The sequence below is a fragment of the Lissotriton vulgaris genome, chromosome 10 (assembly GCF_964263255.1).
Source record: "Lissotriton vulgaris chromosome 10, aLisVul1.2, whole genome shotgun sequence".
NCBI classification, from domain to species: domain Eukaryota; kingdom Metazoa; phylum Chordata; class Amphibia; order Caudata; family Salamandridae; genus Lissotriton; species Lissotriton vulgaris.
In genome coordinates this window covers 160,436,877-161,550,426 of record NC_141698.1, presented here as the reverse complement: position 1 = coordinate 161,550,426, position 1,113,550 = coordinate 160,436,877, and the positions used below count along the sequence as shown (strand labels likewise).

General features: G+C 46.4%; 2 protein-coding genes, 1 non-coding gene and 1 pseudogene across 5 annotated transcripts; 3 read left to right on the top strand and 1 right to left on the bottom strand.

Moving 5' to 3' along the window:
• Positions 1–123,866: 123,866 nt before the first annotated feature.
• Positions 123,867–294,124, top strand: GDE1 (glycerophosphodiester phosphodiesterase 1). Its single transcript, XM_086940774.1, has 8 exons — positions 123,867–124,251; positions 149,006–149,181; positions 179,041–179,146; positions 189,539–189,631; positions 228,256–228,467; positions 281,773–286,745; positions 286,950–287,719; positions 293,434–294,124. Exons 1-6 carry the CDS (start codon positions 124,000–124,002, stop codon positions 281,918–281,920), a joined length of 987 nt encoding a protein of 328 aa, XP_086796900.1. The 5' UTR covers positions 123,867–123,999; the 3' UTR covers positions 281,921–286,745; positions 286,950–287,719; positions 293,434–294,124.
• Positions 294,125–384,278: 90,154 nt separating this feature from the next.
• VWA3A (von Willebrand factor A domain containing 3A) lies at positions 384,279–928,377 on the top strand. 3 transcript variants are annotated; one of them, XM_086940772.1, is made up of 35 exons: positions 384,279–384,485; positions 387,349–387,403; positions 427,703–427,846; positions 428,615–428,741; positions 450,102–450,226; positions 450,330–450,407; positions 468,759–468,813; positions 471,259–471,357; positions 472,997–473,103; positions 496,783–496,908; positions 526,264–526,372; positions 539,882–539,947; positions 540,456–540,587; positions 548,142–548,280; positions 552,076–552,179; positions 554,091–554,171; positions 583,963–584,057; positions 614,924–615,043; positions 616,103–616,177; positions 622,753–622,897; positions 643,204–643,402; positions 643,644–643,714; positions 673,041–673,199; positions 675,624–675,714; positions 676,346–676,456; positions 687,214–687,311; positions 757,139–757,291; positions 762,343–762,451; positions 784,450–784,594; positions 802,210–802,354; positions 838,129–838,280; positions 843,279–843,405; positions 863,654–863,751; positions 894,195–894,265; positions 927,363–928,377. In XM_086940772.1, exons 3-34 carry the CDS (start codon positions 427,770–427,772, stop codon positions 894,262–894,264), a joined length of 3,588 nt encoding a protein of 1,195 aa, XP_086796898.1. In that variant the 5' UTR covers positions 384,279–384,485; positions 387,349–387,403; positions 427,703–427,769; the 3' UTR covers position 894,265; positions 927,363–928,377. The 3 variants fall into 3 exon arrangements, with proteins under 3 accessions (XP_086796898.1, XP_086796899.1, XP_086796897.1); XM_086940771.1 differs by lacking the exon at positions 384,279–384,485 and adding an exon at positions 384,664–384,767; XM_086940773.1 differs by lacking the exons at positions 384,279–384,485; positions 387,349–387,403 and adding an exon at positions 384,639–384,767.
• LOC147684893 (zinc finger and BTB domain-containing protein 37 pseudogene) lies at positions 808,508–809,323 on the top strand (annotated as a pseudogene).
• A 52,480-nt stretch (positions 928,378–980,857) lies between the features above and the next one.
• Positions 980,858–980,939, bottom strand: TRNAL-UAG (transfer RNA leucine (anticodon UAG)). Its single transcript has one exon. It is a non-coding gene; the product is annotated as a tRNA-Leu (tRNA).
• Positions 980,940–1,113,550: the final 132,611 nt, after the last annotated feature.

The following is a 1,113,550-nucleotide window of genomic DNA, read 5'->3' as shown; positions in this document are numbered from 1 at the left end:
CAGGGCTGGTTGCCTGCTTCCAAGAAAACAGCGAAATCGCCTGTTAACCCTCATAAGACTGACTTTCAACTTCTGGCAAAGAGTTTGGCGACTGCGCCATCCACAACTACTTTTATACACGATGCTGAATCGGACAACGCACAGTCTTCCGCTTCTTCAGACCATGCTTCTCCTCCCCCTAAGAAACGTGTCTGTAAGGAACATTTTGTGGACGCCCCGGAGCGTCCTCCGGTGCTCAATTTCGAGCCTGCAGACATCGTTCATCCGAACTCTTCCTCATGGATGCCTTCACCGGCTGTGGCTTCCTACATTGAGGCCCATATTCGCCAACCTTTTGAAGCTTCGGTTCGGGCCAGGTTGCGCTCAGAGTGCCCGAGGCCTGATTTGTCTGCCCATTTGGCCGAGACACCAGAGGTTGACCCCATGATGGTCACATATTTGAAAAAATATGCAAAGGACCCGAAGAAGGGCCTTGATAGATCTTGGCGATCTTGTCAAGATAAAATGTTAGACCTGCTTGGACCTCTCACCAAGATTTTAGATCTAGGTTATAGAGCGCAGGAGGCCTCTGCCCTTGTGAATCCAAAAGAGATGATTGAGTGGGCACAACGGGCGATCTGCCAATTGGGAAATGCCAATCGTGCAATGTCTGCAGAACGTCGCAGGTCCATCCTGTTGAAGCTTGACCCTAGGCTCTCTGAATTGGCCACTTCGGAATCTGGACCTGAGGCGGACGGCCTCCTGTTTGGTCAGCCGTTTCTTAAAGAGCTCACGCGGTTTGTCTCCACCTTCAGTGGTATAGACAAGGCGCAGGCCTCATTGAGGCGAGCCATGCGTCCGGTTTTTGCAAAGGCCGGACGAGGTAGGGGACGCTCGTTCGGCCGTGGTTCTGCCAATCAGTCCCAAAGAGGCAATTCCTCTCAGCAAAGAGGATCTTACGACGCCGGTTATTCAACCAGAGCCAACTTTTACCCTTCAAGAAAAGGAAAAGGCCAGTACGGCAAAGGACGTTCAGGTGGTCAGCAGGGACACTACCAGGATACCCACTCTACAGGTGAGCCTGATTCGTGCATGCGATGTGATGTTGGGGGGTCGCATTCAGTTTTTCCTGCAAAATTGGCGCATGCTCTCCAGCGATGCATGGGTGTTACAAACTGTTCAAGGGTTCAGAATAGAATTCTATCACCCGATGCATCAGATCCATCCTCCTCCTTGTTTACATTTTTCTCTTCAGGATCAGGTTTGTCTCTCCGAAGAGATAGACGCTCTCCTCAAAAAAGGGGCGATTCTTCCAACCACCCGTCATCCGAAGGGGTTTGCCAGCTCAGTCTTTCTGGTCGAGAAAAAAGGGGGCGGCTCTCGCCTAGTTCTCAACCTGAAAGACTTCAACGGAGGGGTGGTCTATCGACATTTCAAGATGGAGGGTATCCATCTCTTGCGGGATCTCCTTCGCGAAGGGGATTGGATGGTCCGTCTGGATCTCAAGGATGCGTACCTCTCGGTTCCCATTTACAAACCGCATCGTCGTTTTCTCCAGTTTCTCTGGCAGGGAGTCTGGTACGAGTATCGGGTTCTCCCGTTCGGTCTTTCGTCGGCACCATGGTGCTTCACGAAGCTGTTGAGACCGGTTGTGGAACATCTTCGGTCTCAGGGTGTCAGGTTGATTATTTATCTGGACGATATTCTCCTTATGGCGGATTGTCCACTCAAACTTCTTCAACATCTGGAATGGTCCATCACTCTTTTACAGTCTCTGGGTTTTCTGATCAATGTTCAGAAATCGGTTTTGGTTCCTGCCCAGTGTATGGAATTCCTGGGTTTCCAGATCGACTCAGTGGCTTGTTAACTTCTCTTGCCCAACCAAAAGATGCGTTATATCAAGAGAGAGTTGACATCTGTTATTTCCAGACCGACTGTGTCATTGAGGTCGTTGGCACGAGTAGTAGGTCTGCTGGCTTCATCCATCCAGGCGATATTTCCGGGTCCTCTGCATTACAGGGCAATGCAACGACTGAAAATTCTGCATCTCCGGAAGGGCCTCGGATATTCCGATCAGATTCCTCTTACGGAGGAGGTCCGTTGGGAAATGCATTGGTGGTTGGACCACATGGAGGCCTGGAATGGTCGAGCCCTCTTCGGTGTATCCCCGGATCTAGTGATAGAATCCGATGCCAGTCGGTGGGGTTGGTGAGCCCGCTGCGGCTCGGTCTCGACCGGGGGTCGTTGGTCCCCTCAGGAATTGACTCTACATATCAACTGTCTGGAACTCCTAGCGGGTTCCTTTGCGATCAAATGTTTTTCCCCCCTGCAACCGAGTTGTTGTGTCCTTCTCCGGATGGACAATGTATCAGCGGTCCGCTATGTGAACAAACTGGGCGGGACCAGGTCCAAAGTCTTGGCGGAGATCGCCAAGGATTTCTGGCACTTCTGTCTGCAGAAGAAGATCACTGTTATTGCGGAGTATCTTCCGGGATGCCACAATCAGATAGCGGACTGGCACTCCGGACATCTCCGGGATTACAGCGATTGGAGGCTGCATCCTCGAGTCTTCCGTGCTCTCCATCGGCGTTGGGGTCCTTGTCAGCTAGATCTATTTGCCTCTCGCCTCAATGCGCAACTTCCGCGCTTTTACAGTTGGAGACCGGACCCTCAAGCTCTGGCCACGGATGCCTTTCTCCAACAGTGGCCATCGACTCTTTGCTATGCCTTTCCACCATTTCTAATGATTCCCAGAGTGTTGGTTTACTCCAAACGGTTTCAGACGGATCTGATTCTGATTGCCCCTCTCTGGAGGGCTCAAGCGTGGTTTCCGGTGCTTCTGGAAATGTGTTCGGCTCCGCCGTTTCTCCTTCCCCCATTGTGGAATCTCCTATTGGATCCTCTCGGAGGTCCTCATCCCCTGATCCTCTCAGGCTCCCTGCACCTGCTCGCGTGGAGGATCTCGGGGATCGTTGGTCGCTCCCGGGCCTTTCAAGCGACGCTTCCAAATTCCTTAGTGAGGCATGGGCTCCCAATACTCACAAACGGTATAAAGGGTCTTGGAAGCGTTGGTGCGATTGGTGTGCTCAACGACAAGTTGATCCCGTTTCAGCAGATGTCAGTGTGATTGTTAATTTCTTGGCCTCTTTAGCCACCTCTGGTCTGGCTTATTCGACTGTCAATGGTTTCCGTTCGGCTATCTCAGCGGGTCATGCCCACATCGATGGGAAACCTGCGGGTGAACATCCTTTTGTTTCCAGGTTACTTAAAGGAGTTCGTTTTGCAAAACCTCCCACTCCTAAGTATGTTACCTTATGGGATGTTTCAGTTGTCCTCAGATTCTTGGAAGCCTGGCCTTCAAATTCTTTGTTGTCTCGCAAGCAATTATCTGCGAAACTGACGATGTTGCTATGTTTGGTCTCATGTAAGCGCGTGTCAGATGTACACGCTTTAGATCTTGCGGGTCGCAGTTTTACTCCTGAAGGAGTTTCTTTTCGTCTTTCCAGACGTACAAAATCTAATACACCTTCTATTACTTATCCTTTTTTTTCCTTCTCATCCCAACCTTTGTGTGGTTCAGTGCCTAAAGGATTACGAGGTGAGTACCGCTTCTTTGCGCTCAGACATGCAGGGTCAACTGCTGATTGCTTTACAAAAGCCTTTTCGCCCTGTCTCTCCAGCTACCTTGGCGCGCTGGGTGCGGTGGCTTATGTCTGAAGCAGGAATTGATGTTTCTGTGTTTGGCGCGCATTCTGCACGTGGAGCGATGGCGTCCAAAGCTTATTCCATGGGTGTTACTCTGTTTGATATCATGAAAGCTGCAGATTGGTCATCTGCTTCTGTATTTAAAACGTTTTATTTTAAACCGATTGATAGTGTTGCTTCTGTGGTGGTGGATCAGCTTTAAAAAAGCATAATCGGAGCCTCCTGTCCTGACATAGAATTCAAAATTTGCAAACATTCGTGACAAGAATTTTCAATTCTATTAAGGACTAGGAGGCGAGGATTATCCCACCCGTGTTTCATATTTGTATGCTACTGTATTATGACTGTATACATGCAGTTACAAATATTTCACTCCTTGTTCTCCCCCCCTGACTTGCTGAACAGTATTATTACTTTGGATATTATGGCTCTGTATCTTTTTCCAGGTTCAGACCAGAAGTGATGTCGTTTGTTCCTTGGCGGAATCTGTTTCTCCTCCTGGTTTCTGGACCCATGGTTCTTCGGCTGCCTACTTCAGGATCCTCTGGATGACAGCGGCTTGTTTGGAATTGTTGTTCCTGTTGTATTTGGGATTTTACTTTAACTTGGACATATTTCCACAAAGAAAGAGGAAGACAGACTAATGTTGGGACCTTTTATACACTACACTCTATGGTTACTCCCTGGTGTTCATGGGAAATGTAGTTTTTTGGTTATTTTTATTGGCTGCTGAGCATTTCATTAAAGAAATGAGAAAGCATAATCCTCGCCTCCTAGTCCTTAATAGAATTGAAAATTCTTGTCACGAATGTTTGCAAATTTTGAATTTATGAAAGTATTGCGCATATGACACCTAAATTTGTCTCCTGCTTAAGAGCAACAGAAAGTACTCCGCAAATAAACTTGAGGTATGTTTGGGGATATCGATGCCTTAAGGGGAGTTTGAATCCTAGGTGTGGAGACTGAGGTGATTTGTCCAGCTAATCTGTGATAACCTGCCAGTCGCATCTGTGAGAGGCTGGCTTAGTAGATGGTGAGCAGGGCCGGACTGGGAACCAGAACAGGCCCTGGCAAAGTGCTCGGCCGGCCCACCTCCCCCCCCTCGGGGAGGAGGGGGGAGAGGTGCGACCGCGCTCTATGACAGGGCCGGTTTTCGGCCGTTTTTGTTACAGGGCCGTTTTTGCAGCATAACGGCCCTGTAACAAAAACGGCCCCAGGGGCCCAAAACCGGCCCCCAACCATGCAGCCCACCGGGGAATTGCCCGGTGCCCTCAACGGCCAGTCCGGGCCTGATGGTGAGCACTGTAATTGGACACCCTGCACTAATCCAGGCAACCCTTATGGTGATTTTAGTGGTCCTAGACAACCTTAGAAAGCTCTGTAATTGGTAGCTGGAGAGCATCAACCAGGCTTACTCCAGAAGGAGAAAATTGTTTCACCGGAACATAATGTCATTAGTATAGATTAAGTGAAAAAGAAAGTGTATTTATAAAAATATGTATTTATTATAAGACACTAACATATACCAATATTTCCTAACCAGAGATATACACATTGCGCACAATACTTTGCAAATAAAACAGGTAAGTAGTATGAATACACTGTGGTGGCCAGGAGAGACCAAATCATATACTAAAATAGTGGTATGCAAACCACAACTCAAGACTGTTCCCAGAAGATGTAGAAGTGCCAGGTACCTAAGGAACCACCCGAGGTAAGATACAAGAACCCCACGGAGGCTGTCTGCAGAGTATTAACAGAACCGAAGGCTCAATACAAGTCAATGGGTAAGTTTCAATTTTAAAGAAGGACCCCCTCCCAGTGGACCCTGAAGAAACCCTGTGGAAGACAGAAGGTTGGAGAGCCACCCCACCCGTGGAAACCCAAGGAACCAGGATACCTTCACCAGGGAAGCCGGGTGCATAGGTGTGAAATGGCATCGAAACCGCCGTCAAACTCAATGGATGACTTCAGGAAGATGCCGCTGCTGGAGAAAGGGAAAGTGTTCAGTGGAACCCAAAGGTAGATTCAAGATGAGAAGTACCTGCAAGCAGAGGGGACATAGTCTATGCCACTCAGGAGTGACCGGGAGGCATGGAAGACGAATGCCCACAGATGTCGAGTGTTGCAGGTGAGTTGCCATTGACCTTGGAGCTGCAGCTGTGAAGACCAGGCAACGCTGTGAAAAACCAGAAGCCGTAAACGAGCTGGCCCATGTCAGATGTCGAGAGTTAAGGGATCGGTGTGTGGGAGCATCAACACGCCTTGGCAACTGCAAACAACGTGGAAAGCGAAGAAGGTGTAGTGTCGCGACCAGCAAGGTCCATGGGACTCCCCACAAGCAGGGAAGTCAGGGCAGGCCCTGAGCAATCATGGGAGCCCACTGACATAATTGAAGACCCTCAAGGGGTCTCACAGGCCAAAGGCTGGAGTTTCAAGAGGACCTCAAGCAGCTCCCCAAAGATGCAGGCCAATGGTGCAAGTGATGCAGTAAAGACAAAGACCTTGGTCACTGGAGATGATTGAGGTTGGGGTTCCTTGGAGCCTGGAGATCTTAGGGGAAGGAAGCCAACAAGCCTTTGCAACGGCAAGTCAATGCTGTGTACTGGGGTTCGTTTCCTGCAGCTCCGACAAGAGATACTTGGTGAGAGGATAGGGCAGGCCTCGTGGGATGTGAAGAACCAGACCTGTGTTGTTGAGCCTTTTGTAGTCTGTGGGATCTCACGATTAGCATACTGATCAGCTTTGTTGCGGTGCCTGCAGATGCAGGGAAATGACTCGTTCACTTCAAGGGAGATTCCTTCAGGTGTCTTGGATGTCCACAGGCCTCGGAAGGTTCCTATATGGAGCACAGACGTTGCAGCAGACTTGCAGGACGACAAGACCAGGAGAAGCAGGAATCTTCCCAGTTGCAGTCTCGGAGCCCAGAGCAAGGTCCAGAAAATCCCAGAGTCCCCAGTTGGTCGAAGAAGTGGTGTTATGATATCAATGTTGTCCCACGCGTAATATAGGGACCCACCTAGAGGTAAGCCCTTAAGTACCCTAAGCAAAGGGTTGGCACGATTCAGGGTTCCCACCCAGGGGAGGGGTCGGACAATGGGGAGGATACTCCCATTTTCTTTGTCCAGTTTTGAGCGGGAGCCAGTGGCTCCTTGAGCTGGTTTGAACTGGACTATGCAAGGAGGGTACCAAATGTGCCCCTCAAGCAGATTGAGTGGCGCTGGCAAGCACTCGCACCCGGCCCCAATACACTAACCCTGTCTGGGAGGTGGTCACACCTGCCTGTATCAGGATATCTATTGGAATAATACCTTCGGTCTGGGGGTATGATTCCAACATGTTTGATACCAAACATGACCGGATGCATTACAGCCAGTTTAGAGATGCTCCTCGCATAGTGACTCATTGCCAGTTTATGTATCGTAATGGCTAATGCACTTACAAACCGGAAGAATGGACTCTGATGGTTGTAGTGATGTCCTGCTCATGCAGGGGCACCCTCACACTTAAAACCAATCACCCTGCCATCAGGATTGAAAGGTCTGCTTTTCGGGTGACTGAGGTTTTAAGTGTAGTGACTTTAGATATAGGGAAACCTACATCTGTCATAGTGGTGCTAGCACCGGCTTTCACAGGCTGCAATGGAAGGCCTGTAGTTATAGTTTGAGTGATTACCCCATGGGTGGCATAATGCGTGCTTCAGCCCATGGGGGACCCCTAGTGTATCTATGCCCTGGGTACCTCCGTACCATATACTCGGGACTGATAAGGGTAGACCAGTGTCCAATCTGGGATGTTTTTACCATACTAATTTAGGGGAGAAAGCACAGAAACTGGGGTCCTGATTAGCAGGATCCCAGTCAGACTAGTCAGAAACGGCATAGCACCAGGTAAAAAGTGGGGGTAACTATAATAGCAGATCCTACAGCATTCATACCATATGCTTATACATGAAGCAAGCAACCTTTAATTATCTCTAGACAGCAATCCGCTCTAATGAGCACTATGTAGAAAGCACGGAAATGTAGTTTGCTTTGGTCACAGATTTTTGGAACTGCAGTATTCATAATATGTATCCATCCTTATGGCATCCCAGATTTGCAACCCAATTAATTGTACTTTGTGTTCTAAAGTGTTAGACATAATTCCTCGTGCTTTTTCCTTCCAATCATGACTTTTGTGTGGTGAAAAAAATGTGCCATTTAACTCAAGTGACAACATTATTGATTACTTCTAGATTGCATTACTGCTTGCACCACTTACTTAAGATATAAGTTCTTTATATCTATAGGTCACTACACTTAACTTACGTCACCCCTATAGCAGGCCTTATCAATCCTGAGGGCAGGGTGCTGGGTTTTACGTGAGAGGGTGCCCCTGCATGACCAGAGCCTTTCTGCCACCTTCGGAGACCATTCTCCTGGGTTGTCTGTGAGTCAGCCGGACATATAATTAGAGATGCATTATAACCTTGCTGTAAATGCTATCTCAAACGGCTGCATAGAAACATATCGTGTTTGGTATCAAACACCTTGGAATCATACCTCCACTGTAACGGGTGTGGGAGTATGATTCTACCCTTCTGAAGCGAGCTTCGTGGGGTCACTGGTCTATCCGGTTCCAGCCTTCTTAACTTGGATAGCACAAAATGGATGCCACAGACCTGAGACACATTTCTGCCCTCCTGCTGCTGAGCCAAGCTCGAGCAGAGGAAGGCAGCACTATAGGACTCCTGTCACAGGGAGGTGTGACCACCTCCCAGACAGGATTTAGTGCATTGGGGCTGAGTCAGTGTACGCTGAGAGTGCCTGAAAGTCTGCACCTGGGTCACATTTGGTGTCCCTGTGCATAGTCTAGTTCAAACCAGTTCTGTGAGCAATTGGCTTCTTCTCTGGCGCAAAACTGAACAAAGGACATGGGAGTAACCTCCCCTCTGTCCTGCCTCTCCCCTAGGATGGATCCTTGAATCTGTACAACCCTCATGTGGATACAAAAGGGCTTACCTGACTAGCTCTTTAGATTTTACGTGAACAAGATTCTACAAGAAGAAACCACTGACCTTCGACCTTTTGAACACTCTAGCCTTTGCTGGACTTTGACTGGGCCCGACTTTGTGTCTCTCTCCGTCCAAGGCTTTGTCTGTGCACTGGCTCCATAAAGGCTCCTTGCAGGACATGTGGTGCACTAAGGACAACTGAAGAATCTCCCTTAGGGTAAAGGAGTCACTCCCCTGCATTTGCAAGCACCTCAACTCAACTGACCGGTCTACTGCTCCTGAGCTCCTGTGGACTCTGAAGATTTCAGCAACACAGGCGGTGGGTTACAAAGGTCCCTGAGGTTGATCTGCCCTCTCAGCAAGTTTGAGGCCAGTATCCCTCAAGGGGACTGCATAACCCGAAACCCTGTGCACCGTGTCTATTTGTAGTTGCATATGCCTGTTGGCGATTCCCGAGCTTGTGCATTGGGCTCCGTGTAGTCCTGACCCTGAGCAGTATTTGCACCAGAGAACTCTGGCCTCCTCACACCGAGTGCTCTGTGGGCTGGTTCTTTGCAATCTTGCTCAAGGTCCCCTTTGCGACAACTGGTTAATCAGCCTTTGTGTCCTCCTGAGGGTCGTCTTGATTTCTATTGGGCTTTCCTGGTTGCTCCAGACGTGCCTTGACTCCCCATTGCTTGGTGAGTCTCCTGGACATTACTGGTCCACACAGTAACCTGCTTGATCTTCTTGCATGGGTTGCTTTTGCCAAGGTTTGTTGGTGTGCTCCAGCCGGACACCGACCCCTCAGCAGTTGACATCCTTCGTGGGACAGCTCACATCTCACTCCTGGTCTTCGTCGATGTCTCCTGGTCCTCGTGGCTGCAGAGTCAAGCATCCCTTCTTCACACCTGAAGCACCCGACATCGGTGGGCATTCGTCTACCGAGCCCCTGGTCACTCTGAAGTGACCCAGACTCAGTACCCTCTGCTTTCAGGTTCCTTCCTTCCAGAATCCAGGCTTGGATTCCACCGGACCCTTTTCACCTTCACGGCAGCAGAACTTCTTTGTAGTCCTCCATTGAGAACGACGTCGGTTTCCGACACCACTCCAGATCTATGCACCGGCTCCTCTGGGATAGGTAACTACGGATGGCTCTCCAACCTCTTAAGTGCCAAAGGGTTTGCTGGAAGTCCTCCTAGAAGGGTCCTTAAACTGTAAAATTACAACCGCAACTTCCCCCATAGAATTGTATGGTCGTGTTAGCACACTGCGCCCCTCCTCCGTGGGGTCCCTATCTACTCACCTGGAGTGGTTCCTTGGGGCCCAGCGATTTTATGTGCTCCAGACCTTGTCTTGACCAGAGTTGTGGTTGTTATACCACTATTTTAGTGTATGGTTTGGTCTCCCCATGGAGCCCACTGTGTATTGTGCTACTTAGAATTATGCTATTGATCTCATATTGTGTGCTTTGTGTTCTATCTTCGTGTAGAGGATAGTAGAGTGTTATATTATTAAATACATATTTTTATATAACTAGTATGTGGTTCTCCTTTCATTTGATTAATTCAAGAGGGAATATTCTGGTAAAACAAGCTGCTTTACATTCCTACAAGTTTAAGCCTGAAGGCTGCTCGCCACAGCTATAGGATAGCTTTCTAAAGGTTATCTTTGATGTCATACATCATAAGAGTCATTTGGACTGGTGCAAGGTGCCCACTTTAATTAGTGGACAGCGTATCCCAGGCCAACTTCTCAGACCATCCCACATCACTGTCCGCACAGCTGTATTGCGAACAGCTAGGTTTTCAGTTGTTGATTAAAATTGAAGTGCAATCAATAGGGACATACTTAAAATGAATGTACATTCCAGAGTCTAGCCCTTTCTACAGAAAAAGCGGTCTCATGAACTTTATGCTTTTTGGGAATATGTAGCAAAAATCAATTGGATGATTGTACATTTCATACATTTGAATACCATTAGACTTTTCAGAACAAAGGTTTATTGTTATTTGAGTAAGATTGCATGACATTCACAGTACTCCGAACACCGGGGGGGCTGTGAGCATAAGATCAAAATGCAAAGAAAAGAAATCAATACAGTAATCAGGATAAAACATTGTTATCAAACATCCCTCACCCTCCCACCCCATGTGAACCATTCCCACCCGGGTCCCACCCCAGCCCCGTTCACGATGTCCACCCAGATCCAAGCAAAACAGTCTGTATAAAGTTGATAATACACTCGCAACCTTGCCCAGGTTCTCAAGACAATTGTTCACCCGCCTCATCTTGTTGTATTGGCGGCTGTAGCCACAACCCCCTGTATTCCGCCCACCTCTTCCATATTTTGTAGTGCTTTCTGGGGCAGCCACGGCTTCAAACACTGGACGCTCCAGTCCCATATAGTAATCCAATCCCTGTTTCCACACCTCTATTGGGGGAGCCCTAGGGTCCTTCCAAATGCGGGTCACGTCCCTCTTGGCCACCGTTAGGCCCAGAAGTAGTAAGTGTCGTTTGTAGATGTTACCACCCACTTGTTCCAGGACATGTAAAAGGCCCAACTGCGAAGTACGGGGGAGCGTCCAACCCAGCACCTCATCCAAGCAATCCCATACACGCCTCCAATATCTCTCCAATGCCCCTCAAGACCATACCGTGTGTATGAAGGAGCCCACCTCACGGCCACACCACAGGCAGTCGGGGGAGGCAATCAAACCGGCTCGCCACAGTCTCTCTCGTATAGTATGCTCTGTGCAGATATTTAAAATGGATAAAGCGCAGTCGTACAGCAATGGCCGCCTCCCTCGGGGCCGCGAGAGCCTCCCTCCAACCCTCTTCATCTAGTTCTCCTACATCTCTCTCCCAGGTGGATCGCAGGTTGTCCAGAGAGGGGGAGCAGTGAATAACCAATGATTGATAAATGCAGGATATTTTCTTTTCCACAAGTTCCCCCATAAATAATTTAGCTTCTAGTGGACTGAACTCCAGTAGAGAGTCCAGTCTCTCCAGGGTAGGGGAAATGGCATGCCGGAACTGCAAGTATTTGAAGAATTGAGTATGGGGCATATCATATTCGTCCCTCAGCTCCTGGAACGATTTAAGGGGGTGTACCTTTCATGACATGTCCAAGTGCCGAGATCCCTATGGCATCCCAGCCGTTAAATCCCTGCAAAGTCGCCAAGGCCGGAAAGCGGCCATTGCGCCACAGCAGGGTCTCCTCAGTGAGCCTGTTCCACCACCCCATGCGCCCAAGCGCTCGACGCCAGATCTGAAAGACCACTTGCGTGGCCACTGGGAGCCTCTTCCTCTTCCCCGCCGAGTACAATAGCATATGTAAAGTGTCTGGTTCCATCAAAAATCTCTCTAGGGCATATGCCGGATAACTCCGATCTCATACCACCACTCGTTTAGCACCAACAAGTGGGAAGCCTGATAATAGGATAGGATATCCGACGACGCCAGGCCATCACAATACGCAGAAAGGAAGCAGGTGCGGAGTGCCACACGCACCGCACCCCTGGCCCAGAGGAAGCGGCCTAGCGCCGAGTTAACCTGGCGAAACCACTGCGGCGGGATCGGATAGGGATGGTTCTGCAGCTGGTAGAGCAAACGAGGGAGGGCCACCATCTTGAAAATGACCGAGCGGCCGATATGTTCAAGGGCATACGGGACCATGTTTTCATGTCTGATCGAACCCGATCCCACACTGGAATGATGTTGCGCTCCCATGCGATTCCAGGTATGTCCGTCAGAAATACCCCAAGGTATTTAATACCCCCTGTCGCCTCCTGAAGGGCCGACGCCCAATTACCTAGCGCCACACCATTTCCCAAGGTCCATAATGTGGATTTCTTCGCACACCCTCATAATTTCCAGGACTCTCGGGCCCGACCTATTTAGGTCCGTGAGAAAGAATAACACGTCATCAGCATAGAGCGCGATCCTGTCTGACTGCCCAGACTCCCATTCGAATCCCCTCATCTGCGCGTCTATGCGTATGTACCCACGCCGCAAGAGGTTCCATGGCATGGGCGTACAGGTACGGCGAGAGAGGGCACCCCTGTCGGGTGCCCCGTCCAATAGGAAAGGTGTCTGAGATCGCGCCGGCCACACGCACCGGCGCCGTCAAATCAGTATACAGCAGCCACACATAAGAGAGAAAGTGGGGTCCAAGATTCAGTCGAGGCAGGAGCACGTGTAGGTAAACCCAGCTTAGCGAATCGAAGGCTCTATCAAATCAAATCAAAAGAAACTTTATTTCGATTGAATTTACAATCATAAAAGTACATTGTATAAAACAATTTATAAAATTTTTTTTTCACATGAGCAATATTGACTGATAGATACAGAAAACATTGAATTAATCTTTAAAAGAATCGTCTATACAATGATACCCTGTACGGCAATGGAATAAAAGTTATTCACATAGAAAAGAGGAAAAATGTACAATGCAGAAACCGTTAATTGAGATCGAATTTTCAGACATGCCTTTAAGAAGCAAGCTATAGATTTGGCAACAAATGGGGTGTCTAAAAACTGTAGTGCCAAAAGAGCAGGTCTGCATCTTCTCAGTCCTGTTTGTCGGAGAAGTGGGACCAACCAGCGTTTACGCGGGGTCTCGTAAAAGCTACAGAATAAAGTTACGTGCAAAGTAGACTGAGAAGAACAGTCGTCGCAGGGACATCTAGTTGGTTCACGAGTCCAATCTGAGGGCTCAGGGAACGAGACAAGACGGTAAAAGGAATCAAACCGAAATCTAGTTAAAACATATCTATCATAATTTGACAAGTAAAAAGACAAATAGGGTTGTATGCCATAGGAGGATTGTATCATCGTTAAATGGGTATTTGATTGTTTGCAAATTTCAGAACACATGCGTAGGTCTCTTAGATGGGCGACACATACATTCTTCAAGGTCTTTCTGGGTATGGCCATTAGTGAGACAGGGTTGGTGAAAAACGCTGGACAATTCAAATCATTCAGAAAGTTAAAAACATAAAATAGCCAGGGAATCTTTTTCCAGTGGGTCAATGCCAGGCAATCGGTTATTAACGACCGAGTAAGGAGGCATTGTCCTTAGTCCATATACGGTGCCAGAGGAGGATCGGTTGGTATCTAATGGTGTCAGATAGATAATCCCAACCGTGCTCAATATGGCTACCATAGTTAGGAGCACTTCGGGGGAGGGCTAGTACATATTTCAAGAAATCATTTTCAATTACTTGAAGCTCAGTAGCAGGAGCATAGCCCCATACACCCGCTCCGTAAGTAGCCACGCTCAAACATTTGGCTTGATAGATTTTCAGTATCACAGCAGGAGCGGGCTTGCCCAACTTCCTTGAAAAAGAGGTCAGCGCCGTTGTTGTGCGCTGAAACTGCAATTTCTTGCTGGAGGTGGCAGGTTTCCAGGACATATGGTCATCTATAAGGATCCCTAAGTAAGGATATTTTCTACCATTTTCTAGCCTAGTATTGTCAATATAGAGAGGTTTGCATTTCTGAGCTTTCTTGCCAATATGCATAACAAAAGTCTTGGATTTATTTACTTTTAAGCCAAGAGAAAGCATATATTGACAATACTTGTCCAGTTGGAGCTGGAGCTGATTTGGTGTTCTCGCTAGAATGACGGAATCGTCAGCATATAGTAATGCAGGGATTGGCCGGTGTTTATGCAGGGGAGATCCTTATTGGCTACCAGCATCGCTTGTTCCAATCCGTTTGTATTGATATTAAATAGAAATGGAGCAAGGACGCACCCCTGTCTGACGCCTTTTGCAATGCTGAATGATTCCGGTAGCTCTCCATTAATGCCATACCTCACACATGCTTTGGCATCCGAGTAGAGCTCTCGAAGAAATTTCAGGAGTGGAGGGTCTACGCCCAGGTTACTCAGGATCTCCCACAACTTAGAGTGGATTACGCAGTCAAATGCGGAGCTTAGGTCCACATAGACCAGATAAAGGTTGCCGCCTTTGGCCCAAGCATATTTACCCATGAGTAGTGTCAGATTAAGGGCCTGTTCTACAGTGCCCAATCCCTCTTGGAACCCGAACTGGAGGTCGGTTAAGATCTTCTTCTCTTTGGCCCAGTCCTGGAGACGTTCCAAGAGTAGTCTCCCGTCAAATCAGTATACAGCAGCCACACATAAAAGAGAAAGTGGGGTCCAAGATTCAGTCGAGGCAGGAGCGCGTGTAGATAAACCCAGCTTAGCGAATCGAAGGCTCTATCTATATCAGCCAGCAAAAGCGCTGCCTGAGTACCTGTAGCCCGCATCATTTCTAAAGCCACTTGGGCCCGCCTGATGTTGTGTCTGGTAGCTCTATGTGGCATGAAACCGGCCTGGTCCGGGTGGACCAGGGTGGAGATTAACGGGAGGAGACGGTTAGCGAGGGCCTTGGCCAGTATCTTCGCCTCCATATTCAAGAGTGAGATAGGGCGATAAGATTCATGTCGGTCGGGAGGTCTCCTCGGCTTGCAGAAGACCACTATCTCGGCATGGCTCCAATCCCTCGGCAGGCGGACAGATTCTCTAGCAGCATCTAATGCCTTCTTATAATACGTCCCTAACTGGAGATGGTACTTCTGAAAAAACTCACATGGGAACCCGTTGGGCCCCGGGCCCTTCCTAGCGTTCAGTTCTCCAAGGGCCTTCCCAAATTCGTCTGCGGACAGTGGAAGCTCGAGACGATCGCGCTCATCATCAGAGATCCCCGCGGTGGGAGATCCGCCAAAAATTTGTCAACGGCGTCAGCTGGGAGAGATTCCTTAGGGGCATATTGTGCCGCATAGTAGCGGGCAAAGCTCTCAGCAATCACCCCTGGATCTGACAGAGAATCTCCGGCCTCATCCCGTAACACCGGCAGTGTCTGTGCTTGAAACGTGCCCTGGCAGAGTCTATATAACATCGTACCGGACTAATCCCCCCATTGGTAGATTCTACTCTGCGTGGCAAGCCACACCTGGCGTGACTCTTCAAGATGTAGGGAAGCAGAGTCTCTCTGCGCCTGCAATAGCCTTCGCACATCTTCCTCCACCCCCGTCTCCATGCATTCTCTCTAGAGTGCGGACACCATCCGTCGCCTTCTCTAGGTCCTCCCCCCGCGTCCTACGGGCCCTCGCGCACCAGGCTATATCTACTCCTCGAAGTGTGGGCTTCAAAGCCTCCCAAAGGGTCACATCATCCACTCCCGACCTCACATTATTATCCCAGTAGTGGGCTATGGCCTCTCGCATGTGGGACTGGTAATCATCCTGTTGCAGGTGCCAGGTAGAGAGGCGCCATCGAAATGGCTGCCTCCTCCTATCTAGGAGGACATCGATCGCAATGGGGAAGTGGTCAGAGAGCCCGCGCGGCAGGATAGCCGTCGATTTCACTCTCCCTATCTTGGTGCAGGGAACAAACAGATAGTCTAACCTAGAGAAAGATTTATGGACTGCCGAAACATAAGTGTATTCCCGACTATGTGTATGCTGATAGCGCCATGCATCCGTCCATGCGATGCCCCTCACCATGTCATTCAATCTCGTAGGGGTAGTTATCTGCTGCCCACCACCCGGCCTATATCGATCCACGTTACCATCCATAACATCGTTCCAATCACCCCCGATCACAGCCAGTGCGTCCGGAATCTCGGCCCAGACCATGAACAGTTTCTCCACAAGAGACAATTGCAACAGGGGGAGCATACACGCTACCAAAGACCACTGGCTCACCACCAATCGTTCCCCTGACAAACACGTATCTGCCCTGGGCATCTATCCACTGTGTAGAGTGAACATAGGACACCCTACGGTGGATCATTACTGCCACTCCCCGGGATTCCCTGACAAAACCAGCGTGGAACACCTGCTGATACCCATAACGCTGCAAGCTAAGGGTCTTGGTACCTAGGAGATGAGTCTCTTGCAACAGTAGGACATCTGCCTTCTCTGTTTTCCCCTGTCGCAGCACAGCGCCTCTTTTAATTTTGTCTAGCATGCCCCTTACATTCCAACTCACTATTCGCAGCACTGCCCTGGGGAGCTCCGAAGCCGGGCCTCTAACCTCCATCAACCAGGTAAATCAGTGTTAGAACTGGCTATTTCTGGTAGGCTAAGGCTGACGCCAAAGCCAGGCAGAAACCACCATTCTAGTCAGGGCAAGGAAGTCACACGCCAAGATAACCTCTGCTCACCCCCTTGGTAGCTTGGCACAAGCAGTAAGGCTAAACTCGGAGGCAATGTGTAAAGCATTTGCGGCAGCGCACAACAGCAACAACATACTAGGCACACCACAGAAGAGACTCCACACAAGGTTATTATAAAAATAACTTTTGTATTGTAAAAACACATCAGATAAAATCACACATATACATGGTGCCAACTGGCACGGGCAATATTCACAGGGATTATGTACACAAGACAGGGCCACAAGGGCCACTGTCATATTCAGATATAGCACTTCTAGATAAAATGTAGAATATAAAATAATCATCAAAGATAACAACCAGTAACCACTGGTAACAGGAACCAGGACCTTACTAGGACCACCTGTACTAAGAAAGAAGAACCACCTAAGTATCACACAGCATTAGGGGTCTAAGAAAGAATACATTACTCATGATGCAATAAACCTACATTCAGAGGAGTAGAAAAGACAACCACCTAAGTATCACATTTAGGGGCATAAACCAGAACACCTTACCCATGATGCATGAACACATTCAGAGGAGTAATAAGGAGAAACACATGATGATTAAACATTCAGAGGTGTTAAGAATAGAGCACATGATGCAATAAAATACATTCCGGGGTGCAGCGCAAGAAGACACATGATGACTAACCATTCAGAGGTGCAGCGCATGGAAAGGAAGACACATGATGCAGTAACACATTCAGAGGTGCATAATAAATCAATAGCGCAAAAACTCACATTAGCAATAACTATTAAAAAGCATAGAAATCACATTGCGCCAACACTACATAAGCCACCACCTGTGGCAGTCCCTAGGCCAACTGGCCTTGTGGGGCAAAGATGCCCTGAGTCCAAAGTCAGGGCGCGCTGCCACGCAGCGCCAGTCCAAAGTACAAAAAGCCTAAACGTGGCAGGTGCCCACAAAGTGCTGGGCACCTGGGCATCGCAATAAAATAAACTGCGACAGGGTCCTCACTGACCCTTGGGCGCAAACTGCGCCATGCTGGAGCCACACAGGCTCTCTAAACAATGATGCCCCCACGTTGGAGCTCTCAGGCTCTGGCACAAAACATGCCTTCAGGGAGCCTCTCGGGGCTCTGGACTGCGTTGGGGCGACCCGCTGCCAACTGGGGCCGCCCTAATTGCACCACCAACACTGGACCTCACGGGGCCCTCAAAACACGTTGGGGCGACCCACTGCCAACTGGGGCCGCCCATGAAGCCTTCATGGCTTCCTGCTGGCACTCTGCAACGTTGGAGCGGCCCACTGCCATCTGGGGCCGCCCTTGAAGCCTTCGTGGCTTCTCGGCATCGAGCGCGAGCTTGCGCTACTGCGGGGGAGGGGCGGACACCGACAACGTGTCCCGGCGCCCCTCCCCTGCTCTGCCTCACTCACCGGCCGTCTCCACGCAACGGGGAGCCTCGCGGTGGGGGCAGGCACCGACAATGTGCCTCGCGCCCCCTCCGCTTCCATCCTCAGGCCGCTCCTCTCGTGGCAGGGCTCCCTCCGCTCACGGGAGCCCTGTCAGCCGGCCGCCATCACTCTTCTCCTCTCTCCCGGGCCCGGCGGTGATCACGGCCATCTTGTAAACATGCCCGGGAGCCAGCCAATCCCGTCGCGGCCCCTGGGACGAGCCTCCAGCAGCACCCGGGGGTCAGCCACTCACAGCGCGGCTCCCGGGACAGCTTTTGATGACGCGGCGGCACTTCCTCCAATGGAGGCGCAGCTCACCAGAACAGGCCCACAGCAGCGGCCAATCACAGCGCGTCTTCTTCGACGAGCCTCCAGGCAGCAACCAATCAGGTCGCGGCCCCAGCGTGATTCCTCCCGCAGCCTCTTGTCACCTTCAGGCCCCCGGGCAGCAGCAATCACGGCGTGGGCAGCCGAAGTTAAATGAGATAAAAAATAAGCGAGGTGGGCACTCGCCAGGCGGGCAGAGCGCTCCTCAGCGCTATAATCAAAATAAAGCGCTCCAAAGCGCTAGAAAACAGGCAGAGCGCTCAGGGGGAAGCACAGCGCTTCCAGGTGCTAGAAATCCCACACAAGCGCCCTCCAGAGGAAAATGCAGCTTCTCCATGCTGCAAAGATCCCAGAAATTCCCAGGGGTCAAGCAAAGTCCCCCCCATCAGCCCAGCAAGGCAGAGGGGTCCCCCAGGAGTCCAGGAAAGTCCATCAGAGGTCCAGGAGCTGGGCAGGGCCCAGGGATTCCCCTGAGCCCCAGCAGCAGCATGCCCCTGGCAGATTCAAGTCAGAAACAAGAACAATTTGGAAGGGGATACAACCCCTTCTTATACAGTGCAAAACCTTTGAAGTCCTTTGAAGTCCTTTGAAGCAGGCAGTGTGAGAACCAGCTGGACTGGTTTAGAGGGAAGTCCCCTTCAGTATCAGGGACAGAGGTGTCAGTCGCCCAGCGGGAGGTGGAGCCAGCTTTGTAGTTACACAGGAACAGCCCTTCACTATCAGGTGCCATCTCCTCCCACTTCCCTGGCAGCAGATGCTGCCTTTCATCCATGGGCTGACTTCAGACAACCTCCTGGGCTCTCCAGCCCCTGTCATCCTCAAACCAGACAGTCAATCCACAAGCAGGCCCATGCACTCTGGGCCAGGCTCACCAGCCAATCACACGCTAGCAACAACCTACACAAATATGCCAACTTCCAAAAGTAGTACTTCTAGACTAGACACAGTCATGCTGCATACATCATTTTGCAGCATTCACTCTCACGAGTTGATACATACCAAACTCGCCCCTGCACTCCCCACACATCAGGAACTACCATGGGCATACATATTCCCCATTCATTCCTATGGGAGGGCAGGTCACTCACCATTCATTCACAGAGAGCTCAAGCACTTTACACTGTACCACAGTGAAAAAGTGCGCAGAGGCCTAAAATCACCAGTACCAGGTTCCATAAATAGGCTAGGAAAACGCAAAAAGTCTAGGGGTGAACCTGCCTAATGGGCCGGGTCCAACAATCAGTAATCGCCTGGGCGCATGTGAGCGTAAATGCATCTTCAATCGGACCTGGTGGACCATCGTGCCATAAAGAGCTGCCCCTATTTCCCCCCCCAACTCACGTACCCCCCCAAACCAAACCCCAACCCAACTCCCAAACTACTGGCCTCCCCCTCCCCTATACCTCAGCAACGTTGAAGTATCTGTCGCGGTGTAGGAGCGCCCCAACCCCCAACGGGAGGTCGGCGGCCACCCACTCCAATGGATCCCCATAAACCTCCCTCAATCCTCAACTCGCCCCGTAGGGGGCAAGCAACGTCCGTGGAAACCGGACTGCTGCTACCCTAAGGCAAATGTCCGCCCCCCCACCCTTCCCCATCCCGCATCCCAAACCTGATAGTCTATGTCCATAGCATAGGATGTCAATGTTTCAGTAATCGTTCATCATCTCTAGCTGGGTCGCCTGCATCCGCCCGCAGTTCTCGTCCCGCTACTCAGCTCGAAAAGGTAGATCATGTCCCATCGCCTTTCACGGATCCGCTGTCTGAGTGTCTAGGGGAGCGGTCTCCTCCGTAGCTCCCTTCTTGGCGGGGGACCTTTTGGTGGAGCGGGACCTCCAGTTGCTCCTACTACGAGAGCGTCGGTGAGTCTGCCGCGGCGCCGTCGAGGAGGATGAATCAGAATCCCGGGCCGGTAGGGTGTGCGGCCGAAACCCGAAGCGTCTCATCAGTCCATGCGAAAACTTCCTCCGGAAAATTGAAGAACGAGGTTCTTGACTGATAAACCACTCGCAGGCAGGCTGGATAAAGCAAAGCATACTGGATTTTGAGGCCCCTTAGGGGAGCCTTGGCCTCTGTGAAGGATTGCCGGTGTCCCTGCACAAGCTTTGTATAGTCCGGGGATATCAGAATCCGCTGATTATCACACATGAGGGGTTCCTTCAAATGGGCTTGTCTCAGAATAGTGTCTCGATCGTGATAATTAAGTAATTTAGCAATTACTGGTCTTGGGCGCTCCCCAACTGGCGGCTTTGGAGCTAGCGCCCTGTGCGCTCGCTCTATGACAAAGCAGCGAGAGAGGGACTCCGGTGGCAGCCAGCCCTCCAGCCATTGCGTGAGAAAGGCCTCCATATTCCCTTTTTCGCAATCTTCCGGAAATCCAACAAACCGTAGGTTGTTGCGCCAAGCCCACCCTTCAGCATCTTCCGCCCAGAGCGCCAGGCCCTTCTGAATCCCTTCCATAGTAGCCACCTTCTTCTTTAATATTGCCACATCATCCTCCACTCCGGTGATCCTAGTCTCGGCCTCGGTGATGCGGGCCACTGCGTTTCGTAAGTCCTGGCGCAATAGAGTAACATCCGCACCTATTTTGGCATCTAAAGTGTCTCTAGATTGGGTGATCGCCGCCAGGAGCGCTGCGTTGTCCGGCCCCTAGGGCGGGGGGGCCCCGGCCGTCCCACCTGCGCCGGTGAATTTATCGAGGTTGGCCTGTTTCGTGGCTCCGCTGCCGCCCCCGCCTCTGGTCATGATCTGCAGGTGGTGGGGTCAGTTTTGTAGGGAAGTCTCGCCGGCGAGCCCCGGGGTATCACCGCCTCAACCCGGGCAGCCCCTCCTGCCAGCCGTCCACCTGCAGGTCCACTAGTTATTTTCAGGGTGGAGCGCCGGGCCCTGACGGTCAGGCGATTCACAGCACGGGATGCCCCCGGTGGCCTGTCCGACCGGGCAGTTGTCCTCAGTATCGGTTTCGTGGGCCCCTGACATCTCCCCAGTGTACCTCCAGCTATCCTGCAGCTACTCCTGCACCCAGTCCAGAAAAGGTCGTGCAGTCTCTAGGCCCAGGGTCACCCTTGATCCTTATATCTACGTCCGATGGGGCGGCTGAAAAAGGGGGGCTCATGTCATGCACAATGTATTGCACTGCGTTCCCTGCCCCACAGCTAAGGAGGCCCCCCCAGTGGGCTCGCCGCGGCCCGACCCGGCCGCCGATTCCCGGGCAACTCAAATTCAAGATGGATGCCAGCCAGTGCCCTTCACCTCAGGAGTGCGCCCAGGAGACCCGGTCAGCCGCGGCCCGATCTGGCCGCCGGACCCTCAGCTTCCGCCACTCCTCTCCACCACCTCTCGAGGCCGCCGCCGCGCACCCCAGCGCACACTCACCCTGGGGGTCGCGTCTCTGGGCTCCGGCGTCCCTCAGGGTCCCTGCCGCCACCACCAGTCAGCCGATCTGTGTCTCACCAGCTGTGATCACGCTGCAGCCATCCAGACCCTCCCGTGCATCTCCGGGGCCGGCGATCCGCTCCGCCAAGGTCTGCTTGCCAGTGTCTGCTCCCCGCGTGGGGTGGGCAGCTCCGCGGCTCCGTCCGATCATCCGACCTCAGCCGTCGCACTCCCCCGGGTTCCTCCAAACTCGAGGTCCCGGCGCCACTCTCGGACACAGGCCGCTCCACCTCGGGGGTGATTGCATCCGGTCTGTGTCACCGAAGCGGGTCAAAATCGCCCTGCACCTACCGGACACCTTCCGCTAACCCTTGCTACCGCGGGACAGGCACGGGTGTGAGGGAGGCGGGATATTTGTCCGAAGGATGAAACGGCGGGACGGAGCTCTCTCAAGCCACGTCCGCCATGCCGGCTGCCTTAGCCACGCCCCCATACCATTAGACTTTTGGAGGTTTAAAAGTAGGGAAAGCTGCTTAGAAAGCCTAATGTACGGTACCATTGTAGGAGATTTAAACATCATTCTTTTTCAAACAAGTAACCTGTGAACCTGATAGGGAAATATATTCCCACATTTCTCTTCATTATTGAGTTTGGCTATTGCATTTTGGATGAGATGGAGACAAGTTAGGACTGGTGTGCTTAGTTGGATACCAGTACTACAGTCCATTCTTGATTCATTAATTGCATTGACCATTGGAATATACGTCAGATCGAGAAGTGGTGAAATACTGTGCATAGCCTTCAACTGTAATGTGTGTATTCGTAACTGTGGCTACTTGGGCACTAAGGAAATATATTTGTCTAGAAATGCCTACATTTTGAACTATTTTAGAACGTAATGGAGTAAAAACTTGGAGAGGCCATTCAGTGTTCCTCCAAGTTGAGGTAATGCTTTCTGTAAATAGTACTTCTCTTTTCGTGGAATTTAGCTTCCGAAAGTTTGTTGCCCCCCCCACAACCAAACAGCTTCAAGGCCTGATGTAACCTCATTGTTCCAAACAATGGACGTATTCAATCCTCTGTGCTTTAGGAGAAAAGATGTGGGAAATGAACATGTGAAAATATTAATGACTATTGCCCTGTCCCTTCAGCTGTCACAAGCATTTATAAATCAATGTACTCACCATGTCCCCATTACTTTTACTGGCGATTGCATTTGACAAAATATGTAAGAGTTAAAAAAAATATATATCTTACCAGAATTCCTAACTCCTTTTGAGGTCTCTGACAGACCAAACGCAACAGGATGATGTATGGAGTTGTGAAACTTTTCAACCTCTCAACTCAGTCAAGAGATCTGGGTTTAATCCATTGTTCTTTTGCTCACTATGCCACCGCAGTTCAAACCCAGCCATACGCAAATTAGTCTTGACCTTGCTTGTCATGGGAACAGGCCTGCCCAAACTGTCGGGCCAGGTCCTGACTGGACTGGAAATCAGCATCCTGGGCCTGGTTTTGGTGTTTCACCCCTCATCAGCCAGGCTAGCTTGAATCCAGTGGCACAGCGAGCAAGGGACCCAGGTCCGGGCATACCTTTGGCCACTCAGGGCGAACATAGCAAACACAAGATGATGGACGGAGTGGTGAAAATTTTCAACCACTCACCCCCAGACAAGACATCTGGGTTGAATCCATCATTCTTTTTTCTCACTATGCCATTCCAGTTCAAACCTAGCGGTGTGCAACTTGACCCTGCTCCTTATGGGAACAGTCCAGCCTGAACTGCAAGGCCAGGTCCTCCCTCGACCGGAAACCAGCATCTTTGAACCAGTTTCGGAGAACTGTAATTGCATGAGGATTAAAAAAGGGGATTTAGGCCCAGATCTCTGTACTGGGGTGAATGTTTGACATTGTTCAATATTCTGTCCATCAGTTGTTCTTTTTGCATTTGACAGACTATCTAACCCATTAATGATGCTCCCCTCTCTCACTCCCCTCCTGCCTCCTTTAGTTTTCCTCAAATACCTTCACTTCACAGGCTCACATAAGCTGTGCTCTAAGCCTAGAATTTCCACTGTAACCTTCCTAATAAAGGGACACGCATGCAGGCCTAATGCTATCAGTGTTTACCCAGGTACATCAGGCACACACATGCAACTCTGTGCAGGAGTTGCAGGGCTACATAGAAATCCTCTATTCCCATCTCTAAACTAAAAGGTTGGAGAACTTTTGTTGGCTTTGCTAATTTTTGGATGCATCCCAAGATCCATGCTTAATTTGACTATTATTCTGATGTGTCTTTCTAAGGTTTGGGTGGGATTAAATTTTGTTTGTACAATTTGACTGCAGTTCTAATCATCTGTGGCAGCAGTTTTTAACCCAGGAGTCTGAAACACCTACTCGGGGTTCTGCTGCTGTTGAATAATCTGCCAAATGTATTAAATGTTTTAAAGTGTATAAATAAAAGAAAATATGTAAAAATTAAAATGCTCTGTATATGTGAAGTAGTTTGAAAGTGGAGGTTAAAATACGTCGGTATCCGCTCAGGAGTAGCACAAATAAAGCAAACGGAACCTAGTATGGACGATTGGGGGCCTCAAAAAATGCATTGGTATGTACCAACGAAAAGAGAGCATGCATTAGGAGGTGAAAAGGCTAAGTGATCTGAATCTAGCATATCAGTTTGTCTTTTAGAAATAAAACCACATTTTAAAATGCTCCAATCTTCTCATTAACATTTAAATATCAAGTTTTGTATACATTTTGTTTGTGACGTAAACATTTCATATTATATGAATTTGTTAGATGTATGTCTTTTTTTCTGTATTTTTAGTATTGTTTTGAGGTTCGAATTGTAGAAATAGTCTACGCTGGAGTCCCTGGCATCCAGTAGAAATTCAGTGAACATCCACAGAAATCAAAAGGATAAGAACAGCTGCCCCTTGGTTTGTTCCTTTTCCTTTAAGCCCGTGTGAGCATTTGCTGGTTACACAATAACTGTACATTTTTGTCAATCTGCAATAAAACCAGTTTTTATTATTATAGGAAGGGAGGAAACAACACAGATTGCACCTGAGAGGAAAGTTGAGGCAGCACGCTGGCTGGCTCAGCTGTTGCTAGATCTAACCTGCTGTGCTGCTCTCTGCCATTGGAGAGGGCCCAAATGTGCTGTAGCTGATTGCGGAGCAATGGTGTAAGAAAGTAGTACCTGCTTCTTATGGTTACCCCCACTTTTTGCTTGATGTGATGCTGTTTTTGACTAGTCTGACTGGGATCCTGCTAATCAGGACCCCAGTCTATCTGCTTTCTCCCTAAACTGATATCTTATGTACTTAGGTATACTCCAGATCGGATTCTGGGGTACACTTGTCAGTACCTAGTATATGGTACCCAGGTCATAGGTACCCCAGAGGTCTTCCATGGGCTGCAGCATATATTATGCCACCCATGAGAGACCATGCAAAATGGAACTACAGGCCTGCCATTGCAGCCTGTGTAAGTTGGTGCATTCACCACTCATGAAAGATATAGGTATACTATATCTAAGGGACACTGCGCTTCAAACCTATGTCACCCCTATCGCAGACCTTTTCAATCCTGAGGGCAGGGTGCTTGGTTCTAAGTGAGAGGGTGCCCCTGCATGAGCAAGACTCCCTTGCAGCTTAAAGAGTCCATTTTCCAGGGTTGTCTGGGAAGCAGCCATATACTATATAGAGGGGCATCGCGTGACCATCTCGAAAATGGCTGCAACAAATCCTATCATGTTTGGTATCATACATGTTGGAATCATACCCCCACACAGTGAACGGTGTGGGAGATATGATTCCAAGCACTAAAGAGCCCTCTGTTAGGCTCTCTGTGTTCCCAATACCAGCCTTCTAGTCCCGGACAGCACAAAATGGTAGCTGCTGACCAGAGACACATTTCTGCCAACCTGCTCTTAACCAAGATCGAGCAGGAGAAGGCAGAACAATAGGCATCCTGTCTCAGGGAGGTGTAACCACCTCCCAGACAGGATTTAGTGTATTGGGACTGAATGGGTGCGCTTGCCAGCATCCGAGAGTCTGCATGAGGGGCACATTTGGTGTCCCTGTGCATAGTCTAGTTCAAACCAGTCCTGGGAGCTGTTGGCTCTCGCTCTGGCACGAAACTGGATATGAGAGTAAAACCCCCCTGTCCATACCCTCTCCGGGGGGGGTCCCCTGAATCTTCCTATCCCTTTCCCTGAGGTACTTAAGGTCTTACCTGTATGGGTTGCATTTGTCTAGGCTTGTTGATGTGCCCACCGGACTCAGCACTCAACATCCTTCATGGAACTGCTCATATCCAGGTCCTGGCCTTCCTCAACGTCACCTGGTTCTAGCAGCTGCAGAGTCAGGGTCACCGTCATCTATCCTGAAGCACCCAACATCGGAGGGCATTCTTCTTCCAAGTCTCCTGGTCACTCCTGAGTGACATAGACTCTGTCCCCTCTGCTTTTAGGTACTCCTCTTCAAGAATCCACATTTTGATTACCAAAGACACTTTCTCCTCTTCCAGCAGCGGCACTTTCTTGAGGTTCTCCATTGGGTTCGACGGGGGTTTCCGACACCACTTCACATCGAAGCATCTGGCTTCCCTGGGATAGGTAACTTGTGTACCTCGGTATTCACGTGTGTGTGGCTCTCCAACCTTCTGTCTTCCACGGGGATTCTTCAGGGTCCACTGGGATGGATACCTAATCATTAAAAATCTAACTGCGACTTGCACATAGCACGCGGTCTTGTTGACACACTGCACATGCTCTCCATGGGGTCCCTATCTACTTACCGAGGGTGGGTTTGTGTGTCCCCAGCAATTCTGCATCCTCTCGACATTGTCCTGACTCGAGTTGTGGTTCTTATACTACTTTCTTAATATATGGTTTGGTTCCCCCCTGGGGCCCTGTGTATTAGTGCAATTTACTGTGATTTATTTGCTAAAGTATTGTGTGCTTTGTGTCTATCTCCGTGTGGGAGATACTGTAACATACTAGATAGTGTTATATAATGAATACATATTTTATTTATAACTACTGTGTGGTTCTCTTTTCATTTAATTATACTATAAGATTGCATTCTGGTACAACAAGCTGCTTTACACTCCTTCAATACTAAGCCTGAAGGCTGCTCTCCATAGCTAACACTTGGATAGCTTTCTAAGGTTGTCTGAGACCTATTAAATCACCATAATTGTTGTCTGGACTGGTGCAAGGTGCCCACTTACATTAGTGGACATCATATACCAGACCAGCTTCTCACAAATGTTTGTCAGGTTCTGCATCTTCTGCGTGTTCAGTGTAGCTTCTGAGCACTCGAGGAGCTGATTTTGATGAACCAAGAGTGATGAGCAGGGACAATGATGGGGACTTACCTTGGAGGATCTGAGCTCAGTTGATGTTTGCATTGGTTCTCCAGGATCAAACCTGTGTGACAGGGGGCTTTCCTGATATCTCTTGGTGTTTCTCTGTATTTAGCTTCACCTCCCTGCTGCCTTCCCACTTTATAAGGCCTTCATTGTTAGTAACTGTGCTCTTGTGCCAGTACCCTTGATTTGCCTAGCAAGGTGAATATGCCCTTCAGCTACTTGAGCATAGACTAAATTTTACACTCGCTGGAGCCAGTATAAATTATGGTTTGGGACTTCAAGTCGCCTGGCGGCACTCTGGTGATATAACTTAAACTAATTACCTCACATATAGCCCTTCTTCCACCGTGATAGCCAAATCAAAAAAAGAGCATGCCAAGTTATATGGGAAAAATAGTAGAGCGAGCCTGGGGGGCTTGGGATGAGAGAAGCCTGTTTTCTTCAAGATGATTTGGAGGAGTACCTTCCTAGGTCCCATGGTCTGAGGAACAGCAGTAGGCAGCCCATTTAGAAAACTGTCATCAGTGCCACCTGGTGAGATTCTCCCAGCCTCTAATTGGCTTTCATCTAGCTCCAACATGAAATGTTGCATGCAATTGAATCCTGTAACGGAGTATAGTCATATTACTACTTTGTCCATAGCTCAATAGGATCACAGAACTGTGAACCCAGCTAAAGGAAAGGTACCTGGAAACATGGAGGGTTCCAAGCTAGTCTCATCCCGTGACCCCGCTGAATCCAGACAGGACAGGCTTAATTCTACACAGCTGCATCTCCAGCTGACTGTCTTGGCTGAACTCGCGTAAAAATGCTGTATACCCCTTAGGCTTGCTTATCGCCCCACTGAAGGAAAGTGCCCCTTATGGCGTGGTTACCCCTTAACCTTTGGCCAGATACCTGATACCAAATAGACCGAGTGTGTGCTGGGACCCTGCTAACCAGGCTCCAGCACCTGTGTTCTTTCCTAAAATTGTGCCTTTGGTTCCACCATTGGCACACCTCTGGGCCACATGTAAATCCCTTGTAAAAGATTACCCTGGTACCAAGGGCCTTTTGACCAGAGAGGGCCTCTGAGGACACAGCATGTCTTATGCCACCCTCAGAGACCCCTCACCTTAACACCCACTTACTGCCATTGCAGGCTGCATGTTTTGGTGCAGACCAAACTGAAGAGTCGACATGGCACACATCCCTGTGTGCCATGCCCCGCAGCACTGCCTGTGGCATGGGTAAACCACCCCTCTGGCATGCCTGACATCCCTAATGCAGGGTGCACCATAGCACAGGTGAGGACATAGTTGAATAAGCAATATGCCCATACAGTGTCCGTGCCATTCACAGACATTGTAAGTGCAGTGAAGTAATTTTATGTACATGGGCAGGGAGTTTGTAATTACGAACTCCACGGCTTCATGATGGCTTTACTGGAAACTGGGAAGTTCCGTACCAAACTGCTCAGCATAATAAACCTACACTGATGCCAGTGTTGGATTTATTATAAAATGCACCCAGGGGGCATCTTAAAGATGCCCCCTGAAAAACAACGACCTCTTGTCTATTGACTGACCAGTCCCCGCCAGCCAGCCACCACCAGACAGGTTTTGGACCCCATGGGGTGAGAGCCTTTGTGCTCGGAGGTCAGAAACAAAGCCTGCTCTGGGTAGAGGTGCTTCATACCTCCCCCTGGCAGAAACAGCAACACTTGGCAGTGAGCCTCAAAGGCTCTCACATTCTCATGTGCTGATTTGAGCAGTTCCAACTAGTGGAGATGCCTGCCTTCCTGTCCAGACCCCACTTTTGGCGGCCGGACCGGCGGGAATATTAATGAGTAGGAGTGTTCACCTTAACCTGGCACACCACTAGAATCGCCAGGAGCTGAGGTGAACCCCTGTCTTAAAAATCCTCCATCTTTAGTTGGAGAATTAGTTCCAATAGGAACAGGCATGTGCCCCTGTTACCAAAAGGCATAGTCACCCTAGGGGACAGTAGCCATTGGCTACTGACCCCAACCTCAGTAATCCCCTTAAATTTAGTATTTAAAGCCTCCCCTGAACTGTGTTTCTCAGATTCGACTGACAAAAAGAAGAAGACGTAAGAAGACCGCTGCTGGACCAGAAACTGAACAGATGCAGAAAGAACCCAGCAAGAACCCGGCTGCCTGTAGCCGGTGCAACAACTGGACCTGCTGTCCTACAGAAACCCCTACTAGGCCTCCAAGAAACCTTTCCAGCCTTCAAACAATCTCCAAGAACCTTCCTTTGGGCTAGAGGCGCTAGTCACCAGTATCCGCCAGTACAAAGCCCGCTGTAGCTGAGGACTGACAGTTATGTTGACGCGACTCACTACTACAAAAGGAACCACGGGACCGCAGCGGTAGAGGACCGACATTTGTGTTGATGCGACTCTGCCCTGCCAGAAAAAAGCGCAGCAGCTGGATGGCATCCCCGACCTACAGATCCTCTCGACCCAACGCCCCAAGCTGATCACAGCACTGTTCCGAAGAGTCTGCTCCCTCCTCCAAGAGGTCCTGTTGGCCTCCTCCTGCCCTGCCAGCTCGACCGTGGTCTCTCTGAGACAGCCCAACCTCGGTGGAACACATCCATCCCCAGAGGCGTAACGAAACATGAGGGGGCCCCCCTGCAAACTACATGGAGGGGGCCCCCCTCCCATCCTCCATGCCTGTCTAGAGCTCTCAGGCCAGCGACCCGCCATACTGCAGGGGATGCGGGTGATTGTTACGCCACTGTCACCAATGCAGCCGTTAATAGTAACACTGGATGGTGGAGTTAAAGGTTGGGCTTAGTCTGCCAGCAGGCTATCATAGGTGGTGGTCCATTCATTACAGGGTCCCTGCCATCAGTAGGCCGGGGAAGTTTGCCCAATTTTAGGTGGGTTTCCTGATGCAGACTCCTGTCATGATATACAACATCGGGCCCACTCATCGTTTAGTTTTGACAAAAGTGCATTCACTGCTCCTTCCCGTTTCCGTTTTAAAACATTGGACAAAGCGACAATGCAGCATTTCAAAAGCAGATATAACTACAAAGAGCACATTTTGATAATACATTTTTATTTTTGTTAGACAATAGCAATCTTAAGAGGCATTGCATAGCTTCATACACACTTTGACCCCAATTCCATCACAGTCTCTCTCTCTCTGTCAGTCAGTATCTCTCTTTCAGTCAGTCAGTCTATCTCTCTCTGTCATTCAGTCTCTCTTATCAGTCACTCTCAGTCAGTCAGTCTCTCTCTCTCTCTCTCTCTCTCTCTCTGTCTCTCTCTGTCAGTCTGTCAGTCTATCACTCTCTGTCATTCAGTCTCTCTCAGTCAGTCTCTCTCAGTCAGTCAGTCAGTCTCTCGCTCTCTGTCTGTCAGTCAGTCTCTCTCTGTCAGTCTCTCTCTGTCAGTCTCTCTCAGTCAGTCTCTCTCAGTCAGTCTCTCTCAGTCAGTCAGTCTCTCTCAGTCAGTCATTCTCTCTTTACCCCAGTCAGTCAGTCTCTCTCTCGCTCTAGCCAGTCAGTCTCTGTCAGTCAGACTCTCTCACTCAGTCAGTCTCTCTTAGTCAGTCTCTCTCAGTCAGTCTCTCTTAGTCAGACTCTCTTAGCCAGTCTCTCTCTCTGTCAGTCAGTCTCTCTCTCTCTGTCAGTCTCAGTCTCTCTCTCTGTCAGTCAGTCTCTCTCTCTCAGTCAGTCTCTCTCAATCAGTCTCTCTCAGTCTGTCAGCTTCTCTCTCTTAGTCAGCTTCTCTCTCTTAGTCAGTCACTCTCTCTGTCAGTCAGTCTCTCTCTCTCTCTGTTAGTCAGTCTCTCTTTCTCTGTCAGTCTCTCAGTCTCTTTCTCTCTCTGTCAGTCTCCTTCTCTGTCAGTCAATCTCTCTCTCAGTCAGCCAGTCTCTCTCTCTCCCAGTCAGTCTCTCTCTCTCCCAGTCAGTCAGTCTCTCTCAGTCACTCATTCTCTCTTTACCCCAGTCAGTCAGTCTCTCTCTCGCTCTGTCAGCCAGTCTATGTCAGTCAGACTCTCTCACTCAGTCAGTCTCTCTCTCAGTCAGTCTCTCTCTCAGTCAGTCTCTCTCCAAGTCAGCCTCTCTCTGTCAGTCTCTCTGACAGTCAATCAGTCTATCTCTCTGTCAGTCAGTCTCTGCCTCTCTCTCTCAGTCTCTCTTTCTCAGTCAGTTTCTCTCTACCTTAGTCAGTCTCTGTCAGTCAGTCAGTCTCACTCTCAATCAGTCTCTCTCTGTCAGTCAGTCACTCTCTCTCTCAGTCAGTTTCTCAGTCAGTCAGTCTCTACTCTCTCTCCATTCTCTCTCTCAACTCTGTCCACTCTATCTCTACTGTCTCTCTCTCCACGGTCTCTCCTCTGTCTCTCTCTCCACTTTCTCTCTCCACTCTCTCACTATCTCTCTCTCCACTGTCTCCCTCCACTGTCTCCCTCCACTGTCTCCTTCCACTGTCTCCCTCTCTCTCCACTCTCTCCCCACTGTCTCTGTCTCTCTCCACTCTCTCTCCACTCTCTCTCTCCACTCACTCTCTCCACTCACTCTCTCCACTCACTCTCTCCACTCACTCTCTCCACTCACTCTCTCCACTCACTCTCTCTCCACTCACTCTCTCTCAACTCACTCTCTCTCCACCCACTCTCTCTCTGCTGTCTCCCTCCACTGTCTCTCTCTCCACTGTCTCTCTCTCTCCACTGTCTCTCTCTACTCTCCACTCTCTCTACACTCTCTCTCCACTCTCTGTCTCTCTCTCCACTCTCTCTCTCTCTCTCTCTCTCTCTCTCCACACTCTCTCTCTCTCTCTCCACACTCTCTCTCTCCACTCTCTCTCTCTCTCCACTCTCTCTCTCTCCACTCTCTCTCTCTCTCCACTCTCCACTCTATCTCTCTCCACTCTCTCTCTCTCTCCACTCTCTCTCTCTCCACTCGCTCTCTCCACTCGCTCTCTCCACTCGCTCTCTCCACTCGCTCCCTCCACTCGCTCTCTCCACTGTCTCTCTCCACTGTCTCTCTCTCCACTCTCTCTCCACTCTATCTTTCTCTCCACTCTCTCTCTCTCCACTCTCTCTCTCTCTCTCTCTCTCCACTCTCTCTCTCTCTCTCCACTCTCTCTCTCCAGTGTCTCTCCACGCTCTCTCCATTCTCTCTCCACTCTCTTTCTCTCCACTGTCTATCTCCACTCTCTCTCCACTGTCTACTCTCTCTCCACTGTCTCTCTCCACTCTCTCTCTCTCTCTCTCTAGCCACTCTCTCTCTCCACTGTTTCTCTCCACTCTCTCTCTCTCCACTCTCTCCCACTCTCCCTCACAGAGTAGTGTACGTTATATGGGTGTCCGCAGAAATGTTTCCAGGGGGGGCACATTTTTAACTTCATCACCATCCCCCTTGCACCCTTCTCTCCTCTGCCTTGCACCCTTCTTGCCCTCCCTCTTGCACCTTTACCCCCTCCCCCTTGTATCCTTCTCCCCCTCCCCTTGTACCCTAGTCCACCTCCACCTTGAACCCTTTTCTACCTTGCACCATTCTCCCTCTGCCTTGCACCCTTCTCCCCTCTGCCTTGCACCCTTCTCCCCCTCCACCTTGCACCCTTCTCCCCCTCCGCCTTGCACCCTTCTCTATCTTGCACCCTTCTCCTCTCTTCCTTGCACCCTTCTCCTCTCTGCCTTGCACCCTTCTCCCCTCTGCATTGCACCCTTCTCCCCTCTGCCTTGCACCCTTCTCCCCTCCGCCTTGTACCCTGCTCTTCTCTGCCTTGCACCCTTCTCCCCTCTACCCTGCACCCTTCTCCCCCTCCGCCTTGCACCTTTCTCTACCTTGCACCCTTCTCCTCTCTTCCTTGCACCCTTCTCCTCTTTGCCTTGCACCCTTCTCTTCTCTGCCTTGCACACTTCACCCCTCTGCCTTGCACCCTTCTCCCCTCCACCTTGCACCCTTCTCCCCTCTGCCTTGCACCCTTCTCCCCTCTGCCTTACGCCCTTCTCCCCTCCGCCTTGCACCCTTCTCTACCTTGCATCCCTCTCCCCCTCTGCCTTGCACCCTTTTCCCCCTCTGCCTTGCACCCTTCTCGGCCCCCCTCCTCCCCTCCTGCGGATGCCCATGGTGTGTTCTAACAAGAGGGCTTACCTGAGGGCACCATTTTGCTGCCTCGTCCCTTCTCATGTGAGCTTTGCCCTGGAAAATGCTCTCTCTGGGGGCCCCCACTCCCTTCTTGTCAGGGTCCCGAGCACTGCTCTGTGCTGCCTCCAGCTCTTGCTCTCTGAGGCCCCCACCCCATCCTTGTCCCTGTCTCTTCTCTTCTCTTGTGGGGTGGGCTTTGCTTATGGAGGGGAGAGCGTTGGGGCCGGGCTCTGAGCTGCCTCAGAGGGGAAGTGGAGAGTGCTGTCTCTGGGGCCCCCACCCCACCCCATCCTTGTTCCTGTCTCTTCTCTTCTCTTGTGGGATGGGGCCCCCACCCCATCCTTGTCCCTGTCTCTTCTCTTCTCTTGTGGGGTGGGGCCCCCACCCAATCCTTGTCCCTGTCTCTTCTCGGTGGGGGCCTGTCCCTGTCTCTTCTCTTGTGGGATGGGGCACCCACCCCATCTTGTACCTGTCTCTTCTCTTCTCTTGTGGGGTGGGCCGGGCCCCCACCCAATCCTTGTCCTTGTCTCTTCTCTTCTCTTGTGGGGTGGGGCCCCCACCCCCACCCCCTCCGTGTCCCTCTCTTCTCTTGTGGGGTGGGCTTTGCTTAGGAGAGAGTGGGGGGCTGGGCTCTGTGCTGCCTCAGAGGAGCAGTGGACTGCTGTCTCTGGGGCCCGTCCTTGTCCCGGGCCTGCCTCCGGCTCTGACTGAAGAGAAACAATGTTGATACTTTGTTTCTCTTTAGTCAGAGGGAGGGGGTGAGGGGAACGGAGCCGGCTGCACCTGCTTCAGACACAGAGGGAGAGAGGCTTGCTTCAGCGCAGGCCTCTCTCACAGCCCTCAGAAGAGCTGAGGGGGCCGGCCCCCTGGGGGCCCCCTTCATTAACTGTAGAGAGTGAGGCCCCCCCGCACTGCGGGGTCTGCGGGGGCATTTGTTACGCCCCTGTCCATCCCCTGCCGCAATGGTCCCGGCGTTGGCGGCCCACTGAGTTCCATTCAACCCCATTGTTGTCTGCTGACCTTTAGAGCGGAACACCATTCCCGGTATTGACCGCCGTCATGGAGATACTGAGCTCTGCACCCAGCCACCCCAGTGCCGCTAGTGTTGTAGTGCTCAGCCCAAACTGACCCATGTTTGGGGTCGGACTAACCCTCGAAGACTGCCAACATAAGTTGTGCGCTTACCTGCTGATGCATAACACGGTTTTCGTTCGCTAGGATTGCATTGCATTCTATTGATTACCTACAACTGTCTATCTTGTACCAGTACTAAAGACTACGGTTTAGAAGTGACAATACCAAAGTAGTTCCAAGACAATAAAGTATTCATACTGCCTTGTTGAAAGTATTACTTGCTTGTAACTGAGTCCAACTTGGTTCCTTAAATAAAGGTAACTAAAGTAATATTTTTACAAAACCTTGGTCTGGAGTTAGTCATTGAGTGAGTGTTCCTGCCTTGTATGAGTTGGTACAACAAATGCATTCACAATAGCCTCTGATGAGCGTAACTACTCAGCTCAACTACCACTAAATTGAGAGTAAGGTATTATCTACTTTAACCTCTGCCACACCTATGGGGACTCATTGGACTCTGTGCACGCTATACCTTTTTTTGGGTATAGTATATAGAGTGCTGGCTTCCTACAACTACATACAATTTAGTACAGTGTTCTTAAATCTGTGGGGCGCGCCACCCTGGGGGGGCGCGACACCTTCCCGGGGGGGGGGGGGGGGGGGCGCACTCCACTTCAATCTGACCTTTGTTCCCTGCGTCCCTCCTTCTGAGCAAGTCTTCTTGGAGGATTCTGGTATGTGGAAGGGGAGGGAGGGGAGATCGATGGGGCAGGAGGTGCCCGTTCTTTTGTCATATTAACTCTCCCAGGAGGGGGTTAATTCACAGAGCTGACAGCTTCAGCTGCAGTGGGAGGCAAGGAGTCTCCTCTGCTAAAACCGAAAGCAAAGAAACAGACATGCTTTTGGTTTTAGCAGAGGAGACCCTGCCTCACAATGCAACTGAAACATTACAGCTCTATGAATTAACCCCCTCCTGGGAGAGTTAGCTCTTCCCAGAACGGAGACAAAGTTTCTAGAGTTCTAGTCTCGGCAATGAAGCTGTACATCCTGTGATTCTGGGCAAATCACTTAATCTCCCCATGCCTAACAAAAAAAAATGAATATGTCCTCATGTAATGTAACTGGTGCTATGTAAAGCGCTCTGATACCTGATTCAGGTCAAGATTGCACTATATAAAACTCAGTAAAATAAAACAAGCATTTGCAATGCAATAGGTCTCGCATTAGGAAAGTGTGAGCTATTGGTATTGTAAATGACACATTTTTTTAATATGTGTTGGCTTTGAAAATATATAAATTAATAGCATCGTTATTCACAAAGCCAATAACTTTCACTTTCCGTGTATTAGAGTGATGTGGTGGTGTCCCAGAGTGATGTGGTGGTGTCCCAGAGTGATGTGGTGTCCCCGAGTGATGTGGTGGTGTCCCTGAGTGATATGGTGGTGTCCCCGAGTGATGTGGTGGTGTCCCCGAGTGATGTGGTGGTGTCCCCGAGTGATGTGGTGGTGTCCCAAAGTGGGTGGTGTCCCAAAGTGATGTGGTGGTGTACCCGAGTGATGTGGTGGTGTCCCTGAGTGATGTGGGGGGGTTCCCAGAGTGATGTGGTGGTGTCCCCGAGTTATGTGGTGGTATCCCCGAGTGATGTGGTGGTGTCCAGCAGTGATGTGGTGGTGTCCCGGAGTGATGTGGTGGTGTCCCAGAGTGATGTGGTGGTGTCCCAGAGTGATGTGGTGCTGTCACCGAGTGATGTGCTGAATATGCCCAGAATGTGCGCGTGGCGGTCGAGTCCAGAAATTGGGGGGGGGGGGGGCAACATCTAAAAAAATACAGCTGGGGTGGCTCAACATACAAAAGTTTGAATACCTCTGATTTAGTATAATGTTTCCTGCAATAATTGGTATACACCACTAATTGAAAAGTCAGCTGGAGACTTTATTGAGGAAGGGGGGGGTATCTACTGAATCTTCCCGGGCTCAGCTGATAAAGCTCATACTAATCTTGAGAGCTTTCACTCATCGTACTCCACATATACTACCAAGCATATGCTTCGAAGTATTATGAAAGAAATTAAAGGGGTGAAGAAAACGCTGAGAGAGCAGAGCCCTAAGACTTGGAACTTAACAAGAAAATGGACGAAAAAGTAGTTGAGTCTGTCAAAACAAAAGTATATGGAGACTCGTCCGACCAAGATGAAGTACAGGTAAGCTCTCACAAGCCCACACATGAGCAAAGTTTCCATACGAAAAGTGGGAAATGTGAAGACTTGAAAAATAGATAACTTTGATCTAGTTATAAGATTATAGGAGTCCCGATGGGAGCTAAGACTGGGCAAGGTAATCTGTCGGATTGGGCTGCACAACTTCTTTTAGATTGCTTGCAAAAGAAATTACACAAATTAAATGAGATTCCGGCATCATCAATTGCCAGAGCCCATTTTCTTCCTTTCTCTCCTCCTAAAACTGGATCTGGAACTCATACAATCATGGTCTACTTTCAAGACTGCGGAATTAAGGGGCAGTTCCTGGCTGAAGCACAACAGAAGAGACCTCTCAGTGCTCGACAAGGGTTTATTTAGCTTTTATATTTTTTAGGATTGGGCATGAGAAACAACTAGAAGACATCTTGACTTTCCTGCTCTAATTCCGGGCACTTACTATTCCTGCAACACTTGGAGTGAATTTTGCATTAACTGTCAAGGTCAATTTCGTGACTTTACTGATTCTGAGGTGCATCAATTCATTACTCTGAGACAATCAAGTAATTAATTGATTATCGTATTCCACTATTGAGTCCTTCTTATGTTTTCTTTCCTTTCCTTTCTCCCCTCCACCTGCTTCTCTTTCTTTCTTTTGTCATTTTTGTGGTTGGGGAGAAAGGTTTTGGCATGTATATGGTAAGGAGCAAGGCAGGACTGGGTGAATGCATGGGGAGTTGAGTGGTGGAGCCATAAACTTGTATGATGCAGATATCCACATACGGTATTGTTGAGGTGGTGATGATCCGTCACCCAGCAAGACGGAACCAGGAACTAAAAATAGGAGTTGGTATGAGGCAGTTAACATTTGGAAAAAAAATAGGCGGGTAATATTATTACTTCTTTCTTTAAGTTTATGGAACACAATTTGGGACAATAGTCATTTTGACTGTTAAAGGACTAAATGCCTGGATTATACTTAAAAGGGTTCAGTCTGACTTGTGGAACGTTCGTCCTGACATTGCTTGTTTCCAAGAGGCAAGAATTGCAACAAAATATAGATTTGCTTTATGCACAAATGGGTGCCAAACTTATCTATAAGAGCTCTATCGGTGGTTCTGTTAATGGAACATTATTTTGTTCTTTCACACTCATTTTCAGATCCCAGGGAACATGGCAGATCCTGGAGGCAGATGGTCCTTGGTTATAGTTAAATGTAATACCACTATCCTTAATTCATGTTTAATATATGGACTCAGTGTAGATGGCCTTGGTAGGTTTTATGAAATTCAGGACATGCTCTTGCCTACGACTGGATTGGTTGTGCTGTTTGGAAATGTTTAATGTTTGCAATCACTGATGTAAGATACTAATCAGCACCACGCTCCAGAATATGGCCATATGGGCCATAATTGGCCGTAATGCATAATCTTGTTTTAGTAGGGGGGAGGAGCCTAGCGACGAACGAAGATGGCCGCATAAGCTCTCGGCTCCGTGGACCTCCTCCTGCTGCTTGAATATCCTGCTACAAATCCTGCTTTTTCGCCTCGTCCCCGTGTGGGTGACCTGTTGCTGATACTGGCGGTGTGGGTCCTGGGAAACTTACGACGCGGATTGCCGGAGTTACATCAAGTGGAAGTTCTTGGCCTAACGCTGACCGAGAGCCGGGACCTCGAGTACTGACCCTGCCGGGTTGCAGTGCAACAACGGCGGCCGGGGGACCCAGACACGGTCTGGTCGATAGAAGTGGAGAGCAACCTGCCCCTGGATTGGTGGCGAGCCTGCGGTTCTACCCGCATTGGGGAGGTGTAATGATCCTGTGAGTGGCTGAGTGGCCGGGGGTCCCCTTCTCGGCGTTCCCTTCCCGCCGGGGTGGGGCCCCCGTCCGAGAGGCCCTATCGCTGCTGGACTGTGTGCCTCCTGCCCCCGCCTACCCTCATCGCACTTCGGTCCCTGGGAAAATCGGGTGACCCGAAGGGCGCACTGATATCTGGAGTCGATCAGTTCGCGGCGGTGCGGGGTGAAGAAGAGCCATCATTGCGAACCGTGATGGCTGCCATTCAGGGTCTGTGCTCCTACATGGTTGCTCTTTCACATAAGTCGATTGCGGATGCCACCAAAACTGCCCGATCGCATAATGACTCTGATCTGTCTGGTCCCCCAAAGCGAGCCGTTTCCCCGACTTTGATCCCGGAATCTACGACTCGAGGCCCATCTAGTGTCGAAGCATGGATAGCAATGTCTGTACCGCAGTGTGCGGCTGAATCCGCCGCCATGGTGTATCGCCCACCCACGCTGAAGAGTCCGCCTGTGGTCGTGTTCACAAGCTCGTCCCCCAATGACTTTATTGAAACTGTGACCCGATGGAAACAGCGAACATCTATTGATCGTGTGAGCTGTGCAGTGTGGTGGAGTATGGGACGGTCGGGATCTGGTCGTACCGTGGCGAGTGTCATGGCGGCTGAGGATTGTGGTTGGCTGTGGATATCTGTTGGACTCGCCGCACAGATTCGTGGACTGGCTGGACTTTTGATTTATCCTGTGAATAGGCGGATGCGGTGTGCGGAACTCATGGTGAACACTCGTAGAGGTCAAGGGTGAGACTGGTGTTCGACTCGGATGCTAGGGGTTTGTGAGGGACTCAGGATCCGCCATTTTCTTGTATTGGGAGCGGGCCGGTGTAGGACGTCTTTCCTGGGTTCTACCGAATCTACTTTGCTTTGTTGCTTATTGTTTAATGACCAGGTCTGTACGTCGCAGGAGGGGGGCAGTGTGACCGGGAATGTGTGATTCTCCTCCTCCCTTAACTTTTCTTTTCTTTCTTTTTCTGTGTTTCCTTCCTTTATAAATCTCTTTTCTACTATATTTCGGGTTTTTGGTCGCTGGGCGATAGGCACGCTGCTAGGGGGGTAGGCCGTAGCCATCTGCAAGGGTGCAGGGTGGGGGTAGGGGGTGGGGTATTTTTGTTTTTCCGTTCTCTGTTTCTATGGCATTTTTCTCTTTTTTAGTTTGACTGGACTTTCCTTTTTCCTCTCTCCCTGGGTTGGGGGTCAGTGTATCAGGTTACTGTTTGGACTTTTTGGGCGGTGCTGGGACTGTGGCCGCTCAACCTCTCCTGTCATTGGATTCATCGGGTGGGGCATTAGTCGGGAGTCTTCAGAAATGTATGCTTGCTTATACTGTTCGCTTCAAAATGTGGGTGTCTCTGCAGTTGGACACGCTTCCCTGCCCACCCGGTGATTGTATCTACTTTAGATCCCGTAGCCGGCCCCTTCCTGTTTTCTTTTCTCTCTCTTCTTTTCGTTAACATATGGAACTGTATTACGTATTTACCGTGTATATCCTGTTTTAATTTTAAAAATTGACCTCTCTTATCCTGAGCAGCTCTCCTGGGTGTGCCGAAACAGTTTGATGCTCTAATTTTGCTGCCATGCCTCCGGGATGTTTGGCTGAATAGCTGTGTGCACCCTTTTCTAAATAGAGGTCTTCCCAAATTTTTTTTTAAAAAAAATCTTGTTTTAGTAGACCCTTGGCAATGGTGAAATCCCACAGCTCAAACATTTATCCATGTTCTCCGTTAGCACTTACTGCATATGGGTATCTGACCACGCCCCCTATCTTTGGAGCTGCAAATTCTGGTTCATGCTCCACCTCCATGGACCTCGACATTTTCTAAATCCCTCGCTCAAGTGTCTTCCTTTCTCACAGAACTGCCACTCAATACTGCCAAACATAGCTAAATTGATTTAAATACAGGCAGCATACAAATAGTGTGGGGTTCCATGAAAGCTAGTGTTTGGGGTTTCATACAAAAATATTTCCTACTCACAAATCGACTCCATAAGGCAGAGGAACACAGTCTATATAGGAAACAAACAATGATGGAATATTCACGTCAAGTTTTAGTTGCTAACTTGGATCCTGTCAAACGTGCATTATGGTGGGAAATTCAATTCACATACTCCCAAAGTAAGTTCTAATCACTCGGACTCAATCTACTAAGCGTTACCCATGCATGAGATTCAAATCTGCTAACAAAATAGTGACCTATCTCTTTCTTTAAACTATAACCCAGTGTAAATATTTAATAATTATTGCAATTGTCACCAAGCAGGGGGAATTGATTTCTGATAGGTTAGAACTAAATAGGGAATTTCTGAACGAGTATCAAATACTATACATTTGAAAGTCTCTGACCCAACATATCCTAACACAGTAGGGTTTTTAAATATATGTAAATTAGCTTCTCCCTCGGCTACTGATCAGCTGGATTTAGACACTCCAGCAACTTTACAATAGATCATTTATACCATTAAAGTCAGACTGCTTAGTAAATCTACCAGTCCTGATGACATGCCAGTAGAAATATACCAATATTTGAGCCTTATTATGCTTCCATTATATTATACACTGATTTCGGATCGATGGTTGAGGCGGGATGTGTGTCTCCTAGAACTACACTATGATGTTTTTTAAAAGAAAGATAATTTACCTGATTAAGTAGGCTCCTATCGGCATATTTCTTTGTGTTCTGATTGCAAGATTTACTCTAGAATTATTGCCAACAAACTTTTTTAAATCACCCAGCTAGCTTCACTATGGGTAAGTTCCAGATCAGGCCACAATGGCTCATGTTAATCTTGGCGCCCTTCTAATTGACTAGGTTGAAACTTACAGCCAAATATTACTGATACCCCTGGTCATTTTCCCCTAAACTCTCAGCCCAAGCGAGCTTATAATTGCGACATGTTACTGAGTCTGAGGGGAAGGGTGGAGGATAATTGTACCTGTATAATACCTGATAAAAAAATGCCCACAGAACCAAAGGTTTGCCCAGCCTGTTACTCTCGTCTACATGATATTTTATGTTCTCCAATCAAGGGTCTTATCAGGTCCCATCTCTTCAGGGAGGACAGGGAGAATACAATTAATTGTATACTCATCAATTCCAGGTCTCTGGTTAAACACAGTACAGAATGTGCAGAATTGATTCAAGAAAAAAAGGCCAAAATCGCATTTGTCACGGAGACCTGGACAGATGCGGCGTCGGGACCGGACTTGGTCATTGCAACACCTCCAGGCTACTGCAGCCGTGTGCTTGATAGAACGGGTAAAAGAGGGGGCGGGCTCGCTATTATTTACCATGCCTCTGAGGTAATTGATATTTTTATGGTTAAGTATGTCCCCTAACGTGTACCCCAACGTCTCCATGTACGTGCTTTAAGTACATGTAATTTCCCTCCATGACCGAATATGAAGACGCAAATACATTTGCGTCCAACGTTAACATGTCCTCTTTCAGATCCGCCATGAATGGATCGATAATTCAGTTCCTAACCATGCCATGCCAACGTCTTTACATGGTACACTTTTACATTTTTCCTGGCTCTGCCGAGCTAGGCCCTGATTTCTGTCTCCGAGCCCTTTCTGCTTTCTGCCTCTGAAAGCTGCAGCATGGACACGTATCCCTGACCTCTGCCTTACTTCCTGCCAAGCGAAGCGGTGCCTGGCTCAACTTGGCCTGCCTGCCAAGACAGTATTTTGCCTTCAAGTTATCTGCCCAGCCTCCTCGAAAATACATTCCTGTCTAGTGATTTAGGTAAACATCTCCCCGGCTGCAGAGCAAAGAGCAAGCCTTCTTGTTTCCATGCAAGTAATTTACAGTTCCCGTTGCCATAGTAGGCCCATGGCCCCCGCACGTAGACACGTAGACACCTATGCACGCACTAGCATTCAGTATAGAATAGCCTCTGCCCGAGAGACCTTTTACTCCAGATAATACATCCTCCAAACATAAGATACCAGATATGTTATAGGTCCAGGTCGTTCTGACATCCCAGACTTCTGTCTTCTCTACTAGTGTTAAAGTTCTCCCCAGTTACACGTCTATGTCACGTCATGCTAGCTGCGCGCGCATCCGCACTTTCTGCTGATCCTGCAATTTTCTCTATGCATCCACCCACATGTGACGATTCTTATGACGTTTCTCTGACATGTACAGTGCACGCCTCCGTGTACGCCTATTACACGCCTTCTTTCACGCCTCCTCTTACGCACATGTGTTCTTATCTCGCTCTTTTTCACCTGTTACGCCTACTGTATTGGATTCAATTATGTTACTTTACTATATATAATGTGTAATGTTAATAAAACGTTGACTGTCCCTTCCCGAACCCTAGTGGTGACGGAACATGATCTCCAACCTCGAGGTTTTTTCATTAAAACCCGTATGACTCAGATACCACGGACTCTGCCTCTCATTTTTATGAGCTGTCTTTTAATGATAATTATACGGAAAAATTGATTAGGTAAAATTATTTACCACATAATTTGGCGCCCGAATAGGTACCCCTCCCCCACCCCACGTGCCGGCGATGCGTCGCAGGCCTTGCCCCCTGCCACAGCCGTGACGGACACCTATGCACATCTGCAGGTTTTCCTGTATCTCCCTCAGGCCTACGGAGGTGACGGAGACTGCGGTCGACATCCAGACGAGGCGGTGAGGAGTGCGGAGGATCCCGACCAGAGCCCAGCCTAGAGTAGCAGTGTCCGAGGTATCCAGAGGCCCACCTGTTCCGGAGTGTCGAGGCGCATGCGTAGAAGTCCAGTCCAGTCAGAGGCCTTCAAGTTCAAGTTCAAGTATTGCTCCCGGTGAGTACCGTTGCTAGGGACGCATCTAGACGGGTGCATTAGTTTGTGTCCGGTCAAGACAGGTCTGGGTACACAGTCCTAGTCCGTACGTGTTCACTTAGGTGAGCGCGGTATGACGTGTCTCTTTATGGGACCGGTCTGTACTGTTTAGCAGTGCATCTAGTGATTCAGTAATTCAGTGATTCAGTATTCAAGTCTTCTAGCATTATCTCACGTGATTCCAAACATTGTGTTTTATGTACTAGACAGTATCTATTCGAAATGTTTTAATGTGATTTTATGTCGGGTATGAATGATCGTTAGCCTTGTATTATTGTGTTCAACGTGTTTAAGTCCAGTTCGAGGTAATTATGCCACTGTTTCCAAAGTTACGGCAGATAGGAACTAGGAAAGGGATGCTCGAAGAAGCAGTGCCTGTTCCGCCTAGGGACACTCCAGGGCACTTTATGTACCACAAGCACGGCTTAGATGCCATACTGTACTTAGATTTATGGGTCGATTACACCAAGCACTTAGACGAGAAATATAGATGGCCTGTCTCAGGGACATGGGATGCTGAATGCATCATAAGAGTAGAAGAAGCATTATGGAAAAAGAAAGCCAGAGAGTCCCAGAAAGATGCCATAGAATTGTGGCGTAAAGAATCGCATAGAAGGACCGAGAAAGAATTCAGAAAAGCAGAGAAACATAGGGAAGATTCAGAAAAGGATCGAGAAAAAGAATTACTAGAAGAAGCTGAACGAGTTAAAGCAGAACAAATAGATCGACAACGAAATACACTTATTAATGGCATGTATCCTCTTCTGACCGAGGGCCCTTCTAAGGCCAACCCGGAAATGCCGAGTAATTTACCGCCACCATTGGTCCCGACTAAACTCCATCAGTCCGCAGCAGATATTTTCCTTTCTTCCTATTTAGATGGTGTAGCTCCAGCATATACTAATGTAACCGCACCACCCGTTAACAATGTACAACCGCCTGCACAACAGCATGTCCAAGTCCAGGTCACGACCCCTCCACGTCACCAACTTCCCGTGCATGTTGTCACTTCCCCTGCCACAGGTCCGCCTGCCACTGTCCCCCCTGTTACTGGTCCGCATAATCCGTTTGCGACAACTGCAGCCCAGAGTGTACCTCTTCTACCTGCTATGACCACAACCGCTACACCACAGTCAGGTTATGCTCATGCTTCTGCTTCGGGAGGTGCCGTAGGAGGCCACCACCGAACCCCGCCACAAGTACATCGACTGATTATGAGAGAATTAGCTACACAGCGTACCCCGAAAGCGACCCCTGCTGAAAAGCTTAAAGAATATCTTACAGATTGTAGATATGATCCCGTACCAGGCAAGATAGGGGCCATGATGTTAGCCTCGTTACGTGTACGACGTGTTGCAGATTATTTGATTACACTACCAGGAATGTCAGACCATCTAGACAGGATATATCATTTTATTCAGACTGGAGAAGGTCCTGATTGTGTTCGTGAAGCCATGGCATATCAGAAAACTGAGACACAAGGGTTAATATTACGTTTCTTGATTAATTGTTTGATAAGAGAACGAGATCGACCAGGTTTTGTACAAGAAGAGATGGATGTATTGACTAAATGGAGTCAGAATATTGCAGATTGTAAGCATGACAGACAGAATTGTACAGATGCCATGTCTAGAAAAATCCGTAAAGAAATAGTAGCCATGCATACCCGACAGAATGCCGATAGGGCAGCAGAATCAGACGATAAAGATTCCTCAGAGGAGGAAGAGCCAGAGAATCCAACAGCGACTCATGACACGATAGCGTATGTAGGTAGAGCGAAACCTCCTAAACAGTACCGTTTAAGTAGTCCTTTTGACAGACCTATTCGTCTAGAAAACAAGAAACGTTTCCTTTCCCCGATTCCAGAACTATGTTCTCTTGAACATGTATTCCAACAGACCGATAATATACTGAAAGAAAGAATAGGTTACTACGAACTTCATACAATGCATGAACAGAAACTGGCACGGTCCGCAGTACAGTGGGCTGGTGATAGCCACGTATATAATGATGACGCAGTAGCGCAAACATTTTTTAGCCTTTCCCCAGACGAACAGCGATTAGTTGCCATGTATATGATCCAACATCTCATTATACAGTATGAAAATCAGCATTCTGATCCAGGTCCCTTATATGATTTATTAGATGACTTACTTCTGAAAAGATGGAGAGGCCTAGGTACCGATTTGATTAATACGATTCTAGAACAACGTCACAAATTCAGAACTTTCCTAACTCCACATTTTGTTCCAGTTCCACCCCCAGTAAGACAGCCATACCACCTAGACAGACAGAATCCCTTACGAGAAGTACATCCAATTCAGAAGCCAGATAACACGTTACAACGCGTATTCGTATACACTCCTTTGACTAAAATGGAATTATTGGAAATGAAGAAACTAGTACCTAGTCACGATAAAGACCCTGCAGGATTCCACCGCGAAATAAAAGACATGTTACTCATGGGAGATTATACATATCCAGATATTATGAAAATGTTAAAGGTATTGTTGCCAGCAGGTATTTACGAGAAACTGAAAGAGAAAGAATGGGAGGTGGGAGATAAAAAGATTGTATGGACTGAATTAGAAGACGAAGAAACCAGACGTACCCCAGGTTTAGGTCTTGGGGAGAAAACTAAAGCATTACCAGGATTATTAGTACAAGTTTTGCCTAGATTACTGACAGTTAAGAAAGAGGATTGGGATGCAATCTCAGCCTGTAAGCAGAAACAAGACGAGGACACTAGTGATTTTTATTCAAGATTCGAGAAATGTTTTAATATTAATAGTGGCCTGAAAACAAGTAGCGAGTCATATCCACATCTTTTTGTGACCAAATTAGTTGAAAATTCCTTGCCCCAGGTTAAGAACCGTGTATTGAAAGTCGAAAGTACATGGCAAGCAAATACGCCTTCCCAAATGTTACAAATGTTACAGTACCACCAGAACAGAATCAGAGAAGAACACGATCATGAACAGAGACGTATGAAAGACACGAAAATGAAAGTATTAGTTGCCCAGTCAGTTTCAGCTGATGGTCAGAAAAAGGGTCCGACCCAGTCCAATCATTCGACAGCTCCTGTTAAAGGGAACTGTAACTATTGTAAGCAGCCAGGTCATTTTATAAGTGATTGTGCCGTTCTGAAACACAATATTGCTACAGGCAAAACGAAAGAAAGACCACGTCCGCCTAGACAAGATCAGGTCCAGCAACATACTCCGCAGAATGTACAGCCTATGCATGTTCCACAACAGACCGTTGCGGTACCACAGCCCCAGCCCATTGCCGCAACACAACATGTTACACAGCAGATGTACCAGTATGCACAGTCAGAGTATCCAGATTACCAACAGTATTCATGAAATAGCCTAGAGAGGGAAGTAGGTTTGCCTCTCATCGAGATTCCTGTAGATCAAGAGGGTCCTTATGTACATAGTCAGGTATTAGGAAAAGACAGAAAATTTTTGATTGACACAGGGCCAAGCAGAACTACCATTAGTCATGACGAGGTTCCAGGGGCACCCCTCTCAGGCTCACAGAATGTTTCCCTTGGATTTTCAGGAAAACCTATTGTTAATGATCTATCGAAACCAGTTCCCCTTGCAGTTGGTCCATTGTCCCGTACTACAGATTTATTGCTTACGAAATCATGTCCAGAAAACTTGCTTGGTATTAAAACACTGAAAGCTCTAGGAGCTGTAATTTGTTGTTCTCCGGAAGGAGTGAGATTGTTTTTACGTGACTTCAAGGGTCACTATGTGTTGAGAGATTTTGATCCCCGATTACAGAATGTACCACAGCATTTATGGGCACAAGGTCCGACTGATGTAGGTTGTATGCACATTACTCCATATCGTGTTACACTCAAGCCAGGAGTTGTTCTGCCCAGAATCCGACAATACAAATTGCCACCTGAGGCTGTAGCAGCCTTATTGAAAATTATTGACGAGCTTATTGCTCAAGGAGTAGTTGTAGAAACTGACTCCAATATTTGTAATTCTCCAATCATTCCGATTCTTAAACGTACTGATCCAAATGCACCTCCTGTTTATCGTCTAGTGATTGACCTTAGAGAGCTTAACAAATGTATCATACCTCAGTTTCCAGTGGTCCCAGATATTTCATCCCTATTAACAGCTATTGATTCCGAAGCGGCGTTCTTTACTGTAATAGATCTCAAGAATGCCTTCTTTAGTGTCCCCATTGATCCGGAAAGCCAGTACCTTTTCGGATTCAGTTTAAATGGCCGAAGCTTTAAATTTGCACGTGCACCTCAAGGGTTCACGGAAAGTCCGAGTATCTATAGCCAAGCATTGAAAAGACAACTTGACAGTATCCACATGCCTGCTAACACTGCCCTGCTTCAGTATGTCGATGATCTATTGATCACCGCCCGAAGTGAACAAGAATGTGAAAATGCATCTCTGACAGTCCTATATTTTCTGGCCGACAAGGGACACAAAGTGTCTCCTTCGAAGCTGCAATTCTGTGTTCAGCAAGTTGTGTACCTTGGTCACTTGCTGTCCAAGAGGGGGAGACAGCTAACACCTGACCGTATCCAGTTGATTGTACATATGCCACAACCCAAGACGCAAAAAGACGTACGCGCCTTTATAGGCCTCACCTCTTACTGCAGACAATGGATTCCTCAGTAAGCATATCTAGCCAAGCCCCTTATTCAGTTGACAACCCAGGAGGCAGCGTCATCGACTGTCCTCCCTTGGACTCAGGAACATACACAAGCTTTTGACGACTTGAAGAAAGCCCTTTGTCAAGCACCTGTTTTAGCGACACCATGTTACAGCAAGCCTTTTACACTTTTTGTCACAGAACCCGAAGGTACTGCATTGTCAGTACTCACCCAAGATCAAGCAGGTTCACACAAACCGTGTGCTTATTTTTCCAGTACATTAGATCCAGTAGCCCAGGCTTTGCCTGCGTGTTTGAAATCTGTAGCAGCAACAGCTCTAGCAATCAGACAAAGTGATTCCATAGTATTAGGACACCAATTGACAGTACAAGTTCCACATTCCGTGGAAGTTCTTTTAAAACGAACACAGACTCAGCACTTGACTATAGCACGACTGACAGGTTATGAATTGACGTTATTCCAGCCACACATAGAAATCAGACGCTGCAATACACTGAATCCTGCTACACTTTTACCGTTAAGTACAACAGACCCTATGTCACATGACTGTGTGGAAGTCATTAACACTATGACGAAACCCAGACAAGACTTAACAGATATTGCATTACCAGATCCAGACCGGACACTTTATGTGGATGGTTCATGTATGAGAACAAGTACAGGAGAGTTAGTGGCCGCATATGCAGTGACCACTGAAACTGAAGTCATAGAAACACATCGTATTGACACCCTGTCAGCTCAAGCAGCAGAGCTCATTGCTCTGACCCAAGCCTGTATTCGAGCCAAGAACCTGAAAGTTAACATATACACAGATTCCCGTTATGCATTCGGAGTTGTACACGACTTCGGAGTCCTTTGGCAAGAGAGAGGTTTCTTAACTTCCCACGGTGCCAAGATCCAGCATGGCCCCCTCATTCAAGCTCTGTTAGAAGCAATACATTTGCCTACAGCAATAGCCATCATGAAGTGTAAAGCAAATACGAAAGTCACAGATATCATTTCCCAGGGTAACGACCTGGCAGATCGAACAGCCAAGCATACAGCTCAGACTCATACTCATACGACTGATATGACAAAGACAGTAGTTCCGACACATTGCATGACAGTTAGGGATCCCGCACTAGATGTAATTGACATACAGACACATGCTACTCCAGACGAAATCAAGAAATGGACAGAACTAGGAGGGATCCAGACAGAACAGGGATGGATGACGAAGGGAAAAGCCACATGGTTTCTCCCCGACTCTATGGTTCAAGTTATCATTAACACAGCACATAGTCCTGCACATTTAGGAGAGAAAGCCATGTTAGACAGTATTCAAAACCTATGGTTCAATAAGCTTTTACGAGCAGCAGCAAAACAGAAAGTGCGTACTTGCATGATCTGTTGTCAGTTCAACCCAGGTAAAGGCATTCCCGTAGAGCAAGGTGGATTTCATCCTCCTGATCACCCTTTTGAACTCCTCCAGATGGATTATATCCAGATGGACAGATGCCGAGGATTCAAGTATGTCCTCGTAGTTGTATGTGCACTCTCCCGATGGACAGAAGCATATCCAGTCCCAGATTACACTGCCCCGACCACTGCCAAGCAGTTGGTTCGCAAATTTTTCCCGAGGTTTGGTTTGCCTCGTGTCGTATATTCAGATAACGGACAGCCATTCTCGTCCGAGCTTATGAAGCAGGTTTCACTTTTGTTAGGTTACCAATGGAAGTTCCACTGTGTTCGGCATCCCGAAGCAGCTGGATTAGTAGAGAGACACAATCAGACTCTGAAAACACGTCTTGCCAAGGTCTGTGCAGAAAAAGGAGTAGACTGGATAGTAGCCCTTCCAGTTGCTCTCTTCTATATGCGAATGGTAGCCCATTCTAGGACAGGGCTATCCCCGTATGAGGTGGTTTTTGGCCGGCCACCGAATATGTGGGGGACGCCTCTGCCCCGTAAATTAACCGATGTTGACAGTACTATGCTGACAGATTACCTTGCTTCCTTGATGTCTGCACTAAAATCATGTCGTTCACAGGTCGCAGCAGCCTTTCCAGACAACACCGAGGTGAAGCCACACAAGATCGTCCCTGGTGATTACGTCTACGTCCGCAACTTTGACCGGTCGAGCCCTCTGGAGCCCCGTTGGAAGGAGCCGAAGATCGTTTTAATGACCACAAGGACTGCTGTAAAACTCGAAAGCAGAAAAAACTGGCTCCACTCGAGCCACGTCAAGAAATGCTATGGACTTCCGCCAAAAACTGTTTCCCAGGACTGCCGCATTCCAATCATTGATACTAAACTCCCCCTGGTAGAGAAAACTCCGTCCCAGGAGTACAAATCAAAGTTGAGGTCTAGTAAGTCAGACAGTTTAATTGTTTAAGTCCCCTCCTGGGTGAAGCGGTTAGACAGGTTCCTGACATGTATAAGATAGACCCCAATAGAGAGAGAGATAGACAGGAGATCAAGAAACAGAAATATTGCAAGAATCTCCGCAGCTATTGTATTGTAACTTTACTTGTCAGGTTTTTTCTGAGTCTTACGATTATATGCCTAAGCTATATGTTACACGTATATTTTCCTATACAAGCACATTCTTCTTTCAATGACACTGCAGAGCACACGTTTAGTGATCTACCCCCGCATGAACTTTCTTATCGACTTGCGCTGCGCAACAATTCATTCATCCGTATGTTACACCATTCTCACCAGACCAGCAATGCCACAAATTGCTGGGTATGTGGCCGACTCCTTCCCTACCACAAAATGATGGGAGCCTTGCCTCTTTTTCCTTACCCGTTTACACATAATGGTTCGTGTGGTGCATGGTTTAGTTTAATTTCCTCGTTAGATAGTAAGTCCCAAGTTTCCCAAGGTAATTGGATATGGGGAGACCTGAATACAGTTATGAATAAGGCATGTTTCCCAGACAAGGAGGGTCTTCCCCAAATGGCAGGTACCGATCTAGAAAATGAAGTATATGGATTAGGTAATTTTACACTTAACCTCATGATTTTGAATGTCCAGTCAGAAACCAGTTCGAACTTACCCTCAATTTCAGTTTTACCAGTGAAGGGTGACCTATGCGTTAGAAAGAATGGTTCAGTACATCTAGGACACAGCGATTGTAATACAGTTATTGAATTCAGTGATAAAGGCAAGTCTACATTCAAAGCTTCCCGACATTCCTATTTCATTTGTGGCCATACAGCTTATATACGTCTACCTCCAGACTGGGATGGTACTTGTTACATTGCATTCCTCCTGCCACCTGTTTTCCTAGCCCCACCTGACTTCCATAGAAATTCTCATCTCATTCATGTTAGACCCAAGAGAGATCTCCCGATTGTCGATTACACTGAAACGACATGGGAACAATACACAGATTTCAATAAAGGATTCTTTCCTTATTTAGGAACTGTCTCAAATAGTAAACTGATACGTAAATTGACCAGAACCCTTGAAGCAGTAGTAAATGAAACTACTTTTGCCCTATGTAACTTAACAGACGAACAGTCTGCTATGAGACTTGTTGTTCTTCAAAATCGTCTCGTCCTTGACGGCATCCTGGCAGATAGGGGCGGGGCTTGTAGAGTCATCGGATCCAGTTGTTGTGTTTTTATTCCAAATAACGCACCGTCAGTATATAGAGCCATAACTCGGCTCCACAAGATTGCAAGTCAGATACACCAGAATCCAGGCACCTGGACCTGGTCCGGTTGGCTCTGGAGCGTGATATCAGCCTGGGGATGGAAAGTCCTATCCTTCCTTGGAATAGCCCTACTCATAGTATTCAGTTGTTGTCTATGTCTACAATGTGGGCCAGCGATTTGCGGCTTGTGTGCCACATCATGTATTCCCCATCCAAGTCCACGTTCCAATTCCCGTCTGAAAAAAGATGAACAAATGATGTTATATGAACAGATAGATGGACTCATGAAGATTGATATATCCTGAAGGGACCGTAGGGGACAAGGAGGGAATGAGGTAATTGAAATTTTTATGGTCAAGTATGTCCCCTAACGTGTACCCCAACGTCTCCATGTACGTGCTTTAAATACATGTAATTTCCCTCCATGATCGAATATGAAGACGCAAATACATTTGGTCCAACGTTAACATGTCCTCTTTCAGATCCGCCATGAATGGATCGATAATTCAGTTCCTAACCATGCCATGCCAACGTCTTTACATGGTACACTTTTACGTTTTTCCTGGCTCTGCCGAGCTAGGCCCTGATTTCTGTCTCCGAGCCCTTTCTGCTTTCTGCCTCTGAAAGCTGCAGCATGGACACGTATCCCTGACCTCTGCCTTACTTCCTGCCAAGCGAAGCGGTGCCTGGCTCAACTTGGCCTGCCTGCCAAGACAGTATTTTGCCTTCAAGTTATCTGTCCAGCCTCCTCGAAAATACATTCCTGTCTAGTGATTTAGGTAAACATCTCCCCGGCTGCAGAGCAAAGAGCAAGCCTTCTTGTTTCCATGCAAGTAATTTACAGTTCCCGTTGCCATAGTAGGCCCATGGCCCCCGCACGTAGACACGTAGACACCTATGCACGCACTAGCATTCAGTATAGAATAGCCTCTGCCCGAGAGACCTTTTACTCCAGATAATACATCCTCCAAACATAAGATACCAGATATGTTATAGGTCCAGGTCGTTCTGACATCCCAGACTTCTGTCTCCTCTACTAGTGTTAAAGTTCTCCCCAGTTACACGTCTATGTCACGTCATGCTAGCTGCGCGCGCATCCGCACTTTCTGCTGATCCTGCAATTTTCTCTATGCATCCACCCACATGTGACGATTCTTATGAAGTTTCTCTGACATGTACAGTGCACGCCTCCGTGTACGCCTATTACACGCCTTCTTTCACGCCTCCTCTTACGCACATGTGTTCTTATCTCGCTCTTTTTCACCTGTTACGCCTACTGTATTGGATTCAATTATGTTACTTTACTATATATAATGTGTAATGTTAATAAAACGTTGACTGTCCCTTCCCGAACCCTAGTGGTGACGGAACATGATCTCCAACCTCGAGGTTTTTTCATTAAAACCCGTATGACTCAGATACCACGGACTCTGCCTCTCATTTTTATGAGCTGTCTTGTAATGATAATTATACGGAAAAATTGATTAGGTAAAATTATTTACCACACCTCGATACAAGGAACTTTTCAGGCAGCGTCCTCACTGACCCACGAAGCATTGGGATTTAAGCTTTCCATATCTAATCACTACACCTTTCAGGGTTGCCTTATATATAGACCACCCGGATCTAGGTCTCAGTTCCTCAACACGGTGGGTACTCTTTTGGAAGAAGCCCTCTGTACCAAGTCCTTCACCGTTTTAGGCGATTTTAATTTTCATTTAGAAGTTGATTCAGACCCTGACACGTTAGCTCTGGTCGATGTAATGCAGGCGGCTGGACTGACTCAGGTCGTTAGAGGAGCCACACACACAATGGGGCACACTCTTGATGGTATTTTTACAAACAATCCAGATCTACTCTTTAGCCAAGTAGAACCTATGGTCTGGTCAGATCATTCAGTGGTGCTTTTTGATATTCATATACCCCAGCGGGTTGGGATTAGACAAGATAGGAAACCAGCCAAGCTGTATAGACCCTGGAAGGAACTGGATGGAAGGGCACTGGAAGATCAGCTCACATCTTCTATATTTATACTACCGACAGATGTAAATGAAGCTGACGAAAAGTACACAGACTGGATAGATAAAGCATGCACGACTTTAGCGCAGCCCAAACTTTGTGTCGCCCTACTCGCATAGTACCATCTGCTCCTTGGTATACCCAGGAGTTACGAGACTATAAGGTGATATGTAAAAAACTTGAGCGCGTATGGCGTGCAGACTATCTACAGGCAGACAAAATCAAACTTAAAGACAGCCAAAAAATATATAAAGACATGATTAAGAAGGCCAAAAGTATGTACTATGCTGCCCGCATCGAGGGAGCCAAAAACTCAACTAGAGAACTCTTCGATACAGTTGCCAGTCTGGTTACCCCTAAATCAGTTATCATCCCCCAAGTTTTGAACTTTGCGAGACTCTCGCTAAATTCTTCTTAAACAAAGTGGAACTGATTTTCTCAGAGTTAGAACATCAAGTGGAGTCCTCTCTCCTAGAAGGAACACACAGGACCACTCTGATGAATCCACACGTGGCGAAACTCTCTGAGTTCTGTCCGGTGAATATGGAAGAGATAAAAAAGCTGCTTCTGGCAACTAAATCAGTCTCGCCTCAAGATCCCTGCCCAGCCTCTGTGGCACAATTGGCAGCCACTCCCATTTCATGCGTTCTGACGGAGCTATTTAATGGGATGTTTGACCTCAGAGAATACCCCACATGCTGGAAATGAGTGTCAATTGCTCCTCTGCTTAAAAAACCAACTCTCGACATCTCAGACCCTAATAGTTATCGGCCTATAGCCAGGCTACCACTACCGGCCAAACTCATTGAGAAAGTCATGAATGCACAGCTATGTGACTTTCTCAGGTCCTCTCAATGCCTGGACATAGCCCAACATGGGTTTAGGGAAGGCCACAGCACCGAGACTGCCCTTATCAAGTCTACGGAAGACATTAAGAGGGTGATGGATGCAGGAGGACGTGCAGCTCTGGTACTCCTCGATCTCTCTGCGGCCTTCGACACGGTCCACCATAGTATATTGGTGGACCGTTTAGAAGGCTGCGGAATCCAAGGAACAGCCTTGAGGATGCTGAAATCCTTCCTTGCTGACAGGGTAAAGGTGGTGGCCTTAGGAGAATTTGAATCTAGACCTTTCAAACTCCCAGGGGGGGTCCCTCAGGGCTCCTCCCTAAGCCCCACACTATTTAATATTTACGTTTCCTCCCTTGCCCCGGTGATTCGGTCATTTGGTTTCGAATTAACATCTTACGCAGATGATACACAAATTGTTGTATCTCTGCTCCCGGGAAGAGAAGAAGGAATAGCGGCGAGGTTTCAGGACTGTATGACAGCAGTGAGCTCATGGATGGCTGGCAATTGCCTTAAGCTGAATTCCTCAAAAACTGAGGTGTTGCTTTTCAGTGCCCATGTACGTTTTTGGAGCCCCAAATGGTGGCCCCATGATATGGGAGACCCACCCATTCCGGCAATGAAAGTAAAGAACTTAGGTGTCCTTATTGACAGTCAACTATCCTTCAAGCCACAAGTCAATGCCTTAACATCCTCCATCCACTGGATTATGAAAACGATCAGGAAAATTGTCCGTTTTTTATCAGACAGTAGCAGGAAAACGGTGGTGACAACACTTGTGCTGTCCCGCCTTGATTACTGCAACAGTCTTTTTTTGCAAGCCCAGCAAGGGATTCTTAACACACTGCAAATGTTGCAAAATGCAGCTGTTCGACTAATCATTGGCCTGCCTAAGTTTGCCTCGGTCTCACAGGAATTGAAGAAATTGCACTGGCTCCCGATACGCAAACGCATAATGTTTAAAGCATTATGTATGGTGTTCAAAGCAGTGAATGGAATTGGTCCATCCTTTCTTCAACAACATTCCCAACTGTACACACCAGGTAGACAGCTGGATCAGCAAACAAAGGATTAGTCAAGACTCATCGGATCAGGAAAGCACGATGGGAAGGACGCAGTTTTATATCTGGAGCCACTTCCATCTGGAATAAATTGCCCCTGGTCTTGAAACAAAGTACCAACCTGATGACGTTCAGGAAAAACATTAAGACTTGGCTTTTTGACCTTTAAAATCAATGACCATCTTTTGGGAGAAATCATATCATTTCAGCGCCAGGACACCGCCCGGTAACAGCGCGCTTTAAAAATGGTATCAATAAATAAATAAATATCATTGAATGCTGAAAGATCTACTGTGTCAAATGTCATTTTCAATGGGTAGTAATTAAATACTTAGGGATACCTCTGAGACTACGTAATATGATACAATCTACCACCATCCATATAACTTAGTGATAGCCAACGGGCAAGGTTTGGCTCAATTTTAAATAATCAGAGGCACCCGCCAGAGATGATTTCTACTGACTTCTCTATATGCAATTTATATGGAACCACTATTCTGTATGCTACAAAAGAATCCTTTACTCTAACTAATTTGACCACACCACTGACAAATGAAGGGTAAGCTAATGATATGCTGACAACCTCTTAATTGTGACACCTAATATAGCACAGACATTACTGATACTTCAGGAATCCACCAACAAATGTGGAATTGTCAGGTTATAAATGAAATACTGAAAGGCTGAGATTATTTCTGTAGGTGCCCATTCCCACAATTGCCCATATGTGGTTAAGCTGTTCTGTTACTTTTGGGGGTCTGGCTCACCCCATCCTACACAGAACTGTTTTCTGCTAATCGTAGACCAGTTTATTGGGAAGTCTCCAGACTCCTGGCCAAGTGGGAAGAGCTTTCTATCTCTATGATTGGACAAGCTAACATCATTAATATGATCATACTTCCCACTACTGTATTTGGTTAGAACCATTACAGTCTTTCTGTCAGCTTCATTTTTCAAGCAACTAGAAGACTTGGTAATGTCATTTATTTTAGCTCATCGTAAACCTTGGTGAGCAATCAACATTTTTTATTTGCTCATAAAGTGAGGTGGCGTGGATCTACTCAACGTGCAATATTACTGCTTAGCTGTGCCTTGTGCATGTTTTATTGGACTGACAAATCGGCAACCCGGAGAACGTATTTATACAGGTGGTTCGGAATAACCACCTAAATGTCTTTTGTTCAGTTTCTCATACATTCAATTGCTGTTCCTGCCAGGGGGAGGTGTGAAGCACCTCCACCCAGAGCAGCCTTTGTTTCTGACCTCCAAGCACAAAGGCTCTCATCCCATGGGGTCCGAAACCGGCCTGGTGGCGGCTGTCTGGCACCACAAACATTTTCAATTTTAATCACAACAGGATTAGGTCCAGATCTGGTTCAAACTCTCCAAAAGCACAAACTCTTCATATGGTTAATCTATACTTCAACAACAGATTGCAAATCAGATTGATCTACCAAGTGTTCTCTGTGGCTCGAGGTCACTTTCGTACATCAGCTAATTTCCATGGGGTCATTCGAATAATTTCAGAAAATCTGCTACACATTTGAAATATCTACCTGCGAATTATTTAGATGTTTACAACTAGGGGCATGTTTATCCTCTTAAAAACCTAGATACCCCATTTAATGTACTATTCCAAATCTCCTAGGCTTTATTGGAAAAAAAATTGAATAGTGCATTTTTACACCCTCTTTTAAAACAGGAGCTGGATTATCTTGGAGATTGAATTTTAAGATTGTCTCAAAGGCTTAGAGCCGGTATTTCTCCTAATACATTGGTGGGCTCCATTAAAATGAGCATCAGAACAATTAATATTGTTAGATATAAGTTACAACATTATTGTAACCTGTTTTAATTTCTATATTACACCAGATAAGCAAAACAAATGTGATTTCGGCTCAAGCTACCTACCTTCAAGATGCAACTAAACCATAAACAACAGGGTACATATGTTTCAGCAACACTCAAAGTTAGACCAAGAATGCAGATTGTACGGCTGTTGCACATTGTTGCAGCGATCTCCTTCTTCTTAGGCGAGCTCATTTTCATCGGCAAACAACAAAACAGATGGTGCCCTAAGGTCTTGGGCAGGCGTTGGTTTCTTTCTCTAACATTGAGACGAGTAGTCACTGAAAGGATACCCCTCCTTTGAAGTCAGTCTTTAACCACCCAGGACAGTGCCTCAAACAGTCTTTTTCAACGATGAAGTGTCTTTCTTCCTGGGTCGCAGCTGATATCAGGATGTACCAGGAATCGTGTGGTCCAGGAAGACTTCCTCAGGTCCTTCAGGTGACACAGCTTGTCCTTTCTCTGTAGCCAGGATGTTGCGGTGATATGCAACTGGGCTCATGAAGAAATTCGACATGGAATCGCCAGGCCGCAGAGCGCGGCCTTCACCCTGCAAGCTGTCTGGAAGTACTTCCCGTACCTGCTGATAAATAGAAGAAAAGCTGTCAGTCAACTGAGACAAATAGTCATTCATCAATACATATGGTAAATCATGTATAGGGCGTGGCTTAGGAATCCCCCAAATATTCATTGGCCTTCCAAAAACCATCTCAAACGGTGTAAGGCCAGATCGTGTATGTGGTATCGACCTAATGGACAGCCATGTCAAGGGAGGTGCATCAGGCAATTTCAAAGATGTGGAAGCCTGTATCTTGGCCAATTTTAATTTTAAGGTAGAGTTGTAGCGTTCTATTAGCTCTGCTGATTGTGGGTGAATAGCAGCAAGAAACCTCTTCTTAATTCCTAACCCTTTCATGAGATACTCAACAACTTGCCAATGAAATTAGGTCCGTTATCCATTTGCAGGACCTCAAAATATGCAGTTGGTGTCGCAAACCCTCCTATTGGAGTTTGCGTTCACTTTCCAGGATTATACTCTTGGTCTACCCAATGGTCACTTGAAAATGTGTGCAAAAGGTAATCTCAGTCGGACCAGCCACCACCTGGAAGGTCATATCAAGAAAACCAGAAAAACACTTTGGTCTGCAAAGACAAGGGTCTCTCATGCAGGACATCTCCTCAGCAAGATTCCATTCTTCCATCAAGACCACTCCTTCCGGCGGCCTCGTCTCCAATGAGCCCCACAAGTCTGTGCCAAACTGTGTAAATGTGCCTTTGTAGGGGCACACCAGTGCAGGGTTCACCCTTATCTTTGTCCACAGGTCCTTAGACCAACAAAATGGAGATTGACACTGAAGCTGAAATTAAAAATAACAAGTTTATTCACTGATGAGGGAGCCCACATCCATGCAATACCCTCAAGTGTTCCAGGAGGTAGTGACTTGAATACACAGACCATGGGCATTTATACTTAGGTTTTTGCAGAGTAAGCATGTAGACGCAAATGGAAGGTACAAGCATTCACAGGAATAGCTATCAACGAACATGGGCAGATGGATATCACTTAGTCAGCAGAGTGGGAGGGGAAATAGAACTGCTAACATCAGTAGGAAATGGTAGACAGTTACATTCTTAAACAGGTGCATTCTAGCAGGTACAGGCCTTTCTGAGCTCATACATTGCGCTGGCTCAGTACTGAAGGAGTTAACTGAAGCTGATGACACAAGCAGAATTGAAAGGCAAGCAGCAGTGAAGACGGAAGAATTACATAGCTGACAAAATGGAAGAAGGATGAGGGCCGCAGTGTGTCCTTGGTCGAGTAGCAGGCGGATGTCATCTGTGGCGGCGAGGAGAGCGGTCTCGATGCTGTGGTTGCTGCCGTATCTGGACTGGGAGGCGTCTAGGATGGAGTTCTCTTCGATGGAGGTGGTCAGCTGAGTGTTCATGGGTCTCTCAGTGTCTTTGGCTGCAAAAGTCTCAGTTGCTTTCCACTTTTCCTTCACTCTCTCATAACTCCACTCTTCGGACTCAATTACAAGTAGGGCAGAGTGCTGTTCCTAGGGTGGATATGCCAAACCAGATGTTCCTGTGGAAGTCGAAAATAATTGGCGTTAGCATGAGCTGAAGCCAGCTTGTTTGTGGCTTCTAGACCTCTCCACAGCCTTCAACACTGTCTTCCATCGCACCCTTACGGCCAGACTTCACGACGCCGGGATATAAGGACCCTCCCTTGACTGGATCCGTTCTTCTGTATCTGGCAGAACCCAGAGGATCAGACTCCCTCCCTTCCTCTACAAACCCACCGACACCAACTGAGAAAACTGAGGTCCTCATCCTCGGATCCTGCACCTCCGCCTGGGACAACACCTGGTGGCCCTCTGCCCTTGGGACCACACCCACTCCTACAGACCACGCATGCAACCTTGGCATCATCATCGACTCTTCCCTCACCATGAGCCGCCAGGTCAACGCCGTCGCTTCCACTAGCTTCAACTGCCTGTGCATCCTCCGCAAGACCTTCAAATGGATCCCAACCGACTGCAGAAAGAGTGTCACCCATGCGCTCATAACAAGCAGACTGGACTATGGCAACGCGCTATACGACGGAACCAACAGATCTCTCTTACACAGACTCCAAACCATCCAAAATGCCACCGCCAAACTAGTCCTCTCCAAATAATAATTCACTTTCTCAGTAGTGCACGTTCTGCTGGAGACAGAAGATCGGATCCAGTCAAGGGAGGGTCCTTATATCCGGGCGTCGTGAAGTCTGGCCGTAAGGGTGCGATGGGAGACAATGTCGAAGGCTGTGGAGAGGTCTAGAAGCCACAAACAAGCTGGCTTCAGCTCATGCTAACGCCAATTATTTTCGACTTCCACAGGAACATCTGGTTTGGCATATCCACCCTAGGAACAGCACTCTGCCCTACTTGTAATTGAGTCCGAAGAGTGGAGTTATGAGAGAGTGAAGGAAAAGTGGAAAGCAACTGAGACTTTTGCAGCCAAAGACACTGAGAGACATATGAACACTCAGCTGACCAACTCCATCGAAGAGAACTCCATCCTAGACGCCTCCCAGTCCAGATTCCGCAGCAACCACTGCATCGAGACCGCTCTCCTCGCCGCCACAGATGACATCCGCCTGCTACTCGACCAAGGACACACTGCGGCCCTCATCCTTCTTCCATTTTGTCAGCTATGTAATTCTTCCGTCTTCACTGCTGCTTGGTGGTGGATTTTACCACCAATCTGCGCTTCCGGATGGATGGAAAAGAAGGCCTACTAAATAACAAGCATATATTTATTTAGAAACAATTACGGGGTGGGACTGAGCAGGCCAGGCATGGGGTTGATGCCCCACCGAATGCCCGAACTGTCTTTCTGCCTACCCAGGTACTAAAGAATCCCCATGTCAAGTGAGGGGAAATGTGGGCTCTTTTGGGCATAGTTTAGATGTATTTGCCAGCAGAGTGGGGAAAAATCCTAGTTTCCTCTCACATGCCATGCTGAATGGCTGCACTATTTGGGGTCAGCTGGCAACCAGAGAAACCTACCAAACCCAGACATCAATCTTCCCAAATACGCGTCTCCGGCCCAAATTCGTTTAGAATTTGGGTTGGTCAAACAAACACTAGAAAGACAGAGCGCATATGTAACTAACTGGCACAAGATCCGCGACGCAGACCCTGATTCGTTAAATGCCAGCGTTTGGGCAGAGCTGCTTAGACGTCGCACTTCACTGCCTAGGGACTACCTATATGGATCTCTTGATGTACTAGGCTCATCCGATATTTGGGAAACCGCCATAGACCACCAGGCCTTCAAAAAGTTGGCAAAAAAATCTGCCCGAATAATTTCGGCAATAGAAGATAAGAAAGACTTAGCCAACAGGGCGCATGGATGGATAACGGTGGTAGATTACGGCAAAATACGGCCACAAGCATATCTTAATATCGGGATGAAAATAAAAATCAAAGAAAAGTTCCTGAAACTGAGCCTTGGAGCTATCCCGATATTACCGCACCTGCCACCATGGGAGAGAACTCACGCCTCGGCCCTATGTCGCCTGTGTGAGTCTGGCAAGGAGGACATCAATCATGTGATATGCATTTGCTCGAGACTAATGGACCTGAGGCATAAGCTGTTGCTACCTTTTTTTAGATCACATGCCGTTCGGACTTGTAGGCAGGCAGTTAAACTGTGTTTTTCTTCCAGCAATATTAAACTGAACTGTCAGGTTGTGAAGTTCTTTGAATTAATGAAGGAAAGATTCAAGCCAACTTGAAAGACTTATCGGGACTTAATAACAACCTTGAATTGACAATGGTAACTGCTGTATTTTAATTCATTTTAAGTCATTTGTACTGTCATATGGCGTTTTATATTTTTGTAAAGATTTTAATTAATCATGTACAAATAAAATATTACCTTACCTTACCTTACCAGTGAAAACTAGACTTTCGGGGGAGTCCAGGGTTGCCAGAGTTATGTGGATTCCACTTACCTTTTCTTACACACATTGCCCAGCAAACCTCAGACTTTGGTTAGAATCACAAATTGTCCTCACATTTCAGTGTGGGGAAATTCTGGAATCTGTGGGGATCCACACCGTTTCAGCTACCGTCCTTTCTCACAGTTCTCCCAGTAAAAATGGTACCTCAATTGTGTGTCTGGGCCTAGTGGCTAAGACAGGAACGGATCAAACCATAGAGTCAATATGGTCTTCCTATGGCCCCTGGTTTGATCTGTTCTTCAAACAATTTATATCCAGAAATGTTCGGGAACACGAAATAGTGGAACATTTTTTTAATACCAATTGGTTTTCTCTCTATCTTTGGTTTTCAAATGTTAGCCAGTGTGCAAGAAAGAACACATTTTGCAGAATGCACTCTGAATCATAGTATGGATAACCCCAAATTCAGAGGCATACAAATGAACACTGTTCCTAAACCCATTATTCTGTTCACATAAAAAAAATATATAGGTTTCATTCAGACCCATTTTACATTAATCAGAGTTTAGAATTTGAATTTTTGCGTGATCACTAAACAATAAAAAACGTATTATAAGTGGCAACTCAGTTGCTGTCTCTGGAAGTTGTGTATTTGTAGACAATAAACAAACACTATATAGCTCTGCAAACCAGAGGTAATGTTGTGTTACCTTTGAAAATCGGTCATTGGAGCAAACAATTAAAATTGAAAACTCCACCATCTGCTATGTTTTTCCTACTTATTTTATTTGTTTCAACAATTAGTTTTTTATGAGAAGTCCTGAGCACTCTCCACAAATGACCTCTTACTGAATTTGAAAAGTTGTCTACTTTTCAAAAATATTTAGCTTTCCGGGTTCACCCATGAGTTTCACGCCTGTTTTCACCACAAACCATAAGTAGGTTGAAACGAGAAAAAAAGGAAAAATGGACTACCACTTAGAAAAATGCAAAAGCTGTGGTAAAATAGTTTCCTTTTACAACTCTGCTTGTTCGTGGAAGCTGGGAAGATGATGATCTTAGCACAGCAAGCATTGTGTTCTTTCCTTTTAAGGGGAAAATATGCTTTCTTGGGTAACACTTGTTCTCTTTTCTCAAAAACAAACCCTTTATGTTTCTTTATTTTGGCTATTTTCTCATTTTTCTCCAGTTATATCCACAGACCCTGACTACTGTTAGAATCCTCAGTATGTGGGGAAAAAAGTCTCAAATTTGGCTTGAATAACTGGTTGAATATAAGTTTGAAGGTGTGAGCCCCAAAAATCAAGAAAATAAGCTCTGCATTAGAGCGTAAAAAGCCTCTGTAGCTAAGCAGTTAAGTGAATAAATTATAAATATTTGCCAAATATGCTTCTGTCTGTGGAAGTGAATTTATTGAAGCATGGATGTGCAACATGATACATGCTTAATTCTATTTACTGTTGGCACAGCCTTGGAAAAATGAGCAGTTGAACTGAAAGTCATTACCATTTTGTATGGCTGTTACACCTTTTCTCTTTCTCTTTTTCCAAATAGAACACTCTAATATGGCTGCGTAATCTGAATAGGACTTACTGCAGGTTCAATATGGTAGCGTTTTCCTCTTGAATTGAGTTTTAAACATTTACCAACCAAGACAAACTGCCTCCAGCGGTATAAAACGAGGAACAGCAGATACAGCCTGCAAGGCTAATCTCAGGAACAGTGTGAAACAGTTTGAAATATTTTTAACTATAGGAAACACTACACGATAAATAACACCCCAAATTACAGATTTTTCGGGGAATGGAGGGGGAGGCAAAGAAACAATATATTTATGACAATTTGTGAGAGCTAATATGTTGTTCTAATTTCAGTCCTAGCATATTTTGGAAAATTAAGCTTTCCTCTAAATTGTCCAGGAAGCTCATTCACATGTTGCACTCTAGTCCTAGACTTTTTGGGGAAAAGTTAAACAAAAACTTCCAAAGGCAAAAGTCCCAAAACTGTTTAGCTAATGGTCTTGATCGTGTACCTCCCAGATGGTTTTAAATACCACCCCACTGAGAGATTGTCCATACAAAGGAGTATTGAGCAACTTATTGTGTGTTTTATGAAAGTTTGTATCTCAAAGGAACCTTCAAGCAACTTGAAACAGTTGATGCGCAGCAGCGAGTTCTCTTGTGGCCAGGTACCACCAGTCGAGAACTGACCACATCTTGCGCCTCAACCTGTCTGACTTGCATCAGATTCTAAAACATGATCTGGTGCTGTAGAGAAAACTGCTTTTCCATTCAAAGCTTTTAAGTGGTCTAACCTCCATTGGAGTTCGAACTGGACTCTTGAAGTAATTGAATGATGTCTGCATTAGAGAGATCATTTCTGAGATGGCAATTTTTTACCTTAGCAATGCTCAATAATGCAAGGGACCTGGAAATATGGCTTGGATTGAGGATGCTAGCAGATCCACAACTCGTGCTAAAAGTTTGAGGAGTAAAGTAGATTGATTTAACACTTAAGTTATCTCCTTTTTTATGAGAAATAGTTCTACATTGGAAGTTGAAGAATTGATTTATCTGAGTCTTTTAGGAAACCTAGAAACTCCATCTGTTGCGCAGGTTGAAATGCAGATCTATCTGTATTTGTTGATGAGGAAATCCAGATTTTCGAGTAGTGTCATGAAGTTTGTTAGTTGAGTTAACAAGTCTTTGTCTTTCGCCAGAAGAAGAAAATCATCTAGGTAAGCAACCACTCTCACACCCTGAATTCTCATGTGCATTATGACAGGTCTCATGACCTTTGTGAAACGCCAAGGGCTGAAGAAAGGCCCACAAGAAGACTTTTAAATTGATCAAATGTGTCTCCTCACTGAAATTGTAGATATTTTCTGAATGATTGGTGATATGGAATCAGTATATCGGCATCCTGAAGATAAAAGCATACTATCCGATCTTTCTCCTATAAAGAATCCCTAGGGTAAATTAATATTTCCATTTTGAAATGGTGGTAAACTACATAATTGTTGAAGGTATTGAAATTGGGGAGCCGCTTTGCTGTTTTGAGGAGGACGCTGTGACACTGAGGGGGACTGCAAGTCCCAGGAAGCCCTGCCAGTAATCTAATGCGCGGCACATGTGCTGGGGAAAGCCCAGGGCTCGTAGCGGAGGACTACGGGGGTAGCGGCCCTGCTAGGGGCCCCAAAAAAACCTTTCTGCAAGCCTTTTCATGTCGAAAGAACCAACAAGAAAAGGCTGCTGGAAAGGTGGATCGTAATCCCCACAGCAGGGCCTGAGAAGGCACTGCCTCAATTGTGGAGAATGTGATCCGAACTACCACCGACTGGCTCCTTGAGCCTGTCGGAAGCTGTTGGTCAGTCCCTCCACCAATGCGGTCCGCCCTACCGCATCATAATGCGGTGGTCTCACCACAGCGTCAGATGTCGATGAGACCAACACAGAAGAGTCATCGCTGTTGATCCCACTGACATCGTAATGAGGCCCAGAGTTTAAAAAAAGAAACTTGTAGAGACACTAAAATAGTGTCATAAAAACCACGCTTTAATTATACGTTTAAAAAACTGATTTTAAAAACATTTGCGGTCACACATATGATGCCAATATATTTTCCTATTTGCTAAAGCACATCTGATGTAATTAGTAACAGGAAAACAAATTTGTGGGGGTCCCTAATTGCTGCAAACATAGAAATATGATCTTACATTTTCTAATATTAGCTGCACGCAAGATCAGAGTCAAGTATTGTTTTCATGGGTGCCTGTACAAAGTGTGGAAAAGCATAAAGTGCATAGTGCTCCGAGATAAGATATCTCACGGACAATTTGGCCGTTGCTGTTTTTATTGTAACTTGCTTTCCGCCCGTCACTGTTTTTAGGTCGAGTTTACTCGGACCTATTACTGCTAAACCAGAAAATTCCTAACAGGCGGATTTCTAACAGTTCACGAGAATAGAATCACGTGACAAGCTCCTCATGCACGAGCTTGCCCGAGCCTTCCCCCTGCCAGCAGCATTTCTCCTGCACTCGGCCCACCCCACTCCCTCTCCATATGGTGCGCTCTGCCTCAGGCCAGCATCTCTCCTCCCATAATTATTCACTGCAGGGCCTGTGTCCCGTCACCCTTCCTCCCAGTCCCCACAAGCAGGCAGCAGCTTCAAAGGGATCTGCTTCCCCGCCCACTGCTTCACACTTCACGGTCTGGCGGCCGTGACTCGCATTTATCCTTCCCCCTCCCCACACGTTTCATCATGATCATTGTGCGCCATTCCAAGCCATGCGCCCTGACAGAAAACGAGCAGCGAATTCTGGCCGCAATGTGAATATAATAAATGTTAGGGCTCATTCCGTGGTCATTAGCCAGGGCAGCAAAGGCACCTCCCATGTTTGCTAGCTGCAGCTTTTCTGACACAATGCGATATGCTTTGTGAGGTGTGACAGGCAGCCTCGCTCAGTTGTGGCGGGACCCGAACGCTTGACAAGGAGTACTTTCAAGGTTGAAACAGTAATACAAATGTAACATGCTCCGCTGGGCTTTGATTGTGGACAGAGGCAGAAAGAGCTATTCTTTCTCGTGGATGCTGTTTACTGCAGCATTTTTCCAATACTTCCATTTGTTCGTATCAAGCTTGACAGGGCAACAGTTTAAAAGTAGATAAGCATAAAAATAACACACGTGCAAAAGGGAAAAGCGCATTGCCAACTCAGAGGCTTTGTAAATACCATGTTGAACTTACTAATAGACAAAATCCCGCCTCCCGTAACACTTCAAAGCTTCCGCTCCCCGCCCCCGCAACAGACTTCAAAACAATGTGCTCCCGCCCCTCCTCCCCCCCACACTCTTGAAGCGCGACAGCTTTACTCTGCATCACGTTTGTCGTTCCATCATACGTTTTACGATGCAGTGCTCGGTGTTTTACACGTTTCATCATGACCATTGTGCGCCATTCCAAGCAATGCACCCTGACAGAAAACGAGTAGCGAATTCTGGCCGCAATGTGAATATAATAAATGTTAGGGCTCATTCCGTGGTCACTAGCCAGGGCAGCAAAGGCACCTCCCATGTTTGCTAACTGCAGCTTTTCTGACACAATGCAATATGCTTTGTGAGGTGTGACAGGCAGCCTCGCTCAGTTGTGGCGGGACCCGAACGCTTGACAAGGAGAACTTTCAAGGTTGAAACAGTAATACAAATGTAACATGCTCCGCTGGGCTTTGATTGTGGACAGAGGCAGAAAGAGCTATTCTTTCTCATGGATGCCGTATACTGCAGCATTTTTCCAATACTTCCATTTGTTCATATCAAGCTTGACAGGGCAACAGTTTAAAAGTAGATAAGCATAAAAATAACACACGTGCAAAAGGGAAAAGTGCATTGCCAACTCAGAGGCTTTGCAAATTCCATGTTGAACTTACTAATAGGCAAAATCCCGCCTCCCATAACACTTCAAAGCTGCCACTCCCCGCCCCCGCAACAGATTTCAAAACAATGTGCTCCCGCCCCTCCTTCCGCCCCCACACTCTTGAAGCGCGACAGCTTTACTCTGCATCACGTTTGTCGTTCCATCATAAGTTTTACGATGCAGTGCTCAGTGTTTTACACGTTTCATCATGTCCATTGTGCGCCATTCCAAGCAATGCGCCCTGACAGGAAACGAGCAGCGAATTCTGGCCGCAATGTGAATATAATAAATGTTAGGGCTCATTCCGTGGTCACTAGCCAGGGCAGCAAAGGCACCTCCCATGTTTGCTAACTGCAGCTTTTCTGACACAATGCGATATGCTTTGTGAGGTGTGACAGGCAGCCTCGCTCAGTTGTGGCGGGAACCGAACGCTTGATAAGGAGTACTTTCAAGGTTGAAACAGTAATACAAATGTAACATGCTCCGCTGGGCTTTGATTGTGGACAGAGGCAGAAAGAGCTATTCTTTCTCGTGGATGCCGTATACTGCAGCATTTTTCCAATACTTCCATTTGTTCATATCAAGCTTGACAGGGCAACAGTTTAAAAGTAGATAAGCATAAAAATAACACACGTGCAAAAGGGAAAAGCGCATTGCCAACTCAGAGGCTTTGCAAATACCATGTTGAACTTACTAATAGGCAACATCCCGCCTCCTGTAACACTTCAAAGCTGCCGCTCCCCGCCCCCGCAACAGACTTCAAAACAATGTGCTCCCGCCCCCTCCCCCCCACACTCTTGAAGCACGACAGCTTTACTCTGCATCACGTTTGTCGTTCGATTATATGTTTTACGTTGCGGTGCTCGGTGTTTTACACGTTTCATCATGACCATTGTGCGCCATTCCAAGCAATGCGCCCTGACAGAAAACGAGCAGCGAATTCTGGCCGCAATGTGAATATAATAAATGTTAGGGCTCATTCCGTGGTCACTAGCCAGGGCAGCAAAGGCACCCCCCATGTTTGCTCCCTGCAGCTTTTCTGACACAATGCGATATGCTATGTGAGGTGTGACAGGCAGCCTCGCTCAGTTGTGGCGGGACCCGAACGCTTGACAAGGAGTACATTCAAGGTTGAAACAGTAATACAAATGTAACATGCTCCGCTGGGCTTTGATTGTGGACAGAGGCAGTAAGAGCTATTCTTTCTCGTGGATGCCGTATACTGCAGCATTTTTCCAATACTTCCATTTGCTCATATCAAGCTTGACAGGGCAACAGTTTAAAAGTAGATAAGCATAAAAATAACACACATGCAAAAGGGAAAAGCGCATTCCAACTCAGAGGCTTTGCAAATACCATGTTGAACTTACTAATAGGCAAAATCCCGCCTCCCGTAACACTTCAAAGCTGCCGCTCCCCGCCCCCCGCAACAGATTTCAAAACAATGTGTTCCCGCCCCTCCCCCCCCACACTCTTGAAGCGCGACAGCTTTACTCAGCATCACGTTTGTCGTTCCATCATACGTTTTACGATGCAGTGCTCAGTGTTTTACACGTTTCATCATGTCCATTGTGCGCCATTCCAAGCAATGCGCCCTGACAGGAAACGAGCAGCGAATTCTGGCCGCAATGTGAATATAATAAATGTTAGGGCTCATTCCGTGGTCACTAGCCAGGGCAGCAAAGGCACCTCCCATGTTTGCTAACTGCAGCTTTTCTGACACAATGCGATATGCTTTGTGAGGTGTGACAGGCAGCCTCGCTCAGTTGTGGCGGGAACCGAACGCTTGATAAGGAGTACTTTCAAGGTTGAAACAGTAATACAAATGTAACATGCTCCGCTGGGCTTTGATTGTGGACAGAGGCAGAAAGAGCTATTCTTTCTCGTGGATGCCGTATACTGCAGCATTTTTCCAATACTTCCATTTGTTCATATCAAGCTTGACAGGGCAACAGTTTAAAAGTAGATAAGCATAAAAATAACACACGTGCAAAAGGGAAAAGCGCATTGCCAACTCAGAGGCTTTGCAAATACCATGTTGAACTTACTAATAGGCAACATCCCACCTCCTGTAACACTTCAAAGCTGCCGCTCCCCGCCCCCGCAACAGACTTCAAAACAATGTGCTCCCGCCCCCTCCCCCCCACACTCTTGAAGCACGACAGCTTTACTCTGCATCACGTTTGTCGTTCGATTATATGTTTTACGTTGCGGTGCTCGGTGTTTTACACGTTTCATCATGACCATTGTGCGCCATTCCAAGCAATGCGCCCTGACAGAAAACGAGCAGCGAATTCTGGCCGCAATGTGAATATAATAAATGTTAGGGCGGCTGATTCCGTGGAGACTAGCCAGGGCAGCAAAGGCACCCCCCATGTTTGTTCCCTGCAGCTTTTCTGACACAATGCGATATGCTTTGTGAGGTGTGACAGGCAGCTTCGCTCAGTTGTGGCGGGACCCGAACGCTTGACAAGGAGTACTTTCAAGGTTGAAACAGTAATACAAATGTAACATGCTCCGCTGGGCTTTGATTGTGGACAGAGGCAGAAAGAGCTATTCTTTCTTGTGGATGCCGTATACTGCAGCATTTTTCCAATACTTCCATTTGTTCGTATCAAGCTTGACAGGGCAACAGTTTAAAAGTAGATAAGCATAAAAATAACACACGTGCAAAAGGGAAAAGCGCATTGCCAACTCAGAGGCTTTGCAAATACCATGTTCAACTTACTAATAGGCAAAATCCCCCCTTCCGTAACACTTCAAAGCTGCCGCTCCCCGCCCCCCGCAACAGACTTCAAAACAATGTGCTCCCACCCCTCCCCCCACACTCTTGAAGCACGACAGCTTTACTCTGCATCACGTTTGTCGTTCGATTATACGTTTTACGTTGCGGTGCTCGGTGTTTTACACGTTTCATCATGACCATTGTGCGCCATTCCAAGCAATGCGCCCTGACAGAAAACGAGCAGCGAATTCTGGCCGCAATGTGAATATAATAAATGTTAGGGCTCGTTCCGTGGTCACTAGCCAGGGCAGCAAAGGCACCCCCCATGTTTGCTCCCTGCAGCTTTTTTGACACAATGCGATATGCTTTGTGAGGTGTGACAGGCAGCCTCACTCAGTTGTGGCAGGACCCGAATGCTTGACAAGGAGTACTTTCAAGGTTGAAACAGTAATACAAATGTAACATGCTCCGCTGGGCTTTGATTGTGGACAGAGGCAGAAAGAGGTATTCTTTCTCGTGGATGCCGTATACTGCAGCATTTTTCCAATACTTCCGTTTGTTCGTATCAAGCTTGACAGGGCAACAGTTTAAAAGTAGATAAGCATAAAAATAACACACGTGCAAAAGGGAAAAGCGCATTGCAAACTCAGAGGCTTTGCAAATACCATGTTGAACTTACTAATAGGCAAATATGCATGCAATAAATAACTAAAGTCTACAAAAGGGATGAGAAATCTCGATGGAGATCAATGGTGAATTGTTGCACAAAAATGCAAGTTAAGTAAAGAAAAACCACACAAGTTACATGTTCAGTTTTCCAATGAGAAACACTATGATAATAATATTATTAATAACAATAATAAACCTTGTTTTTTAATAAAGGTTGTTCTAAAAACTAGTACCTACAACTATACAATATTCAATCAGCATAAGCCATCTATTCAATCATATATATTATTATATTTTTAGCATGACCGTAACAAATCATCCAGCCACCAACTTCGCAGATAGTGGTTGCAGACCAAACAAAACCAGCATTGAAAATGCAATAGGTCTCGCTTCTGATTAACTTAAAGCGATTTGCTTTGCTAATGGTATTGTATAGCTAAGCAAATGGCTTTTTCTCTCTCTATCTCTCCTCCCTCTCTCTCACTCTCTCCTTTCTCTCTCATCTGTTGATCGTCCTCCCCCACACACAACCCCCAAACACATCCCCCCCACACACACACAACCCCACACACACAACCCCACACACAGACCCCAAACACACACACACAATCCCACACACACACACACACACAGACACACACCCACACAACCCTCCCACACACACAACCCCACACACACAACCCCAAACACACACAACCCCACACACACACAACACCCCACACACCCCCCCACACACACACACACCCACCTTCCCACACACACACACCCCCACACACACAACCACACACACACACAACCCCCCCACACACACTCAACCCCCCACACACAAAATCCCCACACACACCCCCACACACACTGAAACCCCCCCCACACACAACCGTCTATCTATCTATCTATTCCCCTCACTCTATCGTCCTCAGTCTATCAATCGCCCTCAGTCTATCTATCAACCTCACTCTATCTATCAACCTCACTCTATCTATCGCCCTCAATCTATCTATCTATCTATCTATCACACTCACTCTATCTATCGCATCCTCACAGCATCACTCGGCACCAATCACTCAGGGGTACCACAACATCACTCAGGGGCACCACAACATCACTCAGGGGCGCCACAGCATCACTCAGGGGCACCACCACATCACTATGCGCTACCACAACATCACTGAACGCCACAGCATCACTGGTCGCCACCACAACATCACTCAGCGCCCCCACAGCATCAATCTGTGCAACCATTCAACAACAACTGGTTCAAATATGTTCTCTCAATGTTTCAAGCTTTATTACAAATGTCACAAAAAGATGTTAATATTTCACTTCTGTTCTTGGATTTTCGTCACAATAAAATACACATAATCTTCACAACAGTTATTTACAAAAGTTTAAGCTATTGCCATTATAAATTACAAAATCTTTATTTAAGTATTAATTATTTTAAAAAAAAGCCCTTGTTATTTATAATATCAATACATCTAAGTCACGTAAATACAACACATATTGCATTACAAATGCTATAGGTGTCACATTTGCGAAAGTTAAAACTATTGGCATTGTAAACGACAAAGCTATTCATTTAGCTATTTTCAAAACCAACACATAAAAAAAATATTTGTCATTTACAATACCAATAGCTCAAACTTTCCTAATGCGAGACCTATTGCATTGCAAATGCTTGTTATTAATTGCTTTCGGCCCTCGCATTATCAGCCCTCCCCCACCCTCAGAGCACAAGCACAACAGAGAGTCCTCTCTGGGTTCCGACCAAGCACCAGCGGTGTTACCCGTAATTACTTGTCTGAGAGCAGATTAAGAATGTGGAAAAAAAAACTTCTCACTGCTGTCCCAGAGCATATAAAAAAAAATTCCACAGATATGTACCTTGTTCCTGTTCCATGTATCGTTTCTGAAAACCCACCTGTGCTCTTACTACTATCAATCAATCAATCAATCATACCACTTGTATAGCGCACTACTCACCCGGGAGGGTCTCAAGGCGCTTGGGGGGAGGGGTTTGCTACAGCTCGAACAGCCAGGTCTTGAGTTGTCTCCTGAAGGCGAGGTGGTCCTGGGTCAGCCGAAGGTGGATGGGGAGGGAGTTCCATGTCTTGGCCGTTAGGTAGGAGAAGGATCTTCCTTCGGCGGTGGCTCTTCGGATGCGTGGTACGGCGGCGAGGGCGAGGCTGGTGGACCGTAGCTGGCGGGTGGGCATGTAGAAGGTCAGGCGGTCGTTGAGGTACTTGGGGCCCAGGTCGTGGAGAGACTTGTGTGCTATATTCCCAATACCACTGGCTCTCCCTTTCTCATCAATGAGCTCTTTCTTTGTCTCTCCCCCCTCCTCGTCCCACCCTTCACCACGGCATTCTTTTTGCCCTCTTCCTGATAGTGTTACTGAACTCATGTACTTGTTGATTTGCATTTACAAAGTGCTGAATGAAGTGCGCGATAGGCTTTTTGTGCGATACAAATACAGCAAATTAAATAGCCTTCCCAGTCAAGACAGTGGACTTTTATGTTTATATTTCTTTTCTTGGTTTTCAATTCAATTGAACGATATACAAATAATTAAACATGTGCCGTGGTTATTGCTGTATAGTCCACCAGGAGGACTGTTGCAATTGAAAAATAAGGAACTAAGAAACATGAAGAAAGTCGCGCTTAATGAGTTTGTACAAGTCTGATGTTAGGCGAGCGTCTGTGTGCCTCGTGAGTAGCCACTTCACGAAAGATGTAAGGGGTCTTTCTGCACCTTCCCGTACCCCTGGATTCATCACCCAATGCCAGATCTGTAAGCAGCGATAGCGTTCCGTCTCCGGAAGGTCAAGTTGCCTACGAAAGTCTGAAAAAGTCATCGGGCCTGTCGTGTCGAAGAGATGTCCTATTAAGCGTTGGCCTTCCCTAGGCCAGTGTATAAACCCTTACGAGTCTAGCCCTGTTGCAAAGTCTGGATTGCTCACTAAAGGTGTAATTGGGGATAGAAAGGTCGTAAGCCCCCGGGAGCCGGACACCCTGTCCCAAGCTAGGAGTGTGGAGTGAGTCACCTTAGAAAGGTATAAGTTCCGGGCTCTGGCAGCTTTAGTAAGGAAGGGGACCCCCCACAGGGACTGCTTGGCTAAAGCCCTGTCCATAAACAGCCAGTGTTTCTCGGACTCCGGGCAAGACCACTCTACCAGTGGTCTCAGCTGAACAGCCCACCAATAGGCTTTCAGGTTGGAGACTCCCAGTCCTCCCTCAGCCGGGTCCCTGTAACTTAACTCTCTATGCAGTCTAGGCCGCTGGTCTCAAAATATAAAGCGCTCTAAATCTCTCTGTAATGAGTGTAGTATGCCAGAAGGGGGAACTAGTGGGAGTGTCTGAAATAGGTACATTATCTTAGGGAGTATGGTAATTTTTATTGCCACAATACAGCCCAACCACGACAGCGAGTGGGGCCTGCACTTACGAAGGCAGTCTTTCACGTGCCGCAGCAGCGTTGTATAATTCAGCTAATTCGTTTTCTGGATACTGCCCGTGAGCTGCAAACCCAGGAAGGGAATTGTGTCCGTGCCCAGTGAATTTAGTGTGACCAGTGTAGCACTCCCAGGTTATCTGGGCCAAGAGAAAAGTTGAGTGCTTGGGACATATGCATGTTGAACTTGAAGCCTGATGCTTGGGCGAAGCATTCAAGCTCCGCCAGTAGGGCTGGAAGAGATTCCCTAGGTTTCTCCAAGGTGGCCACCACATCATCGGCATAGAGGCTAATTTTATGCTCTTCGCCCGCGAATTAAAACCCTGAAATGAAGGGGTTGTACCGTACCCGCTGAGCCATGGACTCCATGTACAAGGCGAACAAGAGTGGTGACAATGGGCACCACTGTCTTGTTCCTTGTTGGCTAGGGAATGTGTTTGAAATGAGACTGTTCACCCGCACTGAGGCAGAGGGATTAGTGTAGCTGCCTAGCACCCATTCAATAAAACGCTGTGGCAGGCCAAAATGAATTAGGGTTGCCTTGAGATATGGCCAGTGAACCCTGTTGAACGCTTTCTCAGCGTCAACCGAGAATATCATGCGCTCGACATTAAAGCGCTCAGATTTGTCTACTAAGTGCAAGAGGCGTTTTGTGTTGTCGGAACACTGGTGCACAGGGACAAAACCCAACTGATCAGGGTCTATCAATCCTGGTAGGTGGGGGGAGAGTCTCTGTGCCAAAATCCCAGTGAAATTTTTAGGTCTACATTGAGGAGGGAAATAGGGCGATATGATGCGCAATGTCATTTGTCCTTACCTGGTTTAGGAATTAATGTAACCAATGCCTCCAACATCGATGGCGGAATAGGGGTGGATGTCCCAATCAAGTTGTATACCCTCACCAGCCAGGGGGCCAATGTTACGCAAAAGGTTTTTTTAAAAAGTAGAAAAAAATCTGTCTGGGTCCCGTGATTTATGCGCTTTTAATTTAGATATGGCAGAGATAACTTCCAGCCTGATAGGGGATTGGAGGTCCTCGACTTGGCTCGGGACTAGCTTGGCAGTATTCGCCCCCTGTAGTTATCGGATTGGGCCCTCCTCAGGTAATTTCTGAGCCCCTTATAAGGACGCATAAAACTTCCTAAATGTCTCCACAATACCCTGATCAGTAGTCTGGTCCTGTCCTTGCTGGAGTATTACCATGGAGATGTTAGATGTCTGCCTCTGCGCCCGTATTCGATTGGCTAAGAGCCTCCAGCTTCTATCCCCCCCACATAAAAAGAGTGTTGAAGTTGGATGACTGCGTACTCAGCTCTATCTATATCGTGGCCCGCCATCTGGGCTCTTGCTGCTTTGAGTTGTTTCCAGCCCCTAGGTGCCGTCCTCGGGTGGATGCATTCTAATTATATTACTGCATTTGAAAGCTGCTCCTCTTTTCTCTCTCTTGGCCCTGTTATCGGCTGCTGATATCGCTAGGAACTCCCCCCTGACCACCGCCTTCAGGGCATTCCACAGAATTGCTATTGGTGTTTCAGGGGTGTAGTTGATCGCCAGGTAGTCAGTTATATCTTTGGTAATATGCCTGATTACGGAGGGACACTGCAACATGGTCTCTCTAAGGCGCCAAATGCGATGAGACGAGCCTTAGTGGGGAAGAGACAGAGATATACACACCGCTGAGCGATCACACTGGTGTCATGGGAGGATCTCCACCTTTTGCGTCTGTTGTGTCATTTTTATCCAATGTCAGCATGTAATCTATTCGGGTGCTCGTTTTGTGGGAATGATAGTAGAATGTGTACTCTCTGGAGGACGGGTGCTGTAACCGCCAAACATCTGAGTCCTGCCTCAGATAGCAGTAGCCTCCCTTTCTTAGTGATGGCCCCAGTCTGCCCTCAGCGCTGACATGATCTGTCCAGTTCAGTGTCGCAGGCCAAATTAAAGTCACCTCCCAGAAGTATTGATCTGTCAGGGGAGCCAGACAGCTATTGAATCACCTCTCGGAGGGACCCCTCCTGTTCGTCATTGGGGACATAAACTGTAGCTATTGTAACAGAAAGCTGCCCCAGTGTGAAGGTGTATGCTAAAATTCTGCCCTTGATCTCGGCTTGTTTAAGGCCAATTTTACCCTGGAACCTTGCAGAGACCAGAATAGCCACCCCTGCTGTTTTAGAGGAATGAGATGAAAACTGGTGAGTGAATGCCCTAGACCGAAACCTATGAGTGTCCTTTGCCAGGAGGTGCGTCTCCTGAAGGAGACAAATGTGGGCGTCGGAGTTTTCTAGGAACAATAGGACTGCTCGTCTCTTAATTGGGCTTTTAAGACCTTTTACATTAAGTAATAAAATGTTAACGTTCACTGCCGTAGTAGTGGACGTCGAACGCACGTAAAGGAACTGTGAACCCGGACCCAGCCCCAACCTGTAACTAGCCATGCTCGTGCCCACCCGGAGTACCCAATGGTCGCTCTTACATACGTATCTCAAAGCCCTTGCATATTTTGGAAGAGGAGGAGGAACAAACCCCGTTGCCCCAGGAACAGAACAAACTAAACTTAACAGTAACTTACGAAGTCCGTGATTGTCCTGGAATGCAAGCCCCATGGTGAGACGTAAAAAGGGAGGGCTCGGTGGTATGGGAGCATCACTGCTCCCATACCACCGAGCCCTAATTTCAAAGACCCGGCAGAACCTCCACCTCTTCCACTTGCCCCCAAAGTGTCATTTTGTTGCTGTCTTCACTCTGTGGCTGAGTCCTCTTCCAGTGTTGCGATAACTGCTTTCCTTTCTTTGGCCATCGTCTCGGGGTCTGGTTGAAGGCGCAGCGGGTACCTTCCCACCTGTCACTATCTCTCAGTGCACCATCGTTTGGTGTCGTCATGTGTTGGAGCCCCCTTCCCGTCGTCTTCCTGCATTAAGCGAATTGGACAAAGCTTGCCATCCCACTTAAAAATGATCTGGAAGGGGTGCCTTTGATTGACCTAAAAGCCCATCTTTTTTGCAGGGTGGAGCGGCTAAGTCCTGAAACAGGAGGGGCTTGGATGAGCGAAAGTCTATGGGGTGTGTGTCGCGTGCTTCCTGGAGAATCCGTTCTTTTAGCTGGAAGTCGTGGACGCACGTTAGAATGTCCCGGGGGGGAGGGAGCTGTCACCGGTCTCTTAGGCCCCACTCGATGTGTCCGATCCAGTTTGATCCGCTGCTCGGGGGTGGCTCCCAAGATGAATCGGAAGAGTTTTTCCACAAAGGCTTCAATGTCCTGCTCATCCGCTCCCTGAGGGACTGCTCGAAAACTCTTATGTTCCGTCGGGAGCAGTTCTCAAGGTCCTCCGCATGGGCCTGCAGGTTCAGTTGTTGGCCTTGAAGGCGGAGGACCTCCTGTTGAAACTTGTCAATCTCTTCATCCCTTGTCGAGGCCTGTGTTTCCGGTGTGTCCACTCTTTCGCCAACTGAGTCTATGTCCCTTCGCAATTCCCAGAGTTCCAGGAATATCTCTTTCTTCATGGCGTGGAATTCCCCTTTCAGAGAGGTAAATAGAGATTCGAGGAAGCCGGGCGTGACAAGGCCTTCAGCGTCACCCTGCTTGTGGTCTACTGAGTGTCTACTTGAGGGCGGGGCTGCTTCGGCCCCTCCAGCGCTGGTTTTAAGGAGGAGATCCTTTACTGAATGCTCCTTCTTTGCTTTGTTGGCCGCCATGGCTAAGAGTCTTTCCTCTTCCTCTTGTGTCCGAACTCTGGGCTTTGGTTTCAGGGCTTGTGATCAAGAGCAGCTGGGGAGCCCGAGCATACTCTAAGTTCCTCAGACCCATCCGCCACAGCACCATCAAACTCTACCCTCCACTGAAACCAGGCCACAAAAGTTTCAGGGCCTGCGTAAGCAGTCTTCCCACCTCGCTGTGCTCTATCTGCTCTCTTGTAGGGGGGCAATATTGTGGGTCGGCCCACCTGCTTGCTCTGGTCTCCTGGTCGTTGCCTAACAGATGGATCTGGAGGGCACACAGGGCCCGCCCCGGACTATCTCAGGGCCTTCTGCACCAATCTTCCTGCTCCCAGGTGTTCCCCGCAGTAGTGAGCCCGGCGACACCAGCTTGTCAGTGCTGTATCACCCTAGGCCAGCGCTCCCTCCAAGGCCATCATATGTGCTTTGGGGCCCTGTGTAGACTCACACCCCCGGAGTCCAGCCCACTCTTGTACTCCAGCGAGTGGGCCCTGCTGCCCACTACACGCCAGATGTTCAGGGCACCAGCCCTGTTTGCCAGTTCCTGCCACTGCAAGCTGTTCCCTGAGACTCCACAGCCGATAATCAAAGGGCCGCGCAGCCCTCTGCCTCACGTAGTTGTGCTGGCTGGGGATTCGGACGCTGAAGAGAGGAGTGCCCAGCTCCCCCTCTCAGTCTTCCGCTTGGCCCGGCTCACCTCTTTCAGGCCTCACACTCCTGCAGGCCGTCCGCTGGATTCCCGGATCTCAAGGGGCCTGCTTCTTATCCCGAGGGGGGCTACAGGTCTTTGGGGGGGCTGACCCGCTTCTCCTGATCTCCGGGCTTGTTCTTGCCTAAGGGCTCGGTCCGCCTCGCCGGGGTTCCCTGCACATTGCGGCCCGGGACCGCCGCTGCCCAGCACTCCGCGGTCCGAGAGCGCAAGCCTGCGCAGGCTCCAGTCGGGTGATGTGCGCTAGCCTCCGGCCAAATGACCAGAAGGCCTAGAGTCGCGGGAGCGGTAGGTGCGATCCTCCGGAGCCTGCATCTCGGCTCCTCGTCACCCCCGGCCCAAACTGCCGCAGGGTCATTCACAGTGGGTGTCGGTGATATTTCTCCCCCCCCCCCCCCCCCCGGTCAGCTTTATGGTGCTGTTGAGCTGGGGCCCAGGTGAAGGACCGGAGCGGCGAGCAGGCACGTCCTACTCGGCCGCCATCTTGGCCACGCCTCAAAGTGGACTTTTATAGGCTTTAAATATTCAACTTAAACCTGTGATCTCATGCAGTGGCTGATAAAATGTAGTGAAGTGACTCACTGCTGCTGATTAGAGGGCCAGCTGCATGTGTCCTGAGCTTACACCATTAGTGATGAAAAAAGCCATTATTGCAGTTTCGAAGTGTGCCCATTAAGGGAAGAGAAGCAGAGTCATCAGTCCCAACGGGCAGTGGCTTCCAGAGGCGGGCGGTACATCTGCTCATGAGACGATGCCATGGCTATCTCATGTTTTCATTCATCTCATTCTTTGGGAGGAAAGCTAAAACGGTGGGCATATGCAGAGCTGAGTAGAGCCTTCTCTTTTAGTAGGCTCTGTCTGGCGGCCAATGTACTCCTCACGGCTCGGGCGACGAGCCACGTGCTGTAGGCCACTGGGATGGACCCTCTTGCAGACACGATTGCATGCCGAGTCGTCTGCTCTTTCTGGACCTATGCAGCTCTGCTCCCTTGGGCCAGGGTGTGCTCGGCCAGGCCCGGGCGTCGCTCCTCGCTCCCTCCTCCGGGCCCGGACATTAGTACTGAAAAAAAGGGAGGGGCTCAATCCACCCCCCCCCCCCACGCCACAGCCAACTCCGAGGGGAGCTTTCTCTCTCTGGGTATGCTTGCTTTTAAAAAAATAATAATTTATAGAGTTTTATATAGCGCAAACTAGACCCGAGACATCGGGTATCAGACCCCTTTACATGAGCAGTTGTTTCGTTACATATGGACACATTTATTTTCGTTAGGCATGGGGGAGATTAAGTGATTTGCCCAGAATTACAGGACATTGGGCATCGTTGCCGAGACTCGAACCCAGTTCCCCAGCTTCTTGGTCGGGCGTTGGGCAGCAAGCAAGTGGCCTCAGCCGCGCAGTGCCTTTTGTCGCTCCTGTCGGCCTCTCAGGTCGGTGCGCTCCAGGGTCTAGAAACGCTCCCGGCGGGTCCCACTCGTACCTCACGCCCTCCGGAGCCAGTACAGACCTCCGGAGGGCACGGGCAGTGTGATGACGGGCTCAAATAAATGCTGAAATTAGGCGGTGGCTCAGAACGGTCTAGAAGTGTGCCCTAGCCATCCGCTATCTTGGCCACGCCCCCAATATACAATACTTTTGAGCCTGGTCTCCTGTAACTTTGCTCCAGGCTCTACCATCTGCCTCACTCAGTCCGAAGCTAATGCCTGCTCACACATACTAAGCACAGTTTCTTTCCTGTGCCTTTTCTTTTTTTTTTGTTCAAATCTGTTTTTATAGTGAACACAGCGATAAGCCTACAACCCCGTGCTGGGGCCGGCCGCGAATAAAAGAACTGGTAGGTGCGTGTCACCCAGGGGGGGGGGTTGGAGCATTAACACAGCGCCCTGCCTACAACCCCCAGAGGGGGCCGGCCGCGTGGCTTAGGGGTAGTGATGTCAAGAGTTGGCCACATGCGGGTGCTGCACCGTTGTGCGGGGGAGGCGCGTATGGAAGTGCTAACTGCAGTGTCACGTTTTCTAAAGGCCTAACGGGGCCCAAACTGCCCCTTAGGGGGGCGGAAGCCAGAGTGGCAAGTAGGAAGGAAGGAAAAGTCGGAGGAAGATTAAGCAGAGGCGAGAAGAAGAGGGGCCAGGGGGAGAGACATCAGTCGCCGGTGGGGGGGCAAAACACAAGCGGGTGTGCGGTGTGGCGGGGCGCAACAATGCCTGCACTGGGGGGAGTAGTTAAGGGCATAGTCTGCTCGGGTCAGCAGGGATAAGGGCGACCTCAAATAGCTGCAGAGCACGAAGCCTAGGGGGCATGTGGCGCGCGTAGCTGATGGAGCACAGGTGGCGCACGAGGGGTTCCCACACTGCCTTGAAGCGCACGCCCCTCATTTGTATCCGCGCCGTGAGCAGCTCGATAGTCAGGACCTGCCAGAGGTGCACAAACCAGGAGGCTATCGGCGGCGCCTCAGCCCGCTTCCAGTATAAAGCGATGAGTTGCTTGGCAGCGCCCAACATGTGAAGCGTGAGGATCCAGTCGCTGCGCGTGAGGGCCCTAAGCGCAGGGGGTCGAATGCCCAGCAAGAGCGTGCAGACCTCTTCAGGCAGGGGGAAGCCCAACACCCTCTTGATGTGACTGAGGACCTCCTTCCAGAAGACAGCTAGGATAGGGCATGTCCACCAGATGTGCACGAAGTCGCCAGTCGCAGTGCCACACCTCCAGCACAGCGGCGAGGCAGTCGGGAACATTTTGCTGAGTCTCAGGGGAGTGTAGTACCATTGCGTAAGCATCTTGTAGGCGTTTTCCCTCTGCGGAATGCTGCGAAAGGTTTTGGGGATGTCGTTCCACAGCCTGGCCCACTGAGAAGGCGTTATGTCGGCACCGGCCACCGACTGCCATTGTCTCTGGTAGGGGTGCGCGGGTGGAGCGGTGGGGTGCTGCAGTATGTTATAAATCTGGGAGATAAGCTTCTTCAGCCCCCCTAGGGAGCGTGCCAGTTTCTCGAATGGCGTATAGGCCCTGGTGGCAGCCCGGTACACGTCATCTCCCATAGTCCAATGGCGCAGTTGGGCGTACTGTAGGCCGGCGGTCGAGGGTAGACCGAATTCCTCCCTGCAGTCGGGCCATGATTTAGGTGATCCTCCAAGAAAGAGGTCCCCTATAACTCTGCAGTCCCCTTGTGTCCAGCTCTCAAAAGCGCGGGTCCGGGCTGCGGGGGGAAAGTGCGGGTTACCAGCGATGGGGGTGTGCGGAGAGGGGAACGTGGTTAGGCCTTTGGACACTGCTACCCTGTCCCAGATGTCCAGGACCGTTTTCGTCGGGACCGCCATATACGCACTCCTGGAGCGCGCGGCAGCCAAGGCAGGTCCCATATGGTGCGCCCCGTGACCACCCGGTCCATGTGGAACCAGTGCTTGTCGCTTTCGCGCGCACCCCATTCTATGACGAACCGAAGATGCGCCGCCCAGTAGTAATGGAGAAGGTTCGGGCAGGCGAGGCCGCCCCTATCTCTCGGTTCCATGAGGACTTTCTGTGAGAACCGGGGGCGTTTACCACCCCAAATGAACGACGTGAGGTCACGTTGGAGACTCTTAATGCAGTGGAGCGGGATTGGGGTGGGCAAACACTGGAAGACATAGAGAATACGGGGGAGGACCGACATCTTGACCGCGTTGAGCCGCCCTAGCCAGGAAATCATCAAGGGCTTCCATTTTCGCAGGTCCGCCAGGACTTCTTTGCGGCAGGACGCCCAGTTCCGCGTGGACCAAGTGTCCAGGTGGGGCGTCAGGTCCAGACCCAAGTATTTGATGTGGCTCTCCGCCCAACGGTAGGGCGCTACCCCTTTCAGGATATTGACCTCCTCCTCAGGGATGGTGAGGTTGAGCGCCCAGGATTTGGTGTGGTTAATTTTAAGGCCAGACGCTCGTTCAAATAGGGAGAGGGCATCGTGCACCGCCGGGAGGGAGTCCCGAGGGCGTGTAAGAGTGAGGATCAGATCATCAGCGAACAGCGCCACCTTGTTGTCACGTCCCCCGTGGGGGATTCCGTGAATGTCAGGAGTGCGCCTAATCAGCTCCGCTAACGGCTCCACCGCGAGGGCGAACAGGAGCGGCGAGAGCGGGCACCCCTGCCTCGTGCCCCTGTGAATCGAGAGCGGCGGTGTCAGCTGGCCGTTGATCCGGATTCTGGCCTGTGGTCCGAGATAGGGGGCCATGCACCTGGCGATCATTTTAGGGCCAAAACCAAGTTTCTGGAGGACTGCTCTCAAGAAGGTCCAGTCGACCCAGTCGAAGGCCTTCTCTGCGTCCAGCGAGAGGAGGCAGGCCGGGATGTCCCAATGTCGCACCTTCCCCACTAGGTGTGCCAACCTGCGCACGTTATCGGCCCCCTGTCGATCCCGAATGAATCCCACCTGGTCCGGGTTTATCAACCCCTGCATGTACGGGTCCAGCCGTTTGGCCAGGATCTTGGTGTAGATCTTAAGATCGGTATTCAGGAGGGCGATAGGGCGATAGGAGGCGCACAGGTCGGGGTCATTCCCAGGTTTAGGGATCAGGGCGATCTCCGCCAGGCTCATATCGGGGGACGGGCCAGTGGTGTCAGAGAAGGAACCGTATAGCCGCAGCAGGTGTGGGCGGAGCTGGGTCAGAAATAAGCGGTAGAAGGTCAAGGGCAGACCGTCTGGTCCCGGGGTTTTTCCAGGGGGGAGGTCCTTGACGGCCGCTGATATTTCCTCCTCCTGCAGGGGATCTTCCAGTGCAGCCGCACATGCCGGAGACAACGGAGATCCCTCGAAATCCGTAAGAACGGCCTCCCGCGCCTCCGCAGAGGTAGGCTCCTCTGCATACAGGGAGGAGTAGTAGGTGACAAAGGCCTCCTGCTTGGCTTTTTCAGAGGTGGCGCAGGTGCCATCCTGCCATCTGATGTTGGCGATGTGGGCCCTGGCTGCACATGCCCGCAGTCTACCTGCCAGCAGGCGTCCTACTTTGTCCCCGCCCTCGTAGTAGCGTTGTTTGAGCGCCAGCAGGGAGCGCTCTGCCTTATTGGTGCGCAGCGTGCGGAGCTGCCCCCTGAGGTTGGCGAGCGTTCTCATAGATGCCTGCGAGGGGGAGTCTCTGTCCCGAGTTTCCGCTTGTTTGATCTCACTGGCCAGGTCGGTTTCTAGCTTAAACGCCTCCCGCCTCCGCGCCACCGCCAGGGAGGTAATGTGGCCCCTAATGGTGGCTTTAAAGGCATCCCAGATCGTATGGAAGGGCAAATCCGGGGTATCGTTAATGGCGAAGTACGAGTCTATGGCGTCACGGATGCTAACAACATCCTCCGGGTCCCGAGGGAAACTCGGCGGGAGTACCCACCTCCGCTCCCGAGCGGCATGGGCCAGCGGATCTTGTAGCAAAAGTTCCACATGCGCGTGGTCCGATAAGGAAATGTCGGAGATAGCGGCAGTCAAGGAATCTCGGGCCAAATCAAGGGAAGTAAAAAGATAATCTATACGGGAGTACGTCCTGTGGGAGTGAGAATAAAAGGAGTAGTCCCGGGTTCCCGGGTTGTGGTAGCGCCACACATCCACAAGCCCCAGGTCTGTAATCTGCGTTCTAAGGGCAGAAGACATTGCCCCCGCGCCATTAAAGGAGGCCCCCGCTCGGTCTAACTCCGGGTCCCACACTAGGTTGAAGTCCCCGCCCAAGATCATGCAAGGGTCGCCTGGTGGGAACTGGTCCCGCAGGAGCGCTTGGAGGTATTTATCCTGCGACTGGTTGGGCGCATATACACAGTCCAAGGTGAACTGTGCACTACCCATCTGCACCATGGCTCGGAGGAAACGCCCGCCAGCACTCTTGAAGGGTTTTGTGGGTCCCCGTCTAAAGCCAGCCCTGCAGAGGATTGCCACCCCCGCCGTCTTAGTGTCAGAAGAGGCCCAGAACTGCGTGGGATATCTAGGGTGCGCCATGCGCCTGGTATCCCCCTTCAGAAGGTGCGTCTCCTAGAGGAGGATAATGTCAGGGGTGTGGTGCAGGAGATAGCGCCATAGCTGATTCCGCTTGTTGGGGGAGTTGAGCCCTTTAACATTGAGTGACAGGACCTTCAGGGGGGCGGAGATGTTCGCTGTCATCGCACTGTTGCGTGCTTATCTAGGTTCCTGATCGATACTGTGACCTTATGCCCCTATTCGGCTATAAATCCATTTATTCCCTATATTGGCATAACCGTTCAAGTGCGATTTTCTGAAAAGTCATCTCTGGCCTCACACGAACAGAGCCACATTCCAGCATGACTCTCTGCTACTTCCTTTGCGAGCAATTAGTGCAATGACAGAGCAGCAGTCACTATCTGATATTCCTAGATAACACTCCGAGTTCTTCAACAAGATAAAAACTTAGCAAACCTGGAAATCCCCGCTTGCTATGTTTTGATTAGTAATGGAACTCTAATGAGCAACTGATAACTGTCACTTCCTAGTGACATCTTTAATTGACGTCTTATGTCCAGCAAACTTGCGTCAAACCCGGCACCTGTCAGGTATAAATATTACCAACGTTGCCTTAAGCAATGAGCGAACATGTTGCTGATGCCAGCTGCCTGCATGACCCCGTGTTGGTAAAAACTAGCACTCTGTCGCTGCAGCCTGCTATCCTGTGGTGGTGAAGCTGCTGATTACCATTATCGCCGCTAAAGCGCGACCTATGGTGCAGTACGCTTGAGGAGCCGAGCAGCCGTCCTCTGCGAAGACATCCAGCCCAGCTGCCCGCGGACGCTGTCACCCCTCCTTCCTCGACGCGCTGAGAGAAGCCGCTGCATTTCTCGTGCAGAGAAATCCAGTCCCGGCGCTTCCGGTTTACCCTCGCGGGTGACTGGGATATCGAGAGAGACACCTGAAGGAGATACCAATCCTCCATCATTCTATTCAGAGGTATGGTGTTGACTAAACCCTTAGATGAGAATTCTTGAAACAAACCTTGGCAAAACCAACTTAACTTAAGCTACTTACTTACTCCCCTTCTCACGTGTTAGGCTTAGGTCAGGCACACTGGGGTAGGCTTAGTTAGAAGCACCAGTTGAGTATGTTAGCCGAATGTATATATGACTGTATATATGTTTTATTACTTTTAAACCATTGTATGGCTAAGAAACCATATCAATGCTTTTACAGTTCTATTTCGCAATACTTATCTTACTGTACGTACTTTTTATAATAACAGTTATTGCAATTGTGGCAATACATTTCTCTTGTACGAGAAGAAAGACTGTTCAATAAATGTTAACCCTTTATTGATAAACGCCCGTCTCTCTATTCTCTACATACTGTGAAAGTAAACTGCACTAGACTGACTGAGTGAAATCTATGTCTATTGTTTCACACGACCCTAGAGATCGACTCTTGATCTGAGGAGCAAAGTTGTCATGTTGCACGGTTGTTGGAAAACTGAATCCCTTCTTGTCTGTGCCAAGGAAGCTGATCACTTCCTATGCAGAGAAGAAAGTTTCCAGTGACCTCTGAGCTAGTTGGTAACACAACCCAATTAAGTTTAGCATAGTCAGTGGAGGCCTGGAATATAAGCAGTTCCACGTCGATACTACTGTTTATGTTATTCCAATGCGCAGGGCCTAGTGGGAAACTAGGAACTACACTACATGGCGCCCTAACGTTTGGTAAGGCGATAAACTAACGCAAGACTTGTAGAGTAACTCAGTCGTGCATATTTCACACCCCTTTCTCCCGTAAATACTCCAATAGACGTCTGGAGTGGGTGAGAGGTTAAAATCCGCCCGACCTTAGTAGGAAGAGATTCCTATGTAAAGCTCTGGTTTATTCAACGTTGAAGGATACAGTGTTCCAAAATATTGTGCACCTAATCTTTGTCTCCTTGGAGACCTACTCTGCAAAGCCTGCATTTTTAAAATGACAGACAGTGAAGAAGAAAGGGAAGCAGTTAGACTGGCTTCCATACTAATAGAGGAGGACTCGAGTCTCCTACAGGCAGACCCGGATGCTATTATCATCCCGGTCCAGTTAAGAAGATCTATAACTTTAAAACTTATAGAAAACGGACTGACACCTCAAGGTGGTACAGTAATTTTCGTGATAGAGGCTCACGAGTATCGGCAGACAGAGGTATTCTATTCATGGATAAACTTTCCAGCGGTAAACGCTATAACACAACAGTTTCACTATTACAAAATAGAGGAACCTCCGGGAGAGTACGCTCCTTTCGAGGAGATTGAAATCCCACTTAAATTTCAAGAGCACCTGCTCTGGTTTAATGGCGCCCTAAAACATAATGATCACATAAGCAGGCTCGGTCCACTAGGTAGACCAGGAGCCACGTGGCCGGTTCTAGCCAGCTACACACCACATCCTGACATTGCAAAAATGTCTAGAGAAGAGCTGTTAGATCAGCTAAACACATTAATAAAAATACATAGGCAATTAGTCCAATATGTAATACGGACTGCAACAGTCCAGCCAGCTGTTAATTCACACCAGCTGACCCCTCATCAGGGGAACACAAATAAAATTACACCACAGAACATACAGTCATGTCTTGGTAAGACACCCGTAAAACGGGAACAAATTCCTTTCTGGTTAGCCCAGAAAATCACTCAAATAGAGGCAGTATTTCCTGATACTACCCCTATTGAGAAACACAGAATCTTGACCATCTGCCTTCCTATGGGAATCGCACCACACGTGGAGGACTGCGACACTTGGGGTACAGTCTTTGCTTCCATTTACACAAAAACACACGGTGTTCCGTCTATGGCGGTAATACCAGAAGTGCTAAAACAGATTCAAAATGAATTCGGTCCAGAGCCCGCTTTAAATCTAGGTATGAAATTACTGAAAGACTTCAAGCAGGTCACGGCTATATTATTAGCCAACATAAAGGGAGAAGCAGCATCTGTGGCGATTCGCCAGAAGTTGAGGGAAACAGATATAAAAGATCCTGTTGAGCTTGCAAAAATCATAGAAAAGTGCTATGAAGAATAAGGTAGAGACAGCTTGGGTGGGAAACCAGTTAAGCCCCAACTGCTCGAAAATCCTGAAAAATTATTTATTAAAAATAATTTAAACACTCCTAAAAAGAGCTGGAATGGAAATAAACAATCCACTCCCAAGGAAAAAGTTTTCCAGTCCAGAGGAAGGTCTCCTCGACGGAGGGAAAGAACTCCGACTCGAGAACGCCAGTCTCCCCAGCGGGAGCCCTCTGAGAAAAGATATAACCTTAGAAATAGGGATAATATAAAAAAACCTGATAGATATCAAAGTATTGATACGCGTCCCTCTCGATCTTTTCCACAGAATTCGGAAAGAAGAGGACGGTCAGACCCAGGAGAGCACACCAAGTCCAAAGACAAGGAACCTGCTCAAAATAAGAAATCTCAATTTCCTAAAAAGAAGGTAGCCAGTATTAGAGTAATCAACCATGCCGAGAATACTGAGGACACAGTTGAGAAACGGGGAGTGGGCATTGACAATGTTGGACAGTGCAGCAGAAATCAGTATAGCGCGCAAGATCTTGATGAGTCATCTGGAGACAGTGGACACGAATGAATACATTCAGGTTGAAACTGCCGACGCCAGACTTAGCGAGCCCCATAAAATATACGAAATAACATTGCGTATAGAGGGTGATAAGACTAGGAAAATTAAGGGTCTATTTTGGGATAAGCTCTCAAAAGGCTATGATATTCTGTTAGCTGAGAAAGATTGGCCCCCGGAGTTTGTCAGGGAGTGCCCTCGTGGCGAAGAAGTGATTATGCCTGCCTTCTCGAATCACATTCCGATTCACAAAAAATACACATATGCAAGGAAATGGGCAGTAGCCCAGGCACCTGCATTGTATAAAAATCATGTAGGATGGGATGAGGATTCACCGCCTCACAAAATCCAACTAAAAAGTGAACCAACTGCCCAACGGCAGTATCCCATAAAGCAAGAAGCTAAAAAACAGGTCAGGGAGATCTTAGATAAACTTGAGTACCAGGGGGTGATTGAAACATGCACCTCTCAGATGAACAATCCTTTGTTTCCTGTCTCCAAGCCAGACAATTCATATCGTCTAGTTTTGGACTACAGACACCTTAATACATGTTGCAAAACCTTTGCAGTACAAAACTCGCATAGTGCAGCCCTAATGAATAACATAGTTAGGAAAAAATATAAAACGACATTAGACATTTCTAATGGTTTCTTTTGTCAAAACATTGCACCAGAAAGCAGATACTTGACCGCTTTCTCCGCATTTGGGTCACAGAAAAAATTCTGTCGACTCCCACAGGGGTTCAAGAACAGCCAGGACTATTCTCAGCTAGGGTAACAGAGTTACTACAAATCTATGATGATGAAGCATTGTCTTACGTAGATGATATTTATCTCACAGACGACGACTTGGATACTCACTTGAAAAGAGTGAACACCATTATACTTGGGTTCGCAGCAGAGGGTTACAAATTCAACTTTAAAAAGTCCCGAATTGCCCATCTGACAGTACTATTTTTAGGGTACGAATTATCAAGTGAAGGGAAAAGCCTAGCGGACAACTTCTTAGAGAAGTGCGCTGTACTCCAAGCTCCAAAAACGCTGAAGAATTTACAATCCATACTAGGTTTTCTGAATTTCGGAAGAACTTACATACTAAATTACGCAGAGAGGGTTAAACCTCTCTACGAACTAATAAAACCTGATTTAAAACAAATCAATTGGACTCAAAAACACACAGAAATTTTGAGATCACTGCAAACAGACATGTTAGCAAAAACAAAATTAGATACACGTGACAACACACGTGATCTTGTAATCCGAGTCATCCCAGGAAGATGCGGATTCACATACCTAACCTCTAATGAGGGAGAAAAGGTACCAATAGCTTACAAATCACATTTGTACACTAAGGCTGAAATAAAATTCAGTTCAACGGAGAAAATTCTAACTGCGGTTCAGACTGCTGTAGCGAAAGAAAGGCCCCTAGCACAAGGTAAACGAATAATAATCGTAACACCCATACCGGCTTTAGAAGCGGTAACTAAAGCAAGCATTCCTAATGCTAAAGCTTTGCATCCGAGATGGATTCAGTGGGTTAATTCTCTTGCTGCAACAGACGTAGTTTACGAATTTGATCCTAACTTAAAAACACAGGAATTTTTACAATATGAATATGAATGTCCTCTGCCAATTGAAATACTGCCTCTCGAAGAATACGGAAGTATTATATATACTGACGGATCAGCACAACCCGCAGTTGGGGGTAAGCAAGCTTACAGTGCTGCGTGCGCGATTGTTAAAGGTCGCTGGCACAAAGGAAAATTTAGACCATTGGTCACTAAAACACAATCTCTAGGAGATTGCTCGGCTCAACGAGCTGAATTAGTAGCATTTAAGATGGCGCTAGAAAATACCGATCGCGAATTCCCCACACTAATAGTGTGCGATTCTTTTTATTGCGTACAATCTTATAATGAATACTTGCAGAATTGGGTGGAAAATGGTTTCAAAGATGCAAAAGGTGGCACAATAAAGCATAAAATGCTTTGGGAACAGGTAGTTCTTTTACAGAAAGAACTACAAAAGACTCACGTGATTCACGCACAGAGTCTTCAACGTGATGGCGTTCACGTTGCAGGGAATTCATTGGCTAATACAGCCACCGCGGAAGCAACTAACCCGGCTTCCGTAGCCACAAAAAAGCGTACAGATAAGTACATAGACGGGGAAACCATGCCAGCAGTAAAAACGACCGTAAAAGGCGACTGTGCAGCACTACCCGTAAACTATCCACTCAATTATGCATACATAATCGATGCGAACTCCGTTCCTTTTGCTCGAATCCCTGGAGTGGGGGATAGAGTAATTCCAAACAGGAGCAGGAGGGGCTTCCTCCTACTGGAAGCACACATGGGGTTGGGTCTGAGACACCAAACAATCAAAGCCTCTCTGAAAGAATTGCAATCAGAGTACTGGTGGCCAGGAATGAGTATAGATATTCAATGTTTTGCTCAAAATTGTGAAGACTGCAATAGAGATCGCAGTAATGAACAGGCCAGTGTAGTTTCAGGATCCCTTCTAGACAGCATAAGGCGGTCTATCTGCGCAATCAAAGAAGAGAAGCGCGTCCCAGTGTACACCATCAAGACGAAAAGCACTTAAATAATGAGGCCCCCAGCGCTCGGCTGACGCTAGAACGGTTATAAAAGATTAGCGAGTCCATATCGGCACATACACAATTACCACGTTCCATTCTGACCAGGGTCCTGCTTTCAGCTCTCGAGCCTATAAAGAGGCCATGGCTAGCATGGGAATTGGGTTGCGGTATTCTTGTCCATCGCACAAGTGTGGTAGAAAGAAAAAGCCGGGATATAAAGCAATCTATAACAGCGAAGGTATTAGGTTCAGGCGCTGGGTGGGTCAAACATTTAATAAGTGTCCAGACTAGTCTTAACAACATGCCAAGAAATTCTCTAAAAGGTTTCAGCCCATACGAACTATTGTTCGGAATTAGAATGAACGTTCAGGACCTCGATAGTCAGATGTCAGTGGTACAAGAAGAAACAAAGCAGTTTGAAGTAAAAGACCGGTTGGCTGTTTTACAGGAACTGAATGAAACAAGAAAATCATTAAGCAACATAAAGTTAAAGCAACAACCAAGTACCACTGACGAGGCACCACCCGCAACAGCCCCAGCAAGGCCTGTCTGGATTCCAAAGATTGGGGATCTAGTCAGAGAAAAGATCGCGGTGAAGAAGGAATTTGGGCCTTCTTACAGAAAAGCAGTACCTGTCTTAGCAGTCACCGGAACAAGATCAGTTGTGCTACCGCCCCTTGCTGGTAAAAAGGAGAACAGAGTCGTGTCCATCGACCTGGTAAAACCACAAGCATGTGGCCTATAATCAACAGTAGGCCCAGTGGACTCCCAAGAAACAACAGAATACCCAAACTTGCAACAATCCAAGAGGTTCAAACTGAAAGACTAATCACATTCGATCAGCCTGCAGTGCACAATGAAGGACTATGCAATAATGCCATGGAACTCGTGCCTCTTGAAACACAAATTGAAACAGTTCGTCAAGAAACAACACCAGTCTACACTAATGTGGCATCAGAAAGTGCTACCGAGAGACAGATTGAAAGAACAATCACATCAATTGACAGAACTGCCTCTGGTTATTTCATCAACTTCGACAACTTCTCTGAAGATTTAAACGACCCCGAAGTGATGCCAGAAACAAAAAAGTCTTTTAAAGAAAAAGCAACGGAACTCTTTCATCAACTGAAGGATATCTACCTAATTTCCCCTTGGCTAGAGTTCTGGTTCGGTCTAGGTGTATTTTTCCTCCTGCTTTGGCTCATCATGGTACTATGTTTGGGAAAATTCATTGAAGGAAAATATATTACAATGGACACAGCAAGTCAGAACATCAACCTAGTCCTGAAACCACACAGATCATCCCACGTGAAGAAAAGAGAACTGTCAACAGTAAATGTCACAGCAATTCCAATACCTGGTGGGGTAGTATGGGAGAAAACTGACTATGAGATCTATGGTCCGGTCGAAATCCTGAAGTATCCTCATCAACTAAAGGTTTCCTTAAGTGACTTTATGACACCAAGTACATTCTCTGATGATTGGGACTTTAACAGTATTAATGACATGATGTCTGATTTAGTAATGTCAGCTAGATTCACAGATCATGATTATTTACAAGGTTCATCTAGTTATGAGCAGTTATTCTGTTACACCCACTATGGGGATCATTACTTGCATAAATCTGCACAGCCTAGAAATGTTTTTATGTATAATCAATGGGAACATTGTGCTACACCACCTAAAAGCAGTTCTAAAGCATTTTTTGAGAAATTCAAATACTTCTCAGGGTTTAACACCAGTGATGCAGAAACGTTTTATTATAAACTGTTAGATACAACGGGAATGAAAACAATGCTGACAAATTCTAAATTGATATATTCAGAAGCATTTTATGATAAAATGATGACATTTGGTTTTGATTATTGGAAAAATAATATTGAAACGAAAACGATTTGGGGTACAAAAGATTGGCAGGTGCAAGGGATAGAAGCTCTGTTTAGAACCTGCATGATACCAGAACAAATGTTATTTTTAAATGACACTGTACACCAAACATCTTGTCTTGGCCTAGCTAAGATCAAAGAAATGAAAACACCGTCTATACCAAAGCCAATACCTGAAAATGCAACAGCTGATATTGAGTTAGACGTGTCACAAATTTTACATTTCAACAGAACACATCCTGATTGGAAAAAGTGGTTAATCTGGCCTACAGACACAAATAGCTGTCAAGATAGGTTCCTGAATAAAACACAGGGTTTAAAAATGACCAGATTAGACCCTAGATACTCCCAGAGACAACATCCAGGGATTATAACCACATACAGTGTAGGGAAACTCTGCCTAGAATGGCTAACTACATCCACACTGGCTGAAATTAAGCAACACTTGTCTTTGCTAAAAGATGGTGCTGATTTGCGCGACTTCATTCTTGGACCACGCAAACAGCGTCAAAAGCGTTTCATAGCGACCAGTATCTATGCTGCTTACAACGAGGCTTGGAAAGTAAAGCAAATTGAAACTGCTGAAAAAATACGAGAAATTGATCGTATTAATTTGGAGAAATCACTTTCTGTGGTAGACAATGGGTTAATGACTCTGTCTTCCAGAATATATTCTTTGGACAATATTGTATCCTCTGCCTTTGATGTGATAGACAGAGATTTGCTAATGTTACAACATGGCCAGTCTCAATTGCGCTCTATTATAGAATTAGGCTGGACGCTGCAAAATCTTCGTTCAGGCTATGTGCCTTGGCGTTTAATCAACACAACGTCATTATTTTCCAGCTTTAACCTTACTGATAAACAGATCAGTTTGGCACAGAAAGGAGCAGACTATACAATCTTGAGCATCGAGAAACTTGAGAGATTATCATTGACAATGTCAGAGAGTCCTGTCATTGAATGGATAATACACGGAATTATCACAATTCCGATAACAACTTTCTGATTTCATAAATGCCTTGAGTACATACCTGCTGGCCAATATGAACAATTGGGTAAGGGATATGTTAAATCCGAATGGAAATTACCATACACTCATTCTTGCTATAGTGACAGCGACAAAAATGTATTTCTTAGTGGTGACAACTGTAAACACTCACTAAGCGGTATACTTTTGTGTCAGGGTATTAATTTACACGGAGCATGTGATGGAAATTCAAACAACCTTTCATGCCACCAGCTAGTCACACCTGCAACTCAGATAGAGCCCTTCTTTATGCAACTCGCAAACGGGAGTTACATTCTTAGAACGGATCACAGGTGCTGTGGCCTCGCGCCAGGGAAAAGTTATCTAGTACAAGTAACGTCCATGGTCAAATGTTGCATGCAAGCATTGTTCCCGAGCGGGCCTCCAGACATAGTGACTCCCCTCTGGCCTCGTCTGAATCTCTATTCTATACGAATTGATACATTAAGCAAAATGAAATCTGTGCTTTTACAGACAACAGTGCCTATAACGTCATCTAAAGAGACGTATGATCTTCTAGTCGCAAGGACGGCTACTGAGGTCCATGACCTTTTATCAACAAATTGCCCTGTGCATTTCGTAGAAATGTTTAGCCAACTCCTTAACATGTCTAGTGCAACAAGCATCCCAGGCATATTTAAGACAGTCTTTACGGGACTGCTAACACCCTTCGAGGCAATTTTGGGAATCTTTCCTAATTTTGTGCACTCCATCTTTGGCGGCATACCACTATTTTTGGGACTCGTTGCAGGGATTCTATTTTTGACCATCCTGCTACGTTATGGCAAGCCTCGGCTCAGACATAGCTCCCATGGGAATGGAAGAGACAATCCTAGCAATGCGCTACAGGGACAGGATAACTAACGTCCTCGGATTGGCCAGGCTGAGAGATCTAAACATGACCTGGTTCCTTTCATTCAGACCGATATGGCAAAATTGCATTTTACCTGTGCTACGGTGTATGCTTTGCGGCGATGAATGCGTGTTGGACATCTGTCTTTCACTTCCATCAGCAGTACCAATGGGCGTCGATACTTTGCTCAGTCCAATAACGGCTCACGCATTGTGTTGTCCCCAGCGGCTACCAATCCTGATGACGGCATTCGTGGAGACTCCTGTACTACAGCCAAGTGGTAACAGTGGAGCGAGTGACAAAAGCAACATCATCCAGGTACAACGTTCTGTGAGCATTGCTGGTCCTGCCTTCGATGACGGCAATCATTCTCACACCTGCCAAGTTACAGCGCTATCTAATTTGGTTGAACTATCACCTGATTTTGTAGACCAATTCTTTGCGAGCCTGTCTGATACGATGTTCTCACCCACAGAGAAACAATAACTTTTTGAGAAGTTTTCCGACACACAGTGTTCCCATGAACTCTGAATTCGGCCTTCAGTTTTGATCAACAAAAACTGCCATGAGCTTTGGAAATCTATTTTCTTTGAATTGGACAATTTTTTCTAATATTGACCTTTTTTGGCACGAATAATTCTTTGCTTAACGTAAAAACTATTCTTAGAGAACAGAAGCTTCACACTTCTATTTCTAAACACATCTAGAGACATAACAACATTACACCAGCCTCTAGCACACATGTTATTACAATGCATTTTTATGTGATGATTTATCTCGCTTTTCTTCTGTCAGAGATACTTCATGTGTAATTCTTTATGCATAATCGTTCATTAATTTCATATGCAATACCTTTTGAATGATTACTATGCTTTAAAAAACGTACAGTACCTAAATTCCATGTATTACAAGTACGCCTATTTCGAATGCATTTATGTATTTTGGGGTGGGCAATGTTACACATACATCTAATTGCTTAGTTTTAGTAATTTTGATGGACATGTAAACGTGGAGTGGGTGTTGCGTGCTTATCTAGGTTCCTGATCGATACTGTGACCTTATGCCCCTATTCGGCTATAAATCCATTTATTCCCTATATTGGCATAACCGTTCAAGTGCGATTTTCTGAAAAGTCATCTCTGGCCTCACACGAACAGAGCCACATTCCAGCATGACTCTCTGCTACTTCCTTTGCGAGCAATTAGTGCAATGACAGAGCAGCAGTCACTATCTGATATTCCTAGATAACACTCCGAGTTCTTCAACAAGATAAAAACTTAGCAAACCTGGAAATCCCCGCTTGCTATGTTTTGATTAGTAATGGAACTCTAATGAGCAACTGATAACTGTCACTTCCTAGTGACATCTTTAATTGACGTCTTATGTCCAGCAAACTTGCGTCAAACCCGGCACCTGTCAGGTATAAATATTACCAACGTTGCCTTAAGCAATGAGCGAACATGTTGCTGATGCCAGCTGCCTGCATGACCCCGTGTTGGTAAAAACTAGCACTCTGTCGCTGCAGCCTGCTATCCTGTGGTGGTGAAGCTGCTGATTACCATTATCGCCGCTAAAGCGCGACCTATGGTGCAGTACGCTTGAGGAGCCGAGCAGCCGTCCTCTGCGAAGACATCCAGCCCAGCTGCCCGCGGACGCTGTCACCCCTCCTTCCTCGACGCGCTGAGAGAAGCCGCTGCATTTCTCGTGCAGAGAAATCCAGTCCCGGCGCTTCCGGTTTACCCTCGCGGGTGACTGGGATATCGAGAGAGACACCTGAAGGAGATACCAATCCTCCATCATTCTATTCAGAGGTATGGTGTTGACTAAACCCTTAGATGAGAATTCTTGAAACAAACCTTGGCAAAACCAACTTAACTTAAGCTACTTACTTACTCCCCTTCTCACGTGTTAGGCTTAGGTCAGGCACACTGGGGTAGGCTTAGTTAGAAGCACCAGTTGAGTATGTTAGCCGAATGTATATATGACTGTATATATGTTTTATTACTTTTAAACCATTGTATGGCTAAGAAACCATATCAATGCTTTTACAGTTCTATTTCGCAATACTTATCTTACTGTACGTACTTTTTATAATAACAGTTATTGCAATTGTGGCAATACATTTCTCTTGTACGAGAAGAAAGACTGTTCAATAAATGTTAACCCTTTATTGATAAACGCCCGTCTCTCTATTCTCTACATACTGTGAAAGTAAACTGCACTAGACTGACTGAGTGAAATCTATGTCTATTGTTTCACACGACCCTAGAGATCGACTCTTGATCTGAGGAGCAAAGTTGTCATGTTGCACGGTTGTTGGAAAACTGAATCCCTTCTTGTCTGTGCCAAGGAAGCTGATCACTTCCTATGCAGAGAAGAAAGTTTCCAGTGACCTCTGAGCTAGTTGGTAACACAACCCAATTAAGTTTAGCATAGTCAGTGGAGGCCTGGAATATAAGCAGTTCCACGTCGATACTACTGTTTATGTTATTCCAATGCGCAGGGCCTAGTGGGAAACTAGGAACTACACTACATGGCGCCCTAACGTTTGGTAAGGCGATAAACTAACGCAAGACTTGTAGAGTAACTCAGTCGTGCATATTTCACACCCCTTTCTCCCGTAAATACTCCAATAGACGTCTGGAGTGGGTGAGAGGTTAAAATCCGCCCGACCTTAGTAGGAAGAGATTCCTATGTAAAGCTCTGGTTTATTCAACGTTGAAGGATACAGTGTTCCAAAATATTGTGCACCTAATCTTTGTCTCCTTGGAGACCTACTCTGCAAAGCCTGCATTTTTAAAATGACAGACAGTGAAGAAGAAAGGGAAGCAGTTAGACTGGCTTCCATACTAATAGAGGAGGACTCGAGTCTCCTACAGGCAGACCCGGATGCTATTATCATCCCGGTCCAGTTAAGAAGATCTATAACTTTAAAACTTATAGAAAACGGACTGACACCTCAAGGTGGTACAGTAATTTTCGTGATAGAGGCTCACGAGTATCGGCAGACAGAGGTATTCTATTCATGGATAAACTTTCCAGCGGTAAACGCTATAACACAACAGTTTCACTATTACAAAATAGAGGAACCTCCGGGAGAGTACGCTCCTTTCGAGGAGATTGAAATCCCACTTAAATTTCAAGAGCACCTGCTCTGGTTTAATGGCGCCCTAAAACATAATGATCACATAAGCAGGCTCGGTCCACTAGGTAGACCAGGAGCCACGTGGCCGGTTCTAGCCAGCTACACACCACATCCTGACATTGCAAAAATGTCTAGAGAAGAGCTGTTAGATCAGCTAAACACATTAATAAAAATACATAGGCAATTAGTCCAATATGTAATACGGACTGCAACAGTCCAGCCAGCTGTTAATTCACACCAGCTGACCCCTCATCAGGGGAACACAAATAAAATTACACCACAGAACATACAGTCATGTCTTGGTAAGACACCCGTAAAACGGGAACAAATTCCTTTCTGGTTAGCCCAGAAAATCACTCAAATAGAGGCAGTATTTCCTGATACTACCCCTATTGAGAAACACAGAATCTTGACCATCTGCCTTCCTATGGGAATCGCACCACACGTGGAGGACTGCGACACTTGGGGTACAGTCTTTGCTTCCATTTACACAAAAACACACGGTGTTCCGTCTATGGCGGTAATACCAGAAGTGCTAAAACAGATTCAAAATGAATTCGGTCCAGAGCCCGCTTTAAATCTAGGTATGAAATTACTGAAAGACTTCAAGCAGGTCACGGCTATATTATTAGCCAACATAAAGGGAGAAGCAGCATCTGTGGCGATTCGCCAGAAGTTGAGGGAAACAGATATAAAAGATCCTGTTGAGCTTGCAAAAATCATAGAAAAGTGCTATGAAGAATAAGGTAGAGACAGCTTGGGTGGGAAACCAGTTAAGCCCCAACTGCTCGAAAATCCTGAAAAATTATTTATTAAAAATAATTTAAACACTCCTAAAAAGAGCTGGAATGGAAATAAACAATCCACTCCCAAGGAAAAAGTTTTCCAGTCCAGAGGAAGGTCTCCTCGACGGAGGGAAAGAACTCCGACTCGAGAACGCCAGTCTCCCCAGCGGGAGCCCTCTGAGAAAAGATATAACCTTAGAAATAGGGATAATATAAAAAAACCTGATAGATATCAAAGTATTGATACGCGTCCCTCTCGATCTTTTCCACAGAATTCGGAAAGAAGAGGACGGTCAGACCCAGGAGAGCACACCAAGTCCAAAGACAAGGAACCTGCTCAAAATAAGAAATCTCAATTTCCTAAAAAGAAGGTAGCCAGTATTAGAGTAATCAACCATGCCGAGAATACTGAGGACACAGTTGAGAAACGGGGAGTGGGCATTGACAATGTTGGACAGTGCAGCAGAAATCAGTATAGCGCGCAAGATCTTGATGAGTCATCTGGAGACAGTGGACACGAATGAATACATTCAGGTTGAAACTGCCGACGCCAGACTTAGCGAGCCCCATAAAATATACGAAATAACATTGCGTATAGAGGGTGATAAGACTAGGAAAATTAAGGGTCTATTTTGGGATAAGCTCTCAAAAGGCTATGATATTCTGTTAGCTGAGAAAGATTGGCCCCCGGAGTTTGTCAGGGAGTGCCCTCGTGGCGAAGAAGTGATTATGCCTGCCTTCTCGAATCACATTCCGATTCACAAAAAATACACATATGCAAGGAAATGGGCAGTAGCCCAGGCACCTGCATTGTATAAAAATCATGTAGGATGGGATGAGGATTCACCGCCTCACAAAATCCAACTAAAAAGTGAACCAACTGCCCAACGGCAGTATCCCATAAAGCAAGAAGCTAAAAAACAGGTCAGGGAGATCTTAGATAAACTTGAGTACCAGGGGGTGATTGAAACATGCACCTCTCAGATGAACAATCCTTTGTTTCCTGTCTCCAAGCCAGACAATTCATATCGTCTAGTTTTGGACTACAGACACCTTAATACATGTTGCAAAACCTTTGCAGTACAAAACTCGCATAGTGCAGCCCTAATGAATAACATAGTTAGGAAAAAATATAAAACGACATTAGACATTTCTAATGGTTTCTTTTGTCAAAACATTGCACCAGAAAGCAGATACTTGACCGCTTTCTCCGCATTTGGGTCACAGAAAAAATTCTGTCGACTCCCACAGGGGTTCAAGAACAGCCAGGACTATTCTCAGCTAGGGTAACAGAGTTACTACAAATCTATGATGATGAAGCATTGTCTTACGTAGATGATATTTATCTCACAGACGACGACTTGGATACTCACTTGAAAAGAGTGAACACCATTATACTTGGGTTCGCAGCAGAGGGTTACAAATTCAACTTTAAAAAGTCCCGAATTGCCCATCTGACAGTACTATTTTTAGGGTACGAATTATCAAGTGAAGGGAAAAGCCTAGCGGACAACTTCTTAGAGAAGTGCGCTGTACTCCAAGCTCCAAAAACGCTGAAGAATTTACAATCCATACTAGGTTTTCTGAATTTCGGAAGAACTTACATACTAAATTACGCAGAGAGGGTTAAACCTCTCTACGAACTAATAAAACCTGATTTAAAACAAATCAATTGGACTCAAAAACACACAGAAATTTTGAGATCACTGCAAACAGACATGTTAGCAAAAACAAAATTAGATACACGTGACAACACACGTGATCTTGTAATCCGAGTCATCCCAGGAAGATGCGGATTCACATACCTAACCTCTAATGAGGGAGAAAAGGTACCAATAGCTTACAAATCACATTTGTACACTAAGGCTGAAATAAAATTCAGTTCAACGGAGAAAATTCTAACTGCGGTTCAGACTGCTGTAGCGAAAGAAAGGCCCCTAGCACAAGGTAAACGAATAATAATCGTAACACCCATACCGGCTTTAGAAGCGGTAACTAAAGCAAGCATTCCTAATGCTAAAGCTTTGCATCCGAGATGGATTCAGTGGGTTAATTCTCTTGCTGCAACAGACGTAGTTTACGAATTTGATCCTAACTTAAAAACACAGGAATTTTTACAATATGAATATGAATGTCCTCTGCCAATTGAAATACTGCCTCTCGAAGAATACGGAAGTATTATATATACTGACGGATCAGCACAACCCGCAGTTGGGGGTAAGCAAGCTTACAGTGCTGCGTGCGCGATTGTTAAAGGTCGCTGGCACAAAGGAAAATTTAGACCATTGGTCACTAAAACACAATCTCTAGGAGATTGCTCGGCTCAACGAGCTGAATTAGTAGCATTTAAGATGGCGCTAGAAAATACCGATCGCGAATTCCCCACACTAATAGTGTGCGATTCTTTTTATTGCGTACAATCTTATAATGAATACTTGCAGAATTGGGTGGAAAATGGTTTCAAAGATGCAAAAGGTGGCACAATAAAGCATAAAATGCTTTGGGAACAGGTAGTTCTTTTACAGAAAGAACTACAAAAGACTCACGTGATTCACGCACAGAGTCTTCAACGTGATGGCGTTCACGTTGCAGGGAATTCATTGGCTAATACAGCCACCGCGGAAGCAACTAACCCGGCTTCCGTAGCCACAAAAAAGCGTACAGATAAGTACATAGACGGGGAAACCATGCCAGCAGTAAAAACGACCGTAAAAGGCGACTGTGCAGCACTACCCGTAAACTATCCACTCAATTATGCATACATAATCGATGCGAACTCCGTTCCTTTTGCTCGAATCCCTGGAGTGGGGGATAGAGTAATTCCAAACAGGAGCAGGAGGGGCTTCCTCCTACTGGAAGCACACATGGGGTTGGGTCTGAGACACCAAACAATCAAAGCCTCTCTGAAAGAATTGCAATCAGAGTACTGGTGGCCAGGAATGAGTATAGATATTCAATGTTTTGCTCAAAATTGTGAAGACTGCAATAGAGATCGCAGTAATGAACAGGCCAGTGTAGTTTCAGGATCCCTTCTAGACAGCATAAGGCGGTCTATCTGCGCAATCAAAGAAGAGAAGCGCGTCCCAGTGTACACCATCAAGACGAAAAGCACTTAAATAATGAGGCCCCCAGCGCTCGGCTGACGCTAGAACGGTTATAAAAGATTAGCGAGTCCATATCGGCACATACACAATTACCACGTTCCATTCTGACCAGGGTCCTGCTTTCAGCTCTCGAGCCTATAAAGAGGCCATGGCTAGCATGGGAATTGGGTTGCGGTATTCTTGTCCATCGCACAAGTGTGGTAGAAAGAAAAAGCCGGGATATAAAGCAATCTATAACAGCGAAGGTATTAGGTTCAGGCGCTGGGTGGGTCAAACATTTAATAAGTGTCCAGACTAGTCTTAACAACATGCCAAGAAATTCTCTAAAAGGTTTCAGCCCATACGAACTATTGTTCGGAATTAGAATGAACGTTCAGGACCTCGATAGTCAGATGTCAGTGGTACAAGAAGAAACAAAGCAGTTTGAAGTAAAAGACCGGTTGGCTGTTTTACAGGAACTGAATGAAACAAGAAAATCATTAAGCAACATAAAGTTAAAGCAACAACCAAGTACCACTGACGAGGCACCACCCGCAACAGCCCCAGCAAGGCCTGTCTGGATTCCAAAGATTGGGGATCTAGTCAGAGAAAAGATCGCGGTGAAGAAGGAATTTGGGCCTTCTTACAGAAAAGCAGTACCTGTCTTAGCAGTCACCGGAACAAGATCAGTTGTGCTACCGCCCCTTGCTGGTAAAAAGGAGAACAGAGTCGTGTCCATCGACCTGGTAAAACCACAAGCATGTGGCCTATAATCAACAGTAGGCCCAGTGGACTCCCAAGAAACAACAGAATACCCAAACTTGCAACAATCCAAGAGGTTCAAACTGAAAGACTAATCACATTCGATCAGCCTGCAGTGCACAATGAAGGACTATGCAATAATGCCATGGAACTCGTGCCTCTTGAAACACAAATTGAAACAGTTCGTCAAGAAACAACACCAGTCTACACTAATGTGGCATCAGAAAGTGCTACCGAGAGACAGATTGAAAGAACAATCACATCAATTGACAGAACTGCCTCTGGTTATTTCATCAACTTCGACAACTTCTCTGAAGATTTAAACGACCCCGAAGTGATGCCAGAAACAAAAAAGTCTTTTAAAGAAAAAGCAACGGAACTCTTTCATCAACTGAAGGATATCTACCTAATTTCCCCTTGGCTAGAGTTCTGGTTCGGTCTAGGTGTATTTTTCCTCCTGCTTTGGCTCATCATGGTACTATGTTTGGGAAAATTCATTGAAGGAAAATATATTACAATGGACACAGCAAGTCAGAACATCAACCTAGTCCTGAAACCACACAGATCATCCCACGTGAAGAAAAGAGAACTGTCAACAGTAAATGTCACAGCAATTCCAATACCTGGTGGGGTAGTATGGGAGAAAACTGACTATGAGATCTATGGTCCGGTCGAAATCCTGAAGTATCCTCATCAACTAAAGGTTTCCTTAAGTGACTTTATGACACCAAGTACATTCTCTGATGATTGGGACTTTAACAGTATTAATGACATGATGTCTGATTTAGTAATGTCAGCTAGATTCACAGATCATGATTATTTACAAGGTTCATCTAGTTATGAGCAGTTATTCTGTTACACCCACTATGGGGATCATTACTTGCATAAATCTGCACAGCCTAGAAATGTTTTTATGTATAATCAATGGGAACATTGTGCTACACCACCTAAAAGCAGTTCTAAAGCATTTTTTGAGAAATTCAAATACTTCTCAGGGTTTAACACCAGTGATGCAGAAACGTTTTATTATAAACTGTTAGATACAACGGGAATGAAAACAATGCTGACAAATTCTAAATTGATATATTCAGAAGCATTTTATGATAAAATGATGACATTTGGTTTTGATTATTGGAAAAATAATATTGAAACGAAAACGATTTGGGGTACAAAAGATTGGCAGGTGCAAGGGATAGAAGCTCTGTTTAGAACCTGCATGATACCAGAACAAATGTTATTTTTAAATGACACTGTACACCAAACATCTTGTCTTGGCCTAGCTAAGATCAAAGAAATGAAAACACCGTCTATACCAAAGCCAATACCTGAAAATGCAACAGCTGATATTGAGTTAGACGTGTCACAAATTTTACATTTCAACAGAACACATCCTGATTGGAAAAAGTGGTTAATCTGGCCTACAGACACAAATAGCTGTCAAGATAGGTTCCTGAATAAAACACAGGGTTTAAAAATGACCAGATTAGACCCTAGATACTCCCAGAGACAACATCCAGGGATTATAACCACATACAGTGTATGGAAACTCTGCCTAGAATGGCTAACTACATCCACACTGGCTGAAATTAAGCAACACTTGTCTTTGCTAAAAGATGGTGCTGATTTGCGCGACTTCATTCTTGGACCACGCAAACAGCGTCAAAAGCGTTTCATAGCGACCAGTATCTATGCTGCTTACAACGAGGCTTGGAAAGTAAAGCAAATTGAAACTGCTGAAAAAATACGAGAAATTGATCGTATTAATTTGGAGAAATCACTTTCTGTGGTAGACAATGGGTTAATGACTCTGTCTTCCAGAATATATTCTTTGGACAATATTGTATCCTCTGCCTTTGATGTGATAGACAGAGATTTGCTAATGTTACAACATGGCCAGTCTCAATTGCGCTCTATTATAGAATTAGGCTGGACGCTGCAAAATCTTCGTTCAGGCTATGTGCCTTGGCGTTTAATCAACACAACGTCATTATTTTCCAGCTTTAACCTTACTGATAAACAGATCAGTTTGGCACAGAAAGGAGCAGACTATACAATCTTGAGCATCGAGAAACTTGAGAGATTATCATTGACAATGTCAGAGAGTCCTGTCATTGAATGGATAATACACGGAATTATCACAATTCCGATAACAACTTTCTGATTTCATAAATGCCTTGAGTACATACCTGCTGGCCAATATGAACAATTGGGTAAGGGATATGTTAAATCCGAATGGAAATTACCATACACTCATTCTTGCTATAGTGACAGCGACAAAAATGTATTTCTTAGTGGTGACAACTGTAAACACTCACTAAGCGGTATACTTTTGTGTCAGGGTATTAATTTACACGGAGCATGTGATGGAAATTCAAACAACCTTTCATGCCACCAGCTAGTCACACCTGCAACTCAGATAGAGCCCTTCTTTATGCAACTCGCAAACGGGAGTTACATTCTTAGAACGGATCACAGGTGCTGTGGCCTCGCGCCAGGGAAAAGTTATCTAGTACAAGTAACGTCCATGGTCAAATGTTGCATGCAAGCATTGTTCCCGAGCGGGCCTCCAGACATAGTGACTCCCCTCTGGCCTCGTCTGAATCTCTATTCTATACGAATTGATACATTAAGCAAAATGAAATCTGTGCTTTTACAGACAACAGTGCCTATAACGTCATCTAAAGAGACGTATGATCTTCTAGTCGCAAGGACGGCTACTGAGGTCCATGACCTTTTATCAACAAATTGCCCTGTGCATTTCGTAGAAATGTTTAGCCAACTCCTTAACATGTCTAGTGCAACAAGCATCCCAGGCATATTTAAGACAGTCTTTACGGGACTGCTAACACCCTTCGAGGCAATTTTGGGAATCTTTCCTAATTTTGTGCACTCCATCTTTGGCGGCATACCACTATTTTTGGGACTCGTTGCAGGGATTCTATTTTTGACCATCCTGCTACGTTATGGCAAGCCTCGGCTCAGACATAGCTCCCATGGGAATGGAAGAGACAATCCTAGCAATGCGCTACAGGGACAGGATAACTAACGTCCTCGGATTGGCCAGGCTGAGAGATCTAAACATGACCTGGTTCCTTTCATTCAGACCGATATGGCAAAATTGCATTTTACCTGTGCTACTGTGTATGCTTTGCGGCGATGAATGCGTGTTGGACATCTGTCTTTCACTTCCATCAGCAGTACCAATGGGCGTCGATACTTTGCTCAGTCCAATAACGGCTCACGCATTGTGTTGTCCCCAGCGGCTACCAATCCTGATGACGGCATTCGTGGAGACTCCTGTACTACAGCCAAGTGGTAACAGTGGAGCGAGTGACAAAAGCAACATCATCCAGGTACAACGTTCTGTGAGCATTGCTGGTCCTGCCTTCGATGACGGCAATCATTCTCACACCTGCCAAGTTACAGCGCTATCTAATTTGGTTGAACTATCACCTGATTTTGTAGACCAATTCTTTGCGAGCCTGTCTGATACGATGTTCTCACCCACAGAGAAACAATAACTTTTTGAGAAGTTTTCCGACACACAGTGTTCCCATGAACTCTGAATTCGGCCTTCAGTTTTGATCAACAAAAACTGCCATGAGCTTTGGAAATCTATTTTCTTTGAATTGGACAATTTTTTCTAATATTGACCTTTTTTGGCACGAATAATTCTTTGCTTAACGTAAAAACTATTCTTAGAGAACAGAAGCTTCACACTTCTATTTCTAAACACATCTAGAGACATAACAACATTACACCAGCCTCTAGCACACATGTTATTACAATGCATTTTTATGTGATGATTTATCTCGCTTTTCTTCTGTCAGAGATACTTCATGTGTAATTCTTTATGCATAATCGTTCATTAATTTCATATGCAATACCTTTTGAATGATTACTATGCTTTAAAAAACGTACAGTACCTAAATTCCATGTATTACAAGTACGCCTATTTCGAATGCATTTATGTATTTTGGGGTGGGCAATGTTACACATACATCTAATTGCTTAGTTTTAGTAATTTTGATGGACATGTAAACGTGGAGTGGGTGTTGCGTGCTTATCTAGGTTCCTGATCGATACTGTGACCTTATGCCCCTATTCGGCTATAAATCCATTTATTCCCTATATTGGCATAACCGTTCAAGTGCGATTTTCTGAAAAGTCATCTCTGGCCTCACACGAACAGAGCCACATTCCAGCATGACTCTCTGCTACTTCCTTTGCGAGCAATTAGTGCAATGACAGAGCAGCAGTCACTATCTGATATTCCTAGATAACACTCCGAGTTCTTCAACAAGATAAAAACTTAGCAAACCTGGAAATCCCCGCTTGCTATGTTTTGATTAGTAATGGAACTCTAATGAGCAACTGATAACTGTCACTTCCTAGTGACATCTTTAATTGACGTCTTATGTCCAGCAAACTTGCGTCAAACCCGGCACCTGTCAGGTATAAATATTACCAACGTTGCCTTAAGCAATGAGCGAACATGTTGCTGATGCCAGCTGCCTGCATGACCCCGTGTTGGTAAAAACTAGCACTCTGTCGCTGCAGCCTGCTATCCTGTGGTGGTGAAGCTGCTGATTACCATTATCGCCGCTAAAGCGCGACCTATGGTGCAGTACGCTTGAGGAGCCGAGCAGCCGTCCTCTGCGAAGACATCCAGCCCAGCTGCCCGCGGACGCTGTCACCCCTCCTTCCTCGACGCGCTGAGAGAAGCCGCTGCATTTCTCGTGCAGAGAAATCCAGTCCCGGCGCTTCCGGTTTACCCTCGCGGGTGACTGGGATATCGAGAGAGACCCCTGAAGGAGATACCAATCCTCCATCATTCTATTCAGAGGTATGGTGTTGACTAAACCCTTAGATGAGAATTCTTGAAACAAACCTTGGCAAAACCAACTTAACTTAAGCTACTTACTTACTCCCCTTCTCACGTGTTAGGCTTAGGTCAGGCACACTGGGGTAGGCTTAGTTAGAAGCACCAGTTGAGTATGTTAGCCTAATGTATATATGACTGTATATATGTTTTATTACTTTTAAACCATTGTATCGCTAAGAAACCATATCAATGCTTTTACAGTTCTATTTCGCAATACTTATCTTACTGTACGTACTTTTTATAATAACAGTTATTGCAATTGTGGCAATACATTTCTCTTGTACGAGAAGAAAGACTGTTCAATAAATGTTAACCCTTTATTGATAAACGCCCGTCTCTCTATTCTCTACATACTGTGAAAGTAAACTGCACTAGACTGACTGAGTGAAATCTATGTCTATTGTTTCACACGACCCTAGAGATCGACTCTTGATCTGAGGAGCAAAGTTGTCATGTTGCACGGTTGTTGGAAAACTGAATCCCTTCTTGTCTGTGCCAAGGAAGCTGATCACTTCCTATGCAGAGAAGAAAGTTTCCAGTGACCTCTGAGCTAGTTGGTAACACAACCCAATTAAGTTTAGCATAGTCAGTGGAGGCCTGGAATATAAGCAGTTCCACGTCGATACTACTGTTTATGTTATTCCAATGCGCAGGGCCTAGTGGGAAACTAGGAACTACACTACAGCACTAAGGGGGGCGGGGCCGCGCAATCACCCATGAAGCATCCCCCCTCTCAGACAGGGCAGCGCTCGCCTCCCCCCGCCCCCGGTGCGCCAACCCCCGCAGGTCCCACCATGCCACCCCTCTGCAAGCGCGGGGAGAGAACCAGAAGAAAGGGCAGCGCGAGAGAAAAACAGGAAGAAAAGAGAGAGAATGAAAATAAAGGGTGTAGAGAAGAAACACAACCAAAACAGGCCAACAGGGCCATTGTACAGTGTCCCAAGTACCGGACATCCTCTACCCGAGGGTTCGGATGAACACAGGAATGTCACTTCCTACGGGACAAAGGGAGGGAGCGGAGATCTGGGTGGGAGAAATCTGGTCGTCTCGCAGCCCATCCACCCCGCTGTCACAGGGAAGTCCGGGGTTAGTACGAGCCGGGAGGCCCTCAAGTTCAGACCAGGCGCCAAGAGGGCACCGAGGCTCGGAGGTGCGGGCCAGGGCCCGGAAGGGACGGAGGTCACCATCCGCTCCCTCTGACCCCCATGGGGGGGGGAACCGCAGAGGCGGCCCGCGAGGGAGGAGGGGGACCCCATCTCCAAGAACAGCAGGGCCAGGTCACCAAGGCGTGATAGGACAGGTCCAGATGCCCAGGGGGCGAGTGCAGGCTCAAGGCAGCATGAGTCTCATCGTTCATGGTCAGTGGTCTCCTGGAGTTGAAGGACGGTCCTCACCCTCAGTGCCGGAGGCGAGAAGCTGGGAGGCCTGCTCCTCGCGGTCGCCCTCAAGGGAGCGAATGTGAGCGATAATGTCTTGCTTGGTCTGCGAGGTGGAGAGGCTATCCACTGGGGGGGACCGGCGACGTTTGCGCACCGTGGACCAGTCTGGGTGCGGAGGGGCTCTCTCCGGGTGATGTGAACGGGACGGGCTGTGGTCCGGGGACTCCGGCATGTCAAGCAGTTGCGCCGCTTCTCGGTAGGACCGGAGGGCCCTACGCTTGCCCTCCCACCTGAAGATGAGGGCAAAGGGGTGTCCCCACTGATAGGAAACGTTGAGGGCCCGGAGTCTCTCCGTAATCGGGCGGAAGACCTTCCTCCTGTGGAGCGTGGTGGGAGCCAGGTCATGGAAGATCTGGATCTTGTGTCCCCCATAACGCAGGTCCGGGTTGTCTCTTGCCGCTTTCAGTATGGCCTCCTTCTCCGTGAAGTAGTGGAGCCTGGTGACGATGTCGGGCAGGAGGCCCGCCTTGCCCCCCGCTCCAAAGACTCGATGTGCGCGGTCAAGGCGCGGTGGGGGAGCGTCGTCCTCGCCCCACACCGCGTGCAGGAGTTGGGCCACGTAGGCCATGGTATCAGTCCCCTCTTCTCCGAGTGGCACACCCCATATGCGGAGGTTGTTTCGGCGCCCCCTATTTTCCAGGTCCTCCTGCTTGATCTGGAGCTGGATATGCTGCTCCTCCAGAGTCGCCACCCTCTGCCAGATCTGCTCCAGGTCTTCGGTGCGGGAGTCAACCATTTTTTCCAGACCGTCAACCCGGTCGCCAAGCTCGGTGACCTCCTTGCGCAGCTCCTTGACACATGAGTGGACCTCCGTCCTGAGGGACCCAATTTCGGATTTTAGGTCAGCCATGAAGGAGGACATGAAGGCCTGGGTCACTGGGGGGGAGTCGGCAGGCGGCAGAGGTTTCCCCCCTGGCGTTGAGGGACCCCCGGAGGATGGCGGCGAGCCCGCTTTGCCCCACATGGCGGTCACCGAGGTGCCCCTGGTCGTCGCTGCTGGGGGGGTCCGGCTTGTTCCCCTTGCCACGGGTCATGGTCCACTCAGGGCGCCCAGGAACGGTGGGGGGGAGGGTAAGGCGTCACGAGCAGCCCCCGGTCCGCGATGGTAGAGAGTCCAAGGGAGGTCCCACGGGTGCCCCAACGATCCAACAACACAGGGCCCACGATCAGGGGCGCCAGGCCACAAGGCAGGAGATGGCGGGGAGTGGCAGGGGTCTCCACAAGCCGGAGGCAGGGCTGGCCTGGTATCAGTCTACAAGGCACGCCAGGGCAACAGGGGTCCGGTGCGCAGGGGGCTGCGTGAGCGGATGAAAAGGCTCCTCACCTCCGGTTCAGCCAACCAAGGGGACAAGACGGCGTGCAGACAGGGGGGGTGGAGGAGGACTGCTCCCTGAACTTGTCCCGCGGTGGCCAGGAGCCGGGTCTCGCAAGACGAGGACCTCCGGTGGCTGTAGTAAGGCTCGGCCTCCCGTTCCCGCCAAAGCCAGGGCCTCCCCCAAGTGCAGCGCCCGAGCAGCCCCACGGCCCTCCGCCAAGTCACTCTAGGGCAGCAGGGAGTTCGAGGGCAGGGGGTCGCGCGGGCGAATGAGTTGGCCTCCCGCCTCCAAGTGTATCTCCACGGACAGTCGACCAGGGGGACAAGATGGCGGTCGGCTCTGCAGCAGGGCCCCCCTAGTGCCGGACCCCGCCAGGGACAGACAGGGGGAGGGGGCGGCGCGGAGGCTGCAGCTCACCAGAAGTGTCCCGCGGCGGATGAAAGATCTGGAGCCGGGTCTCGTGAGGGGAGGGCCTCAGGCGTCTTCTCCGGGCCCGGCCTCCCGTTCCCGCCAAAGCCGGGGCCTCTCCTGGTCGCAGCGCCCGGGCAGTCACAGCGCCCTCAGCCGGGGGCAGCCCGGCGCCAGCAGCCTCGATGGGGCCGCCCAAGCAGCTATCAGGCTCCACGCGAGGAGATCCGCCGCAGGGGGGGCACAGGGAGTCTCCAGCACCTCGCCAACGTCGGCGGTCAGCTCCGCTCTGGGAGAGCTGGGCCAGGCGTCTTGGCGGCAAACCCTGCAGAAAGATGGCGGCCAGGGGTCGATCGCGGAGGTCCCGGGGCTCCGGGCGTCTGCAACGGGTTCCCCAACGGCCAGGACTCGCCTCCGGGAGATAATGCTGGCAGGGCTCGCAGCACACAGGGGCCCCCAGGAGGTAAGACCCCTCGGACTTCGCTAAATCAGGCTAATAACACAGTGGGGCGGCAGAGCTCGCACGAGACGCGTCCGCTCACATCGCTGTCTCGGCCACGCCCCCTCCTGTGCCTTTTCAACGTTTTCTTTCCGCAAACCCATGCTTTGGTCCTCTTCTTAAGGTGTCTTCTGCGTATACAGGTCCTCTGTCTTTATGCATCTGTGGGCTTCTTTCCCCTTTCTCACAATCTTTCTGCGCCTTTGTCTTGATCCAGCAGAAGCAGTGAAAAATGTTATATAATCATTATAATATCACTATTTTCAATGTACTCGATCTCTTTATAACCAGGTGTTCGGGGATATAAGAAGACAATAACCACTTATAATATCAAGGCCTCCAATGAATCTTTTTGTAGAGCTAATAGGGACTCGATAATGAAAAGACGGATTAGGACCTATAATGAAGGAAATACCCACCAACAACCATAGTCACTATATTGCAATAGGTCAATAAAACACTAATAATGACAAACTCTGATTACTTATCAAGTCACTTTTATCTATTATTTCAGAATATGAATGGTCATTACACAAACACAATAATAAACATCAACGATTCTTTATTAGAACAATGTTACAGGTAATAATCACAAATAAGAAATACAGTTTATAATGAATTCATCTAAAAAACAGGCACGAGTGGAGAGAAGATGCAAAAGAAATAGTTAATTGCAAAATTTCAATATGCAATACGATTTTCATACGAACCTAGAATCAATGAGAACTAATGCACTCCTTGCAATAGTTAGGAAGGGCTAACTCTTCGGCAGAAAAAGGTAATGCTTAATGCAACATCACCAGCAGATTAAGTGCACAGTAATCAGGACAGCCTCAGTCGGGTATAGCAAAGACAGCAGCCAGCCAGATTAGCACAGAGAAAACAGCAGCAGGGCTCTCCTCTCATAGAAGCAGCTACTCCTAAAAATATTCTTTACATGCACTAGTAATTATACTCTAAATGTTAAAGTCCAACCCTTTCTAATGTAACTTTTTTACTAAACTCTCATGTCTTATTGGCTAAATATTATAGGGTGATAATCATTCTATTCAGTTTGTCAGAGTCTTTCAACAGCTCTTTGTTAAAACAATAGGCATCATAGTTCTTCAGAAGTAGGAGGAAATTATTGTATTTATTTCTGATGTCAGCACTGTCTTCCTCAACTACTTGCAACATTTGTCGACACGGTTCATCAACGAAAGTGAATACATTTCTCGTACGGAAAGGATGTCCTGAAGAAACGCTTTACACAACCAAACAAACAATTCAGCCTTTCAAGAATCATGCAGCACAGAATACATTCTTCTGAGGCCTATGTTAGCAAAGAAAATAACTATTAGCAGCTTTTGAGGCCTTTCTGTAGAAACGGTAAAATCATCTTTTCTCTTCTAAAGAAATAAAACACATTTCAGTTAAATGATCACATAGAAGAAGCTAAAAAAATCATTATTTTAGTTTTTCATCATTTGAATTAATCCTATGTGTATAATTATTCCTAGATATTAACTACGATGATTAATGCTTTCTCATGGTTAAGCAGAGAATACCTGTGATCCTCATCTGAGGTTTACACATGAATATGCCAGAGAAAGTATTACCTTTCTGGATATCACTATCAACAAAAAGGACCACCTTTTGCATACTCAAACATACTACAAACCAACATCAAAAAAAAATCTGTTGTTGTTTAGTAGTTTTCATCCCCGTCCGTTAAGGGAGAATCTCCCCTACGGTCAATATCTCCGCATAAGGCGTAACTGCAGTGAGCTGAACAATTTTAAAAGACAAGCAGATGATTTGACAGAGAAGTTGGAGGAGCGTGGCTACCCGAAGAGAATACTCCAAAGAAGTTGGAAGAGGGCACTCAATCAGAATAGAGATGCCCTTCTGGAGACATACCCAAGAAATATCCAAGAGGAGGTTCCTTTAACCTGTGTGACCACGTATAACTGCTTGTCCAACGTGGTGAGTCGCAGCATCCAAAAGAACTGGAAGATTGTGACGAGCAACCAACTGAATTGGGAAAAGCCACTCTTTTCTTACAAGAGAGCGACTAGTTTAAAAGACTCTCTAGTCCATACTCGCCCAGTAAAGAGACAGAGAAGCCAAGATCCCACAGTACTATTCACCTGGGGACTGCCTGCTGTGACGGGCCATTTTCCATGTGGCGATTGCAGCATTTGCCATTTAACCACCCACACCAAATTCCTTAACTTGGAACCTGGCAAAAAATGGGAACAACGGAGTCATACCAACTGTAATACCAGTAACGTAGTGTACTTGATCACCTGTACCTGTGGTCTGAATTACGTTGGTATGACCACAAGACGTGTCAAGCTCAGGATTTGTGAACATCGAAGTAGTATTCCATGCAAAAGAAATGCGACCAAGTTGACAAATCATTTTATTGAAAGAAATCCTACGCCGAACGACATGCGTTGGACCATCGTGGAACAGGTATCTGGTGACGAGAAAACCCTTTTTGAGAAGGAACAGCGATGGATTCATCGTCTATCCAGCCATCGCACAGGCCTTAACGATGATATCGCCTGGGGGTCCGTGCTAAGACGTTAATACAGCTCCATTTGCCACACATGAAATTATCTTGGTCCTTATATTTGGAAGGACCATAGTATCCTTAAGTGCAACATATGACTCCCCTGATAGCCCATATCTTTATTAAACATGACGATCTTGCAGGGGTCTTAACCAAAATGCAGGTATATCCTACAAAAACCTCCCCTTGAAGAACTTTGGTTTTGGGCTATTGTAGTGGAAAACAACGTCCGTTTCACAAATGAGTTGTTTCGTTATAATAATTTCATTGTTAATGAGTCTATCATCTAACTATTCCTCTGGACAAATCTAGATGTAATTTGAAATACATACAGTCAGTGTCAGCAAATAATTCCCTGAGTGGACTACTCCCCTCCCTCCAGCACATTTTGTTCTTTTTGAATACATATCATTCTAACCAGATGAAAATCCTTCTTTCACGATAAAAAAACTGAATTCGTATACATAGATTCAGGGACTATTGCCCGTGGATTTCCTCTTTTCCATTATTTTGATAATTAATACATAGGAATACCCATACGATTTAAAATACCCCGTGAGTACTTGTGGGACTCTCTGGTTAATCCATTTTCCGACATTAAGACACACCGAGTCGGAATAATAGCAGTATGGCTCCTTTAAATCTTAAGATGGTACTATGACCTACATGGCCACATGACGAGGTCACGTGCCCACGTTAGAAACTACGTTAACAAACTGCGCCGTCTACTCGGCGTTTCTACCGGGCCGCGGTGGTGAATGACTAGGTATTCAGTGGGGAGTCGTCAGCACATATGTGAGTACCAACTGGATATGAGACCAGTACTTAACTATACAAGAGACCATGATCTAATAGCTTGCATCTAGTCCGAGTATTGTACTGAGACATCGGAACACAATACCACAATACCCTAAGAATGTTGTCCCATGGCTGTTTCTATTTTAGAAATGCGGCGTGAAGATAACCCCTCACCGCGATCGCCCATGAGGATAGATAATTACTTTCCTTCCGTGAGTTAACACAGAGACCTTTCTGTCTTCCATTTGTTATTCTACCTTCCCCTATGGAGACTCTGTTTTTTCGATAATATCTTTTCTACAGTGCACTGTTAGCTTGTTGTTATTTATTAAAATATTTCCACGTTGTTATTTTCAATAACGGTTGGATACCATGTTTAGCCACATTAATTTGGAGGCATAACTAAATTCACTTACCCACAACATACTAATCATGTTGTGATGGTAGACCATGTCGATTATCAAATTCAACATTGGGAACACTGATTATTTATCACATTGATTAATTGTACTCAATTCCCCTAACTTCACCATAAAGGTGGTTTTTCGGGTGAAGGGACTGAGCAGTATTAATTGGTATTGCACCATATTAATTGAGATCGTTTCATTTTAACTTTGGAAACATTTCCCCCTACAGGTACATGACTCCAGCAAAATTGCTGTTTTGGTCTTGAACGGCTTTTAGCCGTAAGAATAAAAAATATATATATTTTTTTTAAATTCTTATTTTTTCACACGATTATCCTCACGGCAGGGTGCACCTTAGGGCGTGTACACCACCGGAGGATCGCATTATCAATCAATCAATCAATCAAGGCATTTATAGAGCGCCCTACTCACCCGGAGGGTCTCAAGGCGCTTGGGGTGGGGGGGGGGGTGCCGCTACTGCTCGAACAGCCAGGTCTTGAGCTTCTTCCTGAAGGAGAGGTGGTCTTGGGTCAGGCGAAGGTCGGGAGGGAGGGTGTTCCGGGTCTTGGCGGCAAGGTAGGAGAAGGACCTTCCTCCTGTTGTCGCTCTTCGGATGCGGGGGACGGCGGCGAGGGCGTGGTTGGTCGATCGGAGGTGGCGTTTGGGAGCGTAGAAGTTGAGGCGGTTGTTGAGGTAGCTCGGGCCTTGGCCGTGTAGGGCTTTGTGTGCGTGGGTGAGGAGACGGAAGGTGATTCTCTTGTTGACGTGGAGCCAGTGCAGGTCTCTCAGATGTCCGGAGATGTGGCTGCGTCGGGGGATGTCGAGGATGAGTCTGGCTGAGGCGTTCTGGATCCGCTGGAGTCTCTTCTGGAGCTTGGCGGTGGTTCCGGCATAGAGGGCGTTGCCGTAGTCCAGTCGGCTGGTGACGAGGGCCTGGGTGTCCGTCTTCCTGGTCTCGGTGGGAATCCACCGGAAGATCTTCCGTAGCATGCGCAGGATGTTGAAACAGGACGCGGAGACGGCGTTGACTTGTCTGTGTGAGAAGTTGGCCCGATATGCAGTGTTCACTATTCTAGTGATCACTATGCATCAGTCCAAACGACCCTTATGGTGATTGGTTGTAAGTCAACCTTAGACCAGCTATCCTAGTAGCGTGGATACGAGCAGTCTTCGGGCTAAACTCTAGAGGGCGTGTTAAGCCAGCTGTTATACCATCACATACCCCTTGAACACCAAGTGAAAGGACACCACACAAGTGTTATGAAAATAAACAGTGTATTTATTAGAATCACAACAGCCCTGTACTCTTTATGAGGCCAGGATACTAAGCACACAACAAAACTCTTAGGAAAATACTTCAAGTGCACAATCTATACAAGTGCCCGAGGGCACGGAAAGTTAGTGGTCTCGGGCGGACCCGATAAGGTAAGTCGGAAGCGATAGAGACTCGGGACCCTTAGATACTGAGGCTATGCGGGCACCGAAATGCCGAAGTTACCTAGCCCGGGGGGCTGCGGCTGCACAAGTCTTTACAGACGTCGGGAGTCCTCGCTGACGAACCAGGAGCCGGAAGGAAGGAGTTGCTGGCCGGCGACCAGTGGAGATAGTTCGTAGAGATCCAAGCCTGGATCAGGGATGGATGACACCTGAAAGCAGAGGGGACCAAGTTCGTACTACTAGCCAGTAGTCAGAGGGTACCGGGAGGGCACCGGATGATCGTCACCTCGACTAGGTGAGTGGGCGACGCTAGGCTCTGCAGTCTCACGGACCAGGAGGCGTTGTCGGCGACCAGGATGGAGGTGCGAGCTGTCCCACGAAGGTTGATGCTGTCGGCGTCGCTGGGCCCAGAATGGGGCAACAAGCCTTGGCAAATTTCAGGGCCACGTGGTGGGCCTAAAATGGCGTCTTGAGTGGACCAGGAGGGTCCGGGGTGCTCCTCTCTTAGAAGGGAGCAAAAGCCGGTCTGGAGCAACCAGACCAACAGCGTTGGTTGTCGGGCGTCGTCAAGAAGGTCACGGCCAGTGGCTAGTAACCAGACAACGTGCTGAACAGCAAAGAGCAGAAGAGCCCCACGCAGATCGTGGAGATGCTGGGAGGCTGCGCTTCGGTGCTGGAGCTGCTCAGGGTCGGGGCTTCTCGGACCCCAGAGCACTCACCAGAGGATCCCTCGGTGGTCGTGCTGGTTTAAGAAATCGTGCAGGTTTTGATGATGGCCGGTCCCTCGAGGTCTCGTCGCACCCACAGATCTCAGCTGAGCTGACGATGTGGGTAGAGGTCAGAGGTGCCAGGGAAGCCGGTTCTCGTCGAGCTGGGCAGTCGGATTCCTGAGGAAGGACTTGCAGCAAACCGCAGAGTTCTTAGATGGTGCCTGCGGATGCAGGGTGACTACTCCTTAGCCACAAGGGGGAAATCTTGAGAAGAGTCGAGAGTTCCTTTCGTAGAAAGTATTCTTGATTCAAAGATGATCTAATTTGGAAGGGTCCCCGCTCCTGCCTTTATCCTAAAGAAAGGGGTGGGTACGTGACTAGGTCCTGCCCTAGGGGTGGGACCAGGAAGGGGGGTAGTTACACCCCTCTCCCATGCCGGACTTTCCCCAGGTCAGGGGCTGGTGTGCCCCTGGAACTGGTTCTAGCCGGCAGATGCGTAGTGAGCACCGGGGTGCCACTCCGCAGTCACCTTCCTGTAAAGCCCTGCCTACCCAGGATACACAAAACCCTGTCTGGGATGGTGCGAGCACCGCCCCGGACAGGAAACCCTTTGGACAAGCTCTCCTCGCTGGAAGGACTCCCAGCAGCAGGAGGTCAGACTCGTGTCTGTGGTGGCAGCATCCATTTTGTGGAGCTGAGGCTTCAGTTAACTTTAACCGGGGTTCACAGTTACGTACATGTCCTGTCCCTCTAGAAGGGTGGAATGCTAACCCCGTCGCCAGCATTGGTGAGGGATCAGCATCCCGATTCGTATGACACCTTACTCGACATGTCTTGATAACGCGATACCGAAGTTACCAATATGGTACGCGTTATCATGGAACAGCCATTGGGTCTTGGTTCCGCAAGCTGCAACCGGGCTCGGCTTGTGCCAGAGCCCAATTCACACGATTCCACGCACTCTGCCTTCAGGATTGTCAAGGCCTGCCATAGGAGTGGCTGATAGGAATTCGGGTGTCCATCTGAGGGTTAGATATAGGTATACTATACCTAAAGCAAAGGGTGAGTACACCACCTTGCCCCAGCTGTCGTGCAGCCAGTTGTGTCAGATTTAGAGGGCCATCCAGAGGTGGCATAATACATGCTTCAGCCCCTGGTAGGCCCTGGGTACACCTATGCCCTGATTTACAGGGTCTGATAAGGTGGCCCAGTACCAATTGGAAATGTACCTAAGGTACATGGAATCCATTTTAGAGAGAGAGCAGTAGGCCTGGGGTCCTGATTGGCAGGGCCCCAGGTCAACTAAGTCGGAAAACTAGCAAAACACCAGGCAAAAAGTTGGGGGCAACCATAGTCAGGTATTCACCTTCCTACAGTCTGGTCATGGAGAGGGAGGAGTCCAGGATGAAGCCCAGGTTGCGTGCGTGGTCTGTCGGTTTGGGTGCGGTGCCCAGGGCAGGGGGCCACCAGTAGTCGTCCCAGGCGGAGGGTGAGGAGCCCAGAATGAGAACTTCCGTCTTGTCTGAGTTCATCTTCAGGCGGCAGGTCGTCATCCACTCGGCTATGTCTTTCATCCCTTCGTGGAGGTTGGTTCTGGCGGCGGCGGGTCGTTGGTCAGGGAGAGGATCAGCTGGGTGTCGTCGGCGTAGGAGATGATGTTGAGGTTGTGTTGGCGTGCGATGGCCGCAAGGGGGCTCATGTAGACGTTGAAGAGGGTGGGGCTGAGTGAGGAGCCCTGAGGAACGCCGCAGATGACTTCCGTGGCTGCAGATCTGAACGGTGGTAGGCGTACTCTCTCTGTCCTTCCAGCGAGGAAGGAGATGATCCACTCCAGGGCCTTTTCCTGGATTCCGATGTTGCTGAGGCGCTGCACTAGGGTGCGGTGGCAAACAGTGTCGAACGCCGCGGAGAGGTCTAGGAGGATGAGGGCCGCTTTTTCACTGTTGTCCAGCAGGGCTCGGATGTCATCGGTGGCAGCGATGAGGGCGGTCTCGGTGCTGTGGTTGGCTCGGAAGCCAGACTGTGAGGGGTCGAGTGATCCATTCGTCTCGAGGAAGGCGGCCAGCTGCTTGTTGACGGTCTTCTCGATGACTTTGGCTGGAAACGGGAGGAGCGAGATGGGGCGGTATTTCTTGAGTTCGGTGGGGTCCGCTGTTGGTTTCTTTAGTAGAGCGCTGCGTTCGGCATGCTTCCAGCTCTCAGGGAAGGTGGCGGTGTCGAAGGAGGTGTTGATGATGTCCCGCAGGTGGGGTGCGATGACAGCGCCAGCCTTGTTGAAGATGTGGTGAGGGCAGGGGTCGGTCGGAGATCCGGAGTGGATAGAGTTCATCGTGCAGATGGTGTCTTCTGTGTTGATCTGGGTCCAGGCGCTGAGGGTGGTGGTAGGGGGCGTTGGTGCGGTCGTGGGGAGCGTTGTTTGTGGGCTGAAGCTGTTGTGTATGTCAGCGATCTTGTTGTGGAAGTAGGAGGCGAGGGAGTTGCAGAGGTCTTGCGACGGGGTGATGTCGTTGATTCCGGCGTTGGGGTTGGAGAGCTCTTTCACGATGTTGAAGAGTTCCTTGCAGTTGTGTGCGTTGTTGTCCAGCCGGTCCTTGAATGCTGTTTTCTTGGTGGCGCGGATCAGTTGATGGTGCTTCCGGGTGGCGAGCTTGAGGGTGGTCATGTTGTCCGGTGTTGGCTCCCTTCTCCAGGCTTTCTCAAGGGCTCGGCAGTTCTTCTTGGAGCTCTTGAGTTCGTCGGTGAACCATGGGGCCTTCTTGCTGCCGGGTCTGCTAGGCGGGGTCCTCAGTGGGGCGAGGTCGTCTGCGCAGTTGCTGATCCACTTCGTGAGGTTGTCGGTGGCCTGGCTGGGGTTCGCTGAGCTGGCGGGAGGGTGCTAGCTCAGGGAAGCGGCGAGCTGGTCTGCTGTGATCTTGTTCCAGTTTCTTCGAGCAACCTGTTGCTGGTGGTGGTGGATCGTGGATCTTCTGAAGGTGAAGTGGACGCAGCTGTGGTCCGTCCAGTGGAGTCCGGTGGCGTGGCTGAAGACAATGTCCTTGCTGGATGAGAAGACAGCGTCGAGTGTGTGTCCGGCGAGGTGGGTGGGGGTGGTCACCAGCTGCTTGAGTCCGAGGATGGCGAGGTTGTCAAGCAGGGTGGTGGTGTTGCGGTTGTTGTTGTTCTCCAGGTGGAAGGTGATGTCCCCCAGGAGGATGAAGTCAGCGGAGGGGAGGGCGTGCGGGCTGATGAAGTCGGCGATGTCTTCGCTGAATTGTGTGCGTGGTCCCGGGGGTCGGTAGATGAGGGTGCCTCTGAGGGTGGTTTTGGGGTCCGTGTGGATCTGGAAGTGCAGGTGTTCGGCGGTTGTCAGGGTGTCGTCAGTGTTGGTCGCGATGCGGATGGTGTCTCTGTAGATGATGGCGATGCCTCCTCCAGTCTGGTTGCCGCGGTCTCTTCGGGTGATCTTGTAGCCCTCTGGGATGGCGATGGCGATGTCTGGCGCTGAGGAGTCGTTCATCCAGGTTTCCGTGAGGAAGGCGACGTCAGGAGCTGTGGTGTCGAGGAGGTTCCAGAGTTCGATGGCGTGTCTGTGGACGGAGCGGGTGTTGAGTAGGATGCACTTGAAGTGGTTGCTGCTGGTGTTCGGCTTGGCGGGTGCTGGTGTGGGGCAGGTCCGGATGCAGGTGAACTTGCAGGCGTGGCAGCTGAAGGGTCCGTGGGTTCGTCTCGGGGTGGCTCGGTAGCATCCCAGGATTCGGCCGATGTTGAGTGCGTTGAGGGTGGCGGCGTCGTACGTCCGGCGGGTGGGCTGGGGTCTGCGGGGGCCAGGGGTCCTGGCACTGGGCGCGGTCCAGGCGCGGACGGGCGCAGACGGGCTTACCTTTGGCGCGCCTTCGGCGCTCAATCGGCGCTCCCGCTGCGCGCGTCCGCTGCGCGGTCGCTCTGGGGACGTCATAAAAAGGGAGCTGGTCGGGAGGGTCTGCGAGGGGGCGGGAGCGGGAGCCAATCGGCTGGCGGGGGGGCGGGGCTAGGGCGGCGGGAAAATATGTCGCGGCCTCGGCGGCCCTCGGGTGGCTTGGGTGGCGGGAGGCTGGTGGGCTCGGCGGCCCTCGGGTGGCTGGGGTGGCGGGAGGCTGGTGTGCTCGACGGTCCTCGGAGGCTGGGGCTGAGCAGAAAGGCACAGGAGCGTGGGGGTGACCAAGCCAGGAGGCGCAGTGGTCACTCCCTGGCTCTGGTCGGGCTCCCCTTAATAAGGGAGCCGGTCGGGAGGGTCTGCGGGGGGCGGGAGCGGGAGCCAATCGGCTGGCGGGGGCGGGGCTAGGGCGGCGGGAAAATCTGGCGCGGCCTCAGCGGCCCTCGGGAGGCTGGGGTGGCGGGAGGCTGGTGGGCTCGGCGGCCCTCGGGTGGCTGGGGTGGCGGGAGGCTGGTGTGCTCGACGGTCCTCGGAGGCTGGGGCTGAGCAGAAAGGCACAGGAGCGTGGGGGTGACCAGGCCAGGAGGCGCAGTGGTTATATGGTCCTGATGAAAGCTGAGCGACTTGGGCTCCCAAAAGCAGAAACATGTCGACCAAACTATATCCACTATGGACTAGGGGTCTTTATTAATTGAGACTAACCCTATGAGTCCATTTATATCTGTTTTTAACCAGTGCAGATCGGACTGTTAATAAATTAGTTGAAAGTCACGAATTTGCACTTTTTATAATTTTTTCACTTCTTTGCACTCACTTAGCTCAATTTGTCTTTAATACACCCTCAACACACACAAGAACCAGCTCCGCTGTAAACAGGCGTCGTAGCACACTGGAAAGACATTAGGTCTTTCCAGTGGGAACCCAGTGATGAAGCATGTCACCACTAGGTTGGTGAGTGAGGGATCTTAAACTACCTTGTTTTTAATTACCCCTCTGTTTTCCCTTCCACTTCATATATTGATTTGAGGTTGTTTGTTTCTTCTTCACTCTTCTGTTGTTTATTGCTAGTATGGAGGGGTTGGATTAAGAGTGAACAACCATACCCTTACTCTCCCGTTGTTATTTGATAAGCAGAGAAATCGACATCCACGCAAACATTTTCTAAGCTTTTCTATTATTTACACTTAATTTTCTACTTGTGAAAATGTTAGTACACGTAAAAAGTCTCTTCTCTCATTTATACATAAAACCTCCTGTTTTCAATCTTTCTGCAAAGAAACCATTGAAGCTTTTAACTACTGAATGTGCTTTATCTCTCTTGCACATTTTTCACGTAGTTCATCTCAAGCCTCCGTTTCATTAATCTTTCACACTATTAGTCATTTGTTTTGTTATTAATACACCGATGAGCAGAGTTGATCAAGCAAGATTATTTCGCAAAAATCTTGCTTCATCAGGCTTGAGCTCATTCACCACTTCCTGCTCAAACTGCCTATCTCTCTCTATCTTCCTTTCTATTATGTGCAGCTCTACCCCGATCTATTTATCATGCCACATAATTCCACTACACCACACAGTTCCACTACTAACAACTCCAATACAACCCAAACCAAAACACATAGGTAAAAGACATTGTCATTTTCAAGACCAATACCTCTACTGAGACATAAGCATGAACCACCGATCAGGCAACCACATCTCACACACAGGGAATAATACTTGAGTAATCTGAAGAGAATGTCATCTAAACAGTTGTAAATAAGAGATGGAATTCCTTATGGTAAAATATTATTTGCTAATTTGTCACGATTTCAGATTCTATGTCAGTCCACGGAGGCTCTGATTATGCTTCTCTTATCTTTACTGACAAAAAACAGCAGCAAAAATCTTGCTTCATCAGGCTTGAGTTCACTCACCACTTCCTGCTCAAACTACCTATCTCTCTCTATCTTCCTTTCTATTATGTGCAGCTCTACCCCGATCTATTTATCATGCCACATAATTCCACTACACCACACAGTTCCACTACTAACAACTCCAATACAACCCAAACCAAAACACATAGGTAAAAGACATTGTCATTTTCAAGACCAATACCTCTACTGAGACATAAGCAGGAACCACCGATCAGGCAACCACATCTCACACACATGGAATAATACTTGAGTAATCTGAAGAGAATGTCATCTAAACAGTTGTAAATATGAGATGGAATTCCTTATGGTAAAATATTATTTGCTAATTTGTCACGATTTCAGATTCTATGTCAGTCCACGGAGGCTCTGATTATGCTTCTCTTATCTTTACTGACAAAAAACCGCAGCAAAAATCTTGCTTCATCAGGCTTGAGTTCACTCACCACTTCCTGCTCAAACTACCTATCTCTCTCTATCTTCCTTTCTATTATGTGCAGCTCTACCCCGATCTATTTATCATGCCACATAATTCCACTACACCACACAGTTCCACTACTAACAACTCCAATACAACCCAAACCAAAACACATAGGTAAAAGACATTGTCATTTTCAAGACCAATACCTCTACTGAGACATAAGCATGAACCACCGATCAGGCAACCACATCTCACACACATGGAATAATACTTGAGTAATCTGAAGAGAATGTCATATAAACAGTTGTAAATATGAGATGGAATTCCTTATGGTAAAATATTATTTGCTAATTTGTCACGATGTCAGATTATTCAACGGTATTGGTATGCGATCCTAATATATTAATGTTTTAAAAGAAGCGAAGGTTTCTCATTCCAAGATGGCCACTACGTTTTCGAAATCAAATTAATGCGGTCACATAGAACTTTAAATACCAAATAGGAAACACATCTGCTTATCTTCTATCAGCAAAAGAAAAATGTTACCGTTTCTCAGAGTATGTATGATGAGAAGCTGTGACTCTCGATCTTCCTCAAGGCATTCATTACTGGACACAAGTTTCAACAAATAAGTAAAATATATGCATTTCGTTTTGATAAAGGCCTCAATTTTCTTTAAATTCAGAAAAGTGTGTCATTTTTAATAATAATAAACAATTAGAACGTCTGACAATTAGAAGGTTCATAGGTAGGAAAACCTGTAGAGCACCCACATGCTCTTAAAAGTGACCAATTCAACATGGTCGCCGCGTCCGTCTAACCATAGGTTAATGCTTTATTGGTTTGGCCATTGGGCGTGGCAGCAAAACTTTAGTCTGTTCTCTCTGTCGATTAAGCCATTGTGCTGTTTGACGTAGGCGCGCGTGCACGCACTCACGCACGCAGCGTCCTTTCACCTGTGAAACTCCCTGGGCCCCCCTCCCACGGGCCATTCCCAAGCCCCTTCTCTGCTTCCCACAGCCACTACAGGCTTGAAGTGGGCACCATGCTGTGGCACGAGGGGTTGTTGGCCTCATTCACCTCAATTTTCTTGCTGATGTTGTTGCTCAGTCGTGACCTCTTCAATTCCTCCGTGATTACCGGCGTTCTCTACTTCCTACTGGTAACCTTTAGGTTCCCTCCTGTGCCCGAGTCTCGGGCGCAGCTGGTGCTGAAGCCCCAGGGAATGGTGTCTGTGATCGCTCACCGCGGAGGAGCTCACGATGCGCCTGAGAACACTTTGGCTGCCATCAGACAGGTGTGCATATTACACTAGAACGCTGCCAGTGAGTGACTTAAATATCTCAGTGTCAAAGTTGAGGCCCTGTAAACAGCAAGTGCCTGCGAAAATACAGCGTGAACTTGCTTTATTGTGTTCACGCCGTAATTAAACAATTCTGCACGAGGCTTTATCCAGAGTTTGGCCTCCTATGAGGTCATGTGGAATGCTTGTTCTTTCGGGCCCTTGCAAAAGGGTGCCACTGGAAGTAATTGGGTAATTCAGTACCCCTCAGAACCTGGGTAAGGAAACTGAACAAAAACAATGGTTCTGTTGGGTCTCACACTTACGTTAAAGACGTATTGAATACATGAATGGAACAATCTATCTGGTGAAGGATATATCAGAGAACAAAACAAAAACAAACTCTGACCACAATGGAAGATGCAGGTAAAACTGTAGTATTAACCTTTTGACTTCTTGATATCAAACTATTTGAGAAGCTGTCCAAAACAAACAACATATGGACTGAATATACGTGTGAGTGAGTCGTGACTAAGTGCTCAACAATAATTAAACAAAAATAATCATACGTATAGACCAAACATTATATCATGTGCCCACTTTGAATTACAATGGTCTCAAACGGATACATTATTTCTTTAGTTCGTTGAGACTCTGTGTGGACAGATACATAAACAGATGTATCCGTCCACACAGAGTCTCAATTCAAAGTGGACACTTCTGATATAATGTTTGGTTTATATGTATGATTATTTTTGTTTAATTCTAGTTGAGTACTCAGTCACCAGTCACGACTCCCTCACCCATTGTATATTCACTCCATGTGTTTTGGACGGCTTCTGAAATACAGTTTGAATCAATTAGTCAAAAGGTGAATACTAAAGATTTACCTGTATCTTCCATTGTGGTCAATGTTTGTTTTGTTTTTGTTTTGTTCTCTGATATATCCTTCACCGGACATATTGTTCCTTGCAAAAGGGTGGCCAGATCCAAACTCCGTTCTAGTTCATAGCTGTCAAATATCCCTTGTTATGTGTGACATACAAGTCCAGCTCATTTTTACAAGCCACATGTGTCAAATTGAAAGCTATGAATAGATCAGTTGCAGCAAATATTTCCCCACTTCAGGTGAAACACATTTAATGGCAGCCCAAAGATAGGCTTTCGAAATGCCGTTTGTTCCTTGAGGGTTAAGCTTTGCAGACTAATGAGACCTGTTTAACAGCAGTTAGCACTGAGATGCAGTAAAAAAGGAAAATCAGTTTTACTGAAGGGCATGAGTCAAAATTAGACACATATGTTCTGATTCTTGAATGTAGTTGGTCTGACTTAAAGACTTGTTGATTTAAGGATATCTTGAATTTGGTTAAAGGGAATTGTTTTGTCTTGATTCGGTGCATGGTCAGTCTTTCGAGGAACAAGTTGTAGTAAGGAATGGGAGCAGGGTGTCATTTGAAGGGGCGATAGTCGTTGTCTCTCCATCCCCTATGGTGCAGCCAGTACCCAGTTTGGCTTTCTCAGTCCTGCGACAACGGCACAACCACGGGGATGGCGGCACTGAACATTTTGAAATGTTACATTTGACACGGACTCCAGCAGCGGCCGGCTGCGTTGCTCAATCGATGTTAGTAAAACATACATTGCGGAGAAATCCTTGTAGCACTAAAACCAAAAAAAAGCCACTGCCCTTCCCCATGACGAGAGATGACCAGTAGCTTGTCAATGTTCTGATTGTGGACTTTAACATCAGACACACTTTCATCACGATCTGCCTCCAGTGACTACAACCCCTATCTTTTACCTGAGTTAACGTAAATATTCAATATATTTAACAAGCACTGGCATTGCCAATAGGTCTCGCAGTAGGAAAGTTGGAGCTATTGGTTTTTTAAATGACAAAGCCCTTTATGTTTTTAAAATGAAAACAAAAATAAAAGGCATTGTTTTTTGCAATAGTAATAGCTCAAACTCTTGTGAATGCGAGACCTATTGCATTGCAAATGCTTGTTTGTTTTTTGTTTTAATGCCTGCTTTGTTTGTCCTGTGCACCATAGCATTAGTGAGTACTTAAAAGATAATGAATATTATTGTTATCACAATACATTTCAGCATGCCATACCACTACAAAATACCTTTGTAAAATCTAGGGTATAACAAGCCTTTCCTGTAGTGTCGGGGAGCACATCACTTGACCCTTGATGGTGCTATAGGAGTTAATGTCTATGATGGCAGAGGCAACCAATGAAACGGGGGTAAAAAGTTCCTTAGAATAAAATCACTGGTTATAGGCAAAGAAATGTGACGAAGCGTCATTACCATATAGTTGCATATTGAGATGCTGAACTAAAATTAGATGGTGCTTTCAGGCAGGCTTGCAAGCTGGAAATGGGTTCCACTAAAAAATGAGCTATTGGCATTGTAACTTGGTTGGCCTGAAATCCGCAGGACTGTGGAGGCAAAAAAAAAAGTTACGACTATTAATGCTTGGAAACGTGTCGGTAAATCTGCTTTGTGGTTTGTAGCAGAATACAGTTTCGCAGCCTAGCGCCTTGGAAAGTAACAGGTGCTGGAAAGGCGGCAAGCCTTCGAAATGTGAATTCTTATTGGCTTGCCCTTTAAATGCAGTCTGTCAAAGACACTGACTGCTCTGGTGTTAGTCTGTTACACACGAGGCTGGTGGATTTAAAAGGATTGTAGTCCTAGCCCGGGGAAGACGCACTTGGCGTGCTCTACCCGACAGTGGGCTAAGGCTACTTGTAACCTTTGCCTAGCCTTAGTTTGTCCTGCAGATCTCAGTATCCCTGCAGCTAGGCACCTCTGGGTACTGGGTTAATGTTTCGGCTGCAGCCAGGCAGAGCTGTGCTTATGCACAATGGTCCTTTCAGACACAGGTGTCCAACTCTCCCCGTTACAAAGGAGTTATCTGCTGCTCCAGTGACGCTGCCACTGGGCTGAGCGGGCTGCGCTGTTCAAGGCCCAGGCTGTAAGACTGTGTCTCTTCCAAAGTATTTTTTTGTAAATTTTGGGCACTTTCAATAGTCTCTTTATCACTGCTCGAAGTATTCGATGTTGTGAATTGCACCAGTGTATGAGGTTGGCGGAAAGGGCGAGTTCCATTGCCGTATACGGTGTACACACCAATACCCTTCGCCCCCATGCCCGGTTTGTATCTAGTGCTTACAGGTGGTAGTCCGTTTCTAAGCACTCTCTGCTGTGACCGTTAAGTGATTTTCGGCCCAGGAAGATAACACTCGTTCGCTCGGGCTTGTGTGGGAAGCCAGAAGTCGAATTTAAACAAGTATTTTGTGCAGCTGGTAATAGTGCGTTCATTTAGAGGAATCGTGCAGATATACTTTTAATTAGTCCCATGGGGCTCTAGTTGCTCTGAGTGAAACTTCCCAGCTTCAATGTCTTCTAAAGACACGTTCTCTGAATCACACATACTACGTAGCATTTGATAGACGTAACAGTTTATAAGAGTTCTCTAAAAACAAGTACAGGATCCCGTGTACAGCACTTAGCGCAAGATTCGCTGTAAAGAAAGGAGGGAACGGTAGGCGGAGGTTGGAAATGAAACTTGGAATTCCAGCATCTGCCACAAATCTTCCTGTTTAAAACGAAGTGTTTGCAAAGGAATTCCAAATAACTTTCACGGAGACGCTTGAATTTCAGCTACATGTGACCGGCCAGCCATGAATAATTAGGGGAGGAGAAGCCGCAGAGCACACGCTGGGAGAAGCCCTTTGATGTGGTGGCGGCCTGAAAAAATGCAATTAGGAGGGAGGGAGGGAGGCTGATACTCGTGCTTGTTTGGTCGCGTGATTCACGTGAACTCAAAGAAAACCGCACCAAAAAGCCCTTAATTTCACGAGTATTTTGAGCACTTGAATTCTCTCCATTTCCCATTCCTTCGGAATGGAAAAGGCGAGACCTAATAATGAAAAAAACATTGTTATGGCTAACTTTGGTTAGAACACCTTAAAATATTCGGGGGAAAAAAACCTTAACTGAAAACCCCCCCAGTTAAGCAAAATTATGATTGTTATATTTCAGTTTGGATTCACAAAGTCACCCAATAATAAATAAACCCCAAAGCCACGAGTTCTGGGTGAGACCTCAATCCTTGAAACACAACACCAATACACACCATAAATCACACTACAAGGGCAACACTCTGCTGCAATCCCAGCCTCGGGGCTCCTGAACTCAGAAAATTATACAGTTTATTTTTATTTCATAACCAGGGAGTTTGGAGCCCACCCACCTGAGCCAGGGGGTCAGAGGATGTTTTGCTAGGCCCCCTTTGGCACCTCTATTTTCACAGGACACGGGGCCCGACTCCCCCTGTCCTGTAAGGGCAGCTGCAATATTTTTTAACAAGTTGCGGCTACCGAATTGGAGTGCTTTGGGTCTGTGGTCTGAGCTTTGGTACCACGGAACCAACATCCACAATAGAAGAAAAATGTCTCTCCATTCAGATTTGTCTATTTATGGATATGTAAGTTCAAAGGTGGTGCACAAACTATCTGTCCTGATATATCCAACTTTCTAAATTTGACTGACAAGTTTGCAGAGTTTTAGGCATACAAAAGCAGTTCTCTAACTGTGAATTGGTGTGTGCGAATAAGAAGCATCCTCCAAGTCTATGGAAGTTCGAGAATCATTAATTTCCTTCATAGATACTATCTGAATCCTGCTCATAAATGATTTCACTCCCTTAAGATTGATTATTATTAGCTGAAATGCTATCGCATGCTTGGAACTAGAAATGGATGGAAGTAAATTCCCAGACACCAATGCACTGGTATAGGAACAATTGCTTTCTTGCTTTAAAGGTCCAAAAAATCCTTTTGATAGAATTCCTTCTGCACAGGGTCAGAAGGATTGTCACAAGGTCTTTACCTTCTCAGTGGAGAGGCGTGGCTCACCGGTTAGAGGCGGCAGACCTGTAAGCAGAGAATGGCCTGGGACCAGGGTTCAATTCCCGACGCGGCAGGGTCGTGGACCAGGGGTCAACGGACTCGATAATTCTTGCCTCAGTGCCTACTCTAATCAGGGAACACACTCGGTAACTCTGGGCATTAAGCTTGCCTCATCTCTACAACGGCCCCCCACAGACGCCGGGGATGCCTGGTTTCACCCTGGAGATACCCAGAAAGGGACCATCTCACAGGGAAAACCAAGACGGGTTCCCCAGCGGTCTACAGCGCCAGGACACTCGGGTAGAGTAACAGTGCGCTTTACAAGAATCCCACATTTACTTTAAGGTAGCCTTTGCAGACCAATTACCTCATCTAAGCTTTGGAAACCAAATTAGCCCAACCCAGAATGAAAGCAGGAAGGGGAACCTGCATAGAATTTGGCAATGGAAGTTATTTAAAATCATGTTGGCTTTTGCTTGGGTGTATTTGGAGACAGACATTAGGTTTCTGATAGGAACCTCCACAATGACTTCAGCCAGCTTTTCACCCAGAAATTTTCATTTCAGTCAAAAAGGCAATTTAAGCAGCAAAGTTTTTTGAGATGCCTTTCCATAATTTCATTCGACATTGCTTACTTTCTGCTAGAACTGACCCTACTGTAATTTCTGCAGCTTTAAGAACAACCACAGCCACATCAGATGACAGCTGCTTTCTCTATCAATTCCAGAAGAAGGCCAAAGTCCTTCCCTTCATAGCCACAATCAAGGCTTGAAGGAGTAATCCAACAGTACACTCAGCAAACAATGAGCACTTATTGAGAACCTATCAGAAGAACAAATACTCGCTACGGCAGACTCGTCTTAATAGGATCAAAGCAGAACAAAATACCATTGCTACATGCATGCACCCTGACTTATCAAATAAAGTCACTTTTTAAGGTATTTAGAAATTGTTCCTTAAAACATAGGAGGGGATACAACCAACTCGGGGTCCACACACTATGCAGAATAGTAGAATGCATGCTGCTTAAGAATAGTAGACCAGGACTACAGATTGGCTTGTGCGACTGACGTTATTGGATGCCTGTTTGACAGAAGCCTCCAAAGGATAGGCTGCAGGAACCTCTGGAAGTGTCTTGCATGCGAACTATCACCTTTGCAAACACCTTACTTCTCAGATATTTACCCAAAGTCTTAAATTCCACATTGTCTTCATCCTCCTCAATTGGAGTGGCTGGACCCATACCCTTCTTGTGTCCTAAGGCAGAGAAGAAGGTGGTAGAGTAGGGGCCATGATAGGCTAGCGCATATCCAGTACTTCTTGCACAGTGGCCTCAATCAGAGTCTGAAGCTGCAAGCAAATCATTCGGTTATTGGCTGATCAAGGAGACCCAAATGAGTCCCAGACTGAGCATTGTTCAGAGAATTGTCAAAACAATACCTTGGAGCGGATACAAAAAGAGAGAAACATGAAAGGCCTCCTCATGATCTCTGCTTGTGTCTATCTGTCTCCCAGTCCAATTAAATGAATAAGAGATACGAAATATCCACTTCAGAAATGGAAAGAGCCTATACCATAGGCAGCAACAGTTAAACCCAAGTTACGCTCCACACATTTTCCAGACAAATCAAGTGTCCATCAATATACAATGATGCCGCTTCAGAGAGGCAGAGCAACAGCAAGAACCCAGCAGCAATAAAAATTGAAGCTAGACTCGCCTTTCCTCCCAATGGTCTGTCTTAACATCATTGCTGCGGCGCATATTTTTGCGCTACGCGGCTTTTTTTAAAAAGGCGCGTTAGATGACGAGCTCAGCTCGTCATCCGCACACGCCCCCCGTGGCTGATGACGAGCTGAGCTCGTCATCAGCATCGAAGGGGTTAAGAAGCAACCAGTGATTTCTCCTCTTCAGTTAAGGAGAGTCGCTGTCACTGAAGAATTATGTGCTTAAACCGCTGAGCTTTTTTAAACATTTATCATAGGTGCTCTAAATGCCTTAAAGCGACAGCCACCATCTTAATGTGGCTACTCTTGAATCAATAACAAAGAAGCTAGTTCACAGTAAGAAGTAGTTGCTTTTTTCTCTAAAAGCAGCCGGTCTATGCAGCATACGACTGCTCACAATTGGGAGTAAGGGAAGGGGATTCTCTGGGCTGGAATCTGAAAGTCTGGTGCTCACAAAACTCAATTCAGACAGTGGATGAAGGCAGCACTTGCGCTTCCATATATTGAAAAATAACAAGGGCCCCCTGTTGAATTGCTTTAGCAATTCCTAAGAAAGGGACTATTCAAGTCAAGTGTATATCCCTAGGCAATTTTACTAATTCATATACGTCATAGATCCTTATATCTCAATGCTTGTCAAAAATGCAATACAATGAAAAACAACTGGAGTGTAACAATCAAAACTAAATGAATTACATACATTTTAAAACATCATTTTATTAAAATACAGACACAGTTAAAAATTCCTGGCACATAACCATCACTTGTTTTTTGTCTCATGTACACATTTATAAAAACATCGATATATCCTATTACAATTCTAAAAACAGTTCTAATTAATGTCAATGTTCCTTGTGGAATAGCAATCTTTGTGCGTTTTTGACGCAAGCTGCGTCTTCATCAAGCAGGCCACACGTTAACTTGATTTTACACTTTTCTTTTATACGGATAACTGATTTTCCTATGGGTGGAAGTCCAATAATTATATTCCTGATTAAATGCTAATTAGCATTGTTAAGTAGGTCTCCAGCAATGATAAGCGTAGAGGTTTCCTAGGGGAGTGTATCCATATCTATAAAAAACAAGATTATCAAGGACCTTAAAAGTGATTTCTCTAGTCTTTTGCGGTCTGTCCTCCAACCTGTTAAGAGCATTCAAGATAAAGGAGGAGATTCCCTTTTGTGGGAACTCTGATGGACAGTGCTTTTGATGAGAGTTGTTAGTCCTCGATCTTTCTGTTGACGTCTTCGCGTCCTGACGTTGCGCTTCCACAACCAAAATCCAGAGGTGCAAGCTAATCTACTCGGCTCAAAACACAAGGCTGATATATATCTTTGTTCACAACACGATTGTATTTCTCAGTTGACGAGAAGAACCAAAATTAGTCATTAAACCTACCTACCTGCTTGACAACAGCTTAAGTGCAAAGAGAATAAAAGCAGCTATTGTTGGGTATAAAGGTTCCTTGTAATGATCGGCTCCTGGTGTGGTGAATATAGTTTTTTTTTTCATGGTGACTGCTTGTTAGCAGGTTTGTTCATGGAGGTAAAACCTCCTTACTGAGGACTAGGACAAGATAGTAAGGTCTTTTTAAATTTCATTGATTTTATCATTTGCACAGTACAATTGTGCTGAGAATGGCTATTACATACTTGTCAACTAAAACACAAATCTCAGTGTGAGGAGGGGCTGGGGCCTTGGAGGGCGGGTTGTCCTCCTACCTAGGAGGCACGTTTGTCCCGCTTTGTCCTCCAACCCTCCCTCCCCCCTCCAAAATGAATTAAAAGCTTGCTGAGGCTCTTGCTGATATCCTTGGGGGTTTTCACACTTCTTAATGGACGTCAGCTGTTCAAAGCTTCTGAAAACAAGCTGGTACTATTTACAGTGGTTTTCAGCTCGTTTCCATGCCACATCGTATGTCACATGGCGGCAACATGTGAGTTGGCAGGTCTGTTAGTTATGTTTTCCTTTCCCCAGATATGCATGCCTCCCTTAACTGAGGGTGTCAGCAAGGTTTACGAGTATTTTGCAAAGATACTTTGACTGGCCGAAACTTGTACAAAATTTTGACTTGTCACTTTTTGAAGTGACTTTGTCACTTCAGAATAGCATGATCAATCTGTTGATTTGGATTTTTAATACTTATCACCCCCCGTTAGTTTATCTAAAATCATGCATATAGGCACTTTGGATTTGCTCTTTGTATATCTTATTTTACTCAGTTCAGGTACCAGAGAGGCTACCTTTGATAGAACAAAATGAAAGCTTTAACAAATTCTGACTCTACTATTGCACTTTAATGAGGATCGGTCCAGCTTAGGTCCTCATTGTCCTGGCACCATATTTCTGTGTGTGGTGCAGATGTGACTATATTCCCAGGCATGAAGGACCCCTCCAGAATTTTTGGGAAACGTGCTGGAAGAGCCTTTTATTAAGGTATCAATCATTATTTGAGTGGATTAATAACTGTTTAAAAAAAAATCTTTATGGTTGTGACGTCTTCACAATCCCCGCGGCGATGCAGTGAAAAGTGCGTGTTTTTCAAAAACTCTGAAACACAGACATATTTCAATCAATCTTTTACACCAGTTGTTTAGTAATATACTCTTTAAACTTGTGTGTCTTTTAACTTGGTGTTTCCCATTTTCGTGGTGACGCCGGAAGTTGCAATGAAGTCGCTAATCGTACAGACCATGTGTTTTTCATTAACTATAGGTGTTCACTACCATAGCCCTTAAAGTTCTCTTTGTGTGATCAGTGTTAAACAAAACACCTTTTAATTTCTGTTTTCATGTACGGCGACCACGTGGTAGTCGCGAATGCGTCCGTATTAGCAAACATCATGGGACCTATAAAAGAAGACCGTAGAATGGTGCAGGCACTTTTCATTAATTTTTTTTTGGAAGTGCCCATGTGTTTTTTATTTCCTGAAGATTCCACTGGGATTTCACTTTTCCTTTGGAGGTGTGCTGAAGTAGGAGTGCAGACTTTTGCTATGGACAGTTTTTAGTGTTATTTTGAAACTGAAAATGGCAACAGGAGGAAACCAAGAAGATCAGGTGCCACAGCATGTACAGGAGGTGGCAGAGACAAATGAAGAGTTGGAAGATGATGACCCACCCAGCAAGAAATAAAGCATTGCATGGGAATTTTTTAGGAATTCCATCAGGGGAGCAAACTGTAGCGAAATTTGGCGCATGCAGCCTCTGTGAGAAGACTCTTTTAAGGGGTACTAGTAAAAAGTACTCTTGTGGTACAACTAGTATGCCCTATCATTCAAAAACCTATCATTGCTTAGCTCTGAAGACGGCACAGAAGAGCAGAACCATCTACCTCCAGACCTGCACCACCTGCTCCCCGAGAAACAGTGCCAGCTGAAGTTGTCAGACAACGTTCTGAATCTTATCGGGAACTACACACTTTTATTTTGTTGCATGGATTGCAATAAAACTCTGAGAGCTGGAGAGCAGAGTATAGATTTTATTGTGGAGGCGGCAGGAAATCAAACTTGCTCTTTTTTTTTTCTTAACTGCAGTAGATGCAGATTTTTTCCGTTTTTGGTTAGATTTTTTTTTTGTCTCCTTGTTGCCATTTTTGTTTGAAGATAAATACAAAAAAGTTAGAAAATTAAGAAAATATTATTAGAAAACCAGTTCCAGAAAAAGAAAAATAAGGTTCTTGTTGGAATCACCTTCCTTAAGGGCATAACAAGTTACAGGCAGACTGTGAAGCTGTGCTTCAACACAGAAGAGACAAAGCTAAACTACAGACTAACAAAGTACTTTGACATAGTGGTCAGAAGACTAAAGAGCTAGCCACATGGAACATTGAAGAACAGCAAGCAACAGCATTTCAATCAAATAAAAGGTCAGTCTGTTAAGGAACTTGCCAAGTCATAATCAAGCACCGGCATACTGACGCACAATCACTTTACCAACTTAGAAAAGGACCACACAGATAACGCAATTGAGACTGGTACGACCTAATAGAGTGTAAAATACTGTTCTCCTTTTTATTCAAAACATATGTCCAAACAAGGTTAAAATGATATTTCCTTTTTTTAATGACGAAAGTTTTAACATTGTGAGTTTTAATTAACTGTACAATAAAGTTATTTTATTCTCTGCCTTCCTTAGTTAAACAAAGATTAAGTGTATGTATGTATTTGTGTGTGTAAATATATATATATATATATATATATATATATATATATATATATATATATATATATATATATATATATATGAGTGGTTGTGTAAGTGTGTCTCTGACTGTGTTATATGCTGCATAGCTGATTGAATATGTGGTGCATGGATGTTAGTGGATGAGTGGTGCATAGATGATTACATGAGTGCTCCAGGGATGGTTCAGTGAGTGTATGAGTGGTGCACGGATGTTACGATGAGTGCATGAACGGTTTATGGATTACTGAATGAGTGTTTGTGCAGTGCATGGATGTTAGAATGAGTTTGTGAGTGTTACATGGATGTTTGCATGAGTGGTGCATGGATGTTTGCATGAGTGGTGCATGGATGATTGCATGAGTGCATAACTAATGCATGTGTGAGTGCATGAGTGGTGCATGTATGATTGTATGAGCAGTGCATGGGTGATTTAATGATTGGTACATGTATGAGTGTATGACAGCTGTATGAATGATTGAGTGCACAAGTGGTACATGGATGGCTGTATGAGTGGTGTATGAATCATAGAATGAGTGCCCGAGTGGTGTATGAATGATTGAATGAGTGGTGCATGGATGATTGAATGAGTGGTGCATGGATGACAATGAGTGCATACATGAGTGGTGAATGGATGATTGGGTGCATGAATGGTGCACGGGTGGTGTATGGATAATTGAATGAAGAGCATGGGTGATTGAATGATTGCACAAGTGGTGCATGGATCATTGGATGAGTTGAGTGGTGCATGGATGATTGAATTAGTGCATGAGTGATGCATGGCTGATTGAATGAGTGCATGCATGGAGCATGGACGATTGAATGAGTGCTGCATGCGTGATTGAATGAGTGCATGTGTGCATGAGTGGTGTATGTATGATTGAGGGTGTGAGTGATGCATGGGTGATGGCATGAGTGATGCATGGATGATTGAATGAGTGCATGCATGGATGATTGAATGAGTGTATGAGTGGTTTATGGATGATTGAATGAGTGCATGAGTGGTGTATCGATGATTGACAAGACTCTACGCACAGTTTTGGAAATGCCGGATACGAAATGGACTTTGTCCAGCATTTGGTCCGTCTCTGGATCGTGAAAGTCACTCCTGAAGAAGAAAAAATCCTGATGGTGATGTCCAGGGCTCTGACGTCCAATACTAGTCTACAGGATATCAGGCAAAGAAGCATGGCTAGATTCGCCGAAAGCTCCTTTCTGGACAGGAACCTGTTTGGTTGCCAAGACAGGAAGAGGTTGACACATCCCAGAGGGCTGAATATCTGGGCTCCGGATACTGGGACACCCATATCCCCCTCAGAAGTCGACAAACATATGGGTGTTCCCCTTCCGAGGAGTCATCCACCATGGGGTGTCCCGCAGATCTAGCTGAGCAAAAGGTATTAATAGACCTGTATGCCAAACCTTGCCTTGCCAGAGAGGCCAGAAAATTCAAGATGTGGATCACATCTGCTGCCACTGGCTCATGGTCCAGTCGCAGATACCAACGGCACCACCTTCTCCAGGTAGACCTATAGCGTTTGACTGTGGTGTCAGTGCAGGCTTGGACATGAACTTCTCAGCCACGCCCGAAAGGCCTGGGACTGCTCATTGTCCCCTGTAATCCAGCAGGGCATGAGGGCTAGCGACCCCTGCGGGATGACGGGTGAGGCTGTTATGCCGGACTGAGAAGCAGGGTTGGAAGAAGAGGGGGAAGGATTGAAGAATCCCAGGAAAGTTCCAGAAAAACTGGAAACCACACTTGCAATTTCCCAATTGGAATGATGATTACCGCCATAGCCGACTGCCTCTGAACCTGGGATGAGACCCGGGTGATCATGGCGAATGGGGGAAAGGCATATCCCTGCTCCCTTGTCCAGTCCTGGAGAAAGGCGCCCGTGGCCACCGCCAAGGGATCCAGTCACCAACTGAAGAACCTGGGTAATTGGTGATCCAGGCGTGAGGCAAAAAAAACACAGAAAAGGGACCCCATTTTACCAGGAGGTCCGAGAATACCCTTGCATGAAGTTTTTTCAGGCTCACATCCCGGAAGTGGTGAGACTGAAACATCCCCTGTCTGAATGTCCTGACACGGCAGGTATAACGCCATCCCTGAGATCTCTTGGTCCAGGTAGCGTGGCTAGAAGTTTGCCGCGAGGTCAGAGAGAGCCTTCGACCAAGTGTCCCCTAAGTGGTTGGCATACCGGACTGCCGATATGTTGTCCATATTTGAGAGAACACAAGATTGGACTAAGACTTTGGTCCAACAGAGGATTGCAAAGGAACCTGCCAGGAGTTCAAACTGTTGATATGCAATCATTGTTCGAGTGGAGACCACACTCCTCTTGTGGTGAAATTGCCACATCTGACGCCCCAGCCTGACCTACTGGCGTCAAACTCAATGACTATATCCGACACAGAGACAAATATTGCCCGCCCATTCCATGCTTCCTTGTTTGTAAGCCACCAGGTGATTCCCTCATTGGCTTCTGTGAAAGAGTTACCTGCTGATCATATGAGGGGCCCCTTGCGCAAGTGCATGACCTTCAAGCGTTTGAGTGCGCGGTAGTGAAGAGGCCCTGGCATGATGGCTGGATGGAGGAGGAGAGTAGGCCTACAAGGTGTGCTACCTGCCTTAGGGAGATGCAGGGCTTCGTGGGTGCACGCTGCAATTCGTGCCACCTTCTGAGAGGGAAGACTGAGAGAAGACTCTACGGGGTCGATCTAGAAACCCAGAAAAATCACCTTCTGAGAAGGGGCTAGGAGGGAATTGTTGATTACGAATCTCAAGCTCTGTAAGAGACTGACTGATGTACGGAGTTGCAGCTCCAGTTTGTTGGGGCACTGTGGCAATATCAGGAGATCGTTGAGCTAGACTATGAGTCACATCACCTGCACCCTCAGGTGTTCTACTACCTGTCTGAGGACCTTTGTAAAGCACCAGGGTGCCCAAGAGAGACCGAAGGGCAGAGTGATGAACTTGTACGTGTCTCCTCCCCAGGAAAACTGTAGGAACCTTCTGTGAGGGGGAAAAAATGAGGATCGAGAGGTAGGGGTCCTTGAGGTCCAGACGTGCCATCCAATCTCTAGGGCAGAGGATGTCCCGAAGCAAATGGATCCCCTTCATTTTGAAGTGGCAATAGATCAGCCGCTCGTTGAACTCACGCAGGTTGATGACCTGACGCTGACCTCCGTCCGCTTTGTCCACCAGGAAGAGTTTGCTGATGAATCCCATGGGATGTAGAGTCGCTGGGGAAATAGCGCCTTTGGTCAGAAGGGATCTCACCTCCTGGTCCTCCAAGGCCAAAAACCTGATGGTGCGCAGAAATTCGGCTTGATTGGGAGTATCATAAAACTCTATTTAGAACCCTTGAATGCTGCGGAGTACCCAGGTATTTCCCGTGATTAAAGTCCAGGCCTGGAAAAAATTCACCAGTCGGCCCCTCACCTTTACAAGGGAAGAAGGGGGTACACTCACCGGGACTGTTGGCGGTCCCAGTTCCTCTGGCTCCTCTTGCTCTACCCCGTCTCCCTCTGGTGGGGTAGAAGTTTGGAAAACTGGCCTGATCTTGATACTGGTCTTGTCTTCTGTAGTTGTACTGGTTGTTAGGGCAGCCAGCCAAGTGGCCCCTGCCTCAACCGGCCCCACGGAAAACCTGGGAGTGGAAAACCTTTTTAATAGAGGACTGTGCTTTGTCCAATGAGGTAAAGATATTGACAAACGTCCCCAATGCCTTGATAAAAGATCCTCCAAAGAGGTCCCCCTGCGCAATAGGACCTGCTTCAGATTCAGCAAGATACCCAAGTTTGGGGTCCACCCCGTTAAGCAGGGATCAGTGTCTCTCCGTCGACTAAGCACAGTTCGCGTTGCCGAGGAAGACTGCGGCGCGCTGCGCCCAGGCCAAAGGGGTATCAGGTGAAATGAGAGAGCCCGAGAAACCTGGCCACCTCCGCATAGTTAAGTATGTTAGTTAGCGGCCCCAGGGTGACCAGCAACTTGTCCTGGCAAGCCCGCCAGGGCCTGTCTATCCCTTTTTAGCGTCCTTCAAAAATGTTTGTAGGAAGGTGGCCATTCGTAGGTATATGTTGGGAGTTAACGTTCACATGCCCTCTAGGGAGGGGAGGGTACACTTTGCGTTCAAACAGTTTCAGGATTCCATTTCCAGCGTTTTCCGAATGCGACCCGCCATGTACTCTGCGACCTTCTCTGACTAGGCCCATTTGGAATACCTCGGGTGAAGAATCTCATCTGGGTCCAGCATGTCGGACCATAGTCCTGGTCATCGGGAACGGGGGGGGGGAGCCAGGGTCGGGATGGTCCTGCGTCGTCATCAGTGTCCCTATGATTGTCATCAGTCGGAGCAGCGGGAGCCACTGGAGCCACTGGGGGGGCAGTATTGGCCAAGAATGCCTGTTTGGGCCTAAAGAATACATCTAGGTCTACTCCTGTCTTGAAAGGGGCAATTTGCTGGTGGCGGATTCAAATTTATGGGCTGGGGAGGTGGATTTGCAGTCATGCGACCCATGGCAGTCCCTACTATCTTTTCGCAGGCTTGCGCTATTTGGCGAGAAAATCTTTCCTCCAATGGGGCCATGGCCTCTGAAACCGCCCTGTAGATTGATGCATCAACAGCATCATAAAAATCATTGTCAAAAGGGAGTCTGCTCAGGGGGTCCTTCTTCCCCTGGGTGTCATTAAAGGAGTTCTCTCTTGCGGATGCCCACCAAGCCCTACCTTGTAAGTATACGGGCACTGTAATATATTATGGCAAAAGGCATATATATGGGCACTGTAATATATTGGGGCAGAAGGCACTGAAGAGAGAGAGTGCTAATTATTAAGGGTTGGGTGTCAGTCACGCTTCAGATTGGGCCAAGCCTCACTATAATAGGGCAGAAGGCCGGGGACCTCACACCCTTGGTGCACAATATAATGGGTTACCAGGTCTGGGAGTCTGTCCCCGTAGGCTAGAACCTGCTCAATGATACATACTCCCTCTTAGGGGAGCGTCTGGTCCTAGGGCGGAAGCGACCCTGAAAAGGGTGCATCAGTAATTGCTGCTGATGGGCAGTACAGACCTGTTTTCTTTTGACTGGGCGTCACGCTCCAGACGGACAAGGCTCCAACCATGGCGCATTGCTCCAAACCCTGAGATGCGCGCCGAGTAAGAAGAACGCGCCGCGGTCGAACGGTATCAAGCAGACGCCCTCTGGTGGGAGGACCACACAGCGGAGCCTCACCAGTTGACAGTGGCTGCGAAGGGGTGAACAAAATGCTACAGCTTCTGAAGCAATTCCCGCCCTGCAGCAGGTCACAATTAATCAAGCATTGGTGACATTCCCGCGAGAACGCTGGTGGCAAAAAAGAACGAATAGGACAAGAAAGCAATCAATTACTTTAGCAAACTGCACTGCAAAGTAGCGGGTGACCTCTAGCAGGCAAAAAGAAAGCAGTTCGTGGAAGTTATATAAGGAATAAAAGTTAAGTAATAACAGGCATGAGAGAAAAAGCCACCACTTATCTTTGGCTGCGAGCAGCGAAGAAAGAGGAGAAATGGCCAGTGATGATGAACAATGACCTGCATTGCCAACACCTGATTGGCTGGGATTGAGAGACTGTTGCTCTGATGAACTATATTGTTTGTTTCTATTCCCACGGCCTCATGGGAATTGTAGTTGTTGAAGTTTAAGTTTTAAAATGGCTGCTGTTCAATAAAGTAGAGGGAGTGAAGCATACTCCTCGCCTCCAGTCCTGACATAGAATTAGTAGGGAACCGTGATTTCGTTTCCCCACTTCTAGTTTTGTTTACTTTAATCTTTGAGGGTGCAAAATAAAGGAAACAATGACATGTAAAAGCGAATAAAAATTACTGCATTCGAGAAACATTCTAGTGCCCAAGTTTTTTTTGTTTAAATGAAAAATTTCCTAGCTATCGTAACGGAAAGTTTCAATTCTATTAAGGACAAGGAGGCGAGGATTATGCAGTCCTTTCTTCTCTTTATTTAAAACAGCAAATTTAAAGTGGACCAATCAGAAAACTTTATAAAAACTTCAACTCCCATGAACACATGGGCCACAGTGTCCATAACAGCCGCCATCCAATCACGATGCCGTCCACTGTATAACTGGTCCTGACGTCCCTTCCTCTTCCTCTTCTTCTCTGTGAGGAAAGATCCCGAGGACGTTCATCAATCTTTCTGGTCTTGTCCTAAATCAACACAAGACAAACCGTTATCCTGATCCCTTTCCGTGTACGAAAGCATAGAAAAGCGACACAAAGAGATCGATACCAGATAACACTTGAGGAAACATGTCATGGGGAATTTAAGGTTAGAAACACATGCGAACAGGCCTGGTCATAAACCCCAAATAGCAATAGAAGCATGACAGAGCAAGGCACAACATCATAACATATTCAAACCCCATTGTAAAATTTACTTACTGAATTTACGGAGGTCCTGGGTCGGGCGAGACCAGCAAGTCTCGGGGGGGATAATCCTCGCCTCCTTGTCCTTAATAGAATTGAAACTTTCCGTTACGATAGCTAGGAAATTTTTCATTCTATGTCAGGACGGAGGCGAGGATTATGCAGGTTTAAAGCCTTTCCACCACCAACTCCGCAGCGCCATAAATGGGTTTGAAATAAAAATTCCTGAATGTGGGTTCGGAAGACCAGTCTGCCGCGGCCATAATATCTTAACCGGCCGCCTACCTGAATGGCCTTAGAAGCCATTGCTCCCCTCGTGGAATGAGCTCCGAATCTGGTCACATCCACCCCCGCCTCGGTCATGATCCAACGGACCCGCCTGGCGATGGATGGCGAGGGAACCGCCTTAAAACGGCTTCTGCAGTGCAATGAGGAGTAGACGTTCCCCAGAAGGGCGATAATCCGACGTCATGTCCTCGTATGTCTTGAGTTAACTCACCACACAGAGTGTGGGCCGATCCGGAAACATAGGATAAGATACCGACCTGATGTTAGTCTTGGTTCTCTTAGCCACCGTAAAGGTGACCCCATCTGGAGTGTAGGTCCATGCAGTAATGACCAAGGTCCTCGCGTCTGCGACGCGCTTGCATGAGACCAGATCTAGCAAGATCGACAACTTGTCCGACAACTCCTTCCTGGAGAGATACTAGTAGTCCGCCCAGGAGCAGAGGAAAAACGTAGAACAACATTGACGTCCCAGAGGAATACGTATCTGGGTTCCGGGGGCTGAGACAGTCTAGCACCGTCCCTAGTTTGCTCCCCCGCTGGCTTCCCCTCGATGAGGGCATGCCCTGCCGAAGTGGCGGATCTGAAAGAATTAATAGACCGGTAGGCCAAACCTGAGTAAGCCAACTCCGCTAAAAGGTCAGAATGTGGCTAACATTCGCACCCACGGGATCGGCGTGTCTGCCTAGACACCAACGACGCCATTGCTGCCAAGCCGAGCGGTACCTCTTGACAGTTCCCTGGGCCCAGGCTCTACGAATGAGGTCCCCAGCGTCCGCCGAAAGGCGTCCGTCTTGCCAACGTCCCCTGAAATCCTCCATGCAATGAGGTGCAAGGTTTCCTGAATCACCAGAGGACCCGAAAGCAATGAAGGGAACAAGGGCAACCGAATCGGATAATCCCATGACAGCTCCAACAGGGAGAGAGACCACGCTTGAGCCCTCCAGAAGGGCGCCACCAGGAACATGGAAGCTTGTTGACAGCGAACCTGAGCCGCCACTCGTTGTATCATGAGAAAGGGGGGAAACGCATACACCCGTTCCCGCGCCCAATTCTGTAAGGACGCGTCGACCGTCCGGTCTCCAACCCACGAATCTCGGGAGTTGTAGACGCAAACAGGTCCATCGAGCATGGACATCACCTGGCCATCAAAGCCTGGAAGGTCGACCGTTCCAGACGCCAGTCGCTGAAACTTGGAAGTGCCTGGAGTGGCGTCCGCAATCGAATTCTGCCTGCCTGGAAGATACTCAGCCGAGACTGAAATCTGATTCTCTCGGCAACAATGCCATAAGTCCTTCGCCGGATTGCGATGGCCCGAGACCGAGGGCCGACCAGGCGAGTGAGATACTGTATTGCTGACCCATTGTCCATGCGCAGCAGAATGCAGCACGACACTAGTGTCTGAGTCGGGGGTCTCACCGCGAAAGAACCCGCCAGGAGTTCCAGACAATTGATGTGAAGGTGAAGCTCCTCCTCCGACCATCGACCTTCAACGAAATGTCGCCACAGCGCGCCCCCCCCTTTTTTGACGCACACCTGTGTTCGATCCACCAACGAAACTCCGTTCTCGTCTCCTCCGTGAGGGAGATGAGTTCGGAGTACGTGAGGCCCTTCCCGAGGTGTTGAGCCAGTTGTCGAAGGGAAATCTGTCCTTGCGGAGGACTTGGGAGAGTTCTTTGTGGATTTTGGTTACCTTCTGAGGGGGGAGATTGAGGGAGGCTGACTCCGAATTGATCAGGCATCCCAGAACGTAATCTGAGTGATGGTCGAAGTTCGGCCCTCTGGGCACCTATCACAAAGCCCCAGTCCTGGAGATGCGCCATGGATATGCTTAAGCCTAGACAGAGCCAGATTGGCGATTGATTCAATCAGTATCGTCGAGATATATGATCAACCGAACGCCCCTCTCGCGTAGGGTCTCCACCACCGGTCGAAGGAGTTTCGTAAAACACCATGGGGCCGATGATAGGCCGAAGGGCAGAGCCTGAAACTCGAGGACTGTGTCGTTCCAAAGAAAGCGGAGGAACCGCCGAGGCGATGAGCCGGGAAGATCAGTACTGTGAGGTAGGCGTCCTTCAAGTCCAGACGAACCATCCAGTCCCCCCTGGAGGAGAAGGTCGCGGAGCCGATGGCTTCCCTCCATCTTGAAGTGGCGGAACACCAACCACTCGTTGAATTCCCGTAAATTTAATACTGGGCGAAAACCTTTTGACTCTGAACTAAGAAGATGTTGCTTCAGAACCCCGCAGGGCGCAGAATTGCCGTGCAGACCGCTCCCTTCCAGAGGAGATCTGACACCTCGATGTCGATCGGAGCCCTGTCCTCCGAAGAGAAAAACGGGGGGGCGAGGACGAGTCCTTTGACGGGGGAACCGCAGAACTCTATCCGGAACCCTCGCACAGTCTGGAGAACCCAAGGGTCTGCAGTGATCCTGCACCAGTTGTGAAAGTGGTTCTGTAACCTCCCCCCCAGTATGGAAAAAACCTTTTTAATCGACGTCTGAGCCCTGTCTAAAGGCGGAAAAAAATAGTGACGAACTTATTTAATTCCTTGATAAAGGGTTCGCCAAACAGCTTGCCCAGTGCAATAGGCCCTGCTTCTGAAGTGGCTAGGTCACCGGCTTAGGGTCAATCTTTTTGAGGAGTGACCTCCTTGGCTCTGCCGCTAAGGCGTAGTTCTCATTACCCAAGAAGCACAGGGCTCGCTGTGCCCAACCTGTCACGACCTCTGTGGATATCGCCGTCCCCGACTCCTTGGCCCTCTCGGCCAACTGGATGATCTGAGTCACGGGGCCCACAGCGTCCTGAAGCTTATCCTAACAGCTGCGCCATGAACGACCTAAGCCCTTCTTAGGATCCATCATGAACTTCGTAAAGAACGCGCCGAGCTCTACGTCAATGCCCGGGTGACAGCCACCCTGTCTTCCAATTTAGGGCGAGGGCATTCACCCCACATGAGCGTCCAAACCTCCCTATCCAGGGTTGGCAAACTTTACTCGCGACATACGCCGCCATCTTAGGGTCAGGGATCCATCCCGACGATCCGGGGTGGTAAATCCCTTGTCGGGTCAACATGTCAGAGGTCTTATCGTCACCCTCCTGGGCCCCCTAAAGGCCGACCGGAATACTGCTCTTCATCCTCTGAGGAGTCCTCCTCAATAACACCCTCTCCCTCCACGGGGAAACCATCCTCCTGGTCCATTTCCGGGGCGACCTCGTCGCCGTCCTCTCCGGGGAAGAACCCCTCCCGGCAGGGTACATGTGTGAACGTCCGCGCACCCCTACTGAAGGAGTCCCTCGAGCGGTCAGCTCCTCCAGGTGCCCCGCGTGACGTTTAGCAGATTTTCGTCCCTCACCCTGCGTGCCTCTAGGTCCGCGATCGACGGGCACTGCGGTACCAAACACCCCGGGAAAACTGTGGGCAAGAGCGACCACTCTTTCCCGCCAGGGCGCCAGCACCGAGACAGAGCCTGTGGAAGCGCGCGACCCACCTCCGGCGGCAAGGGTTGGGAGATGCAGAAATTGTCCGCCTCCTGAGTGGGGGTTTACCTGCTCTGAGGTTAGCATAATGTGAGGGTGTGAGCACCAAACGCCCTTAACCTAAAATACAATAGGGCAGCCCCCTCGCCGATGCTCTCGCAGCCTAACTGCCAAAAATGCAGGTGCAGTACCTGTTTCCGCCACCAGATGGCGTCGCGCCGCAAAGCGCGGTTAAGAATCACCTCAAAAGGTGTCTGGCGAGGGTTGGTGAGGCGAAAGGTATATCGCCTCCGCACGCCGCAAAGTGAGGAGAAGACCGCGAGCGCAGCGTCTCCACACACCACGGCGCCCCACAGAGCCGGGAAAACGCGAAGGCGCGCCTCACACGGTCCGCGATGGAAGCGGCAGTAACGGCGCAAGCAGCGCCTGGCGCACGTCATTCTGCCGAGTCAACAGTGCTAGTAAGCACACTTTAAGCAATCAGTAAAGCACAAGCACAAATCGCTTAACGAATCTCTAACATTAACATATCACAGAAGTCAGTCAAAGCACAAGCACAAATCGCTTAACGAATCTCTAAAAATAACATATCACAGAAGTCAGAAAGATATGAAATCTGTCGAGTCAACAGCTCTAGTAAGCACACATCAATTTAAATCAGTAAAGCATAAGCACAAATCGCTGAACAAATCTCTAACAATAAAATACCACAGGAGTCAGAAAGATATGAAATTGACTTATCTGACGAGCAGAGAAGAAAGAGGAAGAGGAAGGGACGTCAGGACCAGTTATACAGTGGACGGCATCGTGATTGGATGGCGGCTGTTATGGACACTGTGGCCCATGTGTTCATGGGAGTTGAAGTTTTTATAAAGTTTTCTGATTGGTCCACTTTAAATTTGCTGTTTTAAATAAAGAGAAGAAAGGACTGCATAATCCTCGCCTCCGTCCTGACATAGAATTCTTTTTATTGGGTACATAACATATAACCATATCACATTAATCAGAGTACTTCCATCTTACCTATGCTCACATAACATTCGTAACATATATGCATATAGTTAGTACTCAGTACTGTTGGCTCTGCATTAACATTGTTACAGCTTAGTCCTAACTACTATCTGATACAGGTCCGTCAGATGGCACCTCACAAATATTCCCTCGAAACGTATGAGTTTTTGTTTTTTAATTAATTTTTCTCTCGCAGGAGGTATGGGGTTTTCTGTTACATCTATGACCTGGTCGAGAAGAATAACTATAGGAGGATCACGGACTAAACAGGCTATAACAAGCCCCAAAAGTAACCAATAAAACTTGCTGGCCCTGAGAAATAGGACAAGATCAATAGACAAGTAAGTCACCTGAGGACAGGTGGATTTGGTAAAAGAAATTAAACGGGACCAGAAAGGAAGACAGCAGAAGGGAAATACTGCTGGGGAACTTAGTCAGAAATAGAAAGTTATGCAATGAATATTCCTAGAGCACAGGCCTCAAGTACTAAAAAAGAAGTCGCTGGACTCACAAAGTTAGGCAGAATGGGTGTGACATCACTGAGCATGGCATCACAGAAAGTGACATCATGGAGTGTTACAAAGCATGTGGCATCACAGGAAGTGGCATCACAACCCATGACCTCACAGGAAGTGATATCAGATCTTAAGACCTCACGCATTTTTAGCAGGTCTTCCATGAGTACATTTGAGCGCATTACAATATTTAACAAAATAGATCTTGAATTGCAGTTGTGCCAAAATATTGACTCAACCCTGACATAAAAACTGGGCCTCAACTTACAGATTTATTTTTGAAACTTTTTCACAATGAAATTGGAGAAATGTGTTAGTAAATCTGTACTGCTTAATTGGTTGCAATGTCTATCATTTAAAATATCCTATGGGGTTAAGACACCTGCTGCAGAGATTTTTGTGTGCCAGCTAAATCTCAGGGGATAATAATGGTAATGTGGTGGATTTATTTGCTGGCGAGATCTGTGTTTTGCTTAGTTCTAGTTTTGAATGAAAGTAGCATAGAGGGTTAAGATGTCTCCTGCACAGCACATTAAATAACACACAGATGATAGAATTTCTTTTTAGGTAAACCGGTAAGTGAGTTAATGCTTTTTAGATGGAGATCCTTTTGTTACTTGCAGTTCATAAATTGTAATCTTTCTAACGTAGAACAGTGCGGTATGAAGGACTTGTGGATCCTACACCTGGTAACACTCACTGTCTTATGTAATACATACTTTATATTAATGTTATTGCCAATGTATAATCTGTATGTGTGATGTAAAGTGCTCTGACACCCTGCATTGGGATGAGTAGTGCTAAAACAGTATAAAAGAAATCAAACAAAATAGTGGTATTTAACATGTTATTTGTGTAATTACTGGGGTGACCAGCACATCTGACATTCTTACAGTGTATGCATATCTGTAATATACAGGGACTGAACAAAGCAAAAGCATTTCGCTTTTAAGTATCTGTGAAGTGATAAGATGTGAGCCTTTGATTCCCCTCTGCGTTTAGGTGTGAGGCTCCCGTTAGCTCCCAGCCACGATACTCCAAGAAAAAGAGTCCCAATCGTCCCTTAACTCCTGCTTTTGGTATAAGTGAAGATGGAATCTGATGAACCCCTTCACTACTTGCACTTTTATGCTAGGAACAAAAGCAGACAACATGTCAGAAAATTTCACCAGGACCAGTTCAGCATATTTCTGTGAATTCCGGGAGAAGTAGTAAAGAAATATGGCACACTGATGAAAGCGACCAGCTTTGCAGCAGGATAGAAAATAGTGGGTAGACTGGGTCTACACGCGTCTATCCTCTACTCGACCCGTGCTAGTGCACTTACCTGTGTTTCAGCTTCTTCCTCTGAGGAACTCCAGTTGGACCACCAGTACACCTGTAGAAAAACCAGAGAACAGTCAGGACCTTGAAACACCCAGGCAATCTGCATCACGTACTATATCACAGTGGTGGTGTAGTCCATTCCAAAACCTAAAAAATAAATCAGTAGAAGTGTAAAAGCATGAATTGTTGGGTCTTTCAAAGTTCCCATCCGATTGAACCCAAAGCCCATACTCAGGCTCCAAGAGTGTATTTCTAGGAAAATTTATATCTGCATTTAACTGATGAGTGCAAAACCTCTCGCATTGGTGTGCATAGATCAGGGGCATGCAGTTTGTTTAGTCCGTATCATCTTGGGCAGTATGCATGAATCGGGTAGGGTATATATATATATATATATATATATATATATATATATATATATATATATATATATATATATATATATATAGGGTTATAGGGAATAGCATAAGTATTTGCCATTTCCTTAGGATTAAACATTTGAAGTTAAAAAAATACTTTCGGTGAGTATGTTTAGATAAGACTTATAATTTAATTTGTGTTTACATCTGTACCAATGTTACATAGAGCACTTGTGTCTGTATCCTAAAACTTGGACAATTGTATTTTCTTTTTTTTCCTTGGTAAATATATATATATATATTTTTAAAAACTAAGAATGAATCACATTTGAAACTGTCTGCAGTAATAAAGTATGCACTGTGAGATTCTTCATTACTAAATCACTTGTATGCTAATGTGAGGATGAGATGGCTAGTGGAGGAGAAAGCATTCCGTTTTGAATTGGTATGACTATTATTCAGTCTATGAGGCACTCGGTCAAGTGAGGTCCAAAGATTCTGTTGATTAAACTCATATTTACATTGTTTCTGCTCCCCTTAGGCAGCCAAGAATGGTGCAACTGGTGTGGAGCTTGACCTTGAATTCAGTGCTGATGGAGTACCTATACTAATGCACGATGATACAGTGGACAGGACGACTGATGGGATTGGTAAATTGGAAGACTATAATTACAGCGAACTTAGGAAACTCGACCCGGCTGCAAAGCATAGATTAAGGTAAGTGGCTAAGGAACACAACCTTTTTTTTGCTATGTACGATCATGCAATGTCCACTTACATGTCCCCTCCCAACACCTTCGTCAAAATCACTCCTGCAGCGCCGGCACCCTTGCAATATGGCGCGAGAGTGCCCGCGCTGGAGCTAGGCAGATTGCTCAGCGCGATTTACAAATGCTTTGATTGATTGATCGATTTAGGGCCAGCGCAAGGGGTAACTCTGGTGTGCACCGCATTCTTGTAAATATGGCACAACCCTACGTTTTGAAACTGACGGAGTGTGGCATTACCAATTTTACCATAACATCACTCTCTGCCAGTTTCTAGTAAATATGCCCCATGGTTTCATTTGACTCTATTTTAGGTTCACATCCACCCCTTGTGGCATTTGTGTGTTTCTGTTCTTCGGCCCAGCGCTGACAGCAGAAATTAAATGCATTGCATAAAGTGCCAACATGGAGTGCTATAGTTAGGCAAAACAACTAGCCCAATTAAGCAGGGTTAGACTAAATATAAAAGTTGGTTTAGGAGCCATCTATCACAATATGTTATTACACAGAAACCTAATGTAACATTCATTTCATGTGCTGGATGGGATGTAGTTTTAAAATAAAGGAGGTATTGGCACTGAGAGGCATGTTTTGAAACAAGACATATGGAGGAGTTAGGCACTGTTCACTCAAAAGGATTATATTAGAAATTTGACAGGGCATGTGTAGGAAAGTAGTATCTGCTTTTATGGTTACCCTCACTTTTTGCCTGGTGCTAATTGCCTGGTGCTATGCTGTTTCTGATTTGCATGACTGGATCCTGTTAAACAGTACCCCAGTCTCTTTTCTTTCTCCCCTAAATTGGTATGATAAGTACTTAGGTACATCCCAGATTGGATACTTGTGAACCCTTATAAGTCCCTAGTATATGGTACTGAGGTACGGAGGGCATAGGTACACCAGGGATCCCCCATGGGCTGAAGCATGTATTATGCCACCCTAGGGGGACCACTCAAACTGTAACTAAAAGCCTACCATGGCAGCCTGTGTAAGCTGGTGCTAGCACCACTTACGACAGCTATAAGTTTCCCTATAAGGTCACTGCACTTAAAACCTATGTCACTCCTAAAGCAGGTTTTTCAATCCTGAAGGCAGGGTGCTCGGTTCTAAGTGTGAGGGTGCCCCTGCATGAGCAGGTGAGCAGGACACCCCTACAACCTTCGGAGTCCATTCTCCCGGCTTGTAAGTGCCTCAGCCCTTATGATGCCCTTAAGCGATGACCATCTCTAAACTGGCTGTAACGAACCCTACCATGTTTAGTATCAAACATGTTGGAATCAATCCTGCACACTGTAAATGGTGTGAGAGGTATGAATCCATGCACTGTAAAGCTCCTCCAGGAGGCCCTCAGAGCTCCCGGTACCAGTCTTCTAAACCCGGTCAGCACAACATGGCTGCTGCTAACCTGAGACATGATTCTGCAATCCTGCTGCTGAGTCAAGCCCGAGCAGGGGAATGCAGAACAATAGGTATCCTGTCACAGGGAGATCACAGGGAGGTGTGACCACCTCCCAGACAGGGTTTAGTGGATTGGGGCCGGGTGGTAGCGCCTGCCAGCGCCACTCAGTCTGCTTGAGGGGCACATTTGGTGCCCTCCTTGCATAGTCCAAATCAAATTAGATCAGGCTCTCTGGCGCGAAACCGGACATAGGAATATCTCCCCACTGTCCGACCCCTCCCATGGGAGGGAACCCTGAATCGTCCCAACCCTTCCCTTAGGATACTTAAGGGCTTACCTGTAGGTGGGTTCGTAGATTCATTGTCGGACAACATTAAAATCAAGACACCACTTCTTCGACCATCTGGGTACTCTGGACATCAAGACTGCAACTAGGAAGACTACTGCTGCTCCTGGTTTCGTCACCCTGCTTGTCTGCTGCAACGTCTGTGCCTGTGCTCCATACATGAACCATCCAAGGCCTTCGGACATCCAAGGCACCTGAAGGAATCTGCCTTGAAGTGAAGGAGTCACTACCCTATATCCGCAGGCAACGCAACGAAGCTGACCGGTCTGCTGATCCTGGGCTCCCACTGACTCCGAAAGGCTCAGTAGCACAGGTGGTGGTTTTTCACATCCCTCGAGACCTACCTTGTCCTCTCACCAAGATTGAGGCCAGTATCCCTTGTCGAAGCCGCAGGAACTGAACACTTGTGCACTGCGTCAACTTGCCATTGCATAGGCTTGTTGGCTTCCTTCCTCTAAGATCTTCGGGCTCCAAGTAGCCCCAACCTCCAGGATCTCCTGTAACCAAAATCTTCGTCCTCACTGCATCACTTTTATCTTGGGCCTGCATCTTTGGTGAGCTGCTTAAGGTCCACTTGCGACTCTAGAGCCTCCGGCTGTGTGTCCTCTTGAGGGTCTTCTTTGATTTCTGTGGGCTCCCTATTTGCTCGGGGTTTTTCCTGACTTCCCTGCTTGTGGTGGGTCACCTGGACCTTACTGGTCCGACACGGCACCTTGTTCGATTTCCACATTGTTTACAGTTGCCAAGGCTTGTTGGTGTTTCAGACGGACACAGACCCCTCAACTCTCGACATCCGACATGGGACAGCTTGTGAACTGCTCCTGGTCTTCCATAGCGTCACATGGTCTCCCAGCTGCAGCTCCAAGGTCACCGTCCTCTCTCCTGCAACACCCGACATCGGTGGGCATTCATCTTCCGTTCCTCTTGGTCACTCCTGAGTGGCATCTGCTTGCAGGTATCGCTCATCTTGGATCTACCTGTGAGTTCCACCGGACACTTCCACATTCTCCAGCAGCTGCATCTTCCTGAAGTCTCCCATTGAGTTTGACAGCGGATTCCGACGCCACTTCACACCTATGCACCCGGCTTCCCTGGTGTAGGTATCCTGTGTATCCACTGGTGGGGTGGCTCTCCAACCTACTGTCTTCCACTGGGTTTCTTCAGGGTCTAATGGGAAGGGTCCTTCTTCTTTAGAATTGCAACGCAGCTTACCAGTTCACTTGTATTGGGAACACGGTCAAGTTCCCACATTGCACACAACCTCCATGGGGTTTCTAGATGCTCACCTTGGGTGGTTCCTTGGGACCCCGGCACTTCGATGTCTTCTGGTACAGTCTTGACGCGAATCGTGGTTCGCATACCACTATTTTAGTATATGGTTTAGTCTCCCCCTAGGGACCACTGTGTATTCGTGCTACTTACCTGTTTCAATTGCAAAGTATTGTGTGCATTGTGTATATCTCCGATTAGGGGATATCTGTATGTGTTAGTGAGTGTCTAATAATAAATTGACATTTTTATAAATACACTGTGGTTCTTTTTCACGTAATTTGTACCAATTAGATTATGTTCTAGTAAATCAAGCTGCTTTACGATCCTTCTGGACGAAGCCTGAAGGCTGCTCTCAACAGCTACCATTTAGAGAGCTTTCTAAGGTTGTTTATGACCAATAAAATCACTGTAACAGTTGTCTGGTTTAGTGCAGGGTGCCCACTTATACTAGTGTGCACCATATACTAAGCCAGCTTCTCACATTGATGTGCAGCGGTTGGGATTTAAGCCTGCATTATTTTACCAGAAAATCTTGGTGTGTATTAATTGAAAAACCATTGCTATAATCAGGCACATATAATATAGCTTAGAATAAGTAAGTTCTACTGAACGCAGAGTTGGGTAGTTAAGGGTCTAGCATAACCCTTTCTCCAACCTCAGAGATGAGTTTCCACTAGCGCAGGTAGGTGCAACACCACACTACACCTAGAACCATGTCTTTAGTTTGGGATACTAGTGTACCCAGTCTGCTAAGTACAGTGGTCTAAAGTTCCAGGAACTAAGGACCCTGTGTAGCCTTAGAAAGATAAAGACAGATGCCAACCCCACAATTAACCTGCTCTTAGAGCTTCTACATAATAATGATAGTCATCCTGTAGAGGCAAGAGAACAGGAAAAAGTGGGTGGGAATACTCCTGAAGAGGGAGCATCAGGGGCTCTCCCTGATGATGTCAATTCTGAGTATGGGCAGGAGCACTCAAATTATTCTAACCTGCCAAACGCTGACCCCCCAGGAAATAGTGCAGATGGCACAGAGGAGATAAACTTTATTCCTCTTGGGAGGGTCCAGAGTAGACCAAGGAAGTCTAGATCCTCCTTTAGAGAATCCCGTACTTCAGACACTTCCATCGGGCACTCCATATCTAATAAGAGGCGCTGCTCTTTTGACAGGGAATACCAATTAGGCAAACTTGAGAAAGTCAGACTTAGGCTCAGAAGAGATCAGTTGACCCTTTACAAAGACTCCCTGGAAGGACAGAAGACTAGGATGAGACTGGGACTACAGTCCCATGGTGGCAGCTACAGTGTCCCGAGAATCAGATAAACTTCTTTTGACAATAGGAACCTGAGCAGGATAGTCACTCCTTGCCAGGAGGGGGGTGACGTCCATAAATGAATCACAGCTTTGGAGAGGGCCCGCAAAGTTCAGAGGGCCCTCAAGAGCAGTGGGCAGCTATCCTGTTGCTCTCCTTTGCTAACAAAGGTAGTGATCAGCACCTCGCTGTCAGAGAAGAGGATGCTGACAATTTCTCACTACTGAAGAGTGCTCTCATAAATTGGTTTGGCTTAACCACTGAACAGTATAGGATTAAGGTATGAGACACACCCAGAAGGCACACACCTAGGACTGGGTAGATTTTGTAGACCGTGATGTTAAGGCTCTCGAGGGCTGGCTTCATGGAAGTAAGGTACAGGACTATGAAGGATTGTACAGGTTGATTATGAGGGAGCCAATCCTTAATAACTGTCAGAGCCAACCTTTCCATCAGTCCCGGTTGGACTCTGATCTCACCTCTCCCCAAAAATTGGGAAAGCATGCAGACAAATGTGTCCACATCAGGGTTCAGCAGCAAAACCATGGCAATGAAGGTGGCCAGAAGAAGCAAGATTCTTCTACATCTCAGGATAAGGGTGGGGACAATGCTAAAGATAAAAAGAGTCTTCACAAGGGCCCCAAAAACCTGCATCTGGGGGTGAGTCCCAAAATTCTAAGAAAGGAAAAAAGAGACCTTGGTGTTAGATTTGTACGGTAAAAATCCATTGGACAAGCGATGCGGATTGTCCAAAGGCAAGGAAACTCCTACTATAACTACCCCTAAGGCACCTGCTCCCCCTAGCACAAGTGGTAGAACAGCAACCAAGGGGTTAGTGGGGTTAACCGTGGATTCTGAGATGGGTTCTGACTTAGTCAGAACTCCAGCTCAGGCTGTTTTAGTCTGTGATGGAGTCATAGACCTTGCTACCTTACTGATAAGTTCCACTAACTCGGTCAAGTACAGACAACAGCCTTTGATAAATGGAAATGCAGCAATGGCTTATGGAGACACGTGCCAGTGTCACTATGGTAACAGAAAACCTTGAATCTCCTGATCAGGTCATACTTGGACAAATGTACCAAGTACCAAACGCTAGCAATGTCAGGACTGACCATCCCTTGGCAGTTGTGAACCTCAGCTGGGAAGGGGTAGCTGGACCTAAACAGTTTGTGGTATCTCCAGACCTACCTGTAGATTGTTTGTTGGGCAATGATCCAAAAACTTCAGCTTGGGCTGAAGTGGAGTTCGGGACTCATGGAGAGATTATGGCCATCTCTGCCAGTTTGCTGTCACCATTGCTCAGGCCAAACAGCTCAGCACTGACAAAGTACTGGATCCTGAAAAAATGGAGGAGAAGGAGCTAGAAGGGTAAGGCTTTATCCTACTCACAAACTCTCAGTGAATATCAGCCTTCTGAGAGAGATGATCTCAGCCCCTGTGAAGGTACTGTCCCAGAAGAACATGGGCCGACAGGCAGAGTTCTTGGGGGCAGGAGGCCCTTCTAGGTCAGACTTGAGTTTGGAGCATCATATCTGCCCCTTTCTTGAACTCCTCAGACAGCAAGCTGCTGCTGAGGAAGCAGGGAATATCAGTGGGTCCCGTAGAATCTATTGCATTGCAGAGATGTGCTTCTGTACTCTGAAGGTAGAGAGGTTTCCTCCTCTCCCTGGCACATGATTTTCCTCTTGCCGGACACTTAGTGCAAAGTAATACTTGGGACGGGCTTGTCCTTCACGTTTACTGGTCTCATATGTCTGAAGTCACAAATGAATTTTATTCCTTTTGTGCACTTGCCAAGCCAGTGGTAAGTCAGGCGGCACCACAAAGGCCCCGTTAATTCAACTTCCAGTGGTTGGGGTTCCCTTTGAAAGGGTGAGGATTTACATTGTTGGTCCCTTGAACCCTCCAACTGCATCTGGGCAGAGTTACATACTAGTGGTAATCCATGCACCTAGATACCCAGAAGCCATACCCCTTAGAACCACTAAAGATCCTGTAGTGGCCAGGGGCCTCCTGGGAATAGTTTCCAGAGTGGGCGTCCTGTTGTGTTTCGATTTAGATACCCTAACATAGGTTTCCTGAATCATGTCCTTATATAGGCACAACTCAGATTGCCCTTATTTAGGCATAGAATACCAGTCCTTATTTAGGCTTTAGCCATGCTATCCAAATACAGGCATGGTCACCTACATCCGTCCATCCCACGTCACAACGAGTTCTTAGAAGCCAGACCCTTAAGCCATTGGGACCTTCCCTGCTTGGATTAGTGATTTCTCCAACTCATTTATTATGCATTAACTACTATTCCTTAAGAGTTCATTCATGACGTCTTCCTCTGCCTGACTTTACGTCAATGCTAACATTCCTAGCCACCTACCAGGTATAAATATACCTTCCCTTACCAAGGCAAACCACAGCTTGATTCGGCTCGCCTTGGCAAGTTCGGAAGAAACCACGACTCCAGGAGAAGTCTTATCCCAAGACACACAAAAAAGTTTAGATAGGGTCAGAGGCCAAGATTTAAAGACTGACTGGAATGTGCAGCCACAAACTGACATGTACATACAAAATATATACCAGCGTCTAAAGATTAGAGAAATAGAGGCAATAATCAACAAGTTTCAGATTTTTTTTCAAAATAACATAAAATTTATGTGTATGGATTCCCATCACTCACCAAGCCTGGTGATTAGCTTCATCATTTGGGTATCCTTTTGTGAAGACTGACATTGTTGCTCTATAAATATCAGAGCCCTGGAATGTCAAAAAGGTATGGTTACCAAGATGAGCAGAATGTGAATAATAGAGTGTATGGGATCAATATGTAAGTGCAGTGCAAACGTGAAGTGAAAAAATATGAAGTGAAAAAATATAAAATTGATGCGTGAACAGACTATAAATTTTATTGGTGTCTGTCACGATCAAAGGTTAAAAACAAGAACTCAAAGACCAGTTTTAACAAATAGCTGTCCTAAACAGAAGTGGTCAACATGTTTCAGCACTCAACGGTAAAAAATGAACCATGTGCTTTCATCAGGATCTCTATAGATGATAAAGCTACTGCTGTAACAATAAACCCAAAATTTCAAAGCAAGGAATGGATATGGTGTATCCACATTTTAGCCTGTGTTATTTATGTATGTTTATATGAATATATGTCATAGCTGAAAAACAATGCTATTGCAGTATTATTTCTTCCTCCTGCTTACACTGTACGTATATCTCGCATACTGTCTTGCGATTGTAACCGCTCATATCTCTTAAACGAGAAATAAGACTGTTCAATAAATCCTTTTATTGAAAGACCTGTCTATCTATTTCTGTGTAAAACTGAAGAAACTAAGCATGCACAATTGGCTGAGTGAAACTGGTATCTATTGTTTCCACTATTTTGAGACTGTTCCGATTCTAAGGGAAACAAAGTTATCATGTTTATGCAGTTGTCAGAAACTACTCCCTTCTTGTTTATTCAAGAAGTTTCTAGTGACCTCTGAGTTAGCTGCCACACAAAGTAATTAAGTTTAATATACCAGATAGCGGCATACTAATTTCAGTCCTGTGCAAACATTATAGTGTATAATATTCCAAAGCGCAGAGCCTATAAGGGAAATAGGAACTACACTAACAGACAGAGGTACAACCTTCATGTCTATTTATATCATTGCCATGTGGAAAGAGTGTGGCTTTAACTATATGTTTACCACACTCTACCATCTACAGTGCAATAGGCTTCCTTAAAGGGTATGATCATTTGACTCCCAGAAAAGTTTAGGGGAAAATGGGATGTCTTACTACCCTGCCTTCTCTTTATCTGAAGAGAGGTTCCTCAGAAGGGGGTTGGCTACAGCCCATTCGAATTTCTGTTTGGGCATCTAGTTAGGGGTCCATTGGGTATGGAAGACTGGGAGCAACCTCTCAAGCCTCCTAACCAGGACATTGTGGACTATGTCCTTGGCCTGCGTTCACGTATGGCTGAGTACATGAAGAAGGCCAGCAAAAACCTGGAGGCCAGCCAAGAACTTCAAAAAGCTTGGCATGACCAAAAGGTATTTTGACTGTTTCCCAGCCACCCCAGAAAGTGTGGGTGTTGGAGCCTGTGGCCCCAGCAGCTCTCCAAGACATAGGAGTGCCCCCCACACTATCTTTGAACAAAAAGGTGATGTCACCTACTTGGTGGGCCTAGGTACTCCCAGAAGTCCCCATAGGCTACTTCATGTAAACCTCCTGAAAACGTTTGTGGACAGGGCTGATATGAGCTTGCTTATGGCAACTGATGAGGGACAGAAGGAAGAGAGTGACCCTCTCCCTGATCTCCTCTCTCAGAACCCTGATGATGGGTCAGTGGATGGGGTAACCTTGGCATGCAGCCTCACTGACCAATAGCAAGCTAATTGTAGGCAAGTCCTCAATCAGTACAAACATATGTTCTCGCTGACACCCAGTCAGACCATCTGGTGTACCCATGAAGTGGACACAGGTGACAGCCTGCCTGTGAAGAGTAAAATCTACAAATAGCCTGATGTTGGGAATTGAATCAGGACAGAGGTCCAAAAGATGATGGAATTGGGGGTCATTGAGCCTTCAGGTGGCTCATTGGCTAGTCCAGTAGTCATTGTGCCAAAACCTCACACCAAGGTTGGAAAAAGAGAGATGATTTTTTGTGTGGACTACAGAGGCCTCAATGCAGTGACCAGGACTGATGCCCATCCTATGCTAAGAGCAGATTAACTTATAGATACTTTGGCCTCAGGCAAGTTTCTGAGTACATTTGACCTGACTGCTGACAAAACAGACTAGCTGAGGATGCAAAGCCAAAAACAGCATTTCACCCCTTAGTGGGCAATATCAATTTATTGTGATGCCCTTTGGTCTGAAAAATACACCTGCCGCACTTTAGAGGTTGGTAAACAAAGTCCTAACATGGCCGGAAGCCTATAGTGCAGCAAATTTAGATGATATAGCTGTCATCTGATGCAGACTACTAGCTGCAGATTCCTTAACGTAGAATTATCCCCAGGCGTGAGGCTGGATGTGGAAAACATTTTGCCCCAGCACCACCCGTTTCCCGGCATTGGGGCGATTAGGGCCCAAAAGACAGCCTACGGTGCGGCTCTGCAGGCTTCTTTGGCCCCTTCTCCACTTCCTGATATGTCCGCGGATCCCTTGCCTTACGCGGGAACTTCTGCGGAGTTGCCGGCGGCTCCGCCGCCGAAAGGTTCGGCTTCAGGTCGGAGGGTGGTGTCGTCAAGGTGTGGTCCTTCTAGGCTCCCCTCTTCGGTGCCTGGCGCGCCTGCCTCACCGCAAATCCCTACGGGGCTCCCTGTGGTGTCGTAGAAGATCGTCGGACTCCGGGCTTGCCACGAGTCCCCCTCGGTCCTCTGAGGAGGCGGCTGCCTCGCCAGAGGCCGAGCCGGCACCGTGAGCCTTCCTCCCCGGCTCTGATGGAGACACGGGTGGAGGCTGGGACCTGGGGTCCTTTCCCGGGTCCCTCTCGGTCCTCGACGCGGGCAGCTGCCCCATCTGAGGCCGAGCCGGCGACGCTCCTTCACTGTACCGGGCCGACTCATTCTCCTGGGGTTTTTAAGTTAACAAAGGTCCTAGGCTTCAAATTACTTTAAGAAAATGATAAGCACAGGCTTAGAATAAGGACTTTGTGTTTTTCTCTTCAGTGTCCAGTCGGACATAGAAGTATTTATTTGGAAGATTTGATAAAATCATACATTTTATAAAGTGAAACAAGTCACACATTAATAACTGGGCACAAGCCTGTGCCGAGTCAAGGAAGAACAATACGTAGAAGAAGAAACAGTGAGAAGGAGAAAATAACAGGCAAACAAATTGGAGAAAGAGGTGGCTTACAATACAATAAAAACTTAAGTAAGCTCTGACCCACAGTAACTGCAACACAAATTACAAATTGCAAACGGAGCAGCACTATACAAACAGTTGACAAACGTTTCGATCCCTATCTCCAAAGTTATGTTGGGATCATCTTCAGGACTACAATAAAGAGCTTTGCCTGATTGATTGCAATTACATAAGCCTGTGGGGTTAAACAGGAGGGGAGCAAAAAGAAGAAAAAGATTTATCTTATAGATTATTTACATTGGTAACAGCTAGTCAGTTGCAGTTCTATACATTAGGGGTGCAACAAGTGCACATGCAATTGTGCAGAGAGCCTTCGTTATTGTTTCCAAAGGGCACGGGTGGCAATGTGCTCATATTTGGAGAAGGTGTAAGGTCATGCTGGCGCACGGGCGTTAACACGCAATTGATTATTGGATTTAAAACAGATCCTGGTCTTTTCAATGTGCCAAGTGAGAGTGACAATTGTGGCAGGAGCAAGGGCAGTGGTAATGACGGCGGTTGTGAGCAACTGGTGGCACTTGCCCGGTGAGAAAGCACGTAAGGTGGTGAACAGTGACTTCTGTGGCCGAATTGTGAGAACGGCAGTGAGAGGCTAACAAACTGACCGTGGCACTTGGAGTGCGTCTTGGATAGCAGTGTAGCAATGTCACTTCTGTGGTTGGGACAAAAAGTTAACTCTTTAGTGGTTGAAAAACGCCGGGTGCGTGGCGAGCGGTGAAACCGTGATGGTGAATTACCTAGGGTGCCTGGCTTTATAGCGTAGGCATCGTCGCAGTTGTGACTGGAACCGCAAGCATGTTTCCTGGAGTTTCAGAGAACCTGCGTAAAATTACAATTGAATTACCCGTGAGCTACGGCGTATAAACGTGTGGAAAACCGCGTGTTCGAACCGAGTTTTACCTTAGTCAGTAACTACTGGATGTTTTGGCAACGCGCTGAGTAGCGTGAGCCTGTTCAAGACGAACCTAAAACAATGGAGGAAACATACGGTCCATAAGTCTTGTTTGTGGACCTGAGCAGCAACCGAGTGTGCGGGGTGAACTGGGGTGAAACTTACCGCAATGTGAACGTGTTGGGACGAAAGGATGGGTCCCGTCTGGTCAGCGTGATAGCTGGTTGAATGGAGCCGGTGGGGGAAAGTGCATAGTAATCTCCTCGGCCGTAGTGAGCGAGAGAGAAGAAGGACTATTAGTTTGTGATAGACGCCGCTGGAGCATGCACGCCATCTTGGAGTGGTGGACTAGGGGGTGAATAGTGCCTAAGTGGATTTAGCTCTTCACTGTTGGCATTAAAGAAACAATTTTAAAAAAATGAAACTGATAAGTGTTGGCGATACCATAAACTCAGAACACATTTTTTATCCAATCTATAGCAGTGAAATGAACGTATAGTGCGCTAGGCTTAACTGCACTAAATTGTTTACATTTGGCTCGCGCATGAAGGAAAGTTCAGGGACAAACAATGAGGAAAATTTATATTAGACTGGTCCAATCCTCGGTTCTGTTTAGGCCATCCTGGATGGAATTGAATTGTATGATGGACTTCAATTCTTCTTTGTTTAGCAGCTGTCCCATATTGCCGCCTCTGGGTGGCAGCTTCAGCACTTTCAGAACAGTCCATTTGATGTCATTTTCTGAGTGTTTCAGTGCTGTGAAGTGCTCAACCAAAGGTGCATTCGGGGTTCCGCACCGGATACGACTTCGGTGTTGTCCAATGCGGATCTTAACTTTCTGGCTGGTTTGCCCTACATACACCTTTTGGCAGGGGCATTGGATTTGATAAATGACGTTGGAAGTATTACAGTTCGAGAAAGAACGGCATTGTACAGTAACATTATTAAAGGTGAAACTTTTTCCTTCCATAGTACAGTCACAATTATTACAACAGCCGCATTTCGCATGCCCGACAATGGGGGACATACCCCATACAGTTTCAAGAGTAGTAGCAGGTAATGCACTAGGTAGAGCTGCCCTAACCAGGTGGTCTCTAAGGTTTTTATTCTTCTTGAAGGCAAAAACTGTTTTTTCAATGGTGATGACACCTGAATTTAGAATTGGCCAGTGTATCGATTTTCTCAATTGGTTGGAAATTGGTGAAAAAGTGGACACACATGCAATACGTTTTGAGTCCGTTTTTGGTTTGGGTGTGAGTAAAATTTCCCTTGGGCAGTACCAAGCCCGTTTTGAGGCACTCTTCACTATTTTCTTGGGGTAACCCCTTTCTTTAAGTTTGAGTGCTAAAGTGTCAGCTTCTTGGAAATAAGCCTCCTTGCAAGAACAATTGCGCCTAATTCGCAAAAATTGGGAATAGGGGAGGGAGTCGCGCAGAGCCCTTGGGTGGTTGCTATTATATGCCAAGAGAGTGTTCTTTTCTGTAGGTTTTCGGTATAGTCGCGTGAGTAGGGAACCTTCGCTGTGGAAGATTGTAAGGTCCAGAAAAGAAATGGATTCATTGCTAGTGGTGATGGTGAAAGTAAGGCCTATGCAGTTGTTATTCATCCAGTGTAGGAATTGGCACAGGCAATCAATGTCTTGTTTCCAGATGATGAAGATATCATCGATATATCTGCGCCAAAACCCTATCCCTGAAAAGAAAGGATTGGAGGGATTAAGGATCACATTGGTCTCAATCTGGTCCATGAACAATACTGCCAAGTTTGGAGCAAAAATTGCGCCCAGGGCAGTGCCCTTGATTTGTTCATAGAAGCTGCCATCAAACAAAAAGAAATTTCTCGTGAGGCATATTTCGAGCAATTGAAGAATGAACACACTTGGCACAGTGTGAGGGCGAGGGCGCAAGTCTAAAATCTTTTGGATCACAAGAAGTGCTGATGTCTGGGGGATATTAGTATAAAGGGACTCGACGTCCATAGTTACTAGAGTCTCAGATGTGGGGTTGTAAGGATGGTGCTCAATCATATTGATCGTATGCATGGAGTCTTTTATGTAGCATTGAGTCGATGGGACAACATCCCTAATGAAATAATCCACATAAGATCCCAAGGGTTCTAGAATGGAGCCGCATGCAGAAACAACGGGACGGCCAGGAGGATTGTCTGCGTCTTTGTGCACTTTAGGGAGTGTGTAAATTACCAGAATTCTGGGGGTCTTTACATTTAAAAAGTTAAATTCCTTTTTTGACAGGTAACCTGCATCAAGGCCATCCCTGGTGACTTTTTGTATTAAGGTCTGTATTTCCTTGGTTGGGTTTTGACTCAATCTCTTGTAGTGCTCTTTGTTCTCAAGTTGTCATAAAATTTCAGAAATATACACAGTTTTCTCTTGTAGCACAATCCTTCCGCCCTTATCTGCACTTTTGATTATCAGATTGTCATTGTTTTTGAGTTGGACAATTGCATTTTTTCCTCTCTAGAGATATTGTAAGGAATTAATTTTTTCTTACTCTGAAGGTTGTGTAATTCCTTCAGGATAACTTTCTCAAAAGTGACCACTTCAGCAGGGATCATGCTGGCTGTTGGTAGGAAGGTGGAAGGAGGACGGAAGGAAGTATTGGCAACCCTTTCTGGTGTGGGGTGTAACTGAAAAAAGGCTTGGAGGCGTACCCATCTAAAGAATCTCATGAGTTCAGTTTGCAGTTCCATGAAATTAGGTGAAACTGTAGGCACAAAATATAGGCCTTTCTTAAGCAAAGATAGCTCATCTTCTGCCAGGGTATATTTAGATAAGTTAAAAATAGGGATGGTATCAATTTTCTGCCACGTTCTCCTGGGGAGCACGTGGTGGCAGAATTCGACCCGGCACCGCAAATGCCCACTCCGGCGCCGATCGACGTCGGTCAGGCGCCGGTGTCGCACTCCACGGAGCCACGCCGGCGCCGGGTTCTAGATTCGTCTCCTGAGGCTCCTTCCTCTCCAGAGGTCTGTCATCTGTTGGTGTCTTCCTCCCCGTAGACAGGGCGCCGTATTGTTGCCTTTTTGCCGGCATCTTCCAGGGAGCGCTCCTCGCTGTCCCCACGGCCTAAATCCTGGAACCCTTATTTCCGTGGCTCTCGGCTGGCTTTTCCACCGGCCTCTCGCCTTCCCATGGGGCCCCTCAGGTTCCCCATTCATCTGTGGATCCCCCACTATTCCGGGGCTGGCCACTTCCCCCTGGACTCAAGGACGGACGGCTCAGTCTGCAGCCGTCGCCCACTGAGGAATTACTTTCTCCTCCGCTGCGCCCTACTGGGCCAGTGTAGCCTTTGTTCGGGCTGTTTCCACAGCCGATGGTATTCTGCGGGTGGGTGAACCTGTCACTCTATTTCCTACGGACAACCTTTTGGAAGTTCTCCACCAGGGCTCTGGTGGACGGGAGCTGTTCCTTCCTTTTGAAGCATCGCTCCATAATTTTCTTCTGGGGGTTTGGGGGCGCCCGGCTACGGGTGATCCAGTGCCTCAGACGCTCCTGCATCGCCACCATCCGGCTCCGCATGACCCAGTCTGCCTTTCCTTCCACTCTTCTACTCAAGCCTCTCTTCTAAGGACGGCTTTTCCGTCCTTGCCTGTGGTGTTGTTCCCTCCGTCTCGGGAGGCTCGGTGGTTGGATTAATGGGGGCGTAATGTCTTCGCTTCTTCCTGTGCTGCCTTGCGGGCGCTTAACACTCTGTGCGTGTTGACTAGGGCTACTTCCAGCCTGTGGGACTCTGTGGAGTCCCTTCTTTCTCATGTGTCCCATGAGGGTGCCCGTGCTGATCTGCGGTGCCATGTGTTGGATGGCCGCGTTTATTCTTAGTGCGGCCTTGGATGTTGCCGATGCTCTCGGCCGTGCTATGGCCACTTCTGTGGCTCTCCATCGCCATGCTTGGCTACGTGATGCTGTTTTTCCTGAAAATATTAGAGAGCGTCTGGTTGACCTTCCCTTTGACGGGGTTCTTCTGTTTAACACTCATGCGGACTCTACCATTCAACGTCTACTTGCGGGGCTCCGTCCCCCCCCCCCCCCCCCCCCCCCTCCTCCGTAGGTTGGTTGTTGATCCTCCGGGTCTTGGTGGGAGGTGTTATCCCACTTGCTCCTGGAATTTGGTGTTGAGTGATCGTTACACTTTCTGTGTGGTTTGCTGTGCCCTTGGGGTCCTTTGGTTGGCCCACCTCTTCAGTTGGGTGCTGGTTCAGCCCCTTTTTGTCAAGTGTACTTTTTGGCTGATTGCTAAGCTTTCTGTGGTTTCTGCCGCAGGTTTTATAGTTTTGTTTTCTGATGTGAGATTTTCTTCCCTAAGAGTGGTTCCCATAATTTCTGTGGGATGTTACCATAAGTGGGGTACTTGTAGCTATTGTAGAGCTCTGTCTTTTGTTGGGAGGGTGTGGATTCCCCTTTGCGGGTTCCTCGCCTTTCCTAGTGTTGCTGTATTCCGCTGGTGCGTCTTCTTGGTCTTGCCTGGGTGTGGCTTTGCCATCTACGGCATTGTGCTGCAGAGTTTTTGCCCTTTCCCCCCGCTGTTTGGTCCTCTGTCTGGTGTTCCAGAGGGGATGCTTGGTCCTTCCTGCTTGTTTTTCCTCTTATTTTCCGGCTGGTCGCACTTATGCGTGAATCGGTTCTGTCCGGAGCGGTCTCCTTCTAGGGGTCGCTCTGGAGTTTTTTCTGACCTTGTCTTTGTCTGAGTCCGGAGTAGTCCGGCCGTCAGTTGGTGGCACTTGTCAGCGGCAGGCTGCATCTGCCTGCTCTTCTGGTCTACAGCCGGGGACCTTGGTGTGGGCCCTGGCACTCCTGCGTCTTGTTCTGCTGGAGCCTTGTGAGACTATGCTGTTCTTTTGCGCCTGCCCTTATTGCCTGTGGCACCGTTCTGTCTTGACCGTCTACTTCAAGCTGTGATAGGTTTGCCTGTTCTTTTCACTGTATGTGTTTCCGGCGGCGGCTTTTGTCTTAGTTTCTACTCTTCTCCTTGGAGTCTTGGGGTAGTTCTCTTCCCCGGTACTCCTCTACGCTGCCTGTATCTCTGGGGCCTCTGACGGGGGTCTCTAGTACCTTGATTGGGACTGGGGTGCACTGACATCCCTTTTCGCCTTGTCCATGCCCCCTCCTGCGTGGTGGGGGCTGGGCGGCCTCTCTTGTCTTATTAACACATCCCCTGTAGGGTTGATGTTCCTCTAAGATGGCGAGGTCTCTTCTGTTTGGGGGGGGGGGGGGAGCTGGGCTTTCTCCCTGTCCCTGTGACTCATCTCCTATTGGAACCCTGTGTTGTTCAGGCTGGGGGGGGGGGGGGGGGGGGGTCCTCTTGCAGACCCTACTTTTCTTTGGGTGTGGCTAGGGTATCTATTCTACGTTAAGGAATCTGCGGCTAGTAGTCTCTATCAGATGTACGAGTTACTTACGTTCGGTAACGATGTATCTGGTAGAGACGATTCTAACCGCAGATTCCTTCACGACCCGCCCTTCCTCCCTGTTCTGCGAGGACCCTTCTTGGTCTTCTGCACTCGCCTGCCACTGGGTGATTGCCATCTGCGAGTGCCTTTTCTTACTCCCTCCCTAGGGGGATGCTTGCCTTGTTGTTTGCTCCATTCCTTCCTTTCTGGTGCTTGGTTGATGAATTCATGGGTACTGATCCCCTGCATTCTGGTCTCCAGTGTGAGGTTCGCTTGTGCTCTTCTTCCTTTTGTTGCTTGCACTTCTGACTCTTTTGCAGTCCTTGGGGTTGAGGTCCCTTGGCTGGGTCTCGACCCTTACCTCTTTTCAGGAGACTTTCTCCCTGCTGGTGTTGTCTGGGGATGAATGGTCGTTGCTCTGCCATTCTGGCCTTGGTGCCCTTCTCTGTTCCGGGCGGTGGCTGCAGACTTCTTAGTCTGCTGTGCAATTTTTTCACATGCTTTCCGCCCCCGGGGAGGCTGTTGTATTTGTTTGCAGGCTTGCTTTCCAGTAGCTGTGCTCTGTTCTTTCATTCCATAGTACCTGGCACTTTTCGGGAAGGTGCTGTTCCTCACCATTCGTTTCTTCCCTCTCTGTTTAGCTGTTTTTTTCGCACACTGTTCCAGTATTCTCACAGTTTTGATGGTGATGGCTTTGCGTTGTGGCGCAGAAAAGTTCTCCGAAGATAACTGACGTAGGCGCACCGCGGTGGGACTTATGTATCTTCGCTGACGTCATGAACGCGGTGCCATCCCCCCCGACGCGCAAGGATGCTATGGCAAAAAGTTTTCCGGATCCAGTCTCACGCCTGGGGATAATTCTACGTTAAGGAATCTGTGGCTAGAACCGTATCTACCTGATACATTGTTACCAAAGGTAAGTAACTCGTACTTTAACTCCGCCTGAAGGGTCACCTGGTCAACCTCAGAAATGTTCTGCAGGCCCTGCAAAAGGCAGGCTTCACTATCAAGGCCACTAAGTGCCATATAGGGCAGAGTAAGGTTGTGTACCTGGGCCACCTGGTAGGTGGAGGCCAGGCTCAACCATTGGAGAGCAACATCCAGACCATTGTGGACCGGATTGCACCTACTACCGAAACTAGGTCAGAGCTTTCTTAGGCCTGACTGGGTACTACAGAAGATTTGTAAAGGGATATGGTTCCATAGGTACATCCCTGAATAATCTTACATCTAAGAAAATGCCTAAGAAAGTTCAGCGGACAGTAAGCTGTCAAAAGACATTTGATGACCTGAAGCCGGCCTCCCATTCTGCAAAGTCATGACTTCTCCGAAAGTGAAACCCCCAAGCTTTTAAGGTTGTCCATTTCCCTACAGGGGATGGACTATACAGTGGAACATAAACCTGGGAGTTGCCATGTCAATGCAGATGGATTCTCCAGATATTTCCACTTAGAAAATGAAGTCTCAACTGGGCAAGGTTAATCTCACGTCCTTACGTTTGGGGGGTGTTTTTCACTAGTCTGACTAGGATGTTGCTAATCAGGACCCCAGTCTCTGTGCCTTCTTCCCTAAATTGGAATGGTAAGTACTTTGGTACATCCCAGATTGGATACTGGTGTAACCTTATAAGTCCCTTGTATATGGTATTGAGTAACCCAGGGCATATGTACACCAGGTGTCCCACATGGGCTGAATCATGTATTATGCCACTGATGGGAGACCAATCAAACTGTAACTTAAGGCCTGCCATTGCAGCCTGTGGAAGCTGGTGCTAGCACCACTTACGATAAAATATGTTTTCCCTATATCTAAGGCCACTGCACTTAAAAATGTCACCCCTAAAGCATGCTTTTCAGTCCTGAAGGCAGGGTGCTCGGTTCTAAGTGTGAGGGTGCCCCTGCATGAGCAGGACACCCCTACAACCTTCGTAGTCCATTCTCCCGGGTTGTAAGTGGATGAGCCATTATGATACATAGTGTCAATGCATCATTACACGATGACCATCTCTAAACTGGCTGTAAGGAACATTATCATGTTTGGAATCAAACATGTTGGAATCATACCCCACACCCTAGGCCCACTTACATAAGTGTGCAGTGTATAATACACCAGCTTCTTACAGCATGTATTGTATGATGTAGAAAATATTGACGATGCAAATAATTTACAACTGCGATAAATATAAAAAATAGACTTTGAGGGAGGTGAACGACTAGTGATGAAGAAAATCAAGTGTATATTTGCAACCCATGTGCGCTCCAGAAATTTCATTAATTTAAAACCAAATTCCTCAGATTTAACTGTTCTACCTGGATATGTTCTCCAACCAACACACCTTCTAGAAATCTGCTATCACTGTCCTCACTATGAGAACAATCCCCAGTTGCTCTGGCAAATAATGCTATCAGAAAACAAATTACCTGAAAATGCTCAAATTTAACTCCAAAAGTACACAAATTCTAAATGTCATTTAATGTTTTCAGGGTTTTGTTCACCTTGAAATTCTTCTTATCCGTTTTGTACTCATTTCATGATCATGGCGCCATAAATTAAAAATTTTCCATTAATGTTTGAATTACCCAATGCATTTCGGTATTAGCTTCCAACAAGTATTCACGGTTATTAATCTGTTTGAGAATTATAAGAACTTTTCAATTATGTAGCCTAATGCAGTTTTTTTAACAAGGACTCAGTTTAGCTGAACTGAGTTGATTTATTATTTTCTATTTACACAGAACATTAATAGTCACATCAAGTCGAAGTGGGAGTCCCACGGTAAATAAAATAGCAATAAAAAGAATCCCAATAAAGTATGTATATAAAAACATATCACATAAATTGCAACACCAGAAATACTTATAAGTACCTGGTTAGCATAACCACATAGGAATACATGGAGAAAAGAAAAAACCTGTATAACATATCCATGTCATTATGTTAGTCCAAACTACAGCCAATCAGGCGCAAGCAACCCTCCAGAACCTTCTCCTCAGAGGCTCAGGCCCTCAGATTTTCTACCGCACGTCGTGTGAAGGGAGTCTCCCTGAGCTCTGCTCAGTTTCCTACTTTCTTCTGGTTTTCCAGTGTTTCTACTATGTCTTCAAGTAAGAAGTCTTTGTTTAGACCTTGTTCTTCTTGTGGGAAGTTGCAGCTCTACTCTGAGGACCCACACAAGAAGTGTATATACTGCCTCTATCCTGACCATGAGGTAGGCAAATGTAAAATTTGCATACTTTTTCCACAAAAACCCTTAAGGATAGGGAGGGTCGTCTCCTTCTTTGGTTACAAAGATTGAAAGTCAAGGATTCAGCTCTTTCTGGCGCAGAAAACCTGGCGTCAGGTACTTCTAAATCCGCTTCTAAGCGTAGCAGTGTGCAGGATCTGCCATCTCCCTTCTTGAAGAAGAAGAAACTTTCACTCATGAAGGCTCCTGCGGTGTCTCTACCTCCTCCTGCTACGCCTACACCCCGAGATCTGACTCAGGCGTCTTCGGCTTCTTCTAAGCATGTTTTTGTCAAAAAACTTGCAAAATCGTCGATGGGACGGTCAACGATCGTCCCGACGACGAGCTCTGCCATCTCCGGCTCATCGACGACGACAGTGACGACGATTTCTGCTTCTGGCTCGTCGACGGTGGCTACGTCGTCCGTGTCGACGAAGGTATGCCTCAGTTTTAAAACTGTCTCGTCGAAGAAGAGTCTATCGTCGTCGTCAGGATCTTCATCGACGAAGGTTGTGAAGAGTGCCTCCTCGTCGACGAGTGCTTCGTCGATGGCGTCTTCATCGACGACAGTCTCGTCGACGATGGCTCTGTTGACGGCGGCTCCGTCGACGTCTGTACTGTCGTCTTTCACGACGACTCCGTCGACGGTGGTGTCATCATCCTTCGCATCTTTGCCTCTGGTGCCACTTTCTTCATCTGGGTCTTGTTCTTCCACTGTTGACCCTCTGCATCAACTTCGCCAGGTGCCTTTGGACCAGCTCAATATTCCAAGTGACACACAGCCTCCATCACCCCTGTTTGCCACAGGTTCTGAACAGGACTCTAGTTCTGAGGAGGACGAGGATGAGCAATTCCGGGCAGCACGAAGCCCTTCTGAACTTGTCATAAAATGTCAAGAATATGGGGATGATCAGGATGGTTTGTATTTACAAGAGGAGGAACCTTCTACTCGGGTTCCTACTGCGACACTACCACTTTCCCTCATTTCCAAACTCCAATATATGTTGGAAGATTACAACAGGCGTTTTCCGCCATCTCGCCATGGCTCTCCTTTGCCTACAGCGCCCGCGCCTGCAGCAGCTCCTGCTGCTGCTCCGCAGCCACAACCAGCAGCGCCATCTGTTCCGGTTACGACCTCTATTCAGGTCCACGCTACAGTGTATGAAGATGATGATGATGATGCTCGCCCAGAGCGAGAGGACGGCGAGGTTCAGGATGACGATGATGATGATGATGGCAATATGGCTGATTGGGACGATTACCAGATCCAAACACCGTCCCCGCCTCCTGCGACTCCAGGAGATTCCCCTCCTGTTGACATCACAAGTTTTCACCAGCTGATGGATAGAGCGGCGCTTCGCTTTAAACTTCCTATGGTCCAAAAGGACGAAGACTGTTTTCTTTACGACTTTAAAAGTCAACCTTTCAAACAGGTCCGGACAGTACCCATCATCAACTTTATTTGGAACGAGGGTGTCAAGTTGATGCAAACGCCGAATTCCATCCCGGCACAGTTACCTCGTTTGGAGAAGAAGTATAAGCCGCCCCATGGTTCTCCAGCTTGCCTGGTTGCACAGCCTAAACCAGATTCCGTGGTCACACAGGCCGCCCAGCGCCGTTCCAGACACCCCTCTTCTCCAATTACTTCTCCTCCTGATCGTGAAGGTCGTCGCCTTGATGCCATTGGGCGAACATTTCTACTATGGCTTCCACTACTGTGAGGGCTGCAAATTCGCTGGCCATACTAGGACTCTACGACCGCCAGATGTGGTCTGACATGTCTACCTTTGTTGCTCTCATTCCTGAGTCCTCCAGAGCAGAGGCTCTAAAAATTCTTCAGGAAGGGGAGGGAGCGTCAGAAGAGATCATAGACTGCTCGGTGGAAATCGCCTGCAATGGCTTCCGTCAGCTCGCAGGGGTAGCTGTTCTGCAGCGTCAGGGCTTGCTTCGTTCTACCTCTTTTCTCTAGGAGGTTCAGGCAAAAATCCTGGTCATGCCATATGACGGCGAATCGCTCTTCGTCAGCACGTCGATGAAGCATTGCAGACGATAAAGAAGGATACAGAAACAGTTCGTTCCTTAGGCACTTTGCAGTTCCGCAAACAGCCTTTTCGTGGTGCACGCGGACGCAGCACCACCTCTTCTTTTCGCGGCAGATCCAACCAGTACCGCTCCTACGGTCAAGGAAATCAGCGATATTCCTCACAGTTGCAACAGTCCTCTCGCCAGCAGTCTTCCAGATGGTACCGAGGAAAGTCTTCCTATAGAGACTCCGCTTCCAAGAGACAATGACTTGCCTTCCCAGCTCAAAGTTGGAGATCGAATCTCCCTGTTCTTTTCTCAATGGTCCTCAATCACCTCGGACCGTTGGGTGCTGGACATTGTATCAAAGGGCCATGCCCTGGAGTTTGTCAAGATTCCTCCTCACACTCCTCCGACTGGTCCACCTCCAGCGCACCGCAAAGAACTTTTCCAACAGATTTGCATCATGATTCAAAAAGGTGCCATTGAAGTGGTTCCCAAGTCTCAGAAAGGGATGGGATTGTATTCCCGTTTTTTCCTCATCCTCAAAAAGACAGGCGACTGGCACCCAATCCTTGATTTACAGGCACTGAACAAATATCTAAAGTGCCAATCCTTCCGCATGCTCACGCTCGTGGAGATCCTACGTCTTCTCTCCAAAGACGACTTCATGACTACCATCGACCTCCAGGACGCTTATTTCCACGTGCCAATTCTTCCATGGCACCGGAAGTACTTGGGTTTCCGGGTAGGGCGGAGAGACTTTCAGTTCAGAGTGCTGCCTTTCGGCCTGCGCTCCGCCCCTCGCGTCTTCACAAAGATCTTGGCTCCAGTGGTGGTTTACCTGCATCTACAAGGAGTTCAAATTTTTTCATACCTAGACGATTGTCTAATCAAGTCGCAATCAGCTGTCCCAGGACACTCAACTCTGTCAGACCTTACTTTGCTCCCTCGGTCTTTCCATCAACACCGAGAAGTCTCAGGTCGACCCAGCTCCTTACAGAACGTTTCTAGGCGCCACTCTGGATACGTCACTAGCCAAGGCATTCGTGTCTCACGAGCGTCAGCTACGGATTCTACACTTGGTGGCGCTAATCTGTTCAAAAGAGTCAGTTTCAGTTTGTCTATTGAAGTCATTTCTGGGGATGGCGTCCTCCTGCATCTCTCTGATCCCGGATTGCAGGCTTAGGAGTCGTACCATTCAGGAAGAATTGGACAGACAGTGGCGTCAGGTCACCGGCTCTTTCAACGATCTGGTCCTAGTGACCGCCCGGATGAGGTCGGCTCTCCAGTGGTGGGCTCAACCGCCCAACTTTGCTGCCGGGACTTCTTTCCTCACCACCACTCCGAAACTCATTCTGAGGACGGATGCCTCCTTGGAAGGATGGGGCGCACACCTTCAAGGGCTGTCCATAAAGGGCAAGTGGATTCTTTCTCAACGCTTCTGGCACATCAACAGGCTGGAGTTAATGACCATCTTCCTGGCGCTCAAATCATTCCATCTTCTGATTCAGGGTGAATCGGTGCTCATCCAAAGCGACAATACCACCAGTACGCACTATGTGAACAAGCAGGGCGGCACCAAATCTCCTCTCCTGTCTCAGCTGGCACAGAGTATTTGGGATTGGGCACTTCGGCACCACATTACCCTGACAGCAGTTCACCTACCAGGCATCTCCAACATCCTCGCGGATTCCCTCAGCAGGTCTGCATCCTCGACTCACGAATGGGAGCTGCATCAGCCGACTCTGGATTTCATCTTTCTGCATTGGGGTTATCCGCACATGAATCTCTTTGCGAGCCCTGTGAACCGGAAATGCCCGTCCTTTGCAAGCTGGCTTCCCCATCCAGAATTGTCCAGTAATGCCCTTTTGATGGAATGGTGCGAGCTATTCGCCTACACTTTTCCGCCGATTCCACTAGTTCCTCAAGTGTTATGGAAGATGCTGTGACAGCCGTGCCACATTCTCCTGATTGCTCCGAGATGGCCTCGCAAAGCGTGGTTCTCGACGCTGCTGCTTCTCTCACAGTGCGAACCCATTCTCCTTCCCCTTCATCCTCGAGCGGATCTCCTCACGATGGACGAGGGTCAGATTAGCAGCCTGGAACCTGAGCTACTTGAATTTGCCCATTTGAACATTTCGCCAGCATGCAGGGACATTCTTGCCAATGCCAGGGCTCCGTCCACAATAAAAACCTACAAGCTAAAGTGGAAAAGATTCTGTCAGTGGTGCGCAGCTGCCAACATCCATCCTGTTCATTCAAGGGAGACAGGTGTAAAGGACTCAAGACGCGAAGTCCTCCTGATTGTCTCAACTCCCTCGGCCCGTTCTAAGCTACATAGGGAAGAAGATGGCAAAGGAAATGTCTTCACAATGTCAACAATCTTGTTGTCGAAATAATCGGCAATCAAGTTACAGAGGTCCTGAGATGGAGGGATCTCTTGTGACTGGGCCGATGGGTTGGTGAAGTCATTTACTATTTGCATCCAAAAAAGAATAAGAGCGTCTCTAAACTGCCTCGCTGGGCTATTACAAGCTCACGTCAATCAAGTGGTGCGACCGTAATATACAATGTACACCGGTGTGAAGGAAAACGTGATGTTATTCCTCAAGTGGATATGGGGCTGTCGCGGTGCTCACTAGGCTGTAACAAGCTATGTCAATCGGGTAGTGCGACTGTGCTGTACAATGTATACCTGTGCGAAAGAGAACGTTATATTGCACCTCGAATGATTAAGATGCCGTCATGGTGCTGTCAAGATACTCGAGTGGTTACAAAGACACACAAACCTACTCAGAAAACTCTGAGAGTCACAGGCACCGAGCACACTGACTCTACAGACCCACTAGGGGGTCGCGAAGCACCAGGCAACGGCGGGCGGAATAAAAGCAATTAATGGCTTTCCGACTCCGTACGCCATTACCAGCGAGACACTGACGCGCTAGATGTGCATGACAGCGCCCCCTGGCTGCCGGAGGTCAAAGCCGCGTTCCTTGGCAGGGAAGAAAGGCGGACCCTTGACCCCACCAGGCAGGTCGCTTCCCCTCCACACAGCACCTCCTGTGCCTTCGTGCCCAGCTGCCGCTACTGAGGAAGTTCAAGGCCCTCCACCACCCGCAGGCAACCACCTGCCTCTCATCACTGGTGGCCAGTGGTAGGCCTTAGATTTGTTTGTCATTTGCTATTCCATTGTATTGCACTCTCTTGTTGTCTGTCTCCCCTTTGTTGCCTCCGTGATTCTGTGTCTTTTTTCTCCTGTCCCCTTCGCTGCCCCTGTGATTCTATGCCTTTTTTTCTCCTTCTGTTCCCTTCGCTGCCCCCGTGATTCTGTACCTTTTTTTTCCTGTCCCCTTCGCTGCCCCCGTGATTCTGTGGCTTTTTTTCTCCTTCTGTCCCCTTCGCTGCCCCTGAGATTCTGTGCCTTTTTTCTCCTTCTGTCCCCTTCGCTGCCCCCGTGACTTTGTGCCTTTTTCTCCCTCTGTCCCCTACGCTGCCCCCGTGATTCTGTGCCTTTGTCTCCTTCTGTTCCCTCCATTGCCCCCAGGATTCTGTGCCCTTGCTTCTGTCCCGCCGCTGCGTCCCCACGGCCCCACCCCCCTGACTGCCCATTCACTGCCCCGCCTCCCAGCTGCTCCTCCCTCCCACCTACCCATATATGGCGGATGCTGCGCGTCCGCACCTCTGGTGCGCCGAAAACATGCCTATGGCAAGCCTGTCTGCGCCCTTCCGCGCCTGGACCTCTCCCAGTGCCAGAACCTCTGGCCCCCGCGCCTGCCGTGACGACCGCTGCCACTACGATGCCAGCACACTGTACTCCCTCATCCCCGGACGGACCCACACCTGCTTGAAGGCCACACCAAAACGCACACATGGTCCATTCACCTGCCGGAACTGCAGCTACACAAGCCTCAGAGCCGCCGAACCACCCAAGACCTCAACCACCTCCGATGCATCCTACTGAACACCCACTCCACACGCAAGCACGCCGTTGAGCTCTGGGACATGCTCGACACATCATCCCCGGACGTCGCCTTCCTGACAGAGACCTGGATGAACGACTCCTCCGCACCCGACATGGCCATAGCCATCCCAGACGGCAACAAGATCACCCGCAGAGACCGCACCAACGGAGTCGGAGTCGCCATCGTCTACAAGAACAGCGTCAGGGTCTCGAACAACACCGACAATCTCAGCATCGTCGAACAAATGCACTTCCAGATCCACACAGACTGCAACACCACCCTCAGAGGTACCCTCATCTACAGAACCCCTGGACCCGACCCCAATTCAGCGACTCCATCGCCGACTTCATCAGCATGCACGCCCTGACCTCCACCGACTACATCCTCCTCGGAGACCTGAAATTTCACCTTGAGAACAACAACAGCTAATCCACCAGCCTGATCGACAACCTCGGACTGAGGCAGCTTGTCACAACGCCTGCCCATTCCGCCAGCCACACGCTCGACCCTGTCTTCTCCTCCAGCTCCCACGTCTCCTTCAGCCACACCAACGATCTCCTCTGGACCGACCCCCGCTGCATCCACTTTACCTTCCAGAAACCCACCACACACCACTGCAACCAACCGATCCCTCGCCGCTGCTGGAGCAAAGTCACCGAAGACCAACTACAAGCAAACCTCGCTCTCAGCCCACCCACTGACACCTCCAACATCGACGACGCCGCCTGCAACCTCAGACGCTGGATCAACGACTGCGCCAAGTCCCTCGCCCCGCTGAAGAAACCCACCCACGGAGACACCAGCAAGAGAGCTAGCTGGTTCGCCCCAGAACTCCTAGCCTCCAAGCGAACTTGACGGAATCTAGAGAAGAAATGGCACAATGAAAAGACACCGGACAGCCTCGCAGCCCACAAACACACCATCCGCAAACACTATGACCTCATCAGGTCTGCCAAGAAGACCTCCTTCAAAGACCGCCTCGACAACAACGCACACAACAGCAAGGAGCTCTTCAACATCGTAAAGGAACTCTCCAACCCCAGCTCCAACACCAACTACATCCCACCGTCGCAAGCCCTGTGTGTCTCCCTCGTCACCTTCCTCCACCGCAAGATCGCTGATATCCATGACAGCTTCACGCCAGACAGCCCTAACAGACAGCAACACAACAGACCCTACGCACACCATCAACCACAACACCCTGCCAGCCTGGGCCAACGTGACCATAGATGACGCCATCAAGAACATGAGCACAATCCACTCCGGCTCCCCGTCAGACCCACTCCCGCACCACATCTTCAGCAAAGCCAGGAGCTCCATTGCACCCCACCTGTGCAACGTCATCAATCTCTCCTTCAAGACCGTGACCTTCCCAGAGAACTGGAAACATGCCGAGTTCAACGCCCTACTCAAAAAACCCAAGGCGGAACCGAGAGACCTCAAGAACTTCCGGCCCATCTCCCTGCTTTCGTTCCCAGCCAAGGTCTTCGAGAAGATCGTCAATGGACAGCAAACCCGATACCTCGAAGAAAACAGCATTCTGGACCCATCCCAGTCAGGGTTCCGCAGCAACCACAGCACCGAGACTGCCCTCATCGCCGCCACCGGCGACATCAGGACCCTGCTAGACAACGGTGAGACTGCGGCCCTCATCCTCCTGGACCTCTCTGCCGCCTTCGACACAGTCTGTCACCGCACACTACGCACACGCCTCCATGACGCGGGGATCCGAGACAAGGCCCTGTAATGGACCACCTCCTTCCTCTCCGGCAGAACCCAGAGCGTCCGCCTCCACCATTCCGATCCGAAGCCTCCAAGATCATCTGCAGCGTACCCCAGGGATCATCCCTCAGCCTGACACTGTTCAACATCTACATGGCCCCGCTCGCACAAGTCACCCGACAGCACGACCTCAACATAATCTCTGAGGCCGACAACACTCAACTGATCCTCTCCCTCACTAAGGACCCCCTCACCGCCAAATCCAACTGCCACGAAGGAATGAAGGCCGACGTCGACTGGATGAAGATCAGCCGACTGAAGCTGAACTCGGACAAGACGGAGGTCCTCATCCTCGGCTCCAACCCTTCAGCCTGGGATGACTCCTGGTGGCCTACGGCACTGGGAGCAGCCCCGACACCCACCGACCACGCACGCAACCTGGGAGTCATCCTCGACTCAACACTCTCCATGACCAAGTAAGTCAACGAAGTCTCCTCCTCCTGCTTCAACACCCTCTGCATGCTCGGCAAGATCTACAGGCGGATCCCGACAGATACAAGAAGAAAAGTCACCCAGGCCCTCCTCAGTAGCAGACTCGACTATGGAAACACCCTCTACCCTGAAGCCCCAGCCAAGCTCATCAAACAACTGCAACGCATTCAAAATGCCTCTGCACGCCTGATCCTTGACGTACCACGCCACAGCCACATCACCCCCCCACCTGAGAAACCTGCACTGGCTCCCCGTCAACAAGAGGATTTCCTTTAAGCTCCTCATCCACGCACACAAGGCACTCCACAAGACCGGCCCAACCTACCTGAACAGACAACGCTTTTTCTACATCCCCAACGACCAGCTCTGTTCCGCCGACCTTGCCCTCGCCACAGTCCCTCGCATCCGAAGAACAACCACTGGCAGCAGATCCTTCTCCCACCTCGCTGCCAAGACCTGGAACACCCTGCCACTGAGCCTACGACAGACCCAAGACCTGCTGACATTCAGGAGGCTACTCAAGACCTGGCTGTTCGACCAGTGGCGCCCCCCCCACCCCCTTTTCCTCCCAGCGCCTTGAGACCCTCACGGGTAAGTAGTGGGCTCTGCAAATTCTTGATTGATTGATTGATTGATTGACCCGCATAGTCTCGCAAGCAGACCCGCCAGCCGAACGCGTGGCCACTAACGAAAACAGAACTCTCACAGGTAAGCAAAAACAGAAGCGCACTGGTGCGGATAGCCGCGCCGTTGCGCGTGCCTGAAAACACAAAGCATTAGTGCATGGCAGAGGCCAAACAATACAATGCGTGTGCAAGCAATTAATAAATGCACATTTGAGCACATTGATAGCAACAGCACATCACTTCGCAGTTGCGGGAGGCAGCAAACGCGGTCCCGCGACTGCGACACAAGTTTACAGCTTTAGTCTGACAGAAAAATAAATGGGAAATAAAAGGCACTCATCTCATGGCTGTGTAGAAACAAAGAAAGAGGATGAACAAGGAGTCGACTGGGGACTTTACAGTGATTGCAGTGTTGTGATTGGTGCATTAGACTCAGGGATATGTTGTCCCTTCTTTGTCTCCTTTATTTAACCAATTTCCTGAGGGTGTTTGGGAAATGTGGTTTTGGCTATAAGTTTTAAAATGGCTGCTATCAAAATTAAAGCAAAGAAAGTAAAGCATAATCCGAAGCCTCCGGTCCTGTCCTAGAATACAATAGCAACTCCGTTACACAAGATTTGTACATTTGCAGCCTTAAAAAAGTCGCTGCTGTGACGAAACACTTGTCAGCCGCCTTGATAAAGTGCAGGTGGAAATTCGGATCTATTATGGACTAGAATTGGAATTAATATTAATGATTTATTTTTGTACATAACCCTACCTTGTGGATTTAATATTGTGGACTAATATAAAAGTGCTTTGATATCCTTCTTTATTCTTTTTCTTTGTTGTTTAATGAGTCGCTTTCATTTGCAGCATTGTGTTTATTGCTGACTGTCTTGTACCTTAATGTTGAGTGGCCACTGCTCTTCGACTTTGAATGTACGGTCCAAGTTATATTAGTTACCCCTTATACCCTCTTTGTGGCTTTTCTGTTTTTTTTTATTGATTTTTATGTTTGTAACTTAACATTTAGTAATTTTGTTCACGAATTTGAATAATAAAGTGTAATTCATGCTGTATTCATTGATACCTTTACAGAGGTTGCAATTACAGAATTGCCTGCATCTTATATTTTCATTTTATTATATTCTTGTTTTGGTGCTCATGACTAGTAGTAGTCCTCCTGGACCCAAAACATTCTGTGTGCAACACATTATCAACCATGCCTTCAGCTGCTCTTACTGCCTTGGTCATTTTATCTGTTCTTTAACTTATTAGGCACCTCTTCCGCGGTGAAAGAATACCAACTCTCAGGGAAGCTGTCGTGGAATGCATACACAATAACCTCACCATCTTTTTCGATGTCAAGGGTCACGCAACTGAGGTATGCTGCAAAATAACTATGTGAAATCAATGGACATATGCTGTGATAGTTTTGTATGTCTGGAAAGAATGAAGAGGAGACTGTGACTGTTTTTAAGACATATTAATTTAAATCCTTTAAACAAAAACTGTAATCTACATTTATTTCACTTCCGCTGTTACGCGAAACCTGTGAATTAGAACCTTATTTGACACCGATGACTCTGGAGAAAAGTCTACACTGAAGTAAAGTTTACTTTGGAAGTGCATTATTATATTATTACTAGCAGCCCGCCCCAGCGTTGCCTGGGGCAGAAAGGGGCTGGGGGCAGTACACCCGCTCCGACCCCCTCCCGCATCGACTCCCTCCCGCCCGACTACCCTTGCGCCCCCCTCCCGCCCGACTCACTCGCGCCCCCTCCCGCCCCGACTCACGCGCGCTCCGACATTTTCATTTACTGCTGCCTCCTTCTTGCCTCCCCCTGCATCACAGTCTCACTTTCCCTTTCCTTACCTGTGCCGCCGCTCCTCACTGCACAGCCGCTCGTCACTGCACCGCCCTCCTCCTTCGTCATCACGCACGTCGCGTAGCGGCCAGCGCTAGGTCCCGGCCGGCGCTACTTTCAGGGGACTACTTTGTTTACAAACGTAATTTTTTTTATTTACTTTTTTTTTTATTTATATAGCCTATGTCCATCTACACACCCTGACATTTTCATAGATGTATTGGGTGTGTAGATTGGCGCTGTGGTTCCCGAGTTTACCTGGCCAAAAGGTGCAAGTTCTCTCTTTATAATAGTAGTATAGATTTCACATTAAATAAGTAAGACAAAGGTTCATGGCAATTCAAGACAGTTACAAATTGCAATCTTGCATTTTTCCTAATCGTGACGAATGACTCGGTAAAACCTGCCTGAACCAAAAAGCGCAAACTTCAAACTGGGCATTTCTTCACAACTAAATTCCTCCCGTGTTTTCACCCCCAACTGAACCCCATCTCAGTGCCATCTCTTCCTTAACCTCGCCCTACTAATTACTATGTAAAACATCGGTTGTCACATCCCCATGTTGGGAACTGATTGCAAAATCTCTTTAGCCGCATTTCTGACCCAGCCTTCTTATGCCGGGTCTGGTGGCTCAGTGGACTAATGCGTCTTCTCAGGGCCTGAGTTCACAGGTTCAAATCCCGGTGGGTCCACACAGCCTTTCATCCATCTGAGGTCGATAAAATGAGTACCAGTGAGTTGGGTAACAACAAACACCTGTTATTCAGCGCCAAGATACCCATTGTGGTAAATGCGCGCTTTACAAATGTTAAGTTTTGTTGTTTCTGATATCTAGCCTAACATAACAAATGTTTAGAGATGCCATTGGATGCCGATAGCGTCTGGGATGGTGGGTTATATTTTTTAGATTTCCTATTCAAGAGAGATTCTGACTTGCCATCTTTTGTCTTGCTGGGCTTAACCTGTGGGAATGCAAGGGCTTGTATATGATAGCAAAGACCATTGCTTTGGTCCTGCTGGGATCACATAGATTTGATGTTGGGCACCTCCAACCAGGCTTCATGGTGGTAGGGATTCCTTGCTCTATTACACTCTGCCAGTGTGTTGTCCACCCAGGAGGGAAATGTGCTAGTATGCTGAGCTTGGCCATCTTTAATTGGACTGGCCAAATCCAAGCACATCATCCTTGCCATTCTAAATGGTCCAGGCATGCTGATTGGATTAAAAGTAGCATCCGTATTGGGGTGGCTTTATAAATTGGGTAACAATAGAGAGAAATGTGATGGCCTTTCAATTTGGATGAAATATCAACATGTTGTATTGGCTGAGGCCCTCCAGTAGCTTCATAAAGTTGTTAGTGGGATGTTAGATCCAGTCTAACCCCAAATGACTCAAAGATCCAATTAAATCTGTTCCACCGCTTGTGATCAAGGAGACAACCTCTATTGAGAAACATAATATACCTTAAAGAGATGTTGTCTATTTAAGCAAACCTTCTAGAATATCAATTTGTCCTTTACAGGTTACAATGCTGAATATCTAGCAGCTGTCGAGTTATTGCCTCATAGATATACTTCGAGTACATCCTCAGATGTAGCAACTGGCATATATACTGCTGCCACCATTACCCCATATGTTAAAGATCTTGTCTTGGAATATAACAGGACCTGCATTCAAGTTTAAAGACCCCAGGTGTTTTTTTTGTAAGTGGTTATAATATATGTATGTTTCAGTAGACTTGGACCCACTTACCTATTTTGTGATGGTTTTGTAAATTACATTATTGAAGCTGAATAGTCTAAAAACAGGCCACCGTTTTGTTGGTTTAGCTGTGTTAATTAAAAGTGTGTTAAGTTGTGATATTAAAGTATTTCAAATTGATAGTGCAGATCTAGAGTGCCTGGTAAATTAATTTCCAACTAGGAATAGAACTACAATATTCATCGTTTATCATCGAGGGGCTTGTAAATTGAAGGAGTCAGATTGCTGAGCCCCAGGGATTCCTTAATATGGCCCTGGTTGCTAGTGATTTTAATACTAAATATAAACCAATCCCTATGTTAATGACTATCCAGGAGGATGAGGACAAAGTGTGGGTATAACTGTTTAGGGGTTTTTTAGGTAGCGATATCAAGGGCGCACTGCCTCAATTTCTACGTTACTGTGTGTTGGTTCAAAGGTTGCTGTGTAGTGCGTGAAGAGCAGACGGTAAAACACCCTTAACCGTCCAATAAGTCAGAGACCGATCAACAATTAAACAGCTGTGCTCTCGCAACTACATCAAGGTGTTACAAATTACAAAACAGTTTGAGGTATGGAAAAATGAACAGAAGCAGATTCTTCAGTGTGTATTCTTGTCCCAGCAGGGAGATGGTTTATTGCATCCAGACCTTAACAGTCTCACAAAATGCCGACACGTGTTTCGTCGTGTGCCGTAGAGTCAACACGACTCTTCAGGGCTTTAGACTCAACACCAGGAATGGGTCGAGTGTAGTCTGGAGCTAACGGTACTAATCCGTATAGGTAGTTCAAAGAGAAGCCATGATTTTTCTTAGCTCAAATCAAATAAGAGAGTGAAGTTGGAGTATCCAGTTTAGTCACACTCTGTTGTGACCGTTAGGTTCCGCCTTATCGGGTGTGTAAGAGTCTACACAATTAGAGCGATTCTCTGTCTGGAAACGGGTATGTTTCAAGTAGTAGGGTCAAAATTAGTTAGCTCAGCTGTGTTCCGCATTAATAGGGTGACGAAGTGTTCCAAGTGTTAGCTCTGAAAACGTGTGTGTTTCAGGCGGTGACCGGGAGGGGATCCGTCGAACCATAAACATCCAGAAACGTGTTGGTTTCAAGGGTAAGCGGCGTGTTAGATTCAGGTATCCCTCCTCTTCAGGTTCCCGGTGGCCGTCTATCCACCGCTTGTGATCAAGGAGACAACCTCTATTGAGAAACATAATATACCTTAAAGAGATGTTGTCTATTTAAGCAAACCTTCTAGAATATCAATTTGTCCTTTACAGGTTACAATGCTGAATATCTAGCAGCTGTCGAGTTATTGCCTCATAGATATACTTCGAGTACATCCTCAGATGTAGCAACTGGCATATATACTGCTGCCACCATTACCCCATATGTTAAAGATCTTGTCTTGGAATATAACAGGACCTGCATTCAAGTTTAAAGACCCCAGGTGGTTTTTTTTGTAAGTGGTTATAATATATGTATGTTTCAGTAGACTTGGACCCACTTACCTATTTTGTGATGGTTTTGTAAATTACATTATTGAAGCTGAATAGTCTAAAAACAGGCCACCGTTTTGTTGGTTTAGCTGTGTTAATTAAAAGTGTGTTAAGTTGTGATATTAAAGTATTTCAAATTGATAGTGCAGATCTAGAGTGCCTGGTAAATGAATTTCCAACTAGGAATAGACCTACAATATTCATCGTTTATCATCGAGGGGCTTGTAAATTGAAGGAGTCAGATTGCTGAGCCCCAGGGATTCCTTAATATGGCCCTGGTTGCTAGTGATTTTAATACTAAATATAAACCAATCCCTATGTTAATGACTATCCAGGAGGATGAGGACAAAGTGTGGGTATACCTCATCCTGAGAAACCTAGGTTGAAACACACCAATGTTATATCCTTACAGGTGACTACACTGACTATCACTTATTGCCTTCAGCCCCATAATGGCTGAGCCACTTCTGACCATCTTTGTTAGTCGACCCATAAAAAGGGCTCACTGACCTCATATTGATTCTATGTCAGTGCATTTGTCAGATGGGCATAGCAATACATTTAGAAACAGTGGTAAATATTGTTTGGCTCTAGATCATATTTGGACAATTTAATCTGAAATATGTTTGACAAATGATAATAGGAGTAAATGGGGCACTGTAGTGAAGGCTGAAGTGTTACCAGAAATGTACAAAGATATAAATCTTTTTGTCGCAGAACGGCTTTTACTAGCCATTTGCAATTATTCCTTACTTAATCTTCATCTTTCGATGTCTGAAAAATTGACAACTCATTTTACAAAACACATAAGTTCTAATTTGGGATCTAAGCCTAGTATATGCCTGAGGCTTTATTAAGCTTGTCAGAATGAGAAAAGTAAATCTTTAGTTGCCATTCAGTCAATGAATAAAGTTGCTATAAGCGAAGCACAGAGACATAATAAAACCACTATCATGTAAAACAAAAAGAGCAAAGGGGAATGAGCTAATGGTCTGACCACTGCTGTAAAAGCTAAACGGTTAAAGGAAGTTTGCCATAGGATATCACACAGTTGCCTTTCTAAATCAAACCATCCAAGATCTTCTTGCCTTAAGTAGTTTACAAATTGGTTAAGTCCCTGGCCTGGATTCTAGAGGATCGTTTATAAAGATGAACCTGCATTTTAGGGACTTTACATTTGAACCAGTACTAAAGCAGTGGGATAAGGAGCTCCAATCCGTGATTATGGCTTAGTGCTGAAATTGTACAACTATTCAAAAAGGAATACTAAGCGAGTCGTTAAATTTAGGTCAATTTGTGTAACTAACATCTTGCAATTTTTTTAATTAAATGGTACTGGCTAAGTTGCATCAGTGGCATGAGGAGTCAAAAGCAATTTCCTGTTTGCAGGTAGTAATCAGATAAAATATTAGCACCATTGATCAAGTGTCTAGATTCATTTTCCTTGTGTGGAGGTAGACATCCCTACAAAAGCTAGTGCTATATGTTGCACTTGTAGACCTAAAGTCTGCCTTTGATACAGTGCCTCAAAATGCACTATCGAAAGTTTTGTATGACAAGAGTATGACTGTCCCCTTTTACATTTTATAATGTGCTTAAACTCCAGAAGTTATCCCAGAATAGGATTGGTTTGAAATGGTGAGCTTACTAGATAAATATGGACAATCTTTGTGTTCACCAGAGGTGTGCTGTGGCTCCAACGTTTATCCATTCTTTATATTAACCGTGTGATTAATGCCCTACAAAATAGCCTGAATGATTCTCCTACCGTAGAAGCTTCGAAAATATGCACCTTACTTTTTGCAAATTACTCTCTTCATTTCCATGTCATCGATGGGCCTACAGAATATTTCAATAACTTCTTTACATTCTGTGGGATTTGGGGGGGTGTCTGTTAAACCATCTAAGACAAGTTTTATGGTGTTTAACTCACCAAAATCTTTCAAGCATTCATTAAATTTAGAAAGCAAAAGAGCTTATGACTTTGATAGTTTACCTACTAGGATTGCAGCAAATGGCATTTTGGTGAAGCAAATGCAAAAGATTATGGTTGTGTTGAGCCACAGAGCGAATACAGTAATGGGGTTGGAAAGAAATTGGGTCCGTGTAGTCTCCCCAATTATTATAAAATGTAAGGCAGGAGGGTATACGCAATTTAGATAAACTGAAAGCCATTGAAAATATGTTAATTAAACTTCTATTGCTCTTATCTTCCAGAACACCCTCTGTCCCTTTAATCCTGGTATTAGAGTTTCTGGTATTGATCAACGAGCAAACCTGAGACTGGTTTTGTATTTGGTTTATAGGCTAACTACCTTATGAAAAAGCTATCTGTGAAATTTTGCATAGCAGTGATGCACATAATCTTCAGTGGTTTACTTATATTCGATCAATGTGTGAAAAATTAGGTATTTTCCATATCTTGTATCAGCCACATCAAATTAATTAATCAATTAAAAATATAGTGAAACTAACCTATTAGACCTTTGGTACATCTGATATACAAAGGATGCCTCCATCTGGTGGCAGAATTGAGGATTTCCTTTCTATTATAATTAGACTATCGTGGAGAGGACCACAGTTCTGTGTGCCCTTAAGCTGATCAGGTTGTATGTCACCTATAAAGCTGTGTTTGTACAGCCAAGTGTAACCTTTTAGCGGTTATTAGAATTCATTATCTGTGCTCTAGATGAGGTGTATGGACACTGCAAGCTTTCAGATCATCCCAGTTTTTCCAGTTTCAGTAGCTGCTCAGGGATATTTTCTGGAGATCCAGAAGTATGTAACTGGATCTTTTGCCTCTCTGGATAATGAACATTTCCAGGATTTCTTACTCCTGCATTCCATTGTTGAGGACCAGGGAAATGAATGCCTTTCTCTGCCCTTGGCCTTTTACTTATGTATTACAACTTAATCTATTCTTTCTATGGTTATCTCCTACTATAAGTAAACTGGTTCGAACAGTAGCAGCTTGCTTGGGGAAATTTCTTCAGCATGAAACCATGGAACAAGAGTGAAACCCTCCTCTCCGATTCTAAACCCTATCAGATGAGGTTTTCCGGAGAGCTACCAATTAGTATGGAAGTTTAGACATTAGAACTGGAAGTCAGGCTCTCCCTCAGAGGTTGACTGTAGCTATCCAAGTTCTTTGTGTGGTAGTACTATAGGAGTTGCCTACAGTCCTAATTGGGCTTCATTCTAGTCTCCTGAAAAAAAGAGTTCTACACAAGTACACTTGACTACCATTCCTGCAGGATTAGTTTGGTTTTGGCTTGATGTTTTTTACCCTGCAGGCTAAATGGTTGTCTCTTAAAACTTTCAGAGATCCTTGTGTGGGAAGTCCTATGTCAAGGAATCCTTGAAGGCGTTGCGTCTAAATTCTTACTGAGTTTTTCACTGGAACTTTTAGTGGTAAGGCCATCTGCAACTTACCTGTAGTCTTGACTTCGCTTCAGGGTGCGCCCTATATGGGAGTCTTCCACTCATCACTTAACACTAAAGAACTTTTTCTTAGCTATTATTGTTCCAGCTAGACATTTACAGGAGTTAGGCTCCTGTAACGTGATTTCCCATAGCGTAGTAGTTTTCATGATAAGTTATTTTTCAGCTCGGGCCAGACAGAAGGTTCTGAGATGGTGTTTAGCTCGGTTATTTAAATTGAAATGGCCTGTGAATTCGGTTGATCTAAGAAACCAAACAGGTGACCAGAAACTACATGTCATGAACTAAGAGCAAATAGGTTCTTAGTGCCAATAAGGAGAAACTGAATGCAAGCTGGGGGATCAGCAAACCCATATTCCGGATAGTTCTTGAGGAGAGGATTCCTCAAGGGGCAACTGGGTGCCAGGCATGGAGCCTGAAAACTACTGGTGGAACTTTCCAATCCAAGCCATATGCTGGAATTTAAATTAAGTACAATCCTGTTATGTACAGACAAGCCTATACACCACAGTAACGACAGAAAGAATGACATACTGGTTTGTTACTCAACTGAAGGAAAATAAAATCAACCCCAAACTGACTGTCCCCTAGTTGGAGAAATTGATGCTTCCACCAAGCTTCAGACATGCGTGGCAGAGCAGCTATGTGTGTCAGGACAAGGTCATGCTGACCTCAGAAAGACCAAACTATTGGATCGTCTCAGTAATCCAAAGGGGACGAAAGGCACCAGGACAAGATCATGCAAAATAGTATCATCTGGTTTCAAAATGGCCTTTCCCTAACGACGCAACTAAATTGTCATCCCGGTGTCGGAGACATTAGAATGTGTTGCAGATTTTGCAGCTGTATTATAAATCTGTGGGTTTAAAGACTATAGCTACTGACTGCAGAGGACATTTAGCTATGCTTGTCTCGCCTTTTCTATTTGTGTCTCTCTCTCTCACGTGCAACCTCTCTCACTCAACAAACTTAAAAGGGACCTTTTGAAAAACCATTGAAATAACCCTTTTAAGTTTACAGACCATTTGTGAAAATATAGAGGTCACAGTCAATACGGGATTGAAATTAATAGACAGTTGTTTTGCAGTTTGCATACGTAGATTGTGATTAATTATGTTTTAGATCCGCAAATCATTTTAGGGTGACGCGTCTCAAAACCATGTTTCCTTATAGCTCAAGCGTAATGTACAGACTACTGAGTAGATTACAACACACCTGATAGGAACATGGAGATTGCATCAGCTTTACATTTTTCTGTGATATGGTCGGTTTGACAAACTTGCAGAGGCATCTTTACAGTTTGGTTCTAAATCAAGTTGAGTACCGTACATTTGAATAAATAAAACCTGAGACACAAAAAGTTCATCAGCCACTGTGCAAGATAAGAATCACAAAAGCAGGTTCATATTTCTTATGCAATTGATTTGCTTAGAGTCGATGACTATGATTTCCCAAGTGAGAGCAGATCCTTTTTGAATTCTCAAGAATAGTTCAGTTTTGACTTTTTCAGTACGAGGATCGCTAACCAGCTCTTTTGGTATCCAAAAGTAGGTGGAAAATGCCACTATTGTGTTAAAAAACACAATTTGATGTGGGGTATGCTAAAGAGATTTTCTGATGTTGAAATTTTCTGGAAAAAACAAAGCAATGTAAATTTCGTGATACCTTTTTAACTCAGGATGTGGAAAAACTTTCAGTCACTTGTGAGTGGTTCGACCTGTTTACTAGTGAACATCAGCAGAAGCTAAGTCCCAGGGGGCCTAAATGTGGTAATGAGACTGGTCTAGGCAAGTGGCTGGCACCCGCAAACCCCTAAATCGTGAGCCCTTATGAATTTTCCCTTCTCAAAACCAGTAACAAGGGAAGCTTATCCTTAAAAGAAAATGGGACTAGGACCTTCCGTTGTCACTTGGCCTGCCCTGGACTGAGATGGTGTTATGATTTTTTCCTAACATTGACTAAAACCTTTGCAGCAGCATCTCATGTAATAGTGATAGTGCCTGTCTCTTGCATGCATCACTGTATTGCCCAGTGGACTGGGACTAAAATGTGTGCCAGCTTATAAGCCTCTGCCACCATTCACCAAGACCTGATCTGCAACTTTCTTCTAGCGTGTCAACTTCACCAGCATATGGGGAAGTAGTAAAGCAGGCTTCTCCAACGAGTAGCTTGTGATCTACTGGTAGCTCTCCTCTGTTTACCACAATTAATTACATTAGAAGCTTTTGCTTGGTTGAAGAAATTTGAAACAAAATTGTGTGCATTTTTAGAATTCATAAACTGATGTTTGGGGAAAAAACTGCAGATTTTCCCAAAAATGTCCAAAGCTGATAAATATCAAACAAGACTATTACTAACAATATTAACTTGGTGCTAGGACTACGTCAGCTATGACTGTTATGTTTTACCCATGTAGAGGCATTCCACATTGACAAAGCATTTTTTACATTACGGCTGGCAACTGTCCCTGAAGCATGCAGGTGATCACTGCTAGTAATCTTGCATATGGTGGCCACTTATATTATCGTGTCAAATATAGTTACTACTGCATCTCTAATAACATTAGTAGCTCGGGAGGATTTCCATTGAAAACAAGTAGCTCTTACTACAGAAAAGGCTGGAGAGCACTGCCGTAGGACATTGATTGCTGGATTGATTGGATAAAAATTGATTTGTGGAGAACTGCTTGTCCCTGAATGAGTGACGGCCGCAAAGAAGAAAAAGCAGCAGTGGCCTATGTACCTCTGTGGATTATAATGGAAATAAAATTGAAAAGAGAAGATGGATTACTCAGATCATACTTTTTACATTGCACACAAACTATTTATATTGCTCTATTTTAAAAGCCTAATATACAATGGGGTAATGCCGGTCACTGGCATCCCAACTGTACCTCCTGTTACTATTACCTTTGATAACACATGTTGCTGTTTTAGTTCCTTTTTAAAACCAAAACTAGAGATCAGTTTCTAAAACTAAGCCACCTCCTCAGTCTAATAGGATATTTGACTTGTAGCACACAGATGATTGTTTGAGAGCTACTGAATTTAAGTGGCTTGAAACCGAAGGGCCACTGGACAGCTCTAGCTCATCAATTGTAAAGTTTGTTACTTAACCTGGGAGCATTCCTCGTCCCGACAGTCATTTTCTGAATCTGAATGTTAGGGGTTGTCTTAATGTTTTCCTAACATGGCATTCACTCTAAAGTAATCTGCTGCTCTTGTGTTTTTTCAGGCTGCTGATGTACTGCGAAAGGTTTATATGGAATTTCCCCGGCTCTACAACATGAGTATTGTCTGCTCCTTTGAACCTCAAGTTATTTATATGGTAAGGCATGTATTTATGATTGTTTTTGCTTTATTAGTTAGTAATTTGAAAGTAATGTACAAAAATCATTTTGAATCATTTTTTTCTCACATGGATGTGGTGCCAAGGCATCTTTGAAGAATAATTTTTTACTTAAACATGGGCGTGAAACTAATGAAATTATCCGCTGTTTCAGTTTCTTCCCCTTTGTAGTGAAGACAGGGCCCTGCCTGCATACATTGTTATATTAGCATAGGCTTATTTGAAGTTTACACGCCATTTTGCCTCTTGCAGCTTTTGCACACGACACTACATGTAACTGTTGTTGTAAGTTAGACTGCTTGGCTTCCTCGAATGAGAACGGTCTGTTTTTCACATCCCTAGACTTATATCGCAACCTTAGTCTGTACACTACATGCAGAAGCTTTCAAGGTCACCATAACAATGTATGCTGTTATTCAGGTTGATCGGCCCCCGCTCTAGACATAACAAGCACACAGCTGCAACCAACTGACATTGTAGCAGGCATTCCATTCTCCTATAGAACTGTGCATAGAGATTTGGAACCTCAGTCAATTAGGATGGTCTAAAACTCACCTCAGTACCCAAAATCCCCTTACCGAGCTAGCTACAGTGTCTCATTGGTCATAACAAACTCCCAATGTTTAGATGAACCAGAACATGAACTTAGAATACCTCAGGTCACATGGAACACATAGACACTCTTTCGTTATATAATCATTTCAAACCAGAACAGGAGGCGGGGCTTGCAGCCGGCAAAGATGGTCGCAGCCTAGTGAGGCTCCCGACCCCCTGCCCGCTAATCCGCCCTTTTATCCTTCTGCAGACCTGGGATCCCCACCGAACCTCGGGGGGTACCCAGAGAAAGCTCCTGTGCCTTCTCCGGTCTAGAAAACGACTAGCTGCCGCCGCGGGGAAGGGACGACCTGGAGACGGAGCTCCGCTCTCCCGGAGCATAAGATGGCGGCGATCCCGTAACCTGCGAAGAGCCGCTTCACACTTAGCCGGCCAGCCCGCCCCTGAGGGTTGCCAGCGGGGACTACTCTGCTGTGTGGCGCAGACCGGAGGACTACGCGACTGCAGCGGGACCCCTGATTCTGAGCCGTGCCTACCGCCGCTTCGCGACCCCAGCGAGGCGCTCGACACCCCGGCTTCGGAGGCCTGCGGCGGTCGGAGGCGCGGTGAGTGAATAACACTGCCATTCCCGGACCCCCCCCCCCCCCCCCCCCCCCGGTCATCTGGACGCCTCGGGACCGCGGGGACACAGGCCACGAGTAGCGGCCCTGTAGTGGGTCCGCGAACACCGCCCCTCCCCACCCGTGCATATATTGACTAGGGGACATGGCCTTTGATGGCCTGGAGTGCCTGGAGACAGGGGAGTGCGGGCAAACGTCAGACATTGGACTGCCTGAGGGGTGCGAGCCACCGGCGCGGCTCACTGGAGCTAGAACCTGCTAAAACGCGATGAGGCCCCCATCTGAGATCCTAGGGCTGGCCCTACTGACGGAGCAACGCCTGTGGGGCGCCTGAGACCCTCTGCTTTGCGCCTGATCTCCGCCCATCATTACAGGGGCCCGAGCCACCCCAGTGGGGACAACAGAGAACTGGCAGTACTGTGGGTCGCTCTGGGGGAGCCCCCCTCTTTGTCCCAGCTTCCGGAGTTTGAGTGCCAGAGAAGACACATAGGCTTGCACGCCCGGACCGCTGCCTTGCCCCCTGTACACACCACCTCGGGCGCTTCCCACTAGTAGGAGAGCGTTGGGGCCGACATTCCCTAGCAGCCACGAGGAGTACTTTGGGGTACGACGCTGGGAGTTGTCAGCGAGGAGCGACAAGAGGAGGAGAGCTCGATACCCGGGAAGCTTGTGAGATCGGAGGTCCTGAACGTGAGTCTGTCACTACTCCTGAGTTTACCGACCTATTGGCCCCTACTATCTGCGAGCGACTTACCTTTACTGGGACGAGCGCCAATCATCGCTCTCAGCGCTGCACTGCCCTGGTCTATGAATAATAGCCCAAGATGGGGAAACCTAGAGGCCCGAAGGGAGAGGGGAGCGCTGGCACGGAGGCTCCGGACGACATATCGCCGACCCCACCGGATTTCCAGCAGATGCAGGACCGGATTCTAGAAGCCATCACCGCCACAATAGACGCCCTGCACCAAGACATAGCACAAGTAGCCACGAGCCTTGGGCTCCTGCGGGCGGATCATGGGAAACTATCGGACAGAGTGAAAACTACGGAATTGGCCCTGAAGGAGCTGGTACCTGCACACAAATCAGTCGAAGGACGGCTAACGGACGCTCTGGACAGAATACAGGCCCTCGAGCGGCGAGCGGAGGATGCGGAAAATCGTAGCAGACGCAACAACGTGCGCCTTGTGGGCCTTCCGGAAAATAAAGAAGGCCAGGACATTGTGGGCTACCTGACCACCTGGCTACAGAAAGACGTGGCACCTGAGGGACTCTCCCCCTTCTTTACCATCGAAAGGGCTCACCGGGTACCAGCCAAACCACCCAGTCCGGGACAATCGCCCGACCTGTCGTAATTAAGCTACTACACTACAAGGACAGGGATTGGTTACTGCAGAGAGCGAGAACAGCGGGCCCCTTCCATGTGGACAATTGTAGGGTGACGCTGTTCCCGGATTACACCTTTGAGACCCAAAAACTTCGTGCCTCTTTCTTATCCATCAAAAAGGAACTGAGGACAGAGGGCCTGCAGTACTCGCTACTTTTTCCGGCCAGGCTGCGGGTGATAGTGGACGAGAAATCCCTGTTTTTTCCTTCTTCAGCGGAGGCGTGGGCCTGGTGGGACACATACAAAGCCGGAACGGATGGAGCACGTATGAGAGAGGAGGATGCGCGGCTGCAGCATCCACTGCGAAGATCTCGGAGGCTGAGGGGCCGTAAACGGAAGACTAAAAAACCGACGGTCTCGCAGACGGAGAGCGAACGGAAGGCTGCACTACAGGCGGTAATTGACGTGTCGGGTGCTGTCCTGACTCAATCAGATCGAGCCTCGTGGTCTGAGGCTCGAGCAACGGACTCTGAAACGGAACTGTCGGAATTCGGCGGCACGAAGGGCCCGGAGGTCACGCCGCAAACGTCGGGAGAGATTGTTGAAGGCTGAGGAGGCTCTGTCAACCCGGTACTACCCTTTGCTGGCGGGACTTGGCTGATCTACAGGCCGGCGAAGACAGATCTTGGACGATAATGTTGTGAGTAACACTATTTTGAGGGCGGGGGATGGGGACGGAGGTCCCAAAAACCCGTAGCCGACCCGCGCCTCTTAAGGCCCATAAGGCCTCCGCAGTGCAGACTGCGGATTAGTAGGGTAGTTGGGCAAGGTTGCCCGCACATGGTTTTGGTGGGAGTGACTCTAGCACAGTTAGGTCCTGTCCTGGGGGAGGGAGGGGAACCCGAGGCAGTTGGGGTCGCCAGAGGTACAGTTGTGGGAGGGGGAGGGGAGTTGTTGTTACGGGGAGGAGGGAATGTGTCATCATGAGTGATCGGGGGAACGGACATAAGGCACAGAACCACGCTATGTGGAACAATGACTGATGTGTGTGACTTGGAACGTGAGGGGGCTGCACACCATGTCCAGACGACACAAGATGCACGCCTATCTGGTTCGCAGAGGGGTTCATATAGCACTGCTGCAAGAGACACACTTGACGAAACAGGAGGGGATAGCACTGCAGCGTAGATGCAGGGGACACTTGTTTAATACTACATATTCGGCCTTCGCTAGGGGAGCCTTGATTTGGGTAAGGGCGGGCACCCCATTCCAAGTTACTCGACAGGTGGTGGATCCGAAAGGAAGGTTTGTGGCAGTGGAGGGTTTCCTTAGAGGGCGTCACATAGTGCTTTGCAGCGTGTATGCGCCCAATGTGGACCAGGCTGCGTATTATGTTTATGCGCCACTCTCCGGGACATTGGCTAGTTATCTAGCAGGCCCTGTTCTGTTGGGGGGAGACCATAATTCAGTAATTGATGTTGACCTGGACAGATCACACCCCCCGCTCCACGCTTCCCCAGTACGCAGACTGGCGAAATGCAGGTTGGACTGGCAGGGACAATGGGGGTTAACTGATGCTTGGCGCACGCAGCACCCACTAGAGCGAGATTACTCATTCCACTCTGGCCTCCACGACCTCCACGTTCGTATAGACGCCTTTTTGTGCTCTCCGATGGTGCTCCCTGCGGTCGCCCGTACTGAATACCTAGCGCGTACGATCTCGGACCATAACCCTTTATTACTAATGCTCGACTGGATGACTGACATCTCTAAGGTCCCGACCTGGCAGCTTCGCCTGGATACGTTGGATGACCCGCCGTTCCGCGAGGCTCGGGGGGACAGAATTGAGCAGTATTTCGCGGAGAACGAAGGGTCCACCAATTCCAGAGCCATGGAATGGGACGCCCTTAAGGTGGTGGTCCGCGGGTATTGCATTGGAAAATTTGCGGGGGCCCGCTGGACATTGTTAGATGACTTGGACAGGGCGGAACGCAAGCTGCGCGAGATTGAACGTGCGCGCCCGGACCGGCCTGACCTCCAGGAAGATCTCTGTGCAGCAAGAGAGGCGATGGCGGCAGAACTGGAACGTCTCCGCAGTTATGACTACAAGGCGTATTTGGTGAAAACGCACGCTGAAGGAGATAAAGCGGGAACTCTGCTGGCTTGGCTGGCCAACCCCACCAGGCGCAGTCACCCGATTCTGGCGATCTCAGATGGAGAAGGCAACATGTGCACCACGCAACCGGCGATCCTGAGTAGCTTCAGGACCTATTATGAACAACTATATAGGTGCGACCTCGGTGATAAGGAGAGGGATATAGCTGCTTTCCTAGAGGACCTACAGCTGCCGCGTTTAGACCAAGACCAGGCGAAAGCCTTGGGAGGCCCAATAGAATTAACGGAAATCAGAGGGGCGATAAAGCAAATGGCCCGAAATAAAACCCCGGGCCTGGACGGATTGCCGATCGAATTCTATGGGCGATATATCGAACAACTAGGCCCGCGACTTCAATTTATTTATGCTGAAGCTAAGCTTAAGGGACGGCTACCGTCCTCAATGCGTGAAGCATTGATGATCCCCCTATTGAAACCGAGGAGAGAGAGCACTAGTACTGCATCCTACCGACCGCTATCAATGCTGACCACCGATTATAAAATCCTGAGCACGGTGTTAGCGAACAGGCTGTTACAGTACATGCAGACTCTGGTCCATGCTGACCAGTCCGGATTCATCCCCAAGCGAAACACCAGTCACAATATTAGGAGACTGACCCGTCTGTTGTGCAGCCCCCCACCAGAGCCAAGGGCTCCCTTGGTATTGGCAGTGGATATAGAGAAGGCGTTTGATATCCTGGAATGGGACTACCTTTATAGAGTACTGCGGTGCTTTGGGCTCGGGGAGGACTACATACGAAGGACGACAGTATTATATACTGAGGCGAAGGCGAGGGTGAGGGTGGGCACCCTGATATCGGATCAATTTGAAGTGCTTCGTGGCACCAGGCAGAGCTGCGCGCTGTCTCCGCTGCTGTTTGCCCTAGCGGTAGAACCTCTAGCGGCGATGGCTAGAAGGGGCTCTTACTATGGAGGACTGGCCCACAGTGGGGCTCACCATTTCATCTCGCTGTACGCGGATGACCTCCTTCTTTTCCTGGAAGATGCCGACGAGGCGCTGTCAGGGGCGGAACAGCTCCTGGAACGCTTTGGAGAGATATCAGGCCTGAGAGTTAACTGGGCCAAGACCTGCCTGTTTCCTCTGCGTAAGCACGAGACCCAGTTCTTCCTCCGGCCTTTACTTAGATGGGAACCCAGTTGCCTAGAATACCTAGGTGTGCATGTCTACCATGAAGAGGTGGACATGCTGCAAGGGAACGTCGGCCGATGCATACGAGCCCTGAGGGGCAATATGTCCTTCTGGGCCACTCTCCCGCTGTCGGTCACAGGCCGCATATCACTGCTCAAGATGATAGCCTTGCCCCGACTGTTGTATTACTTCCGGACCCTGCCTATTTGGGTCCCTGCCGCGTTTTTCCGACAGCTGCGAACAATGACTATCGCCTTTCTGTGGGGCATGGGTAGGCCGAGGGTGGCACTGTCTACGCTGATCCGCCCGAAGGATGAGGGCGGCCTGGCTGTCCCAGATTTTGAGCTCTATTACTTAGCGGCCCAGCTCCAAACCCTAACGCAAGAAATAGTGAGGGTCTACCGCGGTCCTGAACAGTTCCGAGACAGCGGCATCCCCAGACATGTGCTTGCCTTCATTGCCCTGCGGCAGAGGTTGCCACTGAGAGACTTGACCGTAGAGGAGCGAACTCTCCGCTTGTGCTGGAACCGCTCGGCGAAACGCGCGGGGACTAAATGTCCATATGCGCCCGAGATCCCCCTCGGCATGGTGACGGCGCTCCCACATGGGGGAGACTGGTCACACTTACAGGGCTGGGAGGAGGCGGGACTGCAAGTGGTGGGAGACTTGTTTGAGGATGGGGCATTGGTCCCATATCAGACGCTACAGGAACGCTTCGACCTCCCACGAGGCGACTTTTTATTGCATGCGGCAGTGGTGCGAGCTATACAGGGACATTGGGGCATGGGGCTCACAGAGCCACCGGTAGCCCAGGCCTGCCAGTACATTATGATGTCGGCAGGCACTTACAAGGCAGTTACGTGCTTATACTCGAGGATGCTGAGGGAAATGCTGCAGCCGCTGACTACTCTGAAGACCAAATGGGAATCAGATTTGCAGATGGAGATCCCGGATACCACGTGGTTGCAACTGGTGGGACGAGCTAGAAAGAGCACGAGGAACGCTCGTTTCCAGCTCATTCATTTTTATATCCTCCACAGAGCCTACCTTACCCCGGGCAACATACAGAAATACTTTGGAGCGGAGGAGGCCGCCTGCCCACGCTGCAATACAATGGGGGCGGATCTAACTCACATGCTCAGAGAATGCCCCCACCTGCAGAGCTACTGGAGAGAGGTCGGCGACACCTTGAATGAGGCCACGGATAGAGACCTCCAATATACTACAGCGGTCAGCATTCTGCACTGGTTTCCGCACACGCCAAAAAATAAGATGTCGAGTAGGTTCGTTGACATGGGTCTCCTCTTAGCCAAACGAGAACTGACAAGGGGATGGAAATCAAAAACGAGCCCGACACACCGCAGATGGCTCGCTGAGTTTCAAAAGTGGGCGGCGAGCGAGAGCACGGTTAGATATCAGTTGGCGCGCAGGAGGGCGGACGAGCGGGCCCTGGAGGCAGCTATGGAGTGGGAACTCTTAGTGCAAGCACTGTAAGATAGCGCATTAGAGGAGGAGGAGGATGAACGGGAAGGGGCGACTGCTGCCACTGATGATCACGGGACGACAGCACCAACACCAATCACACACACAGTAGATAACTACAGCCATCTGATTGCAATCATACAGCCCTGATTCCTAACCGAGAACGATTGGTGACACTAGGGGGGGAGGGCGAACTTTTGTGGGGGGGGGTGGGGGGGGGGGAATCCCTTACCAATACAATCATTGGGATGTTTAGTTGTAGACACAACGGGTGGGATGGGCTTGGGAAAAAAATTAAAAGCAGACAGTGGAACACCCCCATGCACCGTACAGTGACCTCCGACTGTGAAGATTGCACCGTTCTGTGATTTTGCCGCCCGACCTCCGGGATGTGGGCTGAACGGCTGTGTATGCAGAATGCAGACTTACAATTGAAGGGGGCTTCCATACTGATGACAATTATGCGATTGATATATTCTGTGATTTGATCTGCAATAAAAATTGTTTACAAAAAAAACATTTCAAACCAGAACGTGGAGTAAATGAGGACGCGTGCAAATTTGAAATATTTATTTACTAATGCAGGGTTCTCAAACGCAGTATCTTAGATAACACAAGCAAACATATTATAACGAGCAAAGTTATCAGCATAGTTATTAGTCCATAAAAAGCAAAAGGTGACAACATGCTAAAATGTTGAAATGAATAGGAGTTAACAACACCTAATTCTCACCCTCCCTAACTAGTATATTATATTATATCTAAGAAGGTCTCTTTGGGCTTTAGCAGGGCGACCCCATACCTCAATCTCTCAGTGGCAGAGGATCACCTCATCTTCCACCAGCTCTCTGCATGCGAAGCACCATCAAGTGTGTTTATCTGTTCTTGTGCAGAGCAATATAAAACGCGCCTAAAGCCAGATTTGCCAGCAGCTGCATTTATGTTATGACTAGGGAAGTGCGAAGATCAGACCTTAAAATAACACTGTGTTTACTCATCCTTCAAGGCTTCAGCACTCACTGTACAGACACCGTTATGCTAAGCAATGTTATCAGAGCAATAACATATTATTCTCGTATAAATCACAATGCTCTTTTAGGCTGAAAGCTAAAGCAACAATTATATGTTGTGTGCAGAAGCAGCAAAAAGGTAAAATGGCGTTTAAACATTTAATAAGCTCATGCTAACTTAACACAGTATATAGGTAAGCAGTAACAATATGACAACATTCTAGTGCCTTTAATATTGCATTGCATGCATGATTTGAGCACTTGGAAGAAAACCTTTTCCAGACACAGAGAGCTTTGCTGATCCTGAGATGTGATTCACTTCTGCTGATCTTGGAGGTATGGGGTTCCCCATTGAAGCCTAAGAGACCTTCTATTATTATAAAACATAGTTCCTAGCAGAGGAGGGTGGTTCACAAGGCGCTATATGACCTGTTTCCACTATCATTATAACATGATTTCTCCCATTGTGTTTTATGGAATTGGAACAATTCCGATCGTATTATTTCTAATCATATGCCTGCTTGTGTTAGCCAAAATACTGCATCTTCGAGCACGTTAAAATAAACAATTTAAACTTTTCCGTGTCTCTGATTACTCACGTTGTGGATGGGTATGAGAATAAAACAAAGGAGTGTTCTTGATTCCCACCATTCCTGAGAGTACCTTAAGTTGCATGTTCTGGGTTGTCTAATTATTGGTAGCTTCGCAGTACGACGGAGAGCTAATGAGAGACTGATGCTAGTCGGTAGGGGTTCTGGGTACTGAGGTGAGTTTCTGGTACACTGCAAGTCACTGAGGTCCTGGTTTCCTGCGCACAGATCTGTGCCTACACAGAATCCGCGCAACATGGCGTACCTAACGTTTGGTCTTATATTCAAGACACTCGAGTAGTGCTTGTAACTGTCCACGACACCCTCACTCCTGTTTCCGGTTGACAGCAGTGAGGGATTAACATACCTATATGGATAGATTATAGGTTCATTCAAGCTTGAGATTTAAAAAAAGGTTTGTACTACCCATTTGTGCTACTATTCATTTAGATTTTTTTTTCTGTACTGTGTTCTTATGGGTGACGTTGACATCGCTCAGCATAGTCGAGTACTACTCTGTCATCATTTGACCCAATAAGGGGTACCCGCTGATGGTATGGCGGTGCTCTTTGTGGTTAGTGCTGATCCAGCATACCCATTTGAGCTTTTCTACTCTTGGGTTACGTTTCCTGCTGCTAATGTAGATGATGGTACATTCCATAAGTACCCTCCCACTGTAGTGCCTGCGGCCTATGCACCATATAGGACACAGGAGATTACTCTTTCGGCTTGGCAGCATCAAGTTTGGTTTGATGGCACCCTTCCCCACACCGTATCTGCGGTTCGGTTATGTCCCTTGTCTATTCCTGAGGCCACTTTGCCAGTCTTGGCCAGGCTCACACTGCATCCGCGTTACCAAACAGTCCCTATTGCTGAGTTACGTTTACTCTATGCCTCCATAGTCTGGGTACATAGGGCTTTAGTACAATACGTTTCCCGCAACATCCAGGTTGGGGCACCAGGAGCTGCTGCGCAACCAGTTGGACCGTCCGGGATCAAGATTAGTCCTGTCATGGTTAATTTGGTAATGGGCAAGTGCCCCCAGGATAAGGACAAAATGCCTTTTTGGCTAGCCGAGAAATTTGACCAACTGGAGGCAGTATTTCCTAATACGACTCCTGTTGAGAAACACAGGATTCTGACAACTAGTTTGCAGAAAGACTTAGTGCCTTAGGTAACAGATTGTGAGACCTGGGGTAAAATATTTGCGGCGGTCTATGCAAAGCGCTCCGGCACGCCGTCTATGACTGTACTACCCTCTGTGATCAAGCGTGTTCAAGATCAACAAGGTCCGGAGGCGGCTGTTGAATTGGGAATGCAACTTGTCGGAATGTTTGACATAGTTTCCGATCTCATCCTTGCTAACGTCAAGGGAGATGCAGTGAACTTTCAGGTGTCTAATGCTTTGTACAATGTCTCCGAAGCAGATAAACCCCAGCAGTTGGCACAAATTATTGCGGAGGCTTATAAGACGATTGGCTGCAATAGTTTGGGTGTTAAGCCTTTTACTAAAACAGCAGCTCAACCGCAAACTCAGACGGCGAAGTCTACTAAAGACAATCGTCCCAATTTTCTGAAATAGAGTTGGAAAAATAAAAAAACAGGGGAAACAGCAGAAGAAACAAGGGTCGCATCTTGCAACACCAATACCTGGGTCTACTGAGCGCACATATGATTTGCGCGACCGCGCAAGTATTAAGTCACCTGATAGATTTCAGGTTCCTGATCAACGTTCTCCTCGTTCTTTGCAGGATACATCGGTCTCACAAACTTTTGGAGGAGAGGTCGGGGTACCCCACAATGACGTGAGCAGCCCCGCCAGACTGATGATAAAGGCAAGCAGGACGACTTTCAACGTCAACGCCCTCAGTTTCAGAAAAAGTTGCTGCTTTAACCGCAAGGTATGCCATGGATAGTGAGAACATAGCTTCGGAACCTGACATGGACGCTAAGGCTGCTAGACAGCGCGCGGAGGTTAGAGTAATGCGGCAAGCACTGCAACATATCTGAAGGTTACAGCAACTGACGCGTTCATTACCATAGAGACTGCTGACACTAGAGTGGCTCCCCCTGACAGACTATATGAAATGGTCCTTTTAATTGAAGGTGACATACAGCGTAAAATAAAACGGATTTTTGGGGAAAATCTGACCTCTACATATGACATTTTGTTAGCTGAGGCAGACTGGCCCCCACCTTTCATTTTGGCCACTCTGAGAGGGGAGGAGGTAATCCTCCCTAGTTTCGCACACACTGTGCCGAAGGATCAGGCGCAAAATTTTGCAGAAGAGTGGGCTCAGGTGCTTTCACCGGCGTTGTACCTTACTCAATGTGGATGGGACAAACTTTTGCCCAGACATGAGATTCCATTGCAGTCTATGCCACAGCCTCACCCCCAGTATCCCATGTGGCGTGAAGCGAAAGCTCCTGTTGCAGAAATCCTTGAGCAATTATAATTTCAAGGTGTAATTGAGACGTGTTTTGCCTAGGAATAATCCTATTTTCACTGAAACCAAATCTGATAAGTTGTACCACCTAGTATTGGATTACCGACATTTAAACTCTCATTGTCGGACCTGCGCGGTACAGAATACTCACAGTTCTGCCCTGGTGGATAGTCTCTTGAGAAAAAGGTTTAAAACCACACTTGACATATCCAATGGCTTTTTTAGCCATACCTGTCCTCTATTAGTAGTCAATGGACAGCCTTTACTTCAGGTGGCAAACAAGAAAAGCTCAAAAGATTAGCCATGGGGTATAAAAACAGTCCAGGCGTCTTTGCCGCTCGGGTAGTCTCTCTGTTAGAGAGCATCGACTTCGGCTGAAATGCGATTTTATACTGTCGAAAAAGTTTTTACCTGCAGTGCAGATGTGATTCTGAAAGATAGTGTTGTCGCAGGGGAAACGCATGTTGGTTGTTACACCGTATCCTGCCCTTGAGTCAGTAACGAAAGCCAGTGTACCGAATTCAAAAGCTTTGCATCCTCGTTGGATACAATGGGCCACATCCTTGACATCTTCGGATGTCACGTTTATCTTTGATTCCTCATTGCAAACTCAGGAGTACTTACAGTATGAATTTGTTCATCCTGCTCCTTTATCCTTGCACCCGCTTGAGGTTTACCATGGTATAATTTACATTGACGGTTCGCCTCAACCGGCGACGACATCTAAGCATGCTTATCCAGCGGCCTGCGCGACAGTGGTGGGTACCATAGTGAATGGCGAATTCAAATCCAATGTCGTGCACACGCAGACATTGGGGGACTGTATCGCCCAGTTGCTGAGCTACGTGCTCTGGTGCTTGCACTGGAGTTTGCTGATCCTCGTGTGACTACTCTAATTGTAAGTGACTATTACTACTGTGTTCAGTCTTTCAATGACAATTTATTTTTTTGGACTCAGAATGAATATCGTGATTCCAAAGGTAGCACAATCAAACACAAAATGCTTCGGGTTTGAGTGGCAGAACTTGAAGAACGTCTGCCTCTCGTGAATGTAATTCATACTCTTGGTCACCAGCGCGTCGGAGTACACGCTGTTGGTAACAGTCTTGCTGATGAAGCAGCAAAGACAGCAGAGGCATCATATGTAGTAGCAGCAGTTACACGTTCCAGAAGTAAGATTGATGATGACATCTTGGCAGCCATTGCTGCAACAGAGAAAGGAGGTGATTACCCTAGAGGTTTCCCTTCTAAATACTCTTATCATTTAAGTCCTGATAAAGTTCCCTATGTGAGAATTAATGACGTTGGTGATAGATTGATTCCCAACGCAGACTGCAGACTTTCCTTGATAACAGCCGCTCCCGAGTACATGGCCTCGGCACATGCCAGCATTTCTGCGACTGTCTCTATCTTACAGCAGCGTTGCTGGTGGCGCGTATTGTACAAACAGACGCGTGATTATGTCCTTAATTGTGACATTTGCCAGCAGATTAAACGTTCGACTGCTGCGCGTCCACCACAAACACAGCTGTATATATCTAATAAACCGCTTGGGTGTGTTTATTTAGATCACTGCGGTCCTTTCTCCTCAGATACTGTGTATAAGTACATCTTAGTTTCAGTGGATTTGTGCACACGCTTTATATGGCTCTGGCCACAACACAGCACTGATGCTCGAACTGACATCAGGGATTTGCGTGTCTTAGTGAGAATTTTTGCATGTGGCACCCTCCATTCGACCAGGGTCCAGCGTTCACCTCTAAGGCGTACAAGGAAGCCATGAGGTCTTTGGGGGTGCAGGTCAAATTTTTGTTTCCATACAGGCCTGAGGGCAATTCAGTTGTGGAGCGGATGAACTGTGACTTAAAGCAATCCTTGACAGCTAGGGTTTTAGGTACTGGCAGAAACTGGCTGGCCCATCTGTATAGCGTTCAACGTGCACTTAATAATCTCCCTGGAAGGTCTCTGGGTGGGCGGACTCCATACGAAATGCTCTTTGGCAAAAAAATGTTTGTCCCGGACCTTGAGGGTCTAGACATGGCGGTGTCAGCCGCACCCTTTGACGTAGATGATCATTCTGCTGTATTACAGAACCTACAAGAGACTCAAGACAGTCTTGCAAAGGAACATTTGCCCTCCACAACTGATGCTACGCTTCAGATTCCGGTAGTTGGCTGGTTACCTCGAGTCGGTGACCTGGTCCTCGAGAAGGTGGAGAACAAAAAGGAGTTCGGCCCCTCATATCGCGCACCAGTTCCTGTGCTTGGAGTGCAGGGTACAAGAACAGTCATTTTACCTCCACTTCCTGGTCGCAAGGATAACAGGTACATCTCCATTGACAATGTCAATTACAAAGAGTGGCTGATTCTTCTTAGTATGACTCCAGTGGTCTCTTGTCCAGCAATGCTGAGAAATTCTGTTTTGGCCTCGGCAAACACCATCAGGCCTGACATTGCCATCGAGATGCATACAGTTACTAATCCATTATTGAATCCACCGACTGGTGATCCCCATGAAGATACTGAGTATACCTATCTCACAGATGTGTCTTTGCCTGGTGTGCAGACAAGTGCCGTTGACCAGTCACGTTTTTAATTGGACACTAACTCTACAACATCGAGTTTCCCATCAAAAATTTCTATTTTTGCTGTTTGGTTTAAAAGAATTTTTTTGATAGCCCCTTGAACATACATTTGGCTGGTACTTTTTTCAACTTTTTTATTCGTCAATTGGATTTGTGGTTGTATTTTTTCGTCTAGTGAATGGACATTATGTTAAAGAAAGATCTACAATTAGGTTAATTGATGGAACTTTGGCACCCCACTCCTCATCCCACATCATGAAGGGGGACCAGACTTTTGTCAACATTACTGCATGGCCTGTGTTAGATGGGATTGTATGGGATGCTGTTAAATTTCAAATACATGGCCCTACAGAGGTTATAAATGTCCCCAGTGTACTTCGTGTTTCAATGGGTGATGTTGTAAAACAAAACATACGCTCTGACAATTGGAATGTCCAAGCCGTAGATGCTCCTTTTCTGATTTGAAATATTATACTGATTTTGATGCTGAAGATTTGTACTTAGACTCAGCTAATTATGCAGATTTATTCTGCTACCAACACTATGTTAATCATTTTCTGCATAAAGCAAACACATTCAGAAATATGGTTAATTATACACAATGGGAACATTGTCCAGGTCCTGTTGAAGGCAGCTCGAAAACTCTTTTGAAGAAGTTTACATATTTTACTGATTTTAATCAATCCAATCCCGACTCTTCTTATTTTAAGATGACTGCTAAATCATCTTCCAAAGTTAGACTCGTCCACACTAAATTACTTTATTCGAAGTCCTTTATCGATCAATTAACTATAGGGGGCTATGAGCTGTGAAAAGATACTATTGATCTTAAATCTGTTTGGGGTTCTAAAAGCTGGCAAGTGCAAGGCACTGAAGCTTTGCATCGTGCATGTCTCCTCCCGAACCACATGTTGTTTTTGAATTCAACTATTTCACAAACAACTTGCTTTGGATTGGCTACATCTAAAAAATTAAATGCCCCTTCCATTCCTGATTTGGGGGAATACTCTACATGATACAATCACACCGATAGGTCCCTTGATGAATTGCGGTCCCTAATTACAAATTCCTCCTTTAATATTTCCAGCTTGGATTCAAAAGGTTGATTATTATGGCAGAAAAGTTCAGATTCATGCCAACGTCACTTTCTGGGTCGGGCCACTGGCTATACACAGGTTAGGGTGGATCCCCGTTTTGAAAGCGCCCATTCTGTTACTACCTATTCAGTAGGCAAATGATGTCAGAACTGGCTTAAACATTCCACTTTAGCGTCATTTAAACTTCATTTGTCCAAATTAACTGACAATGGGGATTTGAATGACTTTATTAAAGGCCCTGTTGTTGTAATTTGGCAGCGATGGGGTTAGCATTAGCAGAAGCCATCCTGTATTTAGAGACTATCTTGTCCGTTTTGTGGAATCCATTTTGTATTTCTGTCAGCCATTTTGTTTGCCATGTGCTGCCATGTGCTCACCATGTGCTCTGTCCTACCTTCCTGTTAACTGCTCTTGAAATCTGCCTAGAGACGAGATATATTTAGCCTTTTCTGCGCCGCACATGCTCAGTTGAGCTTGCAGCTGTCCCCGGTCTAACTGTCAGGATGTGTTCACCAGAATTAGCGACTGTTAGCTCCTCCCACTTGTTGACTGTGCATTTTCTGTATGACCTTATATGTACCTAAAACCAGCATTTTGTACTTGTACCGCCTTCATTTGAGCCCCTGTGTGGGTATAAAAGGACCAAGCTCCTTCGATTCAGTGTGCTACTTTTTTTTTTTTTTTTTTTTTTTTTTTTGTAAGACCTTTATTGGTAAACGTGCTTACATACACAGCATTTTGCCTACAACCCGTATAGGGCCGGCTGCCATCATAACAACATTGCGGATCTGTAAGCACACAGCAAGGATAACAGGCAGGGACAAGTCAAGTCTGTAGAGAGCAACGAATGTCCATAGTCCAAAGAAATATGAGCCTCTACAAGCGTTCCCCACTTAAGCCCTGTAGGTCTTATTTTGCATTATTTTCAAGAAAAGTAACAAACCCCCCACCCCCAAACAAACTATCCCGGTCTCAGATCAAGTAAAGTGCTTAGTAGTAGTGCAAAAGTAGAAATCAGTGCAAAAGGTACGCATGTGACTGCTCAGCAGCAGATAGGTGATATCAACTCATAGGTACAAGGAATCTCACACCATCAGGCGGTGCGCAGGCCAGGGGAGACTGGAATCCCAAACCGCCCCCCAGGAGCACAGGGAAATCAGATCCACACATCCCGGTGCAACTTTCATCGAATAATCAAACATACAAGCTAATCCTCAGGCATTCCGTCTACAAGCAAGCGCCCCCCATCCCCATCTTCAGAGCTGTCAGTGTCTTCCAATCCAAGCATATAGGCAGTGTACGAGGCCCAGATGTCCCGGGGTCGGGACTTCTCCGGAAGTGTTTCTGCATAGCATGTCAACTGGTCCCTGCAATAAGCCATATCTTTCAACCATAACTGTGCATCAGGCGCCCTCCTACCCCCCCAACCCATAGCCACTCTCCGCTTAGCGAGTTGTAAAGCCAGCACAATTAGTTTCCGTTCCTTACTGGGCACTCCCGAGGCAATCCCCAACAAACACAGGCGTACATCCATCGGCACCTCCGTGGCCGCCATCTTAGCGAGGGCTCCCGTCACAGCCAGCCAAAAATCATACACCTTGGGACAACCCCACGCCAAGTGCACAAAGTCTGCATCATGCGCTCCGCACCGAACACATATCGCAGCATCTCTAAGGCCATACCGAGCGAATTGTTTGGGGGTATAATACCACTGATGGAGAAATTTATAATGAAGCAGGCGAAAATTGCCGTTGGCCACATAGCTGCCGGTCATGGAGCAGGATTCAGACCACTCCTCGTCTGACAGGGGTTCAGGTAAGTCCCGGTCCCATCTTGCCTTGGCCAGCAAAGCCCCCCCCCTTCATCTTCCTGGGCAGCCTTGTATAGTCTGGAGAGCAACTTTACCCTGTCCGTCGTGGTGTAGAGCAGTTGTAATGAACTCAATGACGGGGGTTCATCCGGGAACGTAGGGTATAAGGAGCGCACGGCCGCGCGGAGCCGAACATAAAGGAAGGTAGCCATGGCCTCGTTGGTGGCCTGGTCTGCCAGTGCTCGTAGCGGCAGGAACTGGGCCCCCGGGAATAGCGTCCCCATAGTGTGAAGTCCGGCTCCCTGGAGCACTTGTAGGCCACCAATTTCGCTCGACACAGAGATACCAGAATGATACAGCAGCGGCATGTCGGGGGCATAGAGCGGCAGTCTATCGGCTCTCCTGCCCAGTTCGTGCCACGCCTCAGCCGTAGAGCGAACTGTGTCCACCTCCCCTTTCTCAAAGATCGAGTGGGTATTGCCCATCATGGCTCGCAAAGGATAAGGTAGAACGGCACTGGCTTCGAGCGCTACATGAGGTGTGTACGGGGGGGCAGAAATCCAATATGCAGCAAAATGTGCCTGTGCACAGAGGTAGTACAGTTTCATATCCGGGACAGCATAACCGCCAAGAGCGTAAGGCTTAGTTAACACCTCCCATGTCACCCTAGGCTTCTTTCCCGCCCAGACCAGGGAGATCAGCAACGAGCGCAGTTGTGCAAAAAAGTGTGAAGTCAGCCGAAGGGGAACGTTGACAAAAAGATACAAAAACTTCGGTAGCACAACCATTTTGATTAAAGCCACGCGATCCGCTAGGGTAAGAGGGAGCTTGACCCATCGGGCCACTTGGTCCTCTAGCTTAGAGACAGCCACCCCGTAGTTGGCCCTGATAACTTCCTGACTGTTCCGGTGGATTTGGATCCCAAGATACCGTACCGATTCTTCAGCCCACTCCAGAGGAAACTCCAGTGGGAATGGCACAGTGATATCCGTGAGAGGCAATAGGATAGATTTATCCCAATTGATGGTCAATCCGGAATATCGCCCGAACCGAATAAATTCCCGCAGGATGGGTTCAAGATGTAGGGCAGGCTCCCGCACATAAAGCACCATATCGTCAGCATACATAGAGACAGCCAACGAGCGGAGAGGGAATTTCAGGGCTGCAGCAGCGTACCTCTGTCTCAAGACGCAGGCTAGCGGCTCCATAACAAGTGCAAATAATAGAGGGGAGAGAGGGCAACCCTGCCGGGTGCCCCTCCTCACCGGGAACGCAGCCGAGACATGGCCATTAACTCGAACCCGCGCCATAGGGTCAGTGTACAGGAGAGTCACCAGCGAGGTGAAAAAAAAGGGAACACCCATGCGGTGCAAGATAGCAATCATGTACCGCCACGCCACTGAATCAAACGCTTTCGCAGCATCTAATAACACCGCCACCGCAGCCAGGTCCGGTTTAAGGAGGTGTAACACAGCGAATAGGGCCCTCAGATTGTGTGTGGTCGAACGGAGCGGTATAAACCCCGATTGGTCCGGTAGGACCATCACCGGAAGCAACAGCCGCAGCCGAGTGGCCAGCACCTTAGCTATAATTTTAACGTCAGTATTCATGAGCGAAAGGGGGCGATAGGACTCACAGCGATCCGGAGGCTTTCCAGGCTTTGGCAATGCCACCAACAGAGCTTCCCTCATCGTGGACGGGAAGCGGCCCCGTTCCACAGATTCCTCCAGCACCATAGCCAACTGCGGGAGTAGGATATCAACATATTCTTTATAGAATTCAGCCGGTAGACCGTCAGTGCCGGCAGCCTTCCCGTTAGGTAGAGCTGCTATCGCCTCCCGCAGTTCTGCCTCGGTGATGTGATGCATCAAGAATTCCTGCTGCCCCCGCGAGAGCCACACTAAAGCTATGTCAGCAAAGTAGTCAGCGATTTCAGCCTCCGAAGCAGTCTCGGTATATCCGTACATGCCTTCATAATACCTGGTAAAGCATTGCAATATGCCAGGAGTGTCCGTGACAACCTCTCCGTCCTCCACCAGCTCCTGAACAGAGCAGTGCTTGGCCCACGGCTGGCGTATGCGGTCCGCAAGCCCCTTGCCTGGTCTTCCCCCCTCGCCATAGTAGCGCGCTCTGGTATGCTTAGATAAGAATTTAACCTCTTGATCAGCCAGGTCATTATATTCAGTCACTTTTGACCGTATATCAGCCAGGAGTGCGTCCTCAGAACATTCCTCCAGGCGCCTTTCCAACCCATTCAGCTCCCTCTCCAACCGGGACATGGAGTCACGGAAAGACTTTAGCACTCCAGATCGTAGTCCTATACACGCCCCACGAACAGTCACCTTGAAGGCCTCCCATACCGTGCATGCAGCATCAACCGAGCCGACATTTTTATCAAAAAACTCCTCGATAATCGCCCTGAGCCTTTCACAGAGCACTGGATCAGTCAGGGTGCCCGGCGACAGGCGCCAAGTGAATGGAGCGGGCGCGCTCGATGGCATCTGCAATAGCAGGCGGACCGGGGCATGATCAGACAGTGTACGCGGTAGATGCGCAACATCCAACACCCAGCCACTCACATCCCGAGTCACCAGCCAGTAGTCCAGACGTGACCAAGTATCGTGCGCAGAAGTATAGCAAGTACCCTCTTTCCTCCCGGGGTGCTGCAGTCGCCATACATCAACCAGTCCCAATTCTCGCATACCCCCCACAATCTCAACAGTTGCCCTCTTTCGCACCCATGGCCTGTCCCGCTTCCTATCCAACTCCCCATCCAGGACTACATTGAAGTCACCCCCGCAGAGCACAGCCGATTGAGGTAAATTATGCACCTTATTCCAGAGCGTAACATAGAAATCTGGGTCATCAATATTAGGCCCATACACATTTATAAGCGTAAGAGGTGAGCCATATAAAGTACCTTGCACAATAATATACCTTCCTCCCACATCCACGTCTGCATGTTGAACAATAAAAGGCACAGACTTTTTAACCAAAATCATCACCCCGCGTGCATATGAAGAGTAACTGGTTGCAAGTCGAACTCCCGCCCACTTCTTACCCACAGTGTCCGCCGCTGCACCCCACAAGTGCGTTTCTTGCAGAAAGGCAACGTGTGCGCCATGTCTGTTAAGAAAGGCCAATACTTGTCGAGATTTTTGCGGGCGATTCAAGCCTCTGACATTCCACGTAATACAAACGAGATTACCCCCCCCCGTCATTTAACCGCCCCAGTAACCTAAACTGATGGATAGCAGTCCACCCTCCGAATGCAGCACAATCCCCTCGTACAAACCCACCGGAGCGATCAAAACAGCATACCACTTAGAAACATACCAGGCCTTACCCTCCCCCCGCCAAGGCCTATGCCACACATACCACCCAGCACATTGAATGCAATACCATGACCGAGCCCAGGACAAAAACTCTCCCCCCGTTCCCCCACCACCCACTTCAGCAACCCCAACCTGCCAAAGCCGACCCCCTCCCCCGTCCCCCAACAAGCCCAACTTTGAGTTCAAAACTGTGTGGGGATCTCCCATACGCGGGGACGTAGCGGCGCACTTCTCCCGCCAGAAATCTGACGAGAGAGCGGACCGTATAAGTGATGGGCGCCTTCCCCGTCCCTCCCCCCCCCCCCCCAACAGCAAAGCACTTATCATTCTTAACAAATATTACCACCCTGTGGTTCCAGGCGAGCAGCCGTCCCTCTCAGCAAGAGATCTGCAAGTTCTCACGCAATGCCCCCACATAGAGCAGTACAAATATGACGAAGGAAGAAACAAAGGGGTTAAACAGTTACCTAGGAGGGCCAAGTCCACCAACTCAGCAGCAGTGCGTGTCTCAGGCGGCCCCCCTTACCAACTAAAGCAGGGATAAAAGCAATATCCTCCAATATCTCAGGAGGCTACTTTCCACAATGTCTCCAATCAGCACAGCAACACTCCTCGGACCACAAACAGCTACTCAACATCCTCCATGGAGTCCTCCTCTGGATTCCGTTGCACATTAGCGTCTCTCTTGCGTTTCTTTTGCTTCTTCGCGTAGTCCATGGCCGTCTTGGGAGTAGCAAAAATTTTGTTATCCATGGGTGGCCCTATCCGCAGGCGTGCCGGGTACAACATGGCGTATGGAATGTTCTCGTCCCGTAGCAGTTGTTTCACCTGAGCAAATTCCTTGCGCGCGGTTTGAACCGCCATCGTAAAATCGGGGAAGAACTCCAGGCGGTTGCCTTGATAGTCAATGGTGCCCTTCTCCCTGGCGAGCCGTAGCACAAGGTCCCGGTCTCTGTAGTTGAGGAGTCGGGCAATAATTGGGCGCGGGGGAGCGCCCATTGCCGGCCGTTTAGCTAGCGATCTGTGTGCGCGCTCCACTATGAACACTTTCGAGAACTTCTCAGCGCCAAAAATGTCCACCAGCATTCTCTCCATAAAATCTTCCATGCGGCCCACGTTTGTGGTCTCCGGAAGGCCCGTGACGCGGATGTTATTGCGCCTGGACCTCCCTTCTAAGTCCTCGTTCTTAGCTTGGATGACCGCCAGTACCTTCTCCATATTAAATACCTTGGCGGACATAGTGGCCAGTCCATCCTCCGTCGCCGACACCCTCTGCTCCACCTCACCCATCCTCTCATTCTGGCGATCGTACTGGGAGGCCAGATGGTCGAGTCTGTGATTGACCGCCTCCATGGTGCATTCTATGGATTGCAATGTCTTCTGCATGGCGACCAAAGTGTTTTCCAGGGTCGGGGCCCCGCCAACGGCCCCCGATGTCCCTGCGTCCGTTGGCGATTGTGATAGAGAGGTCGTCGTTCTCCTCGTTTCGAAGTTGATTTTGGGTTGGGTGCGATCTTGCCTGCCCATGTTGCGGCTATGCGGCCCTGGCAACTCCCCGGCCGAAGGTTCCACCGCCCACGTGGCACCGGCTCCCCCAAGCTGCACGCCGGCAGCCGCCGACAAATAAGCAGGGGCCCACACTCAATGGGCCTGCCGTGAGTGAAGTCTGCAAGATGCAAAAGTGCCGTGTGTTCACCCAGCCAACAGTCGCTGTAGCTCGCCTCTCTCTCGCCTCTCGGTCACCTCCCAGCCGAGGGCAGCTTGCAGGGGAAACCCCGCGAGGCCTAGCTCCGCTTCCGCAGCCCCGGCCTCGCGTCGGTCGGCCCCCCGCTCACCACCGCTCGCCGGACAGGGCTCCACTTCTCTAGGTCCCAGCACCAGAGGGCCGTCACTTAGCCGTCGATATCGTACACAGACCCCAAGCAGCTCCGGAGGCGATACAGAGACAGGAAGCCAGTGGCCGATCGGAGGGCTCCAGCCGGCGCGCAAGTAGCGCCACCAGCCCGCTCAGATCCGGGCGGCAAACCGCCAGCCGGCGGTTAGCCCAATATCTCCTCCGTACAGCCGTCCAGGCGGGCGAAAATTCACCAGTCGTGCCCCCGGGTCCTTAGATGTGCCTTGCCGTCGAGTCGGGGGCGGCAGGCAACGGGAAATGCAGGATTTTAATGCAGATTATAGACGGTCCCGGCAGAGCCTCACATACGTGCGGCCATCTTGCTCGGCGCCCTCTAGCGCCCCTTCAGTGTGCTACTTCATACATTACCGAAGGGTGCTTTGTGAATGTAGTTCCACCTCATGAGGTTTAATAAACTCTGTATTTTCTGTTCCAGCTTCTGTGCAAACTTCTTTCTATTGGTCTGAGGACTCTGTGCAGAGAAGGGAGAACACCTAGCACTGGTAGGCCTTCCTGAGGCCCACTACTACACTGTGGGGGAGGCAGGTCAAAAAGATGGATATATGCTATTTACAACGAAGTATGGAAATTGTCTCAAATTGGAGCTGCATCTAGATTAACCCCTTGCGTGCTCCCATCGGCCACTAACCCCCTAGTTCTGCTGTCTGCCCACGGCTGACAGAGCCCCGCTCACCCGTTAGAACGCCCACACCGCGGTGGAAAAACCACCACGGTTAAGGAGTTTAGAGTAATTGATCAAGCTAATTTAGAAAAAGTGCTTGCTGTCGTTGATAATAGCATTAATACTCTTTCTTCCAGGATTTACACTTTAGATAATATTGTATCATCTGTTGTGGATATTGTACATGATGAAGTGTCTGTTTTGTACCATGGTCGAAATCAATTGCGTTCCATAATTCAGTTTGCTGGGACTCTACAAACTTTTACATCTGGCAAAGTGCCTTGGGACTACATGAATGCATCTTCACTATTTTTACCGTTTAATTTGACTGATCGGCAACAGTTCAGGTCCTTGAAGGATGCTGCATATTCACTTATGCATATTGAAAAATTGGAACCTTTACCATTTTCTGTTGCCAAATTTAATTCAGCTGTATGGCTCATTCATGGGTTAATAACACTGCTGTTCCCCTTGTTTAAATTTAGTTTGTGTATGAAACACTATTCCCATAGGCCGATATGAACCATTGGGTAGCGCCTATCTCCATGAAGTTTGGTCGCTGCCATTCACAAACAGGTGCTTGTATGAGGGTAAAGAAGTTTATTTAAAGGGCGAAGAGTGCACTTCCACACCTGATCACTCACTAGTTTGCAAGAACATACAATCGCATGGCTCTTGTAACATGCAAGCTCCGAATTTGCCCTACATTTTAAAAGGAAATCCAGTGCCAGCAATAACACCAACTTTCACGCTGCTAGCTAACGGTAGCTATTTACTTTTAAATAATGAAGATTGCTGTGGTATGCTGACAGGGATTCTGTACATTGTAACCATTTCCCAACGTGTAGTTTGCTGTAACAGTGTGCTTTTCCCGCCTCCGTGTGGGAGACTCGATGTGTCCATCTGGCCTTCCATTCCGACCTTGAAAGCAGAGTTCAACAAGATGAGTAGAATAAGGACTCTATTGTCCAAGAAAGAAGTCGCCCTTACTTCTTCCCGTGAACCATTTGTCTTTCACGTGGCTAACACCCGCACTGAAGTGCATGCGCTTTTAAATACTGATCTCCCACTTCATTTCGGCACTTTGATTCACACAATATTCAATACCTCGTCAGCAAGTGGCTTGGCGCATTTTTTCAAAGTAGTAAGCGCTGGCCTTCTGACTTCATTCCAAACTATATTTGGTGTGATACCTGCATTTTTCCATTCTATTTTTTCCAGCATCTTCGGCGGGTTTCTATTAATTCTCGACTTGGCTGCTGGCGTGCTACTGTTGATTTGCTTGCTCAAAACTGATTGCACAATCTGCGTCACGAGACGGCCTGTCCCGGCTGCGCCAGCTTCGCAACCGGATGCTTAAATACTACGAGACGCTACCTTTGGCTACCTTCAGTGTTTCTTATGGATTATTCTTCCGGTTCTCCTACTTTACATGTGTGCAACCTGTTTTCCATTGCCTGGATTGCTGTTTTGAATGGGCTCTGGGTTTGTGTCTCTGCAATACGGGATCTCCTGATCCGGATTATGATCGACTGATGAGTCCCTTAGTAGCTCATGAGTTGGACTGTTCTGGGATTGGGATTATGGCCTGTGCGGCAGTGCATGGAATCCTAGGGAATTGGAATATATGTGCAGCTGCACATGACTTCCTGGCATGCACTTATGTCGAAGAACACGCAAGTTGTCCTCTGATGGTGCTAGAGGCTCCGGCTATCGAAGAACATGTATGTTCGTTCACTTTATTAAATTGGATGGCTGAATTATTTTCTGATGATAACAATGACTTCCTTTTGGAGGCTTTTGCGACATACTGAGCCCATACGCTAATGGATTAAAATTTGCATTTGTTCATCTTCAAAGCGTACTTTACTCAAAAAATATTTTTGCTATTTGTCCAATCTCCATGACGGGCAGTATACCGGCCCTTTTTGGTTTTTTAGTTTTTTCTTACTGCTTCGAACTTATCACTCCCAATTATCCAGTTTGGCAAATTTTGAACTTGGTTCTTTTTCACTTGAACTTGAACTCTGCGTTCCGAAAATTGCTTCCCTTCTTGTACGTGGTCCGATCAGGGGAGGGTGTAGTGAAGACAGGGCCCTGCCTGTACACATTGTTATATTAGCATAGGCTTATTAGAAGTTTAAACCCCATTTTGCCTCTTTGCAGCTTTTGCACACAACACTACATGTAACTGTTGTTGTAAGTTAGACTGCTTGGTTTCCTCACATGAGAATGGTCTGTTTTTCACATCCCTAGACTTACATCACAACCTTAGTCTGTACACTGCGTGCAGAAGCTTTCAAGGTCACCATAACAATGTATGCTGTTATTCAGATTGATCAGCCCCCGCTCTAGACACAACAACCACACAGCTGCAACCAACTGAAATTCTAGTGCCTTTAATATTTCACTGCATGCATGAACCTTTTCCAGACACAGAGAGCTCTGCTGATCCTGAGATGTGATTCACCTCTGCTGATCTTGGAGGTATGGGGTTCCCAATTCAAGCCTAAGAGACCGTCTAGTATTATAAAACATAGTTCCTAGCAGGGGAGGGTGGTTCACAAGGTGCTATATGACCTGTTTCCACTATCATTATAACATGATTTCTCCCATTGTGTTTTATGGAATTGTAACAATGCTGATCGTATTATTTCAAATCATATGCCTGCTTATGTTATCCAAAATACTACACCTTAGAGCACGTCGTTAAAATAAACATTTTAAACTTTTCTGTGTCTCTGATTACTCACGTTGTGGACGGGTATGAGAATAAAACGAAAGAATGTTCTTGATTCCCACCATTCCTGAGAGTACCGTAAGTCGCATGTTCTGGGTTGTCTAATCATTGGTAGCTTCGCTATAGGACGGAGAGCTAATGAGACACTGATGCTAGTCAGATAGGGGTTCTGGGTACTGAGGTGAGTTTCTGGTACACCACACCACTGAGGTCCTGGTTTCTTGCGCACAGTTCTGTGCCTACACAGAATCCCCGCAATTAATATGAAATACCTACTGGCAGTGCTAATCTGTGGTCTGCAAATGTGTTCTTCAGATGAAGTATGCAACTACAGCATTGAAAAGTGGCAGTTGCAGTCTGTGAGCTGTGTCTAGTGTCTTTGTTGCACGTCTTGCCCATCATATGTAAGCGAGGGGGGCCCGCCGCAGGCCCCATCTTTTATTTAACCATTTCTAATATTTTAAAAGTAAAACTGATATTTTTTTAAGCATACTCATGCGTCATAGTATGTTCCCTTTTTTATCGGATAAGAGATTTACTGGTAATTTACACAAGGAAATACCCCATACATGTCCTATTTCATTAAGTTCCCGTGGGACATAGTCATTGTAATAATTCTTGTATGGCCTATCCCTACTGTGGTCATGTTGCTTGATTTTGTGAGGCTAAAACATGCTTAACCCCTCCCATGCTCGTGACGGAACCGTTCCGTCACGAGCCTCGGGTGAGCTGTGCTGGTGACGGAACGGTTCCGTCACGGCCCGCTCGCCGCGCCTGCGCGACGCAAATTCTGCGCTTGCGCTGACGTTCTAAAGAGCGGGCGGGGCCGTGACAGAACCATTCCATCACAAGCACAGCTCAACTGCGTGCCGTGATGGAGCGGTTCCGTCACGAGCACAGGAGCGCCGCGCGGCCCCGCCTCCCCCTTAGCGCTGTGGCGGAATAGCCGCCACAGCGAAGGGGTTAAGATAGGGAGCCATGTTCTAAGAATGTGTATTTTGTTTGTTTACTTTGACTGCATCTTGATCTGCACGCCTAATGAAGACATATTCATGCGCTAATTCTGCATTTGTACATTTTCGACTAGTGTAACCCTTGTGTCCTCTTTATTTCCCAAGTCATGTGGGAGGTTGCAAAGGAGTGATCTTGATGATACTTCTAAGGTTAATTAACTGCGCTTGAGCTTGAGTCATAGAATCTGCCTTCTGCCTCTAATGTTCTGACCCTGTAGTGCCTCAAGGTTATCTTCAGATACTAATGTCTAATGTTTGCTAAGCTAGGACATAAATGGACTAATGTTTCATTCTCACTTGGTGCATAATCTACAGTTTTTTTTATACGTATGTACATTTTCACTGCCACAGCTACAAGATATCAATTTGTGCTAATCATAATCTCATAAACCTATATCTTATCTTGTCTTTCCTGTAATTGGTGTGGTTAGTCAGGTAGGCACATGACCTCAGAGTCAGGAGCTAGTTCTTTACAGCTCTTTAACCATTTCACTGCAGTTATGATGAATAAAATACTTAGGAATGTATATAAATATATGCGTCATTGAAAAGGTTAACCTACTCAGGGTCGCAATGTCGGCTTTTTTCTTAATATTCTTTATTGCTTGTTTTATTTTTTATTTTAATATAGGCCTCATTATAGAGGGACCAATCCATAATTTTTGCTGATTGTGTACAATGAAGTCGTCTAGATGTAACATGATTTTATGTTTTAAGTTCTAGTGCTGTAAAATCTTCCAGTCAGAGAGAGTTTATCCAGAAGAATGCCTTGCCTTTTATTAGTAAATACTGCTTCAGTCAATTCTGCCGAAACAGTAGCAGCAGGAGTGTATCATTTAACCATCTACATTTCTTATTATATAGACTCAACCCCTTTGCTATAGTTCTAGTTTATTAATTATTCTGTTTTACTTGCAATGAGAAGAAACAAGACATATGGAAAGCTTAGTAACAATAATCTCTCACCATCTCTGCCAACACATTATCAATCCACCATTTAAACTAACTGTTATTAAATCTTCCCTCAAAAGTCAATATTTTTTATTGTACGTTTTCAATAGTTTCTCTTGATATATATTTTTAATTGTAGTAAGCCTTTGCAATCAATTTCTTTTTGATCGATTAACAACTGTTCAGCAGTGCACGAGACCTTGGAGGAGAAAGTAGTGTCTTGTGGTATATTCTGTCTCAGGTGGACAGGACTAGAACCAACCATGCCCGACCTGGGCTACTTAGCCACTCACCGACGGCTACCATCACAGCACAGTCTCAGACACCAGCATGATGTATCCCTGCCACCATGGCGCATATTAAGAGAGAGAGTAACAAAGGTACGTGCTTACAACCTCTCCCTGGCACATCTATGGACAGCATTAGCAGTCAGTGACTGAATAGCAGCAGTGATTGACTTGGTGCACCCTTAGTGACATCCTCACTGAGAGTTAAGGCAGGCCTGGTGGGGCTGGCTGTGCTGAGGCAGTAGTTGATAGACGGTGGGCACCCAAGGTCAAGCCGATCTTCCAAATGGAGCTGACAGTTCATTCTGTGCCTAAGGCTTTTTGTCATCTGTGATTATGGGCCCAGAAGAAATGTTTTATTTTCTTCTATTTCTCAATAGAATTTCGTCTTAATTTGTCCTGTGTTAATCGAGAGCAAATGGCCTCCTAGGTACTAGTATGTTTAGCTTCCCCTGCAGCATTCAAAATGTATCCGTGTTTAAATTCAAGCTCTGAGTGGAGGCACAGTGTTAACATTCTTTTTTCAAAACCAATCCACTTTAAGACGGATATTGATTTAAGCTGTCTCATTGGCACAGTCCTTTACATTTGGTAGTTTGGAGTGGTTATGTCAAGTACTAATCCCAACACCCCTAGTGTTTTTTAGTGCATTAAATTACCATCAGGAGAGCAGGGAACGCTTTTACAAATCCTGTGGGAGTGCCCATTGTAATCTCAATTCTGGAACGATGGGCTATCAGAGATAGATAACTACCTGGGTACCCAGCTACCCCGATTCCGGGCCTATGTACTATTGGGCCTCCCCAATCCGCTAACCTTTCCCAGCACATCAAGGAGAGGCAGACACATAGCGCAGGCTTGGAGGCAGCTCATCAAACGATTTTAGCCCTGTGGGGCACTGACAGGTTTCCAATAAAATTGAGGTGGCTACACCATATCTCGCATATTTTAGGGATGGAAATAAAAATCACAATGAAGCTACAATCCCAGGTAGTTACGTTTGGCAGCCATTTTTTTTTTTTTTTACAAAGTTTTGTATAGCGCTAGCCAACCGGAGGGTATTGTGGCGCTTCACAACAATTGCACAGCAGAACAAACGAGAGAGGAACATATTACAATAAAGAGAGCAAAAAAGAGCAGAAAAAATTGCAATACAGTGAGACAATCCGGATGAGAGTCGTAGTGAAGAAGATGTTGAGGAGCTCCGTTACAAGGACTTGTTATCGCACAACCAAGACAGGTTTAGTGTCATTTTCAGCACTCCGACTGATCCTATCTAACCGTAGAGATCGATCGAGGAAAATGATTTTTAGCTGACTTTTGAATTTCGCAAAGGATGGAATAGTTCTGATGTGGGGGGGGGGTAGAGTTCCATATTTTGGGCTCATTGCTGGCGAAGGATCTGGCCGCAGTTTTTTGTTTTCATGGTTTTAGCGGGATAAGAAGTAAGGTATTGGAGCTTCTAAGGTTCCTGTTCTGACCTGCTTTTTTGAGTTTGGACGCCAGATATTGGGGTTTGCCTGTGTGGAGGGCTTTGTGGGTGAGGCAGGCTGTTCTGAAGTTAGCCCGCATTTCTATTGGTAGCCACTTGAGTACTTTGAGTGCAGGAGAGATGTGGTCAAATTTCGTTATTCCAGTGACCATTCTGGCAGCCGTATTGAGGGTTGTTTTCAGCGGAGCAAGGTGTGATTTTGCTATTCCCGAGAGGACTTTGTTTCCATAGTCCAGTCTTGACATACCAATGCTTGAGTGGCTTTTTTGAGATCTTTGGGTGGAATGAAAGGTTTTATTGTGTTTAGTAGCTTCAGGTTAAGGAAGGCACTCCTAGCCGAAATCTTAATGTGTTTGGTCATGTCCAGTTTTGAGTCTAGCGTGATGCCTAATGATTTAACAGAATCGGCCCAGGTGAGGTTCCTGTTGAGCGCATCAATCTCTTTTAGCCACTCGACCACTTGTGGGCTCTCTTCTTTGTTCGAGATGAGGAGTAGTTTGGTTTTGTCCGGGTTCAGTTTTAAGTGGTTGCTTCATAGCCAACGTTGCACTTCTCTTAGTGTTTCATTGAGTCTTTGGATGTCTTTGGCAGAGGAGATTTCCAGGTAGATTTGGGTGTCATCAGCATATAGGTGAAAAGGGATGTTAGCTTTTCTGAGTAAGGTGGCAAAGGGTTCCATGTAAATGTTAAAGAGTAGAGGGGAGAGCACTGATCCTTGGGGGACTTCCCTTAAGACTCGTTGAAGGTCGGATTCAAAGCATCTGATTTTGATTCTCTGGGAGGGGTTGAGTAGGAATGAGGAGAACCATTTGAGGACCACCTTGTTTAAACCAGCCCTTTCTTCGACAGCTATGAGGAGAAGTTTGTGGTCAACTGTGTCGAATGCTGCCGATAGGTCTAGGAGAATGAGGAGGCAGCATTGGTCTGAGTCCAGTGATTTGTGAATATCATCAATTATGTTGAGGATTGCGGTATCTGTGCTGCATCCTTTCCTGAATCCTGACTGATGGGAGTCAAGGAGGTTGGTATTGTCCAGGTGTTGAGTTAATTGTTGGAGTACACATCTTTCTAGGATTTAGGAAAGAAGAGGAAGGTTAGAGACAGGTCTGAAGTTGTTTAGGTCATTTATGTCCAGGCCTCGTTTTTTCAGCAGCGGGGTGACTTGACCCACTTTCAGACAATCAGGAAAGATTCCGGTTTTTAGGGAGCTGTTTATAATCCTACACCAGAGTGGAGCAAGGGAGAGTTTCAATTTTTTGGTAAGTTGAGCAGGGAGCCGATCTGGGGTGTGAGACGAAGGTTTAGAGGTGGAGATAAGTTTGACTATCTCTTACTCTGGAATGTGCTGGAAGAGTGACCAGGATTTAGTGTTGGGAGTGGGAGCTCAGCTAAGCACCCCAGCTGGGCTGCTAAGGGGAGGGTAGGAGCAGTTGATGTCCAGAGAGCGCTCGATCTTGGAGATCTTGTCATTGAAGAAGGTGGTGAAGTTGTTGCACCGTTCTTTGGAAGCCTGACCCAAGGATCTTGCTGCTATCACAGGAATTCATTGAACGTACTTGCCCTAGATATCTAAGACTGTTACGCTTGACCAACTCATAATTATGTCCAGCAGCTAGAGTCCCATCAGAGGTTTAAATCATGGTCACATAGCAATATATAATTATACAAGCACCCGAGGGGGTGGGGGGGGGGTTAGGGTTAGTGAGAATGGGGGGAGTTTTGTTTCTGTTTTCTGTTTTATATACTAAAATCGTTGCTAACAGCATTGGCGTTAGCTGAATGTTGATGCTACGTCAGAGATTATGTTGCTTCAGCTCTGCTATAAAGTGCAACGAATAAACAAATGTAAACCTAAAATTACCATCAGTTGTAATTAATTTCTATCTTGCCACAATGTAAGTTAATTGATGTAACTGACAATTATGGGGGGGTCCCAGAATAAATAGGAAGGCGAATCACCTGAAGGGGAGGGCATTGCATGGTTTTATTTTTATTTTTTATTTTGAAAGTTTTATAGAGCGCGAACAAGATCCTTACGGATATCAGAGCGCTTTACACACAGAATGGGATAAAAAGGCAAAGGAGTAATAATTAAACAAAACATTTTGTGCAAAGATGAGCAAATAGTTACAATTAAAAAAAACAAAGTAAGGTAGCAACGGTGCATAGGTGGTCAATATACATAGTCATAGGAGGAAGAGTACTGAGTTACGAGATTACATTAGTCAAAGTTCAGGTAAATTTAGCTAAGAGGAGAGATTTTACTTCTTTTTTGAAGGATGATGCGGATGAGATAAGTCTGATTTCTGGAGGGAGGGCATTCCAGATCCTGGGCGCCATCCCTGAGAAGGAGCGTTTATATGTTTTTTTCTTGTGAAATCTCTGAGAAGATTGTCTGTGCTTCGTGTCGCTCTTGAGCCACCCGAGATTGTCCGTTTCTGAGCAAGGTAGCTGGGGGTGTTGTGGTGTATAGCCTTGGGGGTCATGTAGGCGATTTTCAGGTGTATTCTAGCTTCGTAAGGCAGCCAGTTGAAAGCTTTTAGATCAGGAGAAATGTGTGAACGTTTTTTTGAGCCCGTGATTAGTCTGGCTGCATCATAATAGAGGCTGTTAATGGTGCGGTTGTCGATATGGGTGACCACAGAGGGCAACACTTCCATAATCCACTCGAGGGATGACTAGGGCTTGGACTGCAGTTCTAAAGTCATTGGGAGGAAGGAAAGATTTCAACTTCCGCAATGTGTTGATTTGGAAATTAGCTCCCTTCGTTGCATTGCTGATGTGATGATGCGTATTGAGATTGCAGTCGAGGGTTATGCCTAAAGATTTCGCTGAGTCCACAATAGTAGGTTGAATGTTGAGTGCAGTGCGATGATTAAGCCAGGCCTGAGTGATTGGGACTTTGGTGGGCGGCGCTATTAGGAGGAATTCCGTATTCAGAGCATTAAGTTTGAGGTGATTCTCTGCCAGCCAAGTCTGTGTGTTCCTAAGCATTGTGTTGATTATTATGATGTCATCAAGGGTGTGTATTTTAAGGTAGAGCTGGGTATCGTCTGTGTACATGTGAAATTGAACATTAGATGCTTGAAGTAGTGCGGTAAGTGGTTCCATGACTAGATTGAACAGAGTAGGGGAGGATCCTTGAGGGACACCAAGTGTTACAGGAACTGGTGTGGACATAGTATTGTTAATCTTGAATTTCTGGGTCCGGTTTTGCAGAAAGGAGGTTAACCACTTGAGTACTGTCCCTGAAATACCCATTCTGAGATTCAGCAAATCGAGTACGTTCTCGTGTTTGACCCTATCAAAGGCTGATGAGAGGTTGAGTAGTATGAGGAGGCAAGAACCGTTCTGATCAAGAATTTGAAGCTCGTCATCAATTATGTGAGTCATGGCTGATTCCGTACTGTGGCCTGCTCAGAAGCCTGATTGGTGTGAGTTGAGGAGGTGAAAGTGCTCGAAGTGTTTTGTCAGTTGGAGGTGTACACATTTTGCAAGGAGTTTGGCCAAGGTAGGGATATTGGTGATAGGGCAATAGTAGTTAAGCTCGGAGGGGTCCCCAGTGGGTTTCTTTAGTATGGCGAAACCTGTCCCACTTTAAGGGAGTCCGGGATGCATCCTTGTTGAAGTGAGCTATTAATGATTTTGGTCCAGAGGAGGAGAAGTAATCGGATAAAGTCCTTTACGGAGTTTGCGGGTAGAGGATCAGTGAGGGGATTGGAAGGCTTCAGTGTACTTAGAATCTTGCCAATAGTTTCTTCCGAGTACGTTTCGAAGGATGACCACAAAGCATTGTTTTTTAAATCAATGGGCGTTTTGCTGTGGGGGTTAGTGTAAAGTCTTAGATCAGTGTGATTATAAGTGTGCACGCATGTGATTGCATATCCTCAAATTAAAGGAGTGTAGGCACTTCTGGCTCTAGGTTCCCAGAAACTCACATATAATAGAACTAAACATACGGGACGTGTTGCTTTATTTCTATTTTTTATGTTCATACATTGACATTTCTAACCTGAAATGTCCTTCGTTTCGTTGTGTCCCCACCCAATCTGCCTGGTTCAGTAGATCAGGAATATCCTAAGCTAGGAATGAGATGCTATTGAGTTCAAGCTCTGCTACTTTCCACACTTTGTTAATGTTGACCTCCCCATGGCCGAAATGCTTGGACATTATAGTGGTGAAAATTGTCTACCAACTTTCAGGGGTTTTGCTGAAGTACCAGTCAATCTGAAGCCAATCTATAACTTCTCTTATACTTTGAACCAAAACTGTACGTCAACTGTGTTACCCCTGAATCCAGAAGAAGGGGTTGGGTGAAAGAGAGTGGTCCAGTTGATGTGAGATTTCCTGGTCAGTGATCCATGGAATCTGTTTAATTTGTCAAGAGTGCAAACAGCACGTCTAAATGTAAAGATAGCTAGACCATAAGCAACAATATGAGAAATTAGAAATTTGTTGTACTGATCTTTTAGTAATTATTTCGTGTGATGACTCACCCACCTCCTCTGTGCTAAATCCTATAATGATCCCATGGTAGATCAGGAGCCTACTTTGATCTTGGAGAAGGAAGGGGTGAGTATGCAATATAGCACAAACGGGGGCAAACTTGTAAGGAACCCTAAGATAAGACCTAAGGGAGCAGGTAAGTTGAATAAAAAGTGTAGAGAACAGTGTGAGAAGCTGGCTTAGTATAGGGTGCACACTTGTGTAAGTAGGTACCCTGCACTAATCCAGACAACCCTAATGGTGATTTTAGTGGTCTTAGACAACCTTAGAAATCTCTCTAAGTGGTAGCTTTGGAGAGCAGCCTCCATGCTTTGTCTATAAGGAGTGTAAAGCAGCTTTTTTTTACCAGAACTTAATCTTTTTGTTATAGATTAAGTGAAAAAGAAACATAAAGTTTATTTATAAAAATTTGTATTTATTATAAGACACTCACACATACTGATATCTCCTAACTGGAGATATACCCAATGCACACAATATTTTGCAATAGAAACCGGTAAGTAGCACAAATACACAGTGGTCCCCAGGAGGGAGACCAAGCCATAAACTAAAATAGTGGTATGCGAACCACGACTCAAGTCAAGACTGTACCCAGAAGACGTGAAAGTGCCGGGTACCCAAAGAACCACCCATGGTGAGTATCTAGGAAACCCACGGATGTCGTGTGCAGTGTGTGAACACGACCACATTCTCAATACAAGTCAACGAGTAAGTAGCGGTTGCAGTTTTAAAGAAGGTCTCTTCCCAGTGCACCCTAAAGAAATACTGTGGAAGACAGAAGATTGGAGAGCCACCCCACCCGTGGATACCCTAGGAACCAGGATACCTACACCAGGGAAGCTGGATGCATAGGTGCCAAGAGGCATCGGAAACCGTAGTCGAACTCAGTGGGAGACCTCAGGAAGATGCAGCTGCTGGAGAAGGTGAAAGTGTCTGGTGGAACCCAAAGGTGCTTTCAAGGTGAGAAGTACCTGCAAGCAGAGGGGAGAGAGTCTATGCCACTCAGTAGTGACCAGGAGGCATGGAAGACGAATGCTCACCGATGTCGGGTGCTGCAGGAGTGATGACTGTGGCCTTAGAGCTGTAGCTGTGAGGACCAGGCGGCACTGTGGAGGTCCAGGAACCGTGCACAAGCTGTCCCACGTTGTGTGTCGAGAGTTGAGGGGTCTGTGTCTGTCGGGAGCACCAACAAGCCTTGGCAACTGCAACCAACGTGGAAAGCGAAGAAGATGCAGTGTCAGGACCACCAAGGTCCAGGTGACTCACCACAAGCAGGGGAGTCAGGGCAGGCCCGAGCAATCCGGGGAGCCCACAGAAATCAAAGAAGAACCTCAACAGGACCCACAGGCCGGAGGCACTGGAGTCGATAGAGGACCTCGAGCAGATCACCAAAGATGCAGGCCCAAGATGCAAGTGATGCATTGAGTATGAAGATCTTGGTCATAGGATATGCTTGAGATGGGGGCTACTTTTCAGACCGAAGATCTTAGAGGAAGGAAGCCAACAGGCCTTTGTAACAGTAAGTCAACAGGGTGCACATGGGTACGGTTCCTGCAGCTCCAATGAGAGATACTGGCCTCAAACTTGGTGAGAGGACAGGGCATGCCCTGATCGATGGGAAGAGCCACCACCTATGTTACAGAGTCTTTCGAAGTCCGTGGGAGCCCAGGATCAGCAGACCGGTCAGCTTAGTTGCGGATGCAGGGAAGTGACTCCTTCACTTGGAAGGCTTCTGTATGGAGCACAGGTACGGATGTTGCAACAGACAAACAGGGCGACTAAGGTACCAAGGGCATAGGTACACCAGGGGTTCCCCATGGGCAGAAGCATGCATTATGCCACCCATGGGGGCATCACTCAAACTGTAACTACAGGCCTGCCATTGCAGCCTTTGTAAGCTGGTGCTAGCACCACTTACGAAATGTATAGGTTTCCCTATATCTAAGGTCACTGCACTTAAAACCTTTGTCACACCTAAAGCAGGCATTACAATCCTGAAGTCTATGTGCTTGGTTCTAAGTGTGAGGGTGCCCCTGCATGAACAGGACATCCCTACAACCTTTGGAGTCCATTCTCCCGGGTTGAAAGTGCATCAGCCAGTACGAGGCATAGAGTGGCTTGCGTCATTATGTGATGACCATCTCTAAATTGACTGTAACAAACCCTATTATGTTTGGTATCAAACATGTTGGAATCATACCCGCACACCGTAAATGGTGTGTGAGGTATGATTACATGTACTGCAAAGCTCCTCCGGGAGGCCCTCAGTGCTCTCGGTACCGTCTTCTAGACCTGGACAGCACCACATAGCTGCTGCCGACCAGAGACACGATTCCTGGTGCTGAGCCAAGCTCGAGCAGGGGAAGACAGAACAATAGGTATCCTGTCACAGGGTGGTATGACTACCCCCCAGACAGGGTTTACTGTATTGGGGCCGGGTGGGAGCGCTTGCCAGCACCACTTAGTCTGCCTGACGGGCACAATTGCCCTCATTGCATAGTCTAGTTCAAACCAGCTCAGGTAGGCGTTGGCTCCCGCTCTGGTGCAAAACTGCTCAAAGGACATGGGAGTATCCTCCCCTCTGTCTGACCCCTCCCCTGGGAGGGAACCCTAATTCGTCGCAACCCCTTCCTTAGGCTTTTTAAGGGCTTCCCTGAGAGTAGGTCCCTTGATTTGTTGTTGGACAAGATTAATTTCAAGACACCACTTATTCTTCGACCGTCTGGGCACTCTGGACTTCGCTCTGGGCATCAAGACTGCAACTGGGAAGACTCCTGCTGCTCCTGATCTTGTCGTCCTGCTCGTCTGCTGCAACAACCGTGCCTGTGCTCCATACAGGAATCTCCCAAGGCCTGTGGGCATCCAAGACACCTGAAGGAATCTCCTATGAAGTGGCGTCACTTCCCTTCATCTGCAGGCACTGAAACTAAACTGACAGATACGCTGATCATGAGCTCCCATGCACTCTCAAAGGCTCAGCAACACAGGTGGTGATTCTTCACATCCCTCGAGGACTGCTCTGTCATCTCACCAAGTTTGAGGGCAGTATCCCTTGTCAGAGCCGCAGGAGCCGAACCCTTGTGCACCCCGTCAACTTGCTGTTGCAAAGGCTTGTTGGCTTTCTACCTCCAAGATCTTCGGGCTCCAAGTAGCCCCCACCTGAAGCATTTCCTGTAACCAAGATCTTCGTCCTCACCACATCACTTGCACCGTGGGCCTCCATCTTTGGTGAGCTGCTCGAGATCCTCTTGCGACTCCCAGTGCCCTTCGGCCTGTGGGTCCCCTTGAGGGTCTTCTTTGACTTCTGTGGGCTCCCCTGATTGCTTGGGCCTGCCCTGTCTCCCCTGCTTGTGGTGAGTCACTTGGACCTTGCAGTTCCCGGCACTGCACCGTCTACGCGTTCCACGTTGTTTGCAGTTACCAAGGCTTGTTGGTGCTCCTGACGGACACCTACCTCTCAGCTTTCGACATCCGACTTGAGACAGCTCGTGAATGGCTCCTGGTCTTCCACAGCTTCACCTGGTCCTCACGGCTGCAGCTACAAGGTCACGGTCATCCCTCCTGCAACATCCGACATCAGTGGGCATTAGTCTTCCATGCCTCCTTGCCACTCCTGAGTGGCATAGACTGTATCCCCTCTGCTTGCAAGTTCTTCACACGTCAACTCCACCCTTGGGTTCCACCGGACACTTCCAACTTTTACAGCAGCGGCATCCTCCTGAAGTCTCCCATTGAGTTTGACTGCGGTTTCCAACGCCACTTCGCACCTATGCACCTGGCTTCCCTGGTGTAGGTATCCTGGTTCCTAGGGTATCCACGGGTGGGGTGGCTCTCCAACCTTCTGTCTTCTTCAGGGTCCACTGGGAAGGGCCCTTCTTCTTTAAAGTTGCAACCGCAACTTACCTGTTGACTTGTACTGAGAACTCAGTTGTGTTCCCACACTGCACACAACCTCAATGGGGGCTCCTAGATACTCACCTTGGTTGTTTCCTTATGTCCCCAGCACTTTTACGTCTTCTGGGCATATATTCTTGACTCGAATCGTGGCTCGCATACCACTATTTTAGTATATGGGTTGGTCGCCCCCTGGTGACCAGTGTTTATTTCGTGCTACTTACCTGTTTCTGTTGAAAAGTATTGTGTGTATTGTGTATATCTCCAGCTAGGAGATATCTGTACGTGTTAGTGAGTGTCTTGTAATAAATAAATATTTTTATAACTACACTGTGTGGTTCTTTTTCACTTAATCTATACCTATAAGATTACGTTCTGGTACAACAAGCTCCTTTACACTCCTTCTGGACTCAACCTGAAGCCTGCTCTCCACAACTCCCAGTTAGTGAGCTTTCTAAGGTTGTTTAAGACCACTAAAGTCACCATAAGGGTTGTCTGGATTAGTCAAGGGTGCCCACTTACATAAATGTACACTGTATACTAAGGCAGCTTCTCACAATGACGCAAAGTGAAAGCATGAATATATTGCTGTATGTATGCGCCCTTCAAAAGGACTTACAAGGATGCCACAACTGCCATGACCTTAGCTTCTCTGTCGAGTTTTCTCCATGTCCAACAGGGGTGAATTTTCGCTTTGTTGTCTTTTTTAAGTTGCAACTGCAACCATGACATTTAATCGGGGTAGGGAAACATTGGCTAACATATATGGAAATTAATGTTAAATTGGTGTTGATGATGCCAACAGTCACACAAGCAATCCTACTGTTACTATATTTAGAGTGAGGATGCATTCAGATTAATTAGGGGCTGGGGTACTGTACCGGACTCAAATGTGCATATCAAAAATATGCTTACATGCATTTCAGCGTAACTGAAACTTGTACATATGTACTTTGTGACTGATTTGTATTAATTTTACTTTTCAGATGAGAAAATCTGATATTAATGTAGTAACAGCACTGACTCATCGGCCTTGGTCAATAAGCCATTTTGGTGATGGAAAGCCTCGTTTCAATTCTATCTCAAAACATTACTTCTGCATGCTTTTGGATATCCTGTTGGATTGGAGTTTGCACAATATCCTGTGGAACTTCTGTGGGGTTTCAGCTTTTCTTATGCAAAAGAGCTACATTTCAGAGTAAGTGATTGTGTAGAGAATGTTTTTAGTTTGCTAATTTGTTGTTGCTCTGGGTAATTACATTATTTTATGAGTTATGCACCTGTTTATGAAACAGTAAACTAAAGTCTACTTTTTGTCTGTTAATTGGGAGCCTCAGCTTGACTCTTTTCTCATGTGTTCACTTTCAGATTTTAGAGTTGAGATTTTGTCCTTTAATGTTTTCCCCCCGCATCCCCAAACAACAGAAAACTAAATAGTTTGAAGGGCTGGGACCAGAAAACTGATAATCAGTAGAATGAAACAGAAGCAATTTACCTATCTTTCCTAATGTCCTAAGGGTGGGGACATGCTAGGTGTCCAATGGTAGCTCAGTCGACAGTCTGGGCTTATGAATAGTGTGCTTAAAATCACCTCTGCTTTACCCCAACAGATGCCTGTCCATCATGGTACCCGTTACAGGACAAGAGATACAAGATAAACCAGTCTGTTTTATCACTCCGTTTTATTTATACATACGTTGATGATTAACTTAAAATTATTGAGAATCAAACCAAGTCATTCCACACAGTCTCTTGTTATGTAGGTCTCCCCCTTACAGCTTACTCTTAGTCCTCTTCCTTCTTTCTGAACCAGCACCATCAGGAAAACATAAGTACAAAACCACTAGCTGTTTAGCTTTATCTCCATGTGCCCATTACCATTCGGCACCCCCTTGTATCGCATAAAACATATTCACCGTATTGTGACTCTTCACCTATCGTCAACCTGCTTTTATCAAAAACTCCAGAAAAGTCAGGGAGAGAAAAGATCACTCAGTCTCTTATTGCCCACTACAGTGAGGACATGCCAAGAAACAGTGCCCAATGCCTTAAAATATGACGGTCAGAACCCCCCACAGAGACTTAATCATTGGTAGAGAGATGGCTTACTCTTGGCCATCTGCAATCCAGAGACTATGGTTAATTGTTATTTTTGTTTTGGGTTTAGTTTACGGGTGCCTGTCAGTCAGCCAGAATATCTCTACATACCTATTTCACAATGAGTCATATGAGTGAGCGAGGTGGAGAACCCATAGACGTGAACCTGAGTCTGTAACACAGAACCTCTGGTTTCAGGCCCTCAATTTAAAGGGTCTGAATAACGCGATCAAGAGGAAGGTGATACTTTCTTACCTAGAGAACTCACAAGCGGATGTGTGCCTCTTACAGGAAACACATTTGCTACCCACAGACTGGCATAGGCTCAGGTCTCGAGCTTTCCTACAACAGTTCTTCTCCCATCTGACCTAAAAATCGGCAGGAGTATCATTACTTTTCATAAGATCTTTCCAGGGAAAGGTGGGGATGAAGGTGGCAGAAATTAAGGGCTGTTTCCTGGGGTACCGAATACACTTTGCCTACACTCTGTACTTCTGGGGTCTAGCTACACCCCCAATGAGAGACGGAAGCTGTTCCTACAAGAAGCAATAGGAGAAATAATGGCAACACAAGACAGGTGGGTGGTATTATGTTATGTTATTTAATCTTATACCGCGCACAGATACTCCGATGAGTGTCATGGCGCAAACCCAAAGAGATAAGGCGTAGATTCAGAGAAGGGAGGATAAAATTAGTCAAACAGGTAGGTCTTCAGTTCTTTTTTAAAAGACCAAAATCCTGAATACTGCGGAGAGCCAGCGGAAGTGAGTTCCAGATCGTAGCTGCTCTAACAGCAGGTGAGCTGTCCCCCATTCTTGTGTGTCGAAAACGATGAGTATGAGCCAGGAACTGAGATGATGGCGAAGGTGCCTGGCGGGGGTGTAAAACAGGAACCTCCTCTGGAGGTAAGAAGGGCCAAGGGCATACAGAGCGCGATCTGCCAGAGTCAATGCTTTAAACTTGACTCTATTGGCCATCGGCAGCCAATGTAGTTGACCCAGATACTGCTGAACACTGCTTCTCATAGGGATTTTAAACACAAGCCTAGCCGCAGCATTCTGGACAGTCTGCAATTTCTGTAGAAGAAAGTCCGGCAGCCGGTATAGAGAGCATTCGCATAGTCGAGTCGAGAGAGTATCAAGGCCCGAACCACTGTTTCCCTAGCTGCTCTAGGAAGAAGCGGGAGAAATTTCTTGAGAGTTTTAAGTAGACCAAAGCAGGACCCCATCAGCTTCTTTATCTGGATAGAGAAGGATAGATTTTCCTCAAATCAGACTCTCAGATTTTTTGCAGTTTGCCCGAGGAGGCAGGAATGGGAAACTCCACTGGTCATAGAGATTCTCGAAACTGGGGGGGGGGGGGGGGGGGGGGAAGGTCCCATACAGGAAAATTCCCAACTTTTCCTCATTGCATTTAAGCTGTGCTGAGGAGAGCCTTTGAAAAACTGCTGCTAAACAGTTTTTTGCCACGGTCGTAGAGCACTCAGATAGTCCCCACGTGAACAGCAACTGGGTATCATCTGCATATGCTATGATTTTGGCCCCCAGTTCTTCAGCCAAATAGATCAAAGTGGTAACATAAAGATTAAAAAGAAGGGGACTCAAAGAGGACCCCTGCAGCACCCCAGTGGTCACCTTCTGCAAAGGGGGGAGCCAAAGCTGTTGTGTGCATCCCTCCCAAAAAGATTTTAAACAGCTCAAAGCAGCACCTGAGATTCCCACTCTTGCAAGGCGAAGAAGCAAAAGCGAGTGGGAAACAGTAATGAATGCTACAGAGGGGTCCAGCAAAAAGTGTGCAGCCCTCCCCCAAGCATCCAGACACTCCCGAATAGCTTCCGAGACTTCCACCAAGGCCGCCTCAGTGCTATGGGAAGCTCTGAATCTGGATTGAGCTGGATGAAGTAGGCCTGCACCCTCCACAAAATACGTAAGTTGTTTTTTCAACACCTTTTCCCAGGCCTTAGCCATGATAGGTAGAAGTGAAATAGGGCGGTAATTAGCTGGAATCAGCGGATCCAGTGTGGGTTTCTTCAAGAGGGGCAAGATCTTGGCCTGCTTCCATAATGAAGGAACATAAGCCTCCTGAAGGGAGAGATTAATACGTTTGTTGACTTCCGGGTTCACCGTCTCAGCGACCGAGGCAAGAAGCTTGGCAGCACAGGTATCAGACGGGGAGCCTGACTTAAGGGTCTTGAGGGTCTTCAGTGACTCGGGGAGATCAATAGGGAAGAAATCCGTCAGAGAAGGTGACTCCGCATGCAACGACATCACAGGCAGGGGCCTCACCACAGGAAGATCACCTAGCGTAAAAGACGCCTGGATAGAGCGAACTATATCAATCAAAAAGTTTTTCAGTTCCTCACAACAGACATTGGACGCAGGACGAATAGCAGATTCCACTCTAGGGGCCATAAAGCTCTGGACAATAGAGAAGATTTCCCTAGAATTATTCTTAGCTAGATCAATCCGATCCGCGTAATATGGACTATTGGCCAAAGCTATAGAGGAATAACAGAGCTTCTGAACCTTCCTGAGGTTTAGTTTAGCCAAAGGACAATAGCCCAGCCTCCATAGAGGTTCTAAATGTTTACAGTGTTGTTTCTGCCATCTTAGCGTGTCCGAGAACCACAGCTGACATGGAGAATCTCTCTACAGCTTGTGGCGGGCTGTAGGATGGAACCGGGCCACCGTCCTCTTAATCCAACCGGAGAAGCTATCCAGGGCATCCTCCAGATTAGCAGAAGAGCCTGGTCGAGAATCAGCTAGAGGTACACTAAAGGACATCGGATCAATTTTGGCAAAAGTCGGAGCTTGGCCAGTTCTGCTTGGGGGAATAATACCATCCGGCACCCAGGAAAAATATGTTAAAAAGGGATCGGACCATGACACCGGTAGTGGATCCTCCACCTTTATACTGAAATTAGAACAAATGGGATCAAGGATGTGACTCTCTGAATGCGTCAGTGCTTTGACCCATTGAGTTAACTGGGCCAGGTTAAGACAATCAAGGAATTCCAGTTTCATCTTTGTCTAAGTCAAAAATCAAGAGCTTCACCCTCTCCTAGCTGCCAGGATTCCTCACAACATAAGGCCCATTTGTCCCTAGTAATAACCGCAACACCACCACCTCTCCCGACTTTACGGTCAACCTGGAAGATCTTAAATCCAGTGGCTATCACTAGCTCAATGACCGCATTAGAAAACTCATTGAGCCAGGACTCCGTAGTAAATAAAGAATCAACCTGATTCTTCGACAGGAGGTCAAAGATATCCTGGTGGTGTCTGCCTAACGAGTGTGTGTTAATTAGGGCTGCTTTAAACATGGGCCCATTGCCATTACCACGCGGAAGACCCGGGGTGCTGACCAGCGTCCCAGCCAGGTTGAAGAGCAAAGTTGCAGCTATTGCACACAGGCGAGGAGAGATCCAAAATATCGCACCTGCTAGACTGACAATGCGACAGAGGTCGAAGTTGAAGAAGTTTGTGACGGCTATATGGCCGACCGACAGTGTAATTCAATGGAAAATGGGCAGCGTGGCTGGCACTGGCCGCTTCTGGGATGCTGACGGGCGCAGATGGGCTTGCTTTAGGTGCGCCTTCTGCGTGTTTGCTCAGCGTGTATGTTTATGGGCCGGCCAACAAAACAACTAGAGCACGCACTGTCCATAATGGCACCTCTAGCTGTCTGCCTCGTGTAGCAGCAAGAAGGGAAATGGACGTTGAGTCCCCCAAAAGTGAAGAGTGCCAGTAAGATCAAGCAGCAGTAGTGCAGATTTAAATTCAACAAACAGTTTTCAATCAAAATCAGGGCAATTTCCACGTTAAAACAACAAGAGTAAAAGCGCTGGGATAGCAAGGAGCGAAGCATAGCACTTTGTATTCCTCAGTCCCCCAAAATGCATTGGCGTCCGCACTGCGCGCATGTGTATGGGCAGGCCAACAAAAGAACTAGAGCCACTAGAGTATTAAGTTGTGACTTAAATTTAGTGTTCTATAATGACTTAAATTGCTCGACCCAAAGGCGGGGGGTAACGGGCGATTAGCACCGGGGGTGCTCACTGGCTACGAGAGCTGGCCCTGAGGGACTTGTGGCGCGGTTGCCACCCCAAATTGAGAGACTATACGTTTTACTCCCATGCACACAGATAATATTTGCGTCTCGACTATTTTCTGGGCTCCAGGCAAGTAGTAGAGGCAGTGCACTCTGGGGAAATTGACCCAGAGCCCTGTCAGACCACTCAGCAGTCCAATTGGACCTTGCCCTCCCACCCAAAACTGGGAAGCCTGTAAGTGAAGACTACGAGATTCGCTACTTCGCCACCCAGAAACAGTTAACAGGTGGGGAAGGCAATCTGGGATTGCCTGGAAGTCAGTAAACTCCCCATGGTCTCACCCGGGATAGTCTGGGATGTTCTGAAGGCAGTGATCAGGGGGACCCTGAACGGAATATCAGCAGCAGATAACAAGGCTAGGCGAGATAAATGGACACAACTCCAACAACAGGTTCAGGTACTTGAGCCCAATCACCTTCGCACTGGGACCCTGAAGGTATGGAGGCAGCTGGAGACAGCCAGAAAGCAATTAGCAGGTTCCGACTTGAATCACGCCGAGCACTCGATCCTTAGCCTTAAACACGCTTTCTATCTGAGACAGAATAAGTGCGGGTGACTATTAACCACTGAACTCAAAGGGCAACATCAAACTAACACTGTAGAGGCCTTGACAACAGAAACAGGGGAAGTAATAGAGGGAGATGAGGCAGTGGCTACCAGATTTGGATCCTTCTATAAGGATTTATATTCGGCACAGTATCGAAGCCCTCCCCCCATCCCCGCAATCGATCGCTAACAACGTGGAAAAAGCCAAAGTGACCAGGCTGATGGTGGAGCAGGCAGCAGACCTTGATAATACTATCAGAATTGAGGTCATAACCGCAATCTCCAGACGAAAACTCAGTAAGTCTCCATTCTGTGACGGTTTCCCAGCCATCCTTTATAAAACCTTTTTGCAGTCTAGTAGCACAAGGTATTCAATGCAATTATGAGTGCGGAGGCGCTCCCAACAACAATACTAGAAGCCTCCATCACAGTCATACAGCAAATAAATGATTGGCGGAATGCTGCCAATGCAAACATTCTCCCCCAGTCAAAAGATCTGGGTTTAATCCATTGTTCTTTTGCCCACTACCCCACCTCAGTTTGGACTCAGCCATATGCAAATCAGTCTTGACCTTGTGCCCCATGGGAACAGTCCAGACCGAACTGCCAAGCCAAGTCCTCCCCTGACCGGAAACAATCATCCTGGGACCGGTTTCCGGGTATGTCATCCTTCTTCAGCCAGGCTAGCTTGAATCCAGTGGCACAGTGAGCAAGGGACTCACGTCTGGGCATACTCATCCCACTTAGGGCGAAAAGTGTTACAGCAAACAAATGATTGACGGAATGCTGACAATGCAAACATTACCCCCCAGTCAAAAGATCTGGATTAAATCTATCGTTCTTTTGCTCACTATGCCACTCCAGTTTGGACCCACCCAAATGCAAATCAGTCTTGACCCTGTTCCCCATGGGAACAGTCTAGACCGAACTGCTTGGCCAGGTCCTCCCTGGACTGGAAACAAGCATCCTGGGACCAGTTTCAGGGTATGTCACCCTTCTTCAGCCAGGCCAGCTTGAATCAGTTGTCACAGTGAGCAAGGGACCCACGTCTGGGCATACCTAGCTGATCCAGCGGTAATTTCACAGTAATTTCTCAATACAAAACCTCATTTACCTCTATTTTACCGCTGAAAAGGTGTTGGGCCCTTGACACTGTGTATTACCTTCAGGAGACTTTACATAAACATGATAAATCAAAATACAATTATTATTTAAGCCAATAAAGAGAGTTGTTGAGTATTTTTAAAGGGTTTTATTTTCTAGTCAAAAGTTAAGTTTTTCTGACCCTTTATTCATTAGTCAAAATTCAATCAGGTTACAGAATTTTGAAAACAGGAAAAATAGAATTAATACAGAACATATTATAGGTTGCATATAAAGCATTCCGTAAAGGAAAGGATTAAGGCATCAAATGTCAGTCAGAATTCTTTATAAAAGTTCAGGAAATATAATGCAAGAGTGAATTATGCAAGGCTAATCAATATTTATTAATAAGCAAAAATCTCCCATAAAGAGAAATAAATACATATGACAAATACATCTTTTCAAAACGAATTAATTAGTCAAAACATAAACTTAAAGTTTTAGCATCTAAATTCTAAACCTTTTGCATCTGTTGCTCTCTCTGCCCTGATCTGAGCTACACAAGGAGCGAGACAGCCCACCCTTCACAAAGCCACAGAGGATGTGATCTGCCTTGCCAAAAATATGACGTGCAAGGACTTCTCTGAAAAAATATGAGCAAGAAACCCCATCTCCCTCTGTCTCTCCTCGGATGCAATCTCCCAGGCTGCACCCGCGACGTTCGCATACCTAACCCATATGATGTCTGATCTCATCTGCTTCTTCTCATCTCCTCCCTCTCTGACAGAGGCCCCCTGGCTTAAAGAGAAGCAAACACGCCTCCTAAGAGGTTATTATTTATACTCTAATTCTTGGCTGACTATACTAATAATGTTGCATGTTTTCAGTAAAGCTTGCACCGTGATTGGTTAGCATAGATGACATGAGGGTCTCACCATCCTGTTCTCATTGGCAAATCCAACCCATATCAGTTTAACAAAGGAAGTGTTAATGCTTAATACAATTGTATGTTTCACCAGCAATAATTATACAAATATGCAACATTAAAGCAGAAAATGTATCAGTCCATGTCTTCCTTCCTTTCAGCTTGCATGCAGTAATGCTACTTTATGCAAACTCTGGTACATTGGCACAATAGCAAGAATGTACAGTTCATATTGGCCTTGTCTCCTTTGGCTCTTAACTTGAGGCACTTGGCTGTCCTGTGCATGCGTTTTTCAGCACGATTCTCAGCCATGCTGGATTCAAAGCCAGCCATTTAATGGTGGGCCCATAAACAAACATAAAGAGCCTATCAATTTTATGTAAATAAACCCATTATGTTTTACCTCCCCCATACTAGTACCCTGTATTAATGATTACTTAGCAAAAGCTATCTGTTTGAAGCAGCTTTTCTATTATTTGTGCACAACATGCAACAATGGGCAATGTACAACATAGCATAAATATGCACTGGTGCACATTTTCAAAGCGCACACAGTTAATACATTCTCATAGCAACATGCTCTTAATGTTTTAGATAGCTTTTCATGCAAAATGTGTTTTGCCGCGGGTGTAGTGTAGGTGTATGGTTAATTAATACACATTATAAGAAGATGTGTAATGAACTGAATATGCATTGTCTAAATATGCAACAAAGCCAAAGTCTCTTAAAACAAGATTTGGGATTGTAGATTACAAGGAAATGAGCTGGGAAGAAAGAACACATTCCATGATTATCTTCAAAGCTAAAAAGGCCACTGAAATCACATGTTTTTCTCGACACTGCAAATACATGTTAATTCAGCACAAGCATTTCAGACTGACTAGGCCTCATTTCATGTCTTTCACTTTGCTTGCACCAAAAGTGCCCCTTTTAAAAGCATTTGACTAGGCTTCATTTCATATTTCATGTGCCATGTGTTTTCACTTGCACCAAAATGTGCGTGTCAATTTAAATGCAGTCTGTCTGAAGCACAAAAATAAAGCAATGCCTGACTCCAGATGAAATCTGAGCTACATCACATCCCACTTAGGATGAAAAGTGTTGCAGCAAACAAATGATGGACTGAATGCTGATAATGCAAACATTCTCCTCCAGTCAAAAGATGAGTTAAATCAAATTCCCATGGGGCACAGGGTCAAGACTGATTAGCATATGGCTGGGTCCAAACTGGGGTGGCGTAGTGGGCAAAAGAACAATGGATTTAACCCAGATCTTTTGACTGGGGGAGAATGTTTGCACTATCAGCATTCCATTTGTTTGCTCCATCACAGTCATAGCAAAACCAGGTAAAGATAAGAACCTATGTGGGTCCTATCGACCCTTATCACTCTTAAACGTGGGTGCAAAATTATTCACAGGGATCTTAGCACCATGTCTACCCTCGCACATGCCTGGGCTGGTCGCTCCCGACCAATTCGGATTAATCCATAACAGACAATGTTCAAACAACACAAAACAACTCCTCCATCTAATAGACATGGCATCGCGCTCCCAGCGAGAGATGATGCTCTTCTCTATAGACACAGAGAACGCTTTTCACAGAGTGCATTGGCTGTACCTGGCAGAAGTACTCAGACAATTTGGACTGGGGGACAGGTTCTGCTCGTGGGTGTTGAGCGGGTATGAGAAACTGCGTGCCTCGGTTTGGGTAAATGGTAGAAACTCAGAGCTTTCCAATCCGATGTGGCACACGTCAGGGGTGTCCCCTATACTATTTGCGCTCTGTATGGAGCCATTCGGGCAGAGAGTACGGGACGATCCAGAAGTTAGAGAAACACCTTATTACACTCTATGCTGACGACATCATTGTTTCTCTAGATGACCTGCGAGTGTCACCTCAGAGTTTTTGTGGGAGAGTTCAAGAGATTCGGAGCAGGCTCGAGCTTCTGAATTAATATCACCAAATTGCAGGCTCTGAACTTGACTGTACCACACGCCACGTGAGAGCTCCTTACTCGGGTGCACTGGATTAGTTGGCGAACCATCATTTCATACTTGGGGATTCAACTCGCCTCAACAATCCAAGAGGTTGTAACGCTTAATTACATAGAGTTAATTGATAGAGTCAAGGCGGATTTAGCCCGCTGGTAACCATACGCGCTGTTGTGGCTAGGACAAGTCACAGCACTAAAAATGAAGGCCCTCCCCAGGATTTTATATCTATTCTTGACTCTCCCTCCTCGGCCCCCTCGAAGAACTCTCCAAACTACAGAGAGCCTTCCAGTCTTTTGTTTAAGCAAACAGGTGACCCCGCATGAGACTGGACCAAAGTTGTCGAAATCCTAGAGAGGGAGGCCTAGGCTTTCCCTCAATCTTGTGCTATTTCCAAGCAGCACAGCTCTGGTACATGGTGAAATGGTCCCGCTCAGAATCAGAGAAGTCTTGGCTGTTTATGGAATGAACGCTGGCAGGTACATCCATGTGGAAGATCTCCTTCTCGAAAAAATCTAGTCACCCACCTAGCCTTTACCTCTCAGCGATCACTGCGCCCAACCACAAGGAGTGGGACGCAGTGGGAGCGAAGAGGGATCTCACATCGTTTCCTTCCCCGCTGACTTCATTAGTGGAGAACCCAGATCTTACTCCGGGAATGAATCGTACCAAGTTTGGTTGCTGGCAGACGCCAGAGTGCAGATGAGTAGGCCACTTGTTTGAGGATGGTCCCATCCCATTTGATACACTGAGAGTTGACTATGCACTCCCCAAAGACGAGATATTCCACTACACACAAATTAGATACTGGGTGACGAGTTTGGAGATCAAGGCAGATGCGCAGCGACATTTGACCACCTTCAAGAGGTGGCTCCTTGGTAGGGATTCGGACAGACGTTTAGGCTCTTATTTATACTATGTCCTGATGGGCATTGAGCCAGAGACAAAATCCACTGTCCAGTTGTGGTGGGATCGAGAACTGGAGCAGCAACTGACCCAGAAGTAATGGAGGGCCATCCACTACAGGGCAATATACTCAGGTCCCAACACATCTAGCACGGGGATAGCAGCGAAGATAATTTCTTATTGGTATTTCACTCCAACTCGCCTACACAAAATCAATCCAGACTTCTCATTTTACCTCAGCAAAAATTAGGATGAAATATAACCTTCCAGATTCACAAATGAAACACCTCACACAAATATCTGCACCCAACCTCACAGAGGGGTCTCCTTTACATGAAATAGATTGATGGTTATGGAGACCTCTCCATCAGTTACACCAGGTTCAAGTATTTGAGTCAAATAGAGAGGCCCCCGGCCGCCAACCAACCTCAAGTACCAGAAGTACACTCGAACATATTACCCCTTGCGTGAACATAGGCAGTAAGGATAGCAAACCTCGAGAACCAAATGGGTTCATAGAGCCACATGCCCCCGGAGTCAGCCCAGATCGCATATCTTTCATGGAACATTACAGGCCTGGGATTAAAATTGACTTCTTGGACTGGTCTGGTCTAGAAGACGTCCAGGACATTTGTCTATTCCAAGAAACCTGGTCCTTAGACCCCATCTATCGTTTAGGCTATCGTACTTTTTATAAACCAGCAACTCAAGGACAGAGGTGGAGACCATCAGGTGGTTTGACAATCTGGATTAAGCAGGACATAGGATTTAGCTGGAAAGAGAAGAAAGTGATCTTAACCCTTTGGTACTAACAATGAAATCCCTAAGACCCTGTATGGTCCCAATGCAGCCAATGCAGAGCCTGACAAAAAAATGTCTTACTCTGTAATGATATGAGGCGGGTTAAATCGGATAAGGTAATCAAAAACCGACAACACCCTCAAAGCTGCAAACTACCTATACCCAGGTACAATTGAACAGAATAATAACTAGGGCACATGATAACCTTTTTGATCAAATAAAGACAGATTTCCTAAAGCCTCTTAGACAACCTTGCAAATCTACAGCAAACCATGATAACTGGTACAACAAGGACTGCAGACAAGTATACAAGTCCCTAGCGGCAGCAAATAAAACAAAAGATTTGGCCACTATCAAACAACCAATGAAGTTTCACAAAGCCAATCAGTCGAGAGCAAAAAAGGACTAGGACAAACAGAGATGGCAAGATCTCCATCAGGCCAGTACAGGGAAAAATCTCCAAACTTTCTGGCAGATGGTAAAATGGTACAAAGGTGGCCAAAAACATCGACACAAAATCATGAAGCCCCGGAACCATGGGTTGCACACTTTTGAAAAAGAACTGCAACAGAAGAAGATGGGGAAGCAGAATAGCCTTTCCAAATCCCACCACACAAGTCTGTCTTGCATTTCGATATATCTTATGTTGAAGCTGCACTGGGGACAGGAACGGGTGGCAGAGCCTCGGGCATAGATAGTATCCCGGTAGACTTATTTTTGTATGACCGGGATATCTGGCAAAGATTTATACAGTTGCTAGCAAACACAATCTTTAGTGGAGATCTTATTCCCAAATCCTGGTGAGGTCCTGAGATTTTACCAATTTATAAAAAAGGTGACCGATCTAGTCCAAGTAAGTATATGCCAATAAGCCTAATCGATTCGATACAAAGGGTGGTGGCAAGATTAGTGCTGGCAGGGATCCAGGTCTGGATCTCAGATAACGACATACAAACACCTTTGCAGGCAGGTTTTTGTGCCCACGTTAGCACCATCGACCAGGTATTTCTTTTTATATTAATATATTGGCACACTGTAGTGATCGCGGAAGGCACAATTTATGCTACCTTTGAGGATTTGAAATCCTCATTTGATTTGGCCTCCCGAAAAAATCTCTGGTCTTTCCTAATTGACCTAGGGATGCAATTAGATCTATTATCTATATCTGTGAGACTACACAAAGGCAACTTTGCATAGGTGTGATGAGGCACACAGGATAACATCACAAACCGATTTTTCTGTATCTAAAGGGGTTCGCCAAGGGTGTGTAATGACACTGACATTAATTTCATTATTTCTGAATGGGCTTGTTGGTGCATCTGTTGGGTGACAGGAGAAGAAGCTAACACTTGCAGGCACCAAAATCCCATACTTATGTTCACAGATGACACGCTAGTCCTCTCAAACACAAAGCGGTTTACAGCGAGCACTCACGCGCTTCGGCGATTTTTTTGTGATAAATGCGAGCAAAACTACATTTATGGTCCTACACAAGCAACGGGGCAATCAAGGGCAGCGTATTTCTAAACAATGAGTCCCTTGAACAGACTGACGTTTTTAATTATTCCGGGGTCACCCTAGCAAAACAGCTAAAGTGGAAACCTCAGATTGATACCATGGCCTTAAAACATCACCAACTGCCAGGAGCATTGGCGAGAGAACATAAAACATCACTAACCAAGCCATGAATCCCGCATTGAAGTTTTATAATACCATAGTTATGGCCTCAATACTCTATGGCTCAGAATTATGGGGCTTTGAAAACTTGACACCATTAGTTTTAGGCCAAAATCGATTTTTAGGAGGCATCACTGATCTCCTGCAAAATACCCCTTTAAGGTTCCTATACCATGATTTAGGATGCAGCCCATTCGATGTGGTTGCAAGGTTCCGCCCTAAAGCATACTGACGCAGATTATCGACCAACCCGATCTAACACATTATGCTGCAGCTCTCAAGGATGTCTGGGAAGCTGACACCACTTTGTAAGATCAGTTGGTTACAAAAAGCTAAAAGCCCATTGGTCAATGGGCTTGAGAGACCTATGGGCCAACAGTTCCCCTCTAAAACGGAAATGAAGGAGCTTTACTGGTCCATGACTGTAACCAACACCACAAGAACCATTGAGCTCTGATCAGTAACAGGCAAATTCCTAGAGTTCAAGCCTTGCCCCCTGTACTAACCATAATGGGATTTTATCTCCAAGCCTATAAACAGAAGACTATACTTTCAATTTCAGGTGGGCACTCTATTACTAAAATTCTTTACCCATAAATGGTACAATCTAGATGGCAGTAGATGCCACCTGTGTGTAGAACAAGTGGAGATCTACTCACACATCCTTTTTGTCTGTCCTGCCTACGAAGCCCCTCGGAAAAAATGGTTAAAACTTCTATGTAAAAATTTGGGCACCAGGAGCAGCGCTACTGCTTTAAGAATACTGCATTCAAATACAAGCGAGTTGTGTGTAATATCAAATGCAGAACACCTGAGCTGGATGTGGATAATACATAGCAAAATGCAAATTATGCCCTTGGCTACACAAACTAGTATACAACAAAACTACCCGGGTGGTGCTCAACCAGCTGGGCTATTATTGCCTGCTTAGTAATGATTAACACCTCTCCAGTTTTCTTAAACAATTATGTCTGTAAGTAATGGATGTTCATAGATAATCTGCACAGTAATGCGCATTTGTGCTATTTGGTAGCCTACGATTAGTGAGAATTACACTATGTAGCCCATTCGGCGCCTTATTAGACAAATCACAATCCATCACCAGTCAATTCACCGGACTAAAATATGACATTCCTTTAATTAGACATGCTCCAAACTTAAACATTTTTTTAAATTAAGCAAAGATAACACTTTCATCAAATAACTCCAGAAACATCAGGGTAAGAAATGATCGCTCAGCTGCTTATTGCCCACTACAGCGAGGACATACCTAGTAACAGTGCTCCAATGCCACAGCATATGACGGTCGATTGCACCAAAGACCCACCAAATATACATGCACCGCAAGCCAATAACCCAGGATGCACGCGCTTGCTTGCAGCACTTGTCCGAAGCCGTGACCCCGAATCTGAGTCATGGCTGCCTCGTCCAACACGCCTTCCCTCGGGTGCTCTTGACCAGTGTTGGTGGGGTCGCACTGCTCTCCGGCCACACCCGCTGCATTGCCACTCCGCCAAATCTGGGCTCCGCGCTTGCCACCACTTCATCCTGTCCTCCAGAATCCTCCAGCCCCTCACAATGCCTCTCACCATCCGTCGATGTCTTCGCAAACGCCGTCTGCTATCCTTCAAAGCTGCATATCTGCAACACCTCCGACTCCAGCCAATCAAATACCGTAGCCACAGAAAGTGGTGGCATGCGCACAACTAGAACACTAGTATGTGTATCCCCAGTGCACCCAAGGTTCCTGCCATCAGCCAGCAAGCGAGAACCGCCAAAGTACCATTCTGTTTAGCAAATGGATCCTTTTACATGTTGTTTTTCATTCCTTGATTTAACCAACCTCTAATTTCAAATATAATGTTAGGGTGGGTTAATATGGGGGAGGGAAGCATATAGACCTAGCTGCAAATCAATACCCAGCCCCTTAACAATCCATTTTATATTCATGGTGATGGGGATAGTAGACATATACAACATATAAACATTTTGCTGGAAGTTCCTACTAGTACAGATTGCGATGTTTTGAATGCAATGATTATCCATGCTGTAAAAATTAAAGACTTAAGGAGGAATTTTTTTTAACACTAATCCTTACATTACATACATTGATAGTTGAGCATGACCACATGGTCAATTTCTCGTATCCTTTTTACTGTCTCTTATTTAATCTAGTGAATTCAATTTACTTCATGTCTATAGTATTTTTTGCTCTTTATAAGCCTCTTTCTAGGATTTTATTCCGTCTCCTCTGTTATATAAACCCGTACAACATTTTTAGACTTCGCATTTGTGTTCAGCCTTCACTGGTCTGCTAAAGGTTTCAATTAAACTGATGGCCAGGGGTCTTAACTTTCACCCACGTTTCACTGCCTTCAGGCTCCAAACCAATTGTTAGCTCCAACTGGATGTATTTGTTCCAATATTGAAGAGAAACCATTATTGGAGAGAATGAAACAGGAGGGGATTGAATGGCACCCTGTCCTTGCAAAAGGTTGAGCAGTCCTATCCCCTCAATATCCCCTCCCATGTTTCAAGCTACCCTACCTGTTCTGAATCATCCTGCCTGCAAACTCCCTTATAGCTGTGTTTGGACTTCCAGTCTTCTCACCCCCACGCCTTTACCCTTTTTCAGTGCCCTATCAATGTGCATCTCTTGCAGTAATAACATGCTCTTTGTGGTTATGGGAATTTGTGGGACTGTTAATGAACCATTGCATGATTAAATGCTGCTAGTGCTCCTCTATCTTTTAAGGAAGCATTAGCAATTTGACAGCTGGTCGTCTTCGGTCAGGGTAACCAAGGTGTCCCAGAATTTGCCAACATCGTGATGAAGAGGAGTTTGCATTGTTAAAGTAGTCAGGCCTTTACTTAGGTGCTCTAGATCTAGAAAAGCAAGTGGCCAGCAAATGTCGACCTTAGTCCAGGATGATGACCGAAATAGTCAAAGCAGGTAAAATGGTGCTTTTTGTGATAGGGATGTTTTTATGGTCAAAGAATAGAGTATTTACCTTCCCTTCCTATGTCTACTTTGCCCATAATCGTCTTCAAGCAGAGATGCTGTCCTTACGCTCCATGTTCATGTAGCTCCAGTTTGGGTGAATGACATCTAGTTTCTGAACCTGGCTCAACTCGGGGAGCAGAGCACATTTCTTGCTCCCTATATGATATCCTACCTTTCCAAGCAAGAATATCCGGTGTCCCTTGTCTTGCAGAATCACTAACAAGTTTGTGTGAATCCAGTGTGTCTCTCTTTGTGGATATCACGAAACTGGCGTAATCCAGTTCATTAAAAAAAATATATGTAGTTACCTGAACACATTGGCTTATGTCTGCACTTTGTAATTCTAGCGGTCTGGAGTCTCTCTTTTGCCCATTTTATGTGGTCTCCTGCCCTCTGCAGGATATCAAGTAGTGTCACGTGAAACCGCTTTATCAGTGTTTGGGGTGTAACAACCCATTGCACAACACATGCCACACTAACTCACTTCACAGACACTCGCCCCCCTCATTCCTTCCACATTCAATGAGCAGTGCAGTTCTTAGAAGAAATTGCAATGGTAAAAAGATCAATAGACTATAGACAGACCAGGTTAATGGAGATGGCTATTGCTTTTCATAGCTGGACCTTAATCTAGAAAGTCCAGGCTCTGGAACGAGGTTGATTTCAAACGTCTCCAGCAAGCAATGTCCTATGAAATTTGGAGACCGTAACTGGCAGAGAAAAATTTAATTAAGGTTTGAAAGTGGGTTTTTGGTAGGGGGGCACCTCTGTCCAGTAAGATGTTGGGTGCCAACCAAAAGCATGACCACTTTCTCCAAAGTGTGGCATCTTGTCGGACAAAGCACTTGTTGAAGAGTCATCCCGTGTGCTCTGAGCACCCTCATTGTTTGCTGACTGGTACTGGTACTGTTGGTAACTGACTGTCCCTTGGCTCTGTCTAACCAGGCCCAGGGCTAGTGCTTTAGTGAAAATACACACATGCATATGGGTACACTTACAATAGGCATTACCTACCCTATAAGTCCCTAGTAGATAATAGGGCAGGAGGATTAAAGTTACCTATAAGTCTCTGGTATATAATAAGGTATGCCAGTTTAGAGACCAGCAGCCCTTTCTGCACTTGCATGTGTGCATAGCTGAGGGCCTGAGGTAATTTTAAAAGCAGCCCTGCATTGCAGCACTTTCTGTAAAAGTAAATTAACTGAAAACTCGACTTTGGTGGTAGGGGCATTCAAAAAGAGATAATCTATAACATTATTACATATTATGTACCCCCAGGGTCTCCTCTAGGTGTGCCAGGGGTGGGGAGCAATGCAGTTCTAAGCAGGGTCCTATAAAATCTGTTAATATATGCCATGGGGATAGATAAATTGCAAGTTTCACTTCCCCCATTGTAGTAAAGTACCTCCCATAATCAGCTTTGGTGCTATGAGTGAGGCTCTACACTATTTTAGTATATTCCGGACCCACAAGTTCTCCCTTTGGTGTCCCATTGGTCCCCGGAAGCTTGTTTCCTTCCCAGTATAAGAATTGGCTTGGTAGTTTGGTCTGCCCTGTTCCCATGATGCACGGGGCCAGGGACAGACTAATTTGCATGTAGCCAGGTTCTGAGCTGGGATGGTGCAGTGAGCTAAAAAAAAAACGGTGATGGATCAAGCCCTGATCTTTGGACTGGGTAGGAGTGTTCTGCTTAATTCAGATACTCTGTCCATCACCACCCCCTTTTCTGAATCATTTTGTCCACCATAAGCGTGGAAGGGTATACTCAGATGTGAGTCCCTTGCTCACTGCACCATCAGGATTCAAGCAAACCGGGCCGAAGACGGCTGAAATGCCAGAAACCGGTCCCCGGAAGCTTGTTTCCTTCCCAGTATAAGAATTGGCTTGGTAGTTTGGTCTGCCCTGTTCCCATGATGCACGGGGCCAGGGACAGACTAATTTGCATGTAGCCAGGTTCTGAGCTGGGATGGTGCAGTGAGCTAAAAAACGGTGATGGATCAAACCCTGATCTTTGGACTGGGTAGGAGTGTTCTGCTTAATTCAGATACTCTGTCCATCACCACCCCTTTTTCTGAATCATTTTGTCCACCATAAGCGTGGAAGGGTATACTCAGATGTGAGTCCCTTGCTCACTGCACCATCAGGATTCAAGCAAGCCGGGCCGAAGACGGCTGAAATGCCAGAAACCGGTCCCCGGAAGCTTGTTTTCTTCCCAGTATAAGAATTGGCTTGGTAGTTTGGTCTGCCCTGTTCCCATGATGCACGGGGCCAGGGACAGACTAATTTGCATGTAGCCAGGTTCTGAGCTGGGATGGTGCAGTGAGCTAAAAAACGGTGATGGATCAAGCCCTGATCTTTGGACTGGGTAGGAGTGTTCTGCTTAATTCAGATACTCTGTCCATCACCACCCCCTTTTCTGAATCATTTTGTCCACCATAAGCGTGGAAGGGTATACTCAGATGTGAGTCCCTTGCTCACTGCACCATCAGGATTCAAGCAAGCCGGGCCGAAGACGGCTGAAATGCCAGAAACCGGTCCCCGGAAGCTTGTTTCCTTCCCAGTATAAGAATTGGCTTGGTAGTTTGGTCTGCCCTGTTCCCATGATGCACGGGGCCAGGGACAGACTAATTTGCATCTAGCCAGGTTCTGAGCTGGGATGGTGCAGTGAGCTAAACAAAAACGGTGCTGGATCAAGCCCTGATATTTGGACTGGGTAGGAGTGTTCTGCTTAATTCAGATACTCTGTCCATCACCACCCCCTTTTCTGAATTATTTTGTCCACCATAAGCGTGGAAGGGTATACTCAGATGTGAGTCCCTTGCTCACTGCACCATCAGGATTCAAGCAAGCCGGGCCGAAGACGGCTGAAATGCCAGAAACCGGTCCCCGGAAGCTTGTTTCCTTCCCAGTATAAGAATTGGCTTGGTAGTTTGGTCTGCCCTGTTCCCATGATGCACGGGGCCAGGGACAGACTCATTTGCATGTAGCCAGGTTCTGAGCTGGGATGGTGCAGTGAGCTAAAAAACGGTGATGGATCAAGCCCTGATCTTTGGACTGGGTAGGAGTGTTCTGCTTAATTCAGATACTCTGTCCATCACCACCCCCTTTTCTGAATCATTTTGTCCACCATAAGCGTGGAAGGGTATACTCAGATGTGATTCCCTTGCTCACTGCACCATCAGGATTCAAGCAAGCCGGGCCGAAGACGGCTGAAATGCCAGAAACCGGTCCCCGGAAGCTTGTTTTCTTCCCAGTATAAGAATTGGCTTGGTAGTTTCCTCTGCCCTGTTCCCATGATGCACGGGGCCAGGGACAGACTAATTTGCATGTAGCCAGGTTCTGAGCTGGGATGGTGCAGTGAGCTAAAAAACGGTGATGGATCAAGCCCTGATCTTTGGACTGGGTAGGAGTGTTCTGCTTAATTCAGATACTCTGTCCATCACCACCCCCTTTTCTGAATCATTTTGTCCACCATAAGCGTGGAAGGGTATACTCAGATGTGAGTCCCTTGCTCACTGCACCATCAGGATTCAAGCAAGCCGGCCGAAGACGGCTGAAATGCCAGAAACCGGTCCCCGAAAGCTTGTTTCCTTCCCAGTATAAGAATTGGCTTGGTAGTTTGGTCTGCCCTGTTCCCATGATGCACGGGGCCAGGGACAGACTAATTTGCATGTAGCCAGGTTCTGAGCTGGGATGGTGCAGTGAGCTAAAAAACGGTGTTGGATCAAGCCCTGATCTTTGGACTGGGTAGGAGTTTTCTGCTTAATTCAGATACTCTGTCCATCACCACCCCCTTTTCTGAATCATTTTGTCCACCATAAGCGTGGAAGGGTATACTCAGATGTGAGTCCCTTGCTCACTGCACCATCAGGATTCAAGCAAGCCGGGCCGAAGACGGCTGAAATGCCAGAAACCGGTCCCCGGAAGCTTGTTTCCTTCCCAGTATAAGAATTGGCTTGGTAGTTTGGTCTGCCCTGTTCCCATGATGCACGGGGCCAGGGACAGACTAATTTGCATCTAGCCAGGTTCTGAGCTGGAATGGTGCAGTGAGCTAAACAAAAACGGTGCTGGATCAAGCCCTGATATTTGGACTGGGTAGGAGTGTTCTGCTTAATTCAGATACTCTGTCCATCACCACCCCCTTTTCTGAATTATTTTGTCCACCATAAGCGTGGAAGGGTATACTCAGATGTGAGTCCCTTGCTCACTGCACCATCAGGATTCAAGCAAGCCGGGCCGAAGACGGCTGAAATGCCAGAAACCGGTCCCTGGAAGCTTGTTTCCTTCCCAGTATAAGAATTGGCTTGGTAGTTTGGTCTGCCCTGTTCCCATGATGCACGGGGCCAGGGACAGACTCATTTGCATGTAGCCAGGTTCTGAGCTGGGATGGTGCAGTGAGCTAAAAAACGGTGATGGATCAAGCCCTGATCTTTGGACTGGGTAGGAGTGTTCTGCTTAATTCAGATACTCTGTCCATCACCACCCCCTTTTCTGAATCATTTTGTCCACCATAAGCGTGGAAGGGTATACTCAGATGTGATTCCCTTGCTCACTGCACCATCAGGATTCAAGCAAGCCGGGCCGAAGACGGCTGAAATGCCAGAAACCGGTCCCCGGAAGCTTGTTTTCTTCCCAGTATAAGAATTGGCTTGGTAGTTTCCTCTGCCCTGTTCCCATGATGCACGGGGCCAGGGACAGACTAATTTGCATGTAGCCAGGTTCTGAGCTGGGATGGTGCAGTGAGCTAAAAAACGGTGATGGATCAAGCCCTGATCTTTGGACTGGGTAGGAGTGTTCTGCTTAATTCAGATACTCTGTCCATCACCACCCCCTTTTCTGAATCATTTTGTCCACCATAAGCGTGGAAGGGTATACTCAGATGTGAGTCCCTTGCTCACTGCACCATCAGGATTCAAGCAAGCCGGCCGAAGACGGCTGAAATGCCAGAAACCGGTCCCCGAAAGCTTGTTTCCTTCCCAGTATAAGAATTGGCTTGGTAGTTTGGTCTGCCCTGTTCCCATGATGCACGGGGCCAGGGACAGACTAATTTGCATGTAGCCAGGTTCTGAGCTGGGATGGTGCAGTGAGCTAAAAAACGGTGATGGATCAAGCCCTGATCTTTGGACTGGGTAGGAGTGTTCTGCTTAATTCAGATACTCTATCCATCACCACCCCCTTTTCTGAATCATTTTGTCCACCATAAGCGTGGAAGGGTATACTCAGATGTGAGTCCCTTGCTCACTGCACCATCAGGATTCAAGCAAGCCGGGCCGAAGACGGCTGAAATGCCAGAAACCGGTCCCCGGAAGCTTGTTTCCTTCCCAGTATAAGAATTGGCTTGGTAGTTTGGTCTGCCCTGTTCCCATGATGCACGGGGCCAGGGACAGACTAATTTGCATGTAGCCAGGTTCTGAGCTGGGATGGTGCAGTGAGCTAAAAAACGGTGATGGATCAAGCCCTGATCTTTGGACTGGGTAGGAGTGTTCTGCTTAATTCAGATACTCTGTCCATCACCACCCCCTTTTCTGAATCATTTTGTCCACCATAAGCGTGGAAGGGTATACTCAGATGTGAGTCCTTTGCTCACTGCACCATCAGGATTCAAGCAAGCCGGGCCGAAGACGGCTGAAATGCCAGAAACCTGTCCCCGGAAGCTTGTTTCCTTCCCAGTATAAGAATTGGATTGGTAGTTTGGTCTGCCCTGTTCCCATGATGCACGGGGCCAGGGACAGACTAATTTGCATGTAGCCAGGTTCTGAGCTGGGATGGTGCAGTGAGCTAAAAAACGGTGATGGATCAAGCCCTGATCTTTGGACTGGGTAGGAGTGTTCTGTTTAATTCAGATACTCTGTCCATTACCACCCCCTTTTCTGAATCATTTTGTCCACCATAAGCGTGGAAGGGTATACTCAGATGTGAGTCCCTTGCTCACTACACCATCAGGATTCAAGCAAGCCGGGCCGAAGACGGCTGAAATGCCAGAAACCGGTCCCCGGAAGCTTGTTTCCTTCCCAGTATAAGAATTGGCTTGGTAGTTTGGTCTGCCCTGTTCCCATGATGCACGGGGCCAGGGACAGACTAATTTGCATGTAGCCAGGTTCTGAGCTGGGATGGTGCAGTGAGCTAAAAAACGGTGATTGATCAAGCCCTGATCTTTGGACTGGGTAGGAGTGTTCTGCTTAATTCAGATACTCTGTCCATCACCACCCCCTTTTCTGAATCATTTTGTCCACCATAAGCGTGGAAGGGTATACTCAGATGTGAGTCCCTTTTTCACTGCACCATCAGGATTCAAGCAAGCCGGACCGAAGACGGCTGAAATGCCAGAAACCGGTCCCCGGAAGCTTGTTTCCTTCCCAGTATAAGAATTGGCTTGGTAGTTTGGTCTGCCCTGTTCCCATGATGCAGGGGGCCAGGGACAGACTAATTTGCATGTAGCCAGGTTCTGAGCTGGGATGGTGCAGTGAGCTAAAAAACGGTGATGGATCAATCCCTGATCTTTGGACTGGGTAGGAGTGTTCTGCTTAATTCAGATACTCTGTCCATCACCACCCCTTTTCTGAATCATTTTGTCCACCATAAGCGTGGAAGGGTATACTCAGATGTGAGTCCCTTGCTCACTGCACCATCAGGATTCAAGCAAGCCGGGCCGAAGACGGCTGAAATGCCAGAAACCGGTCCCCGGAAGCTTGTTCCTTCCCAGTATAAGAATTGGCTTGGTAGTTTGGTCTGCCCTGTTCCCATGATGCACGGGGCCAGGAACAGACTAATTTGCATGTAGCAAGGTTCTGAGCTGGGATGGTTCAGTGAGCTAAAAAACGGTGATGGATCAAGCCCTGATCTTTGGACTGGGTAGGAGTGTTCTGCTTAATTCAGATACTCTGTCCATCACCGCCCCCTTTTCTGAATCATTTTGTCCACCATAAGCGTGGAAGGGTATACTCAGATGTGAGTCCCTTGCTCACTGCACCATCAGGATTCAAGCAAGCCGGGCCGAAGACGGCTGAAATGCCAGAAACCGGTCCCCGGAAGCTTGTTTTCTTCCCAGTATAAGAATTGGCTTGGTAGTTTGGTCTGCCCTGTTCCCATGATGCACGGGGCCAGGGACAGACTAATTTGCATGTAGCCAGGTTCTGAGCTGGGATGGTGCAGTGAGCTAAAAAACGGTGATGGATCAAGCCCTGATCTTTGGACTGGGTAGGAGTGTTCTGCTTAATTCAGATACTCTGTCCATCACCACCCCCTTTTTTGAATCATTTTGTCCACCATAAGCGTGGAAGGGTATACTCAGATGTGAGTCCCTTGCTCACTGCACCATCAGGATTCAAGTAAGCCGGGCCGAAGACGGCTGAAATGCCACAAACCGGTCCCCGGAAGCTTGTTTCCTTCCCAGTATAAGAATTGGCTTGGTAGTTTGGTCTGCCCTGTTCCCATGATGCACGGGGCCAGGGACAGGCTAATTTGCATGTAGCCAGGTTCTGAGCTGGGATGGTGCAGTGAGCTAAAAAACGGTGATGGATCAAGCCCTGATCTTTGGACTGGGTAGGAGTGTTCTGCTTAATTCAGATACTCTGTCCATCACCACCCCCTTTTCTGAATCATTTTGTCCACCATAAGCGTGGAAGGGTATACTCTGTTGTGAGTCCCTTGCTCACTGCACCATCAGGATTCAAGCAAGCCGGGCCGAAGACGGCTGAAATGCAGGAAACCGGTCCCCGGAAGCTTGTTTCCTTCCCAGTATAAGAATTGGCTTGGTAGTTTGGTCTGCCCTGTTCCCATGATGCACGGGGCCAGGGACAGACTAATTTGCATGTAGCCAGGTTCTGAGCTGGGATGGTGCAGTGAGCTAAAAAACGGTGATGGATCAAGCCCTGATCTTTGGACTGGGTAGGAGTGTTCTGCTTAATTCAGATACTCTGTCCATCACCACCCCCTTTTCTGAATCATTTTGTTCACCATAAGCGTGGAAGGGTATACTCAGATGTGAGTCCCTTGCTCACTGCACCATCAGGATTCAAGCAAGCCGGACCGAAGACGGCTGAAATGCCAGAAACCGGTCCCCGGAAGCTTGTTTCCTTCCCAGTATAAGAATTGGCTTGGTAGTTTGGTCTGCCCTGTTCCCATGATGCACGGGGCCAGGGACAGACTAATTTGCATGTAGCCAGGTTCTGAGCTGGGATGGTGCAGTGAGCTAAAAAACGGTGATGGATCAAGCCCTGATCTTTGGACTGGGTAGGAGTGTTCTGCTTAATTCAGATACTCTGTCCATCACCACCCCCTTTTCTGAATCATTTTGTCCACCATAAGCGTGGAAGGGTATACTCAGATGTGAGTCCCTTGCTCACTGCACCATCAGGATTCAAGCAAGCCGGGCCGAAGACGGCTGAAATGCCAGAAACCGGTCCCCGGAAGCTTGTTTCCTTCCCAGTATAAGAATTGGCTTGGTAGTTTGGTCTGCCCTGTTCCCATGATGCACGGGGCCAGGGACAGACTAATTTGCATGTAGCCAGGTTCTGAGCTGGGATGGTGCAGTGAGCTAAACAACGGTGATGGATCAAGCCCTGATCTTTGGACTGGGTAGGAGTGTTCTGCTTAATTCAGATACTCTGTCCATCACCACCCCCTTTTCTGAATCATTTTGTCCACCATAAGCGTGGAAGGGTATACTCAGATGTGAGTCCCTTGCTCACTGCACCATCAGGATTCAAGCAAGCCGGGCCGAAGACGGCTGAAATGCCAGAAACCGGTCCCCGGAAGCTTGTTTCCTTCCCAGTATAAGAATTGGCTTGGTAGTTTGGTCTGCCCTGTTCCCATGATGCACGGGGCCAGGGACAGACTAATTTGCATGTAGCCAGGTTCTGAGCTGGGATGGTGCAGTGAGCTAAAAAACGGTGATGGATCAAGCCCTGATCTTTGGACTGGGTAGGAGTGTTCTGCTTAATTCAGATACTCTGTCCATCACCACCCCCTTTTCTGAATCATTTTGTCCACCATAAGCGTGGAAGGGTATACTCAGATGTGAGTCCCTTGCTCACTGCACCATCAGGATTCAAGCAAGCCGGGCCGAAGACGGCTGAAATGCCAGAAACCGGTCCCCGGAAGCTTGTTTCCTTCCCAGTATAAGAATGGGCTTGGTAGTTTGGTCTGCCTTGTTCCCATGATGCACGGGGCCAGGGACAGACTAATTTGCATGTAGCCAGGTTCTGAGCTGGGATGGTGCAGTGAGCTAAAAAACGGTGATGGATCAAGCCCTGATCTTTGGACTGGGTAGGAGTGTTCTGCTTAATTCAGATACTCTGTCCATCACCACCCCCTTTTCTGAATCATTTTGTCCACCATAAGCGTGGAAGGGTATACTCAGATGTGAGTCCCTTGCTCACTGCACCATCAGGATTCAAGCAAGCCGGGCCGAAGGCGGCTGAAATGCCAGAAACCGGTCCCCGGAAGCTTGTTTCCTTCCCAGTATAAGAATTGGCTTGGTAGTTTGGTCTGCCCTGTTCCCATGATGCACGGGGCCAGGGACAGACTCATTTGCATGTAGCCAGGTTCTGAGCTGGGATGGTGCAGTGAGCTAAAAAACGGTGATGGATCAAGCCCTGATCTTTGGACTGGGTAGGAGTGTTCTGCTTAATTCAGATACTCTGTCCATCACCACCCCCTTTTCTGAATCATTTTGTCCACCATAAGCGTGGAAGGGTATACTCAGATGTGATTCCCTTGCTCACTGCACCATCAGGATTCAAGCAAGCCGGGCCGAAGACGGCTGAAATGCCAGAAACCGGTCCCCGGAAGCTTGTTTTCTTCCCAGTATAAGAATTGGCTTGGTAGTTTCCTCTGCCCTGTTCCCATGATGCACGGGGCCAGGGACAGACTAATTTGCATGTAGCCAGGTTCTGAGCTGGGATGGTGCAGTGAGCTAAAAAACGGTGATGGATCAAGCCCTGATCTTTGGACTGGGTAGGAGTGTTCTGCTTAATTCAGATACTCTGTCCATCACCACCCCCTTTTCTGAATCATTTTGTCCACCATAAGCGTGGAAGGGTATACTCAGATGTGAGTCCCTTGCTCACTGCACCATCAGGATTCAAGCAAGCCGGCCGAAGACGGCTGAAATGCCAGAAACCGGTCCCCGAAAGCTTGTTTCCTTCCCAGTATAAGAATTGGCTTGGTAGTTTGGTCTGCCCTGTTCCCATGATGCACGGGGCCAGGGACAGACTAATTTGCATGTAGCCAGGTTCTGAGCTGGGATGGTGCAGTGAGCTAAAAAACGGTGATGGATCAAGCCCTGATCTTTGGACTGGGTAGGAGTGTTCTGCTTAATTCAGATACTCTATCCATCACCACCCCCTTTTCTGAATCATTTTGTCCACCATAAGCGTGGAAGGGTATACTCAGATGTGAGTCCCTTGCTCACTGCACCATCAGGATTCAAGCAAGCCGGGCCGAAGACGGCTGAAATGCCAGAAACCGGTCCCCGGAAGCTTGTTTCCTTCCCAGTATAAGAATTGGCTTGGTAGTTTGGTCTGCCCTGTTCCCATGATGCACGGGGCCAGGGACAGACTAATTTGCATGTAGCCAGGTTCTGAGCTGGGATGGTGCAGTGAGCTAAAAAACGGTGATGGATCAAGCCCTGATCTTTGGACTGGGTAGGAGTGTTCTGCTTAATTCAGATACTCTGTCCATCACCACCCCCTTTTCTGAATCATTTTGTCCACCATAAGCGTGGAAGGGTATACTCAGATGTGAGTCCTTTGCTCACTGCACCATCAGGATTCAAGCAAGCCGGGCCGAAGACGGCTGAAATGCCAGAAACCTGTCCCCGGAAGCTTGTTTCCTTCCCAGTATAAGAATTGGATTGGTAGTTTGGTCTGCCCTGTTCCCATGATGCACGGGGCCAGGGACAGACTAATTTGCATGTAGCCAGGTTCTGAGCTGGGATGGTGCAGTGAGCTAAAAAACGGTGATGGATCAAGCCCTGATCTTTGGACTGGGTAGGAGTGTTCTGTTTAATTCAGATACTCTGTCCATTACCACCCCCTTTTCTGAATCATTTTGTCCACCATAAGCGTGGAAGGGTATACTCAGATGTGAGTCCCTTGCTCACTACACCATCAGGATTCAAGCAAGCCGGGCCGAAGACGGCTGAAATGCCAGAAACCGGTCCCCGGAAGCTTGTTTCCTTCCCAGTATAAGAATTGGCTTGGTAGTTTGGTCTGCCCTGTTCCCATGATGCACGGGGCCAGGGACAGACTAATTTGCATGTAGCCAGGTTCTGAGCTGGGATGGTGCAGTGAGCTAAAAAACGGTGATTGATCAAGCCCTGATCTTTGGACTGGGTAGGAGTGTTCTGCTTAATTCAGATACTCTGTCCATCACCACCCCCTTTTCTGAATCATTTTGTCCACCATAAGCGTGGAAGGGTATACTCAGATGTGAGTCCCTTTTTCACTGCACCATCAGGATTCAAGCAAGCCGGACCGAAGACGGCTGAAATGCCAGAAACCGGTCCCCGGAAGCTTGTTTCCTTCCCAGTATAAGAATTGGCTTGGTAGTTTGGTCTGCCCTGTTCCCATGATGCAGGGGGCCAGGGACAGACTAATTTGCATGTAGCCAGGTTCTGAGCTGGGATGGTGCAGTGAGCTAAAAAACGGTGATGGATCAATCCCTGATCTTTGGACTGGGTAGGAGTGTTCTGCTTAATTCAGATACTCTGTCCATCACCACCCCTTTTCTGAATCATTTTGTCCACCATAAGCGTGGAAGGGTATACTCAGATGTGAGTCCCTTGCTCACTGCACCATCAGGATTCAAGCAAGCCGGGCCGAAGACGGCTGAAATGCCAGAAACCGGTCCCCGGAAGCTTGTTCCTTCCCAGTATAAGAATTGGCTTGGTAGTTTGGTCTGCCCTGTTCCCATGATGCACGGGGCCAGGAACAGACTAATTTGCATGTAGCAAGGTTCTGAGCTGGGATGGTTCAGTGAGCTAAAAAACGGTGATGGATCAAGCCCTGATCTTTGGACTGGGTAGGAGTGTTCTGCTTAATTCAGATACTCTGTCCATCACCGCCCCCTTTTCTGAATCATTTTGTCCACCATAAGCGTGGAAGGGTATACTCAGATGTGAGTCCCTTGCTCACTGCACCATCAGGATTCAAGCAAGCCGGGCCGAAGACGGCTGAAATGCCAGAAACCGGTCCCCGGAAGCTTGTTTTCTTCCCAGTATAAGAATTGGCTTGGTAGTTTGGTCTGCCCTGTTCCCATGATGCACGGGGCCAGGGACAGACTAATTTGCATGTAGCCAGGTTCTGAGCTGGGATGGTGCAGTGAGCTAAAAAACGGTGATGGATCAAGCCCTGATCTTTGGACTGGGTAGGAGTGTTCTGCTTAATTCAGATACTCTGTCCATCACCACCCCCTTTTTTGAATCATTTTGTCCACCATAAGCGTGGAAGGGTATACTCAGATGTGAGTCCCTTGCTCACTGCACCATCAGGATTCAAGTAAGCCGGGCCGAAGACGGCTGAAATGCCACAAACCGGTCCCCGGAAGCTTGTTTCCTTCCCAGTATAAGAATTGGCTTGGTAGTTTGGTCTGCCCTGTTCCCATGATGCACGGGGCCAGGGACAGGCTAATTTGCATGTAGCCAGGTTCTGAGCTGGGATGGTGCAGTGAGCTAAAAAACGGTGATGGATCAAGCCCTGATCTTTGGACTGGGTAGGAGTGTTCTGCTTAATTCAGATACTCTGTCCATCACCACCCCCTTTTCTGAATCATTTTGTCCACCATAAGCGTGGAAGGGTATACTCTGTTGTGAGTCCCTTGCTCACTGCACCATCAGGATTCAAGCAAGCCGGGCCGAAGACGGCTGAAATGCAGGAAACCGGTCCCCGGAAGCTTGTTTCCTTCCCAGTATAAGAATTGGCTTGGTAGTTTGGTCTGCCCTGTTCCCATGATGCACGGGGCCAGGGACAGACTAATTTGCATGTAGCCAGGTTCTGAGCTGGGATGGTGCAGTGAGCTAAAAAACGGTGATGGATCAAGCCCTGATCTTTGGACTGGGTAGGAGTGTTCTGCTTAATTCAGATACTCTGTCCATCACCACCCCCTTTTCTGAATCATTTTGTTCACCATAAGCGTGGAAGGGTATACTCAGATGTGAGTCCCTTGCTCACTGCACCATCAGGATTCAAGCAAGCCGGACCGAAGACGGCTGAAATGCCAGAAACCGGTCCCCGGAAGCTTGTTTCCTTCCCAGTATAAGAATTGGCTTGGTAGTTTGGTCTGCCCTGTTCCCATGATGCACGGGGCCAGGGACAGACTAATTTGCATGTAGCCAGGTTCTGAGCTGGGATGGTGCAGTGAGCTAAAAAACGGTGATGGATCAAGCCCTGATCTTTGGACTGGGTAGGAGTGTTCTGCTTAATTCAGATACTCTGTCCATCACCACCCCCTTTTCTGAATCATTTTGTCCACCATAAGCGTGGAAGGGTATACTCAGATGTGAGTCCCTTGCTCACTGCACCATCAGGATTCAAGCAAGCCGGGCCGAAGACGGCTGAAATGCCAGAAACCGGTCCCCGGAAGCTTGTTTCCTTCCCAGTATAAGAATTGGCTTGGTAGTTTGGTCTGCCCTGTTCCCATGATGCACGGGGCCAGGGACAGACTAATTTGCATGTAGCCAGGTTCTGAGCTGGGATGGTGCAGTGAGCTAAACAACGGTGATGGATCAAGCCCTGATCTTTGGACTGGGTAGGAGTGTTCTGCTTAATTCAGATACTCTGTCCATCACCACCCCCTTTTCTGAATCATTTTGTCCACCATAAGCGTGGAAGGGTATACTCAGATGTGAGTCCCTTGCTCACTGCACCATCAGGATTCAAGCAAGCCGGGCCGAAGACGGCTGAAATGCCAGAAACCGGTCCCCGGAAGCTTGTTTCCTTCCCAGTATAAGAATTGGCTTGGTAGTTTGGTCTGCCCTGTTCCCATGATGCACGGGGCCAGGGACAGACTAATTTGCATGTAGCCAGGTTCTGAGCTGGGATGGTGCAGTGAGCTAAAAAACGGTGATGGATCAAGCCCTGATCTTTGGACTGGGTAGGAGTGTTCTGCTTAATTCAGATACTCTGTCCATCACCACCCCCTTTTCTGAATCATTTTGTCCACCATAAGCGTGGAAGGGTATACTCAGATGTGAGTCCCTTGCTCACTGCACCATCAGGATTCAAGCAAGCCGGGCCGAAGACGGCTGAAATGCCAGAAACCGGTCCCCGGAAGCTTGTTTCCTTCCCAGTATAAGAATGGGCTTGGTAGTTTGGTCTGCCTTGTTCCCATGATGCACGGGGCCAGGGACAGACTAATTTGCATGTAGCCAGGTTCTGAGCTGGGATGGTGCAGTGAGCTAAAAAACGGTGATGGATCAAGCCCTGATCTTTGGACTGGGTAGGAGTGTTCTGCTTAATTCAGATACTCTGTCCATCACCACCCCCTTTTCTGAATCATTTTGTCCACCATAAGCGTGGAAGGGTATACTCAGATGTGAGTCCCTTGCTCACTGCACCATCAGGATTCAAGCAAGCCGGGCCGAAGGCGGCTGAAATGCCAGAAACCGGTCCCCGGAAGCTTGTTTCCTTCCCAGTATAAGAATTGGCTTGGTAGTTTGGTCTGCCCTGTTCCCATGATGCACGGGGCCAGGGACAGACTAATTTGCATGTAGCCAGGTTCTGAGCTGGGATGGTGCAGTGAGCTAAAAAACGGTGATGGATCAAGCCCTGATCTTTGGACTGGGTAGGAGTGTTCTGCTTAATTCAGATACTCTGTCCATCACCACCCCCTTTTCTGAATCATTTTGTCCACCATAAGCGTGGAAGGGTATACTCAGATGTGAGTCCCTTGCTCACTGCACCATCAGGATTCAAGCAAGCCGGACCGAAGACGGCTGAAATGCCAGAAACCGGTCCCCGGAAGCTTGTTTCCTTCCCAGTATAAGAATTGGCTTGGTAGTTTGGTCTGCCCTGTTCCCATGATGCACGGGGCCAGGGACAGACTCATTTGCATGTAGCCAGGTTCTGAGCTGGGATGGTGCAGTGAGCTAAAAAACGGTGATGGATCATGCCCTGATCTTTGGACTGGGTAGGAGTGTTCTGCTTAATTCAGATACTCTGTCCATCACCACCCCCTTTTCTGAATCATTTTGTCCACCATAAGCGTGGAAGGGTATACTCAGATGTGATTCCCTTGCTCACTGCACCATCAGGATTCAAGCAAGCCGGGCCGAAGACGGCTGAAATGCCAGAAACCGGTCCCCGGAAGCTTGTTTTCTTCCCAGTATAAGAATTGGCTTGGTAGTTTCCTCTGCCCTGTTCCCATGATGCACGGGGCCAGGGACAGACTAATTTGCATGTAGCCAGGTTCTGAGCTGGGATGGTGCAGTGAGCTAAAAAACGGTGATGGATCAAGCCCTGATCTTTGGACTGGGTAGGAGTGTTCTGCTTAATTCAGATACTCTGTCCATCACCACCCCCTTTTCTGAATCATTTTGTCCACCATAAGCGTGGAAGGGTATACTCAGATGTGAGTCCCTTGCTCACTGCACCATCAGGATTCAAGCAAGCCGGCCGAAGACGGCTGAAATGCCAGAAACCGGTCCCCGAAAGCTTGTTTCCTTCCCAGTATAAGAATTGGCTTGGTAGTTTGGTCTGCCCTGTTCCCATGATGCACGGGGCCAGGGACAGACTAATTTGCATGTAGCCAGGTTCTGAGCTGGGATGGTGCAGTGAGCTAAAAAACGGTGATGGATCAAGCCCTGATCTTTGGACTGGGTAGGAGTGTTCTGCTTAATTCAGATACTCTATCCATCACCACCCCCTTTTCTGAATCATTTTGTCCACCATAAGCGTGGAAGGGTATACTCAGATGTGAGTCCCTTGCTCACTGCACCATCAGGATTCAAGCAAGCCGGGCCGAAGACGGCTGAAATGCCAGAAACCGGTCCCCGGAAGCTTGTTTCCTTCCCAGTATAAGAATTGGCTTGGTAGTTTGGTCTGCCCTGTTCCCATGATGCACGGGGCCAGGGACAGACTAATTTGCATGTAGCCAGGTTCTGAGCTGGGATGGTGCAGTGAGCTAAAAAACGGTGATGGATCAAGCCCTGATCTTTGGACTGGGTAGGAGTGTTCTGCTTAATTCAGATACTCTGTCCATCACCACCCCCTTTTCTGAATCATTTTGTCCACCATAAGCGTGGAAGGGTATACTCAGATGTGAGTCCTTTGCTCACTGCACCATCAGGATTCAAGCAAGCCGGGCCGAAGACGGCTGAAATGCCAGAAACCTGTCCCCGGAAGCTTGTTTCCTTCCCAGTATAAGAATTGGATTGGTAGTTTGGTCTGCCCTGTTCCCATGATGCACGGGGCCAGGGACAGACTAATTTGCATGTAGCCAGGTTCTGAGCTGGGATGGTGCAGTGAGCTAAAAAACGGTGATGGATCAAGCCCTGATCTTTGGACTGGGTAGGAGTGTTCTGTTTAATTCAGATACTCTGTCCATTACCACCCCCTTTTCTGAATCATTTTGTCCACCATAAGCGTGGAAGGGTATACTCAGATGTGAGTCCCTTGCTCACTACACCATCAGGATTCAAGCAAGCCGGGCCGAAGACGGCTGAAATGCCAGAAACCGGTCCCCGGAAGCTTGTTTCCTTCCCAGTATAAGAATTGGCTTGGTAGTTTGGTCTGCCCTGTTCCCATGATGCACGGGGCCAGGGACAGACTAATTTGCATGTAGCCAGGTTCTGAGCTGGGATGGTGCAGTGAGCTAAAAAACGGTGATTGATCAAGCCCTGATCTTTGGACTGGGTAGGAGTGTTCTGCTTAATTCAGATACTCTGTCCATCACCACCCCCTTTTCTGAATCATTTTGTCCACCATAAGCGTGGAAGGGTATACTCAGATGTGAGTCCCTTTTTCACTGCACCATCAGGATTCAAGCAAGCCGGACCGAAGACGGCTGAAATGCCAGAAACCGGTCCCCGGAAGCTTGTTTCCTTCCCAGTATAAGAATTGGCTTGGTAGTTTGGTCTGCCCTGTTCCCATGATGCAGGGGGCCAGGGACAGACTAATTTGCATGTAGCCAGGTTCTGAGCTGGGATGGTGCAGTGAGCTAAAAAACGGTGATGGATCAATCCCTGATCTTTGGACTGGGTAGGAGTGTTCTGCTTAATTCAGATACTCTGTCCATCACCACCCCTTTTCTGAATCATTTTGTCCACCATAAGCGTGGAAGGGTATACTCAGATGTGAGTCCCTTGCTCACTGCACCATCAGGATTCAAGCAAGCCGGGCCGAAGACGGCTGAAATGCCAGAAACCGGTCCCCGGAAGCTTGTTCCTTCCCAGTATAAGAATTGGCTTGGTAGTTTGGTCTGCCCTGTTCCCATGATGCACGGGGCCAGGAACAGACTAATTTGCATGTAGCAAGGTTCTGAGCTGGGATGGTTCAGTGAGCTAAAAAACGGTGATGGATCAAGCCCTGATCTTTGGACTGGGTAGGAGTGTTCTGCTTAATTCAGATACTCTGTCCATCACCGCCCCCTTTTCTGAATCATTTTGTCCACCATAAGCGTGGAAGGGTATACTCAGATGTGAGTCCCTTGCTCACTGCACCATCAGGATTCAAGCAAGCCGGGCCGAAGACGGCTGAAATGCCAGAAACCGGTCCCCGGAAGCTTGTTTTCTTCCCAGTATAAGAATTGGCTTGGTAGTTTGGTCTGCCCTGTTCCCATGATGCACGGGGCCAGGGACAGACTAATTTGCATGTAGCCAGGTTCTGAGCTGGGATGGTGCAGTGAGCTAAAAAACGGTGATGGATCAAGCCCTGATCTTTGGACTGGGTAGGAGTGTTCTGCTTAATTCAGATACTCTGTCCATCACCACCCCCTTTTTTGAATCATTTTGTCCACCATAAGCGTGGAAGGGTATACTCAGATGTGAGTCCCTTGCTCACTGCACCATCAGGATTCAAGTAAGCCGGGCCGAAGACGGCTGAAATGCCACAAACCGGTCCCCGGAAGCTTGTTTCCTTCCCAGTATAAGAATTGGCTTGGTAGTTTGGTCTGCCCTGTTCCCATGATGCACGGGGCCAGGGACAGGCTAATTTGCATGTAGCCAGGTTCTGAGCTGGGATGGTGCAGTGAGCTAAAAAACGGTGATGGATCAAGCCCTGATCTTTGGACTGGGTAGGAGTGTTCTGCTTAATTCAGATACTCTGTCCATCACCACCCCCTTTTCTGAATCATTTTGTCCACCATAAGCGTGGAAGGGTATACTCTGTTGTGAGTCCCTTGCTCACTGCACCATCAGGATTCAAGCAAGCCGGGCCGAAGACGGCTGAAATGCAGGAAACCGGTCCCCGGAAGCTTGTTTCCTTCCCAGTATAAGAATTGGCTTGGTAGTTTGGTCTGCCCTGTTCCCATGATGCACGGGGCCAGGGACAGACTAATTTGCATGTAGCCAGGTTCTGAGCTGGGATGGTGCAGTGAGCTAAAAAACGGTGATGGATCAAGCCCTGATCTTTGGACTGGGTAGGAGTGTTCTGCTTAATTCAGATACTCTGTCCATCACCACCCCCTTTTCTGAATCATTTTGTTCACCATAAGCGTGGAAGGGTATACTCAGATGTGAGTCCCTTGCTCACTGCACCATCAGGATTCAAGCAAGCCGGACCGAAGACGGCTGAAATGCCAGAAACCGGTCCCCGGAAGCTTGTTTCCTTCCCAGTATAAGAATTGGCTTGGTAGTTTGGTCTGCCCTGTTCCCATGATGCACGGGGCCAGGGACAGACTAATTTGCATGTAGCCAGGTTCTGAGCTGGGATGGTGCAGTGAGCTAAAAAACGGTGATGGATCAAGCCCTGATCTTTGGACTGGGTAGGAGTGTTCTGCTTAATTCAGATACTCTGTCCATCACCACCCCCTTTTCTGAATCATTTTGTCCACCATAAGCGTGGAAGGGTATACTCAGATGTGAGTCCCTTGCTCACTGCACCATCAGGATTCAAGCAAGCCGGGCCGAAGACGGCTGAAATGCCAGAAACCGGTCCCCGGAAGCTTGTTTCCTTCCCAGTATAAGAATTGGCTTGGTAGTTTGGTCTGCCCTGTTCCCATGATGCACGGGGCCAGGGACAGACTAATTTGCATGTAGCCAGGTTCTGAGCTGGGATGGTGCAGTGAGCTAAAAAACGGTGATGGATCAAGCCCTGATCTTTGGACTGGGTAGGAGTGTTCTGCTTAATTCAGATACTCTGTCCATCACCACCCCCTTTTCTGAATCATTTTGTCCACCATAAGCGTGGAAGGGTATACTCAGATGTGAGTCCCTTGCTCACTGCACCATCAGGATTCAAGCAAGCCGGGCCGAAGACGGCTGAAATGCCAGAAACCGGTCCCCGGAAGCTTGTTTCCTTCCCAGTATAAGAATTGGCTTGGTAGTTTGGTCTGCCCTGTTCCCATGATGCACGGGGCCAGGGACAGACTAATTTGCATGTAGCCAGGTTCTGAGCTGGGATGGTGCAGTGAGCTAAAAAACGGTGATGGATCAAGCCCTGATCTTTGGACTGGGTAGGAGTGTTCTGCTTAATTCAGATACTCTGTCCATCACCACCCCCTTTTCTGAATCATTTTGTCCACCATAAGCGTGGAAGGGTATACTCAGATGTGAGTCCCTTGCTCACTGCACCATCAGGATTCAAGCAAGCCGGGCCGAAGACGGCTGAAATGCCAGAAACCGGTCCCCGGAAGCTTGTTTCCTTCCCAGTATAAGAATGGGCTTGGTAGTTTGGTCTGCCTTGTTCCCATGATGCACGGGGCCAGGGACAGACTAATTTGCATGTAGCCAGGTTCTGAGCTGGGATGGTGCAGTGAGCTAAAAAACGGTGATGGATCAAGCCCTGATCTTTGGACTGGGTAGGAGTGTTCTGCTTAATTCAGATACTCTGTCCATCACCACCCCCTTTTCTGAATCATTTTGTCCACCATAAGCGTGGAAGGGTATACTCAGATGTGAGTCCCTTGCTCACTGCACCATCAGGATTCAAGCAAGCCGGGCCGAAGGCGGCTGAAATGCCAGAAACCGGTCCCCGGAAGCTTGTTTCCTTCCCAGTATAAGAATTGGCTTGGTAGTTTGGTCTGCCCTGTTCCCATGATGCACGGGGCCAGGGACAGACTAATTTGCATGTAGCCAGGTTCTGAGCTGGGATGGTGCAGTGAGCTAAAAAACGGTGATGGATCAAGCCCTGATCTTTGGACTGGGTAGGAGTGTTCTGCTTAATTCAGATACTCTGTCCATCACCACCCCCTTTTCTGAATCATTTTGTCCACCATAAGCGTGGAAGGGTATACTCAGATGTGAGTCCCTTGCTCACTGCACCATCAGGATTCAAGCAAGCCGGACCGAAGACGGCTGAAATGCCAGAAACCGGTCCCCGGAAGCTTGTTTCCTTCCCAGTATAAGAATTGGCTTGGTAGTTTGGTCTGCCCTGTTCCCATGATGCACGGGGCCAGGGACAGACTAATTTGTATGTAGCCAGGTTCTGAGCTGGGATGGTGCAGTGAGCTAAAAAACGGTGATGGATCAAGCCCTGATCTTTGGACTGGGTAGGAGTGTTCTGTTTAATTCAGATACTCTGTCCATCACCACCCCCTTTTCTGAATCATTTTGTCCACCATAAGCGTGGAAGGGTATACTCAGATGTGAGTCCCTTGCTCACTACACCATCAGGATTCAAGCAAGCCGGGCCGAAGACGGCTGAAATGCCAGAAACCGGTCCCCGGAAGCTTGTTTCCTTCCCAGTATAAGAATTGGCTTGGTAGTTTGGTCTGCCCTGTTCCCATGATGCACGGGGCCAGGGACAGACTAATTTGCATGTAGCCAGGTTCTGAGCTGGGATGGTGCAGTGAGCTAAAAAACGGTGATGGATCAAGCCCTGATCTTTGGACTGGGTAGGAGTGTTCTGCTTAATTCAGATACTCTGTCCATCACCACCCCCTTTTCTGAATCATTTTGTCCACCATAAGCGTGGAAGGGTATACTCAGATGTGAGTCCCTTGCTCACTGCACCATCAGGATTCAAGCAAGCCGGGCCGAAGGCGGCTGAAATGCCAGAAACCGGTCCCCGGAAGCTTGTTTCCTTCCCAGTATAAGAATTGGCTTGGTAGTTTGGTCTGCCCTGTTCCCATGATGCACGGGGCCAGGGACAGACTAATTTGCATGTAGCCAGGTTCTGAGCTGGGATGGTGCAGTGAGCTAAAAAACGGTGATGGATCAAGCCCTGATCTTTGGACTGGGTAGGAGTGTTCTGCTTAATTCAGATACTCTGTCCATCACCACCCCCTTTTCTGAATCATTTTGTCCACCATAAGCGTGGAAGGGTATACTCAGATGTGAGTCCCTTGCTCACTGCACCATCAGGATTCAAGCAAGCCGGACCGAAGACGGCTGAAATGCCAGAAACCGGTCCCCGGAAGCTTGTTTCCTTCCCAGTATAAGAATTGGCTTGGTAGTTTGGTCTGCCCTGTTCCCATGATGCACGGGGCCAGGGACAGACTAATTTGTATGTAGCCAGGTTCTGAGCTGGGATGGTGCAGTGAGCTAAAAAACGGTGATGGATCAAGCCCTGATCTTTGGACTGGGTAGGAGTGTTCTGCTTAATTCAGATACTCTGTCCATCACCACCCCCTTTTCTGAATCATTTTGTCCACCATAAGCGTGGAAGGGTATACTCAGATGTGAGTCCTTTGCTCACTGCACCATCAGGATTCAAGCAAGCCGGGCCGAAGACGGCTGAAATGCCAGAAACCGGTCCCCGGAAGCTTGTTTCCTTCCCAGTATAAGAATTGGCTTGGTAGTTTGGTCTGCCCTGTTCCCATGATGCACGGGGCCAGGGACAGACTAATTTGCATGTAGCCAGGTTCTGAGCTGGGATGGTGCAGTGAGCTAAAAAACGGTGATGGATCAAGCCCTGATCTTTGGACTGGGTAGGAGTGTTCTGCTTAATTCAGATACTCTGTCCATCACCACCCCCTTTTCTGAATCATTTTGTCCACCATAAGCGTGGAAGGGTATACTCAGATGTGAGTCCCTTGCTCACTGCACCATCAGGATTCAAGCAAGCCGGGCCGAAGACGGCTGAAATGCCAGAAACCGGTCCCCGGAAGCTTGTTTCCTTCCCAGTATAAGAATTGGCTTGGTAGTTTGGTCTGCCCTGTTCCCATGATGCACGGGGCCAGGGACAGACTAATTTGCATGTAGCCAGGTTCTGAGCTGGGATGGTGCAGTGAGCTAAAAAACGGTGATGGATCAAGCCCTGATCTTTGGACTGGGTAGGAGTGTTCTGCTTAATTCAGATACTCTGTCCATCACCACCCCCTTTTCTGAATCATTTTGTCCACCATAAGCGTGGAAGGGTATACTCAGATGTGAGTCCCTTGCTCACTGCACCATCAGGATTCAAGCAAGCCGGGCCGAAGGCGGCTGAAATGCCAGAAACCGGTCCCCGGAAGCTTGTTTCCTTCCCAGTATAAGAATTGGCTTGGTAGTTTGGTCTGCCCTGTTCCCATGATGCACGGGGCCAGGGACAGACTAATTTGCATGTAGCCAGGTTCTGAGCTGGGATGGTGCAGTGAGCTAAAAAACGGTGATGGATCAAGCCCTGATCTTTGGACTGGGTAGGAGTGTTCTGCTTAATTCAGATACTCTGTCCATCACCACCCCCTTTTCTGAATCATTTTGTCCACCATAAGCGTGGAAGGGTATACTCAGATGTGAGTCCCTTGCTCACTGCACCATCAGGATTCAAGCAAGCCGGGCCGAAGACGGCTGAAATGCCAGAAACCGGTCCCCGGAAGCTTGTTTCCTTCCCAGTATAAGAATTGGCTTGGTAGTTTGGTCTGCCCTGTTCCCATGATGCACGGGGCCAGGGACAGACTAATTTGCATGTAGCCAGGTTCTGAGCTGGGATGGTGCAGTGAGCTCAAAAACGGTGATGGATCAAGCCCTGATCTTTGGACTGGGTAGGAGTGTTCTGCTTAATTCAGATACTCTGTCCATCACCACCCCTTTTTCTGAACCATTGGTGGTGGGGTCATGTAACTATGAACCGGGTCCTTATAAAAGATGTTTTATATGCCCTGGTGATGGAGAAATTGCACATTTCAGTTTCCCCATTGTAGATCCCATAGGATAACATTGCAATAGTTTATGAATGCATAAATATTGCTAGGAATTGAATACGAAATATCATCCAAAGTCGTAGAATGGTATTGATAAATCCAACAATATGCTATTGTTGAATTTATCCTAAATTTTAGATAAGAATGGATACAGTGGCCCTTTTATATAATAAACCCATGGCCCGGCTGCGCCTAAATGGCACCCTCACCGACCCTTTCCCTCTATACCGTGGTACAAGGCAGGGATGCCCCCTATCCCCTCTCCTTTGTATTTTAGCTATGGAACCTCTAGCTCAACAGTTTCAAGAGAAACATCTCCTGCGTGGCCTTCAGTTTCGCACGGGACCTCTGTTGCTTTCCATGTATGCTGACGATATGGTTTTGTATGTCCGTCTGCCTCAAGATAATTTATCACCGCTAATTCGAGAGATCATACGTTTTGGTAACTATTCTGGACTTCACATTAACTGGCACAAGTCTGTTATATTTCCATTGGCGGCCAGCACTTTGCCTTGGGCTTTTGATTTTCCATCAGAGTGGTACACAGATTCGCTTAATTATTTAGGCATCCTCATTCACCTTGACACCGCCTCGGTCATTCGTCTCAATTATGGCACCACGGTTGCTGCGCTGGAGATTCAGGTCGCCCGATGGCTGCGCTTACCTTTGTCCATGGCGGGCAGAATTGCAATCATCAAAATGATTGTTTTGCCCCGGTTTTTATATTTTTTTAACAACATTCCTATTCCGTTGACTAAAGTCTTCTTTTCGCAACTTCACTCTCACTTAATCCGTTTGGTATGGGGTGACAAGACCCCTCGAGTCAGCTGGAAGGTCTTTACTTTACCCCCCGAGAGGGGAGGGGTGGATGTACCAGATCTATGTTTGTATTATTTAGTAGCTCAATGCTGCTATGCATACGCCTGTTTCCATCCTGATGCCCACATCCCCTATTTAAGTCCTGAGTCGGATCTGGTCTTGCCTAGACAATTACTCACGATTCTTCCAACGGGCTTCCTTAGGGACCCCCGGGACATTCAAACTTTTTCCCCCACTTGCTGGGCTTGGATTAGATTGCGTAGACTGTTGGGTTTGGACCTGTTATATTCCCCAGCTCTACCTCTGCCCAACTCCTCTCCGTTTCCTATCACAGGTGAAGCTCTGGTAATGTGCAGACTGGTGAAGTTTAATACTAGCACCACTGGTGACTTGTTCCCAGATGGGCACGTCTTCTCTCTGTCGGAAGAGGCCAGATTTAGTGATCGGTCCTTCATGGACACTTTCATACTCACCCAGTTGCGTTCAGCATTGTGGGCTACCTACTCCTCCTTCCCATTGGTGCCTGCGGAGCTCCCTCCCCTCTCCTTACTGATTCAAAGCCCGACTAACGCGCATTTGATTTCCAAACTATATAAACAGCGTGGAACACTCAAACCAATGCTGGACTCTAGGCTCCGTGCTGCTTGGGAGGGTGACCTGGGTGGGCCCATCTCGGATGATCAGTGGGCTTTCTGTTGCAGGGCCACATACAACACCTCTCTAAACAGTCGTCACAAGCTGCTGCATTTCAAATTCCTTAGGCGGCTGTATTTTACCCCTGCACCTGCATACCATATTGACAACTCTAGGCCTCACCATTGCCACAAATGCCTTGCCCCATTCGCAGATTTCTCACACTTAACCTGGACCTGTCCTAAAATACACAACTATTGGCTTGATATTCACACCACCTTGGGAGACATATTATTGTTACCCCTCACTCATTTACCTGAAATCGCACTCTTGGGGTTTGTATTAAAATTCCCTAAGACGGTACGCCGCCTGGCGGCCTTGGGCTTCCTTTTGGCCAAACGTGAGATTGCACTGCTATGGGGTAGTAAACGTCCCCCGACACTTCGTGCCTGGTTAAACAGTATGGCGTTTTGTAGCGTGAATAGCGAGGAATATAGCACTTTACTTCCGGTCTACTCCCGACCCGTCGATATATGGGGCCCATACAGAGAGTACATATCCCGATGCCAGCATATAAATGAATTTCCGACACAATCCGGCATTACCCCCTCAGGAATAGGATAAATCTCCCTTTATCTCAGATAATGGTTAGGACAATGGGGTATGTAGTATGTGTATTTGGTTGTATTATTTTTTTTTATCCCTGTCTTTGATTCGAGATATATAGAGCTGTTTTTCCACATGAACATTTCACGTTGTTTATTTATCATTATTGTTGGTGCAGGAGTATCACACCCATCTGTTTTCAGTGCATCAGTGCAACTCATTGGCTATTGTGAGTTTTTGGTATCATTGTATTGTCTTCTTTGATTTTATAATTTTTTATTGGATATTTTATGTACACACATTGAAGGCTCATTATTACTATTTGTTTTCTGTTTCATCTTTATGTAAAATGGGAAAATAAAGGTAAGAAAAATTAAAAAAAATTAGATAAGTTATAAAACATACTTACCTGTAAGCCAAAATTCAGCCTTCCAGCAGTCTTTCCTGATTGGTCAGAATTAACATTATTAGCCAGGCTGCTTTGATGAAGTGGTAAGTGGCTCATCAGGGGTGAGGCTATCTGCTAGATAGTGCTCTGCTACATAGGAATGCCAGAGTGGGGGGGAGGTCATAAAGCAGTAGGCTTCAAAGGTGGAACAGGACAGGCAGGGAATCCCGTGTGTGATAATAGGGAATGCCAGGTCTCCCTACCCCCATCCCCTCTGCACCAGCCATATGGGAGGATTAAAGAAGGAATCTGCAGATGTTGGGGGGTGGAGAGCTATGAAAATGAGCCATACTGAGAGTTGGTTTAGTTAGCTCTTTATGCTGAGATTCAGCCATGATTAATTTTGGTGGAATAGTGCTTTATGGCGGAAGATTATGCCTCACTTCAGAGGAAGTTGTCATGCTCCGGGGTATTGCCTTGTACCGCATTGGACAGCAGTGGTCTCCTGCTTGACCCCATTGAACACTGAATAAATATGTGAGAGGTGCAGAGCCTCCCAGATGTGCTCTTTGAAACTAAGAAAAGAAGGATTGCCATGCTGGAAACTTGATATGCACCACCAGGCCCTGCATTTTGACTGGCTACACAATTCGGAACCACAGTACTTTGGAGGTGCCTTGCTTTAAAAGGGTTAGAGTTTTAAAGCAAGGCACCTCCAGAAGCTACAGGTTAACAGAGCTCACCTGCATCATCACCACCAAGAGTCCCCTGCTTAGAGTGCGTACCGTGGACCTTTAAGGGTTTTGTCCAGATGCATTGTGGGAATTGTGGTCCCAACCTTTCATGGACCATGTAGGAACTTCCAGACCCTTGGATTTTGTCTTGGACCCTCAAGAGGAACACTTCAGGGAGAAATTCCAGAAGTTTGGAGCAATTTAGGGAAAAAAGCACCATAAGGTGACTGACTTAACCGCAAGGACCAACCTGGGTTCCTTCAACCGCGACCTGGCCCGGATTCCAGGTTTGTCCCGCTAAAGAGCTCTGGAGGGCTGACTTCCAGAGATTCTCTGGGAGCTCCCGGAAATTTAAGCCGTTGAACCCTCACCAAATCCATAATTGTAAAGAGCAGTAAGGGCCCTCAGGAAAAAATAGCCCCAGAAAACTTTCTAAGTGCAAAGTTAAACTTTTGCCAAGGGCCTCCTGCTTAGTGCATCCAAGCAAAGTTCCATCGTTGTTGGCCACAAACTTTGACTCTGTCCGGGTCAAGCGTGACCAGATGTCCCAGAGTGGTGCTATATGTTTCTTAGTGCTAGAAAATGTTTAATCTTTAAAACATTCTATTTTAAGCTACTAGTGTGGCTCATTTACCTGAACCCTCCTCCTCCAGAACCCTGCAAATTCCATCCTTGGGCCTTCCATCTGGTACCTTTTTAAACATAGCACTGACCCTGGGCCTGGCTAGTAGAGCCCAGGGTTTAGTCCGAGGCAGTTACCACCAGTATCATTCTGTAAGAAATGAGGGTGAATAGGGCAAAAGGATGACTTTCTAACACTTATTTAACCTCATGGCTGCTTCTGACGGCCAACGGCCGTCGCGTGCACTACCTTTGTAGTGCTGCGCACGTCTGTTGGCCTTCGCGGCCCCGCCCGCTCAATAGAACGTTCCGCACTGGCGCGGAACGTTCGGAGCAGTTAAGGGGCTAAGAGCATTTCAAACTTAACGTCGAGTTTATTTATCGGTCATCAAACGTTTCTTTGAGGACGGCGATTGTATGAAAACATGAGTAGCTTTAACAACACAGAACATTCAGTCTTATTTTATCGTATTATGGCACATTCACCCCTTTTTAAAAATACTCTTGGATTATATTTTCTCCTTGATTTTTCCTAACATAGATTCCTCGTCAGACATCATTCTAATGCTGCTGACATCCAGGGAGTATCATAGCGTGAGTCTGTAAAGGCACAACTCGTGCCAGTGACACCACTTTTCTTTCCCGAACACCACATACTAGTTTATCTAGAACCCCCACACATTCATTGGTAGTTTTCTCAGTCATTTAATTGTTGGCCTTCTTTTCAACATCAGAATTGTTTTCATTCCTAAGACGAGTTTTAAGTGGTTACCAAGTTGAAAGAAGCAGTTTATCCATTAGGGTGACTGTGTTTTGTAGACAGCCACACCTTTGTGCACTCCCAAACCTACCAGGGAAATGGAGACAAAGTTATTTCTTGCTCCTTATTGTCATCAAAAGAAGCTGATTCACATGTGGTTCTTATTAAAGAGAAGGCAGGAGGCTTCTAAAAAGCATGCCTATTGCAAGGACCGACCACTCTCCCACCAAAAAACGAATAAGCACTAAAGCACTGCTATTCTCAAATGTAGAATAAATCAAGCTTTTACACAGAGCACCAACACCAGAGTACCCCAGTATTCAGAGGTAATTCTTTTTAGAAAGTGAGGAAGAGCATCACCTTTCATTCTTCATCTTACACGGTTAAATTAAAAACCTCCAGAGCAGTATTGAGTAAAGGTATGATTTAATTAAACTCTGCTATGGTTTAGAGGATGCCATTATCACTCCTTCAAAAGTATTCAGCATTCTAGTGACTCTCGAGTCTGGTCTTATACAGTAGGTAACAAAACATAGGATCTGTGCACACGGCTGCTATCTCACAGTACAGTATTGACAGGCAAATCATGCACAATATAGCAGAGTCAATGAAGTTGATATGATCTTGATTGATGTTAGTCTTCAGTTCAGAGTTTATTTGCAACGCCCAGCCAACACGTGTTTTGTCAGGGTGGTACACCCATGACTTCGTCAGGGCTCCAACGGGCAGTGGTATCTCAGCTTATGTTGCGAAATCTCAACGCTCTCCGCCGGTTGTACTTCCGTCCAGGCTGCCAGGTTAAAACAGAGTAAAAGTCGACAGTGCGTGTAATCAGCAGCTTGCGCTCAGTTTGGTATCCTTCTGTTGTGGAACACCGCTCGTGTGTGAAACGGTGATTCAGAAGTAGACGCTGCAGCTCCAGTACTGCTGCTGGCTCGCGTCCCAGCAGCAGTACTGGAGCTGCGGCGTGCTATATTGTGCATGATTTGCCTGTCAATACTGTACAGTGAGATAGCTGACGTGTGCACAGATCCTATGTTTTGTTGCATCTCAGGACCTAGGTCCACTTGGGGAGTTTCAGGCTTTTCCTCCTTTCTGGGGCACCGTCATTAATTGATTGTTTAAAACGAAAATACGTGACACAAGGCAGGCGCCATAGCTGGTCGGTCTCTTCAAAAAGCCTTGTCGTTTGTTATACAGTAGGTGCTGCTACTTTCAGTTCTACCCAGCCAGCGACTTCGAGTTAGTGGCATGCAGGGCTCCAGCCCAGCCAAAACGATTAACATAATCCTGAACTGGAACACAAGCAACCCAAGACCGTGTTTGCCCTGAATTGGGCTCGTCAGTAATATGTAGCTTGGTTCCAGTGACACATAGACCGTGGATGGCCTATGGTATGTCCAGACATGAGTCCCTTGCTCACTATGTCACTGGAGCCAAGCTACACCGACTGACCAGCATAAAGCAACACTAAACTGCCCTTCAGTTGCTTATGTTCCGATTCATGGAGGACCTGGCCTGGCAGTTTGGACTGTTTCTGTTGGAGCAGGGTCAGGGCTGATTTGCGTATGGCCAAGTTCAAACTGAAGTGTCATAGCGGGCAAAAGAATGATGGGTTCAATTCAATTCAATTCAATTCGGTAATTTATATAGCGCGCTACATACCCAGAGGGTCTCAAGGCGCTTGAGGAAAGGTGGGGAATTACTTGTCGAAAATCCAGGTTTTAAGTAGCTTTCTGAATGCTAGATGGTTCTGAGTGAGGCGAAGGTGAATGGGAAGTGAGTTCCAGGTTTTAGCTGCCAGGTATGAGAAGGATCTTCCTCCCATGGTGGTTTTGTTAATGCGAGGGACAGCGGCAAGGGCTTGGTTGGAGGAGCGTAGCTGGCGGGAGGGGGTGTAGAATGAAAGTCGTGTGTTGAGGCTATCTGGTCCAAGTTCGTAAAGTGCTTTGTGTGCGTGGGTTAAAAGGCGGAATGTTATCCTCTTATTGACGGGAAGCCAGTGAAGGTTTTTCAGGTGGCCAGAGATGTGGTCTTTACGTGGGATGTCTAGTATGAGTCTGGCTGATGCATTCTGGATGCGTTGGAGTTTTTTCTGGAGTTTTGCGGTGGTTCCGGCGTATAGGGTGTTACCGTAGTCCAGGCGGCTGGTAACCAATGCGTGGGTGACCGTTTTTCTGGTTTCGGTGGGGATCCAGCGAAATGTTTTTTTGAGCATTCAAAGAATGTTGAAGCAGGAGGATGAAACGGCGTTGACCTGTCTGTTCATAGAGAGTGAGGAGTCCAGGATGACGCCCAGGTTCCGTGCGTGGTCCGTTGGTATGGGTGCTTTTCCAAGGGCCTCTGGCCACCAAGAGTCGTCCCAGGCGGAGGGGGAGGTACCTAAGATAAGGACTTCCGTTTTGTCTGAGTTCAGTTTCAGACGGCTGTGCTTCATCCATTCAGCTACTTCTTTCATTCCTTCATGTAGGTTGGTTTTGGCGGTGTTAGGGTCTTTGGTGAGTGAGAGGATAAGTTGAATGTCATCAGCGTAGGAGATGATGTTGAGGTTGTGTTGGCGAGCGATGGCCGCGAGGGGGCTTATGTATACGTTGAAGAGGGTGGGACTGAGTGAAGATCCTTGTGGAACGCCACAAATGACTTCAGTAGCCTCGGACTTAAATGGAGGGAGGCGGACTCTCTGGGTTCTTCTGGCAAGGAACGAGGTGATCCATTCCAGTGCTTTTCCTTGGATTCCGATGTTTCTGAGGCGTTGTAGGAGGGTGCTGTGGCAGACTGTGTCGAATGCTGCGGAGAGGTCGAGTAGGATGAGGGCAACTGTGTCTCCATTGTCCAGTAGAGTTTGAATGTCGTCTGTTGGTTGGAATGTTAAATCAAGTTATTGCCTGTGGTTAGGCCTGTCTCAAGAATTGCTCCAATCACCTTTTGTGTGCTTTAATTTAAAATTCAACCAACTTTCTTGTTCATACTTGAAGTCTACATCTAGGTTAATCAAATGATACTTGATATTGACTGGCTTGTCTTGATAGTCACCAAGATCAATAAATATATAAAGATTTCTCACATTTTGAATTGTTATCAAATCTATTGCTGTATGGTGTTCTTTATTATTATTTTTTTTAATATATATTTTTGCAACATCCACTTTATCAGACATTTGTATGAATCAATTCTAAGTAGTGCGACAGGTTTATGATTGCCTGTGGAAAATCTAATCATTAGTTCAATACGTCATTTCTTCAGCAGTTAGTTTCTTAATGGATAGATTAGTGATAAAACTCCTGTCTTTATTTTTATATTTTGACCTAGCCAGTATTGCAGCTTTCTATCAAACTTAAGTTTTGATACTTTTCCAAGCTAAATGTGACCATCTGGCATAAGTACAGGCTCTATACCAATTTACCAACAAGAGATAGGAAACTTATTTTTCCTACACAAAAGTTATATAGTGTGGTCATCTGGTGGGGTACACTTCCCAGATTGAATTGTTCTTTTCAAATATCAAATTCCCAAAAATACAGAATAAATGTGCATTCTATGAATACATGAGAAAAGTTTGTATCAAGGAACTACACATGAGATGCATCAGTGACTATTTTAGATTATAAATGTATAATCTATCCCTGCACTCATTTGGTATGTCTGTCGGAACAGGTCAGCAAGTCTAACCTATTGCAAAATTTTGTAAAAAGCTCCAAATTGCATTTCCATTGAGCATAACATACTCATTTCTTCTCACTACTTGTCAGCGATGTTTACAAAATCAGAGTAGGTATTATTCCAGTAAACATAATGGTGTCAGCGCTTTTTTCCCTTCTAAAGAACTGATTGATGGATTGAGGCTATGTTTGAGTTTTTCCTAACGAGCGCTCTACATTTAACATAGCATTTCCCAGAGGACCAAAAAGAGCCACTCAGGAAATCCACATTAGACAGGATCAAAGTACAAACCATAACTGTTTATTAAAAATGAAGAATCTTTACTGAAGGCAAAAGGCATTCGTGAGTCTTCAGGCTCTAAACTACTCCAGGTACCAATAACCCGCACTGTGAAATGGGGTGGGCATAGCTTCCATTTTTTTACCTCCAAACTCTGGAACACGCTCCCTTTTGAACTCAGAAATTCCTCTTCTCTCATTGGCTTTCGGAAAGGCTTGAAAACTTGGCTATTCCAAAACTAGCCAACAGTGCAGACTTCCTTGCTCGTCCATAGCGCCAAGACACCTACGGGTATACGTGCGCTCTACACATTTTTAATAACATAACATAAAATGCAAATACATAGAAAATTCAGTGATTGCGGAATCCAAACCCTAATCTTATAAACAGTCAGCACCATATACTGTTGAACACAAGGCAGATGTAAAATAAAGATTATTTGTCTTAAAGACTGCTCAGAAGGGCAGTAGAGAACCTAACAACTATTCTAAGTGCAGAGTAATCAGTATACTAGCATGGAGGTTGTTCTCTAAGAGGGCCAGAGAAAAATCTGGCTTGTTTCCCAAATCAAGGGTTTTTATAGCTTTTTAGTCAGAAGTGGTGCAGTCTCGGTGGTCTGATAGAGAACGTATCGTTGAATTATCCAACAATTAAACAGAAAACCCATTACATATGGCACATGACCTAATGAATCTGATGTGTGATGGCTTACAGAGCAAGCAATAACACATTCATAATGTAAGCAGCACCTCAGTTGAGCCAAGGAGAAAAGGAAGTAGCCTTTATTAGTATATAGTTGTAAACTCTGCCCTGTCCAGGCCCACAAAATATTCCATTTTATAAATGTTATAGTGCGAACCAGAACATAGAACTAACATTTTTTTTTTATGTTCTTTTTATTATGATTTTTCAACAACTCAAACATTGTCTTCTGCATACATCTTACATTACAACATCATATTGGTCCAGTGGTCCATCGCAGCATTACTCGGTAATACAGTGGTATGGTACATGTAGGATATTTCAATAGCACTATATCATTGGGATATTCTCTGTCGGGCTCCAGAACCCCTGCCATCACATTTCCTCATCTCCTGCCCCATACAGCTCTCCAAATACATTACATTTATGAGGTCTCAAAGTGATCAATACATAATTCCTCTGTATCCTCGCCTCTCACTTATCCTATTTTATCTGTGTCAGTGAGCTATTTTCTATGGTTCTCTAGGGGCCCGGGGCCATCCCTCCTATCCTTCATCCTCCTCCTCTGTCTTGTCCCCATGTCCTCTTCCTCTCGTTGGCCTAATTCTTGGCTTCGCTAACTGATGCCGGCCTATTGAGGAGGTAACATGTGAGGGGGGCCCAGATGTCGTTAGGCCTGGATGTGACAGGTAATAATTCTGCATACGTAGCAAGTCTTTCTTGACAAGTAATTAGGTCCTCCAGCCATGTCTTGAATTTGGGTGCTCAGCCCCTCCCCCATCTACAAGCAACTCTGCGCTTGGCCATGAGAAGCGCTAGTGCCACAAATTTCCTGTGTTCTGGCTTCACTGGTGTCACCACCCCCAAGAGTGACAACAAGGGATCTGGTTCCAACGTCTCGCCTATCATTTGTTATAACGCCTCAAACACCACCTCCTAATATTCTCGTACACAGCGGTAGTCCCACGCCATGTGCAGAAAATCCGCCCCAGGGGCGTGGCACCTGTCACAGCGATCATTGTCCCTCAAGTTAAGTCTGTGCATCTTAGTAGGTGTGTAGTATAGCCTATGGAAAAACTTATAGTGAGTGATGCAGAGTCTGCTGTTCGCGGACACCCACTCAGTGTGCAGGCAGCTATTCTCCCATTGTGTGTCCGTCAACTGTTATCCCAGGTCTGAGTACCTTTTCGCCCGCGCCGGTGCTGCTACTCTCTCCCTTTGAACATGCACTGTTTTATATATTAACTAAACCGAACGCATGGGTTTGGGCTTTTCTAATATAGTATGGAGCGGGGCTATTCGTACCGGTTCGTCAGGAAAAGTCGGGTCTATCGATTTTACTCCCTGCCGAAGTCTAACATATAGGAACACATCCAGCGGTGTCTGTTTCTCCGCAGGACACATGTGTGCCAGTACTCGGAACTTACTTTCATGGTACATATCTCCCCATGTAACTAATCCAAACTTCTCTTTAAACTTTCTAAAAACACCTCCTGTAGTAGCGGGATATCCGGGTGATAAGCAAGAGGCATCAGTGGCGTATATACCAGTTGCACTCCCAGAATCTCCAGTATCCTGCGCCATGCTTGGAGTGTACCATAAAGTGCATTTGGGCGCTGCTCCCGTTTCCCAATCCTCGTGTATATCGCCCCCTCTAGTTGTACAGGGTGGACCAGCCAGTGTTCAGCCGCAACTTGAGGCATATACCGAGGTTGATGGATCCAGAACCACACAAAGTGTGCCTGTGTTGCTGTATAGTACATCTCTATGTCCGGTATCCCGAATCCACCTTGGGAATAAGGTCTGATCAGTACTTCCCACTGTAGCTGAGGCCGTTTACCCCCCCCCCCCCCCCCCCCCCCCCCAGACTAGTCTTATCATCTCAGCTTATATGGATTTGAAAAAATAGCCTCCTGGGTGGTACGGTATGTTCAAAAATAAATATAGAACCTGCGGCAATATCACCATCTTGATTAAAGAGGCCCGTCCTGCCATAGATAGGGGGAGCGCAACCCACCTAGTTACGTTGTCTTCTATATTACTTAGCAGAGTTCCATAATTCGCCCTCATCAGTTCTTCCCTATTTCTTGTAAACTGGATTCCCAGGTACTTAAGCTCTCCTTCGCACCATTCCAATGGATAGTCCATTTCAAAACGCTGGACCGCATCCGTGAGTGGAAAGAAATTAGATTTAGTCGAGTTGATCTGTACTCCAGACATTTGACCAAAGACAATAAATTCCTGCAGTACCGGGTTTAGATTCTGTTGTTGGTCGCGAATATATAGGGTAATGTCATCCGCATAAAGCGAAATGAGTATTTGGCGCTGGTAGCACCGCAGTGCCTTGTCATTATGGCATTGCCGTAATTTTGCAGCAAGGGGTTCAACTGCCAACGCAAAGAGCAGTGGTGATAGAGGGCACCCCCTGCCTGGTGCCCCTCCTGATCTCAAACGTCTCTGAGATGTGTCCATTTGTCAAGACCTTGGCCATTGGGTTAGTGTAGAGTAGTTTAATCCAGTCCAAGAACAAGGGCGTGAAGCCCATCCGCCTTATCCACCCCAAACAAATAGCCCCATTCCAATGAATCTAACGCTTTTGTAGCGTCCAAGAAAATAGCAGCCATGGGGAGATCAGGGGAGATGGTGTGCAGTATCGCAAAGAGCGTCTGCAGGTTGTGGGATGTGGCTCTGCCAGGCACAAACCCAGACTGGTCAGGCAATATTAGATGTTCCATTAAGAGACTCAATCTCTTAGCTATTATTTTAGCCAGAATTTTTGCATCACTATTGAGCAGACCATAGAGCTAACTTAAACTTGGATTATCAAATAATCAGTGAAGGTCTCATCCAAGCTCCGCTGTGCATAGGGAGGGAGGGGTAAGATGAGTTAGTGTCAGACTCTAAAAAGCATTGGCAAAGCCAATACATCTCACCTATTAGAGGTCTATTGCTGCTATGAAACACGGCTAAAAAGCTTTGACGAAGCCAATAGATCTCGCATAGGCAAGTCCTGTTTGCCTCCCAGTGCTCGTTTCTTAGTGGCTCGGTAACATCTCGATGACCGTTTACAGTGCCGAAGCCCCCACTAGGGGTTTCGTTGAAGAGCCAATGAATGGCATTTCTCGACTGATTGAAGAGACCGCAGCATCTGGCAAATTAGTTTTATAGACAAACCTCCACTTTTTGATTGACTTCGGATAACACAGCTGTAGAAAATTGCACTTTACTTTTCTGATCACAGGTGGAATAAAATAAATATGTCCCCCAATAAACAGGCTGCACAGTTTTAATACGTACCGCACACTCAGAATGTACCCTCGTATTTAAAACAAGCAGTGAGAGCCTCAGCTCTACATCATGTGATTCTGTGCAAATCACTTCTTTTCCCCATGCCCCAAAAAATTGATTGTGAACTTGTGTAATGTAAGTGGTGCTCATGTAAAGCTCTAAAAGGAAGTGATGCCTCATCTGCTGTTGAATTAGAAGGCAGCAAAGAACAGCATACAGAAATGGAAATTCGTTTTACAATGGCCAAAACAAGTGAGTCAGATTCGAACATGAGTGGCCCTTCGAAGTGAACTGCAAAGTTTCTTTTTAAATGTGTGCATTTTTATATGTCTGTGCTTGTGAGGCCCAACGAATACCAACATTCCTGAAATGACAAACGAGTGGGCCAATATCTGCAATAGTTTGTTCATGGTGTGACAGTGCCATTTAGCAGTAATATTCGGGAAGAATTGCCCATTTTCAAATAGGGTGTTAATATAATATAGTTGGAATCCTCCACAAATGAGCAAAATCTTTCCAAAGGCAAGGTTAAAAAGGTTTGTCATGCTTCAAGAATTTGGGGATTGCAAGAAATAATTTCTTTGATTACAGCTATTCCAAAAGAGCAATCACAATGGTGTAAAGTTGACCAGAATATTCCGAATTTCATTTCTTGGCCTGTACTGCTGTCTAGAATGGTCACTTGACGTCAGATGAGTCTATTCCACCAACTGAGACCGTGTTTGCTGGTTGTAAGCCCCCATGGTTGTCGTGAAATCCATATGAAAGATATGTTTGTAGATTGAAGCAGTTTGCAAAAGAGTGTGGATTGCAACAATTGATGTCTACATTTGAGAACATTGGTAATAGTGACATTGGGCCTAAACAGAAATAGAGGCAAGGTGTACTGTTATATTAATAAAGGCTTTATGATATCCCTTAAGTAAGCATTAGAACCGGTTTGATCAAATTCAGCTCAAACTCCAAAGCTAGCAACAAACAGTTGCAGCCGGTGCAAGTAAGCATTGCGGGAAGGCGGGTAAAGTCAACAGACGGCAGATTAGGATTTATTTATTTAATTTGACCTATTCTGTCGACTCCCCCCTCGAGTTATTTTGCTGGTGTAGTGTTTCATCTCGCAGTTTGGCCGATTCCCACCGCACATATGAAACATTTTTCGCTACCTGGAGTCCCTTCCTTCTGATTCCTGCTTGTGACATGTTTGGTCCACAGTTGGTCTGGCTCCACACCTGGATTTCTCCAAAGTCCTGTTGCTTTTCAAGGAAAGGGTTGGAGTGTGCGCTATCATCCAATGCAATGATTTCGCATGTGCGTTTTAATGTGCTTCACAGTCATGCAGCGCTTCGTATGTTTGGGGTTGCGCAAGACAAGGAAGTAAATGTAACGCAGCACATACATTTGTTGGGCTGCCCTGCACTTATGTTCCTAAATCACGAGCAATGTGTGTCATTTATCTGGTAGTTTTTCTCTTGCTTCTCAGCAGAAATTGTGTTTCGAGGGGGCCGCGAGGGGACCTGCATGCTATCCTAAAAAAATAAAGACAACAACTTTATATTGTATATTTGAAGACGTTGAAGCCATCTCATTGTTCGTGTAAACTCTGATATTTGCTAAAAGCCATGCTGTTTCATTCTCTTTGCTCTTGTTGCAGAGCCTATGTGAAAGACTGGAGGTCCAGAGGGGTCGAAGTTGTTGGATGGACAGTTAATAACTTTGCTGTGAAAGCTTACTACGAGACCGTGCTTCAGACTTCCTACATCACAGACAGCCTGCTGGAAAATAGCCCCCCTCACCTTTGATGCAACACCCGATTCACGCCACGTTTACATTACAAGTGATGAAGACCTTGTCTTGACTGAACTCAACATGGTGTCTTCTCAGTTTTAGGCAGTAAAGGTGATGGCTCCAAAGCTTGGAAATTTGTTCATTTTGCAAAAGAGGCGAGCCACTTGAAAACACTGAACCATCGAAGGCATAGTGTTTGAAGAAAGGTTCCGGGCATTTACTGTCTAAAATATTTGCCTTGAACCGAATCTGTTTTTGTTGATTACTCAGACCTTAACACATTTTTTTAATATGATTGCTGCCTATTTTCCTAGTGAGTGTGTTTTGCTATTGATGCAGTTCCCAGTGAAATGCTTGCCTTCACTCAATATGACCTTTTTGTTAAATGGTGCTTTTAATCTTTTCAGTAGCACAGTTAGAACTTCCAGTAGGGATGCATGAGGGGACTGCGCATTTAAGGTTAGCTTTTGCATATTATTTAGCTGCTAGTTCATGTGCCACTTCTCCCTTGTGCATAATGTTTGATCGTGGTTCTTCATTTAAATGACACTCCTATAGAAGAGGTTTTAATCAGCCAGTGGCAAGGCCAAAATTCGAGGCTTGCATCTGAGCTCTTGACTAAATATTTCTAAAAGAGCTGTGCAGTGAAAAAACAAAACAAAAACATACTTTTTGTATACAGTACATTTACGAAATTAACAACATTCATGATTCAGAATATTTCTGAGATGGTAAAGCAGCCCTACATGTGTTGCAACATAAGCACTCCAATTGAGGCAGAATGATGCACCAAACGGCCAATGGCATGAGGTGAGAGAACAATCTGTATATATTTTAAAGAATTTGTAACAAAAGAGATTGAAGGCAATCACACTGACAAGCCAGACGTATACATTTGCTAGATAAACCATCAAACCCTACGGAGTTGAATGTGTTACTAATATTGTCATTTGGAAGTTGGCCAACAATTGGGAGGAAGTGAATCCTGTGTAAATATTTAAATTATGTTTCACATTTGTTTTTGTCATGTCCATTCAAATTATTGTTTGTGTTCTTTGCATTGTTGTGTATTGGTGCTTCCACTTAGTCGCATTTCGACCCCAGACAGCTCTCAGCATGAATGGCAGAAATAGATTATATCCAAATCAAATAGATGAAATATCTTCCTATCACAGTTCCCAGTTATATCTATTAGGTCAGTAAACGAAAACGCAGTAGAACTGTCTGATTGTATTTGTGATTTTATCATTTTTATCGTCCATATCAATGAAGTGCACGTTACACAATTGCTTTGAATGAAGATCCTTGAATTCAACTGCTTAATCAGTTTGTGTACGGTGGTAATGATACAACTTATTCTTTGATGTACCTAGATAACAGACCAGACCACATCAGCTCTTTGAGGTTTCATTTAATTAATTAATACATTCTGGACTCTGTGAAAGCAAGAATTTTCAGTTATTTGATTAGATTGTCACTCACTTTGCTACTATTCACATTGTAATTACTGTTCCCATCTGATTAACTATTTTGATAGATGTGATATTCATTGAAAAACATGTTTATTTGCATTGTATCAAAGAAATCCCAAACTGACTCCTCCGTGTGTTGTCTTAAGGTCTTCATCTGGTCTAATCCGACTTGTATGTTTGCTTTTTCTTTCTCTTTTTGTACTGTTTCCATCACTTTTTTTATGGTCTTGCTAAAAAAGCTTTAGCTATCTCGCAGAGCTCATGTCGGTAGAAACAAATAATACACAAGGAGGGGCTTTGAATCTGCCCCCTACAGCCGTTGCTTGCCTGAAATGTTATGTTTTGGATCAGCCCCCAATACTCCATTGTTTATTTGTAGTAACCGTCATCTTGAATGATGCCACTTTACCTTTGAAATCTTCTGTGAATCTGAATTTTACTAGAAATACACTGTTTTCTTTTTGTACTATCCATATATTGAATAGAAACAGTGACCATATGTTTACATATAAGCAGATGTCAAAAGTACATGTTCACACTGGTGCACTTTTTATTTTCCCCTCGTAATGTACATATTGATCATAACCATTAGCAAACGTTTGCACATAAGTAATCTAAACACATAAAGTGTTTGGCGCTTTAAGGTTAGCAAAGGTGGGGCTACTAATGAGCACAACTGGTAGATGTCCTTTGTTCAGCCATGAATCAGGCTGTACCTTTTTGAGGAAGAAGGATACCAGACTGTCTTGATTCTAGTATTATCTAACTCAATTTTGTTCCTCAAATTTATATTATCTGTAAGAAAATGTACATATTCAACAACTTCTTCCAGTGTTCAGCACAATATCATGTTTTAACTGTTCTCAAAATATTTTGACACCAAGTGATATTCCTTTATCCCTTCATCACGTGCCATGAAAGTATTAAAACCCTCTTTATCCCTTCACCATGTGTCATAAAAGTATTAAAACCCTAAGTTTGTTAAAAAATCATCCTTACAAAGGAATTCATTTTATTTTATTTTTATTTATTTTCTCTATTTTTTTCTTCATTAAACAACCGTCAGCATGGTACAAGTGACTTTATCAACAGGTACAATAAAGTACATCATCATCGTGAGCAAATAAAGAATTGTGTTCAGCAAATAAGGAGTTTCATTATTCAAAATGCAGAGATAACAAAGAGCAGCAAGTTCCAGAACAGGCATTTGATAATAGTAGGAGTAGCGATGGCGTAGCATTCTGAACATATTGGCACATGTAGCATGACAGAGTTGAGTTTCACACCACAGGTATCGCAAATGCGAAAGAAAAAGGAGAGGGGCACTTCCGGACCATGCACCAAGTGTGTGGGCTTAGGAGTCAGCAGCGATAGGATGTTCTATCAGATATGTCTGCAGCGGGCCCCATATGTCCCGGGGTCGTGAGGAGCGGGGGAGCAAGGCAGCATATGTACAAATTTGTTCTTGCCAAAGGTTCATATCGCCTAACCACTCCTTAAATTTAGGTGTACGGCTGTGGCCCCATTTACAGGCTACACGACGCGTGAAAGTTCGCAAACCCAGCAATACTGGGATAGGACCATACAGTGCAAATAAATCCCAGCCCAAAAACAACTATACAATGGGGAGCTCCCATAAGGGGGGTATCAAGTGGGCACGAAACCTCTCCCATGACCCCTCTTCGCTGTATTACAATCCCATAGGGAAAGCAAAAAAGAAAGACGACCCCCATAGGGGGGATACCAGCAATGTGGGGGAGGGGAGGGTGCCCAGTGAAGTATCGAAATTATCTACCAATCATGCAAATATCATGTATCCAAAAATGTTGCCATGAAAGATATAACAACTAAGCCCACCAGGCACTTATCTGACCAAGTCTGGGCGATAGGCACAAAGGAGTCTCCAGCATGGAGAAGGCACCAGAGTACAGCAAGGAGTGTTTATGTCCAGATGTACACAGCATAGTCTTTTTGGAGTTAAAATCACCATCGTCCCATTGCCAATCAGCTGTCAGAAGGAGAGGGAGATCTGGAGTCGTGGTCTTGTCTCAGAGAGGGCCTGGCTATCTTCTTCAGGAAGTCGTCTATCTGTTGCGCATTTGTAAAGATGATTTGCTTGCCTCCATGGAAAATCCGGAGTTTAGCGGGGTACAAAAGGGCGTATTCAATGTTGGCTTTATGTAGTTTTTATTTCGCCGGAAGAAATTTCCGACTTGCCTCCTGCACTGCGGGGGTAAAATCTGGGTAGACAGAGAAAGTGTTCCCTTCGAATTGTAATGACTTGGTCTCGCGGGCTTTTTGCAGTGCTGTATCTCGGTCTCGGAAGTTAAGAAGCCTGGCGACAATTGGTCTAGGGGGTCCCCAGGTGGAGGACGGGGCCCAAGAGAGCGGTGCGCCCGCTCCACCACAATATGGGGGGAAAGGAGTCTGCTCCAAACGTGGTTTTCAGGAGACGTTCCACGTAGTCCTCCATCCTGCCGGTGTTGGTGGTCTCAGGAATACCCACCAAGCGGATGTTGTTGCGACAGCTTCGGGCTTCAATGTCCTTGTTCTTGGCCGAGATAACTTTTAGCAATTTATCCATACTTGTGACTTGTTCCCGTAATTGAGATGTTGTATGCTCAGTTTCAGAGATACGCTGTTCAGCCTCTTTTATCTGGCCATCATGCTCGTCTACTTTATGAACCAGGAATTCCAGACGATTGTTCATAATGTCCATTTTACCGGAAAAATATGTCAGACTGTGCTTGACGGCCAGAAGTAATGTTTTGACGTCATCGCCAGGGTGCTGCGAGGATGATTGACTAGGATCCATGTCCGGCGATTCAGAGTCCATCGAGGCGGAGCGTGTCGCAGCCTTCTTGGTCTCAAATGTCAATCTGGGCTAGCAGTTATCTATTTTCCCTATTTCGCCCTGAAGCAAAGCAATCGTTCGTGCTGCAACCGCCGCAGCCCATGATCGTCTGGTGTGTCTTCTTCCTGTAGGCAGTTATACCGAGTAGGCAGCGGCCCAAAAATGAGGGGATGCAAAGCGCAGTCCGCACCAGCCGGGCAAAAGGTCAGGCCACCAGCAGCGAGGCAATCCGGGGGGGTTAAGTAGACTGAGGTTTCCGGGGGACTGCAGCGACTGTGCGGTACCTCAGGCAAAAGCCCATGACACAGTTATGTGCAGGGAAAACGATGGAAGGTGGGGCGCACACCTGCAATTGCTGCTCTGATCCCCCAAGATGAGACCCAGTACAGCCAGATCAGATACGTGGCGCGCCACGTGTGGAAATATATGTGGATTCTGCTGGCAGCCGAGCTAGCCTAGACAAATATGTAGTTCTCTGTGTAGTCCCCGCACAATGCTCTGATGTTGCATCTAGTAGCTGCAACCAGTGATCAGGTGTATTGTTGAAATAGCAGCAACAGTTCTAATCACACAGTGTGAAAAAGAGAGATGGAGGGGGGGGCCCACTCAGCCCATATCCATCAGCAACAATAGTCTATATGTGCCCCTCGAAGTGAAGACAACACAGCGCTTCACAGCCACCAAGCCAATGTGCTCCCAAATACCTGCCTTCGTCAGTCTGCCTGGGGGTAGGGGGGTCTGAGGGGGGAGGCCGCGTGGGGAGGAGATCACCCGGGCCGGTAACCAAGATCTTCGGTGAGCGGGCCGAACGGCGGTGAAAAATGGCGGGCCGCCTCCGTCACATGCGGGCAATGATGGCGGCTTACAGGAGAGACAAGGATCACAGAGCGGCCTCGTGCAGGCCCCGTAGAACTGTGTGGAGACTGGAAGCTAACGGCACTCCGCGGCTCACTGCGTGCCGCCGATAATGGAGTCCTTCCTCGGGAAGACAGCAGCTGGCAGTACAAGGAGGCCCCTCACTGTAGATGGAGCGTGTGGCGTGATCGCAGAGCAGCCCCGGCCTTTGACCACGAGGGGAGCCGGGGTGATCGCATGAGGTCAGCCGCCCAGCGTGGGAACAGCAGCGTGGCAGCGCAGGGGCTCTAAGTGACACCCAGAGCTCCAAGTTTCCTACCACCGCATCAGGGGCTGTAGCAGCAGGCAGATGGCTTCAGCGGTCGAGGAAAATAGGTAGATAAGCGGATAGTTGTTGGATATTTTCACCAGGTCTCCGGAGCTCACAGGTGTGCGGCCATCTTGGATGTGTGCGACCTAGCGCCCCAAAGGCATTCATTTTATACTTCAATAAATTCTTTACTTATTGTACAACAGTTTTCAACTCTACTGAAGGTGAAGTGTCCACTTTTCCTTTAGATTACGGTACAAATACAGTCTTCTGTGTAGCCAGTGGTAGGTTTGACTGTCTCAGTCCTTAATACACCATTCAAGTCAAGTCAAGTCAAGTCAAGAGTTCTTTATTCGATGGTTAAAAACCATCATAAAAGCGCAGATTTATATACAATTAAAAAACAATTAAATCAATAATGAACCCAACTTGCAATACAATTCATGAAAAAAACAGATTACATGGTACAGTCTAATACATAGTATAAAACTAATCATAGTGCAGTACCATACACAGTATATAGGGCTAATCACAGGAGTTTTTACTCATCCCCTAGGGACCTCCATATTCTCACCGCAATTTTAATAAAGTTAATTACACAGCATAACACTCAGGGGTCATTGGCCTGTTGCAGGAATAGTAAAGCTGTCTTTGCATGTCTAATTTTAGCACGTTTAATAACACTAATTAAAAATGTCCGCCTTGGCATCGAGTAAATGGGACATAAAAGTACAAAATGAAGGGAGTCCTGCGGAGACCTATTGTCGCAGCCGCAGGCTCCCTTCTGCTCAATTGATGTGTTAAAACCCATAGGGGATGCTAATAAGAACGGTAATAAATTGAGCCTAAAGCGACATATAAAGTACCTCTCCTGGCATTGTGCATGAGGCGCAAGTAAGGCTCCATACCATCCGTGGATACTATTAGATTGTGTGCTCTTACCGTGATTTTTGCGTCTTCAGCCTCAGGTCTAAGCTTTATTCTAAAATCTATAAAAGCCTTCTTTATATGCAGCTTATGCAAAGGAACAATTTTTTCTGGGTTACTAAAGAGGGAGCTATACCCCAATGCATCCAAATTTTCCTTTACATAGCTGAGCCATGATATTCTCATACATTTGTCTTTTTTAAGGCAGTCACTTAGGATTTCTCTACTCAAGGTGGCATCAGGATTGCACCATATTTTAATCCAAGCCAGTATTGGTCTTCTTTTAATCAAAATCTTCCAAGTATTGCATTCCCAGTTCTCTGTGAGCAATTGATGCTGGCACACTTTGGGGAATTTTGAGAATAGACCTTAAGTGCCTATTTTCTTCTGTTTGTAATTTGCATACATTGACAAAACCCCATACTTCAGCCCCGTACGTAAGTTTTGAACAACACATGGAGCTGTACAAGTTCATTATTTGCTCAGGGCACCATCTGCCCACCCTCCTGCCGTAACCTGCAATGGCTCCATTGGTGGATAACATTTTGGAACACCGGTCTTCCACCAAACTATCAAATTTTAAAGCTCCATCGAACAGTATGCCTAGGTATAAGAATGACTTCACCCTTTGGATCTTATGATTTCCAATCGTGAACACTGGCTTTACCCCTGGTTTATGCCCTGCTACCATAACAAATGATTTTCCCAGATTTACAGACAGATCCAGTTCTCCCATAAAGCTGACAAACCCGTCTATTAGGGTTTGAAGACTCCTCGGGTTACGGGCGAGCAAAACCACGTCATCCGTGTATAGCAGTACTGGAATAAAACGTGCACCAGCTCTGGGACGATCAGTCTTCAGGTTTAACAAGTGCTGTTCTAGCCCATTAATGTAGAGTGAGAATAGGAAGGGGGCAAGAATGCACCCCTGCCTAACCCCACTCCTACAGGGGAACAAATCAGTCAGACCCCCCTCCATGTTGTACCGTACTTAACCAGGCCCACCTCAATACCCATACTCAACATCATGGCCCATAGTTTTTCCCGGTTTACATGGTCAAATGCGGCCGCCAGGTCCCTAAAGCCCAAATACATATTCTCGTTACTTACTTTAATGTATTTGGCTGTTAACATGTAGAGATTCAGGCATTGGTCACCCGTGGACCTTTCTGACCTAAACCCGTACTGAGTGTTGGAGATAACATTGTTTACCTCTGCCCACTCAGTTAGGCGATTAAGAATCCCCCTCCCTAATAGTTTAGCTGACACATCTATTAGGGAGATAGGCCGGCAGCATTTCGGGTTGTCCCTATTTTCTTTTTTAAAGATGGGAACTATAATGGCCGTCGAGCATGAGCGTGGGAGGCCCGACTTAACCGCCGCATTGATGACCCGTGTCATTATTGGTGCCCAAAGGTCCGTATAGCTCAAAAATAAATCGGGGGAGCCCATCTGGACCTGGGGCTTTATTTTTTGACAAGCTCTCAATCCCATCTTTAATCTCTTTGAGGGTGAATTCTATTGGTACAGGATGAAATATACTGCCAACATCACCCCCCTCCATTGCAGCCTCGTGGTTATAAAGGCCCTTAATGTGTTCAGTCCATTGTTCCGGTAGGATGTTAGACCCTATGTTCTTGACAGTAGTCTCATTAAAACAAGGGTCATTAATTACCCTCCAGAACTCTGACATGTCCTTGATCTCTGCAGCTTCTCTAAGGTCCGCCCAGGCCTCCACCTTTAGTGCCTCTTTCCTTCTATTTACTTCCTTTTTATAGACCTGTCTGCTCCGTAGTATTTCCAGGTTATCCCTAGGTCTTTTTTTAGGTTAAATTTGAGTTCCCTTAAGGCTCTAGAACAATTACCATTGAACCATCTAGGTGCTGATTTGGTTCTCAATGGTGCCTTAATTCTCAATAGCCCATCCACTATGTCAGTTAATTGTCCAAATGTATTCAACAACAATTGTCCCTCTATTTCCATGTCTAAACAGCCCTCTATGCTGGCTCTACCTACTTCCATCAATAACTTGTAAAAACGTGCCTTGTCTAGATTAACCCACCTGAGCCGACGTCCCTGCTCGGTAACCTTCTCCATAATCCCAGTATGTTTTCTACAGGCCCCAAACACTTCCTCACACTGCAAGTTAAGTTCTAGAGGGTTATGGTCACTGAATATGCTCCATGTAATACCGACAGTAATTATTCTATTTTTAAGTGCCCTTGACACCAATATAAAATCAATACATGACAGGCACCCTCTTCCTTTGAATGTGGGTGGTAAGGTGCCATTCTCTTCCCTAGCCATCATACTAATAGTGTGCACAAGGTCATACTTATCTATAATCCTACTGAGGGTTAGGCCCGCTTCTGAGTGTTCAAAGTGGGGTCCGGTTGTTACTGGGCAAGATGACCATGTTTCACCAGTGCTATCCAGCCCTTGACAAAGATGACAATTAAAATCACCTGCTATAATACTGGGTGTAACCCCCTTCTTATCTATATTTACTTCACCCAGTCTTGATGCCAATTCTAAAAGAACTGAGTAATTCCTGCTATCACTGACTCTATTATAAGCATTAAAAATTCTCATGGTTAATCCTCTCCCCCTAAACTACAACCTGTAAATCACATGCAGACCTGCCCACTTTTGACCAACTACCATCCAAGGTCAGATTCACATAAATTGGCTCTCCCCGATCTGGATTTTTGTGCTGGTTCGAAAAAACACTTATATCCCTGCATGTGGAATGGGCAGTTATCCAGGGCCCACGTCTCTTGCAAGATAATGACTTGATATTGGCTGATATATGTGCGCCATTCATGATTGTTAAATTTAGCTGCTATTCCCGCTATATTCCATGAAATGATTTTAACTACACCGTGATCCATACTCAGAACCTCTGTACTGGTTTCATTCTGCATACAAACCCCCTCCACCAGTACTACTCTTTCCTCTGGTATCTGGGCACTAACTGCCCATCCTATGTGTTGGTTGTCATCATTCTGTATAACAACGGATGCAGATGGCTTTTTTGCCCTGCCATTCCACTCTGCTTGAGCATTCACTGTTTTGTTCCCTCTGTTTTCACGCCCCGTAATCTTCCTGGTGGGCAGTCAGTCATTACTATCCAGTGAGCTAAGTGCCTGATAACGGTTACTTAGCCTAATTCCACTAAGCCAAGGGGGTGTCAGGTAATTTACTTGTCTGCTCACCCCTTTTCCTGTACTTGATGGGGGATAAAAGAAGCCCAGAGGCAAAACGTTAACAATATCATGTTGAATTCTGCCCGAGCCCGCCTCCTTTAAAATGTCAAAGACCAACCTTGGGCAACCAAAATTCACCACCACACAATCCCCCTCCATCGTTTTGCTTGAAGTACCCACCCATGGCACTCTACGCACCATTTTAATGTGTTTACATAAGTGTTCCCCCAACACAGTTTTGACAGAAAGGAAATGTAATACTTTGTTTTTAAGGGCATTCCAATCTTCAGCACGTGCTTCCTTAATTTTCGGTACATTTGCCAATACAACTGTGTAAGGGCAATCCTCTGGTGGAAGATTAAGAGAAAACTCCCTTTTTGCTTTGAGTGCCCGTAAGCATGAATTCCCAGTCATATTCACGGGGCCATCCTGGGTGCCCTGCCTTACAGGAATGTTTGTAGTGTGGTTGACCGGGCCAATATTGGATACCGTGATGGGGGTCATGGGAGTTATCAACGGGTCTGCCAGGTCATTTACTCTAGGTGTAGTCCTATCCAGTGCAAGGGTTTTATCAGCACCTTGTATGTTTGTTTTAGCTTTTGTTTGTCCCGTACCTTCTGATATTCTCTACTCCATTAAACTTAGCCTCGCTTGTATTTGGTTCAACTTAACCATAACTGGAGTTATATAATGTGCTAATCGCTCATCTAAGAGTGTAACAAAGTCCGTTATCTTGAGGCCTCCCCCCCTCATGTGAACCCTTCTCTAGATCTATTATCTCAACCGTGGCCGTGGCCTTGTCCGTTCTATCTTTAGCAATTTCCACCCTCTGCTCTGGTGGCTCCGGAATGAGTTTCATGATTCTAGGCTGTTTGGCGTTTTGCCTACTACCCTTTGGGGAATTACAGGCCTTTCTTTTGCCTAGCGTATATTTAATAGCCCCAATAGAGGCTGCCTTCGCGGCCTTAGTGGTCAAAACTGCCCTTAACTTCCTATTATACGTTAATGGTGATGCAGGAAGTTGCCTGTCTGGTAATACAGGGCCCAATTGGGAGGGGGAGTTATCTTCCAGTGTGGCGCCTTTGCGTCTATAGTTGCATGTACAGTTGCTATTGTGATTAACCGATTCCCTACTTTCTCTGCCGGGACAAAGGGAGTAGCAGAACAATTTAAAGGTTCAGCGCATGAGCTAGTTCCCACAGGATTCGCCAATGGGGAGGTTATATCTTGAAACAGTAGTGGGATGCTATCGTTGAGGGACCCGTCATGTCCCTTGCTTTCGTAAATCGTGGTGGGAGGGGGTGAGGCGGCATGCTGTATACTTCCCAGGGATGATCGTTTGTTTTTAATGAATTCAACAGAGCGGCTTCTCTCAGATCGCCGCTCAGAAAGTACAATATCCCTGTCAGTTACCGATATGGGTCGGGTGACAAAGTTGTCAAGGGTACCTCGTTTATCACCCACTGCCATAGACGGTTTATCCTTGGAGGGAGACATCTGTGATGTAGTTGCGTCGCAGATAGGGAGGTGGCCCAGCCCAGCCTCCTCAGGCTCCTGAGGGTGTCAGAGGGCCGGCCCTTTGCCTGGGCTTAGCCCGGCGCTTCCGCGACGCGTGGGTGACGTGCTATATAAAGCGCCTCCTGGCGCGTTTTTTCCCTCAGCCGGGCCGCAAGGGAGCTTGGGTGTTGTAGTTCCCAGCTCCCCTCAGTCCCCCCCCCCCCAGCGGCCGCGCACTGGTTGGAAGGCTGCGGCGGCGGGGAAGGACCGTTAGCGGTTGCGGTGTTGCTCTCCTCGGGGTTTGTTGGCTGCTGGCGTCCTCCCTCTTCTACCCTTGCAAACGGGTAAGTGGCGGTTTGACAAGTGGTGGCTGCAAGTGATTTGTTTTCAGTTCCCCACCATTCAGTTTAAATCTTAACCTGTTTCAAACTCTGTGTAGGTGCTGAACTTCAACTGAGGTCTTCTTCAGGAGTACGTTCTTGTACAGTTGTACAGCATTACGTCCCTGTTGTGCTCTCTTTACCCCAAAAGATATAGCGTGGTTCCTGGTTAAGCAAAGGCAATTTGCAAGTTGCACATGTAAATAGACTTCAGCAGTAGATGTCACATTTACACAAAATGTGCACTGAGTGAATGGTGTTTTTTTAAGAAGAATGGTTTGATGGAAAGAATTATGTAACTAGGCAGCCTCAAAACCCACTGTTTCAAAGTTGTTTTGTAAATGAGGTTAACTTTGCTGCAACTACAAAGATGAATCTATTTTGCATGATTCAAGAGTGAATTGTTTCCAGACCAATGCCTACAAAGTGTATGTTTTGATTGCCTTCTTTATATTAGCAATCTCAACTGTTTTAAATGAATGTGCTTATAAATTCGAGATCCTGTAATTGGATGCCAGACACAACAATAACTTTTCTGTATGTAGGCAAAGGTTAAACTGTGATGATGTCCTAATTCAAATCTGTAAAATTATTGTAAGATGATGACTTTACAGCAAATAAACCTTTCTCTTTTTCAACAATCATGAATAATCTCTTATAAACAGAAGTTAGTCGTGTTGGTTCATACTCTAGCTAATAAACAAAACTGCGCACTGAGTGAATTACTTTTTTCTCGTTTCCAAATTAAATAGTCACCTAAGTTAAGGATATTTGCATTAAACCTCTTTAGTGATCAGGATGACCTGTTGATGTCCACTGCTCTACCTGTTTTCAGTCCTGCCAAGTGCCACACATTAGAGTAACACAATTTAAGTTAGGTTCCTGCATCAACACATGATCGTTAATTTTTCAAGCAAACAAGATAAAAAGAAAGCTCATTGGGATATCTTTTTCTTGCTGACTTGTTGTGGATGTCTCTCCTCTTTTAATTAGCTGTCACAGTGACACCCACTTGCAGCCAGGTCCGTTTATCAAAACAGCTGTAATAGTGCTGCTGACTCACAGGCAACCTTGCACAAGCACCTGAGAAGAGGCACTCTTACCTAAACAGGCCTGAGGGTGTTCCAGAACTATGTTGTGGCTATTGGTAAGAGTTTAGAGGCCGAGTACACGGGGTGGTTTAATACATGCTCACTGAGTGCATGGGTGGCAAAATAAACCCAGTATATTGATGTTTGCAGGTCCAATTTAAGTAAATTGATAAAATGTGCATATCTGAAATTCCTGCAGGTGGTAAATGCCATTGAATGAGGAGCACTATTTATATTTAGTAGTGTTTGTAGTTGAGGCAGTGGATGAAGTGACCTTCTCTTATGTGATTTACGCGTTCTGCCAGCTCTGACTTTGCTGTCTGATCGATAACCTATTAACCGTATCAAGCTAAAGCCCTGTCAGATGACTACATTAAATGCTGGTTTAGAACATCCTCACTGCATTAGATCACAAGTCTTATTATTGTGAATGAATATAGTCATGGTTTAAAATAGCATTGTGAATGTAATTTATGTGCAGGAGCGGGTACATCCCACTCTAGTCAATACATTTTGTCCCGTTATAGGAATCACAACTTGGCTGCGCTTATGTTAATTTTGTATGCTCTCTTCGCCGCTACAGACGAGAACAGCACCCTCCTCGGACGAGTCGTAACTGCTGCCCTCACGCTTCGGGACCACTCAGTCGCCTTCGAAACCGTCTTCCAACACACCCTTTGCGCCAGACTCCATGACAGCAGCATCTGTGACAAAGGCCTAGAACAGATCCGCTACTTTCTCACCCGCAGAACACAGAGAGTCAGACTTCCTCCATTCGACTGAGAACCCACAGACATCAGCTGCAGAGGGCCTCAGGGATCCTCTCTCAGTCCCACCCTCTTATATACCTGTAGGAAAGCAGGATCTGCTTTTATGGTTACCCCCACTTTATGCTTGATGTTGCACTGTTGTTGACTAGTCTGAAAGGGATCCTGCTAATCAGGACCCCAGTCTATCTGCTTTCTCCCTTAAATTGTCATGCATGTACTTGGTACACTCCAGATTGGATACTGGGGTACCCTTATCAGTCCCTAGTATATGGTACCCGTGTACCCATGACATAGGTACCCCAGAGGCCTCCTGTTAGAACTAGGGGTCTCTAGTTGGCAGAGGTAGGTACCACTGTCCAAATAGGGACCCTTGCTTCTAGTCAGGGTAAGGAGGAAACCCTCTGAGATAACCCCTGGTCACCCCCTTGATAGCTTGGCACGAGCAGTCAAGGCTTATCAGAGGCAAGGTGTAAAGTATTTGCACCAAAACTCACAGGAAGGAGGAGGAGCTTCGCGCGCAACCAAGATGGTTGCGTGAGCACAGGGCTCCCGAGACCCTCGCCACCTCCCGCATCTATCCTGAATTTTATCCTGACTACGACGACGGGTTATTGACAACGTAACCCAGCTGATCTAATAGCTGTTTCCAGAAATTGATTTGGACTCCGGGAACCGTAACTACGATACTCTGAACTTTTGCCGCCTGCTCCATGGAACTGCCCGGGGCTCGAGTCATCATGGTGCCCAGGTGGTAGTTGAACAACAACGGCCAACGGGGTCCCGCTTACGATCCCAGAGTTAACTTTCGGTTTCGTTTTTTGGTTCCTTTGCCTCCTCCTATTTCTGCATCGCTCTGCCAGCCCGGGAGCCGGACCCCGCAACTTCACCGTGTGAGAACGGCAGGGTGTCCCTGGTCGAGGGATATCCCGACGGGACTCGCATCCGGGGATCCCCTTGGATGAATTGTGAGGAGTCATTTTTACCAGGTCCCAAAAGCCCTTTCGGGGCGCAGCACCCAACATGGCGGGCAAGCCTGATAGCGAGAAACGAAAGACCAAGACCATTCACTGTGGGGGCACTATTCAAACGAACATAATGGATTGCTATACCCATCCTAGGGGGTCCCCCGGTGGTGCGAGTAGGTCCCTGGAGGACGCCGGCGACTCCTCAACTGCAGTGGATGATTTGACTCTTCGTGATGTCATGGGCGCCATTGCTAGTATGAAGACCTCCATAGGTCAACAATATGAGGCTCTGGCTCTAAAGCTTGACACTGTGGCAATTGATGTCAACCTGATCAGGACTGACCTATCAAAAACCAACGAAAAGGTCAAATCCTTGGATTTGAAGAACTCCAGCCTTACGACTGATGTCTCCGATTTACAGACGGAGGTTCGCAACCTACGATCCTCCAATGATCTCTTCGCCCGTCGGCTGGAGGATTTTGAAAGTCGGGCCAGACGCAATAACATACGTATCATTGGGGTCCCTGAAAAATCGGCAGAATTCACCGCTGATCTCCTCGTGGAGGATCTCCTCTTTAACCATCTCGCCCCCAAAGGCCTGAGCAACTTCTTTGCGGTGGAACGTGCACATAGAGTGCCGGGTGGGAAGCCGAAACTGGGTGCCCCGCCGCGGCCTATAATTGCCAGAATCTTTAATTTCAGAGATAGAGACGCTATCCTGCTAGCATGGCGAGTGGGCGGCCCCACGAAGTTTGAAAACACTACGGTGAGCTTCTACCCTGATTTCACCCAGTTCGTTCAGAAACAAAGGAAGGGCTTCCTGGGAGTGAAGCGGCAACTGCGAGACATGGGTATGAAATATGCGATGCTTTTTCCAACTCGACTACGTGTTGAACACAATGAACGGACGTTCTTCTTTGATCGCCCCGAGAACGTGAGTGACTGGCTTGACACGTTACCTGCACAGCGTGGCCGCTCAGAACACTCTGGTGGGACTGAAGGAGCCGAGGGTGGCCCATCGGAACAAGAATGAGAAGTGATAGCTGGTTTTCGGACAGTGTACATAATCTGGCAGCTGTGGTTTCATGACTTTTGCGATACTTATGGTACTGTACCCAGAGGTGGCGAGGGAGAATGGGACTCTTCCTCCTCCGGGTTTCTTTTTGTAGACTAGTTTAATAATTGGGCGACAGGCACACTGCAAGTTGGGGTGGCTTTCGAGTCTATCGCAGGGGTGCAGGGTGGAGGGGTGAATTTTTGGGCTTTGCTGGTGGGTGGGGGGAAGGTTTGGGTTTGTTTTATTTTATTTCAAGGCAACACATCGTCTCACATTTTGATCTGGGTCTTTTGTTCGCTATGGGGTGGATTCAGCACTTGCTCTTGGGATGGGGGTAGGGGGTTGAAGTTATTGTGCTGGAATGTCAATGGGTTGGGAGACAGGATAAAATGTGGGGTTGTGTTACAACTATTGAGACGCCTCTCCCCTGATGTAGTTTTACTGCAAGAGACACATTTGATTGGCAACACATGCCATGCTATGAATCAGCGAGGATATTGTCTGATTGCACATTCCGGATTCACCACTGGATCTAGAGGGGTGAGTATCCTGGTTAGGAGTTCCCTCCCCCTGGATGTAGACAACATAATCCTTGATGATAGGGGACGCTGTGCTGTGCTCACTGGTAGGTGGGAGGGGAAGACCATCTCACTGCTCTCAGTATATGTTCCACCTGGGCTGCAGACCACGACCTTCGCTGAACTGGGGAGGGTGGTTTTAGGGCTCTCTGAGGGCACTCTGATTTTGGGTGGAGACTTCAACTCTGTTGTTTCCGCTAGGGAGGACCGCAGCCCCCCCAGGGACCTCACGAAATCACAGTCTTGGTTAGGTGAATTTTTGCAGATGCTGGGGCTGGTTGATTGTTGGAGGCTATTGCATCCGGGACAGGTGCAATTCACCTTTCACTCTGGCGCTCACGGTAGCCTCTCTAGGCTTGATTATATCTTGATGCCAGCGGCGCAGGCCTCTTGGGTTAGGGAAGTTAGACATCTAGCCAGGGGTATTTCAGACTACTCCCCACTGTGGCTTTTGATGGACATGAAGATTGGTGCCGAGGGTCGAGTGGCTCCGATTAACCCTTGGTATCTTCGTAACCCCAAAACCAGGGCTGAGTTGGTTAAGTCTTTGGATCATTATTTCACCGAGAACGTGGTTTCTGTATCCTCTTCTGTTTCGTTGTGGGAGGCCTTTAAGACTGTTATCCATGGACAGGCGCTATCGCTAATCGCTGCTGCTAAAAAAAGCAAAAATGAGGTAGTCGTCCGCCTAGAGGCCGAAATAGCTGAGTTGGAAGGGGATTTAGAGGGGAATATCACGCAGGAGAAGGTTCATGTCCTTGGTCTCAAACAACTTGACTATAGAGCCCTGGTAACGGACGCTGCTAGAATTGCTAGTAGCGAGCAGCAGGGACGATTGCACGATGTGGGAGACAAGGCTGGGAAGCTGATTGCCTGGTTAGACAAAAAGGAGAGGGCGAGTCGTGTAGTTCCTGTGGTTGAGAGAGCTGATGGAGTGCGTGTGACTGAGCCGGTTGAGATTGTGGAGTGTTTTGCGGAACATTTTCGAAAAGTATACTCCCCGGTCTCCGATAGACCAGAGGAAGATTCCCATCTACTGTTAAGGGACATTGCGTTGCCGCGCCTAGCGGACTCAGATAGGGATTTGATGGACGTGGCATTTTCGGTTGATGAGGTGGCGGCTGCTATCCGTTCCGTCCGCTTGGGAAAAGCTATGGGCCCTAACGGTCTCCCCATCGAGCTTTACAAGCTGCGTCCCGACAAAATGGCGCCGCATCTTCGTGCTATGTTCCTGGAATCGCGAGACCTCGGCTCCCTTCCCCGGCATCAGCGACTTGCGACCATCGTGGTGATTCATAAGGAGGGGAAACCGCGAGATCGCTGCGCATCCTATAGGCCTATATCGCTCCTTAACACGGAGCCCAAGATCCTAGCAAAATTACTGGCAAACCGCTTGATAAAGGTGATTGGTGACCTGATCCATCCGGATCAATCTGGTTTCATTCCACATCGCAACACTGCTCTGAACCTGCGACGCCTACATGGCGACCTGGCGAGAGCGACGTCGCTGCGTGATCCGGCCATCTTGGTTTCTTTGGATGCTACAATGGCCTTTGATACTGTGGAATGGCCATATCTCTGGGCTGCTCTTGCAAAGTTTGGTTTCGGTTCTGGTTTCATCGGCTGGGTAAAACTTCTATACGAGGAACCATTAGCTCAGATTGTGGTAAATGGTCGGGTTTCCAGGTCTTTTGTTCTGGGGAGGGACACGCGACAGGGGTGCCCGTTGTCCCCACTTCTTTTTGCCCTCGCCTTGGAACCTCTGGCGGCTTGGCTGCGGTTGGAACCATCAATGAAGGGTATCCAGTGGACCCCAGAATTTGAGGAATGAATATCATTATATATGTTTTATCTCTCGTCACCTCGAAAGTCATTGATAGTATTGATTGATTTGCTGAACTCGTTCGGGAGGAACTCCGGCCTTGTGATTAATTGGACTAAGTCCTGTGTTTACGTACTTTCGGGTGACACTCCCTCTTTACCGCGCGGCTGTCCTATACAGGTGGCACAGACGGGATTCAAGTATCTGGGGGTCTTTATAACACTGGACCCCGTTGTCCGTTATGAACGTAATCTGCTTCCTCCACTTCAACGGTTAAAATCTGATGTGGCGGCCTGGTGTAGACTGCCTTTGTCCCCCCTGGGGCGTGCCGCTCTGTTCAAAATTATGTCTTTGCCGCGGTTTTTATACGCGCTTCAGAACACGTTCAATGTAATTCCGGCGGGTTATTTCCGTGAGGTTGAGAGTCTGCAGAGGCAGTTGATATGGGGCAGACGCCCGCGTATCGCCCTCGCCAAATTGACGCTTCCCTGGTATGACGGCGGTATCGCACTTCCAGATATCAAACGATATTACTGGGCCTCCCAGCTGGGAGCGATCAACCATGGAATGTACGGTCCTGTTTTGAACCCTGCGTTCGAGATGGATAAGTGGGAGCCACCGGGTGGAGATTATAACAGGGCGCTTTACTCCAAATCTGCGGGAGGATAACTGTCGGGACCCACCAATATAGCAGTGCGAGTGTGGAAGTGTGCGAATGCAGCAATAGGATGGACAGACCGATTGAGTAGCTTGTGGAGGACGAAAGGCTTTGCAAACTGGGATAAGATCTGTATTAGCAAAGTAAGCGACCTCTGGGCCAAAGATAGGATTAAGACCTTCGAGGAGGTGAAGGTAGAATACGAACTTAATGACAAAGAGTTTTTCCGTTATATACAGGTCCGCCACGCGTTGAATTCGGTTTTTCCTGCAGGTGTTGCTATCCCGGAATCGTCCCCACTCGAAGATCGGGTGCTTGACGGATACGTTCCAGACAGCACTATTTCTCTGATATATAAAAAATTGATTAACAACCGTGCTGACCTGTTGGTACACCTTAGAGAGGTTTGGACCAATGACTGTTTAGAATTAGATGATGAGGACTGGCAATCTGCGATATCCTCGCCCAAGGAGGTTGCGATTCCAGCCCGTCTCAGATTCGTGCAGCTTAAGATCCTGCACCGGATCTACGTGACTGGCCTTGCTTGATTTGGATGGGTTATCCTGTTGATGGATTGTGTAAGCGTGGATGCGGCTCAACTGGTACTTTCCTCCACATAATTTGGGAAGGCCCGGACATAGCAGTGTTTTGGAATCGAGTGCATGCAGTGATGACAGAGGTCACGGGTGTTGCACTATTACCCGAAGCTAGGTGTTGCTTGCTGAATGTATGGGAACCGACTGATTATAATGGCGCGCAGACTCAGTGGGCGACCCTGGGAAATATGGTTGCCAAGAGAGATGTAGCACAGTTGTGGGGCTCCCAGAAGCCGCCCACGGTTTCGGCATGGAAGGAGAACATGGACTGGTGTATGTTTCGTGAGAAAACGGTGTATGTGGCACGTGGTAGACCGAGGAAGTGGGGTCAAATTTGGGGTCAGTGGAATGCGTACCGGGGCGATATGTGTACACCTCCCTTCACCGAAGTGCTGGATGCTCCTCTCGCCCTCTGACCCAACATTCCTAATGCTATCTAGTCCTAACTTAAAGTGGCTTTGATTCCCCCCTGCTCCCCCCCTTTATTTATCGTACTGATGTTCTGTATTACATTGTGATGCGTTTTCTCCCCTACTTGAACACGTACCCAGCTGTATGCCTATTAATGCCTTGTTTGTTATTGTTTTATTTTCAATAAAAAGAGTTTTTAAAAAAAACTCACAGGAACACAGTGAAAACACCACAAACTGACTCCACAGCAGTTTAGAAAAATAAAGGTATTTAATCTAAACTACACAAGACCAAAACAACAAAAATCCAACATACACAGTTCAAGAATATGGTTGCAAAAGAGTTCTTAGGTTTAGCAATAAAATAATCCACAGTTGCGTGAAAAGATTACAGTTGCGTCACGTTTAGCCACAGTACCTTTGTTAGCGATAAAAAGTTCCAAGCAGAGAAGCTGTAGCGGTGGAAAACAAGCGATGCTTTGCTCCTGAGACCCTGGGGAGGCGTTAGCGACAGCCTCTCTGCGCAGCGGACGTGTTGCGACGAATCCGGTCTGTATGGGGAGGAAGGCGATGACTTGTATGGATTCCGGTGCGTAGGTTCCGTAGGAAGTTTTCTCCCGCAAAGGCACGATGCAATGATTCTCGGGGGTTGCGACGATCTCTGGGGCGACTATGCGTGGTCCAGCGGCGATCTTTCTGTCGCAGTTCCTCGATGCGATGGCTCTGCGATAATTCTCGCAGCGACGTGATGCGGGGATCTCACCCAGTGGCGACAGGCTCTGCGACGATGTTCGCAGCAGCGGAAATCTTCCCGCTAACGAAGGGTGCGATGTCTTCAGGCAGCGGCGACAGGCGCTGCGACTATCTCGGTCTTCGTAGCAGCGGAAATTTCCTCGCTCTGGCGAGTTTGCAATAAATGTTCTGTAGCAAAGTCTCTCAAATCTTGGTTTCCAGCTTCCCAACACAGGTACAACTTCCAGAGGCACCACACATGGGCCAAGCACTCCAGGAAGGACAGAACTCTCTCAATAGAGTTCAGGAAAGCTGGGGGTGAAGTCCTTTTGTTCCTGGGACTTCATAACAGGGAGCCAGCTCTTCTCAGGCCCTTGGAGATTCCTTCAAGCAAGGGGACACAGCACAAAGCAAAGTCCTTCCCCTCTCCTTGGCAGCAAAGCAACAGTAGGTCAGTCCAGCAGAGAAACAGCAGGACAGTCTTCCTTCTTCAGTTTCAGCTTTTTCCTTGGCAGAGGTTCCTTCTTGATTACAGGATGATCTAATTTTCTGTAGTCAGGGGTTCTGTACTTATACCCCTAAAAGTCTTTGTTCCCTTTGTGCAGGAGGGCTCTGAACCCAGTCTGAACCAGTTCTGGATGTTCCTTGAGCACTTTGTTTTTCTGGCCTCTCCTTTCCTTTCAGAGTGAGGGGCAAGGTAATCAGCCGTCCAGTAGGAGGTGGAGCCAGCATTGTGGAAGGCTGGCACAGCCCTGTTCAGGCCCAGGTGCTATCCCCTCCCACCACTCAAGATGCAGATTCAGCCTAGGGCTGACTCAGCCAGCCTCCTGGGGGCTCCCAAGCCTCTGTCACTCTCAAACCAAACAGTCAATTCACAAACAGGCCAAGGCACACAGAAAGGTCAGACAAGAGAACAGCAACTTTCTAAAAGTGCTGTTCTCAAACACAGGAGTTAAAAACCACCTATCCTAACAGATGTGGTATTAAATTCTGAGTTCAGGGATACCAGACTTTTATGTCCTATCTTGCTCCTATGGGAAGATATGCTGGTAGCCACCTTAGCCAGCATCCCCCATGATAGCCTATGGGGCAAGATAGCCTTACAATAGTGAAAAACGAAAATGGCTGTAATTCACTACCAGAGCATGTCACCTGCACCAGTACATGCTCTACCTTTCACATACACTGCACCCTGCCCAGGGGGGTGCCTTGGGCCGTCCATAGGGGTGACCAATGTGCACAGAAAGAGAAGGGTTAGGCCTGGTCAGTGGGGACATTGACCAGGAGGACATGGCAGTTCACAGACTGCACGCAGGCACTGCGGTGGCAGGTTTGAGACACCTTTTTAGGGCTACTCATGTGGGTGGCACAATCAGTGCTGCAGGCTCACTAGTAGCATTTGTATCACCAGCCCTGGCACACAGTGCACTTTACTAGGGACTTCTTGGTGAGACAAATATGCCAATCATGGATAACCAATCTCAATAACAATTTACACAGAGAGCATATGCACTTTAGCACGGATCAGCACTGGTAAAGTGCACAGAGTCCTACTGCCAACAGCCACAGGTCAGGAAAAATAAGGGAGGAAGAAGCAAACAGTTTGGAGATAACCCTGCAAAAGGGCCATTTCCAACACCTCCCATAGACTAAAACATGTATTATGCCACCCAGGAGAGGTCATGCAAAATGGAACTACAGGTCTGCTACTGCCACCTGTGTAAGCTGGTGCTTGCACCACTTTAGATATAGGTTCACTATATCTATAGGTCATTACACTTAAAACGTATGTCACCCCTATAGTAGGCCTTATCAATCCTGAAGGCAGGGTGCTGGGGTTTTAGTGAGAGGGTTCCCCTGCATGAGCAGAGCCCCTCTGCAGCCTTCAGACACAATTCTCCCAGGTTGTCGGTGACTCAGCCGGACATATAGGTAGATGTGCATTATAACCTCGCAGGAAATTCTATCTCGAAAACGGCTGAATAGAAGCATTGTGTTTGGTATCAAACACCTTGGAATCATACCTTCACACCGGTAACCGGTGTGGGAGGTATAATTCCACCCTTCAGAAGCGAGCTTTGTGGGTTCACTGGTTTATCCGGTTCCAGTCTTCTCGACCCAGGCAGCACAAAATGGATGGTGCCGACCAGAGACACATTTCTTCCCTCCTGCTGCTGAGCCAAGCTCGAGCAGAGGAAGGCAGCACAATAGCTATCCTGTCACAGGGAGGTGTGACCACCTCCAAGACAGGGGTTAGTGTATTGGGGCTGGGTGGGTGCACTCAGAGTGCTTGAAAGTCTGCACTGGGGGCACATTTAGTATTCCTGTAAATAGTCCAGCTCTAACCAGTTCTGGGAGTCATTGGCTCCTGCTCTGGCGTGAAACTGGACAAAGGACATGGGTGTAACCACCCCTCTGTCCTGACCCTCCCCTAGGAGGGTCCCCTGAAACTGTCCAACCCCCTCCAATGGGTACAAAATGACTTACCTGGCTGTAAGACATTAGATTTTACGTGGACAAGATTCGACAAGAAGAAACCACTGACCTTCAACCGTCTGGACATTCTGGACTTCGCTGGACCTCGACCGGGCTCGACTTAGTCCTTCTTTCCATCCAAAGCTTTGTCTGTGCTCTTGCTCCATACAGGCTCTGTGCAGGACCTGTGGTGCACTAAGGACAACTGAAGAATCTCCATTGGAGTGAAGGAGTCACCTCCCAGCAACTGCAGGCACCTTAACACAATAGACTGGTCTACTGGTCCAGCGGACTCCTAAGATTTCAGTCAACACAGGAGGTGGGTTTTTGAAGGTCCCTGAGGTCAATCTGCCCTCAGCAAGCCTGAGGCCAGTATCCTTCGTGGGGACTGCATGACCCGAACCCCTCTGCACCCCCTCCATTTGCAGTTCCATATGCTTGTTGGCAATTCCCGAGCTTGTGCATTGGACTCCGTGTAGTTCTGACCCTGAGCAGAATTTGCACCAAAGAACTCCTGCCTCCTCGTACTGAGTGCTCCATGGGATGGTACTTTGCAATCTTGCTTGAGGTCCTCTCGCGACTCCTGGTCCTTCGGCTTGTGGGTCATCTTGATTTCTGTTGGGCTTTCCTGGTTGCTCCAGACGTGCCCTGACACTCCATTGCTGGGTGAGTCCCCTGGACCTTGCTGTTCCACACCATAACCTCCTTGACCTTCCTGCATAGATTGCTTTTGCCAAGGCTTGTTGGTGGTCCAGCCGGACACTGACCCCTCAGCACTCGACATCCTTCGTGGGAAAGCTCACCTCTGGCTTCTAGTCGTCCCTGACGTCTCTAGGCCCTCATGGCTGCAGAGTCAAGCATCCCTTCTTCGCACCTGAAGCACCTGATATCGGTGGGGATTCGTCTACCGAGCCCCTGGTCACTCTGAAGCAGTGCTTTAAATGGAAAAAAATAAGTGCAGGTATTCACCAAAAAGAGCAGTGGGCGGAGTTTAGGGCGGGGCTAAGGGGGAACAAGGGGCGGGGTTAGCTTTTTGACTGTGCCAAGGTTGTATGCACGAAATCTGCATGCATTTTATCAACCGCCTATGGATTACATGCAGCTTCAGCCTGCCTTAAATCGAATCGGTGGCCTACAGCCCACTGAGCCATCTGTCCAGTACTGGTACTCTTTTGTAACATGCACACGTCACTTTTCTCTTGTAACATACTGTTTGCTACCTCTTACATTTTGTTTGCTTTAGATTCTTGCGCAAGTGCCACCATTGCCTCATGTAACGTTTGTTCTTGTGCTGGAGTGTCTGCCATTTATTGCAGTACTATACCTCTACTTGTAATTTGTATGCTTTTGTAACCTGCACACTTATCACATTTCCTCCTGTAATGTATCGTTTGCTACCTCTTGTATTTTGTTTGCTCACAATTGTCACTTTTGCCTCATGTAACTTAACGATTGCTTTTGTAATTTGTTCACTTGTAATTTTCTCCTCATGTATCATTCCTGTTCCTATTGTGAAGCGCTCTGACACCTTCGGGTAAAGTCCGCACTATATAAAAACGCATAAAATAAATAAACAAGTCTCTCCTGGAACATTTGTAAACCGGAGTTAGGGCCAGAGCTGACTGTACTGGGGAACCAGGTGCCAATCTCCACGTTTTTGATTGGTCTTAAGGTCTGTCCAAGGTCGATGAAATAGGAATCAGCGAGTGTGGAAGTGGAAGTGTGCAAGAAAGCAATTCAGATGCGTGGCGACTGTAAAAGCCTTCCCATACGTTGTTTTGTTATGTCCTGAATAGTGCCTCCCACCGCCACCCATTAGATTTTACAGCCCCCTCTTAGCGCCCACTGTGAAAGATCTTTGGATAAGCAAATGACTCAGCAGACACACCCCTGCTCTGATTTACAAAGTAGCTCACGCTGGGTCCTGGTGACGAGCTCCATTGATTGATTCTGTGTAGTGCTTGAAAGGTGCTGCCGTAGTATAACTTGAGGGATAAAGGGAGCGCGCTGCCTCGGTTAAAGTCAGATCCCCATGAGTACCCGTACTCTCTTTCTTCTAGAAATAAGTGCCGGCACTCAAGGGGAGAAAAATGGCTCTGAAACACCCAATGCAACAACTTCAACATAAGGCCTATTCTGATCCACTGGAACTGATACGACTCCCTTGCTTTGTCCATGGCTGTCTTAGCTAGTGTGAAAATCCTGATTCTCACTTTCAACACATTAGTCGTCATTGTAATATTGTGCAGACTGAGTATTCTGCTGGTCAAAATAATTCATAGAATTCTGAGGGGGAAAGGAACGCTGTCCCTGAGACAACGCACCACGCCCTCGACCCCTGGGTGCTGATTGAAAACCACCACGGCTTTGCGGCCCTGGCAATCCACCATTACGCTGCAATAAAACCGGACAGCTATTCTTAAAATGACCTTCCTCTTTACAATAGGCACATTGATTAGGACCTAACAAAGGTCGCGGAACAAAGGGTTCAGGTTTCTGTAACAACCTCTGAAACTGGGGAGGCTGTTGAAATTGGCGTTGAGCAGGACGAGGGGGATAAGCCTGTTGCAAAAGAACCTTCGTCTTTAATTCTTTAGTCTTTTTCTCGAGTTTATCCTTTTCCTCCTTATCCCTATTCTCGTAATACTGAGCAGTGGCTAATATCTGGGCAGAAGAAGAAACAGCCCACGAACTTTCGGAGTCTTTCAATTTATGCGATAATTCTGGAAGTAAATTAAATACAAATTTATCCACGAATAATCGCTGTCCACCCTTAGTACCCATATCTTGACCACTATGGTCAATGAACGTCTCCTCGAAAAGGGTAAAGAAATCAGAGACACTCTCATCTTTCTTCTGTTTACACGCAGCTAATTTATCCCAGTTAACACGTAAGGCAGGCATCATCTTTTTCATTAAAGTGATAATCCTACTGGGCAATTGTGCAATCAAATCATCGGGTTTAGCACCACCTACCTGTGCTGCATCCGCGGCAGTTATAGCAGCCCAATTACCACCTAAAGCTTGGTCATGGTCCTCCCTACGAATCCGAGCCCATAACGCTTGTGGGGCGACATTTCCCATCAGCATATCAATATCGGCCAAATTCATGATACACGCATCAACGGTCTGGGACAGCTCTTTATAATACCCAGCGGGATTTTTACGAGGGTCTGGTAAAGACTGTTTAAGCGCCAAAATTCAGATCGTTTCCAGGGGACATGTACCCATATACGCTGGAAATGAGCAGGGACACGGGGAATATTGCCTGCCTGTGGAACCTCTTCTCTCCATACTGGAGAAACTTCTCTCATAGGATAATGTTTCACTTTCTGTCTAACTGCAGGATCAGGTTCAAGAAAAGTCTGAGAAGAAAATAAAGACCTGAAAGTGACAAGTGCCCTTACGGCGTCCTCAACCTCAGAACCCACAAGAAGTCCTTTATCAAATTTAGCCTGTACGTCTAACAGACCCTGGGCAGCAAAACCCAAATCCATATCCTCCCATCCTTTGACAAGAGTGTCACACATGACATTAAAAACATATCTCTGCGTGGGCGCATTCCACTGGTGAAAGGTGCTCATGATATTGTGCACGCTATAGTTTGGACCACTCATGATCCATTTGTGAGCAAGAGAGTCCAACACAATTCGTTCGTCAAAACCTGGGATTTGACTACGGGATTGCCTTCGCGAAAGAGCAGGAGTCAGGTTAAAAGACCCAAAGAGGGGGGAGAAAAGGCCAGAAACAGTATCGACCAATCGTTTACGAGCTGTGGGAGAATCTGACAGTAAAACGGGAGACAAGGTATTAAGCACAGCAGGAGAGGGGCTGGCATTTACAAGAGAAACCGGGGGTAAAGGAGACTGAGATACAGGAGTCGGTGGCAAAGGAGGCGGAAGGGGCAATTGTGGAACGACAGGTGGCTGAACAAGTGGTAACAATGGGGGTGCATTAGCACCTTGTACATAGGGCGGAGGCAATCTCAACAAATGGGACATTAAGGGATCTTCGTCAAGATCCTTACTCGGTGGAGAAGTAGGCAACACAGGGTAACATCTATCTATTGCCATACAATGCTGTCTTTCTGAGACTTCAATTGCCTGATCAATCTCACTATCTTTAAACTGCTGGGCAGCCTGTATAATCGTCATACCTTTCTCTTTCTTATCTCTTTTTGCGTGCTTAATTTCTTTCTGTTTGGCTTCCTTACGCCAGAGGCGGAAAGAGTCAAACATTGCCGGCCCAGCTTTTCTTTTAAACAAAATTGCTTCTAGATTGTCTAATATGTCAGGCTCAAAGCTACCATTTTGTGGCCACTGCAGAACACCATCTTTCTTTGTGTATCGGGTCCATGCCTCGTTAAAGGCAATGGGACCAACACCATGTTTCGAATAGAGCTCATAAGTGGGAGTTCCAACCGGAGGAATTGGACAAGAGTCCTCCAGCCGGGAATCCATATTACAACCAAAACAACAAAGTTTCCTACACTTGCTAAAACCAGGCATATTTAATTCACTGGTCTGCTTACAATCTTCAAGGGGTTATAGCAAATAACACAGCACAAACGTACTCACCCCTTGGCTTCGGCTATTGCAATGGTCGAATAACAAACCCAAAAATAAAACAAAGAAGTGGGCGCTACCCACAAATACTTAACTAAGTGTTTTCTCACGCCAACAGAGGTCCGTCTAACGTCTCGCAATACCAGTCATCACCAAAAGGGCCAAGGCAGGGCGGCAGTCAGGGCAGCAGTCATCAGCAGCCGTCGGAAAGGAGTATCCGCGCTACAAAATACCTTCGGTCCACTTCGACATGCAGGGGTCGCTTGACGTGGTTCGCGAATCCTCCGGAATTTTCTTGCGAGGCTCCTCACAACCCTCGGGCTGAACCGCTACCGCTGAAGCCGCCCCACGTTGGGCGCCAGTTGAAGAACCGGGCCTTATGGGCCTGGCGGCGAAGGGCACGCCTTAAATCTCCTAGTTCACCTGCCTTGTCGGACAGAGACAAAAGACACTCTGTTAGGCGTAGAAAAACAGGTTTATTAGCCGCAGCTAAGCACAGTTGTCCCAGAAGTACAGAGTAGGTTCTTAGGAGACTGCCACTTTATTCCGTGGCGCACAATCTTTTATAGCACACATATTTACAACGTATACTCCCAATACATACAAGGCTAGCCAATAGGAAAAGTTGGAAAACAAGCTATCAAGTGTCCCAAATACGCCCTTCTTTCAGACCCTGTGTGTCACCCCTCCCCACAAGTTAATCAGTGCTAGTGCCTACAATCCAATTTGCAGGTGGCAGGACGTATTTGTGTGCCTCAAAGGATAGTTGTGTAATAAGAGAATACAAGGAGAGAATAGCAAAGGCCAGTCGGATAAGATAAAGTACGGAAAGAATAGGGAGAGCCAAACAGTCGAGACAGGGATCAATCAACCTAGACATGGATTAGTGGACTCGGCCAGACCCTGACATCAGTTTCGTAAACAAGAGCAGGGAGTTACTTTTTAACAGAAGAGACACGTAGCAGCTGGAAAAGGCAAAAACACTCCGTTCACCGTGCTGCCTGAGTGAGAGCAACACAAAATGGCGACGGGACACAAAATGGCGGCCGAATACGGGACAAAGTCGAAAACCGAAGAACCTCAGTCCTTTTGTGATCAATAATTTTGATGTCTCCACAATGTTTTAGGCCCTTCCTTGTCACAGGCACTTGGCCCACCCACACAAGCAAGGTACCATTTTGATCGAAATACCTGGGGGAACACTGGATGGTAGGAAATGTATGTTTTTTCTGATTCTAGAAGAATATGGCTTAGTTATGCAAGGAAAATGTGTGTTTTTAGTTACATTTTAAAGGTTTTACAAGGCATTTTCCCTAGCGAGAATGTACACCTTGGCAGAGAAAGACCGAAAAGCCAAATATTACTGCCCATCCATCGGTTCATCAAGTACACACATCTACTGGTTGGATTTGGCGAGGGTGAGTGAAAGGTTAAAAATGTATATTTTATTAACAAGACATTTCATAAAAACACACTGTTACTAACTGAAAGTCCCCACACCTGATCTAATTACAGCTTGTGAGGTATATAGCCGCATCTAGGCACCAACCTCTTTACAGGCCATTCACACACCTTTCATATGTGACACACCGAATACTATTCACACCGCCAGCAACAGACCCAGCACATTACAACACTTGCATCAACAGACAGTGCCATTCAAGGGCCAATCGCTTTCATACGCCCACATGACTGACATAGCAATCACACCGGCTGGTGGTTAATGTAGTGTGCGCAGTGGCACTTGGCTAGAAGTGTGTGTGTGTGTAATGACCAGCAGCAAGTCACTACTCATACACCACCAGCTAAACTCTGTCCATGCACACCACCAGGCAAAGGCCAGTTCATACAGACCGTGCCAGTCCATGCACATTGCCAGCCAAGCACCTGTCGGGCCACATAACCCAGGCTTAGAAGGATTATCAGGCCAGTGCATACGACTTTCCTCCTGCATGCCTCTTTGCATACAGACTCTGCATCTCTAACAGGGGTTGGTTTTTTTGGGCATGGGAGGAATGTAATCAGGAAAGTGCCTATCTTTCTATCTAGCCACATCCTCTAGCTCTCCAACTCTAGGAACACTTGCCTGATCCACAACAACAAGGCTGCCTTTCACAAACTCCTACAACTGAACAATAGTAATCTTTTTTTTAAAACTTTATTTTTCAGTTTTTTATTTTTAACAGTTACAAAAGGAAGATCCCCCTTAATTAGCATTGTTACAACACATGTACACAAATCAACCTTCTCATTATGGCACTTGTGGATATAGGCTTCACCTGGATATACTCTGACACATGAGGAATAACAGAATAGCAGGTAAATAACCAAGCGCTTTATAAGATACCCTTATTATTATTATTATAAATGACATTGTGAGGAAGCAACCAGGCCTTGCACAACTCCCGCAATAAATAAACACTAGGAAACTCCCCCACCCTCTCCATCAGATCCCGACCCCTGTGGCGACAACAATTCGTCACTTGCCCCATCAGACTCGCTCTGGGAAGACTGCCCTCTCTCTGCCAGTCCCAAGATACGCATTCTTCGCCAGGCAAGTAAGTCCTTCTGCAGTTTCTCATCCCTCCGGGTGAACTGCTTATGTGTTTCTTCGGCTAGGGACCACTCTCTCACATCCCTAAGCCATGTGGGCACCTCCGGGGCCCTCTGTCCCATCCAAGTAATTGCCACCCTGTGCCTGGCAAGCAACAACATCAGTTGCAATAGTTTATAGGAGAGTTTCTGTTTCTTGGGCTTGGGGACTAACGCCAGTAAGCAATGCAAGGGATTCATTGCAATCTGAAGGCCTGTAGTGGTAACTATGTGATCTACCCAAAAGCTCTTAATCAACGGACAGTCCCAAGCTAAATGTAGGAAGCCCGCCCCCTCTGCACTACATCTGGGGCAGCTGTCCCCCCTGTCTCCAGACATACGCCTCAACGAGATCGGGGTTAGGTAGGTACGGTGCAGGAAGTTAAAGTGTATCAGTTTAAATCGTGCATTGCTCGAAACCTTACGCGTGAGGGATCCTATTCGCTTCCGCTGCCTCTGCTCCACTGGAGCGCGAAGATCCGCCTCCCATGCCGCCCAAGCCATAGGCACCGGTGGGGTGGAGTCCTGTTTCATAGATGCATATAGCAGGGAGATTAGTCTGCGCCCCCTGCCGCAGGACAGAAGAATATGTAAGGTGTGAGTAATCGGTGGTGCATCCACACACTGAGGCCAGGTCGCCCTTACCACATCATGCAGTCCCTAATAGTGCAGATACTGCCCTCTTCCTAGGCCGAAGGTCTCCTCCGGCTGCTCATATGTCAAGAAGGACTCGTTGGGGTATAGATCGGCCCAAACCTCACATCCCCCCTCCCGACAGTTGCGGAAGGACATTTGTTTTCCCTTGCCACTAGGGGGCCGGTATCCAAACCAAGAATTCCCTATGGAAGGGCGCCCTCCGCAGAACCCACTCTACAAACCGCTGCCAGACGCCCGCCGTGTGACGCACAATATAGGGCAAATTTTCATCCACCCCCCTTCACTGCATCAATGCGACCTGTAGCTCCTGCACGGTCGCTCTGCCCGCCAAGAGGCGTGTCTCCCAATTATCCACATCTGCGAACCACCTGGCCGCAGTCTGCAGTTGTGCCGCGTAGTAACAAAAGTCTCCCCCTCGTAGTTACGCAGAACAGTGTGAAGAGCTACCCGACTGCGCCGGCCCGCCCAGAGCAGGGAAGTGAGCAGTATGTTTAGAGTGCGAAAGACTCATGGGGGAAGAAGACACAGCGTATTTTGGAGGACGTATAGCGTCCTGGGAATCATTACCATCTTTGCGACGGCCAGACGACCCATTAAAGATAGTGGCAAGGAATTCCAAAAGGACACCGATTGCTGCAGGGACTTGATTATCCGATCAATATTCCGGGCCAGCAATTGTGAGTCCCCCGAGGCCACCTGAATACCGAGATAACAGAAGCCCTCTCGTTCCCAGCGCAGCCCAAGATCTGGCAAGTCCTCCAGTGGCACTGAATCAAGGCTCGACAATGGGAAGATAAGAGACTTGTCGCGGTTGAGCCTCAGTCCCGACGCCTCACCGAACCGATCCATGTGCTACAACAATATCGGGAGTGCCTCCCTCGGGGTTTTCAAATAAAACAAGGCGTCATCTGCATATAGAGAGATGACATTGCATGTGTCTCCCACAAGAATGCCCCACTGTGACATCTCAGTGCGGATTCGAACAGCAAAGGGCTCTATGGCCAGGGCAAATAGGTGTGCGGGGAGGGGACACCCCTGTCGTGTACCCCGTCCCAACTGCCACTCCTCCGATCGTGCAGCTCCAAGTCTTATCCTGGCACGAGGGGACCTATATAGGATGCAAATCCATCGGCGAAAGTTGGGGCCGAAACCCTCCACATGAAGGACCTCCTGTAGATACCCCCAATCAACTGTGTCGAACGCTTTAGCGAGGTCGATCAATACCAGAACCATCTGCTCCTCGCTGCCATGTACTTCATGTTTAATGTGATTTAAGCGCCGCAGGTTCATGGCTGTGTTGCACCCAGGAATAAACCCGCACTGGTCTGCATGGACCAGATGGGACATATATGGTGCCGGCCGTGTGGCCAGCAACCTAGTCAAGATCTTCATGTCAGAAGGGTTCTGCTTGTCCCCCCCCCCCCCCCCCCCCCCCCCCGGTTTCAGGATCATACAGATTTCCCCCTGTGTCATACTCAGTGGGAGAGTTCTGCTTTCAAACGCTTCCAGAAAGACCTGCAAGAGGAGGCGGGAAAGTGTACCCCCGAACGCCTGATAAAATTCAGGACGGAACCCATCGCTCCCGGGGGACCTAGCGCGCGGCAGGCGCCCAATGCTGCACGCACCTCACCCAGCATTAGGGCCTCATCCAACTCCTCCTGTGCAGCCTCGGGAAGGGTCTGCAGGGTCAGCCCCTGGAGGTAAGGGAGATAAGAGGCCTCAGTGATAGCGGGGTCCGAGGCATATACCTATTGTGAATGGGACTGGAGGATGCCCAGTTCCGAGTGAACCATGGCCCCAGTTGGGTCCGCGCTCCGGGGCCTGCTCCCTCCGGAGGATCCAAGCCAAAAGGTGAAGGCGCTGCCTATATTGGCCGAGGGTTTATTTGTTAAGCCGATCGAGGATGTCATGTACGTGGGCCTGGGTCGACTGTTCCTCCTCTCGCTGTAAGGCGTCAGGGGCCGTCGAGGTTTGCACATTTAAAAGAGTATCCTCCACCTTCTGGAGGTCCTGATGGAGCTGTTTGCGGACCCCATAGGTGAGCCCCAATTACACCCCTCTCACCACCGCCTTCAGGGCATCCCACCTGGTGGCCAAGGTAAGTCCCTCCTCCTCCTAGTTAAGGTCCACGTAATCGTTGAGAGCTATCTCTACATGAGCTTTCCCCACCTGGTCCTGAAGGATATCCGCCGGCAACCTCCAAGTCCGGGGCCGGGAGACCGGGGCTCCCCACTGCACCATGCACGCCACCGGGGAATGATCAGATAAGAAATGAGCCTGGTGGGTAACCTCAAGGGACATATTCAACTCTGCGTTCGCCAGTAATACCCTATCCAATCGACTATGCGTGTTGTGAGTGGGGCAAAAGCAGGTGTACACTTTCTGTGTCGGGTTTCTCTCGCGCCAAACATCAACAGCTCCTAAATCCCCCATGACCTCCCTAAGCTTTGCAGTCATACGGGGGACGGGATCAAGGACACAATTAAAATCCCGGAACCAGAGCACTGGCGCCTCGAGGTCATGGATCAGGACTTCCTGAAGGATCTGGAAAAAGACAGGGTCATCCGTGTTGGGTGCATATGTGTTTAGTATGGTGACTTCCCTTCCATCCAGTTTCGCCTGGAGAAGCGGGTATCCGCCTCCACATATTTGATAGCGAACGGGACACCGGGTGCCACCCAAATCAGTACCCCTCTAGCGTATGTGGAAAATGATGAGTGGAATACTTGACCCCGCCACTTTTTTCTCAATTTCTGAGCTCCCTCATCTGCAAGGTGGGTCTTTTGAAGGCATGCAATGGAAACCCCATGTCTGCGAAGGAAGGAAAGGACCCAATATCTCTTAGCGCCTGTGCCCAGTCCCCTCATGTTCCAGCTCATAAACCTATACCCCATGTCTGATGACGTAGCCAGACCAGCCGTAGTGCTCTACCCATGGTGTCACCCCAACCCCGTGCCTGAAATGTGATACATACGATGCCTAAAACATTCCCCCTCAACAACACCTTCCAAAACCCCCACCACCCCCCACCCACGAGCAATATACTTGCAACAACATAACATGCCAATATGCCCTTCCCCTGCGGGTGCCAGGACGTGCGCAGCCACCCCATTCACCCAACAGCGCTGAACCACCCAACAGATAAAAAGAAGACTCCCCTGCCCCCACCCAGCTCCCAGCATAGCCAGCTATCTCAGCATTAATATAGAGTTCGGGACCGTCACAGATAAAATACACACAATTTTTCAGAACCCCGACAAGCAGCTTCCTCCCCCAATGCAAGTATCCTGAAAACACTCTCCCCCTCGTGAGAGGGCCTAGTTAGGCCGGCCACCGTTCACTTTGTCGAACAAGCAGATCACAACCATACCCGCTCCTCAAGACGGGGCCGCCGAGGCAACCAACTGGTCCCCAGCTGTTTCAGGAATCGTGGTACTGGTAGGCGGGAGAGCGTCTGTGGTGGGCTACAGAGTGTCTGGGACCAATATCTCCTCCCGAGGGGGAGTCACTGATGTCGCCGGCAGGCCCTCAGACTCAGTCAATTCTAGGCGGAGGACCCCATTGTCTCCCACCGTGACACGCCGTCTATCCTCACGCTCAGCAGTGTCTGAGAGATGTCTGCATCTGCTATTGCGCCTCCTCGATGGTCGTGTCCCCCATGTACCTCGGGTTCCCCCTTGCTCACCTGGGGGGAGGGCATCCCCCCTGATCTCTAGCCACTCCCATACTTCTTCTGGGGCTTCAAAGAAATGCGCCTTTCCCTGGGATATAACCTTAAGCTTAGCCGGGTAGAGCAGCATGTACTGTAGATGTAGCTCCCGAAGCTTCTGTTTGACTGCCAGGAAGGACTTCCGCTGCTCCTGTACTTGGTGGGTGTAGTCCGGGTAGATGGAGACCTTGGCATTTTCGAAAGTGAGGTTCGCCGTCTCCCTTGCCGCCCTCAGGATGCAGTCTCTATCCCGGTAATTGAGGATATTGGCAATGAGGGCTCGCGGAGGGGCTCCCGGACTCGGGGGCGGAACCAACGCCCTGTGGGCTCGCTCAATTACAAAGACCTCAGATAGACCCGTGTGGCATAGGGTTGCACGAATCCAGTGTTCCAGAAAGCCCTCCGCATTGCCCGACTCCGCAAGTTCCGGAATGCCAAGAACCCTAAATTTACTGCGGCGTGCCCTCCCTTCCGCATCTTCTGCCCTACGCTCCAGCGCCCCCTTCGATGCAGTGAGCTTCGAGACTGTTTTTTTGAGGGACGCCACCTCTCCCTGCAGCTGGATGATATTCCCCTCCACAGCGGAGACCTTATCTGCCACCTTTCGCAGGTCTGTCCGTAGTAAGTTCACATCTATGGACACCGTTTCAAACTGGCGCTCCAGGGCGGAATGGGACCCCTGGATCGCCTTCAGCAGCTCCGCCCGGGTGGGCTCGTCGGGGACCTCACTCCCCTCGTCATGCCCCGACTGACGCGTGATCCGCTGCAAGAGGTGTTGATGATTGGTGTACTGCGTTATGGTGTTTGGCTGAGAGGCGCAGGGCATCCTATCCTTACGCATTGCAGTTATTTAAAAGGGCCGCTCCTGGGCATCTAGATAGCGGAAGAGTCTCTAAGCAGACCACTCAAAGGCCTGTGAGGATGTGCGTGATTCAAGACTGACTCCCCGGCTGCGGCCCCCCACAACACCAGCACCAACTCACCACAGAGTCGTTCTTAAGAGTCTCTGTCCATGCAAGGAATTCGCTCTGTACTTGGTCACAATGTCCAAAGCTCCACCAGGGCCGGTCTCGGCACGGTCAAAGCGGACCCCCTAGGAGAGTGTGCACCGCGTCAATGTTGCAGGAAGGCCAGGTCCATAGGCCAGCCCCAGGTGTTGCTGTTTACCCCCGCCGTGCAACAGGGCAGCCGCATAACCAAGGGGGCCCCAAGTCCTATCACATGAGGAGCGGACCCTCACAACTCCTCCGGTCCCTTGTCACAAGTGTCCGCCAATGCATCCCGCGCCACGACCTGGCTCCGGTCCTATGTCTCTCCAGGGGAGGCCCCAGTTCCAGCCCCACCCGTCACTGCAGACCCACTCCTGCAGGGCGTCGACGGGCTGAGGGCCCAGCACACCCCTCGGCAGTCTCCTGATGGCAGCAGGTGCCCCCCCTCGCCATCCCTCTAATCCTCCAGGGGCCTGCTGCACGGGGCACCCGGATCCTGGGACGCCTCTGCCCTGGCAGCGCAGGCCGCAGTGCCAGCCCAGTCCTTTAGAGGAGATGAGTACCTGGAGGGTCCCGGCACCACGCGTGAGTTCCTCAGTCCTCAGGAGGCCCTCGATGGCAGAGGGTGCCTCCCCCACCGGCCAACCTCTCTGCAAGTTCAGTGAAGGCCTGAGAGCGCCCCTACCTCAATGATGTAGGCCGCAGGCCTTACCTCCCACACCGTATGTGTCAGCCACCGGGCCCCGTCGCGGCCCGAAGCTCCGGATCACACGGGAGGCCCCCGATGTCAGTGGGCGCATCCCTAACTGGAACGCTTCTCTGGCGGTGCAAGCTCGTGGAGCGCGAGTCGCCCCCTCCACTCCGGCGTAGGTCGCTGCTGTGATTATGCCGGTCTCCCACCTCGGGGCTCAGTAGAGTTGCAGGCGATCCCCTCCACGCCGGGGGCCCCAGATGGCAGCGGGCCCCTCTCCTGCGGCGATGTTCCCCTCGTCACGGGGGCCCGATGGCAGTGGGCGCTCAAAGCGCGGGCCGCCTCTGTCACGCTAGAGTAGGCCGCAGTTCCCTGCCACGCGTGATTCCGGCCCCGCCATCACTCAGCCTGGGGTGCCGCCGCCACTCTCCGAACACCGGGCTGGCGAAACCCTAAGCAGGATGTGTCCCTAGGTACTCGGGGCTCGTGGACCCCTTTTACTTGGTCCGAGAACCCCCGGGGAGGATATTTTGCAGGATTTCTGTGCTGGCCTACCGGGAGCTTACGTCCTGACAGCCATGCTGCTTGGCCACGCCCCCAACAACAATAGTAATCTTTAACTTTGGAGAACAATCCTTCAACACAAAAAGGCTAGCCAACTTCTTATACTAAATGTAAGCCCTACGAACAGCAGTGTAATCTGATCTACACTATCTACACCACACATGCTTATTGTAGCCTAAAATGCACACAGGTTTGCATACTTGAGCAACCCGACCCCAAACAGTCACAGGAGAAGTACTTTCATTATGGATGATAGTGAGCATGTAGATATCCCTCTGTCTGCAAATTTCACAGCTAGCCGTTCATCACTACGCAAGGCACCGCACAGTCCCCTCAAGTTTCTTTTACTTTACAAACCGGATCCTTTGCATAACCTTTACAGTTAGAGCAAATTGTGTCACGAGCAGCAGTGTCCACTTTGAAGAATTCCCTAAACAATTTCACACCAGTCTAGAAGTTATCTAGGTGCAAATGGTGACCTTTGTTAAACTACCCTCTACCAAGTTTCCACACAATTTTATCACTAGCTCTGAAAATAGACGTACAACCAGGGGGGTCAATAGAGGAATCCCTACCAGTGTACACCTGGAAATTATAGACATATCATGAACTACTCTCAGACAACATCTAGATGTACATCTTAATTCCATAATGTGCCCTCTTGCTATGAATGTAGTGCCTAAAAACTAAATGGCCCTTGAACAGGACTGTTGCAAAGTCATCCTTGTGCCATGGGCATCCCCATTTGTTTGCTGATTGGTACTGGTGGTAACTGACTCGGGCTAAACTCTGCTTAACCAGGCCCAGGACCAGTGCTAAGCTGAAGACAGACAGAATACAGTGAAAATACTTACATACACTAGGGTACACTATGTGTTAGGGTACCCCTATGATTGGCATTACTTCCTCTATAAGACCCTAGTACATAATCTGGCACAGAGATCAAAACTACCTTTAAGTCCCTAATATATAATAGGGCATGGCAGTTTAGAGGCCAGCAGCCTTTTCTGCACTTGCATTTGTGCACCCCTTGTTGCGTGCTTATCTAGGTTCCTGATCGATACTGTGACCTTATGCCCCTATTCGGCTATAAATCCCTTTATTCCCTATATTGGCATAACCGTTCAAGTGCGATTCTCTGAAAAGTCATCTCTGGCCTCACACGAACAGAGCCACATTCTAGCATGACTCTCTGCTACTTCCTTTGCGACCAATTAGTGCAATGACAGTGCAGCAGTCACTATCTGATATTCCTAGATAACACTCCGAGTTCTTCAACAAGATAAAAACTTAGCAAACCTGGAAATCCCCGCTTGCTATGTTTTGATTAGTAATGGAACTCTAATGAGCAACTGATAACTGTCACTTCCTAGTGACATCTTTAATTGACGTCTTATGTCCAGCAAACTTGCGTCAAAACCCGGCACCTGTCAGGTATAAATATTACCAACGTTGCCTTAAGCAATGCGAGCTACTGTTGCTGATGCCAGCTGCCTGCATGACCCTGTGTTGGTAAATCTAGCACTCTGTCGCTGCAGCCTGCTATCCTGTGGTGGTGAAGCTGCTGATTACCATTATCGCCGCTACAGCGCGAACTATGGTGCAGTACGCTTAAGGAGCTGAACAGCCGTCCTCTGCGAAGACATCCAGCAGATTCCAGCTGCCCGCGGACGCTGTCACCCCTCCTTCCTCGACGCGCTGAAGAGCAACCGCTGTCTTTCTCGTGCAGAGAAATCCAGTCCCGGCGCTTCCGGTTTACCCTCGCGGGTGACTGGGATATCGAGAGAGACCCCTGAAGGAGATACCAATCCTCCATCATTCTATTCAGAGGTATGGTGTTGACTAAACCCTTAGACGAGAATTCTTGAAACAAACCTTGGCAAAACCAACTTAACTTAAAGCTACTTACTTACTCCCCTTTCACGTGTTAGGCTTAGGTCAGGCACACTGGGGTAGGCGTAGTTAGAAGCACCAGTTGAGTATGTTAGCCTAATGTATATATGACTGTATATATGTTTTATTACTTTTAAACCATTGTATGGCTAAGAAACCATATCAATGCTTTTACAGTTCTATTTCGCAATACTTATCTTACTGTACGTACTTTTTATAATAACAATTATTGCAATTGTGGCAATACATTTCTCTTGTAAGAGAAGAAAGACTGTTCAATAAATGTTAACCCTTTATTGACAAACGCACGTCTCTCTATTCTCTACATACCGAGAAAGTAAACTGCACTAGACTGACTGAGTGAAATCTATGTCTATTGTTTCACACGACCCTAGAGATTGACTCTTGATCTGAGGAGCAAAGTTGTCATGTTGCACGGTTGTTGGAAAACTGAATCCCTTCTTGTCTGTGCCAAGGAAGCTGATCACTTCCTATGCAGAGAAGAAAGTTTCCAGTGACCTCTGAGCTAGTTGGTAACACAACCCAATTAAGTTTAGCATAGTCAGTGGAGGCCTGGAATATAAGCAGTTCCACGTCGATACTACTGTTTATGTTATTCCAATGCGCAGGGCCTAGTGGGAAACTAGGAACTACACTACATGGCGCCCTAACGTTTGGTAAGGCGATAAACTAACGCAAGACTTGTAGAGTAACTCAGTCGTGTATATTTCACACCCCTTTCTCCCGTAAATACTCTAATAGACGTCTGGAGTGGGTGAAAGGTTAAAATCCGCCCGACCTTAGTAGGAAGATATTCCTATGTAAAGCTCTGGTTTATTCAACGTTGAAGGATACAGTGTTCCAAAATATTGTGCACCTAATCTTTGTCTCCTTGGAGACCTACTCTGCAAAACCTGCATTTATACAATGTCAGTAGAAAACAACGGCACCACTGGGGCCGCAGTAGATGCGACTCAGCAGGGTCCCGAGTACACAGACCCGGATGCAATAATCATCCCGGCACATTTAAGAAAATCTATAACTTTAAAACTTATAGAAAACGGACTGACACCACAAGGTGGTACAGTAATTTTCGTGATAGAGGCTCACGAGTATCGGCAGACAGAGGTATTCTATTCATGGATAAACTTCCCAGCGGTAAACGCTATAACAAAAGAGTTTCACTATTACAAGATAGAGGAACCTCCGGGAGAGTACGCTCCTTTCGAGGAGATTGAAATTTCACTTAAATTTCAAGAGCACCTGCTCTGGTTTAATGGCGCCCTAAAACACAATGATCACATTACCAGGCTCGGTCCACTAGGTAGACCAGGAGCCACGTGGCCGGTTCTAGCCAGCTACACACCACATCCTGACATTGCAAAAATGTCTAAGGAAGAGCTGTTAGCACAGCTAAAAACATTAATAAAAATACATAGGCAATTAGTACAATATGTAATGCGGACTGCAACAGTCCAACCAGCTGTTAATACACCACAGCTGACCCCTCATCAGGGGAACACAAATAAAATTACACCACAGAACATACAGTCATGTCTTGGTAAAACACCCGTAAAACGGGAACAAATTCCTTTCTGGTTACCCAGAAAATCACTCAAATAGAGGCAGTATTTCCTGATACTACCCCTATTGAGAAACACAGAATCTTGACCATCTGCCTTCCTATGGGAATCGCACCACACGTGGAGGACTGCGACACTTGGGGTACAGTCTTTGCTTCCATTTACAAAAAAACACACGGTGTTCCGTCTATGGCGGTAATACCAGAAGTGCTAAAACAGATTCAAAATGAATTCGGTCCAGAGCCCGCTTTAAATCTAGGTATGAAATTACTGAAAGACTTCAAGCAGGTCACGGCTATATTATTAGCCAACGTAAAGGGAGAAGCAGCATCTGTGGCGATTCGCCAGAAGTTGAAGGAAACAGATATAAAAGATCCTATTGAGCTAGCAAAAATCATAGAAAAATGCTATGAAGAATTAGGTAGAGACAGCTTGGGTGGAAAACCAGTTAAGCCCCAACTGCTCGAAAATCCTGAAAGATTATTTATTAAAAATAATTCAAACACTCCTAAAAAGAGCTGGGATGGAAATAAACAATCCACTCCCAAGGAAAAAGTTTTCCAGTCCAGAGGAAGGTCTCCTCGACGGAGGGAAAGAACTCCGACTCGAGAACGCCAGTCTCCCCAACGGGAGCCCTCTGAGAAAAGATATAACCTTAGAAATAGGGATAATCTGAAAAAGCCTGATAGATATCAAAGTATTGATACACGTCCCTCTCGATCTCTTCCACAGAATTCGGAAAGAAGAGGACGGTCAGACCCAGGAGAGCACACCAAGTCCAAAGACAAGGAACCTGCTCAAAATAAGAAATCTCAATTTCCTAAAAAGAAGGTAGCCAGTATTAGAGTAATCAACCATGCCGAGAATACTGAGGACACAGTTGAAAAACGGGGAGTGGGCATTGACAATGTTGGACAGTGCAGCAGAAATCAGTATAGCGCGCAAGAACTTGATGAGTCATCTGGAGACAGTGGACACGAATGAATACATTCAGGTTGAAACTGCCGACACCAGACTTAGCGAGCCCCATAAAATATACGAAATAACATTGCGTATGGAGGGTGATAAGACTAGGAAAATTAAGGGTCTATTTTGGGATAAGCTCTCAAAAGGCGATGATATTCTGTTAGCTGAAAAAGATTGGCCCCCAGAGTTTGTCAGGGAGTGCCCTCGTGGCGAAGAAGTGATTATGCCTGCCTTCTCGAATCACATTCCGATTCACAAAAAATACACATATGCAAGGAAATGGGCAGTAGCCCAGGCACCTGCGTTGTATAAGAATCATGTAGGATGGGATGAGGATTCACCGCCTCACAAAATCCAATTAAAAAGTGAACCAACTGCCCAACGGCAGTATCCCATAAAGCAAGAAGCTAAAAAACAGGTCAGGGAGATCTTAGATCAACTTGAGTACCAGGGGGTGATTGAAACATGCACCTCTCAAATGAACAATCCTTTGTTTCCTGTCTCCAAGCCAGACAATTCATATCGTCTAGTTTTGGACTACAGACACCTTAATACATGTTGCAAAACTTTTGCAGTACAAAACTCGCATAGTGCAGCCCTAATGAATAACTTAGTTAGGAAAAAATATAAAACGACATTAGACATTTCTAATGGTTTCTTTTGTCAAAACATTGCACCAGAAAGCAGATATTTGACCGCTTTCTCCGCATTTGGGTCACAGAAAAAATTCTGTAGACTCCCACAGGGGTTCAAGAACAGCCCAGGACTATTCTCAGCTAGGGTAACAGAGTTACTACAAATCTATGATGATGAAGCATTGTCTTACGTAGATGATATTTATCTCACAGACGACGACTTGGATACTCACTTGAAAAGAGTGAACACCATTATACTTGGGTTCGCAGCAGAGGGTTACAAATTCAACTTTAAAAAGTCCCGAATTGCCCATCTGACAGTACTGTTTTTAGGGTACGAGTTATCAAGTGAAGGGAAAAGCCTAGTGGACAACTTCTTAGAGAAGTGCGCTGTACTCCAAGCTCCAAAAACGCTGAAGAATTTACAATCCATACTAGGTTTTCTGAATTTCGGAAGAACTTACATTCTAAATTACGCAGAGAGGGTTAAACCTCTCTACGAACTAATTAAACCTGATTTTAAACAAATAAATTGGACTCAAAAACACACAGAAATTTTGAGATCACTGCAAACAGACATGTTAGCAAAAACAAAATTAGATACACGTGACAACACACGTGATCTTGTAATCCGAGTCATCCCAGGAAGATGCGGATTCACATACCTGACCTCTAATGAGGGAGAAAAGGTACCAATTTCAATTAAATCTCACTTGTACACACAAGCAGAAAAAACATTCAGTCACACAGAAAGAACTGTGAAAGCAGTGCAAATCGCATTAGCAAATGAAAGAGAACTAGCACACGGCAAACAGATTAATATCCTTACGGCGGAATCCGCCTTCGAGGCGCTATTCAGCCCAGTAAACCTGCCTACAGTGTCACTAGATCCGAAATGGATACAGTGTATAGATTCTCTAGGAGCGGAAGATGTGAAATACTATTTCGCCCCGCAATACGAAGAACTGAATGACTTAGAATATGAAGAAGAATATCCTCTGCCAATCGAAATTCTGCCTCTCCCACAATACGCCTGTATAATCTATACAGATAGCTTTGTACAGCATTTCAACGTAGAGAGAAAATCCTACGATGCAGCATGTGCGATCATTAAAGGTCGTTGGCTGTGCGGTAAATTCAGACCGAAAATAACAAAAACTGAATCTGTAAGAAAGTGTTCGGTTCAAAGAACTGAAATCAGATCTTTAAAGATGGCGCTCGAAAATGCAGAACGTGAATTCCCGACACTTATCGTGTGCGATTCTCATTTTTGCGTCAACTCTTACAATAACAAACTGCAGAGTTGGATTGAAAACGACTACAAAGATGACACAGGTGCCACAATAAAGCATAAATTGCTCTGGAACGAGGTAGCTCTTTTACACAAAGAACTACAAAAGACTCACGTGATTCACGCACAGAGTCTTCGACGTGATGGCGTTCACGTTGCAGGGAATTCATTGGCTAATACAGCCAAAGTGGAAGCAACTAAACCGGCTTCCGTAGCCACAAAAAAGCGTACAGATAAGTACATAGACGGGGAAACCATGCTGGCAGTAAAAACGACCGTAAAAGGCGACTGTGCAGCACTACCCGTAAACTATCCACTCAATTATGCATACATCATCGATGCAAACTCCGTTCCTTTTGCTCGAATCCCTGGAGTGGGGGACAGAGTAATTCCAAACAGGAACAGGAGAATATTTTTAATAGCAGACGCACATATGGGTTTGGGTCCTAGGCACAGAGAGATCAAGGAATCACTGACTGAATTGCAATCAGTATTCTGGTGGCCGGGAATGAGTGTAGAACACCAAATATATGCAAACAACTGTGAAAACTGTAATAGGGATCGCAGTAGCGAACCTTGCTACCGGCTACCAATCAGAAAGAGCGTAACGCTGCCTACACCCCATCCTGCGTCCTATTAACAGTTAAGACGAAAAGCACTTAAAAAATTAGGCCTCCAGCGCTCGGCTGACGCTAGAACGGTTATAAAAGATTTGCGAGTCAATATCGGCACATACGCAATTACCACGTTCCATTCTGACCAGGGTCCTGCTTTCAGCTCTCGAGCCTATAAGGAGGCCATGGCTAGCATGGGAATTGGGTTGCGGTATTCTTGTCCGTCATGCCCCGGAAGGGAATAGTGTGGTAGAAAGGAAAAACCGTGACATAAAGCAATCTATAACAGCGAAGGTATTAGGTTCAGGCGCTGGGTGGGTCAAACATTTAATAAGTGTCCAGACTAGTCTTAACAACATGCCAAGAAATTCTCTAAAAGGTTTCAGCCCATACGAACTATTGTTCGGAATTAGAATGCGCGTTCAGGACCTCGATAGTCAGATGTCAGTGGTACAAGAAGAAACAACGCACTTTGATGTAAAAGACCGTTTGGCTGTTTTACAGGAACTGAATGAAACAAGAAAATCATTAAGCAACATAAAGTTAAAGCAACAGCCAAGTACCACTGACGAGGCACCACCCGCAACAGCCCCAGCAAGGCCTGTCTGGATTCCAAAGATTGGGGATCTAGTCAGAGAAAAGATCGCGGTTAAGAAGGAATTTGGCCCTTCTTACAGAAAAGCAGTACCTGTCTTGGCAGTCACCGGAACAAGATCAGTTGTGCTACCGCCCCTTGCTGGTAAAAAGGAGAACAGAGTCGTGTCTATCGATCTGGTAAAACCACAAGCATGTGGCCTATAATCAACAGTAGGCCCAGTGGACTCCCAAGAAACAACAGAATACCCAAACTTGCAACAATCCAAGAGGTTCAAACTGAAAGACTAATCACATTCGATCAGCCTGCAGTGCACAATGAAGGACTATGCAATAATGCCATGGAACTCGTGCCTCTTGAAACACAGATTGAAACAGTTCGTCAAGAAACAACACCAGTCTACAATGATGTGGCATCAGAAAATGCTACCGATAGACAGATTGAAAGAACAATCCCATCAATTGACAGAACTGCCTCTGGTTATTTCATCAACTTCGACAACTTCTCTGAAGATTTAAACGACCCCGAAGTGATGCCAGAAACTAAAAAGTATTCTAAAGAAAATACAACAGGACTCCTTCAACAAATCAAAGAACTATATCTGGATTCACCGTTGATTGAGCATTGGATTATTTCAGGGGTATTTATACTCCTACTCTGCCTAATTTTAGTTTTAATTTTAGGAAAGTTCATTACAATTGAATGGACACAGCAAGTCAGAACATCAACCTAGTCCTGAAACCACACAGATCATCCCACGTGAAGAAAAGAGAACTGTCTACAGTAAATGTCACAGCAATTCCAATACCTGGTGGGGTAGTATGGGAGAAAACAGACTATGAGATATATGGTCCGGTCGAAATCCTGAAGTATCCTCATCAACTAAAGGTTTCCTTAAGTGACTTTGTGACACCTAGTACATTCTCTGATGATTGGGACTTTAACAGTATAAATGACATGATGTCTGATTTAGTAATGTCAGCTAGATTCACAGATCATGATTATTTACAAGGTTCATCTAGTTATGAGCAGCTATTCTGTTACACCCACTATGGGGATCATTACTTGCATAAATCTGCACAGCCTAGAAATGTTTTTATGTATAATCAATGGGAACATTGTTCTACACCACCTAAAAGCAGTTCTAAAGCATTTTTTGAGAAATTCAAATACTTCTCAGGGTTTAACACCAGTGATGCAGAAACGTTTTATTATAAACTGTTAGATAAAACAGGAATGAAAACAATGCTGACAAATTCTAAATTGATATATTCAGAAGCATTTTATGACAAAATGATGACATTTGGTTTTGATTATTGGATAAATAATATTGAAACGAAAACGATTTGGGGTACAAAAGATTGGCAGGTGCAAGGCATTGAAGCACTATTTAGAACCTGCATGATACCAGAACAAATGTTATTTTTAAATGACACAATACACCAAACATCTTGTCTTGGCCTAGCTAAGAACAAAGACCTTAAAACACCGTCTATACCAAAGCCAATACCTGAGAATACAACCACAGATATTGAGTTAGACGTTTCACAAATTTTACATTTCAACAGAACACATACTGATTGGAAAAAATGGTTAATCTGGCCTACAGACACAAATAGCTGTCAAGATAGATTCCTGAATAAAACACAGGGTTTAAAAATGACCAGATTAGACTCAAGATATTCCCAGAGACAACATCCAGGGATTATAACAACATACAGTGTAGGGAAACTCTGCCTAGAATGGCTAACTACATCCACACTGGCTGAAATTAAGAAACACTTGTCTTTATTAAAAGATGGTGCTGATTTGCGCGATTTCATTCTTGGACCACGCAAACAGCGTCAAAAGCGTTTCATAGCGACCAGTATCTATGCTGCTTACAACGAGGCTTGGAAAGTAAAGCAAATTGAAACTGCTGAAAAAATACGAGAAATTGATCGTATTAATTTGGAGAAATCACTTTCTGTGGTAGACAATGGGTTAACGACTCTGTCTTCCAGAATATATTCTTTGGACAATATTGTATCCTCTGCCTTTGATGTGATAGACAGAGATTTGCTAATGTTACAACATGGCCAGTCTCAATTACGCTCTATTATAGAATTAGGCTGGACGCTGCAAAATCTTCGTTCAGGCTATGTGCCTTGGCGTTTAATCAACACAACGTCATTATTTTCCAGTTTTAACCTTACTGATAAACAGATCAGTTTGGCACAGAAAGGAGCAGACTATACAATCCTGAGCATCGAAAAACTCGAGCGATTACCATTGACAATGTCAGAGAGTCCTGTCATTGAATGGATAATACACGGAATTATCACAATTCCGATAACAATTCAATTCAAAAAGTGCTTTATTCGAGTATTACTCATAAAAGCAAGACAGACATACATACAATTAAAAAAGCAATTAAATTTACATGATCAATCAAACAAGCACATACGTATTTTGACAATTTAAAAACAATGACACATCATATGTACAGGTGCAAAAATCATTATCGTCGACAAATAGAGACCAGAGGGGAATAATCGTAATAACAATGTAAATATCCCCAGTAGATCATACGTTAAAAAAGAATTCATTACATTAAAAAATCAATATTAAGCCGATGACAGATTACATAAGCAGAGAATAGACGAGTGTCTAGCAGTCTCTGATCAATTAAAAAAAAAAAATTTACAGAGAATAAACGTTAGTTTAGCAGTCTCTGGCTATTTACTAAAGGTTACAGAGAATAGACAAATGTCTAGCAGTCTCTGAGCGACTTGGTGGCAGTGTTTAACTTGCCAGCAGTCTCATTCTTAAAACCCACGCCCATCCCAGGTACTTTGCGATTGCAATATTGATCCATTCTTCAGTGGTAGATTTTACTATACGCAGTGCCACCATACTACTTTTTGTACCTAAGTTCCTACACATAGGAGCCAACCAGGCTCGCCTTGGGGCAGCATATACTGGGCAACAAAACAGAAAATGACCTAGGGTTTCTTTTCCTACCCCACAGGCTGGACATAGTACTGCCCCCCCTGTTTTCCATTTAGCTGTTAAGTTACAGAGTGGGAGCGAACCTACCCTCATTTGAAATAACAGTTTCCTATCCAGGGGGTTCATTATGTAGTCCCAGTACTTTTCATAGATGGGGAACATTTTAGTTTCTAAGTAGCCAGTGGTCATAGTCCCACTGTTGGTATTAAGTAAGCTACTATTAGCTACATGTTCCCAAAATATGTCTTTTAACACAGTCTTAGAGGGAAATAAAGCCCCAGCAGGATCTGCCCATAGGGCATGAAGTCCTAGATTGAACAGTACCGTCTTTAATGTTTTAAGCCACCTGATTTTATTGTAATAATCAGCTTTAATGATATCAGAGAACCCCTCCGCATAATGAGAGAGTTCTGGTGTGGTCCAAAGTCTGCGCCAGAATAATATCGGGCGCAGTTTGGCCTTTTCCGTAAGCTCTCTTCTACCTAACTCGTAACGCAGGGGCAATAGAGGGCTGCTCTGCGGAGTACCCGTCAATGCCCTCAAGAATTTATTTTCGGATAGTTGGAGTTCATGGAGGTTTTCATACCCCCATAGCTCCGCACCATACAAGGCAGACCCAATTGCTTTTGCCTCGTATATTGTCAGTGGTGGTTTAATTGGTTTAGTCATTGACTTCCTATGCTCCTTAATTATAGCCCCAGATAGCTGCTTGTGCCTTAATGTAGCGATGTTAAGGTGTTGCTGCCACTTATTGTCATTGGAGATCAAGATCCCCAGATATGTGAAGGATTTTACAACTTCGAGTATGCGGCCACTCATGGTAATATTCGATTTAAAATTTCTATGTGGGGTAAAAGCCATGAGTTTTGTCTTGGTCGCATTCACCTCAAGTCCGTGGTCAGTACAGAACCCATCAAATATTGCCAATGCTTTTTGTAAGCCACTGGGGGTTTTTGATAAAATTAAAGTGTCATCGGCAAACATTAAAATGGGGACCTTCTCCCCAGCGAGAGAAGGGGCGTCCACAGCCTGAGATTGCATGCGGGAAACAACACCATTAATAAAGAGGGTAAACAGAGTAGGGGCCATTGAACAACCCTGCCGAACCCCGCGCTCAACAGGAAATTCGGCAGTGTTGTTCCCGTATCCTCCCCATCTTATTTTGGCATAGTTGCCCTCATGCAGTCGCATAATTAAAATCAACAGATCCCCAGGGACCCCTAGTGTCTCAAGCACTTCCCACAGTTTCGCCCTCGGTACCAGGTCGGAGGCAGCCCGCAAATCAACAAATGCTGCATACAGGCTGCCTCCCCCTAGCACCACGGTCTTCCACTGTATTAGTTGGAAACGGAAGACTTGATCCACAGTGCTGGTTGCCCTGCGAAATCCGGCCTGAAAGGGGGATAAAATATTGTGTTCATCAACCCAATCCAGCAACCTGTTGACAACTACTCGGCCCACTATTTTCTGGATGGTGTCTATTAAACTAATGGGGTGATAGTTACCAGGCTGTGCCCGATCTCCTTTTTTGTATATAGGGATGATTTCAGCGCCCCTCCAAGTCACTGGGATATCTGCCCCCCCGGCAATCAAATTTATCAGCAAAAGAATGTATCTGCACCATCTATAAGTGTCATTCAGGAAAACATCTGCCGGCACCCCGTCAATACCAGGAGCCCGCCCACTACGAACAGTTTTTAAGGCAGCAAGTATTTCATTCTTAGTGAAGATGTCATCCCCAGTAGGTAAACCATGCATGTACCTTCTATCCACTGCCTGATCTCTAGAAGCATACTGCTCACTAAAGAACTTTACCCAAGCATCCTGGGGGACATTATTAGTGCTTGCTTCTTCTATCCTATCGTGTCCCCATTTCACTATATGCCAAAATAACCTGGAGTCCTTACGGTCACTAGCATTTTTCAAATTGTTCCAGTGTGCCTCATCCCAATCTTTTTTCGCTCTTATTATACATTGTTTGTAATGCTTCCTGGCAGATCTAATTGCCTCTAAATTCTTGTTCTTAATAGCATCACCCAAGGAGATTCTTGCCAGCCTACATTCGTGATTGTACCAACGTGCTGGTCTGTGGGCATGCATCTTTTTATTTGCCGGTTTCAGGAAATGGCCTCTAATTTCATCAAAGAGAGCTTCATGGACCTTAGTGGCATTATTTATACTAGAAAGAAGCCCAGTTTCACCCTCCAGGGCCATGATAGCCTTGTCAGTTGCCATGTTTATTTTTTCCATAACCAGCTCATCAGTTTTAACACTAGTCCATCTCAGCCTACGTAAATCGTTTGTAGGTACAATCAACGGGGGTAAGGGATCAATAGCAGCACTGGGGGCAAACACATCAGACAGCCACCATTTATGGAGGACGCAAAGAGGATTATGGTCACTCTCAAGCCTTTCCTTAACCTCCATATCAATAATGGATGACCACAGGGCCATACAGCATATAACATAATCAATACGACTCTTGGATCTTCCATTATCAAAGGTCATGGCTGATACTCTGTCTGACTTGGTACGACCATTCAAAGCCCTTAGCCCATATTCAAGGCACATAGCATTCAGGCTTAAAATATCCTCGGTCCAGCGAGTTATTGGGGATAAATCAAGTGCAGGGATTTCCCACAAATTATCTTCTTCCGCACCTAGAAAAGCCTCACCAGTATCAAGGGGTTCAAAAGTGCGGTTTAGGTCTCCTGCCAGTACGATGTTATTCCCAGAAGAGTGAATGTCTAGGTAACTGTACAGTGACACTAAGACCGTAGATTTGCCAGCATTTCCCCCTCTAACATATAAGTTATAGATGTCAATGGGAGTAGAGGAGTCCCTCTCTAGTCTAATGAGCTGGATGTCTTTATGATTTAGCTCTATATTTTTTACTAGGATCTTCAGGGACTGACGGACCCATATAGTGAGACCTCCCATTGGTCTCCCCTTGGGACCTTTGGTGGCCGGTACATAATAATTCAGATACCCCAATGCATAAACAGGATCACAGGCCCAAGTTTCTTGGAAAATGCAGACGTCATACTTACTGACGAATTCAAACCACTCTCCACAGTCCATTTTGGAACATAGCCCAGCTATATTCCAGGATAGTAGGTTCCCAGAGGCATGCTCCCCACATAAATCAGAACTAAAAACAGGCCTGTTCGTATTTACATCCACATTAACATTACCTTCTACAATTAGATTAGTTAATCCTACTAAAACATCTGGAGTACATAACTCATTTGAATAGCCATTGGCTCGATTATGCCCCCCTGTTGCACACAAGGATGAGGATATTTGCAGCTGAGGCATACAATTAATTATTTGTCAATCACAAGCATCTAGATTGGAAAGAGCAGAAAATCTGTTTTCTAAACCTAGTCCCCACTCAACGGGACCAAAATTCTTGCTAGCCCTTTTGGTTACAACGTTCCATTTTGTTCTTAAGGTGCTTGGATTGGGGCCTCTGCCTTTTCGAGGATAAAAGAAGTCAAGGGTCAGTGGTACAATAGAAGTGGAGCGTCTCTGTGGCGGAAAAATATTAGGCAATATGTTTGGTAATGCATCAGGGTGTGAGAGATTAAGTACAACGCAATCGCCCTTGAACTTTTTTTCTCTGTTCCCAATCCACTCCACTCTTCTTGCATTTACCAGTTCCTCAGCCAGTTGCTGTTTCCCCCACGAAGATATGGCCATGTTGTTGGTTAGCCAAGATAAAGATTTGTTTACAAGCGATGCTGTTGATTCAGCTTCACCGGAAGCCAGAGGGGGTACATTTGCTAAAACAAGAACTAATGGCGAGGCTTCCACCACCAGCTCAAATGACCCTTTTGAGGTATTAGGTTCAACAATAGAATTGGCGGGGGGTGCAACACCAGAGCTAATTTCCGGTAGGTTCATCAGAGGAGCCACTGGGGGGTTTGGAATAACAGTGGGTGGCAATTTGTTTGCTAAAATGTCATTAACCAGAGGTTGTACATTGGACGTAATGACTTCAGGGAGTTTCCCTACTTCACCCAGCGTTTTACCAAGGAGACCTTCCAGTTTAGTCACTTCAGCGGATAGCTTATCAATTTTGCTTATCAGAGGTTTGACTATACCTTTGATTTTTATGTCCATCAGACTGCAAAATTTCTGAAGTAGAAAATTGGAGAAGGTTGCATATGTTTCCCCCAAGGGATCGTCCTCCTCCACACAGGAGGTTTTTCTTGGTGGTGTTGCAATTTTGTTTTTAGCTGACCTTAACCCCGGTCGTTTTTGTATAGCTTTTCTTTTAACCCCTGTAATCCTTGGTGCTGGAATTGGAACAATGGGGGGGTAATAAGCTCACAGATCATAGGACTCAAAGGCACTACGTCAATGTCGTTGATGTCTTCGGTGCTGGCCACTATGCCACTAGGTTGAATGATGACAGTATCCTGTGAGGGAGCTTGTGCTACTCCAGAGAGGCTAGTGTTTATCAGGTTAAAAGGGTCCTCTGTTTCTATATCTACTAGTGGGGATTGTGTGGATGAATCCAAACCCAGAGAGGACCTTCTATCACTGTTGATTTTCGCCACTACCTGGACTAAATAGTTCTCCATAGTGTTAGTTGCAGGCGTTGACTTTTTACCAGGCAAACCAGGCATGTGTGCAGATGGCTAGGTAACAGAACGTAATGTTGGAATATAAAGAAGCGATTTACCTGACAGACGATAAGTTTGCAGCTCAATGAACGGCTGTAGGTCTGTAGATGTTTGGGCAGAGTTCCTGGCCCAACCCAACCTTGACCGACCTCGGACGGCCTCAGACGGCCCGCCCTTTGCCCGGGCTTCGCCCCGGGCGTCCCGCTCGCGTCCCGCGACGCGGGGGTGCTCCTCCTTTAATCCCTGCTCCTTGGCGCTCTCAGGGCGCTGCCGCGTCACTCTGACGCGCCGCCGCGGTGCCTGCCGGGATTTGCAGTTTCCCGGAGCGGCGGCGCGGAGTCCGGTGTTTCCTGACTCTTGGCGGTGGTGGCGGCGATTTGGGCAATGTCCTTTTGCTCTCCTTCCTCAATGGCCGTTTCAGGTGAGTGCAACTGACTCTCGGCGGTGGCGGCGATTCAGCAATGGTCTCCCCCGCTCTGCCGGGGTGCTCCTCCTTTAATCCCTGCTCCTTGGCGCTCTCAGGGCGCTGCCGCGTCACTCTGACGCGCCGCCGCGGTGCCTGCCGGGATTTGCAGTTTCCCGGAGCGGCGGCGCGGAGTCCGGTGTTTCCTGACTCTTGGCGGCGGTGGCGGCGATTTGGGCAATGTCCTTTTGCTCTCCTTCCTCAATGGCCGTTTCAGGTGAGTGCAACTGACTCTCGGCGGTGGCGGCGATTCAGCAATGGTCTCCCCCGCTCTGCCGGGGTGCTCCTCCTTTAATCCCTGCTCCTTGGCGCTCTCAGGGCGCTGCCGCGTCACTCTGACGCGCCGCCGCGGTGCCTGCCGGGATTTGCAGTTTCCCGGAGCGGCGGCGCGGAGTCCGGTGTTTCCTGACTCTTGGCGGCGGTGGCGGCGATTTGGGCAATGTCCTTTTGCTCTCCTTCCTCAATGGCCGTTTCAGGTGAGTGCAACTGACTTTCGGCGGTGGCGGCGATTCAGCAATTCCGATAACAACTTTCCGATTTAAAAAGTGCCTTGAGTACATACCTGCTGGCCAGTATGAACAATTGGGTAAAGGATATGTAAAATCCGAATGGAAATTACCATACACTCATTCTTGCTATAGTGACAGTGACAAAAATGTATTTCTTAGTGGTAACAACTGTAAACACTCACTAAGTGGTATACTTTTGTGTCAGGGTATTAATTTACACGGAGCATGTGATGGAAATTCAAACAACCTTTCATGCCACCAGCTAGTCACACCTGCAACTCAGATAGAGCCCTTCTTTATGCAACTCGCGAACGGGAGTTACATTCTTAGAACGGATCAAAGATGTTGTGGCCTGACGCCAGGGAAAAGTTATCTAGTACAAGTTACGTCCATGGTCAAATGTTGTATGCAAGCATTGTTCCCGAGCGGGCCTCCAGACATAGTGACTCCCCTCTGGCCTCGTCTGAATCTCTATTCTATACGAATTGATACATTAAGCAAAATGAAATCTGTACTTTTACAGACAACAGTGCCTATAACGTCATCTAAAGAGACGTATGATCTTCTAGTCGCAAGGACGGCTACTGAGGTTCATGACCTTTTATCAACAAATTGCCCCGTGCATTTCGTAGAAATGTTCAGCCAACTCCTTAACATGTCTAGTGCTACAAGCATCCCAGGCATATTTAAGACAGTCTTTACAGGACTGCTAACACCCTTCCAGGCAATTTTGGGAATCTTTCCTAATTTTGCATTTTTGGCGGCATACCACTATTTTTGGGACTCATTGCAGGGATTCTATTTTTGACCCTCCTGCTACGTTATGGCAAGCCTCGGCTCAGACATAGCTCCCATGGGAATGGAAGAGACAATCCTAGCAATGCGCTACAGGGACAGGATAACTAACGTCCTTGGATTGGCCAGGCTGAGAGATCTAAACATGACCTGTTTCCTTTCATTCAGACCGATATGGCAAAATTGCATTTTACCTGTGCTACGGTGTATGCTTTGCGGCGATGAATGCGTGTTGGACATCTGTCTTTCACTTCCATCAGCAGTACCAATGGACGTCGATACTTTGCTCAGTCCAATAACGGCTCACGCATTGTGTTGTCCCCAGCGGCTACCAATCCTGATGACGGCATTCGTGGAGACTCCTGTACTACAGCCAAGTGGTAACAGTGGAGCGAGTGACAAAAGCAACATCATCCAGGTACAACGTTCTGTGAGCATTGCTGGTCCTGCCTTCGATGACAGCAATCATTCTCACACCTGCCAAGTTACAGCACTATCTAATTTGGTTGAACTATCACCTGATTTTGTAGACCAATTCTTTGCGAGCCTGTCTGATACGATGTTCTCACCCACAGAGAAACAATAACTTTTAAAAAGTTTTCCGACACACAGCGCTCCCATGAACTCTGAATTCGGCCTTCAGTTTTGATCAACAAAGACTGCAATAAGCTTTGGAACTCTATGTTTCCCCGTTCAAGCATTAAAAAATTTTTTTTTTTTGAATTGGACATTTTTAATAATTCACCCTTTTTGGCACGAACAATTCTTTGCTTAACGTAAAAACTATTCTTAGAGAACAGAAGCTTCACACTTCTATTTCTAAACACATCTAGAGACATAACAACATAACACCAGCCTCTAGCACACATGTTATTACAATGCATTTTTATGTGATGATTTATCTCGCTTTTCTTCTGTCAGAGATACTTCATGTGTAATTCCTTTTGCATAATCGTTCATTGATTTCATATGCAATAATTTTTTGAATGATTACTATGTTTAAAAAAACGTACAGTACCTAAATTCCATGTATTACAAGTACGCCTATTTCGAATGCATTTATGTATTTTGGGGTGGGCAATGTTACACATGCATCTTATTGCTTAGTTTTAGTAATTTTGATGGACATGAAAACGTGGAGTGGGTGTTGCGTGCTTATCTAGGTTCCTGATCGATACTGTGACCTTATGCCCCTTTATTCCCTATATTGGCATAACCGTTCAAGTGCGATTCTCTGAAAAGTCATCTCTGGCCTCACACGAACAGAGCCACATTCCAGCATGACTCTCTGCTACTTCCTTTGCGACCAATTAGTGCAATGACAGTGCAGCAGTCACTATCTGATATTCCTAGATAACACTCCGAGTTCTTCAACAAGATAAAAACTTAGCAAACCTGGAAATCCCCGCTTGCTATGTTTTGATTAGTAATGGAACTCTAATGAGCAACTGATAACTGTCACTTCCTAGTGACATCTTTAATTGACGTCTTATGTCCAGCAAACTTGCGTCAAAACCCGGCACCTGTCAGGTATAAATATTACCAACGTTGCCTTAAGCAATGCGAGCTACTGTTGCTGATGCCAGCTGCCTGCATGACCCTGTGTTGGTAAATCTAGCACTCTGTCGCTGCAGCCTGCTATCCTGTGGTGGTGAAGCTGCTGATTACCATTATCGCCGCTACAGCGCGAACTATGGTGCAGTACGCTTAAGGAGCTGAACAGCCGTCCTCTGCGAAGACATCCAGCAGATTCCAGCTGCCCGCGGACGCTGTCACCCCTCCTTCCTCGACGCGCTGAAGAGCAACCGCTGCCTTTCTCGTGCAGAGAAATCCAGTCCCGGCGCTTCCGGTTTACCCTCGCGGGTGACTGGGATATCGAGAGAGACCCCTGAAGGAGATACCAATCCTCCATCATTCTATTCAGAGGTATGGTGTTGACTAAACCCTTAGACGAGAATTCTTGAAACAAACCTTGGCAAAACCAACTTAACTTAAAGCTACTTACTTACTCCCCTTTCACGTGTTAGGCTTAGGTCAGGCACACTGGGGTAGGCGTAGTTAGAAGCACCAGTTGAGTATGTTAGCCTAATGTATATATGACTGTATATATGTTTTATTACTTTTAAACCATTGTATGGCTAAGAAACCATATCAATGCTTTTACAGTTCTATTTCGCAATACTTATCTTACTGTACGTACTTTTTATAATAACAATTATTGCAATTGTGGCAATACATTTCTCTTGTACGAGAAGAAAGACTGTTCAATAAATGTTAACCCTTTATTGACAAACGCCCGTCTCTCTATTCTCTACATACCGTGAAAGTAAACTGCACTAGACTGACTGAGTGAAATCTATGTCTATTGTTTCACACGACCCTAGAGATTGACTCTTGATCTGAGGAGCAAAGTTGTCATGTTGCACGGTTGTTGGAAAACTGAATCCCTTCTTGTCTGTGCCAAGGAAGCTGATCACTTCCTATGCAGAGAAGAAAGTTTCCAGTGACCTCTGAGCTAGTTGGTAACACAACCAAATTAAGTTTAGCATAGTCAGTGGAGGCCTGGAATATAAGCAGTTCCACGTCGATACTACTGTTTATGTAATTCCAATGCGCAGGGCCTAGTGGGAAACTAGGAACTACACTACACCCTGAGGCCTGGGGTCAGTTTAAAAGCAGCACTGTGTTGCAGGGCAGCTTTTAAAATGCAAATTGTACCCAAACTCGACTTTGGTGTTTGGGGTACTTAAAAGTTAATAAACCACAATGTTTTGGCTTATTAGGTATCACCAGGTATGAGGAGGACACTTAGAAAATAAGTTTTGTATCCCTTGGGTTTAGTGAAATTGCATATTTCACTTTCCACATTTTAGTAAAGGGCCTCCCAAAATTAACTTTTGTGCTAGAAGCACTGTGGAGTGAGAATCTGCAATATTTTACATATTCAGAACCCCTAAAGTCTTCCCTATGTATCCCAGGGCTGCGGGGCGCTGTAGATATAGGCAGGATCCTTATGAAAGGTAATTTATAAGCACTGGTGTTGGCAAAATTGTCCCAAGTCATTTTCCCCATTGCAAACCCCATCCACATAGATTAACATGGTAAGTTATTCTTCAATAATTCCCTCCAGGAGAATCCGAAAAAGATAATTCAAGGACTCACTAGAATGGTAGTGATAGATCCAACAATATACTATTGTTAAATTTATTCTAAAATGTACAGACAAGAAGTTATAAGACTTTCTTACCAGTAAGCCAATATTCAGCCTTCTGGTGCTCTGCCCTTATTGGTCAGAGTTAAGTGGATTAGCCAGGCTGCTTTGATGAGGTGATAAGTAATCCCTGGGGTGAAGGAGCCATTCTGTGAAGGCAGGTTTCTGCTACATAGAAATGCCAGAGCCAAGGGTAGGGGTTGTAAACAAAAACTTGAATAGAAAGAGGAGACAGGCAGGAGAAACCAGTTTAAGTTACATCCCTACTCTTTGAGCCAGCCCGATGGCAGGCTTAAGGAAGGCATGTGCAGATCCAGGGGGGGGAGATGAGTTCTTACCTCTCTGCTGAGAATTCAGCCATATTGAATTTTGGAAAAATAGTGCTTTCTAGGAGATCATAGTGCCACACTTTGCAGGAAATGGTCATGCTCTGGGATGTCCTACACCTCATTGGACAGTAGTGCCCTCCTGTGTGACCCCCAACGAAAACACTGAATAAGTATGTGAGAGGGGCAGTGCCTCTGCTGCTTGAAACCACAGAAGAAGGGTCCAGGCTGAATGTTTGATTTGCAGCAACGATGCCCTGCATTCTTACTAACTGCGCCTGCTACACAATCTGGAACTACAGCCCTGCGGATCTGCTTCAAAAGGGCTAAAGAGTGGACTCCCTGCAAGCTACAGGTTAACAGGGCTCACCTGGACCATCACCACTTAGAATCCCCAGCCTGGAGTACTACCAGTGGATCTGTAAGGGTTTTGGCCAAGAGGATTGTGGGAATTGAAGTCCCAAACTTTCAAGGACCATGTTGGAGCTTCCAGGCCCTGAAGTAAGTTTTGGACACTTCGGGGCCCTCAAAGGAACTTCAGTAAGAAGTTCCAGACGTTTGATGATCTTTGGAGCAACTTTGGTCAGCCGTCCAGGTTTATCCCACTGAAAAGCTCTGGTGGTCCTACTTCCAGTGTTTGACCAGGAGCTCGTTGAAACACAAGCATGTAAACCCTCACAGAATCCGGCCTTGTGAAGAGCATCAAGGGACCATGTGAGAAAAAGCTTCCTAAAATGTTCTAAGTACGAACATAGAGGACATGACTGAGACCAACCCCGAGAATCAAGCCACCCACCTTCAACTGTGATCTGGCCTGGATCTCTGGTTCGTCCTGCTGGAAAGCTCCAGAGGTTTGACTTTCCTAGGTTTGACCGGGAGCTCGTCGCAAGGAAGCCAGTGAACCCTCTCCAAATCCGGACTGACTGAGTGTTTCGAGGGACCCTGGGAAGAAAAGCTCCAGAAACGTTTGTAAGCCAGAATGTTAAAACTTTGACCAAGACCCACCGTGAGGGGTAGCCTTGCAGGGCTCCATCGTGAACAGCCTCAAACTTTGACTTTGTACCGGTCGAGCATGATCAGATATCCCAATAGGAGCTATAGGTTTCTATGTGCTATATAGTACTAAATGTTTTTAAATTCATATTTCCGGTTCCCTACATTGAATTGTGTCCTTTTGGTGGCATTTTAAAGATAAAAATATTTTCTATTTTTATAAATTGGTGTTGGATTTTTATTGTGAGTTGTGTCTTAATTGCTTACTGAATTGGTGTTTTTAAATGCTTTGCACACCTGTCATTGAAGTTAAGCCTGCCTGCTCGCAGCCAAGCTACCAAGGGTTGAGCATGGGAATAATTTTCTAAGTATACACACACAAATTGGTGGGATACCCTCTGGGCCCCACTATCTGCCTGCTTGGCAATTAAGCGAGTATTTATGAAGGACCTGGATTGGTTCATATCTCATGCTATGTATAATATACCCAATCTCTAGGCAATTTCAAGAACTCGTCACATGCTTCATCCTTTCCGAGCTCATCTCACCCTCTCAAACTGGTACTACCAGGGCAGACTCGACTTCAGATTGGGACTGACCTGAGGGCGTTCTAAGATATTTATTTTCTTCTCTGGGCAGTGATTATGTCTAGTTTGTTAGTTAAAAAACCTTAAGATTAACCACTGAAGTGTCCTTTATTCTGGTGGTATCCTAGGTTTAATAAAATATTACCAACAGGTAAATACAGGATTCCTAACTTGTATATTGACCTATATGGGAAACTGCATATGAATACATTTCATGTCAACATGCTTCTGCCTCCTACTAGCCATGGGTCTAAGGCTTTTATTAGGGCTGTGTCTATGTATCCCTACACTGCAAGTAGTAAGTACAGAGTCTGCACAGATATAACAAATGAAGAGAGAACCTAGCTCTCCACTGGCATCATTAGGTGGAAAAACCTAGTACTGCTTCGCTAATTGCTACAGTGTCTGTTTGGGGTGGGTCTCTCCTGTTGTCACACTTTCGTTAGTTAGAGATCCCACTGGTATCCTACCTTGCTCCTTCGAATAGTCGGCGGATGCACTGGTCAGGACATTCCTTGGACAGACTAGGTAATATAGAAGGTTTGTTCAAAATTATGGGACCATTGTGGGGCCCCTAACAGAAGGAACACGACGTCGCTGCGGGTGTTTCGTCGGGACGAGGGCTGTGGATGGGCGCCGGACGCTTTTCCTAGAACGGCCTACTGGAACACAGTGCCTACACCCTCCTCCCTTGGACTAATAGGACCTTCAGTCCACCACTAGTTCTACATTTTACTCAGTAGACGCCTGAGACAGACATATTATTAAGGTGGCAAGATCTTCTACACCACCGAGGAACTCTGATAAACATTATCTTCGTTGCCCATTAGCATGCTTATAGTCCATGCTTGCAAATTCAACATTTGAATGAACCAATACATAACAGGATTACAGTATCCGGGAAGGTGATCTTTGGACCCCGGTTCCTCTCACACTTTTTTCCCCATAAGCGACGTCCCATAAATAGAAAGCCCTGAAGAAGTCCCAGTTTGGGACGAAACGCGTCAGCTGTATGTGTTTTACTGCTTATTGAAAATAAAGATTAAAAGAAGACCTTCAACATCTCTGAGAAATATTTCTTCATTGCGCTTAAACACCATTTGCACTTATTGTTTCATGCTTTGTGGTGCACCTTTGCGGTTGTTTGATTTGCATTAAAATTCCCTAGGGAATAGGCACGGTGATGATGGGTGCCATTCAGTGTGCACACAACCCCCTTGATTAATTTAAGGGTTAAGGAACTTCACGGGGGGAAAGTTAGTCAGGTGCTGACTCTAGGAAGGGTCCATCATTATACTCTGTTTTTTGCCCCTAACAGAATTGTCGTATAAGAAGAGTCCTAACAAGGTGGATTGGACTCCAGAGTGTCAGAAGGCTTTTGACACTTTGAAAGATGCTATGTGTTTAGCACCAGTACTGCTGGCCCCTGATTACACAAAATAATTTGTGGTTCAGACAGATGCTTCAGAAAAGTGGATTGGTGCAGTGTTTTCACAGTTAAATGAAGAAGGCCTTGATCAGCCAGTTGACTTTATTAGCAGATGACTTCTTACCAGGGAGCATATGTAGAGTTCCCTTGAGAGAGCTTTTGCTGTGGTATGGTTCCTGAAAAATGTGAGACCTTATTTGTTTGGGACGCACTTTCATGTTCAAACTGACCACAGGCCTCTCAGATGGCCCATACAGATGAGAGGGGAGAGTCTCAAGCTGTTAAGGTGATCAATTTCCCTGCAGGGAATTGACTTTAGAGTGGAACACAGACCTGGGGTTGCCCATACAAATGCTGATGGACTTTCCAGTTATTTCCACTTAGCTGGTGAGGACTTGCAAGCCTGGCTGTGCGCACAGAAAACACCTCAAACAAGGCAGAGTCAGAATTTAGGATGACATGAGGCCATGTCAAAGACATTAATAATTCTTCCCAGGATTCAACACAGTGCACATTTGTGCACCACTGCTTATAGCATCACATACTTTATGTCTCAATGTACAACACAGTGCACATTTGTGCACCACTGCTCATAACACCGCACTGCAAAACCAAAAAGTACATTCGACCTCTCTCTCATGCTTTCAAATGCACATGCCACACGTTCTGTTCTGGGCAAGGTTTACATACTCCATGATAGCTCCACTGGAAGACTGCAAGATTATAAGAAAGAAACCTTTAAGAGAAACAAGGCATATGCAGGACGTTGTACATTCAGACTAAGAAATAATAACTCGCCAGAGTCAATTAAAATACTGGTATTCAAGGGTCGTCACAGGGTGTCAGACCATGAGAGTGCCTCTAGCACTACATTCCGACCCATGACCTTTGACCAACATAACATACATATATCACAAAACTAAAAGCACAACTATGATTGAAGCACATGTTAAAACAGTGACATTATAAACGCATGTGCTTAACTGAAAGCACAAATATAATTGAAGCACACATTAAAACAGTGAAATCATGAAAGCATGTAAAAATCATTTTTAAAAACTCATGCATGTCTGAATAATAAATGTATGAAGGATGCACAATATGAATGCACAAATAGAATTAAGCATATGAGCTCAGTAATGCTCCTAATGTCACAAATGGCTAATTCCGGAACTTTTACTATTGAAGCAGCTAAACATATATATTTTGTGCTTAAAAAATAAAGGCAACATCATCTTTAAAATGAAAAACATCTTCAATTTCAATTGCACCAATTATTTTTCTGCAAACTGAACAGCATTTGCAGAGCAACTAATGTCCTTTTGTGTGAAAGACACACAGCCTTCTTGTATTTAAAATTATAACTGTGAACACCTTACTTTATGTTTATGCACTTAGTCCATTATCAGTCACTTGGTAAGTTTGTCTGCTTTGTTCAGCCAAAGGATGTCAGCCTGCATCGTCCGGTGATCACTCCTCGTTGGGATGGCGGTGCAATTCCCAACGGGCTCCCTATGGTAGGGGCTCTTTGTCGGAGGTCTTGTTATCCAACAGCCGTGTGGTGAAGTGCGGGTATGGGGCCAGAATTGTGTAGATATGGTGAGGTGAGTAAAAATAGGACTGGGAGTACCGAAGAGAACAGACTTTATTCTAGGGGTCTCCTACCCTAAGTAAGAGTGTCTGAGGGCATTACTATCCAACATATGGATTCCCTGTACTGACCCCACTTGGGACTCCTGGGATTCCTGTCTTTTCTGACTCTGCACTCTCTGACTCAAGAGGAACAGCATAACCCTTTTTGATAAATGTTCGTTCAGGCCTTTGTTTATGCTGGACCTCCCACTCCTGGGTGAGATGATAAAAGGCCCTCTACGCCCCTCCTTATTGTATACAATATAAATATGCTTCCAGTTAATCTGCAGGTTTCACAGGAGGTTTTAATTAATTCTTTTGAGGTCGTTCCTCAGCCAGAAATGAATTTGAACCGAGAAAATGTAAGTGCAGGAAGATAAACAAACCAGCCTGTTAGAATTAGCGATCGTTGGTTGCAGTTATAAATCAGACATGTCAGTGAATGACAAACCTTGCTTTACATGGAGACACGCTATTTTGAAAAAAGAAATGCAGCAATTTGCTTTAGATTCTGCAAAAGAGATTGTGCACTGTGTTTTAAACGTGTGGCCAATACAGAAAGGTGACAGCGAGTTACACCAGACAGGTCAGGTGCAATGCGCTACTTTGAGTATGTGGGAAAAACTAGGAAAAAAGATTATGTTTTTAGATTTGTGGACTGAAACATTTTCAAATGCTGGAGAATATTTTGCTTGCACTGTGACAGATACAGGGTAAACACAGATGAATTTGACTGGTGCTCTGATAGATACAGGATAGACACTGTTGATTTTGAGTTGTGTTCTGGCAGGCACTATGCAGACACAATTATCTGTGTGTGTTTGTGCTGTGACAGATACAGGACAGATACAGATGCTTTTGTGCTTTTGCACGCTGAAAGACACTGGGCAGATGACAATAAGAGATAATGTGATGTTGACTTTTGAATTTTCTCAAATGCAATGGCAAGAAGCAAATGTGATCAAGTGGTACATACAGAGAGAAACTACAGTTTTGCATGAAAAGTTAGTGCAGGTTCAAATAGAAAGTCCAGGGGTGGTGCTTGAGGTGCCTGAGACACGGGACACCCCAGTGAAGTCGCAACTTTTACTGCAAAGCGCAGCTACTGTGTATGCTCATGGTCCTACATATTTACTAAACAGAACCTCTAATTCCCTTACAAATAAAAAGGCTACAATCTTGGAGGCAGAGGTGGTGACACACAATTCTGATTTGGTGTGCATGACTAAGTGCGAGCACCTAGGAGAGAAAGACCATACAAACAGGTGGGCAGAGAATGAAGGGATGCATATTGCCCTAGACTTACATAGAACTGTGATTCCTATGTGTCAGTATGCACAGCGCAGACCAGTCCCACAAAAGGTGAAGGACAAGTTGAGGAAAGGAAAATTACCAGAGCAGATGGATTGCTTTGAGCTCATGCCAAATGATAAAGGGTGCACGTATTCAGCAGTGAGTAGAGAAATAGTCAGGAAGGTGACTGCCTCAGCCCTTCTTACTCTGCAGGGAGAAGTAGAGTTTCACTCCAATACCAAGAATTCAGAGGCCATAGTGTGGGAAGAATTATCAGATAATTCCCCATAGCCAACAGAGACTCGTGCAGACAGGAATACAAAAATGTTGCCATCAGACTCAAAACAGAGAAAGGAAAATGTGCACTTTTTGAAAAATATTTTTTGCAAGAAGAGTGATGCTTGTTTCTTTTCCAGATCATACTGCAACGTGTTATCATACCAGATGTGCCTGTCCTGCGAGTGGGTGCCTTTGAGTGGGCCTAGAGGGTGTGGGACCCTCCCCTCCCCCCAACCAGTTTTTGAAGGTTTATTCTTTTGACTGTATATGAGTGTTCGATGTGAAACTGTAATCCCTGACTGCCCGCGGGATTGGGTTAAGATCGCAACTCCAAGACCTCAGTGCTAAAACACAGAAATAAGGCAACCACAGACCGTATGTATGTAAATACTGTTTTATGGAACCCCCATCCACGGTCTAGGTACTACGCTGTAACGTCCAGCAGGAATGAAGAACGGGTTAACACCACCCGATATCACCCTTGTACATTCACACCGTCCTCCGCATGAGCGCCGTTCCTGACACCCCCCAACGGAGGGCACTGTGCTAAGTAGTGGCCGACAATGCCACTTGAGTCTGAAATCAGTGTAACGACTAGTATATCGTCTTTACCGTCCCCCGCAAGAATGCCGGTCCCGGCACTCGCCATCGAAGGGTACAGTGATGTCTTGGTTAGAATCACCAATGGCGACTGGTTCCAACTCCCAGGGTAGAACTAACAATGGTGACACCCACGATAGCCTTATGTCCTTAGGACAGGGTTGGTTCGGTATGTAGGCAATGACCCGCACTGAGAGCAGTTTGTCCTTTGGACAGGGTTGGTTCGGTATTTAGTCAAGGACCCACACTGTGAGCAGTACTCCTCAATGGTTCCCCTTACTATTGTCCTGTTAGGCACACCTATAGCAGGATTGGCGTGTCAAATGAAACGCGCAGGAGCAGCTGCTCGACTCGCGTCTGGTTTCAAGGGGAGTCTGATAAGGCTAAGATTGACCCCGGCTAGGGCTCACATACAAGAACGCCAAAGACCTCACGCACTCTGCAGGTCGCTGCGAAGCTGCCGCTTGAACCACTCGGAGACCCGATCTCGGCACACACTACTTCAGAATAAGCAGAAGGAACGCTGTTCCTTACCTCACGGTGTCTCGCCAGTTTACGGTTCAGCTCGAGAATATCCGACGTTTGTTCTGGGCGCCGCCATAGTTTTATACGCCTCTGGGGTTTGCGCATGCGCCGCGTATGGGCTCACGAGATTTGTAGTTCTTCTTGGGTACGGTACTGGGGTTTGTAGTTCTGTTCATCTTATGTTGCGGTACTGTTGTCTTCCTACCGCTTGTTGCCCCTTCACTCGTCGTGAACCCTGACAGAAACTAAAATAAGTGTTTTTAGAGTAATTTTTATGCTCAAAATCTGGTAAAACACAAGCCTCTGAGGCCTTAAAACGTGATTATTCAACATGAGGTGAGATACAAATGAAATTTGGAATAATATTTTGTACGTCCCAAATCATCAATTTTTGGATGAAAATCGATGATCCTCAACCGTTGGAACTTTCCCAAAATGGTCAGAAATTGGGATTTTCCAATGTTTAATCTTTTGACTGTATATGACTTTTGCATTTGAATCATTAATTTTAGAATGAAAATAAGTGCGCTTAGATTCAAATTCATTTTCGAAATTTGTCAAAACACAAGCTTCTGATTAGGAGGAAAAGTGTATAGAAATGGCATATTTGGTCAAACTGAGGTCTTAAAAAGTGGTTGTTGAACATGAGGAGAGATAACAATTACATTTGGAATTCTTTTTTTTTTACATGCCAAAAAAATCTATTTTAAATGAAAATAGTTGACCCCTGAACGTAGGAACTTTCACAAAGTGGTCTGAAATGGTAATTTTTGTTAATGTTTATTCTTTTGACTGTATATGACCTTTGGATGTGAATCAATACTTTAAAAACTAAAATAAGTGTGTTTAGAGTCATTTTAATCCTCAAAATTGGTTAAAGCAGAAGCTTCTGAGTAGGAGGAAAAGTATATAAAAATGGCATATTAGGTCACTCTGAGACCTTTAAAAGTGTTTATTCAAGATGAGGCGCAATACAAATGGCATTTGAAATTATATTTTATTCATGCCAAAAATCAAGTCTTTGATGAAATTCGTGGCCCGGAGCTTAGGAACTTTCCCAAAGTGGTCAGAAATATTGATTTTTTTAATGTTTTATTTAAAAAACATATTTTATTAGGTTTTGAAGGTACATCAAGGGCCGTTTCCTGCTGTATACATGCTGAACTTCAGATAAATCCAAGGTACCCACGTATATGAGAAACTGTAACCCCTGTGAAACTTGCAGACAAAACAATGCAAACATGGCACTGAGCATTTTAAACCCCACAAAATAGATTAAGTCTGGATGTAGACGACCACAAGTGTCAGTATAATAGTGACACTCAGTGGTGTTTTGAGGGCGACGGCGGGTCGAGAGATATGGCGTTACGAATTATAGCGATATGAAGCAACAACTGCTAATATTGCTAACCCCAGGTGTATCCCCTATCATAGTGGTCACCAGAAAATTAGAATTTGGACTACACTACAGAATTTAGAATACTGAAGACTTAATATGTCACGGTGACTACGGACCCTTTTTATTTTAAACGAGATAGAAACTGGTAGAACACTTTAAGAATACTTGCTTTTGTGGAATAAACCCGTTCCAATTTGAAAGCTTTTGGAAATAATGATCCTGGTACCTCTATGACCATCATACGATTGGAGTAATTTGTTGCCTGCCCTGAGGAAGCCCTATTCAGGGCGAAACGCGGTGGCTGCACTCATCTGAAAATTTTTGCATGCTAACATTTAAGGCGATATGGCAAGGTCGCTAACCGGTGTCAGGTCTTAAAAGCTGCGCCCTTACGCAGGTGCGCATGCGCAGCCGGGCCCGTTAATTACCTTGTCCACCCCTGCAGCCGAGCCCGTTAATTACTCGGTCCACCCTTGCAGCCGAGCCCGTTAATTACTCGGTCCACCCATGCAGCCGAGCCCGTTAATTACTCGGTCCACCCCGTGAACTTAATTTAACCAGTGAAGGAGGGCCCTAACTTGCGTTACCAGCTGCCCCTGAAGTTCTAGGAGGGGCCAGTGACCCCTCCTCCCCCTGGGCGGACACCTCCAAAGGATGATGCCGCCCCCTAAGACATTAAAATAGCTGCTCACCGGTCATGACCTTACCGCCACAGGCCAGCATTGTTACCCGACGATCTGGCCTCCCCCATTCCTAATCCTCAGAAAGGCCATGTTCCCCTCGCAAATCCCTCCAGCCATGCTAATATGCTGTTCGACCACAGAAGGTTCCCAGCCTCAGTCAAGTGCACCCAGTCCCGCAGGTAGAAATGCTCCCCCCAAATACACCCGTGAGGAATCGTCTGCAACCGGGGGGCTCGAAACAACTTGTCCAACTGTGTGTTGATCCTCTTTACCGAGTGATTCAACGCCTTAACCGAGTCCCCCCCTCGCCACTGCCAACAAGGAATAAGTTGCGACCAGACTACTGTGCAACCCGCGCATGTTCTAGACACCCAGCCCGCAGTGGATATGATTTCATCTATCAGGATGCGTCTCCCCAGTTTGGTCAAATCATTCTCCCCCAGGTGAAGTATCACCACTGATGGGGGCGGGTTGCTGAGATAATATTTCGACAAAGTAGTCCTTGAACTGCCTAATGCCCAAGCCTCCCCTCCCGAAGAAGTAGACAGAGAACCCCTTTTCCTCAGCCCTTCTCATCCGGTCTCCTGCAAGAAATACATTTTTCGAGCGCCGAACATAAGAGTGGCCCACGATCCAAGTCACCAGTGTCCGACGATCTTCTTGCTGCTTGTGTTGCGATGCTGATGTTTCCTGCCGACATTCGGCAAGTTCCTCTCCCGCGTGAGAGGTTCGAGAAACTGCAAAACCAAGAGATACCAAGCGTGAGTCATCTGGCTATGTCACAACATGTCAACACGTACATAGCGTTTGTAACACTCAGAAGACCACCTTCCAATCCTTTTAACCTTGTCGGCTGGTAGTCCCCTTACAACTGCCTCAGTTGCTGCCCCGATTCTGAAAGAGTGGGAGCCAAATTCTGTGGGAACCAGGCCTGCTTTTGCGACCGTCAGGTCCAGGACTTTCCTAAACTGATTCCTGGTCAAAGGAGTACCATCCATGTGACACAATAGTGCCCCCCCCCCCCCCCCCCAGCGTACCGTCCCGCTGCCTTCTAAAAGCCTCTACATGCGAGACTGGGCAACAAGGGTTGGTCCGAGCCCGGTGGAGCACTATGGTATCCCCCCTCCCTCCTGGTCGGTCTTCGATCTTTGAATCGTTACCTTTATCATCATGGATCACCACACAGCCCACTTGTAGGCCGCCTATTTTGGCTAGTGTGAACGCCGCTTTGAAAAGCAGCACCTCCCATGACGAACTACAGACACCCTGGAGTGCTAACAACAGGGCTGTGAGCCTTACCAGCGCAATCGTCTTTCTCAAATCCATCGAGTGTCCCTGAATGCGACGCCAACCCCTCAAAGCCTTGCGCACTACAAACGTGCTCGTAGGGTCCCTTACGCCCTTAGCTTGTGCAAAAAAGGAAACTGCCGCCCTGTGCCTGTTCGCAGCGGCCACCGAGCGCCCTTCCTTATGCATCAACTCTGGGTATGCAACAAAACTGTCCTCCTGTGCCCAGCTAGCCTCCCAATTGTGCCCTAGGAAAGTACAGTAAGACAAGAACGCCCCTTTGTATGCTGTCTTGGTCCTGGGAGCTAAGCTAGATGCCACGAGGTACGGTAGTCTGGAGCACCAATCCGCCAGAGAGCAACGGGGAAATGTGCTGGTGATGGGTCTGCTGCTGGAAGCTGTTCCCTGAACACCTGCATTTTAAAGCGAGAAAGGGCGTCAGCTGCATTATTGAGAACGCCTGGCACATGTTTGGCCCTGAAAGTCACATTCCATTTTAAAAATTGTAGCACAATCTCCTTTACCAAGCGCAGTATGAATGGACACCGTGCCGCTTGCTGGTTAATGCATTCTACCACACTCATGTTGTCCGACCAGAATACCACTGACTGATTGCTAAGGTGCTCCGGCCAGACCATCAGTGCTACCCATATCGGGAATAATTCCAGGAATCCGAAGTTGGTGGTCAATCCCCACGACCCCGATTCCTCAGGCCATTTCTGGGCGACCGACTTGGTTCCCAGGATGGCGCCGAAGCCCACGCAACCAGCAGCGTCTGTCCATAAACCCAACTCTGCTGATGTTGTGGGGGGCCCGGCCACACTACCCTGCCATTGAAATCCTCCAGGAATTCTGTCCATATCCGCATATCCTGGCGAACCTCAGCTGACAGCCTAGTGCGATGATGTTTCTCTCTCAAACCCTTCATAGCTTGGGCAATCGACCGAGAGAAGGGGCGTGCCATTGGGATAACTCGCAATGCAAAGTTCAATTGACCCACCGTCTCTTGTAGCTGCTGCAAGGTAACCTTCTCATTCAGGAGGCACTGGCGCAAGCCCCCCCCTGAACTTCACTACTTTGTCTGTGGGTAACCTGAAGCACCCTTCCAATGAATCAATCTCGATACCCAACAACTCTAAACAGGTGGTCGGGCCAACCGTCTTCCCGGGCGGTAGCGGAACCCCGAAAGCCCGCATGAGCACGCAAAATTTGTGTAATGCCCAGGCACACTCCCGAGTCCCCGCCGCTCCCAGGAAAAGGAAGTCGTCCAAATAATGCATGACCTGTTTGTGGCCCGTGGCCTGTCTCATGACCCACTCCAAAAAAGAGCTAAGAGTCTCAAAGTACGCACAAGAAATCGAGCAACCCATAGGCATGCATTTATCCATGTAAAATTTCCCTTCAAAAGCGAAACCAAGTAAGTGGTGGTCCAAAGGAGGCACCGGCAAAAGACGAAAGGTGGATTCAATATCCGATTTGGCCATGAGAGTGCCCCGCCCCAACCCCCGCAATCGCTCAACTGCTTGGTCAAAGGAAGCATACTTCACACTACAAATTCCTTCGTCTATCGCATCATTCAAGGACGCCCCTCTCGGTGCCGATAAGTTGTGGATCAGTCTAAACTCGCCCTTCTCTTTCTTGGGGACTACGCCCAATGGTGAACACACAAAATCGGGCACTGGGACATCCTAGAATGGCCCCACTATCCTACCCAAAGACAGTTCTTTTTGAATCTTAGCCATGACTACTGCAGGATTATGCTGTACTGAGAAACCCTCCTGTAGTAAAGCAGCTGCAGCGTGTTCTGGATATCTATTCAACCATGGGATCATTGCTAGGACATTAAAGGGGAGGGGATAACCGTGCATCCAATGCTACTCTGGTTTCTTTCCCCCTCTCTGACTCTGGTTGCCACTTCTAGATCTGCAAGTTGACTCGGGATGGGAGGTGTGACCGCAGATTGCGCATGCGTGTCTGAATCGACATGTGCCGGCTGGCCTTGTACAGGAACGCTTATTAAAGTCCCAACACAGACCCTTCCTTTCCCCGTCGCCTCCCCTATTCTTCCCTGGGAACTCATTCCCCGTCGCTGAACGAAAGGGCTGCTGAGTTTTAGCGGGGAACATACTGGTTACGCTCGCGGGCTGGGCAGGGGCCGTGCTCCCTGCAAACTGTTTATGCCACGACAGCGAGTCCACCTTGTCCCATGATAACGACAGGTCGAATTCCTTCGCTTTACTGAAATTAACATCATATTCCTTCCATGCGTCCCCAGAATACTGTTCGCTCCAACCTACAATCCTGCTCTGATAGCAAGCCATTGCCGCATGCACATTTGGAGGGCGTTCAACAGTGATAGCCGTAAGGATGGAGAAGGCCCTGATCCAATTGTGCAGCGTTTCCTCCACCCTAAACTTCACACACTATACTCTCCATTCACTAGGATGAATCCATTCTTTTAGCATTTTGGCATTTTCCATTTCCCTATTGTCTAATAGCAAAGAGAAAATATATATGTACTTTCCCGCCCAAATCATCTCTTTCACCGCCCGAGAAACATGTTGCGCTAAATCTTCGCTCCTAGACGGGATCGTACCGTCCCCGAAAAGAGGCAGTGCTACCTCCTTACCATTACCGGACACCTGGGCCCGTCCCGCGTCGCTTCCATTCGGTCGAGCGGCATCCAAACCTGCAGAAGAAGGAGAAACAGAGGCCGCAGCCGCACTTGCAACTGTTCCCGCCCTAATCTTTTCCACCATCTTGACCGCCTCAGCGGCATGGTCTAGCGTTGAGGGCATCATACCCCCCTTCAGCAGCCAAGGAAGTATGGCCGCTATCTGTGCCGTTAACTCGGGGGGGATCTGCGGTTCGCAATCAGGTACTGCTGCCAGCACCACCGGCGGGAGGGGCGCCATGGGTGCCGGCACGGGAGGCAACGGAAGTGGGCCAACTGGGGCAAGCGGTGCCGGCCCGACAGGAGTGGCCCCTGCTGGCAAGGCGGGAGCCGGTGCCATGGGAGCCGGGAGTACAGGCTTCGGGGTAGTGGGCACCGCCACAGGAGCATGAGCGGGTGCACTGCGCCTTGGTCTTTTGGACTTGACCCTCTTAGGCGAGGAGTCGGAATCGCCCTCCGGAATCGCCTCAATCTGCCGCTTGGGTCTACCGCGTGGGCCTGCGATATCATCCATCCTTTCCATCATACGAGCCTCTAGGCCGTCAACCTTATTCAATCTCTTATCCATGGCATTCATTTTACGCATCATGGCCTGCAACATCAACTCCATTTTTGATCCCTTAGCTCCCTTGGCTCCCGGCATTTTGACTATCGATCGATTCGCTTACTGCCCGGATTCGCAACCCGTAAGCCCTGTACCTTCACGAGACGGAGGATGTGCAGGGGGCTATGAGCACCATGCAACTGTGACCGCAACACCGGCTAATCCAAGTGTTAGGGGTGGCCAAACTCTAACGTAGACCCACCCGGCGGCCACACGAAGCGATGAAATGCAAGCCCCCACTCACCTCTTACTGTTGATGCCTTGCGTGTCCTGTACTCAACAGATCCACTGTACACCGGTATACCGCCTGAACGCTTCAGTCTTTATAATCAACTCTCCGTATGTCTGCTTCCAACGTCGCGCTACCACACACTCCTAGCAGCAATCCTTGACCTGAAAGATAAAACAGAAAATTAGGAGGCCCGAGCGCGGGGCACGACCAGTGTGGGGGAGCGTCAGGCGACAAGAAGGGCCAACTGAGCGCTCCTACCTCCTTTATTCCCAGGGACGCGGGGAGAGGGCGGGCCGCCCCCTCCCCTCACCCCACGACGCCCGCCCCCTTGACCTGGAAGACTGTACCATGCCTCCCGGGTCAGGGATTGGGCGTCGGCCGACCGGTGGTGTGGCGCACACCTCCCGCGTAGCCATTGGGCGCCGGGAGATCACGCCCCCACACCACCGGGAGGCAAGGGTAGAGGGGATCGCCGCACTGCCATGCGGGCGGGGGGGCAAAGGGCCCCCCCTTTTCATGATGATTGTGCCTCATGTTATATAACCACTTTTTGATGCCTCACAGTGACCAAAATTGGAATTTTTACAGACTTTTCCTCCTACCCAGAAGCTTCTGTTTTGATCAATTTCGGGCATGAAAGTTACTTTAAAAAGACTCTTTTAAGTTCCGAAAGTGATAATTCAAAAGCAATAGTCATTTACAGCCAAAAGAGTAAACATTAGATATTGACCATTTCTGACCATCTGGAGAAAGGTCGACAGGTCTGCTGTCATCGTTTTTCACAAACAAATTGATTTTATTTTTTATACTGTAGAAAATAATTATTCAAAATATCATTAGGATTGTGCCTCATGTTAAATAACCACTTTTTGAAGCCTCACAGTGACCAAAATTGCCATTTTTACAGACTTTTCCTCCTATTCAGAAGCTTCTATTTTGACCAATTTCGGGCAGGAAAAGGACTCTAAACACACTTATTTTGGTTCCTAAAGTGATAATTCACATGCAATAGTCTTTTACAGTCAAAAGATTAAACAGTAAAAAATGACCATTTCTGACAATCTGGAGAAAGTTCAACACGTCCGGGGTCATCGTTTTTCATAAAAAAATTGATTTTTTGGACCGAACAAAAAATTATTCAAAATGTTATTTGGATTGTGCCTAATGTTAAATTAACCACTTTTTGAAGCCTCACAGTGACCAAAATTGCCATTTTTACAGACTTTTCCTTCTTCTCAGAAGGTTCTATTTTTACCAATTTTGGGCAGGAAAATGACTCTAAACACACTTATTTTAGTTCCAACAGTGATAATTCACATGCAATGATCATTTACAGTCAAAAGATTAAACATTAAAAAATTAATATTTCTGACGATCTGGAGAAAGTGCGACAAGTCCGGGGTCATTGTTTTTCATCAAAAAATTGATTTTTTGGGACCGAACAAAAAATGATTCAAAATGTTATTTGGATTGTGCCTAATGTTAAATAACCACTTTTTGAAGCCTCACAGTGACCAAAATTGCCATTTTTACAGATTTTTCCTTCTTCTCAGACGCTTCTATTTTGACCAATTTTGGGCAGGAAAATGACTCTAAACACACCTATTTTAGTTCCAAAAGTTATAATTCACATGCAATAGTCATTAACAGTCAAAAGATTAAACATTAAAAAATGACAATTTCTGACCATCTGGAGAAAGTTTGACAGTTCCGCGGTCATTATTTTTCATCAAAAAATAGATTTTTTGTACTGTAGAAAAAAATGATTCAAAATGTCATTTGGATTGTGCCTCATGTTATATAACCACTTTTTGATGCCTCACAGTGACCAAAATTGCCATTTTTACAGACTTTTCCTCCTACTCAGAAGCTTCTATTTTGACCAATTTCGGGAATGAAAGTGACTTTAAAAAGACTTATTTTAGTTCCCAAAGTGATAATTTAAAAGCAATAGTCATTTACAGTCAAAAGAGTCAACATTAAAAAATGACCATTTCTGACCATCTGGAGAAAGTTTGACAGGTCCGGGTTCAGAGTTTTTCATCAGAAAATAGATTTTTTTGGACTGTACAAACAATGAGTCCAAATGTCAAATGGATCGTGCCTCATCTTGAATTACCACTTTTTAAAGAGTCACAGTGACCAAAATTCCCATTTTTACAGAGCTTTCCTTCTACTCTGAAGCTTCTTTTTTGACCAATTTTGGGCAGGAAAATGACTCTAAACACACTTACCCCCACATGCATCAATCTAGGTTTTTGCATTTCTTAAATAGCGAAAATTAAGGAATCGCTATTTAGGAAATGCAAAATGCTATGCATCAAGAAATCCTAAAAGTTTTTAGGATTTCTTAATTTTCGGAAATTGCGATTCCTTAATTGCGAAGTGCAATTAAGGAATGGCATTACATTGATTCCTATGGGCCTAGAGGCCCATAGGAATCAATGTAGTCAATTGGAAGGCAGTAGCAAATTGCGAGTGGCACTTAGAAAATTTCAAGGGTGCAGGGGGGGGTCCAAAGGACCCCCCCCTGCACCCCTGAAATGCATTTGAAAGTGCATGTTTCACACACACATGTCCTAAGGACATGTGTGTCTGTAACTGGACAGTTTAAAAAATGCATTTTTAAGCATTTTTAAACAATTTCGCAAATTACCACGAGGTTGAACCTCGTGGTAATTTGCACTTCCAATTTGAATAATCGCAATTTTTTTTTAAATGATGCATAGCTTTTAAGGAATCGCAAATTTGCAATTCCTTAAAAGCAATCGCATTTTTGGAATTCGGTAAAAATACCGAATTACTCAAAAATGCTTGATGCATCCCAAACACATATTTAGGAAGTGCAAACGGCCGAATTTACCGATTCGCACCGTTTGCACTTCCTAAATAGGTTGATGCATGTGCCCCTTAATTTAGTTCCAAAAGTGATAATTCATATGCAATGGTTATTTACAGCCAAAAGATTAAATATTAAAAAATCACCATTACTGACCATCTGGAGAAAGTTTGACAAGTCAGGGGTCATCGTTTTTCATCAGAAAATTGATTTTTTTGGACTATACAAAAAATTATTCAAAATGTCAATTGTATTGTGCCTCATGTTGAATAACCACTTTTTAAAGCTTCACAGTGACCAAGATTGGGATTTTTAAACACCTTTCCTCCTACTCAGAAGCTTCTATATTGACCGATTTCTGGGAGGAAAATGACTCTAAACACACTTATTTTAGTTCCAAAAGTGATAATTCTCATGCAATAGTTATTTACAGCCAAAAGATTAAACAATAAGAAATCACCATTCCTGACAATCTGGAGGAAGTTCGACTGGTCGGGGTCATCGTTTTTTATCAGAAAATAGATTTTTTGGGACTGTACAAAAATGGATTCACAATGTCAATTGTATCGTGTCTCATATTGAATAACCACTTTTTAAAGCCTCACAGTGACCAAAATTGCCATTTTTACAGAACTTTCCTCCTACTCAGAAGTTTCTATTTTGACTGATTTTGGTAAGGAAAATGACTCTATACACACTAATTTTAGTTCCAAAAGTGATAATACACATGCAATAGTTATTTACAGTCGAAAAGATTAAACATTAAAAAATCGCCATTACTGACCATCGGGAGAAAGTTTGAAAGGTCCGGGGTCATCGTTTTTCAGGAGAAAATTTATATTTTGGACTGTACATAAAATGATTCAAAATGTCAATTTCATCATGCCTCATGTTGAATAACCACTTTGTAAGGCCTCACAGTGACCAAAATCGCAATTTTTACCGACTTTTCCTCCGACTCAGAAGCTTCTATTTTGACTGATTTCAGGCAGGAAATGATTCTCAACACACTTATTGTAGTTCCAAAAGTGATAAGTCACATGCAATAGTTATTTAAAGTCAGAAGATTAAACATTAAAAACATCACCATTACTGATCATCTGGAGAAAATTTGACAGGTCCGGGGTCAGCGCTTTTCATCAGAAAATTGATTTTTTGGACTGTACAAAAAATTATTCAAAATTTCGAATGGATCGTGCCTCATGTTGAATAAACTACTTTTTAAAGCATTACAGTGACCAAAATTGTGATTTTTAAACACCTTTCCTCCTACGCAGAAGCTACTATTTTGAGCAGGAAAATGACTAAACACATTTATTTTAGTTCCAAAAGTGATAAATCACATGCAATAGTTATTTACAGTCAAAAGATGAGACATTTAAAAATGACCATTTCTGACCATCTGGACAAAGTTCGACAGATCAGGGTCATAGTTTTTCATTAGAAAATTGAGTTTTTTGGACCGTACACAAAAAAATTCAAAATGTCAAATGAATCATGCCTCATGTTGAATAACTACTTTTTAAAGCTTCACAGTGACCAAAATTGCGGTTTTTAAACACCTTTCCTCCTACTCAGAAGCTTCTATTTGACCGATTTCTAGGAGGAAAAGGACTCTAAACACACTTATTGTAGTACAAAAGTGATAATTCTCATGCAATAGTTATTTACAGTCAAAAGATTAAACAATAAAAAGTGGATTGTGCTTGGTTAGCCAAGGTAGACTGAGAATCAATTGAAACTGAGGGGCATCTATTAGTTTGAATTGTAAGCTTTCTTGATGTCCCACAGCTGTAGTCATTGCACTAATTCTGTATGGCTAGTGATGGGTCCAGAAGTTAATTCTGTCCCATCTACCACCCTGACCTTCTCAATTTTGTCTTTTTTGATTGCTTGCAGTCCAATACGACTGGCAAATTTGTGGTCGCAGAAATTCCCAGTCGCTCCAGAATCTACCATGATGATAATTCCTGCCAAAACCACCTCCCTGAATTTTAACGTCACCGACATAACCAAATGGGGTGAGGAGACTTGCAAGGTGTTTGCTAATTGGTGATTCATTGGAGTTGTTTCTCCATTCGCATCCACCAGTCCAACTCTGCTTACCGGTGGTGCTGCTAGTTTTCCTTCTCCTTGACTGATATTTTAGATCTTTTCAAGCACGTCTTGAAAAAATGTCCACTTCCTCCACAGTACATACATAACTTATTCCGTCATCTCTTTTAATACCTAGTGCGTAAGGAGGGAGACAAAGCGGGCAAGCTTCTAGTGTGGCTACTGAAATCTGACACCTCTCAAGCCCCTATTATTGCCATACACACATCCCCCAGGACCCTTGTGAATACACAAGAGGCGATTAATCAGTCCTTCATAGGCTACTACACAGCACTGCATGTGACTCCAGTACTCCAGGACTCTGCCAGCACACAGGACTTTCTCGCCGGGATTCAACTCCCACAAATTATACCAGCGCATTACAACACTCTGGAAGACCCTATTACGGTAGGTGAGATAGCGGAGGCAATCGGACAATTAGCAAATGCAAAGACGCCGGGAATGGATGGTTGGCCATCGGAGTTTTATGCCACATATTCTAAGCTACTAACACCACGGTTGGCCAGCATGTATGCCAAAGCCTTTGAGACTGGTGAACTCCCGCCCACCCTGAGAGAGGTGACACTAGTGGTTCTACCAAAACCAGGCAGAGACCCTCTGTTAATGGCCTCTAATTGTCATCTATCAATGCTCAACGTTGACTATAAGATCCTCTGGAAGCTACTAGCAAATAGGTTAATTGCGGAGATCCCTTTGCTGGTCCATGAAGACCAGAATGGTTTTATACCAGGAAGAAATACTGGGTTTTACCTACAACGTTTATTTACACTGCTGGAGTGGGCAAGAGGGGATAGCATCCCTAGATATCGAAAAGGCATTCAATACGTTGAGTTGGGACTACTTACTGGCGGTGTTGGCAGGTTTTGGCATTGGCCCAAACCTCTTAAGATGGGTACCATTGTTATACCGCAGCCCGCCAGCCAGGGTAAAGACGGGTCGAGTTTTTTCCTCACTTTTCATGAGAAGCGCAAGGCACACGTCAAGGTTGCCCACTGTCGCCAATACTTTTTGCCTTGGCTATGGAGCCACTGGGGAATAGATTACGACAGCACGCAGTGGAGTGGGGACTGCACGCAGATCGCCGATGGCACGTGGTGACATTATATGCAGATGACGCCTTAATTTACCTGAGTGGCAGAACCAAGGAACTTCAACAGATAATGGACCTGTTGAACGACCATGAGCTGGACTCGGGACTGCAAATTAATTGGACAAAATCAGTGGTGTTCCCAATGACACCTATGTCATTAGCCCAGAGGCAGTCTATATCACAAACGTCATTGGAATGGGCATTTGATACTGTTAAATATTTGGGGATACAGGTCTACCACTCGTGGGTGGACACCATAGACTAACTTGGGGCGCACTATTACTAAAGCCCGATCAACTCTTTCGTTCTGGTAAGCCTTCCCTTATCTCCCATGGGATGAGTGGCGATCTCTAAGATGCTGGTCCTTCCAAGTCTCCTATAATTATTTTACACACTCCCCTATCGCCTGCCATGGAAACTCTTAAAAGACCCGGAATCTCTTTTGGTCTCCCTCATTTGGGGACACTCCAGGGCCAGGTTGGCATTATATAAATTGTATCTACCATCATCCGAAGGCGGTCTGAGTGCTCCAAACTACAAGCCTTACTATGCCGCAGCACAGTTGCAATGGCCAATAGATGGCTAGGTAAGAGTAATCTTACTGAATTGGCCACGGAGGCCATATCCTGGGTTCCTCTGACAATTCTGGAATGGATGTCGGGAATGACTACACTGGCCCAGAAACAATGTGGCAACATATTGATAATGGCGGCTAGAGGTAACTGGTCCAAATATGTGCTTCCAAAGGGCCGGATTGCCCCGTATGCTTCAGGCTTACCGCTCACCGTATCCGAGCCTCACTTCTCCTCCGGAGCACTCGATGACCAGGCGCACTTCACCAATGCCTCTGGTGCACCCCGACACGCACCCTGCACATTCAAGACTCACTCCACTTCCAATGCACACGTTGATCAGGCACTCCTCACCAACGCCTCCTGTGCACCATGGCATGTATCCTGCACGTCTGAGACTCACTCCACCTTCGATGCACACACCGACCAGGCGCTCTTCACTAGCACCTGCGGAGCACCACGACACGCACCCTGTGAGTCCGAGTCTCCCTTCAGCTTTGGTGCACACGCTGACCAGGTGCTCTTCACTAACGCCTACGGTGCACCACGACACTCACCCAACGCAACCGAGACTCACTTCATCTTCGATGCACATGTTGACCAGGCGCTCTTCACCAACACCTCCTGTGCACCACGACACGCACCCAGCGCGTCCGAGTCTCCCTTCTCCTCCATGTGTCGAAGATCACTGGGCACACCTTCTGAGGGTCTCAAGCTGCCACAACTCACGCCCACCGCATTGTTTGAAACTTCTACGGAAACTTTTATGTTCCTGTGTTTCCAAACAGTGAGCCAGCTCACCTCGGGCCCTTGGGGTAACAAGACACAGCACAGTCTTCGTCAAGCAGGGGGACCCAGCGCACCAAGCACAGTCCCAGCAGCCTTTTCCTTGGTTAAAACAGCAAACTGCAGACCAGCCCCAGATCACGAAGCAAGGGTTGGTCCTTCCCCAGCAGTCTCTCAAAATGTTCCTTCCTTAGCAGAGGTTCCTCTTGACCTCAAAATGGGTCCAAGCCTATTCAGTCTCAATCCATTTCTGTTCCATTCCAACATTCAGGGGTCTCAGCTCTCATAGTTATACCCCTAAATGTCTTTGAAGTTCGTTGTGCTCAGGGTACCCTGACCCCTGCCTAAATCAGTTCTGGGTGTCTCCCTCCCTGTGTCACCTTTCTCCCTTTGATACTGCGGGCCTGGATCCTTATTCACTCAGCAGGAGACGGGTCAATTGTTTTATAGCAGGAACCCATGCCTCTTCACCTCCCGGGGCTTCTCCTCACCTAATCTCCAGATGCAGGTCAGCCTGGTGCCATCTCAACCCCTCCCTTAGGTCAAGACCTCCCCCAGCTCCTCTCACCTCTCAGATCCAGTCAATGCACATTCAGTGGAGACACACAGAAATGCTTAAAGCACAAAACTCAGCCACTTTCCAAAAGAGGGGTTTCTGAACACACAGTGACAACACCCCTTTCATAGAAATATGTGTTATGACACTGTGAGTTCATACATACTAAACTTCACCTCTCCATTTTAAACTTATAGGAAACTAGGCTACCAAAACACAATACCCAGCCTCCCCATTCTGTCCTATGGGCAGAATGGGCTTTCACCAGTGAAAAACGAAATGGAGTGTTTTTTTTCACTGTCAGGATATAGCACACACCTCAGTATATGTCCTGCCTTTTACTTACACTGCACCCTGCCCAGGGGTTACCAAGGACCTACCACAGGGGTGCCCACTGTGTATGCAAAAGGGAACGTAAGGCCTGACAAGTGGTTGCACTTGTCAGGACAACATGATAACTTAGCAATCTGCAATCAGGCCCTACACTGCAGGCCTGAGTTCCTCCTCGCACCTTACATTACTAGCCCTGGCACACACAGTGCACATCACTAGGGACTTTACTAGTAAGGCAAACATACCAATCATGGCCAAACTAATTACCATTACACTTCACACAGGGAACACTTGTACTTTGAAACTGATCAGCAGTGGCAAAGTACCCAAATCATCTAAATTGGCAACACTATGTCAGGAAAACGGTCTAGAGGGGAAGCAAAAAGTTTAGGGAACTTTAGCCAAAAAGTCCAAGTCCTACACAGATTGCGATTCTCCTATTAACATGACCAGAGAATCTGGATTTCATTAACCGCATCGCTGCAGCAGTTATTTTTCCGCTGTGCGGCTTTTTTCCAAAAGCCGCGTTACATGACGAGCTCAGCTCGTCATCCGCACACGACCACCGTGGCTGATGACGAGCTCAGCTCGTCATCAGCAGCGAAGGGGTTAAAGACACGGAGGCTGACATTATGCATTATCCTTTAATAGCAACTCACAGCAGCCGCACTACATCATAAAGGATAAAGCTCTAGAGTTTACACAACAGTGGACAAAGGATGTATCCAGGAGATGATCTGCCTCTTTTAAAAGAATCGCAGCAGGAAAGAACTTCATAAACGGCGAAATCCAAGTAGAGCTTGAAAAAAACATCTTGGAATAAACTTCAGTGTCTTAACTCCATGGCTGCTATGCGTTTTCCCCCTCTGTGCTGAAAATTCTTTTTTTACATTGTTTTTTGACGAGCTGGGCTCGTCATCAGTGTTTGAGGAGGCTACACCATGACGAGCCCAGCTCGTCATGAGTGTGGAAGGGGTTAAATGGAAAGGACCAGACGGTTAAACGGAATTACCTGAAAGGAGAAAGAAAGGATTAAGAACCAAATCCATAGAGAAGAGCCTAGAGAGCCAAAAAACTTCAAAACATTCAATAAAGATAACAGCAGCATAAGCACAATTGATAGTATAACAACAATTGAAGTAAGCAATAAGTTCATTAATAGACATATCAAAAGTTGTAAAAGGGAGGAGGGAGGGATAATGTCAGCCTCCGTGTCTTTAATGAAATCCAGATTCTCTGGTCATGTTAATAGGAGAATCGCAATTTCATTACAAGACCGGAGGCTACATTATGCATGTTCGTAGCCCCGAAGGACACCATCAGACATATGCTCGATAGGCTTACAATAATGACGAGCAATGGTGTTAGCATTTGACCAGTCAGCAGCTCTAAGGATATCATCTAGCTTACCACCTGACCAAAAGGATTTACTGGCCATAGCTCCTCTGATAGAATGTGCTTGAAACTTTGAAAGGTCAATACCAGCAAGACTCATGGTAGACTTAACCCATCTAGCTATGGAGGTGGAGGACACAGGTTTAAAAGGTCTAACAAAAGAACCTGAAAGTTGATTAGCATCATTAGGGCGTAGGTTAGACATCCTCGCGTCATACTCTTTCATACAAGCAACCACACAAAGTTTAGGGAAAGTGTCAAAACAAGGATAAAAGATAAAATCTGTCATGGTTTTAGTTCTTCTTAGTAATTCAAACTTTACACCAAACATATTGTAACATCTATTACAAATATCTAAGCTTTTGATGTCAGACATTCTCCTACAGGAGATTAAACACAAGAGAGTGGCGAGTTTGAGGGAGAGAAATTTTCTATTAAGGGAAGAGTTATCTGGCCAAGAACAAAAAAGGTCTAGAATAGACTTAACATCCCAAAGGGTCTGATACTTAGGTCTAGGGGGTCTCCTTAGCCTAATACTCTTGAGAACTCTACAAATGATAACATTTTTACCTACCGATTCACCGTTGATAGGAGAGTGGCCCGCAGAGATTGCGGATCTAAAGCAATTAATAGTACGATAGGAGAGGCCTCTGTCAAATTGTTTGACAAGAAAATTTACGATATTGACGACAGGAGTCTCCACGGGATCCAGACTCCTTTCCAAGCACCAATGAAACCATTTCTTCCAAATGTTGTACCTAAGGTGTGTTCCAGGTGCCCATGATTCTCAGAGAAGAGAGAGAGCTGACGACGAAAGTCCAGACAACTCGTTAGATTGCCTGACACTTTCCAGGCAAGAAGGTTCAAATTTCCCTCGAGAATAAGATGATGATCTGGCATCCAACTGAAGTAGTTTGGTAATTGGAAGGTCAGCCTGCTGGCAAATAAGTCCACGCCTAGGGGACCCCAAAAATGGAAGAGGGCATTGAATACGCTCACATTGAGTTTCCAGTCTGTGAAATCTAGAAGGATTTCCAATCTGCAGAAATGTTTGATTTCCCAGGAAGGTATTCTGCCCTGAGGGAGATTTTGTGTTCCAAACAGAACATCCAAAGTTTCTTGGCAAGATTGGAGAGGTCTGCCGACCTCGTTCCTCCAAGACGATTGATATAAGCCACAGCAGAAATGTTGTCCATTTTCAGAGCAACTAACCTCCCTTGAAGGGAATGTTTGAAGCTCATAAGAGCGTATAAACCAGCTGTCAATTCCAGAAAATGTATATGTTGAGAAGATTCCGTCAGTGTCCAAACCCCGCCGGTGTTCTGGTCTTGCAAACGTGCACCCCATACATGAAGGCTGGCATCTGATTCTAGGATAAAATCCGGGGTTGAACCGAAGATAGCTTTGCCGTTCCAGGCATCTAAGTTCTCCAGCCACCAAAAGAGCTCCGCTCTGGCATCTGGGTCCAGAGTGACAAGATCCCCATACCAGAGACCTGAATTGAGCGCTTTCCTCTTTATTCTCTGAAGTGCGCGGTAATTCAGAGGTCCAGGAAAGATGGCTTGGATAGAAGAAGAAAGAAGGCCAAGAAGTTTGGCTAGTTCACGGAGGGTTAAAGATTCTTGTTTTAAGACGGACCTGATCTACTTTCGGATCTTGGCAATCTTTTTGGCAGGAAGAAGGAGAAGACATTTCGATGTGTCTAGTGTGAACCCAAGGAACTCTATGGTCTTGCAGGGAGAGAGAATGGACTTGTCTCTGTTTATAATGAAGCCTAGGCTCTCTATTAGATTCATGGAGATATTGAGATCTCTCACGTGGTCTGAATGGGATTGGGACATGATAAGGATATCGTCCAGGTAAATGATAAGACGGATACCCCTTTCTCTCAGAATTGTAACAATACTCTTCATAATCTTGGTGAAACACCAAGGGGCAGACGAGAGGCTGAATGGTAGTGCTTGAAATTGGAGCAGACGTTCCTTCCAAGCAAATTGAAGAAAAGCTTGATGGTCTTTGTACATAGGGGTGGTGAAGTAAGCGTCCTTCAAGTCCAACTTGACTAGCCAATCTCCTTTGAGAAGGAGATCCCTTAGGAGGTGATACCCTCCATTTTGAAGTGACGATAAACCAGAAATTTGTTGACTTCTCAAAGGTTTATTACGGGTCTCCACCCTTTGTCCTTTTTCTGAACCAGAAAGAGTGTGCTTATGAATCTTGCTTTGGACCATGAAACCTCTAGTATTGTGCCCTTTTTGAGCATAGAAACAATTTCTTCCTCCACGATCTTTTCTTGTTCCTCCGAAAGGACAAAGGGTTGGGGTAAATACGTTTGGAAGGGGACCTGTACAAAGTCTATTTTGAAGCCCATAACGGTTTCTAGAACCCATGGGTCCTGGGTGATTGACTCCCAAACATGATAAAATTGCTTTAGTCTGCCCCTACTATGGGAGGGGGGAAAGAAGAAAGAGTAGTACTTACTTGTAGTATTGGAGGTGTTGGGAGTACCACGACATCTTGAACCTCGGTTTCTCGGACCTCTTCCTCTTTGGGGAAAGAATGGTTGTCTAGGCGGGTAGAAACCTCTTCCAGTACCTCTGAATGTCGAGTAGGGTCGTTGGTAGCCTCTGCCGGAAGAGCGACCCCTTCTCCCGGCCTGACCAAAAAAATTGGTGTTAAACACACGTCTAAGGTTGTTTTGTGCCCTGTCAAGGGCAGTGAAGGTTGATACATACTTGCCAATTTCCTTAATTATATCCTCTCCGAAAAGGAAGCCCTTCGGATTCTCAGAGGGTTCTCTTTGTGCTATGTCTCCTAATTCGGGGTTTATTTTATTTAAAATAATCTCCTCCTTTCAACATTTAAACTAGAATTAGCGTTGCCAAGGAGAACAACTGCCCTTTGGCTCCAGCCTCGAATCAGGTCAACATTTAAGGGGGTAGAGGAGAGGTAAGACTGCTCAGCCATGTCCAAGATTCTAACTAGAGGCCCAAGGACATCTAAGAGTCGGTCTTGACAGCCTTTAAGTGCTCTCTCGAGGCCTTTCCTAGGGTCTCGCCCTAACTTGAATAAAAATTTGATAAGGTCTGGATCTAGGTTTTGAGTCTGACAGACCTTCTCCTCGATAGTAGGTCTGGGAGATTCAGATCTCATGGTGTTTCGAGTATCTCTATCGAGAAGGTTTCTTAACCAACATGTTACCAAGCGGGAAACATGTTCTTGAGGGAACCACTTTGAACTATTTGGTTGTGAGATATTAAATGGAGAGAACATCTCCTCGCCAATAGGGTTAAGAATAGTATTTTTAGAGGCTGGCTCAAGTTCAAGTTGTAGATTAAAGTCAGGTTCAACCTCATCTAGGTCGAAAACGAACTCGTCGTCGGGATCCCTGGAGACGCAGCCTTCAGAGGAAGAGGAGTCAAATTCAGAGATAATATTTTGATTAGCACTACTGCAAAATGTGTCGCGAGGGACACCGTCCAAATTTGTGCCGCCATGGGCACCGTTCAAAGCAGTGTCGCGAGGGACATCAAGGTCAAGTGAGGCGCGATGGCCTCCCATCCAAAGTGAGGTGCTAGGACCTCCTGTACTGTGAGAGGCGCTAGGGGCTGTAGTGCTTTCCATCTTGGGACTCACCCTGTCTCTTAGAGGACATAACTTCCTTCAAGGACGAGATCATACAAGATTTAATCTCCTGTTGAAGGAATTTCTTAAATGAATGGTCAATAGGCGCAGGTGAGCTAGCAGTAGCATCATCCGAATCCATGTCGGACATGGTGAATCTCCAAGATCCTTGAGTAGGGGTATTTATGTGATTAAGATCAAAGAATAATGAATTAAAATTAATAATAATGAATTTCCAATATTATAAACTCCTCTTTCCTCTTTTTAAAAAAAAATGTTTTACACTTTAAAACTTCAAATTCTATAAACCTTTTTTTTTTATTTATATGTAAAAAGGGGGTGGATAAGGTTCAGGTAAGTAAAAGGTAAGGTAACCTATAAATCTCAGAATTCTGTGTATAGAATTTATAATTCTACTGTTGTTTCTATTATTTTAAATAAACCAGAAAGAAGGGCCAAAAATGGGGGAAATGGCAAGTGATATCACGGGTCTGAAATGAGGAACCTCGGCAAGTATCTCCGGCAGCGGCTGAATCAAAGCAACTGACAAGTTATGATAAACGCTCGAGCTCAGCCGCCGCCGGAGGAGAGAGGAAAGGCACTAGGGGAACGAGGCACGCAACGCGGGTGTTGCTAATGTCCATTCTCCTAAAGCGTACTCTCCTAAATGTGAACGAAATGGGAGCGGACGTGTCGAAAGAAGTCTCACTTCCAGAAGGTTGAGAAAACCGGTGAAACAAGTGCGCGCTCACGCAAGGGATAGAGGTAGATAACGGCTCATACTAGGGGCAGACAACCATAAATTGGAACTCGGTAGGGAGGGGGTGGGAAGGGGAAGCCAGCGCCACCCCACGTGAACGAGGGCAAGGTTTTAAGCCATGAAGAGAAAGTCAAAAGCAAAAACAAGCCAGATATTACGGCTAAAACGCAATCAAAGGGCTATGAATAGCGCTAGATAACAAGCTAATCATTTACAAAAACAAGATAATGATATACAAGAGCATAAATATATAAAATATAAGTTTACGGTCCATAACAAAAAAGAAAATATGGAGAAGTAAGGAGTAGTGACCTATCTGCTGGCGAGCCGCTTTTAAAAGAGGCAGATCATCTCCTGGATACATCCTTTGTCCACTGTTGTGTAAACTCTAGAGCTTTATCCTTTATGATGTAGTGCGGCTGCTGTGAGTTGCTATTAAAGGATAATGCATAATGTCAGCCTCCGGTCTTGTAATGAAATCCCTTAGTTTATGTTGTCCAAACAATGCACAGAGCCTGCAGATTCGTAGAAACCACATGACAGTAAGGAGATCTTCTCCTTTTTTAGGAGCTTTCTTACTCCTTGCGCCGAATAACTACCCCCTCCAACATCATCTCAATGGTGTGAGGATTTGTCTTCCTTTTTTATTGACAAAATACTGACTATTCAAGACAGCTTGGGGACAGGGTCTTGGAAGCCAAGGGAATCTCTACCTTTGCTCCCCCTAGTCCCCACTCTTTCAGCTCCTCTTTTTACGAAGTTTATGCCTATAGCTGAATCTGATATATTGGCCATTCTTTTTTTTTTATATTTCTTTTTATTAACACAAGGCATTTAAATAAATGCACAGAACAGAGATTTAAACATTCCCACACATCATTACAACATAACAATACTACTTTGGAGGCTACAAGAAGAAAGGAGGGGGGGTCGTAATCCTTTACATACGCGGGTCACGGGGATGCAAGTATATCCGGCATTGAGTCAACTGGAGGTACACAAATCTCTCCCCTATATTGATTCCACAGGCCCCAAACAGTCTCCCACTTGCGAGGTCGGCCCTTGGCCAGATAAACGTTTTTCTCCCGGAACATGTACCAGTCCATACTTTCTTTCCATTCCTCGAGCGTGGGCGTTTTTTTGAACCCCCACTGCTGTGCTATATTTCGTTTTGCTATCATAGCCCCTAGCGTGGCCCACCTAGTCTGCGCTGTGTTCAGATCTGTAGGTTCCCAAATATTAAGGAGGCATCTCCTAGCCTCTGGTGACACCGTTACTCCCAGTACCTCTCGCATAACATCATGTATCGTACTCCAATAGTCCACCATATAGTGACTTTCCCAGAGGATATGGAGGAATGTGCCCACCTGCCCACAGCCTCGCCTGCACAAACCATCATCAGATAGCCCCATCCGGACCAAGCGTGGGCCTGTGACATACACCCTATGTAGTATTTTCAACGGGAGTAGTCGCAATCGTGCTGGGATCGCAACCTCCTTCGGGGAGGACACAGCCGTCTGCCACTCCTCGTCGTTCAGTTCAATACCATCCCTCATCCATTTATCTCTCAACTCTAACAGGAGGTCTGCTCTATGATTGATCAACTTCCTATAAGTGAGGGAAATAGTTTTCTCTGGCAAATGACCATCCAATATTCTATCTTCCAATGGCGAGGCCTCAGATATGTCCTCCTCCACCGGAACCGCTGATCGCAGCGCATGTCGGACCTGCGCATAGCGGAAGTATTCCGCCCCATTCAACTCAAACTCAGTTTGCAATTCAGCGAATGTCTTAATCCTGTCCTTAACCCAGACATCACCAATCCTAGCAATCCCTATTAAATTCCATTTATCGAAACCTTTCGTGTTCCAAAGTTTACCCAACCTTTCTGAATCAAATAATGGAGTGGCCAGCGTAAGGTGGCCTTTCCATCCCAAAGAATTGGTGGCGTCGTGCCATATCCTGACTGCCACATTGGTGGGTCCTGTCAAACTTTTCCTTGCCGACTTGGCATATAGAGCTCTATTGTAGTTACTATCCAGGAGTAGCCATCTATCAATTGCGTATCCCGGGTCTGAGCCAGGCCCATACGTACCCAGGTTTATGGCCGCCAATAGAGACGCCCAATAATATCGCCTAATGTCCGGAAGGGCGATACCACCATCATACCATGGTAGCGTCAACTTAGCCAGAGCGATACGTTGTCTACCCTCCCATAATAATCTATGTTGCACCCCTTCCACCTCTCGGAAATAACTGGCTGGAACTATATCTAACGTATTCTGAAGGGCGTAAAGAAAGCGAGGTAGGGAAATCATCTTAAAAAGTGTTGCCCTTCCCAATAGGGAAAGAGGCAACTTCCTCCAGTTGTCTACATCGCTTTTTAGTCTAACTAAAGGGGGAAGTAGGTTCTTCTCGTATCGAATTTTGGGATCCAGTGATATAAAAATCCCCAGGTATCGAAATCCATCAGTAGCAACTTGAATCGGGCAATTCCGTGGGGGAATCGGGATATATCCACTCAGAACATACATATAGGACTTCCCCCACTTTATAGTGAGCCCCGAGTTCCTACCATAGGAGGCTAAAACATCACAGACGACAATTAAGGAATTTCTGGGTGAGGTTAAATAGAGTAAAATGTCATCTGCATATACAGAAATCCGGTCCTCTATCTGGGGGGACCATCGAATACCTCGAATGGAAGGCTCCCAGCGGATCCATGTTGCCAAAGTTTCAAGTGCTAGCGAGAACAGTAGGGGGGAGAGTGGACACCCCTGTCGGGTACCTCTTCCCAAACAAAATGCTGCAGAAACTCGGTTATTAACCACCACTTGTGCAAGAGGCTCAGTATATAACAGTCTAACTCAACTAATAAATTCTGGTCCAAATCCAAACTTAGCCAAGACCACCCACAAATAAGGCCATTTCATTGTATCAAAGGCCATCGTCGAGTCAAGTGATGCTATTATAGCTTGTTCTCCAAGGGTATGAGCTCTGGCTAAAACTCTGTGTAACCTACGAAGGTTCAATGCCGTATTTCTATGGGGAATAAAACCAGATTGATCAGCGTGTATTAAGCCACTAATAACCTTGACAAGCCTATTGGACAACAATTTTGCAAGAATCTTGGGTTCCGCATTTAATAAAGAAATAGGTCTATAAGAAGCACACTTGGTTCGGGCCTGGAAGAGCACGCGTAACGCTTGATTCCAATTGGTACACTTTTACATACTGCATCGCGCCTACCTGACCCCGGAGAAAATACAGAAATACTTCGCCTCGGACACGGCAGCCTGCCCTAGATGCCAGGCGCTTGGGGCTGACCTCATTCACATGTTATGGTCCTGCTCCGCTCTGTCCTCGTATTGGACGCTGATAGGGGACACCCTTAACAGGGTCACTGAAAGGTCCCTAAAGTTTGACGCTGCGGTGGGGATCTTGCACTGGTTTCCACATACCCCCAAAAACAAAGTTACTAGTAAATTTATTGACATGGGGCTACTCCTGGCGAAGCGGGAAATAACCAGACACTGGAAGGCACGGGTTGGTCCAACAGGCATTAAATGGCGCAATGAACTTCTTAAATGAGCTGAGGGCGAGAGCACCTTGAGGTATCAGCTGGCGAGGCGGCAACAGAATGAGAAGGCGCTAGAATCGGCACAGGCATGGGAGGCATTGGTGCAGGCCCTGCGCGACCACAAAACACCCAGTGACACCGATAGTGATGATGGTGAACAGCCTACGTCCCCGTAGAGTACTCATGACGATGTATTCCTGTCAGGAAGGATAATGTCTCCTACCACACGCTCTTTCATGTCTATCAGTTCACCGATGGCGGGGTGGGAGGGGGGAGGTGGATAGAGGGTAGAGGGAGCGTTATAAGCTTCCAACTGCATTGAAGACTTATTGCACTAAAGGTTTGGGACTCAATCCTCTGGGGGTGTTTTGTTTAATTGGGGGGGGGGGAATTTTTCTTATTATTTAGAAAAGCAGAAGTGAACCTTTAATTTACGACTGGTCATCACTAGAAGGCCGCTGGACCCACAAGCATCGATTCAACATAAACACCGCCCGACCTCCGGGTTGTGGGCTAAATGGCCGTGTATTAGTATTATCTCATTGCCGGTGTTTACATCACCGATTGCTTTACAGTGGACCAGCATGTATCTTTGATTAATTCCTGCAATAAAAATATATTTAAAAATAAAAAGAAGCACACTTGGTTTTTGGTTTCCCCTTCTTATGGATAACAACTATAGACGCGACTCTTTGATCATAAGGCAACTTTCTTTTCTCTCGAGCTGCTACAAACATATCTTTAAGATAGGGTTCAATCCTAATATTGGCCATTCTTGGTTCTCTTAAATCGGGTTCCCCAACTGATCCCTGCCCAGCCAGAGTTTTGGCGGCAGTGGCCGAGGTGGTCTGTCCTGAGGTTACCTCGATGATTAATCTTTCCTTACAGACTGCCACTGTTCCTCTGACTTGGAAACAGGCCAAGCTCTTGCCACTTTTAAAAAAGCCCTCCTTGGATCCGCTCAAATCCACCAGCTATCGCCTTATTTCTCTCCTACCGGCTTTGTCCAAGGTCTGCGAAAAAGTGGTCTTTCATCAGCTCGAGGCATATGTGGAAGCATTCGGTGTTGAACACCCGGCGCAATCTGGCTTCTGGGCATCATATAGCACGGAGACGGCTCTGGTGGAAATGGCTGAGGCGATTAGGGAATGTCTGGACGCGGGCGGCAGAGCAGCCTTGGTGCTTCTCGATCTCTCTGCCGCCTTCGATATGGTGCCCCACCAACTACTCCTCACACGGCTCCCTGACATTGGCATCGTCGGCCCAGCTTGGGACTGGCTGAAATCTTTTCTGGAAGAACTCTCCCAGTTGGTCTGGATGCCACCCTTTTCATCGGCTACCAGGAAAGTAGCTACGGGAGTGCCCCAGGGCTCCACTCTGAGCCCTCTGCTCTTTAATGTTTATCTGACTCCCTTGATCTTTCTGGCGGAGGCGCTAGGAGCAAAGATAATAGCCTATGCCAATGACACTCAGCTGCTTTTCACCTGGAAAGACTGATTTGTTGACCGAAGGGGCCCAGAGTTGTCTTTCATCAGTGTTTAAATGGCTTGTATGCGCCCAACTGAAGTGCAATGAGGATAAGTCGGAGGTCCTCTTGTATGGTCAGTTCCCCCCTGCATTTAGAAAATCTTTGTGGCCTCCTGACTTTCCCCAACCAAACTCTGCGGGTACCCCAGTTAAGAACTTGGGGATATGGTTTGGAGGAGACCTTCGCTTTTCGACACAAATTAAGAAACTCACTGGAGTGTGTTTTGGCACCCTTAAGGCTCTAAGACAATTCTTTCCTCTGCTCCCTAGGCCTGCTAAGGAGACGGTCGCCCGAGCGCTTATCCTCTCCCGCATTGACTACGCTAACGCTCTATACCTTAGCATCCCTGGCTATCTGGTAAAAAAACTGCAGACCATACAGAATGCCGCAGCCAGACTTCTGTTCAACATCTCCAGAAGATCAAGCGTAAGACAGCACCTTCGCGATCTGCACTGGCTCCCTGTGACATACAGAGTGCAATTCAAAGCTCTTACTCTGGCCCACAAAGCCCTGCGCGGCCTGGGTCCACTGTACCTGACGAAGCGTTTTGCATTCTATACTCCAAGCAGGGCGCTGCGCTCAGCCTCACAATGCCGGATGGTGACTCCTAGATTTCGACTAATGCGGCTTGGTGGTCAGTCCCTTTCTGTGAAAACTGCAAAAGCATGGAATTCCCTTCTCCTGGATTTACGTAACATTCACGATTTTAGGTTATTCAAAAAACAACTCAAAACCTTCTTCTTTAACCTTCCAGCTTAAACTCCTTTTGTCTAGCCAGGATTTGGTAACTTTGCGTGCCAGGATACTCTTGAGTAATTGTGCGTGATACAAAACACTTATAACATAACTTAACATGACAGTCCCACCTGGGAGCACAATGAAGAGATCCTTGTGAGGAGGGTTAAGTCCTCCCTTACATTTTCAGAACACAGAATTATGTCAGGCATATACTCATTCAGGGACACACATACAGGGAACCTGCCACGATAACTAACAAGCATTGGTGATGCCAATAGGTCTGGCTTTAAAGGAATGTTTTCTGTAATGTGAAGCATTACAAGTGTTGGACCTGGCCCTCTCTGCAGGGCCACACCCAAACATTTTGCCTTCAATCCTCCTATTTTTGCTGATTTAATTTTTGTTGGCCTTAGGACTCTTTACCGCTGCTAACCAGTGCTAAAGTGATGCTTAAAACATGGTAACATTAGCGAATACCCAATCCCCATATGTAATTTGTTTGTAAGTCCATAGTAAAGTTGAACGGCATGTGTCCAGAGCCTGTAAATTAAATGATACTTGTGAGTCTGCAGCATTCATTGTGCTGCCCACTAAAGTAGGTTTTAAACATGCCTCAGGCCTGTCACTGCAGCTTGTGGGTACAGTTGTCACTGTCATTTTGAACTGGCAAAATAAGCCTTTTGCCAGACCCCGGCTTTCCTTTTTAGTTCTCGTCTAGGCAGTGCTTGTGCTGTCTCTTCGGGACATGTGGTATTCAGACTATTCCTTTGTTTTCGTTGGTCAGTTTTATACATTTGTCCCGCCTTCGGGTTGTTTTGTTCCACCCTACAAACTAACCCTGCTACATGGATCCTTTCACTATGGGCCATATGTTTTGCTTCAGTGCACTACTTTGTCCTTCGCTTAGACTTCACTCCTGCTGTCAGTTCACCTAATCTCCCGCTCCTCCCCAGAACAACACCTCCAGACCCTCACACCTTGCTTTTTTAGTGATTAGCTGCTCTTCGCTTCCTCTTGGGCTGCAGCTACCTCCTCCTACCTCCTGCTTCTAGGACTCTTTTGTCCACTGCAGCCTGCGTGGCGTGGTTGATTATCCTATCCTTGTTTAGAAGTGAAAAATTACAGCTTCGAAAGCTTAAGTTTGTCTGCTTTAAAAAATAAGAATGAAAGATCGGCTTCATCAGGACTGGTTTTGCTATTCAAGATTATCATCAGGGAAACTTGATATCTCAGATAATGATAACACGTACTTCATGCACAGCCTGGTTTGCCAGATGTGTCAGTGGGGAGTTGGTCTTCCAATCCATTGGTTTGGTTTTCCTTTCCAAATCGCTGATTGTGAGCCCAACTGCGTCAATTAGTCAGAATACAACTCCCAGGATGCACCAAATTAGTCAAATGAAATCTCACAAGCCTGAAAATAATTGCAAATACATTTACATCATGTTTCATACTACTGAAAACACGTTCTAGCCTTTCGATGGACAGGAGTATGAGCTTTTTATGAGGTCTATAAGAGCCGTTCTCTGTCCCAGTTGGTGAACACAAATTCCAACTTCATAAGCTTCATTACCCCACGGCATGGGTAGCATAGAAAGGCACATTGACTAATTCAACTATATTCCAGATGCTAGGAAAAACCCTAGATAATTGCCAGATTCAAAGCACAGATGTGGTGACCAGATGGATGGATGTCACCAGCACATCCCATTTCCATCCCCCGAGCTTTCCTTTGCAAGTTGCCTGTAATCAGCTGACTTGGTGGGATTGGTTACATCGAGGTAAGGCAAGGTCATAACGGCGCAATATCCCACAACTTGTGAAGGTTTCCTGATGAACCCAGGCTGACTTTGTTTCCTTTATTTGGATAAAGCAATCTGCTCATTCTAGCATATTAATCTCAACCTATCTTCCTTCCAATTTTGTCTCTATTCTCCCCCCTTGGAATCTAGTAATGACTACTCCCTTTATGGTTCTCATCCACGTCCTTCTACCATGGGGGTGCTTGTTGTGCCCCCTGCCCCAAATTCTCATCTCGCTTTCTGCCTGTGCCAGGGCTCACAGGAGGTTTCCTCCTTCTAACTTGAAGTTGGCAATGATTTCCCCCCTTCAAGCCCATCAAACCAACCTAAAAGTAGTTTGTCCCTTGAGCTGGCGAGTATGTTGGCACCGTGAGAATTCCAACATGGCCGCCAATTTCCTGAACAGACATCAACACACCGCTGTTCAGCAGTCTAGTTCTTTTTATTAATCACGTTCTGGTGAAACGCGCTCTAACGCTCCACTGCGCACTTCACCGAAGACCCTACCTGAGAAGCAGCTTTTCCTGAGCGTCGTGGAAGTTTTTTTTTTTTTTAAACCTTTATTGCAGCATTCATAAGGTACAAGTATGGGCCTACAACCACGGGGGCCGGCCGCTAAACAGAAGTGAAATCAGAGTAATCAGAATGTAACACAGCTCCTCAGCCGACACCCCTGAGGTACGGCAGCGATTCAGAATTGATCTTGTACTAGAACACAATGATACATTACAGGAGATAATAAAGGTTATGTTTTATATTATTTAAATGAGCGGATCAGGTGCCGTACAATATGAACAATAGGACACGGGGGACAGGCCAAGAAATCAGGATATGCAGATGAAAGAGCCAATCATAGGACTCTGGCGTTAACACTTACGATTCAGAGAACACAGCAGTACAATATACATTTCCGTGGACGCCAGTACTCAGGGCCTGCCTACCCAAGGTTTGACTGAACATAAATCAAGGGCACTACATACCAGAGCTCCATGAGTCAAAATAATGCACAAACCATACTGATCCAAAGGAATAAAGGGAAGGGAGAAAAGAAAGGCCATAAAAAATAAAAAAGGCCCCCCCTTCCAACCCCCCACCCTGCACCCTGCCGATGGCTATAGCCTAACCCCACTAGCAGCGTGCCCGTCGCCCACTAACTTAAAGCCTAAAAGAAGAGAAGAAAAAGAGTGGAGGAGGGCATAATCATACGATGTTTCCGACCCCTTAGTCCCCCCGTCCAACACAGATCCCCCCTGTTGCAAAGGACGGATGAAGAGCTACTCCTACAAAGGACCACAGGGGGTACCGTGATATACCGCCCAGCCTCATTAATCAAACAATTGCAATTCAGGCGCCGACAACAGTAGGTTCACATCATCCCAATAAAATGAATTTAACCCTGAACCCTCCGAACCAGCACACGCACCCTCCCCAGTAAGACCCATGAGCACACATACAAGTCATAAATGAGACTGAAGCCATCGAAAGTCAAGCCATTACCACTTGTAGCTGATAATTCTACCAAAAGTTCAAGCACTGAAAGTGTCCTTCCCCGGGCTGGACCGTCTCGATGTCTCTCGCCCCAGGATCGTAGAATCTCAGATGGAGAAAGGGACCACCACACGATGAGGGGAGAGTCTACGGCACAGGTCCCGGGTGGGACCGCCACACAATGCTTCCAGAGTCAATGACGATGTAGGGTACAGTGACACACTCACGGCCTCGGGGTCACAATCTTCCAGAGCTCCATCCGTTGGTTCTGATATTCGCCTCTCTATTCGCTCCCTCACGGGGTTTTCACACAAAGGCAAAATGGCCGCCGCTTGAATGGCTGTAGATTGCTGATTCAACCGTAGGGCAGGGTCCGGGACCTCGAGCAGAATCCCAGTTAGGCATGCATCCATTTTAGTCAAGGACACTTCCATCTGCGAGTGAAACGCCCAAAGTTCCGACAGTATCGATCTTAACGTTAGCCCTGATGTCGCTTGATCCATGTTATCAAGTTCAGTACCAGTCTCGATTAGCTCCCCGGGTGAAACTGGCATTTCCAGGAGGGGAAAACAGGATCACGAGAGGGCAGGCATAAACGGTGACCCGCCGTTATCTAGCGCCGCGGTGACCCGACGGAATACCGCAGGCCGGGGTTCCGACCCGCCGAGACCCCGCAGAAATCTATGCCGGGTCCGCGGGACGGGGATCCCCGCCTTCAGTCAGCAAGCAGGTCACCTCTCTCCCGGTACTGGGATAGGAAAACAATCGCCACCAAATTCGGGCACAGATGAAGTTTCCACTGCGATCGACCGGACCCTGCCAAGGTCTCCAGCCAATGTTGTTGCACTGCCGCCCGGCCTTGCGGATACTCGAGGCCCCGGCTTCACCGTCGGAGCAGGCCACAATCTTCAACACAGTGTAAATTCGTTAAATCAGCAGATAAAACGTCAGGATTTCACCATCGGAGTGAGGAACACTTCATACAAACAGAGGCTGGGCGTAAAGTCAGGATATTGTACAGGATCTTGCGGCGGAGAACGGAGATCAGCTGAGCCGGGAACCTAAGCAGCCATCTTGTTTGCCGTCGTAGCTCCTCCTCAGCGTCGTGGAAGTTTAGTCATGGTAGTTGTGTGAAGAAACTCGTGGTTAGTTTTCTGACGGTTTAAATAATGAACTCTGCAAGTTAAGGTCAGTGTCATTGTTTGGTACATACTTATGCAGTCTAAAGTAAAATTCCAGAGCTTTCCTTGCTAAAGAAGGTTCAGTTGCCATAGATAAAAGATACTCGTATTTAGAGGTTCGAGCACTCGCTTGTGAACTCTAGCCGAGATAAAATTAGCGAATGCACAGTGTAGCCTTTCACAGTGGGTGAGTATTCGGAACTGCAAGCAAACGGAACCAAGAATAACTACTGGTTGGCCTGCCTCTTGCACTTCAGTAATACATAGAGTAGCATTCAGAAAATACCGTTCCGAAATTTCAGTCAGCTAAAAGATCCGAGCTGGGTTTAACGCATGCGCTATTTCCTTCCAAAAAACACAGCATTAATACCTAGCTATTGGATCCAAACTAAATTACTGAATAACAAATAAATAACTATTAAGCTCCTGTGAACCCAGAACCCCATTTAGTGCTCAAGTAGGAAGGAACAATCACAACCCCACAGAAAACTCACCACAGTTCGAAACCTTGTGAGTGTAGACTCGACAGTAGAGTTTATGAGCAAGAACCCACGGTGACAGGCAGAAAGAGTATAACTTACTGTCCCCTTTTCTCTGTGTATCCTTAAGAGGCAGAATAGAACACGAACAACCTGCAAGAGAAAGAAAAGGAATAAAGAACTGAGTGACATCTTCTCTTCAGAGAATTAATCGAAAAGAAGAGAAGTAAAAGTAGAGAAGTAGGCTCATAAACTGCCCTGGTAAGATAAGTTATCCTACAACATTGAGGAAGTAAGTTAAAAAAAGTTTAATGAGAATACTTGCTAAAGATATGTATATGTTTACAGCACTGTAAGAAATAATAAGAAGTAGACGAAGCAGAACAGGCAGTGTTTTTGAGCTGTCTCTTCTCTGTCCAAATCCCCTTACCCTTCTTGGTACTTACCTGTGATGAACTACTATAAATAACTAGCAGGAATATTCTAAGAGGGGCATTGGAAACTAGCGTCGTTCTGCTCATGTGTGGTTTGCTAGTGATTACTAGCCTGGACAGCCTGCTCACTCTGCTCTTCTTCCTCTTCTAATCACACATGCCCTTTTAACCTTTTCCCTTCCTTCCCTCCACCCTCTCAACACATCTTCCTTCCCTCACCTGCCTCAACTTCCCCAGCCCCCATTCCATGATTCCTCCCCCTTCCAAAATACCAGGGGCTGTCATGACTGGCCAGGCAGGTCTCATTTGCCGAGCTCATTTTCGAGTTACAGTTACCTATTAGGTTTTCACTTTTGAAAAGTAGTGGGCAAGCAGCGAGTGTCCATATTTTGGACATAACATTCAGAAGAATGCTGTACTCCCAGGAGTTAACAATATTACAGGGTTAGGGGCGTGACCAAGATGGTGGCTAGAGCAGACGCGCTGCACTAAGCTCCGCATTGAGCCTGCCGGGAGAATCCTGAAATCTCCTGTTCTGGTGGGGAAATTCTTGCTGTTTCAGCGGAGGAAGTGCTCCAGTACACTTCCCTGCATTTCCCAGTGCCGATGAGTGTTCTGTGAGGCAGCGGGTGCTTAGCGCACCATGTGAGCCGGCGTGCTGCCTACATAGCCTGGGGCCCAGGCCGGAGACTGAGGGACTCGGCATCGGCTGACGTTTACAGGACCTGCACTGTCACTGCTCCCTGGGACAGCGCCTTGCGGCAGCGGCTAGGCCCGACTCTACCCTTCACCCGCTGGAAGATCAGACACCGCCATTTACAATCCTGCCACCAGGGGAGTGCTGTGCCCCCGCAGCTCCTACCCTGACGAGCATCGCTGCCGCTGGTGCGCTGGACTCTGTGCCTCGAGACTGGAAAAGATTGGCAGCCCAGAGACAAATAAGGACTGGGATCATCACATGAGTGGGGAGGCTATGGGACCCCCTGTGGGGGCGGAGGAGGCAATGCGTGGAATTTGGCTCTGTCCCCTCAGCCCTCTCCCTCTCCTAACTGCGCAGTGAGTCTTGGCCTGGCCTCCTGCGCACAGTGGGGGAACACGCATGCTGCCCTTGGCCTACACATTTTATCAACACCGACTCCTTGGCTGGCACCTTCATGGAACTGCCAACAACACTTGTAAGACCCCCATTCGGCCCCCTGTCACACCCCCGGTGATGGCGATGGGGCACTGGACTGTCTGTTCACCAACTCATAGAGCCGCGTAGCTCTTGCTTCAGTGGTTATGCTTCCTGGTAGTGTGTTCCCCTGACAGGCTCATCGTACCAGATGGGCGCCTGTAACCTGGACTGGCATGGCATTTCGCACTCGCACTCTTTTCAACTTAGTAGCTGTGGGCGGGGGCACGCCTTTTCTGTGTGGGCTTGCATAAAAACCTGGCATCTTCAGATGCAGCCTTGGAGCCCAAAGAGCCTGATGCCCGGACCCTAGCACAGTTTCCTCTGCCACTGTTGGCCCTTTGCACTTGGGCTGCGGCCTCCTGCTGGTGACACAATGAGCAAACCCAGAACGGAGAAGTCCCAGGCGCAGCCCCCAAAGGTGGAACAGGTGCCTCCGTGTGAGAAGACTGCGGAGCAATTGGGGCCCTTTACATCGGTAGACCGTCACAATCACTCGCAATGAAATGACGAGCTACTGGTGGCGATCCTTAACATAAAAACCACCCTTGGTATGAAGGTTGACTCCCTGAGTATCGACATGGGTTATCTTTGGGAAGACCATAAGAATTGAAGGGCAGGGTGGAGGAATCCGAATCTGCTCGGGTGACACTGCGCCCCACATTGACCTCGACAACCACCCAGCTGCAGGCTCTTCAGCAGGAGGTGGATTACCTGAGAGACCTTGTGGAAGACGAGGAGGGGTGCTCACGCAGGAATAACATATGCATTGTGGGTCTTCCCGAACAAGCAGAGTGCCCCAACATTGAACTCTAACTGGAAGAATGGCTCTCACGAGATATCCTGCAGAGCAAGATCTCAAAGTTCATCTCCATAGAACACGCACACAGGGTACCCCCGCGTCCTGGCACTTTCTTCAGACTGGTAGTGGTGAGACTATCGAGATAGGGACCACATTTTGCAGGTCACCCGGGATCAAGGCCAATGGCAAGTCGACATCTCTACGATCCATATCTATCCGAACTATACTCTGCTGGTACAACACTGTCACTCCTCCTATTTGGAGGTTAAGAAGTGCTTGAGAGACAACAACATCCAGTATTCACTTTAATACCCGGAGCACCTGCGCATCCGTCATAAGGAGGGTATGGTGTTTTACAACACACCTGAGGAGGTGTGGGCATGGATAGAACAGCAGGGCCTAGTACACGGGCCACCCTGACCGCCGACAGACTCCAATCAGGCCTGGAAATTGGTTGAACCCCAAAGAGGCCGCGGTGCAGCATGGAATCATCGACCAACAAAAGCCCAACTAGCGCAGGAGTGCGCTCAAGCCATCAAGAAGGTGGAACGTATAGACAGCCCCTCATCCTCCCAGAGATTGGACTCGGACTCAGATGCGACAATGAATGAAACACTGCCTCTCACGGCCTCACAACTGGAAGCACTGTTGGGGGCGGACCGGCCCTCACCCCACAGACTGCGGATGCCCTGGGATGAACATTCTGGACCTTATTGAGGCTCTCCCTGCTTGGACTTTATGCTACACGCACCTGAGCAAGCTACCAGGCCGAGTCACGAGAGGCAGCACACTGATGCGGCTCCCCTTTCAGCGAGCAATAAGTAGCTGATATAGCACCAACTTTGTATTTGTTCTAATTGCTATGTGTTATCCACCTACATGTTTACACTACATTCCTGTGTGAATGGCCAATTACCCATTGGCAAGCCGGCCTAGGGTGGGATGTTGGGGATTTTCTCTTTTTTCTATATGTTTAATAGGTCGATCTTTCCCATTGTCTGTACATTACAGAAAACGTGGGCTGCTACTGCAAATTTGTGTCATGTGCGGGGGTGGAGTGCAGGGGGGACAGGAGGCTGGTTGATGGGGAATTACAGTGTGTAAGACACTTCTCTCACTGTTGATTAATGATGATGGAGGATTATAAATTGCTGACCTGGAACATGAGGGGCCTGGTGGGCTGCGCCAAGCGACACAAAGTGTACCAATACCTGCAAAGTCATAAGATCACATTCACACTGTTACAGGAATCACACCTCACCACACAAACAGTTGCGTCACTTTTTAAGTGCTGGAGGGGCACGGTCTTGGGCACCACGTACTCAGGGTATGCTAGGGGTGCTCTAATATGGGTGGCTCCGGGAACCCCGCTTCAGGTCACATGCTCCCGAGTGGACACACAGGGCCGCTATGTTGTCATGGAAAGCCAATTGAATGGATCTCCACTGGCGTTAGTATCTTTATATGCCCCAAACTTGGGGCAATCCTTATTCCTACAAATTCTCACTCTGTCCCTACTTGTGGATCCTAAGGTCCCTGTGTATTGGGATGGGGACTTTAATTGGGTGTGTGATCTCGACTTGGACCCCTCTCCTGGGGGCACAATCCATCAAGCTGGCGCAACACATGAAAGAGTGGGTCTCTAATATGCAAGTCCATGACGAGAATAGTTTCTGGCAACCACTGAACATGACAACTCATGAACCCCTCAGGGATTGTGTAAACAGTACAGTACTTTTCGCTCAGTCACTCGTGCTCACTTCTTCGCAGAGAGAGATACAGAATAAACAATGGAGGCATTTTCAATAAGCATTTATTGAACCAGCTTCATTCTAGTATAAAATATGTGTGCTGCAACAACCATTAGACAGAAACAGAGATATACGATATAGGCACCAACAGCATAAATAAAAGGTAGAATTCTACCATGGTGCTAAAACAGTTAATATAAGCAGGCATGTAGATACATAGCAATAACCAAGTGTACTCCTAAGATGCGAACTCTATGTAAGTGTACCCAAGTGTATCTAGCACGTATGTAGGTATGTAGCCAAGAATCTCACTGGGAAATAGCCAACCCCATTACCTGTTGAGAAAGAGCGAAGGGCCCCGTCTTGGTTATGAGTTGGACAACCCGCAAGGGATGTCAGGCTGCTGCGTGTTGGAGTTTCTGTGTGAAGGGACTTCAGCATCTTGTGTCAGCATGGAAGCTCCTCCTCTGGTTTGCCCAGCAAAAATGTGGTGCTTATATACCTAAAATGTACCCTAAGGGGGTCTATCTAGATGTGTGATGATACTGTGGGCCTGTCATACAAGGATGACGATAGCAGTGACTTTTGTCCAGAGTTATTATACAGAAGATGATAATCCTGCTGTGATACTAAGAATCCTCATGCATAATAAATGAGGCTAGTTTTCAAAGAAAACCACACAACGTTTATTCAGCACATAACTAGGTAAAAGGTCAGCACGAGAACCGGTATGTAGAGCAAAGTAGGACAATTGTAGGTGAAAGGTTGTGCATCTACCTTGGCCTATATTGGGATACATTGGGGCTCATAACAGGGCTGTAGATCGTTCACACAGTCCTTGTGTCTTTGATTTTAGGTAGCACTCGGTTCCTGCAGTGGTAAACACCAAATGGAGATAGTACATGTTTCTTGGGTGAAGAAAGTGTAAGTGGGGAAGTACTGTACCATGCATGATCAGGGCATACTACATTTGCCCCGTTGGGAGCAGTATAAATGTTAGTTTGACTTGATGAATTTTAAGTGCAGAGCATGGATGCCAGTGTGCACTAGGTTAGTGTGATTGGGCAGGCTGATGGAATGTTCTGGTGTGACCCAGTAAGCTCCATAGTGCCGATGGAAAAAAGAAACATCCAGAGAAACTGGTGCTTTATTACTGCCCAGGGATGTTTTATGTGGGTGAGTGGCATGTGTAAAGCATCCTCTGAGGTAGGATAGGTCCCTGGTATACCATAAAAGCCATACAGATTGATACTTGGGACCAAATTTATCATTGAGTTGTACCGTCCTTGCCCCACGCAAGGGCGACGCAAATACTAAGTTAGATTTATCAAGCCACTCGAGGCCTACTTGCGTGGCCCTGCATGGTTTTATAAATCTAGAATAATGTAATGAAGCGCAATATGCTGCTTTGTGTTACTCTGCCCCAGGGAGGCGTTTCATGTGTGGAGAGTGCTTGTTCCCATGCATTCACCCATGGATTTTGGCGCATTCCCAGATTTACCATTCTGCAGCAAACATAGAAAGAGGAAAATGCATCAGATGATTGTTTTTGTGCAGGAAGGTGTTTCTTCCTGTACAAAATAATCCTGTCTGCAACTGATATTGTTCTGCATTCAGTTGTTCTTTTTGCTATATTATGATTGAGCAGCTAGCTGGCCACATGAATATGAAGGAGCCTTTGTGGGTTTCCGTGAGTCTAGATTCTCCTGAAGAGTCCCTTTCTCTTCTGAGCCCTGCTTAACACATGTGTACAGGAGGAGCCCTGTATTCATGACCTCAATGTTTGAGACAAAAATAATCATGGATTTCTGAACATTGAGTAAAAGCATTAAGGTAACATGTTGTTCCTGCTTATATTTCACACGCTTTACATAAACCTGTATTCCCTATGACTGTTTGCTTTTTCCTGAATTAAACCTCAAACATGTTTATCCATTATATTAATTAAATAACGTTATAAGCCTTAACTGGTCAGTGAAATGCTAAACGGACTAAAAATTGGTATGTTTTGCTATTTCTAGCTACGCCCCTGACTCCGCCCACTGATTCAATCTTCGGTTATTCCCGCCCCCTGATTCTCCACCCACAGTTCCCCTACTTTTTTTCCCCCACTTCGACCACTGGTCTCAGCCGGACTGATACACAGGGGGGGGGGGGGGGCTGAAGCCTTTGAGCCCAATGGGCGTTGCGCGCGCCTGGATCTGGCCCTTTTTACCGGAGCCCAGATTGCGATGAACGAGACATGAAATCTTCCGAGATGCTTGGGATTGCGCACTAAGCGGCCACCGTCTCCAGGCGCGATGGTCCTTCTTCTTTTTCAATGAAGCAATAACGTCTGCGCCTACATGGACTGAACCATCGTTTCCAGTTGAAGGTGACTCGTGGCTGGATGATGAATGTACTAGAAGAGGCAAGCTCCGTTCCAATAAAAAAGAAATATGCAGATGTATACAGACATATTCAAAATACCCCGTGTTTGACGTTGTCTTTTTAACTTCTGTTTCTGCTTACGGCATGTTGGGTGGTTACTTCCGTCACCAAGGGTTACGATAGTAACAGACTTGCTGATTGATGATGGCTTTCCCATTGTCAGACGCAGGTTCAACAGACAGACGATCTTTGAGTTATGCCTAATTATCGCTGTGCGTCTCCAAAGAAGATTAAAAACCCCATTTTGACAGAGGAGCCCCCGGTGAGTGTACACTACGATCGTCGGTATGAGACCTGTGCCTTTCACTTCTTTTTTCTGGCTCACTTGTGTACACAGTGTACTATTTAAATTCAGAGGTTTCCGTTTTAGAGAGAAATATGCTATACGATATGTAGAAAATCGTGTAATATCATAAACGTCTGTGATATCTACTTGTATTGTATATGTTCATATGTATTAAAATATGAATCATATAAACAAGTTCAAAACGTGTGACTGACGTAATAGTAAAACTTTAAAAAAGTTCTAGAATTAAACTGCTGGTATGCCACACGTCCTTGACCTTGCCAAAGTCATTTATTTGACTTATATTTGATTCAGTGATGTCACTTTCTACATCATTCTAGGAGAGAGGATTATTATTATTATTATTATATTCTTATATAGCGCCAGAATCGACCCCCGAAGGGGTATCTCCGCGCTTGCCTTGGGAACCCGTCCTGGTTTTTCCCTGTGAGATAGCCCCTACAGGGCATCCCCAAGGTGAAAGCCAGGCATCCCGCCGCGGGGGGCCGTTGTGGAGATTAAGCAAGCTTAATGCCCAGAGTTGCAGAGTGTGAACCCATGATTAGGTCAGGCACCGAAGCGAGAATTATCGAGTCCATGGACTTTTGAGCTCAAGACCCTGCCGCGTCGGGAATTGAACCCTGGTCCCGGGTCTGACCTCTGCTTCAGGGTCTGCCTGCTCTAACCAGTGAGCCACACTTCTCCTTAAGGATGTAGCCTTAATGCTAGAGCTGCCGACCTTGGAGCTGGAGAACGGGATTTGAGCCTCGGTGTCGGCTCAGCAGCATCATGTGATTCGGGGCAAATCACTTAATCTTCCCCTGCCTACCTAAAATGAACGTGTCCTTGTGTAACTTAACTGGTGCTCATGTAAAGCGCCCTAATTCCTTTGGATCGAGTTCGCGCTGTATAAATTTGCGGCAACAAAAAAAAATTCTAGTGTTTATGACACTCCGAATAATGTGCCACAACATAATGGGGCAGATTTATTCTTTTTTAATTCCGCACAGTATCCAAAGTTGCGTCATTGCTTTGCGCAAGGGGGAGAAAGTAGAAGAGATTCAAATGTTTTAATTATTAAAACTGGCGTTTTGCTGCTCACTATTCCTGTGCTGGTGCATAAACATACTTGCCAGGACCATGCACAACTTTTGCACCGTGGTGCAGAGTTGTGCGCTTGATGTGTAGAATAGTATGTGTAGTGGAAGTCTATCTTTCCAATACAAAATGAAAATCCTATGCTGAGAAAAATTCTGAAACATTCCACAAATTTCGTATGTGGTGCACTGTACAGCACACACTACAAAGTGTGGAATGTTTGGAGAAATTAAATCATTTGTCCTTGTTGGCTCTACCTTCAAGGAGACATTATTGTTAGACCAAAGGTCTAGCTACCCTAGTAGATCAGGCTTTGTATCAGAGTCTATGGTTCTTGTTTCTAATTTGCTCGAGTTACACCCAAGTAACGCTGCATTGGCGCAAAGTAGTGCAAAATGCTACTTGCGCTGGTAAAAAGGCACCTTTCCAGCGCAAAATACCCTGCAGAAGTTTGCGCCCCTTTGCAGAACTTTGCTCCGGCGCAAAACTTTAGGAAATGTGGCTCAACCTGTTTTAACTGCCCATTTTCACACACGTTTTCATCGTTTTCCACCTTCTTGGTATTTATTTTGTCTGCATTGGGAAGATGAAAAGCGAAGTGAAGCCTGAGGATTTGAACTTGGGATAATGGAGTCGAACACAGATCCTTGAAATAGATGCGTTAGTGATGACCCCAGCTAAATCCTACTCTTCCTAGCCAAAGTCCCAATCCTATGAGTGCGAACAAAACCTGGAGCTAGTGACCTCCGTTGACCTACCCCATTCTCCTTCTCCCCTCAGGGGGAAGAGTCCAAAGAGGAGCATATCCTGTTAGAATTCGAGATATCCTCTATTGAAACAGTTTCTCAAGAGCTGAAAGTCTGACAAAAGTCCAGGGTGGAACAGTGAGGGAATAACTGCAAGGGGAAATAAAGCTTGGAGGTGGGCAAGTTAGCAGAATTGTCACTAATCGGATACTATAAAACATGACAAAAGTAGCATTTTAAAAAACTTCCTCGCCAATTGTGTGTTTAAGTCTATTCGATAATATCACTGAATTAAGGGGTATTTATCAAATTGTATCATTTCTAAGCATGGACACAGACAGATTCAATAATTGTGCCTTTTGCCATGGGTGCATCTCAAAGCATTTATTTTGGTGCCAGTACTACTCATATGGTCAACATTTTAATAATATCTTGATCAATATTGTGGTTTGCTAAACTATACACGAGTCAGATTTTCGTATACCACACAATCTGAATTTAATTCTTTTCAGGACTTCTAACGTTGACAGTCAAGGCAATGAGACACAGTGAAGTAGGTTGATTTGCATAAGCTTATACAATTTGGTAGAGAGGGCATCACTATTTGAGCCTACGTTTCCCCAGTCAAACTTTCTGTAGTTCAGCAATGGGCAACTTCTTCTGTAACCATTTCAACACACAAATACAATGTATTTTGTTTATTTGTCTTTCAGGAGCTATTAAGTATACTGTTCAATAGAAATGACTTGCAAAATACAGACATCACAGGTAAATTCAATCGGGCGTTTTATAGATTATTATTATTATTATTATTAGGGTTTTGTAAAGCGCCTAGTAACCCGTAAGCATCCCAGCGCTAAGATCAGGACAGTCAAGAGGGTGACATAAGGGGGGAGGGATGAGAAATGGAGATCAGGGGAACAGGTGAGTTTTTACCTAGGCAATAGACAGTGTGATTTAATCTCAAGTGTCAAAAGCACGATTGAGAATAAAGTAAATAAACATTTGTTAATGCTATTTTCCACTGTATAAAGCAACGTGGGTGGAAGGAAGAGCAGTCTGTTTATTATTTGCCCTGACAGAACTGCAAAATAAGTTGCGGGAATCTGAGTAATTTGGAGGAAACTAAACACACTAGCAGTTAAGTCATAGAGATCCGATAGTGTTTGCCTTGATTAGGACACATCTGTGAAATGCAGCTTAGCCTGAGTCTATAGATGGTGTTTAATTTCAATTTATTTAGAAAAAGCTGAAGCACAGTAGCATTTTCTGAGATTTTATTTATGCACATGTGTACACTACCTGCCTGTCTTCCTTCAGTTAACTGGTAGCTTTTTAAAAATATCTTTTTATTAAGGTACATTTAGAGTCAATATTAAATCAAAAGTATTAGGCTGCACAGTAAATGTTCCTGTAGAGTACCTCACAGTGGCAGCTTCTCTCAATCCCAAGTGTTGGGCAGGACAGAGGAAATACCTAAAAAATAAAGCACAGACAAAATAATGGCGGAAAAAAACAGCACTGACCTGCCACTGCCGATGCCGCCTTGCTTCTCTGCTCTGTTCCTGATCCTTGCCTCCCGGACGTCCAAGAACTGGTGCATAATGTTGACATGGTTGACCTACCTATAAGTCCCTAGTATATGATACAAAGTTTACTGTAAGTTAAATGCTATTGGTGGACTGCAGGACCCATTGTGCCATCCTCTACAGTGATAGTGAGAACATGACTGCAGGCTTACCATTGTAGCCTGTCTTTAGCAGTTTTATATTGCAAATTCACCCTGTCAAAAGACTTCTTTTCACAGGCCTAAACCGTTCTTTTAAGTATTAATCAGCCACCCCTAAGTAGGCCTTACTACCCATAAGGCAAGGTGCATGGTATTAAAAAATATTGCATGTAAAAGTTTAATGTTAAACATGTCCTTAGAGTGAAAAAGCCCTAAATCTATAGTAGGGCTGGCTGCTCCATAAAAAAGCACTGGGTTACATTATTACATTTAATAATGCTAATTCCGACTAGAAAACAGCTATAAATATAATTCGAAAACTCTATTTTAATAGTTATTCAAAATCCAATTTAATCATAAAATAAATTTTTTAAGGATAAGGTACTTTTAGAAAGTTTCATTTTCCCTGCTTAAAGCACCTGGAGGCCAATTTGCACGAGCTCCCTCTCAAGGTGCATAGCCCCCTTGATGAGGTGTTAAAGTGGCTCTTAGAGCAGTTCAAAAGCCTTAGGTGTGGGGGGGTCTTTCTTTTTCTCTGGAAGGATAACCTTCTGGCTGAGCCCAGGAACTTGCGTAACTTCAAAGAGGCCAGGTGAGACCTCATTAGAGACTTTGACCTGCTTTTTAGACGTTGCTGTATTTTAATTCTGCTCGTTTGAACTCTTATTCAATTCTTACTTTTGCACAAACTGTTCTCACTGCACTGAAATTGGAGGAGGGAGGGATCGAACCTCGGACCTGTTGGGCAGTTGGTTAGCCTTCTAGTTGTTCAAAGCGGGCCTATTTAGCCCTCATGCTGATGCGCGCAGCAGGCGGCGCGCCAAAGGCAAGCCCATCTGCGCTTGTCCGCACGCAGGCCGGGAACATGGCCATTTGGCTCCGAAATTAAAAAGATACACCAATGAGGAGCTACATGGTTTGAATCCAGGTAAGGGCATGTTATGTTGTCCACTTAACCCCTTAATTGCTTGTAAAAAAAGGCATGGAGAGCCGCTCCTGCTCTAGCTGTCAGTTACAGCTTCCCCCCTCTTTAACCTACCAGCACATGTGCCTAGAATAATGATAGATAAGGATAGACACAAATAGGACAGGCGCTTTAAAATGTGTTTTACTTAATGCTAGATCCCTAATCAAACACAGTGTGGAATGCGCTCTGTTGTTGGAGGAACAAGAGATTAAGTTGGCCTTTATTACAGAGGCTTGGACAGATCAGGCCTCTGGACCAGACCTAGTGAAGGCTCCTCCCCTTGGTTTCCATTGTTACACTTTGGACAGGCCACAGAAAAAAGGTGGAGGTCTTACTGTTATCTATCATGATTCCCTGGGACCTAGGTTTCGCCCGATTTCCAACTCAGTGTGTGAAGCACTAGCTTTAACTATTCATTTAATTAATTACAGGACTTTTAAAGGTATATTGCTATATCGCCCACCGGGCCCTAAAAGAGGATTCTTGGAGATAGTGGGTACCTTAATTGAGGAAGGATTATGTCTTGATTCCTATACAGTAATGGGGGATTTTAACTTCTATTTAGAAAATCACACTGATTTTCACACTCATCAGATTATGGGGGTTGGAGGCCTACAACAGTTGGTGAATATCCCTACGCATGAAAAGGGACACACTCTCAATGGCATATACTCAAACAACCCTGATATAGGTTGTATTTCAGTCCTCCCTCTCTCATGGTCGGACCACTGTGCTATTCAGTTTGAACTTAAAAGTGGGGGGAATCAACTAGTTAAAACTAAACCCGCCCAGGAGATTGTGTCCAGAGCCTGGGGAAAATTGGATATCAGTCAATTGGAAAGCTCTCTAAGCAGCTCAATGCGATCCCCTCCAGTTGGAGTGGAAATTGCTGCAGCTGCTTATAATCAATGGTTAGCCACATCCAGCAATTTATTAGTCCCTAGGAAACAGTGGATTCCCAAACGAGCCTCACCATCAGCCCCTTGGTACTCGGAAAAACTAAGAGTTAAAAAACTTGAGTGAAAACAATTGGAAAGGGCATGGCGTAAAAATTATGGTGTAGCCAACAAGGAAAGACATAAACTCTGCATTGCAAGCTATAAACAAATGTTACTAGAGGCTAAAATACAGTTTTTTCATTGCAGATAGCATTAGCAAAGACAAACTCAAAGGAACTGTTTAATACCATTAAAAACTGTCTACTCCAACTGCTCCTGGAAGTCACAGTAATCTTTCATTCTGTAATGAAATTGCTGATTTCTTCAAGAACAAAGTGGAGGTTATATTTTCCTCCTTCTCTAAAGCCAATAAAATGATACAGTCAAACCCTAACATGAGCAGGTTGGCAGTAGTGACTCCTCATTGGCATTTTATCAATTCTCATCAGTGGAGGTATCAGGTTTTAACCTCGATTCGTTAAGGAGCCCCTAATGATCCATGCCCTGCTTGGATCATTAAACTGGAGAACCGGGCCTTATGGGCCTGGCGGCGCAGGGCACGCCTTAAATCCCCGTATTCACCTGCCTTGTCGAACAGAGACACGAGACACTCTGTTGAGTGGGGAAACCAGGTTTATTAGCTGCAGCCAAGCACAGTTATCCCAGAAGTTACACACAAGGTGGGTTCTGAGGAGACTGCCACTTCAATCCGTGGTGCACAATCTTTTATAGGAAACACATTTACAGAATTCACTCCTTACACACACAAAACGGACCAATGAGAAAAGTTGGAAAATAAGCTATCAAGTATCCCAAATACGCCCCTTTCTCAGACCCCGTGTGTTACCCCTCCCAACAATTTAATCAGTAATGGTTACAACAATCCAATTTGCAGGTGGCAGGACGTATTTGTGTGCCTCAAAGGATAGCTGTGTAACAAGAGAATACAAGGAAAGAATAGTGAATGACAGTCAGATATGATAATGTGAGGAAAGAATAGGAGAAGGCAAATAGTCAGTCGAGAGGGAGATCAGTCAACCCAGACATGGATAAACGAACTCGGCCAGACCCTGACATCGGTTTCATAAAAAGGGTAATAGAGTTATTCTTCAACTGAAAAGGACACGCAGCAGCTGGGAAAAGCAAAAACACTTTGTTCGCCGTGCGGCCTGAGTGAGGGCAACACAAAATGGCGATGAGACACAAAATGGCGGCTAGATACGGGATGAAGTCAGAAATCAAAGAACCTCAGACCCTCCTTTTGCCATTACTCAGGCAAAACACCAAAGACTCAAGTTAGTCTGAGTCGATGTCAGTGGCCATGAGATCATCAAGCTGTTGCTGTAACATCATTCTAATATTCTCTGTTTTCTGTGACACAGGCTTTGGGACACACATAGTAGCACAAAGACCACAGATGGCAGGTCCACACTGTACACAAAGGCAACAAGAGAAAATGATGGCCTAAACTATTCCAAGGAAAGTTAATATCTTCCATCCCCATGTGAACAGTAGTCCCCAAAACCATCCCATCACAGACCAATCTCCCGTGTCCTGATGTATAGACTCGGAGATGATATGTAACTTGGAGATAGCTTGGTATACCGTAGGGGCATTATCAGGAATATAAACACAGCAACTAGACCCGATCAATTTACAGACTCCTCCACGATCTGCAAGGACAATGTCTAGAACCTTTCGGTTCTGCAAAGTCATAAGGCGATCGGCCTGAAGTTCGGCTGTCAGATTACTCAAGGCTCCAGAAGTAACGTTTATGGTAGCCTCAACAACACAAACTAGTTGTCTAATGTCTCTGCTATTGGCCATTGGGCCCCAGAAAGGAAGCAACCCTTTAATAAAGTCACCTCCTTCTTGTCCTGATGTGTCTTTCAAATCAATAACTCCTCTACCATACCTTCTCCTATGATGACCTGAAGGAGCAGTATATGTTGGAGGAAGAAGAAAAGCCACATAGCAAGTTCCTGAAAAATAAGTAGGAAGCCATGTATAAGCTCTGTCATGACAGATAAAATATGTGCCTTGCCATGGCACTAATGGTGAGGGAATCTGAGGTGTATAGACATAAGTATGAGAAAAAACACTCCATTCCTGTTGATTCTTAACATTCTGGCCATTAATTTGTAGACAGAAATTACCTCGATGAGGCACAGTCCAAATTGGTGGGGATTTCCTTCGCCTAGCCTTATCCGTGAGGCTAGTAACAAAACGAGTTATATTCCAGCCATCATATGCTCTTTTCTCATCCACGGGAATCTTACTTATCTCAGCAATTCTAGCCATAGCCACTATTCCCTTTATCAAAGAACTATGACTAAAATCTGTTCCACCACCATATGGACTACCAGGAGGATACCGTAGTTGATTCTGATAGACATTAGAAAACATAGCCAAATAGGCCCAAGCGGAGCCTTCATAGGAAAACGGAAGGACCAAATATGGCATCCCTCTCTCTGTATTATGAGGCATGAGCCCACAGACCCAACAATCAGTGGTATTCATTACCAGTTGATGCTGATGCAGTAACTGAATAAATGAATTATTGAAATATTCGGTTCTCCTAATCTGTTCGTGTTCTGGAAATGTATGAAACTGATGTGGAGAGGCAGTAGTAAAGAGAGATAAGGAGACAGAGGTCGGAACAAGTGATGGCTGTAGAGTTTAAACAACCCAACTTACACACGCTAATGAAACACATGAACATATTAAAATACATAATATTATACCATACGGACTAATCAAGTGTTTCTTAATTTTACTCTTAATTTTTAATTCTTGGCCATTAATTTCCACTTTAATATCCATTCTCTAAGGCGTTGCTCAAGGCAATCTTCCTAGATCACTTAGCTGTGGTTGTTAGCCGTCCTATGACACTGCAAGTCCTGCAGACCTATGTCACTACTCAGGCCACAGCTTAAGACTCCTACCGTAACCCTGCAACTTCATGGATAGTGGAAGAAAAAATAAAATGTCTCTCCCAAAAAAAAGGAAAGGAAAGAAAAGAAAAACGTAATCAGAAAAAGAAAAATTCAATTGTCCTTTGTTGTTCTTGGTCGCAAATTATACTGAGTCTTATGAGGGACCATTTGCTCCTTGAACAAAGTTTCTGGGTTGGCCGTGTTCAATCGCAGGTGTGATGGCACAGCTTCTTGCAACACGTCGTCTTCTTCTTTCTCAGAGTTCGTTTGGTCCAGGCGTGCACTACAGAAAGGTACAAATCGAGGAACTCTTTTGCCTTCACTGTCACTCATGCCCCTAGGAACCCATTGGTCAAAAGGTAGAGGCAAAGGTACCCTCTTACAGTGCACACCGTGGACCCAGTTCTTTTTCCCGACGACCTTTACTACTGTACGTGTTGTCAATAAAACTTGCCGCGGCGGGCCACAACGAGGTTCCAGACTCCTTTTCCGCCGAAAATTCTTCACGTAGACCCAGTCACCGGGTTGGATGGAGTGACCTGGGTCCGCAGAGGCCTCTGGCTAAGCGTTTTGAACCTGTTGATGAAGAACACGTAATTTAGTGGTGAGGTCATGCAAGTAGTCAATCAGCATTGGGTATGGGATATCAGAATACTTTTTAGGTCGAGGGACTCCCCAAACATTAGCTGGGTGCCCAAAGACGACCTCATACGGAGTAAGACCTAAACGAGAATGCACAGTAGTTCTCGTGGACAGAAGTGCCAATGGTAAGGCATCAGGTCAAGCAAGGCCCCTGCTGGCCTGAATCTTTGCCAATTTGAGCTTGAGAGTGCCATTATAGCACTCTACCAAACCTGCTGACTGAGGGTGGTTTGCCGCATGGAATTTCTGCCTAATACCAAGACCTGTACATACTTTCTGCATGATTTGGCCTACGAATTCACTCCCATTGTCAGATGATACAATGCGCGGCAAACCAAACCTCGGAAAAAAACTCCTTCAAAAGAACTTTGGCAGTAGACAAAGCAGTATTGTCCTTTAGGGGGTAGGCCTCTATCCATCTAGAAAAGGCACACACCACCACCAGAACATACTTGAGGTTATTACAACGATCCATATGAATGTATTCGATTTGTAATACCTCGAAAGGATAAGTAGGAGGAGCAAAATGACCTGCTGGAGTTGGGGTTCCCTTTCCTGGATTATGCATTAAACAAACAATTCAATGTTTCACCACATTTTCTGCACATTTAGGAATTCCTTCATTCTGCCATACTGGAGCCAAAAGCTTACATATTCCCTTTGCACTGATGTGGGCTGGACCATGCACCATAGTAACTACAGGTAGTACATAGGCGTCTGGTAACAGCCAACGCTGATGTTCTGACAATTCCGCCCAACACCCAGTTGAGTCCAACATTCCTGTACTTTCTCTCCACTTACTCAATTCTTTCTCAGTAGCCTCTTCTTGAATCATTCTCACACTTTCTATCGTGTCCTCACACATTCCTCCTTCTCTGACCCATCTTGCAGGGCCCGCAACACACATGCGACTTGTAACATCTCTCGCTGTTTCCTTCGCTACTTCATCTGCAAAAGCATTCCCATGACCCACATCGTCAGTAATCTTCTTATGGGCACTGCACTTGATTATTGCTATCTGTCTAGGCAAAGCAAGTGATTCAAGAAGGTCAGTCACCAACTGACCATGCTGAATTTTAGTCCCATGGGAAGTAAAGAATCCTCTTTCCTTCCACGAGCGACCAAAACTATGAGCCACACCAAAGGCATATTGACTATCAGTGTAAACATTCACTCTTTTTCCCTTAGCCAACACACACACTCTCGTCAGGGCAATTAATTCAGCTGCTTGGGCTGAATTCTGTGCAATACGTGCTGTCTCCACTACCGTATACAAGGTGGTGACGGCATAAGCTGCAGTCGTCTCACCATTTGGAAGCTTGAAACAAGACCCATCCACCCAGAGGATCCCATCCGGATCCACAAGTTGTGTGTCTTTTAGATCTATTCTGCCTTTCGTCTCCTCCTCTGTTCGGAGAAAACAGTCATGCTGTTCTTGAATGCCTTTCTCGCCCAGAATGGGCAACAATGTTGCTGGATTCAAAGTATTACACCGCTTGATGTGTATATGGCTGGCCAAAAGCGTCAGCTCATATCCAGACAAGCGAGCACTCATAAGGTGTTGTGTCTTCGTCCTATTCAAAAGAGTATCTACTGCATGTGGCACCATGACGACAAGAGTGTTATCTAATACCAATCCAGCAGATTGATGGATAGAGGTTGCAGCTGCTGCTGTAGCTCTGAGACAACTAGGCAACGCCTTGGCTACTGGATCCAACGTAGCCGAAAAATAGGCACATGACCGTTGTTTGTCTCCAAATTGCTGCGTTAAAACCGCCAACGCGCAACCTTCTCTTTCGTGAACGTAGAGTGTGAGAGGCTTACTGTAATCTGGAGTACCTAACACAGGGGCAGAACACAAAGCAGTACGTAAGTCAGAAAAACGTTTCTGACATTCATCAGTCCAAGGAAGAGGTTGTGGTGTATCTTTCAACGTGAGTGCCAATAGAGGTTTAGCCAGCAAAGAAAAATTTGGGATCCATTGTCTACAATAGGAGGTAATGCCCAGAAAGGCACGCACCTCCCTTTGTGTGGATGGCACAGACATTTGTGCAATTGTTTGAATTTGTTCTGGGGTCAGCCGCCTTCCCTCCTTCGACAAGAGATGACCTAAATAGGTAACCTCTTGGCAGCAATATTGCAACTTAGAGCGGGACACCTTATGATGCAAGTCAGATAAATGACGTAACAAAGAAACCGTTGCATCCTTACCGATGTCATCCAAATCAGCAGCAACCAACTAATCGTCGACACACTGAGTCAGAGTGGCACCTGGGGGCAAAATGAAAGCATCAAGCTGGGATTTCAAAGCCTGACTGTAAATGGAGGGACTTTCACAATAGCCTTGAGGTGCACGCTTGGACCGGAAAGTTCGACCTCCGAGAGAGAAACCAAAAATATCCCTATTTTCCTCAGCAATAGGAATGCTGAACAAAGCATTGTTGAGGTCAATAACCGAAAACCATGACGCTGAAGCTGGAATCATAGTCAGCAAAGCAGTGATATCTGGAACAACAGGAAACTGGGGGACAACAATCTTGTTGACCTCCCGAAGATTGATCACAAAACGATATACAGGAGGCTGAGAAGGATCAGTGATTTTGAGAACAGGCAAAACAGGACTATTGTAAACATTTCCTCTCGTTTCTTCCACCACACCCTTCTGAACAAAATCATAGATAATAGCCAGCAGAGCTCGCTCGCCAGCATTAGAAATCTTATACTGAGGAATACGTGGCAATTTAACATCACTTTTAACAGTAACCACATAAGGTGGAATCTGTAGCAAACCAACATCATTCGGACCTATAGCCCAAAGCGTAGCAGGGAGAGATTGCAATTCAGGCGGAAACCGATTTTTGGATAGATATGTAGGGGAGACCAATTTCTCACCCAAAGTAAGATGCACACCAGAAGGGGAACAATACAACGTTGCATGCAGACGTTTCAATAAGTCCAAACCCAACAAGTTTTCTCCGCAACCAGTCGTTAGAATAAGCGGAGCTTCCAAATCGTAAGGACCAATCAAAAGAGGCAAGGGACAAGAAACCGGGTTAGTAACGGGGGCGCCAGAAAATCCCACAGAAACATTCGTTAAGCCAGACAAAGGTGCCCCAGGGAGTTTGGAATGCATGATAGAACTTCTCATCACACCAGTATCCAAGAGAAATGGTTCTGTAACACCCAATGCAACTACTTCAACATAAGGTCCATTCTGATCCACTGGAACTGATACGACTCCCTTACTTTGTCCATGGCTATCCTAACAAGAATGAAAATCCTGAACCTCACTCTCAACACAATAATCGTCATTGTATTATTGTGCAGACTGAGTATTCTGCTGATCAAAATAATTCAAAGAATTCTGAGGGGGAAAGGAACGCTGTCCCTGAGGCAACGCACCTCGCCCTCTACCTCTAGGTGCTGATTGAAAACCACCACGGCCTCGCGACCCTGGAAATCCATTATTACGCTGCAATAAAACCGGACAGCTATTCTTAAAACGACCTTCCTCTTTATAATAGGCACATTGATTAGGACCAAGCAAAGGTCGCGGAACAAAAGACTCAGGTTTCTGTAACAACCTCTGAGGCTGGAGAGGCTGTTGAAACTGACGTTGGCCAGAACGAGGGGGATAAGCCTGTTGAAGAAGAATCTTTGTTTTTAATTCCTTAGTCTTCTTCTCCATCTTATCTTTCTCTTCTTTATCCCTATTCTCATAAAATTGAGCAGTGGCCAATATCTGTGCAGAAGAAGAAACAGCCAAGAACTTTCGGAGTCTTTCAACTTATGCGACAATTCAGGAAGTAAATTAAATACAACGCTCTTTGCCCACAGACATTGGTAGAACTGGTAATCCCTACGTATTCCCCCGGACAAACGAACCTGATTTTTCTGCCGGCCCGCTCTCCTGTGTGGTGTGTGGTGCTCCTGCTCGCCCCCGCCGCTGCGCTTCATCCATAGTGCGGCAGCCGAGTGGGGGTGAGCTCCTGGGCACATAGTGGACTCCAAGCCCCATCAGACCTTGCGGCCGGAAGCCACATACCGGATTAACGCGCCAGGAGGCGCACAAATATTCGCGTCAGTCCCGGCGGAGCACAACGCTCTTTGCCCACAGACATTGGTAGAACTGGTGATCCCTACGTATTCCCCCGGACAAACAAACCTGATTTTTCTGCCGGCCCCGCTCTCCTGTGTGGTGTGTAGTGCTCCCGCTCGCTTCCCGCCGCTGCGCTTCTCCATCCATAGTGCGGCAGCCAAGTGGGGGTGAGCTCCTGGGCACATAGTGGACTCCAAGCCCCATTAGACCTTGCGGCCGGAAGCCGCATACCGGATTAACGCGCCAGGAGGCGCACAAATATCTGCGTCACTCCCTGCGTCGCGGGAGCGCCCGGGCTAAGCCGTCTGTGGCCGTCCGGGGCTGGACAAGGCTGGGCACCCCCTTTTTATTTTTACTGTATTTTGACTCTTTATTTCATGCTTACTGTTAGTTTATGAGCCTGTAAGGTAGTGTTGTATGTTAAGTGAGGTGTTATAGTTTCTCTAATTTTGGATCTCCCCAGTTAGTGTGCCATTATTCCGTTCTACTTTTATCCAGATTCTTCCTGTTCACCATCAGGGTAGAGGTTCCACTATGTCACCCATTCCAGGGAAGGGAAGGGGAAAAAATAGCGCCACTAGCATAACGGGCGGGTCTATTTCTAGAACTATGGACCAGTTTATAACGCGGGCAGCCGTTGTATTGGAACGTGAGATTGCTCTAACAGAGAAGAGACTCTCTCATGAACCTATTTTTAATAAACGCTCTTCAATGGGTACTTTAAGGGATGCAACCACGCCGGACCGCTCTTCCCTCTACTCCTCCAGAGAGGTAACTGGTTTGAACATCAGCAGTGCGGTTGAGGGTTCTGCGGTATCTGCTGATAGTTCTTCCGTTGCTCCCACTCTATTAGGGACACCACCGGGGCTGGGTTCTGCAAGTACCATAGTATCATCGGCTAAACACGGGAAAAGGAAGCGTGGGGGAGGTGCCCAAAAGGGTAGGTACTCTAAACTCGCTAAAATTACTACCCAGTGTAAAGCCACCGCGTCCCTGCCTTCTGCGGGAGTTACTAACTTAATTAAATACGAATGTATCCACAAACAATCGCTGTCCACCTTCAGTACTCATATCCTGACCACTGTGATCAATAAATGTCTCCTCAAAACGAGTAAAGAAATCGGAGACACTCTCATCTTTCTTCTGCTTACACGCAGTTAACTTATCCCAGTTAATACGTAAGGCAGGCATCATTGTCTTCAATAAAGCTACTATTCTACCAGGCAATTGTGCAATCAAATCATCTGGCTTAGCACCACCCACTTGTGCTGCATCTGCAGCAACTATATCGGCCCAACTACCACCTAAAGCTTGGTCGTGGTCCTCTCTACGAATCCTAGCCCACAATGCTTGTGGAACTACATTCCCCATCAACATATCAATATCAGCCAAATTCATGATACATGCATCAACAGTCTGGGACAGCTCTTTAAAATATCCAGCAGGATTTTTATGAGGGTCCGGTAAAGACTGCTTAAGTGCTAAAACTTCAGCTCTCTTCCAGGGGACATGTACCCATATACGCTGGAAATGAGCAGGGACACCTGGAACAACGCCCGCTTGCGGAACCGCTTCTCTCCAGACTGGAGGAACTTCCCTCATAGGATAACTATGTCTAACTGCAGGATCAGGTTCAGGAATAGTCTGGGACGAATATAACGATCTGAAATCAACAAGTGTCTTTATAGCGTCTTCAATTTCAGAACCCACAATAAGTCCCTTATCAAACCTGTCCTGTATATCTAATAGACCCTGAGGAGTTCAACACAACTCCATATCCTCCCATCCTTTAACAAGAGCGTCACACATGACGTTAAAAACGTATCTCTGCGTAGGCGCATTCCACTGAAGAAAGGTACTCAGAATATCAGGCACGCTATACAGTGGACCACTCATCATCCATTTATGAGCAAGTGAGGTGAATGCAACTTGTTCGTCGGAATCTGGAATTTGACTACGGGATTGCCTTCGAGAAAAAGCAGGAGTCCTAGTAAATGACCCAAGAAGGGGAGAGAAAAGACCAGAAACAGTATCAACGAACCGAGTACATATCGGGGAAGAAGCAGAGAATAAATCTGGAGATGCAGTATTAAACAAAGGAAGAGAAGAACTAACCGTTACAAGAGAACCAGAAGGTGAAGGAGACTGAGGTACAGAAGTTGGTGGCAAAGGAGGTGCAGGAGGCAAGACAGGAAGAGGCAATTGTGGAGGAGCTGGAGCACCTGGCTGAACAACAGGTTGCTGAACAGGTGGCAATAATACGGGTGCATTAGCTCCTGGTACATAAGGTGGAGGCAAGCTCAATAAATGAGACATTAAAGGCTCTTCGTCAGAGTCTTTATTCCGTGGAGAAGTAGGCAACACAGGGTAGCATCTATCTATTGCCATATGATGTTGTCTGTCCAAAACTTCAATTGCTCGCTCAGTTTCATTATCCTTAAATTTCTGAGCAGCCTGTATGATCGTCATATCTTTCTCTTTTCTATCTCTTTTTGCCTGCATAATTTCTCTCTGTTTGGCTTCCTTACGCCAAAGGCGGAAAGAGTCAAACATTGCCGGCCGGGCTTTTCTCTTAAACAGAATTGCTTCCAGATTATCTAAAACATCAGGCTCAAAATTACCACTATTGGGCCATCGTAAAACACCATCTTTCTTCGTGTATCGGATCCATGCCTCATTAAAGGTAATGGGGCCAACACCATGTTTAGAATAGAGCTCATAAGTAGGAGTTCCAATCGGAGTAATCGGACATGAGTCCTCGAGTCGGGAATCCCTAGTACAGCAAAAACAACAGAGTTTCCTAAATCCGCTCAAACCAGGCCTTTTCAAGCACACTGGTCCGTTTACCAACTTCAAGGAGTGAAAGCAAAGAACACGGTACAAATGTACTCACCCCTTGGCTTCGGCTATTGCAACAGTCGAATAACAAAAGTCAAAAACAAAACAAAGAAGTGGGCGCTACCCACGAATACTTAACTAAATGGTCTTCTCACGCCAACAGAGGTCCGTCTAACGTCTCGCGATACCAATCATCACCAGAGCGTCCAAGGCAGGGCGGCAGTCAGGGCAGCAGTCGTCAGCAGCCGTCGGAAAGGAGTAGCCACGCTGCAAAAGACCTTCGGTCCACTTCGACATACAGGGGTCGCTTGACGTGGTTCGCGAATCCTCCTGAATTTTCTTGCGGGGCTTCTCACGACCCTCAGGCTGAACCGCTACCACTGAAACCGCCCCACGTGGGCGCCAGTTGGAGAACCGGGCCTTATGAGCCTGGCGACACAGGGCACGCCTTAAATCCCCGGGTTCACCGGCCTTGTCGAACAGAGACACGAGACACTCCGTTGAGCATGGAAACCAGGTTTATTAGCTGCAGCCAAGCACAGTTATCCCAGAAGTTACACACAAGGTGGGTAACTTCTGAGGAGACTGCCACTTCAATCCGTGCCGCACAATCTTTTATAGGAAACACATTTACAGAATTCACTCCTTACACATACAAAACGGACCAATGAGAAAAGTTGGAAAACAAGCTATCAAGTATCCCAAATACGCCCCTTTCTCAGACCCCGTGTGTTACCCCTCCCAACAATTTATCAGTAATGTTTACAACAATCCAATTTGCAGGTGGCAGGACGTATTTGTGTGCCTCAAAGGATAGCTGTGTAACAAGAGAATACAAGGAAAGAATAGTGAAGGCCAGTCGGATAAGATAATGTGAGGAAAGAATAGGAGAAGGCAAATAGTCAGTCGAGACGGGGATCAGTCAACCCAGACATGGATTAACGAACTCGGCCAGACCCTGACATCGGTTTCATAAACAAGGATAATAGAGTTATTCTTCAACTGAAAAGGACACGCAGCAGCTGGGAAAAGCAAAAACACTTCGTTCGCCGTGCGGCCTGAGTGAGGGCAACACAAAATGGGGACGAGACACAAAATGGCGGCTAGATACGGGACGAAGTCAGAAATCAAAGAACCTCAGAACAAATACCCGAAGTGATAGGAACGGCCCTGACCCCCATGCTGAATGCGGTCCTTAAATCCGGTGTATTCCCTAAAATCTGGAAGCAAGCCTCTGTGCTTCCACTTCTGAAGAAACAGAATTTGGACCCGAAAGAACCCAACAACTATAGGCCTATCTCGCGGCTTCCTCTGCCTGCTAAGATCTTGGAGAAGGTGATGAACATCCAACTCAGTGCGTTTCTCCAGCATAATAACTCCCTGGACCCATCACAATACGGGTTCAGGGCTAATCACAGCACTGAGTTGGCTCTGTTGAAATCCACTGAAGAAATTAAAGAGGCCATAGATGTAGGAGGTAGTGCTGTTGTGATCCTATTGGACTTGTCCGTAGCCTTTGACACGGTCCATCATAAGTTATTGATCGACCGACTGTCTGAGATAGGTTTCGAAGGCCTAGCGTGGAAACTCCTTCAATCTTTTTTAGCGGATAGGATTCAAACCGTGGATCTGGATGGTAATTCATCTAAACCATTCACACTCCCCTGTGGGGTGCCACAGGGCTCTTCATTAAGCCAACGCTTTTTAATATATATGTGGCACCTCTAGCAGGAGTTATTAGATCATTTGGGGCTAGATGTAGGTAATTTAGATTTACCGATTCTAAAATACCGAATTTTACCGATTCGGTATGTTAGAATCAGTAAATCTGATGTGGGTAATAATTCGGTATTTTTTACCGAATCTGTAAGATTCGGTATTTACCGATTCGGTAAATACAGAATCGGTATTTGCTATTGAATCCTATGGGCCTTGAAGCCCATAGGATTCAATAGCAAATACCGATTTGGTATTTACTGAATCAGTAAAAATACCGAATTGCAAAGGGGGACAGGGTGTCACTTTGACACCCTGTTGCACCCCTGTAACTGGCTTGTGCGCCATGTGGCACACATACATGCCCTTAGGGCATGTCTATGTGCCACATGGCTCAGGTGTACATGCACAGATGTGCATGTACACAAGAATTTGTTATTTACCATGCAATTGTATTACATGGTAAATAACGAATTCTAAAGGCCCTGTAGCACTGTTAGAAGTGCTACCTACATAGGAAAATACAGATTCGGTAATTTTACCGATCGGTAAATTTACAGAATCGGCAAAATTTACTGATTCTGTAATTTTACAGAATCGGTAATTTTACCGATTTGGTAAAATTACCGATTCAGTAAAATTACCGAAACTGTATGTTTTCAGTGCCCCTGCATACCAATGTTAAAATACCAGTCGGACCGATTTTTGGCCGATTCCGACCGGTATTTTGACACCTACATCTGGCCCTTGGTTTCCAGCTCACCTCCTACGCTGGCGACACACAAGTTGTGTTGTTGCTGATGAGGGGAGGTGAGAAGGAGACTGGGGATCGTTTCCATGAGTGTATGAGTGCAATATCAGGTTGGATGTCCTCCATCTGTCTTAAACTTAATTCCAATAAGACTGAGGTTTTAAAGTTAGAGGAACAATCCATTGGTGTGGACACCAGAATGGTGGCCAGACGACCTGGACCCTTGCCCCATACCCACTAAGAAGGCTAAAAACTTGGGGGTACTAATGGATAACAAACTTGCCATGGGGGATCAAGTGAGCTTGGTGTCCTCAGCTTGCTTTATGATTCTAAAAATCGTAAGGAAAATTAAATTCTTCCTAACTGAGAACAATCTTAAGATAGTAGTCCTGGCCCTTATAACATCGCGTTTGGACAATTGTAATAGCCTATATCTGAACATACAAAAACAACATATGTATAGGCTTCAACTAGTCCAAAACGCAGCGGCAAGGCTGCTGTCCGGAACACCCACGTTTGCCCGTGTTTACCCAGCACAAAGTGACTCCAAGGGTCAATTGGCTGACTTACTGTTAAGCTACAGAGACGCACAAGTTGCAAGAAGCTCTCTTTCATAATATCCCAGCTGAACAATTAGACCTCGACCTGCCCTGGACCCTGCTGCTGGCTTCTGCTGTATTGAGTTTTGACTGCCGAGGGCTGTCCTGTGGTCCTGGGACCCTTGACAGCATCAAAGTGTACTCCTCCTAGCGTCCTTAGAAACATAGGACTTAGAACCTATTCAGCTCCAAAAACCTCTGAAGGACCTGGACAAACCTGCTGAGTCAATTTGACAACAGTGTGTTGCTGCTGGGCCAAAGATTCAGGTTGCTCCCGCTTGAAGCTTTTCTGCAGCATCAAATCTGTTTCAGCGGGAGGTCGTGAAGAGGGTACCCTGCCTCAAGGAGGCCTACTTGGCCACAACTTGAAGCCTTGCCCTGCTGGAAGTATCAGAGCTAAAAAAAAAGTGAGTACGTCCGAACATAGAAATCTCCACCGGGCAAAGGCACTAAAGTGTCTGGCCAGCAAGGGACCTTCATTGAGTACAAATGTAAATTTTAATTTCTACCATTTGGAGATTTCCCACCAAAAGTCAGCAGCTTCACAAGACTTCATCCGATGCCTATCTGACGTCTTGGAAGCCACCTTGGCCACAGTCTGCTGCCTTGCCCCCCTGAGGATTTTAGACTTCCATTTCAGAAATTAAGTCATCAGGTAAAACTTCCAACCTGTTCTTTGTATCTGACTAGTGCCCAATCGGCCTTAAACTTTACCCGTGGCGTGCTCTAGTGCAACCAGTTTCTCGCCATTGGCCCTTTGCATTTTTGACGCTATTTGTAGCTAAAATTTTAATCATTTTTGTCTCTGGTTCCCCTTATTAGATGTTTGTTGTTTTGCTGTCTATTTGTTCATTAAAATATTCTCTATTTATATAAATTGGTGTAGAATTTTTATTGGAGTGTGTTTCTGACCTTCTAATAGTTTATGTACTTTTAAATGCTTTGCACATTTCTTACTTTAAGCTTGTCCACTCTGTGTCATGCCTGGGGACCCCTGCCCGTTTCTGAGTGGTTTACCACCTACTTAAAGTAGGTGGTAAACTGCAGGTGTTTTGTGGCCGCAAATGCGTCGCAAGACAATTGTACATGGCAGTGAGTCTTGCTATTATGAAAGGACTCGCAAAATAGCGTTTGTACATGCTATTACCCTTTTTTGCGGTCGCAAACAGGACGATCTCCCGTTTGCGAGCGCAAAAAAGGGTCGAACATCTGGCCCAAAAAGAGTTATTCAGGAGGAGCTTGTGAAAGTGAAGCAAGTCACCTCCGACTCTCAGAGTAATGCTTCAAATTGTGAGGGATGTAGACTGGCAGTTGAAAGAAATGAGTGAGTCTTAACTGCAAATGTGCAGTGTGTCGAGTCACTCGATCTGGATAAGGAGTACATGAATATACGATATACCCGCCGCGTCTCAGCAATAATGAAGGATCAGCCTGGAAGTGCTTTCATGTCACAATTGGACTCTCTGATACCATCCATCAGGCTGATCCTTTTTCATTTCATATCCCTCCAGCTTCTTCTTAATCATGTCTCCATTTCACCTCTCTTCTATCCCCTTTCTCCACCTCATGCATGTCACATAGAAGTCCAGTTGATCTCTTTTGGTATTATGGTCTGCCATTGTGCTGGATCCACCTACCACTTTCCTGCTTTCAGACCGTGGCCCAGCTATGGATTTGGACTCATGCCATGGCCTCTGTAGCTGAAGGAGTTGCCCCCGTCGGCCCTTCCTGTTGTGCAGTTCAGCTTCCTATGAGAGAGCTGATCCCTGTAAAAATCAACTTCTGACTTTGAACGCTGAATGGGTCTTAGTCTCTTGCATACACCAGCAGCAGTCCTTCCGTACCTAGCTGCTTGGTGCTCACCACCCACACCAGACATGCTCTGCGTCTGGTGTTCTACTCTGCATTGCTTCTGCCATCCTACATTCAATGCTAGGACTAGTGGGAACTCCTTCAACTGCCTCAAGATGTCAGTTCATGGGATAGCTTTGCTTTTGGGTGGTTCCATCTACCTCTCTGTCACTTACTACATCTGTAGTGGCAGTTCTGTGTAATCCTTAGAGCAGTATAGATGAAGTTTCTTCAATGAAAAAATTACTGGAATTATTTTGGGAACCACCAGTCCCTGCTGCTGATGCATTATTTAGATTTGTAATTGTATGCTGGACGTCTGATTCGGATATTTCTGTTTTAAGAACTTTGTGTCAAATTTAAGGAGTCCCCAAAACCTTGATATCTACAAGTTTTCTGAGCAATTTCTCTGTAATATTTTTATACGATTCCTGTTAACTGTTTGCAAGAGCTTCCCCATATATTACAGTTATTGGTTGTTAAACTTTGGATTTTGGTTTGTGAGTACATTGTGTTTAACCAAATTATCAACTATTTACAATTATTGTTACTACATTTGTACTGGGTAACCCTTGGCTTCATGGGCTTTACCTGACATCAAGCTTCTAGGATATTTCGCCATAAAGGAATCCCAGGTTACTGCTCAGTCTGATAAGTCATTAGTGAAATGTCCAAAGATGTTAACTTACTGCTGAATCTACTCCTCAAGATATGATACCGGGATCTGTCTTCTCAGTAACATTCTTCATGTTGCAAGGCCAAAATGACCAGAGAAGATCATTGCAGAAATTAAAATAGCCACCATTCTAAGCCTCTTCTTTTAAAATAGTACCGATTTGTGACCAGCTTTGTACCCGCAAGAAAGGAAACAGCGGCCTGAGTCCATGGAAGGATACCACTCAACTTAGCTTGTAAGTGATTCATCTTCATCACAACTTGCACATTGTTTTTTGACGTTTGACATAAGTGACTGACAACGCTTTCCAAGTTTTTTTTCCAAACCCTGGACTTATGGAACATTGACATTACCTCAGAAGAAAATTTGTTGAGGGACCTGAGAATGACAAAGAGCAATTTTGGGGAGCTTAATCATATTCATCGTTAGGCCCATAATATTATCTAACTGTAACATGACTAGATTATGGGGTTTTAAATTCTGCCTTTGTTCACATTCTATTGTTTCGTATTTTTTCTCCTCGATTCATTTACTGTCTTTTTAGAATATTATTGGCACTCCTCTATTTGTGGTCCTGAAAGAGCTCATAGCCATTTCTACTTAGTTCTCAGTTCAACATAATATTTGAGAATTTATTTACATGAATCAAAATGTTCCATAACTTAACCTCTTTTCCTAAAATATCCTGACCTTCTAACACTCCAGGAATGGTCTTACCTGTACTCGGAGAAAAGCAATTCCTGACAGATAACCCAAACCTCGCAAACAACACCCCTTACACACCACACTTTTTTATTACAATGATGTAGTTCTAGCAAAAGAACAATAACATTACCATTCTTCTGTTTGTAAATACATTAGTTGTGCAGTTTAGTTCCACTTTTATTTCACCTACATTAGTCGCACCACTCCCAACTCTATGAAATCCTCTTCCTGTTTGGCTGCCCTTGGCAGCTGTGGTGGTTATCTGCATCCTATCCAATCCTCTCCCCAATCTGTAAGCAAAGCCCACAGAAATGCGATGAGACAATAGAAAAACAAAAAGAAAAGAGGGAAATAGGAAAAGAAATAAGAGTAACACGGGTGAAGGTAAAATAAGAAGATAGTAGTGAGAGACAGGGAAATAAATATAAATCTCAACCTTCACATTAGACTAGAGTTGACCATAATCCGTTCTTTTCCACAGCCCCTGAAAACATTTCTGTAAAGGAGAGAATGGTATAATTCTGGAATCCAGTGTTATGACTTGACAAGTCCTTGATGAGTACTCTCTTTCAAGGGACTCGGGTTGACTGAAGGAAACTGATTTTCTTGCATATAGAACAGACGTGTGTTCTGTTGACTGTCATTTGCTTCAGTTTGGATTAACCCTATCGGAAACTAACTGCCACTAACTTTATGAAGGTGGAGAATATCTCTCTAAAGTGATGGAGAAGTTGGTTAATAGACAACTGTCCAGTTATCTTGAGACCAATGAACTACTGGACCCCTCCCAAACCGGCTTCAGATCCACCAATAGTACGGAGGCAACCCTCCTGGCTGTCCTAGACAATATCAGATCATTGATGGATCAGTGGAAGGCGGTAGCCTTGATCTTGTTAGATCTGTCGGCAGCGTTCGACACAGTCCTACATCATCTTCTGTTGAAAAACCTTGATGAAAAAGATATACACGCCAAAGCCCTTCAGTGGTTCACTTCTTTCTTGAGCAATAGAAAACAAACTGTACAATTGGGTGCGTTTTCGTCAAGCCCAAAAATCATGAGTAATGGTGTCACGCAGGGTGCCTCCCTGAGCCCTATGCTCTTTAATGCCAACGTATCATCTCTGGCAAAAATTAGCACAAAATGGTATTCCTATGCAGATGACACACAACAAATGATAGCCATTGATGAGAGGCATGAGGACACCAGGGTAAAACTAAACAACTGCCTCTCTGAGATAGCAACCTGGATGTCAGAACACTGCTTAAAGCTAAACGCTGGAAAATCAGAAATCCAGCTCTTTGGAGGAGCCAATTTAATCTGGGATGCTTCATGGTGGCCCCCATCATTGGGGGATGCCCCGGCACCCAAGCAGTGTGCAAATAACTTGGGTGTCCTTATTGATAACACCTCATCCATGCAGGATCATGTGCAGACCCTTCATGGAAGAATCTTTGCCACTCTGAAGCTATTGAAAAGGCTCTTCCGCTGGATTCTGCTGGATTCCACTGGAATGTAGGAGAACAATCACACAAGCCCTACTTTTTAGTAAATTAGATTACGGAAACGCACTGTTTGTCGGCATGGCAGACTACCTTTTCGCACGCCTGCAGGTGATACAAAAATGATGCGGCTAAACCGGTGTGGAATAAAGGCAGATACAATACAGCCACTAAATGCTTGAGACATCTTCACTGGCTGCCCATAAGGCAAAGAGGGTGATTTAAGCTTCTGGTCCATGCACACAAGGCACTACACCAATGCAGTCCCATAGTTCTTCGGAATAAAATCCAATTCTATGTCGCAACCAGGTGCCCGAGGTCACGCTGTCAGGCGCAAGCTAAGACAAAAAGTATTAGACTAGGGCAGGTGGTCACACTTTTTCATATCTTGCGGCTATGCATTGGAACAAGCTTCCAGAGGATCTACGTCTCACTGTTGACTACATGGCATTTAGAAAGAAACTTAAAACTCACCTGCCCCCCAAAGCCTGATGTTGGACATTCTAGCCGCACCCCCTTACCTTCACCATGAGATCCCGCTACTTTAGCGCCGTGATATCCTGTTAGATGAATGTTGCGCTTTATGAATAAAGAAATAAATAATTATGGAGGCTATAGCTCCAGGGTATCCAACTGCGTTCTGTCATCTGTTTGCTAATTTTAGCTTGTAAGAAAATGCATCAGCCGTCCAGTGTTATTAGCTTTGTGGATTTAGCTTGATGTATGACGGCCTCCTGTTGGTTACAGATGCCCGTGAAGACTAGAGAAGGTTTGGACAAACATGCGTGGGGATTATCTTATTGGGGAGGGTATGATCTTACTTCTGGATTTTATATTACAAGATCCAATCTGTAAAGCTAGGACAACCATTTGCAAGACCATGAATCATTTAGCATCCTGTGCTTTCATTTTTAAATGTTTAATGGTGTTCTGATACCAGCTTAACTAGACATTTTGGCCTAAATTCGCAGTTTTGTTTCCTCTACTGTCACTTTGCACCTCTATTTAGACCCCTGAAGCTCTTTGGAATTATGAACTGATCCAGGCTTGCAGTGAATTTTAACGGACCCACTCTTAGTTATGTCATTAGCACAACCAATTCTGTGAGAGACGGCTATGCCTATTGAGCTTGATCATGGTTTATTTTTGGGTTTTTTTTTGCAGAAGAGATCTGCCGAACTGTACAGCATTCGGCAGCTGTACGTATTCAATGTAATCTGAGTTGAAGAATCAAGGGGTGTGTGGTGCTGCCAGCAGTTAGAAGCTTGTTAAACTTTGCTAGGGTTGTTCGCTGAGGACCACCGTCTGAGTAGTAAGATAAGGAGAAATCTCCATATGTCTTGGTCAGATATTCAACGGGATACTTTGTGTGGTGGTGATTCAGCAGCTCACTATGTTTAGGATATGGCTTCCAACTTAAAATAAGGAAACTTGAGCCCTAAGACATGGAAAGAAATCCATTTACACTTCACTGAAGAAGGTTGAAGCATCTAAAAATATCAATTGGCCAACATCCAGATGTCTAAATTTCTCATCCACGACTTGTGTAAACACGGTAAAGAGTTAGGTTGCAAAGAAATACATTTAGCAGGAAAATATTGAAATACATTTGCATGATCTGCCATACAATGAGAATCAGGAGATCCACAATCTGGCAATAGCTGTCCTTGCCTTAGACCAGACTTTTTAATACAAGCATCTTCCCTAAACTACATATGATTAGGTCTTTCTCCTGTACAGACCATTTCACTCTGGTTGAGTGTTTGTTACATTGAGAATACATTGCTTCATTAATAGACAGTAACAACGTGATAGAATAATAATAAATATAATAATATAATAATACAGACATTTATAAAGTGCAACAGCTACCTCAAACAGAGGTGTCCCGGCACTATAGCTGTAGGATGCATTCCACAAGCAAAGGTCAAAGAGATCTAACATGGGCTAAAGAGCTAGGTCTTAAGGGACTTTCTGAATATCGGCTCCGATTGGATTAGGCGGATATTATTCAGTAAAGAGTTCCAGAGCTTCGCCGCCAACATTGAAAAGGATCTGCCTCCTACGCAAGCTTTAGCTAAGTGAGATGTGCAAAGCTGGTTCTGAGAGTTGGACATCAGGGAGCGTTTTTTTGGTAATGGCATAGCCGGTGATTAAGGTAACTAGGACATTTGCCATGCATAATCCGAAAGGCCAGAGTTAAGGCCTTAAACACAATCCTTTTCGACACCGGCAGCCAGTGTAGCTGTCTTATATGCGGAGAGATGTGATGTCAAAACTGCACTTGTCTAATCAATCTCGCAGCCGCATTCTGTACCATTTGCTGTCTCCTAACGAGATAGGCAGGCAGACCTAGGTACAGGTAGTTAGCATAGTCCAGCCTAGATGTCACTGTAGCATAGACAATTACTCTGCGACAGTCCTCCAGCAGTAGACGTAAATGTTTCCTCAGGCTCCTTAATTTACTAAAGCATGAGGCTGTCACCTGCGGAATTTGACCTGTGAAAGAGAGATCTACTTTCCAGTTTATGCCTACGTTTTTTGCCGTGGTTGCTGGGGTAGGTGGCAGGCCCATTTCAGCCGGCCACCAGATGCCGGCTGCCAGCGGAAGAGCCTTGACAAAGAACAACACTTCTGTCGTCTCTGCATTATGTTTAAGTTTATTAATATTCTTCCCCTGGGCGAGGTCTCTCAGGCATCCCTTAAACCTAGTAAAGGAGCCCACAGACTTTTCCTTAAAAGAAGACACCAGCTGGGTGTCATCATCGTATGATATTGTTTTCACACCCCAGGTTGCTATGAGCGCGAACAGAGGGGCCAGGTATATGTTAAAAAGAAGCGGGCTCAAAGCCGACCCCTGTGGTACCCCTCACCATAGTTGTTTGGGTTCCGACTGGTAGGGTTGGAGGGCGACCTTCTGCTTGCGATTTTTAAGAAAGGACTTCAGCCAGGTGAGTACCACTCCTCCAATTCCTGTTGCTTGGAGTCTCTGTTTCAGGATTAAGTGGTCCACCGTGTCGAACGCTGCAGATAGGTCCAACAGCACCAGCATAGCTGATTCTCCAGCATCCACAGTCATTCTTACTGACTCTGCCACTTCCAACAGTGCAGTTTCGGTACTGAAACCAGTCCGAAAACCGGACTGCGTATCATGTAAAATCTCATGGCCCTCAATAAAGTTAGCTAACTGTCGCTGTACCATTTTTTCCAGCATTTTTACTGGTGCTGGTAATAGTGAGATTGGGCAATAGTTGTTTAACTCCCCTGGATCCACATTGTTTTTTTTTTTTACTGATGGGGAGTAACACTGCATGCTGCCATGTATCGGGGAAGATACCTGAAGCAAGTGATGTGTTCCATATATTATTCAGGGCATGGTTTGCCGAGTGCGCCAGTACCTTCCACAGCTTGGGAGGGCACGGGCCCTCAGGGGATCCTGACCTACATCTCAGGATCTCTGTCAGAGATTCCTGAGGGGAGATAGGAAGGAATTCCGAGAAGGAATATTCAGACACACGACTACCACTCTTCTGTTTTTTCTGTCTCTACCGCTGTCGTGAAGGTGTTGTAGACATTCCGAATTGTACTGTTGATAAAGTCCAATAAGTTTGCTCACAGAGGGGGACGGTTGTATTTAATTTTCCAGCTCCATCGGATTGGTGAAGGAGCTGACGATTCTAAATATTTCCTTGCTTGAGTTTTCCACATTATTAATGCTCTTCACCAAATAGTCCCTCCTTGCCATCCTCATCATTTTGTGGAGCTCTTTCAGGGATTTCTTATATGCCAATTTGGCCATTTCGCTATAATCTGATTTCCACAAGCGTTCCATTTTTTTACAGCTACTTTTTTAGGTCGAGGGACCATAGGGCTTGGACGTAGGCCAAGACCGGAAGTCCGGAGAATTATTGTTGTTTAGTGTGGCAGCTTAAACCCGCCTCTGTCCTCGTCTCTCCCCCATTGGCTGGCTTCCTAAGCAGAGGCCAGCCATTGGAGGAGAGAGCCGTCCCTCCAAAGAAGCCCCGTCTTTTTCAGATTCGGGGGCGTAAGTTTTGCTGTTCTTTAGACAGTGACGTCATGCGTCACTCAAAACAGCAAAACCACGCCCCCGATTCCGAAAAATTCAGAAGCCTGTGGCCGCCATTTTTCTTTTCCGGCAGTGGAGGTGAGCCTCGAGCCTCTGCCTCTGCCCCCGTTTGTGCCGTTTTTAGGCTCTCCCAACAAATCCTTATAACTCTCTAGCTGCGTCCTCCTTTCCCTTGAGCAAGGCCCCCGCCCTGGGTATTCACGCAGTGTGCCGGATGGATGCACACAGGCAGCCGGCAGCTAGGAGCAGACACGAAAACATCATCCCGGAGCCTGCCTGCCCGCCCCTGTGCAAAATAAATACTATGTCAGTCAACGAGGATCAGGTGTGTCGCAGCTTTTCTCGGTGGATGATGTGAAGTGTGAATATTAAGCTGCTTGTAGGACGGGCTGCTGACTCGGCCCTGCTTGAATCTTGACAGCAGCAGCGGGATCATTTCTGAACTCACCTGACAATAACACTCGCACTATCTAGAAAACCAACGCAGTTCAAAATTGACTAAGTGATTGCGTGTCAGTCCCGAGCTCCCTACACAACGCAGAAGAGTCCAGACAGGCGAGCACAAGAAGGACGCACCACATCTACAGAGCTCTGCCCCCAGGCTGCAATCGCGATCTCGGAGGTCCGCACTGACCCCACCACAAGACATCGCCTCCAGACCCGCATGTAGAAGGGGAGAAGGTTCCTCACACCGGAGCTCGCCCGCCGGCCGACCCCCTTTCCGGAGAAGCCCCCCCCGAGGCTGGCTGCCAGCTCCATCGCCCCCACTCCAAAAGGAGGCATCGCCACTAGATCGGGACCAGAGGGCACCACTAAAGCTGCAGCGAGACCTGCCGACCGGCTGACCCCCCCGCCTGGCGAGTGAAAGCTGCAGCGAGACGCCTCACACAGCAGGACCTCTTAAACGGCTGACCCCCCCGCCTGGTAAGTGTCTTGGCTTCCCGCCAAAATCGGAGCCGCGCACCGGAGAAAGAAACCCTCATCACCTACCCTCTCACCGACACCGAGGGTCCTAAGTTCTTATGGAGAGAGAAGCAGCAGGGGGCGGCTGTGGTTTACTGGAAACTCTCTCTAGCACAGAATGAGATCAGGCATAAGGGAACCAGAGGTCATGAGGCTGGTTACACGGCCACGGACAGTCGGCGGCAAACCCGCTCTAGTTCGCCTCCACCTTTTAAAGAGAATCATAAGGTTTTGGGAGAAAAACAACCCTCGGTAAAGGTAGGACTCACTATAACATGACACAGGCTTTTCTAGTGAAATTAAAACGAAAGATGGGGATAAACATACACCTTTGTATATGCTTAATGAAAAGTCGATATAACAAGCGTGTCGAAGGTGTTTTACCTTGTTTAAATCTTAACTAATAAAGTAAGACATTGAAATTAAATAACTTGGAAAGGACACTCTGAAAGGTCGCATAGTTCGCCCAAAAGAAGGTTACCCACAAACGAATTTATTTTCTGCTTAATAAAAGAGTCCAAGTGAAGTGTGAATGGGTCGAGTGAGTCTGCTGCACTAACGAGGTACAAAGTGTGTCTACTGTTGATTTCACGTGAGGGTTTTTTTTGGGGGGGGGGGGTCATTCTGTAGTCTGTTGCCGGTGTAAAGTGCTCAAATTGGTTACAATTCACGCTATATATAAAGTACAAACAAGAAAGAAAGAAAAGTTCTGGCTCAGGCGGCAGAGACTGGACCAAGACGGAAACTCCTTTTATTTCTATATTGTGTTAAAAACTGAGCAGGTGTTTCTCAGGGTCGTTCGGATGTTTTGTGTGTTTTTATTCTGATCCGACATTAAGGATTCTCTCGCCGAGAGATGTCGTCGACTGTAAAGCCACCCCACCCTCCCTGCCTCCGCTCATCCCCCTTCTGTTCCTCTCCACCCTCCTCCAATAACGTTGACTCTCCTCACCTCTTCCTTTTACTCTTTTACCCTCTTCTCTCTTCCAAACTTGCCCCCCTCTCTCTCTTTCCACACCTGCCAGGAAACGTAGGTATGAGGACCCCCTTTGCACTGAGAACCACCGTCATCGCCCCCGCCACCCATTGCGCATCCATGCATGATATGTTCGAGCCTGCCAGAGTTCCGTGTCATGAACTTTGTGTATGGATGCCTGTGCCATCTGACTGATGTTTATTTCATTCCATGAAGGGGAGCTTTTGATCATTATTCAGGCTGTAGTGTCTATGCTGCTGAGGCATTGTTTGCCAATAGCACTGGCATCCTCTTGTGTGCTGTGAGTGGCATATTCTGTAAGGTTGTGTGTGAAGTGGAGAGCGCCCTCTAGAAGGGAATAAATAGCCGCCAGTAATGCTTTGCTACGCTGATGTCTGCCTCCGGTTGTGATGGGGCCTAAGTCCTTAACTGATTGAGGGACGGTTGCCTGAGCAGAGGGGTTTGGTGTGAGGGGTTTGGCTACTCAATGCTTAGCATGTAGCTGTGGTACAGTTTTTTGTGCATGTGAGTTCTGAGAGATATTTCTGCTGTGCTGATGGGGGTTTAGGGATGTTTAGAAGTAGACCGAATGCGATGGGTAATATACTCTCTTCGCTTGTAAGTGTTGTTGAAAGACCCTTATTAGATTATTATAGGTCATATTTGTGCTTTGTTGGATGCAAAAAATACCTGCAGGTGATAATGTTTTGGGTTTAATAATGGACTCTCCTGCGGGAGTAGTGCGAATAAACATTTTGTCAGGTTGATGCTTAGGAAATAAATTTGATGTAATGATTGGTGCTACAGCACAGTTGCCGTCAATTGGTGTGATATACCCCCTTTACATTCTGCAAATATTTACAGGTTTTTCTGCATTAGTCAAGTTTTTAAGAGGAATTCCTTTATCTGGTCCAGTTATGAGCTTCAAAATGTTTTGTAGAGTTTCTGGGTCTGCCGATGTGTACGAGATTGCTCTGGCAGTCAACTAAGACTAGCATTGCCACTTGTTTATTTCAGTCTGAGATTAGTTTGCGTTAAATTGATGATAAATACAAAGTATTGTACAACGGATGGAGGCAGTTGTTCCTTTTCAGCATTAGACGTTGAAATTGAGGGTTGAGAGCTACTTTGGTTTCAACAACCCAGTTCCATCTGTAAGGGAACAACACTTACTACAAAATGACAAGTGTGATATAGAAAGGTCTCTGAGAATTATTGTTCCCATGGATTCACTTAATCTATTATTGCATATTAAGTATCTGTATTGCCCACCCAGACAATATTAAATGAAACAGCTGGAATTATATGGATCTTAGAGAGATGTATAGAGGGAGTGTTGGGAATGAATCATGTTTTAGGTGTGGTTGCAACTATGGACGGAACTAATACAGAGCCTCAAGGTTTAATCATGCCCTAATTATAAGGGAAATGCATTGAGTGTTGTGAGACCGAACCAGATTGCTGGAGCATAATTGCAGTTGTAATGTGAGAGTGTTCGTGTGATCAACCCAATTTTGATTTAGCTCAGATTGAATTGGTTCATAGCAAAATATTTGTGAGGTCAACAAAAGAAACAAGTTAAATAGAACATAGATATTTACTTGGTTCACGCTTCAAAGTAGGTGATAACCATCAGTTTAGACTTTGCTATACCTAGAATCATCACCGCAATGTGCTTGCTCTCCTGCCCCCTGGCTGTGCTTGTTCTCCTGCCCCCTGGCTGTGCTTGCTCCCCTGCTCCCTGGCTGTGCTTGCTCCCCTGCCCCCTGGCTGTGCTTGCTCCCCTGCCCTCTGGCTGTGCTTGCTCTCCTGCCCCCTGGCTGTGCTTGCTCTCCTGCCCCCTGGCTGTGCTTGCTCTCCTGCCCCCTGGCTGTGCTTGCTCCCCTGCCCCCTGGCTGTGCTTGCTCCCCTGCCCCCCTGGCTGTGCTTGCTCCCCTGCCCCCTGACTGTGCTTGCTCCCCTGCCCCCTGGCTGTGCTTGCTCCCCTGCCCCCTCGCTGTGCTTGCTCCCCTGCCCCCTCGCTGTGCTTGCTTCCCTGCCCCCTCGCTGTGCTTGCTCCCCTGCCCCCTCGCTGTGCTTGCTTCCCTGCCCCTTCGCTGTGTTTGCATTCCTGCATCCTGGCTGTGTGTGTGGGGGGGGCTCTGTGTGTGTGTGTGGCTCTGTGTGTGTGTGTGGGGCTCTGTGTGTGTGTGTGGGGCTCTGTGTGTGTGTGTGGGGCGCTGTATGTGTGTGGGGGCTCTGTGTGTGTGGGGGGGCTCTGTGTGTGGGGGGATCTGTGTGTGTGTGGGGGGGCTCTGTGTGTGTGTGGGGGGCTCTGTGTGTGTGGGGCTCTCTGTGTGTGGGGGGCTCTGTGTGTGTGTGTGTGGCTCTGTGTGTATGGGGGCTCTGTGTGTGCGGGGGCTCTGTGTGTGGGGCTCTGTGTGTGTGGGGGGCTCTGTGTGTGTGGGGGGCTCTGTGTGTGTGTGGGGGCTCTCTGTGTGTGTGAGGGGCTCTCTGTGTGTGTGGGGGGCTCTGTGTGTGTGGGGGGGGCTCGGTGTGTGTGGGGGGGCTCTGTTTGTGTGTGTGTGGGGGGCTCTGTGTGTGTGGGGCTCTGTGTGTGGGGGGCTCTGTGTTTGTGGGGCTGTGTGTGTGGCTCTGTGTGTGTGTGTCTGTGGCTCTGTGGGTGGCTCTGTATGTGTGTGTGGGTGGCTTTGTGTGGGTGGCTCTGTGTGGGTGTAAATGCAATAGGTCATGCATTTGCGAGCGATTAAGCTATTGGCATTGTACATGACAATGCCATTTATTTAACGATTTAAAAAAAATAAAAAAGTAATGAGCAATGCCAATAGCTCTACCTTTAAAAATGCCGAGACCATTGCATTGTAAATGCTTGTTTTAGTCTGAGAGTCTCCGAGAACCTCTGGCCAAAGGGAGTTTTTCTCACGGTTTTCTGCTACTCTGGCTGGGGCGATGGTCTCCACAGCGGTGTAGATCCACCTATTTAGTGCGGGCGTGCCTACATTTGGATCGCTTGTTAATCGTGGTTGACTCTCCTGCAAAACTGGCTCAAGGGACTCAGCTGTAAGCTTCTCCTAATTTCTTTTTGGCAGAACACGAGTTTCCCCGCTTTGATGTCATTGTTCCAGACTGAAAGAAAACGGACTCAGGCAATGGTCTGTCCAGACCAGATGATATGGGGTCTCAGCTACCAGGGACGGAATATTGGAAAACAGGAGATCTACGATATGACCTGCCCTATGGGTGGTTTTGCATGCTGCTTCAAATTTGCCCCATTATGAGACAAATACATGCTGGCCGGATCATTAAAATGCAGGTTGAAATTACCTAGCGCCATAAAATTAGAGTACTGCAGTGAGTTTTGGGCAACAAAGTAACAGAGATTAGGGATTATGCCTGGTGGACAGTCTGGAGGCCTGTATAACAAAAGTCCTGAAAAGAAATCGAGGGGCCGATCATAATCCCTTGCATGCACAGCACATTTTCGTGCTGTGCATGCGTTTTTAAAAGTGGGCGGGATTAGGACGGCCCCCGGCCGTCCTCCGCACACGCCCACCCATGAGCATGCAAGGGGTTAATGCAGAAGTTCATACCTTCTATCACACCCATATTGCGCAGCACTGAAGTGGAAATCTCCCTGGAGTCCTTCACAACAATTGCTACCTCCCTCCTCATTTCTCCCCCTCCCTATTTACACAGCAGATTTTAAAACCCGGAGGAATGGCCAGAGCTGCCAGGCTTCATCTTTCAGCCACGTTTCCGTCAAACACATTACATCCCATTTGTTATCCGACAACAATAGCCAAATATCTTCTGCATGTTTAGGCAAAGATTTACAGTTGATCAGGCACGCTCTAAGCTTGCCAACCTGCTTATTCTACTCCCCCTTACTGTGACCTATGTCTCCATTACCCTGGGCCATGTAGCGTGTAGGGGCTAGGCCCAACACGTGGGTGAGGTGCTTATAATAACGGACACAGACGCAGTACGCTGGTTAGCCGGAAAGACCCCGAGCGGTCTTCCGCATTGTTTATTTATACCCCGGTGCGAGCCCGCCCCGGGGTATGCGTGCGTGCGTGTGCTTTGGGATACAATGTATGGGAGAACCCGAGTGGCTCTCTACATCCCTCCTTCAATTTAGTTCTGTTCTTGCAACACTCACGCGTTTTTTTTTGATTCACGGAGATGTCCAGGCAAAGTCCCTCAGATGTTGGTTGTGCCTCGGGTTGGGCCTCAGATTGTAACGCTGGTTCCGGGCACACGGTGTTCCCGCAACCCCAGCCGGGGTTGTCCCTGCATTCTCGCCGCTGAGGGTCGCCCAGGGTCGGTTGTTCTCAGCGGTGAGATTCTGCGGTGTCATTTTTGGTGGACTCTCCCCTCTTTACCTGGTTGTGGGTGACCCTGGCAATGACCCTCCTAGATCTAGACCTCCATCATCTACTGCCTCCTGACCTTCCTCGGTGTGGTGGTCTCCAGCTGCCTCACTTATTTTCTTAAAGCATGACACATTATGGGTCACCACTTGTCCATTTCGCTTTGCAGTCACCTTTGTTCCTTGGACCTTGTCCACGATCCACACCTCCGACTCGTAGGGCGTGCGGAATTTCCATCCTGGGTGGCGATCTCGCTCTACGACCATGTCACCTTCCTTCAGAGTGGGCTCCTTTGCGTGACGATGCTCGCTCGCCTTCTGGTTGGTGTTTCGCCTCCGGGCTTGAATGGTTGCAGCATCTCTTTCTTCCGGCGCCCAGGTGCTGTCTGTCGCGATGCTGTCACGGGGTGCTCTTTTGAATAACACATGAGTGGGAGCACATTTGGTAGTGCTGTGAGGCGTCTGTCGGTAGGCTCCTAGAAATTGGTCGAGGGCTATTTCCGGATCCTCCCCACTGTCCACCGCGATCCTCAGTGCTCGGTTGAGTGTCCTCATCAGTCTTTCGACTTCCCCGTTTGCCTGGGGCCACAGCGGGGTGATTTTCCTATGCTTGATCCGGAGGCTCTCGAGGTAATTCTGAAATTCCCTCCCTTGGAAGGGAGGCCCATTTTCGGACTTGATTTCATCCAGGAGTCCCATGGTTGCAAAGACGCGACTCAGCACTTTTTTGACTTGTGGAAATGCAGTTGAAGATATAACCTCCACTATCGGAAACTTTGAGAACGAATCGACAAGGACTAACATGTGTCTGCCATCGGGGAAGCTCCCAAAGTCTATGCTGAGTTGTGTCCAGGGCGTCTGGGGTGCATCCTCCGTGATCACTGGTGCCGGGGTCGGATCACTGCCCGTGATTGTACAGGCATGGCAAGAGTGTACCATAGCGTCCACTTGGCTGTCCATGGCGGGGAACCATACTTTGCTCCTTAGACGTGCTTTTGTCTTGGCCATACCCTGATGGCCTACGTGTGCCAGGGCTAGCGCTCTCTGTTGGAGACTCTCGGGCATGACGAAGAGATGTCCTCTGAAGATGACTCCTTCATCGCCCACGCTCAGCTCACTACAGATTTGCCACAGTTGTTGCCTCGCTTGGCTCACCTCCAGCCGAAGGCTCGGCGCTCCATCAAGGAAATGGGCCCAGCGGTTTCCCTCCAGGGCCTGGCGAACTCTCACTAGCGTCTTGTCTGTGGCGATTGCTTCCCCAATTTCCTTCAGTGACATATTTTCTGGGCACGCGGCCTGCGTGATCATGTGGACAAACTCGTCAGCTTCCACGCCTTCTTATCTTGGTGGATATTGGCTGACGGCATCGGGGTGGCGGGACAGATAGTCCGCCGGGTGGTGCGCCCCAGGTCTGAACACAATCCTGATATTGTAACCCTGTAGCTGGACTGCCCAGCGTTCGATGCGTGGGGGTGTGAGCCTGGATGACCCTGCGAACAGTGGCAGCAGCGGCTTGTGGTCCGTCACCACGGTGAACTCCTGCCCGCACAGATGAAGATGGAAATGCTGACATGCCCATTTTATGGCCAGGGCTTCTCTTTCGATTTGTGCATACCTGGTCTCAGTGTCAGACAGCGCCTTGCTGGCATATGCGACAGGTTTCCACTCTTCTGGTCCGTATTCCTGCAGGAGCACCGCTCCCAGGCCCACTGGGCTGGCATCGACGATCAGTTCTGTCCTGCGTCGGGGTTGGAAGTATGCCATTACGGTGTCGTCGAGGAGGCTGGCTTTGATGTTTTGAAATGCCTTGTTGGCGGCTACTGTCCATTCCCACTTATGGTCTATTCGTGTGAGGGCTCTGAGGGGTTCTGCAAGTGCGGCCAGGTTAGGTATGAACCGCCCGCAGTAGGTGGCCATGCCTAGGAAACTGCGCACCTCTGTGGGGTTTCTTTGGGTGCTCCCTGCCTTGATCACCTCTGCCTTCTTGGGATCCACTTTCAGACCTTCCCGCGTGAAGGTGTAGCCAAAGAAGTCTATTGACTCTTGATAAAAGGAGCATTTCGACCGGTGTAGGGTCAGTCTGCTGTCCACGAGTCTTTGGAGGGTGGCCCTCAGGTGGGCATGGTGCTCTTCGAGGGTTGCTGAGTAGACTAGTATATCGTCACTGAGGTTGATGACTCCACTCAGTCTGGATAGTACTTCTCGTATGGCGTTTTGGAACACCTCCGCAGCGGAGGAGACGCCAAAGCTTAGCCGTTTGTAGCGTCGAAGTGCTACATGGGTCGAGAAGGTGGTGATATACCTGCTAGCTGGTTCCAACTCGAGCTTGTGGTATCCCGAATTGAGGTCTAGTTTTGAGAACCATTTCGCCCCATTCAGATCGGCCACTATATCATCCATGGTAGGAGTGATGTGTCGTTCTCGTTTGACGGCTGCGTTGGGTAGCCTCATGTCCACGCATAACCTGATCGCCCCAGGTTGCTTCGGCTTTGGTGCGACTACCGATGGGGAAACCCAGGGTGTCGGGCCCGACACCTTTTCGATGACGCCAAGGTCTTCCAGTTCCTCTTCGACTTGTGGCCTTAAGTTGAAGGGCACTCTCCTATGCCGGAGTGCTACCGGCCGTACGGACGTGTCTATGTGCAGCTTGAATTTCCGTCCTTTGAGTTTTCCTAGGCCCTGAAACAACTCTGGGAAATCCTTCAGCATGAAGTCTGCATGCGCCTGATGCACCTGATTGGCGAAGAACACCAGGCCAAGGTCCTCTGCCGTGTGGCAGCTCAGAAGGGTGCCCTTCTTCCCCTCGGTGATGTGAAACCGGGTTTCTGTGGAATACTCGCCATTGACGACGGTCGTTTGGATCACCCCTCTTAGTGGTAGTGGTTCAGTGCCTCCATAGGTGTATATCCTCGCAGTGGAATGTGCCAGCGGGGGCTTGGGAGACATCTTCTCATATTGATCGGAATCCATGACATTCACGGACGCCCCCGTGTCTATCAGGGCTTTAATTTCGGTGCCTTCTACCGCTATGGAGCACATGGGCGGCGGCCTTCTCCTGGTGGACGCTCTGCTTACGTAGGAGACAACGTACACCTCATCGTCCTCATCGTCTTCATATCTCGGTCGTCTTTCTTGAGCCTGGTGGTCAGGGGGGGGTGGTTCGTGGTCGAGCGACAGCTGTCGGATGCGCTGCGTCACTGCCCTGGCTCTCGGACCAGCTGGCTTGAATTTTCCTCCCCTACAGACTGCGGCAAAGTGGTTCAGATGCCCGCATTTAAGGCACGTCTTCCCTTTCGCGCCACATGTGGCCGTTGCTGGATGGTCTTCACCACAGTACCAGCACTGAATTCCTCTGTACGGGACACTTCGTGGGCGAGTGGCCGGGAATCTTCTCTGGATTGCGCCAACTCTCTCTTCCTTAATCGGCGTCGTCCTCGCGGCAGCCAGGGCGATCACCGGTGTGCGTAGCGCTGCTTCCATCTCCTCCGCCCTCGCATCAGATAGCTCATGTGACCTGGCTAGGATCAGTATTTCATCTAGCGATATGCCCGATTGGCGGAGAATGAGCTTTCTCAGCAGTTTTGACCTGCAGCCCACTATGATTTGGTCTCTGATTTCCTCCCGTGGGTTGGTAAATGGGCAGGTGCTCGCAAGTCGGCGGAGCCTAGCGTAGTACATATCGACAGACTCCGACTCCGTTTGCTAGGCTCGTTTGAATTTAAACTTTTCAAAGTCATTATTGAGTTGGGGATCAAAGTGCGCATTCAATGCTGCGACCGCGGCGTCGTAGTCATGCTCGGGTCCCGTGTTGGGGAGTGACTCGAACAGTTCATAAATCTCTGGCCCACCGTACAGGATGAGGAGCGACCTTTTCACAGTTCCATCCGTCTCCTTTGTGCCTTTAAAGTATAGGTTGAGCCTCCCAACCCATGCCTTCCATCTCAGCGCCGCCGTTGCAGGGTCTGCCGCCTCGCCAAACGGGGGAATGGGCGCTGCGCCAGAGTGTAAGTGGGTGGGTGTCACCTGCGGGGGAACTCCGGCTTGGATTTGGGCCTATGGCTGCGGCGCGACTATTGCTGGTGGGAGTACGACTGCAGGAGGTAGGTTCTGGCCTGCCCCATCTTGGCCCGCTCCCGGCGCTGTTACTGACATTGTTCAGTCCTCTTTTAGCTCTTCTGGTGCTTTCCGGTGTGTCCCTGTGTGGTGGAGCTTCTGACCTTGTTGTGGCGTGAGGACTCTTACACCGCTCCTCGTTTCCTTCAGGGCAATGAGGTTGACCGCACTTCAGCTTGGCTTGGCTTGACTTGTGCTTGGTTTTTTTTTTCACTACCCCTTCTCTGCAGCAGGTGTGAATGTTCTTCCTTCCTCTCCTGGGCCGTGTGTGCAAAGGACGGGGCCCTGGCGCTGTCTGACTGTCTCTCTGTGGAAGAGCTGGTGCTGATTGACTGTGCTTGTTTTTTTTTCTTTTCTTGTGTTTCTTGCGCTGGGCCGTGAGCGCTGAATGCACGGCTGGGGGTGTGGCACGGGCCTACGCTCGCAGCTGCGGGGAAGGCTGGGGGCTGGTCCTGGGCCTCGCCGAGACCACGTGGTGCCGCTGCGCGAGTCGCGCTGGATTCTTCCGCCAGGAGGCACTCTGCTCCGGTGCTGCCTGAGGGAGGAGGGAAGGACTCGCGGGGGTGTCGCGCTGGCGGGGCACAGGCAAACTCAGGCCGCAGTTCCCAACTGGAAGCACCCAGGCTCCCCCAACGAGTCCCGCCGGCTGAAGGCGCTCCCTCCGGGGAGGCGCGTGGGCGGGCCTCGGGATCCGGGTCAGGACGGCAGCAAACGCGGGTGGGCTCCGCGGCAGGAAGCAGGAACACAGTGGCGCCACCGACAGAGGCAGCCCGGCACGCGTGCAGGTAGGCCGGCCTCGTCACCAATGTAGCGTGTATGGGCTAGGCCCAACACGTGGGTGAGGTGCTTATAATAACGGACACAGACGCAGTTCGCTGGTTAGCCGGAAAGACCCCGAGCGGTCTTCCTCATTGTTTATTTATACCACGGTGCGAGCCCGCCCCGAGGTATTCGTGCGTGCGTGTGCTTTGGGATACAATGTATGGGAGAGCCCGAGTATCTCTCTACAGGCCAGTCTAGAGTGTCCCAGAACCAGGTTACATCCCTTACAGTAGCAGGGGATATGTTCCCAGTCTAGCTTTTTCATGTAGTGCTTCCGTGTTGGTGAACCTCCACAGCAAGTCTGTTTTCATATCTGTGATAATAACTACAAAAATAATGCCCCAGACAGTTTTGCAATGAGGCTGAATTTACGTTGTGCTCAAAGCTTTATTATAGAAAAGACATGGAAATATGTCTCAAAACTGTGACACCATATTTCTAGACATTTTAGAGCTATAGGATTTTTGGGAGTGAATGGCTGAATGCCTCTTCTGAGTGTTATGATTTTGAGAAAGTCGGTGGAGTTTTAAAGAATTGCGTATTTCCTGTAAAACATATTACTTCCATTTGATCCATTTCCAATTACACCTCATTTTTTGCAATTTGGAAGGTTCAAGACTCTCAAGTCGATTTGCTCTCTAAGGATAGGAACTCATTGCAAAAATCTTGGGCACAAGAATGTGACTTCTATGTAATTGGGGATTCTGACTTCCATTAGGTTATGGAACACCTACTGTCAGCTTTGGGACTTTTTGTAATACATTATGCTAAACAGAAGGCCTCTAGTATAAGTGAAATGATTGCCATAGTTGATTAATTGAAATTGTAAAATAGGTTTCTTTTAAGCCTAGCCTGATCGTCGGTCTTATTGAATGAGTATGTCTCTGAGAGCATTTACCCAATTTCCTGGTCACGCCCCAGTAGGTTTATTAGTAAAGATTTGTTATTGATTTCAAAGTGTATCAATCTTTGCGTAGACAAAGTCTGTCAAATGCGTTATATTTTAACTATCGTTCCTTCACTCGGAACCTATGAAACGTTCACTAAAATCTGTTTGCTTGAGAAAAATCAACTCGACCAGGAAGTTGTAAGTGAACTGTTTGAGTGTAGAATGGTGTTGTGATAGCTCAACCACAAGTTATGGGAGATGATGGATTTTAAGAAGAGGATCATTGGACACCTCTTCTAAAGATCTAGATAAAAACAATTCCCCTGCATATCAATTCTACTACCTACCTCTCTTATTTTTTCAGGGAGCTTTATATAGCACAAACTTGACCCGAAGGTATCGGGTATCTGAGCGCTTTACACAAACACCAGTTGAGTTACATGAGGACACATTCATTTTTGTTAGGCACTGGGAGCTTAAGTGGTTTGCTCAGAATCACAGGATGTTATGCGTCCTTCCCGATACTGGAACCCAGATCTTAGGTTGACCGCTGTAGACGTTAGGCCAACTGCTCTCCCCTACTTCTCAATGACAGCTTTGTGAGTGACCAGCACGAATCTACACACTAGGTGTACCATGGTCCAGGAGAGAATAGTGCTGGGGTGACAGGGTGCAATACAGAAACATTTGGGCATCTTCCTGTGGTCCAGGGGTTCAGGACCACTGCCCAAAAACACAAAGTGCACCAACCGAGACAGAATGTTACAGCTGATTGTCCATGAAGGACATTCTTCCCAGTGCCAACTATCTCTTAAGTGGCTTGAAACGCATAAGCCAGAATGCGCTTGGTGCAGCGGAGATGTCCAGTTATACCCCATTAGAAACCTAATTTCTCCCACTCAACTCCAAGCTGACCCCAAAACACTACTCTGTGTCTGAAGCTTCAGTGCACTAATGCTTCCACTGACAGAATCTGGGTTTGACATCATTGTTCAAATCCCTGCAGGTCCACTCAGCCTCTAATCATTCTGAGGTCGATAAAATGAGTACCATTGAGTTGGATAGCACTAAACATATATTATTGAGTGCCATAATACCCTTTGGGGTCGGCATGCTCTTTACAAATGTGTGTTATATCACAACCACCATCCAAACAGTCTCTCATTGTGAATGGAAAAATTGATTCCTAGAGCGCGTGCTCTGTCACAAATCAACCGCATACACAACAGATCCCTCATGATAAAGCCTTTCGCATCCTCTCGCATCCTCTGAAGTCTTCACTGTCAGTAACTTATTGCACAACTGCTGTCTCTTCACCCTTCAAATTATGCATAGGGGTGCCATACCATCCTCTTTATCTGATTCTTCTTTGTCAGCCTTGATTGATGCAATCATTTTACATTGAAACAATGCCCAATCCCATGTCCCCCCTCACCTTACAGCACTTTAATTAACAGCCTGTAGCAAACACGGCCGGACTGGCCTTTTATTCTACTGGGAATTTCCCCGGTAGGCTGGAGCCCTTATAGGCCTGTTTTGTAAGCCTAGTCGGCTCCTGGTGCATCTATCACTTTCCCCAGCTTCCTAAGGTTCATTGCAGCAGGGAGGGTTCGAGGGAGGGGAATGGATGGTAAACAGAAAGCGATCAGAGAGGGAGAGGAGAGAGAGAGAGAATGGACCGATGGAAAGAGAGCGTTAGGAAACTAAGGGAGCTGGCTGGTGTGAACATTTTTGCCAGGGCTGCTCTTGGTTCCACAGTCTGGCCCTGGTAGCAACCCGCTTCGCCAGTGGATTCTGGAAAAAGTCTGCAAAATGATTTAGCTGTAGCCCCTGAGGAATGGATGTGACATTAAGTTTTTTTGTGTCACAAGTTGTGATGCAAGAATCTTAATGCCAAATCCATATTTTCTGCAAACTGCATGCAGAATGAATTTCAAACCCAGATTTCACTCCGCCGGCCAACTTTGATCTCGTCTGGGTGAAGTATTAGGAAAGATCTTTCATCCATCACTAGTTCACACCATTACATCTCATGCCTCTCCCTGGCTTTATCTCATTGAAGGTGATTATCATTACAAAGAATAATTTCATTGAGTAATACAGTACTGATACAGTGCAGAGGAAAATCATTACAGAGAAATACATTTACAAAGAAACCTTTACAGAAGAAAATCAGTACTTTTTTATCATCATCTTGACTTCTAAAACAACATGAAATGTTTCTTCTAATCGTTCCTAAATCACTCTAACCCTAATATTATTACTGTATCACTGTATGTAACTATGGAGTGAACTTGAACCATTAACCCTACTCTAACTCCGACCTAATCCAAAAAGAAAGAACTCTTATCATAAACTAGCTGTAACTTGCTTAATTATTTATTTTACTCATTTATAGTAGTTTTATAGAGCGAGATCCGGGTGTAGGGTGCTGTATATTATCTATGAATTCCAAGTCTATTAGAAAAAAAATTGAAAGACTAATAGGTTTTCTTATATGTGTGTGGCTATAAAATGATGATGTAATACTGATTGCAAATAAGCGAATTTGATTCATCAAACCAACATTGTCTCTTACCAAGGGCTGGCCCTAAATTGGATTGACTGGGACTTCGCCCTGGACGGACAGAAAATTTGGTGTTTGTTGCGGGTGTGGGGGTTGTTGCGCTGTGACGGCAGGAGGTGTGAGGAAGATGGGAGGAGGCTTAGGGTTGATGGGGTGCTAGCAATTACACTGAGGTACATTGGGAGCTGATTACAAAGTCTTGATTGAGTGCATGCTTTTACCTTGCTACTGATGTGTAACTACTTACGTCTCCACGAAGCAGCTTTATTGATTATTTTTTGCAAGCTTTATGCCAGGCATGTTTGCCTCATTTTATATTTTTCTGTACCTCACAGGTTCTTCCTATGAAGGAACGGTTTCATTGTGTTTGATCACTTTTACTGTAATTGGACTTGAATATTTATGCACACTTCAATGAGCCTAGAGAGCGTTAGGATGGCCCAGATACTGGCCAATGACCAGTTCTTCAAAACAGCCAGGTAAGGCCCATCTTTCAGGTCTATATGAAAGTTCATTCCAACATACTAATCACTAACATTTGAGAACTCTCCCTCTGATAATGGCATTTTCAAGTGTATCTTTAGAAAGAGGGAAGAAGATGTTTATGCTTTGCTAGATTAAAATGTAGTTGTTCAATTAATGAGAGATTTTTCTTTGTAAACCACAAATTCTTATTGTCTATTAAGCCCATTGCTCTTGGTGTATTTTCGTTTGTTTTGATGTTTTATTAACTGGATGTGATTGCATTTTTGCTATGACTGTGGTATAGGCAGTAAACACGATAAATAGGGAAAGAGACTGCGGCTTAATCACAAAAGCATTTATGAGTATGGGAAGTAGTACTATATACTCTTAAATGCCTCTGGGAATCAACTAGGAAATTCCAACTCCTTATTAGTAAAAGCGCAAAGAGGACACAGCCCTTTCTGTTTGTACTAATTGTTTATGAATATTACCTGAATGTTTCAATTATAACCCAATTTTAGATGTTTCAAGGGCATTTCACAAAGGAACACAAGAGTGCTTAAAGGGTTCTACACAAGTACTGCTTTATATACTCCAAAATGGCTTTGTGAATAGGCCTCTGTGTTCCTAAACACGTACATTAAATTGACAGCACCTATTCTATAATAGTAATTGACTGTACTTCCTGAGTTGTTCACATACATTGTTTTGTAGGTAGGGAGTAGGGTAATCTTGGGATCTTTATATTCAACAGCTGTAAAATCTCTCTCTTTTTTTTTCAGTCCAGACCCCGAATCGCACCCGGTTTTAGCGAGAGGACGCCCTACCTGGCAGAATGTCGAAATTATCGAGAAAGACCCTGATCATGGTTTACTGGTTACACATGTCAACCAGACCAGGGATCTGTTGGTGAGTAGCTACTGATACAAAGACAGGCTAATTTCAACACGTAGAGGCGTTACCAAAATCAGCACAGGCTTACTTTACCTACTGATGTCATCTATAACCATTATTTATGCATTTATGTATCTGTAGGTTTGCTACAAACAGACTGAAAATTAAGATAGCCATACAGTCAAGAATTGAGCAATTATTGGAGATTAATGCATAATCAAAATTATAGTCAAAGTCAACATGTAATTTATAATTAGATTGCAGAAGGGTACTCTAATACTCTCATATTAAACGGTATAATTTCTAATTAGCACTAATTTGACATGGCATTGATTAGAGGCTGATCACTGTCCTTTATGCTTGTGTCAATATATGTGATAAAAGCTCTTTTATTGGGACATGTGTTTAACATTGATCTTCAAAACAGTTGGCGATTCACAAATGGTGTGATTATATGCTAAATAGAATTTCCAGCTATGGATAGCAGTAAACCTACATCACTTAGAGAATGAGTGCATCCACTGTACATGCTGTTTTTTACAAGCAAACAATATATGGTATTTGTGTACATTGCTGGCATGCACATGTTTCCCTAACCTATCTGTGGGCACTCTATGCACTGCAAATTCATTGCAGAATATTTGTGAATACCCCAATTTTGTGGGTAGCATATTTCCTCAGCCTTTCCCATGCCAACCGAAAGGCTCATTTGTATGTATGCATGTTTGTATGTAGTTACTAGTGTATTTATTTTTTTGCAACACTAATTTGTTGTCAGACACTTCAGTGGGTCTGGTTACTGATTAGTTAGTAAATTAGAAGTCAGTGATGAAGTTCATACTGATCCTGACGCTAGTTCATTTCCAGGCTAACTTGCTATGGAAATTACTCAAAGGTATCCCTGAAAAATACTGTATTTCCAAATGTTCCTGAACCGGAGGTGGTTTAACACTGTTTTCAGGTTCAGTGAAAAGTGTGGTGGCATTACACTGTTGAACTTCTGGTGATCTGCCTGTCATTTGAATTTTGGCTTGATGGTGGAGTGGGAGTGAGCAGATAGGGCTTGTGTGGACATGTGGTGAATGCCAGTTTATGAAGGTAGCCTGGGCCTCTCCTCCAACAGGGTTTGTGCATGGCGCACAGGGTAATAAGCCAATAGAGTGATATTCTTTAGAGCATTCACAGTGTGGTCACGAATTATAAGACAGAGGGAAGTCTAGCCACCTGGTTTTCTACTAACTTGAGTATTTTGGGTAATGTGTGGGTTGACAATATTGCCATAGTGAAGTCAATCCATGCCCCAGGCTCCTTTAGTTCTATTCAGTGGTTGCTCTTCTGGAAAAAATAGGGTGTTTTTCAGTAAAATGAGCTCAAAGTTTGGAAATTTGCTCACTACCATTTTTGTGGTGTGAAGGAGAGTTCTGGATTCAAGATAATGGTCTGTCATTTGACTTTCTGTACTGTTTTTTTAAAACGTTAGATTTTTAACAATTTTATATAGACACACAGGAATCGAAATTTGCCTAGCTTACGTAACGGTAAGTTTCAATTCTATTAAGGACACGGAGGCGAGGATTATGCTATATCTTCCTTCGCTTTATTAACATAAAGACTCCACAGCAGCTTAGGAAAAGATATAATAATAACAAAAATGCTTTAAACATAAAGCATTGACGGAATGTTCAACAAATCAAACAACAACTCCCAAGAGTCTCTTTGTATAACGATAGTCCATAGTCCTTCCACTCTGTCTATCACCACTATAAAACCGGACTTCTCATCTTCTTCCTCCTCTTTCTTCGCGCAGATCACGCTTGAGCCTCATTGGTCCTGTTTAGCACCGTCGTTGCATGTCAAAAAAGGAACAGCATCAGCGAGGTGGTCCAGGAATGCGACAATAAGGTGAGGAGCATTCAGTGACTAACACAGTACTGACGATGTAACGGAAAACGCTTTACTTACTGTCATACGGGTGGGTAGGGACACCACTGTAGCCTGGGTGGGATAATCCTCGCCTCCGTGTCCTTAATAGAATTGAAACTTACCGTTACGTAAGCTAGGCAAATTTCGATTCTATGTCAGGACCGGAGGCTTCAGATTATGCTAGTTCAAAGCTTACTTACCACCAACTGGGCCAAATCCACCACCGGCTTAAAATAAAACCTCTTACAGGTGCAATCCGAGGACCAATCCGCCGCTCGCATTAGGTCCTCCAAACGAGCACCCACCGAGAATGCCTTAGAGGCCATGGCCCCCCTGGCGGAGTGTGCTCCAAAAAGAGAAGTATTGATGCCCGCTTCTTGCATGACCCACCGCACCCACCGAGCAATAGTGGGAGAGGAGACAGCTTTGTGTGGCTTCCGCAGGGCAATCAACAACTGATACTCGCCCGGAGGGCGCAAATCCAAGGTCAGGTCCTCATATGCTTTGAGGCATTGCACAACACACAATTTAGGAGTGTCAAGAAAGGCTGGATATGAAATGGACCGCGACGACGTTTTAGTGCGTCGGCCCACGGTAAAAGTAACCCCATCCGGGGAAAAAATGCGTGCAGAGACATCCAGCGCGCGCACGTCAGAGACGCGTCTACAAGAAACCAGACATAACAACATGGCTAACTTCGCCGATAGCTCCTTAAGAGACAGATAGGAGTTGGCCGGCCAAGACAAGAACAGATTCAGAACCAAATTGACGTCCCAAAGGACGGAATACCTGGGTTCCGGAGGCAGCGCGAGGCGGATAGCCCGCAAAAGCCGGCAAACAAAAGGATGTTCCCCTACTGGATGGCCATCGATGTTGTCGTGGCCCGCCGAAATCGCCGATCGAATGGCATTGATTGTTCTATATGCCAGGCCCTTGTCGGCTAAATGCGCCAGGAAATTCAGCACGGGAACGAGGCCTGCGACCAAGGGATCCAAATCCCTTCGTAAACACCAACGCATCCACTTAAGCCAAGCGGATCTGTAACGCTTCGTCGTACTATCGGCCCATGCCTTGGAGAGCAAGTGCTCAGCCGACCCCGAAAGGCCTGGGAGCGACCAGCGTCTCCTGAGAGCCTCCACGCCACGAGGCGGAGAGAGTTCTGCGTGACGAGGGGATGAGGTTCCCGATCCGGATTTGTCAGGAGCAGAGGAAACAGGGGGAGTAGGATTGGAAAATCCCAAGAAAGTTCCAGAAGAACCGGAAACCACACTTGAGACCTCCAGAGCGGTGTAACCAACACCAGCCCCGCTCCCTGGCGGCGTATTTGGGCCGCCGCTCGCATTATCATGGAGAATGGGGGAAACGCAAACGGTTGTTCCCGACTCCAATCCTGCAAAAACGCGTCCGTGGCCTCCGCTAGAGGGTCCGGCCTCCAGCTGAAAAAACGCGGCAGCTGGTGGTCGAGACGGGACGCAAAGAGGTCCACCGAGAAGGGGCCCCAGAGGGTGTGCAGCCACCGGAACACCACCGGATCCAGTTTCCACTGGCTGGCGTCCCTGAGATGCCTGGAGTGCCAATCCGCCACTTGATTGCACTGACCCGGCAAATACTCCGCCGTCACCGCAATGTGACGAGACAGGCAATAATCCCAGAAGTCCTTCGCCAAATCCGCCAAGGCGCGAGAACGAGGACCTCCTAGATGGTTCACATAACGAACCGCCGAAATATTGTCCATCCGTAACAGGACACAGGCCTTGACCGAATCTTTGGTCCAACAACGAACTGCGAAGGAGCCCGCCAGGAGCTCCAAACAATTGATATGCAATCGTTGTTCTTCTGAAGACCAGGCGCCGCCGGTGGAAAAATCCCCGCACCGGGCGCCCCAGCCCGACCTGCTGGCGTCGGACTCTATGATCAGGTCCGGAGCCGAACCGAAGATCGCCCGACCATTCCACGCCTCCATGTGAGACAGCCACCAAGACATTTCCTCCTTCACTTCGTTCGTGAGGGGGACCCACTGATCGTAGCTCATCCCACGGCGCAGATGCTGCGCCTTCAGGCGCTGGAGAGCCCTGTAGTGCAGTGGGCCTGGGAAAATCGCCTGGATGGAGGACGAGAGAAGACCCACCACCTTGGCGATATGGCGCAGGGACGTACGATCCCTCGCAATCGTCTGCCGCAGCAGGTGTCGTATTTTTGCGACCTTCCGACCCGGCAGGCTCAAGACCGCCTGCACCGAGTCCACCACGAAACCTAAAAAGGTGATCTGCTGAGTGGGAACCAAAACCGACTTGGAGCCGTTGATCACAAACCCCAGTCTCTGGAGCAGGCCGACAGCTTGCCGCAGCTGGCCCGCCAACACCTCCGGGCACTGCCCCTTGAGGAGGATGTCGTCCAAGTATACCAGCATACGGACCCCCTGACTTCTGAGAAACTCCACTACCGGGTGGAGAACCTTCGTGAAGCACCACGGGCCGAAGAAAGGCCGAACGGCAGAGCGGCGAACTCGAACACCTTGCCGTCCCACAGGAACTGTAGGAAACGACGATGAGGGGGGTGGATGGGTACGACCAAGTAGGCATCCTTGAGATCCAGTCTCACCATCCAATCCCGAGGGAGGAGTACGTCTCGAAGGAGGTGGATACCCTCCATCTTGAAATGACGATAGACCAACTACCCATTGAATTCCTTGAGATTGATCACAGGTCTCTTGCCCCCATCCGTCTTGTCCACTAAAAAGACGTTGCTGAGGAAACCGTGCGGGTGGCGCGTTGATAGACGGATGGCTCCCTTGCGCAGCAAGTCCGAGATCTCCCCGTCTATCAATCGCGCGTCCGACTCTGAAAAGACCATCGGGCGCGGGGGCCTCGCTTGCGTGGGCTGGTCGTAAAATTCTATATGGAAACCTCGTACAGTTTGTAAAACCCAAGCGTCGGCAGTGAGCAATTCCCACTCCTCGTAAAAGCTTGCCAGCCGCCCCCCAATAGGAACCTGATCCAAACAAAGTACACTTACCGGGGGCATTTCCCTGTCCGGAGTTCTTCTTGAACCCTCTGCCACCGAAGCACTGCCCTCTGGTGGGGTAGAAGTTGGTATAGTTGGCAGAGGTCTGGTATTGACCTCTTCCGGAGCCTTGTCCTTTATTGTTCTGCTGGCCACGGCCGATCGCGCGGCCCCTACCGCGACCGGCCCCTCCGGAGAAACGCTGGTGAAACACCCTCTTAATGCTGGACTGGGCCTTATCCAGCGACGTGAACGTGTTCACGAACTTGCCCAGTTCCCTAATGAAGGGTTCGCCGAAGAGGCCTCCCTGGGCCACAGCACCCGCCTCCGACGAGGCCAGGTCCCCCAATTTCGGGTCCAACTTGATTAGGAGCGAACGCCGCCTTTCCGTAGACAGGGCACAGTTGGCATTGCCCAAGAATACAATCACCCTCTGTGCCCAATTCGAGAGCACCTCCGGGGAAATGGCGGTGCCATTTGCCTTAGCCTCCTCCGCCATGTCGAGGATCTTCGTGGCGGGCCCCACCCCATCTAACAATTTGTCCTGGCAGGCCCGCCAGGACCGATCAATCCCTTTTCTGGGGTCCTTCATAAACTTCGCCAGGAAGGTGGCCATCTTGGGATCCAGTTCCAGGGTCATGGCCACCTTCCCTTCCAATGTTGGCCGAGGGCACTCCCCCCGCAGGCAACCCCTTGCTTCCTTTTCCAGGGGCTTGCGCAGCCTGCCCGCGACAAATTTCGCCACCGTCTCCCCCGGTGTCCAGGCCGCGGAGCGGGGGTGGACGATCTTGTCCGGATCCAGCATGCCCGACTCATCTCGGGGCATCTCCTTGGCAGAGGACGCCGGAAGCCAGGATCGGGTCGACTCCCCGTCGTCATCCGTGTCCGGGGAGTCGTACACTGGAGAGGCGGGGGCCGTAGCTACGTCCCCCGAAGCACTAGGGTCCACCAAGGGCGCAGGGGGCACCGCCGTCGCCTTAGCCAGGAAGGCGTCTCGCAGACGCTCGAAAGCGCCCCTGTCCACACCTTGGGCCTCCGATGACGGCCCTTCCTTACAAGGCCTCTTCGGGGCGGGTGGTAACCCGCCGGACGACCCCGGGAGATCGGGGGTCGGAGGCACATGCGCCGATGCCAGCTTCGCACACCCTTCCACGATGCGGGCGGAAAGGCGGTCTTCCATGGGGCCTACCACCTCCGTCACGCAGCGGTAGATGGAATTGTCCACCGCCTGGTAGAAGTCGTCGTCCTGCAAATAGGGGCAGGGTTCTTCCTCGTATTCCCCTTCCATCTTGGAACCAAGGACAAATGTGGGCACCCCGGAGGGCGGCAGTCGAGATAGAACTCGAATATGGGCAGGCCAACTGGCTGCGATCACGTTTTTGGCCAACTGACGTGGCAGGTGGGCAGCACCAACCCCCAAGCGCGCAGACCCTCCTCGCCGGGACCGGGTCTTCGCACCCCTCAAGCGCGCTAAGCCACACTCTGAATAAAGAGGTGCACAAAGGACACCCGAAGGTGGTTCACGCGGTCAGAGCCGCAATACAGACCCCAACGGGGCGTCAAAAGCAGGAATTACAGACCCGGGCACCAGGTGTCAGAGGGATACGCGGGGGCAGGCTCCTGCGCAAGCAGACTCCACGGCGCGGCTCCTGGCACTGCGGAGGCGCGCCGAAGGGTCGGCGAGACGACAGGCCGCCCCCTGGCGGTCAACGTATGCACCGCACACAATTGGGAAATAAGATCGCGTAGGAACGAAGAGCGTTCCCGCGACCAGGGACTCTGTAAGGGAATAAACCATGCAATGAGTCCCCCAACGATCGTACACCAATACAATCAGTAACATCGAAAACGGAAAAAACATAAAAAGCACTTATCTGGCTGCGGGAGCAGCGAAGACAGAGGAGGAAGAAGATGAGAAGTCCGGTTTTATAGTGGTGATAGACAGAGTGGAAGGACTATGGACTATCGTTATACAAAGAGACTCTTGGGAGTTGTTGTTTGATTTGTTGAACATTCCGTCAATGCTTTATGTTTAAAGCATTTTTGTTATTATTATATCTTTTCCTAAGCTGCTGTGGAGTCTTTATGTTAATAAAGCGAAGGAAGATATAGCATAATCTGAAGCCTCCGGTCCTGACATAGAATTGGAGTCAAGTGCTTCACATGAACAACAGTTACATTACAGAACAACGCATTCTTTTATTTTTAGGCACAATAAGTTTAGGGGCCAAGTGTCACTACACAACACCGGGAACTGCATACCTCAATCACCGGCTTCACTTCCACCAACCCACTGGACAACCTCGCTCAGCATCACTCTCACTCGCACACACACCGCACATCCACAGAAGCTGAGCAGGTGGTCAACAATTCTCCTACCAATCAGCCAAATCCTGGAACAACCTCCCTCAACAGATCAGGGCCACCTCCTCACATTTTGAATTCTGCAAAAAGCTGAAGACCTGGCTTTTCAATTAGTCTTTTGCGAGACTGCCTATATTCAGGCTCAGCTTCACCACATGCCTATGCTTACCTACTCAGCACCTGGATACCCTCACGGGTGACAAGCACCGCACATTACATTGTATTACTGTCAGAAACCTTGTGGCTTATTCAGCACAATTTTCATAGAATAATCATTTTGGCCACAAATTGCAAACTTTTTGAACCCACGTTTTTACCTATTGCCACACTATCCATTGTCACAATATTTAAATGCTGTAAATAATGCAATCTGAAACTCGCAGTGGGGAAACACACTGTGGCTGTTTAAAATAAAAATTATATTTTCTACACAGGATGAAGTTGAGATTCCAGATAAAAAGTTAGTTTGACCATCCACAGGGAAGATATGCAGTTTTCATGTTGGAATCATAGTAAAGTCAAATCAGCAAGGCAATCAAGTCCGTACCAGTAATCGGGGTTAAAAATAACACTTAACATTAGGAACAAATGACCGTTCAGTTTGAGGTATGATCCATCCATCCCCCTTTTCTTGGAGTTCCAGGGCGATTAGGGTTTATTGTATAAATTATAGTTGTTCAGCACTGTCATCCTGCGGCTACAGTATCTTACTAGCTGACCTAGTACTTCCGTGTAGCACTTGCCTTTCGCAGGGTAGTGAGGTCGAGGATCCGATGCTTAGTGAAGGAGGTGTTGTAGGCTATAATACAGTGTGGCATTTAGTAAGAGCTAATAATGTCAATGCCTAGGCACCTGTTTACCTTATAAGGGAAGATCTTTAATTACACATTATAATAACCTACACATGCAACAGTGATACACAGTAAAACCCAGAAAATTCTAGCGGCTTCAGGGTATGAGTTCCGACCCTAAACAGATTTTTAGCTCAAATCTGCTAATCACTAGAAAGCAGGTCAACATTAAAACCTGTGGATCATGTTGGCATGCGGAGGATGCATTTTCGGTTGTCCTCAATGGTTTGGAGTTTTGGTAGCTGTGATTTAGTTTTGCAAGCCTTTTCCGTACGTGCTCTGGAATGAGTCCAGTGCACTTCCAATAAGGTCCAAAACACCCTCCACGAAGTCCAACATTGCCCAATGGAACCCACTTCAGGGGAGAGGAGTTGGCCTAACGGCTAGGACGGTCGATCTCGAATCTGGGGAACCGGGTCCGAGTCTCGGTAAGGACACGCAACATCCTGTGATTCTGGGCAAATCATGTAATCTCCCCGTGCCTAACAAAAATAAATGTGTCCTCATGTAATGCAACTGGTGCTCGCGTAAAGCGCTCTGATACCCGATACCTTCGGGTCAAGTTCGGAAATATACAACTCCGTAAAAATAAAGAGCTAAGTGCCCACCCATACCTTGGCAAACACAACAATGTAAATGAGGATTTCTTGTTATGCCAGAGGACAGTGACTGAGTGTCCAGTTACTGGTCCTGGGCCTGGTGACAGAGAATCTGGTTACTGGTCCTGTAGCCATGGGACTATTCATTATGGATAGTGGCTTGCAAGCTTGCTAATTTACCCCTGATATCTCTTAGGCGCCTGTATCCCCAACCCTACCTCTTGCAATCAAGAGTTTGTGGTCATTGGGCACTGACACTTCCAGAAATTCCCACAACTACCATAGAAAGAGGCGGAACTGATTGTGGAAATAGACTGACACTGAGCTTCTGACCAGAGTTCTAATTGCCATATCTCTGGAACCACTTCGGCTAAAGGGACTATTCCAATGGTTCTGGAATGTATTCTGGCCACCAGATGAGTTTTCACATGAGAGGTGAAGTTGGGATTTTGGATGACTAGGAGGGACACAACAGGCCCCCCACAGGCAAACGGAGGGTCATGTTTAGCTAGGTCACCTATTTCACGGTCTGGCAGGTGACGAGACCACCCCTTGATCAGATGGTATGCTGTAGGTGTTGCTTTCAGGGACAACCTCTTGCTTGTTAGGCAGTTCTCTGCTCAACTGTTCCACACATCTTCTGCCCGTCAGTGGACTCTGTTTATCTTTTCCATTTAGTCACTGCCCCTTGTATTCGAAGCCCAGCTCTTTGCACAGGCACACAGCTTTTCTTGTTTACTTTGTTCAGCAACAGCAACTTCTCCACAGATTGGTTCAGACTTCAAACCAGTCATAAAGAGTGTAGCAACCCAAGTAGGTGCTTTTCTTGGGCTCTATTGTCTTCTCTCTTGTAAGCAGGTCTTCTTTTGATGTCAAAGAGATATATTTAACACTACTGTTTGCAGGGCCCAATACTTATTTTCCAAGATTGCAAGCCTGGCCATTCAGGTGATGTGTAACTTAAAAATCTTGAGGATCCCCCTCCAATTCAGGTGAACATGGCGCTGGAGTGATCCGCTTGGGTATAGATCATGCAGATCAGCTGCCCATCCTGAGTCAGATTTTTGATGGCTCAGATAGTGATGTGGAGCGATTCTAGATAAAATATAGATCTCATTCTAAGAATGAGGGTAGGGATCAATTTCAATTTCACCCTGACTGGCAAGTGTGGCTACAGAGAGAATGGTTTCAGGCAAGCAGATACAAGACACAGCTTCTCAAAGTCATGCACAGGAGTTTTGTTCCAGTACCATGTTCCTCCCTCTTCAAATGACAAGAGCTATTACCCATTTGTGGGGAGTCAGTCATATCATCCTAAAAAAGCAATCTTCATTCCCCTCTGACATTCACACCTTGTGCCTGAGAGTGAAGTCTTCTTTCTGTAGGAATATGTTAACTGGAGCAACTTGGGGTTTTCATGCTTTGACATCAGCCACTTAAGCGGTTGGTGATCCATCTGGACAAAAAACTTGTTTCTGAACAAGTGAGGCCTGAATCTCCGAAGGGCCCACATGATATTCGCTATAGCAGCCCTGTTCTGTTCCCTAAGGTTAGAGAGGCAGTGTTCAGATGGTAAAGGCTTTTGGATACTCTTTCCCTTTCTCATATGAACAACTGCCTGAGCTCCTTTTTCTGAGCATCCACCTGGGCAATGAAAGATGGACCGTTGTGAGGAGCCTTTACCACCAGGGCATGGCATAGTGCATCCTTCAGGACATCAATCACCTTCTGATACTCCAGAGTCCATATAACATTCATGGGCTGCTTCTTACAGCTCATTCACTTTTCTGGCTGATTCCTATTCCTCATAGCTGTGTATTTGATAATCTTTTGGGCTTAATTAGGTCACCCTCACTAGATCAAAATTCCTAACTTCCTCACCCGTCAAGTCCTTAAACGTCTGGAAATCTAGATCCATCTGTCTGACCCTTAGAGACTCTGCTAAGCTTATCCAACACAAAGCAGCAATTCCAGGGATGTGGGAGAAGGTGACCTTGGAGAAAGAGAAGTCAGGGGAGGTCTTATGGGGGCTATGAAATATGGGTTCCTATTCTCAAGGATCTGCAATCCTCTGCCATGGGGCCTTTTCACTTCTACCTATTTCTCAGCCATACCCTCCGAACGGGGTGCGATTTTGACATATACGTGATTAACTGCTCTTTATTTGTCCCATGAGAATTTAACCCCGGGCAGTACACATTTTTCTCTGCTTCTCTACAATCATACTCTGCAGCTCAGGTTCTTCCCATCGTGCAACCACCATTTTAGGTGTAGTTGACTTTTAAATGCTGGGTTTATCAGCTGGTACCAGTGTCTCCTGAAATCAGAGTCTGAAGATCATAAACACTTGCTCACCAATGTGAAACGTTTTTTGTTGTCAAGATTTCTCGGTGCCTTCACAGGGATGCAAGGGATACAAAGACTAGTCCAGCTCTCCCTCTCGGCCTCCACTGACCATCCAGGGATATAAGTGGGTAATCCGATGCTCTAAGGGGAAAAGGTAAGACGCGGAATAACATGTGCTTTAAAACGTTAATTGAACCAATTGGCCACTATGCAGCCCTAGGTTGATTGCTGTGTTCTAAGCTTGGTGAATGGTTGCATATACCTAGTTGTATACCTCTGATTAGAGATGCCCAGCATTGAACAGTAACAAAGCACAAGAACAAAACAAAAGATTTTATTTTTTTAATTCAATCATTTTTATTGAAAACACAAATACAAAGGAAAATACATACATAAAATAAAGGAAAAGGAAAAAAGAACGAAAATAAAAGAAATGAAATGACAATAATATTGGGTCCGACTCAAATAATACATGCAAGTTAATCATTGCATACATGTTGACATGCTCAAGTGCCTATTGATTACATCCAATATCTACATGAAGGCCACAGGGTGAGAAAACAACAGTGAACGAATATATATGCCAAGAGTGACCATATAAATAAGCAGGGTGGTGACATACAAAAGTATCAAAAAACATTATAGCCCACACCAACATAGCATCAGTAATAAAATGAAGTAACATATATAACCTGGATTGGTTGGCTTCACAGAGGTTCAAATGAGAATGATGAGGCGTCTATGGATTTCCAGAGTTTCCGGTGAATCTTACGCCATGGAGAGGTATGGAGTGCCGGATTGTCCGCACCTCTTAGGGAAGGACAGCCACTCTTGCCAAATTCTAAAGGATACATCCTTAGCATTCTTCCATTTGCACAATATGACTTTACAGGCTAAGGTGACCAAGAGGTCCATCAGGTGTCTATCGTTATCATTGACCAATGCTGGGTCCAGGACGCCTAATAAAATATATAAAAATTCCCTGGAAGGATTGATGTTGAAGATGTGTCCTATACATTTATAAACTTTATCCCAATATAGCTGTAAGGTGGGGCAGGTGAAGAGGCTATGAGTGAGGTTTACAACAGCAGAGTTACAGTTCCAGCATGTCGGACTATCTTTTAGGCGGAGTTTAAAAAGTTTTTTAGGAGTCCAGTATGACCTATTAAGTAACATGTACTTAGTCTGAGATAGAATAGGAGATAGGGGATATTTTATTCGAGAAGGCTGTGCTATATATTTGTATCCCATTCAAACGAGTTATTAGTGAAGTTGGGTTCGGATTCCCATTTGGCCTCATTTCGTTTATGCGTCTTCCTAGGGTTAGGTAATAGGAGTTTGTATATTCTGGAGAAGGTGTGACCCGCTTTCAGTATTAGGGATAATTGAGAAGCTAGCGATAGAACATAGGGTTTAATGGAGTGTGCGGAGAGGAGAGCTTTAAATTTTAGAAAGTCGTAAAAATCCATGGGGGATAAATTGTATTGGCTCTGAAGGGTTGAGAAAGGTAACGGGTGAGGCCCTGCATACAGGTTTTTTACTAGGTTTATACCTTTCTGAGACCAGAGCTCCCAGTAGAGCATGGTACCTTCAATCCTTAGAGAGGGATTTCGCCATAAAGAGGTCATATTAGACTTATTTACTTTTAATTTATGAAGGTGGTCTATTCGTAGGAGGGCTCTTTTGGTGTTAAGGAGAATATATTATGAGTGAGGAAGATGGGAACGATCCATGGTGAGGAGGGCAGGTAAAGGCATTTTATCGATGAGTGACTTTTCTATATCCAGCCATACTGGGGTGTAGTCTGGGTGTACGGTCAACCAGTTGGCTCCTTGCTTGCAGAGAAATGCCGTTTGATAATTCCTGAAGTTAGGGAGGCCCAGACCATCTTTTTCTTTAGATAACTGTAGCTTATTCCGTGATATTCTGGGTTTCTTCCCTTGCCAGAGGAACATATTGAAGAGCTTATAAACCTTGTTCAAAAAATCAGAGGAGAAAGTTATCGGTAGCATGCTAGCTAGATAAGTCACCAAAGAAGTCACCATCATTTTCAAAGTTTCGGCCCTGCCCCACCATGAGAGATATTTAGGGGACCACCCCTCCAGTAATGTGGATATCTTTTTGAAGACTAAAGTTTCGTTAGTGTGAAGGGTAGAGATCAAGGGCCCGATGTAGGAGCCCTAATACCGGTCGGAAACTGCCGATTTCGGCCGTTTCCGACCGGTATTAGGGTTTTCTAATGTAGGAGCATGCTTTACAGAATCGGTATTTTACCAAATCTGTATTTACAGATTCGGTAAAATTACCGAATCGGTAAATACAGACTCGGTAAAAATACCGATTCTGTAAAAGCACATGTAGGTAGCACATCTTTGAGTGCCGCAGGCCTTTCAGATTCGGTATTTTACCACCCAATCCAATTGGGTGGTAAAATACCGAATCCAGGTGTGCATGCACATCTGTGCATGCACACCTGTGGAATGTGACACACAGACATGCCCTTAGGGCATGTCTGTGTGCCACATGGCACACAAGTCCGGAATTGGGGTGCCAGAGGGTGTCAAAGTGACACCCACTGCACCCTTGCAAAAATCGGAATTTACAGAATCGGTAAATACCCATTCGGTATTCACCATTGATTCCTATGGGCTTCAAGGCCCATAGGAATCCATGGGGGATACCGATTCTGTATTTACCGAATCGGTAAATACCGAATCTTACAGATTCGGTATTTACCGATTCTGAAATACCTACATGTGCCCCCTTCTATTTTACCACTTCTTAAATACCGAATCGGTAAAATTCGGTATTTTAGAAGTGATAAAATAGAATTACCTACATCTAGCCCCAAGTCTTTATCAAAGTCAAGGCCCAGATACTTAAAGCATTTAGGTTGCCATGAAAGGCGGGAGTCTTCCATAATCTCTTTGCTACCGAGGTTATTTAGGAGTTTTACTTCAGTCTTATCTTTGTTTAGCTTATACCCGGACACACTAGAGAAGCTTTCAATTGAGGACATGAGAGCAGGGACAGCCTTATCAGCTTCTTCGGAAACCACTAAAACATCATCAGCGTAAGCGGTAATCTTGACCGTATAATCGTTAAAGTGGACCCCTGAGATACAGTTGTTGTTCCTAATGTGATATAAGAAGGGTTTAATGGCGAGTAAAAATAGTGAGGGAGAAAGGGGGCAACCCTGTCTAGTTCCTTGTTGTAACTGGAAGGATGGCGAGATTGAGGCTCCTGCACAGACCCTAGCCGAGGGGCTTAAATATATAGACATTACCATCCACGTGAAGTTTTCTCCAAGTCCAAATTTATTCAGTGCCACTTCTAGATATGTCCAATCAACTTTGTCGAATGCCTTTTTGGCATCGAGCATGATGGCTACTGTAGGCGAGGTAGTACATTTTGCCTTTTCCAATACATGGGCTAAGATCCTGGTATTATCACTGGATAGTCTATTCTTTAAAAAACCAACCTGTGATGGGTGAATAAGTTTAGGCAAGAATTTTTGGTGCCAGAATCATAGCAAAAAGCTTACAATCTAAGTTATTTAGGGAAATCGGTCTGTAATTCTTGGGGAGTGTCAGGTCTTTCCCGTCCTTAGGTAAAACTGCAATGATGGCTTCAGCCAGTGTTCCCGTGACTTTACCTGCCTCACAGAATTCGTGGAACAGATGTCAGAGTGGAGGAGTTAAAAGCGAGGAGAAACATTTATAAAATTTTGCACTAAACCCATCGGGTCCAGGGGCCTTCCCACATTTAAGCGATTTAATTGATTTTTCCATTTCCAGGGTGGTTATCTCGCTGTTGAGTTCTGACTGTCCTGACTCTGAGAGGGCTGGTAGGTCACACTTGTTTAGATAATCCTGAATTTAAGTATTATCTACATCTTTGTTTTTAGAATATAAGGTATTATAAAAATCTTTGAAAATATCAGCAACCTTGTCTGGGTCAGAATGTGTTACGCCATTGTGATCTTTTATACTATTAATCATGTTCTTCTGCACTTTAAACTTTAAGTACGCAGCTAGGCTTTTACCTGCCTTATTTGATTCACAGAGCCTGAATTTCTTTTGCCTGTTTATCCATACCCCAGCTCTATTACTTATTATTTTATTATATTCATATTTTTTGTTCACTAATTCATTCATTGTTGACTCATCTCTAGATGCTATGTGCTTACTTTCTAGGGTTGAGATCTCCTTTTCTAATTCGTCAAGGGCCTTGTTGTATTCCTTATTTATGGCTGATCTGATTTTAATGATTTCACCCCTAATGGTGCTTTTCAGAGCCTCCCAGCGGGTTAGGTGAGACGTGTCATTCCTTTTATTGTTCAGAAGGTAACTCTGGATTGCATTTTGTGTGAGTTTCCTATGCTGTTCTTTTTCTAACACTTCGTCATTCAGTCTCCAAAGGGATTGGCGGCTGGACGGTTTCACATTGGATATAGAGAGTGAGATACAGGAGTGATCTGATACCACACTGGGTTCTATTGACGTCTCCATAATTCTATTAGTGGCATTACTTGTGATAAATAGGTAGTCAATACGTGTGTAGGAATTGTGAGGTGGTTAGTAAAAAGAGTACTCCTTACCTGTAGGGTTTTGTAATCTCCAAGAGTCCAGCAGATTGAAACGTGAACCGAGGTTAGTAAAGGCTTTATGGGAATTGTTGCTGTGATAAGCACACCGTGAGTCCCTGTCTAGAGCCGGGTCTAAAGGTAGATTAAAGTCTCCCGCCAGGATATGCATAGCCGAATCTGGGATAGTTTTGTTCTGTTTAGCTAGGTCATTCCAGAAGTCTAATTCGCTAGTATTAGGTGCGTAGATATTGGTAATAAAGAAATACAAAAAACCTACATGCAACTGCATCCCTGATACCATGATGTGATTCTTCACTCTCCTCTGCTAAGTATTCTCATATATTATGTTTGCGGCATGTAACAAGGCAGCAAGAATCCTACCTATAAAAGCAAAACAAGTGTGTTTATTCATGCATTCTACTCCTCCATCGAAGGTCAATCACTATTCTCCCGCAAAGGCCGACCTCGCTAAGTCAGTTAAAAGGCTATTCAACATGTAGTTCCTTCTCTCATGAGTTGTTGTGTAACCGCCTCTGCTTCACCTGCTTGCTCCTGATATGTTATTTCACACCCCAGTTCCCTGTTACCTCGATGTCTCCAGGGTGTTATTTTTCACCTTGTTCTTTCAATGTCTCAAGGGGCTTTCTTTAATGTCTCATTTACACAAGGTTTCTCTGTTCTTGTCAAACTATCTCCTCCATTAAAGTTGTTCTTCTACAGTGTGGTGTGACTATGTAAGAAACATTATACTCTCTGTTCAAACTGAAGTCCCAGCTTCAGTAAAGTGTGCTTGTATCTCTGCACTAGTTGTTAAAGTTGGGATGCGAGCTGACTTGGAATGGTGGAGTTTACATAGGACCACTTCCAATGATGGCTGCCATTTGGAAGTCTCACACTGAAGTTTCATGAAATTGCAATTGAGCATGTGAGGCTGGTGCTTTCAATGCCAAGGTGATGTTGCTAAGCAGACGCCATTCATTGTCACCATCTGCTTCAAACTTTCATTAGATGACAAAGATCACTGTCAAGTAGGGCTAAGCTATATGATTGTGCCTTTTTTCGCAACTGCCGCACTTCACCATCTGCTCTCGACATCCTGTATTGTATGGCCTGTATCTCAGAGCTCACCAGTTTCGATCTAGATTTTCTTTTCACAGAGCACTCACAAGTCTGATGGACACTGAAAGAAGACAGTACCCATATGGAAAGTGGGTTGGCATGGGGGTCTTGACAGGAGGTTCAGAGTGCAACATCTATTAGAGTTCAAAGCCCTCGTGTGTGGCCTCAAGTTGGCCCCATGAGTCTTCACCAAATGTCTGGCAGCAATAGTTGTGTACCTTTGAAAGAAGGCTGCCAGGTATTCCTGTACTTGGAACCATTGGCTTATAAAAAGTTCAGTAGTGAAGGAAATCAGAATATTCAATAATGATCTTCCTGGTGCTCTTCCATCAACACTACCCTGACCTTCCTATGAGCATCCCTTGACCCTGCACAAGAGAAGAGAAGACATTGGAGAACCTAGCCAAGGCCATTTTCAACTACACTTCCCTTCCAGTCAGACAGTACATGTTGTTACTTTCCCTGATTCATCATTGCAGACTTCAGATGAGGCCCATCCAGCATCAGCTAGACAGTGGGCCGAGGATTTAAGGGTAAGCAAAGCAATTGTTACTTACCAACTGGTTCAGGCACTGTTGTGGTGGAGCCTGCCAAAGTATCTTTCAAGTGGCCGGCCTTTTCAATGGCCTCAATATCAGATGATAGTGACTACAGATGTATCAATGGACATATGGGAGGCCCAGACATATGACTTGACCTCAAGAGGCCAGTGATTGGAAGTGGAGAAGTCTTAAATCTCAGTGTTATTTACTTAGGTGTGCAGGCCTTTTTTCTACATCTACAAAACACTTCAGTCCTAGTTCAGAGGAACAGCACAACATTGATGCAATAAGGTATATGCCTTAAGTTGAACGTTCTCATAGTGTCACAAGTGGAGGCTTCGTCATGATCAAGTCAAGCAACTCGAGAGAAAGAAAAATGCCTTCTGTATGCCAGGAGGCAGTATCAGCAGGGTACTTGAGGAAGAGTTTGAAGTTAGCTGGTTCAACATCTTTGCATAGGCTTCTCCATTGTTTCCTCTGGTCTTGCAAGTCCTCACCAAAGTAAGGAGAGAAGTATGCAAAATGGGATTGATTTCTTCTGCATTGCTAAGGAAGTATTGAAATGACAAACCACTACAGCTGTCTAGAGGTCCACAGTTCACGTTCAAAGTGCACCTGGAATGGTTTTCCAGACAGCAGGAATGAATTCTGCATCCTGATCTAAAATCCTTCAAAATCATGGTCTGGCTTCATTTTACGTAAAATGTGAACATTTGGATTCCCCCAAAGGACTGCAGCGATGGCTTTCTGCAAACATGTGCACCATTTACCTCCAAATGTTTCAACACTAAATAGAAGTGATTCTGTATCTGGTGTGAAAGTAGGAGCTTACACTCACTCTCTGTGGAACTTCATTGGATACTCTCATATCTGTTACTCCAGTCCATGTACAGCTTCAAACACAACTCGGTGATGGTGCATCTAGTGGCTATCTCAAGATACAAATGAACTTCTCCAACAGAGATGGTCAAATAACTTATGAACGCCCCACCACCTTCAAGTGAGTCAGCCCTCTGTCTTCTAGGAACTGAATACAGTTCTAAGCCAGCTCATTGCACCTCTATTTGGACCAAACTACAAGCCCCACTGGAAGTTGCTCTCTTTGGAAACAAGATTGTTTTTTACATTGACCACTTCCAGAAGAGTAAGTAAATAACATGTTAACAATGAAGCAACTATTTCTCCAGTTCTCAAAGGATAAAGGTGTCCTAGGACTTAATCCAAGATTTATTGCCAACTTGCCATTGAACTTCCACCTTGATGAGTCAGTTGTTCTTCGTTCATTCTTTCCCAACCCTACTTCAATGCAGAGAGATGCTTGCATTCTCTAGACTAGAGCTCTCCAACCTTTTCTGTAGTCAGAACTACTTCAGGTTGATGAAAATCATTGTGAGTTACTGAGCAACTCATACATTGTTACAAGACACCCCCAAGCCCAGCATCATTGACATGGGGCACTAAGATGGGGCTGCCATGTGTGTCAGTAAGAGCGTGGTATTTGGGGAAGTATGAACATGTGTGCATATGAATGGGATATATGTGTATGGTTGACTGGGATCCTGTGTCATATGTACTTGTGGCACAGTACATACCATTCACCATATGTGGCACCATTACATGTATAACACAAACACACAACCTTTTTTTTTAAATGGGAGAAATTTAACATGCAGAAAACTTTTCTGTAAAAATGTTCATAATATTGGACATTTTTTTGCACTTTAAATTTCTCCCACTTAAAATAATGGTGCACTGTGTCGACCAGCCACTGGGAGCAAGATGCCTGCTGTGTGTAAAGGAGACACTTGGAAATGGGAAAACAGTTAAACTGAAGAGTTAAGATTCTGTTTATGTGCATTCCATAAAACTCCTCATTTTAATTTTTGCCCATTTCCAAACAGCAGGCATGTAGACATTGTGACCTATTTATACCAGAAACAACCATTTGTTTACATGGGAGGAATTTAAAGGGAAGAACTGTTCTTCATAAAACATTATGACGTAATTTGTTTAAGTGAAAGTGGGGAAAAACCTTAAGACTTATTGTTTCATAGAATATTTTTCTTCAATTATAAATATGGCACAGTGTCTACAGGCTACTGGGAACAAGGGACCTGCTGTTTGTAAATGCAACACTTCCAAATGGGAGAAAATTAAAATGAAGAGTTAACTTATGGCCTGATTTAGATCTAAATTACAAAAAACAATTTGATGGACAGAATGTAGATCAATGTCTTACATTCACCCCAGTACAAGGATCTGGGCCTAAATCCATCGTTTTTTGCACTCCACACCACCCTGGGTTAGATAATGGCTTTATGCAAATCAGCTCTGACCCTGTGCCCCATGGGAACAGTCCAGTCCGAACTACAACAGCCATATCTTTCCCAGACCGGAATCAAGCATCCGAGGACCGGACCGGTTTCGAGGTAACACCTCTCATCAGCCCGGCTAGCTTGACTCCAGTGGTGTGGAGGCTCTGGGCCCAGATCTTTTGACTGGGTTGAATGTGTGACATTGATCCACATTCGGTCCATCACCTGTTTTGTTTGCAATTGCCCTGATTTAGATCTAGGCAGATGGGCTACTCCATCACAACAGTGACGGATATCCCGTCCGCCAAAATCTAAATCCCATTTTAGCCTATGGGATTTATAGTTTGGCAGATTGGATATCCATTACTCTTGTGACAGAGTAACCTGTCCACCGAGATCTAAATCAGGCCCTCATTCTTGAAGGTCACTTTTCATATTTATTTTCTCCTGTTTAAAAGCTTTCAGAAACATAATTTTGTTCTCGGGCTCCAATACTGATTTGACAAAAACTTTTAATTAAGAGATAAATACCTCAGTGCTTCAGTTCTTCACCTTTGTGGCCCGGTCTGGATCATAAGGCTGACTGAGCACTGCTATTATCAGGCCCTGCTATCTGCAGCCTGCTGATAATAATATAAATAAATCCAGCCTTCCCATAAATTTAAAAGGAAAATGTGACCCTCTGCTTATTTAAAAAATGAACTCAAGGGTGTGAGCTGCTCGAAAGGTGTATTCGAGATAATGGTAACTTGCAGTTCACTGGTTGGAGACACCTGCTCTAGACATACACAGGTGTCTTTTTTATCTAGAAAAGACTTATGACATTAAAACCACTCATCAGATGTTTGTGGCCCTTGGACATCTTTGGAAGAATCGTTCTCCGTCTAAGTTAAACCTATTCAATGGCGTTTGGTATACATTGTCTTTTGTGACAAAAATGAAAGGACTCCTGCTGGGAAGAGTCACGGCTCACTCAACCAGAAGTGTTTTTTCATTAGCAGCCCTCTACACTCGTGTCTCAACATGCCACCTTTTGGGCTTTGACATGCATGAACAGGCACACACATTGACCAATCACTAGTGCCTAGACATAGGTGCAGCAGCAGAGTCTTCAGTGCGTTAGGCAGTTATTCACAACCTCTTTTAATAAGATATGTCTGCTTAATACTGTTAATGTATGGTATATTATTTATTAATTCAGGCATGTAAGTCTATGAAAGATCCAATGCAGAAAAAAAGCAAATTCTCTTCTGTAATTATACTTCTCAAAGTTGATACCTTTCATAGTTTCACCTAAGACCCACCCTTCTACCCGTTTGGAAACACACTAGTTGTTCCTTTTCACGTATGTGCTTTGCAAATCCATGCTTTGGAGGCCTCCAGGGGCAATGGAGTGCTTGGTTCATTCATCTGATTGGCTAAAATATGGACACTTTTACATGAGATATATTTGCTATTAAATAAACACTGTTTTTGGACCTATGGGCATTCTAACAAAGTTTATTGCTAATTTATGCTAAGGAGATTCCCAGCCTGACAATGGGGAATAATTCAGGGATCTGAATCTGTGAAAGATACCAATGCTGGAGTACTATAGTAACATGTGAGTAATGTGTTTCTTTTGAGAACCCAATGAACAGTGAGGATTTACAAGCACTAATGTGGTAGTACATTAATACCATATTCTCTATTCCCTTCATGATGTCTTCTTTTTGTGCTTCACAGAATGTTCAAGGAAAAGAAGCCCATCCAGTGGACTTTCAAACCTCAGAAGAATGGCTTAAAAACCACAGTCTGGAACACATGAGACTTACAATTGAGAATCTGATCAGAGAGGGAACTGTTGTGTTGTAAGTTCAAAATGTACATGTGTGCTTAGCTTTCTGGAAATATCTTTCATAGGCTAAATCTTGCTTTGTCATCTTTTATATTTTTTATTTTTATCTTTCTTAGAAGCAGAGCTGACAGTTCCACGAAGCACATCGAGTTTACTGCAGACACAGTTAATCATTTTGCATCAAGAGTTTGCCAGTACGTATATGAAATTTAGTAACACAAATATGTGCTAGGTGTAATGAGGCAATTTATGGATTCTGGATCAGAGGTAAATTAAGCTCACAAAACATTTTGTATAAATTTCATTTTATTGTGCTTTAAATTCTAAATAACAAAGACAATTTAAAAATGAATGAACATCAACATCTGAAACATCATCGCCATTCTTAGTTTGAGAGATTTTGTGGCTGTGCAAGAAGGATCAGGCGGTTGCTTAAATAAGAACAAAAGGAACATTACACACTTTCATGAAAAAGTCCACGAACCGTGAAAAGCAACATAGTATCCTCTAGCTATGAGCAATATCCCTCACACGAAACATATAGATTCCATGCATTTGAATAAAAATGTGAACCAGTAAATTTCCCTGTGCTTCTGGGAAATGTTATTCCTAGTGTAGGATTTGTCCTTGAGCATAGATATATTTTTCGTGCAATAGCTACCTTAATCTTTACTATTAAATAATTTTTATAAACAAGCAAATAGTTGAAGCAAAATAGCGTTTTACATGTAGTTCCAGGTAATGTCTACTTACAAATGATCAAACAATGACCTTTGTAAACTCTCAAATTCTCTTCACCTCTTTCGCGTAGTTTTTAATTGGACGAGACAATTCTATTAAATAATTTTCAAGTGTGAGCAAAGGCATAATTATCTACCAGTGCTCCTGTGTTCTTTTTTTTTTTTTTACAAGTGAAGTATATTTTATTGAAAATTCAGGAAATTCCAATTAATACATTAAGTTTCAAAAAATGTGACAGGCCCGTGAAAAATAAGTAGTTTAACAAAGAAAATATATAAAACACCCATGTGAAGATGTAGAGAACCACAGAGGGAACATAGGATCTTGAAAAACACTAGCTTGATTAACGAGCGCTCTAAATTGATAAACCCCTGCAGTGATATTTCCATGAAGCTGCTGTGAGTGTAAGGGTTCTTTAATCTTTCAAATGGTCTCTTGAGGTATGGCAGGACAGGCATGCTACTTAGGAAAGAATTGCAACTGGAAGCAAGCAAAATGGTTAGGTTGCCATTTTAGCAATTGATACAAATCAGTTAAAACATTTTATGGTCATACTACTACTCACTCTGCGAGCCCTAATCTTGACCTACCAGGTGGTCTGTTGTAGTTAGCTGAAGGTTGGGGTGGTGGTGGCTGCTGTTGAATTGCTGGTAAAGTCCTCTTTCCTTGAACGGCAAGCTGAAGGTTTTTCGGTAAAGTCTGACCACGTGCCTGCATTTTGTATGCCAAAACTTGAGCTCGAAGCTGAGGAAGCTGAACAGGACTGAAAGGAGACGGACCACGGTTTGGTTGATTGATAACCTGTGGATCTCCTGGCATCATGGGGGTCTGTTGGCCAAGAGGAAATTGCGGAGGAGTTGGACCGCCTGCAGACATTGGACTGGAAACAGGTTCAGGTACTCCTAAAGGAGATGGGTGAGGAGACATATAACCTTGGCTGTGCTGGTCCATTGGACTTTGAGGTAGACCCATCCCGGGGTGCGGCGGCCTCATGCTGGTACTCTTCATGGGGGCACAGTGCATTTCTTCAGCCATTGCTTTCTCATGCATTCCATCAATTGACTTATGCATTTGATGCATGCCCTCTGGTGTATAATCTGATGGTCCCAGGGTTGCCATTGGATGGGGTATGCTGTGTGGACCAGGGTTTGGCCCCATCATGCTCTGTACAGAACCAGTTGATGGTCCAGGCCCTGGGCTAGACCCTACAATAGGGCCAGGAGAAGTGCCTGGTACAGCAGAGGGACCATGGTGAGGCATTCCGCCAGGATCTTTTGGGGTAGACATCTAATGCAAGGTTTCCACCAAACAGTTTCACTCTGGGCCGCGGGGCAGTGCCTTCGGGTGTCCCCTCTCCCGGACACCGCTGTTCATCTAGATGGGCCAGACTGTACTCCAGTGTTTTTAAAAGTAAGATTGGCCCCAATACTTTTACAAGGAGGAAAAGCCTAATCCTCAGTGGTAGGTGTGAAAATCTGATAGGTGTAACAATTTTGTGCAAAACGATACCGAATTTCAGAAATTAGGAAGATACAAATCCATGGTAAGTCTTTGAAACACAGTTACCTTTTGCTTAATGTGTGAATGACCGCGTCACAGAGCAGCTGCTGTTTCTGCATAACGATGTGAGGCAACCCTAAGGATTTGCAGAAAGGTGTCTCATGGATATTAATTGTGTACAACTGCCAATGTGAGTCCTTGCAAATGATTGTGAATGCAGGGATGGGGACATGTGAAGCACAGTGGCTCTACATCCTGCATTGGCATTCACAATTTTCTGCAAATTCAGCCTCCCACTGTCCGTTAGACAGGGGCTGCATTTAAAAAAATTGACAGAAGGTGATGGGCATTGGGGAGAAAATACAACAGTATTAAGGACCAGTACATGCTCTCCTCAAGCCCCGTAGCCAACATAAAAAAAAGTGGAAGCTGATCAACATAGCTTTTGAATTCACTCCGCCCTTCTGGTCATGAAACTGAATCATTTGTGGATGGTTGTCTGCCACCTCCTGGTTCTTCACTTGATGACCCTTCCTCTAACCATCTTCCAGTTCCTCCGTAAGCTATGAGGGACTCTACTCCTCGACTAATTCATTTTACATGCTTAACTATGGAACTGCAAAATAGAGTTAGTAGTAAATAGGAATATTACCACACCTCATACAGAGACTTAAGTATATCAAATTGTCAGTGAGAACGGTCTACAATAGAATCGTATATATGCTGAGGTGCCTACACAGTTCTTTCACCCTACTACCAGAGGTGGCTAACCATGTGCATCTACAGCACTACATGCCACGAACAGATGCATATGGGGTAAGTAACATTTTCCTTATTTCAGGGACTTCGCCATAAAATCCAATAAATAGGCTAGTTTTACAACAGTGTTCTTCAAACAACGGCAGTCAATAGAAATAAGATTATTTGAATTTGAAAGCCACATTATTAGTTGAAAACAATGCTAAAATAGGTATGCTACAAGTTAATCCATTTTTAGTATACTTGAATTTAAACGTTTCCTTAAAGACCAAGCCCAAGAGAAAAACCTAGACAAAGCAAAATTGATTCTGAAGTATTTGACTTAAATATCCTCAGTGCTTGCCAATAATGTCTCACTCCCATCAACTGGCATATTGGAATTACCCATTTCTTCCTGGGTAAGATCACAAGTTTTCCATTACAGTGTTCAAACAGGACAGCAATTTATTCTCGGTGTGGCCAGGGACCATATAGAAGTAAAAGTATTTACTGAAACAATACAAATTCTAAAACATATGTACAAATTCTTGATCATTCAAGATAACATTCTGTATATTAAAGGTTCAAGATTAGAAATTGATTTGTGAAGTAAAAATGTTTCAATTATTCTCCCAGTACTCTGATCCATAATAAATGGATGCCCAGCAAAAGCCCACTATGGCTATTTTAGTCTGTGGCGTGTTTGGTCATGAATTAGATCAGGCTTTACCCAAAGATCTTTCATCTTCAGCATCCTAAACCAAGTTTTAATGTAGTTTAGCCACAGCATAGTGCAAACACGATCAATCTCTTTCAATTCCTTTAAGGACAAGCGGTAGTGCTCAGATTCTTTCACCACCCAAATTTGAACCCAGTGCACTAGCGGTCTGAGATTAGCAATGATTAACCCTGCGTATAACTAAATCCATACTTGAGGGTAAATTTGGGGTGCTGGTGGAAACATAAATAATGATCTTAAAAATGCATTCTCTGATGTACTTAGTGGGGCTACGTTCATGCAGCTCCAGGACAAGTGTAGTTCTTTGAGCACTGGAGTAATTGCCTCATAATATGTGAAGACCTTTTGTGAGACAGGATGCTGTATGACACTTTTCTGTGGCATCAAATTGGTCTTGGGGGCTCCAGCCAACAAGCCATTCCTCTGGTGAGATATGGGATAAGACACATGCCGGCACCGCTGTCTTGAAGTCAGCATCTGGGCGGAAAGGCTTCTTTTTACAGAGTAGGGTCAATTGGTGCCTGAAGGACTTTGTTTTGTGTGTGTTATGGGCGTTGAAGCTGTGGTTAGTGTCTATTTTTTAAAACTAGGGACTTTGCAAATTTGACTAGTTGTGGAGTGCAACTGTTCTGGTTTTTCACTAGGAGCCAACCTAGCACTATTGTTTTTTTATTGCTTTCTTTAGCAATGACCATTAATTCAGTCTTGTGGAAGTTCAATTTGAGGATGGTTTTGGACATCCATATTTGAATTTTCGTGCAGCTGCCCTGTAATCAGTCAATGTCCTGGCCAGATGAGACTTCTAGGTGCAGTTGGGTATCATCGACATATTGAAGTGTACTTGTTTTCCTGCTGGTTATCAGGTCTCCCAGGGCTTGGAACCATGGGAGATGTCACAGGAGATTGAAATAAGTTTAGTTCTACTGGAATCCATTTGGATTTTCTGGGATCTAGCCTTAAATAAGAAGTAAACCACTGCAGGATGATTCCTTTAAAGTTCCTTCTACATTAAATGGTGTTAAGTTGCACTGGATGATCAACCGTGTAGAAGGGCAAGATGACAAGGGTTGCCATTGTCAGACCTTAGAATAAAATACATTTGTTGGGATGTTTCTGAAGACTCTGCCCATTGTTTTTAGGGGTTTGGGTTTGGTTGAGCGCTGTAAGTGGGTAAACTGTAGAGAAGTTGAATATAATACTGGTGTGCTCTATCCAGTCTTCAAGTTGAAGGAGTGGCAGACTGGTGCAAATGTGGCCTAGGATGTCCCTGCAGGTGTTGGTAAAAAGTGATATGAGCTGGAAGATATCAGCACTGACCAGCAGATCGAGGAATGCATTTTTGTTAGTCTGTGTGCATCATCTGGCTGGTAGAAGTATCAAAAGAAGTTGTGTTTTTTAAACTGGTTGGCACTATTGTGACGAGGTTGGGTATTTCAGAGATCGAAGACGGGTTGCTGCCACCAGGTTGCTAGATGAGGTATAATGAAATGACGTTCCTAGCTGATAGCAGAAAATGACAGGATTGGAGTTCGAAGGTACTGAAGGCTGACTGCTTCAGGAGAGTGCTGGGCCAGAAAGTGCAGGAAATGCAGGCAACTCACCCCCTGCTCTGCTCGGGCATTCCTTGTGCTGAATGTTGTAGTTTTGTGGCACCAGAATATCAAGGATGCAGTGGATAATGAGCCAGGTTTCTTTCATACAAATGGCACCAAAGCTATTATGTGATGATGGCAGCAGTTCCTGGTCTGTTAATTAGCATGAAATGAGGCATTTATTGGATGTGTCTGTTGTGGCAGGTGATGCATGGGATCTCAGGTAAGGTTATTTTGATTGAGTGTGCACTGTTGGTGTGTGGGCTTGCATAAGTTGTGAGGAATTGTGATGATGGAGATGTTGGCAGCAGTGGATGAAAAGCATATGGGGAGGCTATAAGGAGGTGTTGGGCTGACCCTGTGCTTCTGGCCCTGGGGCCTGAACATACTCTAAAAGGACCAGCCAGGAGAAGACTGTCTCCCACGTAAGCTGTAGAAGATTGGCCTGGGATGCTCTGACAAAGTTCTTGATATTTGAATGGTGATTAGGTATTTTAAACAAGTTTATTCTGGATGGAAGGCGAGGGTGAGCAATGAAGTTCATGGAGTTTAGCGAGGACTGAGTTTACATCACCAAGCACCCTGTACTTCCTTCTGGGATAACCCTGGATGTATCAGGGCCTTTTGAGCAGTGAGTACCAGGCCACCTTAAATATGTTTTCTAGCATTTGATGATTTGGTGCCAAATTGTTTTCTTTTTGTATTAGCATTTTGTAAAGTGAAAAATAAAGTTATTTCATATATATATATATATATATATATATATATATATATATATATATATATATATATATATATATATATATATATATATATATATATATATATATATATATATATTCACTGAAAAAACCATTGGTTATAGACGATATATAGTTAGGGATTAGCCTTTTCAAAAAGTTATTTTACTCACACAAAACCATTGAAATTTCATATATAGTTAGATAGTTAGTTCCACTAACTATATATCGCGCACCCGCAATCCACTGCTGATGATGTCACATATTACATCATTCATGACATGGTTAGTGACATCACTGATGACATCACTGATGACATCACTGATGACATCACTGATGACATCACTGATGACAACATCCAGTGACTGTATGTTTCTGTAAAGTTAAAATATGTCTTACATATTGAAGAATGAGTGGATGTATAAGTGTCTGGATGAAGGATTTAGTAGGTGCATGACTGACTGTATGAGTGAGTGATTAAATGTGTCTCACTGAGTGCATGGGTTACTGACTAAACTGTTTTAATTTGTGCATCATTATATCTGTTGTTCTACAAACTGCTGCATATGTTGATCAGTAGCTATATGAGTAACTGTATGGGTTATTCATTGGTTGTCCAAGTATTTGTATGGGAAACTGAGTGTGTGTGTATGGGTGGCTGGGAGGTGTGTGACTCTGTACATAGATGTGTGAGTAGTTGATTCACTATATGTATGGGTTCAAAAGTGCATGTGGAAACAACTGTATGGGCGGTTGACTGTGCATGAGTGTATTAGTGAGTGAATGGATATCTCAGTGCTACATGTCAAAGTAAGTACATATGTAAAACACAGTACATGTGAGAGTTGACATATATAAATAACTGTGCATAAGAGCCAGTGAATGTGTGAGTGGCTGTATGGATCATTGTGAACATGTATCAGGGATTGTATAAGAGAGTAAAGTAAATGTGTTAGTATATGTTTGAATACGTAAGGTGTGTATAACTGTATAGTTGAGAAAATGGAGGTGTGATTGATTTTTTGCATAACTGACTAGGTGTGTGAGTAACTCCATGGATGAGTGACAGTCTGTGACTGTCTATTTACACTGATTGTATCTAAGGTTATATTAGAGTCTGAAGAGGTTCATGGTATTATCACATGAATGATATCATCAGTGATGTGATCAGTCATGTCAAATGAGATGTTATCAGTGATTTTATCAGTGATGTCATTTGAGATGTCATCAGTGATGTCATTTGAGATGTCATCAGTGATGTCATTTGAGATGTCATCAGTGATGTCATCAGTGATGTCACTAACCATGTCATGAATGATGTAATATGTGACATCATCAGCAGTGGATTGCGGGTGCGCGATATATAGTTAGTGGAACTAACTATATATGAAATTTCAATGGTTTTGTGTGAGTAAAATAAGGTTTTGAAAAGGCTAATCCCTAACTATATATCGTCTATAACCAATGGTTTTTTCAGTGAATTTTCAAGGTTTTGTAAATGCAAATTCCTAACTATATATGGCCTATAACCTATGGTTTTTTCAGTGAATTTCATTGGTTTTTTAATAGCAAATATCAAAAGCTGTAAAATGTCAAGTATGTGATAGGTAAAAACTTTTTCGTGTTTATGCACGCTGATGTGCTTAGAACGCTGCCCCCCTCCCCTCTTTTCTCTTAGTAGTACTCTCTCTTTGCAGATAGTGAAGAGTAGTTAACGCAGGCCTTTACCCCCGTTGTAATCCGTCGTGCCTGCTTGTCTCTCCATTTGATTGATTGTTATCCAAGCATTTACTGTTTTACAATTGATTCTCTTTGGTTCATTCTCTATTTACAAACAAGCACAAAGTCGCAATACTCTGTTTAGTCTTTGCAGATAGTGAAAAATCGTGAAAAATCATGTAAAAAAATAAAAGTAATCGAGCAAAATCAGTAGGCCACTAATTGGATCTCTTTTTGACCTCGCTAAAATAGAAATATTAGGAACAACCCTTCATGAGAAATAAGAAAATAGTGAGATGAACTGAGCTCCACACCATGAGGGCTGCAAGACAGCTCGGCTCCGTCACCCACCCCGCCCAAAATAACGACAAACCCTATGCAAATATTAAAAATATAGACAACACACCAGCAAAGAAACAGGGTAAAACATTTTATTAAATAACTATTTACATAACTATTTTATACTTTTTATTGCCCGATCCGGCTAGCTCAATCGATCGAGCATGAAACTCATGCACTCTGATAGCAAGCGTTGCTACTGATGCTATGCAGACCAAAACTGGTTTTCAGTTTGTACATTTTTCTAGATTTTTCCATCCAAGGTTGGTTGACTTTGTAGAACGATGGCTTCAGATTTTCAACATACGGTGTGGTGGCGCGGACTGGGAGGGGGCGCTTCGCTCCTGCCCCCTCCCCAAGTAAGATTTTCATACGTGAAAGTACGTTAATGGTTTTGGTCCCTGAGTTGCTTCAATGTCACTGCCATTCTCAAATGGCATAAGTTCTGGATGTTGGGTGCCATAGTTCAGAGTTCTGACCAGCGCTTGTAACACTGTCTGAAGCTTATTTCCACCTACTGCAGCTTCACTATTCTCAAAGTAAGTGAGGGTCGTTTGTGGACCTGACTGCATTTGAAAACAATGTTATATGGTACCTCCCTAAACCGCTTGACGGAGGCCCCCGAGGGGCGGTGTGATGGCACGGACTCGGAGAAGACGCTTGGCTACGACACCCTCCCCAAGTCTTATAGCACTGGTGTAGCCTGAGATCGCCCCCGACATAGGCGGCCGGCTCCCGGGGTCCGGCGGAACTTTTTGCCTTTTGATGACTCTTCTATTCTGGACTTTGTCCCACAATCCGTTTGACCTGAAGACACGCTGTAGTGGGGCGCCCCTTTACCGTTTTAGTTGCCATTCCGACCGCTTTTGCTACACTGTGCCTCTTCCGCCATTCAGCTGTTTACCGCCCGCTCTTGCGACTACAGCGTCTCGCTCACCATGTAGTTGAGTTGCGCCCACTCTTGCGGTGCAGCGATAGGCGACTGCCACAGGACTCTCAAAATGGCGGCCGGCTCTTCAGATTTGGGCGTGGTCCACTAAAATGGCCCTGGGACACCTTGGAACTCGGACGCTTCCCTGATAGGGCTTGGGCTCCATTCTCGAAAGCGTCCCCTCAGCCGTGATGATTCTACAAAAGTCTTGGGGACCCCCGACTCCCGCAGGCTTCTGGTGGGGAGCGGCTGCCATGTCTGCTCGTGGAATGGCCACGACGGAGCTACGAGATGGTTGTGCCCTCATGCTGACGCCAGCTTTAGTCTGAAACATCCAGAAACACTGTAGACTACCAATTCGATCAGTTCCGGTAGCGCCCCAACATGACCCGGTAGAGAAGAACTTGCCCTCCCCTCTTTGACTGATGGTTCTTGTTGCCTGTCCCCTCTGTTGTCATTTAACAGAACTTTTTGGACTGCTGAAAGGGGTTGTGTTCCGAACGCTGGTTGGTGGAGACATTGTGACTATATTCTTGACCTACGTTGTCGCGTAATGCGTTATATAACACGCCGCGTTAGCGCACCCGGAAGTGATCCGGGGCGCGGCGCGCAGCGCGTAACGTAAGCATAACAGGTCATGTGACTTGTTAATAAAACTTTTTATTGGTTCATTTTACTTTTGTTATTTTAATAATGAAAAGCTTGGTCATATGACCTAAAATATACGCTTTTTATTGATTTCGATCTTTTTTTTTTAAAAACATATATGTTATAATATTCCAGGCTAATGTACTTTCCCGGAAAATTTACAACTGTCCTGCAAGTAAAATATATTCCTTTTTCTTGAAAAAGGGCGTTTCTTCGTTCCATGACGGAGCCGTTGAGTAAAAGAGACTCGGCCTGCTGTCTTAGTCGCCGATACGCCTGATTATCAGATTCTTATCGATCACTTTATGTTGCAGGAGTGGAAAACACAACTGCCCTTGACCATTTATCTTTACTGCGTTCCTACGTATTATACCTTTTATCCGTCATGTAATTGGACTGCTTTATTTCACTTGCCTTTTACTGATTCGAAAACAGTGGCTAAAAGTAAAAACTTTACCAATGTAAATACTACTACCATGTTTTGTTTTAAAAACCTTTATTGTGAAAATGTCAGCATACAAATACGGGCCTATAACCACGTGGGCCGGCCACGGAGCAAACTGAAATTCGAACTTTCAATAGTACAGTAATCAATAACACATCAGAACTTAATATCAATAGGGATGTCGAAATATTCAATCAATTCTCGTCCCCGCCCGCCATGAGCATCAAAACTGCATTCATATCTCGTGATATCAAGGTTGTTCAACCAGTACACAACAAGGAGTTACGAGTCCCATTTATACCGGCGCCATTTTGGGCGAGGCCGGGCAGGTCCAAGATATAGTCAAAATGTCTCCACCAACCATCGGCCAGACCAGAACCCATTTCGGCCCTTTATGCTACAAGATGGTGTCTTCCATTCAGAAAATATTCTAGGCAGCATTTTCAAAAGGAAAGATAAACAGCCGTTCTCCTAGTGAGTCTCACATTGTTACATTTAGGAAGAATGTAGAAGAGTAATATGTGGAAAATCTGAAGCCATTTTTCTACAAACTCTCAATCAGCCTTGGATGGAAAAAAAAATCCTGAAGAATGTACAAACTGAAAACCAATTTTTGTCTGTATAGCATCAACAGCAACGCTTGAGTCAGCTTTGTGTCAAGCCGCCATTTTGATTCAATCAATAACGTCCCCCTGCACACATTCAGGGACCTGGTCATGTCTTCAGATGAAACGGATTGTGGGACAAGAAGCAAAAAGGAAAAGGAAAAAAGTTCCGTCAGACCTCGGGAGCCGGCCGCCTATGTCATGTGCGACCTTTGGCCACACCAGGGCAATAGTGAAGCTGCAGCAGGTGCAAATAAGCTTCAGACAGTCTTACAAGCACTGCTCAGAACTCTCAACTATGGCACTCAACATCCAGGACTTGCCATTCGGATCTTGGCGCCTTGTGCTGGTTCCGACCTATTCACACATCGGTCCACTACTGACATCACCTCATAAGCCAACGGGGCACCCCATGCCGACTTTCGGCGCAGCATTGTAGGATGGCCACACCAGTGCGGCAACTTGCTGGACACCACCTCGGTGCCATCCGGATCTCGGCGCGTTCGAGTCACTGTACCGCAAGAGTGACCGGAACTCAGCTGGACACGCCGTCTTTCGGCGCAGCATTGTAGGATGGCCACACCAGTGCGGCAACTTGCTGGACACCACCTCGGTGCCATCCGGATCTCGGCGCGTTCGAGTCACTGTACCGCAAGAGTGACCGCAACTCAGCTGGACACGCCGTCTTTCGGCGCAGCATTGTAGGATGGCCACACCAGTGCGGCAATTTGCTTGACACCACCTCGGTGCCATCCGGATCTCGGCGCGTTGTGCTGCCTTCGGCCTACTGTAGCCGCAAGTGCGGACGCAACTCAGTTGGACGGCGAGTGAAACGCTAAGGGGCGCCGCACTGCAGCCGAGGAGCCTCCATCTTGGGGGAGACGCACAGCCCCCACTGACTGACGCGACCTCACAGGCCAACGGGGCGCCCCACGCCGACTTTCGGCGCAGCATTGTAGGATAGCCACACCAGTGCAGCAACTTGCTGGACACTAACTCGGTGCCATCCGGATCTCGGCGCGTTGTGCTGCCTTCGGCCTATTCGCACATCGGTCCGCTACTGACGCCGCCTCACGTGCCAACGGATTTTCTACGCTTTTTGTAGCCCTATGCCGCAAAACAGGTCATGTGACTTGTTTATAAAACTTTTCATTGGTTCATTTTACTTTTGGTTTCCTAAAGATGGAAGGCTTGGTCATATGACCTAAAAATAACACTTTTCATTGGTTTAGAACATTTTTTTTTCCCAAACGATGAAAGCCCCACCTTCTTTCTGGATGATTCAGACTGAAGCTGGCGTCAGCATGAGAGCACCACCATCTCGTGGCTCCGTCGTGGTCATTCCGCGAGCAATCATCAATCAATCAATCAGTGACACTTGTAAAGCGCGCTACATACCCGTAGGGTCTCAAGGCGCTTGGGGGGGGGGGGGTGCCGCTACTGCTCGAACAGCCAGGTCTTCAGCTTCTTCCTGAAGGAGAGGTGGTCTTGGGTCAGGCGCAGGTCGGACGGGAGGGAGTTCCAGGTCTTGGCGGCCAGGTAGGAGAAGGACCTTCCTCCTGTGGTCGCTCTTCGGATGCGGGGGACGGCGGCGAGGGCGTGGTTGGCTGATCGGAGGTGGCGTTTGGGGGCGTAGAAGTTGACTCGGCTGTTGAGGTAGCTCGGGCCTTGGTCATGTAGGGCTTTGTGTGCGTGGGTGAGGAGGCGGAAGGTGATTCTCTTGTTGATGGGGAGCCAGTGAAGGTCTCTCAGATGTCCGGAGATGTGGCTGGATCGTGGGATGTCGAGGATGAGTCTGGCTGAGGCGTTTTGGATCCGCTGGAGTCTCTTCTGGAGCTTGGCGGTGGTCCCGGCGTAGAGGGCGTTGCCGTAGTCCAGTCGGCTGGTGACGAGGGCCTGGGTGACGGTCTTCCTGGTCTCTGTGGGGATCCACCAGAAGATCTTCCGTAGCATGCGTAGGATGTTGAAGCACGCCGAGGAGACGTTGTTGACTTGCCTGGTCATGGAGAGGGAGGAGTCCAGGATGAAGCCCAGGTTTCGTGCATGGTCTGTCGGTTTGGGTGCGGTGCCCAGGGCGGGAGGCCACCAGGAGTCGTCCCAGGCGGAGGGTGAGGGGCCCAGGATGAGGACCTCCGTCTTGTCCGAGTTCAGTTTCAGGCGGCTGGTCGTCATCCACTCGGCTACCTCTTTCATCCCTTCGTGCAGGTTGGCTCTGGCGGCGGCGGGGTCGTTGGTCAGGGAGAGGATCAGCTGGGTGTCGTCGGCGTAGGAGATGATGCTGAGGTGGTGTTTGCGTACGATGGCCGCGAGGGGGCTCATGTAGACGTTGAAGAGGGTGGGGCTCAGGGATGATCCTTGGGGGACGCCGCAGATGACTTCGGAGGCCTCTGACTTGTACAGTGGTAGGCGGACTCGCTGTGTTCTTCCGTCGAGGAAGGAGATGATCCATTCCAGCGCCTTGTCCTGGATTCCGATGTTGCTGAGGCGCCGTATTAGGGTGCGGTGGCAGACCGTGTCGAATGCCGCGGAGAGGTCTAGGAGGATGAGGGCCTCTGTTTCTCCATTGTCCATCAGGGCTCGGATGTCATCGGTGGCGGCGATGAGGGCGGTCTCGGTGCTGTGTTTGGCTCGGAAGCCGGACTGTGAGGGGTCGAGGGATCCGTTCGTCTCGAGGAAGGCGGCCATCTGCTTGTTGACGGTCTTCTCGATGACTTTGGCTGGAAACGGGAGAAGCGAGATGGGGCGGTAATTCTTGAGGTCGGTGGGGTCCGCTGTTGGTTTCTTGAGTAGAGCGCTGAGTTCGGCGTGTTTCCAGCTTTCAGGGAAGATGGCGGTGTCGAAGGATGTGTTGATGATGTCTCGCAGGTGGGGTGCGATGACAGCGTCGGCCTTGTTGAAGACGTGGTGAGGGCAGGGGTCGGTTGGTGATCCGGAGTGGATGGAGTTCATCGTGCGGATGGTGTCTTCGGTGCTGATCGGGGTCCAGGCGTGGAGGGTGGTGGTGGGGGGGGGTGGCTGGTCGGTCGTGGTGTGCGTTGGTTGGTTGTTGAAACTGCTGTGTATGTCCGTGATCTTGTTGTGGAAGTATGAGGCGAGGGAGTTGCAGAGGTCTTGCGATGGGGGTGATGTCGTTGTTTCCTGCGCTGGGGTTGGAAAGCTCTTTCACGATGTTGAAGAGTTCCTTGCTGTTGTGTGCGTTGTTGTCCAACCGGTCCTTGAATGCTGTTCTCTTGGCGGCGCGGATCAGCTGGTGGTGTTTCCGGGTGGCAAGTTTGTAGGAGGTCCTGTTGTCCGGTGTCGGTTCCCTTTTCCAGACTTTCTCGAGGGCTCGGCAGTTCTTCTTGGAGCTCTTGAGTTCGTCGGTGAACCATGGGGCCTTCTTGCTGCCGGGTCTGCTAGGCGGGGTCCTCAGCGGGGCGAGTTCGTCCGCGCAGTTGCTGATCCACTTCGTGATGTTATCGGCGGCCTGGCTGGGGTTCGCTGAGCTGGCAGGAGGGTGTTGGCTCAGGGAGGTGGCGAGCTGGTCTGCTGTGATCTTGTTCCAGCTTCTGCGGGCGGTGTGTTGCTGGTGTTGGTGGGTCGTCGTTCTCTTGAAGGTGAAGTGGACGCAGCTGTGGTCCGTCCATTGAAGCTCTGTGGCGTGGCTGAAGTCGATGTCTGTGCTGGATGAGAAGACGGCGTCGAGTGTGTGTCCGGCGAGGTGGGTGGGGGTGGACACCAGTTGCTTGAGTCCCAGGTTGGCGAGGTTGTCGAGCAGGGTGCTGGTGTTGTGGTCGTTGTTGTTCTCCAGATGGAAGTTGAGGTCTCCCAGGAGGATGTAGTCAGCGGAGGGGAGGGCATGCGGGCTGATGAAGTCGGCGATGTCCTCGCTGAATTGCGTGCGTGGTCCAGGGGGTCGGTAGATCAGGGTGCCTCTGAGGGTGGTGTTCGGCAGCTCCCCACCGGAAGCCTGCAGGAGTCGAGGGCCCCCAAGACTTTTGTAGAATCTTCACGGCTGAGGGGACGCTTTCGAGAATGGAGCCCAAGCCCTAGCAGGCAAGCGTCCGAGTTCCAAGGTGTCCCAGGGTCATTTTAGTGGACCAGGCCCAAAACCGAAGAGCCGTCCGCCATTTTAAGAGTCATGTGGCAGCCGCCTATCGCTGCACTGCAAGAGTGGGAGCAACTCAACAACATGGTGAGCGAGACGCTGTAGCCGCAAGAGCGGGCGCAACTCAGCTGGATGGCCGCCACCTGGGGAGGCCCGTTCACGCCGCCTCCCCCACGCCCCCCCCCCGGGCCGCCCCACGCCAATTTTCGGAGCAGCATTGTAGGATACCAAAACCAGTGCGGCAGTTTACTGGACATCACCTGGGTGCCATCAACATCTCAGCGCGTTCTGCTGCCTTGGGACTATTCGCACAACAGACCGCTACTGACGAGGCCTCCCTCCGCACCACCCTGGACGCCCCACGCTGTTTTTCTTTGCTGCATTGTAGGATCCCAAAAACCAGTGCGGCACCCAGGTGACATCACCTGGGTGCCGTCCAGAACTCAGCACGTTGTGCTGCCTTGGGACTATTCGCACAAAAGACAGCTTCTGACCATTGTTGCTTTTTTTTGTCAAAAATGTTTAAATGTTTTTACAGTTTTTGTTCTGTTCGTTATATTTAAAAGTTAATAAAGTTTTATAATCCTACTTTGTTGGAGTGTTATATATTTTTTTAAACAACGGGTGAATGGGGCCTTGAATCGGGTTATTGTCATGTGTGGGCTTTGCAAGTGTACTGCTACAGGATCGGACATTTCAAACTCAAATGCACGTTCTTTTTCTTACCTTTCCGAAGCATGGAGCGCAATAGCAGGCAGAGAAAGGGTGACGCAAGTGTTGAACACTGCCTGGCCTGGAAGTTGCTGGCAGTGCCCCCCCCCCCCCCCGCCCGCTCCTGAAAGAGGACACACACCGCCGCCCCGAGTACTTCACAGATCTTTATAAGACCATGCGCTTGTTCATGAGGCTTAAATGGTTTATCACCCCTTCTAGAACCCCTGCATCGACCCTCTGACGTTTCCTGGAAAAATTACCACGTAACACAATACCAAGCCCTGTCAGCTGAAACCCCCGAGGAATCGTGGGGCATATTATCAAGGGGGTTTATCTCCGCTTTTTTGGCTTTAAAAGCCAAGAAAGCGGAGATAAAATTATCTCCCTATTACCAAGCTGTCGCTAACACCAGTTAGTGACAGCTAAAAGGAGATAGCGACCATCTTGGGCTCCGCTTTGCATGTCAGTGATATTTATCAGTAATGACATGCAAAGTGGGCGTGCCAAGATGTTAGCGACTGGAAACAGTCCCTAACATCGCTATCTCCTATTACCAACTTTTGGAGATATTCGCGCTAAGCGCGAATATCTCCAAAAGCTAACACCTGACCTGCGCAGTTCTTAGCCATGTTATCCAATGGGAGGTGGATAACATGGCTAAGAGCATTTGCTCGATAATGCATGAATATCGCTGACTTTTCAGCGATATTCATGCATTGCGGCCGTTTTTTATCGCATTTGCGATAAACCTTGCTAATAGCAAGTTTTATCTGCGATAAAAATCGCCGATGTGCGGCGATAATTTTTGTCTCTAAACAAGTTGAGACAAAAATTATCGCTAGTTGTTGGTAATATGCCCCCGGGTTTTTGCTTGCAGAAATCGGGAGGCGGGAGACTAGCACTGAAATCAGTAGTCTCACGCCTGAATCGGGAGGGTTGGCATGTCTGGATTCTCTACAGCTGGGGCCATAAACTACATCTGCAGGGCTAGGTGATAGCCTGGGACCGGCCTGGCATCTAAAATGGCTGCCGTGCACGACAAAATTGTGGCATTGGAAAAAAGGCAAGATGGCGCAGACAATATTTATCAATAAGGATTCATTTATAACAAAATATTTTATCGCACTGACAAATTGGTGGTCAACACTTCCTGATTTCCATCGAATCGAACGTTAACAGACGTCACGCAGCAAAAAAAAAAAAAAGCTCACGCACAGCCGCTGGAAGACATGTATCAACATATATGAGCCTCCTCAGCCACCCTCAGAAAACATAAGGGATTAGGATACGTCTCCCGCACCCCCTTATACCTAGTAATTTATTAAAACGAAGCACAAAATGGTCTCCTGCACCCCCTTATACCTAGTAATTTAATTAAAACGAAGCACAAAATGGCGAATTCCCGTTTCGCTACCAGTTTGCGGCCCAGTTCGCGGCCCGGAAAGCGCTTCTACCGTGAAAAATAATTTTTTTTTTATTTTCCCCACAGGACCCTTTAATAACCCCAACAACATTCCTAGGGGGTCAAGAGGGGTATACCTAGCCCCCTTTCATTAAATTCCCCCTTCGTTTTTCACCTCTTCTTCTCTCTCGATCCTACCGAGAGATAAGATGGCGGCCGCTCCGGACTGTTTAGAATGTTGACAGACACCGGGGAGCCAATCAGCTTCGCATCGCAAAGTTCCGTTTCGCGAAAAGTAAGCGGACCGGAGCGCAGCCCGGAGCGCTGTTACAGATATATATCTTGTTTTGAACGTTAATTTCTCAAAATCCACTGGAGCACATATATTGAGACCTAGCAAAGGCACATCGGGCTAACAGTCCCTACAATTTTGCCAAGTTTCGTGCAAATCCACTCAGCCGTTCGAGCTAAAAGTGAGGCCAAAGGCCCTATGGAAATTAACATGGGAAAAACGCGTTTTGGGACCCCCTTTTTTCTCGGCCCCCCCTTGACGAACCCCCCCCCCCCCAATTTTCAGGGGCTGCTCAGAAACAAAATGTGCCATTTTCCTGAAAATTTCAGCCGATTCCGTCCACAAACGCCAAAGTTATTAGACATAGAATTTTCAAAAGTTACATAGACAAAAAATCCTAACTATATATACCTACTGGCGACACGCCAGTAGGTAATATATATATATATATATATATATATATATATATATATATATATGTGTTTTCTAGCAATAGAGTGAGTTGAGCAGTGATTGTCCTCATGTTACTCAATGACGTATACAGCCCTCTGGGGCAACCCAGAAAGGTACTTTGTGAGTGGTGAAAGGTCACTTCAAACGAGCTTTTTTGGCAGAAGGCTAGAATATGAGGGGCTTAGCCTTGGTGGTAGTACGGGCTTCCCTCTGTGACAGAAAATGTTATTTGATTAAATCTGCATTAAAGTCAAGTTGCTTAGTGTGCACTATTCATACTGACAATGAAAGGAATACTTAACCTGTTCCATCACACACCACCAAAAATAATGTGTTTTCTCGTTTTGAGTTCTATTATTTGTATGTTGAGCTTTCCCGGTTTCAAAAATCAAAGCGCTGTGTGCTAATGCGGTGTAGTTTTGTAGAAGAAGAAAGATCAATGACATTATTTCAAGAAACACGATGGCATTATCCTTGCCCTTTGCGTTTACTTATATCTACTATATCACACTTGCGTACATTAGCCAGTAAAATGTATGTGTTATTGTACACGTTTTAGATTTGATTTTCATTTCCTGAAAAAGCTACATGTAAAGCGGCATTGCAGCTAAAAGTTAGAATTGCTAAGTGAAAATGGGCCGACCAACCACTCCTTCTTGTGTCATGAGTGTGTGCATGCATAAGTTTCTGATTGCATCCATGAGTGAGTTTGTGCGTGTGTGTGTGTGTCCTTGATAGGCATGTCGAGGGGGTGGGACCTCAGTGCGTACATGGACGGTCATTGGAAGGCCTTCTGTTTTACTGCCAATTAATACAAAACTAAAGTACTATATTCATGAAATCATATTTTGTTTTGTTAGAGCCTTGGAACTTTACCACCAGAGAATTGATTGGCTCCTGGAAGACAGCAGAAAGGTATGGATATCCATTCTTGCTTTAATGTCCATTAATAATTACATTAAGGATAAGACAAGAATCTTACCTACAAACTTTTTAAAAATAGCTTGCTCTCTTATTCATGTATATATGTGTGTATGCATGTATATGTTACTTTGTAGCTCGAAACTAACCAAAAATGCTGTACAGGATCAAAGGCAAGGATACAGTCAACAACTGAGTAGAGGGTTAGATCATTTCTGGGACCAAAGTGTACTGCTGTTGTACCCATATCTAGTGTTCATTAAAAAGGTGCATTTTAAACTCTTTCTTGACTTGGTCCTGATTTAAACAGAGATGGTGTACCCAATCTTGGATGCAGAGATAAAAAAAACGGCTTGTCATCTTATTGTTTCTTGTATGCACTTCTTTGTCTGCAGTCTGCAGTGTCCTGGCTGCCAGTTTGCCTAGAGGCACCAGAAATGCTGACTGTGCATTTCTCAGCCAGCCAGATACACGTGAGTGCAGGTTGTGATAGCTTTGTAAATGATGCAGTTGGTTTTGAAGATGTTGTGGTCTGACAAGAAGAGCCAGTGGAGCTCCATCAGGTTGTGGGTGATTTTTCTAGTGACCCCGAAAAAGATGTGATATGGAGATACATATTTATGGAAATGTATTAGGAAGGTCGATCTATTCTCTTTCTTAAAAACACCCTCTATAATCACTTGATCACTTGACACTTAATAGCTCATTTATAGTTGGATTTGTTGAGTCTAGAGAAGTGGGCCCAAAGTGTAGGTTTCCAGTCACTTTGATTAAAAAGTGTTTGAATAATTGTTTACAGTCTCATCATTCCTGGTGGGTAGGAGTAACTGTAGGCGGATTCCTGAAAGCTGTGTTAAGATCAGCAGGTTGATGTCCCTGTGTTTGCTATGCCTGCCCTTGATCCATGACTGAAAACCAGTGACACATACTATTGGTCTGGTGTTAGAATGGGGTTATGTATTTTGAAATGGTCATATGTTGAGGGTGATTGTGGATCCTTTCTATTCAATCTTTCTGTTTGTCTGATACATGTTTTCCCAGAGTCCCCCAGCTAGTTACACCTTTGTTTATATCCACCGCTCTCCCTGACAAATACAATCTCACCCTGTAGTGTCTTGTGTTAGACTCATTCAGCAGTCAATGTTATAGGGACTCTAAAGGTGGTGCCTCAGGTAACATTTCTCTAAAATTGGTTGGTTAATCACAGGGGTGTCCAAGATACCTAGAGTCATGCCAGATTTTTTAAATAACCTATGTCTAAATTCATTTAATTTAGATTCAATGTATTTACATTTAGTTTATGTGGATAATAGGAAAACCGGGCTTGGACTCCGCTACTGTGGTCCTTTATCTGACACCCTCAGTTTATAGATACTTATATCTCCTCAATATGCTCTTGCTTATTAGTTTGTGGACATAAAGAAATAAATAAAACGACAGCCTTTTTAAAGAGGTGTGACTATTATTGCTACATCAATTTCCAGTTGTGATTTCCACTTCCTGGTATCTATGCCGAATGATTGTTTATTGTTGAAGCTGAGAGCCGTTGAGTGCCAGCGGGGGGCATGAATTCAAAATCATAATTTTTCCAAAGAAGTACTTTGTGCTTTGTAATTAACACAGAGGAGATAAATAAGCCTTTTGTCATGTTCACCCACTGACTTCCTCGATCACACGATCATCACTAAGGCCAAATTATAGTGAGCAGACAAGGCTTTGTACCAACAATGAGCCTGATTTGCAAAGGTAAACGTACACTCTTGTGAACATTTCCACTTGCTGTTGTACCTCTACTACTTTTTTGGATTGACAAACTACAAGTGTAATTTTGCTACAGTAAAATTACTAGTGGTAAAATTACACTTGTAAAATTACTAGTAGTAAAATTACACTAGCAGTTTGTGAATACCAAAACAGTTGTAAAGTTACCCCAGCAAGTGTAAATTTAAGTTTACCTTTGTGAATGCTCTGAGTGCAATTTTACTACTAGCAATGTTACTAGTAGTAAAATTGCTCTTATAGTTAGTGCATTTCAAAAAGTAGTGACGTTACTATAGCAAGTGTAAACTTACACAGAAGTGTAAATGTACCTTTGTGAATCAGGCCCAGTGTCTAATTTCAGCAAGAATGTAGCGTTGTAATGGTGCATTCCTTGTTTTGACATGTGTTCTGGGCATGTGCTAAGTGTGCGCTACAGATATTGACAGTGAAAGGAATAGTTAATCTTTCCACCAACCTGTTTTGCCTAAGAGTTTACCAACTCAGATCTTTACTGGCCTTTTGGACACTTACTATAATGTAAGTTTGAATCCTTGTTGAATTAAGTGTAAATTGTGGAAATCACTATGGTGAGTACTTGTTGTATATCAAATTTTGTTAATGATATATTTTTAGGTATTGTAAAATGTGTATTCATTAACTTTGTTTTTTACTGCTTAGATGTTTGGACTAGTTAAAGGAAACAGAGTCGGAGTTCTTGTTGATTCATCAGATGCAAATTGTGACCCTGGATTACTTGATTTCCAGAGAGGACTTTTGGTAACTACCATTAAAGATTTTTCCTACAAAATTTGATAACATGTTCAGAGTGATTATCTGCCACTCAACTGAGATCACACTATCTATTGAATGTTGTACCATAAGAATGATAATTCAGCTCAAAAGCTTCAGGGCTTTACACATGCTGAGACCGATGATCAGACAACCCAATGTAGAGGGTTTATTAGGGGTTTTCTGTCGGCTGTTCCCTAGAGAACCTCTTTCTTTATAAAGCCCTTGGAGCTACACCTGAACATTCTCAGCTGGCTTTAGGGAACATGAATTACAGCTCTTCAGTAAAAGGAATGCATACAGGGAGTCTGTTAGGATTTAATTGCTGAGGCTGCATAGGTTTCCCTGCTGTAAGTTGCGCCGTGTCATCCCAACTGCAGCAAAAATGGACAGAATAGCACTAGACGTGAAACAGAGGCAGAACTTCTCTCTGAATAGGTACTTTCTAGTTTTGACGTGGAATGGCACTTATGTCATTCATGGTATGTATGGGCCAGATGTAGGTAATCCCAGATTACCGATTCTTAAATACCGAATCATACCGATTCGGTATTTAAGAACTGGCAATCGGGATTTAGGTAATTTTACCGATTTCATTACGGAATCGGTATGATTCGGTAATTACCGAATCGGTATTTACCGATTCGGAATGAATGACAATTACCGAATCGATTTGGTAATTGGGGGAAACATTGAAGGGTGGCAGGGTGTCACTTTGAATTCACTCAGCCACCACCATTACTTTCCTGATGCCCATTTGTACACAAATGGCGGTGGACATGGCTTCTTTGGAAGTCTTTAGTACCAAGAGCCATTCAGGCCATACTTTGCTTTTGTCTCCATATCAGTCGACAGAAGATGGCTGCCAATAATTGCTATGTGAGATATATTGCTTAGTATACCAAGCATCAACCAAAATCGCCACCACCGTGTGTTCATCGAAACTTTACATCCTCTTCTGTAACATCGCTGACTGTGCTGCAGCCTCCTGCACATGGATGGTGATGAGAAAGCTTCTTTGGAGCTCCTGTGTGGCGAGAACCACCTAGACTGTATTTCGTAACCATCCCGGTATGAAACTACCTAAAATGGCACTCCTTAGTTTTCACAGCACCCTCCTTGTTGCCATCTTCTTTTGGGCTATGGGTTATGTCTTGCTCCAGAAGGGTGCTTATCGAGCACCAGTGCTGCTTGTTGTGGAAGGACCATCCTGTGTACTTCACAGATAGCCCTAGCGGACCCATGTGCCAGACCCATGTGAATTATAGTTACATTAATGTTGTGATGGAAATTAATGCGATTGCAACATCATGTTATACTCGAGAACTTCGCTTTAAAGTGAAGAAGTTGAAGAGTGAGCCGCTTACTGTGTTTAACTTTTAATGTTTTGGGTCCAATACACAAAACATGTGAGAGTATATAAAAGAGTAATACAGTAGTACTACTTTTCTTAATACAAAATAATTTTGTGTTATGCCCAAAGTGTTTTTTTTTCTTGCTATTTACTATTGTTGTTGTTCTGCTGTACTTTAAATACATTTACAATTAAGTTTAATTAATAGTCAGAACTCTTATTTTGGACATAAAGTGTGTATTTATAATAACATGTTTTTTTTTTTGCATGAAGTACCTCATAGATGAGCAGCTGTGTTACAAGAAGCAACTGTACTTCATCTCATTCGGTACAGATATCTCATGTCCATGGGAGACAGCAAAAGACGTCAATGTACGCCTGTAAGTGTATCCGTTATTTTGGTTCTGTCATGCAGTTTTAAAGTGTGTGTGTACTTCATTTAGGACATGGAATTTGAGCTTTAGATAAGGCATTACATCCATAACACCGTGGACTTTAGCAGTCACGGCATTCGTTCTGCGTGTCTTGTAACCAATATAAGGGCATATAACAACTGTAATAGTTGTTGCCTGAATTGTTTTAAAATTCTATTAGAAGATTTCATCCATAAAGACCATATCTTGACCGTCTTCCGAAGGATGCCAAAGGTGAAGTAAGAAAATTCTCCAACAAATATTCGACTGTGCCATAGACAATGCATCGACAGGTTTCAGACAGATGGCAGAAGCAGCATCCCTACGAAGACAAGGGTGGCTGACAGTCACTACCTTCAGACCGGAGGTTTATTGCAAAATTCTAGGCCTCCCTTATGAGCCCTCTTTGGGAAACAAAATGACAACATCCTCCAATCAATTAAGACGGATACTGATACAGCAAAGTCTCAGGGTACCCTGCAATATCGAAAAATTCTATGGCTCCAAACAGAAGGCTCTTTCGACAATATCATCCATGTCACCTCGAAAATCCGCACAGCTGTTTCCTGGTGGAACCGAGATTCGAATCTCGCCACAGGCTTAACATTCATAGCCCAAGTTTCCCTATTGGTCATCACAACACACGCTTTCAGAGAGGGTTGGGGAGCTCATCTCCAAGATTTGCAAGTGTGTCAAATGGGAACCATCGCAGATACTTCTACATATAAACCTGCTGGAACTCAAGGCAGTACGGGTGCTTTGAGAATAAGCTGGGGGAGGAACATGGCGGCCGTTAGCTAAGCGGTCGCGGCTCGGCTCGGCTCCCGGATGCAGGCGTGGCTGAAGTTCTGAGTTTGTCTCGAAATTCGCTGTAATAGTAGCGGCTTACCTTTTTGGTTTGTTTCAGGACGTGCGGAGTTACGGGAGAGACGAAAGAGGACGTGTTTGGATGGGTGGAGGAGTGGAGCGGCAAGACCCAGCAAGGGACGCGAGAGAGGCTCCTTGGATTGAAGGCAGAGCCTGTGGAGGCGTCGGCAGGAGGTCCTGTCGAACGCGGTGGGAGGAGGCGGCTCTAGCGAGGAAGAGACGCGATTCTGCCCGCAGTTCCCTGGGGGCGCTTGGAGTACACCAAACTCCGAGGAGGAGAGGAGACGTCGTTCCGTTTAAAGGAGAGGTATCTCTTCAGGAATCAAGTGGCAGCAACGAGGGGGGTACGTTCAGCGCTGTCGATACAAGTTCACAAATCAGCGCTTTTGGGGTGAGTACAGAGTTCTATGTACAGGCTTCAGCTGAAATACAAATAACTGCAGTGGAGAAGCATCGTAGGAAGTACATTTTGAGGCACATCCCGGGGAGGGCTGATCGGGCAGATCGAGTTGGGTCATTCAAACTAGTGGAGTTGTCCAAATTGAAAACATCGGATAAGTTTGTTGCCACTACAATATTGGAGAAAGGGGAATGGATGGATGATACAATTATATGCTCTGAGGGGGCTAATGAGTTGGGTGGTGTACCATCAAATAAAATCTGAGGCAGTAGAACCTGTGGTGGAAACAGTGGATTCTGTGGGGCAGAAGGGAGGTGCTGGCCAGGCCCAGGCCCAAGTTCCAAACTGTGGTGTACGAGTCAACAGGTACGCACTGAGGGCAAGGCTAATACGAGATACCCCGCAGGAGAACTCAGGATACCCCACAAGAGTATCCCCACCCATCACCTCTGTAAGGTCTAGCAACAAGCAAGCCAGGCACGCTAGGCAAGGTAGGGGTAAAATAGATAACCCGGATAAAAGTCCAGAAGAAACTGTGGCAAGAACAAGAGCATCAAAAAGGAAGACTAAAACTAAGAAAGACGTCCCGCTATATACCAAGGTCACCTCCTTATTGAAAACATACTATAAAGTAATGGCTTCCAGTATCTCTCAGACAACATCCAAACAACTAAAGCCCTCAAAAACACAGACACCCACGCCATCATTGGCCTCAACACCCCAAATGAATGCTATAAAGCAGGGAATAGGGGCAGAGCAGAAGAAACATTCCCCAGCTAAGGGGGGCGATGAGTCCAAGAGGAAACCTGCAAAAGTCTCTGTGAAAGCCCCTATAAATGATGAGACAAGTAGAGTCATTGCTATTGAAGAGGTGGTTGGAGTGGGTACAGGCAAGACTGAGACAGTTAATTTGGACAATCTGTTTATACATCCAGATGTGACCCTCTCTAATAAATACTCTGTGCTGATAAATGGTAATACAGAAGAGGGGGATATACCACATCTTAGTCAGCAGTCCCCCAAAAAGTCTGAAAAGCCTGAGTTGCAGGGGAGTTTAGCACAGATCTGTGCTAGTGAATCAGTTGCCATTAAAGCGGATGTGACATCTTCAACACTGGCAGATATCCTTCTGACTATGAAGGAGGAAATATCAAATAGGTTTACGGTTTCGGAGAATAATCAGTCTGAGTTGGCTAGCCGGTTTTCGATTTCTGAAGCAAATCAGGCAGCTATTCAGGCCTCGTGCGAAGCTCTAGCGAAAAGGCTTGATGATGTAACATTAAGGACAGAAATGTTGGAGAAACAACTACCACTCATAAGGGATTCGGTTCGCTCCACAGATGAAGTAGTTGCAAAGCTGAGTGTACAAACCTGAGAACTAAAAGAGGACATTGAGAGGTTAGAGAACCATTCTCGACGGAACAATTTAAAAATACTCAATGTGCCAGAGGCGATGGAAGGAGCCGATCTGAAGGGCTTTGTAATATCACTGCTAAAGGGAACTGTTTTGAAGGGGGACGAGACGGTGGATTTAACACAGGAAATACAGAGGGTGCATCGAGACCCCTTTCGAAGAAATCCTGCTAGACAGAAGCCAAGGAAATTCTTGGTAAATTTCTTGACTTACACTGTAAAGGAGCAGATTCTTCTATCAGCATTGAAAGAAAAAACAATTGCATACAACAGCTCCAACCCATTTCATTTTCAAATAAGGTCTGATATTTCTCATGTGACTGCCACTAGACAGTGGGAGCTGGGGAAAAGACTGGATGAAGTGAATGGTTTGGGAGTTCAGGCACAACTAAAATTCCCGGCTCATCTACGGGTGATGTGGAATAATCATATGCATTTGGTAAAAACAGGGGAAGAAGCGGACGATTTAATCTTGAGAATCAGGAAAGAACAGGGCACAAAGGGTAAGGAGTAGGTGGAGAAAGGTGTATCTTAGGTAGAGAATAGAAGCTCCTTTTTCCTGGTTCTATCATATTATTCTCTCTTTACCTGTTGTAAGACCTTTCCGACTCTATATTTCTAAATGGGACGCAGTGTGCCCGATTGGGGATATGTGGTAAAACCGTAACATAAACATCGGCAAATGACAGAACATTATAAAATTAATTGAAAGGAAAAACTGCATCCGGGAGAGGGAGCTTAGTCAAATAGGCTTGCCTATTTGAAGGGAGGGTTCCTCATGGGGGGTTAGGGCACAGGGGAAGTTCGTGTGGGGGGGGGGGCAGGGGGAGCACTGGAGGAGGGAGCATAGGGATAAAATTAAAAAAAATACTCATCTCACTAGAGTTAAGGAATTAAGCCTGTTAGGGAATAGAAAGAGCGATGGGAGAGCAAAGTATAGGGAGTAAACAAAATATTTTTATCACTTGGAATGTGAATGGAATGCGGTGTCCTCGTAGACAGAGACTTATTCTTAAACAATTGGAATTATCGAGTGCTCAGATTTTTCTATTACAGGAGACCCACTTAAGTGCAGTTGAAAGTCGATCTATATTCTCAAAGGTCAAATGGATAAAAGATTTTGAGGTTTCACAGCAGACTACACACAATAGAGGAGTAGCTATAATAGTGAAACAAGGCACCTCAGTAACAATCGGGGGGTACATACAGACTCCTCGGGAAGATGGATAGTTGTTAAAATGTCGTTAAAGAACAGGGAGGTTGTATGCGCTTCTTTCTACGGCCCCAATGTGGACGATCCATCTTATCTTTTAAAACTACAATCCATATTGATGTTAGAACTACCACTATATATCTTGGGAGGAGATTTTAATGTACTATTAGACCCCAATCAAAGATAGGTCAAATCCGAGCAATTACATAGGGGCACCCAAGATACGTCGTGCATTACGCAATATGATCCATGATCTTGACTTGGAGGATGTATGGAGAGCTAAGCAAGGTTCACTACAGGGATATACATTTTACAGTAAGAAGTTTAAACATGCCTCTAGGATAGATTACATGTTTATAGATAGGCATTCAATTAACGACATCAAGAAGGTAGAAGTGAAGCCTAGTCTCTTATCAGACCATGCCCCTATGCAGTTAGTTTTTGTGAAAAGTGTAATACAGACACAGTCTAGATGGACATTAAAGAGGGCTATTTTGTCCAGTCCAGAGACTATACAATCGATTCAAGCATTTACCACAGAATTCTTTTCATTTAATATAGGGTCTACCACTTTAGATAATGTTTGGGATTCTTATAAGGCAGGGCTTAGAGGGAAGCTTCATGCGTTAGTCTGTGCAAAGAACAGAATGGAAGTTAGGGAACTAGGGGAAATTGAGAACAGAATAGGTCAGTTAGAGCAAGATAGGATTAATTTGCATAGTAGCGAGCAGGAAGGACTTCTTCAGATCGAAATGGATCTAGAATCAGCTAAGCAATTGTATAGAGGGCGTTTAGATGCGAAGTGCAAAGCCCAGTGGGATGTAAGTAGGATGGATAATTTTGAATATGGGGAAAAGGCAGGAGCATTACTAGCATGGAAGTCAAGATCTGACCGTGCTAGGAATGACATTAAGGAGTTAATAATTAATGAAAACGGGGATACATCAAGGAACATTGAGGATATGCAAGGTTGCCTTCTTTCACTATTTTCTAATTTATATAAAGAAGAGGTGAAGCCGCCCATCGAAGCCATACGTACTTGGCTGAGTAATAAGAATTTGCCAAAATTGTCTGAGGAGGTGAGAAATAGATTGGATGCCCCCATAACTAAAGAAGAAATATTAGTACAGATTAAGAAGTTAAAAAACAAAAAAGCTGCCGGGACGGATGCACTACCTAGTGAGATATATAAACATCTAACAGACGATCTATGTCCGATACTAGAAATCATTTTTAACTCAATTTACTCATTTACAGGCAGGGTCCCAAATTCATGGAAGGAAGCCATAATAGTTTTGATTTTGAAGCCTGGAAAAGATCCCCAAAGAGCAGACTCATATAGACCAATCTCCCTGCTAAATGCCGATTATAAAATCTTTATGGGTATTCTGGCAGGGAGATTGGCCAAATTAACATCTAAATTGGTCCATGAAGACCAGAAGGGCTTTGTGGCTGGTAGACACATTGAAGATCAAATGCATCTATTGTTGGGAAACATCGACCTTGCAGTGGGAAAATCCGAACCCTTGGCTGTGGTAGCCCTCGACGCAGCCAAGGCGTTTGATAAAGTCTGTTGAAAATATCTTTGGGAAGTTCTAGAGGTAATGGGGTTCGGGCCATTATTTATAAATACGCTTAAAAGCTGTTATAGAGGCGCCTCTGCTAGGATCCTTTTAAATGGAGCATTAATATCAGTGTTTCATATTCAGCAGGGAACTAGACAGGGGTGTCCTATCTCTCCGTTGGTGTTCAATTTATATATTGAACCTTTGGCTCAGGCTATTAGACTTGACACTGTTATAGCACCGTTTGAGTCTGGGCAGTATAGCTCCAAGTTGGCCCTTTATGCAGATGATCTAGTTATATACACAAACGACCCAGTGACAGCTATCCCTCGCATTGAGGAATTGACAGCTGAGTTCGGCGCACTGTCTGGGTACATGGCAAATAGATCGAAGACCGAGGTCATGTGTTGGAACATAGATCATTGGTTAGGAGTGGAGAGTGTGGAGTTTAGATACCTGGGGATTTACATCGTGAGGGAACTGGATCGGATCCCCAAAATAAATTTGGATAGAACTACTAAAGAAATAGACCGCTTGTTTAATAGATGGAGGAAACTTCCATTGACAATTTATGGGAAAGTGAATTTACTTAAAATGGTTATTTTGGCCAAGCTTTCGAATCTATTTTCAACTATACCGTTACTATTCCCTAAGAAGGATATAAAAAAAATACAGAGTAAAATTGGGAGCTTCGTGTGAGGGAATAAAGGGACACGATTAACCTGGAAAAAACTTAGAAGAAGGCTGTTAAAGGGGGGGTTAGCCCTCCCCGATATTAATCTTTATGCTGTGGCCTTCCAGTTCAAGAGTCTTCGCATGCTTCTCACCAGACCTGATGATTCATCTTGGGGTAAATTGTTGCAAGAAATGGTGAGGGTAGAAGGGAGGAACGATGAATTTCTGTATAAGTTTGGCTCTCCAAGATACTTCAAAAGGGTACGCCTGAAGATATTAAAAACAGCCCTGGAGGTATGGTACAGAGTAAGGGTAGGCTGTGGGATTGGATATTTTTCTGCTTCAATTCCAATCTGGGACTCGCCTGGCACCCCGTGTCTAAATGACGCTCTGGCCATGCCCATAAAAAGAGCAGGAATTTTGAGGTGGGATGAGTTAATGGATGAGGGGGGGTTATACCCATGGGAATATTTGAGGATTTGAGGGCAAAGATAGGGAACGATCTATCAAGGTTTAAATATTTCCAATTGGTGTCCTGGCATACAGCTAAACAGGAGGAGATGGGGAGTAACGAGGTAGTTGAAAGGCTTAGCCAATCCCCCACATTGATACCAAAAGAGATTTCAATATGGTATAAACATTTAGTAGAGGGAGAAGACATGGGGACACCACCGGCAGAGGAGATTTGGAACAACACTGTATTGGCCTTGCAGGCAGAGGTCATGCTTGAACTATCTTTGAAGCTCCTATATCTATACTACTATTATAAAGAGAGAACACAAACCTTTGAGCCAGGTAAACTACAAAAGTAATGCACCAATCACTACACCCAATACACCATTTGAAAGGGGAGATATAGCAGAATGACATAGGCTATAAATATGTACACCATATATATTCAAAAAGAATAAAACCCAAAAGTGTAAAAGTAGTCCCTTGGGGGCGTGGTCGCGTGTAAGAACGTGGCAGTGGGCGTCAAAAAACAAAATATGTGGTCACAGGCAAAGAGGGCAAGTTTAAATTGCACACATAGAGCGCTCCATATATTGCACACATAGAGCGCCCCTTACATTGCACCCTTACAGCGCAAATGCGCTTTCACAGAATGTAAAAGCATACACTCGAACGAGATCGGAAATGTACATTCTGCAAATTTGACACGATTTTAAAACAACAGCTGCTATCACCACAACGCAATTAAGGATTTAATTATGCGTTTAAAAATAGCGCTGAAATTACCGAAAAACGTCTTCATGTAGCCATATTTCAAATTGCCGGCTTCATGTACTGCAACACCATATTTAAATTACAATGCATTACACTCGAAGGCTAAAGCGGGAGTGCCTTCCATAATGACGTCACACGGGGGGCTGGGTTAATAACATTAGTCACCAATCACAACTCTACTAATAAAACACACACACAACTTACAATAAAACAAATACAAACTCTGGAACCATTGGGCATCCACGTCATAAAGGGGGCAGGAAGTAAACAAGGCTCTTTTTGTTCAACGCGAGGAGGATTGATTTATGCGTCTTTAGACAGTGTGGACATTCCAAAAGCATTTTTGAGATAGCGCGGGTCCATAGTGAAAGAGCACTTCATATCACATACTTTAAAACCAGCATAATTCTACACAAAGGCGTCTTTATATAGCGCAACAGCCATGCCTGCAACTACTTCTGTGGTGCTGGTCGAGGAAGCAGCCTCATAGTGCCTCAAAGCGGGATTTCTTAACCTCCGCCGCCGGCTGACTAACAGACCCTTGGTGAGACGTGGTGGCAGCCTGCCTGCGCTCCCTTGGTCCATTAAAGTGCCCAAATTAAAGAGGCAGGCGGCTGCAATTCACGTTCAACCTGCAGAAAACACAACTATGTCACACATTTATGCACGCAGGGTTTGCGAGGCAGGGTTTGGTGAGACGCGGTGGCAGCCTGCCTACGCTCCCTCTGTGCATTGAAGTGCCCAAATTAAAGAGGCAGGCGGATGCAATTCGCTTTCAAACAGCTGAAATCACAACTGAGTTGGGTTTTAAGCTTTTAGTTCGTCAAACATGTAGGTGCAGGAGTTTCTAAACAGACAGAAGCACAGACGTGATACTGTGACTGCTTCACAAAAGGCACACTCAGGCACAACAAAAAACGATATTCAGGCAATGGTGTCACTTGTACAAGTATAAAAAAAAAACGAAATGTGAGAGGTAGCATACTGTGTATTAAAAGAGAAAAGTGGTGTCTCCAACTTACTAACAGATACTAAACACAAGCACAAAGATAATTCAAAAGGCACACTCAGGCACAATAATAAACAATACACAGACAATGGTGGCACTGGTGCAAGTATCAACAATAAACAAAATGTGAGAGGTACCATACTGTGTGTTACAAGGGGAAAAAGGTGTGTGCAACTTACAAACAGGTACTAAACACAAGTACAAGGATAATTCTAACATAAGAGGCACATTACTTGTGAACACATTACAAAAGCACACCTTACGAAACATGAGGGAAAAGTGACAATTGTGACCACAAAACATACATTAGGAAAACTGCCAGGAGTAAACCGTGACAAATGTGCAGGTTACAATAAACATAAGGAGCACATTACACGTGAACAAATTACAAAAGCAGACGTTAAAATACATAAGGCAAAAGTGACTATTGTAAAAAAAAATATACCTGAGGTAGCAAAAACTGCCAGGAGTAAACCGTGACAAGTGTGCAGGTTACAATAAACATAAGGAGCACATTACACGTGAACAGATTACAAAACCACACCTTACGATACATTAGGGAAAAGTGACAATTGTGACCAGAAAAAGAACATTAGGCAGCAAAAACTGGCAGGAGTAAACTGTGACAAGTTTGCAGGTTACAAGAAACATATAGACCACATTACACGTGAACAGATTACTAAAGCAGACGTTAACATACATGAGGGAAAAGTGACAATTGTGACCACAAAAAATACATTAGGTAGCAAAAACTGCCAGGAGTAAACCGTGACAAGTGTGCAGGTTACAATAAACATATGGAGCACATTACACGTGAACACATTACAAAAGCAGACGTTAACATACATGAGAAAAAAGTGACAATTGTGACCACAAAAAATACATTAGGTAGCAAAAACTGCCAGGAGTAAACCGTGACAAGTGTGCAGGTTACAGGAAACATAAGGACCACATTACACGTGAACAGATTACAAATGCAGACGTTAACATACATGAGGGAAAACTGACAATTGTGACCAAAAAAAATACATGAGGTAGCAAAAAGTGCCAGGAGTAAACCGTGACAAGTGTGCACGTTACAATAAACATAAGGAGCACATTACACGTGACCAGATTACAAAAGCACACCTTACGATACATGAGGGGAAAGTGATAATTGTGACCAGAAAAAAACAAATTATACTTCATCTGTAACAACATTACACACTTTACATTTCATCCCCGGACAACGTCGGGACGGGCTGCTAGTAAATATATAAAGCCTGCTTGTTTGAAGAAGAATCACTTTTTTGTGATTAATAGGCTTTACTACACTCCCTATAAAATCGGGAAATTCGCCCCTAGCCCCACACCGAAATGCCCAAGATGTCAGGAACTGATGGCTAACGACATCCATATGTTTTTTAATTGCAAAGAGCTGGATCAATACTGGCAGGAAATTAGACAGGTTTTGTCGGGACTTTTCAGCACCACAATTAAAGTAAACTCCTCACTCGTTATTTTTGGAGATGATGAACGCTTCTACCAGCAAGCTACATGTCACGAAAAAGGGCTTCCCCTATATTTGATACTGTTGGCAAGGAGGGAAATATGTAAAAGATGGAAAGATCACCTCCCCCCCGAGCAGTAAGGACTGGTTAAAAGCATCATTCAGTATGGCTCGGCTGGAATATGAAAGGGCAGAGGAGAAGCCATCTAACATCTGGCACCCTCTAATGAGGTGGGGTATAAACCTAAGAATGATTTGGTCACTCCAATGATTACACCATGTCCCCGATTTAAGGGGGAGGAGGTCTGGCGACCCAAGTAAAGTGTGGTCAGCTCGGTAGCGCACAGTGAGAGAGTATGGCTGTAAATGTTCCACAAAGACTTGACACTGTGAGATGAGGAGAAAACAGAAAAAAAAAAAAAAAAAGGAACTCAAGGCAGTACACCTAACCTTTCAAGCCTTCCTTCCCAGAATACAAAAGTCCACAGTGCTCATCCGCACAGACAACACCACAACCAAGCATCATTATATCAACAAGCAAGGGGGCACAAGAGGCGCAAAAGATATGGGAGTGGTCGATCAGTCACCAGCTGAATCTAAAAGCGGAATATGTGTTGTTGAAGCAAAATGTCATCGCAGACACACTGATCAGAATGGGAAGCACCTGCCATGAGTGGGAAATAAATCAGGAAGTACTGGAGGTAATTTTCCACCAATGGGGCAAGCCGAATCTAGACCTGTTCACAACCTTCCAGAAGCAGAAATGCCAGGTCTACGCAAGCTGGTAACAGCCAGAGTTGCGCGAGATCAGCTGTTTACCATAGTAAGAATTGACCCCATCCTCATTTAAACGTCTGCGTTTCTCATAAATCCCTTGGTGATAATCAAATTACAGAGTATTCCTTTTACTCCGTTTGGCTAGATAATCAGCCGTGCACCCAAGTACTCTAAATCCATCACCAATAATGACAACCGTCATCTAAAATCATGACATAGCACCAACTACTGAGCTTGACGTTCAAAAATATACATCCACTTCACCTTTCGAGATTTCACAAGTGCTTTTTTGCCATACCCCGCCCTGCATGCTGTGTTCCATGAACCAGTTCTCTCTCATCTCCCAAGACCCCCTTGCATACCTCAGGATTGGGTTCCTTTGAACTCCTTGACCTTCTACATGGAAAACCTTTCCCACTCAGTTCCCACTCAGTTCAAGTTAGTCACGTCATCCAAGTATTCAAGTGGGCACCCAAACCCCACCTCTTTGATCTTGACATGCTATCAAGTGATATTCAACCCTAACGTGTCCCTCAATGTAGAGAAGTAAATCTCTTTATTTCCTAGCCATAATGTATTGCTGTCTTTTGTTTTGTGAACAACAGAATTCTCAGTGTCTGCGTCCCCTTGGTTATTCATTCACACATCATTAATTATATACTTATGTACAGCTTCCATGTTGGAAATGTTTGCTGTCTCTATTGCTAAGTAATACATTTCTATCACAAGAAATGTGAATGCAAGTACAATACTAATATACTATATATCCAGTACCTCTAAAAAGTACATTTTGTTTGGTGAAATCGGTACCTACTGGATTCCTTAAAGGAGCGTTGCCGAAATTCTCCTGGATAGAAGGTGATACCTATGTAGCGCATTTCAAGCTTTGTTCGATTTTCTGGGGGGATTTTTTTACTTGACTTTTCAGCCAAACGAATTTGTTGTGTTGGTCTCTGATTACAAGTCATCAACACTTCCTTTAATTCAAAAAAGCTGACATACATTGTGAGCTGTCACCCAATGTACCTTTTAATTATTATCGATTGGCAGGCTGGGCGAGGTGAAAACATTAAACAGAAAGAAGGGTGCTAGAATCAGAATTTGATTGCCTAGTAGAGCACATTTTATTACATGATGCAGATTTGAGAAAAAACACGTCTTCCCAGCTAGATATTTTTAATTTTCTGAAAGAACAGGTAGGCCAGAACATCATAAACATTATATTAATGTTCTAGCAATGATTGGGTTACATGTTATCCGGTAGTCGCAGACTGTTGTTTTTTTTAAATGTAGGAAACACTGTTCACCTAGTCATCACATAGACCCAAAGCAAAAGATCTGACTAATGTCAAATGGAGTCTTTCTTTAGACATGGTTCTAATCAGAGACAAATATAATATTTGCTTCCTGGTTCCACCTCTATTTGTAATATGAATCCACATTAACAAGGTGACTTTGTGTTCTGTTGTATGGGAGTATTGGAATGTATTTCCAACTATACCTTGCATTGGATGTTTTCCCCAGTTTCTAGTTGCCTCAGTTTTTAAATTGTTTGTTATTCTTCAAATGAAGTTACTAAGCTCATCTGAAAAATAGTAATGTCACATTTTAATACATGTGAATATGTTGCATATGAGTTTTTGACAACATGAATGCCATCATTTAAAAAAATGACTGATAGTACAGCTACCAAAATTGTAATCTTGGATATGTAACCAATGGGAAACAAGCACAGGCAAAGGCAGTAGGTCTGGGTTTAATTTGCCCACGCATGTAAACAAAGGTGTTCGCAAATGCTGTCATCACATTAAAGCCTTCCCTATTGCCCAAGACAATTCTCAGAAAAAAGAAGTGAGAATATAGAATATATGTTGTTTTCTTTATAGAATGCATATGGCAGATAAATACTTGAATGTGTAAGAGTGATGATTAAGTGTACTTTTCAGATGTAAAATCATCCCTCAGGCATTCTAATGGAAGCACTTCCTGGAAGGTGGACTGATACACTGAATAGCCAATAGCGTGATGTGAGAGAGAATACACTGAATAGCCAATAGCGTGATGTGAGAGAGAAATATTCGTTTGGCCAGAGCCTAAGCAGTCTATGTATATTTTACACAATTGGTAGTATTACAGCCTGGAGGCAGCTGAGCTGTCAAGTCGGATCTAGAAACAAGGGGAGACAGAAAAAACCGCGAAGCCTTTAGAACCACATGAAATGTGATAATTATCTTATTTTTCTCTCCGTGCCTTCTACCCTTTATTCGGACACCTGAGTAAAATCTCCCGGCAGCCAAGTAAACAAGGGGTCATTGTTTATCAAGGGAAAGGCCAGAGAGGTGGTGACCACTTACAAATATCTGTGAGTTTGGTTAGACCACAGTGGCCGTTCAACAGTACATATTACGGTCCAACAAAGGGTAGCAAATTCACTTGCAGGGATATTCTGTAAAGTGAAAAAAATCAAGGAATGCTCCAGACCTAACTGCCCTCCCGAAGGTAACAGGATGCAAATTTCTGCCTACCGTTGCTTATGGGGCACTCACATTCAGAGACAGAATGGCCCGTTGGCTGGACAGAGAAGAGTCATCTTGCTACCGCAGAGTATTTTAGCTTTCGAACTGCATCTCGCATGCTCCAATCCGGCTAGAGTGTGGGTGAACCTCCCTACAATGGCTATTAAAAGCCAGGTACACAGCTTATTGTCTGAAAGCAAAGCAGTCCCAGCAGCACACTCTAAAAAATGACATCTGGAAGCTAATAAGCAATCCGGAAACAAACTACCACAAGGTCTCAATGCATGCTTTGGAGGCCTTCTAACACGACCAGTATGGGCAAGCGGGCTATCAGCTCCTATGGTGCCTAAGCTACTGACAAAACAATCTAAGCTAATATCGGCAGACCTGGAAGCACAAGCTGCCAAAAATCTTCGTCATGGTAGTTTGACCTCAAGGCTTTATGAACTAGAGCCTCTGCCATCCTACCTTTCCCTGCCCCGTAACCTTACAATGAAACGAGAGTTAATGGGCCTGTGTTTTGCTCTAGTCCCCCTGAAGTCTTATGGATATGGACGAGGGAACTTGGAGGCCTATGTTTCAATGCAGATGAATCATTGACCCATGTGCTATTTATTTGCGAAGAGTTGGCCCCACTAAGGATAATTCGGCTTCTTCCAATTTTGCACATTTTGAATACTCTGGCTTACCGGAAACCAGAGTTATGCTTGAGAGGGGAATCCGTGCAAGTAGACGCTCACCCCATGAAATTTATGAAGGCTTCAATAACTTTAACGTCTGAGTGACAATTGTGACAGTACGAGTTTGGTGCACAAAGCAGAATCAGCCTCGGAAGAATACCCTAATGCACTGCCCGCCTTTCCTTTTAGCGTGCTGACCAAGTATGGGGGTAAAAACAACACGCCTCCGTATGGACCTTTGATTGAAAAATTGATTCTAATTAGGCTTTCATGTTTTCAGTTTCTATTGTTGGTAAATTCTGGTGGAGTTTTTTCAGTGTTTTAAATACCTTAAAGAAACAGTGGTTACACATTTCAACACAAAAAACAACAGAAACAGTGTTTTTCTGGTGTTTATGGAATGTTTTGCTTTTATTATTGTTTACTTTATGCACTGATAGTGCATGTGTGACCATGTGCGTACAGGGTAAATACATATTTACAAATCAAACTTATTGTAGTACACCATACAATAGTTCTTTAGTGAGTCTGGTCATGCGTGCTTGCTCTTTCCTTCCCATGTAAACATTTATCTGTGAAAAGGTCCTCAACATTGGCACTTGAGATGGGCAACACCAAAACCGACTGTACTCAATTTGCTTACTCTGGCCACTGACATAGCTTTCCATGCCAATACTGGTATACCTTAAGATTGTGATTCTGTAGGAGCGGTTCTGCAACTATTGTGTTGTACTGGGCGTATATGCCCTCAGTTAATGAAGTGGTCAAAAATTAGGCAGTACTTTTCAAGTCCAGAGAAAATTCCCCTTTGTGGTGTACTTTTCTTTCACATCACTATCAATATGCGACCAAGGATCCTCACATTTTGTGGCTGTCGCGGAGTGAGTGTAGCGGGCCGGAAAAGCAGGCGAGGAGGCCGTATGTAGTGGGCAATATTGGACTTGTATTTCGGATGAACAATAAAGATAGTTCCAACAGTCAGAAAGGGAGGCTCCCGGCGATGGACTCAGGTTCGGATCTTCTCGGCTACTCGGCGTCCTCCGATAGTCCAGGGATGGCTCCGATGACGGGGAGGTTCCAAGGAGGACCGGAAGAGAAGAAAAACAAGGGACCGTTAGTCCTATCCAGAGGTCAACGAGGCACAAATGCCCACCGTCACCCGGGTAGTGCAAGAAGGGGCGGAAAGAGACAGTGCGGGAAAGGAGGGTACTGGGAATGCGGAAGACAGGTCGGGTAATAGAGAGGGTGTCGAGGCGGGACGTGAGAGTAACGGACGGGGTTTTTGTGTGTGAGGTGCTATATACGTATTTTACAGTGCAGGGGCGGTGAGACTATGGAGAGAGAGGGGTTATTTACAGGGACTTTAACACGGACTCCTAATGAGTAGGGAAAAAGAAGGCAAAAGGCACTCACGCGGTCCGCCGTAACTCTCCAGTGAGTTACGGCCGCTCTCCAGCCACCTCCTTGGGACTCCACCACTCTTCTGTCCACACGTCTTCCTCGCACGTCTGCTCTCCTTCTCAGTCTCCAGCCAGAGGGTCCTGCCACGAAACTCCGACGACGTGTTGTGCTTGTTCTCTGGTTTTATCCTGTGCTGGCGCTGCCTTTGGGGCGGGACTTCCGGGGTCAGCGTGATATGGTTCCTCCGGACCTGTTCCTCGGGTTGGTCCCTGTGGGAGAGAGAAGGGCGGGGTTTCGTTTGTGATGGCTGGTGTTCCGATTCCTGTCTCTGTTATGGCGTTTTGGCGGCAGGGGTTCAGTCCCGGTGGTGCCGGACAAGGTATGTGAGGGGGAGGGTGGTCTCCAGGTAGGGGTCTTCGGGACGTCGTCTCACATTGGCTTTGGCATCATCACTAAGCAAAAATTGGTAAACGGTCGCCTCATGGATAACATAGCATTCACAGCCTCTATGACTGAGAGAATCACAGGCTAAATGGCACATTTGGGATGATTCTTTGATGCCACACAAAGCACAAAATGAGAAATATTTACGTTTTAGTTCCCGCCCATAATGAACAGTGCACCAGAATGGGCTACAAAGTCAATAGTATTCTTCATTAACTCTGAAGATTGTAAAGATGCTTTCAACTTATCATCTAGCAAGTGGCAATGATCTCTTACAGGGAAGCACTTCAGCTCAGATATTGATTTTGATAGGCTATCACACAATGTTTTCATATATGTAGCTGAATTACTACAAATACAAAAAACTAAATCACTCCAATCTTTGTTGAACTTGGTAAGAACTTTCTGCAGCAGCATTCCAAGTGACACTGTGTTCCATGTTTTCCAAACTTCTAGTATCATGTTTTCATCACTATCTCAGATACTTGGTGACCGCACTCTTTTCACATATACCTGCCACTACACCTTGCACTGAATGTTTAAAGCCTGGGGTGTTTTGGCAATTTGCATGCTATCAATACTGACTTACTAGAAAAGGGGGCTGATGTATCAAAGGGTTTCACCCATTCTCTGTCTGTGGGTAAATGTGATGGTACATATTGGGAAAGATTCTTATGAAACCAGCCATTTTACCTATCAGTGGAAGAATCAAACGTAGACAAAATATCAAATATGATTTTTATATTTCCTGATTGTCTACAGTTTATACAATAATTAAATAAGACTTTAAACATGCTTCTAAACCCTGCATCTTTAGACAAAAGACCACAAAACTGAAAAAAACAAAAGGTAGAAGAAACAATATTTTAGTGACATCTTTAAACAACAAACCTCAAGCAGAATAATGTTAGTCCAGTCTTTCTTGCTGCTGTCTTGTATAACAAAGTTGCGTTGTATTTGCCCCTTCTGATAGATACATCTGCCTGTGGATTCCTCACCTTGTGAATATCCCCCTTGCATCAGCAACATTCGGAAATTCTTTTTGTAGCTTCGCGCCGACGTGGACTTGGACGTCATAGAGACACGGCATTGCTCGCGACTCCGCTGACGTCACCGATGCCTACAATAGGCCCACGCCGTCGTGATGACATCAGTTCCCTTTTTTTCCGTGTCGTCGACGCTAACGGTTTCGGGATACTCAGTAGCTTTTGGTAACTCTGTTACTATTTTTCCTTGTTTTCTTGTTCTCTTGCCTCTTTGTCTCCCTAAAATGCAGACAAAGAAGACCGGATTTAAGCCCTGCAGGGAGTGCGGGAAGATGATGTCCATTACGGATCCGCACCAAGACTGTATTTGATGTTTAAGCTCCGACCACGACGTGGATGGATGTTCATTGTGCCGAAAAATGAACCCAAAGGCCCTGCGAGAGAGGAAAACCAAACTTCTTGTAGCAAAGCTGAAAGCTGACAAAGGTAGGAAGACTTCAAGATCCCGCTCGAGGAGGACGAAGTCGAGGTTGAGGTCGAAGTCAAGATCAAGATCTCGAGAGGCATCGGCTTCGAAGTCCTCGTCGGAACATGCTTCGAGGTCGCATAAGAAGCACAAGAGAAGGAGGCATGAGTCTCAACGTCATTCAGGTGAGAAGTCGGGCTCGTAGTCGAGGTCGCCCAAAAAGGTTTGATCGAAGGTGATCCCGCCGCAAGAGAATTCGGATCGGGAAGGTGAAGCCTCGCCTTCGGAGTCACACGTTCATTCTCCGGCTCCGGCTTCTAATCCAATTCCGGCAGCGTCTCTGGCTCAAGAGGAGGAGGAGGAAGTCCCTTTGGAGGAAGAGCCTGTAGAAGAGCCGGATGCAAACCTACCTCGAGATCGGCCTGAGGGTGTTCATCCAACTTTTCCTGCACCAGGCCAAGACCCATCAGCGTTCCTGAACGCTATGTATGGCGTATTCTCGAGGTCATGGTACCCCTCTGGTGCACCTTCGGGTCCCATGGGTCCACTGGCATTTAATTTGGGTGTTCCACACTCTTTTGCCCCGGCACCATTCATGCCGTTTATGCCAGCCCCGACGCCGCCGTGGCAGTACCCGGCTCCGCCGAGGTCGACACCGGCACGGCCGAAGTCGACGACTCCGATACCGGCGTCGCCCGCTCCAAGCAGACCTTTGGAGCATCCATCTGGGCCATCGGATTCGGTACCAACGTCGGCTCCTACTCCGTCGGAGTCGATGGTGGATCCGGCTTCGAGGCGTGTAAAAGAGAGGTCCAGGAGGGAAGCACAACGCCTCTTGGAGGAACGAAGGTACATCGAGTCTCATCCAGACTTGGAGGAAGGTGAGCTAGATGAGGATTGCTTCGAAGAGCTGGCTGATGCTAGTGGCCTAGATTTTTCCCCAGAGTGGGAATTACCATCAGGTCCGGATGCGCCTTCAAAGGATGTCCAGACATACCATATGGTAATGAGGAAGGCAGCAGGACTTTTAGATTTGACATTACCAACTGTTGAATTTAAGTCAAATCTGCTTACGGAAGTACTCCATTGCCAAGCTCAGCAGTGGAGCCGTTACTCCCATTTAATGAGGCTTTACCTGAACCCATTATAGAGGTGTGGAAAAAGCCTCTTTCTGCACCTGCTGTTTCAAAAAGTGTGGCGAGGAGATATAGGGTGGCACCAGAAGACCCTGCCTTTTTAACATCTCACCCTTCTCCTGAAAGCCTGGTAATTCAGGCAGCGTGCTCTAAGAAGTCAGTTGGTGCTTTTCCCCAGGTGCCTGCTGATAAGGAGGCCAAGAAGCAAGATCAAGTGGCCTAGAAGACATTCTCTTCCGCAAGTATGGCGTTAAAGTCAACAAATGCCACTTGTCTCATGGGGAGGTATGTGCACGCACTTATGGACTCAATGCGCACATTGATTCCTAAGATTCTGGATGAAAGCAGGGGTGACTTTGAGGAGGTGTTGTCTGATACTCAAGCAGCAGCACGTCAAGTTATCCAAAGTGGTCTAGATACTGCTGATTCTGTGGCACGGATCATGGGCACTGCGGTAGCCACAAGAAGATCAGCTTGGCTAAAATCCTCGGATTTTTCAGCAGACGTGCAGGCAGCACTGTTGGATCTGCCATTTGATGGAGTTGGACTCTTTGGCAGGAAGGCAGATACAGCCTTAGAGAGGTTTAAAGACAGCAGAGTAAGAGGTTCAACGACCAGGAAGTTCAGAGGATTTGGACGCTCTTCATTTCGGACCTATAGACAAGGTCAGCAGCAGCAACAACAGCAGCAGCAGCAAAATACCTTGTATAGGTCATACAGGGGAAAGCAAAGGTCTCGTCCTCGAGGACGTCAAGCCTCTTCCTCCTCCCTCTCCTCCAACCCCCCAGCCACAGAAAAGCAGCCCTAGATCCGCCATTCAGGATCATGTGGGTCCGGTGGGGGGTCGGCTTACCTACTTTCTACGGGATTGGGAATCGGTTACATCAGATCTTTGGGTTCTCAATCTCGTAGAAAATGGGTATGCCCTTCCCTTTCGGGAATTCCCTCCCAATTACCCTCCTTGCCAAGGTTATTGCACAGAGGAATATCTGTTACTTCTACAAGAGGAAGTACAGACTCTGTTAAGAAAGGGTGCGATAGAGGTGGTCCCAGAGCAGGAAAGGGGTCAGGGATGCTACTCCCGGTATTTCCTGATCCCCAAGAAGGATGGCAAACTTTGTCCAATCTTTGATCTCAGGATCTTGAATCTCTATCTGAAACAGGAGAAATTCAAGATGCTCACCCTTGCACAGGTTCTTCAAGCGCTGCTGGAAGAAGACTGGATGTTGTTGCTCGACTTGCAAGATGCGTATTTTCACATACCAATCCTGAAGTCGCACAGGAAGTATCTCCGTTTTACGGTGAGGTCGCAACACTACCAGTTTGCGGTCCTTCCTTTTGGGATTACTACTGCGCCTCGAGTCTTCACCAAGGTGATGGCAGTGGTGGCAGCACATCTCAGAAGGTCGGGGATCCCGGTAGTCCCTTATTTGGACGACTGGCTGATCAAAACAGAGTCGTCAGGGAAAGTGCTCCAACATCTGCAAGAGACAACCCAGTTGTTGTACAGGTTGGGTTTTTCAATAAATGTACCCAAGTCTCACTGCCCTCCCAGCGCAACCTGTTCATAGGTGCGGTACTGGATACAACTGTGTGTCGTGCATTCCCTCCTCCTCAAAGGATTCGCGACATACAGGAAATGATTCCTTTATTTTAGAGTGGAGCGGTTGTTCCAGTCCTGAAGGTCCTTCGCCTGCTCGGTCTGATGGCTTCATGCATTCTGTTGGTCAACCATGCACGCTGGCACATGAGGGCGCTCCAGTGGTGTCTCCACAGGCAGTGGTATCAACACAATGTGGATCTCAGGGAGTCAGTGAGGATCTCCAGAGAAGCTGCAGCGGATGTGTCTTGGTGGGGCGTGGAAGGCAACCTGTCTCAAGGGAAGCCTTTTTATCTGCCTCATCCGGTGGCCACAGTTATAACGGATGCATCCACTCTAGGGTGGGGTGCTCATCAAGGGGATCTGGAGGTCAAGGGTCTTTGGTCTCCAGAGGAAAGGTTGCTTCATATTAACCTTCAGGATTGCGGGCGATACGTTTGGCACTCAAGGCTTTCCTTCCTTCCCTTCGTGGTCGGTCGGTTCAAGTCCTGACGGACAACACGACCGCGATGTGGTACAGCAACAAACAGGGAGGAGTGGGGTCACAGTGTCTCAGTAGGGAGGCACTGCTGCTCTGGTTCTGGGTTCAGGACCATCAGATTTGTCTGATGGCAAATCATCTGGCCGGGGTTCTGAACGTTCGTGGAGACAATCTCAGTCGGCAGTTCTCGGCCGACCACGAATGGAGGCTCCATCCAGAGGTAGTTTGCGACATCTTTCAGATGTGGGGAACTCCTTGGGTGGACCTGTTTGCCACTCAGAGAATGCTCACTGCCCGACATTCTGCAGTCTCCAGTATCCGATGCAAGGAGCCTTGGGCGACGCGTTTCAGTTGAGTTGGGGAAGTCAACTCCTTTACGCGTTTCCTCCCATACCCTTGATTCCTCGGGTTCTGAGGAAGATTCGCCAAGACCGGGCCCAAGTTATATTGGTCGCCCCGGATTGGCCGAGAAGGGTGTGGTATACAGATCTTCTCCACCTCTCCTCTCACCCGCCGCTCTGTCTCCCACTCAGGGCGGACCTCCTCTCTCAGATGGAGGGGCAAGTTCTATACCCCCACCTCCAGACATTACACCTTCATGCCTGGAGATTGAACGGGGCAACCTGAATTCCTTTTCTCTCCCGCCTGATGTGGTGGATGTCATCTTATCAGCCAGGCGTGACTCCACTAAGTCCATATATTCTTACAGATGGTCAAGATTTGTTGCATGGTATGGAGAGAAAACAATTGACCCTTTGAAAGCCAATTTATCTGATGTTCTCCAGTTTGCTCTCTCTCTGGCGCGGCAAGGGCTTGCTGTTGCCACAGTTAAGGGCTATCTTTCAGCGCTGTCTGCATTTCTCTGCTTGCCAGACCAGCCATCTCTTTTAAAGTCTCCAGTAGTGCTGAGGTTTTTGAAGGGCCTCACAAATAAGTTCCCTCCTATTCCTTTTATTGTGCCTCAGTGGGACTTAAATCTTGTCTTGACCTTTTTGATGGGTGCTCCCTTTGAGCCCCTTCACAAATGTCCTATGAGCCTCTTGACTCTAAAGACAGTCTTCCTCGTTGCAATAACCTCAGCAAGGAGGGTAAGTGAGCTTCAAGCTCTTAGTTCCAAGTCCCCATTCTTGACCATTCATGCTAATCGAATGGTTCTTAGGACCAGGGCTGCTTTTCTCCCTAAGGTGGTGACTCCTTTCCACCTTGGTCAATCCATTACCCTTCCTACATTTTATCCTCACCCTCACCCTTCCAAGGAGAAGGAGAGACTGCATCGTCTAGACCCTAAGAGGGCTGTAAGCTTCTACATGGACAGAACGAAAGACTGTTGTATGGATGATCAGCTCTTCATTGGTTTTGCTGGTTGTAAAAAAGGAAGAGCGGTCCATAAAAGAACATTATCAAGATGGATCGTCCTCTGCATTAAGATCTGCTACTCTTTGGCCGGTAATGAACCACCAGAGGGTATACGGGCTCATTCTACAAGGGCTAAGTCGTCAACCTCAGCATTGGCTAGAGGTGTGCCTGTAGAGGATATTTGCAGAGCCGCGACTTGGACCTCCCTCCACACTTTCGCGAAGCATTACTGCTTAGATACCGAAGTGAGGAGGGAGGGTCACTTTGCGCGCTCAGTTCTCCAGGACTTCCTGGTTTAGAAGAGTGGACACCCTCCTCCGGGAGTGGAGACTGCTGTGGGACTCTATTCACAAGGTGAGGAATCCACTGGCAGATGTATCTATCAGAGGAACAAGTTACTTACCTTCGGTAACGCTTTTTCTGGTAGATACAGTATCTGCCTGTGGATTCCTCACTGACCCGTCCGCTTCCCCGTTGTCCACTCTTCTATACCAGAATTACTGTAATGTTTTTACTTCATGGTCAAGAAAATGTGTTGTTTCAAATGTTTTATTGCATTTGTTTCACACTGTGTGTGTTACCTTGACTATTGTGTACTGTGTATACTGAGTATATATCTACTGTCATTGATCCGTTCGTGTGCCTCGAAGGCACGGAAAAAAGGGCGGAACTGATGTCATCACGCCGGCGTGGGCCTATTGTAGGCGTCGGTGACGTCAGCGGAGTCGCAAGCGATGCCGTGTCTCTATGACGTCCAAGTCCACGTCGGCGCGAAGCTACAAAAAGAATTTCCGAATGTTGCTGACGCAAGGGGGATATTCACAAGGTGAGGAATCAACAGACAGATACTGTATCTACCAGAAAAAGCGTTACCGAAGGTAAGTAACTTGTTCTTCTGGAAGAAATACAATTGACTCTTTCACTCACCTTTTCCTTTCTTTGAATGCCATTTCGTTTATGGTGACGAAGGTGTTTTTTCAGTGTTATATGTTTACACTGGTGAGGGCTATTTTCCTTTCAGTGGGATTTTCTCTGTTATATGTTTAAACCTACAACAGGATAACCTAATTTCAATATATTGTAGGATTTTTTGTATTGAATGTGATAGTGTATCCTTAATGTGTATTGAAACATTTTACTGTTGAGATTTTTTTTTCATGAAGTGCAATTTTTTTAAATGATTTTAAGTAATCCTACAATAAATAAATTAATCTAATCCTAATCCATGCCTTCTAGTTTAGGGAACTATCCCAAGCGATATTTATATTCACTTAAGCAGTTTAGTTATATCTTGTTTAGAGGTTTGTCACAAAAGATATGTATTTCTAGTGTAGAGGTTTGCCCTAAACTATATTTATTACACATGCTATTTTCAAGTGTTTTTCAGTGACCCTGTGCCCATTTTTTTGTGTAAGTCCATCCAAAATAAGACATTTATCAGTGTGTAAAATATAGAAAAACAACCATTTATGCTTCTCAGCATAACAGTTACTCAGACGTACTCAGTCAATCACTCTTAAAAAGATGAACGGTTGCATTATTCAGTAGCCCCAGCATGGATGTAGGCATGGCACCTATGATGCTCCCTTACACTAACTGGAACAATGACCAGTAGGAATGTGGTCTCCCCTTGAACTAGTAAAAGCATCCTTGCATGAGCACTTGTGCGCAACATGCATTTGTTAATGCCATTGTACACAGATAGGGTAGCTTACTGCTGTTGGTTGCATTTTTCCTGCTTGAGTACTAACAGCCCTGTGGAATTAATAACTACAAATCTATCTATCCATCTATCTATCTATCTATCCATCTATCTATCTATATGTCTGTTTGGATGATATAGTGATGGTTAATATTCTATATTCACACAGCACCATGCTCTCCAGCCTAATCTTCAGTAAAATGGCATTAAATGTTATATTATTTTTTATTTTGACTACTGTAGACTACATGAAGCAAGACAATTGGTTCAGCAACTGCAGCCTAGTGGTGGATGCAACTTGCTTGGCGCTGTGAAGAAAGTGCTTCTGGTTAAGGAACTGGATTCCCTTGTCATCATTGCTGGAAGTTGGTGAGTTTGGTGTTAGTTCTTGCCGCACAGGATATTTTAAGATACATTTTAAGCAGTAATGAGTGTTATAATAGAATTTTAAATAGTTTGTAAAGAGTCATTGCAGCATAATACTGATGTCAGAGTGCATGCATTAAAGCACTTCTATGGGGGCATGGACAAGGCGGCCAAGATGGCGGTGGCAGCTTGAAGTTGTTCCTAACCCCCTTTTGTTATCTGCCCTGATCCTTTCCAGAAAAAGGTCTCTCAGGGACCCACTGCTTTCCTGTGCATCCCGGCTGACCCTGTAGCTGTTGTGTGGGCTGAAATCGTAAAACTAGGGAGGCAGCGGCGCCACGGGTCCCATATAGCGGCCTTGGGCGCGGCTGCAGACATTGTGGCCTGCAGGGGATGGGCCAAGGCTGAATGGGAGACGAAGAGGCGGGCCGACCGAATTTTCAGATGTGGCCGCACGGCAGAGGACCGAGGGCCACTTTGTTGTGCTCGGACCCTGGAGGGTGAGTGGTCGATCCGGCTCAGGGGGGTTCCACTTAAGTCTGGTGGGCCCTCCTCGATCCTTGACTGGAGCTGTTCTCCGGCGCTCCCCAGAGCCCGCTCCTTTGAGGGGCTCCATTCGGCACTGGTTGAACTCCGCCTGCTGTTGGCCCAGTAGGAAGGGGTGAGGGGCACCTTTGCTCCTCCCCCACCGTCTTTTGGATGCTGGCGTGCTAGGGCCCCCCATTCCGGATATGCAGCCTGCTTGCTAAATGTATGTATGTGTCTTGTAAAGCGCACTGCTGCCCTGAGGCGTCGTGGCGCTGTAGACCGCAGGGGAACCCGTCCTGGCTATCCCTGTGAGATGGTCCCTACTGGGTATCTACAAGGTGAAACCAGGCATCCCCGGCGAATGTGGGGGGCCATTGTAGAGATGAGGCAAGCTAATGCCCAGAGTTGCCGAGTGTGATCCCTGGTTTGAGTAGGCACAGAGGCGAGAATTATCGAGTCCGCTGACCCTGGTCCACAACCCTGCCGCGTCGGGAATTGAACCCTGGTCCCGGGCCGTTCTCTGCTTCCGGGTCTGCCGCCTCTAACCAGTGAGCCACACCACTCCACTAAAGGGGGGGGGCACCATTGAGGGGGGCTCCCCCCTCCTTTCCTCCTGTCCTCTGGGGTGCCGTGCCTACTTACTCCCGGGAACTAGGGCTAGCAAAGTGTGTCCCTCGCCTTTGGGGCCCCTGATTCTCCCTGGGGCGCTCCCTGGACACTGCTGCACCTTCCAGGGCCCATCTGACTAATTACTCATGCTGACCCACCTAGTGGGCTGGTGGTGGGTACACTGGTCTCCCCCGGCAAGAGGGGCCCCTCTCCTAGCCTGATTACATGGGGCCCGAGTCTTCTGCACCATCATGAGGCTTATACTCAGTCTGGAGCCTTGTTTTACCCGGTTTGTTGATCCAGGCGATTGGCCTATTCTGAAGCCATCCCACTCTTGGAGGTGACTTGGGTGCTCATGCTGCTGAGATGCGAGCGGGCTGGGGTGGCCATCCCTGCACTTAATCCTTACTCCACCAGAAACTGTACCCCATGTGTTCCGTTGCTTGTAGCACCCCAGCAGCTCGTACTGCCTACAGGTTAGTGGGCGGGTCTTCTCCACGACCCTCTAGACTTGGCCTACCCCAGCCAAAAACCAAAATGGACCACTTCACTACGATGCAGATGGGGCCTGAGAGCTCTGGGGAGTCCTCCGGAGTGGCAGACTCTTTGGGACACGCCCAACCTGATCTGGCCACTATACTCAAGGCGATACAGGATTTGAAAGTGGCTTTGGAAAACAGGGGTGCTGGAAAGTGCCTCTTTTGGACATGGTTAGCCACTACATTTTTCCTGTAAAATGAAGTAATTTCGACTGACACTGCCAGATATAGGTAAGACCCTCTTATAACAGGCCTTATAGTCCTAAGGAAGGGTGCGCTATATCTCCTGTGAGAACATATCTGCATGAGTAGATATGCCCCTGCAATATCCATGTCTATTCTTGGCTATTGTTAAGGGAACAGGTAAGCCATAAGGAGTACATGGGCTGGACACTCGTCATTTCGAGTTCTCCAGCTCCATGATGGCTTTACTGTATTATGGGATGTTTGGTACCAAACAGCTGTTCTTAATAAACCTGCACTGATTCCAGTATCAGATTTATTGATAATTGCACATAATGTTGTTACCACAGTCAGTGAGGCAGAGTGCTGGGTGTCCTCTGGGGAGGTCGATGTGACCGCCCTGAAGCGGCAGGTGGCCGGCCTTTTGACCTCTGCAGCTGCAATAATCTGCGAATAGTGGGCATCCTGGAGGGTACGGAGATGCCTGACGCTGTTAAGTTCCTGGAGGACTGGTTTTGCTCATGGGTCCCGAAGTTGGCCCTTATGCCTTGGTTTGTGGTGGAGCCGGCCCGCCGATCCCTGGCCCAGCACCCCCACCCCCCTTTTCAGGCCCCTGCAATGGACCTTGATCTCCTGGATCTTACAGTTTTGGGACAAGAATGTGACCCTCAGAGAGGCCCGAGGACATTCCAAGCTCTTGTTTCCAGAACGCACAAAATATGCTATTTCCTGACTATACTAGAGCTCTACAGCAGCGCTGCTGCTCCTTCACGGAAGTCAAGCAAAAGCTTAGGGCATTTAACCTCGAATATATACTACTCATCCTGGGAAAACTCAAATTCTTCTCTAACTTAAGTCCTTTTTCTTTGAGATCCTTCAGCAGGCTTGGGAGTGGGTTGAGGAGAAAAGAGACCCACGTGCCTCTTCGAATATTCCAGGACCCAGTGGCAGATCGTTCCGAGGCACTGCCGGTTGCCTACTGAGCCTCAGAGGAGGTGAACCCTTTTTTACAAATCCTGTAACTGCGATGGTGGCCGTAGAGGTTCTTTGGGCTCGGACGCAGCACACCCTACAGCCAGGACAGCAGGGACTGGCAGCTGACTGAATGAGACCTCGCCAACACATACCCCTGAGAGAGAGGCCTCCTAACTGGACCCTGTTTAGGCCTACTTTCATGGTCCTGGGACTAAATTATTTTGTGACTGTGTCCCACGGAGGCTGGTACTGCTCCTTGGTAACTGTATGCTGCACCTGCCATGACTTTCTCCGACACAGTGCCCCTTTCCCTTTCTGCTTTAAGTCTTTCCTCGTTTTCTTTTTTCTACCTCCATTGAGGTTCAGTTTGGGCGACAGATGCTTCAGGGGTGGAAGTATGGGGTGGAAGAGTTGGGGGAAAAATAAGGAATTTTGTTGGGGGGGGGGTTTTGTTGGGGTTTTTTATTTTGTTTGTGTTGCATCCACCACTAACTTTTTCAGCACCTGCATTACACCTCGCTTGTGACCCACCTAGTCTCACCCCACCCCCCTTTCACAACTATGCGGCTATGCTCCAGATCAGGTCTTACTTCGATGCCATCCCACATCACCACTATAGTCCACAATCCCCTCTTTAAAACTGATGTCTTGGACTGTGAATGGTCTCCTGGACCCCATCAAACGCACTGCTGTCCTGTGATTAGTCAAACGCTTCCCACCAATGGGTTTCATGCTTCAGGAGACTCACCTGCTAGGATCCCAATGTCCCTTACTCCGAAGGTATGGGTATGACAGAGTTTTCCATGTGGGGTTCAATCGGGATTACCGGGGTGTGGCCATCCTGCCCTATAACGTTTTTCTTTTGATAGTTTCTAACTTGCATACCGACCCTCAGGGGTGTTATATGGCGGTGGAGGGCCTTCTTGAAGGTCGTCACTACAACTTCCTGGGTTTGTTCTGCTCGCTGATCGGCCTGCTTGCGGGTCTGCCCATGAGGGTCTCCATCCTTGATGGTGACTTTAATGTAGTGCCTAATCCTGACCTTGATGCGTCCAGTCCCCTTCCCCAGGGGTGTGTCTGCCATGTTTGTCAGCCTGGAAGGATGCATTGACACTCTGTGACATATTGCGTTATAGCACCCATGGGAACGGTATACACGTTCACTTGGCCCTCACACAAAACCGAATCTTGCATCAATCTTTTTCCGCTGCTGGCCACGGATGTTTGCCAGGTGGACTACATGGCTGTCCTTGTGAGGGGGACTTCAGACCTAGCCCGCATTACCATGAAATTCGGCTCTGCTGACTGGACCCTGAGGTCTGTCCGATATCTTAACACGTGGTACCTCATAGACTCCCAATTTGAGGCCTTTCTGGCACCTGAGATACAGGCCTACTGTGAAACTAATCAAATAATCAAGAGGGGGAGTGAAGAGGAAAAAGGTAGAATCGTCCTCTTAATATTGTTATTCAACACAAGGATTGTACCGTTTATTACATGGATATATACGTGCATAAATTTGTGCTATTCTTATTTGAAATGTTAATCATATTAAAGTGCTACGCAAACGATTTATGCACCTTCTCTTGATTTAGGAAGGGCAATATTTCAAAAATTGTAAAATTCCCCTCACACATTGAAACCTGATTCAGTGTCATGCTTCATCATTGGGGTATTCCCGCCCATCTACGGGACGGGACGTGCTAAGACCTACGTAGACGTAGGAGCACTTTGTTTCATGGTTAGTGATTATGTGTAATGCGTGGGATCGTCAAACAAATGTGCAATGGTTAAAAAATTTCTGGCTAGTGGAAAAAATATACTTTATTTTGCTTCCCTAGCTGAGAATAGTAAAAATGGGGAGGTGTAGGTGATGCACTGTGATGAGTCACTTTCTACAAGGTCGACATGTTTCAGAAGCCATCCCTTTGGCTTTCTTCCTCAGGACCAAAAAACAAACCCTGTTCCACCTCAATGGGTGATATAATAATGAATGTACATATGCCTGCTGGTCAAAAGTACTGTCCGCTGTTTCCTTATTGGGCAGTTTTTGAAAAATATACCAGTAGTATATCTTGCAACAAAATCATCCGTTTGTTATCGTTCCCGCTCCTTGAGCTGTCACGAGAGGAAAAAAGGGCGCCTTCAATCAGACAATGCTGGAAAGAGCGTGATCCCCAAGGAATTACCTTCTTGTGGCTCGCCGGAACTTGCCTGTAAAACTAACCAGGGATCTGTTGCTTCAGCGGCTACCCTATGGGAAGCTGTTATAGTTGTGATCTGAGCCATGGCACAGGGGCTTATGCGCAGGGGCGAACAGGAGAAAGTGGCACACATCACTGCCCTCAAAACACAGATTCGGACCAGTAACTCATGCTAGCTACTCCTCTGTGGGACACAGAACCGTTGGGCACCCTGAGGACCTCAAAGGGGTTTGACAAGTGTGGATCTAATGGAGATCTCCAAGATTGGAGGCCTATGGGTAAAGGGTGAAGTCGGCCCATTCACTTCACTGCAAAAGGAGTACGAGCTAGCAGACACAAAGTACTTTAGGTATTTTCAAGTGCGACATGCGCTCATGTCAAATCTATCAAAAGGTACCTCTCCCCCAGAATGCTTGCCTTTGGAGGATAGGTTGCTTGATGGTTATTTGCCAACAAAAGTGATATCCCTGACTTACAAAAAATTGATTAATAACAAGTTGAATCCCCTTGGACCGCTCAGGGAGCGATGGGAAGGAGATGGGTTAGAGATCGATGACGAGGAATGGTAAGAGGCAGTGGCTTCCCTGAGAAAGGTTGCGATCTCTTCTAGATTGCGCTTGGTTCAGCTCAAGATCCTTCATAGAGTTTACATCCCTGGGCCTCGTCTAGTTAGTATGGGAAGAGTAGACGAGAGGAAGTGTAGAAGACAGTATGGCCATGTAGGCACATTTATGCACATAATATGGGAATGCGGATGCGTCCAGAATTATTGGAAGGATATCCTTGACTGTATTAGAGAGGTTCTTGAGTCCGACATTAGACCCGAAGCTAAAAGATGCCTTTTAAATATCTGGGAACCCACTGATTTGAATAGCAAAGACGAAACCTGGGTCATGCTGGGCCTAATGGTGGCTAAACTAAATATCGCTCAATTGTGGGGAGCTGGGGTAGTGCCTGGAATTGAGGCCTTGAAGTTAGACATGGACTGGTCTATGGCCAAAAAAAAAAACTGTGTATGTTGCGTGCGTGTGCCCTAAAAAATGGTCCTCTATATTGAGCAAATGAAATGCCTATCGGGTAATATATATGTCCCACCAACTATCCCCACATTTGAAGAACCGTTCACGGCGTAACTGTTGTAACTCACTAATACCATTTGTATGCCCTATCATTAACAACTGTATTTGTGTATCCAATTCTGCCCTGCCCTCTGTCTGTAACTTGGAATGTCGATTCACAACTGTTTAATAAAAAGAATTGATTAAAAAAACAAAACAGATTCAGACCCTGTATAGCATCGGCTTTCGGCGGCCAGTGGCCACCAATAGCAAATTGCCCTTGAATATACCTGTTAGTGCTGGAGGGCTAAACCTGTAATATTTACAAGCATGGGGGTAAGTCGGGTAAACTTCTTTACTGACTCACCACCCATGCACAGTGTTTCGCATTGTACCCCAATTGGCGGATGGGGTCAGTTGGTCCATGTCCCGGACCCCCAATACTCTGCAGACCTTTGCTACCTTCTATCGGATCTTTACACTCGCAGACTTCATCCCCCGCAGGAGGTCAACATCCCATATTACGTGACATTCCGCTGCCTACTATGCCCCCTCCCTCATCTGTGAATTTGACAAGCCCATCATTGAAGAGGAGAGCTCCTCTGCTCTATAAGATATGCTGGCCGGCAGGATGTCTGGATCTGATGTAAATGTAAATGTATTTGAGCTTATATAGCGCACAGCTACCCGCAGTGGGTGTCCCGGCGCTTGCTTAGGGAACCCGTCCTGGTATTCCCCTGTGAGATAGCCCCGGCAGGGTATCCACAAGGTGAAAGCCAGGCATCCCGCCGCGAGGGGCCGTTGTGGAGATTAAGCAAGCTATTGCCCAGAGTCGCAGAGTGTGAACCCGTGAGTCGAGAAGGCACCGGAGCAAGAATTATCGAGTCCGTGGAATTTTTAGCCCAAGACCCGCCGAGGCGGGGAATTGAACCCTGGTCCAGGGCCGATCTCAGCTTCCGGGTGTGCCGCCTCTAACCCCTGAGCCACACTTCTCTGATGGCTTCCCCGTCGTGTACTGGTGGTTCCACACTGAGTTGATCCCCTTTCTGCTTACATTCTATGATGAAGTGGCCAACCAGGGTATTTTCTCCCCAAATTAGATCCCCCCTCAACAACAGTTCTCCCCAAACTAGGACACCCCCGAGAAGTGCTCTTTATACAGGCCCTTCTCCTTGATCAACATCGAAAGTAATCTCCATGCTAAAATCCTGCCAACCATCTACAACCCGCTTTCCCATACTTAATCCATTGCAATCAATGTGGCTTTATGTCCTGGCACAGTACAAGACCGTTCATCCTGAGAGTTCAAGTGGCACTCTCCAGGCTGGGTCCATCCCATCCCCCATAGGCGCTGCTTCATTTAGATTTTAAAAAGGCATTCAACACGGTGGATTGGTCCTTCCTTGAGGCTGTCCTTTGATGCGCTGGCATGGGAAAGTACATGAGGTGTCCTGGTCAACGGCTCACTGTCGGATCGCTTCCCAATCGAGAGGAGTATGAGTCAGGGCTATCCCCATTACTGTTTGCCCTTACGATTGAACCTCTAGCATGGCTCATCCACTGCAATGCCCAACTTAGCAGGTGGTCGTGGAATGGAGTGCCACAAGAGAGGATCTCTCTTATGCTGACGACATCCTCTTGTTTCTGGCTGACTCCCACACTTCGGACCCTGCTGTCTCGAAATCCTTCCATTATTTGGCAAGTCCTATGGTCTTTGGATGAACACCTCCAAATCTTTAGTAGTCCCGATTGGAGACGACGTCAGGAGCCATCAATGGTCATCCGGTATCCCGGTGTAATGCTTCTCCTTCAAGTACCTGGGGTTTCATATCTCCCTGCTCCCTGACCTCACAAGGTACCTCAATATGAACCTGCTAGTGTCCAAAATGAAAAGCGATATCGAGAAGTGGTCCCAGATGTGATGGGCCGAATTGCCTTCTTCAAAATAATGATTCTCCCTTGTTTCCTATACATATTTCAGCATTTTCTGCTCCAGATCCCCCAAAGCTGGTTTGCGTGCTCAACTCCACTCTCTGCTCCTTTCTATGGTCGGGCGGTCACTCCCGAATAGCGTTTACCAATGGTCAACAGACTCTATATGATGGTGGGCTAAGGATTGTGGACCTCAAATGTTATTATCAGACCTCCCAATTAGTCATTGTTAATGATTGGCTTAGCAGAGGGTGGGATGAGTCAACGTACTGACGGGAACTCTCCTTTCTGAGTTTTGACCGCATTCTGGATATAGGTATGGTGCTCCCATACCCTGCAGCCTGCCTGATACCACTTGTGTGATCTTCCTTTGCTTGCGATTTCTAGGCTGGAATAGTAAATTAATGGGGATGACTCCCCTCTGGAGGGGACGCTGGCTCCACCATTCAGCTTGCTCAGAGGGCTTTCATAAATGGGACACGATCTGCATCATGGTCCTTGAAAGTGTTAGAGCAGAGAAACACCTTCCACGCTTCCAGTGCCTGCAGGATCACTACTGTCTTAATCGAACACAATTCCATAAATATCTGTAGCTACGCCACACACTTTTGGCTAACATTCCACCTGACACTGAGATACCAGAATTTTAACCATTGGTAATGGCACAATCTCCCAGGTATATCGATCGTTCATTGCGAATGCCCTACATGGATTTGACATGCTCCAACTTCACTGGGAGCGTTGGGTTGGCGAGCTTGATGAGACTGATTGGAGGGAGTCCACGTGGCCCCGCAAACTTTGGCTATCTCCCCACACACCTCAGGCTGATTCAGTTATTTGCATACGGCCTACCTTACCCCAATTCCCCTGCACCATGCACGATTCCCCACACAGCTTAATCTACTGTTTTGAGGCTCCAGGCGATTTTTATTACATTGTCTGGGCCTGTGTGGTTATCTTTGCGTACTGGTAGTGGGTGTGCAGCAAGCTTTCAGGGGCCCTGGAGTGGGATCTTGACCTGACCCCCACGGTAACCCTGCTGGGCATGGTCAAAAAAGGTGGGTGGCTCCCGGACTGGCCGTACACTTGTGGGTGTTGCCACACTGATTGCCAAGAAGAGCATTGCTCGGCAATGGAACTCCCCCAACTCCCCATCCTTGGTGTCATGGAGAGCAGGGGTGGACTGGTGCACTCTACTTGAAAAGTCTTTTTACATTGCCCAAAGCTGTTCATGGAAGCATGACAAGATATGGGGGAGGTGGAGGAAATACTATGGACTTGGAAAGGGATTTGTTCATGGTTAACTTGTGAAAGTTTGAAGTTTATTTATTATGCTTGATTAATTAAAACCATTGTATACAAAAGGGTAAAATATCATGCAGTTTTCTATAAAAGCATTTTAAAAAAATTCCCAACTTTTTATCTGCAACGATAATTAGAATGACTTGTAAGATTTTGCATCACGTTAAAAAAAAAAAGGGCCCAAATTATTAAAACATTCTGTACTTTAGCCGTGTTGACTGTAAATGTTATTTCGACTGTGGCTGTTCTTATAAAGTTCAAATCAGTACTTGTAATGAGTAGTTGTTTGGCTGCTCGAACCGGTGCTTCATTCTTTTTGCGGTTATGTCGAGGAATTTAATTAGCCGGCAATTTAACTGGACCAGCTCAGGGTTAAAGCACAGCATTAATGCTTGTCTGCATGATCTGGCTCCGTACTATTTGAACGCTGGCTTTAGCAGAGTGATCCTTATGTCTTTTAACATATTACAGATGCATATGATGTGAAGTGCGTCTTCAACGCCGCTGCTGCATAAACGACAGAGCTGGACACCTCCCTTTCTCTCCCAAGGCGGCCTAAAATTGATTGAAAGGGCCAACCCTCAGTCGGAGACTTAGGAATTTTTCCTTGATATTAATTTTTAATCCCATTTTCAGGTAGAGCTGGGGTTTTAGCATTTTGTATGTGCATAGGGCCATCTAGACGTGCAATTGTTTGGCTAGTGTGTTTGTCCTCTATAGCGGATAGTAAACGAGTTACCTTTGTTACAGTTTTTTCAATGTTAGATGGTTCGCCGGGACGTCCCACTGCTCTGTTAAACCTAGGTGTGTAATAGATTTGTGGAGATAAAGACTTACTGGTGATTTTCTTGGGTGGGAAAGTTCCGTCCAGAGTTGGTCGTTCAGGGTTCCTTTTTCATCGCCTTTAGTTTTATGCCAACATTTCACATATGCTCCCATGCCTTCAAGTGACTGTTTTTGTAGCCCAAATTCCAATCGTATTTGGGCCGGGGAGACCATTCTGGGGATTTAAAAGATTGCTCGGATGATTTGGATATTATATTGTCAAGAGTTATTGCATATTTTCCCTTCAATGTTTCACTCCCGTAAGTAATTGTTGGCTGGAGTTTTGCTTGCAAAACCCTTAGCAAAGGTCAAACCTCAAGTTTGGTAGGAGATTCTTTAGGGGATTTATGGCTAAGTAGGTTATGTTATGTTATATATAGATTTATTACGAGCTCCGATAGTCAAGACTGTCCTGGCGCGGGTAAGAAACTGAATCAGAGTAATTAGGAAATCAGCTATTCATGATCTATAAAAAGGTGGGTTTTTAGCAGTTTTTTAAAATTGATCAAGTTGGGAGCATGTCTAAGAGCATCAGGCAGGGCGTTCCACATCTGAGCTCCCTTTACCGTCAGAGATTGTCCCCCCAGGCGAACTCTTTTGAATCTGGGGACGACCACCTGCTTTCTAGAGGTAGATCGCAGCTGTCGGGTCGGGAGGTAGAAGGTAAATCTTTTGGCAAGGTAGGGGGGGGCATGGTCCATGCAGGGCTTTATAGACGAGGACCAGAGTTTTAAAGCGCACTCTTTGGGCCACTGGAAGCCAGTGAAGCTCCTTCAGTTGTTTGTGAACGCTGAGTCTCCTCGAGATGTTATAGATGAGTCTCACCTTTGCATTCTGGACTACCTGTAGCTTTCTAATCAGAAAGTCAGGTGCCCCAATGTAAAGGGCTTTCGAGTAGTCCAGACGGGAGAGCACCAGTGCTCTGGCTACCGTTTCTTTGGCCGTTTGGGGGAGAAGGGGAAAGAATCTGCGAAGAGTGGTCAGGGTTCCAAAGCAAGTCCCCGCCAGTCTCGAGATCTGGTCACGAAAACACAAGTCGGCTCCAAACCAGATGCCCAGATTCTTGGCTATCCCACTCTCTCCTGTGGGGCATGTTGATTCGCTGGGCCAAATGGACTCCTTGAAGTCAGTGGGAAATTGGCCGTAGAGCAGGATTTCTTTCTCTGCAAGGATTCTATTTGCGGTTTTGATGAGTTATTTTGGTCCAGTATTACCCCTAGGTATTTGTAGCTTACTCCTTGTTCCAAACGGTGACCGTCGAGAAACCAATTAAGGTGTTTCTTCTTGTGGTAATTAACTGCCATTATTTTTGTTTTATTGTAGTTTATTTTTAGTGCATTTTCTTGTGAAAATGTATGGGTAACATTCAGTAAATGCTGGGGATCAATTGGGGTCCTACTTATTAAAACTAGGTCATCCGCGTATAGGAAGTTTGACAGAGTGGAATTCCCTAGTTTTGGTGCGTGAGCTGCGCAGCAATTCAGCTTCCCCGATAAGTCTGCTAGGAAGAGATTGAATAGCGTAGGGGCTAGAACACACCCTTGTTTAAGCCCTTTTGTTGTGGGAATTATTTTTGATATTTGTAGACCTTCACCGAGCTTTATCCTGACCCATGTTTTGGTGTGTAAGTTCCTTAGTTGGGGTAAAAGATTAGAAGAGATCTCCCAGCCGTCCAATTTTTGCCAAAGGTTTGTACGGTCAATGTGATCGAATGCTGCAACAAAGTCTATGAAACTGAGAAAAATCAGATATTTTCCCTGTTTGACTGCATCCATGAGCAAGGTCAGGGCCATTATGTTTGTTATTGTTCCTTGCCCTTTCCGAAATCCAGTTTGTGTTAGCGGTATTATATAGTTCTCTTCAGCCCAAGTGGTTAGATCGTTTAGGAGGAGCCCGGCAAAATATTTAGCCTCTATGTCGATCAGAGTTATTAGGCGATAGTTTTTCGGCACAGACCTCACTCCTTGTTTATAAATTGGGCTTATAATTGAGCCTCCTCACGACTCAGATATTTAGCCTCTATGTCGATCAGAGTTATTAGGCGATAGTTTTTCGGCACAGACCTCACTCCTTGTTTATAAATTGGGCTTATAATTGAGCCTCCTCACGACTCAGGAATTATAGAATTTCTAACTGTATACTTTAAAACAGGTTCAAGTGCGTTGCTCCAGTAGTCGGGGTCATTTTTAAGCAGCATTGGTGGCCAGTCGACCCCTTGATATTTGTTTCGTTATCTGTTGGCTTGGTTGGGTGATGTGCCCCCCCCCTAGTCTCGTACGGTATTTTGTGCAGAAGTTACAGTTGTTACCCATTGTTGTTGGTTTAGCATTATTCGTTCGCTATCCTCAGCGAGGGTAGGCAGACTAATGTTGGCTCCTTTGCAGTCCTGCTGGAACTCTCGGATCCTAAGCATTTGGGGTGTGTAACTATTTGATCTGTGTCATTAAAATGGTTAAAGAGGAAGTCTGACCAAACCTTTTCAGAAATGTGAGAGTTGATTCTGTGGTGAATTTGCCGATATATTTTAATTACAGATTGCCAAAATGTGGCTCTGTTTTGCATCGTGAAGCAGTTTAGCCCAAAATTCTTTATTCATGGTCATTTTCCTGATCCATCTTCTCTCAAAAAGGGCCTTTGAATGACTGTTACAAACTTTGATTTCCCAGTGCTCTCCGGAGTTGTCATAGTAATTGGTTTATTGATAATTTCAGTTTCTTGGAGACAGGGCTCTTTACTATCGTCATTGGAGGATCATTTGCGTTCTTTCGTTTTGGGCCTATTTTGGTGGAAAATTTATTGCCAAGGGTACAGATGAATTTTTCCCAAATTTCCAACGGTTGATTTAAGTTATCCTGTACTTGCTCAAACACTTCTTTTGCTGCTGCTGCTACTACTTCTATGTTTATTGAGTTGCACCTTATACGTTTGAGGTTTGTTGTTCCTACCGAAACTATGGATTTGTCGGCCTCCTGGAATAATGTTGACGCAAAATGAAGTTTCATTTCTTGTGGCATGTGGTCGCTAAGTGTGTTGTTGCCTATTTGGAATGAGGCTATCCTATCAAACATGGATAACGTAATGAATGTAAAGTCAAGGTAGAAAGATGCTTTGGTTGAGTGAAATGTAGGTGCCGGGGGATTATCTTCCTCGAAGCGACCATTAACTGCCCTCTGGTTCAGGTGCTCTAATTCTGAAAGAAGGTTAACTTGTTTAAGTGGATCGAGGCTAGAACTGTACTTTGCTTGATGGTTTCGAAACTAATAAAAATTTGTTATAAAAAAAACTATTCTGTCTGTTTTGCATAACATGGAGACAATCTGCATATCATTCTGTCTACCGTATGGATCTGGAAATTGATCTTATAATTCAAGCAAATGAATTTATGAAAGCTACCAGCTCCGGAAACTGTAGTTACAGGTAAGTAGCTTGTTACCAATTTCACTTTTATTGGAGACTCAACAGAAAGTAGTGTCATAGTGTATAGATTATGTCCAGCATCAGAGTGCTTTATTAGAGTGTTACTCTTATAGATAGTAGCTGCATCAGCAGAGTGATCAGCAAAAGGCAAATACACGTTTTAGTTTCAGCAGCTAATTAATCTACCCAGACCACTGTGTTATCCCTGCAATTAACAACCCCCAGCCTCTTTTCCTTCGGCTTAGCTTTTACTCTCTGTTGCTAACATGATCAATCCACCATGGATAAGTTTCAGTCTGTTCCTCAATCCCTCTTTGATTTTCTGTTCCTCTCCATTTGCATCTTCCTGATATTCACTGTGGGTGTTTCAATATAAAGCATCAGAGAGATTGAAAAGGCAGTGGTTAATTTGTTCTGGTGGTCGCAGGGGGGGGCGCAATCATTTTTGGAGACCGGGTTTGTCTTCATCATCAGGCTTTGAACCAGAGAAAGGCAGAAAGGGGATAAAGAAGGATAAAGTGAAAGATAGGTAAACACTAGTAAAGGATGAAAGTCGTTATGGAAGAAACCTGCAAAAATTAAACCGGAATTATAGGGTGGTGGACGCTAGAGCGACAAGCTGACGTCAAGCCTAGAAAGTCTAGGTATTCCACAAAACTGGCATTCAACAGCGCTGGCAGTGGGCTCCTACGAAGACACTTTGGAGTCCTGAGCATATATATTTTTTTATTTGAACAAATTAAATACGTAAATGTAAATGTAAATGTATTGGCATTTATATAGCGCACTACTTACCCGTAGGGTCCCAAGGCGCTTCGACCGCTGCGAAACCCTTCCTGGCTTCCCTGAGAGATGGTCCCTTAATGGGTATCTCCAGGGTGAGACCAGGCATCCCCGGCGGTCTGGTGGGGCCGTTAGTGAAGATGAGGCAAGCTAATGCCCAGAGTTGCCGAGTGTGATCGCTGATCAGAGTGGGCACCGAGGCGAGAGAATTATCGAGTCCGCTGACCCTGGTCCAGAAACCTGCCGCGCCGAGAATCGAACCCTGGTCCCGGGCCGTCCTCTGCTCTCGGGTCTGCCGCCTCTAACCAGTGAGCCACACTACTTCACTATACTTCACTACTTCACTACGTACCGACCACTAACTTACTTCTTCCTGAATGCACAGGCTCTAACCAGACAGTGATGTGCCCAGGTGGTCCAGAAAAGCCTTCTCATATCCCATAGTTATTGCTTCCAAATGTATTGATGCTATTGGCAAACACGTCGAACCCTTACAATTTAGGAGAGCAAGTGGAATCACATCTTTTATAAGGTTAAAAGGTTAAAATAACAAATCTGTCGAAAAAGGAGCATTAAATGCAAATTATGAGTGTGAAATGGGGGAAGCATTAACCACTCACTATTGGCAAACAGAGGAATGCATATGGGAATATAAAAATAAAGCTTGGTTAAAAATGGAAAAGGAAATGTGAGACAAATGAACGATTCTAAGTTAACAAAAATAAGCTAAACTTAATTAAAAAAATAAGTCATTTAATGAGCCCCCCAGAAATACGTCCGACTATGGGGGGGTCTGGACTGGGTACATTGGTTGAGACTGGTGAATGTTTTCCGATTTACAATGTCATATTTTTAGCCCCTTGTGTTGTTTGTATTAATCAGTTTACTGTATTTTCCTTTTGCCAATTGATGTTGATATCTCATTCATGTCCTCGCTTTCATACTTTTGTAAAGCGCGCTGATATCCTATAAATAAATAAATAAACGTGTAACTCTGCAAATCTTTTGCACTTTTACCAGTGCTCTATTACTACCTTGTGGCCTGGACCCGATGGTCTTGTGGACGTTGTTGTTAAAATTCAAACAAAAATCAATAAATGAAAAAAAAAAAGTAATTTAGGTTACATAAAGAGTGTGGGCCCGATTCACAGAACTAACTTAAGACAAAATCCTAAACTTACTACTTTTGGTATTCACAGAAGTTAGGATTTTGTCTTAAGTTTGTCTGAAGACAGACTTAAGACAGACTTAAGACACAATCCTAACTTAAGTCTGTCTTAAGACAAACTTAAGACAAAATCCTAACTTCTGTGAATACCACAAGTAGTAAGTTTAGGATTTTGTCTTAACTTAGTTCTGTGAATCGGGCCCTGAGTACCTAAAGTGATGAAAACAAATAGAGAGATATATAAGAAATAGATAGAGCAGTCTAAGCAGTGAGAGGCGGACATGAAGGACTGAAGCTCGACAAAGCAAGATAGACATGCCGCACCAAAATCTGCATATTGCTGTTATTACTGTCCATTTTTTAAATAAATATTGGCAGGTTTGACCTGCCGAAATTTAACACAATCCACATGATTGTGATGCGTTACCATATGATTGTAAAATGAGTTACTGCACTTATCTCAATTAACCAGGCCGCTCGTAATGAGGGCCCAGATTCCTAGCACTGATGGTCAAACTGAATTAACAAGTGTTGAGGACTCCTGGCTGACCATTTAAATCTCAGTCATCATTGGATTTAATTCGAGACCGTTCTGCCCCGTCCATTTGTTAATGGACAATACACAGGGGATACATCTTTTGGGTTTCTAGAGCTAGAGCATCAGCGTCACTGACAAACAATAACCCAAATGAGCATAACATGAGGGGACAAGCGTATGTAAAAATAAGTAGGAGGCAAGACAGACCCTGGAAAACATCACTGATATTTATTTTCTTGCGCTGAATGAGAAAGGAGGCATGGACAATATAATAATCTGGTTACTCAAGAAGGTGTGGCCCATTTGTGTGCTGAGCCCATGTCAATTTGCCAAATCCCTGTATGGGTCTGTTGCATTTGTTTTGGACAGGGCTGGACTGGGAACCCAAAGTAGCCCTGGCCCCGGGAAGCTGGAAACCAGTGCTTAATTAGAGCTGGTGGTTTTTGGTGCTTGGCACCAGCACTTAATTGTCAACACCTGCGCTTGTGACAGTCTGCCACAAGGTGGCACTGTATAGCTAACTTAGAGATGAGCACAACAACAGTCAATTGTAAATTTAATATGCATTAAAAAGGAATATCTCCTGACGCGTATCCATTTTTATAGCTATGGGAGCCTGAAATTGTTTGAATTGTCATACTGATAGGAGTGATGGTGAGTAGTTGTTCTGTTCCTATTACTGGCAGCATGGCAGGGGCAATGTGTGACACAAGCTGCAGTGGGCTCCTGGCGAGATTCCTGGCACTTAATTTCTTTTACAAATTATGCACTGCTGGAAATGCTTGCTTGCTGCTTTTTTTACTGGGTCGAATTGCTGCAGTGGCCTCCTGGCACTTTGTTTTTTTTTAAATGTTTGCTTGCTGCTTTTGTTACTGGGGTGATATTGCAGCACCACCGCAAATCGGCCCCCAGTAGCGAAACTGGCCCCCACCACTGCAACACCACCCCCACCCCTCCAGCCTCCAGAGGCAAAGCCTGATGCCCACTCTGGTCAGTCCGGCCGGGAATTTGAATATAGCAGTATATATATATATATATATATATATATATATATATATATATATATATATATATATATATATATATATATATATATATATATATATATGTGTGTGTCTTTCACTAGTTTAATGAATGCATCTATATATAAAAAGCATTTCAGAGGTTGACAGTTTGGGTGTCTTACTTACTGATGCTGTTGCAAGTGTTTTCCTTGAAGTGTATGACTGCAAAAGCAGAATTTTATTACAGACCAGGGAGGCTTACATTATTTGAAATATCGCTTTAATGCCACACACTCAGCAGAATGATGCAATAATAACAAGCAGGTGTTGCTAGGCAGGTGGAATGTTTGCCAGATAAACCTAGGCCATGAATCCTCCTTTAGTGCCAGTTATACTGTAGAGACGAGAACTTAAGGACCACTTCTGAACGAAAGAGGAAGACAAGCTTCGCCAAGGATAGACCACAGGGTGGCATATGAAATCACAGGCAAGGAGTATTACTTCAAGATGCTCCTACATCAAAAAGACCAAGAAATAACTCAAAAAACCTGAAGTGACAGGTAAAAGCACATTATAATTGAAGAAAACAGTGCAAACTAATCAGGACAACCTACTCCAAGATGGGGGAGAGGGGAAATAATACGAACTTACCTGGTCTTTAATAAAATCCTGATTTCCTTAAATAGCCACTAGAAAAAGACCAAAGGTCACTCTTAATTAAAAATTCAAAGGAGGGTAAAAAGTGAAAGGAGCGTGGGCCTCGATTTTAAAAATGAAAGCCTTTAAATATTGACCCTTGTTATGATTTACTATCTTTAAGTAGTGACCAGTGCTTAATTTATTTGAAAAAACCCCCAAAAAACCGTAAGCGCAGTGGCCCAAACCCTTGGTTAGGAACTGAGAAGCCGAATGCTAAGGTTGTCTAATATAACGATATACTTTGATTCCACCTCTTGCCTCCTACTTCCACCACTTTACTCTTCCTCTTGATTTATCTCACTCATGAAGGCTTTTTTTCTTCCCCGCTTTCTACCTTTGCACAGTTTTTTTCAAAGAGTTTTAAATAGCTCCTATCTCCCTCTTTCTGCTACTTACTCCCTTTTCTGCTTTTCTCTCTCTCTCTTGCTTGGTCAAAATCTGATGTTGAAGAATAACTCCAGGTCCCTAGAGGGAGGGCTAGTCTCCACCACTTGCACAAATTAAGATCTAAGGGGCATATGCATCAGCGGAATTTTTAGTCGCAAATGCTGCGAATCACAAAAAAGCCGCGTTTGCGACAAAAAATGAGGACAATGGTATGTATGAGGAAAATCGCATCGCAAAATTAAGGAATCGCAAAATTTGCAATTCCTTAACTTTGCGTAAGCATTTAAGGAATCGCAAAATGTGACTCCTTAAATGCCATGCAAGAAGCACTTAGGTTTAGCGATTTCACCTTAAGAAATCGCAAATTACCGCCAACTTCAAGTTGGTGGTAATTTGCGATTCCTTTCACAAAAGCACTTTTTGGCATTTGGTGAAGGTGCCATGTGGCGCACATACATGCCCTTAGGGTATGTATGTGCGCCATATGCGCACACATGTTCATTTCAGGGGTGCATCAGGGTGTCCTTATGACACCCTTGCACCCTTGAAATTATTCTCAATTTGCAATTCTCAAATTGAGAATCGCAAATTGAGAATTACTTCCCATTCATTCCTATGGGCCTCCTGGCCCATAGTAATGAATGGGAAAGTATTCCTTAATTGCGATATCGCAATTTGCTAATCTCAATTATGGAATACGAAGAAATCGCAAAATAAAATGAGATTTTTTACATACATCCCTTTTTGCCATTCTCAAATAGCGAATCTCAAAAAATTCGCTATTTGAGAATCGCAAACATGGATTTTCATACATATGCCCCTAAATGGCTTCTGGGTCAGAAGGACTGTAAGGCTCCCGTTTACCTGGTACAGGGTGCTCCAATCCCCTTTCCGTCAATCCTAGTTTTCAGTATTATATAGTCCGCACCCTGTTAGCCTGAGTAAGGCTGAAAACTTTACGAAAAGGTTTCCTGGAAAAATTAAAAATACAAACCTAGTTTGTGTACCCATTGGATAAGTATTTGATCTCCCTACGATAGTTTTAGTGAGATGTATCTGTCTACGTTAACACTTTTATAACAGCAGGCATTTCTAAATGTATCTATGTATTTAAAAGTGGAAATCTAGATGGGGGCTGTTTGGGGTGAAGGTACACATGACAGCAGGATTTACATATTTCAATTACGCAAGGTCATTACATTTCACAATCACAAACTTATATTTTAGGCACAGAGAGGTTACTTTATTTAACTGGATTTAAACAATTTTCATTCACATGCTGACGGCAGGATTTAAATGCATATCCACACGTTCAAAGGCAGTAGCTTAGCCATAGTCCACATTCCAAAGCCTTTCTTCCAATAGAAATATTGTCTTCTGCCAGATATCGGACTCAGAATTTTCTTTGCCATTGATGTGGGAGAGACACTGTTTGTGGGCACCACTCACTGCTTACCACTGAGGTAACTCAGGGTTTGAGTCTCATCTATGTACATGTTTTTACTGGTTGCATTGGTTTATGTGTGTTTATGGGTGCACACGTATGTGGGTGAGCACTGGTGATAGTGTAGGTCTTCTTCTACAACACAGGTTTTGTTAGCATTGTTGTAGTAGTTCGAAATTTGCTTATTCTACTTTGTTGGCGCCAGTTCATCAGTAAATCAATCCATGTGCGGAACAGCTGCCATCCCAATTTTCATTGTGTACAAATGTCTAGTGGCGACTGCTACGGAAGGGGGTGGTGGGGCAGTGCGGGGTATTGATTTGTTTTTTAAAAGATCACTTACCTGTGAACGGCCGCCACCTCTTCTCCGTCCTCTTGTCTTCCTGACTCCCAGCAGCATGGTAGCACACAGGCTCCCAGACTCTCCTAACCCAATCACAATGCTGCTGTCACCAGCATGATAGGAGCGTTGTGATTGGTCTGAAGGGCTTGTTTGGTCACTCAGGCAGTGCATGGGAGCCTAGGACAGTTCTCCACATGGCTGTGCAATACAGCCGGTTGAGGAAATGCTAAGTGCGCATGTTGGTTTGGCCGTCCTAAGATGGCTGGCCAACCTGTCATGCGCACTTAATGTGCACCAACCACTCCTCCTCCCGGTGACCGCAGCCCCGCCCCACCCTAACCTGGCCGCGTTGCCCCTACTAAAAATAAAATGATAATAATATTGTGTTATCATTTTATTTTTCCGTTTTTACACTGCTCGTAGAGCTGTGAGGCGACGTTCCTCTGCCTTAACGGAGAAGTCGCCGCTGCGAATGTCATGGCAAATAATTTGGCATACTGCTAGAAAGTTGCACACAAACACAACTGGAAATGAATGAGATGGATATAGGACAAAAAGAACAAAAATAATGACAGGCAAGTAGGGAACTTGGACACAGCAGGGCAGGGTACATAAACAGATATATGGGAAAAGGTGTGACTTAACTAGGTTACACAATAAACATAGCTGGCAAAGAAACAAAGGCAAAAATGGAGGGAAAAGACAGATAAGTATAAATGAGACACTGAAGAAGGTTGCAAATAAATAGAGCTGTAAAGACAGAGACAAAGCTGAAATAAAGCAAACATTTTACTGTCCTTAAATGCAAAGGCAAACACTTTCTGATGGATACATCTGCCAGTGAATTCCTCACCTTGTGAATATTCCCTGCGCCAGCAGTATTCTGAAATTTTTTGTAGCTCTCCACACCGACGAGGACGACGTCACAGAAGCCTGGCTCTGCTCGCGGCTCCACTGACGTCACTGGAGCCATAAGAGAGCCTCATCGGCGTGATGACGTCAGTTCCAGGTTTTCTTAGACTCTCTGTGGTTTCACTTGCTACTTTGTTTTTCTGCATTGTATTTCTGGTCTTCTTTCTTGTTCCCTTCTCGAGGATGTCGTCAAGGAAGTCAGGATTCAAGCCCTGCAGAGAGTGCTGAGGACACTTGTCCATTACAGATCCTCACGAAGATTGTGTCTGGTGCCTGTCGTCGGATCACGACATCGAGGGATGCGCCTGCTGTAGAAAGATGAACCCGAAGGCATTAAAAGAAAGAGAAGCTAAACTCTTCATGCCAAAAATGAGGAAGGAGAAAAGAGGTCGAAGAAGGTTGAGGTCACGTTCCAGGTCGAGGTCGGGCTCGAAGTCGACGTCGGGGCATGCTTTTAGATCTAACAAGCATAAGAAGAAGAGGCATGGATCAAGACGCCGTTCAGAAAAAGACACGGGTCCAAAGTCGTCCTCTCCAGCTCCTCGACGTCGTAAAGACTTCGTGTTGCCTTCTCCCCCGAATCAGGGTTCTCCTGTAAGATCGACTTCGCCTGTGGCTTCGCCAGCACATTCTTCGACGCTGGCTCCATCTCCAACTTCGGCACATTCTCTGGCTTTGGTGGAAGAAGTTCCAGTGCCAGATGAGTTGTCAACTCCATTGGCTCCACTGTCGGTGCTGATTGGCCTGAGTCCAGTAATGCCTATGCCTGAGCCCTCTACATGTGTTTATCCACCTTTTCCAGGTCTGGGACAAGATCCATCGCATTACCTTAATGCAATGTATGCAGTCTTTCGAAGGGCTATGTACCCCTCTGGAGCACCTTCGGGTCCCATTGGTCCTATGGCGTTTAATCTGGGGGTTCCTCAGGCCTATGCTCAGGCTCCCTTTATGCCATTTCTACCAGTGGCCCCATCCTGGTGTATCCCGGCGCCAAAGACGTCGACGCCGTTCCCTTAATCTCCGGCTCCGTCAGCTCGACCTCGTTCGACGGAGGCTGTGCCTCCGGATCCGTGTTCGACGCCGGCTCCGGATCCGTTGGAGTCGTGCCTGGCTCAGACGACGGTACCAAGAATGAGATCTAGGAGAGAGGCTCAGAGGGTTTTAGAAGAGCAGAGGTATTGTTTGGAGGAAATGGAAGAAGGTGAGATTCAAGAGTCTGATGACTACTTTGAAGATTTGAGGGAGGCAAGTGGCCTTGATGTGTCTCCAGAATGGGAGCTTTCACCTCCATCTGATGCTCCTTCAAAGAATGTGGCTCCTTACCCCTCAGTAATAAGGAAGGCAGCGAAATTTTAGACCTCCAGCTTCCCACGGCTGAATTTAAGTCAAATATCTTGACGGAAGTACTTCATTCGCCTTCAACTGTGGTAGAGCCTTTACTGCTATTCAATGATGCCATCACTGAGCCTGTAATGGAGGTTTGGCGTAAGCCCTTTTCGGCTCCGGCAGTTTCTAAATCTGTTGCCTGGAGATACAGGGCGGCTCAAGGGGATCCAGACATTTCAACTTCTCATCCTTCTCCTGATAGCCTAGTGGTTCAAGCTGCCTGTTCCAAAAGATCTTCTGGGGCTTTTCCTCAAGTTCCTGGTGATAGGAAGTGGAAAAATCTTGACCAGTGTGCAAAAAAAGTGTTTCCTCAGCAATTATGGCCTTGAAGTCCACAAATGCCACCTGTCTTTTGGGTCGTTACATCCATGCCCTAATGGACTCTGCGAAACAACTTGCCCCTAAATTGTCTGAGGATGACAGACAGAATTTTAATGAGGTCTTGTCAGACACTCAAGTGGCTGCTCGTCAGGTGATTCAAAGTGGTCTAGACACTGCAGACTCTGTTGCCAGGATCATGGGGTCTTCTGTTGCCACAAGAAGTGCCTGGCTTAAATCACCGGATTTCTCCCCAGATGTGCAAGCAACACTTTTAGACCTCCCCTTTGATGGTACTGGGCTGTTTGGAAAGAAAGCGGTTTCAGCCTTGGAAAGGTTTAAGGACAGTAAAGCCACAGCCAAGTCTCTGGGCCTTCAGCCTCAGCCTAGAGGTTCTTTGTACAGGAAGTACAGAGGTTTTGGGAGGTCATCCTTTTGGACCTACAGACAGCCTCAGCAGCAGCCGCAAAACACCTTGTACAAGTCCTACAGGGGCAAGAACAGAGGTCGTCCACGAGGTCGTCAGCCCTCCTTCTCCTCCTCCTCTACCGCCCCCCCCTCTTACCACAGCAAAGCAGCCCTAGATCCACCATTCTGGATCATGTTGGTCCTATGGGGGGGTTGGCTTACCCATTTTCTGCAAGATTGGGAATCGGTCACTACAGACCTTTGGGTTCTCAATGTTGTAGAGAATGGGTATGCTCTTCCCTTTCGGGAATTCCCTCCAAATTACCCTCCTTGCCAAAGTGCTAGCTAGGAGGTCCACCTTCTTCTGCAGGAGGAAGTCTTAACTTTACTGAAAAAAGGTGCAATAGAGGTGGTTCCAGAGCGGGAAATGGATGCTACTCACGTTTTTTCCCGATTCCCAAAAAGGATGGCAGGTTACGTCCAATCCTGGAACTCAGGATCTTGAACCTTTTCCTGAAGCAGGAGAAGTTCAAGATGCTCACCCTTGTGTAGGTTCTTCAGGCACTGCAACAGGAGGACTGGATGGTGCTGATCGACTTGCAGGATGCATATTTTCATATCCAGACCCTGAAGTCGCACAGGAAGTATCTCCGTTTTACGGTAGGGTCGCAACACTATCAGTTTGCGGTTCTCCCGTTTGGACTTACTACTTCACCTTGAGTCTTCACCAAGGTGATGGCAGTGGTGGCAGCCCATCTCTGGAGGTCAGGGATTCCAGTTTTCCCCCATTTGAACGACTGGATAATCAAAGCAGAGTTGCCAGAGAAGGTGCTTCATCATCTGCAGGTTTCAACTTAGCTGTTGTACAAATTGGGTTTCTCGATAAATGTGCCCAAGTCTCACCTAGTGCCCTCTCAGCGCAACCTGTTCATAGGGGCGGTACTGGACACTACTGAGTGTCCAGCATTCGCACCTCCACAAAGGATTCTCGACATTCAGAAAATGATTCACTTGTTTTACAATGGAGCGGTCGTTCCAGTCCTGAAGGTCATTCGCCTACTCGGTCTGTTTGTTTCCTGTATTCTGTTGGTCAACCATGCACACTGGCACATGAGGGCCCTCCAGTGGTGCCTCCGCAGGCAGTGGTATCAGCACAACAGAAATCTCAGGGAGTCTGTGAGGATCTCCAAAGAAGCTGCAGCGGATCTGTCTTGGAGCGTGGAGGGCAATCTGTCTCTTCCATTTACCTCCATCGGTGGCCACAGTGATAACGGATGCCTTCACTCTAGGGTGGGGTGCTCATCTGGGGGATCTGGAGGTCAAAGAACTTTGGTCTCCAGAGGAAAGGTTGCTTCGCATCAACCTTCTGGAATTGCGGGTGATACGTTTGGCGCTCAAGGCCTTCCTCCCTTCCCTTTGGTGTCAGTCAGTCCAAGTCCTGACGGACAACACTACAACGATGTGGTATGTCAACAAGCAGTGGGGAGTGGGGTCGCATTGTCTCTGCAGAGAGGATCTGCGTCTCTGGTCCTGGGTTCAGGACCATCAGATTTGTCTGATAGCAAATCATCTGGCCGGAGTTCTGAGCGTGTGTGCAGACAGTCTCAGTCTGCAGTCCTCTGCCGACCACGAGTCGAGGATTTCTCCGGAGGTGGTTCGTCACGTCTTTCGGACGTGGGGAACTCCTCAGGTGGACCTGTTTGCCACCCACGAGAACTCTCCAGTCTCCAGTATCCGATGCAGGAATCTTTGGAGGACGCGTTTCAGTTGAGTTGGGACTCACAACTCCTTTACGCGTTTCCTCCTATACCCTTGATTCCTCGGGTTCTGAGGAAGATTCGCCAAGACCGGGCCCAAGTCATATTGATCGCCCCGGATTGGCCAAGAAGAGTGGTATACAGATCTTCTCCACCTCTCCTCGTGCCCTCTGCTCCGTCTCCCTCTCAGGGCAGACCTCCTCTTGCAGTCGCAGGGGCAGGTTCTACACCCCCACCTCCAGAGCTTACAACTTCATGCCTGGAGATTGAACGGGGCAACCTGAATTCTTTCTCTCTCCCGCCTGACGTGGTGGACGTTATTTTGTCCGTCAGACATCGTTCCACCAAGTCTATTTATTCTTATAGGTGGTCTAAATTTGTAGTTTGGTGTGGGGAGAATTCTATTGACCCTTTGAGGGCTCGCTTATCCAATATCCTTCAGTTTGCTCTTTCTCTAGCCCAGCAGGACTTTGCTGTGGCTACTGTGAAGGGCTATTTATCGGCTTTGTCAGCGTTCCTTTGCTTGCCGGATCAGCCGTCTTTGTTCAAGTCGCCCATTGTGTTAAGGTTCATTAAGAGCCTTACTAACAGGTTTCCGCCCACTCCTTTTATTGTGCCTCAATGGGACTTAAATCTTGTCTTAACCTACTTGATGGGTTCTCCCTTTGAGTCCTTGCTCAAGTGTCCCTTGAGACTTTTGTCCTTTAAGACAGTTTTTCTTGTAGCCATTACCTCAGCAAGGAGGGTTAGTGAGCTTCAAGCTCTAAGTTCGAAACCCCCGTTTTTGATCATTCATGCTGATGGAATGGTACTCAGGACCAGGGCTTCTTTTCTGCCTAAGGTGGTAACTCCCTTCCATCTGGGTCAGTCCATTACCCTTCCTACCTCTTATCCTCCCCCTCACCCTTCCAAGGAGGTGGAACGGCTTCACCTCTTGGACCCTAAAAGGGGGGTGAGTTTTTACCTTGATAGGCCTAAAGACTATCATGTGGATGACCAGCTCTTTGTGGGCTTTGCTGGCTGCAAGAAAGGCAGAGCGGTGCACAAGCGCACCCTTTCCAGATGTATTATCTTGTGCATCAACATCTGTTACTCCTTGGCTGGTAAGGATCCTCCAGAGGGTATAAGAGCTCACTCTACTAGAGCAAAGTCTTCAACATCTGCCTTGTCAGGAGGTGTTCCTGTAGAGGACATTTGTAGAGCGGCAACTTGGGCCTCCCTCCACACCTTTGCGAAGCATTACTGCTTAGATTCCGAGGTGAGGAGGGACGGTCATTTTGTGCGTTCCGTCCTGCAGGACTTTTTGGTATAGAAGGGTGGACACCCTCCTCCGGGAGTGGGGACTGCTGTGGGACTCTTTCACAAGGTGAGGAATCCACTGGCAGATGTATCCATCAGAAGAATAAGTTACTTACCTTTGGTAACGCTTTTACTGGTGGATACAGTATCTGCTTGTGGATTCCTCACTGACCCACCCGCCTCCCCGTTGTCCACCCTTGTATACCTACAATGTTGATGTTTTTTCTATCTGTTACTTTCAATGGAAGTGTTTAATTCTTATTGCTTTGCTGCATTGATTTCACACTGTGTGTGTTGTTTTGAATACTGTGTACTGTGTATACTGTACATATTTGTATTGGTCCGTCCGTGTGCCTCGAAGGCATGGAAAAAAGGGCGGAACTGACGTCATCACGCCGACGAGGCTCTCTTATGGCTCCGGTGACTTCAGCGGAGACACAAGCGGAGCCAGGCTTCTGTGACGTCGTCCTCGTCGGCCTGGAGAGCTACAAAAAATTTCCGAATGATGCTGGCGCAGGGGATATTCACAAGTTGAGGAATCCACAGGCAGATACTGTATCCACCAGAAAAAGCGTTACCGAAGGTAAGTAACTTGTTCGTCATACACAGAACTGGGTGAGGCGATTGGGAGGGTTAGTACATCTAAAGTGATTTAGTGGTCACAAACCATGCAATTCAGGTTTTTGTGAAGTGGCCGCAAACCCTGTCATTCAGGGTTTGCAACTGCAAAATCACTTTTTATTTCTGGCCGTAAGTTGCTCTGTTCTCATTTTCTCATAGAACTACTCATATGAACTGAGTAATTTGTTAAACCCAGCTCTTAAGCCAGCAGGAGGTCCATGAGCAGTAAATACCTGGTGCCATTCACACAGGGCACTGAGAACAATGAGATATTGTTAGGGGTAAGGCGAGATGCCCTGACTAAAATGAGAGGACACCCAACATTATAGTCTAGTACCAGACATAACCATCCATAGTAAAGGGATGAATGTGAAAACAGCCTAGAAATTGTTTAAAAATGTTTGCTGTTGCTATGAGAAATGTATTGATCTGGAGTACTATCAAGAAGGATACAAAGGACTGGTTACTCAGATTACTCAACTATGAAAAAATATTTTGGGATAAGAACGTACATGTCGCTGATTTGATATGTAGAAAATCAGTAAAGAGCAATAAAAAGGTGGTGCTAAGGGGAATGGCAACAGACAAGGGGACATTGGGGTTCGATATCCAAGATGAGAGCATGAACATAGAAAAAGGCCAGGAGAAGTTGGGGAAGATAGAAGGCCAGAAACATTGTGTGCAAACTAATGATCATGAATGATGCAGAAGTTCACTGATGGGCACAGACAGGCGTAGACTGTGTAGAGGGACATTGTGTACTTCTATTCATTTGCATTTGATGGCTGGAAGTCCTGATTTAATTGTTCTAGTAGATGCTTTAAACATGTGGGCCATAAAGTCTGGTCAGAGTTTACAATTAATAATTGAAACGTGTCTGGCCTCTTTCTTAGTGAGTTGGTCTCAGTAATCAAGCTGTGCCCTTCCTCCTCCGAGCCAGAACTCTGTGCTTCAAAGCTCCACCTTGTTCCATCTCCTTTTCAATGACAATCTGCTTCCACTGGCTGAGTTTCCCAAGGCACACAAGCTGATTTAACAGATGTGTATCAGTGCCAATCTGCTATGTGTGCAGCTGGATAAAGGAGTTGATAGAACAGCTTGAATGCATGATTGTCTCCCTGACAAAGTGAACTTTGGTTGTCCTCAAATGATTCGAAGATTGGAATCCTTTGGTTAGGTCCTTCATCTGGTATAGCATCTCTGGGCCTGCTGACTTAGCCTGTATTGAAACCCTGACACACATTAAGGCCAAGCCTTTCCTGTGTAAAAACAAGAAAGTCACAGAAGATGTGACTCACAGCTTTGGAAAGTAGACAGTATGCTGTCTTTGTTGGGAACAACTGAGAGAGGAGCTTCTGTGAGAGTAGCGATCCTGTCTACGCTAATATCTTTCAATGCAATCTTTGCTGGGATTGCTGCATATTTTCTTCAGATATTAAGACCAATGCTTTGCAATTGTCTTAAAGCACCACCAGGATGTCACACCAAATAGGCTCTAGAAAAGTTTGTATTTACTTTTTATACCATGAATTCCATGATCCAGTAGCTCCTCTGCTTCATATGACACAAGAAACATACCTGTTCTAAGACAGTTGCCTTCATACCATAACATTTCAAAACTAACACAGAACACCTTCTGGACCATACATTTACATCTTTCCCTTTCTGCAACCCAGCCAATTACAGCCACATTAACATCAATGAAAACAGTCAACAATAACAGAGGCACCAAACAGTGCTTCAAAGCCTAATTTAGGAAGTTTACCGAATACCTGTTGGGCAACCTACGTTGGTCATAGATGGCAAGTACAAGTCTTCCACCACATGACCTGGAAGGGAAGGTGGCGTGGACTTAGGTTATGCTATGCTGCAGTGTATGAGGTTAAACTTTAGCAAATAAAAGGTTTGTGTATTTTGGAATCTGCCGTTACTGTTGTGTGTCAGTTATGTCACATGCAGATGTCTCATATATTCCGTCTTGTCATGACTGTGACCAGCTATGAAAATCATACGGCTCTCACTGTCATGGCATAATCTGCGACTGCATGTATGTAATGTGTGAACAGGGATGTGTGTGTGTGTTTGTGTGTGTATTTGCCTCATAATGTGTCTTCAGGGTGGTGTTTGTGTGTCTGTGCAGGATGTACGAATAGAGCTGTGCGTGTGACGTGGTGTGCAGGTGCATGATGTGTGAGTATACTTGTGTATGTGTGCCTGCCTGCTGGATATGTCTGCAGGTAAGTCTGCTAGTTGGGCACCCATGTGTGTCTGCTGGATGTCGGTTTGCATGGAGCTGCTGTATGTGTTGTCAGCTGGTTGCATGCTTCTCTGATACTTTTTAGTGATGACCTACATACAGATTGTGAAGACTAGTAGGAACAGGGTATACTAGAGAATGGGTATGAGGCATAAAAGCTGCCTTTTACGTATGGCAAGTCATATCCTTACACTGGCCGTGTCTGCAGAGCCGTCAAAATATTTAGAACAGACCAGCCAGAACATCTCTGCCCAGCAGGTACCACACCCAGCACACACTAGGTTGTAAAGAACAGGGCCCAAGTAGCAAACTATAAAGAGAATCAAGGAACCTTGACAACAATAGTGTCTACTATCATAGTAGATTTAATTTCTTATTAAATAGAATATAATGATAATGTACAAGCAAACAAAAAATGCAGGTATTGGAGGAGAGATTTAATGTTCCTTAATTTTTCATCAGTCCAGATCAACCTGCAGAGATTCTGTCTGATTTCATTGAACAAAGTACTATTGCAAAACCCCTTCACATCCATACAGTTGCATTTGAATGTTGCAGCCATCGAGCTCAGGTTAGTGGTTATTTTCTCCTCCCTAAATTTCTGTCCTGTTCGCCTTCCCTCTCTTTGCTTAGCAGTCCTTTGCCTTCTTCACCTTATCATGCTATGTCCATTGCTGTTCTTTTTCGAACTCTTCTGTATTCTAGTTAGCTACAAGTGTTAGCTGTTGATTTTCCATTGAAACATTGTTTTTCATCAAAATCACTTTCATCTGTTGAACATGTAGTGGCTATTGAAAATTTGCCTTTTCTGCATGATCACCCTAAATTTCTCACCTTTGTTGAAGCTTATTTTTGTTGCTTGCTTTAGAACTGTGTGCACGTTATCCTCTGTTAACCAGTAGTAAAGTGCCTGTGGTCCCTATTTTAACATTGTAGAATTGATACACTCCTAATTAGTATATCTAACTTGCCTATAAGTCCTTAGTATATTCAACAACGTGTACTCAGGGCTTAGGTAAATGCCACTAGTGGAATGCAGCACCTATTTTGCTATCCATTACAGTAGGAGTGCAAACATGGCTTCAGGCCTACCATAATAGCCTGACTGTAGCAATGTAAAAACTGCAATTCAGCCAGTCAAAAAAAACTCTTTGACAGGTCAAAACCTTTCTTTTAAATATTAACAAGACACCTCTATGTAGGCCTTGTAGCTCACAAGGTAGGATGAGTGGTTTTTAAAAGTAGGACCTGTAGCAGTTCAAGTTAACATGTTCTTACAGTGACTTGCACCTAAAAGCTATTTTCACTGTAGGAAGGCTGGTTAGCCCATACGGAAACACCAGAAAGTGATATCAAATACTAACACCCCACCCCAGAAATTGGTACCAGCTATAGAAATAATTGAACAACTTTTTCTGATCATTATTGTGAGAAGTTGGCCTGCTATATGATGTCCACTAATTAAAGTGGGCAACTTGCACCAGTCCAAACGACCCTTATGATGTATGAGGTCAGAGATAACCTTTAGAAAGCTATTCTAGTGGTAGCTGTGGAGAGCAGCCTTCAGGCTTAATCTTGAAGGAATGTAAAGCAGCTTGTTTTACCAGAATATCACCTCCTGAATTAATCAAATGAAAGGAGAACCACACAGTCGTTATATAAAATATGTATTTATTAATATAACACTCTCTACTATCCTCTACATTAGGATAGAACACAAAGCACACAATATGAGATCAATAGAATGGTTGTAAGTCGCACAATACACACTGGGCTCCAGGGGGAGACCAAACCATATACTAAAATAGTGGTATAACAACCACGACTCGGGTCAAAACAAGGTCTGGAGCAGGTAGAATCACTGGACCCATAGGAACCATCCCACGTGAGTAGAAGGGGACCCCACGGAGGACGTGTGCAGTGTGCTAACACGACCGCGGGCTCCGTACAATTCTATGGGGAAGTCGAGGTTGACATTTTACAGTTTAAGGACCCTCTAGGAGGACTTTGGGCAAACCCTTTGGAACTTAAGAGGTTGGAGATCCACCCCACCCGTGGATACCATAGTACCCGGTTTACCTTTCCCAGAGGAGCCGGGTGCATAGGTCTGGAGTGGTGTCGGAAACCGTTGTCGTTCTCAATGGAGATCTGTGAAGAAGTACTGCTGCCGTTAAAGTGAAAAGGGTCCGGTGGAATCCAAGCCTGGATTCTGAAAGAGAGGAACCTGAAAGCGGAGGGGACAGAGTCTGAGTCACTTCAGTGTGACCAGGGGCTTGGTAGACGAATGCCCACTGATGTCGGGTGCTTCAGGTGCGAAGAAGGCATTCTTGACTCTGCAGCCACGAGGACCAAAAGACGTCAACAATGACCAGGAGCCAGTTGCGAGCTATCCCACGAAGGATGTCGAGTGCTATGGGGTTGGTGTCCGGCTGTAGCACCAACAAGCCTTGGCAAAAGCGACCCATGCAGGAAGGTCAAGCAGGTTACGGTGTGGACCAGCAAGGTCCAGGGGACTCACCAAACAATGGTGAGTCAGGGCACGTCTAGATCAACCAGGAAAGCCCAACAAAAATCAAGATGACCCTAAGGTGGACCCACAAGTCGAATGATCAAGAGTCGCGAGGGGACCTAGAGCTAGATTGCAAAATACCAGCTCATGGAGCACTTGGTGCGAGGAGGCCGGACTTCTTTGGTACAACCACTGCTCAGAGGCAGGACTACACGGAGTCCAATGCAAAGCTTGAGAATCGCCAACAAGCATATGCAACTGCAAATAGACGCGGTGCACAGGGGTTCGGGTTATGCAGTCACCAAGAGGGATATTGACTTCAATCTTGCTGAGAGGGCATATCACCCCCAGGGACCTTCGTAACCCACCTCCTATTTTGCTGAAATTTTCGGAGTCTGCAGGAGCTCAGGAGCAGCAGACTGGTCAGCTTCGTTGAGGAGCCTGCGAATGCAGGGGAGTGATTCTTTCACCCCAAGGGAGATTCTTCAGTTGTCCTTATTGCACCACAGGTCCTGCACAGAGCCTATATGGAGCAAGGGGATATACAAAGCTTTAGACTGAGAGGGGGTCAAAGTCGGGCCCAGTTGAAGTCTAGAGTGTCCAGATGGTCGAAGGTCAGTGGTTTCTTCTTGTAGAATCTTGTCCACGTAAAATCTTAAGTCTTACAGCCAGGAAAGCCCTTTTGTACCCACGGTAGATGGTTGGATAGATTCAGGGGACCCTCCAAGGGGAGGGGCAGAGGGCAAGACAGATGGAAGGTTATTTCCATGTCCTTTGTCCAGTTTCGCGCCAGAGCAGGAGCCAACGGCTCCCAGAACTGGTTTGAGCTGGACTATGCACAGGGACACCAAATGTGCCCCAGGTGCAGACTTTCAGACTTGTAGTTCCATTTTGCAGGGCCTCTCATGGGTGGCATAATACATGCTTCAGCCCATGTGAGGCCTCTGGGGTACCTATGCCCTGTGTACATGGATACCATATACTAGGGACTTATAAGGGTACCCCAGTATTCAATCTGGAGTGTATCAAAGTACAGACATGACAATTTAAAGGAGAAAGCAGATAGACTGTGGTCCTGGTTAGCAGGATCCTAGCCAGACTAGTCAAAAACAGTGCAACATCAAGTAAAAAGTGGAGGTAACCATAAGAAGCAGATCCTACTTTCCTACACAACCCCCCCCCCCCAAATGAAAGGAGATAAGACTAACCTTGACCAGTTGAGTCTTCATTTTCTAAGTCGAAATATCTGGAGAGTCCATCTGCATTGGCATGGTTATTCCCAGGACTGTGTTCCCCTGTATAGTCCATCCCCTGTAGAGAAATGGACTACCTCAAAAGTTTGGGGTTTTCACCCTTTATCTGTTTTAGCCATAAGAGGGGCTTATGGTCTGTCTGAACAATGAATGAATGAAGTATGGCCTCAGCTTCTTCAAAGCCCAAACCACAGCAAAGGCGTCCCTCTCAATAGCTGATCAATGTTTCCTTCTGGGGGTCAGCCTTCTGCTTATAAAAGCTACTGGCTGATCCTGACCCTCTTCATTCAGTTTTGATAACACCGCCCCTACCCCCAAATCAGATGCATCAGTTTGAACAATGAATTGTTTGGAATAATTGTGACTTTGCAGAATGGGGGTAGTGCACATGGCCTCCTTCAGGTCATCAAATGCCTTTGGACAGCTAACTGTCCACCGAACCTTCTTAGGCATTCTATTAGAGGTCAGATCATTTTAGGGGGTCACTATAGATCCATATCCCTTAACAAACCTCCTGTAATACCCAGTCAGGCCCAAGAAAGCTCTGACCTAGGTAGTTGGAGCAACCCAGTCCACGATGGTCTAGATTTTGCTCTGCAATGGTTGAACCTGGCCTCCACCCACAAGGTTGCCCAGGTAACCAACCTTACGTTGCCCTATTTGGCACGTAGTGGCCTTGATAGTGAGGCTGGCCTTTTGCAGGGGCTCCGAAACATTTCTTCGGGGGACCAGGCGATCCTCCCAGGTGGAACCAAAGACAGCAATATTTTCAAGATAAGCTGCACTATAGTCTTCCAGGCAAGTGAGATCTTTATTCACCAACCTTTGAAATGTGGCAGGTGCATTTTTCAAACCAAAGTGCATCACATTAAATTGATAACGCCCACTAGGGGTTGAAAATGCTGTCTTGGGTTTGGCATCCTCAGATAGTCTGATTTGCCAATATCCAGCAGTGAGGTCAAATGTGCTCAAGAACTTGGTTAAGGCCAAAGTATCAATGAGCTCATATGCCCTAGGAATAGGGTGAGCATCAGACCTAGTGACTGCATTGAGCACCCTGTTGCCCCCAATTTTTCTTTTACTACCCTGGGTATGAGGTTTGGGTACCAGGACCACTTGTCTAGCCCAAGGGCTATCTTGGGGTTCAATGACTCCCAATTGCAGCATCTTTTGGACCTCAGTCCTGATGCAGTCCCTGACATGGTTAGGTTGCCTGTACATCTTATTTTTAACAGGCAGACTTTCACCTGTGTCCACATCATGGGTATTCCAAGTGGTCTGACTAGGAGTCAGGGAAAACATATGTCTGTACTGACTGAGGACCTTCCTGCAATTAGTCTGTTGTTGCTCAGTGAGGCTGCCTGCCAAGTACACATCATCAACTGAGCCATCATCAGGGATCTGTGAGAGGAGGTCAGGGAGTGGGTCTTCCTCCTGTCCCCATCAGTAGCCATGAGCAAGCCCATGTCTGTCCTATCAAAATATGGCTTGAGCCTGTTCACATGGAGCACACTGTGGGGGATCCAGGGAGGTCCAAGGTCCACCAGGTAGATGACCTCTCCCTTCTGCTTAAGAATGGTATGGGGTCCACTCAACCTGTCCTGGAGAACTGCTGGGGCCACAGGCTCCAACACCCATACCTTCTGTCGTGGCTGATACACAGTCAGTACAGCCTTTTGGTCATGCCAAGCTTTCTATAATTCTTGGCTTGCCACAAGGTTTTTACTTGCCTTCTTCATATACTCAGCCATCCTTGAGTGGAGACCAAGTATATAGTCCACTATGTCTTGCTTAGGTGGTTTGAGAGGCAACTCCCATCTCTCCTTAACTAAACACAAGGGACCTCTAACTGGATGTCCAAACAAGTTCAAAATGGCTGTAGCCAACTCCCTTCTGTGGAACCTCTGTAGGCATAGAGAAGGCAGGGCAACAGGACATCCCAATTTCTCCTAAGCTTTTCTGGGAGGCCCATGATCATGCCCTTCAGTGTTTTGTTGAACCTTTCAACTAACCCATTGCATTGTGGGTGATAGGGTGTGGTAAATTTGTAATTTACTTCACACTCCTTCCACATAGCAGTAATTTAACTTGTACCTCTGTCAGTTATGACCTCCTTAGGGAAACCCACTATGGAAAATATTCCCAGGAGTGTGCTGGCCACCACAGGAGCTATGGTGCTTCAAAAGGGAAATGCCTCCAAAAACCCAGTGGCCTGGTCCACCACCACTAGTATAGAGCTGTGCCCAGATGCAGTTGGACGGTTCATGGGACCAATTATGTCAATCCCAACCCTTTCAAAGGGAACCCTCACCACAGGTAGTGGTATAAGGGGGGCCTTTGTGGTACCACCTGACTTACCACTGGCTTGACAGGTGGTACAAGAGCGACAAACCTCCTTTGTGTCCTCTGACATGTGAGGTCAGTGAAAGTGGGGGACAAGCCTGTCCCAAGTCTTACTTTGGCCTAGGTGTCCTGCTAAAGGGATATCATGTGCCACTGTCAGTAGGAAGCCCCTAAACTTCAGAGGTATGACCAACCTCCTGATGGCACCAAGCGTGGGGTCTCTACCCCCTGAGTAAAGGAGTCCTTTATCCCAGTAGTTCTAAGGATTCCTTATCTAGGGCCAACTCCTCTTGCCTGAGCCTAAGCTTGACTTTCTCAAGCTCTAGAAATTAGCACTGTCTGTTATAAGAGTTATCTCTTTTATGAGATATGGAGGTCCCTAAAGACTGTCCTGAATGGTTAGATTCTACAGAGGGAGATCTAGATCTCCTTGGTAAACACTGCCCTCTTCCAGGAGGAGTAAGGAGTAGGGGGTGGGCTTAATTTGCGTAAGGGACTTACGCGGAGAGGCATTGAGATGGAACCAATCTCCGCACTCCGCATAGTTCCGTTAAACGCACTGCCCGCCTCCCGCCTGCCTCCCGCCTTCAGTATTAAATAACCTTAAAAAGCAATAAATAACATTTAAAATAAACTCACCTTCCTCGCCAGGAATGCGCATGCGCAGGCTCCCATGCATGCACAGTTCCCAGAAGAAGGCGCAATGGAGACGGATGGAAGCCCGGGTCGCCGCCGATAAGGTACGGTTATTTTAAATGTTATTTATTGCTTTTTACGGTTATTTAATACTGCGGGCGGGAGGCGGGCTGGCGGCGGGCGAGAGGCCAACTTCCGTTGCGCCCCGAGTGTGCGGAGATTTGCCTTGTTTCTCCGCCTACATTGCGAAAGGCTGAAGGGACATATCTCCGCACATTCCATGGGCAATACGGAGTTGTCCACCCACCCCTAGTAAAGAGAGGGCCACTGGGGCCTTCTGCACCCTCTTCCTGAAGATCTGAGTTGTCCAGGTGGGGATCATCTTGATCCTCCTAGCCAGGGTTTGATTCTAGGTCAAAAAAAGGTTTCAGCTTCTGTCCTGTCCTCGTTCCCTGCCCCACCCCCTCTTTCTACCTCATCAGACCCTTGGGTCTTCCTAAGGTCATCTAAGAGTAACACCTCAATGAGATGTTGGGTGTTGGCATTTCTCCCTGTCTTCAGATTCCTAGCAACACACATGGCTTTTAATTCCTGCAATCCAACACCATTGTACCTAGAAAGCAGAGAGCCCCTGGATTCTCCTTTAGACGACATAACTAGTGTGGTGTGGTGTATGCACCTACCTAACCTAGTGGGAACTAAACTCTCTTAAGTTGGAGAAAGGGTGTGCTAGACCCTTAACTTAGCCAACCCTAAGTTCAGTAGAACTTACTTATTCTAATCTTTAAGTAGTATATGTGCCTAATACTTTAGTGTTTTTCAATTAATCAATCCAAAGAGATTTATCTGGTAAAAAAATGCAGGCTTGAATCCCAAACTCTGCACACCAATGTGAGAATTTGCCCTAGTATAAGAAGTCCACTACTTAAAGTGGACACCTTGCACCAGTCCTAACGACCCTTATGATGTATGAGGTCAAAGGTATCTTTAGAAATCTATCCTAGTGGTAGCGGTGGAGAGCAGCCTTCAGGCTTAATCTTGAAGGAATGTAAAACAGCTTGTTTTACTAGTCCATCAACCCCTGAATTAATCAAATGAAAGGAGAGCCACATAGTAGTTATATAAAAATATGAATGTATTAATATAACACTCCCTGCTATACTCTACATGAGGATAGAACACAAAGCACACAATACGAGCTCAATAGAACAGTTATAAGTAGCACAATACACAGTGGGGTCACGGGAGAGACCAAACCATATACTAAAATAGTGGTATAACAACCACAACTCGGATCAGGACAAGGTCTGGAGATGTAGAATCGCTGGAAACCACCCCAGGGGAGGAGATGGGACCCCACGGAGAACGGGTGCAGTGTGCTAACACAACCGCGGGCTCTGTACAATTCTATGGGGTAGTCGTGTTTGCAATTTTACAGTTTAAGGATCCTTCTAGGAGGACTTCAAGCAAACTCTTTGGAACTTAAGAGGTTGGAGAGCCACCCCCGTGGATAATGTAGTACCCGAGCTATCTATCCCAGAGGAGCCGGATGCATAGGTCTGGAATGGTGTCAGAAACTGCTGCCGTTCTCAGTGGAGGGTGTGAAGAAGTACTGCTGCTGTTAAAGTGAAAAGGGTCCGGTGGAATCCAAGCCTGGATTCTGGAAGAGAGGAACCTGAACGCAGAATGGACAGAGTCTGGGTCACTTCAGAGTGACCAGGGGCTCGGTAGACCAATGGCCACCGATGTTGGATGCTTCAGGTACGAAGAAGGGATGCTTGACTCTGCAGCCACGAGGACCAGGAGAAGTCGATGACGTCCAGGAGCCAGATGTGGGCTGTCCCACGAAGGATGTCAAGTACTGAGGGGTCAGTGTCCGATTGGATCACCAACAAGCCTTGGCAAAAGCCTGAGTTCTTTGGTGCAACTGCTGCTCAGGGTCAGGACTACACTGAGTCCAATGCACAAGCTCTGGAATCCCCAACAGGCATATGCTATTGCAAATAGACGCAGTGCAGAGGGGTTCAGGTTATGCAGTCCTCACGAGGGATACTGGCCTCAAACTTGCTAAGAGAGCAGATCAACCTCAGGGACCTTCGTATCCCACCTCCTGTGTTGCTGAAATCTTCAGAGTCTGCAGGAGCTCAGGAGAAGCAGACCGGTCAGTTGCGTTGAGGTGCCTGCAAATGCAGGGAGTGACTCCTTCACCCCAAGTGAGATTCCTCAGTTGTCCTTAGTGCACCACAGGTCCTGCATGGAGCCTTTATAGAGCATGACCCTTAAACCAGGTTGGGATTAGGGTACAAGGATAAAATAAACAAACAATATCCCACGAGGTATTAATGAGTAGACAGTTAGGGATGTATGCCAAAAGCATTACTAGCAAGGAAAAAGGAGACTCAATCGGTTTTTAGAAAGTGCTCATAGCATCATATATTTAAAATATAAACAAGATATACAATTATGGCAGCACTGTATAGAAGTAAATCAAGAAGCAACCCAAATTGCACTTGGTGCTCAGTGTGTACATGTGCCACAAGGTGGCGAAGCAAGTGACAATGGTGCACAGCAAAAACGGTGCAAGTGGTGTGAGTGAGCCACTGAGGGGAGTTGTGTCATTGATTGCGCTGTGTTGTTGACGACGTTTCGATCCGCTTTAGTTGGGATCGTCTTCAGGACGGGGTTGCGGTGAGTAAACGGTGCTGCGGGAGGGAAGGACAAAAGTAAGGGGGGTAGGGGATGGACAAAGGCAGAGCGCGCGGGAGTTACACGGAGAACTAGTCAAGGTAGCGCTATTACAAGTGGAGGTAAGGTCAGGTAATCGTAGTGGCCAGGGGTAGAGTGCGTTTGAGCCGGGTGTGTCGCGATGTGATACTAGGTGAACGCGTAGGTAACACAAGACGTGAGTATCTGGGGCATCGCTGGTCGGTGGTTCTAAGAAATAAAAAACAAGAGAACAGGGGTATAAACCACCTACAGTCCAAAGTCGTAGCCTTCAAAAATCACACATTTATCCAACTCAAAATGAACATGCTAAAGTCAAAAGGGTGCAAAGACTGCTATGGCGTAAGTGCTCATAAATTACAGTGAGAAGTACCTTCTGGCGTGGGGACCACACCAGCTAAAAGTGCCTCATTCATACTCGCGTTACCATGACGTGCAGAGTGCTGCATAAGTAGGTAAGACAGTAAAGTGAAATACTGCAAGTAGTTCCGCAAGACCTAAAGATCCCCTGCCATCCATGAAACCAAATAACGCTAGAGAAGACGGCTTCTAAATAGAAAAGTCCTGGAATAGACCGGTCACATGCAGAGATATACCCATGGTGAATGGAGTGTGCAATGCTTATTATACAATTGCTTGTGCAGCTATGCATACGTTAAAGTTTACAGCTGACAGTGCTGCTGCTTACTGAGGTGTCGCCGACCATTAAGTCACGAACCGCAGGAAATGAATACGGAAGGTGAATGACGTACCATTATAAACCTGCCTCAGCTCAACGCATCTTAAAGGCACAGTGCAAACGTGATAATTATATACCAACTAGCAAAATACTTAATAAAAAAATATTCGCAGAGACCTAGGTGTCATATTAATAAAGTGCAACACTCGTTTCCACTGATTATGAGAGAAAAGCTGCTCAAGAATGTAAACGTGCAGTGAGTGCAGAAACCAACTGCTTTCAATAAAGTTAGATTGAATCACTTGATGCACACACGGTTACCGTCAAAGAGTCCCAGAATAAACCCCTTCCAAGAACAGAATCCTTTCCAAGACTAGACGGGTTTAAATCAAGTTGTAGTCCAGATTCATACCATAATTGTAAACACTAGGAGAATCATGTATATACAAACCATCTTAGATTAGCCATAAAGTCCTTGAAAACAAGGAGAGGGGCTCAGAAAGTCCAAAGAGACAGAGCACCTATATTGGCAAGCAAATAAAAAGATTCCCTTTGGATTCACCAGTTTCAATTTACTCCATTCACTCATAATGCAGCTACTCGAATAAATGTTATGCTTGGAACACCTCCATAAGTAATACAGAGAAACAATGATTAAAAAGATATACATTTAATGAGACATCAAGATAAAAAAATCACAATTTCAGATCATTAAATAAAATACATCATAAAAACATATCACTGATTTCACTCTGGTTGTGAAAAGCTAACAAGTATTTCAATACATATATCCTACATAGAACAAAACTTAAATATACTATGACTTAAAAATTTGCATGGAAGGATCTTGGAGAAGGCAAATCAACTATGCCTTTGCAGGGTTAATTCGAGAAAGTTGTAAACATGGCACGGGGCAGTAAAATCTAGCCTTTGTGTTTCATGTCCCAATTCGATTTAACAGGAATATTAAGCGTTGACGTGTTTCGGTGGGCGCAACTTGATATTGCCACCTTCTTCAGGACTTGAATAATTACTGTGCCTACCTTAAGTTCAAAATGTATATCCTAGTTTGGCTCCTATCTTGTATTGAAAATCAGAGCCGGCTGTAAATTAACAAGGGCACATGCCTCAACATAGGTGCATGAAGGCGTTCAATAACCTTTGTGTAGAATAACACCTCTGGTATCCATATAAATTGGGTGACTGTCTTATTCTGTCACCCCTGGTAATTGATCAATAATCTTCTATCTTTGGCGCTCTTAAACCGGTCAGCCGCAAATAAACATTCAAATGTTGGCTTTTGTTGGCGCTTCGCTTCTAAAACGCAAATGCTGGGCTTGATAAGGTCCTGCAGCGTTATAATCCACTTTCATGCACCGTGTATCTTCGCCGGTGAAAGATGGGTGGTGTTGCAATGTACACAGTTCCTGCATTTTTGCATACCTTTGTGCTCTCTCATCACAAGTTCTTGTTCTTGTTTTTTAGATAACAATTCCTTCAGATTATGTGACCGCTGTATTGCAAAAGTAGTGTGTGGTGGAAACAAATGTTTAAAATCCGGCTCAGTCTGAATAATAATCCGATGTTTCATGATGATGGATTTTGCCAAGTTGGATTGCATTGAGTACTGCAACACGCAGATGATGGGGTTAGACTGCTTAGCTTTGTATCCCTATGGATGCGGAGGAACTAGGAGTTACCACCACCCACTAGCTTGTGCCAGGCATAAACGTGGCACCTCCAGGCACACACTTGAGCACACCTTCTGGACCTACAGAAGATCAGAAGGGGACTGCTGTTGGTGACCTGAGAGAAGCCCTGAAGAACTAAACCTGTACACCTGTTATAACCTGGCAAAAAGTGGACTTCAAGGTTCAGTTGGCTGACCTTCTGCATTGCTACATGGAAACCACATCCTGCAATAAAAATTCACATTTATAAAGCGCAAACAATCACCCGTAAGAGTCTCCAGGCGCTGGGGGCCGTCGGGAAGATTAAGCAAGCTATTTCCCAGAGTCACATGGTGCTGGGCGAATCTGCCGCCGGAGATCGAACCGTGATCCCCAGATTCCAGTGTCAGTCGCCCTGGCCGCAACACCACACCTCTCCCCGAGGCCCTTTCCTAGAGGTACACAGCTGACCAGTGGCTGTTGGGATGGACCCTGCTGTTGGCCTCTGTCTAGCTCTCTGTGAGTCTCTGAGTGCCTCTCCTTAGTTCCTGGGGGGAATAGAATTGTGGTTGTTTGGGACTTAAAAGACTAAAGTCAGAAGGTAAAATCTTTGACCAGGATGAACCTGGTTGGTGTACCGGAAAGTTGTGGTCAGCCTCAAATTGAGCTTGGGCCCGATCTGCCGTGACCATTGAATTTCATTGGCTAGTTGGCTTTTTTTGATGCTACTTGAACTTAAAACTTCTAAATTGTCCTCAATTTCTTACTCGGCTTGGGATTTTTTTTAACATTTTGACTTCATTACTGTTTCGGTACTGCATACATACTTTGCACATTGCCCTAAGTCAAACCTGTCTGCTCAGTACCACTGCTATCACAGGACTGAGCTCAGGTTAATTTAGTGACTTTGAAGGTTCACCCTGACAAGGGTTGAGATTATTCCTTGAAGTAAATAGTTACCCACCCCAAATAATAATCCAATTTCTTACACTTAATTTGAAGTTTCTTTTTTAAAAATGGCTTGCAGTTTATGGTATTTTCTTGTTCAATAGGAAGCATTCTCTAAAGTATTTTTTACACAGTATATTCATGTAGTGGATATTACAGTTGAAGACCAGCATTCCTTTAGGATATGGTCATTTGGAACCAAGGTTTTATGTTCTAAAGTTTCTCCACTACTCATGGTGTCCGTGCTAAATGTGGTACCAGTGTGGTAGTGGCAAGTGGACGCCTAAATAATCTGGACTGTCTTCCAGAGATCTTCATCATAGATACCTGACCATGTTGCAGTGTCATGCCAAGTAGGACATTGAAAGAGAGAGACCAAGTAACCCCTAATGAGAACTTGGATTTTTGGGGAAAAAGATCAAATGTAGTGCTTTTTTGGAAAACAGCACTTAAACTGATGGGTCTCTGACTATCCCTGGCTGGGCTGCTATGTGCCTCTGACAGTTCCTTTGCAAACTTGCTTGGTACATGGGTCCTATTGGATTTCTTTTGTTTACTTAGTGGATTTTTCTCAGAACCGTGTGACTATACTAGAAGATCCTTTGTGGAAACCTACTCACTGAATTCAGTACCAAAGAAATAGAATTTTCTTGCATGGTGCTGAAAAAATATTCTAAATAATAACATTTTAAATGTATGAGGTAAGTTAAACCGGAAAGGAGAGTGAATGCCCATGAAAGGAGTTTGCAAATCTACAGAGGCATTAAACTTGTAGGACATAGTCCATTGAAGAAATGACTAAACATGACATTGGAATTTACCCCATCATTGATGGTAAACTATGGCAACAGCGCCAAGAGGATAAAAGCTCTGTCAATCATCTCATCTCAGAGAAGCAGTCAAAAAAGGAAAATTATATGAAACTTTGCACCCCTAAAGTGCTATTATAGTTAAACAGTTCTTAATTGAATTAACTCTGGAATCTAGATGCTCACCAATCCCCAAAACTCGGTAATTCGCCGCTAATGACAAGGGTAACTCGTCATGCACTTTCCATTGATTTCAATGGAAAGTAAATGAGAAAGAAGAGTAATGCCTTAGCAGTAAAGGGGTTAAGATCATTTAAATCGAGAAAGGGACTACATATACTTACATAAACATGTTGACTGGAAATGTATGTATAACAAAAGATGTGCAGTGTAAAAAATTACGTTGATATGTTGAACTAAAAAAATGCACAGATTAAATATTATTGTCCGAATAGAAATAAAAAGTTCATGAAATAATAAACGTTAACCTTTTCTATTCCTGAACGTAGGATTCTCTAAAAGCTCTAGCGGAACGTGTTGGAGGGCGATATCACTGTTATTCTTCAAAAAATGAGGTGAGACTGTTAAAAAAGAAGGCTTCTTTGCACTTTATAAATCTTCTAATCTTGCTGTGGTTGACAAACTTTATCACTGCAAAAACCGCCCAAAATGCCGAATGATCTCTTGTTGTGCAGCCATCACTCATCCATCGTTTTGCATTCACATTGTTTCAGGTGCAACACATTTGGGAAATGCAGTGATATATTTTTCCATACATACAAGTATGCGCTTCCTTTTGTAATAGGTATGCAAATATAGCAAATGCAATATAGTGGTTTATTTATGTTTACGTGGTACGGTTTGTTCATAATGCTAAGAATCAAGGACAGGCTATTTTGTTTGCCCCAACTTTAAATCATATAAGCATCCTGCTATGAGTTGGTCCATAGTTAAACCTGAGTGCATTTACTATATGTGCCTTTAACCCACAATCTATGCAGCTGCATAGATTTATCTAATCCACAACAGGTAAATATATGTCTCAGTTGAATTTTCATTGTGCCTCCTGTCTGGTTATTGCAGGAACAGATCTATACCAGCAGTGATGTGCAGATGTTGGTTTGTGAATATCAGCGAGCAAGGGATGTTCTCCACAAGATCAAAGAAATGCGTCGGGGCATGCTGGGTAATGCCCTAATCAGTATAATGCAGGAGGTAATATTGATGATTGGTGTGTATTTTATTTAGTCTTGCCTTTGGCACAGACCTGTGTGTTATGTCCAATGTACAAGTTGAATTGAACAAGTGACAAATAATACTGTTGAAGTGAAACTAAGCAAGCAAGAAAGAACTGGGCAAAGAGTATGGGTGCAGTGAAACTAAACCCTATGTGCAAAAAGCTTGAGACAGAAACAAGTAAAAATACATCTATTCTGCAAATGTTTCCTGTGCTGCTTTAGACAGCTAATATATACAATATAATTGAAAACATTCATATATACAAGCATCCAATCTATTTTATTTTCACCAGAACACAACACAAAGAATGCCTCCCCGACGCGTTTCGGTCTCCTGACCTTACTTATGGGTGTAGTAAGCAAATCAACTTGTCACGTGACTGCTAACGCCACTTGACTTACGCCAGCCAATAGAAGTTGCATATGATGTATTATGATCTTAATAGGCAATCAAAATAATCATGTATTGCAGTCGGATTGCTGTTTATTAAAACATGATTATTTTTTATATATATATATATATATATATATATATATATATATATATTATATATATATATATATATATATATATATATAGATAGATATATTTTCGCTCCACTGCCAAAAAGACTTGACACACCAGCACTCGCAGTAAGTTAAACCTTGTCAGGTTTATTGCACAAGAAAACAATCAAACAGACGCGTTTCAGCACTTGCCTTCGTCAGTGTCAGCTGGCGACGGCGAGGCGGAAATTAAATACGGCAAAATACAATGAAATAAAAAACGGACCACTGTCCAAATCATAAGCGCCATCTTGTAATGGCAAAACCAAATCAAGATTAAGTCAATTCAGGTATATTAGTTGAAATTATTGTTGGAGAAATATACATGTACTGTCTACTTATACATTACACCAGATAAATAATTACATAATTACATCCTCGTTTTCAGCCCAAGATGGGCAATCGTTATGAAACAATTAATTCCGTGTCATATAGATTACTAATGAATCACATTCCAACATTCTCTGATATACCCTGAAATATTGTATTACATAGTGGTGTGTCTCGGGGAGAATCTAATTATATTAAAATATACAACAACCATAGAGCCCTGAATGGGTATGCAGTGAAAAAATTTCTTTTGAACTATACATAGTTTATTCTAGAATCACTGTCTATTCTAAATGGAAATGTACATTGTACTTTATATCATATAGTCCCCTGACTCTTTACAACCTTGGTTTCTTTAATTATTCTAAAAAAATACTCTGGCATTGACACAGCTAATATTTACTTTCTTACATCATTAATTACAGATGTGATGTTAGTTCTCCCCCCGCGTTAAGACCTCCAGGTGAATTAGTTTGGAGTTCGATGATGTACCTCGACTCCAAACGTCTTAACTTCTGTTTATAGTTACCACCTCTCAAATCTTGTAGGAAGCAGTCTAGGCTAAAAAAGCTAAGCAGAGTTCTGTCGCTATTATGGTGCGTGGCAAAATGGCGAGCCATCGGGTAGTTCTCATCCTTATTTGCGATGGCTCGTTGGTGTTCTAATATCCTTAGCTTAACTGCTTTTGTTGTGCTCCCTACGTAGCGGTGTCCGCAGGGACATTTCAGGCAGTACACTACATGAGTGGTAGAGCAGGTTATGAATTTAGGGATTCTGATCTTCGCTTCCTTGTGGGGTACCTGGTATGATAATACCCTCTGGCTCGTGCTACAGGCCTTGCATTTCCCACATGGGTACGACCCATGCATGGCCTTTAGTTCTGCTTTAGATCTTTCTTTGGACAGGTGACTTTGTACTAACTTGTCCTTCAGGGATTTAGTTTTTCTGAAAGTTACCATTGAATGATCCGATAGATCCTTACCAATGACAGCATCTGATTTAAGAATGCCCCAATTTCTTAGCATAATGGCTCTCACCTTGTTCGCTGCTACTGAATAATTGGTGATTAATCTTATTATGCCATTGCCACCCTTATTTGCTCTGCCTTGTCTTTCAGTCAAGTGTGTCTGCCTGTCAGTAGCTAACACTTTTCTTTTTGATTGTTGGAGCACCGCATGGGAATAGCCACGTGATTTAAAGCTTTTTATGCTTTTCTCGGGTTCTCCTCAAAGTCTTTATCCAGAGAGCTGTTGCGTTTTATTCTCAACAGTTCCCCATAGGGGATGCTTTTCACGAGGGTTCCGGGGTGACTACTCCGTCCGTGGAGAACGGAGTTCCCCGCTGTCTCCTTTCTGTAAAGCGCAGTGTGAATAGCGCCTGAGTCCACAAAGACCCTAATGTCCAGAAAATTGACCTCTTCCCTGCTCATGCTGTGGGTGAAATGCAGATTCAGATCATTGATATTTAGGGCTGCTATATATTCTTCTGCTGAGGATTTCGATCCCTTCCAAATAAGGAAGAGATTGTCAATGTATTTCCTCCAACAGATTACCCTGTCTACCCATTCAGCCTTGTCGTCCGCCCAGACCACCTGCTTCTCCCACCAGCCCATGAATAGGTTCGCGTAGCTGGGGGCGAAGCTGGTGCCCATGGCCGTCCCCCTGATCTGCTTGTACCGTTGGTCCTGGAAAATAAAGATATTGTTATTTAGACAGAATGATATAAAGTCCATAATCATCCTGCAATGCTCCAGATATCTGGCAGATCTCAAATCCAGGAAAGTTTTCACCGCTTTCATCCCGTCATTGTGCCTGATACTCGTATAAAGGCTGGAAATGTCTAAGGTTATCATTATCAGATCGTTTTCCCACTCCACATCCTGTATTTGCCTAAGGAAGTCCTTGGTATCTTTGGTATATGAACTCAATTGAGTAACCCATGGAGCCAGAAATGAGTCAATAAACTTCGACATGTTCTCTGTCAGTCCTCCGATGGACGACACGATGGGTCTCCCTGGTGGTTTAGTGGAGTCTTTGTGTATTTTAGGCAGATGATAAAAACTAGGTAACCTAGGTTGTTTATTCTGCAGGTATAGATACTCTTCTCTGGCCAGAATTCCCTTACCATACCAATGTTCAATCATGGTATGGTATTCATGTACGCTTCGTTGGTATTCTTGTTCTGTTGTGGGTAGGTAATTTTCGCGGTCTTGTAGCTGGCGTAGGGCTTCTTTGCAATAATTCTGGCGGCTCTGAATCACAATATTTCCGCCTTTATCAGAAGGCTTAATCACGATCGAGTCGTCCCTCTCAAGACTCAAAATTGCAACCCTCTGGTTTGATGATAGATTCCATTTTGTTTTTTGTTTATTAGTTTCTTCCTGTTTAGATAATTTTTGTAGTTCTTGGTTCACTGTCTCTGAGAAGATGTCGACCGCATCAATCGGTGTCTGGGGAGGAAACGTGAGGGTGGTTTGAAGATGCTATGTTCCCCAACCTGGGTAATGCCACTAGTTGCGCCTCTACTGACTACATCCACTGGTAGCGCTACCTGAGATCCACTTTCCTCTATTAGTTCCTCAAGTACGGCCATGTTTTCAAGGTCCCGGATGTTGATATCAAAGGGATTCTGTGAGTCAGCCTGTCCTTCTATTGTTTGCCTCTGTATGTTTTCTCTGAGGGCCTTTTGTTTGAAAAATTTCCAGAGCTTGAGCTTCCGAATAAACAAGAATAAGTCAATGCGTGCCTGTGTGTACTCATAACAGCTCGTTGGACAGAATGTTAGTCCCAGCTTTAGCACGCTCTCTTCACTAGTGGTCAGGACTCTCCTGGAAAGATTGATTATATTGAGATCTTCCATTAGTTCCTCTTGTGCCTGGCGTGTCGGTTTCTCAGTTGTCTGGTGCCTCTCCCTGTGTTTCCTCCCTCCTCTCCTCGTGATGCGACTCCGCTTATATTGGTTGATTGTTCCGGTGGGCGTTTTTTCCCATCCCTCAACCAATTTTGGCGTATTAAATCGAACTCCTCGCGAAAAGAAGGCTGGCATCTTGCTTCCGTTTGGCGTCCTCCACCTGAATTCCTGTCTTCTGACTGCTCTGCGCTTGTTACCTCTGATTCTGAGGTCTCTGCAGGTATCTGTGGCTTTTTGTTCTTCGCTCTCAGGTCGCGGCGTGGTGCGTCGTATGTCCGCGCAAAAGTCAGTACTCTTCCTTGCTCGTAATCACGAGCGTCACGTTCGAATTTTTGCTGTTTTCTCTGTTGTATTCTTTTCTCGTAGACAGTGAGCCGTTTTTTCATGGATTCCTTCTCATTGTCCAGTTTCCCTTGATCTACCAGCTCGAGAATCTCCTGCTCCAAAGATTCAATGTCTTTCAATACCTTTTCTCTGTCTTTCCAGGCGAATTTGATCAGAAGCCTCTGCATCCCCTCCATATATATATATATGTTATGGGAATCAATGAGAATGTTTACAATTATATTCAGTTTTTTTTACATTCTTGAAATACGAAGGTTAAATATATCATGTCTACGTGCGCTCTCAGAACTGACTCCAATTTTTAAAGGCATGGCTAGGGGAATCTGGGATGCGACAGTGAAAGAAAGGGAATAGGCCAGTGGCTGATAGAGAGGGGAAGAAAGAGGGAGAAAGAGGGGGTAGCTAGAAAGAGAAAGAAAGGGAGTATAGAGAAAAAGAGAATGAGATAATCCACCATTGCAATCACAGTAGCCACTGATCAGATTGCTGCAGAGAATGCACCCCCAGAACAGGAAACATGCCATTGTGCTGAAGAGGCAGGCAAAAAAGTAAAAAAAAGTCAATTCCAGAACACACGCATCAAAGTACAGTAAGCACAGCCAGAATGCATAGACCCTGCAGTGCTTCTAAGAGTTGTAGCAAAGGCAAACAATTAAATATTAAAGACTGCATGTGAGAGTTTGCCAACGTGAAATGTAACCCAGAATGACAATATCAGCATTCCGACCTTCATACCAATAACAATCTGAGAAAATGTGACAGAGGGGATCAGAGAGCCACCAGGAAAGTAAAGTGGACATACTATGCAACCTTGTCAATGAGGCAATCAACTAATTAGATGAAATATTCATCATTTTCCACAAACTTAACAAAATCCAAAGCCATGAAGAATGTTCCAAACACATCCTGGCAACAATGTGAGGATATTTTCATTTATCTTGACTTAAAAATGGCACATACAATGGATATTTCCACCGCTGTTGCTTACTCATCAAACCCTTCTGATCCTACCAGTCTTCCAAGTTATGGCTAATGAAGATTGAACACAATTAACTTGGAAACCAAGACCTCTAATATGCTAGTTCAACCTTTCCCAGCAGCATTGCAAAAAAGATAAATGCCCAACTGCAGCCCTGGACATCACAAATATTCTTCGTGCAACCCCATTAACAGTACGCACTTCACTGCTGAAGAAACTTGCAGCATTTCTAGCCACCTCACACACTGATCTCAAACTTGACATACGCAAGTAAAATATTGGTAAGGTAAGTCATAAGATAAGTTCCAGTATACGTAGATGAACTTTACCATCTTGATGGCCATGAGTCAGAGTTTGGGTCGTGAGAGTTCACTGTTATAGCAACTATTCAGGAGGAACTCTGCAGACACTTGGATGTTGGGATCTATGAAATCCTAATCCGTCTTGGGCTCTTCCAGGATTACGGCCCTGTGTACAACAAAAAAACAAGGTTTTTTGCCTTGGAATGGATCCAATTATTTCTCAACAATCAAAATGTTAAGATCAGGATGGGGTCAGTTGAGTCTTCGAACATAAGCGTTCTACTTATTGTACCTCAACCATCACCATTGTCTTTTCTCCTCTTCAACATCTCCATGCTTACCAGAGCCCAACTACTCATCACCTGTAAGATGAGATTCCAGATGTATTCAGAAAATACACTAATCCATCTCTCCCGGACCAGGATCCCGGAAAGTAGGTCAACATCACACAATCACATTTGTTGCTAGATGAGAGAAAGCTTTTTCTGGCTCACTAGTAACACGAGAGATACCCTGTGTACCAGTGGCGGCTCGCAGAGGGAGTGCTGCACAGGGCCGGACTGGCCATAGCGGGCACCGGGCGTTTCCCCGGTCAGCCGCCAGGGTGGGGGTCGGTTTTTGGCCTCTGGGGGCCGTTTTTGTTACCGGGGGTCGGCAATGTCGGCCCCCGGTAACAAAATCGTCCGAAACCGGCCGTCGCAAACTGCTCACCTGCACCCCCCCCTGACCCCGGGGGGGGGGGCCAGCTGAGCAGTTTGCCAGGGCCGGTTTCTGTTCTCAGTCCGGCCCTGGTGCTGCGGGATGGTGGGGAGGGGCGGGGTGGGGGGGGGGGGGTAGTGGAATCGGACATACGTCGGCCAGGAGTAAAGTAAGTAAATAAATAAAACTATTTACCTTGCACTTGCTGATAACGTACCAGAACATGTCTGTGAACGTGAAACGTCGTTGAGAGATGTTTGTTTTTAGAGTGATATGTTCAGATTTTGTTTTGAATCCTTAAATCAATGAAGTGTGTGTGTCTCAGTGCAAAATGTCACATTTTAAATGTGCATACCTTTACCCACTGCTTGGTTTTTACAATTTACATCTCTTGATAGAAGCTTGTGTAAGTGGTAGTGTGGTGTATAGCTACTCATCAGGCGTTTTCCTTTTTACTACACTTTACATTGACTGTTTCCCCTATCTACCCCACATCCACCTCGCACTCGCACTAGTTCTGAGGTTCCCCTTATTTTGTACCGCACCGGCTTCAGCGCTGGCGCGTGAATGTAAATATGTGGGGGAGGGTGTGGCTAAACATCTAGGGCCAGGTTCGAGTCTGGCGGAAGGCTGAAACATCCTGTGATTCTGAGCAAATCTGTAATGCAACTGGTCCTCACGTAAATCGCTCTAATACCTGCGGGTTGAGTTTGCAAATCTTAAAACTGCAAAAAAAGTGAAGATATATATGTATATATATATACATACATACATACATACATACATACATACATACATACATACATACATATATTGAGATTTTGCCAACTCCAACTTCCATGCAGGCGATGAAGAAAGGCTCGAACTCCACTTCAGGTTTGGCAAGCTGTTTTATTTTTCACATAGAGTAGCCATAATGCGTTTCGACTGTCTTTGCAGTCTTGATCATATATATGTGTGTGTGTGTATATAAATATGTGAGTGTGTGTGTGTATGTATATATACACACACACACACATATGTTGGGCTGGTAATACCTTGTATTAAGATTTCTATGCTGGTGGGGCACAAAATGCCAAAAGGCCTTGATCGGGCTGTTTAGGACGTAGCAGAACCTTCCAGTTGCCGCAGTGCAAAGGTTTCAAACGTATACATCCCTACGACCAGTGTAAGGCAGAAACGTATCCGTTTTAAATAGCAATGCTTTGGACAAGGTACAAGGATGTCCTAAAATATATTGCAGACATTTGAAAAGATTCGGTGGAAGGTATGCCCTTATTCGCCTTATGATTAAATCAAATAGTAGTGAAAATGAGGGCTGTGTTTTATAAGTAAGCGCTTCCTTTTTTGTAGGCTAGAGTACTTTTTTTTTTGTAAATGGCTTGTGCTGTTCGTGATCATGTGTACTGGGTGCTTTTAGATTTCAACAGAGGTTGCCAAGATGCCGCCAAACAGGTTTCTACCCCGGCCCGTGAATCACGATGGTCCACTTATTATAGAAAAGCCACATTTCCTGCCTAAAACTTCGCTTGAGTGGCTGAAGAAGAACGGACTGAAAGGTATGTGATACCCTGGTTTAGTGTTTTTAAAGCAAACACCTGTGCATTTTTCACTTTGATGGTGGGGTTGTGGGAGTCGGTTATGCAGCTGTGCAGGTACCTGTGTACTATGCTTAATTTGTGCCAGTGTTTGCAGGTAATGAGCACTGTCACTCCTTTTTGGGGGGCAGGGACTTATCTTTGATTCTCAGATTTTGCCCCAGAGCAAGAAAGAGAAAGACAGTTGATAGAAGAAGAGAAATGTAAGAAATGAATGACAAAGGAATAAAGCAGGAATGAAAATTAGCCTACAAGAGATAGAGAGGCAGGAAGCTTAAGGAGGTGAAACAGGCACAAGAGGATATCAAACCTGGGTAGCCGTGGTATTTAGCAGTCCACTTTTTTTTAATGATAGACGATTTTGGGCCATGGGATGGGCTATTAGACACTGCTACCAGTTCTCCTGAACCTCAGATTGTCTGTTTTTGAAGAGCTGTGAAGGGTTGCTGATCCAGTTTGCCATGTTAGCCTTTTCGCTGGCGAACCAACAGCTTTCCGGAGGGGCTACTAAAAATCTCGGGGGGGGGGGGGGGGGCTCATTCTTCCAAAAAGTAGGCAGAGTGGAGATGCAGGGGGTCTAAGAAGATGTGAAAAACAACAAATCCTCATTAACAAGTAAATGGTCTTTTATAGACCTGTGAAGTACTCGGATGCTGCTGTCTGTGTGTCCTGGAAGCAGTCTCAGCCTGGGCTGCCACACACGACGGAGGGGGGTGGGGAGGGGCTGAAGCCTTTTCTGCCCAATGGGCGTTGCGCGCCTGCCAGTATTTAGTAGACTTTGTAGTTCTCAGAAGCCGCCTGCAATGCCTAATTTGATCATGATGAAAATTACATATGCAGTTATTTTTCTTTCTGTAATAGTTGTTCACTTTGCCCATTTCATCATGCTTAACTTTTGCAGCGGTATGTAAACCTTTCTTTAGTACTCCTCTGGGTTATGCGAGTGCCCTATAAAACTAAAAATAAAAAAAGAATCCTAAAATCTTTGAAGCAGGAGTCTTTAAATCATTTCTGGTGAAACTAATGGAATGGGTTTAGTAAGTAATAGAGACCTGTTTCTGATCTCTCATACCCAGGTAAAGCTGAAGACTGCTTCAGGAGTATGTGAGCTTCATGATTTACCCACCATTGTCAGTTAGGTCTCAGCCCATGAGATTGGCAGAAACTGTACACCTACTCTGTCACTGGCAGTCAGGCACCAGACCTATGAGAAGGATCGAAATGTACACATCCCTTGTGGCAGTCAGTTAGGCCTCAGACCCATTAGTACGTACGCATGTTTGTGGTGCTTGTATAGCTGGAACCAAAGGAAAAGGCAGCAGAAAGCTGTACGCTTTCAAAGGCGAAGATACATTCTCTGAACAATTGGTGCAGAAGCTGTGTTCGGCGAGTGGAGGTGAACTGTTATTTCCTTGTGACGTACAATTCTTACGATCGTCAGAAATCGCATACCTACCCAATGACTGTTAGTCAGGCAGTGGGTGTTGATATGGACAGCAAGTGCACAACTACCTCATGATTACCAATTTGCATCAGGACTATTAAATGAAAACACATGCATGCCTTCTCCATGGCCACCAGGCAGGTATCAGACCTTGTAAGGTAAAGGAACCACACACTTTCCCCATGACTGTCAGATACACTGAAGGCCACCAGATGAAGGTCACCAGATAGAACAGATACTCATGGATCTATCCACAACACTGTTGACCATGACTTTTGTTTACAAAAGTCTGTAGATTCCTGCAAACTTAAAGACCACTTGTAGTGTCCGCCAGCATTCAACTTGGCCATCCGAGCTTCAACATGTATTTGAATCCATTAGCTCTGGTGAACTGACACCATTTAATGGTATGTTTGAAAATGAATGCTTCCAAAACCATCATTATAAATGATTTGACCTCTTTGGTGATTGGAAAAGAGGTTCCTCTGTCTTAACAGTGATAAATTGGAGATACTTGTGTTGGTGGCAAGAAGTAGGAGAGTACACCATTGTTATGGACCCTTTGCCCAGCTTCATTCCTTCCCACAGGTCTCAGAAAGTAAAAATGTGTAGCTAAAAAGAATAAACCCACCCTAAAAAAGAATCCAAGTGACCAAGGATGTCAGTCTCTGTTCCTACATATGAAATCCTGAGTGTGCGCAGAAGATCTCTTGACATGACTTGTTTGGACTAATGTCATTTAATCTTCCAAGCTGTTCAACAGCAAAAGTAAGCAAGTATCAGAAAAGCAAAAGTCCAAGGTGGCTACCTTAGGGGCACATGAATGTACTATGGTCATCCTGGAAATAATTTATTTTAAGGAAGTAAAAGAAAAGTCATTTTAAGATGGCCAACCATCTTGAAATTGTTTTTCCTTTTCTTTAAGAAAAATAATCCCAAGATGGCCTCCCCACCTATGCACACACAGACATGGCAGCCATCTTGAAATTATTTTTGTTAAAGTAAAGAGCAAATCAATGCAAGATGGCCGCCTTGCATATGCTCAAATGTGCACACATATGCAGCTTACTTGGGATAGTTAAAAAACATTTTAAGCAGCTTACCCACTGATGCAGTAGTGGAATGATACAATTCATCCAAATAAAAAGACAGTGAGACCAAAATGATCCTTAGGTACAACAAACACAGGAATACGGGTAAAAGCCATTTAATCAGGAGCAGGGAACAGAAATAGACAACACAGTCATCAAATCACAAGCAAGTGGGTGACACAAAGCACACTCTAAGTCTATATTGGATAAAATTGTGTTATGGCAGCACATAGCTGAGGCTGACTGTCGGCGAGATTGCAAAAGGGTAAAACAGAGATGGGTGTCTTGAAGTGCAGAACAGAGCCATAGAATCAGAATCACGTTCCACCCAACCCTGATAGTGCAACCTAATTATCAGTTATTTAGGAAACCTTCAAAAGCCAAAATGTTGCAAGCATGCCTTCACCTGACAATTGGGATGTATAGATGTAATCGAGAAAAACAGAAAACAGGCGCAACGTTACAATGTCTTTGTCGACAAATCACTCTCTATCATCTACATTGACTTGCAAGGTCTGCTGTCTGCCATCACTTGTATTATCCCCTCATCTCTAATCACAGCAACATATGAGGCCATTTCCCAAACCAATTGCATCCACACAGAAGTTCAAAGTGGATTTTCAAGATAATTGTTGAACTTTTGAATATGTGGATATTCACTAACTACTGACCAACACATTCCCTCCCTAAACACTCTCCCAAATCATTGTGAAGGGCAGAAATAAATTCCTATGCAGGATAGGAATAGGGAGGGAACGTCCCCAAAATTGGTGGATCTATAATGGGTGGGTATTTTGCAAGTAAAAAAGGTTTCCCCTGTAGAGAAGAACATGTAGGAAGTGAAACTGCACCACAATTGGAAATGTGCTTCATTTTCTCATATCAAAATGTTTTTGCACGCGAGTAACTTTAAACTCACAAAGAATTCCACAGCTACTCCTGAGAAACTGCACATATTACAGCTTCTCAAGGGTAATACTGCAATTCTCTGTGAATTATTTCAAAATAGTTGAAAATTTACAGCCATTTTAGGCAGAAAACTACTAGTTTTACTTTGAGAAATGAGTCTGTATACTGCGTCATTTAAACCTGTTAAAACTCTGTATTTTGTCCTACAGACAAACAAATGAATCCACTGTCTTTGTAGGCAATTCATTCAATGTATGTCATTACTGTAACTTGTGTTAAGCCATTAATATGTTTATATTATTTTTTTTACAGGCAAGAAGCTAAGCCTTTATCAGGTGTTAGCACCTAATGCATATTCTCCTGTGGAGGAATTTGTACCTATTCTTCAAAAAACTGTGTCCTCAACACTCCATGAGGTATTTGAACTCATGTTTTCAGTTTTGCACATGGTTGTCAGTTAACACTAACGCCAAGTACAGATTATTAGATGCATCTGGAAAGGCTCAGATCAATAAATGTGATTTATTTATTTTGATAAATCTTTGAACTGCCAGGTGACTATTCTTGGTTGTGAAAGTGGATGACCAATGGTAATTTTGCTTGCTGCCATGAGTGTCAAGTTTGTTGTTCTAAATATACATTTTTTGTAGGAACAATCGTTATAGAGTTCCAACCAGAAAGCAGATGCTAAGCCCAGCCCTAAACTTAACACCCCCTGAATAATCAATAAGGAAAAAGTAGGTAGTTATCACAAGGAAAGCAATAAAGGATTGTGTCTCGATTCTGCACACTTGAGCGAAAGCGCTTCAGATTCCATGGTCTACCAAGAACGGTAGCTCACCTATTGGAACTGTACACTCATTTTATCTGAGTAGATTTATATATGATGCTGGCGACTACTACTCCAAACTTTGTCCGCCTGCATATAACAGTAAATTGATCTTGTGATGTAATTGAGATGGTTCTGCATTTAAGGTTGTAATAACATTGTAGGCGACTGTTATGGCAGAGCTGTGCAACTTAAGATGTCTGATATTTGTTATACTGAGCAAGGATATGTCTCGCACTACATGTTTTTTATTTGGTTTGAAGTGTCTTTTTCCTTGTTTATCTTTTAAATGAATGTTACACATTGCAATCTTCCTGACCAATCTCCTTTTGGTGATATTAAAATGGAGATAGAAATAATCCACTCTACTGGCATTGTGTTTGTACATCTGAGATCATACTGCTGAACAAGATTGTGATTTGTCCTTTCATTTTGTTGAAACTTGATGAAGACTATTTGAAAATCAAAAATGTGAATCAGAATCTCAGGAAGTGTCCAGAAGAGGTTCTTAGGAAAATCCAAGTTAAACACTGGGCATATGGATCCTGTACATGAGCAGCTCACAGTAGATAAAGAACCAAATGAAAAAGAGATACCCTATTGCCATAGTATCGCAAGATACTCTCTTATGCATTTGACCTAGTACATGGTTCCAGTTTGAGGCAAAGGGAGCTAAAGTGATTTGTCCAAAATCATACAATTTTCCCCAAAAGACGTAATGAGGATCCAAGGTAATCTTGCCAGTTCCAAGGGTAACAGTTGGGCCTCAAGCTCCAAATGGGCCGTTTTCTTAGGAAATAATAACTGTGATGCATTTGCCATGAGGCATGTGACAAAATGAATGTATCCCTGCCCATGAGAAATTAGTGTTCCATTACTCCTTAGCCATCGCAAGGGCCACATTGAGATAATGCTTTGTAGCAACTTCTCCTGCAGTGGCCTGCCCTTCTGCTGCCACCCACCTCTGGACAAAATCCCCCATGTTCACAGTGTAATGACTGAATATTCATGGATGTAAACTTTACCCTTATTCCACAAATCAACTGAGAGCCCGTTCTCTAAGATGCAGACCCTGAGAAGAACCATTCCATACCAAACATTAATGCCGACACTCCCAGCAAGCGTTACCTTGCTTATTTCTCATCTAAACTAGTCAAACTGCCTTTTATCAACTGCTCCCACCCTACCTACTGCACAGGCTCCAGCACTTGCAAAACACACCGATCTTAAGCTTGATTTATTCAGATGCGAGCTTGGCGTTTTAGGCTGAAAATGGGACGTGGTCGCAAGAGCAGAAACAATGGTCAATTGCTCAGGTTGCCATTGAATTGTAATTGTTATGTAAAAGTTGAGCCATTCCTCGATGGATGACCAACACCTAGAAGAACGAGATCTTTGGAATGGCGTTTGTACTTGTATTGCTGTGGTGAACATGTTGTATTTTTCTTAAATCTCAGCTGTAGCCCCAATAAATAACTCTTATTGTTCCCATTTGCAGAGAGCCATGATGCAGTTTGAATGGCATGATGGTAGTGTGAAAAATCTTCATGTGGATCTGCCCATCTTATATGAATACCAGGTAAAATGTGATTCTGATATTATTTAAAATAACATACCCCAAAATGGAATACATTTACACTTTGTGGCACAAGTGCTTTGTAAAAGTTGTTAAAGTGCTTTGTTTCTGGTTACCTGGCCTTCAGTGGTAAACTTGAACTGTCTCACCTGTGTACTGCTGTGTTTGTTCTGCATTTGTTAATATGAACATAAATAGAGCACTAAGATGCCTTGCTGATTATAGTCAGTGTGATGTTTATCACCATAACATATGAAGTATAACAGCACCAGACACAACCCTAGAGATACTTCAGGGGAGCAGGGTCAATCGAAGATACAAACTCATTCAGAAAATAATTTGAAAACATTTATGTGTTTAGTCAAATAATATTTATATTAAATATAATTAAATTATATAATGTCATTTTATATTATGTTATATTATATTATATTGTATTATATTATTTTCTGCTTTCCATGTTTAGAGATAAGGTAGGAACAATAGACCAAGTTTTTAGGTTTATGATGATTTTTTGGAAATGCATCATGATATTGAAGATCATCAGTCAGTCAGAAATAACTTCATTTCCGCCAACAAAACGTCAGCATAAAAAGTATTCTACAAACACATATACATCAATATCAACTATACTTAAAATTTTGAATAACATGTATTAAGATAAAATTTGTTAAAAAGAGAAAAAACCTTGATTTAAAAATAATCATAGGCTAAAAGGATCATCTTTATGTAGCCTTTAATTTGGTCCGTAGGGCTTGTCGTTTGGGAATGTTCGACATTGAGGGCCCCCATCCTCTTTGGTAGGGGTTATGGCAAGGCTCCATGAGAACAGCTATGCCCAAATAGGTGGGTTACAGACTGGGCTTTAAAAGAGCAAATTATCTTTACTCGCAGCGTCCAGTAGGGGTGTGTCCTTGCATCAACATTATTCTCACTATACATACATGACCCATTTAAATACCTTATTGATTGCATTCATGATGTCCCCAAACTTGGCTGTGTACCAGCCCCTGGTTTTGATGTTTGCTGATGATACCCTGCTCATCTCAAGGACCCCCGTTGGAATCTAAAATGTATTTGATTAATTCCTCGACTTTTATAATTCAAGGGGCCTAGAAATGAATACTCAGAAAACAAAATCTATAACCTTAGGATGGATCGATCTTTCTGCAAGGAATTGAGACCTGGGCCACACTATTGGAGAAAGTCAATCACTTTGATTATCTAAGAGTAAGAATATGCAGATCCTTATCACTGTCTGAAAATATCGAAAAGAGTAAGGCTACTACCCTGCATAAATCAGCAGCCATGGGGAAAATCTACATGGCTACCTCTTTGAGGGCAGTTTCATTGGTGTTAGAAGTGTATAAGGCTGTTGCACAGTTGGCTGCACTACAAGGGGCTATTCCGCCGCAGCGCTAAGGGGGAGGCGGGGCCGCGCGGTGCTCCCGTGCTCACGACGGAACCGCTCCGTCATGAGCCTCGGGTGAGCTGTGCTTGTGACGGAACGGTTCCGTCATGGTCCCGCCCGCTCTTTAGAACGCCCAGCGCAGGCGCGGAATTCGCGCCGCGCAGGTGCGGCGAGCGGTCCGTGACGGAACCGTTTCCTCACCAGCACAGCCCACCCGAGGCTCGTGACGGAACGGTTCAGTCACGAGCATGGGAGGGGTTAAATCCTGTTACAACAACAGAAAATTATTTCATAACATCATTATTAAGCCTACTCCTAAGCACTCTCATCATCCTCGTTTATTTTGATCTGGCTCTAAATCAGACTGGTGATCTGGCAGTTCTGAGGCCCTTGGAATTCTGGGTTAGGATCTGGTCTACTCTTGAATTAGAGTCTTACAGGCAAGGTTTAGAGAAGTGAATTTTGATGGACAGGAACCTGGCTATTCCATGGCTGTCACACATTAAGAAATGGCTTTGTGCCTTGGGGCTGGAAGCTATGTGGACTGAACCACTATAGTCAGCTCCTCATCCAAAGTCACAGTGAAGAAAGCTTTCTGGCAGCATATACAAGTTGAGTATGTCAGGAATGCCAATAGTGATAGCCTTACTTGAAGGTTTTTTCCCCCCAAAATCCACTTTCAAGTTAGAAATATACCTTGATGGGATTACTCCACACTGGGCAATACACTTTTTATTAAGTTTAAGATTGGCACACTTGCGCTGAACATTTATACTTGTAAGTTGAATAAAGTGTGCCCGGATAAAAATGTTTGCTCCTTTTACCCTGATTGGGTGAAGTCCATTGAACACGTTATGTCTAGTTGTCTGTTGTACTCACGTGCCAGAGCAAAATGACTGAAACCCTATTGTCGGTATCTGGGGTCCTGGAATTTTATACCTGCTTTCAGAATCCTCAGGTTGGATTTGAGTAGGACAATGGTCTTTTGTATGAACAGATTTTTGTTTGCATTGAGTATGTTCTGTTTTCTGGGGCACTCATTTAATTTGCAACTGCCTCCCCAGTGTTGGGGGCTTGGACTACTGAATGGGAGATTGTTCCTTATTGTTATGCACTGCTCACTTTAATTCACCATTGACCTCACAATTTTATAATGGTATTATGATTCATAATGTCATTATGATCTTATTATTTGTATGATGTATATCCCCTGCTATCTTGCATATTTATTTTCTCACTGCAAGATATATCTCCTGTTGTATTTGTTCCCCGACTCAACTGGTTCATCTGTGGAACGTCGGTTGTTTTGTACATGCTGTCATTTGCCCGGGGAAGATGGTGGTACTGCCTTGTGCAGAAAACACTTACTGATGCTTGTGTTATTGTATTTTATTTCGTTTTCTTTTTTCTGGGTTTATGTTACAATTTATTCGGTAATTTTATAGGTTTTATTGATGTTTTTTGTTATGATGCGTTTGATTACATACTGCTTTTATTTTTTTTGACCGAAATAAAGTATATTACTACTACTATTATATCATATATTATAATTTATATTATATTATATCATATTATCACATTATGTAGACGAATTTCAAACTCTAGTTTCCTAAACTGTGTTAAAAAAAATGTTCAACCATCCAATTTATTTGCAGCATGTCGGTAAATAACATAGGAACCTCAATGGAAACATTACATTTTAATTATCTACTTTCTTAGCTCATTTCATATTTCCTGTCTGGCTTTTATCAATAGAGTTAGCATAAGGTTAATGTTTTTTCTCTGTCTGAAGCCCACGTAGTTTACGCTTTTTTGGATACCTAATGTTCCATGGGGCTTCAGTGGACAAATAAATGCCTTTCTTCAAGGGCCTGCTAAAACAATGGGCTACAGAAATGAGAGGAAGCTTGCTCCACACATGCAGAGCACATTTCCACTTAAAATACAAGGCACAATACTTGGTCCCACATTACAAGTAATGCTTATGATATTTCTTCATTATTTTGAGTGGTGTTACCACTCTGCATGACTACGAGTATTACCAGGTGTCGTATTACCGAATGTGGCATTAATAATGCACCTATTAGTGCTGCACCTGGTATTACCATTTGCCGTTCTGGCCCCAAATTTCATCACCTGCTTAGAGGAGGAAAATCTAGTAAACATCTTCTAATAACAGGTCAAGCTGGTATTCCTTATCCCATACCTCAATTTTGTAATGAGCTGCAAATATGGGGTAATACTATCCAGTAATTGTAATACCTGGCCCATTATTACTACTCTGTTTTACTGGCCAACTTATAATGGGGCCCTTGATCTCTTTGTACAGAGGGGTCATCCTTAAATCAGTGGTATCGGTCTGCATATTCCACCTACGTCGCATTAGGAAAATCAGCAGATTTCTTTCTCAAGACGCACTTGTTCAAGTCACTCTGGGATTGGTCATATCTCGGATTGACTATGCGAATGCACTGTACGTTGGAATACCTGCTTACCAAACTCATCAACTCCAACTCATTCAGAATCAAGCACCTAGACTTATATATGGCCAGCCTAGGTCTAGTCACACTACACCTCTCCTTAGGAGCCTTCATTGGCTCCCTGTGGCCCAGCGCAGCTTCTTTAAACTGGGTTGCTTGATTCACAAGGCTCTCTCCCTGCAAGGCCCGGCCTTCATTGCCTCTCGGATCCACCGTTACGTTCCTTTCCGGGTCCTACGATCTTCATGCTCAAACCTGTTGTCAACACGCACCTTTAGACGCAGGAAACATGGTGGCCTGAGGTTTTCCTCACAGGCTCCACTCTTCTGGAACTCACTCCCTCCAGCTCTTCGTCTAATCCCCTCCTATCCCCAATTCAGGAGGGCATTGAAAACCATGCTCTTTTCCCAAGTCTACAATAACGGATCATGCCACGCTGCTTTGTTCTTAGCCTGTCCTTGAAGCGCCAAGAAACCGTTGGTGTACGTGCGCTGTATAAATAATTTTTATCATATCATCCTTAGACAAGCCTGAGGGGGTAAATATTTAATTTCCAGTTTGGTAGGCAGTACTGGGCTAGACTTGGCAGACGTTTGGGAGGAGAGGTGAGAGGGGGTGTTACAGAAGTAAATTAGGCTATTGACATATTGGATCACTTGAGTGAAACGGACTCTTTGGTAGATGGTGTTTCAAGTTATATTTCTGAAGTAGTAGCACTGTCACACCGTTTCTAATATGAAGTATAGAAACAGCTTTATTGTGAATTATTTAGATGTTATCACCAAAAGGTTCAACATTTTGAAAAAACCCATGTGACCACTGGAGCTACCTAGTACTGAATAAGAAAAGACAGTTTGTCTGCTGCTGCGGGTGAAATGGTTGATCGAATTGTCTTCAATTTAGTCTTTAATCTTTGGGACTGGAAACATGCCCTCTTGCTGACCCCAATGACATGATCGTGTAAATCAGTTACAACTGGATATTTTAGTCAGCCTGCACATGCAAAACTTGTTTCTTGTGTCTGGAGAGGTAGGAATGCTCTGCAGGCTCAGGTAGTTAGAGTTGCTACATTGTAAACTCAGAAACAAGGTGTGTAGCATTTTACTGCAGTATCTGTATTCTCAATCATAAGTAGTTGCCATGTAATATTGGTATAGCCATGGACATGTTTTATGCTTTTACACATTCTTCAGCAAAGAGCAGAACTTTGTTTTGTGGGTGCGTAACATGCTGCTATGCGCCAGGCGCTCCCATTCATTTAACCTCTTCGTAAAAGTCTGGATTTCATCTCTTGAGAGTAAGGAATACAGAAATTAGACTTTCTACATTGTAGCAGTTTGACTGAGACATTTGGAGTTTCCTGTGTCCTGTGGAGCTCTGTTTGGCCACAGCTTCTAGTTTTGCTGTGCTGAAGATTTTTGAGTTCCTGAGGTTTTGAAACTGGTAGGTTAAACGTTTTATCAGGGCAAACCACCAACCTTTCCCTCAACCTCAAAGACAGCTTAGATTCCTGTCCCCCAACCTTTGAGCAGGGTGAACCACCAACTTCATTTCTGGTCGACCAGAGAGGGTGTGTAGTTCCTGGACTACCCCACCAAAAAGAACAACATCTGTTTTTGTTTCCAATGGAATGAGTTTAGCTTTTTACTAACTCAGGATTTCTGCATCCTATTTACTTCATTTTTGTGTCTTAACCTTTTACTGTTTTCAATCAAATAATTTGTAAATGATTTTTTCTAAAATCTTTCAATTGGCATCTTTTCAGATTCGCCAGGGGACACCGAGATTGTCTTATATTTGAATACAACATTTATAATTTGAGCTCTGTTATGACAATTCAAGCCTGTGAAATGCAGATCGGTGATAAGTGATGCATTAGGGAGCAATCAATCAATCATTTGTAGAGCGCACTACTAACCTGTGTGGGTCTCAAGGCGCTAGGGAAGGGGGGAGGCAGGTACTGGTCGAACAACCAGGTCTTTAGGTATCCTGAAGGTCAGCAGGTCCTGGGTCCGCCACAGGTGGGCGGGAAGGGTGTTCCATGTCTTTGCGGTGAGGTAGGAGAATGATCTGCCACCGGTGGCCATTTGGCGGATGCGTGGGACGGTGGCGAGGGCGAGGTCGGTGGAGCGAAGCTTGCGGTTCGGGGTGTAGAAGGACAGTCGTTCTTTGAGGTATGCTGGTCTGGCGTTGTGGAGTGCTTTGTGAGCGTGGGTGAGGAGTTTGAAGGTGATCCTCTTGTTGACCGGGAGCCAGTGCAGATCTCTTAGGTGGGTGGTGATGTGGCTGTGGCAAGGGAGTCTGAGTATGAGGCGTGCTGAGGCGTTTTGTATGCTTTGAAGTCTCTTTGGAGTGTAGTCGTGGTTCCTGCATTGAGTGCAGGATGAACCCAGATTGTGTGCGTGGTGTTTAGGTGTTAGGGCAGCGCCGAGCGTGGTCGGCCACCAGGAGTCGTCCCATGCGGATGGGGTTGGAGCCGAGGATGAGGACCTCTGTTTTGCCTGAGTTCAGCGTCAGCCGGCTGGTCTTCGTCCAATCTGCGACGGCCTTCATTCCTTCGTGGAGGTTGGATTTGGTGGTGGCTGGGTCTTTGGTGAGGGAGAGGATCAGCTGTGGGTCGTCTGCGTATGAGAAGATGTTGAGGTGGTGAGCTCGTACGATGTTGGCAAGTGGTGCCATGTAGATTTTGAAAAGGGTCGGGCTGAGGGATGATCCTTGGGGTAGGCCGCAGGTGATCGTGGTGGCTTTGGATCGGGACTGGGGAGGCGGACTCTCTGGGTTCTGCCGGTGAGGAAGGAAGTGATCCAGTCCAGGGTTTGGCCTTGAAATCCTGCATTGTGGAGGCGTGTGTGCAGGGTGTGGTGGCAGACAGTGTGGAAAGCGGCCGAGAGATCCAGGAGGATGAGGGCCGCGGTTTCGTCCCTGTCCAGTATGGTCCTGATGTTGTCAGTTGCGGCAATGAGGGTGGTTTCGGTGCTGTGGTTGCCGTGGAAGCCGGAGTCCAGGACATTGTTCTTCTCTAGGAAGTGGATCAGTTGTCTGTTGGCGGTCATCTCAATTACTTTTGCCGGGAATGGGAGCAGGGAGATGGGTCGGAAGTTCTTATGGTCCTTTGGGTCCACCTTGGGTTTCTTGACAAGGGCATTGATCTCGCCGTCTTTCCAGCTCTCTGGGAAGGTAGCCGACTCAAATGAGCTTTTGATGATCTTTCCGAGTTGGGGTGCGATGATGGAGCTTGCCTTGTTGAAGATGTGGTGGGGATAGGGGTCGGAACTGAGCGGGAGCGGATGGTGTTCATGATTTTGACGGTATCTTCGTCTTTGACGTTGTTCCAGGAGAGCAGAAGGTCGGTGTGTTCGGTGGGTGTTGAGTCGGGAGTGCCTGCATCTGTCGTCAGCGACTGGCTGTCGAAGCTGTTGTGTATGTCTGTAATCTTGCAGTGGAACAAAGTAGCCAGGGAGTCGCAGAGTTCTTGTGACAGCTATATGTCATTGGAGCTGTAGCTTGGGGTGGCGAGTTCTTTCACAATGTTGAAGAGCTCTTTGCTGTTGTGTGCGTTATTGATGCGTTCCTTGAAGAGGTTCTTTTGGCGGACCGGGTGAGCTGGTGGTGTTTGCGTCTGGCGTTGATGAGGGCTGCGTGGTTGTCTGGTGTCTGGTCATTGTGCCATTGCTTCTCGAGACTTCTGCAGGTGTACTTGGAGTTCTGGAGGTTGGCGTTGAAGCAGATGGCTCTTGTGTCGGTGCACCTGTTGGAGGGTTTCCTGATTGGGGCGAGGGTGTTGGCGCAGTCATCGATACATTTTCTGAAGATGCGGGCTGCAGCGTCGGTCTCGTAGGGCTCAGGTGGAGGGTCTCGGGCGAGTGTGGTGATGAGCTGATCTTCAGTGACTTTTTTTCCGTTGCGGTGTGGGATACGTTGCGGTTGGGTGTGTGCGGTGTGTTTCTCGAAGGAGAAGTGGATGCAGTGGTGGTCGGTCTAGTGGAGTTCGGTGGTGTGGCTGAAGGTGACGTAGTCGCTGGGAGAAGATGGGGTCAAGCACGTGTCCAGCATAGTGGGTGGGTGTCGTGACAACTTGTTTCAGCCCGAGGTTGGCGAGGTTGTCGATCAGTCTCGTGGAGTTGCTGTTGTTGGCGTTCTCGAGGTGGAAATTCAGGTCTCCGAGGAGGATGTAGTCTGTGGAGGCGAGGGCGTGCGTGCTGATGACGTCGGCGATGGATTCGCTGAACTGTGGTTGGGATCCCGGGGTTCCTCTGAGGGTGGTGTTGTGATCCACGTGGATTTGGGAGTGTAGGTGTTCGGCGGTGCTGAGGGAGTCTTTAGTGTTGGTTGAGATTCTGATGGTGTTCCTGTGGATGATGGAAATTCCTCCTCCTTGTTTGTTGCTGTTTGGGTCCCTGTGTGTGATCTTGTAGTCGTCCGGGATGGCTATGGCTATGTCTGGTGCCGAGGAGGTGTTCATCAATGTCTCCATCAGGAAGGCGACGTCCGGGGCAGAGGAGTCAAGCAGGTCCCAGAGTTTGACAGCGTGCTTGTGGATTGAACGGGTGTTGAGCAGAATCAGCTCTGTGGAAGATGTGCACTGCCAAGTTTCCAGCAGAGGCTTTGCAGACCAAAAAGGTATGTGTCCAGCTTATACATTCTAGTATCCTCTATATGCAGTAAGAGAACACACAGTGCAGTAGGACAGCCATTTCAACACAGGAAAACATTTACTGCCTGTAACATGTTGAAAGAAAACCCACAGTAGTTAGGAGTTCTGATTCAGCACACATCTCAAACTATTTACAAATGTATTATTATTCTTTAGTATTGTACTTCACCTATTGCGAAAAGATGATACAATGTGGAGTTGATGCATACGGATGCCCAATATTGCCATGTTGGCAGAATGCAACAGCACAGAGCTAGTGAGAACTGCAGTGCAACAGCATTTGAACAACAGTATGATTCAAACCAATAATTTGGTAATTCTGTTCTCTCTTTAAAGAAAGGATCTGTCTGACAATTACTCAAGCACTGACTGTACTCCAGGGTTCGTATTATACAAAGTGCCCCGGGAGCGCAGTGGGTATTCACCCCTTCTTTTTTGCACCCTTTGGCACACCAGTATTTAGGCGCAACATAAGGTGTTTGCAGTTCTTTCTGTAATATAGATCACGTTAGTGAACATCTTGCACCGGAGCAATTACAAAGGGCATTTCCTCATTTACTTTGGGCATGGCCCTATAAAAATTAGAGCACCATTTGCTTTTGCAACTATGCCATATTAGAGATGTGGGTGCAGAAACAAGTAGCCTACAGAAGACACACTTATTGTGCACCATATGTGAAGTGGAACACAGTCACTAAGCCCCCTGAGGCGCCCCTTTAGACCAGGACAAGTGGTCCCTGGGATCCACCAGGCACACCGTGAAGGTGGCTGCAGTCACACACTGTACCCGCCTTCAAGGGGAACCCTGCTCCCACGTCAAATTGAGGCCAGGTCTCCATCTGCAGTGAAAAGCGGACAAGTAGCTTGAAGCAACCGGTCTTCCTTTCACTCGTGTACTGTTCACAGTGCAGGCACAAGTTGGCACTTGCACTATGAACAACACATTTTTTTGTAATCAGACACACTGTTCTGCACTGTTTGCAACCTGTTAAGAGAGTGCCATTCTGCAAATAGAGACAGTGCATCTGAGCTGTAATTTGGACCCTTATGCATTAGGTCGCCCCCTTACTTTCATAGCCCCAACTTAATTGTTTCTTATTTTGTTCCTTAAACCACTACCTCTCGGAGGCATACCTCTCACCATGTGCATCCTTCTCATCCAACTTAAAACACTAATGAAGGGTGGTCAGACTTGTGGTACATGTTGCTTCTGTGGTGAGCCTCTCATAATAGTGTAAAGTTGGGATTAGAGTATGAAACCATGTAGTAGAAGGCAAGAAAATAGTGGGAAGTAGCTAAAAATGTTGCCAAGCCTATGGCTGTAGAGCTATTATACATGATCTCTCTTCAAAACAACACTGTGTTTGCTTTTATAGTGCCTGTGAGATATGTAGACAATGATTTTGCATGGCACTTGCACAGTTGATAATTAAACAAATCCTCTCATACTTTAGGTCCCATGATCTTTACATCTGTCTGTTTTGCATCTGTTGTGGAAACTCATGTGTTCCAACATGCAGACTTGTGAGAAAAGAATTTACCACAGGCGTGCATCAGTATCCTGTAGAAATTTCCAAAGAAGTATTAATATTTTTCTAGCAGTAAAAGTGATAGAGTTTCCACTTTTTTCCCGTACATGGTAATGATAACAATAGAATACTGTTTAAAAAAATCAAATACTATGTGAAATGTTCCCTCTTACCTCTTGCCGGTAGTTCCCTGGATTGAGAGGGTCTAGTGACTGCTTTTTTAATGTGACAAATTCTTGGCCTGCTTCCAGGCCACTGGGACACTGGTTGTCTGGAAGGACAGATTGATAATTCTGTTCACCTCTATGTTAGTCATCTCTGCTGCTGCTGCTAGCAGTCTAGCAGGGCAAGGGTCAGAGGGTGAGCCAGATTTTAAACACTTTAGAATTTTAACAGAGTGAGGCAAGTCCACTGGCTAAAAAGTATCCAAGAGATGTTTTACACCAACAGGTGAAGGCAGAACAGTTGCCTCGGTCCCATTATCACCGGGCGAGAAAACCGCCTGAATAGTGCGGATCTTATCCAAGAAAAAATTCGAGAGAGTGTGGCACCAGATGACTGAGGAAGATGACGTGCCAGCTTGAGCCAGGGAGACATAAAGCTCTGAACAATCGCAAACATTTCTTTAACGTTGTTTTTAGTGGAGTCAATACGGTTTGAATAGAATTGCCTTTTGGCCATTGTTATGGCCTCATAATAGACTCTACGTTTGATTCTGAGCTTCAGCTTTGCTGCGAGACAATAATCACTGCGACGCCAAGCTCGCTCAAGAATCTTACATTCGTGTTTGAGTGCTTTCAGCTTAGTGCTGAACCAAGGTTTAGAAGGAGATCCCCTAGACAGCCTAGGAGAGCACTGCAGGTGAGTATGTCAACTGCCTTTGAGACCGGCTGGTAAAACCATCAACATCGGTCCTTAAGGTCACCCGAGAGGATAGTTCTAGAGGTTTCCAGGACTGGGTTGAACGCACATGGGGCAATTTTGCCAAAGGCAGGTTTGCAAACTGAACGTGCTAAGGGCTCGGCATTCGTCACTTCCCACAAGAAGTATGTCACAAGGTGGTCAGACCAAGAAACCGGCCATGGGTCTCTGATCAAAATGGGGAAGTTGGTGCAAATTGGGTCCAGTATATGGCCAGCCTGATGGGTAGGGAGACTACCCCGCTGGTTGAGTTGGGCCAAATGTAGAATATCCAGGAAATCACACAAGTCCTTAGCCTCAGCCTGATCAAGATGAATATTGAGATCCCCTAAGACAATGTAGTGGGAGAATCTCAGCACCCTGGGAGCTATGGCTTCCTCACAGGCCTGTATGAAAGGTCTTACCGGACCAGGGGGTCTGAAGATTAAAGTGCCTCCCAGAGTAAAGTGGTCCGAGAAGCGAATACTAAAATCGAGGGCATCATTGCCTCCCCAGAAGGCAACATCCCCCCTATGTAGATCCCACTTGTTCTTATAAAAAATGGCCATTCCACCCCCCTCCCTTCTGGGCGGTCAGCTCTAACAATCTTGTATCTCTCAGGCGTGGCAAAGGTAACAACGGGGTCTGATGTAGAATCGAGCCAGGACTCGGTAATGAACAGTAGCTCTAAAGATCCATCATCAAGGAGATCAAAAACCTCTGTGTGATGTTTCCTAAGAGATTGGACATTAATCGAGGCTTCAAAAATGGGGGAGCCCCTTATTGTCGATGAGAAGGTGTGCTATCTTGGGCAGAGGTAACAAGTCCCAACCCAACATAAAGCCACAAGTCATGCACACATTGTTGCTGCCAGCAAGAACATCCCAATTACCCTGAAAGAGACAGGTGTGAGAATCAAGGGCCTGTAAAGCATCCCCAGTGTAGCATAATCTGATCTCCTGTCCTGGGACCCGACAAGCAGCGTGGCAGGTGCTGGCTGCTTCTGGGACGCTGACGGGTGCAGACGGGCTTGCCTTAAGGAGCGCCAGCGGCGCGTTCGTGCAGCGCGCATTGAAATAGCCCTGGCCGCCGGAAAACTAGAGATCGCACTACCAAAAAAAAAAAATGGCGTCTCTCAATGGCAGCACGGGGAACCAGGAAGTGGATTAGTGGCAATGATCAAATTTAACAATATCGGCACACACAGTACAATGGATACAAGTTTAAAAAGGTTGCTGAGTAAAAAATGGTTAAACATTTTCTGAGGGGTTAAAATATTGCGCAAACACGCAAATAATGAAATATTGGTATGCGAGGTCAGCAGAGTCACGCGGTAACAGGTAAAACCCCTTAAGGCGGCTGCGTCCGTGCAGAGCACATTGAAATAGCCCGGCCGCCGGAAAACTGGAGAGCCCACTACCAAAAAGATGGCGTCTCTCAATGGCAGTACGGGGAACCAGGAAGTGGATTAGTGGCAACGGTCACATTCAACAATATCGACACACACAGTACACTGGATACAAGTTTAAAAAGGTTGCTGAGTTATATTTCAGGAAATATACCTTGCATCATGATGTTTTGTTGCAAAGATTTAAGCATTTTCTTTGAAATAAGTATTAGTGCTCTTCTTGGGAAAGCACAGCTCTGTTGTATGTATTCCTTCCATGATGACTGGTGAATATTATACAGCTTCTTCAGATTGCCATAAACCTCTAACTCCTTTTGCAAATAGAGGCTGCATGGCAGGGATTCCCAGTAAAGTCTGCTTATGCAAATGTGGGCATTTTGAAATTAGATTGCTTGGTTTGTAAAGAAGTGGAGTAAAAAGATGCACTTTTATACATTGGCACATATTTGTTTTGTGATTTTTAAACCAGTATTTAACGGCCTCATTCAGAACGGCACCTTTACACATGTAGAGCCACTCCTGTACCTACGAGTTGCTTTACACTTTTTTGCTATTCACCATTTCTGAGTCTTGCTTTTCTTTTAGGTTTAGGCTTATATGTTGCCACCCCCTCAGCTTAGAGAGTACAGACATCTAAGACTGAATTTATAGGTGTAAAAGTGCTACAGTTAACTTCACGATGGAGCAGAGATCTCCATATGATAAAGCTTAGGGAAAAAATAATACACTTTATATTTAAAATAATTTATTGTAAAAAATACTATAAAATAAATGTAAATAATTTTAATTTGAATTAAGCTAGACCTAACAAAATAAAATGTAAAAGTACATTAATTCACCAAATTAAATGTGCACCAATTAATTTGATTGATTCATCTATATCGATTTATTATATGTATTAATAATATTTCTCAAAGAATATTTACAAATAATTCCAACTCATAGTGACATTTAATGTTTATGTATGTTTGTTAAATTTTGTTAAAAGTTTTTTTTTTAAACTTTATTTTCATTTTATGTAGATTAACAATTTGGCATTAGAAGTACACTTCCTTCTCAGACGAGATGTATTAGATAAACATATCAACATTTCAGATATATGTCAGGCATAGTAGCAATGCATGGCAGATTAACATAGTGGTAATGAGAATGTAAAAGTTAACTCAGGCATTGTAATCTCCGATAATTCCCAATGAGTATACATTAGACATAAGCTCCTGAGAGAGTCTTTTGGCAACAATCATATACTATGGGGCACTCTACACAGGAAGATAGGGCTGTCATCAAACTCTATATCACCCCTTGTACACTGCAACTCGGGGCTCTTACACCTAATAGGAAGCAGAGTGATTCATTCTGTCCACCCCGCCATCCACTTCATACCACAGGTGAGTCGATTACTCCCGATATGGGCCCCATATATTTCTCTGAGGCGACTACGGGCTGCATAAGATCATGATATTCATCAGATTGTGTCCTGCAATATGTCATATCAGGATGTCATTGTGTCACTGTTGGGAGAGGTCCCTTCATCCATCGTATGGCGATCCTACGCCGTGCCAACAAGAGACCCAGTGCCACCAACTGTCAACTGGTGTGTGGAACATTCCGATCATAGCTGAGCAGGGCCATCAGTGGCGTGCCAGCTAATGCTTCCCTTGTTATTTCTCCCAAAACTTTGAAGATCATAACTTATGCCGTAAGTGCTGTACACCAGGGCAGTGCCATGCTATATGTGCGCAGCCTGTGTCATCCGTGCCGCAACGTGGGCATTGTGAGTCTTCTCTCAGACCGTATCTGAGTAACCAGACTGGAGTGTAAAATACCCGGTTAAGATATTTAAAAGGCACAAGTCTATGGTGGCCATTCAGCCAAATAGTGGCTATTACAAAACAGCAATAACTCCATTGTTTTTTCAGTGATATCTAAGCCCAGATTGTTTTGCCAGTCACTGCAAGCCTTGGGGATTCCAGGTCCCCTAGGCCCCTGTGAAAAAGCATATAATGTTGCTATGGTGTGTGCTGCCGTCATCGCTTGTATGAGCTAGGTAAGCGCGAGCACCTCCGCTGGTTCCGCCTGATTGTCATCCAGCAAGCATGACGTGCCCAGTAGTAATGAAGTTGCACTAGTGTATACTGTTCTGTGCACTAATCTGCGAGCAGTCGCAGATCATGTTATTATCAATAAAGTCACTCATGTTCCATATCTCAAACTCACGGAAAGCCTCTTCCCACTGATGACCCAACGGAAACCACCCACACCACTCCAGGGGAAGCCACGGGAAGCAAAGCAAAGTTGTCTGATGCTTAGCCATCTATTTCTTCAATAGGTGGTGCCCACCGGATTTATTATGTGAAAGCGGTGCACTGGTTTACTAAGTAAAACAAAGAGGCAGTGACTGAGGAGATGCTCCATTGCTCTACAATATTTTTTATAATGTTATGTTTCGTTTTAATTAAATATATTTTTCATTTTAGAGATTTACAATTATTTCCTGTGCAATATTATGTTAAGTCCCTGCTTTCACTACTTTCTATGGGAGTGTGTTGCAGTACCTGTGAGTAGCCATGTGTGGTGCTTGACTAACTCTAGGGCTGGACTGGAGTACATTTAGTACTGTTGTCACCTTTAGGGTTGCAGTAAATTTTGAAGCGTAGTTTCTAAAAAACAGTGTGCTTCCTCGTATATGGGTGTTTGTAGTAGCCTATCCCTCCTTACTTTTCTGTAAACTCCTCCCATTTTGGAATAGATATTCCCAAATTCCCCACCACTCCCCCAGGTATTTTCCATATTTACTACTAAAAAATAAACTTGTCCTGCTGGGTCCCACCATCCCTCTCACGGTGGAAGGAAACAACACTAGACTCCGCACACAGCTACGAGAGGAGCTGCGGAGATGGAGACGCCATTCGCTCTCTTGGCTGGAGAGAATAGCGGCCACCAAAATGAAGCTACTTCCACAGATACTCTACCTATTCCAGACCCTTCCACTGCGACCACCTCAGGGTTTGATCCAGCAGATGCAGTCTGAGCTGGCACGCTACATTTGGCAAAGCCGCCGCCCGCGATTCAAGCGCGATATCGCAACCCTCCCACCTGCATACGGTGGGGTAGGAGTCCCGGACCTCCAGCTCTACTTCTACGCGGAACAACTGCGGAGCCTGGTGGAATGGTACCAGCTGGAATCAAGCAAGTCCTGGCTGTTCCAGGACCAGGCGGTGGCCGGTGTGCCCCTGCAGGGAATCCCCTTTCTTCCATGGCGGCACAGGCCACCTAACATTTACGCATCCCAGATCACTAGCACAGTCATGGGGGTGTGGGACCAGGTAGCTACCAAGCATGAACTGACGTCCTTTCCCTCTCCCTTGACACCTCTATTCGCAAATCCCGACTTCACCCCGGGTCTCAACACGAAAGCTTTTGTAAACTGGCGACACACTCCCTGCAGGGCACTAGGGGATCTCTTCGACCTGGAAGACATCCTTTCTTTCCAGCAACTGAAGGAAGCCTACGCTATCACGGAGGGAGATAGGTTAGCGTACCTGCAGGTGCGATACTGGGCCCTTCACCCTGACGTTAAACCAGGAGCCCAACGCCGCCTCACCCCCTATGAGAAATGGCTGGTTACCCGCACCTCTGAGAAGAAATTAATCTCTGACCTATATCAACACCTACTCCTTATGAACATCCACACATACAACGCAGGAAGATGTCGGTGGGAGCGGGAACGGGGTAGGGCCCTCACACACAAGGAGTGGAGCGGGATCTATCACAGGGCACGGCACTCCACATACCACTCCGGTCTCACTGAACTCCTAACCAAGCTGGCTAAATATTGGTACCGCACACCTGAGCGTCTGCACCAGGTGGACCCTCATGTAAGTGATCGCTGCTGGAGAGGGTGTGGGGAACTAGGCACGCTGGAACAACTACTCTGGAGCTGTAAACACATATAGGAATACTGGGACACGATAATAGACGAGGTGGACTCCCACCTGGACACTCAGTTGCCCCGATTCCCCACCTACATCCTGCTGGGACTGCCCAACGCCCTGATGTACCCACCGAAGTCTCGCAGGGGCAGTCTCATCGTCATTGCTCTAGGAGCAGCTACCCAAAACATTTTGGCACACTGGAGAACACCACATAGCCCCCCACACACTAGTTAGTTGCACAGGTTGTGGATGGTGCTTGGAATGGAGAAGTTGTCTTTAGTACAGGCCGGGAGGGGAGAGGAATTTCCAGAGCTTTGACGCCCCTTCCTGACACTACTCAAAGGGGAATTTCGCGAGTTGAGCTGTCCCAGATACCTACGACTCCTACGGCTGGCAGATACACCACTACCAGACCCACGACCACCAAAGACTGCACGGACTCGCAGGCCCAAATAAGTGTCTCTCTGCCTCCTCAGGCAGACTGCTACGAAGCTGACTTCTTTTTTTTTTTTTTTGGTGGACAGAGGGGGGTGGGAGGGGGTAGGGAATTGTTGTTTAGTTTCAAGGCATTACAACTGCTCTATGTCACTACGCAGACCCAATGGGCGTTACCTTTGCTTCTCGATTACGCATGGACTATAAGCAACCCACGAAGGTCTGACACTGCAAAGCCTTCTTGTTTTGTTCTTTGTGAAAATTCAATAAAAGATTTAAACCATTAGGGCAAGATGGCCGCTGTAGCGCTGTAGGTGCAAGTCGCATCTAGACCCCTCTCTGACCCATGGAGGCAACAAAATCCTGATCGGCTGTAGGAAGAAGTATGCAGCGGTGGCTACACCGGCAGTCGCTGGAAGAGAATAGCGGGATTTTACACTTCCTTAAAAAAAGCTTACTGCATTGGAAATTACTACTTAAGGAGCTCCGAAAGGCCTGCACTCCTAAAATGGCCAATCGGGCAAAAGAAAAACAAACTGTGGCTACTATCAGCGGACCGGTAAAAGAGATAGCCCAGAAAGATCCGGGAAGGACCGGCACAATCCCGAAGACCAAGATGCCCCCACCCAGTAAACGCTCCACACCCATGATCTCAACGGCGGCCAAGGCACAGCAGCGTAAAATCGACAAGGCTGTTGAGAAAGACAGAGGCAAGTTGCTGTATGCAAATGATGACACGCGAAGCGGCGATCACTGCATGCAGACTGGCCAAGCGGGGAAACTCACCACGGAGAGAAAGAAGGGCGATCTATCCCTCCGTCAGCCTTCGGTAAGCGAGATCTTCAGCAACAAGGTACCCCCGCCAGCCCTAACGGAGGACGCAGAGTCTGCTTTGGGTACAGAAAACCCTCCGACGGGCGGACCTGGAGGCAGCGTCCTCGTGGACGCAACCATAGGCGTTGCTAGGCAACGGACGCGAGCGGAGCAGGCAGAGCTCACGCTTACCGCGGAACAAGCTGCAAACGAGACGGCTGCTGCTGGAGAGGAGGCTGGGCGGACGACCACGGAGAAAGAGGTGAGAGCGACAAAAGAGGCGAGGGAAAATAAAGTATTAAACACAGACCCGCTACTAGAAGCGCTCCAAGAGGTGGAGGCAGGATTAATGCAAGGGCAAAAGGAGCAACTGGGTGGTGGACACACGGAGGTCATAGAGAGCACAGAGGGAGCAGAGGGGGACAGGGAATTCTTCTCTGTTCCCGAAGAATCAGATTCCACTGTCACCAGCAGTGAAGAGGAGGGAGAAACGGGAGACTCATTCTCCAGCACTGATGATACAGGGGGCTCCAGAGAAAAAGACACACAGAAAAAACGTAGGCCATCTAATAGGAGAACAGGCTCCCCCACAACAACGCACAAGAGTTCTCATAAAAAATTGATTTGGGACTATTCCGCTACTTCAAATCTCTACAAAGAGGATGGGCAAGACCCCCAGAATGATGATGGGAAACTAGACTTAATATTTACAACGCTAAAACAAATCCAAATGGAAGCCAGGGCAGAGAGTAGAAGAGCCAGGCACGATACGAAAAAAATTCAAGCCTCCATTAGGAGAATAAATAAAAAATATGAGGAAGTGAGTGATAGAGTTACCGAAGTGGAAGAAAGGACTGGCAGGATTGAGGAGGAAGTGACAGACTGGCAGACTAACAGAGAAGAGCAATCAAAAGTGGTGGAGGATTTGCAATGGAAGGTCGAGGATTTGGAAAATCGCCAGAGGCGAAATAACGCACGCCTTCTTGGAATAGAAGAAGGGTCAGAGGGTCAAGACCCCAGAGGCTTTGTGATAAAGTTGCTAAAAGGAGCCTTCCCGGAGACCCCATGGCAATGGGAACAAGAGGTGCAAAGAGCACATAGGTTTCCGCTTACGACAAAGGGGAAAAAAAGAGGGGACGGTTCACTTCCAAGAGCGATGCTAGTGTTCTTCGGGAATTTTCTGGCGAGGCAAGAGCTGATGGATAAGGCCAGACCCGACTCTAAAAAGACGGTGGATGGTACGACATTTTTTGCGAGACCAGACTTTTGCCACGCTACTGTGGAAAGGAGGTGGAGATTAAGGCAAATGATTGCTGCTTTTCAGAGTCAAGGCGCTGAAGCCTATCTGATGTTTCCGGCAAAATTAAAGGTTATTGTTGGGGGCAGAGTCAGAATGTTCTTTTCAGAGATCAAGGCTGGAGAATATCTAGAAGAATTGAAAGAGATGAAGGGCAAAGGTGGAGCTAGTAGATAGTAGTCTCAGGTAGATATATGAGAATAGGATGGGGCAGAAGGGTAAAAAGGGTAAAAAGGGTAAAAAGGTTAAAAAAAAAAAAACTGCCCAGTAAAACCGGGTAAAACGGAAAACAATATAAAGACTAGTGTGAATAGGAGTTGTTTTGGGATTGGTTTTTTTTCTTCTTGACGGTAGGGTAGGGGAGGAGAGGGGGCGACGCTACAACGCACAGTGGACACGCATAGGTCAGCTCTGACCTATTTGCCTGTCACAGGGGGGGGGGAGGGTGCTGCAGGGGAGGGGGGGTACAGAAGGGGAGGGTGGTGGGGGGGCACGTTTTGGGTCTGGAATAAAAATACAGTACAGATTAATAAAAGTCATTATGTTTTTAAGAGGAAAATGTGGATGTAACGAGAGTGTTAAGGTGGGAAAAAGGAAGGGGAAGGAAAAACAAGGTAGATGGAAACTAAGATAATTACGCTGAATATATGTGGTCTGAATAATAGAGATAAAAGACAAAAACTGGGAGCTCTACTGCGATTCTGGAAAATTGACATTGTCTGTCTGCAAGAAACACACATAGCCGTGAATGAGATTTATTTGTTGGAGCAAATGGGATATGATGTTATAGCTTATACAGGCCAAATAGAAAGGTGCAGGGGGGTTGCAGTGCTGGCAAGGAAAGGTTGCACAATAGTCAAAAGGAAAAAGGAAGACAGTGAAGGGAGGTGGGTGATGATTGAATTGGAAACAAATGCACATCGATTTACAATTTTCTCTGTGTACGGTTCAAATGATGATGATCCGGATGTTTTCGAATTTGCGGATAGAGAATTAGCTATATGGCCAGAGCCGGTGATTTGTTGCGGCGATTTTAACATCAATGGGTTAAATGGCTTGTTTGGGAAGCAGGGGGAGAGTTACACGGGGAGGAAGAAAAAGGTACACAGATCACTACAAAATCTTGCTAGACACAATGCATTAAGTGATATGTGGGTGGAAAAAAATCCAACGGGGTCAGGTAGCACATTCTATTCTGCGCCACATAAGTCGTTAGCTAGACTTGATTATTTTCTTATTTCTAGTTCTCTTGTTGGCATCTCTAGTATAGATCGACTCCCTAGGATTGTGTCGGATCACAACCCCCTGGTTTTAAGTATAAGAACTGCCCAAGCTAAAGAGAGATTAAATTCTACCTGGACGTTCGAAAGAGGACTATTAAAAGAGGAGGATTACATTAGTCGCATGAAAGTTTGGATAAGGAATTTTTGGGATATTAACAGGTACTCCACATCGGCAGATATAGTATGGGACAGCTTCAAGGCAGGTATAAGGGGGGAGACACTAAGTTACACAATCGCTAGAAATAGAAGAGAGAAGGAGAAAACAGAGGGAGAGATTAGAATCCTTGCAACAATAGAAGAGGCTTTGGTAGAGGCAATTAGTAAGAGGGAACCTTTTGAATCAATATTACTTGAATTGGAAACTCAAAAGGCAGAAACGGGGGTCTCGCTAGCGCAGAAGCTAGCTAGGAACTACTTAGCTAAAAAAGAGCTATGTTACGAATATAATGAAAGAGTAGGACATCTCCTGGCAATAAGAACAAGACAATCAATGGCAGCAGGGGAAATAAAAGAAATTAGGGATAACACTGGGGTTATTGTGAACAAGGTTGAGGAGGTACAGGAGGTATTTAGGAGGTATTACGAGATATTATATGAGAAAGACAAAAATATGGGCGAGTCTGAGCTTGAGGAAGAAAGTACGGCCTACTTAACTCCAAGACCACAGACAGAATTTAGTATAGAGCAGAGAGATAAACTAGACGAGGCGCTGACTCTTCAGGAGATTGGGGATGCTGTCTCTGACCTCCCAGCAGGTAAAGCAACAGGACAGGATCAGATACCTGTCGAGTTTTATAAGACCTTCTGGGACATCATAGGCATAGACTTGTGGACGATATGTTGTCTGGCACAGGGCGGTAGGTTTGTTCCAAAGTCATGGTCGGGGGCAGATATCATTGCGATATTAAAAAAGGATAAACCACCAACAGAACCAGGGTCATATAGACCAATCACTCTACTCAACGCCGATGTGAAGATATATGCTAAGGCCCTTGCTAATAGATTGAGTAAGGTCATTGAGAAAATGGTATCCCCTGAACAACATGGGTTCATACCTGGTAAAGGGACTACCCAACATACCAGACAAATGATTACCGTCCTGGATGCAGCAGAGGCCTTGGGAGACCCAGTTGCAGCAATCTTTTTAGATGCCGAGAAGGCCTTTGATAGGGTCTCCTGGGCCTACCTATGGAAAGCGATGGAGTGGGTGGGAATAGGTAATGGATTTATGTCAGCAATCCAGGCTCTATACAAACATCCTACAGCTAGAATAAGAATAAATAAAGCCTTTTCAAAAACAGTACAGATTGGGAGGGGAACAAGACAGGGGTGTCCAGCCTCTCCATTGCTGTTTGCTATTTATTTGGACCCCTATCTGAGAAGGTTAACAGCGAACTGGAGGATTAGACCTGTCACACTGCATGGGGAAGATTATAAATTATTTGCCTACGCAGACGATGTAGCGATTGTCACTCCAGAGCCAGCGCAAGCGTTGACCGAAATTGAAGATGAGGCAAGGAAATTTGGTATATTCTCAGGATACTTAATAAACAAAGGGAAAACGCAGATAGTGCAGAATAAGTATACCACCTTTAGTGATAGTAGAGTAGTTCAAGAAGCTACATACTTGGGAGTGAAAGTGACGGCCGATCTAGGGAAGCTGGTGGAAATAAATATGGGGCCATTATTAGGGAAAGTGAGGAGAAATTTGGAGAGGGTCAACAATTTACATCTGACTTTAATGGGACGTATTAACTTTATTAAAATGGTCACATTCCCCAAATTTCTATATTTCTTTAGGGCGATTCCTTTACTGTTCGACGGGATATGGTTCAATAAAATAGAGGCAACAATGAATAGGCTAATATGGGCACAAGGCAAGACACGAAGAGCATACAGATTCCTGACACTATCACGGGAAAAGGGAGGCTGGGGGGCACCAGATTTCAGATTTTATTATTGGGCTGCAGTACTGCAGTACTCTAAAGCGTTACTAGGTGGTGGATCTTTTCACGAGGAAGGGATAGGTATAGAGAATACTTATAAAGCATTATTAGGAGAAAGGGCTGAGAATGCTTTGGTTAATACAGTAGAGTTTATGTATTTCAAGCACACTAGATTTAAGACCTTAGAGGCAGTATATAAAATTTGGAGGGTTATTATGAAAAGAACAGGGCTAGGCAGATTTAACAGATATGTGAGGCTATACCTAAATGCTGATTTACCGACAGAAATTTTCTGGGATAACACAATGAAAATCTGGAATGACAAAGGGGTTAAGAAAATAGGTGATTTGATGGATGGGGAAGGGGATTTCCTGGAATTTCAGGATATTCAACATAGATTTGAAATACCCGGAAACAATTTCTTTAAATACCTGCAAATAAGAAGCTACTTTCATTTAAAAAAGGGGGGACCAGTTGGTATGTCAAGTTGCAGGATTATGGAATACCTAGGGAGCAGTCTACGGGGCTCAATTGGACAATTGTACATAGAATTACAGGAGTATAAAACCGATGACAGGGAAAAATTTAGTAAGAAATGGACCGAGCAAGTTGGGGCTCACCCGGAAGCTTTGCAAGCCTCCCTAGACCTGGGGAGAACTATACTTTGTTCTGCTACACTGCAAACACAACATTATAAAACTATATTTTCATTATATCACACACCAGCCAGAATAGCACAATGGGGGGGTAACACTGGTATAACTTGTCCACGGTGTGACGCAACAAATGCTAATATCACGCACATGTTCTGTCAGTGTCCTCAGCTATGTACGTTAAAAATTGCAATAGAGGAGTTCTTGGAGAAATCCTTAAGATTGAAGGTGAAACTTACAGACGAGCTGATAATACTAGGAATTAGCATAAGCGATAATAATAACTACCCCGAATTCGTATTTCTGGCCACAGCAGTGTATAGACTAATTATTGCGAAAGCTTGGAAGGATAAATCTGCACCACTATTTCATATCTGGATGGCGAGACTACTGCATATATATAATTTGGAGAAAGCCATTTATGATAGGAAAGGCAAAAGGGCAAGAATATTGGGGGGGAAGATATGGCGCCCTATAGAAGAGTGGAAGAACACCAAGACATGAATTGGGTTTTTGTGCTCATTGTTTTGTTTTGAATTATTGTGGTGTATGCCTTTAAATCTTGGGCTCTTTCCTTTTTCCATGGCTTTGATTGTATGGTGATAATATATATGACTGTATAATTGTAAGAAAATTCTGTACTGTATATACTGTATTGTAATCTACGGAAAAAAAACGGGAGAAAATAAAAAAAAAAATTAAAAAAAAAAAGATTTAAACCATAAAAAAATAAACTTACACTTGTGAGATCTCCCCATAGAAAAACAACAGAGAGATGTTGGTGGAGCTTTCCACTCGTCGGTTTATGGACTCCATTTTGTAGTAAGTGAGTAATAGTAGGTTTACTCTATGTTCCACAAAATGCAGTTGGTAAATGTAGGCTGAAGTGTGTAATTAATATTAATTATTGTCAAAGCAGTCAAATGACAACCTCTTTCTAGTAGTCTAAAAATTTTAAAGTATAAGAATAAAGACAACAGTAGTCCTTCCCCGCTGAGTGGAAACAAAATATATATAATATGCGCAAAAGCGTCAGACCCTGTACAGTGAGCATATACCATGTAAGGTACAGAAACCATCACGGTGTTTGTATAATTCGCTTTTTATTTCATGGCAGCATCATCATCCTTTATCGTAAGTCGATGGGAATTGTCTTTTGCAAAATAGTCCTACATTGGTACAGATACCACCAGCTGCAGCCTCCTTAACACTCATAAATTTACAATGTCTGAAGGATAAGACACCTATTATAAAAAAACAGGGTGCCTTTTCCTGATTGTTATACCTTATTCGGTGTGCCTCTCCCCCTGGGGGTGGCCACCTCTGTGTGTACAAGATTGTGCAGTCTTATTTAGGTTACCAAATTTACAACATGAACTAACAACCCTTCAGTGTCATAGGGGACCATATATGAAGCAAAGACTTGTTTAAAAATTGTCATACATTTATTCAAAAAAATTTTTGTTTAAAAAGTCATAGTACTACAATACTGTTGCATTAAAAACCGTTACACGATATATGTTCAATTTATACAAACAATATTAATAACACATTTCTTAAAACAATTTTAGTTTTTAAAAAGATTTTTTGCTTATGAAGCATTATTTTCCAAAAAACATATTTGTACAAAGGTAATAAAACACAAATTATAGGAACAAACTGTCGACGCGGCGTTTCGGTGCCTCTTAAATTCTTGCACCTTCTTCAGGACTCGTTCCCTGATTGGTCACATCTATAAAGACATATATCATAATACATTTCATTAGGTCCAATCTACTAGCATCAATTACATATACTTAATACATCATTTGGTAAACCTAATATTTGGTAACCTATATAGTCTCTTCTGCACATCACAACTCGAGATTTACTACAACTCTGTTGCTATCTTTTTTCATTATCTGTAAATTGATTGCCTTCTGGGCTAAGCGGTAGTATGGCAGTGTTTCCTTACACCAATATTAGAAGACTGACTCAGTTCTTAATGACTATACTGGACAGTCCTATTCCATACTCCTATCACAGATCTTTTAATTGTATCTGCATGGTTCTTACTAACGGGTCCCTTTGTTACGACCCTGGGGCCTGGAATAAGATTCTTTTCCCTTTAACTGTGTGGGTCCCAACAAGTTTATTACTCAACTTACCCAGGTAGTATTCCCTGGATCTTTTTGATCATATGAGTCTGTTTAACATCTGCCCATATTTTCCGTTCCCTTCATTAATATGGGATTTCTTCACAATCAAATCCCATATTAATGAAGGGAACGGAAAATATGGGCATACAATTAAAAGATCTGTGCCAGAAGGCAATCAATTTACAGATAATGAAAAAAGATAGCAACAGAGTTGTAGTAAATCTCGAGTTGTGATGTGCAGAAGAGACTATATAGGTTACCAAATATTAGGTTTACCAAATGATGTATTAAGTATATGTAATTGATGCTAGTAGATGGGACCTAATGAAATGTATTATGATATATGTCTTTGTAGATGTGACCAATCAGGGAACGAGTCCTGAAGAAGGTGCAAGAATTTAAGAGGCACCGAAACGCCGCGTCGACAGTTTGTTCCTATAATTTGTGTTTTATTACCTTTGTACAAATATGTTTTTTGGAAAATAATGCTTCATAAGCAAAAAAATTTTTTTAAAACTAAAATTGTTTTAAGAAATGTGTTATTAATATTGTTTGTATAAATTGAACATATATCGTGTAACGGTTTTTAATGCAACAGTATTGTAGTACTATGACTTTTTAAACAAAATTTTTTTTGAATAAATGTATGACAATTTTTAAACAAGTCTTTGCTTCATATATGGTCCCCTATGACACTGAAGGGTTGTTAGTTCATGTTGTAAATTTGGTAACCTAAATAAGACTGCACAATCTTGTACACACAGAGGTGGCCACCCCCAGGGGGAGAGGCACACCGAATAAGGTATAACAATCAGGAAAAGGCACCCTGTTTTTTTATAATTGTTGACCCAGTCCTTTTCCTGACAGAAAGGGTAGCTCCCTATTCATAACTTTTCGGATAAGACACCTATGGCATAGGTGTAGACCAGATATCTTCTTGAAAAACCTTTGAGCTTCTCTTGGCACCAACTGATGTAGCAGGTGTCATTGCCATAATGAGTATTATAGCGGCCTCAAAGAAGTCGAACACAATTTGATAACCGTTTATAAAGAAAGTAGAGACATTTAAAAAAAAACATCCTAAGAATTTACTTGTAGAATTTTAGCAATAATCCTAGAGCTGTGGTTATGTTCTTTTCCTTCTAGTGTATCGAATATGACACACAGCACATCTTACAGTTAATTCATAGGGTCCACTTCCTCATTTGAATCATCACACTATCCCAGAGCATTAATTTCTCAGGATATGGCCCAATCATATCTTGGGAATGTGCACACTGCAGGCCATATGGAGGGCATTTTATGTCTGTGCAAGGATTAATTTTGTGATTTAAATTAGCCTAAATGGGATTCTGAGATTCCTTCTTTTATAGAACTAGTGCACCACATTCCACATCTTCAAAGCCACTGCCAGGGTCGATATTTCAAGTATTGAGTAATTGGAGGTATGGTGACAGACAGTTGGACAGTGCTGGTAGTATGAAAATTACTATAGAGAAGTCTTGTGATTCAAGCTTTACTTGGGAGTATTATCCAGAATAGCCACCTATCTTTTGATATGAGTAATTTGAGCAACCGCGTAATACTTCCAAACTTTTGAAAGGGCTGGCACTTCTTCTGGGTTAACAATCTTAGTAATTGGTGCTCTTATTCTGACTTATTTGTATTTCCATTACATTCAGAAAAGAATGCATCTGTACATTGTCAGTTAGGTCGTATGAAGCCCTCCTTTAATTCCATCTTTTTCTGATGTCCTGTAACACAGATTCTACTTTCTCTTGGTGCGCCAGTCTCCCTCACAACCTTGCCTGATACTGGCTATATGAATATAAATAAACCCCACCCATTGGACACCCACTTGAGTGCCCCTGTCTAAACAGGTGGGTTAGACTTGCATGCTTGTGCTAAACCTCCTCCTCACATGACCCGCCATCATTTTAGGTCCCATTGCCAGTTCCCTTCTGTGCCTGATCACGATTGGGAGGAGTTCATCAGTAGCCTAGTGTCTTTGACCCATGCTATGCACTTGTGTGTCATTGTGGTCACAGTAATTGATACTTCTGTGTGCCCTTCCTCCATGGCAGCCAAGGAAGCATCTTAACATAGAACATCCATGCCATTCCATTACCCACCTCAAATGTGGAGCAGCAACCCATTCCCAGCATATGCCAATAACCAAGTAGGAACCTGAGAGGTCACTTTTGAGCATGGTAAGTCTGGGCCAGTTGACACCCCATCTCCATTACCTCCTTAGATATTTAACTCGGGAGAACAAGAATAGGGACACTCACCAAAGTGCCTTCCTCCTACGTTTTAATGTAACTCTAAGGTCCTGCAAACTTCTCGGCAATGTCAAGTTTGCTATTGAAGCCCATTACTCCCCTCATTAAACAGTGGCACCCACTGTTTGTTCCAGTCTTATAAGGTGTTGTCTTCAAAGCAAAGCAACCCCCTGCATGTTGTGGCCAGCAGTTTGACATATCTATCTTGACAGAGCACTGGGAGGAGCAGGTGAAGCGCAGAGGCTCATGGGATCTTTAAACAGATAAGAAATATAGAAGGCGCTTTGGCTCCAGATCTGTCTTGATCCAGTCTTCCAGAAATAATTCCATGCTTGGACCCTCACACATCTGGTTGGCCCAGCATACAAGCATTTTTACAAGTGAATCTTCCCTCTGCACCTTGTCACAAGCCTGAAGACACATAGGGCCAAATGTACAAAACATTCTTGTGGTCAGAAACAGCTGATCGGGCTGTTTCAATCCACAATAAATACTCTAACATATGTACAAAAACAAATTGCGATTTGGTAAAACGTTGCCGAATCGCAATTTGGTTTTGAAATTTGGTATTTGTAAGGGGCATTTTAGGGTGTCCCTTCCGAACACCCAATCTGAATGGGATGTAGGAAAGTTTTGCAACCTAATTCTGGTCGCAAAACATTCATATTTTACTGACTTCTTGAAGGAGGTGGTAACCCATTCGCAAATTGAAGGGATCCCCAGAGGACCCCTTCCCCTTTGGTAATAGAAATCAAATATATTTTGAGAGAAGGCAGTAGTCTCACGACCACTGCCTACTCTTAAAAAATGAAACTGCAAAGTTGATTTTTTTCTTTTCAAACAAATCCTGTTTCCTTTTAGGAAAAGGGGGCTGCACAAAAAAAGCTTTATAAAAAAGCAATCACAGACATAGTAGTCTGCTGACCTCAGCAGGTCACTGTCCCTATGATGGCTGCAATTCTTAATGGGTTGCAAATTGCGACCTACCGCATTAATATGCATAAGGTAGATCTATTTGCGACACTCTAGGAATCTCTAATAAAACTCAAAAGGGTTTCATACATAAGGAATGCTGATTTACAAATTGCGATTCCGAGAGAAAATCGGCATTGCTAATATTGATACACCTGGCACTTGGTCACTTCCCAGTGTTCGTTCGTTGTGCAGAGATAGTGACCTTTTCTGATGTGTTTTTAGCCATGATTTCCACCAGCGCCACCTAGTTTGATACTTTCTGCATGTACCGGATTAAGAGCATTGGCTTCAGTGTTAATCTGAGTCGCCAGAGAATACCTGGTCTTTCCTGTAGCGAGATGGATGTCTTTTTATAAAGGTTCATATGGCACTGACTTCTCAGTCCAAGAGGCATTTAGTAGTTGAGGGGATACACGCCTGTCTAGAGTGGTATATCTATCAATTTTATTTTATAGCAGCATTTTGTTTGCTTTGCTTCTCATTGGAGTGGACATTGAACACTCTTCAGTGGCAATGTCCATCCCAGTTAGAGGCACATCTCCGGCACACCTGGGTACATGGTATAGGCCCCTTCATTTGGCGATGCCTCTGCGAGACCACAAAGAAAGACATTTTGTGGTCTTCCAGTAGACTGCTATAAAGCTAAAAGGCCATTTGCTTCCTATTGTGTATGCACTAGGAAGTGGGAAATTACACTACACCATTGTATGCCCTTGTTAGCGGCAGTGATCACTCTCTGTAATGGACAGTGCATGGTTAGTGTCGGCCCATGTTCAGCTCACACCAGAGTCACCCCTCTGCCCATCCACTCTGTCTGCCACTCTTCATAAGGGGGTACCTGGATGTTTCACCACCCAAATCTATCCATTTCTACGTCAAGTGCCTTCCACTAAGCTGAGTGCATCACCCTATGTGCAGAGCACTGCTCCCCACAACCGCTCTGCCCTCATCTTCATCACTAGACACTGGGGGCAAGAGTTCTCTCTTAGAGTAAAGACATAAACCTCAAAGTGTGCCCCACATGACATGCAGCAGTTGATTCAGGCTCGCTTACAAGTCCCAAGGTGGATCAAGTCAGGCACATGTGTGATGCTACAGGATATTTTTGAATGATTCAGGTCACATTGCGAGCCAAGACCATATGTGTCTTTATGGCAGTGTGGCACCACCCCAGCCTCTCTCTGTCTTAAAGTGAATTTTCTTCACTCCAAAAATTTGGTTAAGCACGATTTCTTCTAAAATAATCTTCAGGTAACAACCACAACCTAAATAAGTATTCAGTATCACTGTGCTCCCCTAGCTTGGCTAGCACACTGAACAATGAGTTAAAACTGCCCTCTTGAAACATTTACACTTTCCTCTGCTAGAATCAGTCAATATTCCACCTAGAGATGCTTTTCTCTGCTATGCATTCTTCAAACCAGATTTTTGTAAATATGGGTAAGAAATTAAGGAGGGGCACATCCATCTACCCCTCTAGCCTGTAGAGAAATTAAAGTGTAAAGACATTCTCCAGTTCTACTGCGCCACAAGTTAATCTGAGTAAATGTATATCTTGTCACCATTACCATGTAACTTGGAGTGCCAGATTAAGAAAGGCTGAGCATGACCTGTGTGTTGCTCAACCTTAATGTCCACACCGTGTTATTTCACAGAAACAACTGGGGAAGACTGTGAAAACATACGAGAAGCGAATCGGCTGGCTTTCAGGTGGAAGTCGGAGAATTTGGGGAACGGTATGCGAGAAAAGGTATATTTATTTAATATTTCCATTTCATTGTGGTTTAACCAGTGTATTATAAGGGACCAATTTAGAACATCTATTTTCTTATAGGGATGTGCAAAGATCTTTTATGCAACGTTTTTACTTAAATTCCAATTCATAGCTAACCAGTAGTTTGCAGAGTTTCTTTATTTTGTGTGGGACGGGACAAAGAGGGCCTGCGCCCCCTCACCGTTAGTCGCTTCATCCACTGAGTCTCTGACCAACAAGCACACAAACACTCCACCCAGCCATATATGCATAACTCTGCGTGGACAAACAAAGGCACCAGAAACAAACATGGGTTTATCCTGGCCATAACAGGCTATATCTTTCCTACCATTTCTGTGCTAAATTGCTTAGTTGGTGAAGGAGTAACCAAGCCCAGTTGACACCACATTACTTGAACCAGCTAGCCATCAGATCACTGGTAAGCATGCCGTAGTATTAGGGTATGTACACATCTTCAACTGGAGGAACATCCCTGCTGTAGAAGGGGCTGAGAATGTAGGGCAAATGCCCCTTTCCAAAGCCAGAAATGCAGGGCAGATGCCTCTTAGCTTCCCAAATCACCACCAACAGTCACACCCTGCAATTTCTCCAGAGTATGTGTGTATGTATATATATATATATATATATATATATATATATATATATATATATATATATATATATATATATATATATATATATATATATATATTCTACCACCTATGTGCTATGTTGTTTAGTTGGTGGAGTGGTAAACTATTCCATTTGCATCACAGTATATGAACCATCTTGCCATTGTGTAATTGGTAAGCCAATCACAGGACTGGGGTTCGTACACATCTTAAACCATGGGAACAGCCGCCCCCTTGGGGCTTAGAATACAGAACAAACACGCCTCTGCATTGCAGGACCCTTTGCTCCTCAGCCTTACAAACCACCAACAATAGTCACACCCTATAATTTACTCCAGAGTTTCCCACTCCAGGAGACTTTGGTATTAGGACTGGTTGATGCTACCAGGTAGCTGAGCTGGTATCGCCGCCACATAACAATGAATGAAATCGATATGCCTTCTTTTATGTTGTTTTTAATCTTGTGACAAGGTGTCATGGTGGAACTTTATTTAAACAAAAAAATGTCTCAGTCAGTCAACACTGACGAAGGCGGCAACGCCGAAACGCGTTTGTTGACTTGGCATACGTGAAAACGCTTTGAATAAATATGGCAATGGGACTACAAAGAATGACTGGAGTGTCCTTAATTGAGGAGCGGTTCTAAAGGATTTGAGCTGTGTGTTTGCAGATAATATACGCACTCCACCGTGCGTTAAGGAGGCACCCGAGGATAAGAGGAACGGCAGTTGGTGGAATGGAGTTTGGGATGTATATATATATATATATATATATATATATATATATATATATATATATATATATATATATATATATATATATATATATATATATATATATATATATATATATAAATATATATGATCCAAATCATTTTTCCGTGTACCGACAAAAAAATCCACTCGAGGCACGATGTGTTTCTTAAAGCGTGGTTTATTATTCAAACATGCAGTAATTAAACGCCCGACTCGTTAGTGTTTTGGCACCGAAATGCGTCGGGCGTTTACTTGCTGCATGTTTGAATAATAAACCACGCTTTAAGAATCACATCGTGACTCGAGTGGATTTTTGTGTTGGAACACGGAAAAATTATTTGGATCGTATTGGGAGGGTCGCGACCTCACCTCGAGCCCGCCACCATCAAGTGGCTAGGAGATCCGCGATTTTGTGTCTGCGAATATATATATATATATATATATATATATATATATATATATATATCATCCACAAATTCCTCCTTGTTTCAGCAAAAGGACGACAAGCCACACCAGCCAGGTACGATTCAGATGTTTATTCGGGCACAAACAGACGCGTTTCGAGCTCATATATATAAGCAAGTAATAATGAAACCTTCACAAAATAGTCAACTGCATGGGATAAAACACAAGCAGATAATTATGGTAAAACACATGAAAATAATAATGAACACTTACAAGTCAGAACACTCACAAGTCAAATAATAATAATGGAGCAAAATATAAGCAGTTTATAATAATGGAATTTTCACAAGTAAAATGCAAGGAAGTAGAACACAAGCAAATAATAATGGAACACTCACAAGTCAAACGATAATATTAGAGCAAAAAATAAGCAGATTATAGTAATGGAACATTCACAAGTAAAATGCAAGGAAATAGAACACACACAAATAATAAATGTATAGGAGAATAACTGTATATAGATGAATATATAGTTAAGAACAGAAATATTTCACAGGCTGGTCACTCAGCACACAGACAAAAACACATGTAGAAATAACTCTATATCCATACATATATCTCAATACCAACAATTAGAGAAAATACCTCACTGGCTGCAGTATCTTCATCTTAGCCCACACAAGCCTGGGGATCCCAAATTACAGTCCCTACGGTCAGGAGACTCCTCAAGCCGGTAAATGCAGCACTGACCAGATGCGTCCACCTCTCAGGAAAAATCCGGTTTTGGTGTGAAAAATAGAAACAGGATGTGTTAGGGGAAGCAAGGACTCATATACCTGTGGTTTTAGGGCACACTTTTGTAATTCAACGTTCTAATTGAAAATTGGTGACAATATTAGCAGTGTATTATTTTAATTTTGACATTGTGTTAAGCTGTTACAGCTAGTCTTTTATACATATCCAACACATTTGTAGGGACATATGTCAGCTTTTTCACTCATATAACTAATATGACTGTAAAAAAAAATGCCCAACGCAATTAATATGTTGAGCTATTTCTGATATGAGAATTGTAGCCTGATGTTAAAGATAAGATTTGTCACTGTGCAATACTCTGCTGGGGCTCTACACGGCTGTGTGTGTGTAAAAGGACCCGTAAAAGCCTTCATTTCCGGCACACAGGTTGAAGGTAGATAATGCATATAGTGAATGATCACTCCTGAGCAGTGCTTACAGCCATAGCTAGGGTGTGGATTGAGAGTGGGTGGTAGTTCTGCAACAAGTGGCTACTGGTGAAGTTCTGTATGGTCTTCCTTGACATGCATTCCCCTCGCATGTACAAGTTAGACAGGGAAATTAAATAACTGAATGCAAGCTCAGGCGGTGCCATCGAGTGAAATGAGTTTAACTTATGTCTTTCTCAGGTCGGCAACAAAAGGAGTGTCAGCAAACAGAGAAAAAACTAAATGCAATGCACACATACTACCTATTTCCCGATGACCATGTGATACCCCTCACTGCTCCATACTGTGCCTCACTTTCTCTTCCCCATTTCCCTCTTGTTCTTGGTAGGTGAGGAATCCCCCCCCAAAAAACCCATCTTGCTGCCTCATAGCCCCTCCCCTTTCACAAAATTACCTTTCTGGGTTCCACTATATCAGAGGTTTCAAACCTTTTTACTCTAAGCCCCCCCAAGCAAAATGTTTTAACAACGGCCCCCCCTCCAAAACTTTATGGCAAGGATTGGGGGAGCGGAAGGGACATGGCTGCTTGCAAGGAGCGGGCATTATGAGATGATTTCAGGAATACTTTTTCTATAACTTATCAACCGCACTAAATAGGAGACTTATAAAACAGCAATGCTTCAAACAAAAACAGATATGATCCCAAACAAGCTGCTCCCCATAATTGGGGTGTTGTGAGCCCCTCACACTCAATGCAACTACACCTGCTTCACTAATGATAACTGCAGTCCTGAGTAGCAGGCTATCTCCTCTGCATCTTTTACCTCTTCCCCACCATGACGATTATCACCTCGATCCTAATGCTTGAAAGGAAAAATACGCTCCGATGCCCCTTTTTTGAAGGTAGACAGTCATAACTGTGATGCAGTGGGCCCCTGAAATCCCTGGGCCCCAGTCCTGTTGCATCTGTTTCCTTAATGATAACCAGCAGTGGCCACTTACACACTTGGCAGCAGTACCAGCTTCACTTATATTGTCCCCTTCTTTGGGGTATCTTTCTGAAGAAGATGTCTCTGGCCATTTGTAAACATAAAAATGAGTCTCCATACAGTGCTCCCTATTCTGGGCCTTCTCTTTGACAATATCTATGAATCTCGCTCCTTTCCTCTGTCTCCTAGGCCATTACTGTGAGGCCCCAGGGATCGAGAGGATTAGGGCTCTGGATCTGAATGCAACTCTGCTGGCCTTCTACCTGCCACCCCATGAACTCAGCTTTCACAATGCCGCTGAATGGTTAATACTAACTTTGAGATGCCTCTGCCTGAAATCCAAGGGTGTGGTGGTAGTGCAGAAAGTTAAACAAGAAACCATCCTTCTTACCAGCCATTAATTGATTGGGTCACTTAAAGCCAGGGCCACTGGAATTTTGAGTTTCTACAGCGGCAGCATTATCCACATAATTATCAGTTTACTGCATTTGCTACATAATCCGCAGATTTTTTTTAAAAAAAAACTTGATTCTAGGTCAAACGGAACAAAAGTTACTTGAAGCATGACAAAGTGTTCCGGAGCAGTAGAAGGCCCTTTGCAAAGATTAACTGGTAATCTTGTAGTTGCTTACTGCTGTTTTTGGGTGTTAAACTGGTACTAACGAGGTGAAATATTTCCCCTGACAGCGTTACCTTGAGTTAAAATAAAAAATAATGAAATAATGCTAACCACAAAATGTGGCGCATGGTGCCGCATAATTTACCTTTTCTTTCTGCATAATTTAGTCAAACCTGCCACATAATGTTGTCCTCTTCTGCTGAATAATTCTAGTGGGTCTGCTTAAAGCTTCATGGTGGCAAAGATGTATTCTTTTTGAGATGTAATGTAAGGGTGTTATCAGCTGAGATCTGGAATAGTGGAGACACTTAAAAAAATGTCTGCATTAGATGCTGTTTGATTACTTATTACTAAACAGTATATTTTGTAAGAACTTGTTTTATCTCAATCACTGCATCATTTTGCAGCAGCCTAGCTTAGAGTATGTAATACTGTTTTAAAATAATGACTTACAAATTCACAGTGCTTTCTGCCACAGGCTGGGACCTCATAGCACTATAAACAGGGCCACTGGAATTCTGCGGCAGGAAAAGTCCAAATTATGCAGCATGCAAAGGCAAATTATGCTGCATAATGCTGCATATTTTGTGATAGCATTACTCAATTAGTTTGCAATTTTTGCGCTTGTTAACACTGTCCTGGCCTTTATTGCCCCTCATAAGTTCCACATTAACACCCACAGACAGCAATAAGCAACAGAAAGGTGACCAGTCAATCTTTAGAAAGGGCCTTCCACTGAGAGGTAACATGTGTTTCTGCATTTTTAGTAACTTTTGAATAGTGTGAGCTAGAAACAAGTTTTTTCTAATCTGCAAATTATTCAGCAGCTGATGGATTATGTGACAAATGTGGGAAATCCATAACTATGCACTATGAGTGCAGGGTGAGCGTGAAAGTGAAGGGTGAGAATGAGGAGTGAGTTGTCTGAATGCACGGTGCATTCCCAGACACTTGAAGTAAATCAGCATGTTATTGACGGTGGTGTAGGATTTCAGATATAAGTTAAACTATTGCTATTATGGCATTAATCAGGGATCGAGGGTGAAGGAAATAAATAATGTGTTGATACGGCAGCAAACTTCCAGTCTTATGATTAGGACTGCCAGCTCATTATTTTGATGTCGCAGACGGCACAAAAATAAACAATCACCTAAAGCCCTAGTTTCAGCTCTTATCTGTGCGTACTTCGAACAGCAAATATAAGTAGAAAGCCCTTTTAATTGTGTTTTAGGGCGGCCTGAATGATTCATGACTGATAATTAAAGGGAAGAAAGATAGAAAAGTCACATTACAAATAAATACATACTTTTTAGGTCTCGCCTGTCGATGCGCATGCGCATCGAGCAAGCGAGACTATGGGGGCTCATCGACTCTTTATCCAACTTGCAAGGAATCGTGGCGATTCCTTGCAGTGCACGAGAAATTTAAGCTCAATGCGCATGCGCATTGAGCTTAAATGCGCGTGCACATGCCCCCAGCCGCCTGCCTTGCCTACTCTCTCTCACAGCCTCCCCCAGCTCCGCCCCCTCACTACTTGATTGCACGGCCGCTAGGCCGTGCCTCCCCTACTCTCCTCTCCCCTCCTCCTCTCCTCCCCTGCCTGCCTGCCGCTAGGCCGTGCCTCCCCTACTCTCCTCCCCCCTCCTCCTCCTACTCTCCTCCCCTGCCTGCCTGCCGTGTCGCACCTCTCGCCTCTCCGCCCCCTCCCCTGCCCGCCGTGTTAAAGCACGTGTTCAATGGTACATTTGTCATAAAGCATTTTAAGGCCTGCATTGTTCGGCGGTTCGCTAGATAGAATGAGCTGTCAGCTTGCGGATTTTGGCTAGGCTTGGCCGTCGCCATAGAGACTTTGTGCTTGGCATCATTGTGGGCGTAACCGGGCGTTTCCAAACGACATGGTGTGGGATTTTTTTTTTTTATTTAGTTTTATCGAGCGCGAACTTGACACGAATGTATCAGAGCGCTTTACATGAGCACCAGTTGTATTACAGACGGGCACATTACACTATGGCTATAGATATCGAAGTACTAACATTAAAAACCTATTAACGAGGGCCGAAACCACTATTTTTCCTAAATGTACTATAGACTTCATACAACCGGACCTCCAACCCAAGTTCCTTTACTGTCCCATGGTATAATCAAGGTCATTGTTAAATCTATACTGGCTGTGTTCTTCAATTTCGCTTCGCCTTATACTGCGCACTGGAGAGGTACCGCAGCTGCTCTTTGAAGTATCTGCCTATAATGTCCCCATTTGCGGGAGAATTACTAAACTACTCGGGTAATACCCCGCTGTCAACTTACTGTTTTTGATCAGCTTTTGACTATAAATTCCTTGTAAAAAAATTAGAAACTGTAATGTATTTTGCGGATGCCAGTGTCTTCAGGAGGACTTGTTGAAATCACTTAATATGCTGACTTTAGATATGGTTTCGCCTGTCATTCTTTACGTGTACATTCAACGTGTACCATTACTGTATGGCCGCCGAGTTGGCGAGCTTTCTATTGGCGCTCCCCTGTCTATAGTCCTTTTTTTGTTGCTCTTAGAGGTTGTGCCTTAGATGGAGCTCCTAACGTCATCCTAGAGGCGTCAGAGAAGCCCCGCCTGTCTAACCGGCGTTTCACTGGAAGCTTCCTTTTCCTTTCACTGAAGGCTGCTGGCTGGAGAAGGGGGCGCCCAGTATCTGCATCCATCCGCCGCACGCACAGCAGCCAGGACCATGCCCGAATACGCCACCCCACGGGTGCTGACCGCCGGCACCGGCGCCAGGATCAAGGGCGCTTACCAGGACCCTCACCCACACTCACCCTCACCCGCACTCACCCTCACCCTCACTCACCCTCAACCCCTCACTCACCCTCACTCACCCTCACCCTCACTCACCCTCACCCTCACTCACCCTCAACCCCTCACCTACCCTCACCCTCACTCACCCTCAACCCCTCACCCTCACCCTCACTCACCCTCAACACCTCACCCTCACTCACCCTCAACACCTCACCCTCACTCACCCTCAACCCCTCACCCTCACTCACCCTCAACCCCTCACCCTCAACCCCTCACTCACCCTCACTCTCACTCATCCTCACTCACCCTCAACCCCTCACCCTCACTCACCCTCAACCCCTCACCCTCACTCACCCTCACCCTCACCTTCACTCACCCTCAACCCCTCACCCTCACTCACCCTCAACGCCTCACCCTCAATCACCCTCAACCCCACCCACCTTCACTCACCCTCACCCTCACTCACCCTCACTCACCCTCACTCACACTCACCCTCACTCACCCTCACCCACCCTCAACCCCTCATCCTCACTCACCCTCAACCCCTCACTCACCCTCAACCCCTCACCCTCACTCACCCCCACTCACCCTCAACCCCTCACCCTCACTCACCCTCACCCTCACTCACCCTCAACCCCTCACCCACCCTCAACCCCTCACCCTCAATCCCTCACCCTCACTCACCCACACTCACCCACACTCACCCTCACTCACACTCACCCACCCTCACTCACCCTCACCCTCACTCACCTTCACCCTCACTCACCCTCAACCCCTCACCCTCACTACCCCCACTCACCCTCAACCCCTCACCCTCAACCCCTCACCCTCCCTCACCCTCACTCACCCTCAACCCCTCACCCTCACTCACCCTCAACCCCTCACCCTCACTCACCCTCAACCCCTCACCTTCAATCCCTCACCCACACTCACCCACACTCACCCACACTCACCCCCACTCACCCTCACTCACACTCACACTCACCCACCCTCACTCACCCTCACCCTCACTCACCCTCACTCACCCTCACTCACCCTCACCCTCACTCACCCTCACTCACCCTCACTCACCCTCAACCCCTCACCCTCACTCACCCTCAACCCCTCACCCACCCTCAACCCCTCACCCTCACTCACCCTCAACCCCTCACCCTCAACCCCTCACTCACCCTCACTCACCCTCACCCTCAACCCCTCAGCCTCACCCTCACTCACCCTCAACCCCTCACCCTCACTCACCCTCACTCACCCTCAACCTCATGCTAAAGATTTACAAAAAAACCCATAAACAATGCTAAAAGCACTAACTCTAATGCTGCGAGACCTATTGCATTTCTAATGCTTGTTTATTTATAACCTTATTTACTGTCAAGGCAAGTTCTTAGCAGGCTCTTATGGCTTGTATTTTTTCTATTGGCAACCCTACTTTATATTCCTTTTCATGAAATGCATTCTCACACTACAGCAGTACATGTAAAATACAAATGTAAGGAATAGGCTGAGTGGGGGCACCGGGGGTACTGGAACTAGAAAAAAAAATAAGCCTCGGTAACCAGTTTACAAAGGTATGCAAATGGTCTTTAAAGACCTGTGAAAAACTCGGACGTGCCGGAGATAAGACTCCAGACACTGCCTAGCCAAGCCCACTGCAGCTCAAGCTGACCTTCGGCCCACATAAATGATGACAGCCTGGAAATGCAGGAAATAAAGATCGCCGCCCTTCTAGGCCATTTTCATTTACATGTACTTGCAGAGGCATTTGCGTCCCCCTGGGAACCCATCCATGACCCCCCAGGGGGTCTCTTCCCACAGTTTGAAGACCTCTGTACTACAGGGACTAAAGACTAGGCCATCAATTATCAATATCCATCTGCCCAGGAAGTGACATCACTGGATTCCTGATCATCCATTTGATCATGCATGTAATGATCTCTAATTTCCTGCCTAAACTCTTTAAGAGAAGAAGCTGAGAAAAGGGACTTAATTCCCACCATCCATGTGCAGAGTAAGTTACTTCACTGGATTTCCCATTATTAGTCAACACAGGAAGTGACATCACAGATTCCCCATCTTCCATCTGCACAAGAAGTGTTTCAGCCAAAACTGTCTTCGCTTAATGGAGGCTTCAGTGCAGATACGCCTCTGGGTGCTGCTTGTGCGCTAAAGGCAAATCCATTGGCTCTGTCAGTACTCGTCTACACTCAGCAACCATCCAACTCCTCCCCCACTTATTCCACTGCAACCCTCCAATCCATGTACCCTGGTTGCATCATCGCCATTCCTTGCTGCTCAAAGCTGAAGTAATCTTAAGAACACATCCAAAACTAATTTCGAAAGTACCATCGAAATTTTACTTAAATGAATCAATTATTTAGAGGAAATGTTTCCCAAAATCCAATGTATGTAGCAGAAAGGACTTTACAGAACATAGCAGTTTTGTTAATCTGACCAACTGCTTGTGGCTTACAGTGTTCCCAGGAAAGCTTTCTGACTCTCCAAACAAAGTATAGCCCAATCTCTGCAGCCATACAGTCTTGTCACCAACAAGCGGTAAGACCTTTACAGGGTAAAGTATGAGCGCATTCCACTAGAAGTGTGTCACCGTCTACGGCTCTGTTTTCTGATGTGTCTATGGAGGATATCTGCAGAGCGGCAACATAGAGAAATAGACACACATTTACGTAACACTACTGCCTAGATTCAGCAGTGCTAAAGGATAGTGCTGTGGGACAAGTGGTAGTATGTCATCTATTCCAATAAAGATGAGCTCACATTGTAAGTTATATCCCACCATCGGCTATGACTTTATGATGGATCATAACTGCATATAATGATATATTTGCTAATGTTTAACTGCTATCTGGATTGAATCATGTGGATCTATGAACGATCTAATACTGAGAAGAAAACAAGGGGACCAGATAGAGGAAAGAGATCAACTTTGAAGGAAGGCCTCAGTTATAAAGAAGGAAGAAAACAAGTTGCTTTGTTTGCCACATCGGGGGCAGTGAGTGCCAACCTCAAGTAACCGGCATCGTCCGAGCACCCCTGGGAGAGGCGGCTGGCATATTATGACCAACGCCTGATATCCACATTGCTGAAGCCCAGGGCGAAGCAAGCCTGAAACGGTAACTTCAAAGGAGTCGGAAATACTCACACAAAGTATGGTACCATTGATGTTTCTATACTTTTGAATCCGACGCTAGCACGTGACTTATAAGTGCAGCCACCCACAGACTGACGTTGAAGTTTTAACACGATCATATTGAGACAACCATTTAACTCCATTGAATCGTATGTGTAAGCTCAACCATATGGCTTTGCTCATTCAGGCATGTTTTGCTACTTAAATAAGTCCTGATGATGATCCCGTGCATCTATTAGAGCTTTTAGGGATCGAAACGTCGACACCCAAGAGTGGGTTGACACTTGAAATATTCTCAAAATTTTGTGTACATTCCACTCCAGGCGACACTGCCAGCAATCTTTGCATTTTATGCAGTGCCCTGTCTTTGCTCTCTTTCCTTGCCTGAAAATCACCCTCTTCTTCACCCTATATCTATTTCCTCCTTTCTTGTCAGTACGGCACAGGCTTGTGTCTTGAAAAATTGTATTGTATATCTGACATTGTTTGTTGGTAATAAACTCCTGCCCCGGCTGGGCCAGGACAACCTGAATTGTATAGCTTCCATTGAGTTCCTATACTATATATTGTGTATATGTTGAATAAGCTAAGTTCCATTGTTTCTCTATAACAAAGTTATACCCATGGCTCTTAGCTATCCGTTGGGTTCCCCTTGTCTTAAAAAAGCAACAACATTAGGGTCACAGGCCTTCCCGAAAAAGTTGAGGGGAACGACATGGTGGCGTACCTTGAGTTCTGGCTGCGCACAGCGGTAGCAGAGGAGGGTTTATCAACATTCTTCGCTTTGGAACGGGCACCCAGAGTTCCAGCCCGAGCTCTGCAACCTGGCAAACCACCGAGGCCGATGGTGGCACGCCTCCTATTCTACAAAGAGAGAGACCATGTGCTGAGCCAGGCGCGCCTCAAAGGGCAACTTAAGGTGGACAACAGTATCGTACGGATCTTCCCAGATTTCTCTCGGGAGGTGCAACAACAAAGAGCATCCTTTACCGCGGTCAAAAGGAAACTACGCCTGATGGGGGTGTCCTACTCTAAGGTTTTCCCAGCGAAACTACGCATAGTGCGCCCTGGGGGCACTATATTCACCACCCCCCAGGAGGTTTGGGACTGGATTGAGGAGCAGGACCCCCGAGGACTGCAGCGAAAAGAAAAAAACCCAGTTGAAAAGAACTTGAAACGCTCTCCTGACAGAGGGACGACTTCAAAGAAGCACCTGACGACGGAGGAGGCGAACCGGGCCAGAGCCAGTGCAATCGCAGTGGTGGCTTCGTTGAGTGCGGCGGACACCCGGGACCCACTGTTGCATTCCGGGGTAGAGCAGAGGGACTTGGACTCTGAAAACAGCTCGAGCTCAGTGGGGGATGCCAGCCAGACCCTGCCGCATGTAACTCCCAAATTGGCAGATGACTTGATGTGAAGTGTGTCGCGCAAGCAAGTATAGACAGGGCTACGTTGTGAGGAGGTGGGGCATGATGTTAGTATAGCCCTACACATTGGCAGGACGGGTCCCTCGATAACTACCCGAGACCCTTACGCCGGGGGGGGGGGGGGGGACTGGGGGGGCGGAGAGGACGGCTGTCCTCCAGGCGGACGTTGACCTAGCCACCACTTCTGAACTTTGACTGTTCAAGCACTAGTGTGCAAGGTTTGGATGGGGGATACGTTCTCACTGGTCCTGGGGAGGGGGAGTTGGGATGGTTTTCCTAGTTCTAGTTGGGGGCACTGCTGTCTTCCTCAATGGGGTGCCACGGAGTATCACTTGAAGGTTCGCATTTTACAATATTGGGCACCAAGTACAGGGTGGGGCAGGGAGGCCAGACGGGAGGGGGGTAGGCTAATTTATAATGCACACGCAGACTGAATACAATCTTCTTTCCTGGAATATCCGGGGGAGGCCCTCCATGCATAAACGGTACAAAATTTCCTCACAGCTGAATAGACCGGGGGTCCACATAGCAATTCTGCAAGAGACACATACACTAGCAGCAGAGGGGGAGGCTTAACATCGTAGGTGGAGAAGTCATGCATACTACACCACGTACTCCGCATTTGCTAGGGGAGTCTTGATTTGGATCAGGGCGGGGGTCCCCTTCCAACATACTGCTCACAAGGTGGATCCAGAGGGCCGATATGTAGGGGTCACTGTACGCCTCAATGGTCAGGACGTTACACTCATCAATGTCTAAGGCCCGAATACGGATCAGGGGGCGTTCTTGGAGCAACTATCGGGGACACTGGCTCCATATCTGATGGGGGCAGTTATCATGTAGGGCGACTTTAACTGTATAGCAGACCCAGTCCTGGATCGCTCGCACCCACCACTTAATGACACTCCAGTTCATAGGATAGCTAGGATGTTTAGGGACTGGCAATCCCGTTGGGGACTGGTAGACACGTGGCGAAGGACGCATCCAGGGTATAGGGAATACTCCCACCTCTCCCACGTACATGACCTACACGTCCGCTTAGATATCTTCCTATGTTCGCCAGATATCCACACCCGACTCCACAAGACGGAATAGCTCACCGAACGGTGTCCGACCACAATCTTCTGTTAACCCGACTACAATGGGGGCATAAGCGTCAACCCATCCCCACCTGGAGGCTCAAGCCGGAGGCACTTGAGGACCAAGTGTTCCATCACGAGATTAAAGAACACATCATCACATATTTCATGGACAATGCACACACTACAGATTTAGGGTGATCAAATAGGAGGCCTCTGAGGCAGTGATTAGGGGGCGTTGCCTGGCATTGTCCATAGGGGTGAGACGTACGCTATTGACAGACGTGGTAAGGGCAGACCGGGTGTTGCGGGAAGTGGAGTGCAGGCGTCCGAATGCTCCGGACCTACGGCAGGAGTTGCTCAAAGCGAAGGAGGAAGTGGTGGTACAGTAGGAGCAATTGAGGTGTTTTGATTACCGGGCCTACATGGATAGAATGCACGCAGAGAGAGATAAGGCGGGCAGATTGCTGGCGTGGCATGCTACCCCTACCCGTAGGGAGCACGCCATTCTAGACCTGACGTGACCTGGAGGACGACATCTGTATCGACAGGACGACATTAATGAGAGTTTCCGGGGGTACTAGGAGTGCCTGTATACAAGCATTGGGCCCAGTGGGGAGGGGGGACGTGGAGGAGTACCTGGCGGACCTTCCGATACAGGTCCTGATGGACGGGAGGCGGAGCCCCTGGGTGCTGCAATCTCAGACCAAGAAATCCTAGTAGCTATCAAGGCACTGGCGAGAGGGAAAACACCGGGCACTGATGGGCTCTCTAAAGATTTCTATGCCATATACTTAGATGTACTGACCCCCAGGCTGGTGGAGATGTACGCGGAGGCCAGGGAGAGGGGCCGCCCGCTGGGCACGATTAGAGAGGCGGTGGTAGTCGCGCTCCTGAAGCCGGACAAGTCCCCCCTGGAGTGCAAATCATATCGCCCATTGTCGATGCTCAATCTCTACTTTAAAATTCTAAGTAAAATACTGGCAATGCGATTACTCCCCTATATGGTTCCTCTGGTACATCAGGAACAGGCAGGCTTCATACCTTGTCGAAATACAACCCTTAATATACACAGGCTATTGTCTATTATTGAATTAGGAACAGCGGCGGATCAGAGGGGGGCGGTGTTCACCATAGAAATGGAAAAGGCATTTGATAGCCTCGAATGGGGGGTCCTATATGCAGTATTGTCCAAAATGGGCCTGTGAGAGGGCTTTATAAGCTGGGTGCAGCTACTATATGCTGATCCAGTGTCAAGGGTCCACACGGGTTGAACAATATCGGCGCAATATCGAGTGGAGAGGGGGACACGCCAGGGATGTCCCCTGTCCCCGCTGCTGTTCGCCTTGGCAATGGAGCCATTGGCCAGTATGCACGGTCTGGAAGGGCGTACCAGGGGATTCAGTTGGGAGGGATAAGACACCAAGGGGCGTTATACACAGATGACCTCCTACTATTCCTCAATGATGCAGAGGGCGACCTACCAGGGGCTAAGGCAATGATGGAGCGCTTTGGCTCCTTATCGGGGCTACAAGTGAACTGGCTGAAGTCCAAACTGGTCCCCCTGGTGAGGGTCGCGAGGCCCACTCTGAGTCTGGGGAATTTGAGATGGGAGCCCAGTTCCTTTCGCTACCTAGGGGTCCACATATTCCACACGATGGAAGACGTGAAGGAGGGCAATATAGGGAGGGCGCTTCGCTTGCTTAAGGACACCATGGCCTTCTGGGAGAATCTTCCAATTTCGGTGATGGGGCGCTTCTCGCTACTTAAAATGGTGGCACTGCCCCGGCTGCTCTACTTTTTCGTAACACTGCCAATTTGAATATCAGCGGCCTGGTTCAGGGAGCTGGACTCCTGCATATCGGCCTTTGTATGGGGGTCGGGACGCAGAAGGGTAGCCTTTACTACATTAAAGCGACCCAGATTAGGGGGGTGGCATGGCAATACCTGATGTGGAGGCTTATCACTTGGCAGGACAGTTGCAGCGGTTTACACAATGGATTGCGGGAGCCAGGGACACTGATAGGGGTATGCCTCCTTTAGCCCCGGTGGGGCCCGCGGTGTTCCGAACCCTGCTGAGGACGATTAGACCCCAATAAATTGGCAGTAATGAGCATAAGGTGATATATCGCTGTTGGGGCAGATGCCTGCAGAAAACTAAATCAAAGCGCCCATACTCCCCAGAGATGGCGTTACAGCTACTGGAGGCTCTCCCTCACGGAGGACAGTGGCAAGGCCTGCACGAATGGAGTGAAGCGGGGGCAACAAAGGTCGGGGATCTGTTCCAGGATGGGGAGCTCCTCTCCTTCGAGGACTTCAGAGCAGACTGGAACATACCACCAGGGCACTTCTTCCTACATGGGGCGGTCACAGGAGCAATACGGCGCCACTAGGGTGCGGGGACGGTGGAACCTCCGCAGCATTACACATGTGAATATATGAGCTTAGCGGGTGGCACCCTCAAGGCGGTGGCCTGCTTAAACATAGCTATTGGATGTGACTCCACACAACCACTAGATAGACTGAAACGCAAATGGGAGGACGACATTGGCGGGCCCCTAGAGGATAAGGACTGGGACAATGTTTTGGAGCGAACTGCCAAAGTTTCTCGAAATTCCCGGTTTAGTTTGATCAGCTTTTACATACTCCACCAAGCTTATTTAACCCCAGAACGTATTAACCAATATTTTGCTGGTGCAGATGCCAGATGCCCGAGGTGTCAGGAACAGGGGGCGACGTTCATACAAATGGTTCGGAGCTGTGCCTCCAATACTGGCAAGAAGTGACACAAGTAATAGGGAGGGTGACGGAAAGAGTGGTCCCATGCACACCGGCCCACGTACTGCTTAATTTATTTCCACACTCTGCTAAAACCAAAACCACATCCAGATTCCAGGATTTGGCATTTATTTTGGCGAAGCGGGAAATCACTAGTAGCTGGAAGAAGTCGGGGGGCCTGATGTCCTCAGGTGGAGATGTGAGATGGATAAGTGGGTGGGTTGCGAGAGCAGGGTCCTGCTAAGGAATGCACGTGGGGAGTGGGCAAGCCGGAGAGAACCCAGGCATGGGAGGGTCTAGTGGCTGACTTAAAGAGGCTGGGTAGGGGCTCAGAGGCTTCCAGACCAGAGAGAATCCAACACGTAGAGCACCCCCGGGGACCAGAGTAAGATGGGATACCCCAATAGAAAAGCGAGAATGGGCCTAGCATCGGCACCCACGGGGGCGGTAGGGGGCCACAACAGAAGGTCTTGGCGCACCATCACTGCCCACGCCTGCAATACCAGGGAGCATACCAACCGATCTGAACGATACTCAAGGGGAGACAGCAGTGCAGGGAGGGGGGTGGGGGTCATAGTTGTTGTTTGAGGCCTTATTTTCTGGGTGCATAATATGTAACTAAAGGGACAACGGTGAATTTCCGAGCTGCCATGCGCAGATGAGGCACAAGGGCATGGACAACATCAGCAGGTCCATGGGTTGTATTGCCCACTCAAGATTAATGTGCACTGCTCATTTAAAGATGTATGATGTAAGCAAAATAAAAAGCAATAAAGTTTGTTAAAAAAAAAAAATGTTCACATTGGTGCTTGAAAATTTGAAGGAAGGAAGCCTCTGAGCGGAGTGTTCCACAGGGTGTGCAGCCTGTTTGGCTGGAGTTTGGTTCTTAGGGATAAGTTACTAAAGGGAATGTTCTCTAGCCTTTTTTAGGCAATGTTTAACATAGCACTGATTTCAAGTTTTACAGAGGGACTCTCCCTGGGATGACAGGGAATGATGCAAGCTTGGGAATCTATGAAAGACACCAAAACTGGAGAACTATAGTTACAGGTAAGTAACTTGTTTTCTCCCTCCTTAAGAACTGAGGCCTTCCTTTAAAGTTGATCTCTTTTTTCTGTCTGGCCCCCTGGGATTAACTCAATACAGACTTCTTCACTCACACCTGATTTCCCTCGGCGAGCAGTAAATGATGGACTGCTCCCATGCCCTGTTCGTCTTCTCTAGGTCCTTTTTTTCTGCACACCGCCAAAAGCCGTCGTAGGGTGGTTAAATAACCACAGCGGCAGCATGACGTCACTGCTTCATCATAACACATAACATGATGGCGCTGGGTGGATGAGTGTTCCCTAGTCTGTGCATGCCTTTCCCCCCCCACAAACAAAATCCACTGGTCTTCATGTCTGCCCCATGGGTGCATTTTATTATGTGTTCGACCTTGTGTAGCATTTACTCTCAAAATACTAATATTTCATCTAGTGTAGTAGTTGTTAGTGAAAATCAATGTTTCATTTTCTTTCAAGGTAACTTTAAATATTTTCCTCACAACTTTGGAAATTGAACTAATGGTGGTGACCTTATTACTCTTCCAACCACTTAACTTAATAGGAGCTTTAAATTCCTGATTTCATTGTGAAAACCCTTGTGCAGAACTGCGTGAATTATGGTCCATTATAGAATTTGCTACAATGACAGAAAACCCACGTCTCACTCGAAGTCTCGAATATGAGCAGTTATATTTGATCTTAGTTAAGGTTTTCTTAAAGCACTCCATGATGCAGGTACCTGCTTTAAAGTGCATCAGTTGACCCAGGAGTCATACCCACAGTGATGAAGCTGAAGTGGTAACTGATTCCTGCGATAGAACGATAGAATCTACTCATCCAGTATCTTTACGGCCTTAGTTTGATACATATGATTAAGTTGATAAAGCATTGATTATGGAGGAGGAGGTAACACCCTCATGTTTTAAGTATCTGATTCATTCTCAAGCAACTGACTTTTCCCAAGCCCTGTAAATAATAAATGTGCCTATAGTACCTGTTAAAAATAAAGAGATTACCTAAAACTGTGCTTTTACACTACCTTCAAAAAAGACACTGGGTGATACACCCCTCAATTTGCCCTAATGCCCAATGATTCCTTACTTCCTTCAAGAAATGGCTGGTCTCCAAAACATCAAACACACGCCTCATAACCGAACTGAATGGCCTCCTCCTCTCCACCACTACAATGCCTAAGCCCACTGGTCAGAAACGGTGGGAAGCGGAGCTAGGCCGCCAGTTGACACCAAAGGAATGGGGGGACATATATTACTGTGCCAGACACATGGCCCATAATACAGCAAGTATTGAAATGGGTACCAAGATGGCCACATATTGGTATCTTACACCAACCCGTCTACACAGAGGCAATCCTGTTTGAAAACCAGATTGCTAGTGCAATTGCAACTCCCCAGGCACATTGTTACACTTACTGTGGGAATGCTCAAAACTCACCTCCTTCTGGACACAATTGCTTCACGATATTGATACTCATCTTAGTACACAACTCCCCCCTTTCTAGCTTTTATCATATTGGGATTACCCAATGCACTTACCTTCCCCCTCAAATCTCGCTGAGGAAGACAAACTGGGTTGGCTCGGGGCGGCCCTGCAAAATATCCTGTCACAGTGTGGCATGGGACAGCTCCCTACATATCAGGGGGTGGTTACATCAACTTTGGTATATTCTGGAGATGGAGAGCTTGACCCTCTCTCTTTTGACTCACGGTGCCTCCTTCCCTGAATTATGACACCCAGTTCTGACTTTACTATCTACAGAGTTTCGGTAACTTACACGCCAAGGGCGGCTCCTCCACTATGATGGAGGAGTGTCGCCCCACTGCTTTCGAGCTATGGAAAGGAAAGGAAATATAAAATGATAATAACTTTAAGTTATTGTAATTTTATGTTTCCTTTGCGGGCGGGCAGGCAGGTTGGCAACGCTTCTCTTCCAGGGGTATCCTCATCAAAGACATAAGCACTAGAATATTCCCGCCCATGTGCGGGACTCAGGAAACACATTCATATATGTGCCCCACATATATGTATCTCCCTATATTTATGTATAAACATATATATATATATGTATATATATATATAATAAAAAAGCAAATGCAGCCTTACACGCACTAGAGCTGAATAATGCTGTAACGACTTCCCATTATATCATAAAGAATACATTAGAAACAGGGAAAAATAACAGCAGAACCTGTTTAAAAACTGTTTTAATGCTTAGAACTTAGCAAAAACTCTCAGAAGAACTAAAAGCATTGACAGCTCCCAGGCTGGATTGCAGAAAACATAGCCTAAAAAGGCTGACAAGCTAACTCATAGCAACATAGAGATAAACTGGCAACGTGCCTTTAAGGCAGTCATGACCCCCAGCTTCCCATCATGCCTCAGGGGTGACAGGTCAGTTGTTCTTTCTGGCTCCTTCAGGAAGGATCCTGGTTCCACAGCTCCACTTCTTTCTGATTTTAGTCAGAAATAATCTTCACTTTTTTGGAAAATGTTGACATATTTTGACGTCTTTCATCTTTTGAAGTAAGGTTCTGCCTTTTTTTTTTACAGTTTTGGGCATTTTTGCCTCTCAAAATGCCTCTCTTTTTGACCCCTTCCCTTGTTGTGGAAAAAAGAAGGCCAGGTCAGATTCTCATGAGGTCTGTATTCTTTGTTTACCTAAGAACGATGTCCCCAAGACTTGTCCTCATTGCCAGTCCCTGTCCAAAAGGACTTTAAAAGACATAGAAAGGATCTGTCTTTATGGGCTGGCAGAAAAGGCATCTTCCAGATGCAGGTCACCGGTGAGGAAGGGCTCCAAGAGGGCGAGATCTCCATCTAGAAGCAAGGTCCCTCGCTCTTCTGCTTCAGCGTCGGGCTCGGCGCTGAAAAATCTACCACCGGTGGGTCATTTGTCCAAGAAAAGACCATCGACGGCGGGCTCGCCGTTGAGAAGACATCGTCATTTAGGTGCGTCGTTAGCGTCGAAGAATCGTGATCCTCCACCGTCGTCAACCAGTACGACGATCGGCGTCGATGAGCAGAAGTCCTCCGCCATCGTCAACTCGGCGACGATTGGCGTTGAGGAGTAACAGCTCTCCGCCGTCGTCAACCCAGCGACGATCGGCGTCGAGTAGCAGAAGTCCCCCGCCATCGTCAGCTCGACGTTTGGCATCGATGTTGAGGGTCAGGAGTCCTCCGTCATCGTCAACTCAACGACGATCGGCGTCGAGGAAGAGGAGCCCTCCGCCGTCGTCAACACAGCGACGATCGGCGTCGAGGAGCAGAGGCCCTTCGTCTTCGTCAGCACAGCGACGTTCAAGCGTCGAGGAGCAGAAGTCCTCCGCCATCGTCAACTCGGCGACGATTGGCGTTGAGGAGTAACAGCCCTCTGCCGTCGTCAACCCGGCGACGGTCGACGTCGAGTAGCAGAAGTCCCCCGCCGTCGTCAGCTTGACGTTTGGCGTCGATGTCGAGGGTCAGGAGTCCTCTGTCGTCGTCAACCCGGCGACGATCGGCGTCGAGGAAGAGGAGCCCTCTGCCGTCGTCAACACAGCGACGATCGGCGTCGAGGAGCAGAGGCCCTTCGTCTCCGTCAGCACAGCGAGGTTCGGCGTCGAGGAGCAGAACCCCTCTGCCCTCGTCAGCTCATCGAAGTTCGACGTAGAGACAAAGGGATGATCCGGGGTCGTCTGCAAGGCACTCGACTTCGAGGAACAGAGAGTCTACGTCGAGACCGGTTCCAACACCAGGCCGGACATTGACGTCGAGAAGGAGGTCCAGGTCGGCGTCAAGGGCTCAGTCAGAGCAGGTTACACTCCTGACGTCAAGACCCACATCAGTGTGGTCTGGAGAAGGATCGGTGGTTCTAGTGACAGAATCAGCGTCACGACACTCATCTTCTCACTCGTCAAAACATCCTTCAGCGGGGCATTCACCATCTGCCTCACCAGAAAGGCATTCAGATAGACCAAGTCATAGATCTCCTTCGCAGCACAGGTAGGCTTCCCCTGCTCTTCATTTATCCCTGAGATGGCTCCTTCCCCTACATCACTGGAGTAAAGATACAGGAGCATCCCGACGGATGCAAGAATACACCAGTTCTCTTCATAGATCACCCCTGCAAAGATTGCTGCAGGAAGTGGATAGATCCTCCTCGCCCAGATGTGAAGAACATGCGGGCAGGTCACGGGAGCGCAGGCATAGTTCCCATCACAAAAGAAGAAGGTCACCTACATGGTCTTCCTCTTCCACTCGATCCTCGAAGAAGGACTATTCTCCCACTCTGTCGGATAGCCCTTTGTCAAGAGTATCACCGATAGATGACATTAACACATATCATGATGTGCTTCAGAGAGGGGCTCAGAAGCTGAACATTAAAATGTCTACTCCTCTGGTGGCAACAACAGTTATTTTTGAGACTCTACATCAGAGAGCAGCTTCTCGTCTGTTGCTTCCTCTGGTTCCCGGTCTTGTGGAACCGGTGATGGACATTTTCCTCACACCAGCTACGATTAAGGCTGAATGGCTAGGATTCAAAAGAAATACAAGTCGGCAGCAATAGACCCTGTGTTCTTGAAATCAGATCCGCCTGCGGACTCTGTGATAACTGCGGCAGCGAGGAAAATTGATGCAGTAGCTGCGTCTTCGTCAGTCCTACCGGATAAAGAAAGTAGGTCCCAGGACTCTTGGGCTCGAAAGGTTTGCAGGTCTGCAGCATCATTGATCAAAGTCTCTAATGCAGCAGCCTTATTAGGTCGCTATGACAGAGCCTTATGGGACTGCTTGGACCGCTTCAAGGAAATATTGCCAATGGAAGATCAAAAGGATTTTGAGGAGGTCATCAAGGAAGGGTCGCTTGTTGCCAACCAAGTGATTAGCACAGCAGCGAATGGTGCTACACTGTCGGCGCACTCATATGCGCATGGAATTTGCGCCAGGAGATCCTCCTGGTTGAGACTAACAGCTCTCAAGCCTGATGCTTAACAGAGGATCTTAAATCTCTCTTTTTCCGGCTCCTCCCTGTTTGGCACCCATAGAGATGAAGAAATGGGTAGGATGAAAGCTGAGCTCGATAACCTCAAAGCAGTTGGATTGGAGAAGAAAAAAGAGTTTAAACAATGGTACAGACCCAACCAACGCAAGGGCTACCAACAGAGGGTTCAAACCCCTCAATGGTCCCAGAACAAAAACCAAGGCAAATCGCAGTATCAAGGCCGTAAGTCCAACAGAGGTAGAGGAGGTCATCAGCAGCAGACCTCTAACACGGCCAGATCAGCAGGGAAGCAATGAGCAAGAGCTTCCTCTGGAGCCGTTTCCCACTCCAGTGGGAGGAAGTGCTTCACATCATCTGGAAGAGTGGTGCAGTATAACAAAAGATTGTTGGGTGCTCATTATACTGCGCAATGGTCTGTTTGTCTACCCTTACTTAGACGATTGGCTCCTCAAAAGGCCATCTCCTCAAAAAGTAAGGAACGATTTTCAAGTCTGTCTGAATCTGCTCTGCAGACTAGGGCTTCATGTGAACATGGAGAAGTCAGTTCAGTGGCCCACCCAGACAATCCATTATTTGGGCGTGACTCTGGATTCAAACAAAGGAAGAGCGTTTCCTTCGGAGGAGAGACTTTCTTCAAAGCAGCAGAAGTGTAAAGCTCTGCTCCAGACAGATCGCGCAAGTGGCATCTCTGCTGGGATCAATGGCCTCTTGCATATTTCTCATTCCCAACGCCAGGCTGAGAATGAGACAGTTGCAGCAAGATCTAGAGGACAAGTGGAACCAAGCAACGGGTTGTGCTCTCTCAAGCAGCAAAGTCGTCCATCATGTGGTGGACTCGGCCACAGAACCTATTGGTGGGAGTCCCTTTCCATCAACCAGTTCCAGTGCAATTGTTGAAAAGGATGTATCTCTGCAAGGATGGGTGGCACACATGGGGTGCCTTCAGATGCAGGGCCGGTGGTCCACAAAAGAGCAGTCCTACCATATAAACATGTTGGAGCTACGAGCAGTCAATCTTGCTCTGAAAGCATTTTGGCCATCGATCACGTCCAAATCGATCCTGATCCAAACAGGCAACACGACCACCATGTATTATCTAAACAAACAGGTTGGTACACACTCTCGCCCTCTCTCCCTGGAGGCTCAAGCGATCTGTCACTGGCTTCTGATAGATACATCTGCCAGTGGATTCCTCAGCTTGTGAATATCCCCTGCGCAGCAGCCAATCGGAAACCTTTGTAGCTCTCCACGCCGGCGAGGTCATGGATGACGTCACAGAGGGTGCGACTCCGCTCGCTACCCCGCTGACGTCACTGGGTCCATAATAGGACCTCGTCAGCGTGATGACGTCAGTTCCCTTTTTTCCGTGCCGTCGACGCCAACGGTTTCATGGGACTCTCCGTAGTAACATTGTTATTGTAGTTGTTCTTGTCTGTTCTTCTCGTTTCCTTTCAAAGACGTCTGGAAGAAAATCTGGTTTCAAGCCCTGCAGGGAGTGCGGGAAGCAGATGTCCATCACTGACCCGCACGAGGACTGTTTATGGTGCTTGTCTTCCGATCACGACGTCGATGGATGTGCGTGTTGCAGGAAGATGACCTCTAAGGCATTGAAGGAAAGGGAAGCAAAGTTATTTATCGCCAAAGTGAAGAAGAATAAGAAGGCGAGTAAAAGAAGATCGAGGTCGAGGTCGAGATCTCGTTCCGAATCCAGGTCGGGTTTGAAGTCGGCGTCGGGACATTCGAAGTCGGCGCCAAAGTCATCTTGTCCTCGACGGCGCAGTAGTGAGGTTGATCCTTCACATTCAAATCCAGTCTCGCCAGAGAAGGAAGTGTCTCCTGAGGTCGAAGTCTCTCGATCACCGATGCCGGCTCCATCAGATTCGGTTCATTCTTCGGATCCGGGTGAAGCCGAGCCAGAGCAAGAAGACCAGGAGCAGCCTGAAGAGGTTCCTTTGTCGGCACCGACGGGCCCAACTCCAGGTACACCGGCTTCAGAGCCGGCGCCAGGAAATTATCCCCCTTTCTCGGCTCCAGGCCAAGACCCATCACACTATCTGAACGCTATGTATGGTGTCTTTGCAAGGGCCATGTACCCCTCTGGTGCATCTGCGGGCCCCATGGGTCCTTTTGCCTTCAATTTGGGTGTCCCTCAGGCATATGCCCAGGCTCCATTTATGCCCTTTCTTCCAGCGACGCCGTCCTGGAATTTTCGTATCGAGAATCTCCGGCTCCGCCTGTTTGTCCTCGTTCGGCGCTAGCGGCACCGTCGGATCCGCGTTCGACGCCGGTCCAGAATCCGATGGAGTCGGTTGTGAATCCATCGACTCCAGTACCGAGGATCCGCTCCAGGAGGGAGGCCCAGAGAGTTGTGGAAGAAGCACGCTATCAGCTATCAGGTATGTAGCGCGCTATATAAATTACTGAATTTAATTGAATTGAATTGAATTCAGAAGGACTTGGAGGAAGGTGAACTTCCTGATTCTGAGGACTATTTTGCGGAATTAAGAGATGCAAGTGGTCTTGATGTCTCCCCTGAGTGGGGCTTTTCTCCTGATTCAGATGCTCCTTCAAAGGAGGTAGTCCCATATCACACAGTTGTGGGAAAAGCTGCTGAATTATTGGACATTAATCTGCCTACCACTGAATTTAAGTCCAATCTATTGAATGAAGTGTTGCATTCTCCATCTTCTGTGACTGAGCCTTTGTTACCGTTTAATGAGGCAATTCTGTAACCGGTGTTGGAGGTTTGGAAAAAGCCTTTGTCTGCTCCTGCAGTCTCTAGGACTGTGGCACGGAGATATAGAGTGGCACCGGAGGATCCAGAATTTTTGTCAGCTCACCCATCACCTGAGAGCCTTGTGGTTCAGGCGACTTGTTCAAAGAAGTTTTCAGGAGCTTTACCGCAGGTTCCAGCTGACAAGGAGTCAAAAAAGATTGACCAGTCTGCTAAGAAGGTGTTCTCTTCAGCGAGTATGGCACTGAAGTCATCAAATGCAACTTGCTTGATGGGAAGGTATATCCATGCCTTGATGGATTCCTCTAAATAGTTGCTGCCAAAACTGTCTGATGAAGACAGGAAGAACTTTCAGGAGGTTTTGGATGATACACAGGCTGCTGCACGCCAGGTCATTCAAAGTGGCCTGGATACAGCTGACTCGGTGGCAAGAATTATGGGTCTGCAGTGGCAACGAGAAGGGGGGCTTGGTTGAAGTCTTCAGACTTTTCTTAAGATGTGCAGGCTACTTTGTTGGACTTACCATTTGATGGTACGGGTCTGTTTGGTAAGAAGGCTGATGCCGCATTTGAAAGATTTAAAGATAGTAAGGCCACGACAAGATCACTTGGCTTGCAGTCCCAGCCCAAAGGATCCTTTCGTAGGTACAGAGGATTCGGAAAGTCATCCTTTCGTTCGCAAGGGCAGCCTCGTCAGCAGCAACAGCAGCAGCAACAAAATACGCTGTATAAATCTTATAGAGGAAGAAACAGAGGTCGTCCACGGGGTCGTCAACCATCCTCATCCTCTTCCTCTTCCTCTCCTCCTATCGCTGCAGCGAAACAGCACTAGATTCCCCATTCCCAGTCATGTTGGCCCTGTGGGGGGTCGGCTTACCCATTTTCTGCGGGATTGGGAATCGGTCACTACAGACCAATGGGTTCTCAATCTTGTGGCAAATGGGTATGCTCTTCCCTTCAGGGAATTCCCTCCAACTTACCCTCCTTGTCAAGGGGCTTGCTCAGAGGAACATCTCTGTATCCTTCAGGAGGAGGTTCTGACCTTGTTAAAGAAAGGCGCAATAGAGGTGGTTCCAGAGCAGGAAAGGGGTCAGGGATGCTACTCCCGGTATTTCCTGATTCCCAAGAAGGATGGCAGGCTTCGCCCAATCCTGGATCTCAGGATCTTGAATCTTTATCTGAAACAAGAGAAGTTCAAGATGCTTACCCTTGCGCAGGTTCTTCAGGCGTTGCTGGAAGAAGACTGGATGGTGTTGTTCGACTTACAGGACGCGTATTTTCATATTGCGATCCTGGAGTCACACAGGAAGTATCTCAGTTTCATGGTGGGGTCGCAACATTATCAGTTTGCGGTCCTTCCGTTTGGAATTACTACTGCACCTCAAGTCTTCACCAAGGTGATGGCAGTGGTGGCTACCCATCTCAGGAGGTCGGGGATTCCGGTATTCCTCGGTCTGGATGACTGGCTGATCAAAGCAGAGTTTCCAGAGAAGGTGCTCCATCATTTGCAGGAGACAACTCAGTTGCTGTACAGGTTGGGTTTTTCGATAAATGTACCCAAGTCTCACCTGGTGCCCTCACAGCGCAACCTGTTTATAGGGGCAGTACCGGACACTACTGTTTGTCGAGCATTCCCTCCACCTCAAAGGATTCTCGACATTCGGGAAATGATTCCTTTGTTTTACAATGGAGCGGTCGTTCCAGTCCTGAAGGTCCTTCGCCTGCTCGGTCTGTTTGCTTCCTGTATTCTACTGGTCAACCATGCACACTGGCACATGAGGGCGCTACAGTGGTGCCTCTGCAGGCAGTGGTATCAGCACAACGGAGATCTCAGGGAGTCTGTGAGGATCTCCAGAGAAACTGCAGCGGACCTGTCTTGGTGGAGCGTGGAGGGCAATCTGTCTCAAGGAAAGCCCTTTCATCTGCCTCCATCGGTTGCCACATTGATAACGGATGCCTCCACTCTAGGGTGGGGTGCTCATCTGGTGGATCTGGAAATCAAGGGTCTTTGGTCTCCAGAGGAAAGGTTGCTTCACATCAACCTTTTGGAATTGAGGGCGATTCGTTTAGCACTCAAGGCCTTCCTCCCTTCCCTTCGTGGTCAGTCGGTTCAGGTCCTGACGGACAACACGACCGCGATGTGGTATGTCAACAAGCAGGGAGGAGTGGGGTCGCATCTTCTCTGCAGAGAAGCTCTGCGTCTCTAGTCCTGGGTTCAGGACCACCAGATTTGTCTGATGGCAAATCATCTGGCCGGAGTTCTGAACGTTCGCGCAGACAGTCTCAGTCGGCAGTTCTCAGCCAACCACGAGTGGAGGCTTCACCGAGAGGTGGTTTGACACGTCTTCCGGACGTGGGGGACTCCTCGGGTGGACCTGTTCGCCACTCACGGGAACGCTCACTGCCCCTCATTCTGCGGTCTCCAGTATCCGTCGCAGGGAGCTTTGGGGGACGCGTTTTAGTTGAGTTGGGGTTCACAACTCCTTTACGCGTTTCCTCCCATACCCTTGATCCCTCGGGTTCTGAGGAAGGTTCGCCAAGACCGCGCCCAAGTGATATTGGTCGCCCCGGATTGGCCAAGAAGGGTGTGGTACACGGATCTTCTCCACCTCTCCTCGTGCCGGCAGCTCCGTCTCCCTCTCAGGGCAGATCTCCTCTCTCAAATGGAGGGGCAGGTTCTACACCCCCACCTCCACCTCCAGACCTTACACCTTCATACCTGGAGATTGAACGGGGCAACTTGAATTCTTTTTCTCTCCCATCTGATGTGGTGGACGTAATTCTTTCGGCCAGGCGACTATCCACCAAGTCAATCGATTCCTATAGGTGGTCCAAAATTGGTTCCTGGTGTGGAGAGAAATCTATTGACCCATTGAAAGCTTGTTTGTCAAACATACTTCAGTTTGCTCTTTCTTTGGCCCAGCAGGGTTTTACTGTGGCGACTGTAAAAGGATATTTATCGGCCTTGTCGGCATTCCTTTGTTTGCCAGACCAGCCGTCTTTATTTAATTCACCTATTGTTTTACGTTTTATCAAAGGTCTTACCAACAAATTCCCTCCAACTCCATTAATTGTACATAAAATGGAACTTGAATCTTGTCTTAACCTACTTGATGGGTTCACCCTTTGTACCCTTACACAAGTGTCCCATTAGACTTCTGTCTTGTTTTTCTTGTAGCAATAACCTCAGCAAGGAGGTTAAGTGAGCTTCAAGCTCTAAGTTTGAAACCCCCATTCCTGACTATTCATGCTGAGAGAATGGTACTTAGGACCAGCTGCTTTTCTGCCTAAGGTGGTAACTCCCTTCCATCTGGGGCAGTCCATTACCCTCCCTACCTTTTATCCTCCCCCCTCACCCTTCCAAGGAGGAGGAACGGCTTCACCGTCTAGACACTAAGAGGGTGGTGAGTTTCTACCTCGATAGGACTAAAGACTATTGTGTGGACGACCAGCTTTTTGTTGTATTTGCTGGCTGTAAGAAAGGAGAAGCGGTGCACAAGCGCACTCTGTCGAGATGGATAATCCTGTGTATAAAGATCTGCTATGCCCTTGCTGGTAAGGAACCTCCAGAGGGTATAAGGGCTCACTCTACTAGAGCAAAGTCATCAATGTCTGCTTTAACTAGGAGTGTACCTGTAGAGGATATTTGTAGAGCGGCAACTTGGGCCTCCCTCCACACTTTCGCGAAGCATTACTGCTTGGATTCCGAGGTGAGGAGGGATGGCCATTTTCCGCGCTCTATCCTTCAAGATTTCTTGGTATAGCAGAGTGGACACCCTCCTCCGGGAGTGGGGACTGCTGTGGTAATCTATTCACAAGGTGAGAAATCCACTGGCAGATGTATCTATCAGAAGAACAAGTTACTTACATTCAGTACCGCTTATTCTGGTAGATACAGTATCTGCCTGTGGATTCCTCACTGACCCACCCTTCTCCCCGTTGTCCACTCTTCTATACCTGCTAAGTGTATATTTTGGAAAAAAATTTAATGGGTATATTTATATGTTCATACATATTGCATTAATTTCACACTGTGTGTGCTGTTTTGAATACTGTGTACTATGTATACTATTACTGTTTATGTCGGTCCGTCCGTGTGCCTCGGGGGCACGGAAAAAAGGGCGGAACTGACGTCATCACGCCGACGAGGCCCTATTATGGACCCAGTGACGTCAGCGGGGTCGCGAGCGGAGTCGTACCCTCTGTGACGTCGTCCATGACCTCGCCGGCGTGGAGAGCTACAAAAGTTTCCGATTGGCTGCTGCGGAGGGGATATTCACAACTTGTGGAATCCACAGGCAGATACTGTATCTACCAGAAAAAGCGTTACCGAAGGTAAGTAACTTGTTCTTCTGGTTCGGAACCTCTCCATAGTGGCAGTGCACCTTCCAGGGGAGCAAAATGTGCGAGCAGACGCACTCTGTTGGCACTTCGAAGATCAGCCAGACTGGGTGCTACACGACAAGGTGGTGGCAGATATTTTCCAACAGTGGGGTCGTCCGTCAATAGATTTGTGTGCAGACACCAAAAACAAAAAATGCCACGCCTTCGCATCCAGATTCCACCGTCCAGGGACAAGGGGGAATGTGCTTTTGATGGATTGGTCAGAGAAATTTGCATACGCCTTTCCTCCTCTGCCTCTGATCCTGAAGGTGGTGTCCAAGCTCATCAGATCCAACATGAATATGAGTCTGATAGCTCCAGACTGGCCGCGTCAGTGGTGGTACCCGGACCTTCTGCAGTTGTCGGTACTCCCCCACAGGAGACGTCTTACAGAGCGGACCTGCTGACCAAAATGGACGGAAGGATTCTCCATCCCAGCCTTCCTTCACTGAACTTGGCAGCATGGCTCCTGAGGTCCTACAATATGGACACGTGAATCTGCCGCAGGACTGCATGCACATCCTGTAAGAGGCTAAGAGACCTTCCACGAGAGCGTTGTACGCTTTTAAGTGGAAAATATTCTACTTATGGTGTGTCAATATTCATTTTCATCCTACAAAGGGGCAGGAGGAGGTCATTCTTCCTTACCTCCTTTATTTAGTCAAAGCAGGTTTGAAATATTCCTCGATCAGGGTTCACTTGTCAGCCATTACGGCATACAGAAAATCCCCCAACCAACCTTCTTTTTTCCAATTGCAGTTGGTTAAGGATTTCCTGCAGGGGTTGAAGAAAGTGTATCCCCCCGGTTCGAACTCCTTCTTCTCCTTGGGTCTTGATTCTGGTGCTGTCTAGATTGATGGGTCCTCCTTTTGAGCCCATTCATAAAGCCACATTGCAGCACCTGACATGGAAGAATGCGTTCCTGGTGGCAATAATGTCACCTCGCAGAGTAAGTGAGATCCAGGCCCTGTGTGCTAAAGAGCCATATACTGTGTTTCACCACAACAGGGTAGTGTTAAGGGCTCACCCTGCTTTTTTGCCAAGGGCTGTACTATGACTCAAAAAATGCACCAAACTTCCACCAGGAGGCGCTGCGGTTGCTCAACCATATAGGGACTCTCACTGCGTTGCGTTGCCAGTGCGGCAAGGGTTTGTTGGGGAAAGGACAGAGTCCATAAGCTCTGTGAGTTCTAATCCCCAATCACATGCAGAGAACCGACAAGAGCGCCCGACAGCTGCCTCTTTGGGTCTCTGCACTCCTGAAAGACCACACAGCGCACAGACGCTCTACAGATAGGTCAGCGAAGCGCGGGAAGTAAAAGCAATCGGGCAAAAGTTGGGCACTCGGGCAAAACAAGAAATAACAACACCTTCACAAAACCCTGAAACAGTGAAAGCACAATATATGTTTTTTTAGGTCAGATAAGACAGGAATTATAGGAATGCACTTAACTGACGAGCAGTGAAGAAAGAAGATGCGGAATGGACGCTAAATAATTATATGCAATGGACTGATCTGTGATAGGACTATGGTTACCATGGAGACTACTTCCCTATGGTTGATGGGATGTGTAGTGTGTGATGTTATACTGTTTTGTTTAAATTCTTTTAATACTGCTGTGGAAATATAGTAAAGAAAGAAATGCATAATTCTCGCCTCCTTGGCCTTAACAGAATTGAAACGTTCCTTCTTGTTAGCTAGGACATTTTTCATTCACATCCAGGAGCTTTCCACTGAAATGTGTCTGATTGCAGCTTTCTTGAGGTTTTGTTGTTACCTAATTGTTTCACAGCCCCTTCCAGTTTGTCTACACATGTATTGTTACAAATAATGGTTTATGAACGTTTCAGTTCTGCCTGTTAATTCTGCATGTAGGTTAATTCTGAAAATAACATTTTGTTTTTAGGGTGGTGGTTCTTGTTGATATATCAGCGACCAACTCTATGTATATCATTCATATTCAGCATTCCCTGCGGCTTTTACTTGAGGAGCAGATGTCAGACAAGGACTACTTTAACATCATAGCGTAAGTAGAAGAGACAATGGTCAGTGATGCAATCCCTTTGGACAGCCTTAGTTAGTGGGAGGTTCCTGACAGACCATAAGACTGGTTTTCAATATATGATAGGGCCTTAGAAGCAGCCAGGAGGCAAGAATGGGGCTGTAAGATATCTGCAGCTAGATAGAGGCTCTACCAGATAATGCGTTACCGAAGGGAAGTAACTTGTTGATTTCTCCTCGTTATATCAGCCTCGGATAGGTTTACCATTTTGGTGCAAACCCATGTTTACTGTCTTTAGTAAATATGGATCTGCATTAAAATATATGAGTGGATGCACGGGAATGCCCATGCTCCACCCAGGTAACGCCTCTTTGACGCAAGGGAACACAAGGCAGCGTTATGCGCTGCCTTGTGCTTCTTTTTTTGTTTTTATAAAGTCACACTAATCAGACTTTGTTTGGGTTTGTAAACCCCAAAATATATTTTGAGTTACGGTTGCACCAAAAAAGTGGCAAAATCCCAACACAAAAACGTATTAAATCTTGGCCTAAATCTCGAAGGAAAAAAACATATTTAAAGTTCATCCAAAAAGTATCATTGTGGGAGACTGCTCTCAGAGTAGCTGGCAGGAGTTTCCATAGACAGTGGTTTGCACTCAGTATGTGGCCTGAAATAAATATTCACAGGGAAGGCACTAGGCAGGGTTTTGGTACTCAGACTCAAACAAACACTTTTTCATAAGGTGAATGTTCTTAAATTGAATATGTGTTGGCATGTGGGCGAATATAGAGTTTCTCAGTGTCCAGTGGCATTGTTTCCTCTACTGCACCCATAGAGAAGATATATAATACCAGCTGAGAGGATTGGATTATTTTGTTCTGGTCATGATTTAATATCAGTTAAGCAATGTAGCCAAGAGTCGATGCCAAGGGTAATTCCGCGGGAACAGAAGGATAAATGTTATATATGTTTGAGCCTTCTCAGGTAATTGTATTCCTGATTTGATGACACAGTTAATCTGTTAGTCAGACGCGATTTTGTGACTTCTCTAAAATAGTTTACAACCATTGTTTTTCTTTGTAGATTTGGAAGTGAAATTAATTCTTGGAAGCCAGAAGTTGTTCCTCCCACTACAGAAAATTTACAAAGTGCTTGGAAGTATGTTTCTCTTGAGCTATTTTGCTACATTCTTTAATGTTGTATTGAATATGGACAGACATAGTACATATGTGCTAACTGAAAGTAGGCTTTCTATATGTTGTTAAACTAAGTGTTATTCTTTTGTTAATTGTACTTCTTTTGTAAATATTGACAAGAAATGACTGGTAAGGCTGTTTCTCATAAATTGTATTTAAGGTCTGCTGTAGTCATTCAGAGCAGCACTAAGTATAATATCACAGAATATATTTGCTAGCACATATTTTTATACTTGCAAGATTTTAATTCTGATTGAGTCTTGAACAGTGGGTGACATATTGAGCATGTTGTTCAACAGGGTAGGTTATGAATGGGATCCACAGAACAACATGCTTCATCTGTGTGGTGTTTGATGTTTTTTCATATAGAAGGAGAGATTTCTAGATAGCTCCCTATCCCATTTTATAATGTTAGAGGAATGAGGGAATATGTTTCAGAGCCATTTTACAGCCTTCTCTTGTTCTGTAAGTGGTCACTCTCTATCCTCGTTTTTGTTCTTCAGTTTACATCACGAAGGATAGACCATCAACAATGAACAATTTCTTAAGCCAACGAATTGAAACATCACATGTTTTGGAGTTCCCTGAGGCTCAGCACTATCCCCAACTTTATTTAACTTATATGTTATGCCTCTGGCCAAGCTGATAAGGCCTCACGGTTTCTAGATGGTATCATATGCCGACGATACACAGATTGTCATCTCTATCTCCTCGAGTGTCAAAACCGGGGGGGGGGCAGAATTCACAATTTGTGGAAGCAAATCATGGGCCGGATGCGTCAGAACTATCTTTAATTAAACACTGAAAAAACGGAGGTAATGGAATTTAGGAATGGGCCACCACTCTGGGATCAATCCTTGGAGTTCCTATTAATGCAAATATAACGCATTGTAATCATGGTGTGGCTGGGATCTACATTGTGGAATAGTCTTTTCTGGGTTTCTTGTTTTAACACGTTAGAGATAATATTGACTTCCTGCCCTTTGTTTACATTGGCACAGGACCTGTGTAATCATTATCCACATTAGCCCATCATTTTAAAATTGAGGTGTATCACACGTCGAGGATAGATTACATTCTCCTCGATGTAAACTTGTGGAGCTTTGTGCGGGATATGGTGGTCTCACCCACAGCTGATAGCGATCACAATCCCCTTTCCCTGACTCTGCGCCCTTTGTGGCCCGGGGAACCTAGTGCGCGCACGCCCTCTAATCCAGCCTACACTTCAATAGTACGACCCACTAATTGTGGGAGGTGCCTGAAGTGGTGCAATGTCGCTATGGATGAGGGTAAATTGCTAGCTATAGGAGCGCTCATAACAACTGCACAGTCCAAATTGGACTTGTCCACCCAGATACCCAGTGAAGTGACAGCTCTTTTCTGTAATACAACCAATGCTCTGGGTAAATTCTTCCTTCTCCCAGTTAGAGATCCTCCAGCCGGGAAAGACAAGAGACTTAAGAACCAACCAGGCTGGTTTACCAAAAAATGTAGGGAGGATAATTCCGCCTTGATTACGGCTGTTAAAAGCAAATCCCCGTCAGAGATTAGGTTTGCTAGGAAAAAATATGCTCAGAGCATTAAAGCAGCTAAGAAAGAGTGGGAGGATAGGTATTGGTCTGATCTTATGGAAGCGAGCGCTGGCAGAGATTCTAGAGGGTTTTGGAATCTAATTAGAACCAGGATTAGACCAGATAGCACCCTAATTACATGCAACATCCCAGCCCAAACCTTGTACAACCACTTTCTCTCCCTTTACACCTCTGTTGAGACGAATCCTCAGTTAATTGTTAATAGCAGTCTCTGCACAGCTGAACCCCCGGGGGTCACATTAGGAGATCCATTTACCCCCAGAGAAGTTGAGAGCGTAATAAGATCCCTGGTGCCCCTTAAAGCTCCTGGACCTGATGGGTTACCAGGGGATCTTTTGCGTGCTAACTACAAAGAGTGGGGGAAGCTGGTCTCTTCCTTGCTTAACGCTATTAACAACGGCGCACCTGTCCCCGAATCTTGGAAAGGGGCGGAGGTCGTCCCAATATTCAAAAAGGGGTGTCGGGACGATCCCGCCAACTATAGGCCTATAAGCCTTATTGACTCAACCCAAAAGGTGGCGGGCAAAGTGATTTTGGGGAGGGTGCTCCAGTGGGTAGATGACAACAACATTCTGTCGGACTACCAAGCTGGCTTTCGATCCGGAACTGGGACTATAGAACAAGTCTTTAGACTGGTTCTTCTTTAGGGGAAGGTGGTGGTACTGGGCACGGGCAGTCTTTATTTGACCTTCATAGACCTGAAGACTGCCTTTGACCTAGTACCAAGGGAGGGGCTGTGGAGGGTTTTGTCTGAGATGGGGTTGCCGCCGTATATCCTGTCCTTATTAGTGAGGCTCCACGTTGACAATTTTGCGCGGGTGCCATGGGGCACGCATGGTGAAAAAACGGACAGGATCCCAGTGGGGAGGGGTGTCCGTCAGGGATGTGTGCTCGCTCCCACTCTGTTCTCTCTTTATGTGAACGGAGTGGTTGAGCACCTGCTTAGAATTCCTGCAGATGCACCGTCCCTGGCAGGCAAGCGTATCCCTACATTACTTTTTGCTGACGATACCCTCCTCATTTCAAAGACTCCTATGGGCCTGCAGAGCCTCCTTAACAGCTTCCAGGAGTTCTGCTCACTTAGGGGCTTGATTATTAACACCAATAAAACCAAATATTTGGTTTTGAACCCCCCAAAAAAATGGCTCGCCCCCCGGTGCTGAATTCCGAGCCCTTGGAGAGGGTAGCCGAATTCGACTACCTAGGAATCCGTCTAACGGACTCAATGCACTGGAATTCGCACATTCAAAAGATGATACTTGGCCATAAAAGGGTGAGTGGTGCACTCCTAAAGGAGCAACGCTCCTCCTCAACTAAGCCTATTGCCTCAGTAGTGGAGATCTATAAAGCAAGAGGGGTTAGTTCTGCTTTGTATGGGACGGAGCTGTGGGGCACGTGTAACCTTGAAGCCCTAGCTAGATCAGAGTGTAAATTTTTGAAGGACTTGATGGCCCTCCCGCAGATCACCCCTACTGTACCCGTTTTAATGGACTTGGGATGCAGACCGATTAAGGACCAAGCCCAATTACACCCCTTGCTACTCTGGGCGCGCCTGTGGCGTGTGCCCGAGCTGGCCTCATATGCAGAAGCTCTGTCAGAGGTGATGCTAATGGAGGACTGGTCCAAGATCAAGTGGTTGAGGGACGTGAAAGGGTTGCTTGGGGATATTGGTCTTGGTGAGGTGTGGGGGTCCACGACTGCCCCCCCAAAGCCGTCCTAAAGAAACTGTACTGGACTTGGATTTCTTGCAAAATCTCTACGGACTCTAAACATTGTAAACCGACTTTAGACTTTATGAAAATCAAGGATGTGGTGGTTTATGAACTGTACCTTGATATTATATCCAACCCCCTAGATCCTGCCCTGTACTTTAAATTTAGAATAGGGACGCTTCCTGTAAATGAATTGTTAGCACGTTGGAAAACTCCCTATCATCGATCTCCTTTCTGTGCGACATGTCTAACGCGTGTTGAGTCGGTTGCCCACCTATTTTTTGAATGTCCGGCCTATCTAGCGCCGAGGCGGCGGTGGCTTAAAATACTATGTAGTCACCTGGGCACACGGCAACACAAAGTGGCCTTACGTATTTTAATGTCCGACACATGTACTTTGTTCGTTTGTGGTGTATCCAAGTTCCTAAAATGGTCTTGGTTAATTTGTTTAAAAAGGCTTGCTTTGTCAATCTAATACTTGTCTTAACTGCTCTAACAATGCTTTTATCTTGTAAATTGAATGTGCTTGTAAATATTGTTTTTAATCCATTGTATTATGCTTTTATGATATTCTTTTATATCGAAATACAGCCTTCAATCAATCAATCAAAATTGAGGTGTTTATTGCCATGTTTTTTCACTAAAGACTAGTGTGGACAGCGCACATAAAAAAATTGTTGAGTTTTAGAGGTATATGAGTGGGCTGGAAGATCATGTATGCCCTTTCATTGACAATTTATGTATTGAGAAACACTACCCTTTTCCTTTATCCCTTTTCTTATGCTCATCAACAGTCCTGATGAATGATTTACCAATTGCTAAAATATATATATGCAAATGTTTGGTGTTGGTGTGTCTACAAGTATACCTAATCTCATTGTAACAGGTGACACAGTCATCATCTCATTGATGATGCCAAACAAGTCCCCTGTAGATAGTATGGATAGGTGGTTATTTGACTGTTTCAACCTCCTTAGCTTCCTCCCTCCCTCCCCCGTATGCCTAATTATAATGCTTTGCTTGTATCTTTATGCATCCTTATGTCCTGCTATGTAATGCAACTATGTATGTAAAACTATGTATGTATGTGTATGTAAAGCGCTCTGATACCCCCGGGTCTAGCTAGCGTTATATAAAACTTATAAAAAAAATACATTAAAATATGTAGCCTGGTACTTAATGCCAGATGCTTATTATCTGGCATGAGCAAAATAATTTGCAAATAGTTGGTTCTCTTCTCTATATGTAGTTAAGCTCAGACAAACTAAAGATGATGATATTTTGCTTTCCCCACCTGAAGAAGCCCATGAGACAGAAACGTGTTGGGCTGATTATTATGCTTTAGCAGGGAGACAGTCACTAAGCAGTACTAAAAAGACCAAAATGGATATGTGTGATCATTTTGGTATGGCAGAGCCAAGCTAAAATTCGAAATGTTTGGCCAAATCTGTAAAGTGCTTTTCAATCAATCAATCAATCAATCATGGGCATTTGTAAAGCGCGCTACTCACCCGGAAGGGTCTCAAGGCGCTGTGGCAAACCCACAGATTCATGAAGTCACAGGCTCAGGTAACCAAAGACACACCATTTTAAGGTACTAAAGTGAATTTGTGATCCAGTCCAGAAAGGGTTTTTTACAGAATGCTCCACTCTACTGTATCTTTGTGGAAAAAAGGAAAAGCACCCCGGGCCACGCTCATGAAAAAAACTGTAAAAAGTGGGAGCAGCGATATACTCTCTGCTTCAGATTACACTAACTTTTTTCCTTTTAACAAGCATTCCTAGAAATATCCTGGAAAGCTAGTCCTGCCGCAGGTTTCCAATTGTACTTCTGGAAATATCATGTCACATATCCCGTGTAGTCCAATTATAGCCTATGTGCTCAAAGTAGAATACTGCAAATTGGGGAATGGAGACCCAATGCAAATACACTTATTTCCCTTTTTCTTCCCAGAGAATGTTTTTTTTGCTCATGTTGAAATACCCCACCAAATGTGAGGCTAATCCGTTCACCTTCCTAGGCTGCAAGGGTAGTTAGTCTAGACTCTGGATGGAGTAAATGTCAAAACATACCTAAGGTGGTAAAGGGTGAATATGAGTTTATGAATACCCACAAAATATACATGTCTGTGGGCATTTCAAAACTTTCCCTTTGTACGCCCTCTTTCGACCCCTGAGCAGGATTTACTACTGCGGATCTGTCCATACTCGTGGGGAAGAAATTCAAAGTAGTAATTGCATTTACATCTGCCAGACATCTTTGTATAAATGTCTGGCTGAATAAATTGAGGTCTTTTTTCCTTAAACATACGTTTATAGCTGAATATCCCTTAGTGAAATTGACCCCCCTATGGCCAACCCTGTGTGACTAAAATATGTGCAAAAAGAGGAATGTCTGTGTTACTTTTCCCGTTACATCCCATTATTTTCTCTGCCTCATGACCCTGGCCATTGCCATCTCCACACTCCTTTTAGTTGTTTTGCTCTCCTTCCTTCATGGTGTTGGCAACAAAGGTTTTCTCTGTGTGACCAGCCAACCCTTGGAAAGCACAATAGTAGCAGTTTGTTGATTTTTAAGTATTCATTTTTTTATGCACTGTTGGATTTTAGTGCTTACCATTCTTTAAAACGTTGTGGACGATTGCTGGTACTACAAGTCGTCTTTCGTTCATAGTGACTTACAGAATATTCTTGGAACTTGACCATTTGTTAGCCAACGCTAGACTCAAATTTATGTTGTTTTTGGCCGTAATACTTTTTTTTAACAGGATCTGTTTCGCTTGATTACTTTTGTACAATATACCAAGTAGGGCCCAGAGGTGGTGGTCAGCAGTGGCGGCTTGCAGAGGTAATGCTGTTGGGCGGTGAGGTGGGGGGGCAGGGCTGTGTGGGGGGAAGTGGAATCTGACAAACTACGGCAGATATTTATTTCTTAATGTACGCTCACCTTTGCTGTCGTACGTCGGACTCCACTGCTCCTCCACCCAGCCCAACCTCCGCCCCGCCAAACCGTCCCACAGCGTTACCTCTGCGAGCCGCCACTGGTGGTCAGTCAGTCTCCGCTCAGTGCCATCAGTCTCTCGTTTTCCCTCACAGAGCAGGTTGCATCTGCCTGCTCTGTATTATGTGCTTGTGGTATCAATACATTTCCTTGTCTGGCCTTGTAATTACACAAACTGTGATGTACTAAATCAGCAACTTTAATATGACGTTGTAACATAATCCTGTTGTAGATGGGTGTTAAGCCTGCAGTGTGAAGGTGGCAGAAATTTCATGGGGGCCCTAAGAAGAGCAGTCGAGGTAAATTTGGTTGATAAGGACACCAGTGAATCCCAAGGCCTTTATCTGTTTACAAGTGGTGTTCCAGACCAGGAACCGGTGAGTAACAAAGTATGTGTATGTACTTGTTTTTTTCTTTTCTTTTTTGCAGTTTTAGGTTGCGTGAACTTAGACCGAGGGCATGATAGCACTTTACAAGAGAACCTTATTCTACTTCAGTGGATTAAGAAGTCTTGGTGAGTAAAAGATGAACACCTGAAGAACAGTCATTAATTTAAATATTAATAAAGATGAATTACAGGGAAACCTGCAAACCCTGTGCAGAAACCTATCTCTTATTGTTTTATTGCAGTCTAGTTGCTACACCACTAGACATCTTTAATATAAAAAATGTCACACCTCCTCTACTAGACCCAGTATATAAACCTACCTCTACTTTAAAATAAAAATTGCAGTATAGTTGCTACTTTGGCAGTCACCTGTAATAAGAACATTATATATCACCATTGTAGGATATATTGAGATGTCACAACTGTAATAAATTATTAAAGTTGAGTAGGCGTGTCAATATATATATATATATATATATATATATATATATATATATATATATATATATATATATATATATATCCAAACACGTGAATTCCAAAGAATCAACCAAATGAGCCGCCACTCACAGCCAGTGTTCTCAGCAAACGTTTTTATTTTCTATTTTCTTTTTTTCGGACCGTGAGCAAGGTAGATGTAACTACCGAAACGCGTTGGTTTTTCTGTGCTAAATAGAAAATATAAACGTTTGCTGAGAACACTGGCTGTGAGTGGCGGCTCATTTCGTTGATTCTTTGGAATTCACCTGGTTGGATTTACTAGCGGCTTGGTTCGGCCGCAGGAGCTACGCACCGCTAAGCAGCGCCATTACGGGGGAAACAGGAACCACCGAGTTGGATATATATATATATATCACCTCACCTCTCCAGAAGGAAAGAAGTGAGCCGCACACATCGCGGTTAATTATAAAATTTTATTTTGTTTCATCTGCGCTCGATTTGTCCTAATGCATTCCAGCCCCACTTGAGCCTTCATCAGAGGAGGAGCACGGCCAACATCATATATATATATATATATTGACACACCTGCTCAACTTTTATATATATATATATATATCCAATAAAGAAGTTGTCATCAGTATCCATAAGACAACAAGCTGAGGCCCAGTTGCATTCAAGGTGAGTTATTAATGGCAGAAAACACCCAACGCGTTTCGCAGCCGCAGCCGCTTGAGCACTCGTCATCAAGCGGCTGCGGCTGCAAAAACTTCTTTATTGGATTGACGGGGGTAAGGCAAACCCCGCTGTGGCCCGCCTTTTGAAAGTGGCGCGGGTTCATTTCGCCATTGTTTGTGGTAATATATATATTCAGCCACATTTGTAACTGGTGCAACTTATGAAGGCGAGATATCGGGTTGGGAATGAAATGTTATAACGGTAAAAAGCATTGGCTGTGCCTAAACGTCGACTTTTGCTTTTGAAAGGCGAGACCTTCTGGCTTTGTGCCCGCACTTGTTTATAAAAAGCGAAGAACAAGAAGCTCCTAATCCTGCAGTCACCTAGATTTACAGAATGCTATTACTGTTTTTCTATATTATTCTTTAACAACTTTTTACAGTTCCTCATAGTACTCTTAACAATTGAGGTGCCAGCTAATTCAATTTGTCACATCTAAATAAATCGTTTATTTTATTTATATTATTTTTTAACTTTTTCATCATTGTCATGCAATGCTGTGCATTATTTTTATTGTGTCATTTTGGCAATGAAGTGCCCTCCAGGCACAAATTATAACTTGTGTTTTGGGCGTTACCTTAAATATTTTAAGGTACAACCGGTAACTTATGGAGCTACTTGATGCATGCTTCATAGCACTGTACGTATCCCAGGCCAAATCACAAAATTGCATTGATGCATTTTTTACGTACATTTTTACTGGTCAGCTATTGCAGAAGATCTAATTCTCCACTATTGGGGTATCTTTCATAGATTCACCTGCTTGAATCATTCCCCATCGTCGAAATGGGAGTCCCATGGTACATAAAAATTAGTAAGAATTACTCTAACATTAAGGTTAATAGAAAAAAAACATTCACTTTAATATCTCGTCTGAGTCATTAGGATGGTCATTAGGATGGTCCAAACTCCAGCCAATCAATAGAACCCTCTCCACAGAGGCTCCAGGCTTTCAGATTTTCTACTGTACGTCGTATGAAGGGAGTCTCCCTGAGCTCTGCTCAATACTTTCTCTTGGCCTTCTGGATTTCTTCAGATCTACAATCCAACATATCTTCTTCTAAAAGATCTCTCTTCAGGCATTGTGATTCTTGTGGAAAACTAACACTTCATTCAGAGGACCCCCCACAAGAAGTATCTATTGCCTTCACGTTGAACACCAGGTGAGAGACTGCATCACCACACCTCAAAACATGAAGACCAGCCTTCATCTTGTAAAAAAGAACCAGCCTCTCTTAAGGGTCAGTCTGTGCCCTCTACTCCTTCTAAATCTTCTTAAAAAATAAAGCAGGCTTCAAGGTCACTTCCTGAGACAACTTTACCTTACAAAATAGATGCTCCGTCAACGAACCTGAAAGCAGAGGGTACAGATTCTCCAGTATTGGGGTGTCTTTCATAGATTCACATGCCTGAATCATTCCCCGTCGTCTAAGTGGGAGACCCACGGTACATAAAAAAGCAATAATATGCCATAGCATAGAAAAAACTTGGTAATTCCAACCGGGAAGTAAATTAGCCCCAGCTACAGGAGAAAAAACTTCCACACTCATGACTATCCTAGTCATTTTGTATAGCCCAAACTGCAGCCAATCAGGTGACAGCACCCACCAGAAGGTTCTCCCCAGAGGCTCAGGCTCTCAGATTTTCTACCGCACGTCGTGTGAAGGGAGTCTCCCTGAGCTCTGCTCAGTCCTACTCTATTTTCCTTCATGAATCAGGTTTTGAAGATGTCTTCATCTAAGAAATCTTTATTCAGGCCTCGTGACTCTCGTGGTAAGCTCCAGCGTTTTAAAGAAGATCCCCACAAGAAGTGCATTTACTGCCTATACCCTGACCATCAGGTGAAGGACTGCAAGATATGCAGGACCTTCCCTCAGAAGACCCTCAGGGACAGAGAGGGCTGCCTGCTTTTGTGGCTACAAAAGCCAAAGGATCAAGATTATCCTGCTTCTGAGGTAGGCAGTATTGCTTCTGGGTCTACTACAGCTTCTAGAAAGAGAGCTGCTGAGGAGGTGTTGTCTTCTCCTGGGGCCAAGATTGTAAAGAGGCAACAATCTTCTAAGGGGTCTGAGAGGCCATCCACTTCTAAGGCTACTCCCCCTACTAAGGGCAAACTTGGACCATCCATACCCCGAGAAGAACAACTAAAACATTACCTCAAAAGACGACTTCTGAGAAGACTTTACCTTAGAAACAGACCCTATCGTCGACGATGCCGGCGTCAACTCCTTCGTCGACGAAGATCCCCGTTGACGCAACATCTACGGTAACTTTCACTTCACCTAAACCTGAGATGTTAATGTCGACAGCGTCTTCACCATCGACGATGGTCTATGTCGCTGGCAGGCCTATCTCGTCGACGAAAGAATCTTCATCTGCAATCGTCACACCCCGTCGGGGGCCAAGCTGAAGAAGATTCTGTCGACGATAGCTTTGTCGACGCCACCGTCGACGGTTGCTCCATCGCCGTCGACGAGCATCCCGTCGTCGACAAGCTCGTTGACGACTCCTGCACCGTCGACCAAGACTCTATCATCGCCGAAGACACCGTCGTCGACAAAGAAACCATCGTCGACGAAGACACAGTCGTCGACGAAACCTTCCTCGTCGGCTAAGACAACTCAATCGTCGATGAAGACCTCTTCATCATCTGGAGCCAAGCCCCCGTCGACGAACCCGTCGATGAGGCCTCTGTCGATGCTGCAACTGTCTACATGTACCACCATGCAGGTTTGGTCACCGCCTACGGTTTTTATATCAACACCAAACCGTGTTTCAGAGACGCGGTTCTGGCCTAGAACCTTTATCTCCTCTACGCCTGTCACCTCAAACGGTACCCCTTCAGGTCCCTGACAAGTTACTGGACTCTGAAGATACTGAGGAGGATTCTGACATGGATGAGCTACGAGTCCTTCAGAATTAAACATCAAATACCAAGAGGACGATCAAGATGACCAACATTCGCCTGAGCATGTGACATCACCTGTTACTAATGTCCCCTCAGCTCAGATGCCAGTAGCATTGCTAACAAATCTACAGCACATGCCAAATGATTATTAGAGGCGTTTTCCACCGCCTGAGCCAGCGGATTCTGTGCCTCCTACACCTGTAGTGCAAACGCCCATATCGGATTTAAGACCTCCAAGGTCTCCTCCAACTGTAGCGTCCCATCAGCCTGAAGAACAACATTCTTCTGACGAAGAAGAGAGAGAAGAAGTGGAAGTCGATGACGGATCCATGATGTCGAGTGGGATGATTATCAGGTCCAAACACCTTCTCCTATACCTCCGGTAACCGCTGATTCACCTCCAGTAGACGTGGGAGGATTCCATCTTCTAATGGAAAGAGCTACAAAACGCTTCCATATTGACATGGAGACTACACAGCAGGAATGCTTCCTCTATGATTTCAAGGACCAGCCAAGGAGGCAGGTTAAGTCTATACCTATTATAGATTTCATCTGGAAAGAGGGAGTTAAAGTTCTGTCTACTCCTGCATCTATCCCTCCAGCACTGCCGAGGATAGATTAAAAATGTAAGGCTCCTGAATACTCCCCAGCTTGTCTTATAGGTCACCTGAAATTGGATTCGGTGATCATACAGGCAGCACAGAAGCGATCTGGAAATCCTTCCTCTCCAATTGCAGCCCCACCGGATAGAGACGGCAGGGGTCTGGATGCTATTGGAAAGCGTGTGTCAACAATGGCAGCAACTACAGTCGGGCTGCCAACTCATTAGCCATTCTGGGTAGATATGACCGGCAAATGTTGTCTGACATCTCGCCATATGTCAACATGCTTCCAGAGCCCTCCAAGTCATAAGCTCTGAAAATACTGCAGGAAGGTGAAAGGATCTCGGCTGAGATTAACTCTGCAGTTAATGTATCTTCAACTGGATTCAGGCAGTTAGCAGGAGCTGCTGTCTTGCTCAGGCAAGGCTGGCTAAGAGCGACTTCGTTCCGCCAGGAGGTTCAGGCTAAGGTGTTAGACATAATTTACGACGGGGAGTTTTTGTTTGGCCCGCAAGTAGAGGGATGACTTGCAGACAATCAAAAAGGACACGGAGACAGCTAGATTCCTGGGCACCTTACAATTTCGGAAGCCGCCCTTTCGAGGTGTGAGAGGACGTGGATCGTCCTCTAATAGAGGAGGTTATAATCAGCAGTCCTCCTACAGACAAGGGAATCAACGTTACCAAACCCAACGTTACCAGTCCTACGGCCAGCGCAACACTAATTATTCCCAAAACAAAAGAAAGCCTGCCTACCACGGAAAGGATAAAAGACAATGAGTGTCATCTCCTGCCACCGCTACTGCCGCAGTCTCACATAAAAATTGGAGGAAAGATCTCAAAATTCTACTCAAAATGGTCCTCAATAACATCAGACAGGTGGGTCTTGGAGTTTGTGGCCAAGGGCCATGCCCTCGAATTCGAAAAGTTTCCTCCAAACGTCCCTCCAAGGGGCCCACCTCCTGCTCATCTCAAAGAGTTGTTTTCCCAGATCAATTTGATGTTAAAAAAAAAGGAGCAATCAAAAAGGTTCCTTAGGTTCAGAGAGGAACAGGATTCTACTCCAGATTCTTTCTAATAAAGAAAAAGTCTGGGGAATGGCATCCAATCCTGGATCTCCGTGCCCTGAACAAGTATTTGAAAAGGCTAACGTTCCGGATGCTATCACTCCAAGAAATACTGCATCTTCTTTCGGCGGGAGAATACATGGCCCTCCAAGATGCGTATTTACACATCCCCATTTTACCTCATCACAGGAAGTTCCTGCGATTCAGAATGGCTGGCAGAGATTATCAGTTCAAGGTACTCCCCTTTGGGCTGCGTTCGGCACCCAGGGTGTTTACAAAGGTCCTGGCTCCGGAAGAAGCACACCTCCGGCTGGAGGGAATACAAATATTTCCCTATTTAGACGACTGCCTTACCAAGGCGAGTTCTTACGCAGACACAGACAACCATATCCAGCTGTGTCTGTCTCTCTTCCAGTCACTGGTTCTCTCCATCAATTTCAGCAAGTCACAGCTGGAACCATCCCAAAGACAAGCTTTCTTGGGGGCAACCTTGAACACACAGCTGGTCCGGGCTTTCGTATCGGACGAGAGGCAAGAAAGAATACAGGACATGGCTCAGATTTTACTCTCAAGAAAGTCAGTTTTAGTCCGACAATTCAAGTCTTTTCTGGGGATGGTCTCTTCTTGCATTCCTTTGATACCGAACTGCAGTCTCAGGATGAGGCCTCTTCAAGAAGAACTCAACCTGCAATGGCTGCAGGTCTCCGGCTCATTCAAGGACCTCATCCAGATCACCCCTCGCATCTGAGGTGCTCTTCTCTGGTGGATTCAAAAGAGAAATTTAAAACAGGGTTGCGCGTTCCTCCAAGACGCACCAAACTTTACTATCTCCACGGACGGATCCCTCGAAGGTTGGGGAGCACATCTTCAAGGGCTGACGGTCAGCGGGAGATGGAGTCCTCAACAGAAGGTCTGGCACATCAATCTTTTGGAATTAAGAGCCATCTTCCTAGCCCTCAAGTCCTTTCGCGCAATCGTTCAATGGGCCACAGTATTGGTTCGCACAGACAATACTACAAGCATGCACTATTTGAACAAACAGGGAGGAACAAGATCGGCTCTTCTGTCTCAGGAAGCCCAAGGGCATGGGCAATACGAGACAGAATCAATCTTCTGGTGGTCCATGTGCCGGGAACGACAAACGTTCTGCGGACACTCTCAGCAGGACAACAGTGTCCACCCACGAATGGGAACTTCATCAACCAACGGTGGACCGGATTTTTCAACAGTGAGGTCATCCAGATCTAGACCTCTTTGCGACCAAGGAGAACAGCAAATGCCGGTTCTTTGCAAGTTGGCATCCCCACAAGGGCTCTCAAGGGAATGTGTTTTCGATCAACTGGTCTCAAATATATGCTTACGCCTTTCCTCCGATACCGTTGGTTCCCAGAGTTCTCCGGAAGATGAAAAAAGAACCGTGTCGCCAGATTCTCATTGCCCCCAGGTGGCCTCGCCAATACTGGTTCACCGAGCTCCTTCACTAATCTGAGTGAGAACCAATTCAGTTTCGACCAATACCGGATCTCCTCTCCATCCAGTATGGTCAGATTTACCATCCATACCGACTTCTCTGAAATTAGCGGCTTGGCGCCTGAGTACCTTGAATTCGCCCATCAGAATATCTCTGCAGATTGCAAGGAGGTACTAGTCAAAGCAAGAGCACCTGCTACGATAAAAACATACAGACTTAAATGGAAGAGATTCTGTATCTGGTGTCACTTGGCTGGGATTCATCCCTTTAAGGCTAAGACAGAACAGATATTGCCTTTTTTCTTACATCTGGCAAAATCGGGATTATCTCACGCAACTCTATAGGTTTTCCTAGCAGCCATTTCAAGGTATCGTCAGGATGGGTCCACTTCACTTTACTCTTCAAGAATAATACAGCAATTCTTTAAAGGACTTTTCAGAATGTTTCCTCCGGTACGTCGTCCACCGCCATCGTGGCATCTCAATGTAGTGTTAGCGCAGCTCATGCGCCATCCTTTTGAACCAATTCACAGAGTGGATTTGAAATTTCTTACATGGAAAGTATCGCTTTTGTTGGCTTTGACTTCATCTAGAAGAGTCAGTGATGTCCAGGCTTTCACGGTCCATCCACCTTTCTTGCAGTTCACGTCAGATTCAGTAGTGCTCCGCACGAACCCAAAATTCATGCCTAAGGTGCCTTCGGACTTCCACCTGAATGAGCCAGTCATCTTAAGGACATTTTTTCCTAACCCGCAATCCCCTGCGGAAAGGGCATTGCATACACTATGCATCAAGAGGTGTTTAAAGTTATATTTACAATACGCAAATCTGATCAATAGTTTGTCGCCTATGGAAAACTTCGTCAAGGTCATGCAGTGTCTAAACAAACAATAGCAAGATGGATCTCTGCAGCTATTGACTTTTGCCATATACAAGCAGGAAGTCCTTTGCAGGCAGCTCCAAGGGCTCACTCTACGAGAGCCATGTCTTCCTCGACTGCTCTTTTCGCTGGAGTTCCTCTTCAGCACATCTGCAGAGCAGCAACCTGGGCCAGCAGGCATACTTTCACCAAGCACTATTGTTTGGATGCCGCCAGCGAGACTGATGCGTCAGTGGGTCAAGCAGTTCTGCGTAATCTTTTCAGATAAGGTGAGCCTCTGTTTCCCTCCTCCTCTTACTTATTCATGATTATTATTATGTACATGCTCATGTAACTGCACTTTTCATGCTTTTAGAAATGCAACTTTTCTATTATATGGTTATGTGCTTTTTCATATGTACAGGCTTATGCTACAAATAGTGTCTTCCAAGCACGGATATGTACTGCTATCTACTCTGATTCAGGCATGTGAATCTATGAAAGACACCCCAATACTGGAGAAGAACAATAGTTACTTACCTGTAATATGTGGTTCTCCAGTATTGGTGTCTTTCATAGATTCACATGCCACCCGCCCACCTCCCCGCAGAGGCTCATATGCTACATTGGTTTACCATCACTCCTGTGCGAGAAAATCTGAGAGCCTGAACCTCTGGGGAGAACCTTCTGGTGGGTGCTGTTGCCTGATTGGCTGCAGTTTGGCTATACAAAATGACTAGGATAGTCATGAGTGTGGAAGTTTTTTTCTCCTGTAGCTGGGGCTACTTTACTTCCTGGCTGGTATTACCAAGTTTTTTCTATGTTATTATGGCATATTATTGCTTTTTTATGTACCGTGGGACTCCCACTCCGACGACGGGGAATGATTCAGACATGTGAATCTATGAAAGACACCAATACTGGAGAACCACAGATTACAGGTAAGTAACTATTGTTCGTCTGGGTCACTTCAGGGTGACCAAGTGCTCACTGAACGAATACCCACTGATGTCGGGTGCTTCAGGTGCGAAGAAGGGATGTTTGACTCTACAGCCACGAAGACCAGGAGACTCAACACGCAATGGGGAGTCAGGGCACGTCTGGAGCAACCAGGAAAGCCCAACTCAATTCAAGAAGACCCTCAGGAGGACCCACAGGCTGAATGACCAGGAGTTGCGAGGGGACCTCGAGCAAGATCACAAAGTACCAGTCCACGGAGGACTCAGTGCGAGGGGGCCGAAGTTCTTTGGTGGAAATACTGCTCAGGGTCAGGACTACAGGGAGTCCAATGCACAACCTCGGGAATTGCCAACAAGCATATGCACTTGCAAAAGTACACAGTGCACAGGGGTTCGGGTTAAGCGGTCCCCACGAGGGATACTGGTCTCAAACTCAGTCAGAGGGCAGCACAACCTCAAGGAAATGCGGAACCCACCTCCTGTGTTGTTGCTGGAGTATTCGGAGTCTGTAGGAGCTCAGGACCAGCAGACCAATCAGATGCATTACGGTGCCTTCGAATGAAGGGGGGTGACTCCTTCACCCCAAGGGAGATTCTTCTGTTGTCCTTAGTGCACCACAGGTCATGGTCACGGAGCCTGCATGGAGCAAGGGCTCAGACAAAGATTTGGACGGAGAGGGAGACAAAGTCGGGCCCAGTCGAGGTCCAGCGCAGTCCAGAGTGTCCAGACGATCGAAGGTCAGTGGGTTCTTCTTGTAGAATCTTGTCCACGTAAAATCTAAAGTCTTACAGCCAGGTAAGCCCTTTTGTACCCACAGGAGAGGTTTGGAAAGATTCAGGGGACCCTCCTAGGGGAGGGTCAGGACAGTGGGGAGGTTACTCCCATGTCCTTGATCCAGTTTTGGGCCAGAGCAGGAGCCAACTGCTCCCAGAACTAGTTTGAGCTGGAATACGCACAGGGACACCAAATGTGCCCCAGATGCAGACTTTCAGGCACTTCGGAAGTCCACCCACTCAGCCCCAATACAGTAAATCCTGTCTGGGAGGTGGTCACACCTCCATGTGACAGGATGCCTATTGTGCTGCCTTCGTCTGCTCGAGCTTGCCTCAGCAGCAGGAGGGCAGAAATGCCCCTCTGGTTGGCAGCATCCATTTTGTGCTGACCTGGTCGAGAAGGCTGGCACCGGAAAGACCAGTGACCCCACGAAGCTCGCTTCTTAAGGTTGGAATCGTACCTCCCACACCGGTTACCGTGTGGAGGTATGATTCCAAGGTGTTTGATACCAAACACGACATACTTTGTTTCAGCTGTTTTTGAGATAGCATTTACCTCAAGGTATTAATGCATCTCTACCTATATGTCGGGCTGAGTCACAGACAACCCGGGAGGATGCTCAGGGGCTCTGCTCATGCAGGGGCACCCTCCCACGTAAAACCCAGCACCCTGCCTTCAGAATTGTTAAGGTCCTGCTATAGGGGTGACTTATACGTTTTAAGTTTAGTGATCTATAGATATAGTAAACCTATATCTTAAAGTAAGTGGTGCAAGCACCAGCTTACACAGGCTGCAGTAGCAGACCTGTAGTTCCATTTTGCATGGCCTCTCATGGGTGGCATAATACATGCTTCAGCCCATGGAAGGCCTCTCGGGTATCTATGCCCTGGGTACGTGGGTACCATATACTTGGGACTTATAAGGGTACTCCAATATCTAATCTGTAGTTTACCAAAGTACATGACATAATATTTCAATGAGAAAGCAGATAGACTGGCGTCCTGGTTAGCAGGATCCCAGTCAGACTAGTCAAAACAGTGTAACATCAAACACAAAAGTGGGGGTAACCTTAAGAAGCAGATCCTACTTTCCTATAACATCCACTTTCTCTTCACCTCAGATGAAGATGATCATGTCATCGGCATCTTTTCAGTTGACGTCTGTGAGGGTAAGACCGTCATTGACAACAACTTTGTATTCTTCATCGACGAAAAAGAAAGAACTCCTGTTAGGACCTTCGTCAACGGAAACTTCGTTGACGCCGCGTCCGTCGGCGGCTCTCACAAAAAAGTCTTTCTTGTCGACAGTAGCGTCGTCGACGGAAGGCATAGACTTTGGATCCAGATCTTCGTTGACAAACTTTGTCAACATCAGGACCGTCGACGGAAGGAATGTAATCAAAAACTTAATCTACAACATCCTCGTTTGTGATTTGCTTGACATCGTCGTCGATGCTAGTTTCGTCAATGAATCTGACTGCATCCAAAGATAATGCAGAATTTCTACCTAAGAAAAGACCTTCTCAGGAAATAAAATTACCCATCCGCACTTCCCCAAGTGAGGTGATTCCCTGTCCCGAGAGGAAATTTTGAATTATGGAGAAGATGAGGAGGAATTAGAAGAAGATGGGATGTTTGGGGTGGCTAGCAGTCCATCTGACCTTCTCATTAAATGCAAGGAGGATGAAGATGAGGACTATGTGTATTACCCTGAAGTCACCAACCAGGAGAGGCAAAGGGAACAAACTATTTATTATATTTTATTTTGAAAGTTTTATATAGCGCGAACAAGATCTTTGCAGATATCAGAGCGCTTTACAAAGAAGGGGTACGAACAGGAGAGTGAATAACAGGCAATTGGGCATAGCGTAGTTGTAGGTAATAAGTTGGGTGGGGTAGGTACATGAGGGAGCATAGTCAAACAGGTATGTCAAACATGTTAATAGTACAAATAAGTGGGAGCATAGACAATCAGGTAAGTCGATAATACAAGTAATACAAATAAACAAAGGGATCAAACAAGTAGTACAGATCGATGCAGAGTCTTTAAAAAATCCAAAATAATAGCTCAAGTTTATTTAGCCATGAGGATAGCTTTTACTTCTTTCTTAAAAAGTGTAGTGGAGGAGATGAGCCTGGTTTCAGGAGGGAGTGAGTTCCAGATCCTGGGTGCCATTCCTGAGAAGGAGCGTTTATACGTTTTTTCCTTCCGGAATCTTCGAGGCTTCAGCAGAAGATTGTTTGTGCCTCTAGTGTTTCCAGAGCCGCCAGAAATTGTCAGCTTCTGAGTGAGGTAGCCGGGTGAGCTCAGGTGTACAGCCTTGTGCGTCATACAGGCGATTTTCAGATGTTTTCTGGCTTCAAAAGGCAGCCAGTTCAGGGATTTCAAGTCAGGGGAAATATGTGAGTGTTTTTTTGACCCAGTAATGAGTCTCGCTGCAGCGTTTAGAGAAGCTCTTAGGGGTGCAGTAGTAGTTAGGGGTAGTCCGCAGAGGGCGATGCTGCCGTATTCTATTCGAGGGATGACTAGTGTTTGTACTGCAGTTTGGAAGTCTTTGGCTGGGAGGAAGGGTTTAAGTTTCCACAGGGTATTGATTTGGTAGATCGCTCCCTTAGTTGCCTTGCTGATATGTTGCTGCATATTGAGATTGGTGTCAATTGTTATGCCTAAAGATTTTGCTGAGTCCACGATGGTGGGTTGGACATTGAGTGCCGTTAGGTGTTTAAGCCAAATTTGAGTGGAAGAGATCTTCGTGGGAGGTGAGATCAGAAGGAACTCTGTTTTCAGAGCATTGAGTTTGAGATGATTATCGGCAAGCCAAGATTGGGTGCTTCTGATCGTTGAGTTCAGGAGCAAAATGTCTTTGGGGGATTGTAATTTGAGATATAGTTGTGTGTCATCGGCGTACATGTGAAAGTGTACATTGGATGCTTGTAACAAGGTGGTGAGAGGTTCCATAACTAGGTTGAACAAAGTTGGGGATAGGGAGGATCCTTGGGGGACGCCTAACGATACAGGTATTGGCGAGGACATCAGATTGTTGCTCTTGAATTTCTGCGACCTGTTGTGTAGAAAGGAAGTGAACCACATGAGAACAGCCCCAGATAGACCCATTCTTGTGTTTAATAGTTCGAGTAAATTCTCATGTTTAACGGTGTCGAATGCTGAAGAGAGATCAAGAAGGATGAGGAGGCAGGTATCGTTTTGATCTAGGATTTGAAGGGCGTTGTCAATTATGTGAGTCATAGCAGTTTCTGTACTGTGTCCTGCTCGGAAGCCTGATTGATGAGCGTTGAGGAGATCAAACTGATCTATGTGTTTAGTCAATTGTAGTTGTGCGCATTTTTCCAACAGTCTGGCGAGAGTGGGAATAACGGTAATGGGACGGTAATTGTTTAGATCAGAGGGGTCGGCTGTAGGTTTCTTTAGTAAAGGTGTGACTTGTCCAACTTTGAGGGAGTCAGGGATGGTTCCTTGTTGAAGTGAGCTGTTAATAATTTTAGTCCAGAGTGGGAGGAGCAAAGGGGTAAAGCCTTTTACAGCGTTAGCAGGAAGGGGGGCCGTGAGGTGATTGGATGGTTTCAAGGTGCTGAGCAGTTTGCCAATTTCTTCTTCAGAGTAGGTGCCAAAGGATGACCATGTTGCATTGTTTTTTGGTTCAGTGGGTGCTATGCAGTGGGGTTTGGAGTAAAGGCTTGCGTCAATGAGGAGATCGCTCTTTATGTTCTCAGTTTTTTGGGTAAAGAAAGCGGAGAAGTCTTCACAGGAGGGTGCTTCGCGCATAGTGCTGAGTGGTTGGGGTTGTTCCTTGGATTGTGTTCTGATTAGCTCAAACAGTTTTCTCGGATGGTTTTTTGCTTGGTCGAGCTGGAGGCTGAAGAAATCTGATTTTGAGCGTTTTATTTTCCTGAAGCAGGCGTTTCTCTTTTTCTTCAGGGTTTTTAGGTGCAGTGCAGAGGGAGCTGATCTCCAGCTGCGCTCTGCCATTAGCATGGCTCGTCTATCTTTATTGAGACTCCCGTCGTACCATGGATTGGAGATTTTAGTGGAGACTCTTTTTAGCTGCATAGGTGCTGCCTCATTAATTATTGAGGTCATAGCGTTGAGATAGTGGTCAGTCAAGGATTGAACGTCCGTAGCGCCGGTAGGGGGAAGTAGGAGATTGCAGCTGTTAGGGGGTAAAGAGTTTGGGTGAGTTTTTTCAGGTCTCTTTTCCAGACTTTGGGCTTGGAGGATTGAACCGGGTTAAATTTTACTTTTTCATTGATGAAGAATGTGACAATATGATGATCTGACCAGTCACAGGGTTGGATAGACTCGAGTTGGATAGAGTCCTCCTTGGAGATGATAAGGTCAAGGATAGAGCCTTTGTCGTGGGTCGGGCTGTTGCATATTTGGGTGAGGTCAAGGGCGTTGAGGAAATTTTTAAGACTATTTACCACCACCTCATTGTGATCGTTCCAGTGGAGGTTGAAGTCACCAAGGTATATTTGGGTGAGCTGCCGTCCGGAATTGGTTGAGATCATATCCATGATTTGTTGGGAGAAGGTGAGGTTGTCCCCGGGTGGGTGGTAAATGCCATGAAGAGAGCATATCGGTTTGCCCTCACTGATAATATCGAGGCAGATGTATTCACAGGAAGTTGGGGAGGGTAGGGAGGGGGAGGTGACTTTCAGAACAGAGAGGTTGTTCCTGTAAATACATGCGATTCCACCACCTATTTTGCCGGACCTATCAAGTCTAATGATGCAAATGCCTGTTTCTCTGGTCTCCAACTTACAGCATATGGTAGATGATTACTACCGCAGATTCCCTCCCTCAGAGCCGGCATCTTCAGTTCCTCAGATGCCTATTACACAGCCTTCCTTCCTAATTAGGTCCACCCCTCCAGTTACCTACAACAATGCAACAGCAGAACCAGGAGGGTCACACCACTGATGAGGACAGAGAAGAGGGAGAGTTATATGAGATATCCTTTCCCAATGAATGGGATGACTATTAGGTCCAGACACCTTCGCCTTCCACCCCACCTCCAATAGATTCACCACCTGAGGAGATACGGGGTTTCCATACCCTTATGGAGAGAGCGTCAAGGAGGTTTCAGCTTCCCATGGCAACTAAACAAGCTGATTGTTTCTTGTATGATTTCAAAGAACAGGTTCGCTGTATTCCCATAGTAAACTTCATATGGCAAGAAGGCTTAAAAGTAATGAAGACACCAGCCTCAATTTCGGCAGTCTTGCCTAAGTTTGAGAAGAAATATAAGGCTCCTGATAATTTGTCGGCCTGCCTTATTGGACAACCTAAGAAGGATTCTGTGATCTCGCAAGCGGCTCAACATCGTTCAAGAAATTCTGCTTCCCCACTGTCGGCCCCTCCGGATAGAGATGGAAGTCGTCTCGACTCCATTGGTAAAAAAAATCCATTGGTAAAAAAAATCCACAATGGCAGCCACCACCAGAAGAGCAGCCAATTTGCTTGCCATTCTAGGCAGATACGACTGCCAAATGTGGCCAGACATTTCGCCCTTTTATAGAAATGCTACCAAAAGAATCCAAAGCTGAGGCGCTCCAAATTCTGCACGAGCGAGAAAGGATCTCGTTGAGATCATTGATTCCGCAGTGGATGTTTCCTCTACAGGTTTCCGCCAACTGGCTGGAGCTGCAGTCCTGAGGCGTCAGGGCTGGCTAAAGGCTACTTCTTTCAGACAAGAAGTTCAGATGAAGGTGATTGACATGTCTTACGATGGTGAATCCCTTTTTGGACACCACATCGACGAAGCCCTTAAGACCATCGAGAAGGACTCAGATACTGCAAAGGCTCTTGGCACTCTGCAATTCAAGAAGTAGCCCTTTCGTTGAGCAAGAGGAGTTGGTTCATCCTCCTTTCGAGGAGGTTGCAGCCAGTAAAGCAGTACCAGCCATATCAGGTCATTCAAGGTACCCATCATCGCAACATTTGTTTAAACAACCTCCTGCCGCTTCCAACAAGCACTACAGGGGAAAAACCGCCTTCAGAGGCAGGGATAACTCCAAGAAGCAGTGACAGATGTCCACTGCTGGCCACAGTTCCCATCAATTCTGTCAAAGTTGGTGGAAGAATTTCCTTTTTCCTTCCCGAATGGTCTACAATAACAACGGACAGATGGGTTTTAGATATAGGGCCAGATGTATCAGAATTGGATTTTGCGAGTCTATAATAGTGAATTTTACCAATTCGCTATTATAGACTCGCAAAATGTAATGTATGTAGGTTTCATCAAATTTTTTGGAATTCCTACACATTCCTTATTTTCGAGTCACAAATTGCGAGTTGCAAATAAGGAATGGCTTCCCATTCATTTCTATGGGCCTAGAGGCCCATAGGAATGAATGGGAATAGCATGCGCAATTTGCGAGTGCCCAATAGGTACTCTCAAATTGCGTATGCAATTTCAAGGTGCAAGGGGGCCAAAAGGCCACCCTGATGCACGCCTGAAATATGCATGTGTGCACATGTTGTGCACATACATTTCCTCAGTGTGCTACATGGCACTAAGAAAAATGCAAAATTGTGCATTTTTTTAAGGATTTGCAATTTACCACCAACTTGCAGTTGGTGGTAAATTGGGATTCCTTGAAGCAGGGTCGCAATTTAAAATGTGCTTCCTGCATTGCATTTAGAGAATCACAAATTGCGATTCTCTAAGTGCATTCGCAAAATAGGTAATCGCAAAAATTGCGATTCCCTATTTTGCGATTGCCTTTTGGAATGATACATCCCAAAAGGCTTTTTCCCATTCGCAAATGAGCCGATTCTGTGAATCGGCCCATTTGCGAACAGGAATACACTTGATACATCTGGCCCATAGTTTCCAATGGTCACACTTTGGAATTTCTAAAGATTCCTCCGAACGTCCGTCCCAGAGGTGCCCCTCCTACTCGCTCGAAAGAGCTTTTGTCTCAAATAAAGATAATGTTAAGAAAGGGAGCAAAGTGGTACCAGCTGTACAGCGAGGAACAGGGTTCTATTCAAGGTTTTTCCTCATTAGAAAGAAATTAGGAGAGTGGCGACCCATCTTGGACCTTCATTGTCTTAACAAATATCTAAAAAAGCAATCCTTCTGGATGTTGTCACTTCAGGAGGTGCTTCAATTGATAAATTAGGAGGATTTCATGGCGACCCTGGACCTTCAGGACGCTTATTTTCGTATCCCTATCTTCCCCAGGCACAGGAAATGTTTACGCTTTAGAGTGGCTGGCAGGGATTTCCAATTCTGAGTCCTACCATTTGGCCTTCGTTAAGCGCCCGAGGGTTCACCAAGGTCCTAGCACCGGTGCCCATTACACAAACGGGGGGTTTTACCAATGCAGTCGCGGGGACCTGGGCGCTGTGTGGTACATGAAGAGAAAGGGGTCCCCGCAAGAGGAAAAGATTTAAAATAAAGTTTGGGAAGGTTATTTAAAATGATACAACAGCTTTCTCACAGTATTGCAATTTATTAACAAAACTGGATACATCCAAAAATTGACAAACTTTTCAAATGGTCAGTCAACAAGCTTAAGAGGCCCAAGGGGAATGGGAGGAAAGAAAAGGACAGGGGGTGCTCATTAGAGGAAATTACAGGAAAGTGATAGTCATATTAAGTCAGACCAATCACAAAATTCAAAGGCAATTGAACACACCGGTGCCAGCTCACCTTCGCCAAGCAGGAATTAAAATCTTCCCTTATCTCGACGATTGCCTCATAAAGGCAAAATCCTTCACAGTGACAAACACTCATACTGAAAAATGTCTATCTCTCTTCTAATCATTGGGTCTTTCCATAACTTTCCCAAAATTTTTGTTAATTCCCTCAAAGGTGAAAATATTCTTAGGGGCAACCCTGGACACTCATCAGGCAAAGGCCTTTGCATCACAGGAAACAATCCGCAAGCTGGCAACTTTACTTCTCACAACATATCCACTTCAGCCCGCAAGTACAAATCGCTTCTGGGAATGTTGTCCTCCTGCATTCCCCTCGTTCTCAACTATCGCTTGTGGATGGGCCCTTGCTAGAAGAACTGGACGGTCAGTGGCTGCAAATTTCAGGGTCCTTTGATGATATTATCAGGATAACACCTCAAATGAAAGAAGCTCTCCACAGGTGGACTCACATCCCGAGCATAGCCGCAGACCTATCGTTCTTAGTGGATTCTCTCTGTTACATTATAACATCCGAAGCTTCCCTCGAGGGGTGGGGAGCACATCTAGAAGGACTGACAGTGAAGGGAAAATTGGACACTCATCAACGGACATTACACATAAACCTTTTGGAGTTAAAAGCAATATTTCTGGCTAATGCTAGAGCTCCTTCCACTATTAAGACTTACAAACTCAAGTGGAAGAGATTCTGTCATTGGTGTGTGAGCCGCGATTTCCAGGTTTTGGTGGCAGAATGGGTCACAGTCGCTTTGGTCATCAAGATTCATAAAACAGTTTCTTAAAGGATTGTTTAGAATGTTCGCTCTAATTAGGCTTCTGCCTTGGCATCTTAACATTGTTTTAACGCAGCTTACAAAGGCCCCATTTGAGCCTATTCATAGGCCTGACTTAAAACACATTACATGGAAAACCTCTCTTCTGTTGCCGCTTACATCAGCCAGATGAGTAAGCGACATACAGGCTTTCACTATTCATCATCCTTTTCTACAGTTCACTACAGACTCTGTTATACTTTGTACAAATCCTCCCTTTATACCCAAGGTCCCGTCGGATTTTCACCTAAACGAGCCAGTCGTATTGAAAACGTTCTTCCCAAATCTACAGTCACCTGCGGAAAGATCTTTGCATCCCATTGATCTAAAAAAGTGCATAAAATTCTACTTACAGAAAACCGCCAGCACACGTAAGGCTGATCAGCTTTTTGTGGCTTATGAAAAAATCAGAAAGGGTTATTCTGTCACTAAACAGACTATAGCACGTTGGATGTCTTCTGTGATCCAGTTTTGCGATCAACAAGCAGGCAAACCTCTACCGTCAACATTGAAATCCCACTCTGCGAGAGCAGTTTCCTCTTCAACTGCTTTCTTTGCCGGTGTGCCTAGTCAACAGATTTGCAGAGCAGCAACCTGGTCCAGCAGGCACACTTTCACCAAGCGTCCCTGTCTGGAAGCTGCAAGTAATGCTGTTACAGCTGTGGGACAGGCGGTGCTACGCAATCTTTTTCAAAAAGGTGAGCCTCTATTCTTCCCACCTTCCTTTGTGTTGACAATTGTTGTGATGATAATTGATATTATTGTTATTCTATACATATGCATTGTCAGATACTTATGTATGTAGATACATTTTTTATATACATGTGTAGGTATATATATATATATATATATATATATATATATATATATATATATATATATTTATATGTATATATGAATATGAATTAGTGGTAAGGAAATTCGCTATACACTTAGTGATGCACAAGATTCTGTACAGTGTGTAAAAACATGCATACCTATGTTACATCTGCTGTCTATTCAGATTAAAGCATGTGAATCCATGAAATACACTCCAATACTGGAGAAGAAAATAAGTTCATTACCTGTAAAGTGTGGTTCTCCGGTATTGGTATCTTTCATAGATTCACATGCGACCCACCCTCCTCCCCATAGAGGCTCCCCTGGATTATTATTAGGTATATACTACACTTGTGCTCGAAAATCTGAAAGCCTGGAGCCTCTGCGGAGAGGGTTCTAGAGGGTGCTGTTGCCTGATTGGCTGGAGTTTGGACCATCCTAATGACTAGGATGAGATATTAAAGTGAATGTTTTTTTGTTGAAAAAATGCACCTGTGCAATCAATGTAATCCTGAAACGTTGTACAAACTTAACTGATGGTCTATAATCAGGGCCGCTGGATTAATATGTCAGGAGTGGGCCAAATGACGTAGAAGGGTTCAGTAAATAAAGTGGCAAGGAAAGGCAAATTAGGAATCGTAATGTGGCAATAGTATTCATTATTTTATATTTTTTACACTAGTTTACACTGTCTGGGCATTGGGTGCACCTCACTAGTACTAGTTTAATACCCAGATATAGTAATAAGACACAGAAAGGTGATGAGTCAACCTTTGCAAACGGCCTTCCACTGTGCGGTAACAGGTGCCGCTGCATTTCTAGCAACTTTTGAACTGTTTCAACTAGAAACAAGTTTTTTGTTAAAATCTGCATATTACGCAACAGATGACGGATTGTGTGGCAAATGCGGCAAATCTGTAATTATGCAAAAATTGCAGCGGGTGCACAATCGCATAATTCCAGTGGCCTGTCTGTAATCTATTTTATCCCACCCCCAGCAGCAGTGTAGTTCAACTCAGTGGTACTCATTCTATTTCCCTAGCAAAAATGAAAGTTTGAGTCCACTTGCTGGAATTTAAGCCTGTGACTCGCATGTAAGAGATGCATGTGGAGCTGTTGATTTATTGTCCAGAGGTCTCTTATCCGTCCTCATTGTGTACGTTCTAGGACATGGTGACTGCGTATGTGGCTGAGGTATGTGGTGGTTGTGACGTGCAGCTGCATGTCTGCCTTTTCACCATCAGCGGCTTCGGTTGTGATGATGACGCCGTTCCCGCCCGCTACGCCAGTACTAAAGACACCGCCGGCACATTGAGGGAAATCGCACATGCTGCCAATGGAAGGTTCCACTGGTTTGAAGAAACAGGTAGAAACCAACTTTCCAAAAAGATTTTAAAATTTGGCTTGTTGAGTGAGGTGCATGCAACAAAAATTCAGTTTTTAGCTAAAAAAAAAAAAGGAACACATGCTCATAGCAGTTCAGTGAGGCTTGCCAGAAGCCGTAGACTGGTCTTTAACAACCATTTGTTTTAACTTAAAATATATACCATGATTTCCAGCACTTTAAAATGTAATTCTCAGTTCACTGGGAGGCCTTTGTTTTCCAGGCATCATTGACAGTGATGACATCAGCAGCCTTTTGTCGGAAATGGAAAAGGCAGTCAATTATTCCAAAAAGGTACTTTGAAAATTATACAATATAAGCATGTGATTTAACATAATATTGTTTAAAATGATTGCATGAATCTGTTGGTTTTATAGTTAAGTACATGCAATGTAACATCCAAAATGTTTATGTTTTAGAGCATGTCTTGAGTTTATTATAATGACATCGGAAATACGTCATATTTTACATTCAAGAACCTATATACATTCATGGGCAATTATAAGCTACGCATGGCATGAGTAAACACTAAATAGTTGATAGAATTATGAGTGAAACGAGTTGTACTAAAATGCCATCACACAAGTGACACTGCCTTGTGCTAAGGACGTTAACAACCACTTTTGAGGGTATTCAGTTCTGGTACTTGCCTGGCCCAAAATTATAAATCAAGCCAAAGGCAAATTTACACAATGAGGGTACAGGCCAATCAATCAAGTATTAATTCTTACCAACAGGTGGGTTAGCAGGCTATAAGCATTGTCTTCCTAATCTCACTCAGTACAGGCAGACACGGACGCCCAATGTCTCTGCCAGCTGTTATTTCACACTCTCACTAATCTCATTTATTTTATTTTATTTTGACAGTTTTGTATAGCGGGAACAGGACCCTTGCGGGTATCAGAGCGCTTTACAGCGCAAATATAGGTAATGACATACACATATAAATACAATGAATTATGTGAATACAGTTCTGGTAACAATTAGAGATTAGCACATAAATACAGGAGTGTATAGGACAAGTTCAAGTGAATTTGAACTTGAGAATCGATTTCACTTCTTTTTAAAAAAAAAGCTGCGGATGGATTAAGTCTCGTTTCTGGGGGTAAGGCGTTCCAAATCCTTGGGGCCATTCCTGAGAAGGTACGATTGTATTTTTTCTTCTCGTAGAAAAGTTGGGGGTTTAAGTAGAAGGTTGTTATAACTCCTGGTAGACCCGTTGCCACCTGATGGTACTTGTTTCTCCGCAAGGTACCTCAGGGTTTTGTGATGTAATGCCTTATGTGTCATACAGGCAATTTTTAACTGGATTCTGGCCTCAAAAGGTAGCCAGTTGAGGGCATGAAGGTCAGGGGAAATGTGGCAGTTTCTTTTGGTACCTGTGACGAGTCTGGCGGCTGTGTTGATTGAGGCTCTGAGCGGAGCGTCGTTGATTTGGGAAGACCACAGAGAGCGACACTCCCATAGCCAACTCTGGGAATTATTAGAGTTTGAACTGCCTATTTGATGTAATTTGCGGGTATAACGTGTTTCAATTTTCTCAGTGTGTCTATCTGAAAATGTGCTCCTTTTTTTGCAGTGCTGATGTTCTTCTGTATTCTTAGCTTTTTATCCAGGGTTATTCCTAGAGATGTAGCAGAATCAATAATGAGAGATTGACCGTCGAGTGCAGTTAGGTGCTTCATCCACTCGCGGATGAAGGTTGTTTGGTTGGGGGAAGCGATTACGAGGAATTCTGTTTTTAGTGTGTTTAATTTTAAAAGGTTCTTAGCCAGCCAGGTCTATGTTTTTGGAGCGTTGAGTTAAGAGACTTGATGTCTTCAAGAGATTAGACCTTAATGTAGAGTTGTGTGTCGTCGGCGTACATGTGATATTGGATATTTTGCGAAGTTGAGAAGCTCTGTGAGTGGTTCCATAAACAGATTGAAGAGTGGTGGGGAGAGGGAAGATCCCTGGGGTACTCCCAAAGTGACTGGGGTGGGGTTAGATAAAGATTGGTTGATATTGAATCTTTGTGTTCTATTTTGGAGGATGGAAGTAAATCAGTTTAACACTGTTCCAGATAGCCCCATTCTATGCTTCAGGAGGTCAAGTAGGTTGTCGTGTTTGACTGTATCGAAGGCTGAAGATAGGTCAAGTAGGATTATCAAGCAGGCTTTGTTTTGATCCAGTATTTGTAGTGCGTCATCAATTATGTGGGCCATGGCTGATTCGGTACTATGCTCCGATCAAAAGCCTGATTGGAATTGGTCGAGCAGGTTGAAGTGGTCTATGTGGTTACTAAGCTTCTTTGGAGAAATTTTTCGAGTAGTTTGGCCAGGGTCGAGATGTTGGATATTGGGCGATAGTTATTCGGGTCTGATGGGTCCTCTGATACTTTCTTTTTTGGAAAACCTTTATTTAAAATCCAAAGCACACAGCTATTCAGCCTTACATCCCTGAGGCTAGGCAGCATTGTAGAGAACGGATAGAAGGTGCGCACAAATCAGATTAAAGAAACATATCAGGTTTAATTTTATAATATGAGAGCAATAAACCTATAAAATACCAACGAAAAAGAAATTCTAAGAAAAAGGAAATAGGCAAGGAATAATGCAAAAGCGACAACACATAGTCCCGGGAGGTAGGCAGGGCCAAACGGCTTCATAGAGCAACTATACTGTATAAAGCAAACGAACACGGGGGGAAGAGAGTCAGGATACTAGCTAAATGATAAGATGGTTGGAAGGGAGGACTAGGGAGAAAGACGAACCTCTATCGGATCAACATCGGGAGGTAAACAAATGTCGCCCCTGTATTCATTCCAGGCCCCCCCAAACCACTCTCCACCTCCCGGGTTTGCCCCTAGCCACGTACACTGTCTTCTCACCAAGCATGCACCAATCCATATTGGTCTTCCATAGTTCCACGGAGGGGGGAGATGGGGCCCCCCACTTCTGGGCGATATCCCGCTTGGCCACCATGTTCCCCAGCGTGACCCATCGAGTTTGGGCATTATTGTAGTCCGTGGGACCCCACACATTCAACAAGCAGCGCCGGGCCTCCGCTGGCAGGTCTACCCCCGTTACCTCACGCATCACTGCATGCACTCGTTTCCAGTAAGAGGCTATAGCATAGCATTCCCAGATGGTGTGCAAGAATGTGGCCAGTTCTCCACAACCACGCCTACAAAGACCGTCCACTGAGAGTCCCATATGAATTAACCTGGGGCCAGTCACATAGACTCTGTGGAGAAACTTCAATTGAACCAGACGCAATCTGGCCGAAATCGCCACGTCTTTAGGGGAAGACACCGCACACTGCCAGTCCTCATCGTCCAGCTCAACTCCATCACGCACCCACTGGTCTCTCACACCCAACAAAAGATCTGTGCGAACATTGATCAACTTTTTATAGATCAGGGAAATGGCACTGTCTGGCATATGGCCGTCCAGTACCCTATCTTCCAGCGGGGACGACTCGGAGACCTTCTCTCCTACCGGCAGTGCTGCCGCAAGGGCATGTCGCAATTGAGCATATCTAAAATATTCTGTGGCTCCCAATTGAAATTCAGTTTGCAGAGTGTCAAAAGACGTTATCCCACCCCTGGCCATCATATCGTCGACTTTGGAGATTCCAATGAGGCCCCACCGGCCCAACCCCTTCGTATGCCACATCCTGCCCAACAAGTCAGAGTCATAGAGTGGAGTGGCCATAGTAAGCCTACCCTGCCACCCCTGTGCTTTCGTAATGGCCCTCCAAATGTGCACAGCGGTCCTGGTGGGGCCAGTCATTCTTCCATCCAGAGATCTTGAATATAGTGCTCTGTAGTACTTCCCATCGTCCAGGAGCCACCGATCCATGGCATACCCCGGGCTGTCAGCCGGTCCATAAAAGCCATGGTTAAGAGCGGCAAGTTGAGAGGCCCAGTAGTACCTCCGGATATCAGGCAAAGCGATACCCCCGTCGTACCCAGGGATCGTCAACTTGGCAACAGCAATACGCGGCCTGCCCTCCCATAGGAGGGCCCGCTGCAAACCTTCAACCTCCTTAAAATATTTGGACGGGACGGGGTCCTGTGTGTTCTGGAGCGCATACAGGAATCTGGGCAGGGACATCATCTTAAACAATGCCGCACATCCAAGCAGGGACAGCAGCAGCCTTCTCCAACCCTCCACGTCGCGCCGAAGGCGCGCAAGAGGGGGAAGCAAATTATTGGAGTATCGTGTCCGGGCATCAGTTGATATATAGACGCCCAGGTACTTGAATCCCTGCATCGCAATCTGTATAGCACAGCCCCTGGGAAGACGTGGGGTCTCTCCGCTAAGTACGTAAAGGTAAGATTTCGACCAGTTAATAACAAGGCCCGAATATCTTCCAAAAGTACCCAACACGTCAAAGGCCACAATCAAGGACTTACAAGGGGAGGTGAGGTAGAGCAGGATATCGTCCGCGTACAACGACACGCGGTCCTCAAAGCCCGGCGACCACTTAATCCCACAGATGTCTGGGTGGGTGCGTATCCAAGCAGCGAGCGGCTCAAGCGCAAGAGCAAAAAGGAGCGGCGACAGAGGACAGCCCTGTCTGGTGCCCCTGCGCAAAGCATAGGAAGCTGATACACGGCCGTTGACCGTAACATTGGCCAGTGGGGAGGCATATAAAAGTCTAACCCAACTGAGAAATTCGGGGCCAAACCCAAACTTAGTCAACACTGCCCACAGGTAATTCCATTCGAGGGAATCTTTAGAGAGAGAGCATGTAACAGGGCAGGCGCCGGATCAGTTTCCAGTTGAGAATCAAGATCCTCAATCTCCGACTCCAACCGCACCACATCCTCATCTCTGCGTCTGCGCACCTCGGCTATTAAGGAGAAAGCTTCTCCTCTCAGGACAGTTTTGAAGGCCTCCCATAGGGACAAGGCCGACGTCACCGAGCCCGTATTCTCGGAAAAATACAGGTCAATGGCTTTAGCCAGGAGGTCACGAGTTTTAGGGTTACGAAAGTACCATGGATTGACCGGCGCTACCCTAGAGGCTGCCACGATACCAAAATCAAAGGACACCCAGACCGGGGAATGGTCCGATATGCCTCTGGCCATCAAGCGAGCCCCGGAGATGGCCGAAGCCTGGGCAGCTGGAGCCAAAATGTAGTCAATCCTGGAGAGGCTACCGTGCGCACCCGAATGAAAGGAATATTTCCGCTGGGCGGGATGGAGATGCCTCCAGCAATCAATAAGTCCCATAGTACTCAGGAAGTCAGGGAGCCAAGATTGCGCACCGCGAAAATCTCTGGATGGAAAACGGTCAAGGGTCCCCGATGCAACTGCATTGAAATCTCCACCAACTATGAGCAATCCCTCCGGCAGGCCCAAAATGGTGCTCCCGAGATCCCGAAAGGTCAACGATTGTAAGCCAGGGGGGACATAAACAGAAACCAAAACCAGGGTACGCCCCTCCCATCTACCCGTGACGGCAACGTAACGTCCTCTATCATCAATTACACTAGTCTCCACCTCAAACGGGAGAGACAGGCGCACCATAATCCCCACCCCTCGGGACCCCGAAGAGAACCCCGAGTGTGCCACCATTTTAAACCCTTTCCTGTTGAGTGCATGGCACGTAGTGCCAATGAGATGAGTTTCTTGTAACAAGATGACATCGGGCACACACCTCTTAAACATTTGCAACACCACCCCTCGTTTTATGCGATCCCCCAGCCCATTCACATTCCAACTCAGTACATTTAACGTCTTACCCCCCCTCATCAAAGCACGGCCCCCCCCCCCGCCCCCCCCCCCCAGAGAGCAGTCACCGCTACATAGTATTCAGAAGAGTGATCACCTTGCCTTGAGAAAGAAGAGTAAAGAAAAACACAAAGGAAACAATCAACTCAACCACCCCCCACCCTGCACCCCTGCATTAGACTAAAAAGCCCCCCCAACTAGCAGTGTGCCTGTCGCCCCAAAAAACTACTCTACGAAAAGCCCCCAGAGGAGAAAGGAGACAGCCTATCCCCCCCGTATCCCCCGATCCTGAAAAAGAGCAATAATAAAAAACAATAGTCCGCGACTGATTGCATGTGCAGGCCCATCCGCCGAAGGCAGTCCGAGAAAGTTCACTCAGGTCCGCCCGACGCCCCCTCCGACTGATCCTCGGGCGCACTCCGTCGTTGAGGCAAAGTGTCCAGCCAGTCCCCAGCCGCTTCCAGCATGTCGAAGAACACCGCCCGGCCGTCGTGTTCAATCCGGAGTTTCGCTGGGAATAACATAGAGTACTTCATCCCCAACTCTCTCAACCTACGCTTGACACGCATGAAACTTTGCCGGCGTTTCTGCACCGCTTGAGTGAAGTCCGGGAAAAAGTTGATATCAGCGTTCTGAAACTTTAATGGTCCACCTCTCCTCGAGGCCTGCAGGATAGCGTCCCGGTCCCTAAAGTTGAAGACCCTGGCAATGATGGGGCGCGGAGAGGCTCCCAGTTTCGGCTGGCCTCCAGGAAGTCTGTGCGCCCGCTCCACCGAAAAGAACTTGCTCAGGCCACCGGGAGCTAAGTGATTTAGTACAAGGTTCTCGACAAAAAGGTGGGTAGCATCCTCCTCGGCGCCCTCCGGTACACCTATGGTACGGACGTTCTGGCGCCTTGCCCGTCCTTCGAAATCATCGAGCCTGCGGGCAAACAACATGTTCGTGGCTTTCAGGTCCCGAATCTCCGACTGTAGGTCGGTCACGTCAGAAGTTAAACTCGACGCCTTTATGTCGAGCGACTTGACCCTGTCATTAGTTTTGCCGAGATCGGCCCTGATGAGGTTGACTTCAATCGCCAACGTGTCGACCTTGTGCGTTAACACTTCATGTTGTTTATGCATTTCGGCCTTGATGCCCGCGATGGCTCCCATGACATCCCGGAGGGTGGGTTCCGAGTCATCCGGTGACACATCTCGCTGCGTGTCTTTAGTGCGGCCTGAGGCTCCTGGCGATCCCTTCAGGAGGGTGAAGCGCTCAGAAATAGTGGGCTGCGAAAGGGAGGGTTTTCTGCTGACCCTAGGCTTCCCTTTGTCCGGATCACCCCTGCCCGCCATGTTGGTTGACGGGGGTCGCTCGGTCAGGAGAAGGACCCGGTCGTCCCTGTATCCCCAAGTCGGTAGAAGTCAGTACTCGCCTCCACCGCCTCTCCAGCACTTCAATCCGCTGAGTGGTCTGGTCCGGCCGCTGTTGCAGAACGGGGCAGTTTCCACCTCATCAGACTGCCACCACGTAGCAGCACCGCCGTCGCCCACGTAATGCCAGGCTATTATGGCGTCGTCGTCCCCAATCTTCAACACGGTTTAACTCCGCGTAGGAAGCTCGGATCTTCGATCAGAGAATGGGTCCCGCATCAGCAACAGTTCAGCGACAGATTCCCACTAGTGTGGGACAGGATAGATAGCAGGATTAATTCGGAGGATCGGAGGGTCTTCGGAGCTCCGAGCTCACGCGGCCATCTTGGTTGCCCGCAAAGCTCCTCCCTCTTAAGGATGGGGGATACCTGACCAGTTTTGAGGATGTGAAGGATAGTTCCTTGCATAAGAGAGGAATTTATGATCCTAGTCCATAGGGAAAATAGCAGTGGCATGAAGGTCTTTAAGTGGGATGCTGGGAGGGTGTCTGTGAAATGATTGGAAGGATTCAGAGTCGTGACTGTGTTTAGGATAGTTTCTTCACTGTAGAGTTTGAAGGTGGTCCAGGAGGCGTTGTTCTTGAGGTTGAGTATTGTGGAGCAGTTAAGCGGGGTTCCTGGTGTGGTCTGTGAGGAGAATGTGTGTGTATTAGTAAGGGATAATAGATCGTTAAGTAGTTCTGCCTTTAATTTTTCAGTCTTTGTTGTGAAAAAGGAGGCAAGATCCTCACAATTTGGGAGTGTCGGAGGATTGAATTGGGGGGAGTGGGAGACACCCTTAGAATGAGCTTTTATTATTTCGAACAATTTTGTGGGGCGATTCTTAGCTTGATCTAAAAGTTTGTATATGAAATCAGTTTTTGAGCTTCTAATCCTACTGTAGTAGGCATTTCTGGTGCTTCTTGGTAATTTGAGGTGGGCAGTGGATGGGGCGGCTCTCCATTGTCTTTCAATTGCTCTCAATGATCTTCTGTCTTTATTTAGTCTACCATCATACCAGGGGTTTGAGTTCTTTGTGGTGAATCTTTTTAATTGTTGGGGGGCTAAGGTGTCATGTACCCTGTTCATAGAGTGGTCATATCCTGTACATCCTTTGATCCATCCGTTGGGGGCGTGAGGATGTGACTAGCGGATGCAAGATCGACCAGATTGATGTTTTCTAGGTTCCTCTTCCAGATTTTCGTTCTCGTGGGTTGGACAGAGAGTAGTTTAACTTCCAGTCTCAGTATTCTTCACAGGATAATAATGAACTTTATTGAGAAGTGATAACAAAGCTATGATAAAAAACATGGGTAACTGGAAGAGAGGGTGATGGGGGAGATTGATGGGCAAAAATCTGATTCTTAACATCTTTCTGAGTCAACAATCAATAAGATAATACTTTGACTCAGTCAACTTTAATAATGTACCCTCTCTTCTGACCAGGTATCACTTCCAAGAACCAACAGGCCCATTTGCCTTCTGTTATGTTCCTTTAGCTGCACCTCAGCCTATGTTCAATTAATTCAGAAAATATTTTTTTTAATATATGTATCAAAAATTAAAGGGATGATTTAGCTTCTCATCAAGCCCTTGAGAGGTTTAAAAGCCCTTGTCTCATGAAGGCAGCAGCAGGAACCAAACATAGCAGCATTTTATTTGCTGTATCTACCATTTCCTGTCTTTCCCTTAGGCCCTCAGCAGCATAAAGGAGTCTGTTGAGGGTCTAAGGTTGAGACAAGAGGTGAGATGTCTGATGTCATTGGGGATGACACTGTGCAAGATGTCTCTACCGCTTCACCCTACCGCTTTGGTGAATCGACATCCATGCATGTGTAATCCTATGTCTGGCTCTTCCCTCTGGTTGAACGTAAAGGTATGTTGCAAACATGTTGAATACAAGGATGTACACAAATGGTATTTGTCAGCCATGGTCCACGACACTGCTGGGCCCACCCCTCTCACATACAGACTGTGCCCTTTCTCAGGTTCCTCTGTACTATCCATGTGAGCTGGAATCTGGAAACAGATTCACCTTTAGACCGCTTTCCCTTCTTTCTTTCTGCTCCCTTTTCTCAGTCTAAGCATGTCTCTACTACAGCCATGGTCTCAGGTAAGAGCAGTGGGGCAGGCCTGGGGTGGGGGATTTGACCACAAGGGAAAAGTAACTATTGATTTAATTTTCCCTCGTGGTCGTCTCTCGAAATACCCACCGCTCTTACCTGCAGCGGCCGTGGCTGAGACTCTACTACCTGTCTTCAAGAGGTGCCAGGATTGCAGCAGCCAGTGTTCTACAGATGACTTACATAGAACCTACAAGAAGTGCCATGGAGACCATTGTCCAGTTAGTTCATGACTTTTCTGCTCTGGAAGCCCAGAGCTAACACTTCAGAGAATACAGATTCACAAGAAGGGAAAGAGATGTGTGAATTCAACCTCAGCTGGTGGGGAGCAGACATGGGTAAGCAAGACTAACCAGCTCTCTTGGTACTGCTGTCATAAGTAACCTCTTAAGATGGTTGTAGCAGATTTGGAATTCAATCAACTTGAGGGAAAGTAACTGGTTTTAAGGAATGTACATCTGTCCTTAAGACAGTATTTGGTGCTGAGATCCCCTACAGCACAGTCACTATCCATGCCTTTCAAACACCAAAGCAACGAAAAGAATAAAACAAAAGATTTGCAGGGGTTTCTACCGCTCAGGCTCAAAGCCTTCCCTTGGCTGTGATGTCTGTCAGGATACTGTAGTCACCAGGTTAACAAGAGGTCAGTGAAATCATGTTAATGGCTCTGAAACCAGTGAGTCTCAGATAGAGGTTTCCAGTTTTGTCTGACTGTCTCTTTCAGAAAACCTTGCTCTTTATACCCGACTTTGGCCTCTTAACACTTAACTCCAGTTCCAGGGTTGCCTGTGAAAATGCTCAAATGAAAATTTGTTAGTGAAAACTCCATCTCCAGGGTTCACAGTTTTTTACCAGGATGAGAGCTCCCAAACACATGAACTGTCATGGAGCCAAGTTCTCCCACTCACTTCTTCGTACCTCTGGGGCGGACCAGTTTGAATTCAAAAGCTTGCAACAAAGTTTGTAATAAGCGCTGAGACGGCTAATAGGCCAGAACAACATCATTGCAGACAGTCCTGTGGTCTCCCGGCTTCCTGTTGACAACCACTAAGGTCACTTGCAAGAGCAGAGGGTGCTCACACAAGTTCTTTTAGATCTGGGGTTGCTGGATAAAATATTATGACCTTGACTTGATGGATGATGGAAATGTGACTTCACTTACCCATTCCTAATTTCCATGCTGTATTGCTATTGGTATTTGAATGACTTTGTGTCACCAACCTGGCCTATGCTCTTCAACATGCCAAATTTACACTTGCTGATACTGTGCTCCTGCTCTCCCACTCTGGTTATGTTATTGCTATGGGTGCACGTTCGCACTCCTTTTTATTGTTCTGTTGTTGTTTTTGTTGTACGCAATACAAAATTTTTTTTTTATTTGTTTTACGAAAATGATCTTGGTAAATTTCCACTACTGCTATTTTAGGTTAGGCTCACACTAGAGACTAGACCAAACATCTAACATGAAATAATAACATTATTGAGAACACACACGTGCAGAATGTTTTATCTTTCAATCACGCTCCGCAGCAGGTGCATTAACTCACCACGCTTCCTTACTGGCATTGGAACAAGTGTTCTGCACATCATACCAGTAGACTCTCAACATCCTTAGCTATCTTCTTCATTTGGAGCGTTTTCCTGCAGCTGTTTGTTTCCTTAGCACTGTTCAATTAGCCAATCTATTTATTGATAGTTAGCTGTCCTTAAGATTTTTATATGCAAGACACGTTCAGATGTCAAGAGTTTCAAGGAAATTGTTTACTTTTCAGAATAGTGCCATCCCTCTCACTGGCATCCACTCTCATATGTTGCCACCAGGGATATCTTAAGGATTTTGGGGGCCCTGGGCCAAAAGTATTTTGGGGGCTGTTCAGAACAACTTTGGATTTATGATCCAATTTCAGCTCTGTCATGGCCTCTTTGGCCAGGTCACCGACAGCAAACGCGCACACTCTTCCAAATTCTAATTTTTTTTACATCTAATATCCTGGGATAGCAGTGGCGGCTCCTCCACTAAGGCGGAGTAACGTCGCCCCCACTGCTTTAAGAGCAGTGCAGCGGAAAAATAAAATGATAATAGCCTGGTTATTATCATTTTATTTTTCACTAGGGCTGGGTTGGGGGGGCGGGGCTGGGGTTACGGGGGAGGAGTGGTTTGCTAACTCCAAGTGCGCATGACTGCTTGGTCGGCCCTCTTGGACCGGCTAAACAGTCCGGAGCACTTTCCATCTTCCCCACCAGGCTTGCTTTACACAGCCTGGTGAGGAACATGCAAAGCCTCACAGTCCTCGTCTGAGCGATGAACCATGGCGCTCAGACCAATCACACCGATGCATTGCAGCGTTGTGATTGGCATAGTGGAGTGAGCCTGTGTGCTTCCAGCTTCCATCTGCTACGGAAGCAGAGGAGAAGGCGGCTGAAGGGACCAAAGGGGAGAGATGGCCAGCTGGTCAGCAGCAAAAGGTAAGTGGTTTTTTTTTTGCCCCCCCCCCCCCGCTTCCCCCCCACCCCCCCACCCCCGTCCTCTGTCAGCCAGCACTGAAGCCAGTACTTGTCCACATCTCTCTTCGCCACTACCAAACCCAAGTTGCAGAAAACAAGTTTGACGTGTGGGACACCCACATCTGTTGGTATACCAAAGAGAATGTACATCTGCCCCACTGGGAAATTTGCCCCAAAACACTGCCTAATTCACTCAGTATTGTTTGCCAATATGGTTGTATGGTAAGGCAACCCAGTGTGTGTGGAGGAAGGAAGGTTCTTTTGTCTCTCCTACACCGTTGACAATCAGGGGACTCCTCTCTCCCCAATGTCTTTAGGCAACCGTGGTCATAGTAGACTCGAGGGAGAATTTTCACCTGTATGATCCTCAGTCTAGATTTAATAGCCACCTCCCTAGGGTGCATCAAGGCAGCCTCCCAATCCGTATCATCAAGTTCCCCCACCTCATTCTCCCACATTTCCCTCAACTTCTTCAGAGTGTTGGGCATATTATTATTGAGCGTTTTGTATAGGAAGGAAACAACCATTTCCTCAATTTCCCACATGAGTAGCCTACCCTCTAAGGGGGAATAGTCGGGCAGGTGGCGAACTTCCAGATCCACTGCACACCCTGCATGACTGAGCTGTGCATACTTGAAACATTGGGTATTTTGTAATTTATAATCCTATTGAAGGGAGCGGAAGGGCAATAGGCCCCCATCCTCCCGATCTGAGATATTCCTATAAAATATTCCTATAAGCTCCAAAGTCCCTACATTTTCCAATTTCCCTAAATCTCACCCCTACCCACAGTGGAGTCTCCCGGGTTACTCTATTCGCTCACCCGATACATCTTGTTGCTTTGGTCCATGCATCGATCGCCATCTGAGTTGCCTGCAGCAACAGTCCAGCACCTTTCCCCCCATAGAGAGGATGCAGATGGGACCTTGTCTGGAACTGAGTCCTCTCTAAGGTATATGGTGGATGGCCTTGGCATGCACAATCCCAATCACTGCTAATGATTAAGTGGGCTGCCCTGTAGTCGGCTCGGATATCAGGGAGGGCAATGCCTCCATTGTATTGATTGTGCTGCAGTGTCTTCAGTGCTATCCTGGAGTGCCCATTGTTCCATTATAATTTTCTGAACTCTCCTTCAATCCTAAGAAAAGCTCATTGGGGTTCTTATAATACCTGTTTTGGAGGATATATAAGAATGTTGGTAAGGTAATCATTTTAAATATGGCAGCTTTGCCCAGTAGTGTCAGTGGTAATGCTCACCAGAGTTCTGCATCGGCATGGAAATCCACCAGCACCCTCCTCAGATTCTGATCCAGGGACTGTTCCCGGATAGAGGACATATATTTCCCAAGATATTGAAACCCTTCCCTATACATCTGTATGCTCCCCGGAAGGGTGGACAATTCTAGCTCCCCGCCCGTGGGGTACAAAACCGATTTATCCGAGTTTATATTATACACAAAGTTGGTGTCCTAGCATTCAAAGTCCTGATAAACCATTGGAATTGTCTCTGCCGGCTGGGTGATGGCCAACAATATAACATCTGCATATAGTGAAATCTTTTTCTCTTCCATGGTAGTCTCAGTAGATCTGACACCCTTAATATCAGTATGACCACGGACCAGACAAGCCAGGGTCTCTATGGTGAGGGCGAACAGGAGGGGGGACAAGGGACAGCCCTTTCTGGTCCTCCTCCTAATGGGAACCTCCGAGGAGAGAACTCCATTGACCCACACTGCATCGCAGCCATAGAGGCCTGCTATAGCAGTGCTATCCAGGCTCGTAATTTCGGGCCAAAACCAAATTTCTCCATGGTCTGGGACAAGAACAGCAAGTGAATTACATCTAAGCCTTCTCAGCATCTAACAAAAGGAACACATGGGGTTCCTGCCGGGGGTGAACCGTTGCCTACCAATTGTGGATCCTGCGCAGGTTGTATCTAGTAGACCTCCATGGCATAAAACCTGGTTGGTCCCTATGGATCCAGTGGTGTTCAAAGAGGCTGGTAGCCAGAAGCTTGGCCAAGATTTTAGTCTCAACATTTAGCAATGAAATCTGGCAGTATGAGCCGCTGCTTGTTGCTGGCTTCCCTTTTTTGAGTGAATAACCACAATTGTGGTACGCTTCAGGTCAGGCGGCAGTGCTTCCACATCGCAGGCCTCAAGGAACATTTTGAAGAGGTGAAGTCCAAGGATCCCGGCATTTCTCTTAAAGGATTCAGCCGGGTGACCATGCGCCCAGGTTTTTTTCCCAAATTTAACCTCACCATAGCCACTTGTATTTCAGGAAGTGTGATTTTCTAATCGAGGGCCACACAGTCCTCCACAGGGAGGACCGGCATAGCCACTGTGTCAAGGTAGTCCGCAATCTTCTGGGCCCCCGAGAGGGGAATCGCCCCATAGAGGGCTTCATAGTAACCATCAAATTCCGCTGCTATATTCCCATCAATCGTATGGGATTCAGCAGCGCTATTTACAATGTGCCACACCCAGCGGGCCTCCTGCTTACTAAGTCCTGCCAGGAGTTTACCTGCATTGTCTCCCATTTCATATAGGTGGTGTTGTGTTGTCTGAATAGGGTTACTCACCTTGTGTTGTGCCAGAGCACGATATTCAGTGCGTAAAGCCGCAATCTTCCTAAGAATCTGGGGGTCAGTCAAAACTCCAGGAGTCCCGAGCGCACCAGTTGCCTTCAATAGCCTCAATATCCCTAGTCTTCCTCCTCTTATGCACAATTACTTTCTGTACCGCTTTGTAGGCTTCACAAAGAATTATGGTGGAATCTACAGACCCTTTATTTTCTATGTAATAGAGCTCAGTATCCACTTGCAGTTCTTGTGAAAATACCTCATCTCGCAGTTCCCAGGCGTTTAACTTCCACGCCATTTCCGGGTGTCACAGCTTCCTGCCCAGGGAAAACCAAAGCGGTGAATGATCAGACAGACCCATAGTAAGGGAATCATCACGTTAGATCCTACTAATCTCACCCGCCAGAGCAAAAACGTAGTCTAGTCTACAGAAGACCCTGTGAGTCCCAGAGAAATATGAGTACCCTCTATCCTCTGAGCAATGAAGGCACCAAAGATCTGAAAGAACCTGCGTGGCTGCAAAATGGACAGAGTGTGGATGTGGATGGGGAGAGAAGATTCAGTTTCTAATAACAGGGCTGTTACTTTGTCTAGGGTGGGTTGTTGCAGGCTGTGGGGCACATAGAGACTACTAAGAGTGATATCGGTCCTCTCCCTTGGACCATGTACCTCAGCGAACATCCTGTTGGGATCTATCCTTGTTTTCAAAACCTGGAACATGGAACGAAGGTGAAAAACACCCAGACCAAATTTGATGAAGGGGGAGAAGGCTGGCCAGGCAGGGCCTCCCATCCTTTTCTGGCATATCGAAGCCCAGAGTTTAGGTCTGCCCCCTGTATTTGATGTCCAGCTGACTCATGAGGCTGACCCAGCGACGGCCGGAGCTGAGGCTGTTACTTGGGCCAGCACCAGGCATCCTCTGGTGTGAGGAAGAAGTGGGCCTTGTCCTTGAAGAGCACCTTCAATTTGGAACAGAAGAGCAACATGTATTGCAGTTGCATGGACCGGAGTTTGGCCTTCACTGCATCGAATGTCCTACTGTCCTGGTCTTGAAGATTCAGAAAGTGTGCAATTATCAATTGTGGAGGGGCACCCGGCGGTGGCCAATTGGCATGCGCTCTGTGTGCCCATTCAGTAACGAAACAAGTGGAAAAGTTATCCTACATAAAGGTAGAGCGGAGCCACTGCCCCCAGAAGTCAGCCACACTTGCCCCCTCAATCTCTTCAGGGAATCCCACCAGTCTCGGGTTGTTACACCGTGCCCGGTTCTTTGCGTCATCAAACCTCCATAGTAGATATTTAGTGCTTGCCTTCACCTCCACCAAATTCTTCCCAAAGGAGTGCTTGGTATCTTGAAGCTCAGACACCCTATTCTCTGCGGCCGTCACTCGGTCCGCAATGTTTCTGAGATCTTGCCTCAGAAGCAACACTTCCCTGCGGGCTTCATCAATCCTGGATTCCAGAGCTGTTCTGGACGTTTGAATCACTGCTGAGAGGGCTGCGTTTTCCAGAAAGGAAGAAGCCATATCTACAAATAAGGGAGGTGCTTAACTGCTGTAGTATAACTGTCGTTTTTACCCTAGTGAGGTGGTTTGGCGTCTTTATCCTTCGCCACCTTAGAGAGGACGCAGACACACCGTGAAGGCTCTACTTCGCTATGTGGGACAGTCAGGCATAAAGTGGAAAGTGATAGTTTCATCACCGCCCTGTGTTGGATGCTGTTGGGCTGCCTGTGAGGATTTTCAGGACCTTTGTTTAACTGCTTGCCGGACCCGCTGCGTGGGTCCCGCTGCGCCGTCGAGGGAGTCTGCTGGTGGCTCTGGACTCGTGCTGGGACTGCTGGGGCGTTTATTTCTGGCTGGTAGTAGGGCTGCGAGCACTGCAGGGACTTCATCTACCAGGAGTCCCTGCCCGGCCAACTCGGAACACCTGGCCCGCTCTCCCTGCTAGCCCCGCCTCCCCCTCATGGACAGACTGCAAAAAGCCACTCACCTTCATGACTGTGGGATCGTTTCATCACCGCCCTGTGTTGGATGCTGTTGGGCTGCCTGTGAGGATTTTCAGGACCTTTGTTTAACTGCTTGCCGGACCCGCTGCGCGGGTCCCGCTGCGGCGTCGAGGGAGTCTGCTTGGGGCTCTGGACTCGTGCTGGGACTGCTGGGGCGTTTCTTTCTGGCTGGTATTAGGGCTGCGAGCACTGCAGGGACTCCATCTACCAGGAGTCCCTGCCCGGCCAACTCGGGACACCTGGCCCGCTCTCCCTGCTAGTCCCCCCCCCCCGCATGGACAGACTGCAAAAGGCCACTCACCTTCATCACTGTGGGATCGTTTCATCACCGCCCTGTATTGGATGCTGTTGGGCTGCCTGTGAGGATTTTCAGGACCTTTGTTTAACTGCTTGCCGGACCCGCTGCGCGGGTCCCGCTGCGCTGTCGAGGGAGTCTGCTGGGGGCTCTGGACTCGTGCTGGGACTGTTGGGGCGTTTCTTTCTGGCTGGTAGTAGGGCTGCGAGCACTGCAGGGACTCCATCTACCAGGAGTCCCTGCCCGGCCAACTGGGAACACCTGGCCCGCTCTGCCTGCTAGCCCCGCCCCCCCACACGGACAGAGTGCAAAAGGCCACTCACCTTCATCACTGTGGGATCGTTTCATCACCGCCCTGTGTTGGATGCTGTTGGGCTGCCTGTGAGGATTTTCAGGACCTTTGTTTAACTGCTTGCCGGACCCGCTGCGCGGGTCCCGCTGCGCTGTCGAGGGAGTCTGCTGGGGGCTCTGGACTCGTGCTGGGACTGTTGGGGCGTTTCTTTCTGGCTGGTAGTAGGGCTGCGAGCACTGCAGGGACTCCATCTACCAGGAGTCCCTGCCCGGCCAACTGGGAACACCTGGCCCGCTCTGCCTGCTAGCCCCGCCCCCCCACACGGACAGAGTGCAAAAGGCCACTCACCTTCATCACTGTGGGATCGTTTCATCACCGCCCTGTGTTGGATGCTGTTGGGCTGCCTGTGAGGATTTTCAGGACCTTTGTTTAACTGCTTGCCGGACCCGCTGCGCGGGTCCCGCTGCGCCGTCGAGGGAGTCTGCTGGGGGCTCTGGACTCGTGCTGGAACTGCTGGGGCGTTTCTTTCTGGCTGGTAGTAGGGCTGCGAGCACTGCAGGCACTCCATCTACCAGGAGTCCCTGCCCGGCCAACTCGGAACACCTGGCCCGCTCTCCCTGCTAGCCCCGCCCCCCCACACGGACAGAGTGCAAAAGGCCACTCACCTTCATCACTGTGGGATCGTTTCATCACCGCCCTGTGTTGGATGCTGTTGGGCTGCCTGTGAGGATTTTCAGGACCTTTGTTTAACTGCTTGCCGGACCCGCTGCGCGGGTCCCGCTGCGCCGTCGAGGGAGTCTGCTGGGGGCTCTGGACTCGTGCTGGGACTGCTGGGGTGTTTCTTTCTGGCTGGTAGTAGGGCTGCGAGCACTGCAGGCACTCCATCTACCAGGAGTCCCTGCCCGGCCAACTGGGAACACCTGGCCCGCTCTCCCTGCTAGCCCCGCCCCCCCCGCACGGACAGACTGCAAAAGGCCACTCACCTTCATCACTGTGGGATCGTTTCATCACCGCCCTGTGTTGGATGCTGTTGGGCTGCCTGTGAGGATTTTCAGGACCTTTGTTTAACTGCTTGCCGGACCCGCTGCGCGGGTCCCGCTGCGCCGTTGAGGGAGTCTGCTGGGGGCTCTGGACTCGTGCTGGGACTGCTGGGGCGTTTCTTTCTGGCTGGTAGTAGGGCTGCGAGCACTGCAGGGACTCCATCTACCAGGAGTCCCTGCCCGGCCAACTCGGAACACCTGGCCCGCTCTCCCTGCTAGCCCCGCCCCCCGTGTGAAACATTCTATATTTCGGGCACAGAAGACGCAGCGCGGGAGCGCGCCGGGAGAAGCCCGGGACAAGGGCGGGCCGTCTGTGGTCGGGCGAGGTTGGGTTGGGCCACCCCCCCTGTTTCTTCGTATTTGTTATTGTTGTGCCAATATTGTACGGCTATTGTTATAATTAATTATGCCTCTACGTTCAGGTAAAGAACGCAATGTACAGTTCCAGACCACAAAGGGGGTAGTCTCTGGCCCTTTAGACGCTTTCATCACTAGAGCCACAGGCATCCTAGAAAAAGAGATAGCCATGGTCGAAAAAAGGTTCTCCATAGATCTGGTTAACGGGAAACGATCTTCATTGGGAAGGTTGGCCACAATACCCAGCCCTGATGTTCGGGCCCCAAATACGAGCCTCCATCTTGTCGAAATATCGGTGGATGTGCACCGTGAGGTAGAGGGGGAAGGCCCACCTTCGACTATGATACAGAGCGACTCTAGCCCCGACGATACACAAGGCAGTGGGGGGGAGGGCAGTGTGCTCCTGGCCAGTCAATCTCAGTCGGACTCCTCTAAGGATGAGGACTCTCTGAGAAAAGTACCACAAAAAGGAAAAGATGTAAGGGCCATCAGAGGGGGGGGGGGGGGGGGGGTGCTACCAAGATTCAAAAACCTAATGCCCCAGCACTTCACCCTGTCCCAACTCTTGAAGTCATCTCCACCCCACATCCTGTCCTAGTCTTAAATGATCCCCCGAGTCTATCTCACAATCCCTTCGGCCCCTCGGACCCATGCCCCACCTGTTACAGTAGTGATGATAGCCTGCTGGCCAAAAGGAAGCTTTGTTTAAAACTCTTTTACGCCCTGTACTTGAAAGAACACGTTTGATGACCGCCAAATTGGATGCACTCGAGTCCATTGTCAACACCAATACTGGTCTCTTAAAAAAGATGGCAAACTCCCAAATTGTTCTGGGGAATCCTAGTTCTTCCTCAAGTAACTCCACAGGCCAGAAAAATGTAACCATAGGTAAAATTTCATCGTCAGTAATTGCTGGTTCAGTATCCAATCCTGGTCTTAATAAAAATAAGGGCTCAGTGACAGGGGGGAGTTCTGGGAATAATGATTGTACTCCTGCACCAATCTTCTTGCTGCAGGTGCCAAAGAAGGCTCCCTTCAAATCTAACCACCAACGCCAGCCGATTAGCCCTACACCTCCTGTGGCTGCTCGGCCTCAGGATAGAGTAATGAGTGTCCCAAGCACATCGTCAACGCCCAAATTAACCAATGGTGCAAAGGGGAGCAGATCCACCAATCCCCCTACTCCCTTTGTGAAAGCCAGCAAACGGGTACCCCATACACAGGTTTACCTCTAGAAGCAACACCATATACGATAGTTCTAACAGGGGTTGCTCCTCTTAGGGAGGGCTCAAACGAATCACACGGGGACCTCCGAAACAAAGTTGTATTTTGGCTAAATAAAAATCGCCCTCTCCCTCCCTCCTCCTCGACTGAAATATTGTTTGTGAGAAGAGTAGAATGGGTGGGCCACTGTACCAAGGACTTAGAAGGGGACTGCATTATTAAATCCTTTAAGGATCCCTGGGTGGTCGATTTTCTACGTAGGGAAGCAAGGTTTGGGAGGTTGGGGGATGTGCAGACTCTAGGCCTTGGGTATTTTTATCCCAAACGATCCTGTGAGTTCCCCTTCAGTCATAACCTCCCAAGAATACCTGTTAGAAGATATCATCCTGATAGAACACCTTACATCCCGCAGCACCCATTATTGTTTAATCGCTACGAACCCCTCTCTGGCCTGGATTGTATTGATTGACTTCACCGAGCAAGTGGCAATGGGAGGGCTCTGGACAACCAAGTATGTGGGACAGACAGAGTTGGTACTGGAGTGTCTACTCAGGGGGACTTTAGCATTGAGAGGGAGATGGTGGCGGCCTCTGAATACCCTCACCAAGAGGATATCACGGTGGCCGGCCCACAACTGAGTATAGCAGCACCCTTGGGAGTTGATCTTAGTGGTATGCAGAGTATTACAACAACACACAGTCAGGTTGCGACACTTAAATTAGCATCATGGAATGTGGCAGGGTTGAATAGTCGTATGGACTCAGAGGACTGGTTGGATTTTATTGATACTTTTGATATTCTTTTGTTTCAGGTAAGTTGGGCCCCTGATCCTATCTATAGGGTAGGGTTCCTAAACTTCTTCAAACCTGCAATAAGGGGCAATAAGGGTCGGGCATCGGGAAGGTTAGTGATCTGGGTTAAACAGTCCATTGGCTATCGACCAATGGATCTGTGTGGATAACCCGGACCTCTTGGGAATTAGACTAAGCAAAGAAAATTGCCAGGACATTGTAGTCATTAACATCTATGCACGTGGCCAACCGGGTGGCGCTGCCCTAGTATCCTAGATGTGTTAGACTCCTACCTTGAAGGGCTAGGGAGAGACAAGTTACTCGTCCTAGCAGGGGACCTCAACTGCACCTAGGAGCCGCTTTATGCAGCGGGGGAGGACCTGGGGTTTGCGGAGGATACCGTCTGGAACATCCCTATGCTGTCTCTGGATACTATCAAAAGAGGCTCTGAGGCTGCCTTACACTGGATGGGGCTGTGTCTAGATTGGGGGCTAAGGGCAACCAACGGTCGTACAGCCTCTGACAAAGTTGGCAAACCCACTTTTGACAATGTGGTGAGAAAAAGTCGGATAGATTACATCCTGTTAAAAATGGAATATTGGTCACTTTTGATTGACATGGAAGTAGTGCCCCGCCCTGAAAGCGACCACAACTCTTTGTCACTTAGTTTGAGACTTCCAGGTGGATTCGGTAGGCCCGCTTCTGTTGTTCATGTAAAAGGGGGTGCTATTTTAACAAACGATAGAAGAAGGCTTAGATGGTCCAGGGTTGTGGATAACCCGACCCTCCTTGATAGCATAATGAAGGCAGCCTCGTCGACTTTGAGTGACATTTTGTCCCTTGCTCACATGAGGGTTGTTGGTGATCAGATTTGTGACCTTCACGAACGGTGTTTTGCTCATCTTAAGGCCCTTTTGACGATTCCACCAACGCAAGGCACCGTAAAGGTACATGGTCCTCGGGAAAAATGGTATAATAAAAATTGCAGGGAGGCCCACAGCCGTTTAGTCAAAGCAGTGAAATCTAGGATTTCCAGTGATATAAAGGAGGCACGCTTAATGTACAAAAGAAGCCAGTGGGAGGCGAAAAGGGAGTGGCTCGATTTATATTGGTCTGACCTACTGGATGCATGCACTTCTGCCAATCAAATTAAGTTTTGGGAAATTGTTAAGTGGGGCAGAAATCCTGACTCTCAAACCCCAGTTAACCATGTGTCCGCAGAAGCATGGGTTGATTTCTACTCTGGTCAGTTTATGGACCCTGACTTAAAAATCGACAGAGTTCAAACCAGGCAGGTAATCACTCTCATTCCTAACCAAGAGTTAAATTTCACGCCACTGGAAACTGAGTCTGCGCTCCGCCTGGTCCTAAGGGGGAAGGCGCCAGGGATGGACTGCATCCCGGCCGATTCATTTAAGGTCAATCCCCAACTTTGGGTTCCTTACATAACCACGATAGCGAATGCCGTTGCCATGGGGGCCAGGATCCCTGTGTCCTGGAAGGGGGCGGAGATCCTCCCAATTTTTAAAAAAGGGGACCGTTCAGATCTGGGAAACTACCGCCCAATAAGTTTAATTGACTCACTACAAAAGGTCATTGCGAGGATGGTCCTTGCTAGAGTCCAGGGGTGGATGGAGTTGGAGGGCATCTTGTCCCCCTTACAGGCCGGCTTCAGATCAGGTACCAGCACCATCGACCAGGTCTTCAGATTTTGTCTGATTTACTGGAAGGTGGTGCTGTTGGGCGGCGGAACGATCTATGCCGCATTTATTGATCTGAAATCGGCCTTTGACCTCGTGCCAAGGGTCAAACTCTGGACCGTTCTTAGAGATCTGGGACTGCCATTAGAATTACTGGACCTGATTGTCAGATTACATGAGGGTAACTTTGCCAGGGTGAGGTGGGGAGGCCAAGGGCAGGTGACGGATTGCTTCCCCGTAACTCGTGGCGTCCGTCAGGGTTGTGTCCTGGCACCCACGCTCTTTTTATTGTTCATTGACCAGGTGGTCAAGTTTTTTGCAAATACCCCTACTGATGCTCCATCTTTGGGCGGGACCAAATTCCCTATGCTCATCTTTGCTGATGACACCTTACTCCTCTCAAAGACTCGCAGCGGCTTGCAAACTGCACTGACCCGCTTTGAGGAGTTTTGCACCGTCAACGACCTAAAAATTAATGTAAGCAAAACTAAATTCATGGTCCTAACTAAGAGTCGTCCTATTAAGAGCTCAGTGAGCTTGAACGGTGTGGGCCTGGATATGAGGGAAGTAAACAATTGTCCTCCTCTGAGCACAGTCCTGGTTATGTGAGGGCAGACAGGTTCAGAATCTAGAGAGGGTTCGAGACACCTCCACCAGCAGCAAGAAGGACAATGGAAAGGACCTGCAAAGCAATCTATACACTGCTAACACCTGCATCCCCCAGTAGGCCTCCGGGCGAAGGCTGCAGCTGGCCTGGACTGATGAAGGGGGAGAAGCCAGGCCAGGCAGGGCCTCCCTTCACTCCATAGCATTCCCTTTGCAAATGCTCCACCAGGGCCCAGTCCAAGCAGGTACACCACAGAGGGGGAAAGAGAGTTCAATGCAGCTGAGGGTCATCCAGGGCAGCCAAACATTTGTTCCACGAGGTCCTGACTGAACAATGGCAGCTAACAGTAGGGGGTAAAACAGTCCATCCTCTTCAAGTGCAGCGGCTCCGATGCATCATGTACTCATCAGGTGTGCTGTCCACGTGTCCCCTATGGTCAGGTCTCTCCACAGCACTCTCAACAAAAATCAGGAAAAGTTCTGTTGGCCAGGCGCTCGAGCATGGCACTCAGTGCACCGGCTACCCAGGAGAACAAAACCACCAAAGTCAGATTCTCCAGGGGCCCCCGGTGCCCTGCTCGTATTGCCAAATCCAACCGCTTCCAGGAGCGGCTCCAGTGTCAAAATTGAAAAGCGGCCCCCTCGGCCCAGCTGGATAAAATCCCTCAATAGGCCCCACCCAGCACACCGCTTAGGGAAGGCACCAGATGACGCTCTACACCAGCTGGTATTTCACTCACCGTCTCCCCCAAGGGCCCGGTCCGGTCTCACAGCAGCGTCTTTGAATGTGCTTTCAGCGCTTCCTGCAGTTTTCTGCGGCATCCACAGCGCTAAGGGCAGGGATCCGATAGAAGGTTCAGTGGCAGAGTCCACCGGAGGCACCCTCCAACCGGCCGGCCGGGATTCACGTCCCATATGAATGCCCTCGACCAGGAGAAACAATTAAAACTAGGGCAAAAACATGTTGGCAGAAGGACGATTGACCGAGCCATTGTGCTCTCACCCCATCGAATAGTTGTTTTTAGATGCTCCAGAGGCTACCACTATAAAGGTGAAAACCCAGTTACCTCTAGGTACTTTTAGTTTTATCTGGATCCTCCTGTTTTTTTACAGTAAAATACCTTACCTAAGAACTCCCTCCATCAGGTCCACTAGGAGGTCAAGTCCGCCCTGGTGACATTGACATACCAGGGAGGGGAGAAGTTGCCTATGATGAAGCATGCAACATTACATGGGTGAGACTTCCTCTTCAAAAAGATTGATCTTTCTTCTTTTTACCCTTGCCACACCAAAGTCTTGTTAAATATGGTACCAGTGACTTATTTGAATAACACTAACATACAAGGTACTATACAGCTACTCTACCTTTTTGTGATTTGGATCTTTTACCTTGGGAGTACGTACAGTGGCTTAAACTCCCCCTCTATTTTCTTGTGATTTTTGAGCTTTTTCAGAACTCACACACTAGTTAGTGACGTAGCCACTCCCCGGATCAGTATTAAAATACAGACTTACTTGGGGTGAGGTGGCCTCTTCATACATCTGGACTCTGGTGTGACTTCACTTGCTATACTAAAATAGTTTCATTCTCATTCTAGCTTTCGTTCTCGCCTTCCAATCTCCATCCCTCTCTCCGCTCATCTCCCACCTTTACCTCCTGGTTACTCTCCGCACACTATCTGCTTCCTCTGCCATGCTCTTCCTCTGTTCTGTCTCAAACTTATCCTTATCTAATATGTCCCTTTTCTCCCTAATGTCCTTATTTCTTGCCAATTTATCTTGCCTTTTCCCTTTTCCTCATTTTGATCCCCTTTCTCTTTTTCCCCCTTTTCCCATTTGGTCATATGTTTTCGTCTTCTCCTCCCCTTTTCTTGAATCTTTTCACTTTCACAATCACTTTTTCATTTACTTTCCAATTCATCCTAATTCTCTACTTTCCTTTCCCGAAATGTAAACACAAATCCAGGCACCTAAGGGCGAGCAGCATCTAAAATAATTGGTGCAAAAACAACAAGGTGATGGTAGCAATGCGTGTATAATTATCAGCCACTGACGTTCGCTCAGAGCCACATTACAAACCATTGTTTTTCTTGCTTGTGTTCCCATCAGAAGGGACCTGGCCCAGCACTACGGGATGGACTGCTATTACTGTTGCAGGACCAAGTCTGATTTGCGCATGGTGGATCAGTGTCTAGAATGGCACAGTAGGCAAAACACCATAGTATGGAATGCGGACCGAGTAATTGCTAGGGGTTGAGATTAATTCAAACGATCCTTCGATCACCTTGTTGTTTTTGCAATAGATGCCCTAAGTGCGACGGATATGCCCAGATGTTGGTCCTGTGCTCACTGTGCCATTGCACCCAAGCTACTCCTTACTGATGAGAGCTAAGTATGTCGAAACTGACCCGGTTGCTTGTTCCCATCTGGAGGGGTATAACAAACAAGCATTTACAATGCAATGGTTTTGCCTTTGTTAAAGTTAGAACTATTGGCATTGCTCTTGACATTATTTTTATTTATGTTTTTTTTTAACATAAATAAATGGCATTGTCATTTACAATGCCAATAGCTTAATCTCTCGCAAATGCCACACACAAACACCCACTGAGACAGACCAGGACGACACAGGTTGTATGAAGGGACAAGGGGCCGAAGGTCGTCAGCAGAGGGAACGGTGGAGAACTAGGCTATGCTCTTAAGAAAGAAGCCTCCGAACTGGAAAGGGAACTCTCAAGTTCATTTTCTGATTTGGAATAAACAGCAATGGAGTTAATTTAATGCATAAAAAAGATCCTAACTTAATTGAATGGGAATGCAACTCTTGTGAAGAGAAGATGGTTCAAAGTTCACTGCACAAAGAATTTTTGCGTTTATCTTCGAGGTCAAATAGAACCTTAAGAGGGTGTGCTTCCTTTATCGTATGACTCTACAGGCAAGGAAGCAGGAACGTCACTGAAGACAACATGCCACACCAGCACCCGGAAGAAAAGGCTCTATTCTGGTGGCTCTTACCGCATTGCTGCATTTTAACATATGTTGACTCGTCGGAGACAAAATAGGGCCCTTTGAATTCTATTTTGTAGTTGCTAATCTGCAAAGCATCAATTGCATGGTTCTGAGTGAAGTCATTTTCACTCTTATCTATCTTTTATCGTTATCTTCCGGTTGACATCATCTTTTCTACTGCACGGTTTTTCCTTTTCTTGCTTGTTTACCTTTAGTTGTTATGTCTCTCTACTGCGTCACTGAACCCATGAGCTTCATCCTGCTTGCTCAGACTCCATGGCATCCTGCCAGTTTTCTATGTTTTGTGTGTGTCATAGATTAACGTAATCTGTTCCAGTGCCTGGAAGCCTTGAGCCTAAAATACACCTTCTAAATACATGATCTTGTCCTGCACTCCTTTAAGGTTCTGCATAACAGGCAATCCAGGGTACCTCAATTGAAGCTCCACTGTATCTTTCAACCCCCTTCTCCCTCAGCACCAGTGCTGCTTTCAGTCTGATGGCATATCAGAATCCAGTCCAGAGAGACTAGGTCGCACTGCCCTACAGGCTGCATGATGGTGACACTGAGTGCGTGGCAGGAAGACATTAAAGGACAAACACGATGGCAGCAATGGCAAGCTGCGAGATGGAGCTAAAAATCAGCACATGTATTTATAAGTGCAACAAACCTTCTTGAAAATTAGGGCTACTATAAAGAAAGGGGAGGCAACAGAAATGGGAGAAGGACAAAGAGGAAAGGTAAAAATAAAAATTGGGTAGAGGTGCAATACAGTGCAACTAAATCAATTAAGCCAATAGACTGGGCCTGTAGCAAAGACTTTTTTGTTCTGAGTTTTAAAACAGGTAAAGCAGTACGAGAGGCAGGCCAAAAATAGTTCAACCAAGAGAAGAGTGTGCAAAATGCAGTGTTGTTGGTAGCTAGTTAACAAGGGGCCCCCCAAAACCCAAAGCACTAACACGCAAAGGACGCAAACTCACCTTTTCACTGGACTTTTGAGCAGTGAATCACCTTCTCAAAACCGTGCGGCTCACTAGAAGGGCTTTTGGTAGTCAAGAGAGGTCATTCTTTTAGTACCTTCTCTCATATAACGAGTCGAAATCCACAATCGGAGAATCCCAGATGTAGACGGACACTCGTATAACTGGCCTGCTGCCTAGGTTTTGAACTTCTTTTGCTTAAAAGAACTGCGCCCCTTTACATGGGATTATGTACATTATGTTCAACCCATGGACTCATAAAGACGCAAATGAATGGTTGAGTGAGTAGTGTTGAATGACTGGGACATTAAACTGTAGTTTTAGTCCCATTCCATACCATCTGAAGCTTTCTTAGGGCTCAGGTCTCAAAAGTGACTTCGCTGCAGCTCTTCCTCACCCGGTCCCGCTTCTTGGGGCCGGGTGCTCTCACGGGCGGCGGCGGGGCTCCTCTTCGACCATGGAGCCCTGCCGGTGGGTGCAGCTGCTTCTCCTTGTCCGCGCTGGGGGGGTGGGACTTCGCTGCAGCTCTTCCTCACCCGGTCCCGCTTCTTGGGGCCGGGTGCTCTCACGGGCGGCGGCGGGGCTCCTCTTCGACCAAGGAGCCCTGCCGGTGGGTGCAGCTGCTTCTCCTTGTCGGCGCTGGGGGGGTGGGACTTCGCTGCAGCTCTTCCTCACCCGGTCCCGCTTCTTGGGGCTGGGTGCTCTCTCGGGCGGCGGCGGGGCTCCTCTTCAACCATGGAGCCCTGCCGGTGGGTGCAGCTGCTTCTCCTTGTCCGCGCTAGGGGGGCGGGACTCCCGGGTCGCCCCCTCAGCTTCCGGGTCGTCGCGGGCAGCGCGGCGGCCCGTCTCAGCTACTGCAGGCGGGGAGTGAAATCACCGAGGGGTGGGCTCCCTCGAAGTGAAAATAAACAATACCGGCAAGGTCCCTGGGCGCCTGCCAGGGGACAATTTAATTACAAAAAAGCGAGGTGAGCACTCGCTAGGGCAGAAAAGCGTTATGAGCAGAAAGGCGGGTGCCGGCTCAATGACGGAACAGACTCAGGGGCGTGCCCGAGAACTGGCTTTCGGCTGACGTCGCCAAAAGCCAAAAATTCTCGGGAACGCCCCCGAATCTGGTCCTGCATTGACGGACAAACGTGTCTTCCAATGGCTAGCCTCCATTTATGGAGCTAGCCAATGAAAGACGGGGCGGATTCCCAGCCCCCATACTATACTCAAAGGCCTATATATAATTTCATTCAGACATTGTTCATTTACATTTGAATATATACCAAGGTACAACAGTGACACATATGATCATCTCATTATATTTTTTTATTTTATCAAAACTTGTTTCTCTTTTTCTTAAAAAACACATATTTTTCTTTTCTTTTTAGATAGTTCTTTTCTAAAACATTTTGCACATCAACATTTCTTTAATTTTTAATGGTTATAAATCCATCTATGGTGATAAGAATTTCAATCAGAAAGAGGTCTTTTTCATAAATACACAAAGCAGTATAACAGAAAATATACTTTTATAGAGAAAACATATCTAGTCTCCCTGGTTAGAATTTAATAAATACAAACATACTACCAAGCATTCATACAACCACTTTCACACCAACCACAAACATGCAATATCTGTACACGGTTGAGTCTAATGTGCGGCTAGGAAAATCCCTGCCACAACTGGAACCACAGTGCCAAATGCAGTGTTCCACGCAAGGTCATCTGGAGGGGACCTGAGTTGCCAGTAGGGCAGGACTGTTCCTTTTGGAGCAGGGCCTAGACTGTTTTGCATAAGGTGGATTGCTGTCTAAAATCGCATCATGAGTGGAAACGAGGGTCTGGAATTGGGACAGAGCGATTGCCAGTAACTGAGAGTAATTCAAGCATGCCATCCATCACCTTGTTGTTTTTGCTCTAAAATAACTGCAGGCAGGAAAAGTTCCCCTGCAGGGCATGCTTGTCCCGCCGGTCCACCTCTGGGGCACGGTGGCACTGCACCGGCTGCCCCTTTGATAGCTGAGACCATGACTGTAGTAGTAATTGCATGCCCTCCAGGCGCTAGCATAAAGATTAGCAGATTTCATGTGTAAAATGCTGACAAAAGGTGGAAAATATAATTATGCATGGAATCAAATTCTAATGTGCTATAATATAATGGGTACAACTGGCATATATCTGAAAACTCAAGTTACCCAAACATCACAATCGCCCTTCAGGTTCCTAAAGTAAACACTACACAAATATCATCCATAAAATGGAACCCAAACTGCATGAAAGTAAGCACGATGCCAAATCGATGGTTATGATGCTGTGTGGGGTATGCAGCATCTATACACATCACCGAAGCTCTCTGCTAACGAACTGCTGTGCATCCCATCTTTGAAATGTTGTACCATTGAAAAAATGTAAATGCAGATGTGATACATAATTAAAACAGAATGCAGGTGCAGTATCTTTACATTATTTTGGTCCCAAAGGGGAAACAGCACTTAGATCGCATGCCATTACAACGCAGTCGTTAGAACAACCGCGTTGTAACATCGCAAACCATTACATCGCAAGTTGTTACAACGACTTGCGATGGGGGCACAAGGTGTTGGATTTATAGTCCAACACCTTCCCTGCTGTTGCACAAACTGGAGTAGGAATAGTAAATAATACTATTCCTAAATCCGGGGCGTCCCCTACAGCTAGTCGTTGTAACGACTAGCGATGTAATGGTTCGCAGTGTAGCAACGCGGTCGTTGTAATGATCGCGTTGTATTGGCATGCGATCTATCACATGCGTAGTAAAGAGACATATTCGTCCCAACTGAATTCATACTAAGGATGTGACGAGATCGCTTCTTGGACATCAGACTGTATGTATAATCACCTCCACAGAATATAATAAAGTGCCACGAACAGAATAAACTGAGAAAGAGATGATGTTTAACATTTTTATAATCAGAGCCCTATTCTAAAATAAATTCTCAACCAGTTTTCCCATGTGTCTCTTTACAGTGCGCTTTTCTTGTGGAATCCCTAAAGCAGCGCTCAGGAAGTCAGACGGACATTCACCCTTCCTTGGAAGAAGAGGCCATGATTAGTTTCCAGAGGGAGAAAAACAGACGACAGAAGATACCACTTCCAAAACCTACTGCACTCACCCTGGCCAGAATGGTACAGTTTGCCTGTGGTGCTACATTTTTACTATGTATGTCTCTCTAGCACTTGCAGTAACCTTGCCAGACAGGCCCTATGTCGAGACTATGCTTTTTTATTTTTTTTTATTTCTTTATTAACATTTTGACAGTCATATAGAACTCCATAACCAGCACGGATTTGCGATGGTACATAGTATCGGCATAAAGTGTGATTCATTAACGGAAGTAACGTTTGCAGAGGTACAGTGTTTGTGCCATATATATGTCAGTTCAAACATTTAGAAACAGATGTCACATTTGCCTAAGTCGCATTACACTAGCGGCCAGTGTGCACAGTTTAGCCGAAGTGGGTGTGTTAAAAGTTTCTACATGCACAAGTCACTTTTTCAGGCGCATGCTTCCGGTATTATGCATTTTCATGCACAACATATAACTAGCAATCACAAGATTCCACAACACAAATTTACAGAGCACACATAGGGGCATATTTACGAGGAAGTGCCGCAGCGCAGCAACGCAAGCCCTTTGGCTGCGCCGCCCTGCGGCACTTCCAAAGCACAGGAATGCGACATATTTAGAATAATATGTCACATCCCTGTGCTGGCGCACAAACAGCTGCCATGCGCCGGCGCAGGCACCCTTGTACCAAAATATCACATATACCTATCCGAAATGGTGTTTCTTTCAATAATCACAATCTTCTGAATGAACATTGAAACCAAGGTTTTTATTTTTTATTTTGTTAGAAGACCTTGATAAATCCTAGATAAGAAAATAGCTCAAAGGAAGCACATCTTGTGTGTGGGTGTTTGTGCAGGTGTGTGTGCGTGTCTGCACGTGTGTGTGTATCTGTGTCTATATTGCCATATGAAACAAAATCACAATAATACAAATTAACAAAACCTATTAATCATAATGGCTACTAGCATTCAAATACATGCTTTGAATTCGTATTAAATCCTGCAGACCCATATTTAAGGACATTCAGGCAGAAAGGGTCCATGTGTGACACTAGTACATTTGAGGGTTTGGTTAAAATTGCAGGCTACTGTTTGGGATCAGAAATAATCATCTGATATTTTGGGGACACACATGCTGCTTTCCTTCATGAAAAGGACATATTTCTCTTTGTGGGAATTATGCTCAATTAAGTATGCAAAATAAAAAAATCAGCATTAGATAGTAAAATATCTGTATTTTTCAAAACTGATCAAGCTGATATATCTGACAAAAAGATTGCATTTATGAAATATATTTAAAGCCGGTATCGGGGGAATGATTCACTCACACACAGTTTGGGAGGCTTACTACTGAATTTGGTTGCTCGGTACCCAAGTGGACTGCTGCAAAGAACAGATCTGTATTTTTTGTGGATAGATGAGTGGATTAGTGAAGTCAGCCTTTGCCAGCGCTTTAAAAAATTAAATGTATGTGAGAGAGGGGCTATAGAGAGATGAGGGGCACTTTTGCTGGGTCGTAGTTAGGAAATCTGAGGATGAGGTCATGGGGGGACATAAAAGATTGTCGCACCAGGCTTCACCAGTGCTAAAGCTGGCCCTGGTGGGAATGGCCAGTTGGGTAGGAAATTACCATTATGCCCTTCTTCACAGCTTAAGTGGGCAGAGGGAGATGTGGATGCATACTCCCTTGAAACCAAGGCATTAGCACATGGCTGAAATATATATGGCACCCCACGGTGCACAATGTGCATTTAAATCTCCCTTGTGTCTAGCTCATTTGATTTCCAAATTTGATATCCGCTCTCCAATGACTGCTATCCCTGAATAGACATTGACTTATGATCCCAGTTAGCTCCAATCACAAGCTGTGAATGTGGAATGAAAATGCCTTCAGTGAGGTCCTCCCAATGTGTGACGCGCCCTGTCAGCTTCTGGATACACAGGACACTAATAGGCTCAGAATAAGGTGTGTCTTTTCATAAACACCACTGGAAAGTGGACTCCTTTATGGTTTCTGTAGGTTATTCTAATAGATTGTAAACATCATGATCTGTGCAGCTAGGACAGAAGAGGTGAGAACAATCCACTGGTGCAGACAAGATGTGTTGTAAATACATGGTGTAGCTGCTAAGCAAAAATAAACAAGCCACAATAGTATTGAAGGAACTAGAAAACTGTGGTTACCACGTGACTTCATGGATGGAGGGTCTTTAATAGTTTGTGTTAAACTGAGCCTTTCATAATGGCACCGACTCCTTGAAGATCTCACAGTGTGACACGCTAGAAAATGTAATAGTGTACTTTACAATGCTTATATTAAGGTACAAGGAACATTGGTTTATGGTGATTAGCATGTTTTTAATTGAAAGGTGAAACTATGAAGAAAGATTGCTAGTGCATGGATGGAACATGCTATACAGAATGTTCAGTGGACAACATATGCATACAGGGTGTAATCCTGATTCCTCTACCTTTTTCAGAGTCTTAAAGATGATTCAGATGGTGAGAAAACCCCTCCCTTAAGACCCCTGATGTGGCGCCCGAATAGTGCCAAAGCAGAAATACCACCAGGTGGGGCCAAATGGACTATACTGGCTACTGTGCTTATACAGCTACTTTATATATGTATTCGTCTGAAAGCAGTGATTGTACTTTTGCTTGTATTGTACATACCGGGGTTGTTTCGTGGATATCATGTCAGCAATGAAGCCAGATATGTCTAAATTAGCTGGTGCAGTACATACATTTGTAAATGAACATGAGCCAGGGGCAAATGCATTGCTCAGGAGGCCACTGCAGCACTACCAACTGGAACTGTCATGACTGCCACATGCCAGTATAAATACTCCTTATTAAACATCACACTTTATAAATGTGGCAATTTGAACGGTTCCAGGCCACCCAAAGCAATAAGAATGGCCTGTGTGTTGTAGAATCATTGTTTAAATGTGCATTTAATTGTTAAACAGATGTGCTACCCCCAAAAATAGAAAGACAGTGGCACCATGTGGTGGACTGTCATAAGTAGGTGATGTTAAAAATTCTGTGCCGACCACTAGCAAACACCAGCTCAATTTAATCACTGAGGTGGTCTTTCCTTAAATGTTGCACCTGGTCTATATGCTTCTTAAAGTGCATTTACAAAGTTTAATATATTTATTTTTCTTCTTGAAGGTGTTAATGAATATATTCTTTGTTACAGCCCAGCCAATAAAGGAATGCTTTCCAACAGACACTGACAAAAAACTTAAACAGAAGAAACAGCCAAAAATCTCACTATCAGTATTTTATACCGAAGAAGGCAAAAATGTTGGTAAGTGACTAAACTAGACTATAGTCTTCAATCAATTTTCCTTAGCTTCAAAGAACAAACTAAAAGAATTGTGCTTTCTTTAAATCTGTTGAAATGTATTTGGGTAGTTTTCTTGATGCTAGCTTCTAGATAGATCTTAGAATATAAAGGATTGATGATGTTTGATATTTTCTGTTCCTCAGCCTCATTGTCTGCATTTTATCCTATTTGTTGAATCTCCAGACTGGTTTTGTACTTGGTCACTGAATGCACAAGTTGCTTCTGGGAATGATGACAAAGAGTGAGCACTGCTCCATAGAAAGCAGAAGACAGTACTGCTGCTCAGTCAAATGTGACTCCTATCTGATAGAGACTTCTAGCTGCAGATTCCATACTTTTAAATTTCCCAGGCGCCAGGCTGATTCGGGAAAGTTTTGCTGAGCAAATACCCTTTGCGTGCAACGTCGGGTGGCTCCATTCGGCTCCGTGTGACGTCGGCGGCATCGGTAGCTTTGGTTATGACATTGTGGTGCCGATACAGGCACCACCCAGGCATGCAGACTTCAGTTCTTTTCTTTCTGCACCAGTTAAGCACCGATCCGGCAAGAGCTACCCCTCAGCTGCTTTTTGGCTGGCTTTTTCTCGACGTTTTTTGAAATTTTGGAATCATCTTCGTGTGCAAGGGATGTCTTCAAAGAAGACAGGTTTCAAACCATGCAGGACTTTTTGCCGCATGATGTTGGTTTCCCATCCCCACTGCGTATGTCTCGAGCGTGACCATGATAAAAAGTTGTGTTCGGATTATCGGGCGATGACTCCGAAGACCTTGAGGGAGCAAGCCTGGCAGTCGACAACGTCAAGCGAGACTCCGAGGAGCTAATGGACCCTTTCGAAGTAGAGGAGGTGCCGGACCGCTCCCAGAGCCCCTAGTACTCTTCCTCCCATTTGAGGTCCTCTGGACACTCAGGGAAGAGGCTCAAGAAGAAGAAGAAGTCCAAGCGGACTTCGTCTTCACCTCAACTGGCGTCCGTCGTCGAGAGAGGTAAGGAGCACCAACACTCTAGGCACTGTTCAGCGGAGCCGGAGACAGAGTCGACTTCTCTCTTCCTCCCCTTTCCGAGAGCTGGAGCGACTCCTGCTCAAATAAAATAATTTTACGAGGCTATGCACCGTGTATTTGAGCAGAACAACCCCGCTGGAGAGCCTTCGGGCCCAGCGGGGTTGGAAGGGGCCCCATTGGTTCCAGCCACGTTGTCGGTGGGGCCTCAGGGATCCGATCCGGTTCGACGCCGGTCATGCCAACACGACCTTCCCCGGTGTTGAACCCAAAGTCGTGCCTGCGACGTCACCAATGCCTGTCGGTGGCGCAAGCCCCACCCTCATTCCCAATGACAGGGAGCCGGAATGGCATCAATTGAGGTCGATTCTGATGTCGACAGAACCCAGAGGTTCTTATTTGTTGCCTAAGCACTTTGAAGACGTGCTACACTCAGGATAGGAATGGGAGAGGTCTGTGACCCTCTTGAGAACCAGGATGTCTCTGAGGAGAATTTGGACTGGTATGGGGAATTTGGGGGGGCCAGTGTTCTGGATACTTCCCCAGATACTGGAAAGCTCTAACCTCCTACGGATGGCTACGGTGGATGGAGCTTCCTATGCCATGGTGGTAAAGAGGGCAGCTGAAGTCCTCGGACTGGAGCTGCCTCCGTGCAAGTCAGGATTAATCTCCTGTCTGAGGTGCTTCAACCTGGGGCTTCCACTTCTGAACCACCTGTTGCCCTTTAATGAGGCACTTACGGGCATCCTTCTAGGAACTTGGTCCAAACCTAGCACTGGGGCTCCTGTGAAAAGGATGATTGCACGCCGCCATCGCAGTTGCTCTTTCCTTTTGCAATCAAGAAGGGAACTCAACAGACATTTTCAGCTCCCCTTTTCTGAACTATTCTTTTATTGTCTAAGTGGACTATTGTGCCTTGATTCCAGGGTGAAACTCGTTTGGTGCCTGCTAATTGGAATTTTCATCTGTGTTGGTCTATTCCTTTGTGTCTGTACTGTAAGCGAAACAGGAAATTGGCATTGGGCATTGTACCAATATCAGCAGCTGCTGGGACCAATCTGAAGGCTTTTTCTGGAGTTACCAGTTATTCAGTGATGCAGTAAATGTCTACAGGGGGCACAATCTTCATTGTTAAATGTCCAGTAAGGAAAGGATTAAAACCAGAATTTTTTTAGGGGAAATATTCAAGCCAGTCATGTTCAATCAACATGTTTATGCACTCAAAAGGCTCAGTCGGGTCCACTGCTTTCAACAGGTTCTTTCTACCCTTTTAAACATTACCAACTACTCCAATCTCGTGGGTTAGAATGATACACATGTTCTATGAGCTCACCATCCTTCATTTCAAAACATAGTAACCCGTTATTGGGAAGAACGGCCTCCAAACTAGCAGGAAATAGATGTTCTTTCTAAAATAATTTCTGGTTTCATAAATGCTTTTGAAACAAGCTGCCCACAGTAATGTGTAGCTAGCCATGCTGATTATCAAATTCTGATTGTCTTTCTCCTCAAGTTCAATTCTACTTTAAGGCCTCTGTTATGAGTAATGAGGAATGCTCCAACAGTGAATCTTTTATATATTCACATGCTTTAATCATTCCCTGTTGTCAGGCTGAAAACCCCAGTACTTTAAAATAGCAGTATACAGTATAACATATACAACAAAGAGTATATAATGTAAAATGGCCATAGGCCTGAAACGACATAGTATGTTTAGTAACACATCCCCCTCATTTGAAAGAAGTCAAACTTCAGCCAATGAGGTGGATTTTTAAGCACTCTAATAAAAGAGAGAGGGACCCCAAAACCAAAGGGATAGGGTTCCAAAATTGACGCAAGTCAGAAAGTAATTCCCTTTGGGCGAATTAACATTAGTACATAAGTACTCACAAACATACAGTGAACTAACCAACACCTCACATATAACAAGGAAGCAATGCAAACAGGTGAAAATTTCAATATATGTGAAAACACTCTGGAAAAAATATAGTATTAAAACAATTTATTTAGCATACATTACATCAATTAAAAACTAAAAATTGGGAAACAAATACAGGACGGAACAGTAATCAATACAAACAACATTCCAATAAAAAGGAGTTTACAGGGAGAAAGGATTAAACTCAAACACAAAACAGTAATTTTGAATTTTTCCTTAATTTGTAATCCCGGATTAGCTCCTTGGGCATCGACGCGTTTCGGCGGTACAATCAATTTAAAACCGCCTTCATCAGGACAATGTATAGAAAATGTTTCCCAATACTTTCTGAAATTTAAATAAGATCAGTCTTAGTCATAGTTTATAAGTACAATAGATCAAATTAAATGGCAGAAAATAAAACTAATATCCTTAAAAAACGTAATGTTTCCAGCTCAATATATTAACACACATAAACATTGACACACTTATCGTTAACCAATGGAAAGTCATATGTTCCTGGTCTCCTATCTAGGTAATTAGAGATGGGTCCTTTATACTATTGTCAAACATGAGGAACTCATCTTTATGATGTAATGAATTAAATGATCTTAGGCTACAAATGGAGTAACCTAATATGTCTGTGATTATGTTGCATGTTTTGTTATGTACTGGAAGCAATGTTTATGTGTGTTAATATATTGAGCTGGAAACATTACGTTTTTTAAGGATATTAGTTTTATTTTCTGCCATTTAATTTGATCTATTGTACTTATAAACTATGACTAAGACTGATCTTATTTAAATTTCAGAAAGTATTGGGAAACATTTTCTATACATTGTCCTGATGAAGGCGGTTTTAAATTGATTGTACCGCCGAAACGCGTCGATGCCCAAGGAGCTAATCCGGGATTACAAATTAAGGAAAAATTCAAAATTACTGTTTTGTGTTTGAGTTTAATCCTTTCTCCCTGTAAACTCCTTTTTATTGGAATGTTGTTTGTATTGATTACTGTTCCGTCCTGTATTTGTTTCCCAATTTTTAGTTTTTAATTGATGTAATGTATGCTAAATAAATAGTTTTAATACTATATTTTTTCCAGAGTGTTTTCACATATATTGAAATTTTCACCTGTTTGCATTGCTTCCTTGTTATATGTGAGGTGTTGGTTAGTTCACTGTATGTTTGTGAGTACTTATGTACTAATGTTAATTCGCCCAAAGGGAATTACTTTCTGACTTGCGTGGATTTTTAAGCACTCCTGCTTCCACTAGAGGCCATCATAGCTCAGATTTCGACTGCACATTGTGTAAGAGGTAGTACAGTGTCTTCTAAAGGAGAGACCTCACTTCCGGGCAGGAGTGGAAGTTTTGCCCCCTCCAAACACTTCCAGGAAGGCAGTGCAGAAGAGGAGACTTTTACAGTTTTCTGAGCATTATCTATGTGGTACAGCGCTTGCAGCCAACTTCTCTGCCAACAAACCAGAGTCTAAGCGCTATCTGTGACAAAAACAAGAAATCTTCAAAGGAAACCTCATTGACCTTCAAAGTCAAAGACCTTAACACCATCATCAACGACAAATCAATCACCATCAACACCATCGAGCATGCAGTCAATGGTGAGAAGGCCATTGACGTCGACCATGTCATTGACAATTACCATAGTATCGCCGATGACCATACTGTTGACCACGATGACCATACCTTCGAAGGCATCACCACTGTGAACTAAGTAGTCAACAAAAAACATAGGAGAATTTTTGTTTTCACCTTTAAGGGTGATGAATGTGCCTCCAGTATAATTATTGCAGTCAGATCAAGAAGAAGAGACAGCTTACAGCCCAACGTAATTGGATGTGAGATATACCTCAGATTTTGAGAAGACGCAATGGATGATGAGGAGTCCTACGGTGAATATGTGTGTCAGCAGGAGTACAAATCTTGAAGACCTTGAATGGATTTAAGGCAGAAACCAGCTAGATATTACAGATAGCCAGATGTGGTCCAAGTGCCAGTGGCCTTCTTATCAACTGTGCAACAAATGATGGATACTTTCACTAAATTATTGCAGCAACAACCATCTAATAATCCTAACACAGGGTTGCCTGCTTTCGCCGATGGATGCTTCAAATGCAAGTTTTCGCCAGTAGCCTTTGATAGGCTAACTCATATTGATGAAGCTCTGCAAGACCTTAAAACCGACTCTGATACAGCAAAGGTGTTAAGACTGTTGCAATATCGCAGATTTGAAAATGCTACTTTTCATGGCTTACGGAGATCACAAAATTTCAGAGCAGAATACAGCCAATATGGAAGTCAAAGACGCCATTATTATCTTCAAAGACAGTCTGGATACAATCAAAGATAATCCTTTAATCCAAACCAAAGGAGGTCTGCAGGAAGGAAGAGAGGTTCCTCACAGGTAGGAACCAATGATAATCAGAAGAGAGCCTGACTCCCAGCTCGTTCCCCCTTGGCCGTCTGGTCCTCAGAGACTAGGGCTCACCTTGAACAGGAAGAAACCTTTGTTGGGGCCCCCAAACAAAGATCCAATTTCTGGGATCAATTCTCGTTGCTTTCCATTGGCTGAAAGAATAAGGAAGTTACAGACAATGTCAAACACTATTGCTGGAAAATAATTAATTATAGTGAGGCAATACAAATCCCTGATAGGCCTAAAGGCATCATGTATAGGCATCATTTCATTTTGCAGGCTTCATATGAAACCAATTCAACCATAGCTGGATTTGCAATGGAAACAGGTAGAAGGATCATGGGAAGATATGGCCCATGTCACAAGGCACTTGAAACAAGCTCTAATGTAGTAGAGGATTCCAGCAAACCTAAATGTAGGTCTTTGTTCCTGCCAATAACAGAGAGCTAACCTGCAAGAGCTTTAAACCAGAGGTCTTTGGTAAGATGTAGCAAAAAAGCTCCACATCAATGTGTTGGAACTACGTGCCATAAGACTAGGCTTTCAAGCGTTCCTTCTCAGATTGGAAGGTCAGCCAGTCGTAATCAGAACAGACAACACAACATCCATGTTCTACATAGCCAAGCGAAGAGGAACACATCAAGTAAACTTTCAGAATAAGTTCAGCTGCTGTGGAGCTGGGCCATTTCTCACAGAATAAACATTGCTGTGGAACATCTTCCAGGCTGCCAGAACGATCAGGCGGATGCGCTCAGCCAGCAAATGACAGATTGTCAGGGTGAGAAATTGAACAAAAACAAGTGGATTACATTTTCAATCAGTGTGGTCACCCTATAATCAATCTGTTTGCCACTCTGAACAAGAAGAAATGCCTGTGTTTCGCCAGCAGGTTCTGGTATGCAGGGAGGGTGGGCAATGCTCTTTCGATCAGGTGGTCCAAGATATTTGCCTACCACGTTTCCACCTTTTCCCCTGATTCCCAGAGTGTTGAAGAAGGTGAAGGTAGAGCATTGCACTCTGATCCTTATTGCCCAAGCGTGGCCTCGCCGATACTGGTACAATGAGCTGCTGCAGTTGGCCGCACGTCCATCCATTCCTTTGAAGGTGCATTCCAGGGTGTTGTCAAGACATCATGGAGAGTTTTCCACCACAATCCCAAGTTGTTGAACTTGACAGCATTGTATCTGACCTCCTAGAATGGACCATTTGGATCTATTGCAAGAGTGTAAACAGATTCTGGTGCAGGCTTGTGATCCAGAGACTCATAAATTTACATCACTAAATGGAAGCTTTTCTGTGTCTGGTGCAGGAATAATGGTCATCATCCGTTTCAAATAAAGCCTTCCCAGATCCCGCCATATTTGTTAAGTTTGGCCAAAAGTGTTCTCAAATATCCTTCAGTCAGGGTCCATCTGGCTGTAATTTCGAGATTTAGAAACACTTACTTTTACTTTGTTTTCCCAAAGGATCATACAGTTAATGACAGGGCTTTCCAGAGCATATCCAGGTCTTCATCATCCTCCAGTACCATAGGAACTTAATACAGTCCTCAGTCAGCTGATGTTTTTTTCCTTTTGAGCATATACATAGAGCAGACTTACATTTTGTTTCATGGAAGAAAACACAACTCTTGGCTCTGACACCCGCTGGGAGAGTAGGAGAGGTTCAGGCATTAATAATCAGAGAACCTTTTTTCCGGTTCACTAAGGACAAGGTGATACTCAGAACCAATCCTAAATTCATTCCTAAGGTGCCTACTGGCTTCCAATTGAATGACCCTGGCATTCTTAGAGCTTTATTTCTCAATACCTCTTGTTTAGAGCAATGACACCTGCCCTCTGGAACTCCCTACCTTTTTCTGCCTACAGTATATCTGACCACTGGACCTTCAGAAGAATGGTGAATACATGGCTACTTTCCAGTCACTAAGCTTCCTTGTTACCACTCTGCTAGATCTAGTGCTGGGATGCCCCATTCCTGGGACAGCCATGCGCTTTACAAATACTATAGCATAACATAACATCTTCACCAGCAGAGAGATCATTACATTCTTTAGACTTGAGTAGATAACTCAAATTCTATATACACAGAACAAAGTATGTATGCACATCAGACCAGCTATTTGTATCATTTGCACAACCACAAAAAGGCTACGCCCTGTTCAAACAGGGGATAGCATGTTGGCTCTCAGCCGGTATTGCTGTCTGTCGTGCCAAAGCAATGCGTTCTCTCCAGTGAAGAGTGAGGGTGCATTCCACCAGGGCCATGACTTTAACTGCAACACTAGGCTTGTGTGCCTTTGCAAGACATCTGCTGTGCACCCACTAAAAGGAGCAGGCATAAGTTCAAGAGCCATTATAGCCTAGACGTGGACACAGCAGCGGAACAGGCAGTCCTGAAAAACCTCTTTCACTTAAGGTGAGCCTGCTTGCCGCCTTCTTGAATTTTATAATGTGTACTGCTTGCTATTCTGATTCAAGCATGTGAATATATAAAAAAAATCCAATGTTGGAGAAGAAATTATTTGTCTATCTGTAACTCCAGTTCTCCAACATTGGTATCTTTTATATATCCACATGCGACTTTCCCTCCTCCCCGGTCAGAGGCTCATTGTATTTTGTTCTCACACTTGTGCTTTGAAATCTGAGCTTTTGTGGCCTCTAGGGGTATTAGAAGTGCTTAAGTTTCCATCTCATTGGCTGAAGTTTGGGTTCTTTTAAATGAGGTGGATGTGTTACTAAACTTACTATGTTTACCTTATTTACTCTATGGTGTACATTTTACACTGTACACTGCTATTTAAATGCACCGGGGATTCCCAGCCTGTTAACAGGGAGTGATTCAAGCATCTGAATAAACAGAAGACACCAAGATTAGAGAACTGTAGTTAAAGGTAAGTAACTAATTTCTTCTGTGTGGATATTCTGAGTTTCCGGAATTTTTGTTTCCGATCAGACTTTGCACAGAAACCATATTATTACGAGTTAAGCCCCTCAGAATAGGGAATAAATAGGTGCAGAATTCATGGATTTCCACATTCTAATGAGTTTAATGTGAACATTTCCTATCTGTTTTGAGCGGGTTTGATGCGTGTTTGATGACTCCTGTGCAATGTGGAGGATGTATGTGAACAGAGTGGCATAGAGGGGGGAAATAGCAAGCGCCCTCTGTGCTGTAGTAGACGGTCTAACATGGTGGGGAAAGGGTCTGACCTGCAAAGCAGCACTTTCTCAAAGTGATTTTACGAGCTGTATCCTCCAGCTGTTAAATTCAGGTCTGGTGTCCATGCACCCGGAAACTCTGGATGCAGGAACTCCAGCAAACTGATATATATATATATTTTTATTTATTTTAGAGTTTTATATAGCTCAAACTAAACCTGAGACATCGGGTATCAGAGTGCTTTACATAGCACCATTTTTGTTACAGAAGGACACATTCATTTTCGCTAGGCACGGGGAGATTAAGTGATTTGCCCAGAATCACAGGATGCTGAGCGTTGTTGCAGAGACTTGAACCCGGTTCTCCAGCTTTGAGGTCGACCGCTCTAGCCATAAGGCTATATCCTCTCGACTTGTACAGAATGCCTGTTTTTGCTATTTGTTTGGCCTGTCTTGACCTAACAGTGCCTGCTTGATGCACCTTCACCATACAAATTTTTTACCTGCAGGTACCAATCACTGCCTACTTTATCACAGGTAGCTACGAATTTAGTCTCTATCTCAATAGGTCTGTTTTCACTCCTGGTTTCATCCTTACCTTCTCTAATGCGATTGTGCAGGGGCGAGCGGGAAACGGAATAGCGAAAGAGTACACTATGCTGGAGGGGCTGTGAAAAAGTGTAAATCCCATCCACCTGGTGTGGAAATGACCTAAATTGAGGAGAATCTAGGATGGAGTGATTAATACCTTGTTGAGTGTTTAGAACACAGATTCTAAGGGAGCCAGGGGTACGATTTCCATGTGGTAGTTGCCGAAATCTACCAGGGGCAAACAGCTGAATATGGTATTGTTAAAACCATAGTTGATGGACAGAATGCAGAACAATGTCATACATTCACCCCAGTACAGAGATCTGGGCCTAAATCCATCGTTTTGTTTGCACTCCACACCACCCCAGTTCAGACATGGCCATATGCAAATCAGTCTGACCCTGTGCCTCATGGGAACCGTCCAGCCCGAACTGCCAAGCCATGCCTTCCCTGGACCGGAAACAAGCTTCCGAGGACCGGATTCTGACATTCCAGCCGTCTTCAGCCCGGCTTGCTTGATTCCAGTGGTGTGGAGAGCATGGGACTCACGTCTGAGCATACCCATCCCACTCGGGGTGACAAATGCAAAAACCACAGTTGATGGACAGAATCCAGAACAATGTCATACATTCACCCCAGTACAGAGATCTGGGCCTAAATCCATCGTTTTTTTGCACTCCACACCACCCCAGTTCAGACATGGCCATATGCAAATCAGTCTGACCCTGTGCCTCATGGGAACAGTCCAGCCCGAACTGCCAAGCCATGCCTTCCCTGGACCGGAAACAAGCTTTCGAGGATCGGTTTCTGGCATTTCAGCAGTCTTCAGCCCGGCTTGCTTGAATCCAGTGGTGTGGAGAGCATGGGACTCACATCTGAGCATACCCATCCCACTCGGGGTGACAAATGCAAAAACCACAGTTGATGGACTGAATGCTGAACAATGTCTTACATTCACCCCAGTACAGAGATCTGGGCCTAAATCCATCCAGCAATGTAAGTAGTTGTGGCACTCTGAGGCCATGACATGACACCTACTCTCTTAGCTTGGCTCCGGTGATTCTGGGACATTCTACCCATTGAGAAGCTAACTTTTTCCATAGACAATAATCAAGTGCAAAAGACTTACACCATTTGAGTCGAAACGTATTGTGAGCTGACCAAGGTGGAGGCGGGCGCACGGGACGGGCATGGAACATGTTTTGTTATAAAGCATGCTTAGCAATCCTTACCAACTGGACAGGTGTTTGCAATGGTTTGTGTCAGAACAATAAGAATACAGATGACCGTAAAGTGCTCCTCGAGAATACAAATTCCTGAAAAAATTCAATGATTTGAAAACTGTTGCTAGTATGACATGTTTTTGTCTATCTATGTTTTACAGTTTCATAAAATGAGAAAATATGTTCAATGTACGGCATCACTTCACCATCAAACTGAAATAACAGTACTTACAATACAAATTAATTATTTAAACAAATCAACATGCACTTAGAAAAGTCCAAGCTGACACATGAATAGAACTGGAATCCACCTGCACATTAACAATTTCATTTAAAAAAAACAAATGTTTTAATTAATTTGAGTCCCAACATATTTTTTTCTGTATTGATACAGGTACAGTTTACAAGAATTATCCAAAGACAAAAACAGTGAGAAAGTCGGTTCCATTTGTAGTTTTGCCAAAAGAAGAAGAGATCTGTTCAACAAAAGAGGTATTTCAATCCACGCAAGCTTATTTTATTGTCCTGAATTCGTTACAAAACCAGAGATTGGGAATTATGATAATAAACACCGAAAATCAACAAGTTGCAGGACACATTAAGATGTGAAAAACTAGATTTGACCACAGTTCATTTGTTTTGAACTGGCCATGTACAGGTTTCAAAAGAATGATGAATTCATAAAACGTTCCCTTCAAAACCCCTGCAAGCCTTTCTTTTTTTAGGCTTCTCACTACAAAATCATGAGACAGACCAAGGTATTGGGTTGCAAGTTTTCACTGATATGCTAAGTGGTTCTGTGGTCACAAAGCCTGTGGTTTTCAGAATCACAGGCTTTGCTACTGCAAAACCACAAGTTGCAGGGTACCAAAGGAAATGTCTTTCTGGCTAATCTAGTGCACTGTGTGAAACACTGAGCTTCAGAAGGAGGAAGAGACATGAAAAGGGCATCCCCTCTTTATTACCTCATTGACATTTATCAGTGTTTTGCAATAGCTTTATAAACACAATTTTGGTCACAGCCGATTGATGTCTCCTCAAAGGATGTAGTATTGGATTCATAAAGGGGAAGCTGTCCAAAGCTGACAGCTTCCATGTTGTAAATACGCATCAGAGGAACATGCAGCAAGCCAGTGGGCCACTTCATGCGCACACAATGCCATTCGTACATGCCATTTATACATTAATTTTTTTAATTTCAGCCATTGGGCCTGTTATTAAAACAAGCATTGGCAAATTCAGTATGTCTCTGTTGTTTTTTTTGCCATGCTGTACTGTATCCCGGCTGTTGTACAACACTACTAAAAATAAAAAAACTCAATGACACGGCCTCTGCATCATTTTATAGGTGCGTTCATGCTTTCACTACTCATGCTCACACCTAGAAATTGATGTTTTTTGTCTTTTTTACCAAGCTGAGATGGAACAGCAAATAAGAAAAGAAACACTGAAGTGCTCTTTTAAAACATAGCACTAAAACAGTTCAATACAAAACTTGAATGGATGAGCGGGTTGCGGAAGGGAGATTGGGTCCGGGAAAGGGTGGGGGAGAAGCAGCGCTGTTGGGGGTGAATAACACAGCGAGCAAGGGAGAAGCAGCATCGAGGGCGGGGGAGACGCAACGTGAAGATAAGAACATGGGTGGAAGAGAGGAACATGAAACATGGGCGGAAGACTCACATGGGGCAGAGAGAGCAACTTCAGTGTGGTCAGAGGAAGAGAAGCATTTAGCAAGAAGCAGCTATGTGGACGGGGAGAGAAGCACATGAGAGAGATAACTGGAAAACACAAGTACGCTTATGGAGCGTTTAAGCAAAAAAAGTAGTTCTCTAAAAGCGAGTAGAGGAAGCATAGAAGCCAGCAAATCAAAGTGATGGTGAAGAGGTTATTCTCCATGTAAGTGACAAACAGAAGATGTACAGGCTGAAACAAAGAGAGCTATCCAATAGAAAGCATATCCTCCGTTGTGTATTCGCCCACCCCATATTCTTTCTGAACACTCGCATTCATTCCAGTATTCAAGAACGCATTGCATAGTTCCCTCCATTGCCTTAAATCCTCATCTATTTTGACATGTCTACGACTAGTTTTCATATGGGCCTTCTTCGGCAAACGCCCATTCGCCGAATATCCCTCATCCACACATCTACGTCAGGGGCATGCGTTCCCATCCATGTTCTCGCTATTCTGATAGATACATCTGCCGTGTGGATTCCTCACCTTGTGAATATCCCCCTTGCGCCAGCAACGTTCGGAAAATTCTTCGTAGCACGCCGGCGTGGACGACGTCATAGGAGCACGGCATCGCGCGCGACTCCGTCTGACGTCACCGACTCCATATAAGGCCCACGTCGGCGTGATGACGTCAGTTCCCTTTTTTCCGCGTCGTCGACGCTAACGGTTTCTGGGATCTTCTGCGATACTTTTGTATCTTCTCTGTTTAGCTGTTACAGTTTTCTCTGTTGGAATTCACTTCTTCGCCGAGGATGTCGTCGAGGAAGACCGGTTTCAAACAATGTGGTTCCTGTTCCAGGATGATGTCGATCACCGACCCGCATTCCGACTGTCTGTGGTGTCTTGGTTCGGGTCACGATGTTAAGAACTGTAGTTCCTGTGACAAGATGAACCCCAAAGCCTCGCGGGAACGGGAGGCGAAGCTTCTGCTTGCAAAGGTGAAGGAAAGAGAAGCCGGAAGGTCTTCGAGGTCGGTATCCAGGCGCTCGAAGTCGAGACAGCTGTCGCGGTCGAAGTCGAGGTCGGCTTCGAGGGCCAAGTCGAGGTCGAGAGAGAGATCAAGGTCCAGAGAGAGGTCGAGGTCCAGAGGGAGGTCGAGGTCCGGATCCAAGTCGGCCTCGGGCCATGCTTCGAGCTCCTCGAGAAAGAAGCATAAGAGGAGTAAACATCACTCCAGACGCCACTCTGGCAAGGAGTCTTCAGATTCGAGGAAGAAGTCACGTAAACATCACAAGGACTTCGTGTCTCCCTCTCCGGCTCGATCTCACGTTGGTTCTCCAGTTCAGGAGCCGGAACAGGATCTGGAGTCGCACCATTCATCGGTGCATGAAGAAGAGGTTCCTCGAGCACCGACTCCGGTTGTGGAGCCTGAAGAACAGGAGGGCCAGGGTGCGCCTTTGCCGGATCAGCCTCCTTCGGAGCGGCCGTTGGGTTCGTACCCACCCTTTCCAGGTCCAGGTCAGGATCCCTCGCAGTTTTTAAACGCCATGTTTGGAGTTTACTCGAGGGCAATGTATCCCACTGGTGCGCCTGTTGGTCCCATGGGTCCTTTGTCTTTCAATTTGGGTGTGCCCCAGGCTTATGCCCCGGCCCCCTTTATGCCGTTTATGCCGACGCTTTGTACTCCTTGGCTCGGTACGGCGCCGCCGAGGTCTTCGACTTCGCATGCGGCTTCGCCGACTCCGGATCGGCTTCGTGGTGATTCGGATAGTGGTGCTTCCCGTCCTCCGGCTCCTCGCTCGACGTCGGCTCCGGCGCCGTCGGAGTCGTTGCCGGATCCATCGACTTCGGTCCGCATGGAATGGTCGAGGCGCAGGGCTCAACGCCTCTTGGAGGAGAAGGAGTATATGGACTCCGAGGTTGAGGAAGGAGAGTTGCAAGATCAGGATTGTTTTGAGGACCTTCAAAACGCAAGTGGCCTGGAACTTTCTCCTGAGTGGGGTTTGCCATCCGTGTCAGATACTCCATCTAAGGACTTGGCACCCTATCATGTTGTTATTAGGAAGGCTGCAGATTTGCTAGGCTTGACTTTGCCCACAGTTGAATACAAGCCCAACATCCTTACGGAAGTTTTGCATTCGCCTTCTTCAATTGTGGAGCCTACACTTCCTTTTACAGAGGCATTGACTGAACCAATAAAGAAGGTCTGGAAGAGACCTTTGTCTGCTCCTGCGGTTTCCAGGTCAGTGTCAAGGCGTTACAGGGTGGCTCCTGATGACCCTGAATTTCTTTCCTTGCATCCTGCACCGGAGAGTCTGGTAGTGCAGGCCGCCTGTTCCAGCAGGGCTGCGGGCTCTTTCCCCCAGGTGCCGGCAGACAAGGACTCTAAGAAGTTGGACCAGTCTGCTAAAAAGATTTTCTCCTCGGGTAGCATGGCCTTGAAGTCCACTAATGCTACTTGCCTTTTGGGGAGATACGTTCATGCGTTGATGGACTCTGTTAAACAACTTTCTCCTAAGCTTCCGGAGGACGATAGGAAGAACTTTAACGAGGTGATTGCTGATACTCAGGCTGCAGCTCGTATGGTTATACAGAGTGGTATGGACATGGTGGACTCTGTTGCCAGGATTATGGGTTCTACTGTCGCAACAAGAAGGGCCGCTTGGCTTAAGTCCTCCGATTTTTCTTCAGATGTTCAGTCTACATTGTTGGACTTGCCATTTGATGGGACAGGCCTCTTTGGCAAGAAGGCTGACGTAGCTCTGGAGAGATTCAAAGACAGCCGGGCTACGGCGAAGTCTTTGGGCCTTCAGTCAAGGGGCTCTGCGGCTAGGAAGTTCAGGGGTTTTGGCAGATCCAATTTTCGTCCCTACAACCAAGGACAGCAGCAGCAGCAGCAGCGTCAGAATCCACTGTATAAAACCTACAGGGGAAAGCAAAGGGGCCGTGGTCGTGGACGCCAGGCCTCCTCCTCCTCCTCCTCTTCCTCTAATAATCAACCCCCTCCCTCTGCAGCAAAGCAGCCCTAGATCCGCCATTCTGGATCATGTGGCTCCGGTGGGGGGTCGGCTTACTCATTTTCTACGGGATTGGGAATCGGTTACATCAGATCTTTGGGTTCTCAATCTCGTAGAAAATGGGTATGCTCTTCCTTTCCAGGAGTTCCCTCCCAATTACCCTCCTTGCCAGGGTTTTTGTTCGGAGGACCATCTTGTTCGCCTTCAGGAAGAAGTCCTGGCTTTGTTCAAGAAGGGTGCGATAGAGGTGGTTCCAGAGCAGGAAAGGGGTCAGGGGTGCTACTCCCGGTATTTCCTGATCCCCAAGAAGGATGGCAGGTTACGTCCAATCCTGGACCTCAGGATTTTGAATCTCTATCTCAAGCAGGAGAAATTCAAAATGCTCACTCTTGCGCAGGTTCTTCAAGCGCTGTTGGAAGAAGACTGGATGGTGTCGATCGACTTGCAGGATGCGTATTTCCACATACCCATCCTGAAGTCGCACAGGAAGTATCTCCGTTTTACGGTGGGATCGCAACACTACCAGTTTGCGGTCCTTCCGTTTGGTCTTACTACTGCGCCTCGAGTTTTCACCAAGGTGATGGCAGTGGTGGCGGCACATCTCAGGAGGTCGGGGATACCTGTATTCCCGTATCTGGACGACTGGCTGATCAAAGCGGAGTCGCCCGAGAGGGTGCTTCATCACCTGCAAGAGACATCGCAGCTGTTGTTCAGGTTGGGTTTTTCGATAAACGTGCCCAAATCTCACCTGGTGCCCTCCCAGCGCAACCTGTTCATAGGTGCGGTACTGGACACTACTGTATGTCGTGCATTCCCTCCTCCGCAAAGGATTCGCGACATTCAGGAAATGATTCCTTTATTTCACAATGGAGCGGTTGTTCCGGTCCTGAAGGTCCTTCGCCTGCTCGGTCTGATGGCTTCTTGCATTCTCCTGGTCAACCATGCACGCTGGCACATGAGGGCACTCCAGTGGTGCCTCCGCAGGCAGTGGTATCAACACAACGGAGATCTCGGGGAGTCAGTGAAGATCTCCAGAGAAACTGCGGCGGATCTGTCTTGGTGGGGCGTGGAAGGCAATCTGTCACAAGGAAAGCCTTTTCAGCTTCCCCCATCGGTGGCCACGGTGATAACGGATGCATCCACTCTAGGGTGGGGTGCTCATCTGGGGGATCTGGAGGTCAAGGGTCTTTGGTCTCCAGAGGAAAGGTTGCTTCACATCAACCTTCTAGAATTGCGGGCCATACGTCTGGCGCTCAAGGCGTTCCTCCCTTCCCTTCGCGGTCGGTCGGTCCAGGTCCTGACGGACAACACGACCGCGATGTGGTACATCAACAAGCAGGGAGGAGTAGGGTCGTGGTGTCTTTGCAAAGAGGCTCTGCGTCTCTGGTCCTGGGTTCAGGACCACCAGATTTGTCTGATGGCGAATCATCTGGCCGGGGTCCTGAACGTACGTGCGGACATTCTCAGTCGGCAGTTCTCTGCCGACCACGAGTGGAGGCTTCACCCGGAGGTTGTTCGCAACATCTTTCGGATGTGGGGAACTCCTCGGGTGGATCTGTTCGCCACTTGCGAGAATGCTCACTGCCCGTCATTCTGCAGTCTCCAGTGTCCGATGCAAGGAGCATTGGGGGACGCGTTTCAGTTGAGCTGGGGAGGTCAGCTCCTTTACGCGTTTCCTCCCATACCCTTGATTCCTCGGGTTCTGAGGAAGATTCGCCAAGACCGGGCCCAAGTCATATTGGTCGCCCCGGATTGGTCAAGAAGGGTGTGGTACACAGATCTTCTCCACCTCTCCTCTCACCCGCCGCTCCGTCTCCCTCTCAGGGCAGACCTCCTCTCTCAGATGGAGGGGCAGGTTCTACACCCCCACCTCCAGACATTACACCTTCATGCCTGGAGATTGAACGGGGCAATCTGAATTCTTTCTCTCTCCCTCACGATGTGATGGATGTCATACTTTCTGCCAGGCGCGACTCCACCAAGTCCATTTATTCGTATAGGTGGTCTAAGTTTGTATCTTGGTGTAGGGAGAGGGATGTTGACCCGTTAAAGGCTCATTTATCTGATATCTTGTTGTTTGCTCTTTCTCTGGCGCGGCAAGGGTTTGCTGTTGCCACTGTTAAAGGTTACCTTTCAGCCTTATCGGCATTTCTCTGTTTGCCGGATCAGCCTTCTCTTTTTAAATCACCTGTGGTATTGAGGTTTTTGAAGGGACTCACTAATAGGTTCCCTCCTTCTCCCTTCATTGTGCCTCATTGGGACTTGAATCTTGTGTTGACCTATCTGATGGGTTCGCCGTTTGAACCCTTACACAAGTGTCCAATGAGGCTTCTTTCTTTTAAGACGGTCTTCTTAGTTGCAATTACCTCGGCAAGGAGGGTAAGTGAGCTTCAAGCTCTTAGTTCCAAGCCCCCGTTTTTGTCCATCCATGCTGAAAGAATGGTTCTTAGGACCAGGGCTGCTTTTCTGCCTAAGGTGGTTACTCCCTTCCACCTAGGTCAATCCATTACCCTTCCTACCTTTTATCCTCCCCCACACCCTTCCAAGGAGGAGGAGAGGCTTCATCGCCTGGACCCGAAGAGAGCGGTTAGTTTCTATCTTGATAGGACTAAAGACTATCGAATAGACGATCAGCTCTTCGTGGGTTTTGCTGGCTGCAAGAAGGGCAGATCGGTGCACAAGCGCACACTTTCCAGATGGATTATTCTCTGCATCAAGATTTGCTACTCTCTGGCGGGTAAGGACCCTCCTGAGGGTATTAGAGCTCATTCAACTAGAGCGAAGTCTGCTACTTCTGCATTGTCTAGAGGTGTTCCTGTTGAGGACATTTGCAGGGCCGCGACTTGGGCCTCCCTCCACACTTCTGCGAAGCACTACTGCTTGGATGCTGAGGTGAGGACGGACGGCCACTTCGCGCGCTCTGTTCTCCAAGATTTCCTGGTGTAGCGGAGTGGACACCCTCCTCCGGGAGTGGGGACTGCTGTGGGACTCTATTCACAAGGTGAGGAATCCACACGGCAGATGTATCTATCAGAAGAACAAGTTACTTACCTTCGGTAACGCTTTTTCTGGTAGATACAATATCTGCCTGTGGATTCCTCACTGACCCACCCGCCTCCCCGTTGTCCACTCTGCTATACATGGGTTTATGTGCAAATGTAATTATGGTTTTGTATATCTGATTATGTATAGTTTTGCACTTTAATTGCTTTTGATTTGCATGTACTGTGTACATTGTGTATATATATATATATGTATATGTACTCGTTGGTCCGTCCGGGTGCCTCGAAGGCACGGAAAAAAGGGTGGAACTGACGTCATCACGCCGACGTGGGCCTTATATGGAGTCGGTGACATCAGACGGAGTCGCGCGCGATGCCGTGCTCCTATGACGTCGTCCACGCCGGCGTGCTACGAAGAATTTTCCGAACGTTGCTGGCGCAAGGGGGATATTCACAAGGTGAGGAATCCACAGGCAGATATTGTATCTACCAGAAAAAGCGTTACCGAAGGTAAGTAACTTGTTCTTCTGCGCCGTGCTAGCACTATGATTGACTGACAGAGTTTATGGGCTATCTTGCTTTGTGTTTTTGGGCTTCTGTACCTGTTATATCAGGCAGTGTAGCAGTGTCAGCTCCATAAGGAGTCCGATGCCACTCTGCACCCTCTCCACCACCTTGGCCCAAAAAAGGCTAACCCCAGGGCATCCCCCGGTTAAGTGTAGGAAGTCCATCCCCTCTTCTCTGCACTGAGGGCAGGCATCTGAACAGTCCAGTGCAATGGGGTACAACTTCACAGGGGTCATATAGGTGCGGTGCAAGTAGTTATTGGGTAGGAGATTGAAGCGAGCATTGCATGATAACGTATGTGTGAGTATGCCCTCTGCCTTCCTTGCTCAATCATCGAGGGGCTCCTCCAAGTCCGCATTCCATGTTGCAAATGACCTGGGAGCGCGGCCCTTAGAGTAAACCCTCATTGCATTGTATAGGAGAGAGATTAGCCTTCGCCCAGCTCCACAAGTGAGCAATGCATCCAATGTTTGTGTTGTCTTTAGGATGACTGAATACGTGAGCCAGGTTGCCTTAATTAGATTGGATACACCAACATAATGCAATTAATGGCCCCTCCCCAGCCCAAAGTCCCTGCATGCCTGCTCGTATGAGATGAAAGTCTTGCCTGGGTATAAGTCTGCCAATATACTGCACCCCTTCCCCCTCCTGCCAAAGCTGAAATGACAACATTGTTCATCATTGTCCGCACTGGAGCAAGTACCCACACCAACAGTTCCTGATGGAATGGAGCATGCTTTAAGATCAGTTCCACAAAGCATTACCAAATGCTTGCGGTATGTTTAACTGTATATGGTACATCATCAGGATCGCCCGCCCCCTCCATCAATGCTATCAGGAGCCTATCCAGAAGGACCTCCCCTCTTATAAGCCTCTTTTCCCAGCTGTCCCCTGCGTCTAGCCATCTGGAAGAGTGTACTGCAAAATAGTGGAGGTCTAACCGAGGGGCCTCCAAGCCTCCCTCCTCATTAAACCGGTTCAGAGTGTCCTATGCCACTGTACTACAGTGGCCATCCCAATAAAGGTCCACTAGTATAGAGTTTAGCTGTCTGAACACTCGCCTGGGGATAGGGCATAACAAATTCTGGAGCACATAGGGGCAGCGGGCAGCACTATCATTTTGGCCACCATCAGCCCACCCATTAAAGAGAGGGGTAGTGTATTCTAGAAGGACACTGAACGTCTCAGAGCATCCATTGTTCTAAGTACATTATGGTGCAATGACTGCATGTCCTCTGTCGCCACCTGTATACCCAGGTATCTAGAATATCTTGTCTCCCATTTCAGCCCCAGGTATGGGAGTCTCTCCAGGGCAAGTCCAGCCATCCGAGCCAGTGGGAAGATCAAAGGTTTATAAACATGTTAAGTCACAGCCCGAGTAGGCACCAAAGTCCTTCAATATCCATAGTAGATCCGGCTCTGCCTCGCGAGGCGAGGCAACATAGAAGAGGGTGTCATCTGCATACAGCGCTATCACATGGGGGGGGGGGTCCCACCTGTGCAAAAGCCCCACCGCTCCAGGTCCCTTCATGCCCAAATTGCCAGCGGCTCGATTGACAGCACAAATAATAATGGCGAGAGCGGGTAGCCCTGACCTGTGCCCCTCTCCAGTAGCCATTCCGGGGACCGACTCTGACCCACATGGACCTGGGTGCTCGGCGCAGAGTATAATAATTTGACCCATCTGCGAAACCAGGGGCTGAAGCCCGCCGCACGCAGAACTTCCAGCAGATACCCCCAATTAACAGTGTCAAATGCTTTCTCTAAATCTATGGGTACCAGGGCCAGTTCCTCGTCTCTGTGGCGCACCTCATGCGTGATATGTCAGCCTTCTTATGTTCATGCCGGTGCAGCGGGTGGGTATAAACCCACACTGGTCTTCATGGATCAGGTGGAACATATAGGGAGCCAGCCGGATTTCCAAGATCTTGCATAGTATTTTAATGTCCAAATTAATCATGGTGAGAGGTCAGTAGGCCGCTGGTTAGCTGCCGCCTCCCTCCCCCCTGCTTCAAGATCATGGCTATCTCCCCTTCTCGCACACCTCCTCATACACCTGCTATAGAGGCTGTGCTAGCTTCGCTGAGTGTGACTGAAAAATATTCATGGGAAGCTGTCCGCTCCCGGAGCCTAGGCCCCGGGCATTGACCTCAGTGCCTCCTGGATCTCCTTGACAGTTATCACTACGTCAAGATCCTTCACCCCCAAGGGTGGGAGCCCCCTTCACACCAACCCCCGGATAAAAGGGACATAGCGATCCTTATGCACCGCGGGGTCTGCCATATATACTTTCTGCAAGTGCTGCTTACATACATCTAAGATCCCCTCCTGGTGTGCACTAGGTCCCCACCTGCTTCCATCAAACGGGTCATCAAAGGTGCTGCCTGTTCCTTCCATAGAATTCAATAAATAGATGCCCGTCCACCTCGGCATGAAGCCTCTGGCGATACTGGCACAACGTGTATTTGTCCAGCCTTTCCCATACGTCCCCAATTTGCATGTGCAACCTCCTCTCCCAGTCTCCTACGGCCAAGGCAGCCGGGTCTCCGCCTGGACCTCTGCCAAGGTGCTCTCTTCCTCATCTAGTTCCCTCTGTAGCTGTCTGCGTACCTCGCACATGAATCCCATACTTCCTCCTAACATCACTGTTTTCATTGCTTTCCATTCAGTAGCTCTGCCACCCCCCCCCCCCCCACCCCCCCAATTGGAAGCCATGTATTCTGTTAATGCCTGCGACAAGGCTTCCCTCCCCACCTGGTCGCTAACAATGTCAGGGGCCAGTCTCGATCGTCGTGGTTCCAAAGTGGGAGCGCACCACTGTACCACACATTGCACAGTGACCATTTGCTGCAAATATTGACCATCAACGCAAAGCTGTTTTCAAAAGAGAATATAACTGCTCTTACAGTAATCTCGGTAATATACAATCTGAAGGAATTAAAATGGCGTGGTACGAACGCTTCACAAATAATATATGCTGCACAAAAATGTATAAACAATGGTGGGTTGCAGTGTACCAAGTCACCAGAAGATTTTTGGGAACAATTGGGAAAGATTCTTCTAAATACATTTCCTGTCCTACCGGGACGTCAAGGTCCACAAAATGGAACTTATGAACCATGGTTCGATATACAGCTGCATAACCAGAAGAGGGAAATTACAAGAGAATCGAGAAAAGTATTTATGGCTGTAAGATCTGGAAAACCAGCTATAAACAACAATATTAAAGAAATGAAGAAGAACTTTAACCCCTTCGCTGCTGGCCCGTTTCCGCCGCTGTGCGGTAAACAAATGAACAGGGGCGGGCCATGACGAACCCCAGCCGTCATCAGCACACGAGCACCGTAGTGCATGACGGCTGGGGTTCGTCACCAGCATATAAGGGGTTAAAGAGAGGTGCAGAGTGGCAAAAAAGGAACATAAGGAAAAGCTGTGGGAAAATTACTCTGGGCCAGCAAATTACCTAACAGTTGTGAATTCTGGGGCATAATAAATAAGCTAACTAAGGGAACAGGAATGTCACAAAAAGCAGCAATAAGTGAGAAAAGTTGGAAATTACATATACACAACGTATATAATAATATAAACCACGAGGTGTTGAAGAAATTGGAACCTGGGCCAGACACTCTGCAGGAGGATAAAAATACAAAAATTCACACTGACCCCTCCTCAGGGAAAATAGTACAACGTGTAGAAATTTTAGTCCACCACAATAAGGTTCAACTTGAAAATAGTTCACAGGATTCAATATATAATGGCTCAAACATCTTAATTGACAACAACCGACTAAAAGAAATAATAAAAAAATTGAAAAGAAAGGTAGTAGCAGGGCCTAATGGACTTCCAAACGCAATCTTCAAACACAATGTAGAATTTTGGGCAAATTTTCTTACTCCACTCTTTAATTACTTGTATATACAAAATGAGATCATTAATTCCTGGAGAGGGAGCATTTTTCATCCTATATATAAAAACGGTAATCGCAATGAGCCTAGTAATTACAGGCTCATTGCCCTAACTGATTTTGATGCAAAGCTCTATGCTTCCTGCCTATTATTACATCTACAGGACTGGATGGAGGAGAAAGGTTTAATTCCCAAATATCAAACTGGTTTTAGGCAAGGAATGGGTACAAGCACAAACCTGGCAGCAATTGCACTTCCCACAGAAAAAGCAATTTTAAAGAAATCAGGTCTATTTGTATGCTATATAGATTTAAAATCGCTTTTGACAAAGTTTCATGTGACCGACTATGGTCAAAATTGAAAGGATGGGGGGGACCAACAACAACTAACTAACTCCATAATATCCCTCCATAGTGAAACTTGGGCCCGGGTAAAGCTGGGAGATGGTAGCATAGTAAATGTAAATTGATACTTGTATAGCGCAGCGCACTACTCACCCGCAAGGGTCTCAAGGCGCTTGTACGAATACCGCTGTGGAACCCGTCCTGGCTTTCCCTGTGAGGAGTCCACTCCTGGGCCCCCCCAAGGTGGAGGCCAGGCTTCCTTAGCATTGTGGGGGCCGTTGTGGAGATTAAGTAAGCTATTGCCCAGAGTTACAGAGTGGGACTCTATGATTAGAATAGGCACCGAGGCAAGAATTATCAGGTCCGTGGAATTTTGAGCCCAAGACCCGCCGAGGCGGGGAATTGAACCCTGGTCCCGGGATAGACCTCTGCGTCAGAGTCTGCCGCTCTAACCATTGAGCCACACTTCTCCACAGAAGCATAGCATCATCCAAGATCAATATAACAAACGGCCTGAAACAGGGGTGTGTCCTGATTCGAGCCTATTTAATTTGTACCTTGCAGACCTAGACAACCACTTGTCAAAAGTAAATGGCCATCCTCCGAAATTGGCAGAGGACCACATACAGTATCTCCAATATGCAGATGACATAGTGGTCTTAAGCCAAACCCCTATTGGCTTGCAAAGAGTCATCGGCCATATGACTAATTACTTCGATCAACAGGGGCTCGAGATAAACAGGAAAAAAACTAAGGTGGTGCGTTTAGTTGGCCCAAGACCTAAAAGAAAATTTAAGTGGTTCGCCAATGGTAAAGAAAAAGAGGAAGTTGGCAGCTATAAGTATTTGGGTATCAATTTAGGGCGCCGCATGTCCTTCAAAGATCAAAAAAGTGCAATAAGAGCAAAAGCCCAAACTTTAATTTTTGCCTATAAACAGCTACAAATAAAAATTGAGTTGCCCATCTTACAGTCATCTTTTAAAAACAATGGCAGCACAATTACTTCCTGCATTGGCTTACTGACTAGAAATATGGCATCCGGAATTTTAAACGATTTACAGACAAAAGTGTACAAAGCTGTCTTTCATCTCCCAAGAGCAGCGTCACCAGCTCAGATTCGCCTGGAATTTGGACTTCAAAATCAGAAATTCCAGAGGCAATCTGTTTTTATGAAACTATGTTGGAAACTTCGCTCCTCGGAACCCAGCACCCTGAACAATCTATGCTGGACAGTAATAAAGGCCCAGTTTGATATAAAAACCCCGTGTTCATGGGGTGAATATCTAAGAATAGCTCTGGTAGAACTGGACATTCAAGAGGCATGGGACAGCAAGATGGAGAGGGTGGCGTTCAACAGAGTGTGCAACGTCTCTGCAAAACAATTATATTTCCTAGAAGACAAAAACACAATGGTAAAAAGGCGACACTCCTGGACAGTGATACATTCATATGTAAATTTAAAACCACAAGCCTATCTAGCAGCTCATTTCAAATTGTTTCTGAAAACGAAGTACATGCTGTATTGGTTTGGGGGATACGAAACTAAGGATTTGCAACCAAGTTGGAAAGGGAAATGTGATAATGCAACTTGCAGACTATGTGGATATCACAAGGAGTCCCTTAGCCACGTGATGTGTGTCTGTCCTGCAGTTAGCGAAGCAAGAAAAATGCTCTTAAAAACCATCTTAAAAGAACTTAATATACGTACCTGCAGGCAGACTGTTACCTGTTGGGCGGGGGGGTCATCAAACATTTTAATCTCTAGAGGGGTAAAGCTTTTAACCATGATTGACTCACTCTTAAAAAAAAGCGGACATTGAATCGGGAAATATGGTTATTAAGGAGTTGGAAAATCTTGTATTTATCCAGACACCATGATGCACTTTATCGTGAATACGGTTATTAAATAAGTAGAACAATTTTCTTCTTTTGTATATATCAAGACTTAATGATGTATTTTATTGTGAAATTGTTTTTTAACATACATTGTAGCAATTTTTTTAAGAGAGTTATATTTTATGGTTGTAAAAAAACAAATAAAGAAACTTCACACATCGCACAGGCGCATGTCCGATAGGAAACAAGCCAGATGAGTCACCTCTGCCTCCGGAAAGGCAGGTGTACCTGTCACCAGCACCCTATCCAGCCTACTGTGTGTACCGTATGTGGGGGGGAAACGTGTACAGAGAGAGGGTAGGGTGTCCCTCGCGTCAGACATCCTGCAAGTCCAACTTCTGCATTTTTTTACCAGAGCTTTTGCATCATCTACGATTTAGTTCCTATTTTTGGAGGGTACCTATCGAAGTCTGGGTCCAACACACAATTAAATCCCCCATCCACAATAATAGCACATCTAGTTCTGGGGTTATTAACTCCTGAATGGTTTGAAAAAACATAGGGTCATCAGTGTTCGGGGCATATGCGTTCAGAATAGTGAGGGCTCGGCCTTCCAACATGCCCCGGAGCAGCAAGTATCGACCGTTCACATCTTCTTCCATATACGTGAGGGTGAACGGCATCCTGGGGGCCACCCACACCACTGTGCCTCTGGCATATGTAAAGTAGGAGGAGTGAAACATTTGACCACGCCATTTCTTTGCCACCCTGGGTGCTCCAGAGACATCCAGGTGCTTTTCCTGGGGACAAGGTATGGACACCTGATAACGTTTAAGAAAGGATAACACTCTATGGCGTTTTGGACACGTTCCCAAGCTCCTGGCATTCGAGCTCAGAAATCTAATCTCAGTCGTCATACCTGTAAGGGTTCTCCCTTACGCATACCAAATGTCCCCGTCCACCCATCGCATTGTTCTAATTTTTTTAATTCTTTTTTGTCAATACGTTACCGGAGAGTATCTTAATGTCCAGTTCATTCCAAAAGTAAGATTGTGTGGCTTCTCAGATTCTTATATGATTCTGCTCGATGCAGAATTCCATATTTTACTGCCTGGACTGTGATGGACTTGTCACCTGCCTGATACCATCAGTTTAATGTCAGTGGAGGATCATACTCCACGGACTTTAATGACATGTCTAGTGGGAATGGAAACTAGAACCTGCACTATAGTATACTGACTAAGCACTGTACATTTGGGCTTTCTCCTGTTGCACACTAAACTGGTTTTAACGTTCTGCCTGTCTGAATTGAATGTGTATGCAGGATAAACATCATGAACAAGTATGTTTTAGTGTAGAATTTAATGCTTTGGTTTGAAGGATTTGTATACAAAGGGGTTACCCAATTGAAGTCACTGGGACCTGGGTTCAGTAAGTACTAGGAGGAAGGGGTCCCAGTGTGGACAGGGAACATATAATGCATTTCATAAGAATTAATCCAAAACAATTTTTTTGATCCGCAAAGTTTTATTCTCTGTGGGATCCAGTGTAATGAATACACGTAGCATAGTAAAAAGTCAACTGTATTTGAGGTCATACAGTGCCCCAGGAGGGAGGGGGGAAGTGATAGTGGAGAGGTAGGGAAGTGGAGGGATTATGTGACAGTAAAATCAACAATTCAGAACACTTTTCATGCTATAATTCGTATAGCAACAGCTGCCATAAAAACTGGCGACATTATTTATAGAAGGGCATACAACACAAAGTACAGTGTATATACAAATTTTGGCGTGTGTGGTTGCCGCAGTTTGGAAAAACCGTCGACGTTTCAACCCTCTGAAACTGCAGGAAAAGTTAACCTTGCTGCGGGGTCTTCATCAGGACCAGGGGGAGGGGCAGGGAACCTAATGAAACGGGTATAATAGGCTTAAGTTAGAGGGTTGCTACTCCGGCCTCTAATTATCACATAGGTAGTTATGAGCGTTAGACACCATCCTAATTTGAGATGCTAACAGTAGGAATTTAGTACAAATCAAGAGTAAATTAAAGAGAACTAAGGTTTGGTAGAGTCCAAAACCTGGAGTCGGGGTCTGAGCCTGGTTTGATACAAAGGTCCAAGCACTTGAGTGGGGAACCGGCACGGTACAAGACAGCCAACCACTCACACAATATTTGCATACAATGGAGAATACCAATAGGAGAGAGAATAGACTAAATTTGTAGACATGAAGGAGCCTGAATGCAAGTTGTATTACGACTAACATTTAAAACAACGTGCGTCCAAGATTTACAAAGAAAGACATACCACAGGGTCAGAAGTCCTCCGTGTGGTCTTGTGATTAATTAAGGCAATGACGGTAGTGAGTCAGCACCTAAGGTAACGAGCATAGACTAATTAGGGGAACACTCACAAGAGAGTAAGAGCGTTAACCGGTTGGGTAAGGGAGGTGATGCTTACCGATAGCGGCGGCAGGCACTTGATCAGTAGTTCGGTTGATTCAGATACCATAGAGAATTGATCCAAAGTTCGTCTGGTGAGGCAAAACAATGGGGTCATGAGATAACAATTCGCTAAGCGAATGATTCAAGGCGGAGGGTGGAACAGGAGGGGAATAGTACTCACTCGATGATAGTTAATCTGGGAGCTCCGTACGAGGGCAGCCGATGAATGCTGCGTTTCTTGGTTTGGTGAAGTAGTCATGGTAACAGATCACGTGGTGATCGTGAGATTAGTGGAACTAGAGGAAAGACTATGGGACTCGTCCAAGATGATAAATGAAATTGAGACGCGCTAGGGTGGATTTGGGGAGTTAGGCATGACAACCATCCACTCAAATATAATATGTGAATAAAATGCAAGATAATATTCAGAGCATAATGGTAGAAAGCGATATCATTTCAAAACAAACAATTAGTATATTCAGGGTGTACCACTTCAACACGAGGGTAAGGCCCGTCCAGTAGGCAATCAACTCATACAATCCTGTATCGTGTAATACACAACAGTAGCGTACCTCTCCAACATGAGGGTAGGGCCACCGTATTGAAACATGAGAACAGTTAAATTGGATGTTACTGGGAGGGTGAGCCCTCCATAGAGAGATAACAAGGGGACTCATTGATGAGGGATTGGGAGTTAATGTGAGCAGACAGACCCATCATGGTAGTGTTGCCAATTGGGAAAATGAGCTGTCAAGTTCATTGAGGCCAGTTTCAATTGAGTTAAAAAAGTAGATCCATTTCAATTCTCGGGTGTTTAGAATATCAGAGATATTACCACCTCGTGGTCCCAACGTTGTTTTCTCAATGACCAACCATTGTAGACTTTCAGGGGGATGGGAATTCAACTTGAAATGTTCTACAAGTGGTGCGCCGGGGACATCGCATCGGATCCGACTCATATGTTGTAGGATGCGTGCTTTAATTTTTTGCTGAGTCTGCCCAATGTAGATTGTTTGACATGGGCATCCGATGGCATAGATGATGTTATTGGAGTTACAGTTACTGAAGGATTTCAGTTTAACAGTTAGATGAAGATGTACAAATTCTTTAGTCTGAATAGCCAAATCGCAAGCCTTACAATGGCCACATTTGAAATGACCAATAACTGGTGGTAAGTTCCACATGGTATTAATCGTGGGTTGGTTGTCTGGGGATAGGAAGGAGCACACAACATAGTCCTTGATGCTCTTGGCCTTCTTAAACGCATGAAGTGGTGTCTCAGGTTGTTTGATATCATCAGATACCAAATGCCAGTGCTTATTAATGATCCGTTTAAAGCTGTTGCTTTTCGTATTGAAAGTAGTGACACAGACAATACAGCTCTCTTCACAGTTGGTTCTATCTTTGGGAGTTAAAAGTTCTTCACGGGGATAGAACCATGCGCGTTTACGTGCTTGTTTTATCAGACGTCTCGGGTATCCCCGGTTTAGCAGGCGGTTTGAAAGATCCTGTGATTCAGAGAAATAGTCGTCTTTATCTGAGCAATTCCTTCGTATCCTCAGAAATTGCCCGAAGGGCAGGTATCCCGGAGAGCTCGTGGGTGATGACTATTGTAGGCCAATAAAGAATTTCTCTCAGATGGTTTACGGTATAGTTTTGTGCATAGTCTTCCAGAGTGATGGTAAATAGTGACATCCAAGAAATCAATGGTGTTGCTATCCGATTGGATTGTAAACTTGACATGTTGAGATTGTTGGTTTAGCCAAGTAAAGAAACTGTTCAATTGGTCGTGACTGCCACTCCAAATCATTAAAATGTCATCTATGTACCTCATCCAGAGGTCAACGTGGTCTCTGAATGGGTTCAATTGGTTGAGTATGGTATCCTCTTCAAAAGCTGCCATGTACAAAATGGCTACATCAGGAGCGAAGGGAGCACCCATGGCTACACCGGAAGTTTGAAGGTAGAAATTATTGTCAAACAGAAAGAAATTGCTGGTCATAGCGATTTTGAGCAGTGCTACGATGATCTCTGACGGAACTTGGACAGGTGCGGGACGTTTTTGAAGGCATCTGGCTATCACTGTGAGTGCCTCTTGTTGTGGAATGCATGTATAGAGGGAGACTACATCACAGGTAGCTAGTCTTTGGTTCGATGGATCATAGGGTATACTTTCAACTATGTTGATGGTGTGCATAGTGTCTCGAAGGTAAGACGGAGTGGACTCAGCAAGTGGTTTAATGAAAAAATCAATGTATTTACCCAATGGTTCCAATATGGAGCCGCACCCAGAAACAATTGGGCGACCCAGAGGATTTGTCATATTTTTGTGGATCTTCTGCAAGGTGTATAGTGTTGCCAGGCGAGGATGTTTATTGTTCAGAAACTGAAATTCGTTCTCAGACAAAAAGCCTAAGTCAAGACCTTCCTGGGTTATTTCAAGAATCTCCATCGCGATGGATCTAGTGGGATCAGATCTCAATAGTTGGTAGCAATTGTCATCCTGTAGTTGGCGTAGAATCTCAGACTTATAAGCACATAGATCCTGTATAACAATGGCGCCACCCTTGTCTGCAGGTTTAATCACGACTTGACGATTGTTTGCCAGTGATTGTAAGGCTGTTTTTTGGGGTTTGCTGGTGGTATATCGAACAAAGGTTTTGTCTTGAAGAACTCGTTGCACATCACGCCACACGACAGTTTCATAGGCTAGGATCTGGTTCGACATATTGTTGGCATATGGAACAAAAGTTGAAGGAGGTCGCAGGCCTGTGACAGATGACTTGAGCTGTGTTTCAGAGTTGCGAAAAAAATACTTCAATCGGATCTTCCGGAACAATTTGTAAAGTTCAGTTCTTATGATGAAATTGTCTGGGTTATATGTAGGGACTTAAGATAGTCCTTTGCTAAGCACTCATAGTTCTGCATCGCTAAGTGATTGTTGGGAGATGTTCACCACAGGATTTGGGGTTTCAATCGGCTCTACCAGCGGTAGGTCTTGTTGCGAGCCACTCTCTCGCCGTGTTGTTCGGGTTGAAAACGAACTTGTTTCGAAGACTGGCCGCGTCCTCCATCCCAGTTGGTTTGATTCTGCTGGGAACCACGTTGATTTTGACCGCGGGGCGATGAATTGCCTCTTCCTCGTGGGGGTCGCCAAGATCCCTGACCTTGTCCTAAAAAGGAAAAAATTGTTGGGGTGGATAGTTGTAGTCAGGATATTGGTATTGATAGCTGGGACCTGCTGAGTCCTGTTCACCCTCGGAACTGTAGGACGAGTCAGAAAAAGTTGGAAAATTGCGTCTACCTCGATAAGTTCCACGGCCTCTGTTCGTGAATCGACCCTGTGTATCTTGTCGGTAGTAGTCGTCCTGTAAGTATGGATATGTCTTCTTTTTATCGTATAGACGAATATCACAAGCCAATTTCTCAAGTTTACGGGTTTGGGTGGTTAAGTCAAAATCTTTGAGTGTGGCTTCTAAGTTGGTTAGCATATCTTTTGCGCTGGCAAAGTTGGTATCAGCGGCAATTTCGGCTTTTAATGTCTTGATTTCGGCAGTGAGAAGTTGAACTTGTTCCGCAGCCGTTTCAACGCCCAGCACCATCCAGTGGCGCGAGCAGTTGTTAGAGATGTGGCTGAATCCTTCTCTAAACTTCGGGACTTCGATGAAGATCGGCGGTTCAATTTTAATTTGTAGTCCAACCGGAATTATGTTCTCCTTGAGATACCTAGTGAGCAAGTGGCCATGCCACCGTGTCCGTACCAGTTTCTTCTCCAGGCGCTCGAGACAAGAGATTTTATCCTTTAATGAGAAGTCAATTGATGGGATATCAGATGGGAAAAAGATATTATCCGGATTCTCCAGTAATTTGTCTATATAGTCCTCTGAGTAGGACAAAAGTTCTCTTTCTACCATATTGTGATATCAAAAAAAAAATTGAAAAAATAAGGAGGGAAGGAAAAACCTCACAGACAGCCGTCTGTTCGAAGTAGATTGTATACGAAGGGGTTACCCAATTGAAGTCACTGGGACCTGGGTTCAGTAAGTACTAGGAGGAAGGGGTCCCAGTGTGGACAGGGAACATATAATGCATTTCATAAGCATTAATCCAAAACAATTATTTTGATCCGCAAAGTTTTATTCACTGTGGGATCCAGTGTAATGAAAACACGTAGCATAGCAAAAAGTCAACTGTATTCGAGGTCATACAGTGCCCCAGGAGGGAGGGGGAAGTGACAGTGGAGAGGTAGGGAAGTGGAGGGATTATGTGACAGTAAAATCAACAATTCAGAACACTTTTCATGCTATAATTTGTATAGCAACAGCTGCCATAAAAACTGGCGACATTATTTATAGAAGGGCATACAACACAAAGTACAGTGTATATACAAATTTTGGCGTGTGTGGTTGCCGCAGTTTGGAAAAACCGTCGACGTTTCGACCCTCTGAAACTGCAGGAAAAGTTAACCTTGCTGCGGAATCTTCATCAGGACCAGGGGGAGGGGCAGGGAACCTAATGAAACGGGTATAATAGACTTAAGTTAGAGGGTTGCTACTCCGGCCTCTAATTATCACATAGGTAGTTATGAGCGTTAGACACCATCCTAATTTGAGATGCTAACAGTAGGAATTTAGTACAAATCAAGAGTAAATTAAAGAGAACCAAGGTTTGGTAGAGTCTAAAATCTGGAGTCGGGGTCTGAGCCTGGTTTGATACAAAGGTCCAAGCGCTTGAGTGGGGAACCGGCACGGTACAAGACGGCCAACCACTCACACAATAAGGCATACAATGGAGAATACCAATAGGAGTGAAGTAGTTTGTCTCACTGGTTAGAGGCGGCAGACCCGAGAGCAGAGGACGGCCCGGGACCAGGGTTCGATTCCCGGCGAGGCAGGTTTCTGGACCAGGGTCAGCGGACTCGATAATTCTCTCGCCTCGGTGCCCACTCTGATCAGCGATCACACTCGGCAACTCTGGGCATTAGCTTGCCTCATCTTCACTAACGGCCCCACCAGACCGCCGGGGATGCCTGGTCTCACCCTGGAGATACCCATTAAGGGACCATCTCTCAGGGAAGCCAGGAAGGGTTTCGCAGCGGTCGAAGCGCCTTGGGACCCTACGGGTAAGTAGTGCGCTATATAAATGCCTATACATACATTTACAATAGGAGAGAGAATAGACTAAATTTGTAGACATGAAGGAGCCTGAATGCAAGTTGTATTACGACTAACATTTAAAACAACGTGCGTCCAAGATTTACAAAGAAAGACATACCACAGGGTCAGAAGTCCTCCGTGTGGTCTTGTGATTAATTAAGGCAATGACGGTAGTGAGTCAGCACCTAAGGTAACGAGCATAGACTAATTAGGGGAACACTCACAAGAGAGTAAGAGCGTTAACCGGTTGGGTAAGGGAGGTGATGCTTACCGATAGCGGCGTCAGGCACTTGATCAGTAGTTCGGTTGATTCAGATACCATAGGGAATTGATCCAAAGTTCGTCTGGTGAGGCAAAACAATGGGGTCATGAGATAACAATTCGCTAAGCGAATGATTCAGGGCGGAGGGTGGAACAGGAGGGGAATAGTACTCACTCGATGATAGTTAATCTGGGAGCTCCGTACGAGGGCAGCCGATGAATGCTGCGTCTCTTGGTTTGGTGAAGTAGTCATGGTAACAGATCACGTGGTGATCGTGAGATTAGTGGAACTAGAGGAAAGACTATGGGACTCGTCCAAGATGATAAATGAAATTGAGACGCGCTAGGGTGGATTTGGGGAGTTAGGCATGACAACCATCCACTCAAATATAATATGTGAATAAAATGCAAGATAATATTCAGAGCATAATGGTAGAAAGCGATATCATTTCAAAACAAACAATTAGTATATTCAGGGCGTACCACTTCAACACGAGGGTAAGGCCCGTCCAGTAGGCAATCACTCATACAATCCCGTATCGTGTAATACACAACAGTAGCGTACCTCTCCAACATGAGGGTAGGGCCACCGTATTGAAACATGAGAACAGTTAAATTGGATGTTACTGGGAGGGTGAGCCCTCCATAGAGAGATAACAAGGGGACTCATTGATGAGGGATTGGGAGTTATGGCATATGTAAAGTAGGAGGAGTGAAACATTTGACCACTCCATTTCTTTGCCACCCTGGGTGCTCCAGAGACATCCAGGTGCTTTTCCTGGGGACAAGGTATGGACACCTGATAACGTTTAAGAAAGGATAACACTCTATGGCGTTTTGGACACGTTCCCAAGCTCCTGGCATTCGAGCTCAGAAATCTAATCTCAGTCGTCATACCTGTAAGGGTTCTCCCTTACGCATACCAAATGTCCCCGTCCACCCATCGCGTTGTTCTAATTAAAAAAAAAAAAATTGTCAATACGTTACCGGAGAGTATCTTAATGTCCAGTTCATTCCAAAAGTAAGATTGTGTGGCTTCTCAGATTCTTATATGATTCTGCTCGATGCAGAATTCCATATTTTACTGCCTGGACTGTGATGGACTTGTCACCTGCCTGAGACTGTTTAAAACCTGATACCATCAGTTTAATGTCAGTGGAGGATCATACTCCACGGACTTTAATGACATGTCTAGTGGGAATGGAAACTAGAACCTGCACTATTGTATACTGACTAAGCACTGTACATTTGGGCTTTCTCCTGTTGCACACTAAACTGGTTTTAACGTTCTGCCTGTCTGAATTGAATGTGTATGCAGGATAAACATCATGAACAAGTATGTTTTAGTGTAGAATTTAATGCTTTGGTTTGAAGGAGGCAACTCTGGGTTGTCATATTTATGTGACTTAACAAAGAGAGATACACATCAGCTTGTAACTGATGTGCATGGACGTAAGGTAAAATCTACAGACTCAGAGCAGCAGTACTGAACTTCTGATGATCCAAATATGGTTTCCTGGTATTCTGTTTCAGAACATTTGCTGACAATCATCACTTGACCGAACAACGGGACCAAATCTAGGCTGCTAACTGTCCGGGGTCATGACCCAAAAAGTGGAGACGCTGGAAGCTTGCCTAAAACCTCCATTATTGTATAACAGGGCTGCTGATGAAAACTAAAAAGATGGGTGGCAATGAGGAGCAGTGGGGAACCCTAAATTTCATTGTCTTAGAAGAACTTTGGATTGGTAAAGAGCTTCTGACTAGAAGCAATGAGACATAAAGGATCCATTCCATTCTAGTTGTGTGGAAGGGAATGTGGATGGTCAGCTCTTTGAAAGATTTTATTATATGAAAATATTTAAATAACAAATCATGCTGTCTTACACAATTTAATATACTAATTAGTATGCCAACAAAGACATTAATCTATTCCGTGAAACAGGACAATTATTTATCACTACTTCCTGATAACTTGGTCTCTCCGACGATTGTGCAAGCCATTATGCTGCTCGTCTTCTTATTATGGAAGCTCTAATCTTTATTGCCTAGGAGGCCGAATTCGCTACTCACCTGAGCCTCCGCCTTACCAGTATCCTTACTTAATTGGACTTTATCATTTGCTCTCAACAGGACTGCAGTAAATTCCTCTTCCAACCGTGTAAAACGCTCTCGCCTGAAACATACTTATCAAGGTCAAGGTCGCTGTGTTTGTCTCTTGGGGATTCCCGTTACAAGCTACTATCCTGCTGTTACACATATGGGATTTCTCTCACCCGCTAAATTTAGTGATTGGTGACAGATTGCACTGGTCTGGGTTAATTTGATATCTGCAACTCAGCTCGTGGGCGTTACTAGCTGTTTCGCCATCAGCCGCTTAATAAGTACCAATCTATACTTAATCCTGCAAACTTGGAATTCCCATTTGAACTCTACAGAGTCTCGTCATAACATTAGGACGACGTGATTTTGCTGCTTATTCTCATTGATTTATGAGTGATTACGAAATTCTCCATTCTTCTGGATACTGCAACTTCAAATACTTTAAGCCCTGACGAAGTTCCCATGGCACTGGGAACGAAACGCGTTGGCTGTGTGCCGGTGTCCTTTTTAAAGAATTCAATAAAAAGAAGAACTTTCGAAGCATTTACTTGTCCTGACTTCTATGTAGTGCACCTTCCTTTTATCTTGAACCTTGATTGTTAATAGGCATCTTTTAGCAGCAGACGTCGGAAGTTGTTGCACACAGTCTTAAATTTTGAAACTAAAAGGGTGAAGGTGCTTGACCGTGGTCTGCTGCTGTGTTCGTACGTTTTGTCTGGAAAAGAGCTCCTGACTAGAAGCAATGGGTCATAAAGGATCCATTCCATTCCAGTTGTGTGGAAGGGAATGTGAATGGTCAGCTCTTTGAAAGATTTTATTATATGAAAATATTTAAAGAACAAATCATGCTGTCTTACACAATTTAATATACTAACTAGCCTACCCGTCGCGCGTTGCTGCGATCTCAAAAGAAAGGAAATTTAAAGAAAGTTTTTATGATAACATTTAATTTACAATGTGTCATTTTTATTGAAACGTATTCATTTTAATATGGAAAACATTTTAAAGTTTTGTTTTAATTCTGTTTATTTATTCGAGTGCCTCTGGATATACAGTATTTTTTGTTTTTCCGTCTGTTGCGTACATGTATAAATCAGAAGGTTTTCCGACTTGTGAGCTGGCCACGTACAGTTGTCCATGTGAGAAGCACAGATTCTCCAAATCTAGTCCACACACTTGCAGCGATTGTCCTTGTGCTTTGTTGATGGTCATTGCAAAAGCGAGTCGCACCGTAAACTGTAAACGTTCAGTATTGGGAAGATTATGAGGGCCCTGGGGTCCGGGGGGGGCGATATTTAACCAATTTTTAAATTTATTTTATCATTTTTTTTGCCAGAAGCCTTCGCGGGAGTGTACTCAACAACTTTTAACAATTTCATTTTTTTGGGGTTTTTTTTTTTTTGCCAGAAACCTCCGCGGGAGTGTACTCAACAACTTCCCAAAGTTTCATGGCGATCGGATGAATGGTGTAGTAATGCATAAAGGACAAACAGACATACTTTTTTTTTTTTTTTGAAAACCTTTATTCATAAAAGAAGGAGGTACATGTGCAGGCCCACAACCATCATGGCCGGCCGCAAAAACAGTCAATGAAACAGGAGAAACTAGAGCAAATCAGTAAACAGGATATATCGAAGTATATAAGGAGTGGTTGTGGGGCCCGCAAACAGGATATGAGGTTTTCATTTTAAAAGTTTAGAAGAGAAGTAGGGGCTGCAACAACAAGGACATCACACCTTAAAGGATAGAAGCATCAAGGAGACGAAAGGGATTTACCCCGAGTACTATCGGAGATAGGCAATGACAAAAGGATCTATGCAATCTGGGCAGCCACGGCGATGATATTGGACAATAAACCATATTACAATAATCCACATTCCTAAAATCACCCCAGAGAGCCTACCCCCCAAGAACAGAAAAACAGAGGCTCATCAAAAAGCCGGAAAAAGAAAGAAAGGTGCGAGACCAAGAGACAGCCAACCCTACTAAAGAGGAAAGAATCCTCCCAAAGACGGAAAAGAGCGATAGGGACCATAGAACAAAACAAACTAAAATAACAAACCCCCCCCACACCCGCCACCCTGCACCCCTGTAATGGCTACGGCCTAACCCACTAACAGCGTGCCTGTCGCCCCGAAACTGCCCCACAGAAGGGAGAATATAAGAAGAAGCGGAGGAGGAGAAAAAAAAAAAACAAGCCCCCGGATACCTGGCACCCCCCACCAGCGGCGACCCCCCCATAGCACAATCATCATCAAGCAATACTAAACAGTCAGCAATATTACGGGGAGGACAGTCACCATGAAACCCCCCCCCCCTCCTACCCCGAGCCCGGTGAGGGATTTGGTGCTGTCCCGGCAAAACTAAACGGAGCAACCCCAGGGAAATAGAAGTCAACCCTGCAAGCCTCACGAGGAGATCCATTACCAAAGGCATATCAGTTGCAAACAAAGGGAGCGTCTCAGATGGTCCGAAGCAGTGGCAAGGGGCAAATAAACCTAAAAGTCAAAGTCAGCCCTGACCAGTGCGAATCCGTTCCGGAGCACATCCCGACCAAGTCACATCCGACCAGAGGCAGCCAAAGCGTCCGTGGCAGACCAGGGCATTGAAGATGGAACAAAGTCCGGTCACAAAATGGCGGCATCCCTCATGCAGACGGGCCGAAACAGGAAAATGGCGAGCCCCGTGGATGGGACCCTGAGACTCGGCAATGAAGTGCAGGACAGCCAGCGACGATACACCATCGGATAGGAGAGGTAGAGGAAAGACCGTTGTAGGAAGGGGGAGGCTCTAGTTGGCGCAGTGCAACACTAGCGACAAGCAGGGACTCTCTCTTCCTCGTCAGGGCTGAGGGTTACCTTCCAGACAACCTCTGCTTACCCTCTAGGTAGTGTGGCTTAAGCAGTCGTAGGCTAATCTTTGGGGCACATAGGGTTAAACACTTGCAATCGTACACCTTTACAACCAACCCACCACACAACGAGACCAGACTGTATTCTGTAAAAATATATATCTTTATATAGATTTTAAGCAGGCTTATGAATACAGTCAACGTACTTTATGATAATGGTTGCAAGATTACTCAGTTCAGGTTACCACAGTTCTTATGCAGTTCTCTTGAGGCCCGTAGGCCGGTGTTAACCAAAGTTCTTGTGGAGCTGGCGGCTTCCAGGGGGTCTGTCCCACGTCGCGTTGCCTTCCCGGGGTCGCTGATCGTTGCGGCTCTTCAGCCGAGCAGGTCACGGGTCATCCGGGGCAGCGGTGTTCTGTGGCGGCAGGGTCCTCTCCTTGTCGTCCGCTCCGACCCTGGAGGCGGCGGCTGTGCGGCGGTGGCAAGTGGCAGTACGGTCCCCAAGTGCAGGACGTACCCAGCCAAGTGCCGGTGCAGCTGTGGGCTCACAGCTGGGCTATCGGGCAGGCTACCGACCTTGTGGATTCTCACAGGGCAACTGTCCGTCATTGCAGGTGAGTGGCTGCTCGTTTTATGCAGTCACCTCGAGAGCTTGGACCGGATGGGTCCTCCTTCGCTTTGCTCTCGGGCTCCCGGTGCAGTTGCGGTCACGGTGTTCGGGCCAGCGGCGGCTGGTCCTTACTTTGCTCTCGCTGTTGCCTTGGGCCCCGGTCACGGTGGTCAGGTGGATGTCGTTGCCTTAGAGGAGATTCCTCCGTCGGGGCTGCGGCGATGGTCAGCACCCGCAGTCGCTTTCTTCCAAGGGGGTAGCGTCCACTGGTCCTGGGACGCCGGTCAGGGGGCAAGTTCAGTTGCAAGCCCTTGGAGATCTCTTTAGCAGAGTTTGGCACAAAGTAAAGCAAAAGTCTTTTCGTAGTCTTTTCTTCTTCCTCTCCTTCAGCAGCAAGGCACCAGACACCGGCAAGAGTCAGCACCCTTCCTTGTCTCTCACGGTCCTTCTCGTAGGGCAGAGTCCTTCGGTGGCCCAAACCAGATCTAATTTCCAAGGAGCAGGGCTCCTTCTTTTATAGGCCAATTATTTTGTTCTCGCAGGCCAGGGGGGCCTTTGCATAGCCACTCTCAGTCTTTGAGTACCCCGGTGGGTGTACTCCGGCTTCTGCTTTCAGTGCGAGGGGCAGGCGCATCAGACGCCCCACAGGAGGTGGAGCCAGCATTGTCCGGACAGGGGTGGCCAGAGTACCTTGTTGATGGGGGCTTCGCCCTTTCTGGGCCAGGTGTCGGCAGAGTCATCTGCCGCTCCCCAGGAGGGTGGAGCCAGCATTGTGGTGGTCGAGCACAGCTACAGTTCGAGTCAAGAGGCACTCCTACCTCCCACTAAGGTGTAATCTGCGCATTCACCACCTGTCATCCCTCCAGCCCTGTCACTCACACATCCCAGACAGTCAGATACACATACCAGCAGAGGCGGGCTGAAATGGTTAAGCAAGCAAAGGCTAACTTTCTAAAAGTAGCATTTGCAAACCCAGGATATTAAAATAAACTTGACTACAAGAAATATTCTATCATCCTGAGTTCAGGCATACTAGACATGACTCGCTACCATGCTCCTTGAGCCTGCGGGGATTATAGGGTGTAATAATCCTCGCAGCTCAGTCTGGCCTAATGGAGCAGGTAGCCTTCAATAGTGAAATACGGTCTTGGTTGTAAGTCACTACTAGGACATGCCACGCACATCAGGGCTTGTCCTACCTTACACCTACAACGCACCCTGCCCGCAGGCCTACCATAGGGGTGACTAACATGTAGTCAAGGGAAGGGTCGGTGCTGGCAAGTGGGGACACTTGCCCAGCTAGCGTGACAGTACGAGACCGCACGCGGGTTCTGCGGTCGCAGTTCCCCGACACATCTTTACGGCTGCTTCGGTGGGTGGCGCAACCAGCGCTGCAGGCCCACCAGCAGTATTGGCATCTACAAGCCCCGGCACTCTCTAGTGCACTTTACTAGGGACTAACAGTAAATCCAAAGAACCAATCATGGAGACCAATCGCATGTACAATTTACAGTAGGGAGCACTTGCACTGCGGCACGGATTAGCCGTGGCGCAGTGCCCAGAGTATCGGAAAACCAGCAAAACATCGGAGGCACATCAGCAAAAAGTGGAAGGGAGACTCACGCCAAGGTGCCAGGTCTAACATGTGTCCCCTCCAGCTGAAATGTGGGGGGAACTACCCTTCCCCAGGGAGTTCCACATCACTAAGGCGGAAAAATCTGGACAGACCGTCAGCGTTGGCGTGATCGGCGCCAGGGCGGTGTTCCACCGTAAAGTCCATACTCTGTAGAGAAATGGACCACCTCAACAGTTTCGGGTTCTCACCCCTCATTTGCATCAACCATCTGAGGGGCCTGTGGTCCGTCTGAACTCGGAAGTGAGACCCAAACAAGTAGGGTCTTAGCTTCTTCAGCGCCCAGACCACAGCAAATGCTTCACGCTCTATTGCACTCCACCTACTTTCCCGTGGAAGTAACCTCCTACTTATGAAGGCTACGGGTTGGTCAAAGCCCTCCTCAGTAATCTGTGAAAGAACAGCCCCTACACCATGCTCTGAAGCGTCTGTTTGCACTATGAATTCCTTGGAGAAATCAGGAGCCAGGAGCACGGGCGCCGTGCACATGGCAGTCTTCAGGGTGTCAAAAGCCTTCTGACAGGTGTCAGTCCAAATCACATTCCTGGGCTGCTTCTTCGAAGTCAGCTCTGTCAAGGGGGTCACGATCGTACCATAGCCCTTGACAAACCTCCTGTAATACCCAGTGAGCCCCAGGAAGGCTCTCACTGCAGTCTGGGTCTTGGGGGGTTCCCAAGCCAGGATGGTCTCGATTTTGGGCTGCAAGGGTGCTACCTTGCCACTCCCAACTTGGTGTCCCAAGTACACCACTGAACCCTGCCCAATCTGGCACTTGCTTGCCTTGATTGTGAGGCCTGCTCTGCGCAGGGCCATCAACACTTCCCAGAGGTGTCGCAGGTGTTCGGGCCAGGTGCCGCTGAACACCGCGATGTCATCCAGGTAGGCGGCACTGAACTCGTCCAGTCCAGCCAACACCTGGTTGACCAATCTCTGAAAGGTGGCAGGGGCATTCTTCATTCCAAATGGCATAACCCGGAACTGGAAATGCCCATCTGGTGTAGAGAATGCCGACCTCTCCTTTGCCCCATCGGTCAAGGCGATCTGCCAGTACCCAGACGTTAAATCAAACGTGCTGAGGAACCGGGCAGCCCCTAGCCGATCAATGAGCTCGTCAGCTCTGGGGATGGGGTGCGCGTCAGTCTTCGTGACTGAATTGAGTCCTCTGTAGTCCACACAGAACCGGAGTTCGGGTGTGGCTCCCGGCGCAGCAGCCTTCGGAACCAAGACCACGGGGCTGGACCAAGGACTGCTGGAAGACTCAACCACCCCGAGGGCAAGCATCTTGGAGACCTCCTCCTTGATGCAGGCCCGTACCCTGTCAGTCACCCTGTAAGCCTTGTGCTTCACAGGTAAGCTGTCTCCAGTGTCCACATCATGGACGCACCAATCTGTGACACTCGGAACCAGGGAAAACAGGTCTGGAAACTGCCCCAGCAACTGGCGGCAGTCCTCCTGTTGTTCGGCGGTCAGGGTGGGTGAGAGGTTAACTCCATCCACTGACCCATCCTTCTCACAGGCCACCAAGAGGTCCGGGAGAGGCTCCGACTCCTCCTCCATTCCGTCATCGGTTGCCAGCAACATGCCCACTTCGGACCTTCGCAAGTGGGGCTTGAGGCGGTTGACATGTAGGACCCGCAAAGGGTTCCTGGGCGTCTTCATGTCCACCAAGTATGTCACGGGGCTCTTGCGCTCCACAACCTCAAATGGGCCTGTCCACTTATCTTGAAGGGCACAGGGCTCCACTGGGGCCAGGACATACACCTCTTGTCCAGGCTGAAGCTCGACCAGAGTGGCATTCTGATCGTACCACCGCTTCATTTCCTCCTGGCTCGCTTCCAGATTTGCCTCGGCAAGTTGTCTGAAGCGTCTGGTCTGGTTTCTGAAGGCCAGCATGTAGCTATATACATTCTGGGGAGGTTTCCTGGGAGATTGCTCCCAGCCTTCCTTTACCAAACTCAGTGGTCCTCTCACGGGGTGACCGTACAGCAGTTCAAAGGGGCTGAACCCTAGGGACTTCTGTGGCACCTCGCGATATGCAAAAAGCAGGCATGGTAAGAGGACGTCCCACTTACGCCTCATCGGACCTTCCAGGCCCATGATCATGCCTTTCAGGGTTCGGTTGAATCTTGCAACCAACCCGTTACCTTGGGGATGGTAAGGCGTGGTGAACTTATACGTTACGCCACACTCTTGCCAAAGGGACTTCATATACTTGGATATGAAATTGGTCCCCCTGTCGCTCACCACCTCTAGAGGGAATCCTACTCGAGAGAAAATTCCCATCAGTGCACGCCCCACCACGGGAGCCGTCACTGTCCTCAGAGGGATGGCTTCAGGGTACCGGGTGGCATGGTCCACCAAGACCAGGATGAACCTGTTGCCCATGGCTGTCTTGGGGTCCAGAGGCCCAACGATGTCAATACCCACTCGCTGGAATGGCGTACCGACCACAGGGAAGGGTTGGAGGGGAGCCTTGTTCTTCCCTCCCGTCTTCCCACTTGCCTGGCAAGTCGGACAGGTTCTGCAATAAGCATCTGAACTCTTGTGCATTTGGGGCCAGTAAAAGTGGGTGACAAGCCTGTCATAGGTCTTGTCCATCCCCAGATGTCCTGCTAAAGGCACATCATGAGCCAGACCCAGTAGGAAGGCTCTGAACTTCTGGGGTACCACCAGCACACGGGCTGACCCAGGTTCAGCAGCCTTAGGCTCCGAATACAGGAGGTCGTTCTCCCAGTACACGTAATGTGTTTTGGCCTGAACACCATTGGCCTGGTCTGCAGCCTGCTGCCGCATACCCACGAGAGAAGGGCATTCTTTCTGCTCCTTGCAGAATTCCTCCCTGGAGGGTCCTCCTTCTTGCTGCCAATGGGTCAGCTCAGGCAGGTCCCCCAGTTCGGCGATCTGTTCCCCTGTAGGCTCCAGGGCATCCCCCTCAAGGTCTGCTTCCTCCTGGACCGTGGGAACTTCAGGAGCCGGTTTCCCGCGCCCCCTGCGCCTTCTCCCTAAAGCCGGTTCCTGGGCCTCTCCTTCAGGCCCCAGGACCTCTCGATCACCCCTACTGGCTGCCATTGACCGGGTGGTCACGCACGCCCAGTCAGGCAGACCCACCATCCGCAGGTGAGTCGTCTTCTCCACCTTTTCCCAAGGGGAGTGCTCCAAGTCATTCCCTAGCAAACAGTCAACAGGCATGGTTTTTCTTACACAGACCTGCAGAGTACCAGAGACCCCCCCCCCACTCGAAGGGAACTTGAGCCATCGGACAATGACTCTCTGAATTATCAGCGTTGATAACCCTACAGTAGGCATGGGGTACAACCTGCTCTTGAGACACCAGGTGCTGCCTCACTGCAGTCACACTGGCTCCTGTGTCTCTAAGAGCCTCAGCTTCCTTACCATTGATGATCACCACCTGCCCATATTTCTTAGTGTTAGAGGGCAGGTAGTTCGTAGGGATCATCTCACTGTCTCCTAGCGAGACTAGGGTCATGTGAACGGGATCTCCACCCCCCGGGACCATCATTTCTTCTCCCAGGTGAACGCTAGTCACTTGTCGGGGCGGAGCACCAGTGGGTGCGGGTTTTCCAAACAGGCGACACTTGGGGTCACTGGATATGTGCCCAGGCTCGCCACATTTGAAACAATTGAAGGGCCCCTTTGGAACAGGTTTACCTGTCGGGGCCCCATTCTGCTTCGGAGGTGGGGGAGGCTGAGAACCCTGCTGCGGGCTCCCTTGGGAACTACTTTGGGGGCCTTTTTGGAACCCTTTCTGTTTTCCCCCTTTGTCCCCCCCACTCTTCTGCTGGGGACCCTGCCCACTCTTGGCGGAGTTTCCCACGGGACCCTTGTGGACCCTGGTGCTGAGCCAGCGGTCCGCCTCCTCAGCAAGCTTCCTCGGGTTGGACAGCTTGCTATCGATCAGGTGTTGGCGTAACTCAGGAAAACAGTGATCAGACAAGTGCTCCCATGCAATTAAATCAAAGAGACCTTGAAAATCATTAACTTTGTTACCTTTCACCCAACCATCCAGTGCTCTGCAAAAGTAAGTCACATACTCCACATACGTATTCCCAGGCCGCTTAGTACATCCCCTGAACTTCTGTCTATACATTTCAGGGGTAAGCCCGTACCTGTTCATTAAAGCTTCTTTCATGTGGGCATAGGATCTCTGATCTTCAACGGGCAAATCTAGCAAGGTATCTCTCCCTTCGCTAAGGAACCTTCCCCACAACCCCGCTCCCCAATCCTTGTCAGGGACCCGGTAGGAGGACATGGCTACCTCGTATGCCCTAAACCACTGTCCTATGTCATCCCCCTTAAAGAACTCCTTAACTACGTCTTTCGGGATGTGCACTCTTGACTCTACCTGCACTGGCGATGCGCTGCCACCAGAGGGAGGACGATCCAAGTCTCTCTCCTTGAGACTTATCTCCCTCATTTTTATTTCATAATCCATCTGGTGCTTTCGCTCTTCCAGCGCCATTCTTTTCGTTTCAAGCTCCAGCTGGATTTTCAATTCTGCCAGCTTTCTTTCGTGATTCCTTGTTTCCTTCCTGTCCGCCAGCTCCTCTGGCGACAGGCCTTTACCAAAGCTGTGCTCGCTGTCTTGCCTCTCGAGATCGATCAGATCCCCAAGGGCATTCTGCTCCGTCGTTGCATTCTGCTCGGCGAGGGCGTCTTGATCCTCCGGGGTCTTTCTGGACTCCACCCAGGCTTTCAGGGCCTTGTAGAGCTCCGGCTTGTTTTTGCAGCCAACGTGCGGAACCTTGAGTTTCTTGCAAAAAAAACTTCAGTTCAGCTCTGGTGTATTTATCCAATTTTGCGGCGTCCCACTCCACCTCCAACACCTCGGAGGTCGTGGACTCCGCTCCATCCAGGCTCTTTGTGCCCGGCATGGTTTCTGCACTCGGAATCTTCTTTCGGCAAAATTCAAAAAGCAAAGTCTGTGGCTAAGTAACTGGACCGTAATCCTTGTGTAGTGGTCAGAAGCTCAGGTATAGATATCGCAAGTGTAAATTCGAAATCCTCACCGCTGCGTCCAATGTAGGAAGGGGGAGGCTCTAGTTGGCGCAGTGCAACACTAGCGACAAGCAGGGACTCTCTCTTCCTCGTCAGGGCTGAGGGTTACCTTCCAGACAACCTCTGCTTACCCTCTAGGTAGTGTGGCTTAAGCAGTCGTAGGCTAATCTTTGGGGCACATAGGGTTAAACACTTGCAATCGTACACCTTTACAACCAACCCACCACACAACGAGACCAGACTGTATTCTGTAAAAATATATATCTTTATATAGATTTTAAGCAGGCTTATGAATACAGTCAACGTACTTTATGATAACGGTTGCAAGATTACTCAGTTCAGGTTACCACAGTTCTTATGCAGTTCTCTTGAGGCCCGTAGGCCGGTGTTAACCAAAGTTCTTGTGGAGCTGGCGGCTTCCAGGGGGTCTGTCCCACGTCGCGTTGCCTTCCCGGGGTCGCTGATCGTTGCGGCTCTTCAGCCGAGCAGGTCACGGGTCATCCGGGGCAGCGGTGTTCTGTGGCGGCAGGGTCCTCTCCTTGTCGTCCGCTCCGACCCTGGAGGCGGCGGCTGTGCGGCGGTGGCAAGTGGCAGTACGGTCCCCAAGTGCAGGACGTACCCAGCCAAGTGCCGGTGCAGCTGTGGGCTCACAGCTGGGCTGTCGGGCAGGCTACCGACCTTGTGGATTCTCACAGGGCAACTGTCCGTCTTTGCAGGTGAGTGGCTGCTCGTTTTATGCAGTCACCTCGAGAGCTTGGACCGGACGGGTCCTCCTTCGCTTTGCTCTCGGGCTCCCGGTGCAGTTGCGGTCACGGTGTTTGGGCCAGCGGCGGCTGGTCCTTACTTTGCTCTCGCTGTTGCCTTGGGCCCCGGTCACGGTGGTCAGGTGGATGTCGTTGCCTTGGAGGAGATTCCTCCGTCGGGGCTGCGGCGATGGTCAGCACCCGCAGTCGCTTTCTTCCAAGGGGGTAGCGTCCACTGGTCCTGGGACGCCGGTCAGGGGGCAAGTTCAGTTGCAAGCCCTTGGAGATCTCTTTAGCAGAGTTTGGCACAAAGTAAAGCAAAAGTCTTTTCGTAGTCTTTTCTTCTTCCTCTCCTTCAGCAGCAAGGCACCAGACACCGGCAAGAGTCAGCACCCTTCCTTGTCTCTCACGGTCCTTCTCGTAGGGCAGAGTCCTTCGGTGGCCCAAACCAGATCTAATTTCCAAGGAGCAGGGCTCCTTCTTTTATAGGCCAATTCTTTTGTTCTCGCAGGCCATTCCGGCTTCTGCTTTCAGTGCGAGGGGCAGGCGCATCAGACGCCCCACAGGAGGTGGAGCCAGCATTGTCCGGACAGGGGTGGCCAGAGTACCTTGTTGATGGGGGCTTCGCCCTTCCTGGGCCAGGCGTCGGCAGAGTCATCCGCCGCTCCCCAGGAGGGTGGAGCCAGCATTGTGGTGGTCGAGCACAGCTACAGTTCGAGTCAAGAGGCACTCCTACCTCCCACTAAGGTGTAATCTGCGCATTCACCACCTGTCATCCCTCCAGCCCTGTCACTCACACATCCCAGACAGTCAGATACACATACCAGCAGAGGCGGGCTGAAATGGTTAAGCAAGCGAAGGCTAACTTTCTAAAAGTAGCATTTGCAAACCCAGGATATTAAAATAAACTTGACTACAAGAAATATTCTATCATCCTGAGTTCAGGCATACTAGACATGACTCGCTACCATGCTCCTTGAGCCTGCGGGGATTATAGGGTGTAATAATCCTCGCAGCTCAGTCTGGCCTAATGGAGCAGGTAGCCTTCAATAGTGAAATACAGTCTTGATTGTAAGTCACTACTAGGACATGCCACGCACATCAGGGCTTGTCCTACCTTACACCTACAACGCACCCTGCCCGCAGGCCTACCATAGGGGTGACTAACATGTAGTCAAGGGAAGGGTCGGTGCTGGCAAGTGGGGACACTTGCCCAGCTAGCGTGACAGTACGAGACCGCACGCGGGTTCTGCGGTCGCAGTTCCCCGACACATCTTTACGGCTGCTTCGGTGGGTGGCGCAACCAGCGCTGCAGGCCCACCAGCAGTATTGGCATCTACAAGCCCCGGCACTCTCTAGTGCACTTTACTAGGGACTAACAGTAAATCCAAAGAACCAATCATGGAGACCAATCGCATGTACAATTTACAGTAGGGAGCACTTGCACTGCGGCACGGATCAGCCGTGGCGCAGTGCCCTGAGTATCGGAAAACCAGCAAAACATCGGAGGCACATCAGCAAAAAGTGGAAGGGAGACTCACGCCAAGGTGCCAGGTCTAACAACCGTGTACTGTAGTGGATGAGGGAAAAGTGAGGCCGACTCTCAGAGAAACAAAGGCGGGCTGCCGCACAGGCCCCTTAAGATGGCGGGTCAATTCACTCGTCTGGACCGCAGATTTCTGTGCAGGCGCTGTAGCGTCTGTGGCCGGTCTCGAGCAGAGATCATCCAGTTTCGCCGCCAGGGAGACACATGCGTCGGTAAATTGCGAGCGGAGCGCCCCAATCGCCGCCATTACGGATCTCAGTGAATGTGCGCCATCCACCCCCTCCATCCCGGGGTCCAGAGGGCGGAGGGGGACACAATCTCCAGCCCACATCGCCGGGCTCCGGGTATACATTTGGCGATAGTAACAACACGGGCGCCCCAGACTAGCAAACTCAGCACACACACAGGCCGCGGGTGCAGCCCGTCAGCCCCCGGGACGGGAAACGAGGGTCAGGCACACAACCCACAGTCACGGTGCAGGAGGATCACAGCACAGCACAGTGTCTCTACTCCGGCATCATCCATCAACGAGGACAAGGGACTCAAAGGTGGAAAAAAAAATTCAGACCTGGAAGACCGGCCACAATCGCGGTCTCACAGCCGATGTTGATCAGGTCCCTCTCGGGTATTTCAAAAATCGAGGTCCCGGCGGCAGCCCGGGAGTAGGCCAAAAATGGAACACAACATAACTTCGTCGCTGAAGTGAACAGAAAATCCGGGAAAGCACCGTTGGCATCAGGCAACCTTCATACATCCAGGCGCAGGGCGTGGGTAGAGGATAGACAACAGGATAGACGGGCCGCCGGTGGAGGTCGGCGGAGCCGGGAGCTAATGCGGCCATCTTGTTTCACGGCGTAGCTCCTCCTCGTTTTGTTTTTATATATATAGATTATCACTACTTCCTGATAACTTGAATCATTGTGATATACTCATGATCCTAAAAAAGAAACCATGGCAAATTCAAAAAAAAGTACATTTAATATATAAAATATTATCAGGTGCCAATTGCAAGTAACTATCATGTAATATTAACACAATGGTTCATTGATAATAGGAGTAATACATATCACAGACATGATATAAATAGCAGTTTGAGCAGCAATATAAATGTAAAATACTTATGAGATTCATTGATGTTTTGGTACTTCTTCAAATCTATGAGAAATATAATATACATTTAAATTAGATTTTGAAACGAGTTTATAGTCAAGTCAAAAGATTTTTTATTCGGCCAGTCAAGGCCATAAAAGCATTTATTTTAACCCACAAGCGAAACTCTATTACTCCTGTTCCCTCTTGCATGAAGGAGTTTATAGATTGATGAAAAACAGATGACTTCTCACTTTACCAAAGCACCCAAAGTAGCAATTTGAATTTGGGTCATATACTTTTTGAGTTTAAAATATATACTATTCAATCATAGATCAGTTGTCTTTTCAATCCAGAGCAGTATGTTGGAGTTCTAAAATAATAAATAGGTTCAAGAATGATCCTTAGTAGAAGGATTAAGCCACTGTCCAGTGAGACTAACCAATAAGATGGTAAAATATTTAAATTGAATGTTAGTGTTAAATGTATGTTATTAACTTTATTCTAGATTAATAACCAAAAGGATTTCACTGCAATACAGTCAAATAATAAATGAAAAATCTTCACAGCCAACAAGAATCTAGTGCGGAAAGATTACATTTTTGCAGTTCACAAGTAGCAAGAAAACTGTTACTGAGGAAAAAAATATGAGTTTTTGCTGTGCCGGTTGTAGACGTGGCTAGGCTTTTTCCCTATATATTTCACAAATCTACTGACTAAACAATAGTCAAATCCACCTCCCAATCCAGGTCTTTTTCCGATTTATTTCACTTTCAGATAATTTTACAAGAATTGGTAGTGGAATTGAGATTGTATGCATTCCAAAATTATGCATTGCATTATAGGCAAGTCTTTTAAAACTAAATTAAATCTAGAAATATTCACAAGGCAAGTTTAAACTTATGATATTAATCATAGAAAGACCTACGATAAAATATACTGAATTTGAAACTGAGAGATTTAAAAAATAACAGTCGTCACTGAGTAACTGACAAACCCAATTGAGACATTTTTTCTCTCCAACTCCAAAATATTATATTATTATTGAACTTAACATTCTTGTTGCCAAAGAGGAGAAGCAAAATATATTTCTTTTTTGGGGAATTTATTAATAATTATTGGATTAGTATTCTTTAAAATTGGCATATAACATCGAGGATTATTGTGAGAAAAAGATATAAACCCTATAATAGAAAATAAATATGCTTTATCTGTACATTTTCAGATTGCTTACTCCTACTCTTACTCTTTGTTTAACTTCTGCTGGTCTCCTTTCCATCATGGACCATTTATCATGAAATCTGTCCAATCTCTTATTAGTTTCTTCCTGAATGCTGTGATTTCTCCCAAGAGATTATCAAACCTGGACTTGTGTATGTTTGATAGGAGTCAGCGGGCCCTTCTTAACTCTTTTAACAGATGATACATTCACATTAGGGGTTTTTAAAAGCATTTTCAGCTGAAAAAGTAACAATAGCTTTCAGTATATTTGAAAAATGTAAATCCTGTTTAACATCTTTTGACTCAGAATCCATTTAAACTTTAGAATGAATTTATACAGTTTTAAAGAAAAGCTTTCGATTTGGAAGGCGTTAAGGCTTGGGAGTGGTTTTATTCTGCCTCTCCTTCCCACAGGGTGTGTGTAAAGCTCTGTAAGAGTGTACACTATAGGCCTTATTATCAGTGGGTCGGTTAATTCCGTCCTCTGAGCGAACGAACTCCTGGTTACGCATGGTTTGGAATTACGATTTTTGCTGTATTTAAACACATTCGATAATTACCAGATGCTTTAACTACCTCAACTGTTTTTACATGTCTACAGGTCAAACCCGATGAAATTTAATTTGGGAAAGTTATGCGATATTTACCGTATCAAGCGAATTTTGGTGCGTTATACACTGAAATCTGCATGTTATTCGCAACAAACTGGTAATAGGTGTTACATCTTGCACCCAATAAATAACATACCCTGTGGTATCATTATTTGTCCGGTGCAATAAATAAAACCTAAACTTGTAATGAGACCTATGGGCCATATTTAGCTTTTGGTGGACTGGGTTACTCCATAACAACGAGACAGATATATTGTCAGCCCTATTACAAGATCATTATATTCTGAAGCACTTGCAATAAGGTAGACATGATATCCGTTATGTTGTGACCGAGTAACCCATCCACCAAGCTCTAAGTCAAGCCCTAAGATTCCCAGAGCCAAGACTTCATGGCTAATAGGCTGCCTGGAAATAGTGAGGAAATGTAATGACCATTAATCGGTTGAAAACTTGCCTAAAAGTTTTCTTGAGTGCCAGCAACACATGAATCAAAAGTAAAGAGAATCAATGCTTAGATTAAGATATACTTCATTCTTATCAGAACTAAAAATGTCATTGAAAAAATCAAAACAGTTGATTCTGTAGAAAGAAAAGCAGTATCAATTTATATCCAAAATGAAAATTCCCAAACTGCCACAAGAGGGCATAGTTGCACCGTTATCGAAGTTGTCGGTCTTGCAACACAGAAATTGTTCATATTTAGTAAAAAAAAAACATTGAACGAAAAATACAATCGCAATGAAATATTGGAAACTCGTGAGAAGCAGTAAGAGTCGCTAAAAGAAAAACATACAAGCATTGGCAAAGTGAGCTGGCCAGGCTTATATTTTGCGTTCTGACTAAAAGCTATAAAGTTAGCTCTCTGAAAGCTCAACAGCAGGCACAGTACACATACCAGCGTCCGTGCTGACTTAACACATCAGTCTCGTATCGCCTCCCTTCTTCTCACAGCTTTGCTAACTAGCTTCCATCCTGACACAAAACGTGTTTTATTGTACAACTGTAATGAAACTGTTTCTCCATGCACCTACACCAGGGGGTGCTGTTTGAACTAAGAGGCAATGACTGTTGTGCGGTTTACAGTTCCTTCATACATATCTATTACTTCTGTCACGAATGTGTGTCCTACAGCAGCCACAGACAAGGGGTGTCTTAATGGTAGGGGCACATTCAAAGCGAAAAAAAACATTCTTAACAGGTAGGTGACTGAACCAGATGAATTGCTTCCGCTTAAATCATTACCATTGCACTCTGTAAATGAGCTAATTTCCAACAGGCCTGTGTGTTTCTCTTACTTCTGCCTGTTTTTGTTGAAATCAGCGGCTGCTAAAACGGAGGAGCGTCTCCCCACTGCTCTAGAAAACTAAAATGATAATAACTAATGTTTTTTTTTTTTTTTAAATGTTAGTTTTCTTTCCTGCTCGGGTGCAGGGCGTAGCGGGTGAGGCGAGCTGGCCAGTGCAGAGGGCAGGGGAGGAGTGTAACGCACATTCTAAAGTGAGCATGACGGTCAAACGGGGCCGGTCAAACCTTCATGCGCACTTTGCATTTTCCCCAACAGGCTGCATTACTCAGCCTGAGGAGGTACATACAAAGCCTCCAAGCCCCCTGTCTGAGCACCGAACCACAGCGCTCAGACCAATCTCAACGCTGCTTAAGGCAGTGTTGTGATTGGACAGGGGATTCTGGGAGGCTGGGAGCTTCCTGTTGTGGCGAGGAGGAGACAGAGCAGAGGCGGCAGCACCCGACGGCACCCATGTCAATCTGTTTATTTTAATTTTTTATTCCCCCTCCGCTGCCCCACTCCGCTTACCCCACCCACACCTCCCAAACGTAGTAGTGGCCACTACTGTTTGAAACTGCTTGAAATACTGTAATAATGATGCGATCGGCTATGGTGTGATGAGCGACTTGGCTGCTTAGGCCTCTTTCACAATAATGTCACCAAGTAAAAAGTCCTGCTGCTGCTATTCGAAACTCTGAAAATCAAGAGTAACACTCGACGGAGGGCTGGAGCATCACAGGTAGACACTTTGGGCACTAATCTCAAAGGTACAAGTGGTCATATAGGTAAGTTTACAACTGAATGTACCTCTGTTTTGTCAGCCAGGACTTCCCATTCGAGGGAGGGAGGAAGCCCATTTGGGGGGCAGAGATGTCCGTCACGAGTGTGGGGATCTCCATAGCCGTACATTCCACTCATACAGAGGGGAGTGGACATTTCACGGCGTTGTTTGCCTCGAAGGTCGTTGGCGTCTATGACGACTTATGTTTGCGGGCACTGACAAACTCCGCTCCTACCCTTTCCACCGTGGAAAGTATCAATGATTTACTCCAGCATGGGGGAGTAGGAGTACCTCACCTTCCAGTGTGGAAAGCAGGGCACAAGTGCAAAGAAAAGTAGTGTGGGAACTCACCAAGTTAGGCAGAATGTGTGTGACATCACAGTGCATGACATTACTGCATGTGACATCACAGGAAGTGACATGTATGTTCAGTTGGTTGATCATGAGTACACCAGAATATACCCTTCTATGATCATGACGAGCCCAGCTCGTCATGAGTCACAGTGGAGCTATGCTCATGACGAGCTGGGTTCGTCATAACTGCAGCTGGCCGCCCACTGCTGACTGTGTGGGAGAATTATTCAGTGGGCGGGGTCGTGACGAGCCCAGCTCGCCATGAGCACAGCTCCTCTGTGACTCATGATGAGCTGGGCTCGTCACGAGCACCGCAGTGCTGCGGCCCCCCTCCTTCCCCCTGCGCCGTGGAGAAATTACCCCCGCGGCGAAGGGGTTGGGAGATTTAACATGTATTATGGTGATCAGTACTTAAGCCTATGGCATACTAAACTTGGTACAAAGAACAATGCAGTTAACACATTGTAATAAAGATGCTAGAAACTGCAATTGTAAGCCATAACATTTAATTATCTACCCAAGATAGCACCATTGTGTACACCAACAATTACAAACACTCTGATCATTATAAGGAAAAAAAATGCAAGTTGCACACTGTATTTGATATTCTGAGCATGTGTTGTCTCCTGGGTATGCATGAGACCTGACGCAGCCATGTTGTGTTGGAGGATGGACCACATGGCAGGTGTGAGCAGGACAGAGAAATAGGACTGCAGGAGAACACGTAAGCAGGGAGCTTTGTTTTATTTGGGTGGCTCCTGGGATATCATCTGTAAGCTGTGGTACATAAAATGTAGGCTACATATATTAGAAGGTTGTAAACATGTTGGTAGTAGAAGGACAGATGCCATCATACTAGCCTGGTTATTTATTCCTTAGAAACACTTCAGAGGAATATCCATCAAGCTAAAACCCACAAATATTAATATTCCAAAGAGCTGAAGTGAGTTTGGCTGCTGAAAGAGGAGCATGTTGCCTTTAGGGAAAATTAGATCAAGTTCCATGGAATAATTTGTGGTCCCTGGTACAAAGAATAATACAAATAGATTGGAGATATCATCATCATCATCATAGCACAACCACATACTGAGAGAGTTGCAGGTAGAAGGGTATTCATATAAGTACTGGGACGAAGGAGTGAGAATCATAGTGCTGATGATTACCAGTAAGTAATCAAACCATTAAACCCTCATCCCCATCTTCGCCCCATTCCTTACTCAATGAGGATACATGTAAGTGGCATTCCTTCGTCACGATCCACCAAGACACCAGCAACCACTGCACCAAGACACTGGCAAGCATATGACCGTAAACAAACGCTCAGTGCCATTTGTCTATAAACTAGCGCAAGTTATACACATTCAAAATGACTCTTACAATTTTGTTCGAATGTAAATGTAATTTGGATTTGTATAGCGCCTATCACCCAGGGGTCTCTAAGCGCTGTACGAATACCGCTGTGGAACCCTTCCTGGCCTGTTCCTGTGAGGTGTCCACTCCTGGGCACCCCCAAGGTGAAGCCAGGCATCCTAGCGTTGTCAGGGCCGGTGTGGAGATTAAGCAAGCTATTGCCCAGAGTTGCAGAGTGTAACCCATGATTAGAGCAGGCACCGAGGCGAGAATTATCGGGTCCGAGGACATTGAGCCCAAGACCCTGCAGCGACGGGGATTGAACCCTGGTCCGGACCAGACCTCTGCCTCAGGGTCTGCTGCTCTAATCAGTGAGCCACACTTCTCCACAGAATGACTTAATAGGATGGTGTTTCTGCAGCTGTTAGTTTAAATGTTATGTGAAGGACATACATGAAGACATAACCTGAGCAGCAAAGTCCTTAAGAACACAGGGACTTATTTACAAGCCCATTGCACCGCCGGTGCATCACTTTTTTTGATGCACCGGCGGCACAGTGTGCCTGCCCATATTTCAAGGCCACTTAAAGCCACCCTACATGCTTTTCATGGCCTTATAAATATTGCCCCCTTTTGCGCATTACTTTGCATGAAAGGGGAGTTCCATGAGTGTTGCTGTGGGTGTTCCAACGCAGCATCCATGGAACCTGATGCATTCCCTTTATTTCTCCTCGATTTTCCATTTTTATGTGTGCCGCATTCTGCAGTACACATAGAAAGAGGAAAATACCTCTTGTAATTGTTTTTGTGCAGGAAGGTTTCCCTTCCTGCACAAAAACAATCACCCCTACAACTCAGACACCCTTGTACCATGGCACAGGGGTGCCTGCATTGGCACATGGCAGCCCAATAGTTTGCCGGCACAGGGTAAAAGGACAGAAATGCACTGTATCTTGTATATAGTGCAAATTCCTGCCCTTTTCTTTTGATGCACAGCAGCATAGCAGGAAGACTTGCTGCACTGCTGTGCGCCAACATATTGTAAAGGATGCCCACAGTTCCTTGAGCTTTAATCCCACACCTTACACTGCTGTTAGCAACAGTAATACCAGAAAATATGAAGAACATTTCCACATATATTAACCCCTTGCGTGCGGTGGGAATTCCCCGCCCATGCTGACTCCGCCTTGCGCGGGCGGAGTCATGACGGAACGGTTCCGTCATCAGCACAGCTCACCCGTAGCTGATGACGGAACCGCTCTGTCATCAGCATGCAAGGGGTTAATGAAGTGGGCGGTAAATAAGCAAAATCATCTACAGCCAGTATATCTAGCCTTCATCTAAACATAATTGTGTTATATTCTGTATGAGTATAATGCATTCTCTCCATAGTTGCCATGACACCTGCTGCTCAGCCTCTGTTTATGATGTCACAGAATGGTTATGTATGCCTGAGGGATCAGTTAGAGAGAGCAGGCTGAGCAGCAGGAGGCGGCTCTTTGTGGGGCATTGATATGGCATTTTCATGACATCTGTAACCTGTAACGGAGACTATTATCTCCTAATAAAGTCCATCCTAAAACCAACGTGACCTGCCTACAGAGACTCATTCTTTGATTGCAACAATGGTGACAATTGGAGATCTTACCTATGCATGAAGAGGCCAAGTCTACATGAAACAAAGTACAAAAAGGATAACAAGGAGGATAAAGACTACAAGCAACAAAGAGGAAGAAAGATTTTAGTTTAAGAAAGAAAAAGAAAAAACGCACTGAATCCCCAACAGTGTCTTCTCTAACAGACAGCCTGCACCAGTCTACTCAATTTGTGAGGGGCGTTTTGGACTTTCAAATGTATGCTGATTCCGTATTGTGGTTCTGGTACCAACAAGGTGGGACTTGGATTATACTGCGTTATACCGCTTTGTGGTGAGTGAGCCTACAGTCAACTGAATAGTAAAGGCGTTGGAACTGCTTATGTTTACAGATTAATGCTAATTGATGATCCTAGCAGTTTGGGAGTGAACCGGCAGCATGTGCAGACAGGCAGTCATCTTAAATTTTGCTGAGGTACTACTGGGCGGGCCTGGAGACCGTGGGACTTGTGAGCCACTAAATTATCATTTTGATAGTGTACCCGTGACATGCTGTCATTTGAGGGTTGGAGGTGCGCGCCTCAAAACCCAGCCAACACGCTGGATAAGTGGGTGCAACTCAAAACTGTAAACAAGCGCCTTCTTACATGCGAAGAGGTCCACGCTGTACTGAGGCGCCATTTTTTAAATCGTCTCACGTTCAGAGTCTCTTTGCAGAGTGTGCGCAACATTGGCTAGTAATGCATGCATTCTTTAAATTTTACTTCGGGCAGAATGTGTGCCCGACGCTGGTGCTGGAAACCAGGGTTCGAGCCTCAAAGTCGCGTCCACATCCTGTGAATCTGGGCCAATCACTTAATCTCCCTGGGGCTGATTCACAGAACTAACTTAAGACAAAATCCTAAACTTACTACTTTTGGTATTCACAGAAGTTAGGATTTTGTCTTAAGACAGACTTAAGACAGAATCCTAACTTAAGTCTGTCTTAAGTCTATTTTAAGACAAAATCCTAACTTCTGTGAATACCAAAAGTAGTAAGTTTAGGATTTTGTCTTAAGTTAGTTCTGTGAATCGGGCCCCTAGTGCCTGAATGTGTGTAATGTAAATACGGTGCTCATGTAAAGCACTCCAAATCCTTCGGGTCGAGTTTGCGCTATATAAAAAATAAAAAAATAAAAAGTGTTCTCTTTGTGACGTTTCATCTGCAAGGCAAGCTCGATCAGATTGCAGTGTAGAGCGAAGGCAGCTGTGACGTATTCCTTTGGCACATGGAACTAGGAATACTTTTGGCTCATCAGAGCAGCCAAGTGGTTGGATGTGCTGATTGGAAGGTGCATACCGTATTTTCCAGCGTGTAAGACGACTTTTTAACCCCTTAAAATGTTCTGGAAAGTCAGGGGTCGTCTTATACGCCGGATACTAAATTTGAAGTAATGTTTTCATGCGTTTTTACATAGCGCGGACTACACCCGAAGGTGTCAGACTGCTTCTGCATTATATAAAAATGGGCTGATGTGAGCAACAATAACAATGGACAAATTACAAAAGCAAACATTAAGTTACATGGATCAAAAGTGACAATAGCGAGCAGCCAAAATACATGAGGTAGCATTCTGATAGATACATCTGCCGTGTGGATTCCTCACCTTGTGAATATCCCCCTTGCGTCAGTCGTGGGCGACGTCACAGGAGCACGGCATCGCGCGCGACTCCGTCTGACGTCACCGACCCCATATTAGGCCCACGCCGGCGTGATGACGTCAGTTCCCTTTTTTCCGCGTCTCCGACGCTAACGGTTTTCGGGATCTTCAGCGATACCTAGTATCTTTCTGACTAATATTTGTCACTGTTTCTTTCTTGCGACTTTGTTCTTCTCCGGAGATGTCGTCGAGGAAAACAGGCTTTAAGCCATGTAGGTCTTGTGCCCGCATGATGTCTATCACTGACCCACATAAGGATTGTTTGTGGTGTCTTGGGTCGGGCCACGACGTCAAGAACTGCGAGTCCTGTTTTAAGATGAATCCGAAGGCGCTTTGGGAGCGTGATGCTTAGTTGCTCTTGGCGAAGGTGAAAAAGGACTCTGGGCGACTTTCGAGATCAACGTCACGGAGATCGAAGTCGAAGCATAGGTCTCGGTCGAGGTCGAGATCGGCGTCGAGGTCCAGAGCGGGTTCGAGGTCTGGAGACGACTCGAGGTCCAAGGCGAAGTCGAAGTCCAGAGAAAGGTCTAGGTCTAGATCTAAGTCGGCTTCCGGGCATGCTTCGAGCTCTTCGAGGAGAAAGCATAAGAGGAGGAAGCACAGTTCGAGACATCATTCGGGGAAGGATTCCTCTGACTCGAAGAGAAAGTCTCACAAACACCGTAAGGACTTTGTCTCTCCTTCACCTGCTTTGTCAAGAGTGGGTTCTCCGGCGCCGGAGCCGGAGCCGGACCCGGACCCGGATTCCTCGGAGCATGAAGAAGAGGAGGTGACTCAAGAACCGACTTCGGCGGAGACTCCTGTGAATCCAGAAGGTCAGGGTGAGGATGTGTCGGGTCGGCCTCCATTGCAACATCCGGTAGGTCCGTACCCTTCCTTTCCTGGTCCTGGGCAGGATCCCTCGCATTTTCTCAATGCGATGTTTGGAGTTTATTCTAGGGCAATGTACCCCGCTGGAGCGCCTGGTGGCCCCATGGGTCCGTTATCGTACAACCTGGGTATTCCTCAGTCGTATGCCCCTGCTCCATTTATGCCTTTCATGCCGGCGCCTGTTTCACCTTGGCTCGGTACGGCTCCACCGAGGTCCTCGACTCCGCATGCGGCTTCGCCGACTCCGGATCGACCTCGCAGTCGAGATCGAGGTGCCACACCTGTTCTTGACTCTCGTCCTCCTGCTTCGGTTCCTCGAGCGACGTCGGAACCGGCTCCGTCGGAGTCGTTACCGGATCCGTCGACTTCGATTCGAATGGAGTGGTCGAGGCGAAGAGCTCAGCGTCTTCTCGAGCAAAAGGATGATGAGAGTTCAGATGTGGAAGAAGGCGAGCTTCCTGATCATGGTGATGACTTCGAAGAGCTTCGGGATGCTAGTGGTCTGGAACTCTCTCCCGAGTGGGGTCTGCCTTCAACTTCTGATGCACCATCAAGGGACGTGGCTCCTTATCATGTAGTCATTAGGAAGGCTGCTGACCTTCTTAACTTAAAGCTGCCCACAGTGGAGTACAAGCCCAACATTCTCACGGAAGTCCTGCATTCTCCATCTTCAATTGTGGAGCCAACTTTGCCGTTTACTGATGCCTTGTCAGATCCGATTAAGGAAATTTGGAAGAGGCTGTTGTCTGCTCCTGCAGTTTCAAGGGTTATTGCAAGGCGCTATAGGGTGGCTCCTGATGACCCTGCATTTCTTTCTACGCATCCGTCTCCGGAAAGTCTTGTGGTTCAGGCGGCTTGTTCTAATAGGGCGGCAGGCTCATTCCCTCAAGTGCCTGCTGACAAAGAGTCTAAGAAAGTGGATCAGGCTGCGAAGAAGACTTTCTCTTCTGGAAGCATGGCTCTAAAGTCGTCAAATGCTACTTGCCTTTTAGGTAGATATGTGCACGCGCTGATGGACTCAGTGAAGCAATTGTCACCAAAACTTCCTGAGGAGGATAGGAAAAACTTTAATGAAGTCATCTCTGACACTCAGGCTGCGGCCCGCATGGTCATCCAAAGCGGCATGGACACTGTGGATTCAGTTGCCAGAATTATGGGCTCATCCATTGCAACTAGGAGAGCCGCATGGTTAAAGTCATCTGATTTCTCAGCGGATGTACAATCTACTTTGTTGGACTTACCCTTTGAAGGATCTGGCCTTTTTGGTAAGAAGGCAGATGTGGCCTTGGAAAGGTTTAAAGACAGCCGTGCCACTGCGAGATCGTTGGGTCTGCAGATGAGAGGGTCTGCAGCTAGAAAATTCAAGGGATTTGGTAAATCTTCTTAACGTCCCTTCAAGCAGGGCCAACAACAGCAGCAGCAGCAGAACCCTCTATATAAGTCCTATAGAGGTAGACAGAGGGGTCGTGGACGTGGACGTCAAGTCTCCTCTTTCTCCACTTCCTCCAATAATGCCCAACCCCCACCCGCATCAGCAAAGCAGCCCTAGATCCACCATTCTGGATCATGTAGGGCCAGTAGGGGGTCGGCTTACTCACTTTCTACGAGATTGGGAATCGGTTACATCAGATCTTTGGGTTCTCAATCTCGTAGAGAATGGGTATGCACTTCCTTTTCAGGAGTTCCCTCCCAATTACCCTCCTTGCCAAGGTTATTGCTCGGAGGACCACCTGCTTCTCCTGCAGGAGGAAGTCCTGGCTCTGTTTCGAAAGGGAGCGATAGAGGTGGTTCCAGAGCAGGAGAGGGGTCAAGGGTGCTACTCCCGGTATTTCTTGATTCCCAAGAAGGATGGCAGACTTCGGCCTATCCTGGATCTCAGGATTTTGAACCTCTATCTCAAACAGGAGAAGTTCAAAATGCTCACCCTTGCTCAGGTTCTTCTGGCGCTGATGGAAGAAGACTGGATGGTGTCGATCGACTTGCAGGATGCGTATTTTCACATCCCAATCCTGAAGTCGCACAGGAAGTATCTCCGTTTTACGGTGGGATCGCAGCACTATCAGTTTGCGGTCCTCCCGTTTGGACTTACTACTGCGCCTCGAGTTTTCACCAAGGTGATGGCGGTGGTGGCGGCGCATCTCAGGAGGTCAGGGATTCCTGTATTCCCTTATCTAGACGACTGGCTGATCAAAGCAGAGTCGCCGGAGATGGTGCTCCATCATCTGCAGGAGACAACTCAGTTGTTACACAGGTTGGGTTTTTCGATAAACGTACCCAAATCTCACCTGGTGCCCTCCCAGCGCAACCTGTTCATAGGTGCGGTACTGGACACTTCTGTATGTCGTGCATTCCCTCCACCTCAAAGGATTCGCGACATTCAGGAAATGATTCCTTTATTCTTCAATGGAGCGGTTGTTCCAGTCCTGAAGGTCCTTCGTCTGCTCGGTCTGATGGCTTCTTGCATTCTGTTGGTCAGTCATGCACGCTGGCACATGAGGGCGCTCCAGTGGTGCCTCCGCAGGCAGTGGTATCAGCACAACGGAGATCTCAGGGAGTCTGTGAGGATCTCCAGAGAAACTGCAGCGGACCTGTCCTGGTGGGGCGTGGAAGGCAATCTGTCACAGGGAAAGCCTTTTCAGCTACCTCCATCAGTGGCCACAGTGATATCGGATGCATCCACTCTCGGGTGGGGTGCTCATCTGGGAGACCTGGAGGTCAAGGGTCTTTGGTCTCCGGAAGAAAGGTTGTTTCACATCAACCTTCTGGAATTGAGGGCGATACGTTTGGCGCTCAAGGCCTTCCTCCCTTCCCTTCGCGGTCGTTCGGTCCAGGTCCTAACGGACAACACGACTGCGATGTGGTACATCAACAAGCAGGGAGGAGTAGGGTCGCAGTGTCTCTGCAGAGAGGCTCTGCGTCTCTGGTCCTGGGTTCAGGACCATCAGATTTGTCTGGTGGCAAATCATCTGGCCGGGGTTCTGAACGTGCGTGCGGACAGTCTCAGTCGGCAGTTTTCTGCCGACCACGAGTGGAGGCTTCACCCGGAGGTTGTTCGCAACATCTTTCAGATGTGGGGGACTCCTCGGGTGGATCTGTTCGCCACTCGCGAGAATGCTCACTGCCCTTCATTCTGCAGTCTCCAGTATCCGATGCAAGGAGCATTGGGGGACGCGTTTCAGTTGAGTTGGGGAGATCGACTCCTTTACGCGTTTCCCCCCATACCTTTGATTCCTCGGGTTCTGAGGAAGATTCGTCAAGACCGGGCCCAAGTCATATTGGTCGCCCCGGATTGGCCGAGAAGGGTGTGGTATTCGGACCTACTCCACCTATCCTCTCACCCGCCGCTCCGTCTCCCTCACAGGGCAGACCTCCTCTCTCAGTTGGAGGGGCAGGTTCTACACCCCCACCTCCAGACATTACACCTTCATGCCTGGAGATTGAACGGGGCAACTTGAGTTCTTTTTCTCTCCCTCACGAGGTGGTGGATGTCATTCTCTCTGCCAGGCGTGACACCACTAAGTCCATTTACTCCTATAGGTGGACAAAATTTGTTTCTTGGTGCAGGGAGAGGGATATTGACCCTTTGAGGGCTCATTTGTCTAATATTTTACAGTTTGCCCTTTATCTGGCGCAGCAAGGTTTGGCTGTGTCCACGGTCAAGGGTTATCTTTCGGCCTTATCGGCGTTTCTATGCTTGCCGGATCAGCCTTCTCTCTTTAAGTCTCCGGTGGTTGTGAGATTTTTGAGGGGTCTTGTGAATATGTTTCCTCCTACCCCTTTTATTATTCCTCATTGGGATTTGAATCTTGTGCTGACCTTTTTAATGGGTTCTCCCTTTGAACCCTTGCACAAGTGTCCATTGAGGCTTCTCTCTTTTAAAACTATTTTCCTCGTTGCAATCACCTCGGCAAGGAGGGTAAGTGAGCTTCAAGCTCTAAGTTCCAAACCCCCGTTCCTGACCATTCATGCAGAAAGGATGGTTCTTAGGACCAGGGCTGCTTTTCTGCCTAAGGTGGTGACTCCTTTCCATCTTGGGCAGTCCATTACCCTTCCTACCTTCTATCCTCCCCCTCACCCGTCTAAGGAGGAAGAGAGACTGCATCGCCTGGACCCTAAGCGGGCGGTGTCCTTCTATCTGGACAGGACTAAGGACTTCCGGATGGACGACCAGCTGTTTGTTGGCTTTGCTGGCTGCAAGAAGGGCAGAGCGGTGCACAAGCGCACTCTTTCCAGATGGATAATCCTGTGCATCAAGATCTGCTACTCCCTTGCGGGTAAGGACCCTCCTGAGGGTATTAGAGCTCATTCAACTAGAGCAAAGTCTGCAACATCTGCTTTGTCTAGGGGTGTGCCTGTTGAGGATATTTGCAGGGCCGCGACTTGGGCCTCCCTCCACACTTTCGCGAAGCATTACTGCTTAGATACCGAGGTGAGGAGGGATGGCCACTTCGCGCGTTCTGTCCTCCAAGACTTCCTGGTGTAGCAGAGTAGACACCCTCCTCCGGGAGTGGGGACTGCTGTGGGAATCTATTCACAAGGTGAGGAATCCACACGGCAGATGTATCTATCAGAAGAACAAGTTACTTACCTTCGGTAACGCTTTTTCTGGTAGATACTATATCTGCCTGTGGATTCCTCACTGACCCACCCGCCTCCCCGTTGTCTGCTCTGCTATACCTGGTCTTTCTGTTTATATGATTATAATACTGTTGTATTGATTTGGTTCTATTTGTACTGTGTACATTGTATATTTGCAAATTTGCTATCGTTGGTCCGTCCGTGTGCCTCGAAGGCACGGAAAAAAGGGCGGAACTGACGTCATCACGCCGGCGTGGGCCTAATATGGGGTCGGTGACGTCAGACGGAGTCGCGTGCGATGCCGTGCTCCTGTGACGTCGCCCACGACGGCGTGCTACGAAGAAAATTTCCGAACGTTGCTGAAGCAAGGGGGATATTCACAAGGTGAGGAATCCACAGGCAGATATAGTATCTACCAGAAAAAGCGTTACCGAAGGTAAGTAACTTGTTCATCGGTACATTCCTGGAGAAAAAGTGATAAGTGTGCAGGTTACCAAAGCATACAAAGTACGAGCCAAAATAAAATACATTCTCAAAATGGCTATGCAGGACTGCGTTGGACTGCACTGGAAGTGGGGGTAGTCTTATACCGCGAGTATAGCATGAAACCTACATTTTATTAAGCAAAGTAGGGGGTCGTCTTATACGCCGGGTCGTCTTGTACGCCGGAAAATACGGTAATCACCCTTCTCATGATGGTGTGAGAGCACAACCCTTGAGTATTACTGAGTGTTTCATATTGGATTTCTGCACCGATCTGGGAACTGTTAACATTCAAGCGAGATGCGTCTATTTTGGCCACTCAGAGCAAGAAACTGAATGGAACTAAGTTATTTTGTATCTGTAGCCAGTGTGCCATGTTGATCTGTTCAGGTGAGATGTCGCTCACCAGTGTGGAGGACTTGACTTTCTGTGCAGGAAATGTTGTCAAAATGGTGAATGTCAAGTGTATTTTATTAATGCAATAAAGAATATTTAGGAACTATGGCATGTCACTGTTCTATACTGGTGAGGGGAATATTGTATTACTTGCTTTTTTTGTTTTTATGTAATGTCATGCTGAATAGGTTGCCTGGGGATATGTTTGTTGTTTTGTGAATTGGCTATCAGTGTATGTTTTAATTGATGCCATGTTCAATTTGTATATGAAGGAGATGATGTGTGTATGTGTAATGTCCCTGGTCCTGCGTGGTATATTGAGTATAATAAAAAGGTACTTTATTTTGGGATGAGTGGTTTGAAATTTATGAATTGTCCTTGGTCCTGCGAGGAATGCAGGAGAGGGTGTGTATGCGGCTGTAGTTAAAAGTGATCAATGTATTACCATCTATTTTAAGGTAAAGTAGTGTCCTGTGGTTTTAGGTACGTGCAAGAGATACCCTTTGCCTGCTGCCTGAGTGTTTGAGTGAAGGTTGAAAACGAACCATTTTCTGAACTGATGAATGTTTTGCAATTTATTTTCAGTTAATGTAGTGTCTTGTGATTCATGGACATGCAAGGGTTTAAAGATACCCCTTTCCTACTGCTTGAGTGTTTAAGTGAGGGGTTGTAAGATACCCATGTTCTGAGGTTATGTAAGGATGAGCAAAGGTTTTAGTTTCCCTCTGCCTACTATTTTTATGCAGTGGAAAGAGACCCTTATATATGTTCACAAGATGCCGTAAGTTGGGATAAGTGTGGGTTGAGAGACACCCCTTACCATTTTAAGTAGTGTCCTGTGTAAGGATGAGCATGGGTTGAGAGATACCCTCTGCCTTCTGTTGTTATGCTTTTGAAAAAAAAGACCCTTTCAAATGTTCACAAGATGCCCTGAGCTGGGATGAGTGTGGGTTGGAAGATACCTGTTGCTTACTTTTTGGATTAGGTGGAAAGATACCCATTATGTATGCTTATTATTTTTAAGGGGGGAAATGTATTCTATTCTGTATTAGATACAACGCATTGTCTCCCTAGTTGCCTTGACACCTACTGCTCAGCCTCTGTGTCTGATGTCACATAATGTTTATGTATGCCTGAGGGACCAGTTAGAGAGAGCAGGCTGAGCAGCAGGAGGCTGCTCTTGGTGGGGCATTAATATGGCATTTACATGACATCTGTAACCAGTAACGGAGACTATTATCTCCTAATAAATTACATCATAAATCCAACTTGACCTGCCTACAGAGGCTCATTCTTTGATTTCAACAATAATTCAAACAGGAAATATAAATTCAAAGCACTTTTAAATGTGCCTCAGAGCTTTGGTAATGATCTATGGCTACTAATTAAAGTAAACAAAGACAGAATTGTTACAAGAGAATACATACAATTTTGTTTTCAATCTTATTTAGTATCATGTGCAGGAAAGGCAGACTTTTAAAACACCACCGAACCTCCACCCCCACTCTAACCGCTCTTTTTTAAGTATCCCTGACCCTCCTGGTACCCACTGGCCCTCCACTCTAAGCGCTTTTATATTTTGCGTAGGAGTGCACAGCAAACGTTTAATAATTATGGTACATGGTTGCGGGGGCATTCAAGGCTGATGACATGGGACACCAACAACATTTGTGTCAGCAGTCCAAGCTAGGGCAGTCCTTTAAAAACTGTTCCAGAACACTACAAACTCCCTTTCAGTTTGCCAGATTTTTAGAAGTCTCTCTAGTCCAAAGCAAACCGAAAGGAGCCCAATATTGCTACTCTAAAGGAGGGACTTTAACACCATCATGCAGGTATTAAATGAAGATTGTTGCTGGACTATCTTAAGGAGGTGGTGGTACAAAGAATGTCTGCCTCTGCGATCTACTTCTGTTGTCTCTAGTGAGTTCTTGCAGCAGCCCTGTCAAATTTCGCGGATCCATGTGTGGAGCTGCACCGGTCCTATGTTTTTTTTTTATACTGGGACTTTGTTGTGTTGTTTTTTCCATTTTAAAAAAAAGGACTAAAAGTCCGATAATTCAAAGACAAAACCTGGGCTGGACCTGCACATCAAGCATAGATCAGGACATTGACAGCTATGTCTCAGGGAGGGTCAGACAATGAAGCAGTACTAAGTAGTTTAGCAAGGATGCCATGGTACAAGCCAGTTAATTGCCCTTGGACTGTTGGGGTAGTACAATACAGCAATAATCAAGTATCAACGGGCCATTCTGATGGATACTTCTGCCTGTGGACCTTAAGGCGTCGAAGAACCCCTCGAAGCCGGCAACATCGGAGCCGCAGATTGAAACCGGCGTCGCCCATTGAAAAGGAGTAAGAGATGGAGACACAAAGTCTTTACTTTGAAGCCGCTTAGCTGGAGAAGGCGACCTCGAAGCCTTGCTCTTCGACGAACGGCGCAGAGAACCATGCCTCTTCTTCGACTTCTTGTGTTTTCTCGACTTCGAAGTGTGAGAAGACAACAACTTTGTTATCTTTCGACCCCTCTTCTCCTTTTTGGTTTTGGGCGTAAAGAGTTCAACCTCACGTTCTTTAAGGGCTTTCAGATTCATCTTCCTACAGCTTCGACACCCCTCGACGTCATGATCAGAAGATAAGCACCAAAGTCAATCATCATGGGGATCAGTGATCGACATGTGACCGCCACACTCCCTGCAGGGCTTGAATCCAGACTTCTTAGAAGTAGCCATCTGAAATCTTCAAGGAAACAAAGTAATCACCATAGAGAGCCCTAGAAAAACCGTTACGTGTTGATGGCGCAGAAAAAAGGGAACTGACGTCAGCGCACCAATGAGGTCCTCTTATGACTCCGATGACGTCATATAGAGTCGCGAGCGGAGCCATGCTATTATGACGTTCTCGTCGACGTGGGAGAGCTAGGAAAAATTTCTGCGGAATGCTGGCGCAGGGGGTATTCAAGAGGTGAAGAATCAACAGGCAGATACTGTATCCACCAGAAAAAGCGCTACCGAACGTAAGTAACTTTTTCTTCAGGGCTTTGAGTTCTGGTGCCACTCTATCTGCTGCACCAATTGTAGATATGCCCAAGGAAGTACCCCCTTTCTTATCCACATGACATAATCACGATCAGGTGGGCAACAGGCTGTCATGCATTCCAGGAAACTTGGATTCGCTTTTGGAGAAATGCCTGCCTATAAAAATGTTCAATTATCTTGGAGCCAGACTCCCAATTTCTTTAACCTCAGTGAGACATTTTACCTCAATGTGTATTTCTCGCAAACTGAATAAACTTGAATGGGGAAATTAACAAATAGATGGATGATTAGCCCAGTGGGTTAAACCAGCAACACTTTCATTTATAACAGATCATAGGTTCCATTGCCAACAAAGTACAGGGTTTTAAAACGGGTCAAAGCGATATGCTATTGTTCTGTGTGAATTCATTAACCTGAGAATCGTGCTTAGAAGCTTCTGCAAATGCAGGTAAACAACAGATACAGATTTGTGTGAAAATGTGCGTGAAAAAACTGCTCTTTTAAGTGCTTCAGTCACACTTCATACAGGGCGGCTCTGCATTGACTGAGAATGTTACCAACAAAAATTTCTAGCTCGATACCCTGAAAATAGCACAAAGTCTTTTTAAATATATTCCAGTATTTGCCAACTCGCTCAAATCAATGTTTCTTCTCAGGGCACAAATCCTTAAAAAAAACAAGAAGGTGGGTGACAAACCAAGTAAGGCGGTATCCAAGTGTCATCATGGCCCATGACATCAAATGTGGCATCACTGGAAGTGGCATCACAACCCATGACCTCACAGAAAGTGACATCAGATCTTAAGACCTCACATACGTTTAGCAGGTCTATCATGAGCACATTTGAAGCGCATCACAATATTTAACAAATTAGATTTTGAATTGGGGTTGTGCCAAAATATTGACGCAACCCTGATGCAAAATCTGGGCCTCAATTTATACCTTTTTGTCTTTTTTAACACTTCACAAAGAAATTGGCAACAATGAGAAATGTTGCAGTAAATCTGTTCTGCTTAATTGATTGCAATGTCTGTATTTTAAAATATCTTTTAATGTTAAGGCACCTGCTGCAGAGATCTTTGTGTACCAGCTAAATCTCAGGGAATAATAATAATGGAAAGATGACTCTGGAGGATAACGGATTTGCTGAAGAGATCTATATTTTGTCTAGTCCTAGTTTTGAATTAGAGTAGCATAGAAGGTTAATATGTCTCCTGCAAAACACATTATGTAACATGCAGATGACAGATCTTTATTTTATTTAAATGGGTAAGCGGGTTACTGGTTTTAAGACAGAGATCCTTCTGCTACTTGCAGTTCATACATTGGTATCCTTCTAATATAGCACCGTGAGGTATGAAGGACAGACATGTGGCTCCTACACCTAACCTCTGCCTTATGTAACACATCATTTAAATTGATGCACTAATATATGATTTATATTCAATGTATAATCTGTACGTGCGCTCTGACACCCTGCATTGGAATAAAGTGCTAAAGTGCATTGGAATAAAGTGCTATAACAAATAAGACAAAGTAGTGATATTTAAATTGTTATTTATGTAAATACTGGGGTAACCAACACCTCTGACATTCTTGCCGTGCATGCATATCTCGTATATACAGGGACTGAACAAAGTCAAAAACATTTCTGTCTTATGTACCTGGAAGTGATAAGATGTGAGCTTGTGTTTCCCCTCCATTGCATCTAAGTGTGAGGCTCCCATAGCTCCCAGCCAGAATACTCCAACTATAGAGGCCTAATGGCCCCTGAACTCCGGCTTTAGTTATGAGTGAAGCTGGAATCTGATAAGCCCCTTCTCTGCCTGCACGTTGGTGCTCGGAACAAAAGCAGACTGCTGAAAGTGTCCCATGTCAGAAAATCCCACCGGGACGAGATCGGCATATTTCTGTAAATTCCGGGAAAAGTAGGAAAGACACGTGGCACTCCGCTGAAAGCGCGTCACCTTCTGCAAATAGTGGGTAGACCTCATCTACCAGTGTCTACCCCCGACTCGAGCCCTGGTGGAAAGAGAAATGGATCACCCTCAGTTTTGCTGGGGGTGTGGTTAAAGGGCTTTCTCTGTAGGACAAATATTTTCCCTGTGGTCAAAAAATAAAATGTGCATTTGCACAGGGGATCCTGTACCATTGGAGTGGAACTCTGTACCATGGCGAACTCAGCACAGTGAGATTGGCAACCCACTTGTATTAGTAAAACAAAATAGTGGTAACCCAGGCCAACCGGGCGCTCTGCAAATAAGGGTATAGTGTTAATTCCAAAGTATCTAACTGGTGCTCCAGAGGAAAGGTGTGGTTACCAACACCCACCACAACCTACTCGGTAGGTCTTTAAACTGAATGAATCTCCCTGAGCACTCAAAATATTCTATATTCAAAATCCAAATTCAAGTTCAATAAAGTTCGTAAGTTGACACAGTCACAGGTTAATAATCCAAGTATTGGTCATCAACTCAAGTCCTTCCAATCAATTCCAAAACTTTATTTTCTTTGGTGATCCTTATTCTTCAAAATTCATAAGTATCCACATACAGTAGTCATCGGATTAAGCAGCCCCACATACAGTAGTCATCGGATTAAGCAGCCAACACGTGTTTCGTCGTGAAATGATATGCAGCTTCCTTGCATTCGGTCAGCAAATATTAGTTGCAAACTATGACTGCAGACTTTGTGCTAGATTTGCCAAGAAAAAGCTACAGAAACAATTTCATACCCTGGCACCCTATGTGTGCTGCTGGTACTGTTGTGGTGGACTGTAAGATTCAGTACAGCTGACTGTGAAACAGATCTCACTCCCTGCTCGTGTTACATTGTGATCGCCTTTTTGTCTCTGAAATTTATTTATTTATTTTTATTTATTTATTTTTGCGATGCGTAGAGCGCACAAATACCCGGAGGTGTCTCGGCGCTACGGACTGCAGTGGGTGGAACCTGATAGAGAGCTTATTGATTGAACAGCCAGGTTTTTAACATTCTTCTAAATGTGAGAAGAGATTGACAGGATCTGATCTCCAGCGGGACCGTATTCCAGAGTTTAGCCGTGGTGATCACGAACCTTCTGTCACCCCAGGAGGTTGTTCTAGTGCGTGACACCATCAGCTGAAGGGCAGTAGATGAGCGAAGTGCCCTATTGGGTGTGTGGATTTTTAGGTGGTTAATTAGAAATTCGGGCCCATTGTTGCACGGTGCTTTAAAGGCAATACAAAGTGTCTTGAACTTTATCCATTTTTTGACTGACAACCAGTGGTAGTTCTTGACAACATGGGAGATGGGTTTGAACTTAAGTGTTCCTGATAGAATTCTAGCAGCTGCGTTTTGGACTGTTTGCAGCTTTTGGATGACCCGCTTTTGGGCGTTTGCGAACAGTCCGTTGCAGTAGTCTATGGAGGACATAACCAAGGTGCTGACTAAAGTTTTTCCAGCGTTCAGAGGGCAATATGGCAGAAGTTTTCTGATTGTGCGCAATTTGTGGAATGAGGCCGATGCCACTGAGTTGGTATGGGTGACAAAGTTAAGTTTATCGTCAAATGTGACGCCCAGATTTCTGACATTGGTTACTGGAGCAGGTGGGGGGCCCATGGAGGTAGGCCACCAGGTTTGTGACCAGCCAGGATGTAGTTTACCAAAGATCATGACCTCTGTTTTTTCCGAGTTTAATTTGAGGCAATTGCTGGCCATCCAGCTACTAATGGTGAGCATGCCCTTCTGAAAATTGGCTGCCACCCTTTCGCCATTGTTTTTTACTGCCAGCACCAGTTGAGTGTTATCGGCGTAGGAGGTAAGGCCCATCCCGTGAGCCTTAATGACTTTGGCTAGGTCCGACACATAGATATTGAAAAGAGTCGGACTCAGGGATGAGCCTTGGGGGACCCCACATGGTAGGGCTAATTGGGCAGAGTGGAAATTGCCTAAATTAACCGACTGAGTGCGATTGGTGAGAAAGGATTGCAACAGTTCTCTAGCCTTGTGTTGGATCCCCATTTTAGTGACACGGTCGATCAAGATGGTATGATCGGCCGTGTCAAATGCCGCAGAGAGGTCCAGCAGGATGAGTATTGCTATTCCTCCCTGGTCCAGGATAATTCTAATGTCCTCTGATGCCTTGATTAAGGCGGTCTCTGTTCCATGGCCTTTCCGTAACCCAAATTGAGAGCCGTCTAAGAGATGGTATTCTTTTGTGTACTTAGAAAGTTGGGTATTCATAAGTTTTTCTACAACTTTTGCTGGAAAGGACAGGCTAGCTATTGGCCTGTAATTTTTGGTGTCAGCTGGGTCCAGGTTGGGTTTTTTAAAAAGTGGTTTTAGGATAGTCTTTTTCCAGGTGGTGGGATGTATAGTAAATACTTGTTTAACTGTGGCAATTTCTATAAAGCCATTTATGGCTACTTGAGGAGAAAGTTCAGCTGGCTCTAAGGGATCTGAGAAATAAAAGTATCTGTAAAATCTGTTATTGATAGTACAACTACTAATTACAAGTAGGCAGACGGGGTAAGGTGTTTACTGCACTCTGGAAATGCCATTATCCAGGGGTGAGAAATGTTACAGGTGAAGTAACTCCACCCTTTTCCAAGTTTTTTCACTTTTAAATGTGGTGTCACATGCGGAATCAGTATTTAAATCACCAAGGGCCAGGTGTACTAAATGTTTTTACAGTGACAAATACTCCTAATCAGAGTTTGTTGCTGCAAGAAAGTTTTTCCACAAGTACTAAACCCATTTGGGGGCGTGGCCAAGATGGAGGCGTGAGAGGACGGAAAGCTCCGTAGCTCCCGCCCACGGCCCGAATAGCACCGGCCTCCGGGCCGTAATTGCATCCAGTGAAGGTGGCAGAGGAGGCGCTTTGTTCGGTGAGGCCCCGAGGCCTCTGTTGGCGACGGCGGTGGCTGCTGAGTTTCAGCCTGCACCCAAGAGCCGGGGGAGCCCGATCGGTGGCCTGGGCGCGGAGGTCCGAGAAGGCGGTGTGGCGCGGCCTGAGTTCCCGGCCATAAGTGGTGGCATCTGGGCAAGCGGTGACAGCTGCGGACATTACCGGTGACCCGAGCCGGTTCTAGCTATCTGGAGATTGTGGACCGAGAGGAACTGTGCGCAGCCTGTGAGCAGACCTGGGCGGTGGCGGAGCCGCCATCTTGAGGTCCCCGCTACCCGCTGTTGCTGGAGCTGACATCAGGTGTGGCTGAGGAGGCCTTGTGGCGCCGGCCCCGGGGCCGCTGGAAGCGGCAGCGGTGCCCTGGCAGAGGAGAGAGTTGGTGATCGGCTGCGGGACACGGGCGGCCTCGGCTGGTATCGTCACGGAGAGGTCTCATGTGGAGTGCCCCGGAGGAAGCGGAGATCGGGAGGCCAGTGTTGCGGAGGAGGTGCAGCGCTGGTCTGCTGGGCGACATCTACCGAGGCGGAGAGTGGTCAAGGAGTGCCCCGTCGCAGGTGAAGAGCGTCAGGCTGGGATCTGCTGAAGGTGGGTCCCCGTTGGAAGCTGGGCCTGGGGTAACGGCTTGAGTGCGCACAGGCACGGACTTGACTGGTGTGGCCCGGCGGGAGGTGGAAGCGGTCCTGGTGCACTGCGGACTGAATTGGGTACCCCCTGGATCCCGCGCTGGGTCTGAGAAAAGGGGCCCTGGGATTGGAAGCAAGTGTGCGGCGGAGGACTGCGGTGGGCCCTGCTGGAGGAGTGGGCATATTTGGGACCCGGAGAACGGAGCAGCAGGTGTGCCACGTATAGGTGTGGTGGACCTGTGCATGCAGTGGGGGTCCGCCGTTAGAATGTGGGCCCGATTGGCTCCTCAGTGGCGGAAGTATACAGGCAGAACAGGGGCTGCGCAGTCCGGGCGGTGAGGAGTATGGTGAACTTGCTGCCTGGTTATATGTTGGCCAGAGGCCTCAACTGTGGAGAGCGGTGGCGTCAGGGGTGGGCGATGTCCACCTCCAGAGGACGCAGAGACAAAACAGTGAAAGATCTCTTTGCCAAGGTCCAGGAGAGCCAGAAGCGGGACACCATGGCATCGGCTGCAAAACAGGCACCGTCGGACAAGCGTCAGACTCAGAGCCCATCTTCTCTACTATACAGTGTGGACAGTGGACCACTTATGACACCTTATCAGCACCAATCCATATGTCACCAATATCTATTTTTATGTTATCTTTCAAATAGCGTGCAGTTTTCAAATACTCCCTGTCCCAAGAGTATATCCCAACAACTTTGGGAAAAATCAATAGTAGAACAAATTATGAAATGCACCGCTCCAACAGTCTGTTTTACACCATATATCGGTGATAAAGTCTATGTTCAAAAAATAATTGTTCAAAATAAGAGAACGCTGAGTCCGTAATTGCAAAAAAGTGTTCAGGATTGCTTTAATGTTCCAATTGAAAGACCAGCCAACGCGTTTCGTTCCGTCAAGCGGAACTTCTTCAGGGCTGTAAATCATGGAATAAAACATACAAAAAACCACGTGTAAATACCTTCAAAGCAAATAAAGTGCTACAAACATGAAAGACAAACATTATTAGCTTCACCAAGTCAAGCTAACGTTAAAACCATACAACTTTTTCTAAAAAATGCAGCAATTACATTTTATCATAAAAAGGTGTTCTGTCCCTTGTGTTCAGTTCCTGGGCTGCATAGATAGTTTAAAAAAGAGACACGACTTAAGTTTCACCCCTAGGCAGAGCCTCGGGTTTTAAGCTAATATTGTCAAGCAGACAAATCATTTGGTTGGACACATGGTATTTTACCTCACATTCAATTTGTATGTAATAGTACTACCAGGATTGCAATTAACAGAAACAGTTGTTAACATTACTTGACCTTTAAATCTGAGCGTATGACTGCAACACATTTTCACGTCAAACGTATTCCTAACTATTTGAATTGATTCATTCTTTGTCCCACATCGGAGATTTCAAATTACAGACTCGATAATACCAGCACTCTTACAAAGGGTGGTTTAAAAAGTTGCATTCACCAAAAATAGATACTACATGTACTTCTGTATATCCCCAACTCATATTGGATTTTTCCGGGATGGGCCCATCCATAACCATCATCAAACATATCGGTCCCGAATATGCATGCGGCACCATTGCAACATTTCCACAGTTATCTCCAAGTCGGTAAAATTGCGGTCATATATAGATTTATCCTTTAAGCATGACACATATATTAGAGTATATAAGGTCTCCTACCGTAGTGGTAGTTGACAAATGTAGATATTTCCTGAGCTGGGATCACGTGTTGCGATAAATATCTTAATCCTCTATCTGGATTTTGACGTCAGAGCTCGCACGTAAGAGGGAGGAACTTACACGTCAGATGAAGGAGTTAGAATGTATGCACCAGCGAACAGGGGCCCCCGGGTTTGGAAACAACTTAGGGCCATGCAACATCAGCTAGCGGCGTTAGACCAGAACTGGGCGGAGTATGCGGCGTTGCGGTTGAAACATATGTTTTATACTGGCGTGGACCGGTGTGGGCGCCTGCTGGGTAACAGGCTACGCGAGGTACGACAGCGACAGGCTGTGCGGGAGATCCTCACTCAGGGGGGTGAGCGGGTTACTGAGGACGTGGATAAAGCCTCGGCCTTCAGTGATTTTTATGCCTCCCTCTATGCCAGATCCACCGCTAATTCATCCACCAGGGAGTCCTTTCTTGCTCCCATCACTCTTAGCGCTCTTACGAAAGAGAAGGCAGACCTCCTATACCGAGACATCAGGCTGGAGGAGGTCATCTCGGCTATTTCGCATCTTAAACTGGCGAAGGCGCCAGGGCGAGATGGCTTTCCTGCCAGTTTTTACAAGACGTTCTGCTCTCAAGTGACCCACCTTTTGACAGCCCTCTTTACCTCATTCTCAGAGCCGGCGCGATTCTTAGCGACCTGCTAGACGCCACTATTTCCGTCATTCCCAAGCCAGGGAAGGATCGCTCGCATTGTGGGGCCTACCACCCGATTTCTCTTCTTAATGTCGACCTTAAGCTCTATACGGGCATTCTTGCGGCGCGTCTTGCGGCGCGTCTTGCGCCTTTTATGAGTGGCCTGATTGACCCGGATCAGGCCGGCTTTATTCCGGAGCGCCAAACCGCTGACAACACCAAGCGAGCCTTGCACTTAATAGAAAAAGCTACCCATACAGCCGGAGAATTCATGATGCTGGCGATTGATGCTAAGAAGGCCTTTGACCAGGTTCATCGGCCCTACCTGGAACGGGTCCTAGTGAAGGTGGGCATGGGAGAGAAATGTCCCACTTTTGTTATGAACTGTTATAAGTTTCCAACTGCGACGGTCCGGGTTAATGGCAGTGCCACTCCTCGGTTCGTTATTGACCGGGGTACGAGACAGGGGTGTCCGCTGTCGCTCCTGCTTTTTGCTCTGTACATGGAGCAGCTGGCACAGAGGCTGAGGCTTGACCCGAAGGTGCAGGGGATTAAGTTTGGAGGCTGCACGCATACTATAAGTTTGTATGCAGATGATGTGCTTCTCTCTTTGTCCAATCCTAGGGAGTCGCTGCCGGCGTGTCTTGCGTCCCTCGATGCGTTTGCACAAGTGGCGGGCTTTAAGGTCAACATGAATAAATCCATGGCCCTGGACCTGTCTTTAGACGTGCCCACACGGGAATACCTGCAAGAGTCCTTTCCCTTCCATTGGTCGTCCGAAGCAATCCCGTACCTGGGGGTCCAGCTGGCGTCTACACTCCCGGATTCGGTGCGTATCAATTATGCGGAGGTGAGCCAGAAAATCAGGTATGAGTTGGGTAGATGGAGGCACTTCCCCCTGTCCTGGCTGGGAAAGGTGGCGGCTGTAAAGATGACGATCCTTCCCCAGGTTCTCTATTTATTTCGTACTATTCGCCTGCTGCTACCGGTGGGCTGGATTCGCCAGACCCAGTCGGAACTGGCTCAGTTTATCTGGAATGGCAAAAAACCTCAGATGGAGCTTCGACTTACAATGCTTCCCGCTGAGAAAGGGGATCTCGGCTTCCCAGATCGCCTCCTTTATTTTCAGGCTGCCCAGTTACGCTTCCTCATAGAGTGGAGCAGGTGGGAGTCGGAGAAGCACTGGCTCTTTCAGGACCAGGCGAAAGCAGGCCGCCCGCTTCAGGAGATTCCCTTCCTCCGTCTGCAGCATAGACCCCTCAACCTGTACGCCTCATACATTACCAGGGTTCCTCTGGAAGTGTAGGATACCACCAATGTCAAACATGAGCTCACCTCCTTTCCATCGCCTCTTACACCCTTAATGGATGACACGGATTTTACCCCGGGACAAGATTCTGTGGCTTTCGTGAAATGGCGGCCGGCGGGATGTCGGTTCTTGTATCATTTATATGCAGAGGGAGGATTGTTAACATTTGCGGCCTTCTGACTGGTTTATGGTTTGCCGGAGTCGGAGAGGCTCAGATATTTACAAGCTCGACACTGGGCACTTAATGGCCAGGTACGCCCTACGGCCAACAGAAGTTTGTGGCCGTATGAGTACTGGCTAATCACACGTAAATCGGATAAAAAACTCATCTCGGACCTATACAGAATGCTACAAGTCAAATACACGCATTTATATAGTTCAGGGATGGCGCTTTAGGAAAGGGAGTTGGGTCGGGTGCTCAGCCACAAAGATTAGGAGGGTATCTTAACAGGGCTCGGCCCTCCGCCTATCACATGGGGCTTACAGACACCCTCACTAAAGTCGCAACATATTGGTACTACATGCCAGAGAGGCTACACGAGATGGATCATGGTAGGGAGGCGACATGTTGGCGCAGGTGTGGGGAGACAGGCACACTAGTCCACCTGCTTTGGGATTGTGCTCTGCTTCAGGGGTATTGGAAACAGGTCCTAGACGAGGTTGATGCACATTTCGACACAGAGATCCTTCGGTTTCCTTCTTCTGTATTGTTGAGGTTGCCGAATCCCATCACATACCCGCTGCGCCCTGGGTTCTGCTATTCAAAATATTCTGCTGCTTTGGTGCACTGCACATGCTCCCACGTTCCAGGGATGGCTCCATCGTTTGTGGCATGTATTAGGTATGGAGAAACTTTCCTTAACGTTGGCGGGGAGGGTGCCAAATCCTCAGAGTTGTGGCAGCCATTTTTGTCTTTGCTGGCCTCGGAGTTTCGAAAGGTCACGTGTCCTCGCTACCTGCGCTTGTTGCGCCTGTCAGATGTGGAGCAGACAGAGACCGGTTGGTGCACTTGATAGGGGGGAGTAGTGGACTTGGAACTGGGGTGGTGGGTGGGTTGTGGGGAGTGGAAGGGGTGTGGGGGGGTTTTGGTTTTTGCTGTTTCCCGTTTTTGTTAAAGATTGTTTGCATCCATAATGTGCCTGCTTATGCCACAGGCTCCGTGGGGTGATATGGCTTTGTTAGTCTTCCTAATTGAGCTTTCTTTTTTGCACTGTAAACAATGATTGGGGCCGTTTGGACATGTATTGTTTATATATGCGTCATATTCTTTCAATAAACAGATTTAATACTAAACCCATTTTAGGAGTCATTTAAAATGTGTAGATCCCTAAAATTTGTTTAGAAAATGGCTAACAAATTATTGTTTCGAAGGAGCTTGTTTTAGGCACCCCTTCCAAATAGCAATTCCTGTCCATATGTATCAATGATTTAGCACTGAAATACCTATTCCAAACCATTGAAAAGTTACAGGCCCCCAAGTTGGGTAGGTAACTCATTCACAAAAGGGATTAGGTCCCCTTTGGACCCCTTACCCTTTGTGAACGTTGAAAAAAGTTTCACGAGGAATCTGCAGTGGTCCAGCAGACCCTTGTCAAACTCTCAAAGAAACTTTCCAAAAAAGAAAAACTTTTTTTTAAATGTAGCTTTACTTACTTTTACAACATACATTCAAATTAAGCTTGAAGACAATGGCCCTAACCCTCCCCCTTAAGAGAACTCCCACATTCTTGTTTTAATTATTCAGCCAATATTGTAACAGTTGTCTGCTGAAATTTCACATTATAACATTCTTGTCCTACACTCTTTCTACTCGTTCTTAATGTTACAGTTCAGTGTCTTCCATTTCCCCTTGTTCTCGGTGAAGAAAACCTTTTGTAAAAGCATTCCTGATTCCTTTAAGGAAAATGGCTGCTTTCCAAACAAGCACTGGCGTTGCCAATAGGTCTCGCAGTAGGAAAGTTGGAGCTATTAGTCTTGTAAATTACAAATATTTTATTTATGTGTTGGTTTTTAAAATAGCTAAATTGATAGTTTTGTCATTTACAATGCCAATAGTTATAACTTTCGCGAACGTGACACCTATAGCATTTTGGAATGCAACATGTTTTGTATTTACGTGACTTAGATGGCAGCTCTGGTCGTTAGGCCACATCTCTAGAGAGCACAAGAGTGCAGCAGGGGAGAGCAGCACAGAGAGGGAGCAGACATGAAATTCTTGAAGGGTTTGACAGTCATAGTTAAGAAGAAGGCTGTGTCGCAGACAGTGGTGCTGGTGACCTGCAGGGTGCATACTCCAGAATCGGCGTTCTTACGCAGAGTCGAGCATGCACCCACATTAGTAGACCTTTCATTCAGGACAGCATAACACGGTCTCATAGGGGCCGTATCATAATGATCTTTTCTGGTGCAGGGTAAGTAGAGCGCCTGTGCGACGAAAGTGAATTCTTTGAACCCAATATTTCTCGGAGTAGAGATTTATTTTCAGACAGAGCCCGACAGAAGCATTAGAGGTAAACCTTGCTCACTGTTTCCAAATTGAACTACATGCCCCTGGATACGAGCATCACAAATGCACAGCAGGCTAGTGTTACACGCTGTGCTAGGCACTCAAATATCTGAAATCGCTCCCTCAGTTTAACGCAATAACTGTTGACAATGTGGAAGGGAAAAGATCTGCACCTGCTGCAGATATCATACTATCACCAGCACTATTAAGAAAAGCTAAAGAGGTTGAGCTTCTATTTTGAGTGCTCACTAAAAATATTTAATAAAGCCTGGTACAGTTAAAAAAAAATTATAAATAGCTTTCTATGTGCAATGTAGCTACGTGATAATTTAAGTACGATGATTCAGTGCATTTTTGAGATGCAAATTAGTCCCCCATGCTTTGCATTGGAAGCAATCCACAGGAGGCGTAGTCATACACAAAACTGAAAGAATTAGGAGGTGTGAGAGGAAATACTTTCTTGGGTGGAGCAAAATCTCAACCTATATAATTTTGAAAGCATTGAGAGCAATAGGTACTAAAGTCAGTATCACGGTCAAGTCGGTCCAAAAACGTGTACGAAAATAAACTAGGCAAATCGAATGTTTCAATCCACCCGTTTAAGAAGCCAAATGTGAGTCATGAAAAGGCTAGAATCATGGAGACCATTCAGTGGTTTACACCATGAGCAGCAATCATGACAGCAACATGAAAGAAAAACAATCTAGACAAGTCTGCATCTGCACGGACATGAGGACGTTTAAACGCCATCCGCCATGAGGGATAAAGGAAAGTGACAGAGTTCACTCAGAAGTGTTAGGCATTAAAATATTCGCCCCATCACAACAAACCCGTGGGGTATGTTTTTCTGGATGTCACCACTGTTCCCCTCCCCCAGCCGCTGTCTGTGGTGTGGTGGAATGCCCACATGCTCTGTCTGCGCAGCGATGTTTGTGTTTTGATGCAGCCTGCAGTGGGGGAGGGCTCTCTGGCAGGAATGTGCTTGTGTGTTCAAGGCTGCTAGCCCCGTGAAAGCCATGTTGAGGCAGATGGAGCGCTCCCAGGCAGCAGCAGCAGACACTACAATCCCACAGCCAGAAATGGCAGCACACCTCTACTTCCTCCTGTTCCTGTGATATGTGGCGGCGGGCCAGCGTCGTCCAGAATCGATGTTTTTCCAGTGAACATTGTTTCGCTGTTCGCCAGCCGCACTTTGAGGGGTGACAATGAAAGAGTGCGTGAGAGACAGAAAGAGGAAACGTGAGGATGAGAGAGAGTCTAGAGAAAGAGAATGAGAGAAAGAATCAAGGGGGTAAGAATCCAATGAGATAGAGAACAAGAGAAGCAAATGAAGCAGAGAGGCGACTGAGGGAGAATGAGTGATAGACGGAGATGAGGAGAAGAGGAGAGGAGAGAGAGGAGGGAGAAGTGGGCAGAAAAAGAAAGGGAAATAATGAGAGTGTGATAGAGACACATTGACCTAAGTGCAAGAGATAGGACCTAATGAACGAGAGGATAACATTAAATAAATGCACGCACGGAGACAAAGTGAAATAATGCGTCACCAACATGTACCTGATAATGCAGAGCGGCCGGGAAACTGAAAGTACGGCCGGCCGGCCAGCCATGATTAATTAGGGGAGGAGAAGCCGCAGAGTGCACGCTGGGCGAAGCCCTTTGATGTGCTGTGCGGCCGTGAATGCGCGTGCTTGTTTGGTCACGTGATTCACGTGAACTTAAAGAAAACCGCAGCAAAAAGCCCTTGGTTTGACGAGGATTTTGAGGACATGAATTCTCGCTCCGCTCAATGCGCTTGCGCGCATTGATAGGTCGCGAGACCTAAAAAGGTTCTTTATTTAAAGGGAGTCAAATACATGGTGGTCTGCTGTTCCTTGCAGATCACCATCCCTGTGATAGCCACCAATCGAAATGAGTTGTAATTTTAGAGCTACCTCTTGAATATTAATGAGATATGTTGGATTGCAACCCACTTCAATTAGGAATTTTTTTAAACTGACCTATTGGTAGATTGGTTGGTGCTCAAAATTCTGCACAGGTGTCAAGAATACTGGCCGCAAATTTCAACTAGTTTTTGCGACTATGGTATTAACGCATTTGCCCCCAAATACTGCATGTTTCTCCTTCTTCTGGGCGTTATCTCCCAGTACAATTTGACCTGCCAAAAAATGCAGAGAGTAGGAATGACTGCTCAACTCAGAATTCCGATCCCTGTACAAACTTCTGTTTGTGCAGGAATTGGAAATAACCCCTCCCCCACCTTGTAATCAGGGCATAAGCAAATTATTTCTTATCCACCACATAATTGTTACTTTAAATAATTATAAAAGTAAGCAAAAATTAGCATTCAATTCTACTATCTTATTTCCTTATATTTCGATGTGACGTCTAGGAGGCACTTTAAGAAATTTACATTTTGAAATCCGTTTTAAGGGTATGTGAAGTTTCTTCTCATATAAATGTTCGGTATTTATATGAGCTTGTTAAATGCTATTGTACTTTTGAAAAGGTTAAAATGTAATTCAATGGTATATTAATCTTACATATGACTTTTTTCTATCCTTTAAAGTGGTTAAAGAAGTACGGTTTAAAGAAACTGAAATTGGAATTGTCCATCCTGATGTTTGGACCGGATTGCACTCATCAGAAAAAAATGGTGCAGTCTTTGCACAAGAAAGTGTCTGCTAAGTATTGCACCATCTTCCCAAGTGTTGAAGTCAACGTAAGTAAAACGTACAACTGAGGCTATTATGTCAGTAGCGAAAGTCCAAATGCTATATATTGAGAATAAGAATGTGTTTTAGTTTGAACACTCTGCTTTCTCTATGCAGCAGTAGATTTCAATTCTCTATATTGAAGAAATAAGCAGGTTTTACTTCTGATCCCCTCCAAGATGTTTTTTGCATTTTCAATGAATGTAAATAAAACCACACTCTGCCAGTACATTTGAGCCTGGTGAACTAGGAGACAAGGAAATATTCCTGAGAAAATGTAGACCCTGGAGTGGCGTGAGGAAACATTAGGGGGCCTCCCTGCAAGGGATGGTGAGGAGACCCCTGGCAATACCTATACACACGAGCTGACAAGCTGAGGGGGCCTCCCTTTATGTATAGAAGACTGGGGGCCCCCGCACTGCGGGGGCTGCAGGTGTATCCGTTTAGCCTCTTCCCTCATGCAAGTGTGAACATGAATCCAGGTTGGTGCACATGCATCGCAAATGGCCGTGGCGTGAGCAAAAGAATGAAAGTATTTACGCATTCCAGGTTTTTGGATTCACTTCCAATCACAATCTAATGTTCGTAGTTCTGATTGTCTGAACATTGAATAAGCTCAAAATAATGAAATGTCACAGAATTTAGGAAGGGAAGACATGAAAATAACACTTAATGAGTATTAGTCCAATCAGCTGTTGTTTCAGTTGATCTTAATCGTTTTTTTTAGTTCTCTATCCATTAGATCTTTAATAGATTCATAAGTGAATTATTTCCTGAGGATAACAAACAAGTGATGAGTGGGTTGCTTGAATTATTCTCAGCCAATGGTAATTACTCCAGGCTACAATCCAGTCCATCAGTTTTTGACCATCAATCACTCAATCAGTAGATTTGTTGAGCGCTTCTTGTCACCCATGACGGTATCCAGGTTCTAGTTGATTAGCCAAATAGCCAGGTCTTCAGTGACTCTTGGAACGCTGGAAGAGATGGGGGGTTTGTAGACGAAAGGGTAGCTCCTTCCATGTCTTCACTGCTAGGTAGGAGAAGAGTGACCTCCGCATTTGCTACATCGGATGCGGGCGGTGAGGGCTAGAGATAGGGACGCGGAGCTGAGGTGTCTGGTTGGCTGATGGAAGTTCAGGTAGTGGTTTAAATAGGTGGATCTGCAGTTGTAAAGGGCGTTGTATGCATGGGTTAGGAACTTGAACTGCCATCTTTTCTGTACAGGGAGCCAATGGCGTTCCCTGAGGTAGGGAGTGATGTTCGTTCATCTAGGGAGATCCAGAACGAGTCTTTCTGTGGTGTTCTGTATCGTCTGTAGTCATTGGAGGAGGTGAGCTGCGATCCCTGAGTAGAGAGCATTGCCATAGACCAGTCGGCCGGAGATGAGAGCCTGGCTGATGGTGCATCTTGAGCTTTGGAGTAGCCATTTGAATATCTTACGAAGCATGCGGTGGAGGAAGAGGCAGGAGGAGGACACCGAGTTGACTTGAGTCGGCATGGTTAGCTCGTTGTCCAGAATGATGCCTAGGTTCCTAGCATGGTCAGTGGGGGGTAGGAGTAGGACCATGCTCTGAGGGCCACCAGGATGCGTCCCATGGGGAGATTTTATTTATGAAAATCAGTTCCTCTGTCTTGTCCGTGTTAAGGTTCAGGCAGTTGTCCTTCATCCTTGCCCATTTTCCCACCTTAGGCAGGAACCAGCCATATGAAAATCAGTTCTGGCCCATATCCAATAGGAATAGTCCAGCCTGAACTGCCAGGCCGCTTTTTTGTATGGAACGGTAACACAAGCTGCCCCAGACTGTGGTGTGGCCTGTTTGGTCCTCGTCAGTAGTGTGTAGCTCGAATGCTATGGCATTATTTTCTGTCATCGTGATGGGTATTCTTTGTAAATTAATGACCTAGCAGTTTTAATTCTGACATTGATTCTATAGCCCATTCGTGTTTTTCAGGCACCTTCAGTTCTAGGAAATGAATGCATAAGACTGATGTTAGCCCCTGAAAGCAATGTTGAGAGTTTAGAACTGGGTGATTGTCAAATATATGATAATTCTCACGAAGAAAGGGGGCAGATCTCATCTGAATCTATAAAAAATACCCCTAATGAGGAACTTTAGTTACAGGCAAGTGCATTTACAATCTAACCCTTCACACAGTTACATGTTTCAAATATAGTGCAAAGTGGTAATTATCTGAGAAGTTGGAACAGTGAGACCTCAAAGGACACAGTTTTCAACACAATCTATTCCACTCTATTCAGTTTTGAGGCCAGTGTTGATAAGGCAGGCATTTGGCAAAAGCACACAGACATATGTTCAAGAAATGACAAGACATGGAGATACCAACACCTGGACAGAGAGACATGGGTACAATCTTGGCCACTGACATAGCAACTGATACAGGCAGAGAGATAAGGACACTAGGAAAAGGAGCCTTTGGGACAGGGAGACACCGACCACAGGACACAGAAAGGACAGCGAAACAGAGGAAAGGGAGCACCACACCTAGATAGGGAGATACAGGAACAGGTAAATACAGACAGAAGGGCAGAGAGAAACTTAGAAAAAACTGTGACCCCGAAAATGGGGACCCAAAGACTCTGAAACAGATAACACTGATAAATGGTTGTGAACCACTATAACATTGACACCATCACAGATTGGGCCTTAAAGATCATTGTGAATCGACCTCCTCACACGTCTCCAGCTCCCTTGACAATCTGGTGTCATTCCAAGGCCTTTAATGCTTTAAAGTTCAAGGTCCAAAACACTAAGAGAACAACAAAGAAAAAGCTGTATACTAACACCTTCTACTATACTTGTTTCGAACAATGGATGCTAGTCTGGCATCTAAAGATGTTGGAATATCCCCCCTACTCTCTCCATCATGGGAGCACCCCTCAATGACCCTTCTTCTCTTCAATGTCTATCAAGAACTCCTCAGGACAGATGCTTCTGATACTCAGTGCTAGTGAGGTAGTAGCCTGGTTTTCATGTCATCCGGACTTCTATTTCTTAAAAAATTAGAAATAAGATCTATACTTTGTGTGATTAAACGCAAGAACTTACTGTCACTTGAAATGTTCAAGAAGGTGTCTCTACCACTCATCCGATCTTACAGTCTCGTAGGCACTGGCTTTAAATGGGATTTGGGTGGTAGGGCGGCACAATTCGTACAACTGTCTGCCTTTTGGGAGTGATTGGAGTTGCTTGGGTCCTCACCAACATATTGGCATTGGTGCTATCCAGTCCTTTCAGTGGGAAACACTCATCTGTCACTACCTGGACATAATTCGATTTGGGCTTTATCTCCACCTGAAAGGTAACAACTCATAATCACTTTCATGCTCACAAGATTGCATCAGTTTGTGGTTTCAGGTTGTTGGGGTTTCAGGTGACAGTGATGCCCATAGTCTCGCACTTTGTAACAATTAGGTAGTGAGACTCACAAAGCCCCAAAAACATTTTTTTAAGGCATCTCCCTAACTTTGGATATCACCAAAGGTATAGCTTACACAGTTTTAAATTTAAATTGAAGTAAATGTTCTCAAATCTATATGCTGCATTGATTACACACATGCAAGTACAATGCCCTCTGTGCAATCAAAAATCCAAAAGCATGAAAATGAATCTTCATTTGCTGATTAAACTGGCAGAAATAAAGAAGCCTAAGTAGCACAAAACTCATGGACATAGGTGTGTTCTACCTTATGCAGAACTGTCAATGTCATCTCCTGGTGGAATAAATAGCCGTAATTCATTCATTTGAACAATGAACTTGTTAAAAATCTGTTTGAGAAAGCCAGTTTAGAAATGCAATATCTAAAACAGCACACCATGGGCTAGATGTAGGTAAAGTACATTTACCGATTTATAAAGTACCGAATTTTACTGATTCGGTATTTTAGAATCGGTAAATGCAATCTAGGAAAAAATAGGTAAAAATCACCGAATCGGTACGATTCGGTAGTTACCAAATCGGTATTTACAGATTCAGGGCCATATGTAGGTGGCCAAATACCGGTCGGTAACGGCCGATTTCGGCCGTTACCGACCGGTATTTTGAGTTTCAGATGTAGGTGGCCAAAATATTACCGATTCTGTAAATTTACCGATTTGGTAAATTTACCGATTCTGTAAATTACCGAATCGGTAAATTTACAGAATCGGTAATATGGGATGTAGGAATTCGTTATTTACCATGAAATACAATTGCATGGTAAATAACGAATTCCTGTGTACATGCACATCTGTGCATGTACACCTGTGCCATGTGGCACACATACATTCCCTAAGGGCATGTATGTGTGCCACATGGCACACAAGCCAGAATCAGGGGTGCAACAGGGTGTCAAAGTGACACCCTGTCCCCCTTGACAAATCGGTAATTTTACCGAATCGGTATTTACCGATTCGGTTATTGACATTGATTCCTATGGGCCTCAAGGCCCATAGGAATCAATGGCAATTACTGAATCGGTAAATACCGATTCGGTAATTACCGAATCTTACCGATTCGGTAATTGTTACCGAATAATTACCTACATGGCATTTACCGATTTGTAAATACCGAATCAGTAAAATTCGGTATTTACAATTCGGTAAATGCCATTTACCTACATATGGCCCTCAGTAATCCCATTGATTCCTATGGGCCTGGAGGCCCATAGGCATGAATGTGAATTACCGAATCGGTAAATACGGATTCGGTAAAATAGGAAAACATTCAAGGGTGGCAGGGTGTCACATTGACACCCTGTTGCACCCCTGAATAGTGCTTGTGTGCACATGTGGCACACATACATGACCTATGTATGTGTATGTATCCCCTACATCGGAAATGGCGCAATACCGGTCGGTAAGCCTATAATTTACCGAATTTCGGGTTTACCGACCGGTAATGGGCCACCTACATCTGGCCCCTTGTGTTTTGTCACGTTTTCAATTATGTGGTAAGAGATGACATTTAAAATACTTTTTATATTATTTTCTAAACCATGTAATATTCAGGATTCAGTATCTAATTGCATGTGTGTTTCTCATGCCCAATCATGCAGGGTGTTGTGAAACATCTGCAGTTTCAACCTAAAGAACTGGAAGAGTACATTGAGCAGGTGGAGAAGGTGTTACGAAGGTATTTACAACGGATGCAATGGCTTTTGTCAGGTATGTTTCCTATTCAGTCTGCAGGTTGACTTGGTTGAGTATTTGTTTGGCATTCCCGCAGATGTACCTTCCTGTGCCAACCACTGTATTATAGGGCTGGCAGGGTTAGATGGGGAATTTTAGAATTCATCAGAGACCATTCAGATTTTTATTTATTTTTAAATGCGAATGTGCTAATATCAAAATTGTGTATGTACACCCTTCCACAATATTATATTGTTGTATACACATCTGTTCACACTCTTTGACTCATACTGAGATACTACACCTTACCTATTCCTTCTGCCTGTGAAAGAGGTGTTAAACAATATTTTGTTTGTTTCGCTCTGCATTAAATGTTAAACAGCTGTCTATGCCGCTATGCAAACTGAAATATGTTCTGCTATGTTTAGTTATGTTATGGTATACTATGTTGTACTAAGTTATATTAAGTTATTGTTTTGCCATGTTCATGTTTTTATATGAACAATGGCAATGTAAATAAATCTAAGAGTACAATATTTCATTGCATGCATTTGCTAATCTTTAACAGTTTTTACATGATTGATTAACTGTTTGCGAGTTCCTTTAAGGCCTTCTAATTATTTTCTCATTTGCTTCTCCTATTGACCTTTATTTCTACAGGTAAATTTGTGCACTTAAATGTACATATGTATGTGTCTGTGCCATGTGTTATATAAAATGTATTTGTCAATTAATGATTATTCTGCTGCTAGTTTCCGAATGTTTTCACAAACTTGTGTAGCAGTGCACTACCTTTGCTGCCAAGGAAGCATTCCATTTCTCATGGGCACCATCCCTCAATTTTGTGAGGCTTTTCTGTTTTCTTGGTCATTTCCCTTCATCCCATTGCCACTTCTGTTTTTACAGTTATTGCTTGGTATTTAGTGTTTGCTGTTCCTTTGCTTTTCCCAAGAAAGTCCACTGTGGTTTCAGTGCCAGGTTCCTTACATAGATGCAAATAATATTTCCTTTACTTCCCACCAGAACTAAATTTCAGCAGAGTGTTCCTATACCCAGTGGTAAAATGATTTGCTTAGTTCCGCAAAGCTTTTCCCATGTATAGCATGCTTGAAAAATGCCCGAAACTCTGCATAGAAAAGTGACAGCGTGTTTGATGTTTTCCTGCATTCTTACCCACAATGTTTACATTTGGACATCATTTGAGGGTTGCAGGGGTCGCAGCTGCGACCTCTGGTGTTCAGCTTGCGACCCCTGGCTTGTTGCCTGCGACCCTTGGCTTCGTCAAGGCCGGGCGAGGCAAATCCCAAGGGAGACTGGAAGTCCCAGATGTTAATTTCAGTGTCCCACTGGATTGCAGTACTGGAAAAAACTATTAAAACGGTACAGCACCGTTCTGAAAGTTCGATGCAGCCTGTGGTTTCATTTTCGCGTCAGCTGCCTTCACAGTGCATGCTCTGTTGCATCGTTCACTGCAGTTTCTCAAGCAAATGGCAGAAAACAAACTGTGATGAAGGTAAGGGTGGAGAGAGACTGCAATTTTATTGTAGTGACAATGGTGCAGGTGCTAATAAAATGCCTAGATTCTAGATACTCAGGATGTATACAGAATGCTCCATACCTGCCTTTTCTCACTACACTGATAGACTTTGGTATTTATAAAACTTGGAGAATAAACCCCAAAATTAATTATGTGAGTGTGTTAATTTTTATCTTTGGGAGCAGCATGTATTTGCCCTTTTGCCTGGAGACAACTTAAATATATTTGTATATGTAAGAACATGAACCAGCCTAATTCACAAACATATTAATTTCGCCACAAGCCTAAAAGAGCATTAGACATTAATCTTTCTTAAAGGCCCTTCTAAACTTCCTAAAAAGGGACGTTTCCCTAAATACTGAAAATCCAGTTGTGCTTTTTTTTTTTTTTTGATAGCTTTTGATCTTTGGGATATAGGTGGAGTATCACAATGAAAAGCTAAGGAGCATTTCTATTAAATGGTGGAGTAAGGCATTAGGGGCCCGATGTAGGTAGCCCTTTACCGATCGGAATCGGACGAAAATACAGATTTTCGGCCGTTTCCGATCGGTAAAGGGCTATCGAGATGTAGGGGCACATTTTCGGTAATTTTACCGAATCGTTATCATTACCGAATCGGTAATGATAACGATTCGGTAAAATTACCGAAAATGCAATGTAGGTAGCCAATGTTCCATCAGCACATGGCTTACAGAATCGGTATTTTACCATGGAATACAAATCCATGCTAAAATACCGATTCCTGTGTACATGCACATCTGTGCATGTACACATGTGCCATGTGACAGACAGACGTGCCCTTAGGGCATGTCTTTATTTATTTATTTTTATTTTGAACGTTTTATATAGCGCAAACAAGATCTTTGCAGATATCAGAGCGCTTTGCCACATTGCACACATGCCCGTTTTGGGGGTGCTAAAGGGTGTCAAAGTGACACCCCCTGCACCCTTGTGAATTCTTTAATTACCGATTCGGTAAATACCGAATCGGTAATGCCTAATCATTCCTATGGGCTTCAAAGCCCATAGGAATGAATGGGCATTACCGATTCGGTATTTACCGAATCGGTAATTAAAGAATTGTTAAGGATTCGGTAACGAATCCAGATGTTGGGACCTACATCCCATTTACCGATTTTGAAATACCGAATCGGTAAAATTCGGTATTTCAAAATCGGTAAATGGGATTTACCTACATCGGGCCCTAGATTCTGCAATTGCCACAAGCATGGCCCGTCGTATGAGTGCAGGTTTTTTGCCGGGGTAAAATTTGTGTGCACAAACATTGCATCTTTCACATGTGTAAATCCCTTTTGCTAATTTGCACATGACTAAAATAAAACCTTTTCCATAATCTGCAATAAAGCGAACTTGGTTAGAAGTATCTGGAGATAAACAGGTATAGGGGCTGAGCATACGAGTGCTAGAGCAATCAGTACATGCAGGGGATATAGGGATCTATGTATATAGGTTACAGGCAGCTTTGTGCCCATGATCCAGCGGCGTACCAGCAACAGATACTCTAATACCGTATACTCACCTGGGCCCATAAAAACTCACTCACAATCTGAGTAAACCGTTGGAGTCAAAATGTATTAATTTCCATACCTCAAGATTGATTATTCCTTATTCCTAACCAACCTTTCACAGATCAAAAAGTTCTTTCCTCTGTTCGATGGACCATTAGTTGAACTAGTTGATGGTGAAAATTCTATTCTAACTTTACGCTCTAGGCAAATAACCACAGACTCGGGGAAAGTTTTAATCTTTATCTAAATTATTTGCATGTGAACCACTACAAAGTACAGTACATTCACCATCACTCATAGGAGAGAAAATTCAATTAATCAAATCATTACCACATACTTCAAACTTGAAATGACTTATGCTCAGAAAGGAGAGGACAGAAAGAAAAGAGCATCTGCAAACTCACGAAATTGATAATTACCAAGGATGGTGTGAAGACCAACCCGTGGCCAAAGGGCTGGTAGGGGTCTCCTATGATAGGTCAGGAGACAAAGACTTCAGAACAGGATTCAGGACAGGATAGATGACCTCTCTAGCACTGATGATCATGCCGCACCCCTCTCTGACACTCTCTTCCTCCTCGAGATTCTTCAGCGATCTTCTTTCTAAGCCTAATATTTAGGATAGGAGGTTTTGCATTCAGCTCTTCATCAGCATCTCACAGCATCTCTCCAACAGCACCCACGGCTCACAGCATCTCAGCATCGACGTCTCTCCAACTAACTAAAAACTACCTCAATTATACCTTGTCTCTCATCATGTACCACCCATTGATGGTTCAATATCGTAAAATACTAACTCTGATTGGTCAGGCGAGGGGGAAAAATCATCACACAATGCCTACATATCACTCTTTTCAGTTAGCCCATTGTTAATAAACCCATCCCCTTAATTTTTATTCATGCTTTATTTTCCCACCCGCATTCACATTACATTTGATACAAATGTATAATTTTATTATGAGGTTTTATTCATTCAGGTCGTGTACTGCCAGTTTCCCAGACTTCAGGCAGGCTGTTGCCTTGCACTCTTCTTGATCCGCACATCATTCTTCCGGCTCAATCTCACCAGGCATGTGTGGAGGTCATGTGTCTAACAAACTCTGGACTCATACGAAAGGCCCAAATGCACACTAATTAAGAAGTCAGAAAAAAACAGACGTTACTTTCAAGAATTAAGTGTTTCACTGTATGATGCCACCCATCTCTACTCTAATTCCCTTTACTCGTTAATATTTTCCCCGCATTAGCATTAGTAAAATAGCTCCATTTAGTTTCAAGCAAGCAGATGCAAAGCATGTGAGTCTTCAGGAAGCCATATTAACACCTTCTGCTCATGCGCAAGAATATCCCTCCAAGCGACAGCTCATCATACTGCGTAGATGCAATTGACGCATGCGCAAACAATATTTCCCGTTAGCAGCCATTTTAGGAAGTCACTTGAGTTATTCATGTTAGTAAACACATAGGCAAGCTTCTCTGATCCTTATTTTGTTGTGGTGTGTATTAGTTTTACACAATACATAATTAATAACATGTTAGGAGTTAAATGAGAGGATTGCTTCCGAGCAGGTCTCTTTTCTACGAGAAGGGGTTAAGTGCCTGGGCTATGTGAGAGGGAGTAGGTAACCCAAAAGAGACAACTCATGGGTCTCCCCGAGGGAGCAGTCCTTCAAAATCTACTCAGGAGGGTGAGGTCTCTGTCAGACAAAAGGAGAAAAAACAACCATCGGTCTCCTCACAAATACCCGAAAAGGCTAGGTCTGAGCTGCCTGCACCACCACCTAAAGTCTCTCACTCCTTCAAGAAACCCTCATCTGCACCATCTACTGACAGAACATCAACAAGCGTCTCTCCGTCAGTGAAAATAGACATACACATCAGTATCTATGACAGCGACCATAACCACAGTCTCCACTCTAACTCCGGCATCGTCTTTCTCGACAACATCCTCGTCAACAGCTCATACACATGGACCATTGATGCTGAAGATCACTCTGACTTCATCTTCAATGACAGTGAAGACGATTCCTTCATCGACAACAACAGCCCCGTGTTGATAATGACGAGGGCATTTCCTTAGACGGAACACACTGCTTTCTTGATGTCGTTGCTACTATCCTTGTCGATGACATCATCAGTTGCCCCATCAACGAGAGAAAAAATGCAAAAACAAGAAAAAATAAAACGGTTAACTCCTGCACATACCTCTCCAAGCAAGGTGTCACCATTGTTACCAGCCTTTCTCTTGGATGGAGAAGATTTAGATGAGGAGGGGCTGTTTGGGGTTGCACACAGCCCATCCGAACTGCACGTCAAGTGCCATGAGGAGCAAGAATATTATGCCCTTCAAGATCAATATCATCACCAATACCAAGAAGAAATGGTGAGTCTACCTTCTTCCTTAGTTACAGATCTGCAATTCATTCTCTCAGATTATAGAAAGAGTTTTCCACCAACTTCATCTACTACTGCACAAGCTTCCTCACCTGCAAAATCTCCATCAATTCCACAGCATACACCATTGTTATTGTCTACGTCAGTAAGGCATGCTCCTCAAACAGCTCTCCTCCAGGACCCAACCACTTGAGAAGAGGGGGAGCTCTGTGACCCCCACACAGAGTGGGATAATTTTCTATTGCCTACACCATCATCTCCATCACCAACTCCAGTGGATTCCCAAACGGAAGACATTGGGGGATTGCAAAACCTTCTAGAAAGAGCAGCTAAGAGGTTCAATCTGCCCATGCCCACTGTGCAGACGAACTGGTTTCTGTATGATATCAAGGAGCATTTTTGGAAGACTATAAGAGCTATGCCTATTGTTACTGAGATTCTGCCATGCTTGGATAAAAAAAACAAAGCTATAGAGGATGCTCCTGCATGTCTCACTGGTCATCCAAAGTCTGATTCAGTTCTCACACAGGCAGCCCAGTGCAGCTCTGAAAAAATCTCAGTGCTAATCTCAGCCCCGCCAGACAAAGAAGGTAGGTACCTTGATAATATTGGTAAGTGCTTTTCATCCATGTCAGTGCTTACTGTAAGTGCGGCAAGTTCTCCGGTGGTTTTTGGGATATATGATCACCAAATGTGGTCTTATATTACCCCATATCTGGACCAGCTCCCAGAGGACATCAAAGCAGAGGCCAAAAAAGTTCTAAAGAAAGGTGAGTTCACATCATCGGAGGTGATAGATTGTGCCATGGACATTGCCACTACTGCATTCAGACAATTCCTGAGCAATCGGACCCAGGCAGTTAAACTTGGGAACCTTACCGCGCCCAAATTGTTAACCACCTGTGGTGTCCCGCAAGGTTCGTCATTGTCCCCCCTCCTGTTCAATCTATATCTTAAACCCCTTTTACATTCCTTAAAGAACAGGAGGGTAATGATCTACAACTATGCTGACGACCTGCAGCTAATTTTCCCACTGGACTCTACTGACTCTGTCGTGGAATTCCAGGCGACCATGCTGCACATTCAACGGTGGATGGAGTTGAACCACCTAAAACTCAATCCAGGGAAGACCGAGTTAGTACTCCCGGGCAAAAGTTCGATCAGCTGGGGCCCCTACTACTGGCCGTCAACAATGGGATCTCCTCCCTCCCCCTCTCTCTCGGTGAAAAGCCTCGGGATCACCATTAACTCTGATCTCTCTCTGAAAGGCCAGGTGGGAGCTGTGATTTCCTCCAGCTTCCTTCAACTGCGCAAAATCAGAAAAATTGCTCATTTACTCACTCACTCTGCGCTCATTCAAGTGGTACTCGCCCTGGTCTTGTCCCGATTAGACTTCTCTAATTCTATTTACCTAGGCCTCCCCCTGTTTTTGTCTAAACGCTTGCAAATTGTGCAAAACCAAGCTGTCAGATTGATCTTCAAGCACCGCGGTGGGAGCTCGGCAAAACCATTGCTGGCTACTCTCCACTGGTTACCCATAGTCCAACGGGTAATATTTAAAGTAGGATGTCTGACCTTTAAGGCTTGTTACGGGAAAAGCCCCATGTTCATCAATAACCTAATCGTCAAGCATGAGCCTACCCGCAATCTTCGTTCTGCCCATCTGTCCCTTCTTACCCTACCCTCCTTCAAACGTAAGCGCCAGGGCAGGTGTCGATTTGCTTTTCTTGCCCCAAAGGTGTGGAACTCTTTCCCTCTGTCGCTCAGGAAATTTACTAATCTTATGAAGTTTCGGGGAGCCTTGAAGACCTGGCTATTCAAGCAAGCTTCGGGATAGGTCAACTGCTTTTCAATCCTTCCTCACTGCTAGCGCCATGAAACCGTTGGGTTCCCGTGCGCTTAAAAAGTTTAGAATAACATAACATAACATAACAACTTGCAGGAGCTGCTGTGTTAAGGAGCAAGGGCTCGCTCAAAGCTACCTCTTTTAGACCAGAGGTCTAAAGTAAGAACATTGGATCTACCCTTCAATGGCAAAGCCCTTTTCAGCAAGCATATTTATGAAGGCCTACAGGCCATTAAAACAGACACTGACACAGCTAAGTTATTGGGCACACTTCAATATCGGAAATCGTTACCCCTCATATTCATCTGCCTCTCAGCAGTTTCGTCCCCAGTACTCATAACGGCAACCACCACAATCAGTCTGCAATAGGCCAGCACCAAGAGATAGAGCAGGACATCAGGGAAAGGACACTGGCTGACATCAATGACAGCTTACAGGCTATGGCTATTCCCTTTTTCAGACTAGGAGAAAGAATAATAAACAAAAAATATCCTGCAGTCGACAATTAACAAGACAAGAAAGAGACTGTGCAAAACCATATACTGAAAGGCCAAAAATACGCAAAATGTGTGCGCATTCCCATCACTCACCGAGCCCGGTGACATGCTTCATCATCTGGGTCTCCTTTTTAGGGCTACAACTCCACCCTAATGATGGAGGACCCCAAGGATGTTTTAGGTATGGTATTTTACAGATGTGAGCCAGTATAGTAAACAACAGGTATGGGAAAAGAATGCAGGGCAAAAAGTTACCTGGTGTGAATTCAAAATTAAAGCAGAATCAGACTCTGATTTTTATTCTTGTCTGATCCTGAACAAATGTTAAAAACAGTGCAGGGACGGATTTCAACAAATAATCGTTCATTGACAAGAATCGGTCGACATGTTTCAGCACCTATAGGTAAGAAATAACCTCGTGCTTTCATCAGGACCTTTTGGATATAAAATGCTACTGCAATAAAGTGATGTGATCAAAATGAAAAGTGAAAGGATACACTGCGAGCTTGATTTCTCACAGATTCCGTTCCTCACGCCTCTTGGACAAATTTAAAAGAGATATAAGAGGTGCATACAAACAGTTTAGGCGCACAGTCTATAATTGTCTAGAACCAATACATGTAGCGTAAATTAGCCATCGTATGTGTGCAGAAAATCTGCAACCCACTCCAATGAGTCTTACCTCAAGAGATTGGAGGAAAAACCTCACCCCACCTGGCAACAGCTCAGGACAGAAGGAGGCACCGCTCTAAAAGAGACAAAACAACCAATCCTAGTTAAGTCTGGTGTATAGGCTCTTCTACATGTTAAAAACACAACCAATGCCCATTTGCAAAGTGAAACCCTATCCTTTCTTTAACAAAAACCTCTCATTCCTAAAGCAATGAATCAACCACTTCAAATAATGTGGTCATATATCATTCATTGTAAAACGATACTGTAAAGCAAATTACTCCTTGCCAAGAATTTTGTAGTCACCTGTTACATGGTTAACATACACATGCTTCAAAACAGATAAATCTGTGTTCTACATTTGTTGTCATTATACTGGTATGACAAAACGCCAGGGTGTCCTAAAGTCCATTGGTACGAATCTCCAAATACTATTCCATTATATATTCGTAATTGTAAATGAATATATAATCTGCCCCATGTATATTACCATGCAGTGGTGCTCGCCTCACGATGTCCCAATGTATATAGTGGGGCTATATATCCTGTGGAGTCGTTAAGCCTAGGCCTCTGACCCTCTTCCACTTCTCAATGTGCTTTGTTTTTGTGCAGCTTCGGCTGTGGGTCCTTGTGTTCAGTGTCCTGACTTTATGTAGGTACATATAGGTCATGCTAGAAGCGTATCTTGATACTCCGCGTTTACACACCTGGGTGTTTTTTGTTGAGTTGAGGTACCCTGTGAGAAATCAAGCTCGCAGTGTATCCTTTCACTTTTCATTTTGATCACATCACTTTATTGCAGTAGCATTTTATATCCAAGAGGTCCTGATGAAAGCACAAGGTTATTTCTTACCTATAGGTGCTGAAACATGTCGACTGATTCTTGTTAATGGACGATTATTTGTTGAAATCCGTCCCTGCACTGTTTTTAACATTTGTTCAGGATCAGACAAGAATAAAAATCAGAGTCTGATTCTGCTTCAATTATAAATTCACACCACGTAACTTTTTGCACTGCATTCATTTCCCATACCTGTTGTTTACTATACTCGCTCACATCTGTAAGATACCATACCTAACATCCTTGGGCTCCTCCATCATTAGGTTGGAGTTGTAGCCCTAAAAAGGAGACCCAGATGATGAAGCATGTCACCGGGCTCGGTGAGTGATGGGAATCCGCACAAATTTTGCGTATTTTTGGCCTTTCAGTATATGGTTTTGCACAGTCTCTTTCTTGTCTTGTTAATTGTCGACTGCAGGATATTTTTTGTTTATTGTGATGTCATCTTGGGGCTATATATTCTGTGGAGTCGTTAAGCCTAGACCTCTGACCCTCTTCCACTTCTCAGTGTGCTTTGTTTAGGAGAAAGAATATCCAACTATATTCAACGCTGGCAAGATATAACAGCAGACCAATGGGTCTTAAACCCTGTCCAATTCAGCCATACATTAGAGTTCATACAGACTCCACCACCAACCCCACCTCAAATCTCCATTCCGAAACATCTACGCCTTCTCAAGTTGGAGGTCAAAACCATGCTCAAGAAGGGGGCGATAGAAAGAGTTCCTGCTTCACAACGGGGAAAGGGATTCTACTACCATTTTTTCTTGGTCTTCAAAAGGTTGAAGGAGTGGTGACCAATTCTAGTCCTGAGAAGCCTCAACACCTATCTCAAAAAGCAGTTATTGCATATGGTAACATTACAAAATATTTTGCTTAACAAGGGAGAGTATATGTCAATCCTCAACCTCCAGATGCGTATTTTCACATCCACATCCACCCGTCGTCCAGAGAATTCCTAAGATTCAAAGTAGCCAGCAACTATTACCAGTTCAGGGTTCCTCCTTGTGGCCTGAAGTCTGCCACATGAATAGTCATAAAGTGTCTGGCTCCTGTGGCAGCCTTCTTGAGAAAAACAAGCACCAGGTGTGTCCCTATTTAAATGATTGGTTAGTCAAGGCAACTTTCAAATATGCTGCACAGACGTCGACAACAGCATGCACAAACTGATTCAACGAGCTGGGCCTCCCTCTGAATCTGGAAAAGTCAGTTCTCTACCCATCAAGAAGCATAAAGTTCTTGGAAGCAACGCTCAACACTACAGTCTGCAAAGCGTACCCCACGTCAAGCAATTAAAGCTAATGTCATCAGCAAAAGTGGTACAAAGAAAAGGGTCTCAGTCAGTACACATCTATAAGTCTCTCGTAGGGATGATGCCATCATGCATTCCTCTGTTTCCATTCTGCCATCTAAGAATGTGTCAGTTCCAGGAAGAACTTGACAGATAATGGAGTCAGGCAATAGATTCTTTCAACGACCTCATCAATGTCACTCTGTCCATGGTCAGAGCCTTATCCTGGTGGATGCATCAATCGTCCAACTTCTCCGCTAGTCGTCACCACTGATGCCTCACTACATGAAAGGGGAGTGTACCTTCAGGATCTGCAGGTCATCGTCAGGTGGCCAGTGTCTCATCGGCATTCCTATATCAATTTGCTCGAGCTCAAAGCTGTAAACCTAGTCTTGAAGGCTTTCCTTCCAAGGATAAGAAACTGCACTGTACTCATCTGAACAAACAATACAACCATAATATACTACAACAAGCAGGGCTGTACAAGATCACATCTCCTGTCCCAGGAGCTACAAACCTTCTGGGAATGGTCCATTCGCCATGGAGTGCATCTACAAGCAGGACCTGTACCGGGAAAGTAGAACAGGATAGCGGACACTCTGAGCAGGTTAAGGGGCTGAACCAGGAAATACTTAACATCATCTTCTCTCTGTGGGGCAAACCGGATGTCGACCTCTTTGAAATCCCCAGAACCGGAAATGCTGTTTTTTCGCAAGTTGGCATCATCATTGGAGATCATAGATCAAGGAGGAATGCATTTTTGGTGGCATGGTCTGGATTGTTCCCTATCAGGAACCCAGTCTCTTTGCTTTCTCCCCTAAATTAGTATGGTAAGTACTTAGGTACATCACAAATTGGACACTAGTGTACCCTTATGAGTCCCCAGTGTATGGTACTGAGGTACCCAGGGCATAGGTACACCAGTGGTCCCCCTTGGGCTGAAGTATGCATTATGCCACCCATGGGGGACCACTTAAACTATAACTACAGGCCTGCCATTGCATCCTGTGCAAGCTGGTGCTAGTACCTCTTACAACAGATATAGGCCATGAGACTCTTCGGAAGTGATATGTGCGAGATACAAATGTTCCTGACTTGACTTGACTCCGGACTAGGTTTCCCTATATCTGAGGTCAGTGCACTTAAAACCTATAAGTCACCCCTAAAGCAGGTCTTTCAATCCTGAAGGCAGGGTACTCGGTTCTAAGTGTGAGGGTGCCCTTGCATGAGCAGGACACCCCTACAACCTTCGGAATACAGTCTCCTGGGTTGTAAGTGCATCAGCCATTACGATACATAGAGTGGCCATGCGTCATTGCACGATGACATCTCTAAACTATCTGTAACAAACCCTGTCATGTTTGGTATCAAACATGTTGGAATCATACACCTACACCTTAAAGGGTGTGGGAGGTATGATTCCATGTACTGTAAAGCTCCTCCGGGAGGCCCTCAGTGCTCCTGGTACCAGTCTTCTAGACCCGGACAGCACAACATGGCTGCTGCCGACCAGGGACACAATTCTACCCTCCTGCTGCTGAGTCAAGCTCGAGCAGGGGAAGGCAGAACAATAGGTATCCTGTCACAGGGAGGTGTGACCACCTCCCAGACAGGGTTTAGTATATTGGTGCCGGTTGGGAGTGCTTGCCAGTGCCACTCAGTCTGCTTGAGGGGCACATTTGGTGCCCTCCTTGCATTGTCCAATTCAAACCAGCTCAGGGAGCTGTTGGCTCCTGCTCTAGCGTGAAACTGGACAAATGACATGGGAGTATCATCCCCAATGTGTAACTCCTCCCCTGGGAGGAAACCCTGAATCGTCCCAACCCTTTCCTTAGGGTACTTAAGGTCTTACCTGTTGGTGGGTCCCTAGATTCGTCGTGGGACAAGATTCATTTCAAGACACCACTTCTTCTTTGACCATCTGGGCACTCTGGACTTTGCTGGACTTCGCTCTGTACATCAAGACTGCAACTAGGAAGACTCCTGCTGCTCCTTGTCTCGTCGCCCTGCTTGTCTGCTGAAACATCCATGCCTGTGCTCCATACAGGAACCTTACAAGGCCTGTGGACATCCAAGACACCTAAAGGAATCTCCCTTGAAGTGAAGGAGTCACTTCCCTGCATCTGCAGGCACCACAACAAAGCTGACAGTCTGCTGATCACAATCTCCCACGGACTCCGAAAGGCTCAGCAACACAGCTGGTGGTCCTTCACATCTCTCGAGGCCTGCTCTGTCCTCTCATCAACTTTGAGGGCTGTATCCCTTGTCAAAGCCGCAGGAACCAAACCCCTGTGCACCGCATCAACTAGCTGTTGCAAAGGCTTGTTGGCTTCCTTCCTTCAAGATCTTTTGGCTCCAGGTAGCCCCAACCTCAAGCATCTTCTGTGATCAAGATCTTCACCCTCACTGCATCACTTGCGCCGTGGGCCTGCATCTGTGCTGAGCTGCTCGAGGTCCTCTTGCGACTCCAGTGCCTCTGGCCTGTGGGTCCTTTTGAGGGTCTTGTTTGATTTCTGTGAGCTCCTGGGATTGCTCCAGGCCTGCCCTGACTCCTCCGCTTGTGGCGAGTCACCTGGACCTTGCTGATCCCGACACTGCACCTTCTTTGCTTTCCACTGTGTTTGTAGTTGAGTGGTCGCTCCCAGTGCCTCCTGCTGCTATTTGGTATCGTAGCGCTGCTTTGCCTCAGAAATTGCCAATTAATATTGCCTGCTGTCTGCCTGACTGCCGCTTTGCTTGATTTGCACTTTAGTTATTTATCACTGCTGTTTTCACCTTGGTCGCGCGTCTGCCTCTAGCGCTCCGCTGTGCTCCCCCCTCCGCCTCCATTTTGTTTGTTGTTGTCGTCCTCGTGTGTCCGCCCCGCCTCCCAGCTGAGACGCCCTCCCACTGACCAGATATAGCGCTCCCCTACCTGAGAGCGCCGTGACTCGCTCCTCTCTTCGAGCTGAGTGGTCGCTCCCAGTGCCTCCTGCTGCTATTTGGTATCGTAGCGCTGCTTTGCCTCAGAAATTGCCAATTAATATTGCCTGCTGTCTGCCTGACTGCCGCTTTGCTTGATTTGCACTTTAGTTATTTATCACTGCTGTTTTCACCTTGGTCGCGCGTCTGCCTCTAGCGCTCCGCTGTGCTCCTCCCTCCGCCTCCATTTTGATTGTTGTTGTCGTCCTCGTGTGCCCGCCCCGCCTCCCAGCTGAGACGCCCTCCCACTGACCAGATATAGCGCTCCCCTACCTGAGAGCGCCGTGACTCGCTCCTCTCTTCGAGCTGAGTGGTCGCTCCCAGTGCCTCCTGCTGCTATTTGGTATCGTAGCGCTGCTTTGCCTCAGAAATTGCCAATTAATATTGCCTGCTGTCTGCCTGACTGCCGCTTTGCTTGATTTGCACTTTAGTTATTTATCACTGCTGTTTTCACCTTGGTCGCGCGTCTGCCTCTAGCGCTCCGCTGTGCTCCCCCCTCCGCCTCCATTTTGATTGTTGTTGTCGTCCTCGTGTGCCCGCCCCGCCTCCCAGCTGAGACGCCCTCCCACTGACCAGATATAGCGCTCCCCTACCTGAGAGCGCCGTGACTCGCTCCTCTCTTCGAGCTGAGTGGTCGCTCCCAGTGCCTCCTGCTGCTATTTGGTATCGTAGCGCTGCTTTGCCTCAGAAATTGCCAATTAATATTGCCTGCTGTCTGCCTGACTGCCGCTTTGCTTGATTTGCACTTTAGTTATTTATCACTGCTGTTTTCACCTTGGTCGTGCGTCTGCCTCTAGCAATCCGCTGTGCTCCCCCCTCCGCCTCCATTTTGATTGTTTTTGTCGTCCTCGTGTGCCCGCCCCGCCTCCCAGCTGAGACGCCCTCCCACTGACCAGATATAGCGCTCCTCTACCTGAGAGCGCCGTGACTCGCTCCTCTCTTCAAGCTGAGTGGTCGCTCCCAGTGCCTCCTGCTGCTATTTGGTATCGTAGCGCTGCTTTGCCTCAGAAATTGCCAATTAATATTGCCTGTTGTCTGCCTGACTGCCGCTTTGCTTGATTTGCACTTTAGTTATTTATCACTGCTGTTTTCACCTTGGTCGCGCGTCTGCCTCTAGCGCTCCGCTGTGCTCCCCCCTCCGCCTCCATTTTGATTGTTGTTGTCGTCCTCATGTGCCCGTGCCGCCTCCCAGCTGAGACGCCCTCCCACTGACCAGATATAGCGCTCCCCTACCTGAGAGCGCCGTGACTCGCTCCTCTCTTCGAGCTGAGTGGTCGCTCCCAGTGCCTCCTGCTGCTATTTGGTATTGTAGCGCTGCTTTGCCTCAGAAATTGCCAATTAATATTGCCTGCTGTCTGCCTGACTGCCGCTTTGCTTGATTTGCACTTTAGTTATTTATCACTGCTGTTTTCAACTTGGTCGCGCGTCTGCCTCTAGCGCTCCGCTGTGCTCCCCCCTCCGCCTCCATTTTGATTGTTGTTGTCGTCCTCGTGTGCCCGCCCCGCCTCCCAGCTGAGACGCCCTCCCACTGACCAGATAAAGCGCTCCTCTACCTGAGAGCGCCGTGACTCGCTCCTCTCTTCGAGCTGAGTGGTCGCTCCCAGTGCCTCCTGCTGCTATTTGGTATCGTAGCGCTGCTTTGCCTCAGAAATTGCCAATTAATATTGCCTGCTGTCTGCCTGACTGCCGCTTTGCTTGATTTGCACTTTAGTTATTTATCACTGCTGTTTTCACCTTGGTCGCGCGTCTGCCTCTAGCGCTCCGCTGTGCTCCCCCCTCCGCCGCCATTTTGATTGTTGTTGTCGTCCTCGTGTGCCCGCCCCGCCTCCCAGCTGAGACGCCCTCCCACTGACCAGATATAGCGCTCCCCTACCTGAGAGCGCCGTGACTCGCTCCTCTCTTCGAGCTGAGTGGTCGCTCCCAGTGCCTGTGCCCGCCCCGCCTCCCAGCTGAGACGCCCTCCCACTGACCAGATATAGCGCTCCTCTACCTGAGAGCGCCGTGACTCGCTCCTCTCTTCGAGCTGAGTGGTCGCTCCCAGTGCCTCCTGCTGCTATTTGGTATCGTAGCGCTGCTTTGCCTCAGAAATTGCCAATTAATATTGCCTGCTGTCTGCCTGACTGCCGCTTTGCTTGATTTGCACTTTAGTTATTTATCACTGCTGTTTTCACCTTGGTCGCGCGTCTGCCTCTAGCGCTCCGCTGTGCTCCCCCCTCCGCCTCCATTTTGATTGTTGTTGTCGTCCTCGTGTGCCCGCCCCGCCTCCCAGCTGAGACGCCCTCCCACTGACCAGATATAGCGCTCCCCTACCTGAGAGCGCCGTGACTCGCTCCTCTCTTCGAGCTGAGTGGTCGCTCCCAGTGCCTCCTGCTGCTATTTGGTATCGTAGCGCTGCTTTGCCTCAGAAATTGCCAATTAATATTGCCTGCTGTCTGCCTGACTGCCGCTTTGCTTGATTTGCACTTTAGTTATTTATCACTGCTGTTTTCACCTTGGTCGCGCGTCTGCCTCTAGCGCTCCGCTGTGCTCCCCCCTCCGCCTCCATTTTGATTGTTGTTGTCGTCCTCGTGTGCCCGCCCCGCCTCCCAGCTGAGACGCCCTCGCCCCTCCCCCTCCACTATCCATATATCACAGTTGTTCCCGCGCGCAGCATTCACGCGCAGCGACCGCGCCCAATCCGCGCCGAAGGTGCGCCAAAGGTAAGCCCGTCTACGCCCGTCCGCGCCTGGACCGCGCCCAGCGCCAGACCCCCTGCCCCTCGCGCTTCCCAGCCCTCCCGCATTACCTACGATGCCACCACCCTCCTAGCCCTTAACCCCGGCCGCTCCCCCAACTGCGTCCAAGCCGCTCCTGGACACACCCATGGACCTTTCTCATGCTACTCCTGCAAATTCATCGGTACCGTCACCAACTCCGCTACGATCACACCTCTGATTCCCGACACCAACCACCTACAATGCATCCTTCTCAACACCCGATCGGTCCACAGGCACGCCATCGACCTATGGAATCTACTAGACACCATCTCTCCAGACGTCGCCTTCCTAACAGAAACATGGATGAACGTGTCCTCTGCCCCAGACATCACCATTGCCATCCCTGAAGAATATAAGATCACACGCAAGTACCGTACCGGCCACACAGGAGGAGGAATCGCTATCGTCCATAAAAAATCAATCCACATCTCAACCAGCTCTGACGTCAATCTCGCCAACTCTGAACACCTTCACTTCCAGATCCACATCGACCCCAAGACCACACTCAGAGGCACCCTCCTCTACAGACCACCAGGACCCCGCGCAAAATTCAGTGAAGACATCACGGACTTCATCACTCCACACGCGCTCCCCTCCAAAGATTACATCCTTCTGGGAGACCTCAACTTTCACCTTGAAAAGAACAACGACCGCAACACCACCACCCTCTTGGACAACCTCGCCAACCTCGGACTTAAACAACTGGTCACTTCCCCCACCCACATCGCAGGTCACACACTCGACCCTATCTTCACCTCCAGCAATCATGTCTCCTTCAGCCACACTACGGATCTCCTCTGGATTGACCACAGCTGCGTTCACTTCACCTACAACAAGCCGAAACCCATCAACCACCCCCAACCAACTCTGCAAAGAAACTGGAACAAAATCACCATCGACCAGATCTCCTCATCGCTCCCTCTAAACACCCCAGCCCACTCTTCTAACCCAGACCAAGCCGCCACCAACTTCACCCTATGGTTATCCAACACCGCCGACATCCTAGCACCACTGAAAAAACGTCAACGCAGACCTGGCAGCAAGAAGGCCTCATGGTTCAACGATGATCTTAAGAAGTCCAAGAAACTCTGCCGCTCCCTTGAAAAGGCCTGGAAAAAAGACCCAACCACAAGCACCAAGGACGCCTTCAAAAACGCCACCCGCACAACCCACCAACTAATCCGAAAGGCCAAGAAAACAGCATTCAAGGATCGACTAGACAACAACGCCCACAACAGCAAGGAACTTTTCAACATCGTCAAGGAATTTACCAATGCCTCGGCCAACTCCATCAACATCACCCCCTCTCAAGCCCTCTGCGACTCCCTGGCTTTATTCTTCCACAACAAAATTGCAGACATCCACAACAGCTTCGACAACCAACCCGGAGACCAACCCACCCAACCATATGCTGAACATTCTCCCCCCTTGAACACCCTTAACGACTGGAACCCAATCTCCACTGAGGACACCATCCGCCTGATGAACTCCATCCACTCAGGATCCCCCACAGACCCATGTCCTCACCACATCTTCAACAAAGCAGACTCCGCCATAGCACCGCACCTCCGAGACGTCATCAACTGCTCCTTCAACTCCGCCACCTTCCCGGAAAGCTGGAAACACGCTGAACTCACCGCCCTTCTGAAAAAACCCACAGCGGACCCCACCGAACTCAAAAATTACCGCCTCATCTCGCTCCTTCCTTTCCTGGCCAAAGTCATCGAGAAAGCTGTCAACAACCAGCTCGCCGCCTTCCTCGAAGCCAACAAATCCCTCGACTCCTCACAGTCTGGCTTCCGAACAAAACACAGCACTGAAACCGCCCTCATCGCAGCAACAGACGACATTCGAACTCTACTGGACAATGGAGACAGTCGCCCTCATCCTCCTCGACCTCTCTGCAGCCTTCGACACAGTCTGCCACAGCACCCTTTTACAACGCCTCAGAAACATCGGAATACAAGGAAAAGCACTTGAATGGATCACCTCGTTCCTCACCGGAAGAACCCAGAGAGTCCGCCTTCCACCATTCAAGTCCGAGGCCACCGAAGTCATCTGTGGCGTTCCACAAGGATCCTCACTCAGACCCACCCTCTTCAACGTATACATGAGCCCCCTCGCGGCCATCGCCCGCCAACACAACCTCAACATCATCTCTTGCGCGGATGACACTCAACTGATCCTTTCTCTCACCAATGACCCCAGCACCGCCAAAACTAACTTACACGAAGGAATGAAAGAAGTTGCCGAATGGATGAAACACAGCCGTCTGAAACTGAACTCAGATAAAACAGAAGTCCTCATCTTAGGTACATCCCCCTCTGCATGGGACGACTCTTGGTGGCCGGAAGCCCTTGGAAAAGCACCCATCCCGACAGACCACGCACGGAACCTAGGCGTTATCCTGGATTCTTCACTTTCAATGAACAGACAAGTCAACGCCGTCTCCTCATCCTGCTTCAACATTCTTCGCATGCTCAAAAAAACATTTCGCTGGATCCCCACCGAAACCAGAAAAACAGTCACCCATGCTCTGGTCACGAGCCGACTGGACTACGGAAACACCCTCTACGCAGGTACTACCGCTAAACTCCAGAAGAAACTCCAACGAATCCAAAACGCCTCAGCCAGGATCATATTAGACATCCCGCGTAACAAACACATCTCTGGTCACCTGAAAGACCTCCACTTGCTACCCGTCAATAAGAGGATCACTTTCCGACTGCTAACCCACGCACACAAATCACTCTACGACATCGGACCAGAATGCCTCAACTCACGACTGTCCTTCTACACCCCCTCCCGCCAACTACGTTCTTCCAACCAAGCCCTCGCTACTGTACCTCGCATCAACAAGACCATGGGAGGCAGATCCTTCTCATACCTGGCAGCTAAAACATGGAACTCACTCCCCACTTACCTTCGCCTTACCCAGAACCACCTAGCATTCAGAAAGCAACTTAAAACGTGGATATTTGACAAGTAATCCTCCTCCCCTTCCATAAGCGCCTTGAGACCCTCTGGGTATGTAGTGCGCTATATAAATTCTTTGACTTGACTTGACTTGACTCCTGATGTGGGACAGCTTGTAAATTGCTCCTGGTCTTCCATAGCATCACCTTGTCCTCACAGCTGCAGCTCCAAGATCACCGTCATCTCTCCTGCAACACCCGACATCGGTGGGCATTTGTCTTCTGTGCCTTCTGGTCATTCCTGAGTGGCATAGACTCTGTCCCTTCTTCTTGTAGGTACTTCTCACCTTGAATCCACCTTTGGGTTCCAACTGACACTTTCACCTTCTCCAGCAGCGGCATCTTCCTAAAGTCTCCCCATGAGTTTGACTGTGGTTTCCGACACCACTTCACACCTGTGTACCCAGCTTACCTGGTGTATGCATCTTGGTTCCTAGGGTATCCACAGGTGGGGTGGCTCTACTACCTTCTGTCTTCCTCAGGGTTTCTTCAGGGTCCACTGGGAAGGGTCCGTCTTCTTTAAAATTGCAACTGCGACTTACCCGTTGACTTGTATTGAGAACACGGCCGTGTTCCCATACTGCACACGACCTCTGTGGAGTTCCTAGATACTCACCTTGGTTGGGTCCTTGGGTCCCCAGCACTTCTACATCTTCTGGGTATAGTCTTGACTCGAGTTGCAGTTCACATACCACTATTTTTATATGGTTTGGTCTCCCCCAGTGACCACTGTGTATTCGTGCTACTTACCTGTTTTTATTACAAAGTATTGTGTGCATCATGTATATCTCCATCTGGATATGTTAGTGAGTGTCTTATAATAAATACATATTTTATAAATACAATGTGTGGTTTCACTTAATCTATACCAATAAGATTATGTTCTGGTGAAACAAGCTGCTTTACATTCCTTCTGCCCTGATGGCTGCTCTCCACAGCTACCATTTAGAGAGCTTGCTAAGGTTGTCTAAGACTCCTAAATTCACCATAAGGGTTGTCAGGATTAGAGCAGGGGGCCCACTTACATAAGAGTGCACCATATACTAAGCCAGCTTCTCACAAGGCCCACTAGCAGCATTCAATTTACAGGCCTTGTGCACTTTACTAGGGCTTTTTAAGCAAATTAAATATGCCAATTGGGTATTAGCCAATGCTACTATATTTCGAGGAGAGAGCACATTCACTTTAGCGCTGGTTAGCAGTGGAAAAGAGTCCAGAGTCCTAAAGCCAACAAAAAACAAGGTAAAAAAAGAGGAGAAAGGCGAAATGTTTGGAGTGACCCTGCAGAGGCCATTTTCCGCAGACAGGAAGATGACAATTACAGAATTGTTTTCCATTTGAGGATACCAAGTGTAATCATGTCAGCATAATTGCACATCCTTAAGACCCCTACCCCTAACTGTACTTTAAAAACAACAATTTTCCAGTGTTGTGCTAATCACCTCCACCATTTTGTTAGTGGTCTCCACTCCCCTGAAAACACAAAATACAACAGGCATCTAACAGCCCTCCCACACCACCCTTGAAAACACCCTACCCTTCCAATATTAGTTACAAGAAAAAAGCATCTGGAATCCTGCCTCCTTCCCCACCTCCCACTGTGGACTCCCACGTCACTCGTCCCACATGCTCCCAGTTTGGCGAATGGAGAGCCAGTGCTGTGCTGACATTGGCTCTCTGAGAGCAGTTGATCAGCGCAGCCTTCAATTCCCTGTCATCACTGGTCTATGCAGCTCTTGAGTCTATGGAGGTTCTGAGGGAGGCGGACAATGAACCCCCACAATTCTGCCTCCCTCACACCTCTGGAGGCCAGTGGGCGGAGAGGGATCGGCTCTAGAACCGGTTTCAGGACCTATACTTTCACTACCCTAATATCAGAGCAGTGGAGCGAGTGAAACTCAATTTTTCATAGCCTGAAAATTGGACTTCGAAACGCCTGTTCTTCAGAAAGGCTCCCTGTGGAAGCCATTCATAACATGTTTTACTGAAGGCCCTTTTTCGGACTCAAAGTTAATATATTGATAAGCACTTTATTTATGTACATGATGAAGTTTATCTTCAGTTCCCGTAAACCCAGCTTTTTAAAAATCATTTATTGAAGTAGATATATTAATATTAGACCCAGTCTTGTTCTGTGCTTTATCCATATACCCAATTCTGTTCTCAACATCATGCATATATATTTCTAATAATATTGAGCTGTATGTTGTGGTCTGTCACTGCTTGGTTAGCTGTGCTGTAAAAATACCAACATGAATAAAAATAAAAAGCATGAAGGTATAAGATAACACACACATGTGAATTTATTGTGAAAACAAATGATTAACTGTGTGTTGCATTTTTGAGAGTGTATTGCATTTTTAAATGATTTTAATAGCAATTCCTGTTTTGGAAGGAGATAGGTTGCATAGATAACGTTTATACAGTTTTGTAACAAACAATTGGATAAACTACAGATAATAACAAAATAATAATGATCCAATTGTAGCAAATTGGAGAATAGATCAGTTACCTATAATATTTTACTATTCTCTGTCAAAACAATCAACCAACGGACTATTTAAGAATCTCCAAGTTGCCCAGACAGAACTGCTTGCAAGTGTTAGTGCAGTATGATTACTAATAAACGTTTTATAACATTCTGCAAGACTACAGTTGAATTCAGAAGACAATAGTAAAATTCGGTATAAAGTAAGTTAACTATTGAAATTAATCAATTATTTGTCTTGTTTTAGGAAGCCGGCGATTGTTTGGCAGTATTTTAGAGAAAAATGTTTGTATCTTGCTTGACACATCTGGATCTATGGCACCCTTTTTGGTAGAGGTAAAGAAAGAACTTACGTCACTGATATGGGAGCAGCTAAGAAATAACAACACAAGGTATGTCAGTAATTACAGTATTTTAAACTTATGTCCAGAGAGCTCTATTGCGAATGTTCTGGGACAAATGATCAGTATGCAATATTTCATTAAATGCTGTTTCAGCATTTATGTGTATATCACGCTTTCAGTGATCCCTATCTACGGCTCGTTATGCCAGCTGACATGTAGGGTAGCAACAAAGGACCGCCACTCAGTTTTATCTTGAGGAAGTTTCTGTACGGTGCCCCATAGTTGTTTCCATAGTTGGCATCCCAGTGTTCTTTGGCCTGTTTTGCTTCTGTTTACCTTCCAGGGCCCAGTGGACACCTGTTCTTGTGATGGACTCTTGTTTTTTTCTGATGGTCTGTGTTATCTATATCCTTCTCATAATGATGGTGTCCATGCTGTCTTGCTTGCATCTGGTGAGCAGTTCCTGATTGGTGATGGTTTGCGGCCAGAAAATACACAAGATTCTTCTCCCATTACTGGTGTGGAAGGCAACATTGGGGATGCTGCTTTTCATCATCCACCAGATTTCTGGTTCATACAAAAGTGTGGATCGAATGCAGCTCTGGTAAAGCCTCAGCCTGGGGTTGGTGCTGTACGGAGATGGCCCCAACACATTGTTCAACATCCTAAAGGGATTCCTGCCTTTGTTCCTTCTGCCCTTGATGTCTCTGCCTGCATTTCCATCATGCCTCAGAGTACTGCCTAGGTAGGTGAACTCTTCATTCTGATAGATACATCTGCCGTGTGGATTCCTCACCTTGTGAATATCCCCCCTGCGTCAGCAACATTCGGAAATTCTTTTGTAGCTTCGCGCCGACGTGGACCCGGACGTGATAGAGGCACGGCATCGCTCGCGACTCCGCTGACGTCACCGACGCCTATGATAGGCCCACGCCGGCGTGATGACATAAGTTCCCTTGTTCCCTTTTTTCCGCGTCGTCGACACTAACGGTTTTCAGGGATCGTCTGTAGCCTTGTCTGTAACTTTGTTACTTGCTATTTGTTTCTAGTCTCTTTGTCTTCACTTTCTTTTGACATGTCTTCGAAGAGGACCGGTTTTAAGGCCTGCGGAGAATGTAATAAGGTGATGTCCATTACAGATCCGCATGAATGCTGTTTGTGGTGTCTGAGCTCCGACCACGACGTCGAGGACTGCCAATCCTGCAGGAAGAGGACACCAAAGGCCCTCCGGGAAAGGGAAGCAAAACTTCTGGTTGCCAAGTTTAAAGAAGGAAAAGAAAAGAAGAAATCAAGATCGCGGACTTGACGTTCGAAGTCAAGGTCTCGCTCAAGGTCGCGATCGGATTCGTCCTCAGCCCATGCTTCAAGGTCTTCGAGGAAGAAGCATAAAAAGAGAATCCATGAATCCCAACATCGATCGAGAAAGGAGTCGGTTTCCAAGCCGAAGTCGCAGGTGAAGCTGGTCGAGAAGGTGGTTTCTTCGGCTTCGGAGGAACAGGATGCCGAGGCTGAGGCGTCGCATGCGAATTCTCCGAGTTCGCCGAAGTAGAAAGCTGTTCCATCTCCGGACCCATCCCATCCTTCAGGTCGGGAGGATGAAGGTGAGGAGGAGGTGGTTGGAGAGGGAGAGGCTCCGCTGCCCGAAAGGTCTGTCGACTCCGGTGCACCAGCCTGAAGAGGAGGTCGACGTCACATCAACTCCGCGCCCTAGAGATCCGCATGGGGGTTCGTATCCAGCCTTCCCAGGTCCGGGTCAGGATCCTTTGCATTTTCTGAATGCGATGTTCGGAATTTATTCAAGGGCTATGTATCCCTCTGGGGCTCCTTCTGGTCCTATGGGTCCGATGGCATATGGTCTGGGTGTTCCTCAATCCTATGCACCTGCGCCCTTTATGCCCTTTATGCCGGCTCCGACGCCGCATTGGCATTATCCGAATCCGGCGAGGCCTTCTACTCCGAAGCCTTCGACGCCGAGGTCGGCGTCACCAATTCCGTTGACGCCAGTCCCTTCATCTTTGAAGCTGAACCCTGATCGACGTCGTGGATCTCTTTTTCGTCCGACGTCGGGTTTGTTTCCGGCACCGGCTCCGTCGGAGTCGGTTGCGGATCCGTCGGCTTCGATTGTGAAGAAAAGATCAAGGCGTGAGGCCCAGAGGTTGATGGAGGAGGAAAGATATCGTGAGGAGAATCTGGAGGAAGGCGAACTACAGGATTCTGAGGATCCTTTTGAGGACCTTTCTGTTGCTAGTGGCCTGGAACTGTCACCTGATTGGGACCTTGCTTCGGTTTCTTATGAACCCTCAAGGGATGTGACGCCTTATCATGTAGTGATAAAGAAGGCTGCAGGCTTGTTGAACATTGCTCTTCCAACTGCAGAATTTAAATCTAATCTGCTCACGGAGGTCCTTCATTCACCTTCTTCAGTGTCTGAACCTTTGTTGCCTTTTAATGATGCCTTAAAGGATCCAATTTTGGAGATTTGGAAAAAACCTGTATCGGCTCCTGCTGTGTCTAGGGCAGTAGCTAGGAGATATAGGACAGCTCCTGAAGACCCGGAGTTTTTATCCTCTCATCCTCTACCAGAGAGTTTGGTGGTGCAGGCTGCATGTTCCAAAAGATCTACGGGTGCATTTCCGCAGGTCCCAGCGGAGAAGGAGTCGAGAAAGCAGGATCAGGCTGCTAAGAAGGTTTTCTCTTCTGCCAGTATGGCTTTGAAATCCACGAATGCTACCTGCTTGATGGGGCGTTACATCCACGCTCTTATGGACACTGTGAAGCAGTTGGTGCCTAAGGTGCCTGAGGAGAGTAGGAAAGACTTCCAGGAGGTAATCTCTGATACTCAAGCTGCAGCAAGGCAGGTTATTCAAAGTGGATTGGACACGGCAGACTCTGTGGCTAGGGTCATGGGTTCTTCCTTAGCCACCAGAAGAGCTGCATGGCTGAAGTCAAGTGAGTTTTCCACAGATGTCCAGGCGGCATTGACGGATCTTCCATTTGACGGGTCTGGATTGTTTGGGAAAAAAGCGGACACTGCCTTGGAACGCTTTAAAGACAGCAGGGCGACTGCGAAGTCGTTGGGCCTTCAGTCCAGGGGCACTTTTGGTAGACGTTCTAGAGGATTTGTCAGATCTTCTTTTCGAGCCTATAAGTCAACCCAGCAGAAGACGCAGCAGCAGCAAAACACGTTGTATAGATCTTATAGAGGCAAGCAGAGGGTAACGCTTCCTCCTCCTCCTCCTCTTCCCCTTCCCAGCCCCCAGCCTCCGCAGCAAAGCAGCCCTAGATCCGCCATTCCGGTTCATGTGGGCCCATCTTGTAGAGAATGGGTATGCGCTTCCTTTTCGGGAGTTTCCCCCAAATTATCCTCCTTGCCAGGGTTATTGTTCGGAGGACCACCTGCTTCTCCTGCAGGAAGAAGTCCTGGCACTGTTTCGAAAAGGTGCTATAGAGGTGGTTCCGGAGCAGGAGAGGGGGGCAGGGATGCTACTCCCGGTATTTCCTGATCCCCAAGAAGGATGGCAGGCTTCGGCCGATTCTGGATCTCAGGATCTTGAACCTTTTCCTGAAACAGGAGAAGTTCAAGATGCTCACCCTTGCTCAGGTTCTTCAAGCGCTGCTGGAAGAAGACTGGATGGTGTCGCTCGACTTGCAGGATGCGTATTTTCATATCCCAATCCTGAAGTCGCACAGAAAGTATCTCCGTTTCACGGTTGGGTCGCAACACTACCAGTTTGCGGTCCTTCCTTTTGGTCTTACTACTGCGCCTCGAGTCTTTACCAAGGTGATGGCTGTGGTGGCAGCACATCTCAGAAGGTCAGGGATACCTGTATTCCCGTATCTCGACGACTGGCTGATCAAAGCGGAGTCGCCGGAGAAGGTGCTCCATCATCTGCAAATGACAACTCAGTTGTTGCACAGGTAGGGTTTTTCGATAAATGTACCCAAGTCTCACCTGGTGCCCTCCCAGCGCAACCTTATCATAGGTGCAGTACTGGACACTACTGTATGTCGTGCATTCCCTCCTCCTCAAAGGATTCGCGACATACAGGAAATGATTCCTTTGTTCTTCAATGGAGCGGTTGTTCCAGTCCTGAAGGTCCTTCGTCTGCTCGGTCTGATGGCTTCTTGCATTCTATTGGTCAACCATGCACGCTGGCACATAAGGGCGCACCAGTGGTGCCTCCGCAGGCAGTGGTATCAACACAACGGTGATCTCAGGGAGTCAGTGAGAATCTCCAGAGAAGCTGCAGCGGATCTATCTTGGTGGAGCGTGGAAGGCAATCAGTCGCAAGGAAAGCCTTTTCAACTTCCTCCATCGGTGGCCACGGTAATAACGAATGCATCCACTCTAGGGTGGGGTGCTCATCTGGGGGATCTGGAGGTCAAGGGTCTTTGGTCTCCGGAGGAAAGGTTGCTTCATATCAACCTTCTAGAGTTGTGGGCGATACGTCTGGCGCTCAAGGCCTTCCTCCCTTCCCTTCGCGGTCGGTCGGTTCAGGTCCTTACGGACAACACGACCGCGATGTGGTACATCAACAAGCAGGGAGGAGTGGGGTTGCAGTGTCTCTGCTGAGAGGCTCTGCGTCTCTGGTCCTGGGTTCAGGACCATCAGATTTGTCTGATGGCGAATCATCTGGCCGGAGTTCAGAACGTTCATGCAGACCGTCTCAGTCGGCAGTTTTCGGCCGATCACGAGTGGAGGCTTCATCCGGAGGTGGTTCATCACGTCTTTCGGACGTGGGGGACTCCTCGGGGGGACCTGTTCGCCACTCTGGAGAATGCTCACTGCCCGTTATTCTGCAGTCTCCAGTATCCGATGCAAGGGGCCTTGGGGGACGCGTTTCAGTTGAGTTGGGAAGGACGACTCCTTTACGCGTTTCCTCCCATACCTTTGATTCCTCGGGTTCTGAGGAAAATTTGCGAAGACCGGGCCCAAGTCATATTGGTCGCCCCGGATTGGCCAAGAAGGGTGTGGTACTCAGACCTTCTCCACCTCTCCTCTCACCCGCCGCTCCGTCTCCCTCGCAGGGCAGATCTCCTCTCCCAGATGGAGGGGCTGGTTTTACACCCCCACCTCCAGACCTTACACCTTCATGCCTGGAGATTGAACGGGGCAACCTGAGTTCTTTTTCTCTCCCGCCTGACGTGGTGGATGTCATCTTGTCAGCCAGGCGTGACTCCACTAAGTCCATTTATTCATATAGGTGGTCTAAATTTGTCACTTGATGTGGAGAGAAGTCTATAGATCCTTTGAGAGCCCATTTATCTGATGTTCTTCAGTTTGCTCTTTCTCTGGCGCAACAGGGGCTTGCTGTTGCCACAGTGAAGGGCTATCTTTCTGCCCTGTCGGCATTTCTCTGTATGCCTGACCAGCCGTCTCTTTTTAAGTCTCCTGTTGTTCTTAGGTTTTTGAAGGGCCTCACAAATAAGTTCCCTCCTTCTCCTTTCATTGTGCCTCAGTGGGACTTAAATCTTGTTTTGACCTTTTTGATGGGTGCTCCCTTTGAGCCTCTCCACAAATGTCCTATGAGGCTTTTGACCCTTAAGACAGTTTTCCTCGTTGCAATAACCTCGGCAAGGAGGGTTAGTGAGCTTCAGGCTCTTAGTTCCAAGCCCCCATTCCTGTCCATTCATGCTGATCGAATGGTTCTTAGGACCAGGGCTGCTTTTCTGCCTAAGGTGGTAACTCCTTTCCACCTTGGTCAATCTGTTACCCTCCCTACCTTTTATCCTCCCCCACACCCTTCCAAAGAGGAGGAGAGGTTGCACCGTCTGGACCCCAAGAGGTCGGTGTCCTTTTACTTGGACAGATCTAAAGACTGTCGGTTGGATGACCAGCTCTTCATTGGCTTGGCTGGCTGCAAGAAAGGAAGAGTTGTCCATAAAAGAACTTTATCAAGATGGATTGTCCTCTGTATAAAGATCTGCTACTCTTTGGCCGGTAAGGAACCTCCAGAGGGTATAAGGGCTCATTCTACAAGAGCTAAGTCGTCAACCTCTGCATTGGCTAGAGGTGTTCCTGTAGAGGATATTTGTAGGGCGGCAACTTGGTCTTCCCTCCACACTTTCGCGAAGCATTACTGCTTGGATTCTGAGGTGAGGAGGGACGGCCACTTTGCGCGCTCTGTCCTTCAGGATTTTCTGGTTTAGAAGAGTGGACACCCTCCTCCGGCTTACTACTGCGCCTCGAGTTTTCACCAAGGTGATGGCTGTGGTGGCTGCACATCTCAGAAGGTCGGGGATTCCAGTATTCCCGTACCTGGACGATTGGCTGATCAAAGCGGACTGTGCTCCGTCATCTGCAGGAGACAACTCAGTTGTTACACAGATTGGGTTTTTCGATAAATGTACCCAAATCTCACCTGGTGCCCTCCCAGCGCAACCTGTTCATAGGTGCGGTACTGGACACAACTGTTTGTCGTGCATTCCCTCCTCCTCAAGGATTCACGACATACAGGAAATGATACCCTTGTTTTGCAATGGAGCGGTCGTTCCAGTCCTGAAGGTGCTTCGCCTGCTCGGTCTGAAGGCTTCTTGCATTCTGTTGGTCAACCATGCACGCTGGCACATGAGGGCACTCCAGTGGTGCCTCCGCAGGCAGTGGTATCAGCACAACGGAGATCTCAGGGAGTCAGTGAGGATCTCCAGAGAAACTGCAGCAGATCTGACTTGGTGGAGTGTGGAAGGTAATCTGTCTCAAGGAAAGCCTTTTCAGCTACCTCCTCCGGTGGCCACGGTGATATCGGATGCATCCACTCTAGGGTGGGGTGCACATCTGGAGGATCTGGAAGTCGAGGGTCTTTGGTCTCCAGAGGAAAGGTTGCTTCACATCAACCTTCTAGAATTGCGGGCAATACGTCTGGCGCTCAAGGCCTTCCTCCCTTCCCTTCGTAGTCAGTCAGTTCAGGTCCTGACGGACAATATGACCGCAATGTGGTATATCAACAAACAGGGAGGAGTGGGGTTGTGGTGTCTCTGCAGAGAGGCTCTACGACTCTTATCAGATTTGTCTGATGGCAAATCACCTGGCCGGAGTTCTGAACGTACGTGCAGACAGTCTCAGTTGGCGGTTCTCGGCCGATCACGAGTGGAGGCTTCACCCAGAGGTGGTTCGTCACGTCTTTCGGACGTGGGGAACCCCTCAGGTGGACCTGTTTGCCACTCACGAGAATGCTCACTGCCCGTCATTCTGCAGTCTCCAGTATCCGATGCAAGGAGCCTTGGGGGACGCGTTTCAGTTGAGTTGGGGCTCACAACTCCTTTACGCGTTTCCTCCCATACCTTTGATTCCTCGGGTTCTGAGGAAGTTTCGCCAAGACCGGGCTCAAGTCATATTGATCGCCCCGGATTGGCCAAGAAGGGTGTGGTACACGGATCTTCTCCACCTCTCCTCTCACCTGCCGTTCCGTCTCCCTTTCAGGGCAGACTTCCTCTCTCAGATGGAAGGGCAGGTTCTACACCCCCACCTCCAGACATTACACCTTCATGCCTGGAGATTGAACGGGGCAACTTGAATTCATTTTCTCTCCCTTACGATGTGGTGGACGTCATTCTTTCTGCCAGGCGTGACTCCACTAAGTCCATCTATTCTTATAGGTGGTCTAAATTAGTCTCTTGGTGTGGGGAGAGGGCGGTTGACCCTTTGAAGACTCAATTGTCTCACATTTTACAGTTTGCTCTTTCTCTGGCGCAGCAAGGTTTTGCTGTTGCCACAGTCAAGGGTTACCTTTCTGCTTTATCTGCATTTCTCTGTTTGCCGAATCAGCCTTCTCTTTTTAAGTCTCCTGTGGTTTTGAGATTTTTGAAGGGTCTTACTAATAAGTCCCCTCCTACTCCTTTTATTGTTCCTCATTGGGATTTGAATCTTGTTTTAACCTATTTGATGGGTTCTCCCTTCGAACCCTTGCACAAGTGTCCCATGAGGCTTTTATCTTTTAAAACGGTCTTCTTGGTTGCAATTACCTCGGCAAGGAGGGTAAGTGAGCTTCAAGATCTTAGTTCCAAGCCCCCATTCTTGACTATGCTGCTGAAAGAATGGTAGTCAGGACCAGGGCTGCTTTTCTCCCTAAGGTGGTAACTCCCTTCCATCTAGGTCAATCTATTACCCTTCCTACCTTCTATCCTCCCCCCAAGGAAGAAGAGAGGCTTCATCGCTTGGACCCTAAGAGAGCAGTCAGTTTCTATCTCGATAGGACTAAAAACTATCGTATGGATGATCAGCTATTCGTGGGTTTTGCTGGCTGCAAAAAGGGCAGAGCGGTGCACAAGCGCACACTTTCCAGATGGATAATCCTGTGCATCAAGATTTGCTACTCTCTGGCGGGTAAGGACCCTCCTGAGGGTATCAGAGCTCATTCAACTAGAGTAAAGTCTGCAACATCCGCCTTGTCTAGAGGTGTTCCTGTTGAGGACATTTGCAGAGCCGCGACTTGGGCCTCCCTCCACACTTTCACGAAGCACTACTGCTTAGATACCGAGGTGAGGAGGGACGGCCACTTCGCGCGCTCTGTCCTCCCAAGATTTTCTGGTATAGCAGAGTGGACACCCTCCTCCGGGAGTGGGGACTGCTGTGGGACTCTATTCACAAGGTGAGGAATCTACAAGGCAGATGTATCTATCAGAAGAACAAGTTACTTACCTTCGATAACGCTTTTTCTGGTAGATACAGTATCTGCCTGTGGATTCCTCACGGACCCACCCGCCTCCCCGTTGTCCGCTCTGCTATACTTGTATTTATATGCATATCTATGTTTGAAGTTTATGTTTAATTTAAGAACCTCAGTTACACACTGTGTGTGTACAATGTTTAGGTTTTTATGTACTGTGTACAGTTTATATGTATATATCTTCTGTCATTGGTCCGCCCGGGTGCCTCGAAAGCACGGAAAAAAGGGCGGAACTGATGTCATCACGCCGACATAGGCCTAATAAGGAGTCGGTGACGTCAGACGGAGTCGCGCGCGATGCCATGCTCCAATGACGTCGTCCACGCCGGCGTGCTACAAAGAATTTTCCGGACGTTGCTGACGCAGGGGGATATTCACAAGGTGAGGAATCCACAGGCAGATACTGTATCTACCAGAAAAAGCGTTACCGAAGGTAAGTAACTTGTTCATCATGGCCGAACCGATCATGTTCTTTTCTTAGCTGCTTGTCCATGGCAGCAGAAATGTGCTGTATATTGAGTTTTGCCAGGGATTTACTCAAAATTGGCCGCATGGTGATTCCACACCAGTTGTTACAGTTGGTTAGCGCTCCCTTCTATGGAATCGTGATGATGAAGCCTTGGTTCCAGTCATTAGGTACCTCCCACATCGAAGTAAACAGTGGTTAGAGGACCTTGGATGATGTTTCAGGGTCTGCCTTGAACATTTCTGTATTCAGGTTGTCTTGGCCAAGAGGTTTTCCGATTTTGAGAGATAGAATGGCAGTGACAATTTCTTCTTTCTGTGATGGTAGGTGTTCACAACGAATTCTATCTCCACTTCTTGGATATCGGCTTTGCTTTTTTGGTACTAGTATGTTCAAGACTTGTTTAAAGTGCTCAGCCCAGCATGCTTCCTGCTTTTCCTCTGTTTTTTTGGTTTTTTTTTTTAAATTTATTTTTATTGCAGAATTAGAAACAAGACCTCAGATTAAGCCAATCAGTACACTCACATCATCTCCAACCCAAAAGGCGACAGGTATATCGTACACAGCCATTCAGCCCACATCCCGGAGGCTGGGCGGCACACCAGGATTACCCTTCCCAGGGAGATGTTTCCGTGTACTCCTTTCCCAGGTATTCGACCAGCTTCACCGTTCAGTATCTGCTTTTACCCCCCTAAACTCCCCCCCTCCATGCCCCAATCAGCGATCACAGAAGTCACATGTAGACACCTTCAACTGCCCACACCCTCTTTGATACAGTCTCAACCATGCCCCTCCAGGGTCCTCCTCCCGGATCCCGCCAGCACGACTACCATGGTGCCTGCCTACCTTCCCAGGAGTCCCTCACTTCCTGGTCCGGTCCTGAGTACTGTCCTCTGCTACTGGTCTGTGATGCTATGTCGGGTTACCCCCCTCACAACACCCCGTCTCCCTCCCCCCTCCCCCCTCAACTGCTGCTAGTGCGGGCATTCTGAATCTATACTAAGTATAAAGTTCATAGGTCGCACGCTACTCCACCATTCCAGCGTGTGTACCCCAGGAGAATCACGGTAGATGTAGTTTTCTCAAAGCGGGTGCGCTTATCAAAAGTTCCGAAGTGTGATGCACAGTTGCAGGCCAACTCTGGACACCAGTGTTTCTGGATTATTGTCCTTCATCAGCAGAGTGTAGGATGAGTTTCAGGGGTTGCTGTGCAGGCTGCCAAAGTGTTATCAGGTATGGTACCTCTCCGGGCGCGTAGGGCGTTACCTGAGCTCGTCAGCTCGAAGGCTCAAGGGAGCCGTAATTAAGTACAAAGTTCATAGGTCGCACGCTACTCCACCATTCCAGCGTGTGTACCCCAGGAGCATCACGGTAGATGTAGTTTTCTCAAAGCGGGTGCGCTTATCAAAAGTTCCGAAGTGTGATGCACAGTTGCAGGCCAACTCTGGACACCGGTGTTTCTGGATTATTGTCCTTCATCAGCAGAGTGTAGGATGAGTTTCAGGGGTTGCTGTGCAGGCTGCCAAAGTGTTATCAGGTATGGTACCTCTCCGGGCGTGTAGGGCGTTACCTGAGCTCGTCAGCTCGAAGGCTCAAGGGAGCCGTAATTAAATACAAAGTTCATAGGTCGCACGCTACTCCACCATTCCAGCGTGTGTACCCCAGGAGCATCACGGTAGATGTAGTTTTCTCAAAGTGGGTGCGCTTATCAAAAGTTCCGAAGTGTGATGCACAGTTGCAGGCCAACTCTGGACACCAGTGTTTCTGGATTATTGTCCTTCATCAGCAGAGTGTAGGATGAGTTTCAGGGGTTGCTGTGCAGGCTGCCAAAGTGTTATCAGGTATGGTACCTCTCCGGGCGCGTAGGGCGTTACCTGAGCTCGTCAGCTCGAAGGCTCAAGGGAGCCGTAATTAAGTACAAAGTTCATAGGTCGCACGCTACTCCACCATTCCAGCGTGTGTACTCCAGGAGCATCACGGTAGATGTAGTTTTCTCAAAGCGGGTGCGCTTATCAAAAGTTCCGAAGTGTGATGCACAGTTGCAGGCCAACTCTGGACACCGGTGTTTCTGGATTATTGTCCTTCATCAGCAGAGTGTAGGATGAGTTTCAGGGGTTGCTGTGCAGGCTGCCAAAGTGTTATCAGGTATGGTACCTCTCCGGGCGCGTAGGGCGTTTCCTGAGCTCGTCAGCTCGAAGGCTCAAGGGAGCCGTAATTAAGTACAAAGTTCATAGGTCGCACGCTACTCCACCATTCCAGCGTGTGTACCCCAGGAGCATCACGGTAGATGTAGTTTTCTCAAAGCGGGTGCGCTTATCAAAAGTTCCGAAGTGTGATGCACAGTTGCAGGCCAACTCTGGACACCGGTGTTTCTGGATTATTGTCCTTCATCAGCAGAGTGTAGGATGAGTTTCAGGGGTTGCTGTGCAGGCTGCCAAAGTGTTATCAGGTATGGTACCTCTCCGGGCGCGTAGGGCGTTACCTGAGCTCGTCAGCTCGAAGGCTCAAGGGAGCCGTAATTAAGGACAAAGTTCATAGGTCGCACGCTACTCCACCATTCCAGCGTGTGTACCCCAGGAGCATCACGGTAGATGTAGTTTTCTCAAAGCGGGTGCGCTTATCAAAAGTTCCGAAGTGTGATGCACAGTTGCAGTCCAACTCTGGACACCGGTGTTTCTGGATTATTGTCCTTCATCAGCAGAGTGTAGGATGAGTTTCAGGGGTTGCTGTGCAGGCTGCCAAAGTGTTATCAGGTATGGTACCTCTCCGGGCGCGTAGGGCGTTACCTGAGCTCGTCAGCTCGAAGGCTCAAGGGAGCCGTAATTAAGTACAAAGTTCATAGGTCGCACGCTACTCCACCATTCCAGCGTGTGTACCCCAGGAGCATCACGGTAGATGTAGTTTTCTCAAAGCGGGTGCGCTTATCAAAAGTTCCGAAGTGTGATGCACAGTTGCAGGCCAACTCTGGACACCGGTGTTTCTGGATTATTGTCCTTCATCAGCAGAGTGTAGGATGAGTTTCAGGGGTTGCTGTGCAGGCTGCCAAAGTGTTATCAGGTATGGTACCTCTCCGGGCGCGTAGGGCGTTACCTGAGCTCGTCAGCTCGAAGGCTCAAGGGAGCCGTAATTAAGTACAAAGTTCATAGGTCGCACGCTGCACCACCATTCCAGCGTGTGTACCCCAGGAGCATCACGGTAGATGTAGTTTTCTCAAAGCGGGTGCTGACGAGCTCAGGTAAGAGGTACCATACCTGATAACACTTTGGCAGCCTGCACAGCAACCCCTGAAACTCATCCTACACTCTGCTGATGAAGGACAATAATCCAGAAACACCGGTGTCCAGAGTTGGCCTGCAACTGTGCATCACACTTCGGAACTTTTGATAAGCGCACCCGCTTTGAGAAAACTACATCTACCGTGATGCTCCTGGGGTACACACGCTGGAATGGTGGAGTAGCGTGCGACCTATGAACTTTGTACTGAATCTATACTAAGTCTGGGGTTCGTCACATATCAGGAATTATTTGTAATCACTAAAAGTACATGGAGTCTCCACGGACTATTGTTCCTCTACTTCATCCTCCACCATGTAATCACGCAATGCTTGAACCACCATCTCCCAAGCTCTCGCCATTTCCAAACAGCTCTCCCTGCCAAGCCTAGTAGCCTGCCGCAGTCTGATAATTCCTTCACAGCCTGCCCATTTCAACAGTTCATTCATCCATCTCCTCACTGAAGGGCCTTCTCTAGATTTCCAGTGCCAAGTTATTTCTCTCTGTGCCAACATGAGTCCCAGATCAATAAATTTGCTTGTAATTTTCGTTTTTTTAGTGTGAGGGAACCAGAGCAGTAAACATGCCGCCATATCAAAGTCCACCTCTCTGTCTGTCACCGCATTCAAGAGTTCCCCTACCTCCGGCCAGTATTCCTGCTTTTTCTCTGTTGTGAGTAGTGTGCCTTGCTTGTCCATGAAAGGAGGGTTATATGTTGCAGAAGATTTATCATGGACTATCCTCCTGATGTTGAAGGCCTCCCCCTGTTCTCTTCTATTGGCTGCCTCCTCTGCTTAGTCAAAAAGGTTATTCATTTATGACTGATTGTCTGTTCTCATTATTCTTCAGACTTCTCTATTTGTGTCTGTGTATTGGTGCTTGTACTTCTCCTGCAGCCTCTCATATTGGCCCCCATAAATTTCTTTTTTGCTGCCCTCCTGTCTTCAATAGCTTGCTATGCGTCTTGTCTTATCCATTCTTTCTTTTCTTTGACTCGGCCCTCAGATATTTTTCACTGCCATTCTTACATATTTAAGAGACCAGTTCCCATTTTGTATTGCCCACTTCGGCAGCTGTCTCAGACTAATCTACTGTGTCAGGAGCTGGAAGCTGTTGTTGATTGGTAAGACTAATGCATTGTTGTCTTGAGGTCCTGTTATTTCCCTCCATAGAGTGCTGTCATCCTGATGTTTTCAGTTCTGTTTTTCTTTTCGCTTCAACTTTACAAAAGGTGTCACTAGATGGTGATCACTGCTGATGTGTGTTCCCCTGCTCACTAATATTTTGCAGTAAGGTTCTCCAGGTATCATCAGGTGGTTAATCTGGCTTCTGTCTCTGCCACTGGATGAGCACCAAGTTTGTGAATGTCACAAATTGGGGAGATAGTCCCCTCTATGACCAGAAAATGTCAACAGTCTTTCTCCATTGACAGACATTGTTCCACTACCTTCCTTTCCCACAGCTCTGTTGTGGTTGGTGTTATCATTCCCCATTTTAGCATTCCGGTAACGCATCACAATCTTCAAGTTGTGGTTTGGCACAACTTCAAGTTTAGCTTGCATCGCTTGGTAGTACATGTCCTTGTCTGTTTCCTCAGAGTAATTTATTAGCACATAGCACTGAATATTGGTGGTATTGATGTGCCTACCTTTTAACCTGGCTGTCGTGAGTCTACTACTGATTGGTTTCCGCTCAATTAGGCATTCTCTGTCCCCTTGCTCAGGATGATGGCTACTCCTTTGTGATGTTAGTCATTGTTCCTTCCCGTGTACAGTAAATCTCTTCTGTGGTGGTTTTCATTCTACCAAATTGGGTTCACTGATCAGTGGAATCCGCTCTCCACCAAAGAACATTCCTACTCCTGCTCTTCCCTACTGTAGGTTTGATATCCTAAGTTCCCAGAAGAGATTTTGTACCTAACCTCAGTTAGTTATTTAGAAGTTCCCTTCGCGTGTCAGCACAGAAATAGGAAAACAGGACATAGCTTTAATCTGACCAAGTTAGCTGAACAGATTTCTTTTAAACGTTACAGGCACCTTTTCCTCTTTAAGGGGTGTAAGAAGTGACTCATGCGTTCTGTGATAGCTCTTTCCAACAAAAAGGGCTTCTTCCCCTCTCTCTCCTGCTGTAGTGTTAATGTGGTAGTTCAGTAGCAGAGTACATAGGCCAACCTTTATTGGACATTTAGGGGCTTTATTAGGATGTCTGTGCAGCAGGCGCTCACAATGGATGCGTCATAGACAAGCCCGTCTGCATCAAGGTCAAGCGTTCACCTAAGGATGCTGCTCAAATTCAGATCACAGAGCATGATACAAACACATTGCTATTTCTAAATTATATTATTTCACTCAACTGTTATTTTCCCAAGCCCTCGAAATTTCTTACCAAGATTAGAGGCTCTTCAGATTCAATTTGATACAAATAATTCTCTCCCTCTAAAAATTGGGAATCAGTTTGCTAACAGCACTAATTCAATAACATGTGATATAATCTCTGAATAATGTCTTCCTCTCTGGCACATCATTTATTTGCATGTCAATCGTAAAGCACCAATGGAAGGACCTACTAGGACCTACTATCTAATAAAGTTTAGGGTTTTCTTGTCCTCACAGTAACATAGTTGACCAAATCTTCTTTCCCGAATTAAGCAAATTCCAGCCGTCTTCAGCCCGGCTTCCCTGAATCCAGTATAAAAATAATCTCAATTCTCAAAAGAAGAAGTGGGAGGGTAAAAAGCAAGTGGGATGGGTATGCTCAGACGTGAGTCCCATGCTCTCCACACCACTGGATTCAAGCAAGCTGGGCTGAAGACGGCTGGAATGCCAGAAACCGGTCCTCGGAAGCTTGTTTCTGGTCCAGGGCAGGCATGGCTTGGCAGTTCGGGCTGGACTGTTCCCATGAGGCACAGGGTCAGACTGATTTGCATATGGCCATGTCTGAACTGGGGTGGTGTGGAGTGCAAAAAAACGATGGATTTAGGCCCAGATCTCTGTACTGGGGTGAATGTATGACATTGTTCTGCATTCTGTCCATCAACTGTGATTTTTGCATTTGTCAAACAGGAGGTTGGCCATCAAACCCATGAAGTCACCTCTGGTTTCCTAGGTTCAAAGCATACAGATACATATCTTCTTCAGATAGCGAGCAGCCCCTCAGAATCTTCCACAGGTCCAGGAGTGTTCTGATGAGTGGTTCTGAGGATGCCATTGTGTTGGAGCAATACTCCCAAACTGGTTCTGGTCAGTTCTGCCCCTTCCCCTTAGTTTGGCTCCAAGCTGTTTATGTTAACAAAGGGCAGGTAGGACCAGGTGTCAACTGCATTTGCCAGAGACAGGGCAGACCCCATCAGCAGTCAGAAAGGGGGGCACAGCCCTCGGCTACCCTTTGAAGCTCAGAAAGGGCTGAGTACAACCCCAAGGCCATCCTGTTCAGGTGAAGAATGCTCTTCCGTAAACGCAGGGCCCTTTGGTTCACTGTCTGAAAGGAATACACATCATACCACAGGAGAGTCATCATCAGTCATGTGACCCTGACAACTGGCAGAAAGGCCAATTTTGTTTAGGCAGTATAATGTCATCTCTCTTAAAGTGGCATTTTCAGAATAGTAATTTAAAATCCAATTTTACCATTAAAATTGATTTTAAATTACAATTCAAATGAGTGGAAAAAAGTATTTTTCTACCTGCTCCCAAACTGAAGTTATCACTTATTAAGTGTAATATGGTAACCAAATGTTAGTCTATGGGAGAGATAGCTGTGCTACAGTGAAAAAATACTTTAAGACGTGTTGCAGATGCTCAGAGCTGCAAGCTCATTTCTGTCACCTAGTATGGAAGTGCCCCTAGATTGCCTATTACTGGAAAACAATCTTCACCACACTACCCAGAGAGATTGGAAGGCAGATAGACGGACCCCCTGTAATCGCACGGCTGGAGTACTAGACTGGATCAGCGATACAGTTGGGTACAGAACCCTGGTGGGGATCGGTCTGCACTAGCTAAAAGAGACATGCCAGATTCTGGAAGGTGGATTCCCCTCCCCCACTAGCTCCTTGCAAGAGGGCATAGACTGGTGCGCCATGCAGGAAAAAGCTGTCTACATATCCTGGGGCCTCCCTAGGAAACATGAAAAGATATGGGGGAAGTAGATAACATATTGTGGGATCCTGCTGGAATAACCTGTGCTTTGGAATCATAAGAATAAAGATTGAAGATAAAAACAAGTGGACTATATCTCAGAACTCTATCATTGCCATTGAATATCTTCTTACTACATGTCTCTGTGCTTACTCTATAAATACTAGAGTTTCACACACTAGGGGCTACTTAATTTTGCCCTAAATTATTACAATTATTGTTTCATAGGAGTGCTATCCTCTCTAATTTGTTTAACATATTGTGGGATGTTTTAAAATGTATTTACCCAGCAATAATTGTACTGTACAACTCCAAGATCAATATTACATCAAAGTGTTTTGTTGTGTAACACTGTGGTTATTTGCTCAAAATATTAAAATTCAGTTTATGAAAAAAAAACTGCACTAGAGGCTGCAGCAGGCCTGAGAAATGTTTTACATTGCTACTTTAGTGGGTAGTACAATTTGTGCTGCAGCCTATTTATAGAATTTGGGTTATAGTCCCTGGGTACTTGTAGTACCATTTACTAATGACATGTAAGTACATTAAATGTGCCAGTTACATGTATACCAAGTTTACCATGTTTAATGGAGAGAACATAGGCACTCAACCACTGGTTATCAGGGGTTAAGTGCATACAGTCCTAATGCCAACTAAACAGGTTTAGCAGCAACAGGGTAGTAAAGGTTTACCTCATTTCTTGTCTGGTCTGTGCCTATAGTTTACCTCCTTTTTGCCTGGTCTGCTCTTATTGCACCAAGGTAAAGGTTTGCCATAGTGCAAGCAGGGCAGTGTGCCCTATGTCTAACATGGCTCTGGAAATGCATCTGTAGTCTGATCAGAGCCATCCAAGAATCCAGACCTCATCAATCTTCTGCTCTATCTTCATGGAATAGGTAAATCGAGTATGGTTGCAAAGCTTAGAAACGGACAAAATGTTGTTACGAAAATATGTGGGTAGAAAAAGTTATTATTAACCCAAAATATTTCACGTCACATAAAGTGAATGAAATAAATGCTGACTACTGATAGTGTTGCACTCTTGGACATTTACATTCCAAATTAAGATGTAAGCGTCAGCTCCTGAGTTTATTTGCAATAATGTGCATATGTTTTTCACAGGTTTAACCTGATGAGCTTTGCAGAATATGCAGATGCTTGGCAAGACTGTCTAGTGGAAGCTACAGATGAAGCCTGCCATGATGCCGTTCAGTGGGTATCAAAGGTCAAAGCCCATGGACATGCCAGTGTTCTTGAGGCTTTGCAGGTTAGTTTTTACATTAAAAGTATCCTTGGTTACTGAAATCATCACGTCATCGCCAACATCACCAATTCTGCCTCTATCAGCAACACCCCTACTACCACTATCCTCACCACTAACAATTCTACCACCACCAACATCATCCCACACAGCACTACTTATACCACAAATATCACCCATACTGCTGCCCCCTCTATTACCACTTCTACCACCATCACCACCTCAGTTATGGAAAGCACTACCACCATGCTCTCATGTGTTTGTGTAACAGCATTACCATAAGCACCCTCACCATTTCCAGCATTCCCATTACCAATCCTTATTGTTCACACCCAAACCATTACAACCACCATTACCATCATTACCATTACCACTTTCTGATAGATACATCTGCCGTGTGGATTCCTCACCTTGTGAATATCCCCCTTGCGTCAGCAACATTCGGAAATTCTTTTGTAGCCTCGCGCCGACGTGGACTCGGACGTCATAGAGACACGACATCGCTCGCGACTCCGCTGACGTCACGACGCCTACAATAGGCCCACGCCGGCGTGATGACATCAGTTCCCTTTTTTCCGCGTTGTTGACGCTAACGGTTTAACGGGTTACTCTGTAGCTTCTAGTATCTTTTATACTTTGTTTGCTCGATTCTCCCCGATTCTCCATTCTCTGACCTTTTTGCTCGGTTGTCATGTCGACAAAGAAGACAGGGTTTAAGCCTTGTAGAGAATGTGGGAAGATGATGTCCGTTACGGACCCTCACCAAGAATGCATATGGTGTTTGAGCTCGGATCACGACGTTGAAGGGTGTTCATCGTGCCAGAAGATGAATCCGAAGGCACTTCGAGAGAGGGAATCGAAGCTTCTTATGGCCAAGCTTAAAGCGAGTAAGGTTAGAAAATCTTCGGAGCACTCAAGGAGATCGAAGTCGAGATCCAGGTCGAGGTCTCGTGAGACGTCGGCCACTAAGTCTTCGTCTGACCACGCTTCCGGTTCTCGGAAAAAGCATAAGAAGAGGAGGCATGAATCCCGTCATCATTCAGGGGATAAGTCTGGTTCAAGATCAAAGTCTCCCAGGAGGGTGAAGTCGAAAGTGATTCCTCCACAAGTGTCGGATCATGAAGGTGAGGCTTCGCCTTCGGAGTCGGTGGTCCATTCTCCGGCTCCGTTTCCGGATCCGACTCCGGCTCCGTCTCCGGCTCATTCTCCGGCTCCGGATGACGCCGATGGAGTTCCTGATGAGGGAGAGTCTTCGAATCCTGTTGAAGAAACAGATTCAAACCTACCTCGAGGTCATCCTGAGCATCCACCATTCCCGACACCAGGTCAGGACCCTTCCGCGTTTTTAAACGCAATGTATGGTGTTTTCTCAAGAACATGGTACCCCTCTGGTGCGCCTTCGGGTCCCATGGGTCCTATGTCCTTTAATTTGGGTGTTCCTCACTCATATGCTCCGGCACCATTCATGCCGTACATGCCAACCTCGACTCCGCTGTGGCAGTACCAAGCTCCACTAAAAAAGGGGGGTTTCCTTTCTGTGGTTATTTCATAATTCTTGTACAGTAGATCAAACCAATAGTACCAGACACCTGTTGTGAAACAGTTTTTAACTTGTAGATGTTTTACAATATCCTCAAAAATATATATACATATAAACAAAAAGTTGTATCAAAAGTCACATTTATTAAACAAGCATTTACAATGCAATGGTTTCGCCTTTGGAAAAGTTAGAGTTATTGGCATTGCTCATGACATTTCTTTTTTTTTTTAACTTATAAATAAATGCCATTGTTATTTACATTGCCAACAGCTCTCTCAGCCCACACAGCCCTCACAGCCCACACAGCTCTCACAGCGCACATAGCCCTCACAGCCCACACAACTCTCACAGCCCACACAACTCTCACAGCCCACACAACTCTCACAGCCCACACAACTCTCACGGCCCACACAACTCTCACGGCCCACACAACTCTCACGGCCCACACAACTCTCACAGCCCACACAGCTCTCACAGCCCACACAGCTCTCACAGCCCACACAGCTCTCACAGCCCACACAGCTCTCACAGCCCACACAGCTCTCACAGCCCACACAGCTCTCACAGCCCACACAGCTCTCACAGCCCACACAGTTCTCACATCCCTCACAGCTGTCACAGCCCTCACAGCTGTCACAGCCCTCACACTTAAGTTTTTAAGGCACTCCTGATGCAGCAATATTTTACCTGAAAATCCCGAAAGCATGGAGTGTGATAATTTCCGGTTATGGTGTTACCCTTCCATTAGGAGACTGCCCTGAGGGTTTTAGAGTTATTGCTGAAATTGTTATTTTTACATTTCAGCATTTGCCTTCGACACTCAGGGCTATATTACATGGACACACTTTGCCAGGTCTTACCTAGTGAAAAGTGTCCTTGAATAAGAATCAAGATTCCGCCTTTTAATTGTAGCTCTATATGTACATATTGTATTTCAATTTATTGCTCTCAATATCTTCCTGTATCTTTTTACTCGGCTGAGAGGATGTCATTATCAAACCTATGTAGAGACACAATGACTACAGCATTAGGAGTAACCTAAAAATCAAAAGAAAAGTTTGATTCGCTTTCTAAAAGTCAGTGTGTGAAACACAACAGGCCTGAAAGCACTCGTCTGTGAGGTCACTACCTCTTCCAGGCTCATCACAGGTGAGTAATGTTCAACACTGCCAACACTGCGAATGGAAGAAAATAGAAAACCCCTTCCACTCCTAAATCAAAGAACACATTCCTGAATTTCCGATTAAGGAAATTTCACCCGAAAATCAAGACAAGAGCTACACTGCTAAGGAGTACCCGCCTTTTAACTACAGTAAAATGAGCCTGAAATGTTGAGCTCTCAGGGCCATTATATTAAATGTGGCCTTACCAGGCACCTGTCAAAGATGATGAATGGATCAGTGTATTTTTGGAACCCGTCAAAGTTAGATTAATAAGAGAAAGAGTGCAGAGTGTTTGATTACCCATGCTGGCTGAGACACCACTTACATGTAAAATACAGCAGCAGTGGTTCCACACAGGCAGTGGTTCCAGGCAGCTTTGTGTCGGTCAGAATCTAAGAACGAAGCAAGATCGTTCTTAGGAGAGTCCAAGTCCACAAGGGAGGTGGCCAAGCTTGTTCAGCAAACAGCTGAACAAGCTAAACTGCAAGGGGCAGACGGATTGGGTGGTTAAAGGAGGGGAAAACATAATCAACACTTCACTTTTCTGAACAAACATGGATATCAGATACAGTAATTTACACCGGGCAGACAGTTTGGCCACAATGAGGCAAAGTGCAAAGCACACTGGGATAGGAGGTAGACACACACAAACTTCATTGTTTCAACAGAAACAAATAGCTATATAAACAACGCCTTATTCACGTCAAAGAGTTGAAAAAGCTGCAATATTTCATAATAACTAGGACAGCCACAAACACCAATAATGGGACAGTAAAAAGAGCATTAGTGGAGCGAAATGTTGCTGGAGCAGGCAGGCATGATTTGGTTGAAGGAATACACTGAGAAAGACAAGCAATCAATAACACTCAAACAAATAATGCTTACAATAGGAAAGAGAACACAGTAAAGACACTGAGGCATTGTCTACAATGACAACCGAACAGGGATCATTCATGATGGGAAATTTACAACGAGGAAAACAAGTGAAATACAATTACACTAAAATATTCTGAATTAGGACAAGGAAACGCATACACCGGAGTAGGGAGACACAACACTGGACATAGACACACACAAGATTTGTCAATAAAGCATCACTGGGGCAATAATATACTAATAAAGTGACAAGAGACCTAACATTGGACACTGACACTTTTTAGAGTTGCCAGTACAGCAACAGAGGGGCAATGATATACTGATACCAGGATCAGGGGTACACTAACATGGAGACTAGGATAACAGGCATGCAGTTAACATTGGGACCGGACACAGGGATACACTTACACGTGATCAGGGAACAAATGGACAATGGCACATATAAGAGGGGATATGCCTACACTGGGAGAAGAAGCACATGGATTTATGTACAGGCAATACACAGACACACAGAAAGCAAAAGGTCCCGGGGTACACCCATCATAGAACAGGAGGCACATACTTTGCGTCAGAGAATGAGCAAGGACCTGACAAATCATTGAGAACACAACAGATAATACTGAATAGAAGTGTAGGATTTTGATTTGAGGCAAAAACACTAGAGCAACAAGACAATGGAGCAGAGAACACCAATACTTCAACTAGGGGACATGATATCCCTTTCCAAGCAAGACATGCATCAACTGTGGGCCAGGGAAAACACCACAACAGAATGGAAAAGAACCAACTCTATCACACGCAATGCACTAATAATGAAATAGGGACGGGACAGAAGGAAATCTGCAGCAGTAGAGCAATGTGTAATAATCAGTTGGGGAGGTAAAGTCTTGGTGCAACTGCTCTGCAACTGGACATATCACCAACACAGTTCTCAGTAAACATTAACTATAGCCTGGGCACTGAGTATTTCTAGTTGTTTGATGTAATCTTGCTTTGCAACGGGACAAAGGTGAGTTGCTAACAGATGAAGGATGAGAATGCAGACTTGGCTGATGCATATAGTCGGTAGTATAGGAAAGTGTGATATAGTAAATCAGACTCTGTCAATAAATTATTTATTAGTAATGTATTGACCTTCCTTAAAACAGTCATCCACGCACCTTAGGGTTTTGGCCATCAGTATTTATTTGGCAGCTTTCTCCATTGTCATGGGCAGTAAAACATTATCTGCTGGTTGTTGATATGGGGCATTTGCAAAAGCCCGGCCTTTCTACTAGTTTCCCACATGGCCAAATATGTGGTTCGTGCTATGTGCATTTGTTGTACGGGTCTGTGAAGTGAAATTAAAAGTAAAGTTTTTAATTTACCAGGTGCGATTTCTGTCCACCTACTCTTGAACCTTCCTCAACAATTAACCAACAATTAAGCTATCACTGTCTAAGTCTTTGTGTATGTCATTGGCTATAAATATCATGGGCCCTACACATGTTATCCCACTTTCTGCTTAAAAATTGAATGAAACCTAAGTTACTGCATACAGTGCTAGAACACGCTAGTGGGTAACCATGTGCTCTTCAAATATCTCAAATAAATTCTTGAAAGCTAATACTGGAATTATGTACCCTGTTGCTTGATGCAAGATATTAACTTTGCTGCTGCATGTGGGTCTGCTTCGAGCACTGAGCTGGATCCTAAGGATGCCTATGACAAGTGACTTCCCCGTAATCAGGCCAGGAGATGAGTAGTGCACCGGCTGCATGTTTTAGAGCATCCTTCGTTTTGAAGCATTTGATGAATATTGAAGATTTAAGCTTTTTCCAGGATTGCTATTGAGCAATCTGATGCCTCGGGCCACGAATCGCTTAAAAAAATATTAGTTACTAAAGGTGAGGTGACTGCAAAATAGAACCCTTTTGTCATAGGCTGGATTTTTTGCAGGCAGTAAAATAAGGATGAGGCGACTATTGCAGATACTAGCGATTGGTTAAGGTTTGTCTGATAAAGATGAATTCAGGCAGTCAAAGGTGGTTCTTGTAGATTTATACAAGGAGATAGGTCTCTTCATTAAAGGGGCACTGGAGCTTCTGCTAACAATCAGAATGCAGAGCTTCATTGACTTCATGACACATTCTAAACATTCTAAGCCAAAGAGTTACATTACCACAGTTTGTGACAAGTGGTTTTCAGAGACACAAGGTAGGAGTTTGATACGTGAGATGCTTTTGCTTTCCTGGCAAAAGATGACAAATTCATGAATGAGGATTTAAACGCCATGGCAGAACGGGCTTCTCTAGGCAGTGTGGTGAAGGGAAACCTGGCCCAAGCTGTTGAATGTTTGGAACTGATGTGTGAAAGGGTGCAGCAGGGTGCAAAAGGCAAGTTGATACGTGAACTTTTAGAAATGCACAGTAATTGTAGACAAACCAATACTGAGTTGTCATATCATTTGGTCCTTGGTTTTCAGTTTGTTTTCCACCCAACTTGATTCAGGTCTTTACGGAGAGGTGTGTTTTTTTTTACATGTGGAACTATTATCTCAAAGTACAGATGTATGCCAGTTCTCCATGAGAATAAAGCAGAATGAGAATCCGAAATGACAAGGTGCCAAGTCTCAGGTGAGTGCCTTGGCGGTCTGTCAGAGGCTGCGAAGAGAGGCGCTGCTATTAAAAACCATCAACCACCTTGCCTAGCTTTGAGCCATTGGAATACATTAACCCCACCGTGTTTGAACGTCTCCTATCCTTTTGTTACACGGGCCGTATCTGCCTGCAGCTGGCGGACATCATCAGTTATCTGACTGCTGCCAGTTTCCTGCAGATGCAGCATGTCATTGACAAATGTACGCAGATTCTGGAGGGCATCCACTTCAAAATTAGCACTGAGGACACAGAGCAAGAACTTAGTCACCCAAAACCTGCAGAGCGACTGCCTGATTCTCACCGAGTGAGCCAGAGCTTGAGCCCACGTCACAGCACCCCACGTGGCAGCCGGCATGGTCAGGTCAGCACAGTGCTGGACCTCCGGGAGCTGAGCCCCCCCGAGGAGTCCACCAGCCCTCAAATAATTGAACAGAGTTCGGACGCAGAAAGTCGTGAGCCAATATTGCGCATTAACCGGGTAGGACAGTGGTATGTTGAGACAGGGGCGGCGGATCGCAGTGGGCGGAGTGAGGATGATGTGCAAGTAGTTGATGGGATGAGAATCAAGAGTGAGAACATGGAGGAGTGGCTTGGAGTGGAAAACCAGCCATCTGGAGAAGATGGGAGCAGTGCTGAGGAGGTGACGGCTATGGTGATTGATACCACGGACCATGGATCTGGGAGTCAGGAGAGCTATGGACTGGGGTCATCTGGAATCAAGGTAGCCCGGCCAACTAGCAGTGAAATGGACAGGTGAGTGTGCATTATTTTTTTATTCACACACAATATTGACTTCCTTTTGCAACTGTGTTGTTTAATTTTGATAGAGGAACTATACATCTGCGTTCCTTATACAACTTACTAAAAGCAGTCCACCGCTGGTTGTACGATCGAGTTTCATGTAGCTCGATAACCTAGTAATGTAGTATTTTGATTGGAAAAAATCATGACGCGATTAGACTTTTATTAATTGGACAAGTGTAGAATGGGACCCAGTCCTCAATAGGACTACGTGTGAGTGAGAGAGGACCTGAAATCCGGCGGGGGTCTGACCGGTCAGCACCACGGGCTGCTTCTTCCGCTCCGGGGAAACAAGAGAGTGGATGGGGGCTGGGCAGAAGCGGGAGACCGCCACCCTCGTGAATGAGGCCGGGGGACACCGTTCAGGGGATCCGTGCCGCTGCCGCAGCCGTGTGCACCCTGCGTGCGGAGCCACGCAACACCCGAGCAACACAGCACTCACCGTGGGCGGAGGCGCGGGGCTGCAGCTGTCCTACTCGGCAACACCTGCCCGGCAACGTCCTCCGCTTCTTCCGGGGCTCCCTCCAGGCAGGCCACGGGAGCCCCGCGTGGGCCGCCATACTTCTTGTGGGCCGCCGTCTTCCTTCTTCCCCTGGGCGGCGGGGGGGCGGGCACTTCCGGCCGGCCGCGCTAGGATTGGCCGGCCGGCCGGCTGAAGAAACCTGACGAGGGGGGCGGGCGGGAGAGGACGAGGGGGGCGGGAGAGGACGAGGGGGGCGGGAAAGGACACGGACGTCGGGAGGGAGGAGGGAAACGTGGGGACGGCGGGAGGAGGGAGGACAGCAGCAAGCACGGCCGGCCGGACCAGACACGGGGGCGTTCCCGGCGTCGCGTGACGTCGGCAAAAGCCAAAGAATCTCGGGAACGCCCCCGTGTCTGGTCCGGCATTGACGGACGCCTCTCTGTTCCAATGGCTAGCCTCCATTTATGGAGCTAGCCAATGAAGCAGAGAGGCGGGTTAAAGTCACCCATACTAGAAACTACAGATTTTGCTGGAGGAGGAGCCTAACGGCTCCGCCCCCCAGCGAAACCTAAAAAGGAAGACACAAGTATAAATCCTAGAGAATTCAAACAATATCATAAAAATACATACATATACTTTTCTTCCAAACATTACAATATAAAAACATAAGAAGACATAATAAAAGAACACTGTTGTCGACGCTGGAGACCGGGGAGACCAGGCAGACCGCGCGCACAAGACTACATTGAGAGCCCAAGCAGCAATATATCCAAAACGTGCCCCGCGCTCCATACTGACTCTGGAGACCGGGGAGACCAGGCAGACTGCGCGCATGTAATTCAATCTAGATGTGAAGTTTGTCTAAACAAGCAATTTACTTGTAAGAAGGCTCCCGAATAACCTAAGTCGACCTATACAGAAAGTAGGCGCTTTGAGAAATGCCCATCTAAATTCCTGGTATCCGCACACCGTTACCAAATCCTCTAGATTGGCAAACAGAGGTGAATTTACAAACTAAAGGAACTTTCCGCTCCAGGATCAAGACTGGCATAGCAAATTGAAAATGCTTTAAGAATTTATGAAGTTTTAATCATTAGTCCTGAAGAAGGTGTCTTATCCGACTAAGCACCGAAACGCGTCGACAACAGTGTTCTTTTATTATGTCTTCTTATGTTTTTATATTGTAATGTTTGGAAGAAAAGTATATGTATGTATTTTTATGATATTGTTTGAATTCTCTAGCATTTATACTTGTGTCTTCCTTTTTTAATAAATGTGACTTTTGATACAACTTTTTGTTTATATGTATATATATTTTTGAGGATATTGTAAAACATCTACAAGTTAAAAACTGTTTCACAACAGGTGTCTGGTACTATTGGTTTGATCTACTGTACAAGAATTATGAAATAACCACAGAAAGGAAACCCCCCTTTTTTAGTGTTACTATTTCCCAGTCCTTTCTGGGTCCCTTCGGGAAAACTCTCTCCGGTTTTCGGCAGTACCAAGCTCCACCAGGGTCGACGCCGGTATCGACGCCGGCTCGCCCGAAGTCGATGACTCCGGCTCCGACGTCACCGGCTCCAAGCAAGTCTATGGATCCTCCTTCCAAGCCCTCGGATTTGGGTCCGAAGTCGGCTCCGGCGCCGTCGGATTCGGCTTTGGATTCGGCTGCACTTCGAGTTAAATTCAGGTCTCGAAGAGAAGCTCAACGTCTGCTTGAACAACAGAGGATTGATGAGTCTTCTTCTGACATGGAGGAAGGTGACCTGGATGGGGGTAGTTTCGACGACCTGGCAGAGGCAAGTGGTCTCGAGTTTTCACCGGAATGGTCTTTGCCTTCGGGATCTGATGCACCCTCCAGGGATGTTCAACCATATCATGGAGTCATGAAGAAGGCAGCTGGACTTTTGGGTTTGTCTTTGCCTACTGTCGAATTTCAGTCGAATTTACTGACTGAGGTTCTTCATTCTCCAAGTTCAGCAGTGGAGCCTTTACTTCCATTTAATGAAGCCTTAAAGGAACCCATTATGGAGGTATGGAAAAAGCCTTTTTCTGCTCCTGCAGTTTCCAAAAATGTGGCTAGGAGATATAGGGTGGCTCCTGAGGACCCTGCATTCTTGGCATCACACCCGTCTCCTGAGAGTTTGGTGATTCAGGCTGCATGTTCTAAAAAGTCGATTGGGGCTTTTCCGCAGGTGCCTGGCGACAAAGAGGCCAAGAAACAGGACCAAATTGCAAAAAAGACTTTTTCTTCGGCTAGTATGGCACTGAAATCTTCTAATGCCACTTGCCTAATGGGAAGATACATTCATGCTCTAATGGACTCTATGCGTTCATTAATCACTAAGGTTCCTGAGGATAGCAGAAAAGACTTTGAGGAAGCCTTGTCTGACTCTCAAGCGGCTGCCCGTCAAGTCATCCAAAGCGGGCTTGATACTACGGATTCAGTGGCAAGGATCATGGGCACAGCGGTTGCCACTAGGCGTTCAGCCTGGTTGAAGTCATCCGATTTTTCAACTGATGTGCAGTCTGCTTTATTGGATTTGCCTTTCGATGGTGAGGGGCTCTTTGGGAGGAAAGCAGATGCGGCCTTGGAAAGATTCAAGGACAGCAGGGCAACGGCTAGATCTCTTGGCCTTCAGGTCAGAGGTTCTACGACCAGGAAATTTAGAGGTTTTGGCCGCTCCTTTCGTTCATATAGACAAGGACAGCAGCAGCAACAACAGCAGCAGCAGCAGAATACCTTGTATAGATCATACAGGGGGAAGCAGAGAGCACGTCCTCGAGGGCGTCAGCCCAATTCCTCCTCCACCTCCACCAACCCCCCAGCCACAGAAAAGCAGCCCTAGATCCGCCATTCAGGATCATGTAGGCCCAGTGGGGGGCCGGCTTACCCACTTTCTACGAGATTGGGAATCGGTTACATCAGATCTTTGGGTTCTCAATCTCGTAGAAAATGGGTATGCCCTTCCCTTTCGGGAATTCCCTCCCAATTACCCTCCTTGCCAAGGGTATTGCTCAGAGGAACATCTGTTTCTCCTTCAGGAGGAAGTCCAAACTCTATTGAGGAAAGGTGCAATAGAGGTGGTCCCAGAGCGGGAAAGTGGTCAGGGATGCTACTCCCGGTATTTCCTGATTCACAAGAAGGATGGCAGGCTTCGTCCTATCCTGGATCTCAGGATCTTGAATTTTTACCTGAAGCAGGAGAAATTCAAGATGCTCACCCTTGCTCAGGTTCTTCAGGCTCTGCTGGAAGAAGACTGGATGGTGTCGCTCGACTTGCAGGATGCGTATTTCCACATCCCCATCCTGAAGTCGCACAGGAAGTATCTCCGTTTTACGGTGGGATCGCAGCACTATCAGTTTGCGGTCCTTCCGTTTGGACTTACTACTGCGCATCGAGTCTTCACCAAGGTGATGGCAGTGGTGGCGGCGCATCTCAGAAGATCGGGGATTCCTGTATTCCCCTATCTGGACGACTGGCTGATCAAAGCGGAGTCGTCGGAGATTGTGCTTCATCATCTGCAGGAGACAACCCAGTTGTTGTACAGGTTGGGTTTTTCGATAAATGTACCCAAATCTCACCTGGTGCCCTCCCAGCGCAACCTGTTCATTGGTGCTGTACTGGACACAACTGTATGTCGTGCATTCCCTCCACCTCAAAGGATTCGCGACATACAGGAAATGGTCCCTTTATTTTACAATGGAGCGGTTGTTCCGGTCCTGAAGGTCCTTCGCCTGCTCGGTCTGATGGCTTCTTGCATTCTCCTGGGCAACCATGCACGCTGGCACATGAGGGCACTCCAGTGGTGCCTCCGCAGGCAGTGGTTTCAGCACAACGGAGATCTTAGGGAGTCAGTGAAGATCTCCAGAGAAACTGCAGCGGATCTGTCTTGGTGGGGCGTGGAAGGCAACCTGTCTCAGGGGAAGCCTTTTCATCTGCCTCCTCCGGTGGCCACGGTGATAACGGATGCATCCACTCTAGGGTGGGGTGCTCATCTGGGGGATCTGGAGGTCAAGGGTCTTTGGTCTCCAGAGGAAAGGTTGCTTCACATCAACCTTCTAGAGTTACGGGCGATTCGTTTAGCGCTCAAGGCCTTCCTCCCTTCCCTTCGCGGTCAGTCAGTTCAAGTCCTTACGGACAACACGACCGCGATGTGGTACATCAACAAACAGGGAGGAGTGGGATCGCAGTGTCTCTGCAGAGAGGCACTGCATCTCTGGTCCTGGGTTCAGGACCATCAGATTTGTCTGATGGCAAATCATCTGGCTGGAGTTCTGAACGTTCGAGCAGACGGTCTCAATCGGCAGTTCTCTGCCGACCACGAGTGGAGGCTTCACCCGGAGGTGGTTCACAGCATCTTTCAGATGTGGGGGAATCCTCGGGTGGACCTGTTTGCCACTTGCGAGAATGCTCACTGCCCGTCATTCTGCAGTCTCCAGTATCCAGTATCCGATGCAAGGAGCCTTGGGGGATGCGTTTCAGTTGAGTTGGGGAAATTAACTCCTTTACGCGTTTCCTCCCATACCCTTGACTCCTCGGGTTCTGAGGAAGATTCGCCAAGACCGGGCCCAAGTTATATTGCTCGCCCCGGATTGGCCAAGAAGGGTGTGGTACTCAGATCTTCTCCACCTCTCCTCTCACCGGCCGCTCCGTCTCCCTCTCAAGGCAGACCTCCTCTCTCAGATGGAGGGGCAGGTTCTACACCCCCACCTCCAGACATTACACCTTCATGCCTGGAGATTGAGCGGGGCAACCTGAATTCCTTTTCCCTCCCGCCTGACTTTGTGGATGTCATCTTATCCGCCAGGCGTGACTCCACTAAGTCCATCTATTCTTATAGGTGGTCGAAATTTGTTGAGTGGTGTAGGGAGAAGTCTATTGACCCTGTGAGAGCCCATTTGTCTGAAGTTCTCCAGTTTGCCCTTTCTCTGGCGCAACAGGGGCTTGCTGTTGCTACTGTGAAGGGCTACCTTTCGGCGCTGTCGGCTTTTCTCTGCTTGCCTGACCAGCCGTCTCTTTTTAAATCCCCCGTGGTCTTGAGATTTTTAAAGGGCCTCACAAATAAGTTCCCTCCTTCACCTTTTATTGTGCCTCAGTGGGATTTAAATCTTGTTTTGTCCTTTCTGATGGGTGCTCCATTTGAGCCTCTTCACAAATGTCCCATGAGGCTTCTTACTTTTAATACAGTCTTCCTCGTTGCAATAACCTCGCAAGGAGGGTAAGTGAGCTTCAAGCTCTGAGGTCTAAGCCCCCTTTCCTGACCATTCATGCTGATCGAATGGTTCTCAGGACCAGGGCTGCTTTTCTGCCTAAGGTGGTGACTCCCTTCCATTTGGGTCAATCCATTACCCTACCTTCCTTTTATCCTCCCCCTCACCCTTCTAAGGAGGAAGAGAGACTGCACCGTCTGGACCCTAAGAGGGCGGTTTCCTTTTACTTGGACAGATCCAAGGATTTTCGTTTGGAGGACCAGCTTTTCGTTGGGTTTGCTGGTTGCAAGAAGGGGAAGGCGGTCCATAAAAGAACCCTATCAAGATGGATCGTTCTCTGCATTAAGATCTGCTACTCTTTGGCCGGTAAGGAACCACCAGAGGGTATAAGGGCTCATTCTACAAGAGCTAAGTCTTCGACCTCAGCGTTGGCTAGAGGTGTGCCTGTTGAGGATATTTGTAGAGCGGCAACTTGGTCTTCCCTCCACACTTTCGCGAAGCATTACTGCTTGGATTCCGAAGTGAGGAGGGACGGTCACTTTGCTCGCTCTGTCCTTCAAGATTTTCTGGTTTAGAAGAGTGGACTCCCTCCTCCGGGAGTGGGGACTGCTGTGGGACTCTATTCACAAGGTGAGGAATCCACACGGCAGATGTATCTATCAGAAGAACAAGTTACTTACCTTCGGTAACGCTTTTTCTGGTAGATACAATATCTGCCTGTGTATTCCTCACTGACCCACCCGCCTCCCCGTTGTCCACTCTTCTATGCCAGGGTTATTGTACTGCAATGTATATTTATTTTGATGTCAAGGAAATGTTTCAATTGCTTTCCTGCATTTGCTTTGCACTGTGTGTTTTGCCTTGACTATTGTGTACTGTGTATACTTTGTATATATCTACTGTCATTGGTCCGTCCGTGTGCCTCGATGGTACGGAAAAAAGGGCGGAACTGATGTCATCACGCCGGTGTGGGCCTATTGTAGGCGTCGGTGATGTCAGCGGAGTCGCGAGCGATGTCGTGTCTCTGTGACGTCCGAGTCCACGTCGGCGCGAGGCTACAAAAGAATTTCCAAATGTTGCTGACGCAAGGGGGATAATCACAAGGTGAGGAATCCACAGGCAGATATTGTATCTACCAGAAAAAGCATTACCGAAGGTAAGTAACTTGTTCTTCAAGACCACTGTTACTATTATCACAATTTCTTGCATCTCTATCTCCACCATTATTACCATTATCACCAACTCTGTTTCTGCTACCACCAACTTCATTCCCACCACCAGCTCTATTGACATTATTAGCTCCACAATCACAACCTCCAATGCCACCATCATCACCACTACCATTGCCACCACTATGCACACCAGTATCACCACTGCCACCAACAATACCACCACCAATACAACCACCAATACCCTATTATTAGCACCACTATCAACATCACCACCAATACCACAACTGCAACCTTCACCACTGTTATATTATTCTCATCAGTGTCACAACCATCACTGCCACAACCAATACCACCACAACCATTAACATTACCACTGAAAGTACCACTACTGCTGCTACCTGTATCACCACTATTACCACCAACACCACTACAACTATTACCACCATCACCACTACATTACCACCAACACTACCATCACTGTCACCATTTTTTGATGTGCTTGTGTGATCAGCACCGCCAACATTACTGCCATTTTCACCACCACCATAATTACATACAGCCGCCATTATCCCACCATCATTACCATCTTCACCATTTCTATTGCCACAAACTCCATTCTAACCCCTGCTACCACCATCCTCACCACTATCTCTACCAGCAACATCACTAGCAACAGCAATACAACTACTACTTATATCACCACCACTACTGTTATTGCAAGCACTAATACCACGTTCTCATGTGTTTGTGTAAGAGCATTACCACCACCGTCATTACCATTATCAGCAACTCTGTTCTTGCTACCACCAACTCCATTCCCACCACCACCATCACAATAACCATCAGTGACACAGCAGCAACGATCACCACTGCCGCCATTATCACCACAACCATTGCCACTACCACCATTATGACAACCATGGCTACCACAACTACCATCATCACCACTACCATTGCTGCCAGCATTACCACCACCAATACCGCAATTTTTGCCTTAATATTACTACTACTATCACCAATACCGCTACTGCCACCAGTAACATTCTCATCACTATCACAACAATCAATATTACTATCAACACAATTACTATTATCACCGTCAATATTTCCACTGAAACCTCTGCTACTACTGTCACGCTACTGCACCTACCTGTATCACTACTGCTACCACCATCACCACCACAACTAGTACCGCTATCCCCACTACACTACTGCCAACACTACCACCACCCACACCATTTTGTGATGTGTTTCTGCAAGAGCATTGCCAGCATCCCTATTACCAGCACCACCATCATTACTACCATTGCCAATACCTACCAATGCCAATACCACCACCAGCCTAATTACATTACCACTACCATTATCACTGCTGTCATTGCCACAACCACCATTATAAACACCACCATTACCCTTTTCTCCATTACCACAACCACCAGTACCATTACCACCAACTCCATTCTCACCACAACTATACTCAACATTACCACCACTGTTACTACCACCAGTAATATTACCACAACCACCACCATCATTACCACTATCACCATTACCACCACCCCTCTTATGATAACACATTACCAACTCCATGATTACCTCCACTACCGACATAGCTGTCTCCATTACTACCACTTCCACCACTATTGTCACCACCATTATCACCACCATCTTTTAGACAACAACCCTTACCAGTCCCACCATTACCATTATCACAAACTCCATTCTCAGCTCTATTACCATCATTACCACCACCACCATTATCATCAGCAGTACTACCACTGTTACAACAACTACTATCATTGCAGTCACTATTTCCGTCAATAGCATTACTACCACCATTACATTATCATCACCGCTATTACCAACTCGGCTATTACCATGACCATCATTACGATTATTCCTGTTTCCACCAACTCCATTTCTCATAACCTAGAAAGTTAGAGATGCCCTGTGCTTGAGCTCCTGGTTCAACAGCTGTGAGGAGAACTCTAAGCTATTGAATTCCAGGCCTATTGAGCTTGAGGAGCTGCCCCTGCGTTGTCTTGCAGTGAAATCAGGGTCACTGCTGGACCCGGCCTCTCTATCCATTCTGGAAAGAGGGGTGCAAGTAATTCTATCTGTAGTAGGTGAATTGATTAATGGATCCCTTGGTTTGTGGGAACTGGAAGCATGCTGTGGTGATCCCACTATTAAAAAAAATCTCTGCTGAATCCCGCTAACCCGGAGAATTTCTGTCCAATTTCACTAATACCTTTTTTCTCTAATTTCACAGAGATGTTTGTCAACAGAAAGCTCTCTGCCTTCATAGAGAGTCACCACTTACTACACATTACGCAATCAGGCTTTCACCCATCACAGAGCGCTGAGTCTGCCTTGTTACTGGTGACAGAGTTGATCTGTAAGATTTTGGACACAGGTGAATTTGTCAAGATTGCTATTATTAGATCTTTACGCCGTGTTCAATACTGTGTCCCATAACACCTTGCTGGAGAAACTCTGGAACTGTGGAGTGGGCAACTAAGCGTTGAGCTGGGTTACCTCCTTATTGCAGAGGCACACTTTTCAGGTAGCACAAAAGCCGTACCAGTCAAAAGTGTTTCCAGAGAACCAAGGAGTGCCACAGGGCTTATCTTTGAGCCCTACCTTGTTTAATTTGTACATGCAACGGCTTGCGCAGGTAATAAATCGCTATGGGCTCAACCATCATCTCATATGCGGATGACACACAGCTTATCATCATACTGTCACAAAACTCTTCCAGCATGGCCTCATCCTTGTACCTCTGCCTTCCAGAAGTTGCAAGGTGGATGTACTGGAACTGCCTTAAGCTCAGTGCTGGAAAGACTGAGGTGCTGACTCTGGGCATGCAATCCAACATCTGGTTTACAGCTTGGTGGCCTGTGGAGCCGGGTCCACTACCTGAACCTAAAGCTAAGGTTAAGAACCTGGGCAACTGGCTGGATAGTAAACTGTCTTTTGACGGCCAAATCACTGCAGTGGCGGGGAAATGCTTTGGAATTTGATCTGAGATTTTGAATGAGATCTGGGTACTGTTGATGGACTCAGAGTGGGACGCTCTGTTTCTGACAGAAACATGGTTGAATGAAGACAACCTGGCCGCTATCGCCTTAGCAGTCCCTTTGGGTTTTAAAATGAGCTTCTCGAACCGAGAGAATGACAGAAGGGGTGGGGGGGTGGCTCTCATTTTCAAAGATAAATTTACGCTTACATCCTCTCTACCTACTACCATCATAGGTATGGAGGGGTTACATTTTTGCCTGCAAGTCAACCCCCAACTTTCATTGGCTGGCTGGGATAGTTATCTATAGACCCCCTGATTGTATTGGGGATTGCTCAGGTGATCTGATGGACATTATTGTCCAAATCTCTCTTACACACCCCTACTTTATAGTAGTGGATGATTTTAATGTACATGTAGATAGTCCTAGCTGCCCCTTGGCGTCTCAGCTATTATCTACCTTGAGAGCAGTAAATTTAATACAAGTTGTTACCGGCCCTACGCACAGAGCAGGTCACACGCTTGACTTGATTTTTTCCAATATTCAGGACATGAAAGCAGAGACGCCGCAGCCTCTGCTTTGGTCGGATCACTTCTTGATCGCCTTTGCTATCACACTGCCTGCCTGCTGTCAGGGTTCTGGCAGACGCTCCTTTGTGCATAGGCAATGGAAAAACCTTCTATCTGACATCGTGGGCCCGGCCCTGGCAGCTAATCCCCCAGCGCTTACTACAGATCCAAATACAGATGCGGCCGCAATGAATCAATGGATAGGCGATGTGGTGGAGACTATTGCCCCTGCTAAACTCGCCTTATCTCGCAGGGAATCCCCTTCGGCCCCATGGTTTTCAACAGAGTTGAGGGCAGAGAAGTGTGCCTGCAAGAGGCTGGAGCGTGTGTGGCGGGCGAACTATTGTGAAGCAGCTAGAGTCTGCTATGGATCAGCCCTCCGCAAGCTTCATAAATCTATAAAAAAAGCAAAAAAACTTTTTATTGCCACCTCTTTCCGACAAGCGGATCAATCCAGCAAAGAAGTTTTTAAAATAGTGCAGTCTTTTTTTAAGCCTAGAATCATTGAAACAGAAGTCACTCCTTCTGAGTCTCTCTGTGAAGATATCTCAAATTTTTTCGATGACAAAATTAAGAAAGTGTATGGTACTTTTTCCCTCCCTAGTCCTACTGTAATGGCAGACATTGTTGAAAATAGGACACCCACCCTGTCCCTAAGTCAATTTCACCTTATTTCAATTAGGAGGCTCTGCAGGAAATAAAGAGATGTAAATCGGGGGCCCCGGATGATCCCTGCCCTCCGAAACCATGGAACATGATGGCTGAGTCAATTGTGACCACCCTCCTACATATTTGGAACACGTCCATCACATCTGGGGTGTTCCAGGATTGCTGGAAACACGCTACACTCCTCCCCTTGAAAAAAAAAACAAATGGGATCCGGAGGATCTGAGCAATCTCCGACCGATTTCCCTATTGGCTGCCCCAGGCAAAATGTTGGAAAAATTGATACAGCGCCAACTGAATAGTTTTATTGAAGAGAAAAAGGCCTTGCAGGAGACTCAATCAGGTTTCAGGTCGGGATTTAGCACTGAGACCGCCCTGATTGAGGTAGCTGAGTCGGTTAGGTGGTCTTTAGATTCAGGGGCATCCGCTATGCTGGTGCTCCTGTCTATCGGCCGCATTTGATACGGTCGACCACGGCAGACTTCTGCAGCGCTTAGAGGACATTGGTCTTCAGGATAAAGCACTTGGGTGGCTTCACTCCTATCTGACCAATCGGTCACAGAAAGTGGCGCTGGGCTCCTTCTCCTCTAAACCAAAGCGGCTTGGGTGTGGGGTCCCTCAGGGATCAGCACTCAGTCCGCTGCTCTTTAATATTTATTTGGCGCCACTTTTCACTCTGATTGCCAAATGGGGGGTCACGGCAATTTCATATGCAGATGACACCCAGCTCGTCTTCCCTTACCAAGAAGTGTCGGAGGCAGCTTTTGTTACACTTAAGGGGTGCCTCCTCGATGTAGCCAGCTGGATAAATACCAACAAACTAAAACTAAACGCTGGCAAGACGGAGGTGATCTTTTTTGGGAAAGGTTTTCGCCCCTCCCCGGATCTGAGGTGGCCATCTGAGATGGGCCCTGAGCCCCTCCTCAGTACAAAGGCAAAAACCTTGGGGGTGAGGTGGGATGAGAGCCTATCCTTCTCCGCCCACATCCAACAGGTCACAGCAGGGTGCCTAAGTAAACTGAGGAATCTGAGAAAGTTCCTCCTGCTTCTACCGGAAGATTGTCGGAAAATGGTGGTCCATGCGACCGTTACCTCAAGGCTGGACTATGCAAACGGCCTCTATCTGGGTCTACCTAAATATTTAATTCAACGTTTGCAGACCGTGCAGAATACGGCTGCGAGGCTGATAAAACATGGCTGGCTTTTAGAGCTCTTCATGGCACCTGCCCCAACTATCTTAAAGCAAGACTTCCTAGGTATGAACAGGCGAGATTCTTGCGCTCAAACTCCCTACTCCATCTACACGTCCCGCGAGTTAGAAAGGCGCGTCTGGGTGGCAGGACTTTCTCTGCAGGCACGGCGAAGCTGTGGAATGCCCTACCATCTGCCATTCAGTCGGAAACAAAAGATCTGATCCACTGGCGTTACTTATTGTCTCACTGAGCTGCTCACATAGCGCCGGGACACCTCCTGGGGAGGTAACTGTTCGCTCTTTTTGAAATGTCTGTATTATTATTATTATTATTATTAATTTTTAAGATGTTTAAAAAGATTCTCTGCCTCCTGCCAGAGTTAGCTAGAAAAACAGTAGTCCAGGCTCTGATTGTGTCAAGACTGGATTACTGTAACATGCTGTAATTTAGGATCACACAGGGTCGGATCAAGAGAATCCAAAGTGCCTGTCTTCTTTTGAACCTTCCTTGGTGTGCGTCGATGGGGGATGTACTTAAGAAGCTGCACTGGCTGCCGTTAGGCATAGGTCCTCTTTTAAAGCCTTGGGCTATTGTCAAAAAGCATTTACAAAAAAAGTACCTTCAATCCCTGATCAGACCATACATACCTGCTAGAAATCTACGATCGACTGTAGAAAGACTGGCAGCTGTTCCTGACATAATAAGACAAGAGCAAGTGGGAGATCCTTTGGCAACCTCACACCGAAACTATGTAACTCTATGCCTCCGACGATTCACCAAAACCAGTCAGAGTTTGATTTTAGGAAACAACTCAAAACTTGTTTTTTTAAGGATGGGAGCTAGGGAAGATTAATTACTACATTTGGAGTTGTGGATACCTGTACCTAGCACTGGGACTCCTCGTTGAGGTAGCTACACGCTTTATCAAATGTGTTATTATTATTTCAGAAAAAAAAGAAAAACAACACTTAGAAGGGTCTGAGGGAATTTTATAGACTCCAAATGGATTAAATCCCCCTATTCTATTTATCACAAAAACTACATATAATCCGTGGTCTGTAAAAATAGCGGCTTAAGTGAATGTATAAGTGGTCACGTTAGTGAAATGATGGGTTTCCAATAATCCTGAATGGGTTCTTTCCTCTCACAACTTTCTTTATAATCGTTTCTCTCGTTTTCAGCACTCCTTAGTGAATTTCCTTTGGTTGCACTACGTTTGAGAGAATTTTTCTGTGCACTTTGTCCCAAAAATGTATACATTCATTTAAGCGGCTATTTTTACAGACCACAGTTTATATGTAGTTTTTGTTATTATTATTTCTACCACCATTCCATCACCATTATTAGCACCCTTACCAATACCACAATTACCAACTCAAGTACCACCATTACCCAATCACCACCATTATCAATATAACCATCACTTTTGCCTCCTCCATGATTAACACCATCAACCCTGCCACTACCTCCATCACCATTAGTACCACCACCATTACTACCAGCATCATTATAACTACCAATACAACTAGTTCAATTACTGCCATCATTACTACCAATTTTGTTTATAACCACCACTGTTAGCAGCACTATCACTAACATCACAACTGCTGCCATTATCACCACCACTGTCACCACCAATACTTATGCCACTAACATCACCACCACCACTAAGACTATAATCATTACCACCACCACAGTTACCACCTCAAATATTAACACATCACAATTACCACCACCAAGGCAACCATCACTGTTCCCACCATTATCACCAACACTAATACTACTAACTTTCCCAGATTACATCATCAGCACTTTACCGCCATTAGCAAAACTACCATTAAAGTTATTGTGAGTAAATGGAGTGTATGATATGGTGTGTGTAAGAAATAAGGCTGTTGGTTGTGATGGCGCAGGATTACCAGTTCAGTTAATCATACTCACCTGGGTCCATAAACATTCACACTTGGAACCGGTAATCCAACTTAGCTTCCTGCCTATCAGAGTTTTATTCATCTTGGGACTTATACCTGTACACCATGACTTACCAAATCCTTGTCACTTATGCACTATGTCCTAAATCTAAGGATCAAGGAAGTTAGAATAATAGGTAATAATATAACATTTACTTCAATAAAATACCTTACAGACTTGGGAAAAGTTTTACACTTTATCTATGTAATATTTTGTGAGTCAGAGGCCACATTAGTGAGATTAAAGATTTTGCAAGTAAGAAAATAACTATTAAAGCATAAATCATGCAGGACTTTAAGAAAATGCTTTTAGACATTGGTACCTGGGAAGGGTGACAGGGAAACCGGCACAAGGACATACCACACCGGTTATATTTACCTAAAATGGTGCGAGGACCAATCCTGGCCACGGGCTGGGACAAGAGAAAGGCTCCCGACTAATCAGGTGCCGACAGGACAGGTAGCCTCCGCTAAGTGCAACACCAGCGTTACACCCCTCTCTATAGCTACTCTTGGACCCCGCTTCTCCCTCAGCAAATTCCTGATTCTTCTGTCAAAGTGCTCGACCAGCACTCTGCTCTTGATTCTCCTTCTGTGACAAGGTCGGACAATCTAACTGACTAAGCCTACCTTAGTTATACCATTTCAGTGTGTGTACCACACCCTTAATGTTGCAGATTCTATGTGTTCCCTTCATTTGATTGGTCAGAAAGACAAGGAGAGGTCATCACACCATACCAGTATGAGATCATTTCTATTCGATATAGTTGATCAATGTTCCCGCCCATAATTTACTTTTCCATGCTTTTATTCCACCCAGCAATATTTGTTTCAAATCATATACAATGTATTAAATACAATTCATATTTCTTCCTCTTGCTCCGGGTAACTAGGTGAGTTTCCCACGAATTTCGCGAATAAGATGGGAACTGGCATCAATTCATTGTCAAAGCTGTGTGGGTTTCGATGTCATCTGCGCATGACCAAATGATTTAAAAAAGGAGTTTGCTATCACCTTCAGGCCCAAATACGAGCTATCCATGAAGTCAAAGAGAGACACATTAAAATATAAAAATAATTGAATTCACTGTATACCACTTACTTCTACTCTAACCCCATTACTTTATCTTAACTATAGCATTAATAGTTAAGCAGAACACACAAGTTTTAGTTCAAGCAGGAACATGTGCATTAGTATGTGAAGCATGAAGCGGCCATCCTGGGCACTAGTGCGCAGCTGCAAAGAGTTCCCACCAAAAGCAGAGATACGTCACACTACATAGGTGTAGCAGACGCATGCGCAGAAAGTTTCCGCGTTTTTTGGCGGCCACATTAGGGCACTCAGACTATTGTTAGTAAAAGCACATATGAAAGCTTCCCCTAGATTCTCGAAATGTCGTGTAATGTAGTTTCTGATAAATACATCTGCCAATGGATTCCTCACCTAGTGAATATCCCCCTGCGTCAGCAACGTTCGGAAAATTCTTTTGTAGCACGCCGGCGTGGACGACGTCATAGGAGCACGGCATCGCGCGCGACTCCGACTGACGTCACCGACCACTTATTAGGCCTACATCGGCGTGATGACATTAGTTCCCTTTTTTCCGCGTCGTCGACGCTAACGGTTTCTTGGGATCTTCTATTGTGTGGATAGTAACTTTGTTACTATTGTGAACTTGAAAATTAAGGGTAAGGATGCCATGAGGACTTCGAGGTCAAGATCAAGACGATCGAGGTTGAGGTCGAAGTCGAGTCGAAGACGAGGTCGAGGTCGAAGTCGGCTTCGAAGTCGGCTTCGGGGCATGCTTCGGGTTCCTCGAAGAAGAAGCATAAGAGGAAGAAGCACAGTTCGAGACACCATTCCGGCAGGGAGTCGGACTCGAAAAAGAAGTCATCATCTCGAAGACATCATAAGGGCATGATATCTCCCTCTCCATTTCATAAGCTTGAAGGAATAGGCCTCGCCTTTACAGTCTCGGGACCCGACACCGAATCCGGAATCAAATCCGTCTCCTGATCCGTCCCATTCTTCGGTGCATGAAGAAGAGGAAGTTGAAGCTCCTCAGGTTTCGGCGACTCCGGTTCACCAACCTGAGGAACAAGAGGAGTCGAATCCGGTACAGCCTCCTCAGGAGCAACCAGTGGGTTTGTACCCTTGGTTTCCTGGTCCAGGTCAGGACCCTTCGCATTTTGTAAACGCCATCTATGGCGTATATGCGAGGGATGTGTACCCCTCTGGTGCACCGGCTGGTCCCATGGGTCCATTATCTTTTAAGCTGGGCGTGCCTCAAGCTTATGCTCCGGCGCCTTTCTTGCCGTTTATGCCAGCGCCGATTCCACCGTGGCATAGCTCGGCTCCACAGAGGTCATCGACTCCGTACACGGCGTCACCTGCGCCGGAGCGACCTCGGGATCAAGATCGAGGTTCGACACTGGTTCCAGCTTCTCATTCTAAGGCGGCTCCAGCTCCTCGTTCGACGCCAGCCCGACTCCATCGGAGTCGTTACCGGATCCGACGACGTCTGTTCGGATGGAGTGGTCGAGGCGTAGAGCGCAGCGCCTTATGGAGGAGAGAAATTATGAGGAACCTGAGGTTGAAGAAGGCGAACTTCAGGATCAGGAAGATTACTTTGAAGAGTTGCAGGATGCAAGTGGTTTGGACCTATCTCCCGAATGGGAGCTACCTGCTGTATCTGATACACCATCAAAGGATGTGGCTCCTTACCATGTGGTAATTAAGAAAGCTGCAGAACTCTTAAATTTGACTTTACCATCTGTGGAGTTAAAGTCTAACATCCTTACGGAGGTTCTCCATTTTCCGTCCTCTGTGGTTGAGCCAACTCTACCATTTACTGAAGCTCTAACTGAACCTATATTGGAAGTCTGGAAGAGGGCTCTTACTGCTCCTGCGGTGTCAAAATCAGTTGCAAGGCGCTATAGGGTCGCACCTGGAGATCCTGAATTCTTGTCTATTCATCCTCTGCCAGAGAGTCTGATGGTCCAAGCTGCTTGTTCAAAGAAATCGGCTGGTGTTTTTTCCCAGGTTCCTGGAGATAAAGACTCTAAAAAGCAGGATCAAAATGGGAAAAAGGTGTTTTCGTCAAGTAGTATGGCCCTTAAATCCACAAATGCTACTTGTCTGCTAGGCAGATATGTTCATGCTTTGATGGACACAGTGAAGCAGCTATCATCTAAGCTTCCTGAGGAGGATAGGAAGAACTTTAGTGAAGTGATATCTGACACGCAGGCTGCAGCTCGTCAGGTCATACAAAGTGGTATGGACACGGCGGATTCAGTGGCTAGGATCATGGGGTCTTTGATTGCCACTAGAAGAGCTGCTTGGTTAAAGACTTCTGAGTTTTCAGCTGATGTCCAGGCTGCTCTGATGGATTTTCCTTTTGATGGCACAGGCCTTTTCGGAAAGAAAGCTGATGCTGCCTTGGAAAGGTTTAAAGATAGCAGAGCGACAGCAAGATCTCTGGGTCTGCAGGCTAGAGGCTCTTTCACCAAGAAGTACAAGGGTTTTGGAAGGTCTACTTTTCGTACCTATAAGCAGAACCAGCAGCAGCAGCAGCAACAAAATCCTTTGTACAAGTCCTACAGGGGTAGACAAAGGGGTCGTCCTCGTGGACGTCAAGCCTCCTCCTCCTCTACTTCCTCCTCTAATACCCACCCCCACCTACAACAGCAAAGCAGCCCTAGATCCGCCATTCCGGATCATGTGGGTCCTGTAGGGGGTCGGCTTACTTATTTTCTACGAGTTTGGGAATCGGTTACATCAGATCTTTGGGTTCTCAATCTCGTAGAGAATGGGTATGCTCTTCCCTTTCCGGAATTCCCTCCCAATTACCCTCCTTGCCAGGGTTTTTGCTCGGAGGACTACCTGTTGCTCCTTCAGGAAGAGGTACAGGTACTGTTCAGAAAGGGTGCGATAGAGGTGGTTCCAGAGCAGGAAAGGGGTCAGGGGTGCTACTCCCGGTATTTCCTGATCCCCAAGAAGGATGGCAGACTTCGTCCAATCCTGGATCTCAGGATCTTGAACCTTTACCTGAAGCAGGAGAAGTTCAAAATGCTCACCCTTGCACAGGTGCTTCAGGCACTGCTGGAAGAGGACTGGATGGTGTCAATCGACTTGCAGGATGTGTATTTTCACATCCCAATCCTGAAGTCGCGCAGGAAGTATCTCCATTTTACGGTGGGCTCGCAACACTACCAGTTTGCGGTCCTTCCGTTTGGTCTTACTATTGCGCCTCGAGTCTTCACCAAGGTGATGGCTGTGGTGGCTGCACATCTCAGAAGGTCAGGGATTCCGGTATTCCCTTATCTAGACGACTGGCTGATCAAAGCAGAGTCTCCAGAGATAGTGCTCCATCATTTGCAAGAGACAACTCAGTTGTTACACAGGTTGGGTTTTTCGATTAATGTACCCAAATCTCACCTGGTGCCTTCCCAGCGCAACCTGTTCATAGGTGCGGTACTGGATACAACTGTGTGTTGTGCATTCCCTCCTCCTCAAAATATTCGCGACATACAGGAGTTGAATCCATTATTTTTCACTGGAGCAGTCGTTCCAGTCGGATAAATGCCATTTGTCGCCTGTATACCAGAAATACTGGGTTAATTAGAAAAGAACTTCCACAGCTGCGCGCTGTCAAAAAGGTAAATCAAAATCAAGGGTTAGGGAGTGAAGAGGTAGTGCTCATGAGAGTACTATGGTGGATGCATCCTCCTCCATGCAAGGTATTAGCAAACAAAAGGATCCACCTCAAAGAGGTTTACTGTATGTCTAGAAATGTAAGGCATACACAACGTTTGTTAAAATACCCCTCACACACCAAAAGGACCCTTGGTGTCATGCTTCATCATCGGGGTCTTCCTGCCCCGCTGCGGGACGGGGCGTGCTGCGACTGGCGACTACGCTGGAGCACTTTGATATTGTAAGTACTCCTGTTGTGGGTGTGTGTGTCTGTTGTGGGTGAAAAGGGTCAGGGGTGAATGAAAAGGTGATGTTTAAAAATACCTGGCCTTATGGTATAAAAAAACTTTATTTGGTCATAGGCTGGTACTGTGAAAAGTGTGGGTCGGAGAGATCACGCTAGTAATGTGCAGATTCTCCTTTGGGTGTCAACATGTTTCGAAGCTGGAAATGCTTCTTCGTCAGGACAGAGTATGATCCCTTGGTCACTCAATATGTTGCTATCAATATGTGAAGAAAAATATGTACAAGTGATATTAAAAAAATACAATACCTATGTGGTATGGGTATAATTTTTCTAAAGCTCTATCAGTATTTCTGAGCATAAGCCTGTAAAAAGAGAGCACAGTTCATTCGGCCCGCTCCCAATGCGCAAACACAGATCACCTAAGGATGAAAAGGTGATGCATATTGAAAATTTCTACAGTTAAACATTGGTGCCGTGACCTGTATCGGTAAAGGAATGGGAAACAGTACACACAACGAAACAAACATAAAACAGAAAGCACAGACTCTATATGATGAATTCAGAGTAGGTTTTTTGGCTAAAAAGAAGTGAGTTCTGTTTAGAAAACAACCAAGATTACATACTAGAAACATAAGGAGTCAATGCTCCATGAGCTTCTGGGTTGAGAGGTAGGATGAAACTTTCATCTGTATGTATGGGAAAAATAAAGAAGAAAAAACAAAACCAAATTCTTGTATTGTGGCTCCTTGGGGAGAAAATGCCTCCAAAAGTAATCGTTTGTCAAAGGGAAGTAAAGCGTGGTCAGTTCTCCCCAGACGGCTATGCCGTACTTACATTAAGTTGTGCAGTCATTGATTCCTCTCTTATCAACCCGCGGTTCCGTGGTGTGAACGAGAGGACGAGTAGTGGCGTTTTTATACTCTACTTGATTGATTAATTATTTTGAAATCGTTTGCACCTGGCCGTGTTACGTCTGGCCGGAAGCAGCATGAACACTAGAATGTCCCCTACTGTTTTACGGGGGTTGTGGGTGCCATGTTCGTGTTTCAAAGTTTGCCTCCTCAATCGTAATCATAGTTCTGTCGCAAGCGCATCGAGAAAACGGGCCCTGTACGCCCGCTAATTTTAGGTGCACAAATGCATTATAGGGAGCAAGTTGTAGTCATACAAGATATACTCGTTAAAGCCGGCGGCCATGTTGGAAGGAGGAAGCGCTAGAGTGTGATCACAAGTAGCGGGTAGCTCCAATTGGTTAGTTACTGCTGCAGGTTAACGAACCTCTAGCGCTTCCTCCTTCCCCTTTGTTGCTATGACATCAGCGTGACGTGTGACTGCACTTCAAGCGCTCTGCGTTAGCCCATCATATACCACTTTCTTCCTCAATAAACTGGTTTTAGGGACATGGGCATCTTTCTTGCCTAAGGCTGTGACACCATTATGCGTTGATCAAAACATCACTTTGCCAGTGTTCTACATTCCATGTCACCCCTCAAAGGAGGAGGTTAGGCTCTGTCTCTTAGACCCTAAGAGAGCACTGAGCTTCTACAGTGTACCAAGGAACACAGGGTGAACAATCAGCACTTTGTGGGGTTTAACGCAGCAAAAAAGGGCGAGGCTGTGCAGAAGAGAACCAAATCCTGCTGGATTGTGTTCTACTTTAATCTCTGCTAAACACTGGCTAAAAATCAGCCTCCGGTTGGACTGTGCGCTCATTCTACCAGGGCCAAAGCTGCTACCATTGTGTTAGCACACAAGTCCCTATCCTAGATATCTACTGGGTAGTTAAGGGGGTGTCCCTACATGTGTTCTTGAAGCAGTATTGTCTGTTTGGTCAGGTTTGTCAAGGAGGGAATTTTGCCTGCTCAGTTCTGATGGACTTTCTTATTAGAGTCCATTCACAGACCCTCCCCCAAATAGGAACTGCTTTGGTGTCTGTTCAAGAGGTGAAAAATCTGCAGCTAGAAGAGTATCAGAAGAACTAGTTATCCACCTTCGGTAACACTCTTTCTGATAGAGAATTTATCTAGCTGCGGATTCCTCACCGACTCCCCCTACCTACCAGTTCTGTGAGAGGTCTCCATCCATTAATAAAATCCCAAGTCTAAGAACCTGCAGACTGGGCACACCAATTTGTTTTTGGGGCTCTGTGCCTAGGGGCGCAGATAGTCTCGAAAACAACTGACGTCAGAGCATGGAAATGGCATCCATATAGGCTCCACACGCCATTTCCAGAGCGGAATGACTTCAGTGTATAGCTGCACGGCACCACCTACGTGTGTAAGAGCTTTACCATTACATCCCACCATGTCCACCATTTTCAGCACTACTTGTCAAACCCCCACCATCAGCACCACTGACAACTTTATCACTATCATCACAACCACCACCATTACTAATTACTAATACCACATTACCATAACAATCATTATCACACTCTACCAACATTACCATCTCCAGTACAACCACTGCCACCTTCATTATCACCAACATTATTACCAAAAATCATTGCCTTAACCACCATTACAAACACTACTATTATCATATCACCATTACCATCTCTGTCATTACCAATGCCAAAAACAAAAACTCCATTCACACCACTATTACCATTACAATTCCCACCAACACCATTACCACCATTACATTACCAACAGTATTACACCATTACATTAACAACAATATTACCACAACACAATTAGCAACACTGCCATTGCCATCATCACCATTTGCATCATTCCCATTACTGCCAACTCTATCCTCTCCACCATTACCACTATCACCATTACCAACTCAGCCATCACCATTACCCAATCAACACCATTTCCAATATTGCCATTACCATCACCATTACGTCCACCATGATTACCACCAATCCCATTGCCACCACCACTACCATTACCACGGCTACCATGTCGCTATCACTATTATCCTCATAGTTAGACCTGTCAGCATTTAGGGTGGTCTTCCCCCAAACATTTTGCTTTCCCCCTTCCTGTTTTACTGATTTCATTGTTGTTGGCCTTAGGACTCTGTGCTCTTCACTACTTTTAACCATTCCTAAAGTGCCTGTGCTCACTTTTTAAAGCATGGTAATACTGGCTTACACCTGATTGGCATAGTTGCCTTACTTATAAGTCCCTAGAAATGTGGTATACCATATACCCATGGTTTCTAAACGAAATGCTACTAGTGGGCCTGCAGCACTCACTGTGCCCCCCTCTTAAGTAGCCATGTAAAACATGTATCAGGCCTGCCATTGCAGCCTATATGCACTTTTAAAATGCCAAATATACTTGGCAAAACCCAAAACTCGCTTTATGTGTACATATAACTTCCCCCTAAGGTAGGTCCTAGACAGCCCATGGAGCAGGGTGCATTGTAATTAAAAGGTGGGACATGTTCCTGTCCTGGTAGTGAAAAACTCTCAAATGTGTTTTTCACTACTAGGATGCATACCTCTCCCTAAGGATAACTTTGGGTTACTTTATTACATTTAGAAAGTGATACATTTGTTTGGGAGCTGGTAATATCATATTTGGTGTCTAGGGAATTGTAATTTAAAATCCTTGTCAATTGGTAATGTTGTATTTTAAGTCATAGCTTTGAAAATGACACTATTAGAAGGTTGGCATTTACTTGCCCTAACCATTTGGTGCCCACAGCCTGTTTCCTGGGTTACATGACTTGGTTTGGGTGGCATTTGCCCTTTGTGTATTGCTTCCAGACAGCCACAAAATAGAGGGACTAAGTGTTGGCTGGATGGGGCATCCAAGGCAGGATGGGGAGTGGAGCTGTGCACTGTCATACTTGCACTTCAAAGACAATTCCTCTACTCACACAAGAAGAAATTCACACTAGCCTATTATGACTGCAGATATACTGGAACCGGGGCAGTGAGGTAGGAAATTCCAGACACTTCTGCGGGGGAGGGGGACACCAAAAGTTTCTTCCACTTTAAAGCTGGCATCAGGTATAAAAATAGGATACTCAGACCCACTCTTCTTTTCCCTTCCTGGGCCTGCAGAGGACTTCAGATGACCGCCCTCCTGTCTGAAACCCACCCTGTGCTTTCAGAGGACTGCCTGGCTGCTTGAGATCTATTTTACTTCTTGAACCCATGACTTCCAGAGTCACTCCAAGGGCTAGTTAGCTACCTCCTGATTAGAGCCTCAGTGACAGAATGGCTGCAACCATCTTGAACCTGCATATGGGCCAAGCCTGAGTGAGTCTTGACCCTTTTAAGTGGTGCCCCTCCAGCCCTGGGCCCTTAGAAGTGGTGCAGAAGGTGCCCAGATAGCCCAAATCCAAAACCTTGGGACTTTAAAAATGTTCTGCCAAAAAGTTCACTGAGAATCAAGAGGAGATGGGACCTACCTGCTCGCCAATCTGCCCAGGGTGTATCGCCAGTTGGCCTGACTTCGCTGCAGCTCCTGCCACGTTGCAGAAGGGGTATCCTGCCTCTTGGGTCCCTCATTGGCTACAGCTTGCAGCATTGTCCTGCTGGAGATATTCAACTTACAAAAATCTTTACTGCAACTTCATCCAGAAGATTCCCAACAATGAGGCTCATCTTCGCACATAGTCGTTGGCCTTGCCATGCTGAACTTTACCTTTTCAGACATTTTTCTTTAACCCCTTAAGTGCTGCTGAAGGCCAATGGTCGTCAGCAGCGCTACCTCCCCAGTGCTGCGCACGACCATTGAACGTCCATTCAGCACTAGTTCTAATGGACAGCGCAGCACTGGGGAGAAATGTTTACACGCAGCTAAGGTGTTAAAAATATTTCTAAGTTTGAAGGTAAACGAACACCGGGCTCCATCCAAGTCTTGTATCTGACCCGCGTTCCATCACAGTGATGGCGTGCGGAGTTACCTGCTCAATTACCATACTCACCTGGGCCCATAAACATACACACTTTGAACAGGTAATCCGGCTTTTACCATTTGCCAATCAGTTTTTTAATTATATTTTTAGGGCTTGTACCTATACACATTGACTTACCAATCCATGTCACCTGTATTAAAGTCCTAAGGGATCAAGAGTGTTAGCATAATAGGTAGAAAATACCATTACAATCATTGAATAACCACAGACTTGAGGAAAGTTTAAACACTTTATGCAAAAATCTTAAATGTCAGAGTCCATACAAGCTCAGTCAACGCCTTTGCAATAATCACTAATGCAATGATATGTAGAAATATTACGAGCCTTCTTTTAGACATTGATGCGTGGGACGGGTGAGAAAGGGAAACAATACGATGACATACCCACACATATTTATACTTACCTAGAATGGTGTGAAGACCAACCCTGGCCACGGGCTGGGACAAAGAAACAGGACTCCCGATAGTTCAGGTGCGAACAGGACAGGACAGGTGCAGATCAGGACAGATGAGGACCAGGACAGGACAGATGCAGGTCAGGACAGGTACCCTCAGCTAAGTGCAATGCCAGCGTCACACCCCTCTCTGCGACTAACAGTCGGACCCCAATTGGGTTATCGATTCTTCTCCCACAGCAATTTATCGATTCTCCTGACAGAGTGCGCCGCCAGCACCTCTGCTCTCGATCTCCTATAGCATGCGTTGGGTCAGTGACAGGTCAGCTATTCGGACAAGTCGGACAATCTAACTAGCTAAGCCTACCTTAATTATGCAATTTTTCAGGGCAATGTACCACCCCCTAGTGTTGCAAATTTGTGTATTCCCTTGGATTGATTGGTCAAAAGGCGTGGAGAGGTCCTCACACCATGCCAGTATGAGATCATTTTCATTCATTAATGATCACATTCCCGCCCATAATTTACTTTCCCATGAATTTTTATTCCACCCAGCAATATTAGTTTCAATTTATACATTGTTATAAGTATTTGGTAAGTTGTCTTCCTCTTGTGGGGTCAAATGGTCATCTTATCAGGAATATTGCGAGTAAGTCAGAACTTGGCTGCGATTCAATGCCAATGCGTCAGCGATTTTGAGTTCCTCTGCGCAGACGCAGCTTTTTCAAGATGGAGTTCAGAACCCACACGTCAGGCCCAAAAACGAGCTAGCAGCAAAGTCAAAGAAAGACAATTTAGAACAAGGAAATAAACAAATGCACTGTATACCATTTATCTCTACACTATTCCCATTACTTTATTTTAACAAGAACATTAATAGTTAAGCAGAACGAACACTGGGGCATATTATCAAGGGATTTATCTCCGCTTTGTTGGCTTTAAAAGCCAAGAAAGCGGAGATAAAATTATCTCCCTATCAGCAACACGGTGCTAACACGCAAATTCGCATGTTAGCACCCTTTTTCTCTACGTTTCCCCTTGTATCTCTAATGAGATGCAAAGGGGGCGTTCCAGAGAAAAATAATAGGAGAAATGTTCTTAAGCGACATTTCTCCTATTATCAAGGATTTGGAAATATTTGCGCTAAGCGCAAAAATCTCCAAAAGCTAACACCTGCCCTGAGCAGTTCTTAGCCATGTTATCCAATGGTAGGTGGATAACATGGCTAAGAGCATTAGCTCGGTAATGCATGAATATCGCTGATTTTTCAGCGATATTCATGCAATTTCTGGCGATGCTTAGCGTTAAAAAAATCGTTGCTAAGCATCGTTAGCGACAAATATCGCTTAGCGTTGGTAATATGCCCCAATGTTTCGTTAAAGCAGCAGCAGGTGCTTTAGTATGTAAAACATGAATTAGCCATCTTTAATACTAGTGCGCAGCTGCAAGGAATTCCCTCCAAAGTAGAGATAGGTCACACCACGTGAGTGTGGCAGACGCATGCGCAGAAAGTTTCCCGCGTTTCCGGCGTCCATATTAGATCACTCGGTTTACTGTTAGTAAAAGCACATTGTCAAGCTTCCCCTAGATACTAGAAATATCGTGTGGTGCAATTATTAGTAAGATGAAAAATATTGATTAATAGATTACTTGTTATTTCGAGAGGATTGAATCCGAGCAAGTCTCTTTACGTATAAAACCTTGCTCCATCGGCAGTGAGACGTAACTTTCGAGTTTGACCCAGTTGCACACGACTAGATGTCTACGGTTGTTGCTTTGATCTTCTTGCTGCTATTTTTCACTTTAAAATTTAAGAAATCATAACTCTGGTACTACTGATTGCATTTTTGTCATTTTGGTGTCAATTAGTTTATTTAAATGTTCTCTATTTTTCTAAATTAGTGTGCGATTTTTCTTGTGTTGTGTATTCACTTTATTAATTTTTAAGAGCTGTATAAATACTTTACACATTGCCTCTAAGTTAAGCCTGACTGCCTTTGTGGCAGACTGCCAGAGGGTGAGCACAACTCAGTTTAGTGACTTTTTGCGGTTCACCCCGACAAGGATTGTGGCTGTTCCTTGAGCAGGGTTTCTCCCCCTCAACCAACAACTGAATTTTTCACAATCACCATTTCCACCTCCGTTCCCACCACAGTTGCCACCAACACCATTACCACCATCATTAATACATCACCATTACCACCACTATCCTCATCATCACATATACTGCCATTATCACCACTGCATCTGCTACCACCACTATCACCACCAGTACTACTTTCAGGAGCCACATCACCACCAACTCACTATCATTTTCAACTATGTCACCAATATTGCCACCATCTAAATTACCACCACCAAGGCCCTATGACTATTACCACCATTATCACCATTACTGTTACTGCTCCCATTACCTGATTCCATTACTTCACTACAACAACCATTAGGAACTCCACAATTAATATTACCACCACCATTAATACATTTACCACTAACTCCAAAAATAGCAATAGAGTTGCCTTCACCATTTTGACAACTGCCACCATTATCACTAGTGCCACCACTACAATCCCTACCATGCTACCAACATAACTACCACCAATACCACCACCAACCATTAGCATTGCCACCACTCTCACTTTCTCTTGGAGAGAGGATGTAGCCTTACGGCTAAAGTGGTCAACCTCGTAGCTGGGGAACCGGGTTCGAGTCTCGGCAACGGCGCTCAACATCCTGTGATTCTGGGCAAATCACCTAATCTCCCTGTGCCTAACAAAAAAATTAATGTGTCCTTCTGTAACGGAACTGGTGCTCATGTCAAGCGCTTTGATACCCGATGTCTTGGGTCTAGTTTGCACTATATAAAATTCTATAAATGAAAAAATCAATGTATGTATGTATGTATGTATTGGCATTTATATAGCGCACTACTTACCCGTAGGGTCCCAAGGCGCTTCGACCGCTGCGAAACCCTTCCTGGCTTCCCTGAGAGATGGTCCCTTAATGGGTATCTCCAGGGTGAGACCAGGCATCCCCGGCGGTCTGGTGGGGCCGTTAGTGAAGATGAGGCAAGCTAATGCCCAGAGTTGCCGAGTGTGATCGCTGATCAGAGTGGGCACCGAGGCGAGAGAATTATCGAGTCCGCTGACCCTGGTCCAGAAACCTGCTGCGCCGGGAATCGAACCCTGGTCCCGGGCCGTCCTCTGCTCTCGGGTCTGCCGCCTCTAACCAGTGAGCCACACTACTTCAATAACAATTATAAGCATCACTGATATTGCCACGATAATCAACACCACTGCTACCACCCTTCACACGACTATCGCCACTGTTACCATCATTATCTCCACAGTCACTACTGCCACCAGGAAAATTACCTCAGACACCACTACTTCTCCTATCTTCACTGCTAGTTCTACCACAATCACCAACAACAGCACCCTGACTTCTACCACCATCATCACTACATCAGTGGAAGCACTACCAACATATTTTGATGTGTTTCTGGAAGAGCATTACAATCACTCTCCCACAATTACCAGCACATTCATTACCACTACCTCTCACCAGTGCAGTGGTTCCCAGCTCCTTTTCCCGGTCATTCTGTGATATCGGCTCCCCACCAGGTGACCGTGTGAAGGGAGCCTATATTGTGTGACACAAAGGGACGGCTTTAGGGCAGTGCGACTGGTGCGGCCTTACTGGGAGCTGACCTGTGGAGGGGACGCAGACCTCAGGGGGGCGCTGTATTTAGCAATAAGTTGTGATTGGTGAGATGAGGGGCACTTATGCCTGGTGGTAGAGAGAGAATCTGAGGAGGCGTTCATGTGGTATGGGGGCGCCTGAAATGAGTCTCGCACTAGTCACCACAAGCTCTAAAGCCGGCCCTGGTGACACATGTGTGAGTTGGCAGGTTTGCAAAAATATGTTGCTGATGGTCCTAGTCGTTCAGCCGGGGGAAGTGCTGTTAGCAATTCTTGTCCCTCAATCATGGCGCCAAGTAAGGGAAGCAAGTTAAACCTAACTGAAAGGCATATTAAGCTTTACATACATACACAGAAGAAACTTCCGGCGCCGGCAGTAAGTCCTTCCAACCCCAGACAAAGCCGCCATCCATAAAAGCACATACGTACGCAGCATACACTACGTCACAGCTCGCACTCGCTCGGACCCAGTTTCCTCAGGTATAGCGGAGTTACAGAGGGCCTTCAAGAGGAAGGGTGGGACATAAAATATGGCTCGTCCCATAATTCTTACCTTTTTCTAATTTCAGAGAGCTTTGCAGTTCCGAGATTTGCAGGGGCTGTACCTTCTGACTGGTGCGAATCCTCAGACAAGCTGCAGCCATGTTCTAATGGAAGCTGGAAAACTCATGAAGGAAAAAGCTGTGACAGTTCACACCGTTTCTTTTAATGGTGCGAATAGGTAGGAGTCCACATTGTTTAAAATTGTGTTTTGTGTTGAGAAATTCCATTATAAATATATGTTTCGGGATCACAAGATTTCCGGAAACACCATTGACCATACAATTGTTTGGCAGACAAAAACACCTGGATGGGCCTCAGGGGCATAACAAACGCCCCCACAGCCCCAGCGGTGTGAGGGGCCCCACTCTCTTCAGTAAATAAAGGGGGCCCGGGCCCCCTCAGCTCTTCTGAGAGCTTTGAGATAGGCTTGCGCTAAAACAAGCCTCTCTCCCTCCAAAGCAGGTGCAGGTGTTCTGAGAACCACTGTATCCCCGTGAGTGGCTGTACCCCCTACGTCACGGGGCGGAGAAGGGCAGACAGCGCCCGCGGGGTCCTTGTACCAACATTGTTCACAGCCTCGAGCCGCCGGCAGCCCGAGGCGGTGTTCGAGGCTGGAACACTTCAAAATTCATTTTAATTCATGCCAATTTAATCACCATCTATCTGATGGAGATTTGATTACAGCAGGAAAGGGAGGGGGGTTTGAAAAGAAGTCCGAGTGAGGCCGATCAGATGGACATAGCAAGGAAAGGCTAAAGAATTGAGGACACTTACTGGGGATACGCTGAGAGCTGTCAGAAATGGAATGTGTTTAACACGTACATTTTAAATAAATATGTAGCAGCTTTAATGTGGGGCAATACCGGCCTGCAGGTGGGGGGTACGGAGACGTGCTGTGTATAGAGGTCGGCACAAGGACCCCGCTGGCGTTTTCTGCCCGAGACGCGAGCCATGTTCGAATAGAGCATGCGCAATGATGATGTCACGGAATGATGGTGGGCATGGAACTACGTCATCGGCAGTAATATGCGCATGCGTACGCATGCGCAAAACAGGGGGGGCCACTGCCTCAGGGGGGGCAGCGGATTATGAAACACCGGCTGTCTGCAGCCTGCTCTGAGCCCCTCCTTGACTGAAGAGAAACAATGTAACAAGTTAACATTGTTTCTCTTCAGTCAGAGCAGGGAGGCCCGGAAAGAGGATGGGGTGGGGGCCCCAGAGAGCAGGAGGCAGCACAGACCACTGCTCAGGACCCTGACAAGGGTGGGAGTGGGTGCCCTCCGGAGAGAGCATTCTCCAGGGCAAAGCTCATATGAGAAGGGATGAGGCAGCAAAATGGTGTCCTCAGGTAAGCACTCATGTTAGAAGCACCATGGGCGTCCGCGGGGGTAAGGGGGCCGAGAAATGTGCAAAACAAAGGGGAGAATGGTGCAAGGTAAAGAGGAGAAGGGCGCAAGGCGGAGGGGAGAAGGGAGCAAGGCGGAGGGGAGAAGGGTACAAGGCAGAGAGGAGATGGGTGCAAGGCAGGGAGGAGAAGGGTGCAAGGCAGAGGGGAGAAGGGTGCAAGGGAAAGGGGAGAAGGGTGCAAGGCAGAGGGGAGAAGGGTGCAAGGGAAAGGGGAGAAGGGTGCAAGGCAGAGGGGAGAAGGGTGCAAGGCAGAGGGGGAGAAGGGTGCAAGGCAGAGGAGAGAAGGGTGCAATGCAGAGGGGAGAAGGGTGCAAGGCAGAGGGGAGAAGGGTGCGTGGCAGAGGGAAGAAGGGTGCAAGGCAGAAAGGAGAAAGGTGCAAGGCAGAGGGGAGAAGGGTGCAAGGCAGAGGGGAGAATGGTGCAAGCTAGAAAAGGGTGCAAGGCGGAGGGGGAGAAGGGTGCAAGGGGGAGGGGGAGAAGGGTGCAAGGGGGAGGGCGAGAAGGGTGCAAGGCAGAGGGGAGAAGGGTGCAAGGGGGATGGTGATGAAGTTAAAAATGTGCCCCCCCTGGAAACTATCTGCGGACGCCCATGACAACGCGCACAACTTTGTGAGAGAGAGTGGAGTGAGAGAGAGAGTGGAGTGAGAGAGAGAGTGGAGAGAGACAGTGGAGAGAGAGAGAGAGAGAGTAGAGAGAGAGAGAGTGGAGAGGGTGGAGAGAGAGTGGAGAGAGAGACAGTGGAGAGTGGGAGAGAGAGTGGAGGGAGACAGTGGAGAGAGAGTGGAGAGAGAGAGCGAGGGGAGAGAGAGAGAGTGGAGGGAGAAAGTGGAGAGAGAGTAGAGAGAGACAGTGGAGAGAGAGTGGAGAGCGAGTGGAGAAAGTAGAGAGAGTGGAGAGAGAGAGTGGAGAGAGAGAGGGGGGACAGAGAGAGAGTGGAGAGAGAGTGGAGGGAGAAAGTGGAGAGAGAGTAGAGAGAGACAGTGGAGAGAGAGTGAGAGAGTGGAGAGAGAGTAGAGAGAGTGGAGAGAGACAGATTAGAGATAGTGGAGAGAGAGTGGAGAGAGAGAGTGGCGAGAGTGGAGAGAGAGTGGAGAGAGAGAGTGGAGAGATTGGAGAGAGAGACAGAGAAGAGAGAGTGGAGAGAGAGAGAGTGGAGGGAGAGAGAGAGTGGAGAGAGAGAGAGGAGAGAGAGTGGAGAGAGAGAGTAGAGAGAGAGAAGGGAGAGAGAAGGAGAGAGTGGAGAGAGAGAGTGGAGAGAGAATGGAGAGAGAGTGGAGAGAGTAGAGAGAGAGTGGAGAGAGAGTGGAGAGATTGGAGAGAGAGAGTGTGGATAGAGTAGAGAGAGAAGAGAGTAGAGAGAGAGAGAGAAGAGAAAGAGAGTGGAGAGAGAGAGTGGAGAGAGAGAGTGGAGAGAGAGTGGAGATAGTGGAGAGAGAGAGAGCAGAGAGAGTAGAGAGAGAGAGAGAGTGGAGAGAGAGAGAGAGAGAGAGAGAGAGAGAGAGAAGGGAGAGAGAGAGAAGGGAGAGAGACAGTGGAGAGACAGTGGAGAGAGAGAGAGAGAGAGAGAGAGAGAGAGAGAGAGAGAGAGAGAGAGAGAGAGAGAGAGAGAGAGAGACAGTGGAGAGAAAGACAGTGGAGATAGAGTGGAAAGAGTTGAGAGAGAGAATGGAGAGAGAGTAGAGACTGACTGACTCAGAGACTGAATACTGTCTGACCGAGAGACTGACTATCTGAGAAACTGACTGAGAGAGAGAAACTGACAGAAAGAGAGAGATAGAGAGAGAGAGACCAACTGACTGACAGAGAGAGAGACTGATAGACTGACTGACTGGCTGACTGAGAGAGACTGAATGACAGAGAGAGAGCAACTGACTGACTGAGAGAGAGAGACTGACTCACTGAGAGAGAGAGAGAAAGAGAAAGAGAGAGAGAGAGAGAGAGAGAGAGAGAGACTGTGATGGAATTGGGGTCACAGTGTATATGAAGCTATGCAAGGCCTCTTCAGATTGCTATTGTCTACTAATAAAAATGTATTATCAAAATGTGCTCTTTGTAGTTACATCTGCTTTCGAAATACTGCATTGTCGCATTGTCTAATGTTTTAAAACGGAAACGAGAAGGAGCAGTGGATGCACTTTTGTCAAAACTGAACAATGAGTGGGCCTGATGTATATCATGACAGTGGTCTGCATCAGGAAACCCACCTAAACTTGGGCAAACTTCCTTTTCCTACTGATGGCGGGGACCCTGTAATGAATGGACTACCACCTATGATAGCCTGTGGGCAGACTAAGCCCAACCTTTAACTCCACGAACCAGTGTTACTTATAACGGCTCCATTGGTGACAGTGGCGTAACAATAGCCCCACATCCCCTGCAGTATGTGGGTCGCTGGCCTGAGAGCTCTAGACTGGCACAGAGGATGGGAGGGGGGGCCCCTCCATGTAGTTTGCAGGGGGGCCCCCTCAAGTTTCATTACGCCACTGATGGGCCTGGGGGTAGCAACCCACAACCAGGGGAAAGCAATGCTCACACATGAATTTCGATTGGTGTTCCCCATTTGAATGTAACTGGCTAATACCGCAATCAGTAATTACTGAACTCTGGGCTATTCCTCATTCTTGCTTCTTAATTTTTAACTCTTAAAGGGAAAGTAACTGTTAACTACGTCAATATGGTATCCGCTGCATAATTATTTGCTTCTGCATGATCCATCAAATGATGCTATGCCGGAGTCAGGAGATTGAGGGACTTATAAGCCCCTTGCACCGCCGGTTCGTCACTTTTTGTGACGCTCCAGTGGCGCAGGCGCCTACTCCATATTTACCAGGTAGAACTAAGCCATTTTTTTTGCTTAATGCTGCCTTGTAAATATTGTTCCCTTTAACACAGTTTTCTGCATTAAAGGGGTGTGCAATGGGTGCTGCTGGGGGCTTTCTCAGCAACATCCATAGGTTTTTGACATTGCCCCATATTTACGAGAAATCTTAACTCTGAGGAAGCATCAAAAACATACCCTCTCCAGGGAATACGTAAAGGAGGCACAGCGAGGAGAAATATCTTTATTTCTCCTCGTTTTTCTGTTTGATTAACTTGACCAGAAGTCAAGCTGATTCATGTGATCAGACTTCATAAATACTGCTCCACTGGAAGGTGCTTGAATAGTCCCCGAGTTTTCTTAGGGTTCCTGCTCCTTATGTAATCTGATATATTTGTCATCCAGCCCGGTGATTTATTTTGCATGTTGCGCCACCTGAATATCGAAACCACAACATCAGTGTGACTCAATATGGAGGACACAATATCAACAGGTAACTAAATCTAGATTTTCTATACCTAACTCCACATAAGTGTACCTATATATTCAAGGTACTTAGATGTGGAGTTAGAAATAGTAAATCTATACTTTTCTATATGCGCTTACCTTTTGATATATTGTCCCTCAATATTCCGTCCTTGATAGTCTTTGACAACAATATTCAGTATAACAATCTATTTTGCACCTGTTTCCCACACAAAAGGATCGGAGCACCAATAATTTTTACCAACAGATAGTCCATTAAAAATTGTTGACTTTACTCACAAATATGGCGCCTAGGATCAGTACATGGGAGGAGCATGAAGGGAGGAATAGAGTCCTGAATGAAGGTCAGTGTTTTGGAGCATCAGTTCATGCAGTTTCTCGTGTAAGTTGATATCAAAGTGATTGTTTGTCTGTTGCATGTTGACCTCCCTAATCTTTGTTTATGTGTTTTGTTTTCACGAATAGAACAGCCAATGACTTTCTGAAGAAGCTGGCCTCTCAGACCGGAGGACGCTATCATTGTTGTCATGGGGATATTGATGGCCACTTGGTGGTACATAGAATGCTGTCAGAGGGGTTTAGAGATGAAGATGTATGTATGTGTTTCTTACTTTTTACAACAGATTACAGATGTTACACTGAGTGAAATTTTTGTTCATGTCTATTTGAAGTGAGATTAGAAATGTATTAGTGTACTATGCTACGCACATCTTAGTATAGATAAGATATAGCTCAAAACAGTAAGTAGCGCTTGATCTGACCATCAAAAGAACTTTGAGGGACAATGAGACCAGTTTTTAGGATTCATAAGCCAAGGGACCTAGAAGAATTGTATTTGTATTCAATGGCTATAGCAAACCTGCTGGCCCGCTGGGAGCCAGTGCAAAGATCTTCTGACATCAGAGACATGGGGGCCTTCTTACAAAGGCATTTTGGGGCACTAGAAGTAGTAATCCTGTGCTAGTTGTTTTATGTACACCTATATTCCTTCATGGACTAGCCCCAAAACATCTAGCATGGGAATAAAATGGGAATAGTCATATACAATTAGTACAAATTGAAGAAGATGCGATCTTTGCTTTGGACCTTTAAGGCTGATTCACAAATACACGCATAAAAGTTCATACAAAACGACTCCTGAGTCCTGTAGTACTACTTAGAGTACTCATAAATGCTTTTGTGAATTGACTCCATGGTTATATGTGTTCAATACTGTTAAGTCTGTATTTGGGTGCAGCACTCATCACAAAGGTAAGATTTCTCTTAAGAAAGATCAGTAGATTCTTTGTTTTTGCTTATGAGCTTGGAAAAGGCAGTTTCTTTTATAAACTGGCCCAACTTGAGGACCCAAAAACACATGTTGATGCAATAACTGTTAATTTCCTAGGCATCAGCAATGATTCACAAAAAGAGAAAAGAAGTGAACTCTGAAAGTGCTGATCTTCGGGTTAACTGAAGAACAAACTGACGATTTACCTGCAATCATGTGTAGCCATCTGGATAACATATAGACTAGAATGATATTTAGACAATTGGTTAGGAAGCATAGTGTTCCTGGATCTTGAATGTTCTACCAAAAAAGTGGACAAAACAGTTGTGTTCTAATACAGCAAGGACAGGATTTCAAAATGCAAAGTTAGAATTGCTAGGCAAGACATATGGAGATAGTTATTGTGTCCAGAGCTCGTTAACTGCAATAAATTGGTATTTTACCCTCTTCATCAAAGTTACTGTTCCCCACCATATTTAGAGGTAGGGGAACCACAGTGGCTTCAATTGGCTTAACCTTAACTGGCTCCACCAATGAGAACTCTTGACCTGGTGGCACGTGCCACATGGCTGCCAGACCATTGTGCCAGTCACCTGTGTTGTTCAGGGAAGGGTGTCCATCACTAAGTCCGCTCGAGACTGCCAGTGTTACCTGGGACTCACGCTCGCTACAGGAGTAGCTGGGAGCCAACGTGCTGCTTGGGGCATTCTTCAACTTCTTCTCCCTGGTGGAACCGGCCGCAGAGGAGGTGAGAGGCGCGGCGAGCGGGACTGCGAGGTCCAGCATCCCTAGCAACATCGCCAGCTGGTTCCTCTTCCCGCCGCGCCGCGCCCCCTCCCAGTGCCACGCCCCCCCGCCCGGAAAGCTCATCACCTCTCGCGGCCCCCGCTTCGCGGGTGCCGCTCGAGACTGCCAGTGTTACCTGGGACTCACGCTCGCTACAGGAGTAGCTGGGAGCCAACGCGCTGCTTGGGGCATTCTTCAACTTCTTCTCCCTGGTGGAACCGGCAGCAGAGGAGGTGAGAGGCGTGGCGAGCGGGACTGCGAGGTCCAGCATCCCTAGCAACATCTCCAGCTGGTTCCTCTTCCCGCCGCGCCGCGCCCCCTCCCAGTGCCACGCCCCCCCGCCCGGAAAGCTCATCACCTCTCGCGGCCCCCGCTTCGCGGGAGCCACTCGAGACTGCCAGTGTTACCTGGGACTCACGCTCGCTACAGGAGTAGCTGGGAGCCAACGCGCTGCTTGGGGCATTCTTCAACTTCTTCTCCCTGGTGGAACCGGCCGCAGAGGAGGTGAGAGGCGCGGCGAGCGGGACTGCGAGGTCCAGCATCCCTAGCAACATCGCCAGCTGGTTCCTCTTCCCGCCGCGCCGCGCCCCCTCCCAGTGCCACACCCCCCTGACGTACTTAGGCGCTTCTAGGTACGCGCATCGCGGGACGCGCGCGGGGCGGAGAACGGGGCGAAGACCGGGCAAAGAGCGGGCCGTTCTAGGCCGTTAGAGGCCGGCAGAGACCGGACCGGGCCACCCCTCTGACGCCCCCTGCCCCTCAGCCTCCCTACACCTACCCCATAATGGCGACCAGAACCTCACGGAGTAAGTCTGCCCAACAAGGCTTAAGTACACTGGATAAATTCTTCCCAAAGGCAAGTATCCAAGCCAGTAAATCCTTATCAGTCTCAGAAACGCACCTTGAGATGGGTCCCGAAAGCGTGTTTCTGGAGCAAGGGGATACCTCCTCTACAGATGTTAGCACACTCATTCCACTGGATGCCACTCATATGTCTCTAATGGACAGTATTGATCAGACCATTGAGTCTGTCCTGCAGCAGTTGAGAACTCCCGTAACGCAGAGGGATAGGAACTCCTCCCGTCCACCTGGGATTTCTGACCATTCTGCCATTCCGGATAACATGGGCACAGACCTGCAGGAAGCGGGGCAGGCCGCCCTGCTCACAGAGCCTGCAGGCAGTGGAATGGTCCAACCCCCAAAAAGGAAAAGATCCAGGAAATTAAAGAAGGCAAAAAGGGCCAAAGTTGATATAATTGAGCCAAACCAGGATATCAGTACAGACATTTCGGCCTCACCTGAGCTTATCCTGTCAGGGTCTAGGTCAGACCACTCGGGCTCTCCAGCAGCAGCGGCCCTCTCACTGACCTCGGGCCCATTTATCTTTGGTGGGGCAAACTCTAACAGTACTGATACAATAATCAATTCACTCACAGTAACCATTAAGGAATTGTTAACCCCCATCTCAGCCAAATTGGACGCCATAGAGAGCAGACTTAAGGCCTTGGAAAATCTACATACAAGGAAGAGCCCTGGGTCTGCTACAGATGCTTCTGTGGCTGCCCAGGTCTGTCCTGGGAATAGACCGTTGCCCTCTGCACCGTCTCAGGTCCCTCATACGGCTCTGCAGAGCACAATTGTTGCGCCTGCTTCTCAGACGCACCCTGTGCCACCTCCAGCGCCTAGGCCTCCTGTCCCGGCCCCTAGGAGATCGAAGCAACCTCCTGCGCCACATCCAGGGGTGGCAGTGATCCCTACCAATGGCACCACTGGTGGTACCACTCCCCCCCTTGATAAGCGCATGGTGGTTAATCTGCCCCCAGAAGCAGTCCCATATACGGCAATCATGGTGGGAGTACCTGAGCTAACTGGCGATACAAGGGAGCATGAAGACTCCTTACGAAATAAGGTTATAAGTTGGCTTAGTATTAATAGGCCGCTGCCACCAAACCTGAAAGGTGATGTTTTGATGGTTAGGAGGATCCCCTGGATTGGCCTTACCCCAAAGAATAGGGCAGGGGATTGTATTATCATAAGTTTCAAAAGCCCACATGTCGCCAACTACATTTGTAACTGGCTCGTAAGGCCTGACAAGTCCAATATTGAATTAGTACCCCTATCACACTTCTACCCTAGTGCTAGCAGCACGGAGGGAGGGAGGGAGAAGGAGTGGACTAGAGTAGGCTTTGCTGTAGATGGTTCACGTTATAGACCTAGGCATTACTTACCACCTGGCCAGGCCAACTTTACTCACCATAACAGGTTCTCCTGCTTAGATCAGGTCGACTGACCACAAATCGGGGAGATTTCCTTCAGCCCTGGGAAGATGTTGGTTGAGGTGCAAAGTCGGGGGTGATTGAGTACAGCCCCTATAACTGAACATGGCCCGCAGGATACCGTTAAAGATCGAACGACTAATATGGATGACAGTCTGGGTGAAATGGGGCCCCCACCAAACACCGGGTCAGTCCATACTGTGCAACCTGGGGCGGCGGAACTGGTTGGGCCATCCGCCACCGCGGCTGGCAGTTTTGCTTCCCCAGACACTTACCCACCTATAGCCGTTGTGCAACATCCTACTGTAGGTCAGGGTACCCTACCATCAGACCCGGGGCTGAGAATCCTCTCCTGGAATGTGGCAGGAATTGCAAATAAGGAAGGCTCACCGGAGTGGGATCAGCTAGTAGGTAGTAGTGGCATCCTCCTTTTGCAGGAAACATGGGCGAGGGGCACGCAATCCAGGAGAGGGTTTGAAATATTTGAAATCCCTGCCAAATGGAGTGGGAAGGGGAGGCCGTCAGGTGGCCTGGCAATCTGGATTGCGAGCCACACTGGGTGCCAGGCAGAACAGGTGCATACGTTCTCGCAGGACATTCAGTGTGTTCGGCTCACATGGCCTGGGAAACCACCGTGGGCTATTGTGAATGTCTACTCGCGACCAGTTGCCGCCCCAAATGAATCACCGACCCTAAACGAGCTATCCTCCTTTTTGGGTCAACTTCCGGGAGACTACAAGGTGGTGCTTGGAGGAGACTTCAATTGCCACTTTGAACCCCTGGAAGGCCTACTAGAGGGTGCCCTCACGGCCGAGGACGACTACTGGGGGGTCCCGCCCTCGTCTTCCCCCACCCCAAAGCCTGGTCACCTCTAGCAATACAACTCATGTCCCTCACCCTGAACTACGCACTGAGGGCTTGTAATGGTCGCACCCCTTCCGATTCCCCCTCAGTGTGTACTTTTAACAGAAGGGGCCATGAGTCGAGGCTAGACTATATTATGCTAGATATTACGCTCTGGCCAAAAGTCCTCAACTTTAGGGTAATAGAGAGGTCTGATAGTGACCACAATGCCCTTTGTTTAAACATCCAGTGGCCCCTGCCCCCAGAGGGCATATCCGTAGGAAGTGAAGGAGAAGACACGGGGGAATTGCTCCTCACAACCAACAGGCGCCGGGTTAAGTGGGGGAAGCTTGCGAGCTCAGAAGAGGCCATCAGCAAGCTTTATGAGTTGGCACTCCCCAGGTTCATGGAGGTGGATGCACTTCTCAATGAACCATGTACCCCAGAATATAATGAGAAACTTGGCAACATACATCAGGACCTAGTGAGGGACTTGGCCGAGTTATTTCACCCGGAGGTGCCAACCAGAAAGAAAAGGTCCCATGTTCCCACCTGGTATACCTCTTCCTGTAGGACAGCAAAATCTGAGCTTATTGCTGCAATAAAAGAAGGGTCAAATAAGGCCAAGGTACGTGACCTTAGGAAGCATTACAAAGCAGTGATGGCGACTGCTAGGACCGAGTGGGACTGGAACCATTGGCAGGACCTTCATCATGCCCTTAAAGTCAGGGATTCCCGGAAATTCTGGGCCCTTGTTAACAATGGGATAGGGGATCTTAATAAAGCAATTGATCCCAACATCGCCCCCGTGGTGTGGGAGGCCCACTTTGGGGTACTTTATCAAGACACTAACTCCTGCCCTGATACATCCCTCTTGGCACCTGTAGGCTCCCATGATTCTCGCATGGAACTATCCCTGGGGGAAGTGGAGGCGGCCCTAGAGCACCTATCGTGGGGGAAGGCGCCAGGTCTGGACAGGCTACCCGGGGATCTCTTTAGGCACCACCCGGACATCTGGGGCCCATACCTCCTTATCCTTTTTAATGCCATTCTAGGAGGCATGGCAATCCCCGGGTCTTGGCTGGGGGCAGAGATTGTTCCGATCCATAAGAAAGGTTCCACTCTGCTCCCCGCCAACTACAGGCCTATTAGCCTAATAGACGTACCCCAAAAGCTTTTTGCGCGCCTCATCCTTAACCATCTCCTGGACTGGGTGGAGGACAATGACATTATGAGCCCCCTCCAGGCTGGCTTCAGAAAGAACACGTCGACCATGGACCAGATCTTCCGCCTCCTTCTCCTATATTGGAAGACGGTTACGTTAGAGGGAGGAAGGCTGTACATGGTCTTCGTGGATCTGAGGTCAGCCTTCGACCTAGTCCCTAGAGGAAAACTATGGGAGGTTTTGCAGAAGCTAGGAGCACCCCCCCACCTTCTTAGTATTATCATCAGGTTGCATGAGAACAACTATGCACAAGTGAGGTGTGGGAGGGATGGCAAGCTCTCGGGCAAATTCCCGGTCCGCCGAGGAGTCAGACAGGGCTGTGTCCTGGCGCCGACCCTGTTCTGTCTTTTCATTAACAGTGTCATCCAACATCTTGACACTGTTAAGGACAATGATGCTCCGTTTTTGGCAGGCAGGAGGGTTCCGGCAATAATGTTTGCTGATGATACCCTCCTGCTTTCCAAATCCCCCATGGGGATCCAGAGGATTGTGGATGGTTTTGGCCTTTTCTGTCATCAACATGGGTTGGAGGTGAACACGGAGAAAACTAAGTTTATGATCTTTAACCCTCCCGCCAAGGCCAGACCAAATCCTAAACTGGGGGATGTTAGTCTTGAGAGGGTCTCAACCTTTATATACTTAGGGGTAACACTCCAAGAAAACCTAGCTTGGGACTGCCAGATAGCGAGATCCAGGCTGAAACTTTCCCAGCTATCTGGTGCACTTCTGAAGGTGGCTAACAAGTCCACCTTTAAGCCTGTAAGCCCGGCCTTGGAAACATACAGGTCCCAAGCGAAGGCAGCAGCCATGTATGGCAGTGAGCTGTGGGGACACAAAGCAGGGAAGGCTCTGGCAGGTGTGGAAAACAGTTTCCTGAGACGCTTACTTGCTCTCCCGCAAGGCACGCCACTCCTCCCCTTACGACTCGACTTGGGCCTTCCCTCTATTGCTGAAGACCTCCTGTCGAAACCTGTGAAGTTCTGGCATCGGATATGGACCACCGAGGAACTGCATCACTACAGGCAAGACCTTATGCATGTAATGAGGCTGAATGCTAACAGCAAAATTCCCTGGTTGGCTTTTATCAAGGCGGAACTGTTTAGCTTGAACTTGCCAGACTTATGGGATGACCCAGCCAGGGCTGTCAAAGGATCACGCGTAAATCTCTTGCACAGCTGTATAAAAATAAAAACTTCGTTGATATGGACAATGCTCACAACAGCGGCACCCTGACGGGACGTTTTATGGAATCCAAAAATTCTTATGCTTTTGAACAATTCATGGATTTTATTTTCCCTCTCCTGGCAAGGAAATTGTTCCTCCAATGGAGGTTTGGTACACTCCCCACCAAAGTATTTACCAGCAAATGGTCCTCAGGGGGTGACAAACTTTGCCCATGTTGTAAAGCCCTGGATGAAGACGACCTACACATAATGTTTGTTTGCCATGCTTATCAGAGTCCCAGGAAGCGTTGGATAGCACCGTTGTGTCGGAACCTGGGCTTCAGGAAATACCTGCAGGCCTACAGGGTCATGAAAACTAACACTCTGGGCCACATTGTCTTTGCTGTTTCAAAATTCTTAATGGCAGCATGGATAATAAGAAAGAAACTGTCCCCCTGAACTGGTACTATATTGCAGCTCTTATTCCATGTGGGTTCAGCAGAAAATTTTTATATGTAAATACTGTCTTTTTAATATATGTATTGTATTTTATTGCATCTTTTATGGCCCATGTGGCCGAAATAAAGAATTTTTGGAAATATAATGATATTTAGACAATTGGCTAGGAAGCATAGTGTTCCTGGATCTTGAATGTTCTACCAAAAAAGTGGACAAAACAGTTGTGTTCTAATACAGCAAGGACAGGATTTCAAAATGCAAAGTTAGAATTGCTAGGCAAGACATATGGAGATAGTTATTGTGTCCAGAGCTCGTTAACTGCAATAAATTGGTATTTTACCCTCTTCATCAACGTTACTGTTCCCCACCATATTTAGAGGTAGGGGAACCACAGTGGCTTCAATTGGCTTAACCTTAACTGGCTCCACCAATGAGAACTCTTGACCTGGTGGCACGTGCCACATGGCTGCCAGACCATTGTGCCAGTCACCTGTGTTGTTCAGGGAAGGGTGTCCATCACTAAGTCCTGAGCAGGAAAATCAGACATTGAGCCCCTTCACTTGTCATCATCAGTTTTGTTTTTCAGAAACATGGACAATAAAAAAAACATTGCAGAGCAAGGCCAAAACCAATTGGCTCTTGTTGAGCAAATTGTACAGCCTTAACTGCAACCGCCAGATTGTTGAATTGAAGGCAGTGAGTTCTGAGTAAGGCAGACCGGGATATCCTAATAGGGTGGGCAGTCATCTCAAGGGGAAACTGATGTCATTGAATGCTAGGGTTGTGGGCCATCTACCAGCCTCTAGAGGGGAAACTGATGTCATTGAATGCCAGGGTTATGGGCCATCCACCAGTCTCTCAAGGGAAAACTGATGTCATTGCATGCTAGGGTGTGGACCATCCACCAGGCTCTCAAGGGGAAACTGATGTCATTGCATGCCAGGGGTGTGGGCCATCCACCAGGCTCTCAATGGAAAGTGATGTCATTGAATACCAGGGGTGTGGGCCATCCACCAGGCTCTCGATGGAAAGTGATGTCATTAAATACCAGGGGTGTAGGCCATCCACCAGGCTCTCAAGGGAAAACTGATGTCATTGCATGCCTGGGGTGTTGGCCATCCACAAGGCTCTCAAGATGAAGCTGATGTCATTGCATGCCAGGGGCGTGGGCTAGCCACCAGGGTCTCAAGACGAAACTGATGCCATTGCATGGCAGGGGTATGGGCCATCCAGCAGGCTCTCAAGGGGAAACGGATTTCTTTGCATGCCAGGGGTGTGGGCCATCCACCCGGCTCTCAAGGGGAAACTGATGTAATTGCATGCCAAGGTTGTGGGCCATCCACCAGGCTCTCAAGGGAAAACCGGTTTCATTGCATGCCTGGGGTGTGGACCATCCACGAGGCTGTCTCAAGGGGAAAATGTTGTCATTGCATGCCAGGGGTGTGGGCCATCCGCCAGGCTCTCAATGGGAAACTGATGTCATTGCATGCCAGGTGTGTGGGCCATCCACCATGCTCTCAAGGGAAAACTGATGTCATTTCATGCCAAGGTTGTGGGCCATCCACCAGGCTTTCAAGGGGAAACTGTTGTAATTTCATGCCAAGGTTGTAGGCCATCCGACAGGTGTTCAAGGAGAAACTGATGTCATTGCATGCCAAGGGTGTAGGCCATCCACCAGGCTCTCAAGGGGAAACTGATGTCTTGCATGTCAGGATTGTGGGCCATCCACCAGGCTCTCAAGGGAAAACTAATATCATTGCATGCCAGGGGTGTAGGCCATCCACCAGTTCCTCAAGGGGAAAGTGATGTAATTGCATGCCAGGGTTGTGGGCCATCCACCAGGCTCTCAGGGGGAAACTGATGTCATTGCATGCCAGGGGTGTGGGCTATCCACCAGTCTCTCAAGGGGAAAGTGGTGTCACTGCATGCCAGAAGTGTGGGCCATCCACCAGGCTCTCAGGGGGAAACTGATGTAATTGCATGCTAGGGGTGTAGGCCAGCCACCAGTTTCTCAAGGGTAAAGTGATGGTAATTGCATGCCAGGGGTGTGGGCCATCAACAAGACTCTCAAGGGAAAACTGAAGTTATTGCATGCTAAGGTTGTGGGCCATCCACCAGGCTCAACATGAGAATAAAAGTCTCAAATTCCTCTGTAATTCAGGATTGAAAGAGTACAAATTGCTGTTTATACTTTTTGCTATTGCAAACAGGAGGCTAAGCCTATTGGAGACAACGCCCACCATGGAAAGTGTAGACTTCCAGCCAGCAACCAAAACACACTATCACCTTCTGCTCACAACTACAGTAAGATTCACACATATGAAGAAACCATATTATAAACTGACCCAACCAGAATCGGACTACACACAAAATAATGTAATAAAAATATGGAGAACCTATGTAGAAACCTATAACAGCCTTTATTGAGAGCACAGAACGCATTCAAGTTATTATAAGAAACTAGTAAACAATGCTAATGTATGTACACAACTCGCAGAACCAGCCCTCATCTTAATAGAAACTGGTGCAGTGTCATTCCCATTACTCCAATATTGGAACTTTCATAGATTCCCATGCTTGAATCATTCCCCTCATTGAGATGGGAGTCAGCGTCGAGGAGCAGGGATCCTCTGCCATCGCCAACCCGGCTCCGATCGGCATCGAGGAATAAAAGCACTCAGTGCTTATGACTACTGATGAGGATCCCCTGGAAGAGAAGGATTAGTTACTTACCTGTAATCCTAGTTCTCTTCCAGGGGTATCCTCATCAAATTCATAAGCACTGAATATACCCGCCCATGTCCTTTGCCCAGGAAGGCGGGAGGGTTGCTTATGAGTTTGATGAGGATACCCCGGGAATAGAACAAGGATTACAGGTAAGTAACTTATCATTTTAGATCTTCCCTTTGATGGTGAGGCGCTCTTCGGTAAACATATTGACGATGTGCTGCAGGACATTAAAAAAGTCACAGACACTGCGCGTTCGTTAGGGACACTTCAATACCGCAAAGTCCCCTTTCGGGGTGCAAGAGGTTGAGGTCTTTCCTCATACTGTGGAGGATACCAGCAAGACCGGTACTCCTCGTATAAGCCTGCCTCACAGTCCTACCGTCTGCAATATACACAGCGGCAGGGTCAGTCCTCTTCTTACTCAAGATCCACGAACCAAGAAAGAGCAGGATGCCAGAGGAAGGAGTCCTCTGGGCTCCAATAGCGGCTGCCCGGGTCTGTCTGCTGTTCCTCCCCCTCATGTAACACCTGTGGGTGGCAGGATATCGCAATCCTTCCAGGAATGGCAATGAATAACATTGATTGTTGGGTTCTCAATGTCATCCAATTTGGCCTCACATTGGAGTTAGTCCATTCTCCTCCAACCAAGCCCCCTCGTGCCACAGCAACAAAACATCTTCGTCTCCTGCAGTTGGAGGTCCAACAGATGTTCCAAAAAGAGGCGATAGAACCTGTTCCCATCTTGCAGAGGGGAAAGGGATTCTACTCCCGGTTCTTTCTGGTTCACAAGACTATGGGAGATTTCATGGCCACTTCAGATCTAGAGGATGCATATTGTCATGTTCCCTTTCATCCATCCCACAGGAAGTTCCTTTGCTTCACAGTAGCCAAGAGCCACTTTCAATTCAAGGTCATCCCCTTCGGCCTTAGATCGGCACCAAGGGTCTTTACAAAGATGCTAGCCCTGGTGGCAGCTTTTCTGAGAAAACAGCAGTACCAGGTTTTCCCTCACCTGGACGACTGACGGCTAAAGGGTCCTACCAAAGAAGCTGCAACGGAGTCAGTCACAGCTTGTGCACAGCTGTTCAAGAGCCTGGTTCTTTCACTCAATGCAGAAAAATCTAATTTGTACCCATCGAAAAATGCCAAAATCCTAGGAGCCCTATTGGACACGTCTCAGAACAAAGCTGCTTCGAAAAAGAAAGTCACTTTCAGTTCGCCTCTACAAGTCCCTCCTGGGAGCCTGTATTCCTCTGATTCCTCACTGCAGGTTACGAATGCACCCTCTTCAAGAACAGCTGGACTTACAGTGGCGGCAGGTGGACGGATCTTTCGAAGATGTGATCACGGTGATGGTACCGATGAGAGAAGCTGCCTAATGGTGGACTGCAAGGAGAACATTTCCCAAAGTCTCTCCTTCATGGTCCCCCCACTCCTCAAATTATCACAACAGATGCATCGCTGGAGGGCTGGGGAGCAGTCCTACAGGACCTCCAGATAAGTGGATGGTGGTTGGACGACCAACGTCGTTTACACATCAGTTTGCTGGGACTCAGGGCGATTCGCCTGGCCTTGCAGGCTTTCCTCCCAAGGATAAGAAATTCATTGGTCTTAATAAGGACAGACAATACTACAGCCATGCATTACATCAACAAGCAGGGCCTCACAAGATGTCTGCTATCAAGGGAGGCTCAAGCCGTCTGGGAAGGGCGATCTTGTATGGAGTCGCACTGAAGGTGGATCATCTCCCAGGGACACAAAACGAGACAGCAGACTCACTAAGCAGACTGAAATCAGTCAGCCATGAATGGGAGTTGGATCGATAGACTCTAGAGGAAATTTTTCGTCAATGGGGCAAACCAGCCATCGATCTCTTTTTGCTCCTCCTGTGAACAAGAAATGCCGATTCTACGCAAGCTGGTATCACCATCGGGAATCCTTGGGGAATGCTTTTTCGGATGGCATGGTCAGGCATCTTTGTTTACGCTTTTACCCCATTCCGCTGATTCAAAGACTTCTCAAGAAGTTGAAGACGGAACCATGCAAGATGATTCTAATAGCGCTGTCTTGGCCTCGCCAGTACTGGTTCACAGAGCTTCTTCTTCTATCCAGGGAGCATCCAGTGCCTTTGGAGCCAATCCCATCTCTGTTGACAATGTCCCAGGGCCAAGTGTTGCAGCCGATCCCGATCCCTGCAATTATCGGCGTGGCTCCTTAGCTCAGAGAATTTCTCGATGTACTGCTCTCTGCGGAATGTGGGGACATCCTCTCCCAAGCTTGTGCTCCAAGTACAAACAAAACTTACAAGCTGAAGTGGAAGAGGTTTTGCCACTAGTGCCATGTCTCGGCTCATTCATCTATTAAAGTTAATCTCGCAGCCATTTCTCGATTCAGGAGAACATCCTCAGGCCCTTCGCTCTGGTCGGCAAGGATTGTAAAGCAGTTTATGAAAGGCCTGTTTCGAGCTTCCCCTCCAGTGAAGCCTCCTCCACCACTATGGCACCTAAATCTGGTCTTGTCCTAGCTCATGAAGCATCCATTCAAACCTATACATTAATCAGACTTGGAATTCCTCTCTTGGAAGGTCGCTCTTCTTCTAGCTTTGACTTCAGCTAGAAGGGTCAGCGAGTTACAGGCATTCACTATTCAAGAGCCCTTTCTTCAATTCAAGAATGAAACAGTTATACTATGTACCAACCCCAAATTCATCCCAAAGGTACCTTTGGACTTTCACTTAAATGAACCAGTTATACTTAAGTCTTTTTTCCCTCAGCCTACGACTCTTCACTCGTTGGATATTCAACGTTGTCTGAAGTTCTATCTTCAAAGAACTAAGGATTTCAGAAAATCACCTCAGCTCTTTGTGGCTTATAGTGCTCCTCGTAAGGGATTTCCCATTCCAAGCAGGGGATTGCACTTTGTATTTCAAGCGCTATCAAATATTGTCATCAAGCAGTGGGGAAGCCCCTTGCAGGTAAGGTCCGTGCTCACTCCACGAGGGCGATCTCTTCTTCTATGGCCCTCTTTGCGGGAGGGCCTATCCAGGACATCGGCAGGGCAGCAACCTGGAAGAGCACTCATAGCTTCACAAGACATTACTGCTTGGATTCTTTGATGCGCAACAACGCTGCAGTGGGCCAAGCAGTCCTGAGAAACCTATTTCAATAGCTGTGAGCTTTCCCTTTCACCCCTCTTTCCTTTTTCCTTATGCTTTCTTTGCACATTCTTTGTTGGATTTTAATATGAGTACTTATTTCGGAATGCATACAGATATATGTTATGTACTCTGATTTTGAGATTATCTTCTTTAAAAAAAAAAAAATCGGTATAGTCTAAACTGATATTTACTGGATATAATTTTTTTTTATTGATGTTTTTATTAAATCAAACTTTGCCTCCACAATCATGACAATTATTAGACAGCAATTCCACATCCGTACAGTTATACATATTTGAATATACAGTTCTCATCTTGACAGTAGTACATTATGTTCTGCGTTCCAGTTACATAGTTTCTCATGCCTAGTTCTATCCCACTTCCCCTTCTACCTCGTCATCTGAACGATCTACATTAGGCTCCGGCAATGGTTCACATATTTCTCCACGGAATGTATTCCAGGCTGCCCAGATTTTGTTCAATTTGCGCGGGTTTCCCCTGGTCGCGTACACCGTGCGTTCTGTGACCATTGCTAGGTCCATGTGCCTACACCATGTTGCTAACGTAGGCAGGTCCGTCGCACCCCATTTCTGCGCTATATCCTTTTTAGCAATCATGAGGCCTAGCGTGACCCATGTCTGCCCCAGGCGAGTAAGATCATTGGGATCCCATATATTTAAAATACATTTTCTCGGCTCTGGCAGAAGGGACACTTTCTGTGTTTGTGATATTGTACGTAGCACCTGTCTCCAATATTCTACTACAGCTGGGCATTCCCACATAGTGTGGAAGAAGGTACCTTCCTCCCCGCACCCTCGAAGGCAAAATGGATGTTGTGCTCTTTGTAGCTTGTGTAAGATGGTTCTAGTATAATATATACGATGTAGAATTTTAAGTTGCACCAGTCTAAGCTTGCCTGAGATTCTCACTTCCTTAGGTGACGCCAGGGCCTCTGTCCATTCTGTATCGTCCATGTCCCCTACGTCCGACGCCCATTTCTCCTGTAGTGTGATTGAAGGGTCCGGTAAGTTGTTGAGTAGCTTTCGGTATGTGAGTGACGTTGCACGTTTTTGCATATAATCAGTGAGTAGACGGTCTTCTAGCAGGGATGCCTCCGGGACGGCAGTATCTGGTGGGAGCGCTGTTAACAACGCATGTCTAATTTGTATGTACCTGTAAGTTTCAGTCTGGCCCAGTTCGTACAGTTGTTGAAGTTGGGTGAATGGGATTACCGTCCCTTTATTCCATAAGTCTTCCACTGTAGAGATGCCAATACTATCCCACTGCGCAAAGCCCTTACTGCGTCTCAATAATCCCAAAGCCCTGGTGTCCCAGAGTGGGGTAAGTTTAGTTATAACCCACTTCCATCCAAGTTTTGCTTGCGCTGTGTACCATAGCAAGACCGTTAGTTTTGTGGGCCCCTCTAGCTTTGCGGCGATTCTTCTGTTATAGAGCGCCGCTAGCATGTTATCCGAGTCCAACTGCGCTCTATCCGCCTTATATGCTGGATCATCTTGGGGAGCGTGAATCCAGTGATTGAGGGTTTTAAGTTGTGCTGCCCAGTAATAGAGTTGTAGGTTCGGTAGCGCAATTCCGCCGTCATACCAATCTCCATTCAGCTTGGTTTGTGCAATACGCGCAGGGCGGTTACCCCATAGGAGGGTCGAGACTTGGGCTGCTATTTGGTTGAAATACCTGGGTGGAACCGGGTAGGGCGTATTGTCAAGTGCGTATAGAAATCGTGGCAGCGCGATCATTTTATATAACACTGCCCCCCCTAGAAGCGTCAGGGGCAGAGATGCCCAGTGTGTGACATCACGTCTCAAACGTTCCAAGGGTGGAGCCAGATTTTTCGCAAAGAAGTCCGTCGCGTCCCTGGTGATGTGAATTCCTAAATACTTGAAGGAATCCCCTGCCCGTACAAGCGGGCACTCAGCGTGAAGTGAGGGCTCCGGGCCTTCCAGAGTGTAAAGTACCGATTTGGACCAATTTATTGTGTACCTTAACACTTTCCCGAGTGTATCGCAAATTGTAAGGAGTTCTGGTATACTGTGTTCCGGGTCCGTCAGATATACTAACATGTCGTCAGCATAAAGCGAGAGACGGTCTTCCCATCCCTCCCTCATGTTAATTCCCTTCAGTAACGGGGTTGTCCTGATTAAAGTTGCCAACGGTTCTAGTACCATCGCAAACAGCAACGGCGACAGGGGACATCTCTGGCGCGTCCCCCTTGCCAGTTGTATTTTGTGAGATATGTGGCCGTTAGCAGTAACTTGAGCCAATGGTTTTGTATACAGGAGTCGTATCCAAGCTCTAAATTTAGGGCCGAAACCCATATGGGACAGGACAGCAAAAAGATATTGCCATTCCACCATGTCAAATGCCATTTTCGCATCTAACGACAGTATCACCGTTGGTTCTGTTAATTTCGAAGCCCATGCTAGTACCCATTGCACGTTCCTGATATTGAGGGCTGTGTTCCTATTGGGCATGAAACCCGACTGATCCGGGTGAATCAGCTGTGGGAGGTGGGATATCAATCTATTTGCTAATAGTTTCGCAAAAATGTTGGCTTCTGTGTTTAGCAGCGATATTGGACGGTAAGCGGTACAGTCCGTCGGGGGTTTACCGGGTTTTGGGATCGCCACTATTGTTGCGATTCGTTGATCTATCGGGAGCTCCATATTTTCTAAACTTTCATTATACATTGCTAGCAGGGGTGTGCTTTAGTCTCGGTCATAAGCTTGTACCATTCTATGGGAATTCCGTTGGGGTCCAGAGCTTTTCCCGATTGAACCCAACGGATTGCCGTTTGTACTTCTTCAGTTGTTAGGTCTGCCTCCAGTTCTAAGGCTGCTTCAGGTGTAAGTGTCTGTATTCCTATGTGTCTGAGTGAGTCCATTGCTTCAACCTCCTATATTTTTCGATGTGGAGTGTAGACCTCTCTGAAATACTCTGCCAGTGTATGTACTAAGAGATTCCCCTCCCGTGCCCACAACTGCTGTATACCTCTGGATCTTTCCCCTCTTTTATCTAACCATGCCAGCATTTTACCTGCTTTATCTCCCACATCGTATATTTTGTGTGCTGTGGCCGCGATGTTCTCAACAGTTCGGTTTTTAAGGCGAACCCTATATTGCTGTTGTTGTATATCCAGGGCATGTGCCGTTTCCGGTGTGGGGTCTGCCATGTGTGCCGTGTCTGCTGCCTGTAAAGCTAATTCCAACTCAGCCATCTCCCTCTGTTGTGCCCGCCTGTACCCATTAATAGAGGCTATTGCTTGTCCCCTAAGGACTGTTTTATATGCTTCCCAGACTGTTGACGGTGATTCTACTGATGTTGTGTTTTCCTTAAAATAATGTATAGTTGTGTGTTTAAGTTCCTTCTTAATGCTGGGAATCTTAAGATAGTTAGGTTAAATGGGGTATATCCTCTTACGTGATTTCTCCCGGCAGGAGAGAGTTAGTATGACCGGGGAGTGATCTGAGATGCCCCTGGGTTGTATTTCCACCTCATCGACGTTTTGCAGCCTAGTGCCCAACATCAGGAAGTAGTCTATTCTCGATAGACTATTGTGCACTGTGGGATGAAACGTGTACTGGCTAGCTGCTGGGTGTCTGAGTCTCCAATCATCTACCAACCCCATTGCCTACAGGAAGCCCTTGATCCGGGAGGGACCGGTCGTCTGAGGTCGAGCCGGGAACCTATCCACGCTAGTGTTTACTGTTGTGTTGAAGTCACCTCCTATAATGAGGTCACCTTCTGGCAGGGATAGAATGAACTCACCCAGTGCAGGCAGTGCCACTGATTGGAGCGCCAGTGGTATATAAACTGATACTATGTTCAGAAGTCTGCCCTCCCACCGCCCCTGTATCGCCGCAGAACGTCCCTGATCATCTATTTTGCTCTGTAATATTATGAATGGAGAGGTTTTCTTTACCAGGATACCCGTCCCCCTCGATCCGGAGGAGAATTCTGAGTGTTCTGCCATTTTGTAGCCCCATCTATCCAGAGCCTTGCATGCCTGCCCTGTAAGGTGTGTTTCTTGTAAGAGCACTAGCGCTGGGCCATGGCGTTTTAAGGCCTGGAGTACCAGTCCCCTTTTTATTTTATCACCTAACCCTCTTACATTCCAAGTTACGATCCGTAGGGGTGCCACTGAGGTCTCTTGTGTTATTGCACTAGTGTTTAGGTATGATGAGTCGCTGCTGTGTCAAAACACTAATGTACCTGCCCACTAATCGGCATGTGGTGTGTCCGTGCTGTCGCATTCTGCCACAATCTCAAGGAACAAAAAACTAGTAACATCACCCTCCCTCCCCCTTTCCTATCTCACTGCCTAACGGGCTTGCAACCGCCCGCCACCCCAACTTGACAGTGAATATATCAACATTGAATAGTCCACAAATTTTCCCCCACCCCGGGTCCCGCCTTCCCTCCCTGCCTCCCTGCCAAACGGACTCATAACCGCTGATTTCCTCTTATTAATGCATTGTTGGTTTAAGCTGAATTTGTTATACACAAAGAAATGTGCTTATGACTGCTAGCTACTCTGATTCAAGCATGGGAATCTATGAAAGTTCCAATTCTGGAGTAAGAAAACAAGTTACTTATCTGTAACTTTCGTTTTCCAGTATTGGAAACTTTTTTAGATTCACATGCGACCCACCCACCCTCCTCCCCAGGGAACCTTCTGCATTTTATGGTTATACTGTGGCACTACGGCTACAAAAATCTGAGGGTCTGAGGTTCTCTCAGGAAGGTTCTACAGGGTGAAGCTAATCTGATTGGTTGTTGATTTTATTTGGCCTCTTTTACAAAAAGAGGTGGATATGTTACAAAACTAGGATGGGCCTACGCCTAGTTTCTGATTTGTAGTGATTTGTACTACTATTTTTATGTATACCGGGGACTCCCATCTCGATGACGGGGAATGATTCAAGCATGGGAATCTATGAAAGTTTCCAATACTGGAGAACAAAAGCTACAGGTAAGTAACTTGTTTTCTTGCTGCATAAGAGCGTAGGTGGCACTATGGATATGCTATGACCAAACAGTCATGATAAAGTGAACTCTGAAGTTAACATCACTATTTAGGATGCAACTTGCAGGTTTCTTGTCCCTCTGTTCCTTGGACACATGCATGGGAATGGTATTCTACCATATTACTGTGTTTTTCATATCAACTTGCAGCACTATTATGTATCAACTATCACTGTTTTGTCAACATACTTGTAGATTTACTATTCTTAAATCCACATTTACTTATCTTGATGATAAATATATATTAGCAAGGTACGTAGATAAGGAGCAGCAATAATAAATCTACACTTCCCCAAGTACACTTACTTTAACAATTTATTGGTAGTCGATATTCTGCAGTCAGTTTTGTTATTGGCCAATATATCAGTGACCTCGATATTCTGACATTCAGCCTTTTTGTGCTGTTACTGCGAGAGTCCCCACCAGTATTTGGGTGGTAGTGCAGAGGGAAAATATGGATGTGGGAAATAATGAGCTGTTTCGGTAGATGAAAGTGGGAAGGCCTTGGTCAGCCTTCTAGGAGGATTGTGGGTGTGATGCCTTGGAACATTTCTCTTGTGAGCTGGTGAGATTGTGACTGAAATTGTCTAGTTGGGTACACAACAAACTAGAGCCTAGTGAGTACTAATGTGCTTCTATGCCAGTGTCAAGAACTTATCAGGTGGGAAATTATAGAGATGGCACCGATGTAACTTACCAAATCAAAGATGTAATCAACATGGTAGAAACTGGCGACTTGATATGTACCAGTGCCAGTAGGACAGGGGTTTCAATTCTTGCGAATTATACTGGGAATGAGGAACATCCTTAGGGCTGTTGTTCTAAGTATATGGCACATTATGGAGAACTCTGATAGAGGAGGTTATACGTTGTTTGCTGGTTAATATAAGTTCAGAAGGGCACAGAATGGTGTTGAAGAAACATTAACACAAGTGGGAAACTAAATTGACTCAGTACTCCAAATTAAGCATACAAGATACGCACAGAGCGCAGAGGCATACTTGGGAAAACAGAACAATACTTTCTAACCTGTGGGGGAGGAGGGAGACCACAAACTGTCTCTGAGGAAAAGGGCCATGGACTGAGTTCTGCCTATTGTTGGTGGGCACTAGTGGCCAAGTGAGTGTTGTAACAGCACTTGCTGAGCAATGAGAGTGGGACCATTGGGATAATCCTTGGGCACGGACAATGGTTTGAGTGTCCAGGATTGTACTTTTGAATTCTGAAGGTGAAAGCCATGGTGAGTATGGCCCAGTTAGCGGAGACGTGAATAGCTTTGTGCCAAGTAAACTGACCAAGAAGCTGCTGACAATGTACAGGGAAATATAGTGTTTGCCTTTGATGATAGCTAAACATCTGTAATCCAAAATTTAATGCGATGAATATCACTGATAAAAATTGATAGTGGACTTAGTTCAACAAGGCAAGCAAGCTTAACCGACATGGAGATAATTTACTGATAAAAAAAGGAATCGAGAAAGGTCATTTTTGGTGCTAAGAAGGGTCAGATTGCTTCTTGAAACACAATTCTAAGGAACTTAATTTTTACCTGAAGGAACTGCAGATAAGACTTCCATCTTACCCATTACATAATTTCAAGTAGTCCTTTGAACAGCTGGTTCATAGTAATGGTTCATAGTAGTTCATAGCATGCATTGTGGGGCAGATTTAAACAACTAGGATGGAACAGCTTTTTCAGGCAGTGGATCATCCTGAAAGAACTGTTTTTTTCTGCTCTACCATGTATCTCAATGAACACACAGTTATAGCAAATATTGTGCTTTAAGTGTAGATGTGTAACTGATCCTCTGAAAATCTTTAAATTCAGATTTTATTAATATCAAACTGCAATAAAAATACTATTCTTTGATCTGTTTTTTTTCTAAAGGATCCAGTTCTTCCTTTGTTTGAAGGCGATGATTTGAAGAAACTTGCCAATGAAATTGGCAAGGCACGACGCTTCTTAACACAAGCACAGTCCTTTCGGTGTGTACATTTCTAGAATCTTCTTCTTTAATGATTGTTATAGATGTGTTGACATTTTGCCTTTCAAAGTAGGAAGCAAGAAGTAAAGTCTGACATATTCTGATAGTATGGCACAATTCTTAGCAGATCCACTACTTTTAAAATTACCCAAGTAATCATGCCAGCTACACTTGATTAACTTTTAGTTTGGCTTGCAGGACTATCCAGCATTGCCAAGGTTTTCTTGTGTTACTTCTTTCTTTATATCACTATTTTTGCAATATTATTGTTTTACTGCATTGTTCAGTATGAGGCAAAAAATCCTATACTATTGCCTTTGCTTTGATATCGCCGAATATGAAACTGCATTGGGTGATACTGACTTATATGATCATTAGGGAAGCTCAAACACAAATCCTATTTTTAAACCTTTTGTTTACAGCTTACATTTTATATAAATTGTTTAATATGTTCACCAGGAAGTGCATGTAATTTTCAGGCTACAATTATGTCTCTATTAAGATTGGACGTCAGCTGTAAGTGCTTTTTAGACAGGCAACCAGACTTGAGATGGCAAATGTCTGCATCAGGCCTAGTAAAAATAGCATTATGACCCAATACTGTTTTCAAAAAAATATTAATATCAATAGGAACCCTTGATATTTTTATTTACTTTCAGCTTGCATATAGGAGACCACTTTCTTAGCAAGTTGAATTACATCTACATACTTGGGGCATAATTTTTAGGTTGCAGCGAAAGGAGAATTGTCTGATTGGTCTAGAAATTGCTGTATCTTCCATTGGTAAACTTTACAGATAGGAATTTGACAACAGAAATTATACCTCCACCATAGGGATAGTATGATAAATGGTAATCTCACTTCAGAATCTCCGACAGAGGAGAATCTTGCACCGTAAGATTTTGCACTTTCTGAAAAGATTGAAAGTTTTTCTATTCTTCAGCATTGGATCATTCATAGATTGACATGCTTGATTTTCTAGTACACATCATCAGGAAACAGGGAGTTTCTTGAGCTCTGGTCCTCTCTTCACAGACATGTTTTTCCAAATGTTCTTGCCACCTAAACAATAGATGTCTGAGGGTGAAGTGAAGATTTTCTTTAAGGTTGAGTCCTATCATAACTCAAGCCTTCTTGATAATCCAGGTCTTTGTCTAATTCATGCAGACCTTCCGCTTGCGAAGCTGTATCAGAGTAACCATCGTAATCGTTGGTGTAAATCTGCTCATCTCCATTACTTGCTTGTTCCCCTTCACTAATGCATGAAGAGGAGTCATCTGACAGCTGGTTAGGTGACTCTGGCATAATTCTTGTTGATAAGACAAGGATAACAAAGGCACAATTTACAAAATAGGTTTCTATAAAAGGGACAGAGTTAAAATAGTAGCTGCTGTTGCCATCGACCCTACCATTGATGAAGTGGTATTCAGCGGTAAAGATACATGCTGCTTTGTCGATGGTACTGTTTTCAATGGGATCTGCTTCATTGATGAAGTTATTGTCAATGATCAGGGCTTCTTTGTTGATGGAGCTGTTGTCGACAGGAAAGACTTAGCTGTCAAGAGTGTTGACTTTGTCGATGGACCTACTGCACTGTTGACAGTGTGGTCTTCCTTGATGTGGGAGATTTTGTCATCTATTGTCTAGTCTTCATCAAAATGGTAAATTTCGTCTTCGACTGGATGGTCTTCATCATTGGCATCACTCTAGTCATTGACAGAATGTTCATCGAAAGGCAGTTTGTAGTCGGAGTAGTCTTTGCAAGCCATTTTCACAAAGGTTGTTTACCCTTGTCCCTCAATGTTGGGATCGATGATGATAGCAAATTTGTCTTCTACCTTGAGGTGGAAGACAGTTTTACCTGGGAAAATTGTTTTGCCCTGAGTATCTCAATCTCTGGGCCACCACAGCTAGACGTTTGTCCTTTCAGAGCAAGCACAGAGGGGCTTTAATAGGAGTCATCTGCAACTCTTCACCAGAGCCTGTTTCAAAGGTCGTTTAACCAAAATGTGCGTCTTCGACTTTGAAGGTGTATGTGAAGTCACTCCTGTAACTGAAACCCATGCTGGGGAATCAACATTTAAGGCCCTTAGATGGCAACCCTCTCTGGTGTTTAGAGTTTTAGAATTGAATGTCCCACAGATCGAACCATCTTTTGGGACACGCCTAAATTTGTGATGGCAGTAGATAGATTTTTTTGTTGTGTTTTCTGTAACATCTGTCCAGACCCCACACTGGGCACACCCCTTAAATAAATAGAGCTTGAAGTCTCAGCTACGATAACTGGAAAGTCTTGTCATTAAAAAGTATAACAAGGGATAGCCCTCACTGAAACACAAAAAAGGATCATAGCCTGCCCACCTTCTCTGGTTGAGGGTGAATGAATCCCAAGAATATAAGAAAATATAAAAGAAAAATCCTTGTCTGTGAAGAGAAGAGCAGAGCTCAAAGGATTCCCTATGTCCGAACATGTACTGTTGAAAATAAAGCATGTGAATCTATGAAAGATACCAAGACTGAAAAGATGTAGTTACAGTTAAGTAACTGCTGTAGTTATTTGTGGATGTCATCCCCTGTCTTATAGGGGGGTACTATTTTACTCAGGTGTCTATTATCAAAACTCCTGTCTTTATCCCTAGGGATACTGCTGCCACCAGTGGGTTCTATCCCACTCAATTTTTGCTCTCTGGCAAAAGCAAGTTTTTCCTTGGCAAGGGCAAGTTCTTCCCTTTGGATCCTCAGATTAACTTCCTTCATCTTTGCCTCGTGTTCTCTCCTCTGAGGGGAAGTCATCCCCCTCTGAGCAGATACATGAGAGCCATGGGAGTGAATAGAATTGTTAGAGTCTCTGGACTGAGACCTACCTCTTCTATTCCCAAGGTTAGGCCTGCTTGTGGTTAGGGCTGGGGCTCCCCCAAACCCATCCCCATGTAGGCTTAAGTTGGCCCTTGTAAGTCTGCTGACTAAAGCTTGGCCATTGTCTACCTCTCCATCAGATGAGATTCCATCTTCCCTACCATCTACATTTTCTGTTTCAGGGAGGTTAGAGTCAGGGTTCTCTTCTAAGGGGGGTATGCTTCCATCTGCTGGATCTGAGGGGCCTGGGTTAGAGGCCCTTCTGGCATCATAGGTTTCTAAGAGTCCTAACAGAAAAGGAAGGGTAGGGTTGGAACCCTGTTGCCGTTTCCTGAAGGTACACAATTGTCTCATCTCCTGGAAACTGAGTGCTGCATATCTGGAAAGGACCTGTGGAGGGTCACTAATCACAAGGGGAGTCACTGTGGCCTCTCCTGTGATAGACATGCTTTCTAGTTTAGGGGTGGTGTGTGCACCTACCTACACTATGGGTTTTCCTACTGATCCCTTGCTAAGAGTTGTAGTCAGGGTGTGCTAGGCCCTTTCTACTACAACAGCTGGTTCAGTAGAACTCAGAGTATTTCTAAGCTTGTTATATGTACCTATGGTACCTTATGTGATCTTTCAAATGATATCTCAAGATTATATTTGGTAAAAACAACAGCAAGCTCAAATCCCAACCGCTGCACACCAATGTGAGAAGTTGGCCTGATATATGATGCTCACTAGTTCTAGTGATCACCTTGTATCAGTCCAAACAACCATTATGGTGATTGGTTGTAAGTCAACCTTATAGACCAGCTATCCTAATGGTAGCATGGACAAAGCAGTCTTAGGCTAAACTCTTTTGGCATGTGAAGCCAGCTGTTTTCCCACATATAACCCCTTGAATACCAGATGATAAGACACCACACAGGTTGTTATGAAAATAAACAATATATTTATTACTAACAAACACCTCTGAACTCTTTATGAGATCAGAGGGCTAAGCACATAACAATACTCTTCAGAAAAATACAATAAGTCGCACAAATTACAATGGTGCCCTAGGGGCACGACAAACCATATACTAAGTTGTTGTGTTTTATCTAGGACCCCGATCAATATAATGACCTTATGCCCCTATATGACTATAATCGATACATATCCCTATAATGGCATAATATCCTAAACCATATTTCAGCACGTCGCCTCTGCAGTCCATGTCAGTCCATGACACAGCAGGAGTCACTTCCTTAGATTCCTAGATATCACACCGAGTTCTTTCGACACTTCAAACCTCCAGCAACCTGGGAAAGCCCCGCTTGCCTTGTTTTGATTTGTAATAGAACTCCTAACGAGCACTGTAAGAACGACCAGTTCTTGGTGACATCTTTATTGACGTCTTATGTCCATAACTTACGTCAAACTCTGCACCTTTCAGGTATAAATAATACCAACGTTGCCTTAAGCAAACACAGCGGTGGTGGTAAATACAGGAGCAGAACAGCTGTCCCCCTGCAGAAAGCCCAGCAGATGCAGAAAGCCCACGGACGCTGCCCCTCCTCTTTGACGCACTGAGAAAGATGCTGTCTTTTTCTCCTGCCGAGAAAATCCAGCTCCGGCGTTTCCAGCCTACCCTTGCAGGTGACTGGAATATCGAGTCCTGAGAAGAGATACCAGTCCTCCAACATTCTATTCCCAAGGTACGGTGCTGACTAAAACCTTAGAGAGAATTCTTGAAGCAAACCCTTGCCAAAACCAACTTAACTTAACCTGCTACTTACTTACTCCCTTCCACGTGTTAGGCTTAGGTCAGGTACACTGGGGTAGGCGTAGTTAGAAGCACCAGTTGAGGTCGTTAGCCAAAGGTATATATGAATGTATATATTTTATTCATTTTAATCATCTTATGGCTAAGAAACCATATCAATGCTTTTACAGTATTACTTCGTGATACTCATACTACTGTACGCACTTTTTATAATAACAAGTCTTGCAATTGTGGGGGGGGCGCTAGAGGGCGCACTGCTGAATGGCCGCACTTGCGTGAGGCTCCAGCACCCTGGCATTGTGATCCGATATTTATCCTCTTATTCCTGCACGCACCCGCCTGAAAATCCCCACGGAGGGGCAGCCTACCATCCTTCACACTCGGTGAAACTTTGATGGCTCTACTCTGAAAATCCCCGGAGCTGTGGCCCGCGGAACCCACCTCGGCTGACGTCGCCTGGCGGAGACGGAGCTCGCTGCCGGCCTCATGACTTAGGTGAGCCCGGGGATTACCACGAGGCGGACAGGCCTCGAACACTTCGGATGTGGCGCGGCTGGGACTAACGCTGAAGCGGGCTCCGAGCAGGGGCTGCAAAGTACGAGGTACGAGCGCCGCACACTACGTTGGACACGGGGGATGTGAAGGTGGGATGCCCCCGCCGCTCACCCACTGCGGACATACCCTATAATCGCCGAGCTAGGCGCGACATCTTGGCGCCATAAGAGACTGGCTGTGAAATACCGGAGGGAGTCCTGTAACGCCCGGTAACCTGCCTCACTATCACTTTGCACAGCCTCGGAGCCTGCCTGTTGCCGGTGTCCCGACAAGCTGACAGCTCAGATTGCCTGGCGCCCTTGCTCCTGCCCTTTGGGTGCTACATCCTTTGCTGCAGTTCCTGCGCTTTCTCCTGCCGGGCCTGTCCACACCTGCACTGCACTATTTCTCGCTGTGAGCCACCACGCAGACACTTGCTGAGCATCCCCCACTACCTGGTGTATTAGCTGCGAAAGCGGCATTGCTGCACCGCGCTGTATAGTGTGTGTTATGTTATGTTATGTTATGTTAACTATTTTTTATATAGCGCGCGGATGCCGCAGCCAAGAGGCGTCCCGGCGCTTGGAGATCTGAATAACACAACACGATTAAGAAAGCTGGACAAGAAACAGACTAAACTGTGGAGAAAAGAAAAGTCTTCAAGGTCTTCCTAAAAAGAAGCAGATCTGAAATTGAGCGGAGTGGAGCTGGAAGAGAATTCCAAAGAGCAGCCGCCAGCACTGAAAACGAGCGACCACCCACTCTAGCCCTTTTAAAACGAGGCACTATGGCAAGGTTAAGACTAGCAGAGCGAAGAGCTCTGGTAGGAGCATAGTGCAGAATAGTCTGTGCAAGGATCGGGGGAGAGGCTAGGTTGAGGATTTTAAAAGTTAAGCAGAGGGCTTTAAACTTAACTCTTTGCTCAATCGGAAGCCAATGAAGATTGCGGATGGTTTGGCGAGCTGAGACAAATTTCGGGAGGCCGACAAGCATCCTAGCCGCCGCGTTCTGAACCCTCTGAAGACGGGACAGTTCGGCCTGGTTTAAGCCCAAAAACAGAGAGTTGGCATAGTCCAGTCTGGTAAGAACCAGAGCCTGGACCATGATCTGTCTTGTCTCAGCATCGAAAAATTTAAAAATGGGTCTCAGACCATGCAAAGTACCAAAACATACGCCAGCCACGCGTTTGGTATGGGAAATAAATGAAAGCTTGTCGTCGAACCACACCCCAAGGTTTCTGACTTCACTCACAGGGGTAGGCACAGGGCCAAGATCAGTAGGCCACCATTGATCTCCCCATAGACCACTTTCCTTACCGAAAATAATGACCTCGGTCTTAGAGGCATTTAGTTGTAATCGGTTGTCCGCCATCCAGCCAGCAACAGCTTTTAACGCAGACTGGAAGGTGGGGGCGTCCATGCTGGAATCTCCATTCAGTGCCACCGCCAGCTGCGTGTCATCGGCGTATGACACTAAGGAAAGACCAAAACTATGGGCAACCTCCGCCAAAGGCTGAACATACAAATTAAATAAAGTGGGAGTAAGAGCCGAACCTTGGGGAACACCCTGAAGAATAGGACGTGACGCAGAAACAAAAGGGGGGGTGGACACTTTAAAACCTCGATCCTTAAGAAAAGAGCGAAACCACTCAAGTGCCGTCTCTCCGACTCCAGCCTCCATCAGACGATGTAATAAAATCTGATGGGACACCGTGTCGAAAGCGGCACTGAGATCCAAAAGGATCAGTGCCGCCGTCTGACCCTGATCCAACATCTTCCTTATGTGTTCTACCACAGCCAAGAGAGCTGTTTCGGTGCTATGACCTGCACGGAATCCATTCTGGGAAATATCCAGTAGATTCCTTTCTTGCAGGTGAGCAGATAAAATGCGGTTAGCATGAGCTTCCGCTAGCTTGGCTGGCCAAGGAAGAAGGGAAATGGGCCGGTAGTGTTCTGGTTTGGTCGGATCGAGGGTAGGTTTCTTAAGGATCGGAATGACCATAGCCTGTTTCCAGGCCTTGGGAACACTGCCGGAGCTGAAAGATATGTTGATGAGATCATGAAGGGCAGGATAGCAACATTCAGCAAGTTCCCGGAATTGAGCAGGTCGCAAAGGATCATCCGGAGAGCCGGATTTAACTTTTGTTGTCAGAGCTAAAAACTCATCCCTGGTCGGACTAGGGATGGTTAGCAATGATTTTGGGGCCATGGAAGTAGGCATTTCCTCCCTGATGGGAAGCTGAGAAAATGACCTGTAGATGGCCTCCACCTTTTCAACAAAAAACGAGGCTAGATCCTCGCAATGTGCCAAGGAGGGCTCAATAGTAACAGTGTCCGTCCTCTTGCTGGTAAGGTCCTTACATACCCTGAAGATGACCTTGGAGGGGTTTGTACTATTTTTTATCTCCAGAGCGTAAAAAGCAGCCCTAGCAGTGCAAATGGCCCGATGATACACTCTAGTGCAAGCCCTATAGGCCGCCTTGAGGTCAGTATCATACGCTTTACGCCAAGCGCGTTCTGCTTTTTTGCAGGAGACTTTAAGAGCTTTCAAAGATTCATCATACCAAGGGCTTGAAGGGCTTGATTTGGTCTTACACCACTTGGCCGGAATGAGTTTATCTAAAGATTGATTGAGCCATTCACAAAAAGTATCATAGCCCCGGGAGACTTCAGTAGGAGGTGAAGGATGGTATTTCATCAGTAGCTGATGGAAATGCTCTAGATTCAAATTTCTCCAGGGACGTCTGAAACTGGCTGGAATCTTCTTTTCCGGGAAAGAAGAAGTAGTGGCAATAAGGATCTCAATCAAATGGTGATCAGTCCATGCCATTGGTCTAGGAGGCTGCACTGAAATATTGGTTACCAGGTTCGTTATAACGGGATCTAGTATGTGGCCACCCGTATGGGTCGGTAGTTGGACCAGTTGAGTCATTTGGAGCGCTTCCAGATCCTCCAATAGGGTGTGTACCGAGTTGGAGAGTGGAACGTCCATATGGAGGTTAAGGTCACCTAGGATTGTAAAATTCGCCGATTTCAGAGCTAGGGAGGAGATCACCTCCGGGAGGCTTTGGCGAAAGGCACCATCGGGACCAGGGGGCCGATATATCAGAAGTCCCGTAAACGTAAAGTGGGGATTAACTGAGATGTTACAAAGGGCACTCTCACATCCTGGCAATGAGATGGGTTTCCAAATGCAGGGGTAGCATGATTTCACCGCAACTGCTATACCTCCACCTCTGGCGTTACGGGGAAGGGAGTGCATAGTATATCCCACAGGCAAGGCTAGGTTCATAACCGCCATAGACTGGTCATGCAGCCAAGTTTCCGTAAAGAAAAAGATATCCGGAGCCTCGTCCGTTATCAAGGTAAAAACGTCAAGGGCGTGGCAAGATAATGATCTGACGTTTAGATGAAAGATTTTGAGAGAAGATGGAGTAGACGAAACTACAACAGTGTCCAGATTACAGACCGTTGCCGGCCTAGCTTGCAAACTCTTAATGGGCAACGGTAGAGGTAGTTTAAAAAGACAAGAAGGGCACTGATAAGGCCCACTAAGAGGATCCAGTGTGCCATGACGGCAGGGAATTACCTGACTCCGCAGTAGGCGGATATTCTCAGCGGAAATCATCGTGAACGGGCCAGAGTCCCCTGCCCTAGCCCTGCCTTAGCGCTGACGGGCGCAGACGGGCAGGACTCTGGCGAGACTCAGGCGTGGCCACTGTATCCTCCACCAGCCCTTCTCCGACAGCGGTGGAACCAACGCAACGGCGCGGAAGATCCATACATATCTTGGCCGCCATGGGGAAGCCAGACAGTCGCCAACCCAAACTGCAGTTTGACACTGCGTCGCAGAAAAAGGGGACACGGCACACAGGAGACACGGTGCCACCCCGAAGCCCGGTCGCGGAGGCCTCAACGTCGACTCTGCTGACCCCGGATATGGCCGCCATCCTACAAGAAATGCGACAAGGCTTTGCGACAGTGGTCGACAAAGTAGACAGGCTTACCTCTAGGATGGACAGCATTGCCCAAAAGATGGATGTCCATGAAGAACGCATATCTGAGGCGGAGCGCAGGATATCGGCAAATGATGACACGACCGCGGCACATGACACTCGCCTTGCCAGAATGGACAATGTCCTGAGGGTAATCGCTGCCAAGAACGAAGAGTTGGAAGCCAGGAGTCGGCGGAATAACATACACGTCACGGGCATTCCGGAATCGACCAACACGGGGAGGATGGAACTGTATATCGAGAGACTGCTTACAGCAACAGTTGGGGCAGAAGCTCTTTCGGCTCACTTTATTGTGGAACGCGCACATCGCTCCCTTGGGCCTCAACCACAACCGGGGACCCCACCGCGACCCATAATTGCCCGCCTGCTCAACTACCGAGATTGCGATGCGGCGCTGAAAGCAGCCAGAGCGAACCAGAACCTGACATATGATGGCGTGCCCTTCTCGATATACCCTGACTTTACCCCGGTGGTACAAGAACAGCGACGGAAATTTCTTGCTGTTAAAAGGAAGCTTCGTGATTTGAACATTGACTATGCTCTCCTGTACCCGGCCAAGTTACGCGTCACTCACCAGGGTACACAGCATTTCTTTCTTAATCCACAACAGGTCGAAGATTACCTTAAGACCCTGCCCAAACGACCCAAGCGGACTGCGGACGCTGAAGACTTAAATGCATCTGGTCCCGAATAAGTGGCGGCTGGCTCTCTTCAGTTCATCCTCCTGCAACTGGTTGGTTAATCTTCACTCCCCTCGATGGTAGGGGGAACTCATCCTGCTCTGAGATGGCTGCGGCGGCCCCTGGGGATGCCATGGACGGGTGTTGGACTGCAGGTGGTAATGTATGCCAGGCCCCACCCCCTTCATCCCTCTCTGCTCCGAGGGTGACCCCGAGGGTGGACAAACACGGAGTGGGATGGCTGGGGTGATGGACCGTGCACCTCTGATGACCCCAACAGGGTGTTCCCCAATGACACTCACGTGGTTGCTTGTTTGTTGGTTGCTATTTAGCACTGTTTTGGTGTTCGGGAGGGGGGTGGGAATGGGATGCTGGCAAGTTGGGGTGGCTTCAGTGGGTGGGGGGTGGTGGACTGACGATTGGGCGGAACGGGCTAGTACTGGGAGATATGGACCTTCCTTCGGATGTTCTGGGACGCTTTGCTGTGCAAGGTTACATACTGAGAACTGCCTGTCCTTTTTCCAGCTGGGTCCGGTTGCTGGAGTAGTCAGGGGGGGAATGGGGGGAGGGGTCTGCTGGGACTTCTGTTGGGTTTCAAGTTTTGACATGTGCATGTTGTGTTCTGTACTCACATATTTGCCCTCTGGAGGGCTCCTTGATTATGACATGGGGATGCGGGGGCGGGATGGGTATGCTGCACGTTACCTATGGCGGGGGTGTGGCGGAGGGGTTAGGGGCGATTCTTTTCTGTTCCATTTTTTGTTCTTGCTTGAAGACGATGGGCTACTCCGACTGGATGTTGATCTGATTGGTGCTAGGGATGGACTGGTCGCCTTCCATGCTTTCATCCTGCAGTTATTGTATTACATGATTACATGACTGACACACGCCTAACTGTGATTACTTGGAATGTGAGAGGGCTGGGAGATCATAGGAAGAGGAGACAAATATTGGGCTACCTTGATCGTCATAATGTTCACATTGCTTTCCTACAGGAAACGCATTTTGCGCCCCACAAATCACAAGCCTTTGGGAGTAGGTGGGCTTCTCACTCGTTATTTGCTAACTACTCCTCATATGCACGAGGCACGGCCATTCTAATTAAGAAATCCACACCCTTTCGGCGGGCTGGCTCCAGGGTGGATCCCCAGGGGAGGTATTGCTTGCTATGGGGTAGACTAGGGCACATGTCAGTAACACTTGTCTGTTGTTATGGGCCCAACACGGATGACCCACAATTCTTTACCTCTCTATGGGCGGCAGTGGTTGAGACGGGCCCACAACACATCATATGGGGAGGAGATTTTAACGTGACCCTGCACCCCCCCCTGGATAGATCACACCCCGCCCCACACCATTACACTAATGGGCGCGAAGTCCTTAGAGCGACTATTGCTGGTAACAATCTCATTGACGCCTGGCGGTCACACTGCGGGACTAGGGAGGAGGGTACACACTTTACAGCGCAGGCTAAGTCGTGGGCGAGACTTGACTATTTCCTCTTAACTTCACAACTATTTACAGCGCTTATGCATGCGTCACATCTCCCCAGGACGTGCTCCGATCACTTCCCCGTTTTGATCACGTTGACTGGTTCTGAGCTTGGCCCCCCGGTGACGGCGTGGCGCATGCAGCCCACTATGTTATTGGACGCGAAGTTCCAGGAGGAGCTCCGTGCCGAATGCCTAGATTTCTTCAAGCGCAATAAAGACTCTGTCCAAGACGTTGAGACCATATGGGATGCCTTTAAGGCCACACTCCGAGGCTTATGTATATCGAAGGGCTCGGGAGTGCTCAAGAGCATAATGACACGATTACGCAGTATAGAGGCTGACTTACGCAGTGCAGAATGCCGCCTTAGGGCAAATCCTGATACTATAACCCTCGCTACCATTCGCGACAAATTGTCGGAATTCTCTGAAGAGGCTGCTCGCGAGGTGAAGTTTAGGAACAAATACTGGGTGGCCAGGCGATATGGTGAGGGTGAGAGGCCTGGGAAGGCTCTAGCAGCGACGGTCAAATTAATGCGGTCGCCAACGATAATATTGGAACTTGAGACGGCGGAGGGGCTGATACTTAGAGACACCGCCCACATCCTTAACGAATTTGTGCGGCATTATGGTGTACTTTACACCACTAGCAGACATGGTGAACTCACATTGGATGACTACCTGGCAGATGTCTCCTTAGGTTGGTTGAGCGACGCGCAGAGGTCCTTCTTGAACGCCCCTTTCGAATTGGATGAGGTCAGGGAAGCTATCATGGGCATGAAATCGGGTAAGGCCACCGGTTTGGATGGCATACCTATAGAATTCTACAAAACGTTTATTGACTTCATGGCACCGGTTTTGCGGGAAGTTTTTGAAGACGCACTGGAGGTGGGCCATCTCCCAGCTTCCATGAGAGTTGCCCTCATTACATCGCTGCTTAAACCTGGAAAACCCGCCTCGTGCTGCGACTCTTACAGACCGTTGTCCCTATTGAACTGCGACGTTAAAATCCTCGCGAAACTGATTGCGACACGCATCAGCCTCCTCCTGCCGGCTCTTATCCTTCCGGATCAGGCCGGATTTGTCCCTGGAAGGGCAACATCACATAATCTCCGGACCTTTTTCTCGGTATACGACTCCGTCCATGAGGACCTCCCAATGGCAGCCATCTTTTTAGACGCCACCAAGGCGTTTGACTCGCTCGAGTGGGACTATGTGTTTAAAGTTCTGGAGCGAATGGGTTTCCCACCTCTCTTTATTTCCTGGATTAAGTTACTTTATATGCGTCCGACTGCCAGAGTACTCATCAATGGGAAATTGTCATCGGAATTCCCGATCACCAGGGGGACAAGACAGGGATGCCCCCTGTCCCCCCTTCTGTTTGCCATAGCCACTGAACCTCTGGCGGCTAAATTGCGACAGCATCATCAGGACAGGGCACTACGCTGCTTTCAGAGACAGTTACTCGTCTCTATGTATGCTGATGATATCACCCTCTATGTTCGCCACCCAAGCGATAACTTACATCCCATACTCCGTGAATTCATTCGGTTTGGTGCTCTCTCGGGGGTTCAAATCAACTGGAAGAAGTCATGTATCTTCCCCCTTACTGCCTCGACAGTTCAATTCCCGCTGGAATTCCCCCTTGCCTGGAGCACAGGGGATTTTAAGTACCTAGGTATACATGTGGAAAAGAGTAGAGAAGAACTGATGCGTGCGAACTATGGCACTGTGATGGACAAGATAAGCGACAATATATCTAGGTGGATCACGCTCCCTCTTTCCATGGCAGGACGTGCCTCATTAGTCAAAATGGTCATACTCCCTCAACTTTTGTATTTATTCATGAATATTCCGTACCACCCCGGATCCTATTTTTTTCGTCTGCTATGTTCAGAATTGCTCCGACTGGTGTGGGGTGGTAAAACGCCCAGACTCAAATGGGAGATCCTTGTCCGGCCATTCTCACAAGGGGGATTTGGCATCCCTGACTTTGAGCTCTATTACCGGGCTGCTCAGGCCCACTATGCTTACTTTTGGGTGCGCCAGCAAAGATATATGCCTCAACTGGCGGCTGAACACTGGTTGGCACACCCGATCCCTATCGAAGGTGCGCTCTACTCCCAGGTTGAAGGTAGGGACAAGACCCCTTCCACTGTGTCGAGCACGGTGACGGCGTGGCACTCTATTGTGTCTAAGCTGGACTTGCACTTCCTATACGCACTGACACTGCCGCTGGCCTATCACCCACAGATGCCGCTCCTACAGGAGGCTGGCTTTCAAAAACTATTGAAAAAGATTAGTGTCACTACGTGGGGAGACTTATACCTAGATGGCGTCTTCCGAACTAGGGAACATTTATATGAAGGCATCCACCCAACACCTCTGGACTTGTTTTATTATGTCAGGCTCAGACACGGTCTGCAAGCTATCACCCCTGATTTCCCCTGCGAGCCCCCGGTGCTACCTCCCTTACATAACATGCTGCTTCACGACCATCCTATTAAACTAGTGTCTGCACTCTATAAATCTATACGAGCCAACATGACATACACTGCTCTGCCCGCTAGGCAGAAATGGGAACGGGATCTACCCTTGACTCTCACGGACACACAATGGGAATTTTGCCTACAGCAAACTGAGCGCATATCCTCTAACAGCCGTTATAGGATAATCCACTATAAATTTCTGCACAGGCTGTACCACACTCCGGCGCGTCTACACAGATTCCAGCTTAGGCCTACAGATGCTTGCGACAGGTGTGGGGCCCCGGGGGCTGATTTCCTTCACCTTGCATGGGGATGTCCTGAAGTGAATACATACTGGACTCAGGTATTTCAGGCCCTCTCCAAAATGATACACATGACGGTGGATCCATCCCCATTGGTGGCCCTTCTGGGCACCTCTACAAGCGGCTCACCGCAAATATGTGGCACTGGCTATGCTTCTGGCTAAACGCAGGGTGGCCTGTAGATGGGGGCGGGGAAGAGCGCCCAAGTTCAAGGATTGGTTGAGTGATATGGTATACTGCCAGGAACAATTGCATACCTATTCTGAACTATTACCGCCGGCTTCTAGGCCTACTGATATATGGGCCCCACTACAATGTTATTTGATAACTGATCCGCCCGAGGATAACGGCAATTGAAGGTGGGCGGTGGAGTTCCGTCGATGATGTGTCTTGGTCTTGCAATGTAGCACCTGGCCTGCGAGATATAGCTTGATGTGTTTGCTACCTCCTCCCTTCCCCCCCCCCCCTTTTTCCCGCCCACGACTGACAGCAATTGCAGTTGGAAAGTAATGATCCTTAGATGATGCTATTTTGGACTAGCGATACAGCCCCCCCTTCCCCCCCCCCATTGCCCCTCCCCCCCCTCTCTGTTCCCCTCCCAGCCCCCCCCCCCGTTCAGGACCCTGTGAAGGGAACCCCATCCTTAGCGACGTCCCCGGATGCCTGTCAACCCGCTGCTTCCGATACTATGGCTCAGCCTTCCCTCTTTAATGGCCTCATGACTCTGCCACTCTGACAGCCCCGTGCCTACCGAGATTAGATATGCCCGCCTGGATGCCCATGTGCCCCCCCCCCCCCCCATCATTCCTGAGTTTGTATGGACGCTGCACATGTTAATGGTTATAAAAAAAAAAAAAAAAATTTAAAACTCGAGACTCATTTGTTTAGCTGTGAAGATGCGGCACTTGTCACTTCGATGGAACTGTTGGCAGAATTGTTTCTTTTTGAGCACACGTACATGTCGACAATGATTTGTATTTATGTATGCACTGATAGCGGCCGGCCTCCGGGTTGTTGTCGAGACGCTGTGTAATCCTGACAATGCTCAATAAATGTCTTGAACCAAAAAAAAAAAAAAAAAAAAAAAAGTCTTGCAATTGTGGCAATTCATTTCTCTTGCATGAGAAAGAAGACTGCTCAATAAATAATACCTTTTATTGAAAACGCCCGTCTCTTTATTCTCTGCATACTGGTGAAAGTAATCTTGCACAACTGACTGAGTGAAATAGCTGTCTATTGTTTCACACGACTCTAGAGATTGACTCTTATCTGATGAGCAAAGTTGTCATGTTAATGCGGTTGTTGGAAAACTGAATCCCTTCTTGCCTGAGCCAAAGAAGCTGATCACTTCCTATTCAGTCAAGAAAGTTTCCAGTGACCTCTGAGCTAGCTGGTACAAACCCAATTAAGTCTAACATAGTCAGTAGAGACCTAGAAGACTGCACTCCTACGTCTACACTGCTGTTTATGTTATTCCAATGCGCAGGGCCTATAGGGAAAATAAGAACTACACTACAAAGTAAATGGTATAAGTAGAACGATAGGAGAAATGAGGATGCCCAGAGGCTGTAGAATCGCTGGGGCTACACTACCCTAATCTCAGGTAAGGAGCAGAAGGCCCAGGGGACGCGTGTGCAGTGTTAGAACACACACACACGCGTGTTTCAATGCAAAGTCAATGGGCACGAACAATTCACAAAATAGGTGAGTAAAGACAGTTCCGACTAGTTGAGACTAAAACTACAGGATACCTGGACACTAGGAGAGTCAATCTACATATGAGCACCGAAATGCTCTTGTTACCTCACCCAAGGGCTGCGGGTGCATAGGTGTGAAAGTGTGTTGGGTTTCCGCGTTGAAGTCAATGGAGCCTTGGAGAAAGATGCTGCAGGCGACCAGGAGGAAGATGTCCGGAGTGATCCAAGGGTGGATCGAGGAAGATGTAGACCTGAAAGCAGAGGGGACAATGTTCAAAGTCACTAGCCAGTGACCGGAGTGGAACCAGGAAGGAACCAGATGATGTTGTCGCGATCAGGTAAAGAGGTGAAGCTTGACTGCAGCCACGTGAACCAGGAGGTGTCTTCGACGACCAGGATGGAGGTACGAGCTGTCCCATGCAGGCTATCGCTGTCGGCGGTGTCTGTTCCAGGATCGGAGTCAACAGGCCTTGGCAAATGCAACCCACGCGGCAAGTGAAGATGGCGTCTGGTGCGGACCAGGAGGGTCCGGGGTACTTCTCCTTTGCAGGGAAGCAAGGGCCAGTCTGCAGCAACCAGACCAGCGGTGTTGTTTCAGGATTTTGTCGTCTAGGAGGCCACTAGCTAGCCGGCAAGTGACCAGACAACGCGTCGAGCAGCAATCAAGCAGAAGGGCCCCACGCAGATCTCGTGGATGCTGGAGGGCTGTTCTTCGGTGCAGGAACTGCTCGGGGCTGGAGCTTCTCAATCCCCAAAGCACTTTCTCGAGGGTGCCTCAGAGGTCGTGCCTGAAGCGAAGTGCAGTTCTTCAAAGATGGCCAGTCCCACGTGTCTCGTCGCACCCATGGGACTCAGCTGTGCTGCAGATGTGGGTAGAGGTCGGAGAGGTCTGGGAGTTTGGGTCTCGTCGAGCTCTGAGGTCTGGTTCCAGCAGGAAGGACGACAAAGTTAACCGCTAGGACGCTTGATGGTGCCTGCTTGTGCAGGGTGGTCACTCCTTGGCCACAAGGGAGATTTCTTCAGTCTTCTGTGGAGCAGAACGTCGAAGTCCAGAGTTTCTTCTTGTAAAGTTGTTCAGGATAATCTAGTTTGGAATGGGACCAGCTCCTACCTTTATTCTGCTAAAGGGGGCTGTACTAGTGACTCGGTCCCTCCCATGGGTGGGACCAGGAAGGGGGGTGGTTACACCCCCTATCCTTTGTCCGGTTTCGCGCCAGAGCTGGGGCTGGAGTGCCCCAGCAACTGGTTTGAACCAGGGTATGCACAGGGACACCTTGTGTGCCCCAGGCATGTCTCATTCCTTTCAGCCCTGCCTATCTGGATACACAAAGTCCTGTCTGGGGTGGTGCTGGCACCTCCCCAGGCAGGAAACCCTTTGTCCAGGCCTCCCTCGCTGGAAGGACTCCCAGCAGAAGGAGGTCAGACTTGTGTCTGTGGCAGCAGCATCCATTTTGTGATGCTGAGGCTCGGGTTAACTTTAACCGGGGTTACAGTTACATACATGTCTTATCTCTCTAGAAGGGTGGAATAATACCCCCGTCGCCAGAACTGGCGAGGGGGTAGTATTCCAAAGCGTATGACACCTTACACGACATGTTTTGATAATGCCAAACCAAAGTTAGCAATAACCGCGAGGATTATAATGCACTTAAGAGTATATGGTATGGCACTATCATGGAAACAGCTAAAGGACATGGTTCCGAAAGCTGCAGACAGGCTCAGCTCATGCTAGAGTACCATCTCACATATTTCCAAGCACTCTGCCTTCAGGATTGATAAGGCCTGCCATAGGAGTGACTTATAGGAATATATGTGTCCATTTTGGGTTAGATATAGGTATACTATATCTAAAGCAAAGGGTGATTACACCACCTTGCCCCAGCTGATTGACCAGCCAGTTGTGTCAAATAGTAAGGCCAGGCCAGGGGTGGGACAATACGTGCTGCAGCCCCTGGTAGGCCTTGGATACACCTATGCCCTGGGTACCTAGGGTACACTGTACAGGGGCTCACAAGGTGATCCATGTTCCAATTGGTATGTACCTAGAGTACACAGAGTCCATTTTAACAGAGAGAGCAGAGAGCCTGAGGTCCTGAATATCAGGGCCCCAGGTCAACTAAGTCGAAAACCAGCTAAACACTAGGCAAAAAGTTGGGGGTAACCATAGTCAAATATCCACCTTCCTACAGTCCTGACGGACAACACCACTGCGATGTGGTATATCAACAAACAGGGAGGAGTGGGGTCGCAGTGTCTCTGCAGAGAGGCTCTGCGTCTCTGATCCTGGGTTCAGGAACATCAGATTTGTCTAGTGGCAAATCATCTGGCCGGAGAACTGAACGTTCATGCAGGCAGTCTCAGTCTGCAGTTTTCAGCCGATCACGAGTGGAGGCTTCATCCAGAGGTAGTTTGTCATGTCTTTCGGACATGGGGAATTCCTCAGGTGGACCTATTTGCCACTCACGAGAACGCTCGCTGCCCGTCATTCTGCAGTCTCCAGTTTCCGATGCAAGGAGCGTTTGGGAATGCGTTTCAGTTGAGTTGGGGCTCACGACTCCTTTACGCAGTGGCGGCTGGTGACATTTGAAAGTGGCGGGGCGTAGCGCACGTGCCCGACCCCCCCCCCCCTGCAAACTCGAGTGGACATATGGTCAGTGCTGCTGTTAAACCACCATAATAAAGGAAAGCGCAGGCAAGTTCATAATATTAAACAAATGGAGCTCTCTCCATGCGTACACCCAGGAAGAGCCTTTCTTCCTCTCGGGCTCGTTACAGCGTGGACAGGTCAACTAAGAAATACTCGCAGCTGCCGTTTAAAGCACGAGGAAACAGAAGCAAGTGAGCGAACATGCAGTGTAGAAAAGCACATTTAATTCCTGACGCAAATGGTGATAAAGGTAATTAACTTAATGTCCCAGTGAGGGTCAGGCTTTTCACTAATCATTCCAGTAACTGGGGTACGGTTTGTAGTATGAAAAGAGAGAATGCACGTGGTGTCCTATAAACAGAACACACATTGGGGCAGGCTTGGAAGAAAAGGGCTGGAGGGCGAGGGGCACCATGGAAAAGTGGGGGCAGCACGGACAGTTAGGGGCAGCGTGTAAAAGTGAGATCAGAGCGGATGAAGGGAGGGTCAGCGTGTTTGAAGACGGGGCTAGCATGAATGAATGGATCTAGGAGGGGGCGAATATGTAGATGCAAGAGACAGTGGGATTTTCCGAGGCGTTTTCCATGCGGGAATCATTCCTTCTGCATCTCACAAGTCGTTCTTTGATCATTACCGCCTTAGCGAGGCGGTCGTGGCCTTGCTGGATTTCCGCATTATGGGTGGTGGGGAAGCGGGATAAATAAAATAAAATAGCATACAATTTAAATGTCAAACTTACCTACTTTCCGCCTTCACCGACTCCGAGACTCCCCAGATTCCCGCCGACGCCGTCCAGTTCTCACTTTCGAATTCCTCGTCGTCATGACTCACGCAGGAAGGCTGCAGGCAGCCTGCCTCCACCACAGCACAGCGCTGCGATTGGTTCGGCCGGCTTCCCCAACACCACGTGATTTCTCTGTATGCTGCAGCATACAGAGAGCAGGGAGAGTGGGAGGGGTTACTCGAGGGCAGGGGGGAGCGGCTTTCTTAATACAGTTAATACTGTCTGTTTGGACAGCCTCTGTGAGGCTGCCCAAACAGACAGTATTTACAACAGTGGGAAAGCCACTCCCCCCTGCCCTCGAGTAACCCCTCCCACTCTCGCAACCAGGAGGAACTTCATCTTTCTCGCTGTGCGAGAAGACAGAAATAAATGGTAGTTCTCTACAATTTGTTTCTGCCTTCTCGCACTGCGAGAAAGCAGTGGGGCGGCGCCCAAACGCCCCCATGGAGGATCCGCCTCTGCCTTTACGCATTTCCTCCCATACCCTCGATTCCTCGGGTTCTGAGGAAGATTCGCCAAGACCGGGTCCAAGTTATTTTGATCGCCCCGGATTGGCCAAGAAGGGTGTGGTATACAGATCTTCTCCACCTTTTCTCGTGCCCGCCGCTCCATCTCCCTCTCAGGGCAGACCTCCTCTCTCAGATGGAGGGGCAGGTTCTACACCCTCACCTCCAGACCTTACACCTTCATGCCTGGAGATTGAAAGGATTTGCTGTCGCCACAGCCAAAGGTTACCTTTCGGCGTTGTCGGCATTTCTCTGTTTACCGGATCCGCCGTCTCTTTTTAAATCACCAGTGGTTTTGAGGTTTCTGAAGGGCTTCACTAATAAGTTCCCTCCTTCTCCATTTATCGTGCCTCAATGGGACTTAAATCTTGTCTTAACATTCTCGATGGGTTCTCCCTTCGAACCCTTACACAAGTGTCCCATGAGGCTTTTGTCTTTTAAGACGGTCTTCCTAGTTGCGATCACCTCGGCAAGGAGGGTAAGTGAGCTTCAAGCTCTTAGTTCCAAGCCCCCATTCCTGACCAAACATGCAGAACGTATGGTTCTTAGGACCAGGGCTGCTTTTCTGCCTAAGGTGGTAACTCCCTTCCAATTAGGTCAATCTATTACCCAATCCAATCCAAAAATTCTTTATTTCGGTCTATAAGACCATAAAAGATACATGATACATACATTTTAACAACACTTAAAAAGGAATTACAATTGTAAAAACACATTTACATAAAATAAATAGAGAGTCATTCCAGACATGATGAGGGAGGAAATGTACATTTCATAATCAGGAGAAAACCATACATGAATTATTAAAAAGCACAGTCCATGGTTATAAGGACAAATTCATAGTTTAGGATTTTGTGCAATTAACAGTTTTTTCCTGATAAGCCACATAGCCATAATGAATTTCGCCACAGCAAAAACTACGTGAGGCAGAGTACTAGTTCTTAAAACTCTATAGGCATCTATATGGCTCCTGAAACCCAAGTTCCTGCATAAAGGGACCAATCAATATTTCCTAGGTCTGTAATATGTAGGACAGAAAAAAAAGATGGGTTTCTTCCTCATCATGGGAGTTACAACCCGGACAGGATTTATCATCCCTCTGTAGCCATTTGGAGGTAAAAGTTTTGATGGGTAAGGTGCCAAACCTCCACTGTATAAACAGCTTCCTGGCAAGAATTGGGAAAATAATATCCATAAAATCCTCAAACTCATAGGAATTTTTGGATTGCAGGAAACGTTCAGTTAGGGTGCCGTTATTGCTCGAAGGTCATAAGTGAATCGAGGCTTTTTTCCTAGTAAATTTGAACTAGACGTTTCCGGGATAGCCTTTGGCAGCCCGATGCTGGAGCTTCCCAGAGTTCAGACAGATTTAAACGGTACAGTTCCTTCTTAACAAAGGCCAGCCAAGGAATTCTATCTCGTTGATTCAGGGCCAATACATGGGTAAGATCACTCCTATAATGTTCAAGCTCGCTGGTGGACCAATCTATTACCCTTCCTACCTTTTATCCTCCCCCTCATCCTTCCAAGGAGGAAGAGAGACTGCACCGTCTGAACCCTAAGAGGGCGGTGTCCTTTTATCTTGATAGAACAAGAGACTTTCGAGTGGATGAACAGCTGTTTGTTGGTTTTGCTGGCTGCCGGAAGGGTAGAGCGGTGCACAAGCGCACACTTTCCAGTGGATAATTCTGTGCATCAAGACCTGCTACTCCCTGGCGGGTAAGGACCCTCCTGAGGGTATAAGAGCTCACTCTACCAGGGCAAAGTCTGCTACTTCTGCGTTGTCTAGAGGTGTACCTGTTGAGGACATTTGCAGAGCCGCGACTTGGGCCTCCCTCCACACTTTCGCGAAGCATTACTGCTTGGATACCGAAGTGAGGAGGGACGGCCACTTTGCGCGCTCTGTCCTCCAAGATTTCCTGGTATAGCAGAGTAGACACCCTCCTCCGGGAGTGGGGACTGCTGTGGGACTCTATTCACAAGGTGAGGAATCCAATGGCAGATGTATCTATCAGAAGAAAAAGTTACTTACCTTCGGTAACGCTTTTTCTGGTAGATACAGTATCTGCCTGTGGATTCCTCACTGACCCACCCGCCTCCCCGTTGTCCACTCTGCTTTACCTGTGTTTATGTAAATTTTTGTATATTTAGGTTTATGTTTGAAATAGGTTTTCATACCTTGGCTACACACTATGTGTGTGTAATTTCGAAATGTATGTACTGTGTACAATGTATTTGTATATATCTACTGTCATTGGTCCGTCTGGGTGCCTCGAAGGCACGGAAAAAATGGCGGAACTGATGTCATCACGCCGACGTAGGCCTAATATGGGGTCGGTGACGTCAGACGGAGTCGCGCGCGATGCCGTGCTCCTATGACGTCGTCCACGCCGGCGTGCTACAAAGAATTTTCCGAATGTTGCTGACGCAAGGGGGATATTCACAAGGTGAGGAATCCACAGGCAGATACTGTATCTACCAGAAAAAGTGTTACCCAAGGTAAGTAACGTGTTCGTCACAGATTTGGCAAGTAAACTTCAATTTAAAATTATTTTCATGCAGTGCTTGTATAAACACTTTGGCAAGTGTCTTCTCACCACCACAATTTATCATAATTTGAGAGTAAGATGACACATATGCTTTATTTGGATGTCTGGATGTCTCATATCTGGATGTCCAAGCATCTGCTCCTCCCACCAGCCCATTAATAAATTCTCATAGATGGGGAGGAACAGATGCCCATCACATTTCTTGTCTTCTCTCTGTAAAGTACTACATTGAGCAAAAATATGTTGTTTTCAAACTATTAGACCTGTCAGTCTTAGGGAGGTCTTCCTTCAGCCTTTTTGCCTTCGCCATCCAATTTACTGAATTTGGTTTTGCTGGCGTTAGGACTATGTACATTTCTGATGGATACATCTGCCAGTGGATTCCTCACCTTGTGAATATCCCCCTGCGTCAGCAACGTTCGGAAAATTCTTTTGCAGCACTCCGGCGTGGGCAACCTCATAGGAGCACGGTATCGCGCGCGACTCCGACTGACGTCCCTGACTCCTTATTAGGCCTACGTCGGCGTGATGACATCAGTTCCCTTTTTTCCGCGTCATCGACGCTAACGGTTTCTGGAATCTTCTGTTGCGATTCGTGGTAACTTTGTTACTGTTGGATTTCTTCTGTATCTTTTTGGTGTTGCTGTCTTTTCGAAAGATGTCGTCGAAGAAGACAGGCTTTAAGCCCTGTGATGCATGCGGGAAGATGATGTCCATCCCGGATCCGCATAGTGACTGCATCTGGGGTCTGAGTTTGGATCACGACGTCCAGAGTTGTTGATCCTGTTTAAAGATGAACCCGAAGGCTCTTCGAGAACGTGAGGCCAAACTGCTTGTTGCCAAATTGAAAGGTAGGGAGGCCAGGAAGAATTTGAGGTCGAAGTCGAGGTGTTCGAAGTCAAGATCGAAATCGAGGTCGCGGTCTCGTTTGAGGTCGGCTTCGAAGTCGACGTTGGGGCATGTTTCCAGGTCTTCGTAGAAGAAGCATAAGAAGAGGAGAAATAGTTCCAGGCATCATTCAGGGAAAGATTTGGACTCAAAAGCTAAGTCATCTGAAAGAAGGCATCGAAGGGGCATGGTAACTCCCTCACCGAGTCAGGATCCTGAAGGGGAGGTCTTGCCTTGTGAAACTCCGGATCATTCACCGGCTTCGGAGTTGAATCCATCTCCAGTTCCATCGCAATCTCCGTAGCTTGAGGAGGAAGAGGTTCTTGATCCTCAGGGCTCGACGACTCCGGTTGGCCAACCCGAGGACAAAGAGGAACATGAGGTGTCGACTCTGTGCAGCCTCCTCAGGAGCAGCCGGTGGGTTCGTATCCTCCCTTTCCAGGTCCTGGACAGGACCCCTCGCATTTTTTTAAACGCCGTGTATGGTGTTTATGCGAGAGCCATGTACCCCTATGGAGCACCGGCTGGTCCCATGGGTCCATTGGCTTATAATTTGGGTGTGCCTCAAGCCTATGCTCCGGCGCCTTTCCTTCCTTTTATGCCGACGCCGACTCTTTGGCATATCTTGGCGCCGCTGAAGTCATCGACGCCGTATGGGGCTTCACTGACGTCAAATAGATCTCGAGATCTGCCTCGGAGCTCGATGCCGGCCCCGGCTCCGCGTACGACGCCGGCTCCGGAGCCTTCGGAGTCGATACCGGAACTGACGAAGTCGATTTGAAAGGAGAGGTTGAGGCGGGAAGCCCAGCGCCTTTAGGAGGAGCAGAGTTATAGGGAAGCTGAATACGAGGAAAGTGAACTTCTGGAGCCTGAGGATTATTTTGATGACCTGAGAGAGGCAAGTGGGTTAGAGCTGTCCCCTGAGTGGGATTTAAACTCAGTGTCAGGTGCTCCTTCTAAGGATGTTGTGCCTTATCACGTTGTGATTAAGAAGGCAGCAGACTTGTTGAATTTGACTTTGCCTACAGCTGAATATAAGTCAAATATAATGACTGAAGTTCTTCATTCACCTACATCAGTGGTTGAACCCATTCTCCCCTTTACTGACGCCTTAACGGATCCAATACTAGAAGTATGGAGTAGGCCTCTAACGGCTCCTGCAGTGTCTAAGGCCGTGGCTAGGCGTTACAGAGTGGCTCCTGGTGACCGTGATTTTTTGTCCTCTCATCCCTTACCGGAGAGTTTGGTGGTGCAAGCTGCCTGCTCAAAGAGATCTGTAGGTGCTTTTCCTCAGGTACCTGGAGACAAGGAATTAAAGAAGTTGGACCAGACTGCAAAAAAGTATTTTCATCTGGCAGTATGGTCTTAAAATCGACAAATCCACTTGTTTGCTAGGACGGTATATCCATGCTTTGATGGATTCAGTGAAGCATTGTCACCTAAGCTTCCTGAAGAGGAAAGAAAAAATTTCAACGAGGTGATTTTCGACACGCAAGCTGCTGCTCGGCAGGTCATTCAAAGTGGTATGGACACGGCAGACTCGGTAGCAAGAGTAATGGGCTCTTCGATTGCCACTAGAAGAGCGGCTTGGCTAAAGATCTCGGAGTTCTCGGCTGATGTTCAGGCCGCATTAATGGATTTGCCCTTTGATGGCTCGGGCCTTTTTGGAAAGAAGGCTGATGCTGCTTTAGAACGGTTTAAGGACAGCAGGGCAACAGCAAAATCTTTGGGTCTGCTATCCAGAGGCTCTGTGACCAAAAGATATAGGGGATTTTGAAGATCTTCTTTTCGACCCTATAGGCAGACACAGCAGCAGCAGCAGCAAAATCCTTTGTATAGGTCCTACAGAGGCAGACAAAGAGCTCGTCCCCGTGGACGACAGGACTCCTCCTCCTCCTCTTCCTCTTCTGCTACCCACCCCCCTCCCACAGCAGCAAAGCAGCCCTAGATCCGCCATTCCGGATCATGCGGGTCCTGTAGGGGGTCGGCTTACCTATTTTCTACGGGATTGGGAATCGGTTACATCAGATCTTTGGGTTCTCAATCTTGTGGAGAATGGGTATGCTCTTCCCTTTCGGGAATTTGCCCCAAATTACCCTCCTTGCCAAGGTTTTTGCTCGGAAGACCACCTATTGCTTCTGCAGGAGGAAGTCCTGGCACTGTTGAGAAAAGGTGCGATTGAGGTGGTTCCAGAGCAGGAAAGGGGTCAGGGATGCTACTCCCGGTATTTCCTAATCCCCAAGAAGGATGGCAGACTTCGTCCAATCCTGGATCTCAGGATCTTGAACCTTTACCTGAAGCAGGAGAAGTTCAAGATGCTCAGCCTTGCACAGGTTCTTCAAGCGCTGCAGGAAGAAGACTGGATGGTGTCGATCGACATGCAGGATGCATGTTTTCACATCCCAATCCTGAAGTCGCACAGAAAGTATCTCCGTTTTATGGTGGGATCGCAGCATTACCAGTTTGTGGTCCTTCTGTTTGGTCTTACTACTGCGCCTCGAGTCTTCACCAAGGTGATGGCTGTGGTGGCAGCACATCTCAGAAGATCAGGGATTCCAGTATTCCCTTATCTGGACGATTGGCTGATCAAGGCGGAATCTCCAATGAAAGTGCTCCGTCATCTGCAAGACACAACTCAGTTGTTGTACAGGTTGGGTTTTTCGATAAATGTACCCAAATCTCACCTGGTGCCCTGTTCATTGTTGCAGTACTGGATACAACTGTAGGTTGGGCATTCCCTCCTCCTCAACGGATTCGCGACATACAGGAAATGATTCCTTTATTTCACAATGGAGCGGTCGTTCCAGTCTTGAAGGTCCTTTGTCTGCTCGGTCTGATGGCTTCCTGTATTCTGCTGGTCTACCATGCACGCTGGCATATGAGGGCACTCCAGTGGTGCCTCCGCAGGCAGTGGTATCAACACAACGGAGATCATAGGGAGTCGATCAGGATCTCCAGAAAAACTGCAGCGGATCTGTCTTGGTGGAGCGTGAAGGGCAATCTGTCTCAAGGAAAGCCCTTCCATCTACTTCCATCTACATCCATCGGTGGCCACGGTGATAACGGATGTATCCACTCTAGAGTGGATTGCTCATCTGGGGGATCTGGAGATCAAGGGTGTTTGGTCTCCAGAGGAAAGGTTGCTTCACATCAACCTTCTGGAGTTACAGGCAATACGTCTAGCACTCAAGGCCTTCCTCCCTTCCCTTTGCGATCGGTTGGTTCAGGTCCTGACGGACAACACCACCGTGATGTGGTATGTCAACAAGCAGGGAGGAGTAGGGTCGCAGTGTCTCTGCAGAGAGGCTCTGCGTCTCTGGTCCTGGGTTCAGGATCATCAGATTTCTCTGATGGCAAATCATCTGGCCGGAGTTCTAAACGTGCGTGCAGACAGTCTCAGTCGGCAGTTCTCAGCCGACCACGAGTGGAGGCTTCATCCAGAGGTAGTTCGTCACGTCTTTCGGACGTGGGGAACTCCTCGGGTGGACCTGTTCGCCACTCACGAGAATGCCCACTGCCCGTCATTCTGCAAGCTCCAGTTTCCGATGCAGGGAGCCTTGGGGGACGCGTTTCAGTTGAGTTGGGATTCACAACTCCTTTACGTGTTTCCTCCCATACCCTTGATTCCTTGGGTTTTGAGTAAGATTCGCCAAGACCGGACCCATGTCATTTTGATCGCCCCGGATTGGCCAAGAAGGGTGTGGTACACAGATCTTCTCCACTTCTCCTTGTGCCCGCAGCTCCTTCTCCCTCTCAGGGCAGATCTCCTCTCTCAGATGGAGGGGCAAGTTCTACACCCCCACCTCCAGACCTTACACCTTCATGCCTGGAGATTGAACGGGGCAACCTGAATTTCTTTTCTCTCCCACATGATGTGGTGGATGTCATTTTATCGGCCAGGCGTGACTCCACCAAGTCAATCTATTCATACAGATGGTCTAAATTTGTGTCTTGGTGTGGTGAGAAGTCCATTGACCCTTTGAGGGCTTGTTTATCTGACATACTTCAATTTGCTCTTTTCCTGTCTCGGCAAGGGTTTGCTGTGGCTCCCGTTAAGGGGTATCTTTCGGCTTTGTCGGCTTTTCTCTGCCTGCCGGATCAGCCGTCTTTGTTTAAATCTCCTGTGGTTCTAAGATTTTTAAAGGGCCTTACAAATAAATTTCCTCCTGCTCCCTTTATTGTGCCTCAATGGGACTTGAATCTTGTGCTTACATTTCTGATGGGTTCTCCTTTCGAACCTTTGCACAAGTGTCCCATGAGACTTTAATCTCTTAAGACGGTCTTCCTGGTTGCAATTACCTCGGCAAGGAGGGAAAGTGAGCTTCATGCTCTTAGTTCAAAGCCCCCGTTCTTGACCATTCATGCTGAACGAATGGTTCTTAGGACCAGGGCTGCTTTTCTGCCTAAGGTGGTAACTCCTTTCCATCTCGGACAGTCCATTACCTTCCCTACCTTTTATCTTCCCCCTCACTGTTCCAAGGAGGAGAAGCGACTTCACCGTCTGGACCCCAAGAGGGCTGTGAGCTTTTATCTTGATAGAGCAAAAGACTATCAAGTGGATGAGCAGCTTTTTGTTGGATTTGCTGGCTGCAGAAAAGGAAGAGCTGTGCACAAGCGCACTCTCTCAAGATGGATTATACTATGCATCAAGATCTGCTACGCCTTGGCTGGTAAGGAACCTCCAGAGGGTATAAGAGCTCACTCTGCTAGAGCAAAGTCTTCTACATCTGCTTTGTCTAGGGGTGTACCTGTAGAGGATATTTGTAGAGCGGCAACTTGGGCTTCCCTCCACACTTTCGCGAAGCATTACTGCTTAGATACCGAAGTGAGGAGGGATGGCCACTTTGCGCGTTCTGTCCTCCAGGATTTTCTGGTATAAAAGAGTGGACACCCTCCTCCGGGAGTGGGGACTGCTGTGGGACTCTATTCACAAGGTGAGGAATCCACTGGCAGATGTATCCATCAGAAGAACAAGTTACTTACCTTCGGTAACGCTTTTTCTGGTGGATACAGTATCTGCCTGTGGATTCCTCACATGCCCACCCGCCTCCCCGTTGTCCACTCTTCTATACCTAAGATTGTGGTGATGTTGAATGTATATATATATATATATTTTTTTATATATATATTGTGTTCTCATGCTTTAACTTCCCACTGTGTGTGTTGCCTTGAATATTTTGTGCTATGTACATTGTGTATGTATATATCTATTGTCATTGGTCCGTCCGGGTGCCTCGAAGGCACGGAAAAAAGGGCAGAACTGATGTCATCACGCCGACGTAGGCCTACTAAGGAGTCAGTGACGTCAGTCGGAGTCGCGCGCGATGCCGTGCTCCTATGACGTTGTCCACGCTGGCGTGCTGCAAAAGAATTTTTCGAACGTTGCTGACACAGGGGGATATTCACAAGGTGAGGAATCCACAGGCAGATGCTGTAACCACCAGAAAAAGTGTTACCGAAGGTAAGTAACTTGTTCTTTACCATCGCTAACATGCTAAAGTGCTTCTGCTCATTCCCTTAAACATGGTAAACTTGTCTTACACCTGATTGACAAATTAAATCTACTTGTACGTCCCTAGTAAACTGGTATACCATATTTTCGAGACTTGTAAATTAAATGCAAATAGTGAGCTGGCAGCACTTATTGTGCCATCCAATCAAGTAACCCTTTTCAAAATGTCACTAGTCTGCTATTGCAGCCTGAATGCAGCTTTATACTGCCAATTTGACTTGTTAAAACAACCCCCTTGCCAAGACCTAAACTTTCCTTTCATTGCATCCGTCAACGATAAGGTAGGCCCTACATAGCCCATAGTGCAGGGTGCATTGTACTTAAAGGTTGGACATTACTTTTAGGTTTTACATGTCCTGGTAGTGAAAAACACCCCAAATGTGTTTTTCTGTACTCTGAGGCCTACCTCTCCTATAGGATAACACTGGGTTGCCTTATTACATTTGAAAGGTGCTAACATTTGATTTGGAACAGGTAGAGATTTCACATTTGGTGTCTGAAACATTGAAATGTAAAATCCTTTTTAATGGTAAAGTCAGGTTTTATTTTAATTTTGAAAATGCCCATTTAGAAAGTTTACACAAGGAGATGATGGACGGAGAGATTAAACTTTTCAGACACTCACCCCCAGTCACAGATCTGGGTTGAATCCATCATTGTTTTTAGCTCACTTCGCCACCCCAGTTCAGACCCAGCTATATGCAAATCAGTCTTGACCCTGTGCCTTATGGGAACAGTCCAGCCAGGACTGCCAAGCCAGATCTTTCCTGTACCGAAAACAAGTATCCTGGGACCGGTTTTGGGGTATCACCCCTTATCAGCCAGGCTAGCTTGAATCCATTGCCAAAATGAGCAAGGGACCCACGTCTTGGCATACCATGCCAACTTAGGGCGAACAAAGCAAACCGGTCCCAGGATGCTTGCTTTCCGGTTCAGGGAAGACCTGGCTTGGCCGTTCTGGCTGGACTGTTCCCATGAGGCACAGGTTCATGGCTGATTTGCATATAGCTGGGTCTGGAAGTGAGCTAAAGAACAATGATGGATTCAACCCAGATCTGTGACTGGGGGTGAGTGTCTGAAAGTTTCAGCGCTCCGTCCATCATCTCCTTGTGTTTGCTTTGTTCTCCCTAAGTTGGCAGGATTGTGTTGAGGAGCCCCAGATTCCTGGGCAAGGCAGAAGAATTAAAGTCAAAATTCTCCATTTATAAAACATGACGTAATTAAATGAAAACTGAAAGGGGGCAGAAAAAAGCTACCAGCATAATAACAAAAAAACCTCTAATATAAAACAATATAACTACACAAAAAACGTGTGCAAAATATTTGCGCTTACCTTTGCATACAGTATGAACGTTGCATTACATTTCTTTATGTTATTAGGTCATATGCCAAGAATAAGGAAAACTACTCTCAAAACAAACACAAATGTCAACAACTGAAATGACCTAAATGTAGTGTGAGATTCAGGTCATTCACTTCATTTTTGAATTATGTACATATTTTGTTGAAGTTCTTAGGTGATATTCATATAAATGTGGACTTTATCCAAAGTGAATCGATATTAGAATCGGGAACACGAGACTGCATGGCTTCAACAAACTTAGGCCTTTGTAATTTATTTTATAATGAAGCAGTTCTCCTAAATCTTGAAAATATCATTACATACACGAGGCACTAATACATCGAACATATCTGGTAGTGACTGATACATACATTCATTGTAATTTTTTATTTTGCTATAGATTGCTCCTGCTAGAAAAACAGGTGGAAGTGGACCCAAAAGATGATTCATTTGAAGGAAGTGATCTTTGAGGTAAGAAGGTGATTTTGAACATCAGAATTATATAGTTAATATTTGAAACTTTAAACCATCTTCATTAAGACTTGCACAGGTGCACTCTTTAGTCCAGGTACAAAATCTAACAAGCATTTGCAATGCAATAGGTCTCGCAGCATTTAAGTTTGAGTTACTGGCATTGTAAATGACAATGCTTTGCATAATTTTTGTTTTTTGGTGCCCGTGTGTGCATGGCAGTGGTGGTGTCTGTGTGTGCATGCCAGTGGTGGTGTCTGTGTGTGCATGCCAGGGGTGGTGTCCATGTGTGTATGGGAGGGGTGGTGTCCGTGTGTGTATGGGAGGGGTGGTTTCTGTGTGTGTATGGCAAAGGTGGTGTCTGTGCGTGCATGGCAGTGGTGGTGTCTGTGCGTGCATGGCAGTGGTGGTGTCTGTGCGTGCATGGCAGTGGTGGTGCCTGTGCGTGCATGGCAGTGGTGGTGCCTGTGCGTGCATGCCAGTGGTGGTGTCCGTATGTGCATGGCAGTGGTGGTGTCCGTGTGTGCATGGCAGTGATGGTGTCCGTGTGTGCATGGCAGTGGTGGTGCCTGTGCGTGCATGGCAGTGGTGGTGTCTGTGTGTGCATGGCAGTGGTGGTGCCTGTGCGTGCATGGCAGTGGTGGTGTCCGTGTGTGCACGGCAGTGGTGGTGTCCGTGTGTGCATGGCAGTGGTGGTGTCCGTGGGTGCATGCCAGTGGTGGTGTCCGTGTGTGCATGCCAGTGGTGGTGTCCGTGTGTGCATGGCAGTGGTGGTGTCCGTGTGTGCATGGCAGTGGTGGTGTCCGTGTGTGCATGGCAGTGGTGTCTGTGTGTGCATGGCAGTGATGGTGTCCGTGTGTGCATGGCAGTGGTGGTGCCCGTGCGTGCATGGCAGTGGTGGTGCCTGTGCGTGCATGGCAGTGGTGGTGCCTGTGCGTGCATGGCAGTGGTTTCCCTGTGTGCATGCCAGTGGTGGTGTCCGTGTGTGCATGCCAGTGGTGGTGTCCGTGTGTGCATGGCAGTGGTGGTGTCCGTGTGTGCATGGCAGTGGTGGTGTCCGTGTGTGCATGGCAGTGGTGTCTGTGTGTGCATGGCAGTGATGGTGTCCGTGTGTGCATGGCAGTGGTGGTGCCCGTGCGTGCATGGCAGTGGTGGTGCCTGTGCGTGCATGGCAGTGGTGGTGCCTGTGCGTGCATGGCAGTGGTTTCCCTGTGTGCATGACAGTGATGGTGTCCGTGTGTGTATGGCAGTGGTGCTACGTATATAAGTGTGCTTGGGCTGGGGCCATAGATTAGACTAAGGGTGTGATCAGAGTGTGTGAGTGTTTTGTTTGAGGGGGCAAGTGTGCGTTTCTGTGAGTAGAAAGTGAAGTACGCAGTTGTATGTGTTTGTTAGTGTAAATGGGTGTAAATATTCCACGCACTTACATAGTAGCAATCCAGAACCCTCACATAACACAGCGGATGAGGGGAAAAATATTGCAGATGCGCACCTGAGCCGACAGATTACGTGGGCGTATGTGAGGAAATGAGAATCGGTACTAATTTGTGTATCTTTGCTTCGGGATCACTAGTTTGATGCAATTCAGCTATGTGCAGTGTTCACAGAGGCAACTGGCGGTTGAAGAAGTGCGCAGTGGAGTAAATGTTGGCCACCGTCACAGAAATTATGCAGTGCATCGGATACCAATACATTTCCTTTACAAGACCACAACGAATTCAACACCCTCCCAATGACGCATCCCCCCACGTAGTGTGCCACTTGTTCTACCATTCGCATCAGTGCCCTTTGGTGGAGTATGAGCAAGGCCACTGAATTATGCAATTCTGTGACTGCTGTTTTTTTTAAATTAATTATGGATTTAGCGCATTCACACCTAACCTATTATCTGTTGCATAATTTGCTGATTTTAACCCCAAAAAAGGTGTTCTATTTTTAACAGGTCAAAAGTTACCAAAGACGTTTTGCCTCGAAGTGAAAGGCCTTCTCAAGGGTTGACTGGCCACCTTTCAGTTGCTGGTTACTGTATTTGTTGTTAAACTGCCACTAGAGGGGTGAACCCTTTGTGCAGAAAGTTAACATGTCTAACCACGAGAAACTAAAAGTATCACAACATGTGCTTAATTATGCCACATAATTGGCCTCTTGGCGCTGCGTAATTTAGTTCAACCCTGCCAGATAATGTGGGCATCCCTTGCTGCATAACTCCAGTGGTCGTGGGTACGTGGTGCAATGTAAAGGCTACAGGAGCATGCAAAACATCAGGAGCTACGGAAGACATACTGTGGTAGAGCGTAGAAGGAGCGAGTACTGGCTCTTGTGAACTGTCACTCTCGTGTGAGCAGGTGCTCCCACAGAAGCAGGGGCGTGCTCTTCCCCAGCGCTTGAAGGCAGCTACATTTTCCAAAACATGTCTGACCGGGACTGGCAGATACTTCTAATCACAGTCTTTGGGGGTGAGAGTTTGGGGGCCTTTGGGGGAGGGGGCTCTCCTCGCGCCGCAAAGCCTTGGCAGAACATTCGCGGAGCAGGGGCCGCGGATGGCCCCAGGGCGGGCGGGCGGGCGGGCGGGCGTAAAGCGCTCACCCTGTCATGCAGAGAATATTTATTATATGTATAGTAGGTATAGTACTGCCATTTATTGCAGTACTATACCTCTACTTGTACTTTGTACGCTTTTTTTAACCTGCACACATATCACTTTTACCTCCTGTAATGTAACGTTTGCTACCTCTTGTATTTTGCTTGCTCACAATTGCCACTTTTGCCTCATGTAACTTAACGTTTGCGTTTGTAATTTGCTCACTAGTAATTTTCTGTTCGTGTATCAATACTGTTCCTATTGTGAAGCGCTCTGACACCTTCGGGTAAAGTCCGCGCTATATAAAAAAGCATAACATATTTTTTTTTTTAAAAGCATATGATTTTTTTGTGCATTCTGGAACACGTTCCGACCTGTAGAGCGGAAAAACAAAATTACAGGGACCAAAAAATACTTACTTTTACACACTGTAATGAGAAAGTAGGGTAAAGAGACAACGTGCAAAAATAAATGCACATCATGACTCGACGTGGGACCTGCTCGGGTCAGACTTGAAACACCTCATCTGTGATATGAAAATAATGATATCAATATGGTAGCATGCCAGTCGCGGCCTCAGACCTCCGGCGCCGCCCAGGGAATTGCAGTGTAACCCGGGGCGAAGGTCGCCCTCTGTAATAATGCTGATAATAATCAAAAGAGATGCCACGGTCAGCTGGTGCTGTAAAGGCCCCCGGTGTCCCTGGCGGGTAGGAGCCGCGACTCGTGGCTTCGCAGAGGGGGCGTGGAGTTACTAGGGACCCCCACTGTTGCTCCGTGCGTGTGCCGCCGAGTGCCTCGCAGCTCCCGGCCGGAGCAGGTGCCGCCGTCCTTGAGTCTCTCTCACCGGGACCTCCTGTTTCTAGTGCTGTCCCCTCCGGCTTCTGGGGCGCGGGGGAGCCATATCCCCAGAACATCCGCGATCGGCGATCTGCACACTTCCAGCTTCAAGGAGCTATATCACCACAACCTCCAAAAGATTTTCAACCCCAGGGACTCTGCCCAACAGCCCCTTCTTGTCCATATTTCTGGTGTATGCCTCCAGCCTCACGAGCCACCGATGAATCTCTTCAGCATTAGAAACCACACAATACAACTTCTTTAGGCATTCGCACTCGTCTGATAGGAGCGATACTCACCAGCTTCTAAGAGGTGTTCTGGGCGCTATACTCTCCAGCATTTGGGCGCTACATATGAGCACGGCGCTATGGACCTGGAGCCTTGGAGCGCAGGGGCTTACCCGGAGATCCTTCTTTGTGGTCGTTTCACGCCGGTGCCGGGGCCCCCAGTCGAGTACGCCCTCACCTTGACCGCCAGTGCGTTGTACGTCCAGCGCCTTCAGGGCACGCCAGGGGTCCTCGAGGAGCTAAGGCACTCAGACTGCACTCAGACTGCCTGGGAAGCTGGGCCTTTCGCCCCCCTCCAGCCGACCCTCTTGGCTACTACTTCACTGTCACCACCTACCCGCCCGTCGGGCGTCGGGGGAGGAGGCTGGAGCTATGCCGGACATTCCGTGCCGGGGGCTCTCCGGACCCAGAAGAGAACCGCCAGAGCGCCGAGGCGTGGGCTCGGAGGATCACGCAGCTTTCAATGCCCGATGTCCCCACGCATGGAGGCAAGTGAAATAACTTCAGGGCGCATGCGCTACCATATCTCTACTATGGTGCAGAGAAACCTTGATGTACCCGACTTCATCGTCAAAACACAAAAGCTTAAAAAGCTTTGGAGGCTGACATGATTCAAGCGCTGGTAGGCGTCAGACTGGGTCAGAAAATAAACTCAGCAAAAAGCGGATCCCGTTTGTGGTTTAGATGAAAAACAGCGAGAGACAGCCAGAGATCTATAGCAGCGGCGGAAAGCAGCGAAACCGAAACTTACCAGCCGCACGCCCCTTGTAGTACAGATGCAGCGTCGGAGGAGGGGGCGGGGAGGGGTGCTGTGACGTCAGCCTCGTTCTCGGAGTCCATTGGCCCCGGCAGCCGGCCTCGGATCTTCCACGCGCTGGAAGGCGGACATGATTCACAGTGACGCGGGGCTCTCCCTCGGGCGGGGCCCCGCGGAGAACACCGGACTGGCGGTAAGTGGGACGGGGGCGGTGCGCTTGTGTGTGCGAGCGTGTGTGTGTGTGCGCGCGCGACGGGGGTCTCTGTATGTCTGCGTGCGTGTATGTGCGCTCCTGTGTGTGTGCGCATGCGTGCAGGGGGAAGTGTGCCTGTGTATGTATGCGCTTCCCAGGAGACAGACACGGCGAGCGCGTTCGCGCGCGCGTGGCCTGCGCCGATCCTTTTGAGAGAAGCGCGCGGCCGGCGCTGTCTCCTGGGAAGCAGTCAGTGACAAAAGATCTCGGCGAGTACAGTGCTTACGCACTGTATCGCTACGAGACCTAAAAAGGAGGTTTTGTACACAAGTTAATTTTTCAATTCAATAAATGTTATTGATTTTATCAAATGAACAAAACAAAGCATTCAACATTACAAAAAATCATCTACCTCGCTGTACAGCTATCAGTACTGCATGTATTTGCAATACATGTATGCAAATGAATCCACTCTCCTTATACACTGGATTAATGTGTCTTATAATAAAAATCATGTGGAGCTGAACCATCTTCCTTTTAATTTTAAATTGCTCCTATATTTGGCCCTTTGTTTTTCCACAGTGTCAGGACCAGAAACTGTGGCTTTATGGGAAATAAAAAGGTGTGCATTTGGGGGAATGCGCAGTACTTCGCCCCTCCTTTGCATTCCTGGCTTTTTAACTTTCATCCATTTCAGACTTGTCAGTATTTGTTATTCACCTGACCAAGAGGATGATCTGCTCTTTTAAGATCAGTCCTAATCCTTTTGGAGTCATATTATGAATAAGGGAATTGGGTGCACGCTGTGAAATTTCTGAATTATATGTGAGATATGTGAGTATCATGCTTCAGGAATGGAATTTATCTCTTTTACCATGCATCTGATGTTTTAAATGGCGCACCATTGGAAAGAAATCCATTCTTCACAGAAACCAGGGAATTCTGGCAAATTATTAGTTACTGGTACAAGACTTATCCTAGGCACTTCCCACTACAACAGTTTATTTTCATGGGACCCTTTATGCCTCCAGAGTAAACACTGGCTATGAAAACATTTGAAAAGAGAAGAGTAAATGTAATTCTGATGGATACATCTGCCAGTGGATTCCTCACCTTGTGAATATCCCCTTGCATCAGCAACATTCGGAAATGTTTTTTTTTTTGTAGCTTTGTGCTGACGTGGATGACGTCACAGAGGTACGGCATCTCTCGCGCGGCTTCACTGACGTCACCAACTCCATAACAGGCCCACGTCGGCGTGAAGACATCAGTTCCCTTTTTTCCGCGTCGTCGACGCTAACGGTTTTCAAGGGATCCTCTGTAGCTTGATAGTTACTTTGTGACTTTTTTTGTTGTTAGAGTGTTTCTTGTTCTTCAAAGTCAGCATGTTTTCGAAAAAAACGGGTTTAAACCGTGTGGTGAATGCGGTAAGATGATGTCGATAACAGACCCGCACGAGGACTGCTTATGGTGTTTGAGCTCGGACCATGACGTCCAGGGATGTTCTTCTTGTAAGAAAAGGAATCCCAAGGCACTTCGTAAGAGGGAAGCAAAGCTCCTTGTTGCCAAGTTGAAGAACAAAAAGGACAGGAAGAGTTCGAGGTCTCGGACTCGACGGTCGAGGTCGAGGTCTCGTTCGAAGTCGCACTCAAGGTTGTCTTCGGGTCATGCTTCTAAGTCAACTACAAAGAAGCACAAGAAGAGAAGACACGAGTCTCGACATCATTCTGGAAAGGGCTCGGACCCGAGACCGAAGTCGCAGGTGGAGTCGCTTCGCAAGGATGAGGTGTCTCTGTCTCCAGAAGTTCAAGACTCCGAGGGTGAGGCTTCACCTGCGGATTCGCCGGTTCATTCACCTAAGCCGGTGTCGAATCCTTCTCCGGCTCCATCTCATTCACCTGTACGGGAAGATGAAGGAGAAGAAGAGGAAGGAGTAGAAGAGGCTCCGTTGCCAGAGGGTTCGTCCACCCCGGTGCACCAGCCTGAGGTAGAGGTCGAGAAGACTACGGTTTCTCGAGAGCAGCCTGTAAGCTCTTATCATGCTTTTCCGGCTCCAAGTCAGGACCCTACTCAGTTTCTGAAGGCAATGTATGGAGTGAATTCCAGAGCTATGTACCCCTCTGGAGCACTGGTTGGACCCACAGGTCCATTGGCATTCAATCTGGGTATTCCCCAGGCATCTGCTCCTGCACCTTTCATGCCATTCATGCCGGCTCCGGCGCCGCCTTGTCATTTCTCGGCACCGCCGAAGCCCTCGACGCCAAGACCTTCGACGCCGATGCCCTCAACATCGATGCCGAATCCGATCTGATCTCGTGAACAACAGTCTGGCCCTCTGGCTTCGAGTTCGACTCCGGCTCTGTCGGAGTCGGTTCAGGATCCATCAACGTCATTCCTGAAGGAGAGGTCGAGGCGTGAAGCCCAGAGGCTTCTGGAAGAGCAGAGGTACCGTGATGCAGATATAGAAGAGGGTGAGCAGCAGGATTCGGAGGATCTTTTCGACGATCTAAGGGAGGCTAGTGGTCTTGAGCTGTCTCCTGATTGGGAATTGGCCTCTGTTTCTGACGCCCCTTCTAAGGATGTGACTCCATATCATGTAGTTATAAGGAAGGCGGCGGATTTGTTGAACATAACACTTCCTACTGCAGAGTTCAAATCGAACATTCTGACAGAGGTCCTACATTCTCCATCCTCTGTTGTGGAGCCCGTGCTCCCTTACAATGATGCCTTGGCGGAGCCAATATCAGAAGTGTGGAAAAGACCACTTAAATCCCCTGCTGTTTCAAGGGTTGTTGCGAGAAGGTACAGGGTGGCTCCTGGTGACCCGGACTTTTTGTCTTCGCACCCTTTACCAGAGAGCTTGGTTGTACAGGCTGCCTGCTCGAAAAGATCTGCGGGCGCTTTTCCTCAGGTTCCTGGGGATAGGGAGTCGAAAGAGCAGGACCAGGCCGCCAAAAAAGTCTTTTCCTCTGCAAGTATGGCACTTAAATCGACAAATGCTACTTGTCTCATGGGACGCTATAGCCATGCTTTGATGGATTCCGTCAAACAGCTGGCTCCAAAGATTCCTGAGGGGGATAGGAAAGACTTTCAAGAAGTGATTGCTGATACTCAAGCTGCTGCTCGGCAAGTCATTCAGAGTGGGTTGGACACTGCTGACTCGGTGGCAAGAATGATGGGATCTTCAGTGGCCATCAGAAGAGGAGCATGGCTGAAGTCCTCCGAATTCTCTGCGGATGTCCAGGCTGCCTTGATGGATTTGCCCTTTGATGGGTCAGGTTTATTTGGGAAGAACGCTGATGCTGCGTTGGAGAGGTTCAAGGACAGCAGAGCGACAGCAAGATCTTTGGGCCTACAGTCCAGGGGTACTGTGGGAAAGAAGGTTCAGAGGATTTGGCAGGTCTTCCTTTCGGACCTACAAACAGTCGCAACAGCAGCAGCAGCAGCAAAATACGCTGTACAAGTCGTACAGGGGCAGGCAAAGAGCTCGTCCTAGAGGTCGTCAAGTTTCCTCCTCCTCCTCCTCCTCTTCCTCTTCCCAACCCCCTCCCACCACAGCAAAGCAGCCCTTGATCCGCCATTCCGGATCATGTGGGTCCAGTGGGGGGCAGGCTTACCTATTTTCTGCGGGATTGGGAATCGGTCACTTCGGACCTTTGGGTTCTCAATCTCGTGGAGAATGGGTATGCACGTCCCTTTCGGGAATTCCCTCCGAATTACCCTCCTTGCCAAGGCTTTTGCGCGGAGGACCACCTACGGCTTCTGCAGGAGGAAGTCCTGGCGTTGCTAAGAAAACGCGTGATAGAGGTGGTTCCGGAGCAGGAAAGCGGTCAGGGATGCTACTCCCGGTATTTCCTAATACCCAAGAAGGATGGCAGACTTCGTCCAATCCTGGATCTCAGAATCTTGAACTTGTATCTGAAACAGGAGAAGTTCAAGATGCTCACCCTTGCACAGGTTCTTCAGGCCCTGCTGGAAGAAGACTGGATGGTGTCGATCGACTTGCAGGATGCGTATTTTCACATCCCGATCCTGAAGTCGCACAGGAAGTTTTACGGTGGGATCGCAGCACTACCAGTTTGCGGTCCTTCCTTTTGGTCTTACCTCGAGTCTACACCAAGGTGATGGCTGTGGTGGCTGCACATCTCAGAAGGTCGGGGATACCAGTATTCCCTTATCTGGACGACTGGCTGATCAAAGCGGAATCTCCAGAGACAGTGCTCCATCATCTACAGGTCACAACTCAGTTGTTGTACAGATTGGGTTTTTTGATAAATGTACCCAAGTCTCACCTGGTGCCCTCCCAGCGCATCCTGTTCATTGGTGCGGTACTGGACACAACTGTATGTCGGGCATTCCCTCCTCCTCAAAGGATTTGCGACATACAGGAAATGATACCTTTATTTTACAATGGAGCGGTCGTTCCAGTCCTGAAGGTCCTGCGTCTGCTCGGTCTGATGGCCTCCTGCATTCTGTTGGTCAACCATGCACGCTGGCACATGAGGGCACTCCAGTGGTGCCTCCCCAGGCAGTGGTATCAGCACAACAGAGATCTCGGGGAGTCATTCAGGATCTCCAGAGAAGCTGCAGCGGATCTGACTTGGTGGGGCGTGGAAGGCAATCTGTCTCAAGGAAAGACCTTTCAACTGCCTCCATTGGTGGCCACGGTGATAACGGATGCTTCCACTCTAGGAAAGGTTGCTTCACATCAACCTTCTGGAGTTATGGGCAATACGTCTAGCACTCAAGGCCTTTCTCCCTTCCCTTCGCGGTCGGTCGGTTCAAGTCCTGACGGACAACACCACTGCGATGTGGTATGTCAACAAGCAGGGAGGAGTGGGGTCGCAGTGTCTCTGCAGAGAGGCTCTGCGTCTCTGGTCCTGGGTTCAGGATCATCAGATTTCTCTGATGGCAAATCATCTGGCCGGAGTTCTAAACGTGCGTGCAGACAGTCTCAGTCGGCAGTTCTCGGCCGACCACGAGTGGAGGCTTCACCCGGAGGTGATTGGTCACGTATTTCGGACGTGGGGATCTCCTCAGGTGGACCTGTTCGCTACTCTCGAACGCTCACTGCCTGTCATTCTGCAGTCTCCAGTTTCCGATGCAGGGAGCCTTGGGGGACGCGTTTCAGTTGAGTTGGGGCTCACGAATCCTTTACGCGTTTCCTCCCATACCCTTGATTTCTCGGGTTCTGAGGAAGATTCGCCAAGACCAGGCCCAAGTCATTTTGATCGCCCCGGATTGGCCAAGAAGGGTGTGATACACAAATCTTCTCCACCTCTCCTCGTGCCCGCCGCTCCGTCTCCCTCTCAGGGCAGATCTCCTCTCTCAGATGGAGGGGCAGGTTCTACAACCCCCCCCTCCCCACCCTCCAGACCTTACACCTTCATGCCTGGAGATTGATCGGGGCAACCTGAATTTATTTTCTCTCCCGCGCGACGTGGTGGATGTCATTTTATCGGCCAGGCGTGACTCCACCGAGTCTATCTACTCTTATAGATGGTCTAAATTTGTTGCTTGGTGTGGAGAGAAGTCCATTGATCCTTTGAGGGCTCGTTTATCTGATATACTTCAATTAGCGCTTTCTTTGGCTCGGCAAGGATTTGCTGTAGCCACAGTCAAAGGTTATTTATCAACATTGTCAGCATTTTTCTTTTTCCCGGATCAGCCGTCTTTGTTTAAATCTCCTATTGTTTTGGGGTTTCTAAAAGGCCTTACGAATAAATTTCCTCCTACTCCCTTTATTGTACCTCAATGGGACTTGAATCTTGTGCTCACTTTTTTAATGGCGGTACAAAAGAGGGTCGTGATGGATGGAGCATCTGAACCAATCAAACACTCACACCCAGTCAAAAGATCTGGGTTTGATCCATCACCGTTCTTTAGCCCACTCTGCCACCCCAGTTCAGACATGGCTATATGCAAATCAGTCTGACCCTGTGCCTCATGGGAACAGTCCAGCCCGAATTGCCAAGCCATGCCTTCCCTGGACCGGAAACAAGCTTTCGAGGGCCGGTTTCTGGCATTCCAGCCGTCTTCAGCCCGGCTTGCTTGAATCCAGTGGCAAAGTGAGCAAGGGACTCACATCTAAGCATACCCTGCCACACTTATGACGGCCAAAAGCGGTATAAAAGGGGGTGGTGCTGGACGGAGCATCTGAACCAATCAAACACTCACACCCAGTCAAAAGATCTGGGTTTGATCCATCACCGTTCTTTAGCCCACTCTGCCACCCCAGTTAAAGACATGGCTATATGCAAATCAGTCTGACCCTGTGCCTCATGGGAACAGTCCAGCCCGAACTGCCAAGCCATGCCTTCCCTGGACCGGAAACAAGCTTCCGAGGACCGGTTTCTGGCATTCCAGCCGTCTTCAGCCCGGCTTGCTTGAATCCAGTAGCAAAGTGAGCAAGGGACTCACGTCTGAGCATACCCTGCCACACTTATGGCGGCCAAAAGCGGTACAAAAGGGGGTGGTGATGGACGGAGCATCTGAACCAATCAAACACTCACACCCAGTCAAAAGACCTGGGTTTGATCCATCACCGTTCTTTAGCCCACTCTGCCACCCCAGTTCAGACATGGCTATATGCAAATCAGTCTGACCCTGTGCCTCATGGGAACAGTCCAGCCCGAACTGCCAAGCCATGCCTTCACTGGACCGGAAACAAGCTTCCGAGGACCGGTTTCTGGCATTCCAGCGGTCTTCAGCCCGGCTTGCTTGAATCCAGTGGCAAAGTGAGCAAGGGACTCACATCTAAGCATACCCTGCCACACTTATGGTGGCCAAAAGCGGTACAAAAGGGGGTGGTGCTGGACGGAGCATCTGAACCAATCAAACACTCACACCCAGTCAAAAGATCTGGGTTTGATCCATCACCGTTCTTTAGCCAACTCTGCCACCCCAGTTCAGACATGGCTATATGCAAATCAGTCTGACCCTGTGCCTCATGGGAACAGTCCAACCCGAACTGCCAAGCCATGCCTTCCCTGGACCGGAAACAAGCTTCCGAGGACCGGTTTCTGGCATTCCAGCCGTCTTCAGCCCGGCTTGCTTGAATCCAGTGGCAAAGTGAGCAAGGGACTCACATCTAAGCCTACCCTGCCACACTTATGGCGGCCAAAAGCGGTACAAAAGGGGGTGGTGATGGACGGAGCATCTGAACCAATCAAACACTCACACCCAGTCAAAAGATCTGGGTTTGATCCATCACCGTTCTTTAGCCCACTCTGCCACCCCAGTTCAGACATGGCTATATGCAAATCAGTCTGACCCTGTGCCTCATGGCAACAGTCCAGCACGAACTGCCAAGCCATGCTTTCACTGGACCGAAAACAAGCTTCCGAGGACCAGTTTCTGGCATTCCAGCCGTCTTCAGCCCGGCTTGCTTGAATCCAGTGGCAAAGTGAGCAAGGGACTCACATCTAAGCATACCCTGCCACACTTATGGCGGCCAAAAGCGGTACAAAAGGGGGTGGTGATGGACGGAGCATCTGAACCAATCAAACACTCACACCCAGTCAAAAGATCTGGGTTTGATCCATCACCGTTCTTTAGCCCACTCTGCCACCCCAGTTCAGACATGGCTATATGCAAATCAGTCTGACCCTGTGCCTCATGGGAACAGTCCAACCCGAACTGCCAAGCCATGCCTTCCCTGGACCGGAAACAAGCTTCCGAGGACCGGTTTCTGGCATTCCAGCCGTCTTCAGCCCAGCTTGCTTGAATCCAGTGGCAAAGTGAGCAAGGGACTCACATCTAAGCATACCCTGCCACACTTATGGCGGCCAAAAGCTGTACAAAAGGGGGTGGTGATGGACGGAGCATCTGAACCAATCAAACACTCACACCCAGTCAAAAGATCTGGGTTTGATCCATCACCGTTCTTTAGCCCACTCTGCCACCCAACTTTAGACATGGCTATATGCAAATCAGTCTGACCCTGTGCCTCATGGGAACAGTCCAGCCCGAACTGCCAAGCCATGCCTTCCCTGGACCGGAAACAAGCTTCCGAGGACCGGTTTCTGGCATTCCTGCCGTCTTCAGTCCAGCTTCCTTGAATCCAGTGGCAAAGTGAGCAAGGGGCTCACGTCTGAGCGTACCCTGCCACACTTATGGCGGCCAAAAGCGGTACAAAAGGGGGTGGTGATGGACGGAGCATCTGAACCAATCACACACTCACACCCAGTCAAAAGATCTGGGTTTGATCCATCACGGTTCTTTAGCCCACTCTGCCACCCCAGTTCAGACATGGCTAAAAGCAAATCAGTCGGACCCTGTGCCTCATGGGAACAGTCCAACCCGAACTGCCAAGCCATGCCTTCCCTGGACCGGAAACAAGCTTCCGAGGACCGGTTTCTGGCATTCCAGCCGTCTTCAGCCCGGCTTGCTTGAATCCAGTGGCAAAGTGAGCAAGGGACTCACGTCTGAGCATGCCCTTCCACACTTATGGCGGCCAAAAGCGGTACAAAAGGGGGTGGTGATGGACGGAGCATCTGAACCAATTAAACACTCACACCCAGTCAAAAGATCTGGGTTTGATCCATCACCGTTCTTTAGCCCACTCTGCCACCCCAGTTCAGACATGGCTATATGCAAATCAGTCTGACCCTGTGCCTCATGGGAACAGTCCAGCCCGAATTGCCAAGCCATGCCTTCCCTGGACCGGAAACAAGCTTTCGAGGGCCGGTTTGTGGCATTCCAGCCGTCTTCAGCCCGGCTTGCTTGAATCCAGTGGCAAAGTGAGCAAGGGACTCACATCTAAGCATACCCTGCCACACTTATGACGGCCAAAAGCGGTACAAAAGGGGGTGGTGCTGGACGGAGCATCTGAACCAATCAAACACTCACACCCAGTCAAAAGATCTGGGTTTGATCCATCACCGTTCTTTAGCCCACTCTGCCACCCCAGTTCAGACATGGCTATATGCAAATCAGTCTGACCCTGTGCCTCATGGGAACAGTCCAGCCCGAACTGCCAAGCCATGCCTTCCCTGGACCGGAAACAAGCTTCCGAGGGCCAGTTTCTGGCATTCCAGCCGTCTTCAGCCCGGCTTGCTTGAATCCAGTGGCAAAGTGAGCAAGGGACTCACGTCTGAGCATACCCTGCCACACTTATGGCGGCCAAAAGCGGTACAAAAGGGGGTGGTGATGGGCGGAGCATCTGAACCAATCAAACACTCACACCCAGTCAAAAGACCTGGGTTTGATCCATCACCGTTCTTTAGCCCACTCTGCCACCCCAGTTAAGACATGGCTATATGCAAATCAGTCTGACCCTGTGCCTCATGGGAACAGTCCAGCCCGAATTGCCAAGCCATGCCTTCCCTGGACCGGAAACAAGCTTCCGAGGGCCGGTTTCTGGCATTCCTGCCGTCTTCAGCCCGGCTTGCTTGAATCCAGTGGCAAAGTGAGCAAGGGACTCACGTCTGAGCATGCCCTTCCACACTTACGGCGGCCAAAAGCGGTACAAAAGGGGGTGGTGATGGACGGAGCATCTGAACCAATCAAACACTCACACCCAGTCAAAAGATCTGGGTTTGATCCATCACCGTTCTTTAGCCCACTCTGCCACCCCAGTTCAGACATGGCTATATGCAAATCAGTCTGACCCTGTGCCTCATGGGAACAGTCCAGCCCGAACTGCCAAGCCATGCCTTCACTGGACCGGAAACAAGCTTCCGAGGACCGGTTTCTGGCATTCCAGCCGTCTTCAACTCGGCTTGCTTGAATCCAGTGGCAAAGTGAGCAAGGGACTCACATCTAAGCATACCCTGCCACACTTATGGCGGCCAAAAGCGGTACAAAAGGGGGTGGTGATGGACGGAGCATCTGAACCAATCAAACACTCACACCCAGTCAAAAGATCTGGGTTTGATCCATCACCGTTCTTTAGCCCACTCTGCCACCCCAGTTCAGACATGGCTATATGCAAATCAGTCTGACCCTGTGCCTCATGGGAACAGTCCAACCCGAACTGCCAAGCCATGCCTTCCCTGGACCGGAAACAAGCTTCCGAGGACCGGTTTCTGGCATTCCAGCCGTCTTCAGCCCGGCTTGCTTGAATCCAGTGGCAAAGTGAGCAAGGGACTCACGTCTGAGCATGCCCTTCCACACTTATGGCGGCCAAAAGCGGTACAAAAGGGGGTGGTGATGGACGGAGCATCTGAACCAATCAAACACTCACACCCAGTCAAAAGATCTGGGTTTGATCCATCACCGTTCTTTAGCCCACTTTGCCACCCCAGTTCAGACATGGCTATATGCAAATCAGTCTGACCCTGTGCCTCATGGGAACAGTCCAGCCCGAACTGCCAAGCCATGCCTTCCCTGGACCGGAAACAAGCTTCCGAGGACCGGTTTCTGGCATTCCAGCCGTCTTCAGCCCGGCTTGCTTGAATCCAGTGGCAAAGTGAGCAAGGGACTCACATCTAAGCATACCCTGCCACACTTATGGCGGCCAAAAGCGGTACAAAAGGGGGTGGTGCTGGACGGAGCATCTGAACCAATCAAACACTCACACCCAGTCAAAAGATCTGGGTTTAATCCATCACCGTTCTTTAGCCCACTCTGCCACCCCAGTTCAGACATGGCTATATGCAAATCAGTCTGACCCTGTGCCTCATGGGAACAGTCCAACCCGAACTGCCAAGCCATGCCTTCCCTGGACCGGAAACAAGCTTCCGAGGACCGGTTTCTGGCATTCCAGCCGTCTTCAGCCCGGCTTGATTGAATCCAGTGACAAAGTGAGCAAGGGACTCACATCTAAGCATACCCTGCCACACTTATGGCGGCCAAAAGCGGTACAAAAGGGGGTGGTGATGGACGGAGCATCTGAACCAATCAAACACTCACACCCAGTCAAAAGATCTGGGTTTGATCCATCACCGTTCTTTAGCCCACTCTGCTACCCCAGTTCAGACATGGCTATATGCAAATCAGTCTGACCCTGTGCCTCATGGCAACAGTCCAGCACGAACTGCCAAGCCATGCTTTCACTGGACCGAAAACAAGCTTCCGAGGACCGGTTTCTGGCATTCCAGCTGTCTTCAGCCCAGCTTGCTTGAATCCAGTGGCAAAGTGAGCAAGGGACTCACATCTAAGCATACCCTGCCACACTTATGGCGGCCAAAAGCGGTACAAAAGGGGGTGGTGATGGACGGAGCATCTGAACCAATCAAACACTCACACCCAGTCAAAAGATCTGGGTTTGATCCATCACCGTTCTTTAGCCCACTCTGTCACCCCAGTTCAGACATGGCTATATGCAAATCAGTCTGACCCTGTGCCTCATGGGAACAGTCCAACCCGAACTGCCAAGCCATGCCTTCCCTGGACCGGAAACAAGCTTCCGAGGACCGGTTTCTGGCATTCCAGCCGTCTTCAGCCCGGCTTGCTTGAATCCAGTGGCAAAGTGAGCAAGGGACTCACATCTAAGCATACTCTGCCACACTTATGGCGGCCAAAAGCCGTACAAAAGGGGGTGGTGATGGACGGAGCATCTGAACCAATCAAACACTCACACCCAGTCAAAAGATCTGGGTTTGATCCATCACCGTTCTTTAGCCCACTCTGCCACCAACTTTAGACATGGCTATATGCAAATCAGTCTGACCCTGTGCCTCATGGGAACAGTCCAGCCCGAACTGCCAAGCCATGCCTTCCCTGGACCGGAAACAAGCTTCCGAGGACCGGTTTCTGGCATTCCAGCCGTCTTCAGCCCGGCTTGCTTGAATCCAGTGGCAAACTGAGCAAGCGACTCACGTCTGAGCATACCCTGCCACACTTATGGCGGCCAAAAACGGTACAAAAGGGGGTGGTGATGGACGGAGCATCTGAACCAATCAAACACTCACACCCAGTCAAAAGATCTGGGTTTGATCCATCACCGTTCTTTAGCCCACTCAGCCACCCCAGTTCAGACATGGCTATATGCAAATCAGTCTGACCCTGTGCCTCATGGGAACAGTCCAGCCCGAACTGCCAAGCCATGCCTTCCCTGGACCGGAAACACGCTTCCGAGGACCGGTTTCTGGCATTCCAGCCGTCGTCAGCCCGGCTTGCTTGAATCCAGTGGCAAAGTGAGCAAGGGACTCGAGTCTGAGCATACCCTGTCACGCTTCTGGCGTCCAAAAGCGGTACAAAAGGTGGTGGTGATGGACGGAGCATCTGAACCAATCAAACACTCAAACCCAGTCAAAAGATCTGGGTTTGATCCATCACTGTTCTTTAGCCCACTCTGCCACCCCAGTTCAGACATGGCTATATGCAAATCAGTCAGACCCTGTGCCTCATGGGAACAGTCCAGCCGAAACTGCCAAGCCATGCCTTCCCTGGACTGGAAACAAGCTTCCGAGGACCGGTTTCTGGCATTCCAGCCGTCTTCAGCCCGGCTTGCTTGAATCCAGTGGCAAAGTGAGCAAGGGACTCACGTCTGAGCATACCCTGCCACACTTATGGCGGCCAAAAGTGGTACAAAAACTGAAGGACTGGGTTTTTCTAAGACCCAGCGGTGCCAGGGGACAACACCTGAAACCTTCGTGGGTAACCTGTTCCGGCATACAAATGACAGAGACACGGGACACTTCCTTCGGCGTCAAAGATTCGAGGTTTTATTACTGCAGGGAACACAGAAGTCACGAGAAGTACATAACGTAGGTTCACGGAGCCTGATTCGAATTGCTACTATGGGTCGCTCCTTTTATACAAGTTTCTCTCATAAGCTAACATGATACACAAAGGTTTACAACTTGGTTCCCATCGTAAAGACCAAAAGAGTTTGCTTTCATGTATTCAGAGCCCGGAACATTAGTACAGAAACATTCGCTGGTTCCCAACTGTAAAAACCCATCTTCCCACCATTTGTGCATTCCAATCGGCAGTAAACAGATCGAAGAAGGAACAGAGACAGGTGCAGAGGAAGGCAGAAAGAGTGGGGAGATAGGAAAGGGTGTAAAAGGGGTGGTATCGGGAAACACGAGTTGCAGGCATCAAAGGGATGTGCCTAATGAGATGCACGGCTAAGACAATAAACCAGCACGGCAAGATGTGCCTCAAGCGGAGCCATCTGCCTTACAGTATCATCCCCCTCATCATAAAGACACTTTCAAAGGAAACGTGTCTTCCGCAAGAGTTTGGGAATCCCAGGGTCGCGAAGCGGACAGCGTCCGTTCGCTGGCTACTTGAGGGCAAGAAACAAAATGGATGCCGTATCTAAGATGGAACCCGTGGGTACAGATAGAGAAACCCACAAAACAGACGAACGGTTTAGGCTAGCACAGCGAAACCGCGTACACCCACTAAACTCGTCATTTGCGGTTCATAGATACCAGACTCGACCATATTCGTACGAGTCGAAAACACCACTTACGATCGTCACGGAACCTCAGACGCTCCTTTTGTTCTCATGTAGGCAAGCACTAGTCAGAATCATATTCGATATTCATCAAACCATCTAGATGTTGCTGCAACATAATTCTATCCATCTGAGCTCCTTTGGTAACAGGCGGCTGTCTTATACACGTCGTAGCACAGAGGCCACATAAGGCAGGACCACACTGCACACAAAGGCAACACGTGAACAGAAATGCTACAACAACCCCCGATGATCATCAGAATCTTCCAACCCCAAGTCGACATCAGGCCCCAAAACCACCCAAGTAGCGTCCAATCCCCTACGTCCACGTGTATGGACTCAGAGATCTTATGTAACTTTGAGATGGCTTGATAGACAGTCAGAGCGTTATCTGGAATGAAAATACAGCAGCTCGAATGGATCACCTTACATACTCCACCTCGATCCGCTAAAACAACGTCTAAAACCATACGGTTTTGTAACGTCATGAGCCTATCCGCCTGTAGTTCTGCTGTGATGTTACCAAGGGCACTGGCAGTGATATTAGCTGTCGATTCCACCACTCTGGTCAACTGTCTCAGGTTCCTACTATTGACCATAGGCCCCCAAAACGGAAAGAAACCTTTGAAAAAGTCTCCTGCCTCTTGACCGGCAGTGTCCTCTTCGCTAATCACGTCCCTCACAATTCGAGTCTTGTGGTAATCGGAGGCGACTGTAAAAGTCGGAGGCAACAAATTCGCAATGTAACATGTGCCCACAAAGTCGGAGGGCAACCACGTATAAGCACGATCATGACAGACAAAGTACGTACCCTTGGCAGTCAGAAACACAGGGGAAGAGAGCATCGGCAAGACATACGTCTCGGAGCAAGCACTCTCTCCAAGATGAGCTCTCGGGCGTCGGCCACGACCTTTTAGACAGAAATTACCAAGGTGGGGTACAATCCATATCGGAGACGAGCTTCTAAGCTGTCTTTCACCCACGAGCGCACTATACTCAGCCTCACTCAGATCCCTATAGGCTCGCACCTCTTCCTCTGGGATGAGCGACGGCTCATAGATATCCCTATCTAAATCAGCGATCGCTATAGCCAAAGGCTTGTGATACGGACCAGGACCAAAGTGCGGAGGACGTGGCTCTCGATTGGGGTAGGAATCTAGTGCACTTCGAAACATTGTTTGAAATGCTCGAGCTGAACCCTGGGAACTATAAGGAAGGACCAGGTATTGAATTCCCTTATCCATGGTATGTGGCATCAACCCACACACCCAACAATTGGTAGTGTTAACCACCAACTGATGCTGATGAAGGAGCTGAATAAAGGAGTTATTTCTGAATTCCGCACGTCTAACCTGCTCGTGTTGGGGTAGGATATGGAAGGAATGAGGGGACACAGTGGAAGTAAGTTTAGGTTCAGAAGTAGGGGTAGGCATGGCAGAAGGTAGGAAGTACTGTATCATATAATACACCCCACCCGCCAATAACAAGGAAACAATTAGAAACAGAAGGAACACCTGAAGCATGAAGCATTTTGTACGAGTAATTTGCTGCAGTTTGAATCTTTGCGCCTGAGCTTTTTCCAAGTCCACCAGCTTTGAAAACGCCATCCCCTAAAACCGTCCGCAACGTTTCTTGACGCACTTCGTTCTGTGTAGCAGTAGTCAATCCCCAGGAGTTCCCAGGAACCGACGGTCTCTGACCTAGTGTCAAGACCTACTAACCAGAAGGAAGTACACGCGCGGCCCTACGGTTCACCCGGATGTAAGGTATCTTAATTCACAAGCATATACAAAGTCTCTCAGCTGTGGAAGCAAAAACACATATATGGAAAAAAACTCAATATTTACAAAATCACAGTTGTACGAGTGTTTAAACTGATTGTGGCAATGGGGTAACGTAGATGTCGAGGGACAAAAGCAAAACTTTTTTTATTTTTCCTTGGTATTCGATCGCAAAAAGTATCGGCTTCTCCCAGGACGTGTCTGTTCGTCAAACAATGGATCCGATGAGGGAACAGAGTTCTGTTGATCAGTTAATCGTTCAGATCTTGCGTCTTTAGGTGGCAATTGTTCAACAATGTTGTTCTGCTGCACTGAGGATTCTCCGACAGGCTGAGCGTCGCTAAAAGGTACAAAGGTCTGCAATGTTTCAGTTTCAGACGAAGCAATGCCCTTCCTCACCCACGAGTCCGCTGATAAAGGTATAGGGACCTTCTTGGTATGGGTGGCATGCACCCAGTGCTTTCGACCATCCAAACGGACAGCAGTTCTTGTGGCAAGGAGGACTTGGTAGGGTCCAGTAAAGCGAGGTTCGAGATTGCGTTTTCTTCCAAAATTCCTCGTCACCACCCAGTCTCCGGGCTGGAGCTGGTGGCCTGGACCCTCCGTCTGCGTCGGCAGTGCTTCAAAGACCTGTTGGTGAATTAACCTCAGTTTAGCAGTCAGATCATGAAGATAATCAATCAACATTGGGTATTCAAGATCGGAGAACACACTCGGTCTAGGGACCCCCCAAACATTTGCAGGACGGCCGAACACTATTTCATAGGGACTAAGCCCTACTCGGGAGTGTACAGTCGCCCTTGTAGACAGACGGGCTAGAGGTAAGGCGTCAGGCCACGAGAGACCAGTCGTAGCCTGAACCTTCGCCAGCTTCAATTTGAGGGTGCCATTGTACCCTTCAACCAAACCTGCTGTCTGGAGATGATTGGCGCTGTGGAATTTCTGAGTAATTCCAAGGCCCTTACACACACTCTTCATCACACTCCCCACAAACTCACTTCCGTTATTAGACCATACAATTCGTGGCATTCCATACCGAGGAAAGTATTCCTTCAGTAGGATTTTCGCAGTGGACAGGGCAGTGTTATCTTTAAGAGGGTAGGCTTCGATCCATCGGGAGAATGCGCAAACCACAACTAAAACGTATTTCAGGTTATTGCATCGCTCCATATGGATGAAGTCTAGCTGAATCACTTCAAAGGGACATGAAGGGGGAGCAAAATGGCCAGGAGGAGTAGGGGTTCCTTTTCCAGGGTTGTACATCATGCATATCATACAATTCTTCACCAATCTCTCAGCACACTTCGTAATACCATCATTCTTCCACACAGGGGACAACAACTTGCAGATACCTTTCGCACTAATATGTGCTAACCCGTGTGCCATCGTCACAACAGCTAGCACATACGCATCTGGCAACATCCATCTCTTATGCTCCGACAAATCAATCCAACAACCGTTCGCATCCAACTTTCCCGTACTCTCTTTCCACTTCGTCTTTTCAGTTTCAGTGGCCTCATTCTGTATCGCTTTCACACTCTCGATAGTATCCTCACACATACCAGTCTCTGCAGGCCACCGAACCGAACTAGTCACATACATTCTAGTGCTAAGGTTCTGGGCAGTCTCCTTAGCAGTCTCATCCGCAAACGCATTACCACGACCAACATCATCCGTCACCTTACGATGCGCACTACATTTGACAATCGCTACCTGCTTAGGCAATGTAAGTGCATCCAAAAGATCATTCACAAGCTGTCCATGCTGAATCTTAGTGCCATGCGATGTCATAAAACCTCTCTCTCTCCACAATCGTCCAAAACTATGGGCGACGCCAAAAGCGTATTGGCTGTCGGTAAACGCATTCACCCGTTTCCCTTTCGACAACACACATGCTCTAGTCAAAGCAATCAGCTCTGCAGCTTGGGCAGAATTCTGATTTAATCTCGCAGTTTCCACAACTGTATTCAAAGTTACCACAGCATACGCAGTCGTCACATCACCATTCGGCAATTTAAAACATGAACCATCCACATACAAGGTCCTATCGGGATCTTCCAAAGGAGTGTTTTTAAGGTCCACACGACCTTTTGTTTCCTCCTCAGTCCGTAAGTAGCAGTCATGAGGTGCCACTTCATCTGATTCCATACTAATTGGCAATAAAGTCGCTGGATTCAGGACATTACAACGTTTTATCTGAATATGACTTGCCAACAGTGTCAACTCGTACCCAGACAACCTCGCACTCGTCAAGTGTTGGGTTTTCGTACGATTCAAAAGAGTGTCAATTGCGTGCAGAACCATCACCGTAAGCATATTATCCATGACCAATCCTGCGGATTGTCGGATGGACACCGCAGCTGCCGCTGTTGCTCTCAAACAACTCGGCAATGCTCTAGCTACCGGGTCCAAGGTCGAGGAAAAATATGCACATGGACGCTGCTTACCACCAAAAGGTTGCGTCAAAACACTCAACGCACAACCTTCCCTCTCGTGAACGTATAATGTAAACGGCTTACTGTAGTCAGGGGTACCTAACACAGGAGCCGAACACAACGCGTCACGCAATTCAGAAAAACTTTTCTGACATTCTTCCGTCCATGGTAAAGGAGTTGAAACATCCTTGCACGTAAGAGCTACCAATGGTTTCGCTAACAATGAAAAATTTGGAATCCACTGTCTGCAGTATGACGTGATACCTAAAAAGGCACGCACATCTCTCTGAGTTGTTGGCACAGTCATCCGAGCAATCGCTGCAATTCTCTCTGGGGTCAACCTCCTTCCCTCCTTTGACAATAAGTGACCTAGATAGGTTACTTCTTGACAACAATATTGAAGTTTAGAAGGCGACACCTTGTGATGTAAGTCGCAGAGATGCTGCAACAACGATACCGTCGCGAGTTTGCAAATGTCCTGAGTATCTGCGGCAACCAATAAGTCATCGACGTATTGGATTAAAGCCGCACCAGCCGGCAACACAAACGCATCAAGTTGACCCTTCAAGGCTTGACTGTATATCGATGGACTCTCACAGTAGCCCTGAGGGGCACGTTTAAACCGGAAGCTACGGCCACCAAGAGAGAAACCGAAAAGGTCTCTACTTTCCTCAGCAATCGGGATACTGAAGAAAGCATTCTTCAGATCGATTACAGAGAACCAAGATGCAGAGGCTGGAATCAGAGTCAGTAGCGCCGTGATGTCAGGCACAACAGGGAACTGAGGAATCACAATTTTATTTACCTCCCGTAAATCGATAACAAAACGATAAACAGGTGGTTTTGACGGATCCGTGCGCTTCAAAATGGGCAGTACAGGGCTATTGCACACGTTTCCCCGAGTGTCCTCAATAACGTCTCTTTCAATCAAATCATAGATAATAGCTAACAATGCTCGCTCACCATCAAGGGAGATACGATATTGGGGAATACGTGGCAGTCGCACGTTAGATTTCAAATGAACAACATAAGGGGAGATGTCAAGCCAGGCCCACGTCATTGGGACCTGTTGCCCACAAAGATGCAGGAAGAGAACTCACTTCCGGTGGAAGCTTATCAATGGATAAGTACATAGGAGAGACAACTCTCTCACCTAACGTAAGCTTTACTCCCGCAGGAGAACAATACAAAGTCGCATACAAACGTTTTAGCAAATCCAGGCCCAAAAGATTTTCGCCACACCCAGTGGTCAAAATCAGCGGAGCTTTCAGCTCACGAGGCCCAATCGTAGGAGGCAAAGGGCACAAAACCGGATTGCTAACAGGGGCGCCAGAGAATCCAACGGAAACATTTGTTAAGCCAGACAAAGGTGCGCCAGGGAGTTTCGAATGCATTATAGAACTTTACGCTGCACCAGTGTCCAACAGAAAAGGCTCAACGACGCCCGAGGTGGCAACTGCGGCGTAAGGCCCTCTCTGATCAACCGGAACTGATACTACTCCCTCTCCTTGTCTATGGCTGTCCTAGTAATTACCGTCGTCAGCATCCTGATCGACGTAATAATCGTCCACATTATACTGAGCAGATCGCCCTTGCGACGATCCGCGCTGATCGAAACAATTACTGGAGTCAGAAGTATTAGTGGAACGATCGTTTTGAGCACCGCGACCTCTACCACGTGATGTTTGTTGAGAACCACCACAACCTCCTCTAGACGAATTACCACTATTACGCTCATTCAGAACTGGACAATCAAATTTTAAATGACCCTCATTCCTACAATAGGCACACTGATTGTACCCTAACGAAGATCTCTGCGAAGAGGAATCATTTCGTGATTGTGACCTATTCGACTGAGATTGTGATCTGTTCCGCTGTTGCGAGTCATTCTGATTCGCACGCGGAGGATAGGCTTGCTGCAACAACACCTTAGTTTTGAGCTCTTTCGTTTTCTTGTCCGCACGATCATTCTCCTCTTTCTCCCGATTCTCATAATATTGGGCCGTGGCCAATATTTGAGCAGAAGTAGAAACAGCCCACGCACTTTCAGAATTACACAATTTGTTGCTTAAGTCAGGCAGCAAATTTGAGACGAACTTATCCACAAACAATCGCTGACCTCCTTCAGTACCCATGTCTTAACCACTATGATCGATGAAAGCCTCCTCAAATCTCGTAAAGAAATCAGAGACGCTCTCATCCTTCTTCTGCTTGCAAGCGGACAATTTGTCCCAATTTACCTTCATGGCGGGCATAAGCGTTTTCATTAAAGCGATAATTCTCTGAGGCAGAGCCGTAATTAATTGATCAGGCTTAGCCCCACCAACTTGCAAAGCGTCAGCAGCCCGCAATGCATTCCAGTCACCGCCTAATTCTCCCGCATGGTCTTCCTGACGAATCTTTGCCCATACCGGTTGCGGTACAACATTGCCAAACAGCATATCGATATCAGCAAGATTCATTATCGTAGCATCTACGAGCTGCGATAATTCTTTATAATACCCTGCAGGATTCTTGCGAGGGTCAGGCAAAGACTGCTTTACCTGCAACACTTCCGAACGTTTCCATGGAAGATGGATCCACACTCTCTGAAAGTGCGGCAAGATGATAGGAACGGCATTAGCATCACCTGGCATCCACACTGGTGGGACTTCGCGCATGGGATACTGACCAGGTGCTGCAAGCGATCCCTCAATGTCCTCCACAAACAATGCCCGAGGCATCGTAGAAGGACGAAAAGACAACAATTGCTCGACAGCACGTCGAACATTGGTGCCCACCAACATTCCGCTCGCAAACTGGAGCTGAAGGTTAGTCAGAGCAGTCAAGACCTCATCAGACGCATCAGCCGATATTAGGTCACGTAAAGCCTTGCACATCTCTTCAAACACGAACCTTTGTGTCGGTATGTTGAATTGGAAAAACGTATCTAACACTACACGAGGAGGGTTTCGAAAGGGGTATTTCATCCAACCCATAACCATATTATACAACGAGTCACGCTCCCTTCCACCAGGAAGCTGACTTCGTCTTTGAGGACCGTCCGAACCAGCGGACTCAAGAATAGGTCCAAGAGAATTGAAAAAGTTAGCAGCAACAGAAGGAGTACAACGTCGAACAGATGGAGAAGAATAACATAAGGGATTGACAAGAGAAGAGTCGGAAACCGAAGGAACAACAGGAGTAAGTAGAACAGGAGCAGTAGCAGGAGCAGGAGTATGAGGAAGTACAAGCGGAGGAGCTGTAGGAACAGAAGTAGGCAAGGGAGCAGGAACAGTCGGAAGAACGGGTAAAGGTTGAGGAACAGGTTGAGGAGCAGGCACAGGAGCAGGTACAGAGGGAACCACAGGAGTTACAGTGCCCTGTGCGTACGGAGGTGGCGACTTCAAGAGATAAGACATTAAAGGGTCATCTGCAGATTCCTCCTTCTTATCCGTACCCGTTGGTAAAGCGGGGTAACATTTGTCTACAGACATACGCTGCAATCTATCGAAAATTTCCTTTTCCTTTTCCTCCTTATCTCGCTGAAACTGCTCTGCATTTCTTACGGTAGTAACAACTCCTTCTCTCTTATTGCGTTTAATCTGTCTGATTTCTTTCTGTCTGGCTTCTTTACGCCACAACCGAAAGGCATCAAACATGGCCGGGATTTTTTCTGAAACAATTTAGCCTCAAGATTATCTAAAATCGAGGTCTCAAAACTACCATGAGGTGGCCAACTAAGGACACCATCCTTTTTAGTACAGCGAATCCAACATTCATTAAAGGTAATCGGACCTAACCCATGTTTGCTATATAGCTCATAAGTTGGAGTTCCAACCGGAGGTATCGGACACGAATCCTCCAGTCGGGAATCCGCACCACAACGACCAAAACAACTGAACAAAGTACTACGGCCAGGCATCTTGCACACTAGCCGAGTTTCACAAACTTCAAGGGTTATGGGATTTACAAAAGTCCCTGCAAAGAGCAAAAACCCTCGGTTTTTGGCGACTGCAGACGTCAAATATTACAACAAAGAACCAAGTACTAAGAACCACAAATGCAATGGAACCATGCAACAACTAAGCACCCACAACTAAGGACTCTGGGAGCGACCCACAAATACTTAACTCAAAAATCGATGGCGTCACTAGGAAGGCCCGTCAATCGTCTCGCTGTACCAAGGTCTACGCCAGGCGCCAAAACAGGTCTACAGTCAGGGCAGCAGTCCGTCGCAGCCGTCAGGAGGCGGGAATCTTCGCGGGAAAAGTCGTCGGGCTACTTGTTTCGACAACAGGATCGATGAAGCGGGGTGCACCTTCCCTCGGAGATTTCACACGAAGTTCCTCACGATCGTCGGGCTTGGACCGGTACCACTGATGCAGCCCCACGTTGGGCGCCAACTGAAGGACTGGGTTTTTCTAAGACCCAGCGGTGCCAGGGGACAACACCTGAAACCTTCGTGGGTAACCTGTTCCGGCGTACAAATGACAGAGACACGGGACACTTCCTTCGGCGTCAAAGATTCGAGGTTTTATTACTGCAGGGAACACAGAAGTCACGAGAAGTACATAACGTAGGTTCAAGGAGCCTGATTCGAATTGCTACTGTGGGTCGCTCCTTTTATACAAGTTTCTCTCATAAGCTAACATGATACACAAAGGTTTACAACTTGGTTCCCATCGTAAAGACCAAAAGAGTTTGCTTTCATGTATTCAGAGCCCGGAACATAAGTACAGAAACATTCGGTGGTTCCCAACTGTAAAAACCCATCTTCCCACCATTTGTACATTCCAATTGGCAGTAAACAGATCGAAGAAGGAACAGAGACAGGTGCAGAGGAAGGCAGAAACAGTGGGGAGATCGGAAATGGTGTAAAAGGGGTGGTATCGGGAAACACGAGTTGCAGGCATCAAAGGGATGTGCCTAATGAGATGCACGGCTAAGACAATAAACCAGCACGGCAAGATGTGCCTCGAGCGGGGCCATCTGCCTTACAGTATCATCCCCCTCATCATAAAGACACTTTCAAAGGAAACGTGTCTTCCGCAAGAGTTTGGGAATCCCAGGGTCGCGAAGCGGACAGCGTCCGTTCGCTGGCTACTTGAGGGCAAGAAACAAAATGGATGCCGTATCTAAGATGGAACCCGTGGGTACAGATAGAGAAACCCACGAAACAGACGAACGGTTTAGGCTAGCACAGCGAAACCGTGTACACCCACTAAACTCGTCATTTGCGGTTCATAGATACCAGACTCGACCATATTCGTACGAGTCAAAAACACCACTTACGATCGTCACGGAACCTCAGGGGGTGGTGATGGACGGAGCATCTGAACCAATCAAACACTCACACCTAGTCAAAAGATCTGGGTTTGATCCATCACCGTTCTTTAGCCCTGTTATGGAGTCGGTGACGTCAGCGGAGCCGCGCGAGCGATGCCGTGCCTCTGTGACGTCGGCGCGAAGCTTCAAACAAACAAAAAAAATATCCGAATGTTGCTGACGCAAGGGGATATTCACAAGGTGAGGAATCCACAGGCAGATACTGTATCCACCAGAAAAAAGCGTTACCAAAGGTAAGTAACTTGTTCGATATGGAAATTGTTCCTTATGAGACACTTTTCAGAATAAGGAACACACAAAAGATGTAAAGTAGTAAAACAATAACATATTACATTGTCAACATCTTAAAGAGCAAATGTTTGTTGATTTTTATTTTCCCATCTAAATGCAAAGCTGGTGCCTGTTTCATGTTTGACACTTTCAGTCAGTTGTGGAATGTTATGTTTCAATCTGTTGATTGTTTAATGTGATACATCGTAAGATATCAGTCAACTCTTTAAATGTAAAGCTTTCAACCTCTCACAGAGAAGTTAATATCTTCACTGAGTCATCTAGCCACTAGGTATATCCAGATCTTTTTATACCCCTTATCTAGAACCCTAAATCCTTATATAACCACGGACAAACCACTCTCTAATCCAAGAGAGCAAAATAGGTGGTCAAGCGAAAATGTGAGGAAGAAGAGAGAAGTATCACAACTGAAAATAGTCAAGGACTTCACCTCCTGAAGCATTTTCAAGCCTAGTTTCAAGCATGCTCCCTTTTGAATCGGCCCTATTAGCAATGAGTCAATCATTGGACCGCTCTTTCTTGACTTCCTCATGCAATATCTTGGCAGATGACACCTGTGTTATGTGTATGTCTTGCCATGGTATTTAATGTAAGGTTTTGGAAGTTCTAGGACTGATGCCCCTTCATTTACCAGCTACAACTACTTCCTAATCCTCTGCATGTCATGCCTCCAGAGCTATGTCTCCAAACAAGAATATGGAAAGATGAATATTTCACAACCAATGCATGGAATTCCAATCTTGCTAGCTGCGACCATAAAGATCCCTTCTCTTAGTCTTGCATTGCTTATTTACGGCAGCATTGTTCCATCACTTGAACCTGCCTGCCCACAGACGTTACCTGTGATTCACAGTAGATCACAAGCACTTTTAGTTCACTATGACCTTTGGCCTTACTAGTGCCTATTGGATGCTCACCAAAGTGATGGTTGCAGCTCATCTGCAGAGATCAGGGGTGCCAGTCTTACCCTATCTCATTGACTGGTTGTTGAAGGCAGGCTCGTCCAAAGCAGTTGTCTCCCACCTCCAGACTACAGCAGACCTCCTGCACTTACTGGGTTCACTATAAATGTGCCTAAGTCACGCCTGACTCTTTCTCGGACTCTCCCTTTCATCTGAGATGTTCTGGACACATTGCAGTGTCAGACTTATCTTATCCTCCTGAATGGCCAGTCCAGAACATTCAGGCCATGATACTGAAGTTTCAGCCTCTAACCTGGGTTTCGGTGAGACTGACTCTGAGGCTGGTGGGCGTCATGGCCTCCTGCATTCTGCTTGCGACACATGCCTGCTCGCATATTCGGTCTCTTCAGTAGGACCTGAAGTTCCAATTGGCCCAGCATCAGGGAAATCTCTCCAACATGGTTCAGATCTCAGAGGGCACTGCAAAAGATCTGGAGTGGTGGTTAATGAACCTCGATTGGGTCAGTGGCAGACCCCTCTCCCTTCTCCATCTAGGTATGGCAAAGTGATTGAAGTGTCCCTCCTGAGATGGGGCGGCCGTCTGGAAGAGTTAAAGATCAAAGGCCTCTGGGCTCCAGCGGAACCCGGACTCCACATCAACCTGTTGGAGCTCCAAGTGATCCATATGCCATTGAAAGTCTTTCTACCATTCATCAAGGGAAGGCTAGTACACTGCCATGTTGTACTGCAACAAACAGAGCAGGGTGGGATCATGGGCATTTTGTCAGGAGGCCCTGCATCTCTGGACATGGCTGGAATGTCAAGGCATATCACTGGTGGTTCAACACCAGGCGGGCTCTCTGAACGCCAGGGTGGATGAACTTAGAAATGACTAGTGGATCAAGAATGGTGTCTTCATCTGGATGTGGTGCAAGGTCTCTTTCAGCAGTGGGGAGAGCCTTGATTAGATTTGTCATAACTCCTGAGAAATGCACTGTGTCAGCAGTTAGTGTTTCTAAGATGGCTCTCGCTAGGAGATGCTTTTCATCTTGAGTGGAGGTCAGGCCTCCTGCCCGCCTTTCTGTCCTTACCACTCCTGCCCAGAGTTCTCAAGAAGATCAGGACTGACCGGACCTAACTCATCCTTGTGGCTCTAGACTTTGCTTGGAGAGTCTGATATCCTGAGTTGTTGTGCATGGCCTTCAGGATGCCCCTTTGGGATGATCTTCTGTCTCAGCAGCAGGGGATGGTTCTCCACCTGAACCTGTCAATGCTTCACCTTCATGCATGGAGATTGTGTGGCGACAGTTGGCAGCTTTTGACCTTCCGCCCGAAGTCTGTAATGTCATCTTGGCTGCCAGGCATCCCTCCATCAAGACAGTATATGCCTGCCATTTGCCAATTTGTGGCATGGTTTGCAGAAAAACAGGTTGAACCCCTTTCTGCCCCCCTTTCTCAGGTCCTTCTATTTATTCTCTCTCTTGCCCAGCAGGGCCCTCCTTTGGGCACCTTAAAAGGCTATCTTTCTGCCATCTCTGCATTTCTGCGGTTGCCTTTTCAGCTATCCCTTTTCAAGTCCCCTATTGTAAACAGGTTTCTAAAAGGTCTCCGGCACTTGTTACCAGCTTCACCATGCCTCAGTGTGACCTAAATTTAGTTTTGACTTTCCTGATGTGCGCTTCTTTCATAACGATTGGCCCTACGAAGATTCCTGTAGAAGGTTTTATAGCGACCAGGAGAGGGTGGGTTAGAGGGTGGGAATTGCAATGAGAGTGGGAGTTTATGGTTTTGAGATGGCTATTGCTCTTGTATACAGGGAAATTCTACGATGCAGTCAATACGAGAATGCTGACAAAGGTGGGGTTAGACCTAGCCTCCCTTATTTGGCTTTGGGCTGATACTTGGTTAAGCAACTGTATTTATTTATGATGGGACAAGAGGAATGTATATGTTACCACAAAAAAGTAAAACATGACTGATAAGTATGCATATAATACTGTAAATGTGAACCCTTAATGCAGTCATCAATAAAGAGTTAAAAAAAAAAAACTCCCTGAGGGTTTGCTTGCTCATTCCCCCAGAGCCAAGGCTGCGACCACTGCATTAGCACATGGAGTTCCGGTCCTGGACATCTCCCAGGCAGCAACATGGCCATCTCTGCACACGTTTACCAGGCACTACTGCCTGGACAGTCAATTCTGTAGGGATGGGTACTTTGCCCTTCCGGTCCGTCAGGATTTTTTGGTGTGAAATTGTTTCGTAGACCCACCTCTGGGGAAGTATTGCTTGGGTATCTATTCTAAGGTAAGGAATCTATGGCTAGAAGTTGCTATCAGATGAACAAGTTACTTACCTTTGTTAATGCCTTATCTGGTATAGACTCTATCTAGCGCAGATTCCTTACTGACCCTCCCATCCTACCCGCTCTGCGAACAGATTTCTAGAGATAGGTTTGTTCCCTCTTTCAGGGCCCTAGTTTTCCACACCAGTGGTCAGTGTTCTTCATGGCTCTGCGCTCCTGGCATAGAAAGTCTCTAAAAGGAACCAATGTCAGCACACTGGGTGTCGCCTATATAAGCACCGCTTACGACACTTCCGGCGCGGACAACGCCAGCCACGCCCTACGGAGCCGAACAACTCCTTTTACCATTACGCAGGGGTACTGCTCACCAAAAATAATCATCATTCAGTCTGACGCCTGGGGATAATTCTAAAGTAAGGAATCTGTGACTAGCTAGAATCTCTACCAGATAAGGTATTACTGAAGGTAAGAGACTTGTTCATCAATGCCAAAGAGGAAACCCCAGACTCAATGTAGGCCTGGTGTAGTATGTCTGGATATATCTCATAGGGCTCTTTAGTAGAGGTGAGGGGGCATCTTTAGTATTGAACACCTCTGATCAATTGAGGAGAACTAATGCTGAAGCTCAACCTATCTCTCTGACTTCACAGAGACCTTCCAAAATGGTGAACATGGCAGGTTCAGTGCTCGGTAGGGGCCTAAATCAATTATGTAAGGAATTTGAAACAGGTCAGAATTTTCTACAGTCTAGTTGGTCAAGGGCAGTGGTCCTTAACCTTTAAACTTCTATTGACCCCCAATGAATTATTACTATAATTTGAGCAGCCCCACTGAGTCATTAGTGGAAGCGGGGGACCCCCAGCCTACGCAGTTTCTATGATTTGAACCTCAAAACAGTACACAAAAATACAAAAACTAGTATACACCTTACAAATGCTCAAATATGGAGATATTTTTTTTAATTCACAATCAAATGTAAAAAAGTCTAATTTTTAATGTTGCTTCATTTGTATACACTTTATTAATGTTAATGTATTCATTTTACTGTTATTTAATTTTGTAAAAAGAAAACAGTCATGGACCCCCTGAGTAGGCCTTTCAGGCCCCCAGGGATCCTCAGACCACAGGTTGGTCTTCGATGCTTTTTTACATTATGGCATGATGTCTGTCTTAAGTGTTTCTTAATAGTGTAAATGTGAGGTGATAGTAATGGGCTGTAGTTTTAATTAGATATGTTGGACAAATGTTTTGCTTTCAGGAGTTTGTTTTTATTCTGGATACCACTTTTAGCATATACCTGATGTTACTTAATTGAAGTGGTTGACCGGTGCAAAGACTTAGGTGTAGTGTTAGTACCAGGTCTCGGTTTGCCATTGGTGGTATGAGATGCTTCAAATGTGTATGGATTTTATATTTGTATGCATCAAGTGAGTGGCTGCCTAGAAGATTTTCCTTTGAGTTAAGACGATTATAGAAGTGCTATTACAGGCTGTCTGAATAGGGTTGCTATATGTGTCCCTGATGTCTCAGGAAGTTGCCTAATTGTTCTTGTGATGGAGCTATGTATGTATGTGTGAGATGTTGCTGTTGTTGTTGTTGCTGCTGCTCAGAGTTTATATGAGTGTGAGATCTATGCAAGGTTGCTGCACTTGGAAGGGTTATGTTGGATTTCTGACTCAGCCTGGAATGAACTAGCTTTGAAAGAGGATTGCTGGCTGATTAGGAAAGTGGGTAAGCTATTGTACTGGACTGGGTTAAATTGTTTCTTGAGTGATGACTGATTGGAGGATTGGTTTGCTATGCAGTAAATTATATAAGGTAATCCCCCTTGTGTTCAGAGGCAAGGGTGTTTAATTTATATATATAAACTTCATGTACTGAAATCTCCATTCAGGTTGTGCTTGTCAGCTATATCTCAGTAAGATTCCCCAAAGAAGGGACAATGCACAGGAAATTCAATTTTCCAAGATTCTTACATTCTTTACTGTTTTTCTAAAATGTGTTACCTATTTACCAACTACCTTGAAATTTGGTCTTTTTCAACAGATCAAGCGAATCTGGTTGCTCGATGCAAATGATCCTGGATATGTATCAGACATGTTTGGATGCAGTGCATACAATTTTCAACATGTTCCTTCATACAGAAGAATTGTGTCAATCCTAAGACCATTGAGTCGGCGTACATTAAGTTAAGCAAGAATAAACTTACAACCCTTGTTTCCATCCTTTTCAAAGAAAGGAAATTCTGATATAAGCTGAGTTTACACCAAAAGCATTTGTGTGTCGAGCAATGTGATTTTTCAATGTATTTTAACAAACACCCCACAGTTACTGTTGTCAGGTTTTTTCTTGAGTATCCGAACAAGCAGTAAATTCTTTCCACAATGACGGACTGAGAAATGGTGCGTTCATTTTAATAACTTCTTGTGTTTTCACTTCCTTCTGTCTCTTTATCCTTCCACTCTGTGTTCTTGCTAACCGTTTTCTTACGAAATAAGCCCTATTTTCTTCTTTCTCCACTTCATATCTGGTATTTAATTGTTCGGCCACATATTTCATTTCATCTGTCAGCCTCTTGCACTGTATTGTTACTTACCTGCTCAATTTTTCAACTATGAAAAGTATTCTTTTGACTAATTTACAGCGTAATCAGTCCACTTCTAATGAATTTCAAGCGGTAGTGGCAGCCTCATATTTATAGCACTGAAGACTTGTACAGAAGAAGAATGTAAAACTTTGGAGTCATTAGTAATTAATTAGTAATCAATTTGTAATATAGAATGTGTACATTGCATGCAATCTTTTGTTTTCTGGCTGTCCAGCAGAGGACAAAATATTTAAAGGTGTGAAATTGTATGGAGCTTACTTTAAAATAAGACACTGATTGCACACACTAAATTGTTTGCCAAACTGCAGCTTCTTCAAAAGAAGCAGACGTAGTTTTAGCAAACATTGTATTTTTTAAGTCTTGTATTTGGAATTTGACACATCAGTGTTTGACATATGTTTGGAATAAAAGATGCTATTCGAATTGCTGGCAATAAAGATATTTTTCTAATCATTGTGTTTTTTCTGGTGTAATAAAATACTTGATGTTTTAATATCACATTGTCTATATTTCTTCAAACTTCCCAGTTCCTCTGTCATTCTTGTCTTATACAACTTGACCTTTCTTTTTTTACTGAATTATTCCTTGTTTGTTCCATTACAATTTCCATAAAGTAATACAAACATCTTTTTCCCTCTTCAGATTTCGAACTTTGAAAAAAATTAGCAGCCAGATTTTCCAATCAAAATTTGCATAGAGGGTTTATTATGATTTTTTAATTGGATGGAACGTGACATTCCAATACTATGTGCCTTACACAAAACATATAAGGTTGCCTGTGTGTAACTCACTCATCTCACCTCTTTGAGTGGTAATATGCCAACTTGCTTCCACCACCTAGAAGCATCATAACTGTTTAAGCAGCTATTGCTAGATGTGCCAATTGGAACCCCTTTGAGTTTCCTTGGAAGATCTCATCTTTTGGTAAAATGAACCATGTGATTTATTAGCATTACACAACTGGGCTCCGTCTGCCTTGATTAGAGAGTGAGCAAAAGAGATGGATCGAAATGCACCATAGAGGGCATTTTGAAGGGCAAAGTGGTGGAATCAGGGAGGAATAAAATGAAAGAAAACGAGGAATGGTAAGAGAGGAAATAAATGGGAGTAAGGAGGATAATCAAATGGGTTGAGGCAGGGAGGAATAGAAGATACACAGCCAACCCTATGTAACATTAATAAGAGTACTATCAAGAATGTGAAGATACTGACTTGCACAACACACCCCAACAAAAAGCCAACCCATATACTCACACAAGTAGCCAGTATGTCACAGGATCCATCCCCTCCCATGGATAGTACAATGATGTCCCTAACTAGAACACTAAAGCTAGGAGCACAAGGAACACATGGTAAACAAGACAACACACAACTTTCTACAAGAGTGGGACCAGAAAATACTAAATATGTGATACACAAAAGTGCTCTTGTGTCAGAGGTGCCTAATTAAACTAGGGAGCCAAAATGCACTGGCGCAAATTAAGGCTGAGTCGGGATACATAATACTCCATAAGAGTACACTCTCTCCATGAAGTGCCAAATCAACATCCTGTTTATAAATTCCAAACAGCCATTAACCATAATGGGACATTGTCGTTTTGAAAAACATTGTAACATAACATGAAAGTGAGAAGCAGGAGTCTGCTTCACTCCTGGAGCTACGCAGCGAGCCTTACTCGAGCGCCGCCGCCGACGACTGCAGCCAGCTGGGCGTTTCCAACTCCGCTGCAGCTGGGTGCACACCTGACGAGACACCCAATTGCGCGGACAACGCTGCGGAGCTCAGAGGGGACGGAGGTAACGGAGGCAGCGCAAGAGCTGATGTCCACGCGGCAGACCAGATCTGCACGGAGTAGGAAGACTGCCCAGACGGGGAAAAAGGCGCATACAGGTACGATGGCGGCTGCAGCAGCGGTTACAGGGGTAGTGGCAGCGGGGTCACTAGGTGATAATTCCGAGACTCAACAAGCACAGACTACGAACTTAACAAATAACTCTGGCATATTAAAACATGACAATTTAAAAACTCGCAGTACTGGCGAGGTTGACAAGCGAAGCGAGGCTGACAAGCGCCATGATGCGAAACATGCTTCTGTTCCAGGTACGAAGGGTGGTGGTAGTGCTGAGCTCAGGCCAAGAACAGAGCTATCACTAACAGTTAAACCAAAAAGGAAAGTGAACGATAAAGCTGAGGAGATTCATGCGAACATAGCAACTACAGTACCAAGTAATAACTCTGTGGAGACCTTGGTAGAAAATTGTATCGAGGGAATGGCACAGGATATAGGGCTGGGAGCTGAGATGAGGTTTGGAAAGAAAGGCTCGGATAAGCTTCCCAACGCTAAGGTGCTAACAGGTTCAGAAACAAATTAACTTAACTTGGCTAAACCGAGCGAAAGTGGAAACACCACGGATACTTTGTTAACAAAAATAACAGAGGACTCACAACACATGGTACAAAACCAAAGGGTAGACCCTGAGGGTCTCAACATTAATACTAAGGCTCACTCGCAGATTGATAAGATTAAAACAAAAGAGAAGAAATGCGGAGGCGATCTGTCTCAGGAATCTGGGACCAAATCAGACGAAGATTCAAATGTAGAATACGAGGAACTATCAGAAGAAGAGGGGCTCGACGAGGCACTTAGAGCTCTAACAAGCAAAAAATCGGTATCAAGGAAAACCAAGAGGAAGGTCAAAACTAAGCAAAAAACCCTCTTACTAAAGACAACTTGTAAAGAATTGGCAGGAAATAAAAAAAGTCGACTAATAGATGACAGCCCTCTGAGAAGGTGGATAGAGGCCAAAGGTGGAGTCAAGAATATGGCCTTAAGACTCTCTGGGGCCAGTCCCGACGAGGTGAATGTGCAGATGCATAATACTCAGGGGGATAACTTAACACCTTAGCTGCGTGTAAACACTCCTCCCCAGTGCTGCGCTGTCCATTGGAACCAGTGCTGAATGGACGTCCAATGGTCGTGCGCAGCACTGGGGAGGTAGCGCTGCTGACGACCATTGGCCGTCAGCAGCACTTAAGGGGTTAAACAACGCTAAAAACGTAAATAAATCCATGGACCTTTTAATCGACTCTAGCCCAAGTGCAATTTCTATAAACCAAGAGACATATAGCTATATGGACACAGCTATTACAGAAACGAATGGCGGACCAAGAACAGGGACCCCCCCGGTAACCTCAACAACTTCCCCTATCTTCACCTCCGATATTTCTCTGCTTCCTCCCACACATAACAAAGTGGTGAAAGATGCTGAAGATCAAGATCTTGAACTATTAGCCTATAACGCTGACCAGACAAGCGAAGCCACTGAATCTATAGTATCTAGTTTGAGGAAAATTCAACCACATCCAGCTCTGAACTCTGATGTTAATTCAGGTGAAACTCTAGAACATGACTCTGTAGAGGTTGTGTTGGATGATGCAAATCTCAAATCTCAAAAAATAATATCTGGTCTTACTTCCTTACCCGCTCAAAAACCCTCTCAATTGATCTCACTTGATACTTCAAACTCCTCAGTCCCAACGAATATATCAATGGAGTCAATCATGCAGACTCTCATAGAACAAAGAGTGGAGATCCAACAGCAATATCTACAGTTAAGGGAAGATAATACCAAGATACAAGGAACTATGAGAGATATTTGCCAAGGCTTGGGAGGAGTGACATAAGATATAGAGGATATAAAACAACGAATAGTGGAAGTGGAAGAAGATGTGAACCAGACTACGTCAACTGTTAAACAGAATACATCAAGAGTGTCTCTGCTGGAAGCTAAAGTGGAGGATTTGGAAAACCGGGCACGAAGACAAAACCTTAGACTATTCGGTATACAGAAGGTATGGAGGGGTCCAATCCGAGAGCTTTCATGGTGAAACTTTTTCAAAGAGCTTTTATGGACCTTGCTGATTGGGATTGGGATTCCCAGTTGCAGAGAGTACATAGACTTCCCTTAGTTCAAAGAAACACAATTAGCAAATTCCCTAGACCTTTTTCGGTCGAGGACCGGAAATGCTGGCTTGCCAGCTTCCGGGAGGAGTCGTATGTTACTTAGTAGGGATCTGGAACCCGCCTCCCTCGCCCGTCTCTCCTCATTGGCTGGCTTCCTAAAAGGAGGCCAGCCATTGGAGGAGAGAGCCGTCCCTCCAAATAAGCTCCGTCTTTTTCGGATTCGGGGGCGTGATTTTTTGCATTCTTTAGCCCTGTGACGTGGTCTGTCACTCAGGGCGCAAAAAACACGCCCCCGAATCTGAAAATGGCGGCGCTTTTCTTTAGGCCATTTCTCAACAACAGCCGCCCCAAGAAGTCGCAGCCTCCTCCACCTGGCAGTCTCTGTGTGCCCATTTTCTATTTGCGAGAGAGAATCGAATCGGCAGCCCCTGCACGCCGTTCCCGCCCCCCCCCCGCCAGGCCCGGCCCCCGCCAGTCCCGTCCCCCCCCCCCCGCGCCTGCAGGCCAGGCTATCTTTCCCAGATGCGCAGGCACCGTGGCTTGCAATGTTAGCTTCGGCTTAGGCCCACGAGGAGCTTGCTGCCGGGTGCAGCGTGGCCCGAGCGGGTGGCGAGTAGAGGGGGGCCTGGGTTTTGGGAAGCCTCCATCACCCCCTCCCGTCCAGACCATTTGGCGGATCCGCTATGGGTCACGTAGCCCCTCACCACCATCCCCCTCCGCCCGGACCGCTTCGGCTGGGGAGCGGCCGGTCCTCAGCGGTTCTCATCAGGGGTGGATCAGTGTCACCTGGGCCTTTAAGAAGCAGGGGGTGGCCCGTAAAGCGCGGCCTGTTCACTCGCGGGCATCTAGGCGCTGGATAAGAGACGTTAGACGCCAAAAACCAGCCCCAAGATGGACCCGGAAACAACGGACATTTTCTCTTTACCGTTTCGAAAGATGCCCAAATACTCACATAACTACTCGAGCTTCAGTAGGAAGGACAGTCAGTGGCCAGCTTGAATTCGCATCAGCGATAAGCAGTGCCACGGGCAAGGTGGTACCGGCAGGTGCGAACTGTTGTTTTTACTGCAAGTATAAATAAACCTTGAACAGAGTCGATGGGGCGTTCTGCTCAGGGTTTTATTTTTGTTTTGTTTTTTAGTTAATAAGAGATGCTCTCAGCGCCTATTTGCACTGTTTGGAGGCAGTTTGTCTAAATCATTTCTAAATGTGTGTGGCCATTTGGTAAGTCCCATCAGGTTTCGTATATGTTTTACTTACAGGTTTTGTATAGCGTCCACCTGTCGAGCGACGGTATCATGGCCCTATAGGGAGTGAGCAAAGGGGGGGTCAGGAACGTGTACCAGGGCAACCTCCACCTACATATAAAACGAAAGTATGGAACAAAGACACTTTTGAACCGGAGGGGAAAGGATTTGGGAGACGGTCACAGGGAGGTACTGGCAATGTGTGCACCCTAAATGAATGCGGGGGCGGGGGGAGGTGCCTCTCTCCCTGGGCTTTAAACCTCGCCATGTCCTAATCCAGCATGACAGTTCAGATATTTTGTTGTATGCACAGTAGCCTGCGTCTGTATGTGTGTCCCTGTGTCATCAATGTGTGGCTGCTTGCTGCGTGTGCTCGTGCACTCGCACTATACTAAAGTGCAGCCTACTGGCTTTGTCAATGCAGGTTTTGAACGTGACCTCCAGGGCCTCTGCCAGGCAGCAGCAGATGGCAGCAGGGGCCAGCCTTTCAACCCGCCCACAGATGGGCATCCCTGGCTGCACCGGAGCGCCCCTTCCTTCCCCCTCTTCCACAGGCTGTTGTGGCTGCCACACTGCGCGCTCGGCTCGGTATTTGTTCAGGGCTGACAGAGGCCTGGAAACAAAGCGGCTACACGTTTTGAAGGCAGAAAAAAAGCACAGGAGCCTCGGGGCTTCCAACAGATGTCATCACAAGCCACTTCCTACAAATTAGAAAAAAAAGGAAAGTAACCCCTCAGGTTAACTGTGGGGCGAGGCCACACACGGCGCGGGGCAAGGAAGACCTGCACGGCAGGCAGCAGCAAAGCGCTTCGGTCAGATCACGTTCCAGGGCAGCGCCTTATTTCACCGGCCTGACTTTTACCTGCATTTCTATGTACAAAGCTTTACGGTGCAATCAGGGCTCTTGCCAATAGCGGCGAGGCCATCCCAACCTCCTCTGCCAGGGCCGGCTGGCTGCGTGTGGTTTCAGACACACAAAAAAGCTGTCAGCTAATTATCAAGGATTGTTCTCGTTCAGAAGTGAGAGCGCACTCGGCCGTCCACCAGATTATATGCAGATTCAGCAGTATCCCAGCAGCCCTTGCGCGGTGCTACTTCTAAGCGCTTGCCCGAGTCTGGCAGAGCTGGGGATCCGTCAGCCAGCCTGCTGCAGGGGCCCCGAGCCCACCAAGACCGGGTTTTCAAGCGACGGTCAGGGCAACTAGAGGCTCGGTGCCCAAGCTGCAGGCATGCTGGGGCCAGCGAGCCGTCTGGCTGCCGCGCCCCCGGCGTTGGCACTGGGCGCTGTGTGTGGGCACAGCCTCATGGAAAGTTGAAAGTTATCACGTCACGACAGGAGCACCATTCCGAGTCAATGCTCCTGCTGGCGAGATAGCTCAGTGGGCTAAAGCACATGCTGCTACTGTGGTTACTCCGAGAGAGCACCATTCCGAGTCAATGCTCCTGCTGGCGAGATAGCGTAGTGGGCTAAAGCACATGCTGCTACTGTGGTTACTCAGAGAGACTCGGGTCTTAGAGCTCACACGGTTGGCAGCCTTTGAAGGGCAATACACGTGAAAACACTATATTGGACAACCATGATAGCGCTACTTACCACCATAAAGCCATTGCAACAAGTGTAACATATAACAAGCATTGGCAAAGCCAATAGGGCTCACCATTGGAACGGAGTGGCTTTGCCAACGGTTTTAGCCATGCGGCACACAACTCTGTGCGCTATACTTTTTAGGTCTCGGGACCGTTAAGCTGCGAAGCAGCTTCCGGTCAGGAGATTTAATGACTCTTAGTAGGGCAGTTTAGACCCGCCTCTCAGCTCAGTTCGCTTCCATTGGCTGGCTTCCTAAACAGAGGCCAGCCATTGGAAGAGAAGTGAGTCACTCCAAACAAGCCCCGTCTTTTTCGGATTCGGGGGCGTAAGTTTTGCTGTTCTTTAGCTCGTGACGTCGTCCGTGACTCAGGACAGCAAAACACGCCCCCGAATTCGAAAAATTCCGATAGCGTGTGGCTCTGTGTGCGTGGCTCTGTCTGTGTGTGTGCGCGTGGCTCTGTCTGTGTGTGTGTGCGTGTGGCTCTGTCTGTGTGTGTGTGTGCGCGTGGCTCTGTCTGTGTGTGTGCGTGCGCGTGGCTCTGTCTGTGTGTGTGTGTGGGCGTGGCTCTGTCTGTGTGTGTGTGTGTGCGTGGCTCTGTCTGTGTGTGTGTGTGTGCGCGGCTCTGTGTGTGGCTCTGTGTCCGCGAATACTCTCTTCTACTCTCTAATGCTCACCTATTGCCATTGGAAATGACAATACCATTAATTTATGTTTTTAAAAAAAATGAAAAAAAAATGTCATGAGCAATGCTAATAGCTCTACCTTTAATAATGCCGAGACCATTGCATTGTAAATGCTTGTTTGATTTACTTTGGTAACTTTCTTTTGCGACAAGCAGTAGCATTTAAGGCTAAACCCAATAATCCTGTCACCGTCGATAATCTCACTTTCTTTGGGAAATCGGACTTAAGCAAGACTACAATGGATAAACGGTGGGAGCTTCGGAAGATGTTAGATGCTTTCAAAAACTTAGGCTGCATGGCTTATCTTCAAGAACCTGCTCGCCTTAAGGTCATCCGAAATGGCCAAGCTGTTTTCTTCACTGATCTATCATCCGCTGAACAATCTCTGGAAAAATTCTCTCGGGAGAATGAAAAAAGAAATCAAAAAGAGAAAGAAAACTAATGTGGGGGGAGGGGAAAGAAAATTTAAAAAAATATATATATATCGTGTATTGAACTTGTATCTAATGAGCAACTGGACATTTTCTGTATACTCGTACAAATACACATTTCTTTCACTTTATATGCGGGTGAGCTTAACCTCTCTTCTCCTTTTCCTTTTCTCTCTTTCTTTTTTTCCTCTTTGGGTATGAGCAAAATATGGACAAAATAAGGATTAAACTAAGACGAGGCATGAGCAGTCTCTCATGTATGCACTTTCACTACGCTGCCCCTACAGCGGCAGCAAATGCTAGAGGGGTGCTCCCCCCTAAGGGACGGGTTGCAGCAAGGGAGGGGGTGGGGTTGTTACAGGGGTGGGTGTGACAACTGGTGTCAAGGGTGGTGGGCGGAAATAAGGGGGAAAAATTTGATTGCAAGATTCGACTTTTTTTTAAGAGTAGTAGGAAGGAAAACTTAACGATTGTGAAACAAGCAAAGGTAGAGGGGAACAATATGTACAAGAGCAACAGTATAATAGCTAAATGCTTAAACTAAGAATTTTATGCTGGAATGTAGATGGCCTAAATAGTAAAAGCAAAAGAAATTTGGTACAAGAAGAGATTAAAATGTACAATCCTAATATAGTTCTGGTTTCAGAAACCCACATAAAATATCAAGACAGAAAGCTACTATCACAACTAAGTTATGAATTGGTTGTATGCACAACTCTAAACGAGACTATAAGAGGGGTAGCTATTCTAAAACAAAGAGGAGTCCCATTAGAAATAACTAAAACTGCTTCAGATACTCGAGGAAGGTGGGCAATAGCACAGATGCAAGGTGATAATGTGAAACTGGTATTATGTGTAATATATGGACCAAATATTGATAATCCCAAAGTATTTGAAGAGCTAAGCTTAGAACTACTTGAATGGGAAGGAGAAACTATTATTGCCGGGGACTTTAACTGTGTCATGGATTATAAAATAGATTCTACGGGGCCAAAGAACTTTAAAAGAATATACAAAGTTAGAGCAGCAATCTTAGAACTTGCAAGATTGAATAATATCAGAGATTTATGGCGGTCTAAGCATCATATGTTGGCAGGCTTCACTCACTATTCTGCGCGACATAGATCTTGCTCTAGAATTGATATGATATGGGCCTCTGATTAAATGTTAGACAACTGTGAGATTGAAATTTGCCCTAAAGTTACATCTGATCACAAACCCTTGCTATTGGAAGTTATAATTAAAGATCAAAATAAAGAACCACGAAAGTTCACTTTTCCGAGACACTTACTAGGTGATCTAACATTTATCTCATTAGTCAAAAAGCACATACAGGAGTTTATCACATTAAATATCAACTCGGCTAGCATAAACACTGTATGGGATACTTGTAAGTGTAGCATTAGGGGGTTTGTCCAACAGTATGTATTCAGGCTTAATGCTGAAAGCCGCAATAAAAATAAAAAATTGACATCAAAATTACTAGACTTGGAAGTACAACTGGCTGAGGCAACACTACACTCAAAAAACAAGGGATTAGAGCACAATTGGCGGAACTACAAGCAGGACTAAAAAAAACTTTGAGAGAAAGATATGTAGCAAAACTACAAAAATATAAACTAGATCAATACGAAGGTGGCGATCGTATTGGGAAAATATTGGCTTTTAAAACCGCGGATAGAAAAGCTAAAACTAAAATTAAGGAAATAACAGGATCAGATTCAATAACTTATGAACGAGAGGATCAAATATTAAATCAATTTGCCAAATTTTACCAACAACTCTATACACCAGAGGCTATACCACATAAAACAGAGATTTTACAATATCTTGACCAATACTTAATTCCACCGTGGGCTTTAAATCTTGAAGTACTCCAACAATTAAACTCTAATGTAACACTTGAGGAGATAAAACTAGCAATCGATCATTTACCCTTAGGGAAGGCGGTTGGAGAAGATAGTATACCCGTGGAATTTTACAAACTTTGCTCTCAAGAACTGCTACCGCTACTACAAAATGTGATTAATTCAATTATTGTTTCCAAGCAAGCACCCGCATCATGGAAAATTGCCAAAATTATCTTTTTTTTGGAAAAGGGAAAACCCGAAAAAGAATGTGGTTCGTATCGGCCCATATCTTTACTTAATTCTGACGTTAAAATTTTTGCTAAAATTTTAGCCAACCGCTTAGCTCCCTGTATGCCGGACATTGTCAATCCTCAACAACATGGTTTCGTAGTGGGCAGAGATACTACCTTGCATGTAAATACTTCAATTACAGCTTTTGATGTAGCGGAAACCACTAACACCCCACTCGGTATGATAATGTTAGATGCGGAAAAAGCATTTGACCGAGTGGGGTGGGAATATCTGTGGGCAGTAATAAGTCAAATGGGAATCACTGGCTCCTACTTAGATTGGGTTAGGTCACTTTATGATGAACCACGGGCTATGATAAGCTATGGAGGCAAAGACTCAGCCAATTTTAAGATAGCAAGAGGTACAAGACAGGGTTGCCCCCTTTCCCCATTACTTTTTGCTTTGTCTTTAGAACCTTTTTTAAACGCTTTAAATGACCAAATCAATATTATACCAGCTTATCATGGAAACATAGCTCTTAAATTAACCGCCTTCGCTGATGACATAGCAATTTATACATCCGACGTTAATAAAGCTATGCCAGAAATCATAAATGAGAAAATTACAAAAAACAATTTGATGGACAGAATGTAGATCAATGTCTTACATTCACCCCAGTACAAGGATCTGGGCCTAAATCCATCGTTTTTTGCACTCCACACCACCCTGGGTTAGATAATGGCTTTATGCAAATCAGCTCTGACCCTGTGCCCCATGGGAACAGTCCAGTCCGAACTACACAGCCATATCTTTCCCAGACCGGAATCAAGCATCCGAGGACCGGACCGGTTTCGAGGTAACACCTCTCATCAGCCCGGCTAGCTTGACTCCAGTGGTGTGGAGGCTCTGGGACCCACGTCTGAGCTACCCCAGTACACTCAGGGAGAAAATTACAAAAAACAATTTGATGGACAGAATGTAGACCAATGTCTTACATTCACCCCAGTACAAGGATCTGGGCCTAAATCCATCGTTTTTTGCACTCCACACCACCCTGGGTTAGATAATGGCTTTATGCAAATCAGCTCTGACCCTGTGCCCCATGGGAACAGTCCAGTCCGAACTACACAGCCATATCTTTCCCAGACCGGAATCAAGCATCCGAGGACCGGACCGGTTTCGAGGTAACACCTCTCATCAGCCCGGCTAGCTTGACTCCAGTGGTGTGGAGGCTCTGGGGCCCACGTCTGAGCTACCCCAGTACACTCAGGGAGAAAATTACAAAAAACAATTTGATGGACAGAATGTAGATCAATGTCTTACATTCACCCCAGTACAAGGATCTGGGCCTAAATCCATCGTTTTTTGCACTCCACACCACCCTGGGTTAGATAATGGCTTTATGCAAATCAGCTCTGACCCTGTGCCCCATGGGAACAGTCCAGTCCGAACTACACAGCCATATCTTTCCCAGACCGGAATCAAGCATCCGAGGACCGGACCGGTTTCGAGGTAACACCTCTCATCAGCCCGGCTAGCTTGACTCCAGTGGTGTGGAGGCTCTGGGACCCACGTCTGAGCTACCCCAGTACACTCAGGGAGAAAATTACAAAAAACAATTTGATGGACAGAATGTAGATCAATGTCTTACATTCACCCCAGTACAAGGATCTGTGCCTAAATCCATCGTTTTTTGCACTCCACACCACCCTGGGTTAGATAATGGCTTTATGCAAATCAGCTCTGACCCTGTGCCCCATGGGAACAGTCCAGTCCGAACTACACAGCCATATCTTTCCCAGACCGGAATCAAGCATCCGAGGACCGGACCGGTTTCGAGGTAACACCTCTCATCAGCCCGGCTAGCTTGACTCCAGTGGTGTGGAGGCTCTGGGACCCACGTCTGAGCTACCCCAGTACACTCAGGGAGAAAATTACAAAAAACAATTTGATGGACAGAATGTAGATCAATGTCTTACATTCACCCCAGTACAAGGATCTGGGCCTAAATCCATCGTTTTTTGCACTCCACACCACCCTGGGTTAGATAATGGCTTTATGCAAATCAGCTCTGACCCTGTGCCCCATGGGAACAGTCCAGTCCGAACTACACAGCCATATCTTTCCCAGACCGGAATCAAGCATCCGAGGACCGGACCGGTTTCGAGGTAACACCTCTCATCAGCCCGGCTAGCTTGACTCCAGTGGTGTGGAGGCTCTGGGACCCACGTCTGAGCTACCCCAGTACACTCAGGGAGAAAATTACAAAAAACAATTTGATGGACAGAATGTAGATCAATGTCTTACATTCACCCCAGTACAAGGATCTGGGCCTAAATCCATCGTTTTTTGCACTCCACACCACCCTGGGTTAGATAATGGCTTTATGCAAATCAGCTCTGACCCTGTGCCCCATGGGAACAGTCCAGTCCGAACTACACAGCCATATCTTTCCCAGACCGGAATCAAGCATCCGAGTCAAGCTAGCCGGGCTGATGAGAGGTGTTACCTCGAAACCGGTCCGGTCCTCGGATGCTTGATTCCGTTCTGGGAAGGACATGGCTTTTGTAGTTCGGACTGGACTGTTCCCATGGGGCACAGGGTCAGAGCTGATTTGCATATCGCCATTGTCTAACCCTGGGTGGTGTGGAGTGCAAAAAAACGATGGATTTGGGCCCAGATCCTTGTACTGGGGTGAATGTAAGACATTGATCTACATTCTGTCCATCAAATTGTTTTTTGTAATTTTCTCCCTGAGTGTACTGGGGTAGCTCAGACGTGGGTCCCAGAGCCTCCACACCACTGGAGTCAAGCTAGCCGGGCTGATGAGAGGTGTTACCTCGAAACCGGTCCGGTCCTCGGATGCTTGATTCCGGTCTGGGAAAGATATGGCTGTGTAGTTCGGACTGGACTGTGGATTTGGGCCCAGATCTTTGGACTGGGTTGAGTGTGTGACATTGATCCACATTCGGTCCATCACCTGTTGTGTTTGCAGAAATCATAAATGAAGCACAAAACTTTGGGAGAATTTCTGGGTATAAACTGAACGTGAACAAAACCCAAATTATACTTAATTATACCCCGGATACACATATCTTTGACACATGCAAAGAAGCCGTTTATTTAGGTATTAAACTCACTGCTAAAGTGGGGGAAATTTTGAAAATAAACTATGAGTCATTCTTAAAGGAAACTACTGCTAGTCTCAAAAAATGGCACAAAATACCTCTTAGTCTGATAGGGAGACTTAATTTGATTAAGATGAAAATTTTACCTAAGTTGTTGTATTTGTGTAGAGCCATACCGCTGCAACCAAATAAACTTTTTTTTAGAAAATTAGACAGTATATGTAGTAGCTTCATATGGAGGTATAAAAAGGCACGAAGGGCGGTTAAATTCTTGACACTGCCAATTTCTAAAGGGGGACTTACTTTTCCGGACTTTAACCTCTACTTTTTAGCTACTTTTTTTCTACGCATAAGGAGCTTATTAAAAAATACTCCTTCTTTATTTTTCCATCAGTATATGTTAGGCGCCGATTTTAACCAATTCCTACTACGTGTTCATGATCCAAACTACTTTAAACGGGTCAAATTTAAGACTGCAAAACATGCTATAAAAATTTGGGACAAAATTTTACACGTTAGTAACAGTTCATTTTACAACGCCGAACTTAGATTATGGAATAATCCCGGTCTCCCGGGCATATTCTCGGACGGTTTGGCGAATCGCTGGATTAGACATGAAATAAATACACTAGGAGACCTTTACGGTACCAATGGCTTGATCGACTTCGAGAACCTAAAAATTACTAATGGGCTCACCGATGATATGCACTTTAGATATAGACAATTGAGAGATTTTTTCCATAGCAAAATGAGAATAACGGAAGCTAAACACTCAGACATTCTTGAGTGTATTTACTCTGATAAAACAAAATCATTAATAAAACTGGGATACAAATGGTTAATTAAGGATAAGGGAGAAAACACAACTCAAATTGCAGTTAAATGGTCTCGTAGACTAAATTTAAATATAAACTCTATACAGATCAGAAACGCTTTAACTCACTTAAGCGATATAGTACATTCATCTAACCTTAGAATGCAACTATATAGGACAATTACTGAGCTGTATTATACACCACAAAAAATATCCAGTTGGGCGCAAGGAAACCCGATATCAGACAAATCTATGTGTGTTAAATGTAATACTGTTGCGGCTGGAATCGAACATATGTTATTTTCTTGTCCAGCATTCTCTACTTTTTGGAACGGAATATCCGACTATTTCAGAATTAACCAGATAGCTATACCGGAGCTTACTGTACAAATGGTTTTATTAGACATCCAGGATAGTAATAGTCCCAATAAGGATCTTATAACGATTTTGCTAGCATGCGCAAGACTAACTATAGCTAGGGCATGGATATCTAAAGAACCCCCTAAAGCGGCGGACTGGCTTACTCTGGTTCACGAAATCAGAACCATGGAACTCTCACTAGCCAAATTTAGAGGCCCAAAAGCCCTTATTAGAAAAGAAAGGATTTGGAAGCATTTTTTTGAAGGGCAAGAAGGGGGAACAGGCCTCTAATACTTCTTTTCTTTCTCTTTTTCTGTTTACCTTCTCAAGTTTTGTGGCAAAATGTACTTCTGTTTTCAAGCTTTGAATGGTTTCCATACCTCTACTCTACGTCTGTATTCTTTTATATATGTTTAATTCTTAAAACGATACCAGTGGTACTATATTGTTAAAAACTGAATTTCATTATGGAACCGAAATGTAATGGTTATTGTCGTATCCTGCAATAATAAAAACTATTTAAAAAAAAAACATGAAAGTGAGAGAGCGAGAGAGCGAGAGAGAGAATGAATGGGACACTGTCTGATGGGGAAAAGAGAGATGGAAAAAAGAAAGGGGAATTTATTAAGGGATTGTACGAGGCTGGCTTAGTATGGTGCACACTTATTTAAGTGATGCGCCTTGCAGTGATCCAGGCACCCGTCATGGGGAGTTTAATGGTCTTTGAAAGCTCTCAAAGTGGTAGTTGTGGAGAGCAGCCTTCAGCTTATCTTGAAGGCATGTTAGCAGTTTGTTTTACCTGTTTGAACTTAGTGTGTAAGTTAAATTTAAAAGAATCACACAGTGTTTATATACAAAATACTTCTGTTTATTACACAACACTCACTAACACATTGGTATATCTCCTACCCGGAGATATCAACACAATACACAACAATACTCCAAATGCAATAAGGTAAGTAGCACAAAATACAGTGGTCACCAGGGGGAGACCAAACCATATACTAGGAAAGTGGAATGCGAACTGCAAAAGAGGATAGGACTTGACCAAAAGACCCTGAGGAGTCGGGGGCACAAGGAACCACCCCACAGAGGCTGTTTGCAGAGAGGGAACACAGCTGTGTGATCAATGGAAGTCAATGGAGAAGTCACAGTTGCATTTTTGCAGAAGGATCATTCTCAGAGGACCCCGAAGAATCCCCTTGGAGGACGGAATGTAGGAGAGCCACCCAATCCGTGGATGCCCCAGGAACCTGGGTTACCTACACCAGGGAAGCCAGGTGCATAATGGTGAAGAGACTTTGGAAACCTCCGTAGATGACAAGCACTACAAACCATATAAAAGCAGTACACAAACAAGGATCAGTTTTGGCCACATAAAGTTCCTGATTGCCTGCTCTGTGCCTTACTTCCAAAAATGCTGCACCAGAGGAGGAAGAAAAATTATATGGAGACCACCATGATCTTGGAGTTTATTGTGAGACACCACAAATGGCACGGTATTTTTAATTCACTCACACCCACTCCACCACAATTTCACTTGCACCACACATAGTCCTTCACAACCAAGTGCTCCTACGTAGTTCGCAAGTCGTAGCACGCCCCTTTTTGTAGAGAACTGGGATGGCCCCAATGATGAAGCATGTCACCGTGGGGAAACCCCGGTGAGTGAGGGGACTCTAGAAAGAAAGGTTTCTTTCTTATCGGTTTTTACTGACCAAAGTTGATCAGTGACCATAACTCAAGCTAGGTCTCTGAACCCAAAAAAAATGGGTTCCTACTTTCATAGAACATGGATATGAAATGTCTGTCTGTGTTGCACCACAATTGTGACTATGGAAGTTGTCCCAAGTATGTGTAAAAAGTATAGTGAGTCAGAGCCTTATGTGTCTCCTTCTGTACGTTGCACTACAAGCCCCAGAATCCTTTGTGATAAAAATGGCAAATCCCATTTCTACCATCAAAAACAGGGGCCCAGCAATGCTAGCGTATATACCTAACACTGGTAAATAGCAATAGACAAAGTGCTCCTTTCACTTAGCCATATGAAGCAGGGGCAAGTAAGAGTGGTGGGGGGCGGGCAGGGGGTGAATTGACAGACAACGGAATACAGAAAATAAAATATAAAAAGGATCAAAACCACTTACCTTGCACTCACCGATTCGCCGAGCGCAAGGTAAGTGGTTTTATTTTTTTAATAGATTTATTTTCCCTATTCCATCGTCTGTTGAATTGACCCCTCCCGCCCCGCCATACCGCCACACAGCCACCACTGCTCCTACGTGCATTAGCTGCGGCAGCACTTATCATACTATTAGCATGGAGATGCAGTAAGGACATTTCTGGCAAGATGCACATGTACATTTTTGGTTTGCTGACTTTCCTCTGTTCTCCTCTATTGACACATTTAACTAGAGTACAGTCATCCACTGTAGCAGGTGTCCCTGCATCTGCTGGGAGGAAAAGACATCATCCACAGCAATCCATACCACCATCACAAACTAGTAAGGAAAAGTGGTCAGGAGAGGGTCCAAAAGCCTACATTGTTAGTAGGCAACACATGGATATATTACATGTATTCCATCAACAGTGCCAGAACTGTGAACTGAACTATGAAATTGAGTGCATCACATGTTGCAACTGGAATGTTAATTAGCAAAAACACATATCTTTGTAGGCCCAATGATCTTGTCCAGGATTTCAGTCCCCACAGTGACATCTCCTACTTGGTTGGCTGTGACATCGGGTCAGAAACCACACACTGGGCAGATGTGGGACCCTGGCAAGTAAACCCAAGAATGATGTACCTGTATGCTCATGCTCTCAAAATGTAGATTTAATGTCTGCAGTATGTTGTATGTGTTCACCATCTTTGTTTTCTCTCATCTCAATATTCCCACATATGGCATTTTACAGCATTCAATATCACACCATGGTGGCTAGTAAAAGGATGACCCTACATGTATGGCAAGTGAGTGCAGTATGTACATTATAGACTATATTGTGTCATATGAAGTGGAGTAGCCACAACTGGATTGTAAGTCAATGATATGAAAACTCTCAAGCAAAATCGCAGGGCACAAAATGTATAGAAATTGATGTGGATGAGGGTCGCACTGATCCCAGTTAGGTTGTGTTGTTTTGGGAGGGGTGTATGGGCTGCTAAGGTGGATGTAGAGGAAGTGAAATATATATATATATATCTGGTAGCTGAACTGCACAACGTACATCCAGTGTAGGCGGCAACCATCCAAGCTACTACACTTTACCACAGTATGTGATCCCAGTCAAATGTTGAAGTCAGTTTGCCTCCTCTTCTCATATATAAGTGACAGGATAATATATGAGGTTAGGATTTGTGCTGTACAAAACATCATCAATTGACAACTAAGTTCTACCATGATGTCGTACATATATAATAAATTGTAAATTGATACTTGTATAGCGCACTACTCACTCGCAAGGGTCTCAAGGCGCTTGTACGAATACCGCTGTGGAACCCGTCCTGGCTTTCCCTGTGAGGCGTCCACTCCTGGGCACCCCCAGGGTGAAGGCCAGGCATCCTTAGCATTGTGGGGGCCGTTGTGGAGATTAAGCAAGCTATTGCCCAGAGTTGCAGAGTGGGACTCTATGATTAGAATAGGCACCGAGGCGAGAATTATCAGGTCCGTGGAATTTTTGAGCCCAAGACCCGCCGAGGTGGGGAATTGAACCCTGATCCCGGGCTAGACCTCTGCATCAGGGTCTGCCGCTCTAACCATTGAGCCATTGAACAGAGGTCACACACCTAGATTGAACATAACAAATGTGTGATCTCCCAGTCCTAAATGGGTGTTGTGACTTCATGGGGAGGGAAAGAATAAGTTACTTCAGCACTTGATCAATCGAAATGAGAGAAAACATAAAAAACACACCAAGCATGAATCAATCATAAGAATATATTGAACAATTAATCACTTTTTAATTTTTTTGGTATAGAAATAACGTAATGGGACTGTCACAGGCAATAAACATGGAAATTCTATAAAACGGCGCATTAGGTAAATGGAGGCATGGGACACCTGATGGTACAACTTTGTCATCCCTCACATCATACTTTCAGACACATATTGCAGTTAATTTACTTACCATCTCTCTGCTCCAGCTGAGTATGGAGGGTTGGCCGGGCTGCCCTCAGGACCCTCTTGTACAGTGGCAAGAGGCATATAGTGCTGGGAGGACTGGCCCCAGAATTCCTGGGCCTTAATCCTGGCCTAGCGTTTTTGGGCCTCCCAGTGATGCATGCCCTGCGGGCCATAGGCGCCCCCTGCACTGCAGCTGCAGCGCTCCGCAATGGTAGACCAGAGTCTGGTCAGTGTTGCATTGCTCAGCTGGTCCTCGGGCCCCCCATACAGCTGAGGGTACTTTTCTAGCACCCCCTCTGCTAAGATGCCCAATTCCCTTTCAGTGAAAGGGGTGCTTTCTGATAGATACATCTGCCAGTGGATTCCTCACCTTGTGAATATCCCCCTTGCGTCAGCAACATTCGGAAATTATTTTGTAGCTTCGCGCTGACGTGGACTCGGACATCATAGAGACACGGCATCGCTCGCGACTCCGCTGACGTCACCGACGCCTACAATAGGCCCACGCCGGCGTGATGACATCAGTTCCCTTTTTTCCGCGTCATCGACGCTAACGGTTTCAGGATACTCAGTAGCTTTGGTAACTCTGTTACTATATTACCTTGTTTTCTTGTTCTCTTGCCTCTTTGTCTCCCTAAAATGTCGACAAAGAAGACCGGATTTAAGCCCTGCAGGGAGGGCAGGAAGATGATGTCCATTACGGATCCGCACCAAGACTGCCTTTGGTGTTTATGCTCCGACCACGACGTGGATGGATGTTCATCGTGCCGAAAAATGAACCCAAAGGCCCTGCGAGAGAGAGAAACCAAACTTCTTGTAGCGAAGCTGAAAGCCGGCAAAGGTAGGAAGACTTCAAGATCCCATTCGAGGAGGTCGAGGTCGAGGTCGAAGTCAAGATCAAAGTCTCGAGAGGCATCGGCTTCGTAGTCCTCGTCGGAGCATGCTTCGAGGTCGCATAAGAAGCACAAGAGAAGAAGGCATGAGTCTCGACATCATTCGGGTGAGAAGTTGGGCTCGAAGTCGAGGTCGCCCAAAAAGGTTCGATCGAAGGTGATCCCGCCGCAAGAGACTTCGGATCGGGAAGGTGAGGCCTCGCCTTCGGAGTCACAAGTACATTCTCCGGCTCCGACTTCAAATCCAACTCCGACGCCGTCTCCGGCTCAAGAGGAGGAGGAGGAAGTCCCTGTGGAGGAGGAAGAATCGGCGCCTGTAAAAGAGCCAGAATCGAACCTACCTCGAGATCGGCCTGAGGGTGTTCACCCACCTTTTCCTGCACCAGGCCAGGACCCATCAGCGTTCCTGAACGCTATGTATGGCGTATTCTCAAGAGTATGGTACCCCTCTGGTGCACCTTCGGGTCCCATGGGTCCAATGGCATTTAATTTAGGTGTTCCACACTCTTATGCCCCGGCACCATTCATGCCGTTTATGCCAGCCCCGACGCCGCCGTGGCAGTACCCGGCTCCGCCGAGGTCGACACCGGCGCGGCCGAAGTCGACGACTCCGATACCGGCGTCGCCCGCTCCAAGCAGACCTTGGAGCATCCTACTGGGCCATCGGATTCAGTGCCGACGTCGGCTCCGGCTCCGTCGGAGTCGATGGTGGATCCGGCTGCGAGACGCGTTAAGAAGAGGTCTAGGAGGGAAGCACAACGCCTCTTGGAGGAACAAGGTACATCGAGTCTCATCCAGACTTGGAGGAAGGTGAGCTGGATGAGGATTGCTTCAAAGAACTGGCTGATGCTAGTGGCCTAGATTTTTCCCCAGAGTGGGAGTTACCATCAGGTCCGGATGCGCCTTCGAAGGATGTCCAGCCATATCATGTGGTAATGAGGAAGGCGGCAGGACTTTTACATTTGACATTACCTACTGTTGAATTTAAGTCAAATCTGCTTACGGAAGTACTCCATTCACCAAGCTCAGCAGTGGAGCCGTTACTCCCATTTAATGAGGCTTTAACTGAACCCATTATGGAGGTGTGTAAAAAGCCGCTTTCTGCACCTGCTGTTTTAAAAAGTGTGGCGAGGAGATATAGGGTGGCACCGGAAGACCCTGCCTTTTTAACATCTCACCCTTCTCCTGAAAGCCTAGTAATTCAGGCTGCGTGCTCTAAGAAGTCAGTTGGTGCTTTTCCCCAGGTGCCTGGTGACAAGGAGGCCAAGAAGCAAGATCAAGTGGCCAAGAAGACATTCTCCTCCGCAAGTATGGCGTTAAAGTCAACGAATGCCACTTGTCTCATGGGGAGGTATGTGCACGCACTAATGGACTCAATGCGCACGTTGATTCCAAAGATTCCAGATGACAGCAGGGGTGACTTTGAGGAGGTGTTGTCTGATACTCAAGCAGCAGCTCGTCAATTTATCCAAAGCGGACTAGATACAGCTGATTCTGTGGCACGGATCATGGGCACTGCGGTAGCCACTAGAATATCAGCGTGGCTAAAATCCTCGGATTTTTCAGCAGATGTGCAGGCAGCTCTGTTAGATCTGCCATTTGGCAAGAAGGCAGATACAGCCTTAGAGAGGTTTAAAGACAGTAGAGCAACTGCTAAATCTCTTGGACTTCAAGGAAGAGGTTCAACGACCAGGAAGTTCAGAGGATTTGGACGCTCTTCATTTCTGAACTATAGACAAGGTCAACAGCAGCAACAACAGCAGCAGCAGCAAAATACCTTGTATAGGTCATATAGGGGAAAGCAAAGGTCTCGTCCTCGAGGACATCACGCCTCTTCCTCCTCCACCTCCTCCAACCCCCCAGCTACAGAAAAGCAGCCCTAGATCCGCCATTCAGGATCATGTGGGTCCGGTGGGGGGTCGGCTTACTTACTTTCTACGGGATTGGGAATCGGTTACATCAGATCTTTGGGTTCTCAATCTCGTAGAAAATGGGTATGCCCTTCCCTTTCGGGAATTCCCTCCCAAATACCCTCCTTGCCAATGTTATTGCACAGAGGAACATCTGTTACTTCTACAGGAGGAAGTACAGACTCTGTTAAGAAAGGGTGTGATAGAGGTGGTACCAGAGCAGGAAAGGGGTCAAGGATGCTACTCAGGAATTACGGAATTTCTGATCCCCAAGAAGGATGGCAGACTTCGTCTGATCCTGGATCTCAGGATCTTGAATCTCTATCTGAAACAGGAGAAATTCAAGATGCTCACCCTTGCACAGGTTCTTCAAGCGCTGCTGGAAGAAGACTGGATGGTGTCGCTCGACTTGCAGGATGCGTATTTTCACATACCAATCCTGAAGTCGCACAGGAAATATCTCCGTTTTACGGTGGGGTTGCAACACTACCAGTTTGCGGTCCTTCCTTTTGAAATTACTACTGCGCCTCGAGTCTTCACCAAGGTGATGGCGGTGGTGGCAGCACATCTCAGAAGGTCGGGGATCCCGGTTTTCCCGTATTTGGACGACTGGCTGATCAAAGCAGAGTCGTCAGAGAAAGTGCTCCAACATCTGCAAGAGACAACCCAGTTGTTGTACAGGTTGCGTTTTTCAATAAATGTACCCAAGTCTCACCTGGTGCCCTCCCAGTGCAACCTGTTCATAGGTGCGGTACTGGACACAACTGTGTGTCGTGCATTCCCTCCTCCTCAAAGGATTCGCGACATACAGGAAATGATTCCTTTATTTTTCAGTGGAGCGGTTGTTCCAGTCCTGATGGTCCTTCGCCTGCTTGGTCTGATGGCTTCATGCATCCTGTTGGTAAACCATGCACGCTGGCACATGAGGGCGCTCCAGTGGTGTCTCCGCAGGCAGTGGTATCAACACAATGGGGATCTCAGGGAGTCGGTGAGGATCTCCAGAGTAGCTGCAGCGGATGTGTCTTGGTGGGGTGTGGAAGGCAACCTTTCTCAAGGGAAGCCTTTTCATCTGCCTCATCCGGTAGCCACAGTTTTAACGGATGCATCCACTCTAGGGTTGGGTGCTCATCTGGAGGATCTGGAGGTCAAGGGTCTTTGGTCTCCAGAGGAAAGGTTGCTTCATATCAACCTTCTGGAATTGCGGGCGATACGTTTGGCGCTCAAGGCCTTCCTTCCTTCCCTTCGCGGTCGGTCGGTTCATGTCCTGACGGACAACACGACCGCAATGTGGTACATCAACAAACAGGGAGGTGTGGGGTCGCAGTGTCTCAGCAGGGAAGCACTGAGGCTCTGGTCCTGGGTTCAGGACCATCAGATTTATCTGATGGCAAGTCATCTGGCCGGGGTTCTGAACGTTCGTGCAGAAAATCTCAGTCGGCAGTTCTCGGCCGACCACAAGTGGAGGCTCCATCCAGAGGTAGTTCGCGACATCTTTCAGATGTGGGGAACTCCTTGGGTGGACCTGTTTGCCACTCACGAGAATGCTCACTGTCCGTCTTTCTGCAGTCTCCAGTATCCGATGCAAGGAGCCTTGGGGGACGCGTTTCAGTTGAGTTGGGGAAGTCAACTCCTTTACGCATTTCCTCCCATACCCTTGATTCCTCGGGTTCTGAGTAAGATTCGCCAAGACCGGGCACAAGTTATATTGGTCGCCCCGGATTGGCCCAGAAGGGTGTGGTATACAGATCTTCTCCACCTCTCCTCTCACCCGCCGCTCCGTCTCCCTCTCAGGGCAGACCTCCTCTCTCAGATGGAGGGGCAGGTTCTACACCCCACCTCCAGACATTACACCTTCATGCCTGGAGATTGAACGGGGCAACCTGATTTCCTTTTCTCTCCCGCCTGATGTGGTGGATGTCATTTTATCAGCCAGGCGTGACTTCACTAAGTCCATATATTCCTACAGATGGTCAAGATTTGTCGCATGGTGTGGAGAGAAAACAATTGACCCTTTGAAAGCCCATTTATCTGATGTTCTCCAGTTTGCGCACTCTCTGGCGCAGTAAGGACTTGCTGTTGCCACAGTTAAGGGCTATCTTTCAGCTCTGTCGGCATTTCTCTGCTTGCCAGACCAGCCATCTCTTTTTAAGTCGCCTGTAGTTTTGAGGTTTTTGAAGGGCCTCACAAATAAGTTCCCTCCTGTTCCTTTTATTGTGCCTCAGTGGGACTTAAATCTTGTTTTGACCTTTTTGATGGGTGCTCCCTTTGAGCCCCTTCACAAATGTCCTATGAGGCTCTTGACTCTAAAGACAGTCTTCCTCGTTGCAATAACCTCAGCAAGGAGGGTAAGTGAGCTTCAAGCTCTTAGTTCCAAGACCCCATTCTTGACCATTCATGCTGATCGAATGGTTCTTAGGACCAGGGCTGCTTTTCTCCCTAAGGTGGTGACTCCTTTCCACCTTGGACAATCCATTACCCTTCCTACCTTTTATCCTCCCCCTCACCCTTCCAAGGAGGAGGCGAGACTGCATTGTCTAGACCCTAGGAGAGCTGTAAGCTTTTACATGGACAGAACGAAAGACTGTTGTGTGGATGACCAGCTCTTCATTGGTTTTGCTGGTTGTAAAAAAGGAAGAGCGTTCCATAAAAGAACGTTATCAAGGTGGATCGTCCTCTGCATTAAGATCTGCTACTCTTTGGCCGGTAAGGAACCACCAGAGGGTATACAGGCTCATTCTACAAGGGCTAAGTCGTCATCCTCAGCATTGGCTAGAGGTGTGCCTGTGGAGGATATTTGCAGAGCTGCAACTTGGACCTCCCTCCACACCTTCGCGAAGCATTACTGCTTAGATACCGAAGTGAGGAGGGAGGGTCACTTTGCGCGCTCTGTTCTCCAGGACTTCCTGGTTTAGAAGAGTGGACACCCTCCTCCGGGAATGGGGACTGCTGTGGGACTCTATTTTCAAGGTGAGGAATCCACTGGCAGATGTATCTATCAGAAGAACAAGTTACTTACCTTCGGTAACGCTTTTTCTGGTAGATACAGTATCTGCCTGTGGATTCCTCACTGACCCACCCGCCTCCCCGTTGTCCACTCTTCTATACCAGAATTACTGTAATGTTTTTACTTCATGGTCAAGAAAATATGTTATTTCAAATGTTTTCTGCATTTGCTTCACACTGTGTGTGTTACCTTGACTATTGTGTACTGTGTATACTGTGTATATATCTTCTGTCATTGGTCCGTCCGTGTGCCTCGAAAGCACGGAAAAAAGGGCGGAACTGATGTCATCACGCCGGCGTGGGCCTATTGTAGGCGTCGGTGACGTCAGCGGAGTCGCGAGCGATGCCGTGTCTCTATGACGTCCGAGTCCACGTCGGCGCGAATCTACAAAAGAATTTCTGAATGTTGCTGACGCAAGGGGGATATTCACAAAGTGAGGAATCCACAGGCAGATACTTTATCTACCAGAAAAAGCGTTACCGAAGGTAAGTAACTTGTTCTTCTTCTCCATTCCCTCAGCCATGTTGGGGGAAGTTGGGTTATACAGAGCAGCAGAATGGCAGAGGATCTGATCTGTGACAGAGGATGACTCAGAATGAACAGAAAATGGCTGCCAGCAGCTTCCTATGAAGTATTTCCTGCCTACCACTTCCTGTATGTCATTTCCTTTAAGAATAGATTGGGTTAAGGGCCGTTTCCGAAATCTCCGGCCCGAGTGTGAACAGAGGTGCTGCATGAGGAGCGGAAATTCTGAACATGAGCAATAACAGATTTTACACATAAAAGGAATATTGGAAACGTTAGACAAAAGGTAGAACAGACCATTAAATTATGTTTGGCCAGGGAAAAGGGTGTGGCCAGACACATCACATCTCAGAAAAGTTTGCTCCATTGCATTATGGTACATGTAGTCCATATTTTGCACTCAGCTCAAGAGTTGACTGTAGTGTTACGACAAATTCGGGGGAAACAGTACTGGGTAGCCCAGACATATAGGGCCTGATTCACAAACCTCATCATCACTCACAGTGGGGGGCCCTCAGTTGAGGGGGGAATCATTTCAGTTGGGGGCAAATATTCCACAATGCAATAGTTAGGTCCCTTTGTGAATCAGGCACTCATAGTCATAAGGTCATGGGAGGTCTCACACATGCATAGACATTTAGTCCTCTGAGGCAATGGATTGAAAACACTAATTGCTACATCTGCCATGAAATATTTCATGGACAATCTTTTGACTCCTGTCAACAGCTGTGGTTTACATATATTGAGTGTGGCTTGCAACGTAGTCTCAGGATGGAATTTGTGTACTGAGTCATAAATATCCAGCTTTCATCATTGACAATAGACTGCAAACATACGAACACACGATGGGGATAGGGTCCAAGGGAATATTTAGAGACCCGGCACAGTTACAGCCCCCTATACAGAACATTTATTAACAAAAAATAACTGTGGGTCTAAAGCGATCTACTTGTGTTCTCTGTGCATGAGAAACCTAAACTATGTGTATCCTATGTGCAATATGGAATACAACAGGATGTTTCATAATGTGAAAAAATTCCATCAGGTATTGTTCTGTACAGCACTTTTCATCATCTGGGCCCCTTCACACAATGAAGAGTCCATGTTGTAACCACTTCTTAAAATTTTGGAAATGAAGTGTGTAACCCAATGTGGAGCAACAATATGTCAATTTAAAGATGGCATGTACTGGTAACAGAAAAGCAGTGCATAAAAAAGAAGTGAAAATGACAAGAGTGAACTGTATAAAATTGGAGAGTCAAGGGGAAAAAAACTTTATTAGATGACCCTCAACTTCCAATGGCTAGAAAATCAGTGCAAAATATATATCAGTAGTTTAAACAAATAGCTACTGGTTCTATAATTGCTTGTAAGCACTATTGTTCCGAATGAAAGAACTTTCCAGGTACATTTAGAACTGATGTAATGTGTATATGTGATCGCCACCACTGTTTCTTTGTAACTAATAAAAAAGAATTAAAAAAAAAATAGCTACTGGTTGGAATATTTAGGTCAACATGTTTCTGCAGTTTTAAAGATCCAACTAGGTATCTACTGCTTTCATCAGGACCATGATTTTTTGCTACTGCTTTATATATCAAGGTGCAAAACAACAAGAAATATTTTCTATATCACCTGAATTTTCATTATTGTCCTTCTTCGTACTGATCAAATGTCCGTAACGGGAGGAGTCAGGTAAAACAGGACACAGGGAACACAAAAGAAGAGAAAACATGGCATTAAGAGACATTATTCAACTAATAGAATGCCATCAAGGAGCCGTTCACATACTAACAGCTCATGTGTTAATTTTAATGTACACTACCCATCCACATCTGTTGGCTACCCTCCTGCTCACCTTTAGCGTAGGAGGAACGTGCTTCTCCTCACCTGGCCACGGCTCAGATATATGGAGCACCTCTCTGTTTTTAGAGAAAAAGCATAGATAAGGAACAAACCAGCGATAACTGAGTTCTAATTGCTCTCATTGCGCAGTTCTCTTTAGAGATGGTATTCGAGAGTAAACTTTTGTTATACACTTTGGCTAATGATTATTCGTACAGGACTTCAAACACATTCCTTATTAAGGAGGAGTTCTTATCGTTAGTACGTGTACCCGTGAGGTCTCTAGGGTGATACATACACATACATGTACACAGCCAGCTCTATTTCTACATCAACAGGCACCAGAGCAGTCGATTGCACAGTGCCCTTCGAGCGACGACAGACCGCTCTTGTTTTCGTAATGGACAGAGTATTGAGCCCCAGACACCGACGCACCCACAGATATACCTAAGTGTGTTGCGATGCCTTAGAGCGAACAAAAAAACTGCCCGTCTCATTAATGGACGTGCAAGCCGGAATTTGTGGGTGAAAGAACGAATTTAGTCAAGAATGGGGCGGCAAGACTCACCTATCCGTCGGTACTCCTTGCGTCCATCTGGGCCATCTCGGGGAGGTACCGGGAGGGTGGGAGCCGCCATTCTTTTAGCTCGTCATGTACGTCCGAGCGGCGTATGATGTCATCATTAGGCGTCTAGACCTCGAACTCATAGAATCATGGGTAATGTAGTCAAACCCAATTGTTTTAATACTCGCAAATGTAAAAATGGCTACAAGAGCATATATTATGGTATTAGAGTCATGTATCACCATTTAATCTATGGTATTTTTGCATCTGTCAATAAAACTACACAAATTATTAATTATCTCAGTCATTTACAGTTGCCAAAAAATACGGACTACCAAATGATGGGAAATGTAGTCCTTTAAAGGAAAAATAGTTTAGATTATTTGCAATGTGTTCGTTATTTACACTGCAGTTGTAACCTGCATATAAATAGTCACAGGAATATCTTATGCAGTATGGCCTCATTGCGGATCAGTTTGTTTCCATATTATGCTTCGGTTATTGCGATTTTATAAAGAGGGGTACCTAGGTTATTGTGGATGTAGGTATCTCACTCAATTAGAGTGTTAACCGTTGGATACCATGTCGTTGTCATGAAGTCATCCATAAAACCGGTCCTCTCCTGAATGATAACATGGACAGGAAACGGTGAACCATAGTTATACCGTTAAGTACAGTATTCTTACAATGCACATATATCTTTGATCATGAGCAAATGACGAAGCATTAAAAAGGATTTCTTGTTTAAGGACCAGACCGCGGTTTAGGAATAAGAGTATTGAATGCCCACGGCTTAGGACTATTTTTTCATTTCTTGTTTCTTTGATTTCATTGCAGAAAAGGGAACGTACTAGATAGGTATGTTACCTTCAAAACTATTTCTATACTGATATCATCACGATCTGTACAGGGCATCTCCACTGGCTCCATGATCTGCAAATGGCATCCCCTTTGTCCCCAGGTTCGATCCAATTCTTAAAGGGACATCGAAGGGATGTCTTCATTGAGACCTGCTTTGTCTGAGTTCAACTTATAAACCCACTTTTGTTTAATCCTGAACAAGTATTTTGAGATGTCTGTGACATGTGACGGAATCAGTGGTTGTTCTAAAACTGTACATGACTCTAATACCATAATATATGCTCTTGTAGCCATTTTTACATTTGCGAGTATTAAAACAATTGGGTTTGACTACATTAACCATGATTCTATGAGTTTGAGGTCTAGACGCCTAATGATGACGTCATACACCGCTCGGACGTACATGACGAGCTACAAGAATGGCGGCTCCCACCCTCCCGGTACCTCCCCGAGACGGCCCAGATGGACACGAGGAGTACAGACGGATAGATGAGTCTTGCTGCCCCATTCTTGACTAAATTCGTTCTTTCGCCCACAAATTCCGGTTTGCACGTCCATTAATAAGACGGGCGGTTTTTTTGTTCGCTCTAAGGCATCGCAACAAACTTAGGTATATCTGTGGGTGCGTCGGTGTCTGGGGCTCAATACTCTGGCCATTACGACAACAAGAGCGGTCTGTCGTCGCTCGAAGGGCACTGTGCAATTGACCGCTCAGGTGCCTGTTGATGTATAAATAGAGCTGGCTGTGTTCATGTATGTATGTGTATCACCCTAGAGACCTCACGGGTACACGTACTAACGATAAGAACTCCTCCTTAATAAGGAATGTGTTTGAAGTCCTGTATGAATAATCATTAGCCAAAGTGTATAACAAAGGTTTACTCTCGAATACCATCTCTAAAGAGAACTGCGCAATGAGAGCAATTAGAACTCAGTTATCGCTGGTTTGTTCCTTATCTATGCTTTTTCTCTAAAAACAGAGCGGTGCTCCATATACCTGAGCCGTGGCCAAGTGAAGAGAAGCACGTTCCTTCTACACTAAATGTGAGCAGGAGGGTAGCCCAACAGATGTGGATGGGTAGTGTACATTAAAATTAACACATGAGCTGTTAGTATGAGAACGGCTCCTTGATGGCATTCTATTAGATGAATAATGTCTCTTAATGCCATGTTTTCTCTACTTTTGTGTTCCCTGTGTCCTGTTTTGCCTGACTCCTCCCGAAACGGACATTTCATCAGTACGAAGGAGGACAATAATGAAAATTCAGGTGATATAGAAAATATTTCTTTTTGTTTTGCACCTTGATATATAAAGCAGTAGCAACAAATCACGGTCCTGATGAAAGCAGTAGATACCTAGTTGGATCTTTAAAACTGCAGAAACATGTTGACCTAAATATTTCAACCAGTAGCTATTTGTTTAAACTACTGATATATATTTTGCACTGATTCTTTAGCCATTGGAAGTTGAGGGTCATCTAATAAAGTTTTTTTCCCCTTGACTATCCAATTTTAAACAGTTCACTTTTGTCATTTTCACTTCTTTTGTATGCACTGCTTTTCAGTTACCAGTACATGCCATCTTTAAATGGACATATTTTTGCTCCACATTGGGTTACACACTTCATTTCTAAAATTTTAAGAAGTGGTTAAAACATGGAATTCATTTTGTGAAGGGGCCCAGAAGATGAAAAGGGCGGTACAGAACGATAACTGATGGAATTTTTTCACATTATGAAACATCCTGTTGTATTCCAGGATACACCTAGTATAGGTTTCTCATGCACAGAGAACACAAGTAGATCGCTTTAGACCCACAGTTATTTTTTGTTAATAAATAGACTGCAAGCCACATTTTGTCCGTAACACAACAGGTTTGGCAGGTGAAAGAAGTGCCAACCAGCTGATCACGAACTTGCATTCCCCTGCCCTCTGTTCTGTGCAATGGCCTGGTTGCCCGGAGTCAGACCCGGCTGAGGGTCCATAGGTATGTGTATGCCATGACTTAAAACTATTTTGTGCAAGACACAACAGGCTAATATGATCTTGCACACAACTTCATAGGAGTACATCAGGTCCCCTGTATGGAGCCGTTTAGGCTCTACCCCAGCGCACCTCCGTCAGTTCTTTCCTTTCCGCGCCAGTTAAGCACCGTGCTGGGAAGAGCTACCACTCTGCCGCTTTATGGCAGGCTTTTGGATTCAACTTCGTGTGAGAGGGACATCTTCGAGAAAGACAGGTTTCAAACCATGTGGGACTGTCGGGCGATGGCCCTGAAGACCTTGAGGGAGCGAACGATGAAGTTGCTTGCAGCCCGGCAGTCGACACCGTCAAGCGAGACTCCGAGGAGGTCACGATCCCGTTCGAAGAAGAGGAGGTCGCGGGACCACTCATGGAGCCCTAAGTCCTCTTCCTCCGATTCGAGATTTTCTGGACACTCGAGGAAGAGGCACAAGAAGAAGAAGAAGGTCAAGCGGACTTCGACTTCACCTCAACTGGCGTATGCCATCTAGAGAGGTAAGGATATGGTTCTGCGGAGCCGGAGCCTGAGTCGACTTCGCGCCACCCACCCTTTACAGGAGCCGGTGCGACTCCTGCCCAAATGAAAGAGTTTAAGGAGGCCATGTGCTACGTATTTGAGGGGAACGACCCCGTTCGTGAGCCCTTGTGCCCCACGAGGTCGGATGGGGCCCCATTGGGCTCAACACTGTCGGCTCCGGCCATGGCACCGGTGGGGCCTCGGGGATCCGGAATCGCCGCCGGTCGTGTCAATGCAACCTTCCCCGGCGTCGAATCCGAAGTCAGTGTCATCGACATCGGCGATGCCCGTCGGAGGCGCAAACCCCATCCTCATCCCTGAAGATACGGAGCCGGAACGGTGTCGAGCTACGCCGATTCCGACGTTTAGAGAACCCCGGAATTCTTCGTTGTCACCTGAGCACTTGGTGGACGTGCTGGACTCAGGAGAGGAATGGGAGGAGTCTGGAGACCCTCTTGAGAACCAGGATGTTTAGGAGGAGACAATGGAGTAATATGGGGAAGTTAGGGAAGCCAGTGGTCTGGATACTTCCCCTAACATTGGCATGCTCCCTCCGCCTACAGTGGCTCCAGAGGAGGAGGGTCCTATGCCATGGTGGTTAAGAGGGCAGCTGAGGTCCTAGGACTGGAGCTGCCCTCAGTGCAGGTCAGGACTAATCTCCAGACCAAAGTGCTTCAGCCTGGGGCTTCCACTGCTGAACCCTTTTTGCCCTTTAATGAGGCACTTACGAACGTCCTTCAGCACAGTGAATAGGATGATTGCACGCCGCCTTCGCCCAGCTCCGGGCGACCCAAAGTTCCTCAGCCAACGAATCACTGACAAAATATCGAGTACCACAATATCGAGGTACATAAATATTATGACCAAGTGGGGGGCGCTAGAGGGCGCACTGCGGAATGGCTGACTAGTGTGTCAGCTCCGCCGGACGGGGGGAAAATTGCGGCCTTTGACCCCCTTCGGACACCGCAAAGGCGACGAAAATGGTCCAGTTAGCCGTGGAGAATATGCAACCCATAATCTCCAGGCGGTGATATGAAGAAATAGCGACTGCTGATGCAGATATAGACGAAAACTGCTGCGGAGATGAGCGGAACTTCGAAATGGCCGCCCCCGGTGATCGTTGTTGCCGATGGATCCGAAGGCTGGGAGCCCGAAACTGAAATATCCGGACCTACTTAGAGACCTGCCGAGGTACTGCCCGCTCTATGTCACAACGAGCCAGCCATGGGCGATTGAGAGCAAGGAGAACGCGACGAAACGGGATGCGTTCCAGCGGACGCAAAATGGCGGAGGCGCTGGAACGCAAGTCCACTACAGCGAGGGCGGCGTGTGAGGCGACCGTGGGTCTATGCAGCGCTGAGGAGAGTGCGAGAGGGATCTGACTGTCGGATGGCTGGTGCAGAAAGTCAGCGAGGAGAAGGCAAGAGGTAGAAGTGCCTTGCTTTGACGGCACGAACGTGAGCGTGAGCAGCAGCGCTTGACCGCCGCTCGAACAAAGCTGCATCTGGGGACGTAGGGTGCGCTCCCGGCGGCGCCAGCGGAACGGATGCGGTAACAGCCTGCAACACATACTGGTTACCTGCAGCATCGAGAACACTGGTGCTCCTACCCAGTGTACACAGTAGTGAGTTGTTAACCGAACACACGCCAGAAAGAGCATAACGGTGGGAAACCTAGCACCATTATAAACATTGCAATAGTGCATATCTGTTGGATATACAGGGCGAGAAGACCTGCGACGAGGCGGCAATGGGGGCACCCTGACGCTGCAGCATGTATGGGACACCCTGGGAATATACTGCAGACCTACTCAATGAAAAGCGCCTGTGAACTGCTGCAAGGCGGGAAGATCTGACTGCGCTGACACTGCCTTCATCATACAACTGCTGAGTACACATAAAGGGACACATTAATCCAGACTACGTCTGATGAATAAATCTACCACCTTGTCGGGGTCTGGAACACCAGCTCGCGCGCAACCAATCCACTACGGGCGCTTCGGCGGCAGTGAGCCCATTGAGGCGCAGTCCCCCATCGTACACTGGTGATATGGGTAAGCCAGATAAACAACAAACGAAACTTCCATTCGAGACCAGGAAGAAGGTCAAGAACAACGCGGCTACCTCAGATCTGGAAGGGGAGCAAGAGATGCCTGAGGGAACTGGCATGGAGACAGTCTTGAGGGCAATTCAGCAGAGCCTCCAGGAGATGAACAGCAAACTAGATAACGTAATATGGCGTCGAAGATAGAAAAACATGACGAGCGTATAGTGGAGGCAGAGCAGAGGATCTCTAAAGTGGAGGACGACTCCAGAACCATATTGAAAGCGTGCGGCGGCTTCGAAAAAACGTTGGAGAGTCTTCGGGCCAAGGTGGAGGACCAGGAAGTGAGGTCTAGGCGCAATAATGTTTGCATTTCCGGCCTGCCGGAATCTATCAACACTGGCAGGATAGAGACTTACATCGAGACGCTGCTAAAGGAGATCTTTGGAGCTGAAAAACTGTCCTCGTATTCCTGGTCGAACGGGCACACCGATCACTGGCACCGGCATGATTATTGCCCGCTTGCTCAACTACAGGGACCGAGACATGATCCTCAGACTTGCCAGAGACATGGGTAAAATCCCATACCAAGGAAGTACCCTGGAATTTTATCCAGACCACACTATGGCTGTGCAGATGGCGCGCAAGGAATTCGCCCCGGTGAAGAAAAAACTGCGGGATCTTGGACTAGAATACGCAATGCTATACCCGGCAAAACTCAAAATCACGAATGCGGGTAAGCCTGTTGTTCTTCCAACGGTGCAGGCGGCGCAGGAGTATATCAAGAAAATGGGGAAGCGGAGGAAAGCGCAAGATCGAGACGAGCCGACCAGTGATATTGGCTGAATCTGCGAGGGAATGGACTCCGTGCTCTAATACAAAACGAGATGGAGCTAGAGACATCTTGAAGACGCTGCAGAATGGCGCCTGTGCAGACAGGCATAACACTCACAGGGTGTCAGTGGACTCCACTTGCACTGGACCGCTGCAAGGCGGCGGGAACTCACTTGAACCATATACGTGCACACGCTGGATGTCTGGACTAGAGGTGGTGCCTTACGCAGTGAGTAAACTGATAATGCATTGAAAGCCAGGGTTACGGGAAAAGAGGTATGGATTACGTTGAACAATGTGGCATCATACTGAGAGATGTACTCTGAACTCAGTGGCTATGGGGCTTACTGGAGTTGGATCTAGTGTGCATGGCTGAACAGTTGAACTGTACTGCATGGTCCTACTGGACGTAACGACAGGGATAGACTTGCACACGTGAAATTTAGCGCACTGGACTACTACAGTACGGCAAGCGCGCTCATGAGAGGCTGTGTTGCATTGTGAAGTTGATGGACTATAAGGGGTGGGTGAGGGGGATTAAGGACATTCATGCGACTTATTGACTAGACCGCAGGCTTCTGTCCACGTCCACCATGTGGAGGGAGATGTGTGTACCTGGTGACACCCCCAAGAGGGTGCGCCCCAACTCAAGTTCTACTACTGGTTTAACTGTTTTGAAGGGAAGGCTTTGGCACAGTTTGGGCGCTAAAGTGGGTGGGGGGTGGGCGTGGGACCTGGGTGTTGTTCGAGTTAAATCACTGTGTCATTGCAACGAATGTTATACTACATTTCGAACTCATAATTTTGCATCGAGAGGTGCGACTAACTGCTAACATACCATGTACATGGGTGGCTCCTAACACGACCTGGCACATGCTATTTTCAATGTTGTGACAAGATCACACGCATTAAAATTTATCACGTGGAATGTCAGGGGCCTAGGCAACCCCAAAAAAATTCGGCAAATATTTGCGTATTTTGATCGATTACATATTGACATAGCCTTTTTGCAGGAAACGCATATAGCAGCTGCCAATACATCCAGTCTGGGCGCTAGATGGGTGGAGTCAGTCACCAACTCGAATTACTCGTCTTATTCTAGAGGAGTTAGCATCTTAGTACGGAAGGGGATACACTTTAAAATCTCCAGCACACACAAAGACCACGAGGGTAGATATGTCATTGTGGTGGGTACGATGAGGCAGAGGCGGATGGTGTTGGTAAACACTTACGGCCCTAATATAGACAATCCGGGGTTCTTTAGGGAAGTGTGGAACATCATTGCAGAACTCCAGGTAAAACATATACTTTGGGGTGGTGATTTCAACGTAGCACTACGGGACGGATTAGATAGGACTCCACGCACATTAGAACCACATGTCAGAGCGAGAGCAATGATACAAGATGCTATGGAAGACTTAAACATGGCTGATGTGTGGAGGGCTCATCACCCGGGGGAGACAATAGCGACACACATAAACGCAGCGCACAACAGCTGGTCCAGACTGGATTATTGGCTAGGCACACAGGAGGTGATCTCATGGGCTACTCATATAAAACATCTCCCAAGAACACTTTCGGACCATAGCCCTGTACTCATAGAGATAACTATCCCACACTACGAGCCACCACCTTTCACTTGGCGATTTAATGCTGCGGCATTGCGAGACCCATTGTACGTAGACACCTTACATAAGGCAATGGTAGATTACTTCGACCTGAATGGCCCCACGACAGAGGACCCTTGTCTGTTGTGGGAAGCGTTTAAGGCCACGATACGAGGGGTGTGCATAAGTACATCCACAGGCATACTGAAGGACATTCAACAACAACTACAAACACGCGAGAACGCGATACACGCTTTGGTTGAACATCGCCAGTTTGCAGCTGATGAGCTTAAATATGTGTCCAAACGTAAAACTGCTAGAATGTACGGAGAGGGAGGCAGACCAGGCAAAGCCCTAGCTGACAAAATTTGCTCAGGATGTACACCCCAAAATATCACAGCTATACGAACCCGGCAGGAAGTGTCACGAGGGACATTAAGGGGATAACCAGAGAATTCATGGCTTCTTATGGTGCACTTTATGAGGCACGCCCATCGATGCCACAGGAGGACCTACTGTCCTATATGGCAGATGTAGAGATTGCATGGCTATCTGATGGACACAGGGAATACCTAGCTCGCCCTATAACAATTGAAGAAGTCACGGACACAATTAAAAGGCTATCGAATGGCAAGGCGCCAGGGCCAGATGGGTTCGTGACGGAATTCTATAAAATGTTCGCGGACTTACTAGCCCCATATTTAGTAAGATTGTATGGAGCGGCACATGAGGCACAGACTCTACCAGCGTCAATAAGGGAGGCAATGCTTATTGCATTATTAAAGCCAGGGAAAGAGGAGGATAAGTGCGATTCCTATCGCCCCCTCTCGCTCATAAACGTCGACACAAAAATCATAGCAAGCCTATTGGCGGATAGGCTCAAACCGCTGATGCCCTTGTTGATACGACCTGACCAGTCCGGCTTCATACCTGATAGATCCACCACACATAACACACGAACATTATTTGCACTAGCCCACTACCTGGCACCAGAAATTAAAGCTGTGGCAGTATTGTTAAACGCGGCTAAAGCGTTTGACACAATAGACTGGTCATTTCTAAACGCTGTTCTGTTGCGCATGGGATTTCCACATAAATTTATGGGGTGGGTCACGATGTTATACACAAACTTAACCGCACGCATAAGAATTAACAAATATGTATCAGAGCCCATTCCGATCTGTCGAGGCACCAGACAGGGGTGCCCACTCTCACCGATGCTTTTTGCTTTAATATTAGAACCACTGGCTTGCAAAATCCGTCAACATCACCACTACTCGGCCTTACAGCTCCCGACACGCCCCATACACATCTCGCTTTATGCTGATGATATGGTGTTGTATGTAAAAAATCCGGAACAGCACCTTGATCCCTTGTTAAGAGAATATATTAAGTTCGGTCAACACTCGGGATTACAGATAAATTGGACCAAATCCCTGGTATTAGCGTTGACAGATAGTACGCACCCCACGGCCCTGGACTATCCTCTAGAATGGTCAGACGAGCCGACCAAGTATTTGGGAGTGTGGTTCCACAGAGACCCGGAGCTGGTCATACGTACTAATTACGGCAGAGCGATAGCGTCCTTGGAAGAAAAGGTTACCAGATGGAATAAATTGCCGTTGTCCCTGGCGGACAGAGTAGCGATAATCAAAATGGTGCTAGTGCCTAAGTTCCTCTATTTATTCAATAATATCCCAATAAAGCCACCTGCGGAGGTCTTCCGAAACATTAAAAAACTGGTGCTTAATCTGCTCTGGGCAGGAAAACAGGCCAGGTTGGAATTACACACTATGACACTACCGTTTGCTCAGGGAGGTTTCAAAGTTCCAGATTTATATCTCTATTACCTATGCGCTCAGGCGCAATTCGCGCACTACTGGTACCACGAAATACCCTTCCTGACACATGTGGCGGTGGAGGCAGGGGATGCAGACCCGATCCCGCTGACTAGCATATTACCACACAAAAGGCTTAGACTACATGACCATGAGATTAACCCGGTCAACACTACCACGGAAGCGTGGAGACTGATGGGAAAAGCTGCAAATAGCTTGCCGCTTTATGCACCTGCACTTCCACTAGCGCATCATCCGGCACTCTCAGTCACGCAGGAACAGGTTGGCATGGATTTGCTAAAGTGTGCTGGGATAGATAAATGAGGCGACTTATACAAAAATGGGGTCTTTCAGACACTAGATAAATTGGCATATATTAGCAATCCGACACTGTTATTTAGTTTTACTTACTACAGGTTGCAAAGGGCGATAAAAGTACATTTCCCAGATTACCCAGATGAGCCCAAGACCCTGACACCCTTGCAGTTAGTACTACCACACCTACGGCTTCCCACTTGGTATCGAAATTATACAAGAGCATACAACGAGACATAGGAGGGAACACTGAGAGGGTGAGAGACAAATGGAATGCTGCACTAGAGGAGCCACTCACGGATGACGAATGGTTAACAGCCTGCCTGCTCACCGGCATGCTGACGCCAAATGGGAACTTGAGGATCATTCACTACAAGTATCTGCATCAAATGTACTATACCCCAATGAGGCTATACAGATACGGGCTAAGGGATGACTCCAGCTGTGTAAGATGTAGACAGGAAAATACGGACTTCATGCATTTGGCGTGGCACTGTCGCCAGGTATATTTACAACAAGGGGTGGTGAGGGACAGAGTCTCTGAATTAAGCAGAAAGCTCTCACCCAGTCAAGAGATCAGGGCTAGATCCAACACCGTTTTTTAGCTCACTGCACCATCCCAGTTTCAGAACCTGGCTGTATGCAAATTAGTCTATTCCTGTCCCAGTGCATGATGGGAACAGGGCAAACCAAACTACAAAAGCCAATTCTTACACTGGGAAGGAAACAAGCTCCCAGGGAACGGGTTCTGGCATTACAGCCGTCTTCGGCCCGGTTTGCTTGAATCCTGATGGTGCAATGAGCAAGGGTCTCATATCTGAGAATACCCTTCCACGCTTAGGGTGGACAAAAATATTTACAACAAGGGGTGGTGAGGGACAGAGTCTCTGAATTAAGCAGAAAGCTCTCACCCAGTCAAGAGATCAGGGCTAGATCCAACACCGTTTTTTAGCTCACTGCACCATCCCAGTTTCAGAACCTGGCTGTATGCAAATTAGTCTATTCCTGTCCCAGTGCATGATGGGAACAGGGCAAACCAAACTACAAAAGCCAATTCTTACACTGGGAAGGAAACAAGCTCCCGGGGACCGGTTTCTGGCATTACAGCCGTCTTCGGCCCGGTTTGCTTGAATCCTGATGGTGCAATGAGCAAGGGTCTCACATCTGAGAATACCCTTCCACGCTTAGGGTGGACAAAAATATTTACAACAAGGGGTGGTGAGGGACAGAGTCTCTGAATTAAGCAGAAAGCTCTCACCCAGTCAAGAGATCAGGGCTAGATCCAACACCGTTTTTTAGCTCACTGCACCATCCCAGTTTCAGAACCTGGCTGTATGCAAATTAGTCTATTCCTGTCCCAGTGCATGATGGGAACAGGGCAAACCAAACTACAAAAGCCAATTCTTACACTGGGAAGGAAACAAGCTCCCGGGGACCGGTTTCTGGCATTACAGCCGTCTTCGGCCCGGTTTGCTTGAATCCTGATGGTGCAATGAGCAAGGGTCTCACATCTGAGAATACCCTTCCACGCTTAGGGTGGACAAAAATATTTACAACAAGGGGTGGTGAGGGACAGAGTCTCTGAATTAAGCAGAAAGCTCTCACCCAGTCAAGAGATCAGGGCTAGATCCAACACCGTTTTTTAGCTCACTGCACCATCCCAGTTTCAGAACCTGGCTGTATGCAAATTAGTCTTTTCCTGTCCCAGTGCATGATGGGAACAGGGCAAACCAAACTACAAAAGCCAATTCTTACACTGGGAAGGAAACAAGCTCCCGGGGACCGGTTTCTGGCATTACAGCCGTCTTCGGCCCGGTTTGCTTGAATCCTGATGGTGCAATGAGCAAGGGTCTCACATCTGAGAATACCCTTCCACGCTTAGGGTGGACAAAAATATTTACAACAAGGGGTGGTGAGGGACAGAGTCTCTGAATTAAGCAGAAAGCTCTCACCCAGTCAAGAGATCAGGGCTAGATCCAACACCGTTTTTTAGCTCACTGCACCATCCCAGTTTCAGAACCTGGCTGTATGCAAATTAGTCTATTCCTGTCCCAGTGCATGATGGGAACAGGGCAAACCAAACTACAAAAGCCAATTCTTACACTGGGAAGGAAACAAGCTCCCGGGGACCGGTTTCTGGCATTACAGCCGTCTTCGGCCCGGTTTGCTTGAATCCTGATGGTGCAATGAGCAAGGGTCTCACATCTGAGAATACCCTTCCACGCTTAGGGTGGACAAAAATATTTACAACAAGGGGTGGTGAGGGACAGAGTCTCTGAATTAAGCAGAAAGCTCTCACCCAGTCAAGAGATCAGGGCTAGATCCAACACCGTTTTTTAGCTCACTGCACCATCCCAGTTTCAGAACCTGGCTGTATGCAAATTAGTCTATTCCTGTCCCAGTGCATGATGGGAACAGGGCAAACCAAACTACAAAAGCCAATTCTTACACTGGGAAGGAAACAAGCTCCCGGGGACCGGTTTCTGGCATTACAGCCGTCTTCGGCCCGGTTTGCTTGAATCCTGATGGTGCAATGAGCAAGGGTCTCACATCTGAGAATACCCTTCCACGCTTAGGGTGGACAAAAATATTTACAACAAGGGGTGGTGAGGGACAGAGTCTCTGAATTAAGCAGAAAGCTCTCACCCAGTCAAGAGATCAGGGCTAGATCCAACACCGTTTTTTAGCTCACTGCACCATCCCAGTTTCAGAACCTGGCTGTATGCAAATTAGTCTATTCCTGTCCCAGTGCATGATGGGAACAGGGCAAACCAAACTACAAAAGCCAATTCTTACACTGGGAAGGAAACAAGCTCCCGGGGACCGGTTTCTGGCATTACAGCCGTCTTCGGCCCGGTTTGCTTGAATCCTGATGGTGCAATGAGCAAGGGTCTCACATCTGAGAATACCCTTCCACGCTTAGGGTGGACAAAAATATTTACAACAAGGGGTGGTGAGGGACAGAGTCTCTGAAATAAGCAGAAAGCTCTCACCCAGTCAAGAGATCAGGGCTAGATCCAACACCGTTTTTTAGCTCACTGCACCATCCCAGTTTCAGAACCTGGCTGTATGCAAATTAGTCTATTCCTGTCCCAGTGCATGATGGGAACAGGGCAAACCAAACTACAAAAGCCAATTCTTACACTGGGAAGGAAACAAGCTCCCGGGGACCGGTTTCTGGCATTACAGCCGTCTTCGGCCCGGTTTGCTTGAATCCTGATGGTGCAATGAGCAAGGGTCTCACATCTGAGAATACCCTTCCACGCTTAGGGTGGACAAAAATATTTACAACAAGGGGTGGTGAGGGACAGAGTCTCTGAATTAAGCAGAAAGCTCTCACCCAGTCAAGAGATCAGGGCTAGATCCAACACCGTTTTTTAGCTCACTGCACCATCCCAGTTTCAGAACCTGGCTGTATGCAAATTAGTCTATTCCTGTCCCAGTGCATGATGGGAACAGGGCAAACCAAACTACAAAAGCCAATTCTTACACTGGGAAGGAAACAAGCTCCCGGGGACCGGTTTCTGGCATTACAGCCGTCTTCGGCCCGGTTTGCTTGAATCCTGATGGTGCAATGAGCAAGGGTCTCACATCTGAGAATACCCTTCCACGCTAAGGGTGGACAAAATATTTACAACAAGGGGACAGACTGATTTGCATATAGCCAGGTTCTGAGCTGGGATGGGGCAGTGAGATAAATAACGGTGATGGATCAAGCCCTGATCTTTGGACTGGGTAAGAGTGGTCTGCTCAATTCAGACACTCTGTTCATCACCACCCCCTTTTGTAAATCGATTTTGGCCACTATAGGTGTGGCAGGGTATACTCAGACATGAGTCCCTTTCTCACTGCTCCATCAGGATTCAAGCAAGCCGGGCCGAAGAGGCTGAAATGCCAGAAACCGGTCCCCGGTAGCTTGTCTCCTTTCTGGTAAAGAATTGGCTTGGTAGTTTAGTCTGCCCTGTTCCCATGATGCACTGGGCCAGGGACAGACTGATTTGCATATAGCCAGGTTCTGAGCTGGGATGGGGCAGTGAGATAAATAACGGTGATGGATCAAGCCCTGATCTTTGGACTGGGTAAGAGTGGTCTGCTCAATTCAGACACTCTGTTCATCACCACCCCCTTTTGTAAATCGACTGTCGCCAGGTGGCAGGTTTTTGGGAGCAGGTGATGCAGGCTCTAAGCGAAATGCTTGGGACGTCACTGCAATGTAGGGCCATAGTTTGCTTGTTGGGTATTGTTCCGCAGCTGAGAGCGCAAAGGCGCAAATTCTGCGTGGTGGCATTGCTACTGGCCAAGCGGAGGGTGTCTATGCATTGGAATAGCAAACAGGGACCGAAGGTTAAACACTGGCTGGAAGATTTAACATATTGCCCGGATACGCTGGTCACTTAGGAGGAAGAGTTGCCAGTCAGATCACGTCCCAGAGACTATTGGATGTATTTACGTACCTTTTTATTAGAACATGAAACGACATGCAATGATGATAACTCATAGCAAGGACTGCAACAGGGTTAATGTAATGTAGTGATAAAATGTCAACTTGTGATGGGGGAGGATGCTGTGACACAGTGGTCTTTATTCTCAGAGTTCTTTGTTCTTTAACTGTTTCACCAATTTACTGGAAAGAGTATAAAAAACAAAAAGTAAGACAACAAACATGATTGACTGTATGCATAAGCACTGCTCTATGTTTCCAATGCCATTTCCTACAACGCCGCCGGTCCCAAGGATGTCGGCTGATGGGCCGTGTACACGAGAGATTAATTTGCGAATGATACAACTGCATAGCCGGCCTGATGAGGTTGTAGGCGCCAACATGTCTATTGTTACTATGAAAGGTGCAATAAACTTCTTACACCCAAAAATAAAAATAATAATAATTAAATAAATATTATGACCAAAATTTTAGAAGGCAAGAAAATCAACATCCTGTCTACATCATGCTAAGTACGAAAATCATAATACATATAATGTTAAAATAAATTAAACATATATATATATATATATATATATATATATATACACATATATATATACTTAATAATATTCATAAATCATTATTTTAATAACTTATAAATTGTTTAAAAGATTTTATAAATTATAAATACATATAAATACAGTCCCGGAGGAGGCCCGGGCTGTGCTCTCCCAAGCTGTCAAGGACGGGAGAGATGCAGTGAAATTCACCATACGGTGTGGATTAGATACGACCGATTCCGTAGGCAGGTTGATTTCAACTTCGGTGGTCTTGAGACGCCATGCCTTGCTTCATACAACTGGCTTCTCAGGGGATGTCCAAGCCAATTTGATGGACATGCCCTTTGATTGAACCCGTCTTTTTGGGGAAAAGTTTCAAGGACTCTCAAGCTACTGCCAGATCCTTGGGCCTCTCCTCCACTCCTCATGGCATATCTTCCTTTCGCCCCTTTCGTGGAAACGGAAGGGGTTTCCAGCCGCGTCAGCCCTATGCTAGCCACCATCCCGCTCTGACTACCCAAGCTGTGTGTGGACATGGACGCGGTACAATCCGTCCTCGGAATGAAGGCCAGACGTCATCTACCGCACTGCCCCCAGCAGCCGCAGCCTCCAAGCACTCCTAGGCTGGTTCTGTTGGACCACAGTATTCCAGTGGGTGGGAGAATTCGTCATCTCCCCCACTAGAGATCTATAGCAACAGACAAGTGGGTCTTGCAGATTGTCCAGCAGGGCTATTCTCTTCCTTTCCTTTCTTTTCCTCCTCCTATTCCGCCAAGTCAAGAACGGCTAGCAGAGGATCATTTGAAGTTGCTCCAAGAGGAAGTTCCAGCTCTTTTGTCCAAAGGGGCTTTAGAAAGGGTCTGAGCTTCAGAAGTAGGCAGTGGCTGTTATTCCAGCTACTTTCTGATTCTGAAGAAGAACAAGGGCCTTCGGCCCATTTTGGATCTTCGGACCGTCAATCTCTTCCTTAAAAAGGAGAAATTCGCAATGCTCACTTTGGCTCAGGTCTTGTCTGCCCTAGACCAGGGAGACTGGATGGTGGAATTGGACCTGCAGGATGCATATTTTCATATCCCCATCCTGCCAGGCCACAGGCGTTACCTGCAGTTCAAGTTAGCCTCAAGCACTTTCAGTTTACAGTGCTCCCCTTTGGTCTTACCAGTGCCCCTCGGGTGTTCATCAAGGTGATGGTGGTGGTTGCAGGTCACCTGCGCAGGTTAGGGGTGTCAGTCTTCCCCTAACTCGACGACTGGCTGTTAAAGGCGTCTTCGCCCCAGGCAGTCGTCTCCCACCTTCAGGCTACAGTTAACCTCCTGCATTCGCTGGGGTTCTCTATAAACGTGCCAAAGTCACACCTGACTCCTTCTCAGAGGCTTCTTTTCATCGGAGCTGTTCTGGACACACTGCAGTTTCGGGCTTATCCTCCCGGGCAGCGAGTCCAAGATATTAAGGTTATGATTCTGATATTTTCACCTCTACCCTGGATTTCAGTGAGGTTGACTCTGAGGCTATTGGGTCTCATGACCTCCTGCATTCTGTTGGTAAGACACGTAAGGTGGCGTATGCGGGCTCAGCAGTGAGACTTGAAGTTACAATGGGCACAGCATCCCGGAAATTATTCGAATGTGGTTCAGATCTCGGAAGGAACTGCGAAAGATCTGCAGTGGTGGTTAGCGAACTGTGATTGGGTCAACGGCAGACCTTGCTCCCGTCCCCAACCAGATTTCACATTCATGAATTATGCGTCAATTTTGGTATGGGGCGGCCACATGGGAGAGATGGAGATCAGGAGTCACTGGTCTCCAGCGGAGACAGACTCCACATAAACTTGTTGGAGCTCCGAGCAATTTGGTTGGCATTGAAAGCTTTTCTTTCCTCTGTCAAGGGGAAGAAGCAGCATGTGTTCACGGATAACACCAACGCCATTTGGTACTGCAACAAGCTGGGCTGAGTGGCATTGTGGCCCCTTTGTCGAGAGGCCCTGCGTCTCTGGACATGTCTAGAACAGCAGGGCATATCCCTGGTGGTTCAACACCTGGCAGGTTCTCTGAATGCCAGGGCGGATGATCTCAGCCATCAATGCTTTCAGGATCACGAATGGCGTCTCCAGTCGGAGGTGGCGCAAGGTCTCTTTCAGCAGTGGGGAGAACCTTGGTTAGATTTGTTCGCCTCCGAAGAGAACCTGCAATGTCAGCAGTACTGCACACTGGAGTTTCCAAGGCGGCTATCGCTTGGTGACACGTTTCGTTGCGAGTGGAGCTCAGGCCTGTTGTTCGCCTTTCTGCCCATACCACTCCTGCTCACAATTCTGAAGAAGATCACGAGCGAACGGGCCCAAGTCATTCTTGTGGCACCGGAATGAGCAAGGAGAGTCTGGTATTCAGAGCTTCTCAGCATGAGTATCAATCCTCCGATCAGGCTGTCCCTTCGGGAGGATCTTCTGTCGCAGCAGCAGGGGAGGGTTCTCCAACTGAACCTGTCAACTCTGCGCCTCCATGCATGGAGATTGTGTGGCAACAGTTGATAGCTTTTGACCTTCCTCCTGAAGTCTGTAATGTTATTCTGGCAGCCAGGCGGCCCTCCATTAAGATGTTATACGCCTGCCGTTGGCAGAAATTTGTTTTATACTGTACAGAAAGGTCTATTGACCCTCTTTCTACTGTCCTTTTCTTCACTCTAACCCTTGCCCAGCAGGGCTCTGCCTTGGGAACTCTCAGAGTTACCTTTCTGATCTATCTGCTTTTTTGCAGCTGGCAGACCAGCCATCTCTCTTCAATCCTCCTATTGTAAATAGATTTCTAAAAGGGCTGGCTCACTTGCTTCCACCCACGCCCTTTAATATGCCACAGTGGGACCTTAATTTGGTCCTCACTTACCTGATGTGTGTTCCCTTTGAGCCTTTGCATAATTGATCTCTCCGGCTGTTGACCATCAAAACAGCCTTCTTGGTGGTGATTACATCAGCCCGTAGGGTGAGTGATTTGCAGACATTATCCAGCTCGCCTCCTTATTTTATGTCTTTTCAGAACAAGGTGGTACTTCGTACCAGGGCATCTTTTTTGCCAAAGGTTGTGACCCTATTCCAAGTGGGTCAGTCAATACCTTTGCCCACCTTCTTCGCTCCTCCACATCCCGCTAAGTAGGAGGAGCGTCTCCACACGACAGGACCCAAAAAGAACATTGTCATTCTACCTTGACCGCACAAAAGACTTCTGGTTGGATGACCAACTCTTTGTGGGGTATGTGGGAGAGAAGAGAGAAAGGGCAGTGCAAAAAAGGACCATCTCCCGCTGGGGCATTTTCTGCATTAAAATCTGTTACACCTTGGCGAAGAAGAAGCCGCCTGAGGGATTAGGGGTCCACTCTACTAGGGGAAAGGCTGTGACTACGGCCTTGGCTCGCGCTGTCCCAGTCCAAGACATCTGTCAGGCGGCAACGTGGGCATCATTGCACACGTTCGCAAAACAGTATTGCCTTGATGGTCAAGTGCGCAGGGATGGGCACTTTGCGCGTTCAGTCCTGCAAGACTTCTTAGTTTAGATCATGAGTCCGTAACCCTCCGCCGGGATGGTTTGGGTCAGGAATCTGATTCAAAGGTAAGGAATCTGCAGCTAGAAGTCGCTATCAGATGAACAAGTTACTTACCTTTGGTAACGCATTATCTGGTAGAGACTCGATCTAGCTGCAGATTCCTTACAGCCCCACCCATGCCTCCCCGCCTTGAGGACAGATGTAGTAGATCTAGGGTTTTTACCCCTTTTCAGGGCACTAGTTTTTGCACACGACTACGTCAGTTACTTCATGGCTCAGCACTTCTGGCGTGTAAAATACAAAAAGTACTGACATCCGCGTGCCTTGGTGGCGCCTAGATAGGCACTGTAACGCCATAACCGACGCTACCGACACCGTCTATGTCACACAGAGCCAAATGGAACCATCCAACGTCGCACGCAAGAGGTATTGCTCACCAAAAGATTCCGGATCCAGCCTGACACCTGGGATATTCAAAGGTAAGGAATCTGCAGCCAGATAGAACTCTACCAGATAAGCCGTTACTGAAGGTAACTATGCACACAGCCTGCTCGTGCTGGAACACCTACCTGCTTAAGAAGCCCTCTCAGCCCGCATATTCCACTGAACTATCTCTAGGCGATGCTGGGCTGTACAGACTTGGATTCCAGACTAGAAGCCACCTCATGGATAAATTTGGGTCTCACAACATGGGGAGACCTCTTTACTGACCGAATCCTCTGCACATTCGAGAATCTGGTGAATGACTATGGTGTGCCGCCGGGTTCTTTCCTCCTCTATGCCTCTCTAACTTGTCAGTTACATACGGTTTGGCATAGAATGCATGATAAACTAGACACATCCAAATTCTTCCAGTAAGTGCTTACTCACAGGGTTGGCTGCCACGCTGTCACACTATTATACAATTCCCTATGCGTGGAAAGAGGAACGTCCCTTGCTACTCTCTGCGCCTACTGGGACGAGGCACTATTTATTTTATTTATTTATAAAATATTGTATAGCCCGAACAAGACCCAGGAGGGTATCAGAGCGCTTCACAGGTGAGGTAGGCAGGATAACAAAGTGTGAGAAGCAAAAACGTTACAAATAGGTTCAAGACGAGAACATGACAACAACATGATTCAGAGCATTTAAAAACAAGACCGGACAGATCCAATAATAGAGAAGAATAGGCAATGTGCACAGTATCAGTAGGATTATATCCTGCCAACTATTAAACACCAGATTACACAAATGTAAAAGATAGCGATCAGGTAATGGGAAGAGAAATTCCATAAACAACATACAAAGTTGTGGAGTGGCCTGTTCACACTGTTAAACCCAGAAGTGTAACTGTGGACTGGACAGTCATAGCATCAGAGATTAGAGCAGTATTGAGGCAGCTGAACCAGGACTTTATGGCAGGAATTTCAGCGTTAGGATTTTTTTCACTTCTTTTTTAAAGGAAGCGGTGGATGGGATTCGACGAACTTCCAGTGGAAGGGAATTCCAAATCTTCCGGCCATGCCGGAGAATGCTCTGTTACTCGTTTTGTTTTTGTGTAACATTTGCGGTTTCAGGAGCAGTGAATTTGGACTTCGAGACGGACGGCCACCCCCTGATAATTCAAGTTTGTGAGCCAGGTAGATGGGGGTCTTGAAATGCAATGCTTTGTGAGTCAAGCAAGCGATCTTTAGTTGTATCCTAGCTTCATAAGGTAACAAGTTTAGAGATTTTAAGGCTGGGGATATGTGATCATTTATTTTCGTACCAGTAATCAATCTGGCTGCGGCATTAATAGAAACGTAAGTGGAACCAAACTTTGTTTGGGGAGACCGCAAAGAGTGGAACTGCCGTAGTCAAGCCTTGGCAATACTAAAGCGTGAACCGCCCATTTGAAGTCTTCCTGTGGGAGAAATGGTTTCAGATTCCTTAGTAGCCTCATCTGGTGTTTAGCACCCTTGATTGCATTGCTGATATGTTTCTGCATGTTCAGGTGCCTGTCTAGGGGGATTCCTAGAGATTTAGCAGACTCAATAATGTGGGGGAAGCAGTTGAAGGCTGAAAGATGATGCATCCAGAGGTCAATCTAGGGGGCATGTTTAGGGAGAGCAATGAGGAGGAATTCTGCCCCATGTGTTTGCCTGCTGGTCATCCAACAACTATGCTTGCCCCCACATTAAGGTGACACTGGCACCTGTAAAGATGAATACAGTGCTTTGAAGGTGGAGTGAAAGGAAGAGGTGGCTGGATGAGAGGCCAGAAGATGCAACAGTGTGTTCTGAAATAGCTGGCTAATGGATGTTCTTCCACTCCTACACCAACCATAATGCTCACATCAGAGCTTTAGAATTCAAGCATGTATGCCTCCAATATACCTTCGATTTTCCAGTGCTTTGAAGGGAGGCTGGCAGGAAGAAAGGGGTGATTTTTAGTCAGGTGATATACTTGCTCACACTCTGGTACCTTGGGTCCGTGCTGTGAAGCTCAGATCGGGGCCTCTCGAGCCGCACCCGCTGTCCTGCGGCCCTGCGTTATTTGTCACAAAGGCATCATCAAACAGAGGCCTTCTGTACAACTGCCGGAGTCAGTGAGAGGCCGAGCAAGGTCCTAACAAGATGTATTAGCTGTGAAAGGTAGGGTGACCAACTGGCATTGGTGCAAATTCAGGATGGTAAGTGTAAAAATTCAGGACAAGGGTCAAAATTCAGGACAAAAATTCAGGACAGAATGTCAAAATTCAGGACAAAACTTTGGGACAAACGGTAAGTTTTACAGACACATCAGAGGAAGTTGTGCGATAGTATAAAAGTAACTAAATAGACAACCTCTTAAGTGCAAGTCAAAATAAGTTTATATTAGGTTGAGACAATTGTACATTTCATGTTTTTTTGGTATGCACGCAGCTTTGAGCAATTGTGCAGGTCTTTTTGTGGTATTTCATATGATAATAACCTATTTATATGGTTACTGCACTGGGCTGTCATGTGTGATATTTTGTTTACAACTCATGGTCCTGAGCAGGCATGTTTGGTAAGAGAAGTGGTTGGGAAGACCTACTCAGATAGACTTTGTTACTAGCATCTCATATCTGAGTGTCATTGTGAGAGGTAAAGTGGCACACATAGGTGAACTAAAGGGAGGATTGCTGTGATTAACCCACTATAGGGAACACATTATAGTTGTTTCTACAAGTGGAACTTAAAATATGGACTCTGACGTTGCTTATGGGGGCTTCGCAGAGAGTTGCACTAGCTGACGGAAGTCACAAAGGTACTTTTCCCTGCAGCTTTCTTAAAGAAGGCACTGTTGATACACTATAACATAGATTATTTCTGAAGCCTTGCCTGTTGCTACAAACACAATATACACCTCAAGCACAGCTCATGGCACTACTAGGCTCTCCCTAAAACCTTACACCTAAAACAAAACATGCAAACATTTACAATTACTAGTGTAACATTCAAGTAGCAGTTGGGTCTCACTCAAAATGTCATATGCATGATGTATAGATCCCACACACAAGCACACAGCATATACAGAATAGTAACACATAGGCAAGGGAGTAACCAGAAAATATAAATACCTTCCACTTTGAACTAAAGCTCTTATGGCACCAAGAAAGCAAAGTAAGTCATCACAGCCCTCCCAGAAGAGCTCTCTTGTCCAAGGATCTAGCAATTCATCCTTCCATCAAACCCCTGATATCCACCATTTCACATTCACATTCTGTCATCTTTTAATTCTTCCATCCATCATTCAGTCTTTCACCATTTATGTGGTCCTTCCATCTGTGTGCCCATCCATATCCAAACCTTTTCAACCATTTAGAAACCTATCCATCATCTCTCCTTCCATCCACCATTTTACACATCCATCCCCCCATACACCCTTTCACTCACCCATCCATCCATCATCCATCCTTTCACCCAATCTATCCTTTCACTCATCCATCCACTGTACCACACATCCATCCATTCACTCATCCATCCAACCATTTACCCTTTCACTAAAGCCATGCTTTTACTCATCCATCCACACTTCCACCCACCCATCCATACATTCACTCATCAATCCAACCATTTACCCTTTCAGCCATCCTTTCACTTACTCATCCATCCACCCAATCACTCATCCGTCCACCCATTCAACTTTTCACTTATCCATCCATCCTTTCTTTCAGCTCTCCACCCTCCCTTTCACTCAGTTGTGCATTCTTTCACTCATCCATCTTTACATTCTTCTTTTCACTCATCCAGGCACCCATTCGCCCATTCATTCTGCCAATCATTCATCCATTCTTTCACTCATCCATCCGTTCATCCTCCCTTTCTTTCTCCATTCCATTTTCACTTAGTAACCCATCCTTCCATCCACCCTTCACCCATCTACCCACTCATACATTTACTCATCCACCCATGAATCCATCTATTGTCCCTTTCACTCATCCATACTTTTACTCATCTATCCATCCTTTCTCTCATCCATCCACACTTTCACTTATCTATCCATCATTTTGTCCATCTACCCTCCCTTTCACTCACTCATCCAACCACTCTTCCAACCATCCATCCATCCAACCATTTAGCCTTTCACCCATCCAGCCATCCTTTCACTTACTCATCCATCCACCCATTCATCCTTTCACTCATCCATCCATCCTTTCTTCCAGCTCTCCAACATCCCTTTCACTCATGTATGCATTCTTTCACTCATCCATCTTTACATTCTTCTTTTCACTCATCTATGCACCCATTCGCCCATCTATTCTGCCAATCATTCATACAGGCTTTCACTCATCCATTCCTCCATCCATCCTCCCCTTCTCTCACTCGTCCATCCTTAAATCCACCCTTTCACTCATCCAGTCATTCATTCGCCCTTTCACTTATAAATTCATCCATCCATCTATCTTTTCTCTCATCCATCCACCCATTCACTCGCCCATCATCCACCCTTTCACTCGCCCATCATCCACCCTTTCACTCATCCATCCATCCTTTTACTTATCCATCCACCCATCTACCCTTCCACCCATACATCCATCTATTTACCCTCATCCATCCTTCCACTCATGCATCCATCCATTCTTTCTCTCATTACCATCTACCATCCATTCACCCTTTCAGTCATCCGTTCATCCTATCACTAATCCATCCAGCCATTTACCCATTCCTTTACTTATTCACTAACCCACCTTTTCACATTAATTATGAGCTGAGCCTTTGTCTACTGAGTTGCAGACAGAAGAGGCCCATTAAGAACGTCACTCTCGCTGTAGTTCCTAAAGCAAGGGGTGGGGAGGGTTCTCTATGCCCATGCACATAGGCAAACTAAAAACTTGGAAGTCATGAGTCATGCATTATGCCCAGTGCCAGGACTTGAGGTGACTGTGACATGACGTTGTCACCAGGGCTTTAAGTCGGATGAAAAAACTGGGGGATTCTATAAGGGATGTGTCTAATGTAATTAAGAGCGTGGCTTGAAACACTTAATCTAAAAATATGTGCTGAGCATAATGAGCCACCCGACTGGTATTTTGCTGTTTCTATCATTGTATCCAGTAACATTAAACCTTCCACAAGTAATGACTATTGACTTTGTCAATGGATGTTAGTTGCCTGTAATAAAATTAAAAAAGCAGCAACTATGGCATTGATGTATATAATATTAAAAAAAGCTTCAGCTCTGAAATGATGAGACTGTGCAAGGACTATAAGCTCTTCTTTTTAACTTCTTTCGCCAGCTTCTTTTCGTGAACTGGCACATAGCAGCAGCATGGGCGTGTTTGTATATTTGTTTTGTACATTTGTAAATTTCTTCCATATAATCCTAACAGAATGCCCTGGCCCAGACCGCAGCAGGAGAAGGCCACCTGTAACAGCTCAAACTGGCCTATTATCAATCTGTATGTGACAATCAGCCACAGACTGACAATGGGCAGGGGGGTGGGGCTGCTCTTGTGCTCAGAGTATGAATACGAGGCGTCCCCATCAGGGGGCTGAGGCCTCTCGCATGGGAACAGCTCTGCTTCCTGCAAAGGCCAAAATTACGGACAAATGGCGTCCGCAAAGGGGATCCTCACGGACAACGACGTGAGGTCCAAATTACGGACGGTCTGTGAATTTTACGGACAGTTGGTCACCCTAGTGAAAGGCCCACAGGGGGTTTCTTCCCGTCTAGGCACAGACAGGCTAAATGGATGTCATGGGTGAAAGAAGGATTTTGCATAGTTGTGCATGCTGTTTTGTCTGCATACAGGCAGACTAGAGTGGAAGAGCAGTGAAAATGAAATCCTGGTTGTTTTGCCCACTACACTAATTGTTGAACATATTTAAGGCTCTAAGATATGGGTCATGTTTTATTGTGTTTAAATATTTCAGGGCTATACGTTCACAATTGCTGTATAAACCACATGCTTTTTCAAATGTCCTTCAAAATGCACAATTTGCTAGTCCTGTTTTCAGACCTTTCTTAGGAGAGAAGCCTCTAAAAAAAAACATTTGTCCATCAGGCTTGGCACGCTTGCGACATAATTGTCATCCACAATTTTTACGCTGCACCATTTCAAATGGCACTAGCCACCACTGCTATCAGCTCTGCAGCTTCTCGTTCTAGTACTTCTTGTACATTTAACCCATACTAACCAGAGGGCGTGCAACCTTTGTTCCTTAGAAAAAAGGTCTCTCGTCTTTGCTGTTCCAGAGATAAGCAGTGATTGCGCCCTGCTGCAGACAATGGGTTCTGATTTATTAGTAAAGCCTTCCTATTTAATATTTAGGAGACAATCGAGGCTTTAAAATGAGCACGAAGAGTGAAGTGCAGTCGGAGGCTGACACGAAACAGCATGGCGCCCTCTACTGTACGTATGCCGTAAGTACGCTTCCAGTAAATAATCGGCTGCGCGCGCCACGCCGAACATTTTTTCTTGAAAAGCAGAGCAGGAACGTGAACAGGTATTCGTTAATTACAACACTGTGTGTCGTAGCCAGACCTAGCGCCCTCGAAGATACGTTTATAGTGCGAATTATTAATATTGGTGTTGTCCGATGGAACATAATAAAAAAAAACACTAGCAGCTCGAAAAAAGAAAACAGGCGCAAGCTCTCGGTCCTCAGAACACCAAGAAAACAGGTGTTTTGTAGCAGCGTCATAGAAATCAAATTTTGTTCTTTTACGATGAAGTACTGTTTTCGATTTGGTGATATTTATAAATGACAAAAGTAAATAAAATACGTCTGGCAGCGGTGGGATTCGAACCCACGCCATCGAAATGACTGGAGCCTAAATCCAGCGCCTTAGACCACTCGGCCACGCTACCATTGGCAAATTGAAAGGACAAGTCTTTATATATAGATGACATTATCACGGCGTATTTTTTCGTCTAACAATGATTTTTCAGATGTATTCCTGAAGATATAAAGCGGACCATAACGCGAAAACATTACTCGATGTTTATTCCGCTCATCTGTACAATTGTCAATTTAACCAACACAAGGAAACATTCTAATACCGTTTTCATGATTTTGAAAGTGAAACTGTCAATTAAGGTTTTTTTTTTTTAAAGAGGAAGAATTGATGTGTTTGTTCCCATTTTGATTAAACTGTTTATATACAGCGGTCAAAGTGCATAAAAAAGTATGGGAACTGTAATGCTGCATGCGTGGGGGCAGAGTCAAAGGTGTGGCTAAAAAAACAAAATATTCTGAAAGCTTTTTTGGTTCTTTCACCTTAAGGTAGCTATATATAAAACAACACGTAGCTTAAAAAAATAAAAATGTAAAAAAGTTAGGTTAATGAGTGGGAAATGCACTATACTACATTATGAAACCTTCATTAATCCACTGCTGAGGTCAAGTCAAAGTCGAAGATACCTTTATTTGATTTCAATTTTAAAAAATCATAAAAGCACAAGTAAAAATACGATAAAATGCAGTACATTTTGGTCAACAGTAAGGTTCAGTTAAAAATGAACGGTACCATAAAAAATTAGTTTTCTCAAAAGTTGAATTCATTGTAAGTCTGTATCTAATCGTACTTTTTAAGAACATTGAGACCAAGTACATTGATATTTCATCCTCTAACATTTGGAGTTTCAATAAAGCAAGTCTACATTGTCTCAAGCCCCATTTTTTCAAAAGAAGGATTAAATATTGTCTCCTAGGTAATGTATAAAATTTGCAAAATAGAGTACAATGTATCAGTGACTGTTGTGATATATCGTCGCAAGGGCATAGGGCCAGATTTTTTGACCAGGTATTAGTTTCGGGCAAAGTAATTAGTCTAAAAAAACTTCCCCCCCTAAAACGTGTTAATAACATCCTGGTGTAACTACTCTGGGTGGAAACTAAGTATTGCTGAATTCCCTGTCCTTGCAGCCTTAATTGATTCTGCATAACAGTCTCCTTCTTTCCTTCAGACTGCCAACGTTTATTCTCTAACAAAACAAGACACATTTTTTTCAGGTCTTTCCTTGAAATCAATGTTAGAGTATTGGGAGAGTCAAAGTATTCAGGATGTCCAATCTCTTTTAGGAAGCTCTTGACATAAATAAACCAGTTAATGTTATGGGCTCTCTGGTACATGAGACAGTCCTGAATCATTTCCCTATTGAGCCAGTTTCATCGGTAGTCCATACCTTATGCCAAAGCAGTATGGGGCCCATTTTTGTAAGACCCGAGATGTAATCCAAACCTTACTCCTTGTGGCAAACATAAGTAGAGGTTGATTTAGGGACGGCTAATAGGAACCGGAGGAAAGCATTTTCGCATAATTGAATGTCGCGGGTATCCGCGATCCCCCATAGTCCGGCTCCATAGGTGGCTGTTGAAATGCATTTTGATTTGTAAATGTCCACCAATATATGTACTGGACGACCCCCCAATTTATTTGCAAAATTTCGTACTGCTCCAATAGCACGAGAAAAAGCTAATTTCATCGTATTGGCAGCAGACGACCAAGTCCCTTTTTTTGGGCTCGCCTATTATATCCCGCAGGAATTCATAGGCGAGACTATAGGGGCTAAACTAAGAGCTAAACTAAGCTCCCAAAAAGCGGATTTCCAGAAGTGCATGTGGTCTTCTCGTCAACGCGCTTCTATCTGCCTGCCTCACATCACCACATCAAAGCCAGCCATCTGTTGCTTCCCCAGTGTGGTGCCGCCAGCAGCTTCACTTGAAAGGGATCCGCTCCATCCCCTGCTGCATCAAAGGCTGTTTTACATTTACGCAATTGCGCCGGCTTGTTTTTTAATGCCTTCTGTCCCTTTCCTATCTTTTTCTGTGATTGCTTGAGCTTTTATTTTACCACAGACGGGGCACTTATGTGGCTGCTTGTGCGTCTCCTTTATATTTACAAAAAATACTCATGCAGGGTCGAACTTTAATTTTAAATATGGTGGCAGCACCTCTTGTTTAGCTAGACCTTGTAACCTAGGTACATACTTGCGGGAATCACAAACGAATCTCTAAATGCAATGTATACTTTGTTGAGGTCTCCGTTGCCCTATAAGAAGATTTCATTAATTCATCCTTCCTTCATGCACATACTTTTGGCCTAAAAGCCTGCATTAGCTGAAGGTGAGTTGGCTGCACCCCCTTCCCCCACTCTTCAGCGTGTACCAAATGTAACACAATTGATGCCCACATAGAATGGATTATCGACACTGTCTGCACTTTAAATAACCCCACTTCCGTCTTTTTTGTCACATACAGTTACTGCCCAGTGTCTGTAGCAGGCCGTAAACTCCACATCCCCGTTCAACTCCACATCACCGCTCAACTCCACACCACCGCTCAACTCCACACCACCGCTCAACTCCACACCACCGCTCAACTCCACATCACCGCTCAACTCCACATCACCGCTCAACTCCACATCACCGCTCAACTCTACATCACAGCTCAACTCCACATCACCGCTCAACTCCACACCACCGCTCAACTCCACACCACCGCTCAACTCCACACCACCGCTCAACTCCACACCACCGCTCAACTCCACACCACCGCTCAACTCCACATCACCTCTCAACTCCACACCACCGCTCAACTCCACACCACCGCTCAACTCCACATCACCGCTCAACTCCACATCACCGCTCAACTCCACACCACAGGTCAACTCCACACCACCGCTCAACTCCACACCACCGCTCAACTCCACACCATCGCTTAACTCCACACCACCGCTCAACTCCACACCACCGCTCAACTCCACACCACCTCTCAACTCCACATCACCGCTCAGCTCCACATCACCGATCCACATCAAAGCCATCTCTGCGTGTCCACATCAAAGCCATCAGCCTCCCTCCCACCCCATATGCCTGCTCCCCCCATTACCTCCCACCCGCTCGCATCCCGCCCCCCCACCAGGCTCTTGAAGCGCAACGCTTCATCTGCCGAGATCTTCACACTTCAAAGGAATGCTCTCCCCCGCCCCCTCTGCGCAATGCCACTCCGAAAGACTTTTTTTTATTTTACACCCCATATGCTCGAGCCTTGGCATCAGTCTTCAAAGGGATTCCCCCCCCCCCAGCCCCCTGTCACCAGCGCTTCCACCAAAGATGTGGCTTGTGACTGTATGCAGGTTGGCTGCGGAGTCAAAGCATGCTTGCTGCCTCTTTTCGAACTGCTGTAAGGACTGCATTTGATTAAGAAAAGTGGAGGCAACTTCATCGTGCCTTTGACCGTTTGTGCTATTTCACCGTGAGGAACCCGTAACTCCACATCACCGCTCAACTCCACATCACCGCTCTACTCCACATCACCGCTCAACTCCACACCACCGCTCAACTCCACACCACCGCTCAACTCCACACCACCGCTCAACTCCACACCACAGCTCAACTCCACACCACTACTCAACTCCACACCACCGCTCAGCTCCACATCACCGCTCAACTCCACATCACCGCTCAACTCCACATCACCGCTCCACACCACCGCTCAACTCCACACCACCGCTCAACTCCACATCACCGCTCAACTCCACATCACCGCTCAACTCCACATCACCGCTCAACTCCACATCACCGCTCAACTCCACATCACACACTAAACAACACCACTCAGTGTCACATAATAACACGCCACACAATTACACTCTACTGAATACAACATACACTCCCCACACAATACGACTCAGTGCCACATAATTATATGCCACATAATTACACTGCACTCAATGCAAAATACACTCCAAATACCACTCAGTGCCACATAATTACACGCCACATAATTACACTGCACTCAATGCAACATACACTCCAAATCCCACTCAGTGCCACATAATTACACAGCACTCAATGCAACATACACTCCAAATACCACTCAGTGCCACATAATTGCACGCCACATAATTACACTGCACTCAATGCAACATACACTCCAAATACCACTCAGTGCCACATAATTACACAGCACTCAATGCAACATGCATTCCAAATACCACTCAGTGCCACATAATTACACGCCACATAATTACAATGCACTCAATGCAACATACACTCAAAATACCACTCAGTGCCACATAGTTATATGCAACATACACTCCAAATACCACTCAGTGCCACATAATTACACACCACATAATTACACTCTACTGAATGCAACACACACTCCACACAATACCACTCAGTGCCACATAATTATATGCTACATAATTACACTGCACTCAATGCAACATACACTCCAAACAATACCCCTCAGTGCCACATAATTACATGCCACACAATTACACTCTACTGAATACAACATAACCTCCCCATAATACCACTCAGTGCCACAGAATTATATGTAACATAATTCCACTGCACTCAATGCAACAGACACTCCAAATACCACTCAGTGCCAGATAATTACGCACCACCTAATTACACTGCACTCAATGCAACATACACTCCAAATACCACTCAGTGCCACATATTTACACGCCACAAAATGACACTCTACTGAATACAATATACACTCCCCATATTACCACTCAGTGCCATATAATTACATGCCACATAATTATACTCTTCTCAATGCAACGTAAATACACTCCACATAATACCACTCAGTGCCAAAAAAATTACACACCTCATACTTATACTCTACTCAATGCAACACCCTCACTCTATCTATAAATCTATTGCCCTCACTCTATCTATCTATCGCCCTCACTCTATCTATCTATCTATCGCCCTCACTCTGTCTATCTATCGCACTCACTCTATCTATATATCGCATCACCACAGCATCACTCAGCACCACCAGAGCATCCCTCAGGGGCACCACAACATCACTATGCGCTACCACAGCATCACTGAACGCCACAGCATCACTCGTCGCCACCACAACATCACTCCGCGCCACCACAGCATCAATCTGTGCAACCATTCAACAACAACTGGTTCAAATATGTTCTCTCAATGTTTCAAGCTTCATTACAAATGTCACAAAAAGATGTTAATAGTTCACTTCTGTTCTTGGATTTTCGTCACAATAAAATACAATGAACATAATCTTCACAAAAGTTATTTACAAAAGCTATTGCCATTATAAATTACAATAACTTTTTTAAAGTATTAATTATAAAAAAAAATAAAAGCCATTTTTATTTGTAATATCATTACATCCAAGTGACGTAAATACAACACATATTGCATTACAAATGCTATAGGTGTCACATTTGCAAAAGTTAAACCTTTTGGCATTGTAAATGACAAAGCTATTAATTTCGCTATTTTCCAAACCAACACATAAATAAAAAAATGTGTCATTTACAATACCAATAGCTCAAACTTTGCTAATGTGAGACCTACTGCATTGCAAATGCTTGTTATTAAAATTGATTCCTAAATAAGAAAAAGTGTTTGTTAATTCTATCTTAGAATTTGCTAAAAATGTGTTGAACTGGACAGTAGTCTTTGCTGTGCAACACATTCTAAAAGTTTTGGCAATGTTAATTTTTAAGCCTGTGGCTCCCATATAATCTGAAAAAGTGGTAAGCGATTTTTGAAGACCCACCTGTGTCCTGGCCATGATAACCGCATCGTCTGCGTAAAGTAAAATTGGGGCTGGGCATCCTCTAATTTGGGGGAAATCATATTGGTCTTGCGTGAGATTAGTAACCACGCTATTTATATAGAGGTTAAATAAAAAAGGCGCAAGTATGCAGCCCTGGCGCACTCCCTTTTTTATGGGGAAGTTAGATGTACATTCGCCCTTGCTGCCAAATCGTACTTTTGCACCCGTTCCACAATTCAGTTCTTTAATAAACTTTAAAATATTGGTGTCAATACCTAGTTGTAACAAGGTATCCCATAAAATGTCATGGCTCAGGTAATTGAAAGCGGAACTTAGGTCAATAAATGTTAATAATAGGTTACCCTTTTTTGATACCACATGTTTACCTATTATTATTGCCAGGTTTAACCCTTGTTCAACAGTGCCTAACCCTGCTTTAAAACCATACTGAAACTTGGACAAGGCGCCTGTGTCTTCTGACCATGTTTGCAAACTGTTTAATATTACTCTTCCTGCCACCTTCATGAGGGAATCCAATAGCGAGATAGGCCTATAACACTTTGGATCATTTCGGTCCCCTTTCTTAAAAATAGGGACTACGATAGCCTCTTGCCACGTATGAAGAAACCCTATTTTATTGCTATTATTTAAAACGTTGGTCAGGACAGGTGCACATAGTTCAGTGTTAGACTTAAAAACGTCCATAGGGACCCCATCTTTTCCTGGGGCTTTGCCTGCTGCACATTCTGCAATTGCTACTTCGATCTCAGATAGCACAAACATTATATCTATATGGAAGGATCCTTGTATGCTGCATTCCTCTGTATCAGGTGTGACAGCATAATTGCTTCCTAGTAAATTATCTTTTTTGTATAATTCAGTAAAGTGGTTTATCCAAGTGTCTTCATCTATAGCTATCTCTACTGAATCAGTTTTTCTGTCCACAAAGAAGGAGGCGTTGACCGCCTTCTAGAATCCAATATTATCTTTCTGGATGCAGGCCTGATGCAAGATTCGCCATGCTTCCTGTTTCAGTTCCTTTTTGCGATTTTTAATTTTAATGTAGTAATTAGCTCTGGCCTCTTTTATCTCAGAGATGTTTCTTGGTTTAAGTATCATCTTTAATACAGCGTGTGCTTTACTACACGCTGAATCAAACAAGCCCTCTGGGTTGATTCTCGAACTTTTACTTTTGGTTCTTGAGAGAAGCTTACAAATTTCTTCCGATATGTTACGGAAGGCCGAGATTACTGAAACACTATCAATGGATTCTTCTAGACATACCATAAAGCCTTTATATTTATCTTTTAGTAAGCTTTCAAAGAACGCATTGGACTCTACATTATTCCATTTTATTGAGTAACCATTCCTTTTTGTTAAGAATATCTTCTAATTGTATACATTGTCAATTACATCATTGTTCCTGCTACTTCCTGAGATGAATTTTAAGGAAAAACTAATGGGATAATGATCGCTTAATGCGATTTCACCAGTTTTAAAGCTAAAAATGTTATGAGAGTAGCTATTTGAGACTAAAGCAAAATCTATTACCGAATTACAGCCCCTCCCAATAAAAGTGGGTTCAAAAGCTACCTGTGGGCTACATGATTCATTTATAAACCCCATATCCATCTGAAATAATAAGGTCTTAAAACGATTCCCACTGATGGAATGTGCGAAATGAGTGCAAGGGTCACCTATGTGGTTTTCCAGCCCACAAATATCTGTTTGGCCGTTTGGGCATAAGTGACGGTTAAAATCCCCCATCCAAAGAACACAATTTCCTGGCAGGCTAATTTCATCTAGGTTTTGCAAGTTTTGCGTAAGCTCCTCAAACACACTGTGTAAATCTGCCTTTGGAATATTGTTATAAAAGTTAATCAGCTTAATAGCTAGATTTCCTCCCAGTGTAAATAATAATAACTGATAATAGTTAGATCCTATATTATGTTTTATGACCTTAGCATTAACACTATTTGATATGTAGGTACAAAGACCCCCCGAGTTTCTACCCCTCAGTGAAGGTTTAGCTCTAGAGTGAAAGGTGCGGAAACCATTTATGTGAACCTCTTCCCGCTCCCAACACTCCTGTAGACAAATGATTGAAAAGCTTTCTATGAATGGTAGGAATGCTGGATCCTTAATCTTATTAGATAATCCAGCTGTATTCCAAGAGAGGAAGGTACAAATATCTCCCTTCTCTTTGTTCTTTTTTAGAGGCTTAACCTTCTTCGGAGCAGCTTGTCCACTATCATGAATCATTGGGGCCATACCTTCCCCCACCACTTGTTGATAGTCTATCGTGAGTTGTTCTTGGTCAACCAAAGGTATTGCCAGCATTTCCAAGGGGGAACCTCTAGGGGGGTCAAAATTGTGAGGATCACCTGGATCTACTCTGCCTACTAGAGTAATTGAATTTTGGGGGTCCCCACCAGTTTCGCTCGCTAGTTTGTCTTTTATTGTTATGTTATGAGTCTTTAACGTCCCTTGGCCTTCTAACCCCTCATCATTACTACGTTTGTTCTCTGTGGTTAATGGCAGTCAATCCACCATTTCTAGGCAGCTAAACCTGTTTTCCGTTGGTATATCCTCCCAGGTATTTAATTGACCATATCCTCTGTTTTCCACTATCCCCCAGACATGGTGCGGAACTCGAGTCCAATCCTCATTGTTGTCACTTGGATTATTTATTGGGTCGAAGTATGATAATGGGCGGGCTACTATGGGGGGGCCCAGTATTTTGGTTTCTCCATGAACAAAAATGTTCCACCGTGCGTGGATCCCTAAAATTTATCAACTCGCAGTCACCTGGGATAGTTTTCTGACTATTACCCCCCATGCTATTCTGCGCACCATCAGTTTTTGCTCATGCTATGTGGGGGTAAAGGGCAGTTTGTATTCAGCCAAAATATCACTTTATTCTTCAGGGACGTATACGATTCCTCAATGGGACTTCTTAGTTCTGGGACTCCAGTCAGTACCACCAGGTACGGACTAGTTTCTGGTGGTAGGTTAATATTAATATTAGTATTACCACCCCCCCGGGGTGCCCTGGCTGATGAGACCTTTCCAGGCTCTTTGTGGTGGCCTTCCCGTGATTTAAGAGCTATGGAATAATTTTCAGAGGGCTGGATAGGTCTAAGTGATTCTGTCCGGGATGTGGTTGTCAAAGCATGCGTAATATTTAAATTTGATTGCTGAGTGGAAATCGGGGATTTGTGTATTGTCTGTTTGTCAGGGACAGAACTTGACTGTACTGGGCGTGAATGTGACGTGTTAGTTTTCTTGTAGTCTGCCATGCCCCTGGTAGTTTGTTCCAGCTTAGAGAGCTGTTGCTCAATAGATAATAGCCTGGTTTCCAGGGGTTCGAGGAAGGATCTCAGCAAAGTTCCCAGTTTTTTTACCAATGGATCTCCTTCTTCCTCGAATCTGGTTACATTATTAAACCTGTCTCCTAGAACTGGGTCTTGGTTCAATAAAACAGGTGGCATAACAATGGATTTATTCAAAGAAAACGGAGCATTTTCTCGCTTGTTATTAGAGGCGATATCACTATTACCCATGCCTTTAGCTACTTTCGCCTTTCTGCCTCCCAGAGTAGTGGTATAAGCCCTTTTCCTTTTGTGTAGTGCACCTTCACGAGTCCCCCTTAGTTGCCTTAAGTTTGAGTTCTCCGATGAGCTGACCATTATTACTGCTGGATTAGCCTCTAGGGCAGCTAATGTTTGAGAGTTGGTCGCTGTCAGAGTGTGGGTCTGTTCTTGGGGACTAGGCGTGCTGTGAATAAGGGCTATAGTGGTATTGACTCTTGCTGTATGCTCCGGTGAGCCAGCAGTCGCAAGATGACCCATGGATGATCTTTTAGCCGGGGCTAGGTCTAAAGACACCCGGCGTTCCATTAGAGTTATCCCTTCATCTATTACGGAGTTAGCTCTTGTGATAAAAATTATCTAATGTACCTGTTAAGAGGGACCCCGCAGGAGTAGTTTTATTTCTGCTCTCACGTGTAGGCATATTGTGTTATTCAGTTCTAGCCAAGGGTTAATCGTATCCAAGATAAGAACACAATTTAACAAACAATTTCCCTAAGGCAGGCAACAGGGGGGTGGCCCGGTCCGGTCTCTCACGGTCGAGAACAGGCTAAAACGGGCACGCCCTTGGCCCGGGCTTCTCCCGCGCGTCCCGCGATGCTCGTAAATGGGCGTGGCTAAGTAGGGCAGGATTGGGCGGGAAGAGACCCCAGCTGTGGCCTCTTATCTCGCGCTAAGCCCGCTGGTCCTCGCAGTCCCGCGCTGGCAACAGGAATCCACAAAAGCCTCCAGGAGCCTCCACCGATTTAAAATCCAGGTAGGGGAGGAAAAAGAGTCACAACAAAATGCCCACAAGTTACTTCTGAGAGCAGCGCCCGCGAAGCAGGGGCCGCAAGCAGTTTTGAAGCAATCAGCAGGAGCAGGCGGGAAGAGTCCCCAGCTGTGGCCGCTTATCTTGCGCTAAGCCCGTTGGTCCTCGCAGTCCCACGCTGGCAACAGGAATCCACAAAAGCCTCCAGGAGCCTCCACCGATTTAAAATCCAGGTAGGGGAGGTAAAAGAGTCAGAACAAAATGCTCACAAGTTACTTTTGCGAGCGGCGCCCGCGAAGCAAGGGCCGCGAGCAGTTTCGAAGCAATCAGCAGGAGCGGGCGGGAAGAGTCCCCAGCTGTGGCCGCTTATCTCGCACTAAGTCCGATGGTCCTCGCAGTCCCACGCTGGCAACAGGAATCCACAAAAGCCTCCAGGAGCCTCCACCGATTTAAAATCCAGGTATGGGAGGTAAAAGAGTCAGAACAAAATGCCCACAAGTTACTTCTGCGAGCGGCGCCCGCAAAGCGGGGGCCGCCAGCTGTTTTGAAGCAATCAGCAGGAGCGGGAGGGAAGAGTCCCCAGCTGTGGCCGCTTATCTCGTGCTAAGTCCGCTGGTCCTCGCAGTCCCGCGCTGGCAACAGGAATCCACAAAAGCCTCCAGGAGCCTCCACCGATTTAAAATCCAGGTAAGGGAGGTAAAAGAGTCAGTTCTGCGAGCGGCGCCCGCGAGGCGGGGGCCGCGAGCAGTTTTGAAGCAATCAGCAGGAGCGGGCGTGAAGAGTCCCCAGCTGTGGCCGCTTATTTCGCGCTAAGCTTGCTGGTCCTCGCAGTCCCGGGTTGGCAACAGGAATCCACAAAAGCCTCCAGGAGCCTCCACCGATTTAAAATCCAGGTAGGGGAGGTAAAAGAGTCAGAACAAAATGCCCACAAGTTACTTTTGCGAGCGGCGCCCGCGAAGCGGGGGCCGCGAGCAGTTTTGAAGCAATCAGCAGGAGCGGGAGGGAAGAGTCCCCAGCTGTTGCCACTTATCTCGCGCTAAGCCCGCTGGTCCTCGCAGTCCCGCGCTGGCAACAGGAATCCACAAAAGCCTCCACCGATTTAAAATCCAGGTAGGGTAGGTAAAAGAGTCAGAACAAAATGCCCACAAGTTACTTCTGCAGAGGTTTGTCTGTGAGTAACCAGAGAGCCACAGAATTAAACTTTGGTTGGTACAGTGGAGAATAGTGACTTGTATATTCTTAGTGCTGCAATGTCCCAGTCTGTGAAAGAAAGCACTGTGAATATGTAAATCATTATTTAAAACTTGCATTACACACAGTATAAGATAGGCTGCTAAAAAATGAGCAAAAAAAAGGCAAGATAAAACAGTGATTCCAAAATATAGATTTTAGTAATACCCAGACTGCAGTGTATGTAATGCAATTTTTTTTCGAAGCCGCTTGCTGAGGACATCTTGGGGACATTCAGAAAGCTTCCCTGGGAATGTATTTATCCATTGCTCACATTTGTGGTTTGTATTAAGCCAAAATATCACTTTATTCTTCAGGGACGTATACGATTCCTCAATGGGACTTCTTAGTTCTGGGACTCCAGTCAGTACCACCAGGTACGTACTAGTTTCTGGTGGTAGGTTAATATTAATATTAGTATTACCACCCCCCCTGGGTGCCCTGGCTGATAAGACCTTTCCAGGCTCTTTGTGGTGGCCTTTGCGTGATTTAAGAGCTATGGAATCATTTTCAGAGGGCTGGATAGGTCTAAGTGATTCTGTCCGGGATGTGGTTGTCAAAGCATGCGTAATATTTAAATTTGATTGCTGAGTGGAAATCGGGGATTTGTGTATTGTCTGTATGTCAGGGACAGAACTTGACTGTACTGGGCATGAATGTGACGTGTTAGTTTTCTTGTAGTCTGCCATGCCCCTGGTAGTTTGTTCCAGCTAAGAGAGTTGTTGCTCAATAGATAATAGCCTGGTTTCCAGGGGTTCGAGGAAGGAGCTCAGCAAAGTTCCCAGTTTTTTTACCAATGGATCTCCTTCTTCTTCGAATCTGGTTACATTATTAAACCTGTCTCCTAGAACTGGGTCTTGGTTCAATAAAACAGGTGGCATAACAATGGATTTATTCAAAGAAGACTGTGCATTTTCTCGCTTGTTATTAGAGGCGATATCACTATTACCCATGTGTGAGAAGTTGGCCCGATATGCAACGTTCGCTATTCTAGCGACCGCTATGTATCGTTCCAACGACCCTTATGGTGTTTGGTTGTAAGTCAACCTATAGACCAGCTATCCTAGTAGCGTGGATACGAGCAGTCTAAGGCTAAAGACTCGAGAGGGCGTGTTAAGCCAGCTGTTTACCACACATGTACCCCTTGAACACCCAGTGAAAGGACACCACACAAGTGTTATGAAAATAAACAGTATATTTATTAAGAATCACAACAGTCCTGTACTCTTTATGAGGACAGGGTACTAAGCACAAACCAAATCTCTTTAGCAAATACTTCAAGTGCACAATTTAGAAACAAGTGTCCGAGGACACGGAAAGATTAAGGTCTCGGGCGGACCCGATAAGGCAAGTCGGAAGCGAGGGACTCGGGACCCTAGAGTAAGGAGGCTATGCAGGCACCGAAATGCCGAGTTACCTAGCCACGAGGGCTGCGGCTGCACAAGTCTTACAGGCGTCGGGGTCTTCGCTGACGAGCCAGGAGCCGGAAGAAAAGGAGTTGCTGGCCGGCGACCAGTGCTGAATAGTTCGTAGAGATCCAAGCCTGGATCGGAGATTGAAGAAACCTGAAAGCAGAGGGGACCAAGTTCGTACTACTAGCCAGTAGTCAGAGGGTACCAGGGAGGCACCGGTTGGCCGTCACCTCGACCAGGTGAGTGGGCGACGCTAGGCTCTGCAGTCTCACGGACCAGGAGGCGTTATCGGCGACCACGGCGGAGGTGCGAGCTGTCCCACGAAGGATGATGCTGTCGGCGTCGCTGGGCCCAGGATGGGGCAACAAGCCTTGGCAGTTCTCAGGGCCACGTGGTGGGCCTAAGATGGCGTCTTGAGTGGACCAGGAGGGTCCGGGGTGCTTCTCGCAAAGATGGAAGCAAGGGCCAGCCTGGAGCAACCAGACCAGCAGTGATGATTCTCGGATGTCGTCACAGAAGGACACAAGCCAGCGGCTAGTGACCAGACAACGTGCTGAGCAGCGAGCAGAAGGGCCCCACGCAGATCGTGGAGATGCTGGGAGACTGCACTTCGGTGCTGGAGCGGCTCAGGGTCGGGGCTTCTCGGACCCCAGAGCCCCCCCCCAGAGAGTTACCTCGATGGTCGTGCTGGTTTTTAAGAGCGTGCAGGTTCTGATGATGGCCGGTCCCTCGAGGTCTCGTCGCACCCACAGATCACAGCTGAGCTGATGACGTGGGTAGAGGTCAGAGGTGCCAGGGAAGCCGGTTCTCGTCGAGCTGGGCCGTCGGATTCCTTGAGGAAGGACTTACAGCAAACCGCAGAGTTCTTAGTTGGTGCCCGCTGATGCAGGGTGACTACTCCTTAGTCACAAGGGAGAAATCTTGAGAAGAGTCTTGAATGTCCTTTCGTAGAAAGTAGTTCTTGAATCAAAGATGATCTAATTTGGAAGGGTCCCCGCTCCGGTCTTTATTCTAAAGAAAGGGGTGGGTACATGACTAGGTCCTGCCCTAAGGGTGGGACCAGGAAGGGGGGTAGTTACACCCCTCTCCCCTGCCGGACTTTCCCCAGGCCAGGGCTGTCGCCCCTGGAACTGGTTCTAACCGGCAGATGCGTAGTGAGCACCGGGGTGCCACTCCGCAGTCACCTTCTCGCAAAAGCCCTACCTACCCAGAATACACAAACCCTGTCTGGGACGGTGCGAACACCGCCCTCGACAGGAAACCCTTTGTCCAAGTGCTCCTCGCTGGAAGGACTCCCAGCAGCAGGAGGTCAGACTCGTGTCTGTGGTGGCAGCATCCATTTTGTGGAGCTGAGGCTTTCGTTAACTTTAACCGGGGTTCACAGTTACGTACATGTCGTGTCCCTCTAGAAGGGCGGAATGCTAACCTCGTCGCCAGGGTTGGTGAGAGGGCAGCACCCCGATTCGTATGACACCTTACTCGACATGTCTTGATAACGCGACACCGAAGTTACCGATGTGGTACGCGTTATCATGGAACAGCCATTGGGTCTTTTCTCCGCAAGCTGCAACCGGCTCGGCTCGGGCCAGAGCACAGTTCACACGAGCCCATGCACTCTGCCTTCAGGATTGTCAAGGCCTGCCATAGGAGTGACTGATAGGAACTCGGGTGTCCATTGTATGGTTAGATATAGAGCTACTATATCTAAAGCGAAGGGTGGTTACACGGCTTCGCCCCAGCTGTCATGCAGCCAGTTGTGTCAAATTTAGGAGGCCGGCCAGGGGTGGCATAATACATGCTGCAGCCCCGGGCGGCCCTGGGTACACCTATGCCCTGCGTTACGGGGTCTGATAAGGTGGCCCAGTACCAATTGGAAATGTACCTAGGGTACATGGAATCCATTTTACAGAGAGAGCAGTAGGCCTGGGGTCCTGATTGGCAGGGCCCCAGGTCGACTATGTCAAAAACCAGCTAAAACACAGGGCAAAAAGTTGGGGGCAACCATAGTCAGGATGTACCTTCCTACACAACCCCCCCCCAAACGAAAGGAGATAAGGCTATCCTTGTCCAGGTAAGCCTCTATTACCTAAGTGGCCATATAAGGAAGGACCAGCTCTGGCTTGGTTTCCCCCTGTGTCATGGTCCACTAGGCAACCCCTCACCCTAAGGGTATCTGAGGGTCTCCACCATAGGGAATCTCTGTCTCTGGTGTGTCTTGGGAAAGAAGAAGGCTGATGCTGGGATGGAGTACTGAAGTGAGGCTCCTCTACCTTTGGGCTCAACTTCCTCCAATCACCATCCATCATGTGTGCCTTCCTTTCTTTAGCTGAGATGCACTGAGCTCTCAGGGTCAGCCTCTGGCTACCTAAAGCTGGAGGCTGAGTCCCTCTGTTTGGCTTACTGGAGGGACAGGTCAGGTCTGGGGTTTTTAGGCCCCATGTTTGGCTGTGCCCAACAGTGTCCAGCTGTGGGAGTTCCCTAACTACTTTTAAGGGGGACCCCTCAGGAGTCTGTTCTATTTTCACTTGGCTAGGTTTACCAGCTTCAGTGATCCTAATCTGTTGATTAAGGGGCTCTTTTGGACAGGGGGCCCTTTTGGGTCCACCACTGGCCTCCCTGTCCCCTTCAGCCCTGGGCTGACTGAGACAGGGTAGAGAGGTGCAGGTTACCTGCTCCAGACTGGGTCCCACCTGGGAAGGGTCCACTACCATCAGGGGCTCTGCCAGGCTAGGCCTGACTACCTCTGGGGCAGTTCCTTCAACAGGGGTAGAGTCAGTTCCCTGAGGAGGCTGGCTCTCACCTAGTGTCTGGGAGGGGGAAGACTCTTCTTCCTCCTCATTGCTCTCTGTTTGAGTGGAGTGATCCATTGTTTCAGGCTTCACAACCTCACTATCTGTCTGAGTAGAGGCTGAGACCATTTCAACCGTGCCAACCTTTTCAGGAGGGCACTCAGTCTGTGTTTGGGCTGCGACTGTCACAGCCCTCCTATCCTGTTCTGGAAAGTCTGTCTGAGCCTGGGCAGTGGCTACCACTGCCCTTCCAACCTTTTCAGGGAGGAATGGTGCTTGGACTGGGGCTGCAGCTATTACTGCCCCACTAACCTGTCTGGATAGGCCTATCATTCTGGAATGAGTTTCTTGCTCCACCTCAGCCCATGCTGAGAGTTCCAGGTCATTCCCCAGTAAGCAATCTACAGGTAGGTTCTCTGTCACTGCCACTCTCATGGGCCCTGTGACATTACCCCAGCTGAGCTTGACTACTGCCATGGGATGCCTTCTCTTCATTCCATGAATGTCCGTCACCTGATAAGTAAAACCAGGGGTCAGTTGAGCAGAGGGGACCAGATGGTCACTCACCATGGTGAGGCTGGCCCCTGTGTCTCTGAATGCCTCAACTTTCTGACCGTTCACTAAGACTTCTTGTCTATACTTGCCCAAAATGTGGGGTCCAGTAGTGAAGTTGGCAAACCCCATGCCAGTCTCACAGACAAGAGTGTGGTCAGGGAACCTGGCTAAGCCATAGTCCTCCTGATTGCCCAAAGTAATGCCCACCACATTCTTGGGGGCACTCCCACCACCTGGGGGATTACCACTAGTGGTAACAGGAGGTCTAGGAGTATTACTTGGGGGTATGTTTTCCTTATTGCTATTTTTAGGGCACTTGGCATCACTTTTGTAATGGCCCACCTGTTTACAGGTATGGCAATAAGGTTTCTTCTGTTCGGAAGGAGTGTTCTGGGACCCACCACCCTTGTTGGAGTTTTGGGGCCCTTGGGAAGTCTTCTCTGTGGATTTATCCCCACCCTTCTCTTGAGGCTTGGTCGATTCCTTTTTCTGGTCACCACCCTGGTTTTTAGGCCTAACCCTGGTTCTGACCCATTTGTCTGCCCTCTTACCCAATTCCTGTGGAGAGGTCAACTCAGAGTCTACCAGGTGCTGATGTAATAGCTGGTTCTGACAATTATTTAAGATTTGCTCCCTCATAATTAGATTATACAATCCTTGAAAATCAGTAACCTTACTACCCAGTAGCCAGCCTTCAAAAGCCTTAGTGGCACAATCAACAAAGTCAGTCCAATCTTGAGACTGAGTTTTCGGGGTATCCCTGAACAGCACCCTGTACTGCTCAGTGGTTAGGCCAAACCCTTCAACCAGTGTATTCTTCAAGACTTGGTAATTGTTAGCGTCCTCTACCCTTGTGGTGAGGAGCTTGTCTCTTCCTTTTCCTTCAAAGGAGAGCCACAAGATAGCTGCCCACTGACTCTGGGGAACACCCTGCACAGTGCAGGCCCTCTCCAAAGCAGTAATCCATTTGTGGATGTCGTCCCCTTGTTTAAAGGGGGGCACTATCTTACCAAGGTGTTTCGTATCGAAACTCTTTTCCCTATTACTAGGTACATTGCTGCCACCAGTGGGGACTACCCCACTTAACTGTTGCTCTCTAGCAAAGGCAAGCCTTTCTTTGGCCAGGGCAAGTTCTTCCCTTTCGATCCTCAGATTAGCCGCCCTTTCCTTAGCTTCGTACACTCTCCTCTGAGGGGACGTCATCCCTCTCTGAGAAGAGTTGTGAGAGCCATTGGTTCGAAGGGATCCGCCAGAGTCTCTTGACAGAGATCGGGCTCGTCCATTCCCAATGTTAAGCTGACCTGATAGTGGCCCCAGGGGTCCCCCAGTACCGCTATCATGTTTGCTTAAGTTGGACCTGCTTAGTCTGACGACTTCTACCTGTCCCTTATCTGCCTCATCCCCAGAGAGATCCTCATCCTCATCCTCCTCGCCATCTTCGTTCTCAGTTGCGAGGTGGATGAGGTCAGGATCGTCCCGGGTTCCCTCGAGGGGAGGCATGTCTCCTTCTGGATTAGAAGAGCTACGAAGTTTCTCAGCTCTTCTGGCATCATAAGTCTCCAAGAGACCAATCAGAAAGGACGTTGTGGGGTTAGACCCCTGCTGAATCTTCCTGGAGTGACACAGTCGTCTTAACTCCTTGAAGCTCAGCACAGTATATCCTGAAGGGATGACCTGTGGAGGGTCAACTGACACAAGGGGAGACCCAGAGTTTCCTCCTTTGTCCGACATACTGGTTCTAGTGTGGTGTAAGTGATGCACCTACCTACACTACGTGTTTACCTACTGTACCCTCGCTAAGAGTTGTAGCCAAGGTGTGCTAAGCCTTGAGGAGCTACAACAGCTGGTTCAGTAGAACTCAGAGTATTCTAAGCTTTTAGTTATATGTACTAACAGTACTTTGTGCGATCTTTCAACAAGATATTCTTAGGATACGTGTGGTAAAACAACAGCAAGCTCAAATCCCAACCGCTGCTCACCAATGTGAGAAGTTGGCCCGATATGCAACGTTCGCTATTCTAGCGACCGCTATGTATCGTTCCAACGACCCTTATGGTGTTTGGTTGTAAGTCAACCTATAGACCAGCTATCCTAGTAGCGTGGATACGAGCAGTCTAAGGCTAAAGACTCGAGAGGGCGTGTTAAGCCAGCTGTTTACAACACATGTACCCCTTGAACACCCAGTGAAAGGACACCACACAAGTGTTATGAAAATAAACAGTATATTTATTAAGAATCACAACAGTCCTGTACTCTTTATGAGGACAGGGTACTAAGCACAAACCAAATCTCTTTAGCAAATACTTCAAGTGCACAATTTAGAAACAAGTGTCCGAGGACACGGAAAGATTAAGGTCTCGGGCGGACCCGATAAGGCAAGTCGGAAGCGAGGGACTCGGGACCCTAGAGTAAGGAGGCTATGCAGGCACCGAAATGCCGAGTTACCTAGCCACGAGGGCTGCGGCTGCACAAGTCTTACAGGCGTCGGGGTCTTCGCTGACGAGCCAGGAGCCGGAAGAAAAGGAGTTGCTGGCCGGCGACCAGTGCTGAATAGTTCGTAGAGATCCAAGCCTGGATCGGAGATTGAAGAAACCTGAAAGCAGAGGGGACCAAGTTCGTACTACTAGCCAGTAGTCAGAGGGTACCAGGGAGGCACCGGTTGGCCGTCACCTCGACCAGGTGAGTGGGCGACGCTAGGCTCTGCAGTCTCACGGACCAGGAGGCGTTATCGGCGACCACGGCGGAGGTGCGAGCTGTCCCACGAAGGATGATGCTGTCGGCGTCGCTGGGCCCAGGATGGGGCAACAAGCCTTGGCAGTTCTCAGGGCCACGTGGTGGGCCTAAGATGGCGTCTTGAGTGGACCAGGAGGGTCCGGGGTGCTTCTCGCAAAGATGGAAGCAAGGGCCAGCCTGGAGCAACCAGACCAGCAGTGATGATTCTCGGATGTCGTCACAGAAGGACACAAGCCAGCGGCTAGTGACCAGACAACGTGCTGAGCAGCGAGCAGAAGGGCCCCACGCAGATCGTGGAGATGCTGGGAGACTGCACTTCGGTGCTGGAGCGGCTCAGGGTCGGGGCTTCTCGGACCCCAGAGCACTCACCAGAGAGTTACCTCGATGGTCGTGCTGGTTTTTAAGAGCGTGCAGGTTCTGATGATGGCCGGTCCCTCGAGGTCTCGTCGCACCCACAGATCACAGCTGAGCTGATGACGTGGGTAGAGGTCAGAGGTGCCAGGGAAGCCGGTTCTCGTCGAGCTGGGCCGTCGGATTCCTTGAGGAAGGACTTACAGCAAACCGCAGAGTTCTTAGTTGGTGCCCGCTGATGCAGGGTGACTACTCCTTAGTCACAAGGAAGAAATCTTGAGAAGAGTCTTGAATGTCCTTTCGTAGAAAGTAGTTCTTGAATCAAAGATGATCTAATTTGGAAGGGTCCCCGCTCCGGTCTTTATTCTAAAGAAAGGGGTGGGTACATGACTAGGTCCTGCCCTAAGGGTGGGACCAGGAAGGGGGGTAGTTACACCCCTCTCCCCTGCCGGACTTTCCCCAGGCCAGGGCTGTCGCCCCTGGAACTGGTTCTAACCGGCAGATGCGTAGTGAGCACCGGGGTGCCACTCCGCAGTCACCTTCTCGCAAAAGCCCTACCTACCCAGAATACACAAACCCTGTCTGGGACGGTGCGAACACCGCCCTCGACAGGAAACCCTTTGTCCAAGTGCTCCTCGCTGGAAGGACTCCCAGCAGCAGGAGGTCAGACTCGTGTCTGTGGTGGCAGCATCCATTTTGTGGAGCTGAGGCTTTCGTTAACTTTAACCGGGGTTCACAGTTACGTACATGTCGTGTCCCTCTAGATGGGCGGAATGCTAACCTCGTCGCCAGGGTTGGTGAGAGGGCAGCACCCCGATTCGTATGACACCTTACTCGACATGTCTTGATAACGCGACACCGAAGTTACCGATGTGGTACGCGTTATCATGGAACAGCCATTGGGTCTTTTCTCCGCAAGCTGCAACCGGCTCGGCTCGGGCCAGAGCACAGTTCACACGAGCCCATGCACTCTGCCTTCAGGATTGTCAAGGCCTGCCATAGGAGTGACTGATAGGAACTCGGGTGTCCATTGTATGGTTAGATATAGAGCTACTATATCTAAAGCGAAGGGTGGTTACACGGCTTCGCCCCAGCTGTCATGCAGCCAGTTGTGTCAAATTTAGGAGGCCGGCCAGGGGTGGCATAATACATGCTGCAGCCCCGGGCGGCCCTGGGTACACCTATGCCCTGCGTTACGGGGTCTGATAAGGTGGCCCAGTACCAATTGGAAATGTACCTAGGGTACATGGAATCCATTTTACAGAGAGAGCAGTAGGCCTGGGGTCCTGATTGGCAGGGCCCCAGGTCGACTATGTCAAAAACCAGCTAAAACACAGGGCAAAAAGTTGGGGGCAACCATAGTCAGGATGTACCTTCCTACACCATGCCTTTAGCTACTTTCGCCATTCTGCCTCCCAGAGTAGTGGTATAAGCCCTTTTCCTTTTGTGTAGTGCACCTTCACGAGTCCCCCTTAGTTGCCTTATGTTTGAGTTCTCCGACGAGCTGACCATTATTACTGCTGGATTAGCCTCTAGGGCAGCTAATGTTTGAGAGTTGGTCGCTGTCAGAGTGTGGGTCTGTTCTTGGGGACTAGGCGTGCTGTTTATTAGGGCTATAGTGGTATTGACTCTTGCTGTATGCTCCGGTGAGCCAGCAGTCGCAAGATGACCCATGGATGATCTTTTAGCCGGGGCTAGGTCTAAAGACACCCGACGTTCCATTAGAGTTATCCCTTCATCTATTACGGAGTTAGCTCTTGTGATAAAATTATCTAATGTACCTGTTAAGAGGGACCCCGCAGGAGTAGTTTTATTTCGGCTCTCACGTGTAGGCATATTGTGTTATTCAGTTCTAGCCAAGGGTTAATCGTATCCAAGATAAGAACACAATTTAACAAACAATTTTCCTAAGGCAGGCAACAGGGGGGTGGCCCGGTCCGGTCTCTCACGGTCGAGAACAGGCTAAAACGGGCACGCCCTTGGCCCGGGCTTCGCCCGCGCGTCCCGCGATGCGCGTAAATGGGCGTGGCTAAGTAGGGCAGGATTGGGCGGGAAGAGACCCCAGCTGTGGCCACTTATCTTGCGCTAAGCCCGTTGGTCCTCGCAGTCCCGCGCTGGCAACAGAAATCCACAAAAGCCTCCAGGAGCCTCCACCGTTTTAAAATCCAGGTGGGGGAGGTAAAAGAGTCAGAACAAAATGCCCACAAGTTACTTCTGCAGAGGTTTGTCTGTGAGTAACCAGAGAGCCACAGAATTAAAATTTGGTTGGTACAGTGGAGAATAGTGACTTGTATATTCTTAGTGCTGCAATGTCCCAGTCTGTGAAAGAAAGCACTGTGAATATGTAAATCATTATTTAAAACTTGCATTACACACAGTATAAGATAGGCTGCTAAAAAATGAGCAAAATAAAGGCAAGATAAAACAGTGATTCCAAAATATAGATTTTAGTAATACCCAGACTGCATGTAATGCAGTGTATGTAATGCAATTTTTTTTTTAAGCCGCTTGCTGAGGACATCTTGGGGACATTCAGAAAGCTTCCCTGGGAATGTATTTATCCATTGCTCACATTTGTGGTTTGTAACTCACATTTCCTTGCTTTCTAATGTCTTGCTCTATTTGTTTAGGCTGTCCAGCTTGAGTTTGTCCCTTCCCTTGCCCAAACCTTGTTAACTGTATCCTTCCGAGATCTCACTTTATGTAAAAAGGCCTTTAAATGTTGTTCTTATCTTGTCACATTTGCTGTGCATTTAAACATAAATGGTCAAATGTCAGGGTCCGTCTTCCAAGGGAGTCTTATGTTTATAGGAAAGCAAGAGGAACGCAGATTTCTCTCCTAATGGAGCCCACTCCTACCCCTCCTATGCCCCACTTACATGGCTGTAACATAACCCTTAAAAAAGGCCTCCAAGGAGGAGGTTCACGTACATTCTGTGGCAACAAATATTCATGTAGAGGTTCTTCTATCAAAGCACTGTTGGCTTTTGCTCGATGTGACCCTATAGTGATATCTAATGATCTTTTTGTTTACAGTCAGCGAGTCCCAGAACCAAACCTTTTAATAATAATATTAATTTGTTAGTAATAGCACATGGACAAGCTTCCCCTAGATTAAATAAAATGTTGTCTGGTGCAATTATTAGTAATCACAAAACATGTTGGTTAATTTATTACATGTTATTTCAAGAGGATTGAATCTGAGCAAGTTTCTTTACGTATGAAACCTTGCTCCATCACAGCCTCAATCTTTTAACCACTGGACCTGCTGGCAAAACATCATGTGGCATCAGACTCTTTAAGAAGAGAAACCTACAATGAAGGAATCAACTTTACCCACAGGAGGAAACTCTTCAGTGAATCTCTGAAATGGATGGCACCATGTCAAAAACCTTGGAAAAGATTGCTTTTCTGCATCTTCCCATTCTTGCAACTTCACCTCTCTTATCAACGAATGCAGACAGGCAGGGAATTCAGCACCTTTTGGTGATATTGACTAAAGGGTCTTCTTCCTCAGTCTGATCTGCTGCAGAAGGCAAGAAGAGATTCTCCCCGAAGTGTTGCCGACCCAAGGAGAGTTCAAATGTTGTTCTTATCTTGTCACATTTGCTGTGCATTTAAACATAAATGGTCAAATGTCAGGGTCCGTCTTCCAAGGGAGTCTTATGTTTATAGGAAAGCAAGAGGAACGCAGATTTCTCTCCTAATGGAGCCCACTCCTACCCCTCCTATGCCCCACTTACATGGCTGTAACATAACCCTTAAAAAAGGCCTCCAAGGAGGAGGTTCACGTACATTCTGTGGCAACAAATATTCATGTAGAGGTTCTTCTATCAAAGCACTGTTGGCTTTTGCTCGATGTGACCCTATAGTGATATCTAATGATCTTTTTGTTTACAGTCAGCGAGTCCCAGAACCAAACCTTTTAATAATAATATTAATTTGTTAGTAATAGCACATGGACAAGCTTCCCCTAGATTAAATAAAATGTTGTCTGGTGCAATTATTAGTAATCACAAAACATGTTGGTTAATTTATTACATGTTATTTCAAGAGGATTGAATCTGAGCAAGTTTCTTTACGTATGAAACCTTGCTCCATCACAGCCTCAATCTTTTAACCACTGGACCTGCTGGCAAAACATCATGTGGCATCAGACTCTTTAAGAAGAGAAACCTACAATGAAGGAATCAACTTTACCCACAGGAGGAAACTCTTCAGTGAATCTCTGAAATGGATGGCACCATGTCAAAAACCTTGGAAAAGATTGCTTTTCTGCATCTTCCCATTCTTGCAACTTCACCTCTCTTATCAACGAATGCAGACAGGCAGGGAATTCAGCACCTTTTGGTGATATTGACTAAAGGGTCTTCTTCCTCAGTCTGATCTGCTGCAGAAGGCAAGAAGAGATTCTCCCCGAAGTGTTGCCGACCCAAGGAGAGTTCATGACCCGACACAAAACAACCAAGGAACTTCTCTTCCTCAACATCGTAAACACATTTTAAATACATTTCTCTAATGTAGCCTTACCTTTAGGTAGAAACCAACTGTGCAACAAGAAATATAAAAGCAGAAAGTATCTTATGACGGCTTCCTCTGTATTCGGTATGTCACGTAAGTCGACTGACTTTGTGGAATATGTGATGTTACAACGCAATCAAAATGATCGCGGTATGTAACATCGCAGTTTTTAAAACGCAAGTTGTTACAACGCTGGACTTAGGAGTAATAAGATTTACTATTCCAACACCAGTCTACGTAGAGTAGGGATGGTGTTGTAATAGTAAATCTTACTATTCCTTAGTATATAGCGCCCCCCAGTGCAAGTCGATGTAATGGCATCGTTCTAAATGCACTGCGGTGTAATCACCTCGATGTAAAGGATGTTTTCCAACTTTGTGGTTTATTTTTTGTTATTTATGTCCTCAGCTTTCATGTGGCTTCTGCTTGCCATCCACGATCTAAACTCGTGGCAAGAATTAAAGACAAAGCATTAGAGAGAAAGAGATCGCTATAGAGAGGCTACATTGTTCAACGTGAAGCCAGAAAATGTGAGATCAACACCATCTTCCCTGCTGGACTAAACTGTGTGCTTCTAAGCAAATATTTTATTTCACCAACCCCCTTTTTCTTCATTATTACACCTGAGAGCTCCTTTTAATACTTGAGTTCTTGCTGTGTGCTGTAAAACAATATTGTGCTTGATTTAATAGACTATTATCCCACTTTAAGTGTAATAAGAATACCTAGCTTAGGGGCGTGGCTCGGAGGCCGATGGGGGAAGCCGCGTGAGCGACGAGCTCCGCCAGCGAGCCCGACATAATCCTGATTTCTTATTGCACAATACCCCCTGTTGCCACTAAAAGCTCGAACAGTGGGGCGTACTTGCACTGGTGCGGTTCCACAACAGTTTTGAGCAAAATTGTGGAGCTTTTGGCGGTTTCCCGACCTGGGATGACGGTGGGAGAAGACTAGAAAATGGTGGCGAGCCAGTGTCGGGAGACCCGGAGACTGCACTGAAGAAGGCGGCCGCTTACCAGAGAGGGAGCCGAGCGCTCAGCAGACCCGAAAAGTGTGACGGCTGGGACCCCTACTGACCTCGAAGTGAGTGCTGTGGCGGAGAGTCGAGCGGGCAGACTTGGCCCGCGTGGGAAGTGCCATGACAGTCAGCAGCCTGCGGCGCAGGAGTGCAGCAGCCGGCACCAAGGGTGTGGAGTTTTCTGCACCTCCGGGGGCCGATTGGGTGAGGCGAATCATCGGTGTGGCTGATGAAGAAGGACAGGAGGCACGAGAGGAGCCCGACTTTGCACTGGTGAGGCGGGACCCGGGACCGCAAACCGCGGAGGTGGGCGCGGAGCCCCGGGGACGCTGCGGCTTGCGAGCCGGGGCGTGGGAGGGGGTTCTTGCCTGGGAGGTCTGTAGACCCCCTAAGGGACTACTGGGCAGGACCGGGGACTGACAGTGGAGAGCCAGCACCCAGGGGAACAACGGCATGAGGGCCAGGCTGATAGGAGCGCGATCCTGGGAGAGAGAAGCGACACGGCGGGCCCGGGAGAGTCGGGCACTGGAAGGCAGGCCTCCCAGGCTGCGGAGCACCACCACGGGCCTGAACGGCAAGGAGATCAATCACGGGCATGGAGTTGATCGGGTTCCGCTGATCACGGCATCGCAGTATGGATCAGGGCGCTAGCCTTGACCCAGGTGCTGATTAGAGAAAAAAGCGAGTCCCGCTCGAATTCCCAAGTACTGGGGACTTATCGTTTGCACCTTTGCACGAACTACGATGTTGAACCATTGAAGTAGATACTGCGCACGGACACAGCAGCAGGAAGGTGTGCGCTACGTTGGGTGGAGCTGCTCGTGGCCCTCAGGTTGGGAAGATGAACTGAATCTAGATAGTATGTTGTGGTTCCCTTCGCCCCTGAACTAATCTTATGCAACCGAGGTGCGAGGAAACAACTCCACGATCGGACCCCCTGAACAGCGCGCATTAGCTGTGCGGTTGGATTATTGCTGGGTGCGTAAGTTTTGGCTAAACCCCTGAAAGCTGTTAGAGTGGACGCTGACAGACCTCAATATGGGCAAATTAAAAGGGAAGAAAGAAGGAACGCAGCCACTATCGGATAGCAAACCCCCTGGCCAGACTGAACCAGACGCGCAGGAAGCACCTTTGGACCCTATCATGCAGCAGCAATTCGATAAGATTCTGGCAGCAATTGCAGATTCCCGCACAGCTCTTCAGCAAGATATTGCGCAGGTGGCAACGGGCCTTGGCCTCCTAAGAGCAGACCATTCGAAACTGACAGGCAGGGCGAAACTAATGGAGAGAGCGCTTCAGGACGCAGAACCAGCACAGAACGCACTGAAAGTCACGGTGACAAATGCCCAGGACCGAATTGCGGCGTTGGAGAGGCGGGCCGAGGATGCCGAAAGTAGAAATCGGAATAATATTCGAGTAGTTGGTCTGCCTAAAAAGGCGGAGGGGTCGGACATGGTGCAGCATCTAGAGACCTGGTTGAAATCGGTGGTAGCCCCCGAGGGATTGTCCTCCTTTTATACCTTGGAACAAGCGCACAGGGTTCCAGCTAGACCACTGCAGCAAGGGCAACCCCCAAGGCCGGTGGTGGCCCGCTTGTTGCACTTCCGAGACAGGGATTTGCTACTCCAGAAAGCGCACACTGATGGCCCTTTCCACGTCGGAAATAGCAAGATCAACCTATTCCCAGACTATACCTTTGAGATCCAGCGGCGCCGCTCCTCCTTACTGTCAATTAAAAGAGAATTGAGAGAGAAGGGCCTCCAGTATTCCTTGCTGTTCCCAGCTAAACTGAGAATAATTGTAGATGGCAAGACCTGATTCCATGAAACCCTGGAAGAAGCATGGGCATGGCTGGAATCCTATAGGGCTGGAAAGGACGGTCGGGGACGGAAGACGCAAGACACCTCAGAAGGACTTCCACAGCGCAAATCTCAAAGGCTTCGGCAAAGGCGGCGAGGTTTGCGGAGGCCCTCAACATCACAAACTGAGGCAGAGCGGTGGGAGGTGCTAGAGGCGGTATCTGCTCTCTCAGGAGATCGGATGAAGCACTCTCCAGAAGGCACTGACTCAGAAAAGGACAAAGAGCAATCAGAAACTGAAACCTCAGCAGCGGACAGCATACGGATGCCGCTGATCACACCAGCGACAGCGGATGGACTACTTGATGAGTAAAGGTTGTACTATGGGAAGCTCAAATACAACTGACAGAGGTGGGGAGAGGGACTGTGGACATTACTGCAAAGGTGGATCAACAGGGTTGAAGGCTGCGCGGGAGAGGGGGGACTCTTCCGTTCCAAATGGGCAGTGGTAAGCTCGAACTGTTAGTTGGTGACCACTGAAACTAAAACTGATGTTCGGGGGAGAACATGCATGTTGTATTTTATTTTGGGTTTTCGGGGCGGGTATGAGGCTAGGGTGTAAGCGGCGGCCCGTTGGCACTGAGCTCCCCTCGTTGCCCATAAGGCATGCCCTCAGTAACTACTGGTGGGCTTAGTAGTGTGCTAATGGTTGCAGTGGTTTGGATGGGGACTAGCTCTTTGGTTCTAGGTCCTGTTCTTGGGGGGGTGGGAATTTGGGTAGTTGGGAGAAAAGTTGGGTTAGGGGGTTCACCGTTGTGGGGTTCCTGGAATACGGATTGAAATGCGGATGGTGTACTATAATGATGGGGGCGACACCTGATTTACGATGTATTACCTGGAATGTGAGGGGACTTCACACAATGACAAGGCGCCATAAGATCCATGCCTTCTTAGTTAGAAGAGGAATACACATAGCATTACTTCAAGAAACTCACCTCACTAAGGCAGAGGGTTTAGCTTTGCAACGGAGATGGAGAGGACAGGTATTCAGCACAGCATACTCTGAGTTTGCACGGGGGCATTGATTTGGATTAGGGCCGGGGTTCCTTTCCAAGTGACGAAACAGACAATAGACCCTGAAGGCAGATTTGTAGCAATAGAAGGGAGACTAAGAGGTAGGGATATAGCGCTTTGTAGCATTTACTCACCAAATGTTGACCAATCGCGCTTCCTAGAACGTTTCTCTGGCACGCTAGCGCATTACATTACAGGCTCTGTAGTACTGGGTGGGGATTTTAATTCCATAGCAGACCCATCACGAGATAGATCACACCCACCACTAGCGGACTCCCCTGTGCATAGATTGGCTAAATATAGGCGGGAGTGGCAAAGCAGATGGGATTTAGTGGACGTATGGCGCACACACCATCCACATGACCGGGACTACTCATACTTCTCTGCGTTCCACGATCTGCACGTTCGATTAGATGCAGTTTTATGCTCCACGCTGCTGGTGCTCTCCATAGTACACACTGAATATCTCACCAGGACATTGTCTGATCACAACCCACTGATGTTTGCTGTGCACTGGATGATGACACAGTCTGCCATCCCCACCTGGCGATTATTCCCTGAAACGTTGGATGACCCGATTTTTCAGAGGGAGATAGAGGAAGGGACAACACATTACTTTACTGAGAATGCGGGGACGGCGTCCACAAGAGCCGTGGAATGGGATGCCTTTAAAGTGGTAATACGGGGGCTCCCATTAGTAAACATGTATTGAGTGAGGAAGGTGTTGCTACAGGATGTAGACCGTGCTAAGGGCAGGTTAAGAAAGGTGGGATTAGCAAGGCCTGGACATCCTGAGGTGGAAGCGGAGGTGGCCGCAGCTAAAGAAGGGGTGGTGGCGGAGGTAGAGAGACTGCGTTGCTTCGATCATAAAACTTACATCATGAAAGCACACGCTGAGGGAGATAAGGAGGGGACATTGCTAGCTTGGATGGCTAATCCGCTGAAGCGGGGCTTGCCAATATTGGCTCTAGAAGATGAAGATGGGGAGGCGATGTTCACCCAGAGTGAGATATTGCACCGATTCTTGCAATACTATGATGCATTGTATAGCAGATCGTTGGTGACGGGGACCTCCAAAATCGACTCCTTCCTGGGTGGGATTTTACTTCCAGAGTTTGAAGAGGAGCAAGCGCAATGCTTGGGCCGTGATATACCGATAGAGGAAATTAGAAGTGCTATCAAGCATATGGCCCGTAATAAAACACCGGGAGTAGACGGTTTGCCTGTAGAGTTCTAATGGCGATATGTAGATTTATTGGCTCCAAGGTTGTTGGAGATCTATAGAGAGGCGAAGGAACTAGGTCAACTCCCTGGATCAATGCGGGAAGCGCTTGTGACCCACTACTAAAGCCCGGCCGGGAAGGGACGGATACAGCCTCCTACCGCCCGCTATCAATGCTGACCACTGATTACAAGATTCTGAGCAGACTACTGGCGACTCGCCTCTTGCAGCACATGACTACTTTGATACATGAAGATCAGGCTGGGTTTATCCCGACACGGAGCACAGCCTCTAATGTGAGGAGATTGGTGAGGATATTAGAAGAGGATCAACCAGGTGCACTGAAACCAACGGTGCTTTCGGTGGACATAGAGAAAGCCTTTGATAGTTTGGAATGGTTGTATTTGTATAAGACGCTAGGATGCTTCGGAGTGGGAGACGACTTCGCGGCTTGGACAAAGGTGCTCTACACATCCGCAGTAGCTAGAGTGAAGGTGGGAGCATTGATATCACCCCAATACCAAGTGGCCCGTGGGACGAGACAGGGGTGCTTGATCTCCCCTTTATTGTTTGCCCTAGCAATAGAACCACTAGCGGCAAGAGCTAGATAGGGAGATATGGCGGCCTATCGTACAGGGGGAATCAGCAGTATATTTTGTTGTATGCTGATGATTTGTTGATGTTTCTAGACAATGTGGGGAGTGCACCGGAGGGGGCGGCGAGCTTGCTGTCAGAATTTGGAGATATATCAGGCCTACGGGTGAATTAGACCAAGACGTCTATTTCCGACGAGACCCGGGGAGCTTCCACCCACCACATCTAGGTAAGTGCGATGTGAGCCGACCTGCCTGACATACCTGGGTGTACATATCTATCATAGGGCCAATGATATGCTGGAAGGGAATGTAGGGAGATGCATTAGAGCATTAAAGGGTAGCATGGCCTTTTGGGCTACTCTCCCGCTGTCCGTAACAGGACGGATAGCTTTATTAAAAATGGTAGCACTGCCTAGGTTGTTATATTTCTTTAGAACGTTACTGGTCTGGATACCGTGCTCGATATTTAAGTCATTGAAATCCTTGATTGTAGGGTTCTTATGGGGATCTGGTAGGCGAATAGTGGCCCAAGCAACATTAATAAGACCAAAGGCAGAGGGCGGGCTAGCCGTCCCAGATTTTGAACTGTATTATCTGGTGGCCCAGCTACAGATATTGACACAGGCAGTGGCAACAAGACTATTCAGAGGTCCTGAGCACCTGAGAGACGGGGTACCATGCAATGTTATATCCTACATAGTCATGCAACAAAAAGTAGACCTTAGAGATCTCTCCATGGAAGAAAAGACACTGAGACTGTGCTCGAATCACTCACAGCGTAGAGCAGGAGTTCTACATCCCTATGCGACCGAAATTCCGTTGGGGATGGCTACAGCGTTACCCCACGGTGACGAATGGACGCCTCTACAGGACTGGGAACAGGCGGGGATCCAAGTAATTGGGGATTTATATGAGGACGGGGAGTTGTTAACCTACCAAGCATTGCAAGAGAGGTACGATTTACCTGGTGGAGGATTTTAAATACACGCCGCGCTGGTTCATGCACTACGGGTACAGTGGAGGGAAGGGTTCACCGAGCCTAAAACGACAAAGGCATGCCAATATGTAATGATGGCGGTAGGGACATTTAAAGCAGTCACATGTTTGTTCTCTAGAATGCTGAATAAAGGGCTGGCACCATTAAATACATTGAGAGGCAAATGGGAGATGGGCATCGGGAAACCCATACCGGAGAAAGCATGGAAACAGATAGTACATAGGGTTTGGAAAAGCACGAGGAACACAAGATTTCAGCTGGTACATTTCTATATCCTGCATAGGGCATACTTAACACCGGGTAGGATTAGGAAGTATTTTTTTTTTAAATTCAAATCATTTTTATTAAGAAAACAAAAAGAAATGAAAATCCAAAAGGAATAAACAAATTGATGGCTTTTGTGAAATCAGAGGATGACATACATCAATTACAAAGGGAGCATATACGTGAGTATGATACAAAATAGGTAGATTACAAAATACATATTACAAAATGCCGACTGCCAATCTCAGAATGCAAAAATACACAGTGCAAAATACAAAAGACGAAATACAAAATACAGAATACAGGAATATTGCAAATTTTACGCCGAAGTGGCGCTCGAACCTCAGATGTTAAATTAGTGAGAAGTGGCATACACAAAGCAAGATCGTCCTAGAGCAGAGCCACACATTCAGCCAGTAGTCAGTGGCGTTAAGGGTGTTAACAAGAGCCAGTAGGCTTAGGCATCTCCATATATCACCAGAGAGCCAGTCATCCCAGACACACGGGGGGGATCAAAGGAAAAAGAAGAAGCATCGAGGGATTTCCAAAGCTTCTTATTGGAGACACGCCAAGGGGAGGAGTGTAAAGCATGGTTATCTGCTTCCCTGATGCAAGAAACCCATTCTTGCCACATTTTAAAGGATACTCCAGCGGCGTTCTTCCATTTACATAACACGACCTTACAAGCCAGAGTAAGAAGTAAGTCCAACAGTTGACGGTCATTGTCGTTGGCCAGATTTGGTTCAAGAGCGCCCAATAAAACATATACAAATTCTCTTCTAGGTTTAATCCTTAGAATATGTTCTAAACATTCAAAAATTCAGTTCCAAAAGTTTCCTAGCGAGGGGCAATGAAAAAGCATGTGTGCTAGGTCTCCTACTTCTAGGTTACAGTTACAGCAATTCGGGTCATCTTTTAAATAAAGCTTAAATAACCTGTGTGGCGTCCAATATGCCCTCTTAAGTAGCATGTACTTGGTTTGTGACAGTATTGGGGAAACTTTGTTCACAAGAGCTGTAGCGTGGATTTTGTCCCAGTCAAAAGCAATCCCCGTTGAGTTGGGTTCCGCCTCCCACCGTGATTCATAACGCTTTTGGGCTTTTCCCGGTGAAGGGAGGAGAAGTTTGTATACTTTGGAAACAAAGTGGTCTGCTGCCCTAATGCGCGCCAGTTGGGACTTGAGCCATGGGGCCGAAGGCTTGAGAGAGCGTGTGGACAAGAGTGACTTTAATTTGAGGAAATCATAAAAGTCCATTGGAGTGAGACAGTATGTTGCCTGGATCCAGGAGAACGGCAACGGGTGCTGTCCATCATAGAGATCACTAACCAGATTACGCCCCTTTGTGGACCAGTGTTCCCAGATGAGAGATTCCCCATTAATTCTAAGTGCAGGATTATGCCATAGGGCCACTGATGTGGTATTTTTAAACTTGAGGCCAGTCTTGTGCACTTGGTCCAAACGCAATAGGGCTCGCCTCGTGTTCAATAAGATATATTTCGAATGAGGGAGGTGTGTCAAGTCCATTGTGACTAGCACCGGGAGGGGGCTGTGCCAACGAGAGACTACTCTATATCTATCCATAAAGGGGTATATACTGAATCTTTACTCAGCCAATGTGCACCTTGCTTACAGAGGAACGCAGTTTGGTAATTCCTGAAATTGGGAAGACCCAGGCCGCCTTTGTCTTTAGCTTATTGCAGCTTCTTCATTGATACCCTGGGCTTCTTTCCTTGCCACAGAAATGTGCCAAAGAGCTTATCCACCTTTTGCAAGAAGTCTTCTGAGAAGGTCATCGGAAGCATACTCGCTAGGTAGTTCACCAGCGGGGTCACCATCATTTTTATGGTCTCCGCCCTCCCCCACCATGACAGAAATTTAGGAGAACAACCATCAAACAATTTTGACATTTTCTTTAGGAGCTGATCCTCGTTAACTCTTAGGGTAGTAATAAGGTCTTTGTCAAAATCCAGTTCTAGATCCTTGAAGCAGCCCGGCTGCCAAGTTAGACCAGAGTCCCCCAAGACTTCTTTATTTCCTAGGTTGTTCAGTAATTTAACCTCCGTGTTATCCTTATTTAATTTGTATCCCGAGACTTCCGAGAACTCTTCAATAGTACGCATCAGGGCTGGTATCGCCTCCTCCGCCTTTTCTGATACAAGTACATCGTCTGCGTACGCTGTGAGTTTTATTGTGCCGTCTTGGAACGGGATAACGACAATGTCTCCATTATTACGTATGCGGTACAGAAATGGTTTTATGGCCAGAAGGAATAACGAAGGGGAGAGGGGGCACCCTTGTCTGGGTCCTTGTTGCAACGTGAATGATGAGGAGAGCGACCCTCCCGCTCTAACTCTAGCTGAGGCACAAGAGTAAAGGGACATGACCAATTTCGTGAAGGACGATCCTAGATTAAACTTATGTAAAACGGCCTCTAAGTACGACCAGCCTACCTTGTCAAACGCTTTCTCAGCGTCAAGTGTGAGCGCTGCAGTAGGAGTGGTAAGAAGTCTTGCTTTTTCAAGCACGTGGGCCAAGGTTCTGGTGTTGTCACTGGATAGTCTGTACTTCAGAAAGCCGACCTGGGAGGGGTGTATCAGTTTCGGTAAAACCTTCTGGAGGCGGTTGCCTAGGATAGAGGCTAGAAGTTTAAAATCCAAATTGATAAGGCAAATAGGCCTATAATTTTTTGGGAGCGTTGGGTCTTTCCCCTCTTTGGGGAGGACAGCTATGATAGCTTCTGCTAATGCACCTTTTACCTCTCCCGTCTCATTGACTTCGGAAAAGAGGTGGAGGAGTGGGGAAGGCAGTGTGGAGGAGAGGCATTTATAGAACCTAGCGGTGAACCCGTCAGGTCCAGGTGCCTTCCCAGATTTAAGAGACTTTATAGCTCCTTCAACCTCGGCTTGCGAAATAGGACTATTGAGGTCATCTTGGTCCTCAAGGGGAAGATACGGCAGCGCGCAGTTCTCTAAGTAGTCTTTGATGCGGTCCCCTTCCACAGTCATGTTTCTAGCATATAGATGTTCATAGAAATCTTTAAATGTTTCCGCAATTTTGAGAGGGTAGGTCCAAGCCACTCCAGAGTCGTCTGAGATAGAACTAATCGTGTTTTTCTGGATTTTGAATTTAGGCTGCCAGGCTTTTCCCAGCTTTATTTGAATCGCATATTTTAAATCTTTTCCTCCTATTAAGCCATACTCCTGCTCTCTCACGTATTATTTTATTATACTCGTACTTTTTATTTGCCAATTTGTTTAATGTCTCTTCTTTCCTATCCATCCAATACTTAGCTTCCAGGGCAGAGATGTCAACTTCTAGCGCCTCTAAGGCTGCGTTATAGTTTTTGGTTATGGCGGATTTCATTTTAATGATGACCCCCCTCAAAGTACTCTTCAGTGCTTCCCAGCGTATCAAATCAGTGGTGTCGCCCCTCTTGTTAGTTTCCAGATAATCTTTTATGGCAGTTTCAATGGTGTTTCTATACTGCTCTTTTTCAAGAACTTCCTCGTTGAGGCGCCATAGAGATTGGGAGATTGGCGGAGTGTTGGCTTTATATTAGAAATGGAGAGTGAGATGCAAGAATGGTCTGATATGACCCTTGGCTCTATACTTGTTTCTTCAATTCTGGCGATGGCATTCTTTGTAATAAATAAATTGTCAATTCGGGAGAACGAGTCATGCGGAGGAGAGTAAAATGTGTATTCTCTCCCATCCGGATTTTGTAATCGCCAGGAGTCTATCAGATGAAACCTGCTGCAGAGTCTAGTGAAGGCTTTGTGTGACTTATTACTGCGGAAGGTGCACTTGGAGTCCCTGTCGAGGATAGGGTCAAAGGGCAGATTAAAGTCTCCCGCTAATATGTGAACTGCTGTATCAGGGATAGTCTCAAGCTGTTTTGTGAGTTCCGACCAGAATGCAAGGTCACATGTGTTTGGGGCATATACATTTGTAACGTAGAATTCGGTACCATCCTTAAGTAATTTGGCTAAGACACACCTTCCCTTAGAATCAGCTAGGGATGAAATTAAGTCTACATTGGATCTCTTAGATATCAAAGTTAGAACACTATTCTTTTTTGCAATTGCCTCCGACCCCACCACCTCCGTGAAAAATGTGTTCCTAAGCGTGTGGAATTGTTTGGCATCTAATTTGGACTCTTGTAATAAAACAATATCACCTTTCTGCCTGCGCAAGTAGTCTAGGATTTTCTGGCGCTTGACGGGCTGATTAAGGCCTTTCACATTGAGGGAAAGAATTTTCAAATTGCCTATGGCCATTACCCCCACGGGTGTATCAATTGTGGACGATGGCATGAGAACATAGAGCAAGATCAGTAATCAGAGAGGAAGCCATGCGTCTGGACAAATGGCATAGTGTTGTATTGGAGAACCCATGTTTAAGCATCGTGGCAACGTGTTAAGCATCAATCTGAGCTGCCTGAACTGGACAACAGTTGTCATGGGGATAGTAGTGACTGCAGGAAAATCAACAATATCATCAAAGTATCGGTAATGTGTGGGCTCTGGCAACTATATGGAACATTTGAAGGATTCATATACACATGCATGAATAAAAGCAAAAATAACCGTTGAAATAATGGCAAAACTCAAAAAGAAGAAAAAAAGGACAAACCCTTCCCACACCCCTTACCCCTCCCTCCCCCACCCACCCCCGACCCCAACCCGCCCACCCCTCCCCAAAAGTAGATGCAGGGCATGGTGACTAGGAGAAAACAACAACAGCGCCATTACCTCCGTGGCAACCGACGCCTTATTTCAAATATTGGGAACTAGATCAATTTTCGAACATCTAGGAGTGACAACAACTACCATTCGGCAATAACTGTTAACAGGGAGTAAGAATTAGCGGAAGCATACATCTAATCTGTTGTATACCTTTAGCCCAGTCGATTTACAGATAAGATAGCAAGATAATACCCGTCAGTGGTTAGCCTAGTAACTTGACCAACGATTACCATATATGGTGAACATAGGGTGCAGGCTACGCACCAGCATTCCATGTATAACATACATGTTGAGTCTTGAAAACGCCTGTAACGTAATAACAGTGGTTCGGTGTCAACAAGCAATCAGTAATAAGATAGCTACCAACCGTATACCATATCAGAGTAACTAGATAAGTGAAAGCAATGTGGTAGGTACGTTAGGCATAAACATAAGCTATCAACGGCAGCAAGTAGCATTTATTAAGTCCGTGGTAAATATCACACAGCGTAAGAGATCGGCAACACCAGTAAAGGATACTCATTTATATCCAGAGGCAGATGTCCCGGCTGCTTCAATCGACGTTGTGTCCATGGATAATTCCTCTGACCCGTGTAGTAGTCTTTTGAGTTTTTGCGGTTCTGAGAAAATGTGGGATACTCCTTGTATGGTCACCCGGAACTTAGTTGGACCAACAAAACCAAATTGGTGACCCAATGATCTTAGCTGCCGACGCATCGCTAGGAAGGCCTTCCTCACGTCAACAGTTTCTTTGCAGAAGTCCTGTGAAATATACACCTTGCTTGCTTTCCACAGTATGTGGTTATTCTTGCGGATAAAGGGCAGTATTTGCTCCACATGCTGAAATCGTAGGGGCTTGCAGATGATGGGTCTCGGGCCTTTTTGTTTTTTTGTTATTCTGCCTGGAACTCTGTGCGCCCTGTCAAATTCCAGAGGTTGGGTGAAGGCGAGATTGGTTGCTTGCGCGAACAATGTTTCCAAAAAGGCAACACATGAGCCGTGATCCTCCTCTGAACCTTCCGGAATACCAAATATTCTAAGGTTTCCTCTCTGATTCCTATCTTCCAATTCAGCGAGTCTCCTCATTGTCTGTTCTGAGGTTATAGTGAGGCGTTTGAGAGTATCACAGGTCTTGGTTTCTATGTCTTCGAGACGGCTAATTCTTGATTCGGTTTCGGTAAGTCTAGAGTTAGTGTCTCTGATATCTTGTCTAATGGCCACAACTTCTTCCTTTGTAGATTTCGCTAGGTCTCGTACTTCTTCCAATCTACTTAGTATAATATCCATGGCTTCGCTGACTTCCTTCTTGCCTTTGATGGGCGATACCGGGATCGGTGGTTCAGTCTTTAAGCTTTTGAGGTTTTTCGTTGTCTCCTTGTCCCCCATGTTGGCCTTTAATCCTGACTGGGCAGAGAGGAAACAGCGTTGGGTGCATGAGGTCTGTATTGATGGGTACAGATAACCTGTGATCCGTGGCACTGATACAGCAATACTAATACGACAAGTGGCCGTTACAGGTGGTATAGTATATCTCGTTTACTCAATGTTGTATATTGCCAGCGCTAGGTCCTGATATGGCGTGTAGCTAATATTCAGTAGCTAGTACCCAGACACTTGGAGTCTGGTCGAGAATCGTAGGTAATAGTCGTGTGACGAGTAGCTAATATTACAGGGGTGGGGAATTCATATCGCCCGACGCCCAGGACATATTGTTTGCTGCCAGGGACAACAAGTCTTTATGTTTTTATTGCCCCTCGGACAAGTAGGTTCAACTTCCTGCAGCAGAAACCTTTCCCAGAACAGAACCCTCAAAATCCTGCTAAGCTGCTTCCAATTGCGTGCCGAGTTAATTGGGATAACTTTCTACGACGTAATAGTCCTTTGCTTCACTGACAATGCCCAGAAATGCTTCCCTCCTTTCTGAGCACAGCGCAAGGAAACTGACATCTCTTTGAAGGTTGCTAGGCCGGCCTGACTTACGCTTTTGGAAAGAAAAAAAAAACTCTGCTTACACGGTTTCATTTAGCATGAAGGCTGCCACTCACAACTGCACTCTGAAAGCATTTAGGCCCGTCACCGTTGCTTGCTAGCAGAATGTGCAAGTACTGCCTTTCACAATAATCCTGTGTTTCTGAGTCTCTGCGCTCCCCAAAGCCTGCCTCGGTGGCCCCTTCCTTCAGAGGTCATTGCCCTTGGTGTAAAGCACGCGGCCCATCACCACCAGCAGCCGAGATCGCGGATGCTCTCCCCCCCAAACCCCCTCCCACTGTAGCTATTAATGTGATCATCGGAGCTATTGTCCAATCTCAGCCCACTAGGTAAAAGGCAGCAAAAGCGTAGTAAAATATAAATGATAAAGTTGCATTTGTAAAGTTGAATTTTCCAAAAACTTTGACGGTAGACAAAATATTGTGCCCAGCCCCACGTCAAACAAGTGTTGTCAAAATCCACTTTTTGATGCGGGGCCTCGCACAATATTAGAACATTAAGTTTATGGAAAATTCATCTTTAAAAATGCGACTTAAGCATTTATATTTATATTTTTACCACGCTGTCTTACCTAGTGGACTGAGCTCTGATAAAATACCACACTAAACCTATTTATGCGTGTGTTTGTGAGCATGGGCGCATTATTTTATAGGATTTTGACAACACTTTTTAAAGTTTTAGTGAATTGAAAGCTCGTGAGGTTCTAAAGCTATATCTTCTGACTAAGGGACCCCCACCAATAAAACCTGGGCTATAGTGAACCCCTGCCTACAGCAGCAGTGAGTTTTTTATGGGCCTCTCATCTACAACTTGGCAGATAAGAGATGATTAACTAAAAGAAAATAGAAGATGGGTTGCTAGAATAGGGAGTGAAGGATGGAAGAGGGGCAAAGGATAGATGAGTGGGTGAATGTATGGGTGGATGAAAGGATGGATGGACGAGTGGGTAAAAGGATGGATGGATGATTGGGTAAAAGGATGGATGATTGGGTGAAAGGATGTATGTATGATTGGGTGAAAGGATGGATGGATGATTGGGTGAAAGTATGGATGAGTGGGTGGATGGGTGGGTGAAAGGGTGGATGGGTGGGTGAAAGGGTGGATGGGCGTGTGAAAGGATGGATGGATAATTGGGGACGGATGGATGAGTGGGTGAAAAGATGGATAGGTAAGAGAATGGGTGGCTCTGTGTATGTGAGAAAGAATGTGTAGCTGGGTGGATGAAAGGTTGACAAAGTAAATGGAAATCTGAGATGGATGGATCGGTGGGTAAAATGATGGACAAGTAAATAAATATAAATAAAAGTCTGAATGGATAGAAGGATTTCATAGTAATTTAAAATCTGAGAGGATGGATTTATGGCAAAGTAAATGAAAATCTGAGCGGATGGATGGATGAATAAATGAATGGCAAAAGGAAAAATTGATGGCTTAAAAGAGTTATTGATTGATGGGTAAGTCAAATGATGGATGCATGGGTGGATGGATGCATGCATAGATTGTGGATGGGTGAACAGATGGGTAGATATATGGAATGGCCAACGGATGGATGGAACGGGAAAGAGTGAATGAATGACAGAATGGAAATGTGAAACGGACATGAGCAGATAGATGTAGCATAAAAGAATAATGGACAGATGCTTGGATGGAAGTGACTAAAAAGGAATTTTAGGGAGGTTTGAGCTCACTTGCATCACTTGTTTGGTGCTGTCAGAGTATTGTTCAAAGTGGGGGGTATTTTAACTTTCTGGCTACTCCCTTGAATAAAACCATCAAAGGGCTTTTCCCTTTACTTAGCAGCAGAGTACGACTGTAACTCACACACCATAATCTTTTCTTTTCATAAGAACCCCACCTTCGTATCACTCATCACACAGAGGATACTACCTGTGCAAATGGAATAAGCTGTGCAAGCGTGGCCTGTGCAAAGCTTGATTTGTGCACTATACTGAAGATGCTAGGAACAATGGTAATGCAAGGCTCAACTATGTCTTACATGAGATCCACATGGTACCCGAGCTACACTGCGTATGATCTTTACAGTGACCTGCGCAGGACATGAGCTGTATAATAGTTATGAACAGTGCTGTGCATGATTCATGTAAGGGGAGGGATAGTGCATGAGTGAATTGTTAAATAGAAGGTGTAAAGTGTATGAGATGCACTATAGAGGATATAAGTTGCTCTAGAGATGAGGTTTGCCATGCCTGTGGGTTGTGCAGGAGCTATGCAGAACACTAGCTGTGTGGAGTTTGAGCTTTACTTTGCATGAAATCTGCATGGTATGACTTGGAAGAGGCAACTAAGTAAATTGCTGTGAAAGGCATGACCTTTCTTCTTAACATCTTTAATGACAAGTCAGTGCCTGCTGTAACCATAGTATCTTAAAAGTTTGTTAAATGGCCCGTCTTCGGGGTTTTCTAACTGATGCATTTTTACTTGCTGGTTTCCTCAAATCCCCCCATCGCCTGTGAAACAAATTGGTAGTTTCTCAGGGAAATAATATAGTGACACATTTGCATTTGTTTGCTAGAGGTATGATCGCCCACAGTTTATTTGGCTTGTCGGGGTGCTAATGTTTAAAAAAAAATGTGTAACATGTTCATGGGTCAAGTGCATTAAAGTTCAGTCGAGCAGAGAATTCAAGTCAGATACATTCAAACACAGTCAGCAGGAATCTCCGCTTGCATTACTGATAGGGGATCCAATAAAAGCAGGTGTGCATGGTCTGATACATTTACAAGTTGTGGCTGTGTATAGCTTCCAGAAGGCTCCTTTATTATGTGCAAGTGTATAAAGAAAAATGGAAGCAAGAGTGTCTGTTTTCAAAATAAAATCACCAATGTACCCCAAACAATGTGCCCCTTGAAAAAGCGACGAAGAGAGCAAAATAGTTGCAAATTAAAAATGGTTGTAGTGTGCATAAAGCTACAATGCAGAGTTTGAAAACATTAACTACCATTCCACTAAGGAATCATTTAATACATCACCTTTGGTGCATGTCAATATTTTTAAAACAAAATAAAGGCAAATCAAAGTAAAACTACTTAAAGAAAAATAATTAGGCCCCCCCACTCATAACAGAATGTAACAAATTTGCATTAAAGATCTATTAAATTGCATTGGTGCAGAATTAAGACTTTCCGAAATTCATAAGCGTTTACCTAAGTTGGCCTGGAAACCTACAACAGTTCCATGTTCGTAAACACACTCTTTACAAACATATAATGTATTACCTTTTTCAGGGTGCAGAGGGGGTTAGAGAGGAGTTTATTGTGTCGTTAAACAATGTATGTTGCACGCATGCACACATTTGCACCGCAATCTAGGTCTGGAAAAAACAACTCTTTTTGCTAGTGAATACTTTTATAGGTACAAACACAATCTTTGTGTGTCTAAGCCAAACTTACATGTATTGATAGCTTACATTTTGACTCTGTAACTAGATTGCCTAAAAATTCTTGCCAAACTATGAAAGCCTACATATTGGATATAGTGCTTGGCATATGATCACATTTCTAGCAAACCAGGGAACCAAGCTAGAGTGAGATGAAGGGAACTGTCCACAAATTACAATGTGAATAGTGTCAGACAGGGGCAGTCTCCTTGATCCTCAGTTGGCAACTGAGGCACTGGACAGGAAGTAGAATCTAAGTTTATTTACAGTAACATTTTGTGAAAGTGAGTGAATGTTTACAAATATAATTGTCAGGGTAGTCCACAAGTCTCTTCCTCAGACTAGAAAGAGAGCATTGATACAATAAGTGCAGTGAACTTCAATATAATGAAAGTGCTGATCTATTCAGAGGCTTACCATGACCTTGAGCAGAGCTCACTCAAACAGAGACTGAATATTCAATAAATGTAATCAGTTCCATTGGGACAATAGTACACCAAACGCTGATTGCAGTTTTATGGATATGTTCTTATATTTCCCATGACCGGGACCGCTGTCTCTAATAATATAGTAAAATGAGCCCTGACATAATCAGAAAGGTTGCTATCCAAACTCTTATATGAGAATACGGTCATGAATTGAAACCTCATTGTTTGCTACCAAATGGGACAAGTAGATTTTTTTTAAAGGACAAGTAGATTTCTGAAACATTTTGTCCTTCGGACAAGAAGATATTTTATAAAATTCCACACCCCTGTAATATTCAGTAGCTAGTACCCAGACACTTGGAGGCTGTTCGAGGATCGTAGGTAACAGATTTATGTGTAAATTAAAGGCTTAGAGGGTGAAGCGAGGACGAAGACCACCAAAAGCAGACACTACCTGCAGGGAATGTCTCAATCGTCGCCCATCTTAGGGTCAGGCAAGGCTGAACAATGGTGTTGAGCTTACTCTTCGTCGTTGAAAAGGCCGAGCAAGCAGCTCATCACACGGGCACCAGACAAGCAGGTCACATTACATTGATGGCAGAAAAGGGCTTGTGTCATGAGGAGTCAAATTTGTGAGTAGCTAGACACATACTGAGGCCAAGGCATAGGCGTTCATTGGTGAGGCACAAAAGGTGGCAAATGAGCGATGTAAGGCTGCAGCAGGGAGCATAAGTATAAGAAGAGCCATCCGCTATCACGTGAACGCTATACAAGCGTGTCAAGCAGGTTTAGCAGAGGTTGGCCGATGTAGTTTCGGGCGGCCGCCATTTTGCGTAACAAAAACGCGTGGTACCTGGGAATTAGTGCGAGTCAGCTCATCCCCGAACTCGTTGCTTGGTTCCGGTCTGTATGCGTCCAGCAGCCTGTGCAGGACCGGCACAGTATACAGGCAGCTGAAAGGGCCGCTCAGGGGAGGCTGGATCGGGTGTTCGGTGAACCAGGTAGGCGGGTAGGGCCCCGCGCAAGTTTCAGTGCGGCCACAACATGCGGTCCTCGAAAAAGCGCTCAGCGTCACTCCCGGACACTCAAGGTGTCAGCGATATGTCCAATGTATTCCGCTACTTCATCTCATTGCTAGAAGCGGTTGGCAGTTGCAGAGGATCGCCGAAATATTCCAAAACTCGGTGCCACGAGAGGAGAGAAGGGCTCAGGCCGCCATTTCCTCCGGCGTCCAAACCACGCCCCCGGATTAGAAAGTATTTTAAAGTGGAGGAAGCATCGTGGTTGGGGGGAGTTTAATTCCGGCTTTAGAATCTGGAAATCAAGATCTATAGTATGTTTATGCCTAATTCGTCAATGTACCATAGTATTGCTTCCATGTATTTTGGGTAGATCCATGTGTGATAAATTGGGGGAAGGATAATGGGATGCTTGACATAAGTTGATGCTGAATGGTTGTGACTAGTGTATCTTGCACGTCTGAAACCAATAAAATGTTTTCCCAAAAAAATAAGAATTCCTAGCTTATATACAAGGTGCAAAAGACAACTGTTAGTTCACTAATGGCATTGTTGTCATTATTGAGGGGGCCTAGGAATGTCTCTCAATTCATGTTTAAAAAACGATCACTTTTTAAATGCATCTCAATGCGGTGATATAATCTTATATATTAAGACCAAACGCTTGTGCATGTGAAATCAACACATTTTTGTAATAGACTTTATCAAACTTTTACATGATGTTTGTTGCATGATTTACATGCCAAGTATTTCTATGGCTCAGCTCATGAACGGGGTATTAGAGCAAAGCCAGATCAATGCCTATGCCCTGGCTTGGCTCATCCTGTTAATTTGTTGGCTCGCGCCCCTCTATTAGGAATAAAGCACTAGCAGCGGATGGTATCGAGTAAGTTGCAGGGTACTAAAGGCCTGATTTAGAAGTTGGTGGACAGGGTAAAGGCCGTGAAATATAGAGATCACTATTGTTCCTGCGGCCAACTCTATGGCTTTAGATAAACCGTCGCTACCGTGGTTCATCCAGAGCCGTGTAAAAGTTTGGCGGATGTCCGTCATTGGTAATGGACGCTTACACCAAACTTTTAAACATTTTCTCATTTTCAAAAACAAACTCTCAAAGCGAGAGTTTGTTTTGGGGGTAAAAAACAAAGGCCCAATATCATAAGAGGTTTCTCCCATGATGTGGGGGTAATTTGTTTTATTTTTATTGCCCGTAGCAGAGATGGACAGTAAAAAAAAAAGAGCCACCCCACGGGCCATTCTAAATAAGACGGACTGCAGGATGGCTTACTTCTGATTGCCCATACTCTCTCAAGTTGCTGGGTAAGGTTTACGCCGATGGAGTAAATATTTCTCTTTTAGAATAAACCTAGCAGACCCCCGACTAAAAATAGAGCTGGCGCACTGTTGAAATGGACTACTCTGTCTGCCAAACTCTAAATCAGACCTGAAGTTAGCTCAGGGGGTTAATGCATTTGCTGGAGAGATCTATCTATATATGGTTTAGGTTAAGCCTGCAACAGTGCTTGCTCTGCATAAACTCTCACTTGTGAAGCACTATTGTTTACAATAGAATGCTTGAAGCCCACCCATTCCTTACCATTTGTTGGCTTCAGTGTCATTCTTATTTAACGCCTTCTAATTGTTCAGCACAGGCCAAACGTCATCTCTGTTCCTTTCTGTGGAGCACAGACCAAGCATAGAATGATTCATCTTAATCAGTGCTGATCCATGCTCCCGACGTGATTGAGGTACCATTCCTTCTCCCCCCTCCCACTTTCCCTGCTCGATCTAGTACTCATGACTACCTCCCTCATTTTGGTTTTCCCAGTACCCCCTCCTCCCATTGTCTGTTAGTGGAGCTCTATCCCCCCTCGTATTGCTTCCCGCCCAGTCTTTTTATAATATAATGCACAGGAGTGCGAGCTGCTGTTCAACACAGTTTTTCAAAAAGAGCTTTGAGGTGGTGAATGCTGGGCTTGTCATAGCACTTTTGATTCTTGGATTTAAGCTATAGAGCATAGGAGATTGCAGCTTTTATAAATATTAAAAACATAATGGATCTCACATAGGTGCAACTTATTGGCTTTGCCATTGCTTGTTGTCACAGACTTGACATATTATAAAATAACTTTTCTTACTGCAAAACATTGTGTGTCAAACATAGGTCACATAATTGTAGTCTAATTAAGATAGCTCAGTGAGCTAATGAGTTTGTTGCAGAGATCTTTGTGAAACCCACAGGTCAGATGTTACAATTATGGTAGGATATACTGGTGCATCATATTATATTATGTACTATAAGTCACCTTCAAGGCATACGTTGAAATATTTTAAGGTTTGGACAAAATCTTTCAGACTTGCAAGGTAGATAAAGTGGGTTCTGTTGGGTATAAATAAGCACAATATTAGGTACCAACAAAAATCAATGTGTATCAAGTGTAATATCACCAACCCTCTCAATTAAAGCACTGCATCCTCACTAATGCTAATGTTCTTCCAGAAGATATCAAGTGAACTGATGACACTTCATTTACCTTACTGTAACTCTTAGCTCACAGACTCAAAACCATCAGCAAAGTATGTGTAAACCCCATCCATTTTGGAACTGACTTTTTAGATCCAAACTAGTGCAATCAATCAGGTCTTCCGTTTCCTCCAGGTTAGGTGGAAGATTGTGGACATAAGAGCGGGAGATCTGTTTGTGGCATTCAATGACACCTTGCCACGTCTGATTTTGTCTCCAGAAAGAAATTGTAGTGGTTTTGCAAGGGATAGGGATTCCTCTTAATCTGCTGCACATATTTCCATGAGGGGAATTTTGCAAGGATCCATGTGACATAAGAGGAGGGTTGACAGAGGCTATTCCTGTCAAGCAGGCTATGTATCAGGGATGCGTCCTGGAACCTACGCTCTTTCATCTATATATTAACAATTGTGTTAGAGACTTGTTTGATTGTGTTGATGACTTCCCTACCCTGGCAGGAGAGAAAATTCTGGTGCTCTACTTTGCGGACGACACTCTTCTATTGGCCAAAACTAAGAAGGGTCTTCAAAATCTGATTGGTAGTTTTAGTTTGTTCTGCTCTGAGCAGTGCCTTGACATTAACACTTCCAAAACTAAGCTGATGGCCTACTCGAGGAAAAAAAAGGGTGAAGGGTGTCGTCAGTATAGGAAAGGAAGCATTGGAAAGGGTTGGTGAGTTTGACTATTTAGGAATTCGGCTGATGGAATCTGGATCCTGGGACCCGCTGATCCTCAAAAATCTCATCTACAATTAAACACAGAGCAGGGCAATATGTAGATTTGCTTAAAGGGCCTCTTGGTTTCCAGTTCTCCCCGCTATGGAAATCTACAAGTCACAAGCCAGTGGTGCGGTTCTGTATGGAGCCGAGCTATGGGGTGACTGTAACATGGGCACGTTGAGCGTCACTGGAAAGGATTTTATTAGACCCCTTACTGGTTAGTTCCATTTCGATTCAATCCAGGTATAATTGCTATTGCAGAATCGGCTGCATTGAGACCACTATTATATTGGGTGCGCATTTGGGCTACCAGTGAACTGCATTAATATAGAGAGAAAATGTATATTTCCCACAAATGATTCTGACATACAACCCTCCATTCCGGTCTGTTCCTTTACTTGAGCCATTCAGCACAGTTTCTACTGAGCTTATGGGGCTCAAGACCCAATACTGCACCAGTAAAAATACCTATTTATTGTGATTAAGGGCCAGATGTAGGTAACTGTATTTAGCGAGTCCTTAATAGCGATTTTTACCGAATCGCTATTAAGAACTTGCTAAATGGAATGTAGGTAGGAATAGCTAGAATATTAGCGATTCCTTCACATGCCTTAATAATGAATCGGTAATTGAGATTCGTTATTAAGGAATACCTAGCTATTCATTCCTATGGGCTAGGAGGCCCATAGGAATAAATGGGAAGAGATTCACTATTAGCGATTCAGTATTACTGAATTGCAAATAGCGGGAGCTATTTCAAGGGTGCCAGGGTGTCCAAAGGACACCCTGTTGCACCCCTGAAATGTGCATGTGTGCACATGTGGCGCACATACATGCCCTAAGGGCATGGATGTGTGCCACATGGCACATTTAAAAAAGCAAGAAAGTGCTTTTTTAAAGGAAATCGCTACTTACCACCTTTCCTTAATGCTGAAGTGCGCTATTTTTAGTGCTACGTACATTGCATTTAAGAAATCGGTATTTCCGATTCCTTAAATGCAAGAGCAAAATAAGGAATTGCTATTTTGCGATTCCTTATTTTGCAAGTAGGTTTCAACTCACCTACATTGAACTCAGCCACATACCGGATGTAATGCAGAAATTCAACAGTTACTCGGTATTTGGCCACCTACATCTGGCCCTAAGAGAATAAAGGGTTGGGTCCACAGTTCCCTTGACCTTCTGTCAGAGTAGAAAATCAGCAAACCACTAGTTCCTTTATCTGCTATATATTTTCAGGTGGGAAGCAATAACTGTAACAAAGTCCCAGAAAGAATCTGTAAAGTAGCTTACATGCAAGATGTAGATTGGATGACAGGCAAAAGGGTGGCAGACTACAGGTGAGTCCTTGAGAGGTGTTTTTCAGTGTGTGAAATTCCCTTTGTGCTAGTTTTCTGAACCACCGCCTACATGCATAATTATCACTATGTTGAAAACTTCATTTCATTGAAGGTTACACACTCCCTCGTTGGTTCCTTACCATGTTACAATGTGTATTCCACAGAACGCCCACTGCCAGTCCTTAAGTAGTAAACTGTGGCAAATATTTTTCAGAAATTTTAACAGGCTCCTTTCCAGAGGAGACTCCTATTCTGGAGGATCTATCTTTCAATGGCAGGAGTCTTTTTTACTTTGAACCCTATCAGACATCTCAACTGTCTGGTTTGCTTAAGAGGTATTGAGGACATATTGAAAGCTTCCCTGGGAATGCATTCTGCCCATTGCTTACCATGGGCTTTGTGTTTTTTAACCCACAGTTGCTTGGTTTCTATTTACTGGCTTTATTACTGTAACCCCTCCACTCTATGCCCCTTCCACTCTACGCAACTCTGCACCACTCCACTCAGTTGAGTATCATTCGTGTAGGATATAACTCTCACTCCACATGATTCGACTAACATCACCAGGGGCTCCAAATAAATATATTAAAAAGTGTTGGGCTGAGTGCCGAACCCTGTAGAGCCCCACATATTAAGGGTTTAGCCTTACTTCTTGTTGGTTAGTGAATGTGGTACAGACCCCATAATGCTTGGCTGTTTGAAATTGTGGTATCGTCATTTCGCCAATGCCTCATGTGAATAATTTTTCTGAGTTAGATCTTTGTTTTTGTTTACCTTGCTTTCTGATTTCACTTTTGCGACAAGGGGCAATCACAGTAACACCTGGATCATATTGCTGTTGTGGATGTTCAGAGATGTTATATAAGGCTGCAAGTGTTTCGTGTTCTTTTGTTCCATTCCCATTTTTGCCCACTATGATGGGCTGATGTTAGTCTTTCTCTGCAGATTCTCAGGCTAGGATTAGGTTTGCAAGGTGATTTGTCATATTATGTTTTTGGCACACTTATTTAATAATTATATGAAGAGGGAATAGACTGCACTGGGCCATCAGCACATGTCTGGTTACCCTCAGCTTGCGAGAGACTGGAATTTGAATGACTATGCTTGGTACATCAGCAGTATGGAACCACAATTTCATTGCAAAAGGGTGATATTATTGTAGACAATATCTGGTAAAGCAAAGTTGAGCATGGTTGTAGTTCAGCATATTATGAAACATAAATATTGACAAACATTAATATCATGGCCTAAGCACTATCTACAAAAATATCACATTGTTGTAGTTAATAATATAAAATCTACAACCAATGGGACAATTTTTTTTTTTAATGGATTGCAGGACACAATATTTATGTCAGATGATATTTCTGTGTATGATAGTCTTACATACAACTGGCCATGGGGCCGAGTGGGGTGGCGGGGATTTCGAGAGATGACCAGGAGGGGTACTTAATTTTTTATTTAACTTTCCCTCCTGGTTGTCTATCGAATCCCCCCCCCACCCCAACCCGGCCCCACCGCCCTCACCTGCCGGGCCGCTGCTGTTCAGGAGATGGCTAAACCAGTGTTTCACCTGTGGTATGTAGAACCCTGGGTTCCACAAACCCTACTCAGGGGTTTGCCAACTGTTTAAAAATGTAATATTAGCTTGTTAATAAAGTAAATGGAAAGATTTAGAAATTGGAGGCTAAAAATGAAGTTAACATCCTTATCTTCATTTGTGGGAGCAGAGCAAGCACAGTAAACAGTAGTATGGACGGTTTGTGTCCTAAACTGAAGAACTGGTAAAGACCATAAAAAAGAGAGTATATATTATGAGTAAAAAGGTAAAGTGATATACTAGGCAGTGGCGGCTGGTGACATTTGAAAGTGGTGTGGCGTAAAATGAAAATCATACTGCACCGTAGCGAGCGAGCGTAGCGAGTGAGCCCGAACCCCCCTAAGGAGCGTTCGGGGGGATTTCAAAAGAGAACATTTTGAAAAAAGAGTGGACAAATGGTGCATTTTCAAGCAAATTTGAGAAAGCAGGAAGGTTAATAAAGCAATTGTGAAAGTGCAGTTATTACATTAATAAAGTGGTGTCATATAACATAGGTAGCTGCTTATTCAGCATAACCACAGAGCTTCCTAACAGACTTTGAAACACAATGCATTGCTGAGTACCTCACAGATGTATTTTAATAACAAACAAATAAACAGGACGCAAACTAGCAGCATTCAAACAGAGTGTTCACTTTTTGTAAATAAAATCAGCATATCTGTCTTTAATGGAAGCAAACTTCTCAATGACTTGAACATTGAAGTCTGGTCTTCTTTTAACTAAGTCACTCTCTATAGAAAGCATCGCTAAGGCATTCAGCCTTTCCTGAATCATGGTATTTCTCAGGAATGTTTGTATCCTATTCAAAGCGGAAAATCAACGTTCCACCTCTGCTGTTGTCAATGGAGTGGTGATAAGTATTTTTAAGTAAAGCCACTGTTTCTGTTAGTGTCTTTTCCATGTTAAGGTTCAGAATTAAAGCAAGCAAAGAAATTGCACTAGTGGCCTGCCGGTATACATGCATTCCATACAGTACAGTTAATTCTGTTCTCAGATCCTCTTTGTTGAGCATAGGGTAAGCATCCACAGTGGTATTCAGTGCTTGCTCAGGGAAGGAATTATCATATTTTGCAAACAGTTCACTTCGTAGTAATGTGGCACTCAGCAAATGCTTTGTAAAAGAAAAGCGTTCCTTTGCCTGCATAATTATAGTGCCGCATATCTCTTTGGAAATTCGGACCAAACTGTTGATTTTTTTTCTGCGGTTAGAGAAACTAGAATCATTTGGTAGTCTGCTGTCTAAATTGTCAACCCCTTCTCTGACTTTGTTCATGCTGGTGACAAAGTCGTTGGTAGCTGTTTTCACATAGACAGTATCTATTTCAAGTTTTTGTAACTTTTCATACAGTGCGTCAACATGAGGCATTATTCCATAAAACAAAAACAGCAAAAATCGAAACTCCCTGTCTTGCAGTGTTCTAGCAAAGCCACGGGCCTCATTCTGGCTTTTGTAGTCAAACTCTCCATTGGCTTCTATGGTGTCGAAACATTTCTCAAGGTCAACCCTATATTGGTATATTAGGCTGATTGTACGAATGTGAAAATTCCAACGAGTTGGGCCTCCCTTTCGAATCCTTCTGTTAACAATGGTATGAAGTACCTCCGTTCTTTTGGGGGAGCGTGAGAAGAATGCTGCCATTCCTCCTACATCCATGAAGAATATCTGTGCCTCAGAGATCTTTCCTACTGATTGTTGCATAATCAGATTTAGTTGGTGGACATAACAGTGCACGTAATGGGCATTAGGGTACACATCTCTAATTTTTGTACTCCACCCGAGGTTCCACTCATTACTGCAGCACCATCGTAGCTTTGTGCAATCAGTTTTGTTTTTGAGGCTGCTCTGGAAAAATCAAGTTTAGTTCATGTAGAATAGCTGAAGAAATGCTTTCTGCACTAGAGTCTCTTAAATGGGTAAAAACCATAGAACCTTTCCACAACTTTGTTGTCACTGTTAAGGTACCAAAAGACTAATACTGACTGTGTTTTAGTGGCCACATCAGTGGTGTCATCAGCCTGAATAGCCACAAAGTCTGTGTTTTTTAACTCTTGTACGATATTACTTTTTACAATCTCTAGCATGCACTCAAGCAGTTCACTTTGTATTATTTTAGAGGTGCCCTTGAAGACTGTAGCACTTGATAGATGTGCTTCCATTTCATGGTCTATGCTTGCTATTAAGTCCACAAGGCCTTTGAATATCCCATGATTTGCAGAACCTTCCGATTCATCATACCCTCGTAAAGCCAGTTCAAAAGCACCACAGAAACGAATGCAATCAATGATTTTTGATAGTACGTGTCTATTTCTATCAACTGCTTCATTGTGTTTTTTTATTGTTTTGCGGTAGGCCTCGCTTATGTGGGCTTCAATCGGTGTATCTCCCAACATTCCCATTTTTTTGTCAGGTTTTCCATATGTATTTTTGTGTGTGCATGCTTCTTTACTTTATCTGACAAATGCTTCAAGTCTTTTACTCCTTTTTTGGTCCAAGGAGCTTCACCACCAAACAGCAGGCAGGGGAAGCAGAACAGAGTATTTTTTGAAGGACATCCTGTAAGCCAATCAACTTTTGTGTACCATGGAGAACCGCAGCCTTAAGGCCCGCGGCGCAGGGTACGCCTGAAATCCCCGGGATTCACCTGCCTTGTCAGAAACAGAGACACGGACTCTTCGTCTGGCGTAGAAGATGGTATTTATTAGCTGCAGCTAGTACAGTGGTCTTAGAAGTCGTTGGCATAACGAGGTTTAAAAGAGACTGCCACTTAACTCCGTGGCGCACAGGTTTATATACGATACAATACAATGCAAAATGCAATCACACAAGAGCATGAGCTATAGGCAAATGTTACAGACAATGTTTTAAGACCAAAGCAACTCAAGTTCCCGGTTCTGTTTGTCACTCGACCCCTTAAGTAAATTACAAATGAATCCACACAATTCAATTTACAAGTAGAGAAAACACAGGTGCATGTTGTAGAAGGACAGTCGTGAAACAGGAGAATGCATGAGACATGTAGCGAAGGACAGCAGATAAGATAACTTAAAGGAAACAATGGTGTGAACCAACAAATAGTCCGGACGGGGATTAATCAGCTCAGACAGGAATTAGTGTACTCGGTCAGACCCTGACACTCGTTAGTAAACATAGACGAAGAAGCCACCTGACACGTAGATGCAGAAACGACAAAAACATCGCATTCGCAGCGCTGCCTGAGTGAGGGCAACATAAAATGGGGGCGATCACAAAATGGAGGCTGAGCACGAACTAATTCGTAATTTACAGAACCTCAGGCCCTCCTTTTGCCATTACTCAGGCAAAAACGAACCAACTCATGCTAATCTGAGTCGGAATCAACATCGATGTTCATGAAATCCTCAAGCTGTTGCTGCCCATCATCCTAATATTCTCTGTCTTCTGAGTTGCAGATTGTGGGTCACATAAAGTAGCCAACAGGCCACAAACTGCAGGACCACATTGAACGCACAGGCAACAAGGGAATATAATGGCCAAAATTGCTCCAAGGAACGTTAGGATCTTCCATCCCCAAGTTGACAATATTCCCCAAAACCATCCCATAAAAGACCAATCTCCTTCGTCCTGATGAATCGACTCAGAGATGGTATGTAATTTGGAAATGGCTTGGTGTATTGTCGGAGCATCATCTGGAATATAAATGCAGCAACTAGATCCGATCAATCTACAGACACCTCCTCGGTGTGCTAAGATCACATCTAGCGCAATCCGATTTTGTAACGTCATAAGACGGTCAGCCTGAAGCTCTGCTGTAATGTTACCTATCGCACCTGCAGTAACATTAATAGTGGTCTCAACCACACAAACCAATTGCCTGATGTTTCTGTTGTTGACCATTGGGCCCCAAAAGGTAAGGAATCCTTTAAGGAAATCTCCTCCCTCTTGTTCTGCCGTGTCTTTAGCATCAAATATACCTCTGCTATGTCTAACTCTGTGGTGGTCTGACGGAGCCGTATATGTAGGGGGAAGGAGAAAAGCTATGTAACAGGTTCCAGAAAAGTTGGAAGGGAGCCAAGTATAAGCTCGATCGTTACAGACAAAATATGTTCCTTAAGACGGAACTAACGGAGGGAAATCAGGGGACGAAAAAATGTACGTGTACAAACATTTCTGCTTGATGTCAGCTTTCTTGCTGTTGACTTGGAGACAAAAATTACCTTGATGGGGCACAGTCCACCCTGGGGAAGACTCACCCTTTCTAGTTTTGTCACCAAGGATAGATACATAGTGGGTAACATTCCACCCATCATAAGCTCTCTTCTCATCTAACAGAAGTCTTGTTCTTCTCTATAATCTTAGCCATTACCACTATACCTTTAATCAAGGAGCTGTGACTGAAGTCTAATCCATTCCCAGAAGTCCTTACAGGGCTTCTAAATCTGTTGTGGTATGCGGCTGAAAACATAGTCAAATAGGCCCAAGCTGAACCTTCGTATGAGAAAGGAAGAACCAGATATGGCATTCCCTTTTGTGTATTGTGTGGCATAAGTCCGCACACCCAACAGTCAGTCATATTAATAGCCAACTGATGTTGGTGTAACAACTGAATAAACGTATTATTCATATATTCGGCTCTCCTTATCTGTTCATGAGGGGGTTGAGGAAATAGAAATTTTTAGGTAGTCAGTGTGACCCCCACTCGCACCCTAACCATGCACCCGTGCCCCATGTATGTCATGCAATTTCCTTTCCGTGCCTGCCATGAAGACGCATTTGCATTTCCGTCTAACATTGACATGTCAGTTAATAGGCCTTCCCTGAATGTAACGTTAATTCTGCACCAAGGCCTGCTTTTCCAATGCACTTCCATGTTACACATTTAAAATAACGCGAAGCACACGTTTTTCTGGCTCAGTCGAGCCAGGCCCTTAATTGAGGTTCCGAGTCTCTTCTGTCTCTGAAAGCTGCAGTTTAGGTATGCATCCCTGAACTCTACCTTACTTCCTGCTCAGACGAGCGGTGCCCGGCTCGGCCTGGCCTGCCTGCCAAGACGGTATTTTGCCTACAGTTATCTGCTCAGCCTCCGCAAAAACACATTCCAGTTCAGTGAAATAGGTAAACATATTCCAGCCTGCAGAGCAAAGGGCCCGGCCTTCCTGTCTCCTTGCACGTAATTTACTGCACCCGTTACCATGGTAGGCCCATGGCCCCCGCGCATTGCATGAAGAACCATATGCACGCACTAGCATTCAGTATTGAACGGCCTCTGCCCGAGAGACCTTTTACTTCAGACAACACATCCTCCAAACATAAGATACCAGATATGCTATAGGTGCAGGTCGTTCTGACACCCTAGACACCAGACTCCTCTACTAGTGCTAAAGTCAAGCCCCCCAGCTCTCCCCAGTTACACGTCATGCTCAGTTGCGCACGCATCCAGGGTAAAGGTTTCTGCTGACCCTGCAGAATTTCTCTATGCATCCACCCACCTATGACACTTCTGTGACGCTTACAGCACACACCTCTGTGTACGCCCCTGTACACGCCTTCTTTTACGCCCATGTGTTCTTATCTCTTCTCTCTTTTTCACTTGTTACGCCTACTGTATTCATTTCAATTATACAGTTTTACTATATATAATGTGTGATGTTAATAAAATGTTGAATATCCCTTCCTGAACCTTAGTGGTGATAGAACCGGATGTCCAGTGTCTCGAGCCACTTAAATAAAGCCCGTATGACTCAGATACCACGGACTCTGCCTCTCATTTTTATTGAGCTATTCTTATTGTCATTTAATGTATAGAAAAATAGTCCCGGTAATTTTATTTACCACATAATCTGGCGCCCGAATAGGAACTCCTCCCCTTCCCCACGCGCCGGCGATGTAACGCAGGCCCCTGACCCCTTCTACAGCCGTGACGGACTCCTGTGCACACCTGCGGCTTTTCCTGCTATCTCCCTCAGGCCCACGGAGGAGACGGAGACTGCGGTCCGGCATCCAGACGAGGCGGTGAGGAATGCGGAGAGTCCCGACCAGAGCCCAAGCCAAGAGAGGAAGGTCTGAGGTATCCGGAGGCCCACCTGTTCCGAAGCGCATGCGTAGTAGCAGCCAGACGCCGTAGCAGTCCAGTCCAGTGCAGTGTCGAGTTTCCGAGGCCTTCAGTTCTGCTTCCCGGTGAGTACCGTTGCTGGGGCACATCTAGACGGGTTCATTAATTTGTGCCCGGTCAAGACGGGTCTGGGTACACAGACCCGGTCAAGACGTGTTCACTTAGGTGAATACGGTATGACGTGTCTCTTTATGGGACCGGTATGTCTGTACTGTTTTAGCAGTGCATCTAGTAATCCAGTATTCTAGTATTGTTTCTCGAGATTATCAGAATTTATGTTTTTCTATGTACCAGGTAGTATCAGTCTGAAATGTTTTAATGTGTTTAATGTCGTGGTATGAATGATTGTTTGCTATTCATTACTGTGTTTATTGTGTTCACGCTCAAGTAAGTTCAAATATGCCGCTGTTTTCGAAATTACGTCAGATAGGAACCAGGAAAGGGATACTCGAAGAAGCAGTTCCCGTCCCGCCTAGGGACACTCCCGGACATTTTATGTACCATAAACATGGCTTAGATGCCATACTGTACTTAGACTTATGGGTTGACTATACCAAAGATCTGGAAGAGAAATATAGATGGCCTGTCTCAGGGACATGGGATGCTGAGTGCATCATGAGAGTAGAAGAAGCATTGTGGAAAAAGAAAGCCAGACAATCCCAGAAAGATGCCATAGAATTATGGCGTAAAGAAGCTCATAGAAGAACAGAGAAAGAAATTAGGAAAGCAGAGAAAAGTAGAGAAACATCAGAAAAAGCCCAAGAAAAAGAATTACTAGAAGAAGGTGAACGAGTTACAGCAGAACAATTAGACCGACAAAGGAATGCCCTTATGAAAGGCATGTACCCCCTTCTCGCCGAGGGCCTACCTAAGGCCACCTCGGAAGTACCCAGTAATTTACCGCCACCACTGGTTCCAACTAAACTCTGTCATAAACAGACCGCAGCGGAAATTTTCCTTTCTTCTTACTTAGATGACACTGTCCCAGAATATGCAAATACAAATCCTCCTCCAAATATTCCTCCTCACAACCCTGTTCATGACGCGATTCCCCCCACTGTCCCTCCTGCCATTGGTCCTGGCAAACCCTCTACTCCGCCAGCAAACCAGGGCCTACCTGTATTGCCTACACCTACTTTTACTACACCTACTTTACCAGCTACACTACCACCAGCGACAGCACAATCAGTAATAGTTGACGATCACACTTTAGGAGGAGCAGCAGGAGGTACCCCTATCACCCCGCCTCAAGTAAAACGAACTACACTAAGAGAAGCAGCATTACAACGCACACCAAAAGTAACCACATACGCAGCCCTTAAACAGTACCTCACTGATTGCAGATATGATCTAGTACCAGGCGAAGACCATATGATTCTATATTCAATACGTCTACGACGTGTTACAAACTATTTGGCTATTTTACCAGATATGCGGGAACATTTAGACAACATATATCATTTTATTAGAACGGGGGAGAGACCAGAAAGTATTCACGAGGCCATGGCACACCGGAAGGTGGAGACTCAAAATATGATCTTACAGTTTTTGATAAATTGTTTGATAAGGGAACAAGTCCAGCCCGGTTATAATAAAGAAGAGATGAATGTCCTGACAAAATGGAGTGATAACATAGCTGATGGAAAACATAGTAGACAAGGTTGTATAGAAGCCATGTACAGAAAGGTTTGTAAAGTAATTGTAGACATACACGAGAGGGAAAGAGCAGAGAGAGAGGCCGATAAAGAGAAGGATGAAGTCTCAGAAGACGATGATATAGAAACTGAAACCCCAAATAGAATAGCGTACGTAGGTAGGGCAAGACCCTTTGAAAGACCCTTTGACAAACCCATACGCACAGAATGTAAGAAACGTTTTCTTTCTCCCATACCAGAACAATGTTCTCTTGAGCATCTATTCCAAGCCACTGATAAAGTACTGAAACAACAAATAGGTTACAGTGAACTTAGCACCATGCATGAACAGGAACTAGCCCGGTCAGCAGTACAATGGGCTGGCAATACTAGCGTATATAAAGATGACTCAGTAGCTCAAACATTCTTGAATCTTTCCCCAGACGAGCAGCGATTAGCTGGTATGTACATGATTCAACATCTCATTACATTGTATGAAAGTCAGCATTCTGATCCAGGTCCCCTATATAATATATTGGAAGAGTTACTCCTAGGTAGATGGAGAGGCCTAGGTACCGATTTAATTAATGTCATTCTAGAACAGCGACACAAATACAGGACTTTCCTGACTCCACATTTTGTTCCCGTTCCACCCCCAGTACGGAAAACATTTTACATAGACAGACAGAACCCCTTACGAGAAGTTCATCCAGTCCGGAAGACAGATGGTGAGCATGAACGAGTATTCGTATACACACCCTTAACGAAAATGGAATTATTGGAAATAAAAAAATTAGTACCCTGTCACGATAAAGATCCAGCAGGGTTTCACCGTGAATTAAAAGACATGCTCCGCATGGGGGAGTATACGTATCCCGATATCATTAAAATGTTGAAAGTTCTGTTGCCTGCAGGGATTTACGAAAAACTTAAAGAAAAAGAATGGGAGGTGGGTGAGAAAAAGATTGATTATGCAGAATTAGAACACAAATAAAATATGCGAGTCCCTGGTACTGGTCTTGGGGAAAAAGCTAAAGCATTACCAGAATTATTAGTACAGGTCTTGCCGAGGTTATTAACAACTAAAAAGGAAGACTGGGATGCAATCTCAGCCTGCAAACAAAAACAAGACGAAGACACTAGTGATTTTTATTCCAGATTCGAGAAATGTTTCATTATTAATAGCGGCCTGAAAACAAGTAGTGAATCATACCCTCATCTTTTTGTGACCAAATTAGTAGAGAATTCCTTACCACAGGTTAAAAATAGAGTACTAAAGGTAGAGAGTACCTGGCAAGCTAATACCCCTTCCCAAATGTTGCAAATGTTACAGTACCATCCAAACCGAATTAGAGAAGAACACGAACACGAACAGAGACGCATGAAAGACACGAAAATGAAAGTACTAGTTGCTCAGTCTGTCCCAGCTGATGGTCAGAAGAGGGGTACGACACCGACCAGTCATCCTGCAGCTCCTGTTAAAGGGAACTGCAACTACTGTAAACAGCCAGGTCACTATATAAACGAATGTACTGTCCTGAAATACAATATAGCTACTGGCAAAACGAAGGAAAGACCGCGTCCACCTAGACAGAAACATGTTCCACAAAATATTCCGCAGAACACGCAACCTCCACAGAATCCACAACAGACAGTAGCAGTACCCCAACCCCAACCCATAGCTGCCACACAACATGTCACGCAACAAATGTACCAGTATGCACAGTCAGACTACCCCGACTACCAACAGTACTCATGAAACAGCCTAGAGAGGGAGGTTGGCTTGCCCCTTATCGAGGTTCCTGTAGATCAAGAGGGTCCCTATGTACATAGTCAGGTATTAGGGAAAGACAGAAAATTTTTGATTGACACAGGGGCGAGCAGAACTACCATCAGTCATGACGAGGTTCCAGGGGCACCCCTCTCAGGCTCACAGAATGTTTCCCTGGGATTTTCAGGAAAGCCTATTGTTAATGAAGTGTCAAAACCAATTCCCCTAGAAGTTGGTCCGTTATCTCGAACTACAGACTTGCTGCTTACAAAATCATGCCCTGAAAACTTGCTTGGTATTAAAACGTTGAAAGCACTAGGAGCAGTGATTTGTTGTTCTCCGGAAGGAGTGAGATTGTTTTTACGTGATTTTAAAGGACATTATGTTTTGAGAGATTCTGATCCCAGACTTCGGAATGTTCCACAGCATTTATGGGCGCAAGGCCCGACTGATGTAGGTTGTATGCACATTACACCATACCATGTCACTCTCAAACAAGGAGTTGTACTGCCCCGAATCCGACAATACAAGTTACCACCTGATGCTGTAGAGGCTTTACTGAAAATTGTTGTCGAGCTCATTGCACAAGGAGTGGTTGTAGAAACTGACTCCAATGTATGTAATTCCCCTGTCATTCCGATTCTTAAACGAACTGACCCGAATGCACCACCGGTCTACAGATTGGTGATTGATCTCCGAGAATTAAACAAATGCATAATACCACAGTACCCTGTGGTCCCAGACATTTCGTCACTGTTGACTGCTATTGACTCAGAAGCTGTGCTCTTTACTGTAATCGATCTCAAGAACGCCTTCTTTAGTGTCCCCATTCATCCGGAAAGCCAATATCTTTTCGGATTCTGTTTAAATGGCCGAAGCTTCAAATTTGCACGTGCTCCTCAAGGATTCACAGAAAGCCCTAGTATCTACAGCCAAGCTTTAAAACGACAACTTGACAGTATTCACATGCCTACTGACACTGCCCTACTCCAGTATGTTGATGATCTGCTGATCACCGCACGAACAGGACGAGATTGTGAACGTGCATCACTGACAGTCTTATATTTCCTGGCAGAAAAGGGGCACAAGGTGTCCCCTTCAAAGTTACAATTATGTGCCCAGCAAGTGGTATACCTTGGACACTTGCTGTCCAAGAGGGGTAGACAGTTGACACCTGACCGAATTCAGTTAATTGCACATCTTCCACAGCCCAAGACACAAAAGGAAGTACGGGCCTTCATTGGCCTCACTTCTTACTGCAGACAATGGATTCCTCAGTACGCATATCTAGCCAAGCCACTCATACAGTTGTCAACACAGGAGGCAGCGACTTCGACTGTCCTCCCTTGAACTCAGGAACATACACTTGCTTTTGATGAATTGAAGAAAGCCCTATGTCAAGCACCTGTTTTAGCGACACCATGTTACAGCAAACCTTTTACACTTTTTGTTACTGAACGCGATGGCACAACATTATCTGTTCTGACACAAGATCAAGCAGGAAAACACAAGCCTTGTGCTTATTTTTCTAGTACATTGGATCCAGTAGCCCAGGCTCTGCCTGCGTGCCTAAAATCAGTTGCAGCAACAGCTCTAGCAATCAGACAAAGTGATTCCATAGTATTAGGACATCCCTTGACTGTACATGTTCCACACTCTGTGGAAGTTCTCCTAAACAGGACACAGACTCAGCACTTGACCATAGCACGATTGACAGGATATGAATTGACACTGTTTCAGCTACACATAGAAATCAGACGTTGCAACACATTAAACCCTGCTACACTTTTACCGTCGAGCACAACAGACCCTACACCACATGACTGTGTGGAAGTCATTAACACAATTACGAAACCAAGACAAGACTTGACAGACATTGCATTACCCGACCCAGGCCTGACACTTTATGTGGATGGTTCATGTATGAGAACAAGCACAGGAGAGTTAGTGGCCGCATATGCAGTGACTACTGAAACTGAAGTCATAGAAACACATCGTATTGACACACTGTCTGCTCAAGCAGCAGAGCTCATTGCTCTGACCCAAGCCTGTATACGAGTCAAGAACCTGAAAGTAAACATATACACAGATTCACAGTACGCATTCGGAGTCGTACACGACTTCGGCGTTCTCTGGCAAGAGAGAGGTTTTTTGACATCCCATGGAGCCAAGATACAACATGGTCCCCTCATTCAAGCTCTGTTAGAAGCAATACATTTGCCTACAGCCATAGCCATCATGAAGTGCAAAGCACATACTAAAGTCACTGACACTATTTCCCAGGGTAACGACCTGGCAGATCGAACAGCCAAGCTTACAGCTCAGACTCAAACAGACATATCGACTGACATGACAAAGACTGAAGTAACTCCACTGACGCATTGCATGACAGTCAGGGATCCCACACAAGATGTACTCGACAACAGACACATGCCACTCCGGACGAAATCAAGAAATGGACAGAACAAGGAGGGGTCCAGACAGATCAGGGATGGATGACGAAGGTAAAAGCCACATGGTTTCTCCCCGACTCTATGGTATAAGTTATCATTAATACAGCACATAGTCCAGCACACTTAGGAGAAAAAGCCATGCTAGATAGCATTCAGAATATTTGGTTAAATAAGCATTTACGTGCAGCAGCAAAACAGAAAGTACGTACCTGCATGATCTGTTGTCAGTTCAATCCAGGCAAAGGCATTCCCATGGAACAAGGTGGATTTCATCCTCCTGACCATCCTTTTGAAGTCCTCCAGATGGATTATATCCAGATGGACAGATGCCGAGGATTCAAATATGTCCTCGTAGTTGTATGTGCCCTTTCCAGATGGACAGAAGCGTACCCAGTCCCAGATTACACTGCTGTGACCACTGCCAAGCAGTTGGTCCGTGAATTTTTCCCACGATACGGCTTGCCCCGTGTCGTGTACTCAGATAATGGACAGCCATTCTCGTCCGAACTCATGAAACAGGTATCACTCCTGTTAGGATACCAGTGGAAATTTTATTGTGTACGACACCCCGAAGCAGCTGGTCTCGTTGAGAGACATAATCAGACCCTGAAAACACGGTTAGCGAAAGTCTGTGCAGAAAAAGGTGTAGATTGGATGGTAGCCTTGCCGGTTGCCCTCTTTTACATGCGTATAGTAGCTCATTCCAGAACAGGGCTATCCCCGTACGAAGTGGTCTTTGGCAGACCACCGAATATGTGGGGGACGCCTATGCCGCGTAAGATCACCGATGTCGATAGTAATATGCTGACAGATTACCTGGCTTCCTTGATGTCTGCACTACTCTCTTGTCGTTCACAGGTCGCGGCTGCCTTCCCGGACAACACCCAACTGAAACCGTATGAAATCGTTCCGGGAAACTTTGTACATATAAGAAATTTTGACCGTTCAAGCCCTCTGGAGCCCAGGTGGAAGGAACCGAAACTGGTGTTGATGACCACGAGGACCGCAGTAAAAGTCGAGGGAAGGAAAGGCTGGATCCATTCCAGCCACATCAAGCGTTTTCATGGACTGTGTCCAGAGACTTTACCCAAGGACTGCCCCGTTTCTGATACAGACTCTAAACTCCCTCTGTTAGAGAAAACTCCGCAACAGGAGTATAAAATGAAGTTGAGGTCTAGTAAGTCAGACAGCGTTTAATTGTTTAAGTCCCCCTCGGGTGAAGCGGTTAGACAGGTTTCTGACATGTATGAAATAGACCCAAATAGTGAGAGAGAAAGACAGAAAGTCAAGAAAATGAAATACTGTAAAAATCTAAGTAGTAGATGTATCATTACATTGCTTTTTATGTTTTTTCTGAGTATTACGATCATATGTATAAGCTGGACGTTACATGTTTTCTTTCCTCCTCTTGGCTCACATGTACATTCTTCTTTCAATGACACCATAGAGCACACTTTCAGTGACCTGCCACCACACGAATTGTCCTATCGTCTAGCACTGCGCAACAACACTTTTATCCGTATGTTACACCATTCTCATCAGACCAGCAATGCCACGAATTGCTGGGTATGCGGCCGACTCCCTCCTTATCAGAAATACAAGGGAGCTTTGCCCCTCTTTCCCTATCCGTTTACACATAATGGTTCGTGCGGTGCATGGTTTACTTTAATGTCCTCCTTAGACAGTGAGTCCAAAGTTTCCCACGGTAATTGGATATGGGGGAACCTGAATACAGTTATGAATAAAGCATGTTTCCCAGACAAGGATGGCCTTCCCCAAAGGACAGGGACCGATCTAGAAAATGAAGTGTATGGATTAGGGAATTTTACCCTTAACCTCATGATTCTGAACGTCCAGTCCGAGACTAATTCGGACTTACCGTTTATAACAGTTTTACCAGTAACAGGCGAATTATGCGTTAAAAAGAATGGTTCAGTACATCTTGGACACAGTGATTGTAATACTGTGGTTGAATTCAGTGATAAAGGAAAGTCTACTTTCAAAGCTTCCCGCCATTCTTATTTTATTTGTGGTCAGACAGCTTATGTACGTCTGCCCTTAGATTGGGATGGAACGTGTTATATTGCATTCCTATTACCACCTGTTTTTCTAGCCCCATCCGATTATCATCGGAATTCCCATCTCACTCATGTAAGACACAAGAGAGATCTTCCTCCGGTTATCGATTACTCCGAGTCAGCATGGGATCAGTATAAGGATTACATTAAAGGATATTTCTGGTTCATAGGCCCAGTCCAGAACAGTAAAATAATACGTAGGCTAACCAGAACTCTTGAGGCAGTAGTGAACGAAACTACCTTTGCCTTAGGTAACTTAACGGAAGAACAGTCTGCTATGAGACTTGTTGTTCTTCAAAACCGCCTTGTCCTTGACGTCATCCTGGCCGATAGGGGCGGGGCTTGTAGAGTGATCGGATCCAGTTGTTGTGTGTTTATTCCTAATAACGCACCATCAGTATACAAAGCAATAACAAGACTCCATAAGATTGCTCTCCAGATGCACCAGAATCCTGGCTCCTGGACATGGTCCGGTTGGCTCTGGAATGTGATATCCGCCTGGGGATGGAAAGTACTGTCATTCCTAGGAATAATACTGCTCATAGTATTCAGTTGTTGTCTCTGTCTGCAATGTGGGCCAGCGATTTGCGGCTTGTGCGCCACGTCTTGTATTCCCCGTCCAAGTTCACGTTCCCGTTCCCGAATGAAGAAAGATGAGCAGATGATGTTATATGAACAGATAGATGGTCTCATGAAAATAGATATATCCTGAAGGGCGCAGTAGGGGCCAAGGAGGGAATGAGGAAATAGAAATGTTTAGGTAGTCAGTGTGACCCCCACTTGCACCCTAACCATGCACCCGTGCCCCATGTATGTCATGCAATTTCCTTTCCGTGCCTGCCATGAAGACGCATTTGCATTTCCGTCTAACATTGACATGTCAGTTAATAGGCCTTCCCTGAATGTAACGTTAATTCTGCACCAAGGCCTGCTTTTCCAATGCATTTCCATGTTACACGTTTAAAATAACGCGAAGCACACGTTTTTCTGGCTCAGTCGAGCCAGGCCCTTAATTGAGGTTCCGAGTCTTTTCTGTCTCTGAAAGCTGCAGTTTAGGTATGCATCCCTGACCTCTACCTTACTTCCTGCTCAGACGAGCGGTGCCCGGCTCGGCCTGGCCTGCCTGCCAAGACGGTATTTTGCCTACAGTTATCTGCTCAGCCTCCGCAAAAACACATTCCAGTTCAGTGAAATAGGTAAACATATTCCAGCCTGCAGAGCAAAGGGCCCGGCCTTCCTGTCTCCTTGCACGTAATTTACTGCACCCGTTACCATGGTAGGCCCATGGCCCCCGCGCATTGCATGAAGAACCATATGCATGCACTAGCATTCAGTATTGAACGGCCTCTGCCCGAGAGACCTTTTACTTCAGACAACACATCCTCCAAACATAAGATACCAGATATGCTATAGGTGCAGGTCGTTCTGACACCCTAGACACCAGACTCCTCTACTAGTGCTAAAGTCAAGCCCCCCAGCTCTCCCCAGTTACACGTCATGCTCAGTTGCGCACGCATCCAGGGTAAAGGTTTCTGCTGACCCTGCAGAATTTCTCTATGCATCCACCCACCTATGACACTTCTGTGACGCTTCCAGCACACACCTCCGTGTACGCCCCTGTACACGCCTTCTTTTACGCCCATGTGTTCTTATCTCTTCTCTCTTTTTCACTTGTTACGCCTACTGTATTCATTTCAATTATACAGTTTTACTATATATAATGTGTGATGTTAATAAAATGTTGAATATCCCTTCCTGAACCTTAGTGGTGATGGAACCCGATGTCCAGTGTCTCGAGCCACTTAAATAAAGCCCGTATGACTCAGATACCACGGACTCTGCCTCTCATTTTTATTGAGCTATTCTTATTGTCATTTAATGTATAGAAAAATAGTCCCGGTAATTTTATTTACCACATAATCTGGCGCCCGAATAGGAACTCCTCCCCTTCCCCACGCGCCGGCGATGTAACGCAGGCCCCTGACCCCTTCTACAGCCGTGACGGACTCCTGTGCACACCTGCGGCTTTTCCTGCTATCTCCCTCAGGCCCACGGAGGAGACGGAGACTGCGGTCCGGCATCCAGACGAGGCGGTGAGGAATGCGGAGAGTCCCGACCAGAGCCCAAGCCAAGAGAGGAAGGTCTGAGGTATCCGGAGGCCCACCTGTTCCGAAGCGCATGCGTAGTAGCAGCCAGACGCCGTAGCAGTCCAGTCCAGTGCAGTGTCGAGTTTCCGAGGCCTTCAGTTCTGCTTCCCAGTGAGTACCGTTGCTGGGGCACATCTAGACGGGTTCATTAATTTGTGCCCGGTCAAGACGGGTCTGGGTACACAGACCCGGTCAAGACGTGTTCACTTAGGTGAATACGGTATGACGTGTCTCTTTATGGGACCGGTATGTCTGTACTGTTTTAGCAGTGCATCTAGTAATCCAGTATTCTAGTATTGTTTCTCGAGATTATCAGAATTTATGTTTTTCTATGTACCAGGTAGTATCAGTCTGAAATGTTTTAATGTGTTTAATGTCGTGGTATGAATGATTGTTTGCTATTCATTACTGTGTTTATTGTGTTCACGCTCAAGTAAGTTCAAATATGCCGCTGTTTTCGAAATTACGTCAGATAGGAACCAGGAAAGGGATACTCGAAGAAGCAGTTCCCGTCCCGCCTAGGGACACTCCCGGACATTTTATGTACCATAAACATGGCTTACATGCCATACTGTACTTAGACTTATGGGTTGACTATACCAAAGATCTGGAAGAGAAATATAGATGGCCTGTCTCAAGGACATGGGATGCTGAGTGCATCATGAGAGTAGAAGAAGCATTGTGGAAAAAGAAAGCCAAACAATCCCAGAAAGATGCCATAGAATTATGGCGTAAAGAAGCTCATAGAAGAACAGAGAAAGAAATTAGGAAAGCAGAGAAAAGTAGAGAAACATCAGAAAAAGCCCAAGAAAAAGAATTACTAGAAGAAGGTGAACGAGTTACAGCAGAACAATTAGACCGACAAAGGAATGCCCTTATGAAAGGCATGTACCCCCTTCTCGCCGAGGGCCTACCTAAGGCCACCTCGGAAGTACCCAGTAATTTACCGCCACCACTGGTTCCAACTAAACTCTGTCATAAACAGACCGCAGCGGAAATGTTCCTTTCTTCTTACTTAGATGACACTGTCCCAGAATATGCAAATACAAATCCTCCTCCAAATATTCCTCCTCACAACCCTGTTCATGACGCGATTCCCCCCACTGTCCCTCCTGCCATTGGTCCTGGCAAACCCTCTACTCCGCCAGCAAACCAGGGCCTACCTGTATTGCCTACACCTACTTTTACTACACCTACTTTACCAGCTACACTACCACCAGCGACAGCACAATCAGTAATAGTTGACGATCACACTTTAGGAGGAGCAGCAGGAGGTACCCCTATCACCCCGCCTCAAGTAAAACGAACTACACTAAGAGAAGCAGCATTACAACGCACACCAAAAGTAACCACATACGCAGCCCTTAAACAGTACCTCACTGATTGCAGATATGATCTAGTACCAGACGAAGACCATATGATTCTATATTCAATACGTCTACGACGTGTTACAAACTATTTGGCTATTTTACCAGATATGCGGGAACATTTAGACAACATATATCATTTTATTAGAACGGGGGAGAGACCAGAAAGTATTCACGAGGCCATGGCACACCGGAAGGTGGAGACTCAAAATATGATCTTACAGTTTTTGATAAATTGTTTGATAAGGGAACAAGTCCAGCCCGGTTATAATAAAGAAGAGATGAATGTCCTGACAAAATGGAGTGATAACATAGCTGATGGAAAACATAGTAGACAAGGTTGTATAGAAGCCATGTACAGAAAGGTTTGTAAAGTAATTGTAGACATACACGAGAGGGAAAGAGCAGAGAGAGAGGCCGATAAAGAGGAGGATGAAGTCTCAGAAGACGATGATATAGAAACTGAAACCCCAAATAGAATAGCGTACGTAGGTAGGGCAAGACCCTTTGAAAGACCCTTTGACAAACCCATACGCACAGAATGTAAGAAACGTTTTCTTTCTCCCATACCAGAACAATGTTCTCTTGAGCATCTATTCCAAGCCACTGATAAAGTACTGAAACAACAAATAGGTTACAGTGAACTTAGCACCATGCATGAACAGGAACTAGCCCGGTCAGCAGTACAATGGGCTGGCAATACTAGCGTATATAAAGATGACTCAGTAGCTCAAACATTCTTGAATCTTTCCCCAGACTGAGGAAATATAATTTTTGATCGAGTAGTGTTCCCCAGCGCGTACCCCACCGTCTCCATGTACTAGCTTGCAGTGCATGTGATTTCCCTCCTGTGCCAGCTACGAAGACGCAAATACATTTGCGTCCATCTTTAACATGTCCTCTTTCAGATCCGCCATGAACGGATTGAATATTCAGTTCCTATATATGCCGTGCCACCGTCTTTTTGTGGTGCACTTTACACGTTTTTCAGCTCTGGCGAAGTAGGCCCTGATCTGCCATTGAGCCTTTTTCCTGCTTCCCGATTCTGAGGGCCTCAAACCAGGCTGCCTCTGTACCAGTGACCCCTGCCTTACTCCTTGCGCGGCTCCGGCGCATAGCCCAGCCTTCTGCCTGCCAAGACTGCATTCAACCTTCGAATTATCTGCTCCACTCCTCGAAAACACATTCCTGTCTCGTAGCTCAAGTAAACATCCTCCCAGCTGCAGGAGCAGTGGGCTCAGTCTTTCTGTCTCCGTGCAAATACTTCATAGACTCCGTTGACATGGCCCATGCCCCCTCACCTAGCAGGCCGACATGTAGACACATGTACACGCACTCACAACTAGTATAGGGTAGCCTCCGCCCGAGAGACCTTTTCCCTTCCAGATACTACAGTTCCTTAAACATATGATATCAGATACGATTTGGGATTAGGTTGTTCTGACACCCTAGACTTATGTCTACACTTGTAGTGCTAAATGTCAAGTCCCCTTCACCCTCCAGTTACACGTCAGACTCACGTCAAGCTGCTGCGCGCGCATGTCTGCCATATATTTTTGCTGACATTGCAGGATTCTCTTCTGGATCCACCTACCTGTGACCTCATGATAAGTGACGTTTCTAGTACACGCCTTCATGCACGCCTATTGTAACGCCTTTTCTATGACGTATTCATGTTTTATCTCTCTTTTTCCAGCTGTTACGCCTACTGCATATTCGTTTAATATAATGCATTGACTATATATATGAACTTCTGTAAATAATATGTTGTCTGTCTGCCCCTTCCCGAACCTATGTGGTGACGGAATGGTATGCCACCTTGGCTCGAGCCAATAACCCAATTCCTTTTTAAGGAATAAAACCCTTTTGAGTAAACCTCAATATCCCGGATTTTGCCTCTTATTTCTCTGAGTTATTCCTATTGATTATTGATTATAAATTATGCATAGGTAATTGATTTTTACCACAGTTCTGGCGCCCGAACAGGGACCCCTCCCCCACCCCACGCGCCGGAGGTGCGTTGCAGGCCTAGCCCCCTGCCACAGCCGGACGGACAACTACGCGTACCCGCAGGATTTCCTGTATCTCCCTCAGGCCAACGGAGGTGACTGAGGCTGCGATCGACACCCAGACGAGGCGGTGAGGAGTGCGGAGGATCCCGACCTGAGCCTAGCTGAGAGAGCAAGATCCGAGGTATATGGAGGCCCACCAGGTTCCGAAGTTCTGAAGTATCTGCGTCACGAGTCGAGTCCGAATCCAGTCCGAGCCCAGTCCAGTCCAGGGTTTCCGAGGCCTTCTGTTTCCGTGCTTCCTGGTGAGTACCGTTGCTAGGGACGCATCCTGACGTGCGCATTAGTTTGTGCCGGTCAAGACGGGTTCGGGTACACAAGCCTGGTCTGCACTGTTTAGCAGTGTATCTATACTGTTTAGCAGTATATCTAGTTTGCATCTGTAAGGTGTATCTGTACTGTTTAGCGGTACATCCTGCTTCCTGTAGTTGGTAGGTTTTCATGTAATTAATGTGGTTTTCGTTCTTGAAATGTCTTTAAGTCCTTTAAATGTCGTGGTATGAGTGAATGTTCGATTATTTATTGTGCTTAAACGTGTTCATGTTCAGTGTGTCCATATCTGAGTAAGAACCAAGTAGCCAGATTTCAGAATGCCGTTGTTCTCCAAACTAAGACAAATAAAACCCGTAAAGGGGTTCTGGAGGAAGCTGTACCCATTCCACCTAGGGACACTCCAGGGTACTTTATGTACCATAAGCACGGCCTAGATGCCGTTTTATTTCTCGACTTATGGGTAGATTATACTAAGGAACTGTCAGAGAATCAGAGATGGCCCGCGGCTGGGACATGGGATGCAGATTGCATCATGAGAGTAGAAGAGGCTTTATGGAAAAAGAAAGCCAGGCAGTCACAGAAAGATGCCATCGAGTTGTGGCGTAAAGAATCGCATAGGCGTACAGAAAAAGCACACAGACTAGAAGAAAAGAGTAAGGAGGAGCCTGACAAGACCCGAGAAAACGCGTTAGTTGAGGAAGGTATCAGAGTAAAATTAGAACAAGTAGACAGACAGCGAAATACACTTATGAATGGCATGTTCCCCATCCTATCAAAGGGCTTGCCAAAGGCCTCTCCTGAAGTACCGAAGGACCTACCACCCCCATTGCTCCCGACTAAAACACACCAGAAGACAGCAAAGGACATTTTCCTTTCTTCCTATTTAGACGATGTAGCTCCCGCATATGTTAATGCAGCATTGCCACAAGTGCCTGCACCTGACGGTCAGGACAATTATGCTCTTCCTCCCCGACAAACTACTCCTCCCCCGATCCCTACACCCCCTACTACCCTTGATACGAATCCGACTAACCCTTTCGGAGCCGGCGCCTTAGGAGGCGCGTCCGGAGGAGCGATAGATTTCCAGACCCCGCCACCCACCCACCGTATGTCCTTTAGAGAAATAGCGCAACAGCGTACACCTAGAACAGATATTACAATTTATGGAGATCGCCTTGCAGATTGTAGATATGATCCAGTACCTGGTAAAAAGAGTGACGAGAATGTTACTCGCATCAGTACGTTTACGGCGAGTCACGAACTTCCTAATGACACTACCTGGAATGACAGAACACTTAGATCGGATATATAAGTTTGTTCAGACAGGAGTAGGGCCTGAAAGTATTAAAGAGGCCATGGCCTATCAGAAAGTGGATACTAAAGGCAAGATATTGCGGTTTCTTATAAACTGCTTCATTAGAGAAGTGGACAGGCCGGGTATGAACCCGGAGGATGTAAAAGCACTCCACAAATGGGGTCAGCATATAGCAGATGGACAGCATGACAGAGAGGCCAGTATAGATAATATGTACAGAAGAATCAGAACTGCAATAAATAAGATGCATGAGAAAAGACAGCCCGTACCGGAAGTAGATTCCGATAAACATGAATCCACGGAGGAGGAGGCAGAGGAGGAAGCCGAGACACCAGAACACACACAGCTGCCAGCTAGAGAAATGATAGCTTATGTAGGTAAAGGAAGACCATTTAACAATTCGATGCGCCCAGTGCGCCCAGAAAGTAAAAGGTTATATCAAGAAGCCATGTGTAATCCTAGAACACCCGAACACTTATTCCAAGCCACTGACAGAGTACTCCAAGAACGAATGGGGTACCATGTACTCGATTCTATGGATGAACAAGAATTAGCCAGGTCAGCCGTGCAATGGGCTGACAGCTCTGAGAAATATGGTGATGATGCGTTAGCACATACGTTCCTGAATTTGACTCCGAGTGAACAGCGTTTAGCTGGTATGTACATGATACAACATCTGCTTTTATTATATAAAAGCCAACATTCTGATCCAGGCCCTCTGCCTGACATATTAATAGAACTGGTCATGAACAGATGGAAAGGTCTAGGTACCGATCTGATTAAAGTTATTCTAGAACACCGCCACAAGTATAGTACATTCTTATGTCCACAGATCAACGCAGCACCCGTTATGGAACAAAAAACCATGTATTATATGGATAGACAGAATCCGTTGCGTGAAGTGCACCCCGTACAGAACGCAGACCACACGCTTAGACGTGTGTTCGTGTATACACCTGTGACTAAAATTGAATTGTTGGAAATGAAGAAACTAGTACCCAGTCATGATAAAGATCCCGCAGGGTTTCATCGCGAAATAAAGGATATGTTATTAATGGGCGATTACACTTATCCCGATCTTATGAAAATACTGAAAGTATTACTACCTCCAGGCATATACGAGAAACTCAAAGAAAAAGAGTGGGAGGTGGGAGAGGCAAAGATTGATTGGGCTGCATTACAAAATGAAGAAGATACCCGAGTGCCAGGCCTAGGGCTTGGGGACAAGGTTAAAGCGTTACCAGGTTTATTAGTACAAGTGTTGCCACGTTTATTGAGTACGAAAAAGGAAGATTGGGGTGCTATTTCAGCATGCAAACAGAAACCTGAGGAAGACACTAGTGATTTCTATACACGATTTGAGAAATGTTTTGGTATAAATAGCGGTCTGAAAGCAAGTAGCGAGTCATATCCACATCTTTTTGTAACGAAATTGGTCGAGAATTCCTTGCCCCAGGTTAAGAATAGAGTACTGAAAGTAGAAAGCACTTGGCAGGCTAATACCCCTTCACAAATGTTGCAAATGTTACAGTACCACCAGAATAGACTTAGAGAAGAACAAGAACATGAACAAAGACGTATGAAAGACACAAAAATGAAAATGTTAGTTGCTCAGTCGGTTCCTGCCGACGGTCAGAAAAAGGGTGCGACCCATCCCGGCAATTCAACAGTTCCTGTAAAGGGTGTATGTAATTACTGCAAGCAGCCAGGTCATTATATAAACGATTGTGCAGTTCTGAAACATAATATCGCCACGGGTAAGACTAAAGAGAGACCGCGTCCTCCTAGACAAGATCAGACTTCACAACAGATACCCCAGAATATACAACATATTGCACCCATGCCAGCCTCCACACAGACCGTAGCGATACCCCAACAACAGCCCATTACCGCAACACAAAACACAACGCAGCAGATGTATCAGTATGCACAGAACGATTACCCTGATTACCAACGATACACATGAAACAGCCTGGAGAGGGAATTCCGCTTGCCTCTTATTGAAGTTCCTGTAGATCAAAATGGTCCCTATGTACATAGTCAAGTATTAGGGAAAGACAGAAAGTTTCTCATCGATACAGGGGCAAGCAGAACCACGATAAGCCACAACGAAGTACCAGGGGCACCCCTCTCAGGCTCACAGAATGTGTCCCTTGGATTTTCAGGAAAACCCATTATTAATGAAGTATCACAACCCCTCCCTCTTGCAGTAGGTCCTCTGACACAGACTACAGATTTATTGCTCACGAAGTCATGTCCAGAAAACCTGTTAGGTATAAAGACACTGAAGGCTCTAGGAGCTATTATATGCTGTTCTCCTGAGGGAGTACGATTGTTTTTGCGAGATTTCAAAGGCCATTATGTATTGAGAGATATGGATCCCCGGTTACAGAACGTCCCTGCACACTTGTGGGCACAGGGCCCCACTGATGTAGGTTGCATGCACATTACCCCATATCGAGTCACACTCAAGGCAGGAGTGGTATTACCACGAATACGACAATACAAGTTACCTCCAGATGCTGTAGTGGCTTTACTGAGAATCATTGACGAGCTGATTGCACAAGGAGTGGTTGTGGAAACTGACTCCAACGTGTGTAATTCCCCGATCATTCCTGTTCTTAAACGAACTGACCCAAATGCTCCACCTGTTTATCGATTGGTTATTGATCTGCGCGAATTGAATAAATGCATTGTACCACAGTACCCCGTGGTCCCAGATATCTCTTCATTACTAACTGCTATTGACTCAGAAGCAACGTTCTTCACTGTAATTGACCTCAAGAACGCTTTCTTCAGTGTTCCCATTGATCCGGAAAGCCAATATTTGTTCGGATTCAGTTTAAATGGACGATCTTTCAAATTTGCCCGCGCACCTCAAGGATTCACAGAAAGCCCCAGCATCTATAGTCAAGCATTGAAAAAACAACTCGACAGCATCCACATGCCAGTTCACACTGCCCTGCTTCAGTATGTCGATGATCTGCTGATCACCGCTCGAAGCGAACCCGAATGTGAAAATGCATCACTGACTGTTTTGAATTTCCTGGCCGATAAGGGACACAAGGTGTCTCCTTCGAAGCTACAATTCTGTGTTCAGCAAGTTGTGTACCTGGGTCACTTGCTGTCCAAAGTGGGGAGACAGCTCACACCTGATCGCATTCAGTTAATTGTTAATATGGCACCACCTAGAACACAAAAGGAAGTGCGGGCTTTCATAGGCCTCACTTCATACTGCAGACAATGGATTCCCCAATATGCATTTTTAGCGAAACCACTCATCCAGTTAACGACACAGGAGGCAGCGACTTCGACTGTCCTCCCTTGGACTCAGGAACATACACAAGCTTTTGAGGATTTGAAGAAAGCCTTATGTCAAGCACCTGTTTTAGCAACACCATGTTACAGTAAGCCTTTTACACTTTTTGTCACAGAACGTGAGGGTACTGCTTTGTCAGTCCTCACTCAGGAACAAGCAGGTTCACACAAGCCTTGTGCTTACTTTTCTAGCACATTAGATCCAGTAGCCCAGGCCCTTCCGGCATGTTTGAAATCAGTTGCAGCAACAGCTTTAGCAATCAGACAGAGTGATTCTATTGTGTTAGGACATCCATTGACAGTACAGGTTCCGCATTCTGTAGAAGTCCTTTTGAATCGGACTCAAACTCAACACCTGACCATAGCAAGATTGACAGGTTACGAACTGACATTGTTTCAACCACACATCGAAATCAGACGCTGCAGCACATTAAATCCTGCCACGTTATTGCCAATAAATGGAGTAGATCCGTTGGCACATGATTGCATTGAAGTTATTACTATCACAACAAAACCCAGACAAGACTTGACAGATGTTCCGTTACCAGATCCAGACCTGACACTGTATGTGGATGGTTCATGTATGAGAACAAGAACAGGTGAATTAGTGGCAGCCTACGCCGTCACGACAGACACGGAAGTCATTGAAACCAATTGTATTGACACTTTGTCAGCTCAAGCAGCAGAGCTTATTGCTCTGACACAAGCATGTATTCAAGCTAGTAATAAGAGAGTCAACATATATACTGATTCACGTTATGCATTCGGAGTCGTACACGACTTTGGAGTCCTTTGGCGAGAGAGAGGTTACTTAACTTCTCACGGTGCCAACATTCAACACGGTCCCCTCATTCAAGCATTATTAGATGCAATACATCTACCCACTGCTATCTCTATCATGAAATGTAAGGCACATACAAAGGTTACTGATATCATTTCCCAGGGTAACGACCTGGCAGACCGAACAGCAAAACAAACTGCTCAGAACCAAACTCATGTAACTGATCAGACACAATTAGTGGTACCATCGCACTGCATGACAGTTAGGGATCCCGCACATGATGTAATGGACATACAGTCGCATGCAACACCAGATGAGATTAAGGAATGGACTAAACTAGGAGGGATCCAAACAGACCAGGGATGGATGACGAAGGGAAAATCTACATGGTTTCTCCCCGACTCTATGGTACAAGTCATCATTAATACAATACATAGTCCCGCCCACCTAGGGGAGAAAGCAATGCTAGACAGTATCCAACACATATGGTCCAATAAAAACTTACGGGCAGCAGCCAAACAGAAAGTGCGTACTTGCATGATTTGTGGTCAGTTCAATCCAGGTAAAAGCATTCCTGTAGAGCAAGGTGGATTCCAGCCTCCCGAATACCCTTTTGAAATACTCCAGATGGATTATATCCAGATGGAACGCTGTCGAGGATTCAAGTACGTCCTCGTAGTCGTATGTGCTCTTTCCCGATGGATCGAGGCATACCCAGTTCCCGATTACACTGCCCCGACCACTGCCAAGCAGCTGGTTCGTGAATACTTCCCACGGTATGGTTTGCCCCGTATCGTGTACTCAGATAATGGCCAGCCATTCTCATCTGTGCTCGTCCAACACATTACACTTCTGTTAGGTTACCAGTGGAAGTTCCATTGTGTTCGGCATCCCGAGGCAGCAGGTCTCGTGGAGCGCCATAATCAGACATTAAAAATCCGACTTTCCAAGATCTGTAGAGAGAAAGGTGTAGACTGGATAGTTGCCTTGCCGGTCGCCCTTTTCTATATGAGGATGGTGGTCCATTCTCGATCTGGGCTATCCCCGTACGAAGTGGTTTTTGGGAGACCACCGAATATGTGGGGGACGCCCGTACCACGCAAAATAACTGATGTTGATTGTCTTATGCTGACAGATTACCTTGCCTCCTTGATGTCTGCACTACAATCTTGTCGTTCACAGGTAGCTGCAGCCTTTCCCGACAACACCGAGGTGAAGCCCCACGAGGTGGTTCCGGGTGATTACGTCTTCGTCCGCAACTTTGATCGGAAGAGCCCATTGGAGCCCCGCTGGCAAACCCCGAAGTTGGTACTGCTCACGACGAGGACAGCTGTTAAAATAGAGGGCAGGAAGGGATGGCTGCATTCCAGCCACATTAAAAAATTCTACGGACTTCCTTCGGACTTGGACTCTAAGCCCTGCCCTCCTCCTCCACAAACTGACTCAAAACTCCCTTTGGTTGAGAAATCCGCTTCTGAGGAATACAGAACGAAATTACGATCTAGCAAGTCAGACAGTTTAATTGTTTAAGTCCTCCCCTAGGTGAATCGGTTAAATTAGTTTCTGACATGTATCCCCTAGATCGAGATAGAGAGAGAGATAGACAAAGACAACATAAGAAGAATGCATATTGTAAATCACTTCGTAGTCGCTGTATAGTAACACTACTTATTATGTTTTTCTTAAGTCTGCTGGTTATTACTGCTAGTGTTCTGTTACATATATATTATCCTATATTCAAGCGTGCACAATCTGCTTATAATGTTACTGCCGAACATTCTTTCAGTGAATTACCCCCACATGAGTTATCTTATAGACTTGCGCTGCGCAATAACACTTTCATTAGTATGTTACATCACTCCCATCAGATTACCAATGCTACAAACTGTTGGATATGTGGTCGACTCCCTCCTTACCAAGAAAATTGCAAGTTTAATACATCAGACTCCAGGCACCTGGACTTGGTCCGGTTGGTTCTGGACAACGCTATCAGCCTGGGGGTGGAAGATCCTATCCCTCCTAGGTGTTGGCCTTCTCATAGTACTCAGTTGTTGCCTATGTCTCCAATGTGGTCCGGCGATTTGCGGCCTGTGTGCCACTTCATGCATTCCATATTCAAGTTCCCATTCAAAACGCGAAAAGAAAGAAGAGCAAATGATGTTAAGTGAGCAGATTGATCAATTAATGAGGATTGATGTGTCATGAAGGGTCCGTGGGGAACAAGGAGGGAATGAGGAAATATAATTTTTGATCGAGTAGTGTTCCCCAGCGCGTACCCCACCGTCTCCATGTACTAGCTTGCAGTGCATGTGATTTCCCTCCTGTGCCAGCTACGAAGACGCAAATACATTTGCGTCCATCTTTAACATGTCCTCTTTCAGATCCGCCATGAACGGATTGAATATTCAGTTCCTATATATGCCGTGCCACCGTCTTTTTGTGGTGCACTTTACACATTTCAGCTCTGGCGAAGTAGGCCCTGATCTGCCATTGAGCCTTTTTCCTGCTTCCCGATTCTGAGGGCCTCAAACCAGGCTGCCTCTGTACCAGTGACCCCTGCCTTACTCCTTGCGCGGCTCCGGCGCATAGCCCAGCCTTCTGCCTGCCAAGACTGCATTCAACCTTTGAATTATCTGCTCCACTCCTCGAAAACACATTCCTGTCTCGTAGCTCAAGTAAACATCCTCCCAGCTGCAGGAGCAGTGGGCTCAGTCTTTCTGTCTCCGTGCAAATACTTCATAGACTCCGTTGACATGGGTGGCCGCTCCTTTAGGGTGCTAGCGGCAAGTTTATGGAACTCGCTCCCTGTTCACATTCGAGCTCTTGAAGATTTGCTCACCTTCAGGCAGGCGATTAAAACCTTCCTGTTCCCGGTATCTAGTTAATTTTTTTTCTTTTACCATGTGTTATGTTATAGCATCTGTCAAAGCGCCAGGACGCCCCTTTGCTGGGGCAGCTGTGCGCTATAAAAATACCAAATAACATAACATAACATAACATAACATAACATAACATGACATGGCCCATGCCCCCTCACCTAGCAGGCCGACATGTAGACACATGTACACGCACTCACAACTAGTATAGGGTAGCCTCCGCCCGAGAGACCTTTTCCCTTCCAGATACTACAGTTCCTTAAACATATGATATCAGATACGATTTGGGATTAGGTTGTTCTGACACCCTAGACTTATGTCTACACTTGTAGTGCTAAATGTCAAGTCCCCTTCACCCTCCAGTTACACGTCAGACTCACGTCAAGCTGCTGCGCGCGCATGTCTGCCATATATTTTTGCTGACATTGCAGGATTCTCTTCTGGATCCACCTACCTGTGACCTCATGATAAGTGACGTTTCTAGTACACGCCTTCATGCACGCCTATTGTAACGCCTTTTCTATGACGTATTCATGTTTTATCTCTCTTTTTCCAGCTGTTACGCCTACTGCATATTCGTTTAATATAATGCATTGACTATATATATGAACTTCTGTAAATAATATGTTGTCTGTCTGCCCCTTCCCGAACCTATGTGGTGACGGAATGGTATGCCACCTTGGCTCGAGCCAATAACCCAATTCCTTTTTAAGGAATAAAACCCTTTTGAGTAAACCTCAATATCCCGGATTTTGCCTCTTATTTCTCTGAGTTATTCCTATTGATTATTGATTATAAATTATGCATAGGTAATTGATTTTTACCACAAGACGAGCAGCGATTAGCTGGTATGTACATGATTCAACATCTCATTACATTGTATGAAAGTCAGCATTCTGATCCAGGTCCCCTATATAATATATTGGAAGAGTTACTCCTAGGTAGATGGAGAGGCCTAGGTACCGATTTAATTAATGTCATTCTAGAACAGCGACACAAATACAGGACTTTCCTGACTCCACATTTTGTTCCCGTTCCACCCCCAGTACGGAAAACATTTTACATAGACAGACAGAACCCCTTACGAGAAGTTCATCCAGTCCGGAAGACAGATGGTGAGCATGAACGAGTATTCGTATACACACCCTTAACGAAAATGGAATTATTGGAAATAAAAAAATTAGTACCCTGTCACGATAAAGATCCAGCAGGGTTTCACCGTGAATTAAAAGACATGCTCCGCATGGGGGAGTATACGTATCCCGATATCATTAAAATGTTGAAAGTTCTGTTGCCTGCAGGGATTTACGAAAAACTTAAAGAAAAAGAATGGGAGGTGGGTGAGAAAAAGATTGATTATGCAGAATTAGAACACGAATAAAATATGCGAGTCCCTGGTACTGGTCTTGGGGAAAAAGCTAAAGCATTACCAGAATTATTAGTACAGGTCTTGCCGAGGTTATTGACAACTAAAAAGGAAGACTGGGATGCAATCTCAGCCTGCAAACAAAAACAAGACGAAGACACTAGTGATTTTTATTCCAGATTCGAGAAATGTTTCATTATTAATAGCGGCCTGAAAACAAGTAGTGAATCATACCCACATCTTTTTGTGACCAAATTAGTAGAGAATTCCTTACCACAGGTTAAAAATAGAGTACTAAAGGTAGAGAGTACCTGGCAAGCTAATACCCCTTCCCAAATGTTGCAAATGTTACAGTACCATCCAAACCGAATTAGAGAAGAACACGAACACGAACAGAGACGCATGAAAGACACGAAAATGAAAGTACTAGTTGCTCAGTCTGTCCCAGCTGATGGTCAGAAGAGGGGTACGACACCGACCAGTCATCCTGCAGCTCCTGTTAAAGGGAACTGCAACTACTGTAAACAGCCAGGTCACTATATAAACGAATGTACTGTCCTGAAATACAATATAGCTACTGGCAAAACGAAGGAAAGACCGCGTCCACCTAGACAGGAACATGTTCCACAAAATATTCCGCAGAACACGCAACCTCCACAGAATCCACAACAGACAGTAGCAGTACCCCAACCCCAACCCATAGCTGCCACACAACATGTCACGCAACAAATGTACCAGTATGCACAGTCAGACTACCCCGACTACCAACAGTACTCATGAAACAGCCTAGAGAGGGAGGTTGGCTTGCCCCTTATCGAGGTTCCTGTAGATCAAGAGGGTCCCTATGTACATAGTCAGGTATTAGGGAAAGACAGAAAATTTTTGATTGACACAGGGGCGAGCAGAACTACCATCAGTCATGACGAGGTTCCAGGGGCACCCCTCTCAGGCTCACAGAATGTTTCCCTGGGATTTTCAGGAAAGCCTATTGTTAATGAAGTGTCAAAACCAATTCCCCTAGAAGTTGGTCCGTTATCTCGGAGCTTGTTTCCTTCCCAGTGTAAGAATTGGCTTTTGTAGTTTGGTTTGCCCTGTTCCCATCATGCACTGGGACAGGAACAGACTAATTTGCATACAGCCAGGTTCTGAAACTGGGATGGTGCAGTGAGCTAAAAAACGGTGTTGGATCTAGCCCTGATCTCTTGACTGGGTGAGAGCTTTCTGCTTAATTCAGAGACTCTGTCCCTCACCACCCCTTGTTGTAAATATTTTTGTCCACCCTAAGCGTGGAAGGGTATTCTCAGATGTGAGACCCTTGCTCATTGCACCATCAGGATTCAAGCAAACCGGGCCGAAGACGGCTGTAATGCCAGAAACCGGTCCCCGGGAGCTTGTTTCCTTCCCAGTGTAAGAATTGGCTTTTGTAGTTTGGTTTGCCCTGTTCCCATCATGCACTGGGACAGGAACAGACTAATTTGCATACAGCCAGGTTCTGAAACTGGGATGGTGCAGTGAGCTAAAAAACGGTGTTGGATCTAGCCCTGATCTCTTGACTGGGTGAGAGCTTTCTGCTTAATTCAGAGACTCTGTCCCTCACCACCCCTTGTTGTAAATATAGAGAGGGAGGTTGGCTTGCCCCTTATCGAGGTTCCTGTAGATCAAGAGGGTCCCTATGTACATAGTCAGGTATTAGGGAAAGACAGAAAATTTTTGATTGACACAGGGGCGAGCAGAACTACCATCAGTCATGACGAGGTTCCAGGGGCACCCCTCTCAGGCTCACAGAATGTTTCCCTGGGATTTTCAGGAAAGCCTATTGTTAATGAAGTGTCAAAACCAATTCCCCTAGAAGTTGGTCCGTTATCTCGAACTACAGACTTGCTGCTTACAAAATCATGCCCTGAAAACTTGCTTGGTATTAAAACGTTGAAAGCACTAGGAGCAGTGATTTGTTGTTCTCCGGAAGGAGTGAGATTGTTTTTACGTGATTTTAAAGGACATTATGTTTTGAGAGATTCTGATCCCAGACTTCAGAATGTTCCACAGCATTTATGGGCGCAAGGCCCGACTGATGTAGGTTGTATGCACATTACACCATACCGTGTCACTCTCAAACAAGGAGTTGTACTGCCCCGAATCCGACAATACAAGTTACCACCTGATGCTGTAGAGGCTTTACTGAAAATTGTTGTCGAGCTCATTGCACAAGGAGTGGTTGTAGAAACTGACTCCAATGTATGTAATTCCCCTGTCATTCCGATTCTTAAACAAACTGACCCGAATGCACCACCGGTCTACAGATTGGTGATTGATCTCCGAGAATTAAACAAATGCATAATACCACAGTACCCTGTGGTCCCAGACATTTCGTCACTGTTGACTGCTATTGACTCAGAAGCTGTGCTCTTTACTGTAATCGATCTCAAGAACGCCTTCTTTAGTGTCCCCATTCATCCGGAAAGCCAATATCTTTTCGGATTCTGTTTAAATGGCCGAAGCTTCAAATTTGCACGTGCTCCTCAAGGATTCACAGAAAGCCCTAGTATCTACAGCCAAGCTTTAAAACGACAACTTGACAGTATTCACATGCCTACTGACACTGCCCTACTCCAGTATGTTGATGATCTGCTGATCACCGCACGAACAGGACGAGATTGTGAACGTGCATCACTGACAGTCTTATATTTCCTGGCAGAAAAGGGGCACAAGGTGTCCCCTTCAAAGTTACAATTATGTGCCCAGCAAGTGGTATACCTTGGACACTTGCTGTCCAAGAGGGGTAGACAGTTGACACCTGACCGAATTCAGTTAATTGCACATCTTCCACAGCCCAAGACACAAAAGGAAGTACGGGCCTTCATTGGCCTCACTTCTTACTGCAGACAATGGATTCCTCAGTACGCATATCTAGCCAAGCCACTCATACAGTTGTCAACACAGGAGGCAGCGACTTCGACTGTCCTCCCTTGAACTCAGGAACATACACTTGCTTTTGATGAATTGAAGAAAGCCCTATGTCAAGCACCTGTTTTAGCGACACCATGTTACAGCAAACCTTTTACACTTTTTGTTACTGAACGCGATGGCACAACATTATCTGTTCTGACACAAGATCAAGCAGAAAAACACAAGCCTTGTGCTTATTTTTCTAGTACATTGGATCCAGTAGCCCAGGCTCTGCCTGCGTGCCTAAAATCAGTTGCAGCAACAGCTCTAGCAATCAGACAAAGTGATTCCATAGTATTAGGACATCCCTTGACTGTACATGTTCCACACTCTGTGGAAGTTCTCCTAAACAGGACACAGACTCAGCACTTGACCATAGCACGATTGACAGGATATGAATTGACACTGTTTCAGCTACACATAGAAATCAGACGTTGCAACACATTAAACCCTGCTACACTTTTACCGTCGAGCACAACAGACCCTACACCACATGACTGTGTGGAAGTCATTAACACAATTACGAAACCAAGACTAGACTTGACAGACATTGCATTACCCGACCCAGGCCTGACACTTTATGTGGATGGTTCATGTATGAGAACAAGCACAGGAGAGTTAGTGGCCGCATATGCAGTGACTACTGAAACTGAAGTCATAGAAACACATCGTATTGACACACTGTCTGCTCAAGCAGCAGAGCTCATTGCTCTGACCCAAGCCTGTATACGAGTCAAGAACCTGAAAGTAAACATATACACAGATTCACAGTACGCATTCGGAGTCGTACACGACTTCGGCGTTCTCTGGCAAGAGAGAGGTTTTTTGACATCCCATGGAGCCAAGATACAACATGGTCCCCTCATTCAAGCTCTGTTAGAAGCAATACATTTGCCTACAGCCATAGCCATCATGAAGTGCAAAGCACATACTAAAGTCACTGACACTATTTCCCAGGGTAACGACCTGGCAGATCGAACAGCCAAGCTTACAGCTCAGACTCAAACAGACATATCGACTGACATGACAAAGACTGAAGTAACTCCACTGACGCATTGCATGACAGTCAGGGATCCCACACAAGATGTACTCGACAACAGACACATGCCACTCCGGACGAAATCAAGAAATGGACAGAACAAGGAGGGGTCCAGACAGATCAGGGATGGATGACGAAGGTAAAAGCCACATGGTTTCTCCCCGACTCTATGGTATAAGTTATCATTAATACAGCACATAGTCCAGCACACTTAGGAGAAAAAGCCATGCTAGATAGCATTCAGAATATTTGGTTAAATAAGCATTTACGTGCAGCAGCAAAACAGAAAGTACGTACCTGCATGATCTGTTGTCAGTTCAATCCAGGCAAAGGCATTCCCATGGAACAAGGTGGATTTCATCCTCCTGACCATCCTTTTGAAGTCCTCCAGATGGATTATATCCAGATGGACAGATGCCGAGGATTCAAATATGTCCTCGTAGTTGTATGTGCCCTTTCCAGATGGACAGAAGCGTACCCAGTCCCAGATTACACTGCTGTGACCACTGCCAAGCAGTTGGTCCGTGAATTTTTCCCACGATACGGCTTGCCCCGTGTCGTGTACTCAGATAATGGACAGCCATTCTCGTCCGAACTCATGAAACAGGTATCACTCCTGTTAGGATACCAGTGGAAATTTCATTGTGTACAACACCCCGAAGCAGCTGGTCTCGTTGAGAGACATAATCAGACCCTGAAAACACGGTTAGCGAAAGTCTGTGCAGAAAAAGGTGTAGATTGGATGGTAGCCTTGCCGGTTGCCCTCTTTTACATGCGTATAGTAGCTCATTCCAGAACAGGGCTATCCCCGTACGAAGTGGTCTTTGGCAGACCACCGAATATGTGGGGGACGCCTATGCCGCGTAAGATCACCGATGTCGATAGTAATATGCTGACAGATTACCTGGCTTCCTTGATGTCTGCACTACTCTCTTGTCGTTCACAGGTCGCGGCTGCCTTCCCGGACAACACCCAACTGAAACCATATGAAATCGTTCCGGGAAACTTTGTACATATAAGAAATTTTGACCGTTCAAGCCCTCTGGAGCCCAGGTGGAAGGAACCGAAACTGGTGTTGATGACCACGAGGACCGCAGTAAAAGTCGAGGGAAGGAAAGGCTGGATCCATTCCAGCCACATCAAGCGTTTTCATGGACTGTGTCCAGAGACTTTACCCAAGGACTGCCCCGTTTCTGATACAGACTCTAAACTCCCTCTGTTAGAGAAAACTCCGCAACAGGAGTATAAAATGAAGTTGAGGTCTAGTAAGTCAGACAGCGTTTAATTGTTTAAGTCCCCCTCGGGTGAAGCGGTTAGACAGGTTTCTGACATGTATGAAATAGACCCAAATAGTGAGAGAGAAAGACAGAAAGTCAAGAAAATGAAATACTGTAAAAATCTAAGTAGTAGATGTATCATTACATTGCTTTTTATGTTTTTTCTGAGTATTACGATCATATGTATAAGCTGGACGTTACATGTTTTCTTTCCTCCTCTTGGCTCACATGTACATTCTTCTTTCAATGACACCATAGAGCACACTTTCAGTGACCTGCCACCACACGAATTGTCCTATCGTCTAGCACTGCGCAACAACACTTTTATCCGTATGTTACACCATTCTCATCAGACCAGCAATGCCACGAATTGCTGGGTATGCGGCCGACTCCCTCCTTATCAGAAATACAAGGGAGCTTTGCCCCTCTTTCCCTATCCGTTTACACATAATGGTTCGTGCGGTGCATGGTTTACTTTAATGTCCTCCTTAGACAGTGAGTCCAAAGTTTCCCACGGTAATTGGATATGGGGGAACCTGAATACAGTTATGAATAAAGCATGTTTCCCAGACAAGGATGGCCTTCCCCAAAGGACAGGGACCGATCTAGAAAATGAAGTGTATGGATTAGGGAATTTTACCCTTAACCTCATGATTCTGAACGTCCAGTCCGAGACTAATTCGGACTTACCGTTTATAACAGTTTTACCAGTAACAGGCGAATTATGCGTTAAAAAGAATGGTTCAGTACATCTTGGACACAGTGATTGTAATACTGTGGTCGAATTCAGTGATAAAGGAAAGTCTACTTTCAAAGCTTCCCGCCATTCTTATTTTATTTGTGGTCAGACAGCTTATGTACGTCTGCCCTTAGATTGGGATGGAACGTGTTATATTGCATTCCTATTACCACCTGTTTTTCTAGCCCCATCCGATTATCATCGGAATTCCCATCTCACTCATGTAAGACACAAGAGAGATCTTCCTCCGGTTATCGATTACTCCGAGTCAGCATGGGATCAGTATAAGGATTACATTAAAGGATATTTCTGGTTCATAGGCCCAGTCCAGAACAGTAAAATAATACGTAGGCTAACCAGAACTCTTGAGGCAGTAGTGAACGAAACTACCTTTGCCTTAGGTAACTTAACGGAAGAACAGTCTGCTATGAGACTTGTTGTTCTTCAAAACCGCCTTGTCCTTGACGTCATCCTGGCCGATAGGGGCGGGGCTTGTAGAGTGATCGGATCCAGTTGTTGTGTGTTTATTCCTAATAACGCACCATCAGTATACAAAGCAATAACAAGACTCCATAAGATTGCTCTCCAGATGCACCAGAATCCTGGCTCCTGGACATGGTCCGGTTGGCTCTGGAATGTGATATCCGCCTGGGGATGGAAAGTACTGTCATTCCTAGGAATAATACTGCTCATAGTATTCAGTTGTTGTCTCTGTCTGCAATGTGGGCCAGCGATTTGCGGCTTGTGCGCCACGTCTTGTATTCCCCGTCCAAGTTCACGTTCCCGTTCCCGAATGAAGAAAGATGAGCAGATGATGTTATATGAACAGATAGATGGTCTCATGAAAATAGATATATCCTGAAGGGCGCAGTAGGGGCCAAGGAGGGAATGAGGAAATAGAAATGTTTAGGTAGTCAGTGTGACCCCCACTTGCACCCTAACCATGCACCCGTGCCCCATGTATGTCATGCAATTTCCTTTCCGTGCCTGCCATGAAGACGCATTTGCATTTCCGTCTAACATTGACATGTCAGTTAATAGGCCTTCCCTGAATGTAACGTTAATTCTGCACCAAGGCCTGCTTTTCCAATGCATTTCCATGTTACACGTTTAAAATAACGCGAAGCACACGTTTTTCTGGCTCAGTCGAGCCAGGCCCTTAATTGAGGTTCCGAGTCTCTTCTGTCTCTGAAAGCTGCAGTTTAGGTATGCATCCCTGACCTCTACCTTACTTCCTGCTCAGACGAGCGGTGCCCGGCTCGGCCTGGCCTGCCTGCCAAGACGGTATTTTGCCTACAGTTATCTGCTCAGCCTCCGCAAAAACACATTCCAGTTCAGTGAAATAGGTAAACATATTCCAGCCTGCAGAGCAAAGGGCCCGGCCTTCCTGTCTCCTTGCACGTAATTTACTGCACCCGTTACCATGGTAGGCCCATGGCCCCCGCGCATTGCATGAAGAACCATATGCATGCACTAGCATTCAGTATTGAACGGCCTCTGCCCGAGAGACCTTTTACTTCAGACAACACATCCTCCAAACATAAGATACCAGATATGCTATAGGTGCAGGTCGTTCTGACACCCTAGACACCAGACTCCTCTACTAGTGCTAAAGTCAAGCCCCCCAGCTCTCCCCAGTTACACGTCATGCTCAGTTGCGCACGCATCCAGGGTAAAGGTTTCTGCTGACCCTGCAGAATTTCTCTATGCATCCACCCACCTATGACACTTCTGTGACGCTTCCAGCACACACCTCCGTGTACGCCCCTGTACACGCCTTCTTTTACGCCCATGTGTTCTTATCTCTTCTCTCTTTTTCACTTGTTACGCCTACTGTATTCATTTCAATTATACAGTTTTACTATATATAATGTGTGATGTTAATAAAATGTTGAATATCCCTTCCTGAACCTTAGTGGTGATGGAACCCGATGTCCAGTGTCTCGAGCCACTTAAATAAAGCCCGTATGACTCAGATACCACGGACTCTGCCTCTCATTTTTATTGAGCTATTCTTATTGTCATTTAATGTATAGAAAAATAGTCCCGGTAATTTTATTTACCACAGGGTAGAGCATGCATTTTATGTGAAAAGACAGAAAGACGGGAAGGCAAATAGGTTGTGGAATCAACAACATTTCTCGGTTGCAAAACATGTACGATCCAACCTGTGCAAGCTAATAAAATACACAAAAACATAAAAACACACAAAGTTACGCCGATTCGACTACGCAATAATTTACAATACTTCGATCTCATTTCCTGCTTCCTATTTTCCCTAACTACGAATGTTGTGCCATCCATCTTTATCTAAAAAAATGTCGCTCACAGCAATCTTCCTCAATCACTCAGCTACTCACTTCTGTATATCCTGAGGCGCTAGCCACTTGCTAAAAGAACTAAAACCAGGTTACAGTCTGAGTCTCCTACCGTGACCCTGCGACGGAGACAGATGGCACATCTAATACTAATATCACACAAAAAAAGGGCAAAAGGACTCTTAAAAAAAATGTCTTTAAGTAACCAGAAAAAAAGTGTTCAAAGTGTTCAGTTCCCTTGGTTAGCTCTCGGTCTCAAGTTGTAGCGTGTTTTGCTCGGCACGGTCTGGTCCTTGAACAGAGTTTCTGGATTAGTAGTGTCTAATCGAAGATGCGCAGGCACTGCAGCTTGAAGAATGTCGTCATCTGCTTTCTCATACTGAGTTCCATAAATTTGAGCATCACTGAAAGGCACAAAACAAGGGATTGCTGCAGTCAGATTCTCTTACACCACTGCGGATCCCCTTTTCGAAGGGTAATGGCAGTGGCACCTTTTTACAGTGCACACCATGCACCCAGTTACGCTTGCCGACCTCTTTCACAGCGGTGCGGGTGACGAGCAAAACATGCGTAGGCGCAGACCAACTAGGCTCCAAGTTCTTAGTCCATTGAAAATGTTTGATGCAGACCCAGTCACCGGGCAAAATGGTGTGACCTGGGTCGGTGGAGGCCTCCGGCAAAGCACTTTGTACCTGTTGACGAATAACACTTAATTTAGTAGTCAAGTCATGCAAGTAGTCAATTAACAGAGGATATGGTATATCGGAATGTCTCTTGGGACGAGGGACGCCCCAAACATTAGCTGGGCGTCCGAATACCACTTCATATGGGCTAAGTCCCATACGAGAATGCACAGTAGTTCTGGTTGACAAAAGAGCTAAGGGCAAGGCATCAGGCCAAGCAAGGCCCGTACTGGCTTGAATCTTGGCTAGTTTAAGCTTGAGTGTACCATTATAACACTCAACCAAACCCGCTGACTGTGGATGGTTTGCCGCATGGAATTTCTGTCTAATACCAAGACCAGAACATACTTTCTGCATAATCTGGCCCACAAATTCACTTCCATTGTCACTCCAGACAATGCGCGGCAAATCAAATCTGGGGAAGAACTCCTTAAGCAACACTTTAGCAGACGACAGAGCAGTGTTATCTTTCAAGGGGTAGGCCTCTATCCAGCGGGAAAAGGCACATACAACCACCAGAACATACTTAAGGTTGTTGCAGCGATCCATATGAATGTAATCAATCTGCAACACTTCAAAAGGATATAACGGGGGAGCAAAATGACCTGCCGGAGTTGGGGTACCCTTTCCTGGGTTATGCATTAAACAAACAATACAATGCTTAACCCCATTCGGGGATTCCTTCATTCTGCCACACAGGAGCCAAGAGCTTACATATGCCTTTCGCACTAATGTGAGCTGGACCATGAGCCATAGTCACGACCGGTAACACATAAGCGTCCGGTAATAACCATCGCTGATGTTCCTTATAACTCCGTCCAACAACCCATCGAATCTAACATTCCCGTATTTTCTTTTCACGTACTCAATTCCTTCTCAGTAGCCTCTCCCTGAATCGTTTTCACACTCTCAATCGTGTCTTCACACATTCCAATTTCCCTAACCCAGTTTGCAGGACCTGTCACATACATTCGACTAGCGGTGTTTCTAGCTGTAGTTTTCGCTACCTCGTCTGCAAAAGCATTTCCACGACCCACATCATCTGTGACTTTCTTATGTGCGCTGCACTTTATGATCGCTATCTGTGCAGGTAAGGTAAGTGACTCAAGAAGATCGGTCACTAACTGACCATTCTGAATCTTTGTCCCGTGGGAGGTAAAGAATCCTCTCTCCCTCCATAAATTGCCAAAACTGTGCGCAACGCCAAAAGCATACTGACTATCTGTGTACACATTCACTCTCTTTCCCTTTGACAACACACACGCTCTAGTCAGGACTATCAATTCAGCTGCTTGGGCTGAATAATGTCCAATACGTGCCATCTCAACAATTGTGCATAAGGTGGTAACAGCATAGGCAGAAGTAGTCTCTCCATTTGGAAGCTTGAAACAAGAACCGTCCACCCATAGGGTCCCATCCCTAACCGATTCTAGCTTAAATGCACTACCTTTGAATCAAGAGGTATCTAGTAATACGATTATAGTCTCTGAAGAAGAGAATGGTGACTTAAATGCTGTGACTCACTCAGGGACTCCTAGAGTTTCTCCTATTCCTACTGGTACTTCAGATACCTATATGTCGCATACTATACTAAATGAGGTTGTGAAACCAAGTGTGGAACAAAATCTCGAGCCTTCAATTCTTAATAGGGATGAGACAAACGAAGTTGATGAAACTATAGTATCCAGCTTGAGGAAAACTCAGACACAAGTAGATCAAATAGATCATAACTCTGATGATAATCCAGGAGAAGTAGTGGAATCCGACTCTTTGGTTGATGTGTCAGCAGGTACATATCTAAATCTGCAAGAAACAATACCTGTTGTGTCTATAATACAAGCTAGAAATTCCTCTCCGCCAAGTACTTCTGTTACCTCTAATCTTATACCACCGAAAGGCATATCAATGGAGGCAATTATGCAGACCTTGTTAGATCAGAGGGTGGAGAGTCAACAACAATACCTCCAACTAAGAGAGGATAATACTAAAATACAAGGAACCATGAGGGATATCTGCCAAAATCTAGGAGGAATAAGTAAAGAAATAGAAGATATTAAAACACGAATAGTGGAGGTGGAGGAAGATGTTAACCAAGCCACTTCAACTATTAAACAGAATACTTCTAGAGTGTCCCTTCTGGAAGCTAAAGTTGAAGATTTGGAAAATAGGGCCCGAAGACAAAATCTTAGATTATTCGGTATACCGGAAGGTATTGAGGGGTCAGACCCGAGAGCTTTTGTGGTCAAACTTTTCCAAAGGGCCTTCGTTGATCTCGCGGATTGGGATTGGGACTCTCAACTCCAGAGAGTACATAGACTCCCGTTAGTTCAAAGGAATACGAATAGCAAATTTCCAAGACCTTTTTTGATTTACTTTGGCAATTTTCTTTTGCGACAAGCAGTAGCACTAAAAGCAAAACCAAATAATCCGGTAACCGTTGATAATTTTACTTTTTTTGTGAAGTCTGACTTAACTAAGGCAACTATGGATAAACGGTGGGAACTTCGGAAATTAATCGATGCTTTCAAAAATATAGGATGTTTGGCCTACCTTCAAGAACCTGCTCGCCTTAAGGTCATTCGGGATGGACAAGTGGCCTTTTTCACTGATCCCCTATCTGCGGAACAATGTTTGGAAAAATTCTCATGTGATAATGAAAAAAGAAACCAAAAGGAAAAGGAAATTAGTGTTACACCCTTTTTCTTTGCTTTTTTCTTTTTTTTTGCTAAAGTATAAGAGGGCAGGTTAGATACAGTCATATGTTTATATCCTCTATCTTCTTTCTTTCTCTATCCTTTACTTAGTGTGTTATTTTGAGTTTGAGTTAAATATAGATACAAAAGGCATGAACCAACTTTGGTTTGAGCAACCACTCATGCATGCTTCTTCACAGAGCTGCCACTCCAGCGGCAGCAATGCTAGAGGGGAGCTCCCCCCCTAGGAACGGGGCGTTGCAAGGGAGGGGGTGGGGTTGCCACAAGGGCAAGGGTGGCAACGGGAGTCGTGGGTGGGGGGTGGTGATAAAAGTGAAAAATGTGTTTGCAAGATTTGACGCTTTATTTTTTTTCAAGAAAAGTAGGAATGAAATGTTAATGAAGGTTAAAAACATGGAGGAACAGGTGAACAATATGTATAAGACCAATATCAAATAAATGCTTAAGTTAAGAATTTTATGTTGGAATGTAGATGGCCTAAATAATAAAAGTAAAAGAAACCTAGTACAAGAAGAGATTAAAATGTATAACCCTAACTTAGTGTTGCTGACAGAAACTCATATAAAATATCAAGATAGAAAGTTGCTAACACAACTAGGTTACGAATTGGTTATTTGTACTTCGCTTAATGAGACTATAAGGGGGGTTGCTATTGTAAAACAAAGAACACTTCAATTAGACATAATGAAAACTGCCACAGATAATAGAGGTAGGTGGGCAATAGCACAGTTTCAAGGTGCTAAAGCTAAACTAGTATTCTGTGTGGTATATGGCCCAAATATTGATAAGCCCAAAATCTATGAAGATCTAAGTTTAGAACTACTAGAATGGGAAGGGGAAATTATTATTGCTGGAGACTTTAATTGTGTAATGAATTATAAAATGGATTCTACGGGGCCAATGAATTATAAAAGAATGTACAAAGTAAGAGCTGCAATTTTAGAACTTGCAAGACTAAACAATATTAGAGACTTATGGCGGTCCAAACATCCAAAGGTGCCAGGCTTTACTTATTACTCTGCCCCGCATAGATCATGCTCTAGGATTGATATGATATGGGCCTCTGAACGTATCCTAGAAAACTGCATGATTGAAATCTGTCCCAAAGTTACATCAGATCATAATCCTCTTCTTGTAGAAATTAATATTGAAAATCAAAATGTAAAATTACGAAAGTTCACTTTTCCTAGACACTTATTGGTTGACCCTACATTCATTTCATTAATTAAAAAACATATACAGGAATTTATTGTGCTAAATATTAACTCAGCTAGCGTCAATACAGTATGGGACACTTGCAAGTGTAGCATCAGAGGGTGTGTCCAACAGTATGTATATAGGCTTAATGCAGAAAATCACAATAAGAATAAGGATATGACATCTAAACTATCAGATCTGGAAGCACAACTGGCTGAAGCAACATTACAATCAAAAAATAATATTGATTTGATTAGAACACAATTAGCGGGACTACAAGCTGGACTTAGGAAAACGCTAAGGGAAAGATATGCAGTTAAATTACACAAATACAAATTAGATCAATACGAAGGCGGCGACTGCATCGGAAAAATATTAGCCTTTAAAACCGCAGATAGGAAAGCGAAAACTAGAATAAAGGAAATAATTGGCTTAGATTCAGTGCTATATGGGCAAGAGGATCAAATTTTAAATCAATTTGTTAAATTTTACCAACATTTATATACCCCGGAGGAGCTACCGAGTAAAATAGAGATTGAAAAATATCTTGATCAACATCTAGGCACATCGCGAGCACTTAACCATGAAATAATTCAACAACTAAATTCAAATATTACCACTGAGGAGATTAAAATGGCTATTGATCATCTACCATTAGGTAAGGCGGTTGGTGAAGATTGTATACCAGGAGAATTTTATAAACTCTGTTATCAAGAGTTGGCTCCATTACTACAAACAGTCATAAATTCTATTATTGTTTCTAAACAAGCACCTTCTTCATGGAAACTCGCTAAAATTATATTTTTTTTGAAAAAAGGGAAACCAGAAAAAGAGTGTGGTTCGTATCGGCCCATATCTCTACTGAATTCAGATGTGAAAATTTTTGCTAAAATCCTAGCTAATCGGCTAGCGCCCCATATGCCGAACATTGTTAATCCCCAACAGCATGGCTTTGTGATGGGTAGAGATACCACTATGCATGTTAATACTTCAATAACCGCTTTGGATGTAGCAGAAACCACTAACACCCCACTCGGTATGATAATGTTAGATGCTGAAAAAGCATTTGACCGAGTGGGGTGGGATTATCTGTGGACAGTTTTAAGTAAAATGGGTATAAATGGCTCTTACCTAGATTGGGTTAAGTCAATTTATGATGAACCGCGGGCCGTGATTAGCTATGGAGGTACAGACTCTAATAATTTCAAGATTGCAAGAGGTACAAGACAGGGATGCCCCCTCTCACCACTATTATTTGCTTTATCCTTAGAACCCTTTTTAAATGCTTTAAATGACCAAACTAATATAATACCAGCTCATCATGGGGACATAACCCTTAAATTAACTGCTTTCGCGGATGATATCGCAATTTATACATCGGATGTTTGTAAGGCTATGCCAGCAATCATAGAGGAAGCACATAAGTATGGGAAAATCTCTGGGTATAAATTAAATGTTAATAAAACCCAAATCATACTTAACTATACTCCGGCTACATGCACTTTTAAAACCTGCAAAGAAGCCGTATATTTAGGTATAAAGCTAATGGCTAAAGTGGAGAAAATTGTTGAAATAAACTATGGGTCATTTCTCAAAGAAACAACTGCGAGCTTTAAAAAATGGCATAAGATACCTCTGAGTTTGCTAGGGAGATTAAATCTGATCAAAAGGAAAATTTTACCTAAGCTACTTTATTTGTGTAGAGCTATACCGCTACAGCCAAATAAGCTTTTTTTTAAGAAATTGGATGGCATCTGTAGCAGCTTTATCTGGGGGTATAAAAAGGCACGAAGGGCGGTAAATTTTTTGACATTACCTATTTCCAAAGGGGGACTTACCTTTCCGGATTTTAATCTCTACTTTTTAGCTACTTTTTTTTGCGCATTAGGAGCTTATTAAAGAACACTCCATCTTTATTTTTTCATCAATACATGCTGGGGGCCGATGCCAACCAATTTCTACTACGCGTCCATGACCCTAATTACTTTAAAAGAGTAAAATTTAAGACTGCTAAGCATGCTATAAGAATTTGGGACAAAATTCTGCACATTAGTAATAGCTCATTTTACAACGCTGAGCTTAGATTATGGAATAATCCTGGCCTTCCTGGTATTTTTTCAGATGGTTTGGGTAATCGGTGGATGAGACTGGATATAAACACACTAGGAGACCTGTATGGTATCAATGGTTTGATTGATTTTGAGAATTTAAAAATTACAAATGGGCTCACGGATGATATGCACTTTAAATATAGACAACTTAGAGAGATTTTTTTTGTAACAAATTGAAGATAATGGAAGTCAAACAATCTGATATTCTTGAGGGTATTTATTCAGAAAAAACTAAATCACTGATTATATGGGGATACCAATGGCTCATTAAAGAGAAGGGAGAAAACACAACTCAAATCGCAGCCAAATGGTCTCGTAGATTAAATCAAAATATTAATTCAGTCCACATTGGTAATGCCCTAACCCATTTAAATGATATAGTTCATTCTTCCAATCTGAAAATGCAACTATATAGGACAGTCACGGAACTGTATTATACGCCACAAAGAATATCCAGCTGGGCACAAGGTAATTCTTTGACAGATAAATCTAGGTGTGTTAAATGTAATACTGCCGCGGCTGGAATCGAACATATGTTATTTTACTGCCCTGCACTCTCCAATTTTTGGAATCGTATAGCTTACCATCTTCAATTTAATCAAATAAGTTCAATGGATCTTACGGCACAAATGGTTTTGTTAGATATTCAAGATAGGAACTGTCCCAACAAAGATCTTTTAACGATTTTGCTAGCATGTGCTAGATTAATTATAGCCAGGGTCTGGATTTCTAAAGAACCCCCCAAGGTTGCAGATTGGCTGTCATTGGTGTATGAAATTAGAATTATGGAGTTTTCTCTAGCCAAGCTTAGAGGTCCTAAAGCTCTTCAGAGGAAAGAAAAGATATGGAAGAATTTTTTTGATGGTCAAGAATTGTGATTAGGCCTAATTTGGTTTTTTCTGTCTTAGTAGTTTATTACTTTAATAGTAGAATCAATGTGAAGTTTGACTTACGGATTACTTTATAATGTTTCCATTCCTCAATTTCATTTGTTGTTTGTAGCAATGGTAATTGTATGTTAAATATGGAATTGAATTGTCATGAATTTTGTCACTTCTTGCAAACAATAAAAATGTTTAAAAAAAAAAAAAAAAAAGAAACAAGAACCGTCCACCCATAGGGTCCCATCCGGGTCCTTGAGAAGAGTGTCCTTTAAATCAATCCTACCCTTCGTTTCTTCTTCCGTTCGAAGAAAACAATCATGCTTTTCCTGATCGTCTTTCTCATCTGGGAGTGGCAACAGTGTAGCTGGATTTAACGTGTTACATCTTTTGATATGTACATGGCTCGCTAGAAATGTCAGCTCATAACCAGACAAACGAGCACTCGTGAGATGCTGTGTCCTTGTTCTATTCAGCAAGGTATCCACTGCATGTGGAACCATAACAATGAGTGTGTTATCCAACACTAATCCGGCAGACTGTCTAATAGAAATCGCCGCAGCTGCCGTAGCTCTGAGACAACTGGGCAAAGCTTTAGCTACTGGGTCTAGTGTAGCGGAGAAATAGGCACATGGCCTCTGCTTATCTCCGAATTGCTGTGTCAAAACTGACAATGCGCAACCCTCTCTCTCGTGAACGTACAGTGTAAAGGACTTGCTATACCAACACTGGAGCAGAACACAAAGCAGTACGTAGGTCAACAAAACATTTCTGACATTCATCCGTCCAAGGGAGCGGATGGGGCGTATCTTTCAACGTTAGTGCCAACAATGGTTTAGCCAAAAGTGAGATTTTGGGAATCCATTGTCTACAGTAGGAAGTGATACCCAAAAAGGCACGCACTTCTCTCTGTGTGGTAGGTACAGACATCTGTGAAATAGCCTGAATACGTTCTGGGGTCAATCGCCTCCCCTCCTTCGACAAGAGATGACCTAAATAGGTAACCTCTTGGCGGGCATATTGCAACTTAGAGGGTGACACCTTATGATGTAAAGCAGACAAATGATGCAACAATGCAACATTCACACTCTTACACACATCTTCCGTATCAGCAGCCACCAGCAAATCATCTACATACTGAATAAGCGTAGCACCTGGAGGCAAAGAGAAAGCATCACGTTGAGACTTAAGAGCTTTGCTATAGATGGAGAGACTCTCACAATAGCCTTGAGGAGCTCTCTTAAATCGAAAACTTCGGCCACATCGAGAGAAACCAAAGATATCCCTACTTTCTTCAGCAATAGGAATACTAAAGAATCGCGGCTGGAGTAGAGACCATGGGTGACCTGTATTCTGACGGAGCCCTGCTCTCATTTGCGGAGTTATCTGACACCACGGGACTCCCGGCCGGGCAGTTCCTACTCCATGCATCGGTGCTGCGGGCATACACTGACTCCTGGGGTGACATCCAGGATGAACCACCGATGCACCACCTGGTCCAATATCTACATGTAATGGGCAGAGGCTCGCACATCACGCATTGGTTGGCGCAGGCGCTTCTTATCCACACGCAAAAACCCACGCAGCAGATTAGGGCTAAATGGGCGGCGCACCGTGGGAGGGATTGGACGGACAAGGAGTGGAACCTAGTACTGGCTAGCCCCGTGAACATCCCCCGCAATTCCCGCTTCCGTGTCATCCAACTATACATCTTGCACCAGGCATACCTAACGCCAGATAGAATAAACAGATACTTTGCAGTCGACACAGCTGTTTGTCCCAGATGTGACCTGTTAGGCGCAGACATCCTGCACATGCTTTGGCACTGCCCAACCCTGACCACGTACTGGGGGGAGGTGACCTCACTCCTGAACCACAGCACGGGCCCGGGCCTGCCGGACACGTGGGAGGCGTGCATCCTCGGCCTCTATAAAAGAACCAAGCTAAACAAAACGCAGGCACGGTTCTGGGATCTGGGCCTCGTTACGGCCAAACGGCTGATTACGCGACACTGGAAGCGGCGGGAACCGCCCACCCCAAAACACTGGTTCGCATCCTTTACCAACTGGGCCGGGGCGGAAGGCACGGCGCTCCGCCGGGAAGAAATAGCGGGCCTGCGGCAGTTCCCGATAGCTCAGCTCTGGGATGGCATCCTGGGGTCCCTGAAGGGGGAGGGCACTGTCAGAGGGCTCACGTAGACTGGGTGAGGCCGGAGGTGGGTCACAGGGGCTAATGCTGTATCGCAGGAATCATCGCAAGCGGCGCCACCCCCCCCCCCCCCCCCCCTGACGCAGACAAGAAACAGCCAGCGCGTGAACCTCGGACACGACCCAACACCCACGCAGGCGCCCATCAGCGGCCATTGCCCAGCAGCGCGCCCCGAGCATAAAGCTGCTGACATCGCCCCCGCAAGCACACTCCACCCCCCCCCCCCACCCACTATCACATATATGTTTACATGTCTGTAGTATCGGACCCCTGCTCACGGACGGTGGCCTCTCTGCCCCCTCATGTTGGAGAGGGCAGAAGCCGCTGACGGCGCTACGGATGGCGACTGCAGGCGTGGACGCAGATAGCCACACCGGCAGCGAGGCTCCTCCACCTGAATGCCACATGCTCCACTAACAAGGCCGGCGACCGATGGCACACCATGGCCCGCAGGGGCCATCCCACTCCAAGTTCAGGCACACTTGCGCACGCACACCTCTGACCTCCAGTTGCGCTGTGACAGCATCGGCAAACAACACACCGCACAGAGGTGGCACCTGCTAACACCGTGCCTGTGGGACAGACTTCGAGTGGGGAAGCCGCGATAGGAACATTGGGACGCACCGATACGAACTGTTTTGTTTAGTTTGCCGATTTCATGGCTCAGTTCTAGAAAAAAAATGAAAAATAAGGCGTCATTTATGGACTTTTCCTTTCTTGACTTAAGAAAATGTGATTATCTTCTCCAAGTCCTAGCACACCGGGGACACAAGGGACGCAATGACACGCCCTTTTTATGATGGCCCACACCCCCACGATTTACCGTTCATTTGCAGCCGGCCCGCAGGGTTGTAGGCTTTGCTATGTGTACTGTACCTTTGAACATTAATAAACGTCTTAAAAAAAAAAAAAAATAGGAATACTAAAGAAAGCGTTCTTGAGATCTATGACTGAAAACCAAGCTGCCGAAGCAGGAATCATCGTCAACAAAGCTGTATTGTCCGGAACAACAAGAAATTGTGGCACCACTATTTTATTGACTTCTCTCAGGTCACTAACAAATCGATAAACGGGAGGCTGTGAAGGATCAGTTCTCTTAAGGATCGGAAGAACAGGACTATTACAAACGTTGCCTCTCATTTCTTCAACCACACCTTTCTGAATAAAATCATCAACAATAGCCAAAAGTGCTCTCCATCACTAGAGATACGATATTGGGGAATGCGTGGCAGTCTACCATTCTCTTTAACTGTGACAACATACGGTGGGATCGCAAGACGACCCACGTCATGCGGGCCTGTAGCCCAAAGACTTTCAGGAAGAGAAAGCAACTCGGGTGGAAACTGGTCTCGGGACAAATACATGGAAGACGTCAATTTCTTCCCCAACGTAAGATGCACACCAGAAGGGGAACAATACAATGTTGCATGCAGTCTTTTCAACAAATCCAGACCCAACAAATTCTCACCACAACCAGTTGTCAGAATAAGTGAAGCATCCAGATCATAAGGACCAATCGAAACAGGCAAGGGGCAAGAAACCGGATTACGGACTGGGTCGCCAGAAAATCCCACAGAAGTATTAATTAAGCCAGACAAAGGTGCCCCAGGGAGTTTAGAATGAATGATAGAACTTCTCATCGCACCAGTATCCAAAAGAAACGGTTCTGAAACACCCATAGTTTTGACAGTGACATACGGCCCATTTTGATCTACTGGAATCGACACAACTCCCTTACTACGTCCATGGCTGTCCTATTCGATCTGGAAATCGTCAGCCCTATCTTCATCATAATAATCGTCATTGTAATAGTGCGTAGACTGAACTCTCTGCTGATCAAAGTAATTCGAAGTAGATGGAGGAAAAGAACACTGCTCCTGAGAGGACGCACCTCGTCCTCTACCTCTAGATCCCGTCTGGAAATTACCACGACCTCGTGGAGCAGACATCCCATTATTACGCTGTAATAAAACCGGACAACTATTCCTGAAATGTCCCTCTTCCCTACAGTATGCACATTGATTAGGACCTAACAAAGGTTGCGGTGCAAAATACTCGGGCTTCTGAAACACTTTCTGAAACTGTGTGGGTTGAGAAAACTGAGGCTGTGTAGGACGCAGAGGATAAGCCTGCAGTAAAAGAACCTTCGTCTTCAAATCTCTATTCTTCTTCTCTTGTTTCTCCTTCTCCTCCTTATCTCTATTCTCATAATACTGTGCAGTAGCCAATATTTTAGCAGGGGAAGAGACAGCCCATGCGCTTTCGGAACTCTTTAATTTATTCGATAATTCAGGAAGCAAGTTATATACAAACTTGTCCACAAACAACCGCTGGCCGCCCTCTACACTCAAATCCTGACCACTATGGTCAATAAACGTCTCTTCAAAACGAGTGAAGAAATCCGAGACGCTTTCATCTTTCTTTTGCTTGCATGCAGCCACCTTATCCCAATTTACTCGCACCGCAGGCATCATTGTCTTCATCAATTCAATTATTCTGCCTGGTAGAGCCGTAATCAGATCCTCGGGTTTCGCACCACCCACTTGATTCGCATCCGCGGCACTAATAGCAGCCCAATCGCCACCTAATTCACCAACATGATTTTCCCTACGAATCCGTGCCCATATTGCTTGCGGAACAACATTTCCAAACAACATGTCAATATCTGCCAAATTCATAATACACGCCTCAACTGTTTGGGACAATTCCTTATAATATCCAGCAGGATTTTTACAACGGGGCCGGAAGAGTTTGTTTGAATGCCAAAACTTCAGACCTTTTCCATGGTTCGTGGACCCATATACGCTGGAAATGAGCAGGGATAAGAGGTAGACCAAGCACCTCTTCTCTCCATACGGGAGGAACTTCACGAATCGGATAATTCTTACTGCCTTGTTTATTAGCCGGAGCAGCCTCCGAAAAGGACAGGGACAAGAACATTGTTCGAAACGCAATGAGTCTATTCACTGCCTCTTCAACTCGGGGTCCTACAATAAAACCTCTATCAAAATCAGCTTGTAATTTCAGTAGCTCCGAAGGAACTGTATCTGACTCCATATCCTCCCAACCTCTAATAAGAGTCTGGCACATAACATTAAAAACATATCTCTGCGTGGGCTCTACCCATTGAGGGAAGCAATTCATAATGTCTTCGGTACTATATTCTAGTCCATGCTCAATCCATTTACGAGCGAGAGAACACAAAACAACTTTCTCGTCCGTAAGAGGAAATTGACAACGAGATTGTCATTTAGAGAAAGCTGGAGACAGATTTAAAGACCCAAGAAGAGGAGAAAAGAAACTCGAAACAGCATCTGCTATTCTCCTCTGTGAAGTAGGAGAATCCCTCAACAGCATAGGAGGTATTACAGATGTAGAAGGCAACAGAGACTGAAACGTAGCCGACTGAGGAGCAAGAGCGGGTGATTGTAGAGGAGGTGGGGGCTGAATTACAGGATGTAAGGACGGAGCAGAAGCAGGCAAAAAAGCATTAATAGGCTGAGCCGGTTGCTGAACAATTGGTAATTGAGCAACCACTTGTTGAGCAACAGGGGGGGGTAACGGAGGTGTATTAGCATTTTGGGCATAGGGCGGAGGTGAATTCAATAAACAAGACATTAGGGAATCTTCTTCCAATTCCTTCCTGGAGAGGAGGTAGGCAACATCGGATAGCATCTATCTATCGCCATGCGATGTTGTCTCTCCAATATCTCATTCGCACCACCTACTTCATTATTTTTAAACTGCTGGGCAGCCTGTATAATCAACATGTCTTGTGCTTTCTTATCCTTCTTTGCTTGTTTAATTTCTTTCTGTTTGGCTTCCTTACGCCAAAGGCGAAAAGAGTCAAACATTGCAGGCCGGGCTTTTCTTTTAAACAGGATCGTTTCTAAACTATCTAAGATAGCGGGGTCAAAACTACCATTCTGGGGCCATCTCAAAACTCCACTATTTTTCGTGTATCGGACCCATGTCTCGTTAAAGGTAATGGGATCAATTCCATGTTTTGAATAGAGCTCGTAAGTGGGAGTTCCAACTGGAGGGATCGGACATGATTCCTCCAACTGGGAATCCCTTTTACAACCCAAGCAACAAATTCTTTTAAACTTACTCAGTCCAGGCATCGTCACTTCTCTAGACTGATCACAAACAACAAGGGGTGTAAATCAAGAAAACAGTACAAACGTACCTACCCCTTGGCTTCAGCTATTGCAATACCTGAATAAAAACCCAAAAACAAAACAAAACAAAGGTCTGTCGGAGCGACCCACCAAATACTTAGCTAAGGATCTTTCTACACCAGCGAAGGTTCGCCTATCGTCTCGCTTTACCAAATATCAACAGAAGGGTCCAAGGCAGGGCGACAGTCAGGGCAGTAGTTGTCAGCAGCCGTCGGAGAGGAGTAGCCACGCTGTAAAAGACCTTCGGTCCACTTTCGACATACAGGGGTCGATCACGTGGTGCGCTTCCTCTGGAATTTTCTTGCGGGGCTCCTCACGACCCTCGGGCTCAACCGCTACCACTGAAGTTGCCCCACGTTGGGCGCCAGTTGGAGAATCGCAGCCTTAAGGCCCGGTGGCGCAGGGTACGCCTGAAATCCCCGGGATTCACCTGCCTTGTCAGAAACAGAGACACGGACTCTCCGTCTGGCGTAGAAGATGGTATTTATTAGCTGCAGCTAGTACAGTGGTCTTAGAAGTCGTTGGCATAACGAGGTTCAAAAGAGACTGCCACTTAACTCCGTGGCGCACAGGTTTATATACGATACAATACAATGCAAAATGCAATCACACAAGAGCATGAGCTATAGGCAAACGTTACAGACAATGTTTTAAGACCAAAGCAACTCAAGTTCCCGGTTCTGTTTGTCACTCGACCCCTTAAGTAAATTACAAATGAATCCACACAATTCAATTTACAAGTAGAGAAAACACAGCTGCATGTTGTAGAAGGACAGTCGTGAAACAGGAGAATGCCTGAGACATGTAGCAAAGGACAGCAGATAAGATAACTTAAAGGAAACAATGGTGTGAACCAACAAATAGTCCGGACGGGGATTAATCAGCTCAGGCAGGAATTAGTGTACTCGGCCAGACCCTGACACTGGTTAGTAAACATAGGCGAAGAAGCCACCTGACACGTAGATGCAGAAACGTCAAAAACATTGCATTTGCCGCGCTGCCTGAGTGAGGGCAACATAAAATGGCGGCGATCACAAAATGGAGGCTGAGCACGAACAAATTCGTAATTTACAGAACCTCAACCAGGTGTTTGAGAAACAACGTGTGTAAAACTTCCCTCTGTCTAGGGAGCTTTGTTGTAGATTTAGGTCTGGCCGGTGAGGTCCTAATTGTTTTACAATTAGTTTCTCTTCACGTTTCAGTCCAATGAACGGTTTTGCAAGTAGTTGCTGTACTGTATTCATGGTGTTACCAATGTTAATGTTACCTGTCAATAATCAAAGTACAATGTATGAGGTTTGGTGCATGTATTTAGATGCCACGTACACAACTTACATAGCCCTGGACTACTAGAATGTAAATATAGCAGCAGTTTCCTTACCTTAAACACTGGGGTTGTTGGCTGTGTTGTAGCCGAAAAGGAGGTTGGTGCCTCTTCTTCTTTGCCTTATTTGCCCACAAATTAGTTCGCCAGCCTGAGGCTTTACCAAATGCTGAAAAGCAAATACAACAAATGTAGTTGTGTCAACCAAACACACAGACTTTTAATTGTAAAGAACCCCAAGCCTCAGATCATACATAAAATAGATTCATCCTGTGAGTTCAGAGTCAAGATGTGCAGACATTTCTACCCACCACCATTGCACATTGTCTTATTTGTTAAGGTATGAGTCGAATGAATGTAAGATCTTAGTGAGTCTTGGAATTGGAATGTAAGAAATCTGCTTCGGAATCGATCCAGACAACAGATGCTCAAAAATATGCTATGAGGGTGTAATTTATCCTTTATTCTAATGCCCATTTATTGTAATTAAAGCAATCTTTTTCTTTTTCTTTTTAAATGCAGTCCGTTTTCCTTAAAGGAAAATGGAATGCGTCCAAAAATGAAAAAGAAGGAGGATATAGGTACTCCCTTGCCAAATCTCCAATTGCTGTACATTATCATAACATGCAAACTTCCCTGAGAAGTTGCATGTGTGAAAATTGTTTGTGAGGTATGCCCTTGCATACAAACGACATGCAAGAAACCAGCTCAATGCATTTTGTATACAATTTCTAAAGTCGTGGAGTGAACACTGCTAGCGAAGCCATTGTCGACTAATTGCCCTCACTGTTGTGTTTCAAGGCCTACATGTTTCTAAGTGCGCGCCTGCAGTCTACACAGGATCTGGATGGCCCTGGATTGAGTGAAAGAAACAAACAACTCTGGGCTTTGAAAAACCCAGGAGTTAAGGAATCATTGAACCTGCCATGCAGTGATGCGCAGTTTAGAGCAGTATTATTGTGCGTAGGCATCAGGAAAGGATATGTGATACCGGAGGCTGTGTGTGTGCTCTTATGTGAAACAGGGAAATAATACCTCCAAAACTCATAATTAGGCCCTCAATGTGTGAGGGTGTGTGATGTTAAACCACATGCATCACACTGAAAGTGCACGTGCTGGGAATGTGGGTTTACTGGAATTTTTATTACACAACATTGCATTTATATAGCGCTTAGTACCCCAGACAAGGTGTACACCATGCGGAAACACACATCGAAGATCACGCAACACATAGTGTACTCAAACAGATGGTGGGAAATAAGACATGCCCTTAAATGAGACATGCTGAGTGACACAGCACCAGTACTGCACAGCGCTCTTGAGATGTGAAACAAACTCACCTCAGCTGGTGAGACTGGCCTTCAGGGTGTGAGACCCTCACTCTGACAGTAAGTGAAAATTGTCTCCCTAGTGCAGCACTGAGAGGACAGTAGGTGCAGGAAATGGTCATACTAATGGCCTGTCTCTACCTCGTGAGAGCCTCGGTGCAGAGATTTTTCAAACTGATAGTCAATGTATGACTTTTTTTTTTTTTGGAGAGTGACATTTCTGGGTAAGCAGGGTATTCTGTGATGTTTTAGAAGTTGCATTGGTGGCACTGGCATGTGGTGTAGAAAAGACAATCAGACTGCCCCAGGTCCCCGCCATCTGGATGCGCAGTTATATCATTATCACTAGAGATCAAAGCAGCAGTAACCAGGAAGGGTGCCAAAGGGTCCCCACAATAATAACACGTCATACGTCTGTACGTTACTTAAAACATCAATGGTGATGCGGAATTAAAGGTCAAAGGTGCCTGGGAACTTGTTTGTGCAAAGAGTCAGGCGTGCCAAGTTATAGCTGTGCTCTCTATGGGGATGCATTAGCATTATAAAATCGCCAAAAAAAATACAGCTTCAATAAGGAAATCTTGCTAAAAATATAACTGTCTTAAAATAACACATAATAAACTAGACACAATAGGACGGTATAATAAATAGGCATCCATTTTGACATAACTTACGCTCTAAATGTAGGCTTTGTCTATAGTGTGGTTCTAAACAGGTATTGAATTAATATGTCTATATATATTTTTTTTAGTTTTAGCGCGAACTTGACCCCAATAAATCAGATGTAAGAGCGCTTTACATGAGCACCCGTTGTGTTCACAAGGACACGTTCATTTTTGTTAGGCACGGGAAGATTTGCCCAGAGTCACAGGATGTTGTTGAGCGTGGTTGCCGAAACTCGAACCCGGTTCCCCAGATTTGAGGTCGACTCCCTAGCGTTACATTGCCCAATCTCCTTTTCCAGGACCGTCAGCCTGGTAAAATCCCTGTATTAATATTCAAGCGATGCTAAACAGAACCCCTTAACAGCAAAGAAAAGAGGACGAAATACAATTCAAATTTTAACACATAGAAGTTATTTGTAAATTACGGAAATCTATCACAATACTCCAACCATATCATGACAAATGTTGAAATGTATTAAAATTAGGAAGCGGGACAAGTTGTTTTGAAAATATTTCATTGAAAAGTAGTGTCTCCGAATAGACCTGCGTGGTTTCCTGCTATGAATGGGGTTGTCACCAATCCAGAAATACTTTTCTTTTGGGTCGATGGGCCTGTAACTCATAGTTTGGGCCACTGGAATTATGTATCAGCGGAGGACCAAATTATGCGGCAATGTTAACTGAATTATAGGGCAAGAAAAGGCAAATTATAGGGTTTGTTTTGAAGCAGTATTTCTTCACTGTTTCACCTCAATGATTTGAGTTTGACGGTTAAATACAGCAATGATCAACTCGGACCTGCCTATGCACAATACAAGGCCTACCACTGCGCGGTAACACTCGCGTAGTTTTTCTTTTTCAGTAACTTTTGATCTGTTTGAGCTCTAAACAATTTTCTTTGATGAAATCTAAAAATCATGCAAAATACTGTGGCAAGTGGAGCAAATCTATAATTATGTCTGTGGAAAATGCTGCTGCCGCAGAATGTCAGAGTTCCCGTGGCCCTTTTTATAGCACACACACATTAAGTATACTGTACCATTTATATTTTGTTAGTATTACACCATGCTGACTACCAAATAATATATATCACAACAGTCTTGTCAATAATTGCCCAGCACTGACACGCACGGTACCACCACCACACCGTCACTCACTGGATGTCGGGGGATGATCTTCTAAATCTCCAAGTTCCAAGATCTCCACCACGAGTGGACTGCAGTGCTGCACCTGCTCTTGTGCTGGAGAGGAGGAGGAAGGGTGACTGGCCGTGGGCCGGCCCGATTTTCCCAGCAATTACAGAGTGCAGAATGTTATCCAATCACTGAATGGCTTAACACTAAGCCATTACAGTGATTGGGCATTGCCATTGCCCCACGTTGGATGCTCCTACCCTCGCGGTGCAGACTAGACTGCAACAACCCGACAACGGCCCAGTAGTAGCCAATCCTGACGCTGTTCTATTCAGAGGAGAGCTGCTCTCTAAAGAGAGCAGCATCAGGATTGGAGTGAGCATCAAAAAAACGCAGCTCATTTTGGGACCACTGGGGTCTGTGGCATTAGGCAAACCCCGTACTCAGCAGGTGCTTGCTTTTCAAAGCCCACTGGGTTCTTAGCTTAAAAAAGGCAGCCGGGCAAACACCATATGCGCAGTGCGCACCTGCAGCAGCAGCAACACAGACGCCGTCCCAGCCATGTCACGTACGTCACGTGATTTAAGACATGACGCCGCCCGCAGTTTTAATAATTATCGGGCAATTTATTCGAGCGGCGCATTAATTAATAAAAGTTTTTATTAACGCGCCGCTCGAATAAATTGCCCGCTAATTATTAGTGGGGCAACGCCCCACCGCCGAAATGGTAAAACCGCCACTGATACTAGGGTCTAGAATATTACTGTCCCTTTAGAAATAAAACCAAATTTTCAAATGCTCCAACCTTCTCATTAAAATTACATTTAGATCATTTTGATATTTGATTCTTTATGTGAATTAAACAAAATAATCTTAATGTTTGTATCTCTTTGATGTATGCCTGTTTCTATAGTTTTGTGCATTGTTTTGGGATTCAAATCATGGAAACTTCTTAGGCCGGAGTCCTGAGAGTCCAATAGTGATTCACAAGGGGGTTCACAGAAGTCAAAAATGTACGAACTACTGGGTTAGAGCACTGCGTTACTGATTCAACCAACTCATCACATGAAGCAATTGCTGCAGCAAGCGAGTATCTGTTATATTTTTATACAGCTGTTGTGATTTCTTCCTTTTCCTCGAATTACCAAGACTGGGCGGCAGAAACGATGTAGAGGAAGATGAAATAATAATATACTTTTATTTGTTTTATAAAAATAATAAAAGGGTGGGTCTTACCACCATACAAACAGCATGTACGTCGTAAGGTCAGTATAAAACCAAAATTAAAATCACCTGAAAAATAAGTTTAAAACATAATCTTAACAAACTTACAAAATTACACAATCGCAGTATGAAATTATAAGGATGTAGCTGAGGGAAGACGTGACTATCTCATGGGAGCTACGAAACAACTGATAATAGTTCTAGGAAAAAGAGCAAATGCTTTGGGGAATAAATGAATTTGGTGGAAAATACGCATTTTGACTCAGAATGGAGAACACAGCCTGGAAAAATGAAAATAAAGGAATAACCATTAGGAAGGGAAGTGGGAGTCCGGGGGCAGCCGTGATGAGGCCGGTTGGCCAAGGTCATCTTTAATTACTGCCTTGTTTTCTAGCTCTTCTGCAGCATGAGCCAGGAATTTTATAGTTTTGCAGGCTAGTTGTATCCGGGCCACGCTGAGGCATTCTATCACAGCCGCCCTGCAATATCTCACCTGAGCTTCTCTTAAAAGTGGTAGCAAAAGCGTTTTCCTTAGTTTTTGCAGTGCAGGGCATATGCATATTAAATGCAATAAAGACTCTGTGGCGTTGCCACAGAGGCGACAGGCAGAGGTTGACCAGGACAGTTGCCATTTGGGGGTGAGGTCTTTACTCGAGAAGCATCCCAGCCTCAGAAGCTTAATTTCCTCTTATAATAGTCCCTAAAACAGTCTTGCAAGTATGGCTGAGGTTTCAGATGTTTGTAAGTTGGCAACACAATCCAGGCATGGCGTTTTCCGGCCACTGCGGCTTTGCCCATTAGCAGCGATGCTTGTTTGATGGCTTTGTTGGTGAAGTGTTTAACCCCTTCCCTGCTCATGACGAGCTCAGCTCGTCATGCAGTACACTGGTCGTGTGCTTATGACGAGCTGAGCTCATCATGAACAATGGGAAAAAATTAGGCTTAGCATATGAGGAAAATCTCCCTAGCAGCGATGGTGTTAAAGGCATTGTATGATATGGGTGAAAGCCAAGTTGCTTCCAGCTTTAATGAAACAAGCGCTTGCCTGAGGGATTTGTATGTTGAATTAGAGGACCCGGCCTGTTTTTCTACCTCTAGCCAGCAGAGATGGGCAAGGGGGTCATCTTCAGCATCCCTCATGCACCAGTAGTATTTAGCCAGAGTACCTTGTCTTGCCGGAGTCTGATTAGTTAGTCCATATTCCAAGCGTATTTGGGCTTGTGAGATGTGTCTCGGGATCGAGAAGAGGTTTTTAAACAGTCTGGATTGGGCTAGATTTAGCACTGTGGAGTCCCTGGTTGCCATCATTTCCGAGCCATATATAAGCGATGGCAAGAATTTGGCAGCTACGATCTTTAGCATATGGCCGGTAGAACTACCACTTCGGTGTGTTTGTATAGAGCAGAGGTCTTCAAACTTTTGTAGGTTGAGCCCCTCCAGCTGAATTGTTTTCGATGTTGGGCCCCCCCACCACCTGACAGAAATTTCTGGAATCTATTACACTACATAATCGACCGCCGCGCACATATCACGGGCTATATCTATTAACTAAACTGTAGTTATCAATTACATCTTTTTAAACACTTATCCGCTGCTGCCGTGAATAGATTGCTGTTACAGTTTTTTTAGCTATGTGACTAGGTTAGTGTAGTACTAGTAGTAGGGCAGAACCACGCCACAGAAGACCACAGCATGGGGGATTTTAGTTTAGGATGGGATCACCACCTTCTGCTTTGGGAGAATGACAAGAACACCATGCTGGCATGGCTGACCTGCAGCCATGATGTATTTTTTACTCATGTATGTATGTGTCTGTTTAACAGAAGACAACTGTAGATTTGGCGGTGCAGCTACTGCGGGCTGGTAGAGACACTGCGTCTGCTACAGTGGCGACGAGGCAGAAAATAACTTTACAAGGCCCACAGTCTTTACTATCCAATCGACATAGGCCTTTTCCATCGGCGATCCAAGTGGCAGTGAGCAGGATGGCACACAAGTTTACCTTAGTGAGGTGAGAGGAAGGAGGACTGTGCATGGGGGTAAGAAGAACTGTGAATTAAATACCGCCACGATCATACAAAGCATTTGAATTTCGGAAAATATAATCAAATAGGAATGCCGGTGGCAGCATGGCAATCGAAAACAATATGTCACATTTAAAAGCCATTCAATATTCTGAAGCTCTCAGGTAGCTTGTTCGTAAATATATTTAGCCAATCATGACTTTCAAGTCAATGTATGATTCTGTCATCAAATAACAGAGTTATCCTATGGAATAAAAAGCCAAGATACACAATGCAAATTTTGATATTAGAGAAATTGTTTTTAAAGAACTGATAACTCACATAAACTCTGCAGCCAAGGCGGTCAGAATTTATACAAGTGAATACATTGAATTATTGCTCCAATATGTGTTTTTCATTTCTAATGTGTATATACATTTCCCTCGTCATTACTGTTTGATTTTGCTTGCAAGAAAAATGTCACTCAGTGGTTGAAATGTAACTTTTAATTACACTGAAATTATAAGTGTCACACAAAGCAATCTTAAACCTTGGCAGCTATGGAACATTCATTTCAGCTACAGTGGGAGGTAAGGAGTCTCCTCTGCTTTGAAATCGAATGCAAAGGAACAGGACTCTCTTCCTTTGCTTTCGGTTTTAGCTGAGGAGACGTCCTGCCTCCCACTGCAGCTGAAGCATTTCAGCGCTACCTATTAACCCCCTCCTGGGATGGTAAACAGTTAGCACTTTGCAAACAAAAGCATGGGCGCGTTGTGCCCTATGATTTCTCCTCCGTCCCCTCTCCAATCCTCGGTCACCGGGAGTTCTCTAATGAAAGAAATTCCCATTTGAAATGGGTGAAGACTTGCGACGCGGAGGACCACAACTGTAAGATTTTAGGGTCGAGTTTGAGCCCCCCCTGGGATGGGGCGCGCCCCACAGTTTGAAGAACTCTGGTATAGAGGAAGATGAAAAGAGGATGAAGATGAGGAGGAAAAGGAGAATGAAGATAATGGCAATGGAGCCCTATCAACCAGGGCTATGCGGAAACTGGAATGGCAGTATTTCTTTAATTACCAGTGGGGTTACAAAGCAAAAGAGCTTTACTCCAAGCATGTATGTGGAAACTGGTGTGACAGTACTTCTTTGAATACGGAAGGGCTGCAAGCAATGGAACTCTATACAATGGGGCTGTGTGTAAACTTATATGGCAAAAATTCACAATGTAATGAGACAGGACAATGGTAATTTAAATACTACAGATATTTTGGAAAATAGCATGCTAATGTATGCTCTACATATTGAGGTGTTGTGATATTAAAAATGACATGCAACATGTGCTTTACTTGATGTGTGGCAATATGGACACTGCTGTCTCTGCATTCATGGCCACCCTAGCAGTATCTGTTACCTAAAGTATAGGTGTAGGGGTTGCGGTCCATTGAGCAGTGACCTGAAGGTAGTGAGTAACCTGCACCTGTCCACCTACCCTGAGCAATACCAATGGCATCCTGAGCAGGGATCGACCTGCCAATGCGTCCCACCCAAATAACAAAAAGATCTCTCTTATTATGCGCACTCCAGGCAGAGCTTAATTTGAGCCAGTGGTTTCTGGTGCTCAGCACCGGCACTTAATTGCCAACACCGGCACTTATGATAGTCTGCCACATGCTGGCGCTGTTTGTCTAATTTGGAGTCCAACACAACAACAGTTGTTTATCAATTTAATATCCGTTAAACGTGACTAATACCTGCTGCCAAAGCCGTTCTTATAGGTTTGGGGGCCTGGAATGGTCAGAATTGTCATGCATGTACGAGTGTGATGGTTAGTAGTTTGGTTGTTTCTGTAATTGAGCAGAACTGACAGCAGCAATGGGTGGCGCAAGCGGAAGTCGCCTCCTAACGAGAGCCATGGCACCTATTCTTTTTTACAAACTAAGCACTGACTGCAGGTCTATTTAAGTGTTGGTGATCGCCCGTGACCGACTTTTGCACACATTAACTGTAACTCTTCTATGGTTGAATAGCACCATTAACAAGGTCAACATTTGAACATCCTGTGGTGAACTATTGCTGCAGATCTCTGAAATACAACTGTTAGTGCTTTGGGATAATATAGCAATGGTCATTTATTTTTCAGCTGTACCCTAGCATATGTAGGCCAAATTCCAATGATATTTAATTTCCTGGCACAGAAATGATGATTCGCCATTAACCTGCACAGTCAGCAACAATGAGAATGAAGTCCTGACAAAGGATTCAAAATTGGTGCTGTTTCTCCTGCCATGAGCTTTTAAAGTGTATTTTCTATAGTATGGGTATCATTTGTAAGATAGGGACTGCTCCTTCTATAACACTAAAGGTTTCGCAGAGCAGCGGTTTTGTATCGAAGACTCTTTTTTTTGCATTCTTTTTACATGCATAATTTGCTTCTACGGAGAAATAATTCTCACAAGGAGGATTCCAAAGTATTGTAATATTCAAGGGTCTGTCCTTGAAAATTGCCTGTAAAAAAGCATTTAGCGATTTTAGACTGCATATTTATAATGGTGCTTTAAAATGCAGTGCTTGCAGTTGCTACATGTTTTTATCATAGTGCAAGAATCTTTATGTAACGTGCACTACAGCTTTTGTGCAAACGCAAAAAAATGATGCAAAAAGCATTTGCTACACTTTTTGCACCAGGGCGGAATCTAGTTCGGCAACGCTGCCACTGTTCAGTGATCCCGTCAGGCGCGGGGGTGGCTGTGATGCACGCAGACAGACACACGACGGGAAAGCCCTTGTGCATAAGATGATACCCTGTCTGATACTGGAGCCTGTGTTATGCGCAGAAGAGGCCACGCCCCACCTGACCCCCGAGTCCATATATATATATTCGTGTTGACTGCTGTAACAGTATGTTGTCTCCTTACCCACAGCTGTGGCCTTCTCTCCTTTTCGCACAGGGTCACATGGCTTGGCAGCGCCCGCTGCGCCGCGGCCCTGAACTTTAACATTCGTGACGCCTTTCAGTGACCCGTCTGCAGCGGAAGTCACGTCCACGACGTACAGTCACGCGGCACGCCTGGGATATTTGAACGCACTGGGAGCGTGACTGTGACGGAGGCTGGTTGTTGTCGACGGTGTTGGGCCGTCGAGTACGTGCATAGCTGCCAAAGTTTCAGATTGGCATGTGTGACATTTTCAAAATTTCAGTGTATTTATGAGGGACATTTCAACGCCTATGAGTGAAACTTTCTTGTGAACGAAATCAGTCTGGTTCTACCCTATACACCAGAGCTCTATTCTCAATATGAATCAACCGTCCCCATTTAGCCCATTTAGGAGCAGATGTATCAAGGACATTTTTTGTCGCAAACGCTGCAAATCGCAAAAAAGCAGCGTTTGCGACTAAAAATTCGCAATTTGGAATGTATGAAGCAAAATGCATAGCAAAATTAAGGAATTCTTAATTTTGTGTAAGCATTTAAGGAATCGCAAATTTATATCCACCAGAACCAACCTGCTCCTTCACAGGCCATCTTAAAACCCCATTCACATCCGCAGTGTTCAGCTCACCTTTGGAAGGCACGACTCGGGCCAGGTTGAGATGGGGCTAGGGGCCAACTGCGTTTCTTTGCTGATTATTGCAGGAGAGAGGCCAGGCTGACCTTTCAGGACTGGCCTCAGATAGTACGGACTGGTGCTCCATTATGGCTACTGCATACAGCCTTTGGGCTGTGTCCACAGAGAGGGGCTGCTGCCTGTGTGTCATAGGGGCTGCACTGCTCTGGGTCCTTAGGTAAGCAGCACTGGGTAGCGCTATGAGTATCAGCTCGCTGTCACCGGGGGCCTCATGGTGACCCTGGAGCCAGTGCAGTGTAACTGTGTCACTTGACTGGTGTGGAGTCAAAAACTGAACAACATTTGGCTAAATAAAAATTTATTGGGGGGCTGCGGAGGAAGTAAAAGGAAGAGAGTTACAAAAGACAGAATTGGAAAGATGGAAAAGCAGGGACATTCAAAGAAAAGAGAAAGCAGCAGTAAATGAAAGAGAAGAGGAAATACTAAAAAGAGGAATTAGGCTCACTCCTAGGCCCAGGAGAGCCCTAGGCAGCCCCAAAGGTGGGATCGCACTGTCTCACATGGATGTTGGGTACATGGTCTGAGAAGACGGCCTTGGCTTCTAAAGTCTCCAAAGCAGCCGTGGTTGAGTAGCCAAGCTAAGGGCTGTACAAAGTGCAAAGCTTGTCTCTCGTACCCTGCCTGCAATTCTTCCATATATTATGATTGCGACCATAGTTTGTGAAGTTTTTAAAGTCAAGACTTTTGTGCCCCTTTTCAAGTGGCTTGAAGAACTATTCACCATCTTCCATCGGGTTTAAAAGTTGAGGTGTTTACAGTGTTAAAGTTAACTGACGAGAAAATAGCACATTCCCTTCCGATACCATGTAGCTCCTGCAAGGCCATATTATTCAGTTTTGGGGAAGAAACTACACTAGTGCACAAAGTATGTAAGAAAAGCTGGAAACACTAATCTGTAAAGTAGCAGTAGATCACAAAATGACTATGCTCATTGTAGAGTAGGTGCTGTGTAACACGTTTTACGTTCTGAAGGTGGTTTCTACATAGCTGTCAACTGTTCCTCTGCTACGTTAGTTGTTGGAACAACCTTATAGGAGAACAAGGCTTTTCTGGGGTTATTGACTAATGCAAATGTTGTCATGCACAATATTTAAAATGAGTCGAGAAGAACGCAAACAAAAGAAATGAGAAGCACTGAGCACTGAAATAATGCGAGGAGAAATGGCGAAAGGGGAACAAATAGTAGAGGACAGTTAAAGAAGACTTGATGGTCAAACACATCCTGGGGTGCGCCTCATGGCACTTTCTCACCGACTAGCGGTAAACACAGTGTAGAAGGGTCTACAAGTGACTGGGCTGCAAAGAAAAAAGCAATACAGGTGTGCTTTGTTTATTTAACCCACTCTGCTCAGTGTGCCCGGGCTGCGTTACGGCCGGGCCGCCGTCCTCAGACTTAGCAAGCTAAGCTTGCGGTGATCAGGCCTCTGCAACAGCATGCCATGGTTTTCTGCCAGCATGCCCAAGTGAAGGCTAGTTGCACCCTGGGGGGTCACCTGTTACTTTTCACGATACCAGCTGCAGTCCGCCGCAATGACTCACTCCACCTGCACGGGCCAGGCTGCTGGGCAGCGGGTGAGGTTCAGGACGTGACAAGGACGATACCTCAGCCTCTCATGATCTGGGCCACGCAACCACTTTGGACATGTTTGTGGGAACGGGCAGATATGTCCTGGAAGTGGGCCACTTCCTGAAGTGCGAGTCATGTTATGTTATGGTAGGTTATGTTATGAGTGTTTTTATAGCGCACTATCACCGGTACGGTATCCTGGTGCTTTGCAGGTGTGTGAGGCAAGACTCAAAGAGACTATTCGAAATGCTAGGTCTTCAGTTTCTTGCAGAAGCCAACAAGAGAAGAGGAGGCTCTGATGTGGTGGAGAGGGTTGTTCCATGTTTTGGGAGTGATTTATTTGAAGGTGCAACCTCCTAATTGGCTGATCAGAGGGTCCTGAGGGGGTTAGTGAAAATGTACGTGGCTGTTCAGGTGAGCTTGGCCTGTATTGTGTAGTACCTTGTATGTGTGGGTGAAAAGCTTCAACCTTGTGCGCTTGTGTATAGGAAGCCTGTAGAGATCCCTCAGGTGTGGGGTGATATGAGGTCGGTGTGGGAGGTTGCGGTGTACCGTTTCATGAACAAGCAGATCCACTCTGCTTTCCTTTCCAGATTAATTCCGGAACCAAGAATTAAACCAATGTTGATACAATACCCACGCTTCCTAATAAGAAGGAAGACCTTACCACGACTGCCTTTGCGCCCCGCGTTTATGGCGCACACCCAGTGACGTCTCCCTTTCTCTGCCGAGAATATTGATGAGCCCTGGAGCCTCGTACTATCCCAACAGCTGGACTGTGAGAGATACCCCCCTTCCCGTCACTGCCGTCATGGTGCCCACTTCCCCTCGCACCCCACACCAGTCCTGATGAAGACCCCAGCAGTAAGGTCAAAGACACCTACGATCAAGGGGTCAAAACGTCAACTCTATAATACCTGCCAATAACTATCCAACAGGGATTCAATAACTGTGATATTGTGTGTTATATGGCATTACATTTCTATTGTTTAGACGTTGGCTATGTGGTATATAAATATCTGTATACCTAAACTGTTTGTGATTTACTGTCACTATCTTTCAACCACCCTACCCTTCACTAACTACCTCGCACCACTTATCCCCCTTCGGGCACCGCCTTCGTGAATTTTCTATGATACTGTTTCTCCTTAAAAAAGACATATGTATTTTTGAACTTCCACCAATGTGATTTAAAACATCGTGTGCTAATCTATGGCGTTTTTGTTTCTTGAAAATTGTTGTAAGTGCCTTATGATTTTGTTTTTCCTTGTTTATGTAATTCCTTCCATACACTGGGAACCCTTTGTTTATATACTAATTAGTACCCAGGTCCCAGTGATTCCAGGTTTACCCTTCTTCGTAATCAATAATATTACCCATACTGTTGTATTACATTTATGTGCAATGGTTACATTTATTTTTACATGTAACATTTTTATTACACGCATAGGTATGGCGCATTTTGGCAATGGCATGTTTTCTTTTTTTCCCTTTCTACTTTTGCAGCGCATACTTGTAATAATAAATAACGATCCCCCAACCTGCGAAGGCTAGGCCTTCTACCTTTGCCAGAGTGCTAATGGGCATTTTTAAAGACAAATAGCGCTGTATTATTATTATTATTTTTAAATAAGTCACACTTGAGAGTAATAGTAGCCACCAAGGGGTAAGGGAGTTGGAGTCATCTGCTAAAGATTGTGTTATTTTAGTAATAGTAATATCAAGCGCCTTTCAAATACTATTGGTCAGCTTGTATTAATGATGGTAGTCTCAATGATGCATTTAAGGGTAAACAGTGTATGAATGTTGTATTTGCAAAAGGTGTGAGTGTGTGGGTGTTTGTGTGTATGTGTGCACAAAGAGTGTGTGAATGGTTTAAGCATGCGCTGTATAAATGGGACAATGGTAAATTACGAAAGGCCATAACTTCCCATCAGAATGTAAAGGCTGGTACACCAGCAACCCACATATACCAATACCCGAGGCATTGCAACTCCTTAGTACAACCCCTTGTCCTGAAGACCTGTTTATCTCTCAAGACAGGCCAGATACTCAACTGAAGAAAACTACTTACCAACCCTGGCAACTTTGCCTTCCACTGGCTTCTCACTCATCGACCCTGTTTTTCCCAGATGGTGAATCGTGTGAGGAAAAGGTGTTCGTATAGATAGGGTGCAGTGTTGTCTTAAAAATGTGTGGAGCCCAGTGAAAGACATATTTCCGGCCCCCTTGTTTGAAATTTTACTGCCTGTTTTGTGTGAACTGAAGTCCAGGTCCGGCTCTAGGGCGGTGCGACTGGTGCTGCCGCACCGGGTGCTGGCTTCCTGAGGGCGCCGTGTTTAAAAGTTTATGATGTTTTTAAGGCACCTGCAGCAACGTTACTTTCCTCAGCAATTACCAGGCCTCACAAAACTGTCAAGATAACTCCTGTGATTAATGTCCTCCTGGAGAGCGATCAGAGTTTTGTAAAGTTGAGGTTTTGACTTATGTGAAATTAGTGCAGAGGGTTAGTATGCCTGCTGCAAAGAACCTTTACCAAGTAGATTACAGAGTACATATAGGGGTCGGGAAAAACCGCTCCGAATAGCCGTTCGGAGCGTTTTTCCCGTCTGAATCGTACCCTGCAACGTCACCCATACGTACGACGAAGTACGATTTGTACCAAGAGCTGGACTCCGTACGAATCGTACAGAGACCGTACGAATCAAATCCCCGTACGAATCTCCCTCGGAACCCTCTGTACGCTACATCTGTACGGTTAACGGCTGTTTTTTCCGACCCAGCAAGTACGATTTGTGTCGGGTACGCACAGTACGACCCTCTTTCTACAGGAGCTGAAAACAGCCGTAAAAGCAGAGTTCACACCGAAACAGGTATGGCACGGCCCCACCTGGGTACGGTGCGTATACCCCATGATCGCAGGGGTACGGTGCATAACCCTTCGATCATGGGGTGTATGCACCGTACCCCTGCGATCATGGTGTGTACGGACCGTACCCCATGTTCGCTGGGTGTACGGTGCGTACACCCTGCGATCGCAGGGGTACGCACTGTACCCCGCGATCGTGGGATGTACAGACCGTACGGTGTGTATGTGATTGTGTGCCCTTACCTGACGTGGACTGTACGAATCGCGTCCTCATACCCCGTCCTCATACCCCAGTCCGGATCGTACTCGTCGGGTCATACGGCATGTTTACGATTCGTACGGAGAGGGCTCCGGATATGAATCGTACAGATGTTTTTTTTCCAGGATCGGAATCGACCCCATAATGTAAACAGAACAGCAGGTTACTGCTTTAAAAACAGACACCCTTTTGTAACTTGCAATGTATAACTTAAGTCCTAATATAGAAGAGTGTGCTATTAACTTTCATCATAGAACTTCATACACACTACAACGTATATATTAAAATAGCGATTAATGTTGCAAAAGGGTTCATTTGGCTAGAAATCGATTCTTATTATTAAAGAAAACTCCCAACTACGCAGTTTCTTTTTCAACTCTGAGTTTGTGCATCTCCTGACCAAGCACTCTCAACCTATACTGCCTACCGGTATGGATGGCATGTGACTCCTACACTTTTAGGGGCACATGCATCAATGAAAATACCGATCGCAAATGGTCTGCCCCTTTGCGACCTGTATTTTTACATTTGGGATGCATTAACCCAAATGCAAATTCGCAATCTAAGTAATCGCAAGTTTTGTGATTACTTAAATTGAGAATGCATTTAGGGAATCACAAATTGCGATTCCCTAAATGCAATGCATGATGCAATTCCAAACTGCTAATTCGCAATTAGGAATCGCAAATTACAATCAATTTGAATTTGATGGTAATTTGCAAAAACTTTGAAAAATGAACTAAAGTGCATTTTGCAAAGTTTCATTTTACACTTACACGTGCCCCTGGGGCATGTATGTGCGGAACATGTGGTAACATCTCAATTTCAGGGGTGCAACATGGTATCCTTTTGGCACCCTTGCACCCTTAAAATTGCACGCGCAATTTTCGAGTACCTATATGGTACTCGCAAATTGCGTATGCGATTCTCATTCATTCCTATGGGTCTCCAGGCCAATAGGAATGAATGGGTAGCTATTCCTTAATTGGGAATATGTAGGAATCACCATTTTTTGCGATTACTACATGCATAGGGATTTGCAAATCCTAAATAGCGATTTCTTAAAATTTTCTATTTAGGATTTGCAAATCCCGACTTTGATGCATGTAGCCCTAAGTCCTTTGGCTTATGTAACATTTCCTACAAACTAATTTACACACGTATGATTGATTATCTCTGTGAATGTGTGTGTGATGCAAAGTGCTCTGACACCCTAGACTGGTATGAGTGTCGCTATATAACTAATTCAATGCATCTGATAGCGAATGGTTTGGAGACATGGTCACTGTTAAAGGGTGCTAGTGAGAGAATCTGTGGTGGAGGTGGTCATTGGGGGGTGGGCGCCAACAAACATTGTCACACAGGGCGCCACCAGTGCTAAAGCCGGCCCTGCTGAAGCCCACATGATACCAAACTTGCAGAAACGGGTACACAAGAATTGAAATAGGCCTTTCCTGGGCCCCCCAAAATTATTAAGCTTCTACTGGGCAAAGCAAAAGAGACTCAGAGGTAGAGGTAGATAGAGAGGAGAGAGGCTGAGATATGGAAATAGACAGAAGGGAGTTAAAGAGAAACTTTACTTTCCCAGGGGGCCCTTGGAAGGCGGGTGCCCTGGGCATTTGCCATTTTGTCAATGCCTTAAAACGTCTCTGAACGGGTGAATGTGAATACTGTAATCGTGCAGTAATGGAAAGAATGAAACTTATCAACTCAGTGTGTATGCACACGTACATATGTGTGTGCATTCATGCATGTGTGGACGCATGCTTTTCTCCTTCCTCTTGCTAGGCCCGAATCCAGGAATATGTACAGGACCCAGGCCCAGCAGCATGGACCACCTCTCATAATGCAATGTCTGTGCCAAGGACTTTAGCTTTGTGCCTTGCCATGCAGCAATGCCCTCTCAATGCCACAGACTACATCAATGCTGCCCTCCTCTCTGTCTTAGAGGTCGGCAAGCCAGCAAATTAAAGTGAGAGTCAACTTAATGCAGAGCAATAGGTCTGGGTTGACTCTAAAAGCCCGTGCATGAGCCAAGCCGGGATAATATTTGGCATGTAAATTGTACAACAAACATTGGTTTAAAATATGATAGTCTCTTCAAAATTCGAAAAAGTACTTCTTTAACATACTGAAGCATTTTACCTTAGTATTTATTTAAAAGTGAGAGTTTTTAAACATGAACTTAAAAACATTCCTGCTTCTACCACCCTTATGACAATGCCATTAGTGAAGAGACAAGGCAGTCATCCTGTGTATCCTATATGTGACGTAGATTCTTTTTACACATGGAGTAACATTATAGTCTATTAAACCAAACACACTAGGTTTTTGTCAAGCGCACATCCTCAACTCAGGTATTTGAATGTGATCTCATATATAATAATCACTTAAAAGGAGGCTAGGTAAAATTAAATATTTGACTAGGCTTGGATCACAAAATTCGGACAAGTGGGGAAGCCGGGGTATGAAACCAGGTTATCTGGTTTCACATTGTACAATTCGGCAACCAGGTGGGTACCTCGCTCTCTCCCTTTTTTTTTTTTAGCAAAGATCACTGGTTTGCATTTAATTCTTGTCAGCTTTCGTGGCAGAAAGAGGCCACATGAAGGCTCGACTCCTTTACGCTCAAGGGTCCAAGAGGACCTTGAGCTGAGACAGAGCCATGCATGTTGCTCGAGCTTTCAGTGACTCGCCCCCCTATTCTCTGTACAGTTTAGTAATGTAGGGCTCAGCAGCCTGACTGTCTTGCCAGAAGGACTGTGTCTGTGCTGTTGTGAGTGCCCTTGGACTAAAACAGGGCACCCTCTGGCCAGTAGTGTTGTGTCAGTGGTATAGGGCTGTAGCAACAGGTCCCCTTCCAGGATTGCACGTAGGTGTTGCGGAACTGTAGCCGTGTGAGCCTTCCTCAGGAGTGCTTTCATTGCTGTAGAAGGCAGCCTGTGTAATATTCCTAAACAGTGCTTTATTTGTTAAAAGAAAAATAGTGCCACAGCTGCACTCAGAAGCCCTCAGCGGGTGCTATTAAATGTCCATGTATTCTTGATTCCACCTCAAGCCTCTTTAATTCACCACCAGACACTCTATGCCCCTTTATCTCACTCTTGCAGGTTCCTGCTTTCTCCCTTCGAGTTGGTTTTCCCTCTTTCTCTTACGCTGCCTTCCCACCTATGAGCTTTTCCCTCTCTTGCCCTCGTGAAACATCAGGTGAGGAAAAATAAATGCAGGTACCCAAAAATGAGGGGCGACGGCCCCCACTTGCAAACCCCGATCCCAAATTAAGCATTGTTCTCACCACGCCAGGCCTGGAGCACTATAATAACAGTGCTTCAGGCCTGTTGTCATCCTCCGACTTTCAGGAGCGGAGCTTGGTCAGTAAGATTGGGGGGGGGGGGGTGAACTTCAGATTTTCCAACAATCAGGCTGGCATTTAACCCCTCCCCTGCTGGTGACGGAACCGCTCCGTCATCAGCCGCGGTGGTGCTGTGCTGATGACGGAATGGTTCCATCACGGCCCGCTTGGCACGCCTGCGTGGCGCGGATTCCGCGCCTGCGCTGAGCGTTCCATTAAGCGGGCGTGCCGTGCGGCCCCCCGCCCCCTTAGCGCTGCGGCGGAATAGCCGCCGCAGCGAAGGGGTTAAATACATTACAGGATAAACAGGGTGCATAAGAGGCGCCTAAGGGGCAGCGGAAAGGGCGAGGAATGCGTATTGGTAGGAGTACTAATGGAGATAACACAATATTTTGTAAAATAACCAATATTCTGAGGACTTTCAAAACAGAGAGAGAGAGAGAGTGTGTGTGCGTTTTAGTCTGTGCGGGGCTTATTTACAAGCGCCTTGCGCCACTTGTGCGTCATTTTTAACATGGGAAAAGTGATGTACGGGTGGCGCAAGGGGCTTGTAAATATGCCCCTGCGTCTGTAAAAATCCCTGGTGAAATCGACTGACATCTCACAATACCCAATTGAAAGCACCTGTACCCACCTATTTATCAGAAAATACATTTATTAGGAGGGTGTAACAGCCACACCCCCCCCCAAACAGTGCTGTGTTGTTGTAAAGAAGAACTCCTCGTTGTGCCAGTATAAAAAGTCTCCGTCGGTGTTAGCCGTGCCCCTGCAGTTCCACGTCGGTTTTGCAAGCCTCAAACATACATAGATACACATAAAGACAGGTAAATGCGCGCATACGACCCAGAACAGTCGAATATTAGGATAAGACACCTGCTTGAAAATCTGAGTTCTCTGAATTCTTTCATGCACAGTGACAAGCATGACTTTCATTTGGACCTAGCGAGGGGTAGAAACTATATACATTGTTCTCTCCCCATTTTATCTCTCTCTCTCTCTCTTTCTCGTTTCTTTTTCCCTCAATGCTACCTTGGTTCTCTTTTCTCTGACTGGATCCGCCCCCCTCCCAGCTGATTCTGTTTTAGACCTTCGTTCCATGTTACCGCCCTTCCTGCGCCCCTCTATATTATACGCTCGCCCTCACGGCAGGCACCCAAAACTCAACACTAACAGAAGGTACTTGATAGACAAAGACAAGACTCTTCGAGGAAACCTGCTGACAATTCTGCAAACCCAACTGACCGCTTCCCGCAGCCCATCACCGAGCTGACCTTGTGAACCAACTTCAACTGTGACAAAGTACCACAGATCAATAAGGAAACCGAAAACAGCAACTATAAAACTCATAAAAGAATGTGGAGTAATGAGGCAACTGCCTCGGTATCCAAAACACACAACTGTCAGAAGCCATCTGACAGACGAAGAGAAGACCCAGACTCGCACCGCTCACATACTGAAGCAACCACTTCTGGCTTTTTCCCCCGGGCTCTTCCAGACACTACGCCCTCTGCTGCCTCTACTGGGTGACTGAGAGTAGCCTGCTCTGTTGTTATACCAAAGGTCCTTCTCTCAGCTCTGATAACAGAATCCTCTCGCCGTCTGATGGCCAGACGCCCGGAGCGACGTGTTATCCAGTGTTGCCATCTCTGCACGGCCCCCACCTTCGCTCTAAATTCAGAATACTCACGGGTGTTCTTTTAATTTGCTCTTGCTCATCTGCAACAGTGACTTTCAGCGTGGTACGCTTGGAAACAGCTGCTTCCGGGCCAGTGCTGGAATTGGAAAAATGTACCCTGGGAGCCCAAACAATGAGGTTGGCATATAATGTTGTACTTGCATTATAGGACAAGCAGCAGGGTGCATCAAAGGGGCCTCATGGGCAGTGGAAAGGAAGAGGAATACTGATTGGTAGGAGTACTAAGCGAGAGAAAACAAAACATTTTGTAAAATAACCAACATTTTCGAGGACTTTTAACAGGGAGAGAAAGAGTGTATTGTGTGTTTTTACACAATGTAAAATTCCTGGTGAAATTTGACAGACAGCTCCATACCCGACTGAAACACCTGTACCCAACTATTTATCAGAACATACATTTATTGGCGGGTGTAACACCCCAAACACCCCCGCCTCCCCCCAAACCTACGCCCCTGAATATAGGTCAAGGTGTGGCAACGGAAAGGCCGTGGAGTCAGGAGGGGTGGAGTCCGAGTCTCACAGTCAACTTATGCATTTTTTTTAACTCAGCCTCAAAGAAATGGGCAACAAAGAGAAATGTAACAGCAAAGCTGTCCTGACTTAATTGGCCACAAAGGCCGCATTTTAAAATATGTTATGGGGTTAAAGTGCCTGCTGTGGAGTAGCAGCAGGTGCTAAGCCCATCTCAGGGTATAATAATAATAATAATAATAATAATGGTAACATAACTCTGGTGGTTCATGCAATTGCGGAGAGATCTGTGTTTTGTCCAGTTAATTTTGTCTCCTAAAGCAGTATAGACGGTTAATTTGTGTCCTTCAAAGCCCACTACGTACCACGCTGATCCCAGATTTTTATTTTATGTAGATAGGTTAAGTGGGTTTCTACTTTTGACACAGAGATCCTCTCTTGACTTGCAGTTCATAAATTGCAACCCTTCTAATATAGCACAGTGGCCTATGAGCCAGCTTCAATGAGCTGCATGCAAATGGCAAGGCATGGGTTTAGAACATTATTGTGTTTTTCCTCAATCTGTCGGTATTGAAGGCTGCTAGAGACCTTTTTGGTAGTAATAAATTCTTATTACTGCTGACAACGCCAAGCACTGCGTTACATTTTAAATCCAGGCTTTGAATCTCTCCCGACCGTGCACTCTTAACATATAATGCCTACCAGTAAAGATGCGATGGTAGGTGACTCTAACACCTTGTAACACTCATTGTAGTATGTGACACATCATGTACATTGATTTTCGCACATTTGATTTATTGTAAATGCATAATGTGTATAATGTGCGCATATGCTATATAGTGCACTGGCACCCTATAAAACTGGGATGAGTAGCCTTATTAAAGAATACATAAAAAATAAATTAGTAGGTGCTATTTAAATTATTTCTGCAACTACCCAGACAGATTAATACATTTGACATTCTTGCAGTGCATGCATATCACTTCTATACATCGGATGAACAAAGTCAAGAACCTGCCTCCAAAGTTGCTCTTAAGTATTTGCGAAGTGATAACAAGCTGTGTTGTTTTGGTTCCCTCCTTTGCATTGGCATCGAGGGCATAGGGTCCAGAGATCTCCAGAAGGCTCCCAACCAAGGTCATATTGAACAAAAGCCCTCTTCTTTTCAATCTTTACGTTATTCCTTTGGCCCATATTGCACAACGTTCTGGTTTGAATTTATTCACTTATGCAGATGATTCCCAAATTGTTGTTTCTTTATCCCAAGCTGACCCTACCTCCTCTTCCCTATTGCAATCTGGTCTCAGCGAAAGATCCTGTTGGTTGAATCGTAATTTTCTCAAATTAAATAGCGGAAAGACCGAGGTTCTGGTTCTCGGTAATAAACCTGACCTCTGGAGCCCGAGGCACTGGCCATCTGCCATGGTCTCCCTACCTACCCGGGTACAACGAGTGCGTAATCTTGGGGTGATTATTGATAGAGGTTTATCTATGAAAGTTCAGGCCAATAAAGTAGCAGCCACCTGTTTTACCATTTTACGGTGGCTGAGAAAAATCTTTTGGATACTACCTTCAAACACCCAGAGATCCGTAGTGAGTGCCTTGGTAACTTCTAGGTTGGACTACGGCAACGTGCTCTATCTGAGGTCCACCAAGGCAGTCATACGCCGTCTCCAATTGGTCCAAAACGCTGCCACCCGGCTTCTTTGTGATTGTCGGAAACGAGACCATATTACTGAACGCCTGAGGGAGCTTCATTGGCTCCGTTTTGATAGTCGTGTAAAATTCAAGGCATTGTGCTACATGCACAAGATTAAGACTGGAGTTGCTCCCTTGTATCTTCAGGCCATGACTACACCCTATACCCCTGCCCGCTCGCTCCGTTCTTCGTCTCAACACTTATTTTGTATACCTAAGTTTAGACTCTCGAGAATGGGTGGTGGCTCCTTTGCAATCTTGGGACCCAGACTCTGGAACTCACTTCCCTTGGATATGCGGATGGAGAACTGCCACATCCGCTTCCGCAGAGCCGTTAAAACCTGGCTTTTTGATCAATAACTTTTCTGGACTGTTTTTTGCTGTATTTGTCTTTCAGCGCCGGGAAACCCTTACGGGTAGCTGTCGCGCTATATAAACTTAATAAATAAATGAATAAATAAAACAAAAGGAGGGCTGATGGTTCTTTAAATATGGTCTTTGTTTTTGGGTCCAACTGAAATTGAAAATAAGAAAGCCTGTTCATCACCATTGGGACCAGGTCAGATACCGGTTCCAGCTCAAGAATATGTTCTGAATCTGAGATCTGGCTGCATTCCCCATATCTCTTGAGCTGTTTCAGACACTAAAATACATTATATATGCCACATGCAATGGTGTTATCCCAGAGACACAGGACAATAAAAGTAGTGGACGCAATCTAATGGGCGGATCTTAACGTTTTGACTTCTGTGGACCGCCACTGTTAGCACCCCTAGATGCGAAGACTCTCAGCCTAAGAAATTCCTTTTATGATCCTCAAAATCAATACACAAAAATACATAAAAAGTATATTCAAATACACAAAATATGAAATATTTGTATTTAATTCACAAACAAAAAATATACCAAAAATTATACTGTAATTTTAATGGAAAGTTGGAGCTTTTCGAAATGTGGGTTTATTTCTAAAAAAAACAAAGCAATATGCTAGACTCTAGCATGTCACTTTGTCTTTTTTGATTCTAATGTATGATCTTTTTTTGTCTGCACATACCAGGGCTTCAGTTCACCAATCATCCATACTAGATTCTGTGTGCTTCTCTGCGAATCAAGCGAAGGATACCAATTTAAATTTTAGCCTCCAGTTTTAAACTTCTTCACATTTACAGGACATTTCAAAATTTTCAAAATGTACATGAATATCAACAGGCCCCTCCAGGCATCACCTCGTCCTCCTCTGCAATTGACAATCTCCCACGTGTCAGCAGACTCTCCCCTTGTGGTGTAAAATAGAGACATACACTTACATTACAACTTTTCAACAGATCCCCTTTTGTATCATTGTCTAGCTTAGTATGATTTTAAAGTCTGAAAAGAAAACTGTGGTTTAAGGCAAGTGCAGTGATATATTTAACCCAACTGGAAATCTCCGGCTCATACAAAAGAGATTTCTCAACTTGTCTGTACATGTGCGTTAAAGGTCTGAAACCTGAACTAGCCACAGAAGGTGGGGGAGTGATTTATGCTTCTGTTTTTGTGACTCTGTTTGCCTCTACCTGCAAGTGTATTCATACTTGTTGATACGAGCACGCAAATATGTGTGTATGTGTATGTTTGCGTGCACATGTGTGCATCTCTGTGTGTGGGTATGTGTATTTGTGTTACTGTGGTGCTGTTTCCAATTGACATGATTGCCAATTGTGCTAGAAATAAGCATTGTTGATATAGAGACCTTTTAAGGTAATAACTTCTAAAACTGCTTTATCTTCATTAATTAAACTACTACTTCAAGTCTATCCTGCCCGATAGTCATTCATTCTAATCCTTATTGGTGGTCCTTATTTCTGGCCTTATGGTCGTGATGGAGCAAGGACTTGTGAAAAAGAGACTTTCTTGTATGCAATTTTCTCCTGTAATCGCTAACCCTGTACTAAACTTGTATTGTGGAAATAACATGCATTTGCACAACATTTATTAGTAAGGACGAAGCTTGCCTATGTGTTTTATTAACCAGTAACTCGAGAGTGATTATAAAATGGCCGCTAGCCGAAAATCTTTAGTGCGTATGCGTCTACTGCATCTACGTAGTATGACATATCTTTCGCTTGGAGGGAACTTTCTGCACTTGCGCAGTAGCTAATAAAATGGCCGCTTGAAACTCACATGCTTGCCACCTGCTTGCTGAAATACTAAACCCAGCTATACTACAAATGCTAACGCGGGAACAAGAATAATTAGTAAAGCGGATTAGGGTAGAAATAGGTGGTATACAGTGAAATCATTTATTTTTGATTATACCATTTGCCTTTTTGTTTTTTTCAGTAGTGCTTATTATGGGTCTCTAGATACGAACCACCGTCTGTTCCCTCTCGTTCTACTGCACATGCGTAGTGCAACCGACCTGGAAGACGCGATGTCAACTTGTACTTCGTCCAAGGTTTCCAGTGGATACTTTCATGGGAACCGGACAGTCTACTGAAAAACTACTTTTTTTTCTTTAATATGTGACAATCACATTGTGAATACGGGTGGGAATAAAGACTGATGTATAAAAACGTAAGGGGTGGGATTTCAAAGAAATATCTGAAAGAAAATATTGGGAAATAAGCATGTGTGATGATCACCTCCCTTTGCCTGTCCAATCAGAGTTAGAATTTTCATAAATTTGAAACATTAATGGGTGGTACTAGAATACAGAAAGGTATAAATGAAATCTTATGTCATTTCACCATCAACTAGTTCCAACTAATGGTCCATTGACCAGAGGAAAGAACTTTTGATCAGTGAAAGATTGGTTAGGGACTAAAGATAACTAATTTTGAGAATTACAAAAACATGACCCCAGCTGTTATTGCCAGAGTGTTGTGAATGAATTTAAGGGCCCAGGTGAGTATGTGGTGTTAGATTACCAGTTGCTGGTAACCTGGTGGATCAGTCGTTTCAAACCTGCCTTATAATCATTATTTCTATTCCTACCTGGCAGCCACTGTTTCTAATGATACCGTATTATACATTGCGCCCCCGGGGGCGCAGCAGGTGTATGCGCCCGCTGTGAGTACCCCCGGGGCACAGTGATATTACAGAAGGGGCCGCAGACGCTTGTGCGTCCCCTTCTGTAATACTGATAGCTCTGGCGCATTTGTAGCTCCAGCGTAATCTTTAGAGGGCACTCCCTCATTTGCATGGGGGTGTGCCCCATGGAAATGAGGGAATCTCTTTACCTTGCACTTGCACCTTATTACAGACGTGGGCACAGATGCAACCATGCCCTTCTGTGCTCCTCCTAAAGGTAGCCCTCTAGGGGTTTCTAAGGGGGTCCCTTGGACCAACTAGACATCCCCACACAGGCAGGTGCAGGTGCAGTCACTCACTGCACCCGCCTGCAAGGGGATCTCTAATCCCCTTGAAAGTGCATGCAGGTTGCCTTCTGCACTGTGAAAAAGAGAGCAGCTTTTAAACAGCTCCTCTGTATTTCCTTAGGATGCGCTGTCATGGGGCAGTGTAGGTTCGTGACTTCCTTGGTGGCACTGCATTCTTTGCAATTTGGCGCACTTTCCTTGTTTGCATGCGGTGCACCTTTTAAAACAGGAGAGCATTTGTTTTTTTTCTAATCCAGACTATCTTTCTGACATTTTGATTTACAGATATCTTTTAGCCCTAATCCCCCATTTTGTACATGTGTTCATTTGCTTGGGCCATATAAATTGATGTTCATTTGCAAAACATTGATGCATTGATTTTCATTATTGTGCAGAAATGTGATGTACATTTATAGCCTGATTTAATATTATGCTTTTAGTTCATATTTTTCGAGTATTTATTTGAATATATGGAGTTTTGGAGACAGCATAATATCTTTAGACTTAAACATGTGTGCAAATGAATTCTCATATTATTTCTCTCACATTTTATCACATGTAAATGGCTTACTGGATATATGATAGTTGTCCACAGCCACCTCTCAGTGAAAGAGATTGGGACTTTGATGACATTGCGCAGACCAGCATGGTTCCAAATTGACCCACCAAAGGTCAGTTATACTCATAATATTTCTTTCTGTAAACTCTTAACTCAGCTTTGTCTCTTACAAAGGACTATAAATCAGACAAACACAGATGAAATACAAGTACAAATATGTGTTGATTCTATTGAAATAGTGTCCCTCATTAGGGCAATATCTTTAATGCTTAAAGATTAAGCATGAAGGGGTCCTTAAAATGCACTGTATTTATTATGTTGTCTTTTTCATGAGATTTTCATTCACTGCTTACCCTCTTGCTACAGTTTTATTGGTTTCAGCAATTACTGTGTTTCATTTATTCTGCACTAAAATTGGCTTACAATAAAGGCTTTAAAAATAACTGTGTGGATTTCTGGTGTGAGTGCACTTGTGCGAAAGGTAGCCAGAACTCACAACAATAAATAACAATTCCAGACAGTCTCTGTCACTGTTAGGTGCACAATGTGCAAAACATCCAGGTAAGTTGAAGTAGGAGTAGACACATGGGTCATGATGTTTCTGTTCATTCACCTCAGAATTGGTGAGTTAAGTCCCGCCTGCCCTGGCCAAAGGGGCATGAAGACTCTACTGTTTAGGTTGACAAATTCTGTGTAAAAACATAACACAGTAATATTTCATTATCAACATCTAGCTGCACACAGGTTCAGGTGCCTGTTGCAAGTACTCATGTGATCAATACAAGGCCATGGCATTTTAAGGATGGTTACACTGTGCCACTGAATTTTCATTATGACATGTGTGATGTGATAAATGTGTTCCTTGCTGCATACACAGCACGACAGAACTGTTGACACGAAAAGCAACCTTCGCAGAACCCCCCCGGTCTTTATAGTGGAGGCTCACAGCCATGGAAGATGCAGTCACCCAGCCAGGGCATGATTTGTAAAAATAATCAGTGCCAGGGGTCGCATCGGGAGGAAGCTTGCACCACACATTGTACCTGCCACGCTGCCAATTATAGTAGCAACACAACTACTAAACATCACACTCCTACAAATGTGACAATTTGGACTATTTCAGTCCCCCAAACCTTTAAGAATGGCTTGGGCGGCAAGTAATAGTCATTTTTATGTGTATTGAATGAATAATTACCTGTTGTTGTGGTCATCTCCAAGTTAGCCAGACATCACCTCCTTGTGGCACCTGTCACAGGCGCTGGTGTTGAGAATTAAGTATTGTGCCGGGCACCGGAAACCACTGGCTCAAATTAAGCACTGCACCCAGCCCCCTCCTGCTGAAGGCAGCTCTCCCTATGTAACTCTCTGTAGAGCTGTTCACACTGTACAATACAGAAGAGATGGCTTTGCTCTGGCTTTGCTTTGCTTGTTTCTATTCCTGCTTGATTTGGTCATTATTAATTATCCTGCCTCACGACCATACCAGGGCTCTTTACAAATATTGAACTATCAAAGCAAAATTATTATCACTAATCATATTAGGTAGGATTAAAATTAATTAGGATTAGAAATAATACCAGACAGTATTTAAACATGTGCATTATTTAAATTCTTACCTGATATGGTCCTTACTGGTTTTCCTTTCGATCGAAAAGCAACCCGTTGGAGGACGGAGCTCACCGGGGACCTCTCTACCAATTGAATGCTCAAACAAACAGGAGATTCACTCCAAAAAGAGGGAGATATTGACACAAACCTCGACCATTTCTTAAAATAAGAAAGCTATGCCAAAGAGGCCAGAAGGTGGAGATTAAAAGACCACTAGCAGACCCGTCCTCCGCTCAAGTGTTACCCAAAGTTTTTAAAGAAAAGGTAACTACTCATTGAGATTGAATTGACACCATGGATTAGATGAAACCCTGCAGCTAATTGATAAAGGAAGGATAATAAAATACTCCAGTTATTTTTCCAATTTATATGGAATGGAGAATCAAATTGAATAATAGAGAACCCAAGTGAAGCAGTTCTTACAGCTAATCAAATAAGATGTTTTAAAATTGAAAGTATAGTCCTGAAGAAGGTGACCATCATCTGAACACCGAAACGCCGCGTCGACAGAACTTTTTTAATTAAATTTGTTTTAATTGTACTTGATTTGTTTTTAAACATGTGAAAATTGAAATGTGTGTAATAGTTTGACATGTGTAATGAATTTATGCTTTTTAGTAAATAAAATGAATAACAAATAGACTCTAGATTCCGGGGTTTTCCTGGTGTTGTTGAAATTACTGTTTGCAATACAGAAAATTCCTTTCGGTAACCTACCTTAGACGCAGTAACATAGTAAGAGATTGGTGAACACTCAACTTTAGAGTGTCTCGTTCTGTACAAAAATAGGGAAAGGGAGTTTTGTTTTTTGTTGTAGTGCTATACACCCTCTCCCTTTTCCATTTGAAAAAGGGTATCTCCTTCCTGTTTGTTAGTCCTTGTGCAGGGGTGTCCTGCCCCTCAAGTATCCATCTTCGGGCTCCCTGGTGTACAGCTGCACCAGGGTTTTCAGGAATTCAGTTTACATGCAGTGAATCTAAATGGCAACAAATTGCAAAGCTGCGGATAATCCTGAAACCACAGTGGATGAACCCTTCGAACACTGGAGCTGTGCACTAGTGCGCATACGCTGGATGTCTAGAGTGTAACTTGTAGGAGCAGTGCACTAGTGCGCATACGCTGGATGTGTAGAGTGTGACTTGTAGAAACAGTGCACTTGTGCCCATATGCTGTATGTCCAGACCGTGACTTGTAGAAACAGTGCACTAGTGCACATATGCTGTATGTCCAGACCGTGACTTGTAGAAACAGTGCACTGGTGCACATATGCTGTATGTCTAGAGTGTGACTTGTAGGAGCTGTGCACTGGTGCGCATATGCTGTATGTCTAGAGTGTGACTTGTAGGAGCTGTGCACTGGTGCGCATATGCTGTATGTCCAGACCGTGACTTGTAGAAACAGTGCACTAGTGCACATATGCTGTATGTCCAGACCGTGACTTGTAGAAACAGTGCACTAGTGCACATATGCTGTATGTCCAGACCGTGACTTGTAGAAACAGTGCACTAGTGCACATATGCTGTATGTCCAGAGTATGGCTTGCAGGAGCTGTGCCCTCGTGCACATATGCTAGATGTCCAGAGCTTGACGTGTAGAAACAGTGCACTGGTGCACATATGATGTATGTCCAGAGTGTGACTTGCAGGAGCTGTGCACTCGTGCACATATGCTGGATGTCCAGAGAGTGACTTGTAGGAGCTGTGCACTTGTGCACATATGCTGGATGTCCAGAGCTTGACTTGTAGGAGCTGTGCACCATGCATGTTTGCTTGATGTCCAGAGCGTGACTTGTCGGAGCTGTGCGCCCTGCGTGTGTATGCTGGATGTCTAGAGAGTGACTTGTAGGAGCTGTGCGCCCGTGCTCACATGCTGTATGTCCAGAGTGTGACTTGTAGGAACTGTGCATTGGTGAGCATATGCTGTGTGTCCAAATCGTGGCTAGCAGGAGCTGTGCACTCGTGCACATATGCAGGATGTCCAGAGCGTGGCTTGTAAGAGCTGTGTGCCCGTGCAAGTGTATGCTGGATGTCCAGTGTGTGACTTGTAGGAGGTTACGACCGTGCACATATGCTGGATGTGCAGAGCATGGCTTTAAGGAGCTGGACACTCGTGCGCTTATGTTGTATGGCCTGAGCGTGACTAGTAGGAGCTGTGTACAAGTATGCATATGCAGTATGTCCAGAGCATGGCTTGCTGGAATCTACGCTTGCGCGCCTATGCTGGATGTCCAGAGGATTGCTTGTAGGAGCTGTGCTCTGGTGCACAGATGCTGGATGTCCCAAACATGGCTTGTAGGAGCTGTACGCCGGTGAATGTATGCTGGATTTACAGAGCTTGACTGGTAGGAGCTGCGCACCAGTGTGTGTACGCTGTATGTTCAGAGCGTGACTTGTAGGAGCTGTGCTCTTGTGCGCATATGCTGTATGTCCAGAGCATGACTTGTGCGAGCTGTGCACTCAGGGAAATATGCTGTATGTCCAGAGCATGGCTTGTAGGAGCTGTGCACTACTGCACCTTTGCTGGATGTCCAGAGCGTGACGTGTATGAGCTGAGCAATGGTGCATGCATGCTGTATATCCAGAATGTGACTTGTAGGAACTCTGCACTGGTGCATGCATGCTGGATGTGCAGAGCGTGGCAGGTATGAGCTGTGCACTGGTGCACGCATGCTGTATGTCCAGAGGGTGACTTGTACAGGCTGTGCACACATGCAAAAATGCTGTATGCCCAGAGCATAACTTGTAGAACCCTCAAATAAAAAGATAGCTTATAATGAAAGAAGTACCACATGTTGCTCCCTGGTGTAAATGCATTCCCCTAGTATGGTTCCAAAGATTGTAAATGTATAAATAATACTGTCAAGCATGACTACAAAAGATCTTTTTTAAAAATAAAAAATAAAAAAATCTTAGCATTAATGCAGTGTAACTTCCTTGTACAAAGAAGAGTAATGTCGCACAACAGTTCATCACTGTTAAGCACATTAAATATAACTAAGTCGCAATTCCGTAATCTGACAACATTATAAACATGGCCCCGCCCATACCTACTTTGACTCTCATTGTTCATCTGAATCTTTATCTTCTCGGTCAGTAGGTGGATCACATATGTCCCCCCTATATCTATTCCAGGCCCCCCAAATTTTACTCCACTTTTTGGGGCACCCTCGACTACTGAACACTGTTCTTTCTGCTATCATGGCCGCATCCATGTCCCTTCCCCGTGCAGCAAGTGACCTTTTCTTTTTTGACGACGTAGTGCTTTTACACATTTACTCTAATGAAGCCAGTGTGATGTTGTAATAACATGACCAAACTGGAAGGTGCAATACTGAACTTTGGTTCATTGTTTTTTACCCATAAATGTGGGTTACTACGGCATAAAATTAAGTATACTTGATTGGCATTTGTAGAGCACCCAACATGGCAACTCGATGGCATTGCAGCACTTTCTGTAGTCTTGGGAGGACTTTCCAGGCGGATCAGAGGTTTCCATCTCAGACGGGAGTCTGATTGGGCATATGGAGATGTATTGTTAGTATATGGAATGTGAATGCACCTTTATGGTTTCATCATGTTTGTCAGCATTTATGTGTCATTGGTTGTCCAGCCTGTTGCAGGTGGTAGTCTACCATGGTATTTCCATGATCCCACAATATAATTGTGCGGCGATCTGGTTACTG

Bases quoted from the DNA above. Each gene is read 5' to 3' on its own strand.
- GDE1 (XM_086940774.1), top strand. From the start codon at position 124,000: ATGCTGTGGCACGAGGGGTTGTTGGCCTCATTCACCTCAATTTTCTTG. The intron at 124,252-149,005 runs GTGTGCATATTA...TGCTCCCCTTAG, and splicing joins CTTTGGCTGCCATCAGACAG to GCAGCCAAGAATGGTGCAAC. The intron at 189,632-228,255 runs GTAAGGCATGTA...TTTACTTTTCAG, and splicing joins AACCTCAAGTTATTTATATG to ATGAGAAAATCTGATATTAA.
- VWA3A (XM_086940772.1), top strand. From the start codon at position 427,770: ATGCACACTTCAATGAGCCTAGAGAGCGTTAGGATGGCCCAGATACTG. The intron at 615,044-616,102 runs GTAAGTAGAAGA...TTTTCTTTGTAG, and splicing joins GACTACTTTAACATCATAGC to ATTTGGAAGTGAAATTAATT. The intron at 675,715-676,345 runs GTGGGGCCAAAT...TCTTTGTTACAG, and splicing joins CAAAGCAGAAATACCACCAG to CCCAGCCAATAAAGGAATGC.